The 1,111,264-nt window shown below is 42.0% G+C and overlaps 29 protein-coding genes, 4 long non-coding RNA genes and 2 other non-coding genes across 203 annotated transcripts in view; 17 read left to right on the plus strand and 18 right to left on the minus strand.

Annotated features, from left to right (window-relative positions):
* Positions 1-13,042: 13,042 nt before the first annotated feature.
* AMBRA1 (autophagy and beclin 1 regulator 1) lies at positions 13,043-146,808 on the minus strand. Of its 11 annotated transcripts, none has more exons than XM_065064697.1 (20): positions 146,297-146,778; positions 143,596-143,735; positions 135,188-135,443; positions 134,894-134,952; positions 133,968-134,151; positions 133,133-133,305; positions 132,284-132,350; positions 131,384-131,530; positions 130,071-131,155; positions 112,873-112,959; positions 106,074-106,256; positions 93,064-93,147; positions 92,421-92,521; positions 65,216-65,326; positions 57,313-57,501; positions 56,711-56,865; positions 41,261-41,400; positions 24,896-24,988; positions 23,177-23,370; positions 13,043-14,639 (listed from the first exon to the last, which is right to left on the minus strand). In XM_065064697.1, the coding sequence occupies exons 3-20, from the start codon at positions 135,320-135,322 to the stop codon at positions 14,149-14,151; spliced, it is 3,678 nt and encodes a 1,225-aa protein (XP_064920769.1). In that variant the 5' UTR covers positions 135,323-135,443; positions 143,596-143,735; positions 146,297-146,778; the 3' UTR covers positions 13,043-14,148. The 11 variants fall into 11 exon arrangements, 10 of the variants coding, with proteins under 10 accessions (XP_064920769.1, XP_064920772.1, XP_064920763.1 ...); XM_065064700.1 differs by having other exon boundaries at positions 130,071-130,225; positions 146,297-146,755; XM_065064691.1 differs by having other exon boundaries at positions 130,071-131,530; positions 146,297-146,780.
* Positions 146,809-149,236: 2,428 nt separating this feature from the next.
* HARBI1 (harbinger transposase derived 1) lies at positions 149,237-153,030 on the minus strand. Of its 3 annotated transcripts, none has more exons than XM_065064723.1 (3): positions 152,872-153,030; positions 150,618-151,324; positions 149,237-150,028 (listed from the first exon to the last, which is right to left on the minus strand). In XM_065064723.1, exons 1-3 carry the CDS (start codon positions 152,958-152,960, stop codon positions 149,652-149,654), a joined length of 1,173 nt encoding a protein of 390 aa, XP_064920795.1. In that variant the 5' UTR covers positions 152,961-153,030; the 3' UTR covers positions 149,237-149,651. The 3 variants fall into 3 exon arrangements, with proteins under 3 accessions (XP_064920795.1, XP_064920797.1, XP_064920796.1); XM_065064725.1 differs by lacking the exon at positions 152,872-153,030 and adding an exon at positions 151,900-152,053; XM_065064724.1 differs by lacking the exon at positions 152,872-153,030 and adding an exon at positions 151,789-151,906.
* Positions 152,296-175,642, plus strand: ATG13 (autophagy related 13). Of its 14 annotated transcripts, none has more exons than XM_065064703.1 (19): positions 152,299-152,533; positions 155,936-156,021; positions 157,699-157,780; positions 158,144-158,224; positions 158,895-159,014; positions 159,445-159,491; positions 160,041-160,181; positions 161,233-161,273; positions 161,803-161,899; positions 162,249-162,347; positions 163,057-163,147; positions 165,639-165,737; positions 166,823-166,933; positions 168,059-168,192; positions 169,353-169,470; positions 170,264-170,341; positions 170,648-170,764; positions 171,222-171,350; positions 172,581-175,642. In XM_065064703.1, coding segments are annotated over exons 2-19 (1,665 nt in total). In that variant the 5' UTR covers positions 152,299-152,533; positions 155,936-156,019; the 3' UTR covers positions 172,659-175,642. The 14 variants fall into 14 exon arrangements, with proteins under 14 accessions (XP_064920776.1, XP_064920781.1, XP_064920784.1 ...); XM_065064706.1 differs by having other exon boundaries at positions 166,850-166,933; XM_065064704.1 differs by lacking the exon at positions 155,936-156,021 and having other exon boundaries at positions 152,296-152,533.
* Positions 175,643-178,097: 2,455 nt separating this feature from the next.
* On the minus strand, positions 178,098-204,534 carry ARHGAP1 (Rho GTPase activating protein 1). 6 transcript variants are annotated; one of them, XM_065064717.1, is made up of 14 exons: positions 204,419-204,534; positions 199,157-199,340; positions 198,251-198,343; positions 192,984-193,013; positions 187,725-187,812; positions 187,350-187,481; positions 186,753-186,839; positions 186,033-186,131; positions 185,194-185,301; positions 183,898-183,974; positions 183,428-183,505; positions 182,769-182,897; positions 182,490-182,593; positions 178,098-181,809 (listed from the first exon to the last, which is right to left on the minus strand). In XM_065064717.1, exons 2-14 carry the CDS (start codon positions 199,293-199,295, stop codon positions 181,630-181,632), a joined length of 1,344 nt encoding a protein of 447 aa, XP_064920789.1. In that variant the 5' UTR covers positions 199,296-199,340; positions 204,419-204,534; the 3' UTR covers positions 178,098-181,629. The 6 variants fall into 6 exon arrangements, with proteins under 6 accessions (XP_064920789.1, XP_064920790.1, XP_064920792.1 ...); XM_065064718.1 differs by having other exon boundaries at positions 199,157-199,352; positions 204,419-204,487; XM_065064720.1 differs by lacking the exon at positions 204,419-204,534 and adding an exon at positions 204,105-204,245.
* ZNF408 (zinc finger protein 408) lies at positions 203,760-209,934 on the plus strand. The gene is made up of 3 exons (XM_065064702.1): positions 203,760-204,833; positions 204,908-205,200; positions 205,687-209,934. The coding sequence occupies exons 1-3, from the start codon at positions 204,616-204,618 to the stop codon at positions 207,594-207,596; spliced, it is 2,421 nt and encodes an 806-aa protein (XP_064920774.1). The 5' UTR covers positions 203,760-204,615; the 3' UTR covers positions 207,597-209,934.
* A 2,790-nt stretch (positions 209,935-212,724) lies between these two features.
* Positions 212,725-222,730, plus strand: F2 (coagulation factor II, thrombin). Its single transcript, XM_005502175.2, has 14 exons — positions 212,725-212,881; positions 213,853-214,016; positions 215,027-215,051; positions 215,259-215,309; positions 215,846-215,951; positions 216,035-216,165; positions 217,754-218,050; positions 218,418-218,531; positions 218,819-218,945; positions 219,428-219,595; positions 219,919-220,092; positions 220,259-220,437; positions 221,990-222,060; positions 222,445-222,730. The coding sequence occupies exons 1-14, from the start codon at positions 212,803-212,805 to the stop codon at positions 222,586-222,588; spliced, it is 1,830 nt and encodes a 609-aa protein (XP_005502232.1). The 5' UTR covers positions 212,725-212,802; the 3' UTR covers positions 222,589-222,730.
* Positions 222,731-225,632: 2,902 nt separating this feature from the next.
* Positions 225,633-280,284, minus strand: CKAP5 (cytoskeleton associated protein 5). Of its 8 annotated transcripts, none has more exons than XM_065064726.1 (46): positions 280,158-280,284; positions 269,836-269,927; positions 269,130-269,320; positions 267,846-268,052; positions 265,252-265,423; positions 264,153-264,285; positions 263,756-263,859; positions 263,271-263,384; positions 262,926-263,030; positions 260,254-260,343; positions 259,980-260,144; positions 259,028-259,156; positions 257,994-258,170; positions 257,557-257,670; positions 256,213-256,323; positions 254,807-254,899; positions 254,035-254,220; positions 253,453-253,547; positions 252,060-252,117; positions 251,857-251,982; positions 251,191-251,327; positions 250,856-251,030; positions 249,155-249,268; positions 247,038-247,166; positions 246,221-246,415; positions 245,433-245,568; positions 243,887-243,975; positions 242,958-243,068; positions 242,549-242,674; positions 241,709-241,858; positions 241,088-241,291; positions 239,762-239,897; positions 238,819-239,012; positions 236,782-236,954; positions 236,542-236,565; positions 235,439-235,612; positions 234,878-234,998; positions 234,002-234,181; positions 233,536-233,723; positions 233,047-233,122; positions 232,329-232,517; positions 232,074-232,211; positions 231,453-231,536; positions 231,200-231,359; positions 229,189-229,343; positions 225,633-228,036 (listed from the first exon to the last, which is right to left on the minus strand). In XM_065064726.1, exons 2-46 carry the CDS (start codon positions 269,890-269,892, stop codon positions 227,782-227,784), a joined length of 6,240 nt encoding a protein of 2,079 aa, XP_064920798.1. In that variant the 5' UTR covers positions 269,893-269,927; positions 280,158-280,284; the 3' UTR covers positions 225,633-227,781. The 8 variants fall into 8 exon arrangements, with proteins under 8 accessions (XP_064920798.1, XP_064920799.1, XP_064920801.1 ...); XM_065064727.1 differs by lacking the exon at positions 280,158-280,284 and adding an exon at positions 276,263-276,350; XM_065064729.1 differs by lacking the exon at positions 242,958-243,068.
* LOC135579712 (small nucleolar RNA SNORD67) lies at positions 234,718-234,828 on the minus strand. The gene has a single exon (XR_010473312.1). It is a non-coding gene; the product is annotated as a small nucleolar RNA SNORD67 (small nucleolar RNA).
* Positions 280,285-283,668: 3,384 nt separating the features above from the next.
* LRP4 (LDL receptor related protein 4) lies at positions 283,669-365,537 on the minus strand. Of its 4 annotated transcripts, XM_065064738.1 has the most exons (39): positions 365,318-365,537; positions 325,231-325,377; positions 314,797-314,913; positions 312,636-312,749; positions 312,076-312,192; positions 308,670-308,798; positions 308,214-308,333; positions 307,960-308,085; positions 305,524-305,649; positions 304,968-305,102; positions 304,699-304,824; positions 303,419-303,649; positions 302,971-303,127; positions 302,391-302,608; positions 301,883-302,059; positions 301,198-301,323; positions 300,275-300,483; positions 299,567-299,648; positions 298,831-298,936; positions 297,656-297,857; positions 297,139-297,328; positions 296,756-296,887; positions 295,960-296,100; positions 294,708-294,794; positions 294,331-294,502; positions 294,085-294,247; positions 293,621-293,846; positions 291,964-292,267; positions 291,418-291,636; positions 290,984-291,118; positions 290,671-290,779; positions 290,199-290,343; positions 289,572-289,685; positions 289,143-289,266; positions 288,022-288,089; positions 287,320-287,407; positions 286,657-286,798; positions 286,025-286,093; positions 284,732-284,935 (listed from the first exon to the last, which is right to left on the minus strand). In XM_065064738.1, the coding sequence occupies exons 1-38, from the start codon at positions 365,400-365,402 to the stop codon at positions 286,049-286,051; spliced, it is 5,454 nt and encodes a 1,817-aa protein (XP_064920810.1). In that variant the 5' UTR covers positions 365,403-365,537; the 3' UTR covers positions 284,732-284,935; positions 286,025-286,048. The 4 variants fall into 4 exon arrangements, with proteins under 4 accessions (XP_064920808.1, XP_064920807.1, XP_064920809.1 ...); XM_065064736.1 differs by lacking the exon at positions 286,025-286,093 and having other exon boundaries at positions 283,669-284,935; positions 301,198-301,320; XM_065064735.1 differs by lacking the exon at positions 286,025-286,093 and having other exon boundaries at positions 283,669-284,935.
* A 14,243-nt stretch (positions 365,538-379,780) lies between these two features.
* CSTPP1 (centriolar satellite-associated tubulin polyglutamylase complex regulator 1) lies at positions 379,781-460,990 on the plus strand. Of its 17 annotated transcripts, none has more exons than XM_065065981.1 (10): positions 379,781-379,938; positions 389,411-389,513; positions 405,893-406,023; positions 420,869-421,115; positions 444,165-444,249; positions 449,690-449,775; positions 452,278-452,473; positions 454,064-454,173; positions 458,370-458,433; positions 458,711-460,268. In XM_065065981.1, the coding sequence occupies exons 2-10, from the start codon at positions 389,486-389,488 to the stop codon at positions 458,889-458,891; spliced, it is 1,128 nt and encodes a 375-aa protein (XP_064922053.1). In that variant the 5' UTR covers positions 379,781-379,938; positions 389,411-389,485; the 3' UTR covers positions 458,892-460,268. The 17 variants fall into 17 exon arrangements, 14 of the variants coding, with proteins under 14 accessions (XP_064922053.1, XP_064922063.1, XP_064922060.1 ...); XM_065065989.1 differs by lacking the exon at positions 420,869-421,115 and adding an exon at positions 403,502-403,613 and having other exon boundaries at positions 379,874-379,938; XM_065065992.1 differs by lacking the exons at positions 420,869-421,115; positions 458,711-460,268 and adding exons at positions 403,502-403,613; positions 460,798-460,990 and having other exon boundaries at positions 379,878-379,938.
* On the minus strand, positions 460,991-471,971 carry ARFGAP2 (ADP ribosylation factor GTPase activating protein 2). 4 transcript variants are annotated; one of them, XM_065065957.1, is made up of 17 exons: positions 471,745-471,971; positions 471,375-471,493; positions 470,403-470,475; positions 469,740-469,871; positions 469,569-469,649; positions 468,657-468,759; positions 467,979-468,035; positions 467,361-467,405; positions 466,203-466,255; positions 465,655-465,791; positions 465,014-465,145; positions 464,392-464,520; positions 464,183-464,311; positions 463,675-463,801; positions 463,474-463,564; positions 463,237-463,355; positions 460,991-461,630 (listed from the first exon to the last, which is right to left on the minus strand). In XM_065065957.1, exons 1-17 carry the CDS (start codon positions 471,814-471,816, stop codon positions 461,610-461,612), a joined length of 1,620 nt encoding a protein of 539 aa, XP_064922029.1. In that variant the 5' UTR covers positions 471,817-471,971; the 3' UTR covers positions 460,991-461,609. The 4 variants fall into 4 exon arrangements, with proteins under 4 accessions (XP_064922029.1, XP_064922030.1, XP_064922031.1 ...); XM_065065958.1 differs by lacking the exon at positions 467,361-467,405 and having other exon boundaries at positions 471,745-471,967; XM_065065959.1 differs by lacking the exon at positions 471,375-471,493 and having other exon boundaries at positions 471,745-471,827.
* Positions 471,972-474,227: 2,256 nt separating this feature from the next.
* LOC110358574 (uncharacterized) lies at positions 474,228-479,431 on the plus strand. Its single transcript, XR_010473250.1, has 2 exons — positions 474,228-475,563; positions 479,189-479,431. It is a non-coding gene; the product is annotated as an uncharacterized LOC110358574 (long non-coding RNA).
* Positions 479,432-480,433: 1,002 nt separating this feature from the next.
* Positions 480,434-501,865, minus strand: PACSIN3 (protein kinase C and casein kinase substrate in neurons 3). 9 transcript variants are annotated; one of them, XM_065065966.1, is made up of 13 exons: positions 501,671-501,829; positions 492,367-492,460; positions 489,846-489,928; positions 488,240-488,340; positions 487,657-487,813; positions 486,655-486,890; positions 486,088-486,243; positions 485,354-485,529; positions 484,404-484,524; positions 483,794-483,930; positions 483,037-483,102; positions 482,354-482,514; positions 480,434-480,750 (listed from the first exon to the last, which is right to left on the minus strand). In XM_065065966.1, the coding sequence occupies exons 4-13, from the start codon at positions 488,291-488,293 to the stop codon at positions 480,635-480,637; spliced, it is 1,380 nt and encodes a 459-aa protein (XP_064922038.1). In that variant the 5' UTR covers positions 488,294-488,340; positions 489,846-489,928; positions 492,367-492,460; positions 501,671-501,829; the 3' UTR covers positions 480,434-480,634. The 9 variants fall into 9 exon arrangements, with proteins under 9 accessions (XP_064922038.1, XP_005502229.1, XP_064922044.1 ...); XM_005502172.4 differs by lacking the exon at positions 492,367-492,460 and having other exon boundaries at positions 501,671-501,856; XM_065065972.1 differs by lacking the exon at positions 483,037-483,102 and having other exon boundaries at positions 492,414-492,460; positions 501,671-501,826.
* Positions 501,866-503,321: 1,456 nt separating this feature from the next.
* DDB2 (damage specific DNA binding protein 2) lies at positions 503,322-522,266 on the plus strand. Of its 5 annotated transcripts, none has more exons than XM_065065963.1 (11): positions 503,322-506,014; positions 507,226-507,409; positions 510,837-510,967; positions 512,202-512,393; positions 515,133-515,299; positions 516,720-516,819; positions 518,123-518,300; positions 519,433-519,578; positions 519,858-520,022; positions 520,323-520,368; positions 521,050-522,266. In XM_065065963.1, exons 2-11 carry the CDS (start codon positions 507,238-507,240, stop codon positions 521,298-521,300), a joined length of 1,548 nt encoding a protein of 515 aa, XP_064922035.1. In that variant the 5' UTR covers positions 503,322-506,014; positions 507,226-507,237; the 3' UTR covers positions 521,301-522,266. The 5 variants fall into 5 exon arrangements, with proteins under 5 accessions (XP_064922035.1, XP_064922036.1, XP_064922033.1 ...); XM_065065964.1 differs by lacking the exon at positions 515,133-515,299 and adding an exon at positions 513,238-513,383 and having other exon boundaries at positions 503,328-506,014; XM_065065961.1 differs by lacking the exon at positions 503,322-506,014 and adding an exon at positions 506,030-506,280.
* A 361-nt stretch (positions 522,267-522,627) lies between these two features.
* Positions 522,628-531,918, minus strand: ACP2 (acid phosphatase 2, lysosomal). Of its 2 annotated transcripts, XM_065065974.1 has the most exons (11): positions 531,672-531,878; positions 531,500-531,595; positions 531,337-531,423; positions 529,028-529,180; positions 528,587-528,685; positions 528,335-528,424; positions 525,931-526,063; positions 525,767-525,855; positions 525,039-525,145; positions 524,624-524,799; positions 522,628-524,540 (listed from the first exon to the last, which is right to left on the minus strand). In XM_065065974.1, the coding sequence occupies exons 1-11, from the start codon at positions 531,780-531,782 to the stop codon at positions 524,404-524,406; spliced, it is 1,278 nt and encodes a 425-aa protein (XP_064922046.1). In that variant the 5' UTR covers positions 531,783-531,878; the 3' UTR covers positions 522,628-524,403. The 2 variants fall into 2 exon arrangements, with proteins under 2 accessions (XP_064922046.1, XP_064922047.1); XM_065065975.1 differs by lacking the exon at positions 531,337-531,423 and having other exon boundaries at positions 531,672-531,918.
* A 194-nt stretch (positions 531,919-532,112) lies between these two features.
* NR1H3 (nuclear receptor subfamily 1 group H member 3) lies at positions 532,113-562,228 on the plus strand. Of its 4 annotated transcripts, none has more exons than XM_065065976.1 (9): positions 532,113-532,328; positions 550,287-550,534; positions 553,474-553,740; positions 556,503-556,711; positions 556,959-557,138; positions 557,566-557,665; positions 558,879-558,992; positions 559,842-559,936; positions 560,326-562,228. In XM_065065976.1, the coding sequence occupies exons 2-9, from the start codon at positions 550,417-550,419 to the stop codon at positions 560,470-560,472; spliced, it is 1,230 nt and encodes a 409-aa protein (XP_064922048.1). In that variant the 5' UTR covers positions 532,113-532,328; positions 550,287-550,416; the 3' UTR covers positions 560,473-562,228. The 4 variants fall into 4 exon arrangements, with proteins under 4 accessions (XP_064922048.1, XP_064922049.1, XP_064922050.1 ...); XM_065065977.1 differs by lacking the exon at positions 532,113-532,328 and adding an exon at positions 533,542-533,696; XM_065065978.1 differs by lacking the exon at positions 532,113-532,328 and adding an exon at positions 534,491-534,511.
* A 1,830-nt stretch (positions 562,229-564,058) lies between these two features.
* Positions 564,059-568,265, minus strand: LOC135579661 (proline-rich protein 2-like). The gene is made up of 2 exons (XM_065065811.1): positions 568,238-568,265; positions 564,059-565,137 (listed from the first exon to the last, which is right to left on the minus strand). Exons 1-2 carry the CDS (start codon positions 568,263-568,265, stop codon positions 564,059-564,061), a joined length of 1,107 nt encoding a protein of 368 aa, XP_064921883.1.
* MADD (MAP kinase activating death domain) lies at positions 564,199-638,463 on the plus strand. Of its 37 annotated transcripts, none has more exons than XM_065065919.1 (38): positions 564,199-564,352; positions 577,731-577,923; positions 580,694-581,308; positions 584,015-584,318; positions 584,653-584,784; positions 586,042-586,155; positions 586,898-586,978; positions 588,752-588,808; positions 589,557-589,735; positions 590,333-590,568; positions 590,946-591,102; positions 592,092-592,189; positions 593,067-593,260; positions 593,867-594,195; positions 594,896-595,035; positions 596,293-596,394; positions 597,247-597,285; positions 598,311-598,370; positions 598,830-598,932; positions 599,957-600,143; positions 600,318-600,468; positions 602,605-602,811; positions 607,577-607,630; positions 610,647-610,744; positions 611,090-611,173; positions 614,115-614,273; positions 615,657-615,765; positions 616,315-616,377; positions 616,752-616,872; positions 617,964-618,069; positions 620,320-620,430; positions 621,444-621,551; positions 621,635-621,799; positions 623,039-623,111; positions 624,970-625,076; positions 630,424-630,493; positions 635,268-635,314; positions 636,941-638,463. In XM_065065919.1, exons 2-38 carry the CDS (start codon positions 577,862-577,864, stop codon positions 637,046-637,048), a joined length of 5,130 nt encoding a protein of 1,709 aa, XP_064921991.1. In that variant the 5' UTR covers positions 564,199-564,352; positions 577,731-577,861; the 3' UTR covers positions 637,049-638,463. The 37 variants fall into 37 exon arrangements, with proteins under 37 accessions (XP_064921991.1, XP_064921990.1, XP_064921993.1 ...); XM_065065918.1 differs by having other exon boundaries at positions 590,946-591,101; positions 592,088-592,189; XM_065065921.1 differs by having other exon boundaries at positions 590,946-591,101; positions 592,088-592,189; positions 593,918-594,195.
* A 5,921-nt stretch (positions 638,464-644,384) lies between these two features.
* On the plus strand, positions 644,385-652,774 carry LOC110358570 (uncharacterized). Its single transcript, XR_010473251.1, has 3 exons — positions 644,385-644,508; positions 644,818-644,880; positions 651,202-652,774. It is a non-coding gene; the product is annotated as an uncharacterized LOC110358570 (long non-coding RNA).
* On the minus strand, positions 647,245-711,648 carry MYBPC3 (myosin binding protein C3). The gene is made up of 35 exons (XM_005502166.3): positions 711,472-711,648; positions 702,484-702,750; positions 699,635-699,730; positions 699,289-699,375; positions 699,033-699,181; positions 697,904-698,021; positions 696,434-696,482; positions 695,174-695,218; positions 692,747-692,803; positions 692,047-692,049; positions 687,724-687,747; positions 686,817-686,983; positions 685,888-686,020; positions 685,653-685,655; positions 685,089-685,213; positions 684,475-684,580; positions 679,539-679,705; positions 678,989-679,154; positions 677,938-678,044; positions 677,579-677,608; positions 677,277-677,413; positions 676,013-676,090; positions 674,685-674,844; positions 673,631-673,735; positions 670,315-670,503; positions 668,108-668,242; positions 666,730-666,897; positions 665,288-665,376; positions 659,377-659,572; positions 654,340-654,479; positions 653,442-653,601; positions 652,768-652,904; positions 650,118-650,304; positions 648,989-649,031; positions 647,245-648,472 (listed from the first exon to the last, which is right to left on the minus strand). The coding sequence occupies exons 1-34, from the start codon at positions 711,494-711,496 to the stop codon at positions 649,021-649,023; spliced, it is 3,816 nt and encodes a 1,271-aa protein (XP_005502223.2). The 5' UTR covers positions 711,497-711,648; the 3' UTR covers positions 647,245-648,472; positions 648,989-649,020.
* A 10,282-nt stretch (positions 711,649-721,930) lies between these two features.
* On the minus strand, positions 721,931-742,088 carry SPI1 (Spi-1 proto-oncogene). The gene is made up of 5 exons (XM_005502164.3): positions 741,551-742,088; positions 734,789-734,882; positions 727,442-727,629; positions 723,463-723,619; positions 721,931-722,772 (listed from the first exon to the last, which is right to left on the minus strand). The coding sequence occupies exons 1-5, from the start codon at positions 741,593-741,595 to the stop codon at positions 722,456-722,458; spliced, it is 801 nt and encodes a 266-aa protein (XP_005502221.1). The 5' UTR covers positions 741,596-742,088; the 3' UTR covers positions 721,931-722,455.
* Positions 742,089-743,033: 945 nt separating this feature from the next.
* LOC110358569 (uncharacterized) lies at positions 743,034-758,049 on the minus strand. Of its 2 annotated transcripts, XR_010473253.1 has the most exons (4): positions 757,842-758,049; positions 749,389-749,497; positions 748,816-748,858; positions 743,034-744,179 (listed from the first exon to the last, which is right to left on the minus strand). It is a non-coding gene; the product is annotated as an uncharacterized LOC110358569 (long non-coding RNA). The 2 variants fall into 2 exon arrangements; XR_010473252.1 differs by lacking the exon at positions 743,034-744,179 and having other exon boundaries at positions 748,388-748,858.
* A 16,911-nt stretch (positions 758,050-774,960) lies between these two features.
* SLC39A13 (solute carrier family 39 member 13) lies at positions 774,961-798,083 on the plus strand. Of its 5 annotated transcripts, XM_065066046.1 has the most exons (12): positions 774,962-775,130; positions 776,178-776,270; positions 776,741-776,840; positions 781,897-782,196; positions 782,625-782,738; positions 785,477-785,598; positions 786,839-786,991; positions 792,244-792,333; positions 792,716-792,766; positions 792,995-793,127; positions 793,260-793,359; positions 795,271-798,083. In XM_065066046.1, exons 4-12 carry the CDS (start codon positions 781,929-781,931, stop codon positions 795,344-795,346), a joined length of 1,107 nt encoding a protein of 368 aa, XP_064922118.1. In that variant the 5' UTR covers positions 774,962-775,130; positions 776,178-776,270; positions 776,741-776,840; positions 781,897-781,928; the 3' UTR covers positions 795,347-798,083. The 5 variants fall into 5 exon arrangements, with proteins under 5 accessions (XP_064922119.1, XP_064922118.1, XP_064922120.1 ...); XM_065066047.1 differs by lacking the exon at positions 776,178-776,270 and having other exon boundaries at positions 774,961-775,130; XM_065066048.1 differs by lacking the exon at positions 776,741-776,840.
* Positions 798,084-800,270: 2,187 nt separating this feature from the next.
* Positions 800,271-812,695, plus strand: LOC102094107 (transmembrane protein 178B). Its single transcript, XM_065066050.1, has 4 exons — positions 800,271-800,918; positions 809,014-809,127; positions 810,343-810,480; positions 811,813-812,695. Exons 1-4 carry the CDS (start codon positions 800,540-800,542, stop codon positions 812,055-812,057), a joined length of 876 nt encoding a protein of 291 aa, XP_064922122.1. The 5' UTR covers positions 800,271-800,539; the 3' UTR covers positions 812,058-812,695.
* A 596-nt stretch (positions 812,696-813,291) lies between these two features.
* On the minus strand, positions 813,292-822,151 carry PSMC3 (proteasome 26S subunit, ATPase 3). The gene is made up of 12 exons (XM_065066041.1): positions 821,867-822,151; positions 821,693-821,773; positions 818,624-818,749; positions 817,809-817,913; positions 817,653-817,715; positions 816,042-816,179; positions 815,760-815,903; positions 815,387-815,535; positions 814,786-814,882; positions 814,492-814,637; positions 814,236-814,317; positions 813,292-814,113 (listed from the first exon to the last, which is right to left on the minus strand). Exons 1-12 carry the CDS (start codon positions 821,891-821,893, stop codon positions 814,003-814,005), a joined length of 1,269 nt encoding a protein of 422 aa, XP_064922113.1. The 5' UTR covers positions 821,894-822,151; the 3' UTR covers positions 813,292-814,002.
* Positions 822,152-822,263: 112 nt separating this feature from the next.
* RAPSN (receptor associated protein of the synapse) lies at positions 822,264-834,917 on the minus strand. Of its 4 annotated transcripts, XM_065066042.1 has the most exons (9): positions 831,506-834,917; positions 828,625-828,963; positions 827,411-827,569; positions 826,973-827,071; positions 826,753-826,875; positions 824,104-824,157; positions 823,270-823,469; positions 823,100-823,168; positions 822,264-822,528 (listed from the first exon to the last, which is right to left on the minus strand). In XM_065066042.1, the coding sequence occupies exons 1-8, from the start codon at positions 831,719-831,721 to the stop codon at positions 823,120-823,122; spliced, it is 1,239 nt and encodes a 412-aa protein (XP_064922114.1). In that variant the 5' UTR covers positions 831,722-834,917; the 3' UTR covers positions 822,264-822,528; positions 823,100-823,119. The 4 variants fall into 4 exon arrangements, with proteins under 4 accessions (XP_064922114.1, XP_064922115.1, XP_005502217.1 ...); XM_065066043.1 differs by lacking the exon at positions 823,100-823,168 and having other exon boundaries at positions 831,730-834,916; XM_005502160.4 differs by lacking the exon at positions 823,100-823,168 and having other exon boundaries at positions 831,506-834,915.
* On the minus strand, positions 828,945-898,513 carry CELF1 (CUGBP Elav-like family member 1). Of its 30 annotated transcripts, none has more exons than XM_065066022.1 (15): positions 898,374-898,513; positions 880,069-880,109; positions 865,202-865,389; positions 864,328-864,410; positions 863,867-863,915; positions 860,570-860,704; positions 860,308-860,387; positions 859,834-859,995; positions 858,584-858,653; positions 855,469-855,597; positions 848,952-849,065; positions 848,583-848,768; positions 847,564-847,707; positions 845,749-845,917; positions 836,542-839,734 (listed from the first exon to the last, which is right to left on the minus strand). In XM_065066022.1, the coding sequence occupies exons 3-14, from the start codon at positions 865,377-865,379 to the stop codon at positions 845,790-845,792; spliced, it is 1,458 nt and encodes a 485-aa protein (XP_064922094.1). In that variant the 5' UTR covers positions 865,380-865,389; positions 880,069-880,109; positions 898,374-898,513; the 3' UTR covers positions 836,542-839,734; positions 845,749-845,789. The 30 variants fall into 30 exon arrangements, with proteins under 30 accessions (XP_064922069.1, XP_064922068.1, XP_064922094.1 ...); XM_065066025.1 differs by lacking the exon at positions 898,374-898,513 and adding an exon at positions 898,028-898,168 and having other exon boundaries at positions 860,570-860,701; XM_065066019.1 differs by lacking the exon at positions 898,374-898,513 and adding an exon at positions 898,028-898,168 and having other exon boundaries at positions 848,952-849,062; positions 858,584-858,665; positions 860,570-860,701.
* On the plus strand, positions 898,362-900,907 carry PTPMT1 (protein tyrosine phosphatase mitochondrial 1). The gene is made up of 4 exons (XM_065066053.1): positions 898,362-898,593; positions 898,669-898,749; positions 899,215-899,406; positions 900,664-900,907. Exons 1-4 carry the CDS (start codon positions 898,423-898,425, stop codon positions 900,802-900,804), a joined length of 585 nt encoding a protein of 194 aa, XP_064922125.1. The 5' UTR covers positions 898,362-898,422; the 3' UTR covers positions 900,805-900,907.
* Positions 900,908-901,069: 162 nt separating this feature from the next.
* KBTBD4 (kelch repeat and BTB domain containing 4) lies at positions 901,070-908,538 on the minus strand. 5 transcript variants are annotated; one of them, XM_065066040.1, is made up of 4 exons: positions 908,417-908,538; positions 905,600-906,220; positions 903,323-903,429; positions 901,070-902,734 (listed from the first exon to the last, which is right to left on the minus strand). In XM_065066040.1, the coding sequence occupies exons 2-4, from the start codon at positions 906,189-906,191 to the stop codon at positions 901,874-901,876; spliced, it is 1,560 nt and encodes a 519-aa protein (XP_064922112.1). In that variant the 5' UTR covers positions 906,192-906,220; positions 908,417-908,538; the 3' UTR covers positions 901,070-901,873. The 5 variants fall into 5 exon arrangements, with proteins under 5 accessions (XP_064922112.1, XP_064922111.1, XP_064922110.1 ...); XM_065066039.1 differs by having other exon boundaries at positions 908,372-908,501; XM_065066038.1 differs by having other exon boundaries at positions 908,291-908,427.
* Positions 908,308-914,507, plus strand: NDUFS3 (NADH:ubiquinone oxidoreductase core subunit S3). Its single transcript, XM_065066052.1, has 6 exons — positions 908,308-908,716; positions 909,973-910,070; positions 910,338-910,487; positions 911,498-911,623; positions 911,905-912,024; positions 914,262-914,507. Exons 1-6 carry the CDS (start codon positions 908,308-908,310, stop codon positions 914,427-914,429), a joined length of 1,071 nt encoding a protein of 356 aa, XP_064922124.1. The 3' UTR covers positions 914,430-914,507.
* On the plus strand, positions 909,310-909,391 carry TRNAR-UCU (transfer RNA arginine (anticodon UCU)). Its single transcript has one exon. It is a non-coding gene; the product is annotated as a tRNA-Arg (tRNA).
* A 149-nt stretch (positions 914,508-914,656) lies between the features above and the next one.
* Positions 914,657-925,118, plus strand: FAM180B (family with sequence similarity 180 member B). Its single transcript, XM_005502154.3, has 5 exons — positions 914,657-916,100; positions 917,895-918,006; positions 919,064-921,296; positions 923,126-923,205; positions 923,745-925,118. The coding sequence occupies exons 3-5, from the start codon at positions 921,230-921,232 to the stop codon at positions 924,186-924,188; spliced, it is 591 nt and encodes a 196-aa protein (XP_005502211.2). The 5' UTR covers positions 914,657-916,100; positions 917,895-918,006; positions 919,064-921,229; the 3' UTR covers positions 924,189-925,118.
* Positions 925,119-926,870: 1,752 nt separating this feature from the next.
* On the minus strand, positions 926,871-948,972 carry C1QTNF4 (C1q and TNF related 4). 2 transcript variants are annotated; one of them, XM_065066044.1, is made up of 2 exons: positions 948,517-948,972; positions 926,871-928,398 (listed from the first exon to the last, which is right to left on the minus strand). In XM_065066044.1, the coding sequence occupies exon 2, from the start codon at positions 928,391-928,393 to the stop codon at positions 927,305-927,307; it is 1,089 nt and encodes a 362-aa protein (XP_064922116.1). In that variant the 5' UTR covers positions 928,394-928,398; positions 948,517-948,972; the 3' UTR covers positions 926,871-927,304. The 2 variants fall into 2 exon arrangements, with proteins under 2 accessions (XP_064922116.1, XP_005502210.3); XM_005502153.3 differs by lacking the exon at positions 948,517-948,972 and adding an exon at positions 947,999-948,074.
* Positions 948,973-974,950: 25,978 nt separating this feature from the next.
* On the plus strand, positions 974,951-1,030,870 carry LOC135579668 (uncharacterized). 6 transcript variants are annotated; one of them, XR_010473262.1, is made up of 4 exons: positions 974,951-975,656; positions 993,875-1,013,075; positions 1,017,896-1,027,103; positions 1,028,030-1,030,870. It is a non-coding gene; the product is annotated as an uncharacterized LOC135579668 (long non-coding RNA). The 6 variants fall into 6 exon arrangements; XR_010473260.1 differs by having other exon boundaries at positions 993,875-1,012,422; positions 1,012,951-1,013,075; positions 1,017,896-1,030,870; XR_010473261.1 differs by having other exon boundaries at positions 993,875-1,007,209; positions 1,009,160-1,013,075; positions 1,017,896-1,030,870.
* A 5,461-nt stretch (positions 1,030,871-1,036,331) lies between these two features.
* The window catches only part of FUT8 (fucosyltransferase 8), a 130,516-nt gene continuing 55,583 nt past the window's right edge, over positions 1,036,332-1,111,264 (plus strand). Inside the window, exons 1-8 of one of the 11 annotated variants that reach the window (XM_065066033.1) lie at positions 1,036,343-1,036,647; positions 1,063,879-1,063,958; positions 1,076,324-1,076,390; positions 1,087,031-1,087,124; positions 1,092,922-1,093,015; positions 1,099,314-1,099,736; positions 1,109,000-1,109,115; positions 1,109,287-1,109,452. In XM_065066033.1, the coding sequence (XP_064922105.1) occupies positions 1,099,534-1,099,736; positions 1,109,000-1,109,115; positions 1,109,287-1,109,452 (485 nt within the window). In that variant the 5' untranslated portion in view covers positions 1,036,343-1,036,647; positions 1,063,879-1,063,958; positions 1,076,324-1,076,390; ... (1 more) ...; positions 1,092,922-1,093,015; positions 1,099,314-1,099,533. Of the gene's footprint in view, positions 1,036,648-1,036,699; positions 1,036,809-1,063,878; positions 1,063,959-1,064,083; positions 1,064,117-1,076,323; positions 1,076,391-1,087,030; positions 1,087,125-1,092,921; positions 1,093,016-1,099,313; positions 1,099,737-1,108,999; positions 1,109,116-1,109,286; positions 1,109,453-1,110,214; positions 1,110,296-1,111,264 lie in introns of those variants that run through there. The other 10 variants (XM_065066037.1, XM_065066029.1, XM_065066032.1 and 7 more) reach the window with 10 other exon arrangements.

Below are 1,111,264 nucleotides of genomic sequence, written 5' to 3' on the forward strand. Positions count from 1 at the left end.
GTGTGCTGGTGGGTGAGACACAGCCCACAGGGGATGTGGATCATTCCCCCAGGCCACTGTCATCCCTGTGGGAGATGGGAGAGGGGAGAGCACCTTGCAGTCACCTGCCTTTCTCCTAATAGTTTGCCCCATCAAGCACCATCCCCAGGGAAAGAGCCTTTCCCCCTCATTCCAGCTGTCCCTGTGGCAGCAGCAAGCACATAGGGCAGTGAGTGCCCCAGACGTGAGCTCTGTGGGAGGGCAGTCACTCATGGATTTGGGATGAGCCAGACAAACATGTTTTGGCCAGAGAGGTGGTAGATGTCACATCCCTGGAAACATTCAAAGCCAGGCTGGACAGGGCTCTGATCAACCTGATCCTGTTGAAGATGTCCCTGCTCATTGCAGGGGGGTTGGACTAGGTGACCTTTGAGTGTCCTTTCCAACCCAAACTATTCTATGATTCTATGCTGGGACAAGCCCATGCTGCAGGAAGCAAGTGATGCTGCAGGGGAACTGGTCAGGAGGACTTGCAGGGCCTGAGGAGGAGCAAGGCAGCTGCAGCCTTCCCGAAGGCACTCGCTGTGCTCTGTTACCTCGGCCAGGCCTCCAGGAGTCATCCACAGCCATGTCTTCTCATGCTTCAGAGCATGCCTGGACCAGAGATGGAGGAATGAAAATACTGATGCTGAAGCTGCATTAGACACATCACTTAGTGCTCAGCTGTTTCCCAGCCTCCCGGGCTGCTTGCAGAGACAGGGTAATGAAAGCTTCTTTCATTATTTGGAAAATGTCATTTTTAGCACCAGTGAAAGACGCCAGAGTGCAGCCCCAGGCAGTGGGTGACTGTTCAGCCATGCAGCAGGTGCGGCCCCAGCAGCTGGGGTGACAGTGGCACCAGCAGCCCCCACTCTCCCCAACGGCATGGCCTGAAAAGTGGTGTTGGCTGCTTTAGCCCATGCAGGGAAGCCAGGTGAGTGTGAAGAAGATTTTTGTGACTAATACAGAAAGTCATTCTCTCACATCCGAGTAGTGCACACCCGTGCAATTCACACCAGTCCATGAGCATCCTTGACATGTCAGGGGACCACCAGACACCCGCGCTCTCAGCTTTATCATGAATATTGGTGCCTTGACTCGTATGAGGGGGTACAACAGGCAAAACATTTGACTTCATCTGGCCTGATGTTAGCCCTTGGAAAGTTGATTGTTGGGCACTACCAGTTGCTCAAGCTCATCAGAAGTAGGAGGGCAACCTGCGGCTTCCGGGGAGGCACAGGGAGCCAGCACCTCTGGCGAGAGTTAAACACAACAGCCTGACACCCAGCCTGGTGCGCTGCAACCTCTTTAGTCAATAATCATCTGCTTTTTGTGTTTGAAAAGACTGCTACTATTTTAAGGTTGCGCTCAATTTTGTCACATTTGCCGTATAAGCACGACTTTGAATATTTCAACATAATTGTTTTGTTGCAATCCCCATTCTTGCAACTCTTATTTGCTTTCTGCGTAATGGAAGGGGGAAAGTGCTTCTGAATCACTTCCTTTATACCTATTATCCAAAAAAGGCAAAAAAAGAAAGTGGAACTGTAGGCTTCAGCTGTTCCCCTGTCGTTTCCCACGCTGCCAGAGAAGATGGCACATCTCCCTCATGACCATTGTGCCCGTGGGCAAGGTCTGGTCTGTGGAGCTGGCTGGCGTGTGGTGAAACACCGTGCCAGCCCCCGGTTGCCTGCTGCTGGCTGTGCTCTCACAGCCCCTCTCCCAGGCACCGTCCCACACGGCTTCCTGCCTGGCCACCAGGGAAAAAGCAAACAAGGGATCAAGCCCCTTTAACAGATTAGTCTAATTCCTTAATTTTCTAATTCACTGCTTCATTAATTCACTAACCCATGAATTCACTAACTCACGTGTTCATGCTCACAGCAGTTCCGTTGCCGGCGGTGAGTGCTCAGGCTTCCTCCCCGCCATGGTGCAGGGTCCCCAGCATCCTCCTGGGCAGCACGAGAGTCCAGCTGCTGCTGGCTCCGCTCCAAGGGCTTTCAGAGTACCTGACACCTTGGCACCTTCCAGCTCAGGAAGTCAGTCTATACCATTCCCACAGGTTTTGCAGAAGGTGCCAGCAACTCTTGCAGAGCTTCAGAAGACTATGGCTGCAGGAGCAGGTCCGCTAGCCCCCAGGCTACAGAAATCACAGCCATAAACCTAGCAAATCTTCATGGAGCCAAACCAACCCTTGATGCATGGAGCTGCTTGCTGGAGGAGAAACTCATCCCAAGAGATGAGACAAGCCCCAGCCCCACACAGGCACTAAACCACCAGCACGGCTGGCTCCTGGCTTGCCAGGGACATGGAGGCAAATCCCAGCTCCACTGGGGGGCTTCCTGCAGGCCCCTGGGCTTCTCCTCCCTACAGGGCAGGGAGCCGGCATTCCTGCCTGCAGCTCAGTTGCTCTGCCATCAAATTTAATTCACCAAAAAGCTTGGTGGAGCCTGCCTTCTCATACACATGCAGTCTAATATTTGCTTTCATGTACCCACTCTTTTAAACACCTCTATTAAAAAGGTGCGTTTCCCTTGGTTTGAGGTAATTGCCAGCACTGCTGGGGGGCAAAGAACTCTGTATGTGCGCATCTCACCTCAGGCAGCCCAGCTCAGCCCCCTGTTTGGACAGGATTTGTACTCCTCACGCATATATTTACCTTACTAATGCTACCTACGTTCCCCTTCACAGGGAAGGAAACCAAGAGGAACACAGTGAGTGTGTAAAAAAACACAGCAGGCAAAAATACAGCCAGCAGTTGCTGTGCTAATAAGGGATTTAGAGCAGGCAGAATGAAGCAGATCCTTTCTTTCCCAAGAAAGATGCTGCCCCTGCCCTGTCACTTCTCTGCACCTGGTAGGGACCTGCCTCCACCACAGGGCTCCTGCAGGGAAGGGACCTGGCCATCAGTCACTTTCATCCTGCGGGCTGTGAGTGTGATGATGGGGCGTCCCCCGTCATTCACCCCTTCCCCATGTGTGGCTGCCCCCTCCTCACCCCCACTTCCCAGTCTCTTCCCAGGACCCCTGGATGAAGATCTCGTGTCACGTTCCAGCGTGGGCTCGCAATGGGTACTGAGCTGCCACATGATGCAGGGATGAAGGCAGCCCACTGCCATCGGGGTCTCCCCTTCACCTGCAGGTCTGTACCCCCCCACCCAGCCCCAGAACTCACTGAGGAGACTCAACCATCCCAAGCCAAGACAAAAACCTGGCTGAAGTCTTCTGTTATGGCAAGAGGCCATTTCTCAAGGCAGAGCCATGGACAGAGGAGACTCAAGGCTGCAGGATGCAAGAGCTCTGTTTTTTTGCCAGTCAGCCTAATAACACTGTATTAAATTATAGGCCTGGGTTCAGTTGTGGTTGTAGTTATTTTTTTCATAAGCTGTCTGTTTAGATTTATCAGCATGATTCCTGATACTGCCTTGTCGGGCATCATTACGATAATCTCACTGCTGTGTCTGGCAGGGAATTGGGAAGCGAGCAGGAGGCTGCTGCAGAGCAGGAGGGCAGCGGGTCTGGGGCTGCTTGCAAGGTGCAGTCCTGCAGTTCCAGCACAGCCCACCCAGAGCTGGGGACCCCGGAGAAGGAGGAGACACGAGGACACAAAGCCCAGCAAGGGGACTCAAAAGTCAAAAAGTCACTGAAAGACACAGCACGGTAAGGGGAGACATGAGGAAGAAAGGAACCAGCCTCTAGTCAGGCTGGTCTCCATCCTTCCAACAATTTCACTGGGAGGAATAGAAACCTCAAGAGAGGCGGAGAGGGTACACAGAAAAACCTGGAGGATCAGTGGAAGTTGGAAACAAGCAACCTCTGTTTTGGCATCGATCCCTCATCTCCCCTTAATTCCCAGTAATTGCATAATTTATTTGAATTAGGCTTCTCAGAGCAGAGAGCACAGGAGGAGGAGGGCAGGAGGCTATCAGCCCAGCTCCATCTGTCCACCCATACATCCGTCTATGCTGCAGCCCCTCTATCCTTGATGGGTGCTCCCTTGGACACGCACACATGCACAGGCAGCCCTCCTTCTCCTCTTCTTCCTCCTCCTCCTCCTCCTCCCTGCAGCCAGGTCAGCTCCTGCTCTGCCCTGGCACTTGCCCCAGCCCCATGCCAGCTCTCAGCTGGCAATTTGGCTGGCAAGCCACAAAATGCTTCACCCTGGGGAACCAGCACCAAGACCTTAACCCATGGCAGGGGGGATGCCACAGTGCAGTGCTGCAGCTTGCCTTTCTGACAGCCAGAGTGTGGTCTGGCTGAGGAGCTGCCCAGGGTGGGGATGATGGAGGTCTGAGAATTTTTGGGTATGGCATGGAGCAAAGGTGACCATGGGAGCCCATTAGCCCATGTGGAGCATTCCCCTGCCCACTTGGCAAGGGCTGGGGGAGCTGTGGGCAGGGGATGGCTAATCACATCAGAAAAATACATAAAAGTTCTAACCCAGTCTGGTGTTTTTATTAACAAAAATGAGCCTGCGGTAGGACTTAATTTCCAGCTCCTGGGTGATTAGGCTGGAGGACAGAGCTGCAGCGTGGGACAGATACAGCTGGGGCCAGCAAGGGACCATAAGCCCCTTCCAAGGGGGGAAACAGGCACATGGCTTTGCAACCTGGAGTGCGAGGAGAGGAGCTGTCAACACCTCCAGAGAGCAAATGCTTCCAGCTGCCTTGCTGGAGAAAGGGTGCTAACAGCCACTGTCACTCAGGTGGCATCTGGCTGAGGTCACTGCAGGAGGGGGAAGTTTCAGACCCCAGCTCACAGCACCCCTCTCCAAACGCTCTGGTTGTACCTTTGCCAGCTGCTGCTTTGTGCAGGTACTTGGCCGAGCCACCCCTATCCACTCCTCCAGCCTCCCTTTGTGCATCTGCCCAGGCAGTCGCTCGTGCCCGTGCTGCTCTCCTCCTGGCTCCCATGGTGTGCCAGCATCCCCCAGGTGCTGCTGTGGAGTGGGATGGCAGGCACTCCTGTAACACCGCAAAAAAGCAGCTAGGTTCCCTTCTCGGTACTTTAAGTTGGGAAAATCTATTTTAATAGATTTTCAGAGTTACCTGAATGAGAGCAGCACATTTTGAGGGCAGATTTTCTATGGAGGGACACTGTGCTCTGATGAGCTGAATTAATTCACACCCAGTTGAATACCTCACCCTAAATGGGCATTATCACTGAAATTAAAATATTCTTAGTGATAGTATTTCCAAAGAGGAAAGTAAGTCTGATCTTTTTGGAGATCACACCTGCTTTATTTATTTATTTATTCCACCTGTTCAGGGACTGACACCCCATCTGGAAGCCCCCCAGCATCCATGTCACAGGGGACAGGACCTCTCCTGCCTCGACAGTGGGGCAGGAGCACATCACCCTTGTGGGTGATGGTGTGGGAGGACCCTTGCAGCACACAGAGCCCGTCCAGAGACCACAGAGCAGAGCAAAGCAGCACTTAACAAAATCCCCCCAAAGAGCTAAAGACACAGGCAGGAAGGAGCAACCCCTTGGGTGCACAAATGGTCAGCACCAAACCAGTGAGGCTGTGAGCCGGGGACAGGGGGGTTGGCAAGACAGATCTTGTGCTCCTGTAGGGACTCAAAGGGCTTTTCCAGCTGTATCCTAAAGGACAGGACCTGTTGCATCCACATCCATCCCTACAGCAGTAGCTGCCAATCCCCTGGGGGGACCCAACCAGCACCAGCCCACAGCCTCCATGCAAATGTCTCCCAGGTTCCTCCTTACCCCCTGGGGGCTGGGTCACCCTCCCCATGCTGCCAGACTCCAGAGCAGGTCCCTCCATCCATCACATCCTCAATGAATTGAGGCAGACATGCCACCAGTCCAGCCAAAGCATTACCACCAGCCTTGAGCTGGGATGCTTCAAATAGCTGTGCACTGCGATACAAATTGTACTTTGATGAGTTCCATTAGGCCATCTGGATGGCCTTAAACAGCCTTGATGAAGATGGAGCAGGGGCTGCTCAAGGCGGGAAGAATCTCAGCAGTTTCAAGGCTGTTTGCTGCTCATTAAGCTAATATTTGTGCAGGCAGTGGGGCTGGGGCCGGCAGTGTTACGGCGGATCCATGCAGAGTGGGTTTGCATGAGGGTAATGCTTTGGATGGCTGACATGTCCCCTCCACATGGCATGGGCAGGACACACGTGCTGGCAGCCTGGCTTTGCTCTCTGCCAGCAGAGCCTGTGAATCTGCACCACCCTGGTGCCTCCCCGTGGATGGATCCAAGCCTCAGCCCCAGTGAGCATCATTTCCAGACCATCCCGCTCCCATCAGTCCCAATAGTTGCGTGGGAGGCAGCGCTTCTAGGAAGGAAAGCCCATGCATGCTGATGAGCATAAGATTCATAACACCCTGAGGGGGGGTGAAAAAAAGAGCAGGAGAAGGTTGCTAGAGAAAATCACCAGGAGCAGGAGAAGGGCCAAGGGGCAGGGAAGGCAGCAGGGGACAGAAGCCTCGAGAAGCCTGAGGGGAGGAGATGCCACATCCTGCTGAGCACACAGTGATGGCATCTGCAGAGCAAGCACAAGCTGACACAGCACTGGGGCAGGGACCAGCATGGAACCTGGATGGACATTTCACACGCTGGTAGTTTACTGACTGCTGGTGTCCCCAAGCTGGTTCTTTTGTGGGAGTCCCAGTAGGGCTTTAGCCAAGCTATTCTGCAAGCTTGATTTCCAAACTAACTTTTAGACAATGAGCTCAGCCCCTCCACAGGACGGGACTCACCAGTGCTGCTTGTCCCGCTGGGACCTTGGCCACTAGGACCTTCTCCTGGTCGCCTGCAGTGCACAGCCCCATCTCACTGCTGCGACCTACATTCTGCATCCCCGTTGCACTTAGCTGCATTAAACCCACAGAGAGCTGTATAGGGCTAATTTTCGATCAGCCTGTCAGGAAGTATTATGTCAAATACCTTACAGGAGCCTAAGCATATTATGCCGACACAGCTACCTTTATCAACTAAATCTGAGGTCTCATCAAAAAAACAATGCTGGGTTTAGCCATCCTCAGCGCTTCCAAAGAAAACCCATCTCTGAGGCTTCTCCTGGGTCACTGCACTCCCAGTGCTGCCGACCACTCAGCCCGGGGCTGCAGCTCTGCGGGGAGCAGCCCAAGCCCCTGTACCAAGAGCTTGTGCCACCACAGAGGAGTTAACGTGACTGAAATGAAGGGTCCCCGGAGTGAGATCCTTACTCCCACCCTGTGAGCGGCCATGGGTGGAGCTGGGTGGGAAAGGCTTGGTGTGGGGCAGCACCTTGCACTGGGTTACTGCTGCTTTGTGCTCAGCTCTCCTCCTCCTCCTCGCAGACTGCACCCCATGGCCCAGGCACTCCCTGTGCGTTACAAAAGCACCTTGTCCTTCCCAGCGCCACTTGTCATTGCAGGTCATACCAGGTCCCTGCAGCCTAAAAGCTTCTGTTTTGTGGCTGTTCTCAGCCCCCCTCAACAATGCAGCAGGACCAGCCTCAATCCCTCCCAAAGTAATTGTTTTAATTAGCTTTTGCTCTGATGTAGGTGATTAGCAGGGGGCTGCTGGCAGGGCTTCCTGGGGAACTTTTGCAGCAGGCAGACGGACAAGTGCAGCCCTCCATACCATTGTAGCAATAGACACTTTAAAATCAGCATCCCTGGTCACTGCCAGTCAGTCTTCATTAACACCTCTGAGCCTTTTCCAATTCTGCCTGTGGTCAAAGCAGGATTGAGCCTGAAGTACCTGCCCAGGTGCGGAGCACAGGCGGGAGACCCTGTGGGTAGATGCCCACCGTGGTGGGGGTATGGCCCTGCCCAGAAGCAGTGAGCAAATCCAGGGATAATGACCCACAGCCATGTTGCTCTGGGGAGGTTTGACAAGGACCCTGGGGAAGCAGAGGAGCTGGGTCTGGACACAAGCCAGCAAAGCGTGACAGAGTCCAGCAAAGGGCTCTGGCTTTCAGCAGTGCCCGATCAGCAGCCAGCAACCACCACCCTGATAACAGGAACTCACTCATCCCCCCCTCCAGAGTCTGCCGCGAAAACAAATAATCTGCAAATTAAAGTTTCCCCATGATGGGGTGGCAGTGCCCTGTGCTGCGCTGGAGGAGGGACTGAAGCCCATCTGCTGTCAGAGCCAGCCCTTGATCCTATCGGAATATTACTGTATTATTGAGCTGGGGATTGAGAGACGGGCTTTAATAGCTATGACGGTATCAGAGTTCCAGCATTACACTCCAGGAAGGGCCACAGATTCACATGCTTTCACTGCTCTAAGGCAGAAATCGCATGCCACAAAATTCTTGAGGATGAAACTATTTTCCTCTCTGCATCAAATTAACACAGGTTCATACAGGAAAGCTGTCAGTGCAGGGCAGAAGCCTGTGTTTGCTGAGCACCAGCCTTTCAAACAACTCAGAATAGCACCCTTGCCCTTGGGCACCTGCACCTTTGTTCAGAGGTGCAGGCTCATGGGAGAGTCCCAGCAGCACAGGGCTGCTCTTGGGGAGCCTGGGCACCCTCCTCTCTGCCTGGAAACCACCCCAGCTTAACACACAGCAGTGAGCCCTGGAGAGCACAAGCCCCATGGCCATGCTTGTGCCAGGCCCATTGCACATTAGGAACTGTCAGTAGAACCCTAATTTCTCCCTTTGCCCGCTTCTCCCTTCCCCTGATTTATCCACAACAGAGCAGCTACAAAGTCCTCCATAACCTTCCTGGTCTCCATTCAAGACTTCCCTCTCCAGCTGCAAAGAGCAGTGCAGACACGAGGACAGCAGTCACTGTGTGTGCCAAGTGATGCTCCATGTGACAGGCACCTAATCTGGAGCTCTGCTCGTCTGCCATTCGTGTGGCACAGAGAAAAGGTCTGGGGAAAGCTGTAGGAGTGGTGTACCCATGGCACCCATGTGGGTGGAATACTGGCCTGGACATGTAACTGAGCCTAAGAAAGGACCAAGCCTAAATTACCATGACATCTCATGTTTTTACACAGCTTGTATTGTTTGCTATTTACCCCAGCCTCTAGAGCTGGGAGTTAGAAGCTCAGAGTGTGAAGGTGGAGGGCCAGGGAGCCTTGAGTGTTTCCTGAGGCTGGAAAGAGCAGGGACTCCAGAGTCCAACTCCACCAGCCAAACTGGATGCAAGGACAGAAAGAGAAACCTCAGCAGCTGCCAAAATCCATGTACCAGCCCAGAGCTCACCCTCCTGCCAGACAGAGCTGACACGAAGGCTCAGCGGGGCAGCAGAGCCCAGCTGCAGCTCTCCACACACCTGCTGGCTCTGTTTCAGGAACAGGTCCTCCTGTAGATCTCTGTGCCTGGCTACCTCTTCCATCTCCCATTGCTCACACCTTGCCTGTCATACCGGGTCACTGGAGCTCTGCCCATGCCGCCCTTGGGCCCCCCAGTCCCTCCCCAGGGGCACCACCGAGCTGGAGGAGCCTGGCCCAAATTGGCAGGCAAGAACTCTGGCACAGAGGGTGGATGCTTGGAGGACTCCTGCCTGGGAGGGAACCGATGCCCAGTGCCAGTGTCCCAGGGAGGACAGCTTGGTCCCCACCAGCTCCTACCGGTGCTGCACACCAGCAACAACCAGGAGCTGAGGGAGGTGACCGAGAACAGACGAGAGGCATTTCTGTTCCAGACACCGCAGGGAAACAAATCCCCGTGTTCGCTGGAGTGCGCCGAGCGGGCTGTAACCAGCCTCCTGCCTATTAACCGCAGTGGGATCCAGGCGGCGGCAGCAGGGCAGGGAGGAGAGAGGCCTCTGCTCCTGGGGGCGAGGAGAAAGGGGTGCCAACGTTAATTGGCTTGCAGAGGGTGGCAGCTGGAAACAAAAGGCTGCCGTCTCCCCCGGCACCCTCGTGTGCCGAGGGCCCCCTCCACGCAGAGCAGGCAGCGGCGTGGTATTTACGTGCTGCATACCGAGATCCCAATTAGAGGTGGATGGCTCACATGCTGCACGCTTTAATTAATTTGCCTTTTGCTGCTGGAGAACAGCTTCTCTGACAGATTGGGACCAGGCAGAGAGGGCAGCCGCTCCCCCGCTAGCAGCCTGAGCAGCAGGTAGAGGGGCTGGCTATGGGGCTCAGCTTCAGCACCAGTAACATGGGGGAAACGCAACTCCCCCTGCACCCAGCTGTGACCTGGTCCCTGTCCCCTCCATGCCACCTCGCACAACTCCTGGCTGCCATGCAGAGCTGGGGTCCCAGCACCAACTAGCTATAGGGTCATGCCACAGATAGCCCATGCTGGCTACACGTCCCTATAAGGGATTTCTAGGGGAAATCAAACAGAGCTGCTTGAGATGGAACAACAGGCCAGCAACGGAGACGGGGTGGAAAAGGCAGGACACAGAGGGACAGCTGGGTTTCATGGCTTTGCTGTACCAGGGCTTTAGCAATCCCCCGTGGGATCCCAGGTCGCCCTTCCAGGCACTGCTCAGCTGGTTCGGTTCCAGGCCCAGGGCTGCTGGAGCATTCACTGGCTGCACTGGTGCCCATGCAGATTAGGGCTTTGAAAGATTCCTAAGAACACCCCCTTCCAGCACAGCAGCTCCAACCATTACCTTCACCCCTTGCCCCAGGCTTCTGGCACCTTCTGTCTTCCTAACTAACCTAAATAATCTTGTGTCTTTAGCTGTTCCCCTCCTCTTTCAGCTCATTAGGGCTTTTAAAGAACACTGGCTCCCGAACCTGACCAACCCACCATTAACCTCTTTCCACACCAAGAACTGGCTGTTACTTTTGACTCCAGTTCCCACCTCAAACAGCTTCCATTTCCAGAAGGACTCTACCCCTCAACCCTTAGGTTGACAAAGTTTCTTTAATAGCCTCTTGTGAGGGACTTTTATCAAAAGCCTTTTGAAAGCTAAATAAAAATCTCTGCACTGAATTTCTTCTTTTCCTAGGATTTTATTAGCACATTTAAAGGTTCCTGACAGGCTAAGGCTGAGAAAAGCTTTTGGTTTTTAATATTATTTCCTGTTCTTAAGCAGCATAGCTCTTATTTTGCCTCTTAAATGCACGGTGCTGCTTTGGTTTCCTCAGGTAGCTATGTTGAATTTGGACATTTTTCCTGGCAGGGTGTTTGCCTCAGCGCTGTGTTATCACATCACAGCGAGCAGGCAAGTGGTGAGGTTTGGGGAAGGAGCCCCGTGCTGCTGCTGCTGTGCTCGCCCCGGTGACGGGCGATCCCACCACCTCCTGCCCTCCCAACAGCGTGTGGATTCAGGGGTGTTGCTTGAGGGAACAGGTCAGCTCAGCCTGGCCCAGACCAACCAAGGAAGACTGCTGGGCCAGAACAACAGCGTCCAAGGCAGAGTGTTCTGTTCCATAAGAAGCATGGAAGGCATAAGAAATAAACCGTATTGGGTGGTGGGGAAAGTGAGCCCATGGCATAAGTGTGCTCACTTTTCCCTCCCATGTCCCCTTTTCCCATTCACCTCCCTCCCTCCGGCCTTAACCAGCGGCATAGACTGAGCTTAGCAGATTCTAAGTCTGAAAGTAAAGAAAAAGTGTAGTGCTCCCTATATACAAGCCCACCACTGAAAGCACCCACCCTGCCCACTGTTCCTGCTTAAACTCGGCATGAAGCGGCGCCAGGCTGCATTTGTGACCAACCTTTGGCCCAGAGCTACAGAGCAGGTTAGGAGAAACATCAAAGCTGCCTGCTCTACAGGCTCCAACCTTACCTTACCTGGAAGAGCTTCCCCTACAAGTCTCAAATGAAATGCTGTTTCAGAGCTGTCCTGAGTCGGTCAAAGACAGCAACTGTGGTTTACTCCTGCTCCCGCTGGAGCTCACTACCTGCTCTGCCACTGTCTCCCATGGACCACATCCTCAGCACTGCAGACTTCAGGCCCCTGCACAGCAGCCCAGCCAGAGTGCCCAGCAACGGTGCATGCCAGGTCTTGAGAATCTGCCAACACTAGAGTGAGGCATCCCAGAAGACCTTTCTCCAACTGCAATGGAAATGTTTCTGTAGGTATCTTGGCTCTGACTATAGAAATGGACATCTGTAAATGTTCTGCAACACAGCTACCAAGAATGGGCCTCAAGACTCTTCCAGGAATTGCACAGGGAGAGGGAAGAGGAGATACCAAGCTGAGCTGAAACAGAAGCAGTTTTTTTCCAGGCTCTGTTTTTGTTTTCAAGCAGTGCAGTAAACAGCTCTGCCCAGACCTGCACCGCCCTGTCTGCCCAAGTCTTCAGCTGAGACATAGCTCCTCCAGCTCCTGAGTGCCAGCACATCCTCAGGCCACCCCACACTGAGGCAATACAGGGATGCATGAAACCTTCCTCACCACACAAGGGAATCCCGTTTTTCAGGCCTCTCTTCTGTCAGATCAGGGATGTGGTTGGCTTAGGGCAGGTTTTAGAGCCTCATTAACACTCTGCAATGAGGCCTGGCAGCAGCTGATTTGATTTAAGGTTCATTTCCAGGCTGTGATTTAAGAGAAGATTTGCTTAATGTTCTCTAACAGACTCTTCCCGACTGGGAACTTGAGTGCTTCCTAATGACAGCCTTATTTATTGTAATGTCTCTGCAGCACAGATCTAGCAGAGCTGGGCAGGAGCGCAGCAGGTGCTCAGGCAGCAGGGGCAGCATCCCTCCCGCAGTGGTACCGCTGGGGCTGGCATTCCTTCACCCAAGCAGCCGGACACTGCACTCCTTCGCTGCTCTGAAGGGTCAGCAAGACAGACCACTCTCTGTTTGCCTTAGTGCTGCATCTCTACACGCCCTTTTAAGCAGGACAGGAGAAGCCCTCCCCCGTCTCCTTGCTGCAGTACCTGAATTATGGAAAACGGCAGAAGGGCCTGCTCATCTCCAGGCTGGCTAAAAGGCAACTGGCAATCAGGACTCCCAGACGTTCCTCCCTGCCTCCCAGTTTTGGGCTTCCAACTCAAAGGGTGAGCCTGCTTTCCTCCTGGGAAGGGGGTGGTCATCATTTGACATTTGTAAGCTATTTCGAGCTTCTGAGCCGGCTGTACCTATCCCAAGTCTGAACACAGAGACAACCATCACACAAATGAAGACAGTAGGTCAAGCAAGGGTTTGTCATATTTTAATGACATTGATCTTTGGTGTTTCCCTCGTTAGCACTCACGCTTTCCCTGTCCTTCCTCTACAAGCCTGCTAGGGATGGAGAGTTACAAACGAAAAGGAAAATCACATTTGAGACTAAAAACAAAGTATCAGAGCCTTGATTTCTCCACTAGAAACTACATGTACAAGGTCAAGATTTCACATGCAACACCTTACATCACAGACCCATACCTCACACCCTGGCCTGGAGCTGGAAGACATTCCCTGCCCACTGCCAAGGAGGTGCAGCTCAGTCCTGGCACTACAAAACCATTGGGATGGCTCATACACGTTAATATTGGCACAGCTTAGAACATTATTGTGTGACCTGCATTCTGATTAGAGAGCAGTAGCCCTTGTCCCTCTACCTGTCCACACAGCAGCTCTGCCTAGGTTCCTGCCAAGTACTAAACTAACTCTCTAAAAAGGAAAGGTCTCCACCTGTGAGCAGATCCTGAGCTGTGCAGGTTTTGGCAAAGCCCAGCTCTTCCCAGAAAAGACCACAGAGCAGGCAGGATGGGTCTCAGAACACCACGCTCTGGGGGCAGCAATGCTGTGACACAGAGTGGGACTGTGGCCTGCAAGACTCCTCCACTCCAGCAGTGGAGCCGGAGTATCACGCCTAGGTTTGCCTGGTAGGACTGCCTGTCTCCAGAAGGATGCTGCAGCCCCCTTCCCTTCCTCCACTCTACCGATCAGACCCTGGGCATAAAAGGGCAGGAAAGAAGAAAGAACAGAAGCTTTACAAAGGACGACACTGACGGAATTGCAGGGTTACGGCTGAGCTCAGGGGATCCCACAGGGCTTCAAAATCTGCATGATGTGCAGCCAGTATGGTTTGCATTCCTGATAACTCTTCAGCAGCGGTAACACTGGAAGTTAAGTATGCTTTCTTCCCCATGGCTTCCCTTGCAGTTCTTATCCCTTCCCACTCACCAAGGACAGAGAAGCCCACTGAACCACCAGACCCTGTCAGAGCCACACATCCCTACTCTTCCAGCTCCTGGCCAGGTGTGAGGTACAGGTCTCTGCTGAGCAGTACAAGGGTAGCACCAACACACAACTCATCTCTACCTGTTCCGTGACTCCCCACTGGTGCTGTCATTACTATAGAAGTTGGTACTGTCAGGAAGATGGTTATTATTAGTTAGGTCACTGTATTCAATTGGTCCCTCAGTGTCCATGGAGGACTGGGCCTGCTCTGGCAGCTCCAGATCACCAGCGCTTTGTCCTTCACTCCTGCCAGGGGCTGTCCGCGGGCTCAGGCTGTGCTCTGACAGCTGCAGAGACTCTGAAAGGATCCGTCCCTCCAGCTCAGCTGCCAGCTGCTGTGAGGTTGACTGCTGTGCTGACGTGCCCTCAGCTCCGGCGGACTCTGCACCAGTCTGAGAGCTGCGGTGGATCCGGTGTCTCACAATGATGTGGTTGCCAAAGCCGCCCATGGACGCCATGGTGGTGCTCTGCTCCCGCTGGACCACGGCAGTCATGCCGCCTTCTGCCATCAGCCTTTGGATCCTAGTCAGGGCATTCTCCCCACTGGCTCCATATTCTGGACCTTCACCTGCAAGACAAAGCAGAAGCAAGTTTGGTGCACAAGGCAGACTACAACAGAAAGAGAAAGCACGCTGGGTAGATGCATCACACAATGTGCATGTGCTGGGACCGAAGATAGATTTTGTTCCAGATGGAGCCAAACATTTTATTTCTGTAATTTCCAGTAAAGTGCCAGACAAAGGCACTGAACTCTATCAAGAAAATCTTGGCCATTCCCACAGGGATCCCTCACAGACTTGCATGCCCAAGCCTAGGAGAAGCAGCTCTTATCTAACAATACAGGTTGGGAAAAAAGAAGAGTCAAAGAGGCAGTGTGTTTTCTAACAGCTGCAGAGACAGCCCAGCCAGTCTCATAGAAGCAGGAAGAAAAACTTCACTTTGCACTGCAATAAACCAAGCATTTCACCGTGGTGTTAAAGAGTTCTGTGGCCTTTCCTGCTTGACCTGTTTGAGGACACCCCAGGCAGACGACATGATGGGAACCTCCTCAATGACAGGGAGGACATGGCCTGCTGACCAAGAGCAGACAGCAGCTTCGGAGCACGGTCTGTGCTTCCACATCACCTACGACTGAGGAAAGATCAAGTACACAGCCCCTGCTCCCCTTGAATGATATCTTTTGAGGAATGCAAAGAACATGTCTTAAGATCCAGAGTCTTCCCTTCATAGTCAGGCCACACTGAGCTCTGAGAGAACCATCATCAGATGCCTTGATTGCTGAAGATTACTTTTGAAGAACAAAACCTCGCATAGTCCACATAGGAGATTAAATCCCAAAGCAGGAAGGTCCAGCCCAGTTTTGTTTCCCAGCATTCTTCTTTTGCCACAAAACTTACCCAGACTGTTTGAGGAAAACAATCTGTAACCATAAACTGCTAGAACCATTCCACAGTGGGATCCTGATGATTCTTATTAAAGAGATAAATCTCACTCCCAGCTCCATGAAGCTATCACAGTGCTTATTAGAGGAGAGGAGAAAGCCATGAGCTCTCCTGGCACCAAGGAAATGAACACAAATGTCAGCAAGGCTAGATGTAGTCAGGAGTTAAAACACAATAAAAAACAAAATGCCATACTGACTAGGAAGACAAAAGCGCTTGGGGCTGTGGAGTGGAGTTCATGTGTCCAACACGGGAGCTGGGGTGTTCAGCACAGTCTACACCATGCTACTGTAGAGGTTATTTTTTAAAAAAAGATAGTTAAAGCTGTTAACATGTTATGCAGTCAGTCAGCAACAGCACATTCCCTTTCCTCATGGGCTCAGTGGTACTTGCATCATAACAACACCAGCTTCCTCCACCACAGGGTACAGCTAATTTCATCTTCAAGCAAGTCTGCTGACATACTGCCCTGCTGCAGAAACACTGTGGACATTTAGGGCAAATTTAATTCTCACAGGTAGGATAAGTCCCTTTCTGCTAGGAATGCAGTAAGCCTGCTATATCCACTTTGCATATAGCAATTACATAGGTCCTCAGTTAGACCATCAGTGAGACCAGAGAGACACCAGTGACCTCATGAGAATCTGGAGCAGAACCTAGAGGAGTGAGCAAGAACACCCACTCCTGGGCAGAGTCTGACCCACAATTAGCAGAGAAATCCTGTTCAGCATGTGGCTGATGCATGGACTAGGAACCTGTCTGGCCAGCATAAAGACCAAGAACAGATAGAAGCAGCCATCATACTGGAAACTTCGGTGTGAAAAAACATGCACACCAGAGGATATTGAAGCATTAATCATGAACAGAGGCAAGCAGAAGGTTTGAAAAGCATGGGTTTGGATTCAGTCATCACGTCCTTTTGAGGGCACCGTCATAAGCACTTTGTTACGAACCATCTGGCCAGGCCAGAGAGGAAGCTTGAGAAAGCCAAGATGTGCAACCCGGCTCAGAGATGCGCCAGCCAGCCCTCCCTGCACAAGTCCTGAAACAGCAGGTACTGCGCTCTTGACAGATCACTTACAGAAGCATTGGAACAGCAAATTAGCAAGGATCCCCAGCCGGTGCTCCTCAGCATTACAAACATGTGCTTCACCAGAGGAATCCCTGCAGGCAGTGCACACCACAGCACTCCCTGCTCTTCCCTGCCCCTTAATTACCATGTGCCATGGCTGAACTTCCAGCTGCTTCCTCCAAAAACAGGCAAGGGCTTGATGCCACGGCAGAAATCAGCAAGTCACGAGCCTTCAGATTCCAAGCACAGAGATACAGCAGTGTTGAAAATTCCAGAAAGACAGCCTGTCAAGGGCCAGAAGTGATCCCCATCATTCAAGCAGCCAACAAGCACTTCTGCTTTGGGATTGTCCTCCCCTTTTCCCCTGTCAGGTTCTGCCAAGGACCTGGGCTGACTGGTTCAGAGCAAAGCTTCCTGCACCATTTGCCTGGAGCTGAGGTACAGCACAGATTCACATACAGCCCGTTTCTACTGCCTGGTGACTCCCACACACGTTCTTTCACCAGGCAGCCAATGCAGTCTATGTTAGTGCAAGTGAAGTAAGTTAACCTCCATTTGGTGGAGGTTCAGAACTTGCACACAGGCACTCTAAACAAGAGCAATGCCATAAACCACACACCTTGTGTCACTCTAAGTTTGAACTTGCAGCTGTGCAAACTCCATTCCTTGCTGCATCAGACGAACAAAAGCAGGACAGAGAGAAACCCCATTCTGGTGACACTTTTCTCAGACTCCAAATGGTTTATGCATATCCAGAGCATGAACATGAGCTTGTGCAGGAGGAATATGCCAAGTGGCAGCACATCTAATTCTCCATACAGAGAAGACAATTCCTCTTCTCTCATTTTATGCTCAAAATTACATTCTGATCTCCTAGGCCATGTAAAATCTTTTATCCTAAGCTCACATTCTTCTAAGTCCACCTTCTAGGGTCAGGAAAATAATAAAAAAAACCCACCCTCACAGAGCACTACAGACAAAATCCAGAAAACTGAGCTAACCACCTCTAGCTACAGAGTGTGAAACACCAGTGAAGGCCTAACACCTGCCAAATTGTCCCACACCTGGGCTGTCCCTGTGTCAGAATCCATCACAGAGCAGGAAACGATCTTGAGACAGAGTGTTCATCCTTTTCTGGACAGGGACACACAAGTTCTGTACCTGACAGACAAAGAAGCATCACCCAAGGTTCCCTTGAACAATACAAGTATTAATGTTGTGTCCACAGTGCTGTCCCTATCAGACCTTTTCTACTCTAACTGAAGTGACCTTTTCAGACATCCAAAACCCCATCTATCCCAAACACAGACACAAAACATTACTCTTGAGAGTAATTATCCCAAAGACCAGGGGCTTTCTGTCATTCTAGCTGACAGGCTCCAACATTTAACAAAATACTCCCTAGCTGATGCATCTGTCTTTAGCAGTCCCCTGGGTGCTCCTCCAGCAAGACAAGAGTTTGACACAGAGACTACGAAGGCAAAATATCTGACAAACTTTCAGTGGAGGCGGGCATGACACAGGAGCATTTCCACTCCTAAATGAAGTGGTCTCTGAAGTACCTACCTATGGGGAGTTCAACTTGCATATCTCTGTGCATGGACGGCACCCACCTGATAAAGAGCAAAGCTCACAGAAGCAAGGATAAGATCAGGCTCCTGTGTGGCTGTGCATTATACTGACATCCCTCTTTATTTTCCCCCTATTTTCAGCTTATCTCTTTCTAAAACCAGCAGTCATTAGTAGCCATGCTTGCAACCAAAGCTTCAAAATTAGAACTAAGTGTAAGCACTGCAGAGATGCCCAAGTCTTCAGAGAACATAGAATAATAGCTCTGAGGTGTGAGCTGACCCACTAATTCAGATGCTCAAAGATAAAAATATCAGCATTTTAAAATGAATTCACTCCTTGCACAGGAATAGGAAAGGCAGGGTCACAGCACAGCATAACCAGCAATGAATAATCACATCTTCCTTGGTGCCAGAAGAAATACTACCAGTTACTTTTCTCCCCAACCAAGCTCAGAAGCATGTTCATGCTTCCTTTCTGAGATAGCTAATCCAAACAATTCCACAGAACGCTGAAAACACACAGCTGCTTTGACTTGTAACAAATTTCTTAGCAATCCTCTCACTTTGGTGATTTGTATGAGTGAAACTTCTTTTTGTAATGAGAGTTTCAAAGTAGCCCCCGTAATTTAATCCCAAGGGAGCCAGGTACTTGCAGCCGCTCACACTGTTAAGGTTTGCATAGTACATGCTTCTAGAACCTGATTCTATTTTTTAGGTAGAGCTTTTCAGAGGGTTTTAAAGAGAAATTGAAATTTTCAGTTCTATAGGACATATGATGCACATCTTACAGATGGATGGCTGATGAAAGGCTAAGGGATCTACCCATGTTTCTACTTGGAAAATGAGAGGCAGATCTGGAAGCTGATCCCTGGTGTCCTGGTTTCCATTTCCACAATAATCACACAAGTCACATCACATCTGACAACAGCATTGCAAGAACGTGTTCAGCTAATGTAAAACAACAGGTTTCTTTTTAGTATTCATGAGACTCGGCTGGGGACAGGGCATTCCTGCCCGTGCAGCCCCCAACACATGTTCCTAAGGTCTCAGATTAATTAAGTTACACTACATGCAGGCTCGCTGACTCTGCTCAGAAGTGCTCCTTAGGCGTCCTCAGGATACTTTGCTTATACCAGGGAAGTTTCACTTGCATGTGCTGTCTTTTCACTACTAACAGTTTGAGTGGACTGGATCCCACAAACCCAAACCTTCATCTTGGAACTCTCTTCCCTCTCAAAAGTATCCTTCGCAGCCTCTGAGAGCAGTTGGACATGATGGGAACTTGTACTGGCTGGTGACAAATGCTTCAAACAAATAGGTTAAAAACTGTATAAGGCACAACAGCAGTCAATCTGTTGCTCCCCCAGAGACAGGCAAAGTAGCAGTCTGCTGGCAGCAAGCCTTCTGATAGCTGGAGTTTCGATAGTTCTGCAGGCCTATATGCACAACGAGCATTGAGCTAGCTGTCTCAATGTTAAGCCCCAAAGACAATGCAGATGATAGGAACTGAAATAACAATTGCCTTTCAGTCATTTCCATCAAGGTGAGGTATCTTTGGTTGGTTGGTTTTGTTTGTTTTTGAGTCTGGAGATTTTTTTCTTCTTAAACCATTGTATTACCCAATAGATGTATTGATACACTGTCAATAGTCGGGACAGCATGGGTGCACAACCAAACAAGTGTCCTGCAGCTCCGCAAAGGTCCCTCAGCCTGCAGCACCTTCTGCACAGTTGCCATCCCTGACAGTTCCTGCCACTCGCACCCTACTCCACAGCTCCAGCAGCCTGAACAAGTGTCAGCCGCAGCCTGACCCACTCTGGACTGGGAATTACAATTTGTAAAGGCTAAAGCTTTGGGCCATTAAATCTCATTAGGAATGTTTGTTGTTTTTTAAGTGAGATTTAATTTGCCAGGTGAATACAGATCCTTCAACCATCATGCCTGCCCATTTGCAAGGGAAAGCGTAGTGTAACTCCCAACAGATTGTTTCTAATTCAGAGTGCCTCTATGTCACAACTCCATCACTATTTCCACTATGTCTGTCAGCTTAAAATAAAGTAGGAGACAGCTGAAAACACTGGTCTAGGCATTTATTGGCGTCTCCTAGTTTTCTCTCAATTCTAACTTCCTTCGGCTTATGTGTAGCTTGGGAGCAGAGTTCACAAGGCAGCTATCAGGCGCTGCAAAACAAAAAGATACAGACATCAGAGGGATTCACTTCTAATAAAGTCATCATATACTCAATTCCTCCAAAGGAGGTAGAAAGATAATCAGAACAGCAAAGTCCCCGCAGAGCTTTGCATGAGAAAAGGAAACTATTTATACCCACACAGAGCTTAATTAGATTTCTGATGCAATTCTGCATACTTTTTTCCTTTTTTTTTTTTTTTTTTTTCTGTACAGTAAGCACATATCTGCAAGAAATGCCCTGAGCCAGAATTCCCTTCAACAGCAGGGCTGACAGGACACTGGACAGAAACCCAATCTTGGGGGTAGCACTGGCCTTTCTTTTTTTTTTTTTTTTTCTTGAAGCATTCAGGTTTGGGGGTTTTTGTGTGGTGTTTTTTTTTCCCCCTTGTGATGAGGTGATAACTAAACCACTTGCCTTTATATTACTCAGAATCACATTTGATTTATCCATTCTACCGCTGATAATACTGCTAAGCTTTTACGTAGTGATTTACATCTTCAAAGCCACACAAAAAACACTAATTAATCTCCACAGCCCCTGGTGTACTGTACTATAGGAAGATTTATTCCAATTTGGTAGATGATTAATACTTTGCCCTAGGTCACACACCAAGTTAGTGGTAGCACATTTTTTCCTTCCTTTTCCGCCGTCATGTCCCTGACATCTAAATCCTGCTATTAGGAAATGCTGTTTCCCTTCCAACAGGCAAAGAGTTACGGTAGATACAGTGGGCAAATTATCCATCAGAGAAGCAGCACAGAATCTATTCTAGCCTGCCTGAACATGCTGGATGAGCATCACGAGAGTCCATGATGCTGGAAAAACAGCCACCTCAATGTCACAAGCAGAGCAGCAGGGCTCAAGCGTAATGTGAAGCATGAAGACTCTTGGATGAATAAGACCACTGATGCCACAAGTCCCTGGCTAACTGGCTGAGGTGTTAGTAACAGCAGCTGAAAATTTGTCTTTCTGCTTCATTATAGGTCCTTGTACTATTTCTCTGTCATGGACTGGCTTTTTTTTGATTCTACACGCTCCTCATAGTTAATGCTTTGACAGCTCCCTGTTTTGAGCAGCTCTTGCGCCTTTGCACAGGATTTTCCACTGAGAATGCAACTGGCACAAGAAATGATCAGCTACAGGGTAAGAGAGCTTGGCCCATCTCCAGTGCCTGCATCTGCACTCAAATAACTCCTCTATTCTAAAGATCCTTACATAGGAAACAAGACTGTGACAGCCCATTTTGCAGGTGAGGCCACTTGCAAGGGAACATGTGATAAGGCAGTGTCTGAGCCAGAAATCACACCAGATGTGGAATCTGCCAATCTTCTTCAAAGCAAGAAAGGGAGACAAGGAGAAGTCTCTGTCCTAGGCTTGTTATCTACACTCATTTTCTTCCAAATGCTACATGTTTTGCTCCTTTATAGAGATACCCCACCCAAGACACTGGTAAAGGACAACCCTTCCCCATCTCATTAATGGTCTAGTTAAAAACCATGATCTGGACCTGAAAAATTGAAAGGTTAATTAGAAAGAATGAGATAACAAAACCTTCATATGACTGCAGAACAGAAGCAGAGAGAAGCAGCACTGGAGAACTCCCCTGGCTGTTACAGAGCAAAGACGATCCCTAAGCCTGCAGCATCAGCCAATATGGCCTCGATGCAAGAAGGTCCCACACTGTACCCTGTGCTCAGTCTGCACACCACATCCAGTGGAAGAACCAGTTCCCACAAGTTCAGCTTCTGTCCAGACATCTCACGTTCCAGCCTTATTCACACGGCCTCAACTGTACTAACCTTCCAGAGAGGTTAATCCCAGCTCTGCTGAGATAAGCAGATGGGAAACCACACAGGTCAGGAATGTGCCACTTAACTTTGAACACAAGAGCAGAGATCAGAGAAACACAAAGCCTTATCACACATGCTGGATGCTGCACAGTAGAAACTGTGCAATAGTTGCATGCCAAAAAGCATCTTGCAGAACGACACAGCACAAACAAGCACACAGGCACAAACGGGCATGTCATGGAATGCTTTCCAAAGCCAAGTGGGTTCATTGTGACCCAACACCCTCAAAACTGCCTCCTTGAACTCCTCTAGCTTTCCTGCGTATATGTTGTCCAACTTATTCCTAGCAAGCCTTCAGAGTTGGATTCAAGCACAATGCTATGGCATAGAGACGGAAAACCTGGGCAAAAATCACCATGCTTTCAAAAGATCAGTGGTCTTTTATCAGACAGGAATCTTTTAGCAGACCTGTTTCCAGCTCTTTACATGCAGACTGGAAAATACTAGAGGAGTTTTTGAATACCTGAGCTGGATACTCATCACAGTCAATATCTATCAGCCTAAACAGAATACCAGAATATTGCTTTGTGATAAATGAGTTACAGTATTTTCATTTGTATCTAGATGCTGAGCTTCTGAAGCCTGCACAGGTTTTAGATGCAGAAGTTGAAGAACCAAGCTAAGCTCACAGAGAGGAAAAAAGAATAATTCTTAGCAGTCTGTAGCCATACTGCTGGTTAGAGTTCAGGGGATTTGTGAGGAGTGATGCCGGTACAACTGGTGCTAAAAAGACAAAATGACCAGGAGAGGAGTTCATTTGCCCTCTGAAAGCCTATGAAAAAGACAACTCCTCTACTCATCTGGACAGAGATTTGCTCTCGTGATCATCTTGGCCTGGCTACAGGCAAATTAGGCTGGAGAAGTCTATGCTGAAAAGATTCAGGGATGTTCAAAATCATTGACAGGATGTGGAACCTATGTGGAAACTCCTCACTCACCAGGTAGGCTCTGTCAAATAAATAATTGCTTGAGCTCCTACCTTCCCCAGTCCCTGCAGAGGCGGATTCCTGCTCCTGTACCTCCCTCTCTGTCTGAGTCTCGGCATTCTGCAGCTGAGGCGCCAAGGTCTGGGTACCCTGTGAAGTCACAGAGGTGGGGGGGTTTCGGGGTTGCAGGCCTATGGCATTCATCAGGCCCATGTCCCTGTCTGTCCTCCATGTGGCTCTGCTGGTTCTGAAAAGAGAGAAAAACAAATAAGACTAGGAGCATTGAAGGCAATTGTGACCTGTTCTTATTTACACACACACAGACACCCCTCTCCAGCCTCAGCTGGATGGTCTCTTGAGTTTTAAGCCAATAGAGTCTTATAGTCCACTCACCCTTCCGCAGAAGCAGCATGTCTGACAGGCATAGACAAATACCCCCGCAACATCACTAAGCCTGCAGAAAAACTCTTGACGTCACTGAGTTGAGTAGGCAACACGACACGCAGCACAGGACCACAAGCACACACACAACCTCCCTCTGCATGCTGGCAGGGTGCTTTTAATGCCCAAAGACGCAGCCTGCATCCCTTCCCTCCTCTGAACCTCCTGTTTTGTCGGCATCACGCATGAATGCGCTCCAGCAGGCATTTCTGCCTGTTCCGGTCGGACAACACACATTCTCTGTTCTCCAAAGCGAACAACAGGAACTGCCTCAAGGCTCATTAGCTTCTTCTCAGAATCAGCTGAAGTGTACGATGCCACAAGAGCTGAATCTTGACAATGCTTGGATGCTCTTTCCAAAACTGACCTCTGGCTCAAAGTGCTGGGAACGGTAAAGAGATTCTAGGAAGACTGCCTCTTTCACAACCTTCTTTCATAAGGTTTTGAAACCTGACACACTTTTGTTTCTCTCTCTTTGAGCTATTTCATTCTTGCGCAGTATTTCTGCCTTCAAGCTGCTCCTAAGCCCATCATGCAAGGCTGTGACATGTGCTGTCAAAAAACGTGAGTAGTGGCAATGTCTATTCACATGGCAAAACAAAGAATCTCTGTTGCTTATTTTTCACCCTCAATCAGACCAAGACTGCAGGACAGCAGCGACATTGCCCTGTACACCAGCTCATAACTTCCTCAGGATCATGGAGCTCCCAATTGAGAAACATGACTGCCAGCACCATCTTGCTGACAACAGCTGGCGTAAGAAGTACTCTGCACTGAGACAAGAAGCAAGGGACTGCAGTATCACCCTCACGTTTAGAGTAACTAATGTGTGCGTCACCAGACGGACTGGATGAAGCAGCCAACAGGGCTGACAAGGGATTTTGTTTTATTTTTAGAGTTTATTGCTGAGAAACAAATGTCCCATGACCAAAACCAAAAGGGATGAAAATCAGTCACCAGGACTGTCCACTGGATTTGCACCTATCTCTGTGAAAACCCCTGTTCTTCAATTACCCTCCAAAGGCCATTTACTTTGGATGGTGTTTCTGATGCGTCAAGCCCCACATGCTTCTCCTGCAGCTTGCTTTTGGATGATGTTACTGAGGCCACAGATGACACACGTACTTCACAATCACCGGCAGCACTTTTGTGCACTGAATGTCACCTGCTGGAAGGAGGCCAAGTGGCCCAACTAGGCAGTGTCAGAGGTAGAAAAAATAGCATAATTAAGGCTACCAGTGCTAAGGGAACAAAGAAGAAGTAGTGCTGTCAGATATTACAAAAGCAGTAGAAAGGGTCAGGTCTCTTTAACCTGCACCCAGGAGACTTACCCAGGCCGCTCAGTGCTCCTGCTGCTGGAATGCACAGTGAAGATGTTCTCATTCAGCTGGTCCCAGTGGTACTCAACTCCAGAGTTTAAGGCCCTTGAAACACCAAAGAAGGGAAAAATATGAGCATGACAGCACCATTCCAACCAGCACACATTATGTCCCCACAACACAAAGGACAGTGTTGATTTCTGCCCTACAGAAACGGCAGATCTAGCTCAGTTCACATTTCATTAAAAGGGCTCATCAACATAAACAGCCTTGCAAACCTGGAGCACTGTATTACCCAGATTGCTCTGGAATATTCCATTCATTTCAATTCAATATTAGTACTGAGGCACAACAACAGGAGCAGAGAGATTTTCAGGAAATGAAGACATACAACTGTGTGTATAAAATCAGGTTACCCTAACTCCAAGTGACTAAACAAAGAATTGGAATGAGAAGGCCAATTCTCTCTGTGGTGCCTGCCAGAATTTCCTGCACTAGGTAATGCTAAGTAAAACACGGCTTTTATTTGACATTTAGTTTCTTCACAAATGGTTCTCATTCTACCTATAAATAAATAAACCTCTATACAGCCCTCTCACTGACAGTTACTGTGGAGTAAGGGCAGATGTAGAGGATATTTTAATAAGTTTCCACAAAAGAGTTTGTACTGGGTCAACTACGTGTGTGCCCGAAAAGACCGAAACTTTAATTTTACAGCTAATACTACTAAGTTTGACAGAGCAGCCAATGCTCTGGCAACCTTTCACAGGGCATTTCCCAGAAAGATACACGGAGCCAGGGCTGGCTGATTACTTCACAGGAAGGTTAACAGTGTATGGTTAATCATCACATCATTGCTGAAGACTGCAGACAATCACAGAAACTAAACCACCACGCTGTAACGGCATCTCCCACTATTTCCAAGGCCCAACAGCTCTTAGACTGGAAAGGGATAAGAGCGAATCCAGTTCACCCTGTGCCATACAGAAATGTCAGAGGACAGGCACATGCTCTGCAGTCCAAGGCAGCATGGAGATCTCCCACCTCCAGAGGCACTCCAGGCTGCTTTACCATGGAAGAGACTTGCTGTACAATGTTTTGCCAGGCAATGCTGACATACCAGCTCCCTGTCAGCTGGCCTGGGGGTTTTTGAGGAGTTCTGTGTACCACCACATGGCTGCTGGACTGCAGATTTTCCCTGATGGTGTTGGGTGAAGAGTTAACAGTGCTGCACAGTGGTCAACACAAGGCAAGGGAAAACAACAACAACAGGTCCTGTGCAGGCAGAAAGGAATTGCATCTGAAGAGCTGGACTTGCACCACAGTGCACATGCTGTCTCAGAGCATGAACTAAGGGTAGTCCTACAATCTGAAGGAAGGATTCAGGGCAAGTAGTTGGCAGCTGGCTATGGCTCCGGTACAAACATGGTGGTTTTTGTATACGTAAAAGCTGCTGTCCCTGTAATGAGATGCCTCAGCAGAACTGGCAAGAACCTCAGCTTGTAGGAGACAGCAGGTCAGATGTGCTACAATGGGAGAGCTGTGTGTGCGGGGGGCCTGGGGCTGGGCTGCTGAGGGACAGACCCCAGGTCAGGACCAAGTGTCAAAACGGGAGAAAATTAGGTCAGCAAAACCATGCACAGAGTCTACAGGAAATAATCAATCATCACTTTTTTTTTTCTTTTTTTTTGTGCTGAGCTAGCCCTGCACTGCATTATATCCCACAAAAACAGCTGTCAGGGAGATGCTGAATTACAAAGGCTTCAGAGTTTATTGACAGATGGTAACCTGTCACTAAAACCATGCCAGTCCTTCTGGCTGCTCCATCCCCCTGCATAATATATTGACACTCAGCTGCCACACTCTGCTGTCTGTAGAGCAGCAGTCTCCATAGGCAAGCGAGACTTTCTGACCTGTCAGGCAAAATTTCCAGAAAAAGCCCAGTTTGCTTGGTACCTGCAATTATTATCAAACAGAACTAAAATGACCCACACTCTTTTCCTCCTCCTTCCACACTTCTTCACTACAGTGCAGCCAGGTTGTTGGACAGGAAAGTCCATTCTAACTCCACGCTGCCAATTTGCATCTTTCCCTGGATAGCAAAATGAACAGCTGTTCCATTTAATACATGACTTTGCACATCGGTTTTAAGGGCTACCATTCATCACCTGAGTTCCACTGCCAGGGTCCTATTAGCTACTCATTTACTGCCAGAGAGCTGAGGACTTTGCTTTCCTTTCCCAGGAGGACCTGTAGCATCTGGTGCCAATTCTGCTGTTGCTGACTCTGGGAACACTGATGAACAGGCTTGGCAATAGGACTTCAACATCCTCAGCATCGCTTTGACCTGGCTTTTTATTCTGGACTGAGTGTGTGTCCCTGCAGGGCCAAACAAGTGGCTCAGAATAAAGAGCTGGCACTTCCTTCTGCAGCAGCAAGCATCCTTGCTGCTACCTTTCAGCAGACTCTTCCCTTGGCCAGGTCATCAACTTACCCCCTCCCAACTCCACCTCTTCCAAAAGACTTGAAGCGATAAAGTCCCCAGCATGATCTTTATTCTCTTTTGCATGCACCTGCATTTCTCTGACCTGGAACCCACATCTGCCTCCTCACAGCCCTAAGAGCAATATCCAGCTTGCTCACCATTAGGCCTTCCAGCCTCAGGATGACTGAAGGTACAGAAGAGATGTTTCAGATTGCATCAAGATGCAATGAGGAAAGCAAATATCTGAACTTAACAGAGTGACCTGGTTGGGCACTATCTTTTATACGAAGATCAACACTTCCCTTCTTAATAAGCAAAGATTTCATCAAATAAATGTTGCTTTGTATGGGTTAAGACCATAGAAACCTGATCACATAATTGCACCTTAAACCAAGCTAAGTACACAACAAGATGTGTGCGACAATCACAATTGCCTTGGTTTAAATCAGACTTTCAATTAAGCTTAAAGATTTGCACTGGTTTAACCACACCTATTTAAAATGGTGCAATCTCCCTTTTCAGAAAGCCTAATGGTTTTTAAACTCCCATTGCAAAATATTGCTTGAATTTTGTACGTTTGAAAGCCTTCCACAGCATGTTTCCCAGGAGACTTGCAAATCAAGGCTTGACTATTCACAGAAGCAGAGCTTACACTGGAGAAATGAATACTTTTCAGGTAATGTAAGCATTTAACTTTTGCTCCATCAAACTCTAGACACGGAAATGCTGGAAGCACTTTACCTTTTCCAAGGCATAAGGTAGAAGCTCTGTGTAGCATGGAGCATGTTGCCACTCAGATGTGGACGCGTTAAGGAGGACATTTGTTGCCCAGGGCTTCAGGGTGAAAAATTGCAATTCTCCACACTGCGTCAGTCATGGACAGTGAAGTCCACTTAGTCAAGTTCTTATTTTCTTCCTTTTTATGGCTGTCACTAAGCTCTCTAAGCCCTCCCTGGAAATTTCCATTAGCTTTCTCAAATGCAGAGCTGCTCACAGCCTGGCTTTCCCAGCAGGGATCTGTTCCGAGATGGACTTCTCCTTCATGCCTGTGTCCAGCTCACATTATTAACAAGCTTGGAGAGGAGGAAGGGCACAAGACTTGCCTGCTTTGCTAAAAGTCAAACAAGGATTCAGAGTGGAGCCTGTGAGGTACCAAGAGCCAACAACTCTGGCAGCACAGCCTCTCCCTCTGCATGGAGGTATTACCTACACAGCTCAGGTATGTACCCCTGACAAGGCTAGGACCAAGCTCTAGGAATTAACGACAAAGTTATTCATATGTGACAAGAAAACTGAAATACACTTTACTGCACTGGCTTAGCTAGTATTTGTGAAGTAAACCAACAAAGGACAGGTCAGAACTGACTCAGACATCTGGGTAACCCCCCAGTTGGCATATCCAAAATTGAGAGCTGAGGCAGAATAGTGATTAGGACAAAAGTTCCTTAAACCTACCATAACAATACAGCTCAGCAGCAAAATTTAAAAAATAATTTGCAAACAGAATATGCATGTCCAGGAAGGCATAAATAACACTGACTGTCTTTTCACTTAAACAAACCTCAATACTGACAAAGGTAGCAGCAATGGGCAAATGCACTGCTCTCCTTAATCCTGCCACATGGAAAGGACCAACCCTAGCACACTTGTCTGCTCCAGCACTGAATTAAAGTTTGATTCAGACACTGCTGCCTGTAATCCCATCTAAAAATATCAGCACCACCCCATTACTTGCATGGAGACTGTGGCAAGCCCAACATGGAGAAGACTAGCTGCAGAGTGGTACCATGCAGCGCATAGCTTCGTGACCATCTGATTTTCATGCTGTCAAGGTTCGCTTTCTCCACAAAAGAAATTACCCTTTAAAGCCGATTTCTCAAATATACCATCCATTCAAGATCACTAAGAGCAAGGATACGAAACCATGTTAGTTTACAAAGGATTTGAATTCACCAAGATGTGCTTTCCTCCCTTTGTTTAAACTTATCATTCTTAAACCATCTAAACTGTACCAACAAAATACAGAGTGAGCTACAGAGAACAAGGTGACACTAAGCAGGTGACACTATGCTAAGGAAGAGGAATCCACTGTCCTGGTTTGGGAAGGAAGAAGCAGCACATGGTATCTCACGCAATGCAATGCTTGGCTGTATTCCAGACGCATCCTTGTCAGCAGCTCATTATCTCTTCTGCCGGTGTGTGATGATCAGCACAGCAAGCCCATCCCTGGCTCCCATGATTAGCTAGGCAACAGTATTGTCAGTACAAGGCAAAGTTTGGCACTCCCAGCAGCTGCCTGGAGAGGAAAACAATCATTTCTAACACCCTGCTTCACAAATATTTAGCTTACTGCGCAGGCAATGAACCACGTGCAGAGACAAATCCAAGTGAAAATTGGATGCAGTGCAAAGTGTATGGAACCAACAAACAGGATTCCTGGAGTAGCTCTGCTGGGCAGTGATTCCCTTGACCAAGGAAGAGGTGGCTGCTCCACTGGCACTGGCCTATTTCAGAGCACACCCCCGGAGAACAGCCCAGGTATGACAAGCCAGGGGAAGAGCATGAGACCGAGTACAGGAATTCCTAACAAGATAAGTCATACAGAACACAAGATCTGCAGTTTACAATTAACAACCACGCAGACATTTAAGTGACGTACTAAATTATCCTACTCATCACATTCAGAGGAACAATGGAAAGGTCACCCCTTTCCTGCAACTAGCAGCAGGTGCATTTTTACTGCCCATACCAATACAGCCCACTAATTTTCCAGAATCTTGCAAAAGCTTCTCCTGCCTGAAACCAGCATCCATGCAGAAACACATCCTGACACCTACTCAAATGGCGAAAGGTGCCACAGAAGCAGGACAGCGGGCAGCTTGGTGCGGCTGGTGTCCCTGTGTCTGCTCCAGGGAGGATGCCAACTCAACTCAGAGAACTACGCAAGATGACTGGCTCCATTTATTCGATTGTGCAGTCCTGCCAGCTAGGTTAAATAACACAATGTTTGAAGAGGTTCTATTCAAACTCACACCATTTAAATGAAGCCAACCTTATAAATTTGGAGGCACCAATAGCTACTAACACTTCTGTCTCAACAGCTTGAACATGCACAAGATTGTTCTGCACACCACTGGGCAACTAAAGCTGGATACAGTCCAGGCTGTTACAGCCAGTGGGTAAGATTGAGATGGAAGGCACAGCTCTCACAATCTTCTTCCCTGGGCAAAAATGTGACATGGCAGCTAATGAGGAGAGTCATCAGTCAGCTAAGCTGTTAGATACCTCAAAGACAGAGATAGAGAAGACAGATTAAACAGTAGGAAGAACCCAAACAGAATTGTTTCTTCTGATACAGAGGGTCACTACAGCTAAAACCCAAGTGACTTTCAGGAGTCAGCATTGGTGACCTGCCTGTCAAACAGTTTGCACGTAGCACATGAGCAGACTCATGACATGGAGGACACAACAACTGAAAGCTTAAGAGGAGTTTGTCTCATGTTCTAAGCATGAAAGTCTTAAATTAAGAATCAGTCTTCCAACACATTCAACAGGAGTGATAAATAGAAATTAAGCACCAAGACAATGACAGAGCAGAAGGAAAGAGTTCTGTATGAAAGTGTGGATGTTCAGTTATCTTGGGAACCAAGCACAACCATTGAGGTTGAGAACACTGCCCTTAGGGGACATGAAGCTACGCAGCAAAACCTGTGTTGAGAACAAGAACAAGAAAAGTCCCTTGCAGACAGCTTTTGTGCTGACATCAATTCTCCCACAGAAATGCCACAATATTTTTTAAAAGCAGCTTTTCCCAGAGCTTTTTTACACCACTCTTAGCATGACATAGGGAGTTGTAACTTGTGCCTGAGAGAACAAGGGCAAACTTCTTACTCCAGAAGACAACTCCTGATGATGTAACCAGACATCAGCTACTTTGACATTTAGAATAGATTTAACCCAATTTGGAAGGGGAATGCAAAACATTTGAAATAACGCACTACTGTAAGCAGATGGACAAAACACTCATGCAAGGAAGACCCAGAGTTAAGATTTGCTCCTACGACACTGGTAAATTTTTTGTGTATCATACGGTGCACTACACAGTAGTTTTAGCACTACTCAAAAAAACCCCACTTATTTATGTGCGTAATAACATACCACCCAGGCCAAATAGCCTGGAACAAGCAAGGCAGAAATAGACCAAACAAGAATTTATTGAATTTTCACTGATTTTCTTCTCACTCAAAATCTTGCTAGTATTCCATGGTATCCTTCACCTATCTGGCTCCAGCCACACCAAGTACCACTCAGGGGTCCTCTGGAAGGTAAATAACAGATTCCAGAATGCAGAGCTTTAAATTCCTTAAATAAGAACAATTTAGCCTGCTATTACCTTAAAGCAAGCTCTAAAGATGGATAACTCATGTGAAGTCCTCTAGAAACCTAAAGGCTTGTTAATTGCTTAAAGTGATTACAGACAGACTATACTCCAAATAAGCTTTGAACCCTCAGAATATCTTAAGCTGTTTATGATCTATCGGCTCTTACAGTGGCTTAAGACAATTGAGGATGTTAGGAGTTCTTTGGGGGAGCGCAAATTGCTTAAGCCTTCTAAGGCCTTAAGTATCTTAAACTGCTACAAGTCTCGAGAGCCAAAGTCACTCCAGTCGTCTTTGAACTTTCACTAGTGTTGTAGCAGAAACTAACATTTCTGTTGATTCAAAGGCAACTTTGAAGTGGTAGGCTTGTTTTGTAGGATCTTAAACTAACCAGGAAAATGCATTCAGAATGGGAGAAATCAACTTCAAAATAAACATTTGAAATTAGCAAGAGTAGCAAATGTGTTTGTTTGTTTGTTTTAATATAACATTGCAACGTGCACACACAAAGCTGCCAAGCTCCAAAACGGAGATCTTGGCTTGGTCTAATCTCAATGAGATCCACAGGGCAAGCCAAGTTCTGTATTTTTAGTCTTCAGCAGCTTTGAGATTAGCCAACTAAAAAGTGTTCTGTTTAGTACACCGGGAAAACCTGCTCGGGAGAAAAAAAAATAAATCAAAAACCCCAAATTCAAAATTATTACTCCGATTACAGTTTGTAGACATTGAATTGAGAGCATTTACACATTTACAGAACCAGATAGCTCAAGGATCTAAAAAAGGGAAAGAAAACGAAGAAAAAGTTGGCAGTTCTATTTGCTTGCTGGATTCACTACAGTCCTGCCGGGAAAACACAGACATAAGGGACAACAAATAAAACTCCACAAATAAACTGGATCAAAGACCAGAAAATTAAATATGATGTTACTGGAAAGCTAAGGGAATAAACAATCAAACCAGGAAGGTCTAGTATAGACCTGCAGAGAAAATAAAGGTTCTAAGAAAGGAGGATGGACTGGTGCTGCCAAAGAGGAAAAATTCAGTCTAAAAATAAACATGGGAAAAATGGTACCAGAATGAAAAAATGGTCTGTTAATCAGTGAGGCTAAGCACAACAATCGATAATGACTCAAAGTGGCTGAGATACTTTGTTTTTCTTTCTGAAGTCTCCACTTAAAAATATCCAATGGTACTTACACAATCAGGGAGTAAGAAAAGTAGCCAGACATAACAGCTACTGGCAATCATTAAGAAAATTAAAAGAAAAAAAAAGCTAACTTTTTTTAGCTATTCACACCTGATTTTTAACATGTTAAAAAAACTGAAGTGACAAAAGGCCAAAAAAGCCAACTTAGCAGCATTCTTCAAAAAGAAAGTAAAACTTAAATTGCCAATTACTCTATCCTAAATGTAACTTTTATCCTTAAAGACAGTAATATAACAAAGAGAAAAAAAGAAGATATATGAAAACAATGAAAGAGTGAGCCACATGCAGTAGGCAGTAAGTCAAATAATTGCTTGCACGAAATTTAATTGCTTTTGTAGATAGAACTAGAAAAAGTAAAGGAAGACAAAGCAGCAGGTGTGATCTGAATAGATATAAGTGAAGTATTTGTTAACTGTTCTTAGAGTTTGTGGTCATGCTTCTAGAAAGATTGCTACCCAATCTGAGAACCAGTAAGGACCTGCAGCCCTGTGACATGGTACACAAATGTAAGCAGCAGGTCAAGTTTAACACTGAGGTCTGTAACAAGTTCTCTTAGCCATGGTGGAAGATAAATGTCACTAACTAGTCAGTGCTTCAGCCCATCTTGAAGCACTGAGTGAGAGAAATGAACTTGCTAATTACTGAAGACTTAAAACAGGTCTCAAAATTTATCTCTAGGATTCATAGGTATAGTAAGTTGAATTTTGTGAGGGCATATTCCACCTTATGCCATAATTCATCCTGCATATCAAATTCACATACAGAAACAGAAATTAAACAAAAACCAGTATCAAAATGGAGATACTGTTCCAAAGTCTCCGTTTTACCACCCCTCTTGCATCTGCAACGAATGAGCCTCTCGGCACTCAGGAGACCTAAGGCTTCTCTGCACAATTTGGAAAGAATTCATTTCAGTTTTTTCCTAAATGCATGAATAACAGAATCCAAATATAAGCTTTCAGGGATGCACCTGTAGTGCAAAAGTGACCATCTTCCCCCCTTTTCAGTCCTTTTATCAATCAAAATAATATTTTCCCCTCATTTAGAAAATTCAATGTATCTTGTGGTCAACATGCAGCACAAGCCCAGGACACGCATTCGCTTACTTGGCCGTGGTCAAGGGCCGCTGCGCAGATGCCGCCTTTCAGAGGCCATCTGCAGGGAGGACTCAGACACAACCCCCAGTTAGCACTTGTGAGAACACTCACTGTGCAGGGTTCTGATCATCCCTTGGTTATGCATGAAGGAAAACAGCTCCTCCTTCTGTCTCTTTGTTTACTCCATCCTCCAGAAGCTATTCTTAAAAGGCAACCAATGCACCATGGCTGATGCTGCCTGGGGCACCACTGCTGGAGGCTTAAGAGCCTGAGGGATGGAGCCAGCAGAGACGTGAAGGGCCAGGCAGCTGGACAGACGACCATCTCTCTACCAACACTGATAACTAGCTGCAGACACATTGTTCCCATTACTATGAGAGGATACACAATTCTCAGAGGGGAAAAAAAAACCCAACAAAACCAAAAACCTGGGTTGGCATGAACAGACAATTGCCATGGTCCTCTGTAAAGCATAGGAATCTTTTGTGAAGAGAATTTTCCCAGAAAAATTTCACATCACAGGCAGATCTTGCCACAAAGAATTAAAATATGCACACTGCATAGCACTGAATCAATTTGAGACTCTCCACACCTACTTCCCAATGACAGAATTCCAAGGGATGCTGCCTCTGAACCAGATACATCTTCAGGCAGTATTTTAATTCCATTATCAGAAGCTCTGTCTGCTGAAGAAATCCTTCCTCTCTCATGGATGCCAGTATTACACAGCCAGCCCTAGACAAGATGCTTTGAATCCTTGGTTTTGAAACAGTCTTCTCAAAACACTGAGGTTTTTGGGTTAGCATTTTCAAAAGCACATGAGTACTGAGCCCTTCCAGAACCTGCTCCTGAGCATGGGGGAGTGGGAACTCAAAGAACTGATATTTGGACCCCCTGCCTTTCTCCCATGGTAGTCCTCCACAAAAGAAACCAGCAAAGGGCAATAACCAGCATGTGGTCTGCTTCTCCTCACCTTCGGTCTCACCTGTTCATGTTCTACAAGACAATTAACATTTGAGAAGCCCCACCAGGGGTGTTTCTGAATGAGAAAGCTCTTGCTAGGATGTGACAGCATAGGAAAGGCTGTGAGCACTAAAAAACAAATTCCTTTTGAATTCAGCAGACATATTTCTACTGTACAAGACACTGTGTTTCATTCCATGCTGCAAAGACCCAAGATTCGGGAACTGAATCAAACCTTGAACCATGCAGAGCCAAGAGAGACATACAATGCTTCAGTGAGCATTAGCCCTTGTTCCAGTTACAAAGGATGTCAGGCTGCATGTGGCTGGGGAGAAATGGCTGGAGGAGGCTAAAACACACCAGCAGCCATGCAGAAAAGTCAGTGTGCAGCAGGACAGCAGAGGGGTGGGGGGAATTCACAGTGCTCTGTGTCACCCCCTATGACAGACCTGAAGGCCTCAGGGACTAGTATACAACAGTCCACTTCATCTGCTGCTCTGCTAAGTGGAGTACAGCGCCTCAAGTGGTGTGCCTAAAGGGATTCCCGTTTCGGTGCAGCATGGCATTAAATAAATCTATTGCCTGAATTCAGCTCACCGGTGCCTCAGAGCCTTTCGATACTGCACTTCTGGAGTGAATACAAACTTATTTTGTACCCAAAACCCACAGACTACCTCATGGCAATGTGAAGTCATGTGCAAGCACAGAGTAGACTTGTGATCTAATATCTATGCAGGTCTATCAGTTGGCAACCATCTACACACAGAACCATGACAAGACTACAGGAGTCTCAGGCTGTCACAACCTCATACAGACCACAGTCTGTTTCTAAGCGATATGTGAAGGACTAAACTCTCTTATCAGCAGGGCTCACGTGAGAAGGACAGACCTGAGCACCCTCACTCCAGCCTATCACCACTGCAGTTGGTTAAAGAGGAACAGAAGATGCGTGAAGCATCCCCCAAAGACACACTGCCTATGATCTACATCTGTTACTCTATGCACCTTCAAGAGTTGCAGATGCCTTTCTTCATACCGGCTTCCCACGCTTGGTGCTCTCTCCCCAAGAATCACTTCCATGAACCTTCTCCCAGTGAGTCCTTCTCTTACATGGCAGCTGAGGATTTTCCCAACAAAAATGAAAGATCAGAGTAGTGAAAACTAAATTGCTTGTTCTTGTTGGTCACTTGCACAGGAAGCTGTTTCTAAAAGCTGAGTTCCTTTCCTACTGCTTTCACACAGACCAGTCCTCAAAATGAGAGTAATTCAGCAGAAACAGTAGAAAAAGTTTTAAACAGGTCATAGAGACCTGCTCTAAGATAGTTTATTTGCAAGGAAGTGAAACCAGCAGCTAAACAAACAGAAGAAAAGAACACGTGAAGGAAAGGCAGACATGCTTCACCACCTTTGTTATTCATCGTCCTTACTCAGAAGAGTGTTTATTCACTGACAACTGGGATCTCTGGGTTTTCAATACAAGTCTGTATCTAATACTGTACATTGAAACTAAAACATTAGTAAAAAACATAAGTTGGTTGGCCTTTGAGTGTTTGGGAAAGCAGGAACTTCCACGATGTTACATTCTATGATTCTACAAATAAAAGTTTCTTCCAATGTAATGACATGGGAAGCAGAGCAAACAAATTGATGTTTTTCAACAGCATAGTTCAGTGAGCTGGGTGTCACCCTGAAATCTAAGGAAATGGGTACACAATTTCCTTTCTTTCCTTACCTGAATGCAACCCTGTGAGTGGTTATATATTTGGCTAATGAAAACTTGTATTCTGTCCTCATAGCTAATGAACTGGTTCATGAATTCCAGTCTCTCACAGGCTTCTTTCAGGCCCATTAGATGTGTTTCCAAGTGTGGATGACCACTGCTGTCGCCACCTCACCTCCCTACAGCACAACAGCTCTGAGACCCAACTTGTCAACACCTGTTCAGATACACACCTTGGGTTTAAAATACTGAAAACTGCCTCATGGCTCAGCAGTCCAGTGCCACCCCTGGTCACATGTATTTAAGTCATACACTCATCTCTGCAAGCCAGCCAAGCTGCATCCCCAACAGCTGAGCCTTTTTCATCCACCCAACCAACGTACGGGCTACTGCAGAAATCTGCTGGTCAGCCACCTGTCTCTAGCTTGCAGCCACAACCTAGTATTAGTCACAGAATCACAGAATCGACTGCCTCTTTGTTCTCTGATAAAAACTATATAACTTTAAATAGTTCTCCTTTCCTTGAGATTTATGGAAGGCTACGTAACCCCCTCCTTAGTCCTCCTTTTTAGTCCTGCAGCAGATCCCAAGCTGCAGGTGTTCTTAGACAAAAGTGCTGCACTGACACCACCCAGCAGCTCTTCTCAACCACCGTACCCATTTAAAGGCAGTTTGGAATATGGATATGAGAATTTTAAACTGTTTCAGCTTGCGTATCTAGTTTCTTCTACAGTGATACTAACATTTCGCTATCTTTGCTGTTAAGCATCTTGTGTCTCATCCTAGAATTAAATTTGTTGTTTTTACAGCCTCATGTATTGACGGCTTAATCACCTACGATCAACTAAAGCCTCAGGTCTTTCTCCTCCTCTGCCATTTTAACTACGGAGGCTCAGCGTTATTAGTCACTAAGTGCACTTTGTACTATTAAGTTCCCATTTCTATAGCTCCAGTCACTTTTAAGGCAATCCAATTCTTCTGCAATACTATGATCTCTCTCTGCAATGACAAGGCTAATGTCACATCCTCTGCAAATTTATTCAGCACATCCTTACAAGGCATTAGTATAAATAGTATTAACAACCGGACCCAGGATAGGTTCTCAAGGAAGTCCATCCATGACCTCTTTTGTAACAGAGTCCAGCTCTCAATTACGTTGTATTCTTTCCTTTAACCAGGCCTTCACCTCCTCTTTACCAGATCTTGTTCTAATCCTTATTCTTTACAAATTAACTAGATTTATTGTAGTTTCAACATGGGAACTGCCTTACTAAAGCACAGAGGTATTGTATTAGACCTGGAGCAAGTCTTTAGTTGACCCTTTAATTAAAAATAAACATAAAATTCTCAAGGACAGGTATCCAACCTGCACCTTAGTCAAATTACAATGTATTTGATACTGCTTTCCATGGTTTTTCCTTTCCTTCAAAACATAACCCACAAATTTGTGTATAGAGTTCACATTATAGACCACAAACATAACCTGAGCTTCCCCATTTCCACCTGCAAGAAAAATTGCCATCAGTGCTACCCCAACCTAGCAACATAGCCCAAAACATTTTATTTTATTTAATTACTGTTTCTTTAGACTCTGGAAGGACTACTTGCATAGCCTCTCATTATGAGACCACGGAGATTCAAGTTATGCCTTTTTTTTTGGTTGGGTGGTACTTCCAGTCTGCTCATCTAATTTTCCCTAAGCATGTGCTTTCAAATCCTGTATTTGAAGTACAGCTGCTATTCCAACATATTTATGTGATCCCTGTAGTGCTTGGTTTCAAATGCCTTCACTGTACATGGGAATAAAGACCCAGGGAATTATAACCATCTCAGCCATTTGCTACTGACCACAGTTTGCTTTGCCAAATTAGAACAGTGGGGTGTTTTCGACAGTACGGCGTTTTCTTGACGCCCGCTGTTTGTTAGACTATTCCCCCATATAGTACTCTACCAATTGCTGAGACATTTCTTTAATATTTCTCTTCCTCTGTATTACTGTGTACGGGAACTACACAAATATTTTTCATTTTCCTCCCTCACTTCTCTAGTTAAAGTCAACAGACATGCCAACCTCAAACCAAGTCTATTAAGCCTAGGACTACGGAGATGGCACCTGAAACCTTGAGATGTCGGGGTTTTTCCTTTCTCTGAGGATCTTCCAAGTAGATCTGGGGCAGACATCACAGCCGCAAGCCACTTCTGCTCTGATAGAGCCTCACTCATTTGTGTGTTCTGATGTTTGAGCCTTAATGCAAATTATCCAGCTCGGTGAATATTTACACCTTCACGCAGAGGTTTTTAAGTCACTCTGGCTGTTGTTGGTCTATAAAGTGGTGTAACTGGGAACATAACATACCAGGTGTCCTGCTCCAAAAAGAACCTACCAGTCCATGTGAGGTCTGCAATAATAATCAGAAGCACCAGACACCCAATCCACCAGCGCAAAACCCATTAAAGTATTTCTGTCAAACCACCAATAAATCTCCCACCCCTACAGCCACCTTGTTTCACGTTCACATATGAAAAGTTTATTTTTGTTGGAATGGTGCATGACTGTTGCTGACACAGAACTAAGGATATAGAAGAGTGCCCTAGCAACACGGTGAACTAAAAAGGTTTCAGAGAGATGCTGCGGAAGGACTGGAATGCCATGAAAGTGTCCCTGTTGTGTCTTTAATTAGTAAGGTGTCAGGAAGAGACACACCGCTTAACTTGGGGCTACTGCAAGCACCAGAATGGATATCTAACATGAGGTGTGACAAGCCACGACAGCCAGACCAAGTTCAACTCTTCAGCATTCAATCAAAGGATCCATCCCCAGGGAAACTTCAATGCCTCGGGTGCTTGTCCAAGTTCATCTTCTAAGCCATAATCAGTAGACTAGATCTTATCACTTCTCTATGCTGAAAATCACTGAATCAACAGAATAGCTAGGGTTGGAAGGGACCTCTGGAGATCATCTAGTCCAATCCACCTGCTAGAGCAGGTTCACCCAGAGCAGATCACACAGGAATGTGTCCAGGCGGGTTCTGAATGTCTCCAGAGAAGGAGCCTCCACAGCCTCTCTGGGCAGCCTGTTCTAGTGCTCTGGCACCCTCAAAGTAAGCAAGTTTCTCCTCATATCTAGACAGAATTTCCACCTGAATCTGTAATAACTTAGTCCATAAATAACTTAGAATAACTCTCTAGAGTTTGAAAAGAAGAGAGCCATTATTCCTGAATAATTCTTCTGCTTAGAAAGTACAGCAACTATTCTTGAAGAAAGCCACTTATCCTGGAAAAGAGTGATTATAGCTTATTCCATAATAATATCTTGTAGAACTTCATGTATAAATAAGGTCTTGATGAAAGATTATGTTCAAGGGAACAAGAGGGCTGCTTGAAGAGCACTGGCATTCTGTACTACTGAAACTGGTCCAATCTGAATTCCAACCACAGATTTTACCAGAAGGCTGTACTGAATTAGTTACTATTACAATTGTATACATTTATTCTGATTTAAGACAGTGGTTCTACACTGACCATATGACTCTCCTCAAGCACCACATGCCTGATCTCATGCACAACAGATGGAGTCCACATGCACGTGGTAAGATCACCAGCAGTGCTGCAAGTTTTTAGCTGCCAGCTTTTAACTTATGAGGAATTTCAACACATGAAGCATAATTCAAAAGAACACCAAGGTAGTTTAATACCAGGAAATAACTGAAGCATACAAATCCCTGAAGTGTTCCTGCAGTATAAAAGAAACACTACTCCAAAAGAAGTGCTTCTACAACACAATGGAGAAAAGGGTCTCGAAGCATGATGCAAAGACTCTTCAAGAACAATGGAAGCAATACATGTTTCACTGCTCAGATGCCCAATCATCATAGGTATCACACCACATCTAAACCGGCTTGTGTTTAACTGCAAGTTTGCAAAGGGACAGTTACACCCTTCATGGCACTGTATAAATAAAAGAGAGCTAAAGTCTACACATCACACCATTGGGCTTTCAAGTGAGGACCAAAACAATTCACTGGCTTGCTCATAATCATGACAAAAATTTTGCAGTTCATAGAATCTCATGCTTCAATACTGTAACAAGTATTTGATAAGTCTAGGTCAGTAAGCTTTCAAGTTGGCTGGTGGATTCCAAGGAGTCCATAAAAGCTGAGGAAAGCAAGCATTTCACTAACAGCTCAAATTTGCTGTTCTCCTTGCAAACTTTTAGAGAGAGACTGAAAGACACTGCACTAGAAATACGTGAAACAAAGGATTCAGAAAGCCTAGAAAGACATGGGAAAGAAAACGAGCTAATGAGATGCACTTCAAACAGCCTCAGAAGTTTATAATCAGCAAAACAAACACTGACTGTAAGAGACTCAGGTAAACACTGTTGCAGTCCAAAAGGAGTGTTAAGAGATGGGTTTTTTGGGTCCTCCAAGCCCAGTGCCCCAGGCAGTGAAAAGACATTTTATCCCCACTGCCCTAAGAATAGAACAGCCAAAGCAGTTGTAACTCCATGTAAAGCAATCACTTACTCTGGTCGGCAAATCACCAGGTCCCCTTTGTTGGTGCCGTATGCCAATCCTAGGCCTGGCTCAGGCAGCCAGCGAGCAGAGTTGATGCTGACATGTCTTCTCTGGTCGGCAGGCATTGGGTAGAGAACGTTGAAAACTCTCTGAAACAATAACAGGAGATTACGTGACAGGATAATACAAGGCAGGAGAGCCATGCTCAGTCTCCCTGCAGGAGTGCAGCTGGCCAAGGAAACATGTCACTTTACAGGATGTTGCAGGGAACCAGCAATCCGGTAGCAAGAGTAAACAGCTGCTAGAAACACACACGTATGTGCCCCTAGGTGTTTAATAGACTGGCACACAGCTGTGGGGCAGAATAAACTCTGCCTCCAGGAGAATCTACATGCCACTCAGTCGGCTGCACAGTCCCTTCTGTTCAAACTAATTAAACAAAGTAATGGGGACAAATAGTACAGTCATTAGAAAGCAGGACAACTGGTACTCTTCTAGCCTTTACTACTCATCTTAACTCACTGGGGTGGAACAGGAAACTGTCAAGTACATGGGCTCTCAGCATCAAAAGCGTGTTGTTTCTAGTAAGCAAAACAAACTTCATGCAAAAATAATATACAATTATTTCCATTTAAAAACACTTAAACAGCCTCCTGAAAATGTTTCAGAGTTTGATCAACCCCCACACCAACAGTGCACAAAGGAAAACGGAAGTCCAGAGATTACAATAACACAAGCAACAAATCCCTTTGTTCAGGTCCCCTTCCAACACCATCCAGTCTACCTGCAGTAAGATAAGAAGCTAAGAACATGGGTAGTTAGCACAGCTGCAAGCCAGTTCTTCCCAAATGCTGCATTAACACAGGTGAATGAAAATGCTGTGCACACCAAGGACCAATAGCAAGCTCGGCTTTCTGGTCTGCACTAGCTTGGTTTCTGAAGCATATGAGCTTGAAAAGCAAGAAGAACGAAGCGGAACAGATTATACCTACGCATATACTCTCCTTCTACTCCAAGAAGCTAATGTCTTTTGTACGGCACAACGCTTTCCTGCACCCTGCAATCAGAAGTGGGCATACTGACAACACTCCATTTAGCTGGAAAATATGACACATGTAGGTCATAAAAACAAAGGCACGGAAAGTGGGAAAAGGGGTAATCAGCTGGTTTAGCTACCAGGAATAGACAGGGACGAGCTGCTTCAGTGGACTGGGTCTTCAGAGCACGTTCCATCACAGCTTCAAAAGGGTAGGACTGAAGACTGCATTTACAAATCCAAATAATTAAAAGAATCTCTGCAGAAATTTACCTAGGATTTAAACCTGTAATCAGTGCAGGTAACATAAGACTTTGAATTTCGATTTTCAATGGGATAAGTCTCAGGTGAAATATATGTTTTCATTAGATTTTCTGGCAGACAACCAACCATCCATCACAAAACCTTTCTTCCAGACTCCTCAGAAAAGGGGATGGTGCTGGACCAGGAAGAAAGGAACGGAATGAGGATGTGCTGGAACAACAGGATAAAGGTGGAAGGGAATGCAGATCAATCACTACTGCACTGCTGAGGTGGCCTAAAGTAACAGAACTCATAAGGGTGGGACTGGTCAGCTAGCATAACAAACTGAGGCTGTTTTTCTTTGTAGTTCTATTGTCCACCCCACATATCATCTGTTTGACAATTTGAGAAGTCTGAGGCAGAGACCACTTGACTGTATGCCCTCCAACAGCTAGTACCCAGAACCTTAATCCTGACCATCCTAGTGCAAACAAAGTACCTTAGAGCAAAACAATACAGCTACATTATTTCCTGTCATCAATAACACATTTAACCTCTCCTCTGAGAAGGCCACACTAGAGGAGAAAACATCCTTAAGGATTTCTCTGTGAGACAGAAGCTGGTCACACTTTGCCCTGGCTATCACTAAGCAGTTAGTATATTTGGAGAAGCTTGGGGTTTGGAGGAACAGTTAATACATTCAGAGAAGCTCGGTGTTTGGAGGAAAGGAACAGGCCCTCAGGGGTTTATTCAGCTCTTCCCCACCTCTGTCATGTCCACCCCATTCACTCCCCACCTTGTTTGCTGTGTGTGGGGACAGGGGCAAGGGAAGGAAAAAAAAAAAAGGAGGGGAGCAAAAAAAATACATAAATCAGATGTACGATGTTAACACCTGTTACCATGGAGATTATGGTGCACTCCAAGATGGGGAGACTGGATTTGAGAAGGAGAAGGACAAGAGAGGGAGGTTTGTGCCAGAGCTGGGAGCATAAATTCATAAAATAAGCATTACAAATCCCTCAAGAACTGCAAGGGCTTTCCATCATATCCTTCTTTGGCAAGACAGAAACAAATAGTTTCTCTTCACCTGAGAATGGCTTTGCCAGGTCTCAGAGCTGGAGAACCTGCCTCCCTGGGCTGGCTGCAAGCTCTGCTCCACAGGCAGGTCAGTTTGCATGGACCTTGTCCCACAATCTCTGCAACCAGCTGTGCCACAGGGGGACACTTGCCAGCGGTAGCTCAGCATCCAGGTGCTTTCCAGCAAACAGCACCCCATGGAACGTGCTGCCAAAGACACAGGACTACTCCTGACAACCTGCAAAAATGTTGGCTGAGGGCAGCATCTCAAAGACACGATGGCTTAAAAATTCTGCGTAAGAATAGTTGCTTCATTACTCCACTCCATTCACTTCTAAACAGCTTGTCACACCGAAGAGCTCCCCTCCCCTGCTGCTTCCCACTCCCACGCTAATGGGACAACTCCATGCAGTGTTAAGGGTGATGACATCCGTGCATGTGGTAATTAGTACATAAAAAGAGAAAGCAGCTGTACTGGCATAATCACCACTCGCAGCAGTAACCAGGGCCCAGCTAATCAATCTGATGCAGTCATACAGACGGGCTGTTGTAATCACATCCATTAGTAAGACCCCCTACTCCATCCACAGAGTGGAAAAAAAAAATTAAAGTTCCTTCAACATCAGCAGGTACCTCTCTTCAAAGAAGGTCAGAAGCCTGTCAGGAAGCATTATTCTCCATAGATCACACCTAATTACTTTCGGATTTTTTTGTCTTTTTGTTTCCATTGCTAAATCTTATAAAAAGTTACTGAGATACTTCAACCAAAGTAGCCAGCCTGAGAGCATACCACAGAGTGACCGCCTCTTTGTCAGTGGGATTGTCCATGCTCTGTAGTCCCATACTTCTAGGAATAATATTCAAGTTACTACAGGAATCCTACACTAATACAATTCTCCAGCTTCTAGGTCAAGACATTGTTGCCAAACCTCAAACACTCTTAAAACTAGCAATAAAATGCATATAGCTGATACTTCACCAGTTCTCTTTAATTAGGGCTGTTCCACAGACTAGTTGCAGGCCATGTGTAACTGCCACATTGATGGCGCAGTGTTCAGGAATCAGTTTAGAACCACTGTTGTAAAAGTCCACTAATCTTTAAGATGCTCACCGCACTCTACCACAGTCTCCAGAGAGTTTAAATTTAATAGGGTGGCATTTTTATTTAGGACAGATATTGTATTGCATCACATTTTATCAGACCATAATCACTGCCAGCAGTCACAGCAAGCTTCCAGGCTCTTTACCATAACCAATGTCAAACTTGCTCTTAGCATCACTACACTACTAATTTGATAATATTATACACAGCTACATCATTAGATGTGGTGATTCAGCATTTATGAAGCTGGCAGTTGCATTTGTTTCCAGATGCTGTTCTGAAACAGAATTTTGAATATAACTATAAACACTGAAGTCTGAGGAGTGGGAGCTTCAGAACATCCCTATGGAAGCTTAAGTCCAAACAGGCAACGTAAGTACAGCAAGCTGTTATCTTCTTGGCAACAACATAAACACATAACTGTAATTTCAACAGACAATAAAGGTCCTACCCCTTCTGTTTATGGCTACATGACCCAGCTTTGATTACACAGAATAGTTGCTTGACCTGTGTTTGTGTTTGTAGAAAACCCTGTCTCTGGTGATCTCCCCCCCAGTTCACAGGATATTCCAGAAGTCTTCTGTCATTTCAGGGACTCCATTTCTCCTTTTCAGGGACGTCAGCAAGATAAAAAGTCTTCCTCTAGAAATAGCAAAGCTGTCTACGTAGTTACGCTTTCACACAAAAGGCAACTCTCATGCAAAGGGAAAGCAACTCTCACTAAAGAAAACAGCTGGTTGCTTCCATTTTACATCCCTGTAACCATGAAGTATGGGGAAAGATTTGCCTGAGTAATTTATGTCTGCACTTCACTATTTTCAAAGACTGCACTAAAAGCAACTACTTATCTCTTTGGTGTGCCTTTTCTACCCTTCCTGAACAGGAGTGGGCACGTGTATCATCTACTGAACTCCCTAAAGCTCATTTCATCATTTCACAGACACTTTTTCAACAATGAATTCAGCAAGGGAGAAGATAGATTAGAGAAAGTAGAGCTGTAAGTCACGAGGAAAAGGAAAAACAGGCCCTCCAAGTGTTCAGCAAACACGCTGCATGTGGAGTGCAAAGGCCACCTCAAGCCCACTGCCGCCGCTCCCCCTCCAACTTGTCAGTGCTGGCACATCAGCACTGTAGCACCTGTCACAGCCACCGCCTAGGTATTAAACTAAATATTTACTTGTGGCAGAGAGCCAGGAGAGGCTGCATGACAATCAACAGCCTCAAGGAATCTTTCCCGATGACCTCTTCCTCGCTGTCAGGCTGCTGTACTTATGTGCGAAGAAGGGGGCCCAGGGCACACAACACATAAGCAGAGAGCTAGACAGTTAATTTGTACCTGCCCTGGAGGAGTAAGAAAACTTTTTACTAAAAGCATCTGCTCTGCAAAGCCCTAGTTATTGACCCAGTGCTTCCCTCTTCCCCTCCCACTCCGTCCCAGGGAACTTGCTGCTGTTAAATAACGCTCTTCAAGTTCTACTTTTCCCCTCCATTTCTGGGGTGTGCTAACATAGAACGCTGGACAGGGCAATCACCAGGATCCTGTCAGTCCTCAGAGTAGCAGCAGGCTGCCAGCTGGCAACAGGGCTGCACTGCTCACCTGGTCAGAGCAGCACCGTGCCGGCCAAAGCGGAGGAACCACGTCCTCTGCACAGCCGCCTCTTTGCTCAAGGCCTTCCCACCCCTAAGGAGAGCAGCAAAAAGCAGGGGAGTGCTGAATGCTGCTTGTTTGGCAGAGTGGGACCTTCCTTCTCCTCTCTGGCACTCAAGAAGAAAAACATGTTTTGAAGCTGGAGGAGAAGAGAAAGTTGGCACAAGTGGGTAGGGAAACTCAGCAGGAACTCATCTTTTATCTTTTAAAATTCAATAGAGACATTTCTGCTCTCGACTAGATTCATTGCCTTTCAGGGTGCCAATAAATTTCAAGCCATTACCTCTGCTTAGCACAAGCAGTAAGTTGGGCTGTTAGATCAGCCTTGATAAAGACTGTGTGGGAAGGGGGTGCAGATGTTCTGTTGTTTACATGGGGAAATCTTGTAATCTGTGAAGCTCCATCCTGACAGGTAAAAGGAGAGGAAAGGCTGGAGCAGATCAAGTGGGTTTATCAGGCACCAGCCTAAAATGTAATTATTAATTTTCAGCTGAATTGAGGTTGTCAGCAGAGGCTGACCATGAAATCAAACAAAAGAGAAACATCTATTGCACTAAACCCAACAAAAGCCTTTTACTGGGTGGACTGGTAAAATACAGAGTTTCACAGCTAGTCTGACCTGGGTTGCAGAGAAAAGAGCTTCAGAAAGGAGTGTTGATCTCTGCTGAGTGGGTACAGATGCACTGGCAGCCTACATTTGTACCTCATGCCTGCACAGATGCAAAGTTTATGCTGGTAAACGAAGTGCCCTTCATATGGATACAGATCACACCACCAAAGCAATCATACAGGCTGCACAGCTTTGGCAATGTCACTGCAGCTACCCCAGAGCCTCCGGCCAGCACAGGTACCTCATCTCGTAACACACTTTAGCAAACCAAGCTACATGGAGTATGTAATACAGATGCAGCCCTGAAAGCACAGCCAATTCACAACAATGTATTAACTTCACTGAAAGCACACCTCCAAGCAAAGCCTACACACCATTTGAAACTACTCAAAGTACAATAAAAGAAATGCAGAAAACTACAAACTGCACTTGTATTTGCCAGAGCAGCAGATGAGGTGCAGCGACAGAATGAAGGCACAAACAGCAGTACAACTAAGGCTGCACACACTTCGCATTTCCCCATCTGCCCTTCATCTTCTGCTCTACAATCTGACCTTGAACAACAACTTGGAATTTCAGAAGCCTCACTTACTCTTTTTCTGATTCCAAGCCCCTTACTGAGACCGAACAGCACCTAAATAAACTAATTATCTTTTTTGCCTTACTGATCCCAATAGTGTGTTGCCACCAAAAGATCTTACCTGATATATACTTAACATCCATGTGTTAACTAGCTCACCTCTGACAGCAGGGCATCAGATAAGTTGCTATAGAGGATCTACCACTCTACTGAGAGCACTATGTGTCCTTTGCTTAGCTGCCAGAAAGCCACCTGCATCACTGACTTCTATAATGCTGCCAATTAGTTTAAATAAGTCTGTGGCTTTTTAAGTTCCAGAAGCATAATAAAAAACAGACATCCTAACCTGATCTCCTTAATAAATAACACTATCCCTTTTTTTCTGGCATAGATTATGTTCTTTATTCTGCCTTCTATTAATGAATTTCACAAAAGCTGCTGCAATTCAGGCTTATGCCTTGCAATGCCACAACCCCAGAGCCCTCTGCAGCAGATTTCAAATCTAGTTTGTCTGAAGCAGAGGGCCTTGAATGCAAAGCAAAACAAACAGCCTTTAAGATAACTGACCCAATGGCTCAATACATTTATTCATAAGACAATGTATCAGTATTTTGAAACAAGGCAAGTCTCCCCTTTGTTTGGAAAGAGTCTTCTTTCTGTATCTATATGCAGATGCAAAGAAAAAGGCACGCATTTCCCATGATCATGCAGGGGAAAATATTTGCTTTTTTGCTCCCTATGTCCCCTTATTAGGCAGGTTGGTCTATGCTGCTCTCAACCCCTCCCCCACAGCTGATTCCTGCCAACAATATACATGTCTTTCCATTAGATCTTCTCTGTTAAAATGGAAGAAGCAAAAAATAATGCACTTATCTTTCTGGATTTGTCTGTCTTATCCTCAAATGGATCTTATCATCTAATGCTCAGCACAAATAAAATTTCTTTCAACTCCATTTATCTTCCCTAGATGCAAGAGGATCATATATTAAATTCTTCTTTGGTCTTTACCAATACAAACCTCTTTCTGCCTTTTTCTGCACCTGTTGTCAGTGCAAAAAATCCTAGTTTTGCTTTCTGAGCCTGAGCCAGTGAATTAAATGAGAAGTAACCCTTAATTTTCAGCAACAACTAAAACCTTAACGGAGGATACTTGAATTAAGCCCTAAAACAAGACAGAATCAGAAGTTTCTCTTGGATGGACTGAGAAACTTTATGCAAAGGTAAAACATGGCTGGTTCTTCCTGACTGTACTTGATCACACAATTTATTGATTATCTTTCAGCAGAAGTCTCATTACAGCACACCTAACCCTTCCTTTCTTGAGGCTGGCTCTTGGCATTATCAGCTGGTACTTCATCTCACAAGCGTGCTACGCAACTACTACACCAGAAAGAGCTTTAAAAATAACTACGGGGAAGCTTCAAAACATTAACAAGAACTAGGTCTTATGAAGAAATGGATCATCTCAGGTAACAAAGCTCTCACTCAGGAAAATAACACACTTACAGTTAAGTGGCTCATTAATTTGTTATCTGTCTCACAAGGGCTGCAAAACCAGGGTAATGCCTCCAAAAAGCCCTTTAAGGGACTAGTCCAAGCACAGATCTGAAACCTATGGCTGAGTAACCAAGAAATTGCTAAGCAAAACAATTGTCCTTTCAATTGCGTGTGTATGTGATTGGAACAGATGAAAGGAGAGAAACAGGAATGCCAAAGGGGGTGTTAGCATGACAGAATATAGATACATATGTATTCAGTGCAGATGCACAAGTGAACTGAACTGTGCAAACAGGACTGTGCCCCCAGCTATTGCTAAATCTTGCAAAAATCACTGACAGCTCTCAATGCTACAACAACCTAATAAAAATATGGTCACTTCACTGGCAAAAGGAATGACAAGCTGCTTCATTTTTGTCCTTAACTCAGACTGCAAACCAAAAGCAGTACCTGTGAATTCCTCATTAAATGTCATGCTGAGACTGCAACAGCAAAATCTACAATATGTTAAAGATCTAATGACAAGAGCAAAGGCTTCGCGCACAGCTGCCATTCCACCCCACTCTCCGTCTGCTGAGCCTCAATAGCACAGCATACAAGATCAAATGTCAACAATATGTTGATGACAGAGCTACATGCACCCTCATCTAGGTGAAAAGAGGCTGTCATCCAGCTGCCTACACGTCTGGAAGGAATAAATACCGCAGGAAAGAGTTGGTTTAAATTTAATTCAAGAAAGATGGTAGAAAGAAGCATTGCAAAATTAGAAAAAAAACAAAAACAAAAACAAAAAAACCCAGTCTTCATGAAATTGCACATCTGTTCTCAGCCCATGTCCAGTTTAGTGCAAGTCGGGTGATAATCCACCTTGTCTCGCCCCTACCTGACTTGGGCAAGATGACTGCACATGAATAATCTCAGATGCGGAACCATCTTTGCCAGAATTTCTTCTGTCTAGTTAAAACTACGTACCCAGCTGCACCAAAGCTAAGAGTGGTGACTGTGGGCAAATAGGCTCAGTGCCTTCCCTGAACTGCTAAAGCTCAGCTCTCCTAAAACAGAACCCCATATTAAACAAAAGCTCTTGGTTCTCAGCTTCACAACCCAAGAAAAATCAACTTCCTGAATAGATGTCACTTGACTTTTTTTTCACACCAGTTTGCTAAAACTGACACTGTTTCCATGTTTAACCACCTCATGAGGTTTTTAAAACACAATATTTTATGAAGGGATCCTAATGAGTTTTAAGTCTTTACAGTTTCTTTTAAGTTCTGTCTCAGCAGCCATCATGCAGACATGGGTGAATTGGTCAAGATAACAATTTAACTCCTAGAACATACCATTCCCACACCTATGCTCACATGTAGCACATCTATGCAAATCTTCATGCCATCTGCAACACCAAGGTGGTGTTTCATTTTCCAGTGCTGTTGAATACAGCTCTTTCTTACACCACCCTACATCAGCAGCGCTTACCAAGACAGGTTTTGGATATCACAGTATCACAGTATGTTTGGGATTGGAAGGGACCTCAAAAGATCCTCTAGTCCAACCCCCCTGCTGGAGCAGGAACACCTAGGTGAGGTCGCACAGGAACATGTCCAGGCGGGTTTTGAATGTCTACAGAGAAGGAGACTCCACAACCCCCCTGGGCAGCCTGTTCCAGTGTTCTGTCACCCTCACTGAGAAGAAGTTTCTTCTCAAATTTAAGTGGAACCTCCTGTGTTCCAGCTTGATCCCATTACCCCTTGTCCTATCATTGTTTGCCACCGAGAAGAGCCTGGCTCCATCCTCATGGCACTCACCCTTTATATATTTATAAACACTAATAAGGTCACTCCTCAGTCTCCTCTTCTCCACACTAAAGAGACCCAGCTCCCTCAGCCTTTCTTCATAAGGGAGATGCTCCACTCCCTTAATCATCTTGGTTGCCCTACGCTGGACCCTCTCCAGCAGTTCCCTGTCCTTCCTGAACTGAGGGGCCCAGAACTGTCTTTCTAAAGAGTATTGCCAGAATTTGCTGATCCACAGAGCATATAAAACTATTTGGACTATTATGTTCCACTTGGTATTAAAAGGAGGGATTTTCCATATTGTTCAGAAAAGGGTTCTGTCCCCATGTCCCTTCCTAGTATCAACAAGTACATGCAGTTTGTGGCTCTGCTTGGACTTTTGATAGTCTAAGAAACATCTACGTGGTTCAACCGCTGCCAAAAATGAAAAATTGTTTTGGGCAGTAATTGAATATATTATTTGCAGTTCTACTCATAGCTGTCAGAAGCTGCCCCTGTTGACCTGAAAATGTCAAAATCTCTCCGAAAGAGACGCAAAGGACCACACCAACAAGCATGCTTTCTCAATAACACAGCAAGAGGTTGGTACTCTCTTTCTTACAAACTACTCTTGTTTTCAGAAGTATGCTAGTGTGTTTGAAATTTTCCACTGCAGGTAACATGTTACAGTAATCCATCTCCATATATTCTCCCAATCAGTTTCTTTTTTCACATTACTAAGGTTTCTGACAGAACAGTAACTTGCACCCCAGCGAAGCGAATGTGCACGGCCATTCGCTCACAGGTTTAAAGCCCCTTCCCTTAGGGCTGCAGGAGCATTCAGAGCTCACCCAGTGGGACAAGGAGGTCTGGCAGTGACCTTTGCAGAGCACACTGGATACATTCTGGTGACACCTGCACGAAACTCAGAAGACAAGAGCACTCAGTAAGTGCACATATTCTGTGCATTGCCATCGTTACAAGTTAATACGCTGAAAGAAAGCTTGGCTCTGTGCTAGAACTCCATGTGCCTGTCTGCTTCAGGCCCTTCTTCCTGAAGGATTTGGAATTCTCCATCTGTTTACAATAGAAGTATACACATATTCTGTTCCAAGGCTACTGACCAACTGCTTCATCAGGATGTTTCCCAAATACCTGTGGTCCTGTCAAGAGTTAATTCTGGATCTCCACAGCCTGAATTTCCTTCCAGATTCAAAGCACAATGTAGGACCTGAGACGAGGCTCGGTTAAGCCACGTGATCCCAACAAATTGCATGATTTGCTCTTTAGCTTCATGTCAATCAAATTTTTCTATCACCTATTTCAATTTTATCTTCAGCTTAAAAGCCCCTTTCCAAGTTTTTATTTTAATTTGGATTACAGCAATCATGTTTTTCTGGTATTTCAGAGTTAACTTCCTGTAGGTAAATGAAAAACATTAAATATTGCAAAGGCATTAGAATTTGTGAATGCCAGAAATAAAACTACATGTTGGCCTTCTTTCTCACTAATATCCATTGCTAACGGATCCAGAGTAAAATGATCCTTACTGTTCTATGTTTCTAAGGAACTTCAGGTCTAACCAAGTTTCCAATTTCATGTTGTTCTAAGTTCTCAACTTCCATATACTCTTGGAAACATACAGAATTCAGAAATCACCCTAGACCCATGCAGCTTGAAAACAGATTCTCTTTTATTTGGAGATCAGCTCCATCTGTGACTTCAAAATAGGCTGCAAAACATCTCCTTTCTCCATATTTGGAGTCCTTTCTCCAAACTTCCCATCTCTGAAACTCAAATATTTCCAAACAATTTCCAGTGTCAGTGCTACTTGTACGGCCCCAAGCTAGAGATCTGCTAAAAGCAATTCCTTCCCTGTGCTCTCCACTCTCCAGCTACAGAAAGATTTCAGAGACACCAGATAGGTTTGGGGAAAAAAAAAAAAAAAAAAAAAAAAAAATAAAAAACAACACCAAAGTGCAAACACAACAAAAAATTAAGCTTATACATACCACTCGTGTCAAAAGTCAACACTACTAAAGAGCTTTTTAAGGCTCAGTCTGAAAAACAAACTTGTTCTTCAGCAAAATCAAGTTTCCATCTGAAATGCTAAGCAAATCAATCCCAAGGGAGCGAACAGAAAGAGCAGGAACCTCTAGCTCATGACTCCACCATATTTGATGATAATCCACTACTTTTACTCCATTTCTGAGCACAGTTTGTCGGTGTCAAATCATGTCAGCCCTGACCTGTAGAACTCAACCCAATCTCTGAAATATCAGGAGCAAGATGCATACAGACAATGCACACTTTATAACCAAGATGCTCCTTAGTACAATCCAGAAGTGCTGTAATCCTCAGAGAGAACATTTCTCTCAGACTCTGAAAATTACACCAGCAGCCAGTCGATTTCTAGATGCAATTAAATGTATTAGAGTTTCATATAACAAAACTAATAAATTGCATCTTCAAAACCTCTATTTAAACAGCAAGATAGAAGAAATTCTCTGAGGATTAGAAACCTGCATTCCACTGACTGGTAGTCAATGATGTGGAGGACGGGTCTTTCCTTTTTAATTGGAAGCCAAAATAATCACTGTATTTCACTCCTCAGCAGGTCACCACGCTTCTGCAGTGACTTACAGGCCACGTTGCCAAGCCCTGCTCTCCCAGTTCATTGACTGCAAATCAAAAGGTGTCAGGGAAGTAAGGAACAATCATGAAACAACTTACAAGAATTTTCAGAGAATGTGATGTAGCATTTCTCTTTAATTTCTCTCTTGGGGATTTTGCAAGTAATGTAAAATTAAAATATCTACAAAGCATTGCTTCAGAACATAGCTATGACTTATTTTTAATTAAGAAGTTGAGTAACATTTGCTTTGTATTACAAGCTGTTGGCACAGAGGCAACAAGGATGCTTTCTGATTCTCCCTAATGCGCACATTAAATTAGAGATTGAAGAATACAATTTCACCAGTGCCTTTTTTCCTAAACCTTTTTCTACTGCATGCTGGCCAAGCTGCAAACAGGTTTTTACTCAACTGAATATGAATACAGAAGCCACTGCGAAGACAGTGTGCTAAGAATATTATAAAGTTTCCTACTTTAAGGTCTATTCCTATTTTGCATGTCCTGAAAAGTATTACGAACTTATGGAGGAGTCTTGCTGCAAAACTCAAGACAGAAGAAATACCAATAGATGATCTACTAATTTTTAAAATTTCATGAAGGAATAATATTTACAAGATTAACAGTTTTACATTTTCCAAGCCCTACAGACTGCATAAAGATGACCAACAACACACCAGAATGTTGAAACAAGACTCAACATCATCCCACGCAAAGTCTCTTTAAGCAAATTAATTCAAACTGGTCTAGTTGCGACCCTGTCACATAGGCAGAAAGCTTAAAGTCCAAAGCAGTCAGAAAAGAAACACTTTTAACATCTTTAAATGTGATGTGGGGAAAGGGAAAATGAGCAAATTAGTTAGCAAACCCTGCTAGACTGGATAGATTTGAAATTGTGGGGGAAAGGTTTTTGGAAGCTAAAAATATATGTGCAAGAAAGATGAAAAAAGCAACCTTTAGAATACTTGCAATCCATCTGGAGAAAAATAATCCAGAACTACAGCAGATGAGAAAGACAGGAGTACAGTGATGTGGAGAAAGTCTGAAAAGCAAGAGTGGGAAAAAACTGTACAACATTTTCAATGCACCATAAAAGCAAAAGGAAAAAAAAACCCACGACAGTTTATGACTGCATAAGTAAAGCCCTGTAGTCCAAAAAAAGCAGAAAAAAAATACCCTCTGTGGGCTTCTGGTAAGACTATGCTTATCACATTATGCACATTTATACATATCCCAGAATGAGGGGGGGGGGAAAAAGAAGGGAAAAAAAAAAAAAAAGGGTATTCTGGAGAATTTATAAGGGGGAAAAAAAAAGGAAAGCTGAAAGATTGAATTACAAGAAAAGATTAAGGGAATACAAAGCATTACTTCACTAAATGGTGACTAAGAGCAAGGGTACAAGCATTTCAAGAGTGTAACACACCACAGGGAAAGAAGATAGGTTTGAAATGGAGATGAAGAAATATAAATGGAAGATTTAAACAGAAGCTTATTGATTTAGCTGGCTACAAAAAAAAAAAAAAAGTCTCTAAAAGGAAGAGCTTAGCAACTGGAGTTTAGAGCAAATGTAAAGAATGGATGAGAGGAAGAACCCTACCATAGCTCTTTATGGGAAGAGACACGATTTTAGCCTATAGGACTTATCTATCTTAGCTTATTACGATATGGCAAAATGACTGCGGGAAGGGAACACTCCCATATCTGGCAGTAAAAGTGATGTATTTCATGAGGTTCTTAAAATACCTGAATAAAGAAACAGTACTAGGGCAAACTAGCATCTAACTGGATACTGAATCCATGTAATTAGTGATCTTCTCATATTCATGCAGCTTTCACCTACCATACCTGCTAACCAAATTGTGCTTTTCTCATAAATACTCTTAAATTTCTGTCTCTTACCTTAAGAGGCTCATACCAGAATGATAGCTCAGAACCAGGGCTGAAAAAGTGCTGACTGGTGCACCAAAGAATATCCTCATCAGTGACCTTTCCTTGCATTATAACATGGAACAGACAACGACGATAAATGAACGTTTTGTAAAAGCTGATAAAAACAGCCCATGTAATGACAGGACTGAGATGACCCTCTCTGAATCACGAGCAGTCTGGAGAGCAACTAAAGAACCTGAAGTTGAATCAAGAAATTTATTTGAGAGACGAGTCTCTCCCCAGTGCCAGGCCACTAGAGAAATGGCTCAGTGCAACATTTGTATGCTGGGAAAACTCTGCCAAAAGTAATAATAATCAGAGAGGCCTTTTAAAAAAGAACAAAGAACTTAGAAGGCAAAAAGAAAAAGTAGATATAGGCAGAGAAAAAAAAGCTGCTCATGGAACAAATTCCACTATGATCAAGTTACCCCCCAAAGTGAAAAGGTTTGAATAGCTGTTTTTCATCTGCCACAAAAGTCACCTGAATACATGGCCTAATACTTGAATCTAGCCCAAATTCCAGCTTTAGAAATTACCTAGTTCTGCCTTCTCAACTCTTTGTGCATTATCAACTGGACATGGCTTCTCCCATCCCAAACTATCACTGAATATCTGCTGTGTTCTACTGATGAACAAAGCAAAATACACAGTTTCTCTTAACTCTGTTTGACAGTTTGCAAAAAGATAAAGGTTTGTGCTCAGGTACTAAACGAGTCAGAACGGGTCATAGTTCAGCTCTCCCACAAAGGAGAAGTACAGTAAGATAACTTTGTTGTCAAAATAGGCCTACATATACATAGAAAGCTCACTAATAAATAGCCAACAAAAGCCTGTTTTACAAAATTAGGGTAAGCCTCACTTTCAGTCTGAGAGTAAGTATGAGGTGAAGTTGGCTCCTACCCTTCCTGAAATGTTGGTGGCCACTCTCCTAGAGGAGAGTGTTAGGAAATGATCCTCAAACCTCAGCTGAAAAACTCCCTCAGCAAAGCCAACTGCAGTACCACAAGCAAGATGCATATTACCCTAAGAAGTGCAAAAGACCTACTAGGTACTATGAGTGACAGCTAGACTTAAGATACCACACACATCATGGAATATATTTGTTTGCCATCATATTTGAAACCAGAGTAAAGTTTCACAATTCTCTTCTATTTATGTTCTCCTGCCATGTTTCCATACCTCTGTGATAAATTCCTTCACATGCTTATTACTCAAGTAGGCCTGGAGCATGTTACCTCTTTGCTATCATAACCCAGCAACTACCTACTAGGCTAGAGCAAAAGCAACACAAAATCACTGACGAAAAGACACAGAAACAGAATATACATACTTACCCTCATAGAGGTTTCTCCACCATGGGGCTGTTGCAGCCTGAAGACTTGAGCAACCATGTGTTCTGTGGACGGGTGCAACAGGATACGTCGAGAAGCAAGTCCCACCATTACGTATCTGCCCATTGGAGACAGGCTCACAGAAATGGCATTAGGGCCTATAAAGAGAAAAGTGGTTATTTCTCTCAAAGGCTGACATCCCTCCCTGTGCCTCATCCCCACAGTTTCTTCATTCCCTTCCAGCATTCCCATAATGTATGGCATACTACGCTCATCCTTAGAAGGGGTAAAGAAGAATAAGGAGACCTGAACAATTACAAATTCTGCAAGATGCTTCTTACAGCAAGTGTATTTCCACTAAGACAATGAAATTCTTCAACAAAAAAAACCCCAAACAAACAAAAACTATCCTGTAGCAGCTACGTCCTACCAGCACCTTACATGTCCAGACCATACCACGAGCTTCTCCCCAGCAGCACTGTATTTCCAGCTGTTCCTTGTTATTACAGGCACTGCTGTTTAGACTGTTGCATTTCTCACTAAGGGCTGAGTTCTGAGGTAACTTCTCACCACTCCCCAACCCTGACTTCTTGCTGCATGCTTACCAAATCGCTTTGTGTAAAGCATCTCGCCCAAGTTGTGGGGTGCCAGAGAATACACAGCCAGTATTCCTTCATCAGGGAAGCCTCTCTGACTGCTGGGAATGAAGGCTGCCAGCAGCTGCCCATCGGCAGAGATATCACAGCTAGCATCATTGTAAATCTTGCAGTTTTGAACAAGCACGTTCACAGAGGCTGCACAGAAAAATGAAAGGAACAGTGATTAAAGCACTCAGGTTCAATAGAGAACAAAGTAAGATTTAAACCTAACGTTGGAGACTGGAGAGTACATGCAAGAGGCACTCGAGACATTTAGCTTCCTCCAAAAGTTTATGAAATGTTAATACCCTGATTAATGTAAAACTTGCTCCAAAACGGAGATAAGACACTGCAATGAGCCCAGGAAATGAAATGTACTCACCTCCTGGAGCCTTCAGCCAAGAAATAGTGGCAATTGCACTTTATCAAACCCTGCCTTTGAGCACAACACCATCCTTTGCAAAGGACAGCACAGTTTAAACAAGCCTCAAATTGTGACTTTCTGACGAACTCCAGCAGTGGTAGGTATCATTAGAAACAGTACACCTTAATTCACTTCCCCTTCTCTTGTGGAGCCCCTGGTTCCAGTTCCCCTTATCTCCAATAAACAGGAGATGAGAGAAAAATTCCTCCCTGCAGATACAGATGTTCACTTCTGACAGCTGATTTTTACACCAATCTTAGAGCAAGTGAGAAAGGGCAGAGACTTCTCCAGCCGGTCCTCCATTTAATTACTCCAATATTTGAGACATTTGTGCAATCAGTGAAGTAACTGTTCAACTGACAGGGTAGTGAGCAGCAGCTCACAAAAACCTAAGTTTTACTTCAGTATCTGCTGGCGAGTTGCTGGGTGACCTCATCCAAATCTTTTCCCCTCTATGCAGATTACAAGCTCTTTGGATTACTGAATCTTAGTACGCACTTGTGCCACTCCCAGTACAATGAGGTTCCAAGGCCTTATAGCATCGTCATCATCAACAGTTCAATCAACAGTGGCTTCATAAGACAAAGCTGAAGTTACGTTCACCCCCTCAGCCTAACCTAAACACACTCCAGTATTTCACTAAAACTGCTGCAATTACTCCAGGAGGTTTGGAGCTGAAACTGCATACACTATTTTAGGGATGTGGAAATTTCAGATTCTAGTATTTTCAAACTCAAAGGGATTTTATATGTGTGTATATATATATAAAGCCCACATTTGCAAGATAGAAACTTTGCATGCTAAAAGACTGAACACCCCATCTCACATGCTTGAAACTATAGCATCATGTGGAGCACTATGTTAACTTCTACAATCCAGAAATCTTCGAAACCATCAAACTATGCCCAGCCTAGAAGTGGTTTTGATTTGTTCAGCTAAAATTGTAGATGAGTTTATGAAGGCACTTCTTGTGCTACATTTCTTATTAGTTTAACAAAAGAACAGTGCCAAGAATGCTTTGTGCATACTTTGAAAGTCTGAACTTCAAAATCAAATTAAGGCTGTAACTCAACGATTTAACAAACTGGCGCTGCTGCCAGAAGAAACAATCCCTGATCTTTGTTTCCAACACTTCTGTGGAAAGAAAGCTACACCAGGGAACTGATATGGCTGAGAAATAACTGACTGTTCTCTAGGTCACTTTTTAAGCCAGAACAGTTTCCCAACCTGGTACGTCACACGGCCACACAGGCACTCACAGCAGCCGGACAAGTAGTCATGACAGGGGAGCAGACAGGATTGCTCCTTCTTCCAGCATTGCTGATTTAAAGTACTTGCTGAACCTCATCTTTAGTTCTTCTGGGCTCAAATACATTTTTCCTGGGAACTGCTTTCCTACACAGCTGAGTATCAACTTCTACTGTTCCATTTAAGAAACTCTGATGAAAAAGATGACAAGGATAAAAAGTGGCCTGTGTAATTACATTCTGTACCAAACCACCTACACCTGTAGTCTAAATTTATTCAACCATTTTTTCAGTCTCAAAGCTGCTAAAAACAGTAATTTTCAACCTAGTATAAACAGAAAGGTGCTGAACAGAATAAGATAAATAATGGTAGTCACTGTCAGTTCCGTAATAACAGAATCTAAAATACACACGGCCCTTCAAAGAACAGACGGTCCACGAGATGACAACATTCCCAAATGCTTAGTCTGCAGCTAGCTGAACAGAAAGACAACAGAATAAAGATTATCCTACCTAATTTTGAAAAAGGTAGAATTAAAACTTGTCCTTTTTTTTTTTTTTTTTTTTTTAATCTAGGCTTCACTCAAGTCCTCGTTACGTCATCACAAAGGAAGATGCATGTCAACAAGAGAACTGCAATATATGCTGTGAACCAGCTAAAAGACACATGACAACAGGTTGCACTGTTGTAATCCCTGTCAAAGTGGGAGGATTTCAGCAGAGTTCTTCAGCAACCCATTTCAAAACCAGTCCTATTTATTAGCTTTATCAATGGGCTGCGCACATATTGGAGCTGGCAGATGCAATCTGTTGATAAAGTGGGGTAACTTCATTAATATAGCATGATCAGACCACAAACAGGAAACTGAAGTACACAGAGACATAACAGAAGTGAAAGGAAAGCCTTATAGAGTGTGTTAAGATTTACAAATTTCCATTTCACCTAGAAACTTCCCATTTGGAAACAACAGAGAATTAACTTTGGTGATCACAGAAAAGACTGAGCTACCCAGACGGCATAACAGTGAAAGAGATGGCAATCCTAAACTGCACCAGGGAGCACACTTAAAATAGAAATATCAGTGCTAATATGCAACCTTGTGTACACTTGCTTCATCAGACCAAAGGTATGAGTGTCATTTAGCCCAAGGATCCTTCTGTACTGATGAACTACTAGTGATTTTCAAAGGGGTGAAAGTTTTAGAGAGGACAGATACTAATTTCTCTGGGCGCAGACAATGTTTCTTCCTTGTTCTTATAATTCTTGAAAATCATAGTCTATACAACTCATGCCTTTTCTTAGCCTTTAAAGTTTTGTTTGTTTTTTTTGTGTTTTTTTTGTTTGTTTGTTTTTTTTTTGTTTTGTTTTGTTTTGTTTAAATCTAAACATTCAGAAGAATCCCACAGCTTTATTTTTCTAAGGTAAAAGATGCTTGCATTTCTTTTGTAGCATTTACAGATTCAGGGATATTGCCATGTCTTATACATATCTTCACAGTTCCTTGATTGTTTTTTACCTCTTCAGGTATCTAATGCTCTTCCTCATCTAGCATTTACCACACGTCTTTTTAAAGCAATGCTGAGTTTGAATCACCAGTCACCAAGAGTCTATTTATCATATAACACATGTTCACTCATTTTCTATCTACACAGTTCTTCCTTTCCCCCCGCTCCTCCTCCTGCCCCCCCCCACCTTTCCTTCAGCACAGCACAGAGGTTTTTGGTGAGCAGTCCACAATGATGGCCAACATGACTGCGTCTTGTTCTTTTTAAAGTTTGTTGCATATGGTGAATGCCTCTTAGCAAAACAGATTGTGAGCTCCTCTGCCAACGTGAACTATCTTTCCCCCTTGATGTATGCCTGGAACGTAAAACATCACAGATGCAAGTTGCGCTGAACAAGAAAGAGTGCCCTTTATTTCAGTCTTTCAAGATCTGATTCACGCTGGCATGATGGTTCTTTGCTCTCCTCTCATTTACAAAGGATGAGGGACTTAGGTAGCACTTAGACCTAGAGCCAAGGGAGCCTGCTGTGCCAGCAGAAAAGGTCTAAATGTGAGAGGTGGAGATCTCAGCAAGCTTTCATTTTAAGGAACAGCATCTACAAGATTCCCCAAACACAGGGAGGATGAAGATACCTACGCATTTGACAAAGCCACAGGCTATTTGATTTCTTTGAGCCTGAGGCCTGATCTATGATAATGAAGCCAATACAGAAGATTTTAGGGAAAAAAAAAGCTATTTTTGGAAAACCATTTACAACAAGGCTGCCCTTTCATCTCTTGTTTTCTTTAGTTGTTAATGCAGCCACTGAGCTGACAGAACAGATCAAAAGAAACATCAGAGAACAAATTAATCAAGCCATTGTGCCAACTTGGAGTGCTTACACCTACAGCATAATTACGCTTGAAGCTGGGGAAGGCCTGGTACACCAGCAGCAACAGCACTGCCAAAGGAAAACTGGTGGGTGCACTGTCCACTCCTAGCCACCCTTAAGGATGACACTTTCTTTACAGTTGCTCCTGTTTATACACTGTTTAGCACGCCTTTTTTTACTTTTCTTCTTTTAAGCTCTTCTGTATCCCACTGTGGATCAGTAAGTATTGATCAAATCACCTTCCTCAGCTCCCAGCCAGTGTTATAACGAGACAAATTTCCAATCCGTGACTAAATGTGGAAGAATGAGACCAATTCAGCACAATGGTTAGAAAATTAAATAGTGAGCAGACATGAGAGAAACTATATTCAGAAGATAGAAACAAGAGACAAAATCTTCAAATATTTTATCTGTGAAAAGGCTATATTCTGCACTGCTCATGGAGTCAATATTTACTTGTTAGCTGTGAGAAATTTTAAGGATCTGCAACTCTTACTAGAACAATATTAAATAAATGCCAGAGGTGGCATTGCCTCTTCTGCCAAAGAAATTCCCCAGACCGATGGCCGTACGACTGACAGTTACAGTTTAAGAGCAGATCACATTCATTTCAGAGTTATTAAAAGCAAAACTGGCAATAAGGAGAGAAGAAATCTAAAGCCATCTTTTTTCATTTTGCAATTAATAGAGAAAGACAGAGCAGAGACTAAAATCCCGCAAGGCCACGGAAAGCCAATTCCCTAAGACTGCTGGGAGTCCTCTTGTGAGGCTGCTGGACTGAGCATTAGTGAGGTGGCTGCTGTGGACCTGAGTCCCAGGCGAGCATGGAGAGCAGCCCAGGGCTCCAGAGCGTGCTGGGGCCCAGCGCCGAGACCACAGGACAGCACCGATCATGCTGCTGTCACATGCTCAGGCGCGTCCGCCTCAGTGAGAAACATCCTACTTTCAAACTATCTTTTCTTTGTTTAATTGTAACAGGAAGAGGAGCTGCCCGGAGATGGAGGTTGGCCACAGAGCTGTTTCTCTGATGGAGAGCGGAGCTGGCAGGCAGCCCTGAACTTCAGCTGCACCATTTCATCTGCCCGAACTCCCCAAACCACTTGTGGCTCAAGACCCAGGAAGCGCAATAGCCTCTTCTGTGGAAGTGGACTCTCTCACTTGACCACCTCTGATTTACAGGAAACAATGGGGGTAAAAAATTGAGCTATTGCGGTCACATGCTTTACTGGGAAAATAGTTTATTTCTAAGATCACGAAGAGTCAGAAAAAATTTCTCCAACTCATCACTCCACTGTTACACATTCAGCTTCACAGTACCCTGGCAAACTTGCAGCTCGCCTTTGTTCTGTGCCTAGGCGAGCTTGGCAAATACCTGGTTCAGGATAAGCACAGCTGCTACATCTTCATACATCCCTACTAGACCCTGGCAGAGGGAGACAGGGCTAACAATCCAGAAATGCCAGAGTTGGGCTCAGCATGCAAAAAGGAAGAAGCAGAGTAAAACAGAACATTTCCATATGGTAATAAATCATGATGGACAAACCAAGTACTACGAAGCATAAAGTGGGGAGTCAGAAGGGCTGGGGATGGGATTGTAGCAAGAACTATGCCTGCAAGAAGGACACAATGACAACAGAAACTGTAGCCAAAATTCCAGCTAACTGGAAGCTATTTCAGAATGGAAGCGTCTTGGTAGCGGAGAGGGAAAAGATGGAAATATTGATGTCTTGAGGAGCAGATAGTTCGTATTTTCTATGGGATTCCACAAACAAACATCTTATGCCTTTTTTTTTTTTTTTTTTTTTTTAAATCAGCAGCCTTCTCAGCAGAGTCAGATGAGGCCGAAAAAGAAGAAAAAAAAGCGTTATTAGCAGCTGTAGCACTCTTCAAATAGTTTATAAGCTTGCAGAGAAGCCCCAAAGAACTTAAGTCAGCAGCGAGAAGGTTCCTCCTCTGACTTCATCTTTATTCTGTTCCAAAGTCTGGCCGGACCACAGGAAGTATTTCCACGGCACGGCAAAGCTTTGCCTTGAGCACTGATCCTCAGCCTACAACCTCACACTAGTGCTACGAAGTTCGGCACTTAACAGGACATATCAAAGCACACAAGTTCAACACAGTGTTCTACTTTCAAGGTGGCACTGCATGCTCCTTTTTTAGAGACAGAATGGTTCTCAAGGATAAAATATAAAGCATCTTCTTAATTTACAATGTCAAGGGCTACCATCTAGAAGCAGGACTTCTATTTTCCACCAGGTTATAAACATCACACCACAATATTCTATATACTAAGGAAGGAAGGAGATTAGACAGAAACACCAGATACTTTACCTCCAGGAATGACATAGTGAGAAAGCTTTTTGTAATGAGATGGGCTACTGGTGGCTTTCCCCCAGCTCCTCTGATTTCCCAGGAACTGGCGGGTAAATAGCCCCATATGGGTTGCCCAGAGAAGCTGTGGATGCCTCATCACTGGAAGTGTTCAAGGTCAGGCTGGATGAGGCTTTGAGCAACTTGATCTACTGAAAGATGTCCCTGCCCACAAGCCAGGGGTGGACTAGATGATCTTTAAAGGTCCCTTCCAACCCAAAGTATTCTGTGATTCTATGATTTCAGTTCCTCACATCTCTGCTGCTATGGTGTCACTACATGTGCTCCTTTAAGCAAAAGCACAGTACCCCCCAGAGACCTCTCTTTTCAGATATGTAATTTCTAGAATTGCAGGACATGACTGAGAAAACCTTTTTTCTTAATTCATTTCAGTAGCTACCTGTGAAAGCAGAAGTCTTTCTGAAAACAGAATCCCTGTTCTCCCTAAAACGAAGTCAATCCCTTAAAGCAGAACCCAATCTGTTTCTTTCCGAGAAGTCAAACGATGAATTTCACATGTGCACAAAGATGATCAAAGCTAAAAATCACTGTAAAAAGAAACGTTCATTAACATCTACCTCCTGTCTTCATCGCAGGCTGCCACAAACATTTCTGTAGCTGTACAGCAAGCTATATCAGGATACCATTCTGGGTTAAAAAACAGCCTGCCTAGTGAAGTTAGTTTTAGCCCCCAAAAATTCATTCCTTGATCAGCTGACCACAAGCATCAAATATACTTGTGCCTGAATAAGGGGCTCTCTTCCAGTGCTAGAGCTACCTTATGCCTTAAGAACATATGTAAAACTATGGTCTAATTCTCACAAAGGGCAGGAGAGGATAAATAAATAAATAAATAAATAAATAAAATTAGCAACATTGCTCTATTCTTGACCCAGAAGCAACTTTCACCTGAGATGTGGGACGAATCACTGCTTTTGTAAATGGCTAGAAGCCACATCTACTTCCTCTGGCTTGCAACACCGTGGTAAGCAACAGATCAGGGCTTTAATTCCCAAAATGTATTGCAGCCCTTTAACCCACAATACTGTCAATAACTTGGAAAATTCAGACCAAATTTATTAGCAGGTGCTAATGTAAAGGTATAAAGACAATATCCCTCTAGAAACTTGTTGGTAGAAGAACAAGGAGACTGGATACAGAGTTCTTCTAAGAAGTTTAGTATATTCCTATTAGAACGCTCACAAAAAAAGCCCCATTTATGCACAAATTTGCTGATAGCAAGAATACACAAGCTAGACAGAGCAGGAACAGCTCTGCATGCTTTTAGTCAACTTTCTCAAAAGACTAAGCATTTTACAGTTCCCAATGCAACAAGACAATCAAGTAAACCAAGGCCTGCAACATACAGCTACCTCTGGAAGACCCTAGAGCTTATGGTAGCTCTGGCTGGTATAGAGTTAAAAGGAAATAGTGGTGTCCTTTTCAGCTTACCATTGCTGATTTCAGGCAGATCAAATTTAGTGAAATCCCACCACTGGAGCCGGTAGGTGGTGTTGGCAATATTGCTGGCCACAGCTGACTGTCCATCCCCAATTACAGCACCTACAGAAAAAAGGGAAATAATTAGCAATTTAACCTCCAGATTATCCAGAAAAGAGCTGGCAAGACAAAACCACAGAAAACCTTTCAAAATCCAATACACAAAACTCTAGATTCTCAAATAAACCTTATTTACAGAAAAGGCAAAACCTCGTAAATAAGATCGCAAAGCACAGGAAATTAATAGGAAAGCATCTCCCTGCAACACATTCCCAAAAGAAAAAGAAAGCTGATGAGAGATACGACTTGCCTAGATTCACTAAGCAGAAATCCTAAGCAATTCATCCTGTGCAAATGCATTCTTATTGGTACTATGAAGCCGTATTTTCAGAGACCCCAAATTTTCTAGTACAGCTACGAAGGTAGACCAGAATACATACTAAGGAAAAGCGTCACCCTGGAAAATGACACACATTCATGTACACAATCCCTGCTACTACTGTAAACTCCACTTTAGAAGACACAGGCTGCCTACAATATTTGCCACACTGTAATGACTGTAAAAAAACATTAGCAAGGAGGACCTGCAAGCTGGCCCTTTGCTGATCTGGGCAGGCCAATCTGCAGCAAGCAGGGGCTGCCCTGACTCCAGGCAAACTACCCACCTAAGGATCTGGGCAACAGCCCAAAGCAGAAGGCAAAGCAGAATACTTCAGAAACTAGCACAAAGAACAGTTTTCCAGGTGGAAGGGAACTGTCACAGGTAACTCAAGTTGGCATATGTTTGAGCGAGCGCTGAGGTTTAAATGCAATCCCTAGAGACACAAGTGGAAAGAAGAAACAGTTGTCCTATAATAGTACTAGAGTCAAAAATCTCATGCTATTTGCAGTCTCTAAGGCCTTCATATACCTGCAGCCCTTGTACTACACACACAGGCTACCACCCAGAGAAATTCAAGGTAATGGAATTTGATAAGGGAGAACAAAACAGGATCATCCCCAAGCACAAATGAGGAAAAGCACAGCCTCCAGAGTCTATGCAGCCTGAGTTTCAGCATCTCCACACTGTCTCCAGTAGGATGGAGGCAGAAAAGTCAGTGGCTTCAATCTCCCAGCAGGGGCTGGCTCAGGACTCTGCTGCCACGGCAGCAACACTGGAAGAGACATGGCTTTAACAAATCACAGCCAGGGCACAGCAGGCCAGCTGCCTGTGCAGAGAGCTAAAAGCTTGCAAACTGCTTGTAAATTAAAGTGGTGTGGAAGAATATGAGAAGTCCAGGGTGGCTGTATTTATACTTTTCTTATCAAATCCCAACAAAACACTCAGGCTTGTAAATAAATAAATAAGCCTGAAAACACAAACACACTAAACAGGGTTTATGTTTTCTCTGCAAAGTAGAGGATGGGCAAAGTACAGAAAGCAAATTCTAGACTGGTGCTGATAAATAAAGGAACCAAGAAGGCTGTTGCTAGTCCACTTTTCATTGATAGGCTGTCTCAAGTCCTGATTTTGGTTCTGGAGAAAGCTCAGAAATATGCCAAGAGCAAGACTTCTGAGCAGCCAGCATCACACTGTGTACTCAGCTGTGCCAGGCCTCCAGCAATCGACAAACCTCCACTGTGCGTCTGCTCAGTCTCTGTATCTGCCTCTGTCAGAAATGCACAGATCACTTGGAGAGCAGAATTAAGAACATTTCCATTGCTCTTACATAAGCCCAAGACCTTGTTCTCCATATCCCCAAAACAAAGGGCTCCTCTGAACAAAAGATATGCACTGAAGAAAGCAGATTCAATGCATTAACGAAATTACATTTTGCAACCAGTAGTGGAGGAAGGACAATTAAATTTTATGTTGCTTCATCTTTCAAGGTATCCTCACTGCATGCCCCGGTTTGGTACACAAGGGCAGCTCTTCTGCTGCTTCACCTCCAGCCACCAGGTGGAGAACAGAAAACTCCTTTCTGTACAAATTTCGAGCAGTGGGACTTGCTGCAGGGAAACAGTAACTAACATCACCAACTAGGTAGCCACTGCCTTACAGGACTGAGTCAGACGAGGAAACACTCTACAAAGACAGGCAACAGAAGTACTAGTCAGGGCACATAATTTCAGAATATTGATCTTATTACAAATGAATGTTAAAGTCATCACCTGTTTTGCAACGAGAACCACCTTTGTAGGCATAGCAAGTAACATATCAACTAGAGAACATCATCTCCCAGGAGAGTAATTGCATGCTCACTCTGCATCATAGAAGCCCAGCAACATCTCTAACTGCTCCACCAACAGCAAGTTCCACTGGATCATACAACTGTTCTGCCTACTGCTACAGGTACCATTAAAAAGTTGTTGGCAAACATTTTTGATTTTTTTTCTGTTAAGATCCTGGTCTTCTCATCTCTATTCCTGGAACCTTCAGGTTTGTTATGATGCTCATTTACGTTATGGCCCCTTGACCTCCAATGACAGTCACATCCTACATGGAAAAACTAACATGGAAAAAAATGCAGTACTTCTGCATTTACAGGACAGTCCTGCACAAATTTCAGAGCCAGCAAAAGTTATGAACTAATGCTAGTGCTTCAGGTATCTTTATCAAAAAGATGAGGATGCAGGAAACAAGGTTCATAGAGTGAAAGGTGCATATTCAGAAGGATTTGGTCTGTTTCTCAAAGGCTCCAAACCAGTGTCCCTAACACTAATGGCAAATCCAGGATCTGCATGTTTTTATTAAGTAATTACCTCTACTTATACTAATTATGTAATCGAGAAGTGTAATTATTAAATTATATCTAGCTACATATAACAAAGTGGAATGAGATTAAAATCACAAGTCCTGCCAGAAGCCTCCCACATGCACGCGTGCACTGTCCCACAGTAAAGATGATTAAAAGCATGCAAACATTTCAGACATCCAATTTAGGGAGGAAAATAGCCCCCAGTACACAACTATGCTATCCAACCTTTGTTGTTTGCTCTTTGCATTGATTAATAGGGAAGACTTGAGATAATGGGTGGCAAACTTTAAAAAGTTAAAATCCTCACTACAGAGTTTTTGTTCACCATGCAGCGTGAGAACTCATTCTCAGCTGGCTTTGCCCAGTCAGGGTTTCAGCCTGGGTGAGAGAAGAAGGTGATGTTGCCATTTAAGTTCTAGTATAACCTGGAGGCAAACACCACACTTCAGCTTCTTAGATGCAGACAGCAGTAGATTGGCTCTTACAAGCAGCAGTTCTCACCAAGCACTTGACAGTCTGTCCTGATTCCTGGCTCTTCCACTCTTTGATGGGATCACAAGTGACTGCACTGGGTACCTGAGGGTCTTGGGCTCATCATCCTCATGAACAGAACAACCTTTTACTGCAGAGATGATGTAGATTTCAAAATGCAGAAACCCAAAGCAAAGGCCAATTGAAATGCAGGGAATGTAGGTTTGACTGGCAGCTTTCCTGCGTCTGTCTATCACTGTGTAATAAACACTGGGTGATGGCAGAAATGAAGACAAATGCTTTCAGCAACCCCTCCTTCTCCCCCCACCACCCCGATCTCCATCCACCCCCACTCAGCACATGACAAGAGAGTTTAAAGAGTGGGGGGAAAAAAGTCTTAACAAAGACTTAAAAAAAAAAAAAACTCAAATCTTTTCTTATAGGCCACCTACACGTGACAGATCTTACCCGTCAGTCTCAATCCCCTCACAGGGACCAACTCATTTTGACATGAACCTTTGCCAGTCAGCTATTGCTCATTTATGTATTATATCAAGCCATGCAAGTCAATGTCTGAGGTTAGACTGAAAGGGAAAGTAGTGGTGCAAAACCATCTTCCATGGCACTCCAGCACTACTTTAGTAAAAGCGGGATACTTCCAGACTAGTACTATAAGACTCTCAGAGGAAGAGCTAATATTCTAGAGCTACACAGGCTTTGCGGTACAAGTCTCAAGAACATGGAACATCTGCATATTATGGGAATTTATTCCCATGTATTTAACAGAAACCAGAGCTTTTTTTTTTTTTTTTCCTTTTCCTAGACTAGATCCTTTACTCTTAAAGTTTTTAATGTCTAGTAGGCCCCCTCATAGAAAGAGCAAAATTCATTAATATGCTTACAGATAAGCTTGAAGAAACTGGAGAAGTCCCTGAGCTCATTTGTGACTCAATTTGAGACAGTGATTAGGCCCTGGTATAAAATTCCCCTTAGATTAGTACTTGCATGTTTAAGCATGAGTACCTTTGAAAAGTAATTACCTCTTTACAAGCCACTCTGTAACTGTAGCTAATGATCTAGGTTAGCCTACACTTGCAGAAAGGATCTACCAGACCTGATGAGTTTTAAATTTACTAGTTCTGGATCTACTATAATCCAGGCTCCAGGAAGCCCAAAACACAGGACAAATCTATTTGACAAACCCAGGATAAAGCTCTCTGCTGCAAGAATACACCACATTCTCAAGCAGTTCTGAAGCAATCTGAATTCAGCTGAAATGGGATTACTGATCTCTGAAGCCTAGCAGAGATGTAACAGGTTCTTGCACATCTCTGACCCTAAAGTACTTCATGAGGTAGCCTGGTTTTGGGGACTACCTTTGATCTCAGTAAATATATTAGAAGCCAAATATGAATTTGACAAGTCTAAGCAAAAATCTGTTCCAGGCTACCGCGAAGACACTGCCTTTGAAGCAGCCAAGCCAGCTATCTAAAACCGGGCTAATGCTGCAGAAACAGTATGCATAGCAACCTGGTATCTTCAAGGATTTATTTTTCTTGTTTTTCAATATACCAGCAAGCTATAAATAAGAAGTGGGCAAAACGATTTTCATGAATGGATGCACAAAATGTTACTAAGGGTAGTTTGGCACATGCTAAGCACTAAACGGATCTTAGATTTTATGTTAACTGAGAAAGCCTTGAAGAGGTCTCTCTCTTTGAAATCTGAACCCTCCAAAAAGCTGTTTTTCCTTTACCTCAGATATACGATATAAGAAGAAATGCAATTTCCCATTCATGCTCATTCCTTTTGCAAAATTTCCTTTTAGAAGGGGCAATGCTTAGCATGCCGAGTTCGGCAGTCCTACCAGCTATAGGAATTCGAGCAGGCCTCAGCTGCAGGTAGTGAAGATGACCATCCTAATACGAGCTCAGTCAAGTGCCCAAGGGCTTCACTCACATTGTGAACAATGCAAGCATCACATAGGAAAGGGGAATTTCCAGCCACAGTTTCAGGCTTCAAAAGGAAATCAGTTTATTTGTAAGAAACAAAAACAATAAATGAACTGCTGCCCTGAACAAAGCCTCCATCTCGAGTTCAGTCATGATGGGTCCTTGACATCTTCCTTTCCTGATGTTAGAGATCTTCCTCAGTCTGCTCATATAACAATTAATACAGAAATGCATCTGGGAATCAATTGTCTGATGGCAGAGTCCAGTTTTCCCTCAGGGAAACTAGAAGAGGTTAATAAGGTCCCTTTTGAATGCATTCCCCTCTTATCTGAATTGTCTGCACTTCACCGAGCAAGCTGATAATTTTGTTCCTTAAGAAAGAGAATTCCCACTTCTCTGTTGCTGTTCAGCCCACAGAGATGCCCCTGCTCATGTCACCCTGCTACACATGGAAGTGGAAAAAATCAGATATGAACAATATGGGGCAAGTTTCCAGAACCAGCAAGAGCTGAGCCCGCAATATTCACACAGAACCTCTCAGATGAGAAAAACCCTGTACCTGCCTCAGTGACTAATAAGGTATCTTATCATAGCCTTTGCATATACACATTGGAGCAAGCAAAGGTCACTGTTTAGGAAGTCCTCATCCTACTCAGGGTGTCCAATAAGGAACAAGTAGTTTCATTTTCTTGCTGTAGCTACATCAACCCTCTCAGCTACTGTTGGTGACAGACAGTGGTTTGAGTCTCCAACTTGTTGAGAAGTTTCTGCAACCATCCAATATCAGACATGCACTGTTGAACAGAAAAAACCCAACCAAATAAGTTGGAAGGAATTTCTTCTTTTAACCTCCTAAATCACTACCAATCATCACCTCAAGTACAGCCTTGCCACAATGAAAGTCTGACTGGACTTAAAACAATTTTTGTACTTTTTTTTTAAAATCTGTAAGATTCATAATTTCTCATGCCATCAAAAAATTAAAAAAAAAATAAAAAAGGTAAAGAGAAATATCATCTGAGCTGTGGGCATACCAGAGCATCTTATTCATGCCCCACCTTTGTGACGAATGGTGAGCAACGTAACTGCTCAACAACTGCTGCAAAGGAGAAGGGATGAAAGAGACAAGTGAGAGCCTGACTTTGGCAACTGAACACAAAGTAATAGTTGCATCTTGTTACTGATACGTAATTATTCAGCTTATGCTTCAGTGGATACTTCGTTTGCATGGTTTAAAAGTTCATTCTTGCAAGGTAATAAGTACAATTCACCAGAGAACCAACGCCTCAAATCCTGCTGCCAAAAGAAGCAGAGCTGCAAGTCTTAGTGGGGCTCTCACATTTGTACAACTCAAATGAAGCCAGTAAGTGTGATTTTCTTGCATATAAGAAAATCTTTACAAACAAGGACTGCTTAGGCTCAGGTGTTTGTTTTCTCATTTCTCATTTATGATGCTCTTAGCTGCAGTGGATGGGAAGTTCCATGGGAAGGCTCCACTATATTGATTGTTTTATGCTATGTAACAGCACGCATGCATACACATTTTAAACAGTAAAACCCAATTTGTTTAGGGATCACTGTGAGACTCTTGGAATTCTTATACTGGGTACAGTACTGGAATGGTGTGTAAAGAGACAGGTGTTCCATGAAGCACGCAGGTGGAAATAAATGTTATCAGGCTAGGCAGTCAAGAGAAATCTTCCTGCAAATAGAAATGCTGTATCATTTGAAGAGCTTGACAAGAAAAGGTTACGGAAACAGAAAGAAACATCTGTCACCATTGGCTGAAAAAACTCACAAGTTGCTTGACAAGTGGGTGGGAAAAAAAGCTTTCTCTTTTCTTATATGGGCTGCTTGCTGGGAAGGGGAGTCAAGGCTGAAGTCTTCAGCAAGCTAACTGCTGGAGCTGTTAAAGGAAGTTTCTGCAGACATTGTTGCTTGTTTTGAGACCATTTCTTAATTTCCATGTGACAGCAGCATGTGTTAAAAGCATGCCTCATACCACCATATGATTCAAGCAGTAAAACATATTTCCTACAGTATAGCCTTTTAGAAAAAATATTCAAGCATTAAAAATACCTTCCAATCTGCATTTTATTTAACCAATATTTTGTTTTGACCTTTTCTGCATATTTCCAGCAAGTTAGATGATTTTATCCGTATGCATAAAGAAGCCCTAACAAAAAACAATGAGTAAAGCAGTTGGACAAAGGGGTTTGTACTTTCTTCCTGATTTCTGTTATTCCATATACCATAAAATCCTCTGATAGTTACAGAATAAGCTATAAGAGCTATCAGCTACTGCTCTGGCATAGGAGTCAGAAACCTATTTATTGGAAAATACTGGGGAGATAAAGACAACTTTACCTTGTCAGTGTAAGGAGAAACAATAATCTGGGTTACAGTCATTTCTCCATCTGGAGGTCTATATCAATCTACTAAAAAAAGAAATCAGTAAGATAATAGATGTGAAAGCAACAGACATTGCAAGAGAAAAGTTTTTCAGAATTAAACGAGAAGGTTGAAGGGAATGAGGCCAGGACACACTACAGATGAAAAGGCAGAAGAGAGCTGAACTTTGCAGTGTCTAAAGAAACACGTATTCTCCTATTTCACCTCTGTTTGAACCCGCACATGAGGGCATGTTCACAGCCCTCCTCCCTCTTAAGCATCCAGAAACAGTAGGTGATTCTCCAAATCAAAATGCCACATCTCTCTTGCCAGAGTTTTAAGTCTCATGAAATCCTTGTGAAGGTGAATGAGGAAGGTCTCTCAATAGCTCATCTATGCTGTGTGTCACTTGGGCTCCTCCCTCTGCCAACTCTGCCCCTTGCAATGCCTCTGCTTTCTCCCGTCATTAAGTCCCTTGCATCATTTCCAAGCCCTTCATTAAATGCTGTTGGAAGTCTGCTTTTTAACCTTCAGGTCTGTGTTTATTCTCTGCACAAAACCAGAACGAAATCTGTGCCTGGTAGGCATTTCCTTTTGTAAAACTCCTTCTTATTTCCCTTTCTGACTTTTCAGAGCATGAAATGTGCCTGCTAATCCTAATTGCCTCAGATGGAGAGTCTTGCCGGCACTAGACAAAGGGGGCAGCCTTCCACCACGGAGCTGCGAGCAGGCACCAGACTCTAAGCTCTCCAGTCTCCAGAGCTCCCATCTGACTTTGCCGCATTTCTGAAGAACACAAGGACAAACTTCCCCAAGCAGCTATACTGGGAACAGGAACTTGCCTTCCCAGACTTCCCCTCTTCTGGCTTTCCCAGCACAAGAGCCCATCTGAGCTCATTGTGCAACCTGACTCAGGCTGGTCAGAGTCCTCAAATATTGCTGCTCCATGTCAAAGCAAAAAACCTAAACATCTGATTTTTCAGGGTCATTTGCATGTCTGCATCCTGGCACCAGCTCTCTTAAAGAAAAGTTTGCAAGGTCTCACTGGCATGCCCACAGCCAGCCTCTCCATCAGCAGTGCCTTGGCCAATAACACAGACACTGAGAAACTGAATCACTGTGGTATTAACACACTTTTGCCTCCAACAGTCATTACAGAAGTTAACTTTCTGGTCTAGCAGAGTTTGTCTGGATTCAGAGGAATATTTCCACTGCAGCAACAAAACACTCCTTCATGGGGTTGCTGTCATTGCCTAACAAGAACGTCCTTACCACCCAAGGCTAAAGCCTGTGTCCTCCATAGCTGTCACACCACCCACACTGTCTACTAGGTCTACTGCAGTTCTGCTGTCTAATGTAGACACTAATGCAGTATCACACTAATCCAGCCTTACCAAAACTGCTGTATATAGTTTTAGATAATTCAGAGCTCCTGCAATTTCTTGAGATTTTCTTGCAGGGACTGTTTGCCAAGACACTTACCAACTTTAGCCCATATTCCACACAGGTTATACTTTAACATCAACTACATAGTTCATAAATTAGCATGGCCACAATTTCAGTTCACACTACATAATTCCTCTCCAGAACAGAGGCTCAAATAGTGTTGTAACAGCACTCCCATCTAACCAATAGAGCTACGCCAACAGAGGGATGCAGAATAGGTGCAAAACTAATGAGTGAAACTGCTTTTACACAGAAGAGCCTTTTTCATTGTGAGTGTGCATTTTAACTACATGAAATCCTATTATTCCAAACAAATCAGCAAGCCAAATGCCTGCAACCGCCTCTGCAGTTCTTACTGAAAGAATGTGTGCTTAGCACAACTTTAAATGTGTGTGTCTTATGCCAAAACACTCATCTGTGGTGGAAAAAAAACTCAGCAGGATCTTCACAGAGCAAATGCATGCTTTATCAAACACCACATTGCAAAAATACAAACTTTCACTAATCCAAGAAGCAGTATGTTCCCTAGAAGGGTTTGAATTCCTGAGATTTAACTGTGTATCAGTGCAACACCAAGCATCCACACTGGAGCCAGTTTTCATTGTAGAAACAGTAGTACGCAGTATTAATAAAAGCTCCAGGCACAGAAACACATTCAAAGCCTTGCACTTGCCAGTGAATGGAAGACTCGCAAAAATTCTTACTATCCTTAAACACATTTCAGCACTGCTATATTACAGCACAAGCCCTGTGCGTCCAAACTGGCAATGCAAATGCTGTTGTCAGCTTAGTCACATGCACTGAGCTACCACCACAATATAAAGCACTAAGGTAAACACGCTCAAAGGTTGATTACATTTCATAGTCATAATATCCTGTGAGCAACACAGGTCAGCTGAGGAAATACTTGTCTGTTCTGAATCTGTACTGGTACAGGGAGGTTAAGATGAAGTCATATGTTCTCACAGAACAATGCACCTCCATTAATAACAATGCAGGTCCTGACAACTTAAATAAACTCCATAATAAACTAATAAAGTGTCTTACGGCAAATGAAGAGCTGACAGGTGGCATTCATGAAATGTATTGTAAGGGTGTGCTGTACTCATTAAGAGCCTCTTTTCAGACCAGTGGGTCCTGCACAGTCACTGTGTCTGCAAAGAAAAGAGGCACTAACCTTGCCTAGGGAATACAAAGCTGGAGAGACATTGCTAAAGAGAACAGTTTATGAGGTATCCCAAATCTGATGAGCAAAAGAAGAGAAGGCTGAACAGGAATAGGGAAGTAAGCAGCCAGGCTCACTGTTTTCTGGGTATGGCAGTAAACAGGAAGACAATAAAAAAAATATAAAATAAAAAAAAAAGCATAAAACAAGCAAGCTGGAAAACCACAAAAATCTAACAATAGTTTAACTAATGGGAAAGCAATATGAATTTAAAGCATAGTGAGATGGAAAGGAGGGAGCTCAGGCAGGAAGAACACAATGGGGAGACCACATTGTTCCAACTGGAAAATAACAAAGAAACCTACAGCAAATAAAGTATTTGGCTTTCACAATGTTTTGAAAACTTTCTGACAGAGGTAGTTTTGAGTGCAGTTTGGGCTGATTCAGATGACAGTAATGGAAACAGGACTTGCTCCCTATCACGACTAGTTTTAAGGCACAAAGTAGGTTCTAGCACCTCAGTGAATCTGCAGGGATCACCGCATAAGGGCCAATGCAGAAATTTAGGCTCAAGGCGTGACCCAGACCATGTGGAGCAGGACTGACGAGGCCGCTGGTACACATGCTGATGGACCACTGTGGAACAACGTGCAGGTATATGGTGTGACATTCAGAACAAGGATGCAGTGTCAGAGCTTCCAGAGGGCAGCTGGACCCCACCAAGGAGTTCAGCCAAGCCTTATGCAGTGACTTCTGTAAACAGCAGAGTTCAACCCTGACAGGTCCAACCCACAGCCATTACAAAAGCGACTACGAGATGAAAAGACACTAACACTTTATCCCATTATTTTAAGGAATATTAAAAGTCAAACTCAAAGCCACACACAGAAAAAATAAGACCTAAGCTTAAGGCAGCAGAAGTACATTCTAGCTACTCAGCATGCAGGCCCTGGGCTGCACAACGGACAGACACTCCAGATGCGTTTTATTTCTTTTTTAGGGCAGACTTGACTTTAATCCAACTTGAATTAGCTCACAATACTTCCAGAGGTTATTAAGCAGGCCTGTCCAAGACACCGCTATCCACTATAACCACCACAGCTAGTCCACACAGCATCTATAAGCAAAAGTAGAGGGAAATTCAGAGAATGAAAACAGGGCAATCACGATTTAATGGTCTGTGGTAAGATTTTAGATTAGATACAATCAAGATTTGGAGCAGGCCATGCTTTACAGGAGGTCATGAACCAAAAAGAAACTGTGGTGAGATGCTTCAAGGTCTCATCCCCACAGCAGCAGTGCCAGAGGTCCAGCTCCTACTACACAGAGGTCTGACCGGGGTGGTCAGTCATGAACCAAAAGACCGATGCTCAAACAACTCGTATGTGCAGCACACCAGGAGACACACATCACATGGATGGGTGCATGAATGCCCACACCATGAATACTAATATGAACAATTGTTTGAAAAAAGACAAACTGTTTCTCCAGCTTAACTGAAACCCACGCCTGCACTCCCAGCTGCCTCATCACCACCTTTGACTCATTCCTCAAACTCTCCCCTCCTCCAACCTCCAGTTCTCTCTGCAGAATCTCAATTGCTTATATGAAAATTACAAAATGACATTACTTCCTCCATCCTCTCAACTTTCCCCTCCCCTCTTGCACATCTTCCCATCGCATACAGAAGCATCTACCCAGTCTTTCTCCACCTGCCTCTATGATTTTATCTCCATATCCCTGTTTCTTTTGTGCCAATTTCCATCCCTTGCCATTTGACAACACGTTTGTATGCTTTTCTCCTTCCCCTCACAATACAAATATGCATTAATTTCTTGCATCTCTAGATTCCTCAGAGACTCTGGATCACAGCTGGTACGTCTACAGTGAGAAGGGGAAATGCATTCACTCTCATGTTCTTCTTACCTCTAGCTCTCAAACTGCACCATGTGAACTCCTGGCAACCACTTTTGTTTTTTTGACAAGTCCCATTTGGATCATCTCCAGCCTACCTTTCATCTTTAAAATACTACTAAAGCTGCTCTGCTACTAGTGACTCCTTCCCGGTCAAAGCTCAGGGCTAATAGTCTAACCATCATCATTACCCCTTACTTACCAAAGGTGGTAACGTTTTTGCTTCTTGAACAGCTAGCCCCTTGCTTTCTGTGAGTGACTTCTACCACCAGCACTCTCACCACTCCCAAAGATAATGAAGGAGACAAACAAGCAATTATGAACATCACCACAACTTCTTCCGCATCGATCTCTGTGCTTGCTGCCAGCTCTGAAGTTACCCAATGGGTCATAAGCTGCACCTACGTACTCCTTCCCACCCATTGCAGCAAAAGCAGGTGGGTTGAAGCAGCTTGAGACAGCTGAAATTGTACATGGTTTCAGGCAGTGCTTGAAGGGAGGGAAAGAGATGTGAACCTGGTTCCCAGATCAGCAAGAGCTGGACTCAGAAGCCAAGCTACCAGGGAATTCAGCAGAAGTTGAGAGCCCAGAGCAATTACATTCATAGAGGCTGGCTCACAGCTCCCGCTGATTTTGAACTCTCAGGAACATGGTAACTCTGGTGTGCCAGTGCTGCTGGATTACAGCCCACACTGAGCTCAGCAGGAGAGGGTGTCAACCTACTGCTCAGCAAAGGAAAATATAGCTTCCTTTAGTAGCACTGACTTGCAGCTCCTGCTTAGTTCAAAAACAACTCTCTGAGCTTCTGCAGACACTGGAGACCATTCCCTTTTCTGCCTCACTCCAGAGGTGGTGGTATATTCATTTTAAAAAACAGGGGGTGGGGAGGAGACGGCATCTATGAAGTACATCTCCACCTTGGTTCCTGTTTGTATTTGTTAGTGTACAAAATCTCCTGCTGTCTACATTTACTTTTGACTGAGTTCTAAGGCAACAAGTTAAAAAGCTGATTAAGTTTACATAGTGCTCTCTGTGTTTGCTGTTGCACAAATACTGTTTAGGTTCTCTGCTTGCTTTTCTTTAAGAATTTCTCTCATGCAGGTCATTTACCACCTTCCACATGTTTAACACCCCAAAACCACCAACAAAAGCAGCTTTTATGTTTTGGAAAAGTCCACAGCCTAAATTTACTTCCCTAGGCTCTTCGCCATGGGCATGTTCCAAAACTCCTCCAGCCTCCACACAGAGGGGGCAACTTCTCAGTGTGCTCATGTTGAGATAAACCACATGGGTAAGGTAAACCCATTTGGGATGAACAAAACCACAACCCAAAAGTAACTCCGAAAAGGGAGGCAAGTTGTGACTAACCTTACAACACTAACCCATACTTCTTCCCCCATAATCAAGGAAAGCCAGCAGACCAAGAAGCATAAAATTGATGAGCTCAGGTAACATATACCATATGGAGGGAAAACCATCCCTGCAGAATCTAATAGCTAGAAACAATCTTTGATTTGTATAAACTGACTGATAAAAGACTCATACATTAAAGCTCAATTATTAAAAAAAAAAAAACAAAAACAACCAAAACCTCCAGGATAGCAAGCAGAAGGATCCAGTGGTATGATCCTATATGTCTGGGAAAGAGAACTAGGAACCAGTACACAGCAGCCTTATCAGATCCCTTATAAAATATACAACTATGTTGCCACAGCAAGAGCTTCCTCCATCTTTATGCCAGGATGGCTATAAAAATGTATATGAAGATATTCTATATTTGGTATAACAAATCTGGATTAGAGTTTGCTTTGTGGTGGTCATCCTCCCCTGCCCGGCCACTCCCCCCCCCCCCAAACCACATAAACAAAATCATGACTATTCTCTTCATAGATGACAGCCAAATGCAGCAGGTCACTGACAATTCCTACCCTCTCCACATGGCAGATTGCAAGGGCTCCTGCCTCCCCTCTGCACTCTGGAGTGTGGATAATTATTTTATTATTTCTCTTTCCCCTTTAAAAAGCAGGCAGCAAGCTGCAGGAAAATACTTTTATGGCTGAATGAGCTTTACCACCCACAAAGAGACAGGTCCCCAAGGGGCCCTCACCGCCTACAAAAAGATGAACACTACTGTAAAATCTCGCCCCTCCTGATATAATGGTATCTAGAAATTAATCGCTTTAACAATGCATACAAAAGGAATCAGCCTGCACCCTTCACTTTTAAGAACATTGACATCTCTCTCCAATGCCTTTCTGAATCCCAAAGTCAGCTTTAGCTTCCCAGCTACCAATACAAAGAAAGACTTATTGGAGGAGTCTGCATCAGCAAATACAATATACAGGCTTTCTCCGATTCAGTGTTCACTTCCACCACAGGGCACTGGGACAGACTGCAGCTTGTGACATGATGCAAGTGACTAGCAGGACCTCTTCTGCACTAGGACCACTGAAGGCGTCTCATCAAGACTCCTGTACATATACCAGGAACCATGGAATCAGTACTATGCTCATAAACTTCCACTTGAGCGCAGGCAACAATTTTGCTACTTTAAACACCCCATCTAGTGGAAAAAAACCACCACCTGTTTCAGCAATAAGCTAGCATAAGGTAAATGGTGAAATCTATGCAGCAGGACTTAAAGAAATAAAAAAAAAAACCCTAACACCACCACTCAAACATCTGGCATTTGTTTCCATGCTAAATTGGTCTGACATCAGCTTCTGCATCTTTCTATGCCATTTGTCTATTGAATTAAAGGGTGCTCTATCAAGAATCTTTCCCCTACATAGATATATCTAGACCAATCAAGTAACAAGTACCTACTGCTTCTTTGATTAGCTAAGTACATTAAGCTTATTCTATAGCTGGAGTTTTCCTCAGCTAATTCTTCCTTCAGGTACCTTGAGCCCTTCTGAAGCGCAGACATCAGAGTTGCACATGGATTTGCATACCACCTGGAATGGTGTTAATAAGAACATATAGGAAGATAACAGCGGTTTCATACTCCCTGCTATTGCCTGCCTATATAAGGTCTTGGAGCTATGTCATCATGACAGGATTTTGTGTTCTTTTGGTTCGCGTGCAATTCCTCAAAGACATTTTCAGTCACTACTTCACCCAAAACAAACCTTCATAAACTGCAACTGGGGTACATTACTTGTCCCAAGGTACCCATTCTCACTCTGGGCTGTAATAATATTCACTTACTCACAATGTACCATTGCTCAGATCATCACTAGGAATGAAGTGAATGCAGGAAAGATCTGCCCTCCAAATAAATAGATTGAGATTGCCACTGTCACACTCCATACTTTACAGGCAGAAGTGGACTGATTTCAAACCCCTAACGCCTGGTTCTTTGAAAGGTCAACAGTAATTGACTGGTAACACTGAACTGGAGACCCTTAAGAGTGCTTAACTGCGGGCTTGTTTGAAATACAACTTGCCTCTGGCCCAGAGTCATTCCACAAACCCCTTCCTTTAACTGTCCAGAATCTTCCCTATTGTTTCAGCATAATTCAAGGCTTTGAATACCACTCTGTTCCTATTTGAACAGTCTTCCACAAATGCATATGTACCGAGGGCTGGTAACAATACCCCTGCAATTGCACCATCACCTCTTCTGGGAAACAAAATAGTTAAAGTGTAAATAGCACTTCAAAGGCTCTGTATTTGGGATCTCTTAACCCTTTAACAGGGCTTTCTCATGTGGAAGACAAAGTCACACAAACAAGTTTGTCTCTAACAAACTTCTCTCATGGGGCAGCATAATAATCAAGGACAAAGTACTGCAAACATCTCCACAACTCCTGAAATACAGCCACTCACAGACAGTGTCTGGCACACTTGAGTAAACGCAGACCTTTCCAACTCCTGCTAATCTCCGTGAAGCCACATTTCCAGATACTAGCCAAAAATCCCCTGACACCTCAAACCTCATCAAGCATATCCTGTAAAACAAAGTGGTCTGCACTCACTCTGACCAGAAAAGTTGCACTCATGCTAATCTCACTCGCAAATAAAGTTGTAAATTATGCTCATAATGTACAACTGCCTATCCACACCAACTCTTTCTATGGGCATTAATGCTACACAAGCAGGCGATTCACGGGTTTTCAGCTTCCAGTTCAGCTTACCAAAAGGAACTGAAAATGAGAGACTCTTGGTAGAAAACACAATAAGAATCCTCATAGAAAGTTAAGAACAAAGCATTCTCCAGTAACATCTGCTCTCTCAGACAAACCTTGAAAGAGCCAGAAGTCCTCTACAGTAAGAGCCACCACAAGTGTGTTTAACAAAGCCTGAGCTTTGTTAAATAAACTCCATTCTCACCTACACCACATCCAAGCATCATGTCACTGTTCCTGCACACTCACACAATTCAGAAGAATCACTGAAGGCTGAGGATGGTAGAGACCTCTGGAGGTGCTCTAGTCCAGCCCCATGCTCAGAGCAGGGTGAATTAGACCAGGCTACTAGGGACTATCCCCAGTCAAACCGGGTATGTCCAAAGATGGAGACTCCACAACTTTTCTGGGCAACCTGATCCAGCATTTGACCACTCTCAAAATTAAAAAAAAAAAAAAAAAAAAAAAAAAAAAAAAAAAATCTCTTCGGTTCAAATGGAATTTCAGTTTGTGCCCATTGCCTTTTGTCCTTTCACTGAGCACTGCTGAGAAGCGCCAGCCTCTCTTCTCTTCATTCTCTCAGTTATTTATATGTATTGACAAGGTCCACACCCGAGCCCTCTCTTCTCCAGCCTGAACAGTCCCAGCTCTCTCAGCCTTTCCCCTCGAGGCAGAGCCTCCAATCCCTTACTCATCTTTGTGGCCCTTTGCCGCACTCACTCCAGTATGTCCATGCCTTTCTTACACTGTGTGGCCCAAACTGGATGCAGCACTTGGAATGTGGCCTTACCAAACCTGAAGAGAAGGATCACCTCCTTCAATCTGCTGGCAATGCTCCTCCTAACTTAATCCAGTACATTGTTAGCCTTCTTTTCTGCAAGGGCACATTTGCTAGCTTATGTTCAACTTGTTGCTCACCAGGATCCCCAGGTCTTTTTCTGCAAAGTTCCTTCTAGCCAGTAGATCCACAGCCTGTCCTGGTGTATGGGGCCATTCCTCCCCAGGTGCAAGACTTGGTATTTCTCTTCATTAAACTTCATGAGATTTGTTGGCCCATTTCCCAGCCTATGAAGGTCTTGCTGAATAGCAGCACAACTTTCTGGTTCATCACCTACTCCTTCCAGTTTTGCTGAGAGTGCACTCCGACCCACCAGCCAGCTGATGAACAAAGATGTTAAACAGCACGTATGGGCCCCAAGCAGACCCCTGAAGAGGCCAAAGTCTGCTTTCCTGAAGAGTTTTTCCCACAACACCATCCTGTAGATACTTCCTTATGTACCTGCATATGCTCGAGGTGGGCTCCTTTTACACATTTGGAGGCACGAAACTGAAAAAGCATGGCATGATGAAAGATCAAGAAAACATCCAGATACAAGACATAAGGCTAATTCACTTACTAATAAGAACTTGATTACAGTACTTGTGCATTTGCTTACCTAACATGTTAGCTTGTGAGGCACAATAAATGATATTTTAAATGCATCCAGGAGCTGCAAAATAGTTGCAAAAAGCTCTGCTGCATCAACAAGACTGCTGCATTCCCTTTCTACATAGAGGAAATCAAGATGTTAAGTCTTCTTTTTCATAATACCAAAACCCTACCTGCCAAGCCCTGTAACCATGTTTTGAATATGAAATGTAGAGAACACACAGCACCAGCTAACAAGCAGTTTACCTACAATGAGTCTCCTTGTATCACATCCAGCACGGCTCCTGATCAAAGTAAGCTCCTTGCTTACTCTGTTAAACGCAGGTTGTTGACATGTCTGCAGCCTGTTGCATCAATGCACAACACACAGCAAGAAGGGGCATGGAGTAGGAAGGGGAAGAAATTAATAAACAGGCCACAGTACTGTGCTACGTAGGAAGCATAAATGTTGAGGAACATAAGGCAGGAGGAAGTCACATGAGTCTTTACTGAGTATCTGAGACTGATGTGGTCTGAGAAAGGACACCTGCAGCAAGCACACCCATTCTCACTGTAAAACCAAGTTCCATATTCCTGCCTAGCAGAATTAAATTTGCAACAGTGCTGCACACCAAGATATGGTGGCAGTACCAGCTTCAAACTGCACAGGTGGAAACAAGAAAAAAAAATCCCTATCACACAAGGCTCATTTATCTTGAGCAGCGAGTTAAGCATACACTGGCTGACTGATCCCAACATATCCATTAGTACTTGCGTTCCAAAATGTTTCTGGAGCATGTTTTTTAATTAAAAAAAAAAAGAAAAATATAAAAGAAAAAACAAAATTTAAAAGCTACAGAAACTGAGAAAGGGTACAGTCCCTCCTAAGAAAACTTGATTACCTGCTGCAGAAAGTGGTAAGGTGTGTGTACTGGGAGGGCAGGAGGTGGAAGCATGTCCACCTTTCCAGTAGATAAACACAGAAAATAAAGAAAGCAGGTGAGCAGCACAGTTCAACAGTAAAGCTATGTGCTACCTTGGCCCTGCCATTCTGCCAATCAGTGTTTACTTCTGGAAGCAAAGCACAGATGAAAGAACATCCTCCACACAAACCAAAGAGCTGTTGCTTTTCTTCCTCTCAAGAGTTCTTGGTTTCTTATACCACCTTTGCTGCTTTAATTTCTTCCCTTCTGCTCAGGCTTCTCTTCTAGGTATCATCCTTTCTCCCTTCAGCCAACAGGGCAGGATGCACCCTGTGTAATTTTAGGAACCTAAGGTATCCACAGCAGAAAGGTACTCTTCCAAAGTTCCCTATGTAATCAGTGATAAGTAGATCAGCAGTTTCACAGAATATTCTGAGCACCTAAGTTCAGCTCACTTCAGCTGATGAATCAGAGCAGAAGCTTCTCTTTCTCTGCTAACTGCAGAGGAGGCTTAGCCTCCCAAGTTACATGCCCCCAAAATGACAGTGTAAATGCCCCCCATAGTGCACATAGCTGTGGATTCTTATTTTCAGTTGACTCACATCCCTTTCAATTAACACATTGGCAGATTTACCAGATTGAGATGAACTACAGCTTGAGCTGCAAAAGCAAAAAGGAAAGACAAAAACAAAAAGGACTGAGCAAGAGCAGGCTTGAAAGTGCTAATAGCACTATTTTGACTCTTCAGTCATCTCCAGGCTCTTAAGTGTGAAGAGACAGCTCTTTCCTTGTAAAGACATTGATATACAAAATATTGTTATAAATTTATTTTAGAAATTAAACTGGTTTTGGAGTCATTCAAGCCTTGAGAGTACCCTAGTCTCTGGAATCAAATAGGGGGCAGCATCTTGCAAGGGTTCCAACACAAATTCATTCCCTCTGCTCTTCAGTCTCTAGTGCTTTGCATCCTTAATGTCTCAAGCAAAGACTTGAAACTGGATCTGTTCACAGCTGACAACAAACAAGTGCATGTACCCACAGAGCACCTTTGCTGCTAAATGGAAGGAGCAAGCGAACAGAGACATGGAGCAAGCAGAGCATCATAAGCAGGCAGCCAGATTGACATTCTTCCGTTCCAGCACACAAAGTACCCTGACACTTTCTGGCTGCATATGCTTTTTGTATGCGACAGTGTACAGCAGGAGTGGACATCAAAACGAGTATGAATAACCGCAGGTTCTTGCTATAGAACTTGATACGTTGGATGGGAGGGAAAGGCTAACTGGGAACAACACACAACACCTTTTCCATCATATATATATGCATGTGTTAATGGCTTTCTCTCAAGGCTTCCTACCATCCACTTTCAGGAGACACCTAGCTAGACAGAAGTAATCCCCCTTTAGGTCTGAGCAGCATTTATCTTCATCAAAACCAACACCACTAGTTTGGGAACTCTTATGGGGTCTTTGCTATTTCAAAAATATGGCCTGTAGGTCATTCAAATGCTAGTAACACCAACTACCTGTCAGCCTTCATTGTGCCAAGGTACAATGCTACAGGATGACACAGATTACAGTATAAGTAATTACAAGTAAGATTACAGATTACAAGAGACAAGTGGCAGCTGGACTGCCAATTAAAGCACAGAGCTGGAAAACCAAACACAATGGTGTCTTGAAATACAGGGAAAAATGACTGATGTACTATAAAGATGGACCTGCTAGAGAGAATGAAGAATCTCTGGGTTAGCTATACAACTCCTGTGTGGCCACCAGAGGTTACCTATCACCAGTTGGTTTCTACACTTGCTTATTTTAAGCATAAACAAACTGATTTCTACCTTCTGGGAGACAGACTTCATTTGAAGAGCGTTCGCTAAGAAGTTTGCCTTTTGACCACAGATATGATGTGGTATAACTTCAAAGCCATGGCTATAGAATCTGTGAAGTAGAAGTCAACAACAGATCTAATACTAACATAAAGTTAACCCACAGTATATGACTTTATTCTGCCTTCATCCAATCCACCTATGACACCAAACTATCAAGAGATTTCGTTTGTAACAGACTCCACTATGACTGAGCAGCAATGATTAAAACCTTCATAGCCAAAAGCTATGCAGCAAAAGCAGCAGTTGGAGGGAGGTGAAGGCAGATGAGAGTTGAGGTCCAGCAGTTATGCTTCATGAAAGCTCATGGGCCACAAGTGTGTCATAAGAACACAGAGGTTTATAAATGAACACTTAAATAAGAGAATATCACACAATTGAAGTCTACTGCACACTTTCAAAATCCTTCTGTCTTCAGAAGCTTAAGTATCATAACGAGGAAATAAGCCCTGCTCTTACCAGGTCCATAAAGTTCCACTCCCTACTGTAATCAGATCCTGCAATTGTAGTTCAGCCCTACAGACTCTTTTCTCCCTTACATTTCTTCAGAAAAGGCTGCTCTTTCACAGAAATTATAAGCAGTTCCCCAGTTTGTGATGAAGGTGACAGATACCTAGGGCTCTCCAGTCACAGAAGAACCTGAGGTGTATTTTAAGCCTCTCATGTCATTTAGTGTCCACTGAGGTATATCACAGAGAGACCACAGAGAATGAGGCTACTCAAAGGTTTACGTCTTTACATATTAAGCAGTACCCAACAGACTTATAACAGAAACACACTGCACAGAAAGCACATGGCTATGTTCATTGATTGTACTACGCTACAGATCTGTCTGTTGTGAAAAGGATTAAATCAGGACACTAATCCCAATTCATGTAGTTGTCTTGGAGCAAAAGGCATAAGAAAACTAACAGTAAAAATCCAATAACTGGCAGCTGAAGGTATATACTCAAAACAAAACTCAGTCTCAGGCAACTGTAGAGAAAAGCCCTGCTAGGGGAAGGGAGACACATACCTGCTCACAATGGGGGAAAAAAAGGATACATCAGAGACAACTGGGATGAGTTTTTCCACCAACTCTTGCTGGCTTTCTGGAGCCCTCAAGTCATCTGTCTCAGCCCTACTCTGCAGAGTTGTACATTTGAAGTACATTTGAAGGATGAGGGCATCTCAAAACAGAATTCACAGCTCACTGACACCGTATGTGACTGAACAGGATCAGGTCAAGGAGGCTGGAGCCATGGGAGGCAATCACACCTGTGACAGCAGAGGAACTGGAGAATCTGCATACATCGTTGTTGCCAAGGCAACCACAGCAACCTCTTATCATCACTTTCATCATCAGAGTAGAAGTGAAAGGTTACTGGGCTAATTCTAGTTGCAGCAACAACCAATGCTCTATCCAACTGTCTGTATCACAGGCTCATCAACATCCATTTTAACTGGCCTTAGGTTAGAGTCATTCACTGGTATTTGAACATTAGCCCTCAACACATTTAGAGTGATCAACGGATTGGCAACATGCATCAGGAGGCACCTTAGCCCGGAGTCTAGTTCAAAAATTTGATTGGTGAGAGGTCATTGCCCTAATTCTTATTAGGACAACTATCATGTGCTCAAATAAATCTTATTGTCACAGGGGAAGGACAACATTTATCCACCATCATAGCTAATTTTTATCCTGATGAAACTTCAAGTGCTCTAACAGTTCTGTGTTAGCAGTTTCTGGCAGAAATACAGAAATTCAATTGAAGACACGTGACCTAGAATTCTCCCAGCGAGCCAAACTTTGAAGAACGGGATAGCTGATGTGATTTTGGGAAAACAGCAGCTGAACGTTATACTTGGAAGTTCTAGATCCCAGTTAAAGGCAAGCTATCAACTGAGTCTTAGCTTCACCTACAGCCTGAGCCCTATGCCAGTGTAACAAGTCCACAGACAGCTTTGTTTGGCAGCCCTAGCAAAGATATCCAAAGCTGCACCATTATTACTCGTGTAGCAGGTCATACTCCAAATAGGCACGGCTATGGAAAAATTTGTAATATCAAGCTCGTTCTCTGAATACATGTAAGTGTTTAGTCTCTGGTCTAAATCTGTTATCCTGAAATAGCAATTAAATCACTCAAAAACTGTAAATGTAGAGTGTTGTATCACTCAGTCCTTAAGCCATGATGAGTCTAGATCTCCCCTTGAGGTGAAGGACTCTGAGCAACTGTGTTAGATTGCATTTCAACAGATAAAGTCTGGTGGCAAAGCCAGAACAAACATGATCTGTGTTCACACAATTTTTTGGGTTTTTTTTTTGAGATGCACATACCTGAATAGATAGCCTATTAAAACAAGGTGAGGTGAGACAGAAGCATTACACAAAGCTAGGTAACTCTATCATAAACCAGTAAACGTCCATCTGCCGCTCTCCCACTGAGTGGCAGGAATGGCAACAAGCTGGCATCTGTGTCAGTTCCTCAAGCCTCTCGCATAGTTTCTTGGCAAACACCGATTTTCTTCTTCCTCTGAGCTTCCACTGACCTGAAACTAAAGCTGCCTTTGTTCCACTACACCATTAACATGCCTCTGCCCACCCCAAATAGTCAATTACTACAAAGCCTAAAGGAAAAGTTCACAAGAGGTCACAAGTACTTCAAGTGGCAATGAAGTGGATTTTTTTTTAAATGTATTTACTGATTTAAAAAAAAAAATATTAAAGAGTACATCTGTCTACTGCCAGATGTCAAAAAGATATCAATGACTTGGCCCTCAAATTACTTAGCTGTGTCCTGCTCATAAGGAAAACCTTAAAAAAAAACCAAACAAAAACAAAACAACACAAAACCATCACAACAAAAAAACCCCACCAACCAACAAAAAAACCCAGCACAATACAAGCAAAAAAACCCCACAAAAAACCCCAAACAAACAAAACAGTACACAGAAGTATTAGCTTAAAGAAAAACAAACAACAAAAAAAGCAGTAGGAGGTGGTAAGCATAATACTGAGCTATGTGTTCCTTGGATCCAGAGCCAGGTATATTAACACTGCTGAACTTTGCAGCACTACTAACTTCTGTTACAGAAGGTGTAACCTCATCCCACAGAACAGCTCTTTGGTATCTCTTGGGAAGCACACAAAAAAAAAAGAAAACAACCCACTCTGTGGGACTGCAAAAGGCAGAGAACCCAAGAGACCGAAAGACTGACATCACCCCAAGATGCAGTATACCACTTGTATTGCCACATGCAATTGGCCAGTCCTACCAAGTGAGAAACCAAAATGTATTTACCGCCTTCATCATCACTTTAGCAAACAACCCCTTCAACTGGCTTTGACCGTATGGACGTTTCCTTTGAGACCACAACCCCATCACTTAGGGCAGTTCACCAAGCAGAGGAGAGTCTAGGGGGCAGCTTACACCCCACACTACCAAGAGCTTGTGAAGGGCTGCCAAAAGAACTCTCACGTTTTTTGATGAGTCTTGAAATAAAAGGGGAATGTGGAAGACTGAAAAATATGCTAGTGTTATACCAGTATTTTAAAAGGTTGAAATAGGATGAGACATGCCAGTCTTGTCAGCCTGACATTGATTCCAGACAAAATAATGAAAAAGCTGATCTAAGACTCAGTTAATAAAGGATTAAAGGAGGACAGTGTAATTACTGCCAATCAACATCAACTTTACAGAAAAATATAACTTGTCAAACTAACAACACTTTTTGGTGGCGTGATTATAAGTTCGAATGCTAAAGGTAGCAATGTTGATGCAATATATTTTCACTTGGTGCCAGAAAGCTCAGTGACGCAGCAGATCCTATCAGCTGACTGATAGGTCTAAACTGCACCAGCAGACAGGGAATTGGGCAGGAAGGTGCTACTGGGACTCGTGGTTGTTCCAGTGCTACATGCAAATGAGGCTTCTGGCATGAAGATATCTCTGTCTGTCATATTGACTAGTATTGCTTCGTTCTCCCCCTGAACACCCACCTACTCTACCCATCTGTTGCCACCCTTCCTATGCTTTGCCTGGGAGTGCCTTGGTGCAGGGATGACCACAAAGGAATTGTTAATCCTGACCTAAGCCCTGCCTGGCATGTCAGAGTCATTCTGCCGAACCTACCATGTTGCTGTACTAGCCCATCTGCTTAGATAACCTGTAATTTTCAGTGGTTCATTAAACCAGGCTGCCCTGAGAATTTATTCACAAGGCAGCCTTCCCCAGCATGGAGCTATTGTCTGTAACAGTTGCATGAGAACGGCACTTAAACAACGGAAAGCTGTTCACATAAAACAGACTGCAGAAAGTAAACATGGACAGAACCTGACAGCACAAGCTTTGACATTAAGAAATTCAGTCCACACACCACAAAACAATTCACATGCCTATTAAGATCTCTGTCTGATGCTTTTATTTCCTCTCTGCATACAGCAATAAGCGGGGCAGGGGACAGGAGTAGAATTGTACCTGTGCGTATTTTCCCAAACAACAACTCTCTCTCACACCTGGCCACAAAAGTCTATTGTCAGTTTTTAGAAAGCTATCAGGTTAGGAATACGGGGGGGGTTCAGGCATCTTTTCTCACATGCTGTAGAGGTTACATAAGAAATACATTTTGCATTTATGCATTTAAACATAATTCAGAAATGACAGTCTGGATACATGGTAGGATGAAGCAATTTAAAGCACTCAATCTTAGATTAGCCTGTGTTAGCAGGAAGACAGATCACTGATTTTTCCATCAGCCAAGGCTGGCAACCTCAGCTGTAACTACCAGGCCAGGGTTAAAGTACTTCTGAGCTCAAGTAGAGGTTTTGCACTATGCTAGTGAAGAAAAAACTACCACAAACTTTCACACAAGCTAACTAAAAAGGAAGATCTACTATCAGCACTGAAACTTTCAATGGCTCTGAAATATAATATTGACAATGATGACACTGCTGATCAACATAATGAACAGAAGAAATTCTCCCGAGTATTCCACAACTGCAACCTCATTTTCTAGTTATCATCTTTCCTCCACCTAAGATTTATAACTTCAACTCTCCTGGTTTCTGTAACACATGAACATGTTTTTGAGCACAAATGTAAAAAGGCTGAAAGTGTAGGTACAGACTAAAATAAACACAATATTAAAACAAGGAATCACAAGCAGCTGCTGCATTACTATAATTAATTTCATATTTAAGTCAATAAAAGCCTTTACTGTGGAGTCCCAGCCATTCCAGTGTGTGGTTCCACTACACTGTAGGAGCCAACAAGCCTTGCCATAAGTGGGCTCAGCACAGTACCATACAGAAAAGGTTAATCTTGTTTGTTGAGAATCCCATGATTGCAACTTCTGCTTTATTTTGTTAATTTCAGCATCCACACAAAAAACAGCAAGCATGTGTGTTTGGGGGCTCAAATTCCCTAAAACAGGCAACAAGCTGTTTCCCAGACACTAAGGAACAGGCAAACTGCAAGGAGGGCTGGAGGAGGGTTGAAGGCAGGTGTCTCTAGCAAAGCCCATACAAGGGTACTGCAGTGTTGCCTGGCAGCAAGTAATGATCTGCCAGCATGTTGCTTCCACGTGCCAGCAGCCAAATCCCACACAGGCACCAAGCACAGGAAAGTACACGCGTCAGCTAAAGCTACAGGCCAACTCTGCTCTTTCCTACGGAAAAAAAGCAGAGGTGCTTTGGAGGCCAGCCTTCGCATGAGATCTTACTACCAGTGCAACAGCAAGGTCTATGAACTGCGCACTCAAACCGAAGTGTTCAGGGAGACAAAAGTCAGGAGATGCCAAAAATCTGTTATCAAAGACAAGACCACTGCCATACTAAATCAGCCATGCAAAAACAATAAGTTCTACCCCCAAATGGTTGGGAAAACTCCAATAAAGACCGTTAATAACATGTAAGATAAATCCTGTCCAAAATGGTTTAGGCATAGTTAATCATGCCTTAGGATAAGGAAAAGGGTCACGGAGCCTCTCGAGAAATCTTTCGGCATTCCTTTCAGTGGTGGTCCTGTCATTACCCACAGGAAGGAAGAGAACCACATCCCAGCCTACCTGTCTGTACATCATCCCTCATTCTTCCCCAAGCTCCAAGGTGACTCCTCTGCACTGGGGTTAATCAGTGAGCAACTCAGACCCAGTCAAAAAAGATCCACCCTTAAGATACATGTCATGTATAACCATCTCATTCATGAACTGCCAGAGTGCTGTACTCCTCCTCTTCCCCCCAAACTCCCTTTCCACCTCCGCCTGCCCTTTAAGACTCCCAAATGCCTGTGTGCTGTATGTGCTGGCAGCAGAGGTTTTTACTATGCACTTAAGATCCTAACTGAATCCCGCGTTGCCTTGTGTGTGTCTTGCCAGCCGGAAGACGAAGAAGGCACCCTATAATTCAATTAGAAGGTCCTGCAGCAGGCTGATCATTAGTCTGTCATGTTCTTAAGAAAAAGACATCTAGGAATAGGGGAGGAAGATAAAGGGAGAATTGTTAACAGCACCTCTTCCCAATTCATGCAGAAACTCCCATATACCTCCTTGAAGTGTGGGATCTGCAAAGCCCAAGCACTTGAATGACAGTTCATTGCATCAATCCAACAGTCCTTTCTCTTGTTTCAGGTGACTTAAACAGAACCTCGAAAGCTGAATTAGACTTTTTCTCATCAATCTTCCTCTCCTCAGATTCACAAGAAAAATACCACTAATATACATGACTACTGCAAACAAAGAAATCTTATTACCTGCCAAAACCCTGTTGACAGAGGAATGGGTGGCCAAGCCAGGCTGTCCCCTTTCATGGAAAATCCCAGCATAAGGCAAGTACTCTGGCAGCAAGAAGCGTCTGCAAAACAAAGAGAGTAAACTTACACAGAGAAAGACAGCCCAGTATACTACAGCCCTGGATAGCAACTGCAACTACTTTCAGGAAACATGACGATATTCCAGCAGGCTATAGCAGAGAGGCTGGACTCCTCTGCTTAGCCAACTGCTTCAAACTATGGGCAAGTTACAGATTAGATCCTCCTCTGATCTATGTGGCTGTGAAGATCAGCATTAAGTAAATCCTTTACCTCTCACAATAGCTTTCTAATCTCAAACAAGTACATCATGTTGATAATCTCTGATCAGATTATTGTCTCCTCCTGTTCTGCCTTCGCACCATAGCCCAAACCCGCAGGTAAGAAGCACCAAGACCACACTGTCCTTCAAGTGTCATACAACAAGTTAATCACACTAACATGCGATCTCAGGGGTCCCAGAAACTGCACACCAAGGAAGCATCAGCTCTTAGCAAATAAAGGAATCCATCTGAAAGGACTAGAGAGTTGTACTGTAACCAGTACCTCTAGGGTTTCCACAACCTTTTACACGTGCAAGCCTTACCTCGGGACAAAGCGTCCCAGCGATGGTGCAGACATGCGGGCATTCCGAGGGGCTCGGTGCCTGGATCGATCTCCATTGTCCCTTCAGCAAAAGAAAAGAAATATTGTACATTAAATACTATGCAATAAAGTACTCTCCAAGAAAATAAAAACCCAATATCAACACCTAGTTATCCTGAGTGTGCCACTGAGATTTAATGGTTCTCTTGCATAAGTAACATGCTCCATGCTCCTAATGTTCCAAGTTCATAGAACTTATTGTATCAAAGACTCTTAACAGTTGTACATCGGGGTAGCCTAACGTGCACTTCCCTCAACGTTTGACAGTGTCTCAAAGTATCAACAAAACCACAGAGTCAATGACTTAGTGTCAGCACCCAGGCAAATGAACAAGAAACCTTAAAATTTGGACTGACAGAGCAAAAGCAAGCACAGCACAGTCCTGATGAGAACTTTCTCTTCGTCAAAGAGATATCTTAAGTTTCACTTTTCATTCCCAGAAGCACAGGTAAAAGAGCATAATCTGCAGACCATTCTTCCATGCACCCTCCCTCCAGGTCCAGTTTAAGTGTCATCATGGCTTAAAATAATCTCACCTTTCACGAGCTTTTCGAGTGAAGTCAGGTGATATCAGACAAAACCCTACCTCTTCAAAACCCGCCCATTCTGTTTCACAACAAATGTCTGGGCCTTGGGGAATAAGGTGAAAGGGTCTTAGCATCTATTGTCCTACAGCAGATACAGGAAAGACATCTTCCCCAGTAGGACAGTGCAACATTGAGCAGGCTACCCAGAGATGCTGCAGAGCTGCCACCCTTGGAAGTCTCAAGACAGGAGCTAGACAAAGCCATGACTGACTCAGCCTGATTTTGGCTATAACAACCCTACAAGAAGCAGGAGGCCAAACTGGAGGACCTCCAGCATACGCAGCAAACAAAATTCCTCATATTGCATTCAAAGGTCACAACAGGACCTGTAATTATACAGCACTAAAACTGCAAGGAAAATAATAAGGCTCTATCAGTGACTCTGGAATTCTGAAACACACCTCCACCGTGCTTTATTCTCAATTCAGAAATTTACTCTCTGCATGACCTTGCATAAGTAGAAAGTCTGTTCTCTCCCCAGATACCAGACCCCCATCTGTAATTGCAACCCTACTTGTCTCCTTCCCAGGCAGTTATGGGGAGAATATACTTACAGAGCCTTGGGATCACTAGGAAACTAAATATTCCTTATGCAACACACTAGCAGTACATTCCTAACCCACTCCAGCAAGCTGTGCGCTTTATAATTTTTTTTGTTTTGCTTTTTTAAAGTCAGTGAGCAAGAAACGTGGGCTGAAAAGAAAGTCCATTACGTGGCTGTTTCCCACACACTTGACAAACCAGGAACACAAGAGCAGAGGTTGTTCTGCAAAGCTCATTAGCATTTCAAGCTATCTCACCAAAATCAAATCTCAATCCAAGCTCAAAGCTTCCATTTCTCCTCCCACTGAAGACGCAGCATTTGCAGTTTAGAGCCAAAGCTGCACCTCGCCTTGAGGTTTCTGTGTAACCAACAAAGTTCCTGAAATCAGCAACATAAAAGGTGTTGCTGTTCTTTTATTGAAGGCCTCCAGCCTATTAAGACGCGGATCAATAACAGAAGGAAGCCTGCGAACCAGAGTGCTGACAGATCAACTTTTCCTGCTAAAGAGAAAAGGCCAAAGGGAAAAAGAAGTGTCGTGTTCCAGAGCTCGCTACACACAGTAAGTGCTAGTGCAAGTCAGACAAGAAATATACCTTTTAGAAATCTATGTAGCAATTTTTGAATGATGCTGATATGCAGCCCTGGGAGAAAAGCAGCAAAACATTCCTCAGGGTTTGCATTTGCTTTGGACATATACTAGAATTAGACAATACTTTTGAAAGTGACATATCAGCAAGAGGAAGCAGCACTACACCCTATCGGAACTCACCAGTTGAAGACAATCTCTGCAGCAGGTTTCAAAAGGAATGAAGGATTAGCTCCAGCAAACAAAATAATGGTGCAACATCTCCTACAGTCCAAATCAAGAGACCTAAAGCAACTAACTGTACAATTATTTAAAAAAAATGCCACTAGCAAATGGTCTCAGCATCCACAAAAACATTTTAGGACACAAATTTTCTAATCAACAAGACTTTAGGGCAAGAACTCCATGCTGTACTGTCCCATTCACTGCATACAATCCTACCCCAAGACAAAAAGCCTCAAAGGGCAAAAATATATACTAGACTTTTTCTGGTTTTCACCATGACAGACACAGCCAATACTGATTCAGGAGACAGCAATCTATCTTTAACATCCCCTTAAACAACAACAACAAAAAATTTAAAACCACCACAGCCCAACTGGCACTGCCCTGTAACTCAAACAGCTGAATTGGGAATGAGAAACGGTGGCTATTCTTCGAGAATGCTAGAACTCCTATTTACTGTAATGGAAATGTAAGATCCACTCTTCTGTGCTGAAGAGGAATATTACTAAACATTGATCTGAATCACTAATTCACAGAGTCATTTATATGTAAGCTCCCATGCTAAATTCCATGCAAGAGCGTTTTCAAGCGTCTAGTGCTGAAAAGCTAGAACAGCTGATATTACCCTGGTGCCAGCTGAAGATTATTTCTGCACCTTCTAAAAAGGAAAATAAAAAAAAAAACCCTACAGATCAGTGAAGATGGGTGGCACTTTGTGTTATTTCTGTACCACATGCAGCCTGCTGACGGAGGAGAGCAGATGTTAGCACGACTGCAGTGCCAGAGTGAAGCATTACAAGAAATGAAAAGTTTCCAAAGTTCTCTGAAGTACTGATGAAAATCTAATGCTCTACTTTCTATTTAGTGTCAGCTATACACAGACTCATCAGCCAATGATTTGCAGTGGACAATTTAATTAACATAGCCTGCAAAAGCAGATCCCTCGGAGTGTGTGTCTACATAAGAAAAAGCTGCTTCTGTAAAGCAACTCAATAACCTTGCAAAAGTAAACGAAACAAGGAAGCGTCACAGCAAGTGCTGTAACAGAGCTAAAAAGGTGTCCTGCAATACCCTTTAAGTGCACCAGCAAACATGAACAACACAGGGAAACTTCTACAGTGAAAAAATAAGAATGAAGGAACTAAGCAATCCACTGAGCAAGATGCAGAGAAAGAATCAGAAGTAATCAGCATGTAAGGTGACAAGAGAGACTTAATACTATAATTATTAACAGACTAATTTGTCTCAAGAGGAAAACTGCAAGAAGCAACAAATGGTCAAAACAACTTTAAGGGTCTGGCTCTAAATTCAGGTTACTCATAATTTGTTCAGATACCATTGTGGGACAAATCAAAACAGTGATATGGAGAATACGAGCTGGTAGGGGAAAAATAGCATTAACACAGTGGAGCAGGAAAAGAATGCAATTCGCAAACATTCAGGAGATTTATGGACCTTTAAAAGGGCATAAGAAGGATGAAGGTTTATCCTAAACTGGCCAAGACAGTTAAATCTTCTTGGATTTTTCTGCTGTTGTCTTGTTTGCTTGTTGAGAGAAAAGCTGACCAAGGTAAATATAATGGAGCAGCAACACCAGCTCTGAAAACAGAGAAGGAGAAATAAAACTTTGCATCCTAAAGTTTGGAGAAAAAGGCATTCTTTTTCATCTGGTAACTTGGCTACTGCATTAATAACTGAATCGATAAAAAAGATAGTCAAGACTCTCAGAAAGGAAAAAAAGCCATGTTCTGCTTTCCTATCTTGGCAAGAATTCTCTTTAATATTTAGAGATTGTTGTATCAGGAAGTGAAATTAAACACACAGCATGGGATTTCTAATGCAATCTGTTAGTCTAACTGTTGCCATTGTAGTCAATATTAAAACTCCCACTGACTACACTGCCAATAGAATTAGGTCAACAATGACCATTTTGAAAAGCCATTTAATTATCAGAGCCAGCACCAGTAAGCCATGCAAGCTCATAAGAATCAAATTATACCAGACCAAGCCAATTGTTCCATATTTTCAGCATTTTATCATGTTTCATGCAGTCCAATTTAAAATGCTAAATCAATTTCTATTGCAGAGGTTAGACACTTACATAAAATAGAAATGCTAAATAATTGGTTAAGTGGCACCTAGTAATATCCTTAAGGGTTGGCACTGGATTAAGTTGCACCATCTTGATGTAACAGGAAAAAAAAAAAAACAACCTTTTCTCAGTACTTCAAACGTTTAGTATCTCCACTTACTTGCTATCAATTTTTCAAGACTGCAGGAGGTTACTTCAGAGGAGGTAGCACAGGGGGCAAGAGTAGCACAAATCAATGAAGGCAGGAGTAGCACAAAGATCATAACAGGAGCTCAGAGGAGGTTACCAGAAAATGCAAACTTATTTGGCTTTAGAGCTTAGTCAAGTCTGCCTCTGAAGAGGGTACCTGGAGGATGTCATATTCAACTGGCCATACAAAAGAAGAAACAGATCCTGAGCTCTTGCAATTCACAGGACTCTACTGATTTAGATGGAAACAGATGATAAATATCTTGGAAAGGCATACTAAAAAGACCTGCACAGGCCTACAAGATAAAGTGAGTACTATGTTTCACAAAGGAACAGTAGGAAAAAGGTGGTGAGGGGAACATGTTTGTTGGTGATTCTAAGAACCTGTCTATCATTTTCTAGCACCATCCTGATGAGTAAGGGACATACAGCACTGGGAAAACTATAATAGAAAGTTAACTACTAGCTTTACAACTGAGAGGAGCAGCAAATACTAGAAACATGTTAAAACTTTAGTTTTCGTCTGTCTGATCCTACAAGATCCTGAGCATCTCCTACAATGAAGTTAGGGAAAACTGGGAGCATTTCTAGGAAATAAGCCTCTCAGAGAGGTGAACATGTAATAAATGAAACCTTGACATTCTGAATGTTTTAGTGAGATACAGGTATCCTAGAAGACAAAAGGAAAAGCCACACTGCAGGTCGGTTGTAACTCTGCAGAGAGACATAGTAGCTGGAATAACAACTCCTGGATCAGTAGGACTAGTGTCAATCAAAAAAACCCAAAACAGGTTACATCCAGTATATGCTGCTTCACTCACAGCCCTTAAATCTTGGAGAAGTTGTAAACTCAACCCAGGAAAAGGCAACCACCCTATATATGGCTCTGAGGACAAGGGTATCTCACCGAAAAACAAGATTATGTATAAGAGAAAAGATTCAAGACAACTGACTTATCTCTGAGTAGAGACTGTAGATACAAATAACAAGGCAGGAGCACTGGTCCTGTCAAAAAGGGTACAAGTATTGACATCCACAGACATTAAAATAATGAAAATACTGATTCGAAATAATATACAAAATCCGGTAACTACGAAAAGTTACTAATCTGTCTACCCATCTTTGAAGGATATGACCATTACTGAAGGAGAAATACTTAAGGCAGAACAGAAGGAGACAACAAGAAACAAGAAAACTTAAGCAAAAAGAAGCATCTGCTACACAAAAAGCCTTTCCTGGCACTAAATGTATTAGGACTGCAGAGCAAACTCCCAAGTATAACACTGGAAGCCAAACAAAATTGAAGAATAAAAATATTAGAGAAACCACAAAAAATGATGCTGCCTATCTGGAGAGACAGAAATTAGAAGAACAGATTTTTAACACAGCCATAGAATACAGTAATTGATAAAGAAGTTAGGTAAGTCACCCAAGACATGGTGCCTTTCCATCTTCCTATGTTCATTTGAAGGCTAAAATGCAAGTCTATCACTAGCAGCTTTTTCACGGGAACACCAAGGAAAACTTTAATCTATTTACCAGCTAAAACTTCCTACAAAATAGGAAACCGCTAAGTTACTAATGGCTCTCCTGACCAGAGGGAAACAAACTCTCCATTCTTGTTTACCTCCCGGAGGGCTGTTTAGGGGAAAAATGTATTTACAAGATTAAAAATGGCATTTCAGAAGATCAAGTGTTTCAGAGAAGCATCACCTAAGAGATTATTTATCACCTGGTCAAGAGAAACAGCAGCACTTGCCCATTAAATGCCAAGGATTAATTGCTTCAGAGAAAGACTGATTTAGGACCAGAAAGAGACACTCTTATCTAGGTGTACTGTCCAGCTGACTCAATCTTAATCACCTCTCTGTGTGGTGGGTTTCCAAATTGATGACACATTTTAGAACGATATTGATACACTCCATAGCTACAGTGAGTCACTAAAAAACAGAAACATCAGAGGCCAGACAAAGGTAGAGAATCCCTAATCCCCAGTCTAGACCTGGTCTATGAGTATTATGGAAACCACAATATTCGGTGTTTTATAAAAGGCCAAGGCATCCAGTACTACAACGACACTTCCTCTGAGACTCCTTAATTAGCCATTTTCAAACATGCATCCAAACATGAGCATGACTAGGGAAAACATCACTATGCTACTTCTAATCACTTAGAAACTTCACAACTGGTGCTTATTGAACAAGGTTTGTAGCACAAATATACAAAAGGCTGCCCCATCAGGCTTCAATACTGGAATAAAGTTGTCAAAAGTAAGAGCCAATTTTTTTTTTTTTAATTATTATTATTTTTTTAAATGAAAACATAATTGCACAAACAACCCTAATCTGTTAGACCCCAGGTTAACCACTGCCTACTCCAGGTGGGCAGCAACACACTATTAAGAGCTTGCTTCCTAATCACTCTCATTAGCATCAGCCATCACCTACTAGGTGACCTAGTATGACTTAGCAGTTTCGCAGACACAAAATAAAAGCAAAAGGACAACTATGAGCTGGGCTCATAAGTAGCAGAAAAACTCAGCTGGATGAAGGGTACCATCTTGACATCAAAATTGTTCCTACAAGCACAGGCAACCAACACTATGGAATATGATGTGAGCTTTTCTGGCAACTGTCATCTTTCAAAAGGCACTCATTCTTTCACTGCTCTGCTATGAAGACACTTGCCTTGCTGGAATGTGACTTAATGGTAAAACAACATTGTGCTGGAGAGGTTAGCAATATCCTGCAGTACTGCTGCAAGGAAACAGTCCTTTGCCCGTCACTGCATCCAGGCAGTATTATTAGACATTAAGACCAAGATAAGGGGAATATAAAAGACTGTCACAAAAGATAAAGATAAAAATAATAGGGAAAATGAAGCTGTAGGCAACTATGAGTACATCAGAAGCCAAGCTAAGACTCTCACTAATCCTTGAAAAATGAAGTTCAAAGAGCAGATTCAATATCACCCCCATTCATCCCAGACTTGTTAGCATTCTTAGCCTGCAACTGTGTTTAAGATGATGAATATAATTAACATAAATTTCTATGTATCTGGAAGGAAGAACCCAGTGTTAACTGCTCCAGAAATCTATAACAGAGAGGAAAAAGCCAACACACAAAGTGACCACCAAGATCCACAAAACTCAGGTCTGCCTTGCGAGCAGGTCCATCTTCATAAAAAACAATGAGGCAGAGCCATACGAGCCAAGAAACAGGCAGAGGAAACAGCATCAAAACCACAGATAAAAGGGCTCTGGGAAGAAAACAACAAAGGCAGGTGCATACAACAAACAGCAATCCTGCTTTTAAGATCTTTATCTGAACTCAAATAACAAATTACTAACAAGAATATTATTTGTAGCTGCCCAAGTAAGAAAGACAGATAGGAAACTGTCCCATCTAAGACTTCCAGAAAAAAAAATTGCTGCTTTTTCTGCAATATACTGATGTGTCATGGATCCTAAAAATACATTTCCATTGGCATTTAAGTGATGTGAATAGCCCAAATAGATTCTCACATTTCCAACCATGTCTTTTGTTAACCTCAAATGTTAACATCAAGATGATAAGAAGAAAGTTGAAAACAACAACAAAATCCCCACACAAACAGCCTAATAATTAGTTTTAGAAACCTTGCAGTTCAGATATGCTACCCTTTTAATGCTACACCAACAGGCTACCATTGACCAAGTCATCTCTCTAACCCACCTTCATCACGCCCTATCAAAACTCAGCACTTGGCATCCCATCCATCCTGAGGTGTCAACTTATGCTATAGTCACCCTGCAGACTAAACCTCTTCCCTTACTTCTGGGATTCCCTGCATGTCTTTCTCTACAATGACAGAACTTGTCTCACTGTTCTGGAGCTGTAGATCAAACGCTCCATACTTAATTCAAGTCTCATAAAAACTTTAGCCGTTCCTATCTTTTTATTAGAGTTCAGAGGAGGGTGATGAAGCTGGTGAGGGGCCTGGAGCACAAGACTTACAAGGAGCAGCTAAGGGAACTGGTGCTGTTTATCCTGGAGAAAAGGGGAGACCTTATCACTGTCTACAACTACCTGAGAGGAGGTTGTAGCATGGAGGTTGTTGGTCTCTTCTCCCAAGTAGCAAGTGACAGGACAAGGGGAAATGGCCTCAAGTTGTGCCAGGGAAGGTTCAGATTGGATATTAGGAAAAAATTCTTCATGGAAGGTATTGTCAGGCATTGGAACAGGCTGCCCAGGGAAGTGGTGGAGTCACCATCCCTGGAGGTGTTTAAAAGGTGTATAGATGAGGTACTTAGGGACATGGTTTAGTGCTAGAGTTAGAGTTAGGTTATTGTTGGACTCTATGAACTTGACAGTCTCTTCCAATCAAAATTTTCTCTCTTTTTTTCTGCCAAGAAAAAACAGCTCCTATTTGAAGGGGATTGGACTAGATGATCTTTCAAGGTCCCTTCCAATCCCTAACATTCTGTGATTCTGTGAGTTTCTTTTGCAGAAGCTGAAGGTTGTCACAGGAAGGAAAAACCACTCTGAAATACACGAATGCACAGTGAAGAGCTGGGAAGGAGAGCCGTACAGAGCAAGACTGGCTGTACAGAGTGCGAGTTCTACCCATGTGCTCTTAGCAATAGGTCTGCTAAGAGAAAAGAGTAAGTGCATTGTGAACTGATTGCATTTCTGCAGATTAGTGCTCCCATTGCTCTGTGTATCTAGCAAACGATGCTGTAGAGTAAGATTGAAACGGTAAGAGACTGGATTTAAACACAAGCATGGAATTCCTTCACAAGGCTAGGGAGGAAGTTAATTCAGTAGTGGTAATGTGCAGCTTTCTCCCTTCTCACTCAAACTTTTCAAAACCTCTTTCTCAGCCATTAAGCAAACCACATGCCTATTCTCACCATGACACGCAACACCCTCCCTGAAACCCACTTCCACCATTCCACTTGAGAAGCAATAAGGAGAACAGAATCCCAGCCCAAACCTACAGCTCCTAGCCAAGTGCACACTACTAATCACAGCCATTGTCCCCCCTTCTCTCTCTCATTGCATAATGTTAGTTTAGACACAACTGCTTCCAAGCAGTTCCTAATTAATATTCCAGTACCAATGCACAAGTCAAGGTTCTTAAATAAGCTAACAAGAAAAGATGCTTCAAATGAAGGTGTCTCAAAAGAAATTAAAAGGATAAAGCACCAAAAACAAGATTTCAGGCCTGTGAGGTAAAGGCCTTCTTGTATTAGAGACACAGTAAAGACCTTCTTAGTCTGTGACAATGGCAAAACTGAATGGATCCACACCAACACAGATCCTCCTGGGAAGAAGGAAAAAAGGAGAAAACAGAAAGGGGAAAAGCTGTGGACATCAAGAGAGTGTATTCTCCAAGCTCCTTCACATCCTTATTCTACCAGGCAGCCCACTCTCAAAAGCAGACAGGGGTCAGCCACAGTCACACCTTTACCCTTGGCTTGAAAGCCTTTATAGAACTGTAGTGAAGGATTTTAGAAAGTCTTTCAGACAGAGAGCTGGTGCACTGTCCTATATATCTGCTTTTCAGTCTGACAGATAAAGTGAACCTGGTTTTGTGCATTTGCTCGCCCACACTTACTGCAGACAAAAAGGGACATAGATGGCCAACATGCACTTGCAGAAACATCACATGCGATCCAAATAGAAGACACTCAAAAAAGACCTTGAAATTAGAAAGTTCAACATCCATGACTTATCTATGAAGAACCTATTTTTACCAGTTATGCTGGAAGACTAGAGTGACATCATTCTCCATTCAAAGATGATTATCCCAGAATGTAAAAAGTCTTTTCATTTTAGTTTAAGATTCTGCTAAAGCTAACCTTAAAGCCCACTCATATCAATTTATCTGTTAATAACCTAATATTACAATCTGTATATACATTACAAACAGTATTACATGCTTTCATGAAGACATGACTAAGTTTACAGTTGTCAGTTGTATTCAGTAAGCAGTAAGACAACAACAGTGACAGGTTAAACACAGGCAGCGCATGTAGAGTGATAACATCTTATTAGACCAAATAACACAGGTATAGTTTGTGTCTCCCTCCTCCTCCCCTGTCTGTAAAACCTAGTGTTATGGAAGGATATTACTAACACCTATAAAAAAAACCCACTCTACCTCACAATCTTAGACCAACACTATTGCTATTGCTATCACTATCACAAACTAAATATTTTATGAATGAATTCAAATGAGATTCTGGAGAAACTGCATGGAGAAAATAATACCATTAGGCTGACACACAAGAGGGAAGGCTTTAGCTCAGATTTAGAGGCCATATGCACAAACAGTGCAGAGACCACGTCTTTCACACCCCTTACTATGTAACCAGGAAAGCAAAGTTGAAAAGATACGATAATGAATCTTAGAGGAGAAAAAAATGACAGAATCCCACAAAAGATGACATCTGAGGAAGGCTTGTCTACCAGGCACCCTGCACAAACACAGGGCTCACTCCTTGCCCAGAGCTCTATGTGTAGTAAGACCAACTGGTATTCAATGCTCCTTACATCTTTCTCCAAATTTCTAGGAAAATGAAATAAGAGAGAAAGTTTACCAATTACATTAATAGGTTTGGAAAGATAAAGCATCAAGGCAACTTGCTATGGCTTTTACATTAAAAATATTCACTGGATTCCAGGAGAAAAGCACAAGCTGCAGACAGCTAGACACAGCAGCAACACCCTGTCCTACACCAGATCTGGAGAAGCAGGGAAGCCAGAGCATCTAGATCAGGTCAAGAAAGAAATACACAAGTCTGCTCAAATGAGCAAGCAAAGAAGGAGGGATACAGGAGCCAAATGGAGAAACAAGAACTCTGCATAAGAGATTTAATCGTGAAGTGTCAGCAGAAGAAATCAAATGAGTCACAAGACAAGTTCCAGCTCTAAGGACCCCCGCCCAGCAGCTCACTTTAAGTGGCCAGGAGAAATAATGAAGTAGAGAAGGAAAAAGACAGCACATCTTGAATGCACAGACCAGAATTCAATATGAAATATTCAACCAACAAATTCAGCCACTGCACAGTAAGGAATAAACACTTCACTCAGAATGAAATGAAAGACAACCTTAGCACGGCTGATTGAATTGCTTCCCTGACTGGGTGCTCTTACTGTGTGAATATTATCTGCAGGGGAACACATTTCTCTGCAGGCATTTGCATGGCTCTATGAATGAAGACCTTACCATCTATTCTTTTCCCAGCCGAACCAGCCACCACAGCCAAATGAAACGGAATAATGGAAATATTAAGGGCTATGCTTGTGACACACTCGCCTCACAAAATGAGCCCGGCAGCCACGTATTTCTGCTTTTCCAGACCACGCAGCTGCTTGGGAGAAGCTACTAGGCAGTGACTTTTCTGTGTTATCTGCCCTCATTTACATCTTACACAAACAAGGCCACAATGACAGAGGAAGACATTCACTCGCCCTGTACTTCTGAATATTTAATTGCTGGAGCATGAAATGACAGCTCCACAGAACAACATTCTACAGGAAAAAAAAAAAGTTACCACCACTTAAGAAGGCAGAAAGGGATTAATATCTTGCTTTTCTGGGAATAGCGAGTGTTACCAGTGTCCTTCATAAAGGGACTTCACCCTGACACAGAGGCCATGGAGCTTTAACAACATGCCATCTCAAGTATGTGCCACTGCAGCAAGTGAACATGAAAGCTGCTATAGTAGCAAAGTTAACGGCATCCTCTGCTGGCAGCAGCAACATAAAAGCACAGATTTTTGAGGAGTTCACAGCTCCCAAACGCCCCTCCCTACTGCATTACCACCGTAGACAACTACTATGGCCATGCTCAGAATCATCCTATGTTTTAATTTCAATATACATAAAGGGGGAAAAAATTCAGTTAAATACTTAAAGTGCCCAGGGAAAATCCCATATTTTAAAGAAAATGACTGAAGACAGACTAGAAAGTTCATATTCTCTTTTCTGCTAAAATGGATTTTAATCTAAATTACTGAGCTTTTGGTCTCCATGCCATCTGAACAAACTGTTACTATACTTCCATTTATCGGGAAGGCTTTGCAATAAATTTGTTTGCTGAGATTACACTGGGTACCACTAGAAGTCCAAAAGCAGATGCTGGAAAGCAGACTTTAAAATTTTGTCAGTAGAACCACTCAGAAGGAAATACAGTGGCTTACAGGAGCACTCTTAATGTTTGAATGCAGTAATTCCTCACTTTGACACAAGATGCCATTTGCTCCCCTTACAAGAGAGTAAGTGTTAACACAGATTCACAATCACGAAGTCTTCTAAAAAACCAGTCACAGGAACTTCAGCTAATTTGACAGAGTTGCAGAGATGGAACAAGTAAAAGTAACTGAGCATGTCTGGCTGTCTCCTACAGCCTTAGGCCAAAGAACTAAGTCCTGCAAAGCTTCCTAGTGGTTCCTGTTCTATATCAAGATTTGAAGGCTCTAGTAAGCTCTTGGCTCCCCATCTGCTCCATGGGACAAAAAGATCCTCCTTTTCTTTATTTAACCAGTCTCTTAAATCTGGTCAAAATAGCCTGATGTGTTGACAGTAGCCTAAAGCATCCTTAATTTTCATAACAGAAATGACTTAACCTGTTCCTAAAGGAAGCTGGAGATGTTTTTGATTGGTAAACAGTAGGAAGCCACAAAGCAGTCTCACGCTGACAACAGACTCCAGCAAGAGGTCAAAGTAGCATGCACACTTACTCAAAATCTTCAAATTCCAGATCATTTCCCTCTACAGATGGGCTTGAGTTCTCTGATGTGGAAGAAGAGGAGGAGGAAGAGCGGAGACGGTTCTGTTGGTACCGCATAGACCGCTGACGAATACTGTCCCTCCGGGAAAGATACTGGATCATCCTCTGAGCATAATACGCAGCAGGAGACAACCTGAGCAAGAGTGATATACAGACATTGGTTACTCAAGTACAGAATGACAGTCAATTCTGTTTTTCTTTTTGAGCTCCAAGTTACAGGATGGTAACAATATATCATAAAATTGGATGTTTGCATTTTACCCATGAGTAAGACAGAGTAAATAAAGAAAGCAAGTACAAGTAATTTTCTCTTTATATGCTACACTCCCACGTGATTCCCATGTTGTGCAAACAGAAGTACTACACGTACCTATAGACAAAAAGCTTATCCACAGCACAGTTGCTTCTCAGGACTCTTTGGAGCCCACTGTTTATTTATTACTAGTTCACACAACTAACTCCAGCAAGCTTCCCGTGTAAGAATCAAGCCCACTCCCAATGTGAGCTCTGCTTGCAATGCTAAACAGCAGCAGTGCTCAAAGAAACACTGAGGGAAAGTGCTGTTGTTTGAAGGATACTTAACAGGAGCACCATAAACCTTTTTTTCTCCTGCTGGATGCTTTAACAGCTTTGTTTAACTACTTCGTGATCCAAATGGTAGGGATTTCATATAGCGGCTATTTCATCAGATCCACTAGATATATTTTAATACGAGTATTAAAAGCCTTGCATCCTACCTGAAAGGAAAACCTTCCTCCGCAATTAACTCTTAATTCTTTCTCATGCATAACTTGACCTTAATTTGCATAAGCTATCCTGCACCAGTACCACCTCCTTCCTTGATGCTAGACAGGTAACAACGCTTTCTTTTCCTACCCTGCATATATCCACAGCTCCTGGCACACACTTTCTGTGACATGATTACTCAATATTAGAGTCCAGATACCTCAAATGCTTGAATAATAACTTCTTAGCTTTATTTGGATTAGAATTGACCTCCAATTTGGGAGGAGGAAAGAAGATGACAACAATCCCCCTCCAAGTAATTAGACATTAAGACGTTTATTCCCTTAACTTCTAGCTTCCTCCTGCTCCGCCAGCCCATAGATGTGCTTCTGTTCTTTGTTCAATTCAAGTTACGAGACTGGTACTTCCCAGCATCATGGCAATACAATCTAATTTCCTGCAAAGGCATCACAGCAAGAGACTGATAATGGAAATACCAGTCCTAATTTTTATCTACAAATGAAAGTGTGAACAGCTTTGAACAACAAAAAGTAAAACAAAAACCCTCGATTGAACAGTGAATTCCAGGGCACAGTCTAGAGATGAAAACATACTCCTTTGCAATCACAAAGAGGGGTTGCCTGTCTGTCTTATAGGAATGCTACCCATCTTCAGAAAAGAGTTTCAAGTTAAATTTGATTTACAGTGGACCTCACCATCAGCCATGAAGACTCTTAAGGATATATTTAAATCTATAGTGACCAACACCACACATTTTCACTGTGTTATACAACCACCAGCAACAAAAATGCAGCTCTATAATTATCTCTGATAATATGATTGTTAGAAGACTTCTCATTTTTCCTTCCTTCTAGAGCTGTGCTGATTATATGAGAATGTACTGGGAATAAGATCTTCCTTAAATATGGATAAGTTTTGCATCCACAACAGCATGAGCAGCAATGGCACCAAGCCTGATAAAGTGTTCTGCTACCATCCCTAAAGTCATATTTCAAGGGAAAACTACATTTAACAGTATTTCTAGAGACTGCTCCCTTGAGCAGCATGAAAGAAATGCACTAATTCTTCAAGGGATAGATGGTATTAATGTTGTTCTGGCTGCAGAAACCCACCAAGGACATTCAGTCTCCCATCCCGCCCTACATTGAGGACATATAAGCAAAAAAGGTGACAAGAAAGAAGGGACTGTAAGTCACAGAGGCACAACAAGAGAGCATCTTCCCCAAGGTGAGCTCCCTGTACCCTACCGGGCTGCCATCTCAGCAAAGAGGCAAGTTTAGCAGACATACTACAGGCTCAGGGGGTCTAAAACCATAGTCAACAAGCAACAAAAGGGTAAGGGGAACCACACACTCCGTTTGTTTTGGATTCCTCCCGGATCTTTTATGCACTGTTTGATGACTTAAAGCTGTTCATGCTTATATAACATAAGAAGGTTTCGCTGTACAAACACAGCACTTCTCTCTACTCCCCTGAAGACTTAATAGGCCGAGTATAAAAAAGCAAGACATTACAGCAGTGCGCTCATAAATGAGGAGCTGTTCTCTTCTTTGGCCTTCTCCATAAGTCAAAGTCTCTGCATATGCCTAAAAATAAGTCTATAGTATAATGTGTGCGCACAGAGAAAGAAAGGAACATGGAAACAAGGCAACACTGGAAAACATGAACAGTGGTCTCATCAGTCTAGGAGTGTAATCATTGAAGCTTTTTTCTTTGCCAAGATCACACCAAGGCAGAGTTTTACAAAAGGATATGAAGAATGAGTTTTGCAGACATTTAGTCTTCTCAAATTATGCAGCACATCACAAGAAAAAACACAATGATGCTTGTTAGAAGAGCGAGTAGGCAATAAAGATTGGCCATAATGGATGATGAGATGCCAGATTGAGCTTCCTGACATCAAACGGTGTGCAGCCTGGATAGTCTGTGAAAAAGATTTCCAAAGAGAAGACAAGAAGCTTAAATCTGGTACACAGTTAGAAAGGTGTGAGGGATAAAGTACAAAAGGGCAGGAGAGAAAAATACTCAAAGCAATAGGCTATAGAATTAATCTTGGCAGACGAGAGCATGCAGCAGACAAAAATGGTATTTGTCAGGCTGTATCTGTGTTTGGAATACAGTTATGACACAAATCAGAACCAGAGCTGAGAGCCAGCATAAGAGATTTTACTGTCCTGGAGGGAGGAGAAGCCTGCAAAGCAGCATAAGAAACACAGTTTAACATGAAACATCTCTTCAGTCAGCTACACTGAATGTATATATAATACACAACTGTAAATCAGCCCCTGACCAAAGTTAGTCTACCAGCTGGCTAAACACACATCAGTCATAGAAGGCCGCCTACTCTATTTCTCACCTGTGCTTCTAATAAAGCAGCAGCAAAACACAGACCGAGGTTAGCCAGTCATTCTTAAACTGAGTCTGCATTCACAGGATGGTATGTTGTATTTGACTACACCACAGGAGCTAAATTAGCCCAGTCTCTGAGGTGACTGGACCTCAGCCTCTCCTCCTCTGAACCATCTGCTGCCATACACAATCACCACAGAACAAGGCACTGAGTGGGAGAAATGCTGCACTGCAAAAACCAGAACCAAACAGCTTCTGTCTCATCCAACAACTGTGTCAGTGAGAGTCTGTGCATCCTCCAGGCACACAGCGCTGATGGCTGGCCAGCGAGAAGGGGAACTCAGGAAAGAAGGTGTTTTGCTAGCATTAGTAAGGTTCAAGTATCTTGCTTTAAATGGCATCATGCATACTAAAGAGCGAGCTACTACATAGCACAGTGTCCTCAGCTACAGCCAGATATCCAAAACAGCTGGCTGTATTTATGGCAACATGAAAGTTTTTACACAAAGGCTGCTTGTCTTCATCCTCCCCCATTTTAGTATCTTCTAAGGAGAATCTCTACACCCAGTTCCCCAGAACAGCACCAAGAACTGGTGTATGTGTATCCAACAGCACGATACTGCTGTGCAGACCCTCTTCTTTCCTTAACATTCCAGAAGTACTGACACCACTCACCAACTCTGCCCTGATGCTGATGGCCAGGACATTTACTGACATTATTACAGCTCACACCTCTAAGTGTCTCTCAGCCAGCAGAGATGTTCTAAAGGGGTTACCTGAGTGGTGTCATTAATTTCCCTGGTGATGTCTATGGTGGCATACATACCAGCAGTTCTTCTGCTGAAGGTAATGCTGGTAGCAGACACCAACTTTTAGTTGCTTCCATTCCACTTCAACTCACAGGCAACATTCAGCCTGAAGGTCTCTCTCCTAGTAACATTCTAGCAGCTAAATTTTTTTCTAGAGTCTTATCTACCAAACATCCTTACAATGCTTTATATATACACAATATGTGAGCATTTACAATATGTGAGTATTTCTACTAAAAAAAAATAAAATAGGTGCTCTGCCATGACTGCTTTATTTGATTCCTCTGTAGATTGCTTTCTGAGCTCAGTACACACGGAAACTGTGGAGAATGACAAAACAGCCAAGCTGACTTTAGAGAAGTTCAGCAAGGCCACCGAGAAAGAATGCTGCAGTCTACATCAGAATATTCATTCTAAATCCAAGGGAACTTCAAAAAAATGTTCTCCCTGCCTCACTCCTGACCCAGGTTATTCAAATATAGCACCATTACAGACAGTAGATGCAAAACCAAAACATGCACACATGCTCTCAAAAATAAATTCTTCAGATGATGTAGTTTAAAACAAAAACAAGCTCAATTGGAAAAAGCTTGGTCTTAAGGAGGTTTATATATTTTTAATATATATTTAAACACATATACACACCCAGACACATACAGATTATTATTTCACCTTCATTTCACTTTTCCACCTTATTTAAGAATATCTGAAAGGCATAACTTTCCATTACAAGCTTCTGATGTTACAAAAAACTCAACATGCAATAACACTCCTTTTAATCATATGCTCAATTTCTAACAAGCGAAAAGGTCACTTAGAAAGATCTTACTAGCCTAGCACAAAAGTACGGTTTACCGAAAAAGACTCTAATCTTACCCCATTCAATCTTGCAGCTTGTGCTGATTATGCATCTATGAAACTCATCCTCTGAAAAGGACAGTGACACTTACTGGAACAGATTAACCGTCTTAGAAAAAGTTTCAACACTCTCTTCCAAAGCTCCTTATAAACTCAAGCTACTATGGCTTCTACCACAACCTAAAAACACTTGAAGAACATCGTATCAGTTAAAAAATGGCTTCGAGCAGAAAAATATTTTTGCCAATGCTCCTTATGCCAGGAACTGTCTCAGACATTGATCCCTTTTCATACATTTTACTGAGCTTCATCATAGCAGAGATCTGACAGAAGGAAAAAAAGAATTCAGTAACCTAGGCAAGCCCTCCTCCTTTTCTTTTTTAAAAGGCAGCTCCTGGAAAGCCAGAACCTCTGCTCAATATATCTGCCTGCTTTCGATTACACATTGCAGAAATAAGAAATGGTGCATTTTCAGCCATTTAGCAGCTCTTGTCATTCATAAATTGACCTGAATGTAGTAATACCATTTAATTAACATTTGTAAAATATAATTTTCATCTTTCCAGGTAAATCAATCCATTAACCTGTCATTTAATCAATTGCCATCCAGAAAGATTTTACATTTGTCAGCATCATTCTGACATGCAGTTGACAAGACCTTCTGCAGTTACCTGGTTTGGTTTCCCCATGACCTTACATATACCTAGCACACCCCACCTTAGTTTCACCTCACTACAATCACTTTTATTTACGCTATTCCTGAGCCTTTGAATGATCTTTACAAAGTGACTTTGTTCACAATAAATGGAAAAAAAAGCCTAATATAAGATTCACCTCTACAAGGCTTTACTTACAGAGATCGTTAGCCAGAAGTTATTACCAGCATAATTATACCATGTAGCCAGTTTGCAACATAGCCTTTCATTTCAGAACTTATACTTAGAGCATCATCTGTATAAAAATGCAGATTTTGTTAATGATGTAAAAAAGAAGAAAAACAAAACAAACCAAACAACAACAACAACAACCAACACCACCAAGTTCCTTCAGCAACTTATTTAATTTTCATACACTGGTATTCCTGCACTCTATGATAAATCCTAGTAGCCTTGAATTCATGCAGCTATGCCAGAGGTTCCTTAAGAGGCTAAATCAGTTATATTTTACACATACTGAATTTTCCTTATTCATAGCTTTGTTAAAACGATCTAAAGAAAGCTTATTTGTCACGATTTATTCTTTGAAAGCTCACAAAGCTGCTTGCTGTTCACAATTCTATCATTTCTTCTGACAGAGTCTGTGGGTCACATTATCCCATCTGTTTCCTTCTTAATACACTAAGTAGAAATCACAAAGATCAGTCCTTTCCATTTTTGTTAACTCTGCCATATTTGCTTTTTCTAGTCCTCTGAAACACACCCACCTCTTCTGGAGATTAAGCAGCACTACAGGTGTTTCTGTGTCTAATGTCAATGATTCATGACTCTTCAGAAATAATTGTCAGTATTTTTTTCTTAGTTAAGTATACGTAACATCCTGGTTATGCTGTCTCTCATAAGCATACATTTATGGAGACGTTCCATTCTTTCAAGCACGCTGTCTGCTCACATCAGCTCCTAATTGCCTTTACTGCATTGTCCCTTACTCCTGAATACACTATTTATTTTTTCTTCATTTTTCTTCTAAAAATATTTCAAATGTATTGATATAATCTCATTTACTGTTGGACCTGCTTGCCACCTAGTGTTCTCCGTCCCAAATGATTTCAGGAACCCTTATGTGCTTACTCAAACAGCAACTTTTCCTGACTCTCTCTCAGACTTCAGAGCATCTGCTCATTTGGTTTGCACCCTGCCTCTATGTCACATCATTGAGGAGGAGACAGGCTCAATATTAGGACTATTCCCAAAGGATTCAGTAAGCTATATCAAAGTTATGCTTTTGTCTATGAAACTTAAATGCCTTTATATTGTATTTAGCTCTTACCTGGCTGGATCTGGGTAGATTGGATGTTCCCTGGACCCTGCTCCATCGTAGCGAGATAATGAAATAAGGGAAGACTCCAACAACCTTCTAGAAAGGAAAAACAAATGACAAAGTCAAAGACTACTCAGGAACAACCCCCCTTATTTATGCCCTACTTTCTGAAACTTCTTAAGACTATTAAGAGTATTTCTAACATCAGTGCAGAGAATTCTGCAACATACTGAACCACTCACTGACAGCACAAGTGTTTTCATCACATAGCTATTCAACGTGCAATATTCTCATTGCACAGGAGAAAGAATACCTCGAGTAAAAAAGAAAAGTTGTTCCAAACACACGTCCAAGTTTCAAGAGAAAGATGCAGATGCTCCTTGTCCTTTGCAGACAAGCTGTCCCGTTTTATCAGGTCCACAAACACTAACACTGCATTGGCCATTTGTGAAATTCTTACCTACTCAAAGGTGGCTACACAGGGAATGAGCTGAGGAACATGGGACAAAGAACACACCTCGGCGTCTGGACTTCAAGGGTACAGCTGGTGTTTTTCACAGTAAAATAGTCAATCTTAATCTCAGGCTCAGAAAGAGAGGTTTTCAGCTACCAAAAAAACCGTTCATTTCCTCTGTATCTTAATCAGTCACAGGGAGAGATACCAAATATTCACTCAAGAAGTAAATGTATGCAAATGCAGCCAGACAGCTTGAATATGTGAGAAGCAAGTCTGAGTCATGAAGGCAGCAGAATCAAAAGTATACAGCAAGAACATGTCCTCTACCATAGCTTGTATATCCACCTCTATCTAGCTTCTTGTCAGAAAGCAGAGGATGCCATTGTTTCAAGACTGACTCATTCGAGCCTATTGCAGCCATTAGATTAATTTAAGAGAGATGATTTGGGGTGGGTGTGGAGAGTGGAAAAAATCAACTGCCGAAGTTCCTAAGGCTGCTTAAGCTCCCTTTCAAGCCTTTTTGCCTCAGAACTCCTGGTAAATTCTGCTTTCCAGTCTTTGTAACTTAATGAAAACTGTTGTGGTTTGACAGTCAAAGAGGTCCAACACCACACCTGTTCTATTCACCCACACACATAACTGGTGAGAAAGATTTGAACCTACACTCCTAATCCACAGTCAGCATTTGCAATGCAGGACAGCAAGAATTAACACAGGAAGCAGGAAGAAGGATCAGACATAATCCAAGCCCAAATCCCCATTTCTAGCCAGATAAAGACAGTAGAAATGCCAATGTGTTTTTTTCCAGCAGCCATCCCACCATCAGGATCTTGACAAACTTTTCACCACCTCCCAGCAACAACAAACCTTCAATTTTATATTATAAATGTAGAATTCAGAAAACAACAAGAGATTGTTACAGTTACTCGGAAAGGCACGTATGAGCTCAAGAGACTCAGCACTTGCTGCAAAGCACTGGGACTCTACAGAAGGCAAAAAAATCCTGTCCTCTCTGGCACGAAGTTGCTTGGCAACCTTTTGTCTTATTCAAGAACAGTTATTAAATCTGTTAAACTTTCAGATCAATTAATTCCCCAGGTTATTGAGTCAAAAGCTCTAACCTTCAACACTGCTAGATATTAGGAATCCCTTGGCTCCCCAGAAAGTTATCATGCTTCAATCCTGCCTTACCAAACTCTCTCTCCTGCTCCAAATATATGTCAATATATGCAAAAACAGCTAATTCAGAAGAAACGGTGCAACTGCTTTATGAGGTATACCTTAAGTCCCATACATATGAGGTAAACCTAGCACCTGCATCATATATAAACTGCTTTTATTCCTTCTGGGCGCAAAACTAGAGAGATTAAAATCAGTATAAGGGATATTCTACCTATTCAGTCAGCTGCCCCCTTTCGACACGACTGGCTCAGATTTCAGAGACCGCAATGCCAACACGCTTTTTAGAAGACTGCTCTTCAGAGCTGCTTATGCAGAGCACTCCAAAACGAGCACCTTGCAAGCAGCCTGGACATACCAAGGCTGCCACCCTACTGCACCATCCTGCCTCATCACTGGACTTAATCGGGGAGAAAGAGCCACCACAGCACACAGATCCCAGCAGTGCCACAGCCCTAGAAACAGAAGCTGCCTTCTTACAGGTGTGAGCAACCTGCACACAACACACGTGGATTCTTTGGTGCCATTTCCCTGCAGTGCTTACGGTGTCCTGACAATGCACATACACAATCACCGAACTCATCATCCCTGTCGAAAGTCTTGGTGCCTACACACTACACAGGCCACACTCTCTCCCAGCCTTTCAGCGTCTATCCACTAAATGACACAGAAAAAAAATAAGTGTCACAAGGGAAGATGACCAGTACACGCCGCATAACCCAGCAGGCTCTGTTAGAAAGCAGTCTCCAGGTATTCTTCAGCCATATCTCTCTTCTCAGATTTGGAAAGGCTGGCAATTGCCTGAGAAGAGCATTGACTTAGAGGGATCACCTTCAGAAAGTAGCCAGCAACTGCACAGAAAAAAACCAAAATGAATATCAAACAAAGGGCAGCAGAGCGGTGTGGAAGCAGGAGCAGGACACAGGTAGTAACTCATCATAGGTCTGCCAGGAGTCCCTCTGCTTAGCTTGGGAACAGCACTTTGGGTGATCTACAGTTCTCACCTCCACACCTCACCTGATCTTTGAAATAAATACCTGAAGAGCATAGCATTGCTCTACTGGGAACCTAGCACCTCAGATGAGAGCTGGTATGTGTTACTTTAGTGAAACACCAACCAACAGTTGCCCAAGTCACAGGATGGTCATGTATCTGGGTAAACAGACTTCACAGTGCTGTGTTTTAATCCAAACAGCCTGCACTTCTACCCCATGAAGCAGCCGGAGCTGCTGCTGCTTTAGGAGCACCTTCTTCCCAGAAGGGGTCCCTGGGAATACCAATAGTTAGGGTGTTGTGGGGAGTGGGATGACTAACCCACTCTTCTAAGCACACTGCCCAGCACTGCCCTGGCAGATTTGAACAGTCCCAGAGGAGATGGCCTTTCCATTCCATGCCTGCCAGCCCAAACCCAGCTCCTGCACTATCTCACACCAAGACACACAAGCCACACGCTAGGGCTACGTTCAGATCAGGCAGACAAAAATAATTCAGCTAACAGTAACTGCTAAAAGCTACAGCTGATTTTAAGCCTGACTAGTAGTTCTTAATAGTCCTACAACTGTGCCCTCTCAGATCACAGAGCAATGAACAGGTGGATATAAATACACATAGTAGACAAAAAAACCAAAACAAGGCAACAGGCAATCTCATGAGATCCAGATGGGTCATCTCTCTGCTTAATGCTCCAAAGAATAACAATATCTGTACTGAAACCAGAGTACTAAACACAAAATCTATTACTTAACTAACTCAATTCTAGACTGAGCCCTTGAGGCCAAGTTACAGATTCAAATGCATTTGGTACTGACAAATGGGTTCAATAATAGATACTATAAACATCATATATAATAGACTATAATCGATGCTATAAACATCAATAAAGTGTTGCATCTGTGACACTGATAGCATAACCTACTGCTGAAAAGTTAAGTGCTTTTGAAGTAAGTCATGTTGTACTCTATCAAGTCTTAGGTGCCACGTTCATATATGCTTTTGCCACCCAAAGTCCCAGAGAGAGACACAAACTATTTGTTTTCCATAAACGCAGAGTGTAAGGTAACCCAATAACCTACCAAGGTAAATGTTGAGGTAGAGAACATTTCTGTCAAGGAGATTAAACATAATCTATGCATGAACAGGAGTAGCTCTGTTACAGGGAAGAACTAGCCACTAAGCATCTAAATTTCCAACAGAGAAGCATGCAAAAAGAGAAATGCATATTGCTTGCATCTCCTTTCGAAACATTTCAGTAGATCACGCTTCACTCCTGAGTCCTTTCTGGAGCTTACAGCACACTCTTCCTCTCCCACACCCCCCATTTTTGCTACCCAGATGTATAACAGGCTAACACTAGGCTCTGTGGAAGCAATTGCTCCACTATCTCTGTCTAGACAATATGAAATTGTCACAAGTGACATCTAAAGTACAATTAGCAGAGAAACTGCAATTTCCACTCTCCTCCCCCGCTCACAAAAAAAAAATTAAAAAAAAAAATCACACATTATCATCCTCCAGGCTGTCAGTCAATGCCGCAATAATGAAGATTAAGTCTGCTCACCCTGAGAGATGCTTCTGGCCCAGCTCGCTAAAATAGGAGGACAGGGATTGTAGTTTTCTGTTGGCTTATTTTTTTTATTAGAACTACTACAAGATATAAATTGCCTCTTGAGTTCAGCAGCACTGAGATATCAGCAGACTCTCTTTCTGTCAGACTTTAGTAGCTATGGAACCACAGCTCTACATTCATTCTGTTATCCAGGGTTTGCAAACCGCAGCAATCACTAGAGACGGGAAGGGAAGCAAGGTGCAGGTTACAGGTCACCTTTAGACAAGGGAAAGAAAAAGAAAGTGCACACGCACAAGACACTACAAGCAGAAAATGGAAATTTCTCAGGAACGAAGCAGCTGAATGCCAGAAGCTGCAGCTCGAGAGGAAAAAAAGTCATGAAGCAACCTCCTCATAGCACATCAGCCATTGCACTGTACCCACACCCTCCCCACGGGGGCGAGGATCACCATCAAAGCCTCTTGGGACAGAGTGACTCATCTCAGCGGGCTTTGAGAAGAGTTAAATGCAGCAAATTTAACTTCTCAGTAACAGTTTCTAAGGATATGCAATTCCTACACCATATCTTACATTGATGTCACAGCACGCACATTACTGAGCAGTGCTACTCAAAACGACACTGAGGGAAAGGCTTTCCTCCCCACCCGCAAGGAAGGCAATAACAAACAGCACTGAGGCTTAGTTTCCTTAAAATTAAAAGGGCGTTCGGTCAGCTGACATCCTCCTAAGCTGCTGCTGCACACAAACAATCAGAGCAGAACAGTAAAATGAAGGAAGCGCGCCTGCCTCTCCCACAGTCACAGCCTTCAGTGATGAAGAGGGCCTAAGAGCAACTGATCTTCGTCCTTTGAAGCAGAAGTATATTGGCAACTCCAGCATCTTCTGTGAGTTTCCTCCTTGGGTTTCACATCTTCCCTGGAAAGGCTTTTGTATTCCCTACTGCCCATGTGGAGATGAAATTACCACACTACTTCATGTTACACGCATTTTTCAGCCCTCTGAATTACTGCCAGCAGTCAGCTCTCCTGAATGCTCATCCCTACAGATGTGCTCCTGTGGTTCCTCATGGGAACATACAGAACAGCAACATCAATAATCTCCTCCTTATGGTGGGGCAATGTTTAACCTAGAGATAACAAGAAAGCTAAAGCATAAAGACAGCTAAATGTTCTCCAGCTGCCCAATAACACTGCTACCCTCCCTTGAATCCTAAGCCCAATTATTAACTGTTAACAAGCCAAATTAATACTTGGAGATCAATTATAGCCTCAATAGAACACCAGAAAACTATTCTAAACAAAAAAATCAACCAACACAATCCACTGGTTTGGGCGTTTTTCCCCTCCCTTTTCTCAGCATAGGGAAAAAATTATTTCAGACATCTCTCTATTGTGTTGCCTACTTTCAAAGAGCAACTTGAAGTCACGTAACCAGAAACCATCAAGCGTTTTGTTCCATAGCTTCATTTTCCATAAAAGTTTTGTAGTTCTTGTCACACAGAAAAACATTACTGCTATCACTAGTTTCATATTCAAGCTTAAAATAAAAAAGCAATCAGTATGCAGTTCTAAAGATTGCTTGAAAAGATGATTTCTAAAATTAAGTCCTTAACATAATCTACTTCGATACCTCTAAGTTAACATTTCAGCTTTTGCATAGTTATGGTTAGACACATTCAGCCTGGCATCAAAACTGAATTAAGACAGGTCAGAAGCAGATGATTAGAAGAAACAGTCAAACAAAATAGTCAAACTTTTCCTGGAACAACTGTAACTGTCTACAAAAGACAGATACGCTGAGAATTTAGTACTGATAGAAACCTCAACACTCGCTTTTTGCAGTTCTCCAAGTTAGTTCTTCCATTCCTTCGTTCATATTTTTGCCACACATCTCACCCTCATTGAGGACCCAAAGTTTGCAGCTGCCTTTCTTATGAGTATCCAAGCCCTGTAATACATTCTTTTCGTCACCTTTTTTTTTTTCTTTTTTAAAGTTCTTCCACTAAATGAATGACCTTTGCAATAAAGTTTGCTTGCTTTCTTCAGGGAAAACAGTAAGTGCAGAGATGTAATACGTGATCACAGAAACAATCCAAACAATGCTTTTGTAGAACACTCTGGCCTGTTTGTGCTAACTCTGAAGGGCAGACAGGGACAGAGAGGACATCCTTCGCAGCTGGAGGTGTTGAGTTGTCAGAGAAGCAGGTTTGATATAGGACAGCAGTTTTCACAAAAAACATTTTTCCAACTTCACTGATTCTGGGTAAGAATTGTGAAGAAAACAAACTGTATGGATTTCTCAGTCAGAAAACAAAGAGCACATCAGGTTCTCAGCCAGGATGGAAAGGAGTACATTTGGGAAGGACTGTGGGGGAAAGGAGCACAATTACATGAAACAAAGAACTGTAGGCAAGAAGAAACAGCAGAAACAAGAATTGGGATTTGAGTTCTCCTAATCACAAGGCAGGGGGCATAATTTCAAGAAGAATATGGTTAACCCTTTAAAGTCTACCTGCTTTAGTTTAACTAGAAAGTAATATCACATGATGAACTGTGCTATTACTGCACTTCTGCTCTGGGGATAGGAACTTCAACCTCCATTTACCACCTGATGCTGCAGGCACTGTGTAGCACCTCTGGAGCTCATCATAGGGAAGGTCAACAGCTCTGAGGAAAATGACAGACTGGTTTTTTTAAGTGGACCCAAGGTCACACTGTTAATCTATCACTTCACCTGCTAACAAAGGCCATGTATCAGAACAAAAGATGAGTGAGCATTATGCAGAGGTCCTCATCGTAACAGCACCCAGGAAATGATTAATGCATTATTTAAATGGACAAGAGGAAGCACACATCTGTGATAGACATTAAAAAGGTCAAGAGCAGCTATGACAGCACTGATTAGTTTGGCAATAACTCCAACATGAAAAGAACAATGAAAGATCTTGCACTTCCATTTTGCAGGGGCAAAACTTGAGGGGCACAGAGAGGAGCAGAAATTTAAATGAGTTCAAGCTACTGCGTGTGCTGTCTTGCTCCAGAGTGGCAGTTTTATACCAGCGTTCGGAATGGAGCAGGCACCTCAGCCAAGCTGAAAACAGACCCTGCATTCCTCAGTTCCTCTAGGCCCTTAACAACATGTGATTATATCAGAAATTCAGCTGGAGGGAATCAGTTCCTAGTCATTATGGTGATGATAACAGGCTCGAAAGCACGGCCAGAACACAGCCACCATCAGCCTGCAGACAGCTCTACCCTTCTGAGGGCTCTTCTACCTACCTTCATATGTATAATGTCTGCTTAAAATTCTCCTTGTTCTGGGAGTTCCCAACACCACAGATTGCGTGGACAGCAGAAATCTCTGCTTAACCATGCACACAGATCTGCATCAGCTTCTGGAATAATTACATAGGGCTCCTGCTTCTCCATAGGGAATTGAAGAGGAGGTGTCTTTCCTGAGGGGGCAGAAGCTGTACTGTTATCTCCATAGGCTTCTAAGGCTTTGTAAACAGAGGCCCCACCACACATCAGTCACTTCCCTTAAAACGATTTTGTTCAGGCTGGAGTAATGAATACAGGTCAACAGATGACCAGCAGGGCAGTTCAGCCACTTACCCCACAGCCCTCCTGCTTCATGAAGACAGGGGAAGGATTTGATACCAATGCATTTCAAGCAGAAAAATGAGTTTCCTGGAAGATAATGAACCCTGTTTATTCACAGCCTTCAGTTCCAGCAGGTGCTTTCTCAAGAAGGGCAAGGGAGGGGGTCAGTTACATCAGCACACAAACAGCCATTTGGTGCAATCAGTTAAATATGTATGTGGAAAATGTTTAAAATGCATGTTAGCTGTTCAACAGACCAGAATGGCTCAACTGGAGAAATCTATAGTCATCACTATTTTGGTTACAGTTGTATTACTGAGTCAGATCACAGGTCCCTCTCTCTCCTCATGCTCCAGGCCCAGACAGTAGACGCACACTGTTCTACTGCACGTTCTCCAGCAGAGAGATTCTGTAATAAAGAGCAAATAATTGGACGAGGGCACTTTGTTGCGAGACACACCATGCTGTGTGCATTTATAAAGAGCGTGAAGAATGAGCGCACACACGCAATATATGTGATTGCACATCTAACGATTAAGGGCTTGTATGAACTTAAAAAAGAGGCACACTATACTGCCAACATCTACACAGAGCTACACACAAGCTACAGAGCTTTTAGTTGAGCAAGTAGGCCTGAAATAGAAGGTCTGAGAGCCTGCCCATAACTTGTTTCTTGGCAAAAGGAACACAAAACAAAAACCAGACTAAGAGATTGTTTTAACACTGCCTCTCTGAAGCCAGACAACAAGCTCTAGGAATCACAGCTAGATAGCTTAAGCATGTAAAAGACCACCATTAATCGTAAGTTGAGCATCATCCTCTAGACAGAATACTACAAGTACATTAACTATGCACTTAAGTAAAAAAATTGGAACAGGAACAACTGTTCCAGGTTGAACGAGCTTGTCTGGACCTGCTGCCCATCCTGTAGCAGCTGGATCAGGAGGCCACAGCAAAGCCATGTGCAGACAGCACAGGAGACAGACAACCTCATAAAGGATGGCTTTCAGGAGGGAGAAGCTATTCACACTTCTTCCCTGTCTGTAGGAAAACTGAGAACTGATATGTGTTTTATGGTATCCTCAAACAGTTACCTTTTGAAGTCAGCCATCTTTCAACTTCTAAGCAATCTGTGTTTATGTAATATCTTTGCTGCATGGTCATCTCACACAAGCTTTGCTCAAAAGGAAAAATTAACAAAGAAATAAAACCACCATCCCAAAAAACAAAACAAACCACTCAACCCCAGATCTCATTACTCCTCAGTAGAAGCAAAAAAGTAAGTCAGTTTGAAAGCATGTACCTCTTCCATTCTCATTAAGAAACATCACAGGAATCCAATTTCAGCACGTTGCCTCACTGCCACATCGGAGCAGGTGAACACAAAGCAAATGTTCTGAACAACCCCACAGACAGACACTTGTAGGAAACAGGTCTCCATTCCTGGAGACTGCAGAGAAAAAAAAGCGTGCCCATTTTTTTCTATAGGTGAACTCCTCATTGCTAGGCCTGGACTACCAAAAAAAACTGGGAGAAAGGAAGTGGTTTGACTGGGGAAATATTATTAAGGTTTTTGAGAAAGCAGAGTTCTTTCTACATCTGCTTAATTTGCAAGTCAAACTGCTGCAAGAGTAACATGGGAAAAAAAAATATATATATTTTTGTTGCTACAGTCATTGCTATATATATAAATTCAGGCCAATAAAAGTAAAGAAGGTTTAAGCCTTTCTGCAAGTTTGACGAAGACTGAATATGCTCAGCTTTCCAAAGTACTCAGGGAAGCTCAGCAGCAGGGAGTGACCTCTATTAGTCACTGCAAGAGGGAAAGTCCAAGGCATCATTTTTTCCCCCCACCAACTCTTGGTAATCAAGTAAAAGGGCTCTAGCAACCTTACAGTATTCTCAAATCAGGAAAAAAGCAAAGGCAGGGGGAACAACCTTTGTGCAAGAAAATAGGCACCGCTTTCACTTGCTCTTCTACATAACAACTGCCATCACATTCAAGAACTCAAACTTCGACCACGTCAGTAAAACAAAGTCTTTCCTGCCCACACAGAGACCACAGGCTCTGTCTGCAAAGAAAACTCACAAAGCTGGATGGGTGGCAGCAATAACCTCAGAGCTCATGTAGACATCAACTGGCCATTTAGATATCACAGCAGCTTCTCCTACAGTTCAGGATATGGTTACATTCTCATGATAAAACTGACTTGTATTTTTCATTTTTAGAAAAGGCCAAACAAACAATACTTGTCACATTTGTCCACCGCCTGCACATCTCACCCATCAACATGGCTAATTATCATGTCTAGATGTTTGTGTCACCTGCAGATTATCACTTCACTTTACACTTGGCACTGACAAATTAGGTTTTCATTCATTCATTCCTGAACAGGCTAACATTTCCAGAAACCATTCCCAGAAACCATTCCCCGACTCCACAGTTTTAGCCTTCTCCCCTAAAGCCTCTTTCCCAGCCACAAACCTGAACCTCTTGTCTCTGCCTGCAAACCCCTCCATAACTTCTATTTGCCCCACTGTTCCTCACTATTGAGATATTACTTACCTCTACCATCATCGTTTTCAAGAATTGTAAAAAAGCATCTTTGGAATTATTTCTTATCATGACTGAAAACAGCATAGCATAAACTTTTCTGGCCAGAAAAATCCTTCTTTCCACAGCACAGGTGTGGTCTACACGCCATAAGTTTAAACAAAATGCTGAGCCTAAAATACACCGCCAGGACACCAGGCTAGCAAGAGTTTCCACAAGGAATGAGCGTGAACATAAAGGTTGAGGAAAGATGATATTGGGTAGGTCCACTTAGATTTGGCACAGGCCACGTTCCCACTGACGTGCAGCCTGAGCAGCCAGCACCAGCCTGCTGCTGCGCTTCTCCACAGCTCAGAGGTGTGACCTCCTCCTCACGTCCCCCTTCTTCAGTGAAATCAACACATCACTGCTGCAACAGATATTAAATACTCAAATTAGGAAGCCACCACTGCTGTAAGCAGTTAGGGAAAAAATAGTGACATTATCTTAAATCAAAAACCAGAGCAGCACATCAGAAGTTCAAGCTCCAGCAGGAACTCAAGAACAAGCTGTAGAAGTGACTGTACACTTCTCCATTTTACATACAGCACTCACCATTGCCGGGCAGGAATGGGAGTGTTCCCACCCTGTCAACCTACTTTAAGCACAGACAGGTCCCAGTTAGACCACAAGTCAACACCATTATCTACAATTTAGATCTGGAAGAGGCATCCCCTCATGGCCATGAGTAAGCCATGCCTATTTGCATCAGAAACAAAACCCAAACATATTCATGGGCATGCTTACGGAAAAGCCTAAAAATTAAGGTAATAGTTCAAGGCATACTTGAACGAGAAAATAAACGCAATCCCGTGGAAAAAGTGGCCACCCAGACTGGGGTCAACATCGGCTAACCATTCCTCCAGAAAATAAGCCCCATGTTATGGAAGTCTTCTGAGGAAGGATGAGTAACCACTGAAATGCAAACAAAACCTCTGAGAAGGCAGACTGCAAAGAAAGGTCTGCTCCAAGGTTGGTAGGCAATGAGTCCAGTCGAATTCTGCAGAATTGGTCTTTTACAGCTCTAACTCAGGGGCATTTGCATGTCAGAGAGACAAAATACCTGCTTCACCTCAAGGTTCACATCTGTCCCTTTCAAGCCCTTACAAAGCCCTTGCTTGCACTCCGTATTAGAGCCATTTCCCCTCAGGATCCCCATTCATGCCTTTTCCCAAACACTGAAGAACTTGCAAATGTATGGTAACTAAGGAGATAAGCTGCAATTTAGGACTGGGAGGGGGGCGGTCCTCAAGCTACCTGTTTTCTTTACACAAGAACTCAAAAACTTTGTGGTTCTGCAGAAGACAGGAAAAGCAAGGAGCTGAAGCAACATTACCCTCTTGTGGCAGCAAAGCGATACGGAAATGAAATCTGAGAAATTCAAAAGGGAGTAGACTAGGCATTCCTTTCCACGTGTGCTATATGTACAGAGAGCTACAGGCTGCCAGAAAGGCCATCAAGGCTGAAGAGAGATGTGATACAAGCTGGAGTCACTGTACTGCCCAGGCAAATGAGAATAGTAGCATTGCTTCCACCCTACTGCACCTGGTGTGGCTTCAGGCCTTCACATGCCTGACAAGAGCTGGGCACAGAGGTCTGCATCTGGCTAACAGGCGAAGCCCCAGGGAGAGTGTTTATACCTTTCTAAGAGAGAGGCAAGACAACCAAGCTCACATTCATGATCCCATAGTTTTCTCATCTCACCTACAGAGAAATCCTAGACTGCAAAGCGTCATACAATATTAGCTCAGGAAAAAAGACTGGGTTCACATCGTGTAGCAAGAACGCAGGCAGGAGCAACCTCAATCCTCAGACAGAAGCTGGCAGAATGAAAAACAGAAATTTGACCCTGGACCCTGTAACATGGTTCCAGGGAAGCTGGTCTGCATGTGTTGCTTGTGCACACTGCATGCAACTGACTAAAACGCATCAAAACACAATGCCTTTGGTCAGCTGTGCGGCTTCAGCAGGTCAATTATTTGCACGGCACTGGGGACTGCACTGTTATACACTCACAAACAAAATAAAGGAGTTTATACAATAGTCTTCAGATAATACAAATTCCTCCACCTTATACACTCCTTCCTACCTATGTGCATGGCAAAACTATCACTCAGACAGTTCAAAAGACTTCTCAGATTTTCAGATAACTTCAAGTCTACCTTGTCTGCCAAACTAAATAAGTGAAGCAAGGCAAGTGTTGTGTGTTCATAAGACATACGCACAGAAGTTACTTATATCACAGCCTACAGAATTTGACCTCTGTGAAATGAGTGCACTTGAGTGGTTAGAGAAGTTTAACATAATTACCAGACAAAGCTTCTTAATGGAAGAATAAGGATAATAAGCATTTCCTCATGAAAGACTTGTTTCATGCAAACCTGCCTGGCAATAGGAGAGGGCTCATCTTTCATTTGCAGTAATTCATTCAAATCTCTAGTTGAAATATACAGGAAAACAATACCAGAATTGCCCCCTTAGTATGTTTCAAGCAGCTAAATCTTGAATGCATAGATGACAAGTTTACCTTTCTGTATTTTTCTTTTTCCCCTTTCTAGAGGTTCCACAGGTTAAGGCTTGAAATACATCAACAGAGACACACATGGCACTACTTGCTCCCTGCAGCCATTCTAGAAAGACTCTGGCCTGCAATGCCACGCCAGAACCCAGAAACAACACTAGATTTAAATACCGAGGATTTTCTTTTTTTTTGTGACATAATACATTCGTTCTGTAGATATCACTTAATCACATGAAAATAGCCAAAGAGGTAGCATTTGAAGACCTGGATCGGTTTTATTGAACAACATTGCACTGTACCTGTCATTAACTGATGACCTGAAATGTATTTCAGTGGAGACCACTGCTAGGACTCTATATTTTTCTTGTTCCTCTCAAACAAGCAGTTGACTGGAAGAATCCTCTTTCATTCCCTGTTCAACTCTTCATTATCAACCTGAATTGGCCCCCACGGCAACAAGGGCTTAAAGTACTTACAGGATTTTTTCCCTCACTACGATTACAGTATTAACACAATGCTCCCTCAAGTCATTTTTTAATTAACAGAAAGTTATAGAAAAATTAAACTAGCTATCATCTGTTGCTCAATTATCTTTCCCCCATCCAGATCTTTCCAACAGCTTCTATCACCAGTTTTATGCAGCACATCTCACATGACAACTTCAGGGATTTCTGAAGCTCTTTTCACTTTGATGTTAGAAGTGAGGCAATGACAGAACCACAGGGGAAAACCCTACATTTGAATTATTGAAATCAGTGTGGAAAACCTCAGAAAAGTTGAAGCTCTTTCTCACCAACTTCTGCTTAAGGTAGACCATAAACCTTCCCCAATTTCATACCTCACTGACGTAGCTTCAAGAAGCACACAGCTCAACACTCACGCTACTTTCAGGCTAAGCTGAATGTGACAGGACTGCTGTACTGCTGAGGCTCTCGGTGACACATTCCTCCTAACAGAGGTGCCAGAGCTGATAGTCAGGAATAGCTTCATTACATGCTTATTAACGCCTTCATGATTAGCCCAAGACAATTAGCCCAGCACCAGTAGAAAAAGCAGAATTCTCTCCCTACCCAGCTGACAGAGCTGCATCAACAGAATTCAAAGAACAGCTTTCATTAAACTACCTGTTAACTTAATTGACCCTCTATGGCAATGTCTTCCCAGCAAGCTACTTCTCAGTCAGGCAAGACAGGCCAAGGAATGGATCCTGCCCATAGACAAGGAATGAGAATATACACACAGAGTTTCCAGGTCCAATTTTTAATCATTTTTTTTTCAGCTGGCCTTGGTATATAGAGCTCAATTGCCCAATGAGGACACCTAATGGACGGACAAGGAAAAACCAAATATAAAACAAGTTAGAAGCAGATACACAGACACCCCCCAATGCTAAGAACTAACCTGAGGTCCATAGGTACATCAATTAAAAGTGTTTATGGAGTTACCACCTGTACCCCCAGGCTTGAAGGCTTACCTTCCCTCCTGTATTTCCCAAGCACTTTCAGCATTACACAGCGGACACCTCATGAAACCTTAGTCACCATCTTTGCACACTGCTGCAGCTGCAAAGGTCAACAGATGTTTTGGACTATGCTGTGTGGGAATGGTTCCAGCACTTCCCACTGAGGGAGCACACCCTAGGTCTGAGAGACAAGAATGCTGAATCTGAGAATGCTCATTCTACACAAAAATTAGGTAAGTGGGTGCTTGCTGACTTGTTATTGCTTTATAAGGGAAAAAATATAACAAGTAATTTGAGAAGGGAAAAATAATCACACCTGCAGGATATAGCTATCCCATATGCAGGGTTCCTTTTAGGGGGAAAGTTTTCATAAAGGTCCCCACAAGTCCACCCAACATGTTTAACAGGAAAGGAAATGAAGTTTTACTTCAAGCAAATTGCCATGAGCAAGTGAGACTGCTTACTACTTCCAGCTTCCTTGTCTCACAACTCTATACTTACCTTAACTTCAGAGTTAGAAGGGAAGCAGAAGCCACTGCCATGTATGTTCTTAAGAAAGGTCTGATAACAGAAGCAGGAGACAGAAAACAAAAGAAGCCCTACGAGCTTCTCGGCTATCTCTGCCAAAAGAGTTTCACTACAGGTTTCACCTTGTGGGAATTCATGGAATTCATCTGGGATTAGGCTCACGCATCGAACTGCACGCTCTAATGTTTCAACAAAAAGCACCTGTTTGCACAGGTGACCAGGTGGACAACTAGCCCTGCACAGATGCTACAGCCACTGAGCAGGCAGCACAACCACCATGGATGACAAGCCAAGTAACCCAGAAATTCAGTCACAGGACTCCAGCTGTTTGGTAGCAACCCATCCAGCTCCTGCATGCCAGGGTGGACTGAGTTAGACACCTTGGGTCATTTTTCCTTTCAGTACTTAAAGGGATCTGTAAGAAATATGGGGACAGACTTTTAGTAGAGCCTGTTACAATAGGACAAGGAGTAATGGTTTTAAACTAAAAAACAGTAGATTCAGACTAGATACAAGAAAGAAATTTTTTATTATGAAGATAGTGAGACTGGCACAGGTTGCCCAGAGAGGTGGTAGATGCCCCATCTCTGGAGATACTCCAGGCCAGGCTGGATGGAGCTCTGAGCAACCTCATCCAGTTGAAGATGTCCCTGCTTATTGCAGGGGGGTTGGACTAGATAATCTTTGAAGATCCCTTCCAACTCAAACTATTCTATGATTCTATTTTAAAATTATACAACTCCCCCAGAAAAGATCACATCTACAGATCCCACCACACCTCACTGTCCAAATACCTGCCAACAGCCTTGATAAATAAAAACATTTGCCCCCATTATTTCTGACATTACAGTGACTTAGTCCAGTGAACGAGCTACACAGTGGAGATTACATGAGCCTGTACAGGTATTTCAAAAGCAAGTTAATTCAAGACTTACTCAAGTGTCGTTTTAAAGCTAAATTTGTCAGCTCCTTCTCACCTCTCTACCCTTTAATAGGGGACTAGAGGATATCTGATTTAAATTAATGGCAGGTAAGTCCAGGCCCAAGAAAGAAGTAGTTACCATGTAATCAGCTTGAGATTCTCATTATGGCAGGCTATAAAAAAAAACTGGGGCAAGGATTTAGAAGCAGATGAATAATTTCATGATCACCAACCACTTACTTGCTATGCAACTACAGCAACAAGAAAGGCAGCCACTGTTCCAGCCTGAGTATAATCAGCTTATCTGCAGGAAGAAGGAAAGAATTCCCTTTCCTCAGGCACTCCTGCATGCAAAGCCTCCTCAGCCAGTTACATCTGCATCCAACCTGGAAATGCTGCTTTCCTAACGCACAGAGCATCCATTTTGAAGAAACAGCAGGACTAGACCTTTCCTCTGACAAGTACACAAACCACTTGACAGAGAGGACGCAAACTGAAGCCCAGTAGGGAAACCCTATCCCAGGTACCAATGTAGCTGAATCATGGAGTGGAGATACTTTAACACAAAGCACAGGTCCTTCCTGGTGCAAGTTTGATTTGGCTCATTCTGTTTCCTGTAACATATCTGAAGTTTAAAAAAAAATAAAATAAAAAAAAAATTCTTCCTAAAAAGAATCACCTTATTAAAAAAACAATACAGCAGCGCCTAAAATTTTCAGTGACTAATATGCCACCAACCAGCTCACCCTAGATTTGAGTCAATGGGAGCCACTTTCAAAACCTGCCTCTTTATCCGAAGCAATGGGTTTGGTCAAACGCTCGCAACTAAGGTATATGCCCAAACCACTGACAAAGAACTTGGACCTTTTTTGCCCTGTATGGCAACATCAAGGAAATGACTGTTAACCCTTCCAACTTACCCACAACCTCAACAAGACACAACACTCAGGAAAGCAATTCTCACTACTTGTGTTCAGTTTTCCACGCCTACTCCGGGCAGATTCTCCATGCGCAGCATGTACATGGCATGGGGCCACAAAGGACAGTGTAGCACATCCTGTGTTCTCACCCTTCTGCAGTGTCTGGGAAACACCAGGAGCACAGCTCACGCCAGAGATCTGCTGCCAGAGCCTGTCCTTTTGCCTACCATCCTCCTTTCCCATTGAGAGCTCTGGTGGTTGTCCTTACAACCTTCAGACACCCTCAAAACCTACCTGCAGCACAACAGTGGCAGCTAAAATAGACATCAGTGCAACATCTCTATTTTTATCTCCATAAAGAGCACACAAGAAAATACTCAAAAACTCAGACTAGATGGGAAAGGTTTAAAAAAAAAAAAAAATAGAGGAGGAATGTCAAGCTTATATTATATCTTACCTCCTGAGTGAATCCTCCTCTGAGCTTTCCTCAGGCATTTCCTGGTTTAAGGCCTCCTGTGATACATTCCCAGGTCTGCTTGAAGCCGACTGGCTGTAAACTCTTTCCCAATGCCCCGTCTCCTGGTTAAAGACCACTCCCACGGTCCTCTCCTCCTGCGGGGTGGAAGAGCTGCCCAGCTGCAGCCTGCTAGAGGCAGGAGCTCTGCCCTCGGTTCTCTCTGCAGGCTGCACCTGGCTGGTATTTGGAGGTACACCCTCAAACGTGCTTTGGACCTGCCCTGGTGTGTAGCTAGGCGTGCTTCTTTCCCAGCGCAGCGTGTCATTGTTAAAGGTCAGCAGGTTATGACAAGCGCGACAGCGGTTCAGGTGACCCCGGGACAAATTGGAATTGTTTTCACTGCTGTGTGGAGTCTGCTGATGGGAGGGACCCGGCCGATCAGGCTCAATGTTGTTGTTGAGCATTTCTTGAGCCTGTTGCGACTGGCTGGGCTCCCCACCAATCCCCTGATCTAACTCCTGAAGCCGGTCATATTCCAGGAAGAATCGCCTCAAATCACACTGGAGCTCATTACGGATGCTGGCCGGATTGCTCGGACCAGCGCTACCACCACTGTCCGCCTCAGCCCCGGGGGCCAGAAAGCCCCTCCCTTCTGTCGCAGAGGTATAAACTGATGCCTGGGAGCCTCCCTCCTGCTGCCTCAGCACGGACAGCAAGCTCACGGAGGAGGCACTGGTCCTAGGGGGAGGCATGGCTTCCAGCTCTGAGCGAGAGCTCATGTTCAGCACTGTCCTGGACCAGTCAGACCCGCCTAAGCCCGAAGCCATCTCTCTCGCAGACTGTTGGTACCGGGACTGGTGGCCTGCCAAGGGCCCGCTGAGGGACCGCCGCGTGGGGCCCAGGCTAAGGTTGCGCAGGGTGTTGCCAGCAGTGCTGCTCTGAACTGTGCTGAAAGCAGAGGGCCTGTTAAGTATCCCCTGCTCCTCCTGCGCTACGGATGCCTGCTCTGGGGGTTGATAAGGCTCTGTCTGCACAGAGGAGAAGGAAGTGCCAGTGGCCCCAGAAGACGTGGAGGGTGCGTTTTCCTGGTGAGGGAAGAGAGAAGAAGGAAGTCTTGCACTAGAGCATCGGCTGCAAAGGCACAACATCCCCAGGTGCTGGCAGCACTCTGCTGTGGGGTAGCTGACTCGCTCCCGGAGCCTGTTATAGACAGATGCCCTTGTGTTCTCACTGGCTGGAGGCGGAGGAGGTGGTGGTGGAGGCGGTGGAGGGGATGGGGTAGCAGAGTCTTGAACACTGTTTTGCTCTCCCACCTGTATGCCAGAGGAGCGGGAGGACAACATGTGCAGGAAGTTGTGGAGGAGGGGTGTGCGCCTCACAGGCTGAGACGGAAGGATAGCGCGCTGGCGATAATGCGGCATCTCTGTGCTGTCCACGGAGATCTCTACTTCCTCATCGCTCTGCAGAAGGAAGCAATCAAAGTTCAGCCATCTCACAGCAAAATCCTATACCTCCACATAAACAGCAGAAAGCCCGCTATCACCCCAGATAGATTAAAGGATAAGATAACTCCCTTCCTAGAGGCCTTGACTTGCAGGAAATCAGCTGACTCTTTATTTCGAAGTTCATTTTATGGATCCAGACAACTTTTTCCTACAGCCCAGTGAGCTCTGACAATAGAGTGTTCACACCAACAGAAGCCTCAGCATCTGAGGGTCAGCAGCTGTGGGGAGCATTGTTAGTACCCCGTGTAGGTTTAAATCCTGCAGAATGTCACAAAAGAATTGAAAGAGCAGGGCCTTTGGGACACCTGCCCCACCACTAATGAGACAGTGAGGGCAAAATAAACATACTGTGGCGAGCTCCTTAATAGCCCTGCACATAACACAAGAACATTCATGTGACCACTTAAAGTGAGAGAACTCGGCTTAGGACTCCAGGATTTTAGAAAAGCACAAGGCTGCTTAGGAACACACTAGGGTTAATGTATGTAGAGCATCTTGTAATTAGTCAGTCAATCACAGAATCACAGAATGTTAGGGATTGGAAGGGACCTCAAAAGATCATCTAGTCCAATCCCCCTGCCAGAGCAGGAATACCAAGATGAGGTTACACAGGAAGGCGTCCAGGTCTTGAATGCCTCCAGAGTAGGAGACTCCACAACCTCCCTGGGCAGCCTGTTCCAGTGTTTCAGGTCCTGACATTCCTCTTACCTGCTGGTTAGAAGGGTTAACAATTGCTGTGAGCAAGTAGTGTCCCAAGGGATCAAACCGTACCAGCCTAAAACAAAAGCAGAGCCAGAGTGTCAATCATGAGTTCACATTCCACACTGACACAAGAAGCTGGGCACAGCAGGGAAAAAATTCCTACGTGAAATGCTCGCAATGAGAACATTGACATCATCTTCTTCTGAAGGACATCAAAAAGTTTAAACATTAAGAAAAGATATACTCATCTAGCCAAAGACTGCAGCTATTTTATAGTCTACAGCAACACTACATAGAAGCTAAAAGCTGAAAGCAAGCACTGCTGTATCAGTTGAAATAGCCAGGAAATTTTAAGGGATATGGACATACATATAACAAATTGGAATTTGGTACAAAGGGAGATATGAACTTCCTTTGAATGTTACATCATTGTCTGTTTAAACTGTTCAAAAAAGGCATCCAGTTTCCAGCAACACAGTTTCCTTTGCGACTGCACCAAAGTAATAGCTCAGCACTCTCTTCCAACACCTTCTGGGTTCTCTCATCCTTACAGTTGACAAGTTTAACTACTAAGCATACAAAGCAACATGAAGTAGATCCTGGACATTTATTTGGCACATGTCAGATTACAAACATGAACAACCAAGCTAACTTATTATCTCCAATTGTTTATCTTTTTTCTTTTTCTGTGCATAGAAATGTTTTTCTACCAGCTGAGTCAAGAAGCTGCAACCAATGCTTCTCTCCACAGCCTCAGCGCAGAGGGTGCAGCATCCCAGAGGAATCCCCCACATTCCCCAAATCTGACCACTTTTCACATACAAGTATTCTCTTCCCCTAGAAGCAAGAACTCACCTGACCCGCTCCATTTCACTGGCTGTTTTCACCACTGCAAAAGGCTCCCGGCGACTCCAGTCCCAGAAATGTATCTCATTGGCAGTTGCAATCAGCAGGAGCTGAGCCGTAGGATGAAAAGCAAGAGACGCAATGGCATTGTTGCTATCTGTGAACCAGCTCTCACTTCCACCCTGGGTGAGGAATAAAGAATCACAAGCAGTTTATCACACAGTTGGAGATCATGAGATTTCCATGTATGCGTCACCTCTCCAGGGCTCAGCCTAGAGCATGGAAGCAACATGCTTTCTTGGCAAGAACTGCTAACTCATACGAGGTCATGTGTCATGTCTAGAACACAACACTACCTGCAACAATGACCACAAATGTATTTTTGTAGGTGTGTCTCAAGCAGCCTGTAAAATATTGCATTCCAAAGTGACCAGGTAAACGTATACACCTTGTCTCTGTGCCAATCATCAGACTAGGTAGAACTGGCAGAGCAGCAGCTCCCCTAATGAAGAGTTCAGATGTGCTCAGTGGAATGAAAAATGGCACATCTCTCACATAAGCTAAACAGGCACCATGCACAAAGTTCTTCAGCATTATCTGTATCGCTCTTATAAAATAAACAGGCAAGGCTAAGGAACATGACTTGCCTAGCAGGACTGAACAAAGAATCTGTCTCCTCCTCTCTGGACAGGAGATGATAGCTATTATCTGTTCTGTGCTTTTAGAGACAGATCCCAGCAAAGCTTCCAAACAACTTTCTTTTATCAGGCAACACTTGGAAAGAACTCGGACCAAAAAAAAGTCACCACCCACCAAACGCACATATGTTTCAGGAAGGACTTACATGTAAATCCCAAATTCTAACCTCCCCATCTAGGCATCCTGAAGCAATGAGGCCCGGAATGGTGGGATGGAAAGTGACACACCAGGGAGTGCGGCGATGTCCAACCAAGGAATGAACGCACTTGCCCGTTTTCACCTCTGTGATGTAGATGTTGTGATTCACATGTGTGGAAGCCATCAGGGTCCTAGGAAGGCAGAAGGCAGGACAAACATTAGCAAGATAAGAGTATGGCAAAACCAGACCGTGGTTAGTGTCATCTCAACAGGGTCTGTTCACACCTAACCCAGCAGCTCTCCCACACAGAGCCTCACACTCAAAGGGTAAGAGGCTCCTGTTTCACCAACAGCCACAAAGCTTCCTGTGGCCAGATTTCAGGGCCCATGCAAACATGAGCTCATCTGATCCACAAGCACAAATTTGACCTTGAAAGTCAGAGTAAACATGCAGCTCAGGAGGAGCTCCCGAGTGACAATTTGGGGCAAATAAATATTCCCAGTTCTCCACACCATCTCAAACACTGTCAAATCAAGTGACACTAAGAGAGATCCCACCTCCATTTCTGCTTCCAATACACACATCATTCTGCTCTGTTCTTTAGTCCTAGATATCCCAGTGGGTAAGCCACATCACTTGGCATGTCGGGCTAAACACCTTTTACTCTCTCGAGTTTCTTACAAAATCGCACGGTGGCCGCACAGATCCTTTTTCCTTAGAACTGTGCATCGCTTGGGTACCTCAGAAATCAAACACCAACTATGCTTGAAGCTGTGAGATTAGGAAGGTGTGTACTTTCCATCCACGCACGTCAGGAACCAGAAGTTTCACTCGGCTGTTCAGGACTGGACAACTCAATGGGCACAAGCCTCCATCACTTTTGTAAGTGTAAGGAGACTGCTGAAACAGGGAACGAACTAGGAGTTAATTACCTGTCTGGACTAAACGCCAGCAAGAAGGTGGAGCGTGGACTGTCTGGTAACTCAACTTTCTGAAAAAGCCAACAAAGCAGGAAGTGTTGCAAGTGTCATACGATAATACTTCAACTGTAAACCACACAGACAACAAGGGGAACCCACTGTAGAAACATACCTAGTATCACATCACTGCAGGAACTGAACAGAGCCAGAAAGCACATCAAATGTACAATCACGAACCAATTTATTTCAAATCTCTGCCTCCCCCCACTCCAGATCAAGCTATGCACCTCTACCCCACAACCTTACCTTGCCCTCCCACTTCATCCATCGAGTTTTATCCTCCACCAACTCCTGCAGGAGACGCTGAGCACCCAAGGCTTGGGTACCCCGTTCCCTACCCCACAGGATGCGGACAGCATTCTTCTCTGGTACAACCTTCATGGCTCTCAGCAGCCAACGTGACACCAACTACCGGGAGGAGGCAGCAGGAGGTTCCAGATGACAACCACCACCAAGCTATAAATAAGCTGCCCACATTTCAATTGTTTATCTTCATGGAAACCTACAAAGAGAAGAGAAGAGAAGAGAAAGAAGGCAGCTTTTACTTTGATCACCTGGATATAGTGAGAGCCTTAAATCCTGAAACACTAGATTTAAGAGGGAAAAAAAGAAAAAACAAAAAAAAACCCCAAACCTATCCTCTCCCACAGCCAAATTTTTACATTTCTGTAGCCAAAGATCACTTTGAAAGGCTTTTGAAAGCATCCAGCCCTTTCCTTGTACACATGCCCTAGGCATACCACACCTAAAGAGAATAAAAAATTGGCCTTGAAACTCTTTCCCTTCTCTTCACTCCATTTCTTGCTTTATATAATAGTGAAAAAGATTTATGAAAAGACAGTCTTTACACCTTCAAGATTTAGGTCCTATCTTGGAAGGCTGACTGATACCTAGAGGAACAGTGTTAAAAAACTGACAATACAACAAAGGAGTCTCCAAGGAACTATTAAAATGTTTGTAATAGTAATTATTATCACTGCAAAGGTCAGACAATTGATAGACCTTAAGATCAAATTACTTCCAACTCCATCATGATAGCTAACAATGTACAAAACCGTGTATTGGACTGAAACCTTATACACTGCAGCGGCACCTTGGCCAACTCCATCAAGATGATTCATTTTGTCTGTCTGCACATCGTCTTTCCATTTACAATGCTCTTAGAACAACAGTTCATTCAAGTAATGCACAATGGTAAAGATTAATGCTTTTAGTACACTTTGAGCCACTAAGGAAAGCATTAATACCTGTTTTCTAGAAAAAAAAATAAACACTCTTTGAAGGAACTAAATATGGCAACCCTAATAGCAACCAAGTTACACAGCTTTTGAATGGTCTCAAACATTGGAATTTGCCATCAAAGCTCTCCAGAAACAAGAATTTTCTAAGAACACATAAAACAAGAACTGCTGCTGCAACGCTATTACCTTTTGATCCCAGCAGAGCGCACATACTACACTGTCATCTCTTTAGAACAAAGATCTGAAAATAAATACTCCTCAGTTCATGTTACACTGAACAAAACCACCAATATTCAATAGAGAAGGAAGTCGCAACTTAAAGCAAAAATACACACAGGAAAAAAAGGCTCACGTACACAAGAAGAGATGAATTGTGAAACAGAAGAACTCAGAATAGTTATTAGCAAACCTTTCTTTCCTCCCACTCTCCCTAAAAAAAAAAAATGCCTGAGCAGATGATTTAAGACAGCTGCTGCTTGCAGGGAGGGGCTGTCTGGAGAGATAAGCCAGGAAAAGGCGTTCTAATAAAGCAGACCAGTTTTCATTTGTAAAAATATAATAAAGGGTACTGAAGTGATGAACAAGTAAAGGCATCCATCTTCCCAGGAAAGAAATTCACCACCAAGAAATTCAAGCTAGCTGGAAATTCCCTGATGCTTAATGTGAACAGCATGGGGATCATCTATTTTAGAGAAACTCTGTAGTGTAAAATAAGCCTTCTTTCGAGAATCTGTTGAAGACAGCCAAACATTAGGTAGGAATTATTTGACAAAATAAAAGCCTTACTGGAAAGCAATACAAAACCTAAAGATGTCATGCTGCAAGCAGATTCTTAAAAGCAACTGTATGGATTAAAAGCGCCCAGGCTCAAAAATACTAGAACAAGGATAACTGGAACAAACACAGCCAAAAGCAAAATCACTAAATCAAAAATCTTTTTTCACTAAACGTTAATAAATCCTCATCTGGATTCTGCAAACAGCACCAGTTACCCGTGTTCAGACATGACTGGGTTCAGATGGTGAGCAGTGTGGAGGGGAAGGACAGCTCAGAACAATACGGGCAATAAAAAGCCAGTTTTACAGGAGGAAGCTATAAGTCTAGTTTTGTCTAGTAAAATTAAGAAGACAGTAGCTGAATATTCTGTATGAGTGCATTCAAGGAGTAAAGACTACAGCAGCCTGAGAAGAAATATACAAACTGGACACAAATGGAAGACCAGACTTGTATCTGGAATAAGGTGCAAGTTTGAAGAGGTCTCAAACACTAAGCTTTGGAATAGCCTTTTGATAGCTGTAAAGGACGAACAACCTAAATAACTTAAGACATCCTGATAATTTACAAGGAGGATAACCCTATCACTCATGAGAAAAAACAATCTCTGACAACTTGGGCACATTTCAGTTTCATCAGAAGGACTAATGTTCCTTGAAGAACAATAGCAACAAGGAAATCAAGAGGTTTAACAAACATCTTTATGTTTATTTATGCCACCAGCAAGTTTACATATTGTAAAAATAAAGAAACAGATAACACCTACAACTGCAGTTAGTGAACATCTTGTATTCACCTTACTGAAAAAGCAAGCCATTTTCACTATATAAAATCAAGTACCTACCTTCAGATAAGTCATCTGAATCTTTGCACATGTGTACTCATCTCTTGAACTCATTGGGATGTAACAAACACTTCCTATGTGAGCCTCCTACGCATTTGATATTTTTCCCTCAGGGACTGTCCCTCTTTTTTTTCAGCTTCTTCTGACTCACCTCTTTATCCCATTTGAAAAGAAAACAAACTCAAGGCTTCAGTGCCTGCCTACACAGTACCTGCTCAACATTTTTAAAAGCCACAAGCTCTTCAGAAAACACTGAATGCATCCTTCTTGAGAGGGGCTGGCACTCCACTGTTACCCTGGATCTCTTTGAGGGCCAAGCTTTATTCATGCTTCGTCAGGAGAAAGTTTACTCTTTCATCTGAATTAGCCTGAATACAGTAGCCGCTCTCCACAAGCTGGTGACACATTCAGAAACACTTCAGGCTGGCAAAGAAAATTAGAGCCTTCAAATGGAGAAACAGATGCAGTGTAGATACAGCATTAACTTCGCTCACTTTAGCAGGAAGGCTTTAACCTTACTATCGGATCGTATATTCAGTTTTGGTTTGTTTTTTCGGATCTTTGGTGGTGGGTTGGTTTGGGGTTTGGTGTTTGTTTTGTGGTTGGTTGGTTTTTTGTTTTGTTTTGTTTTTTAAGGAGCCAGTTCCTTCTCTAAACTAGTAAATATACCCACCAATTCCAAACAATTTGCTCAAATACAAGAAGCCAAATAATGACAGCATGTTATTAAATACCATTAGCAGACAAACCATGGAAGTACCAACCATTTTTATAGCTACTCAGTAGCCACCTGACTAACAAAGTTTACATGAAATGTATTGCATTTGAAAATACTTCTCGGGCCTCAGCATAAAGAAAACTTGCAGCTCACTGAATCAAATCTGTCCAGGCAAGTGGTGGACTGATTCAGCAGCAGCTTCTATTGCAAATACCCATGCTATCACAACTGACAAAGAGCTGACCACAGAAACAAGGAACTGCTCTGGGATTGGTATTCTTCCTGTTTTCTTCTTGTTGTTGGGGTTTTTCGTTTTGTTTTTAAACAGTATAACCAAAAGTGGAGTCCAACAACGAGATCAGGTGATGCTCTGGATGTGGTCCAGGGCACCACAGAAATTCTGAAAGTAGAGAGTCAGAAATTTTTCTACAATTGGCAGCCTTGTTTCCCTAACAGTCTTCTCCCTTCAGGGCATTTCAGGACAGCATGCTGGGCTGTTTACAATTTTGGAAGAGCATTACATAGCCCAAACCCAAGCCTTCTTATTTGCTCTGCACCAGCTGTCCTCGAAGAAGCCTTAAGAATTCCCAGCATCGGAGAGGCACGAGCACACTGGTAGCTGCCACTTTTACAGATGCTGAACCTCTAGAAAACCAAAGTGAAGCAGTGAATTGTAATACTTCAGAGTGGTACAGGATCCCATGAAATCACTGACAAAAAGGTGGGGAGAGAAGAGGAATAAAAAGCAGCATATTCAAATTGCCATATAGAAAGGATGTCAAGATATTTTATGCATTACACAGTGGTTATCATTCCAATGAGACACTTCAGCACTTTACAAAGATCATGGTCCCATCTCTTAACACGTCCCCCTCCCGTGTTCTCTCCCTCCTTCCCCTCACTCCCATCTTTGCCATTATTACTTTTGTGAAGATTCCAGTACCACCATTCTGGAAGCACAGCTGGCTTTGATACAAAGAGTATAAGAGCACTACTTTATGTTACTTAATTCTGCATTAGGGAAAAAAGTTACTTCATGTGGCCTTCAGCTCCCAGGCTAAAAAAAAAAATCTATTACCACTCCTAAGGACTTCTTGGTTGTGTGCTGAGCCCAACATTAAAAGCCTTTCCTGATGTGTGCATACAGAAACAGTGTGAAAAACAGTGTTTAAAAAAGATCTTTTTTTAAAAAAATCTGCAATCAGTAATTGCTATTTATAACAGGAGTTCTATCAAAAAAATACAAATGTCCAAATAATTTCAGACAATTTTACAGTCCAAAGAGGTCTCAAGGGACTGATGAAGAAAGAGGCAACATTAAGTGAAACATTAAAGCTGTCTCTGCCTTTACAGTCTGGGATCCACAGAGAGAATGCACATACAAATTTCCCTAGAAAAGACCAGAGAGGAGAAGAGCATGTGCTGGTAGCTTCTGTCTCCAAGTAACTTTGTCTAGCTTTAAAACTTCCAGAATGCATTGACTGTAAAACAGATATGACCCACATGGTTATGGGTCAGTGCAAGCTATATACTTTGTATTAAAAGAACACAGATTGGGAAAACAAAACAAAAACAACAAAATGAAAAACAAAACTGTTGTGACCAATGAGGCATGCCACTGACATGCAAAAACACAAGAAAACTTATCTATAAAAAAAAAGAGAATCAGATTATTAGTACTGTTAAATATTACAAACTCTGGCCATGGCTCTACTTATCTTGTAAGCCAGTAACTTCTATTTTCAAAATGTCCATTCTCAGGCATAGTATCCAGCACTAACAACAAAGCATGCCATTTCATTTCTTCCAAATTAAATAGCAGCAGCATCTCAGGCTTTGACTATCAGATAGATTAAAGAGTTCAAGAGTATTTTTTATTGTATTTAATAAATATTAGTAATAACTTAGCAATCCCAGTATTGTACATGTGGGTGGGTCTCCAAGAACTATCAGAAGATGGTCAGACAGGCATGAAAAGAGTGTACACAGTGGTACGGCCAAAATGCTTTATCTTCACTGCCAGTGATCCTCATATAGGCTGTAGTCACAAGACAGAGGATTCCCTCAAATTACTTTCTACAACCAGTTTCCCTTCGTATTTTACACAGTTCAGTTTTGAGACAAATTGCTTTGTCAAGATCCCTGTGTTTAAGAGGCTTGAAAGAGCAAAGGAAAAAATACTGTGCATGCTGAAGACAGTCAAAGATCACCCTGCCCACCTGACTACAGAGTGCACAGCCCTTCCTTCCTCCACAGGAGCCTCGTTGACAAAGCACTAAAACCTCCTTCTGGGACCCACGGACAGGAGACCTCAAATAACCAACCCGATGCCTAAAACACCACTTGTAATACAGGTGAGCCATAACACAGCCTCAGTGACTTTCTAGCTCATTTCCTTGTTTACAGTCCAAGTTTTCCCCCTCTGCAATATGGGGATAACTTTGCCAACATCCTAAATCACACAAAACAACACCATGTAAGAAGCCCCAGAAAACACTATCCCAGATAGAACAGGACCTGAATTCTACTAGCAGCTTTTATTAAAAATACTGATTCGATTCTTACCAAGCGTCACATCATTCCCTTCAACCCTTTCAATATCTCCTCTTGAAAGACTAATCATAATAATTTAAAAAAAGCAAAACCAAAACAAAAAAGCTGGTTTTCCCTCTTTTGCACTGCATCAACTCAGCTAAACAAACAGGGCAAGTCAAAGAGTCCTAATTTGGTAAGTAATCGAACTATGTAGCACTGGAATTTGAACACAACAACAAAAAAATTGGTAAAAAATGGTGACATGACTCATATCCAGAATAGTTCCACAGATCAAAATTTCTGACAAGTTTTGGAGGAACAGGACTACATTCAGCATTGTGACAGGGCTACGTGAATTTCTGACCTGATCAGCTACATATTTAAATTTTCCTCTAACAATACAATTTGTCTTCCCTTAGCTCCATTTGTGGTACTTCCACATGAACTTTATGACCATTCTAAGAGGTTCTAGCTCTTCTTGGGTTGAAAACAAACAAATAAACAAACCCAGAAAACTTTTTGCAGAGACAACTTCAAGTTATCTTGCAGCACTATCTAGCTAAACAGAAAATTGGAAATAAAGTTAAATTGAAAATAAAGTTACGTTGCACTGGAATCCTTAAACAAGGGCAACCCACAAGCATGAATAGGCCACAGAGGCATAACAAACAATTATCTCAAGGATGATTAATCACAATCAAAACAAAGCTAAACTACTTTGGCTCTGTTTGTACTTTTGCATCCTTGATTAGGCTTTAAAAAACAACAACAAAACAAAATAAAAACCAACCAACCAAACAAAACAAGACAAAAAAACCCACCAAAGCAGCTTAATTTAAGACACTAGAATCATGTAGATTCCTGACATTAGAGCACAGAACCAGTCTTCACCTACGTGCCTACTAAAAACAAAACAAAACCCACCACACCAGTAAAGGTGTCTTAGGAAGAAAGTGTGTTTATGATGCAACTATGCAACAGAATCCAAAACTAATACCATGAAGGCACTTCCATGATATGGCCCTGTTTTCAGTCTTCAAAGTTTTTAAGATATTGTCCAAAGTAGTACACTATAAGCCCAAGTTTTCCCTTGATTAAGACCATAGAGAGATCTGGAAAGCAATTCCAAAGCACGCACTTTGAAGGTACACTAGATAACACTGCTCTAAATTGCATCCACAGCTCTAAGTGCTTCCACATAAATCGGAATGGCATTCCAAAAGAAAAATAATTTGTATTAGTGCTTCATGATTAAAAAAAAAAATAAAAAAAAAAATCAGTGCTATGTTTTAAATTGAAACTACAAACAGCTCAGGAAATTCAATTACATTACAAAGACGTTGATGGTATATTGTCATTTCAAGATCCCACATGATTGTAACATGGAGCTGATTGCCATTAGAATCCTAATTTGTCTTCCTGGTCTGGATTAAATGAGCTACAATACTCTTAAGATAAATTTTTAGTCAAAAGTAGTACATTAAATTGCTAGTTACTTACAGCAAAATTATGAGGAAGTGGAAGAGAAACTTGCAGATATCAACTGCTAAAGGTCAGAAAATGAATGGTAAATGTAAGAAGGGAAGCAAAAAAAATAAAAGTAAGTGATCAGCTGTGTCTGGGAGCCTGACAGTTTCATTTACCAACCAGAATATTACACACTTTCATTACTATTATTACCATTTCCACATAAACTTAAAGAATTCTTGAGAAGATAGGTATTAGTTCAAATTCAGAAGATACGAAGAGAAAAAATAATTTCATAAAGCTGCAAGATAAATCAAAGAGCAGAACCGAGATCGAGAAGATTAAGAGTTGGTTTCCCAATTCCATACTCAGCCCATAGCATCTTTTGCTACGTACTGTATGTATACAGTACGGAACGAGGTACAAAGAGAAAAGAAATCAAGAGAGAAAAACAGAGCAAAACAGACTTCAGATTAATCTCTTAAGAGAATTATTCTCAGATGAGAAAGTAAAGGAATTTTCAATTCAAATTTTTACATTAAAAAAAATCACACCAAGGTTCCTCAAGCTCAAGAGCCACAGCCAAGTGCCCCCTAGTGACATCACACACGCAAGAGAAATTGGGAGCATCAACATTACAGAGTGACAGTAGCAGCATCAGGTATCTACAAGATGAAGACAAAGTATTTCATGCATTCAAGGCTGAGATTAAGGCATGTGCACCTTTATCCAAGTAATAAAGAAAAAGCAACTGGAAGCGAGAACATAGCTTTACAAACTCTGCTCATATAATTTCCATGGAAATAATCAAATAAGATAACGAGTCAAAAAGTAACAATGATCCACACAGAAGCTTAAGCTTTCACACACAAATGTATCAGAAGTAAAGAAGTGATGGGAGACAAAGATTTAGACTTTGGACAAAGAAACACAGCCAATTCTTGACACCCTTCTCTGCCTTGGACTGAGACAATGACAAATATATAAAGGGGGGGAGGAAAGTGTCTAAAACATGGGTCAGAGACTCCTCTCAGCAATTCTATGCTGCTCAAGGTGGAGAGTTAGTGGTACATACCAAGAAGAAGGCAGCAGGAATCGCTCTGCCAGGACAGCCCAAGAGACCTCACTGAGAACATTCGAAGCGGAGCCGTGTGAGCACACAGGTTCAGGCGACTGTCTCCACACTCAGGCCTGGCACCCCAGCGTCCTGCGTGCCTTCAGACAACAGTTTACAAAAACCGGAGACAATAAACAGTTACGAGATGACAATCCTAGTCAGAGTTCTTAGCAACCAATATTAAATCCCAAGAGGCAGATAAGTAGGTCTCCTCTTGTTTTAAGCAACCCAGTCAGTGTATACTTCATCAAATGACTACCATACCATTTAAAAAACTTTCCAGTCTGATATTTCTAACATTAATCTTCTTCCACTGCACATCACCTCATTATTCGCTTTTGAAAACCACAATTATTTTGTCCTCATGTCATCAGTATCTTGATTCTACCACCCTCCTTGCTAGGTTAGTGCAGGACTACTAACAGAAGATCACACAAGGTAACTATTAACATGCATTACACCCTTATCAGGTCTGCAATAATACAAACTCAACAGGAAAAAAAAAATACCAAAAAAGTACCTTAACACTATCTGTATTAATAGTACTAATGAGTGCCAACATCAAAAATAACTTTATAAGAACCTTAAATTCAGTTAGCTTGCTAATCACACTGAAGTTATTTTCCAGAAGTTTCATACAAATTATGACACACACAAAAAAAGTCTTTGAATCCCTAATTTATGGCAAACGGGATACTAGCAGACAGTATCGTTGCGTGCTGTCTTTATAACTGGTTGTTACAGCTGCGTAAAAATTGAAAGCGCTGCACGGAAAATGGAAAAGTAGGAAACAACCAAACAAGAATCCAGAGGGTCAGTTATGACTCAGAAAAGGGCAAAAGAAAGAAAACTCAGAAGAGGCTGTCAGCAAAGTAAACATTCTCTGTAAACTCCCCAGCAACTAAATCTGAAAAGGCAAGTCCAGATACTTGGATCCAAACATATTCATTCCAAGTATTAGAAAAAATATACACGCTAACAGACTGCCATAGTTATTAACAACCATGCTGCCACAAATCAACAGATGAGTACAAGATACTTATTTGTTACTGTCAAAACACAAATGGACCAGTTTAAAAAAATATATTTATCTAGAGCAACACCAATTGTGGACTACAGAACTAGTAAGCAAGCTGCACCAAAAAGTTCTGAATGCTAGAAATTGTATTACAGTGGCCTTTCAGAATACAAACAAGGATTTTAAATTTAGCACAGAATTTCAGGTACAGTTCCCTGCATCACCCATAAGGCATTCAAATTTCCCTGGATTTAACCCCATCCCACAATCTGAAAAATGACCCACAACAAAATTAAACAGGTCGGTAATGGGTTGGCACTAAGTGTACATTACCAGCAGGTCATTCTTAGGTCCCATTAGCAATTTGAAAGAGGATGGGAGTGGCAAAGGCAGAGAAGCCAGATGACATTTGCAGAGGACACCAAACTGGGTGGAGCAGTAAACAAGGACAAATATAGAAAAACACACTGGGTTTTTATATAAAGATCTAAGAACATTTCATACAGAGGAGAAAATGGAGCAGCACTCAGTGCTCTTCCCGAGGATATTTTTATACAGATTCGACATTCACACAGTAGATCTGCCCCAGGACTAGCTCGCACCTAGACAATAGCTATTATTGAGTTTGTCTCTTACAACAGAATGACACTGTGAAAGTGCGTATTGGGAAAAATTACGTGTAACCATCTAAAACATCTCTTGAAGACAGAATGCTGTTTCAGTGCAGGAATTGTGTTGCAAGAATTGCTTTCCAAAGGCAGTGGAAAGCATAGTACTGACGGGACCAGAAATAATCTCAACAACATCAATGAACACTACAGAAATTTACGTGTTGTCTGGAGGAAAATGAAAACTGGTGAAAACAAAACCGTTCCTGTATCTAGTGAATTAACTGGGTATTCTCCCCCAAATGGAAAGAGGTAAGTAAGAGACACCGTGCTAGAGGCACACCTGAATGCACTTGATGCAAACTGCTGCTCACACAAGGAAGTGTTCTGCAACACACGGTGGAAAACAGCAGAGGCAGAGAAGACAGCACTTACTTCACATTTATTCGGTTAAGGCCGGAAAACAACAACAACAACAAAATATTTACTATTTTGAAGCAGCAGCCCCTGACCGTACCCTAGGGTGGGTGCGCGAAAGCCGCGGCCGGTTCCGCGGGAGCACCGCACGGCACCCAAGTGCGGAGTCAAACTCCGGCTTTCAGGACGCTCAGGCGGGGCCGGGTCAGCTTCCCGGGACTCGGGCGCCGCTCCCCTCGGAGGCCTGCCCTCCTGCCCGGCTCCTCCGGCCAGGCCAGCGCCAGCCAAGCGCCGTGGGTTTCGCCCTCCGCCGGCTGCGGCCGGCCCGGGGCAGCGCGGGGAACGGGGCCCGTTGCCGCCGCGGTGGCCTCCCCGTTCCCCTCGCCGCAGGCCGCGGTTGCGGAGCTCCCGAACAAAGGCCCCGGCAGCGAGGCCCAGCCCCCTCCCCGGCCCCGCTCCCCTCCGGCCGCCGCGGCCCGGCGGCCCCGCGCGGGCAGGTGCCCACCACCTTCCGGGGCGCCGCCGCGGGGACGGCCGCGCCCGCCCGCCTGGGGAGCGGCGGCGCCGGCGCGGCCCTGTCCTGGAGCCGGGCGGAGCGCGTAGGCCCGGAGCCTACCTGGTGCGGAAGGGCGGGAGCCGGGCGGGCTGAGCGGGGCCGGGGCCAGGGCCGGGCCCGGAAGAAGCGGCCCCCAGTGCTCGGTCGCCGCCGCTCCGAGCTCCGGCCAGGCGAGCCAGCCGAGCGCCGAGCCAGGCCCGAAGAGCGGCGCCGAGAGCGGTACCAAGGCCCGAGCAGCCGAAGCTAGAACGCCGCCAGGCCGCGCCAGCCGAGCGACGAGATCTTCAACCGCTGTGCGGCGCCGCGCGGGGGCGACAGAGGGCAGGCGAGACGAGTCGAGCCCGGAGTGGGGCGGGTGTAGCTGCCGGCCCGGCTGCTGCCCCGCGGGAGCCCGGGGGTTCCCCGCGGTACGGAACAGCTGTGGGGCCGGGGCCGGCCTGCCCCCGCGGAACCGCCCGGGGCTGCGCCGGGGCCTCGCACCGCGGGCGCTCTGCGGCTGCACCCGCTCCCTCTTTCGTGTAGACTTATTTTGCTTGACTCTCACCCTGCAGCACGTTCTCCACGTCTCGTGTATCTTTTTTTTTCTTCGCCTCATGATTGGCACACAGTGTAAAAATGTCATTAAAAACAAGCAAGAAAAGATAAACGGTATCAGAGTGAAAGACATTTAGACAGCAAAAAGATAAGGGGGTATCAGATGAGAAGTAACCAAAAAGATTATTTCCCTGAAATAGCAGAGTGTTAGTATCTATTGTTACATATTGATCCCCAACGCCATGGATGGTGAAGACATGAAATGCATATATAGCAGCTGTGGAAGAGGGGCAGCCTGCAGCGAGACACCCCGGGAGGCAGCAGCACTGGCGGCTGGATCCCACTGCCTCACCTGTGCCGGAGAAGCAGGAGTCTTGTGGGACCGGTTGCTGGAAGGGAAATCTAAGGAAGCCAGGGCACATTGCACCAGTAAGCCACCAAGGGGAAATCAAGTCAAAAGACCCGGACAGGTGAAATTTAGGGCTTCGGGTTTGCTGTAACACGCAGGATCGGCGGGAGCACAGGCAGCCTGCAGCATAGCTGGACAGTCTTCAAGGAGGTATTCTAAAGAAAAACTGAAAAGGACTGGAATGGGGTTTTACAATTAATTTAGTCAAGGAGTGAAAACTGCAATACCTTGGAGAGTCAGTTACTGTCATCCCCCAACACAGGACTGAGATTTATCAGACATTATATGGTCAGGGTAGACTCTACTTTTCAAAGCTCTGACAATGCACAAATTTGTAAGTAATCCAGAATGCAGCTGGTGAGATAAGGTGAACATACAGAAGAGCAGAAAAGCAAAAAAACCCATGGATCTCAAGCTGACACATTTAAATATTGTCTAAACTCGAGGGAAAAGAGACAAGTCCAGATGAATCTCTTTGAAAGAAGTTACTTAGGAGTATATGGGGCAAACTCATCTCTAGTTGAGGATGTTTCATTTACCAAGTGAACTGGAGGGTACAAACATCTGACTCAAGGAAGAACAGTAGTTTTGAGTAGATTAGTTTGTCTGCTGAGGCCTGATGCACTTTTTGCCTAAACTGATAAGCAGCAAGATCAGTTTTGAAAGTGAACTCTGCCAAAGGTGACAGTGGTTGAAGGAAGACAGAACCCTGTAGCAAGTGTGTTCCTGGAAGAGCCACCACTTTGAGTTCACTCTGGCCTCGGCACAGGCTGAGAAGATCTATTCATAGCATAAGTTGAGAAAGTCCAACTTGTTATTACGTGACAGTGTTTGTACCTCTATGTGTCCAAGTCTCACTCAACCTCAGTTTCACTCACACAGCTCATTCAGTGTCTGCTAGTGTTTAGGTCTAAAGATCAGTATTTTTAGCATATGATTATGAGCCATAAGGCACCACCTACAGCAGCAACTCAGACCTTAAAAATGTTTGTTTTTTAGAAAACGAGCTTGTCTGCTTCTTCCAAGGTATAAGAAACAGGGGATTTGCCCCAGTAAGCAACAGCAGTTCTTATGTGATACTTCATGGGAAGATGCGTAAAGAAAATAGAATTACATCTCAGATTGTTGTATGTAATATTTTACAGTTCTCATCAATGCTTCAGAAAACATGCTGCTTATATTATACATCATAAAGCATGCTTGGTTTTCTATAAGATAGTAAATTCTTACTGCCATTGCAAACCTGACAGAACTATACCTAGGTTCTGCATCTCCATCCTACACTAGGAATGTGTCCCGTATTTTCTTATTCTTCAAACCTGGGACATGATCCCAGCTCATTTTCTCTACAAGAACAGACAGACCTGCTGTGCCAGATGGCTATACTGCAACTTTAACCAGCTACCTTTGTGCTACATTCCCTGCCACTTTTGTTTCATTTACTGCCCAGTAAACAATGAAGTGTAAGAAACAACGTTTTCTCAGACTGCTGTCAAGAGATCCCTGGAAACACCTTCACCTTTTGGAAAGATAGCATTGCCAGGAAACTTCCCAGTCCTGTCCCAGCAACAGCTGTGTGCATTAGTAGCCTTTTTCCATTGAAGAGGTTGATTGCCAGTGGTGGTAGAGCAGCCTTCCTGTACCTCAGCCCTGACCTAAATGGAGAACTTTTGCAATCAGTCCAATTTTTGTCACCCAGCCAGTCTTTGGCATTTCTTTCACAGCAGCCAACAAGACAAGTAGTTAATGACAGTTTCTGTTGTGGCAGACATGCCTGCTGAGAACTCACTAGCCCATTTCCTGATACCTGTTCATTAACTGTCAGTCAACCACAGCTTAACATCTTCTCCAGTCTGTTTTGGGAAAGAAGAAATGTTCAACCCTTCCACTTGCAAGCACCAGTGTGTCTCATCCACCAAAAAGCCAGACCCCTCCCAGAACACAATCACTGGGTTTTGTGAGGTGTGGTAAACTGCAAAACGGTATTCAGCAAGAATTTATATCTGCAAATGAAAAGATAAATGTTTGATATGCTGCTCATGAAATCAAGGCAGACATGAGCCCACATGGAAGTTTAATTTATGTGAATACTGTTTAAAAATCAAACATAAGTGTTTTGGGTTATAAAGTGACATAGGATTGTTGCTTTCTAAAACAGTGAAAGGCTTACAGACTTTTCATAACTATCAAAGACAATTTCCCACATTTCTCCACTGATCTTGTATTAGCGATTGTTGTCTAAATCAGATGAAAGGGGAACCTATAAGCATCACAACAGTAAAAATTCAGCAACTAAATTGCATCTCTGGAGAGATAGAGAAAAGTTCAGAATACCGTCTGAAACGAAGAGAGTAAAATTTCTCCTTGTTTCACATCTGTATAGTCTTTAAAAACTTAAAGAAGAGGAAGGGGCATAACTCCTCTGTATATCTTCCCAGAGGAATAGTTAGAAGCCTTCTCTCTGTCACAACATTAGCTAAAATGAGTAAGTAAAAGCTCCTGACGAATACGACAGGCTTCTGAATCCATTGATTCCATTTGCTCGTACTCTTCTTCTGGTTGTTCCATGTGTCCTGTGGCTGGGGAAGACCACACATCCAGCCCGTGTTCCAGGGAGATGTTGTGGAGCACACAGCAGGCCAGAATGATGTGGCTGGATTTCTTCGGAGAGTACTGCAGGGTTCCTTTGGATCCATCCAGGCAGCGGAAACGCGACCGAATCGTTCTGAACGTCCGCTCAATGACGTTATGAGTGGCAGAATGCGCCATGTTGTAACGATATTCTGCAGGTGTCTCAGGGATGTGCAGAGGGGTCATTAGCCATGTTCGGAGAAAGAAGGAGCTGTCACCTGTTAGCAGCAAAAAGGAAGAGGACAAGTTACCTACCTACAGTCAACCACAGCTTTCAGCTCTTGAACCTTAGTTTTCTGTACTACAGACACAGAACAATCTATGGCCCTGGCTGAAGCAGAAGGTATGAGAAAATATGAAAGAACAACAGTAACACAGGTTTACAAATGTGACAAAAGAACAAAATAAAAACATTCTGGTTTACACAGGGAAATCCTGGAAAAACACAGAATAATTTTAAGATAATTCATTTACTATAAAATACAGTGAAAGACAGCTAGACTAGGGCCATACATAGAATTAAAAATTGCATAATTTGGCTTAGAAAGGTGCAGGATGCTGACAAAATCTTAACAGAATGAATGTAAACTAATATATACAACAATCAGACTGTATAAAACACAGATTGGATGTTACTCTTCTAGAATTCTAAAAGAAAGATTGTACAAACTGAATCACAAATCTCAAGGAATTTGCAGGAAAGCAATCAAAAGTAAATATAACTTGTGCCCAGAGGCTCTAGACTCAAAGAAGAGCCAACATATAACAGAATTTCCACTAGAAAACAAGGATGAAAAATTGACTTACCAAGTAGCCAGCCATCTTTATGTAGCTCAGTTTCAAACTGGCTTGTGAGGGCTGCCTGCTGTAACACCGTGCAGTCAGGCAGGCTGCCTGGCCAGTGCGTTTCTGCACTCAGGAGGACTCCTCTGGCATCACACACCATCAGGCAGTTAAGGGAATGGAGACCCTTTCGGTTCACATAGGACAGGTCCTCAGCATTTGGCGCCTTGATTGCCACGTGGGTGCAGTCAACCACCCCCAGCACGCCCGGCATGCCTGCCAGCCCATAAAAGTCATCCTTCAGGCTCTGTACAGTAGCTTCATCCTCAGGAAAGTGAATAAACTGCGAGGCTCTTTCCACCAATGCCTCAGTTACATTGGTAACGCAGCGGCTCATGGAGGCTTGACTAATGCCGATAGCATCCCCCATGCGAGTCTGGAAGGAGCCGGAGGTATAGAAACCCAATGCGGCAAGTATCTGTGTCTCTGGACTGATGGCCCTGGACCGCTGGGTAGGGTGAGAGAGACTGGCTCCCAGGAGATCCACCAGGTAGTAAATGAACTGTCGGGGAAAGCCGTACGTGGATACTAGATACTCATCCGTGACATCCTCCAGCTTGAAGCGATCCAGAGTCCTGTGTCCGCGGCCATAGAGCAGGAGGTCACAGTCAAGAACCGCAATGGGTACAGCCATGGCTGAGGGCCAGGGAGGCCCCTGGGGCTGCCTTCGCCTGCATAAACCAAACGGGAAGGAGACTCAGGACGGCTTGTGCTGGTCAGCCTTTCAGACTCTGTTACCATCCAGGTTATGACACAAATATTTTTCCTTCTTTCTATCTGCTTTTAAAACCACAAGGGGCCGAAGCCGGCCGGCTGACTGCGGAGCAGACAACTCTCCAGCCCTGCCAGGCGCTGACAGGAATTTACTTCCCGTGACGGGCAGGTGACTGGTGCACCACAGCAGCCGCTTCCCGGGCTGGGGAACCGTCCCAGTCACCGCCGACCCGGCTGCCTTCAGACCCGGGGTGGCACAGACACGAACCGCCGGTACCCGTGGGTGCGCCCCCCCCGCCCCGCTGCCCTCGGGCGTTGTGAAACGGCCCCGCCGGACCCGGCCCGGCTCTGCCCGGACGCCCCTGCGCGCTGCGGGACAAGTGAGCAAGCCCACCGGCAGCGCCGGGCTCCCTGCCCTTACCGGCCTGCGGTCCCTTCCAGGCCGGGCCCCGCCCCGAGAAGCCCGCACCCGCCGCGCCGCGCTGCCCGCCGGCCCGGCCCCGCCCCCGCCCCCGCGGCGCCGTTACCGCACCACACTGAGGCCCCCGGCTTGGCCGCGGCAGATTCGCCACGGCAAGGGCCTCTGGGCAGGAGTGGCGGCGGGCGCTGCTCCTCTTGTCTCGGCCCCGGCTCCCTCTACTGCCGGCCCCCCAGCCCAAGGCGGTGCGGGTCACCGGGGAGCGACGACGGCCGCGTGTGGAAAGTGCTGCCGTGGACACCCAGACGCCTCCCTCCCTCCTCCTCTCCCTCCCACCGCCCGCCCGCAGCGGATGAAAACAAACAGCGGCGGCGATGGCGGCGGGGCGGCGCAGGCCGCGGCTCTGAGGGCAGCAGCAGCTCGACCCCCACTACCGGCCCCGCGCCCCCGCAGGCGCTGACACCCGCGGCGAGCCGCCGCGGAGCCGCCCGGCAGCGAGATCCCAGCCGGCCCGGGACCAAGGAGAGGAGGTGGAGGAGGGGCGCTGGCCGGAGCCCCAGGGCGGCCGCGGGGCTCCTGGGGCTTGCAGGTCGCGGGCCCGAGGCCGCGGGAACCCCTCCGTGCCCGGGCGGGGCGCTGAGGAGACGCCGGGGCACGGCGGGGGAGCGGGGCGGCGGGTCCCCATCGGGCAGCCGGGCCTCCCCGCGGGATGAGCCGCCGCGCCGCCAGCACTGCCGCCCCCGCGCAGGTACCGGGGCCGGGCCGGGGTGGGAGCTCCGGGAGCCTGCGGGCGGCTCCTCGAGGGGAAGGGGATGGGGACGTGGGTTTGAAGGCTTTGTCTGCGGCTTCGTGTCTCCGTTTTACTTTCGCTTCGCTGCTCGCTCAGTGGGGGTTTGCTGCAGACCCGTGTGCGCGGCCGCTGGGCTTTGGGCTCCTAGGGACTCAGTGGGGATGGGGAGGGATGAGACCCCCTGAAACCTCGCTAAGTGGTGTCTCTTAAAATGCTTCAGGGCCTGTTAGAAATAGGTAGAACTTCAGACCCCATTGTCCATTGCATAGTTTTCCTGTAACATGCGAGTTTACTACCTGTTAGGGAAGATCAGGGATTTACAAATCATTGCATCTTTCTTTCCTGTTGGAGCTGGCGCGGTCAGGCTTCCACCAGTCATTCCCATCGATTCGGTGGGAGCAGAGCCTCCTGCCCGTCAGTGAACAGGTGGAAAAGGGACACTTTGGACCGAGCCTGCGGATTGCGTAACAAAGCTAAAAAGTGGCGTGACTAGGCACGCTGTAAAACCACAGTAAATTACTGCCTTAGCTGAAAATTGGTTGGCCGTGCAAATGAAGTCTAGGGCATCTCCAGATCGTTGCAGGAGTGGCCTGACCTGGTAGAACCCTCCTTCCTGTGGCAAGAAAAAAAGTAATTCTGATGAATTAGGTGGTGTTTAAATGTCCAGAAGGATCATACAGGATCACTTTATTTTGCTTAAATGGTATTGTATAATTTCAATTTTTCTGAACGTACATTCACATAGAAGTTGAGACCTAGTGGTTATATTGGTTGTTGTAGTACAGGGTACATAGAAGCAGGTTCTGGTTCAGGCTGTATCCTTTGGCCAGACAAACAAAATTAGAGGATGGACCTTTGAACTGACACCATTTTTAGACCTTGGGGAAGTACAGAATGTAACTGCCGGTCAACAGGAATTACTTAACTTTGCTTTTAAGCCAGTGGAGCTGGCAGTTTTGGCATTAATAAGATATTCCCTTAACTGGGAAGTTATTTATGGGTTATGAAGCAAATATGTTTCCTGATTAGCAGGAAAAATCGCCTTTTTATCAGTCAAAACTTAATCATATGATGAACTACAGAGACTTTGATTTGATCAGGGTGTTTACATTATGTGAAACAGTTTTTCTTCTAGATTCTACTCTAGTCTTTTCTTAAAAAAATCCATAAACTTTAAAGAATGAGAGTGGCACACCTTAAAATTTAGATCTGTTCCCTCCCTCTCCCTGGGTTTCTGACTAACCTACTAAGAAGGCAAAATGGAGACTAATTTTAAGTAATTGTAGGATGCTGGAGTTTGACTTGTAGGCCCAGCCTCGAAACAGAGCACTGTCTTTATGGACATCTTTTTATAGTTGCTTATTAATGTGCTCAAAATACCTGCTTGCAGTGAAGCTTCGTGGTCATTGAAGAGGATGTTCTAGGAAAGCTTTCTTGGCAGTCGAGCCTATTTGTCAAAGACACTATTAAAAGCTTCAGGAACTTGCATGTGCTTCTTGTTTACCTGCGTGATTCAAGAAGGCTTTTCTGGAGCTTCACATAGGACATCCTCAGAGATTGGATTTGGCTCCTATATTAACAAGGAAGTTCTGAAAGGGTGGTTGGAACAAGGAGCCTGGTTGGGAGGGCACAGACAGGTAACCGGGAATGGGATGAGGACTGTTCGTGGCCCTCTGCTTAGAGCAACAGCCCTTCTGGTTTCTTCCCTCTGCCTTTTCTAATTTCACCCTGGGATAAGAACGCTGAGTAACTGTTTTGCATTGGTAAATATCTATCTGAAAGGAAAGCAGGATGACTTGAAGTTGTAGCAGCCGTGTTCAGGGTGAAATTGCAGAGGAGGGAGGTGAGGGAAGCGGCCTGTGTGTACTTTCCCCAGCAGCGATAATAATGCGTGGTATGTGTCAGGTGCTTCTGCTCCTTTCCTGTTTATGTACGTGAGTGTGAGACAGACAAACAGCTAAATCCCCAGGTATGGAGCACATACGGTAACACAGGCGTGCACGGGTGGACTGTGCACCTGCTGTGTGCTTGGGTTACAGGTATCAGCAGGCGGCGGAGCTGCTCATGTGCCCGTAGCTGTGGTTTCCCTGGGCTGTACCACGGTGTGAAGGGAAAGGCTCTTGCAGTTCATTGCATCATGCAGATAGGGTGCCATCAGCTTACAGTGATGTGCCCTTGTTGTGATTTATCTCCTTGGAGAAGAAGAGTATAAATACCAGTTGAGTGTATAAAGCACAGTACTTAGATGTTAAACCATTGAATAAGCCTTGTTTTATTCTCTGCTTCATAACCTCATTAGAAAGAGTAAGGCTTTAGTAAAAAAATCCACATGTGGCAGGTCTCCTTTGAACATCTGTCTCTGACATTTCTGTTTAGAGCAAAGTGGAGACAAAGGCATATAAATAAAGCCAATAGTATGAAAGTGAAGGTTGCAGGAAGAGGGAGATAAAGCAAAAAGCTGTATGGCCAAGATGCTTGTTTTTGCTTGTGAATAGCCTGTGTGTAAGGCTACAGCAGTGGGGTATCAGTTTACTTAAGGGATTAGTTGGTTGAGGGAGAATCAGTCATCTGTGGGTTTCTAACCTAGACCAAAGGTTATTTCCTTCTAGTTATTATTCAGTGTAAAATAAGACAGCGTCTTCTGTGAGGTAAGCATATGCCCAGATACTGGCACTTAACAAGGAGCTGTGCTGGCATTGCAACTTACCAGACTTAGGAAGCTGAATGAGTTTGGTAGAACTAAGCTTAAAGAATTTCCTTCCTTTTCAGGTCAGCTGGTGGCAGCTAACCTGAGGCTACAGAGGCATTTTTGTAATTAAAATATTTGCTGTAATTCTTGGCCTGTCTTGACTCTTATCAAGAGTGACTCTAAAGGTGAACACTGTCCTGACTCTTAGCAGATATCAGGTAATCAATCACCAGAGACCCTCCTGCAAAAATGAGGAGATGGTGGTCATCAGATGAAAGCCTTTAGACATGTCAGGAGCTGAGTTCCAAGGTCCCAATTTCCCCCTGAAATTATGGATTCCTGACAGGAAACCTAGCCTGATACTTTCTGCTCTACTTTGGGCTCTGGCAAGACAACTGTTGCTGGAATTTGGAGCTTGAGAGGTAAGAGTATGAATATCCAAATGTTTTGTGAATGTTACAGGTAGTTTGAGATCTCGCAGGAAGAATCCCAATTTTGCTGCAGCGGAGCAGAACCATGAAGCTCTCATTCTTTGAACCCTGAATCTAAGACATGGCTCTGGTGGCTGTTTCTCTCCTCTCTAGGGATATTTGGGTATATAGTAATTAGAACTAATTCCTATACTGTACAGGGAACCATGCTGATTATCTGCTTTGTTTCCTTCCCAACAGACCAGTGAGCCTAACACCTTCCATTAGTTCCTGAGTGTCTTGCAACAGTCAATACCAGAATTCTTTTCCAGCCCCATAAGGCAAATGTAGGTGCTTTATTTGACAGCTTTCCTACAACATCAGGATATATACTTCTTTGCAACTGACTCTAGGGCTCACATAGAAATACCTTCTCACTTCTTTTCACATTAAAAGCTAATGTGATTTCTCTTGGTATTTAAATGTCAGCATTTTCTTTGCTGAGAAAAAGATGTATTTTTAATGCATTATTTTAGTGCCTGTATCAGCCAGGTTTTGTTCTAGATCTCTTGTCCCCACAACCTTTAAAGTGGGGTTTGACTTAATCTAGTTAAGTCAAAAAAATAGTAACATGTCATTCTTGCTTATTTTTTGTAGTGGGAACTGTCTATACTAAAAGCTTGTGGTTTTGTTGTTGGTTGGTTAGTTGAAGTTAGGGTGCTGCATCAGCTAAACATTTAGCTCTTTACATACTGACTTCCTTTTACAACCCCCCAGTAGAAGAGATCTGTACTCTGTTTACTGGAGGTAAAGGCAGGGAAAGAAAGCATAATACTTTTGATGAGGAGGTTGAAATATCCAAAGGATAGTTGGATAATGCATTTAATGTTGAATTGCTTATGACGTTAGTTCTCAAATTAAATTATAATTTGTAGTGAGAACAGTATGTGGTATGAATATAGCCTAGGAACTTTTAACCGTATTAGATGTCCAGCTTTCTTTTTATGGAGTCATTCACTTTTCTCTATAAAATGCTTTATAAATTGCAGTACTCTTATCTAGCAGGCCTTCTTACATGATGCTCCCAAAGCATTACTTAAAATAGGCATTTACTGTTATTGAGATATTTTAAATAAAAGTTCTGCATGTCCTCTCCTCAGTCTCTGTATGATTATTAAATATGAAGAAACTAAGGGACAGAAAAATTGTGATTTATCCCAGGCCATGTGATGTGTTGATGGCAGAAATCTGATTAGTGCCTTGGCCTGCCTCGCTTCAGGGGTTGTGCAAGTTCATTGTATTGCTAGAAACAATCGTACATTGAAAAATAAGGCAGTGTGAATGTGGGAGCTAAGTATCTGTTGTCAGATTTCAAGAGAAGCGAACAGAGAATTTTGGTCTATCCCTTGGCAAAAATGTGTCTTTTCAGTTGGTTGTAGGTAAATTTGTAGCCATATGGGTTTACTGCAGGTACTATTTGTTGGAAGTAAAGCAGCAGCGTAGACTGTTCCAGCAATGGTTTATTATCTAGATTTCAATGTCTGCTGAAATACCACTGGAATACTGTTTTTAGAATTTCAGTCTCAAGAAGACCATTTGCTTGATTTTGACCAGTGCTGATAACTGAAGAGATGTTATTTCTAAAGCAAGGACTGCCATGTCAGATGGATAGCTTGGTATAGAATCCAGCGATTGTGGTGTTGGGATGTTTTGGGTTGCGGTTTGTTTGGTTGGGGTTTTTTTAATTAAGATAGCAAAATTGGAGAACTTGTACCCAGTTTTAATAGTGAGCCACTTTGTTCTTCCTTTTCTAGTATCTTGCACCAACCAGATAAACTATTCATGCATGTTTATACCTCACACCCATGCCAAGTTCTTAGCATGTTAGGATTTTGACAGGCAGAGGCCTTTGGTGCCTGTCATTTCTTTTGAGGTAGCCTCTAGTGGCAAAATATTTTGAAATATTGAAATCCAAACAGAAAGATTAATAAATACTTAATTCCCTTGCCTGTGTTGTACTTCAGGTTGCCATATGCAATGGACACTGATCTCAGTTCCCAGGACAGGAAGGACCTGGACAAGTTCATCAAATTTTTTGCTTTAAAGGTAACTTTTTCTCCTGTGGGCAAATGCTGCTTCTTTCTTTTTTAAGAAAAGCCATGCTTACCGTGGCTAGAGTAGCAAGGTTGGGATTTGGGGTGGGTTTGTTTGGTTTTTTTTGCTAAAGACCAAAGCAAGAAAAGCTGATGTCAAATCTAGGAAATTCCTGAGAATAACTAGAATAACATAATTTCCCCTTTTTCTATCTTCATATCCTTTTCCTTCCCCCAGAAGTGTCCTTCTGTAGAATCAGTTATAGGCACTTCACACCTCATTTTTTTTAACTTTGAATTTGTCTAGCTCAGGTTCCAAACTGTGAGCTCTGCTGAGCTTAAAACATGAATATGTATCTTGTCCTTTCTGTTCCAGACGGTACAAGTAATTGTCCAGGCCCGACTTGGAGAGAAAATCTGTACCCGATCATCGTCCTCCCCAACAGGCTCTGACTGGGTCAAGTCACATTTTTTTTTAAAGCTTTTCTATAACTGTTGGCATTTGTGTGTGTGTGTGTGTGTGTGTGTGCAGATGTGCATGTGTTGAGAACACAATGTAATAGTTACGGTCTTGTGTAAACAATAATAACTATTCATAGAATAACTACTCTGTTCAATTATATTTACTGATGGTGTGTTGTTGTTGTTGTTGACATGCAACCTGTCACTCTGGGCTCTGAAGGTCTGATTAGAGGAGAGATAAATGATACTTCTCAGCAACTCTAGCCAGCTAAGGCGCACTTCCAAGATCTGCTGGGAGTGGGGGGATGAGTTCCTTTCTGTCGGAATTGCAACTCTGCAATTCAGGACTTCATAGTACCAGGCTTTATTAAAATTGAAGAGACTCAGGAACTCAGGATACTCTGTGCATGAAGATAGGACTTAAGCAAGGGACAAGGAATGTGTTTTATATGATAGGATCAAGAAAAATGTTTGAATTAGCAGCCAAGGAAATGTTTGCAAATACGAAAAGCCTGAGCCCATCTGGGAATTTTCTGTTTCATAAATATTTCAGTGAACACTGACCTAGTATGTTATATATGGGTCTCTGAGTCTGTCTGCAGTGTACAATCAGGCAGTTTTTCAAAGAAATACAAAAAATTAGAATCATCTCTTTCCTTCTCCAGTTCAACTTAGCAATCAAAGATATACCAGAGGTTACTCATGAAGCAAAGAAGGCCCTGGCAGGACAACTGCCCGCTGTTGGACGGTCTATGTGCGTGGAGATTTCTCTCAAAACCTCAGAGGTGAGAATTGAGTCAAAATAGATGCCATTTTTTTAACTTGAATCTTAAATCACCTACTAGAGCTCCTGCCCTTTAGTTCAAGACAATGTGAAAGTATCTTCATTTATGAAGTTAGGTAGTATGCTTATGAAAAGAAATGTATTGTTTAACAGAAGCAATTCACTGCAGATATCTGAGGCCAAACACACAAATGGCAGAGCAGCAAAATTTAGTTTCTTAGACCATGAAGAGCCATTCTGAGGGAGGTATTTCCTCAGGTGATCTAGTTGTGCAGCAAGACTTCCAGTGCACGGTTTTCTGTTGCATTAAAAGAAAGTGGGAGCCAGGAGAAATGTCTTCATTGAGGGGTGTGGCTGTTGCTGATCACTGAGATGTGAAAAGGTTTGTGGTCTGAAATGAGCCTTTGTTTGCCATCCTTTCTCTGATCCAGGGGGACTCCATGGAGCTTGAAATTTGGTGTCTAGAAATGAATGAAAAGTAAGTGCATTGTTCACATTTTCTTTGTGTATGTGTATTTATTGTGGCTGATGAAATGGGGAAGCTTGCTCAATCCATGGTGATGACTGAGAATGTATTGGCTGTGTGACCTGTGACACTTCAGAGGGAAGACCCTGCTTTATCTAGTGCAGCAGTCGAAGTGTTTGATATTGGTGTCAAGAAAATAAACTAGTAATTTTATTCCTTCTTCATTATTCTATTACAACTAGCATGCTTTCCTAAGATAACAAGAATTCATATACTTAGTAACGACAGATGTTCTTAATACTGAAAAGATGTTTCTGTCTAGTAGAAGGCAATTTTTAGCAATTACTTCTGCAACAGATGACTAGATTGAAGGAGGGCTCTTAGGTGGTTGGTCAATAGCAGGTAGCCATGCCAGGGCTTTATTTTATCATTTTGTCAATAAAACTGACACCAAACAATTACCCCAGTCTAATTTTTATTTTTAAAAAAATCCACAACCAAACAAAACCAAACAACTTAGTTGGGAACAAGAGACTAATCTTTTTCTTTTGTGTCCTATAGGTGCGACAAAGAAATCAAAGTTTCATACACTGTATACAACAGGCTGTCTCTGCTGCTGAAGTCTTTGCTTGCTATAACCAGGGTGACTCCAGCCTACAGACTCTCAAGGAAACAAGGCCATGAATATGTAATATTGTACAGGTGAGGCGGAATATTAAATTCCCTGTTAGAGATACAAACAGCAGAGGTTGTAGACTTTCACCGTGCATCTGCAAATGTGCTAAAAAGTGATAATAAATTCAAATTATTTAACTGCTACTGATCAGTGACAGAAGAGAACTTTGGGCTATATATCACCTTATAGCCTCCATCTGAGCCACTAAAAGAAAAACTAAGCACAGGCTGTGAAGTATTATTCTTTGTCTGACATCTTGAGAAGAGTGCAAAAATCCTACATGCAAGCCCTGGTTAAACTGCTCTTTAGCATCCAGTTGTCCAGCGTCTGGCCTGTATTTGCTAAATGCCTGTCTCCATTGCGCATAACTGCAATGCATGCTTTTGCGGTGTAGATTCAGACTGTCTCCTGCTATTCCATTTTAAAGATGAATTCTCAGCTCCACTTCCTGCAGTCCTTGCAGTTTACTCATCCAAATAGAGAGTTTAACTTTTTCGCCTGTGAGATCTGACTGACTTGTGGTTCGTCGTTATCACCTTCCAGTCTTTGTTTTTGGCTTTGAGAAAAGTCTTGGACATGTTTCATAGCTAATTTAAATGATTCTAAATCTCAGGTTTGTTACCATTTACACAGCTGAGAACTTAAAAAGAAATCCCAGCCATTTCTTCATTTTTGCCTTCGTTGCTGGCTTGGCATATACTTAAAAGCAGGTCTCTTCACAGCACAGTTAATCTTTCATGTTGTGTGATGAGTGTGATGAGCTTTTAGACTCAGACCTGTCCATTAAGTTTATACCACATCACAATTTTGCTCTGAACTGTAGACTTGCCACAGAAGCTTAAAAACTTTGAGAGATTTCTGATTAGACTACCACTTTCTATTCCTTTTTCTTTTTACTTGACATGTCTTCCTCTGAAGTAGCTGGAAGGATTCTTGAGATGGTCATTCTAGCCACATATTTTTTTTCTAAAGAGGAAAAGTAGTTCCAGCCTTTTAACTCATAAAATTAAATATGGAATAAAGATATGTATAGCATTATGTCCCCAATGGACCTACTACTTCTTCTTTTTCTTGCAGGATATATTTCGGCGAAGTACAACTGAGTGGCTTGGGCGAAGGTATGATCTGCAACACACACAAACTAGAGCAGAACTGTTTTTCCATACTGGCCAGCCATTTATTACTATTTGTAAGTGCCACAAGGAAAATTAGGTCTAAAGTTTACACATGCTTTTTGTCAGGATCTACCACTGAAGAGTCATGACAGGTATAATGGTGGTACTTTGACAAAATCTAAGCTGATTGCCATTTTGACTCTAGTGATCTGGAACTGAAATAAAAACATGGAAGTATGTTGATAAGGGATAGGACTGGTAAAGGAGATCACGAGCTACTCGGGAACAAGAAGCATTTCAGAGCAATATTTTAGACCAGGATAGGAAGCAACATCAGAAGTCTTGGAGGTTAAGCCTATCAGCCAAGCAACCTAGTGCTGCTGATTTGTTATGGGTTCTATACATGTCTTTGGAGTTCATATTGCAAGGGATGATGGAAAAGCTATCAAAAATCAGACAATGTAACCTCAGAATGTAAACATATGGAACATAAATAATCAGTGAAACTGATAATCATTCCTTAACCTTATAGGTTTCCAGACAGTCCGTGTTGGGACAGTGGGTACTCCAGTGGGCACCATCACTTTGTCTTGTGCCTACAGAATCAACCTTGCTTTCATGTCAACCAGGTGAGAAAATGTGATCAGGCCAGAAACCGTTTTACAACAACATACTATTAAACCCCTCATATTATGAGCTCCTAAGTTTTTAGCTTCTGATTGTCCTTTCCTGCTGAGATTCTCCTTCATGGAGAATACTCTCTCTCACGCTTACATCTTGCAGCAAGGGGAGTATTTGGGTAGCCCTGAGCCAGACTTTAGAACTCCAAATTGTTGATGCATGCTCAGAGTTGCAGGGCTGAATTGTAAAGGTGCCCTTGTCCCATTAACAGACACAAGGGTTTTCTATGACGGCACCATGTATTGGGATGAGAGTAGAGAGAAAAAGCCAATAACACCATTGCTTGTTGCCTTGCAGGCAGTTTGAGAGGACCCCTCCTATCATGGGGATTATCATTGATCACTTTGTGGACCGTCCCTATCCCAGCTCTTCACCCATGCATCCCTGCAATTACAGGTAACGAAACACTGAGCTGAAGTCATGGGCCATGGTGAAGGCATCAGTTATGCCCAAATACAGAGCCTTTTCCACTGTTTGCTGACTGCGTGGAAAGGGACACTGGAGGATTAGTGTCAATCATGTTGACATGGCTGAGCGCGTGAGGAAGGGTGACATTTTTCTCCTCACGTGGAAGACAGAGTGCAGCAAGCCCCAGTATTTTCCCAGATACCTTACAGAAGCATGTGGACATGAAGGATGTTTAACGTTGACTGCCTTTGGGAATTTGAAAGTGTAACAGTTAATCCTGCTGTAGAATTACGTGTTCAGAGGCATGCATCTCCAGATATTTCCATTGGGGAAAGATCAGAGTTTAATTTATCTTAATAGGTGGGAATTTTGTCTTCTCTAAAATGCACGTGAGGGCACTCAGATTGGGACCAGTGGTATTGTTTGACCGTGGTTCTGTAAACACCAAAGCCTTTAGGTAAACAAACGAAGGGAAGTGTTTATATTTGGGGGGTAGAAGAGGAGTACCTAGGGAAAATTCAATTTTTCATACCTTGTTTTCCTCAGTTCTACAAGTAGATAAGAGCCCTTCATCAATTCTCCTTTCAGCTCCACCCAGATACTGTCAGCGTCTTGGCAGTATTTGTCCCAGTGTGTTTTACCATTTGTTTTAAGGAATATTTCCAGTTAGAAAGCTTTTATTTTCTTGCTGCTTTAGAGCTGGTGAGGACAATGGTGCAGTATACCCCTCAGTGGAAGATTCCCAAGAAGTGTGCACCACGTCTTTTTCCACCTCTCCTCCATCTCAGGTAAGAGAAATCAGGGTCATTTTACTCCTAGATAGAACAGTTGCTGCTAAGGTAGTGTGCCTACTCCTGACATCAACTACTTTGCAAACAGGCAGCCTCCTGCTCCTAATTAAAATCTAATGTATGGGCTATTTGTATCATTACACTGAGTAAAACCTAGTTAGATACTAATTTCAACAAAAAGCTAGGGGACTAGAAAGATTGAAATACTGAGAAAGATTGAAAGAACCTACTCTTGTAGCTGGGCTGAGATGTGCTTGAAAAGCATAGCAGTGTACTTATGCATTCACATACTAATACTGCTGGAAGAGGAATTCAAGACATTGGTGTCAGGCACTGTCAGTAAAAGTAACAGACTGACACTGAGAAAAACACTGAAATATCAGGAAAATGCTTCTAGCACAGTCATATTTTCTGCATTGCAGAATGGAAAAACAGGAAAAAGACAAAAGCTGTATTTGGTGGACCATCTAAAACTAGTTGGGGCGCAGGAATAAGTATCAGTAAACAAACTCAGTCATAGTATTGAACTAGGGACTTAATACTCTGTAATTCCACTTACCCATGCAAATGTCATTTAATTTTCAATTTTAAAATAAACAGATAGTGGTTTCCCTCTGAACATCAAAACCAGAAACTCCACTTCCTCTTCCTGCTTCCTCTACTGTCCTTACGTATTTGATCCACAATTCTGTATTTTGAAGACTTGGCCAGATTTGCAGTTGTCTTATAGCTTTAAATATTCAGTTGTGTCCTGCCTTCTTGTCCAGCCAAGCAGGTGGCTCTATTGGTCTCTAAAGACTCTAAGTCTCTTTTGTTGCTGATGTGAAACATAGAATGAAGTATAATTGGAATGCTGTTCCAAAACGAAAGAATTTGCTATGGGTCTCTGCACTGCTTCAGAGGAATTAGTATGACTGGTTTAGCAGAATGTGTTCTACTGTGTACATGAGCTAGAAATGAGCTTTTCTTAGCAAGCATTTTTGTGCCAAGTGGATTTTGGGTGATGGGGCATCAGGCAATGTTGAACTAATCAGCTAGCACTCACGGTAAATCTGATGGAATAAAGCTTTTCTTACTCCGCAATACACAGCTCAGGAGATGGGTTTGTGGCAGAGTTGTGTCCTGCCTTTTCACAAAATGGGTTAAATGCAAAATGTTTCATAAGGAAATTTCCACTGGCTTGCTTAAGCCAGTGTTACTTAACAGTAATAGTGTATGTAAATGCATTGAAGTTGACATTTCCCCAGGGGACTTGAAGCTTTGCTGTCATTGAGAGGAAAAGCTTTATGAAACCAGATGAACCTTGAGGATTCACATTAAGCATGAACCTACATTCTTGCTTTTCCTGTTGCTCATAGTTGATATATGCTCTGCGCTTATTTATAAAGCACCTGACAAGTCTTTTTTACCACAGTTAGAATTGTAAGGCTGTCTTGCAGAGTGGTCTCTAAAGTAAATTAGAAGGGGGGGAAAAAAAAAAGTTAATTGCTTTCTCCAGCTTTCTATACACAACTTAATGTGTAGGAAAACACTGGGAACTGTGTGGTTGTGTAGGCAGATTGTCCAAATCGCTGCCTGCCTTCTCAGTAGAAATTAGGCCTGACCTGCACAATACAAGGGAATAGTTGGTACCTTATCCCTGTGAGCTTGCATAGGATGTCTGCGTGTGTTGTGGAGTAACCCAAAATGCAGAAGAAAGTCTGGCCATGGGTAATAACCTAGAAATTAAGCTTTCCTAAAACTGAAAACGGTTGGTAGAAAAATGACTGGAAGAAGGTACAGCACTTAACCAGGTTTGGATTGCCTTTTTGGCATTGGTACCCTCTGTGAGACAGTGTTTACTCCTGGAGTGTCATGCCTGTTGATGGAGTTCTCTCTTCACATCAGTGTGTTTGAATTGCACCTTAGTCTGGATCCTGTTTACTCTAAGGGTGTAGCACAGACCTGCCAAGATATGATCCCTCAGAATGCTGGAAGATTAGGAGTATGGATGGATGGAGACGATTGAAATATATGTAATTTGCACATTTTAAAAAACAACAACAAAAAAACCCGAAACAAAACAAAATCCCAAACCAAAATGAAAAAACCAACCACACCAAAACTCTTGGCTTTTTTCTGGCATCCGCTCAGCCTTGTCCCTCCTAGTTGGCTGGTACCAATTCTAATTAACTGTGGAACAGAGTCTCTGGCAGTTACTTTCTGTCAGTGTTCTCTGGAGTCTAAAATAATTACCTGAGTTGAGTGGTTCACTAAGATTGGAAAACAGTCAATTCTTTACAGAATGAAGGTGCTTCTGGCAGTACTGAGGCTTCTGCTCTGTGTGTAGGTGTGGCTGCTGCAGCCAAAACCTCTTCACTAGCATTCAGTTCATCCAACTCTTTATGGTTCTGCTCTGAAGTCCTTCTCTCTCTTTCTTTCTCCCTCCCCTCCCCCCCTTCACTCTCTCTTTTCCTTGTTTCCTCTGTGTATCTGTATTTGTGCACAGTGTGTTTTTACTGTCACAAAGACACATTTTCAGACCCCTCCTCCTGTGGTGACGGACACCTTGAAGGTCCCAGTGATGGGACTGGCCTTTTCACATCAAGTGAGTTGTCAATGGAATATGCTATACATGGCCAGATATAGTTCTGGCATGACAAAACAAAACCAGGACAGTACAAATTGTCAATGTGGAATGTTTGTTGTGTGTGGGAAAGGCTAGTGAACCCAAAACGGGCCAGGCACATTATCGAGACTAGCTGCTTAAATGCCTTTGCAGATGAAGGTCTCCCAAAGACAGGACAAGCACCTGTCAGTCAACAACAGATGTTTGCAAGGATTGTTAGTGAAATACACCCACAGTAAGTTTTCTCTTAACAACAAGTGTCCCTAGAACCTGCAGTCATTTGTGCTCCATTCAGCTGAACTAGCATCATGTGGATAAAAGTTCTGTGCGTGATTCAGACCCCTGTAAATGATGTCAGCATTGGTGCTGCTGGAGTATCACATACAGAGCTCTGAGAGAAGTGTTCCTCTTGAGGTCAGGCAGGCTAAAACAGAAAAGTTGTGTTTAATCCAACCAGCTAGATTTCTCCCTGGGAAGTGTAAGGGACCTCTCCTGGGTTTCACCATTTCCAGCACTTCATTCCTAAAGCAATGTCACAAGGGTTAGCTTCCCAGTTCTCTTTACCTAGCACATTTATGGAACTCTGTATTCTTTGGCTGAAGCTATTTGAACAGGCCTTGAAAATCGGCTGTTTTAATGTGCAATGGGAATGGGACCAAACAGGTGATGATGCAGTTGCATTGGGGAAAAAAGTGTGAAATGTTAGCTCTTAAGTAGCTGATGATGGTATCCATGCTTTTTCCAGTATGTGAAACAGGCCTGTAGAGCAGAGCTTCCCTGAGACTGGATGTCTGTCATACTTTGCACAGCCTCCTCCTGTGTGTGTAGGAAACCAGTTTTATTTCCTTGTCAAGACCCAGATTTAGTCCCCTGCAACAAGAAGTTTTACCTTAATTATTGATGCCAATTAAAATCTAGCATGGTTCTGCCAGCCTGAAATGTTGTGCTGTGCCTCTGACTTTTCCTGTTCCTTCTTCATTGACTGATAATTATTCAGACTGTGGGGTGTTCCCCTTCCTCTCTCTTCTCCCTTTGCCCTTCTTGTTTTTTCTCTTCTTTCTTAGCTTTCCAGCTCTCGTCTTTCCTATCAGCCTGCTGCCCTGGGAGTTGGATCAGCTGACATGGGGTATCCTGTACTCTTTGCTGGTGGCTTGAACGCTGCACACCCTCACCAGGTACTTGTAGAGGGTAGAACAAGCGTGGCCGGTATTGCAACCATTTGTGTCACTTGTACGTCTGAGAGAGGCCTTGAACCTCGTGAATGTATTGGCAATCAAGTCTGGCAGGAATGAAAAGAGTGTAAGGTAAATATAGAGAAAGCACAACTTGCAAAGGAGCTGGATATTGGCTCCTCAGCATCCCTTACTCTAGTGGGGTAGCGGTCATGTGGAAAAACTACACCAAGAGAATAGGCACCAGACTTGTTTGTCTGCACGAGCATGCCACTGATTCCAAACTTGGGCTGCCTTACAGAGCTGCTGCCCCTGTAGCTGTCCAAGCACAGCCCTGTAGCCCAGACAGAGGATACACTCACAGTCCATATTGGCGTATTTGCATCCATTCATCAGATAAATAGGCGGTTGACAGTAGTATTTTTCTGTCTGTGAAGTTGCTGCTACACCAGTTTTGCAGACGCAGTGATGGTAGAGTAGAAGAGAATAGACTGTTTCAGTTGGAAGGGACCTACAATTATACTCCAGCTGTCTGACCAGTTCAGGGCTGACCAAAAGCTAAAGCACGTTATTAAGGGCATTGTCCAAATGCCTCTAAACACTGACGGGCTTGGGGCATCAACCACCTCTCTAGGAAGCCTGTTCCAGTGTTTGACTGCCCTCTCAGTACATAAATACTTCCTGATGTCCAGACTAAACCTCTCTTGGTGCAGCTTTTAACCATTCCCACATCTGTCACTGGATACCAGGGGTCAGAGCTCAGCACATCCCTCCCCACTTCTCTTCCTCAGGAAGCTGTAGAGAGACATGACATCATAGCAAGAGGATATGAATTTGGGTTTTTTTCCCTCCTTTCCTTGAAGCAGAGGACCTATGGCCATAGAGCTCTGCACTGTAGAATGGGCCTGAAGTGGACAGGAGTGAAGTAGAAAGGGAATTAAAAAAAGAGTTTGTATTGTGGTGATCAGCTTCTACTTGACAGCTCTCTCAGCCTCATGGGGACTGGAGCCCAGTCATACCGCAGAAACCCCACAACTTAGTCCCAGTATGATGTAAACTGCTCTGTATTGCACTGTGGTGTTCGCCTGATTTTGAGATCTCTGACTTGACCATTCCTCTCCATCTCAGTTGCTCGGTCCAGGCAAAGAGGGGGGAGTTCCCCCAGTTCCTAGCCAGCCAGCACATGGCACTCAAGCTGACCAAGAGAGGATGTGCACCCCACTGGATGGAGTCCACTACTCAGCAGCTACTCCTTCTAGTAGGTAGGTTGGGTTTAGATGATGCACCACTTGTGCTAGCCAACTTACAATCCTGTTAAGATAAAACCTTTTGTTTTCCCCTTTTTATCTATTGTTTGTAGCATAACTACTGTCTTTCCATCCCCCAAAACAACAAGCAGCTTTCTCCGATTGGGGCTTCTTCAGCCTTTCTCCAAGCAATGATCTCTTCCACCTACTAACACCTGCTAGTCATTGTAAATTTTTTTTCTTTTTTTTTTTTACTCTCTCTACCAGTTTTGCTTATTGTAAAATAACCAGGTGAAGCAAGTTCACGAGTGAGTCTTAAGTGCTCCAGAGCCTGACAAAACCAGTTGAAGTTACCCCAAGTTCACTATTTTATTAAGAAACTTTAGGCACAAAGTTACTTAAAAAGAAACAATACAACCTCAAACTGTCCTAAATCACCTCTCTCTCAGCTAGTAAATGCCTTTTTTTTTTTTTTCTGTTCAACATATTTATTTCTTGTGAAGTCCCTGTTGGGGTCACATAGTTCTAAGTCATATATCTTAAGCAGAGATTTTGCTATGAGGAAACCAAAAATCAGAGTTGTACTAGAACTTTCCTGGGTATGCCATGTAAGTAGGCCTCTTCACAGAAGACTCAAGCATTTTGTCTGTTTGTTTTAAAGTTCTGAATAACTGTGGTAGGAAAGAAAAATGCACCACAGGTCACAGACATAACTAATAGCCATACAGTGAATTAATCATACTGGCAGTGGCAGTTGTGATGTATTACACTGCTGCCTTTGTTACCTAAGTGACAGATACAGTTCTGCTTCTTGCCCTCACCTGACAGATCTGCGACTACTGTATGACTGAAAAAATAATAGTGATGAACAGGAGTTGCTGTGAAAGTGCACATTCTGAAGTTAAATGTCCACCCCCAAAAGCAAAAGCCTATTTCAGTTGGCAGCAACTTTTCATTCAACTAGATAGTTTTTGTCCAGCCTTAAACAAAAGTCTGATCCCACAAGTGTCCCACTCCCTTGATGACCAAGGAGGAAGGTGTGGTACAAGGACAGAGATTTCTGTTGTCCTTCTTCCAATACTAGGAGTAAACCCAGAAAAATGAAAAAGTCTTGTGAGGCATTGTCTATATTGTTTGTGCCATGAGTCACTAATTAGGCCATTTTCTTCCCCCAGTGAGGACACAGAAACGGTATCAAACAGCAGTGAAGGGAAGAGTGGCTCCCCACATGACCTTTTGGAGACCATCTTTATCCGGAAGGTGGGAGCTTTTGTCAACAAACCCATTAACCAGGTAACTACCAGTAATCTTCTCAGAGGGCACCATAATACCCTGCTTCTCCCATCTGCTCCTACACCAAGGAGCAAAAAGCAGCCCAGTGCCAGGGCAACCCCAGAGACAGACAGCCTATTCCTGCCTGCTGCATTTGCCTACAAGGTCTTGTCAGAGGCTCATTTTTCCTAAAATCCTTTGGGGATGTGACAGCCATTGAATTTGCCTCACTTTGCCAACACCCTATCTGGGTGTGGAAGACTTGATACTCCACTTGGGTCTTACAGTGATCTGCCACAGGTTCATAAACTGGGGGAGCTGGTAGCAAGCCTCCCTTTCAAGGGACATGTAGTAGACCAGTTCATCACCAGTAAGCAAGCATTTAAGCTCAGCTAGAGCACCTTGGAGATTGGCCTAGTTCCTAGGGCTGCTCTTTTAGCCCCTTTGCATGGATGAAGGAGAATTTTTTGTATTTGCAGCAGTTCGTTAATGCTTACTTATATTATACAAGATGTACAGGGTGTTGCAAAAAGATGGGCCCGTTTTCAAAGATATAATGATTTCAAATTGGGTCCATCTTTTTGAAACACCCTGTGTATAAACAATCCCATCTCAGGGACTCACCTGCATTATTAGGTCAGCTCAGTACAATCTCCGTATTTTATGCCTTTAAAATGAGGTTGTCAGCCTCCTGCCCAACTGCCGACGTGATCTTGGGCAATTTTTAGCAGGCCCGACAAAGACTTTCAACATCCTTTTCTGTGCTGGGTAAGCAAAGCATCTTAGTGAAATTCTGTTTGCTGAATCTCCTCAGGTGACCATGGCCAACTTAGACATTCCTTTTGCCATGTTTGCTCCCAAGAATGTTGAGCTGGAAGATAACGACCCCATGGTAAGCCTCTTCCAGAGGTATAATATGTGTCTTCTCAGCATCCCTTATGCAACATCCATGCTGTTCCCTACCTTGAACAGACTTTGTTTTTCAAGCAAAGAACTAGTTACTCAAATTTGTTTGGTTTCAAGAAATCTCCCATGTTGAGTCTTGGGCTCTTTAGAGATGCAAATAACAACATGTGTTTGCTGTCCCTGCTGTAGCATGTGTTTATTGTCCAACCTCCTAACTGCCCCCCCACTGTCAAAATACACAGGCAGATGTTATGGGAAGATCAGTACTCACCATCTTTGATTTCTTGGGCAGGTCAATCCTCCTGACTCCCCAGAAACCGAATCTCCTCTACAAGGCAGCTTACACTCGGAGGGCTCCAGTGGCAGCAGCACAGGGAACACCCATGATGACTTTGTTATGATTGACTTTGTAAGTGCCCTCATCAGTGCTCTCACATCACACCTGTGGCTCACACAGGCTTCAGGTGCTAGTACAGTGGCAAACGATCTAAGAGTAGTTTTCAGTGGGGGTGAAAAAGACCTGTTATTCACATCTTGACAGTCCCAAAACTGCAAAACCACTGATGCTCAGAACCAACAGATACAAATCAGATGGTTTTTCATTCCCCTACCAACAACTGGGCTTGGTGTCCTCTCTCTAATGCCTAAAGGAAACAGATTCCAAGGAACTGCTCTCTTCCAAGTGCTCAGGAAAGCACAGATCTTGGCTGTTCTTTAGTTATTTAAGAACTGTTATTCAGTTATTGCAGCAACACTTGTAATGCCAAAATGTTTACTGATAGCAGGTAATGGCTTTACCTGAGATCGAGGCAAAAGGGAAGCCAATGTCTCTGAATGGGAATTAACAGCGGTATCTTTGATTCTAGAAACCAGCATTTTCAAAAGATGACATTCTTCCAATGGACCTGGGGACGTTTTACCGTGAGTTTCAGAACCCCCCTCAACTCAGCAGCCTCTCCATTGACATTGGAGCGCAGTCCATGGCAGAGGATTTGGTATGAAACCCTGAAATTTCTGTTTGTGGGAATCATATGGACTTAGTCTTAGTTTGAAAAAAAAAAAAAGAAAAAAAAAAAGTTACATCTTCAGAGAATCATGGAATAGTTTGGATTAGAAGAAACCTTTCAAAGTTCATGTAGTCCAACCCCCTTGCAATGAGCAGGGACATCTTCAATTAGATCAGGTTGCTCAGAGCCCCTTCCAGCCTGGCCTTGAATGCTTCCAGGTATGGGGCATCTGCCACCTCTCTGGGCAACCTGGGCCGGTGTTTCAACACCCTCATTGTAAAAAATGTCTTCCTTATATCTAGTCTGAATCTACTGGGTTTTAGTTTAAAACCATCACCCCTTGTCCTATCACAACAGGTCCTACTAAAAAGTCTGTCCCCTTGTTTCTTATAAGTTGCCTTTGAGTACTGACAGGCTGCAGTAAGGTCTCCCGGAGCCTTCTCTTCTCCAGGCTGAACAACCCCAACTCTCAGCCTGTCCTCACAGCAGAGCTGTTCCAGCCCTCTGGTCATTTTATTGGCCTCCTCGGGCCCCTGTTGAACAGGTCCATGTCTTTCCTATACTTCTCAAAAGAGAGACCCTGCCCAAAGGGGGTCCCTCACTAATACGTTCCAGACAAACACAGATTTGTTTGTGGCACACCTGAGCCTCTGAACCTGGTGTGTTTATCTCCAAGCCAAAAGCTGCTGCCGCATACTTGCTGTGGCTGTCATGGAAACCCCCAAAACTAGTCCTGCCTCTGGCGTGTCGAACTTAGTGGCAAACTAGGCCTGATCTTGCAGCCTGAGCAGAGGTAAAATCCTGGTGTGCCTGGTGAAGGTCATGTCTGGGCGAGTGCTCTGTTGGGCTCACAGGCATTGTAACATACTGTGGGGAGAAGTGAATACCAAAGGCTGGAGCTGCAAGTGACTTGATGAAGGCAGTGACGTGAGCAGGTTATTGTGCTGCACCTGCTGGCGGGAATTGCACCCGTTGAGGCCCCTGTGCACCTACTGTTCTACAGAACAAACACGCTTTGGGCACAGTGCCCTTCTCAGGGTCACTTGCTGGATGCTGCCAGAGGACTCTTAGTTTTGCACATGTGGGAAGGGGAGCCCAGAGCAGTGGAGAGGAGTTGCATGACGCAGAAACAGAATTTTTACCTTAGAGTGTGTATTGAAAGCTTCCTTTTATCTGCTGTGAATGAGCCCTGATCTGCACCCTTTTTAACCTTTCCAGGATTCGTTACCAGAGAAGCTGGCAGTCCATGAGAAAAACGTCAAAGAGTTTGATGCCTTTGTAGAAACCTTGCAGTGAAGCTGTTTTCCAGTTTTGCTGCAGCAGTTCTTCCTCCTCAAGGCATCCTGGAGAATGACATCAACAAATATCTCCATGGCCCCTGCTCTGCGTTTTGTCTCACTTTGACTAGTTCCTTCCATCAAGTGAGCTTTCTTTGATTGCTCTCTTCAACAGCAGATACAGCTCATCTGCTGATTTTCCTCAATGCCACCGCATAGTTCTGGTCTGCTTTTTCAGCTCACAGTCAGTTCTACATCTAAGACTTCAGTAGGGACACAGGAAGTCAAACTCCAGTGTATGAAACTTATTTTCTCCGCAGTCTCTGTTCTGTGTGGAGGGGCTTTGTGAAAAGTTGCCATATGCTTCCTCCAAGGGTCCTACGGTGTAAGTTCCCTAGGTATAGCCTCTTGCTAACAGACCTTTTCCTACAGTCTCTGATCCTGTTAGAGCATGGAAAGCTTTGGCTGATTTCCAGGGCCTGTGAGTTCAGCAGAGTCAACAGTTTTAAGTCCAGGACGTGCATTCCACAGAACAGGGCATTTCATCCCGACTTCAGCGTGAATGCCTGGAGCCCAGGAAGAGGCGTCAGCTTTGGGACCTGTGTAAAACACGTTATCTTTGTCTCTCTGCTTCTGAGGAACTGGGTCTCTACACGGTCGTTTTGTGTGAGGCCGCCTGTTACACTGGCTGAGAAGCAGGAATGAAAGTACAGAAGCGCTTTCCACATTTCCTTCCTGAGTGCACTGACACTGGGCCATGCTGAGTTAACCAGCGTTGACTGTTGGCACACCTGCACGTGGCAGCTGTGATGACGCTGAATTCGTAGTCTCTGCTTCCGAAATGTAACTGTAAATACTAGGAATCCTATTTCTTTAGGGTTGTGTAACTAGCAGTCTTAGTCCAAGATTCTTTCCTCTAACCCTTGCAAACCTTCCTGCTTTATGGTTAATAGATGATCTTAAGAATCAAGAAATATTTATTGCTTTCAAAGAAACCTATATTTAAAAGATGTTCTGTTTTCATGTAGTAGTGCGGGTCGTTCTGCCCTGGATCACTGCAGACAGCAAGTGTGCCATGGAACCCTGGCCAGTGAGACTGGTCGCTCTTTGCAGGAAAATATCCAAGATATTTATTTTCTAAGACAGACTTGATTATTCTAATATAATACTCTGTTTTGGGGTCTGTGTGTCCATTACATCTAGTCAGGCCCCACTGATAGAATGAAATGCACACATCAGTCTAACAGAGTGGCAGGGACTTGGTGAAAAGCTGTATTCTGATAGGCATGGATGAATTTGCAGTGTTCTTCAGCCATTCAGAAGGCAGCTTCTTTGAAGAAGCACATTTTTGGGGGAGCTTATGGTACTTTTAAATCAGCTGGCTTTTGATTAGCTGAAATTTTATTTTTGTAATGATCTGGCTATCAACAGTGTGACTGGCTGGCAGTGCTCTATGGTTGATTTGGCTGTTGCGTGTCTTTTACCTGGTATAAGGACAGTGACACTAAACACAAACTTAGATAAGGTAGGTCTTCTTGTGGCGCTCATTCTCCTCCTCCCATGTGTAACTAGAGTGAGCAACTGCAAGACCCCTTACTGTCCTAAAACACTTTTCTTTCTTTCTACAGAAGTGGGGTTGTGTTGCCTCAGTACTGAGGAACCATCTCACTTTCCTTAGAGTGGCTGAGGAACCAGCCTTCTAGTTAGTGCAGTGTGGCAGCCTCTTCAACTTGGCTGCATTCTTAATTGAAAGAGATTGTTAGCAGCAGACGGGGCAACCTCAACTCCTTTCTAGAACACTACTCTGTGCTGCTGCTAGAGCAAGGAACGAAGCTCGGAATAGAGCTTAGAGTAAGGTCAGAGCAACACAATGCTTTGAACTTTACCAGCTTTTTTGTTGAGTGACAGATATGTCCAGTGGGAGGCTGTGTGAGCTCCAAAACTCTAGGCAGGAGCTTTATTGAAGGAAAGCTGCCCACCAGAACCTTTTTATCACACTCAACCAATTCAACTTTTCAGCAACCTCACACAGAAGTTGCTTAGTCCTTGCAAAATAAGATGCACAAAAATCTAAGCAAGCTTCCAGGACAAACAGCTCACAAGAGGGCTTAATTACAGATACTTGATCCCTACAGTCAAAGCCACCTTGTTTTCCAGGTGGAAAGGGTCGCAGAAGGGTGCAGGAACACAAGGAATTAATGGATTGGCTGGCTCTTGCCTCTGCTCAGGAAGTCGGTCTCTGCCACCTTGTAGAAAGCAGCTCACAGACAGATGGTTGCTGTCACCTTTCTCTTAGTGTATGAGCTGTACTTGGGAAAGTGACATGATCTGGGCTGCAAAGCAGCAGAAATGGGGTAAAGTGCTGGTTCACACTGTATTAGTGGAGAAAAACAGACTTAGTCTGAGTATCTAGCCAGTGCTACTGCTGTCCTCACACTGACAGGCTGTGGAGTTGGCAGACCTCATGCCGTCCTTGCCGATCCCATCCAGCAGGTCCCCTGAGCCAAATACTCATGCTCATTTGTTGATGCAGTTCCTAACATGGCTACAGCTGCCATATCTCATGAGGCAGAATGCCAGCATAGCATGTTTTCTCTACTTCAAAAGGCTGGACATTGGCCTAAAGAAGCTGCTAGTGTTGAGCTGGATGGCCACAGCAATAATGAGATTCTCCAGTGCTGAGTTATGTGCCTCTTCTGGACATTCCTCAGTTTCAACACATAGTTGCTGCATCTAGGCTCTGAGTTCCCTGACCACTGCACAAATGCTCTGCTTCAGGAAAGATCCAGCTGCTGCTGTGGCCTACCACAGATTGTGTTACGAAGGCTGTTTATTTTAGCAGCTGTCTGCTCGATTCTCTATTAAGGACAGTACATATGTAGCTGCTGATTTATAGATACTTTGGGTGAAGGGGAAGGCTCCTAAATTGTATTGTTTTGGAAATACTCTCCCAATGTACGTAAAGTATTCAAATAATTTCCAGTAAAACTTTTACGTAAGCAATGCTCTGCTCTGTGCTTTTTTCCATGTGTACTGACAGGTCTGGGACAGCCCCAGCCGCTCGCTCTTTCTCCTCCAGGAACGGGGATGCCCGGAGAACAGCTGGTTGGCGAGTGCAGGATGGAGCAGGTGGCTGCCTCCAACACCCAGGGTAAAATGCATGGGTGCGTTACAGGGGGAGGCAGTCAGCAGGATGCTGGCGAGACCACCTTACTGGACAAAGGATAGCAAGGGAGAGACAGAACAGGTGCCTGGCTGGTCCCAAATGCAGGTGTGGGGAACAGTCACACAGTGTTTGGCCCTGGTGCCATCCCCAGTGAACTGGGAAACTGAGTTATCTGCGTGTCCTATTCTAGCTGAAATATTAACTTGCCTCCAAAAGAAAGGGGGGGAAAAGGGGGAAAAAAAACCCAAAAACCAAACCACAAAGACAAAAATACCCTGCCCCACACACTAGCAGAATTTGCATTGCATGTGGTTGCTACTACAGGTTTAAAAGGAGTGTGAGGATGATTTGATCTGGTAGAAGAGCCAGAAGATGTAAGATGTGGAAAGTAAGATGTGGAAAGAACTAGTGTGGGTATCCCAGCAGCAAGAAATGCTGGTGAAAGAGGACGCTGTTTGCAGCATGTCATTCATGCCAGCCTGATAACCAAACTCGACAGCTGTATCTAGTGGTGCTTAAAGGTTACCTTATATAACACACAGTGCCATGTAAACTGCTAACACCTTCCCTTTAAAGGAAAGACAAGATGGTAAAAATCTATGTGTAAATATAACAACTGCTGATTTAAGCTGCAGTGTAGAGGGTGTCTGGCTAGCATAAAGCAGAGACAGTGGATAAAATGGCATGAATGGAAAAAAAAAAGGAGAGAAAAATGACTGTGTATATTGGAAGCGTCTAGAAAGATAAATACTCCAGCTTGAAGAACAAGAGCAACTTTAAAAGCAATCTTAACCTTATCTTCAGGAGGTAACACAGCAAACTGAGTATCCCATTGCAACCTTACCGGTAGTGATCTGTCTACATTACACACGTGTATGTGTGTGAGTGTCATTTCATGCACTTAAAAAAGACACTGCACAAGGTAGGGAGGGATGAATTGCTGGCAAACTCATAAACGGTCCTGTGGGATCTGGGCCTTACTACAGGGCCTTCAGTATCTACTCACTTCACCTTGTCACCAGTAAGACAAGGGACTGGGAAAAACATCAGCAAGTAAGTGAAAAAGTAAACAGTTCATTGAATGATGAGTAATCACTAAGGTCATGAACAATCAGATACCATCTAATTGTGAGCGTATTGTATGTATTTGTAAAAATAAAAATGTTCTCAGAATAACGTCATTAAGGCCACAGGGCAGCTATACATGAAAACACACCCCATTGCAATGGTGTTTATGCCGTGTTAAGTGCTGTCCAAGTGGCTGCGCATAGCGCACGTCCTGCCCACCACAGCAGCTGTGAGGGACAGACCCTCCTTCCCCCAGCACAGCCTCAGCAGGTGATGGTGACCGAGCCCAGGGGTGGCACCAACTGCCACCCCCACAGAAGGTTTGAGATACTGATGTACAGTCAGTATATAACCACACTGGTCCCATTAGAGGGGGCCAACATAGTCCAAGGGGCATCACAGGGGAAATCATAGGGACATCCAATGGGGAAGTCATAGACCATATCCAAAAGCGCCATCCACATGAAAAAGCTGCAGAGAAATAACTCTAGAACTGTAGTAGCATACAGCAAATTACAGCAGATAAATACATTAATAAATCAGGCTACAAGGACCATATGCAAAGTATTACCTGTGAACAGATGCCAAATATACCTCTGCCTTCTGGCTGACAGCTTGTCACAAGTCACTCTCAATAATGTAAGCACATGTAAGGAGAATTGGCAACACTGGAAAGCCCTTAAGAGGATGGCTTGTTAGTAAAAAACTGAAAAACAGCACTCAGTTTTAGAAACGCAAGTGTAGCGAACTGTGTGTGGATCAAGGGCTGGAGTGTCGTGGTCCTCACCAGAAAACTATTGTCAGGTTGAGATGAGAAGGTGGAGGTCTCTGCTGCACATACCCCCTGGCTGCAGGATATACTCAGCCCCCTCATCCTATCTGGGGAGCCCACAGGTGGCTTCCACCTGGTGATCCCACAACCCGTGCAGCCTCTGGGAAAGGGGAATCCCAGGCCAGCTGTTCATCGTGACAGGGACACCACAACATGGGAGCCCAGCTCTGTTCAGGAAAGAGCCAAACTTGCAATACTGCATTTTTGTTTGAGTTCTGTTTCCAGCCTGAGGCTCCTGCAAACCAGTACTTCTTCGCAGAGTTACTCGCAGTGGAGGCATTTCATACTCATTTTCCTCCCTCTCTTTTGGTTGTGGCTGGCAGCACAGCCAGCCTTACTTCTGTTTCTTGTAGAAGTGCCACAGCTGCTGCCACTTGACACACACCTGGATCTGGGATTACATTTTGATTTTTATTGAAATACAAAAAGTGCAAACTGTGAAATATAAGATTGGTGCAGATAAGAAGGACATAAACAATATGAACCATAAAAACCCCAGCCCTGCATCTGATGAACATCAACAGAAAAGGCAGGGAACACCAGCAACAAAAGCAAAGCCAAACGTTTTGCACAGGAGCCCCTGTGCACAAAAGAGGAAACAGGGACCAAACTGGCCCTCAGCTCTCTCTCAAATTAGCAAATATGGCAACAAGGCATCCAGGTGGCCCCAGCACCCCCTGCACCACCGAAAAGCTCTGGTGTCAGTACACAGCTTGGGCCAGAGAGCAGGGAGTGGTCAGAGGCCATTAAGACAGCAGGAGGCTCAGCAGAGGGGAATGGTCCAGGTGCTAAAAAGCAGAGGGTCAAAGTGGCACAGGATCCCCCACAGGAAGAAGTGACTAATAGCCAACCTAAAAGACGAGCCAGGGAAGAGACCCTTGGGCAGCTCTACAGCAAGGAGAAAATCTACAAAGACCAGCACCCTAATCAGATCCTGCCCCAACCTGTACCTGGCAGAGAAACCCAGTCCAGCCAGTGTGCTGCCCATGTGAGGGGGCTGACCAGGTGACGAGGGGATTTAAGCCCCTGGGCACCCACCAAGCAGAGACTGCAGGCTGGCCCCAGCCCCTTCCTTGCTTACATCCCAGGAGGGATATTACAGTACAAGACATTCAGGAGAGCAGACTGCAGAAGCAAAAGCAACCCAGGGCCCCCCAGCAGCTCCAGCATGAGGAACAGCAGGGGAAAGGAGATAATTACACTGCGTCCTTTCCAGGATTTTCATGCACTTTTTCCCACCATGAGCAGTAGCAGCTTCCTGAACACCCTTCAAATCTGTTCCCTGCAGGCAATGAACAGGAGCAGGCTTTTATCCCTGCCTGCAGGGGATGCACCAGTCTCTATTTTGCTAAAAAAGGAAACACTATTTCAAGAATTCACTAAAAAAAGAAAAATATTTTTTTTTAAAAAAAGCACCCACCGAAGTCCAGCCAGAACTGGGACACTTGCAGCAACCCCTGCTCTCCCCCTGGAGAGAAGCTGAGCCTCCCCAGCACCGCTCCTATTGCCACCAGGCAGGGAACGGTCCTTGCTGCCCCTGCATACAGGCACTCCCCATTCCAAGCTGCCAACCTGCGGCTTGCTTGTCCCAGGAGAAATTACCTGGGTTTGCCGTCCCTCTAGCGGGATGTAAGCAAGGCTGGTGTCACCTGCAGGTATAGGCAGAGCACCAAGTCCCCCCCATTCTGAAGCCTGCACAGACCAGGGTGCCTGCAGGGAAAGAGGGGCTGCCCTGGGCTCCCTCAGCATCCACGCTCCTCCCAGGCTGTCCAGAGCACCTTGCCTCAAACACTGGGGCAAGTACACCTCTCACCACACTGTCCATCCCAGATTACTCCTCCACAGCACATCAGCCCTGCTCACTTACTGTAGCAGAGATCACAGGTGGATTAGGAGCTGAGTGTCTCTACCTCCAAAATATTTATTTGCTTACTGCTGTGAATCATTGAGGCTGAAACAATTCATATCCCACTCTTGGAAGAGGGAGACTAAGCAGCCTTGTAGACTACAGGGGGCAAAGTCGCCCAGTATCTAGAAGGGATCATACCCAGCCCCTTCCTAGAACATCTCTTGCTGCAGCTTTAGCATCGCTCGGTTTCTTGCTCACTGTTCCCACCCACACGCTGGTGTGCCTCCTCTGAGCCACCTGGCTGGACCTGCGCTGCACTGCAGCGCTGCCTGCGTTCACACCCATCCCCATTCCACAGCTCAGCAAAAAGAGCAGTTTCCATAATTCCTGCAACAGACGTCACGTACCTTGATTACAACTGGGGCACCGACCTTTGGTCAGCGCTTAAAGAGAGGCTAATACATTATGAAAAAGCAAATTCTATTTAGCATCCAGTAGCTTTTAAAAAACTAGTTCTGCTTGGTCCAAAAAATTTGTCCCTGTGGCCAGATACGGCAGCGAGGACCAGCCCAGGCACGCAGAGCACAAGATACAAAGATATATAATAACACAGCGGTGATGTAAGGCTAGCAGCTCCCTACTAACACCCTGCCAGGCCCAGGCCAGAAAGAGGGATCACTTTTAGCTCAGGTAACAGGAATGCTGCAACCCAAACCCAACAGTGTTGCCCTAACAGTACTGCAGCTGCTCTGGGAGGGTGCCAGGCCCACCCCACTCTGAGCCTGCCTGGCCAACAACCCCATCTCTCCAGCCATGCCCAGGCCATACAGGATGCATCTAACCTGGCTTCTACGGTAGGATAGAAGGTAGGCATGAACCGAGGAGGAGACGGGGCAAAGGCCCTTGGCATGGAATAGCTGTTCCTTCACAGCTTTGGCACGAGTGCTCAGCACCTGGGCAGAAATTTGTAATCCAGGCATGGTGTGTGCCAGGGTGGCGGTTAGCCCCAGTCTCTAGACCTTCCCTCAAGGCCATGCTGCGGAAAGTTCTGCTCAAAAAGACAACGAGCCAAGGCAGCCTGTGCCATTCAGCAAACATATGCGAGCCTGACGGAGAAGAGGCCTCGTGCTGCTGCCACAGGGAAAGACAGTGATCCTCGGTGTTCGGCAGGTCAGTGCTACCAGGGCACTCACTCCCCACCATTCTGCTGTCAAAGAGCCCCAGCCAGCCCCCCACCACATCCAGGTCTGGCATGAACCTCCCCAGCCAGGCTGGAAATGCTGCTGGACGGACAAATGTGCCTGAACTGGGTAACTACGGGAAGCACCTCACCTGCTGCACCCCAGCAAACACAATACAATTTGCAGTGGGCAACCCCAGAGGTGTTTGGGCTAAATTCACCTTCCTTGGAGTCTGACAGGTAACACAGCCCATGTGCTGTGAGCCTGTCCTTCACCTGCCTGCCCAATGCACGGGTTCTGCAGTGGTGTTTGCAAGTGCAGGACATGCTGCTACCTGAAGCACAGGGCTGCCTGGCTCCCTTCCCTGCTTCAGGTGCCTCTGGGGAAAGGCAGGATGCACATTCAGTGCTGAGAGGTGGCACTTGCAGCAAAAACATCTCTGCTGCAAAACCCAGCAAGCCTGCCCGAGCCCAGACAGCCCAGCTGAGGCAAGGGGGGTGAGCTGGGGCTATTGGGAGCTTAAACGAGAAAGATCTTTGCTGAGGAAGGGACCAGGAGGGCAGAAAAACTGCATGTGAGGGAAGGAAGAAAGGAAGGCAGGTCATCTGACAGGGGAGCAGGCTGGTGATGAGCCCTGGAGGAGCTGCACAGACTGGCAGGTGGGTTAGGACTCCACTTCAGCAGCTGGGAGACCAGCTCCCCTCCCCATCCGGAGCAGCAGGTCTCCTGCTCACTTACACACTTTCTCCACCATCTCCACAGCCCTCACTCTGCTCATCACCCAGAGGATCAATGGTCCCTTTGCACTGGAGACAGCTTGGTCACAGCTCCAAGACAAGGTGGGAAAGAAGGTGGGAAGGTGGGCACAGTGTGCTGGTGTGGGTTGGCCAGGGTTCAGGCCTCCACATCCTCAAAGAGCTCCTTCTGGTGGTCCAGGAGGAACTTCGTAAAAGTATTGATGGGGTTGATGGCTTTTAGGGTGATGGCTACATCTTTGGCCCACAGCAGATTTGGGCCAAACACAACTGCCAGGTTGGTGTTTGTCATCTTGTTTCTGTCACTGTGAGCAGAGACCTATGTGGGAAGGAAAGAGACCATTGTGAATCCTACAGAACAACAGCGCGGCTGCTCCCTACCCTCCCCAAAGCCAGAGTTGAGAGACTCCCAAGGGCAAATGGGAAGAAAGAGGCTGAAAGTCCAGTGCCAGAAGACATCTGAGAGAAACACAAATGACATTCAGCATTCAGGAGTTGAGAAGCAATATCTTGCCATTTGCCACTATGGCTTAACCACCAGGCCATATCGTAACAATAGGACTGAGAGCACCCTCAGCCAATATCTTTACAGTCCTGATCAGCACTCAAAGCAAAATGTTCCCCCCTTGTGCTAGAATAGCCTTGCAGTGGCTTATCTGGCAGGAGAAAGTTCTGTGGAACAGATCTGAGACCTGTCTTCTAGTCCGACCTACTTGAATATTTTGCAGCTCCCTGTGGAGCTTTCAGACACCCTGGTACAGATCACATAGGCTTAATGCCCATCTGTACCTCTCAGCGTTATGAGAAGCAACTGCTTAGGCTAGTTCACCATGATCATTCTTGATCTCTGTATAACGAGAACATAAGGTAAAGAAAGGCCATTTCCTGGCTTGAGACTCATTTTCTCTTAAAGAAGAAGGGGAGCAGGGAGTCAAAAAGCTGATGCAAGGCACTGGCAACTGAACTAGAATACGACTGCCCACGTTTGGAGCAGCTCACCTGCACCAGAAAGGCTGTCAGTAAACGGAGCACTTCGTAGTTTTCTTCTGGCAGAGTCTGGAGTGCTTTACGAACAACATTCACACGATTCACCTCCTCCACACCTAAAAATCAAGAGAGACAGGACAAGCAAGTCCAGGAGGAATCCTCAGCACCCACCCTGATGAAATCCGTGTTTGCAGTCACAGGGTATCCCATGCAGGACTGTCCCCTCAGAAGGTATTTTTGCCCTTGGCCAGTGCAACATTCAGGGAGAAGCACACTCTTGTTACAACTCACTCTGGAAGCTGACAACGTGGCTGTAGAGGCCAAAAGTGAGGAGGGGCTCAGGTAGCTCCCTCAAGAAGGTCTTGAGAATCACAGCAGGAAGGTGGACATCTTCATACTGCTGGAAATCCACAGGCACACCTAAGAAAGTACACAGAGCAAAGACTCAGTGCTCACTAGCCAAAGCAGGACCTCCTCCAGACAAAGAATGGGACATGGTGGTCAGAGCCCAGAAAAAGGGAAGCAGTATTTTAAAGCAGAACACAGAGAGGGTACTGAAGCACCTCATCTTCTAGCAGAGTGGAAAAATGTGTCCCAGAAGTATATGCCAAGCACTGCTGAATCCAGCACTACATCTTTAGAAGTCATCACATGAAACAGGTGACCCACTTTCTTCCTGGTCATCTCCAGTCCCTCCGGTATAACCAGGCTAAATGGTATCTCCTACCATGTGGAACAGGGAAGTTTTCAGAAAGAAAAAGTGCAGCAAGGGGAATGTAAGTGGGAATGAATATGCTTTTCCCTTGCAACTCACGTCATACCCTGATGAGGCCTCACCTACAGGCATATCAGAGAAGCACAGGAGGCATGATGGACTAGTTCCAACCCAGTTCCAGTGGGACAGTAATAGTTCAGGAATGAGAAGGGCTCTGCTGAGTTTGGGCACTTACCCATGTTGTATTTTTGCTGGACTTCCCTGACAACCTGTGTATTTGCTGATCTCCGGAAAATCCCCTCTGTAGAAAGAGCTGTGAAGTGAGAACAGGTGGGGAAAAAAAAAGAACAGCCATGTGAGAATCTCTAAAAATGCTGGTCTTAACACTCAGAAATCCATACTGTGGGGCATTCAGACAGATGTCAACAAGACCCTTTTTTAGAGTACATTCTTTCTGCTTCTGTCACCAGGCAAAGGATACAAGGAGTATTTTGCTACTTATACAAGTGGAAGTGTGGACGACTGGAAGAAAGAGGTCTCCTAAGCCACACACAATCTCTCCTGAAGTCTAACTCAGCTGGTTCAGGCCTTTACACATTCAAGACTGCTGTTCTTTATCTTACCACACTTTGGATGGGAACTTGGGTGTAGGATAGGCCACTGACATGGAACTAAGAGGGGCTGCAGCTTCTCCTGAACACTTACCATGCTCCTGCAAGTGAGCAATGGTGTCTCTGACCACCAGAGGAACAGGAGACTGATCAGGACTCTTCTCCCTGAGACTGTGGGAAGAGACAAAAGGTTACAAATGCCTGGTTCTCCCGGCCCTGCATGCAGCCCCTCAGACCGGAAGCTGCCCACACAACTTCCACCACACAGGATCTTGCCATGTGAGTCCCTGCTTCAGCAATTATTCCAGCCTTCTCTCCTCTTCACCCATCATGCTACATCATTCACTGGAGCAAGTATGAGCTCATTATTACACCACAGGAATATTTCTCTATCTTCTATAAAAATCGTAGCCTGTAGATGCCAGGGCAAAGGGGTTCCCAGAAGGCAAGGCTGCTAGTTATGAATCTGGTGAAAAGGGTTAAGCTTCCTTTTTCCTTCCGCATAGGAGCAAGGCCAGATAGAAGCTGATGCATGAGAGGAATACATATGGGCTAAGTTTACCCACCCCACTCCTGTAATGGAATATATTAATATTTCAACCCAGTGGCTGTCAGGGAAGACCCACTGATGACAAGGTGTTTGCTGCCGCTCTCACATTCAGTAGTGTCTACCACTTGATCGCATGGAGCTGCTCACTTCCCTCAGGACACTAACAAACTCAGGCACAGAGCACCATGGGGTTATGTTTGGAATGTTGTGTTGAAGCTGGGGAATGTGTTCCCAGATTGCTTCAGAGGATCTGCCTGGCCGCACAGTACTGGCTCCTCCTCATTCTCTGGAGAGGCAAAATCACACTTGAAGTTAAGAATACCTTCAACACTTAGCCAGTATCACCAGCCCTTGCTACTGTCTGCATTTCCCTGTGTCACCATGCAGGAATAGGGGGTGGGAATCAGTACAAGGGTGAACAGAAGTGCTTTTAAAATAGAACTTATGATATGGAAAAAAGTGAAGAAACAGATCTGCAGCACTGCTCAATCAAACTAGCATAGCCCTATACACACCTCCATCAGCCTCCTACAGACTTCTTCGCTTAAAGGAAGTTTCTAGTGGCGCTAAGCCATCCCCATGGCCCTTATTTTGCTCCTCCCTAAGTGAGTCTTAGCTGCCTAAACAATCTCATCCTAACTTAGATACAATCTAGCCAGGGAATCAGAGTGTGGAACTGAACTGAGTCGGGATCTGGACATGAGCACAGGGTTCCTTAGAAGAATGATTAAAGCTTTCTCAGAAGTCCGAACTGCAAGAAATTCTACAGCCACTTTTGTTATAAATACAATGACCTCATATCAAGTCAGGGCAAAGACAACACAATCCAGAGATACTCACTGCTGGAGTGAGACTCCAAACTGCTGGTTTGGCAGCGGTGGGCGTGGAGGTGTTGGCTTCTGGGGCACTTGTGAAGGTTTCTGCAGGGATCTCAGATATTCATCGTATCTGTGGCAAAACACAAACTAGTAAAAAGTGACTCCACCTCTCAGAAAGAGCATGAACCCAGCACTACATGTGACCCACGGCACATCCACTGGTAGCAGCTCCAGCCTAGCATGGTGGATTCCACTTAGGCAAAACCAGGCAGCTCTGGAGCAGAGGGGCAACAAGAACAAACATCTCGCTGCCAGAAAAAAAGCAGGGAAAAAGGAATATCTGTCTGGTATCAGGAGCTGGAGTAGCTGAGGCTGACAGGCAGCATGGGCAGGGGGCCAGGATAGCACTGCTTCTGATGAGACAGTTGCACGTGTGTGTGAGGAACAGGGAATCAATCTGGTAGGACTGAGATTGTGGCAATTTTGGGAAGCCCCAAAGACAAGCTGAGCTGTGCATAGTGAGCAAAGCAGGCGCCCAGATGCAGCAGATGTGCAGCACAAGCTCCAAGTCAGTGTTAATGCCAGCAGCTTGGAGAAAGCCCCTGAGGGGTCAGTGGGAGAGGCAGGATGACATGTGCTCCACCGGAGAAGGATTTTGAAGTCAAGGACAGAACTGGGAACTGGGTCCATGGACACGCAGGAAGGAGGATGGAGAGAAACAATAGTCCTTTAGGTAATTTGTCACCACTGCCTCCAAAAACACCACCTGAGTGGAACAAGCTCTTCCTCCCCTTGCCATTCCTCCAGAAAAGTCCCCTCTCACACAGCCCTAAGCAAATGGGAGATAGGCAGCATTCTCACTTCAGGACTTGGCTTGGAATCCCCAACTGTTCCAGCTTCACGTACTCCTCCAGCTCACTAAGGAAGTTCACATAAAAAATCTTTCTTCCAAACTTAAAGCTGAAAAACAAGAGCAAAGTAGGTATGTGAGGAATCAAGAAATCCAGTATCAGAACAGACTTCTTAAAGGCAAGGAGAGCAGGGCTCTGCAAGAGACATCAGTGGGGCAAAGGGGCAGGTATTTCTGAGCAGCAATGCTGCCCACACAGCTCTCTAAATCCATATATTTTTCCAGGAGATGTCAAGACTTTCCAAGTCACATTAGAAGCCCTAGCAGCTGTAAAACACTGAATTTCTCCTTCCTAAGTTCAGCGGTAGGCTGAAAAAAGTCTTGTTTTCAATTACTTTACAGAGTTAGGATTTCAGCATCAACACAGTGAATTAAATATGATTTGGACTGATGCTCTCATTTCCTTTTTCATTATTGGCAAAGCACGCAACACTCCACTTCTACTTGGCTGGATAAAAAGGGAGCAGCACATGGCTGCAAACTCTGTAGGTTCCCAGAGCAGTATTTCTTGTGTCTAAATATTTCTGAGCTCAGAAAGAGGAGGAGATAGCACGGGTGAGAGACTCCAGGGTAGGCTCAGCAGCCTGGGCTCATCTTGTGCCCCACGAATAATACCCCATTATCCCTGTGCAGTGTGAGGATGCAGGTGAGTCTCATACAGTGCTTCCTACCTGATCAGAGGCTTGAAGAGAATCAGCAGGGTCTTGATGAACATTGTTGGGTGCACAATATACAAGGCTTTTATGTTCTTTTTGTACCTGTCAAGAGAAGCTAAGTAAGGATGAGCTGCACTTTAAGCAGAGAAACCAACCTACCAACCTTTCCACAAGATTAGGGCACTCTAGGTGCTCCATTCCTTTTGCAGAGAGGCTCATCACTCCCCAGCACCCCTGGCCTCTGCTCTCCCATGCTTCATAGCTGTGTCAGGCCACTCAGCAGCCTGAAGGTATGTGCTGCTGTATTTCAGGATCCAGCGAGAAGCAGTGAACAGCCCCACCAGAAAGCAACAATTATACCACAAGGCTGACACACTTACACTGGGTCCTGGTTTTGCTGCTTGCCTGGTGGCCTAAAGGATGTAACTACAGAAGGAGCTGTTTATCCCATGGTTCAGCCTGCATTAAACAAACAACAACTCACCTCCATAAGCAGCAGAAATAAATGATAATAAATTATGACCACCAAACTACATAGGGGCCTTAGGAAGATCTTCTATGTTAGGCTACAGAACAGTATGTTATATCCCTGCTTGCTCTAGCCTTACTCACTTGCGATCAAACTCCCTGTATGCATCCCGAAGCCAGCTCAGTGATGGCTTGTTCTCGCTGGTCAGGCCGTGGTGCAGGTACACCAGTGTGTAATCACTCTCCACGTACTGGTCCAGTGTGAATTTCAGGTACCTGAGAAGAGACAACTGCTGAACTCACTACATTCTCTGCCACAGGGAGACTCTTCCTCCCTTTGAGACTCATTTTTGTGCGCTGTAACAGAGGATTTGCATTTCCAGCAATGGAGGTAAGCACTTTGGGAAGACATGTCCAGCTAAAGAAACTACTGCAGATAGATCTGACCCCAGGAATTCAGCACCTGGGAATTATGTCAAGCTTAAGAAGTTAACAGCAGCCTCTTAAGACACTACTCACCCCAGCAGTTTCGCATGATCCAGTTGATGACTTGGGGGCATCCGGCAGGCACTGAACAAAATTACCTTCCTTCCATATTTGTCATCACCTGCAGATGAAATGCCAGAGATTACAGGGAGTTTAAAGACAACACTGTGGTCTTGGCAGCAACGGGTAAACAGAGAATGGGAAACCACCATGACAAGGCAGAAGTCTGGATTGCCACAGCTGCCAGCAAAGCTTAACCTGATTTTCAGGAGAGTTACCACAGGCCTAGTATGGAAGCAGAAACCTGAACACCAAGGGCCTGGCAAGCCCACAATGCAAATGGAGGACAAAGTCCATGCTCCAGCCTTGAAAGAAGAGGAAGGGTTGGAAGCCAGGATGCCTTGGGACACACAGGGATGGAGGCCTCAGGTACCGAGCAGAGGGCTCAGAGCATTAATCCTGCAACACTGCCTTGGGCACTGCTCCCGCTGCACGTGTGGCCAGGGAGGCACAGGGAAAACTGCCCCTCACAGGCACAACAATCACATCCTGCACCCTGTCCCAGACTAACTGCTCATGGTCTGGTGCATTTATTTCTTGCTTCACCTGAAGCTTAGTCCTGCACACAGAATAAAGCCATTTCATACCCTGGAAACCAAGAAACCCCTAGAAACAGGGCAGTCCCAGCCGCACCCCAGAGATGAGAAGCAAGCACCATCATAAGCCTCTTGTACAGATGGACCAAGTAGGGCTGCTGAATTCTCCAGGGGAACTGCAAGACAAGGTGTTCACTGCTTCCTAGATTTTTCATCCACAGAGATATTTTTCCAACCTGAACTGGAAGGAGCTGCGAAGTGTGGCACAACAAAGCATTCTGTGTAAAAAAACAGCAGAAAACAGTCCCCATCACTTTGGAGCCAAATAACCCATAAAGCACCCTCATCTTGGGGAGGACACTCCCAGCTACCACTTGAGGCTTCAGCGACAACAAGCCAAGTTTTCCCAAAAGCAAGTCTTCATTCATCAGTGGACTTCTGCCAGCAGAGATCTCAGCCCCATCAAAAAGCCCAAGCAGATGGGCATGGACAAGCTTAGCAGACATGCTAGGGGAACTGAGAGATTTAGGTAATAACCAGGTCACAAATGTTTTGAACATACAGAGTTTGAGGTAGACTCTGGCTCTCTCCCAGACACAACACCCGTTTCATTTCCATAAGGACAACTTGCTTTTTAGCATGAGTGGAGATGAAATGGTTCCTTTAGTGTGGAGGGTTACAGTCTTCATATCTTGCTACTCACCCTGCTCCAAGAGCTATGTTTTCTTGTCAAACAGAACGAGCATGGAGCAGTGGAAGGGGCTTCTGAGGTTATACTCAGCAACACCCTCCTTCCTCCTTTACGGCACAACCATCTCACACAGACCACAGCACAGAAAAGCAGCAAGGATTGCCAGTTATGTAGGACAGACTTGCAATACATCATTTCTCTTGAAATAAATCCTTTTCCCCACACTGATTCACAATACTCTGAGCATGCAGCCATTTTCTCACCTTTGCACGGGCTCTGGCCCTTAACCACTGCTTAGTTACACTAGCAAAGCAGCAACTGAAATCTCAAACTGAACCCTGGAACAGCAAACCCCAGGTTTTCCTGTTAGTAACAGATGACCACTTGGTACTGCAAATGGCAGCCAGAGAACTCACATACAGCAGCCATCAACCCTCTTTTGCCCCCATCCTGGCCAGAAGAACAGGCTCTTGCTACTTTTTCATTTACACTTTTCCCTTACAAATCCCATTTTCAAGTCACTCACCAGACAACATGAGAGACAGAATTTACTGATGCACACAAGCCAGAACCTCTCCAAAAGCTAGGGACACTGAGGCAGCACCAGGTACAGACCAGGAAAGGGTGGCAGAGGCCATCACACCGACATACACATGCAGAGGTAAGGGGCAAGTAGGGAGGACGCATGACCCGGAATGCAGGACTAGGAGTAACTGATGCAAGGCTCATCTGGGCCAACCAGATACAGTCACAGCCAGGCCACAAGACCAACATCGCAGTGCATATCCCACGGTAGCCCACTCTCTGCCTAGCCCAGAGTTTTTCGGTAGCTTGCTATGAGCTTTAGGGCTGAGCCTAATGCACATAATATGTCTATAAAACAAAGGTGCAGGCTACAAAGTGCTGGGCAGGGAATATGGCATACAGCGATTCTTTCCAGTGGTCTTGAGCCACTCGTATGTCTCCACCTGGAAGACAAAGGGTCCTGCCTGCACAGAGCAGCAAGAAGACAATAGTATCTGAGAATCTGCTGAGTTTTGTAGTGATGAAAGAGAATGGTCAGAAAGACTACAGATCTTTGCAGATCGTAGCTCTGTGCTAAAGTCAGAATAGGTGCTATCTTCAGTTAACTGAGAGGCTGCATTTCACACCAGAGTGGATGGTCTGAGGGCCAGAAGCAGACTGCAAGCTTGATTCAAGGCAGGCCTTGGCTGTGAAGAACTGCAGCACAACACCATGTTCATGAGATGTTGTGGGTGGTCACACTCAGCTCAGACTCCTGGGTGTTGATTTCCAGACCTGACAAGTCACAAAACACATAGCTGAAAACACCTTCCTCTGGAATGACATGAAAGCCCATGGCAGGGCCTATGCAAAGTCTAAAATCTCGTTTCTTACATAGCCTTGGTGAAAAGGTCTGAGAAAAACCAGACAATCCATGACACTGCCAAAGGGGAGATGGCATGTTTCCCCTGGATAATTGCCAGGGCCAAGTACACCAAAGGATAATCTATAGTCCCCTGGATGACTGAAAAAAGAGTGGCCCATTTTGCCTTCCAAATCAGAACAAATGTATGCAGGAGACCTACACAGGAACCAGCATGCCCATTACTGAGTTCTGGGTTGCACTCTGGTTTCATCACGCTGAGTTCAGCCTGTCAACACAGACACTTTCAAAACAACCAACTGCCAATCTTGTTTCCATCTGACATACATCAGATCAGTCTGGTTCCTCCAATATGGCAAAATTCAAAATTCAGCATCAAATCTGAACAAACAGTTGTTTCAATTCATAAACAAGAACCTAAAGCCCATTCCATGCATTCCTGGCTGTCAGAGGAAACTGCCTGCAGGTGGCCTCTCTGCCTCCAACCAAACAGATTCTTATCATGTTTGATCTTTTCCAGATGCTCCATCCCTTGTACTGCTTGCAATATTAATCTTATGCATCTAGGTTTTCACCCCTTGTTTGCAATTGCAAATAGATAAAGTTTCCATTGGACACAACTATAGACCATGAAGCAATCAGCTTCTCAGGCTGTCTCCTACCTCTCCCAGATGAGGAATGCTCAAGAGTTAACAAACCAACAAAGCAGCAATTATGTACCATCAGTAGTCACAGAGCATCCCAAAGATGTGCATAACTTTGTAAGTTCATACATTAAAAAATATTTTCAATCTACACTGGATTTAAACTACCTCCCTATGGGATGCAATTCAGATATAGTTGTTCTTAACAAAGAGCAAGACAGTAGCCAATATGCAAAGCTGCTCCAGTGAAGACATCTAAAGAGATTTTAACTTGTATCACTGATGGACATGCTAATTCTCCTGAACATTGTTATGGTGCTTTTAAGGCCCAAGCTTGGTTTTTCCCCTCACCAAAGAGCAGCATTTCCTGTGCACTTCCAAGACAAGAGGGAATGAACATCATTGCTGCGGCTCCAAGCCAATCAGTGCAGGACCATACTTCTAAAAGGGCTGAAGTTTAAATACTGACACTAATGTTTCAGACTGAAACCTATAGCAATACAAACCTATCAGAACATAAATTTATACCAAGGTAGCAGCACTGTCCTGAGACAGGACTCTCTATTAAACAAATTTGTACAGCCAACATGGAAGATACATTCTTGACCTAGGTGTTTGTCCTGAAATGTATCTGTTACCCTTGATGCCATGACTGGAGGCTGACACACTACTACTGGCAGCATAACTACAGTTCAGGGACCCTGGTCATTCCTACCTTCATTGGGTACCCCTGGCTGAGGGCCCACCTCAATGAAAAATTCAAATGGGAATATCCTGGTACTTTGATCCTGAGAAAATGCAGATAGATAAAACCAGCAAAGTTAACTGAGTTCAGGGTCAAGGAGAGAACACCACTACATAATTCTGGAACATTAATATACAAGTTTCACAAAACTTAGGATGTTTATCAGAGCCAGTGTTAGTAAAACCTCCTCTAATGGAATTTCAGGTTCCTGCCAAGCTTATGACACAGCCGGGCAGTGTTTAAGTATAGTTAGATTTTAGTTGCCTGTTGAATTCCAAAGTGGATTTAGCCTCTCAGGAAAAGAAGGTAAGGAGCTCAAAGTATTTTAATATATTTTCCACCTAGACATTCCCAATATCCAAACACTGCCAGAATCATAAAGGCTTACCAAGTGAGTACAGCTCTAACTGATATAAAATATACCAGAGGGTCAGATTAAAGAATTCAAAATGGGAGGATGCCTGAAAACCTGGCAAATGGGGGAAGAAGAGCCCACGTAATGAAGCAGTGAGGATCAGCATTTCCACGGACTGTGAGGAGGTCTCGGCCTGCTGTTCAGAAGCAGCAGAAAGAATTTCACACCAAAACAAGTTTTCAACTACACTGAGAAGTATGAAAGCACTTGCACCCAAATTCTTAAGGCTTAGGACTGCAGTCCAGAGAGCATTAACAAATGCTCAGCAAGCACAGAGCGGTCTAGCACAGATCTGGGCTAGAATGAGGAACAAGTTACCAATACGCGTCATCTCTGCAGCCAAAGGGAGAAGAAATAGATAACGGCTGCCTTCAGCTGGAGAATACAGCTTAAACACCAGCTGCTTAGCACGTGAGCCCAGCAGCAGATCATATGGAGGAATAGGAAGCAACCCCAGGATGAACTTCCAAAGCACACATGACAACGAGGTAAATATGAGTTTAAACTGAAATGGTCCAAGCAGACCACCACCATCACAGAGGAGGAACAGAATTTACACTGACACCCAAGAGCCCCAAAGTAAAGCCCACACGCCAAAGTTGGCTCAGATGATTCTGCTGTGCCTGAGGCAGAGGTGCAGCCCTCAGACAACAATTGTGTGCAGCCTTTGGACTCCTGAAAAGTTGCCAGTGCAGCCTAAGGCTGAGCAAAGTTTGGGCTCCCCTGAGACAGTCCAGCTACAGGCCACAGACATGCTAAAGGAATACCACGATCTACAGTACCAAATGGTAGTGCCACAAAAAAATCTACCTACCTGGATGGGACCCATCAAGTGCACCCTGATCTGGAGGAACAGAAACAAAGTTATAGCAAGCCAAGCTTCACACCCTTCCCAGAAAATGATCTTGAGTATAAAGTCTCAGAGCCTAGCTAGGTTGCCGCTGGGAAGCATTCAGTTGCCGTCTTGCAGCAGTCAAGCTCCTTCTACTTCACCTTTCCCCCACACTCCTCTCCAAAGCAACCTGACCTAACAATTAGAGGCAGTAACAGCAACCCATGATTCCCAAATCTCTTTCTTGAATTTACAACTAATTCTGTATAATCAGTCAAATTTCTGGCCCTTACTGTTACACTTCCCCCTACTACCAAAATGGCAACTGCCATACTGCCACTTTTAAAAGGGTTAAACACAACTAATTCTGAATGTCAAGATCCTTTTAACAACTTTCAAGCACATAGAGAATGGCATCACACTGTTAGAATAACACACCTGACAGACTGCTTTGCAAGAAGCTAAATTTCACTAATAAACTGAAGATTAGGTCAATTTATATCCCCAACACACCCACAGCTTAAAAAAAATACTAGGCTCTGAATGAAAAAAAGAAACTTCCAGTTAGAAAAAATGAAAAAAGGTTTCTCTGGGCAGGGAGGGGTCTATGAAGGCATTTATTGCCACACCCAGCCCCTTTCCATCACTCCCACAGCTATATATTCAACAGACACACATGGGCCTATCGCAACAGGAGCCCAAACAGAACAGGGCTTTAGGAAGAAACTCTCGCTTCCCTTGGTTTCCCTTAGAAACTTAGAATCCCTTAGAAACTCTCCATTCCCTTGGTCTTGCATGTCAAAACATGGTGCACAAGCTGGGCTGGCTTCAGATGGACCCAATCCTACAGAAGCAACTCATTATTCCATATGATAAAAAAAATATATTTTTAGTAAAAGTATTTGTAAGTCAAAGCCAGAAGTTAAATCCAAAAGCAGCAGAAATGCAGGCACCCTGTATCAATGGAGCCAATAATAATGTACCATACTGGGAGGGAAAAGGACCCTTGTTATTAGAGGCCTTTTCTGAGCCCACTGGCCACCAAAGACACACTGTGACATACTTTCAACACAAGTTTGGTCTGCACCTTCTACATTTGCCTGCAGCTACAGGTGCTCCAAGACTGATTTACCTCCCCCATGCCAATCACTGACAGCAGCAGCAAATCATCAGCACTAACTACAACTTTGGCACCTGCAGCCATCCACAAAGCTTTTTGGGTAGGTTTGGTACCAGGTTCACAATTAAAAAAAGATCCACTGTTGGAACTGTAGTTTCAGCTTCATAACACGCAAGAAGGTGCGACCCCATCTCTCCACCTCACTTTCCCACTTCAGTCACAGGTGCTGGGCACACCAGCACCCGCCATCCCTGGGATGGGCAGCCCTGCAGGCCAGCACCTAACAGTGTGAGGCAGCAGATTTCCCACAAAAACTCGCAGAAACATGCTCTGAGCTTCAGCAAAGCTTTGGAGTCACTGGGCAGGGACTACATAGCTGAAGTAAATAGCGATGGCCACTCTCCTGATAACTGCTACACCACCCTCCAGCCTACACAGCAGCAGATAATTCATACGCCAATCATATGCCAAGCCCCAGTTTTCTTATCCCAAAAGGAAGAAAGCTGGTTATTGTGTAAAATGGGAATGCTGATGCACCTCATAGCTATAGGTTTGCTATGACCACAAAGGCAAGACCAATATTTCAGACTGGGCAGAAGAACAAGGAAAGAGCACATTGCCAGAAAGCTGACAAAAGCCCCACTCTTCCCACACAGCCCCAGGTTTCCAGCAGGCACTGCCACCTCCAGACACTTCCTTCAGGCTGTTGGCAACTATCTGCCATATTCCTGCAGTGCAGCCCCTGCTGAAATCCAAGGCTAAGATTATATCACCCTAGTCTGCCTCAACCCCAAAGGAGATGGAAGCAGCACCTTCACCAATAAGAATTAGCAGAACAATATAGAAACTCTTAAACATAACAGACATTTGGGATAGTTCCTCATCAGCCTTCAACCAGAAGCCGGCATTTCCTCTGAACACTATGTGATGTGATCAAGGAAAAAACACACATTTTGCAGAAGTGGTTTGTGCAGTGAAAACGAGCCACCTCTGCTCCAACTTCTAGCCACATGTAAAGACAAATTTATCTGCTATAATACTCAGAAAAAAGAGTAACTCAGAGCCAAGAAGAGCACAACTGCATAGAGACCTCTCCAGAACCTGCACTCCAGAAACACACACCTTAAGGCAGGTCTGAAAGAACAGTAAGAGTATCATCTCTTCAGAAAAGCAATGAGTTTCCCAAAACTAAAATATTTTGATTCGTAACAATGCCACAGTACTCCCTCATCCAGGTGGCCTGGATGACTTTTGCTGCCGTCTTCCTGCGGCATACCACTGCTTGGGACAGCAGTGACACGTCTGCTCTGCCCCCATAGACAGCCTCTGCCAGGAAGGTCCCAGTCCCCAGAAGAGACAGGAGCACAGGGCACAAAGGAGAGTCTCTAGGAAACTGCTGCACTATCTCAGGGTGAAAAACAAACCCAAAATTCTTACTGTTCTAGAAAATTCTGCAAAATGTTTTCCAATATTATTTTCCCTCTGGCCAGATAGCCAGGATATTCAAATTCAGCCTTGAACTGAATCAGAAATAAAGGCCAGCTAGAAAATGAGTGCACTTTTTGTCATCAAAACCAGGCTTGTAATAATGCATCCATCCCCAAAGAAGCAATTACTTTTCTGACCACACAGAATAACCCTGGGATCATGGAGTTCAGCCCAACGATGGGAACTAGCATTCTGCTTTTGTCTCAAAATAGCATCATTATCCCAGAATATATTTCAGGGAAGGCAGGAAAAGTTACCCATCTGCTTTCTGCTCTGAAGTTCAGAACAGGGAAGGACACAGAAGAGAAAGCTCATATATCAGCAGAATGGGTAAAACTACCCTTGATCTGCTGCCATTTGCTAATATTTGTACAGAACTAGGGTGGAGCTACATCGTTTCAGGTTCAGCATGGCCACTTCATTGCACCTGGAGGTGCTGACAAGCACAACTTCTCAGTACAGTCAGATCCGAACAGTTTCATACTAATCCTCCCATGAGATTTTGTTTCTCCAGACTACTTCTAATAGGATTTTTCCAGATTTTCCCAGATTGCTTGCCTCCAACAACAGCCCAGAGAACATTACTCTGTCTGATTCACCAAACAGTTAACGTTATTAATTATTGACCAAGAAAACAGAACAAACAGTTTCACCCCAGAGCCCAGATTACAACTCATGCCCTTTTCATCAACTTCATAAATCCTGCTTCCAGGATATGAAACACCAGCGATCCTCAAAACTATGGGGCAGCAAATACACTCTGGAGCTGTGCTACTTGCTCTTCTAATGCCAAGAAGAGCATTGCACCATGTTCCGTGTGTGCGATCACCACGGGCTTTCAGATAAACCAGCTACTGGTGAAAACTGGCCAGGAGCAGCCAACAAAAGCTTCTCTGAGCTGCTTCAGCACTATATGGAGACACGACAGGGACAGAGGGCTCACTGGAAACACAGATTTAAACCACGACAGGGAAGAATGCAGGCACAACTCTCAGTCAGCCACTACCACCCCAAAATCCTCTCAGGAAGTTAGATAATTCTTCATTTGCTATCCTAGACAACGTGTCAAATGCCTGCATTCCAACAGCCACTGAGACACACCTCCACTGGAGTGATATTGCATTCAGACAGCCTGGGAAAAAATAATATCATGTTACTTCGGAAAAGAAATCCCGCAGACAGACTGGTGCTTACGTCAGAAGCAGCACACCAATATATCCTTGGTTTGGGCTGACATTCCAGTCTTATCAATGTCTCTGATCTAATCTCTCTGCTAAGCACTTCGTCTGAAGTGAATAACAGTAGCATTTAACTCACCAGCTCTCAGAGCCCAGAAACACCAGTTACCCCTATGATTTGCATTCCAAATATTCTAGCTATTATCACTGAAATGGTAGAGTACACATATCTGTCCCTTCCCAGCTCCAGCAGTCAGGACACAGGGTGCAGACATCTACAAATCCCAGTCCTGAAACTCCAGCCCCATGGGAAAGAAGGTTAATAACACATTTGCAAATGAAAGTGCTTGTGGCAAATCTACAAGACATAATGGCCCAAATGCTAAACACCTGGCCTGTCAACCTGAGCAACCAGAGGCACACATGAGACAAAGGGCAACGTTTTGAGTTGGCCATTATAATTTTGTTCCTCAGAAGATGTAACATGAGAGGTTAGGAGAAAACAAGCTCATTCTAGAAGACAACCCAGAAAATAATGATGTCAGGACAACTCTTACCAAGGTAAGTGCCTGAGAATCTTCCCTCTGTGGTCAAACCCTGCTGCAGAACAAGCCTGAACCAGGAGGACTCCAGCTTGTGCCTCTGCTTCACTGCAAATTCACATGTTGGGCAGGGACCAAGGCACAGAGAAATGACAACAGGAGGAGTAGGAGGTGGCTACAGATAATCAAGGAGGAAGTGTGAATCAAGTCTCAACAGGTTGAAGAGGTGCCTTTTTTTTTTTTTTAAACAAAGAACACAAAACAAACTGGGATTACCCTTCCCTCAGACTTACCACAGCAACCTAAAAACAGCCCCTAAAACTCGTTCTGTTGGAGGTCCCACCAGCAAATCACCAAGAGTTAGTGTAATTAAAGCAATATGAATAAGACAACTACACAGAAAAAATCCAAATGCTTGTGATCCTGAATGATCAGGTCTTTCCCTGCAATGGGCCTATTCCCCATTTCAGATTTCTGTAAATGCTCTTTCTGGGCAGGATGGCAAGCTCTGGCCATTCAGACATAAGAGAGCTGCCAGACCTACTGTGGATTGCTCAGTCAGCCCAGGACTTTGCCGCTGTACTGCATAACTAGGTAATTTCTGTGGCATTATCATGCAAAAAACACATCTTGTGCTCAGGATATAGCCAAGGGCTATATCTAAAACAATTCAGCAAAAGCAACCAAGTGCTGCTAATAATATAATCAAGACAGTAAGAACCAAGAAGAAACGCAAGTTTAACAGAGTTCAACAGAAAATATTGTAACATTCAAGACGTTTGGTACTCCTTCTCTTTATGATGCCAGCTGTCATTGTCACTTGGGACTGGCATAAAGCAGATGCCCCTACAGCCCCATTAGAAAGACGCTTCTGCAGTCCAGCTGCAAAGACATCAGAAGAGAAAACAGAAAGTCCACTACCTGCTACTTCCACGATGTGGTGCCTGGCAATATCATAGTAGGGATCATCCCACTGCAGGTGAGTGACGGGCTCAGGGGAGCCTTTGGAGTCCTCTGCACAAAACACAAGGAACAAGCAATTAGAAGAAGGGATCTGCAACGCCTTGGTGAGGGGTACAATAGCAAGAAAGAATGAGAAAAAGAATGGCTCTTCAACATAGGAGGGACTAATGTATGCACCTGTCTACCTCAGAAACCCACCTTTGAAATTCTGAGTGGGCAAGAGCAGCAATGGCTTCAGAAGAGACCAGTCAATCCTATGAGGCCCATATGTGTCCCTCAGTCCCTCAGACTGTATGCAGTCTCAAAAACGACTGTTCAAACGTGTCACAAACATTCACAAGGACCAAAACCCAAGTGCCAAGGGCACCATCATGGCTTTTTAGAGCAGGAGGATCTTAACATTGTCCCCTGATGGACAGCCATCCTACATGCCCTTGAGCTAATTTCCCTGATATCTTCGGGCAGCAGGCCACAGCACAGGATTTCAGCATAACAACTCAGATCTTCAGCCCCACTTCCCACACGGGAGTTCAAGACCCTTCCACTCAGGAAGGCCAAACTATCCTGCTAGATAGAGACCGTAACAGAAGACACTCAAGGACTTACAGCATGTCTGTAGTGTCAGCACCAAAGTGCAGCCAGCCACAGGACTGAGAAGAATATATTCACATCAGCTGGCTCTGAGCTTTTTAGTGCTGTTCAATGGCAGGGTTAATTCTCTTGGGTGTGGTGCAAGATTAATGTGTCTGTAAAGCTTTCAAATGCAGCTGGGGGTCTCTGTATAAGCAGATATGACCACAACGCTGCAGGACAAACACTTCCTTTTTGGCCAAAACCCAGACCCCAAACAAGTAGGATACTTACCTGATCTGGGAAAAGCTGGGGCTTCATCTGCCGGCCAGTTCTTATCATCTATGGAGGCCAGTTTGAGCTGGCTGAGGGACTGGTTGGTATCATCCAAGTTCAGGTCATCCTGAAGCTCCGAGAGTGGGTCTGTAGCCATGGTCCCCAAATATCGCAGTGTATTTTGCAGCGTCTAGAATGAGGACTGCAGAGATCGCTACATGAGACACAGAGATCGCAAGTTTACCTTCCCATAGAGGCTCTTCCTCTTCTCACCAATTTTCTCCCAATCCTCCCTTATCTTTACTTATCCAGAGATCTGACTTCCCCTCCCCCTTAATATAGGCAGGAACTCTTCCTCCTCCTCCAAGCCAGCAGCACCAACATATGTCAGACATATGTCATATTCTTTCGTGCCAACGGCTATCAAAAGGCCATCAGGAGCCTGTACCAACCCTCTGAGCGAGTCTCTTGCTTGACCACTGCTCTGTTCAGAGCAGCTTTTCTCCTGAAACAGGGGCAGCCGCAAGACGTTGAGGAAGGCGACAGGCTACACCAGCCCCTGCCTGATGCACTCACAGTACCAGCTCTGAGCTTCCCCTCCCTCCAAAGGGCTGGCACAAAGCCCAGCTGTTTCCACAGTTGGCCCAGTGCTGGAAGCTTTCCCAGGAATCACCCCCCCTTCTCCCCATAAGGGAAGGCTAGAGCGCTCAGCAACACTGAAGTGGGTGCTTCAGCGTGCTGGGATCTGAACACAGAAGTGAACAGCTTCATAAACAGGATTCTGTAGTCTGAGCTAGTAAGACAGGGAGAACAACACACACACAACCCTCATCTTTCAGCATCACCCAACAAACACTTTCTCCTACATGACAGCAAGCAGCAAGGAATCATCTCTTTAACTTAAAGCCACATTGTTAGAATGAGTATTTTTCACCAAGCATGCAATAACACTCAGGAGATCAAGGAACTAAGAGGGTCCAAGAAACAGCCTGTTCAGTGTGTTTGCCATTGCTTGCAAATATTTCTTTCAGCTGGAGTAGAAGAAATGTCAAACCCAGGGCTGATCTAGCACAGCATCCAGCACCTCCTAAGGGTACCAGTTCTTGGGCATAACCCCTAGGAAACAGCTGTATCCTCTAATGCCAGTGTCCTGGAAATAAGCAAGGAAACACTGGAAAGGACAAGCACCTAGATCTAGATTGCTCACACAGACCACACGAATGACAGGCAGCAAGCCAAGAGGAACAGCAGCAAAGCAAAATGACACTTTGCATCAGCAAGACTCTCTGTAGGGCTGTTTCTCAGACAGGCTTGTGCTTATTTTGCACTACAAGGAGAGCAAAGAGTTCAAAGATGATCTGAGGAGGCACAAAGCCTTTGTGTAGAAAGATTACATTCACAGTAAAGTTACTTCCTTTAGCAGAATGGAGGAGGGCAAGGATGTTTTGCATCTTCCATTCCAAGAACATGAATACGTGTATTTATCCAAAGATGACGAAACAGTTACTTGGAAGTGAGCACAAAGGACAAAAACTGAGAGAGACTGAGCACTGAAAGTCATCACATCCATGCTCAAGGCAACACTCGTGACCAAGCTCAGGGACGGATTTTGAGAGTACAGGAAACTGGATATTCAGTGTTTGTCCCCTCCCTCTGGATCATTCCTTGCTTTTTACTTCCTGACTTCCCTTATCTGCTACTCACCAGTTTACAACCAGTTTTCACCTCTCTGGGGCTCCCAAAGGGCTAGGAGCTATTGCTAAACAAATGAAATAAGTTTTCCAAAATATGAAAGAGCAAGACACATGTGGGCAGCGATTCACCCAGACAGCACAGCAAACACACAGGGTCTGACTGCTGCAGCCAGGCAGAGACCCAACTGAAATTACTCCCTGGCCTCTGGTGATGGCCACAAGAGCTGTCTGACCTCCTCTGTCCTCCAAGGGACAAGAAGTGACAAATCATGTTCCCTTGCAACGCGAGCTCACACTGGAACCAGGCAGTAGCGGAGCCAAGGCACAAGGGCTCCCCACCCCTGGCGGCTGATCCAATTTCTATGGCAACGCCTGGCACCGAGTCAGCTTGCTTAAAGGCTTCCCTGCTGCAGCTCCACAGCCCCACAACCCAGCCCTCTGTGCTGAGGAAGCACCCACAGCCCCGCAGCACAGCCCCTCAGCTTGCCCAGGGACTCTCCCACCCCGGTGGGGACAGAGGACCTATGTCCAACTGCTGCCAGCCACCAAGTTGCCTTTCATGTGAGTTTCTTGCGGCTGCCCTGTAGCAACAGTGCCCCCAAAGCAAGGTCCTGAATCGCCTAGGGACCAGATCTTCCCACAGAGCAGTGACAGTATTGCCACAGGGCCAGCAAGACACCAAGTGTCCTCACTTGTCCCTACACAGATCATGACTTGGCTCCACAGTCAACCTGCAGTGCTTGATGAGGGGCAGAAGAGCTGGTTATTAGGGAGCACTGGGGAGGTTTCCCTTTGGGCATAAAATTAATCCTACGCTGGCACCATGTGGAAGAAGGAGGTCATTAGTAGGATCCTTACAGTTCCAGGCTGGAAAAAGCACCTGGTGGATAGTGCTCCTGCCAAAACTTTCCTAACCCCTTGGAAAGGCAGACCAGACTCCTCAGTTACCTCCACATGCTTTTCAGAGCCAGGCAGGAAGCTCCATTCCTTGGCTCCAGGTTAGTGTTCCACGGCAGAAATGTTAATGGACAGAAGATCCAGAGCAGAAGACCTTAGATTTCAGGTCCTTCTTGTGCGTCAGACTGTAGCTCCCACAGAGCTCTAGAAGACTTTTGCAGAATTTTCCCCAACCCTTTCCCAATAGTGCAGAAGACAAAAGCATGAGGTCTCACATCAGGTAGCCCTACAACAGTTTAAACAAACATAATCCTCTAAATGCCTAGGAACTAGCAGGCAATGAGAAGGAGAGACCTGGAATGAGGGTATAAGATACTACTTGGGGATCTTAGTGTAAGGGTATATACATTTTATTTCCTGACAGGGAAGCTGTGTGAGATCTTTCCCTATGTACTCAAAAATGACACATAAGCAGGACCTGTCACTGAACAGAAAGTCCATCCTGTACCAGTATAAGGGTGAAATGGTTGTCAAAAACCAGCACGGCACCAGAAACAACACAGTTTAAGAACCCTACTTGTTTTAAACAAATGTCATGACAAAACCAAAGTGATACACCCTGCATAGACAACCATAAGGTAAGAAAAATGACATATATAGATTTAAAAAGTAAAAAGCCTAGTCAAATATTTAAAAACTAAAGAATCACAATTGACATCAGAAGCATCTACTCACTACCAGGCTCCGAAGAGCCAACTGCTTCCATTTTTCTAAACATTCAGGTATGTTTTCTGCACTTACACTGACTGACCTGAACACTTACTGTCTTTATTTACTTCCTTAATAATAGATATATGTGCTGTAGAACAGCATGTTCTGCTGAAGGAGAGAAACCTCAGCCCTTTAAAATATAATTTTCACACAAATTCTGAGCTGGAGTCTCTTTATACAAGATCCCACCAGAATTTAGCCAGGGAAGAGAGTTCACTTGTATCTATGAAGTCTTGGTAGCTGCTGTTCACTCAGACTACTTTTTTCTGCATTTCCAGTTTCACTACTTTTTCATCATTTATTTCTAAGCTGCACCTACTCCACAGTTTCCTTTTCCCGTTTTTCTTCCAGATGTACTATTAATTCAGAAGTAAATTTAAATATCAAAACATGTCCATGATGTACTACTACACCCTGGACCTGCACTTACATACAATAAAGAATTACAAAAGCTAAGTGGTCTCTTCTTCCCTGTGCAATTAACAAGCAACACTCAGATCCAAAGGAATCCTAGTTCTGGGGTGACTATAATATTCTTCTGACTGCTGCCACCTCCTCCCAGCGTTGTTTGTTTGCACAAGTGTCTGCTTTTCTGTAAACATCAGTCAAGTCCCTACACTTTCCTACAGTCTTAATATCAAACTCATTGCCAAAAAACAAGTTACTCAGCAGCGGACCTTCAAAGCTCTCACTTGCATGAATGAGCTTCAGGACTGAGACTCACTGAGAGAGTCCAAGCCAAGTCTTCCCTCACATCAAGACTGATGGTGCCACTGAGAGCAACACCACCCTTGTACTACCCTGAAAGAACTGATGGGTCAAGTGTCAGATCAGCTTTGTCTGGAGCACTGTGACCAACCAACACAGGACAGACACACTATTGCTTGAGGAAACTCTTTGGCCCTTGATTATCTTAACAGTTTTTTTAATTCAGCAGCCTCCCTTCCTCGGTCATCTCAAACTCTTTGCTGAAGGCCACCTCCATGCCTGCTGGAAAACCATCCCAGACAGCAATTAACCTCCTCGTAGCGGTGCTCTGCAGGGTCTGAGCACGAAGGTGCGGAGCTCAGCAACGTCTGCAGGAGCTGCAGCACGAAGTTCAGAGGCTGCTCTCGACGCGGGGCAGGATCCGCCCATCACCTGCGGAGCACGTGAGGAAACCAGGGCACACGCAGCCCCGCTGGGGCTGCACCTCTTCTTCTCCTCCTCTCCATCAAAAGTCTGATAATCTCCAACTCCTTTTAGACTGAGCTTCTGCAATCACCCAGAGACAGCTTCAAGCAAAAGGCTCAAAGATTTGTTATTCACACTGTTATCAGAAAACCCCAAGTCCCCATAGTACATGCCAGCTGCATAACGGGGGGATATTCAGCAGCGTCCGCTGTGAGGCACCACAAGGGAGGTTCCCCCACCCCGCACCACCTCTGCAGCCGCCGGCCAGCGCCCGCCGCTGGGGACGGGACCCGCCAGCAGACAGAGCTGAGCCCGCTCAGGCCCGGCCCGGCCCCGACACCAGAAGAGCGACTAAAACTCCGCGGCCTCCCAGTCCCCGCTCTCCCCGCCCGGGTGCCGAGACCGCAACCGCAACACCCGCGGCGCTTTACCGGACGGGCTCTTCCCGCCGCGCCCGCAGCCTCCCGCGGGGCGGCCAGCGAGGACCGTGCTCGGCGCCTCCCACAGAAACAGCCGCCTCCTCGCACGGAGCAGGTGCAGTGTCCCCCGGGCTCCAGAACACCCGGGCAGGAGGGTCGCGGCTCCGGGCCCAGCGCTGGCCCGCCCGCTCGGCCTCAGCCCCGCCGCCGGGCCCCTGCCCCGCCCCAGCAGCGCCGGGACAGCCCACCGCGCCCCCGCGACTCGACCCGGGCACCGTTACCGCTGCCGCCGCCACTGCACGGAAGGCCCACCCGCCGACCCGTACCTGCCGCCGCCGCCGCTGCTGCTGCTGCCGCCGCCCGGCCCGCCCGCCTGTCAACCCCCCCGGCATCCGCCGCCCGCCGGAAGCGCGGCCCGTCGCCCGGGGAACGCTGCTCCGCCCCGCCCGCTGCCGGACACCGTCCGGGCGCGCCCGCCGCTCCCTCGCACCGTTCCGCCGGGACGGAGCGCCTCGGCTGCGGTATGTGCGCCGCGGACGGCGACAGGCCCGGTCCCGAGGGCCAGCTCGGTGCCGCCTGCCCGGCGCTGCGGAGCCTCCCGCCCGGGCTGGCGCTGGGGCCATCGCTGTCCCGGGCGCGGGGCACGGGCGTGTGGTGCGTGGGCCGGGCCCTGCCGGCCGGGACGCTCCTGGGGCCGCCCGGCGGGGCCCGGGAGGACGCGGCGGGGCCGGGGTGGAGGAGGTGAGTGCCGGGGGCTGCAGGGCGGGCGGGCAGCTGGTCGAGCCCGCGGCCGACGCTGTGGCGGTGCCTTGCAGCCTGGTGCAGCGGAGCCCGAAGGAGGCGGAGGCCAACGTGACGCTGGGCCGGGCGGGCGGCCGGCTGCAGCTGCGGGCGCGGCGGCACATCGCGGCGGGCGCGGAGCTGCTCTACTGGCCCGAGGAGCCCCGCGGGGCCAAGGCGGAGGAGCGGCGGCCGGACGGAGGCCAGGGGATAGCGGCTCCGCGGGAGGCCGGGCCCAGGGGGCGGCCGGCGGCCGAGGCGGAGGCGGCCGTGGCGGTGCAGGGGGACGGGGCCGCTCCCGGCGGGACGGCGGCGGGGCCGCTCGCAGGTAGGTGCTGCGCCGGGGACGCGCGTCCCAGCCTGGGCGAAGTGAGCGGCCGGGCCACCCGGGTCCCGGGTTGCTGGTAGCCGGCGCCTTCAGCTGTCCCCGGCATCTGTGCACTGGCGTTTGCCCCACAGCCCCGCCGAGATGAGTGTCCTGAGTGGTGTCACTTTTAAGAGCTACCAGGCGAGAAATGAGCATGCCACCCTCTTTTATACCAGTCATGATCATACCTCCTAGAAATACTGCCTGTGACATACTAGAAATTCTGCACGGGTGCTGTCTGCGGTGAAAGAATTAAGATTCCCCCCATCTTCCGCAGATTAACAGAAAAAGAAGTCATCAAGTTAATGCTTTTCATGCCAGAGTCCCAGGATTACTGGATGACAGAGTATCTGTCTCCAAGGTTCATGTTCCTTTGCTCCAACAGCCATTGTGTCACATTACAACAGCCAGTGTTAATTCACCCACCATGTTTTTGTGTTTGTGCAGGGGATCCCAATGTCTCCAGGGTGGTAGCGGATAAAACCACAGTCCTTGATGTCCCTGCTGAGGTTAGCAGGCCGGCCACAAAAGACTTCCACGAGCTGCAAGAACAGGAAGGCACAACTGCCAAACGTGAGCCATGGCAAGCTAAGGTGCTGAGGAGTGAGAATCAGCACCTCAAGACCATCTCAACCATTAAGGCCAACGGCAAGGAAGAATTGGATGAGAGTGTGGATCCTGGATCTGCAGCAGAACAAGTGGAGATGGGGCATAAAGAGGCATGTCCAGGAGACCTGGATCTGTTGTTGCCCTCAAGCACGGTTGGACTCGGTGCTCGCTTGGTTGGCAAGCCATGCAAGGTGCATGCTATGGCCAGCCAGCTCCAGAAGCACCTGCACGACTGTGGTGGCAGGACAACCGGGCAAGAATCCCAGCAGCTCAGTCCTTCAGAAAGAGAGAGTGTGGAGATTTGCGAGAAAGAGAGCAAAGCTTCCAAAGACTCAAAACCGGCATCCCCAGAACATGGGGGAAGGGGTCCATTGGAGGGGCCTGAGGGGCAGGAGGAGTATATGGAGCTGGTGGAGGGTCATTCTGGCAGCCCAGGCCCACCACCAAAAGCTCTCTCCCAGAAGGAGATGGTCAAGCGCAGGTACTGCTGCAGTGAGTGTGGCAAAGCCTTCCTGCAGCTCTGCCACCTCAAGAAGCACCGCTTTGTCCATGCTGGCCACAAGCCCTTCCTGTGCACAGAGTGTGGCAAGAGCTACAGTTCCGAGGAGAGCTTCAAGGCCCACATGTTAGCCCACAGAGGCGTGCGGCCTTTCCAGTGCACCCAGTGCGACAAGGCTTACTGCACCAAGCGAGACTTGCAGGAGCACCAGGTCCTGCACACTGGCCAGCGCCCCTTCTCCTGTGAGCAGTGTGGCAAGGCCTTTGCGCGCCGTCCCTCTCTCCGCATTCACAGGAAGAGCCACCTGGCCACCAGGATGGGCATGGCTGGTCCCAAGGGATGCCAGTGTGCCATATGTGGGCGCCACCTGGCCAACCCCGGCTCCTTGCGCAATCACATGCGCCTGCACACGGGGGAGCGCCCTTACGCCTGTCCCTACTGCGGCAAGGACTTCCGACAGCAGAGCAACCTGCGCGAGCACCTCCGGCTGCACACAGGCGAGAAGCCCTACAAGTGCCGCTTCTGCGACGACGCTTTCCCCAAGCTGCCAGAGCTTCGGCGCCACCTCATCTCCCACACGGGGGAAGCCCACCTGTGCACTGTGTGTGGCAAGGCGCTGCGGGACCCCCACACGCTGCGTGCCCACGAGCGCTTGCACACAGGTGAGCGCCCTTTCCGCTGCGAGCAGTGTGGCAAGTCCTACACCCTGGCCACAAAGCTGCGGCGCCACCAGAAATCCCACCTGGCTGACAAGCCCTACAAGTGTGAGCTGTGTGGCATGGGCTACACCCTTCCCCAGAGCCTTGCGCGCCATGTGCTCACCCACAAGGTGGAAAAGGACACTGAGGAACTCACCACTTCAGTGGCCTCACGTGCTATCAAGCAACCCCAGGCAGCAAGGAAAAAGCCTCAGAGGAAGGACCACCAGGAGGAGGTTGCAGCAGAGCCCACTTTGTTCATGGTGGAGGTGCCAGGGCCAGCAAATGAGACTGAGCTGTTGATCACAGCCAGTGGTCACTGTATTGCTACTTACCAGTCTCGAGACAGCCCCCCAGATTCTGGGGCACACAGGAGTCCCACAGGGCATTTGCAGTCAGCAGAGAACATCATTGAAATCACCATCTCCAAGCATGAGGACAAATGCATTATAGTGCAGGATGAGGGCTCACCGAGTGACATGGTAGTCATCCAGGATGGGGTGGGCTTTGGAGCAGTGGCAGAAGTCGTGGAGGTCAAGACTGGGACCTGACCATCCCAGCCTGCCCTGGCTGATCTTCTTCTGTACTTATTAAAATGGGGTCAAAAAACAACAAAAAGCCTAGCTCTCTTGTCTGTCTGTGGCAACAAGGCCCTGTGGCAGAATTAGCAGTCTTGGAGGTTACTGCTTTGTAGACCTGGGTCTTTTCGGTAGCTGCTCGGAGCTAGGAGACTGGTGCAGGGCAGGCATTGGCTGGTGTCAGGAATAACTTCTTAGAGAAGATACTGAGGGCGTTAATGAGCAGTGCTTCTCCTCTGCCTCTGTTAATGCTGTCAGCGGGTGACAGTGCACTGTGGGGCAGGCAGGAAAAATCTAAAAGAAGCAGCTTTGAACAATGTCTTTCTTTCAAGTTTTTCTTTCTCTAATTAATTGTTACTATTCAAGCACTTTCCTGGCCTTTTACTCTTGGAGCTCAGCAGCACTTCTGATCATTTGAAGGTGATGCCGATGCCAGACATTACTGAGAAGCAGCTTCCCAAGTGTTTACAAGGAGACTCTGCTGTGGGTTTTTTTGAAGAGCATTTTCCACAATTAGCAGAAGCAACGTCCTGCCTTTGAGCTAGGGCTGAGTGTTCTTTCTCCACTGTCACCTGTTTTGCTTGCTGTGGGCTTCCCAGCCTTATGGTGACTAAATGGTCTGTCTGAGGACATAAAGGGACAGTTTTGTGTCTCACTGTGCAAATAGTGCACAGTGTAGTACACTAATACACATAGTGCACAGTATAGTACGCAAATAGTACAGTACAATTTTTGCTGTCCCCAGCTGAGAGGCTCCTCACCTGTCAAGTAAGGGTTCAACACTTCATCTCAGTATGCTCAGGAGATTTTTCCTCTCCCCTCCACATTCAAGTTGGGTTCATTAATCTGTTTCCCTTTTTATCATGTTCTTCCTTTGTCTCTTCCACTTCTTTCCTGCTCTTGCATCAAAAAGCTAAAAGACAGCACCACCACAACTACACTCTAGCATTCCCACTGCTCCTTTGCCAACCGAGGCACACTGCCCAAACTTGGTCCTGTTGCAGGAAGGAAGTGTACAGTACCCAATGCCACATGAACTTGACCTCGTAGGAAGAGACAGACAGTACCAGGCCTAACAGGTCTTTCAGGCTTGCGTGCTCTGCACTCCCTTTTCATATGTTATACAAACACCACTTTCATTTGCTGCATCCTCAGTTTTAGCTATTCTTGCTCTCCATTTTGCCCCTCTAACGTCTGCATTTCCCCAAAAGAGTTTTTTTTAGAGGCCTAAATTCTCTCGGCTTCTATGCCCACTGCACAAGAGGACGGTATAGAGTCACCAGGGAGTCATCAGTAGCACAGTTCCTTTTTTGGGTACGTCAAATGCAGTATCATGACAATCTGAAAGGCCATTATTTGTGGTTTCTGCATTAAACTTTTTCCATAAGCTTTTATGACTGTTTTGCAAAGAAGGTGCTAGAGTCAGATGTGACGAGAGGATGGAAAGCGAATTCAGCTGATAAACTTTTGGGTATCTTTATTTTCAGCTATTTTCTTTGAAGTCAGGGGGCAGCTCAGCTCCATCTTTGCCCTGAATGCTTGGAGAGAGACTGGCGGGAGCAGAGGCATGAGGAGGGCTTGTAGTTGAACCCACCATGCTTTGTACTGGTTTCCCTTTGGTGCCTGGCCTAACTCTTGCAGTTTTCAAATATTGACACAGCTGCAAAGTGTTCTCGCTGGAGCCGGGCTCGTGCGCTGTGTTTGAAGTGTGTGCCCTCTGTCACAGCACGACTGGGGGAGATGTGGGAGCAATGGGAGGGAGAATCCAGGCCCCCATTGCTTTATCTGCTGACCTGTAATGACCTTCTTTATTTTGAAATCATAGGGAAGAAAAAGTAGGAGTGATTATTAATTCAAAGGTCCTCACAGAAACATTGTTTGCCTAAGAGCTGATCTGAGCAGGCAAGTCTGTGCTGCACATGTCACTTGGCTGCAGGATGAACTTAACTGGTGCATCCTGACTGAGGGACCCCACAGGTGATGGCTTCCATGGGGCACCTAGTGATGATGCCACCACCAGTTTTTTTTATCTTAGAAGCAGCATGTTCTTACATGCACAACCTACAACCTTTTGCTTGACAGCAAAATTATGAATGAAGTTGCTTACTCCTAAGAAAATCCTATAAAAGCCCTGAAGACCATGTTGCTGGTGGATCTCACCATGAGTGGGATCTGTGCAGCATGCCATGGCCTGACTAGATAGTTAGCTGCTGCTGTGCAACTTGGTGTTTGCAGCATCTGAAGGGGTGTAGGATTATCTAATGCTACACCCTTTCTTGTGTTATATCCAATAAATAATATTTTAATTCTACATCGTGGGCTCTGAGTGTCTTTTTTACTGAGATCCATAACAAACACCTGCACCAGTGCATTATGTGTGGTGTAGCTGGCAGGATCCTGGTGAGGAACACCTTACTGGAAGAAGGATAGTGAGGAAAAGGATGGGTGCCTGTCTGGTCCCATGCAGGGGCATAGGGAACAGTCTCACAGGATACTGCATTATAATGCTAATAATGGTTTTGCTTCAGGGCAGCAGACACATGGGTCACCTGGCTGGCTGGATATCTTGTGCACCTGTGAACCTTACACCTTCAGGCAGCAATCACACAGGTCCCCAGGCTGGTGGGGCTCCACAGCGCTGCTGCAACGCTCCAGGGTGACAAGTGCACAGGTGTGTTGGCTGGCTGGGGTCCTTCATGCTGGCAGGGCATCACCAGGTATTGGGCATGCACATAAACCTGAGAGTTACACTTAAACCTCACACCATGGCCAGGGTTCAACACTTTTAAACTGGCTTAAACCTGACCAAGGTGTTTGAATGAGAAGGCAGCAGCAGGCTGCGAGGGAAGGGAACGATTCTCTGGGTCTTGAAGTCCTCACTGCTCAGTGGCTCCCCCATCCTCAGGGCAAGGGAACCCTTATGAGAGGGGATGGGGGATTCATCATTTTGATTGCAGCCAAAATGTTCCAATTGGTGATCAAACTGTATAACTCACTTTGGGAACATGTTCAGAAATACCCCAGCAAACTGTATTCATCATAAAGCAGACAAAGGCCCAAGAAAACAGGCCAAGGCCAAACCCTCTATGCTCTGCTCCCTGGAAGCTGGAAAAATAGTTACATAGGAAATAAAACAATTGACAAAGGCATTTTTCACTTAAAAAGATCGGTTAACCCATAGAGTGAAAGAGATCAAAACTCACAGCTGTGTTGAAAGCCATGACTCTGGGAGGGTAAAGTCAGCATCTTTAGTTACTAACATTGTTTTAGGATACCAGAAAGGGCTGGAAAATGTTCCAGGTTGTAGTGAAAATTTTACAGAGTCTGGGTGCCTTTCTTATTGGGATCCATGTTGAACACTTGCAGAGGGGCATTACACCTCCATAAAACACAGAAGCACCTGCCACTCTTACCACTACAGTCTTTCTGCAGTGGTATTTCTTCCCTGAATTTGCATCCATATGGGCTTGCTCAGTTATACCAGCTGAAAGCAGCCTTGGGGTCACCTGTCCCACCTGCAGTGTGAGGCCAAAATCAAAGTATCATGTAGAGAGTAAAGAAACTGCCTTTGTTGCTCTCTGCTTGCCAGCTGGGCTTAAGCAAGTGTGGGGCTGTTTGCACCTCCTCGGGCTTCAAGGAGTGTTGCTGGTGGCTGCTACCTGGGACAGCTGCAGCTCTGATTTCACCCCTCTTCCAAAACCTGTTTGCGTCCTGACACCTCCTTCCTGTCCCTGCCTGCACCTTCCTCCTAAACGCTGCTTCCCCCTTCTAAGTAACACGGGGTGTTTCAAGGGTTGTGCCTAATCCTGGGCACAAACACTCCTCCATCCAGGTCACCTCCATCCAGGTCATTCCAGCCATTCCTAAAAGTGTCTCTCCAAAATCCAGCGGTGTGTGTGGGTGAGAACAGAAGAGCCTCTGCAACTGCTCTTTGTACCATTGACCACAGAGTCATTCCTCAGTCACCCTAATGCTAATATTTGCACTCTTTCTATGGAGATAAACATTACAGATGTATCTGCTGCACAGAGGCACAGCACAAAACATGCTCCCTGCTGGCAGAAACCACTTTTGTGCCATATGGCAGTTCCTGAGACTAGCCCCAGCCTGCCCTGCTTTCTTACTCTGCCAGTTTTCTGTAGGAATTACAAGAGCTTTCCCAGCTCTGGTAGCTCCATTCTTGACTTATTAGCCAATGTCATGACATCCAGACTATTCCTGCCTCCCTGTTACCGGAAGATCTTGTTTTCCTGGCTGTTTTTGGGCATGCTAGCTCTTTGCTCATCAGAGCTTCTGTTTCCTTTTGAGTGTACTTTTGTGTATTCCACTGGTGTGGGAACAAGAGGGGGAGCCCAATTTTCATGCCACTTCACCCTCCTCCACTCCGCTGGGAATCGTGACACAGTGGGAAGCACACACTGCCAATGGCATTGCTGACCTAACTGGGAGGAAAAAATTCAGATTCCACAGGCCCTGTTGCAGGCAGCCTTTCTGCTTGTTGTCAGGGGCAAGGGAGGAGGGGGAGACTTAAACTGTGTGTTCTGGTGCCAAAATAGCTGGGGCTGAGCTCACTGATAATTTCAAGGAGAAAAAAATGGACTGTAGGGGGAAAAAGCAAGGGGTGCCTGCAGCTAAAAAGAGAAAGACGGGGAACAGCTGAGGAGCTGTTGAAGTCTTGCTGCGTGTGAGGCTATCAGAGCACGGCATCCGAGAAAAGTCAGTGGCAGGGATCCAAACCAGCATGGTGGGGACGTGATGACACCAAGAGCTGGCGGGGAGAAGAGAGAAAAGGAGTGAGCTGCTTTGACTAGGGTGGCTGTGAAGCTGGCAGAGACCATTCTGTGCCAGCCCCAGTTCTCCCTGTGCCATGGGACAAGCTTGTCCCCTCACTCCTCATGCCATCTTCCTTGTCATGAAAGGGGATGCTAATTTTAGTACTATGGGGATCCAGAGACATTTGCTTGGTTTCTACCGGTTAAGTGAGAAAATGAAGATGCCCTGAAGGGAGGGAGAGATGCCAAGAGAGGAGGGATAAAGGGACGCTCAGTCCCACTGTCCCTGACACACCACGACCTCTGGAGTCCTGTTTCTTCATTCTAGTTCAATATTAACCCAGTAGGGCTGTGACTCTGCTTGTTCTGCTCCTTTCGCATTTCCCCTGCAGCCAAGGCTGTACAGCATGGCGCACAACAAAACCGGGGTACTGAGGGGCCTGCTCCTGTCCAGCCTTCTGCACCTGACACTGGGCCATGCTGGAGGTGAGACTCAATGGCACAGGGAGAAGGGCAGTACCAGGGGGTGACAGAAGGAAGAAAGATGGGGTTATTTCTTTCTAAGGGTAAAGCCAGTGGCAGGTCTGCTTAGTAAGGCAGGACAAGCTTCTGAAAGCTTGAAGCTGGGAGTGAAAGCATTCAAATTGTGGAGTGAGTGTGGTGCTTTCCTGCCTTTCCTGCAGCAGCATCCAGCAGCTAGCAGGGAAGGCTGGTGAGAACAGCTCAGTGGATTTTGTGAGTCACCTGGAAGATAGGGGGGAAGTGGAATGTGGCTCAGTCCAGGGCCTAGTGTAGCACAACTGGGCCTTTTATTTGGGCTAAAGTTTCTCAGTTGACCTGGGTGGCTGCAATTCTCCATTCCCCAGCTGTCCCTTATCCAAACCTTTGGCCACACACAGTGTGCAGCCTTCCTGCTTACTGCTCCTTTTCCATTATCAGAGCCTCTAATTCATCTATCTTTTCTTAATGCGAGGTTAGATCCTCTCTGAACCACTGCTGTGTGGGGGAAGACCTGTCTACATGTCTCAAATCAGGGTCTCTGAACATGAAGATGGAACCAATCTGTGCCTATCGCAGTGGTCTGAGGTTGGCAAGACAGAAACACAATGGCTGGCAGGGAGCAGTAGTGGGCTCCATGCAAAACAACCTTTATCTAACTGCAAATGAGCAAAGCAGCTTTGCTGAGGACAGGAGAGGGTTCCTGTCACTTCTGTTACCTGAGTGATGCCAACCCTGATGGATGAATTATAGAGAGCCTGCTCGGATCATCAGGTGTGGACCTGACAGGTCCTGACAGGGTCCTGACAGGGCTTCTCCTCTCTGTATAGTGCACTGAGGGAGGCTGGGCTGTGGGATCATCACGTCAGCTGTACGTGATTTTTGGAAACTGCAAGGGGAGGCAAAGGGTCCCTCCTGCTGTGAACACCCCTTTGACTGGCAGTGTTCTGACCCGGTAGTTTTCCTGGAAAAGGGGCAGGCACTGTCACTGCTCAAGCGCCCACGACGTGCCAACAAGGGATTTCTGGAAGAGATGCTCAAGGGAAACCTGGAGCGAGAGTGCCTGGAGGAGACGTGCAATTATGAGGAGGCTTTTGAAGCCCTTGAGTCCACCGTTCAGACGGTACGTACAGGGGACATAGGTGGTCCCAAGAAACATTTGCTCAGCCAACCTCTGTCGTGAGAGACCAGTAGGTTGCTCACACAGTCAGGGACTGGGGCTATAAAACTCAATTCTGCGATACAAAGATGAGGCTGGTGCCTGTGTGCCCCAGGGAGAGCTTGGGCATCCTTCAGGAGTTTCCCTCCTGGCACCACTCCAGGGAGCGTAGCTCAAAGCCCAGGTTCTTTTCCTTCCCTCTCTATTTTAAGCATGAAGTGAAAAGGAGGGAGTCTTTCCTCAACCATTAGTCCTGGGTTGCATCTTCCACTAGTTCAGCATGGTGCCACACACATTTGAACTACCAGAGCTCCAGACATGCACAGAAGGGCTGGCTTAGCAACCAAACACCGAATACAGGTGCCTCAAACTCATGTGAGCTGAACCTTTGGCAGTCTCTGTCCCTTTTTCTGGCTTCCAGACTCACCCACTCTGCTAAATTTGTTCTGCATCCCTATGGGATTTGCTCCTAGGCCCAAGGCCAGTATCCATCCTGAATTCCACACCCAAAAATACAGCAGTAAACAGATGAACAGGTAGGAGCCAGCAAGATACAACCTCTGTGTAGTACTTCTAAAGCCATCACTCAGACTGCACAGCAGAGATGTAGATCCAAATCACTCAGCAATACCTGCATGTGACCTGTGACTTCAGAAGTTCTAGGTCCAGCTCCTTGGACTTCTGCACTGTGGCCCAGGCTCTGCTTCCTCTGCAGGCTGATGAAGGCTGTATGCATCTTTTTAGAAACAACAGTTGATTCCTGAGTCTGATGACAGGGGATGTGGTTTTATATCAGATTTTTTACTTTGTTGGACTCCATAGTAATTGATACCAACAGAGCTAGGTTAGTTTGTTCCATTTATTCTGATGGGGCATTCTCCTACGGGTTTGCATTGGAGCAGCTAGGCAGGGTCTGATGTTCTGTGTCTCTGGTCTTAAATACATTATTTTTTTAATTATTTTTTTTTTTACAGGAGGCATTTTGGTCAAAATACCAAGGTAAGTTGCTTCAAGTCCTACAGGTGCTCTGCTATCCCTTAGGATGCACTGCCCCACCATGGAAAGATGGCTCCCTGCCCTCATACAAGAGCTCACTTTCCAGGACAAATTGCTGGTGCTTTGTCCTTGGATGACAAACCGGTTCAAACTATGATGCTTATTTGGATTCCTTTCCTATAATTTGTCTCTTTCTTCTTATTTTGCTAGTATGTCAGGATATAAGAAAGTCCAGGACAGCTCTGGATGCTTGTCTAGAAGGTAAGAAATTAATGTTGAGCCCGGTCTCCCAGATAGAGGAACTTGCTTCCTCCAGAGTTTGTAAGGACATAAATATATATGTATCTATATCTCATATATATATGTGTATATATATATATATATATATATATCTAAAGTTGGTGAAGCCATCTGATTAGAAAGAAAAAGCGCAGGAAGGGAGTTTGGAATTCCTTTCTTCCTCTTTATTTCCCCACTAACCACATCACAAACAGCCTAACTCCCGCACTGAGACAGCATGGGGTAGATTTTCTTCTCTGTGTGACAGTCAGGTGTTCCCAAGCCCAGCCTCTCCGAAGGGCTCTGACCTGTGCCCATGGCCAGAGCAAAGCGCAGAGCCTCAGGGCTCTGTTGAGGCAGAGCGAGCTCCAGCTGCGCGCTCTTCCCCGCAGTGCCGGGCTTGTGCAGGTGCACACGTGCAGCAAAAAGCAAAGAGATTTGTGGGATGGTACCTCTGACCTCGAGAAACACAACGTCCGTTATTTCCACTGGCTCACACTGTGTTGGGATTTTGACAGGGAACTGCTCTCTTGGTCTGGGTGAGAACTATCGGGGGACAATTAGCTACACCAAATCAGGGATCGAATGTCAAGTGTGGACAAGCAAATATCCACATATACCTAAGTAAGTTCATCTCCTACAGATCCCTAAACGGTTCTCCAGGATGTCCTTCCTTCCTTCCTAGCCTAACCAGCTTTTTCTCATAGATACAATGCCACCATTTATCCAAACCTCATTGAGAACTACTGCAGGAACCCAGACAACAACTCACAAGGCCCGTGGTGCTACACCCGAGACCCAACGGTGGAACGGGAGGAGTGTCCTATCCCCGTCTGTGGTAAGCTCAGCACTACAGGCCAGCAAGCCCTTCCCTGGCAGGGAACACTGCACTGAGACTGATACTGGATGTGTCAAGGAGGGGAGAGGGATCTTACCTGAGCAGAGCTCAGCTGAGTAGACGGCCTGCGTCTTACAGGGTAAAGAGGCTGAGGAGGAAAAGGCATAGAGTTACCCATACACCTAGGCTGGCTAAATTCCTCTAACAGGCTGTTTTCTCTAGACTACACTAATCTACATTTAAATTAAATCAAGTGTCAGCAGTCCCCTGGAGTCTACTACAGTTCTGCCAGTCAGGAGCACCCCAAAATCCTGGCTCAGCTGCCTCTAATTTGTGACAGCAATGATTCATACTGGATTTTTTTGTCTGAATTTCCACCTTTATGACAAAACCATTACAGTTTATGCTTGACTGCCTGCCTTAACATTCACTCATATGGAAGGGTGCAATTTAATACCCACAATTTCAAGACAAGAGAAGATGCTCTTCTCTCACTGTTGCACTTGGCAGGATGGAGAACCATCCCCCTACACTTATATCTTCCCACTTCTTCTCCACAATATACAGCTGTGTCCCCTGGCTTCCATCTCAAAAGAACTGGTGGAAAGCAGAAAACCTTCTCCCAGCAGAAACTTCGCTTCCAAAAGTGGAGATTAGAGGCAACAACTCTTAAAAGTAAAAGAGAGGTCAGCAACTGTTTTCACCAAGGGGTGTTCTGAAGTTCTAAAAATCACTACCATTGCCCTGGTCTGCAATATGGCAAAGTGGAAAGAGATGCTGCTCTGCTTTGGAGTGATCAGGCATCTGTACTATTTCCGTTCACTAGTTAGTTTCTGACCTACAGTAGCTTACTGTTACATGTATATGCATATGGCAGGACCAGAAAAGCCTTGGTTTTGTGTACAGTCGCTTTGCAATCCCATTGACATGAGTCAGTCTCACACAGAATGCTACTTGCTCCGTGGCTGTTGTGCCCCAGTGTGAGTAATCAAATAGAGGGTCTTCTCTTCAGATAGGCATTGCCCCAGTGCACAAGGAGAAGGCAGCCTGAGGCCAAGCAACTTCTGCAGACCAGACTAAAGCTTGCAAGAAAAAGCACAGAAAATCTGGCAGGCAAACCTTTCTCTTATCATTAGATACAGAAACATTGGCAAAAGTTAAATTTGATACTTTAGTAGCATATAACAGAAAAAGGCTCTCCCCAATATGGTCTAGTTATGCAGTTGAGAAAAAGACATTGAAGGCTCTTAACACAGCAGCACTGTGATGCCTGAGGCACTTACCCATCCCTTGAGCTGATTCTCAAAGATACCCCAGAAATGAACACAATACTGTCCCTCACATCCTAGCGCAAAGAGATGTGTGATGAGTAGTGCCAGCCTCACTTTACCTCCTGTTGAAAGAACCACCTCTGACACTGCAATATTGCAGAGGGCCGCCACGTGCATGGGAGCATGGTTGGAGCTCCCAAACATAATGGGATGCCCCATGGAACCCCGGGCTTCCATAAAAGGGCACCAGTACTACTTGCTAACAATACTTATGAGTGCAAAGCTATGGCTTAAATCACAGCTGTCTGTCTTTCCAGGTGAAGAGAGGACGACAGTTGAATTTACTCCACGGGTCACACCCTCAGCCCCAGTGGAGCCCTGTGAACAAGAGAAAGGCATGCTTTACACCGGGACCCTCTCGGTCACTGTGTCCGGAGCTAAGTGCTTGCCATGGAACTCTGAGAAAGCCAAAGAGGTGCTCCACGGAAAACACATTGATCCAGAGGTGAAACTGCTGGAGAATTACTGTCGGAATCCCGATGGAGACGATGAGGGTGTCTGGTGTGTCACAGATGAAGCACCTCACTTTGAATATTGTGACCTGCAGTACTGCGGTGAGAAGCCTGCATTGGTTTGGGTAGGCACACTTGTGAGGTGGTGGCAAACAAAACCAGTATGTGTGACTAGGGTAAAGTCCTGGGAGGCATAGACGAGCACATGCACCAGGTATGTGGAAGTCCTGCTTGTCCATATATCACATGTACTAACGTGCTGTACATGTATAGAGCTGTTATGTCTCTCAGGTGTTCTCTTCTGCCTCAAAACTACAATAGTGGATGAGAAACGTTAAAAAGAGCAGTGGTTTTAAAACATCATTCCTTCATCAGACTCACTATGCGCAGAAAGTAACATCTACATTGTTGATAATTATGGAAACTGCAGCTAGGCCTTCTACCATGTTTGTATTTCTATCTCTCTCAGACAGCTCGCTGGAGGATGGGAACGAACCATCAGAGGGAATATCAGGACGTACTACCCTTCCTCAAGAGTTCAAAACCTTCTTTGATGACCAAACTTTTGGTTCAGGAGAAGCAGGTGAGCAAAAACTCTAGATATAGCATCACAGTTTATAGAAAAGCTGCAGCTTCATCTCACAGGGCAGTCACTGTTCCTCAGAAACACTAGTTTGCTAAATGATATCAAAAGCAGGGGGAGATATCTAAATTCCTTGAAGGACCTCCAGAAGTCACCATCCAGTTATGATCATGGAGCTAGTAAGCACTTCCTTCCTAGGCTCTTCCAGTTTAGCATACTGACTGTAGACAACGTTTCTCCACTGTGAATCAGGTAGAGTAACAAAGCCAGATCGCCTGTTTTTTCAGACTGCGGGACTCGTCCTTTGTTTGAGAAGAAAAAGATAACAGACAAAAGTGAGAAGGAGCTGCTGGAGTCCTACATAGGAGGCAGGGTTGTGCACGGGGATGATGCAGAAGTTGGCAGTTCCCCCTGGTAAGTGTTGTCTTTGCATGGTCCTTCATGGGGAATTGTGTCTCCAGTTCAAGCAGGGGGCAGTGAAAGGGCTCTCCCCTTGCAGGCAGCGTGTGGGCACTATGGTTTCTAATCAAAGCTCCTCCAAGTGCTTGACAGAGCTGTACTAAGAAGGCTGGAAAGAAACTCTCTTCTTGAGCCAAGTACACAGCCACCTGGGAAAGCAAGAGTGGTCAGGTGTTTATCTTCTTGTTTCCAGCTTTGCTGGAGCAGAGAGGACGAGAACTCTCTCCAGATGAAGGAAATAGGGTAAATGGCTTGCTACATAGAATATACATGGCCAGGGAGGACTTTTGCTAGAGAGCCATCTATCCAGTTGTCTTTTTATAGAGCAACGCTCTTCCCTGCTCACTGCAAATGCTGCTCTTTCTGCACGGCATGAAGTCACACTCAGCCAGCTACACCTTTAGTCTTGCTAAGTCTTCTCCCTCCTTGTCTTTCAGGCAGGTGATGCTCTACAAAAAGAGTCCTCAAGAGCTGTTGTGTGGTGCCAGCCTCATCAGTGACAGCTGGGTCCTAACTGCTGCTCATTGTCTTTATTATCCACCCTGGGACAAGAACTTAACTACAAATGACATCTTGGTGCGGATTGGCAAGCACATGAGGGCAAAGTAAGAGCCTGGATGAAGTAAAATAGCCTTCCTCTTGGAGTAATGAGATGCAATGAGGTTGGGTGATCACTCGGTGTCCAAGGAAACAGACGTCACCACTGTCACATGCCTCTCACTAAAGAAACTGCCATTTGCTGCTCTTGCTGATCCTAAAGGTTAAAGTGAAAGGGAGGGTAGCACCATGGAGGGTCTAAAGGAGCACTCCATTGTAAAGGGAGGAGAGTATTGTCTCAGAGGGTACAAGGCATCTGAGAGCATCATGAACCCCAGAAGACTCTCAGTTGCTACTGTACAGTGAGTTCTTTCCTTCATGACTATTTCAGATATGAAAAAAATAAAGAGAGAATTGCTCTGTTGGATAAGATCATCATCCATCCCAAGTACAACTGGAAAGAGAACATGGACAGAGACATTGCACTCATGCACTTGAAGAGGCCGGTCATCTTCAGTGACTACATCCACCCTGTCTGCCTGCCTACCAAAGAGGTTGTGCAAAGGTGAGGAGACTGTCCCACAGTCCTAAAAATACAGGCTACAAAAGCCTCCTTTGGACCTCCAAAGAAGTCAGAAAAATATGCCTTATTTAGGCTATTTGCAGTAAGAGAGCCAGGCAGGAGAAAGTTGTTACAATACATTTGATTATTTGCATGCTTCCTTCCACAGACTGATGCTGGCAGGTTACAAAGGGCGGGTAACAGGTTGGGGAAACTTGAAAGAAACATGGGCCACTAGTCCAAGCAACCTTCCTACAGTTCTGCAACAGCTCAATGTGCCCATTGTAGACCAAGATACCTGCAAGGCATCCACTAAAGTTAAAGTCACTGACAACATGTTCTGTGCAGGTAAGTAGCACTGGAAACACAAGGGTGACTTGCCACAGAAGACAAGGGCTCTGAGCTCCTAATGGGGCTCCTGCAGCAAGGTTGCGTTCTGATAAATTTGAAAACACCATCCATCAAGATTAACTTTTCCATGACAAAAAACTTCTTCAGCACTCAGAAAACTGGAAGGCTGGAGAACATAAAGCTATGAGTAAGGTTTATAACACCTAATGGCACCACTCTGCTGGGTATCAGCAACAGCTGTGTGAGAACTGCACACAAGTAAAATTATCTTTCCACCAGCATACCAAACAGTTCAGCATATTCATAGGTTAAAGGCTGCAAACTAGTTATACTACTCAGTAGCCAAATAACCCCTTCTCTACTAGCTTGTCTCAAACTTTTGGTGCCTATTCATACTTAAGCACACAACTTCTATGACAACAGGATCCACAGATTATTTACACAGCATGTGTGAAAAATTTAATTCTTCCTGTTCTGTTACATTTTTTTGTCTAATAAATGTGAAGATGTACACATCTGTACTCATAACTTAAAAAAAATATTTCTTCACAATGTCACATATGCTTATTTTATGGACCCCTTACAGCTCATTTATCTTCCAAGCTGGAAGGCATTTAATCTTTCCTAATATAGAAGGCATTCTGATAATCCTTTTAGTACCTTCCTAAATCTCTTCTAGCACTATACCCTTTTTTTAGAGTGAACAGAAGTGAACACAGTAGTCAAGATACAAAATGCTGTTAATTTCATTGTACTGGTTTAATGCTTTCTGCTGCATTCTTCATTCCTGCAGCCTTTATCAGTTTCTACAAGCAAATCTCCAACAATTTTTGCCTGAGTTTGTGCTGTTTGCATCTAATAACATACACAATTGCTTGAGTTAGGATACAAGCCAATTTCATAAGAGTACACTGACAACAGTGTTCTTGTGGTTCCTTCTTCTAGACAATGTGCTTAAAAGAAGCTGGGATGCAAATATAGAGCAGAAAGGGAGACTCAGGTGATGGGAATGTGCAAAGATACTGCCTAGTTCATCAGGACTTAAAGTGAAATCTGTTTTCTCTTCGTAGTGAGACTGTAGGAAGATAGTCACAGTTGGGGCAGAGAAAGAACAGAGCCTGCAGACTGATAGGAAGGTAAAAGTGAGGAGGGCACATTGTCTCCATAGTAAACAGCATAAAAGAATAAGTTCCATGGAATAATACAGAGGTTTCCAAGACAGAGAAAGGCACAGTAGCTCAGGATACGTCTATGAACACAGTGGCAGCTGACACAACAGCAATTCTGATGAAAGAAAATGGCAAGAGAGCAAAGAGGGTAGCAGAGTGTGGTGGAATCAGTCATGTTACAAAGACAGAAGCAGAGTTAGTTAGTTGATACATAATATCAAATTTAGAAATCTGCTTTGTTTTTAAGTTCGGTCGTTGACAGAAGCGGTGAGCAACCTCATGCCTGTCAGAAAACACATGCAGTGAAACTTCAAGGAGAAGATGGCCAACATCAGCCACTCCCTCTACAGTCAAATGTCCAACTTTCTTCTTGCCTGTAGGTTACAGTCCTGAAGACTCAAAGAGAGGAGATGCCTGTGAAGGGGACAGTGGGGGACCTTTTGTAATGAAGGTATGTTCAATAAGTTCAACCTTCTAAAACACATAGAGACAGGCTTGTGCTATGCCGAACTTTTACAATCATCTGAAAAAACAGCAGCAGAAACAGAGACTGGGGAGGGGCTGAAGTAAACCCATCTTGTGCCTTAAGTGAGCAAGAGAGATGAATCCTCCAGCCATCCAACTCCATTTCTGTACTGAGTTCTCAGTATACACAGATATCAGATGCAGAATGCACAAGTCATGGCCAATTCTCACTTAGAGGTTTAAGAGCAGAGACAGAATTACTTCATCTAGTAGACGACAGTTTAAGTTCCAAAGCAGGCTGGGGCACATACCGGGTTTAGATGTGAAAGTCTCTTACTTTTTGTGCCAATCTTGTTTTTCTTTGCTTTAGAACCCAGACGACAACCGTTGGTATCAAGTGGGAATAGTTTCATGGGGAGAAGGCTGTGACAGAGATGGCAAATATGGATTTTATACCCACGTATTTCGCCTGAAAAAGTGGATGCGAAAAGTCATTGAAAAACACGGGCGATAGAGGAAGGCTCTACCTTGCTTCCTCTGTTTTGCTATAATGCTCCGCTTCTTAAAAATATAAGCATAGAAGATCCTAAGTAAAACAGTTATATCCTTACAACTCAAAGGAAAGTGTTATCTGAAAATTAAAGTTCTCAAACTCATCTTCTGCCTTTTGTTGATGTTGAGTTGCACTGGAATCTAAGCCATCACAGTAGCTAGGAGCACCAACAGAATGACACAAGTTGTACTGCTAACTACCTGCTCTGCTTCAAACAAACTCTTCTCCCTTCTATCAGCTATAACCACCAGATTTTAAACCTCAGATGATGGCTTCAAGTCAGTTACAATAAGCACAGTCGTGCCCTCAGGCACTGTCCATTGTATCTTTTCACAGAATCACAGAGTGTTAGGAATTAGAAGAGACCATGAAAGATCATCTAATCCAATCCCCCTGCTGGAGCAGGAACACATGGGAATGTGTCCAGACAGGTTTCGAATGTCTCCAGAGAAGACTGCACAACCTCCCTGGGCAGCCTGTTCCAGTGCTCTGTCACCCTCACCGTGAAGGAGTTTCCTCTCAAATTTAAATAGAGCCTCCTCTGTTCCAGTTTGCACCCATTGTCCCTTATCCTGTCATTGATTGTCACCAAGAAGAGCCTGGCTCCATCCTCATGACACTCTACCCTCTATATATCTGTAAACATTAATAAGGTCACACCTCAGTCTCTTCCAAGCTAAAGAGACCCAGCTCCCTCAGCCTTTCCTCATAAGGGAGATGCTCCACTCCCTTAATCATCTTTGTTGCCCTGCGCTGGACTCTCTCCAGCAGTTCTCTGTCCTTCTTGAACTGAGGGGCCCAGAACTGGACACAATATTCCAGGTGTGGTCTCACCAGGGCAGAGTAGAGGGGGAGGAGAACCTCTCTCCACCTACTAACCACCCCCCTTGTAATACACCCCAGGATGCCATTGGCCTTCTTGGCCACAAGGGCACAGTGCTGGCTCATGGTCATCCTGCTGTCCACCAGGACCCTTTCCCCTACACCGCTCTCTAACAGGTCATTCCCCATCTTATACTGGAACCTGGGGTTGTTCCTGCCCAGATGCAAGACTCTACACTTTCCCTTGTTTTATTTAGTTGAATTTTTCCCCACCCAACTCTCCAGCCTGTCCAGGTCTCACTGGATGGCAGCACAGCCTTCTGGTGTGTCAGCCACTCCTCCCAGCTTAGTGTCATCAGCAAACTTGCTGACAGTGCACTCTATTCCCTCATCCAAGTTGTTGGTGAATATATTGAATAGTACTGGTTCCAGTACTGACCCTTGAGGCGCTCCACTAGATACTGGCCTCCAACTGGACTCTGCCCCATTGACCACGACTCTCTGGCTTTCCTTCAGCCAGTTCTCAGTCCACCTCGCTACCCGATCATCCAGACCACACTCCCTCAGTTTAGCTGTGAGGATGCTGTGGGAGACTGTATCAAATGCTTTACTGAAATCAAGGTAGACCACATCCACTGCTCTGCCATCATCTGTCCACCTCGTTATGTCCTCATAAAAGTCTATGAGGTTGGTCAAGCATGACTTCCCCTTGGTGAAGCCATGTTGACTGCCCCTAATGACTCTCTTATCCTTGATATGCCTTGAGATGGTGCTAAGGATAAGTTGTCCATCACTTTCCCAGGGATGGAGGTGAGTCTGATTGGTCTATAGTTACCCGGGTCCTCCTTCTTGCCCTTTTGAAGACTGGAGTGACATTTGCTTTCCTCCAGTCCTCAGGCACCTCTCCCGTTTCCCAAGACTTGGCAAAGATGATGGAGAGTGGTCTAGCAATGACCTCAGCCAGCTCCCTCAGCACCCACGGGTGCATCCCATCCAGACCCATGGATTTATTTATGGATGTCCAGATCGCTTAACTGGTCCCTCAAGTCAACTAATTTTCTGTTCTAGAACCAGAGCCAAAATAATCTGTCTGGAGATAGTGATGCTACAGTAACTGTGGCATTATGCAAAACACCAATGTCAAAAGTAAAGCAACTACAACCTGTTTTGATAAGATGGGCATTGTTCTCGGTACAACAGCAGATAACAAATACTAGCACCAGTTTGCAACTTCAGCATCTTAAGAAGTTACAGACGCCAGCTGTATGCAGTTCATCCTACAGAGGAACACACGCTTGAATACGTTAAGTAGCAATTCCATTACTATATGCCAGTAACTTTCTATATGGCAGGTGGTTCTGGGTCCTCAAAGTGTATTTTCTACCCACATAGTAAGATTCAGAAGAAAACAATTCATACACAGTCATTGTCAAAGAGCCTTCAGTGGAAATATCCTGCACTGTACCTGTCTGGCTCTTATAAAGCCTGTTTAGGGATCACCTCCAAAAGCAGCTTCAGTTTTTTCATGAATTCCTCTTTAGTGGCACTTTGTGGACCACTGAGGAGCCAGCAGTACAGGAATAAACACACATTCTTGACTAGCCGATTTGTTCAGCCCAGTTTTCTTTGAAAGTCATCATTGTGAGATTTGGAAACTGTCCTTTCTCCCTATGACACCATATTCCTAAACTCCTCATTCACAGTGCCATCAAGAAAGATACAAGCAACAGTAACATTTTGTTGTGCGTTATACAGAGTATTAAGCAGCAGAATGACTGTGTTAAAGTGACAGGAAAGGTAACTATCTGAAATCAGTTGGATATAAACAAAGTTATTGAAGAATTACTGTTCAGCCACCGCCTTGAAGATGCTTCATTTGGGAACCTACTTAAAGACAGCTCAATTTGACTGCCCTACAAAACCCTATAAAAACAATGTCTCAAACACACCTGAAGAAAGAAACTTCAAGTGCTCAAGTTCCACAACTTCTTAAAGTAATAGATAAGCACAGGCATCAAACACTGAAAATGTTTAGCCCTTTTAATGTTTAATATTTTAGCCTCAGCCTTTCACCACTCTCTCATATCTGTGAGAAATTGCATATCTAAGAGGGGAACCAGGACCATGCAGTTTCTGGAGTAAGTCACTACTAATGATGACTTGTTACAAACAATACAGAGGAATCATTTTTAAAATTCAGTTTAATGTTATTTAAATATTGTCTGGGCTAAATATTAGGCTTTATTAATTTATGTGCACAAGTTTGAGTTCAGAACTCCCAGGATATTGAGTCCAACCAAACACTACAGAGACACAGGGCAAAAACTTGTTCATAGTAAGCAACTATATCTTCTGCCACTCAGTTATTCCTGTACTTTACTTCTAATTCAGCTTCAAATTTAAATAGTTGTACGCAGGTCTGCAGGCATTACTGTTTTAACATCCTGAGCTAATTAACAAAAAGCTCTTTGAAACATCTGCCGGACATGTAAAGGAACATATGGATTAATTAAAATGTCAATTAAGTTTCAGAAATCAGCTGGTAGTTGAGAGGTAGTGGCAGTAACTCTAGTGCCAGCCAACACAAGCTTATCCACAAGCAACCCCAGTTTAAGTGTGCAAAACCTCAGCACTTACCAATAAGGGCCAAACCTCCACTTGCCATTCAGCTGTTCCACAAGAAAGTACATGCCCACTTCCAGTTAGGTGAAGAGACTGTGACTACCAAATCGAGATGGTGGAGCAATGAATGGCATGACGTCAATTAACACAGGATGGAGAACTCTTGCAAGTCACCTGCTATCACAGTGTACAAACTCACCGGAAGCACCAAGCAGTACTACATCAACTGCAACCCCAGTCTGGGGGTCCCACAAAAAGAAGATTTCAGCGATTTGCAGAAGCTCTGGCATAGCTCTGTTGTACAGGTATTATTTTAAAGCCACATTTTTACTGTAGTCAGGCAAGATAGTTTCAGTAACGGCCCTAATGGAGAGACAGCTGGTCCACAGAGCAAACAACAAAAGCAGCAGGCAGGTGGAACAGGTTAGAATCTAGAGCAGAAGTGTGCTATTTTAAGCCTCCTGTCCAACTCTTCAATAACTCTGTTCTACCTATGGAACAGATGTGCAACTAATGTTCCCAACTAGCTCTCACACGGAAGTGCAGCAGTAAGGTGAAAACACACCGCTTCCCTAGAGATGAAAGGACTAGAAAGGCTACAGAGCCCATGTATTAATCTTCATACTTGTAGCTGCTAAAAAAGGCTCAGAAGACACTCAACAAAAAAAAGCAGCAGCTACAGCTTTTGGACACTAGCACTACCAGGCATCTTAGCTATACAAAATAGCAGTGTTTGCTAAGATCAGACGTTTAAGAGCAAAAAGCGTGTGGTGGTGAGTTCTACCTGCACCTGAAAGACTGCTTGACCAGTCCACTGACTGTACATCACTGCTAAGCTATTTCATGTCACAGCAGCAGGCTCCCTTCAAGAAAGCATTTGGACACAGATCGGACTATGCTTAATCTGGGCAGAGGTATCACAAGGACTAGACAATTTAAAATAAGCATTTCAACAAACTAAATATTCTCAACTTACTCTCAAGTTACAGAAACATATTCCAAAACAAAAAAGTGCAACTATATGAAAAATGCACTACTGCTCATAGAAAGTAAGAGTGCAAAGACTCAGGATTGCACCCACAAATAGTATATATTCACTCATCTTCCTTATCTTCCAAACCCCAAGGTTCATGTCAAGAATAGCTTAGTTCAGTTTCTAGCTGCCCAGTCACTAACGTTCTGAAATAGAGTGACTTCTCTAACCAGCAGTCACCGCTGTTCCTACAGAGGCTGGTATAGTTAATGCAAACTTTATTTACAAAAGACACTTAAATTAGTTACTTCATGCCATGTGTCCATACAGAATCCACAGTTCAAGGATTACATGGAGAAGAATTCACAAAATTAAAAGTGAAATCACTAAAGGTCTTCTAAGAGTTAAGAACTAAGAAAAGATCTTAAAGACAGTTTTACAAATAAAAACAAGTTATGAGAAACTAGTCTGAGCAAGAGGATGGTTGTTTACAGGTCTGTACACTAAAACTAATACACAGACAGCCTTCTATTGTCAAAGAAATGCTCACTGAGAAGCAGAGTATGTACAAATACTTGTGCCACAATGACTCAACCCCCCAAAATCCACTGTATTATACATAAACCAGTTTGTATACATTAGGCCTAAATGAGGCCATTTAACTATGAAGACTTCTAGTTTAGTAAACTAAAGCTGAAGACAGCCCAAGCAACAGCAAAGCTGTCTCTCTCGCATCTCTATTTGCGACTGCTTTTTATTCTCTCCAATCTTTTTTTCAAGTCATCAATGTTAGCTGCTGCAGAAGAGGGTGAAGCCAGGGTAGTTCCAATGCCAGAGGAATGAGTCTGATTGGAGTCCAGATCCAGATGTTGGTACTGCTCCCGTGACTCACGCAGCTGGGAGAGCTTACTGTGAAGCATATCTGTAGAGGATGCAACTGTAGGGACTGCTGGTTTAGAGAGCAGAGACGTCAGAGGTGGTCTGTCTTCCTGCTACAGGGGAGAAAAGTCAAGTGTTAGACAGTGGCAAAAGCCATATGAGAAGTACAAACCATAATCAATGGCTTTTCATCTTCACAAGCACTAAAACCAGACGAAAAGGAAGGAGCAGTACAACACAGGTGATCTGGGGCGATGAAATCAGTTGCCAAAGTCAGACCCACGCAAAGCTAACTACAACACTCAATTTCTATCACTTAAGTAGCTCACATTTAGCTTGATGTCAGTAGGGACACAAAGGAGCTACAGTCTTTAAAGACTAAAATTCACAGCAGACCAGTGTTTTACTGAGATAGCCTGCTGAAGTCTTGAACGGCCTGAATTCTACCACCATAAAAGGGAAGCCCGTGCCTACAAGCAGCATCAACAGCCAGTGAGTTTTCTGGAGGAATGAGATGAGGAAACTTGCACTGATTGGCAAAATCCACCTTGCCAAAGAGTTACAATGCAAATTCACTGTTCTTTTACCAATATGAGACTTCCAACTGCATTAGTTACCTTGTTGCTACCATCTAAGAAGCACTTTCACTTCTCAGAGTTGTAAGCTAATGTACAAGTTCGTGTTAAAGGTTAAAACAGTGAGGTGCCTAAATGTCTATTACTAGAGTGAACACCAGTTCTCATGTGGCTGAGCACAAATTTCAGTAATTGTCACTGGATTACTAACACACAAATCACCAGGCTTTTAGAAAACCTGGCCCACAGACTAGGTTTCCAATACTAAGCTCATTCAGCATTTCTTTACCTTAGTATCCATGCACCCAAAACACATAAAACTTATTTCAAAGTCTTCATCCAGCTCTTATGGTCATTTCAAAGCAGAAAGATCTAGTATTTTCCCCCTCATTCAATTCAGAGGTCAATATATGTTAACCTTTAGAGAACAGTAGTTATCTGAACCTACTCACTACATAGCAAAGAAGATACCAAATCACAGGGCTGTAGGAACAGCCTGCCTGTACACCAGTGCTGCAAACAAAGTGGACTGCAACATAAGCCTACTTGGACAAGAAATGAGTGTGAAGCCACTTATACTAGGTATGGTGACATGCAGTATAATGGAAAATAAACAATCACTTGAATCATTAAAAAAGTGCAAATGAGTTGCCTCTCCTGGGGATTTACAAATGTTGTCAAGTACAATACCTTTGCGTTGTCAAGGCCACAACGCTGCCTGAGGATTTTTAACCTTTCCAAGTAAACCGAAGGCCCCACTTCCTCCCCATTTGTGTTTCCTATAGATGAAGATACAGTGTGGGTAGAAGCAGGAACACAAGTTCCTTCCATCTGAGGAGAAATTCCTGGAAGATGAGGGGAAAGGAGAGGGGGAAAAAGAAAGGAAAAAAAAAAAGAGAAAATTAAAACCATCAAAAAAGTGTAAGCCTCTTGGTCAGTTCCTTGAAATAAGATGCAACGGATGAAGAATCAACCAACCTATAAACTACCAAGCTATTTGCATTTGCAAGTATAGGCATATCACTTCCTTGCAAGAATGACAATTGGAAACCAAGAAAAAAATCAAGACATTTAAGAGGCGGCAGCAGAGCAGCTCCACACGTAGTGCTGAGGCTGACAGCTGAAGACAACAGTGGCGGGGAGAAGATGCTGCCGCTGCTGCGGATCAGAAGTAGCCATGATGTCCAACACAGAGAACTCAGCAACTGCCAGAACACATTTAGGAGGTTCTGAAGAAACTAACATGAATTTCCTACAGTAATTTACTGTGCTGGTTTGACTGGAAATGGGTTAATTTTCTTCATGCAGTTAGGAATCTTTCTTTTTTATAGCTAGCATGCTCATTATGTGGACTTAATTTGACAACAAGAGATAACACCCCAGGCACAGAGTTAATGTTTTTAATTGCTCTGGTCTGAGAGCCAAAGACATTGAGTGCTCTGCCCACAGGCGTGAGGCACCAGGGAAGGGGGGCATGGATGGGGCAGAGCTTGACTGACATCCAGGCTGATCAATAAGAGTATTCCATTCCATTAGCATCATGCTTCATATTTAAGGAGTTGGGGCCTTCTGTTCTCTCTCTCTGGCTTGCTCTGGGGTGCAGCCAGGGCAGTTTTGGTTGGGTCATTTAGTTCGGCCTTTTGCTGTTTTGCAGAGGCCTCCGGGCTTTTCTGCCTTTTTCCTCTCTTTTTCCTCTTTGGGATCAGCTTTCGGACCAGCTGCTGTTTTCCTGGGACTGGCTGCTCAGCCTGTTTGTGAAGAATTGCCTTGAGTATCTTTTATTTCTGTTTTATATATATGTTTACTAGTAGTGTATTAGTATTTTGTTATTAAACTGTGTTTATCTCAATCCAAGTTTCTACCTTCCCTTTTGATTTTCTCCTCTACTGGGGGATGGGGAGAGGAGGTGAGTGAGCAGCCATCGTGGTTGCATTGCTAGCTTGGATTAAACCATGACTTCTACAATACAGAGACAGGAGAAGGAATAATAGCAGGAAAAAAGGCTAACGTCTCACAGAACACCACAATGTGAAAGAAATCAAAGATAAAGATAGTTTTGCCAGACTGTTTATTAGTTTTTACTGTCAGCTAATAATGTGTCACATTCCCTCCCTAATATTGCATTACTCACTTGTGCTTATCTACAATGAAGAGACTAACTAAAAAAGTGTTTTGCAGTATTTTATCCAATTAAAAAGTCGATTTACTGGAAAGTGGTCAAAGACTACTACAGAAACAGTTCAAGTTATTTAAAATAAACTTTGAATCCACAGTAAACAATACTCTTCTCAAAAAACCTCCTGTACCATTTTTAGTAACCAAAAGGTAAAAGGAGAATCTGACAGCTGCTGCTGTTATAAACAAGCTGTGTAGTCTGCAGAAATTCTTCTTGATAGCAGATACATGAAGCATAGGCTAATGTTCAACCCACACTACAGGACATAAATTAGAACCACTCATTTGCCAAGCCTTTCAGATGTTTTCTACATTCAGCACGACAATGGTTATAACATCTCTTTTTATAAACAAAGAATGCAGAGTCCCTGCAAATGGTGCCTCATGAAGGAATGTAAGTGCCAAGAATATATGTGACTTGCTTTGGAAACCCATGAACATCTGCAAATACTAGTTTCTACCAGGGGACATGTAACTTCTCCATCTCTGCTTCTCAAAAAACAATCAGTTTTGCTATAACATGTACCTGTAGAAGCAGCAATGCGTCCTTTCCCCTCTCGTTCTGTTTCTATCAGACGGAGGCCTCTTTCCACATAGCTCTGGAAGAACTGAGAGGAGTTTTTCAGGAAGGGCTCAATGTCTGCATCAGAGTATTTCTTCTTGTATTCATACAGCTCTGCGAGACCCTGGGAGGGAAGAGTTCATATGCGTTACTGCCACTGCTGTGCACACCATTCTGATGCATCACGCCTTCTTCCTTCCAGGAAGGGACCACTTACCTCCTTAGTGTTCTCCTTGGAGCCAATTTTCTTAAATATTTCTGCCAAAATATCATTAACTTTGGCCTTCGAAGCCTTCTCCTCCTAAATAAATAAATAAAAGCAGACTTCTAAAACAAAGTAAATAAAAATGAAGGGAAGTTAGACAAACCCACAGTGCCCTCAGAGCTGCAAGCTGGGTACAGAGCTTTCAAGATAAAGAAAACCTTGATGTAATTAGGGTTTTACATAGCCACTCTTTACACAGAAAGAGAGCATGCACACCACCAAGCTGTAGGACTCCTTTTGAGAAACTAGCATTTAAAACCTGATTTGGGTATGGTTCACTTTTAGTAGATCAAATGCTGTATCAGGCAGCACAAACCCTACGTTGTATCCCTGGATGTCCTGGAGAACACTTCATCCTGAGGTATGCATAGATTGGTCAGGTAATAACAAGAACACACCACAGGTTCCCAAAACAGCCACAAATAAAAGTGAAACTAGAAGTGCATTTCTGACACTAGTTGCATATTGGAAAGGCAATTACTAATTCATATTCCACAATCACAAAGTTAAGCTTGTCTCTTAAATAAATTGCCTCACATTTCCTCTCATGACCCTCACATGTGCATTACTTACTATGTGAGAAGCCCCTTTTTCCGTATCCTTATCAGCTTTGCTTCCAGTCTGGTTCATGGAGTGTTTCATTACTCTACACAGGTGAGCCTCCAGCTCAGACTCATTTTTGTTGTCTATCATTGTTAAATGATCCAAGATCTAAAAGAAGAAAAAGAGAATTATTTAAAAAAAGAAAAAAAAAAAAAAAAAAAGAAAAAGCTCTAGAAACTGCACAAACATCCAGTTTGAAAGTACGTAATTAGTGACTGCTCTGACCTTGGGTCCTTTCAGCTTGCACAGGGTGTGAAGCAGAGTCTTCAGTGTCCTTATAGGAAACTCACTCTTACATTGCTTCAGCTTCTCTTTGGGAAAGACCTTCATGAAAATGTGGATATCCAGTAGAATCCGATCCAGATTGATGCTATTAATGGTTTCTGGAAGAAGACGCACCATTCTCCACAGACACTGGAACAAGAGGTTGACTTGAAGCAAGACAACTCAAGGAAGAAGTATTTACACAGCACATACATAGTTCTTCAGGTTTATCCTCATTAAGAGCATCTATATTGTCTGTAAATCATTCCAGTTACAAAAAGGTACTATAAAAAAGAAAATATTACACCCATGCTTGAAATGCAGACATATGCATGTTCACTCTGCCTGTCCTTAGAGATGACAAAATACAAACGACCTCCAGGCTGGAATTGTTTGAATCCACAGTGCAGTGCCAAAGCAAATAAGCCCAGTAGGTGACCACATGTCTCTGGATTGAGTCTGTATCAGTACACACAAGCTTCTGTAAACTATTAGCAGGCATTAAGCTCTCTCCTGGCATACATGAAGTCACTACATGTAACATCTGACTGTAGTCTTAAAATTAGTTAAGAGTTATAAGAAACATTTCAAGTTTTAGCTACTTTTTTTTGGACATATCTGTTCTTCCAGCTCAGCTGATTCAGATAAACCAAGTCCAAAACCTCTACTACAGGCTCACCTTCATGACAAGTTCTGAAAACTTGGGAGAGCTGGCCGTTGCTAGCAGACTGTCTTGGAGTAAAACAAGCAGAGCACTAGAAGGAATAAATTTATAATAGTTACACAGGGAAAGCACTACACACAATAAGAGATGCCAGCTCCCCACAGAATGCCACACCAGAGACTGGGGTTAGTCCAGTAGTTTACATCATGATGTGAAACAGCTTCTTCTTTCTTTCTAGTGCATTACAAGAGTTTAAGAGCCAGTCAGCTGAACTACGAAGCATGTAGAATCACACTAAGCTGGCCTGTTCAGCCTGCCGCCAGCTGTGCAGATTGTGCAGCCAAATTCCAATCACCACGGACCATCAGTGATGATTCTTCAATAGCCAGCTGAACGATTCCACAGGCATTCTTCACTTGCAGAACAACTAACAAACTCAGCCATCCAAGGAACACACAAGAATGGGTGAAGAGAAGTATCAAACATTTAATTTTCATTGTATACCTCAAGATGTTGGTCTGGTCAGATTTTTCCAGAACTTTCACTACCAAGAGGTTGACTGATCGGATGACCTGCTCACCCTCCTCAAGGTCTTCAACCCGAGAATCCAGCATTAATGTAATAAGACCATGCATTAGGTCCTTCAGCACACCAGTAGAGGCCTCTCGAGCCAGACTCTCTATCTGAAACAGCTACAAATTCAAGACAACATTAGAAGATTTCCCTGCATGCAATGTTTTAGTATAGGAATTTCTCTAGACAACACTGTCAAGCCGTTGGACATCCTCCCCCCAACATTAAACAAAAGGTGCGTTGGTGAGCAGACAATTAGCAACAAACCTTCATAAATAAGACCCAATAGTAAGCTAACTGAGGTACAGGGCAGCTCTGGACAGACATTCTATTATCCTGCAACTTCTGCACAGGAATTATTTGCTCTTCACCTGAACTTTTTAGATCAAAGCCTTACCGAGATCATGCTCCCAATAATACAGCTGTAAAGTTTGACTATCTCATCTTTGTCTAGCTTCTCATCTGCCATGTGCGTATTGTAGATTAGCCGAAGCTGCATAAATGTAGCTATTAGGAATTGGTCAATGTGGCCAGACATCGCTTCTGCTTTGTCTTCCTGTCTGAGAACCTCATCAATCTGAGATTTAAAAACAAAACACCCAAGTCAAGTCAACATAATGCAAACAGTGCAAAATAACTGTAGTTTTAAAACTTGTTTATAAAAAAGGTCTCACCCTGACCAATGCATTTGCCAAGATACTTGTATCATAAGCTTTCACCTCAAATCAGTAGTGACAGACTTTCATTGCTAATCCAAATAAAATAAATTATTAATCTTTTAGAGAGCTGCAATCCTAACCTGCACACAGATGAAAATATGAAATGCTATATTATGCATTTGGGAATTAATAGCTTTACGAAATCTTCTGGATAAAATATGTCTACATAGTTAAAGCCACCCTAGAAACATATAAAAGCTACAAGGCAAGACAACTCTCTTGCTGAGGATCTGCAAAGCAGTTTACATTTCAAGTTGAGTCTCACTGCCTTAACTGGCTTTTTCAAACTTGTAGTACAGTTACTCAACAAGAACAGAGATATGCTTTTTTTTCCCTTAGTGCTTTTGTGTTAAGAGTCTATTCTACATCATCCAAGTGGCATTTCTATTGCTAAAGCGAGTCAGATGGCCCCTGTGCACTTAGTTTTGTCATCAGGGAGATTCTGAGCAGAGTCCATGTCACCTGACATGATTGCTCCACCACAGTGCAACTCATCACCCTCGCAGACTCATCATTTAGTACAGTGTGATTAGTCGCTACCTTAATTCTCTTACCTGTGCCAGAGCCTGGATACTTGTATTTATATCACCACTGGCTACTTGGGAAATGACAAAGTTGATAGTAGAAGCTGTGTTACTGTGCATGTCATCAAAGTGTGGGGACACAGCACGGATTCTAAACAATTGAAGAAAATGAGATTCATTACTCTTTGAAGAGATAGCTGTAATTCACACTGAGCTGTTATATTTCAATGACTTGTTTAGAGACAAGAAAAAAGGATGTCATTCTTCACAGGGCATACTCAAGGAAGGAATGATTCCTCGTAACATGTCTGTTGAACTACTTGTAAAGACACTGATGATGCATTTACAAACTCAAGATCCTTTTACTATGAAAACGCATGAGCAGAACTCAGGTCGTTCATTAGAAATAACTGCTCTCCAGATTCCAGAACAGTACAAACCATCACTTTGACATTTCTCTTCAAAACAGCTGACACTACCTTCTCGTGTAAACAAGTCTGAATGCAGAGACTAGCATGGTCAATTCAGCTTCTCAAAACAGTTTTAAAGTAGCCCTATTAGTTTCAACTGAGGAGTTAAAACTACACTCACTTGGGCTCAGGAATCAAGACAGGCTCAAAGATGTCATCTAGTTTGTGCTGTACAAGTGCTGGCATCTCACATCTGACAGTACCGTTGTCATTTTCAATTTCATCAAGATCCAGCTGAAATTCCCGTGGAACTGTGTGTGTTGTCTCAGAGTGACTGCCCATGTTGCGATTTTGGCTACAGAAACCAGGAGAGAGATGTTTATTACATATACACAAAAGGCAAGAGTATTAGCACTAGCATCCATTGGTATCCCTAAAGTTCTCATAACAGAATACCACAGATTTTGAAGTTCTGATTTTATTCAAGCCCCTCTAATAACCTCCTTTGCCTTCCCCTTAGCCATTAGTAAAACAAGCTTTTGTAGGCCAGAAAAACATCTGCTAGTTACTCGCCTTCCTAGCTTCTCTTATAATCCACCACAAGACCTGCTTCGGGCATCTGTGATAGACGTGTCTCTAAACAAACTAGTGCATACCTATCGCAGTTTAGAGTAGCATTAACAGAATACAGCATTAAAGTTAATGAGTGGCTTTTTTTTTTTTTTTTTTTTAAATGATGGCTAGAATGTATATGTACAAAGCAACCTTGTAAGCTCATCTGAATCCAGGATTCCCAGCATCCCACACAACTTATGCTGCATATTAGATTTTTCAAGGAAATGTTCTAATACAGCATTCTGAACTGGGACTTTTATTCCAAGGTAACAAGCAGGTGGCAAGGAATACTGCTTCTGAGCTTTCTATTTCTGCTACTGTTGCCTCAGGCTCTATTATTCACACATGCTCATCCAGTTCTGTGCTGTATGTCTGCCCTGACAAGTTAAGAACACGGTCCAATCAACACCAAGTTTGATGTAACACAGAGGAAGTTCTCTCAGTATTTCTAATAGCTGCCTAACATGGAAGTGCCATGTCTGCCTGCAGCTTGATATATAGTTAACCTTGACAGAAACCAGTAATTTTAGTTTCTTTCTTTAGAAAGAAACCTGTAAATAACCTAGCACTGGCCATAGTGTGCCTGTTACCATCGGGAAACGATGACTAGGATAGAAATTGAAAGATACAAGAGCCTTGCTACCAAGGAGTTTTGTGGGCAGTACTTACATCCTATAAGTGCGATACATAATTCTGTCCACGGAGAAGCAGTGAAAAAAGGCACAAGACCATTTAGAAAGATTTCAAGACAGACAAGACAAAAAAAAGATTCAGACATTTTGTTTTATATTATATGGCCAAATTTTACAACATGCAAAGATGATGATACAAGAACAAAAACAACATCGCCAGACACGGTATTGGTACATACACTGTGCAGGATATAAACCATAACATAACATTACGTACTTGAGTTTGGAAGACATGTCCTCAGCTGGTCCCTTCCGCAGCATGCTGGCATTAGCACTTATGTTTTGAGTACGCTGAGGTTTCTCCTCTGCCTGTCTCACTGGAGCAGCAGACGGTCTCTTGGCTGATCGTTTTATTCTTTCCTCCAGCATGCTCATGTCTTTCTCAGAAAGCTGTAACGCACAACACTTGCACTCAATTTGCATTGTAGAGATTTTAGAAATTTTGGTCACCTACACGAGGTACAGCACTTATCACTGCAGATTGAAGTTCTCTAATACCAAGGCTGAGAACTGTCAATACTACCATCCAGCAGCAATCTCAGAGATATTCTGGACTGACAGATGCTACTTCAGGATCTAATACATATTGACAAGCTGTAGAACTGAATACAGCTATTTCTAGACCACATAATTCCAAGTCACCTTGAATTCAAACTGCAGCAGTATCATGTATTGCTGCTCGCATTGCTGAAAAAAACCCAAACAAAACAAAAAACACACCAAACAACAAAAAACAATCAACAAACCCACACAAAACAAAAAACACACCAAAAAAAGGCACCCACCTACCTTTCTATATCCCCTATTAGGAGCCCAGGCAATGCTTTAACTCTGTGGACCCCTCACAGAAACCAGGGTCCTTCTAAAAGCTGAACTATTTCACATACCCATAATGCAACCTGACCACGAGGTAAGCCAACTGAACGCTCCAGCTCATGTGATGACAAGAATCATATTTACCTGCTCACCTAGAGGACTGAATGTTAGTAATAACTACATTTGAACAAAAGTAGCAGTGACAATTTTTTGGAAAGTACTTTCCAGCACCCCTATGACTTGGAAACCTTATTGAGAAGCCATGCATTTTGGAACAAGATGGACCACGCTTAAGCTCAGAAAGCCATGGTTAAAAAGGGCTGAATGGTTCAGGTGCTATAGTTCTTTTCTTAACCTTGAAAATCCAACAGCAAATTGACCACGCAACACTGAGGAGGAGGCAGACTGTACTCTGAACAACAGTTAAAGCAAGATGGGAATCTAAAATGTTAATGAAAACACAACATTGATTCTCATGAAGATGGTTACCAGAATCACGTTACATCTCAACATTTCAGGAAGCTGGGAATAAAAAAACCACAAAACCAAAACACCAGCCTTGCTTCCCTGCTCATCGTACTCCATAAAATATCCCTCCAATAGCTTGTATGCACTGTGGCATATAACACGATAGAAAAATAAGTATAGGCATCAACACATCTATCATATTCCCATGAGTTTAAGTGCTGCTAGGAACATTACCAAGACCACAAATTCAGAGAACAGAACAGTTAAGAATGGACTAACAGCTCTTGATTCAGCTAGAATTCAATATACTTAGTCTGTTAGGCACAGTAATTGTAGACAACATAGTGAACTAGCTTTCCACTGCTGGAGACTGGAAACTGAGTCTTGCCACCTTTAAATTTCACTGCATTTTAGATGACATGGCTGACTATGATTTCCAGAGAACAAAACAGCAGCAATACAAAGCAACAAATTACTGTCACAGACCTTAAGCACTGAAGTGCATTATTATCACAAACAAACCAAATTTGCCAGACTGCAACTGCAAAGCAGTTGGTAGAAATTGGCATAAAAAAGACAAGAGTACTTGATGAAGCCCAAATAACTTGCTTTTTTCTGCCCAATAGGTTACCCAAATATCATTTTATGTCACAAGTATTACCTATACCATTGACTATAAACAATGTAATTCCCATAAAAGTCAGTATTCTGCTTGTTTCTTCAAATTTAGTTTTTCATTCAACACCCAGGTTATATATCCCACAATCAGGAATTAAGCAACTAACTGTTAGAGGATTTATGGTGTAGCAAGTTATTTTCAGCATTACAAAATGCTCTTGACACAAACAGCAACATGTGTCATGACACACCACAAGCAAAACAGTGCTAATTCCCTACATAAGTGTAAGGATTTGAAAAAAGTAATTTTTTTTATTTTTTTTTTTTAAATCTTGTTTCCAGTTACACTCACATTTCCAATCAGCTTGAACACTTGGTCGCCATGAACATTATAGACAGTCACAATGGTGTTCAATGCAGCATTGCGCACAGTGTTGTCCCTGTCACCAATATGAGTTGCCATTTCTTTTAAGGCTTTCCCTGGAGTTGGCTGGCATACATTCATGCCATATGATTCCACAAGACATCCAAGTTCTTCCAGGCATTCTAAAGGAAGAAAATGACACATGCACATTCCAGTTTAAAGCTGCCGGGAAAAAAAAACTCTCCCAGTGATGACAGATATACTTTCAGGCGATTTCTGAGATGAATAGTAAACTAAAGGTTCAAACTACTTCACACAGCATCTAAAAGCTGTAAGTCACCCCTATAGCCTTCAAATATTTTGCGTGACCATATAGGAGCAATGTTTCAGGTAACTTCACAGGTAGTTTAGACAGGTGAGAGCTTGCAATGCTATATTATATAATTTACCTTTCTGATTATATCAAGACAAGATATTCTCAAGGTGACTATGAAGTTGTTTGAACTACAAACACACTGTAAATAACTTCTATAATAAAGTTAAGACAGATGTACAGTGTAGAGATATTTCTTTCCGAAGTCTTGATCAGATTAACTGATTCCCTTAGTCACCTGGGCAATAGTACTGTTACTGTTCTCTCCATTACTGTTTCACTAAGTTAACAAGCCTACTCAAGGGAGGCTCATAATGTTAATACTGACAGCAATTTAATAGATGGCTTGTCTTTGGAAGATAAAAAGACACCAAAAATAAAAAGCAAGATGATACTACTTTAAAATTTGATCCTTTAAACACAAACATTTCCATAACTTGTTCTACAAAACCAAATCTTACTATCTACCACGCACTATACACTGGGTTTTTCAAGTTAAAGAAACCAGACCAATTTCAAGTACTCTGCAATTGCCCAGTTCATGATGCCATTTCCCACCTGCACGCTGTTTTGAATTCTTGGATTTTGTCCCCTCCATGATGAAAGTGAACATCTTGCTGGCTGGATAGATGAGACACATCCTGTTGAGAATGGCACGTACATCCCTGCGGATGACATCTTTTGGTTCTCCTACCTAATGAAGAAGTAAAATAACATTAAGAAAGCCAGAATTATTCTCAACGCAAAACCCTTTCGGTAAACAGCTTTTGAAGGCAAATATGCATTACAGAATCATAGAATCATTTAGGTTGGAAATAAACATTAAGACCATCAAGTCTAACCATTAACCTAACACTGCCAAGTCCACCACTAAACCATGTCCTTAAGTGCCACATGTACACATCCTTTAAACATCTCCAGAGATGGTGACTCAACCACTTCCCTGTGCAGCCTGTTCCACTGCTTTCACCCTTTCGCCCATGTTCCCTTCCAATGAAGAAATTTTTTCCTAATGTACAATCTAAGCCTCCCCTAGCAGAACAGGAGGTCATTTCCTCTCTTCCTATCACTTGCTACTTGAGAAAAAAGAGAACACCCACCTCCCTACTACCTTATTTCAGGTATTTTATAGAGAGCTGCAAGGTCTCCCTCCCCATAGCCTCCTTATCTCCAGGCTAAACAGCCCCAGTTCCCTCAGCTGCTCCTCAGAGGACTTGTTCTCTAGACCCTTCACCAGTTTTGTTGCCCTTCTCTGAACTCTCTTCAGCACCTGATGCCTTTCCTGTAGTGAGGGGCCCTCTCAGACCTCACCAGCACTGAGTACAGGGGGATGATCACTTCCCTAGTCCTGCTGACCACAGTATTTCTGATACAAGCCTGGATATTATTTGGCTTTTTGGCCACCGGGGCACACTGCTGGCTCATGTTCAGCCAGCTGTTGACCAACATCCCCAGATCGTTTTCTGCCAGGCAGCTTTCCAGCCACTCTTCCCTGAGCCTGTAGTGCTGTCTGGGGTTGTTGTGACCCAAGTGCAGGACCCGGCACTTGGCCTTGTTGAACCTCATACAATTGGCCTCAGCCCATTGATCCAGCCAGTCCAGATCCCTCTGTCTGGCCTTCCTACCCTCCAACAGATCAACACTCCCACCCACTCCCACCATATACAAATACTGAGGATGCATTTGATCCTCTCGTCCAGATCACTGATAAATTAAACAGAACTGGCCTCAATACTGAGCCCTGGGGAACACCACTCGTCACTGGCTGTCAACTGGATTTAGCTCCATTCACAATACATCTGGAATGCACATATTACAGTGTTTGATGGTAGCCTCATATATTCCTCAAGAAAAATAATTAAGTTTCTGTACAGTGAACTGTACCTTTAGGATAAGGTAGGGGATGAAAGAGGATGCTTCATTTTCAGTAAGGTGATACTCTTCTTGACCCAGCAAGTTGAAAAGCAGTTTAAGGTATTCAAGTGTTTTCATCAAAACACTTGTGTTGGTATCAAAGAACCGCAGGGTAACCCATTTTAAGATCAGATCCAGACAGCTGATGACTCCATCTTTTTCACTCTCCAAGTGCTTAAGGAAAGAAAGAAAAAAAAGAAAAAAAAAGAAGTGCAAAATGAAACACACTTTTCAAGAAAAGAACAGAGAGTAATGAAAAGCTATACCTGATAAGATGATCTACATCTATTGGTTGATCCCTAGGAATCATAAGTACTCACTTTCAACTTACACAGCTTTCTGAAATTCTAAAAAGTCTCCAATGAGTAAATTTTCCCTTCTCCCAAGAAATAATATCCGTACCAATTTCATCATTCCTCTGAAAAATCATTTCTGTGTATGTTAAGGTTTCAGCTTCACAGAACAACCACCCCTGGCTTTTCAGAGAATTCCTATTTTGATTTTTTTGTTGTTGTTTAAATTCAAGTAAAAACTTTCATAGCAGAGAATAATTCTGTACGCCGTCAGCTAATACCACAGATCCAAACTCACCTCAATCATAACAGTCAGTGCTTTGTTGTGGTGCTGGAAGTCAGCATGAAACATCTCATCCTGTAGCCATTTGGCCACACAACTGGACATCTGAGTTTTTAGCTGCTCAATATATTCATCACGGGGAGTAGTGAAATTCCACTTTAACACCTGTAAAAGGCAACATTCGGGACTCAAAGCAAGCAACACCTTTTCTTCCTGAAAGAATCTGTAAACTGCCTCCCTTTTAATTCTGCTATAGAATCCATTTTCAATTAATGGGGAAAATTCAGTGGTGTTTGTTCACCTGGGCTTACATGAGAAATTTTTTTGGTGTAGTGGTTATCTTTAGGCCATTATCTTAATTATTATTACTTACAGTTGATGTTTTTAAGCTATAGATAGGCCTGTTTACTAGGCCTGTTTACTAGTAAGTTACAAATAACAAGCACAGAAGTAACAGAATTTCCCTAAGACAGACAAATTTGGTAAACAGGGTCATTTAACACAAGTACATTAAAGCATCTACAATGTATCCCAGAACTCTGAAATTAGTCAACCATTTTCAGGGAAAAACTTGCTGATAGTTCACAACTGAAGACCATCACTACAAAGCTGTAAAAAGTCTTTCTGTTTTTATTAGTGTATAAATGCACAAAATTTGAAATCAGAACAGAAACACCACAGTAAACCAAATATTGGTCTGTGAAAGTCAACTGAAGAACTAGGTAATCAAACCAAAGGAAGGATAAAGACTAAGACTTTCATGCCACAGCACATTGAATTTTAAAGTAAAAAATGAAAGAATGCGCTAAAATTACTCTCTTTGAAACTTGTGAATAACATTCAGGTTTTTCTCACCTTCAGACCTTTCTCATCTTTCATCCTCTGTTCTTTCCCATTTGGGACTATGATAAAAATAGGACCTGATTTATCATCATCTTCCTTCAAATTAGGCTTGCTTAGCACTTTCTTCCCCTGGACACCCTAAAAAAAAGCAAAGTATTAACAGGCAACACAAGACCTACAGACCTGCCTCAGTCCAAGCAGTTGCAAGCATTAGATACCAGCCAACCTCATGCTGCATATGTGTACAAGAGCCAGAGAGAAGCTCGAAGAATACTGTTGATTAGAATTTGAAAAGAACGTGCTCTGCTGCTGTGGAAGCAATACCCACGACAGTGTGCGCAGTAGCACCCTGTGAAATAGGACACATCACTCAACCAGTGTGCTAGTCACCCACACAAATCCCTAAAACCCAGTGTGGTACCTGTTTGATAGATTTGCTCTTTGTCAGACTGGTATTGCCTTTGCTGAGGCTTGTATTAGCTTTGGACAAGCTGGTATTGCCCTTGGACATACTGCTATTAACATCTGACTGCTGCAAATAAGCCACAGAAAAGGCTTTGTTGTTACACAGCTGTTTACTCTTAGGAGTTACCAATCCAAACCTTTTAAAGTGTTCACAGCAAAGACATTCTGAGTTTCAATGGAAGACCACATCAGCTCAGGCAAATCTACAACATCCTTCAAGGTTTGTTCCGCTCATTCCTGCCACAGATCTGAACCTTCATCAAATGTACTCATTACAGCACTACTATACGCAATGGAGGCAACAGGACTGTAGAACAGTTTGGTTGTTTGTTATTTTTTTTTTTAAGTTATGTACATAGAACAAACTTTAAAGTTAGCAGCAAAATAAAAAATACTGTTAACACAAAACAACAGGAAAAACCTAACCACAAATTCTAATGTAATCAGTTGAGATTATTACTATGCATTTAAGCATTTTCATTCTGGTTTTGCACTTGTAACAGAACATTTTATCCTTCACACTGTAAAGGAGAGATTAATTGGTTCAAAAATACTGTTCAAAGTATAACATTGGAACTGCAATCGTAAGAATGAATTCAACAGCATGAAAATCAAGTAGGCCAAACAGATTTAGAACATGTACTGAGCTGCTTGCAAGACTGCATTTTTGACAACACAAACTTTAAGAACTAAATAGGTAATGACAAAAGTAGTGGTTAAGGAAATTATACAGGAACATTTGTCATTTCAGAACCGAGACAGACACGAAGATTCTCAGTAAAAGCAGTCCTTAGCAAGGGCTATACTCTTCTACCTATAATACATTAAGGAACTACAGCTACCAACTTAATTGAACTAATTTTTTACAAAATAGAATCAACATACCTTAGCTTTAGAGGAAGCTCCTCCTGCTTTGGCTCTTTTGGGATCAGGCTTGGATTCCATGGTATTGGACCCTGAATCTTCAGCAAGTGCTGGAGAAACAACAGACCATTTCAAGTTATCAAAAAACTGATTTTATGTCAGCACAGTTCTCAACTCTCTGTGGACTGGAGAAAAACTGCTCATGGATACAATACGCTTACCACACAGAGGTCTGAAGATTTTAGACCCATAAAAGAAATTCCTTGAATTTCATGTTAGCATACAAAGTTTTCATAATTAAGATCATAATAGGTTAGCAAATTCGTAGTTAACAATTTCAGAATGCACACACACATATACTGTGGAGCCAAGGTCTACAGCTGTAGCTGCACCCAGTTTGAGCAGGTAAGTCAGCCCCAGAAAGATAAGGCAGGACTGCCTCTTCAAATCACTTGTACCCTAATCCCATTACCCTCTCTTCTGCATCAGCACAAGCATTCTGGTAGCCGTACAGTGAACTACACTAGGGAAACAGTACAGAAAAATTAATGAAACATTTTAAAAAATTATGCTAAAATCAGACTAATATCACCAAAAAAAATGCCTCTAGTCCATGGGTTTTAGCTTCAGTACCAAGTAGAGATTTTCAAAGAGAAGCTGACAGATGGTTGTGTGGAAAGGAAAACCTCCTACATCAGAAGTCGACTCAATCGCAAGTAAGACTAGAAGCGCAAACAAAACTCACTAGAATCACACAGCTATTTGTAACCTTAACTATGCTGAACTCCTCTCCTCCTGCTAAGTATCTATCTTCCTCTGCTGCATCAAAAAGCTTCCCCAAATCCCTGAAAACTTGACTTCCACACCACAGATATATAAGACTATTCACTTGTTTCCACACATACATGCACACAATGCATATGAGTAAACACAAACCTAATCAAATTATTCCCTGCAAAGATACATTTTCAGAATTGCAAAGCATTAAATCCATACATGTCCACTTAGTTTAGAAACAGAGAAGCACTAAAATCCTATTAACTAATTTTGTTTGTATGTTCATTTACTTTGAAGTGTATCCACATTAAAAAAACCAAACCAAACAAACAAACACAAAAAAACAAACACAAAAAGAAACCAGAACAATGGCTGTTAATAGAGCAAATACTGCACAAGCACCATAACTACCAGTCCAAATCACAGAGGTAGCCTAAAATATGTAGTTCTGAAAGTTATCTTTAAAATAGCTTGCTTCTCCATTTATGTACAATTTATTCTACAATAGCATACTGCAGTTAATATAATCCATATACAACTAAAAGCTCTTCCCGCAGATAATCAAGCTACCATCTTCATCAAATTTAACAGTAGAGATTTAATCTAGTCCTTTAATTCCCATGCTCAGATCCTGGAAATAAAAACCCTTCCTAGAGAATCAATTTTACAGAACCCATGGCTCTCAAAAACAAACAAGCAGTAAAGTGTTATTTTACACCAAAACAACTTCTTAAGGGAAAAGAAAACCACCCTTTCTCTTAGTCATTTCCCAGAGCTTAAGAGAGGTTACCTGAGGCAGGCTGGAATTTGGCTGGAGCTGCTCCCTCTGCCACTCTGGAAGATGCTTTAGCGGGCGGAGCTGGTTTGGCTGGCATGTTGGCTTTGGCTTTCTCAAGCATGGCCAGTACCTGGTCTTTGGAAGTTGGCTAGAGAAGAGAGAGTGGGGAGGGAAGAAGTGATACATTTGGAAAGATTAGTGATACTGACTACTAAAACATGTCACAAACATGGAAAATGACAGTAGTTTAAAACAACCTATTCTCTGGTTAGTGTCTTTCAGGACATTTATTTAAAAGATCGATGTTTTCAAGCATTGCTGTTCTGAGATAAAAACATCTTTCCATTAAGTTTCTTCTGCAAAACCTATGGGAAACAAGTGAACCAGCAATTTGTTCCAGGTGAGCAGTCCTATGACATTAACAGAATGCCCTAACAGTGATTTAGCACTCAAGGATCCACAAGATCGACCAAATTGCTAGAAGCCATCTTAAAGCATGTGTTCAAAAGCACAGAACTGAACAGTAACTGGTATGGAAACCATCTGCAGGTAGATTTTTTTCAGAAGAAAAGCAGACTGAATAAATATCAAGCTCCTGAAGTGATAAACCTGCAGTGGCAACATTCCTTCTAAGGCAGAGAAAGCTCTAACTCTCAGCCTCCTGATGCTATTTTCAGCCCCACTGGAAATATTCAATGCAGACTAGCTTACATGACTCAAAACAGTATGTCATGAGATTGTGAGCATGACTTGTTAACATCTACTAATTCAAGGCCACGTTATCTCTGTGACAGCAATACCTTCAGCTTGCTGGTGGCTTTTGTCATCTTCTCAAAGCCAAGATGCATCATAAAGACCGGCAGGGCATCCTGTGCCTTTTTACGCACATCCCCATTTCGATCTTCAAGGCAGGAGTACAGGTGAGGCACACACAAGAGCAGGTCAGAAGGAACTGAACGGAGGGTAGGCAGCTTCTCAGCCAACCAACCAAGAAGCTGAAAGAAAGACAAAAAAAGAAAAAATGTTTTGAAGAAGTGCTCACAGTGCTCTGTCAGGCCATGAGAGCCTGAACAGTGGTCCTTCACATGCCACTGTGCAAGCAGGAAAAACACCATTCCAAATAAAAACATTTGTTCAGACAAATATCCTTAACCAGCATCAACTTTAATGTCAGCAATAAAATAAAAAAGTTCAGTACAATATGTTAATACGCAGTTAAGTTAAAACTTGGAGCCTGGTCTGCTAGGACTGCATGGGCTGTTTAGTCCGTTTGAAACTAACAAACATATTAATGCCTCCAGTTCAGTTCCGGTCTTCATTACCATGTGGTTAATTTGAGGGAAAACACACTAGGCTCTTAAAATGCCAATCAAATAGACAAATGTTTAATTTCAGAGGCGCTGAAATCTGGATGACAGTTGTCATGCAGGAAGAAAGTTCCTTATTATCCTTCTGGCCTTTCACAATTTTATATCAGTATGAACACAAAGCTACTTGTTTACTCATGTAATGGTAGCATTGTGTCATTTCAGTCTGCACAGATAAACATAGTTCATAGCAAGTAAGGTTATTTTGATTAGACACACAAAGGGAAAAGTTTTTTTAAAAGAAACCTACCTCTTGTCTTAGGAAAGGATTTTCTTTTTTGAGCTCCTCAGACAGGTCTTCCCCTTCCAACCACTCTTTCATGCCAGTTTGTTCAGCCCAGGCATTCACAGTTGCTAGTGCAGCAGCACGAACGTTATTCTGTGGCAAGAACAAGATTTAAGAAGAATAATCCTAAAGAGGGGTCAGAAGATTACAACAGAAGAGGCAACAGATTCACCCTTCTACATCACAGGCTTTGCAATCTCTATTTTTATTCACTGCTAGAGAAGTCAAAGATTCAGAAGAGTTTAGTTTTAGTGACAGTATCAGCTACAGGAAGTCACTGAATTGGCCACTATACTTACCTACCATAATTTAAAAAAATACGTTGGATAAAGAAGGACAAAGGCTGTCACTAAAAGCACTTTGCATCATTCACTGATGAGAATTTTGGGAGTCTTCTAACTCTCAAACAAGCTACAGAATATGGTTAGTGATTTACATAATGCTTAAAATAGACTTAGCACATCCACAAATCAAGGCAAGTGGGTTACAGAGCCTGCTATTGGGGCACTCTTATTTAGGACACACACAGGCAAAAGTCAAGCTAGGAACAGGGGAGCCCTATCAAATTCACATCTTCAGTGCTTTTTCCAAGCAAAATGTAGAACAGCATTCTTTTTGGAGGGGCTATATGAAGTTAGGGGAAGTCAAATGGAATACTTAACAACCATGGTTCTTCAAAATGTTATCAGTATAGTCATGACTCCATACATGCGACTGTCTCCTGTAGGCTGAATTTCTGAGGCAAGCTGATAGTGTAAGAGACTCATTTAGATTTAGTATGTCACCTTTGCATTTAAAATTTATTTATCCAGGCATCTACCTAAATAAGATGTGAACATCTTTGCAAATAACTTGTCCCATCTTTAAGCTCATTGAGGGAAAGAAACAAATCGCGTGCTACAGCTAAATAGATGCTCATCAGCCTCTCTGAAGAGGCCTTAGATCCCATCATCAAAACCTAACTTGTCCTCATTCAAGTTACAGGTTGTTGGTTGTCTTCAACTATTCAGTGGGTCCACTGCCAACATTTCAAAATAGGGCCCAAATAGGGCCCTCCTCAACTTCAAAAACTCCAGCAATTGGAAAAACTGCATAAGTCTTGCAGTACATCAAAAAAGTTACTACTGTGACAATGTTTGAATGAGCATACAATCCTGTCAGTGTTGTAGTGCCTGCAAGTAACACTGGTATTCCACATTTTGGTACAGGTTAATTGCAGTTGGTCTTATCATTAAGCCAGGGAATTGCAACTGAAGGGAACTTGTTTTGTCAACATTAACTGGTGAATAAAAGAAGAATCGGACTTAATAATGTAAAACCTCAGTTCTTTAAGATTCTTCATGAGAAAACAATTTGAACCAAGAGTTTTTATCTAGCCCTAGGACCAGCCCTAGTCCTTGCATTGTTTGGGACAGATAGATCCCATGTCTGCTCTTTTTCCTACTCACATTCAGAGCAGAGACATCAGATAATTGCCTGCAACTTCTGGCACAAGACACTAGCATCTTCCCAAGCCTCCTTTCCCCATTGCTCCCAACAGCTCTTTCCCATGGTCCTAGCTTTGATTTTGACACAGCATCTTGACAAGCTCAACACTGACATTATACAAACTTGGTATCAGATGTGAGTGTCCTGTGTCTACCTAGAATTCAAAGGTCTCCTACACAGTGATACAAAGACAACAATGCATACTGGACTCCACACTGACACACTAAAAGAACAGAAGTTCTACAAGCAACTTTACCAAGCGAACCTGATTAGGATCTAAAGTAGTATATTTTCAGCATTAAAAGTATGCCAACAGTCACCACATTACATTTAAAAGCTGAATTCTGACAATGACTGAGTTTATGTACAAGCAGAAGAACACATCTCAGGCAGAATATATATTCAGGCACACATTCATATTTGGATAATAAGTTGTCATTTAGACAAGAAACTTTCAAAATAAATTGCTAAGCTTCCAAAAAAGTTTTAACTATCATCCACCTCTCAAAAGCAAGGCCAAATGACCATACTTCTTCTCAGGCATAGCTCAGATAGTGAGCAGCAGAAGGGAAAGACCTTGATGAGTATCCTACCTTACTGTCTCCTAGGACTGTAATGACAGGAATGCCCAAATTTTTCACATGCTGTTTGATATTGGGGCCCATTGCTGTTGCCAGCTGCTGAAGGATGCTCAGTGTTTGTTGCACCTACACATAAAGAAAAAGGCTTTGAATAAAATACTATTACAACCATGTGCGTGAGAGTCCAAGTCACAATAGAAAAAGTAATGCTACTGTACACCTAGGCTTGTCCTTCAGAATGCCTGTTGAACTTTTATCTATTCCAGACTCCAAATTCATCACAGATCAGTAAAATTTATTTCTATATTCAGAGTAAATAAAGTTCAACTAAACATTTTCAAACAAGGCACACTTAGTGAGGTGGGTTGCAAACTGGCTTAAGGAGAGAAGCCAGAGAGTGGTAGTCAATGGTGCGGAGTCTAGTTGGAGGCCAGTATCTAGTGGAGTGCCTCAGGGGTCAGTACTGGGGCCAATATTATTCAATATATTCATTAACGATTTAGACGAGGGAATAGAGTGTACTATCAGCAAGTTTGCTGATGACACTAAGCTGGGAGGAGTGACTGACACGCCAGAAGGCTGTGCTGCCATCCAGCAGGACCTGGACAGGCTGGAGAGTTGGGCGGGGAATAACCTAATGAAATTTAACAAGGGAAAGTGTAGAGTCCTGCATCTGGGCAGGAACAACCCCAGGTTCCAGTATAGGTTGGGAAATTACATATTAGAGAGCAGTGTAGGGGAAAGGGACCTGGGGGTCCTGGTGGACAACAGGATGACCGTGAGCCAGCACTGTGCCCTTGTGGCCAGGAAGGCCAATAGCATCCTGGGGTGTATTACAAGGGGGGTGGTTAGTAGACCGAGAGAGGTCCTCCTTTCCCTCTACTCCGCCCTGGTGAGACCACATCCGGAATATTGTGTCCAGTTCTGGGCCCCTCAGTTCAAGAAGGACAGGGAACTGCTGGAGAGGGTCCAGCATAGGGCAACGAAGATGATTAAGGGAGTGGAGCACCTCCCTTATGAAGAAAGGCTGAGGGAGCTGGGTCTCTTTAGTTTGGAGAAGAGGAGACTAAGGGGGGACCTTATTAATGTTTATAAATATATAAAGGGTGAGTGCCATGAGGATGGAGCCAGGCTCTTCTCCGTGGCAAACAATGATAGGACAAGGGGTAATGGGATCAAGCTGGAACACAAGAGGTTCCACTTAAATTTGAGAAAAAACTTCTTCTCAGTGAGGGTGACAGAGCACTGGAACAGGCTGCCCAGGGAGGTTGTGGAGTCTCCTTCTCTGGAGACACTCAAAACTCGCCTGGACATGTTCCTGTGCGACCTCACCTAGGTGTTCCTGCTCCAGCAGGGGGATTGGACTAGATGATCTTTTGAGGTCCCTTCCAATCCCAAACATACTGTGATACTTCACTTTTATCACAAGCAGAGCAATTACTCAAACTTATTTCTTCTTTACTTGCTTATCTTACATCCGGGGGGCAGATTTTCCCTTTTTGAAGACTATTTTTTAATATAAAGCAAAGAGAAATGCAAATATTTATAAAAACAGGCAAACATATGAGGTAGAAATACACAGTTCGCTGTTTTCCAACTGTTGATTTCATGACATTGTAACAGACTGAGTAATAAGCAAGGTTCAGAAATCATAAATAGTTTGTCTTGAGTTCTAAGCTGGAAATAGCTGAAACACTATTTTAAATAACATACCAAGATTTTATTGGAGTCATTGAGACGACTCTTCAAAGCAGCCAGAAGTTCGCCTATGTTTGGCTCTATGAACTTAGCTTCATTAATTATGCTTGTCACTTCATCTAGACCTTCCTTTCTGATCTTCCAGTTTTTGTCCCCAATTTTAGACACTAGTTCAGCTGTGATCTTATCACTAGAATAGGAAAAAAGATAAAAAGTTCATTTTCTTATTTGTGTGTTTTATCATATTTGAGTGGTATAGCACCACAGGTTTCTGCCTAGAAAGTGTTTATAAACACAAAGTTTTGAATTGCAGTGGAAGCAGGTCTTCAGGTTGCAGAATCCAAACCTACCCAATATCAGTTCTTGGCAAGAGATCCACAACATCATTCCCAACTTCCTCTTGTTCCTCTTCGTCACCATCATCTCCACCTGCCACACTCTGCCTGGAAATTCCACGAGTTGGGGCTGGTGCCGTCTGCCCTTGCATCTATGAGCAACAAAAAGCCAAACACATGAGAAAGAAATATATAAAAAAAATAACCTCCACCACCAAATCCACACACGAAAATGCCCCAAAAACCAACAAACACACACAACCAAAATACACAAACATCACACACAAAAATCAAACCAACCCCAAAAACCAAAAAAAACACACAAACAACCCTGTCTTCCCCCCCAAAAAAAAATTCAGAAACAGATATTTTAGAGTTTTTCATTTGACATTTAAAAAAAAATAAACACTTGCACAATATGAATGCACTGTCTCAGGGCAAGAGACTTCCAAAACATTATGCTATTTAAACAAAACCAGAAACTTTTGAAGTTTCTAATGAAAAAAGTGACTAATGACATAGTCAGATACAATGAGTTTTCAGCTGCTTTGGTGAGCTGTCTTCAAAAATCCAGTTCACCTATAGAAACACAGGTTAGACCACCATATTATTACAGATTCCAGCTACTGAAGTTTCCAAGTAACTAATGATGTTTGGTAGTAAGAGAGCTACACTTCATACCTTTTCAAATTCTGCATCTATCTGGGAGAGAAGGGCTGGCTTCTCATCCTCAAAAAACATTCGCAAAGAAGGCCCCACATACAGATACATGACTCCCAACAAGGTAATTGCAGAAGTCCTCACAGCCTGCCAGAAAGAAAAGCACTCAGTCTTCACATTAAGGATCAATAATAATTCAGGATTACAATTCTAAATTTACTCACTGGGTTAGTTGCAGCAAGAGCCGTCTTCACGTTACTGATAAACGCTTTGACATTCAGTCTGTGGGAAAAAGATAAGCCCTGTAAGTAAAAGAGAACACAGGAAGCACCAACAAAAAACCAAATTCATCACAATATGCTAAAGAAAAAAAATGCAGAGAACAGATTCATACAAACAGAAGACACTTGCACTTATAACATCACAGGTACAGCATAGATAGTAGCTGTTTAAATAACTATCAAAAGACATCAGTTTGGGGAATAGCCTACTATGAAAATCAATACAGTAAACAAGATAATTTGTATCAAAGATCACTATTATTACAGGCGGAAAGTATTTTAAATTACATCACCCACATAATAAAGGTGAGGATTGTTTTTGGTGGTTTTCGTTGGTTTTGTGTGGGTTTTTTTGGTGGGGTTTTGTTTTGTGTGTGTTTTGTTAGTCTGTCTCGAGATCTTCCAGAAAAAAAGCACATATTTCAAAATTAAGTTTACAAGAAAGGAAGGTTTAGATTGCTGGATCTTCTATACCATCACTGAATTCAATAGAAGAGAAAACAGGCAATTATGGAATGCTCCTTTGTGCAGCCTCAGTCACTGCTGTTCTAGTGTCACATCTACACACAGATTACCCTGCTGGAAATACATACTTTTTGAGGAATTTACTGAAGACAGTGTGTTTTCCAGACTTAACCAATGTTGTTATCCATTTAATAGCCACAAAACAACTTGGACAGGCATAGTAACCACCTAAGTCAAATAAACTAGTATTTGAAGTAAATTTATTATATATGCTTGATCACATTCAGTTAAGAGACTGGCGATTAATAATTAAGGAACACTATCCCTAGTTCTGATGAAAAATCCATTCTTACCTTCACAGTGCCAGATGCAATAACAGCTATTTTGTTGACCAAAACTTCATCTCTCTTAAGGAGAGCAATAAGCATACTGGTATGCACTCTTCTGTAGGCTGTCAGGTTTTTGTTTGTTGGTTTGTTTCAAAGTATAAAAATATAGTGATCCACCTGAGTGCAGGTGCATCCAAGTAGAACCGGAATAACAGACACGCAACACCACAGCTCCTTGCCTAGCCCACTCCTATAGCATATAAACTCTAAGTAGAATGCTCTTCAGAGAAAGCCAAGTGAATAAGGCATCTAGTAGTGTAACAGTGTCTTATACTATTAGCAAAGTCAGATACTTCCATTTACACCTTTAGAGCTAGAAGAGCACCTGACAGAGCTAGCATCAGAGTTTAAGAAACAGAAGTTCAAATGTGCTTGCAGTCACCCTCTTCAGAACAATTTGACAAGGAAGAATAGATTCTTAGTCCTAGATCAGAAATACTTTCAATTCAAGTTTCTCTTAACAATTTACTTAAAAGACATACCCAGAAAAGCCAAACTCTTTAATTGCGTTTGAAAGCCAGTTCAAAGTTTCTGACTGGTTTTTAGGATTCTTTTGAGAGAAAGCCATGGCCACAACCTGGAACCAAAGAAAGTGAAGTGTAAATTTTCACTGGCAAACCAAAACACAAAGCACTGTAATAAAGAATAATAATAACAATAATCAAGAGTGAAGACACCTGCAAAAAACAGAGCACTGCAAGTAAAGAGAAACAGCTGGGGTAAAATACAAGGAAAAAATTGTTGTTTCACTGTAGCAGAACAAGATTGCAAGTGAAGTGAATCAGAATCTCCTGACATACTTAAAGGCAGCCAGAGATACATTTATTGTGGATGTGTACCTGCTTCGGCAATATTTCAGTAAAGTATTGATTTACTACTCATTATTTCCTCTTTTGGAGGAACTTGAGTTTAACTTCTGCCTTAGGATGTATCTTCAGAACAAACAAAAAACTTTCAGGGAATAGAGAATAATCAAAGAATCAGGATTTACTCCTCAGACTGAAAGAACATTCCACATATTTCTCATTTTATTTACTGGAAGAATACCTTTGCTGGTCACTCACCTGCTCAGCAGTCCATGGCAACTGACAGGCCTCTGCTATTGCTGTCATTGCTTCTTTTGCATTACTCCCACATTTCACATCACCGGCCTTGTCTACAAGACCATCCAGCACAACTTGAGCTGAAGTTTTGGAGAAGTTTCCTTTCTGTGCAATCAACGCAACTATATGAAGTTTCATCTGCATTACCTGGAACATTCGTAACAGGAAGAAGTTACTCATGTCTTCATTATTTTAGACAAAACTTCTAAATCTATATTTTTTATAGATACATTGAAAACATAGGTAGTTGTGGGTGAACACAACTGTATACATAAAATATCTACTTGTGTGTATCTACAGACACAAATTTATATATACACCTCAATATATAAAAATGTACGTGTGTTCACACAGACATCTGTGCATACAAATACATACTTTATATACACACACTTGTATATATATATATATGTATGATTATACACACAAATTCTTTGTATACATGCAAATACATGTATTTTTATACCCATAGGTATATATATACAGTTAATAATACTGGGCAGCCATTATCTGCTTTTAAAACTTATATATGCACACACACACATATATGTAGATATCTCCAAATGTTGTCTCTAAGTCCCAACTGTCAGCAGAAACAAAATCAAATTTCAGAGTTCATATTCTCACTCACTACAGATAAATCTGCGGTCACAGTGCTATAGTCTTGCAATTGGAAACAGCTTACATTAAGTAATAAAAATGGACTGGTAGTTACTGCAGGATAATGTGTTACCTGAAAATTTGTTTCCTTCCAACCAGGTTTCTTGGCCAGCATTCTTACTAGAGCTTGGCAAGGCATTTCACTTCTCTCCATAAGCTCTACAGCCTAAAGGATAAACATGAAGTTAGCCAGTGGGTCACGAGCAATACAAAACCAAAAACACAAAGAAAAGTTACAAATGCCTTGTAAATATTTTATTAACACTGAGCTAAGTTGCAAAAATTCTCAGCATAAGAGTTTACCTGAAGAGCCTTACTATAAGACCCACTTTTACAGGGTAACTATTTTGCAGGTACTGACCCAACGTTTGAACTACAGTATTTACATCGCTATACTTTGTATGTTCTTTAATAAGCGTTCTTACAAGCACTAGTGGCCCTTGCAGCCCTACTAATTTAACACTTCACTAAAAAACAAACAAAAAAACAAAACAAAAAACCCCAACAAATACACAACCACCAAACACACGCCATCAACAAACAAACAGAAAATACCCACAAAAAACCACACAAAACCACACAGAAAAAACGCAAGCTTTTTTTCTTTTCTTTTACATGGGAATGCTGACTATACAGCAGAGATGAAGCCTGAACATAAATTAAAATTACTGGGTTTAGTTGTTGTTAAGCTTATTCATTCCACTGAAATGATAATATCTTCAAGTTTGAGTAAAGCTGGCTTCTGCAGCAGCATTTCAGTGCAGCCAGTCACTGCTTCACAATTTAAGTTGGTCACCTTTTCCACTAAAATACTGAAACTCAGCTGCAACTATAATGGTGTAGTGGTGTGAACTATTTGTACATCAACAGTTGATGCCTTTTAAAATGTGAACTCTCAGAGGTCTTACGATAGATACCACAGGAAGAAAGCCAGGCTTCACATCTGAGTGACATATGATGTTTTTTTGTTTGTGACTATATGAAGCACTCACCATGAGCTGTAAAGACTGTTGGTACTGTACAAGGCTTCAAACATCAACTATTTGCTAACTGAATTTAGCATTATAATTAATTGCTGCCTAACATGCAATCAGCAGGGACTGACTTGCAACTGATTTTGCTCAGTCATTGCAAAACTTTGTTTAAACCTAGTTGTCTTTGAGACTAAGCTTTAGAATTACTTAGTGTTTTAAAAAGACCACTATGCATCCTCAATCCACATACAAATATTTTTGACAAAAAGCATAACTATCTGTACTACACTAGAAGACTTACTCCACTATCATTATGGAATAAGATCCAATTTAAACCATGTAAGCCACTTGTCTTTTGCAAATATTGTTTAATCCACCTGAAGTGCTGACATACCACTACTACTGGTATCTTTTAAAAAAGAGTCACCAGGCCTAAAAAGCTGAACCAATTATTGCTTTCTTTTTCCCTACCTGTCTCTTTTCCTATCAACTGCTACAAACTCACCTTCTGAAACTCCTCCATGCAGGCAAGCCTCTCTTTCCAGTTTCCACTGTCTAACTGCTGGATACAAGAAGCTGGAAGGACAGCAGCAGCTTTCTCCTCACATACTTCTATCTGCAGACAGATCATAACAAGGTTAACTTCCCAGTGTATCCCTTTGGAGGGGGGCAGCAGCCTTGAGGACATTTAATATACTGGAATGACCCTGTGCACTCTGGTGCATTATACAAAGCTCTCTGTTCTAGGTTGAAAGATTTTGTATGGATTATAGTTTAGGGGCCGTATGAGTTTTGGAAGATGCTAAATTGTACTGCAACAGAAAAATAATCCCTGGAAAATATGGTAAATTGTGTCAAAAATAATTCTGAGTAGCCACTATGTATAGAATCAAGCAGAGGTAAGCTAAAGTTTGCAAGATAATTCTGTATGAAATTTGAAAAAAACATTCACAGCAATGAATCCATGGTTGATAAGCGTGGATGAAAGAAGACATATCTTCTGCATCCATTGCAGCAAAATGAAGAAGTTATTTACTATATCAACAATTGCAAATTTTTCCCTTGTTTCACTGGTGTTTGCATCACCTTCAGGAAGCATATACTCACTTTCCACTGTATAACTAGCAATATGAACTGGATTCATAATGGAAAAAATTCATTGTAAGTGACACTCTAAAGATAAATGAGAATCCAAAAAACTTGCAGATATATCTAGCAAAGATTTAATAGCTTTTTGTTACTGTTTAACCTATAGATAGGATAGTCTGCCTGGTTCCCTACCAGGAGGATGGATAGATGGATCAGAATTCAATCTTTTTCTTAAAATGTAACTGAATATGAACAGCACAGAATAAACTTGCAGTAGTTTATTTAATTATCACTGTATTCTACGTCAGATTTCAATGTAAACTCCAGAATACTATATTCCCAGGCTTTTATACCAGACACCTTGGCAACACATGCATCATAAATTACATATAAAGTAGTCATATTGTTGCTTTTTTCACTTGTTCCTAGTTCAGAGACAACATGATATGCCCTATTATATTAGTATGATTTTTTGTTACTGTCTTATATGGCCTGGTATCAACAACAGCCAGAACGACGGGTGTGTATTTACCAGAATATACATCCATTTTATCAGTTAATTAACATCCAAATAAATAACATCAGTTAAATATATCCATTTTACCCATTAAATATACATCCAGTTAAAAGTATTGCTTTCCCCTTGTCCTAACACGACAATCTCAACTTCAGTGAAAAATTCCATAGTAGCCAAAGAACTGATTAACCAAAGCTACTTATACAGAGAACTTAATGTTTCAGAGAATAGTAGAATACTCACTGAGAGCTCAGATTCAAATATTTCTTTGGTCTCAGGGCCCTTCTTGCCTTTTGCTCCAGCACCTCCCACACCTGCAGATGCAGCTGGTTTGCCTTTCTTGGGTGGGCCTCCAGGCTAGAAAGTAAGTGGGCAAGTATTAACCAGGATCAAACAGGTTTCTAGTTCATCAGATATCAAAAGAACTTATTTTTTCCACACTTCCAAATTCTCATGTAAAAAAAATACATATCTCTCCAGTACTATAAGAGCTGCAGGCAAAAAAAATAGTTTTCTGCTAGAGCTTATTTAATTCATGTGTTGCACCTGCTCTCACAGAAAGACAGTGATTCCTCAGTGGAAGATGTTCAATAGGCCACCTTTGGTCTTCAATAAGTAACTGTTAGATGCAACCACAGACAACTGTGATTGTCAGACAATCTCTTGGCAATCTCTCTTACCTTCGCAGCAGGTGCTTTTTTCAGTGGTTTGGCTGCCGCATCTTTTGTTTCCTTGTCTCCACCATTCCCTGAAAAAGCAGGGGTCTTTCCAGCACTAGGCTTGCCTTCTTTTTTCTCAGCAGCTCCTCTTGTCTTTTCACCATAAACCAGTTCCACCTTCTCAGCACACTCTTTAATCTGATAAACAATAAAGACAAAAAGAGGGGAGAAAAAAAAGTAAACAAAAGTGCTATTTAGCTACCACAATTGGATGTATAGCGTCCCTTCAACAGCAGTGGCTCAAACTTGACCACTCTGGAAAAAATGTGAAGAGTTAAAGTTGTTTACACAACAAAATTTTGTTATCCTGTGTCCCTTACAGTAGCAATGTTAACCAGTCAATGGCATCAGCCATTACTGTATTTCTAGAATCACTTTCTTAGCTCAAAAGGAATAGCATTTATATACATAGAAATCATTGATACTCCCCCAATAGTTGTAGATATTCTAAACACTAATTCTTAGCACCTTAAATTATACAATCATTCAATCTGACCTGTCAGCTTATGCAGAAGCATGAAATTTTGTGTTGGAAAGTCTTTAATACCAAATGCTGTCTAATAACATAGAATTAGACCATGTGGTTATGACCTAAAGCCCTAAACTTTGTTTTAGCCAACAGAGAACGTGTTCAAAAACAAAACCCCACATACAATCAACCAATAGAAAAAAAACCCAAACCAAACCCCAGAGCCCACTTCATACACAATACACCCTTGAAGCCAAATAGATACTTTACATAAGAATGAAAAGGTGCAATGTTAACGTACTAACGCATTTTAGATAGTGGAAGTCAAAGAAAAGACGCGTCATAACCTAACAAGAAAAACAGATTTTCGGGTTCCCTGCAGCACCAGTAACTTTTATGTAAAATATAAATTTTTAAAAATCTGTGTTGGAAGTCATTAGATAAAGCATCCTCTCTTTTCTCTAGCTTAAGACGCATCTTAAGTGGAGCATTTTTTTTCCTACAACATTTATGATAATAAACTCACCCGATCAAGTTTTAGCTTGTCCACATCCGCTAGAAAAGGATTCACAGCTTTCTCTCCAGCCACTTTCAAGGCAGTGCCTAATGCTTCAAATCCAGCATCTCTTACTTCAGGAGCAGAATCATTGATATGCTGCAGACAAAGACAACTTGTATCGTATGACTTGCAGCTCATATCTAAACAGATTTGTAAATCCATCTTCTGTAGAAGTCCCCTCCCCTCTTTTAAAATCTACACCTAGTACAGAATAATCCTTAATATTCCACTGAAGAAAGAAAAAAGTTGATTTTCACTTCCTTTTTCCTATGTACTGATCAAGTCTACTGTTTCTCATACATGGCCTGTTTCCCATCTTTAGATTTGTCACACAACAAGAAGAGGGTCCATATTCATGCTTTAATAGACACTGCAGCACCATGAAAGTTCACAAGGAGCTTCAAGTTTTGCAACCCTTTTCAAGCCTCCACTTTTGAAGCCAGAGATATTTCCCACAACAAGGAAAGGGCTATTTTGCAATGATAAAAAAAGTATATATCGTTATTGTTTTCACTGATAAATGCTCTAGTGTAATTGCAGTACTTGAATCAATGATGCTTCTTTTATTCATGGTAAATTATATGTAGCATTTCAACAAAAGCTTGCTAGAAATGTCTGCAAGAAGCAAGTAGCACAGTGCCCAGAAGTTCAGCAATTGCAAATCACTGGCTGAATCTGTTATAAACTTGGTGGGTCTTCAGTTTCAGAGAAGCTAAGAAAAGGAGACTAAATTGTTCCTATGACTGATGGTCATCTTCAAGTTAGACATCAATCAACACTGACTCTGATGGCTACACAGCACATGAGAACTCTTTATTCCTTGCATCACCACAAGGGTCTTTCTCCTAAAACAATTCCATGCTTCACAACAGCAGTACTTGAGTCAATACCAGAGAAGCACCAACTCCTCCTGCTTTACCTTGAGAAGTGCAGCACAGAAAGGTTTCAACAGGCTTTTTGGCAGAGTAGAAGGTGTGCAGTGACGGAAGCTTCTTGCAATGAAGAGGGATGTTTGCTGCTTAATGGTTGGGTTTTTGTTGTCCATCACTGCCAGCACATCTTCACTTATATTCTGCAATGTGGTCTACAGTGTTGGATAAAGCAGTCATTAGTTTTGAGTAAAGTAAGAGAAAAAGCAAACCAAAATTAGAGACTAGTTCTCAGACAATGGGAAAATTATCAGTCTTACTTACAGTAAGAAAGATTGCATCAATGGCCTCCTGCAGTGCCTGCACTACCTGAGGCTTCTTCTCCTTAAACTTCTCCAAGATTGTTGGAACAACCTATGGAAAAGGTAAAAAGAAAAAGAAAAAAGTCAATCCGGTCTTCACTAATACAACTGGAAAGCCTAATAGTCAGCTCCATGACATTTTGCAGAGAAGGAAATAACGTAAACATGGCTGCTGCCCTCTCCAGGGGTATACAACAACAGTATGCACTAGTTTATTCTAGCTGATCTCCAATATTAAATTAATTCCAGTCAATCTATTAACAGATTTTCAAGCAATTTCATAGCAGAGACAAACAAAAGGTAGATATACAAGTTCATATCACAGATTAATACTCCAGTTCTAATGGTGTGAAACACAGAGCAACAGAATAGAAATTAAACAATTTCACAGCACAGAGTGCTGTGCTCTTGTACTATAGGAATCCAAAACTGTATATAATCAGTGCCCTCTTTCCCAGCTTCCTGACAGCACTCAGCACAGCTCATTAAGAAGCTCTCATTTGACCCACAGTTAACAAGACCACGGTTCTAAAGCAACTTGAATCCTTCCTGGTGCTGAGATCATGCAACTCATAGCTGCCATCACAGCACTGAAAAAGCCACCTTCTCAACACCATTTGCTTGGCAACCATGGAACTATACCCCTAATTTCAGAGGCTCAACATTTTCAATACCAACTCTGTAGCTAAGAGGGTTAACCTTTAGAATCATAGAATCATTTTGGTTGGGAGAGACCCTCAGAATCATAGAGTCCAACCATAACCTAACTCTAGCACTAAACCATGTCCCTAAGAACCACATTCTAAATGCCTTTTAAACACCTCCAGGGGTGGTGACTCCACCATTTCCCTGTGCAGCCTGTTCCAATGCCTGAAAACCCTTTCCGCAAAGAATTTTTTCCTAGTATCCAATCGAAACCTCCCCTGGTGCAACATGAGGCCATTTCCTCTTGTCCTATCACTTGCTACTTCAGAAAAAGACACCAACACCCTCCATGCTACAACCTCCTTTCAGGTAGTTCTAGACAGCAATAACGTCTCCCCTCAGCCTCCTTTTCTCCAGGATAAACAGCCCCAGTTCCCTCAACCACTCCTCAGACTTGTGCTCCAGGCCCCTCACCAGCTTTGTTGCCCTTCTCTGCACTCTCTCTAGTACCTGAATGTCTTTCTTATGATGAGGGGCCCAAAACCTAACATAGGATTCAAGATGGGCCCTCATCAGTGCTGAGTACAGTGGCACAATCACTTCCCTAGTCCTGCTGGTCACACTGTTCCTGATACAAGCCAGGACGGTGTTGGCCTTTTTGGCTACCTGGGCACGCTGCTAGCTCATGTTCAGCTGGCTGTCCATCAACACCCCCAGATCCTTTTCTGCCAGGCAGTTTTCCAGCCACTCTTCCCTGAGCCTGTAGTGCTGCTTGGGGTTGTTGTGACCCAAGTGCAGGACCTGTCACTTGGCCTTGTTAAACCTCATACAACTGGCCTCAGTCCTGCAATCCAGATCCCTCTGTATGCCTTCCTACCCTCCAGCAGATCAACACTCCCACCCAATTTGGGGTCATCTGCAAACTAACTAAGGGTGCACTCAATCCCCTCATCCACATAATTTATAAAGAGATTAAAAAGAACTGGCCCCTCAAAAAAATCAACAGTAAGAAAGATTGCATCAGCCTCTTGCAGTACTGGCCCCAAACACAAATCAAGTGTAAACAGATATAAGAATGCTGCTTACACCTACAGATAGCTGTCAGAATGAAAGGGACTTTTCCCAAACTGTTGTTCAGAGTTCAGGAGACTCGAATGTTTCTGAAGCAGTGAGATTCAGTAACTTTCCAATTCATCACAAAATATAACACTACCGGCAGCCAGATACATCAGTTCTCTCTGCCTCTAAGCTCTACCCACACACCTATTGCTTATCACAAGAAAAAAAATTTGATTGAGCAGCTTAAAGAACACAGTATAGACTTGAGAAATAAGTGAGAACTGCAACTAATTAAAAGCCCCCTTTCTTTCCAGAGATCGGTTAAGTGTCCCTCTATTCCCTGATATTAGCTATTGGTATGAGAAGAGTAGCAAAGGAGAACAGAGAAGAGCATTAAACTAGACCACCAGAACGTTTTGGTACCAAAAATCTCAGTAGTTTGGTTATTTAAAACAGACAAACCCCACAAAACCCAGACAAACACACACACAGGAACTCCCAACACTCAAAAAAAATCCCAGCCAACCTAAAAACACACATCCTGGAGCTGCTAAGTAGAATTCAGGTTCAGAAGCTATTTTTTCCACTGTGGCCTACAAATGCATTTCTGTGAGTGCATCTCCAGGATGAGATTATATAAATAAAGTTCATTTCATGGCAGAGTAATTCAGAGTTGTCTTACTACAGAAGATTTCTTGGAATAGAAAGCTTCATGTTGCTGCATGTGAACAAACAAGGTCTTCTTAACCTTAAGATGCAAGAGATCTTAGCAGGTATTTCACTACTTGCTCCACTAAGTGATAGGTAAACATCCACAATTGTACAAATAATATCTTTGACAAATACCAAGGTTTACAGGAAAAAAATATTAAGGTACTTTCTGGTGTCCAGCATCAATAAAAACAGAAAAAAGTACATACTCTTACTTACATGCCCTGCATACTGTCCAAATTTCTTTCGGAGCCCAGAAGCTAGTCCCGTAAGGCATTTGGCAGCCAAAGCAACTAACATAACATTTGTATCCTTCCCAACAACCTGAAGAGAAGGGGAAAAAAAACCCACATCATAAAACTGAAGACTGAAAAATCCAAGTTTCAGAGACTTAGAAGAATTCTTTACACTAGTCAGTGGGTCACAGATTAGGTTATTTCCACCACTGTTCCAGCTAAAAATTTTCTACTCATTAGTATGATCTCAACTGCAACTTATAAAATATAATACAAATAAATTACAAAAAATACTAATTGTATGTGCACTCTGGGTTTTATTTATTACCTTTTTGAGAACTTTCACCAAGTCTGCATAGTCTCCTGATTCCAATTTGGGATTTTTCACCAGCAGTTCAACAGCTTCTAAAGCTTCTTTCCTTTCTTGCCACTTCTTTGCTTCCTGCACAGCAAAAAAATTATGTTCATTTATAAATGCAAACAGTTCTAGAGAAGCATGCTTGCCACAAGCAATAGATTTTGAAACTGAATTCTACCCTGAGAAAGCCAAAGGCTCCCTACAGTTTAACATCAATAACTGCAAAGAAATAAGATACACAGTCCCATTCCCAGGACATTTCAGCTCCTTAAAACTACAGCTTTCTTGTTGATAAATCAAATTTGAGACTTATTTATGATAGTCTATATTTTACTTACACTAGTCGGTTATTATCCATATAGCAGTAAAGCACACATTGCAGAATGCTAGTAAGTTTTAAGACTCATTAGGTCCACATCATAGAATTAACTGGTAGCATTTAAGTTTATGCTTACAACTTTCTCATAGAAGTCTTTGGGAAGCTTGGAAAGAATTTCTACAGCTTCAAGCAACTCATATGCATCTACTTGTGGTACCGCCTCTTCTTCGTCATCATCTCCTGCAAACAGAAAAGAGAAAAATATAAGCAGAGTGACAAATGAAATTTTGACTACAGCACCACCTAGAGCTCTTCTTTAAAAATCCACTACCAGTGGTTGTGATTTTGCTATTCCAAAGGACAGATACTCTTTCATATGAATTTTTTTCCCCAGCCACATAGTCTTGCTGTATACTGCACTGCACGTTTTGCACCAGTTTGAGAAAAAGCACCTTTACAATTTCATGTATTCCTTCACAAATAACACACCAGTTATACATTTTCCAATACAGTTCAGAGACTAAATAATTTACCTCCATCTGCATCTCCTCCAGCTGCCTGCTGCTGCTCAAATTTTGCTTTCAGCTCCTGTTGAGAACGCAGGAACCTGGTCTGCTTAGGAGCAGCTGATGACACTTTGACCCACTCTTCTTCCAGTTCTTTTAACTGCCAAAAGGGAAAAGAATCGTTGTATCAGAGACACTTCGTACAAACCCCAGGAACAAGTAACCCTTCATGGAAAGCAATGGAGTTTTCCCATTTCAAGGCCAAGATAGCACTACTTTTCAAGTTCTTTTTTTCTGCCACCAAAAAAGTGACTTCCCCTTCATGTTCACTGTTCAGAATTTTTTGATCAAGTATATCCACAGAACAGAATATCAAAAATATCAATGCAAAGCATTTACATAAGAACAAACTGTAGAACAGTCAGAATGGCGTGTCCCCTCTGAAGAAGCTTTAAAATAAAAATGGTTGAGCATGAAGGAAGATCTTCTGGTTACAGACATGCTATCACAAGCTAAAACTATGACAAAACAAACATGTTGAGCTACTTTTGATGAGACAGTTGAGTTTTTTTGTTTTGTTTGTTTTTGTGGGTTTTGTTTGTTTAATCTTTCTCCAGAAAGTTACTGCTTTCCACCTGAACATAATTAACTTGAGCAGGTAGGAGGCCAGGATGCATAAAATTTTAAAATAACAAAGCGTTCCATCTGCACTAGCACAGTTATCTGTCATAACGTAATGCCACTTCCTGAAGTGGAACAGTCACATCCTGAGCACCACCAGAACAAGTCTGAATGGCTGCAGGGGTCTTTTATAAGGGTAACCATTCCCCCTTGGGTTAGGCCTCCAAGAAATACTATTATACTTCTCAAAGCCCCTCCTCAGTTTCAATATAATGTTTGGCCCACAACTTCACACCTATTCAGAGCAACAGAAAATTGTCACAATTTCTTTACAAGTAACAAAGAGGGACTAACATTGTAGGTAAAGTTACAAGAAGCTAAAAATGTTGCTGTTACTGAAAAATTCCAGCTTTGACTTTAAGAATGCCCAACACTACAGGATCAGGGAAGGTGAGAATGGAACTGTTTTCTCAAATGTTTGGATACAGAACTGCTTTCTGCATACCTGCACAGAATTTATGTTCTGCAATGGAGGTCTCAGAGCATCCCTTATCCAACGGTAGATCTCCACAGCAAGGAGTTTGGCTTCATCTCGAACAGCCTTTTCCCGAGACTCAAAAAGTTTTGGCAATACTTTAATGATTGGCTTCAGGGAGATTATTTTTGAACCAAATTCACTGCAAGTTAAAAACATGGAATAGCATCAGCGTCCTGGTAGGAACAAGAGAGTGATCCACTTTTTAAATTTTTTTTTTAAAAACAATCCATGCAATGCTTTCAGTGCACATTTAGAGATTGTATCATTTACTTAAATCATGATTATAGCAATTATTTTGTGAAGCTACTAAGCTACTATAAAATATTTGCCCTACTATAATTACCTTCCACGCTCAGCTTGGAATTACAAAAGTCAAGCCTCTGAAAATACTTCAAAGCACTTAATCCAATCTGCTGCTTAAATATGTTCCCTTGCCAGGGGGGTGAAAAGAAAAAAGAAAAGTGTCCTTAGACCAGAATTTGTATGACCTACTTTTTTTTTTTTTTAAATAAATCAGAATAGAATCTCCTTTGTCTATCCTTGGAGACAAACTGCAGTAAAAGCATTAGTCACTTTTCTACTTGTTGGACCAGATAATTATAGTGAGCCTGGGTCATCATCACAGAAAATACACGTGTTGAAATATGTGCTGCTGAAAGGACACCTAAAGGAAGTTCCCCCAGACAAACACCCTACCCCGTCAGCAGATTCTTCTATAACTTGAAGTTAATACACTAAACTTCTTCAGTCACTGCTGAATGAGAACACACACACTCTCTTTCAATGCTCACAGTAAAGTTAACTGCTACAATTCTTAAAGCATCACATCTAAATCACCTCAGAAGCTACAAATTTTTTTTATTCAAAAGCATTTCTTTTCCTTGAGAAGTCCAAATTAACCTTTCCATTCAGACTTTTTCTTCTGCTTCCCTCCAATCAAGCACATGAAAAAGCCAGTAAAATGGCAGCTCAGGAACTAAAACTTACATGTCTCACTTTCTAAAAAACTCTAGTGCTAAACTTAGAAACAATCCAACTTAGATACAGATCACGAACAAATGACTCCCCTAAGATTTTTATTTTTTTTTACCATGACTCAAAAAAAAGTGTGTTTGAAAAAGTGCCTATGCAAATTCTCTTATTTTTATCTAATTAATATATTATTATCTAATTTGTTCCACACCACAAGAACAGAAACCTTAGCACAAGACAAAAACCACCAGAGGCTAAACTAGTTCTGCACTCAAGCTATCCACCTAGGTACAACACAGACAAATTTTGTTATCGATGCAGAAACCCTGTCAAAGCACAAGACCAAGTTAGGTAGCAACATTGCTCAGAAGCAGAAGACAAAGGTTAAGTCACAGAGCTCCATGGGGTAAACTGATCTTGCTATCCTAAAGGTAATAAAATACCACATTTAGAAAAGCAGATGTGGCACATTTTATAGACATAGTTGAAAGATATTGAGGAAGGTTATGCAGGTTTCTAATTACACTGTACTGTTGAAAGGACATTTGATTAGATACAGCAATTTAAAATAGCTAAAATATATTCTTAAATGTGGGACAGTCATTTCACTTAGTAGAAGCACTGATAATGGGCTAAACCAAATACTTTATTTTGACTTCTATTACAGAAGCCTGAAACAATTAGTTTAACAAGGACCATCTACACATGTGCTTCAGCAAGTTGTCTAAAAAATACTCAGCATAAGATACTCTTCATCTGTATTACAGAGCTGTCACATGAACTACTTTTTTCAGAAAAAAAGTATTCTGTCCATTAATACCAAACTTATCTTTCCTTAAAAAAATCTAATATATACATCAAATATAAGAATTTGATAAAACCGCAGTATTTTTCACTCAATTTGCAAAGGCAGCAAACATACTTGAAGTGGAACAAAAAAGATGCTCCTAATCTCATCTTGAAACAAACTACCCCATGTTCATTAAATTTGATTTGATTTTTAGGGAGCATTATCAGCTTTTCTTTTTAATAAATTATATGGACAATGGAAACTTACCATGCAATGAGTTGTTGTTTGTTTGTCTTTTTCCAAAAACCACACACAGTGTACCCAACTAAAGATGTTCACATCAGTGAGGAAAACAGTGTGTTTTAACAAAAGACTATGTTTTAGTTTTCCCATCAGTGAGTTTATTTTCAGCTATTCAGAAGAGAAGCTCCACAGTCTGGAACAAGATACACTACTCCTGCCATTCTTCCAGATGTACATTGTGAAAATGAAGTTGGGTAAACAGTTGCTATGGATGAAAGTGATCCAGATGAGGCTCACACAAAGGCACCCCTCACATCTAACAAATCCCATGATGCTCTCTCAACTGTTGGTGTCACAAAATACTAGTTCAGTAAAGATACACCCTATTCAATAAGAACAAGGACCTGGTAAAATGACCTAAAAAACAAATCAGACTCTACACACTGCTGGGGTAAGGGAGAATGAAATAAACAAATAAACAAAAACAACAACAAACCACCACCAAACACAACAAACACCACCTAAAAACAAAAACCACCACAAACTAAAAACTTACCTTAGTGCTTTCCTCAGAGTCTCTATACATGCTACTATGATTTTTGGGTTTTTGTTGTCCAGACCCTTTAGTAATTCTTCTTGTACTGCTTCCCCTTTCTCAATTTCTATATACATTAGACATATATCTAAACCCAGCTCTTTTGCTCTGGCTTTCGGCTGATTGAACACCTTATTTACAACTCCAGACGCTACTTCTCCTGTTGTCCTGAAAGATGAGAGAGTGTTACTTTTGGAACATTTAATGAATTAGGTGTTCTATACCATTATCCACAGACAAAAGCACACACAACACCCAAAACAGATGAAAACTCAGCGAAGTCTCACATAACAGGGACTAAATTCTAAGTTAACTTTGAAGGTAACAACCATTTTTAAGAGGTGACTTCAATCTCTAGTTTAATCAAAATGACCCCTGCAGACTGACTGCTAGTTAAATTGTTCCCAATACTGGACTACACCAGACAGTTTCTCAAAAGTGTATTCATTAATACACATTTGTTAAGGTCCACAAATGTTAGTTAACTAACACACAGTATTGGTGAACAATCTCAGTACATAATTTAATTTCTATTTCAAAGCTTCCAATCAACTAAATCATTTATAACTCTTTTAAATCAACAGGTTTTGAAGGTTATTAGTCTTTTTTTTTTTCCCTAAAAAAAAAGCACCTTGAGTTTGTTTGTTTTCTTCCCTTCCCTTAAATAAGACTTTAATTCATCAGGTCACAAAGTCAGTGGATCAAAGCACTGATCTGGCCCATTAGGTGTTTTTACTTTACCCTCAGGAGTACAGGGTATTTCACAGGCTAGAGAACAGCAAAATACTAACAAACATCCTGTGAAGAAGTTGGCAGGTATGAAGATTTGTATTGGTTAAGTTGGATGCAACACCTACATTTTATTTAATGAATTAATTACACTAATATCTCCCTTGAAGGAAAGGCTCCCTGCACGTTCAAGCTGTTTCAAACAAGAATCCCTATTCCAGTTGACAGTGCATATGCCATCAAATTACTGATTCACTTTCTTTACCATTTCAAAAATCTTTACTACTGCATTTAATAGTTTCTTTGAACACTGTTAGTAATTTCTGACAAGTTAGCATGCACATAGAAGCCACCTACAAGGAAAACCTACCATTTGGCAAATTCAGAAAGCAAGTTTCGCCTTTACTACTAAAGATCAGAATTGTTAGTGGCCACCATACAACTTATCTACAGCCTTTCACAGAGAGACACATTAAATTTTCATAGCAACCTACTAACAGTGAGAAAGACACTTACTTCCCAGCTACATGAGCATTTTCAACATAAGCGAGTGCTGCTTCCAGTCCTTTTAACTGAGCTACTGCATTGGAGTCTGTCACGAATTTTTTTATCAATCCAAGATACTTGGACCATTCAGGACTCTTATCATCTAACTTCTGGAAGAGCTTCAGGGCTTCTTCATAACCATTTAATCTGGCTTTCCACAGCTGGAAGCAGAAAACAGACATTTAAATGTTGTGCTAGTACAATCAACTCACCAATTTCACAAAATTCTTCATAGTTGAAAGTGTACAAGACTTCTCTTCAATGACTATACAAATAACATGCAACAGGACAAAATACTTACTCTTCTCCCACCATGAATGACCTGGATAGAGAGACACCAGTCCTCCCCACTGTTCTTCATAAGCTCTACCCGATGAGTAGGTGGGAGCCCAACAATAGCTTCAGCTACAGATGAGTAAGTTCTTCACATGAATGAGTGCACTGATCTTTCAGCACACAAGCTTGTGCCATACAGATTATCATGCTACTAAATTCTGCTTAATCAATGTTATTCAGCCTCTAGGTTAGATAGAACTGATGCAATTTCAGACCTTTTATATGCACACTGTGCAGCTGTCAGGGTTCTCTAACTATGGTGTGCTTTGACAGAGGAGTACCACAGAATCACCACAGTGGAGAGATACAGCAAGCCAAACCCAAAGACAAGACTTCCTACCTTGTGTTCGCATTTCTGGTCAATGGGCAGTTTCATCCATTCACTGTCGTCCCCCATTTTAATTCAGGTTCTCTCTATAATTACACTAAGTCCTGTGGAGACATAGACAAGTCAGAACATCAGAAAATACATGTGAGATGCTACCTGCAACATACTTCTACTTAAAAAACAAACAACAAAGACAGTTCTGTAGCAAATCTATCGCTAACACACAACCCACTCTCCCAAGTCTGTAACTATATTTAGATGTGCACTACTTAGACCACTATTCTGCTGGCCCATGAAGGCTACCAGAAGCCGTTAAATATTACTAATTGCACAGCTTTCTAATATTTCAGACCCTAGAAGTCTCAATCTTTGAAAGTTTTAGTAGGCCAAGAAGGCACACAAAATATAACCCCATCTAAGCTTGAGGAAGAATGTACTATGATTAAGGCACTAAAACAAAATGAGTACCCATCAACACTAGAAAACTGACTCCTACTGACACATGCATCCAGCAACTGGTGCCATGAATCAGTGTCAAAAAATAATCAGGTGCTAGTGTAAGGACAGCCATTTTAACAGCTATACAAACAGCACTGTGAGAGGAACAGAACCCATTTTTGCAAGCTGGCCACTTTATGCCCTAAATCTAATGTAGCCAGCATCAGCAACTGCCAACAAGAGATCAATTTCTTACCACACGCAGGGCTGAAATCCTTACTCATTTGAGTTCCTAAGTGTTTTCCTCCTTTCCCCATCCCCCTTTCCTTGTTATTAAGATAGGACCATTAGGGTATGAGAGATGAGACCTCAGGCTCAATGTTCATCTCAGACATACTGTACAACTAACCTGGCTGCTCAGACAATAATGAGATAATACGCCTGATGCAGGGAGATGAGCAAAATGAAAATAGCAGCAGCAGTAATGACAGGGCTCCCAACATTATTTGTACAAACAAACACAACTAAACCAGAGGAGTAACACCTTCCAGCATACAAGTCCAAATGCACAGATCAAGATGACCAAAACTCTAAAAACTGGCCGGCATATACAACAACTTATCACTACAGGCATATAAATGCACCATACTAGCAGAATATTCCTCAGGCAAATTCTGTCTATACCAGCAAAGTTGGATACCTTAACCTACAAAGTATTTCACCTAATGCACAGAGGTTCCCTGCAGAAAATTAACTCCCGGCAGTAGGAGTGTAATTTCACTGGTTTAAGTTAATATAAGCAAGTTCTTCAAAGCCTTCTGTCAGCCACACAACACTAACATACAGCTAACTTGACAGTAAAATTAAGCTAGCAACAGTCTACAATAAAAACAATATTTTTTTTTCCTTCCTGGATTAAGTTAGAAGATACTTATAAAAAAGAACAACACCAAAACACAAACAAAACAACAAACAACAAAAAAACAACCCTACCAAAAGAGAAAAACAAACCCCCCAAATCCTCACCAGCTACCAACACACACCCCCCACACCAAACTACATGAAACTTACCTTGAATATTTATAAATTCCTATGGATGTTAATACTGGTCTCCCTAAAATGGCATAAACCTACTCATTTGCCCAATGGCAATATAATGAAAATCAATGTCAGGACAGAATTTGACTACACGTATAAACAAACATATTCAAGCATTATTATGGTTTGCCCTGCTCATCTCACTAACAGTGATGTGCACCCCTTTTATTGACATCAGCACAGTTGCACAGTGGTACTAAGAAGTTTGCTTTTGCAGTAACAAAAAAAAAAAATTGTTAGGAGGGCCAAAGATGAGGACTGACAACCTCTAGAACTATAGACTATGGAGAATGAAGGGATCACTCTGCTCATTATGTAAGAAATGAAGTACACAAAAGTCAGGCTACCTATAGCCCATGATATTGAAAAGTTAATTCTGGTACACTATGTTTTAAAATGTATAATTTATTAAAAAAAACAACAAAACAAAACCCAAACCAAATACACAAAAAACAACACAGCTCTCTGTTAAGTACCAGTCACATCACTCCTCTATGTCAGGAACTGACAAGAAAAAAATACCCTGACTTAAAAGTTACAATGAAAATTCAAGCTTTGACATGCCTTACCAAAACAAAAAAAATCATAAGTCAGAGCAAGTGAGTTACTATTTTTTTATTTGCATTGAAACCCCATCAGCCTTTTGCAACAGATTCCACTTTCATGTGTTTAAACCCTTCTGAAACTCTACTGCTTTTTCTCTGCCCAAACCTCTCATTTGTTCTCTTATCCCTTCCTTCAGCCTACTGAAAGAGAGCTCAAAATTAAATACAAATCAACAATTTGCTCATTAAAATTCAAAGCATTTTACCAATTTTAAAAAGGCAAACACACCCTTAAAACTAAAGGAAAAAAAAAAGCCACCATCCCTCCCCTCCGCCAAGCAAGACACTCATGGTAAACATGGAGGTGGTCTTAAAACTCTACTTCTATGACTGATGATTTCTCTCCAAAAGCTAGAATGAGACTGCATTCACATAAAAAACTTCAAATAGCTCACCTAGTGAAGGATGCAGGAATGCCCTAATGAGAACACAGTCACAGCAGACTTCCCTCTGGCACTCAGTTCTGCTGCCAAGCACCTCCATCCTAACATGCACAACAGAAATAATGGGGTGTTTCCCCAGAATAGATGCAGATGACATAAATAGAGCAGTCTTCTCCCAGACTCACATATGCCTTTGCCAAGGATAAGCAGAGTGAACTTAAAAGGACATCAGGTAGTTCTGAATCTCACCCAGAAACTTGGAGGTAACCAAGCCATTGCCTGTCTATATTATTTTGTTGAAGAGAATTTAAGGAACCAATACAAGGACAATAGTTATTCACAAAGAAAACACAATACGAAATAAAGCACTAACACATCTGCCAGCAGCAGAAACAGCAGAATAAGAGTTTTAGCACCTGTACTAGGGCAAGCCCCCCCATCTACACCCCAGTCATTTAGAAAACCATCAGCAGCATGAACTTCCTACTTCAACAACACAAAGAAATATTTATTTTTCTACAGAAATCTGTCCCACCAATGAAAACTTTATTGTTGGACACTGACTACCATATTACAATACTAAAATCAGTTCGAACCCTAGAGCCAGGAGCAACTCTACTAAAAAGGCTTGGCCCCTTGCAAGGCTGAAACCAATTTACAAGTATTTTAACCCTTACGCTCATCCAGCAATTTATTGCTACAAAGTGTGACCTCTTGCTTGTACACCCTCAAGAAGCATTATAAAAACTAGAAGAAAATGATCTAGGACTTGCCTTCCCAACATCATAATGTACTCAACCGAGGGACTGACAAGACAGGGAGGGGAGACAGATGACCATGAAACAGTGAGCATTTTCTCACCCATTTTTTTTCAGTTTGGTCAAGTCACTTCCCCTACTATTTTTAGTTGTAACATCTACAACTGTTACTTCAATTATTAAATGGGTTAAGTTGCCTTCTGTGCTGAATCTGGCATCTAAAAATAGTAATAAAATTATACTTCTCCATCCCCCCAATAACTTACAAATCCCCTTAGAACAGACAATTTATCAGAAAGTATTCCACGGTCACAGAGGGAAAGCTCCTTCTTAAACATCCCTCCTTTCTAGCTTCATCATGGCTCATGCCTGTCCTAATGCCAAGATCTTGTACTATCTACATCTTGCACTTACTAGAATAAAAGACTCTTGTTTCTCCCTTCAATTAAGTCACTGGGTTCTGCATGATCATAGAATATCACACATTTGACAAAACCCTTTATTTTAAAGCTGCTTTGCAAAACCATGTAAACCTCCAGCCATTACCTCTCAACATCCAAGTAGCCTCATTATACAATAATGCAGCTAAATTATGTTATTCCTAGTGAATTTGCAGCAATGAAGTGTTTGACCTACATAGCTTTCTTGTTACCACAACTCAGAACAAACAGATTTGAGTCTTTCAGTAACGATATTTTTTTTTTTAAATCCAGAAAAAAGGCCTCTGAAGTCACTGAACCACCAAAATAAGTTTTGTGAGAGAGGTTTGGTATTAACACAGTCAATACAAAATTTCCAAAAGCAAGTCAGCTGAGAAATCTACAATGGAGATGAACAACAAATCCCCCCTGACAGTTCTTGGCAGGACAAGTTCTTATATTAGGGAGCAGTGAGCAAATGAAGACCATCAAGGAAAGAATAGGATGCCTTTCAAAGGGAGACCATGAGAAAGCAGCAAGAGCAGAAAATATTTACTAGGCAGAACAAATGCAAGAATCTCAAACGTAAAAGTTAGAATTCTCCACCAAATATAAGTAAGTTTATGAAGGTAATTTATTAAGGCATTAAAAGACTATGGGAAAGTGTCAATACATGAAAATTCAGATTAACCACCCACCGCTCTAAACAGCTCCAGCTCAGTTTCTAAATAAAAGGTCTCTGCTACAATTTTTGAGGGCTGATTAGCATCAACCTTACAGTGTCATAGTATGGGGAACTACTAAATAAAATCCTTTCATTGCAAACAGCTTTAAATGTGTTTTATTTTGAAACATCATTTATCACTTGATTTTGTTGTGAAATTTCAGCTTTCAGAGCATTTTCTACATAAAGTGTGCAATGGCAAACCACAAAGCCATTTTATATTAAACAGATGTTGACTGATTGTCCACTTCTTCCTACTCACTTCTACCTATTGAACATCACTGTGCACCAGAACAGCATCAAGCATTTTGATATTTTGAAAGCTTCTCAAAAACTTTACTCAAAAGATTAAGTTCTGAGAAAGCAAAACAGGCCTTTTTAAAGGAAAAAAACCTGTTCAAAATATTCCTATACAGCAGGGAATGTACTTGGAAAGAGTATATCTGTATGTTACATTTCAAGTGAAACTGAACTCCTCAGCAGACAGAACTCCTCAGTAGTGCAGCCCAGTAGCTCAGAAAAAAAGTTGAAAAATTCAAATAATCATAAGTTACATTTTTATTTTAAACAACACCTGGACGTATTAAGTATTTGAAGAGCACACAAATCCAAGGACTATAGCTTAATCGGTCAATGAAATAATGCAACTGCTTCGGTAAATTCTACATAGTCAAAAGGAAAATTGAAATCCAGCTAACAACCCTGAACTACAAATATCTGCAAAAGCAGCAAAGAGTCAGAAGAACTTTCAGTCAGACTGTAAGTGTGCTTTCCAGCTTCAGTCCACATACCTTTTGATGACAGACAAAAGAAGAGGTTAAAAAAAACTCAGAAGACCATTTGCTGCATAAGCAATAAAAATTTCCTATAGTTTTAGAAGTTGGGATTTTCAATTAAAATATGAATTAAAAGATGCAAGATACACAGACTCTTGATGAAAGGAAGGCAGGACCTCAGAATAAAGAAAAAATAAATAGGAGAAATGCATGCTAAAAAGGAATTGTTTTGCAGGTTGTTGAGTAGATGGCAGCTAAGAGAAGCTACTGTTTCAGCAGCAATTAAATGGCATTAAAGAGTAAACAGCATTAAATTCTCTCTTGCCAGCTTCAACTCATACGCCCTAACTCAGCTCAGGAACAACTTAATAGCACAAATGGCAACTTATTGGTAAGGGAGACAGATACTTAATTTCTCCAGAAAAATATATTTCAGCACATAGTCTCTGAAAATAACTTGTGCATGGAAAAGAACGTCCTGAAAGCTAAAGACAATGCAAAATAAACTGACCTTCCACTACTGCTAAGAGCACAAGCTATTTCTTACTGCATGGGTAAGCCTGGCGTGAAGCCAGTCTTACAGAGCAGAGAGGGGCAAGAGAGAAAAGGGCAACCCACCGGCAAGTTTGTGAGTGCTGGGACAATTCTGAGGGTGGCCAGCTAGAGTGAAAGATGCCAGTGGGGCTGTGCTTATGAGCTGCAAACTCTCCCATCCCTCAAGGTGTTTACAGAGCTCACCCACGGAAAGGCTCATGTGATGTTCTTTAAAAGAACGGCCTGAACTGCTAATGAAGGAAAGCTCCCGCAGAGATATCCCACCCCAGGAATGACCACCAGCTTCCTCCTCCAAGCGAAGCCCCCTCCAACACAGCAGCGACGGCCCTGGCTCCCTCCCCGCCCCCAGACCAGCAGCGGCCTCGCCATCCCCAGCCCCTTCCAGCAGAGCTCCCCTCCACTTCTGCCGCTCCGCACTGGCTCCCCGCCCGCAGCCCCAGCTGTCCCCCTTCTCCTCCTCCCCCGCACGCTGCAGCCCAGAGAGCTTTCCTGTTTCGCGGCGGCAGCGGGTATCTGGCACAGGCCGCGGCCGGGGCCCGGGGCAGCGGCGGACCGGAGCAGGCCGCCCGCCCGGCATTGTTTCTGCCCGCCGCCGCCCCAGGGCCGGGCCGGGCCGGGCCGGGCCCCGCCATTGCCGCCGCGCACCGCCCGCGCGGCTCCGCCGGGCCTCGCCAGCCACTCACCCTGACAGCTCCGGCCCGGCTCCGCGGCGAGAGCGGGCGGGGAGCCGCGGGGCGGGCTGCGCCGGGCCGGGCCCCTCCCCGCCGGCGGGCGGGGCTCGGGGCGCCGCGGCCGCACCTGGGCGGGGAGCCGGCCCGCGCCGGGGCCAGACAAAGGCGGGCAGGGCAGTGCCGGGGCTACCGGCCCCGCCGCGTTGCCCCCACGGCAGTCCCTGGCACGTCACACCCCCCTTTCCCTCCCCCGCACCGGCGGTGGCGGGCTCTCCCCGGCCCTCCCGGCGGCTGCAGTACCTGCCCTGCGGCTCGGCTCCCCAGCGCGGCGGCCGGTGACCAGCACGGCCCGCCAGGCCTGCTGTTCTCATGAGTCACAGCCCTGAACTCCCCTCCCGTCAGAACAATAATTCTGGTGACAGAGGGAGCTGTTCGAGCATGGAGCAGATATTATGCCAGGCCACCATCATCCAGCAACCCCTAACTGAAGAACGGAGCACTGCAAGGCCTGCTGCGAAGAACGAGAAACGCAGTACCTTCCACAAGAGGTACGAACAAATAGCCTGGCACTGCACTATCGTAGCATTCCATGTTCTGCTGTGAGATGTGTAATGACAGTGCTCCGGTGGAGCTGATTCATCAGCAATCTCTCCAGCACATCGCCTGACATTTTGAGATGCCTTTTCTACAGTGACAAGGGCAGTTGAAGAAGCTGGTATGGTGGAAACCAGGCATCAATAGCTTCCTCCTGAGAAAACCATTGAGCCATATGATGCAAGGCTGTGTTTCTTCAGACATCTTTTCAGCTAGCTGAAGAAAGAAGCCTCTTCTGGACACTGCAGCGCCAGCCATGCTCCTCACTGAATAATCATCCAAGTTACTTGTTCAACCATCTCAACCTCCCCCACTACAACAGGGAGGCACAAACATGCACAACAGCTTCTGCTTTTCAGTGTTTGACACTTGCAGCAACGGAGCTGTCATAGAGACAATCCCAAACAACACAGTTGCTCAGGTTGAGAGACTCTTTATTCAAACAAGCCACAGCAACACTGCTCGCTTCAAGGCAATGCTTAATTTAAACACAAGGGCATGAGGCTTTCCCATGCCACACTTTAGAACTCCACCCCTACAAGATGAACCACTGGAACAGTCTACAACAAAGCAGCAGCAACACTACCATATTAGTTTTAGATGATGATGTCTTGAAACCAAACATTCTGTTACAGATGCAAATGGCCTGGCAGAAACATCACAAACCATTTACATTAAATAGTTTACAAAAAAGCAATAGAAGTTTATACATTTCTTCTAAAAAACCAGAAAAGGGCATCTGCCTGATACCATGGAACAGAGGAGATATAGGAAGGGGAAGAAAAGGGAACCAGATGATCACTGACCATGATTTTTAAAACCCTAATTAGGAGGTTTACAAATATTTACATCTCTCAAGGGTCCTTCAAGTCATACATCCTACACAACAATATCTTCCAAATTAGACACTTGAGACTGAGAGACAGTTATGTCTACTTCACAAAATATTCAGAGCAGTTTCTAATTGTATGTACTGTTCAAGATGTTCAGAAGAGATTTATAAAAAGAGGCAAACGGAGGTGTCACAGTTTGCTGGTGACACAATCGGGGTAGCAAGAAAAAAAATTGACTGAAAAACCTTAGAACATGCCAAGTGAATTTGAGCTGTACATTTATCACCTAACACACACTGTGATGCACCAGAGAGAAACAACTTTTAACATTACACTGTAAGTCAGGTTTTGTGAGCTGACTATGAAATGGAAACAAGACTTGACTGTTCTAATTGACATGAGTGCGATATGATCAGCTCCACTGTGGCAGGCCAGGGCTGCAGAAGCACAGGCCCTGATTGCACAGCTGGCCCTTATCAAGGAGAGGACAAGAACCAGTGTGGAGGTTAAGTCCCACCAAATACCAGTCATATGCATACTAGAATTAGCAACCGTGTTCCATTACAACGCATTCATTTTTTATATTAGACTCTCAAATGAGAAGTCTCACGTCAGTACAGAAGTAAAGCACTCTGACTAATTTCCCATGCTTCTGAAATCCAAGTTTAATTTATTTCTCTGCAGGTGTCACATAAATATATTTTTCCACAGCAGGTCCCCTAGTCAATGTTCCCAACTCTGTATTCTTGATAATTACCTTCGAAACATCTACAACAATCTGTTTAGAACCAGTTCATTGTACTTGAAAGCCATTTTTTTTGTTGATTCCGCTTTGATATATCACCCTTTTGATGTAGCTTAAAAAGTTTAACCCTATTGCAAGTCTTGAAAACGGGGTGGGAAGAAAAAAAAAAAGTGTATCTATAAGTTTTACACAAGGGAAAGCTACCAAAACAGCAAAGCTTGAAGAAAGGCCAGGCCTGGCTGGGGCAAGAAAGTCAAACCAAATTCTAATTTTTCCACAATCAACTGATCTGCTATTGGATGCTGAAGAGTCAAAACTGTAAGGGCAACTTGCACCAAATCATTCTTCTTTCTGGCTTAGCCCTATTGCAAAGTCTTAATAACAGATTTTTATGAGTAGCCTTTTAGAATGCTTCATTATTTGAGACTTTTAGCATTTAGAAATATGCATCTTTGAAGTTTCAAACGAGTAGATGTGTTCATTGAAAGTGTATAGCAATACTTCCTCTGATACATAAGTAATAAATAGGGAAGGTCTCCCATAGCTGGTAGTCAAACATCCTGACAACTACTCAACCCTTTCTCATCTGCAGATGGCAACTCTAACAGTACTGCAGTTTAGCAGTAGCACTGGAAGATGCAACACTAAACATGAAAAAAATAAATCAGCAAAAAAAGGAAAACTGCAGCATAATTAGCTGATACATGCGGGACACAAATCAGAAAATTGTAATAGATGAGTTAGTGATTTGTTTTTTAAATTATTTTTGAACAAGGCTAAGGTCAGCTTAAGTGGCACAGAAGTTTCATTCTTCAGCCTCTGCTGTACCCCACTTTGGATCTCTCACTGACAGAGATCCAATTTCAGGAGAAACACCCTGTAAAAGCCAACCTGAAAGCTACCAGAATCACAAGACTCTGACTCAGAAACAGAATAAAATATAAAGGGGCAAAGGGGGGGTACATGAGACCCATATTTCTGTCCAGACTCCTGTAGTCCCATACACTAGAGAAGATTCAATAAGAAGCACCTCCTGGTTAGGGACCCTGGAGATCCAAGACTAACACTTGCGCCCAACAACAGACCTGTAGAAACGGAGATGAGCTCATGCTTTTCACTTAAAAATTGAAATGACCTCAGGGAACGTTTCCCCAGGTCATTTTAGAGAAGAAACCAACCCCGCACGCAGCCTCCCGAAGCGCCCACTCAAGGCACAGCAGATGCCAGGCCTGTATTTCCATCGAGGGGCATTGGGAAGGGGCCGATCCCGACTCCTTCACCAGCCCCTCCGGCCCACGCTGTCGGCCGCCGCCTAGGCAAGATGCCGGCAGCTCCCTACCGCGCCCAGGCCCACGGTGATGACACGCCGGGGACAACTGCAGCAAAGCAGCCTGAGCCGCGGCACCCTACGGCCCCGCGCCCGCGCCCCGCGGCAGCCCCAGCGAGCGGCCGCCGCACAGGCCGCAGCCTCCCGCTGGTAGCGGTCGCAGCGCGCGCCTCCCCCAGCCGCGAGAGCGGCTCCAGACGAAGCCCGGGCACCCCGGCTGTTCCCGTGGAGCCATGTCAACGCCGCTCGGGACCGCGCCGCCGCCCGCTCCCCAGGTAAGGCGTGGGAGGCTCAGGCCCAGCGGCGGAGGAAGGCCCACCCCGCCCTCCTGCGGGCCCGGGGAGCCGCGGTGGATGGAGAAAAGGGCCAAGTCCCCACTGGGGAAGGGAGAACGACGGCGACTCTCACCTGGGAGCCGGCGGGTCGGGCGCGGCGAGTGTCCGGCCGCTCCTCGGCAGGGTTTGAAATCGCTAACACCGCCCGCACCTCCCAGTGTCCTCAGTGCCCATTGGCCGGTGCCGGCCCCACCCACGCCCGCACCCGCTGATTTTATTGGCCCGTTTGAATCCGGCAGCAGTTATGCGTGCTCCGCGCCCCTCGGAGGCGGCTACTGGGCGCTGCCGGCGCCGCGGGGAGAGCGCCCCGGCACGGGGGTGGTGCCCGCCCGGTCCTGCGGCCTGGCACGCTCAGCTCGGGCACCACTGGAGCGCGACAGGGAAGGAGGCCGCTGCGCCCGCCCGCACCGCGGTGCTGAGGGGAGACTCGGACCCCTCGGCAGCCCCCGCGGGCCCGCTGAGGGCGGGGGGCGCCGGCCTAAGGCAGCCGTGCTGGGCCACAGAACCCGCCCCCTTTTCCCAAAGGGCTCAAGTAGCTCTGAGCTGAAGTTGATGGTAGTTTTGTTAGGACAAGGGGAGCAAAGGAACAAGAAGGAAAAGGGGCTCCTGGCTGCGTTCAGCTTCCAGGAGCAGGTTGGGCCTTCTCTTCTTTAATATCTTTACTCTGAGTTTGCAAAGCAGTAACTGTATGTTGTGGCAGCTGTGTGTTATCCCTCCAGTTTCTTCACTTCAGCTGAAGTAAAGGAAAAATTCTTGGGGGTAATCACAATAGATGACAAGTGTGCCATCAACACAGCTGCAATTCATCTTACAGTGCCACCTCTGCCCATAACACTGCAGCAGCATTGCCTTTTTTACTCAAGTTCAATGATTGTAGTTTTGTGTGACCTCAGGGAAGCCACTTTTGCACTATGCTTCAGTTTTGACAGAAGCAGGAATAAAGCTGGTTTAAAGGGTTTTGGCAATTGTTTCATCATAAGGAGACAATGAGGTAAGAGATTAGCACTAGTACTGCAGTGTCAGTTATTACTGAATATTTCATTCACTATTTGGTCTTTCACACCATTTAAACTCTTATAAAAATGCAACAGAATCTTGAACAAAACCCCTTACAGACAGAACAACAGCTCTTCTTCAGAGCTTTATTTACTACTGGGCAGAGGCTGGAGACCAGTACTGTCCTAATACTTACCAAAAAGACAAACATCCTTTTCTGCAGTTGTCATGTTAAAATGATAACAAAACAGAAAAGAAGCAAGGTGGGGGGCAGGGTGAGAGGTATTATGTGTGTGCAGGAATTTGCACAAGTGTGTGAGTGTGGATATCTGGGCCTTGATTCAAAGCTGTAGTGGTAGGAGTGTGTGTTGCAATCAAATTATCAAAAGAACCCAGACCCACTCCTACCTTCTTGCTCCTCTTAAATGAAGCAAAGTTGAGGTTCTGTGCAAATGAGTTTGGAACTCCTCTTTCAAAGGAGAGTCCAAATAACATGTATGATTCACAAACAAAAGCCAGGCAGAGTGGTTAAGAAAAGCTAAATTTATATTAAATTATCATAAACCCCTAAAATACTGAACACAGTGGTTAAATAACTCCAGAAAGTCCAATGTCTCCAGTGAGTAACATTAAAACCATTACACAGGAACACACAGAAATCACTGACGTTAGCTCAGGACAGACAGGAGAGAGGTTTGCTTTTTACATAGTAAATCAGTGCGCAAGAGATCATCCTCCAGTGGCCCTTCTACATTCTTAACATCCTAAGTGCAACAAGGGTCTGTTCTTCCCCAAAATGGGGAACCGAGATGCACTCCCCAGGCAGCATCTCACTGGAGCTGTCTCTAGGAAAAAGAAACTAATTTCTGCCCACCTCACTAGTAGAGGAGAGGCCATAGGAAATTTTACTGCTCCTCTTTGCCATAATCATTTGAGGAACGAAGCAGAGAGCAGCTATAGATGGTTGTTAGGCTGGAGTGTGCAGGGTCTCTCCTAAGAAGCTGCAGAGAATATTTCTTGATGTGGAGATCACAAGCACCATGAGTAGTTGTAAAGACTGACTGGGGTTTCTTTTCCATTTTGCACTTGCAACTCAGACAGCAATTACTTTGACAGGCTGACTGAACCTCAAGTGACATACCCAGGCAGATGTTTTCCTTCATCTCTATTGCACCTCAGGATGCTGGTGCACACTCATGTAGGCTATTGGGGAAGCCCCCTCCCCTCCAAACCCAAAGAAACCCTGCTCTCCTAGAAGTCAGAGCCTTCCTCCCCTTATCCACTTACTCACTCCCAGCTCTGACGCCCCAGCCCTTACACATGGTTTCTGTTCCAATCTGTTCTTCTGCCTACACTTCAGCCCTCTGGTGTTGCCCCTGCATGAGGCAGCTTAAACAGGCAAGGTCTGTCTCAGTGATGCACACTCCCTTCTCAGTTCTGTCGAGTCCACACCTCAATTCAGAAGTGCATCTGCCCAAAAAACCACAATGCTTCCCAGGCTGGAGTCAAATAAATAATTAAATAAAAATTTAATTTAAAAAAAAATCCTTTTGTGAGTAGGGAAGAGTCCCACATAAACACAGGGAAATGTCCAAGCCTTAGCTCCAAGTTCGTTTTCCACAGGAATATATACCAGTCAGCCCAATGGTGCAGTCAGAGTTTCAAGCCACGTAGCCAGGTCAGTGCTGCGACCTTCCCCTCTCTGCAAAGCTACCTCTGCTGTAAAACATACAGCCAACCCACTGGAAACTATTGTGTTTTCCAGGGGTAGCAGGACTGTTAGTATATGAACAAGGTTAGAGCAGAGCAGGATGGATTTTTTTTTTTTTTTCTTTTTAACCAGCTGGAAAAATATTACACAGGAGATGCATCCTCCCCACTCCCCCAGCATATGCTTTGCTCTCTTTACACCACAGGTGGGAATGTACTTGACCTCCTCCCAGGAGATAAAGAGCTTACAGAATTTGCCATGAGGGATTCTTCACTGGAAAGTTCTGCTTCCGAGTATGTGGCTTAGCACTTAATATTTTACTATGATAGTAACCATATGACTTGAGGTGTTAATGTAAATCTCATTTTTGAAGAAGCACCAAGAGATATTTTATCTTTTTTCCCTCTGAAACAAGAGATGACAAGAGAAGTCAAGAGAATATGAAAAGGTGGCAACAGCCTGTGGGAGCATGCAAGCCCCGGCTGCAGATGGTGCTGGGGTGTAAACGCAAGGGTAGGATTACATCCCCCCCAGAGGGCAAAGGCCTTGGAGACCAGAGAACAACTGAGGCTCTTGCAGCTGATGGGAAAAAATGACTTGGCAAGGAGAGCTATTTAGTGGTAAAAGAAGAGCTCCAAGTGCAATTCTATTTGATAAACAACTCTATTAAAATGGCCCTTACAGCTCCCTCATTATTGTCTCCTATCCTAGGTCAAATGGGCTCAGCCTGATAATGAAGAAGTTCCTAACTGTCAGCACTGAGCACTCTCCTGGGAAATACTTGACCTAGGAATTCTGAATTTTCCCTCATTACGGTAATCAAAGGTCCTAAAGGCCAAGAGAATTGGGGCCTTGCAGAATTCGGACTGATGGCAACTTAGAAAATTTTCTTTTTTATTTTGTTTTATGTCAGTTATGCAACGACAAGTGTAGAATTTGGGTCTTGATGAGATCCATTTCCTCCCATTATCTCTGTAGAGCTAAGAGCTATACCAATCTCCTCTTTCCTCATGTACAGCACTCGGACTCCAGTACCCACAGGGAGCAGCTCTGAAAGGGCCATTTGCTGACTCTTGTTTTTCCAGAGCAGAAACATGTTTTAACAGGAAAGGGGAGAACAGGAGCAGTGTCTACTGCCAGCAATAGACACAGCGCTCCAATCTGAGCATTCCTTACAGTTTTTACTAGCAGATGGGAAAGCAAGCAGTGATGCTCTCATGAAACGAGTCACGGCAACTGTGGTTACTCACTTTGTGCCTTTAAAAGGTGACCTGATGCTGTACCAGGGTCCCCTTGAGCCCCAAAGTATACCCCATCTATTCCAAGACCTCTCTCAAGCCAGATATCACTCAACACAAAGCCTCAAAGAGTGCTGCTAGTGCTGGCATGACTAGGGGAACTTCTGTGACCAGGAGATAGTGATGAGGCAGCTCTGCTCTCTTCATGGGCATCGATTATGACCTGGATGGCACAGGACTTGGCGGTTGCCAGAGAACACAGAATCTGAACCAGATTCAGGCCAGAGGAGTCACTGCAAAAGTTAATGTGGCAGCTTCCAGGAAAAAGGAACATATAAATAAACCACAGACAGTGAAAATGAGCCAAAAGGGTTCCAACCCACCCATCTTCCCTCTCCAACCACAACAGCACAGCTGCCCAGGCTCCTTGCTAAAAGGCAAACACAGTCTCTGAGCCCCTCGCAAGAGAGGCTGGTCTCTGTGCCCTTCCTTGCCTAGCAGGCAGAGTCTTGTCTTTCGTGCAGAGCAGAGGCGAGGGAGGGTACGAGCACTTCCAAAGTCACACGTACTTTAGACCTTGCTCTCCGTGGAGGGCTTGCGTTGGTGTTTCCAGCCTGTGTCTGGGAGTGAGCCACGCCGTTCAGGAGTGGCTGCTGCTGTGTTAACACTGCTGCATTCAGACTGTTCTTCCTGTAGCAGCTGCTCAGTTTCGGTGTCGTCCAGTGAACCAGAACTAGCCTGGATAGAAACCGTGTCTGTCTTCATGCAGACGTGGTCCCGGAGGATCCCTCCTCGGGAGCTCCGAATCTGCTTAAGGTCATCCCACTCGGAATCATCACTGGATAAAAGGCATATCCCCTCCACAATCTTGATCTTCTCCTTGGTGTAGCTGTGGTCAGGACCAGCCTAGGAAGCAGACAGATGAATGAAACACCTAATACATCTATGGAAAAATATGGCAAAGAGCAAAGCAGAGCTGAAATGTAGACAGTGAAGCAGACAAAAGGCTGGACCTCCATGGAAATGGCCACTGGCTTTGACTGTCACAATGGCAGAACCCATTCTAAGTTTCCCTTCAATTCTTTACTACCCAAGATAAATCTTCCCTGCAAGAACTATCATTACAAACTCTAAGAGCCTTCAAATCATGGAAAGGGAATGAGGCTCTTTTACTTCAACTATATGTATTCCCTGACAGTAGGGAATAAGAATGACACTGAGTCTAAGAAGGAAGGGGAAAAAAAAGGGAGGGGGGAAGCAGGAACAGCCAGCAGACTTCATGGTAAAAGGAGGCAGGGAATCAATTCTAGGTCTGCAGTATCTTTACATCTGAGTCATTCTAGATCGATCTCTCAGGAAATCACAGCTGGAATACCACTGTTGAGTCCAAGTCTCCCAGTGCCACAGGGGAAGGAGATTATAGGGAAACAGTGGGAATGATCAGAGGCTAAAGGGACCACACTGACATTAAAGCAGTGAATTCTGTCTAACTTGGATCACTGACAACATTAGAACATGTGATCTATCCCTGATGAGAAAGTGGAGTGGGTGGGGAAATACACATCTGGGTATACCTAAGAGCAGCAGAATTAAGGGAAAGTGGAAAGTATTTAGATTCTCAGATAAATAATCCTGGCTTATCCTTAGTAGATGAGGCTAAAATGGCAGGGAAGTTTGGGAAATCTATTAGACAGTACCTTTGGAAGACAAAGCCTGGGAAAGCTCTTCTCTGCGTAAGTCTTGCTGTGATCCCTGCTAGATGAACTAAGTGATCTAACAGATTATCTTTTTCAAATCTCACATACAGAGTATGAGTAGCCAAAGCATCTGCCATGGAGAACTACCTATACTTTCTTGACAGACAGCAGAGCTGGTTTAAGGACATAAAAGCAGCGGAAAAAAACCAGGAACAATTAGTATGGGACAGTGCTTGAGCCACGCAACAGAGCTTGAGTGAGGGAGGCAGGATCAAACACATACATAGAGTAGTGATACCTGACGTGAGGATGTGGACGGAAATCAGAAGAGGGAAGATGAGAAGCTATCTGAGTGATAAGAAAGCTTCTGAGGAGAAAACAGAGGAGAAACTAAGTGCTGCAAGATACCATATTAAACCCTCTCCATCCTGTGGCACACAGGGCAGACCTCTGCAGGGCCTTTAAAATGCTCCATTTAATAAGGGCTCTGGTTCTCTCCCTGTCCCACCCCTTCCAGGCAGTGCCCAGCCAGAAGCCACATCGCTGTTACGGCACCCCTTCCGGCTGCCTGGTTCCCCAGTGACTGTCCAATGCCGTCTTGGTGCAACAGTCACTAACTGGGACTGTGTCCAGGGAAGACAACTCCCTTTGACTCCTGTACTTCAAGGCCCAGCACCCAGTACAAATAAAATACAAGACACAGTGTGAGTGAGGGAGAAGCCAAGAGCTAAAGACAGATCTAATTCGCTACAGCTCACTGAGGAAGAAGTGCTGCTGGTTGATTTCCGTAAGAGTCTGAGCAATTCACTGAAGCTGTCCTCCCGTCCTAGAGGTAAATGCTGACAAGTTGCAACATTTTCACATACTAAGGCCTCTAACACTCAACAGCAGCTTGAGCTGGGCTCCCATGCCCTTAGTAGCAGCTCTTACCTCTTTCTTATAGCACAACTGGTTGTACATGGTTGGTTTGGGAATTGCTTCAATCTTCACCTCCTGGGTAGACGTTCGATATGAGGGATTACTGTAGGTCAGGTTCCCCAAGCCAGGGTCTGTGAACTTGGACTTATTATGCCTAGAGGGAAACAGCTGTCAGAAAAGACGTAGATCCCTGCTACCAGGATAGAAATTTCGTGAGCGCTCAGCAAGTGGAAATCTCCAACAATCTTCACTGTTCCTCAGAGAAGGAGAATGCTGACTTCACCTGGCTCTTCGGCTACCAGTGCATTCACCATCTACCAGTACAGCAAGGTACTGCCATGTCAGCACAGAAGCTATACTGGCAGTAACTGGTGAAGCTTTCTGGCAGAAAGCACGTGAGCTCACACATACACTGAGATATGAATTGTCTCACATCCCCATCCACAACTCATAAGCTCTCTGCAGGAAATTCAGCCAATAAGGCTTGAAATAATAGTTGCACTTCAAAGGCACAAGACTCAAACCTTGCAAATAAAATCATCAAACACTGCTTCTAATTGAGAACAAAGGAATTGTAAATGACAACAAAGAAAGATGAAGTGCTTTCAGAAACTTTCTTCTCTTACAACCCTAGATTTTACTATTGGCCAGGAGAGGGCGAAAAGGATCACTTACCTATATACAACTAAAGCAGCAATAAGCAGCAAAATAAACAAGATGCTGAGAAGACCTCCAATAATGTAGCTGACATGCAGTCCTTCTCCTGAAAGTGAAGAGCAAGGGTAATTTATGCACTCTCCTTAACTTCCACTGGGTAATACTGACCTCACTGTAACACCTAATACACCATACAGAAGCATGTAAAATAAAATGTCAGCACACCAAGGTTTAGCAGAGGGTTTTGTTTGACTTCATATGAAACCAAAAATATGACATATGTAACCCTTTGTCCCACCCAGGCCCCAGAAAACTGAGGAGCATTAGGATCTTAGCAATGGGGTTAGATGAATTAGACCCCCTTGCTGACAGGTTCTTCCCGCAATGGGTAGCAATTACCCTAGTCAACCATCCTAAAGACAAAGGGGATGGTGAAGAAGAGTATCATTAATGGAAAGAGCCCAATAAATGAGGTATGGAATGAAAGAAAACAGAACTATTCTTCAGACCAAAGTGTCATTTGGAGAAGTCCCCATATAGGCTAAATGAACATGTATGACTAATGTTCATCCTTAGACACTCTGCTCTGCTCAGACAGCATTTGAGTAATTCCAGTCTGAGATTCAGAAGTTTGAGTTTCATACACTATAGACTGGAAATGCCCTGGACATATCTGGAGCAACAACCCTGGAGGAGAAGAGTTAAAGAAAAGGAACTCACCCATGGTTGCTAACACTGCCTCATTGGCATGGGTACACAAGCCTCGCCTAGCATCTTTGTCCGAGCAGCTGAATGACAGGACAGTTAGTTACTCAAAGTAGTATCAACAGTGTCAAAGGTATCAAAAAGACAGGATGGGACAGGCTAGCACTGATATCCCTTCCATTTCCAGTTCAACAACAGAAGCCTTGCCTTATCTTCTTCAATATCCTCCTGTATCCAGAGAAGTGCAGATCATATACATATATATAGGGGAGTGTGAGTGTGTATAATATATATAAAGTATAGGTCTGCAACATCTTTATATCTGATGCATTCTAGATTCACCTCTCGGGTACAGAGGTGCATACATATATCTAGCTATCAGAACACAAATTTCAGCATCAGTGCTGAAGAAGGAAATCAGAATATCCTAGAATGAGCAAACATCTTCCCCTCCAACACATCATATTCAACAAAGTGAAAGTTTTGCCTTATAAATAACCCAGCCATATATTTAAGAACATATGGGGTTTTGTTGTTGTTTGGTTGGTTTGGTTTTGTTGTTGTTGTGTTTTGTTTGTTTTCATTGTTGTTTTTGCTGGGTAGCAGAAATAGCAGGCTGCAGGGAATTAGCACAAAAAAGTCTCTTAACTACTTGCACTGTAACTTAAATGTTTGAGCTGCAAAGGTTCTGTTCTACACCAAACAAGCTCTCTACTTGTAGCCAGGGCAGAGCCACTTCTGCAGATGTCTGGGTCATGTCTGAGATGTCTCAGTGAATTAAAGCAACACACTCTCCTCTCCTCCTCTCAGAAATAAGTTCTCAAAATTAGGACTTCAGAAATCAATCAAATTAATGATACGGTCTCAGGAGGGTTTTAACACTTCAGCACAGTCAGCCTATACACACTTTTCAATAGGACAGAAAGATGTCTGCTGAGCTGGTGAGAGATGCAGTGTTCTGCATTCTTTGTCAAAATGGTTTTCCCCATTATGTACATGAATTCTGGAGCTGGAATTGCCTCTTTTGGCTAGGAAGAGGCACACTTGGATGATGACAACCAGATGGAGCCTACATGTTGCACCTTGCACAAGCTGGGACTTTCACATCCCAATTCCAAGAGAACATGAGCACTTACTTTCCTTGCACTGCTTCCAGGGATGTGAGAGGTTTGGTTGTTGAGGTTCCTACTCTGCCAGGTGGTGTCTGACTTCTCTCACTTGCACTGGTGGGTTCAGGACGAGGGGGCACCACACCAGGAACTAGAGCAACAGAGAAAAACAAGTAGGACCCCAAATTTGTGGGACAGATAACAAGTCTGATAAGCTATAGAGAGTTTCCAAAATGGCCTATATGAGCAGCTTTCCCATCTCAAACCCAGTCTGTCAGCAAATAAGACAGAGGAAGGCTCTGTTGCTCACAACTGCCTTACTTCCAGTATATGACTTTGCATAAGTTTTTATACACTGAAGAGCTTCAGATGCTCTGGTTGTCCCAGCCATTGCATAACCAGTGGCAGTGGCTCACTTATGGAAGCTACTACCCTAGTGACACTCAGTAAACTCACTAGTAGAACAGGGCCGCCCATCTGGTTCATCCGGACATGCGCAGACAAAGTCAGAAGCCCTGGCAAAGCAGAGGTGAGTGCAGCCTCCATTGTTCACTCCACAAGCATTAGTACCTGGAAGGAACAAGCAAGTTGATAGAGATGTTGTAGATAACCAGGTCGGAGCTCAGAGCAACAACTTTTCTTCCAGCTCAGCCAGAGACACTTCCTAGAACTCCAGCACATGCCCTTCATCTAACTGCTAAGAAAGTGATGACAATAGCCAGACACTGGTAAGATTAGAGCAATCTTGAAAGGAAGGCACTGGAAATCATTAGACAGGAGGCTAGTCAACACAGCTCAACAGAATTAAAAAAAAAAAAAGCTCACATTCTTCTGATTTAACACAGTGTCAAATTAACACCACAGGGAGTGATGTTTGCTACTCGAAGCTGTAACAGAACACCATTAAGATCTACTTAACTGAATCATCACAGGCAGACAAGGAATGTGCCAAGGGAAGGTACATTAACAATCTGTGTACAAGAAAGGGTGCCAATCTTACTTGACACCTACAGTAGCACAGTGGTTCCAGAGTGCTTTTTGTCTCCAATTAGCATTTGCCTGAACTAAAGTCCTCCTGTTTACCTGTCTGTCTCTGAGGTGAAACCACAATGATATCCATCAGTCCCTCAACGTTGGCCAGGACTGTCTCTTTGTTCCGCCCAGAGTATTTGTCCACTCTCTGGATAGATTTGGTTTGCCAGTCAGTCCAGTATATCCATCTATCCTGCTGCTCAAGGACCCAGCAAAGAAAAAGCACAGCCATTAGCATGTTTAGCCATGTAGACGCAGGATACCCATAAAACACATCCCCAGTGGCAGAAGGCCCCAAACAAAGGTCTTTTCAACCCCCTCCCCTCTTGTCATAAAGCAGATTACTGTCTACACCCCACGGGAGTTCCGACAAACCTTCTTCACTAGCTCCACAGAAGAGTTAAGTACTATCCCCTCAGCCACCTTTGTTTCCCCAGACTATAAGATTTCCCTGTCCCCAGGCTGCACTGTCCAACTCATCAGCATGTCAGGGAGAATGATGGCAGCAGGAAAATCTTCTTACCTGCGTCAGAGCAAAGGGATGTGACACCTGGCTGACCAACACTTGCCGCAGCTTCCCATTGAGATCACAACTCTCTATGCGATCAAGATGTGCATCCACCCAGTAAATTCTGGAGGAACAGGGAAAGATGTGAGCTTCCATCTATACAATCCCTCTTTCCAATAATTTGCTAGCCAAGATGGATCAGAGAGAAAAAAAAAAAAAAAAAAAACAACAAATCCCACAACCCTACTCCAATAAACCAAGCTAAGAAGGCATAAAAAATAATTACATCCCTTAACCCTAGGCAAGTATAAGAAAATCTTTCACTGACCTCCTGGTGTCATAATCCAAAGTCAATCCATTTGGCCATCCTAGGTCAGTGTTAATCAGGATTTTACGTTCAGAGCCATCCAAGTTTGCCCGTTCAATTTTAGCAATGTGACCCCAATCTGTCCAGAAGAGGTATCTGAAGAGATAAAAGGCAAGTGTAAGAAGAAAAGGACGTTTTGTTTAGCTTTAGTTATGAATTTAACTGCCAGATTCTTCAAGTTCAAAAAAGATCATGTGGTCTGCAGCTTGCTTCTCCCAACTATCTGCCCAGCCTTCAAATTCACTGTCTGCCTGATTACGTTTGTCATTCAGAGTCAGCCCCTTGCTTGTATCTGCAGACTCACACGGCACATCTCTTCTTCCTCCCACAAACCTCCTCTTCCTATCTGCCTCTGCACAACCCTTCTCCCAGCCCCACCAATACCCCGTACTTACCCCTTCTTGGGAAAGACAGCAATAGCTCGGGGCTCATCCAGGCTGTTGTTGATCAGCACTTTCCTGCAGCTTCCATCCAGTCTAGCTACTTCTATGGTATTGCGTCCTGTGTCTGTCCAGTAGAGGTTCCTGGCAACCCAGTCTACTGCCAGGCCATCTGTGGTCTTCAGACCCTGACCAATGACAGTTTCCATGTTGCTGCCATTCAGATCAGACCGCCTGGATGGAAATCAATGACAAACAGCAGTGAGGGACACATAGCTTCCAGAAAGCCTTCACACCTCCATATGTGATCCCCGTCAACCACCATAATGCTACCTCCCTAACACCTTTTTCTCTACACTCTCCAGCAGGCTAAACACACCGTCAGCATTTAGTTCAGCAACACACATGACACTGTGTACCAAAGACAAGGTGTAAGTAGCAGTGTATTGTCAGCATCTCAGTCTCCCCAACTTAGTGGCACACTCCCCAGCTCACCATGGCACAACCAGCACAAGTAGCTGGATTACCTGGGCACTGGCCAAGCAGATGACTGCCACCCACCTGATGACATCAAGAAATACATCTGTGTAGTAGATCTTGCCATCCACACTATCATAGTCCAGAGAAATGACGTTGTTCAGCTCAGGGACAGGTATGTGCACATCTGTGTGGTCACTGGTGTCCAATGAGATACGACGGATGGAAGCACGGCTAGAGAAAAGTAGGTAGGTTTCTGGAGAAGAGTCACATGTCTGCTCGTCTCTCTTCAGCTGGATGCCAGTGGGGCAAGCACAGGAGAAGCCAGTGGGGTGAGGCAAGCAAAGGTGGGAGCAGCCACCATTACGAAATCCACATTTATTGAAGCCTTTAGAAATAGGGAAACCATCAATGAAGGATCAGTGTGGTCTCAACAGAACAAAGCTTTATTTTAAAGGCTACACACATGCACAACTTGCTAGCAGCTGAGTTCATCCTCACCATCCCAGCCCTGCTGGGAATCTACAGCCTTTCATACAGAGACTGCCTCCCTGCCATCCAAGATTTGTAGTGGGTGCATGGTTGGACATGGAGAACAGCAAGGCACAGAAGAAGAGGGATCGTTAAGAGCAAAATCTTGACCTGCATTCCTTGCTGATCGTAATTTTCCCATAGAAAAAGGAACAGCCAAATGCTGATAGATACACACAACTGCAGTTTAGCTTTATTATTGTTGAAAATGGTAATGCTGACAGAAAGATCCAACCCTGTGGGGAAGCAGCGTGACAATGCACCAGAGGCCAGGCTTACAAAGAAGCTTCTGTTTCAACTTAGCTGCACACAGTGGCAAGTAAACAAAAGCATCAGAGGAGCCTGCTGAAAGTGCCTGACATATTAGGGTCATAATTTTTTTTTTAATAATTGTAAAAAAAAAAAAACCACAACCAACCTACACAAAAACACAACAACAAAAAAAAAATCCCAAAAAACGCAACCCCAGACAGCTACAGTTTTGGTTAGCTTTAAGTTATATTGTGAAGTTGTACTGTCAACACTGATGTTATGCTGTTAGTAGCCACAGGAGAAGCAGCACAGAGTTTTCTGCAGAAGTACGTACTGGGGAAATTCCACCAAAATACAGCACAGCACAACAAACTCCCGCTGAAGAGCAAGGAGGCAAGATGGGGTAGTATAGCATCCACAAAGAATAATGTAAGGAATCTGACTCTGGCACAGAATTGTTGAAGAGCATGATATATTAAAAACAACTAAAGAAGCAGAGATTTTGTAGAGGAAGTGGCAGACAGGAAGACAAGGCCTGCAATGATTGGTGAAAAAAAGTAACTAGAACTTGAAATACGGTTCCAGCAACTAGCTTAAGAGGAATTGTGCCAATGCCAGTAGACTCTGGTGGAGCCTAATTGGGCATGACTCATTCAGTCCTCCTAAGAAAGTGGCTCTGTTGTGTATGAGAATGAGGTTGTCAGTGCAATCCACTAAAGGAAATGGAATGAAGGGGACCAAAATGCAGTAACAGACAAACACCAGACCTACGGAGCTGGGTAAATAGGGAGAAGTGCAAAAACAGCTAAACAAGAGGGAAGAAGAAAAGAAACCATGATTTTTGAGAAGTTCCTCTATCACTCATGCGCTACACCAAAGGACTCTTTTCAATGACAGGTCTGAAGGGCCCCTCATCACCACAGACATCCCCTGATTTGCGAGCAGCCTAGCAACTCACCCAGGGGCCGTGTCCTATCAACAGCCTGAATGTCCATGAGGCCAGGTAGGTTTGTCCTCACCAAGACGACATTGGCACCAGTGTCCTTGTCAGCCCTGTGAATGCTGCGAGTTTGCCAGTCAGTCCAGTAGATGTAGGAGTCCAGCAAAGTGAGGCCATAAGGATGTTGCACTGGAGATAGCAGGGTGTGGCGGTTAGCACCATTGAGATCTGCAGCCTCAATCCGCTAAAGAAAGAAGTAAACATCAGCCCCATACTCAAAACACTGATTCTCTCGCTAGCAATTACTATATCAAGTGGGAAACAGAGTCTAAGCAAGTGACATTATTCAAGTCCACTCTCCCCATAGCCCACATTCTAATAGAAGCTTATGTTCCCCTTGCTCTTTTGAGCTCAAGAGCTTCAAAACAGCCTCAGGCTACCAAAGACCCAATGACAAACAATGCTGAAGGACAGAATCAGACCTCAGTGTGTGCATCAGCCCAGAGCAGCTGGGACCCAGCCTTATCCACTGCCAGTCCATTAGGCCAGCCCAGGTTGTTGCTGATCAACACCACACGTCCAGAGCCATCCATCCCAGCGCGCTCCAGCTTCGCATTCTCACCCCAGTCTGTCCAGTACATATACCTGAGGAAATACCAGAAAATATTATGGAAACAGAGGTCAGAAGTCCTGTTCTAACTCCTAGATAGCCTCTTGACAACACTAACCCCATCTCGTGGTACAAAGCTATTGCCCGAGGGCTGTCCAGGTTCTGCCAGACCAAGACTTTCCTCATGGAGCCATCAAGGTTGCCCACTTCAATCCGGTTTGTTCCTGTATCTGTCCAATATAACTTTCTGCCAATAGCATCCACAGCCAGCCCATCTGTAGTCAACAGACCTGAGAAAACAGAAAGGTGTATTGGTCACTGCTCATCCTCCCAGCTTAGTCAGGAACTTCCCGTATTCCCCTTTACACCTCAACAGGCAGTTACTCTAGGCTTCGCTTGCCCTTCTGCCAAAAACTTATTCTCCCAGGGTATCAGAGAATCTCTCTTCTCATGCTGCATGAAGGTGAGAGGCTCACAAGCCAAGATCTCTCTTACCTGTAGTGATGATGTCCTCAAATTGTGAGCCATCAAGGGCAGCCCGGCTAATTTTCCGCAGTGTGCTGTCTGACCAGTAAACCTTTCCTGGGTGGTAGAAGAAAGAGAAACTTAAGAGCCCAAACCAAAGCCTGAAAGGGCCATGAAAATGATCGGAGAGATAGAACATCTCTCCTGTGAGGAAAGGCTGAGAGAGTTGGGGTTGTTCAGCCTGGAGAAGAGAAGGCTCCGGGGAGACCCTATTGCAGCTTTTCAGTACTTAAAAGGGGCCTGTAAGAAAGATGGGGACAGACTTTTTCAGTAGGGACTGTTGTGATATGACAAGGAGTAATGGTTTTAAAGTAAAAGAGGGGAGATTCAGGCTAGACATGAGGAAGAAATTTTTTACAGTGAGGGTGTTGAAACACTGGCACAGGTTGCCCAGAGAGGTGGTAGATGAAAACACTCAAGGCCAAGCTGGACAGGGCTCTGAGCAACCTGGTCTATTAGAAGATGTCCCTGCTCGTTACAGGGGGGTTGGACTAGATGACCTTTGAAAGTCCCTTTCAACCAGACTATTCTACAATTTTCTGAACCAAACAGTGAAATCCTTAAAAAACAGATCCAGGTCTCTGACTACCAGCTACTCCATTCAAAACAGATCTGACTGCACAGGACTAAGAGCAGCACATGACTATTAAGCTAGAGTTATAAATCAGTACAAATTATCTCGTTCCAGTCCTCCCCAAAATATGCAGGAGCACTGCCACTCTGACCTTTACTCAAGGACAAAGAACACATAACATATTACCAGCTAGTAGTTATAGAGTCCCATATTTGATTTCTCAAAACATGCCAGAGGACAGCAATCAGATAATCTACCTTACTGTACAACAGTGAGTTTACAGCCAACAGAGCACCAGATGTTTAGTATACACAAACAGCCAGAGTGTCAGTTCTACTGCTGTAAAAGGCTTCGGCACCAGGAGGAAAGCTTTCTTAAATCAGAAATGCATGGGAACCTCTATCAATATAGCAGGCAAGTTTCTCCTGACTGGAAAGGAATATTTGCAGCACATTCTAAAACCAACTAACCAATCAACAACAAAAAAAAATCACACACATACCAAAAAACCAAAAACCCACAAACACCAAACCACCACTACCCAAATTCACAACCTCTAGTAAGATCCGGATCTTTACTCAGACATTTTCATATGAAGTCACTTGTTGCTTTTCAAACAGACAGCTGGATACAGTAAAAAGTTCAGACCTTCACGAGGATCCACTCCAATTGCAATGGTGTTCTTCATGGTGACATTTACGGAGACAACAACATCTGCAAAGTAGGGAATATCCAGAGAGACCATTCGGATGTCAGTCCTTCTGGCAAAGATCAGAAAGCTCGTCATTCCTGCAGAGGGTTGAAAATGGAAAGATATTAGGGAGAAACAAGTTCAGTCAGAAGCAGGTATAATTTATTGAACATTCTGGAGGTTACATTCACTTCAGTGGGGAAGTCTCAGACAGATCTTACGGGGAGTCTGGGTATAAAAGCTTTACTGAATGTTATTGAAAGCTTTTTTACATCCAAGTTGAAAAGGAGTGCACTCATAGAAGAGTTACTTCTGCTAATATGTGTGGGAAATGGGAACTAGGAGTCAGTTTTTTCCTGCTAAGGAGAAAAAGTGGATGTATCACGTCCTGAAGCTGAGTGCCTTCCACAATCCACACAAAGGGTCCATGGGAGAAGTCTGTACAGGCCTATTAAACAATATAGCACCTTGTCGTTAAAAACTAATCCACCTCAAGATTAGGGCAAAAGTATGGGGAAAAATGTGACATCTCGTTTAGTTGACCAATATAATTTCAAGAAAAATTTCTTCTGCATCAGTCCAGTTATCAGTAAGCTTCTTCATAGTAATTTCTATTCAAACTGAAGGTAGAGGCGTGAAATTTTTTTTCAAGGGGTAAAGCAGATAAAAGTGAATTTTGTTCTCTAACAAGACAGGAACAAAATGTTGCTGTGATACAAAACTGCAATGCGAATCCTAACAGAGAGGACTCACCAGGGGAGCAGGTTTTGCCATCAGATTGCAGGTTGATCCCAGTAGGACAGGTACAGCTGTAACCTTTTGGAAGAGGTGCCAAAAGGCACAGGTGACTGCAGCCTCCATTGTTAACTTCACACACTGTATGTACTATAGGAAAGAGGATGAGAAATCCATTAGCCAGTAGCACAGGCACAAAAAAGGGATGCATCAGCTACAGAAACGCATTCTAGAATGCCCTTAAATACCAAGCTGAGAGTTATTCTCATGCTCTCATATTCCACCCAGAGACTTAACGCATGGAGGGCTGACAGATGGTCAGCTCCTTGCAGGAGAGCTGTGCCACATACCAAAACCTGAGCAAGCTCTCAGCTCAGCATGGCTTGGGGCGAGCTCTGTACCTGGTGGCCTGTGCCGGTGGAAAACATGAATATCCATAAGATTCTCCAGATTGTCCTGCAGCGTTTCCCGAGCCTGCCCAGTCCTTCTATCTGCGCTCTGGATGCTTTTGGCCTGCCAGTCTGTCCAGTAGATTCTCTCGCCATAAAGAGTAAGTCCAAAGGGGTGAGGCAGATTGCTCCCAATCAGCACCTGGTCAGATTACCCCCAGCCCCCCGAAAAAACATTACTAAGAAGTCACTAAGGGGAAGAGGCTTCCCTTGCCCCCTCTCAACACCATACTGTACAGTCACAGCAAAAGAAGAGTGATATGGCAACCTCAGCCCTCAAAAGGAGGTTCCCTCACACACAGTTTGCAATGGAAAGGGAGCTCTTCTCTCCCAGTGAATGCAGCTCAGCATATCTTGATTTGGACATTTCACTTTCAACTGGAAAGAGAGGCAGAGGCCATCAGCACTCTGTGCTCTAGGATTTACACCTCAGGCTCCCAGACTCCCCCCTCAAAGACGGCTTCCTTACCTTCCTGTTGCTTCCATCCAGGCTGGCATACTCGATGGTCTTCATGCCTGCATCTGCCCAGTACAAGCGCTGTGACTCATAGTCAATGGCCAAGCCGTTTGGCCATGTCAGGTTGGAGGAAATGATCACCAAGCGGTTTGAGGCATCCATACCAGCACGCTCAATTTTTGGGCTGGCTCCCCAGTCGGTCCAGTACATGAACCTGAACACAAGCCCAGACACAAGTGAATGCCTACTCTCCTTCACTGCCACTATGGCCAGGCTGTATTACGAACAAGAGAGCCTGGTGCCTTCAGGCCCTAGCATAAAACATCATTAGGCTAACATTGTACTTGTGTCCAGCCTTAGCTTCTTGTAATGTACCTAAGATCACACTCAAATTTATATAACTTCTACTGCTTAAGTGCTGGTCTAATTACAACATGGAGGAAAAAGTTCAAGCTAATAGTTCCAGGTCTAAAAATTAACCAATTATTTACCAGTCTCCACCACTGGCCCTTTATACTCTTGCTGCATTGGTCTTCCAGTAACTACCTCAAGGAAAGAACAGCACACTTTTATTCAAGACCTTCAACGCTTCTAAAGCAATGCCTGGCAAACTTCCTCCTATCCACCCTATCCCCAGCTCCACAAGGTCTTATGATTCAGAAGCAAAATCTGTGACTGAAAGCATTTCTTTCAGTTATTCTACTCAGGTTTGCTTTCTATGGCATAGTTGATCCATCAATAATGTGACACAGTTCTTTGAAGCCAAGAGGCTACTAAAGTTAGAGCTTGCTTGAGATTAGCAGTAATTCACCTGAGGAGATCGTTCTGATTGAACTCTGGTTGATAAGCAGAGAGCTTGAATACAGATTCAATAGGTGTGAAATAGAAAAGATCTAGATGGCCTCATTCTCAATATTTTTGTACCACATCTTTAGTTATGTCTCAAGGATAAACAAATGAAACCAACGGCCAGCTCCTGTACGCTATACAGCACAGCAGACAATCACCGCTGCTTATCTTGTCCCACTAGCATCCAAAATCTGGTCTCTAATTTCAGTCTTTGGTAGAATGTAGAACAACAGCACCGGAGAGAAAGTCAATTGCCAAAATCAAAGACCTTTAGACATACAAGAATTGCCATGTCATCCCAGGAAAAAAAAAAAAAAAAAAAAAAAAAAGACTCTCACCCTCCAACTGGGTCCACCACGATATCTCTAGGTCGGTCTAAGTTCTCCCAGATTAAAACAGTTCTCATGGTTCCATCTGCGTTGGAGACCTCTATCCGATCTGTTCCTACAAAAGTCAAGAGAGAGGTCAGCGACTACTGGAACCACAAGAACCAAGGCATAAAACATCCCTACAACAATGCAGTCTTTCCCTCCATCCATCTCTGTTCATAGCTGGAAGACAGGTAAGAAACATGGCTCAAAGTGTCACCTCTCTCAGGTCAGCTCTGTGGGAATCACTGGTGATGAGTCCTGTAGGAATGTAAATGAGTCCCTTCATAAGCCCCCAAAGTATCTACATGGGCATGAGAGAACAGCTAAAAAAGAATGACTTGACATCTCTCTGAACTACGACTCTCCAGCAGGGAACATCTTCCAAATATTATCTGCTGCACCCTGCCATGCACTGTAGGGGGATATGTAAACACACAAACACACACAATCACAAGCTCTGCAGCAAGACAACTGTCGGGCTTGACTTCTTCTATAAACCTTTCTACAGAATTAATACTAGGAATATTGAAAAGAGAACTACACTAAGGATTTCACCTCAGCTCCTACTTAGAAGCACACAAGATGAAATTTTGCTAGACAAAACCAGACAAATTTGTAATGAGACAGAATTAATAAGCTGTTTTTCAGCATTCATGACTAATTAGGAAGACAGAAACCTAGGTAAAGCAGAGGATCCCAGTACCTGCATCAGTCCAGTATAGTTTGTTCGTGACCCAGTCAATTGCCAGTCCAGCTGGACTTTCCAGGCTGGTATCCACCACAACCTACACAGAAAGAAAAGGAAAAAATCCTTAGTAAGATTAGACCTTAGAGAAAAAGCACTTGCCTAATGCACTACCCATTCACGACTGTTAACTTTCAAAAGGCAAAAGCCCAAGCAGAACAACGCCATGTGAGAGAGAGCATTAAGGATGTAGAAGTTGAAATAAATCTTACATTTTGAGAAATATCTATTTTTCATATCTGTTCAAACCGCAGCTCCAAACTTTGAACTCAGTTCCCTTCATTTATGGCAACATTAGCCTAAGGGCAGGTGCAAAAAGCATTCACATGGAGCATGGCTCTGTTATGTACCACATTTGGAACAAGAGGATTTAATACTTCTTCCTTTCAGATTTTAGGGCTACAACAAAGGAACTGACCACAACTCACAAGTCAACATGCTTTGTGTCTCAATTCAAGGTTTTCCATACAAGTGGGAATATACAACAAACGTGTATGAAGTGTTCAGTGATTTCAGGGCTCCTCAGAGCCAGAACTAGGCAAGCTAATGAACAATAAATCCAGCATGAACTGCAGGCCCTTAAAGCCAGTGTACCCCGGGGGCTTAAAATCTGATGCTCAAGGAGTTTCTTGACTAGATGACCTCCACATGTAGTTAACACCGTACCTCCTGGCTTGATCCATCCCATTTTGCTCGGCTGATTGAGTCAGTGCTAACATCTGTCCAGTAGACATAGTCATCCTTTGAGTCCCAGTCCAGAGCCACAGCACTGCGAACGTCAGCAAGGGGGATGACATCATCTGACAGGTCATCTGTGTCAAAGCTGATCCGACGGATGTCCATCCTTCGGGCAAAAAGCAGGAACTTGTCAAGACCTGATCAAAGGTCGAAAGGTCTTCTTTTAATTTCTCTAAGTTCAACAACACAGTGATAGATACAGACAATTCCCTGCTATATCCAACCTTAACCACTTACATCATCTCTCCCTGGCAGGTCATAGCCCAGGAATTTATTGCTAGCAAAATATCACTGGGGAGGTGGAAGCTGGGCTGGGCAGGGGAAAACAGAGTAGTAGAGACCTGTCTCCCAGAGGTAACCTATGCTGCGGGACCAAAGTCAACCACATTCTTCAAAGAATGGCACAGATCTCCCTCCAAATAAAATAGCTATGCTGTCTACTGAGAATCTAGGAGATGGCCTAATTCTCCCACATGGTTGCAAACCAAGAGAAACTGTGGCAATCAAGAGCACTGAATTTTTTGTTCATTACTGACGCAGCTCCTGTGGGAGCTTTGGGGAAACAATGAGCTGTGCAGGTAGCATGGCACAAACAGCAGCCCTGAAATAAGGACCCAAGGATGGAGCTTTGCTGCATCCCCACCCATCAAGCCTAGTGAGGGCAATGGGAATGCAGACCTGCAAAATGCATCAAACACGTGAAGCATCCTCTGGCAGGGCCCTTGATACTACCAACTCAGTCTATCCAGCTGTATCTCCTTGGAAGCAACTGCTGCTCCTTACTCCCACTGCCAACCCTCTGCCACCCGCTGAACATCTGAGCATGCAGGCTGTGGTCCCACCTCACTTACTCTGGGCGCAGGAATGGCTGCTGGTCTTGCGAAAGCCCGTGGGGCAGGCGCAGGTGTAATCCTTGCTGCTCGGCAGGCAGAGGTGAGTACAGCCCCCATTGTTGGTCCCACAACGGTTTCTCCCTGCTCAAGTAGCCAAAGATAAAAACAACCACGCATAAAGCAAAGAGCAGAGAAAAGAGAGAAAACACCAGTTGAGGTGTCAAGACCCACATGGATAAGAGAACTTGTTTACCCAGAGGTTAATAAGGAAACATAGAAACTAAAGCACTAACTCCATTTGCAGGGCTCAATTTTAAAATAAAATATTTAACTCAATCCACTTCTAGAGCAGATTACAGCAACTGAAGAGGAGTAAGGGACCTGTCAGTCATTACTAGTGGCCACTTCTGACTTTTTTTGCCTCCCAAAACAGGTCTTGCATAAACAGGCCACAAGTATTTCTTACTGACAAGCCTCCTCTCCCACGTGTCAGCAGGGGGAGCTGTGGTAACACCTAACACCGGGTTACCGGGGCTGAGGGACCTCAACTAAACTGCCGGATGGACCAATTTCCACAGCAACTCTGGAAGGAGGCAGTGGATGTGTCACTGGGCTGGGTTCAGGCTTGCCATCCCCCGGCTTTATAGGGTGGGTGGCAGCAGGTGGAGCAGCTGAAATGGGTCTCTACCCTCTCTGCAGTTACCTGCTGGCTGGCGCTGAGGATGCAGCGTGTGGATGTCCATAGGAAAGTGGAGCTTGTTGCGGATGATCTCCTGGTTCTTGCCTGTGAATTTGTTGGCGCTGTTGATGCTCTTGGTGTGCCAGTCTGTCCAGTATAAACTGTCCTCAAACACGGTGATAGCAAATGGGTGTGGGAGGCCTGTAATAGACATTTAATCCAGGGATATAATCGGGTCCAACAGGACTCAGGCTAGCAGGAGATAAGGGAAAGCTCTTTCACCACCCCTTGAACCTTGCCACAGGCAACCTACTCAAATCCAACTTACACCAACGTAACAGACAATCTTCCTTCTTGTCCACTGAAGACTGAGTAGCAAACCCCACCCCCCTCAGCAGTGGCAGAATTCATCCCACAGTGAAAGGAGACAAGCATAGAAGCAGGAGCCAGTATCTCTGAAACTCAGAGGAACACTGTGCAACTGTCTTCTCTACTGCAGAGAGCACTGCCCATACATAGTCCTATTACCTACCTTGGCTAATAACAGCCTTCCTGTTCCGCCCATCGAGGTCAGCCCTCTCAATGACATGATGTTTGGCATCCACCCAATACATTCGATGTCCTGCATAGTCAATGGTCAGTCCATTGGGCCAGAAGAGGTGTGTATCCGCAATGATGCGCCGATTAGAGCCATCCATGTTGGAATACTCAATGCGGGGAGTGTTACCCCAGTCGGTCCAGTAGATAGTGCTAGAGGAGGCAGGGAGAGACAGGCTAGAAAACTCACGTCCCACATAGTGCACCCAGCATCACTCCTTATCAGGGCAAAACAATATCAGTTCAGTGACCTTGAGCATGAGACTGGGTCACAGCCAAGGGAGAAGTATCAGCCAACAAGATAACACTCAGCACTTTCAGGCTGGTGAAACCTGAAGGGCCCAAAATAGGATTAAGGCTCTGAAGGCCCCCAACATTGCCAGGTTCCCCAAACTAGCAGTACAAAATGAAGGCTTGAACTCACAGGTAGACTTTGTGAGCAATGATGGGGTTTTCACCGTTCACCTGGAAGCACTTGCATGGAGGGCTCACTGGGGTCCTAAGTTTTCACTCACCCCTCCATAGGATGTAGGGCAATTGCTCGAGGCTTCTCCAGGTTCTGCCACAAAAGCACTTTCCTGTGAGTGCCATCCAAGTTTGCTACTTCAATTCGAGACGTCCCAGAGTCTGTCCAGTATAATTTGTCGTGGATCCAGTCAATAGCAAGCCCACCTATCTCCAGGGGAGAATTAAGCACAGGATGAAACCAGGAGCAGGATCTGCTCAGAAAAATAGTTTCCTTTCCCTCAGAAGAGGCTCAATTCAGTCCTCCTGTATCTTTCCCCATCAGCCAAGATAACTCCAGGCAGACATCAATCTCACACCCATTCTATCCAACCCATACCCTTGCTCAGGGAGATGCACTCTGTTTTGAATGCTGAGTACCCACTTTTCTACACCCACCCACCCCTATTCTCATACCAGCGTCAGTCCCCAGATTTTTGCCTTTTTTTGGTGACGCACCTGGGCTCTCCAGCCCTGTGGAAACCACCTCTTCCACATTGCTACCATTCAGATTGGCCCTCATGATACGATCGAGAGTGACATCGGACCAAAACACCAGCTCCTTGCTGTGGTGGAAGTCAAGGGCAATGGCATTTTCCAGGTTGTTCAGGAGCAGCGTATACTCTGAGCGATGAGGCAACACTTGTCGGATATCTATTCGGTTGGCAAAGAGCAGCACTGGCTCTGGCCCTAAGAATATATGGGAAGACAGCATTAGAGTATTTCAATAGGGTCCCACCTACCATTCCCTTCACACCAAGTCCCAGAACATAGTTTTACAGTACTGACAACAAGAAATAAACTCCCAAGTGCAAAACAGTTCAAAGAGCTGTTTTCACATCCTCAATACACAGTCCTAACTCAAAGATGAGCAGTTTTCAACCTTTTGGCAAGTGGTCACTCAGCAAGAAGTGATAATTCCAGGTCCCACATAAGCCTGCCTCACCTGAGCCTCTGAAACCATACTACTAGGCAGCCACTTGGCAGCTTAACTACAGTTTCCTTTTCTTATATCCATCTCCTAGCCAAACTAACACACATGCTCTACCACATCTTCTACCACAGACAAGACACAGTTGAAAGCTGCCTCAGCGAAATATAAACTCAGCAGGTACTCCCACCGCAGAAGTAAAAAAAAAAAGGTAAACACTGTCAACATCCTTTATGGATTTAATTAGGGGAATTCCTAATTAAATCTTAATTCTTTAAATGGAATTTCTAATTCCTCAACTCCTACATCAGAGGAACTGAGGAATAAAGTTAAACAAGTGTATAGGTGTCCTTAAAAATCAGCACCTGCCCATATAGCAGCCACTCACAGCATTCAGGACTGGTGATCAGCATCAAGGGTCAAATCACAAGGAGGTGTGATACAACCTCACTGACTGGAAAGGTTAAGACACTTCCTGAACAGAGGCTACGGCAGGAAGTTGTTATTGTCCCAAAGTCTAGGTCACCAGGAATGACCAGGGACTAGGAAAAGAAGGCAAAGGCTGTTCTGCTGGCAGGGAAAAGAAACAGTGAAGTATCTCTCCATGGTCAAAATCACACAAAATTTTCACAGGCACTCACCACCAATCTGGGTATATCTAATACAAATCCAGGTACTTCCTTTTCCCCACATGTTGGTTTGGTGAACATCATAGTTCTGCCAATGAAGCCTTAGCGACAAAATTATGAGAACTGGACCAATGCACACACATGCCCCCCTCCCAGAATAAGGTTGAACTTCTCTTTACCTAGAGCTTTGCAGCTACGCTTGTCAGGTCGCAGCTCGTAGCCTTGCTCACACCAGCACTGGAAGCCTCCCTCACTGTTGGTACAGCCTTGGCTGCAGTAACCTTCCTCAGCACATTCATTCACATCTGCATGTAACAAAGGGAGAAAGTTACCATGAGATCATCAACAGCCTGCTTCTGCTTCCATGCCCTGATTTGCACCCTATCATAGCCATCAACTTCAGGCACATCAAAGCAGTAGGGAGGAGGTTACAGCTCCAAAAACCCACCTTGGCACGATCGGCCATCTTCCAGGAGCCTGTAACCTGTGTGGCAGGTGCACTGCACCATCCCTCGTACCATCTGGCACTTCTGAGCACAGCCACCATTGTTAACATTGCAGTTCTCCTCCCCTGTTCGTGGACCTGTGAAAGGAACACATAAAGATAACTGAGCTGAAACCACAAGGCAGCTGCTTGTGTTCTCAGCTGTCAGGCAGCAGTTGCCCTTCAGAACAGGCTGAGCAAGAGGGGGAGGACACAGTTGGAACTCTCCCCTGCAGGCCACAACTAAAGGCGACAATGAAGCTCAGAATACTACGCTTTTAGGCTTCACTGTCTCTGCAGACAAACTTTGATACCTGAGATCATAATCTTCTCCCCATTATTCCTTGTCTGCAGTATGTAATTGGCAAAACCACCAAGGCCTTTTTCCTCAGTCTTCACTTCTCTCCCATTATCACAACCCAGGCTTTCTTCCTTATACACATCCTTTAGCAACAACAGATAGACTCCCACACATCACAGTGCCTCCATTTATATTTAGGACTGAACCTGGAGGACTTACGGCAGTTTTGATGCGGGCTCTCATCACTGCCATCTCCACAATCATTTGCTCCATTGCACAGCTTCCTCTGACCAATACAACGCCCGTTCCCACACAGGAACTGGTCTGGGGCACACTGAGGGGTTCCTGCAATAGAAGAAGGGAAAAATAAACACACCACAGCTTACTGATGGGGCAACAGTCATGTTAAAGAAAAGGATATAGAACATTTTCTAAGATTCGTTACACACTTTAAATATGAGCACAAATCCATGACTTCCTCTTTCCTTGAATTCAGCTCATCTTGCACATTTTACTGCTCCACATATCTTTATGCTGATTTGGAGGCTTGCAAACTCTCCTCCAGACTGAGTCCAATGTTGTTTTATTGGAAAGTTCAGCTATTTAGTTTATCTCAAAATGACTGGAAGGTCTTGGCTTAGTTCCCTTTGGTTCCAGATTCTACAACCCTACTCAGAATGTGCAAGAGCAGAGTCAGTTCCTCACTTTAATCATCTGATGTGTCACCACGGCTATGGATCTTAAACCTGCCTAGGAATGAGAGTCTTGTCCAGCCCTAACTGCACTGTGACAGACCTGGAATGAGATTTACATGCATCCTTGAAATCTGAGCTCAGGCAACAGGATTTCACACATGAGCTACATGCTTCAACTTCTGCTGTTGGCAGGGAGACTCTACAGAATTCTTGTAAGTAAAGTAATACTGTTTGTAAGGACTTTGCCAATCTGATTGCTTCTTCAGCAATAACTGCACTGTCCTGTTGTCTCTTATTTCTTATACTTCTTAAGCTGACTTGGTTAGTGATTTCCACCCTCTGATAATCCTAGGGAGACAACAGAACAATACAGTTATCAGCAAGGAAACAATGAGATTGGCAGACCGCCTGTAAGCAGCATGGAAAAGGGCAGTTGTGAGATTAACAGCAAGTACAAATAAGAACTAACAGACACACCAACAAGGAACATAAAACCAAATCACATGCAGATTCACTTTTCAGAGCATAGTAATGCTTTATATGAAGGATCCTGAAACTCACACTGCATTTCTCATACTTGAACATAAAGATCCTTACATCAGCTGATCTCCTAGTATTCTAGGAATCTTGTATCTTTGGCCAACAAAAATATAATTCTGCTCTAAATGCAAGAGGTGACAGGATTTTAGCTCTTGCTGCAGACTTTGAGACAGCACACTATTTTGCTTAGGTGAGCCAGCACACACACAGCTTGGAAGTCCCAAGTTAATTTTTTCTGCTATCACCAGAGACCTAATGCAGAGCTGCACAACTTAACCTTACAATAACAACTGCTGCACTCAACCACCTTGGCTTTGGTTCCAGGTGGAGAGGCTGAATTTCAGTGGCTCTGGAAGTTTGACTTGGCTTCTGGGTGTCAACTGTTCTTTCCACACCTCTAAATACCTTTGTTATCAGGAGGATGAAACAGGGTTACGGGCTTGTCCTTAAGTACAGCTGTTTTTTCTAGGATCACCACCATTTACTACACACTGGTGGTCATGACAGCTGACCAATCTAGAGCAGCTGCTCTCAAATGACTACACAGTGTCCCTCTCCAGGTCCTCTGAGCTCAGCTGTCCTTGTAGAACACCCACTCTCCCCTCCTCAACAGGCCAAAACACCAGGATAGTTTCACAAAATCCTTTTGTCACCCCTAAACCCACTGTTTAAAACACACTGATCAAAAAATACACTGATGCATAGCTGGGCTTCAGTCACTGGAGTGAATCCATGGACCAGCACACACTGTTCCTCAAGAAGGCCTACAGACATCCTGAAGGATTTAACAGAAGGTTCTAGACATTCCTTGAATCCTGCCATAACACTATAGGGTCTGTTGAAACTCTTCTCCATAAACACTATTATACAAAGAAATGGCTATATGCAAAATGATTACTAGAAAAAGAGAGACTCCTGAGCAAATATCAAAGGGGGAAGCTGACACTCTTATCCTCTAAAACAAAGGCTTTATCCTTCACTTCCACAAAATGCCCTTTTTGATTCCACTGCCTGCTAGAATTGTTTGGGAATTTCACAAAGCAATATGAAAGCTACCCAGAACTATCAGAAGGCATGAGTTCGACATAGTCCATCTGACAAAGGTAGCAACTTTGCACACTATTCAAGTTTCCAGGTCTGAATGGAATAGTCTCACAGCTCTGTGGTAATTCACAGTGTAGGGACAGGATCGGAAGATACAGGGATCTGATACTTCACCAGAAAACACCACCATTTAAGTTAGTTTAAGCACACAGACCTGCACCTGTTTGCAAGCACATAAGACAGCCCATAGATCCCACTCTTTGGGAAGGATGGAAACTCTTGGCTGAACTTGATGAAGCAATACAAAAGAGACTTTGCTACCTGTTACCTCCAGGATGGAAACATTAGCTATAAGCAGCAAGGGAGCAGGCCAAACCTGTGTTCTCACAGTTCTCCTCATCGCTGTTGTCAGAGCAGTCATCTTCCCCATCACAACGCCAGGACAGACGGACACAGCGTCCTGATTTACAGCGGAACTGGTCAGCTGTGCACATTGATGTAGCTGAGGGACAAAAAAAGAACAGTAGATGAGCAAGAACGATCAGAAGAGACCCAATGCCAAAGCTAAGTCACAAACACTCTTTTGCATTCACAGAATCTGAACACTTCCCACCAGCTCCCAGCACTCACTGCAGTTCCTCTCATCTGACTGGTCATCACAGTCAAAGTCTCCATCACACCTCCAGCCAGCGTTAATGCATAAGCCACTGTTGCACATGAACTCTCCAGAGCGACAAGGCTGGTGAGATGCTGCAGAGATGGTAAAGAATACAAAGAGCAAACTCAGACCAACGTAACAACCCCAAGGCCCCTCAACACCACCCTTACACTCCAGTGTTGGGGAACTTGGTCCTCAATAGATTCCTCCCAGAAACTGCTTTAATTCCAGTACACAGAAGTGGGCTAACTACACAGTTCCCATCACTATCTCAGTTTCCTGAGTTGAAAAAAAATAATGGAAGAGCCAGCTTATGTGTAAACAATTTGATTGCTGTCTACACTGCAATTCTCCCCCAGCCAATGCAAAATCCATTTAGGTTTGCAGCTCAGATGCCTGGACCAGTGTATCACCCCGCACTAACTTACAGCAGTCAGATTCATCAGACCAGTCCCCACAGTCATCGTCACCATCACAGTGGTAGATGTCCAAGATGCAGCGTCCATACGCACACTGGAACTCTTCCAAACTGCAAGTGGCAGCTGGAACATCTGATGCTAACAAGGGAATCAAAGAAAAAAAAAAAAAGTCTGATGGGACAAGGTACAACGTAGTTCAGATGCAACCTTCTCAGTCCAACAATGGACTAGCAAGTATTCAATGGAAAGGTGCTGGAAATTACTTGCCATTTCTGCATAGTTCTGCATGACTTGTATTATTGAAAATAATGTTTGTGCTTCACTGAGGGGCAGGGTAAACCTATATATAACACCACCTGTGCAGACAATTCACTAAAAATAATTTTAAAATATTAAAAAATACATAGGATGTTAGTCTATAAACAATAACTTTTCAATAGCCATTAAGCTCTAGAGAAGGAAACAGCTACGAAGAAAGGTTGACGGGAAAGCAATAAAAACGATCCAAGAGTGTCCCCTTCCACCTTATGCTTGAGATGCTATGTTATAGTGCCCTCCAGAAAGTGTTTAAATTGTTTACTGAACCTGAAAAAAGGTAGATACAAAAACAGATGGAAAAAATATTATAAAGGTGGCTCTATATTAAGGACTGAGGCATGTCATTGAAGCACATAATGGTTTGGGTTGGAAGAGACCTTAAAGATGATCTAGTTCCAACTCCCCTGCCACAGGCAGGGACAACTTCCATTAGACCAGGGTGCTCAAAGCCTCATCCAACCTGGTCTTGAACACTTCCAGGGATGGGGCATCCACAGTTTCTCTGGGCAGCCTGTTCCAGTGCCTCACCACCCTCATGGTGAACAATTTCTGCCTTAGATCTAATCTAAACCTACCCTCTTTCAGTTTAAAGCCATTACCCCTTGTCCTGTCACTACACGTCCCTGTAAAAAGTCCCTGTCCAGCTTTCTTGTACATCCCCTTCAGGTACCAGCAGACTGCTATAAGGTCTCCCAGGAGCCTTCTCTTCTCCAGGCTGAACAACCCAAACTGTCTCAGCCTGTCCTCACAGGAGAGGTGCTCCATCCCTCTGATCATCTTCGCGGCCTCCTCTGGACTTATCTCAATAAGTCCATGTCTTTCTTATGTTGGTGGCCCCAGAGCTGAAGACAGTACTACAGGTGGGGTCTCATGAGAGCTGAGTAGAGGAGGAGAATCACCTCCCTTGACCTACTGGTCACGTTTCTTTTGATGTCGCTCAGGATATGGTTGGCTTTCTGGGCTGCAAGTGCACTTTGCTGGGTCATGCTGAGCTTCTCATCAAGCAACTGCCCCAAGACTTCCTCCTCAGAATCACTCTCAATCCATTCTCCACCCAGCCTGTATTTGTGCTTGGGAATGTCCTGACTTGTGTGCAGGACCATACACTTGACCTTACTGAACCTTATGTCAGAACGTAAGGTTCAAGTATGGAATGACTACTTAAAAATTTTAACAGAAAGAAGCACTTGAAGACCTAAGAAAGCAAGCGAGCAGCAAGGTGCCCAGCTCTGCACCTGACCTTTTAGGATTTCCCTCCACCCTTTTCTCTCAAGTTGTCGCCAAAACAAACCATGCCTTATCAGAAAGGAGCACCGCCAGACAGATGACCCTCGGCAAAGCCCAACAAACAAAACCCAAAGTCAAGGATTTGTCCACTGTTCTCTGTTCAACAGTACACTACGTGGGAAAGGATGAAAACATATTTTGAGCCTACGCAACAGAATCTGACACCTCTTCTGACTGTCCAGAGAATTAACTGCATGTTTCAGGCATATGAGTCTTCCAACCAAGGACCTTTGAGAAGAAATGCATTAAACAAATGGGAAAAGAAACACTGACAGTCTGAGAAGTGAACTACACCTGCCTCTCCAACCTGAAGTAGTGGGCACAGCCTGCATGCATGCAGTAAGAGCTTTAGTTCAATGAGAATCCGGTGGCTGGATACTAAAATGTGTGTTAACATGTGCCTCACCAAAAGAGCCTGAAAGGAGTGTTTGTATCTCCTTGAGGAAAAAACGAAGTCAGTGATTTAAATTCTCATGTAGTGTGATTCAATTATAATACACACCCCCTAAAGAAACACAAAAAAACTACAAAAACAACACACACAGAAGAACAGTATAGTCCCACCTTGTCTTAGATGAACGACAAGAAGGACTGGTGATAAGGAAAAGATGACAACCACATAGAGGAAGATAAGAGAAAGGGAGGTAGCAGCTCCTCATTGAGTTACTTAAAATGTCTAACAGAGACAACTGCCAGACAGGACTGAAGAAGCATTCCAGCTCAGAGAAGTAGAAGTGCCAGTTCTGGGTGTCCCTCCACTCCCACTGGAAGCAAGGTTGAACCATCTCCCCTCCTTCCTCAGGGCCTATTCGTGGCCTGTGGGGCAGTGACAGGCAAGGGAGCAAAAAAGGGAGAGGAGGAATGGAGAGGCAGAGAGGTTGGCTTCCTCTTAGAGCCCTTTCCTGTCTTAGAAACGTTTGCAGCCCCTGGCTCCCTGCCAACTCTCATTATCTGGAGAGATAAAAGACAAACTCCCCCATGCATCCACTCCCCCTGCCCTTCAGGAGCTGGCGGCCCTGATCCCCCTCCCAGAGCCTTTTGAAGTTTCCTGCTATCTAGAACAAATTCTGCAAAATGCCTTTGAGAGCAGGGTGGGGGAAGGGACCACTACAACCTCCACAGACACTGACAGCACTCTCACAGACATGGGAGAGAGGCGGTGGCGGTTAGGAAGAAACATAATAGACCCCTGTCCCACTTGCCACAAGCCTGTAAACGTGGAGGAAAAAACAACTGTCATGGGCTCTCACAGCCCCCCTTTCCCATCAGTCACATCAGCTTCCAGTGCACTTGTCCTATCGGCCCTTTTTGGACAACATCCTGCACAAAGCATCCGAGTGAAGCAAGGCTGGTCAGGCAGGCAGCCCCTGCAGTGTGCCAGCTGGGGATGCGCAGTCCCTGAGAATGCTGTCAGTGGGCAGAACCCCACCAGAAATTTCAGGCAGGAACCAGACAAGACGAAAAAGAAGAGAATAGTTTCCTCCCCTTTCCCCCTGCCCTTCAACTCCCACAGTTTTATGTAGAACTGTATTCAGTAAAGCATAAGCCTCCTGCTCTCACTCAAGGTCACACAGCCATGGGAAAGAACAGAGAAGCAGCCAGGCACAAATGAAGTATGCCTGTGAGGTAACACAAGAGATACACCATTCTCTTGTGCCCTCTGGGGTAGGCAACAGAAGGCAGCATAGCTGCCAGTACAGGCAGGACTAACTCGTTTTTGATCTCTGCTACAGAAAACGTGCCAAACCCCAAGACAGAAGCAGGTCCAAAGGGCTATTTCCTGTGGTTACAAAGCAAGGAGAGCACTTACGGCAATTCTCTTCATCCGAGCCATCCTTGCAGTCTGTGTCACCATCACAGAACCAGTGTTCAGCTATGCAGCTACCATCACTGCAACGGAACTCCTTCTCGGAGCACTTTCTCATATCTGCAGAGACAGCAACACAAACAAAGTCTTGGCTTTTCTCAGAGATCCAGGAAACAACCACATCATGCTCCTGAAGCTCCCAGGGCACCCACAAACAAGATTGCTCATTAAACCACATATACCCATGTCATGCAGTGCCTGAGCAAAACCATCACTGTTCATTTAACTGACAGCGCACTGGATTCAAAAGGAATCCATAGGACTTGACAACGGTATGTCAAGGAATAACAAGTCTCAAGTGACTTTTGCCTGGCAGGTAAGATACACAGCCTGATATCCCAAGCAGCCAGCCCTGAGAACAGAATATCCCCCAAGCCCAGCCCAGCCAAGTCAGCTGCGAGCACCCACCATGCTCAGGGGATCCTAGAACTGCACAAGTTGGAGTCTGTGCAACCCCTTTTAATAGACTGGCGGGGCAGTATTTGTGGGGCCATATCACTCACCACACTGCTCATCGCTGTTGTCACCACAGTCGTTGTCACCATCACAGTGCCACAGGCTGCGGATGCAGTATCCATTCTGACATGAGAACTCATCTTCCTCACACTCCCGTGGAGCTGCAGGGACACAACAGAGAGAAGGTGAAGGCAAGGCAAGAAGATTTACCTTGGAGAACACAAAATCTGTGACATGTTACAAACAAAGTAACATCAGCCCCCAAGGACACAGCGACATTGGAGAGCTGATTCCCCATCCCCTAACAATACCCGGAGGGCTACTGTGAGATTTCTTGAGTGTCTCTCTTCCAACCCATCTGCAAGTCAATACTACAGCAGGTTCTAAAACTTGAGAATACGGGTTGGAGGAAATTCTGGAACAGGTACTGGTGGACACACCCACCCTGTGGTGGTATTCTAGCACAGCCCCAAGCCAGGTTCAAGAGATCCCTGCACAAAAAAAAAGGCAGTGCAGGCCTCTTTTAAAAGGATTTAACAGTCCCTATCATTATCTAACAAATAATTGCTGGCAGAATTATATCTCCACCTACTTTTCACAACAATGCCAAAGCTATCTTCAAAGGAAAGGAAATATTCATTGAAAAGAGAGAGAAAATTTAAACTTCCTCCTCTGAATGCCTCGGTATTTGCAGTCTCATTCCATCCTCTTTGCCAGTCTTCTAAGGCAGCTTGTCTGCAGACCAGTGAGGAAAGGAAAGAGACTGCAAAATTAGCACCTGAGGAGCTCAATCCAACAGAAACCCTTCTATCGTTATGTGTTAGTCTGAACAACCCCCTAGGAGCCTCTTATTCACAGAACCTTGCCTTCCTTCTTTCATTAGTCTCCAAATCTTTTGATCACACCCTTCTCCACTGCTGTCTTAGATATGAGGGCATTCCAACTTCTTCTGAAAAACAGAAGACCAAACAGATCTAGACCTACACACCTTTTCTTTCATGAAAGTCTTTGAATAGGCTGGAAAATTAAGCTTGGTCCTGCGATCCAGAGCATCACAGAGGATGTCAAACCACCGAACCTTGCTTCCCAACCCTGTGCCCAAAAGGGCAGGCAAACATCAGAGGCATACTGATCAAAAAGTAAATTCATTTCCAAGCAAGTATTGGATACAGAATACTTTACAGCCAAGAGGTTTATTTTTGTATTTCTTGAGATGTGGTTCCTCCCTCAGAGCTCCACTCTGGAGAACCATGCACACAACTTTTGTGGAATTCAAGGGCTGTAGAGTACTGCTTATTAAGCAGCTGCAAACATTTTAACTAAACAGCAGAACAGTTCTGCTCCTAACTGCAGCCTGATGTCGGTCCTAGCAACCAGTGCAGCTTCAGAGAAGCTGAAGCTTGAGTTCCGGTGACACACTCATTCTCTGGCACGTGCTGCCAAGTACAGACCTGACGATTTGTTGTGGAGAAGGAAAGCCATATCTTTGAACAGCTTTTGCTAATGGAAGCCAACCACAAGTATTCCCTTCCTGTTGAGGACAACAGCAAGGAGGGGGTTGAACTCCAGAGACTCAAGCAAAATTCCCTCTCTCCATTTAAATAACCTGTAGAAGCACAAAGGCATTGCCCACAGCCAGTGGCTTGCCATGGCAGCTCACTTGAAGATGGCTCCTCATACGGCAGCAGACCATCAGCTTTCAGGGTAACTGGTCTTTGTGGGCAGCATCCCTACAGCACCCTCCTCTCCCCAGAGAGCTCTGTTTGAAAGCAGAGGATGCTGGGGACAGCCCGGCACAGCAGAAAAGTCAGACAGTGGAACTTGAGGCCACAGGAAGTCAGCCAGACAGGCAGTTCAGGAGGATTTGGCAGGGGTTAGGTGTTTCCATGAACAGGAGAGGACATGAAGAGCTCAGCTCAGGGAAGTGCTTCATGGGACATTAACTAGCAAGGCTGCAGGGCATAAACGGTTCTCCAGCTGAATGGAGAAGCAACCCCTCCCCCAGGACACACAGCTGAACAGCAAGCCAGGTGCCAAGGTAGCAGGGCTTACACACCACTGTCAGAGGCAGGATATCGCTTATTAGAAAAGCCAAAGGTCTGATTCAGTGGATAAATTCTTACATTCCTGTAATAAAAAGGGTCAACCTTCTCCAGCCATGGCAGGCAGGCAGTGCACCCACCCTCTCCCCTCAGAGAGCTGACTTACGGCAGTCCTGTTCATCAGAATCGTCCTCACAGTCATTGTCTCCATCGCAGACCCACGACCGGCGGATGCACTTCCCATTGTCACAGTGGAAGTCCAAGGGGGAGCAAGTGGGCAGCACTGCAACAACAAAGAAGCATCTCATGGACCTGCAGCCAGCTTCCTTCCTGAAAGCAAAGCTCCTTCCCTCCTGAGAGAGGAGGGCTACACCTCTTAGAAACAAAAGACACACAATTTCAAATCATGAGGAAGAGCTGTACCTCAGATGGGTGGACAGGGTAGGTCTATAGCTTGGCAGTCTCTCCTCCCCAGAGAATCTCTAACCTTTCCAAAATAAAGTAGCCACCACAATTCCCCCACTGAGTTCCTTTCTTCTCTTTCATCCCTGAGCCTGCTGTCCTCCCACAACTGCACTTGTTTTATAACAAGCCAAATTACATTATCAACATCTTTCCTGAACGCTTCCCAGTGCAGTCCATCCTGTTTCTATTACACAGCAAACTCTTTAAAGTGAGAACTATCAGAAGCAATGTTCTTGGGGACAGGATTTTGCAAGGTACACGAAACAACGCGTGTTCCAGCACAGGGACTCTGCCTTCGGTTTTGTCTAACAAACCTGCAAGAAGCAGCTTAGAGGCAGGAATCCACTGCTGGGGATAATGAGCTATGCCTCAGGCATGGGCAACAGAGGTCCTCAGAAGAGGTGGCGGAAGGTGGCAGACATGGGATGATGCTTGCCTACACAGGAGTCTGCTGGCAATGGAGTGGAACCACAAATCCACAGTGTTCGAAGAGGCCTGGAGCCACAAAGCTGGAATTCAAGGGGGAGCATCAGCCCTGTCCTTCCCCCCACAGATGAGAGGAACACTCAGCTCTGGGAGGTTCATGCTTTTAAGTGCTGCCAGCTGTGGTAGGGAAGGGTCTGCACAAGACTGTTCCTGGCAGGTGTGCTCTCCAAAGAACAACGTTTGCTCAGCAATGCGAAGGGGCGAGGGCTGGAGAGGCCAGTGCCTGAAAGCCTTTCATCCCAGCCCAGCTTGCCGACAGCATCTCCCATCTGTCACCAGGCGGGCCAGCCCTCCTTTGCTATGCTGCTACTTCTTCCCTTGCCAACGCTATCCCAGAGGCAGGAGCGCAAGGGGGAGGGGGCAGTAAAAGAAGAAGGTGAAGACAGCAGCCACACACACAAGGAGGAGGATTTAATAACGCGAACAAATATTCACGTTTTCAGCTTTTGCAGCTTCCTCAACCCTCAGTCTCCCCTTGGCTCAGGACTGCTGTCAACATCCTGTGAAAGCAGCACGGATTATGCTATACAGAATCAATCACTGCTCTCTATAGCAAGTCCACCAATGTTTCTCACCAAGGGCCTGTCCCAAAAGCCTCACACCCTAAGAATACACTAGTGCAGTTAAATTCAGACTTGCTTGGATATCTCTTTTCATAACCACAAATTTGGATGAGCCATTCCTGCAGTATGGCAGGCATGGTCATCTCTCTGCAGACACCACTGCTCGCAATGCTGAACCCTCCACTAGGTGACAAAATACAGAATCTGGCACTGGCCCTTGGGAAAAGGTTCTTCCTGTCATGTCCAGGATGCCCCATGTGGATACATGGCCATGTCAGATCCAGCCACTTCTAGGTCCCACAGAGGGAAGCACACAAATCAGTATTTTCATCACAGATTCGACAGCACCCTGGTTTTCCAATGGCTGACAAGTTTCCTTACAGAGTGCTTTCTGTGAACACCCCTGTGCTGCTGCAACCCAGGGCAGGCAGAAGGGGAAAACACTCCAGTTCCCAAACTCTGCTTCCAAACAAAATCAAGACAGCCTTTGGATTCCGAGGGTCAGTCCCACAGAGCAGCCCTCTCTCCCCCTAGCACAACTTCCATATATTGCACACTGAGCAAACCTTCCTTGGCCTCAGCTGCAGTTTCGGGACTAAGACCATCCCCCCAGCATATGCTTTTCTGTCTGCTCTCCCTGGTCCCAGCGTGACTAATCACCAAAGGACTGCACAGGAGCCGCCTGGAAGGGAATTTGCATGCTGACTCTCCAGGGGAGAATTCTTCAGGCTCCCAGAGGGTTAGGCCATTAGCGCTGGTTCAGAGTTGATACCATTATCCCACTGAACTGCTGCATCCCTTCATGAGGTAACGACACAAAATGAAATTCCACCCCTACAGGGAGCAGTTCAGCCAATTTCATACTCCCCCTAAACATAAAAATTGAGCTTTGAGGACAGGGGAGGGGGAGCAGGGGAAAGAGGGCAAAACAGAAACTGCCACATACAAAGGAGGACCTAATTCCCACCCCAGCAGACAGCAAGTGTGTGCCAGCCCAGACAACACCAGGAGGGAGATAAATCCTTTTCTGCTGAACCTCTCTTTTAAAGAAGAAAGAAAGAACATGAATCCATTTAAGAAAAAAAAAAAAAAAACAAACCCCAAACTAATGAATGAAGGCTGATGTCTCATAGAACAGAGGAACTGCCAATGGGATCGAGGCAGGGATCACCGTAAACTCATAACCTGAATCTAATAATGGTCACAAACAGATGCCTCAAAGGAAAATGCAAGAGATTCTGGCAGCAGCTTTCACATGGGGGCAGTCTCTTCGTAACCCCCCCTTCCCATCTCTGCCTTTCCAATCCATGATCCCTTTTCCCCACTAAAAAGCAAACTGCCCACATAGAAACATTCCTGCATTTCCTTCTGTTTCTAAACAGAGCAGGCTTCACTGCCTTCCTACAGCCCTTTGCTCTAGGGTTGTTATTATTCAGTTCTTCTGCCTGACATTTATTACTTCATATTTTGATGAGTTTTATTCCTATGGAGTTAAATCTGAGGGCATAATACTAGTCCTGAGTTAATGTTTAGTACTGTTGTAAATACATCCAAAGTGTTTGGAAATTTGAAGTTAAGAGAAAATTCAAAAGTTAAGAGGTCACACTTGGGACATTTAAACAACCTCCACTATATTTTGTCCTGACATCATGGAACAGCTATACAATTTGCTAAGTGTATTTTACTGCTTTAACTGATTTTAAAAGCCACACTTCCATGTTGTTCTGACAATGGCCAGAATGAAATTCCACCCCTACAGGGAGCAGTTCAGCCAATTTCATACTCCCCCTAAACATAAAAATTGAGCTTTAAGCACAGGGGAGGGGGAGCAGAGGGAAGAGGGCAAAACAGAAACTGTCACATACAAAGGAGGACCTAATTCCCACCCCAGCAGACAGCAAGTGTCAATGGCCAGAAGAACAATACGTGGCATACAAATCATAGACTCACAGAATTGTTTGGGTTGGAAGAGACCTTAAAGACGATCTAGTTCCAACTCCCCTGCCACAGGCAGGGACAACTTCCATTAGACCAGGGTGCTCAAAGCCTCATCCAACCTGGTCTTGAACACTTCCAGGGATGGGGCATCCACAGCTTCTCTGGGCAGCCTGTTCCAGTGCCTCACCACCCTCATGGTAAACAATTTCTGCCTTAGATCTAATCTAAACCTACCCTCTTTCAGTTTAAAGCCATTACCCCTTGTCCTGTCACTATATGTTTCTGTAAAAAGTCCCCCTCCAGCTTTCTTGTACATCCCCTTCAGGTACCAGCAGACTGCTATAAGGTCTCCCAGGAGCCTTCTCTTCTCCAGGCTGAACAATCCAAACTGTCTCAGCCTGTCCTCACAGGAGAGGTGCTCCATCCCTGATCATCTTTCACGGCCCTCCTCTGGACTTATCCCAACAAGTCCATGTCTTTCTTATGTTGGGGGCCCCAGGCCTGAAGACAGTACTCCAGGTGGGGTCTCATGAGAGCTGAGTAGAGGGGAAGAATCACCTCCCTTGATATGAAGAGGCAGGAACTCCTTTAGCTGTCAGAGATGGAGGAAAACCTCTCTGGACAAGCTGGACTAGCACTAGAAGACTGGAAACAGAACACCTATATTCTCTTCACAGCTTGATAGTGATGTTTGCGTGACCATGGGACAGTTCTCTCTCTTTAGCCTCACTTCCCCAACCTGTAAAATGAAGGATCTTTATCACTGCCTAAGAGAGCTCCAAGTCCTTTGAAGGCACTGTCTCGACTGATGAGAAAGGAATCATAGATTGCACTAACGTGCTCTTACCACTTATAGCAGAATAAAGTAATGCAACAGTAAACACAGTTAAGCCTCACCCCTCTCTTTCCTGCTCAACTCCAGCTTGATCTCTCCATATCTGTGCAAACGAACAGCATTTTCCTAAAGATGACGAACAAAGGCAAGCCCTAGGATGGAGCTGAAGGCAGACAAATGCCCAGACAGACAGGGACTAGGCCACCTCCCTGCAGAGCGGAGATGCAGGATGGGGAACAAACCCAAGGACGGGGAGCCAGTGGAAGAGCTAAGCTGGGCAGCAACAGCCCAAGACAGCGCATCTGTCAACCAACAGTGAGCAACACAAAAAGGCCTTTGAACTTCCAGCCATTTCCCTGAGCTCATCCCTCTGCATGGTCACACTGGACATCTTCCAAGGTTTCAGCAAAGCTAGGTCTATCGTAAGCCTGCTATTCCTCCCCCTCTCCCAACTCCTATTACACACGGCGCTCTTTTATGGCTGAGCAGAAGGGGAAGGGGGGGTGGGGAGGGGTGGAAAAGGGAAGTTTATAAGGTGAAACGCGGACTGAATCACGTCCCACTGTCCTTTGAACACTTTATCCCTGTTGCCTGTCGTGAGCAGGTTGCTTTGTATCCACAGACAGCGAGCAACTGGTGTTCAGAGCTCTGGAGCGCAGCAGTTTGAACAATACTACTTGTGTTTAATTAGGCAAACTCTCGGTCATGTGAAGAAAGATAAGTTAATTTAAAAAATAAATACAAACTAAAAAAAAAAATTAAAAAAAAAAAATGCTATCTACATTAGAGACAACTGCAGCCTGATCCCCAGCTATGTCCACACTCATGCATGTGTATGAGCACATACACCCACAAACACAGATTTGTTTGCCAAGATCTGTAGCACAGTGGGCACTAACTCCAGAAGCAATAAGGACAAAGGACATTAGTCCACCCCCAGGAAGAAGTAGGAGACACTACATTTTTATAACTATATTTTGGAATATTTGGTTCCACAATAACATGAAATGTTTCCAATGGCACTGCTGAACTGTCTTTAAGTATGTTGCTGGTAAAAAGAAGAAAAAAAAATTAAAAAGAGTATTGGCACCCAATTTTTCACAGCCCTTTGATCACAAGTGCTCTGCCCGAGGGGCACTACATTAATTCTGATGCCTTTTAAAGCACACACTCATACTCGAAGCCAAATAAAATGACAAAGTATGGTTCCAGTTACAGAACTGGTGTCTTTTCAAGAGAAACTTGAACTCTTTTCAAGAGTTGCTAGTGAGTAAAACTTGAAGTTTAGAAGTGAAGCTTTACCTGAGCTCTTGCACCTGAGCTCAAGACTAGTGATTACGTGAAGGGCAGAGGGAAGATGATTCTTTTAAAGTTTCCATCAATTTTAGTAAAAAGACCTGTGAGATTTTTATCCTCACATCACCTCAAAAAAAATTGTTGTGAGCCTGATAAGGAGGCTGTACTGATAGCTCTGTTCCTGGCACAAAAGAGAACCTCTCCTGGGCTTGAATGAGTTGTGGCTCAACAGGAACTGTCTAAATTTCCCAATGAGCTGGGAACAACAGACCACTTTCTGTGATCTTTGAGGTAAAAGTTCTTCAGTCATTTTAAATGAAAAGGTATTGTACAATATGTTTCAAGGAGTTACACATTCATAAACTGATTAGGTAAGACAGAGGTCCAAAATTCAGAGCAAGAAGGCTCTACTGGGGACGGGATTTGGCATATCTTATGAAAACCAAAACTATTTATCGGTCCTCAGGCCAAGTTTACTCAGTCGTCCTTTCACCCTTGCCACGGGAAGTCAGACTCATTCACACCACGCTGGACTTCAAAGCACCATGCAGGAGGGCAGAATGAAAACCATTCCTCCGCTTGCACGCGGCTTTCGTTAGGGACGGTCCAAAGTTGCCTCTGTTGGCACAAGGAAGGCAGCTGAGCTACTCTGTGCGTGTTTAGCGAGGGCTCCCAAGCCAGACACTGTCAGCAAGCCAGAGAGCTGACACCAGAGCAAGTCTATGAAGCTGGCATGACAGCTGGGAGGTTACTTATTACTATTATTACTACAGCACTTTGGCTTGTAAACATGAGCCAGAGCAGGAAGCAAACATGTCACGGAATAATTGGCTCCCATCACAGCAGGGCTTCAGGTCTGCAAAAAAACAGTTCCTGTCACAGCCAGGTAAGCAGAGGCAAGGCTCTCCCAAAAACAACGGGAAAATACTCAGGAGAGACAGACATTGCGAAGACACCAATACAGGTGGAAAATGTCTGGGCTGCGCAAAAATGGTAACAGTTCAGGAAAAACTTAGTTCAACTGACGCAAAAAGTGAGAATTTGTTTTATAGTTTGTAACAGAACATTAAAAACAAACAAACCCCCCCACACAACAAAACACCACACATCGCATTTTAAAAATTTCTCTCAAAAGCTGTCTGTCATTCTTCAACTGAAATGCCAGATTACCAGTTCAAGGCTAGAAAATTGCCCTAATACAGAATTTAGTAAACTCCAAGCAACTACTCAAGCAGTGCTACATAGACATGGATGCAAGACTGAATCTTGACTTGCTAAAGTAATTTTCACCTTTCCCCCCTACTCTGGGTTTCACTCTCTTCCTTCATTAGAAGTCCAGCAGCCCAATGTGTACCCATTCTCCTCTCCCTTCCCACTGAGAAACTCACTCTTGCTGTTTTATCAGCACACGGCATACATGAGCTGATGCAAAAAGGAAAAGTAGACCTTAAAAAAATGCATGTTTGCAGTTTTATTTCTCTGGAAATTTAGGACATTCACAGGAGAAAAAAGAAAATCCTATAACTCTGTAAAACTAGCTTACAGCAGACCAGTGGAAATGAGGGATTCCTTGCAATCACTCCTGTTTGCTCTTCTGATCAAAGACATCCACTTGATACTATAATTCTTGTCTTTAAAAATCAGAGTTGTACTTTCAGACATTGCTGATAAAGAATCCTGACAGCTTTAGCATCTCAGAAGACCTCATGTAAGTGGTTGCACAGCCTTTGGTTCATGAGTCAGAACAAACCACTGGGATCACCCCAGCATGAAGACTAGCCCCATGGTTTTTAAGGAATCTCACTAAAATTTTAACTAGGCCTTTAATACATCTAGTGCTTGTAGGATGACTTCATCAGGCCAACCCAAACCTACAGCTCAATATTTGTATTAAAAAGAAATTCAACAATTTCAGACCTGGTATAAGTCAACAAATAAAAAATAAGTTCAAACCAGAGAATTTGTCCAAAATCACACTCCAGCCAGAACACTGTATGCATGTCACAGACAGATGGCCAGGGAAGGAAAGAAAATCTGTGAACTGATCATCTCATGTACAACATGTGAGAAGCTTAAACTGATTTAAGGTTCGAGTTGCTGTTCCAAGGGGCTCAACACCCCACCCCTGCTCTCGCACTCCTGCTGCCTTCTTTATGTTGGCTCAGACGAACAGATCAAATGGAAAGTTAACGTCACAAATAGGTACACCTTCACAAGGGATTTAGCAAGCATCTGCTCTAGCAAAAAGTTTCAGTGCCATAATGACTAAGCAAGATAGGAAATAGCACAGAAAATTACCATGAACCTACACAGTAGATCCAATCTAGTTCTTACAAGCTAACAATAATATCATATACCTGAACTCATAATGAACAATAATAAGCAGGCTTAATATAATAAGTGTTCCTAGGACCTTTCCACTGCAACCTCACATGTGTGCGCATTTAACATTTCTATAGGAGAGTCCTTATCCCCATCACTTAACTTTTATTTTTGCTTTCTTCTTTCCACTCAGTTGCACTCAAGAGTGTTTCTGGCTGTCAGCTGAGAAAGTTATCCTCTTTGTATTTATTCTACTACGACACAATATTTCAAAAGGCAGCTCATATTCTACTCCTTCACCTCGAGTCACTTTTTTACTCTTTATAAATTTGGTTCTTTATTTGCCCTCCCATCTTGTCAAATCTACAGTCCTTCTCTGCACATGCTAGCTTACTGCTCTCACTAAATTGCAGAGACCTACGGCACAAGCTGTATTCTGAATGAGATGTTCAGACAATCCCATCTTACATGTGCTGTTTTCTAGAGAGCGCCCTTTGCTTCAGTTTTATTCCTCCCTGTAAAGTAAAGAAGGCAGAAGTCAAACCCAGTTCCTACATTCTCTGCCTCACTTGGTTGTCTGCCTCTACGTTATGTATTTCCCAGCCTCCAGTACCTGAGACTATCAGCAGACTGATCACAGTTCACTACTACCCCCTAGTTTGCACAGCTTCCAATCAAATCCATACGGGCCAGATTTCCTTAATATATTAGAGATACATAGTAAAGCTGTGGTTACAGTGTAAGCCCAAAAGGTTCCTCTCACCCAGGCCATGAAGAGAGACATGATACAACAGCAGGTCCCAAAAGATGAGTATAAGAACATAGCATGCAACTAGAGGTTCTTCCTCAGAAGACAAAATCTGTCTCTATTTGTGATACAAAGACTTCCCCTAACAAGAGATGGCATATTCATCTTTAACAGCCTTCAGTGGATTCCACATCCATAAACATACCAAACTGCTTTCTGAGAATGTTTGACATTTCAGAATCAGTGTTTTGTCGCAAGGAGATCCACAGCTTAAGTACATGTTGCACGGACAAGCAACTCTTTTTAGCTTTGAACCATTTCCTGTGAGTTCCTACGAAAGGTCTTATCTCTCCTGCCTCAATCTTACCATGCCTGCTTAGTTTAAAAACCTTTGATGCTCGATTTTGTTCAAGTACAGACATTACCAACAACTATCTCTTGTCTAAGTTGTTACTGACTCTTTCACGGTGTTCCAAGAGCTACGTGAAGCACGACTTCCCCTTATAAACGCATCCTCCCAAAAACCCAAAACCCACAACACCCAACCCCCCAAAATAATAGAGTCTTCCTCTACGCTCAGTAAGAAGCCAGCCAAGCCAGTTTAGTTGTTGGATATGCCCTTATTGGATAGTCCCTTATTCCTGCTCAACTTCTCTTTTCTCAGCCTGTGCAGTTGACTCAAGCCTACTCTCTACTGCTCTTCTGAGATTTTAATACTACTTCTTCAGTTCCCAGATCCTTATCTCCTCTTTCTTGACCATGGTACGTTCTCAAATTCACACTTTTCTTCACTGGACATAAACATGCAGGTTTTCCTCCCACTTTCTTTGATTTCTCCAGTTAAGGTCACTTCCTTGCTCAATAACCCTTTCACTAAACATCTTTAAACCAAACACTGACCACCTCAGTTTGCAGGTAACTTATTCTTTAAAACCCCATTTTTCACCTAAGGTCTTCCATGTTGCTCACTATTTGCAAAATTAAAAGAAACAGAATTGAGAAGGAAACAAATTTTCACAAAGCTGGGTTGAGATTTCTCACACGTAAGAAAGAAGAGATTCTCCAAAACAATATTTCAAAGATGAGGAAAGCTCCTTTCCTTAAAGAAGTCAACAGTGGAAACTAGCGAAGGCTAGAGAAATATCCAACAGAGGAAGATAAATTCATCAATCATGTTCATTGACAGGAGCCTTAAATCTTCAGCTCTAGGGAAACTTTCAGAAAAGCACTTCCATGAAACTGGGCCTTTTTTTTCCACGCTTCAATCGTACCACGGTCTGTGGAATCCAAAGCGATGATGTAAGAAAGCAACTTGCTTGTGGCTCCAGGGAAAAAGGTTTTCTCTATTCATCTGTATTGTGCTAAACTCACTAAGAGTGACACTTATTAGTTCTCACCTAGCTGGGCTCTGATACACAGATGCTGACACTATGCAGAGACACAGTAGCTGCTAGGTAACTTCTCTCAGTAGATCCCAAGATCCACGGACGTTGATTACAGTGCTCACCTTTCCCGCCTTTCATGGGGCAGCCAGGACAGAAACTAGAATGTTACTTAACAGGGCAGACATACTCAATTCACTCCTTCACACTGCTTATTTATTTGGCATTAATATTTATAGCAAAACCATACAATTTAGTTCACAGATAGCGCTTTTGCAAGGGTGGGAAAAAAGCAGTGCTTCTCCCTGTCCCTCCTCTCCCTCCAAAACAGTCATGTCCAAAAGCCACCTAAAAACAGCTGCAACAGGCAGAGTTGGGCTTTCACTGTGTTTTGTGTAAGTGGACACGGGCTCTGTTTAGACTCTGAGTGCTGGGGTCAGTCAGAAGTATGTCATCTACAGTCTTAAACATTTGTCATACAAAAACTAGGATCTGCCCGTAAAACAGAGAAGCATCTGCTAAGGCATTCAGTTTTCACAAACACAGTCAAGAATGGTATTCTTACTGCAGCCATCTTCATCACTGTGGTCCCCACAGTCATTGTCTCCATCACATTGCCACTGAGCAGGGATGCACGTGCATTCACCAAAAGCACTGACGGCACATGTAAAATGATTACGTCCACAGGAGCATTCGGTGCTACTTGAAATACCTATAAAGGAAACAACAAAAAAAAAAAAGATATTTTGAAGAGATCTGTCTATTTTAGGCTAACTGCATTGAACACAAACTGACATCACAGTTTTTCTCCATGTACACGCTACATGTGTGAACAAATACTCCACTGCAAAGGAAAACATTCAGCCTCCTTGCATCACTGAAATAGGAAATGAAGTACTATGCACAGTTGCCTGGAATGGGGCTATTCAAAGGCAAGAGCAAATAGCCACCTGGCAAGAAGAGATTTGGGAATCAGTGGAAAAATAACTCGGCAGTCGTCACAGTTGAATTCAAGAAATCCCGGGTATCACAACACACTCTTTATTCCACAAACTCAGTCTCGTCTTAGAGCACAGTGCTGCTGCTGCTCCACTGAGTTCTGACACCAGACTGGAAGGAATAGCTAAGATCCTACTTCAGAAAGTTATCAGGGATCTTTTCCAGACCCTGAACTTTCTAGATGCAAACCTTATACATGTCTCTGCTTTAGACATTTCAGGCTCCAGTGAAAGAATAAAAAAATCCTTCATATTTATTTGTAGAGATTAAACTGTCACAGTATCCTGTGCGTAACTGACATCCATGAAAACAAAAAAAAGATTATTTTCAACTCTACAAACTGACCAAAAAAAAATGCAGTCTAAATGTCGATACATAATCTGATAAGAACATTTTTTTTTCAAGCCTTAAAGTTAGCTTAAGCAGCTCCCAACCTTTTCTCCCCTCTCCTAGCTACAAAACAAAACTCTGCACAACTCTGACTCTCACCCCTGTGCATATGCAACTATTTATGAGGATATCCCACACAGACTCTTAACACATCTCTGCCTTGAGAGACAACAGGCTACAGCCCACCTCTCACAAGGGAAAAGGTCATGCCTGAACTTCTGTCTGACATTATCTAGACAATCTATATAATCAATATCACTGTTAAACAAATGATTATTCTATCAAGCAACAACCCCTCAGGCTAGTCTGTGACTGGATTCTTTTCGCATGGCTCCTTCTTTCTGCAATTCAAACAAATCTAAAGCTCTCAGATTAAACAACAGATCATAAGAAAAGAACAGAGAGGTGCTTGCCCCAAGTGGTAGTTATAAATAACCTGAACTATTTGCAGACTTTTTGATCTCATCTGTTACACCCAGTATATCTGTGACGACACATGATCTGTAGGAACCTAACCACAAAATCCTAAAGAAAGAAAAAAAAAAAAAAACCAAATAAAAAAGCCTCATAATGTCATTATTCTCCATTCTAATTGAGAAAAGCAGTTTCTGCAAAATTTTATGCAATTGTTCTGCAAGCTCGCACTCCTCAGCAGAATTCCCACCAGTGAAAATACCCACTTGTCCAAGTTAAGCTGAGATTTAAGTTTAGAGGGGATGCACTTCTTCCTTGTGGAAGAACTCCATGATAAGTTTCTTGTGCAACAAAACTGGCTGACATGGTTTTTGCCAGTCTCAGCTGCAGGCTCCCGTTGCTACCCTGCAGGTTGCAAGGCCTTGCTACAAACTGTTTTCCAAGCACATCCACAAGCTGCTCAACTGGGACAACTGACACGGTTGTCATATTCCCTGCACAGACTGTCATGGCTGCAATGAGCTTTTTATTCTTTCCCTCATCTCCACTACAAGTTGTCTTTAAAAGGTCTAGTAGAAAAAGTTTATTTCAAGGCACTAAAGTAGATGTCAGAGAATGTGACCAATATCTGGCGTAACAAGGGATAGAGGCAGGAAGAATAAGGTGAATAAGGAACTGAAAGAAGGCAAATGAAAGGGAACAGAGTGGTCAGATCCTCAAAGGATTTACCAGGCGTGGCCAGGGCGAAGGCTGACTTAAAAAGACAGCAAGTGGATGATGTAGAGTCAGAAGGCAAAAAAAGCAAGCAACATCTCGAAGGAAAAGCCATGCTTTATCTCTGCAACATATCTATTAGAAATAAACATGAGGAAAACCAGAAGAACCACAAACCTCCCCCAAAAAATCAGACAGACACCTTCATACTGGCAGCACAGGAAATTCAGGACAAATCACCTTCTGTGGTTGCGAACCCTCATTCAGAAAGGCAGAACTAGCTGTATATTGTACTCAAAGTAGTTGCTGTTTAAAAGACTTTTTCCATAGCAATTTTTCTACCATTTTCCTCAACAGCACCCCAAAGCACTTATCCCAAATATTTTTATCTCCAATATCCCTTCCTGTTGGAGTACACCAAGATTGATCGTCACCCTCTTTACCCTAGAAAAGGACAAATATGAGAGTAATAGTGACTGGCTCTGCCTTGCTCAGGGTCCAACCATGTCTTAGGGTAGCTTCAGCAATAGGAAAGTATCAAACATCAAGGCAATCAATTCTTAAACTAAGGGAATATAATCAGTAATTTGTTTCCAGAAAAGTACAAATGAGAGAGTTGGGAAAAGAAGCAAGCTATTTTAACTCCTCAGTATTGGCATGGAGGTACAGCTCTGCAACAGCAGAGAAAGAATTAGTGCAGCTGTCCCAATCTGCAAACTGCAACTTAATCTGCTGCACTGTCAAACACACAGTTATCTTCAAAAGTTGCTACTAATATCAGGTTATATATATATGTATATATATATATATATACACACACACATATTAAATCTCTTCTTCTCACCTCATTAAACCTATGTTCAACCATCTCTGGCTTATGTTTTTACAATGCTATAGAAACTGTCAGAAGCTGAAGGACACGTTATGACCCAGATACCAAAACTCTCTCAATATGCGCTAGCCTGTATCTGTACTACTATTATGTAAGCATACTTTGCTTAACTAGCCCAAATTAAGACCTTTGTGATTCTAATGCCTTGAGATTTGTGACATTCAGGGGTTAATAACCTTTTAGTCGTTATAACAATGCATTTTATAAACCATGATTTGCCCCAGTCTTACACTTGTACAAGTAAAGCACACTGTTGTTCAGAGAGCACACTAATTCCACTCTATAAACAGTATCAGAAGAACCAATCCTGGATGAATAGTCTTTATCCAATTAAACAATTAAAAAAAAAAAAAGTTGAATGAAACCTGGGACCCCTTACAGACAGCAGGCATATTCTCCATTATTTCAATGCAGATAGTATTTCACCCTTGGTGTCCCATGACTACTTCCCAGTGCTCAGAGTTCCAGTGACATTACCCCGTAACTGTATCTGTAATAGTAGAGGGCCAGGAAGGATAAAGATGAGAAGCATGTGTTCTCCAGCTCCCTCACGGACAAGCGGAAGCCGTGCATTTGGTGTGAGAAGCTCAATGGAAGACTTACTCTTTAACGTCGAGCTCTCATTAGACATAGGGAGCGTGAGACGGAAGACTGACCAAGCGCGCATTAGGGTGGAACATAAACCTCCAGTGTCACGTTTCAATCCCAGCTAGTCAGGGGTCCAGGAACAGGACGGAAACCAGCATTTGCCATTCCGGCAACTGGACCAACAATCAAAGCAGATGTATCTACTTACACTCCTGCCTATTCTTTTAGAGCAGAAACAAGGAGGTCTACTTCTGGGCTTACACATAACAAACATTTTCCTAAAACTTTTAATCACACTGCAGGCTTGGACATTTTACCAACCCTCTATTTTCAAAACTCATTTCACTTGTGCAGGAGGCAAAAAACCAAAATATTTAAAGAAAGCAATATATACAAAACAATACACAAAAGCTAGTCAGAGGCATTGCCAGGTGCTGAGCTGACATCATTCAACTTCCCTGCCTTCTCTCAATAACTCATGTGAGCACCACACAAATTTTCTAGTCTCTCACTAGTCCCTGCAACCAAGAAATCATCTTCACTGTTTGTAGTTTGGCTCCTTCTGGATGTGATAGCAGCAGGATTCAGTAACCAAACAGTTTTCACAGCAAAGTATTATACAAACAGCCTCCAGATTTTAAAAACAGGAAGCCAGTCTAAACACAGGCCTCATACTGAACATCTGCCATCACCTTAAATTTAGCACAGTGTGCTCAGTTTCTTCAGATTCCTTCCGAATACCCTCCCCATTTTCATGTTTATCTGACAAATGAAACGTCTCCTCAGGGAGGGTGGGGCTTTTTCTCCCCTTCTCTCACCCTGAAAAAGATAGTTAGGATCTTTGTAATTTTGTCTAAAGTTGGCAAAACAGTTACGTCATTGCTGGCTGAAAAGCAAAAGACAATAATAATCCTGTTATATCTGCACATCCTTTTTTGGGGGGGTAGGCAGGCTTGCTTAAACAATAAGTTGCTACTCTGCTTCCCGCCCCCCCCCAGCTCCTCATTAGGCCAAATAATATAGCCCATAAAGAAAAACCTAATATACAAAAGCTTCGTTTGCTGATGAGGTCACTTGCAACCCTCAGAGCTGTTCCATAACAGCCCTGTATTTGCCATGGTGCCACAGATTCACAGAAATACAGACATTAAAAAGGAAGCTTAAGCAGACAGAATAATTACCAAAATGAACCCTGTAGCCTTTGTTTTCTTAGGGACAGCAGATTTCTAGGGGAGAGTGAAAACACTGTTTCTTTGAAGTCCTGATGGCATGCTTTTTTTCCAAAGGCAGAGATGCTAATTCTACTTTCAGTAAAATTAATGACAGATGGCAGCTCTTACCACTATTCTGTAGCAATTCAATCTTGCACAGGCTGTTGCTTCAACATGGAAATGTGTAACAGCCCAGGTTGGACGGGACCTCAAAAGACTGTCTGGCCCAACGTTTTGTGGGGAAGGGAGCCTAGATGAGATTAGCTAGCAACCTGTCCAGTCATGTCTTGAACACCTCCAGCGATGAGGACTCAATCATGTTCCTTGGGAGGTAGTTCCAGTGAATGATTGTTCTTACAGTAAAAAAAAAAATAAAAATGTCTTTCTTATGTTGAGATGGACATGTTCCTGCTCTTCAGGGTCCATCAGCTCTGTCAGGCCCTGGCAGCATTCTAGCCATAGCAGGATTTTCTCACAGTCCTGTAATATTGATGAAGTTTCCTCAAATGGATGTTTATCAAGAATACTGAATGAACAACTGCCAAAGATCCCAGCATCTATGGTCAACACCATGCTGTCTTTCCACGTTTTCTTTCTTTCCAGGTACCAAGAACCGACTACATAAGAGACTCTTCCACTTCACGCCACCCCATTAGTTGCATCTTTTCCCCTTCATCCTAACACATAAATTCTTACTGTTACTTTTTTTAAAATAGTAGTACTAAATTCACAGCAATCAGTTTGCTCGTGCCATCCTGCAGTTCTTCATGTACCATAACTAAGTAAGTATCCATTTAGTTCTTCTACACTGCAAGGAAAATAATACCATCAGGTTTAGAAAATCCAAAATAATTAAAATATTTGGCATGATTTACAGCTGCAGACTCTCCAGTCCAGAATCAGAAGCCTCTGGAAAGAAAAATCACTCCTTTGGTCCAGGACTCAGTAACATACGGATCTGAGCTCCTTCCCCTCCATGGACAGGCACCTCACTCTGCATTTCATGGCCTACAGAAGACCTTCAATGGAAGGCAGAGATCTTTCTGCAACCTCATTACTACAAGAGACACAACAAAAAGCATGAGAGTACTAGCTCTTCTAATTTTAATACTACCATATAAAAATCCCTAGCAGAGGACAGAAGGTCTAAGTCAATATTGAAGAGGTGTGAAAATACAGTACAACTATGTAACAGTTACAGTGAGAAAGAGGAAAAAATCCAAGACTTCATAAAAGAACTGGAATATGAATAATGGAATGAAAAGGAAAATTAGAGAATGAAAGTCCTACTAGTGATGGGCATAAGGCTGTGATTTCCCCCCCACCCCCAAGAAAAAGTGTGGAAGGGCATCACCAGAAGCATTTTTGAACAAATCTGGACTAAGCAGCAGAATATTTTGCACTGGCTTCAACAGGTGCACTTCACTTTGTACTCTGAATTCAAAGAACCTCTGAGCATCTGATTGTTTATTTGGGGTTAAAATTGGTGAATTCTGTAGCACAGCCTTTAACAGCCTCTTTAACACCTTGCACACCTGTTGTCAGAAGGCCTGGGTCAGGTGCCATTTTCTCTGTTCCTTCACTTCCAGGTCAGACTCACTTTTGCATTCCCACCTGTCCTGGTTTTGTTAAAAACAAGTTTCTTTTTCAGTGAATTTTGTCTGTCAGCTAAAGCCTTCATATTAACTGCATTTTCCTGGAGAACCAGACACATGTTTTGGTAAACCTAGCAATGGAATGCAAACTTATTGATAAGCACGGATGGACATCTCGGGAGAGGGGCGATGAGAAGCAAGTGAGCAAGAAACTGACCAACTGTGTATAACATTCCATTCACGTGAATACTTCATATAAAAGTGGGAGATCACGAGGATCTCGTTGGCTTTTCCCTTTTTCCTTTTTCCCTTCTGCTTATGGCCGATGTTAGAAGAGGACCTTGCTAGTCGTCCCTGCGAACTGAGGCCTAGTGAGAGACTGAATCCAGCTCCGATTGGCTGCAGAGTCTAATCCAGGACTTCAGGTGCCGGCTCTGCAGTTGTTGAGACTTTCAAGATTGGTTTTGTATATTTTGTATTATTTTATCTATTCTTATTAGTAGCATTAGTAAAACATCTTTAATTTTTTCCAACTCTCTTCACTCTGTGCTTCTTTTCCTCCCAATCGCCTCTCCTTAGTGAAAAGGGGGAAGAGGGAGGGGGAAGTGTGGGAGGGGGAGAGGGGGTTAACAATACATCTGCCAGGGTTTTATTGTCACCCCGCAATCTTAACCCTCGAAACCACCACACACACCTTGATGAGGGCAGACCTCGGACATTTCAAGTGGCCTTGAACGTAGTTCAGTTTATACATTTTCCTTCTTCATGCAGCACTTTCCTAAGTGTTTCCATAGCAATGCAGCTCAGTTTTCTTTGCTTGTCTATCTGGAGGGAAAATGAAAATTTTGGGTTCTTCTCTCTTACCTAAACAGGAGTTCCCACTGAAGGAAAGTACAGTTAATCCAGCTTTAGAAGAGGGATTTGCTGGCCATTGTTTAAACCCCGAGCTCTGCTGGCAGACACAGCAAAAGCAACATTGCAGCACAACAGTCTGATATCAGAAAGGGCACCACACACTGATAAAAGCCAACAGGGTTTTTCCATGTTTCACTCCCATTATGGAAGTACCTGAAGTAGTTCTGACTGGGTACCCACATGCTCTCTAAGTATTTGATGCCTGCCTATAGTAAAATCAACCTCACTAGGAAAAGCAACACAAAAGTTTTCAAAGCTTTAAACGGAACTGTTTCAGTTTTGTTTGAGGAAGAACGTGATAGCAACAAGTTTTAAAAAATACTAGTAATTAAAAAAAAGGGGGAAGAAACAAAAATATTAAACTGGGAAGAGAGACAGAAGACATTACAGCTTTTTTGGTAATTGTGTATTGTGTCTACTTTGGCAATTTACAAGTAAGGATTAAAGTTTTCCAGGGTTAGAGGTTCTCCTCTCAAATAGCAAAAGCAGGGATACCTCATTCCCAAACCAGCTGGTTCTCAATTAAGCATGTGGCTGAACAAAGTTTTGTGGAGAGGCACACTATCAAGCACAACACCCTTCAGTACTCATATTAAACTGCACAACTGTGCCGGTAAGACCTGAAAACGTCATACTTGATATGACCGCAGGGAATAGGAAGCATAAGGAAGAGAAATTCCACATGGCACCTGCTAATTGAGACCTAAAGAAAATAAGGGACACAAGGAAAGCACAAACGGAGGTAGTGTTTGGAGCAATGGGTGTATGCATGAGGTAGAATGAGACAGGAACAGAAGCCATATTTTCAAAAATTTCACATAGGTCAAGAGATACGAGGCCTTTAAAACATGTTTGAGTTTGTGAGACCCAATTCTGACGCACAGAAGGACAGACTGCCAACCCCACTGCACCCAGGGAATGGGAAAGCATTTATGGAAACAAGTATTGAAAAAGAAATACTGAAGAAGGATTTGACTTTAACATAAAAAGACTCAAGAATCAAGAAGCAGTTGTTACAGTTCCTTCTCCCAAATCCTTCAAGTCATAAACAAGCACCTTGCAACAAAAACACTACTATAACCAAGGTCTCTAGATACTTGTCCTAACTCCATCCGTACCTCCTACAGCATTTGACAAAATTACTTCTCCCCTTCTAGAAGTGGGGATACTGCTTCTATGCTGGCACAGTGTAGTACAGTTTAATATTTAATGAGTGTTTCTATGTATCCAGACTCTTTGAATAGAAGGTATAGCTGAAGTATTATTGCCACAAAATCATACTCAAAAACTAAGTCAAATTGGCTTGGCTACCAGCACACACAGATTAAAAAAAAAAAAAAAAAAAAATCAGCTGAAGGATCATAAACAAAAGATAATGAGAAATGGCAGCAAGTCAAGCTGCAGGGGGTAGAGGCAGCTAGCAGGTATCATAAGGATCAGCATTAGATCCAGTCTCATTAAATAACTTCATTAACGATCTGGAAGAGAGAATAAGGAACATGTTAAAGGTGCCTGCAAATGATAGCAAAATACAAAATATTCTACAAATACAACAGAAGAAAAAGAAATATAGAAGGGACCTCAGAAGATTAAAACTATGGGCAGGAAATTAAGATTCAACCTTTTAAAAAAATTCAAAAGCTAGTGCATCTGGTGGAAAATAATTTGAAACAGATACTCAAATGAAAAGAAAAATCTGGGATGCAGCAATGCCTGGAGAATAATAAGACAAGCTAGACATTGGTTTATGTTATGACACAATATGGCAGCCAAAAACTACGTTAGTTTAAATATGCCTAAGCGTCATATCACGAAGGAAGCAACTTTCTCCCTGTGCAGAACTTGGGTGTAAGACTGAGTTCCACACTGAGGCTGATATAGGGAAACTAAACAACATATTCTAACCACAGCAACAAAATATTTATCAAAGGCGTGTTATGGCACTCTGCTCCCTCAAGACTTCAAAGAGCTTCTGTTTGAAGACTGAACCAACATGGCATTTTTTTCCTCTGCTATTTAGACTATTTAGTTCTTGAAATCTGACAAAAGGCAATGACCATCAACTCTGTGCTTTTTTTTTTTTTTTTCTAAATAGGATTTTTATTATCCTGTTTCTTGAGCAACTCTGAGTTGCCTATGGAAATAGTTCATGCTGGACAACTCATTAAGTCCCAGTATAAAAACAGGAACCTTTCAACCACCACAGCACATTAAACACATCAACATTTCAGTCCAAAGTCCCTGCCCAAAGGCAGGCACGAAGTATCAGGTAGACACCAACTATTTCCAAACAACTGAGGAATTCTGTCAGGCAAAGCCAGACAGCAGAAAGTCGTATGTGAATGACTTCTGCCCTCGGCCCTCTCTTCATATTCCTATGCAGCTCTTTCCTGGTAACACCATAAGTACTCTGAAAAAACATGGTAAAACATCTTTAATCTAGTTTCCAAATCTTTTGGCTGAAATGTGACCATACTGTGACGCTTTTTGCATATTTGCTTGCCATTAAATGGCAAATGTGCCACTTTCCCTAACTAAAGGTTCCCTCAAACATTTACTGCTGTTGGATGAGTAAAAAATGCAGGTTTTGGTCTGTTGCTTCACATGCTGCCATCCACGAAACCAAGCACTGTATCAGCCTGCTTCAGGTGTCATGTACAATACCAATACAAATAGACACCTTTTAGAAAGGGCTGTGAGCCTTTCAAAAGATCACAGTTCAATATGATGGTTCTCCCATTCTCTCCACAGGTGTGCTCAAAACCATTAGATGGTGGGAACATCTGTTTTCACCTTCACAGATTTGTGTTAGAACAAGGACCACAGAAAGTCATGAGCTGCAGTATTCCATCTCTGACATTCTGCTTCTCACCTCCAAGGCCCCTTCTAATGGAAGAGATTCAGCTCCTAAATCCTTTCAACCCATGTATTACATTTTCTCTGTGGACTAATTCATTTTTCCTACATATAAACTTGGATTCCAAGAAGCAAGAGCATTGTGCTTCCCACCTTGTGATATTTCCTTCCTGTTACTGTTAAAAGTATCCCTTTGGCCTTGGCATTTCATTATCTGTAGATTTTCTCTACACAGGGAGCATTTTGTATTATGAAATACAGAGTGATACCTGAAGGATGCCATCGAGAAACACACATTGCTGATTTTAGCCTGGAGCGGCATCTCCTCACATAGCTGCAAGCTCCTGTGCAACTGCATGTCAATAGAGAACTACAATGAAGAATCTCCACAGGACAGATATAAAGTGCTCAACCACAGCACTAAATTACTTGTCATGCAGGACCATTCCGCTCAGGCACATTAAACAGAAATGAAATACCCTTCAGAAATGGACAGAATAATAAACGGTTACTGCCGCATAACATCATTCAGAAATACCATCATCTGCTCTAAAACAGTGCGGGAATGTTTAGCTGGACCACCAGGGCCTGGCAGGCAGAACTACGTGACTCAAACCCTTTCAGAATACACACACGCTAGACATTTTAAAATACTACCCTTAAGCCTACATCATGCTTTGCAAGAATTAGTCACCTCAGCAACATGAGACACATAACTTTCCATTTCTTTCACTGTATTTTTTCTTTAAACCACATACTAACCACCTCTACCCTTTCCTGTCCCGTAAGGGTTGTGAATAATTTGCTGCTCATTTATGATGAATCACACAGTACAGTAGACACTAAAATTTAGAAAATAATGGCACAACAGCAGAAACGTTACCAGGAGACTTTCACAATACTAGACAATTGCTAAGTGTCAGCTAGAGAAGCAGCCTGCTATTTTATAACGATAATCCATAGGAAAAAGGTACTTCTGATGTATTTCACCTACTTCAGTCACTGAAGAGTTTCACTATCATGACAGTTCTCAAGAACGAAGCTCACTTAGCAGTAAGAAACCCTTCCACTGTATCAAAGTTCATGGAGATAGGCTACAGACATTGATCAGGACTAGGGAAACACTGCAGTTTGTTTTCCCAGTTACAGGACAGAAAACACTGGTATTTTAACTTCCATAAGCTTTCCTTTATCTTTTCCACTACTTAATAGACAGAGGGTTTTCTCTCATCCTTCTCTTCTGCAAATAAATTAAACTGAGGAAACAAAATGAGAGAGGCACATAAGAACCCTATTGATACTTGTTGGAGAATAAGAGGAATGACGCAAAAGGAAAACCCGAAGCAGCTTTGATGCATATGCATCTTGGAGGATATTTCTGTGATAGTAGTTGATATATAAATTTGGGGCAATTATGAGATCGATACCCATGTTTTTTAAGTTTCGGACAACCAAAGTGCACCTACTCTCCTGAAGGCAAAGCAGTGCCTTAATCAAATGCTGCTACTTAGAGCCTTCAGAAGAAATAATTTGGGCAAAGCCAGCTCTCATCAAGTCCCTCAGAACAGATCCCTGCTCAGTTGCTACAGTGTTTCGTGAAAGGTTTGTCTGAATCGCTTCTGTCCCTAAAGTGCACCGTCAATGTACTCAAGTCAGCTTGAAACTAGCTAACTTGGGTTTTGGTGGCAGTAGATCACAAAAGCACAGAGCTGCAATCCACCTGCAAAAGTCATCAAAAGCAGCAGAGTAAATACTTGAACCAATCACCGCACAGTGAGCCTTACATTACCTCAGCTACAGGAACACCCAAGGTTTACTAGTCACAGCAAGGATAAGCTCCATCACTTCTGGGAAACGCCCTGGAAGAACCAGACCTTGGAGCTATTTCAGAAATTCTGAAGCTTTGCAATCCCCTCTTCACTGAACGAATATGAATGCAAGCAGACTACAACACCCAATGAAAAACAGCTTGGCATCTGTCACTCATAATAGCAATATGAGAAAACAAAGGTTTAATTTGCATCCATGCATTCATCCCTTTTCTACTTCACTTGCCTTAGTTTAAGTAACCCAAGTATTAACTTTCAATGCAAAAATATGTCAAGTAATTTTCCAACTTTCATTCTGTTTCTGTTCCCATCCTGTCACAGCCTCTTCCAGGCTGTGAGTGGTTTTGGCATTTCACTGAATCCCTTGCTTAGCAGCTGAGACAGACATAGTTGTCATCTCACTGTGCATGGACTAACTCAACCTGACTCAAGCAAACAAAGCCCTGCTCAGTTTCCAGGTTGACAGAGGATAGCTATACATCCTCCTGTCTGTGGACACTCTTGAACAGTAATGACCTCCAACTCTGGTAGATCCTACTGAAGAACCACTTACAGGCCACAGCATTAAGGAAAAAATAAATTTACATTAATTTCAGTTATCTGCTCTCTGTAAACCGTACCTGTTGAATTGCAGCTTCACAAGATGCTAAGTAGTCTCAGGGTGGGGGGAAAGAGGGCCAGGAAAATTGAGTGGTCAAAAGATGACACCTAAGAGGAGGATGCGCTACTGCCATCTTTGCTTGAGAAGTAGTGGTCAGAAGCTCTAGGGAACCAAGAAAAACTAAAAGTGGTATTTTTTAATCTGGGTTGCAAGGCTTAAAACCTGGAAAAAGTACTTACAAAAATACAGAACACAGTGGATCCAACTCAGCCACCTCCTTACCACAGATCTCAGAAATCGGTTCCTTTCTCTTTAGATTCAGAAGCTTCTTGACCTTTAGCGTCCTCTTGCACACCACTTACAATCTTTGTTAATTACTGCATCAGTGCATGTCCACTGCTCTCTGGATTTCCAAAGCACCCATAACCTTGCTCACAACACACTCAGAAGCCATTTTGGACTTGACCTTCAAGATTTCACCCTGCACTGGCTCTCTGAAATACGCTAAGTTTGGCCCACAGGAAATCATCAGCCAGGCTCTCATCTTTTGGATGCTCCAGGCACCGGAGTAGCTGTGAAGACATTCTGCCCTTCAGAACATATGACAAACTTTTCTTCAAAACTAGAACCTAGAACATTCTTTTGTTCATTTAACCTATTTAAGACAAAAGCCAAGTTCCTCTGCCTTCATCAGTCCTAGAACACATCAACATGGACAGTCACATACTTCTTTTCAGAAGATAAAAATGCAAACATCGTGAAGTCCTCCTTTTCACAGAACCTAATGTTCTAGCTGTACTGCAGGTGTCCAGACACATAGTGAAAGGAGACAAGTTCTGCCCAAAAAAAAAAGGCCCATTTTGGCTTTTGTGAGCTGCAGATTCTTCCCATCATTATGGCACAACATAGAAAAGGCCAGGTTCCTAGACAAGACAGACACGGTTCTTTTACAGGGTCATTTTAAGGAGTTTATTTTGGTCTTCTACAATGCGGCCATCATGTTAGCAGCGGAGCATCCGAGCTTTCTAGCTTTCCAGCTCTCTGCCACACAAGAGACTGGGAAGCCAACCACAACAGCTCTGCTTAGCAGAGTTCTCCGGGGAAGGGATGGGATGCACAGTGTGGTTTTGTGGCAACAAGGAGGCAGAAGCTCGTTTTTGAAATCCCACAGGCAAAAAGACTTCAAAAGCACAAACCACAAGATAAACGGAGCTATCTTGGGACAGGGAGAGCTGTTCTGTATGTCGTTTTCTAAAAAATAGCCACACACATGATATTATGTTGCCCTCATAGGAGAAGCAGCAAAGGGGCAATTATTAACTGGCCAGACTGAGCTGGCAGAACAGGGTTTGGCCTGGCAAGGAGAGAGGTACCACACGATGACAGAGACATCACAGCTACTGTGGTGCCTACCAGAGAACTGGATTAACTTAAAAAAGAAACCTTTGCTAGTAACATTTTAAAAATATATATATATACACACACACATATATATACACACACGTGCAACTCACAAACATAAGCTTAACGCAAACATGTTTTATGGGCTCAGATGGCATAAGTTCTTTCCAACAGAATTGCCCAGAGGATAAACAAGAACAGCAATGCTGGGTTCCTGCAGGGCTGCCCTATTCAGCCCGCTCTCATTTGTTTGCTTTCTAGGCAGTTCACGAAGCCCTGACCTACACCCTCCACGGGGCCTGGACTTTAGACTCCTTTGTAACACCTAGAAAGTAGGCACAAAACTCTTCCTCTGCTTCAGCTGGGAGTCTCAGGTGCTGCCTCTACAAACCCACAAACTCCGCAGTTCATTCACACTCCCACACCAGAAAAAATACACGCAAAATTGAAAAACACCAGAGGATTCCTTACAGCAAATTTCATATTCTTCACATCAGGTTTTACTTCTGCCTTCAAAGAAACTACAGGAAAAGCACTGAGGCAGGGGACTAAGATGCACAAAAAGCAAAATGGCTTAATTACGGAACCACATCTTTGTAGGTATGTGTGTGACCTTCATCACAACAGTGTCAGAGTGTCTTTTTCTACTAATAAATAATTTCAGCACCTGTTAAAAGCTGGGAAGTATTATCTTCAATCAGAAGCAGAAAATGGTAGCCCAACAGCACAGATCTGAGAGTATGTGGGTGCCTAAGTAATTTAAAAAATCAGTAGAAAATTAGACATTTAATTATCATTACACATCTGGCCAAATAGACTTAGACCTGACTCACGGTATTACAAAGTACTCATACCTCTCACCGCAGGCAGTCTTCATGCTTGGAAAGCTGAGCCCTAAGTGACTTCCCAAAGAATTTGTGGCCAAACTGAGAAATTAACACAGATCCTACCTGGTCCCAGTCCACTTCTTAGCCAGGACACAAGTTGTCCTGCACTACCTTGGTCCTTACCCCAGGGAGTTCATTCAAACAAACCTGCAGGAAATCAAAGTCACTATTGCTCAAACGTGGAAGGATTTACACACGCTGCTTGAGAAGTCAAAACACCTCCTGCTCCACTTCACCAGTCTGCTCCCTGACCCAAATTAAGTCAGATCCAAGCCCCAATTCTCAAAAAAAAAAAAAAAAAAAAGGTCAGAGCCAGGCTCCTGAGACCTTCCTGGGGGTCCCAAGTTCCTGTATTAGCTTTACAATTATTAAAAGGCCAACATTAAAGGAAGTCCAGCCCTGAGGCCACTGTTGATCTAATAAACACTGGAATTAGATTTCTTCTCAGTGAAGAGGCTGCCCGCCTGATGGCACAAAGCCAACATTTAAATGCTACTGTTGCTCAGAGCCCTATATTAGTTTTGGATCTGGGGAGTTTGCCTTGAGCTACAGCCAAAAGAAACATAGGAACTGGAGGGAAATTTGTTAAACGTTAACAGAGCTGCAGGAAAGGGCTACAGCAGGACTCCTAGGTGGCGGAGAGGAAGGAGGGGAAGCCACAAACAAACAAGAAGAAACAAAAACAAGAAGCAGGACATGGAAAGTGAGCAACAAGTGAGAAGATTTTTGTGCAGAAGTGACTCCTCCATCCAACCAGCCCACTCAGCTGCATGAACAACAGACTTTTCAGGTCTCACTTGCTCGTAGGGTTTTTTTGCAACTACAGTGGTTCTCATCTACCCTCCTCTCTACACGTTAAAAATACAGAATAAGAATCTGAGGAAGCTCTGTTATTCCCAGCTCCTTGGCTATGTCAATGCTGAGTTACCATGAAATTTGACTCTCATCCTTGGCCAGCTAAGAGCAGATGGGTATTTCCAGTCTCCCTGATTGGGACCTAGACAGATCCCACGTTCTCAGAGGCAGTGGGACACCGCTGTCTGCAGGAGCAGCTCTTGCAGCAGGATCTCTTTTCATTACAACAATGCTGTGAAAACAGTACAAGACTGTCTGTTCCTGCTATTCTCTGTTTTACTGATGAAATGTAGTGACCTAGCACAATGCCCTTCTTGCCTTGAATACCAAATACTCAATCTAATACAAATGTCCCTGCATAGAGAGTTTAAAGATACTCCAGTTCTTTTTTTTTCCCCTTTCCCAAGAGGAAGGAGCTGAGCATGAAGACTCCCCCATTTGACAGTTACTTCCTGCGAGGTCCAGCCAGCGAGGGCACAACCTGCATTGGGAGCTTCTGATGGTAGTGACCACAGGTGCAGGACAAGAAAAAGATCAGCAACTTCCATCCCAGAAAGCTCCTACTGCCTCCACAATTCCTTCTCACTTGGAGAGATGAATTGGAAGGAACGAGGAGATGTAGCTAGCAAAAAGCAACCCCTCTGTTATCTCCCCAGGGCTCATAAAAGTTCTCTGTTTGCTCCAACTACATCTCTGCTCTTTCCAGCCTCCTATGGAAAGATTTCCGAGGCAGTGGGCACACACATGCTATTGGTGCTATAGAACAGAATAAAATGACTGGAGAACATGCTCATTAACGATTTTACGTGCCATCCTTTACTGTGTCACACTTGAAGCTGAACATTGCTGGGGGGCAAGAGTGTTTGCTCCCCCCATCTCCTCACACTGCAACAGAGACACCCCTTTCAGAGCTTGGAAGAGTCTGTTTGAATAAATCATCTGTGCTTCTCAGCAGAAGCAGCAAGCTACACAAATGATACTAAAGAAGCAAGAGAATGAGCAAAGAGCATTCCACTATGGCCAGAACTAAATCAGCTGAGGAAAAAAACTGGTTAAAGGAAACCAGAAATATCACAACATGGACTTTTTTCCAGTATTTGAAATGAAACCAGTATATAATAAAACTGGGAGGTTTCACTAATAGAAATAGGTTTCTAAGCATCTTGAAATTCCACCCTATCACTGCTGAGATAATGTAGGTCTGAGTTGTCCATCCACTTTCAATCTCCACATCAGTCCCCAAGTTCAGCTTCTTTAAATGCTTACCTAGTTTTTTATGTTATATCCACCACAGGAGTATTCATGTTTTTACCAAGTCCATTTACAATAATTCCCAAGAGGTCTGTAGAACTTCATAGGTCTCTTCATAGATTTTTCTTCTTATTGTCATATCCAGCTCAGGAGAGCCAGATTTGGACAAGGGCTGCTAAATTCTGCAAAACTACCAAAATACAGCCAGCAATGTTTGAGCAAATCCTCATACAACTTCTGCAGGAACAAAATATCCCTAAACCTTATTTTCATTCTTCAGGCACTTGTCTTTCACAAAATACAGTCTGTTTACAGGTCACCTGCTGTGCACACAACTCCTTCTCCAAATGACAGAAGTCCCCTCTCACACAAACACATAAACACAGACCGGGCTATGCCGACTCCGATGAGCACCCCCTTCGCCCATAAGCCTTGTAAAGGGTTAAGGCCCAGTTATCACATGCTGGTAGGCTGACAGCTTTATGTCTGTAATGTCTATGTGGGTTGTGGACTCTCACTTTAATCGGGTTCCATTGCAATTAATCAGTGGGGTTTTTTATAAGAAAAAAATAATAATAATAGAAAACGGCAAGCACTCTATTCAACCCAATTCAATTTGCCCAGCCAAATCTCATGACCAGCTGGAATGCCCCTTTCCTAGCCTGCCCAGCAGGATGCCCAAGAATGGCGTGTGAACGTTTCTCTCTGCTCCTGCTCCAGCACTAAAATGAACAATAGTCCCTGCCAGTGTCATTCTTCAGCAATTCATCTCTTCCTGTCGCCAGACTCTTTCGTTCCTTCTTGTGCCTTCCACCTTTTTTGTATTAAAAACAACAGCAGATCGGCAGGAATATAATAAAATAAAATTGTATTTACTTGGGAGATTTGGGGGAAGGGGTAAGAAGGGGGCTGGGGAGAGGAAGAGCCCCCACCCCCTCCTGCAATGAAGACACAGAAGGGGAGATTTCTCAGGCCCCAGCTGACCTGCTCCGCTCCACGCCCGGTCTCCCTGCTGCAAGGAGCATCGAATCTGCCAGGGGGGCTGCAGGGGGGACAGGGCCCTTTTCTTCTGGAGGATGTTGGAACTGTAATTACAGAAAGGCAGTTTCCGGGGAGGAATTAACATGGATCTCAACTCATGTTCCCTGTGTTTTCCATGTGCAGACATGTGGCCTTTACTCAACTCTCTCATTCACCAGGGAATGGGTCAAAAGAGGCTGAAAGAGGCTGCAAGCGCAGTTAGGTGATACTTGGATATCCTCTTTCTGAAGGAACAGAAATAGGAGGGTGATGCTCTAGGACAACTCCAAGGAAAAAATAATGTTTTATTTTATACATATATATACACACACACATACATTCCCCAACAGAATGGAAAATGTGTCACTCTAAAAAATTATGCACCACTAAACGGTCCATGAGGAACAGGTTAACCACAGAGGCAACAGTAAAGAGTACACTAAGAGACACACCATGACTCCCCAACACCAGCTCGCTCTCCATCGAAGGGCAACAAGGGACCAGGCCTAGTGGTAGAGAACATGGAAGATTTTAGTAAATTTATTTTTACAGGTGTGAATTTAAAAGCGTTGCTTCCTGGTATGCAGAACTGACCAACAGTCTGAAAAAGACAGTATCTTATACAGCATGCTTGAGAAGAAATTAAACCCATCTGCTATTGATTACACAGGACATTTAAAATCTATTATAAGCAAGTTTAAAAAAGCTTTAATGAAAACCCAGAATTAAGTTCACCTGCACAGCTTTTAACAGGCTCCTTTTGCACTTTATGACACCACACAATCCCCATATTACTTGCAGCACAAAGTCCCTAACTGAATGTAAAATCATTATGCAGTATTCATCATCATCACAGTTAAGCAGTCCATAAACAGATTTGTCTTCACATCTTACTGCTGTGAATGGTTTCATCAGCTCCATTTTATAGATCTCAGACAGCCAGAGTCCCAAGCCAGAAACCTCAGTTCCTACGTGTCCAACCTGAAGAGCCAAGGAATGGTTTGCAGAAGTGTTGGATGCTCGTAAAACACAACAGAAGGGGAGAGGAAGGTGGTACAAAAGTAAAACACTGTGCCGAACAGCTCAGCCTCAGGCCTCTCAAACGTGCAAGTCCCTTTTTTCCTAAGAAAAGAACCTGAATGACAGAAGCTGCTCTGTGGGTGAGCCACTAAAGAGAAGTTCCACTTCTGAGAGGAAGAGGGACAGGCTAGATGTAGGAAAAGAGAACACAAGGCAGAGTCTCCCAGCAGGCAGCTGCTCAGAAAGCACCACCTGGACCACAGTTCCTCTGCAGCTCAGGGGAATGCTTGGAGCAGAGCTCGTGTTTAAGTCAAGCCTGCCACTGGACAGTCAATGTCCATTGCAGAGATTAACTCCCTATGCAGCACATAAAAGTACCAGTTTTCAAATACTTACAATTCCAGCATACAAGGGTAAATTTCAGAGAAGCTAAAGAATCTTTACACCCCTTCTGCTTTTTTGTATTTCTGGAGCATGAGAGGCTCAACAAACATTCTCAAGCTTTTCTGTACTATGGCAAGATTTTAAACATGGGGAACAAAAAAAGGGCATTTTCTCTCTATCCTTTTTCTCCAAACTCGCTGAATAGTTCTAACTGAAGTTTCACAGGCAGTTTTAAGCAGAAATTCTTCTCTCTCTCTCCCTCAAATTTCATCCTGGAAATTTAGAAACTGGTCAAACTTTCATCAACTGACAGGAAAGAGAAAATCAGGTAGGGACTGGGGTAGGCTTGCCCCTATGGCACCACCCCTTTCTCGCTCATCATCCCCTTCTGCTCCAGAGGTATCAGAAACCTTCTCTCCAATTTCTAATTCATTAACACAGTCAAGCTGAGCTCAAAGTAACTGTTCTCATCTTGCACTTAATTTAAGGACTTAAGCTTCTATTTTAGTTCTCAGGAGATACCGCTCCCAAAAGCTCATCTGTTTTTTCAGCCATATTAGATGGTCTAACTATAAAAAAGTTGTTCTCTCTCCCTACAAATCTTGCCTTGCTTGTAGGTGTGATGCTCTAAGGATAGAGTGCTTCTATGCACTTTGTATCATGAACAATATAGAAAGAAGGGGCAGTCACCAGATGCCAGTGAGGATAAGAATGCTTAAAAATGTCCATAGTTACATACATTCTTTTGACTCAGGTCCTTATTTGGCATATTAGAAGTTTTTTCTTACAAAGGACTCTTAGTCTACCCTCATCAAAAAATGAGAGGCAAGGATGTTCCTTATTTAAAAACATTAGCTATATCCCTGCTAAGAACTTTACTGTGAGCTTTACTATAGCCCAGCAGTCTTGCCTCCTCTGCACATTCTCCCACACACCAACACAGAGTAAGCCTTTACTTATTGAATTCTGCCAGTCACGTGGAGACTGGATTCGACTTGGAAATTTTGCTGGGATTTAACTGACTGGAAGTGGAAGATGAGCCAGTCTTGGACAAAAAGCTCAGAAGTCCAGCCTCTAGTTTCGCTCAGCTTAAAGTCTCAGGCCTTAGAGCAGGGGTGTCAAACTCATGTTCACCAGGGGCCACATCAGCCTCGCGGTTGCCTTCAAAGGACCGAATGTAATGTTGGGACTGTATAAATGCAACTACTCCTACATTTATACAGTCCCAACACTACATTCGGCCCTTTGAAGGCAACTGCGAGGCTGATGTGGCCCCCAGTGAAAATGAGTTCAACACACCTGCCTTAGAGCAAGAGTACTCCCTGCTCTGAGAAAATAATTAACACAGGCAAGCCTCTCATTTCTGACATGATGCATCTGGAACCAGGATGATGCTTCTGGCATCATTCCTACTATGACAAGAGCATCAGTTCTAATACAACATTTGAATCTTTAATACACAGCAAACAATGCATGCAACATAGCTTAGCCAATGTAAGAATTTAGCCCCAAAGTGTGGGCATCCCAAGCTTGCTGCCAGCCCTGAAGAGATGGAAAGTAATGTTTAAAGGAAGTGGCCTGATTAGTTTTTCCCCACAATGCCAGGGAGAAGTGGGCTCACATGGTCTCTTCTTGACACAATCAAGCAGTTTCATGGCTTTTAGATATCTCCAACATATCTGTCGAAATGGGGGACAGAACCAGCCCACAGATATGAGCTTACTAGACTATCCCAGAACTGTGGTAATGGACTCAAGGAACTCCCAAGGCCAAAGCCTATCAGACAGTCAAGTTGCAATAGTTTGCTCTAAAGAGACATCACTTCTCTGATTTCTTCCACATCTGGAGCTGGGACTCAGATCAAATAACCTAGAAAATGAGAGATAGTTCACACGTAGTAGAAGGAAAACGAAGTCAAGCATAAAAACACAGGGAACAGTTAAGCAGAAGCAAGTTCAACATACTTAGCACAAGAAAAGGCCACACTTTCAGCCTACACCAATGCTTCGGATGCAACCACCCAGAAGGGGCTTGTCAGCTAATATCTCCTACTAAAAGAAAAACAAAAAAAAGACAACTGGCTGAGCCCAAATGATTATCCGTTGTCTGCCTAAATCTCCCTCCTCCCTCAGATCCAACATTGATGCACCCCAAACCCTCTCTAGCTTCAGCATGGATGCTGAATGCTGACGAAGGCTCCCTTTAGAAGCCTGGACTGCAAAAACCAGGGATAAATCCCTCCACCTATCTCTGGTTTACTTACCCTCCCTCACATATACAAATTTTCCTTCCCCCTCTTACTCCCAAACCCATCTCACCCTCCTCCCCTCAAAAGTGATTAACAAAAAGCTGTAGAAATATTTGTCCAAAGCTGGAGCCTGCTGCTGGACCCAGCTGTATTGTTGGTAGGAATACACACAGCAAACTTGCACTGTGAGGAGCCCTGCGGGACTCTGGGCGCTTCGGGGAGGCTTTGTGAGCCCAGCTCTGCATGCACTAGACAGACTATTGTGAAAGGGAAACAGAAAAACCCTCACAAACCCCAATGATCCCCCACTCTGGTTTCCTCCGCCTCCCAAGCACCCCCCTTCCACCAGCCTCCACCTTCCCCAAGACAAATCGAGAGGGGAGGGGGCTGCTGCTGAAGAGAATGAAAAGGTTTCTTCAGTTAGATTTAAGGCAACAAGTCAGGGCTGCAAGAAGTCCTTTATCTGCCAGGGAAGCCTCCCACTGCTCCAGAGCTGGGCCGAGCGGGGATCCTGGGGGCCAGCTTTCTGAAGGCTGCCATTGATTTGTCACTGGTGATAAGTGAGGCCGGGGCCGTTCCCACCATCGCCTGCAGAGGGGATGACTCTCCCACAACGCCCGGCGGGGGAGATGGATGGCAAATGAGGAAATGCAGAACCCTACGGTCAAAAAATCCCCAATGGCTCTTTTTCTCTAATGAGCAGCAACAAAAAGGAGCGACTGTGCGGAGACCCAGGCAGGGGAGGAGAGGCAACGGTGCACAGGGCAGCACGGCCGCCCACCGGCACTCAACCAGAGCAGAGGGGAGTTCTTCAGCCCTCACCTCCAAACAGCCTCCTAGTGTCAACCCAGTCAAACAATATTCCTTCAAAAACTCCCAGGCCACTCCTTTGCCAATAGCAGGACGCTTTTAAACCTGCTCTATTTACATAGAGACACTCTTCTCTCAAGCAGATGCTGCTGGAAACTCGTTCTTCTGCTTTTTGGGAGGGGAAATCTTTTCTCACAGTACTAAATAAATGAGAGAGGCTAATGAAGCACCATGTCTAAAAGGTGAATTCCCAAAGCAACAGGAGATCTTAAAGGAGCACCAGAGCTTCCCCCGGGGAACATACAAATAGAACAGCAGCTGCCTGGGCAAGACCAGATGCAGATGGGTGAACTGAAAGCAAGACAAAAGGGGGAGGAGGGAAGAAGAAAGGAAGAAAAAAAAAAAAAAAAAAAAATCAGTGAAAGAAGTAAAGATCCTTGGCCTTTCTGATGTAACTAATTAGAAAAGACCATCAGAACCGGTTCAACATGCATTATAAAATGTCCCTCTCTTGTGCTCCAAGATGCTGAGGAGGTTTACATACGAAACCTTTCCTTCCTTTCCCAGCCCTCAGCAAAACCCCTCAGCTGGCGTTTGTTTACCCTGGCCAGGCAAAGGCCGAGGCACACAGGCCTTGTAACGTGGCCCAAAGACCAAGAGATTTGAGCTTTCAGAGAGAAAAGTGTCATGCCTGCAGCCTCCTTCCAGTTCAATCAGTCCAGACCCAGCAATCCAGAGGATCTCATCTGGCAAGATATTACCTCAGGACACTTGTGCACAGCTCCTAAAGCACCAGTTTATAATCCAGCATGCTAAAATAAATGGAAGTTGCCAGGCTGTAAACTTTGACATTCAGCAATATTTTACCTCATATTCAGCCATTCAGACACACCAGGCAGATCATTGGGAGCAGTAATTATTTCAGATATCCTACTTAAAATTTGTTGCTACATAAGAGAGCACAGACTCTGTGGACTCTTAAGCTGGGGATGAACACAATATCAGAATCTTAACAGATAAAATCCAATTGAAAAATTTCACGAGTTAAAACAAAATCAAAGTAAATAAATAAATAAATAAATGAAGCACCACACCACACCCTAAACGTCTCATTTATCTCTGGGAATCAGCCAGCACCTAGTTAGCCCAGAACACAAATTTAACATGCTCCTTGACTGAGATATTGGTGCAGCCAAGCAGCCACATCCTAAACCAGCCAAAGCTTTTGATCAGTCCTAAAGTGCAACCCAATTAAAGCCCATTGAAGACTTCTGCCTCCTAACGAGAGAGGACTAAATATCTTCTGAGTTGGGTGAACTAACTGCTTGGACCACTGCCACTACTTGAGAACCTGGAAATCAGTTTATGTCCAGCACAACTATAACTTGCACACCCGATTAATCTCACTAGCAATATGAGGAGCAGAACTAACAAAGCCAGTTTCAGATGGATTCATCTCTAATAGTCAATTTTGGTGCATCTGTTGCCAAATAGAGGGAGTGGGTTCTTTCATGTCTAACAAAATGCAAACTCACAAGGAATCTTCACCCACAGCCAAATCACCTCTGTTGTGCCTTCCCTTTATTGTGCTGCCCATTTTCATAAAACTTCTCTAGGACCAGTTTTTTGGGTGAGAAGATATGCACACGTATTGAAATAACCATTGCTTCCATACAAAGGCAGGCTAAAGATGCCTGCGGATTTTTCTCATGAGAAGAGCCTGTATTAACATTATTATTATGAACTGCTTCTGATACCATTTCTGGACCAAGTTCCAGGATCTGAAGTGTATATCTAGACAAAAGACAGAGATTCCTCACAAAGCCCACAAATCATTTCAGCTGACACGTCATTCAGCCCTGAAAGAAGAATTTTTGACACTTTTAAAAAGCCTTTTAAACTCAGGCCTACAGAGGACAAGTTCACCCTACATGCAGGCACACTGTCTTTTGCTGGAATCATGATCTCAGGGCCAAAAAACATGACAGGACAGTGTGGTGTCTTCTGTTCAGTCTTGCAGATGTATTTACTGTGACGAACCAAGAGCCATTTTCCTTCTGTTACTCCACTGTACTTTGGGGAGTGGGGTGCAACAGACAAATCAAGTTGAATCGAGCTTTTGAGATGATTTGTGGGCATTGCAAGAAGTGATGTTATTCAGTCAATTACAGAGTACTTCCTCTGACCAATGAACAACCCAAGCCCATCAGTGCTATAAATGCTACCTAAAATGACTGGATAACAGTAAAGATACAGCAGAACACAGGGCTACTCATCTAGTTACTTCTATTTGTAGCAGAATTTTTATCTCCAGTAATTACAATCTACCTTAAAAAGTTCCTGGGAATTATTTTCAATTGGACAGAGACTTTTTTCCCCTCTTTCCACTCTTAAGTAGAAGAGTTACATAGTAATCCATTTTAATGGTTGTGCACTAAAATAACTTTTTCCAGTCAAGAAAAAACAAAACAAAACAAAAACAAAAAACCACAAACAAACAAAAAAACAGATATTTTTGTGGTGGGGAAAAAGACCTTAGTGTGCAGTCTGTATCTTGACTAAATTTGCTGAATATTTCTGGTACCATACACTGCCATTCTCAGACACTGTAAGAACATAACCTTTATTCCTACAGATCATTCTCTAAGCAAGAATATCTGGTACATTCAGACCCTGACAGCCAAGAAGCCTTGATGAGTCAAGATCAGATCTACTGAAGACACAATACGCCACTAAGCCATACACATGATAGCACGTACATCTCACAGGCTGAGCTCAGTCAGCTTTCCCAACTCCTGGTCCTTTATTCCAAGATCGAACATGGTCTGTTAATTTCCGATTCTGATGAGTGTGCCAAAAGGTTCATTCCCCTCCCTCCATTTTTTTATTGTACACTATCAAATAATGTGGAAATACAAACAGCAACAGCATCCTGGAAATCGTTCCCATGTCCCTCCTTATAACTGCACAAACACTTGGCAAACTGGAATACATACAAGATGATTTAGGTACCAAGTCCTCAGAAGAAGAGGACTGTTTTCTGTGAGGAAGATATCATCTGCCTTTCATGCTATAACCTACTTTCTTGATTTCTTTGCCAGATATCCTCCCAAAACAAACCCTCTTCTGTGCATGATACGCAAAGGACAGGAAGCAGCCTTGATTTGACTATGCTCAAGTGATAACACAACTCTCAGGTCCTCCAGAAACACACTGATACTTGCTCAAAAGGAGAAAGAAACTTCAAGGCTGTGGTTTCATATCTATCAGTAGTGCTAGCATTAAGAGTTCCCAGCCCTCCTTCCCCTACTCCCAGTCCCATGACCCCCATGAGATGGCACAGCTTTGTGCAGCCTCATAAAAAACAGACGGGAAGAGGTCCAGAGGACAATGAGCAGCAAAAAGATGCACATTATCATCCAGCTCCTCCTCACTCAGCCCAGTTTAATTCCTCCCTTTGCTTCACTGCTTGCAGAATCACGGCCTCAGAGCCAAACTGACAGAAGAAGTTGGGGTCATTTCCTGTTTTAGGCTTTACAGAGATATTTACTACAGTAGCCCAAGAGTTATTTTTTCTTACAGTCTGTTTACCAAGTGTTTGTACATTTAGAAGTAGGATACCCATGCTACTGAGCTGAAAATTCTTATGAAAATGAATAAACATGGTGAATTAGATCATTTTGCTCTTGAGTACAGTAAATGTTTAAAAATGCAACATTCTAATCTGGGAAAAAGCCACTGACTTCAGCATGCAGACAAAAACAACTCTTAACAAACCAGTCACCATGGTTCAGTTCCTTACCCTTCCAAGAAAAAATTCTGTAGGGTCCAAAATTGAGTGGTCAACTATCCTTAGGGAAAAAAAAAAAAACAAACCAAACCAACTAGCCATTAGCACACCTGGCCCAACAACCATAGGGAACATTTATGTCACAGCTTGTAAAGGGGACACTCGCAAGTTAAGTTCTGTACAGATGATCTCCAAAGGTTATGGGGAAAAACACTTAAGCTATTGGGTAAATATGGCCACTGAAGACAATTACATACATATTCACAGAATTCTACCCAGCAATTTAGCTTGCTGCTACAAAGCAGCAAAAAGAAACATTCAATAATTACTATTTAAATTTGGCCACAGCTAAACTATCCCAAGTCAGGAATCCAGGGTTTAACACTTGGATTCCCAAACAAGTCCAAGTTATGCTTTTGTTCTCAAATTTCTTGATCTTTGCATTTACATGGTTAAACATCCATTTGTGATCCAGCCTAAAAGCTGCTACTGTCAGAATAGGGGAAAGGGTGGAAGAGTCACAGAGGCAGAGGAGATCTTTGCAAGCTGGGTTCAGACATGATACCCCTCATTAGACTAATGCTAACCATTTACTGAACATGCTGGCAGATAACAGGAACACGCACTATCTAGGACAAAAACAGCAAATAAATTGTCTTAGAAGAGCATTACATCTGAAAAGAATTTTCGCTCTCCCAGTATCAGACCCCAAACATAACAAATGCGTCTACTTAATTGTGATAATGTTGCATGCAGCCCGTCAGAGGAGAGAAAAAAAAATTAGAGAAAGGCAGCTCAAACACAAAGATATTTTTGGGGATGCAGAGAACAGGACAAGGAATATCAACATATGGACTCAAATGCATAGCATTTAAGTGGAGCCTCTATTTATTATGTTAATCAGTATTTCATAGTGTTTTTTTCTCTTGTTCAATACATCTGTCAATTTATTACATGTAGAAATTATGAACTCTTCAGAGGAGGCACTGTCCACACACGCTGCATGTAACACTGTGAAGCTCTGATTTCCATCAGAGTGAATCTTTACATGATCCAATTGACAATTCATGTGTGAGAGGCAGCCCATGTAGATCTTCCCCTTCAGCCTGCCACATACTCATTCAAGGAGAAAAGGAATGGCTGTTTGGGCAGCTCACGTTTCCGAACAGCTAGCTCTGTCTTCCTTTGACTAACCAAACATTTAGCATAAGTGCTGCCATTTCTGCATCAGCTCTGGAGGAGGGTGGGATTTGGCCTCCTTTTGTGTCCATGCCCAGGCCAGGCTTGTCAAACCACGACACGCCGCTGCATCAGTGGAGAACGGTGACGAGAGCAAGCAAAACTTGGATCCAGATTCTGCAAATATGGGTCAAAAAAAAAACCCCTCTTTGCCAGACATCAGTCATTTACAAGGCAAAATTAAGAAAGAATAGTCAAGGCACTAGCAAGGGGATAAAGCTTTTCATAATCAGATGGACCATGTCTCTGGCAACAACTCAGAACATAAGCCTGTGCGAGCCCAAGTAAAACAAGATAGTAGGTGTTTGCTTCCAGTCTTAATGACTAGAAGTTCCCAACACAAAGGCATCACCAATTAATGCACCGCACCAGCTGCAACATTTATAGGTTGATCTTTCACCACACTTTGACACTAATCCAGCACTAAGATTGTCATACTAGCACAATACAATAAAGAGGTTTATGCTTACATGAGCCATAAAAGCTGAATCTTGGGCTTGAAATTCTCACCTTCCCTTGTTTCCAGAGGAAGCCTTTCCAAATTAGTGTGAAGGCAAAGCAAAGCAGCAGCAAGCTAGTGCCGAAAAAACAGCTGGTCTTGCCTCACTCCATTCTTCCATCAGGTCTACACTGATCAGCTCACTGAAAAGCAATTCTCTTCAGCTTACCAGCACCACACGGCCTGTGGTGTCACTGGTTTCACCATTTTGCAGGTCACTTCCGTGAGAGATCAACAAGCTGAAGCCATTTATCCAGCAGACATGCAAACAGACCTACCAACGGGAGGAGGGGGCAAGACCTCTCTTGTGGGGTAACCCAGAGTTATACTAGATGAGGCATAACATGAAACCGCACCCTGTGGTCAAGGAAGCCGTGCAGCCAGAGGCTGAGCCACACACGTTGTGGGCAGAGAACAGTCCTCAGCAGTGACAACATCCAAGCACCTCCACCAAAAAAAATAATAATCTGAAAGCAAAAGGCAGCAGGAACAAAAATTCCTCTCATTCTGATATTCCAAAATATGGGCTTTATATTACTCTAAAAATGGTATTTTGAAGATAATGTTTCCCACTAAGCCCTACTGCAAATCAGTAAGGGGCCTTATAAGTCATTTGCAGTTAGTTTCCTAATGTCACCTAAAAAAAGCCACGGACCGTGTTCTAGGCAAGCCAATCATTCAAAGTGGTATGTTTAATTTAGAAAGTTTAAACAAGGGGAGAGGACTAAGTTGATAGAGATGAAGGAATAGGGGACAGGAAAAAATGCAATTTGTGATCCATAAGTCATTTCTTCTAGTGCTCTTGAAAGAGACATGGATCTGCAGGAAGGCAAGTAGGTGATAATTAGGGACAGTTGGAACACTGTTTATTTCCTACTAGCAAAGGCAGTAGTTCAAGCCTCCAAGGATAAATCAAATTTCTTAAGCAGATGGAAGAAATTTCATTTTCAAACACCAACCATACAACAATGGACCACAGAAAGGAAGGAGGCAATTCACAACAGCAACAAGAAAACAAAATTACTAGAGATTTTAGAGACGAGTTCTCATCAAGATCTGCACTTACAAAAAGCCTCACGTTGCATCAGAACTTGCACCACATCCCACCACAGTCAATTCAAAGACACTTTTGTTGGCAAAACAAGCTCTGCAAGTGTTACCCACATGTACGAGCCAGCACACTTCAGCTTCTCCCAAGAGTGGATTCAACATACGAAGCGCCTGCCTCCACAGAGGTTCCAACAGAGAAGGCCACTTGGCATGGAGTAAAACAATAGAAATGAAAATATTCGAAGGAATAATGTTGTATTTCTAGTGAGATAAGTGTTTTCTTGCTCTCTCTAATCTTCTTTTCTATTTTATTCACAGGATTAGAATATTTCCTTCTCAGTCTCTCCTTTTACTTCTCTTTCCCACAAACTTACTGTTTGATTTATGGTGTTCTCCCTGTATCCAATTCAAAGTTGCACATGCCAGTTCAGTATTTCGTAAGAATCTGACTTGACTTTGCACATTTCCTTTGGTACTATCTGCCAGCATAATAACTGCATACAATAACTTGTGGCAGTCTAGTTGGCTAGTAGGTTTGGATGACTTTTTTTTCGTTACAGAAACTTGTGTTCTTGTTTAGATTCAGACTAGTTTCTCAAACAGATGGATTTTGGATTAAGCTATTTGCTTCATTAGCCTCAAAAGGAGTGCCAAATCCCAGAAACAATGTTTTTGTAGGAATGGACAGCATTTTCATTTGGTTTCAATCTATGGTTCTCTAGCACTTTTAGGCTGAGACAGGTTTTGCTGCTTTGGCTGAGATAGCACCGAAACCAAGTCTTTTTATGCAAAGATCAGCAATGGAAATCCTTCCCGTTCTACTCTTTAGCCATTACTGTGTAGATTTCATAGATGCAGTTCTATCATGTCTTTGCACATCTGAAAATAAAAAAGTTAACTTCCCTTCTGTTACAATACAAGAACATCCAGAGCTCTGGAGTTCATTCTTGTGGGAGTCAAATGTTTAATTTGCCACAAACACTATAGTAGGAAAATCTCAGCATTGTGTTCAGTTCTCATGGTTTGAGTAGTTGAAATGTGTCTTAATTGTTAGGGCCATTACACAGCCAGCACAGCCACGCTGGCACAGAGTCTCAGGTGCGCAGCGGCTCCTGAGGCTGGTTACAGCAGGGCTGCACAGGGACCTTTCTGCATGCTCACCTCAGCCCAGCCCCATCCTGCAACAGAATAATCCTCTCCTTATGGAGTTACTGTCATTTCCCTCCTATGAGCCACTCCCCTTCTGCTTGTCTGTAAAAGGCACAGAGCCACACAGCACATACCTTAAAGACCTTGGTATGCAGCCTGCAGTGACGGAAGAGCTGGGTCCCCAGGCATATCTGGTCTTCTGTGGCATAACTCTGACGGCCCTCTTTCCTCGCAACGCTTTAATAGGCAGTTTTAGCTTTACCACAACATTTATTTTGAAATCTTGACATACAGGGTGCAGAGCATGTTGTTATGACATGCCTCAAGAAAAAGCCCCAAACAAACCCAGATATCACTCCATTCCTTTCCCAGATTAACCTGCAGGACCAATGCACTGCAGTATATTAGCTAGCAAATATAAGTGTTTTGGCAGCTGTCCCAGTCACTTAAGCAGAAGCCTGAGCTCAGAGGCTGTTTCACCTGAGCAGGTAAGTCAAGATGTACATACCAAAGATGTCATCTCTGCATCACTCCCTTTCTCACTTGAAGGCTTCTGTCTGAGTACTGTTTATTTTTATTTTTATCCTACAACTGACGGATTGTACATAGCTTTAATTTGCCCTGTATCTCCTATTGGTTTTAAACTGTAACTGTGTTAGATTTGGCCTTGTGTGCCTGATTAAGCTAAAGAGGGAGTTTTGACAAGTACTTAAAATAGGCAAGTGCCTGCCACCCACTCTTCCTTGCCAGTCTGTTCCAAAGTATCTGCAGCACAAAAATTGCTTATGGGTCATTTCTCAGAAAGTAATCATCTGAGCTTCTGTTCCTCCTCCAGCATAAGTATTACCATCATCAAGAGTTCGCTTCCTCAGCACAACTAACCTACAAAAGGTTACTAAAGAGTATCATAAGAAATATCACTTTTTGGTTTTTTAGACGTTCCTTTCCAGCTTCAATGTTTTCTCCCAGACTTCTGAAGATTTGTGGGGAAAGAACTAACCATAACAAGCAAGAAAGGAAGCATGAAAAAGACATTTTTAAGGACAGTTGACTGGAAAACTTAACGAATTAGCTTATATTGCTCTAGTCTTGAATTATCACTAAGAGCAGCAGAAGACTACAACTTCTCATCTTCCAGTTAATAGCTGGCAGGTCACAAACAAGAGAACCCTCAGCGAAACAATAGGCTTCTCTTGTGAGTGGATGAGCCACTTCAAGGCAAATAAGTTTACAGAGGAACGTTGCAGAAGGCAAGGATCAACAAGGTTGTTCTTCCCTGCTCGAGTACTGGTAGCATAGAAATTACTCTATGTAACTCATAAAGATGCAAAGATCACAGATCTGCCCTTGCAGGGGAGTTGAGGCACAGGCAGGAGATCCACCTGCTCCACAGATAAAAGAACCCTGGGTCTGGAAGAAAAAAAAACACAAAACAAACAAACCAACCACAAACAAACACCACCACCCGAAAGGCCTAAAGGCCTTCTGTTGTTTAAGGTAAGGCTGATTGCAGGTCTGAATTCTTCCTTACACTCAAAAATGCAGTGAACAAAGGCCTACGGCTGGTGTTGATTCATGAGCAGTGACAGCTCAAACTGGCACAACACATGAGGTTACCACCCTTGTGGTAGAGACATCTTAACTGCTCAGGAAATCAGTTCTTCATGAGTCAACACCCTCTTGCGGTGGCTGGTCGGTCACTGGCACAGGAAAGAAGTCAGACCTAAGGCTAACCTTCCCTAGGACCCAGCAAAGATAGAAAAGGGCCATAACGGCACCAACCAGCCCAATTCAGTCCTTCCCTGCTTCCAAGTCAATGCCCAAGAAAAATCCCTTCACCACATGAACTCTGCATGGATACAGCTCTCATTCAACCTGTTCTTCCCTTGTATTAAAGCTAGGTCTGTTTGCAGAGCAATGACTAGTGCCCTTGTCAGAAGACTTCACCTAGTCTCCCACCTACTCCCATACAATGCTTTCTAAGATTTAGACACTGAATACTTCTATTTGAGATCCATGACAAAAATGCAGATAGTCCACTAGCATTCCTGTTTGCCAATTACTATACTCTTCTGCTTCTTGGCTATTAAAACTTCCAGAATGGCAGCCTCAAATCCATCCTCCTTTCTCATGCCACAAACTTGCCATTTTTTTTCTGACAGCCAGATCCATTATATCTTTCCTCATGCTAACAGGTACTATGCTGATCAAGGCCCTTTTCAAAAGGCAGCATAAATCAGGGGCATGTCCTCCAGCCATAAGAAACTGTATTCAAGGTTTTCAAGAGTAACAGGCTTCAAAAATCATGGTGAGAGGAACACAACCTCAAAATCCTCATTTCCTAAATTTGTCAAGCCTGAAGAAGATGCAAACTCTGAATCTCAAAGAAAGGACAGCAGTAAAGCTGGTTTCCTTTTAAAAAACGCAATTTTAATTCAGAGAATTATCCCACCTCCTGGCTCATCCTCAGGAGCTTGGAACAGAAGCAGGAAATGACAGTCCCGAGACTTCTTTTTTTTCCTGCCCTCAGAGTTGCAAAGAAAGGATTTGACTATTCAGCAGCTATGGAAATTCAGAACTAAAATTGGGTGGGAGTACAAAGAAAAATAATGAAGGTGTGTCTTTACTTTATTCTAACCCTAGATCCCACAAGACATGGTTCTGCTGCAGTGAATGGCTAAAACTTAGGCAAGAACATCTCCCAGCCACAACCAGCTGTCACCAAGTCAAATGAACTGACAGAGCTGGAGATTCAGGCTAAAGGAGCAGAGTGCGTATTTCTCTCTAGCCCTCCTGCATAGTCACACAATGCTTCTGATGAGCCTTTCAGAGAAGGACGCTGGGAATATCACGTTTATGTTTTAACTGTTCTCACTAGCGAACTCACTCCTTCACACAGCAGTTCTTAATGGAGATGAGGACAAGAAGTCTCCTTTTCCAGGAAGGGTGTTATTTTCTGCCACCAGCCTTGTTGTTTCTGTACCCAGACTCCTTTCCAAACCCAGAGTAATTTCCTATTCTCACTTTATGCCTTTTTCCAGGCAATCGTCTCCAACCTCCTAGCTTCTCTCTTCAACTCTGCCCTCCCACTTCATATACTTTTCCAGACAGGACTGTCCTCCAAAATATCTTCCTGGACATCCCACTCAAAAATCCTTCTGGCTGTGTGTTCCCAAGCCTGACAGGTCCCACATTCCGCCGCTGCAGATAGCTCCATCACTACACTATCTCATGAGCTCACCATCTCAGCACTATGCCAATATCACTCTCTCTTCCCCATCTCTGCTAAGCTCTGATATTTCATAAAATCACCCCACTAGATCAGAAACTCTACTGTTGAGGATCCCTAACAAGTTCTCACATCCTCCTTTAAAGTATTACTAAAGTAAGTCTTTCCTTGCCTCAGCAGTTAAATTCTGCTCAATCCTCATCTTCACTTCCAAAACTTCCATCTTTTCTACTACCTAATGAACAACTCTTTCTGCCATCAGATCCCATATAATTACTCCACTTGGATCTCCTTAGACGGCTCTTCTGTTCCTTTGCCAGCTCGAGTCCTTGGCTCTCATTTCCAAAATGCCGATCTTTGCTACTGTTAACATCTGTACTCCAACATCCCCCTCCCACCTCCTCATGGTTTACACTATTCTCGCATCTGCTTCCTCATCCTTATTTCTGCAGTTACCAGCTTTCAGTAGCCTTTGATGCCAACTCCTACCCAAAAATCCCTCTCTATCTTTGTTCTAAGAAATGATTGGAGTGAAAAACTTTCAAAAGCTTTTCCCAGTGAACTAAGGCTAAAGGAAATTTAATTAGAAAGCTATGCTATTTTAATATTGGACTTCATCTATCTCATTAGAATTATCACATCCCTGATCCTTATCAGATGTCAGATATCTAATTTAGACCGTAAACCCTTTGGGGCAAACATAGCCTCTTCCTCCATGTTATACAGCGCCACAGCACTTAGACCGATCCTTAAGACAAGAAAACTACCTCAGAAATTCAAAGAACTTGATTTTGCGAAGAGCAGCACCACTCCATACACTGAGACTCGGGGATGACCAGAGAGTTAAAAGTACTTACTCTTTGAAACCTCAAAAGGCAAGAATAGGGTTCTCCTCCAACAGAAATAATGTCTGACCATGTCTAAGATGAGAGGAGCTGGGTACAAACTGCACTGAAAAAGTTTCTCCATGGTATCTCTAGCCTCTTCCTGCCTCAAGTCTCCAAAGCCATCACTTATCCCCTTCAAAACAGCAGGAGAGTCACTTCTTTTTTCCTTCCCTCTCCAGAAAGAACACAGCAGAAATAAACCTCGAATGATAAATTATGCACCACCTTTGTGTGGCTGCCTCTTGGCCAGACGGGAAATTTTTCTCCCAAAGCCTTTTGTTTCCAGCTTTGATCCCAGTGTTGGATCCGCTCTGTTCAGCACTGCCTCAGCATGGAGGTGAAGGGAGAGCTGACACAGGCCAAGTTCGGGCTTACTACAAGTCACAGTCAGATCTTCCATTAGCCTTCTCCCCTCCCCCTTCCCAACTGGAACTCTCCTTGAGTTTGAAAAGATCCTATTAAACATCTTCCAGAGGGCCTTACAGAGGATACATTATTTTGATGGATGCTGGGACTAAAGGAGGAGGATTTCTAAGTACAGGAAAATAATGGAGTTTGTTCTAATGGGTTTAAGAGATGCCCGGGGGCACCGAGTAAGTTCCTTCTGTGCAAATCAAAAACACAGAAGACCAGAAAATGGAGTCGAACAAGTAAACGCCAGGAAGCAGGGAAATCGGGCTCTATTTAACTGCTGCTCTTGGTTACAGCCAACTTCAGGCTGCTTGGAAAACCAGCACACACACACATCACTGGCACAAACTTAACAGGAGAAAACAAAGAGACAACAGGGGTCAAACTGGGGGTGGCAAGTAGGAGAAGGACGCAAGGCTGGGTCCCCACCCCCTACCAGAGAGTCGGATCAATTATCCTTGAATACTAACAAGATTTCTGATTAAAGAACTGCTGCGATGCAATAGAAACAGAAAGCTCCAGCAGCCGGGAGGGGCTGTCAGGCAGCAACAAAGAGACACAGAAGCCTCTGCCCTGCCGGGGCACAGGGAGGAAGTCACCACGCTGGTAGCCAGCAGAGGGGTCTCCCCTGCCCGGAGTCACCATGACCTCTCACTGCTGGTAAATTTGACTCCAGGAGTAAAACTTCACCTTGACACTACAGAATATGGGGTCTGCTTTCAGGTAGACATGTTCCCTGTTGGAAGCTTTGCTGGACAACATTTCTTCAAACAACCTCATCCCTACAGTACAGGGAGCTTATACTTTTTCTTACCCTAACCCACCCAGGGGAAATACCTGGTTCTTCTGAGTACTCCAGCATCAGAAAGTTGCTATTAGCATACAACAGCTTGAGAAACAAGAGCATACACCATCTTCTGTCATACACTTTTTGACAGAACTACAATTTGCAGTACAAATGTTTAATATACATCTGCAATACAGTCCGTTAATGGTTTATGACTTGATGATGGATGGCTCAATACAGAAAAAGCTACTGACCTAAGAACCTCATGAAAAACAGAAGCTTCTGTTATTACCTTTCACAACCCAAAGTTGTGCTAACATTAAGCATCCTGCTATATCCTGTATCTCATTCTATCAGAATCAGGAACCCAACTGTTCAATCCCGTTTTTTCTTTTTCTTCTGTTTTAAAAAGCAAACACAATTCCTTGATATGAGGAGTTTCAATTACCCACAATTTAGCAAGGCAAAAGTCCACGAACATCAGCTCCATTTGATGTAAATAAAGTCTTAAGCTCTTGCATAGCAAGACTCCTTTCATCTAGGCTCATAGCAGCCAAGGAGTCCTGCCCCTCACAGAAATACTGACTGCAGCTCAAGAGTCTCTCAGCCTAAATACATAGGCTGAAATACTTCAGCATTTAATAAGCAGTTCTGCATAACAGTGGCCTGGAAAGCTGAAAAACCTGAACATGAACTCACCCACAACAGGATGGCAGCCAAATACTCCCAAGGTAACAGTCCCAGAGCGACCAGATATACAGGATGAATAAACCACAAGCCTACGGAATCACAAGCTCTTGTATCCTTAGAGTTAGTATCTTTAGTACAAAGAAATGGAAATCTACAGTGAAGACAATATACACAGAAGAGATTAAAGAAGCATTATAATGCCCAGTCTTCACACAGTATAGACAACAAAATCCCATAAAAGAGGAATGTCTAACGTAACAGCCATGGCAAAGGACCACAGGCACTACAGACGCAAAAAGCAAGAGCCTAACCATCAAGCGCATTAGATTATGGATGACAATTACAATTAGTGTTCTCTGCCATGATTAGTGTGAAACACAGCCACTAAATACAGTATGCCAATTAATGGAGTGGGTTTGCTGCATGCCAGAGCTCCAGCTCTGGATGTTGTATCAGGTAAAACCAGGCATCTTAAAAGATGGTCAGTGCACATATGTCGCCTCACTATGTAAAACCCCTTTAGATAACATCACAAATAGCTAAGATGGAAATAACAGAGGACTAAAAAAATACAGTGTCCGCTTTTCTTATACATTTATTTTAAAAAAAACTTTACTTTCCAATGGAGAGTCAGTAAAATTTCTGCAGTTTTATAAAACTTTCGATCATCAAAAAGAGAAATAGAAGTATTATTAAAAAGAGAAATATCCACAACGGTCACAAGCAGCAGAGGAATTCAACGAAGGTGTAGGATGTGCACTTACTTTTTAAACCTATTTTAAAAACCTTGACTGGTTTTCAAGATAGCATCTCTTTATCAGCTTTTATGAGTGTTATGAAGTATATATTCTATTGTGTTCAATGGTAAGTTGCATTCTAGGGCAAATGGAGTTGGCCTTGGGCAAGACAATTTCTACTTCACTTCCCACATTTACAAAACAAGGATAATATTTGCCTATTTCACAAGAGCACAAGAAGATTCAAAAGGACTATCAGACTACAGATCATTCTCACAGAATGAACGTTTTAATTATTTTTTAATGTTAATTTCACCAGTCTGGAGAACTACAGGTTTTTAGGAGTAAAAACATGATACAGATCACTTTGATTTCTTTTTCTAGTTAACATACAGCAAGTACTGCCTTCTAGTTTGAAATACAAACAATTTGATAATGTTTATACCCAACCACATTTTCTTCTGTAACTTCAATGAACCGAATGTAGAGAAACAGCTCCAAGTTTGCTGAAATCCCATTTTCTGGCCCACATAAACAGAACATCCCTCTTCAGGGTTCTCAAAACACTCTGGAAATGCAAGCACTTTACATAACTAAGCACCTATTAATTCGATTGCTGCATCATACACCCACAGTCCCAGGATGCAAGAAGGGATTCTCTATTGCAGAAACCAGTGCTAAAGCACACAAATGAAAGCTTATCTACACTAAATAAAAAGAGTAATGTTAACTTCATACTGGAAGATTTATGCTTTTCGACTAATGCTACCACATTTTAGTAGACACAGAATTGGTTTTTTTTAAAAAAAAAATAAATCACGAACACTTGTCAGCTCCTACTGCAGCTCTCAATTTTAGAAAATCAGGGGTGTTACTCAGTGCTGTCACCACTTTGACAAAAAGAAACAGTCAAGATAATTCAAGGTGATCACGAGATCTGTGAATATCATCCATCATCCAACCTGATCAACAGTAAACCCTGGCACACTCAGCACACTCAGGAAGCAGAACGTTACCAGCTCCAAGCTGACAACAGGAAAACGGGCATCTTGCACTTGACTGAGAGCTGTAGAACAAATAGCAACGCCAAGCCCACTTGAGGAGAACCACTGCAGACTCTACATCTGTACGGGTATCACACTCAGGTTTGTGACTCTAAAATGTAGTTGAGATGTTTGAGGAGTGAAGCTCTGATATTAGCTATGTATTTTTCTGGCAGAGCTCCAGGAGTCAGAACAGCAAGCACATTACCCAGACGGGTTCTGTGACATTCTGTATTTGTACTGACACAGATCACCATAGTATCAGGCCCTTCTTCATCACCACGCAGCAGCAGTGCACACCATTAGCTTTAAATTCTATATACCTGTTTTTACCTCCAACACAAGACCTCAAGATACCTGCGGACCTCTTGTTTTAAGTGCCATTACCCACCAAAGGAGGGTTAAAAGTCAATCTTGTGGACTTGTTTGCTCTACCTGCTCCTGTACTGAGGTACAGTGGTAAATGACTAAGAGCTACTAACAGTCTACCTGTTTGGCATTGTGAGTTTTGTGGCTGTGGAGGTTTTATAACAGTTGAGCTGTACACCACCCGCAAAGGTACTTCTAAGGGACAACAATTAAAAATTTCTAGCTAAGAGGAAGAATACCAACTCATTACAAACTTTGGCATCACCTCTGCCACATCCATCCTGATACCTCCTCGTACTTTCCCTTGCTTCAAATAAGAAAAACATTGATCAGGAATTGTGTTCTTATGACAAAGTGTATCTCCCCATGAAGGAAAGAGAGGATGCTCACTTCTGGAAGCAGTTGGCACTTCCAATCATGAACTCACTTTTAATTTGACAAAAGGATACAGGAAAGCGCACTGATGGGAGAACTACTTGAAAGAGAAACAAACTGCCATAAAAAGTGTCCTGGAGACATCAAGGCACAACCGAGTAAACCTGCACTTTACAATCAGACATCCCCCACATGGCTGTTAACAGCCCAGACACATTAACTAGGAGCACCTGGGTAACAGCAAAAATAAAACACATCTAGATCTGCACCTACACTAAGATCTCTGCTTTAGATCCTTCCCACTCCTAGACTGCAGCTAAGTATCCATGTGGTACTTGGTAACTTAAGAGTACTTCTGGTTTCTAAAAAGCACATTTTCTGATACACAGAACTGCAGCCCTCTACTCAGCCTTTCCAGGCTGGTTTAGCACCTTCCTCGAAGCTGCCTGCAATTAGGTTTCTTGTTAGAAGAGAAATAATATTACTTGAAACCCAAACCCCATGTGATTGTGCCCCAGAGGCAATACTTGTAGAATGATGGAGGTCAGCAGCACTACTGCAAATGCTTCCTGTAATTTCAGAGTAGCATAGAAGAAAACGGATGGGTGAAATTATACAGCAGCTGCCAAAGGAGTGAAGGGAGAAAAACGAGGTACGTATCTCCTCTCCGCTCCCCTCCCCCAAAAGCCTTCAAACTCTTGATAAACAATTGCGCGAAACGTTTAGATGTTTTCTACTCCACCGGGCGCACTTGTAAAATAAAGCACTACCGCACAAGAAGAAGAAACAGCGATTCCTTTTTAGTTGATAGAGCAACCACAAAGCTAAGTTTTCACCGACGAGACTTCATGGCACTGTTTCCCTGCTCGTTAAGACCGCAGCCAGCCCGTCCCCTCGCCACTATTTCTGGTACCGCTCCTGCCCGGACCCCCCTCTGTCAGGGCACTGCGGGAGGACTCCCAGTCCCGCCGAGACAAGGAGCCCGGGGCGCCGCCGCGGAGCCGGGCTGTACCTTTAAGGGGCCCGTGGCGGCGGGTGCGCGGCTGCATTCCTGCTCCGGAGCGGCGGCTGTCCCGACACGCCGGGCACGGCAGCCTCCGAGGCAACCTGCGCGCCCGCCCCGGCCCTCGCACCGCGGGAACAAAGCCCGCGCCCGCCGCCGCCAAACTTCCGCGGGGGAAACGGCCGCGTGGGCGGTGGGGACCCTCTGCTACCGCCGGCCAAGGCAGCGCCGCCCGGAGACCCGCGCCCCGACCTGCCGGGGGACTCTGGCGGCTCCGGCCCGCCCAGGCACGGGGACGACGAGAACGCCGCGTCCGGGCGCGGGATGGGGCACGGACAAAGCGCGGCGGCGGGGCAGAGCAAGGCAGGGCTCCCCGCCCGGCGGGCGCGGGCAGGTAAGCGGCACGGCGCGGCAGGGCTGTCCGCCCGGGAAAGGCTCCCCGCCGCCGAGCCCCGGGACGGCAGCCGGGCCCCCCACGCCGCGCGGGGCAGAGAGCGCCGCGGCAGCCGCTTACCTCTGGCGCGGAGCAGCGCTCCCAGCAGCAGCAGCAGGAGCTGCGGAGGCGCGGGCAAGAGGCAGCCCCCGCCACGCCGCCTCATGGTAGCAGCGCCCCGGGCCGCCCGCAGCGACGTCTCGGGCTCCTCCTGAGCGCAGCACCCCAGCTTGGCGGCCGCTCACTCCGTCGGCAACCGCGGCAGCACCGGGGCTGGGGGCTCGCTCCCCGCTCCGCCCGGCCCGAGCCCAGGCCCGGCCCCGGAGGAGGAGCCCCGCCGGGGCAGCCCCCGCCCCACTCCCCCCCAGCGCCTAGGCACTTTGCAAACTTTCGCGCGGCAGAGGCGGTACTGGGGCAGCGGCTCCGCAGTGAGACCCCCCCCCCCGTTTCATCATCCCCTGGGGCCCCCGCCCGGCACCGCGGCGAGAACCCAGGGCTCACCCCGCGCCCCCGGCACCCCTCCGCCCTTACGGCGGGTGAGGCTTCCTCGCTGCGGGCGGGGAAACCCTTCCTAAAGCGGCCCCGGTGCTCGGGGCTCTCCCTGTCAATGCCGGCCCTCACTGTCCCCGCTCCCGCAGCGCCGCCGTGGAGCATCGCCCCGGGATCTTGGCTGCCCGCCCCAGCGCTGCCCGGTACCCTCCGCGGGCTGAGCGGTTCCCCCGTGCGTTGCCACCGCTTCCCGGCTTGTGGTGGCCGTCGGTACCCAAGACAAGTGGCAGAGCTTTTCTCCCTCTCCCAACACCGTTTGCCAAACGCCCTTCAGAAACTGAAAGCCTCTAAGCACCTCATTTCCGAGCCCTTTGCCCAGCGTACATGTTGGTATCTAAGGGAAACGTCTCGTTTTTCCCTCCGTTCATTAAAAGTTTTCTGCTATTTGAGGTTTTCCTTACAGACGCAGCGTCCGGAGACAGCCGATTATGTGTGAGTGAATCTCGGATATCCTAAAAGAAAAGCTAGGATCGTTGCCTCTAGGAGTAGAAATTAACACTTGGACAATTGTTTTATGTGCCTTCTGGTCTCTGTGCTGCATTTAAAAGCAGACAGGCTTTCGCTGGACACCCTCGTTAAAGCCAGTTTTATCATCCTCTGTGGCATTATTTGACATTTTAACACACAGGGTTGGCAACGCAAGAAACTTGTTAAATAATTAATCTCAGTTGATTTCAAAGTATTAACTTGAATGGAAAGCTGATTCAGATAGCCCATACCCTGGACCACAGGGGGAAGATGGGAATTCTGTCAAATTGACACTAAAGAGCTGGTGATAGGAATGGTCTTATTTAAAGCTTTCGCAGAGATTAATCCAGAGGAAGCTGCAATTAATCTCTCCTTTAAAGAATCACCAGAGCAAGTGAACAGAACAGCATGTGATTGAGACAACTCTGCCAGTCCTATTAAATAAGTGTAAAATAGTGAAGACAAGGGATATTACTAAAACCATCGACATAAAATTAAAGCAGGAAGTGAATATTGACAAATTGAGCTCAATGTAAAGAAAAAAATAATCCAACACAGAGCTGCACTGAGGAGGAGAACCCCCAAGAGCAAGAAGACCATAAGAAAGTGTAATCTGCAAATCATGCATAAATTCACAATATATGGCCCCCAAAATTTAAAAGATACAGACTTTTTGCTTTATATGCAGAATCACTGCTTCAAGGTAGGAATAGATCCACTTTACATAGCACGAGTCCAATAGCACGTAGACTACTGCATTGAATTCTTCACATTTGATGGGCAGAGTGTACAGAGTGGCAGAGGAGTAACAACAAATACAGGTAGCCAAGAGGGACTGATTGAGGTGGAGAGATTAAAACACCTCTCCATGCTAACACTGACTTCGAAGCAGTGACAGAATGAGGCATGGAAAGAATATGCAATTATTCTAAAGGAATAAACTCCAAGATACCAGAGTAGAAGATGACTGACGTGGAAGAGTTGGGAACAGTGGGTTGAAGAAGGGAGAGAAAATGTTAACAGCACTGACTGGGTGCTGGCTGATGGGCTAAGCATGCAAAACCCTCACTGCATCCCCCTAAAATACAGGGCAATACAACCAAAATTCATCTACGTTTATATTCTCTGCTGAGGCTAGATTCTCAGGCAGTATAAATCAGAGGAGCCCCGCTGACTTTAGGCTCACAGAAGCATGTGAAAATTTTAGATGCTGAAGTACTGAACATGACGAAGCACAGACACAGGGCCCAGAACTTTCTGGTAATTATACACTTAGGTCATGGAACAGTCTTCCAGCAGTTGAGATTAGTATTTTCCTGTGTTTGAAACAAAAGCCTCTTGAAAAATACTATCCTAAACACAAATAAATTCACTCGTTAGCTCTTCAGTTCTTCTCTCCCCAGGGAACAAATGTTTTTACCCACTTACATTTGTTAAAGTGTGTTTACTAGTTCTCTGCATCTTGCACTATATTCTGGCAAATCCCTTTCCTCTCCGAGCTCAACTTCTCTAAATTTTATCTCTGTCTTATAATTTTGAAATCTCCTGGTGAAATGTTAGAGGAGCACATAGTATTGTCTTTCACAACAATCTCCTAATTAGGTTGCAGTTGAGGAGATGGAAGTTTCAATTATAAACATCTCAGTTACCTACCTGTTGATACAATACTATTAATATAGTCCTGATTCCATGTAGGATCTTTGGGGAATAATTGTAAAGTAGGTTTATGCAGTGTAAAATAGATATTTTCGTTGAAAGAAAACTAGAAGGGTTGCTAAATAATGCTGGCAAAATTGAACCATATGCTCAGGACTTGCCTCTTTCAGACCAAATAACTTTTAAAAAGACTACATAAATATCAGAATGCGCTTCAACCCATGCAGAAGATAGGTACTTGCTTTTACACACAGGTATGAGGAAAGAACATTATTAAGTAACTTGTAGTAATTTATAGATCACTGATAAGTGATATATAACACAAGTATTGTAAGAAAGATGAGAAAGAAGTAATTAAAATACAATTAACAATTCATTTCTATGACAACATGCTTAATAAAAAACCACACCAGGCATTATAAAGGGAGCAGGGAGAAGATTATTATCATAATTACCATTTCAGGACATAATTCTCCCAGTTCCGCTCCAAACAGACACATTGAAGAAATAAACTAATTCCATGAGAGAAGATAACTACTATGGAATAATACTAAAAGTTAGCATCACTTTCAGAGTGATTTCAAATAGCAACCCTGTGTCAGGAAAAACAACCAAGGACATAATATCATTGGAAAAATAAGAAAGGAACCAGAAGGATTACTAGCAAAAATACTCTTAAACTATTTTAAAACCACTAGGACCTTAAGAAGAGGTTAAAAAAAAAGATGGGCAGATTTTGTCTTACTTGCCAAAGTATTTTTAATGTATTCAAATGGGAAGATACTTCTCCACACCTCAAATGTCCTAGAAGAGAATGACAGATCAGATAGCTTAATTGCTATGTTCAGAAAACCTTGGAGCAATTGTGCTTCAAATATTTGAGATGGAATGAATTAATTTAATAGAATGAAAAAAAAAAAGAGCACACAGAAAATGGCAAAATGCGTTTGTGCTAAAACAGGTTCCCTTTTTTTTATGTAACATTAAGCTCACTGGGTAAAAATAATGCAATAGACATGACACATCTTGTATGGCTTTTGGCACTGTCTCACAGGGCACTTTCATAGAATGACATTTTAAATACAACTAGTGGAAGGTGTGGAGGCATTTGATAGGAGAAAACCACAGTGTTCATTAGTAGTTATTCATCAAAATGCAAAAGCATCTCAGAAAGACACATTTCAAGGTCTGTCCTAAGCTTGCTTTTTTTTAGTGTGGTCACTGACAACTTAGACAATGCAATATTTATGCTTGTAAAATCTGTTCTAAAAACCACCTGATACCCTCAAAATAATGGCAGGGGGTGCAAACACTAGGAAGGATGAGATCAGACACCCCAAATGCTATAAATGCTATTGGCAAATTGGACAGGTTGTCCAAAAACCAACAAGTCAAAAAACAATAATGGAAAATGTAAAATATTATTTTTAGGAAACAGACATCAATAAACAATGTGAATGCACAGCTAGACAGAAATACAGCAAAAACACATCTTAGGGTTGTAGGGATAGCGGGCAATATAAATCGCCAGTGTAGTGCCACTGCCAAAAAACGCATTTCATTCTGGAATGTGAACAGGTGTGTCACATCGAAGACGACTGAATTGATTTATTAACTTTGTGTGGTACCAAAGCCCCGAGTGGTACACAGTGTTTGGTCCTGGCTGAACACCTTAGAAATACAAACATGGCTGAAGAGAAAAAAGAAAATAACAACAAGAACAAGAAGTTTAGAAAACAAACCCTTTGAGAAAAAGCTGAAGGAATTAGATTTGCCTAGTCAAGAAAATAAAAGCTTCAAGTGAGATGAAGCTTTCCAATACATACAAGCTCATTAGGGAGATGTTGATGAGCATTTCTCTATGGCTCCAGTAGAAGGGCATGAAAAACGCAACTTGATTTGTGACAAGAAATGCTTAAAAGATTTTGCTGATCATCATTCCAACTAAGGATTTTTGAACACTGAACAGACTGTCTCGGGGGCTGGGCAGTCTCCTCCACTGGAATTTTTTAAGAACAAAGTTTGATAAGCATGCTGGTACTAGCCTTGATATATTTAGTCTTGATGCAGTGTAGGCTGTACTGGGTGATCTTTTGGGACCCCTTCCAAAACTAAATTCCACAATGGATACAATTTAGAAAATTATAACTGGAAAGATCATTACAGTCTCTGTACCCTGGCTGATCAAATTTTCTGTATTACTAGTGAGCTTCACTAACTAAACAGAAAAGCCAGGAAAATAGCAAGTTGTTCCCAACAGAGCTCTAGGTTCAAGATAACATAATGGGTTTTGTGCTACCAGATTATGCGATTTTCCAATGCCCCTTTTAATTTCTATGATTATTCCACCGTTACATTATCCACACCAGTTCCCTCTTCAGTATCACCAGTGAACCAAAGAGGTGTCAGCTTGGAATGCCAAGTAAGTTAAAAGATTTTACCCATAAACAGGAAGATGCAGTTATACAGTTGGGCTTCGGAATTTGCCGTTGGACATGTAAAGAAACAGTTTAATTTTCTAAAGAGCTGAGGGACCTACAGCTGCCGCAGCTGGTGACCTAGTTTGTAAATTATGGTGTCTGTGTTAAATACATTAAATGAAATTTTAGAATTGATTTATATTTTACGCTATCGCTTTTTCATTGTTGCCGCCCCTGAAGTTTTCTAAATTTTGTCAGTATTGTTCTTTAGAATGTTTCTCAAGTTACTGCCCATTTACTGGTATGAAAACGTTAATCCATGTGCCATCTTCTGCAGTGTTATCACAATTGTTTTCTTTTTCAATAAAATAATATTCAGGTTAACAAGTCAGAGCCTATGTGTTACTTCATTTTCTTCACCTTTCATTTATCTGCTGCCTTCTAAGCATTCCAATTGCACATTTATTTTGGGAAACTCTGTGACCATCACCATTAATTCTACTTTGCATTGCAGAACCTCAAAACTAAAGATTACATTAAATGGCTACACTCAGAAGCTGAGATATGACAAATCTTGCAAAAGCACCTTTGTAATTTAATGACCAAAGTTGTTAAGGAAGTTTTCTATTCCCTAACAAAGGTGGAGATTCATCTGAACCCCCTCCTTTTTGTGTGTGTGTGTCTGAAAGGTGGGACTGAAGCCAACCTGCCAGGCTGTTCAACCTTCCGCTCTGGGAAAAAACAAACAAACAAACACAACAAAAAACCCCAATGCTAAGTAAACTGACCCTCAAACTGGAGGGGTGGGCGGGAGGAGAGAGAACAAACAAACAAACACACACACACACAAATCTTTCTTCATCTTTTCTTTGAGATGGTAGTTCTTCCTGTGTGTCTTGCAAGCTGGTTCTTCTCCTTCATTTGCACGTTCCCTTACATCCTCCATGTAAAAATAATGCAGATGCACCCTCTTCTATTCCTGACGAGACTCCACCCATCAGTGAAATGGCAACTACCCAGGCCTTGCACAATGTCTTTATTGCAAAGGTAGCCTGTGGCTTAGCCTTGGGAACAGCACAGTTTAATACCTTGACTCTGGCACAGAAAAAAAGAAGAGAAAAGAAGAAGAGCATAAAAGGAAAATGTTCTTTTAAAAGTCAGCAGTAGAAGAATTCAGTTTGAAGACTGAAGCCTAACCACCTTTATTCTCCAAATACATTCAGATGGATAAACAGCAAGTTGTGGCTCCTAAATTAATTTTGACTGCATAGACAAGCATTTTCCAAAGAACTGAAGACCTGTGTCTTTCTTTCACTTCAAGCTATTAATGTAGTTTGTCATCAATAGTCTCTGTATTCAGATAAAATGTTTGTAATAGAAACCAATCACACAATCAGGAAGAAAGGTGACCTTATGTCTCGGTATCCGGAATATCTCTGATGGGCTGTTTTCCTTTCTGAGAAAAATGGAATACATGAATTAGGCCTATAAGAGAAACAAGTAGCCATGGGAAGAGATGTGGAAGACAGAAACAACTCTTTCCCTAAGCTCACAAACCTACCTTGTTTGCAGAAGTCCCGCCACTATGGAGATGAGTGACATGTAAAAATGTAGACAGACAGATAAACAGCGCTTTCTTTCTTGAAGATGATTCAGTTCTAATGCTTTACTGGCATGATGGGTTAGGCAAGTACTGCCAGCACACACAAGATATAACCCTTGAGTCTTTCTGATAAGAGATATGGCATGTCAACCATTTGCTTTCCTATCAGGTGGCTGAATCAGAGACATCTCTTAACACCTCTCCCTCTCTCATCTTAGCTCTTGATAAATGTGAATGAGGGAACAAATTAATTGCTTCTTACCAGCACTGAGACCTGAATAAAGGCACAGGTAGGAGCAAGATCCAGCATTGCACACACCTTCCACATGAGTCTGAGATCAGCCACCCACACATATGCACACACATCCAACCTCCCTCCTAGCCACATACACTCGTGTCCATGTCATTGTAATTTTAGGATTTTAGGGTACTTAAGCATATTAACATAATATTAGCACTCTGAGAGTTCAAGGCAATGTGGGTTTGTGTACTGCATTTCCATTTATGCTTCATTCTAGATCAGCAGAGTGAGTGAAAACCTTATTGGTGAATTCAGCAAACAGAAACCCATGCTTTTAATGCATAGTGAAAACTTAGTCACAGAAACTGCGGGTTTCTTTTTTCAAGTAACTTACAGCCCACTGAGTATGCTCAGTAAATACCAGACATGGACTCCAGTGACAGAGTTTGAGAGGAACTCTGATCCGCATCTGAACTTTAAGTGTTCAAGGAACAACTCTTCTTTCACTAACACTGTGTAAAGTTTAACACACAAAGAGTTGGAACCTTAATGACATTTTCTTGCTATCTAACATATTATTATAAGTTTCAAATATGCAATGGTCAATCTATTTTGCTGTGTTTCAGAAACTAGCATGATAAAGTTAACAAAGGAGAAATTTAAATAAGATTCCTCAGATAAAACTTAATATCTTAATCTGCTAGTATATTCTGGAAAATGTTTCATGTTCCCTCCATTCTGTTTAGAATTATTTGCCATGATCTTCATTTGCTGTTTCAGTCTCCCTTGATTTACCTCCTCAGTGATTTGCATTCTACCCTTTCCATCTCCCAATCTCCCATGCATTACTCCTCAGCTTATCTTCCTAAGCACTTCAACCATTATATCATCTTCTGGTCTCTGTCTTCTCTTCTAGTGACTTCACAAAGATGTTACTCTTGAAAACATGTTGGGTATTATGTAGCAGAAAGGAAAGAACATTCATCACTTTGTCATCTTACAGCATGAATGACTTGGACACCAATTTGTGCCTTCACAAGAAAACAAAACAGAACACACTGACTTCAGCTCTTGCACGGCTGCAGGGTTCTGCAGTGCTCTCTCATAACAGCACTAATAAACACTCAGATTTTCGCCTATGTACCTAACAAGCAGAACTAAGAATGGTTTTGCAATAATTTCACAATTTTTATGAATCCGTGATCTCCTCTTCCTTCTTTTTTTTCCCCTTGCTTCCACCATTTCCTTTTCCCTATAGGTATTATAAGACAAAATACTTTCATAGTATTTTGCATGTGCTAAATCTCTGTACTGCACACAGAAAGTTATAAACCTTTCCTGTAAGAGCTGGCCAGTATAGCCATCAGAGTTACTGCTTCACGTCAGCCCAAGAAGCAATATCTCACTCCCACACAGATTTGCCTACTGTCTTGCACACACACAGAGCTATTTACTTATTATAATTTCCTCACACAGACACCTGGTCTAATAGATAACACACTCTGGCAGCTTAAGTTTGCAAGGAACATTCGATGAGCAGGCAGGAAGAATGAAAATTGCAGCCCTTCTTGGGTTACCCCCCAGGATGAGCTAAGCCTTGGCTGTCAGAAATGTTTCCCATGCCAGAATTTCATAGTGATATTTATTTTTACCAGGCATTTTAGACTTTTGTTGTTGTTTGGCATGAGAGATCCTGCAAACTCTGCCAGAAATGGCTGTTTTTCTTCTCTGCATCATTAATAGGGCGGCATTCCAACAGAGAAGGGTCACTCGCTTGGTACTTAAGTACTTTTAAAGATGTTGTTCTTTCCTTCCTGACGAGATAATGGGAACAAAAACTCAAGGAGAGTCCTTCAACAGCTTGCAGTTACAAAAAATAAAACAACTTTGCTTGCTAACACTTAGCTCAAAACTGACTAGAATTTGCACAGTGCATTTAATACATGCCAGGAATCTATCATACAACTTACAGCTACCCTTGATTTTAAAATGATGAGGCCACAGAACATATAATAATAATAATCCCTCTTCTCATAAGCAGATAACCCAGAGTTCAGAAGTACTCCTATGACTGAGGAGTACAAGAATGTTTCACGTTTTTTTCTAACAGCTTGTATTTAAAATACAAGGATCTGAACTTGATTAGACTGAAATCCTCAGGTGAACATCAAGTTCATTAATATAGAGGCATCAGAATTAGATCAGATCTCTACTTACTTTCTTTCTGTCCAAGGGGAAAAACAAAATTGCAGCAATTCAGATTAAAATGCAGCTGAACTAGTAATTAAATATGAATTGTGATGGCATAATGTTCACAGCACAGTTTCTTGTGTGCTTGTGACATCTTACCAGTTAAGTATATTCTTGACTTAAGACTCCTAGGAACAATTACAGGTGTCAAATTTAAGCCCTTTAATGGTACAAATGCTGGCTGCTTAAGAGAGCTGCTGCTGTCATCATGTCCTATCACTAGCTGGAAAACACATAGTTGTTTCCAGACTTCACCTTGTAGCAGATGTTAGGAGTGAGAAACTTTGTAAATCTTATTTTTCTAAAGTTCAGTGATCTTAAAGAACAATATGAGTCCAATCTGGTTGTCTAGGTTTTACCTGAAGAGGTAAACTAGTATTAATACTGCATTATTATACTTGTTGTGTGAAACCACTGTGCTGCATGTGAACAAGAGAAACAATTCATGCAGCTTGAGAAGGCTCAGATTATGATAAGCCCTAGAAGTACTGGATCTTTCTCTGTAAATGTCTCCTGAGGAATCAACAATAAGATAATACAGATTTCATCACATAATTTCATTGTGATTTTGGCTGACCTTTTCATTTAAGATAATCTCATTTTTAATGCACGTGTTTAGAGAGTTTGGTCATAATTCATAAAACTAATTATCAAATCAGAAGTTTAATAGGAGATTTTTATGGGTTTGCAACTGACTCATAAATTAATCACCCAGCTTCAACACCATTGATTTTTAAAATGTCTTGCATAATAGAATCCTAATTTCACTTACAAGATTTCAATTTATTTACATAAATAATAACATGTGCAGCTCTTATTTTCCAGTTCTTCAGCTCTCTCCTCAAAACTTATATCTTCTATGGTGCCCAAAATGCCAGATTATCAATAAAGATTGACAACTGTTTAACTCAGCATTTTTCTTCTCTCAGTATGATTCATTTTTCAGGTGTCTTAAGATAAAAACATTTTGTTGTCACACCTGCAATTTCATTAATTCTCTTGTACAGCTCAACTGGCAGATGTGTCGAAAGACTCCCCAAAAACAAAGCACCACTAAACTCCAAAAAGTTAAATCCTGCATGAGACAGGCTTTTAGTTAACTGTTTTAAAATAGGACAAGGTTTGGACACTCAAAGGATGAAGAAAACCACACACACAGAATCACAGAATGGTTGGGGTTGGAAAGGACCTCTCGCGTCCAACCTACCTGCTAAAGCAGGTTCAGCAGAGCAGATCACACAGGAATGTGTCCAGGTGGGTTTTGAATGTCTTCAGAGAAGGAGACTCCACAACCTCTCTGGGCAGCCTGTTCCTCAAAGTAAAGAAGTTTCTCCTCATGTGGAGATGGAATCTCTTCTGCTTCAGTCTGTGCCTGTTGCCTCTCATCCTATCGTTAAGCACTGCTGAAAAGAGTCTGGTCCCATCCTCTTGACACCCACTCTTGAGATATTTATAAACATTGATGAGATCCTCTCTCAGCTTTCTCTTCTCCAGGCTGAACAGGCCCAGCTCTCCCAGTCTCTCCTCAAAAGAAAGACACTCCAGACCCTTAATCATCTTCGTAGCTCTCTGTTGGACTCACCCCAGTAACTCCTTGTCCTTCTTAAACTGGGGAGCCCAGAACTGGACACAGACTCCAGATGTGGCTTCACCAGGGCAGAGTAGACAGGGGAGGAGTACCTCCCTTGACCTGCTGGTCACACTCTTGCTAATGCACCCCAGTTACCATTGGTCTTCTTGGCCGCAAGGACACATCATTGACTCATGGTCAACCTGTTGTCCCCCAGGACTGCCAGGTCCTTCTCTGCAAAACAGGAAAGGCTAGCGACAGTTTCCTGGTCTTTCTGTGAAACTGGCTTACATTAAGTCAGATGGAACAGGACTGAAGGCTGCCCACAGTCTAGTTCTTTGTGCATTACAGCTGTAATGCTTAAAGCAATAGCATTTCCAACTGTCACCTGAAGGAAAAAAAAAGTTAACTCTCCTCCAATACATCTAGGCTTTATTGTAACTACTTTAGCAATTCTAAGCAAATAAAATATTTCATTCCAAGAAAAAGTAATAGAAGCCAGACAAAATTACTCTGCCTGTTTAAAACAAGGCATTTCCTCTGGAATTCGTTGCTTGATATCTAGTCCTGTTTGTTATTCTATATAATACTCTCTGAAAGAGGAGCCGTTTCTCAGGAAAGCTTTGTCTAATAAAAGGAAAATATTTCAGCTCAGTATTGATAATGTCATTTAGGAAGGTGAACATAAAACCAGCAAAGAGTAAGCTAAGCATTTAACATAGTAGAGACAGAGTATGTGGGAACGGAGCAAAACAGAAATCTGATTTAAACAAACTTGCTGAGAAACACTTATAAAAATGATGCAGAAAGGCGTTTTTCAGTCCATGCATCATAACATAATAAACAACTTTTCTTTAATGAGATAATTTGAATTATAGCACTGACTATTTTCAAACTTGTGGTCACATAGACTCTTATATAAATAAGTTAGCACAATTTACCTAAAGGTATGGTTTTTGAAAATCTACTTAAACCACACTTTGAAGTGAATTAAGCTAAATCAAATCAAGGCCACTTTAACTCTGAAAGAGGGAGTGCACATAATATATCAATGTAGTCTAACCGATCCTTCTTGAAAGACTGATTTGGATTTCCAAATGTCCCTGATTGACAAAACCAGCAATTTTAGTCAAGAGAGGGAAGTACCACCATGAATTGGCACCACCAGGGCAATTTGCAACCCTAAAAGTGTACTCCACAGGTTTGCCCCAAAGTGAGACCTGTACTTCATAATCTACCCAAGGGTTGTGACAGAGAAAAATATCTTTTTTCACTGTCATTCTTCCAGCTGGATCCAAAAGAACATTAAGCTCTTGTTAGATTTGCCCCTCTTGGAGCAGCTATTAAGCTTGCAGGTGTTTTCCAGTGACAGAGAAAAGCCTTCTTAATTTACCAAAATGCACTAATCTATGGTTCTAAAATCAATATGGCAAAACAAACTTAATACCTATGGCCAAGCTGGCAGCATTTCTCCCTTTTCAGGTCATGAGTGTGAGAGAACAGGTGAGTCCTGCAGCTGATCTGTTATATCACCTAATCCTGGCTCTGGCAAGCCCAGAGAGAAATAATAGTAAACAGGGAAGTCTATAAATGGCTCCAGAAACGACATCTTGTTTTTATATAGTTTTCTTTGAGTTGTTAGCAGTCAGGCGCCACTACTACTGAAACTTATCATTATTACAACCACAAACAGGCTCAATGTCCAAAAGGATTCCCTTAGCTGGGTTAAAGGAAATAACAAAGTCCAACATGTAGAGACCAAACAGTAACAAGAAAAAAAAATCCCAGAGAGAATGAAAAATAGAAATATTAGAACATAGTATTTAAAACTGGACTTTAAAGGCCTCTTGTAAATGAGTGCTCCAGATACTGATCAAGGATAAACTGTGGTTTACAGAATGGTTTAAACAACAAAAAATAAACAGTGCACAACCTGTGGAAGGCTCCTACCGGCTCAGCTGACCAGCAATATGGGAGGGGAATGCATGTACATTTGGCTTTTGAACACCAGTGAATATACCTGGGTGATGGTAAAGGTCTGCTTGTGAAAACAGAGATCTTGACGCTAGTTTTAAAAGTAGAGGAACTATGCTCTTAAACCTAATGATCACAGGGGGTCTACCAAATTTCATTTCTCCTCTCCAACAGTGGCCTAGAACCAGATACCTCACTGAAGTGCCAGAAACCCTAAAGTGAGTAGTCATGAAATAGACATTGTGTTAGGGAAAATGTTTTCCAAAACCCCATTAGTCAGATAATTGGCTTCATTGTGAAGCAAGATAATTCATATTCCTACAGATGTTGTGCTCTTTTTTTCCTTGTGTTTTTATCTGTAACAATATAATCCTGTATTTTTTCATTCTGCATGAAAATATTTAGTTCCTTTCTAAATTCTGCTGAATTACTGGCCTAAAAAATATCTTGTGGCAATGTATTCTACAATCTACGTGTATCTATTACCAAAAATTTGCCATCTGTAAATTTATAGCCTATAACCAAATGCATGAACTGCAAAACTGAACAAATACAAGTTTTTAACGAGCTTCATTACAGCACAAATAATTTTAGAAAACACAATTTTATATGTTATGCTTATCCTCTTTAACGCAATCTTCCATTTTTTCCAATCATTCTTCACACTGGAATGTTTAATTGTCTGCTTCCTAAACTATTCTCTCTGCCCATTGTCAAAATATTACTATCTAAGCCTTATCCTTTGGAAGACAGAACAGGCCAAAGACAGTGGAGGGGTCCAGGAAATTTTGGGGAGCATGTAAGTAGGTGAGTTATAACATCCTCTTTGCCCTTTTTAACTGTGGCTGTTGTTTGAGTACAGATTCAAGTTGTGTTGCCAACAGTCACACTCAGCTCCTTCCTCCAGTGGAATAAGGGCAGGTTATATGCACACCCAAGTGTTTTATTCAATTTCTGTTCACTTGCATTTCAGCAAAAACATAGACAACACTTCCAGTCCTTTTGATTTATTTGGAACTCCCAGGATTACATCCTAGGCTGGGATTTTTCTAATAATGATGCAATAAACTGAAAAGTAATTTGGGCTCTGGGGGAGGCAGAGCCCAGCAGGGCTGTTTCAAGCCACGCAAAGAGCTCTGCCTGCCCCGTGTCCCTGGGACAAGTGGCATTCCCAGACAAGCTCCTTGACAAGAACAAAAAGAGGCCTGTGGCTCAGGACTTTTCTGGTAGTTGCTACTTCCATGTGAACGAAGACCAATTACCAATGCTTCCCACACCACTGTCTGCTGAGCACAAGGTTTGCAAAAACCAAGCACTGAGGAGTGGTACAGGCAGAAGGACACAGCAATGAAGACACCTTGGTCACCGTGCCCAGGCCCTGCTCCCTGGGACAAGGGTGCCACACAAATGCACTTCATTAACCTACTACCATTCACCTTCAAATTAGGCTCTTTCCCTCACAGCTGTAGTCTCAGCAGCCCCTGACATGAAGCACCTCCTTCTTTCCAACCCAAATCTGACCAGAATGCCTTTACTCGTGCCATTTTGGCCCTTCAGCTTCACCAGCTCCTCAGCCTCTCAGGCACCCTGCGACCTCGAAGCAAGTGCCCAGGGCCTCCTCCACCGCCCACTCCCCATGGCCAGGCTGCCATGTCTCCCCACTCCTCCACAGACCCTACTCCGCCCGGTCGCTCACGACCTCCCCGCCTTGCCCGCAGCCCCTGGCCTGCGCAGGCAGCGGGAGAGAACCGCCGTGGCCGCGCTCGGGGTGGCGGGGCGGGGGCTGAGGCCAGGAGACATGCCCGCCCGGGCGGTTTAGGGCGCGGAACGCTGGCGGCGCGGGGCGTGTTCCCAGCCGGGGGGAGCGGCCGAGCAGCGTCGGGCGCCTTGGAAACGGACGGAAGCCGGGAGGGAGCGGCGGAAGGATGCTGAGCCCTGAGCGGCTCTCGCTGCCGGGGCCCGAGTACCTGGGTGAGGAGCGGGGCGGCGCCACGCCCCGAGGGCCCGGGCCCTGGGTGTGCGGTGGCTCCGCGGGGCTGGGGGTGGCTGTGGCCCGGCCCGGCCTCCTCGGGGACAGCGGCGAGCGGCCCCAGGCCCGCGGTGTGGCCCCGGCCGGGCCGGGCCGGGCCGAGGCGAGTGGGGTGACTCCGTGTCCGCCCTCTCGGCTGGGAAGGGGCAGCTCCGGGGGTGACAGGCCGGGGTGACATGCTGGGGCTGCAGGGTGCTGCTACTCCGGGATCCCCCGGAGGCGGGAGGGCCGCGGCTCCTCTGGGGGGCCCTCGGGGTGATCCCGGCCTGGGGAGGGTGAGCTGCGGGCTCCTGCCCGTCTCATTCGCACTGTGTGAGCGGTGGGAAGCAACGTCCAAGCTGTGCCATAGCAGACTGTAACCTCGTTTAGGCCATTACCAACCTGTTTTGCTCTCAAATCTGTGTGAGCAACCTTATTTTATGCTCATTTCCCATCACTCGTATGTTGTGAGGTGGTTTGAGTGTCAACTTTTCTGAAATAAGGTAATGTTGCAATGTTTCCCACATAAAATGGAAATCTTTTAACTTATAAAGCAGCCGCTCCCTTGCAGACTACATCCTGTTATGCTGGCTCTAACAGTTTGTGTTACTGCTTGATGTTCCAGGAAAGAAATTCAGTGTTAACATGTCAAATAAAAATAATTAGGATGGAATAAAGTCAATATGACTTCATTTAATTGCTAAAGAGGAGATGAATTACAAGTAGTAAGCAGTTGGAATGTATTCAACATGGTACTCTTGAAGTGAAACTCTTCAACCATTACTTTCTAGGCCCAAGAGGCTGTTTGGTAATAACTGTTATAAAGGTATACATAATTTACTGTGGCTTTCTTGTACAAGGAAACGTTAAAAATGGCATGGATTGGTTTGTGCAACTTGTTCCATGATTTGGCCATCTCTGATAAGTTAAAATGGAACAAGACTAGAGAAACACTGCTGGCTTCCAGTAAACGAAACACCTGTCCTGCAGGGAGGAGGCTAAAAAAGCTGAGTTTGTTTAGCCTAGCAATAGTGTCAATGAGGAGGGATCTGACCGTTTTATCAAAGCACAGCACCAAAGAGAGATGAACTATTTAAGCAATGGAATGATCTAACTAGTCTCAGAGTAGAATCTGTGTTATTGCGGCCAGACTGTTGGTAGGATGCTTTGTGCATGCTTGCGCAACTGCAATGTTGTTCTGTGTTAGGGAAACTCAAGGTTGAAATGAGAGTTTAGTGCTCTGTTTGAGGTGATTCTTTGGAGACTGACTTTTCTGAGGTTCTTATTGCCGATTGCAGTTCTGGAGCTAGTTCAGGTATTTGAGAACAGTTTTGCAGTGTGCCGTGTAGATACACCCTTTGGTTTTGTGCTACACTATCACACTACATCAGCATTTTCAACCTACACGTTAATCGAGAGGCTCATAATTTTTCTACAGAGTTGCTCTAGGCTGAAACTTGCAATTTTTTTTTTTTTTCAATGAGCCAACATAGATTTAGGTTAATTTAATTGTTTCTAATGAAATAAGTACTTTTACTTGTGTGAAACTTGTGAGTAAGAATTGAATCACTCAAAACAATCTAGGAAGCAGACTAAAAATTCTTAAAGTGTAAAAGTAAACAGTTTTTCTGTCTCCCATCTGAAGTTGAGAAATGTGACTTCTAAGAGATGTGCCAAGTTGTTTGGTGCAAGCAGCTTTATTAACCTACTTAAAGTGAGCCTTCTTTTATCTCCATTCCACAGGCTGATATGCCATTCCCTTTTCATTTTGTAAAACCTTCTAAGTTATTCTGGGATAGGGGTCACAAAAAGACACATGTGTGAGCATGTCAGGTTGAGCAATAATTTGTATAAGAGCCTGTTCTGTTGATCACTTGGTATGTCCTTCTGTTTAGGTTGCAATATCTGTTGTCTGAGGGGAAAAGGTGTCTGCTACGTGATGGTATTGTTATTAGCTGTAAATGTTACCAATAACAATGTTTTTTGTCTTAATGAGATTTTGTAATTTACCAAACTGCTCACAGATCCTACTTAATGAATTATTTATAAGCAGTAGGAAATTGGTTAAAAACCAACCAAACAAAACCCCAAAAACCTCAGCTGTCCCTCCTGCAAATAAACGCACCTCCCCACACATTTTCATAAGATGCTTTTATGTTTTCTGCATTGGCCTGGCCTTCTTAAATCACCATTCTTTGGATTTGTTCTATTGTGTGCCTTTCTGTCTTGTTGATATAGTTGTCTGATGTGGGATTGTAAGCAACTGTGATTAGTTTCACTTTCTGTAATTTCATTCTGAAGTTGTGTTGCCCCAGGCTGCCACAGAAGGTATTCTTTGAGTCTCACAGATCAGATGGCACTGTCTTTTCTGATCTGGAATGGGCAAACTTCATCTAACCTCTTTTTCGCCTTTTCAATACCAAAACCAGGCCAAAAAATAAAATGAGTGTCCAAAATAACATTACGTGCTACTTGCTGCATTACTTTTCTTTTTCTTTTTTCCCATTTGAGATGATTCTTTCACATCCAATTTTGATGCTAAGAGGGAAATAAAAGCAGAAGCAAAGAGGAAGAGAGTTAAGCATGCACTTAAGATGAAAAATAATTGCAAATCTTTGGTACAGCAGAGTTCCTAGGAAATAAAACCCATGGCAACACATCTCAATGCCACAATGATTGCGAGACAGTAGGTAGAAGAACAGACATGACTGATACTCAGTGAATAGGAAAGCAGATGCGGTCTGCGGTGCTGGCAGAAAGGCTACAGTGAAAATGTTACAAAAAGCAGGACATTTTAAACAGCATTTTCACTGAATAAACAACATTTAGTGTTTGGGGACAGTGATGAAAATGTGTTTCTCGTTTGATGGATGAGACTGGAACTACAGTAGGCAAAATGAGGCCTATTTGGGACACTTTTCCATGCGTTCCTCATTATAGTTTAATAACTGGTGATTGCTCAGTTATTTATAGCAGGCAATGGAGCACTTAGTGTATTGTTCTACTTATGCAGCTGTCTTCTGAAGCTTCAAATTTAATCCCTCGGTGCCCTTCCTTTTCTGTTTTGGAGAAAATGCAGTAGATTATTACAAATTTCTCACCTTTTATTTTCCTCTGGATTCTGCCCTCCTCCATTCCCAAACTCCAGGATGTGCTTTCTTTTCTTCCATTGCCAATATAAGATACATAAGAACATAAATACTCTGTTAGGGAAGTGCCTTACCAGTAAAGCGTGGGACTATTAAGTGCCAGAAATATGATCGTGTTTCCTCACCTCTCCTGTAGGCGGACTTGGGCTTCATGATTAGAAAAAAAACGTTCACAGTATTGGTGCTTTTGCAAACTGAGTAGCTCCCAGCAGAGAACTTCAGTTGGGTAGAGGCTTTGCAGATACCTGGGGTTTACGCTTCTTCTGAACAGTCTTAAGAAGTATTGAGTTGGAAAGTCCAAGTGCAATTGTTCTTTTTTAACAACATAATCAGTGTATAGGTTATGTTGTTATCCAGACATCTGAGCTGACACTGAGTCACGTCTTTGTCTAGGTATTTGATGAGCTCCTGTGAGGCACTTTGGCTGGAAGAGCTTATGGTCTGAAAAGAGCCTCATAGAATCAAGAGAATGCTTTTTTTTTTGTTTAGTTTTTTCTTTCCAATTTCTTGCTCTGTTGTACAGATAGGAGAACTACAATGTGGAAGATGAATGACTTCCCCACTGACATGTAAGAATTTGCTTGTAGAAATGTTATTCAAGTTTGAATCTTCTTAGACTCAGTCTAGTACTTTCCCCAAAAGATGGAGGTTTCATTCCCAAACCTGCTGTTGCACTACAGGCCTTCCACCCTAACTTGAAAAGTAACAGGTGAAATCTGATTCTGATCTATGTAGATTTACAGAACTGGAGAGTACACAGTCCTTCTGTGTTTGAGTATGAATAGATAGGGAAACATTAGGCTACTTAATGCCTTATGACAAGCTGGAATGACAGTTATGTCCACGAGGTTAGTAACATGCTGCCTAAATTCAGATTATTTTTTTTCAAGATCAACGATTTTGCATTGGTGAGGTGGTGATTTCTAGCAGCTGTACAACATCTTGTAGGAGGTGGTCTGCTGGAGAGACTTGGACGATTAAATCAGTCTCTGCAGCTGCAGGAATGCAAACTGAAAGAGTACAGTGTCGTGGTTTGTGATTAATGTACTGATTAATTGTTTGACAAAATTTCCAGCTATGGTCAAGATTAAACTGTAAACTGAAACATTTCATAATATTTTGTTGAAAGTGGTTTTGAAACTGTGAGCATACAAAATACAATATAGTTGTGTTGTGTGGCCACTTAGCATGTTCCTGAGTAACAGTGCATGTCTTGCATTGCAGTGTTATCTCTGGTATGACAAGGTTTACTTGTACTTCGTTACATGTTCTGCCCTTCAAAAAAAAAAAAAAGTTTGAGGATTAATAGGAACTTACACTGTGAAGCTGTGCAAAGCTAGAAGGAACTACAGCTGTACAGTGATTTAGCTTTTAGGTTGATTATTTTGTTTCCATGCTTCTCTTGCTCAGGCCATCCCTTAGTGATGTCTGAAAAGTTGAAAAAGAGCATCATGAAAGACAATTAGTGCTGGAAAAACTTCCAGAGATGACATGATTTCATTCTTGCAGTTTGTATCCTTACTAATTCCCTCTTGCATAATTATTATTTTGGTAATATTTGCATGAAATTAATCTTGTGTTAGTATAGATGTGTCTTTCCACTGTGTGTAATACGGTAGTGTCCTTAGCTAAGCTTCAGTTCAGAACCAATTCTGGAAGTGTATTTAGTTGTTACTTTATATACTTGGAGAGACTTTAATATATTTGGAATACTTACAGCATTTTAAAGTTTGTTATGCTGTTGAACTTCTGATAACTGAAATGAATCATAATGTTAATTGCACCAAGTAGTGTGTATTTTTGGCACTTCAGTTGAGGAGGAGGCAAATAGTTAATAAAAGCTGGTCTTATTATCCAGGAATTCTCACTCCAGATTTTTCAACATATTCTGTTATGCCAGGAATGAATCAGACACCAAACAAAATGCGCTGTTATGTGCATATAGTACAAATTGTTTTGATAATCAGCTCATGTTCCAGAAGAAGTCCTCTCTCGTGAAGAGTTGAGCAATAATGTAGCTAGCTGATTTGATAATAATTTGATAAATACTTAGCTCTGCAGTAGGGCTCTGTTCTGCTGTTCCTTTTAAACAGGGTATGTGATATGTTTTGCTATCCAATAGCAATTTATTCTAATCATGCTTGTTTGGTGCACTTTATTTTTCTTTTGCGGCATCTGCTGCTATTTTTATGGCTATTCCTTTCAAGGATGATATGCGGCATTGCTTCTTGGTAAGTGTGCTGATATACTTCTCAGCTTTTGAGAGCAGGCAGACTTCTTGGAAAGAGAAGCTTCTTACTGATGTGGCATCAGGGAGATGTATCTCAGTTGTGAAACTGGGAAACTGAGGTGCAAAAGTAGTGTGGTTAATGGAATCGTGTTGCCAGTATGTGCTGAAGTAGGTATTGCATAACGGACACAAATAGAACTGTGGCACTTCCAAGGTCTTAATCCTCTCCATTCCTGAGCGCTGCTGATAATAGCAATATTACATATATGCAATATTGTTACTTAAAGATGAGGTTATTTCTTTACTTCCTCCTGAATTTCTGGCTTTGAGAATTTCAGTGCATATATTTTGTTGCATGCAGTGATATTATTTGCATTAAATTTTCCTTTTCTTTCAAGATTTTTCAAGTATCAGAGTTTGTTGTTACAATATTTGTAATCAAACCTATGAATTAGTGGATTGTTTGTTTTCGTAAGAAGATTGAAACAAGTCATTTGGTGGCTTATAAAAGGACTGTTTTTACTCTTTTAAATACACATGCAAAAATGATTTGGTGCAGTTATGACTAAATGGGTTAAATTGCGATTGTCTAATCTATTGTGGATTGGTTGTGGATATATGTTTTGCCTTTGACTTGCAAGCTGGAGGAGATTTATATGACCTGCTCTGGCCATGCTTGAATTGAACAACCCCTGTTCATCCCCAAATCTGGTTCTCAGCCAAAAGTGCATTGATTGCAAAATTCACATTGGGCATGTGAGTGATGGTGCAGTGTGAGCATGTCAGCATGGGGGCAACTCCAGCAGAGCCTATTCTCCTGGGTATTGCAGTAGGCAGCTCTGTAGGAGCTGTACTGTGCATTTTGCTACCGATAGGACAGAAGCTCTAAGTGTAACATCGTTATTAGTGGTTCAGTTGTAAGAATTAAGATATTCTGTGCAAGGGTATCTACTTACCATCAGGTCATGGGTTGCCGGACGGCTCCTCTGTGAACTTGCGCTGTCAGATCCGTGAAAGCTGCCTGGTAGTTTTTAAAACTGACAACAAAGCATAGCGCTTACCAAATGAGTGTGGCAGGCACGCTTGCTTACTCTTTGGGGTAATTGCATGGGATTTCAGGGAAGACTTAAGCATGAACCATTAACTTTGAAGGTTTTGTACAAGCGGGGGGGGGGGAACCTTTGTTGCAATAAGCCATAAATAAATGCTGAGGATAACCTATTGTGATCCCTCCTGTGTGGAAGCTGCAGTGTACTGGAATTCTATCAGGAAGAAAATGAGTAGAGACAGCAAGCTCTAATAGCACAGTTGTGTGAACATTTGAGCTTTACATTCTAATTTTGACTTGCTGCCTCATTGTTGCAAAGTGAGCCTCAAAATATAAGCAACATTTATACCAATACACCATTATCTCCATGAATTTTCAAAAAGTATTAAAATGTATGAATCATCTCATTTATTTTGCACAGGACCTCACAGACTTTTAACTCTGCTGGCATAAATAGTTAATGTTCTAGTATGATTCCAGTGTTTGTTATGGAAAGTACCATTTCTATAAATTATGGAACTACTATTCTGCTATAACCAGACTCCTGGCACTTTATTTCGCCTCTCTGGCCTGCTAGGACCTGCCTGCAAATTAAATTTTATTCTATGACTTTTCTGTATAAGGTAGAGTTGGTTGGGTTATAAAACATACTGCTTGTACCATTCCATGGAACTGGGCAGGCAGCGAGCAGGAAGCCAGAGCTGGAATTTGCCTTGGCACTGTGAGCTGTGCTACCTGGAAAACAGCACAGCAGCTGGAGAGCCAAAACGAGGAACTTCTCAAGGGGTTTGCAAATGCTGTTTTCTTGCAGCTTCTCCCTCACCAATTTCTTCCTCCCCCACGCCTCTTACCTACCTTCTGGGCAACAGGGAGAGAGGTTCTTTGCCAGGATCCTTAGGCCATGCAGCAAAAACTTAACAGAAATACCCTTTTACTATCAGCTGTATTCAACAGCGACCCGTATATATTTGTGTATGTTTTTAAGTGTGACAGGAATGTCTGAAATTCTGTGTTGAAAGTTAATTTATTCTCCAGGAGCAGACTCAAAGGTATTTGTTACAGAGGTCAGCCCCGTTGTGCTGCAGGACCGTGCCGGTCTATTCCCATAGGCTTTTAAGGGGAGAGGTTAATGACTCTAAAGAAGCAAAATAACAAATACATGTTTCATTGATAGGGGTTATTGTATGAAAGGAGGAGTGTATAGTTCCCCACGAAGTTTCGAGAATGGTTTTGCAATTGAGCAGAAGTTTGTTGCAGGCTGAGTGGACCGTTCCCTCGCCTGATGTGGTACCACTGACAGCTCAAGAGGGGCTTGGGCAGCCAGTTTCTGAGCACAAGATGGGCTGCAGAATGAAGACAGAGGAACGATGGGCTGGAATAAAGTTACCCAGTTGCTGTTATCTTGAGCCTGTGACTGAGCTGCACAACTCATTCTTCCCTCAGGGGACACAGGTGCGCAGAGCTATTTTTCTTTAATCGCTCACATAAATTAAGTTTATTCCTTTGCATTAAAATAATTAAATAAAGCTACGCCCTGTATCTTTTAGTGCCAGATAATATCTTTGAACCTTTGGCTCACCATTTTGCTATCAGCTGCAAAGTATTTTCCAGGGTGTGCTTAACCAATTTTACCATTGTCCTGAAAAATGTTCTAGGCAGAGAAATCCCCTGATAGCAATCAATGTTCACACTTACATACTTTTAATCACTGTATCCACTGGGAATAATCATTTCCGGGCCTCTCTTGAAGTCCACCTGCCCCACACTAAGATGAAAGGGACTTCCATGCTGTGTATCAAGTGACGCGGGCTTGGTGCTTACCAGGATATTAAGCACAAATTAAAATGGTTTGAAGAATATTGATGTGGGTCTGAGGTTGGCCAGTTGCTGGTGATGGGTGATGCTGCCAAGTCTGAAGCAGATTGGCAAGGAGCAAGAACAGCTTTTGCCTTTCCTATATCCCCTAAGGGTTTTCTGCTCTTTTTAGGACACGACACTACTTGCAAAGGTGCAGTAGCATATGTGTTTAGGATGGAGGTGTGTGCTTTGGGAACAGGGTTTGTGTGCTTTCCAGGTTAGGAATGATTTTCCTGGGTCCGTTGTGACTTGTCTTCTGATTGTTGAACTTGTGGATTTGGAAAGCGTACTGCGTGGTAGCTGGCGCATCACCTCAGACTCGGCTCTTTGTTGCTTCAGCTTGGTTTCTAGCCAAAAACATCAAAGGGGTTCAGTGGCAAATCTGTGTTGCTTCCTCCCTGGCAAATGCTTGATTCGCACGGAGTCTGCCCCCTGCAGAAGCAGCAAAATGGTTTGTGTTGTACCAAACTATCTCTGCTCAGAAGTCTTGTGAGTGGCATCCTGTACCTGGGTACTGGCAGATCCACCACTTCTGAAATTTCCTTTTGTTTGGTTTAGGCAGTTATTTGAGACTGACTGTTGAGCAATATAAATCTCTTGGCATTGAGACCTGTTCCCCACCTGCCACTCCAAGAACATTCACTAATGCTTGTATGGAAGCAGAAGTACTTTTATTTGCACCTTTAGGAAAAAAGCTTTACAGAACAACCTTAGAGCTATTTGGCTTTAGTAAAAAGGGAAGGGCAGGTAATGCCTACACCTCTGCAACAGCCCCATAGGTACGACATTGACAGTCTGTATAGGAAAGATGGCTGTGGCTCAGCACAGAGATCAAGAACTCCTCTTGAGTAAACTTCTTCCAGTGGGACAGTCCCACTCTTCCTTCTCTTTCTTTACTTCCAGAATCTTGGGGGATTTTAAAAAAGGGTCAGCACTTTTAATGACTAACCCTGTGTAGCGAGGAAAGGAAACAGGATTTGGCTCAGGAATTTTACTGTCCATATCTGGGAGACTGAAACCTCTACTCTTTAACTCAGGGAGCAAATGCTTGTTGGCTTCTTGTGTAAGGCACACAACTAGGTTGGTCTGGCTCTGGGCTTTGCAGGCCCCTTGTATTCTAATTTCTGTCTCTTACTGTCTTTTATTTGCAGCTCAAAGACATGTCCTCACGTACATGGAGGATGCAGTGAGCCAGCTGCTGGAGAACAGAGAAGATATTAGTCAGTATGGCATTGCCAGGTTCTTCACTGAATAGTAAGTACATCAGGATACTGCCAATAGGGCCAGCTTGAGGGGGGCTTTGGAAACAGGCAGGGTACATGGAGAATGAAACTGGACACATGCTGATTATGTTGTGAATGCTGGATTTCACTGGGTTAGCCAAGGCTGCCTGAGCGTGTTTCAGAAACGTGCACGGGTTTCATACAGTTCAGTACCTCTCCTATTACAGACATTCATGTGAAGCAGTCACTTTGTGGGGCAGAGCTTTTAAAAGCATATAGAAAACCAAATTCTGTTTGCCTTAATCAGGACTGCTAGTATCAAAAGCAGAGACTGCTTCTGGTTTCAGCAGCACTCATTCTTCCTTTTTCTGAGCATGAATATGATCTGTTTTGTCTCATGTGAATGTTCTCCTGTTAAATGCTTTAATGTGATTCCTCTTCCTCCCTTATAACCTGCGTAATGAACATAATAATTAGGACAGGTCATCTCTTCCTACTAATTTGGAAAGATTTTTTGGAGAGGAAAAACTGTGTGCTGGTCTTTAGTGTTGTTGATGTTGACTCAGCCGATTGCTGTATGTTTTGCCAACCTGATGATGTCTTGCACAATGCCTAAAACTCTTCCAGGCAGCTTCATTAAAGATCTGTTGGTAATGCATGTGCTTGCAGTGGATGTATGTTTCTGTCTTTTGATGCCCGCTTGAAAATCTTTCCTTGATTTGCCTCAGAAAAAGATAACAGGAAAGGAAGCAAGCAGTGTGCAGAATATTTCACAACAATCTCTGTACTACAGCAGTGGAAGAAGAACTCAAAGCATAGGAATAGCTTTATTTCTCAGTTGACAATAGTTTCAGGGGTTTTTGCATGTTTTTCTGTTTGGTTGTTTGTTTGTGTTTGGTTTTTTTTGTTTAAATTTTGTTACTAAATTTATTTTTTCCTGCACATTAGAGTCCATCTAATCTCCAAACAAGATCTAACTTGCTAGTTACTTGATTGGACAGCTTGCATTACATTTTCTTACCCCATGAACATTTTTAACTTTTAAACAACTGAGATTGTCACTGGTAAATGAGTAACTAAGATAAAGTCTGAAAAGCTTGCTGCATTGTTTTTCTTTTTGAGATAAGGTAACAAGCAGTTCAAGACTAGCATGGTTTTGACCATCTTGGCAGAGGAGGTAATATACAGGCCATCTTGCTGCATCTCTTTATATAATGGATCTTTTAAGTAGATGGCATTATAACAAGAAAGCATGGTTTCTTGGTAATACCTTATCTCTTTTGCTCTCAACAGAGTACTTCCTGCTTTCACTTGGCATGAATCGCCCATGTTGCAAAATCTATGAGACCCATGCAAAACAGCAAAAAGGCAATTTTGCTAAAAGAACCAGTTTATTAAAGCTGTTTAGTTTTATTGTTAACATTTGTCTGTGGCTTACTGTAATTAGAATGAATACTGACTTTAAAATAACTCAGAAATCTGTTTTAGAAGCAAATAACACTTGTTACTACATGGATTTTATAAGGAGAGTGGTATTTTTTGTTGTCATTTATATGAAGTAGTGTAAACTCTCAAAATGCATTCCCTCTTTGTAGACTACCAAAGCTAAAAAATGCATAATATCAGGAATGAAACTCTTACTATACAAACCAATGAACAGTATATTTCCATGTTCTGAGCAAGTTGCAGTGGTCACTGTTAAGTTGCAGAGAATCAATCACCGCAAGTAAGTTTTGGAGACAAATGAAGGTACAACCTATGCACTTGATGTGACTGGGAATCATGATACTCCATCTGATATAAGTGAGTTTCCACAGAAAGTAATACTGAGATTAGTCAGCTGAACAAATAGTCAGTAAACAAGAGCTTAAGGGAGATAAGGAGCATGACCACAATGACTTCCACCCACCAACGGGATTTCTTTACCAGGATTGAAGGCAAGGTGGCTCTGAAATATCTAGGTGAAATCGTCATTCAGGCATCTCTCCACATTGGATTTGTTTTGCACCTGCTTTCAAACTGTTACTTCAGAGCCTTTTCTAAATTTCTGATCATATACATTGAAAAAATTAAATGGTGAGTAAAGAGGTCTTCCACAACTTTTGAAACTCCTCACATTGCTTCTCTATAGTACAACTTCATCGTGACATAATAACCTTCTTTTTCACTTCCTATTCTTCTTCTACCTTTGAAAGAATAAATAGTAATTCAAGATCGTTATAACAAACAAAACTGTCAAGGTAGAGCACAATCCTCTGACTTAGGTGCTGGAGATCATGTTTTTCCCATTTATTTTCAAAGAAAGATGTGAATTTCTACAGTGGCTTTTTTTCCTTTTTTTTTTTTTTTTTTTTTTTTTTCTTTTATAGTGTGTCTGGAGTTTAGCAGATCAAACTGTGTCCCTGTACCAAAGTACAAACCGGTTTAGTAATTTTGAGAGCTGTGGAACTCTTAAGATTTGAAGTGTTGGATTCTTCATGTGGAGAATAAATTATTGGCAGTGTGGATGTAGGCAGACTCAAAATACAAAGTTTCCTATTATGTACGTGTCATATGTTCTGGCTCTCAGAACTTAGTGGTGAGCCCTCACTGCCCAATAGATTTATTTTCATCCAAACAACCGTCAACATTTGTTCAGGCTGTGCTTTGAAGACTACACTGGCTTTGTATTGCTCTGCCAAGCAAATAAACCGGATCTTGATTTTTATCTTTACTTTTGTTATCTTCAAACTCAAATATAACTTGTGAGATTCCAGGAGGTTTGTGTGCACTTGCCCAGTGTTTTCCTTGTTCTAGGTTATTCTAAGTGAGAGGATTGGCATGTGCATATTTTGAAGTGTGCTGCAATGATTTGAGATGAAGGGCCTTGGTATTAGGGTGTCCAGTTTTTCACATTGTGCTTTCCCTATTTATGCTCACTTAAAATAAGAGACCAAGCCCAGGGTTTAGAAAGCTAGCAGGTAGGCCCAAGCAAGTGAGGTGGGGTTTGGTTGGTTGGTTGGTTTTGGTTTTGCGGATTTTTTTTTTGAGTGTCCATGGGATTAAAATAATGACTTCTGTAACTTTTCAGAAATAATGAAGTTGGTGTATCAAGGATGGGTGTTAGGTATTCTCCAAACTCTTCCCAAAGGGCACGCTTTTCAATAGAGTGCTGTTCCATGGGCTTCTCTTGCTGTATACACCACTGAAGAGCAATCACAGCCTTTCCATCATGCATTGCACTTCAGATCTTTGTGCCCTTTATACCAACTATTTTTATGGGTAATTAAGAAAATGTTGTTGGGGTTTAACTTACCTTAGTGAAGTTTCAGAGGTGAAAATTACAGCTCTGTATGGATCAAGCAATAAGTGTTTTGCAGGCAATGAGTGTTTCTAGTTGTTTCTAGGAAATTAAGTTGAGCATGTATTTCATTGCTATCCACAGCCTAGCACCAGGACTGCTGATTGCAGAGGGCCGACCTTCATCTCTGCAGTTGTCCTTCTGGAATATTTTTAGTCTTCAAGGATACTTTTTCTCCTGTATTATTCCATTGTTCATTTGTCCCAATCAGCTGGACATCTGCTTTCAGTCTTGGGAGTTCCTTGAGGCTCCTCTCATCTAAGTCACCCCTGACTCTTACAGGAAAAGGAATCAATCACCATTCTGCCAATTAATCCACATCTTTTAGCTAAATGAGTAAATTATGTCTCTCTTAGGTCTAGTCTTGATTTTATAGATATGCTGAAATGCTACTGGTATTCGTTCATTACAAACCCAAGAAATCTCTGCTCTGCTTTTGAATCTCCATGAAATGCAGACTCTTGAAAGCCCTCTGTGTAATTATACACTAATGCTGCTTTACTTCTTCCAGCCTAACTTCTGTGCCAACATATCTTAAAGGGACATGTTCCTCCTATACATTATTTATCATCCTGTTTTCTTGATCTTCCTGTGCTGAAGAAAAACAGAGCCCTCATGCTAAAGCATTTGATCACACAGAGGCAACGTGCATAGCATCTCACTTTATATTTTCTGGGATCTTTAAGAGAGGCTGCGTGGCTTTTTTCACTTCAGCCGGAAGAAGTGGTAAAAAAAAATTTGACCAAGAGACTTCTTACTCATAATTTTTGCATTTCTTCTGGGCTAACCCTGTGCTTGAAACTTTTTCTTCCAGCTCACAGGTAGATGTGCTACTCTCTTTGAGACTCTTTGGAAAGCTCAGAAATGTTACTCAGTGATAACTTAGCTCAGACAGCAAACTCTTCTTCCAATCATTTTTTTAGTGTGTTTGATAAACCAAACACAAGTGAACTAGAGACACAGGAAAAGGCATTTTTTTTATCTGTGTTCTTCTCCCAAAACACTTGTTGTTTTCATTTGTTTCTGGTGAAATCTTTCCCTGACCACCTGCCAGCTGGAGCATGATTGAGAAAGACATCTTGCTTTTAGCTTGCAGGTACACTTCCAGCCCACTTCCAGTGGGCTCTGCAAACTGATGTCTGAGATCTCCTTTTTTGCTGTAAAGGATGTTTCTGCTGGCTCTAACTTGAAGTGCCTTTGCTGGATCTTGTGTGACAGTTCGATAATATTTGTCTGAGAAGGTGTCTGTGATTTGTGTGTCTGGGGGGGCTTGGAGATCAGATACTGCTTTTACATCTGTTGTGTGCCTCACAATTCAAAATATCAGGTCTGTGCCGTGTAGAGCCCTGTTTTGCACAAAGGAACGTTTGCTTTGTTCAGAGTAGCCGAACTGCCAGTGCTATATAGTTTGAAATCCTTGGATAGGAAGATGTTATCATGGTGAGAAGTATCAACTTCTCGCAATGAAAATACCTCATTTTCTCTTGTTGTCTGGATTGGCTGAAACAATTTGTTCAACTCATTCCTCAGGGACAAATATGATACTGCTCCCTGGCTTTCTCTGGCAATAGCAGTGACACAGGCTTTGGTATCAGAAAAACTTTTGGCTTGTTCAACCCTCTACTGCTATCCCACACTACCTAAATAAGTCTGCATAGTCAACAATGTCCTCCTCTTTAAAATGGTCTCAACGCCCTTGAGAGGGTTAGAGCGGGGGGAATGGCCAGGAATGGGACAGATGGGATGCCCATGAGAAATAAGCCACTACTGAACACAACCTTAATTGGCAACTGGAAATAAGCTGAATTATCTGCTTATAGAGGGGAGAGATTCTTAGACCTAGCTTAGATTCATCAAATTTTTTTTAATCGCTGTGTATGTAGACCTTATCATTGACATCATCTTGCTGTCATCTGCTCTGCATCTTTTCCCTTTTCACAGTAACTTGTTCTGTCTTGTTCTCAAGGATAGTGTAAGTTCTTCAAGACAGAAATGATATTGTACTGCATGTGCTTTACAGCATCTAGCATTGTAGAATGTTGTCTCTGTGCTTTGTACAATTGTAGTATAAACAGCAAAAGCAGTAGTGAGAAGGTCCTTAGGGCTTTGACAAGTCGTGCCAGATTCCCTGTCAGAGAGGTGGAGTAATTCTGTAGGATTTCTCAGCAAGACTGTTTGGGGGAGGGGTGTTTGGTTTGTGGTTTTTTTTTTAGTGTTAGTTCTGTTTGTATTGGTTTTGAGCAACTCAGTGGCCTCTGAGAGGTAACAATACTTTCAGGTTCTTACAGAAAATGCTGATATTGTCTCTGATATAATCTTATGAGCAATTGCAAAAGTAGTATTTTATGTGTTCCTCAAATACTCTCAGGATTCTGATCTGGAGCGAAAAAGACAAAATGATCACAGTCAGTGCAAGACTGCACTGAGCCACGCAGTTGGGATGAAGCTGCTGCTGTCAGTGACCTAGCTGTGAAGTAGCCCTTTGGGCTGAAAATCTCAGCTGGGATAATGTGCTTGATGGTTCCTGACAAGCTCTTACTTGGGATTCCTTGATCCCTAGGGCACGGCATAAGAGTGCTGTCTGCCTCTTCTTTGCTCTTCAGTTATCAGTGGAAAGAGAATTAATACATGCACTCAGGCTCTGCACTCATGCCAGAAGCTCCAAGGAGTAGATTTGGCAGGTAATGTGAATAAGTTGCTATGAGAAAGGCATTTTCAAAGTCTCTCTCCACAGAGTAGATGGATTTGCAGGACTGCATTTGTTGATAAATCTTTCAGTGGAAACTATAATAGTTGCATATTTCTCCACTTAGAGTGTTGCTAATGGACACAAAGCTTTTCTGTCTTACCTCTACAGAGAAGAGTTGTCAGAATGGCAGAGTCTCTTCCTTGTAATCTAAATTTCTCCAACCATATTAGAAATGACATTTCAATACTCCCAGTCCACTGTGCATGGGATACCCATTTTGTGTGAGACCTATGGAAGATTCTGGGGGGGTGTGGATGACTTAGTTTATGTGTGATTAAAATTACATTAATTTAGTTGAGAACCTGCAGATCTGCTACCTGAAGTGTGATGTTTTTGTTACAGAATTGCTTGACAGCAGAAATGGTTTTTGTATCTTCATCTAACAGGCAGGATCTACCAATTCCTGATTTTCCCAGAGTTGTTTCTTTGTAACAAACATTGCAACAAGTCCTAGCCTGACAAACATGCTGATTGGGATAACTGCTATTGAGTAAACAGCCGGAAAAAATGCATATATTAATGGGAATAACATGCTGATTCCCACTGTAGTTTGTACGTGTTACCAATATATTAGAAAATGTAGTGTATTCTTTGCATATATTTGAGAATCTTACAGGTGTGTGAGTACTCCGATGAATCCAAATCCTTGAAAAGAAATACGAGGTGGGGGAAGGTAAAAAAGCTTTTTGGTAGGCAAGACAATCTCAGGAGGCTTGTAGCTAAAGGAGCAACATAGAAGTGGACATGAAAGACAATGTTTACTGTTGATGCTGTGTGCAATAAGGTATTCCATTCAGGAAACCTACAGTACTGTTTCATTGACACAAAAATCTAGAGAACTTGCCATAGCATATGAATGTTAGCATTTTATATCAGCACCTTGTCAGCATGGGGTAGTTCTCTGTAGATAACCATTCACTTTACTTACACACTGACTTGAGCTGCACTCTGGGTAAATTTATTCTTTAAACAAGTCTGGATAATTTAAGGAGAGGGAAAAGGACAAAACCCTGTGGATTACTGAAAACTTATCTCTCTGATCTAGGTTAGAAGGTAACAGAGAAGTAATTTTTCCTCAATTTTGTGCTTTTGTGGTACAGTTTTCCTACTCCCCAGTCCATCCCACTGTCTGCATTTGGCAGTACAACAAAATAGATATGTGTGTCATTACTGTTCCTAATAACATCTTTAAGGAACCTTCTTTATGTGTGCTCTTCATGGCTATTTTGCCATAACTCATTCCATCAGTTGAGTATTTCGTAGTGCTCATCATATCCTTTTGGGGATGCCTCAAAGTCCTTGTTTATTTTCTCCAACAGTCCACTTGTTTTTAATATGTATGGTATTGGACCATTAGTTCCTCCTCCCTATTCTTGCATTTGTGATCACAAATCTCTGCTCTGTTTCCGTTTGTGTTCTTCAGAAGTCAAAGGGCCCTCACATCACAACTGGTGAACTGTGGCAATCTTATATCATCTGTCTTCCACTGAGGAAAGGTCTGCCATAGAGCTCACCTAAAGCAAAATAGATATTCAATGCTGAGATCACTGTTTGACAAGCATTTTTCTCCATCATTCTGGAAGACCACTCAGCTGTGTTTGCTGAGTCATTGTGATGGAATATATAGGAAAAAATGAGAAATATAAATAGTGACATATCCACAACAGATGTGGTGGGAGTATTTACAGTCTTTTGCATACAATTTGCAATGTGTATATAAAGCAGTAATCTCTTTTCATGCTTGGTCACATGTTGTAAGGATTGGATTTCCTGCAGCTTCTGTAAATGTTTTGAAGAAAACTGTTTCAGTAATGTGAAATTGGCACCTGGAATTCAGTAGAAATGCACTAGACAAAAAACGGCTTAGATGAAACATGATAGCATAGGAAGTTTGGCACCCATTGGTATTTTTCTCTTATAATGTGTGTGGTTTTTTATTATTTTTGCAATTCACAAAGTGCAGTTTTATCTTCTTCTGTTAGGATTTTTTTTTTTTTGAACATAGTGTTTCCTCCCATAAAGTTTTTGCTATCTCAGGCTGTAAGAGAACCACTGTTGAATACATGATAGCTTCATCAATGACTGTGCCTTTCTCTGTGTTACGAACTCATATGGTTTAGTTCTGGTTTTAATGCAGCATTTTGGCATGAGTCTAGACTACTTTTATATATGCACACAGGAGGTCAGTTTCAGAGGAGTTCTTGGCTTCCATCTATCTGAGCTTATAAGATTTTGTATTAAATTGGAATAAAGTAGTGTAAGCTTGAGGAACACTTTATTTTTCCCAGAAAGATCTTTAAGATGGATCAGGATTGAGGTTGGTGTGTAGGGTGTTTTTTTGGGGGGTTTTGTTGTTGTTATTTTTGTAGTTTTGTGGTGTTGGAACGAGTTTTATATTCATTCTTAGGCTATAAAATGTTGTGGTGTCACAGAAAATCTTGAGGAGCATTTCTAATTGCCTTGCTAGGAATACATGTGTTCCGATGTGGTCAAGGCCAACAAATGTAAAATTTCTCCTAAATTGGATATGCCAAGCTGTAAAAATCAGCAAATGCCTGCAGCAATGAGATGTGATGAGATCCCATAATAGGATTCCTTATCCTTTACAGGATAAAATCCCTTAACTGTCTCTGCATCCTCGTGAAGAGCAAATTGCCGAAAGTCTCATAGCTTGCCTGAAAAATGCATTTTTCAAATTTGGTTTATCTTCCTTTCCTTAACAAATCAAACAAACAAAACTAACAACAACAAAGAAGTCTAGTTTCTAGAAATCTGAATGTCTTCAGAGAACCTGAGGCTTCCTATGCTGTGTAGCATTGAAACCAGACAGATTCCAGAATACATTAGCATTAGAGACTTGCAGTAACCTCCTGTCCTGCAAAGTTAATCCTATTGTGTATGTTCAAATAAATGAGGCAAACTGTAGCTGGTCAACACTGTAGCCAGACAGTTGTAGTGAGCACAAAGTGGTTTAGTTAAGCAATCTCTGAATGCAGAGTTAGTGTTAATGTCAAATGATGAAGCTTCATCTACATTAAGGAATTCTGGCAAGGTTCATTTGTTGCTGTGATGGAAATACTGGAAGCTGCTCAGTCTTTGATGTGCTATAGTTCTTGCCAAGGCAACTGAATAGGTGCAAAAATGTTACTAGTAATTTTTTTCTTCTGAAATTTTCCAATCTAAGACTGAAAAGAGCAAATAGGGGAGCTGAATGCATGACACCAGTATTGAATCTCTTTGGAAGAGTCAGTAAGTTGTATTTTGGTAGTTCCTGGATCATCACAGTCGTAACATGATTGTGCTGCTACCTTTTAAAAGAATTAGAAGTCTAATTTATAAAACATGAAACTGTCTAAAGAGATACAGGAGACTACGTGCAGAATGGAGCAAGCAGGCCCTTACTTGTGCTTGTACTTTGGCCTCAGCCAAACTGAGAAGCCAGTTTGTGTTCATCGGCATTATGCTTTGATCTCAGCAGCACAAGATGAGTGCAGTTATTCAATAATTTTCAAATTCATATTCCTCCTTCAGTTGACATTGACATTTTGGTATCAAAATCTATCTCCAGCCAATGTGAGTCCATAGCTACTTCCAGAGTTGTTAGACTAGAGGAAATCTGAACACTACCATGTGTTGCTGGTATTTTTAATAGAGATTCTCTTCTTTGAGACATCCTCTTGCCCTTGCCACAGGTTCACTGCATGATTTCTGTGGTGTCTTGCAGCTAGTGAATGAATTTCACAGCATGACAGGGAGGGCAAAAGTACATCTGTTGGTTAATAAAGGAAATCAAAGAATGGAGATAATGGTTGTTTGATAATAAAGCTTACTGAGAACTTGAATCTACTATACCCTCAGCATATAGGTGGTTATAGAGCAGTTCAATAAGGAATTTTCTTCTTGCCTCCAAATGTTTGGTTGGACTGGTTTGAACAAATACTAACTACATTAGCTAGAGAATTAGCATCTTTCTTTGTGTAGTTATAATTCTGGAGATCTTTTTTTTTTTTTTTTTTTTTTTTAATATTTGGAGGGAAAAGGGCAAGGCTTTTTTTCTGGGAAGCTGGGTCGCAACTTGCAATGATCTCTGTAAAACTATTTGTAGTGTTACTCATGCAGCTGTCTCTGTGGTGTACAACTCACTGTGTTTTCTACTGTAAAAACTAAGTTTCTGTTTATACCAGCAAGACCTTTCCAGACTCACTGAAACACCATGTGGTCTGAAACAGCACTTGATCACACTGAAAGAGCTACTCCAGGGTGACTGATTCTTATCTCCGATGGCTTCTTTACTTTTCCCTTAACCACCTTGGAGGGCTTCTGCAGGGCTGTTTACCATCTTCCATTGTACACCCTTTCCCATCTTCCTGAATACTAGGTTTCCCAGCTCATAACTCTAAGAAGCAGCTTTATTTCAGAGTAGAAAGGGGCCCCAATATGTGGCCTATTATATCCATATCAGCTTGCTTACCCTTTTCAGACAGCTATTGTGTTTTAATAGGGCCCTGCCTAGCAGGGGGAGTCCTTAATTCTTACTATATAAGAATGGCCAGCTTGAGTTACAGCAAACTGCAGGATGCTGCTCTGATCAAAAGGCCTGTTTTTAGAGATTTCCCCCCCTCCACCCCCCACTTTTTTTAAAAATCCTGGGGTAATAATTCAACACAGTAAGGTCATTTTAACTTTTGATTTGAAGGCTTCAAGGTGTTAAATTACTGACCTAGCATAGGAAAAAGCAAGGGAGAGGGACTCTAAAAAAGATAAAGGGATTCCGGGTAATAAAGAGCAAGCACAGCAACTCCTTTAATCCTTTCCCTCTCCAGAATCTGCAGACTGGTCTCAGAGGGTTTGACTTGCTACAAAGCAACATAAGAAAGCTTGTTTGCTGCCTACTTTGAGCTGTGTCGCAGATGCTGTCATTCATTTCCTTTCAAACAGTACTTGGAATAATATCTGTACCACCTGTATTAACTCTTCCATGAATACAGAAATTCCCAAACCTGTACCAAGATGCCTAAAACCAAATCACTAAAATTTGTGTCACTGCTTTCCCTCTTTCCACACCCCTCAACTGAAATAGACTTGAGCGGGTGAGACAGAAAGTATCTAAAAAAAGCCAGTCTCTGTGTTTTCAGTGTTACATCACCTAGTCTTGTCAAAACGTTGAGTGTTAATTATTTCCTATCTGTCTGATTATTAAAAAAGAATTTTTCCTTAAAGCCAGTCATCAGGAATAGCTTTCAGCATCTGTTTCGTCTTAACACTGCTAACGTATTTCAGAGGAAGTGCCTAAAAGGCACTGCTAATTTCATTAGAGGAAGATGGTGATTTCCTTGAGGTTCATGTCATTGTCCCAAATGTTAGTATCTGTGGAATTTTGAAAAGCACTTGATACAGCAATTTTGAATTGAGGAACGCTAATGCTCCTGTGCTACCATCCAAGAGGGACAGCTAAAGAAACAATCCAATGTTTGGTCTCAAACATTGTAAGTAGTGTAGTACACTTAAACCAATAGGTGAAGAATAGAATCATCTTAAACTATACTTTGTCATAGTAGTGAAACTTGGATTGTTTTCCCAATGGTGCCTGCAGTTTTAAGTGTTCCCTCTCAGGGCTTGTTCTAGGCAAGGTAAACCTCACTTTGCTATTTCAGAGCATAGCCCTGGGGTAAGTGTGATTAGTCGCTTGGGGATGCTTTGTGTCTGTATGAGTTATTTAACAACAGAAATTGCCTGGGTTTAAAAGCCTTTTGAATTCCAGTATTTTCTATTCCTAGAACTAGTTCTTTGTTACCCATTGTACCGTAGTCTCTAATCCTAATACTCCTGATTATCCACTTACTGTGCTTTGGTTCACACCATGAAGAAGTCTTGGAGCTTGTGACCTGGGTTCCTTTCAGATGAAACTAAACTGGAAGATGTGTTCCAACTGCAAATGAGCGTTCAGCCCCTGGGACCGGACTAGAGCTAGTCCATAGTGTGTTTCAAGAAAAAACAAACCCTAGGACACCTATAATGTTGACATCAGGTCCTCTGCAGTGTTTCTCTCTACAGATGTTTCAGTCTATACGTAGCATCCAATGGCAACTAAGCATTTGACACTACCTTATTTTTGCTTAAGACAGTTCTCTTTTAGTGACTTAGACACCTGTGTAATTGGGAAGAGAAGTAGTGGGGGGGGCGGGAATTGTTCATGCTGGAGAAGCAGCGTAAGCCTTCAAAGTACATATTTTTTCATCATGGTGTCGATGCAAAATGCAAGCAGTAATGCTGGAAGTTAAGGAATAACAGTCCTTGTTCCTTGTTTTTCATTTAGTAGAGGAAGGGTCCTGTGAACTCATTCAGCTCTTTGCATGGTAACCAGAGGTGGCACCTGCTAGGGGGACAGCAGGGTCCTGGCAAGCTCTTCTGTCCTTCTCAGGGACTTGGGGCTCTCACTGCATTGTGCGTTTGGCTTTGCCTGAGTTCAGCAGGCCGAGGCTCGCTGCTGTAGTGGGTTTCAATTGGGATGTTACCATAGCATCCTGGGACTTTTACAATCTATTTAGAAGTCCAAAGGTTTGAAAAGAGTGCTTGAAAGTTTCTGAATTCTGGCAAGTTGCCGAAATGTAATTACACAAAAGACAAAGCCGTACTGAAAGCAGCTCTGTTCAGAGAAGCAGCACCTGAGTGCTAGAGTTCCCAGCATAGCCATTTCTGAGAGCCGGGGCTGTTTTATCACAGTCTCCTCCCAAAAACTTTTTTCTTCCTCTCACGTGTACACGCCATCCCACAAGCGTAGGCTGGGTGTGCTGCAAGATGCAGCTTTCTCAGCAGTGGCATTGGAAGAGATCCTGTTCTGTGGTTTGGCTGCTGTGGGGCATGTAAAGGAAAGGAGTGAAATTCAGGATCTTGAAGTCCCTACTGCAAAAGTTTCTTTAGATCTTCTCATCGAGTGAGAACCTTGCTTTATTTTTCTCTCATCTTTCTCCAGAATATTCTCACAAGTGAATGGGAAAAGCTTTCTTTTAATGTTGTATCCAGTTGCGTAACAATTTTGGTGTGAAATACGAGTGTTTGCAGGGAGCTCGTGTTAGCTAATGAACATTTAGTTAAATTTCTAGTCTCAATTTCAGCAAGACAAATGAAATCACATAATCAGTAACTTTTGTTAATGTTCTAATTTGACTGTTCCATTTACCAGTAATGTAGATGGCCAGGACAACCATTAGGTTTGCAATAGGAGGCTTGGAGACTTGTGGAGTTGTTGAAAGCTTTGTTCTTGAAGGAATCTCTTGCAGATGGCTACACAAAATGCATAAAAGGGAGAAAGAAGTAGTTAACCAGAGAAGTGAAAAATTTTTTTCCCTGGTTCTGCTTCTAGGTTCACAAACCCCTTTCTAAATGATCGAGGACAAACTAATACCTTGTTGAGATACCCAGGTTTGTTCATAACTCTTTCTCCTACAAATGTGCTGATAAGCTCTGGTTACCTAACTTTGCTAAGGATATGGCTGTTTGGTGAGAGAAGAGCAGATAGAGGGAAGACTGAACAATTCTAAGGGAAGAATCTGAGCAGCTGTTATTCTTGCTGAGAATGTTTGAGCCAAGTTTGTTGCTTTGCTTAAGCCATTCCTCTGAGTCTGTAGCTTGTTTTATCTCCATGCTCAAAAGAAACTGGGAAAGACATCTGTTCACATGTATACAAAAATCATAGCTAACATGCTGGTCATATTCCCTACCTGCTGTTGGAATACCTGCAACAACTTTGAGTTGTCGTAATTTCTTTTTCTTCCAGAAGGGTTTACCTGCAAGCCGGTACTACTTGACACATTAATGGTAACTTCACCTCTGGGCAGTTGTTATTTTTGTACTACCCATCTTACCCTTGATAAAGGAATTTCAAAATGTACAGCTTGTTCAAAATGTATAGTGTTTCTGTCTCTCGTAGTGATCTTGACCCTGTGTGAGAATAGATCTGTTGCTTTGTCATTGGGCTGCTGACTGGAGAGCTCCACCATGGGCTGGCTGCTTCGAGCTCAACTTTTACAACTTATAAAAAGGTATTTGTAAATTAGGGTCTCTGAAATGCAGCATCTTAACTGGGACAAAATTCTGACTCCCATGCTCGCAGACTTGAGCTTTGGAAAAATCCTTCCCTTGTACAGCTAAACAAAATCTTATTGCAAGAAATGAGGAATGAAAGAAATATTGTGCCTCTTTTACTCAACTAGCTGGCAGCACTTGTGTGTCAGCAGATCCAGGTGTGCTAATGTTCCAACATATCCACCCACTCTCTTAACTGAGTAAGCAACAACAAATGATGTCATAGCCTTCTGCCTCCTAGGTTTGGAGCCATCCCATGCTGAAAATGTGACTTGAGTTTTCACGTACTAGAACTAAGGAGTAATACAGTAGGGCTGTCTGCTGTGAATTAATTTTTTAGCTTCATGTCTGGACCTTTCCATTACACTTGTGCCAAGATCTGCTTCCAGACATTGTACATGCATTGTTCCGAGCAACATAATTTTGTACGTTTAGTTGCACCGTTGTGCCTTCATCTTCTTTTTCTTCCTAAATGTCTCCCTTAGGTGTGTCATCTTCCTGAAAGCTGCCTTCTCCTATTAGACCAAGTTCCTTATTTTTCATTTGTATCCCTCTTTTCTCCATCAGCCTGTCAAATCATCAGCAAAACAATGCAAATCAGAAATGAAAAAAGTCTTACAGGCTGTGGTTTGGGATGAGATCTGAAATCCCATTTCTAGCTTTGTCACAGGCATGTTGCGGGACTTTCTGCAAGTTACTTTCCCCTACCCTGAACTTATTCCCTCTAAGAGCTACAGCACTTTATAGGTAAAGAGCAATCATTACAATGATAGTCATGGGAGCCCTTTCCTGTAATTTTGCCGTATTTTGATCAGGCACATGATTCATTTATTTACCTTAATCTCTTGGGACAATGGCTGAGCTTTCCTCTAATTTGTACAGCACTGGTGCATTAATAAGGTTTAAAAAATATGAAATAATATATTTCTCCATGATATTTACAGAAAGAGTATTCCTAATTCAAGAGTCATGAGTGCTTCTTAATCATAAGGTGGTTGTACTTATTTTGAGTTGCCTTTCCTTCTGGGTAGGAGGGCCAGAAACAGTGTTCTGTACCTGTGTTTCAATATGTGACAAAAAATTCCATTTACTTCCATTTCCTGGCATGTCTTTGAGAACCAGGACAATAAGAAACAGAAATTTTGGTTCTTTTCTGAAAAATTGAATTGACTTGACACACGCACCAGTTGTTACATGACTTTTTAATTTTGCTTTACTCTGGTATAATTCTCTTTCAAATGTGAGACCATTTTCTATATACTCTGAAGGATAAAGTGATTTAAGCTATTTAAAGTTGCAAACTGAGAGGTCTCACACTGACCACTGGATTTTGTCTGTTGTGGAGATGCTGCCTATGGAGAGATTCTGCTGGGATGAAAGTAAATTTGTATCTTTTCATTAATTCTCTCCCATGTGGGAGAGTTAAGCTGCTGTCCCAAGTGAATGTTTTTAATGATCTCTCTGGAGTGCATGGAAGCTTTGTCCCGCTTGCACAATTCGGAGTGAAATGCACAAAATCTGTCTTTTGAGGCAATCCTGTCATTATACCTTTTGGTATATAATGTTTGTATTTGCATTTCTATTGTTCTTGCATGTTGAGCTTTACCGTGCCCAAAGGAGAGCTGCTTGCCCCTCAGAGAAACCTTTTAAAGACAAACGTTTATTATAGTAAGTTAGCCTAAAGTGCTTACAACTCAAATATGAGAAATCTGCACTAAAATACAAGAATGCGAACATCAAATTGACTATCCATCATCATGTCCAGTTACTGTTTTCAAAAGTGCAAGGTGTCATTTAGTGAAGTGTCAATCTGCTTTTCGTGAAAGTAGATTTTATACATCCAATATAGTCAAGTGTCAGTACTGTGATAAAAATAGCAGTGAAGTTCAAATGGTACTAAAAGAAAGGGCACCTTCTGGGCAGATAAACAACTCTTACTCTTGGCCAGCCATTTTCCAATGGATTGGTTTCAAATAAGTGGCTCTTGGACACCCCTTGCTGGGTTTCTTTAGAATGAATTTTACTTTCACAGACCTCTAATTCCTATAATTAAGTTCCAATGTGTGGTTTTTGCAAACAGTCTTCTCTCTAGGGAACAGATGGGTATAAGCTTTGGAGATTTGGTTTCATAAAATGTAACTGCCAGTGGTTTTCTTGCTACTGTTTGAGCTGGCCCCAGAACATTCTTATCGGTTCAGCTTTCTAACGTTCTCTTGTTTTGATTTTATCTCCACAGTTTTAACAGCGTGCGCCAAGGAACACACATCTTGTTCCGTGAATTCAGCTTTGTCCAAGCTACTCCCCATAACAGGGCATCTTTTCTTCGGACCTTCTGGAGGTGTTTCCGAACAGTGGGGAAAAATGGAGGCAAGTATTCCAGCATCTCCTGCTGTCCTGTTACCTTGACATTGAAATCCTTAGCCAGGCTATTAATGCAGTACAAATACTGACACCTCACACTGTGTCCTAATGTTCTAACATTTTTAATAGGAAGATCGCATCACAGTTGCCTGTGGAATATTTAAAAAAATGCTCACAGCGTAAAGTAGCATAGGAGTACCTTGTTGGCAGTTCTGCATCCTTACAGAACAGCACATCAAGCGACAAGAGATCAGAGGGAGGACATTTGTGGGCCTGTGCATAGGGATGGATAGAGGGAAAAAAGAGAGTGCTGGGGGTCACTGGATGGGAGCAGGGTAGCAGACTAATCATGCATTTATACAGTCCTAAAATTACATTTTGCCCTTTGAAAGCATCCGTGAGCCTGATGTGGCCCCTGGTGAAAAGGAGTTTGACACCCCTGTCCTAGATGATGTTGCAGGAGCTCGATGGCTGAGGAAGGAGGACCACTGACAACTGTGTGACCTCTTTCCCAACCTTACCCACAAGGAAAAAGCTCCAATGCCAAAATAACTCTTCAGCACTGTATCATCTTGTCTACCTATTCTTATACAGCACTAGGTCTATTGGGTATTACAGAACTGGCCAGAGTTAAAAATAAACTCATGTAACTATATGCAACTAAAATTATGTTTTGTTTTAATTTAATATTTTAAGTAAAGAGACTGAATGTTGCTGTAAAAATATAGATTTTTGCATGTGTTTTTTTGTTTTCATTTGTTTTTTTTTTTTCTTTTGATTGTTTTGTTTTTACCATGAGTCTCCCTTGTTTCAGGCTGTTCAGCATCACTTCAGTTGAGGGGAAGACTAGATATATAAATATAGATAAAACCTCACCTTCTGGCTAAGCTTTGCAATACTTCCACTCATGATGAACAGAGTTTGCAAGACTATGAATAATGTTGTGACTTTTTTTGAAATATGTCATTTAGATCCCTAGAAATGGGACAATCATAGCTAAACATGACCAAATCTCTAATCTGAGGTAACTGAGTACTCTGACTGTAGCACCTTCTTCCCAGTTATAGGTACTTTGTTACATTCTAAATTATACATATTACTTCAGCAAAAATATTTTTAAGATTTCAGGTAAATTGTATGGTACTAATCTAACCAGTATGCAGTGAGAACATACCTGGTTTGAGGTCAGGTCATAGTCAGGGAAGATAAAGTGTAGACTCCTAGAACATGTTTCTGCAGGAGAGGTAGAGATGATAGTGAAGAAGTCATCCACCAGAACTGCAGCTGTCAGTGGTGAACCTTGTTGACAAATTGAGAAGGAGCTACTTGATGGAAAGTACCCATCACTGTACTTTCAATGCAGGTTTTCATGAGGCTTCCTCTGTCTAGCATCAAACTTTGGCCAGATGATGGGCACCTAGATTTGGTGGAAAGAACCAAAGTTTTTAGGTACATAATATTTCCCTTCTCTTTTACTTTTAGCAGTTTTATGTGAATATGGAAAAGGTTGTGGAAGAAAATGTAATCACCAAGGTACTTTGAGGGGGAAGAGGGAGCATAGGAATGAAAGCTCAGGTGGATGTTGACTGTGCTCTGGTTGTGGCCTTAAGAGAGTTCAATTTAGATTTTTCTGGCGTATGGAGAGTTATTCATCAAATGCCTGTTTTATTTCAACATTTCTTTGTGCAGAAAAGGGTGAAAATATGCCCTTTGTCTTCTATAGCAAGATTCTACGCTGTCCCTGTTTTCTCTCCTGTTTTTGTTTCTGCGCAGGGATTGCTCTGTGCTTCAGCATTGTCATTGATTTCTGTCTGTGAAGAACTATGAAGGCATCTTTTGTCTTCCTTTGTCAGAAGTATTATATTCACTAACTTCCATGTCTCCCAGGACATTATTATTCTTATTTATTCCTCTACCATAAAAGTGTTTTCTGCCATTTTCTCCTCTCATTTACTTTGTTTCATTCCAGATGTGAATTTCTATTTTAGGAGTGAGTGGTGGCTTTTTCTTAGTTTTGTCCATCTGTGAAGGGTATCCCTGATAAACTGTTTAAAAGCCAGCTCTGTGAGGATGTAGGTCAATGTAATAAATGAGAACTTGCATCAAAGCTCACATCTGTCTGGAGGAAGCAAGGGAGAATAAAATTAAAGGTGTAAGATGATGCAATTTCCAAGCTTACATGAACTCAGAAAACCCCAAACAAAACCCCCCACCTTTCCACTTCTGAGTGTTTAGTTGGGGTTTTAGAAAAGAAGATAGTTTCTCACAAATGAGTGAACTGATTGTTTAAAATGTCTGCTCGTTGCTCCTCCTTGATGCAGGGAAATTTACTGCTTTGTCTGTCAGTCTTGATTTGGAATATGTGCCTGGCTCACCCAAGCAGATACATCTAGCCATGAGTTCTCAAAAAACCAATATGGGAGAAATCTGTCTGAAAAGAAGCAGTAGTTAAATATAATAACCTGTGTATGTACAGAACCATGTATACGTTAATTGAAGTGCACTAACATTACTGTTTCTCTTGGGAAATTACTGTGGATGTTACTTTTATACTTAATTCCTTATCCTTTTGAATTACTGGAAAGTGGTTTCTCATGGAGAAACGTGGCAGCTTTTATGTTACATTTTTCTGTGTTAGCTCTGCTACTTGATGGGTGCTAGTTACACTATCCTTCAGAGATTTATTTTTCTTTTTGTCTCCAAATAGGAAGGAAAAATGGCTAGCTTCACTAAATGTAATAGTAACATAACACACTTCAAAAAGTAAAGCAAAAGTGCTGGGTGTTTTTTTGTTTTGTGGTTTTGTTTGGTTTTGTGTTTTGGTTGGTTTGTTGTTTTTTAAGAGGATTTTGTTTGGTGATATGCTGGATCTGCTTTTTTACAGGATTTCCTACTGTTTTTAGAAGATTAGCAAGATGCAGTGTTCTATTTTCAAGTATGTGTAAGAATATCTGGGATTTTATGCATTGGGGAAAAAAAGATAGGTTTATTTTAGAATGTGATCTAGTGTCAAGAAACTGGGGTGGACTTCACAAAATTTCTTCCCTCCCTTAAACACTTTCCAATGATGCACAACATCCACAGAGTGGTCAGAGGACAGCTAGCTTGTGTGTTGAGAAGCACAGAACATAATGCTCAGTTAGCAACAGATTTCTCCCAGAGGAAGGCAAAATGACCAGAAGTCTTGTTTTCCCTCTGCTTATGCTTAAATTGACCTCTTGGAATCTAGCTGACCTGCTCTTTTGAATTGTCTGTTCCTCAGGACTCTTTAATTAAAACTGTGCTTTCTCAGTTTAAACAGCCCCTGCAGAGTTCTGCTGTGAAGCTTCATAAGGTCAACACATGCCTCTCCCAGCCCCCATGGCTTTCATGTCTTGTTGGTTCTCTGTTTTTAATTAAAAAGATTTTTCCTTAAATGCTTTCCAGCCAATTAGAGAAATTTTGCACTGAGAAACTTGTTCCAGGCCTGATGCATTGAGAAGTGAACAGAAAGCTCAGTCAGGACCATTGGCACTTTTTTTCTAGAGACCCAGCTTTCTTTGGTGCTTTTCAACAGCCTTTTTTTTCCACCCTTCGGTTTAAGATTGCTTCCAGCAAAGACAGCTGCTGTTTGATACCTTAGATATAGCCCTGGAATGGTTCGACACCAGATAGAGGATCTCTTCCTTCCACTGAGGGCTTATTGTTGTTTTATTTAGATACAGACACCACTGAAGCATAAAACTGCTGCAGAAAGCATGTTGGACTGTATTGGTTTAAGATCCTTTTTGCAGATTCTTACTGCCCCTTCAGACAAAAAGTACTGTTCCTGCTCGTATTGAAATAAAATCATCTTCTAAACCTACCTTGTTTTTTTCACATTCATCATGTTGCACAATGGCTGCCTCTTTGCACAGGCAAATTAGGAAACTGGAAGTCTTAACTACGTTTGGAGCTTGTGGAAGGAAGGCTTACCACAGAATGCACACAATCTCTGTCTCAAAATGAGAAGAGTGCTATGTATCCCTGACTAGTTCTTGTTGAGTTCACCAGGAAGGCTGGATTGCATACAGAAATTAAACAAATGCCCTATCCATATGATTCATGTAGCCTGCAGATTGAGAAGAGCTAGAAGGACCAGCATTCTCCCAGATCTTTTTTGAAAGATTCTATTTTAATGCATTTTCCTGACAAGATGACTTTCTTGAGGTTCCAAAACCCTTTCCTTTGCTAGTGTCATTCTAATGCTTCCACATGTAACTCTTTATATTAAATTCCTCCCTCTTTTTTCACTCCCTCCCTTGTAAGCTGTTGCACTATCTCCATTTGTAGCTTAGTTAGTCTCTATTCAGTGACATACATAGAAAAGTACAGAAATGATCACAGCAAATGTCAGAATCTTTTGCCCTTCCCTTTATGTTATTAAAACCAAATCAGATCTTTATACCATGTTATTGTAGGAAAGTTCTTGTGAATCAGTAAGGTTTTATAGCATGTCCTAAAGATAATTAAGCTATGGATTTTAAGACAGTATTCTGTGGAAGTTCATTCTGCAGTGAAATAGCCTTAGCTGAAGTGATTGATCTCCAGGCCTTATTCACTTTGCAGTTCCTTTTCCTACAGTTATAGCTGTTATTTATGATTTATCAATGTAGTTCTGCCTGGAACCATTGACTCTGGAACATCAGGACAAAAGATTTCTTAAGCTGAGGAGAAACAAGTAGAGGATTACATTTTAGAGATTGTGAGATATATCTATAAGCATTCTAAGTTAAACCAGCTGTATTACATAGATCTAAAATGCATTGCAGTAATAATTTGTTGAAGTAGTATCATGTGGGTCAGTGATGGAGTCTTCACCTAGTCTCTCCCTCAGTTCAGTTCATACCATTCTGTCAATGCAGTTTGTGAAATTCAATGTCTTAATAGTACACTGGAAGTCCTCCTTATCTAATCCAGTTCTTGGATTTTTTTCAGACCAATATTGCATTTCCTTTTCAGCTGTATATCTGAATGTGCACCCACCAATCTTAATTTCCAAATGTGTTTTCAACATCATATTCTAGATGTACATCTCTCTAAATGCACTTTTTTGGAAAAACCAATAAGCTTTTCTCTTTGTTTTCTAAAGTTTTCTGGCTATATTGTGTCTTTTGACAGTTCTTCACCAATTGTGTCATAGGCAGATTAAATTAGTATATTCTTTACTTTTTGTCCCAGTTGAGTGAAACATTTAGATGAACTTATGTACAGTGATTGTTGTTGCATTCTGCTAAGCAATTATCCAAAATTCAACTGGTAATTATTATTACCATTTGCTTTGCAGTCTTTTGGCAAGTTTCCCATCCCTATGGCAGCATTCTTATTCAAACCAAGTGAAATGGATTTTTTCAATTAAGACTTTTTTAGGTTCCAACATTGGCCTGAAGACTTAGTATTCCAGATTGTGAGGAAGTTCCCTGGAATAAAATTCCTTCTAAATTGTGTGATCTGGGCTGGGATTTTGGATGCTCTATGTTTCTTCTATTAAATAAACTTGCTCTATCCTCTCACTTGTGAAAAGTCTTGAGAGAAGATCTGCACACTACTTATGCATAAGCGTGATCATCCAGTAAAGGTTTATGAAGCATTAGCTTCATTAACTAGTTTGTTTTATGATGTTTCTGGACTACTCTTCAGCAGCAGAGATACTGAAAGGGAGAGAGAGAGATGTAGAGAAAGGAAATTAAAATCTTATTTTCTCTTGATACCTTATAGTATGGCTTTCTGCAAAGAGGCTGTAAGAAAGTAAGAGCCACTCTGAAGACCACGTCTGTCTGCAACCTGCTGTAGACTCTTAACCTACCCCGACATTTCAAAGTGCCTGAACTGCAGAAAGAATTGTCTTCATCCCTTCTCTGTGAACCATAAAACATACTTCTCCCCATACTGTTGGCTTCAAGCATAAGTCTGTGCTGTATCATGCAATGTTTATAAAGACAATCTAAACTCAGGGTTGGCTTTTTAATATGGTATAATTCTGCCCTGTCTCAAGATACTAGCTTGCGACCTGGAAGCTGCAGAGCTACACCTCTTCGACAGCAGCCTGACAGTGGTTGATCTATCTCAGCTGGCATACAGGGAGTGTTGTGGTGCATCCATGTAGCTCATTGCTACGTTAATTATTCAAAGTAGCCTAGGTGCTAAGAGATGTCATGATAAGTGAAGAGATATCTACCTTTTTAAAAATACTTCCTTTTTTAAGTACTGTTGTCCAGCTGCACAGAAAGTCTCTGAACCAGTTGTCTTTGTGTCTGTATCCTCCCAGCTGCTTCTTACAGCTTTTCTGTCTGGCAGTCTTGTTATTCATAGTTTCCATCACTGCACATTCACTCTCTAGCTTTCCTAAGTTAACGCGATTGATTTACATAATGTGCTCCTGACTCTAGAATCTTATGTCTCCTGTTGGGTCAAGCAGGCCCAACCTATATGTAGGAGTTTTTGCCTGTTTGTTAATTGTGAATATGGACAACTATAGTCTCTCACCCCTTTTCTTCCACTTCCCTTATCAGTTATAATCACAAAAACTTCAAATTCAGTTATTCTGGTAAAAAAAAAAAAAATAATAAAAATGAGAGCACCATTTATTTCTTTTGAGGAACTGTTTTTAACCTGTGGTGTTGAAAGGAGTGAAATGAGCTGCATTTTTGTTTCTGTAATTATGTTACCAAACTCTTCCAGCAAACCTTTTCTTGTTAGGCAAGATAATTGGTGCCTACAAATTTATAATCTCTCAGGAAGTCCCTACTCTGCACTTCATTTTGAGGCCTTGGTGCCATTCAGTATGTCCATGTTTGACTAAAGGTGTGATTGTGAATTAGTTTAGCTGAACAGTACAGCTGTGCTTCGGTGTAGAAGTTCTTTTAAGTCGCCTTACTTCAATAAAATGTCTGCAAGTCTGCTTTAAATCAGTATGATCATGAATAAAGGTGTTGCATACAATTAGAAGGATTGTTGGTTTATGCTCTGTTACGCATCTTTCAAGAATCCTAGATGAATATCAGTAGAAGTGATCTGCATGCATGATTAGTACTTTGATATGCAACTACTACTTTGTGAAATTGGGATAAGGTAGTACTATGGAAAACCTGTAATCTGCAAATGAGTTATGAAATGTAGTCAGTAATATTTATAAATTAAGCTTGATCCATTTTAAATTTGTCACAGGTACGTGATTCTGATAATGTACAGTCTGATACCTTCCTTCATTCTTAGTAAGAGCATAGAATGCAAATCCGTCTCAGATCAGCTTATGAATCTCATCACCTCTGTGGGCACAATGGACTTGAGCTCGGCGGAGGGGATGCTTGAGTATCAACGAGCTCTTCGAGACCCTCTTTTCTCCCTAGAGCCATATCCTATGGGATTCTTCCAAGCAAATCTCTGAAGAGATTGAAGTCCGCTTTTCTGAAATCCAGACCTGCGGTCCTGTTTTTTGCCAGGTAGATAAATTCCTGAAAGCTTCATGAAACGGTTTTTCAGGTCTAAAGACAAAGACCTTAGAAATGCTTCAGGCATAGGAAAAGCTTCCATAGAAGCTCACACCTTCCTAGACTTCAATGTCAGTTAGCCAAAACCCACAAATCTGTGGGATAAAAGCTTTGCTTGTTCTAGTGCTCACAGAGATACTTGTCAAATCTTGTCTTCTCTGAGGTTTTCCTGCATTAAAGTCTAGTTCCAGAAGCAGTCAAAATTTACATCAGATGTTCTAATAAACTGGTTTAGATTCCCCAGTAGGACTTGTGTATTACTTGTAATGGAGAAAATATGGTGTTGCTTAAGAGAAGCAGCACTAGTATCAAGGGGGGCTGAAGAGTACACAGAGTACATAATAAACCTAAAGGAAACTGAGCATTTGAGATATATATATATATATATATATATATTTTTTTTTTTTTTTTTTTGGAAAGTGCAAGTATGTCAGGTTCCAAAGTGTTACTAGTTTTCATTTTCATAGCGGGAGGAGAGATGTCAGGAAAGGCAATATTCTCCTGAATGGGATTTGAACCCTTCCCCTTTTGTTTCTTTGGGGTGTAGGACAAACTTTCATTCTGAACTTTATTCACTCCCTCCTCTAGTGAGCTCTTTACCTGCCCATTTTTTAATTATTTTGTATCATTATACTACCCTTATCCTGAGTTTATCTGTTTGATCATCCATTTCTCAAACATTTGTTTCCTTTTAGCCCTGGTGCCTGGTTATCTATTCCTACTTTTCTCCCTACTATTTCTGCTGGAGCCGTTGCATATTCAGAATTCGCATCTACCTTCCAGTCAAATTGCATTTATATAACACCCATAATAGCTTATACATGATCTTAAAGAAAGTCAAGCTCTCAATATATTTGGTGTGAACATATCTCTGCATCACTATCTTATGTCAGAAGCAAATATTTTTCTTTATTTCCCATCCCCACTCTCCATGCTGCTAATGGATATTTCTTCATTTCTGCCTGCAGTGGCAAAGGAGTTGCTGTGCTGTGCAAAGTTACAATGGAAAGCAGATACTAGTGAATGTGATTAGGATACTGAACAGTTAATATTGCAGCTTCTTCCTGAAACAATTTCAACTTTTCTGTCTACTCTGATTGGAAACTTACCAAACCCTTGAAATGACGGAGTGAGTGCAATTGTCTTAAAGGTGCTGAGAAGTGTTTAATGGTGTTCCTCTGTGATGGACAGAACCTCAGATGCGATGCCTTGATTTCAGAATGGTGATTAATGATGGCACTTCTCTTTACCTGTTGTCTGAGTATCTCCAGGTATTTTATAGCTATTAAAGAATGAAGATACCCCAAAATCTTGACAACATTATTTTCACTTTCCAGTTGCAGGAAGTGAGAAAGAGAAATTAAGTGACTAGCTGCAGTTCACATAGTCAGAGGTAAAATCAAGGTGTCTGGCTTTTTGGTATTATGAATTCAATGCTAAAATTGTATTTTTCTTACAGATATAGGCTTCTTTTACAGAACAAGTAGGAAAACACACGTTAGTATACAGCAATAACATATAGATAAATTGTTTGTAGGAACCTGTCTTGTTTTCTATTTAAAGGTTTCGAGAGTTCTTGTTGTGTTAGAATAGTAGATCACTGTGCATGATGTACATGGAGTGATGTAGGATGTATTTTTAGTTCTTTTCAAGTTTGATGTGTTAACCCCCTTCACTACTTGCTTTTCTAGACAAAGTCTTCAGAGCAAGATAGAAGTCAAGTTAGTCAACATATGTCATCATATCTATTGTAGGACCACATGCTCAGGACCACTTTCACAACAATCCTTCCCTTTCCAGGGAGGGATAGAGGGGAGGGTAATTTCATGTGTGTGCACTAGCAATGTGTACCCTCTCTCAAAGTACCTTTGCTCATAAGCATTCTGGTATTTAGCTGACAACTGTATCACTTAGAAAGCAAATCTCCATGTATAGAAGATGCTAGCTTCTAATGTAAAATTGGCAAGAGATTTTCTCTTTTGAAGGAGCTCAAAATAGAAACTACTTTATATGCTGGAGTATCTTCTGTATTCATCTTCCCTCATTGTAAATTCAGAATATTTCCCTTTTATATAGAGGTTGCAGTCTTTTTGCTGTTTTTCCGTAGCTTCAAAGTACTATCTGGTACAGTCTTGTTCAAGCATGTTGTTCTTCAAGGGACCACCTTATGGAATAGTATACTGTGTTTTTTTCCCTTAGGTCCAGTCTGCTAGGCGAGTTATACATGTCTTGTGAAAAGATTTCCTAAACATATCTGTTCTTTGAAGGGCCATCTTCTGAGTTCTTTTATTGAAGCAACAAAGTGCAGCAGCCTAGAACCTGATCTGGCCATGTTACACCTTGTTATTTATCTGGAAATACAGAGTTAAAAGCCGAGCTTTAGATCTCAAGCCCAGCAAAGTGAGATTTTGGCATTTGCTCTAAAGAGGCTGCTGCCTGGGAAAGTTGAGTATGTGCACTGGTGCAGCTAAAGCCAAAACTAAAGAATTCCTGCTGGAGCTTGTCCCTTGGTGCAGCTTGTGTACATCATGTTTTGTCCTATGAGTATACAAGTTCGATGCTCAAACTAGAAATCTCGTTTTCACAGGCTGCTGTGATAGTCAACAGAGATTGCCTGATCCATAGGGCAGTTTTGAACAGTTCAGCTGGGATCCTGGCCATGAATCACCCTCTGGGAATCTTTCTCTATATTAGTTATATTGGGAGTTTAGGTGGAACAGCCTTTTCATTGAAGACCTAAGTTTGGTGCCTGAAGTTAGGCAGCATCAAAATTACTTTTGCACTCTGCATTTCAAATGTGTGCTGTTTTCCAGATTAATGTATTAAACCCTTAGCAAAAGATGTCTTTCTAATGATGCTGTATAATTTTATTTTAGTTTGGCACTCACTTTTGTGTAACGCCTATGAATAAACCTTTTAGGAAAGTTTTGGTTCTGTGATACTTTTATGCCCTTATAAATCTTCCACAACTTTTATATTTAAAGTATCCCCTAAGCAAAGTGAATACCACACAAAATCTTACTAGACTAGTGGAGTTAAGAAACAAATCAATAGTCACTGGAATCAAATTTATTATCGCTTGAAGTATTTCCTTTGAATCCTAGCTAAGACATGTTGCAGAACTAATATTAAAGGAAAAAAAAAAATCTAGTGAAATGCTATTTATCTGTGTCTCAGAAAGTAAACACTGCCAGCTTTAAGCAGATACAGCAATTAAATATGGTTACTAAGGAAGCAGGTTTTCATTAAGTAATACACCTACTGAAAACTTAATTTTTTGTTTCTTTTGGCTTTCTCTGTTAGAAAAAGATATCTGCAACATCCCTCTACACACCCTCGCATGCACACACAGAGTCTGGAGCTTTTTTTTGTAAGGTCTTATGCTGATTTCAAATAAATTAGAGTAGTTCTTAGTTCAAAATATTATTTCTGGTAATGGGCTTGCTTTAGGTGTATGTAAAGGGAATCTGTAGGCAAATAGCAGATTCTGAATAGGGTGTTGGCAGGGATTTTTTTTGTTGATGCCAAGGGGAAGATGTAAGCATTTTCCTCCCTTCTCCACTCTCCTTGTTGCGCTTGGTCTGCTGGAGCAAATGTGGGACAAGCAAAGAAATTAAAACTGGCAACTCCTGAATCCTAATCCTGTTAATCTTTGTATTGGGCAAATCACTTAATCTCAATGTACCTTCATTTTTCTATTTATAACCTGGAGTTCCACCTGCTGGATTAAATTAAGTAGCCTTTGACATACAAGTTTTGGCTGGATAAGGAAAACTGAGACCACTTAGATGCCTGTATAGATCAAATTTGATGGTATTGAGGCCTTAATGAACCCTCACCTTTTTGTTAGGGGTAAGCAGTTAATTTTAGACAGATGCATGTAAACTTCCTTGCAGCTTCTTTCCATTAAAATAATTTAACTCTTCTTTAAACACACAAAAAAGAGTGACTAAAATAGTATAAGTGTTTGAAATTTAAAAACCTTTAAATCAGTCTTCCTTCTTTACTTCCCTCCCCCCAATCAGACTCAGTAGTTTTTTCCTATGGGAAATTTTCTGCCTTTTAACAGTTCTTTGGATTCTATTAAAATCAGTTCTGGAGGAAGGAAAGACTTGATGATAGTTAGAACTGGATTTCAAGAGCTATATCTATTCATGTGAAAACTAACCAAACCTGCAGAGAGGAAATATGCAAGTGGCAGCTCTGTTTGTTGTGGTTTGCTTGCAGAGAATTGTCACACGCAATGCACACAATCATCTTGAGCTCCTTCCGACTTAGCACAGTCTCAGCAGAGATGAGGGTGGGCCATTGATTTTAGCCAGATGGTTAAAATTTGTTGCCTAGACGCTTTTCTTCCTCTCTTTGAGCATTTGCTAAATGTTTAATGAAACATTAGGTCTTGGTCAAATACATCTGATACTTAAATTGTGGATGTATGTATGATTCTATTTCTTCTGATTGTTACAAATGGAACGTATCAAAATGGAACTTAAAATCTCAGATTATGAAAGTGACATTGTACAAGCAAATCAGTCTTCTTAATTGCCTTTTCTTTTTGAGCATTTTGTATGTAATGTGGATATAAGTAGAGAAGAATTTTACTTTTTACTCATTTATGACTACTCTGCAGGGCACAGACCTCAGTATTCAATCACTTCTAAGGAATGGCTCCAAGGTATTTTGAAAAGAGGATTAGCGAAGTGTTAACTTTATCTAGTATTTTTAACAGCCCCAAAACACTTGATATTTGCTTGCTACTAAGTTAGCTCTCCTCAGAAAAATGATTTCTTTGACTTTTAAGACCATTTGCAGGCAACATAGCAAAAGGAATTTACATAACTCCTGAAGTTACACAGCAATGGTCAATTTGACACCAGAGTGTAGTAGTAATTAATTGTAGAAGAGCCTGAATCATCAGGGGTTTGACTGTGTCATCCAACATATCCCTTACAACCTAGTCTGTGTGGAACAGCATTGTTCAAGTTCTAGCCAGAAGTTATTATAAAATCTTGTTTTCAAATGATAGTAACTTTTTGAGGAAATACAAGTGAAAAATAAATAAATCCAGGATTAAATCTCTTGTATGTCTGTGGAATACATGATTTAAATAAAATATTAAGAGCACTTTCTTTGAAATACTGAGTTTTTAAGTTGAGTGTCATGGTTTAACCGAGACAGCAGCTAAGCACGACGCAGCCGCTTGCTCAAGCCCCCCTGGTGGGCTGGGGCAGAGAACTGGAAGAGTGAAAATGAGAAAACTTGTAGTTGAGATAAAGGCAGTTTAACAGGTAAAGCAAAACAAGGGATTCATTCACCACTTCCCATGGGCAGGCAGGTGTTCAGCCATCTCAAGAGCAGCTGGGGCTCCATCACGCCTAACAGTGACTTTGGAAGACAAACACCATCACTCTGAATGTCCCTCCTTCCTCTTTCTTCCCCCAGCTTTATCCACTGAGCATGGTGCCATATGGCACAGGATATTTCTTTGGTCAGTTGGGGTCAGCTCTCCTGGCTGTGTCTTCTCCCAAGCTTTGGTGACCCCCCAGCCTCCCCGCTGGCAGGGCGGCGTGGGGAGCCAAAAGTCCTTGACTGCTTAGCAATGACTAAAACATTAGTGTGTTATCAACATTATTCTCATACTAAATCCAAAACACAGCACTACCAGCTATTAGGAAGAAAATTAACTGTGTCCCAGCCAAAACCAAGGACACAGAGGTGTCCAGGAGTGACTTTCCTACTTTTCAGGAACTTTGTTCTAAAAAGGTTTGAACTTGAAATTCTTTCAAGGTAAATTCAGATATGACATATTATTATCTTTGAGTCCTAAAGAAAAATTAGCATTTCAGTTGCCTTCTGTGATCATTCGGAAGACAAACAAGACCAAATGAGTAAAAACAACACTGAGAAATAATTGTAAGTGAAAACAACTCACAGAAAATACCTTAGATTTAGCATCTGAGATGAGATCTCATTTGCTGTAACCAGAAACACAATGATGAACTTCTTGGGGCTTTGAATGCAACTAGAGCAACACATAGGCTCTGGATTTTTCTGCACAAGTATTTATTTTCCCTTTGCTAACTAAGGGATTATCCAGATAAACGTCTATCCTTTCACTACTGTACTGAATTTTTTTGAGATTATTTTTAACTTGGATCAGCTTATAACAGAACCCCTCAAACAACTGATTTGGCAAACTGAAAGAGCAGTGAACTATGATGGGATCAGGTGGAGGTAAGGAATTGTCAAGTTTTCTACCAAATAAATAAATAAATACTGGTATTCCACCTTCAGTTTACAAATTGAAATCTACCTGATGAAATATGCACGTTTTTATTCTGCTGAATGCTATATGTGTTTCAGCTTATTCTTTTTAGAACTAGAAATATGACTGTTTCCAATTCTTGGCTATTTTTTTTAAACAAAAAAAAGTATTTGTATGAAATTTTATACCTGTCTCTAGTCCTGATACCTGTGTGCCTACATATAAAAGCAGGCAGCAAAATATAAATGTGATTCTAATTAATAATTTAAAAAATATCATTCAATTATTTTAACTGGCATACTCTCCTTGCCATGATAGTGATAAATTAAAATTAATTCTGGTTTATAACCCCCCTTTACCTACCAGACTAGGTTAAGTAGCTTATGATGGATGTATGAAATATAATTAGCTTGTTCATTATGAAGACGAGTGTAGCAGAAAGTGAGGAAGCTTGGGCATAAGTGTCAGAATGTGTTACTGACTAATTGACAATGCTGAAAGGATAATTAATAAATTGGGGAGGTAGGGGGAAAAACCTTGTGTGGTGTTTCACAAGCTGGATTTTGGGTGGGCTACCAATGTGAACCATCTCCCCACCCTCCATTCTTTCTCCTAAAACCACCAGAAGATGATCAGTGCTTACACATACTTCTCTTGAATCTTGCAGTGGATTAGACTCAACTGGATGAATGGGATGAATTGGAAATCAATTGGCTGACTTTTTGTGAAATTCAGATCGCGCTTTAACTGAACAACCTCGGATTCCACTACAGTTAATATCCTAAAATCTAAATGCTCAGCAGCATCAAAATTTGTTGCAGAGTTTTTTCTCCCATTTCTGCATGTGTAACTATATTGGGGGTTTTTTCAGTCACACTAGTGTATAGGAGAGATACTGTGTGCTACAGTTTCAGCCTGGTCTGGAAGTTACTTCTACAAGAAATTCTTTGGTTCTCTTCTTTTACAGTTTTAGCATGGAACTTCCATGTTTGAATCCCAAAAGAAGTCTAGGGACCGCTAAAACATCCAGGATAGTTCAACTGCTTTTTAACTTGATTGTGTATGCACTTTATTGCAGGCTTTGGATGCACTGAACAGATACCTTCTGATAAAACTACAGCATGCAATCCCCTTGCTTCCAAGTAGTGTCAAGGGATTTGGAAAGGGCCAAATGCACCGTTATGGATTGATCGGAACTTGGAAGACAGCAAAAGGGCTGCAAACGACTTCATCATTTTTGAAGAAATTTCCAAATTCTGAAGGATTTGAAGTTTTTCTTGTTGAGAAGCAAGTCCCAACCCCAGCATGTTTTCCCTGGGCCACTGGTCAGTTTGAATAAGCTACCTGATAACTACATTCTATGTGTAGACTTTGTCTAGCCTGGAGATGAAGGTGTTGTAGTAGAGTTGTTTTTCTTGTTTTAAGAGGTGGGAGGAAGCATGGTATATTGCATTATTTGTTGATGCAAGCATTTTCAGGTATCAATATGTAAGCAGGTTAGAGCACAGGGGAGCACCTGTTCCCTGGTATTTTCTGGCAGTTGAGTGTCTAAGTATGTACCTTTTGTTGATGGAACAGCTTAGTATCTGTGAGTTGAAATATCTGAATAACTGGCAGCTGGGTCTTCTCCCTGCAAAATTGCAGGCATTCTTCTCATATCATACTATCCTCCCTTGCATTCCCTCTGGTTGGCTTCAGTCCCTCCCCAAAATCTTCTATTTCAAGGGTAGAGTCTGCCAAGGGTGCATTGGCAAGAAGAACAAATTCTCCCTCTGAAGAGCTGGTGTCACTCATTAGCATGTAAGAAGAGTGGTTGTAAATAAACAGCAGATCATGTGGAGTTCTGTGTAGTATTAATTCTAGTAATGTATACAAGGACATGCAGCTGGCTGGATGAGGTAGAGATACCATTATTATTTAGAAAGAATTGATCCCTGCACCCAGTGAAATGATTGCGACTTGATTCCAGAATCCTTATTGTAACTACAACAACTGATACTGTCTTTATCTTAGCATTACCTCTGTTGTCCCTGGTTTTTTGAGTTGATCTTAACAGGTGAAAGAGAACCAAGAAAGCACATGTGTGTGTTCTGTAGAGTTGTCTAATATTCAGTTAAGCACTGTCACCTGTAAAGCATTTTTTGATTCCACATTGTATCTTTAATATGAATAAAGGGAATGTACTAGACTTTATGTTCCGCCATGCAGTATGAAGGGGTTGCTTAGGGCAAGATGGAATACTGCAAGTTGAAACCTGTTATTTTAGACATTGTGCTTTCATTACCTTGAAAGAAACATAATTCATCTTTCTTCACAATCAGTTTTTAAATGGCTTTTAAAGCAGATTACTGTGCTTCATACAGCTATGAAACATTAATAGTTGGTTTATTGTCCTTTGCAGTGGAAAAAGCTTCAGCTCAGTATTTAGGAGAAGGATATCCCTGTGATACAGTTTCTTGTGGTAAGAGGTTAAGAGAAAAAAGAGACCTATTTCTGGTCAAATGGCTAAGATAAATCAGAAACTGAAGCTGTTGTCTTCTCTGAATGCATCCAAGAGTATACTAATGCCTTAATTAAAGCTGCTGTTCCATGTCAGCATAACCTGATCTAATTGCTGGCTAGCGAGATACTGCCTTCTCACATGGTTCTTATGGCAGCTCCAGCACTTGTCCGATCTTGTGCTGATCTGTCTCGGCACGCTGAACTGGCAGGAAACTATTCAGTACTTCTGCTGGTTGAGTTAGTTTTCCACTAGCAGAGCCTGCCGAAACACGCCAGTGCGAGGTCACACACGGGGTGGGATGCAGAGGGTGGTTCTCTGCAGCCATGGCCGAACTCACATCGCCGAGCAGTTTATAAGTGCAAAATCCCAGCGCTGGCAAACCTGGCCCTAAAATACAGTCATATTGCTTTATGTTGACACTTGGCCCAGTCTAATTAGATAATGTAATGCAATATACTAATACTCCGTTTTAAAACCTCCTTTGGAGAGTAATGCACTTGTCGAGTTTATAGCCAGAAAGTACCACTAGGCCATGCAGTCTGACCTGTATAGCACATCATTAAACTTCACTTAGTAACACCAGTATTGAGCCAAAACACTTTTGTTCAACTGAAAAATAATTTGCATATCTTCCAGAAGGGCATTCAGGTTTGATTAAGTCATGTGAAGCCTGAAGGGGCCGCAGGGCCCCTGGGAAAAATAGCAGGAGGAAGCAGTCAGCTGTGGGGGCTGCCAGAGCAATTAGGCTGGCCAGCAGCCCGGTCCCCGTGTAGTGCTGAGCTCTCCTGGGAAGGAGCAGGAGAGCTGCTCAGGGTGGCCTGCGCTGGGCCACCTTCCCCATGTGCTCCCGCCGCACCTGGGCAGAGCCCGGCCCGTGTGCAGGGGTTCTGCAGGGGTTCCGCAGGGGTTCCGCAGGGCTGGCGGGCCCTCCTGCACGCTCCGCACTGCGGCTGCTGGGGAAAGAGTTGCTTGTGAAGGCTGCTGGTGATGATAGAAGGGGCAGGTGAGAAAGAAACTATCCTGGCAGGGGAGGAAGGTTGTTTATGTGTTAACTTGTTTTGTTGGAAGTCAGAATTTACTAAGACTTGATTTTGAACAGAAGAGTGTCATTAGGGGCTAGTATAATCACAATCCTGAATATGCTACTGCAATTGCAGTTTGTGGCAGTATTTAATAACGTGATTATCTTTGCCCTAAAAAATATATTTTTAAAGTGTATGAAAATTATGTTATTTTAATTATTTGAATGGCACGTTGAAGTAAATTTCTTATCCTTCTTTTTGATAAGCCAAGTAAATCATAACCTTGAGCCTCTCTCTGTGAGGCCTGTTTTGTAAGCACGTGATCATTTTTGTAGCCCTTCTGACTCCTTTTCAATTCTCGACATCATTCCTGAGTTGTGGGTGTTTCAAACTGGTCAAATGCTGGTAGCTCAGCCTCTCTACTTGACATTGTGGTGTTTACTCATCTGAGGACCATATTGTTCTCCTGATTACATTATTCTGAGCATTTGTGGTCACCTTCAACTCCACTTGTCTTCATAGAAACTGTTTACCCAGGTGGAGCCCTCTACATTTTTTGTTTCTAGATATAGTGTTGAATATATAAGGATGCTCTAGGCAAGGTGTGAGACAACTATGTCAATGAGGTTTTTCTGTGTTACTACTTATTCCTTTTACATTTTCAGTGTTTCATCGGTTTCTATATGGCTCACAAATGTTATTAATTCTTGTTCTTTTCTAGGCCATTTTATGAAAAATTGCTTCGGAATGTAGAACTAACGGGGTATTCTTGGGGATCCTGGGAGAAATGTTCCTTTCTAAGTAGTGATTCCTCATTCTTATTTTGAGATGTAGCAGTTATTCCATTAATGTGTTTAGGTTTTTTTCAATAATTCAAATTTATTACTCACAGCACTGTTCCGTATAAAGGATAGGATCTCTCAAAGCTTTTTTACCTTTAGATTTCTGTTTCCCTTTGAAAAGATTACTTAATTCACCAATAATTTTTTTTTTCATGGTTGATAGCTATTAGTAATTAACCAATGAAGTCCAGTATTTCCTGTTTGAACGTTTTGTTTGGGAGTACTATCAAACTGGCCATGGTACAGATGCCTGGCTTATCTCAGCTGGTGGTGACACTTTAGGCCTTATTTCAGTTCCATCCTTGCATTCACTGGTGCACTGCATGCTCTTGTTGGGTAGCCATTTCAGTCAGAGTAAGCCCCCATCTTATAATTTTGAAGTGCTAATGTGACTTCAGCTTTCTTCTTGTCCTATAAAATTTCCCAGGTGTTTCAGACTTTGAAAATCAATTCTAAGCAGTGCTGAGAGCTTGTCAGCCAAGTCTCTTCAAAATTGTGACAGAAATTATTAACATCTTCTTTTAATTTTTTAATATGTTAAGTACCACTCCACTACTGACATCTTCCCAAATTATCACTGAAATGGGAAATGTTTTTGATTATGCAGAAAAATAAGTATGATACATGTTATATTAAATACAGCACACGTTTTTTCTGAGCACTACTTCATTTTTCCCCCCATGGAGCAAAATGTCAAGAGGCTTATCAATTACTACAGTTTTCTCCTGACATGCATATCATTATCTTCATATTTTTGTCCCAATTTTTCTTTTTTCCTGTTTCATTTTGTTTTTCTTTCCAATTTTCTGTGAATTCCTGGCTTCTTGCTATTATTCACTGCTGTCAGCAGATTCTTTTTTACATAGTATTATTTATTTTTATCCTATGTAGGAGGCTATGAAAGACATCTTTGCCAATGCTAGGTGAGTTTTACTTGAATCTTCCAGTTGAAATATACCAGAAAGGTAGTTAAAGTATGTCAGTGTTTGGCAGAGAACTTAATCTCTCATATTATCTCAATTTCATCTTGGGTAAGTTGTGCGCCTTTTGGACAGGAAAAAATGTGACATTCCATCCAATAAAGTATAATGCAAAAATCTGTCAGTAAAAATGTTTGGCAACACTGTGGCAATGAAATTTGTATGAAGTATGCAAGAGCGATAGATGTTATTAAGAAACTAGGAAAAATGCTATAATGGTGTTATGCTTAAGAATAGTATTTGCATAATGGAGGAAATGATGATATAACTTTTACAGACTTGAGGCAGGTAGTTTTCCGCGCGTTCCTAATGTTAGCATTTTATGACATTTACAATGGTTAGCCATACAAATATAATGCTGTATTACTGTCATGTTTTAAAATGGCTTTTCTTTGAGAGAAACAAGATTTTACACTATTGAAATAATTAATTAATACTAACTGCCTTTCTATTCTGCATACTGAACGAATTACATAGCAGGTAGTTGTTCTTTGTTCATTTTATAACCTGTGCATGAAACTGGGTAACAGCCTGGACAAAGCTTTGTTATATTCTTTGCGTAACTTCGAAAACATGCAAAGGTGTAAATAGAGAAAATTTCAGTTGGAAACAGGAACTTGTAACAAGATTAAAATGTCAGCGCTTAGGCAATGCTGTAAAGTCTCTAAAAGGGTTATTGTCTATAACTGGATTGATCTCTGCTCATCCTTATTGTATTCTGTTGAGTGGAAAAACAGATTTTTAAACTGTGAAGATGCAAAACCAGGTCCTTCAGTTAACTGAAGTTAAAGTGGTTTCTTGTAGTACTGTTTGCTGTTCATAAACTTGAATAGTAAATCTTCTGAATAGTGATAGAAACTGTCAGCAAAGGCAAAATATGGCTTATGTTGGCACGTCCGTCCAAGTGTGGGTGGATTTTCAGAATTTTGAACTCCAGTTATTAATAACTTGCTCTCTGCAGTGAAGTCTAATCTGGTAATTTTAAAATTAATTATTACACTTTCAACCACCTGATAAGCATGAGTAACTCTAAAAAAAAGAAACAAAACCAACAACAAAAACCCCAAACAAACAACAAAACCAACAAACTTCAAATGGATAGGTACTGCTATTACTAGGAAAGAAAACTGACTTGTTTGGTAAACCTTGAGGCAGACATGGCACTTTTGAAGGAGACGCACCTTTCCAAGTCAAATACAAATGCATAAGAGAGGGTGGAACTATCTGGATCTAATGATTTTTTTGCCCAGAGCAAGGGATGTTCCTACCTTGTTAATAAAATCATTTAAAATGCAGCCTCTGAGTACCACAAAACAGAGGCCACCATTAGTACTCACCATTGCTGAGTACTAAAGGGACTGGTTAAAGATTCATTTGTCCTTAATTAAGATGACCCCAAATTTCTTCAGATGGTGGCTACTAGAAGATATAATTGGAGGCACCTGGCACTTGTTCACTAACTTTACTTCAAGATTTTAGTCTTGTAAGAGATTCTTCGGTAGATAAATCCAGAATGATTTATCCCTTTAATTCTCTAGCTTAAATAACCACAAGTTATTTCCTTAATGATTTAGAATTGCGTGATGTAGGAGATAGTTAAACTTACTTTCCAAGAGATTAATTTCCTGCTTTTTCACTAGCATCAACTTAAAAAAAAAAATAAAAGTAATATTATGGATTTCATTTGCCTTTTCTAATCACAGGTACTGTAATTTATAAAGTATTTAACATATTGCTTGCCCCTCTATCCTGTTTGTTGTGGAGGTAGGAGCATTTTGAGGGCATTCTGAGGAAGGTGATGAATTGCTTTCAGACATTGGAAAAAGAAGAAGAGAGGTTTACTGGAGTCCTGTGGCCAGCTGTTCTACAAGGTGGCTTGCAAGGAAACTGCTTCTTCCCTGGGAAGACAGCAGAGGCTGTGGTTAGATAAGCACTTTTAGGTTGGCACTGGTGAGGGAAGGAATAGTCCTTGGCCTCCTCTCTGCTCCTGGTTTTCTTTGTGGGCCGCAGGTGGCTGTGTAGAGAGGACAGCACAGAGCTGATCCCAGTAAAAATAACCTGGAAAAAAATAAGTTACTTTTCAGTTGAATCATTTTCATGTCCCAGTCACAGTGGGTTTGTACAGGCAGCTGTACTGGCATGATGGAAATGGGAATGAAAGGCAGGGAGGAGGGTAGGACTGCCCTTCTCAGTAGATGACCCAGTATAAAATCTATGTTTGTATTACAGCTTTAATTGTTGGTCATATAAAGGGCCTAGCAGGCCAAACTTGCTCTTAGCACCATAAAACTTCTCTTCCTCAGAAAACAGTTTATACATAACTTTAGATGTCTTGTTTACAACTGTAGCATAAGCTATCGACATCTTGCTAAATTTGTCTTGTCTGGCTTCAGCTGTGCTGAGCGGTGGGAACAAGAGCAGAAAGATGACTAGTATATTGGCTCAAATAACATTGTACTGAAAATACCCTGGTTGCAGGTATTTCAAGCCTATTCATGAACTTCCAATACAAAAAGTATTATGGATGCTTAACCCACAGATATTAATTCTGCTGTGGTATAGGTCCTACCTTCTCAGTTTATGGCTCTTATGCTTATCCCAAAGTTATCAGAATATTTTTTCCACTTTTTCAAAAGCCCACTTATGTTACAGCCAGTGAAGCAGGTTTTTTTTCTTCTTCCTAACTTTGATGTCCATTTTAACTTGCTATAAATAGAGAAGAGTTTGACTGACACTATGCATGTTTGACTTAAACCATGGATGTAGTGAAGCTGCTTTAACAAGCAACTTTAATATTTCTCTGCCCTTCTCAAGCTGTGAAAAAGGCTGCAGGGGAACCAAGAACGTTTGCCAAAACTGTTTAGCCAAATGCCTAAATGTGTCCTCCAACCATACTCATAGTGCTCAGGCACAGCAGACTCTGAGGCAGACTGACAGTGCTTCTAGAATAATTCTGTTTCAGATGTTAAAATTTGTGGATGGATAATGAAAGCACCTCTGCTGACTACAAATACATCAGAATAATAGAGCAAAGCACACCTCTCCAGACAGTCAGGAGACTAACATTAATCAAGGTGTTCACCTGTATTTTGTGTTGGAGCTTCCCAAAACAAACAAAACCACTGAAAACATTAATCAAGCTACTAGCAGTGGTTCCTTCATCTTGACAGTACCAGCTCAATTGAGAGCTGGTTAGCCTGAGGATTCTTGCTCTTTACGAAGTAATGCTATCTCTTGCACTCATCTTCTGAGCATATCCACTTGTATTAAAGTGCTTTCGTGTGGCAATACTTGAAAGCCTTCTTCAGAATTCATTGTGCCCTGTGTTTTGACTGAGCAATTTATATTAAAACAATTTCTGCTTCCCTTGCCTGTTCTCTGCCTTCCCTCTGCTCCCCCCTCCTTTTTCCTGAGTAACTGTAGGGTGAGAAAAGAAGCAGTTTTGCATTTCAGTACACTTAATGTAGCCAAGAGGTTTGTTCGTTGCCGCTTTGTACTTTCAGGCAAACGAGAAAATTTAGATTAATAGGTTGTTTATTCTTTTGCGTGTTCCTCAAATCAAAGGCATTGGATTGCATTATTAAAGAAGTTTTGTGTGGCAGGCTTGGAACTGTCCTCACTGAGCTGTACATGAAGAAAAACGATTGCTTTTCATCCCCCACTCATTATGCAGACTGGCACAGGAATGCTGTTAAATGCAGTATCATGTTCTTTCACTCAAAGACCTTCCTTCTGTACAGCTGATGTTGGGCTCCAATTTCACAGGATGATCTGTCTTGGAACAGACAAGGAAAACCCTAGAAATAGGAACACATATGTCCTTATACTTCGAAAATTTAAATATTAACTGGTTTAATAGAGAGAGGTTTTGTTTAGAGCACTAGTGACCCTGCTTCACAGTCTTCTCAGATCTCTTCATTGGGGATTCTCTTCATTTGTTTCTCTTCTGTTCAGTTGGCAATAACGCAGAAAAAGGCTTTCAGTGATAATCTGCCCAGACAAATTAATGAGGAAGATATTCAACATTATTTTGAGACTGGATCCAAAACTGAAGGGTCTACCTAGTGTTGGGTAGCTGACTAAATACATGAATCTGTCCCCTGGATGTTTTGCACTGAATGGGTAACAGCTTATCTCTGGGATTACATCAGCTACTGTAATTCCCTTGGTGTTCTGTGACAGAACAGTCTCACTTGACCCAAGGCCGCCTGCTTTGAAAGTGAAAGGTCTGGGGGATGTATTTTAAGAGAAGAGGACAAGATTGTGCCTGTCTTATGTAAATAAGAGCAAAGATGTTGCTTTGCCTTATAGGTGCTACTTCAGCTCTAGCTAATGTTCAGGGCAAGAAAGGCAATTGCACATGCAGCACCGCAATTCCTCACCTTAATAAAGTGGAAGACCTCTGTTGTGTGCCACACGCCAGCATCACCAGGTGCTCGGTGGGAAGGGAGCAGTGTCACAGTTACCAGACTGGCCGAACTGCTGAACATCCCTTGTGGAGCTGTGGGTATTATTATTCTTCAGGCTCAGACCTGAATGTTAGGACGGAATAATTATGATTTTTCTCATTGCATGCTGGCTTCCTGATTTTGTAGTCCCCTTCCCTGAATTAGAATCCTCTTGTTGGTCTGATGGAAACTCAGTTCCTGCATTTCCATTCCTTCTGAGGTACCAGTGCTGAGTTCTCCAAGTGTGCCTAGAGAAAAGTGTTTAAAGAAAACTTTCTATGTAGGCGTGTTTATAAGGTGTACTGTCATCATCCACCTGAGGATCAAGCAGAGTTCCTCCAGCCACTTCCATGTTTCACTTCTTTATGTTAGTTTGCCTCTGTATCACAGATCACCACTTTTTCCCTGACAAGTACCCATCCTCTTTCTCGAAGGGATCTTAACCCCTTTTGGGGAAATGAGAGTGCCAGTGCTTTGGGTTTGAGAGTCTTGTTTGTTTGTTTTCAGTCTCTGCATAGGAAAGTGGTGGTATCTTTTCCACCTGAAACATGCAAATGTACTCATGTCTTGTAACTGCTGTCCCAGATTTTTGGGGATAGTATCGTCTTTGTTTCGTCTTTTCATAACTATTCAATACTGTAGATTGTTCATTCATGCCATGTTTTCTATTCCCATTAATGCTTGCAGGCTGTGATAGCCAAGTTCATAAAAAGATTACAGATCTCTATTTATAATGTTACATATCAACTTTTAACCTGTTACAAAGTGCCTCAAACACAAATAACTAGACCACTGTATTCTTCTGCTCTGTTACCAAGGAGGAGGGGAGGAATTGTGACTGGATCCCAGACTTCTATGTGCAGCTAGTGCTGTTTGATCAGTGACTCAGCTGAACATTGTTACATTTCTGAGATAATCACAAGTATTATTTATCTTTCTCCTTAATAATTCTAGGTACTATTTCACCTGCTTTAACTTTAGCCCATCATTCACAGATTTTTTTTCATTATAGCTTTTGGACATTTTTGAGTCAGATATGGCCATTTGCTGATGTATCTAGTAGTTGTACAGTTTTCGTTTCCTAATAGGTACAATAGAAATTGTTTTGATTGCTTCCTTTTAACATCTAGAATAGTTAACATTTTTACTCAGACATTGAAATTAGAATCTAATCTAACACTGAAAAGCTTTCAAATCTACACTATTCATGGAAAGACTTTAGAGTTCACACAGACAACAGTTCAAAACTGAAAGGAAATTAGAAGAAAAGCTCATTAAATTCCCACATAATTCACTGATTTGTTATTTCAAACATTAACTGCAAAGCAAGTAATGATGATCTTACTTGTGCTGCGGCAGTGGGTGCAGAACTGCGTGTCCTTCCTTCAGCACAAGTCTGTTCTGGTCACAGCTGTGTATACAAAGCTGCAACTGAAAATTAGATGTACACATAAAGGCTCTCAGTCTATTTCCCTTTGCAGCACTCAGATCTATTTGTTCTTTACTAAACCCCAGAAAACAAAACATCCTTTTAAAATGAAAGAGCAGAAGTAAATAGGGAGGGTTTTTTTTTCCCTTGATAAACATTTCATGTAAAGTGACTTTCCAAACATATCCCATTTAGTGGAGGTAATATAGAAACCTTGAACTTCAGCATTGTTTGTTGCCCACCAGCATGATCCTCAAGGCCCCTGTTCTTTCTGTCAGAGTTTCCAATTCCAGGAGCTGGTAAGTAGAGTCTTGTTTTGGCATGTGGGCCCAGGTTCTCAAGTCCAGAGAGTCACTTCTGTATTTCTCTAATAACTGAGGAGCTGTTTCTTGTAATTTGTATCTGTCTGCCGAACATCTCAGAGCTTTTTTGCAGGTGGGATACTTTTACTTTCATTTGGGATCCCCTGTGTGTCAATGATTTTATTTAACCTTGAATCTCTTAAGAGCTAGCACTACTATTTTCAGAGCCCTTAGTACTGCATGTAGGTGTGGACTTGGAACAGCAAAACCTGAAACAGATCCAGACAGGAGATAACTCATGTGAAAGACAACTGGAAGGATGGATGTTACCTTTAAATGTGGGCAAAAGTGAGAGGAATATAAATTAATACATTTATGTAGCATCCCTTTTTCTTACATCACATAGAATACTACTAAAATGCAGCTACATCTGATGTAGTGAGTGTAGATACAGTTCTTCTGCCAGAAACACCAGGAAGCAATCTTTTTCCCAACAGGGCAGCATTAGGAAACATTTACAATTGCATGGAGCAAATAGGACTTCAGCTTTTAAGCTCTGCTTTGAAAGATCCAGCACATTTCCTTTGAGTCAAGAACATATGCTGAAATACATTACATTTAAGTACTTCTTATAGCTATATTGCTGTATGATTTGCACCATCTGATTTTCAGACTTGTTCCATAAGTCTCAACATCCAATGGGAAAAGAAGGGCAAATGTTGCAGCAAATAAAAGGAACATGTGTTTTGTAAGTCTTCAATGGCTGGAGATGCTTAAAGAGCAGCTTTCATCTTGACTCACACTCTGAGGGTTTATCATACTTGCATTTCCATGATGGCTTTTTTGCTGAACAGTCAGGATATTGTTGTTTAGGAGACAAAAAAAAAAAATATAAGTGAAACCACAAAGAGTACAGTTGTCTTAGAACAGTGTAGCTGAGGCCCCAGCTGCTAGTAGAGGGTAATACAGTGTTACTCACTATGGATGGCCCATCTCACTGTTCTCATGAAATGAGTTAGTCAGCAGTAGCTGACTATTTGGGGTTTTAGGACTCCTGCCATCTTTGATTCCAAGTAAGGAGAGTCCTACATCTTTTAGAGATTGTGTTTTGTTTCTTCTTTGCATTGTCTTCTCTGTAGCTCACATCACAGCAGCAATCCATCCAGCCATTCCCACAGAATACTGGTCATGCTTCCTTTAGGAGAAATCACTTGCATATCAGACCTGGTCAAAATCATGTGCTCACTATGCTAAGCTATCATCCCACCGCTAATCAGTTAGATGATATTCCTTTTTATTGCTCTTGCCACAAAGATCCTTACAAAGATCCTGAAGAACTTGACCTCATTATGAGGCTGGAAAAGATTAAACAACTGAACTCTATTTTCAGTTTCTACAAGCCAGGATTACAGTATGGATTCATGTCTACATTTGTCCTCCAGTAGATGGCCTTTTTTTTCCCTCTAGAAAGCCCTGTGCAGCAACCAGAAAGTGTCCTTTTGATTTCCGCAACAAGAGTTGCTCTTCTGTCTAGTTTCTTACGCTTCCCTGATTACCATAATATATGCATACCATCCATGTTAGGGCATAGTGCTGGAGGATTTAGGGCATTTGCCTGAACTTTCCTCTCCAGCAAAATATTCTTAAATTTTAGTCCATGGAGGATGGTCCTGTTAAACAGGTGGTATTGAAGTGAACTTTGACAAAGATGCATGATGTCCATGGGAAACTTTCAGGATTAATGAACAACTGAAGAGTTTAGAGCTTGCTGAGCTGAAGCTTAACGAATGTAAAAAAAAAAAAAAGGCTTTGTTTCACTTTTAAAAAATGAATATCTGTGTTAAATTATTATCAAATGTCTTTATCCATGTGAAATACAGAAGAAACTAGCTCGTTTCCTTCTCTCTCTCTTCCTCTCAATCTTTTTTAAAATTATTATTATTTTTTAAGACACACAGCTTACTAGAGTATTGTAAGAGTTAAAATCAAGAGAAGTTACAGAACCTTAGCCAAAAGCATACTCTTAAAAAGGGGTAGTTGGATGCCTTGTTGTTTCAAGTTTCTCTTAGTGCATTCATCCTGTTCTGCATTCAGACTGGTTTGTAGTGGTGGTCATTTATAATCATTAATCTAGCTCATTCATATTGTAATGGGCTCCAAACATTCTCTGTGGAGCTTACATGCTCCACTGCGTTTCCTTCTAAATAACTAATGATGACTTCTTCAGTCTTGTCATTAACCAGATTACCTTCCTCCAGCCAGTTCTCTTATTGATTTGTGTGGTTTTAGGCTCATTTTCTTCTTAAGTTTTTACACTCATAAAAGAGACTCCATATAGGTTTATCTGAGAGCATTTTACAAGACTGAACATCACTGCTCGAGCATAGGTCCAGATACTGCAATACTTATTTTTATGAACAGACACTTTAACTGTTGATTCATATGCTCCTAAAAACAATGTCATTTCCTTTCAGACTGCTTTTCTCAGCATGATAATTTGTGAAAGAAAACTAGCCAACGGTCTGGGTGCTTGTGATCATACTGCATAGCCTGTATACAAATCTATATATGAATATACTGTGTGGTGAAGTCAAAGAATGGCCAGGACTACGAATGGCTTTCAGTTCTTGGAAGATTCATGTTTAAGTTAGGTAGTCAAATTGTTCCAGGTGAACCCAAGTGCACAGAGAAAGATGTGCTAGACCATTCTGTGCTTTGCTCACAACCAGCTTCTTGAGTTTCAACCACAGTGAGCTGACTGCTTTCCATAATTGCATACTGGTGTCACCTTGGTGGCATGTGGGATTCTCCATTCTTCGCAAGCCTGAACTTGTCTTTCATGGCTGGGCTCATGATGGACACGTTTCACAGACACAGTGTCAGAGTGCCTGCTGTGATGACAGCTGCTGGTGGAGGTGCAGTTAACTGTTCAAAACTTTGCAATTGATTATTTAAGAGGGGGGAGGGAGGAAACACACAAAGCTATCTGTGATTGTTATCTAAATCATGCTGAAGTATTTTGTCTCTCTTCCATGGGATGTTTGTTGCAACTGCACTGTTCCTTGGAAGCCTTTTCTGAACCAGTCATTGAAAGACTAAAGTCCAAACATTTCTGTTCCGTTCATTGTTCTGAGAAAATTGCTGACTGTTGCACTTCATGCTTTTACATGCCACATTGAAGTATGAAACACTTGGGAAATTCAAGGTATTTGAAAATACCTGATTCTACTGAAACTGGTTCACCAGAACCTTTCGTTGGTGTTTCCTGGAAAGTTCAGACTAGAAAGAAACTGGAAGTCAAGGAGATCTTTGATGTGAGATTGCTACAGCAATCTGCAGTATTTCCAGAGTTCATGATGTGTCCTCCTTAACCTCTACCTCCTTTTCTTTTTAGGCCAATGTCGTAGCTTCTGCTCCCTGACCCTGTGTGCATGACACAGATGAGCTATCTGCCAGCTGACTGTATATCCCGGGGCTCCCAAAGCAAAAAGGAAATACCAAACAGCAGCTGGAAACTCTGGGCCTTTCCCTGGCCATAGTCCTGTTATTGTCACTAGACCTAGTACATATCTGAGGGAGGAGGGGTTGGATGTGGGGTCCTGTATTGCATGAGATGCAGCTGCATACCACCTGCACATTTAGTCTGCCCATCTCGTGATGCATAGCCATGAATTCTTTAGTTGTTTTGAAGATCTTAAGCTTAATGACAACTTGTTTTCTTGAATAGAGGCTGATCCACATCTTGTCTAAAGATTACTGCTGCTGTTTGAGAGCTTGGGGAAATGTTGATGTTCCCCTCCAGTGAAGTGTTGTGGCATTTCTGTACTTCACTATTAAGATTGCTGTGGGTCCCGTTTCAAGTGGTTGAGCAGTCTGCCCCCCAGATGGCCAGAACTCCAACGGGAACATTTACATCTTATTGCTTACAAGACCAGTTAGCTCTGGCATTGGATTGATTATTTTCTCTATGACTGACTGAAAACTCCTCAAAGTGTGGAAAAATCAACTTGAACAAGGTAGAAGCAGTCTAAATCTGTTAGTTTACTTATTGCTTGGAAGATCTGCTAGTTACATCTTTAATGATATTACAATGAAAGGAAAAAAATAATTTTGTAGTCAAAGAATATCAAATGTCACAGCATTTCAGTTATAAATTACTCTCAGTCTGAAATTGTACATTATTTCTAGTTTGTCTGTCTCAGGAGCCAGTCTTGTGTTGGTTTGGTTTGGTTTTGCTATGCCTGTATTTGGTAGATTAAAGTGCCTGTGATGTAATTTCACTTGTAGCTACCTACAGACTGAGGATTACCGGGGGCGATCTCTGCTGTTCCACAGGCTTAAAGTTACCCAAGAATATGCAGTGTATTTATGATCACACTTTACTTCAGATGTTAGGACATCCTTAACATTTCTTACTTGGCTTTTTAATGCCTCTGAAACATGAAGGGAAATCATACATTTTCATACTGTAGTCCACAAAACAAGCCTCTCTGTTTGCTTCAGGCCTCTGTCCTTTGGAGAAGGCTGAATGTCCTTTTGCATCATACTCAATGAGCTGAGCATTTCTTTAGGATGGTGCATGCTTCAGAATATGCACAGAGTTATCTTTGCAAACATTAAAGAAAGCTTCATGGAGAAAACTGGGTGTCCGTGTAGTAAATAAAGTTTAAGCCACTATTTGGTTTCTGTAGTCAATCATGTAAACGAAAATTTAAACCAGGCTCTTTTGTTTGTCATTTTCTATCTTTTTCTACTTCTGGAAATACTGACAAAAAATGTGGCTGCTTCTCCCTTCTTATTGTTTGCTGTTCTTCCACTTCACGAACTGTGAATTCTTTAAGCTTCAACTTCATTCAAAGTCCCATCCTGTAGTTAAAACAAGGAATTAAAGAGTTAATATTGTCTTTAGCATTGCATTGTATAGTGCTAAGGTTCCCAAAGAAGGTGGAAAGTTCAAACTTAAGTCGTGTTTGAGGCTGTCTATGGATTCAGGAATACTCCACTGCATCAGTTAAACTCCTCCACTAGTGGAGTGTTTTCTTTACAGCCATGAGAGCTGAGAACTTTTCTGTGTTTCTAATGAAAGTTTAAATTTTTCGGTTTGTGGCTGTGCCATGCTAGCCACAGAGGCACGCCAGATGATGGCCTTGGGCTAGACCTTTGGCACAGCTCATCCTGCCCTGAGTAACATGCACTCAAAGCTGAAGTAATGCTGCCACATGAAACGTTTGATACTGAAGGATAATTATGGGGAATTTGAAAGGGACTAGACGATGATTAAAGTTTGTATAAACAGCAAGATTCTGGATTTTGGAGATAGAATTGGAGCAGCTCTGTATAAATTCATTTTGTTTTTGTTAACCTGGCAAGTGGTTTATTGATAAAAGGGCGCAAGATCAAAGGGCAGTAAAACAATCATACCATCTAGAGCATTTTAGTCTTTAAAAACCTTTAGCTCACTCAAAATACCACGCTACTGGAGCTTTGCCCATAAGAAGACAACTTTTCAGTGAATTTACTGTTCATGTGAACTGTCCAGGTTCCCTCCAGAACAAATGAATTCATTCTTCTCATCAGCTGCAGCTGAATCTTTTCCTTTTTTACCTGAGTGCCTCAAAACCGGCTTTCTGCTCAAACACAACGCTAATCCCCTTTCACTGGTCTCTCTTGCAGCACTCCCCAACAAATCTTTTCAGGTCAGTGTGCTTAGCTCTTTGCTATATTTGTCATGATTCTGACACAGGTCGTTCCAGGCAAATCTCACTAAATCTCTGTCACTCTTTGCTTTTTTCACATCATAAGTTGGTTCTATCTGTTGTCAACAGGAGTCATCTATCCAAGTCTGCTGTTTGCAGCCGTGCTCCCTTTGTAGAGTGCAAAACGTCTTGTTTGTGAAGACTACTTGCCTGCAGCAGCACCCTTATGTCTGGCAGGACTTTGCTGGTATTCTAGTAGGTCAGGAGAGGAAATCTGGGGTGCAGCCAGTGCCGCAGGTGCCCTCCTGGAAGAACCCCCCTACAGACGCAAACTTCAGCAACTGCACGTTCTTCAGTTAGTCCGTCTGCTTTTGCTGTCATGTCAGACACAAAGTCTTCTGGGTTCTTTTCCTGAGGATACCCCTGGGATCCCTTCTGGAAGGACCTAAATGGTATCAGTGGAAAGAGGCTTGTGAATAACCTGAACTCATCTGCCTGCTCGGATAGTAAGGTTGCTAAAAGTTCTGTCTTAAGAGTGTGTCTGGTAACAGTGTTCACAAACTGTCTTAGCAGGGATGGTGCAAGCACAGCCAGTAAAGCTGAGACAAGTTTTAATTATGAGGATCATTACTCCTATGACAATGCCTTGCATACATCCTGAACTTTAAGAATTAAAACATCTTAAGCGGGGAGTTCCCTGAGCCTGTTCAACAGTTTATCTCTGCTCTTCCACAGCTTGCTTTGCATGAGCTTTCATCAGATATTTCTAAGAGTCAGTTCAAGTCACTAGCCCAGGAGAAAAGTTTGATTTTCTCAGCAAGGGGCCTGCTGAGTGCCAGAGGCAGTACGAGCAGCGCTTCAGAACTATGTGGCCATCAGCAAGTGAGAGGAAAGGACGGGAGAGAGAGGAGTGAGACCTGCCCCTTTCAGCAGGAGTAAGTTTTAGATGGCTTAGCTGCTTGTTGAACTTCACCATCAGGAAGGCAGAGGTGATGCATCCAGTTCTCAAAACTAAGAAAACAAATTTTTGTTAGTAGCCAGTGAAATTGAGCTGGATATTGGTACAAAGCCAGAGAGTCTTTTAAAGCTGCTTATGTCCAAGACTTCATGTAAAGCACAGGTCCTTATGTTGATCCCTGAAACAGGTTTGACTATTACCCTCTTTAAACTATTCACTAGAAAAACTTCCTTTAAAAAATTAAGTTGGTTTTGAGATAACCTGGCAGAAATCTTTGCCTTCCAGTGCATTCTCCAGTCTCTTAACAGTAACAAGTAAGTTTCAGTTTTCTTTTAATTCTCCTACACTTTTAGGACTATTTTCTAAAGATTGTGGGAGCTGTCTGTACAGTTCAAGAACAGAATGAATCCTGCTGTACATGTCTTACATGAACATGCTTATACAACTAAAGAGGAAAGTATGTGAGTGCTTATTCTTTTTTATTTAGGCTAGCTTTATTTAACCTTCCATCTCAAATTGTGGGGATAATTAATGTGACTTGTTGTTTTGCATTTTGTTTGTTTGAAAAATAAGGAAAATTAATTTTTAAAATTGGACAAATGCACATTCAGGGTCTGGTTTTTGTTTATTTTATATCTCTCCCTGTCGGTGGAAAAAGAAAATTAGTCAAAGAAGCAGGCCTTGAATATTCGTTTTTATTTTGTTTCAAATTCTTATTTAAACAACCATTGTCGCAAGTAAGAAGAACAGATCTTTTTCATGATAGGTCATAAAATCTCTCAATGTAAAATTTTATAAAAGTTAAATTGAAAAGAAATATTTTTTTTTTTTTTAGAGTAGGTGGTATTATGAGTTAAAAAATGGAGTTTTCATGCAGCTCTATATTGTTGTTTAGGTCCTACACATTAATTAAGTAGCACTATGTATATGGAGGAAATTAGGCTGAGTTTTTTGTAAAATCACGGCTCTTATAGGCAGCACAAGAACACCTAGACTTTTATTTTTAAGGGCTTTTGTTTATTTTTTGTTGTTTTCTACAAGATTGCACGCTTCCACAGATAGAGAGAATCCTGAGGATGTGATACTTAACTTATACCAAGAACACAGAAACTGAAAGGGCAGGAAAGACTTTAAAAAAACACTTACAAAAAAATTTTTAAAAAATATTATTTATTAGGCTGTTCTCTGTTATGTTTCCAGGAGTCTGATTTACAGCTCTATGACTTTTTGACTCTTGAATTAATTCATTACCATGGTAGAAAAGCAACCTGTGGAAATTGTGTGTCCTACCATGATCCAAAGGGGAAGGCTACATTGCCCAGGGCTCCAGCCTGTTTGGATGGTGGTTGTACATAGAAGATAGTGGGAACAGGGAACTTTAATGTACATTTGTCAGGGCAATCCTTTTGTTTCTGCAAAGTTACTAATGTGATTTTTTGAGGGCAGATTTCATGTACCAGATGCAGTAAATATTCTCCTACTGCTTTGGGTATATTTATAGCTGACACAGTGTTGTGACAGCATTGCAGATAGCTACTTCTTGTGACGAAATCAGCATAGATACAGCAGCAATAATTGCAATTCAGGCTAAGTCCTAGGTATTTATTGGCTTCCTGGGTAGATTTTACAGCCTTCACTGAGCTTCTGTGGCCAGGCTTCTGTCTGTATGAAAGAGAACTAGTTTAAAGATAGCTCAGTTGTGTCTGCACTTCACAAACTGACAGCAGCATAAATGCATCATCCAGCATTCCTGGGGTTCGCATCACATCAGGTGAAGTGCCATTGTCAGCCACATACAAACCAGAAATGAAGCAGGTAAAAACAATATGTGTTTTAAAAGCCAGGGAAATACAAAGCAACTGCTTTTGTATTTCTCAAAGGTAGGCCATTTTTATCCAGAAAGCAGTGTTTGTTTTCCAAGGCTGTACCTCATGGACAAACTTCCTTCTCCATTATGGTTCTGAAACATGAGGAAGAGTTTGCCTCAGGCACCAAAAGACAATAAACTACTCACAGTTCTGTAGGGAAGAGTCAGGATTTTGCTAGTGGCATGGTAGCAGCAGCAGTACAGGTTGGGCGGGAGTTTGAAGACCAGTACAGCAAAAATAAGACTGAACTGTTAAAGTACATCCTGTGCAGCTCTAACCATACCACTTCACTTTTCTGTATTTATTCTGTAAAGCCTTCCAGCTCCTTCTTATTCTACTGCTGTTTTAAAAACACTTTGGAATTTACTATTAGTTGCTTTGCAATAGAAGAGTGAAGTGCTATGTTCATCTATAAATGAATATGGTTCGCATGCAGATTGCAGTCTCTCTCCATCCTTAAACACGTGGTGTGACCAAGTTTGTTCCACTGCGAGGGCACAGGAGAGTGCGTATAGCCCTCTGCCCTGTGCTGTGGGGTCAGATTTGAACTCTCCGTGATTTGCTTCATTTGTTACTGGAACTTGAGATACAGCAATTTGTGGTAGCAACCAAAGTAGCAGTTGTGGATTCCAGTTTTCACTCATTCTGACTGGTACCTTCCTCCTTTTCTTTCTTTCTTCATCATGCAACATTGAGCACTATTTACTCAGCTGTGGCCTGGAGACAGGAAGGAGCAATGTGGTCGCACACCAAAACTGCCCTTGTTTATTCCAAGCAGCTCTTGGCAGACAACATGGTACATGGGCAAATGTAATTTTCTGCATGGTCTTCACTGACCTTGCTGTAGAGAACAGGAAAACAGTCATCACAGCAAACCATGGACACTTCCTAAGGTCTGTGGTGATCCCCCCTCCTGTGTAATAGGTACTCATCTCTAGGCTGAGAAATGGTTATGACTTATTGGTCGGACACCTGGGATGTCCACAGGCTGAGTTGTCTTATGGCCTGAAAGAGTCGGCCTGCAAGCTTCAGGGACTCATTTGGTGCCCTGTCTTCAGGCATAAGAAGCAAAGGGCTGCTTTCTTTAGAGAAGGAACGCCTCTGTGCCACTTAGGCTTTGTGTGCAGTTCTTATCTAAATAGACTGTTTGCTCCAAGTGCGAAACTGTTATTAATTCCACTTTTTTTGACAATGAACTTCACCGTCCGATGTGCTGGCTGGACAGGATCTCTGCTACCCTTTCCCAAAGCCTTTTTGAGCAGACTTCTGCTTTTGTTCTGTGTCATTTCGTTGTTTTGTGATGGAGGAGGAAGGATGATGCTCTGACTTGGTATGAAGAGGGAGGAGAAAAAGGCAACATAACATACTTTTAATATTTATAATAATTTATTTCTAGCAAGTGAGAGATCCCTATTTATGCCTCAGACCTAATGCTTGCTTAGGGCCCAGTTACCCTCTCCAGCTGCTTTTGTCTAGCAACTTGACAGGGACTGCAAACAAAGTGTGACTTTCTCAGGAAACCTCATCCTTCAAAAAAACCTTAAACTCCTTCACCTTCAAGGGGAGAAGAGAAGAGGCTAAGATTCAGGATTAAGGAAAAGGGGCTTCACTGATGAAAGTTGGCAGATTATCCTCCCAGAGCCTGTCTGTTCTGAATGCATGAGGGAAGCTTTGTGCACTGCTGGACACCACACTGTGAAAATCTGAAGGGGATCAAAGCAGAGTGAGAGATATGACTGGGCTGGGTAGGGAGGGATGTAGAGGGTAAGATAAACAGACTTAACTTTAAATGTAGTTATCAGTTAAACAGATTGAATAAGATACAGTATGAAGAAAGGATTATTATAATGATCTGTTGACAAATGAAAGGAAAAAATAATGTAGAGCAAGAGGTATAGAATGCATAAACAGGAATTTAAACTTAAACAAAGAAAAAATGCAAATTGAGTATTGCATAAAGCTTCCAGATGGTGTGACTCCTCAGACCAACATGTAGACTTTTTAGACAAAGATTGGAAGTTTAATACCCAATGTTATTCAAAGCTAGATTTAGAAAGTGTTTAGTAGTTGTAAGAGATCCATACTATCCTCTTCAATTACGAGAAAGTGTCTGTTTCAGAAGAGCCTCTTTGTGCCCAGCTTCTCTGTTTTTCTGTAACCCACTTCCTATGCTGAGCCTGTTGAAGATGATTTTTTGAAACTTGAATGTAGCTTACATGATCAGATAGTTTTCTAAGAACCTAGGACCAGAAAAATATCCATTGCTATAAATGCCTGTTGATCTAACAAAGTAACAGAGAAGAAAATTTTATTTCCTTTTTCTAGTGTCATGAAAGAGAAATAGTAAGCTGAAGATTTGGTTAAAAATATGCATCTTCCTGCTCATGATAACTGGACTTTTTCAATAATATCTTTTTGCAGTTATACATAAAACTTGGTGATACTTTCCTTGATGACATTCAGGGAACTGATTAGATAACATTGCAGAAGAAAACCCCACCATTCCACTAGATACCATCATTAACCCAAGCTCAGATATACACTCACTGAGGGACCAAAGTAGTATCTGCAATAGAGAGCAGCCTCTGGTTTGTGTTTTAGTAAGAAATAACAATACAAGACAGTTACAGTGCCCTCCATATTCTCCCAGAGATCTGTAATTTCAGTGCAGTCACAGAAATTTAATACAGCTCAGCATTCAGGGTTTGGAAGAAGAGACATTCTGATGTAGTTGTCCATACAGTAAAACAGGTTGCACAAATCCTGCAAATGTCTTGTAGTTCTGCACAGGCTGGGACTTCCTTGTGTTTTAGCAGATTTCTGACTGCAGAGTTATTTTTTTTCCAGAATAAAATCACCTTTTCATAGCATGACCCTAAACCTAAAGTGCTTCATTAGACAGAAAGCCCTCACAAGAGCAGTGCAAAGTATAGTACTCTACAGAGTGTCTCTAATGGGTGTCAAAGAAATTGACAGCAGTGTTTTTTCAGCTATAGGGTTTCCTGAAGTAAAGAGAAAAATAGGAGCTCTCTCCTCTCTTTCCTTTGCTTCCCTGGCTAATAATATAGATAAAGGAGAAGTCTATAACTTGATTTTGGTGGCAGTATTTCTTTGGTCAGCTTTTAAAATATTAATTTGGCTGGGTTGGATGTTGCAGTGAAATATCCCTTTGATACTGCATACCTGCTTCTTGCAATGTTTGTCAAAGGCATAGCGTTTTCCCTTTTTCTTGCTTTAGTCGATCTGCCAGGCTCTGAGGAGTTGTGGAGATATGGAGAAGTTGTGCCTGTCATCTGAGACAAGGCTGATTATTTGGATGGGAGCCTAAGGAAGGCTAAGATGTGCCTGTGGCAAAAGAACTCATGCTCTGTACCTCAGTCCTAATGCCCGTGCCCTTTGGATCCCCTCCCTGGCTACTGCTTGGCTCTTCTTCCAGCCCTGGCTCTTTCTTCCATACTTTGCATTCTTCTGTATATAGAAGTACTGCAAAATTGCTGGTGTTCTCCCTGACTTCAATCCACAGCCTTTTGGACTGTGAACATACAATCATGTAGGGCTTTTTGATATTCAGTACGTTTCCATCCCCTTGGGATCCCATAAGCTTCCCTAAGAGTCACCTCTTTTAGACTCCTGCTGAACCACAGGGGCCTTTCTTGACCAGCCTTTCACAAAGCTGCTCTCTAAAACATGAATCATTTGATTGGTTTTCTTGTGTTTTTTGGATCTTCGTTCTATGCTTCCTATAATACAGTGACCAGATATGTACACATTATTCCAGAAGAGACCATCCAGCTGCCTTACCGAATGCCAAAGTAATAACGTCTGTGGTTTATACTCTGAAGCCTTCCATATACAACCCAAAAACCTTGTTTGCCTTTGTTACTGCTGCCAGATGTTCTGTGGATGGTTTTCAGGCGTATTGTGGTGTTGTTACCATGCCAGTGAATTTCAGCAAATTTAAGCAACTTTGAAATTATTCCTTTTTCCACATGGTTATACTCAAGTCAAACCAAACTGTGTTCTCACTTGAAACTGGCCCGTTTTGGTTGCCTCTTTTTCACACTGAATCACTACCTGTTACCAGTTTATCTGCAGGAGCCTCTTCAGTGGGATTTCACCTTTATCAGGCCTTTTTCTCATTGTCTTTGCTGGCAGCTCCATCTGAAGAGCCCAGCTCCGAGGCTCTATGGAGCAGTTATATTGTCATTAGCACCCAGTCTACTTGAATTGAGAGAAGGGAATATGAGGGTTTTTTCCTAAAGAGGAAGCAAGGGGAGGGAACAGCCTGTGAAAGAATTACAATATTCTCGCCTCTCTTTCCTGCAGATTTGCTGACAGCACAGGAATACCACTGCCTGCTGCAGCTGCTGTGCCCTGACTTCCCAATGGAACTCACTCAGAAGGCAGCAAGGTGGGTTCTCATCCTCTCTTATGGGGCAAGATCAGTCCTACACACACAGACTTAGGAACTGGATCTGTAGGTAAAGGTATGAGGAAAAGATATACCATGTTTTGAGGTTAAAAACAGGGAGTTTTACTAGGAGTGAAAAGGAGTGTATATTTAAGGTATGCAGGGACTGAAATATCAATGCAGAATTCTGCTGCTGGCTGTATATTCAGAAGATGAGTTGCATATAGAAGAATGTTAGCCAATGTGTTTTTAACTGACGTTTCAAACACTGGTTACCATCTTTAAAATGGTTCCCCCTTATCCCAGCTTCCTCTGGTTATCACATTTAAAAGGTACTAACTTCTGAAAGATTGCTGGTGTTCTAAACTATGTTAGCAAAGAACACGGTAGCTAATCTATTTGAAACTTCATTTTAATCTAGACAAGGCCTAAAGCAGATAGATGGCTCAGGGCACTGATAATGTGATATGGAATTTTTTACTGATAGTGCTTGCTGTTTCCAGTCCAGCCACAGTTGATTATTAACTATCTGATAGTGAAAATGAAATGAGGTATATGGATCTGTTGGGATGGGGGGGTCAGTTTAGATCTCAGCAGAGGTGCACACACATACATGCATAATCACAACAAGCTTACTGAATAAATGCTCTCATTTCTAGCTGTCTCAGCAGAGAGGGCAAGGAACTTTAACTTTTTTCACGGACCTAGATAAGACATTTGGAAATAGGATCCAGACACGTGATCATGGTGTTAGCTGCTGCCTATGTTGTTCATGGCCTAAATAGTGAAAAGGTCTTAATATTCTATTTGTCATTCTGTTGTTTTTCTTTAGCATCAGAGTCCCATGAAAATTTTATTAAGAAAGGAAAGTAAAAAAGAGAAGTGTTATCCATCTGCTAGTGCTTCTGCTTGGCTGATTCTTTGGATTCTTCCCTGGCTCATATGTGCTGCTGTCCAATTTGAACTGCAGTTAAAGCTGTGTTGGTTCAATTAAAACTAAAAGTTGAGCACCGTTTTCCCTCTAGCTCATCAGTGGGCCTTTGGGGCTCCACAGAGTACAGCTTCTTGGCCTCCAATGCAGACTAAGAAAGAATTCTGACCCTTTAACAGGGACATATTTGCTGCTTCCTTTCACGGAGGTACACGAGCACCAGTCCCGTGCACTGGTGTGTATTTCATAGGGTTCCAGCTGACCTGAGCAGGATTTGTGATGCTGCATGAAAGGAGACTTCAGTACATCTACACATGTTATGATGTTTTTGTCAAGGAATTTAATCCACAAGGCTGTTGTAAACTAGAGGCCCTATTCAGGGCCCTGCTGCGCTCTTGTGCATGTGCTGTAGAGACGGACAGGCCGACGTTGGGAGCAGGTGTTGGAGAGAAATGAGACCTCTGTCCAAGGCACCCAGGTTCAGGTGGGGATGACCTCACTCCTACTTACAGCTGGCTAAAGATTTACTTACACAATGATATTATTGCATTACAAGCTAATCTAGTTGAATGATTTTAATAGAAGTTCTCATAATTCCAAACCATCCTTCTCTATCCTTCCAACTGTTGCTCACTCGCTTGTCCTTTTTCTGGTCTGCACTTCCCATTGTCCTCCTTGGTCTCTGCCAGTGAGAAAGGTGAACTCTGCAGGCTGCCTTCCCGCACCAGCTGATTGAGGCCTTGCAAACCATGAATGTCACAAGCAAACCCACTGACATTATTCCTCCTCCAGTCTGTATACCCCCAATGGTTTTGTTGCTAATTGGCTTGGGAAAGGAATTAAATAAAGTAGCAGCAGGAGTAGCCAGAGTATTCACTGGTAGAGCCAGGACCTGTGTAATTATCGGCACTCTTGGGAAGAGAGCAGTTGTGGTTGTAGTCTCGGTGCTGCATGACTGAGATGATCTCACAGCACGGTGCACTCCACTCATCCAGGAGCTGTTGCTACGCACTGATAACAAACACTGGGATGAAGATCAGGAAATGTCAGAGCAGAAGAACAGAGGCTACAACAGTATAGGTTTTATTAGCGTGACGCCAGAGAGCTCTATTATTTCTGTTCCTGGTGCTACACAAATGCAGAAGTCATACCCAAAAAAGAACCAGGCTATCTGTGTCTCTGGGATTTCTTGGATTTTTTTTTTTCTTCAAAGGGTTATAGCCATTAGCAGATTGAAGATTTCAATCTGCAGAGATATCTTTGATCTTCAGAGACACATTTTGGCTGAGTCTTGAAAATGCAGGAAGACAGAAAATGAAGGGGTTTTTCTGGTTTGATGCCATGTTTCCAAGATCTGTACCTGAGCACTGACTTTTCTCTTGTAATGGAAATACAAGAAACTCTGTGCCCACATTTGAGTAGCAAGAGCTGAGTAGTTCACAGCTTCTATGCTGTTTTATGTGGGGTGTGGGAGCTCATGTTGCACTGATCAGTGCTAATGGAGGTGGGGCTTGCAAGTCTCTACCCCTGTTGTTAAAAGATTGGCTGAGAGTGCAGATCTTGACCTTTTTGTATGTTCCAGTTGTTTTTGCCTCCATCTGTTAGTAAACAAACCAAGTCCCTGAAGACTCATTTGAGCCAGCTGGGCCTTAAGACAGATTGTGTCAGTTAGCCTTTAATGGTAGCAAAGGACAGTAAAAGTCCTTTCAACTTGCCTGGTCTAGAGTTTGTCCTGGGGACATCCTGTCTAGTCTGCATTTCTGAGATTTTAGCCGCAATCAGTACATCATAAAATTTCCCCATTGGCACAGTAGCCAGACTTTCCTGCCATCCAAACCCGCTTGAACCCTGAAAGACCACTGTACCCTTTATGGGGGCCCTCAAGTGTAGGCATCTTTCTTCAGTCCTTTCCAAAATTTCCCCTTGATTTTCATTATTCATTGAGTGCTGACTATGAACTTTGTAAATAAGTCTGTACCCTTGAGGGCTTAAAGTCTAACTTGAACAAGAAAGAATGACAAAAGAATCTCTTGAAATATCAGCTGCCTGATGATGAACTATTTGGAGCTGCAGTTCAGACTTGCAGATTTTGTCCTCAATTTTGGTCCTACTGTCTGGGTTACAGTGCATGGCTAGGATTCTCTCCTTGCCAAATGTTTCAAGGAAGAGGTGCAGATATGTTGCATATGATGCTCTCCCAGTTTCCCTGGTTGCTCAGTCAGCTGGCTATGTGGGGCGATAGCCAGCTGCAGTCTATCTCCTCATAAATGATTGTATTGGATTTAAAGACTTCTCAACATTTCCGGAGTGCAGACCCCTGCGCCAAGTGGAGTCAGTAATCCAGCACTAGAGTGCACCTGCTTCTGTTTAGACGCTCCTTCGTCACATATGTGCTGTACAGACTTCCTTAGAGGCTCCTTGCTGTCTTCAACAGCAAGAAATGCCCAGCAAATTCTCAGACCTCTGCCTGCTTCCTCATGGTCTCCTCTAAACAAGAGACTAGGACTTGGTGCTGCAGAGCGCAGCTATCAACCAGAGCTTTAAATTTAACAAATGAAATGAGTTGATTGTCATGAAGGTGATGTAATATTGTCTCTCTGCTTAACAAATATGCAAAACCTCTCCAGTGTTATTCTTTTGCATCTCCAGGATGGAGAAATGCACTGGCAAAAGCTTCAGAGCTTGTGCTTGGAGGGTATCTGGGAGACAGACCATAATTTCAAAGGAGGGAGTGCAGCTCATCAGCAATGTGGCCCATCGCATTTCCAGTGCTTAAATAGTGGCTGGAAGCTCCAGTGGCTGAGCAGCATTGCCTGAGAGATGAAGATGCTCTGCCTGCCAGCTTCAAAGCTATTTCCTTGATGTGGCCACTGACAATCTCAGTAACATGCTTATTAGTGAGAATTAAGAACTGAAGCTACTGCTGCTTTAGAGAGGGGGAGGAGACTTCTGGAACATAATAAATAAATCAGAAGCACTTTGACATCTTCAAAGGGTTTTGTTTTAAATACTGGCTTTTCTCCTGGGGACCCTCTTAGCCCCAGTCTTTCTTCTTTGAGATAATTAATTCAAGCTGTTCTACATGTTTCATTTTGCCACAGTGAACAGAACTGGTCTGAGTGGCAGGGAAGCCTTGTAAGATCCTGTAACTCTTCTAGGTCAGCCTCCCACACAGCTCCCTGGAGCCTTTTACATGAGATAGAACAGTGTTTCCCCAGCAATGTGCTTAGACCATTGACGCTGCAGGAGTTGGTCTGTGGGTTGCATTTGGCCCCATGCTCAAAAGGATCCTACTAGATGACCTGTACTTTGGCTATAACGAACTGGTAGTCCTTCTCGTATGACATGATGTGCCAGACACTGACTGTACAGGGTCAGTAGATGTGCACACAGTTGAAAAGAAGTACCAACTACCCTTCTCTAGCATCGTCCAAATATTCTGTTGTGGTGTTTTGTTGTGTTTTGATTTTTCTCTTCAAAGGGAGTGTTTCCTTCTGTTTTCCAGTCAGAGCTGTCATTCATGAGCCTAAGTTGGATTTTCCCCACTTAAGAGACTAACCTGTTCATCCTTATGTAGTGACAGTGACCAGAGCATTGTTTTTGTTTTAATTTTTATGAACATTTTTGCCCTAACTTACTTCTGGAATCCAGGCCTTTTTCCCGAGAGGAGTTGAACTTTGCGATCACTTATTCTTCATCGTTACAGCCTGTTGCTGATCCTTTCCATATTCATGAAGTATGTTTCAAAATAGCGATGCATGTAGCTCCCTACATGCACCTGGGGCTTAGCAGAGAGAAAGACAACATTGTCTCTGGCCCAAGAAGTCTTCAATTTCCATGAAATTTGACCTGATAGTTCAAATGATAGACCTGATAGATATGAAAAGAGACTGATTCATTCATCAGGGAGGTGAGGATATTCACAATACATCATTAGAAAGCTAATTGTTCATGCAACATTATTTCCTCTGTAGTCAAGTCAAGTTTGTTTGGGTATAGATTGGGAATGAATGATTGTTGTTATCCTTATCAATCTGAAAATATCCCCATTTGATGAACTCTGGTATATAGAGGTGTAGCATAAGTCTCATTCTGCTTACATCAGTTTAATACTTGTGTAACTGTCTTGTCTGTATCACAGTTACTCTTTGTGTAGCTGTGTGAACCAGCCTTGCAGGTTTTAGGCCAGTTTTCATTCCATCATGTCCACTAGGCTTTGAATGCTTGACATCCGTGTCACACTACAGCTGAAGTGTGTGATAGCATTGACATTCAGGATCTTCCACTCGATGCATGTTCTTAAGCCGCCTGTATTTGATATTAGGATGTCCATATCCACACAGCAGTGGGTGTCCCCATTCCTCTCCTAACCTCTCATACTGGGCCAAGCCACGAGCAATCCTCAGCTGCACAGAGCACCCTGGCTGCATTTTCTTTAGATCTGGGGTTCCTGGTTACAGCCTTCAGTTCTTTTGTAGATGCTGAAGTGTTTCTTTCATCTTATCCTAGGATTGTGCTGATGGACGATGCTATGGATTGCCTGATGTCTTTTTCTGATTTCCTCTTTGCTTTCCAGATCCAGTTCTACTACTCAGGTAAATGCCAGGAAGCTGCTGGCTTCACCCACTAGTATAGCATCACAGCTTTACAGCTTCCCAAGCTCTGTGCTTTTTTTAAAACTTGTAAGGATATGGATTTTCACAGAAAATAGATAAGGGAATCTACTGATGACAGGCATCACTGATGCCAAGAGATTAGGAGGCTTCATAAGGAGGTTCCAAATTTTTGTGAATAACAAGATACTTGTAACTGTTATGGCTTATGCATGTGTTAGTCTTAGCCTTGAGAAATAAATTTCCAGCTTTATCTAGAGTATGTTAGCACCTAACAATTAGCTTTTACTATGAACGGTGGTTTGTTTTTTTCTGTTCCTTAATACTGCATTTCTGTCTCTGAAGTATTGGTCCCTGCTAGAGACAGGATAAGAAAAACCCACCACCTGGTGCCTTGAAAGGAAAAGGACCTGGACAAATGGATACAATTCTTCCCTCTAACACTGGCCCAACTGTGAGCTGGTTTCAGCTCGAATTGTTTCTGAACTGGATATAGTTTCCATTAGTTTGGGAACCCCCAGTGGACTCCTCTCCCAAGAACTTTTCCAGCCTCCCTTTGAAACCACATCAAATTGCAACCACCAGAACACTTTTTGGCAAAGAGTTGCACAGGTCTGCCACCTGTCCCATGAAGAACCACCTCTTGCGTTTTATTTGAGAGCCCCTCGTTGGAAGGGAAAATGAACGGTCAATCCCCATCTACTTTCTTCATATCGCCAGTCATTTATCATATTCTACCCCTCTCCCCTAGTCTGAGTTTTAACTAGACGAGGTACTTATTTTAAAATTCTTGTCAGGAAAACTACAAATCAAATAATATTAGTTTGTGGGTGTGTATATTTCCATATGCTCACCCACACATACACATCTGTAAAAATACCCATTTTTTTTTTTAAACCGAAGGTCAGGAGACAAGCAGGAAAAACTTGGATGAGCATGCAGGTGCTTGTTCTGTATAGGAAGACTGCTTTAAAATACAGTGGCCTGTTTGTCCTAGCCCCCCAAAAATGTGCTTGAGGAAAGGGAATCTCATTCAGAGAACTGCTTAAGTGTGCAAAAAGAGGGAAGCATTTGCTTTATCGAAGTTAGATGTGCTCCCAAGCACCAGGGACTGCTGGGGTGCCACTTATCTTCCAGCACAGAGCACTTTCTAAAGGCAACATAAGCTCATGGATTTCTGTCCACTCACACTTAAATAGCTCCCTCTGATGGATGTAGCTCACAGTTGGCCTCGACCAGGCAAAAAGGGCCAGATTTGGGTACCAGGAGACACTGGCTAGAAGCTGTGGTCAGAGAGCAGACTTGGGTGGCCTGCTCATCTGATCCAACCTGTCACTTCCCAGCTTTTTGGCAGTTAAGAGTCAGCTGCTATCCCTAATACAAAAATTTCTCTTTCTCAGTAGTTCTTTGTAGAGACTTCCTCTCTAAGTCCCCTGTGCATATTGCAACATTATCTAGAACAATTAATCGAAGAAAAACAGTTCCAAATAGTGATTTTGGGTTGGGCAGAACCAGGCTTGTAATACCTTTAGCTGGGGACAAAAAATGTGTTTGGAAAGTTTTTCTCTGATGTAACAAATATTTCCACTGAGCTGCAGAACCTCAGCACAGCCCCAGGGCCCGCTGACATCCTGCCTTTCCTCTCTACCCGCTCACGCACTGCGTTACACTTCCAGTCACTCGGGGCCTGAATGCCACTGGAGTCCCCGCAAGCCCGCCCTGGTGTCCCCACACGCCAACAGCCCAGCCTGGGCTGTGCACCCAGGCACAAGGCACACACACAGCCTGTCATACGCTCTCCCACCAACCCACACACGTGGAAACCACTCCAAATGGAATCTAGATTTGTAAACTGCTGACCACATCCATAAACAAACTTGTTTAAAATTAGATTCTTGCAGTAAACAGTGGGTAGTGTGAGGAGCCTGGGGAGAGGCTTTCTGCCAACTCTAGCCCTGACCTGCCCCAGCCCTTCCTCCAGATCCCGTGTTATATTTATTTTGGAGGAGCACAAAGACAAGCTGGGATACAGCCTGGAGCCCTGACTAACTCGCTTCCTTTCCTCCTCTTGCAGTTCCATATAGTTTGTTCCCAACTTGGATGAGTTCTTAGTCAGTGGCAAGAAGGAAAACATTTTAGACTTTGCAAACTAGTTTAGTGTTCGATGTCAACTTTCAGGCTCTGCTGTTTTATCCGTGTGCTACCCAGCCTCTGTTCCCTTGAGAGCAATCTTGTTCAACAGAGTCAGTGTCCTCTCATCATCATCCTGACAGGAAGAAGCCAGCAACTTACATGGAAGTGGCTGTTTGTCCCTGCATAAAAGCTGATCTGAATATGCAGGATGCCACAGTGTTGTGCTATTTTCCTGTTGTTGCTACATACAACACAGAGCAGGGAATGACAGTTTAATCTCAGGTCTGGTTGGTCAGGAGGATGCTTTGCTGGTTATAACCCCGAGTTTTAAGTTGGTTTTGTTTTTTTCAGAGTTCCTGGAAAGTGTTGCAGTCATTTATCAAGATCTACTGTCTGGTAAGAATCCAAATACTGTGATTGTGCCAACATCATCCTCTGGGCAACATCGGCAGCGCCAACCCCCAAATGACTGCAGCCCGCTCGATGGGGTAGATGCATCTGTCTTCTACCAGTGCCTAGAGTCCTTGTGTGACAGATCAAAATACAGGTATGAACTGAGTCTAAACCACAGATTTGAAGTCTGTGTCTCTGGAGACCCTTTGCAAGTTTGGAGCTGTGAAGAAATACAGGACTTTGAACAAGCGGTAACTCCCAAATAGATCTCATTGGAGGAATATGAAGGGAGAGATCATAGCCAAACCACTTCAACCAAAGGAGGAGCGCAGTTTCATGTACCTAAGAAACATGAGGTTCGAGCTGATTCTTGAAGTAATGGATTGATTTGGGTCTCTGCTTTTCTCCTCTCTTCTGCATTGGCGCTTTCATCAGGGAGGAGTCCATCTACCATCATGAGTTAACTAGAGGAGATAAACACATTTGTGTTCTTGGGTGTTGAAGCACAGGGAAGGCTCACTGGGGTGGATGGAGTCTGAAGCCTCAGTACCTAGACAAGGTCACCCTGCTGGTCTGTACCCCAGCCTGTGATGGAGCTGGTCTCCAGTTATAGATCCCAGGTACAAGACCAGCCATGGTTCAGCAGGGAGTGGAGCAATACCAGACCTTACTGCATAGCTTTCACAGACACTTTCTTCATAGTTTCTTGCAAGTAGAGAGAACATGCCCTGCTAGAAGGTCATGGGCTAAATTCACAAAGAGACTCAGGACGCAAGTTTCCCACGGTTCCTGTTTTAGGTGCCTGAATCCAAGATGATCCACAAAGTTACTGCTGAACTGCTGTCCAGTACTATAGACATCTAAGTGTGGAGATGCCAGGTTGTTTGGTTCTTTTAAATTATACAAGTTCTGCATTCCCTGTGAGCCCTGAGAGCTTCAGCTGGGAAGGATATTGTGAGCCCATCTGGTAGGTCAGGCTCTGCACAGCACTGTGAGGGGATCCATTCCCAGCCTTTCATCCCGTTGCTCAGTAGTCAGACAGGCTTTGGTAACCACCCTTGCCTCAGAGATCACCAGCCCACACCCACGTCTCCCAGCAGTGCCACTACACCATGGACTGGTCAACACTTCCTCTTTATGAGGCAGTTTTATTTTGCATTAAACCCTTTAAGGAGCATTAGGCAAGAGCAAGAACCACTGTGAGGATATTGCTTAGAAACCAGGGGTTAAGGTGATTATAGAAAAAGAGGACATGGGAATTTAATCCCCACCTAAATTTTGTTTTCTGACATATTTAGGCTACCACTTTAGGGGCTTTTCCTGCTCCTTGGATGACTATCAATGATAAAATGGAGATAGGACCATAACAACCCTTGTGAAAGTTTATGGTTGTGTAAAAGAAAGGATTTCCCCACTTGATTTTTGAAATAATGTGCTAAGATTTGGGATGTGTATGCCTCTGAGTGAATCTAGGCTTTTGTCCCTGTCCTTGGAATGGAGGTAGGTAAGACTGCTGCTAAGGATGTACCCCAGCTCAAACATCTCACTTAGCAAATGAGGAGCATATGCAATGCAAACAAGCAAGCTGGTGGTTATTGTTTTTAACTGAGTCAGGAGAACTTGACAATGCTAGAACAGGTAAAAGGACTTATTCCTCCAGTTTGAGCTGGGTCTTGGGGGGGGGGGGGGGGCAGGGAAAAAGATAATTTAAAAGACAAGATGACCTCTTTATCTCTTTTCCAAGCTGTCCACCTTCTGCTCTTGTGAAAGAAATGTTGAGTAGTGCACAGAGACTGACCTTCTATGGATTCCTTATGGCACTTGCAAAGGATCAGGGGATCAACAGAGCCCTAGGTAAGAGTCCTGTGAGTGGTGCAGCTCTAGAGTTTGTCATTCTCCTTTACTGTGGAGTTTCCCCTGTAATTATGCCCCAAGTTTTACACCATCATGAAGTGAGAGAAAATTTTTCCGTCTTTTTGTTGATGGGTTAAACTTTAAAAACATAACACTGTCCTTTACTGTTTGCTTGAAGCTGTGGAGCTTCATCAATGCTAAAATTAGATATGAAGTGCTGCCTGTGTTGGGTTGACCCTGGCTGGACACCAGGTGCCCACTAAAGCTGCTCTATCATTCCTTCTCAGCTGGACAGTGGAGAGGAAAAAATAACAAAAGGCTTATGAGTTGAGGTAAGGACAGGGACATCACTCAGCAATTATACCGTCACAGGCAATTAATAAATATTAATTTATTACCAATCAAATCAGAGTAGAATAATGAGAAAAAAACTAAATCTTAAAATGCCTTCTCTCCACCCCTCCCTTCTTCCTGGGCTTAACTTTACTCTCAAATTCTCTGCCTCCCCCGCTTAAGCAGTGCAGGCGAATGGGGATTAGGGGTTACAGCCAGTTCATCACCCATTGTTGTTGCTGCTCCTTCCTCTTTAGGGGGAGGACTCTTCACACTCTTCCCCTGCTCCAGCAGCAGGTCCCTCCTATGGTATCTCAAGTCCTGCCAGCAAACCTGCTCCAGCCTGGGCTCCTCTCTTTATGGGTCCACAAGTCCTGCCTGGTGCCTGCTCCAGCATGGGCTCTACACGGGGTCACAGCTTCCATTGGGCATCCACCTGCTCTGGTGTGGGGTCCTCCATGGGCTGCAGGTGGATCTCTGCTCCATCATGGACCTCCATGGACTGCAGTGGTCAGCCAGCCTCACCATGGTCTGCACCACAGGCTGCAGGGGAATCTCCAGTGCCTGAAGCAGCTGCTCCCCTCCTTGTTCACTGATGTTGGAGTCTGCAGGGTTGTTTCTCTCACGTCTTCTCACTCCTCTCTCTGTTGCTGTTGCTGCACAGCAGTTTCTTTCCCCTTCTTAACTATGTTATCCCAGAGGTGCTACCGCCATCACTGATGGGTTCAGCCTTGGCCAGTGGCAGGTCCATCTTGGAACTGGCTGGTACTGGTTCTGTTGGACATATGGGGAAGTTTCTAGCAGCTTCTCACGGAAGTCACCTCTTTAGCACCCCTACTGCCAAAATCTTGCCATGCAAACCAAATACACTGCCCTAAGATAGCAATGTTTTACCTCTTCACTAGCTGATCATTTTAGCAGAACTATGGTTTTAACATGTTTGGCTATAAAGGTTGAACAGAGATGGCCAGGAGACAAGGCAGCTGACTGCAGGTAGGCGGTAATGAAGTCCTGTCTTGTGTTTAGCCTTTCATTCTCCCACAGATTTAAATTACTGCTCTCATCCACAAGATGAGGAGGCACACCTAATGGAAAAACCTTTGCTGCCTCCTTGCCTAAAGACTTGAAGCCCAGTCTCTCCCAGCTCTTCCCCATCTTCTCTCAAGGCAACGTGATCTCACTAGTATGTTAATCTATGGCCTACAGAAAAATCTGGTGTTCTCATAGAACACAAATTGCTACACAATTCTGTGGAAACCAAGGGGATTAAAAAGCAGTATCTCATTGCTCATTTCTATGTGGTGCTGGTCAATATTGTTGTAGAGCAGGAAAGCAAAATGTTGCACTGGCAAAGGACAGTAGGTAATCCATACATCTTTCAGATTACTCATACTTCCATGTTGCCCCCATATTGTGCTCTTGCTTGTGCTCTTCCTTCTCTTGCAAAGGGAAACAGAAATGGCTTTTTGTGTTTGACAAGGCTTTATCAACGAGGTCTGTCTAAATGTGTGGAGGCCCAAACGCTCATCTCCACTCAGCAAATCATTTGGTAAGTGTAGGCCTTTTCTGTCTTTGGGTAGATATTCTCTCCCTCTACTTTTAGGCTTGAGCATTTGCCAGTCCCTGTGTTACAAAGAGGAACCGCAGTGAAAAGGTGTACCTTGCCTGAGGGCTTGTTCTTTTGCACAGGTGTGTGTCATAGTAGAGTAAAAGTGTCCCCTCCCTGGTTTGAGCCCCTTACAGCAACCATTTAAGCTGCTAATGCTCCTCTGGGGCAGGGCTGCTTACCCAGCAACATAGAGATTATACATCAAAGGTGCATTAATACAGCCCTGCAATCCCCTCTGCAAACAGGCTTAGGAAGCCGTGTACTCACTAGGCAAGGTGATTCCTGGATTGCACCAAGCAAAATCTTTTTTTCTTTGCCCTATGAAATCCACTTTCAGTTGAATGCAAAGAAAACAGATGAGCAGGAAAAATAATTCCTGCCCACAGCTTCCATTGTGCCATCTACAAAGCATGTGGGTTTTCATTCCCATTCATGTGGGCCCGTCCCCTGGCCCTCTGCCAGCCTCCTGCTGAGGCCTCTCACTGAGGAGGGGCAGCAGCCACAAGTCTGACAGGTGCTAGCATCTTGGCAAGGAAAGGAGGATTCTTTTCCTGGTGTCTTTTCATCTCTCCTGAAGGGTGACTTCAATAGTCTTTGGTCTGCAGGGGATCACAAGTTCCCCAAAGCCCTTCAGCAAGAGCGGTTTCAGGCAAAGGAGCTTTCGGTGAGGATGCTGCCTTCTCTCTGGTCTCACAAAACCAGTACCCCTGTTGAGGAGCAGGGGTAGGGATTAGAGTGGTTGGTTCAGGCTGGGGCAGCACTGATGAGTTTGTAAGGCAGCCTAACTCCAGTGTCAGTGTTGATTTGCGAGTCCTGTTAAGTGTTATTTACTGACTCTCCTAAGTAATTCTTGTGCCCTGGAGACCTCATTGTGCATTCTACAAATGCAGAAACAAGTTAAGCTTTAGCTGCTTATTCTTTTGATTAAGCCCATGACAGGGAGCAGGTTGGGACACTTCACTAGACCTCCTGACATTCTGTGTTGCAATGCCAGGCTTTCCTGTTCATTTGCAGGAGGGGAAGATCAGAACTGGAAGAAGAAGGGGAGTCAGTTGTGGTCTAATCTGGTTCTAATTTTTGGGCACTTGTTGCTGTGTTTTTGATGACTGCTGCCAGCTTGCCTGTGTGAGGCAGGTGGTTCTCCAGCCCCTCCTTTAAGAGTAAGGTGCTAGGAGCAGAAACCAGATCTGTGTCCTCACAGGGAGTACAAAGCCCCTTCCCAAAGATACTGAGTGTAGCACCCACGTATGCTGAAAAACAAGAGCATTCCTCACTGTGCTACCAAGTGTATCTTTCCTGGTGTGCAGTGGCACTATCCAGGTTATGGTAAGCAAGTCCTGTCATTTCTGTGCTGGCTGATTCCGCCCCCCTGTGACTGCTTGTACAAGGTGTAGTTTGTTAAAGAATTAGGAAGGAGGGGTGTCCTAAATGCTTCTGTCTTGCTTTCTGGGCTCTTCCTGAGGTGTCAGTGTCCTTTCAGAGAATGGCAAGGATATCAGCCAGCTGTTCCAGTCCTGAACTATACCCAAGTCCTTCATCTGGAACAGGTTTTCAGATGTGAAAAGGAGCATCTGACCTTATGCTAAGAGAGGGTACCTGATTACTGGCCCAGCCTTTCATGCTCTTATCCAGACAGCAAGCAACGCTAGAGCACAGTCCATCCACACTTACTCCTGTAGACTTAATGTGCACCAGAGTCAGGCCTGACTTTCCTGAATTGCAGGAAAGCAACAGTCATACTTGTGGCGTGTTTTGATCCCTAAGTTCAACACACCACAAGAAAGGCAAGTGGCACAGAAGTAAATGTCTCCCTGGGTGGTATAATAGTGCATGCTTCAGGCTGTGGCACAGACAACAACATATGTATTGCTTTGATAGGATCTAGGACTGGTGACTATATAAGGCAATTAGCAGAGGCCTGAAGTTGACAGGCTGTCATCTCTCTAACAGTCAGTAGTTTTGTATAGTGAATGGAAGCTGCCAATCCTTAGGGATCTTCAAGTTCTCTGAGAGGTGAGACTACTGAGAGTGCACATCCCATTTAGTCTGAACTCAACTAGTCTGCATGAAGGACACAGAATATGGACCGTCATTCTTTATCTGTCCATCATCCTCAACATTCAGTGTCCATTTCTCTAACAGGTGCAAGGAAGAGTCTTCTCTGTCTCGCAGGACAGGATTTCAGATGCTGCTATGGCTTGAGCACTTTAAGAATGAATAGCCTAACTCTCCTTTCCATTGTTTATTTTTCCAGGGGCTTTGCCTGATAAAGGAGACTTATTTGTGGACCCTGAAATGGATCAGGAACTTGAGAAATTGTAAGTGGAGTTGCCTAAAGTAAGAGGTAAAGCAACAGATTAAAGATGGTAGCATGCTAAGGAAGACTTAAGTATGAAGTACTATCCCTGTTCCTTTGCTCTACTGTAAAATACAGGAACTAACAGAGCAGCCTGAGCAGAGGCCTCCTTCTTTGGGGTGCCTTGGTGCAGCTAAGAAAATCCTAGCATAGGCTTCAGAAACAGCACTCCAGAACTACTATGGTAAAGGCTGGACATAACAAGTTAGGCTGCCTAGCCTTTGTCTTGTCTCTTTCAGGGTAGCTCAGGTTTCAGGGCTTTCCATCTCCGGTCCCACCAGCTCCAGCGGGGACACAGCAAATTTGCCTGTCCGTAACTCACCCAGGATTAACTCTCCCTGGAAGCCTCTACACCACTGGCGAAAAATGGATGCTGAGAGTGAAGGTTCCAATGAAGAGACAGACTCTTCTGAAAACTGAAGGTTGTGAGGATGGGCACTATTCCCACCTTGGGTTTCTCCAGAACCCACTGGAGGAACAGCACCTCCTCCCAGAGCATCTGCTCTGACATGTGATTCTGCCCATATCACCAGTGTGTGTGCAGCTGTGCCAGTCCCCCTTGCCAGGTCCACCTGTCTCTTCCCAGGAAGAACACTGCCTTTTTCCTAGCTCCAAATTTGTGCAGGAAGAGCTCCTTTGCAGAAGCCATTTTCAGCTGCAGAGTTCTGCCACCCTCTGCTGGCAGGCAAGCCAGAACAGGAGGCCCCAGCTCAGCTTCCACCTGGAAACAGTGGGGTGTTGTCTTACCAAGGCTCTCCCTCATGGTTCAGCAGGTGCTGAGCGGTGGGAATGCTACTGCAGGCTGCTTGCCAGTGTTCTGTTGTGTAGCTGTGTTCAGACTTGGCCTAGACAATAGAGTGGTTAAATTGCCAGCGGCAGCTCTGCACTCAGGCTCCATTATGATTATTCCCAGTAAAGCTGCACCTGCATATGATCAAAGGTAGAGAAATTCCTGAAGTTCCTAGAAAAGAATGGTGTAGATATTGCCATGCCACCTGCCTCTGCTTCCTCCTCCATGTGTCCAAGACTTGCCAAAGCAAATAAGCTAGACTGCAGTCAATGCTGCATGGTGCTGTCTGTTCCTCTGCTGAACTGAGATCCCTTCTGGGAGGCCTCCTGCTGCCTCCAACAGCAAATTAAAGTCACTTGGAAAAGCAAGCTTCACAGGGGTTGAAGGAGAGAGAGAAACAGTCTTTAAAAGTCCTTGGCCATGGGTGGTGTGGCTTGGAAAGATACAGAGCATCTGCTAGGGTTGGGTGGGCAGAAGCACTAGGGGAGAAGGAAGCAGTTATCAAACAAGTCCCAGGTATTTTTTACTAAATACTGTCATTGTGGCATAATAGCATAGCCCTTACAACTACAAAAGGAAGTAACATCTCATTTTGTTAATGGTAACTGACTCAGCAGTTTGGCCTCCACAGTCCTGAAAAGAGGGTCTAGCCCAGCTCCTGTGCCTCAGGTTGCAGAGACTGCTTATTTCCTGGGGCTCTTCAGTTTCTCTTGCTTCTTTGGGAGCCTCCTTGCTCCTTCTCTGCATAAAATGCTGCAGCATGGGCTACTCAGAACAGCTAACCCAAAGCTTGCAAGCAGCCCTGAGTGGATTCAACCCATGCTGGACCTATTTTAACACTAGTTCCAAAACTACTGCTAAGTCCAGTCCCACCTATGGAGGTAGAAAAAAAGGTTATTTATTTATTGTAAATTATTTTATTTATTAACGTGCTTGCTAACTGCACTTTCCCTCCCAGCCATCAGTGACTGTGACACCTTGGCAATAAAGCACACTCTGTAAGACCACTGCTCCGTCTGGGGTTTTCTGGGCTGCACCAGCCCCTCCTCAGGGTGCTGCCAGGGGTAGTGGTGGTACTCACCAGCTTCAGCTGCCCTTTGAGGGGCCACAACAGACCCTCACCTCAGCTGAGGGAAGACCACAGCACCCCTGGGTGCATCCCACTCACCCTCCTGCCTGGGCAGCAGCTGCCAGTCCGCTCCCAGAGCCCCGATGCAGGCACGCTTATCCCCAGCAACACCATGGGTCTTGCGATGGAGCAACAGCACTGGGGCACCAAGGGCAATGCCATAGGAAAGCTGGACCTACAACCTCCCACCTGCCCCACCGCAGCAGCCCAGGATGGCAAAACATCTGCACAAAGGGGCAAAGTAACCCTTTCCCTCCCACCCCCAGCCCTGCAGCTACCTTAGCCCCTCTATCCTGTTAACAGCCCTAGAGAAAGGGTGCCCAACAGAAACTTCAAAATATCCCCATCCCCTCCTTTTGCTAATAGTGTGTAACAAGCTCTTTTCCCCACTTTTTCTTACTACTCAGTTCTCAACACCATAGTCCAAGGAAGAGAAAACATAGAGTCTTGTTAAAACCAGAGTCAGGAGCAGAGAGCCAAGTTGAACAGGAGTAAAATGACAGTCCTCGGTCCCTACTGCGCTTCAGAAGTTCACCTCATCGTGAAGGACTTGGATCTCAATCCAAAGACGGGCAATAAAACAACCAGGGACACAGTAAATATCTTTACAGCACTTCTTTACCCAGGCCTTTTTTGCTGATGATGTAATTAGAAGCTAAAAAAATAATCTTTGCTTTTTTTCTCCTGCATCAATATATGCTGGTTTACAAGACAGTAAAAAGGATTATCCCATGGTAAAAGTCAAACACCCTGCAGATACAGAGGATTCCACAGCACCATGGATTGGGAGCACTGAGCAGAACAAAAACAGTCGTGTCCATGGGAAACAGGTAACATGATGTTCAGGAAAACAGCATTCCCCTTTCTTCTGTCACTTGGTGAGCTAAGGTATGGGCCAAGAGGGACAGGAGCACTGATGAGGGCAGCCCCAGAGTTCCTGTCATTTTTTACAGCAGTGAGGTTGACCCTGTAAGAAGGCCTGTCTCCACTGGCTACTAGATAGCAGTGGGTATGAGGGCACACTGAATTTTAATAAGAGTGGAATCCAGAGATATTTGGAAAGCATCCTAGGCACAACCATGTCCTGAACCCCTCTGCTTACCTTCTCCCCTTCCCACCCACCCCAGACAAACTAAGACAATCCTGGAGAGTTTATTCCAGCCAAAGGTGACATCAGTGCCTCTTGCTGGCTTCCCTTTGAGTTGCAGTCCCTGGGTCATCAATATGAGCCATAACGATCCTGGGGAGGAAACACACCAAGACACCATGTTGCAACACTTCATGCAAACTCCAGAGATAGATAACAAGTTCTTGAGGTGTTTGTGACTGGAATGCAGCACAAGGTTACCTACAAAAGGCACTATGCAATGGCAGGACATAAAATGACCTTAATGTTTTAAGTTCTGCCTGGGACTTGGGGAAGGGCATATCAGACATAACAAGGCATCCTGTCCACCAGGAGAGTAAGGTTAGCCAAGGGGAGTTAAATGGCCACCAAGAATTGCTCAGCTATTATAGCACACTCAACAGCTACAAAAGACAGGTTTCTACCTGGGATTTTCCAGCGATTTGAGAAGACAATGATAATTCGACTAGAAGCCCAGATATAGTGAAAGCCCCTGAGCACAACAGCAGCTTAGAATCACACAATCATAAAATCATTTCAGTTGGAAGAGACCCTCAGGATCACCGAGTCCACCCATAACCTAACTAGCACTAAATCATCTAAACATCTTTAAACACCTCCAGGGATGGTGACTCCACCACTTTCCATTAAGAACTTTTTCCTAATATCCAACCTGAACCTTCCCTGGCACAACTTGAGGCCATTCCCCCTTGTCCAATCACTTGCTACTTGGGAAAAGAGACCAACACCCTCCATGCTACAACCTCCTTTCAGGTAGTTCTAGACAGCAATAATGTCTCCCCTCAGCCTCCTTTTCTCCAGGATAAACAGCCCCAGTTCCCTCAACCACTCCTCAGACTGGTGCTCCAGGCCCCTCACCAGCTTCGTCACCCTCCTCTGCACTCTCTCTAGTACCTCAATGTCCTTCTTATGATGAGGGGCCCAAAACTGAACACAGGATTCAACGTGTGGCCTGACCAGTGCCGAGTACAGTCGCACAATCACTTCCTTAGTCCTGCTGGCCACACTACTCCTGATACAAACCAGGATGCTGTTGGCCTTTTTGGCCACCCCAGCACACTGCTGGCTCATGTTCAGCCAGTTGTCGACCAGCACCTCCAGATCCTTTTCCACCAGGCAGCTTTCCAGCCACTCTTCCCTGAGCCTGTAGCACTGCCTGGGGTTGTTGTGACCCAAGTGCAGGACCCGGCACTTGGCCTTGTTGAACCTCATACAATTGGCCTCAGCCCACTGATCCAGCTGGTCCAGATCCCTCTGTATGGCCTTCCTACCCTCCAACAGATCAACACTCACATCTGCAAACTTAGTGAGGGTGCACTCAATCCCCTCATCCAGATCACTGATAAAGAGATTAAACAGAACTGGCCCCAGTACTGAGCCCTGGGGAACACCACTCAGGACTGGCTGCCAGCTGGATTTGGCTCCGTTCACTACAACTCTGGGCCCGGCCCTCCAGCCAGTTCTTTATCCATCACAGAGTACACCCATTCAGGCCATTAGCTGCCAGCTACTCCAGGAGAATGCTGTGGGATACAGTGTCAAAGGCTTTACTGAAGTCTAAGTACACAGCATCCACAGCCTTTCCCTCATCTACTAGGTGGGTCACCGTGTCATAGAAGGAGATCAGGTCGGTCAAACAGGACCTGTCTTTCATAAACCCATGCTGACTAAGCCTGAATGTGCCACAGTGTAACCTCACCTGGAGGGAGCTCATCACTCCATTGGCTAGGACAGCCATCTTGCCAGCAACTGATTTCACTCCTTGCTTGAACTGTGCAATGTCAGCTGTAGGCAGGACATTTCCAATTGACACACCACCTGTGAGAACCATCAGGAGTTAGGCTGGAGTCCCCCAGCTCCAAAGAGCACCCTGACCCCCTCCAGTCTAGGTCCTCCAAAGCCGTCCCCTTCTGCAAACTGCTGAGTGCTCACAAACCTGAGTGCACATTCTCAGCCTCTCCAAACAGGTCTGCAGAGCTGATGGCGCTGCTGCCCGAGAGCTGCTGCAGTCGGGATCTGGCTTCATACTGCAGCAAACAGAACAGTTATAAAAGAAGTGAACAAAGTAGAACCTGAGCAAACAGGAAAAAAATGAAGACAGAGCTGTACCAGCTTAAGCACTGCAGATTGCATCTACCTCAGCATCTGCCTCCCGGCCAAAGAACATATCTGAAGATATAGCTTTAGCCCCTGCAAACTTCTGACGAGCTTCATTAGATTCCACAACGGATGTCCTGTTCTCTGTCTCCCGCCTACTGGTGGGTCTACAGAAAAAAGAAAAAGAGAAGAGATACCTCTCCTTAAGCTCACCAACACATGAAGGAAACAGACTTCTCTCTCAGACCCCATCCGATCAAAGGAAAGCAACAAACCCACGAGTGCTAGCTACCATCAGAGTTCTCCTCTCCCCACCTCAGGACAGCCAACACTCAGGACTGTTAGACCATATCAAACTTAGGGACACGACAGGAAAAGAAGTGCCCAAGCCTCTTTCATTGAAGGACCTTTTGCTTGGGCTTGTTCACATGTGTTGTCTTCTGCAGCACAAAGCTCCTGCTATAACACAGCAGCATCTCTCTCCCCACAGCTCCTAGGCCCATCCCTTTGTTCCCCACACAGGGTAAGTACAGCAGCAGGCACTTTACCTCTCTGAAACTGGCCGAATACTGGAGATGGTCACCTCAGGTTCCTCCTCTTTGTCCATACCCCATGAAGAGTCAGTTTCCCACCGCGAGCCAAATGCATCTTCAAATGAGAAGGGACTGTATTTGTACCTACGTAGCCAAAACAGGTAATTCAGGCCAGGCATTAAATTCAGGAATAAGTCAAAGACTACACTGAAGCTGAGTCTTACTTGGGGGGTCCAGATGTGAAGCTTCCAGCATCTTCAAACAAGTCCAATTGTGAGCGGGAAGATTTTGCAGCCAGCGGTGTCTCCTGCTCAATCACTTGCATCTCAGACATCACCGAGTGTGAAACAGAACTGGCACAACACAGAAGCAGTCAGGGCTGATAGGTCTGACAGATCCAGCCCCTACCGCCAGTCTTTCTCAAAACTGAATTCGGCCTTCATAGGCAGGGCAGGTGCCACAAGTCTCAAGGGAGAATTTGGGATGCCAGCCCCCTTCACCACTTAGCCAGCTTATCCTGACTCCCTCACAAGTCTTGAGCTACCTTCTTAAGGACATATTCTGCAGGGGGATATCTTGCCAGACAGCAGGGTTCTAGGGCTAGACACTGACAGGCCACACACATCTTTAGAAAAGCTCAAATGAGAACCAGAACCCCTGAGCATTCTTTCTGGGACCTGAAGCATTTTTAGACAGTCCAGCATATGAGCACTTTAAATCAGCTCCTTATCTGTTACAAGAGCAGCAAGTTGCTGCCTTCAGGAAACCTTTCCAGAGTGGGGTGCCTCCAAGGCACCTGTCTGTCCTTTGCCACCAGCCTGTCCTTTGCAACCCACAGCCAAGTACCTTCTGGACACCAAGCCCATGCCCAGCCTCTCCGCTTGTTCACGCTTCTTCCCTTCAAGGTTCTGAAGTTTCTTCTCTTCCTTCTTCCGATCAAGCTGTAGTTCCTGATAAGCCAGTCGCATTGAGGTGACTCTGAAGAAGAGAGCTGTGGTGGGTACTAGCGCATTACTCTTCCCCCCACCCCATGCTGTGGAGGGCCAAGCGGGAGAGTAACTCTGACGACCCCTCAAAACACCCATTTTCACAACAGCTCTGCCAAAAATCCTTACAGAGAAGCTACTACTTGTCTTCCCGTCTCATTTCCACTGGGATTCAGCTCTTTTTTTTGCTAATCATGACTGCAAGCACTGTCCCTCCACCCCACGACAGAATGCATCACCCAGTTCTGTCTTTACCTTTTTCAGTCCTGTCCAAAGGTGAACAGAAGCACAAAATACTTCCATATCTGCTCCTTACACTCTTCCAGGGGCATGCTAATATGAATACTTTGTGCCCTGCTGTACGGACTACTGCTACTGGCTACTGCTTGTGATATCATGCAGCATGTTCTGTACTCACATTAGGTCTAGGGTGAACAGCATTGACCTCATATTACTCCTGCCTTACGAATGCAAGGTATTCAGCCCAAACAGGGCACTTACATGGACTCCTCAGCTTGTTTTCTGGACTCCACTGCCTGCTGCTCTCTCAGCTGCTCTGCCACCTGGGCTTGCCGCTCAATCTCACTGAAGCTCTGGCTGCTCACTTTCTGGGCTCCAAGACCTTTTTTTGCACCCAACTTGAAAAACAAAACAAACAAACAAAAAAAAAAGTGAGTTCTTCACCCTAGAATGTTCATCATGGAAGAAAACCAGAATCCTACTTCTGGCTGAACTGATCAGGCCTTCAGTCTCCCCATGTAGTCACAATGTACAGACTTAATGGAGCTTGCAACAGAGAGAATGGAAGAATGCTCAAGAGTCAACCCACCAGTGCCAAGAGATACATGCTTCAGACCATACCAAGTAATGATCCAAAGCCTAATGCCATCTTTCAAAATATGCAGAGATACAATCAAAGCTCTTCCTTCCCCAAATGGATCTCTCAGTACACAGCTTGGTTAAGGGCAGAAAGCAAGGGCCAGCAAAAGGACAGCAGTAACATGAGACAGGCTCTACCTTGCCTCCATAAAACAAGAGCTCAGACATACCCCTTTCTTAGCAGCTCCTGGCTTCTTCTTTCCAATGAGGGAGGATTTAAGTTCTGCAAGAGGAGGGAGGCAGCAAATAAGCAGAAATTAATTAATTTAAGAAGCTAAAATTAGTCAGCAACCCACATGAACATCTACCACAGTCCAGCTGCTACAGAGTCCAGGACACACCATGCAGCTTCACATCAGAAGCCTGGGTGGCTTCACCCAGTTAAGAAAGATGCACTTAGAAGCTCCATAATTGCAGGCTGGTGGCCTAGAGAAGCATGTCTATCACTGGAGAAACTTGTTAAGTGAATTAAGGCCTTTGAATAGCTCCTCCAGTGTCATGCAGTTGGTGACCCTGTCCACTAGGATCAGGGTAGCCTGAGAAAGGCTAGATTTATTCCATTCCAAGAAAATGTAGGTCCAGGGCCATATGAAAGTGCATGCCTCACCAACGTCTTAGGGACAAAGAAGCAAGAACCCTAAAGTCACGTTTACATGAACAGACCAACAACAAAATGGACCTAAAGTGCAGCGAGCTGTAAAAGCAACAGGTTCCCCAACACCTTGCACCAGGAACCTGTCAGTCAAAGGGCATGACATGTGCCACACTTGTAAAACAAGCCAAGGTACAGCCAAGCAGCAGATGCCTGGGGAAAAGTGTAAGAACAAAGCAAACAAAGAGGGACTGCCCAGGACATTTTCCCAATTTCCGGCACGTAGCTTCAAGATCTTTTATTGCCCTTTATGGGTTTTTCTTCCACAGAAGTGTCTCCTCACTTTCTACACCCACATGAAGTTTGTCAACCCATCCTTTTGAACATTCTTGATAGCATTTGTGTATCTTTTCTAGTCTTAACATAAGTTTTTGAAATGAGGGGCTTCCAAACATTTGCATTATCCAAGCCTATTTTCAGCTTCCTGTTTTTAACATTTGATTTGGGGTTGTTTGGTTTGTTTTTTACTGTCAGGAAACATTTAACAGAAATGCCCATAAGATCCCCTTCCAGATATGGAATAGCTGCTTTATATCCCAATATGATACATGAAAGCTTTGGCTCATTCTCTCTGTCCAAGCACAGGAAGCTAAAGTTAGATTTGAAGGCAGAATCACAGAAGGGGCAGGCAGAGCTGTCACAAGCAGCCAGTGCAGGCCAGCTGCTGGCCAGTTACCTCTGGCAGGAGCAGGCCCTTGTGTTGATAGGTACATGGACATGTCTGAGGAAGAGACATAAAACACGGGGAATGAAGAGACACTTGAGGACGCAGGCTTTCCACCCAGGATGAACCCACTGTGGGCTAGGAGCACACTCTCAATAAGAAGCTCCAGCTAGATGCTATGTGTGCATCCAGGACAGTAATGGTAGTGGAGAATCAGATACAAATCCTTATTACTCTAGAAGATAAAAATTAATTTGCCTCCAAAGCTTCTGGGGGGGGTGTGGTGAACCATACACACCAACAAACACCACAGTCATGTGGCCTTGATCAGCCAAGTTCTAGATAAGCAAATCTAGATACACAAACTTTGACCAAAGCTCAAAAACTTAAAACAAGCTTTTGGGAAGGTGACAGCTTTGAGCTTGACCAACCAATGGAGGAGGAAACCTCCAGGAAACTGTGGCTTGGTTTTGGGGTTTAGGGAGATCCTCAGTATCGGCTCCACAGCAAGATAAGCTCCTTTAGATATTCTGGAAATTGGCTCATCAGTTCCAGCTCCACTGGGCTTACTACTGAACAGCAGGTGTAAGAGCAAGATTGATCTGAGAGACAGCAGAGAGTCTTACTTACCCAGAGGAGCTTTAGGAGATGTGCTCAACAAGTCAATAGAGGGGCCCTGGCTGGAATCTGTGGGCACAAACACAGAAGAGAATATTCAGCAGAGATATGCTCAACCCCTTCCTTTTCAGCATGCCCACAGTCCTACAATTTTACCACCTCTACCCCCCCCCCAAACAAGCTAAGTTACAGTCTGAAAAGTACAAGTTCCCAAGCACAACAAATTTGCATCAACACAGAGCAAGTTATTCCCTTTGCAGTGTTCTTAACACATTAAAAGAAAGCAAACACTCCGCAGAAGAATACACAAAGCCCTTTCAAATTACAGCTGCGCCCACAGATCCTTGGTTTCCTTGTCATTCCCCCAGAACAGTTTTTTGCTTTATATTCATAAATCATTTCCAGACCTATCGAATTCAGAAAGGAGTCTTTAAACAAATAGTTACATCTGCAAGCAGGGAAACAGGACAGCTAACCCCCAACAGTTTTGTGTGCATTTCAGGAAAAGCAGAGAACTGATCCCAAACAGAGCAATGTCTAATTTAACTAAGCATCATAGAGTGCACAGAGCTTCCACTCCTTCAAGCCTGAACCAAAGCAAAAGCTCAGCCCTTCCAACTGCGGTAGGAAAGCGTATGCTTCTGGAAATGAAGTCAGGTTCTTGGGAAAGTTATTCAGCAGGGAACTCACCCGACACTTCGCTGCCTTCTGATGATTTCACTGCTTTTTCCACCTCTGGGGAAGACTGTGCAGGATTCTGGCTGGCATCTGCCACATCCCAGGTACTGGAAGACTGCAAGGAGACACTCATTCCAGTGATTTGCAGAAGATGAATAAACCAAACAATCCTGAACCTACTTCTGGTTTAGTGACCTGTATTCAGTTTTAGGGCAAAGGAAACGTGTTCCAAACTCCATACTATGCCTTCAGTGAAGATAACATATGGACAAGTCCACATTCCCTTAGCGGGGACAAAAATTAAAAAAAAAAAACAGAAGCTAAGCTGAATGGAAGGCCATGAGGAACAACAGTATCACTCAACAGTAGTATCAGAGTTGGCTACTGTGAGGACTTGCCTGGTTAAAGAGATGACCTTAAATCTGGAAGAAAGAGTGTGAATGAGTGGAAAAAAATAAACTCAGCTTCCTCTGTCTTTATTTCCATACAGCCAATTCTCACATTACTCTATTCACTTGAGAAAGTCCACCTGGCATTGTGAAAGCAGTTGTTCAAACCCACTTTACCAGGTTCTATGCACTGAAAAGCTGACTAAACCAGACATTCAAAGCCAGTCCTGGCTTTAACTGTCCAAAGAGACTGTGCATCAATGCAGCATACAAAGTGTTTTCCAGGAAGTAGCTGGTAGCTCTGAGTATTCCTTGAAGAAAAAGATGGTCTCAGAAACAAAATATTACAGGCCCCATGAGGGATTGCTTAGATCTGTGACTATGTCCCATGCTGCTGACTGAATCTTAGTTCTTCTATGTTAGCACTGAGCAAGGACACAACTTAAAAGTCCTTCCAAATTAAGCAGTACCCCTGCTGGCTGAAAAGCTGGCTACTGAAGAGCTGTTAAGGCTGTCTGGTTTACACAGTTCTCACCTGTGTGTGCTCCATGAAGAAATCCGCATCACTCTTGTCAGGGGAGTGCCCAGGGGCTCCACTCAGTCCATCTATAAGCAGCTGCAGAGATAAGAGGGAAAAAAGAAGACATCCTACAAGACTCAGCATCCAGCACTACACATCCAACAGCACAGAGCTGCTCAGACTTACATCAGTGCCGTACTTGGCCATGGCAGCACTTGCCAGCTGTCGGATCTTCTCCCTGTACATCTGGGCAGCTCGACTATTATACTTAGCGTTGGCATCTGTGGTGGTGCAGCCATGCTGGCGGAAGAAAGCAGTCTGAAAAGAAAAGAACATCCAGTCTCCTGACTGCGAGATTGTACTCAAGCAAGCATTAGACATAACTCAAACCCAACAGAAAAAGGAAGCTTCTCAGAGACAGGCGACTTAATACTGAGCACACAGCATGAACCACCTGTTCACAGATCAGCTTTCTCCAAAAAGTCTCACTCCAGAACCCAGAGGGCTAAAAAACCATCCCTGTCCTCCACAGCAGGATGGTTCTGAGTCACAATGGTGAGCATGAGCCTTCAAACTGATCGGTGTTACTAATTCCTTTCCTTTAAGAGGACTACATCTCTCATTTAAATGAGATGTACGGAAGTGACACATCTGCACATCAGAACGCAACTCATTTAAAGGTCACAGTCTAATTTCCAAGCACACCTGACAAACATCTCCCCTCATTACACATTTCCAAAAAGATGGGGAGGTTGGTACTCTGAAAGCCATGTAGCAGAAAGGGACAAGAAACAGAAGATGTGGGATGCAACAGGGAAAGCAAGCAAAATGCCTACAGAGGCTCCTCACCGCGTTGGCATTGCTGCCCACTTGCATACACCTCAGCTGGAACCAGTTCCAGTTCGAATCCAATTCTGTGGACCTATGTGAGAACAAGTTATTTTTGTTAGTAACATGCTGGCATGCCAAATACAAAAGTAAGCTCTGAGCTAAAATGGTCAGGTATCCTGCTACTAGCCCAGAGTATAGGAGGCAAAAGGAGAAAGAACATCTTGGTAACTTCTTTGCTCCCATAGCAAATTAATTTGAACTTTTTAAAGTGAGGAAAAAAAAATAAATAGTTTCAGTCTCAGGCCAAATAACAGCGTCCAGCCTTAGAGGACCTCTCGCTCGTGTTGCTTAAGAGGGTGGAGCCTGAGCTAGGAAAGCACGGCCAACAACTTTCATTCCACATGTGATCTCACCACAACATGAGAGACTCATGTTCAGCCCATCCCATGGATTAGGCCAGAACACATGACAAAGCAACTGAGAAAACAACTAAGTAAAGCCAGGTGACAGAACATGTTTCATATTGGTTACTCAACTTAGCTCTGAGCAAGTAAAGGTGACAGTTCTGTTACTTAAAATGCTGTATTTTACAAGTACTGAAAATAGGAATAACAGGCTGAAAATCCAACACCATCTTCCCCACTAGGTTAATACAGAACAGACTAGAAAACATTCCTCTTTTTGCCTTGCTCAGCGTTACAATAAAGACTTCCACGTTGCTGCTTTACTGACAAGATTCACCCACCACACTCAGCTCCTACAAACGGGAGCACAGACAACATTTCTGCAAGGTTAGCAGAAGGGACACGTTTACGTTCCACTGAAGCGCTTTGGGAACTCCATCTTGGGGGGGCTGAGTGACCCACAACCTGCGGCAAGCAACCCACGTAAAGCCCGCGGCGATCACGCCGTGACAACGCGTCTCCATAAGCGAATCCCCGCGGCCGCTCCAGGGGGAGCCCCGGAGCGGCCCCTCCGCCCCGCACGCACCTGATGAAACTGAGGTGTACGCCCAGGGACCTGTGCACGCCGGAGCAGTCGATGCAGAGGAAGACCCCATAGGTGATGCTGGCCCAGCTCGGGTTCTTGGCGCCGCAGTCGAAGCACGACTGAAAGGAGGCAGGGGGCCGGCCGGGCTGAGGCGGCGGCTCTGCCGCCCCTCCTCTCCCTGCGCAACCCGCACGCCCCGCTCCCGTGGCCCGGCCGCTCTCCGCGAGCCCTCCCCGCGACCAAGCAGCCCCCCGCCCGGCCGCCCCGCCGCCGCAGCGCGGCCTGGAGCCCCGCGGCGCCCGGCCCGAGCCCAGGCAGCGGCCGCGGGGAAGCGGCCCAGCCCGGAAGGCGCCCAGCCCCTCCCCTCTACCTTGTTCGCCGGCGCCGCCCGGAGCCGCTTAAAGAGAGTCAAGATCTCCGTCTTGCTCGGCTCCACCGCCATGATCTCTCCTTCCCACACACCACTGCGGCGATGGGTGCCGGCCGGGCCCACTCGGCGCAGGCGTGGGGCCGCAGTACGGGTGCCGCCTGGGCCCACACCAGGCCGCGGACAAGTCACCGCGCTCCGCCACTCCCTGCCCCACCGCCATGGCCGGGGGGGCGCTCCGCCTTTAATCGCTCCAACCGCCGCACCCGTTTGCTGCGAGTCCCCACCCTCCCGGGGCTCGGGGCGGCCCTGGTGGCCAAGGCTGGGCGTTTCGGGTCGGGGCCCCTCCTCGGCGCCTGGAGCCAGCCCCGCCGTCATCCCATCCGCCGCGGCGGCGTCCCTGTCAGCTCTGCCTGTTCCTGACGGCGGGAGCAGCGAGGCCGGGAGGCGGTGGGGGCCTTAGGCCAGCTGCCCTGAGAGGCATCACCTGCTGCGCACTAGCACAGGTGAACAGGCTTGGGAATTATTTAGTCAGCTGGAGACTTCTCAAGAGCAGCAAACAGCCCTGCTTACCTCATCCTGGGCAGTAATGAAGGTGGGGAAGTTGTTATTTCAGAACAAATATGGTGTCATGGCCTCAAAAGTGCTGTATTACATGCCTGGAAGCAGCAAGGGATGGACTAGAAAGTCACTCAGTTATGGAAGAAAAATATAGCTGTGCTTTGCACTAAAAGTCAATGGTCTATAGCCCATTTCATGTTTTAGCCTAGAAAAAAAGTGCAGAGTGATGGAGGTTCAGAAGGACACCAAAGCTGATCAGCAGCACGTGTGGCAGACGCGCTTGACTCCCCTCAACCAAACCAGCAGCAGTTTGGTCCAGGCTCCAGAGGAGGCAAAGGCCTGAGCTGTAGCTGAGCCAGTAACTCCTTTTAGGAAACCCACCAGGCAGCAGAAGAACACACTGAACACCAAGAAGCTGTGGGTACCAGCAGTCTCATGCATATTTTCCCACTGTATGCAATGTGACTATGAGCCAATCACTTTATTCCATAAATGTGACAGCCTGAGCTCTCTCTGCTAGACAAGCATGGCTGTATGGCAATGATCTTTTACTAATCACAGATCACTGGATGAGCCCAGTTTAAGTTTTATACTCATAATTTAGCTTAAGTAACTGTTTTAAAAAGAATGAATCACTTGGAAATGTGGTGTGATTTTTAATACACTGTTTGATTCATGTTACTTAGTAAGCTAAATTTGCTGAAATCTTCAAGCTGTATGTTGTAAAGTTGTGCTTATTTTTACCAAATTTATATCTACTTAATGAAAACAAAGCAGCTACATACCATCAACAACACCTGCAAGATAAGGCCTGTTTTGTACCTTATGCTTATTGAGAAAAACACAATCTACTCAGGCAAAATAACGCCTTCAAGGCCAGCACAAAGCTACAGACCATCAACAATACCTGTAAGATAAAGCCTGTTTTTATTGAGGAAAACAGGATCCATTCGGACAGAATAACACTTTCAAGACCAGCATGAAGCAGCTTTGGACTATCAACTGTGTCTGCAGCTGATCAAGAGCCTGTCTGAAGACAATGAAAGAATCCAATGAGAAGCAAGAACACCCCAGACTCAAATAATAGTATTGGACTGAATCATCACATGAGGGGTGGGTAAATAGTCTGTAAGGGTATAATTACTCAGGAACTTCTGTGCTTGGCACATCTGTGAAGGCACCCAGCTCAAACTGATCCTATTGCTCTACTACTCCATTAAATTATTTATTTCTGTTGAACTTCAGTGCCTGGGAGTTTGCTTTGAGAGACCTGGGATCCCGTCCTCGTTGCCAATGAACTTCGATGCCTGACAGCTTCCTTGAAGACACCTGGGATCCAGACTTTGGAGCGACGTGGTCCCAGGCCCCCAGAGGGGAGGTAAGCAGGTTGAGATGCAGAATGCTGCAACTTTGAAATCCTAGGCGAGCGATATAAAGAACCAGGTGTGCACATATAATCGTTTGGCCATAAAGACATGTAATCCCTTACCTGTTTTCCCTTATGCTTTGTGTCCCTTAGACATAAACCATTGACCAAGTCTGAGACTAAGTTTGGATCCAGCCACACCTGGGCTTCTCTCTGAGAAGGAGCATAGAAAGCCGGGGGGTCCATTCTGATCCTTATGACTCAATGGGAGAGCCTCTCTCTACCTTTTCACATCTCCTGTCCCCCATATGAATCGCTCTAAAACAACTCAACCAGTTCTGCTTGATGTATTTCCTCCATGCAGTAATTGATAGAGTGAACCTTGTCATCAAACTGTGTTAAAGTCATGCTTTTCTTTAAGTGATCTAAACACTGCTTTGTGGCAAGCAGGACCCTAAATTGCTCATCCACAACAAATTGGCAGAGTTGGGAGGATGGCAGGTGATATCACTGATTACTTAGAGTGGCACCAGGCTCGTGATAATTGGTATGACTGGAAGGCTGTGGAAGAACAGCTAAAAGTGGCCAGGTGCTGTATAAAGGATAGAAAGGCAAAAGGAGTTATAATGTTAGGCACCTGCGTAGAAGCTGCTTGTCAAGAGAGGAAAACTCTAAACAGAGAGGAAAAAGATCTGAGAGAGGAAATAGAAGGTAGGAAAGCTTTTGAATCCTTCTGAGCTTATTGTCCTTGAAAACTGAGCCCCTGCAGAAACAGTTACAGGAAGAAAAGGAGAAGAAACAGAAATTCAAGGAAAAAATTGAAATTATACCTATGTGGGCTCCTGATATCCTACAGATCAGGAAACTTAATTGTGTTCCCTGAAGAATGGGATGGAAATATATGGAGTGAGCCTGATGACAGTGAACAGCGGGAGGGTGATTCTTTGTCACATCCCCCTAATATGAAGTCTGACCTGTCATTAAAAGAGAACTGTCTCAAGGACCTGGGGGTGGTTGTCAGCAAGGCAAGCTAGCAGGGATGTCCTCATATCAGACATGACTTTCCAAACTTTCTGTCAGACATAAAGAATCATAGAATGATTTGGGTTGGAAGGGACCTTAAAGTTCATCTAGTTCCAACTGCCTGCCGTGGGCAGGGACACCTTCCACTAGACAAGGCTGCTCAAGTCCCCATCCAGCCTGGCCTTGAACACTTCCAGGGATGGGGCATCCACAGCTTCTCTGGGCAGCCTGTTCCAGTGCCTCACCACCCTTATGGTGAATAATTTCTGCCTTAGATCTAATCTAAACCTACCCTCTTTCAGTTTAAAGCCATTACCCCTTGTCCTGTCACTACATGCCCCTGTAAAAAGTCTCTCTCCATCTTTCTTGTACATCCCATTTAGGTACTGGCGGGCTGCTATAAGGTCTCCTCAGAGCCTTCTCTCTCCAGGCTGAACAACCCCAACTTGTCTCAGCCTGTCCTCACAGGAGAGGTGCTCCAGCTCTCTGATGAACTTTGTAGCCTCCTCTGGACTCGCTCCAACAGGTCCACATCCTTCTCATGTTGGGGGTCCCAAAGCTGGATGCAGTAGTCCAGGTGGGATCTCATGAGAACGGAGCAGAAGGGGAGAATCACCTCCTTCAACCTGCTGGTCATGCTTCCTTTGATGTAGCCCAGGATAGAGTTGGCTTTATGGGCTGCAAGTGCACATTGCCAGGTCACATTAATAACATAAATGTAAACTCTCTTCCCTGCAGATCATCCCACTTTCCAGAGTTTTCTAAACTGAACAGGGACTAGTAGCCTGCAGCACCTAAAAGCAGCATAGGGAGCATGCCTAAAGCATGAGACAGTGACCCTTGAAAGCACTGCAGGCAAAGCTAAGGAAAAGGTAAGCAAGGCAAGACGGGAAAGCTGTTGGTTTACTGTGAAGCTCATTTGAAAACATACAGTTATCACAGAGTGCAAGCACCACTGTCAAACGTTATTATGATGGATTTGAGTGGAGAGGGGGTAGGTGACAGTGCTTGAGCTCTGCAGGTGGCCACAATGTGTAGAGAGGATGCAGGGCCACCGGTGACACAAAGATCCGTAGGACTGTGGATGTAGCATTCCTTAGGAACTGTGTGGCACCTGTGGGGAAGCCCTGTGGAGAATTTGAGAGAAAGGGCTAATGTGGTCACAGCTGGGGGCAGTGACTGTTTTTGTGTCAGCCTCCTGCTGAAAGCAGGAACAATAGACTCAGGAAGGAAAGAGGTGAAGTCAAAGGGGCAGAGTACAGGACCTGGAAAAAGACTTCCAGCTGGTAGGATAGAAAGGAAACACAGGGCGGAAGGGACTACAGGATCTGTAAATAGCTGGACCCAGTCAAAGCACTGAGACTGGAGAGATTATGGGCCCCCACACTAAAGGGAAAGAAGTGCTGACCACCACTACACTGCTTGTGGAGAAGTCTCAAGCTGCAGCTGTAATTGCCTTAAGCCAAGACTGACAAAAAAGGAGCCTCTGCAAGCAGGGTTACTGGATGATGAAAAACAGGAGGACATGGCCAGTAAAATGGATGTGCTGAAGGCATCTGAGGTGATTTGGCCTGAACTTTGGTTTGGAAAAGTTGACTGGATCCATGCTATTTAGTCAAGATGTTCCAGCAGAAAACCAGCCGATTTCTTCCAGTTACAGGACCTACTGCATTGCCCTCTCCCTCCCACCCCCTCTTTTCAGCAAGGATCTGTTAGTCTTCTTCAGAACCATCTTCTTGTATTCACTCTCTTTGATCTTTCAAGAACCTAGGTAGCTTGGTACACAGTCTCAGTTCCTTGCAGCCCCTGAGTTTTCCAGCTCCGTAGTGGTGCAACACTCTTTGCAAATCTTTTTCTTTCTCCTTTTTCTTTTTTTCTTTTGGTGCAAGGTCCCTCTGAAGACACTCGGCCTCATATCATGCAGCCTTACTCTTCTTGCTTGTTTTGCACCATTTTTCCTGGCATCCTGTAGTGGGTGTTTTCCAACCACGTTTCCCTGGGTCAAGGATGGAGTTTATGGCTCTGGCTTTGCCTCCTGTTCAGCCCCATGACCACGCTGCAGCCAATCTCTGTGTAGTTACCCTAGAAGCAACCACCTACCAGTGTGAGTGGAGTGTTCAAGCCCATTTTAACTCCAGCACCAGCTTTTTTCACAAGCAGAGGGCAATTTTGCAGCCTGCTACCCAAAAGCATAATGCTAGCGGCTCTAGAAACGGAACTGAGGCAGCCCCAGTTCATGCACAGCTAGAGAGAACCCGCCTGAAATAGCAGAGCTGAGCTCTGCACTGCTCTGGCCTTGGGCTGGATCTGCCAACAGCGCAGCAGCAAAGGGAGCGCAGAACAGTTTGTAACAGGGCTGAGGGGGTCTCCCTGCAGAATTGCCACATACTTGCACCTGCCTCAGCGCTTCATGCCAATAAAACCAGTCAGAATGAGGACATAGGGGATGGGGAAGTGGGGGAGAAAGTGAACTGAAGCTCCAATGGCCCCAAGCTCCAAGCAAGGCTGTGGGAGTGCCACCGAGACTTATCCGCTAACCGCAGCTCCCAGCTGCCATCGTAGAGCACAGCTGTCCTGTGGGCTCTTTGACCCAGATTTTGCCTACAGGGCAGAAACATCATTAATGGGTTGAGCAAGTTCAGCTGCTGCTTTGGGGAAACAGGCGTGATCTGTCATAGAGAATCTTTAACTTCCTCTTCCTAGAAAATTCATGGTCAACAGGAAATCCAGGCTTTGCATGATACTTTAGAAATTCTTTTCCTGGAAGATGTCAGCACCAAATTAATTATCTGCCAACCACACCTGTAGAAGCTTTCCCCAAGGAGTGGCTCTATTAAAGAAATAAAATATGACTCGATATTGTTTTCACTGTGTTGTCCATCAGGTACAGAGATGTGTTGCACATTTTTAGAGAAGCCATAGCGGAAGAATAGGCTTTGCTGGCCTGGAATTCAGACACAGCAATTAGTTCATGTGTGCATCTCTGTTCGCACACAGAACCTTTGGCATTGCATGGATGACAAGTTTCAACTAGAGTCTTTGTGGTTAACAAAACCTCATTTGCCTCTGTGGAAAACTAAGTCTCCAGGCAGAGCTATTAGTTTCATATAAGATCATATGTGTGTGTTCTGTTTTGGTTTTTTTTTTTCCCCTCCAGCTGCTTCTTTACTACACAGGCTCTTTTTTTACTAATCCATTTGGTTTTGGGCAGCCAGACTAAGTGCCATGCCAAAATTAATGAGGTACAGTCCAGCCAAGCAATTCTTCATTTTTGATGTGTTGTCTCCTGTCCATTACTTTAGCTCTTGGCGGGAATTTCTGATTTGCAAACATTCCTTTAGGGGACTTGTTCACAAAAGCTGCAGTATGTCACTATTTCTGGAAACCTTCAAGCAGCCCATTATGATCAGGTGGTCGTGTTTTCCTAGGACAAACAAGTCTGTTCAGACTTTGTCCTGTGGAATTTCAGGTTGTTTGTACTGTAATCAGAGGTCCTGTCCACTGGACATTTCTGTCTTCATAGCAGGTTTTGGCCACACCTAACTCTGTCCCTAATTACAGCCTAACTAGAATTCAGAGAAGAAAGTGAAGTTAAGCCTCTATGTTATCCTTTGTAAACCTCCTCTAAAATTTTTTGACCTTATATGAAAGGCTAGTGTTGGTGTTGGAAAATATGCAGGCTAACAAGGTAAATTTCAGTATTCATTGTAGCACATCTCAGGTCATTTTGTCCCTGTTCCTGTGCATGTTATCTCACAAGCCTGGCACACACACTCTCTTCACATTCGTGAGGACAAAGCAGCAACAAATCATTCAGTTCAAGTGGAACATTTGCAGTTACTGTACAACACTGATGATACTTTACCTGGGACATGGTACTGAAAGCAGAGACTAAATCTTTAAATAAATCCAAGTGTTCATACACCACCTCTAATTACATGGCACAAGCTTAGAGGTTTCTTCAAATATTGGACCTAGAGTAATAAGTAAATTCATAGCTAAATCCAGGCATTTTTTCATGCCTGTTACTTAGATCTTTAATTGCCTTTTTGGAATACTTTCTCTTTTTTTGAGAAATGACATCACTGATTCTGAACAAAATACCTTAGCCTTGTTCTTTTGGTTTGCACCCCTCTCCCCCCATTCAAGAAGTGCAGTGCAAGGGATACTTTGAGCATTACCTTTCAACAGCTGATGCATTTCTGTGTTCTCACAAATGTGCTAAATAGCATTAGTTTCAAATCTCTGTCTGTGGCAGACTACACTTCAAGGCATCCACTGTGCTGTAGAAGGTTAACTTCTGCTCTGGCAGGCAGGCAACAAGATGTTTGCAATACCCCATAAGTTAACAGTGTTTGAATCTTCCATCCCCACCTCCTTTTCAGTCTACACTTGTTAAACATCCATTTTGGTTCACTAGCTGCTGTGGTCATTTAATCCCAAATGCTCACCTATGACTTCAGACTTCCTTATCTGTGTCACTCCTTTTCCAAACAGCTCTGAAGCAGCTCGCCCTGGCGTGGCTGGTGGAGGCTTGATGGAGTTTTGCAAGTCTAACGTGAGTAAGTTCCTCACTTGTGCTAATCCAGCATAAGAATTTCACTACAGAAGGCTACTACAAACACTGCATTTCAACAACAATTTCAAGCAGATGTGGTAAGTAAAGAGTTTTTAAAGTATTGTTTGGTTTAGTTTTTCCAAAAATGGTAGCGCTTTTTTTTTTATATTTTTTTTGTTCCCTCAAGCTCTAAAGCATACCCCACACAGAACACGTCCATCAGTCCTCACATTTGAATATGCAGAGCACTAGGATCTCAGGACCCCACTTTGTCTTAGCAGCCTCAGAGGCTTTCAAGAGCAGAAAGACAGGTCAGATAAAGAGGTTTGATAGCTCATCCCTGGTGAATGGCACTTAACAACTGGGCATGAGTACACCTGCAGCAATTCAGGACCAAAAGAAGTGTTATCCCTCTGTAGCTACTGTTGCGCCAGCCAGCACGTAGCTTCCACACACTGCTACCCTTCACCACAGTGTAGGGACCTTTGACAAAGCAGGAGAGGCACTTCTAGCATGTATAAGTCAAGAACATGTAGGAGAAGGAATGTTCATGAAGAAGAGAAGTATAGCCAAAACATTCTAGAAGCATTAGAAACCTCAACAGCACTGGAATGCAGCTGCCTCTTTGTTCATACCAGCCTTGTGTGTGTCAAGGCCAGGTCTAGCTCAGGGAACATTGAATCAACTCCAACCTGTTGCCAGACAGTTCTGTTCAGAGCCTGAACAGCCACATCATGAGAGACAGAAGCTTCTTTCTCTTGTCCCCAAACTATACTATAATTAAATCCTGATGTTATCTCAGTAAATCTGAGTACAGCTGGAAGAGACATCAAGGTTGTTGAAGCTGTATCACTTATATCAGCTGCCTTGCAAGGGGAGCCACCAATCCTGAAGTGAAGGATAACTGAAGACTTCTGAACAATATTGGAGAATAAATAGATTTCTGCTAGTCAGCTTGAGCCAGAAAGGGGAAGCAATACCAGAAGTTCCCATTGCCCTGCACATCCAAAGTTTCTTGAACAGGAAGCTTGGGGGCAGGGCACACCCCAGCAGGCATGCATGTGCATTGAAGCATCTCCTTTCTCTGTTTTGAAGAGTGGCACATGTCACTTATCTCCCTTCACTGAGTGGAAGTCAAGAAGATCTGTTCACTCCTGCCCTCCTATAGTGCTCACAGTCATAAGTCTTTATTCAGCCTTGTTTATTTATTAGAAAATCCCTACAAGTTTGGCATTTAAAATGAAGCATTAGTTACATGGAATACGTGCCCTCGAAGTCCAGAAGTTGCTGGATACACTGCAGAGGTGGACTGGGGCCAACAGTGACCCAGTGACCTCTGCAGGAGATGCTGGTATGGCTGTGAGACGCTAGCAGGGCAGTAACAATCATGATCCAACCTTCTCAACATAGTTAGCAGGATAGAGTCCAACTTGGCCGTTGAGAAGTCGGCCCTTGCACCAGCCCTGCTCATCTTCTTCACTAATCTTCATTAGTTCTTCACCTAAAACCAAAGAAATAGTCATTAGGAAGCAGATATGGGGAAGGTAGCACGGCATTTTTCCCCACCTCAGAAAAGCTGATAAAAAGTAAGACCTACTGGTCTGAATCACCACACTTTTCTCCCCTTATCACACTCTGTATCATACTGCACAGTTTAATCAAAGCCAGAGTTACTGACCTCTTCACTGTCTATGCTCAGTATCATCCCTAGGCCAAGGAACTTGGAGATAGACCTTCACTTCTGCTGTTCAAGATGAGAAATCTTTTTGTGTCCTGTATTTCTGCCTGCTTTCCTCCCCCAGAGGAACATGCTCACAAGCCAAAGAGATGAGAGGACGTCAGAGACTTTTTTTCTTAGTGGCCCTTCTGTAGCAGGTGGGAAGGAAATTAAGAGGCTGCTAAGCTCTGGCTGTTAGGACCCAAATGACTGTTCCATGATGGAGTGTCTGCTTCGGCCAGCACAGCATGGAATCAACTCATTTCTCAGACTATGACCAGGAAAGGCTTTTAACTTTCCCACATCTACTTTGGGAAAGGGCAGAAAGGTCCCCTTCTCCAGCAGTAGAAGGTCATACTTCTGCCAGAGAAGGAAGTCTGTCTGCATCAGTAAGCACATCCCACACTAGCAGAGGCTCAGAAAAGAAAGTCATCTGCTGTTAAGCTTAAGGCTTACTGGTACATGCTGCTCAGTGCAGATTCAGAAAGGGGGTGACTAAAGCTAACCAACCAGTCATGCCTCATTACATCTGCTGGTGGAAAGAGAAGAAAAAATTCCTGGAGTACCGATATTGTAAGACATTTTAAAGCAACAAGTTAGTGTTAGGAAGTTTACTAGTATGGTAACGCTGCAGCACAGGTATTGGCCCCAGACACAAGCTATTGCTACTGAAGGACTTCAGTGCCTTTTTAAAAAGGGTGTATTTTGGAGAGAGATACCATGTAAGACTCAAATCAAGCAAGATTAGAGACACTCTAAAGATCTGAATGTCCTCTTGGAGATGGAGAAGATGTCACATGCAAACTAAATTTAACTGAAGGAAAAAAAGGGGAAGGGCCTGTTTGCTCCAGCATTCTCACTCAATCCTCTGCTGGGAGCCAGGATCTCCACTCTCGAGATACTCATTTTGAGCAACAGTTTGCATAGCTGTTTTTTGCCAGTGGAACTCTGCCTGCAGTAATGCATGTCAGTCAGCTGAGCTTGCTCCCAAAGCATCTATCTTCTGGTTACTTCAAAGGACAATCCAGACCACCTTTATACTTGTGGTATCAATGGCACAAGGGAGAAACATTTAATAAACTCTCAAGATACAATGTAGAATAAATGCCTTAAGAGGAGGCGGGAAGGATTAATTTTAGCACTTGGGGTCTTGCTCTCCCTACACTGTGACCAAGGCCTAGGCAGCCTCTTTATGTGACCTCACTGTCTAGAATGGGCTGGACTGCCCAGTGTATCATCCACCTCAGAGGAGCTGGCAATGGGTCAGGGAAGGGGAAGAAAAATATCAGTTTTCAGGGGGACATTCAGTTCTTAAAGAATGTTTCAATCATTCAGTCAGCCCGAGTGAGGACGGCAAAAGGTTAGTAAGAGATTAGTGCTTCTGTACCTGCTTTAAAGCTCAGCTCATCAGCCTCCTGTCCTGTGTAATCATACAGTGCTCGTACCCGTACACCTGGTACCTTTATGTCCTCCTCATGCCCATTGGCATCCAGGCACTTCTTGGGAGTGTCCTCATCTGACCACTCTGAAATTTCTTCCTTCCCTCCACTTTATGTGTGGAAGGAAAGAGGGGACAAGATGACAAGATGGTTGTTAGTAGACTCATCTCTCACCCACCTCCTTCTGAATCATGCACCACCCTGACTCCCCCGAGACTGCTACGCTACAGAACAAGGTGCAAGAGGCCCAACAGCTGAGTGAGGGTGAACAGTGAGAAGAGATACCAGGAGATACTAGATTTGCTTGAAAGAATTTCAGCATTAGAGCCCTGAGGGGCAGGAGGGTAACTCATTTTCAAAGTATTTTCACACATGCATACTCTTCATGACCTCACCCTACTCTAGCAGATCCTCTCACACAAGTAAAGCCCATCTGAACTGGAGAACCCAGCTGTGTCCAGAGTTATTCCAGCCAAGAACAAGACAGACAGGAAAAGCCATGTCTCCCCTCCCGAAGAGACATGTCTGGCATGCTATTTTCCAAGTCAGGAACAAAAGCAGAGGGGAAGAGCAGCAGAGGACAGACACCTGGAACCCAAAAACCCCCGAAGAGGCTGTTTACTATACTAACTTCACATGGGTGGGTGCCCTCAGGCTCTCATAGAAGAGGCTGTTCTGCTCCTCTTGGTAGGAAAACCTGTAGATTGGCAAATAGTGCCCCTGAATCCAGTAGACAGTGAAATACAGTAATGGCCTTGAGACATCTCTATATGCCCATTCTTTTCTGCCCAGTTCACTTTTTAAAGCAGGATGGCTCCAGGAACTGTAGGACATGAGCCTCTTCAGCCTCTCTCTGTTCCCCAGCTTGCTTCCTGGCAGGTAACATGCAGCACCATGCCAGGGGAAAAAAAAAATCTGATGCCTGCATTCAGGAAACAGCATAGTAACTGGCAAAGCTGCCAGTCCCCACTCCCCTCACCCTGTCTGGGAGGAAGAAGAGTTGGCAGTATTCATGCCAGAATCTCACACAGTATTAATCCGACTAGGCCAGATCTCATCACCAGGAGGATCTTTATAAGGAAGACCCCTTGTGAGGCAGTATATACTAGACCAAAAAAAAACCAAAAACCCCAAAAAACCCACAAAACACCACCCACAACAAAACAAACAAAAAAACCAACACACAACAACAACAACAACACACACCCCACACACTACACTACTTAAACCCACTTTTCTACCCTGTCATTTCCAGAGTGGCCCAGGCAAGGCCATGGGCAAGAGCCAGAAGTTAAGGAAGAGATGACTCCTGTCAATCCAACTCATCGATGACGCTGGGCAGGACTGCATTTCTCCTAACCCGATGTATCCCACACTTCAGCCCTTACCTCCGCTTTGTCTGCAGAGGGCTCTGTGAGACAACACCATCCCGTGCAGGCAAAATGCTGGTCAGCGTGACATCGTCAGCCGTCTTGCCGCCCTTCTCCTTCTTGGTGATTGGCCGCTGAGTTTCAAGGGACCATTCCTGTTCAGGGAAAAGCAATAACACCATCAAGCCACTTGGATACAAAAGCTCTGTGCATCTTTTCTGACCAATACAGAAGGACAGAACACCAGGTCATGCTGCAGTTGTGGCTGGGCTGGTCAGCCAAAGGGCACTGCTGGTGTAGCAAGTTCACTCCTGTTAAATGCCAAGGTGCAACAAGAGGGGCTGTGGGAAAATTATAACAGAAACTTGTCCCAAGGCCCTGTGTACCCACTCCTGTTCTTTGACCTTGCAGCTGGATGGCTGGAGTATTTGCAGTTTGGCAGAGTTGCACATGTCCCTTTGGGCACCAAAGAACTTGCAACACAACAGAAGTTTCAGAAGAGCTTAATATCCTGAGCCTGCCCAGCAGAGACATGGTCTTTCCAACACTAGAGTAGCAACCTACCGATTTCAGTAAAGCAGCTAAATGTTTGCCAATAGTAACAATACACTCTAGAATACTATGTCACCTGAAACTGAGGCCAATTCATTGCCATGCCTGGTCCATGAGTGTTGCGCCACCACTTCAGGTCCTCCTGGTTGTCTGCAGCCATGATGACTTGGTAGAGGTCTTGATACAACGCATGAAAGCTATGACCAGGAACAGAACCATCAGTAACCAGATCCCCCAGCAGCTCTCCAAAAGCCAAGTAGGAAAGAAGAGTATAACCTCATGCACAATTACACAGCATCCAAAGTTCCACAGGATTAAAGATGCCAGAGCAGCACCTGGTTCAGCCCTAGGAAAACAGAGCCACCCTCACAGAGGAATCAGCCTGGCAAACGGGACAGGCTTGTTTGGTGTGACAGTGGCTAACATCTGCCAGCTCTCAGCACAGATCATCAAATAAGCAATCAAGGAGCCTGGCACATTCTTGCACACAGACAGGGAGGTGGCTCAGGTTTGTTGCCTCCACCTTAAGAGTACAGGAGCACTGAAGATATTTGGCTGCACTCATTTCTCTGGTGTAACCCCTACTTAATGATAAGCATAAGCCAACAAGTTACCCTTACCTAACAAAAGGTCTCTCTACTCAGGGCAGAATGGGTATCATAGCTATAGATACTATAAAGCAACAGAGCTGCCATCCTCAGACATGGATTACATATAGCAACATGGACCATTTCACAGAATAGAGAGACATCCACATGACAGGACTGGACAGTAGTGGAAGAGAAAGGGTTCAGAGGCACAAGGAATCCTCTCTGGGGAGCGTGACACTGTCCAAGGTCAGAGACACCAGCACTAGTCAGTCTGAAGGGACCAAAATGCCAGTTCTCAGGCACACTTAGAAGGGGAAGGAGCAAGATCTGCCTGATGCAAGCAGGCAGCTCCCTTTCAGACACCAGAACTGGCACCCCTCACCAGGGCCTAGGGCACCCCAGGCTGCCAGACTTCCCTCCTGTGTTGAGCTGGTACCTTTCATTGGTGGAGAGGTTGAGATGCTGGTGCAGATTCAGTAACATCTCCTTAAAGAAGCACAATCGCTTGCGCTCTGCTTCCTGACAGCCCTCAAACACTTGCTCCATGTCCTCCATATAGCGGGGATTGTAACGGTTCAGCTCTTCCAGCATCTTCTCATATTGATCCTTGCACTGTATCAACCCAAGATGACAGCAATAGTGAGATGTGTTGCCTTGACATCAAACCAGTGACTCCCTGCTCTGGCTTGGAATTGACAAGTTTTTTCCCTTGCACCACTGAACAAATACAGCACAGGAAAAAAAAATCCCACAGCTGGTATCCCAATCCATTGCTCTCCTAATATTCTTGCAAGTTCCTTGTTCTTCCTTGTCACCCTCTTCCACAGAGTGTCTTCTGCATTCTCACTTTTACAGGCAGGGAAACCAGCCACTTTTCACAGTCAAACCTTCAGCTCTGCAGCTCCAACCCCCTGCACCAAACCCCTTACTTTTAAATATATTTCTGAATTAAATTTTACCCAACACCAAAGATAAAGAGACTTTAGTCTTAGTTGCTGAAGTCTCAGTCTAACTCACTACACTTTAGACAATGGGATCTCATACCTCCTTACAGGCTTCAGCAGGAGCCATTTCAGTGAGTGACATTATAGCCAGTGCTTTTTTCTTGAGAGGAGTGTCCTTGTGACCCACATCCATACAACACACACACACACACACACACAGACACACCTTCTCAGCCTCCTGAGTGCACTTCTCTACACGCTCCTGCAACTTGCGCAGTTGTTCCTGTGAGACAGATGAGTCTGCCTTGGCATGCATCTCCCTTGTAAGGGCTGTTTTCTCCTCCTTCCGGGCTGCATGGTAGTTTTTCTTAGAAGTCTCCACCTGTAGGAGGAAGATGCAGAGAAAGCCATGATCAGACCACATTGATCCTCCATTACTCAGAGAAGGCACATTAATATTTGTTAAAATCAACAGCAATTGTTTCAGGACAATATAACAGAAATGCCAGTTTGTCATTTAGTAAGCTAGGCTCCAAAGGGAAGAGGTACCTCCAAATTATCTCTTCTTCAGTGCTCACCTGCCGTGCAGGAATACAGAGCCTGTTACCAAAGTCTTCCCACATGGGAAGGAAGCTACACAACCACCACAGACAAGAAACCATCAAGACATCCCTCCTTCTCAGGCACTCTCTGCTACTCTCGTTAAACCTACTTTGTTTGCCTTGTGGCTCTCACGATGAGAGAGCCAGCTCAACTGCCCTTATCCCTCCTTCCCCATTCACGCTTTGCTCACGTCTTTCATTTTCTTCACCCAGGGTTTCTGGGCCTTGCGGAACCCATCCTCTGCCTCCTTTGTCTCCTTGAAGCCTCCAATCATCTGCTTGTGGTAGGCCTCCTTCTGCCAGGCCTTGATCTTATCTGAGTCTTCACCAGCCAGGTGGTTCCGGACAGCTAAGTGAATTTCACTCAGTTTGTCGGCAGCTGTCAGGAAGGCATGCCAGGCCTTCTCCAGAGTACCGTACTGCGGACCTGCAGGAACAAACACCAGAGAGGCTCTAACACCTCCGGCCCACAGAAGGGAACATAGATTATTTTCCTCCTACACACACATATCGGTATGGAGTCACTTCCTTAACTCTTCCCCATCATACAAGTCAGCAGTGACTGTTCTCCACACAGTTCCAACAGGCAGCACACAGACTGGCTGTTACAGCTGGTCAAGGCACGAGTTTCTTTTGGGTAGTACCATCTGGGACAGCCAGTGCCTGCTAGGAGAACGTTTCTGTAGAAAATTATCTTCACGGAGCTGGCCCGAGTTTCAGGACAGATAGCAACAGTAGTTCATGACTGAGGCTAAGCTGATGCTTCACGGACCAGTAGATCCTTTGGGGCATCTGTCCCAGTGTTTCAGTTTGATCCCACTGCCACTAAATCACAGCATTAATAGTTATCCTCTGACTAGAAGAGAAGGAGGGAAAAGAGACAGCCAAGCCATCCTTAAAAGAGGAGATCTGCAGCTTGATTTAAGACTTGGACTGCCCAAGGAGTTGCCAAACTAAACAAATAGCTATTTCTTTCTTTTTTTTTTTTGTAACCAAACAATGACAATGCAGAGAACAACCCTCCAAGTGAATCAGAGGACTAGCTACAAAAACACAAGACATCCAGCAAAATCACCCCCTTTCTGAAGAAAGCAAGCCTGTTCCCCAAGGGAACAGCATCACCTCAGTAAGAGCACTCAAGGGAGAGAATGCAATGATTGCATCCTGTTCCTAGTCCAACCTGCCAAATTTACCTTTCTCCACATTGGTCCTCCACTTACGGGACCACTCTGTTAGCTGCTGAGCATAGTTCTTCTCTATCTTGGCTCGCTCCTGGAAGCAGGAGATTAAGTCATTGCAGAGCCGGTACCCATCATCCACACGCTTCACTGTCCGCCTGTAGTTTCCAGCCTGAAATTTCACACAGCATTGTCATTTATACTGTACTGACTTTCATGTTTCTTTGGAAGAGACAGCAGCAGGTCAATCATGGCATGGGGAGGGAGCACAGGCCCTTCTGAAGCCAGCAGCTGGGCTCAGACCCTCCTCTGGCACTCCCTCAGGCAGACATAGCAGTGGAGGGAAGCAGCTGAGATGCTCTGCTTGCCTCTCTCACAGCTCAGATCAGTGCCAGCTGAACAAGGAACCCTCATTACACAGCATCTATGGAGGAAAGGGTCACCTCCTCCCTGCAGTAACACACAGCATGTTACTGAACCTCTCTACGGTTCATCCCTTCCATTCCCCAAGACCAACATGTCACCAGGAACCTGAAACTCAACCCCCTAGGTAAGAAGACATTTGTACCTCCCTCAAATTCTGATTACCCTTCCTTACCTCCCAGAAACTGCCACCAGGAGCCTCCCCGCCAGCCTCATCTTCTGATGACATCACCCCTGTTTTCTTACAGCAGAGAATTTTTGCAGATTTCAGTTAAGCTGAGAAGAGAGAGAAGTGATTTTTAATATATCACTGGCTAAGCCTTTGCAGAGCACAGTTCTCCATAACTTTTGGAGGTGGAAGAGCCCAACTTCCTATCCTGCAGGCAAGTCCTGGCATCCCTGCACCTCCAGCAGCAGAAGGCTGGATCCAGCAGTGATGCCCAGGACTGAAACTGCCTCCTCCCTCCTTGCAGACCAATGGCCTCCTTGAAAGGCCTGGAGCACACTGGGAAAAGATGTTGTAGAAGACAGTCTTGCCAAACCTCAGCTGTACAGATATTGGAGACTCTACTGAATCCAATACCCTTCTGCAGCACCAGACATCTCTGCAGATATTCCTGTCTTAAGCAAGGTCCTCAAGAGGGTAGCAAAAGCTATGGAAATTGAGGTAGCTAAAGCTATTTGAAATCTGCCTTGAAAGTCTTTAAATAAGTCTTCTGTCAATGTAGATGACACCAGCTTCCCAGTATGACTCAGGATTATGGGATTACAACTGACTGGAGAGAAAACAAGGCTGAGCAGTCAGCAGACAGGCATGTCTTGAATGGGGAGGAGCCCTATAAGCTGCCCACCTGCTGAGCTGGGCTTGAGCAGAACTACAGAAACACACCAGGGCATACCCAGCCAAAGGGCACTGGAGCAGACATGTTGGCTACCCAGCAGCACTGCTTCCCCAGAAACATCGCTGCAGAGCTGGTCTTTTCATTACACTCAACTTTCTGACTGTATTAGGTTCAAAATCTAGGCTAGAAGGTAAATGGTTCATATCATCTGTTGTCTCAGAACTTTTGCCTTTTCCTCTGTGCTCATCTGCACTGCCAGTTTGCTCCTGCCATGGTGTGACACTACGAATTCCTTGGAGAGGTTCAGGGTCACTCTTGTGCAGGAACAAGAGGAGTAACAGAAGGTGGCCCAAGCCCAGTCACTCACACACAAACCTACTCCATTCTAGGCAAGCCTGGGTTAATGCAGCATGAATGTCCTTTGCTGCCTTTACTTCTCCTCTTGCACATTCCTAGTTATAAAAAGCTTCCCTCACACCCCAGAGAGGTATCTGCTCATTCTGCCAGCCCACAGAGCACACAGTAGAGATGAAGAAGATCAGGTCAAGAGTCCAGATCTTCTACCTCCTGTAAATCCTTCTCAGTGGCATGAGCCACACTGTGAAGCAGCCCAACGCAGACTGCAGGAATCTCCTCCATTTCTTCTGGCAACAGTTTGGCTCTGTTTGCCCCGTCTCATTGCATGGAGAGTGTCAGGAATACATTAATGCTGTTCCTCTGGGTATCTCCAGAAGGCTGAAAGTGCTGAATTCCAGTCACAGAAGCATGTTGTTAAATGAGATATGACACTCAGGTGCACAAACCTTGAAACCTGAAGAATACCTCCACCCATGGCACCAGCTGTCCCTGTCCTTCCTCCCCATTTGTCAGCAGGCTGCAAAGCTATCTCAAGTGCCTCCAGGGCACGCAACTCTACTCTTGTCCCCAGTAACCACATACCTGAAAGCTGAAAGTGAGATGCCACAGGGGAGCACTGCGCAGCTGGCAAGTATGTACAGAGCTCTTCAAACCCTGTGAAAAGACTGGAGAAGACAGAGATGTGCACAGTTACAAACTGCTGCTCCTTTGCAGGGATGCTGCTTGTTCTGATGCATTGCAACTCCATGGGTGTCCCCCTTCTGCCAGCTCATAGGAGGAGCACCCTCTGAAATAGCAGCTGCAACCACTGTGCCTCCTGAGCTGCCACGTTCCAGCACGTAGGAGAGATGCCAAATCCTTGTGTCACAAGATCTAACCCCAGAGAGTATTAAAATAGAAACATTGAGACAGTATGACAGCACTGTGCAGGAAAGGTACCACCTCAACAGCTGAGCAAAGGGAACAGCACGGGCCAGAAAGGCCCAACATAAGCACGCTCCCCAGGCACCGTACATGGGGCCTTGTCCCCCCTCACTGTACAGTGCCCAGTTTAGCAAATCCCACTGCATCCATGTGCTGCTGCCTCCCCTTTACACATAGCTGGCTTTGGGAGGCAAAGGGAGTGACACACACATCCACTCTTTCCAGTGCCTTTTTTACTATAGATGGAGAAGATTTATATATATGACAAAGTACTTGATAACTCTACATTAAAAACAAAACCAAAGCTCACAAGAACACATATACTGGTCTAGAAGCCTCAAGTCCTTTTAGTTGCGGAGCACCTAGCACTGCTCTGGTAGGATGGGGCTCTACCAGCAGAGCTTTTTTGTTGGTTCTGTAAGCTGTTCCCATCGTATTCTCAGAAATACTTTATTTTGCCATTATGGTACAGGTAACTGTCATCAACTTTCCACAGAGGAAAGGGGAGTAAAAGGCCTGCAGAAGCCAAGGGAAACAAAGGCAGAAAAGGCATTTTTATTTACCTCACATTCACTTCCCTGAAGATTTACTTCAATGTCAAAAGTCTATTTATTTAAAAAACAAACAAGAAAAATCCCATTCTGCTCAGTCACCAATATCCACTCAGCTGAAGCTGGAAGGTTACAGCAACTAAGAGTTAATACAGCTGAGAGCAGAAACTGCAAAACCCAGAAGTGGGATTTTTAGCCAGACATAAAGACAATTTTGAGAAAGAGTAAAAGAAGATAGGAAAGACGAGGAAGGGAAGAAAACCAGACTGGGTTATTTCAAACAGACTAGAGATGTTTGATGAGGAAGGGCCTGGCGGGAAGAGTTGGGACACTCTTGCATGATCCAGATCACTGGATGAAAGGTCATTGTTCATCAGAAACCTCCTAAGACTTCCCAGTGGTCCCAAGTAAAACCAGACTACACGTTCCTGAAATTAAGATTAAAAAACTTCATTAACAGTTATGCCAAAGTATACTTAAAACTGCCCCAGACCCTTTACTTCTTTCTCCTAATGAAGACACAGATCAATTAGATATGACACATGAAGGCTGTATCACTTTTTCCATGCCACACCCCCCTCCTCACTTTATCAGGAAGCAATGAATCACAAGCATGCCTTTCATCTCTGGTTTCCAATTCAGGCTGACTACACAGGGCTAGAACTTAGGGGGAAATGTGGATAGTGGTTGTGTGTCAGAATGTGCTTGTCCATTTGAGGGACAGTCACCAAAAAAAAATTTCTGCAGTTTCCACATTAGAATTTGAGCAATACCTACTTATTTTCTCAAAAGTTATGAACCCAAATAACTGGATTTACTATCACTAAGATCAGTTTGCTCTGAAACATAATAGTAGCTGTGCTGCATCAGACTAAGGGTTCTCATAGCCTCATAGCCTCTGTAGGCAGCAGCCAAAAGCAGACACCTTCCCTTGCTTTGAGAACAGAGCAAGCATACATGATGCCTCCCTGCACACTCTCCAAGCCTCTAACCATTTGTTGACAGGAACTTCCTGAGCTGGATGTGGCACCTATGAATTTAGTAACACTCAATGGATTTATCTTCCATTAAGTTCTCCAATCTGCTTTTGAACCCACACAAATTTTCAGCATCCACAATATCATGTGGCAAAGCATCCCACAGCTTAAGGCTATACTGTAGCCATCAGCACAGTAGCTAGAAGGAAGAATACAATAAAGTAGTATAATATTTCTACAGGCTAATCTCCATGACGTGAATAGCAGTGAGTCAAGTACATATTTTCATAGCAGTTGTACAGACTTTATAGAAGTCCAGAAAAATCTAGCCTGGTAGCAGCAAAAAGGTCAAAGAACAGGGAGGACCCTTTTCTGCCAGGCTTTTTCTGGACTTTACATACTCCATGAGCCCATGTCAGTCAGCAGATCAAATTGGATCTGCATGCAGACATAAGGAAAGTACTTAGTACTGCATACAGTGGCTGAAGAACAGCTGCTGCTGTCACCCTGCGCCCTAGAAGAGCAAACAGATCTCCACTCCACCCCCTCATGCCTAGTTATTCCCAAAACACCATGTGTGTTGAGCCACCAGGAGCTCAACACCAGGGAAACCCGAGTTTGCCAGGAAAAGTAAATATGAGTTATACATGCCTAAGCCTGGATGTTGTTTTACAGCAAAGTAGAGATGACACGGCTACCTTGTGGACAGCTTGAGTCACTCCATGATTCAGGATGGCACCAGAGCCTGTAGCATACGGGAAATAGAGCTGGAGTTATATCAGGTCCACTAGAATTGTATGTGGGTCAGCACCACATTTGAAACTCCTTCTGATGCCACTGCTACCTCTACTAAGAGGAGGCTGCCTAACAAATCGTATTTGCAGGACAACGGAATGTTTACCCTTACCTTCCCACCTTCCTCTTCCAGCTATCACAGTTAAAGAGCTGCTCAAGCCCTCACTCCAGCTCCTGTAAGACACGCTCTCTGAAGGAGGAGGGAGGGACTACACCTCGATTCACTTCACACCTCCACCGAATGACAGATGAGGGCATCGCAGACATCACAACAACTAGCAACATCAGATAGAAAAACTGAACCATGCAAATGAGATTTCTGCAGAGCTACAACCCTTTCTGCTACTAGTATTAAAAAGGTACTCCCCTTCCCCCAAATACCTGCTCTCACTTATGGCCAGCATAGTTCTTAGGCCACACCTGCTATCAACTCCCTGTTAAGTTATCAAAAAACGGCTCTTGTGCTCTAGCTGCAGAAAAGTAGAATGGCTTGTGACTGCCTCACTGGTACAGTGCTCCACTCAGGGAAATGCCAGAGGGCTTGTCAAGGCAGAGCTGTTTCCACCTTCAACCATGTTGTTAAGCTCACCCCTACTCCAGTCAGTCTGCATCTCAGACCACAGATCCCTGCCCTCAGACCAAGGCGTCAGGCTAAAACCTTCCATTTCAAAATATGTGTGAACCTGGCAACACACTATGAGGTATGTCTTTGTTTCATGTTTGCATAACATGAGTACAACAGGGTCCTGATCTGCAAGCAAAACTTCTAGACCCAACGGTAATTATCACTTCTCCACTACAGAAACCTTTCCCTAAGGCAGGCAAACCACAGAGATCCTCTTCCCTGTATACCATGCTCCAATACTTCCAGCCTCCAAATGCCCAAGGCATCACTTCTGTGTATTGCTCGACTGCCTCCCAAGACTCCTTGTGAGCAATTGTTTACCTAAGTTCACCAAGAACAAGCCTCTGAACTCTACAAATGCTGGTGCGTGCAGCCCTGCAGGAATTCATCCACAGAAACAGACTGCCCCAGTCAAGGCCTTCTGTCAATCTCCTCACCCCTTTCCCAATTGCAACAGCAAATACTGGATGCAGACACATGTAGGAACAAGTTGAGTTATAATTATCTAGTAACAGTAACTGGAGGCTCATTTTCATTATGGACCAATTTCTATATAGGTGTTAAAGCCAAGCTAACCAATAATTTTAATCAGGAATGGGCTGCTACTAATTGATTTCCACCTCAAGACAACAACTAACACCACGGAGCTACGTGAGATTCCTGCAACCAACTTGTTTGATTCTCAGAGTCACTTTTCTGTATAGCAGGCAGTGTTGAAGGTATTGTTTTCATCCCAGGGTACTTCTGGTGTAGGTGGCAGATAAATGTTTCCATCTGAACAATCCAAATACACAGAAGGATGTCAGCCCCACTCCCCTCACAGAACAGAGCTGAAAACCCTTACTTTTCTTCTGTTAACTTGTCAGAAATGAACTAGAGCTGGAGCCAGAAGGTTCCACATGGCTCCAGCAGTGTAGTGAACTGGATTGGTGCTGGTACAGCAGTGCTAGGAAGGTCCCTGATGGAGAGAATTAAATGGGCATGGGACAGAATGTCCTTTCCAGCCTCCCCATCCAATAGAATGAACCAGTAACGTGTTCTCCACTGCCATTTTATAGGAGGCGTGATATTTACAGGTGTACTTATGTTTCTGTAGAATATGCTAAGTAACATGAAGATCCTCCCAAACTTTCCGCAGAGATATTTATCTTCATGCTGTGGTCACACCCTCGGCAGAGTCACCTGACTGAGAAGGGACTAAGAACCAGTGTTTCCCAGCCGCTCCCTAAGGACTGAGCCTGCCAGGGATGCCTAATGTAGTTTCGAGCAAGATTTCAGCTGATCTCTCCAGTCAGGGAGAGGTCAAAAAGCCACCAGGCAGAACAGTAACTACACACAAAGGTCACTCCAGCTACATGCGAGCCTGTAACAGAAGCCCAGCTCCCAGACAATGATTCTCTAGAGATCTGTTCGCTAGCAAAATTCTCCATTATTACACCAAAGTACTAAAATGCAGACAAGATCCTGTTCCACTTGAACTGACCTTCTGAGTCTATATGCTGCTTCATTACTCTCTCTTATTTCAGACCACAGCTTCTTTAGTATTGGTCTCCTCCACATTCAGACCAAGCTAATGTATTGAAGACAGACATCCCCTCACGCATTACCCCAAATTGTTTTCGAAACATTCATTCAGTATTATTTCCATACTTATTAGCTATTCCCTGACAGGTTCTCAGAGGCCAAGGCTACAGGACAGGCTTCTACCAACACATTGCTACTGACATAAGGGTTAGGACCCCTGACTGACATAGCTTTATCAGGCAGAAATTGTTTCACCAAGGAAAGGAAAAATTCTGCTTTCTTCCAATATAATGTAGGACATCTTTAGTATTACATGAACACACATCTATCCTGGTTAATACAACAATATGAGACAATACTAATGAAAGAATGTACTGGGCCATCAATGTCTGCGTTAGTTTTTCCCCAGTTGTTCTTCCTATCAAAAATTTGGTTATAATCTCAAATATCCACAGAGGAGGGAGGAAATCTGTGCTGGACCATGGGGTACCATACTCTAACAGGTCAACAGGCCATGTTCATTTGGTATGTTCAAGATGGTTGCTTAAATAACCTTGACATGTATGCTGTCTCTATGTTTTTAACAGGCAGCTACATATAGGAGCAGCAGATAGCTTAATAAAAAGACACAAATCCAAGCTACTAGGAACAGCACGACACTAACCTACACTCTTAGCCTTGTGAATAGCACAGCTCCTGCTCCGCACATTAGTCAGTACACCCACTGCTCAGCTTTCACGCTCCCTGACTTACCCCTCTCTCAGGGCAAGGTTTTAACCCATGCAGATGTTGAGAACCCATAACCTTTACTGTCCCGCTCCCTGAGCCTCTTTGCTTGCTCACTTTCATGCTGCGTAATTCCCAGGGTACTTCCTACCCTGCTGCATCAATCTCTGCAAATACATATAAACAGCACTTCCCTTATAAGCAGAAGGGACCTCAAGCAACTGGAAGCTACTCCTTTCTATATCACTGATAAACAGGTGTTTAAAGCGCCAGCCAAAGCCATTATACCCCTCCTCAACAGTCTCAATCTGCACTGAATGCAGACAGTTTTTCCAGGATTTAATCTACATTTCACCTGGTCATGTTTTTTTTCTGCACTCAGTGCCTGGCAAGACAAGATCAAGAGTTCATCCTGTAATACAGTTGCCTATAACTTAAGAAAAGCAACTCATCATAGTGCCAGGCTGAGCCAGTCCACCCACTTCCAACCAGGCTTTGAGTAAAGAAGTTTACTTTGTTCAGATCTTTACGTGAACAGCAACAAAATGCTCCAGCCTCATCCAACCCCGAGCAAAGAAGAAATAACGGAAGGGGGTGATCAGTAATGCTGGGGGAGGGTGTCTTGGGATGGAAATCAAACTCCTGCAAGTCCCTGTCAATGGAATATTCTCCTTCTGTGATTGAATCACCTTGCAACCCCCATAGCAGGGATCAAGTTTACTTGAATGCATTGAGAAGGCCTAAGGAAGCAGACTGAAATCAATGCAATCAAACAATCTTTAGAGAAGCCACAAGCCAGTTAGCTCCATTCTAACACTAAGCTTCTGGTGGTTTCTGGCTTCACTGGACTATATACTTATCATATGTCTCCCATCAGCCTTCTCTGCCCCTTCCTCTAATTTGGAAGTCACTGTGTTTTTTAACCCAGCTGCAGTTCTGCAACTTCTGGCTTCACTTTGCCAATAGCTGTATTTTCCATTAGCTGTCTTTTGAAGCAGAGGGAATGGGAGAGTTGGCAAGTATTTTGTCATTGGAGACCAAGTGTCTGACAATCATATGGCAAATTAATTCAAAGTACTGCATTTATCTCTGGTTGCATCAAACAGGTTTCTGGTTTTACTTCGTAAAAGCTGATTTACTAGAACTGTTTATTATATGAATACTTTTCTTCCAAATATTCATATAATGCAGACAAGAACCTGAAAGAAGATCATCATCAAGGCGTTTCTGAAGTTCATCCAGTTCTCTGCACATTTCTGAGACCCAAACAAGGCTGTAGAAGGAAGTACACCAACTTTTTGAAGTGAAAGCTGAATAAGGTAAGATTGAGTGCTAGGACATGTCTTATGATAAAGGAGAAGAACAAGGTAAAGGATCACACCCATTGCTTTTTTTCACATTGTGGTCAGCTCCTCCACTTTGATAGCAAGGCTCTTTGTCCACCTTTGTCACCAGAGCTAGGTTTACTCAATTGCTTCCTTGCAGGAAAACCTAAACAACATTAAGAACAACTGCATCTGTAAGGCAAACGTCAGTGCCATATGAACTGGCAGGACTATAGACCAGCTTTTACACAGAGCCATTTTGCACAGTCTTTTATGAGGCCAGGCACGTAGAAAGAAAGCACTGTTTGCTAGGTGGACTGGAGAGAACACTCCGTAACTTGGACTCTCTTTGTAGCATCTCCTGGTTTAAGAAGAGTTTGGCAGATTTAATCAGTTTGTAGGTACTGCATTCCTAAAGATACTCACATGCCTTTCTGACATATTTCCCAGAGATACACAGATAACAAAGTTCAACCAGGGCAGCCATTAAGAACTGGCCTGCGCCGTGGATATTCATACTTCACGTGTTCTTCTTGAGGTTCATTATCCTGTATGTCATGCAGCAACTTTAATCTACCTTCATACTATCTGCAGAGAATCTGGTCTTGGTATCAATAGTGCCTCTTCAAAAACATTTTTTGATGTCAAGCTGAAGAACAGGGCTATTAATATAAATTACTTCATATCCCAGGTGATACCCACAAGACTCCAGCTGAACACAAGCTAATGGGACAGTCAGCCCAAAGGGCACACAGAGAATCAGCATCACTAGAATGTCATTTGCTTTCTCAGCCCATTGCCCTAAGCACCAATCTCAGTTTCTGATCACAGGACACAACCTGACACATGAGGAAAGAACACTGGGAGGCTTTTTAAAAACAGAAAGCACAAGCAGAGCAATCCAGTGGGCTTTATTTCCCCCCCAATGGCTTCCTGAACCAGCTTCCTTCCCACAGCTCAAACCTCTAGTTTTTCTGCTTGCACTGGGGTAGAAGCCTGCTGGAGCCAGCAGCGAGCTTTCACATAGGTTTCCACAGGCCAGCAGTCCTAGGAAAAGGAGGAGCTGAGCGAAAGCACCAAGAAGCAAGTATCTAGACTCATTCAAGAAGTGCAATATGCTGCATCTTCTCACAGATTCCATGAAAGCTTCTTGCCCCTGTCAGAGACAGGCAGCAAGCCTCCTTCAGAGCTCTACACAGCAGTGCTGCAATTGATGCAGCTCAGCACACACAGGAGCAGAAGCTTGGCTCAGCAGCAGGGATACTGAGGGAGAGGAGGATGTTACTGCCAACAGATAATCACCTATGGGTGACTGAAAAGACTGACCAAGTCCCAAACATTGGCCTGCAAAACAAAGAGACACAGCATGGACAAGTTCATAGCATGGCCAGGGAAGAGGGGGCTAAAGAGTTGCTACTACTATTAGCTGTGAATTGCCTGCAGCAATTCTAATTCTTCTATCCTGGAAAAACGGACAGGTCACAATAAACAGACTCCTACTATAGTCACCTAATAAGAGAGCGTAAAATTCCCCACAAGCCTAATACCGCTGGATCCAGGCCCCCGGTACCATGGAGATCTCACATGCCTCTTCAACAAACTACAATGCTCAGTGACAACCACTAGATTTAAAACACAAATTCTGATTATCACAAGTCTGAAAGGCTCTTTCCCATTGTGCCATTCACAGCAAAGTGAAACCACTGAAAGCTGAAATATGATTAGAATGCCAGTCTTGTAGGAACATATTGCCTTGTAGGAGTACCCAGCTTCAGCCGACATTTTAGCTTGAAGGAACATAAAACTATTGTACCAGCCCCAAGAACAAAGCTGCATGATTACAGCAGAGGATGCACCAAGCTCTTTGCACTGACATTACACTTTGTGCTGTTGGGAAAACTTATTCTCAGATAGAGTGCATTTGGATGTTAAATGACAGTGGTCACCGTGCCACAAGATAGCAGCAAAAAGCTACCTCTTGAACAGCTTCTTAACTGCTCCAAGGATGCAAAGTTCTTTTCTTATTCTTCGAAGAGAAAATTCCAAATTTTTCATTAAAACTTCCAGCCACAGTAGTCACTGTTTTCTGTCCCACCCACTAAGGCCTTAGACTAAGATATTAAGACTTCTTTTTTTTTAATCTATCTGACACAATTCCCTGTCATACAGTACCCTCTACACCCATCACGCTGAGCTACCAGTGATAAAATAGCTTGCCTGATCAGAAAGTCTGTTTTAAAAAGATAAGAGTCCATCGAAGGGCTTAAACAGCTCTCCTATTGTTTAGGCATTTCCCTGTGAACTTTCAAGAGCAGCCCAAATTCACACATCACTGATCAGCTGATGGCAAAAATAGAGGCAGTTTATTAATGTTCTCTGATCAAGAGCATAGCTTTTTCCACTCAGGCTACAGGCATATACTTTTAGTTTTTGAGGTACCCAGTTCAATCCCTGGATGCCAGCCATGACAGATCAAATAGTTCAAACAACTGAATAACCTCCAGATCTCAAGATGTCCAGAATAAAGAATATACAGTACTTGCCACAGTCAGCAACATCATATGAGTTCCTAACAGAAGCTGATGTTGCCACTGGCACAGTGACTAATGTGTTCTCACAGGTTTGCAATCATCTTCTAAGAAAAGCAGTCACATTACAAATATACCTGACTGTACTGTTGAATTATATATATATATATATATATATATACACACACACACAAGATATATTTATTTCAACACTCATGTTCATCCAGGGGAAACCCAGAAGATTCAGGCTAGTTCTTGTATAATCCACAATAACCTAAAATGACTAAAAGCACCAGTCATTGTCCTGTAAATAAATTAATTTGGGTCCACAAGATTTGTAGGCTTTTATGACTTGGTTACGCCCACAGTCTGCCAAGGACTTGCAGCATTTTGGCACAGTCCAGCCCCACACAATCCTTATTCACTCACTGATGTTTGAATATGATTGAGTTTCAGGTGGGCAGTTGTTCTCAGCCCTATACCTACCTGCCACAGGGAAGTTACTGCTTTTTACAGCCTGAGAAGATGACACTCTTCACTTGAACAAGTGCAGGCAAGCCAGAGAAGCTCAAACTCGTAGGTCAAAAGAAAAACAAAAAAAGCGCCAATAAAGCAATACAATACAGCAGGCACAGAACCGGGAAGGCAGCAAGCAGCTGATCCAGCTCATGCATTCATTCTGTTCCAAGCTGCAACTCAGACGACAATCTAGTAAATATTTTAGGGAACTTCTAGTGAAATACCACTAATAACACAAAACACTGACAAAGCAGAATAGACTCTGTCTCAGGCAGAGCACATTGTGCACTTCACAAAAAGGTGAATCCTTGCCTGAAAGAATGTGCCCAGTTATGCAATGCACAGGGAGAAGCTCCTCGTTGACTCCACCCAGAGATCAACTCACACCTGGAGCAAGGAGGATCCGGACCCTGTCATTTTAGCCCACACGCTACAGTTGTGCATTCTGCTCCCATTACACACCGAGAATGACTTGAGTTGTCGCAAGGCTTAGTGTCTTCTTGGTGACATTTGAGTTCCAGCATAGAGTGGGAGGCTCTGCTAGGGTTCCGTACTGCGATCAATTACCATTGTATCAGGAATGCCCTTGTGCAAATTAGACCAGCAGTTGATCTGAATGGGAGAAAGGCTCATCTCCCATTTCAGGAGGGAGGGAGCACCAGTTGGGTCAGGAAGGGTTAAAGACTGAACAAAAAGGCCAGATCCTTCCTAGGGCCAGGAGCAAGTGTTCAGAAGTGGTCAGCTAACCCCCTCCCTACCACCAAGCTGAGCCCTCTGCAAGCCTGAAGAACTGAAGCAAGCAAAACACACATAGCTGGCAGAGAAAGTGGTGAAACTGGTTAACACATTTGGGCCACATTAGCTTCACTTATCAATAGCTTTGTGGAGATCACAGATCCCTCCTCCCATGTGCAGTGACAAATCATAGACTATCTTCCCAAGCCCTGGATGTCCAGGCCCACTAACACCCTCCACGGTTATCAGCTTTTTCCTGCCCTCGGCAGAGAGGACGCAGTAACCCCAGCAGCATGCCAGGGGCCGGGCGACCCCTCAGCCTGCCCCACGCCTGGTTCTGCCTGCCCTGACTCCGAGCCCGCTGCCAGTGGCCGGGGGGAAGAAGCCGACCAGCAAGGGCACGACGGTCCCGTTTGCCGTACTCCTCGCTCCGACCGTCAGAAGCCCGGCTCACAGACCGACAGCATGGACCCCCATGAGACAAGGGGCGCAGCCCCCGAGCCCGGGCCCCCGCGAGGCCCTTTTCCCCCAGGGGGTCCCGGGAAGCCGCTTTACCCCCCTCCGCCACAGCGCTGCCAGCGCCTGCGGCTCCAGTTTCAGAGTGGGAAGCGGCTCAACACGGATCCGGCACAAAGGGGCCCCTGTCCCCGCCACGGAGCAGAGCGGAGGCGCTGGCTCCGGAGGGAGGGGGGGCCGCCAAAGCCCCCTGCGACGGCAGCAGGCCGGCCACGGGGAGGCCCGCGGCGGGACACCCAGTGAAGGTCAGGCTGTCAGCGGGACTGCAAGGGACCGGAGCTCTCCCAGGAGCTTCCCAAAGCTCCTGCGAAAAATCTGCCGGGGATCGCAGACCCGCGACCGCCCCTCCCGGGACGCAGCGCCACCGCTCCCCCGCGCCTACCGGAGTCTCCGCTGCGCGCCCAACCGGACCGCGCCGAATTGCCTCCCGATCCTTTCTGCCCACCCGCAGCGCCCGGCCGGGACCGCCTCCCCCACCCGCCCCTTCTCCGTGAGGAAACTTTTCCCTCGCAGCCGCCAGCGCTTCCTGAGCCGCGCTGTCCCCCGCGGGGACCGGGCCAGCCTCTGCCGCCAGGACCCCCGGCACCCCACGGGGAACAGGTCCGAAAGGCGCCCAGGGGAGCGGAGCCCGCAGTCCCGGCAGAGGTGACCCCGCCGCTTACCTCGCAGGCGGCGCAGCTCAGCACGGCGGGGAGCTCGGCGGGCAGCGGCCACCTGGACTGGGAGCGGGCCGGGCCCTCCCCCTATTTCAGCCGCGGGACACGGGGGCTCCCGCCCCGCCTCCAGCAGCTCCCGGCGGGGCGGGCCCAGCCCGAGCACTCGGGCACTCCGGTGGCGGCGGGGCAGCTCCAGCGAGGCTCCCGCCTCCCCGCCCCCTCCGCTGGGCTCCTGATCCAATTAACGGGCGGCCGGCGCTGCGCGGGCTCTGCCCAGGCAGGTGGGGGCTGTGGGGACAGTGCGGCTCCCGCCGCGGTTTCCCCTTCGCGGGGGGGACCTGAGGTCGCTCCTGAGGCGCGGGGCGCTGGTTCCAAGCAGCGGTGAGGGGTCTAGGGGCTCGCTCCCAGAGAAGCCGTGCCCGGCCGGGTCGCCCCCCGTCATGGCGGGCGCCGGGCGCGGGAGGAGGGTGGCTCTTGTGAGGAGCTGTCCGCCCGGGCGATGCTCGGCCCCGCCCTGAGGAATTGGGCTCTACTTTTGTGTTGACACTGGATTTGAGGCTCTTTGGTCGCTCTCCCTTTCTTCTGAAAACCTTTATCTGAATAATCTGGACCTTATCTTCAATCCCTTAGAGTCTCTTGGTTGAAGCCAGCTTTTTCTGAATGCCAGGGAGTTTGCCTGCCAGAGTTTCCATTTCTACCGCCAGGCCCTGGGTGCAGTTCCCCATGACGCTGGGGCAGGGCTTGTACAAGAGCGCTGGAAGGCCTTGCTGGCCCGGCTGCCCTTGACTGCTTCCAAATGGCTTAGGACACAACTGCCAGGACTAGCTATGGGTTTGTAGCGATGTTTGTTCAGTTGGTGGAGAAAGGAAAGACCAAGAGCCTTGCAAGAGGAAGAGAGGAATGAACATGCTGTAAATCTGTGCTCCTGCTTCTCTGGAGTAGTATCAGAATGTTTTTACTCTCTTTAAAACTGCTCCATGTTTCACAGGAGCTAAAAGAGTAACTGTACCGAGGCCCTTCAGATACAATTAATTGCTGTGTTTGAAAGCAGACAGTAGAAACTATTCCACTTAATCTGTTTTGAGGCAAATCCTGTGTTCGCTTTTACCTGCATGGAGTCTCTGGAAGGTGGGGACCCATGACAGGTCACTGAGTGTGGTGTGACCATGAGCATCCTTTCAAAAAAGGATGCAAGGTGCTGGTTTTATCCTCAAAATTAATAATAGTTGAGAATATAAGCATCAGCTTTGTATTTTACTAAAACAAAACCAAACCCAAGTCTTTGGCATAGATAGTCTCAAATTCAGTTAAATTCTGAGATTTTAATTCCACTATCAAATTAATGTATATTAATGAAATACAGAAAAAGCAAACATCTGTCATACGTTAATATGCTGTATCCAGCATTTACCCTGTATTTTGTTTTCATGCTGATTTTAATACTGATGTCCTATGTATTGAGCATCTAAGATGTTTTCCACTTGGGGCCTGGCTGCCCCCAATTCTGATTGTGCGGTGGGGGTGCTACGTATCGTGGCTGCTGCGATCCTGCCCTCCGGGGCTGGAATGGCTTACGGAAAACAGAGCGCTCAGGTAAACAAGGTAATTACAATAGTGATATTTTTGTTCATTTTCCTGGTGCAGGGCAGCTTAATAATGGTCATGGGATAGAAAGAAGTCAGATGGCATAATATTTACTCTTTCTCTTTAGGATTATATATTTTTTTCCTACTTTTTAGTGGAATATAGGCTTGCTTTCGTACTCATGCCAAACTGTAGTTGCTGTAATGGTCTTATTTACATCAGTAGTCAGACTAAAGTAGTCAAAAATATTCATGCTTTGGAAAAAGATCCTGGCAACAAGGAGGCAGAATACTAATGGTATTACAAATAACCATGAAGCTGATGGTCTTAGTCACAATACAGCTTTACCAGAGCCGGTGGCAAGACAGCTTTATTCTGGAGAACCACATCCCATAACGAAGGCAGAGACTCAGCGTAATTGTATGTCAGATAAAAGGCATCATAAAAATAAGCCTAATATTCTGCCCACACATAATTATACTCCTCTGACTTTGCTGCATACTGTAGTTTGAAGACTGTGAGACTGTAAATACACATAAGAATATTTTTTTTCAGATTACTCTTACTCTGGCTTGCTCAGTGCCCCAGGCCAGTGCCAGTTCTTCTGTGCGTGATTTGTGTACTGTCTGCTATTCTTGTCCTTAGTGAATAATAATCACAGAAATATCTGGTGATTCTCTAGAGAGAAAGCAAACTTGGCGTTAGTAATTGATAAAAGGACTGTATTTAGCAGTTTATTTTGTGTTGGTGCGGCCCCACCTCAAGAACTGTGTGCAGTTTTGGGCCCCACAATTTAAGAAGAATGTGAAGGTCCCTGAATGTGTTCAGGGGAGGACAACAAAGCTGGTGAAAGGACTGGAAGAAATGTCCTGTGAAGAGTCACTGAGGACTTTGGGTTTGTCTAGTTTGGACAAAAGGAGGCTGAGGGGAGACCTCATTGCTCTCTGCAGCTTCCTGAGGAGAGGACGTGGAGAGGGAGGTGCTGAACTCTTCTCTCTGGGATCCATCCAGTGATTTGACATGTAGGAATGGTTCAAAGCTGCACCAGGGAAGGTTTAGACTGGACATCAGGAAGCACTTTTTTACCGAGAGAGTGGTCAGACACTGGAACAGGCTTCCTAGAGAGGTGGTTGATGCCCCAAACCTGTCAGTGTTTAGAGGCATTTGGACAATGCCCTTAATAACGTGCTTTAGCTTTTGGTCAGCCCTGAACTGGTCGGGTAGTTGGAGCAGATGATCACTGTAAGTCCCTTCCAACTGAAATATTCTCCTCTCCTCAGTGCTAACCATGATAGCTCCAAGAGGGAACCACAGGGGTTACTGAGAGTGTGCTCTGCATGGGGACGCTACTGTTGGGAGACAAACGGAACGGGGACAGGAATTGTGCATCTTTGCTGGAGATAACTTGGATAACTGTGTCAGAGTTTTCTTTGGGATTAATACATAGAACGTTGAAATCAATACAAGTCTTTCAGTCTAATTAAGGAAGGTTGGCATCAGGGCCCCTTTTTTTCAGTTACCAATTTGGAAATGTACCCTTTCCCTTTTAAAGTACATGAAACCCAAAAGAGCTTAAGATTTGTGTGACTTAATCAGTATTTTGTTCATGATGCCGTATGAACTCCACAGATTATCTCCAATGATGATGGCTTCTGCCGACCTATAGGTGAAACTGGTGATCACTGTCAAGATAAGAAGGATCTTTCTCTGTAGTAGTTTCCCTTCCTGGAAATCAGGCTTTCAAGGCTTCAGGGGGAAGAAGGGAAGTGCATGTTCAGTTATTCCTCTTGCTATTTTTTGCTAATGGGTACATTTCTAAGGATATTGTGTATTACAGAAGTCCTCGACAAGACTTTAAGATTTGCTAATTGGGTTGATGTATATGTCCAAAACCAGTTTGTGTTCTTTGTCAGTGATTATGATTTTTTTGTGAACACCATTTTGATACTCAGGATGGCAGCAACTAAATACAATGTTGTTACTATTCAGGAGAAAAGCACAGAGCCTGGATCTTCATTGTTGTTCTTAGCAGTTTTTCTGTGCATTCCTTAATAGTGAGAAAATGCATAGGTGACTATAGTGCAAGAAGAAAAATCAACAAAGCACCACAACACCCAGACCAAAAAGCCCCACAATTCAAGGAGTGGTTATGTACGGGTATTTTAGGATGTGTGTTCATAGCCACCCGTGTGGATGACTGGATTTTAATTACTCAATATAGTTACTTGTGGGACTGAAGCATGGGGCCCTGCTGCTCCGGAGATAGGGTTCCCCACACAGCAGGGCGGGCAGCCAGCAGCCTCCTCCGCAGGTGGGGGGGGCGTGCTGGTACCCCAGCTGCGCTGTGGGGCTCTTCCTTCCCCATTCGACTGCTACGTAAGATCCAGTAGTCTCTGAGCTGGTCTTGCTGTGGCTTTTTTATGTGTCTTTAAAGCGCATTTTTTTCGGAGTTCCAACACCAGATGCATCTTGTGGAAGTTGTGTTTTGAAATAATACCTCTATTTTTTTTTGGTTGCTGGTTGGTTGATGTCTTTTGGGTCCTTACCATGCAGCTTTAATATCCCAATTTGGTGCTCTGGAAGTTAATGAAGTATGTAAGATTCTAAGTCCTCTGCCAAAACAACAACAAGCTGTCGGACACCTCAGAGGCTCTGCCCGTTCCAGGCCGGGCCGTGGGCGCAGTGGAGCGGGAGCCCCGCACCCCCCCGCGCCAGTGGAGCGGCGGGCGCTGCTCGGGCTGATCGCCGGCGGGGAGGCCGCAGAGGGTAAGGAGGGCGGGGGGGAAGCAGCGGCTGGAGCGGACACCCCTGGCCCTCCTCGGCCCCCCGCCGCAGAGGCCGCCGCTCCTTGGTGATGAAGGGCCGCGGGCTCTGCGCCGCTTCCCAGGGGCTGACGGACGAGCCTTCCCGCGGGGCCGCGCCGGGCGCCGCTGCCCCCCCTTCCCGCCCCGGTTATGAAACGGCGGGGGAGGGGCCGGCTGCCGCCCGCCGTCCTCAGCCGCGGTGGGGGAGCGGTGGCCGCGGGAGCGCAGGTGAGAGCGGGCGGCTCTTCCCGCCCAGGCCGCGGGGTAGCCGGGCCTGGGCCGGCACGGGGGCCCGGGGGCCGCGGCGCGGAGGGGCGGCCCCGCGGGGCGGGTGAGGCCCGGAGGCGCACGCTGGGCACTATTCGGGGAAGCTTGCGCGGTGCCTGCCGAGCTGTATTTAAAACGGGCAGATGCCCCTGACAGCCATTCACGAATTATAAATAAGTTCAGCGCCAGCGTGGATGAGCGTGTGCGCGGCTGCTGGCGGAGGATCCCCTGTGGGGAACGTGCCGCGCACGGGGCGGGTGACGCCGCCCGCCGGCGGGCACGAAGGCGGTGGGAGGCCCGCGCCTTGGCCAGGGGGTGGGGGGCGTTTTGGGGGTCACAACGCGAGACACGAGTCGCTGCCTCCCACCGCGGGTCAGAAGAGCAGTTCAGGTGTGGCTGCCAGCTAGGGCGGGAATCCAGTCCCAATATCGAGTGGTGGGTGTGAGGAGAAGTGGCTGTTAAATAGGAGGTGTCTTCTGAGCACGTTTGGTGCAAGATCGGTCAGCCCTGGCCATCGCCATAAAAGCTCTGACCTATTCCTTAGCTGAATCCAAAGTGCTCAGTGTGAGCTACTAGAGAAACAGTAGGGTATTATGTGGTTTCACAGATGTACTTTATGCAGATCTGTGGGGTTTAAGCTTAAAAGTTCAGTAAAAGCACATCTGTCAAAACATATTCTAATGCTTTAGGATACATTCATTTTAATACGTGAACAAAGAAGAATTATTGAACCTGTTCCTCTCTCCAGCAGAGCACAACAAAAAGCTAGTGTCATGCTGATGAAAGAGGGTACAGGTATAATCACTTCTTTCAGACCACTGGGATATGTTTTGTTCCAGTTTTCCTCTCTGTCTTCTAGTTAAAAGTGTGTGACAGTCTTACCTTCCATGCTTTGTTTGCTTTTAGTGGTTAGACAGGATGACTCCAGTGAACCAGCCAAAGGACAAGAAGCACGAGAGGGCACATGAGCATTGTCCGGAAGAGGCAAAATCAGCTGGGAAGAGGAAACTGGAATACGAGCAACTAGGGAATGAGCCACAAGCAAAGAGGTTGTTTGTGAGAAAAACATCCAAACCCCCAGAGAAAATCGGTAACATTTCCTCAGATCCTTACTGTTTCTCCCAACCAGATTTACCGTAAATGACAGGCATCAACTAGTTGAAGAGGGAGGATGCCAAGAAGTGTGTTCAGACATGAGTGTTTAGGTAGGGTTATATATTGAAGTGATACATGTATTGGGGTAGTGCATCCTCCAGTTACCTGTCTAGTGAGTGTGTGTGTGTGTGCATACGCATGTGTTTCATTTTTGAGATTCCATACCCCTTGGTAGAAGCCCTTTCACTGAAGATGCTGTCACAGCTCGTTTGAGGGTGGTTAATTTTTGTGGAGTTCCTGAATTACCAGACATCTGCTTTATTGTAGGACATACCAAACTTGGTAACGCATTGTTTCCTCTCCCATGCAATTCTTAACGCAGTTTCAGCATGTAGTTTGAACTGGCATTTTTACCCAATGCTTTGTATATTCTAACTTTTGCTACAATAAGTAGGAATACTTTCTACTTCAATGTTCAGATTAGACTGAACAGAGTTTTTTAGTTAACACTTCTCGTGTGCAGTTTTTTCCTTTAGTATGTTACTTAAAAAAAAAAAGTCTCTTAAAAGATTTTTGGTATAATGAGAGGTGGTGAAGTTTTGAGATACTGGAAAGGGTAATGCTGTGCATTATCAAGGAAGTTGTGTAGGCTTCAACTACAGTAAGGACTATTTTCATAGAATCACAGAATCATTTAGGTTGAAAAAGACCCTTAAGATCATCGAGTCAAAGTGTTAACCTGCCACTGCCAAGTCCACCTCTAAACCGTGTCCCTAAGCACCATGTCTACATGTCTTTTAAACGCATCCAGGAATGGTGACTGATCCACTTCCCTGAGCAGCCCATTTCAGTGCTTGACAACCCTTGTGGTGAAGAAATTTTTCCTAATATCCAAGCTAAACCTCCCCTGGCACAATTTGATGCTGTTGCCGCTCATTCTGTCACTTGTTGCTTGGGAGAAGAGACCAACACCCTCCATGCTACAACCTCCTTTCAGGTAGTTGCAGACAGAGAGAAGGTCTCCCCTCAGTTAACTTTTCTCAGATAAAACCTATAATTCCTTTGTTTGGAGATCACTGAAGTTACTTCCTTGTGTGGAAATACTGCACGCTTCTTGTACAATTTTGGCTTTAAGGATCCAGAAATGACTTAGGTGTTTTTCAACAGAGATAGAGGAGTTATACAATTTCCATTGTCTGGTATGTAACTCTAAACTTGAAGCAGTTGGCAGTATGAACAGCAGATGTGGAGACAAAATACTCTGAAAGGAGTTCTGTGTTTAACTGCGGATAGTTAAAGCGCCTTCTGTAGTTCATTTGATTTTCATTGTAACTTCATGGCCTGATTTTCAGATTGGGTGAGCATCTGCAATTCCTGTAAGATTCAGAGGGAATTGGCTGTAGCTAATACTTCGGAAAAATGAGGCAAATCATATTTTTCTCTTAAGCCCTTTTTCAAAAGATGGAGACCTTTGTATTTGAGCTTTTCCATTCTGTGTTCCAGTTTTGATTTATATATGGAATAGTGTGGCCAGCAGGACTAGAGAAGTGTTTGTTCCACTGTACTCGGCACTGGTGAGGCTCCACCTTGAATACTGTGTTCAGTTTTGAAGCCCTCATCATAAGAAGGACATTGAAAGACTAGAGAGAGTGCAGAGGAGGGTGATGAAGCTGCTGAGGGGTCTGGAGCACAAGTCTGATGAGGAGTAGCTGAGGGAACTGGGGCTGTTTATCCTGGAGAAAAGGAGGCTGAGGGGAGACCTTATTGCTGTCTACAACTACCTGAAAGGAGGTTGTAGCATGGAGGGGGTTGGTCTCTTCTCCCAAGCAGCACATGAAGGTGAGAGGAAAAGGCCTCATGTTGCGGTAGGGGAGGTTTAGATGGGGTATTAGGAAAAAATTATTCACAGAAAGTGTTGTCAGGCGTTGGAACAGGCTGCCCAGGGAAGTGGTGGAGTCACCATTCCTGGAGGTGTTTAGAAGGCATTTAGACGAGGTTCTTAGGGACATGGTTTAGTGCTAGAGTTGGGTTATGGTTGGACTGGATGATCCTGAGGGTCTCTTCCAATTGAAATCATTCTATGTTTTGGAAAAAGTGTTTTCTTCTCCTGAGCCGTATAGGACGGTTTCAGTTTCTTGCAACTGAAACACTTCTTTAAAGTGTTTCTTCCAGCAGATTCTAAAAAAGGCCTGAAGTTTGTTTCTTATTTAATTATCCTTTATAATAAAACAGAATTTGGAAAAAATACATCTATTTCCATCACACCTGAAGAAGGAACTGTGGATGCTAATTCTTCTGTGGGAAAAAAAAAAAAGAGGAATTAGAATATGAATACTTTTATACGTATTTTAACAGGTGTAACAAGTGTTTGCACTATGTTGGCGTGTGAACAAAGAAGTTTAGTCTCACACCCATGCATTTTGAGGCTCCAGTGTTGCATTAAAGGACGATTTCATTTAGGTTCTAATTGTATATGATGAACCCTATGTTTTGGGTTTGGTGTTTTTTTGTTTTGGTTTGGTTTGGTTTGGTTTGGTTTTGTTTGTTTGTTTTGTTTTGTTTTTTGATAAATACCTTTAAATTAAAATATCATTTTTGTTTCTTAAGAAATGCTTCTTTCCCATTTGACATCTGGATCCCCTGGGGTGTTACAAACCATTGCTGTGGGGATGATTAGATTACAGACACCAGACTGAATAGATCTGTTCTTTATGTAAAAGTCCCTGAAGATAAAAACTTGGAACACGAACAAAATATAGAAGCATGCTGTACTCTCAGCAAAAATCACTCCAAACAGAGAGGTTTTCGGGTGATGAGGCGTCAGCAAGTCTATTATCAAAACCAAAACTCTGAGTGCTGTAGGGAGACTGTACGGGCTACAGCACAAGCACGTGGAAAATTCTGATTCATGACGAGGCATTTCAGGAACTGTACGGGAAGCCACGTTGCTACGCATGTAGAATTTTCAGATGTTAATGTTTCTGCTGGTCACACGTCTGACCTTCCCTTTGCTGTACTCAGGGGCTTACCACCCTCCATGGACTATTTCCAGGTTGTTGGGGCTCTGGATACTTTCATTGTATTTTGGGTATGAACCATTCAAATTGTATACTGTCCAAGAGATGCACCACCTATGGCTTTGCTTTAGTCCTCTCCTGTTCTTTTTTTGATAAATCTTCAGCAAGGAGAGGGAAGGTGTATCAAGAAGCATATGTGAAGCTCTGGCAGCCTATGGGAAGCAGCGGGCTTCATAATTGCAGAGGCTGCTTCACCTTAGAGATACAAGAATCATTTAGAGATTTACCTTGTGGCTCAGGCTTTTCACGGATTTAGCAGCAAATGCACATATAGTCCTCTGTTTTTTATTGAATGAGCGTGACAGGTGTTTGCCCTCAGTACGTTTTACTCTTTTTCTCTGTCAGGTTGGAGTAGAGGTGGGTCTGTGGTGAGAAACAACAAAGTCCTTTTCCATCAGCTGGAGCGACAGCGCAGCATTGTTCATTATGTCTACCAGAACATGCTGGGAGGCTCCATTCGGGCACAGCTCAGGCAGGTAAGAAGTTTCCCCTTCATGACTTGCTGGACATCTCAGCTCTCTACCTAAAAACATCTCCTTCTCTGGAGACATTCAAAACCCGCCTGGACATGTTCCTGTGCGACCTCACCTAGGCGTTCCTGCTCCAGCAGGGGGATTGGACTAGAGGATCTTTTGAGGTCCCTTCCAATCCCTAACATACTGTGATACTGTGATCTTGAACACACCCAGGGAAACTTTAAAGGGGCTTAAAGTTCCTCACACGCAGAGTTTGTGGCTCCAAGTCTGTTGCACCTTTATGTTTCTTAATCCTGTAAAATGCAGGAGCTGAGGTGTCTTGCCCTTTTGGTTGACCTGGTCCCGTCACTCTACATTTTATCCCTCTCTTAATTCTGTTCTTCCTTGAATCATATTTAAACTTACCTGCTCTACTATTTGATTTATTGCACAGTGCTACTTTTGCACACTAATCTGACTGGTTTGTCATACTGTTTTGCATACACTCTTGCTTTGCTAATCATGTCAGGTTTCATTTTGATGTTTCCTCTTCACAGACATATTCCTTCAAGTCCGTAATGTTTTACTGTTTTCAGAGCCATACTCCTTTCATTTGAAAATCGGCTTTTTCTCTAACACCGAGAGATGGGAAGCACCTGGGGTAGCTTTATCTTCCCTATGATTGATCTCTTTCAAGTATCCAAATGATAAAGAAATCACCAAGCTCATCCAAGCAGTGCCTGTTCCTCAACTGAATAACAATACAATCGTGCCATGTTGTCTCATGCACTGTTTCAAGTGTTTAGTTCACTCTTAAGGTGTATAGTTGAGCTGCAGACTGTTTGGATGGAGTGGCATAATATTTTCTCTCTGGGTGATGTGTAGCATTTTGTGATGCTCAGTAAAGACATAGATAGTTGTAAGTGCCTTTTACTGATGTGGAGACACATTCTCCTTCCTTGTTAATGTTAATTATCTTGCCTTTTTAGCTCAGTCCATGAGGCTTAACTCCCTGTACATCATTTCAAGTATGGTATCTCCCAGTTCTCTGCTTTCTGAGTGCTGTGTCTGACATGGATTTGTGTGGCCACAGGCTATTTCCCCTGGGGACAGTATGTTCTTCATTCTACAGAGAGGCTTAGAATTTTGTGTGAATGTATTAACACCGATGGCAATTAGAAATTACTAGCGCTACTCATTCAGAGAACCTCAGCGATTCCTGCAAAAGTCATAATTCTCTTTATTTTCTTAACAGTGTCTGCAGCTGCCATTCCTGCGTTCTCTTGCCTCATACCGCCTCTTTCGAACAGCAAGTCCCTTTGACAGGAGAGTGACATGCCTGGAATGGCATCCAACACACCCCAGTACTGTAGCTGTTGGTTCCAAAGGTGGAGACATTATCCTTTGGGACTATGAAGTACTTACTAAAACCTGCTTCATCAAAGGGGTAAGCCTCTGGGTGCATGGAATGGGTGGGAGGGAAGACTGGAGCACCATAAAATACTGCAGATCAAAACTGGGGTCTGTTGTGAGAAGCACATCAGGGTCTTGGGTTGCAGAGTAGCCAGCTGTGGGGCAGGACTGAGGTGCAACAGCAAGTCTGTTCCTAAGTCCCAGACTGTTCTAGCACTGGGGAGAACTGAGGCGTGTTAAGTTCATAAAGAAGCAGCACTTGCTGTGTGCTCAGTGGAAAAATAATACAGCAGCTAGCAAAAGAGTTATCTTAAAGGGTTGCTAGAAAGGAAGTAGGCAGAGAGGGTCTGTCTGCTTTAGGTCTTTATCTTTCTCTGCTCACCTTTTATTCTGTGCCAAATGAGGAAACATCTTTGAGTGTGGGGAAACTAAGTCCCTTTATTTAAAGTGAGAAACTAAGGTGGAATCAATGATTTCTATAGCTGGCATGTCCCTTGTTGCTGTATTCAGCCATTCCCATTCTGACAGGGACCCAAAGACTGTGACTGCTTTCTGAATTCACATAGGTGTACAATGGGAGGAGGTCTATCCTCCAGAAGTTCCCGAGCCATCTTTCTCTTTTTGTAAATAATGTAGTGCCAGCCAGCCAGGGAGTACATTGTGGGGACTGAAGGAGCTGCAGTTTTGCCCTCCAGGAGGGTAACTGTGTAGACAGCCATCCTCTGGGAAGACACAGTTGTGTCTGCCCTCTTGAAGGGCTGTGGTGTGTTTCACTGTTTCTGTTAAGGACATAGCAGTGAATGCAGACTTACAGAACACACTTTTCTATTTCCCCGTCACTCAGTGGATTTTTCTTTTGTTCATCCCCTTCCTTGTAGATGGGAGCTGGAGGGGCCATCACAGGAATGAAGTTTAACCCTTTTAACCCTAGTCAGCTGTACACTTCGTCAGTTGCCGGCACTACCACCCTGCAGGATTTTAATGGCAATACTGTCCGGGTCTTCACCAGCACCGAGGACTGGGAGTAAGAAATACAGCAATGCTTTGGGCCTCTGTGTCCTGCTGGCAGGAGCGCTACAGAGAGAGAGAGAAAGAGAGAGAGAGAGAGAGATACGTTTGCCTCTAATATGTGAGAGCTGGGCTTCTTCTTCTCCACATACGTGTTGTTTATTCTCTGAATTTCAGGGGTGCTCTCTCTTCCAGAGAGGTTCACTCTCCCTTTTTATTTTTCCCTGAAAGGGGGTGGTGGGTAGAAGAGAGCTTTTTTTCCTGAAGGGGAGGGAGTCTTTGATGATGCTTACTTCCTGTTACACATGGGATCGCGGGGGTGCCAGTGGATTTCCTCAGCTGTCTGTTCTTAAACCTTCCACTCTGTGTCCTGAGCACCTTTTAGTCTTTTCACATGTTAGCAGTGCTGCTCCTTGTCAGATGATTTTTACAGGACAATTTATAGTCCCATTAGTGCTTCTGCACAAACACCACTGACTTCAAGTGGTGTGTGTCATAAGGATCACCCCAGTTCATTCTACCTAACTTTTGATGCTTATGTAAAATACCAAAATTAAGAGTCTGGGCTACTTCAGCAATGAATGGAAAGAGGAGATTAATCACTAGAGGCAACTCTGTCTGCCTGTGCTTACAATCACCCTCTCACACAGTTGCTTTTCTGTGGACTCATGAGGAGGCCTGAGCACTTCAATTAGTTACTTCAGTTCACTTAAACTTTACTTAAAGGTAAGTGAGGGAAGTTGGGTTAGTGTCCTCTTTACTTTTCCCCACCTGATTCTTTCTGGGTGGCAGCTTTCATGGTTGGTTTCTATATGGGCTGTTCCAGCTGCAACCTTGTAATAGGGCAGAAGGTGACCCCAAGTGGTGCTGGGGTGATTAGCCAGCTGAGCAAGGAGAGATCGGCTGGGTCCTGGGACATGAGATCTCGTATCCCAGTGGGATGCCTGTTACAGCAATGATGCCTGGATTGGACAGGGCATGCCATCCTCCCACTGCTGTGAGGACAGGCAGGCTCTGTGGGAGGGCCTTTTTAAATCTTCATTGTCTTCTTGAAATCTGGTATTTACAGTGAGACTTCATTAGCTGCTCTGTGAGCAGCAGATGGAGTGTGCTTGAGTATCAAAAGAGTATGGGGACTCCCAGCTAGCATCCTTCTTTTCTGTCTTTGTGTAGGGTTTCCACATTTTCTCAGTAGGCAGATTGGGTAAAAAAACGTAACAAAAAACCATAACAATGTAACACAACACAGAACATAAGATTCCTGTGCTATGAGGTTAGCAGTAGCATTTCTCCTTGCACCGCTCTCTTCCTGCCTGCTGGTACCTTGAGAAAGACCAGATACAGCATTGGAAACAGCCTGTGGAGAACTGGTGAATGAAGTCTCTTTAAGAAAAGCTTGGTGCAGGGCTGTCATGAGGTTTTATGTGGTTTCTGCATGGAATGGTGCTGATTTTGCTTGTGATCTCCTGAGGCTGGTCTGAGCCAGGTGATTCACTGCAGATTAGTCCTACCCTCTTAGCAGAAGCAGCAATGCTGCTAATTATGTGTGCAGCCCAAAGTGGTGGGGTTGAACTTACAGGCTCAGAATGTATGTGCTCAGATGGGAAAGAGACTTGGAAAAAAGAGCTCTTATGTATGTGCCCTGTCAGCAAGCACTGCACTGTACCTAGGGAAACCAGCAGTGTGTTCCAGGAGATTAATGTTTTATTAAGATTTTTGTCTTCCACTCTAACCTTGATGCATCTTGGCTTTGTGTGTATTCCAGAAAGGGCCAGGAGATTCTCTCGGAGACATGAAGTTCAGTCCTTATGAGGCAGTGAAGCTTTATGTGGCATCAGGGGATGGTACCCTAAGTCTGCAGGACCTTGAGGGCAGAGCTGTGCAGGTGATCTCCCATGCCCCGGACTGTGGCCATGAGCACCATAATGTTTGGTGAGAAGGGAGCACCGCAAGGTTGATTCTCTGTTCCTTGGGGTTAACACTGCGCTGCTGCTTGTGCTGTCTAACATCTTCATTTTTACCAGTGTTAGGAGATTCTTGGTATGAATTGGTCTGTGAGGGAGCTTGGAGACAGGCTCCCGTGCCCAACCCTAGCCCTGCAGGGTGGGTGACAAGCTGGGCAGTCACAGGGCACTTAGGCTTTTACAGCAGCTAAGCGTGCTGTCTGCATCCTCCAGTGTTGCTTTCTGGTGGCACCATCTCCTCTCTTACAGGTGCTGACAGCTTTTCACTTCATAAAGTGTGAGGTGAGAAGAGCAGAATAACTTCCTCCTCTTGATTGCCATCAGTGTTCTGCTTTGGCTGTAGCAGATCAGGTAGCATAGGAAAGCCACAAGACATTCCTGCACAATCTGAATTTCAGGTTATAATTTCAGGTTCAGTTTACCCTTTTGCCCCTCTGGAATCTTCAGGCTCACTGTGATAAATTCCATTACCTTGAATTCTCAAATAATTTATCTTTGTAAGTGAAGCTTTTCCAACAAGTTCCCAAAGGACTCCAACTTTATTCTTGCTTCCCTTACCCTCCCAGCAGAGCTGGAGTTAAGACCTATGCCTTTATCAGATAAGTCTCTATTCAGTTTTGTTTCCTGGAGCATGAAGTTGCACGTGCAACTTCCCAGTCCAAAGCTTTTGTCTTTGCTGCTGCTTCAGTGTTTCGTGGAAAACATCATAATAAAGCCATTTCTTTACATTTGTCAGCGTCACAAGGATATTCTGGTGTTTCCCAAGGTATGTCCATGTGCAGGCACCAAGTGGCTTTTCAGCCTCTTGTTATGTTCCACTGTCCCAGCATGTCACACTTCCATCTAATGAGCACTTCACAAATGACTAGGAAGCTATTGTTCCAGTATTTAAACGGTGACCACAAAGACGACTCCATTTTTACAAGGAGTCACATGGAAAAGATGAGGGCTAGTGGGTACAAGTTACTCCTGGGGAGATTTCAGTTGGACACAAGAGGGAAATTTTTCACAATGAGAACAATCAGCCATTGGAATAATCTCCCCATGAAACTGGTGGGTTCCCCAACACTGGAGACTTTTAAAGATTCAGCTGGACAGGATGGTTTGCCATCTTGTCCAGAGTGTGCTTTTGCCAGGAAAGGTTGGACCAGGTGATCCTTGTGGTCCCTTACAAGCTGGTATTCTATGATTCTGTTTCATACTCAGTCACCAACACATCACCAACACAAAGCTTTGCTGGTAAACTGTCCCCCTTCCTGATACTCAGGCCTACACCATCAGGCAGGAGGCTGCAGTTGCAATCTGTTGCAGTCCCCTTGTTGAACCAGAGCTCCACTTCCTTCACTTCCCTGTGAGAGGCAGCACTGATTTTGTGTCTTTCCCTCCAGTTGCTGGTACTGCAGCGTTGATGTTTCTGCAAGCTGCCGTGCAGTGGTGACAGGTGATAATTTGGGCAATGTGGTCCTGCTCAGCACTTCTGGTGAAAAGGTTTGTATGGCTCCATGCAGCGTCTCCTCAACGGGAATCTTCATGGCTCGTGTGCTTTCCTACCCTACAGGGACCCTGAAAAGAGGAACAAGTATCTTGCAGCTCAGGAGATGAGTCCACCCATTGTCTAGGTGGTGAGAAGTCCTCCACTTCTGGCATTCGTTAGACATTTTCACGTTGTTGGATGTCACGGTAACAATTCCCAAACAGAGGGACTGTGTCGCATGCTACCCCTTCATTAGAGTATTTGGTACTGGCCAGAGTAATTACAGGTAACCTGAAGGTGTGAGCACCCTCTGCCAACAGCTTTCACAATTTCAGAAACTTAGCGCACTGATGGGAATCATTTAGGAGATACTGCTTTGATGCCTACCCTTCCATGGCTTTGGAGCAGTGACACAGCAGGAATTCAGCAGATGCTGGGACAGAAATTGCACTGCTGCCATTAGACACGAGAGGGCAGGCAGAGGCAGCTTGTGACTTCCAGTCTGAACTAGTACAAACCCTTCAGTTAGAGAATAGTTGAAGTGGGCCCTGCTTTCAAGAGCCTGCTGTACTGTCACACTGGAATTACCATTTCTCTTGCCTGTGAGGGTAACATCTGTAAGGGTTTGCTGCCCAGTGAGCTCTAGCCAGAGGCAGCTGGGTACAGTATTGGGCAGAGTCAGGAGTGCTCCAAATGACTTGTGCTTATTCAAGATTAGTTGCTTGCTTTTTTTTTTCTTTTCCTGAAAGAATGTGGCAGCCTTTTCTGAACTTGGGAGATGCCCATTATTGTAGGGAGGATGGGCCAGTTTTGCCCTTTGGATTAGAAGTAATCTTTCAGTTTCAGATATAAATTTATTCATGGCCAGTTTATATCCATTTGTTCTTGTTAATTGAAATATTTCTCCTACCCTCATGTTTCTTTGCTGATAATGTTTCTAGAAGCCAGTTATATCTCCTCTCACCTTTTTTACTAAGATAAGCAAAGCAAGCTCTTTTGGTCTTCTCCCACAAAGAAGGCCCTTATTATTGTTTTGGCAGCGCATTTCTGTACCTGTTGCAGTTTGTTTTAATCTTTCTGCAGGTGGAGGGTAAATGCCGTTAGGGTAAATTAGGTGTATCAGAGTTCTCCTAGAATTAAACAGTTCCCAAGATCATTCTTCTCCTTTCTTGTTTCCAGTGGATAAACTCTTGGTGTATTTTAGAAGTTTTGTTACTCTGTAAATGTGTGACCTCTTTACTCTGCTTCATTAGATTATTTTTTCCATTTCTTTACTCCAGACTGATTCTGTGTAATTTTCTGTTTCCTCTGCTGCAGATTTGGAAGCTGAAATTGCACAGGAAGAAGGTGACTCATGTGGAGTTTAACTCCCGATGTGAGTGGTTGATGGCCACAGCATCTGTAGATCAGACAGTGAAAATCTGGGACCTCAGAAACATCAAAAACAAAATGAATTTTCTTCACGTACTTCCTCATGACAAACCTGTTAATGCAGGTGAGTTAAAGATTTTGTTGCATGGATGTCTGCAGAGAGTCCACTCAGCTCAGCTTTTGTTGTTGTGGCAATGTTAGCTTTCGCTCAGATTTGAGGTTGTTCAGTAGCTAATGTTAAAACAAGGATGGCAGTAGGAACGCGTGGGCAGAGGCAGCCCTCCCCAGGCCTCCAGAAGGGAGGTAAGCAGGCTGAGATGGAGAATGCTGCAGCTTTGAAATCCTAGCTTAGTGATATAAAGAATCGGGTGTGTACATATAATCCTTTGGCCATAAAGACATGTAATCCCTTACCTGTTTTCCCTTATGCTTTGTGTCCCTTAGACATAAACCATTGACCAAGTCTGAGACTAAGCTTGGATTCAGCCACACATGGGCTTCTCTCTGAGGAGGAGCATAGAAAGCCAGGGGGTCCATTCTGAACATCATGACTGGACGGGAGAGCTTCTCTCTACTCTTTCACATTTCCTGTCCCCATAGAAATCACTTTAAAACAGCTCTCGTCAGATTCCGCTTGGCATATTTCCTCCATGCATTAATAGAGTGAACCTTGCCATCGAACTCTGTTAAGTCACACTTTTCTTTAAGTGATCTAAACACTGCTTTGTGGCAAGCAGGACCCTAAATCACTCATGCATGACAAACTGGCATAGTCTTAGACTTGCCATACAAACTGGCACTGTGCCTTGAGAGGCGAATGTGGAAGCATCAGCAGTGGCTGAGATTAGAAAACAGAATTTATTGGGGCAGTTTGTTTGAGCATGAGACTCAAATCTCTGTTTCTTGGGGGCAGTTTTACCAGTTCATGGAGGCCCAAACTGCAGATGTTTGTCTCAGTTTTTCTGCTAACTTTCTATTTGAACGAGCAAGTTCCGTTATTTGCAATGTCTCTTTCTATGATTCTAAAATGAGAATGATTCTTCCTATGTAGCCCAGCACTGTGGGTTTCAGCTTACTGTTGTAAAAGTTTTGAGTTTATTAGAGACATTTAGTCTTGTCTTTTGGGACACATTGAAATATCACACCCCCATTAAAGAAATAGCTGTGGGTTTCCAATCAGAGAAATGTGGCTTTGATGTTTGCTGTCAGTCACAGCATTGTGACCTTTTGTTTGCCTGGTTGTCCCCTTCTCCCAGCTTACTTCAGCCCAACAGATGGTGCCAAGCTCCTAAGCACAGACCAGCGCAGTGAAATCAGGGTTTATTCATCTTCAGACTGGACCAAGCCACAGCATCTGATCCCACACCCACATCGTCAGTTTCAGCACCTCACGCCTATTAAGGTGGGTTAGGCCAGTGCACTTTGAGAGAGGAGTATCATGCCTGGTGCAATCAGCTGGCTGTAAATCAGAAATAGTCTGATTCTGGTCAGGATACTACATTGGTGGGTGGATGTTCATACTGCTGCAGCTCCTAGCAGAGCAGTGCTCTGAGGATACCCATGTTCCTCAGGCTGTGGGTGGGATGCACAAGCTGTTTCTCACAGTACTGGTTGTCTGCTGTGTGTCTGTGTGAGCTCTGTCCCTTTCTCTGAACTCCCTGTCACTCTGCTCTATGACCAGGCAACATGGCATCCTCGCTATGACCTCATTGTAGCAGGTCGCTACCCAGACCCTAAGTTCCCAGGGTACACAGTGAACGAGCTACGAACTGTTGATGTATTTGATGGAAACACTGGGGAGATGGTTTGTCAGCTCCATGATCCAAATGCTTCTGGTATCATTTCGGTGAGTTGAAGCTAGAAGGACCAGTGGCTCTGTACTGAACCGCTGCCAAGGGATGGGGCTGAGAGACTGGAACAGCAGGATTATCCTCTTTACCTGTGACAGACCCGTGCTTTTGTGGGGGTATGGCTGCCAGCTAAAGCTGCTGACTCGAGCAGGGCTGGCCCATGCTCATCTGTGGGTTTTCTGTGATACTCTTTAGGGAACGCTGGGTTTTCCAGATGGTTTGTTGCTGTTATATAAGCCCCAGTGCTCTTATGACTCTGTTATATAAACAGACTCTGACTGTGTTTCCATTTTCAGCTCAATAAATTTAACCCTATGGGAGACACGCTGGCTTCTGGCATGGGTAAGTAAAGAGAACCTGGGGTGCTAAGCATGGCTGGGTTCCAGGCCCAGAAAAGGGCCCGCTTGTTTCTCCAGACTGAAGCAAATTGTGAGTGAAGGTTTCCCAAATCCTACTTGCTATAGCAGTCCCCTGTAATTTCCTACATCTGTAAAAGAGATTGATTGAGACCTCCTTTCCAGTCTTCCACCTTTGCAGTTAGAAAACAGGTTGGTGGTCAGCTCCTGTGAAACATTTCCTGAGAGCGCTAATCCAGAGGAGCGAGCAGCCGCTCTGCAGCAGGGAGCTGCTGCCTTCTGCCGGCCATCTAACCGCAGCGGAAAACCATGTTGGGGGAAGCCTTTTCCTGCCAGGCTGTGCCCTCTCCCATTTCCTAGGTTGCAGAGCTGAGATTATTTGAGTTTTTCGTAGGCTGTTTGGGATTAAGAGAGCTGGTTATAGATTTAGGTCTTAGACCTGTGACAGGTAAGATTAGGAATTAGTTGATAATGTTTCTTAATTAGATCAAACTTCCATGGCTGTGTGGAGATAGCGTCTGCAATAAATACCTTTGTGTCCTCTGTACCTTGGAAATATCTTAGAACAGACAAAGCATTTTGAATTTCTGGCATTTAAGTGACATAGCCTAAGGTATTATATTTGATATAGAGTTTCTGATGCACAATGTTCAATTTTTCCTCTCAGGTTTTAATATTCTGATCTGGAGCCGGGAGGAGATGGTGGCCAAGAAGCAAGAACATCTTTTGAAAACCATGACAGAACAGGGGATTGGAAGCTGGAGTTTGTCCAGACGTGGAGGGCAGAGGCAGGCAAACCCTGGGACAAGCAAACTCAAAGCTAATTTACTGCCTTGGGAGCTGGAGGAGCCGAGAACAAAAAACAATGATTCCAAATCACAGGGAAGGAAGCGAAAAGGGAAGGATCTAGAGAAGTGATTTAGTATGTTGATCCTTTCTGGATCACAGGGTACAAATTCAGTGTTGGCAATGGGCAGTATAAGCCGTGCAGGGCATTAGACTTCTACTTTGTCCTTCCTCCCTGGATCTGATCGTGCTTCCCTGATTCCCTTTGCTTCCCCTTCTAGAAAGTTCTGTCAGTACTCAGTTCCTCCTCCAAGTGGAGTTACCACACATTTTCCGAGGCAGTAGGAAAACTTCTGAGATGTTTTCAGATCCTGCTGAAGTTGCTGCTTCCAGCCTGCCGCATCTGCTTGTCATCACTTGTCAGAGGTTCCCATCTCCTGTAGTCTGCTGTGGAGCAGCTCACAACAGGGTCCCCAGCTTGTTCTAGCCAAACTGAGCTAAGAAACCCTTTGCTAACAAGGTTAATGTCTTGAAAAGGTAGAATGTTCTCTGGGCTGAGGTGAGGGGTAGCTTGGGTAGCTTAAGAAACACCAGCCTCTCCCATATGCAAGCTTCTTTGGAAAATGCACATCTGTCAAGACCTCAGGCTTAGAGAATCTGTGCTTGCAGCTATTTAACTAGACCACGAAGAACATGACGATGCCAGAACTCTTCACCTTGCATGGGATGCAAGGGCAGCATGGAGCTGGCAATCTGGTGATTCTGTAGTTTCCATTTTCAGAGCTCTAGGCTTTTTCTTGCCACTGATTAGGTAATTTTTTTTCACTTGTGCCTATGTGCTTCAGAAGGTTGGATAAAAATGTTGCAAAACAGAAATGAGGAATTTCTTCTAAACACCGCTGCTCAGAGCCAAATCTCAAGACTGCTGTTAAACTGAAAAGTTTTGCTTCTTCTAGTTTGTTTACAAGGCTGCCTGGGACCTTGCTGGTGTCCCAGAGGTTGATGGATGGGATGGGCTCCAGGCCTGCTCAGATTCTCAATGTTCACTTTTATAGTTTTGCAGTATTGATATTAATAAAGTTTTATACTGAAGTGAAATTCTTCTTTGATACAGAGTGTGGCTGCTTTGACCATTCTGCTCAACTGCTTTTGTTTGAGGGAAGAAATTACTGACCTTTCTGTGGGAGAGCTAAGAGATCTAGAACAGCGGTGCAAACACCAGTCGCAGTACTGTGTCTACAGTGGACCCTTCCAAGTTGGGCAGGTTGCATTACGAGCTGTATCTGTGCATGGCTGCTGCAGGCAAAAATAGTTTATCTCAATTCTCACTCTGTTGTAAGTGGGACCGTAGATCAGGGATTTACTTTGGGAGGGGCTATATGGCAGTAAGTTCTGCCTGCTTTCCAACACTGAGCACACTGGTGCTAGCCCTGTGAACTCAAGAAGAAGAGGAGTAGAGTTCAGTGTGAATTTGATTTTAATAATGAAAAGGAAATTTATTGGAACAATTACAGAAAGTCATTCACAGTCAAAATGTCTAAATCATCATAGAAACCTTTCCTCTGTGTGTGCAAAATTTGTTGCCTTTAAAAATAACAGATCTGGTCCTCTGAAATGCACTTTCGATTACCTCCTTCTTGTGCCTGTTCTCACAGGCAGCAGCTTTTTCTTTATGACTGTCTGGCTGTGCAGGAGACCTAGATGATATCTTCAGACGACAAAAAAGGTGAGGAAGATGCTGAGAACAGCAAGCTGCTTCTGCTGATGTACAGTTCCCATGCTGGCAGATGCCAATTATGAGTAGGGAAAAGTCCCCACAGTACTCCATAGGGGAAGAAAAGGAAATGTCTGTACCCTAAGAACTGGCTTCTGCCGCCAAGAGGGGATGGGAACTGCACCAGAAAGGGAAGTAAAAGTGGGAAGTGAATGTGCAGCATCACCACGTGAAGAGTCTGTGCTGCTTGTGCTTGCTGCAGTCTCTCACTTTCTGCCAAAGGCTGCAAGGCAAGTGGTGAGAACTTGGCATGAAACTCCCTGCAGCAGCTGCAGTGCGCAGAGAGGCCAGCCTGGAGGAAGAGTCACACTTTGGACAAAATGCCAAAGCACGGCAAATAAAGAGATCCAGAGTCACCTGCAAATCCCAATCCTTAATGGTGGGAGGGGGTGTTGTTTGTTTGTTGTCCATCCAGTAGGGAAGATAGGAAGAAAAACTACACAACTTGCCATTTAATCTAGTCTTAGGTTAACAGCTTTGCTACATCTCTTTAATTACAGCATAAACCCAGGAGAAGGCGCTTGTAGCTGAAATCTGGATTGCCTGCAGTGCAGGATACTCCCTGTAATAGGTACTTGAAGTTCAGAGGTGGGGAAGTTGAATTCAAAGGCTGAATCTTGAGACAGGCCCAGGTTTCTTATCTACAGGGACTCTCTTTTCTAGAGCCAACGTTGCACTAGAAATTGGGTACGGGTTTGCTGTGGTTACAGGAATTCATCTCTCTGATGATGCTCTTAGAGGTTTTTTGGATCATATCATACACTCTGAGCTGAATCCTAAAAACTACTGCCAGTTTTTTGATCTTGTCCTGATTTCAGGCCAGTTCTCTCTTGAACCACAGTGTGAGGAGGGAAAAAAAGATAGTTGCCAGCAGCAGGTACTTAGCAGCCTCAAGAAACACTTTTCACTGTGCCATCCTCTGCAGCAGTTCCCTCTGCATGGACAGCAGATGAGTCTTGGTGCATTGTTGGTGACCTGTGCCCTCTGCTCCAAGCCCAGCCTTCCAACCATCATCAGCCCAACGGCTTGAGAGAAAAATCACTCAAAGCAGGTTGACCTTGAAGAGAGAAGCGACTCCTGACTGCACTGGATGTGGCAGCTGCTGGAGGCCCAAGGACCTCTGCCACAGTCATGGTGAGTGTTAACATTTACAATCACTGAAAGGAGGAAAACTTGACCAGCTCCAACTGGCCATGTTGGGAATATGACTACGGAAGGTGTATGAGAATTGCGGGCACCACACAGTATACTGGCTTCAGAATTAAGGTGTCATTTCCATTAGAGTAGCTCAGTCCTCTCTCTCTGAGACGTCACTTTTAGAAAGCAGCCAAAAATCAAATCCAGCTTCACTCTGGGAAGCAACAGCCAAAGCAGAAGAATGCTCAGTAACTGATGGTGCCCAATCATCCTTAGGGGCAACACTTCTCCCTCCTACTCCCTGGGAAGGAGTTCAAGCAGCTGTCAAGCCTGCTCTTCTCCGTCATTGGAAACGTGCCGGTAGCCGGGGGGCTGAGACTGTATGCGAAAGAGTACAGTCAAGAGGAGGATTATAAGGAGAAGGAGAATAGATCCACACACAGCCAGACCTACAAACAGTTCTGCAAAGGAGGAAACAAGTGGTCAACATGATTATCATCCAAGCTTTCCCCTTCCTCGATGCTCTGGTCCAGCCTGGACTCACCTGTGTCACGCATGGTGCTTGGTACCTCGCATTCTTGTTTCCAGTCCTGGGGAACAACGGCATCTGTGAGTTCCAAGAATCTTTGCAATGGGCATTTATGCTGACAGCCAGGGATTGTCAGTGGGAAAGGTTCCTTCCCGCTCTCATTCCGGAAGAACATCTCCACAGAGAAGTTACTGAAAACAAAACACAGCTAGATGTTGTTTGTGGTTTGTTTTGTTTTGTTTTTTTCTCTCCAGCTGAAGTCATCCCTTCCCAAAAACTCAATGTGCACACCCTCTCCTTTATTCTGGTGGTGGTTTTCCTAAGAATCTGCCACTAGGAGCAAGATTGCATCCCCCTGGGGTGGAGCCTCGCCTAGGCATCTAACCCTTGAGGTGAAATCAGAGCCCGACATCTTTACTGCAGCCCTCACCCATCATCCTCTTGGTACAGCTCAAATAAATGACATGAGGCGTATGGTGGTTGAATCTTGTTGTAGACATCTAGAGCCATCTGCAGTGCCACAAGTGTGGTGTCATGCTGAGAAAGAGGGAAAAAAACCAAATCAGTCACCCTTATGGATGTGGCAGGGCAGCTCAGACCGTAGCAGTAACAGACAGGGCAGTGCTGAGGGGATGTCACCTTTAACTTCCATCTGGAAGAAGGGAGGGGAACTGTACTGCTAGAATGGTGATCTGTGATGGTGCTAGAGAAGGGGAGGAAGTGAAACACAGCCGCCTATCTCCTGCATTGTTCTTTAAGAATTAATTCTTAGGGAGCAATCTGGGAGGGATGCTTGACGCTCCAGTCAGGAGGCTGCTGCAAAGCGGGGGGGTGACTGTATCTACACTGCTGAAACATCACACCTGGCTAGTATCAATACATCTACCAAATAAATACAGCAGTGGCCCCCCAAAGTTTGCCAGTCTAATCCACAAGCCTGAGCTAACAGAAACAAAGTGCAGGTTGGGAATTTTCCTCAGGGGCCCCAAAGGAGTGATGCCAGATCGAGCACATCGCACCCAGCCAGAGGCAAAGATGCGTGCCCTGATCACTGCATGGGCCATAGAGAAGACAGAAGGGGTTAAAACTATCACCAAGTCCCAGTCTCCTGTGAGGAGGAGGAGATCGATAAAAGCTAGCCCCCAAGTTCTCACTTACTGCTGAATAGGCAAGTAGTTTCAGGTTCTGGTGGGCAGAAACATTTGCTGCTTTGGTTAGGTTTTTCCTTATGTGATCCAGCAGGACCCCTGAGGAAAGGAAAGAGCTGGTAAGAGGCAAAAATTAGACGGAACAGCATGAAGCTTCCTCCCCAGTGCACTCACCGCCTTGCAGACGAGCTTTCTCTACCCGACTGCGGATCCCAAACAGAAATTCAAACCCAAAGTCTTTTAGTTGCTTCAACCGAGTCATGACATCTTGTGTCACCCATACAGGCAAATCCATCTTGTGTGCTCGCTAGGAAGAGAAACAGAATACTTGGCTGCAGGTAGCACGGTTCACAGATTCATCTGAGAATGGGAGTCAGGGTGTCTGGAGTCCTGCCCATACTGCTACTGATTTCGTGTTTTAAATACAGCCCTTTTCTGTTTATGCTTCTGTCCTCACCACTGTGCTGCATACAAAGAACATACATGGGTTTTAATGTTGTAATAAGAAGCATAAAGATTAAAATCTAGAGGCTTCGTTTCTGTGAAAGGGCAACTGGAGTGCAGGGTTATGTTGTAACACCGATACAATGATCTTAGGGCATTAACTTCAAGGGTAGTTGATTCTGCCCTGCAAATAACATGCAGTCAGAAAAAAAAAAATATAAGACAGATAAGTGAGAGAGCACAAACTCCAGGTTTCTGATGCAGCTGCAGCACAATTTCACCGGAGGCTCTGAGGGCCACCGAAGGATATTTGAGAAAGTTAGCAAGTGCTCTGCAGACGTAATAGCGGGATGCACCACTGACAAAGGCCAGTACTCAAACCTAGAATACAAAGAACTGGGAACCAAGAGAAGAATTTGCTTTGCAGCCAACCCATTACAAGAAAGGTTTATTTATACTGGCAGCCAAACAGCGGTTGTGGTTCCCTGGCGTTACGTGGAGCAATTTTCTACGCCACATCCCATTAAACTGCCAGAAGATGAGGCTGAATATTCTTAAGGGCCCACTCTGTCAGAGTGGTTTGGAGGAATTCACATCAGCAACTTGGACATTTAGTTAGTTTTTCATTAATTTACAAAGAAAATAGCTGATAAGTTCAGCTATTTCTTGGACTTTTTTATTTTCTCCATCCAGATGGTAGAATGAATCTATTGGATCAGGTGAGAAAAAAGATCCTTCTCTTTGAGGCACTGGTTTGTATGATTTAGAAAAAAAGGAGGAAACCCAAAGCAGCTAAAGAGACTGACCAGCCTGAGGGTATGGTTTTGAGAGTAAAACTCCCCTTCCTCAAAATGTTCTGGTTTCATTTTGGGACAGTGAGCTATTCTGCAAGTTCTTGGGGATCATAGTGGTTATGAGCTGGCTTTCCAGGCCCAATTTGCAAGCTCATTAAGTGAGTATTGAAAATGAAGATTTGAAATTCTTGACCTCTCTAACCAAGGGATTTTTTTTGTTACCAACAGAGTTGCTTCACTGTGATTGTTACAAGACAGGAGATCGGTTTTGTGATACAAAGGGCAAATTTACATAGTGCAGTGCAGCTCTGGACTGGAATATTCTCAGCTTGCAGGAACTCAAGCTGCTGCTTTAGATAGCAAAGTGCAATTCCATGCAGATTTATCTTTTACATCCCCAAAATACTACATACCACAGCATAGCACTGCCAGCAAGCTAAGCAGCCTTGCACCTCCAGAGAGTTAACATGACAGTGTCAAAATGTTTGGGTTTACTGTTTCTCCCACAATTAGCTATTAAGAGTTTGACATGAAAGATCTCTGTAACTTACTTCATCATGCTGTACAGTTACACACAAATAAACTTGCATGCAACAACTCTAAGTCTCCTGGATACGTGACCTTTACTTCAGCATTACTGCAGCATAGCTAACCTGATTTTTCATTTTGTTTAGGCCTTCTTGAGATATGCTCCCAACAAAACTCCAAATGAATACAGAGTTTGGTGCCCCACCCCAGACAGTAAAAAGGTGACATCTGTCTCTAGCATGGCAAAGGACCTTATAACAGGTAAAAAAAACAGATGTGGGTAAACCCCACTTAACCTAGAAGAGCATTATTTTCTTTTAGAGATGGCATTAACAGAAGCACGGAAAGAAAAATGATTGATCTAAAGTAACAGGGAGGTATAGGTAGAACCAGGAATAGTCCTAATTTAAGCTCCCAGTTTAAATCATAAAGTTAGCACTCCTTCAGTTTCCACAGATCTCACTTCTACCTTAGTTAACTCAGACTTGTTCACAGAGATCTAAAGACTTCAGATGGCAGTCATTTTCTAGTGACTTTCAAAAGATATTTATTATGCAGGTGGGACTTTTTCTGGCTCTAGCACAATCTAGGCTACAAAGTGGGAGGTCATAAGGTAAAAAAGCAGGTAATTCTTGGCACAGGCTGCTGGTGAGTAGGAACTGTTATTATTCTGAAATTAGAACATTACTACTTACTGTAGGGTGGGAATGGTGAGAAGTTGTTTTGTGGGATTTTGCAAAATTATTTTCTACCAAATTCAGTGGACCATAAAGACTGAATTCCTGTGACTGTAAGATGACGGCCAAACTTACTTCACAGAACAGTGTGTCATACACGCTCCAAATACCCTCGAGAGAGACATCCCGGATCCCAGTCTCATTTGCTACCATCTGCAGGAATTGCTGTAGGTATGAGAAGAGAGAAAGGCCTTCAATTTTCTAATCTCATACTGTATTACATGCACAGGTATTCCTACCATCTTCTCAGAGCTCTGAATATGTAGAGGTGATAATACTTTAACTACAAGCCTAAGACCACCTTATCTCATGCAAACAATCACTTACCCAATTCTCTTTGGTCTTATTTATGTACTCTGCTGAGTGCCGAGTTTCATTCTGTAGCTGTTCATACCGTGGACAGGGGGTCAAAGGAAACTTCAGTAGCTGGGCAGAGACAAGAAGAGCAGCCAGGTCACCAAGAACACTTCAGTACTGAATCTGCCCTCAATACGTGCAACTGTAACAAAACCCTGATGTGGGATGAATCTATCAAGAGCTTCAAGTGCTGCTCTCTAACAGAGTCTGGGTCGTGTGTGGTCTGCTGCGGTCTTGCAGCGAACACAGCCCCTGAATTCTCATCTTGTTCTGAGAATGGAAGAACCTTTGCTAAACAGGTCCCGGGAGAAGTTCAAAACAACCTGAATTGAGACTGAAGCAAAGACTTTTGGAGAAGTCAGCATAACACACTACTTGAGCAGTCAGTACACATCCTTGAGACTAACTTACCCTTTCCTCGGATTCTGGCACCGTGTGCACAGGGATAGGCTGCCAGGAGATGTTGGGGTTGAACATCTGGTGTCCCTCCGGGGGATACAGACCTGCCAGATTGGCCTCCGCGCTCATCAGCGTCCGGTCACAGTCTGTGCTGCGGATGAAGATCTGCCAGGACAGGGACAGGGCACCGTTAGTAATGTTAGACCAGGCGATGGTGCTCGGACGTGGGACGATGCACTTGCTGAGGAGCATTGCCAAGTGCCCTGCAGCTGCCCATAGGCAACAGGGTCACAGGAGCTGAAGTGACCGAGCCTGCTGATGTCAACCTGGACAAAACTGTGTGAATGGATATGAGGGTAATTTGCTGTGGTCTGTTCTGGATCAGTGCGACAGTGCGGAGATGAAAGACAGAAAGGAGCCTCAATATGAGGAAGACAGAGATACAGAAGGAAATGCACTATATTTACAGAGCAAGACTGGCGCCTTCAGTTCTCAGTTCTAGGAATGACCTGCTGTGCTCATGAAAAAAACCTGCTGTCTTCAAGCCTCAGTTTTTCCATCTGAGAAACAAAGACAAGAGTGATCTGACTTACAGGAGAGGAAGAAAAGAGGGAGCGAGGATTTTATTTAATCATTGTGGGCTCTTGGGATTAATGGCCAAGAGTTATCCTTCCATAGCTCAGAGAGAGAGATGAGCCAGAAAAAAAGAGAATGAGAAAAGTACAGAAAAGTTAAGCAGGTCAAAATGGCCAAACTTTGGTATTCTGGTATCTGTGTACTGAAAACACTTAGGGGGAGACTGAAGAGAAACCAGCGATAAAACAAGAGGAACACACAGGAAATCATGAAAGAATGTACTAGAAAACAGCATACTGAATCTGAAACAACAAGAATAAAAAGCCAAAAGAATGAAATACAATGCCAAGACTGGGATTTTTAAAAATATATTAAATAAGAAGAAACATAAGAAAAAATTACATATGCTCACTCTGTATAGCATCTCCTGCATTAAGTCTATCTCAAAAATTAACAGTCACGAGGAAAAAAATGTTTTTTTCTCTGACAATTTCTACCCACTTTTACTTCTTAACTGTGATTTGAAAACAACCGACCCTGTACTCATTGGACACGATTGCTTTTATCCTCTGTAGGCTTTGAAGAAATAGAAATATTTTAAAAGACAAGGATCTAATTCTAGACGTGTCATAAAAACCAATTACACCTTGAGTGTACATGGTTTCTACAGCACCTTTTGCCAGGGCTCCAGCTTGTCGCTGAGTCAGATGACAGATGGTCATATGGTGTCACCCAGAGGCAACACTTCTTATAAGGGAGGTTGCTCAACCCGAGCAGGGGTGCGGGCTTGGTTAGCAGAACAGCTTTTGTTTGCATATGCCTTAGTTTGTTTTTCCTTCTCAAGCAAGAGAAGGAAAACAGTTTCAGCTGGCGAAGGCTTTGTAAGAGTAAAGTATGTTTGGAAAGGAACTACTGAGAAAGGTTAAAGGATCTGTGTTTGAACTGATGCTGGAAGTTTTGTTGGTGAAGCAAATGTCAAAGAAGGGATGCAATCTGGACTATGGCAAGCTGGGTATTTACTGGGGAGCCCAAAAAGGGGGGAAACAAAGAACACAGGGATTCTCAGTTTGCCCCATCTGGTCAATCGCCAAAAGTGAGCTCAGGTGAAATGACTGAATGGATACAAAGCCAGCAGTAGGACAAAGGGGTCTTGACTGCCCACTGTCCATCCAAACCATGTGACAGCATGTCTCTCCTCATGACGCTTCCTCGTGTTCCTGTTGACTCGCACCACTTTGATCAAATGTAATGGGATATTGGGGGGGGGGGGATTTTCTATTTCCTTGCTTTTTTTTGATCTTTCAAATTTTCCCCTGTGCTCAGCACGTGGTTCCACAAATGGCTCCATAGCTTTTAAGCTTTTAATAAAATAAAAGCCCTACCAGTTTCTCAAGAGCTATTATAAAGTGTGGCAACGTCCTGGAGAGAGAAAAATTAATAGCTTCGGGGAACTGAAAACACGGATCCTTTACAGGTGGAAACAAATGAGAGGATCCTTCCGGTTGGTAACTGCTGCTTGGGCGTACAGACTCCTCCGCAACCACCCCTGCGGCACACTGGGGAGGACAGAGGGCACACGGGAGCTGCATAACTCCCCAGTCTCGAGTGGGGAACGAGTCCCAGCTCCATCTCCGTGTTCCGGTCTGTTGCCCGAGTTCCGAGCGGTGCAGCCGCAGCCGACCCGGGCTGGATAACCTCGGCACCGCCCGCCCGGCCCACGGCCCGCCCCGGCCCCCGCCACTGACCTCCCGCCGCCGGTACGTGTCGCTGAGGAAGCCCCGGTAGCGCCGTCGCAGGGCCTGGCCCAGCTCCCACTGCTGCCGCATCCCCACCTGCAACGGCACCGCCTGGTCACCGACAGCCCCGGCCCTCGGGCCGGTCCCCGGCCGCCGCCCGCCCCGCACTCACCTGCGTGAGCTGCCCGAAGCCCTGGGGCCAGGCGGCCTCCTGGAAGGGATCCCGCGGGTAGGCCTTGATGGGCGAGCGGTCTCCGTGCCGGTACACCTGCGGGCGGCATCGCGTCACCCCGGGCGGTGCCGCTGCCCAGCCCCCGCCCGCCGCCGCCCCCCTCCCCCCTCACCAGCGTTACGAAGCGGAGGCTGCGGGGGCGGGCGGGCGGCGGCTGCAGGCACAGCGCCAGGAGGAGCAGGACGGCACCTCCCCAGGCGCGCCCCGATGGACCGGCCGCCATGGCGCTTCCCCACACCGCCGCCGCGCGGAACCCAACCGCTGCCGCCCGCGGGCCCGCACGGACACCGTTCTCCTGCGCGCACCGGAAGCGCCGCGGCCGGGGCCCTGGCGGCCGCCACTGCTGGCCGGAGTTCGCGGAGGCCCCGCCCTCCCGGGGCCCACGTGCTCGCCGCCATGCGCGCGTGCGCGGCCTGACGGGGAAGGGGCGGGGCGGCCCCGGGGCCTTCACGGGATGCGCCCCCCCGCGGGGACGGGAGCGCCGGGCGGCGGGGGCGGCCTCGCTGCGCTCTGTGGCACTGGGCGAGGCTGAGCCGGCGTGCGGACGGGGCCGGGCCTCAGGCGGGCCGCTGCGGCTGCTCCCGCCTCCTGAGGGGCGGAGGCGGAGCCTGGCGGCGGGGCGGCCGCTCAGCCCGCCGGCCTGGGCCCGTCGAGGAGCCGCGTTCCGGCCAGGTCGGCCCGCCGGGGTGGCGGCGGCGTCCTCCGCTGGCCTGCCCCCGGCAGCCGTGCCCCGGCAGCCCTGCGAGGCGACCCCGTGGGCTGCGGCCAGGTGGGTGTTCGGCGGCGGGAGGGGCCGGGAGGGCTTAGCCGCGTTTCGGCGTGCGGCGCGTTGTTGCGGCTCCTCGCAAGTAAAGCGGTACTTGAGATCTCTGTCTCACACCCGGCGGCTTCTTACAACAGGAGAAGCTTCCCGGTGTTCAGGCGTCATGAGTGATCTCTGAGGTAAAGTCTTGATGGACAGACAGCGAAAGCGTGCTGGCCGCGGTGCGGCTGCCCTGGCTTCGTGGGTCGGAGATCGCCTCGCCCGTGAGTCCGCCCAAGGGTGCCGGCGTCAGAGCAGAAACCTGGGGCTGTGGCACAGAGCCCGGCCCCGGCAGGCTTCACCCGGATCCGCTCGTTCCTCGCGAACCTCGGTGGAATTACGTGCGTGTGTGAGGCAATGCAGCTCCTGCTGCCAGGTGTGCCCTTCAAATGAGGGAAGAATCATATAGGGGGTGGAACAGATGTTATGATATTTAGTGCTCGTCTCCACCTCCCAGTGCGCGGAGGCAGGGGCTTACACGGGGTTCTCAGCTTTGCTTTTTAAAGGAAAGAGGGAAACGTGGCTCTCGTGTTAGCAGAGGAGTCCTGGAGGCATGAAGCCCGGTGGCTCAAAACTCAGCTTGTTTGTATGTGTTCATTTGGTTAAAGCTTTGTGTGTTTTACAGCATTAGGAAGTTACATGTGTAACGTCTGAGAGTGCTCAATTATTTATGAAATAGAACGGTTATGTCAGCACAGGCTTAGTATAGCATTTAAAGTTCAGATGGACAGAATAATGTGTTTAATTTGCTGATGCTTGAACGCTTAATGAATTACCAGTACTGCAGTTTCCTATCTCTAGGAAAGCACGAACTTGTGGTATTTTTTGCTGAGACCGTATCACTGGGGTTCTTTGGAGTAGGGGGAAAAAAAGCGATTTGCAGGGAGAGGCTGCTCCTGTGGGCACCTGCTTTTTATTGTTCCACCGGCGTTGCCGCTCTCGTCCCGGTCAGGACGAGGCTCGGCGCCGGCAGCGGCTGGGCCGTGGGGCAAAGCTTTGCGCACCGGCGGGCGCGGAGGAGCGTGTGACAGGGGGCTGGGTCCGGGCCGGGGCCGCGGTTCTAGCGGTCTGCGATTGCCGGGCAGGTTTTGCTGGACGTCGCGCTGAGCGGAGCGGCGCTGCCCGGTGCTGCCTCTGACCCCCTCACGGGGGCGGGGCCGGCGGCGTAAGCACGTGACTCGGGGCCGCGCCGCGCGTGACATCACCGCAGCTCCGCCGCGGCGCCGGGAGCAGCGCCGGGCCGGGCCGCCCCTCCCGCCGGCCGGTCGGACACCTGCGCCACGGGGGGGGGGACGGTGGCGGCCGCACATCGCTGAGGAGCCGCGGGCCGCGCCGGTAACTTTTCTCCTCGGCTTTGCCTGCGAGGGCGGCTGGATGGGTGCCGCCTGCGGGGCCGACAGGGCCGTTCCGCGTGTCCGTGATTCACGGCGGGGGACGGGGATGTGCCCTCCCGCCCCGCGGCTTGCGCCGGCCTGAGCCGCGGCAGCGCTCCCGGGGATCCGGTGCCGGCGGCCCAGCGCCGCTGGCCCCCGTGATGCTGCCGGTTGGGCCGGGTCGGGCGGCGCTGGAAGGAAGGCGGGCGGCGGCGACCCGTCCTACCGAGCCGCCCGGGGCCTCGTGGGGGTGCGGACCGGGCGGCGCATTACTCGTGACGGCCCCGCGAGTCCCGCCGGGTGGGCTCCGCTGCGCCGGGGGCGGGAGGGGGCAGCGTCCTTGGCGTGACGGGGGGCCGTGTCTGGTTCGTGCTGCCGGCGGTGGGGCCTGGCCTCTCGGGCCGGCAGTGGCTGCGCAGTTGCGGCGTTGGAGGGGGTCCCGCTGCTACAGCGGACGGAGAATGGGCAGCAGCAGCAGGTGGATAGACCTGGCACATTCAAGCAGGCGTTTGGGTGGGGATAGCGTTGCTCGTGGCTGTTACCGTGCATCTAGAGATTCTGGATCTCTGCTGTCTCCGAAGATTCTGTGAGGTGCAGCATGGAGATGTTTACTTGCTTTGTGGTGAACTGTTAGTATTCATCTTCCCTTGTTTCCTCCCGGGGAAAGTCAGCTCTGCATTTCTCTCTCATCTTTTGCATCCTGTCAACCCAGGTCATGAGCTTTCTGGGACACAAACTTATCTGCACAACTGCCAGTGTGCGTGGTGCTGTTAAAAGGTAACTTTGCTTGCCTTGCCGATCACTCTTCATTGTGCCATTTCACTGCCACTCATTATGCTAAGGTCCACCAATCTGTCACAACGGATATTTCATTATGAGACAGAAGCAAACCTTGGATCACCAGTGAATGAGAAATTTTATATGTCCTGAAATTTCCTCCCCCCCCTTTTTCTTTTTCCTAAAGGCACAGCTGGGCCCTTCACTGCAAAGCTTTTATGAGGGAGTCTCCATCACTGAGTCACATTTCTGACTAATTGTTTGGATCACTGCCTGTTAGCCAGTTTCTGGCTATGACTGCAGGTTATGTTTGTAGGGAAGAGTCCTCAGCTCTGCTGCTTGTTCCGAGGTACATGGAGTATCTACTGTTTCCCAGGTGTCAGGGAGAAGGCTATACGTGAGGACAGACAGAAGAAAAAGAAAAAACTGGTTTTTACTTCTTTTAGCAACTGGTGGGCTCAGTTTGTGGAGTGAGTCTTAATCAAGACATAAGTACCCTGCTGAGTTAGAAACAGAAAAAGATGTCTTCCAGTTAGGGAAACAAATGTGGTTTGAAAATTTCAGCCAGCTGTTGTAGAGCTCAGCTCTTCTTTCCTTTGGGCTGTGGAAAGAGGACATTGGACGTGGAACACATCGTGCCAGGACTAGATGGAGTTTGGCCTTGCTCTGCTTATCTGCTATCATACCTGTGGCACATTTGCCAGGAGATTGCTGCTGCTGCTGCTGCAAGACTGGTGAGGGCAGACTGACTGTGTGGCTTCCTGGTGTAACCCCTTTTTTGAAATCCAGCACAGAGTTCAGTAAGTGACAGTTCTTCTTCATACCTGCATATGCTCGTGCATCCTTCTTCATATGGCAAGGCCAGCTTTTGCAGGAGAAAAGCAGGAGTGAAAATAAATAACAACCTCCTCCCCCTCACCCCCAAACAAAAGCGGGGGGAATGAACCCAAGCCAGCCTCAGGTAGCACGGAACATGGCTCGTTGTGGAGCTGCTCAGGAGTTCTGTAGCTGCCAGAGGAAACCTGCAGCTACTTGTATTGTGAAGATACACAAGGCCAAGGACTGTAGAAAGGCCTATATATGTATGAATTGCCTAATCTAAAAAAAATAAGAAACAGGAAACTTTTATCGCAGAACTAGTGTCCTGGCTGTGTGCTTTGGGTTACCATCGTCGGTTGTTTCTAGTTGCAGGTCTCTGTGCCTTGTCAGCATGTTTCTTGTACCAGCTGCTGTGCAGCGAGGAGGCCAGCAGAGGCTGTGCAGAACAGGCATGCAGCCACGCCAGTACAGAGCGGGAGTTTGCTGCCTTGTCCTGATCTCACACCTGCAGGAAGAGTCATGTTCCCAATGTGTTAAAGTGCATTTGATTGCTGTGACTTTTTTTTCCAAGAAAGATGCTTTCCAAGAGCACTTGTTTTGTGGTAAGCAGGACAAGTTTTTTGCTGCTATTCAGCATTTGATCCAGTGGTGATGGTCTAGGATCTCAAAAGTCATGTCTCATTTAACTGGATCTGATCTGATATGGTTGATTGACAGTTTTCAGGATTTTAAGTTTTGAATTCAAGATCTTACATCGTTGCTGTTTTTCAGAAGTCGTGTTCACATCTACCCAGGAAAGAATATAATGTGCTTTGTCTTGAATGTGTTGAAGGAGGATCCTGCTTTCTGCTGTGGAAGCAGCACAACAGAAAGTCTCATTGTCACAAATGTGTGGGTCTTTGGCATGGTGAGATAGGAAAGCTTACCAAATTGTCACTCTCCCTTCCCTTCCTTCCACCCCTCCAAAGCATAAGATTTACCGACCTGGCAGTCTTGGAGAAAAATGTTTCTGAGGTCAAACCTGTCATACAAAGATGTTTTTTTGTTTCCTTAGGGAAAATAGTTCTGCTGGTCTGCAGTAGGATATGTTACCTTGTTTTCCTCACATCTTAATAACTTAGGAAGGCAGAATCCCCTTCTCTCGGCTGTGGAAACTGTCTCAGTGGGAAGACACTTCATCTTAGGAGGGAATTCAGGGAAATGCTTCCTGCTGACAGGTACAGGCGTGGATTTAGACTGCAAACAGGTTGGACCTGGTCATTAGATCATACTTCTGCTAATATACAAGTACAAGGTTTGACTTAGCATTTTTGTTGTGGTTACTGTAGTTAGAAGCTGTATTGTAGTCAGTTTGGATTTGAGAGATGTGCATAATATTGTTAAATTAGATGAGGCTGTCTATGTTTTCACAGATACTAAAAATTTCTCTATTAGAAGTGGTATGATGGGTTATTTCAGCACTTCTGTGCGGTTTTTGTTCTGTGACTTCCTGCTCAGGACAAAGTACCTTTTTTCCATTTTTGGAGCATAGACAAATTCCTTTCTTGTGTCCTCACTGAGAAGGAGGCACCCCTGGAGCCAGCATAGCTTGCACTTTTATATCTGGAAATCTCAAAACCAGATTTCCTGTAAAGCGAAATTACTTTGAGTATCAAGAACAAAACGTTAAGGTGATATACTAATTTTCGGGTATAATTTAATAAATTGCTTTGAAGTATACACTGTCAAGCTTTTAAATATCTTACCTGGGGAATGCAAAGGCTATTTAGGGTAGTGCACAAAGGTGAGCAGAGCACTACAGACCTTCCAGTATGTTTAAGGGAGGGGAAAAGATAAATGTTTATTTAGTGGGAAGTCGATGAAGAAATAGAACAGTGTTAGAGAATAAGAAATCTAATTCTTGTTTTGAACAGACCAAGACTAGTGTCTGTGGGATTAAGTAGGAGAACTGGCTCGTGGGATGTGAGGATTGAAGCAATTTAAAGGCCATGCTGCAGAGTCAGGTTGTATTGTTTCTGTACAGAAACCTCACCAAAATGTAAATAGAAGGTGTTAGGTATCAGACTGGTTGCTAAAGCAGATGACTGACAAGAGAGTAGGAGTCTCCTGGCACGTAAGGCTCTCTGGTTTGTTTAAATCTTTTAAAAAAATATTGGCAAATATAGTTGTGACATGTCCTGAAATAGACGTTATATCCTCTCTCCCCCCAGGGAGAGGGGCGGTCTTGGCCTGCTGGTCCTAGCGCAACTCTGGAACAAACAAGGTTAATGGGTTTAAATCGAGGCTTCCCACTTGCTGATTTAAATAATGATTAAAATTGATAATTTAAATGTAGTTAATTCAAGCTTTATTTTGCATTTGGTACTTTCTTTAAAGGAAGGCTTATTCTAACTGTTCAGGCTGATCTGTTACTACTTTCTGCTAAACAGGACGATACAGTGTTTCTTAATACACCCATTTATATTGTTATAAGACAGTAAATGTTTACGTTAGAAAACAGTCATTTGTGTTGACTAGGTGAATAGTTTCTTTCCTCATGACCTGTTTAAAATTTCTTTTGAATAATAAAGTCAAATTAAATATGCATTTCTTTTTCTAATTAGACTATAATCGTGCACTGGATATACTGGAGTGTGTGCTATTAAAATGGACTTATTGTAACAGGATAGTGTTATCTGTACTTTGCAAAATGAACTGGTTGTTTTTGGTCATCATGTCCTTCCAGATCTTAGAATGAGCATAAGTCATCCTCCCTTGTCTTGTTTTTATTGAGAAACTGGAAAAGAGAAACAGCTCTCCCTCAGTTTATGCTGCCTCCCCCAACTTTGAGTGAACTGAACTAATTTCATAAGTAAATTGAAGAAACAAATCTTTCTTTAAAAGGGCAGAAGGATTAGTTTGGTACTTCAGTGGATTCTGGTTCTGTGGACTCAGTGACTTTCTCAAGTTTAGGAATTATACTCTTTTAACATTCTCTAGGAACCGTGTCCTACTTGGATAGATTGTGCATTTGTTTGTCTAAATGACTCTCTTAGGCTTTATCATAAATTGTCATTAATTTAGGAAATAAATTTAATTAGTATAATCCTGAAAAATGTGTATAAAATCCATCTAGAGGAAAATGTTTGGAATTTAAATAGTCTTATCTAGGGCCCTTATAAAATGAGGGCAAAGAGGTAGGCTCATGCAACAGCTCTGCAGTGTATCTTGGCTGCCAGGGTCATAAATGCAGAAATGTGCCAGCCCCCGCAGGATTCCACATGCCGTGCCAGTGAATTTTCCTGGAGGATTTTACACGTCAGGCTGCCAGGTATGCACGTGTAGTGGCTTCTTGCATGGCTACCAGCAGGAACGCATGTGCAAATGTTTGTGGGCACGTGAAGTTGCATGGGAACAGCCCTGGACACTCGCTGTGACGGCTCTTGCCTTTCAATCTATGCACATGTGTACACGGAGTCCTGGGGCCAGCCCTTTTCCCCAGCACCCTCTGGCTGGCAGAGTAGAAGGAGAAGCTGTCACCTTGCCTTCAGATGCTGCCTTTGTGATCCTGGTCTTCTGAGTGACTGCTTCCCACCCTCCGCTGTTGCCTGTGCAGAGGAATAATCTTTTGTTTTTTCTGAAAGGGCCAGGAAGAAGTTTGAAGGATGGCTTCTGTGTTTACAACTGGTGAGGGGGACCGATCCTCAGGCATCTGCAGGTCTGGGCAGGAAGCCTTGGGGATTTGATTTAAGGTCCATACGGCGTGCAGACAGGCAAAGTTGCACTGCTAGACCTTTAAGGAAGGTGTCAGACTCCCTTCCTTAGCAAAAGAAGGAGGCACTTCTGTTGTGAGGAGTGTTCTAAAATGTAAAGCACTGATAAACATAGATTGTAGCATCTGTTATCTAGGTGTGTTTGAGAAGAGGGGACTTAACTTTCTGGGCTATATGGGACTGAAGAAAGATTTTCCTTTGGTCTCCAGAAAGCTCCCAAGTTGCTGTTGTTTTCCTAGAAATAGAACTGGAGTGGAGAAAGCAGAAACCTTTGCCTGAAGAAAGCATGAATTTTCTCCCTGTCACCTGTACTTTGAGGACATTTTCTATCATGCTGCTTCTAAGCAGCAGCCTGGGGTGAAGGCTGAGGAAAAAACAATAAGAGACTGCAGACTTTGTCCTCCCTCATTTCAGCATCATCTCCAACTGCTACTCCCTGATACTTGCTCAGGGTGGTGCCTTTAGCAGTGTCCTAGAATCTGTGGCCATCCCCACCCTTCTCCCTTGATACAAGGATCAAAATAAGACATCCAGCCACCTGTTGGCTTAGCCCCATTGTCCGCTCCCACACACTTGTACACATGCTTGCGTTTTCCAGCACTCATCTTGGGTTTGCAATTATTTCTGAGAAGTCAGGTGATGTGAGCTGTCAGTCTAATGTTTGTTTGCTTGCTTCACGCAGACCCTGCCGCAGCGGCAGTCTTTGCAGAGCTGCTGGCTCTTTGTTTGTCCGTGGGTTGTGTGGTAGCTTCCTTCTCCTTGTGGAAGGTGGTGCTGGAGTTGGGAATGGAGTGGGCTCCTTGCAGCATGTGGCTTGTGACAAACTCTGACAGTTTGGTGGTTACGTTCTTTTGCCATTTCTATTAGAGCCTTTGTGCAGATTTTCAGCCTGTTCTGGGCTTCATTATTTGGGCAAAAGAAAAGCATTTGTCTGTTAGCACCTCCCATCTCTTTGTGCCTTATTAGGGCTCCTTTGGGATGGATGAGGGTGAGGCCTCCTGGGCGATTGGAGATAACCCTCAAGGAGAGGCAGTGGCTCTGGTTTCCCATGTGGTGGGTGTGCTGTGAGCGCAGCCATTTCACTGGCCGGTGTTTGAGCGGTGGACTCTGTCCGGCTCTGGACTGTTTTCCAGCTGAGTATTTGTGGTGATGTCAAGCAGTGTGAGAAGGGAACATATCTTGGCAGGACAAAGTCTGCAGAAAGTTCAGCTCCACGTTTGGCCAAGAGCCTTGGAGGGAATGAGATCTGCACACACATTCTGCTACACAGCCTGTCACACGCCCTCTCACATGCTCCCTTCCTGTCACACAGATCCTCTTTCTCTCATTTTCAGACCTTTAACACTTCCTTCTGAGCTTCCATCCTGTGCCTTTATTAAAAAACAAACAAACAAAACAAAACACCAAACAAAACCCTCCTCCTTATTTTGCTGTTACTGTACCTTGTGTTTAGTTGCAATGATCCCCAAAGCAGAAATAGACCACACAGGCCAGGATCCAGAATATTAATGTCAAAAGCAGGGCAAATTTACTTTGCAGCAGAGCTCTTAATAGTCCCTTATTCTGACCTGCTCCCCTGTGCTGGCCTTCACTGTGTTTCTTGGCAACTCTTGTGATCTCTCTTCTTGCTCTGCTCTGCTACAGTCTGCTGGCTGATCTAGGTTTGCCTAGGTGCATCTGCTGCAGGGTGGTAAACCCTGCCTCTCTTCTCTCATTCTTATAAGAGCGGTCTTAGCAAAACCTGCCCAAAATAAATCCCTGGTAATGGATGGGTGGGGAATAGACTAACAGTCAAACTTACTTTGAAGCAATTTAAAACTCCATTCCAGTATCCTTCCAATGTGTTCTTTATACGGGTATTCCTGTAGTACTGTTATTTCTTCCTGACCTCTGTGCTACATCTAGGGATGATATTTCTGTGAATGGGAATTGGTACTTTTCCCTTACTGCCCTTGAGGGAATCTTAATGAGCTTCCTGCCTGTTTTGCAATCCAGTACTGTATTTCTGTTTTGCTTGTGAGCGGTAGTATTTGTTTTGATTGATGCTTTTCAGTGGGATGGTGCTTGCATACTAAGTGCTCCATAGATACATTATAAAAAGGCTGCTTCTCAGACACAATCCTGTTTCAGTTATGGTGATCGCAGCATGTTGCTGAAGGTACTCTTGGCGTGGGAGGAAAGGAAGAAATCAGAAAAATGAACAAACAATTGCACCATAAACAACCCCCCTGTTCTTTTATTTCCTCTTTTGATTTGTAGTCATCATGTTCTTTTATTTCGTAGCTGCTAGAGGATGCAGAAGCCCAGTTTGAAAGAGAAGGTGGTCTGGACAAGGGTCTAGGAGTTGAGGGCTTTTAAGTTCTCTTCCTGGCTTTGCTAGCATACATCCTACAGCTTTACTTGACCTTGGTCGTCTTGTCTTCTTGGTAAAATACTGCAGCTCCTTCTTGCTGCTGTTACCTGTATTAGTAGTGGTTCAGTGCTGACAGTGGATTGGGCCGTGTTCTGCTCAGAGGGAACAACAGCAGTTTGGTATACTGATGTTGAAGAGATGGGGTTAGACAACCTGGCCAGCTGAGCAGGTTTCCCTTTTGTGATGCCAGCTGACTAAAGGCACTTGGCCAGAATAGGCATAGGTCATGAAATGTTACTCCCTGACTGCATAATTCAGTGGATATGAAATTATTTGTAAAGAAACGGTCAGGTAAACAGTATGTTACAGTATGTCGTGTGTTCTTGTGGGGTTTTTTTGTTTGGTGGGTTTTTTAAAAAATATTATAATTTTCTACATACAGAAAGAAGGCCTGCAGTGCTCTTTTCTAGGCATAATCTAGTTGGTTCTCTTATTGCTTACAGACCAAGTTTAACCCTTTTCCCTGGCACCTCCACTATCAAGATGTTATTTTGGGTATTCATTCATGTGGTGGTTTTTTTTTTGTTGTTTTTTTGTTTGTTTGTTTGTTTGTTTTTAAATGTTCTGATCTCTTCAGTTTGGAGATGGCATTAGGATGACATCTCAAATCCGTCATGCGTCAGACTTGTGTTCCCGGAAGCAGAGCTGTAGCATCTGTGGGACTGAGGGTCATAAAGCAGGAATCCAAGGTAGAGTTTTCTTTTGTTCTGTAATGTGATGCCACCATGGAAGTCCACAATGATTGAAGAGAGAGGCTTCTCTAAGACTTTTTTTATCTCCCACTTCCGTGCAAGCTCCATTAAAAAAACCCCACCTTTTTGAACCTGGCTGGTTATTGCCATTAGCTCTGATCTGGATGACACTGTGTGCTTACTGTCTCTTTTAAACCCTGTTCTCTGGGAAGACTAAGGAAGCTCTGGGTCTTAACTGTTGCTTTGAAGAATGGCTGGCTGTTATGTTTTGGATAGCTGTGTGTAATTGTGTAGAACAAGGTATTGGTGGCTGAGTAAAGCTAGAGAAGGAATCCAGAAAGAAACAGTCTGTGGGCATGTTTTCCATGCTGCCATGCCGTGGCATTTATAAGGAAACTATGGTGGTGGGGTCAGATCTTATTTTCAGCCTTCAAGTAGGATGTGATGAGCTGTCACTGCACCGAGGATGTGTTAGAGCTGGTCAGCAGCAGCAATAATGAGCTGCAGACATCTCAACTGCAATTTTTTAAAGTGGGGTCTTGCTAGTTAGCAGATTATTTTGTAATAGAAAGTTTTCTAGGTTGCTTGAACACTTTTTACATTTGATTTTATTCTTTGTGCGTGTGTCTGGTATGGTTAGATGTGCAAAAGAATTGCTTCGTTAGCCAATACAAGGGCCCTAAGAAGAAAAACAAACACGCAGACCAAAAACACCTTTGCATAAGTACATTTAGATGTGCAAGCGAAAAAGCAAATAAAGTAACTTACTGGTGGGATAGCTTAATTTGCTTGGGGAAATTGTGAGTGGTACTGGCAAAAGAATGCTGTTGCCATTTCAAAGTGAGTTTCCATAGGGAGAGTTTGCTGACAAACATATTTTGTAGACGAGGCTCCAGGCTGGATCCCCTCCCTTCCCCTTCTTCCCATGGAGTGGCAGAGAGCTGCCCTTTGCTCCCCTGCTGGCAGGAGAGGGCAGCTATTCTGCTTTGTGTGCTTCATCCTCCTGGGAGGAGCATAGATGGGATTTTTCCTGGTGGAAGCTCCTATCAAAGCTTCAGTTGTGCTTCCTGCCATCTGAAGGTCAGTGCTGATAGCAATGTGGAGCTGTCAATGAGCTGGATCTGCAGACGGACGTGGGGGATTATTGCAGTTCAGCTCCAAACAGCAAGTTCTGCTTGTGTCTGTCCCCATGGTGCTGCAGAAGCTGGTGTCACTCCAAAGTGGCTGTGCTCAGTCTGCTTCGCATGTCAGGACGCTGGCCTCACAGCTCATCTGGCCAGACAGACCTGAGAAAGCTGTCTGGCAAAACAACAAGTCATCCTTAGAGGGGAGGGGAAGGTGGGAGGAAGCTGCTACAGTAACATCTACCTTGCTGTAACCCAGCGCATACCCTAGTTTTTTGCTGTTCCTGAGGCGGTTATACACTAGGTTAGCCAGAAGCTTGAAGGCTTGAGGTGGCAATAGAAAGCCTAGAAGGGGCTGGAGCTTTGTTACCCAGACCTGACTTGTGCAGTTTTAAAGACGTTTCATGGCAGCAAGGTGGCCACATCACTCCTGATATCACTTGTTATTAATTTCCAGTTCATCAACCAGGGAAAAGTCTATTCTCTTTTACCATTGTCTCCTCTCTCTCTCTCTCTCTCTCTCTCTCTCTCTCTCTCTGCTTCTTTCCCTCTCCCTTTGTCAGAGGGACTGATACTTCCATGCAAACAGGAAGGGAGGCGAGAGCAGCCCTCTGTGCAGTGTGAATGAACTCCAGTAACCTTGTCTTCTCTCTCCTCCTTCCAGATGCAGGACCACGGGCATCTGGCAGGAGCCGGGGAGGAAACAGAAAGGCACAGCCTGTTTCAGGATCTTACCCACCCTGAAATCAGTCACACATTTACTCTCTTTTCCTCTTGTTCCTTGTGTTGACATGGCACTCTGGTAAGGCAGAAACTGAGGTGAAGACAAGGGCAAACTGAAACCCTCAGCCACTGACAGGCAAGGAATAATGAGAGGCAGGCAAGGAATAATGAGAGACAGGTGAGGGGCAAGGGAGCATCTCCCACTGGATGAGGCATGCAAACAGGAGGGCTGACTTGCAGAAAGATTGCTGTTGGGCTGAGGAGTTCCTCTGCAGAGCTTTCAGGTTCTTGGTTGGGATGGAGTCGGTGCATTCTGTCTTCATCTAATGTACAGTTTGGGAAGCCCTGTTCCCAAAATGAGATCCACAGGCTCTGTAGGAAAGAAATCCTATGCTCTGAAGATCATAAACAAGGGGTGAGTTTGGGCTTTTTTTATGTGGAGCGAAGCAAGAGTACTGTGGGCTGATTCTGCCCTGAATTATTGCATTCTAATTCACTTTGCTAACCAGTTTGTTCAATAGAGAAACTGCTTTGTTGTTCCAGTCCTGTATTCCTTCTCACTTGAAGTAAGGTGGAACTGGTTTGGAATTTCTGTTGCTGCCAATGTTTCTTTATACTAGCATATTCAGTGGGTCAAGAGCATCTAAGTTATATTAGTTACAGATTCAGAAATGTCTGCAGGCCTCTTTGCATTTCTGTTGTAATGTAAGGCCTAATTTTGGAAGGAAAATTATGGAGACTGCCCTCCAGTTTCCTGGAGCACACCTTTAGGGTGTTTTTCTGTAATTGCCTGACTTTCCCTTCCTCCGTTTCCCTCTATTCCTTTTAGGCATACCATCTTTTGGAATAATGCCTTTCATCCTACTGTATGCCATTGTTACACCTTCCTGCTTCTCCTTCCAGTACTCTTTCAACCAAGTGAGACACCCAGCAGATGTCACGCTATGTGTTGAGGCCAGACTAAAGCCAAAGGAAGTTCTTCACAATGACAGCTGGGTGCTGCAGTGAGAACCTGGTAAAGCTCAGGAGTGCACTGGTTCAAAGGGGGAGACGAATGCGGGTGCAAAGGCCATGCCAGCAGTCAATAAAGTCATGGGTAATAATGGAGTTGGTCATCAGCAGGAGTAAAAGCCAAAGTAAAAGGTGTGGGGGGTGCTCTTCTAAAACTCAGAGCTAGAGAGGCAAAGGTGAGAATAAGACCCTTCAGTTGGGGGCAGGAGACCAGGATGGAGCTGCCCATCCCTGAGGAACAGGCTGCACGGCCTGGCTTGACTGGTAGGGCTCTTCTGCATAGTTGGCAGAGGTGGTGACAATTGCAAGGCTCACAGGCCAGGGCTGCACACGTGGGCAGCTGCTGATGGTCAGCTGAGCCTTAGCTCAACAGCAAATGAAGAGAGTCAGGATGCTGTAGCATTTTTGGGACTGACAGTGGCTTGCAAATTCCTTCCAGCAGTTGTCTTTGTGCTTCTGAGAGATCAAAATGGATAATGTGATTTCAAACCGTGTCCCTGCAGTTCTCTGTAGAGAGAAATTTACAGTGGGTGCACAGACCTGGGCTTCGTTCCCTGGGAAATACAAAACAGTTTGTTCAATTCTTTGTACACATACTGTTCAAAATCATTCTTCATGCTTTCCTGTTGCATGGCTGAGCACAACTTGCATTTTGGTGGTGTGTCCCTCCCATTGACAATCTGAAGTTGATTATTTTTCCTCACAAGTTTTAACAGTTTCACATGCAATATTATTTCATTTTCAAAGTGCCGGATTTGCATAATGTTCTTTTTCTGCCCTGAAAGGTACAAGTGTCTCTTTCAGTATCTTCCCAATTGGAAGCTGTTATATGTGTACTTCTGCCCTGCTTACAGATGTACTAGCTGCTCTGCATTTCTTGGGAAAGGTGATGGTGCAGAGGGAAGGAAGAGGAATGAACCAGCATGAGCTGGGAATAACCTTTTGTTTCTCTTGAAACAGCTACAAAGTAGTACCAAGTTCCTTGGGGAGGTTTGAAAATACACTGGCTGCTACACCAGAGGTGGTGTAGGAGGAGCATTATGTCACAAAATACCGGTTACTCCTTATGAAAGGATTGGAACAGTGGTGTCTCCTGAGGGGCCTAGTTCTGTGCTGGTGTTGTAGGGTCCTGAGAAATCTCAGTCTAACAGTGTTTTTTTCTTGGCCACTTAGATCTGCAGCCAGCTTTTGATACCCAAGGTGGCATCACTACTGTGCAAGTTGTGCATTTAGATTTCAGCAGAGACTCTTATGCATGGTTGTGAACCTGGCTTTCAGAGGTAGATTCAGATTGTGTGCTGGCACTTGTATTGCATGGCAGAACACGTTTAGAAGCCAAAATGCCAGATTATATCCCTGATTTAGGTACCTCTGAAAGACAGCCCTTCCTATGTGATCCATTTGTTCACCAACAGCCTGTTAGGCCCATGCACAGAGGCACAGTCCTGTTGACACACAGCTGTGTGATGCATGAGCACAGTCATGCTAACACATGTATACAAATGTGAGGTCTCTTCTGCTTGATGCTGACGTGCTGCAGAGTGCATGCTTGTGATTCATTATGGAACTGAAACATAACCATGTATTGTACCCTGGCAGAAGGCTGTAGGATTTTTGTAATTTACATGACCAGGACTCTGACCAGTAAATCCTGTTTTGAAAGATCCCAGAGGCTTGCACAAGCTTCCTAAAAAGCTACTGAAGGGGATCTGAACATTCAGTATTTGGAGGTAAAGGACCTATTGTGCTGTTCCTCTGATTATTCCTGCACTCTACAGTACAGTTTTTTTTCAGAAATATACGTGGTCTGGTTCCTGATTCTTAAACTTCTCACAGAAAGCGCCAAACAAGAAATACCAGGGAGAGGACAGACGTGTTTAGCAGAAGTGTCACAGTACCTGCATCTGGCTCATTTGGTTTCTTTATGTGCTGTGCTGCCCAATGCCATCTCCTTTACTTGTCCTTGATGAATGTGGGACAGAAATCAGGCATATTCTGTAGCTTTGTGTCATCCTGATGATAGGTCAGAAGAGTGCATGAGTGCTTCACGTGGGCTTGGAAGAGGACTCAGCTGAGGTAACGGGGTGAGATGAGACCGTTGTTGCTGGAGGAAGTGATGAATGTTTCTGGCACTTGGTGTGAGAGCCAGGGCCGCCACCTCTAGTCTCTGTTACCAGTACTTTCTGTTGCAAGAGCACTTGGGACCGTTGGTATCTGAGTTGTTCCATTGTCTCAGAAACAAAAGGGAAAGGGAAGAAATGGAATAGAGTGAAACTGGTGGTGACACATTTTGGACATGTTTAGTGTCTCCTTTGAGACATAGGTGGCAAGGGCTGGCAGAAGATTGTTTCACTTAGCCTTTCATTCATATCTGCTTCCTCACCGGAGCATGTCTGCTGATCAGGTTCCTCTGTTCTAGATGCTGTGTTAGAGAGAAGTAATTGCTTCATCTTTTGTCACTTGGCCAGTCCTGGTTTCTAAAACTGACAGAGTTGAGACAGACGGTGGGAGGCAGCACAGCAGATTATGTCAAGAAGGCAGTGTTTCTTCTTGCAGTTGTAGCTTGCATCACCCTTCTACACTTTTAGTTAAAGTGGTGGTACAAATAGGAAAATGTGAGCCTCTAATAACATGATTATTAGTGTAAAAAGTCGAAGATTTTTAGTAATTTGAAAACAATCCTCATGTATTTCTGTGAAAGTGCACTCTCTGGCCTAGTATACAGCCTCTCACTTGCATGCTTGTGGAGAAAATGCTAGTTTAGATTTCTTAGCACCAGAGTGCTGCTGTTTGGACAGTCTTCCACAGCCTGCAGCTGTTACTGGATCTGCAAAAGTAAAAAATGCTCTGTCTTAGGAGCAGAGAAATCAAGCTTTGCCTCTCTGACCTGTTCTGTTTTGGGGAGGCTGGTGCACAAAGTAGGAACGTGTGGGTTGGTTTTACAGCGTGAAGAAGAGTGGCCAATAGGCCTTACCACTCACAGTGTCCCTGGTGTGCCCACAGATTTATACCCCCCTCCTTGTTGGTAGCTGCAGACTTCTCAGACACTGCCAGGAAGTCTGTAGTCTCTTAGAAACTCCCCTTTGGGCTCCAGATGTCCTGCTGACAGCAAGTTTTGCTCTTGCCATGTCAGTCATGGTTGTGTGAATGACATAGTTTTGAAATCCCATCAGGCTGTACCCTCCTCTTTTGCTTTTCTGAATACATTGCAGTCGTGGCTGGGTTGCAGCAAGACTGGATCACTGAATTGGAGACAGTGGGACCTGAGTCACTCAGTCCCTCAGCTAGGGGATCAAACTCTTCCTTTGAAAAATTACTGCAGTACTGCTGCTGGTGATTCATTCTGCACAATAATTAATGTTTGAGTGAGTCTTCTGAGTGGTTTAAAGGAATGTGCAGTTGCACTGAGGGAGCACACTTAGCTTTCTTGTTTCGTGCTCAAACATGTTCAGAGACGTCTGATACAAGCACTGGTGGGGAGCTTATGTGGGACTAGGAGTACAAGTCAGGTTTGGGTTTGTTTCAGTGATGTTCCTGTCTCTATCTGATGCTCTGTGCCTCTCCACAAGGTTTTCAGTTGCTGCAGGATTTACTGTGGAGACTCTTTAGAGAAGTTGCTTGTGGTAGCCATCTTCCTTTGAGGACTGTGAGTCTCTTTGAATTGGTTGCAAATCACTTCAGCTACATACAGCTAGGTTGTAGTCTCCCACAGTAGCTCTTCTTCCTTTCTCTGGCTTTGAGTTTCATATTTGCTGCCGCTGCTTCTATCCTAGATAGTCTGTTTCTCCGGTGGTTCGGTGGCTGTGTGTACCAGAGGGGAGTGAGCTCCAAATTGCTTATATGGTCTGAGGCTGTTTACAAAGATCACATGATGTGCCCTGTGGTTTTGAACACCTGCATCTATTGTCTGTCACAGTGTAATGGGAGATGGCAGGAGCTCAGCAGCCTTGACAATATGACTGCATTTATACTTGATGACTGTTTCGGAGTACTGGGAGGGGGGCTGGTTTCTGGAAGTACTGCTTTCATCTTTGCCTTTGGCATTCTGAGAAAAGTTGCATGATCTGGTCCAGATACCCAGGAGGGAAGAAGGGACTTGGGACTGTGCTCCTCTGCCTCTTCCCAGCCAGCACTGCAATGTGTGAGGCACCTGCGCACTTGAGGCTTTTGTATCTGGGCCGCTGCACAGCTTTCTGTCACCTCCTGGATTTGTCAGGCAGTGGCAGGCTTCCAGCCCTGAACTCAATCACTCGAGTTAAACTGGTACAGACCTTTAACGTAGTTGCTTTTTAAATCAGTTAATCCCTTTAGCTTGCATTGGTAAATCACTGAGTTAAGATCAACTGATCAAATGCACGTCCAATCAGATTAGAGGTGTTTTCATTAGCAGTTTGCATCAATTTCACTAAGTTTGTGCAATCAAACCAGTAAGGCCTTCTTTGTGCAGGTAGGGCTTTTTGGAAAAAGTGATTTGATTTGATTTCCAGCTTCAGATTCTGTAGTGGCGTTAGTTCTGTATAATAAAGATACTTTTCACTATGGTTTCGAGGTTCCAGAAAAGGGTATCCTCAGCAGGCTGGTGGTGAATCTATTTCCTGAGGGTGGTGTAATGGTCATTTCCCATAAGTATGATGTCAGCTTTCCATTTGTTGCTGTAGGTGAGGGTAGGATTTGTCATCCATGTCTTTGGTACATCACTGATCTTTGGCATAGCTTTTGGCTACTGATATTAACAGAGAAAGCTGATGTTTCGTAGTCTTTGCTAAATGGTACCACAGTTGTCTTATACAATTTTTTTGTGTTCTCTGCAGTACATGCCACAAAACGCAGAGCAGCTGACAGCAATGAGCTGTTTGTTACTGGAAGCTTTAACAAAGGCCACTGGTTGTAAAGTCTGGAATTTCCTTTTTACACACTTGGAGAGGTCAGGGCTGAAGTCCCCTGGTGGTGTTAGCAGTAATGGAGACTTGTCCTGCTTTGATAAATATTTTGACAATAAAAAGACAGTTTTGCACCTGCATGGGCTAATCTTGTACCTTTAGGCATGGTTTGTTAAAATATTGTGTTTCAAGATAATAAATATTGATAAAACAGTTAATTGGCCCTTTTAATAAGGAAACAATCTTGAAGGTTGCTTGCGATGCAGCTTGTTACAGGTTTTGGGAGTGAATAGCTTCAGTAGTTGAACTCTTGCCTCTTTTGCATCTGTTGGTTGTTGTGTTTTTTTTTTTTTTTTCACAGGTACTTCTTTTCTGACTTTCAGCAGCAGAGAGAAAATAAAGACCTTGAAGAAATACGCCCGCAGCCCCTTGCTGGGCAGTAACAATGCTGCAGCGATGACATTATAGCAAGCCTTTCCTGGGCGGCCTCCATGGGTCCCACTCAACTCAGCACACAGGATCATGGGAAGAGGGTGGCAAGTGTATTTGAGATGGAGGAGGAAGGGCTTTCGCTCTTCCCTGGCTCAGAGAACCCCCCTGAGCCTGCAGGTATGGAAGAATTCTTACTAAATCCATGCAAGCTAAAGGCTTTCCATTCTTTCAGCTGCAAGCAAAATTGATACCTGGCAAAATTTTAGGGTGAGTTCTGCTGTGCATGAGGCTCCCAGGGAGAATGCCTAAGAATAGAATCAGTTATTGATAGTTGAAGATGACTGGGTTTATCCAGGTGATAGATGTGTTGAATATTTTGCCTGTTTCACCTTCTGGAGGCTCAGTCTGTAGCAGTAAAGTTGATTTGTTTTTATTATCAAAAGCTGCTGAACAACAAAGCTTTGCTACTAGGCAACAATCCAGCAAGGGTTAGCGATGCAAAGAAATGATAGGTTCTTGCAGATTCATATAATGGAAAGACAGTAGAAATTTCTTCTACACATTTCTTTTTCTGGGATGTATATATCCACAATAATGAAGCTTATTGTGCCACGGTATTTTGAAGCTACATGACATGAAAGAGAGAGGTAGCAGAATCAAACTTAGAGCAACCTGCCATATATAACTGAGGTTAGAAGAGTATCAAGAAATAGAATTGAGATTTTGCAGTTACAGTTGTTGCTGACAGACACAGTTTTCCACTTCCAGACTGTAAGAAGGTAGAGTGTAACATCTCTGGACAGGTAACGGGGAAAAAAACGGAATCACAAGTGCGGTGTCTGGCATAGTGTTAGCAACTTAATGAAAATATGACAAATAAATGTATTTTTTTGAAGAGCGAGGCAATGAGCAATCCCTGATATAAAAAGGAGAGGTGATCTGAACATTGAACTAGGACTCATCAGTGGAATAGAGGCAAAGAGAGTAATTGAATGGTGGAGAGGTATTACTCAATAAAAGTCCTTAAAACAGATTCGAGGACAGGAAAATCAACCAGTTGATAAATGCCTTACAGAAATTGAAGAAAAAAAAAAATTAAATAGGGGATCTACCAAAGAAGGGAGACCCTAGTGAGAGCTAAAGGTGCACAGATGGCATTCACTCTTCATATGTCTCAAATTATTTATCTTATCTTTAACTACAGAAAAGGAGCTACATGACTGAAATGGTTAGTCTTCAAAGATGGAAATTAATTTGCATAGATCAAAGAATAAACCTATCTGTCTCAATAAAACAATCATAGGAATGGTAATCAGACCTCTATGTAATTATTTAAAGACAGCTAAGAAATCCACAAGCTGGGCAGATCCATCTTGTGGAAATAATTGTATTTACTCTGCTGCCCCTCAGAACCATAGGAACATCATTTGAGGCTTCTGCAAAGTTATTGTAACAGTTAATATATATACAATGGCAGACTAGGTAATTTGAAATAACTGTAGGCATTACATAATTTCCTCTTTGTAATAGATTATGTGAAGAGAAATATAGCAGAAAAAGAGAGGGGAATATCAGAGACTTAACCTTTCTGATGACATTTGCCTGCTGTCCCATCTGCAATGAGAAGTGCAGGCCAAAATGAGTGACCTCCAGACCTCTGTAAAGTCAATGGGATTGAAAATCAACACCAAGACACTTAAGACTGTGAAAACCAATATGTAGTGAAGAACACTAATAATAATTTCTGAGACTGACCTAAAACAGTTTGCCATTTCAGGAACTCGAGCAGAACAGTAAGCATAACTGAGAGTACAGATAGCAGTATTAAAACCCTGTGTACAAAAATGAGACATACTGTTGTAACCCTGTAGCTGATCAGGAAATGCCTTGTTCTGCAAACCAATCCCTATGAATTAACTCCGGTGTAAAGGCTTTCCAGGCATATTTAAACATAATCTGGAGATTTATGAAGACATGCTGTTAGTAATCTTTATGAACAGCTGCAGTACAAGAATCTATAATATCTGACATACAGAAAAATATTTGCACTGTGAGCTGTGCAGAAGGACATGTGAGATGTCAATGTGGCTACAATTAAATGGAATAAAAAGAGATATGGCTAATAGGGAAGGAATGCACAAATAACTTCGGCAAGCATTTGGCTGGAATGCTTGAGGTCAGTTGCACTGGAGTAGACCGAAGATGTTTCAGAATGCACATCCAGTGAAAAGATTAAGATCTGTCAGAATGATACAGGAAGAACTGGGAGCTTTTGCACAAGACCATCTGAAAAGTGAGGCAGTAGTGAAGGCTCTGTGTTTCAGATGGAATAACAAGGTTTAGCAAATGAACTATCAGTGTGAGAGTGCTTCAGTTTTAGGAGTGGGGCACACTCTTCTTGAAGAAGAAATGATGGTGTCAGAGTTCCAAAGGTCCACAGCGCTTGCTTGGGCAGTGTGCTGCTTGCACGCCTGTTGCCCCTACCTTCACAAAGTTGCTGTCTTATATTTTGACAGTTTCGCCAGGTGTTACAGGGATTGCCTACTCTCTGCTTTTTGTAGGATCACAGTTTCAGCGCTCGTTTTCTGTCACTATTTGACTGCTGAACCATTTTTCCTTATCCTTGCACATATGGCAGAGAAAATAGAAGAGAATCAGAGTTGAATTCTGAAGACAATTACTTTCTGCACAGTGTTGGATTTCAGCTCAACTTTTTTGCAGCTATTTTGCACATTGGTAACTTAATTGTCACTCCTGATGATGGAAAGTGCAGAAGAATATCTGGCCTGAGTGTGTTTTAGCTCTTTCACTCTGTTCTGGAGGGAAACAAGCATGAAGCTATATCTGCTTATATAGTTGTGCTGTAACTGTTTGGATTATGTCAGTAGTTGGTTTGCAAAAATAGGCTTGCCCAGAAGGGGAGCCTGTGAAATGGAATACTTGATCTTTTCATCCATATGTTTGGGAGACAGTGGGTTTGAGTGAAGATGTGTTGCTGTAAGGAATGGGGCAGTCAGCTGCAAACACCATGCTTCCCTCATATGTGTGGGTTTTCTTTTTTGTTTGTTTCTCCCCCCCCCCACCTTCCTTTTCCTTGGTACTGTTCATTTCGGTAGAAAATCCCCCCCTGAAGCGGAAGAAGGGCCCGGCCCCTAAGATGCTGGGAAACGAAGTGTGCAGCGTGTGTGGGGACAAGGCCTCGGGCTTCCACTACAACGTGCTGAGCTGTGAAGGCTGCAAGGGCTTCTTCCGACGCAGTGTCATCAAGGGTGCACAGTACGTCTGCAAGAACGGTGGCAAGTGTGAAATGGACATGTACATGCGTCGCAAGTGTCAGGAGTGCCGGCTGCGCAAGTGCCAGGAGGCGGGCATGCGGGAGCAGTGTGAGTGCAGAAATGGTGCTGGCAGGAGCACCGTGGCACTGGGACTGGAGATGTGTGGGTGGGTTGGGGGGACAATGGGCACAAGGAAGAGGGGGTCAGCACAAGTGCTTGGGGGTCACACGTGAGCCACGCAGGCTGCCTGCGGAATGTGTGTGGGAAGTCACTGAGAGCTTAGCAGGGGTCATGTGAGGAGAGGTGAGGCTGTTAATGTGCACCCGGTGTGCTGAGAGCCCCAGCCCTGCTGTATTCTTTGAACATGCTATTTTGTAAGGTCTTGTGGGATATGACATCAGAGGAAAGACTCGCAACTAAGATTTACACATTAATCAGTAAACTCAGGCTTCGCTCTGTCTTGTGATCGAGACTGCAAGGTTGGTCACCATGCTCCTTGAACAGGCACTTTCCTTTGCCTCATACAGTGAACTTGTGACAGAGGTAAAGGGCAGTACCACAGTCCTGCAGCTGTGTTTGTACAGACCCAATCTCATTGCTCCCTTTAGTGAACTCTGCTATTTTTCTTACACAAGCCTTAAGGCTGCTTTTTCTGAATATTCAACAATGTTCCTGCTCACATATGAAGAACGGCCCTAATCTGCCAGTGCATCGAGGTTTCTTCCCTTTGCTGGACAAAACTGACTGAATAGATGCTCGCTTAATGTTAAATCTGTGTGAAGTCTCCTTTCCTGACATCCAGCACCCAGGACAGTGAGGAACAGAAGGTATTTTGGAAACATCTCCACTGAGCTGCACCAAGGAAACATGCTGTTCAGTTTTTTCAACATGATACATGGCACACCTAATATATGTAATCAGTATCTTTGTCATGCTGGTTTGTATCAGCATTGTGTGTGCTGTCTTTGCCCCATTTCCCCCTGCTCCTGGGACTACAAAACAGATGTATTTGAAAAGCTGTGTAGCAAAGCTACCTGTCCACATTGCTACTCTTTTGTTGCAGGTAAATGCTGGAGAGCCTCATTGTGTTTCTGCATCTACTCATTGTCTTAAGTTGAATCCCCACTGCAAATTTGCCTTGTTAATCTTGACAGAAATTGAGACATTTTTCCTCCAGCTGTTTCACTTGGAAGGTCATTCCATAACTTTCCTCTACTAATTGTAGGAAACATTCTTCTAATTCCCAGACTGAAGTTATTCATAGCCAGTTTGTTGTTCTTAAGCCACTGTGAACCATGAGGTTAAATAAATAATTCCTTCATGGCAAACCAACTAACTTAGATTGCTTTGAATTTAGCATGGTATAGAAGATTGCCCATAGGCAGTTTTCAGGATTTGGCAGCGTCTGGTAACTTGTTACACTGCTATAAATTCTTTGTGCATCTGTGTTCCAAGAGTAGAGACTGAAATTGCTTGGATCAGTTACTCCTCTCCTTAATCTAACACTGTGACTAACATTCTCTAGTCTTACAGATACCCCTTAATTTAGTAATTATTGAATGTCTTTGCTGTTAGAATTGTAATTTTTGTGTGTGTGCACCTGAGCACGCATCTTCCCTGTTGGAAGTCAGGGATAAGTTTACCCGCAGCTTCAAAGTCCTGTGTTCTTTGTCGTTCCCTCAAGTCCTGTGGACTGTCCATTTCAGAATGCTTTCACAGTAGTTTTCCATTTCTTGTCTTCTTGTTTAATGTGATTCTTTTGAAAAGAGCAAGTATGTACTTGCTCAGCTGTGGAGCTGCCTTCCCATGCAGCAGCCATGTTTCCTTGTTATCCGTGCATAAAACATGGCCAAAGAAGCTTTCATCACTCTTTAAATCTTGTTTGTGAAGTCAAGGTTTACTTTCTTAAACTTTGTTCCTGAAGATATGGTTTCTTTCCAGTCCCTTTTCTGCTCTTTGTTTATTCATCACTAACTCATAGGGTGATTCTCTTGAAGATAATACTTGAATCCAGGTATGTTTGGTGGTTTCCTTTTTTTGAATGCAGCTTGCGGAGAGTTTTGGCAGCTTTGACTTCAAAAAAACAACAAACCTCTACATTGAAATCAGTGAATTCTTCAGTTAACATAGTTACAGGCTCTTAACAGGTTTTTGTCTGTAAATTAGCTGATAAGCAGTTGGTCCAATCATATTTTTCACAACACAGACCTTTGAGTTGTTTTATTCCGTACAACAGTACATCTAAATGACATATTCTGTGATTTCGTGACTGAAGAAGACTTCTAGCCCTACTCCTGAAGGTCTTGTAGTCCTCTGTACATTTTATACAAAGTTTTTCTTTTGTTACTCACCTTGTGGTGTGTTAGTACTCCACAGTCTGCTGCAGATGGGCTGTGTAGAGAATTGTCCTTTCACTCTGTACTGACCTCTCAAGAGGAACATGAAATGACAGAAGCTGTTAATTTAGCAACATCAGAAAAAGATACAACAAATATAAAACACAATGGACATGCCATGGCATGTGAAGAGAGCACCTGTTGGAATGTTATGACATTTTGGGAAATTGCTCAATGGGGAAAGTTGCTGTCGTCTTTCTGAGATCTGCAGTGCATCATGAAGGGAGCATCTGTCCTTTGTGAACAATTTGTATGTCAGTGTGATTAAAAGAAAGGCAATGGAACAACTTAAGTGGGGAAAAGAGGAAGAAACAAATGATAAGTATCACTGTGTGTGTTGGTGTACACGCTGATATACTACATACAGGCAGCTGTGATCTCTGCTTCTCCATCCACAGCATGTTGCCCTGTGTTTAGTTGTGGTTTCCAGTGTGCTCCTGTGCTATGATTGATCTCTGGCTATTCCTGCTTTAGATGTTTTGTCTGAAGAACAGATCCGACTGAAAAAACTGAAGAAGCAGGAAGATGATCAGGCTCGGACAGTTGTGGTGCGTCCAAACCCTCCAAATCCGCCAAGCCCTTCCCATGAACTGACGCCTGAACAGTTGAGCATGATAGAAAAGCTTGTGGCCGCTCAGCAGCAGTGCAACCAGCGCTCATTCACAGACAGGCTCAAAGTGACGGTAAAAACTCTACCACTGTACCCAAAATAAAAAAAAAGTGGAGTTTGGGGAGCCAAGGTTGTGGGTAAATTATTTGGGAGAGCGAGAGATACTTTAGGCGTTACATCTGTGGGTTGAAGTTATGTAAAGAATAGCAAAAGATGATGTTCCAATGTATCTCATTTTCTTTCTGTTCACTTAATCTTCTCATCTTTCTGCCCTGGCTCCATCTTCCACATATAAATGCTGTCTCATCCCATTCCTACAGCCGTGGCCCCAAGTTCCTGACCCTAATAACCGTGAAGCAAGGCAGCAGCGTTTTGCTCACTTTACAGAACTTGCAATTATTTCTGTGCAAGAGATTGTGGACTTTGCCAAGCAACTGCCTGGCTTCCTGGAGCTCACCAGGGAAGATCAGATTGCTTTATTGAAGACATCTACCATAGAGGTGAGAGTTTTGTTCCACCACAACATGTAGTAGCAGAGATGAAAGAATTTGGAGTACCTACCCAGAGAACAGGTTTTGGGATGGCAGGCTGAAGGACCTTAGCTATGGGACTATTACTGCAGCGCCAGGCTGTACTGGCAAAGGGCTGTGGAGGAGAATGAGGCAAGAGCCTTGGTAGTGGCAAGCAGGTATTTCTGCCTTCCCAGAAGCCAGCACTGCAATGGATGCAGCAGAATTTACCTTGAAATTTTTAAGCTCTCTGAGAGAAACTGCTTGGGTCGTTTTTGTTTGGGGTTTTTGGGGTGTGTGGTATGTATGCGTTTTGTTTGGTTTTGTGTTTTCAGAGATGCTCTAACACTCAGCAAATTATCAATGTTGTAATGTTCTTTCCTGTTTTCAAATCAAGTATATCTATTTCTGGTTTCAGGTGATGTTGTTGGAGACATCTCGGCGCTACAATCCAGAGATTGAGAGCATCACCTTTCTTAAGGATCTGAGCTATAATCGGGATGACTTCGCCAAAGCAGGTGGTGCCTTAGACAGGTGTTTCTTCCTTCCCTGTGTCCTTTCATCTTTTTCCTTTTCATTGTGGGCTGCTACACATCGTATGTGGGGCCTTAAAGGTAAAGTCAGCTGAGAAGTTTAGAACACGACCAGACTGGACCAGACCAATAGCCCTACAAACTTTTTCTTTTTTCTTTTAACATATGATACTAGCTCAGTTCATTTTTCTTTTTGGGGGGTGGAGGGGGAGGGGTGTGAACTTGCTTTGGAAAATTTGAACTCTTACAGCATGAAAATCTTGCTGTAAGTGCACTTAGGGCTAGTAGCTGGTGTCAACTTCCTTGCTGGTATCAGATCACAACAAATCAAAGCCCAGTCTTCTCTCCTTTGCAAGTGTATCACTTGCTGATCTAGATGCATGCTCTGAGTGATGGCATTAGTGTGATTACATTGCAGTTGATATGAAGTCTGTACTACGCACTGAAGATCACTGCAGAGTGCTTTAGACGTGTTATCAGCTCAGTATATGATGGTCTGTGGTGAAGTGATTTCTGAAGTCTCTTTTTCCAGGAGCAATGAGTAGCTGTAATCTCAGATGAAGTAACAGGAAGTATGTAGCTTCAGCAGTTCTGAAAATAAGACTTTGGCTGCCCTTCATGTGATTTTTTTTTTTTTTTTTTGATACTTTTTGTTTGTTTTTAAATTCCTTGGGTAGCTAGGTAGCTATTTAACCATTTATACTTGAGGTGGCTTTTATATAAAACTTTTCCCTTTGCTCTTCCTGATAGCCTTTTATTAGGAAGGCAAAAAGCAGGTAGCCAGAAGGATTCCCTCCATCTTGTTCATGTTTCTCTGATGCAGTTGTACTGTAGGAAATTAGAGACTTGGATGCTATTTTGGGGAAAAGGCCTAGAGTTTTCAACACGATTGTATGACACATAGCACAAAGAGACCTGATTGGACAGTGCTGTGGGGCATTTAAGGCTCTAAGAAAACCCAGAAATAGCATAATTTTACACTTAGAGACCAACTCCTCAGCCACTGTTGTTGGTGCTCACCAGCAGTGGTGGGATGTAAAAGGGAGGTTTCAGTCACACTTGAAACATAATGTAAAGGGTTTTCCCTGCCTGTCTTCCCTGCTCTCTGGTGTACTGCAGTGGATTTCTGGCAGCTTACTCTGTGAGAGAGAGGAGACCGTTGTCACTGGCTCACCTTGTTCTCTTCTGTTCATTGCAGGTCTGCAGTTTGAATTCATTAACCCCATCTTTGAATTCTCAAAGGGAATGAATGAGCTACAGCTCAATGATGCTGAATATGCACTTTTAATCGCCATCAACATTTTCTCTGCAGGTAAACATCCAGGGAGATCTGAAGAGCTGCAGCAGTCAGTCAGAGGGCAAAGAAAGTAGAATTAAAGAAGGTCACAAGCTGAAAAGGAGTAATAGAAAGTGTATAGGGTCTAGTGACAAAGTATTACTACTTCTGCTTGGGGTATTCACTATATTCTGAATTTCGTAGTGCTGCCTCCAGAGCAAATCAGATTTCCCACTACTGGAAAGGTATATAGAAAAAATAGCCAGTATTTACCTTCCTCATTTAGCAATCGCTATTTTCCCATCCCCTTCACGTACTTGGCACTTCCCTGGTGTGATGTGGGTCACGCAGCACGTGTGACATCTAGTGGTCAAGTGAAGATCCTCTGGAGGTGACACTGGTATGGCTCTGGGCCAGGACAGAGCTTTGCAAAGAAACCACCTCTACTCTCTACTTCTGTTTCTGTCTTGTGACCTGAAAGGTTTGTTGGTTTTTGTTTTGTTTTGTTTTCTTTGTTCCTGTTTTCTAACTGGCTCAACTGCTGGAGAGACTTTCCTGTTCCCTCCTGAATGGGCAGCTTCTTATCTTCACTGGGACAGGAAAGTGAGACCAAACACATTAGGTAGTGCTGTTTGGTCTCTCTAACCTTCCACGTCTATAGGAGTCTGATCAGACTCCCCGTGTGCAGTAGACATGACTGAGAAAGAGCAGTTACAGAAAACTGATGTAGTTGCTGCAGTCACGGGTGACTCCCAGCTGTGCTGGGTGAATGCTAGATGAGGTTTTGGGCAGAGACCATACTGAGGGACCGGGGTGAGGCAGGGATGCCAACTCCAGTGAAGCTGCCTGTGGCAATCTGCTCACTTCTAACCTGCTTTCTGGCAGACCGACCGAATGTGCAGGACCAGTCCCTGGTGGAAAGGCTGCAGCACACCTATGTGGAAGCTCTTCATTCTTATATTTGCATCAACAGACCAAATGTAAGTGCCTGACCAGAACATCCCCAGCGATGATGCAAACTAATTTTGTGTTTGTGCAGGCACAGTTCCTGCAATACTGTTTGTAACAGGTCTCTTGCTGCCTATACTGTCGTGTTCTTCCCTTCTGTGGCTGTTTGGCAACTGCTGTAAATGCAGGATTTGTGAGCTGTCACAGCCTGCTGTCCTGTTCCATAGTTTAGCCAGCACGGAAAGCCTGGAGTCTTGGACATAGTTTAGTATTTGTGTTCTTCCATGATTCCGGACAATGCTGGGTTTGAGAGAAATCAGGATTGTGGTTACAGCGCATCATCCGGTGCGGTAAGTTGTTTGGGTTTTTTGAAGTTTTAGCGCAAATTTAGTAACAGCTGTCTGTTTGTCTGACCCTGCAGGACCGCCTGATGTTTCCACGGATGTTAATGAAGCTGGTCAGTCTTCGGACGCTAAGTAGTGTCCATTCTGAACAGGTGTTTGCCCTTCGGCTGCAGGACAAGAAACTCCCTCCCCTGCTCTCAGAAATCTGGGATGTGCATGAGTGACCGCATGTTCCCAGGGCACTGACGTGCTGACATAATGCCATCTCCCAGCCTTCGCTAACGAGAAGCCAGCCTCCCCTCTCCAAAGCACTGAACTCTGGACTAGGCAGTGCAGGGAGTGATGAGCCTGGGGTTTCAATGTTGTCATGAGATGATGCAGAAGGCAGCTGGGTAGATCAGATGGGGGGTTGGTTTCGATGTAGTGCTCATACCCCAAAGGAATAACGTGAAACATCAGAAAACAGTAGAAATGAAGACCTTCCCCCCCACCCCTTCCTCTTTCTTCAGAGTCTTTCTTTTCTCTAAGCGTGTCCTGAGGGTTTGCCCATTGATCCTCTCCTCTCGTGTTGATTATGAAAATGAATTTGCAGGAACTTGCCAAACCCTCTCTATTGAGAGTAACCCAGCTCAAAAGGTTTCTGCAGGGTCCCCAGTGTACCTGGATCTGAGGAGCTCAGGGAAGTCAATGTGGATGTTCTGGGGATTTCACTGGGTTTCCTATAAATAAAATCTCTTCTATCTGCTGCCCTTTACAACGATTCCAAGAGAAGTAGCTGGTATTTCTTCATTATGAGACTTCATCTCTAGAGCTGCCCTTTCATTCTGGCCCTCCTTTGGAGAAAGGATTCCTCTAATGTGTAGTGACCTTTGTCTAACAGGGAGGTCCCCTGGGTAGGGAACATTTGTACATCAGAAAGAGGTCAGGCATAAATTAGTGGATTTTAAAATGTAATACATTGCAATTGTATCTCGTGGTTCTCAGCCAGTTCACTTTACCTTTGATGTGCTAGCAGCTGGAAAACTGTAGTTCAAAATGAATCAGGGCATAGATTTTTATCTTTAGGGGTGGAATAGAAAGATAGGTGGGAAGGACTGTTACCTAGGCTAGGTAGGTGTGGTGGAAGGATCTCAAAAACATCCAAGAATTTGGAGCATGTGGCATGTGTTCCAAGGTGGGTGTGAAGATGTATTGGCCAAGGAGAGGACACATTGCATTTAATGAAATAGGTGGGCATTGTGTAAGCTTTGGGCTGCACAACTCTCAGATCATGTGCTGTGGGAATATTGGGTGTAACCAGATCCCCTTGCATCTTCTTCCTTTTGCCAAAGTCTTTCCAAGGTACTTGCTCAAGGTTTTAGTGATGGTCATGGGAGGTCACGGAGGTCCCTCCTGTATGAGGAAAGCCTACTGCTTTAGAAGGACACTTGGGTCTTGTATCCTTTCTTCACTTTGGGCACTGTGAGATCCACACTGGATTTATGCCCCAAGTTCTTAAGTATCCACATTCGTAAGTATTCTAGGATTTACAGCAATATTTTGTCTGACAGAATATACTGTTGTAAAACATGTTCCTTATTTTCCAAGAAACAACATCTTATGGCTGATCTTGGAGATGTAACCTTAAGGATCCTGGTAGCTTGGTCTCATGAGTCTTCTCTGTCGTAGGGGTCTATGTTTGCTTGCCCGGTGAGCATCCCAAGAGTCTAGGTTCACATGGCTCTTTTTTTTTTTTTTGGCTGTGTATCTGAGCGCTCTGCCCGTGGTGAGGGTATCGTGTCCATTTTGCACTTGAGGTTGGTCCCCTGCCACTGGCCTTCACTCTGCACCTTTGTAAAGCACTTGTAACAATCTGTAAAATAATCTGTTGTTTTTTATAACTCATTGCAATTGCAAAAATTCTTGTTTAAATCTGTATTTTTAACTAATCTGTTTGAGAAATGTTAATGTTTATATAAAAGAATAAAGCCTAATACAGGATTTTTATGTTCTCTGTGCTGTCATTAGACTGGAGGAGGGTGTACTAAGTCCTTAATATAACAAGCTCAAAGCTGATACGAAAGTGACTGTATAGGCTGGGGAGAAGCAAGAAGTGGTGAAAAAGAAATAGCAGCGCAACCACAGGCAGTTTCTTTGGGTCTAGTATGAGGTTTTTAGCTTGGTATGCACCTTGCTCTGTGCCAGAGCTGGCAAAGAGGTGAAGTGGATTTAAGTGCATGTCATGAAGAGCATAAATTATCCATACATACCTCACTTTGACTTGTACAACTACACGCAGAATTTAACCCTTTTATTCCATGTGCTCTACTCCATTTTCTGCATATCATGGCTTGCCAAAATTAATATGGGAGTCCAGTGCTCCCCTGGCTGTTGAGTGGATTTCAGCAGGAATACAGCAGAAATGATCAGCATAGGAGAAGCAGAGAGCTGTGCAGAATCCTCTGCCGCAATGGGAAAGGAAAGCAGTTGTCAGCTCAGCAAGGCTCCGCGCCACATGCTGTTCTGCTGAAGCCTCTGCGTTAGAGTTATAAAATTTAAATTGGAAACTACTAAACCAGAGGAAAAGGGAACAGGAATAGGCTTATAGGAAGCTGCAGCAGGGTATGAGGTGGGAAATAATGAGCAGAGCTTAAGAGTTCAAGCCAGGCCCGGGTGGATTAGAGGGTGGATGGGCCCTACTCCAAGGATTTACTAAAGATGAGGCTGTCAACAGGCAGAGGCAATGGTAATGAAGCTGCAGCTCCATTTTTACATTAATTTTCTTCATTATGAGCTGCATCTCATTTTTATTAAGATAAAAACTGCATGTAATTTTGAGTAATTTTCAAGGTACAACCCATGCTGCTGCTGTTGATAGCAGTGGTGAAAATGGTGATTTTCCTTGCCTCTTGCTTCTCCATCCCTTTTCATTATCATGTAATAAAATATAAGTCCCTTGTTTACATATTCATATTCACTTTTTTTTAAAGTGCAAATCAGTACAGTTTTTAGTTTTATAGCAGCTTCCCAGTTCAGCCTAGGGAGCTCAAGTAAGCCAGGTGTGGGGGAAGAACTTTTCTTGACATCAGTGGTCCTTTGTACTTTTGTATTTGCAAAATGCTACCTAGGCCTGAGACTCAGTCCTGCTGTGGAGTCTCTGCACCCCCTCTGTCTGGAATTAATTCTCCTAATTTTGCCTCTGCAGAAATCATGGGGTGCTTGAACTACAGTCCTTGGCAGTGTTCCCTTGTGCAACAGTGAATGTTCGTTCACAATATTCAGATCAACAGGAGGAGGAAGAAAAGATGTTTGTATTTCTGAAATACCCATTCCTCCACAATGCACAAGAGTATGGATGTGGAATATCAAATAAAGTATTTCATCATTTTGCACCTTTTTTTTTTAAAGTGTTGGGATACTTGAAGTACTTCTGGTTCAACTTCTGAGTTTCAGTAATTTTGGTTTTGTTAATAAATGGATATGGTTGTGCAGTGCACTAGTTTATAGGAACTTGGAATTAATTAAAAAAGCTGTACCTCAAGCTTTTTATAACCAAATTCTCTTGTAATCTTATGAAGCCAGCAGCAAATCAGTAAGTAGCTCAGTACACACAGGGTGAGAGTGCACAGCACTGGATCTCCTCCTTGTAAGGCAGCGTTTCCTTACCCTCGCTGCCCTTGGTTGCCTTGAGCCAGGCTTTGCCTTGAGCCGAGGTTAGAGAGCAGTAATCCGACGCTTTGCGTGGCAGAAATGTTAGAATCGCAGAAGCCGGGGTCGCCTCACCCGCCCCGGCCCGGCCGCGGCCTCCTCCGCGGAGCTTCCCTCCCGCCCTCAGCCGGCCGGCTGCCCCCCGCCGTGCCCGGGAACACCTGAGGCGGGGCGGCGGGCCCCGTGACGGCGGCAGAGGCCGGGCAGGCCTGCGCTCCGCGCCCTCCCGCGTCTGCGTGCACTGCAGCGCCCCCCTGCGGGAGGCCGGTGGGGTGGTCCCCCCGCCGTCCGTGCGAGTGGTTCGCTCCGCTCCTCCCTCCCTGCGGGCGGCCGTGGCGCGTCCCGCTCCTGGCGCTCGATGCGGAACTGGCCGTGCGGCGCAGAGCGGCGCGGGGGGGCGGTGGCGGCGCGGGGCAGGTGAGCGGGGCGCGCGGCCGTGCGGGTGTCCGTGCGGGGGGCGCGGTGCGTGCGCCCGCGTGTCCGGAGCGGGGAGGCGGCCGCAGCGCCGCTACGCGTGGGTCGGGCAGGGGAGCGCGGAGCCCGGCCGGCCGGCGCTGCCGGAGGTGATCCGCACCCGGACAGCTGGCGGCGGGGCCCCCCCGCCCGCCTCTGGCTCTGCCGCAGCCGCCCGGCCGGGCGCTGAGGTGATGCTCGGTACGGCGAGCCCTTCCGCAAGGTCACTGCGGGAGCGGCAGAGGCGGCGGCCCGCCGCTCCGGGGAGCGGGGCCGGCCGGGCGCTGCTTTATCCTCCCGGGGCTCTGGCTCCGGGGTGCGCGGGGCCGCTCGGCCCCGTGGCCGGTTGTGCGGCGCGGCCGCTCCGGGCTGTCGCCGCGGGGCTCTGCCGGCAGCCGGCCCGTGGCGGAGCGGTCCCCGGGCGGGAGCGGGCAGCAGCCCCTGGGGGGTCGCTTGCGGGTTCCCAGCGGAGCGGGGGCCTGGGGCGCGCCGGGGCTGGCTGGGGGGGCGGCCCGGGCGGGGAGGGGGCTCGGCCGGCGGCGGGTGCGAGGGCGCGGGGCGGCCGGCGGGCAGGGCCGGGCCCGGCAGCGCAGCGGCTTCGCCCGGCTCCCTGCCCGGAGAGCGGACCGGACAGCGAGGGCGGGTGACAGGGACCCGCAGGACGGACCGATCCCCTTTGGCGAGGAGAGATGTGCAGCTTGCGAAGGGATTTTGCTGCTCTAATGTGACTGGAAAGGTGCTTTTTACTCCTGGGTTTGTGAACAGCAGATCCTGTTACTCCCCAAGACAATAGAATAGGAAATCCACTTTATGCTAGGCAATTTCTTAAGAAGTGACCTATAAATCAAGAGCACTTTTTCGTTAGAAATGGGTGTCACCACCTTGCCGTGTTGCTCATTTCTATTTTCTTGTGAAGGGGGGAAGAAAGCTTGGTCTGCCTTACTGTTTGTGTGGAGTCACGATAAAGCATTGCTTAGAGAAATGATAAGCCCTGGAGGAAACGGATTTGTTGTCTGGCTTTCTTCTCTCCCCTTTTTCCCCAGCTCGCCCATATACCACACTGTTTTCAGACATACACAAAATAACATACATTATAAATTTGCAGCCCCATGGCGATGGCGTGGAACTGTGAGTCTGGCAATATGTGGTGCTTTCCCTGGGCAAGCCAGCCATTTTCTCTACATTCAGTGCAACTCTGGGTCAGCATTTCTGTTATGTGCTCTCAAGTGTCCTTGCCGTGCTCTTTGCAGCATCACTTATCTGCAAAAAGGATGTTACTGGCAGCCAGAAGGAAGGGGAGGGAAGATGTATTGTGGTGTCCTGAGGGTCACATAACCGAACCAAAGTCATCTAAATATAGGTTATTTGGGAAGTGTCTTCATTTTTTGGACTTCACGCTGCTTGGACATTGACAGCTGTTTTGGGTGGGCACAGGAGGTACTTGCTGTTTTCAGCACTAATGAAAATCTGCAGTCCTGACACATCAAAGAGAGCACCTCAGACATCTAACACAGCCAAAAGGCAGTTTATGCGGGATCTAATCTGGCCATCCCCTCGTAGTGTGTTATGTAATACAGAACTGATCAGTCATTCCTGCTGTAAAATAGTTCTTTTGCTTTACTGTTGTATTGTTAGAAAATGCATAGCCCTCGGACCACATTTAATATACCCTGGAATTAATTATACACTCATTAAGCATCTTACTGTGTGTTTAATAAAATGGGAAATCATCGGCAGGTCTCTAGAACACTTTTGTTTGGAAGATAATAATAGCCTCTCTGCAATAAAGATCTTGCAATCTTGCACATGCCTATCCAGTGGTGCTGCAGCTGTATTGCAAGTCTAGAGTTTGGAGGTTTTTTCCCAGATTAACAAATTACTCCTACTGCATTAGTTTCCACATTATTACTACTTTTATAACAGTTCTAGTTTTACTGGATGGGCTAAAAGGAAAATAATGTCCACACTGAAAGAGTGTTCCATACAAAATGCATAATATGGGCAATATATATTTTGATGATGTTTGTGTTATTTGCCAAAGCCATGAATGGTTGTGAACCACAGGCTGTGTAGCAAGTGACAAAAAACAGGTTTTGTATTTCAAAGTTTTCATGGAAAAACATAAATATGCTGGAGGCCAAATAGCTTCTTCAACCTTGGTGTAATTCTGTAATTTTTTGAAAGCAAACAAGGCATCCAACTTCAGTCTGTTTCGGAAGGATTTTGCAGACGGAGAAATAAAAGTTTAAAGGATTTTTAGCAGTAAGCTGTGCCCACCTAGCCAAAGTAGCTTCTCAGGCTTTAGAGTATCAGGATCGATGGTTCAGTAGAAATGGTAGAGGCATCAGTGCATCTCAGCTTTTACCAAACCACTGGTCATGTCATCTTCCTAAATTAAATTAATGTTGGCTTAGTTGTGTTTGTTTATTTTTTTTTTCTCTTGCGTTGCGGGTCACAGAGCCTCATCATGTATAGCTTTTTCCTCTCTCACCTCAAACCATACCAGATATTCAAGTTATGTATAAACAGAATATACTAGACATATCTCTGGAAAGGTGTTGAACTTGGTCCGTTTAATATCTTTTGCAATGAGTCAGTTGAAAAACGAAATACTTCTGAACATTTCTGGTATTAGCAAGTCACAAGTACCGCTGATTTCTAAGGGAATAAATCTCTTCACAGTTTTTGATTTACAACACTTGAACGAATAGATTTTCTCTGATACTTCTTCCCCATATGCTTGTTAGAGAGATTATTTTTGGGGGAAAAATACTCTTAGAGATCTAGTGCATGAGAGTGGATAACAAATGATATAAAATTTAGTGACTTGCTTGTCACATCACACTCTGTTTTTTTAACTAGCTGAGTAGTGCTGTCATGCTTACAACGTGGAAATTGATTCTTTTTTTTTGTTAAAATCAAGTACAGGGTTGGACGTTTCACTTTCCATTAGGAAGGAATTGGAGACAGGCAATGCATATATTACAACCCAGATTAATTCCTGCAAATGTCCTTTGGCTCTGTTGTGCCTGCATTTAAGAAATACTGCATTAAATTTCCAGGCAGCCCCTCAGCAGAAAGGCTTTGACGTAGTTATTCAATGCACTAGTAGAAAATACAGAGTGCAACTACTAATAGGGGATTTGCAGCAATGAGGAAAGGATTTAGAAACAACAACAAGAGCTTGGTATGCAAGATTAATAGCACTTTGCCAGTTTAAACGATCTCCATCTATCTCAGGGTATGAATTTTCATGAAGGAAAAGCATCTTCGGTGACCTAATGAGACACAAAGTGAAAAAAGAATGAGCAGCACGAGGCATCAGTTAGAAGGGAATGTTTTTAGTGGGATAATCTGTTAATCTGTGGAATAATTGTGATGTTTCTTTTGATGATGGAAGGATTTGCTGCGTTTTCTTCTCCACCTCAGGAGCTATGAAGAACTGTTGCAGCGACCTCCTGTTCACTCTCTGTATCTGAGCCCATATAATTCAGCTGGTCTTTGCTCTGTTGTCTGAGCTAGAAAATAATTTTAGAGCGATTAGGTTATCTGTCACTGGAGGCCTTTAAACCTGTCACGACCACATGAAAATTACTGTTGATGATTGAGAAACATGCTCCCGATCATCTTCTTGGAACTAGAATAGCCAACAAAACCCCAAACCCAGCAAAACTCTGAAGAAATAACCCACAAACTGCCAGGAGAACTCCCAGACGGGGAGGCTGTGTCTTTTGGTGCCCAGAAACCACTGAATTGTGAGAGGCTGTGTTTGCTTTTAATCACCGCTACTAGCAGGACCATTGCAGTGATGAAAAAGAAAGAGGTGCTGCTTGCATATGCCTGAATTACCTCTGCTGAGGCGGCTCTCATGCTGCATTCCTAGGCACTGCTTGCTTTTCTTTGTAACTAGTTTATAAACAGTTGTTCCAAGTGATATTTGTGATAATCAGGCAACTAACCTTGGGTTTTTTACCCAGGGGACGAAGATACCCAGATTGACAGCAATGTATCTGATAACCTCCAGGAACTATGTGTTATCTTACAAGCAGAGCAGCATTTTTTTCCTTAATATGTTGCTTTTCCTTGTCTTGTCTGTGAGTTCAGCACCTGGGTTGTGTCCCACTTCCCTTGATGTTCTAACTGAATTTCTTACTGTGAGTATCAAATGTGTGTATTGTACCTGCTCTGGAAAGACCCTTGTGGTGGGAGATGGGAACTTCTGCCTCTGCATCAGACAGCAGGAGGAGAGGAGGAGACCTTTTTGTGAGAAAGACGATTAAGAATTGAAATGGGTATTCACCAAAATTGCTTCACCCGAGAGCAGTGAGCCACTCTGCTGCCGTGTCTGTGTCTGTTTCCGCTTGATAGCGGTTGAACTGTGCTCTGCTGGAGCCGCGAGTTGGACGTGCTTGCTTCTTTCCTCTAGAGCGCCTCATTTCTTCCATCTTTCTCTCATTAGACTTCAGACAAATCCAGCAGGTGTTGTGTTTTCCCTCCTTCCTTTGCCATGGTGACTGCTGTTGTCTAGAAGGTCCTCTCAGGACCCCTTGTTCTGTCACTCACTGGCCCTAACAGTCGCTTGAGGTGGTTCCTGTCCCTTCTTTGCTCCAGTATTTATGTGTGGGTGAGTCTGCCAAACATGTGCTTCCCACGTCCCAGAGCTCTAGCAGGGAAAAAAATGCTTTGCTTTCCTTTGAGTTTTGACCAGCTGGTACTATGATTTATCACCAAAATTAATAGTAGGATCAGTTTGAGAGTAGTAATTTCCACAGTTTCGATGATGAGAAGGGGAAGGTGCACAGAGAGAAGGAATAACAAGGCAGATGGGGAGACAGGCTGAGTGTTTCTAAGGTGAGGCAAAACAGATGTGAAGCTCCGAGTACCAGTTCTATGGTGCTAACAACAGCCAAATAACTGGATTATTTCAAATACTCCTCTTTATTTTCCAGCTCTCGTTATCCTGAGCAATGTTTCAGTGTTTCCACACTGGTTGTGAATGTCTCCCTTTTTTGCCTTATAAATGGCTGGAATTTATTGTGGGGACCCCAGTGAGCCTGTCATTTCTCTTCAGGAAGGAGAGTTGCGTGTGGCTGTATTTGGGGGAGGTTGTGCCATGAGTGATGTCACACGTCAAATGAGTAGGTGGACAGCTTGAAACCGATGTGAGAGGAGAAACCACTAGTCGTTGGTGCACTCCTGGCTGTTTGCCTGCAGTGTGACTTTGCTACCTGCTGTCCTTTTGTACCAGCCTCTTCTCTGAGCTCCTGGCTCGGAGCTGCTCACCATGGCGGGGGAGAGCCCTGAATAATTTAGCAGTTGAGCTGCATCCAGCAGTTATCTCAGTTTAAGTGTCACATGCTTTGTTGTTTTGTGTTAATTTTTTATAGCTGTATGTTTGCAGTGTTTGGCTTTTGGAAAAAAAAACCTGCTGGTGCCCATGTTATGGGAACTGTGACCTGCTTCTCAAACGGGAACTGGGCAGAGGGCTGGCAGTGGAAACATCTTGTTGGTGCTGGGGTCTCGGCTGCGCTCAAAAGCAGCGGGAAAATTTCTCAGCTCAGAACTTAGGCTGAAAGTGGTTCTGGTTTGGAAAATAATGTAGTGCCATAGTGGTTGCAGAAGGTGAGACTAATTCAGTTTGGGGGTGCTGTGTAGGTTTTGAGGTTTTGGGTTGACTTCCTGCCCCCCACACCCTTGCAAAATTTATGAGCGGCTGCTACTGGAGTTTTGAGGTGTGATGAAAAGCTGATGCAGTAGAAACAGATGAGAAGGCTCTTGTATTTTGCGATGGTGGTGTTGCACCAGGAGGGGAAAAAAAGGACAGACCTGAGTGACAGGCAGGGAGCCCAAGCTACTGTGTTACTGTAGTCTTGTGCAAATCCATGGAGATTATTTTTAAATAAAATGTGAATTTAAATTCAAACAGTGTAGAGCATGAGAACTGACCAGAATGACAGAGGGTTTTTATGCCGGAATTTATGTTCTGTGAGAAGAGGATGAGTAGTGCTCTGCAAGCCCTGCACTCTGAGGAGCTGCAGGGAGGATGATGAGAGAGGTGTTGCAGGCAGTAAAGGAAGGGAGGAGAATAAGGTCTTTACCCTAAATTGAAGCGTGCAAAATTAACTGAGGCTGAGGCTAAAAATCTGTCATCTCCTTCCTGTTAGCAAGTAGCATACTGTAGAGCTGGATGTTTCTCCTGCATTAATTTATTGTTGATGGTTTTCCCCAAGAGTGTAGTAGAATAAAATGAATAACAGTAATAACATATTGTTCTTTTTCTCATGCTTATCTCTCACAGCTTATTCAGGGCCTTGGTCTTGATTTATTCTTATTTATTTTTTTTTTTAAAACAATTAGTAGATGAATGTCCCAGCTGTGTGGTTTTCAAATATCTCCTGGTGGGTCCAGCTGTGCTCCTGTGGGGCAGGTCCTGCTGGGACCACTCCTGTGTGTTTTCTGCTGCCCACAAGTTCCAGTTAGGATTGCATGTTTGTGTTAGCACACTTTGCACATCCTTTTTGCGCAAGACTGGATGTCAGCGAGTGTCTGGGAGCATCCTGTGGGTACCCGGGTAAGAGGATTTTGTCAGCTGCCATTGATACTCAGCTCTCCATGAGCAATGGTGACTTTTGATATTTGTAGTATTCGTGGATATGGAAAACCTCTACCCACTGGGAGGCATTTAGCGTGTTGCAGATGCTACGCTGTCATCTAGCTCAGGGCCGCAGGTGCCAGGAGGTGCACGTTTTGGCATAGCCCCAGGCGGCCCTTGTGCCGGGGTGAAGGTTGTTTGTAGCAGGGCTGGGAGCTTTGGCGGGGGAGCAGAGCGGGGGGAGCGCTGCAGCTGCTCTATAAATAGCCCCGACGGGCTAAGATCTGGGGACTAAAGATTGGGTTGCTATGGAGATTGATCTGAATCAGATTACCTGTGGGGCTGTTTTCACAGCATGTGCATGTGTGGCGACTGCATGGCCTTGCAGGTACAGCGGGCTGCCTTAGCCGAGCATTTGGCTGAAGCAGGGGGGAACGAGGACGCACTGCTGAAGGGCCAGCATATGACAAGGACGGGGAAAACTGTTCCTATAGCAACCAAGAACCCAAATCACTCCAGCTTCACTCTGTGATGCTGTGGAAAGGCTTCTGTCTGTGTGGCATGGTACTTCTATTTGTGAACTCATTCTGGTCATGTTTGGTCTATTTGTCAGCATCCCTATCCGTGATATCTCCATTTTGCTCTGGAAAATGGACATGGAACTAAAGATGTTTGACTGTGTTAGTACTGTTTCGGAAGGAAAAGAGATAATATAATTTAATAGTGGGAAAGGAAGAAATCTTTAAATTATTATCACTCTTCAGAAGGGTTTCCAGTCATTTTGTATTGCCAAAAACTGTTTTCACAATTCATTCTCTAGTTTTCCTTAATCGGATGTAGTCTGTCCTTTCTCTTGAGCTTTATGGTTGGATGGATGGATAGAGAGATAGATAGATAGATGGAAAGTAGAAGCAGTTGGGATGCGTCTGCTGTTTTATCTGTAAGGAACTGTTACTGACTCAAGTGATGCGTGCGCTCCAGGGAGGATGCTTTTAGAAACTGCCTGCAGCCCTGTTCTCTACTGGGTGATTTGTTATGCTTGGAACTATCCCATGGCATTTAATAGAACCACACCTATATTATAGACAAATCATAGTAGATAAATACACCATTGTATGCTTTAGGCATGCTTGCAATGCTTTGAAAGTGCCTCTTTTTTTTCTTTTTTGGTGCCAAAGTGCTAGTATGTAAGAATCGCAGCGTTGGCATGCACTGCTGCCTTGCCAAGGTGGATGGTAACACACAAAGCAGCTGCACCAGTATAGCAAGTCCATCCAGGTCTGACTTCAGAAATTCTTCCGTGTTCTGTTAAGCTCTGGAGAAGGGGGGTATGTTCTCAACTCATCTGCATTTTTTGTTTCTTGCATTAGTAGAACCACTGTAGTTTCTGGATAATAAGGATAATGGGCTTCCTACAATATTGCATATTTTAAAGTATAAAACCACTAGCAGTGTTTAATGTTAATATAGCTACTAAGCAGAGAAAGTGTAAAATGGCTCATATGAAATGGGGACTGCTTGTCTGCGTCTTTAAAAGTTTAGTATAGACAAAGTAGTATGTGCTATACCAGAGATAATGGTTGGAATCACTTGAAACAGACTTGAGGAAGAAGTAACCCAAATTTCAGTGGTAAAGATTCCATAAAGATTATTAAAATATCTAAGTACAGGTCAAAGCTACAATTAGTAGTTCATATAGTGCTTCACACTGTGTTGATGCCAGTTGTACAGTGAGTTAAGTGGGGTTCATGGCCACACAGGTGAGATTGGTTGGTCCTGAGGTACTTGCACCTATTTCTCATAGCTTAGTGCATAGCTGTCTCAGCATACTCAAGGTGTGTAAAGTGAGAAACGGAAACATAAACTGACCAAAAATTGGGCATTGAAACTCCTGGCTCTATTTTTGTTTGTTTCAGCATTCAGTTTAGTCCCATTGGTATGGATCTTGAGTTCAAAGCAAACAGTGCAATAAGGTCAGGCATAGTGGGTATAGATCTGAACCGAGTACAGACTGTCTTGGCTGAGGAAAAATAGAAATTCAAGATGTTCCAAGGACATTTTAGAACTGAAAATTTAGTTCCTTTTGGACATGGCTGGAAATCTGGTGTTTTGCAAGGCGAGATTTCAATGAACCAGAATTCGTGTGGCTTCTGTCCTGTAATTCTTTCTGTCTCCTTCACAACTTCTTCTCTTTCTCTTAGAAATTAATGTCCCATTGCATGCTATTCATTCAGTCCATTAGTGAATTGAATTGTGTGACCCTGATTTATGTTATAAAGGTATCCATGCATCGGTGAATTGTGAAGGATGATCCTTGTACCAGATAAAAGTTGGAGATAATGAAAGGAGAAGCCTTATTCCTGTACCATCCTAAACTATGGAAGAGTTGCAGGGAAGGCAGAACTTAACATCTGCTTGTTGGAAAATAACCTTCTGCTGTCTTCATGTCATTTTTTCAAGCAGTGATTGAAATACCTGCTGACTGTTGTACAGTGGAGTGTAAGGCTGGACTTACAAAACTGGAAGCTTCTGTGTGAGGAAAATGGCTGTGAGCTAGTTTGGGTTAACAGTTTGTGTTCCAGTTATTCTTCAACTAAATGACTTTGTGCCTCTAGCTTTGTGTCTAGAAAGAAAAGATACCTTTAAAAAGACTGGGGACTCCAAGGGGTAGATGTGGCAAGGGTGCTGCGCAATTCATGTCTCTGGGGACTATAATGCTGGGTATCAGTCTGACACAGATGGCTCTGAACTGATAAGAAGTCGCTGCAGTTCCTTCACGCTGCCATGTCCGTTCTGTGGTGTGGTGCTTTTCATGAGTGTGTGTGTGTTTATGTAGACTTTTATTTCTGGGAGGACTTTAAATTGCAGAATATCATCCAGATTGTCCTCTAAGAAATTGTGATACAACCTAAAGTGTGGGTGCTTGGAGAATTTTGAAGTGTAGAGTAGTACCAGTAATAGAAGTGTTGTTTTGAGTTACTGGTAGGCCGTGGGTTAGTGCTGGCTCTGGCCTTTGTATTTGTGTCTGGGCTACTGTGCCAATTTCTGCTGGTTCGTGAGTATTGCTGGCAGCTGCTACAGTACGTGGGTAGTGCTAGTTCTCACCAACCTGTTCGCCATCCATATGAGTGCTTATTTAAATTATGGCATTCTTTCATATGTGACATGTTTGTGCAGTATCTTTCTGTGGTGGCCTTCACTACTTTGTTTTTCTCCTTTTTTGTGTTGAAGTTATATAAAGTTTCTTCTCAAGCATTGCTTGAGAATTCAGCCTTCAAAGCGGTGGTCCCGAGGTGTTTGCAAAGAGAAAGCCTAATGCAGAAGGCCTTTTCAGAAGAAGCCACCTGAAGTTAAAGCAGGTTGAGAGAGAGACCATAATTGTCAAACCTGTGCCATCTCAGAGTCAAGATACTGTCTCAGTTCATGTCCACATGCCAGCATGGAAGAGACGTGGAAGTATCTTGGTTTGATCTCTTTCTGTTCTAATGTACTGTAAAATCTAGGAGCTAGGTGAAGAATGATAGCAAATCTCTGAGAAAGAACCTGCTTTACCTCTTTATTGCCTGTAGAGCAGCCTGTAGTTCTGTGATCTTGTTGTCTTCAATCAAATTTTCCAGATTCCTTAGCTGCTTACTTCTACCTTTTCTTTGGGCCTGCACAAGCATTTGTGTGGCCATTTGATGAACAAAGTCGTAGAAATAACCTAGTAAAAACAAAAGTGGCAAGGGAGGAGAGAAGAGGGTGTTAGTTTTAGTCCATATCTATTCCACGATCTGGTTCACCACGTAACTGCACAAGCACTTCTGCCGGTACAGGGGAGGGAATTACTCTGGCCTGAAATCAAGCTTTTGGCAGTCAGGGAGAAGTGGGACTGCAGTGCCTGTTTGTGTTGGTTTATACACATCATCAGCTGTGGTGTCTGATTCCAACCAAGAGTAGGAAGGTCAGTTCCAGCAAATATTGATCTAATGCTCCTTAATTGCCATCGTCAGCCTTTATTACATCTCCAAAGAAGCAAGAGATTGAATAGGGGAAGACAAAAAACCTAATCTTGGTTCTAATTCTTCTACTTCTTCCTCCAATCCAACAAAACTTCATCTTCCAAAATAGAGCCTTTGTCGTCTTATGTCTCACTGTAACTATGGGCCTGCTAAGAGTAAGCAGCTAAGGAAAGGAGGCTCTAGAAGCCCTTGCAGAATATCTGCATCAGTCTAGTATCCCTGTGTTGCAGTAGAAATCAGAAATCTCAGGAAGTGCTCAGGTATTTTTTTTAAAACTGACAATCTTTTATGTATGGTATCACAGCTTCAGCCATTCCAAGGTCATTGGAAGCCTTGCATATGTTGCTTGTGCTGGTCTGCTGGGATACTCTTTTGAAAATTTAAGGTTTTGATGGAGGTCTTTATGTTGCATACCTCGCTACCTCCTTTGCAGAACTGTGAGAAAGGTGTGTAATGGATTGCAGTTGTAAGAAATATTCTCCAGGCTAGAGAATAGGAGGAAAACTACAGGGTATGGGCAAGTTACTGAAAGGTAAGCCAAGGTTGTGGACTTGTAGCCTCTCAGGTAGTCTGTAGTCATTGCATATGTTTTTATGCCATTGTAAATGCAATTTACTTTCCCCACCTTCACTGAAGGGTAGAATAGTCTCATAGAGGAAGAACATATGTTTGGTTACCACTGACTAGTGGAACTTCTTCAAAGTAATAATTCTAGGTTACCTTGTGGTAACTTAGCCCATCGTGCTGTACACATAAGTGAACAGTGAGTTCCTTAAAGAGTTCTGGGTAAAGCTATTTGGAAAACCAATCAAACCAAACCAAAACAAAACCAACAAAAAATCTGAACCAACCAACCAACCAAAAAAGAACCCCACAAAACAAACAAAATAGGTCTTCAAACTGAAGGCAAAAATATAAACTTGATCATCCCAACTTTGTTTAGTTCCTCTCAAGTTTATATACGCCAAGATATTTGCAGAATACGTTGGATCAAGAGCTCTTGCAGGACAGATTCTACGATGTTTTCAATAATATCATTAAAACAGGAGCTTTGCTGTTGTTCACAGAAGATAATTTATTAAAGTATTGCTGCTCAGAGAAGGTAATTCATAGTGCCGTCACTTAGGAACCTACAACTACTGTAGCTGAGGATCTTCTAAAACCGTGCCACAAAGTTTTTAGAAATACGGGATTTTGGGTGTGTGAGGGTTAGGGTTTCATTCAGTTAATTATTCCATAATTAATACTGACTAGTGTGATTTTCCTTTTCTGACAAATTGTATGCATAGTTGTTTTGTGTGTTTGTATTCTTTCTGGTATTTGGAGGGCTTATGAATAAAATTCCCCAACTCTGTACCTGGAATGTGAAGGGTTGGGAAAAAAGCAATTCAGTTGCTAGACTTCGAGCATGGTTGCGAGATGCTGACAGTTACAATACCTTTAAATAGCTTTTGTTTGTGAAGTGATGAGAGAAACATCAAGAAAATCACGTAGTTTTGCTGAGACTTTCAAATTGTCAGTAAATCTTTTACTTTTATACAAATAAAATCTAAACTTTGAGCTCCAGAACAGAAGGAGTTTAGTATAGTAATAATGATTCTCTGAATTATGTCATGGCCTTAGGATGTAAACGTGAACTGAAATAGAAACCTTACTATGAATATGCCCCAAAAGGCAATCAGTTCATTTTTTTAATATAAAATAACTTTATTAGTGCTTTCATTGGGATGCTCAGTAAACTTGTAGTACAGTTTGAGCGTCTCTGATTCTAGAGTTTCCGAGAACTTTCTGTTTCAGAAAAATTCTGTTTTCAGATTGTTTCCAAATGTAGGCAGGGAACACTGTAATACAGAACTGGGTTACTTTTAAAGATTTTTTGTTTTCCTCTCTTTCATTAATTCAATGAAATATGAATGGTAGGATTGGAAGGACTAATTTTACAGTGCTTACTGAATTCTGGATGTCTATTAAGCATAGTTACTGACAAATAGTAATTCTGCAGTAAAATAACAGTTGTGCCAAGAGGATTTTTCTGTTGTAAAATGGGCAGAGAAAGTAGCTGTACGAGGCATGGGTGTTGAGCAAATGGTGAAGATAAGCCAGATAAATGGAATTGATTAAAGTAAGTGAAAGACACAGTATGATTTACAAGAAGTACTTTTGTGATTGCAAACTGCAATTCTGTAGAACTGCGGTTCTGTGTCTTCACAGAAAAAGTGTTAGAGATCGCAGTTGTTGGGGATTGGGGAGATTGTTCTTGCCGTAGGTCACATCCAGGTTTGGGCAGGTGAGGTGCATTATATCAAATTGGAATTCTTTTGATGTTACCCCTTCTGTAGTTATTCTGTTTATCAGACAGCTAATGTTCAGGTTGCATTTTTTTCTTCAGTTGTGTTTAACTGTACAGAATGGCCAGTTAAAGCTCCTTTCCAAGCACTGTAGGAATCCCAGGGATTTGCCTAAACAATACTTTTGCCTCTGTTTCATGAACAGCTCTTTGCCAGTGATACGCTGCTCTGTCTGTGATCTTCCTTGAGAACCTCTTGTACTTTTTTGTGTGTTTTTCAGCTCTCTGCTTTTGTGGGCGTGTGGTCGTGGTTTTGTACTCATGAAGAGAAAGATCTGTGGATGGCCATGACTGCACAGAACACTGAGGCTTTTTGGGAATGTGATTAAAGTTATAAAGTTGTTTCTGTATATTTTGTATTCCTGATTGTGCTTTTGACACTCTTGTTTTTCTTGATGGTAGGTTGGACTTGCCAGACGGTTCCAAGCAGATTCTGTTCCCCAAGGCAGTCGACCCTGGCTGGCTGGATAATTGACTGCTGGATTGATGAACAGAAGTTCCCTGAGATGACATAGGAAGGGGCCTCAAGGACAATGGTGCAGAAAAAGAAAATCTGCCCTCGGTTACTTGACTATCTTGTGATCATTGGAGCCAGGTAATGTAAAAGAGCCTCAACTCTGCTTTTGCTCGGGGAGTAGAGTGGGAATAAATAGCCCAACATCCGCTGATGAAGCCTTGTGTGCTGCCAGGAACACGTGCAGAATGCTGTCGTCATGGGGGCATCTGCTTGGGCCAGAGCACGTTCTGAAAGATACTAGTGCAGCCAAAGGTTTTTAATTTATGGTCTTTACACTTCATTTCAAGGGTCTGCAAAGGGTGACTAAGAGTGGCCTGTTTATAGGTGACTCCCTGGTAGCCTGTGTATCTGAACTTCTTTTTTTCTACTGGCACTGGGATAGAGGGACTTACAAACTGAAAACGCTGAAAGCCACATGCAAGTAAAATACTAGGTTGGGGTTACTTTTCTAGCTTTTGAAGTATAGTCTGTAAACTCAGTTTTCAAAAAATAATCTAGAACTTGCCTTCCTTGGCTGTTTCGCCCTCTAATACTCATTTATCCTCATAGGAATGGCATGAATGCTTTTTTTTTTGAAGTCTTATTAATGATCAATAGATAAAATGTTATGCATATTTACTTAAAGCGTATATGAAATGTGGGGTTGATATTTCTTCTGTTTGTCAAATAGACATGTACTCAGTAAATGTTATTTTTCTTTATTCTGTTCAAAGTTTATGCAGTAACTTTCTGCCAGTGTATTTAGTGGGTGTATTCCAAAGTGTATTTTACTTCCATTTCTAAATATCAGTGGTTTATGTGCATCAGCCTGTTGCTTTACCTCCCATTTTCTTCTCAGAGTACTTTGAGTGCCGTATTTAAGTAGGCTAAGAGGAAGAAATTACATAAACCTAAGTAATAACTATTTTTATTGTTGTATTTTATGGACAGAATAATAGCTTAATTACTTCTTATTGTCTTTAGAAAAATATAACCAAGTTTTCCAAATGTTTGGCACTGACTAGGACAAGAAGAGGGAAGAAATGTTAACTACCTCCTCCAGTGATACTTATAGTGTCTGACGTTCTCACTTAATTTGCTAGCGGAACTTCTGGACTCCTACAGTTCTCTTGCTATTTACTGGGCAGCGGTAGCTGCATTGCTGATGCTCAGAGGTCTGTTGTCTCATTAGGGACTTCAGTGAATGCCCGTGATAAGAGATGGAGCTGACTGGAGCAGCTTCTACTGCCAAGTCCTTAGAAGCTCCATGTGGCCTTTAGCACTGCATGTATTATCCACCGAGCACAAACAGCAATGCCTTTTGGAAGTATTCCCTTTTATTAAATGCAAATTTTCTAAATGTCTCAGAAGACTCTGCCTTTCTATCTGTAGCTGATAGTACTGCAGAGGGTTGAACCGATGATATATTCACTGGTACTTTGATGACATTCTTTTAAACCATTTACTGCCAAATAGACTCTCTAAACAGTACCAGAATTATTTGACATTTCTTCTTCAGTAGATGATGCATTAGTCGTGTCCACTAATACATAAAAGCTTTTTAGGGTTTCTTTTTTATTTTTGTACAGTGTTTCAGTACTTAACTGTACAGGGTACTATAAATTTTGTTACTAATTCATGCTTTATTACGAAAGCATTTTTACTTTTTCTTTAATAACATATTAGTTTGGGAGAATTAGTCAGCAGAGCTATTTACACCAGTGATTTTCTTTTGTAAATGACAAGCATTCTATTAGTACTTGTTTGGGTTTTCTCACCTCTCACTAAGAGAAAAGCGAGTGTCATTTGTGTTTTGAAATGGGCAGATCTAAAGTATCAAGAAGAGAAAGTGTCTTGTATAACATCCCATAGGAGAGTGTTGGTGGAGCCAAGTCTCCTGCATCCCATTTAGTAAACATGATACTAAATACTAATTACTTTAGAAAATGATAGGAGATCAGACTTCATAGCAAAGGGGTCAAATCAAAGAGAGCTTGTTCTGGGATGTATTTTCTTCCTTCGCTGTGTGGATCTCATACTATTCCTCTGGTAGTTATTTGGTAACTTTCATGAAAAGGAGTGGTAGGAAAATAGTTAATACCTTGAAATAATCTCTTATTCTGGTGGAAAATTATGGATAAACAGTATTGCCTTTTTGTCTTTGTGTTTTGTTAGTGATTTGTGGTACAAAGGTTGGTGAGCTACAGTGTTAAATATGTCTGCATGTTACTACACAGCTTTTATAGTAACTTACACTTCAAATCCATCTTAATAATCAAACACACAAATATATATAACTATTGTTGCTATAATTTTTAAATGAAAATTTTACAGGATGAGTTCCATATCATTCCACCATTTATCTGAATTACTTTCTAGGAAATTCCTTGGGATTTTCTCATTTAATTTTTCATCTTGTTCATAAATGGCTGAAATGCGGGGGTTTTTCATCTGACTGTATATTTGGAAAGGGATGGTGTATTTCTTACCCAAGTGTTGCCCAGAGATCTGTGTGGTTAAATTCATTTTAGAAATCATAGACAGAGAAACATGACAATAGGCTGTTTTTCTAGGAAAAACATACTCCTGAAAGTCCTTTTCTCAGTCAGATTTGAACAGGCTCTTCTTGGGCCTTCATAATGATGGTATAGAATTTTTTGTTTAGCCTTTCTGCAATTGTGGCCTTGTGCTAGTGGTTGAGCATTGTGGCTAGTGACTGAGAAGATGCACTTTCCCTGGATAGTAGGAGAGAGAACAACCAAAGATGACGCTGAGCCCACAGGTTCCTGACACGTTACTGGGGAGATACCAAAGATTTTTGTTTTCATTAGTCAACTATATATGTTTTTTTCATTTGCTTTTTTTGTAGGCAGCCAAGTAGTGATAGTGTTGCTCAGACTCCTGAACTGCTGCGACGTTACCCTCTAGAAGACCATGTGGACTTCCCTCTGCCCCCTGATGTTGTGTTCTTCTGCCAGCCAGAAGGGTGCCTGAGTGTGCGGCAAAAACGTATGAGCTTCCGTGACGACACTTCCTTTGTCTTCACGCTCACGGACAAGGATACAGGTGTCATTCGCTATGGAATCTGTGTCAACTTCTACCGCTCCTTCCAGAAGCGAGTACCCAAGGAGAAGGGAGAAGGCACAGGGGGGCATCGAGCTCGGGAAGGACAGAAAACCTCCAAATCTGGGGATGCATCTGCACCCCAAGAGGAAGTGGGCACCGAGAGTTCGGAGAGCGGTTCTTCGCTGCAGGCTCCAAGTACAGAGTCAACCCCAGATGTGAACCGGTCACCGCGCACTAAACGTCTGGCCAAAGGCAGCCATCGCTCCCGGAACAGCACTCTGACTTCTCTGTGCATCCTTAGTCATTATCCCTTCTTTTCCACCTTTCGTGAATGTCTGTACACCCTCAAGAGACTTGTGGACTGCTGTAGTGAGAGATTGTTGGGCAAGAAGTTGGGGATTCCTCGTGGGGTGCAGAGGTATGTTGAAGGGAAAGAGAAAACTTTTTTCTCCCGTAGTTTGTGTCCAGGGCTGCAGTTGTCTGCATGGCAGATTGTGGCTGCAGGTGTGCTTGCAGAAACAGATAAACACCAATGGTAGATCTTTTTGCTGTTTAAACCCAGGATCACAGTAGGCAAAAAAAAATTGTGGTGATTTCTTTAAAACTTCTCTGTCTGATTCTGTAACCTGATTTTCATGTTTTATACACCTAAGGAGGCACTATCCTAGCACCACTGACTGAGCATGATCTTTTCTGAAGCTGAGCACAGATGCTGTTACCGTTCCTTTGGTGGATAAGCTCCATGGCAGCGTGCGTCAGGACTGATTCTCTGGCAAATTAGAAACAGCCAAGAAATAACAGAGTGTTTCCACTTGGGGCAAGAGGGAGATGATGAAAGTGTGCTTAACGAGCTTATGAAACAATCTGAACTTCAGCGTGGGAGAGAAAAGACTAGAGAAGCAGGAACGGCTGAAAGAGATCAAAGTACAATATTTGAAGGGGAGAGGGAGGAGAGGTAGAAAACAAAGGAGTTGTCTAGGAAGCATATGGGAATGGGGGTTGGTAACAGCAAATTAACAGGAACTTGGTGTATTTTTAATGTAATGTAGTAATCTTACATATCTACTGTTGTAATGTTGGGTATGTAGCAAAAGCTGTTGCACTGTAGGGTACAGAAAGAACAATACTTTTATGTATGTATATCGGTCATGGATGTGTATCTGTGCTATTGTGCCTGACACCTACATTCCAGGATGATATTTTCCTTTCCAATATGCTCACTGAAAAGTGAAAATATAAAATGAGTCTCTGGAGAAGGAGGGAATTATCTCAATAATAAGATGGACGGGGCTGTGAGGTAGCTCATAATATGAGTTAAGTAGCTTGGTACACTGCAAATTAAACTTGTCAAAAGCAAAAAATGACAGGACATCTCTAATTTTGATCTTTATAAGCTCGTTACATTTTGCATGAAAGGGGAAATCTCTCCTGTTCACAGAGCAGTGGCCTACTGGGCTACTGCCCTGGAATTGTTCTAGGAGAGTATCCTGGGCTTATGACCTGAACCCACTGACTGTTGGGGAAAATATGATTCTGCCAGAACGAAACTTCTCCCTTCCCACCCCATCCACTGAATGTATGTATCAAGGGAGCTTATTTTACCACTTGGTTTAGTCTGATAATTACTGAGGCAGAAGAAAGCTAAATTTCATGGGTTTTGTCAACTCTGTGAGCTCATCTGTTTTTTGAAAGTGGTGCTAAAATATTCCAGTGTTTGAATGGCATGTGGTATTCAAAGAATTTGCTCTTGTTGGACATAATTCTTAAAGAGAAGAACTGAGTGACAGGTGAGGAAGGCGAGAGAAGGAAAGCTGAGCGTACATCTCTGGGAGAAGTAAAGCAGCAGGTTTGAATTACCGTGTGATTTGCAAGCTGTGACCTGGAAAAGTAGAGTAGTTTTGAAGTGGTGGCAGAATAAAGGTGAAACTGAATCCTTACAGCTTGTAAAAGGTTGAGCCTGCCTGTTAACAATCTAATGCCCTGTGCATTACAAGAGGCTGAAGGAAGAGTGGAGGATAAGAAGCACCGTGGTTCCTGACATGTATATCACTCAGCATAATCTCAAATTGCCCCTCTTTTGACCCCTTAAATTTCCTTAATTTTTCTTCCTTTATAAAGCCTCCAGTGTCATCATCTTATTTTCTTTTTCCTTCGTCTTCCTTCGTCTTCCTTTTTTTTTTTTTTTTTTTCTAAATTGTGAACCGTGAGGTAAAACCTCTAATCTGAACACATACCATTCTAAGGGATCTATTACAATAACTGAAGATATTTATCAGGCTGAAGTTTTTTGCAGAATGGCTACAGCAGGTTTGCAGGCTTCACTGCTAAAGTGAAAAAGCCACTTTACTTCCCTTGTCAGACCCAGTTTCAAGTTTTGTAGCTCTGAAGGCCCCGGGCAATACTGTACATGCATTTTGGCCAGCCTGTCTGTGAGCTACAAGTTTGCATATCGCTAGCTTGGGGCATGGAAAAATTGCTGCTTATTTTGCTAAGGTACCTAAATGCTTTCTAGACAGCTTTCAGGAATTTATATTCTCAGCTGAAATGCATCCATTCTGGGTTATTCAGCTCATAAGAATGATACAGTGCAATTTAAAATAGGATGAAAAAGGTTATTTTATCGTGCCAAAACATCTGGGAGATCTTGATGTGACATATTTCTATTATCTCGGGTTTAGTTCCTGTTCTTGCAAAGATTTGTAGGACTGCTGGAAGCAGAATCCTACAGTGAATCTGTGTGCCACAGTTCTGGTTGAGATACAAGAGCATCCTATGTGCATGCTGAATTTCAAGCACCAGGGTGATGAGAGATCTTCAGAGATCTGGACTGAACTAGAACCCTTTTTAGATGAATGAATGAACTCCCGGATGGAAGTGATGTACTTGTGTTGATTCCTACTAGACACATACTTGTGGTGATTCCTGCCACAGAAAGGTTTATACTTCCCCACAGCGCTTGTTTCAGTAAGCTTAAATCCCTGCCTTCCATTCCTCTGTGTGACCAAATGCTTGTCAGCTGCATCCTTGAACTCTCAGTGGATCTGCCCTGTCCCTGCAAGAGCCTTGTGGAATGGCTGTGAACTGAAGCTCCTGGAGTATTAACCGTGTTGTTCTCTCTGTGCAGGGATACAATGTGGCGGATTTTCACAGGCTCCCTCCTGGTGGAAGAAAAGTCTAGTGTGTTGCTACACGACCTGCGGGAGATCGAGGCCTGGATCTACCGGCTGCTCCGCTCGCCGATGCCTGTCGCTGGTCAGAAGAGGGTGGATGTGGAAGTCTTGCCACACGAGTTGCAGCCGGCTTTGACCTTTGCCCTTCCCGATCCATCCCGCTTCACCTTGGTGGATTTTCCACTACATCTGCCTTTGGAGTTGTTGGGAGTGGATGCTTGCCTACAGGTGCTGACCTGCATCCTTCTGGAGCACAAGGTATGAAGGGAAGGGTTGATCTTTGACAGGCACATAGGAAGCTCTGCCCTCTTCAGAACCAGGGTAGGCTGGATGCTTAGAACAGCTGTCTCCTGCACTGCCTGGAGTCAGTTTGTCTATGGGGGAGGGAATATCTCCTTCTGAGGTTCCTGTTTGGAACAGTTTTGCTCTCACTCAAGCACCTGAAGCTTGTTTTCAGACAGATTAATGGAGGGTTATGAGTTCACAGCTCTCAAATCAGAGGCCTACAGGCTGTTATCTTTGTGTACCCCTGAGGGGTAGTATTAGAAGTGGATGGTTGCTGCAGTGCTAATGTGATTTTCTTTGGTTGCAGGTTGTATTGCAGTCCCGAGATTATAATGCGCTCTCAATGTCTGTGATGGCCTTTGTGGCTATGATCTACCCGCTAGAGTACATGTTCCCAGTGATCCCTCTGCTTCCCACCTGCATGGCCTCTGCAGAACAGGTACAGATTTTTCCTTTATTGGTCTTTTGCAAAGGACGTTCCTGTGATGTCTGAAGCTTATATAGGTGTAGTGCTTGTTTCATTCCCTGCTGTTTTCTCAGGGATTGTAGCAAAGTCTGCCTTGCAAAAAATGTTCTTTGAGCGCCACTAACGATTTAAAGTGTAGGTAACAGCGCTTATTTAGGATATCGTCAAAGCATGCTTAATGAACAGCATGATTCAAAGCAGTAGTTCACAGTAGGTCACAAGCAATGGACTGAAAGGCCATAGATCCACAATTTAACCCTCTTCCCCCCAATCGAGTATTAAGGTTTGTTGAGAAGGGTCCAGAGTAATACTTAAGGATGCTTGAGGGCTCTTGATTCAGATTTTAGAAAGTGTTTACTGCAATTTATTCTTCTCAGAAAAATAAAGTGTTATGTCAGCTGGGAACCTGGGTTTTACCAATAGTCAGCTCTCTGCAGAAGCTCATTATTTTGCCTGGAAAGATAGAATTTAGGTCATCTTACTATTTCAGTGCTATCCTACAACTGATGCTACAGGTTTGTTCTTGTACTGCCCCTTGGAGGTGACCAACTCTTCTAGATTTAAAGGATAAATTAGCTTCCAGAGCAACTGGTCTCAAGCTGCTACATGCCTCACTGATTTAAACCTTCTCACTTTGCTGATGCCCTTATCAGAAACAACCTGAATTTCCCCATAGGTTTTTCACATAAATTTGAAAAATTGTGTCCATTTCTTCCGCTTCCTGGAGATGTTATTATTTTGAAACCAAATTACCATTACAAGAGTAAAGGTAAAGCCTTTGCAAGGGTAAAGCCATATTTACAATGGCACAGACTCAGTCTGGGCTGAGTGTGACTTGCTGCTTCTCTTGTTAGGCTCTTACTCTGAACATTTTTTTTCTTGGTCCATGATAGATGTGGCAAGCTGTTAGATTAGCTACGTTTTTTTCCAAAGAGTCATCAGCCATGTAAATTACATCCCTGGGGACAGGGAGGGGGGCACAGGAGGTGGAAATTTATTTTCGTCTAAATGAAAATTGAAGCGCTATGAGCAGGAGCTTTTATTCTTCTTCTTCCTTTTTGTTTTTTTTTCTAATATTTCTACTGTATGGAATTAATTATATATTTATCAATGGCTTCCGTGTTGTCTCCGCTGCTACAAACATACTACATTCAGTAAATAAATGTTTGGGAAGAACATGGTGATATCAAATGCAGATCTTGTCCTTATTAAAGTCCCTCTTTCTCTCAGTTGCTTCTAGCCCCTACACCTTATATCATTGGTGTTCCAGCAAGTTTCTTCCTTTACAAACTGGATTTTAAAATGCCTGATGATGTATGGCTAATTGACCTGGATACCAATAGGGTAAGTGGTGCCCATAAGGACGTGGTGGCTTTGTTTCCAGGGAACTGTGCACTTCCATCAACATACCCACTGAGAATTTAAGAATGCCCAGCCTCAGTCTGCCTTTGCCACTCCTGCCTTCAACTTTAGGATTCTGCTCCTTGTCATGTCTCAAGGTCCCCATTTCTTTTGCTCATAAGGCTTTCTTTTCCAGTTAATCCATCTTGCTATATGGTTGGAAGATAAATCCACAAACAAATGATAAAGCTGTCTTCTTGAGTAATTGTGACCTGTCTCTTATAGCCTAACCTAAGAAACGCTTAGTCTGATAAGAGCCTTCTGGCAGCATTGCTTGTCATGATTCAAATGGGACTGTGTATCCCGCTTCCCACTGGGGCATGAGCAAGGCTGTTTCAAGGGAAATATGTATAACAGCTTCTACCTGATGGAAATTCCAAAGGATGAGTGTGGGTTCACTCATGCTTCTCTTTTTTGTGGTAGATAATAAAGTAACTCCTCTGTTGCTTGTGATATTGTAAACAATAACAACCATAAAGGAGTGAAAATCAAAGTATTGATGCAGATGTCTGTGCCTGGGGGTTGTGGGTTTTGTTGTGGTCGATTTTTTGTTTGTTTTTAATTAATTATTTTACTTTATGGCTTTTATGCTTTGGTCTCTGCAGTTGTGGAGATTCTGGAGTTTTTGTTTTAGAAATGATTACAGCTGGGGATTTTTTAGTCTGTTGCTGTGCTTTAATTCCAGGTGATTGTTCCCACAAATGCAGAATCTTTGCCAGCACTGCCAGAACCAGAAGCTTCAGAGCTGAAAAAGCATCTGAAACAGGTAAGAAGCACTTTGGGGAAAGGACTTGGATTCAGTAGAACTTAGCAGAAGCAATCTTGCGCAGCTCTTCTGCTGTACTGGACAAGAATGCAAGTCAGCAAATGTAAAGCAAAATGTGTTGTAAGCAGGTGTGTATCCTGACACATCAGATGGATGTGAAAACATATCAGAGTACTAGAATACTCCTGTGCAAGAAAGTGCCCCTTGGTCAGTCATGGAGAGGTCTACTCTGCATGTGGAGGTGGGCTAATCAATAGGATGGCTGATTAAACATTATAGGGGTGTCTTCTTTTGAGCTCCCTAAGCTGTATTACTTTCTAACATTGTTTTCTCCTGACTAAGCTAAATTCTGTTTCACATCTCTCCGTAGTTTTCTCCAGAGGACTTCACTGTAATTTTTGTTACCTGTTTAATCTTTTGCTGTCTCTGCTGCTTCCACCTTTGTCATTTGTAGGGGAAGCACAGGACTAGGAATTTTCTGACAGCCTGTTTAAGATGCCTCTTTCATACAGCTGGCCAGTTAGAACATCCCCCATGTTATAATGTAACAGCATATTGAGCTTCAAAAGCAGTGTCAGTTGGTACAGATGTTAAGTGGTAGGTATCCAGTTGCTGCTTTTCTGTCTTAATGGAGAGAGTTGATTTGGAAAAGTGAGTGGGCACTGAGGTTATAACTGCAGTTAATTTCTTAGCCAGGTGAGGGATAAGTTGAAATGCATTTGGACACAACAGATGGTTTGGTTTTTACTGTTTTTTGGGGCTAAACTTGTTTCCAGTTGGTGCAGAAAGTTCCAGATTCCTCCTTTACATTTGCCATGTGGGCTTTAAACTCTGACTTGATCCATCAAGCTATGATCATCTTTGTTCCCCCTCCATTCACAGATCTGTGTGTGAGGTCTCAGTCTCTCCTCTCAGGTCCTGCTAAGCCATTAATCAGCTTGGGTCATCCTGGCTGATCGTGTCAAGCAGGTTTTATCTCTTTATTTCTGTTTTCCTTATGCATGCTGCATGCAGTATCTAAAGGTAAAGTGTGTTACTAATGTGATGAGTTCTGCTCTTTCTCTCTCCTTGTAGACCAGGAGAGCAAAGTGTGTAACCTCTATGATACCCCGGTACCTGCTGCCAGCACAGATGGAAGCAATGTGTTGCTTGGAGTTTTGTTAGATCCACCTTCCCCCCACTTCTGCCTCACCCCCTTGCAATTTCAGGCACTATTCAGCAAATCTCTCTCACTAGGGCAAAATTGGATATCAGAAGAACAAACTGCAGTTTTCTTGAAGATGTATTTAAAATTCTCAGAGCCTTCACCCAAATTCAGGTTATAGCCCTATGTATTCCTGTAGGCATTATCATTAAGAACTGACTGTTGGCAAAGGAGAAGGAGCGCTATTGGTTGCCGTACAAAGTAGAGAAGACTAAATTGTGACTCACATCACTAAGGCTGTCACTTTTGTGTGCCTTTGGGTCTTAGTGTCAATGAATAAAATTCAATATGTCTGCTTTTAAGCTGCAGTAAAAAGTTTTTAGCTGCATCAATAAGAGCAGCAGCCTTTCCACTTTCCAAAGTGGCCAGATGTGAATGTTTGGGGGTGGGGCAGTTATACCTCTTTCCCAAGATGTGCCTATTTTCTGGTCCCTTTTATTTCCTCTCATTTGTGATATTTGGTAGTAATAGATATTTTTTTCCTTCCATCTGTTTCTCTGTGGTCATGTGTTCGTCTTGGCTCTGATGGGCTGCTGGTGTTATCATATGATCTTCCATCTTGCCTCCAGTGTCTGGTTAGCATGACTGCAATCACTCAGAAACAGCTGCTCACTCCTGACAACAAGGTTCTTTATTTTATTGTTTTCCCTTCAATTTTCCATTTTACCCTTTTCCTTTGGAATTTTGGTTTTTGTTTTGTTTTGTATATTTATTTATTTATTTTTTAAATAAAAAGATGAATATGCAGTGGGCAAATGGGAGAAATGAGGAAGATTTAGGTTAGGTCTGGGTGTCCAGGACTGATCTACCACTTGTGCCGCTCCAGTGCGTAGCCTTGAAAATGTTATGAGGGTTGAAGGGGATTTTTGCTTTATGGAGAGGTGAAGACCCCATTCAGATTGGAAGTGGAGCTTTGCAGGGTTACAGGCAGATGTCTGAGCAAACGTGTCTCCACATTGTCCTGGGATATCAAACTCAGTGGTTGAACAGCCAAGTTTCAAGGCCTCTAGATCCCAAGATGTATCCAAATTACATATGGGAATAACTCTACAATAAGTTGTACACAATGCCATACTACTTGTGGTCCAGTTTGGACTGTCTGTTTTCATGTCATGAATGATCTAGCAAAGTGGACTTTTGTGCTGCTTCTTGGCTGGCTCCAGGACTGTTTCAGCATTGAGGAGATCATTTTGACAACCCACGTAAAGGAGGGCCTGGAGGTATTTGTTTATTCAGCATAGGAGATGGTTTAAGACAAACTAATGGAGCATGCATAGTTGTTGCGATTGCCTAGAGGGCAGGGTAGCTCTGATCTCTCTTGTTCCTTGAATAACTTGTCTTGCTGAATGTGTGCATCATGTTGTCCTTTGTTAGGCACTGGCCAGCATGAGTCTGAATACTCAGCCCATTCTTAATCTAGAGAAGTTCCACGAGGGGCAGGAGGTGCCACTGCTGCTGGGAAGACCACAGAATGATTTGCAATCTACTCCCTCCACAGAATTCAACCCTCTGATCTATGGAAATGATGTGGACTCTGTGGATGTGGCTACAAGGTGAGGCTGAACTGGAAGGTAGTGTTGAGTCTTCATAAAGTCTGCACCTGAAGGCAGCACAGGTGCTTCTGTGTGTCCTGTGTTGGAAACAGCATCTTCCAGGTTCTACTGCAGAATCCACTTTACATCATGGCGAAAAAAGAGCAGAGATGACAGTGTTTATTTCAGATGTATTAACTGCATGAGCATGTATGCATCTTGAGGGAGTATTTTCTTGCTTGCGTTTTCCTGTAGGTCATCCGCTTTACCTGGACTTGTCAGTCTGCTATTGTAACCTCAGCTTAAATCACAAGCCTTGAACTACAAAATAGACTGGAGACTGGGTTGTCATCTTAACTAGCGGAAATGAGAATGATGTCTCTTATTGGGTTGGTCCTGGTGTTGAGATGGTGAATTAAAACAAAGTGATTTCTTGCGTTTTGATTTTATTTTTTTTAAAGACAGCTGTTTTCTAAGAAGACTTAGGTTTTTATACTGGGTTACCGTTCTTCAAAGGTTTGAAACATTGCATATGGCATACCTTTTAAAGACTGTTTGTTTTCTGTTCTGTTGTGTTCTGTGTTTTTATCTGATATATTGTCCTCTGTTTCTTTTTAGGGTTGCTATGGTGAGATTCTTCAACTCACCAAATGTTTTGCAAGGTTTCCAGATGCATACTCGCACTCTTCGTCTCTTCCCACGACCAGTGGTGGCCTTCCAGGCAAATTCTTTTCTTGCCTCTAGACCAAAGCAAACACCTTTTGCAGATAAGCTTTCCAGGACACAGGCAGTAGAATACTTTGGAGAATGGTCACTCAATCCTACTAACTATGCTTTCCAAAGAATTCATAACAGTAAGTTTTGGCCTTGCCTTTTCTGCAGTTGAGTGTAATGCAAGATCTTAAAAAGCAGAGGGATTCTAGGGAAGGACTTAGTTTTACACCATGTTATTCCTGCTGGGGAGGGAAATCCGGTTCAAGGAACATTTTTCTATTTTTATGTATGTCCTTATGTCTCTCTATCAAGCCAAACCTGCTGTTAGCCACTAGCTCCTCCAATTTATTTCAACTCCTGTCTTGTTTGCTTATGGAGAAGAAGTCTTGTAGGCTTCGTGGAGTTGAGACTATCCCTTCCCTTGTGCCAGACTTAGTAGGAGGTAGGCTGACTCTGAACAAAGCTTTTTACACCAATAAATGAGTTCAGTTAACTGTGTTCTTGTTTTGTTGTGCAGACATGTTTGACCCAGCCCTGATTGGTGACAAACCGAAGTGGTACGCTCACCAGCTGCAGCCCATCCACTATCGTGTTTATGATAGCAATTCTCAGCTGGCTGAAGCGCTGAATGTCCCAGTAGAGAAAGAAACAGACTCTGATCCCACTGATGACAGGTTAGTGGGGAGCATAACCCCAGGCACATGGTAGTTACTGCAGATTGCTGGGCTTTTCCTACTTCTCATTTGCAGCCTTTTCCTCTAGCTTGCCAGGCTACTGTTTCATTTCTTCTGTCTGGGCAGAATACTGACACCGAAGTAAACTGTCTCATTGCTCATCACAGCAACCTCTTAACGCTTTGCTAATGTCTTCTTAAGCCTTCATTTAATGTGATTCTCCATTTTAATTTTCCTGTTTTCTTTTGCTACCTATATGGCACTTGATATTTGCTATTTCTTACCACCCTAATGCTTTTTTTACTTCATACCGTTCTTTCTCTGGTTATTTCTGTTGCAGTACTACAAGTACTCCCACCCATCCTACCACTCTTCCAAATCTCTACTCAGTGCACATAGCTATGCGAAGCTTGTTGGTACTATCCACTGCCTGACACCTCCTTGTGTATTCAGTAAAATGGCAGTAAACTCTTTTTGTTATAGTAGTTTTGGCCGTATTTCCCAGAGTTTCGGATCTAGTTTTATTATCCTTCATTCTCTGCTAACCTGTGAGATCTTTCAGGCTTAGACTTGCGCATTTTTTACATTCTGTGCAGCACCAGTAGTCCTGACAGAGTGGGACTTATCATTAGTGGGAATGCTTTCACTTGTGATTTCCCGTTCCCTTGAAGTTGTCCTGCACATTCCCACTCACACTGAGAGTTAATACACTACTCCCTGCTCACTTATGCTTGACCTTATGAACTTTGCAGGGAGCCTTTAAATGTCTTCCCATATGTCTCTTGACATACCTCAGAGTTATTTTATTTGCTCTGACCTTTCATGAAGCTGATTTCTGACTTTTGCCAGAAATTTGTTTGTAGAGTCTGTAGTATTATGAGATTTTTAAGAGGCCCGTAAAAACAGTGCTGATTCGCAACACTCAAACAACAATCCGTGCTGTTGCTCCTATGCTGCCACTCATCTCTCTCTCTCACCTGTTGTGGCAGTGACAGTGTCGACTATGATGACTCAAGTTCCTCATACTCCTCCCTTGGTGACTTTGTCAGTGAGATGATGAAATGTGACATTAATGGCGATACCCCAAGTAAGTAACTCTGATCTGTACTTTCACAAGGTCCATATAGGTTCCTCTCCCCTACTCATCTGCACTGTGAAAACAATGTCTCCTCTAAGTCTCTGAATGAGAGTATTGTTCTATTGCACCCTTGCTTTGGGGTAAAAGTGTCCCCCATGTCCTTCTTCAATATCCAGGGGTAGGCTGAAAAAAGACATTTCTTCCGCTTATAGACAATGCCCTACAAAGGACACTGTGATGAGGAAGACCAGAAATAGGTGCTGCTGAACAAAACTGGCTCACTAGAGCGGAAACAACCTGCTGCTGCCAGTAAATACTGTACAATATGGGCAGCAAAGCACAAGCTTTCTCCTGCCTCTGCAGATTTGTTCTCAGTGCTGGCTTTAATGAGTCGCTCTGCCCTTGTGGGGACAGGAGAATGCCTTCTCTGTAGCTTATGTGGAGGCTGCAGCAATAACATCTCTTGTGAGAGTGGGAAACTCTCACTTTCTTCAGTAAACTAAATGTAGGAATGCCAACACATGTCCTATGTCCCAAGGGCAAGAGGTCATAATCATAAGTTTCAACAAAAAAAATTCTGTTTGGACATAAGGAAAAGATCTTCATGGTTAGTGTAGTTAAACAGGTTCTCATGATCACAGTAGAATGTCAAGCCTTGGAGACGTCCAAACTCAGTGGGACAAGGCCCTGGGCAAACTGCTTTAGTTTTGAAATTATCCTACTCGGAGCAGAGTGTTGGAATAAATGGCCTCCAAAAGCCCTTTACAACCTAAAATTTTATGCAAGTTTGTGCTAATGAGCGGTCCCGTCTGCTGGGCGCCTTTAGTTAGATGGGCAAAAGACTGGGCAAGGCAGTGTTCTTTAATGCAAAATGATGTATTTGCAGATGTTGACCCCCTGACTCACGCAGCCCTTGGTGATGCTAGTGAAGTGGAATTTGATGATTTTCAAGAATATTCAGGGGATCTGGATGAACAGGCCATGGACAGTGAAAACTCCCAAGAGAACAACCAGCCTCGTTCAAGTTCCAGTACTACAGCCAGTAGCAGCCCCAGCACTGTCATCCATGGCGTGAATCATGTGTGTACTGAGATGAGTTCAGCCCCAAGATCAGCGTGTTAGGATATAAAGAAGGGGACAATGCATGTAGTTCTTTCTGAGAAGGGCGAAAGCTAATAGGACTGTGAAACCATGCACAGATGAAATTGTATGTTCTTTCTGGACTTTCTGAGCAAGGTGGAGGTTACTGGTACCCTCTTATGCTGGGACAGAGCATTCTTCTACATAAAAGCTGCCATGCATTGAAAAATGCAGCATTAACAGAGACCAGTGGTCCAGGTTGTGACTGCAGGAATTCCTTTTACAGAGTCAGGAAAAACTTGATGTCTTAGAGGAACAGGGAGTGGGGTGGGGAAACTCATGAATCTGTGGTCGTTTAGGAAGAATGGGAGTTGCTTGCATAACCACCAAACGGGGTAATGGAGAGCCATTCTTCTGAGCTAACACTTTCCAGTAAGATCTGTTTTACAGGGGTGAGTCCCTAGAACAGTGCACAAATCCTGTAGCGTATATAAAATCCTAGATTAGAGCCACAGATAGTGGGGATGGGGTTGGGACCCAGTAACAAACAGCAAGGACCCTGCAGACTTCTCAGTTTGAAATAATTGTTCTTGTCCTGCCCTTCAGTTGTATGTAACGCAAGTTAGCGAACAGATCAATGATTTGACTGGTCCACAGGAGTCAGCAGATTCAACAGAAATGGAAGAGAAGCTGGTTGCTGGATTTTCAAATCTCCCTTCCTTGTCACTGCAACCAAGCTTTCCCAAGATAAGCTTGGATCGTCGTGAGAGTGACAGCGCAGCTGGCAGCATGAGCTCCTCAGAAGGGGCGGTGAGGAAGCGAGAGTATGACAACCCGTACTTTGAGCCACAGTATGGCTTTCCTACGGAGGATGAAGATGATGAGCAGGAAGAGAGCTACACCCCAAGGTTTAACCAGAATCTCAACGGAAGCAGGCAAGTCCTCCTTGTCTCCTGCCCTTCTGAACAGCACTATCGGGGTTTCCAGCTGCCTCCTGTACTTTAATGTTCCTTCATTCAAATGTCTTTTGCACCTGAAATGCATTATCGATCACTTTCATTTAATATTACAATTCTGTAAAGCCTTCTGGTTTGAGTAAAAGCATTTGCTCAGCTCCCTCAGTTCCTTGCTTTTATTTAAGCAGTAGGAGCTAACAGAATTATCAGTTCTTCCTAGAAATGTACTGGTGGGGTGTTGGTTGGTTGGGTTTTTTTGTTTGGTTTGTTTGTTTTCTCAAAGCTTTCAGTTTTGGGGGAAAGATAATACAGTGATTGATGACATTGGGTTTTCTTGTTATTGCTGTCAAAGCAGAACCCGTTCACCTCCAAATCCACCAATGCCCTTTTGCAGACAAATTTTTAATGTGCCCTGAAAGGTAGTAAAAGCCTCAATGCAAAGATAGTTCAATTATCTGGTTTTTCGGTTTTTGTTTCTTTGGTTTTTTGGTTTGTCTTTTTTCCTCTTCCTTTTCTTTTTCTTCTCTTCTTCTTTTTCAACTTTTCCACAAGGGTAGGGGTAGCATGGTGAAAACTGATGAGGAATGAGACCAGCATCGATCTTCCACAGTCATATAACGTGTCTGTTTGGGGCGGGAAGTGGGAAAGGTAATAACAGTTGTAATTAATTTCTTTGAAGGTCTCAGAAGTTACTCCGTCCAAACAGTTTAAAACTGGCCAATGATTCTGATGCAGATTCAGATTCCAGGGCCAGCTCCCCGAACTCTACTGTGTCCAACAACAGCAGTGAAGGTTTTGGGGGCATCATGTCTTTTGCAAGTATGTACTAATGAATTAATTAAACTGGTTTTACTTACTATGTTAGAGTTTTCAGAGCAATGAAGTAGAGGGATGGCTAGTCAAGAGAATGGCTTGGTTGGCAAATAGTTACCAGCCGTCCAGAACTCATGTTGGGAGCCACAGGACCTATTTAACTTTCAGTGCTGATAACTACTGCTTTGTGTGTTTTTCAGTAAGAAGGACTTCAGTTATGTGGCTAAGCCTTTGAGTTATAAGGCACTTTAGGGCACAGATCAGAAATTCTTTCTGTTTCATTTAAACAAAAAAAATGTGCAATTTCACGAGGTTGATACAAAAAAAATCTCACCGGTGGTATGCCTTCCGTGCTACCATGTTGTGTGTTTAGGTGCTAACTTCAATTTCTTGACTGTGCTCACTTACTTTCAGTTATATTTTAACAATAAAATCTATAGATGTGGGAAAGTAATCTCGAGTTTTTTAATGAGAGGAAGAAGATACAGCCGGTTGAGTCTTGCACTACACTGGTGAGCAGTGCATGAAGTTTGCAGCAGTAGGGAAAGTATATTGGATGTTTCTGGTAAAGTGATTTTTACTGAAATAAGGCTTCAAAGAAAGAACCAAAGCAAATTTAAATAGTACACTGACATTTTATATTGACATCTTCAAGTGTTAATCAGCTCATTGATTTACATGAGATGCTTTCAGGCTTTCTACAGGCTTAACCAGGTGACAATGTGTTCTTGTGTTCTTAAGATCTGTCTGTACTAGGAAGAGCTTTTGTTTTCTCCTAATGAAGGGAAAGCTTCTCTTTTAAGACCATACTTCTGTGACAGATTTACAGTGTTTCACAGGCCCAGTGCACAATCCTCACTTCAGAATTACATTTTGTAGAGATCTTCCATCATCCTGTTCTCTTTTGTGACCCCTACCATTCATTTGCTCCTAAAAAGAGGATCAAACTAGAAGACACAGCTGACGTGAGGTTACCTGTCTAAGTGAAGGAGGACAGGTGGATATTGCTGTTACATTTAAGACTCAAAGATACAACAGCAATGATTGTAACATGAAAGCTAAAAAATATGATTCTGTACAATTTAAAATAATCTGATTAGAGATATGGTTGCAATATAAATGGGATGACGTTATGCTTGTGAGACTTTTGGGTAATAAAGAAGAGCTTCATCATTAAGCATCTTGAGTAAGAAGGTGAATTACTGGAAGTTTAGAAAGTGTGTGTAGTGAACATTAGGCATTTGTTTTCTTCTTCTGTCATAGGCAGTTTGTACAGAAACCACAGCACAAGCTTCAGTCTGTCCAACTTAGCCCTACCAACCAAAGTTGGGAGAGACAAGAACACTCCCTTTCCCAGCCTGAAAGGTAACTGTTTTTCCTTTTGTCTTCTACAACCTTTACAATTCTTCTGACTGGAGAGTCTGAAGTCTTACCCCTAACAGGAATCCTGAGATTGACGGAGTTTGGTAGTTTGGGTAGTACCTTTCTTAAGTATCAAGACAGTAAATTCTTTTGATATTTCTTGGTCAGACTTCGTCCCAACAACTGGGCTGTCTTGGGGTGGGAGACTGTTGAGTCTAGCCTGTGTTAATGGATACACTATGAATGTTGGTTTTGTTTTGTACTTTGTTTTATTTTTGAGTACATAGAGTAAAGAATGGGAACCAAGAGGTAGGTCCTACTTTTGTACTGCCACTGTCTTCCTGATTAGCCTTTGGTAACTTGTTAGAGCAGTGATGCTGCATTTGTAAGTGGGGATAATACCAGCCTCCCATGGAGAATGCCGTTTACATGGGTTTCAAAAGTGCTTATAGTCTTTTCAGTTCACTCAATAGAAAATTTCTGATCAAAATCAAATTATAACCGTACTTCAGCTCAGTCGGAGTGAAGATTGGTCCCTAACTTCTGTGCACAATCTTTCCCTTGGAACATCTCCTGTTTGTCCGCAGTATCATTAAGTAACATGTCTGAATGGGCACTAGAGAAATGACCCTGTTACTGTGAGGAGTTAGACAGCCTGGTCATCCTTGTACCAGATGTAATAACAGAGGAGTGAGCATGTGCCGGTGTTTTAGCGTTGAGACCTTTTCAGTTGCTAAACTGGGCGAAGGTTTTATTTTACCTTTGGAGTTATTCTAGCTGATTAGAACTTACTGCTTTTAATATGTTGATTTTTTTTCATTTATTTTTTCCTCCTCATCATTTTCATCGGTAAAGATTACTTTAATCTGGAAGTGGGAAGGGATGTGGATGAAGGTTGGTATGATGTTTTGCTGACCTTTGACCTTGTAGAAACAAAGGCCAAAAGCTGGTTTTTGTGTTTCTGCTTTGGACTTTGTTTTTGAGACAAGTAATCATTCCCTGTGTGTAAAATGAGGAGGAACAGGACTGGTATGGTGAAAACACTAGCAGAGATTCTGCACAGCTGTTTTTGACAACCTTTTACCAGTTGATTACATTTTCGTGTCCAGTTGCACTGGATAAGAAACATGCTTCATGTCAGGGTTATTTCCATGAATAAACTTAATGACTGATTACATGCATTGGAAGAAAACAGTGATGGGGTTTGCCATTCCACGTTCATGCTTTGCACCTCATCTTCTGCACTTTGGTGTTCTTTTCTTGACTGTTGTAGGGTCTTTAATGTTACTATGCAGATATGAGGATGGGATTTCTGTGGAGTAGCTCAGTCCGTTTTATGCATGTGCAAGTGTGTGTGTGTATGTTTGTGTTCATTTATGTGTGCATGCTGGCTCACTGGGATTCCCACTGGGCACTTCACTGTTTTTTAAATGTTTTTGTCTCCGTTGTAGAGGTATAAAATTGCTGCATTAACTTGTTCTTACCAAGTGTGTGTGGTACCCTGTGTTTCTAACTGTAATGGGAAATGATGCTGGGACTCCATCTCATTGCTGCTGTTTGACCACTTTCCATCTACCTTTTTAATTTTTATTTCATGCACATCCATTGATATTTTTTCCTCAGTGATGCAGATATTTTTGATAGTGCCCTTGAAATATGACGTGTGCAGTAATGTCCTTGAAGATGCAATACATTGATTAGTTCCACGATGCCAAATTTCAAGTCAAGCACTATCTCTGAGATTAATTACCCTGGCCCTTGATGTCTTGGGCTTTCAAGCATCCTTCCTGCTCTAAGCGTCATTTGGGTTTTGTTTTGAGGGAGGGCTGGGAAGAAGCTGGTAGTTGGATTCTTTTGATGCTGATGGTGGGGAGTGTAGATATTGTAGTATACTACTAATTGTATATTTTGTGTCCCAGTATTTGGGTTTAATACTATAATGGAGATTATTACTGAAGCTGGCCCAGTAAGCAATGAAGGTGGGTTCCCTACAGCATGAGCTGTGCATGATATAACAATTTCCAGCATTCCCTGTGCCTGCCTTTGGGCTACCTTTCTCACTGGGTAACCAGTACCACATGATCTATACTAGTCACCCCCAATGCATTATGCTTTTACATATAGTGACTAATTTGAAGATGGTTCTTGCTGTGGAACTGCATGCAGAGCAGCCAAAATTTTCCTGCCTTTCACCTACTGCTCCCATTACCATCTTCTCTTTTTCTCTCTGCATTACTCCCATTACTGTTTTCTGCCGATGTGTGATGCTAGAATATGATATACGCTGCTGCTTTTTTGGAGTTTCCATTTTGTTTGAAGTCTGTTACCTGTAATCCGAGTAGGTGTGTTAGCCAACCTTAGCATTGCTTGTTAGTGTCCTGGGATTGGACTGTTTTCCTCCCACCCCTTCCTCTCATCCTGCTTCCTCTCCTCTTTAGGAAACAGACGAGCCCTGGTGGATCAAAAGTCTTCGGTCATTAAGCACAGCCCAACAGTGAAGAGAGAGTCTCCATCGCCTCAGGGACGAACTAGCAATTCCAGGTAATATTTTTCATTACTTTTTGAGTATAAAGTGTTGTTAGGGTGGCCTCATACTTGGCCAATGTTTCATCGAAAGTCTAGCTGTTGAAGACTAAATAGTACTTCTCTGTGGCCTTAAGCTTGCACATATTATTGTCCAAGAATATTCAGTATGGATGGTCTTACTGTTATTAGCACAGATGAATATTTTCCTGTGCTCCAAAATGTGTCCTCTTTCGTCTGAGATCCAAAAAATTCTAGGTCCTTACTTTTACTCAATATTTATTCTTTGTAATTGAGTGTGTTCTGAACAAGGTGGTCTAGCCAGTCAAGTTTTAATGCAGCATGCAGAGAATCAACTCAGTCACATGAAGCAGTTTGATTGCATGAATTCATGTGGAATGCTTTTGTCAGCCTTGGGAAGGGACTCAGAGTGGTGCAAGTAGACATTACCTGACCTGCGCTTTCTCCTCCCCTTCCTATGGAGCAGTCATGGGTAGTGTGAAATTTCCTTTGAGCTGCTGTGGCTGAGAGACAAGCAAGAACGATAACTGCAGTTCAGACTGGGGAAATGCAGCATGTTGTGCAGGATTTCCCTTCTTCTTACCATTCCCTCCCCTGTGGCAAAACAAACTGAAGCAGTGCACAGGGCAAGGCTGCTGCAGTAGTGCTGTTAGTAGCGCTGTGCTTCCTCTTTTGAGGAAAGCCTGCAGGTCGGACAAGGCTGCTGTCAGAGAAGGTTGTGGCATAGAGGATTCCTGTGGATTCTGAGGAGTGCTTTGAAGGTGAGAAGTAGAGCGGTAGCTAGAGGGACTAGAGGAAAATCTGATTACAGCTTATTATAGGAAAAGAAAATAAAATATTTGATACTGTATCGACAGAACAGAGCTTGGGCTGTGTGTGGTTATGTTAGCAGCAGGCTAGATTTGAGCTTTCCTGTGGTAGGAAATGCATTTCTGCATGTGTCTTGGCCATATCTCTTTTCCTATGCAAGCCAAGGTAAGCAGAGGGCTAACTTTTGCCTGCTTCCTCTTAAATCCATCAGTGAGAACCAGCAATTCCTGAAGGAGGTGGTACACAATGTTCTCGATGGGCAAGGTGTTGGCTGGTTGAACATGAAGAGAGTCCGACGTCTGCTGGAGAGTGAGCAGCTCCGTGTCTTTGTACTAAGCAAGCTGAATCGCACGATCCAGTCAGAAGAAGATGCTCGACAGGATGTCATACAGGATGTGGTCAGTGCTGAACTCAGCAGGGTCCTCACACCTGGTGTCTGCTGAGGGGCTGTTTGTAGAAAGTTTTTGTTAAATTGCCTCCTAGGAGCTGATGTTACAGTAGTTTTGGAGTTTATGTTCTTGAGTTACTATCTCACTTCTGGCACAGTGACACTGATGGGCTTTTTGTTGCAGGAGATCAGCCGCAAGGTTTATAAAGGTATGCTGGACTTGCTGAAGTGCACCGTGCTGAGCCTGGAGCAGTCATATGCAAATGCTGGCCTGGGAGGCATGGCCAGTGTTTTTGGCCTGCTAGAGATAGCACATACTCACTATTACAACAAAGGTAAAGAAGAGCCTTCATGAGCATACAGTGTTTGTGAATCAGACAAGATCCTTATTGTGAAGGTAGCTGTTTTGTGGCTTCTGATATTTCAGGGGTTTTACGACACTTTCAAAATAGGTGAGAACTGGACCATTGTTACTGAAATCACTAAGTACTCTTGGAAAGTCTGACAACACTTCTTTATTTTTCAGATTTTTCTTAAAATCTCATTCTTAATGCAAAATAAGAAAATGCATGCATAAGAAAAAAGAGCAAAAGATGACAAAAAAGCTGCCTCTCTGCTTCATATCTGACTCAGGTGTAATCTCAAATGATGAAAAGCTGTGTATTTCATAGTAGCGGAGGGGTAACATCTGCTAAACACCTTATAGTTGGTGTTCTGGGTGGCTTTTCTTCAGAGGTGTTAGGAGTTGGCTTAGATGCCCTGTGGGTTACAGGTGTTCATTTCCAGTTGTGTTAGAATGCTGTGGAAGGTGAGGAAGGCTGTTGTAGCATAGCAGTCGTGACTGGGGGCAATTAGACCAATCTTGGTAATTGTCAACTTTTTAGTCTGACACTGATTGTAAGCAAAGTTATAGAGTGGCTGATGTAAAACTCAGTGGTGTTAGAGTGAAGTCTTGCCAACATAATGCCAGATGCCATAATTTGATGGTAAATAGAGTTTACCCAGTAAGTTAATTGTGGTCACAGTAGACAAAATTTTACATAAGCTCTTAAAGCCTTGATACATCTTTGAAGGACTTCTCTCACTATTGCATAACATCTTGATTCATAGTCACATTTTAGCTACTTAGTATGTTTTCAAAGGGTTGGTGCAGATATTTCTAGAAATGTTTTATAGACAGTATTTCTTTTTCCAAAGCGTTCTGTTTTGTTCAGTTTGCAAATGTTGTATACTATTTGAACAGCACATGATGCATATAAGTTATTTGTCTAGAGGAAACTGAATCTTAATAAAGCATGATTGTGAATAACTTATTTTAATATGGCTAAACTCAGGACTTATGTTTAGGAACAAGGACAGTTTGCAATAATAGCAGCATTGGGAACTATGTCCTAGGAAGCAGTGTCTCTGAAAATGGCAGCTATGTGTGAACTTCCCACTGTTTACTGTGTCTCTAAAAGCTGGAGTGGCGGGCACTGTGTAAAGCTGGGAATATAGATTGGGGTGCGGCTATTGTATTGTCTCCAGACATGTCACTAACAAGAGCCAGAGCTGAGGTAGTGCTTCCAGTTCTGATCATCACATCTTGAAAAATTGAGGTTTCTGAAATGACCTACAAAGAACTGGGAAAACACCTTTGCTCTGAAACATGGAGGTGTTCAGTCTGTTGAATGTTTGGTGTTGATTGTTTTCAATTATTATCCAAATGGAAAGGTTTTGCTTATAGCAGAATCTTTAATCTACTGGACAGAGATACCACAAGGTCTGCTGGTATGACAAATTTAGATATTAGGATATGAAATTGTGACTATTAGCCTCATCAGCTATTGAAACAGTTTGTGCAGGTTTGCAGAAGGGTCTTTACAGAAAACCTAATTTTAATTATTATGTTCTGAAAGTTTTGCTGTAATTCGAACCGTGAGTTTTGGTACAGTGAAAAATCCATACTGCCTTTGGGGATATATGGTTATAGGAAGCCTCGGAGAATGATGGAAGAGCTATAGCTGATTTTTTTTTTTTCCTTAACTGAAGTTTAATTTAGTGTTACCCATCAAAGATGATTGTATTTGTCATCTCTGTATTGTGAGAGGGGCTTGCTTATATGCTAGAAATAATATTCTTGGTAGTTTAGGCAGAGTTGTTTAATTTTGCACAACTCAGCAGAGGAGATACTACAGTTACTGTGTCAAAGAAGATTCCTAGGTTTCAAACATACAGGAGGGAGATAATTTGAGTATCCTTAAAACAGCATTCTGGCTTTCTCCTCTACTATTTCCACCAGTGTGTCAGACTATCTGCAAGCCGTGGTGACCTATGGGAACAAATGTGGGACTGAGCTGTTTCAGTGTCAGGCTTAATTATTTAGGTGAGACCATCTGTCTCATCTTTCTCTTCCTGCTCTTATTTCCTTTTTCCTTATGTTTGCTTTTTTTTTTTTTTTTCTCTTTTCTTTTTTTTTTTTTTCTTTAAAGAACCAGAGAAAAGAAAACGAAGCCCAACGGATGGATCTATCACTCCAGTTGGCAAGGATCCTGCATCATCTCCAAGAGTGGACCCAAAACCTGCGATGCAGCTGCCTGTACCTCAGCTGATGCCAAAGGCACCGAGCCCTGCAGGCAAAGGACCAAGGGAGTTTGACACAAGGAGTCTAAAGGAAGAAAATTTTATTGCTTCCATTGGTGTGTATTGAGGTGCAGGTGAAGTGCAGGAGGGGTTTCTATTATAGCATTAGGTTCTATTTGCATTTTCTCCATTTTGACACACAACATTGCTGCTGTAACATGCTTCATTTACACTTTGGATCACAAGGAACAATCATATGTGTTTTCACTCTACTCTTGGATTACATATCCAGGGCAGTTTTCTCCCAGAAGCTTTCTAAACTTAATTGTTTCTGAACTTCACTATGCTTTAGACAACTTTAGTTTTTGTTCTGTGACTCATGTTCACAAGCAACAGGAAATGGCAAAAGGGAAACAGGGCCAGCAGGATTTTGTAAAAGGGCAACTTTGGAAGGGACTGTATGAAACAAAAGTTTTCTAATAATTGCTGATTACCTGTGGATTATCTAGATTGCATCCTGTCAGAAGTGGAACCCAGGATCTGCTGATTGTTAATAAAAACTGCCCAAAAGATTTTAGCAGTAGTGTTACAGTTTCAGTGAGCAGGACTGATGGATCTTCCTTCTATGCAATAGCAAATAGAATGCGTGTCCTAAACAGCATCTGCTAGGCTGGTCACTAGAAATTTTCCCAGTCTGATTTCTTAGCTGATACAGCTTTTCTTTATGTCTGTAAAAATGTTAGGGATAGGCTTTAAACTGTTTTACCTAAAAAGGGATTTACAGAGGGAGGAGGGGCTGGATCCAACCTGCTGTGGATTGTGAGCAAGAGAAGAGTATCATCAGCACATGAGAGAAATTCTTTGTCAACTCTAAAAATATATCATGTTAAATTTTAGCCGTTGCTTCTTTTAGCCTGTTAAAAATAATTTTTAATGGAATCATCAGTCTACTGTGAGGCTGTACCTGCAGTATGGGGCGTAAGACAAGGGAATGTGTGTATTGGGCAGTTTTGTGGCAGGAGCGCAGACCTTCTTCTTAAATCCACCTCATAGCTGCAGGCTGAGTGGTGTCAAGTCCTTCTGAACTGACACTGAACCCCTCTGACTCGATTTGCTTTCTTGTTTCCAGAGGTAATTTATGGAGGCGGTTGCTCGGAAACTAATCTTTGCACTCTATTTGAAAATCTATCATGGAGCTAAAAGAGATTCAGATTTCCAGCATTTCAGTTTAGTGGTTTGGTTTGCTCTGGGTACTTCATTTATTTTCTTTAGAAAAGAGAAAAAAAAAGTATACTTCAGATAACACTAAGAATCAAACAGATGCTAGGCTAGTGTTCTTCTTAAAAGTGAAGAGAGATCTTTGGATTACTGAGACTGCTTCTTTCACTCAGATGGAATTAAAGCCTCACAGAAATGGAAATTGTAGAAGTCAGTCCATGTTTGTGAAGCATCATAAGAAGTGCTTTTCCAAAGAAGTGCTACTTAATGTGTTATGTTAACCGCTGTTGCCAGAATATTGTCCTTAAACAATCCACAGTGTTCAAGGACAGGCAACAGGTAAATTCTTATTTGTGGTTCTGGTGCTCTAATGATTTCCACTTGTCTTCTCTGGAACTAAGTTACAAGAAGGATGTGGTTCCACCAAAACTGATCGAAGTTTGAAGAACTTCAGTGTTTTTTTCTAAAGCCTTTTTATTCTAACTGGTTTTGTTTGTCACGAAGAACCACCAACTAGTATGCAAGTCAGTCTTTAAGAAATTGCTGTAAAAACAGTGTAGTGTCCGTGTTCATCTGATGCTTGAGATGTAGAAGTAAAGGGAATTTCTGTTGTGTTGCAGGAGGATAATTTAAAGCTGCTTGGCTATTATACTTCCTTTATGTTCTGTTATGGAAGCTTCAGTATATGGCAATTCTTTGGATATACAGGACTAGAGTTAGTCATGGCTAGGCTGAAATTCCTTCTGTAGTGTAGTGAAATGCAGACTTTGTCATTCAAAGTAACTTCTTTAGGGAAGAAGCATTTGGTAAACATTTACATGTTGCGAAAATAACAGTATTTATAAGAAATTTCATTTAAACATGAGAGAAAATGTTCTTATGTGAAGATGATCTAACACTGGAACAGGTTGCCTGGAAAGGCTGTGGATTCTCCTTGTGTAGAGGTGGTGAACACATGACTGGACGTGGTCCTGCGGCAGCCTGCTCCAGCTGACCCTGCTTTGAGCGGGGAGGTTTGACTAGATGATCTCCAGAGCTCCTTTCGAACCTCAGCAGATCTTTGATTCTCTGAAGTTTGGAAGGTTCTTACAGCCTTGTGTATAACTGAAGCTCTCAATGAATCTCTTGGTATTGTACGGAAAAAATACAAATTGGGCTGCTAACCTTTTGACCTAATTACAAGAGAAAATACTAGAGTAAAAAGTACGTCGTCAGCATGATGGAGTAAAACGATGTGCGACACTGTTTGCAATAGCCATACATAAAGTGTATGTTAGTGTGGCAATTATCTGCGCCTCTGAGATCTGAAGGTATGGTAGCTGAGTGTGCACAGATTTCTTGATCTGCAGGAACAACAGCCAGGAGGTTCACAGAATTTTCCAAAGTTCAGGGTGGATGTGTTCCTCCTTGACCCCCCTTTTCTTGTTCATTTTTCAGAAAGTTTCTGGTCTCTTGTGTACTGATGAAGTATGTAGGATACTCCCTTGTAACAGGGAAAGCTGTTAGTATTCAAAATTCTTATTTCTGGGTTGAAGAGTGATGGGGTTTTATCAGTTGAGGATTTATCTTTTCTGTGCTTTAATACCTAATTGCTTAGCTAGGAAAATAATTGTGAAGATTATGCTTCTGCTACTTTGTTTCCTGAAAGATCACCAGTTATTTGCTTACTTCTGGGGTTCTTGTCTTCCAGGGTCCTTGGTCATTGCCTATAGTGTTGGCCTTTTGTTAGGACACTGGTGGCTTTAAACTTGATAGTTAATAGTTTCCCCATTTATGTTAGTGATTAATTCGGTTTTGTTGCATACTTGCTGGAACTGTTAATGAAAATGTCGGTACTTACTGAAGTTACTATTACTACTTTTAAAATACTTGCTTAATGCTGACAGATGACTTTGACAGTTTTTTGAAGCAAATACCTAGTTTGTCTACATTGGATCCTTTCTGGAGTTGCTGTCCTGTTTAGTTCAGACTCCTAACAAAGTCACAGGCATAGTATTTTCTGCCCCTTGAGTTTTTTGGAGGTTTCCCTTCTATTCTTTGACAAAGTAGTTGAGAGTAAAATCTAGGGTGTTTTTAATGTGCTAGGATATACTCTACCCTGAATTAGCGAGCAAGTCAGCTAAAAGTAATTTAATGACAGGTATTGTAGCTTTCAGCCTGGTGGTTTTTGATATGAAGCCAGATAGACTGAGCACTTAAGAGGCCAGATGTTTTGAAGGCCCTTTAACAAACAAATTCAGTACATCTTAAAGAGACTGTTATTTGTGTCAGTGTGTACTCAGCTAGATAAGCCTATAGGATGCTGTTTGGATCCATGAGCAATTTCATCCTGTCCATATGTGTACTTATGCAAGTTGAAGGAACATCCATCAATCGTGAAGCAGATATAGAAATCAATTGGCTAGAGTCGTCTTTCTAGCTTTTCCTCCCTTGCTACATTTGTCTTGCTCCTGATACATTTAATGATAGTACTTTGGAGCCTTCCTCCACACTTGTAACACTATCCTTTTTGATTTTTTTTTTCGGTAGGCGTTTTGCTAAATGGAGCTTTTTGAGAGCCTGCCTTGCCCTAATTTCTGCCATTTGCAGGGTGGGATGGGGTTCTGACATACTTCAAGTCACCTTTTAGTTGCTCAGCAAGTTTCCCTGAAAAGCAGGAGAAAAACATTGTACTTCTTTTTCCTTCCCTTTGCCTCTGCTGCTTTTCTAAGAGTATCTTCCTCCGAAGCATTCCCAGCTTTAACCGTGCTAGTGAGAGGGGACAGTGCCCAGCGTTCAGTGTCAGTTCAGCACGTTCGCTTGTCATGTTTCTTTTGGCCAGCAGGCCAGCCCCTGGAATGATCTGATGTTTCTGAGCAGAGAAGTTGACTGTGTTTCAAAGGGTTGAGGAGTGTGAGTGACAGAAAAGTGCAAGTGCCTTGTCACTGTTATGTCTCAAGGCTGAGCTTCAAATGGAGAAAGTGCACGCAGGCTTCAGACTTCTCCTTTTCTCTGCATTGTATCACCTTCTGGAATTCCTTGACTTGGGAGTGTTGTGACCTAATTTGAATTCTGGATGCAGAGAAGTTCAGCTTTTTGCATGTAGGACTGGCTGGTAGGCAGAGCCAAGTGGTCACTGAGAATGCTGTCAGGTCAAAAATAACTTGTTGTACTTATAAACTTTGATAATTTTTAAATAATTGGTTAAATAATGTGTTAAGCTGCTGTGGAATTGCTGCTGCTGTTTTTGTGCCTTTTCCTTTTGATGATATAAACTAGAGGCATTAAAATGTTTCTGTTACTTAGAGCTTCTGTGATGCCTACATTTTGGAGGAATAAATATGTGACAATCTTAAAGGCTTTTCTCAGGAAAGACGATTAATTGCTTTATATGTGGTCCTAATAGCTGTTTTTCCTTAGTTGGTTCACTGTGTGAAGTCATCTCTAACATCTGAATTCTGTAAATGAGAGATGATGCAGTGCTTTATTCCTGACATTGATTTCTCGTAAAATGGTGTTAATTAACGTTTCACCCAATAGTTGTTTTAAATTTCTGCCTTTTTTTTTCTTTTTTTGAGATGAAAGGGTGGGGTTTTTGTTTCAATTTTTTTCCCCCGTTTTCACCTGTCTGACCAGCCGCTGACTCTTTCTCTTTCTCTCCTGCTTTCAATGCATCTTGGGTAGAATTGTGGAACAAGCACCAGGAAGTGAAAAAGCAAAAATCTTTGGAAAAAACGAGTAAGGAAATTAAAAAATGTAGAAACTGCCTCCTCCAGCCTCCCCATAACTGCCAACTCCCCAGGGGCAGGGTGAGCTTGCATCTGTGGCACACAGTTTTTATGCCCACAAGAACAAAGGTCTATCAAGAAAACCTGTGTTACAGAGGAGACCGAACAGATCAGTTTACCCTGGGAAATTGTGTTCAAATGTATCTTCTTCTTTTTTTTTTTTTTAATTCTTTTTTTCCTCCCCTGAATATTCCTTCTTCAAAGAAGGGGAAGCAGATATTCTGCATCCTCACCATGTCAGATATATATATGGAAGGATTTTAAGATATTCCGTCTCCTTTCTTAAACGTTAAAGACCAGTTTTGTTCAACAAGTTTTTGACATGGATATATTGATTGATTGAATGTTACTGGAATGAAGAATTCTCTCTTCTCTCAAGCCGTGGGATGGCAAATTTTGTTACCTGCCTCAACCATGAACAGCTGATGACCACTGTCAGTCTGCAACAAGAAATACTTTTGAGGGGGAGAGAGAAGGTATATGTGAAGAATTGTATTTAGTGATGGCTGTTAAGAGAACAGCCTCATAGTAAGGAATCAGCCTGATTTTGGTTTTTATATCCCATGTTAAAGGAGAAATGAAATAGTCTGAGGCTGTTTGCAGAGTCTAAATAGTAGTCTAAATCTACACAAATCTTAACGTCTATTGAAATATGATATTGAATATATATTATCTGCAGGTGTAGTACATGGTTTTGCTTTTTTGCTTATCACTGTTATAAATAGGGACATATGACAGAAGGACAATAGCTAGTTTATAATAATCATGATGTGGCAGGTGTTTCCTAACCGTAAGTGTAGCGTCTACATTACAGAGTTGATGCACCTTTTACAGACTGAAGGTTGGAGAGGATTAATAGCTAAGATGAATGGGTGAAAATTCCTGATATTCTTGATTAGGCCTGCATTTGTTACATTAGTTTTAGGCTCCTCAGTCAAGAACTTCAGTTAAGTATAAGGAAGCATCTGGAGTTAGTTCAGAGAGAATGGAGCACCTCTGCAGTACAACTGACTACATTTAAGATCAGAATTGCGTTCTGCTGAGGTAGGGATGTGTATGAGACAGACACACAGCACATGCACACACCTGCTCTCCCAAACTGGGCCTTTCAGGTAGGTGCCTACATTAGGAGGGATAAATTGAGGTTTTAGTGGTTTATGTATATTAGACATACAAGTCTGTGAGGAAGGGAAGGGGAGGTTTGCAGATGCGTGTAAACTGATAGTGACAACAAAGTGATTGTATTTATTGTCCTTCCTGAAACCCACATACAGATTGGGTAGATTGCCCACAGCTTTCAAATACCTGAACTGCTTCAGTTACTTTCACTTGCTTTAAAAGTCAAATTGCCAGAATTATATCTGAATATGAGCTGGGACAGGGAACTGCTTAAACACACAGCTGAAGTTCAGTATTCTTGCTGTAGTAATGAGATACAAAACTTCTTGCTGCATCATTATTCAGAACTAGAAATGGTGGTCATTTGAATGAGTGGAAATAGAAAATAAGATTCCAAATTCTTAGGATGTTTTTAGTAATTTTTCTATTTTGTAAGTTTTGTTTATACTTTCTCTTTGTTAGAATATTTGATTATTTGATTTACAGTACCTAAGGCATATGGATTTAGAGCCAGAGTACTACAACAAATGAAGAACACTTTCTGTAAAACACTTCACATGGAGAATTGGTGGTTGTGTAGTAAGCTAGTATGGTCTGCACAGCCCACTTATGGCTTTGCTATTCATGAGTTTACATACCATCTCAAACTCACTCCCACAAATCTTTGTATATTATCCTTCTCTCTCTCTCCTCCCTTCCCTTTCCTTTTCTTTCTCTTACCCTCTCTAATATTACATAAAATACGAACATGTTCATAATTGCCAGGTTGTTGTGATCAGTGGTTATAAGAGATAAAGGCACTGTTTGCTAGAGGTACTGGATATAGTCATGGGTATATAATACAAATATTCCAGCTGCTGATCATGTCTTCCTGTTACTGAATAGTTGGCAGATATGGATATGGCAGAAGTGTTGCATTCAGTCGCTTCCCCTTTCTGAGAGCAGTGACATTCTGTGTACAGTCTATAACACATTCTTTTCTTGCCTCGTTATTTACCTCATTCAGTGCTTATCCACATTTCTTTTCAGGCTCTACCTCTCCATCATTCTCTTTTCCTTTTGCCATCCCATCAGAGCACAATAGATGATACGATTCTAGAACTGCATGGGAAATTGAACATAGAATTCTTTATCCCTTTTTTCTCTTTTTTTGTTTTTGGATCAGCGGGTTAATGAATGCATGACTCAGGGCTGGCTGATTCCCTCTCTCACTACTGACCTGTGTGATTGCCAACTCTGGAGAGCCATTTGTTGATGTAATTGGGGAATGTTGTGAAGTACAGCATCATAGAAGCTTCTTCCTTGAAATTCTTACTGATGTAACACTAATTGTTGCTCTTTATGTTCTTGTCATGTGTTGCCTGATTTTTGTGTAGATAGTTGCTGTGGGCAACCTAACAAACTCAGCCCAAGACTTTGAGCAAATTAACTGTTCAAAAAAGGATTTTCACTTTTAAGTAAATAGGTATCCTTTAGTTTACCAAGAATAAAGGAAGTGGCTTCCTGGAGTTGAATGGCAATGGCTCTGCATGTGTTATTGTAACTGAAAGCGACTTGACCTTTGTCTGTCCTCTTTTCTCTCTTGAATGGCTAACAAGGGTTCTGTTTAGTGATAGTCACTCCTGGACTATGACTTTGGAGTATTTGAAATTCAAACCAAAGTTTGAAGAATGGCAGATGCTTCCTGCTGGCATTATTGTTTACAGTACCAAGTAATTAAAAAAAATCAAAGGAATGAGAAATTTGTTTTCTTGGTACTGTTCCTGTTTTCAGTCTGTCATCTGCTTTCTGCCATACTGTTTTGGGTTTTTTTTGTACAGTAATGATTTGCTTTTTCCTTTGTTCAGGGCCAGAAGGTGTGAAACACTTTGATTTGGGAGAAACGGATGAGAAAAAATCCCAAATCAGTGCAGACAGTGGCCTTAGTTTGGCCTCAGGTTCTCAGGTCAGTGGCTTCTATGCTTGCTTTATTTATGTGATAGGAGAGAGGATTCTTCTATTCTGTACTGAATTGTGAGAAGACATCTAGGGTCTGGGCATTCTTGAAAGGCTCATTAAGTAAAATTTCTTCCCCCTTTCCTGTAGGGGACTGATCTTAGCAAATCCCTCAATTGTATGATCTCATGATCTTTTGGACATACAGGCAGTAGTTTCTATTTGCTGGCTACATAAACCAAGTATGCATAAGATGTGTGATTCAGGACCTCAAAGGAATGGGAAATGGTGTTCTCTCCTTCTGCTAAAAACTAATGTGACTTTTCATCTTGTCCTTTATGTGTTTTGATTGCAGAAGAGTGATTTTGACTCTGTTCCCAGTGGAGGACCGGCAGTTATGGTCCGAAGTACAAGCCAGGATTCTGAAGTTAGCACAGTGGTAGGATATGCCCAAAGTGAAATCTTGATGTGATTCACTGCTTGCTAAAGTGGGGGAGGGCGTTTCCTGTCTACATTTTGTGTGTTACGGCTGCATTCTGTCATGAATGCATAATGTATGTCTATGACTTTTCTCTCCAGAGCCTCTGAGTGAGTGGCAAGCATGTGTGTCTGATAGAACATACATAGTGCTTTAATAGCAGATTGCATCCTTCATGTATGATGCTTGTTCCTGTTCCTATATATTGGTGTATTTATGGAACTGGTGGATTGCAATAATTTTATAAATATGCCTTTGTTGTGTATAAACCATCTATAAAGAATAGAAGTTTAAAAATGTAATCTGAGAGCAAAAAAGGCAGGTCATTTGATGCATTAAAAACAAGAACAAATTTTCTCATGCATTACCTCAAAGCACTTGAATAATATCAAAATATGTCTCCTTGCTTTCTGATCAACTACAGGGCATAGGGGGAAATGGTAGCAGGAATGCATTCAGTTTAAAAAAATGAGCCTTCTCCCTACCACATGTTATCTGATATGGCATATTCCAGGGACAAAACCCAATGAACTTTCCTTTTTATTGGTGGTGGTTTTGATTCTCTCTAAACTGCTGCATACCTGTGAATATCTGGCTTTCCATGGTCTTTCCCCAGCCTGCAACAAGAATAATACTCTGATTGTCTTTTTCTAATGGAACCATTCTATGGAATGTTGCCCCAGAGGGAAGAGGGGTCTAGAAGAGCTGGTTGATATTCAAGTATGTCCCCCTCCAAACTCAAGAAAGGTCCATCCCAACAAATAGGAAACCAAGCAGAGGCAGCAGGAGACCTCCACGGATGAGCAAAGTGCTCCTAATTGAACTCAGACATTAAAAGGGCGTATACAAGCGGAGGAAGTAGGGACAGGTGACCCAGGAAGAGTATACATTTGCTGTCTCATCTTGCAGGGATAGGGTTAGGAAAGCCAATATAGACCCGGAAATGAATCTGGCAAAGAATGTGAGTGGAAACAGGAAAGGATTCTACAAGTAAAGAAGCAGCAGGAGAAAGGACTAGGGAAAATGTGGGCCTGCTGCTGAATGCGGCAGGGGAACTGGTGACAGATGTAAAAGACTGTGGTGCTTGGGGCATTCTTGCCTCAGTCTTTACCAGTAAAACTGACCTTCAGGAATCGCAAGCCCCTGAGGCTGAAGGAAAAGCCTGGAACAAGAAATACTTACCCTTGGTGGAGGATGACCAGGCTAGGGAACGCTTCAACTGGATGTAGTTAAATCCGTGGTTCCTGGGAGGGGGTTACAGCCACAAGTGCTGCGGAGCTCACTGATGCCATTGCAAGGCTGTTCTTGATTATCTCTGAACAGTCATGGTGATTAGGAGAGGTTTGTGAAGACTGGAAGATGGCAAATGCCACTCATCTTCAAGAAGGGCAAGAAAAGAAGATCTGGGGAGCTACAGGCTGCCAGCCTCACCTCAGTCCTTGGGAAAGCTGATGGAGAAAATCTTCCTGGAAAATGTTTCCAAACACATGAAGGGCAAGAGGGTGAATGGGACTGGTCACCATGGGTTTACAAAGGCGTAGGCATGCTTAACCAACCTGATAGCTTTCTACAATGAGATGACTGGCTTGGTGAATGAGGCGAGAGCAGCAGATGTTGTTTACCTCAGCCTCTGTAAAGCTTTTGACACTGTCTCCTCTAACATAGACAAGCTGAAAAAGTATGGGTTGGGTATGTGGACAGTGAGGTGGACTGGAAACTGGCAGAACGATTGAGCCCAGCGGGTTGTGATTAATGGCACAGAGTCTGCTGGAGACAGGTCACTAGTGGTGTACCCCTGGGGTCAGTACCGGGGCCAGTACTGTTCAACATCTTCACTGATGACCTGGATGATGGTACAGAGCAAGTTTGCAGATGCAAAACTGGGAGGAGTTACCAACACAACAGGTGGTTATTCCACCATTCAGGAGGACCTCAACAGGCTGGACAACTGGGCAGAGAGGAATCTATGAAGTTCAAAAAGGGGAAAATGCCAAGTGCTACATCTGAGGAGGAATAACCCCAGGCACCAGTACATGCTGAGGGCTTACTGGCTGGAAAGCAGCTTTGTTGGGAAGGACCTTCACATACTTGCCATACAAGATGACCGTGAGCCAGCAATGCACCCTTGTGGCAGAAAAGGCCAACAGTATTCTGTGTATTATTATTAGGAACAGCACTGTCAGCAGGTGGAGGGAGGTGATCCTTTCATTTTACTCAGCACTGGTGAGGCTGCATCTGGTGCATTATGTCCAGTTCTGAGCTCCCCAGTACAAGAAGGATAAGGACTTACTGGAGTGAGTCCGGCTCAGGGCCACAAAGACTATTAAGGGACTGGAGCATTTTTCATGAGAGGAGAGACTGAGAGAGCAGGGACTCTTCAACCTGGAGAAGAGAGGGCTCAGGGGAGCATCTTATCAACGGGTATAAATACATGATGGGAGGCAATGAGGCAAGGGAGTCAGATTCTTTTCAGTGGTTCCCACTGGCAGGACAAGAGGAAGTCAATACAAAAAATTAAAACACAGGAAATTCCATCTGAATACAAGAAAACACTTTTTTGGTTTGAGGATGGTCAAACACTGAAGCAGTTTGCCCAGGGAGGCTGAGGATTCTTCATCTGTGGAGGTTTTAAAAACCTGGCTGGACATGGTGCTCAGCAATGTACTCTAACTGACCCCGCTTGAGCAGGGGGGGCTTGTCTGTAGATGATCTAAACAGAGTCTCTTTTAATCTTTTTCTGCAGAGTAGGATTTAATGGAAAGATAATGTTACTGAAGGAGAAAAGGAAAATGTGGCCTTCAGTTGTACTGCTTATATTGTGCCTTAAGGAGAAACATTTTACAGCTTTTTACTCCACAGTGTCTTTGTCTATTGAGAGTAACTGCTTTATTTTTCTCCACAGGTTAGTAACAGTTCCGGAGAGACACTGGGAGCAGACAGTGACTTGAGTAGCAATGCCGGTGATGGACCGAGTGTGGAAAATGGTGGCAATTTGGCAGGATCCAGAGGCACTGTGTCAGACAGTGAAATTGAGACAAACTCTGCTACTAGCTCTATCTTTGTAAGGGCATTGCAGAATTGCCTTTATTTATCTATTTATTTAAATTAAATCTTGTACAGTAATCATTTCAATGTGTGCGCATGTGTGGAAGAAGATCGCCAATTCTGTTCTAAGGGTTAATCAGCAATGACTTAAAATATTAAAGATGTAATTTTGTATGGATCCATGTACCTTTCTGCATTTCCTGTACAATATTTAATTGCCCCTCATTCAATATTTCTCTCAACCAAATGGATATTAATTGCTCTTCAGAGACAAAACAACATTGGTGGGCATTGTTAGACCTTACCTAACTAAGAGGAAGAGATTCCCCTGTTTCTTAGAAGCAGCTGTTTGAAACAGGAGGGGGATAACCTATTGTAGGTTTAACAACTGCTCTATTTCTTTAAAACGTTAATTCTATTTGAAGTGTCATCATAACTTTAAAATATATTTTTCTTCGTTGTAAGACCTGTATGCAGTAAAATTCAAATGATCTGAGAGCACTTCTTTTTCACTTTTTTTTTTTAAAGCCCTTGATTATTTGGTATAACCTCTAAAATACATCTTACCAAGAAAATAATTTTATACTTGACTTGGCTAAACCAAGCTTTCAGCCAAATATAGCTTGCAATGCCTTAAGATTGGTCTCACTGTGTTCACTCTTTTATAATCCTGATAAGATAATAAAAACTTTCACAGGGCTTTTGCTTGTAGTTTTAAGCAACAAACTTTGCTAACATCGTACTTCATTGGAGATTTCTTCTAAAAGCAGGCAAATGATGTAACCACATCCACTTATTTAGCTGCAAAAGGATGTCTTCTCAATTACTAAAGAGTTAGACTTAAAAAAAAACCCAAACACAACAGTTTTCTCTGTTTTTTCTGCTTGATTAATGAAACTAAATGGAATTTTGTCAGCCCTTGTAACAGATTTAGAGCAAAGATGATGGGTGTACATGATACATGATGAATGTCAATATCGTACCATCATTTACCTGGTGGTAGAGAAATAGATGAGTCAGCTTTGTTATCACAGTTCCTGCTGGCTGATAGACCCAGCACACAGTTCTTCAGACCAGATGATATATGATCACTAGCTTAATGTCTTTATGAATGGTAAATGAAAGAAAAACCTGTAAAGCCTGAACGTGAGGTAGAGCTCAGGCAATCTTCGTTTTCTCTATCTGTCTCTCTTTGGTTTTGCTTTGTCTGAGTTTGGACTTTTAACTGTATTACCTTGCTCTTTGAACAGAGTAATTTATTTGTTTTCTGAACACTAGTGGGAGAAGTGTCTACGAAGTATAGCTTGCAAGCCACATCTGTTCAATACAACAGTGGCCTGCATGACAGCACTGCAGGGCACAGAGTTGAATTGTCTGACACCTCTTGTATTATTTTCAGGCAAAGTCCCACAACCTGAAGCAGAATGTGAAGGACAGCAAAGGCGTTACCCTTGGGAGAGGTCCAGAGGATGGGAACCAACGTGTCTATCTCTATGAAGGACTGCTGGGTAAACTGCTTATTTTTGAGTAGGGGATCTTTTAGGCTGACGTTCAGGTGGAATCATGTCTGGGCCAGACTGCAATTTTTACATTCCCAGAGACTGTTTTTAACCACTTAGTTGTCCATACTGGTAGAATAGGGGGGCACATCAGGCCATTCAGAGTAAAGCCAGATTTGCTGGGAAAGTTGAATAAGAGTAAGAGGAGATGGGTGTGAGTGGTGTTCTTTGTATAAAGTGTAGTTTGTCCAAGTCTCTTGCTGTTCTTGAATATAAATTCTTTGAACTGTTGGAAAAAGAAGAGAAGGACCTTACTTAGCTATGCATGGAAGGCTAAAACATATCACTGATCTTGAAAAAAGATCCTTCAGCTTGAGTCATGGAACAGAGGGCTAGTAAACTCAGAATACTAATGGCCTTTGAGTGTATCCTTGAATTAGGAGTATATTGGCTTTTTTGAAATGTATTTTATCTGGACTTGCTGTTAATCAAGAGCTCTTTCTTCCTGTGTTTTTCATTCTTTCCACTTATTGCTCCTACCTGCTTGGAATGATACAGGTAGGGATAAAGGATCTGTCTGGGACCAGTTAGAGGATGCTGCAATGGAAACCTTCTCTATGAGTAATAATCTTACCTTTCTACTTCTCTGTGTGTTTGTCATGATCTGTGCTTGTGTGAGATATTCCTGTCTCTTTCAGGCAGTGTTAACAGTATATGGAAGAAGATATACTCCTTAAAGAATAGAGAGGAGAGATGCTTTTATGTAAGGGTTTGAAAAGATTATGCCATGTATTACAAAGAGAGCTGTGCCTTGTCTTTTACACTTTTCCTCAGTTGTGATACTGCTTGTGGTTTAAAAGTAACCTTTTTTTTTTTTTAAATATATGGATTGTGTGTTGGCTTATGGTATTTTCAAGGAGTGGGAAGGAACAGGAATTGAAGTATTTGACTGGAGTAAATGGAATAAATGCTCAATTTTTGTATACATTGCATAGGCAAAGAGCGTTCAACTTTGTGGGACCAGATGCAGTTCTGGGAAGATGCTTTTTTGGATGCTGTGATGTTAGAGAGAGAAGGGATGGGGATGGACCAGGGACCTCAGGAGATGATTGACAGGTAAAGTTCTTTCCTCCTCATTGTTTCACTTGGGGCTGAAATAGTAAAAAAAAAATAATTTGGCTGAGCATGCTATTGTCACTTTGTAAACCTTGTTGCTATACCTGAGAGTTCCAAAGTGAGCCTTGTGAGTCTATGCTGGCCACTACCTCCTGATACTGAAATACTATCTCCAGTTGTGACATATATTTTCTTAACTCTTGTAGAGAGGTCTTATTTCCAGAGAAATGGGGAATGTAAGCATAATCACAGTATGAACACATGGAATACACTAGATCAGTAGTAAAGCAAGAGATTTCTGTGGCAAGATGACTATATTCTGGAAGAAAGTGAAAGAATTTAATGTCTTCAGAAACTGCATTTTTAACCTTCTCAAAATGCAAAGTCACTTACAGGTGTTTTTACTTTACAGCTCTAGTTAAAAGAAACAAACAAACAAACCACAAGGCAACCATTCTCTGGAAATATCTGTGTGGTTGCTTAAAGCTAGACTACTTCTAAGATGTCAGTCTTTGCTATCTGCTTGCCTTTTTTTTTTTTGTTAGTGTCTAATCATTCTCTGCTCTGTCTGCCACCTGTAGCTGTGCCACCTACACCCATGCTATCATGTAACAGGGGATCCAGTAGCCAAAATAAGAACCACTTTGTGGGGTGCTGCTTTGAAGACTGTTTCTTTTTCCACAGACTACCTACCTTAGTGGAAAAAAAGTGCCTGTGTGTTTCCTTCATCAGTTTACTTCTGCACACAGCTGCATTTAAGCTCTAAAAGCAGGTAGCTCTTGTACTGAGTTGTATGTTCCTCTGCTGGCAGTTGTAATTGCCATGGAGCTGTGACTGCAGAAAAGAGGAAATGGATAAGCCCAGTGAACCACTGAGAACTTTCCCACTGAGCAGGTGTTATTTACTTCAACTAAATAATAATTAATGTGAATGTTTAATGAGTGATCACAGTGTTTTACTGGAAGATGCCCATTTGGCTTGGAGGTTTTATTTGCTGTACACTTTACAAATAGTGTGCTGTCCTCTGCCGGTGCTTTAGTGATCTGGATGAAGAATGCCTGTGACTGCTTCAGGTCTGGCTCTTCTTGCAGGTATCTTTCCCTGGGAGAACATGATCGAAAGCGTTTGGAGGATGATGAGGACCGCTTGTTGGCTACACTGCTGCATAATATGATTGCTTATATGCTTATGATAAAGGTGACTTTTTTTTGCTTTTTAATAGATCACTGCTCAGATTTAAGCAGTATATTTTGTTGATGTTGTCTTGAAACCATACATCTCTGTTTACAGAGCTCAGAACAGTGAAGTAAAAAAGAATGTTATAAAACGTTTCCTGATCTTAGTAAAAAAAAAAAAAAAAAGCTTCAGTACCTGGAGATTCTTTGAGATAACTTGTCTGTGTTTACGCAGTTTTGTGCCATGGGTATGCAAATACATTGCCATATGAAATAGAATTTTTTAGTCCTACTAGTACCTTTAGAGGACATTCTCGTTATCAAGAGTATGGGTTCTAAATAGAGAGCATCTTGTGATCTCCTCACAGCAGCAAATTCCAAATCTTCTTAGAGAAGTTATAGATAAGTGAAGAACATGGGCAGATTGTGGATACATATATATCTAATTGAACTCAATATGAAATTGGATGTTACTAGGAAGCAACCCTTTTTATCTCATTCAGTGGGCTGTGTATATGCTTTGTAAAGCTGCAGGTGGCTACTAGCAATATCTTTCTTTTGGTCTTAGTAATTTCTTAGGTAATTCAAATCCTCCCTCGAAGTCACTGGGAAAATCAATCTTCTAAAATTTTTGTCATATTTAGAACTAGCTTAGGTGCATGGTTTTACTTGTAACAGATTTGATGCACTATGCTGTCTGGTGTAACAGCTTGATGGTAAGGGAATAGGGAGAGAGAAAGAAGGCAGTGATTTTCCCTAATATAAATGAAATGTGAAGGTAAGTTTTAAGATGGAATTTGTGTATATTTGAAATGAGTTTATTTCAGAAGACAACTGTGGGATTTGGCCATTAGGACCTGCATTACTGCAATACTTAAAAGTAATAATAACCAATGCAGCTACTTTCATCAAAGGATGCAAAAGAAGAGAACAAATAATAGTGTCAAAAAGCTTTCTCAGGAGAGATGTTGATAGAGTTAGTCCCAGAGGGGAAAAGTGCCTTTTGGTGTGGTGAAAATAATCAGATCCCCAATAAAAAACTTTTCTGGGGCAAAGAGATAAGGAGGCAAACGGGATATTGTACCTTTTAAAACAATATAATTCTGGACCTCTCTTGTTATACATCAAAAGGGAATGCAGGGGATCTGAGAGTTGTGATAAAAATATTGTTTTTTTCAGTGCATCTTCAGAGATGCTGAAGAATGAGGATGGGATGAAGAACTGGGCAAAAGAAGTGGGGTTTTTTTGTTTGCTTTGTTTTTGTTATTGTTGTCATTACTTGTTTTCCCTATCAGTTTGGGGATAAAAGGTCATGGATCCAGAATTTGGTATGTATTCTTCGTATATAAGATTTTTTTCAAGCAGTTAGACAGAAGGCTTTAAGAAGCTAAAGACTGAACCAAGGTATCTCAGGGCAGCTTCTAGTAGAAACTGCAAAGTTGGAGGGCCTTCTGTTACTACAGAGATGAATTCTTTTGAGTTGTCAAGGGAAATATAATCTTCTAAACCCAACACCTTCTTTTCTTGTTTGGGAATAGCAGAGCCTGTTAGTTTTTACCTAAAAAATTCTTGAAAAATACAGTGCTGTCTTTCAAGTGCAAAGATTAAAAAGAATGCCTGATCTAGCTTGAAGTCGTTGCTCAAGCATGAGTGTAGTTAGTATCCATGATTGACATTTATAATAATAATAGCCTTTTGAAATGGCACCGAGGCAGAAATGTTTTGCTTCTTAGCTTCTCTGCAGCTCATCTTCAGGAGGAACCTGCTGCTGTTCAAGGATTATTTAGAAATGTGTGTTAGAGCCCTGGCCCTAGTGACCAGGAAATACATCATGAAGTAGTGAGAATTCTGAAAGATATTGTGCCTTTGTGTTAATATTTCTTGTGTTAAGGGCTTCTCAGCTGACTAAATCAACTCTTTGCAGAGAAAGAGGTGAAGCTTGCTGGGCAGATGAGACTCATCACCTAAGTGGCAACATGGAGAACTGAGGCTTTTGCTGTCAGTAGTTGGGTGTGGAGGGTAGTGAAATTGCTGCTCTTGTGCAAGAGTCAGCAGGAAATCTGTTGTGCACAGTATCACTTGCCCAGTAGCTAGGAAAAGTGGTGTATGTGCAATTTCTGCTTGTACTAAAGAGGCCCTACCATGACTGAGTTGGAGAACAGTTGTTTTGCTGTCTTAGCAATGGAAACCAAGATATGTTGATTTTTGGAGACAGGAGTTGCTGCCCGTGAATAGAGAAGAGTATGTAACTGCCTTTATATCTGCCTTTTAGGTGAACAAGAATGATATTAGGAAGAAGGTGCGTCGTCTGATGGGAAAATCACATATTGGATTGGTGCACAGCCAGCAAATAAATGATATTCTAGACAAGCTTGCCAATCTGGTAAGTAAAACAGTGATGAGTGATGTACCTGCTGCAGCCACGTGGAGGAAAAATATTCAAAAGCTATTCTATACAAACTCCGCAAAACTATAAAATTAATTACATTTAATTGTTAAATACTGCCTTCACATGTATAGAACAAAGACCATGATTGTGTGACTGTGTTTATTATATTATGTTATACAGTTATCGGTTAGAACTTCAATACAACTGTGTATAAATATGACACTTCAGTACCATAGTTCAATACAACTCTGATGTTTTCTTAATAGCACTTGCGTGCGGTGTGAACCTTTACTCTCACTATATCCGTAACAAGTTTTCAGTTTTCCATCGGTTTCCAGGTCATCATAGGACCTGTAGGAATCAGTTTCTGTACAAAGCTGTTTCCACTATCAGCTGCTGTGCGGAATAAGCCTTATGTCCTGTAATGCTCATTAAGAATATAGGCTAACACTTAGGTTAATAAAACTAGCCAGCTTTTAGCACAGCGGTCACCAGGGTGGATACAAGTTAGGCCCTAATGCTATTTTTTCAAAGCATTTTTACATTTGGAACTTAGATGTATGCAGAGAAAGGGCACAGAATTATCTTACAATTAATAGGGAAAAAGCAGACCAGTTTACTGCAGTGTTACTGTAACCCAGACACCTCACTGCCCCACACTAAGTATGATACCAGCATGAATGTTGTGTGCTGTGATAACTCTCGTAGTCACACTTGCTGAAAGTAAACTTGTCACATTTGTTGAAGCTAAACTTACTAGGTTGTCTTGCTTAAGGCTTTATCCAAAATTGCCTCCAATTAGCTATGTTAAAAATACTACTTTTTTCTTTCATTTGATGGAAATGCTTCTACTGTCACCTAATAGAATGGAATCATTTTGGTTGGAAGAGACCCTCAAGATCATCATGTCCAACCATTAACCTAACTCTAATGGGCTATTTTTTTCAAGGGATTGGGAAAAATTGGTTTCAAAGTTCATTAATGATTGCTTTTTTTTTTTCCTCTAGAATGGACGGGACCTCCCTGTAAGACCCAGTGGCAGTCGCCACATCAAGAAGCAGACTTTTGTGGTACACGCTGGGACAGACACAACAGGAGACATATTTTTCATGGAGGTAGAGACAAGAATAATGTGAATGCAACTAGTAGCATTCAATAATTAAAATTAGAAATGTTATGCAATATTTTGTGTTCCCAGGTATGTGATGATTGCATTGTGCTGAGAAGCAACATTGGAACTGTGTATGAACGTTGGTGGTATGAGAAACTCATCAACATGACGTACTGTCCCAAAACAAAAGTGCTGTGCCTGTGGCGGAGGAATGGTCAGGAGACACAACTGAACAAATTCTACACAAAGAAGGTACAAATCTTGCTTAATACACACAATACTGAGGGAAAACGGCACAAAACAAACAAATCCTTGGTGTATCATATTTCATGTTCAATCCAAAAATAGGATTCTCTCTCCAACTGTGGTTACTGAACTGCAGTGGCTGTTTAACAGCACTGACATCTGAATCTCACATTATGCCTTGTAATTTACCTGAAGACAGTAGTATAGCAGGGTGTAATTTAAGAAATTACATGTGTAGCTTTTACTTGTTTTTTTTTTTTTTTGTTAGAAGGAGGAAAGCATGAGTATTACTAAATATTGCATTATCTTGCAGGCATATAAAGGTATTTAGAACATTGTGGTAGATTCCTGGCAAAAAAGCTGAATAAAACTATGTCTTAGCAATTCAGTTAATTCTGTCATTTTTAATGGCAAACCCAAACTGACAGATAATTTTTTTCTCCATGGGACCTAGTTTGATTTTTTTGTTTAGTATACGCCAACATTCTCCACTGATATGAAAGCCCTTTTCTTCTTCTTATGATTAATTGTAAATGTGAAAAAATAGCTTGAACCTACAAGGAAAACTCCAGTATCTCTTAGAACTCCAGTAGTTCCTACACAATGACCAGCAAACAAAATGTAGAGATTTGTAAATTCAGGTAATATATTGAAAGGTTATTATCTTTGATATATAGAGAGATTAGATTTCCGCTTCAAAAGATTCATTTTACACATAGGCCAGGTCATCATAATGTGGGCTTCAGATAAAAAATGTTCTTAAATTTTACTCTAAGGTTATGGCTTAACATTATTTGATATTAGAGAGGGAGGTTGAAGGAAGATGAATAGAAGAAATGGCATAAGGAAATTGTTATGAATAACAAAAAGATAGATTGTATGAGCATGACCACTAACATTGATTGCTGGAAGATGAAAGAAAAGGTGGGATTGTGGTATTGTCGAGGCTTTTTCTACGCTTGGAAACTGAGGAAACTTGGTTAGATTGCTCATGAGCATGTGCCAAGCTGTAAACTCGTCACTAGCTTGTGCCATGAAATTATATGAAATAGTTTCTCTGTCAACTTGAAAAATAAATACACACATTATCTAGTAATTAGCTGTGGTTGAACTTTTATAGGCTTTTTGTTGTTATATACCACATGGGGCTTGCTCTTTTTGTAAAATCTTAGTATCTTGCTGTACTATTCCTTTAGTAATTTGGAAAAATAACATTGTATTTATTACTCTTCTTTTGTATGTTAGTGTCGGGAATTATACTACTGTGTGAAAGACAGTATGGAGCGAGCAGCAGCAAGGCAGCAAAGCATTAAACCAGGTACAAGATTTTGCTTGTTGGAACATTTATTGCTTAATCTGCAATCAACAGTTTTTTAAAATTAATAATTTATTTGAACATAATCTCTTTTTGCATGGAAATTTGGAGGTAGATTTGCACATCCATGTGTACATAGCAGACTTAGTGTTATCATTAGCTTCCCTCCTTATAGCTCACTCTAAATACAAACTAAAACAAGACAGTGGTATAAAGAAGAGTTACACATCAGGAGGACTAGGTGTCAGTAAAATGATAACTCAGAAAAGACTATGAGACTTCAATTTCACTTTGTCTTCATGGTATTCCTGATTGAGACACAGAACTATGCTGACCACTTTGTGTTGAGAATGGAGGCTAATTAATGAGCATGTTTGTCTTAGTGAATCTGCACCGATGAATCAGCAGCTTTCTGCAGACTTTCAATGCACAAACCTTGGAAGTCTCGTGCTGGTGCAGTAACCCAAAGTCCTTATTTTAGTATAACTTCTCCAGTGTAGATGTTCTTCTTAGTTTAGCATAATTATCTGGGCCAGGACAGCATAATTATACTGGTGAAACTTTCCGTGGCAAACACCCCTTTCCTTTTCCCATTGATTCAAAAAACATAGAAAAGTAGACTCGCAGTTTTGGGAGACTGAGTCTTGGGAAGGCAATTTTACATTTTTCTTAGTCCTCAGAGAGCAGCAGGTGCTGTATATACCTGCGTAACAAACATGAAGGTGTCTTATTTTGTACCTTTATAAAATGGTTGTTTCTCCATTGCTGGAGTCTGTTTGCAGGTTCAGGGTAACATCACTGTGGTTTCATATTTTCAAGTGTGATTTTTGTTGCAACTTTTTTTTTTTCCCTCAAGTTGATGCTACGAGCCATGCTTTGAGGTATAAGACTCTTTTAGGTGTACTTTAATCCCAAATCTACATTCATAACTGGCATCATCATGACTGAGAAAATGATTGTGTTTAAATCTAGCATTGTAAGCATTCAACCCTCAGCTAGCTCTTGGAGCTTGGAAGAGCCAACATTTTCTTCCACCTACCATTAGTCCAATTTAATTTGAGGAGGAGGAGAAAGTACTGGACTTTCACTGAGGGTAGAGGAGTCAAAAGTGTCTTTGAAAGCTGTTTTAAGAATTAGGCAATAACGTAGTATTTCAAATGTGTTTGAAAGGCATTCTCCAGAGTTCAGTGGTTCTGCACAAATGATAATGTTTAAAAAAATCATTACAAGAGAGCATTTTCTAGCTGAACTGAATAGTGGAAAAGAAACTAAATGCAAATGCCTAGATTGTCATCTGTTAATGCCCTTTGTTAAATTGTCATTGTTATAACCATGTTGACTTCATCATTGTTGAAAGCATTAAACAATGCCATACAAAACCATCAAACTCACAAATGAAAGCCTAGTTTGTATCTGCTTATGTGTTTCCACTTAAGACTATGCAGTCTATGGTGTTAACTAATTGTATTGTCTTACCATACAGAAATGAAACATGGCATTTCAAACAAACCAAACCCAAATATGAACTACAAAAAATACAGACTGAACTGATACTGGGTGTCCTTTCATGTAACCAAGATGCAGTTTCTTATACGTAGAAGTCTAGTGGTTCTCAGAAGCTGTCATTAGTGAGTGGACTCTACTGAAATGCTACCTCTTGTTCTTAGTAGTGTCCTCTTACTATGCACATCAAATGGAAATTGCATCCAGTGAAAACTGTGTTTTTATTGTTTCGTATTTCCCTTCTACATATCATGACTTGGCTGACTGCTTTCCGTTCTTTCTCTCTCTCTGGATTTTTTTTTTTTTTTTTTTTTTTTTTTTTTTTTTTTTTTTTTTTTATTTAATTAACATATCACAGGCCCTGAGTTGGGTGGTGAGTTCCCTGTGCAGGATATGAAAACCGGTGAAGGAGGTCTTCTTCAGGTCACACTGGAAGGAATTAACCTGAAATTTATGCACAGTCAGGTATGAGGGAAATCTGTGAGAAGACTTGTGAGCATGAAGCTTTTTGCAGCACGCCTATATATGTGTTTCCTCTTCCCAGAGTATCAACAAGGACGAGGGATGGCATGATGAGGGTAAAAAAGCATATGTATATTTACACACAAACACATACTCACATTTATATGTATGTAAAAATACACTGAAATTAAATATCCTCAGGAAAACTATAATCAACTCAAGAAAAATGTTGATAGAGGTTTCAGCTTCTTGTTTCTGTCAATCTGAATTGCCTAAGCACAAAACAAATGGTAGCCAGTATATTAAGGGACAGAAAAAGTGATCAGTCATAATCTAAACAGCCATAGTGCATCGCACTGTGAACATATCCTGCTGTCATAAGCAGTCAACCTTAAATTTATAGTTTTTGAACATTATAGGTAGAGAGGGCGACCTTCTGCATCACATTTAATCTGTTGTGTTTTAGAATTCGAATTCTGTAGAATTTAGTATGAAAATAAAATGGGAAAGTGGCTCTTGCTGTAATTCACAAAAATAAAGAATTACTGATTCTTTTTTCCTTCCAAATAACATATTGTGGGCATAGAGGAAACACAACTAGAATTGTCATCTCTTCCTTTGTCTGGATGTTGTTTCTGTTGCTTCCTTTGATTCTTGTTTTTTATTTTGCTTTGTGTTTTTTTGTTTTGCATATAATATTAAATGCATGCTATGCTAGACATTAGAATTGATTTTTAGGGGGGAGAGTGCGTGTGTGTGTGTGAGAGAGAGAGAGAGAGAGAGAAAGAAAACCTTCTGTCAGTCCTTTGTGGAGTGTTCTTTCCTTTCTTCCTGACTAGACTTTTCTCCCCACACAAGCTTTGTTCTTTGACGATACATCAGTGTAGATCCCACTGGAAGCGCACGTGCATCTCAAACATACATGCTCAGAGTGTTTAATACTTCTTGCAAGGTCACAGCAGCACCATGTGCTTCTGTGAGTTATGTGCCAGTATAAGGAGTGGAGAGTTGTGAACTCCTTCAGTTTTCTTCCTGTCTGTTACCTGGGTAGAGCCTGGACCACAGCTGACTTGCTGTAGTATTTCAAACGTACTCTGTGATGGAACAGTCTACACCTGTATGACTTAGTTATAGGCTTTAACTTTTTATTGGATATGCCGAAATACGAAGAACTGCAAGAGGAACTCATCAACAGTACAGAATTAATTTTCATAGTTATTGGAAATGGCAGATCTAAAGCCTTTGAAAACTAAACCCTGCCCTCAAAGCAACAGTTCGATATCATTATAGAAATTGCTTTGTCCAAAAGTAGGATCCACCATAGGGAATGTTCTGTTTGCTTTTCCTTTTTCTTCTGCCAGAAGTCAAAAAATGCTGAGCTTAAACTGCTCATCTTTTGAATAGCCTATGGCAATGACTCTATCTTATCAATGAACACCCAGGCATATATGAATTTGCAGTGCAAAACTATATGTAAGATGGTAGCCATATCATCATGGTTTCTTAAGTGTAACAGGCATCTTCACAAGACAAAGACATTAAGTGTTAAGCACATAGTGAGCACACAAAGAAAAACTCCAAATCTTAAAACATACCCTTGTCCTTAAATTCAGCCCCCCCCCTTTTTTTTTTTCCCCAAAAGACTGGAACGACATTCTGAAAGAAAACCTTAGGGAAGCCTAGTACTGAATGTTGTTACATGACTGTTCAGACTATTAGCAGTTGAATTTCGTACCACAGATCCTGAGTCCTGTGCTACCACCACCACTCCTAGAGTTTTAGCTTTATCATATCCTTCCTTACAGAGAATGATGGTCTCATTTGCTGTTCGTGATGAAAATTACTACATCCTTTCTGGAAGATAATTTATGCAGGTCAGACCTAGAAAGTATCCCATCTGTCTCCACCACCTGAAAGATTATTCTTCCTCTTTATCCCCTTTCCAGTTACACTATAGACAGATCAGTTTCTATGATTTAAGGTGGATATTGAAACAAGTACAGTTCTGGGAAATATATTTCACTTATTCAGTATGTTTAATTCTTGGTCTGTTAGGTTTACATTGCCAGCTGGCAAGGGCATTCAGTACCATTTAGTGGACCTAAGGCCTATCCTTATTTTCCTTCTCAAAACAAAGTGTCTGGACAGATACCAAAGTTTGCCATTTGAGGTTCTGTAAAGAATGGACAACTGTAGCAGTTATGTAAAGGACTTCTACTAGTTGCACTATGCCAAAAAAAATCCCCTCCAATTTCATAATCTGTGGAGCTAAAGGATATTTGCGTTCTTAGCCTGACACTCATCAACTAGTCTGCTTTCTTAATAAAAGGTCTGCAGTTCTAGATTGTCTTTTTCAAATTTCATATAAATTATATTAATTGGTCTGTAAGGCAGTTGATTTCAGAATATGTGCACAAGCATGATTAAAACCAGGATCCTACACCCATTTCTCTGGGGATACTGGGTCGGGATGCTGACCAACAAATGCCTACAGGACCTCATCAGGCACAGCTTTCTCTTCATCTGCCTTTCCTTAATCCATATACAGGCCCTCTTCTTGGCCCTCCTTCCGAGTACTCTTTCCAGCAATGCAACTTACTAAAAGGAAGGATTTCTGTTGCCCTGTTTGGTTGCATATCATGGAATTAATTCATATAGAACATAGGAAGAAGGGTTTCCACTTGGAAAAAAAAAAAGGAAAAGAAGAAAAAGATAAATTGAGTCTGTTCAGTCTTGAGAAGACTGAACATACTGCTTCAGTGTTACAATGGTGCTTGCTTTCATGAAACTGTTTTTGAAGGTTCTTGACTTGCAGTGTGTATGCTTTCTTTACCTCCTTGTGAATTCCTCAGGAAATGTCTTAGATGCATGGTGGGCCAATCTATTATTGGCATACAGTAGTAGTCTTTAGTGTTCACAAATTGTCTCACCATGCAAGCAGTGCATGTAAGTTTAAGAAGAAAAAAAGTCAGAGGAAGCAGGTCAGAGGAAGTCCTTTGGAACAGGAAGGAATCAAGAGTACCCGTGGCATTGGCTGACTATTCTGAGTTTACATCCACGAATTATATTATAATATTGGGCCTCAGTAACTCTGTCCCCATTATGAATTAATCTCTGTCAAAAATAGATGGAAGTTTAATAAAATGCAGCAGGCACATGCCCATCTACAGTAGGATCCACACTGAATGCTCTGTCTTGGGGAACCACAATTTCCCTAGGGTAAGTAATGTATTTCCTTTACACTTGTTTTCGGATTGAGAGGAGAGCATCTCTGCCTTTAATCAATATAACAAGAAGTTGCCCATCAACTCATATGTCTTCTGAAAATTGGTAACTTACTGTAATTGTGACCAACTCGATATATTCTTTTATCACTTACAACTCATGTGGAAATGTAGCACTCCTTACATTATGCTCAGATCATAAGCATCTGAGGCAATCAAGTCTTTTAGGCTGTTTTACTGTTACCAGATAAAACAACTAATGTTTCACCTGAGCCTTTCTATTGATTTTCTGAATTTTGACTTCAGACTACTAGCAGAATCTTTTCACATAAAATAGTACAGAAAAAGGAAACTAAGGGCAATAAAGTGTTCTTTATTGACTTGTTTACTCTGTAAAACTGTTCCTGAAAAAATAAAATGTTTTTGACCAACTAAACTGGCATACAATATGGGCAAAGCCAGGCAAACAAAGTTGGGATTATGTCTCCGTTCCCAGAGTGCTTGAATGTAAGCAGAAAGCAAGCTTCAGATTTTCTGATTAATTTAGTGGAAGTTTAGTTTTTTTATATTGAGCAAAAAATATCCTGGGTCTGTTTTTTAGTTCTCTGCTAATAAAAATAATAATAAAACCCCCTTTGTCATGAAAATCAACCTGACCTCTCAGATCTACAGTGCATTTACTGATCTCTTTTGATACAGATAAGCCTGTTTCTTAAAAAAAAAAAACAAACCACCACAACAATTTCTGGTGTTGACTTCCTTTGCCTTTCTTGGGTAGCATACCATCTATGATTACATGGGTGTTGCTAGTATTGGATTCAAAAGGGTTGCAGAGATTTCCTTTCCTTTCTTTCCAAGACCATGAAGTTTATCTAGTAACATGTTTTTAAAAAGGTCCTATCATCATGGTGTCATAAGTGTATAGACAATGAAAGTATCCATCCCACACTTTTGTAATGCAGTCTTGCAAGGGTCTCTCTAAGGTACTGAATGTAGACTTATTCTGAATATTAGGGCAATGTTACTCTTTGTGTTTCTCTTGCCTTGAAAAAGCAGCTATATTAGAAACTGGAATATGGAATTGATTCCTTATATCACTTTCTACATCTTCTTATGTCTAGGTACTGACTCTGATGTGAGTGTGCCTATAAGAGATGTAGATAAGATTGGACTGTTTTGTATCTTGAAATAGATTGGATACTGAACAAACTCATTATGCTCAGAGAACTTGTTTACGCAATCTTGGCATCTTGGTTTTGGACTGAAAAACCTAGCCATGTAGTTAAACTATTTTGTCTTTTGGGGTTCATGTGCGTAAAACATGGGTTTAAAGCAGGTTTGTTTTCTAAGTGACTGCTCAGCTGGCAGCAGGCATATATGAAGTGAGCGAACAGTAGAGAAGGGTCCAAACTCTCCCATCCTTTTAAAGGAGAAAACCATTACTGTTAAGTGAGAGTTCTGAGAGTAAGTGTGCAGATTATATATCATGAACTGTAGTAAAATTTTAAATGGCAAGGCTGTCAGGGAGAGGGAAGATTAGTGGTTCCTCATTGGATTAAATTTGGCTGCTGGATACCAGGGAGGGTCAGTGTCAGGGTGGGAAGTACAGTGCCTCTTACCTGCCCTCTGTGCTGGAGGAGGATGCATGGAGGGGCAGAAACTAACTGGGATGGATCAGAGGCTAAAAATCATGCCAAATTTGGGAGCCAGCTTTTTTTCTCGTCCCCCTCTTCCGTTGTATTTCAGGTGTGTTGGTATTCTTTTTTCAATAACTCATTTGAGTGCCTGAAGGGGTAGCAATGTTGGATATGTCAGAGTTACTAACTCCTTCGTTTCTCTTCCATGCTTTCTCCTCCTGCAAGGAGCGGAAGGTACTTCATCTTCTGCTGTCTTTGCTTCTTAGCGCTTTTAAGTTATTTGTTGATTTCTAGCATTGTGGCAAGTTTGTCTTTTGAATATTTGTTTCACCCTTTGTTTATATATTAAACTATAAATGAACTGGTAGTGTATGCTACAACACTTTAGCCTGTATCTTCTGTGATATTTTTATTTTGTTTTTTAGTTAAAAGAAACCCCAAACAACAAGCCTGACTAATTTTATATTACTTTTCCTCCTGTTTTTGTAGGTTTTCATAGAGCTGAATCACATTAAAAAGTGCAATACTGTGAGAGGAGTCTTTGTCCTGGAGGAATTTGGTAATTACATTATTTTGATATTAGGTCTGTACTCACATGGCAGTAACTCAAATTTCCAGTCTCCAGATTGAGAGTTGCACGGTAGTTTCAGAGATGGGAGAGAAATGTAAAAATTTACACATTTTCATCATATTAAGATTTGTGGCCTAGGTGCTTTTTGTTAATCGACAAATAAGATGTATTTCTGAAGCAAACAAAACAACAGTTAAACTAGGATGTGTGTAGGAATTTTCTTTGGTATCTTCTTTTTTCATCTGAGAAACCGCATTTTTAAGCAGGACTTTAAGTTGATCTTTCTCAGCATACTATGCTTTCATTACGAAGAACTACTGTTAATTGCAAAGTTTCCTCTTTGCTCTCTGTGAAATTTCATTTTTGTTGCATTAAGCAGATGTTTTGTCAGATTGCACTTTATTTATTCTGTGTTTTTTGTTTCAGAGCATGACTGGTAAAGAGTGGAAATGTAAAGGTTAAGGAGAATAGAGAATTTGTGTAGTTTTGGTCAGTTATTGCTATTACATATAATCTGCCTACAGTCTAGATTGGGGAAAATTCTGGGTTACTCTTCAGTGTTAGTGTCAGTCACACTGTACTTAACTATTGTCTGAAAAAAGAGTGACTTCAGATGCAGCTCTCTGGAAGAGTGATCCACATGCTTCCCTTGAAATAGTCCCCAAATGCATATTGGTTTATTCCTCTACTCATCTGTGAGACATATGTCTAGGTCTTAAGCATTTGTATGAAACATTTAAAAAGAAGATAAAATTTACAACATTCTTTCCATAGTAGATCAGCATCCATACTTTAATCATTAATCAAAGTCTAAATCAGCAGCTCCCTTTACCAAGATACTCATTGTTCTTTGGTGCTGTGAATAGAATGTTCTGGCTGAGGGATCCTCTATTAGGAAATTGAGTTTGCTGAAATTAATGTCTTTGTCCGTAATAATGTTGTCTCCTTTCGGTGATACAAAGTTGTAAGGTATTCAATGTTAAGCCTTTCTGACTATTGCAGTTTGCTTGTTGTTTGCCATAAACTAATCTCCCAGAAGACTGGGATTTGAATTTGTGGACAATTTTTTCCCATTTTCAAAAAATGTTGTTCATGGTTCGTATGAACAGATGAGTGTATGTAAACCCTGAAAAACTTCTAATAGTTTAGATGTTCAGAAGGTGTCTGCATTTTATGGTTGTGTATTCCTTTGATACCATCATTTCACCCTGACAGGCATGGTTCATTTTACTGCTTACAGAAATTGCTTAAGATGTAAAAGATTATTGATTAGTTTTACAAAGGTGAGAGTTCAGAAGCCATAAAATTAGCTTGAAGAATGGCTTCAGCTTCTGAAGTCTTTAACTTAAAAGAAATTACTTGGATCAGAAATGAAATTTGGATCATTTTTTTTTGAGAGGTTTTATCTCAAAGTATTTAATAGTTTGTTTATATTGTTATATTGCACAAGAAAGACAGTGTTTGACTTAGTTGTTTCCAGTCAACTTCTATTGATGACACCATAATACAGCATTTATCCCCCAAATAATGACTTTAATTACTGTACGAAAGTAACAAGGCCTATTGCAAAAGCTAGAATTGTAATATGGAACTTCTGAAAGGGTAATTTAAAGAAGTAACTAGAAATAAACCAGGAGTTGGACACTACAAGCAAAAACTGAGAAGTTAAACCAATTAAATTAAAAATACCCTCCTCCGAAAATTGAGGTCACAGACAAGAACAAATTTAAATGTGCTAAATGAGATTTCCAGTTTGCTTATCTAGCAATAAAGAGAAAGAAGAAGGGAAGAAAGATGTTGCAAGGGAGTTAACCTTTCTTCTTGTGCAGAGATGAGAGGCTACCTCAGAGCTGCTTTTTAAATTGTTATAAATTTTTAAATTGTTATAAAAATGAGAAGATATGCCAGTCTGTCCTGTTCAAAAGAAACTAACATGTTAATTTGTTAAGAGCATTCATCAAAAACCTACAGGGACTTCTTAAGAATGAATTTATTTAGATGTGTTAAACATTGTGAACCTTGCAGTCAGATTCATTATAGTAGGAGTATACTGAAGTACGCTCCCCTCTTAGAAAGGTAGAGAGTGGTAAGCATGCATACTCCCGTCTGATGGGAAATACATCAGTACAAGGTTTGTTGATTTGATTTTGCCAAGCATGACTGCTCCAAGTTTAATGATATTGCAGCAGGAACTTAAAGGTCTGTTTGTGTTAACACTGGGTTTAGATGGCAGCATGGAAGTTGGAATTGTGATTTCAGAGCAGGATGCAAGCAGAAGTTCAGGAATTGTTGCCCACAAATGGAAGTGGAGATTTAAGTGAGGAAATGTAAGGCTCTTTCCCCTGGAATTTGAGTTACTGCTGTGTACTTGTGCTTTACTTTCTTGTGGCCCCTTCACTGCCGCTGCTATGAAAACCTTCATTCTCCAGCAGGTAAAGTGATGTCCCCTAAACTCATTCTGTGCTAGCACCATATTTTCATTCACAGGACCAAGGGCTGCAGGATGGTGCCTAATAATTTACTCCCTTCATATGCTTAGTTCAGCAGCATCAGGAATAACTTTTAGTGTTAGAAGAAAAGTACTTCTGCTAATCTCTTAATTTGAGGCATGGGTCTTTTATTTTTCTTGATTTATTTTTTTTTCCTGCTTTTTTCTTTCTATTCTGCAGTACTAGTGCTTTGACTTCTCTGACGCACTCTTTTTACTCTTCCTAACTCAGTCCTCTAGGAGCATTTTCCCTATTGGAAGGACTGTGAAGGAGTACTTTACTTAAAGACAAGGCATTTTACTGACTGTGAAGTGCAGAGACGGTAGTGCCTTGCCTTATGTGCTCTCGTGTTCCCTCTCTTCCTGTTCTCAGTTATGATACAGGATTTTACAGCTTCCCGTCTCTCCTCCCCTCATGGCACAAGGTCCTTACACCTTTCCCTTCCTGCTTTTTGAAGAGTTTATGAACAGTTGTATGTTATCCAGTGGTCAGTGAGACTTACACAGCTGTAAAAGTCCTACCCTATTTGGCTGTGCCTCACTCCCACCTTTATCCCCTGGTGACACGGAGTTAATTTGGAACATCTGGTGCCAACGGGTAAGGTAGCTTGGATGTGCACCTCCTTATCTCCCCAACTCCAGTCACTGAGGCAGTGCAGCCTGGGTGTGCACTTTCCCTGTCTCTCAGTCCTTAATGTAACTGCCAACTCCAAGAGAAGAGAGAATTGAAAAATGAAACAAAAATATTACATTACCTTTTACAATCATATTTTGTACTTTTCAGTAGCTTTTTTCCAAGAATGACAATACCATGACATACAAGAATTAGTAGGCACTGGTTTATATTTAGAGTGCTTTCTCAAACTCAGTCTGCACTGCCTACATTTTGCGCCTTAGAGTGTGACCTGTATCCCTCTCCAGCGTTTAGCCGTGTCATATCATAGTTGAAAAGATGATATCTGCATGGATAGGTTTTGTTGTGGATTTTTCCTAGCTATTCAAACTGAAACTCATCTGCCTCTGTTTCCTTTCTCGTCACTAGTACTATGTGTAATAAAACATTTACCCTTCCTCTGTGAACCTGGTATGGTTTGGTTATGCATAATTTCTGTATTGCTTCTTCTAAATTTTTTTGTTGTGACACAGAAATTCCATGGCAAATTTCAGCTGTTCTTGAAGGGAAGTACTCAAAGTTGGTGTTGGTATTCCACTGATCTTAACATTTTAAATTTGCCATTTGTATTTCTTAGTGTGGTCTTTGTTTTCTCCTGGTGATTTCCCATGGTATCTGTTCAGGTATTTGTAGACCCAAGTGCGGGTCAAAGGCACAGTTCATATGTAGTGCACAGTAATGGAATGGTTACAGCTTGCTTTTCTATGCACAAGAGGACAAAAGGCAAATTTTCTTGGGCTATATTCTGCCTATTTCCTTTCTGTTTGAGGCAGTGCAAGTGAACAAGATGAAGTTTTCTGGATAGTAGGTTTTTTTGTTTTGTTTTTGCTGAGCAACTTAATCTTCTTTATCTATAAAGTCTTCTAGAAATCAACAAGCCTGGCATTTTAAGAATATATGTAAGTGAAATCAGTAATTTATTTTAAGGCAATTTGTTCAAAAGCAATGAACGTTTTCAGTGAGTATGTCAAGTCAATACCATCAAACACATCCTACACAGGAGAAAGAATGTCTTGAGATCTTGAAACAGAACTGAGAAACAGTCTTCCACTTCAGAACATTTTTTCCCTTGGCTTCTTCTTTTGTCTGGATTTCACTTACTACAGTTTCCAACAGTTCTTTTCAGATCTGTTTTTCAGCAGAGAAGGATTCAGACATCCAAAGGATAAAATCTTTGGGAATTGCATACTGACAAATTCCTATGGAATTGTTGGTTTATGTTTTGTGGTAGTAGACATTCCATATATTTTGTCATTTAAGCCTACTTTGTCATTAATTTTACTGTCTAGCAGGAATAAGTAGTAAGAGAAAAGACAGAGTCTCTAAGAACCATCCAATATCTACAAAAAGAGACAGTGAAATATTTTTGTCAAACTGAGTAACTTGTTGTTACAATACCAGTATCTTCAAGGACTTATGTAATGTAAATGAAGAGAAGAAAGAGTATCGCTTAGAACTGAGGGATAGTAAGGTGCCCTGTACCTGCGCCTGCTGTCTGTGTGCATCCCTTCCCTTTCCTATGGGAACATTGTGCTATTTCTTTCCCCTTTTCCTCTTGTATTTTGAACTTTTTGTTTTGTCTCTTGCCCGTCCGGTTTTAGTTCCTGAAACTAAAGAAGTGGTGAGCCACAAGTACAAGACACCAATGGTAAGTCAATTGTGATGCCTTCTGGTAGTTCTTTAGACGGTATATCTTTACATCCTCATGTGGCAAAAATAATTACATTGAGAGTGCAGGATTTGCAATGCTAATACTTCAGTGAAACACCAGCTGCTCCTTTATGATGGTATTTCTTAAGGGGAGACAACAAAACTTGGTGATTGTTGTTTCTGTGAAATTACCGGAACTCACAGATAGTGCAGAAAGCTTAGTCGCTTTTGTTAAGATAAAGATGCAAGGTAGCTGGTTTGGAATGAACTTTAGCACAGCAAGAGCTAGTGCATTTCCTCATGCAAGTGAGCAGTGAGATGAAAGAGAACAGTATAAGTACTGATTCCTGCCATCTGAGTTATTGCTGTGGTTTAGTGTTCAATTTTTTGTAACAGTTTTTGAACACCAGCAATTGATAATGATACTTAGCACTTTTACAAGTAATAGTTCAATGATTGGGCTATGTGCACTATGAGGAAGAAAGAGAAGACAAAGATTATCTTAAGACCTGAAATTTCTTCTGTTATTTTATGTCTGAAGTGCAGTGTGTATACTTGGTGATTGCATGGAAACTCACAGTCCTTCAAGAAGAGAGAAAAATTGCTTGAAGAAACTAGAAATATTTTAGAAACAAAATGCTTATAATATGTGTAACTTAAGAAGCAGATAGCTGTATCTTTTAATGAGAAAATCCAGTTTAATGAAAATTAATTATATCCTACACAAGTGTTTAAGATTGTACTATAATACAACAAAACACGTTATTATGCTTATTACCCTTACAAAGACTATAAATGTCAGTTTACAGGACAAGAACTTTTAAGATCACCAAAATTGCCAGCATTAGAACTAGGATTTAGATATAGAAGTCTCACCTTCACTGAATTGTGCTGCTCGTTGCATGCTAGAGGGTTTTCTGTTCAACAATAGCACACTGAATCAGTTAAAAGCAATAATTGTAAATCTTGCAAATGCTATGTGAAACCCTCTGCTTTAAGGTAGTGACAAAATTGCTTGGTATTCTTCTTATGAAACATGCAATGTTGGGTTGTGGGTTTTTAAAAATTAAATAAAATCCGAAAGAATAAAAAAGTTTGTGTTATCCATGGATTCACTAGTGTTGATTAAAAATTACAAGGATTACCAGGCCTTGTACTTGTTAGCATAAAAATATAAGTTGTGAATAAGGAAAAATCCCACCTTGTCATAAGCTGAGACACAGTATTGGATGTTTAGTCTTTTTAGTTAGTTCTTTCAACCTCCCCCAGAAAATTTCTTGTTACTTCATACAACAGATCAAAAGCAAATATGTAGGGTGTTTTTTCTGAAGCCAGCTGGCCAACTTTCTAGCTTACCATACTGTTCTTAAAAATTGTTAGAATCATACTAACAAGCAACTAAAGTTTTTATCCCAAGGAAGTTTTTTTTAATTTGTTTTAAGGCTTTTCTTTTTTTATCCATTTCAGTTAGAAGGCAGTATGGGACATATTTTCCTGTTATTGTCTGTAGGCAGAGTAGTTGTCCCATGAAGAAAGGCATGCAGCAAAATACAAAATGCACAGTGGATTTTGTAAAACACTAAATCATATTAATTTAATTATCTCCTTTTCTGAATTCCTGTAGGCTCATGAGATCTGCTACTCCGTGCTGTGTCTCTTCTCCTATGTGGCTGCCATTCGTGGAAAAGAGGCAGAAAACAAAAGCAAACCACCTCGACCAGTTTCCAGTTGATCACAATACCAGGAAATACCTACCCTTTGGCATGTTGACGTGCAAAACTCTCATTTTTACTGAAGTTACTGGAGCTCACTTTACTGTCTTCTATGGGAACTTGATTATTTATGTATGACCCTGCAAATCTTTCCCCACAGAAAAACCTAAGACTTCACTGCTCAGTCTCCTTCTGAGTTCATCCTTAGTGGAGTTTTTATATGAGCTGTTAATCAGACAGTTTTGAGCATCAGCATCCAGCTGTGAGTGATCTACTCTGGCCATTTTTTTGGAATTCCTCTTTTCTTGAGATGACTAACAGCTTGTGTTTGGTTGTTTTTTTTTTGTTTCTAATGGTACTTGTTACAGATTAATCACTTAACAAATGCAGGTTTCTGCTTTCAGATTCTCTGGTATGTGCACAGTGGAAGCAGTCTGGTCCTGCATGTTGTTTAAATGTGGTGTTTTTATTGTTTTCCTTCTGTGTTGTTCATTTTTACCCACCAACATTGAGTTCTTGTCACATAGTTCTTCAAACCCTTTGGTAGAGATGAACGATTTATCTACCATAGTCTTAAAATATGATATGACAATTGAAGTTTGGCTATTAAATTGGTCCACCTGTGGAGATGACTCCTCCTCAAGCGAGAAAATAAGTGGAGAAACTTTGAATGCAGTATATTGTGAAAAACCCTGACACCTCATGGATGGTGTGGATTTACAAATGGGAGTTCAGGTAACATTTGTAGATAGCCCAGCAGTAGAGTTAACAGATGCGTATAATCAGTACCTAAAGAAGTTAATCACAGGGATTAGAAAATTAATAAGGACAATTAAAACTTGGAAATATTATTGGCAGAAGCACATGGCAGACCCACGTCTTTTTGGGTTTGTAACTATACACAAGATATTTCTATAGCGATCTGAAGAATGTGTTCAGAAGCCTAAAGGATTATGCTGCCCCCAATTTTTTTAAGCTATTGCTTTTTTCTAATCTGTACCTGTATATCAAGGAAACTTGCAAATACTGTGTTAATATATAATGGAACTCCCACAGTTAAAACTATCCATCACATTCCTTAATTTAAGTAGGCCGAATATTAATGTTTTTTGCATTGTGTTTTTGTTTATGAACTGTAGGACACTTGTCTGGAAAGCTCTTAGGATGCTGCAGGAGACTGGAGAAAATAATGTTACATGTCAAATACCTGGAAAGATGCTCTGATACAAACTGATGTATTGTATGTTTTGACATAGAGTTCTGAGTAAATGCACCCAGAAATAACCCTGTTTTGACTTGGTCAGGGTGTCTACCATTTTGAATGAAATACACTAGTAATGGCTGAGGAAATGATGTAAATATTATAGTACCACATCTATTTATAGAAACTGTACAGCTGTCTGAATGTGAAAATAAAATGTCATTCAACCAGCAACTGGTTTTCATCCTCCTGTGCTTTTGTCTTGATGCAACTTATTCTGAAGTTAATGTTAAGTTAATGAAGTTAATATACAAAATACATTATACATATATATGAAATAATGAAAAAGATACATTTCCTTCCACATAAACAGTTGAAACTTGTTTTTGTTCTATCATAACACCCATGTAATTTGTCTTTAAAAAAAAGTCAGAAAAACATGAATAGGGAAAACAGACACATCTGAAATATATATTTTTTTGCATACATGCAAATAGAAGCAAAAAGTAAAGGGTTTTTCATCCTTTCCTTAACACAAAGGTAAAACTGAAATTTGCAAGCCCTGAAATGAGCCTGTTTTGTATTTAATTGATTTTATTTTCTCGTCTGAGACTGTAATTTTTCTTATAGCAGTATCTGAATTTTTAGCAATTGTATTATTCTTGATACTACTACATTACAAGTACATTTAAGACTGAAATCAGTTTGGTCTACAACAGATATTCTGTTTACTGTGATACTGGATCCCACTTAAGTAAAAAATATTAATTTTTAAATTGTAAATATTATGTTAGCAGGCCTACTTACATATTCAAGCCAGTTAATTTAAAATATAAGGGGAAGATTAGACTTTAAAATAATTAAATACACAGCATCACTTACTATATACAGCTCCTTTTTTTCCCCTGTAGAAGCTGTATTTTTGCAAGTGTATTTTTCTGTGACTTAACATCATAAATACATAAAGTGCTGTATGCTCTAAACTGCTGAGAAACTTCAGTCCACAGTAAGACTTTTAAAGGGCCTGATAATAAAAATGGTCCTCTGTCCCTTTTGACAGATTTTTTTTTAAAGAACAGGTGTGGCTAAATAGTTACAGTGCTTGATGTTCAACAGCAAGGAAGAATCAGTAATAACTTCAGACACTGTGCTTCTGCTCTTTAGGTGAGAGCAACTGACTTGGCTTTAAAATTGAAGACATTTTTGAAATGTACAAAATCTTTCTTGTACTTGATGATGGTGACTTGGCAGGTGTTCTGCTAAATGTATGTATGTAGCATATTCATCTGAGACAAAGGCATGCTGTGCGGTGTTTCCACTACTAAATACACAGTGCTGTTCTCTGGATGCCAAATGCAGATCTGGAGGTTGGATTTAAAATTAGTCCAAAAGCATAAGCCTTCTCGAATGCAGTATTCCATCCTTTCCATCTTCACTTCATCACTCCTAAGCATTGAGAGGTACATAAACCTTACTTTTAATGAAAAAATAATAATGAATGATTTGCATGTGTTTTGTCACATCCCACTTATTTTGATCTTTAGGTAGGAATTTCTTAGCAGCAATAAGAACTTAGAGGCTTCTAAACTTAGGCTTCTAAACCTTCCAGAACCTAATAGAAGACTAAGTGAGTGTAAGTGGTAATAATAGTGATAGAAGATTCTTTAACAAAATTAATAATCCTTCAATTTTTACCACTAGGAGGAGCCTGTGTCTTAGCTTTTAAGTATTTCAGGATGACAAGCTTTTGATTTTAACACTTGTGATACTTCCAAGGCACTTACACAAATACGACAAAGATTCATGAACTTGCCTTAAAATTTAAGGTTTTGCTTATCCTGAACAAGTTTATTTTTCTGCTACAGTTCCTTGTTGAACTTAGTTTTCAAAATGACTGTTGTTTTCTGCAAACACTGGCGTTTGTGACTCGTCTGCCTGGCAGTGTAACCATCGTTACTAATTTATCTATGAAAGTCGGAAGATGTTGCCTCTGAGGTGAGATCTTCTTTCTGTGAGAAAAATGGTTTCTGATCAACTCTGACTTCAGTGGTATTAAGGAACTCTAAGTCACTGCTCTTAAACAAGCCAGGCTTTGGTGAAAAATATCTCCTAGCTCCTAAAGAAGCGGGAGTTATGACCAAGCACCAGAAGCTTTGTGTCGAGGACCTTGCCAGACAAAAGGCAGTGCCAAAGAGCCTTTTGCTCTTCCACAAGTCACAGTTCAGCCAGAGACCCCTGCTTCTCACAAGGGCAAGACATTTCCAAACAGTTGAATGGAATTACTTTGCTTCTGCTAGCAGGAGTGGCTTCATGCACAGCCCTACCCTGTAACACTCTTGTAAGATGTTCAGTGTGAGCAACAGCTTTGAGGTCCTACATCCATTCCCAGTATGGCTCTTTCACTAAAATAGCAGAAATGGGATCATGCTTTATATAACAGTGGGTATGTGACGCCCTCCGTCCAACACTGTATCTGAGGGTTTAAAAGCTTGATGTTGCTGACAGATAAGGTTTGAGTGCAGTTGAGTACAAGCCAGACTTAGAGAGGACCTCTTCAGGCAGATTTTGGGCTCAGATATTATAAAAGCTTGACACTTATACTGACGTTAGGAAATTTGTTACTTTTCTGTTTATATGTGCTTGGTATAATTGTAAGTTAAGTTAATTTTCTGTTTACTTGTGTACAATGTTTTGAAACTTATGCAGCATAGTAGTTCTAGCATTGACTAATTTTGTTTTAAAGCATCAGTCCAATGGAGAATCATATATACAACAGCCAAGGGAAAACAGTCCTGCTACTATTTGCAACAGTTACTATAGCAATAAACATGGGTCAGAAACCTGCATAGAAATAGAAATCCCCTTCTCCCAAAATAACTATGCACAAAAAGGAACAAATGGTGGCAGGAAAAACACCAGTAAAACTCTTAACAGTTGCTTCCTTCAAGTATATGAAAACTCTAGTTCGGTATTGCCATTCCTTCCACTCTTTTTTACCTTTTCAGTTTCTCTTATTAACTCCAGTGAGTGTCAGTCTATCCATAGTGCTCTGGGTCTCAAAGTGTTTTATTCTTCCCTTTTTACCGCTCTACTTGGATTCCTCACCATTTCCTCACAGTTTCTTGGCCTACACTTTCTGCAGCCAGTCAGGCTCAGTTCTGTACCTCAATTTCTGATCAAATGTCTCCATCTGTTTCCCTTAGTGTTTTTGCATACATTCTTCTCACCTCTCTGATGATTATCTTCCACCCTCTTTGCCCAGTTTGCATCTATGCTCTTTTCTGGTCTCCAGCTCAACCAGTCCCTGCCCCCTTCTAGTAATAGTCATCTTCCTCTCTCCTGTTCTTACCAAGCTCTCTGCTATCTTCTTTCAACCCTCCGCCTCATTTCACTCTTACTCCCTTTGCATTTAAATAAACTTATTTTTGGTGGAGTGGTGATGCATAAGAGAAAATATCATGCTTTTAAAATACATAGCACTGTTAGGCCCCCTTACACCAGTGAAAAAAGAACAACTCCTGTTTCCAGGTTGCAATTTTTGACTTTCCAATTATCAAAATCTAGTGGAGATATATATATATATATATATATATATATTTTTTTTTTTTTTTTTTTTTTTAAGGCACCATATACATGAACTGACCTACAAAGCAGAAGAAAAGCTTGGATTTTGAGCCATTCTTTTTGCTGGGTTTGGTATAGGAAAACTAGCAGTAAACAACAAAACTGTAATTGAGAGTTATATAGATCTGGATTACTGGATTATTAGCATTATGACAGATATCAAGCAAATGCGACCTTACAGAAGGTTAAATTACATTAATGCAAACCCTGGGTTCATATATTTGTGTCCCACAATATATACTTCCAAGCAAAACAACAAAAGCTATGTATGATATTCTTTACGTTTGTTAAATACACCATAATGAATATAAGATCAAATTCAGACATTTATCCATGGTGAAGATGAAAAATGGAGCATGCTTACCACTTATTTTTTTTCACCTTATATCAATTTCTATACGTTTTCATATCCACTGATATTTTATATATATATTGGATGAGTCCTTTTGTTGGATTATTTGTCTTCTGTAAAGCTATCCTAATACAGAATTATGACTGAAACATGTACATAGCTGTAACAGTTATCTGTGGTTCTATGGCTGCTTATTGTCAACCTTTCTGTCTGGCATGGAAAGCAGATGGTAGACTATTTTTTCCATATCAGGACCTAATAAATGCAACTGCTCTTATCTGCTTTTTTTAAACTTTCACCAGTTCAGCCTGTTATAAGATGTGCTGCTTATGCAGGCTGCTGTGTGGACACTGCCCAAAGACAAGTAAAGGGTATCTCACTGACAGCTTTTGTTTCCCTAAAATAGAGCTCTGTGCCTGGGAAGCACTTGAAAGGTATCAGTGGGGCTATTTTTAATCTCAGCACCCTGTTCTTAAAAATTCATTCGTAAGGAGACAGGAATGGCTTGTATTTCTAAACCTACTACAAGATGATATGTTACTGGCAAACCTCTCTCCTAAACATATATAAGGATTTTATTTCAAATAAATTCTGTGATAAAAGCAACAGAAATGACTTTTTCCGACTTCCAGAAACCTGTTTTCCCTTGCTGCTCTCATTTGAATGATTAAATTAAGGAAAAAATGCTATCAGTATTTTTCAGAGTTTTTATTCATTGCACTCAATTATAGATCTCCCCTGGAATAGCCAGCACAATAATTCTTTCTTAAAAGTAATTACACCTACAGGTAAGGTATGCTGAAGCTATTTTATACGTGTCTTGCCTGCATTGAAAAGCTTTGTTATAATATATGGGAACCTCTTGACCTCTCACTGTGATTTTCAATAAGTAGAATTTAATTTTTATATTTAATTTTATATAATAAACTTAGACAAATCTGAAAAAGTCAATGAAAATAACCGTTCCCTCCTATAGATGGACCAGGAAGATAAACTTGTGATAGGTAAGGCACTTTAGACCATTTTAAACATTCTGTTGAGACAAACTGAGCTCAATTTGTTCAATTAGCATTTCACCCCAGTGTATGATGTAATTATTGTAATTTAAGCAGCAGAGCAGAGGCACATATCATCAGCCCGTGCTAAAATCAGGTCATACATTGACTGAAGTGATCATCTAAACTGAAACAATCCATCAAGGACAATGTTTAGAGCTTACAAGCTGCTTAAGGAAAGTGAGATTTTTTGTGAGATTTTTCTAAACATGTTACTGAATCCAGTTAGTTTTCCTTGTGTTACTTTGACTTCTGCCTAACATTAGAATGATCTTCCAAGCAATTATTCATTAACAAACGTGTGAATGTGTGAAAATGGTAGACTTTTTCATTTTAGGAAATTTGTATCAGCATAATTATGCCAGTGCACCTTCAGTTACGAGTATTGATTGGTGTAATTAATCCTAACTTGAATATCTAAATGAAATACATCAGTACCTAACCTGCAACAACGTATGTTGATAGAAATATAACTTGTTATTATAAAGGTTACCTTTCCTTGGTCACAGAAGGTTCCACCTGCATTGGGGATATTATAAATATATATTTAGTAGTTGGCACCCTTTCTACAGGAATAGCTCCAGTACTAGAGCATATACCTGGATCTACCTTGGCTTGAGGATGAAATACTACATGCAATTTTATTAACCGGTCAGAAACCTAATGCTCAGGAAAGAAACAAGGAGCATGCTTATTTTGCAGCCATCACCACAGATATGACTGCTAGTTTTAAACTAGTAGTCATGTATTTATGATAGAATACAAAATAGGCTGCCACCCAAGAAGCTTCACCCAATGCAGTTACTGTCACGACTTCAGTGTGGACATGTAGTACTCCATTCTTTAGCTCCAGCTGATCACTTCTTATTTGTTAAGAGGAAGGATTCATTTCATTCGTGGGGGGCCACCAGTTAATTCACACATAGCTTTTGACAGGTCTTGTATAAGCTCACTGAGTTATAGCTGGAAGAGGAACCCAATGAAATTCAGCACGCTTTACCTCAATCCTCTCTGTTCACGCCACAATTTGAAGTGATTTCCTTCGGGCTTCACGGACCTGCGCAATAACGTCTCGGTCCGAGAGCTCCCGGCGCTGAGGGAGCAGCTGCCGCGGCACGAGCCGGGCGGTTGGAACGCTCTAACGGCCGCCGCGTGCCCCTCGGGCGGAAGGCGCCTTGACGAGGCTGCGCCCGCCAGGGTCCGGTCCCGGCGGTAACGGGCTGTGGGGCCGCCCTGTTACGCGTTCAGGTGCGGGTCCCTGCGCCCTGCCGGGGGCAATACCCGGCAGCCCCGGGAGCGGGAAAGCTGCCTCATGGCCTGGGGAGTTGTGCCCGCTGGCCGGTAGTGCTGAAGTATCCTAATCAGCCCCCAAGAAAAATACGGTTTTCGTAATGCATACTGTGCTTTGGCTCTTGAGTTGTTGTTGTTTTTTGTTTCTTTGTTTGTTTGTTTTTTCTCCTGGGTTTCATACATTGTGCCTTTTTTTTTCTTTTATTGTTATTTTTATGAAGTATTGGTTACCCCTTAACTCATTTTAGTATTATTTTTCACTCATAGAATCATGGTCAGGATTTGAGCTCTAAGGCAGACTCCAGTAACTGAAGGAGATGAGGAGTTCTGGTAAGGTTTGCTTGTATTTGACAGTTTTATTCCATCTTGTGGCTTTTATAAAGAGTATTAAGTGAAGCTTCCCATTGCCAGGAGCAAATAAACTTTGTTTACTTATTATTTATACAACAGTGCTGAAATACAAGGTGAAACACCAAAGAACTGATGCTGTGGTGTGAAACGTGTATTTTCCTGGGCTAAAACATGATCCCATGGCTTCTTTGACTGGCAGGCAGTGCGGTGCTGAGAGAACTGAGGTAGGAGCAGCACCAGGAGTGTTACTTGTTGCCTTAATATTTTTGGGTTACTTGATGTTTCTTGTGAGTGGGATCTTAGCTCAAGTGAAGCACTGGGCTAGCCTGATTATTTCTGTGCTGCATGATATCGTGTCTTTAGTAATGCTTCACAATATTCCTGTGCTTCAGCTGAGACTTATGCTTAATTCAGAGCGTCTGAATATCTCCATTCCTGGTATACAGTTAGTAGTAATTTATTTGAAGGAAAAGCATGTAGGCTGAACTGGCAGCAAGCAGACTGAATTGATAGGTTTTAAACTGAAGTTGTGGTAGCATTAAAAGTTAAAGTCAGTTTCACATCCAGCTAGATAGAAGTAATAGGCCTGAAGAGGTTATGTTTGTCAAAGTTACTTACACTTTTCACATGGAAGGACCTTTTACTTGAGCAGTAACAGTTTTTTATCTCAAGAAAACTACTGAAAGGACTCCAGTAGGACTGGTGTTTTTGACAGTAGTTTCTGTTAGCTGTGAAAAGCACTTAATATACTCAAAGAGATGAGTTTTTGAACTTTATGGCTTATGTTAATGGTGTAGGTTTGTTTGTTTGTTTGTTTGTTTTTTACTATTGATCTTACCTTGTGCACTTCTTTCTAACAGTACTTAACAACTGTAAGGTAAGAATTCTCACCATGATTTTTGCATGAAAGGAGATCCCACACAGGAGAAGATGGTTAAAATCAGCTTTTGTCAAGTAGTCTTTCAGGCATGATGGGGAGAAACTGTGAGATACTTTGTTGTTTTCAGCCAGCTAGGTTTGGGAGAAATTGCTCAGTTTATGTAGTTTCAATCAGATTAGGATGAAAGTTATTTATTTATTAACAACATGGAATTATTGGCAATTAGTGAACTATACATTCAGGATCGGTATCAGCCATGGAACAGAGTAATGACAATACTATATGCGTGGATATCAATAAAAACCTTCAACTTTCTAAAGACCCTTCTAGAACTAATCACAGAAGGTCACCTCTTGCAGGTGCATTTTCCCCCTTTTCATTTTTTCCGTGTGTGAGGAGTTGTTAGCATTTTTAATTTTCAGAATTCACATTTTTAGGAGTAACTTTTAGAAACCTAGCTGGAGTGTCCTTCTTTTTTGTAACTATTCAGATTTGGATTTGATTCACTCTGTGTCACTTAGAGTTTTGGAGGTCAAAACTGATTTGGTTTTTTTCATGTTGAAGCACGGTATTATCTTAGAAGTTACTGTAGAATTAGATTCTAACTATTTGGTGCTACCCTGCATGAAATACAGAAGCAGTATCTCAGCTAGTTTTTTTCTGAGGAGGCATTTATTTGTCATTAGTTTGAGTACTTCGAAAAAGTGGAAATTAAAGGTGCAAGCACTGGAAATTTATCATATATAAATGTATATATATATAAGGTAGAATTCCATACTTGAAGACCTTTTGAACAATTAAATTTAGTGAAATGATGATAGACTAGCATGTAGTGAAAGCATTAGTTTGCAGTACACTGCTTTTCACAGGTGAGAGGTGAAATGAATGTCCACTTGTGAAAGCACTGCTCTTCCCAACAACATTGTACTCATGTTGAATAGCTAAGAATTGAGCAGAAAATGCCATTTTCTTAGTGACTCTTGATTTATTTTTGTACTTTTTCAGTATTGTGGCTTTTACAGCATAAAAGTCTACTCTCTTCATGAAACACCTTTCTGATAATACAATGTATTTGGTACAGCACCTAACTCTCCTTAGGGTACACTGTCCTTTGTAATCCAAGCTCTTGCAGTTCAGTCTTTGGTTTTCAATAGACATTGTCCCATGGATACTGGGGTGGTCCTCTTAATCTACTGTGTTCTGGGTGTAAGTTCTTTATAACACAGAGCATCTCTGACTTTTATGTGTGGTGTGCGCCTTATATTTTAAATATTAACATTGCTCAGAAAATGAAAGTACAAAACAAAGTAAACTTGTTTGCATATTTTCCATCTTTTTTGTTTATTTGTTGAATAATAATGATGTGCGACAGCCAAAAGTTAACCTTGGATAAGTTGACTTTGGTTTTAGAGGAGTACTCTTCTTTGTTCTTATACCATAATAAAATAATAAAAATACACATCTCATTATCATCAGTGGTTTTATTATGAAGATATATTGTTTAATACAACTAATGTGCTGTGTCAGACATGCTTTGCCATCTCAACTGGCATGTTGGAGGCGGGAGAGTAGTGTTACTTCAGTTCCTTTGTGTTGATTCTTCCAAAAAGCAATACTCCCTGGACTAATTTAATCTTGCAGCCTTCTCTATTACTGTGATCATGAAAAAGTACTTTCCAGCTGGAAACTACTAACAACTACTGCAGGTCTAAAAATACCCCACCCCAAACACTATTCGAACTAGTAGGTGAGAAACCAGAAATGCTATTGTGTCATTTGATTAGACAAAATTATCTGCCACAATACAAACATGCCATTCACAAACTTTCAAAAGCCTTCAGTAATGTTTTATGGCAATAAGTTTATTGCATTCATCACAAGCTCTTTTTGTTTATGTGAAAATAATCTTCTTCACTACATCTTTCACTGTTTAATCTGATGTACCAAATTTTCTCTGTAGATTAGTGTGATGTCTATGATTGGTTACAGAAAAATCTAATAACTGGCATTCTATGCTGGTGTCTTTTTAAAAGCTAGAAACCCAGTAGTGACTAATTATCAAATAAACTATTTTCTGTATAAAGCAAAACAGTAACTTAAGCCAGAGATTCCCAAATGGTATGTTTTGGATGTGATTTTTGCAAAGATCTGCTCAAGAGCACAGAAGTGGAGATTTCATGCACTGACAGTAACAGCAGTAGGAATGAAAGTTACTTTCTATTGTGCAGAGATCAGCATAATGAAAGGTGATTAAGTGTTAACAATAATTTGTTAGTGTTTCATTATTCTGGGCTACTTGTTTCTTATTAAGAATGTCAGAATTCTGAGAAGAGAAAATAGAGACAACTGTATAAGTGGGGTATTTGTGCTCTTTTCAGACATTAGGAATGGAATGGGTTTGCATGTAATGGTAGGGTTTTTTCAGACTTATCTAAGGTACGTAATGAAGGGAAGTTCTTGATTTCCCTGAATTTCTTCACATGGAAATGGTGGCAATGTAACTAAAATAGATGTATGAAAAGAGGAAGTATTGTCTGAAAACATGCTGAGCAGTCAGGACACTAGAGACACCATGGCCTCCTAGTATACATATATTACAGGAATTTTAAGATGAGCATGACTCCTGAATGTAACTGAAATTATCCTTCATTAATTTCTTCAATATTCTTCTTTTCAAGTTCCATTCCTCTGCTGAGACAGAGAACAGGGAGAAGGATTTATTGTCAAATATATTACTGGATTGTTTACTATAGCTATTTCATTTTTTTAAAATCTAAAATATATGTTATGTTTCTAGATTCATTGTAATTTTAATTCTGCTTACTTCATTAAAGTAATGCATACGGCTTCTTGATAGCAGTTAGGTCTTTATTAATAAATGTCTCCTAGAGGGGAGTGCTTGTAGTCAGTTAAGAAAAGCAGTCAACTAAGTACTCTGTTATTCTTATAGATATTTACACTGGCACAGCATATTAAAGGTTGAGACCCATGAAATCCTGTCTTTAAAATAAACTAAATCAATTGACTTGCAGGAATGTGATCTTAGTATGATTATTGAAAAATCAAACAGAAATCAAAACAAGCACCTCCCTACCGACATTATAAAAATTGCATATTCTCTAACATGAATATCTAGTGACTGCTTAATCCTGTATCTAACCATATAGTCATCACTCCTTTATCCAGCTGAATTATTTTGATTCATACCTTGACTTGCAGATGAATTGAGGTTCAGTGTTTTACTGAGGTGCTGGAGAAAAAAAAAAAAAAAAAGATATTATCAGACATTAAAGGATGCTAATTTTAAATTGAGGCTTGGTGCTGAAGGTGAAATATGGAAGGTTTATAGTAGTTGTTTTTATCTGATGATTCCAAGGAGATGTGATGTTCACAAAGCAAGCTTCACAAGATTGTAATATTATGCTTTGAGCCATGGCTACACTGTACAGTGTAGCACTGACCAGAAATACTTGAGCTAGCCACTGAACTGAGAGTGGCCTAAGAGTCTTAATAAGCTGCTGCATAGATTAGTGAGACATTTCAGAGGTCTCAGTCTGAGCTCATCATCATACTAATGCAGATAAATTGCCTGCTGCCAAGACCCCAGTGAGGGGATCGGTGTGTAGCACTGCAAGGTGTACTGTGTACACATCCCTGATAGCACTCAGTAAAATATCTAACTCTGTGCTGTGTGGAAATCCGTTCAGGCTTGCCACGCTGCAGATGACTCTCCATCAATGACTGTCATGCAGGTCACTTTTACAGCTTTTCTGGTTCTGATGAGCATTTAAAGCGCTGCTATATAGGTTCATACTGACAAATAGATACAATAGTAGCAGCTTTACCAAAAATATTTTGTCAATATTTCTTGCTGTGTTATAAACATGTGACTTTTATTTTTCCTGGCCCTTTTGTCAAGCAGAATAAGTAATCTGTTAATCTGTTTGATAAATGTTTGTGATGTAGCATGCACTATCTTTTACATATGTCTAAAGGCTAATGACTTGATTGTAGGTACACAGGATAATAAAGTTTTCCACAATGTGGTATTTGTAGCTAGACTTCCATTCCAGTGCTAAGTATCTTCTCTAGGGTATATATTAAGTCAGAAGCATAATAATTGTCCACCTTCAGACATGTATTACATAGCAAGTAATCTAATTCTATGATAACAGTTTAGAATGAAAAACACAATCTTGCTGGTGCATGTGATTAACGAAGTTTTTATATGCCACCAAAAAAGTCAAGGTTACATAAAGGGGAACTATTTTTTTTTAGGTGTTACTCTTTCTTCATTGCAGTATTAGTGTTACATCCATAAGATTCCCCCGATTACCTCTGACATCCAGTCTGCACTCTATTTCAGCTTCACCACACTCATTAACAGCTTTACAGGTGTAACAGCCACCGTCAAATGGAGTGGGTTTCCGGATCTCCAGGGTCAACACACCCTGTTTACTGAACATGCGGTATTTGGCATCCCCAGAAAGATCCATTTTGTTTTTGTACCAGAATATCTTTGGCTAAAGAACACAAAAAAAGAATTTTAAAATAGAAGGTAGAAAAGTAAAGAATTATGGCTGATCTTACAGCTTTAATTTAGCCATCAAAGGTTTATGCATAATGAGGACTATATATATTATACAGGAGTATTAATTTTTGAAGGAACCTCCCCTTATTCAGTACTCGTGAAATTAATAATTCAAATGTTCAGTATTTTGTTTAACTCTCAAATAGCATGTAGATAATGCAGATCTGCACCCTATTCTATCACAATTTTAAAAAACCCTACAAAATTTATTTGTTCAGGAGTTATTTAATTGTACTTATTAAAATATATTTGAATGCTTCAAATGTTTTACAGAAGGGGAGTTAAACTGCACAGATTATTACAGCAGAAGTGTCATAAAGGTCTGCAGATGTTGGGTGGCCAACTTGGAATGCCAAGGTTTGGGCTGGGAAAGGATTTTCCAAGCCATTTAGAATATGTTTAGCAACTTCAGGAATTTCAAAATAGAGTTCAGGTTGGGTTCAACTGAGCAATAAAGTGGTTGGCTCTGTACGAGTTCCCGCCATTTTTATAAATGAAATTTTGAAAATTAAAAATCTTATATAAAGCAAACTGCTTTTGTTTATTTCAAACTTGTTATTACATATAGTGAATAAATAGGCTTTAAAGAGTAGAAGAAAAAGCTCTGCAGTCATCTGTTTTACTTCTGGAATTAACATTTTCTGTTTTGTCACCCATAAACCTGTAAAACTACTGCACTTTTATAGAGTGGACTCAAATTTACTGAATCACTCGTGTCTTTGACCTGTGATACACAATTCAGTCCATTCCAGTTGCCATGCCTATTTTTCTTTAAAGATAACAGCTGGACATTTTCATGTCTCAAAATTTTTTGCTTCTTTTTCTATAGCCTCTTCATCTTCCTGAGTATATGTCTCGTGTTTCAGCACTGCCACCAGGGCATGAATATTGGCTCTGCTTGAAGTGTTAACTTTTTGGTGCCATACAGATCGTATCTGAGGTATGCTTGATAATGTATAGGTATTCAAATTGGAAAGCTCTGTCAAAGTAAGTTACTGTCTGTTGCAGACTTATGCAGTAGCTACATAAACTGTTTGTTAAGGTTAATTTGGGCAATGCAAGTACCGAAATGTATCTGGAAAAGCTACTTTGGAGTATTAGGTGTACTGAAGGATGAGGACTATTTGTATCCTAATGTGGAAGGCAGAGCGAGCATGCTCACAGTCAGAAGCCTGCAACTACTGTACTTAACAGCTATAAAATATGATGTTTTTCTTAGAATCGTCTTAAAACCATGGAAACTGAATGAAGTGGATACAGATGAACAAAAAAGTCAGTTAACCAAGAGAGAATATCATTACTAACACTGTAATTTCGTGATGAATCTAAGCTGAGGCAGCTACTGGAGGATGGATTTTGCCTGCAGTTGGTGGTGTGTCTTCTGTGATGTTCTTTTGCAGTTATTTATGTGGATATGCTTCCTTTTTATATTTGAGTTTTGTCTGGAGCTCCTTCATCCAATGAACTGCAGCAAATGATTGCATTAAGACTGTCTCTAATTTTTTTCTTTTGAGTTAAATTGAACTTTGAGCTATAATCTTGCATATTTTGCTATGTAGATATTAGATTCTTGTGCAGGCATGAGGAAGGGAAAGGAGCAGGAAATAAGGAGCCAGGAAAAAGGTTTCTACATTTTTTGTAACTGCACTAACTTAAATTTTTGACAAGGTTATGTCATAATATGGTAAATTCCTTCACTGCAGACAAAAAGCCTATTTCCCTTTTTTGAGAAACCTAAATTTAGCTTCTAGCTGATACAGTTTTTACTGCTTGTTCCTAACTCTTAACAAAAAAAAAAGTACTCTTTGTACAGACTTCAACAAATATATTTAGACTGAGAAAATATTTCTGTGAGAAAACAAAAAGCCCCCAAACTTCACACATAACAGCAGTTTTTATTCTAGTTAATTTTGCAAAGTAACTCAGGCTCTCAAAAATTCATGTGGATGTATTGACATAAGAACAGAAAAACTGGTGTCTATGTATCCTTTAGGTTAATGAAACAATATATTATATTAACTGCTGTTTTCTTGAAAGACTGAAGAGAACAAAATATATATTCCGAGAAGATACGTGTTTTTTATTTGTTTACCTTTCTTCGTGGGTAGATTTTGTGTACATGTGATACATTTTCAATGATATGGTGTTATCATAAGCAATGCCTGTCCTTGCCACTGTCTCCTTTACTGTATCGCCCCATTGGTTCTGTGCACAACCACACAAACACTTGCACCATGCATTCTGGTTAAGCATCAGTTATGAGTGAGATGGGAGATAAATGGATGGGTTTTTCTTAATATACTCATGTTACACTCCAGTCATGCTGAACTGACATGAATTCTAAAGCATCATCTTGGCTTGTTGTGACAGTGACAACGCCTGTTGTAATTTGTACCTTGGGGATTCCTCTTACAGCACAGCTGAGCGTGGTGTTGTATCCTGCAATCACAGAACGGTTTACTAAAGGGTGAGTGAATTTAGGAGGTTCGGAGAAGTCATGTTCTTTGTAACTAGGTGGCTTATAAGTGGTGCCTGCAATTCAAAGAAATAAAATAGTAAGAACTGTGTTTTCAATTCTCTTGACTTGTGTACAATCGATTTGTCATTTAATTTGCCTATATGATTTAGAAAATCTTCAAAGCTATGACATTTATCATATAACAAATCTTTAAATTCATTTCACTCTAATACACATCACACGTTTAATACTTCAGTTAAAGGAAAAGGTCCTGGCAACCACAGGGTTTCAGTTTCTGTTAAAAATATGAAAGCCGTGTGCCTGCAGGGAAAGTCTTCACCACAGATATCTTAAACTTTTAACCTCGGAATGTAAAATAATATAGTTTAGGAAGACAGCGTAATTAAATATTTTAGAACAGATTTTTGTGTTAGTACAGGAGATCTGCCCAGGTAAGGGCTCTTGATGCTAAAATATTTTAAAAGTGCTAGTTACTAACTAATGACAATATCTCCAGTGGTGCACCTAATAGTATTGTATTTTCCATTTACCACTGTATTATTTGTGGCACTTAGTGACTTCTGTGATCTTTGTTTAGAAGAATATGTTACCTGTTTTTTGGATATAGGCAGGATTTTTGGTGGTTGCAGCGGTTTCACTCAATCCACACAAATTTTCACTGAAGACTCGAAAAAAATACTCATTTCCCATAATCAGGTCTGACACTACACAGTTTGTGCGACGATAGTGGTCAAAAACAGTATACCATTCCTGTAACAAGACTATACTATTTAAAAAGATACTATGAAAGGTCAGACATGGTGCTAATTTTGCTACAAGGAAAAGACAAGTAGACATGTATTTAACACTAGCCTGTGAAATAAATATTATGTTCCTTCCTGTGAAGATAAGCTGATACATTTTCCTATTTTTATTTTCTGGCTGGAGTGACAGTTGTATGAATTTTGAGGGGAAAAAAAAAAAAATCTCTTTACATTTTAGCCCTACTCATATCTGGCAAACCTGACACAAGATGTGACCTCAGAACATGGCTGCTTGATGGGAACTTCCATGAGAAGGATGTTTTCCAGCTGGACTGGCATTCATACCTCTCCCAGTATATACCCTAGTATACCCCACATCTGAGTTTAACTTCCTCCTTCCCCTTCAGTTTTTCCCTTGTAATTGTGAAAAATATAATTCCAAATGAAAAATACAATTGCACCTTTTGGGTAGAGCTGTTTGTCCAGTCACCACCAGAGACGGGACAGGCTGGGTCTCTCTTTTTACATTTTCTATTGGGTGCTTTACACAGCCCTGCATTTATTCATTTGGTTCCTTTTAGATTTTGTTCTTCAATGTTTAACTGCCTCTGATATGCCATAGGACAATTCAGACAAAAAAAAAAGAGGGTCAGAAATTTAGCTGTTTTCCTCAAATCTCTGTTTTCCCAGAACAGGTAGTAGTTTAAACTCCATACAAAGTCACCAACTCAGTGCTGTGTCTTACCATTGTCTTTTTGTCAGTTTTCTGGACTGTGTAGCCCAAGATCTGTGCATTGCCATCATCTTGTGGAGGTGTCCACTCCAGGGCTGCATTAAATCCCCAAACATCTACAAGCTTTATATTCTGAGGAGGACCAGGCTTGTCTGCAGAGGAGAGATGAAAAAAACCCTTCGCTTCTGTTTCAAGGTCTAAGAGCTTTGTCATTTCCTCCCATGCAGGGAAAAAAATAGAACCTGATAGCAATCTATACTTGTTCAATATCAATACACTGTATACAGGAAAGTGGGAAATTTTCAAATACTGTCTAAATACTCTTTTGGGAGGCCTAAAACCTACTGAGAAATAGACAACACATTAGAATTAGTAACAAGAGAACCAGAAAAACTCTTCCTTAAAATGGAAGAAGTAGGTTGTGTTGTTTGGGTGGGTGCGATTAACTCTTTTACTACAGTTTTATTATTTGCTTTCTTACTTCAATGCTATTTAGTGGCCACTTAGGTACACTGAGAGCCATATAAACAACAGAGGCAACTGGGTGTATGTTCCTTCGCCCAAGGAAGGCCAGCCATTGGGCACTATATCTGACTCTTTCCCGTTGCCTCAGTGCTTCTTAGCTTGCCCACTACTGATATTTCACAGTGATAACTAGAAAAAAAAAAGCAAACTCTCAGAGGTACAGTAGTCTATGTCCACTTTAAGATGCCTGGAAATATATAGAAAAATATATATCATAAAATGATAGTTTTATTTTTTCCTTCTTTTAAGGATCATTAATATTTCTGCTAACGTTGTTTAGTCAAATGCTGTAACATTTAAATTAGACTTATTAAGTAATATTCCTGTCTGGTTTAACTTGAAGACGCTGGTTCTTCTTTTTGATATGGTAGATTGTTGTTCCCTGTTACAGGGCTTATTGGGGATGATGATCATTACACCTGTTATTAAGGTAAATGTGACTTTCTGTGTCAAAGCACAATGTGCTAATTCTCTTTTCACTGACATGCTTTGGAATGAAAAACTGCTTTATAAGTAACTTTAACCCTTTTTGTCCTCCTTCATATTGCTGAACACTGGAGCCAACTAAAACACTACATGAAGTTCAATAAGGAATGCAGAAGGCATCACTCTCATTCCATTTAATGTCCTCTTCCTTCTTCTCTTAGACTAACATTTTAGAGAAAAAGCTGCCATCTTATGCATTGCTCAACAGCTACCAACTTCTTCCCTGTTTCTGAAGCTGGGAATGGTAATGTGTTGTCAAATGAACAATATTGCGTATGAAGATGTGGAAATGCATTTGCTGTTATCTGGAATCACAACTTAAGAAAAATCTAGATATATTTCTAGATTTGTATCTTCATTATACAAAAATCAATTAGTCTATTCTAACTTGAATATAGGAATTTTGCATACTACATATGAATATGTGTGCGGGTATGAAAACTGCAACAGCTTCAGTGGGCAAAGTCCTACAAGTGCTGAATAAGTGTATTACAATCAGTAGAAAACAGTAGAAAGATGTTGTGATGTTTAGCAGTTTGTTAATGATTTTCAAGCCTACCTATTGTTATAACCCCTCACAGTATCTGCCTAATTTTACAAGTATTTTTCCTGCAAACTTACCTACAGATATATCTACACAACAGAGCGGGGGGTTTGGTGTGTGTCGTGGTGGTGTTTTTTGTGGTTTTTTTGTTTTGTTTTGTGGTAGTTGGTTTAAATCTTATAGGAAGAGATTGATAAAGGGGAGGAAAATATAATCTTAGGTGCAATGAAAGGAAAAAGTACACTTTTTGGGGAAGCCTCACTAGACAGATAGATTTTGAAGTTTGGGCCTTATTGCTCCTAGTTACCTAAAAGCAAATATCAAGGAACCTCCCTTCAAAACTGAAAACAATAGGATGACAGGTCACTCATTAATTCGGTAATCTATTGGAAGAGTTATACTTCAAGAATGTGTGTGTGTGTGTACTTAAGACATTCTTATGTATATGTTTATGTAAATAGATGTAGATAATGGCTTTTGGGGAGAACAATTTCATAGTATGACTTTATTAAGAACAGAAGAACAGTTTAAGCCTTAACCTGCTATTGGATTAAAGTGATAACAATTCAATGTTGTATTAAATAATCCCTTTTTAATAAATTATTATACCTACCCATAATGGTGTAGATTGAATAAAGAAAAAGAGTGTACTGAAAGCCTCAGTACTTGTAAGTCTTTGTAAAGGACAATCTTACAAAAGGTAGAGATGAATAAATTTGTTGAATGGATTTTTATATGCTTGATCTTTGTGATTTGATGGGATAATGCAATCTGCAAGAATATCTACTCAAAATTTCTTTGTAGAATTGTAGAATATTCCTTTATCAGTACTAACCAGTACATCTCTGGCTGGTAGTTTGAACAGAGGGTGGGAAAAGTTAATCCTAGTGATGCATCTGTAGCAAATTTTTTTCCTCTGTAGGACACTGTGTTGGAGTGGGGATTTATATTCTGCTACCCTCATTACAAGCTTATCTGAGGATTTTTGTGTTTTACTGACTTTTATAGATTGGGAAGAAGAAAGAAAGTGGCCATGGTCTTTCAAAGAGAAATGATAATTTACATTTTCAAATAATAAATAATGGGAACAATAAATAATTCCAGTTAAAAAACCAAACCAAAACAAAACACAGAACTGAGGTTTGCTTTATCAGTAGAAGGTGTTATGGAAGGCATTTTTTATTGATTAATGCAGTGGGGTAAAAGCTGAGGGAACTGTATTTTTCAGAGATTGGAAATATTTTCATTATATAAGACCTTTCTGTAAGTATTTTAAATATACTGTATTGCCATAGTAAAACTCCACCCTTTGTAGATCTCTAGAGCAGACTGCAGCAATTGTTTTGGCAATAAAAGCAAGTGATGACAGTAACAGAAATGTTTCCTCCTGTTTGGAACTGCCTCATTATAGCAGCAAAGCTTTTGGTTACTGGCATTCTTGCCTTGCTCTCAAAAATATAAGGACTGAAGCTACAAATATTAATCCTTCATCAAGCAGACTCTTGCCAGAGAAACTTAGTTCATGAACAGAGATCTCAAAAGATCACTAGTTGATTTCTGTCTCTAAAAGATGAGTTGGCTTTTCAGCATGCTGTGCTTCAGCATCTAAAGCATTACCAGTAGTACAGAAAGAGTGTCTGAATCACCCATATTTCTCTCCTGCCAAAATAATTTAAAATCTTGAGAGCAAAACATGCTGTTTACGGAACTGAAAAGAAGTAGTTCCGGTGGAAGAGTGACAGAATCAAGAATCAGAGCAGATACCTTGGTTGCAGATGTACCTGTATATGTTACAAGCCCTTTCTTGGCCAAGAATTAAATGAAATTTATTTATTCCCTTTCATTCAAGCAAGCTGGCCAAGAATTAAAAAGTTCAATACCTGACCTCCAACTGTGACATGTATTAAGCTATGTGATATGATTTTTTATTTTTTTTTTAGCCTTTGATTTTCTGTATGAAATAACTCTTGGACAATAGTACATGTATCTGTTTGTGTACCTTTCTACATACCAAACAATGGGTGAAAGATACTTGGTACTATGCTGTAAGAGCAATGTGCTAGAACCTGAAGTCACTAATGAGTTTTAGAAAGGAATTTTGGTGTGTAGAGAGCACTACACCCCTTTACCTGTGTCCCTTGGAATTACATTGTTTTAGCTGCCATTTACTTATTTTGCTGTTGCAGAATTGCAGCCATCCTCTTGAGCAGAAGCAGCTGGTGGTATTAAGGCACATTTGCTCAATTTGTTATGCCTTTTTTGTTTGCTCTTGGCACCACTGCATACCCATTCTGCCAACATTCTAAAACTTTAAGCAGAATACAGTCAACATTATATATTTAATTTGAAAGCATAAGGAGTTATGTTTAAATACTCCTTTTTGTGCCAAAATAAATATTCTAAATGTCTTGATATGTTGAAGGAAATTTGGGATTACACTGTGAAAGAGTGAGGTGAAAAAAATAAAAACAATTTTAAAGAATGTTACATAGAACTGTAATGGGGAGAAACAGAAGAGCTCTGGTTGAATTTTAATGAAATCTGAGTAGAAAAGATCTCGGAATATACCTCTCAAAATCCCAAGGGAAGTGGCAGTGCATTCCTTTAAAATGACACTAGAAAAGAGACTAGAAATTGTATACTAGAGAATAAGCCTCCACTAAGCCTCAAGCTAACTAGATACTCTTAGCAGAGTAAGACATTAAACATGAATTTTCCAAATTCACAGGACTGTGTCTTCTTGTCGTTTCTAATTCTCAAAACAGTAGAGGGACATTAGTGCAATGATTTTTATCTTCACTGTCCTTATCTGCTGATGAAACCCAAGAAGAGTATATCTATTCCAGGATTCAGATTTCCTGCCTTGAGGACAATATGGCTATTCCCAAGAACACCAAAACTCTCAAATTACTTTTGTCACTCTCAAAGTGGTAGAAAGAAGGGTGAGAAACATGATTAAAGACATTTTGGAAATAAACAAGGCGTCTAAAACTTGAGACTGTTAACTGAGGGTAGTGTGACTGAAGGCTGTAAAACCATGAGTAGCATAGAAAATGTGAATAAATTATTCTGATACAAAACTGTATTGACATCAAATGAGATTATCTGGAGAAATACTCAAAACAAACTAAATGGGTAGCTTGTACATGCGTTTAAACTGAAATTCCTTACAAAGGTTATTTGGATTCTGAAACTAGACCTGAATTAATAAACTGCCTGGATAAAATCATGGAAGAAAAAAATCCCTCAGGAGCTTTGGGACACAGATAATCCCTCTACCTCAGAATGTCTCTAGGATACAGATCATTTCAAGCTGGGAAAATATACGAGGAAAATTAAGTGACATGCTAGCCCTCCTCTGAGCTTTGTCCTGGTCATCTGCTGTTAACCATTCTCAGAGAAGGGATTCTGAGGTAGCTGGACCTTTGGATTGCCTCAGTGTGGCAACTATTTTGTTGTGTATGTTATGCTTATTTTTGATGTCAGGTTCTTACCTATGATTTGCATTGTTATTACAACTTTATCAGTCATGTTTTCTATCTGAAGAGTGACTTCATATGCTCCGGAGTGATGAAGCTCTGCCTTTCTGATGAAAAGGATTGTGTCTGTGTTGCTGTTCCGAATTCCCACATCTTTGGAATCTAGAGTTTGACCATCTTTCATCCAAGTGATTTTGGGTCTTGGTTTACCCTGAAGAGAAAAAAAGAGATTTTTTTTTTTAATATGCAGAGTTAGTATAATAAACTCTACTTTGCAATTTGTTTTCTTGCAGGCAAACATTTGCTCCTATCTGTGTGGTTTAGTGGCACCATTCCCTGAGGATGACATTTAGTTATAGTTAGAGACTGAAATTATATTGAGAACAAACCCAGAAAAAATATACTTGTACTGGTATGGTACTCTCAGGCACCCAGGCACCTGTGAAGCCAACAGTTGATCTGTTTTACTCTATTATTAAGTAGCAGAAGTCTTTAATATTTAAGTAGTTTATTAACTTTTTTCCCACCTTCACCCTCCATTTCATAAAATATTTGATTCTCTATCCCCAAGTATTTTTAAGATATTTCAGAAAATTGTTATAATCTTGAAATCTTGGATGTGAAACTTACTGTGTAATTCATAACTGTATTTATAGTCAATCTAGCAGAAAATAACTCCGTGGGTTTTTTTGAGTTTCTGCCAGATGAACATGGTGGAACAGTGCAGCACAGGGCTGGGTGAACCCCAGGTGTAGCTCAAATGAGTGGGGGAGGGAAGGTGAGACTATCCAAGACGGCAGTCAGATCTTCTTAGGCTGCCTTGGAACTGCAGTCTAAGGCACTGAAATTAGGATACCTACTGCCCTCTGCCTCTAGTGAACAGCAGAGAAAGCACCTCTAGAAGGTTCCCCACTTCACTGGGTGTCTGAAACGTACTCTGTAAGACTGTATCTTTTTCCATAGGCTACAGAGGGAGATTAGGGTACCCAGACTCTTGGTTTAGGTGCCAAAAGGTAGGCAGAATAGAAAGAAATCTTTGTGCTCTGCTACACCGTTGTTTCAGGTTTGTCTGGTATTTGCTCAGAAAGTCTGTGTAGCATCATTTTATTTTTCTGTGATATTAGAAAAGTTAGGCCAAGATCTGTCCAAAATTACACTTAAAGGGGCTCTAAACCACCTAGAAATCGCTATTCTTTAAGATATGTTTTTTGTTCTGGCATCTAAAACCTCAGATACATTGTGATTGATTTTACATCAGGGCTGATGATAAACCTGAATGAGCAATGGTTTTGGATCTTCCATTTTCCATATCTGGTAACTGATTTTCTTACTGCTTTCAGGCAAGTCGTGTAGTCACCTCAGGCCTGTAGCTCTGAAATATTAGATAAAAGATCATTTTGTCCAGTTCTAGTGTATCTTCACCCTGGTATAATTTCATAGAACCCTTATGAAAACCTATTAGAGGAAGACATGGCTTCCCTCCTTTAGCTGGTAGGTATAGTAGAAAATTCTCGAACAAGTAAAAGGATATGGTGGGGTTTTTTTCTGTATCCTGGTTGTTGGTGAACTTGACAAGTAATTGACTGTATTTTACCTTCTACATATGTGTGTATTTTTAAATGACATGAGGATTCTAGTCACTAGTGGTGTTCCCCAGGGGTCAGTGTTGGGTCCCGTCCTGTTTAACATCTTTATTGATGATTTAGATGAGGGGATTGAGACCATCATCAGCAAATTTGCTGATGACACCAAGCTGGGAGGGAGTGTCGACCTGCTGGAAGGCAGGAGGGCTCTGCAGAGGGATCTGGATAGACTGGAAAAATGGGCTGATTCCAATGGGATGAAGTTCAATAAGGCCAAATGCCGGGTGCTGCACTTTGGTCACAACAACCCCCTGCAGCGCTACAGGCTGGGCGCAGAGTGGCTGGAGAGCAGTCAGACAGAAAGGGACCTGGGGGTGCTAATTGACAGGAAGCTCAACATGAGCCAGCAGTGTGCCCAGGTGGCCAAGAAGGCCAACGGTATCCTGTCCTGTATCAAAAACAGCGTGGTCAGCAGGACAAGGGAAGTGATCCCTCCCCTGTACTCTGCATTGGTGAGGCCACACCTGGAGTATTGTGTTCAGTTCTGGGCCCCTCAGTTCAGGAAAGACATTGAAGTGCTGGAGCGGGTCCAGAGAAGAGCAACACGACTGGTGAAGGGACTTGAACATAAGACCTATGAGGAGAGGCTGAGGGAGCTGGGGTTGTTTAGTCTAGAGAAGAGGAGGCTTAGAGGTGACCTCATCACTCTCTATAACTACCTGAAGGGAAGTTATAGCCAGGTGGGGATTGGTCTCTTCTCCCAGGCAGTTAGCAATAGGACAAGGGGGCATGGGCTTAAACTCTACCAGGGGAAATTTAGGCTGGATATTAGAAAGAAATTCTTTACAGAGAGAGTGATCAGGCATTGGAATGGCCTGCCCAGGGAGGTAGTGGACTCGCCGTCCCTAGAGGTTTTTAAACTGAGATTGGACATGGCACTTAGTGCCATGATCTAGTAAACGGACTAGAGTGGGACCAAGGGTTGGGCTCGATGATCTCTGAGGTCTCTTCCAACCCAGTCGATTCTGTGATTCTGTGATTCTGATTGAAAGTTTTGTCTAGAGGAATACTTTCAAAATAAAAGCAATCTACTTAAAATGGTATAGTTATATAGAAATTTTCTTTAAATTTCTAATTTGTCAAGACAAATGCTTGGCTAGGTTTTCAGATTTATTACAAAATGTAATAGTTCTTGATGGACTGAGTGATGAGGTGAATTGAGCATCTGGCCTTAAATATCTCAGCAAAAATGGGCATGAGAAACCATAGCATCTTTATAAGAAGAAATACTTTAATAAAGTATTAGAAATTAATTTATTAGAAATAAATTGTGTTTTGCTACTGCTGGTGTTTGAATGTGGTTGATCTGACATGTTCACTCACAGCACCTCCCTTTTTGAGGTGCTACGATTGTCAGTGAAAGATTGCAAGTGTTGAAAGTGTTGGTTTTCATATACTCTTATATTTATAGACTGTGAAAAGCATAAACAGATAGAAAGAATGTTCCTAATATATATCTCAGAGGATTAGATTTCTGCAATGTGTAATAAGTAATCCGAGAGAGAACAGTGAGTGACAGTGGGTAAATAGCACACGAGAGAAACTTCAGGCAGTTTACTGCAGGGGAAGAACGAATTTAAATGCTTTTTGGTTAATGCATATATGGACAAGAAGACTGCTTAGGAATACTGTGAATCTTATCCATGAATAGCTCGTAATATCCCTTCAATCATATGCCCACACAGTTAATTTTGAAACAAGAATGTGTTTAATCCTCTCCTTTAAGCAGAATGTCCCATCTGTGTAATGCACTCAACCGAAAAAGGGTTAGTAATAATGTTGTACTTGTTCTTTTCTGTAAATTTCAATCTAAAGATTTTGATAGATTTGAAAATAGCATTTAGCCCAGGATAGGTTGACAAGGTATTTAATAGAATTTCAGTGTTAAATGACATGGTAGTGACCATAGAGATCACTGGCAGGGTTGCACAGAAACTGTAAATTGTAGAAGACACTGACTTATAGTTTATTTACATAATATTCTGCTTGCTTTTATTCCCTGGCTCAGGGTTCACACTAATTCCAGTATTTATGTATTTACTTTGTTATCCCTTTTGTAATATGAAGTTGCAATCATATCTACTTAGAATCTTTTGCTTCGATAGAAATGGTCAGTGATTTAAACTTTTTCAAAATATGGAATACAATGTTCATTTTGCTCTAATTTTTTTGAAAGATCCTCAGTTTTGCATATTCTAAATAGCTTTTGCAGTATTAAGAATTGTAGCTATAGTTGCAATTCAGCACTATTACAAATTTAATTCACTCAAAAATTCTCTCTTGATTTAAAATCCTCTAGTTTTGTTCTCAAGCTAAATTTTGGTGTTGATGGATAGATTTTAGCATTGTTTGTCAGCCTTACTTTTTAGGAGGTGAGAGTTTATACCATCACATGATTTGTGTGCTACTGAAATTTTGAATTAATTCATTTCAGCTAAATTTGACAGGGCACTAGAATTCTCTTAGACTAGCTTAGTACAGTTTTGTGAAAACTGATGACAGGGTGAAATACTGAAACCTTCATTAGTGTCCCTGCTGAAGAAAAGTCAGGGAAGGCTTAGTCTTTATCTGTTTTGTTTGGCAAGAGCTGAATGATCAGGCAGGATAAGTGAAGCTCTGGATTAGTTGCAGCATGTACTTTCTCTGGCCTGGGGAAGTGAGGACATGTCATGTCCAGTGGGGGAATAGGGCAAAGAACTGGCAAATTGCTGGGAATATTGCAATGAGACCGCTCTAAGCAAAAGAGGTGGGTTATGCTGGGAAGATAGTGATATAGGGGACATACGACACAAACCTCTAAAACGCCAAACTTTATCATTTCCTCAGCTTATGGGACAACTTGTCAATTTTGTGCAAATTTTCTTCAACTCAGACATTAAAGCAGCAAGAATATCTTTAATGTAATTTTTTAAAGACTTAAATAAGTCAAAAATATCAGATGTAAAATCTTAAGTTTTGCAGAAATCTAGAGCTCAGTAAAGCAGCCATTTTAGCAATTGTGGAGATAAGAAACATGGAAGAAAAAAATAAGCACACAATCATATCAAAGTGGTGCAAGCATGCAATTCAAGGCAGTTACTCCATGTATTGGTTTGCAACTGTTTACTGATTAGATATATCTTTGTGAAAAAGCAACTTTTCATGTAACCCAGTAACCACAGGGCAAAAGACGTGTGTAATTTATTTTACATAGATTTCGCTCCTCTGTGGATTTTTTTTTTTTTTTTTCCTGCTGGTACTGCCCAAACAAAAGAATATAGGTAATGTGTGCATATATATCTCCCTGGCTGAAAAATGTTTTACATCTCCAGTGTCTTTACATGAGAATTTCAAAACTCTTCACTAACGACGATGATTACATTTTCATAAACGTCAAACCTGGACAGCAGAGAAATTTTAGGTTCTTCAAATTATAAGTGAGGACTAGATTAAATGATATATCCATTATTACTGAGGATATCTCTGTGAGAGTCCAAATCTGCAATTTACATTTTCTTTTCCTGTGTGTCACTCAGAAAACCTTTTCTTTCCCACACTAATTCTTGTGCTATATTGACGTTATAGTCTTGCATCTGAAAAAAGGCATGTGGTGTTTTATGAGTAGTCATTATTGCTTATACAGCTATAGAACATGCAAAGATAGGGGAACTGGTTAGGTCAATCTGTGTCTATGTATATGCAATTTGGTGCATGCTGTAGTGGCATGTGTAGTTCCATGCATGCACTCTTGATAATCCTTGGCATGCTGTGTTTTTTAACCTTGAGCTCATGTACACTAATAACCAAGCTATTATTTGTATACACATGGATTCTATATAGGCCCAATTGTGGTATTCTGTTTATGTACAAACTCTAATTTTTGTAGTCAGCCTTTCAGAAATGAACATACACGCTTTTGGCAAAGAAGTTGCCTAGTAACACCATGTACCTTGGCTCCAGAAGAGTAGTTGTTTGTATTCTTATGCTTTTGTGTACTTCTGTCTTTAAGATGCATCCTATGGACAATAAGCAAGAATGGGCTTGCACTTACTTACAGCACTTAGTTTTTGTTCTTCCCCAAAAGGAAGGATTATGGAAGAAACTGTGAGTGCAAGAAAATGTGACTGAAAGAAGAGTGATTTTATTGTTTTTTGCTTTAACATTTGAGAGGGTTTTTTAAATCATCAGCCATACTTTGTGTAACAGTGCTTAAGCAGTGAAGCGATGGGAACTTGGACAAGGGAAAGTACTTTAGGTAAGTAGTGATAAATAACCATGACAAAATAGGAACAGATGATACATACCTGAAAAGGGATCACAATGTTGATTGTCTCACCCACTTTCTTCACCAGAGTCTGTCTGAGATGGCGTGGCAACCAGATTTTGGGACGCTCTGCAGTTAAGCATTAGTACATTAAATACAAAGATTTGATACTTTGAAATATTGCTTATAGCATAAATAAGACAAAACACCAAAGAGGAGAGGCTTGGATATTTGTAAGCATAATTGTGCAGACACTGTTTATACAGTTAGGGAGCAGTTAATTCTCAAAGTACTTTCAAATGTATTTGGCTACTGGATACAAATTTAGTAGCAATCTCAGTTATATATTTACAACTGAGCAGGTTTCAATGACGGCAGGATTTGTGAAACTGTCACATTTGAAATGCCAGGTTTGGGTGACTTCCATTGGATGTGAGTCTTCTGTATGGACTTTGGAGAACTTCATCAGTTCAGTAGAGGGAATGAGACAAAGGGTGTATTGGAGTAAAAGAGTGATTATAGACTATGGTTGATCTATTGCTATATTGTTACCGCACCTCTGTGAAAATTGCCATTTGAAGATGTTTATGGACTTACTCAAAAAGCAGAGCAATCAATGGATTTCCTTTACCTTTCTACAGTCATTCAGTTATAGTTCTTTCTTTTAGGTGCAAGGAGTGGAGTCTCATTGCAGCTGCTTACTTTTCACTAACAAAAATAGGATTCTAGTGCATGTTTTTTCATCTAGTCTCTGCTCTCCTCCACCTCAGTGGAAAGTTTTCTATTTTCTCCGTGTCTTCCTAATTCTTTTCCAAGTCATTTATAGAAAGAATTTCTTAACATACAGTTGGAGTATCTATCTTCATGTACATTTGGTTTTGAGATACATTACAACTTCATTTCATTTACACAGAGTCATTTTACTGTCAGTGAGACTCTGGCAGACACTTCATGTGAATCAAGGTTGAAGAATCCACTATTAGCACCTCTTGATATCATTTGGACTCCAGTCAAATTAATTATAATCTACTGCTGTTGGGTGATACATGGGGTGTTAATTAATAACCTACGACAATCAAGTACAGATAACTGCTTTTATTTAAATAGATCTCTAGCCACAGCCAACGTGATCATTTTGCAGTAATATAGCAGCTTTTCCAGCAGAGAGCTAAATATTAAAAAATGTGTCTCTTAAATGCTGACAGTGCCATTAAAAGAAGTGAAATGTCCATAATTTGAAAGTAAGAAGTAGGATTTTGGTTTAAGACCTGTGCTTGAGGAATATAAGACCTGGAGAATACAATAATGTTCTCAGTCTCGGAAGATATTGGGTGGCTAGTCAAAGCAAAAGAGCTGTTTGGGTTTTTATTCACAGAAGAAGGCATAGGCTTGTCAGTCCTGGAATTTTTCTGCATGTGTACATGATTAGAACTTTGACCAGAGGAAACAGATTAGTAAGATATATTCAGTCTAAATACTCACGCAAAATCTCTTGAACAGTGACGGGCTCTTTGATTATTGCTGCTCCACTCTCACCAGCCAAGTTTACAGCCTTTATACGGAAATGAAGTTTGTCCCCAGTGACCAGGTCTTTAATCAGAGCAGATGTGCGCTCAGTTAGGCCAGGAAGAGCTGGAATCCATTCTGTAGCTGCAAGTACAGGATTTGCATATTGTAATAATATATTATTTTTCCAAGCTGGTACCTTGTCTACAATTGAAAGTAAATTTGTATTAAGGTAAAACAAATTTAACATGCAATACCACACTTAAAAGGGAATAAACTAAGGTGGAAAAAGAACTCTGGATCTAGAAGATGTGTTTACACATGGAGTTAAAGAATGTATACATTTTGTTTATTTAAAATAGCTAAGGGTAAGGGAATCATCTTTGAGTAGTTCCTTTGGCATTCTGTTTTATTGAGCTTAGAGTTGTGGATCTTCTCTACATTTATTTTCATTAGCAAGAGGTTAAGGTACAGAATTTTGGAAGTATTTTTTGCAAGAAAGGGAGATCTTAATTTTGTTTTTTCTTGGAATAAGTATATCTCCTCTGGGTGTCCAAACAGATTGGTGAGATCCACAGATGCTGAAAACAATAATAGAACACATAACTGTTGGAATTTATTATTAACTTCTCAATTGACACAGTAGAACAGAAGTCTTAGAGCTTCCTTAGCTATTGTAATGACAGAGAAGTAGAACTGATAAAATCGTTCTATGACATTGACATAGAGATTCTGGTAGTTCCATTATGATATCTCATTAAAGACTATAAATTATTTCTGGATCAATTACACCCTGTAAAAATCCTAGTTTAGGTTATATGGCAATTGAGCTTAGTGTCAGAGAAAATTTCATTATGGAAGTGATTATAAATTTGTTATTTGATTTTTATGACATAAATGTTGTGTTGTAGTATCACAGTAAATTGAGTGTGGTAGTTATGATGGAGTTATACAATTTATTATCAGACCACAAGTATTAAATAACGTAACAGTTACATGATAGTTTGTTGTTACAGTCATGTTATTACATTGGTTTTAAGGAATATGCAATTTGTGAATGCTACAAAAGCATAGTAGTGACTATAGAACAACACTGGTATTTTTCTAGTACTCTTCTGTATTAAAGTTTATTATGATTGTGAAGACGATGTTATGGTTCATGTCCGTATCATGGTTTTATAGTCTTGTCATGGTAAGTCTGGTGGTGGTTTGCAAGGGTGTTAGTTGTAGATTAGAGTTCAAATGTAATGATACTGGATATGGCTAATTTATTGGGATATTGCAGTGAAGCTATTGCAATTGTAGGATTTTAACAATGTTCAGTTCCTGCTGTCTGGTACTAGTGCTTACTTACATCCATCTTTGCAGTATTCCACAATATAACCATCTAATCCCCCAGCTCCAATGCGCTCAGGGGGTCTCCACTTCAAGGCAACAGTGCTGTCAGAAACATCTTCCACTGTAAAGTGTGTTGGTTCACTTGGAGGAGCTATAGGGAAATATGTAGAGGTAAATTCTGGGAAACAGCAATATGACTGTGAGAATTTAAAGGCTATAGAAGGAGTGATTAGCAACTGAATTACATACTGCTATCTGTTTAAAAAATTGTAAAAACAAGTTTATCTGAAACTCAGTTGTAAAATGTAACACCTAATGCTTCATTAATAGAAATGCACCGTAAATTTCCTGTAATAGGGAAGGGACCAAGCGGTTAGTATAGTAGTTCCTATTCACATATGCTCCCTGGGGAGTAAAAGCCAATGAAAAAAAAAGAAGGGTCACAGAAGCGAGTCAAATTGTCAGCAGAAATCTGCAGAAAATTTAGAAATTAAAATGCCTGCAATTTCTATGCTGTACTTATACTCTGATTGTAATTAGACAAAAGACACATAGTCAGAGGACCAAATTAATCAGTAGCTAAATTTGACTTCATTAATTTTCCTCTAACAGTGGAGAAAACGACCAAAAGTTCTGGCTACGTGTTTACAGAAACACTAGTTCGATTTGCGTGTTTGTAATAGACACGTGCCTGAGAAAAATATTTTGGGGCAGAAGAATTTTCACTTCAGTTAGATATAGCTGTTTCATATATTTTCAGAACAGGAGTGCCATGGCTCTTTTTAAATCCATAGTTCAGAAAGACCACTAGCTAAAGTCAGTCTTCTTAAGTATGCCTGTTGTCTACTAATTAAAACCAAACCAAAACAAAAAAAGTCCTTACTGGAGAATCTCAAATACACACAAATGCTGCTGTGAAATACTTGATTCCAAAAAATAAATAGAAAACTTTTTCAAAATAATATTTGGAGTGCTGGAACATAATATTTAGTATACTTGGCATAAAAGCAATCGTTAAAGAAATATATTTTGAGCATACGCTGTGTACATGCTGAGCATCTTCTGAATATGCATAACAGATTTTACATGCTAGAAATATTTCTTATATAAAATAAGTTAAATACAGGTTTATAAATTGTGCAACTGATTGAAATTGATCTCAGTTCCCAAAGTTATTGTAAAAAAAAAAAAAAACAAACACCAACCAACCAACCAACAAAATCATTCCGTTTCTTCTTGTATCTATGTCAAAATTTTTCACATTCAAATGGTGGCAAGGACCGTGAACAGCACACGGGGGGCAAAGGCAGTTGGGAGCATATACAACCACACAGTACCGAGCAAAACCCCAAACCTCTTCTCTGAAGCAGTAAGTGGGAACTTTATCCTTAATCAAGTAAAACTCTGCCTATCCCATGAAAACTTTGGACCTTTTTTTCCAGTAGCTCCGCTTGATGGTTTTCTTTTGTCCTCTTTTGTTGCAGACCAGCCGTTGTGTGTTTGAAATTCAGAATTAAGACACTCTTCTTGTAGTTCATCCTTTCCTTCTGACCCCTTTGCAGCATCATCTGCTTTTACATTATCTCCCTCAGCAGGCTGTCCCCCTTCACTGATATTTGTAGATTTAGCAACTCTAGTCATTTTTATCTCCAGCTATTTGTATTTTTGTGGGTCTTCTTTCTAAAGCTCTTAGCAGGCAGGCTTCCTGAGGACTCCTTTAGTTTGCTCCTTGCTCAGGGACTGCAGGAGACACTGCCCTGCTGTGTTGGGGAGGATTATTTATAGAAAATCATTCCTCAAATATTTTCTTAATCAGCTATCCTTTTAGCTGTGGAGAGGGCCAGGATTAAGGGAGTGCTGGGTGGGATACTGTGATATTTGCACTCATAAGGCAATGGGGGAAGCTGAGAGGGACAGGGAAATTTCTGTCAATTAGTTCTCCTCCTTTCCAGATCCAGCTTGACTCTCACACTTCTAATAATAACAACTAAAAATTCATCAGCAATTTCATGAAACTGGAACCTGTGTGCTTCTCAGGAAGGGAAATAAGAGACAGAGAAGACAAAGATAACAAAGAAAAGGTTGATTACAGAATACAGAGAAGGTTGACAGCCTCTTCCCCAACACATTCTTCTTAGGTATAAGGGCAACTGTAGAGTTGACGTGAAAATTGCCTTACCTTGGTTTTGTCCTAGAAATAATATGGAGTGTGGCAAAACTCACCAATTGGCATGAAGGGTTGTGAAGCAGGGCTTGGCCGGGACATGCCAATAGAATTCACAGCATAAACCCGCATCTCATAAATGACTCCTTCAATCATTCGTTTGGCTTCATAGGTTAGCTCTTTCAAAAGGTCAAAGTTCAGTCTCATCCATCGATAGCTTTTCTTTTTCTTTCTCTCTAAAATATAGCCTGTGAAGGATAGCTCTTATGATGTAAAAGAACTGCAAATTGTTATCTCACATGCAGGAATAAAGAAAGTAAAAACTTTTTTTTTTTTTCTTATGGCATAAAAGGGCCAAATGTGATCCAGGATTATTGCATATAACTGAATTGTGTGAAGCTGTGGTATTTTCCTCCAGTTCCCTTTTGTATTACTTTCCTTCTATCTCATATTCTTACCGGAACAAGTATACTGTTCAGAGTAGAAATAGAATTGTCTATGCTTGGTATTGGACTTTAAGCACACTTTGCATGCTATACACTACTATTAAGGTATTTAGATATATGCAAAATAGTGATACTAGCAGAGCTGGTTTAAATGTCAAATCCCTTCTGGTGAGAAAGTGGTCATTCACTCCTAATAGCAGAGAAATGTATGAGACACAGCAACTCAACAGAAAGCCCCTTCGGTGAAGGTGAAATTGTCTTGAAATGTGTAGGATAAAACATAGAGTTAAAAATAAATTTCTTTCATATATTCTGCTGCAATTCACTAATCTCAACTAACAGCATAAATCCCAATGCAAAATATTAGTTGGAAGAACAGTTTAACACTTCCCTTTGTGTTTTTGTTTTGGTTTTGTTTGTTCATTTGCTTTTTAAAATGATTTATCAAAGAACTTATGTTAGATCTCTGTGTCTAATACTAACTGGTGGAATTGCAGAGTGGTTCCCAGACAGTGCAGATCTCAGCTCTGCTTCAGTCCATTTTTCTTGCTCTGATTCCCTTGGGAAGGAAAGTACTGGTATGCAGATGGTATTTCTGGAAGTGATGCATGTAGACTTCTTTTAAATGGATTTTGTTTTGAAAGCTATTAATCTTTGAACTATAGAGTGGATAATCAGAAAATTCACTGAATAGTGATTTACACATACCATGTATTTGTGTGTATTGCATGTCTGTTTCTACCCATATTCTACAGAGGGTAACAGTCTGTAACAGTCCTTGTCTACAATAGTAGACGTTTATAGCAGATACATTGTAAAGACTCATGAATTGATTTAGTCCCTGCTGCTCACAAAAGTCAAGGCTATCAAACTTGCAGGTGTTTCTTTGAATCATACTTCCCAGGTGCACCACACTTACAGTGTCTAAAGGGTGATGGAGAACAATGGGCACGTTTGCTGACACATCATAGGCACAGACACCAGGAATCAGCAGCCACTCCTGTCTACATTGGATTCTAAGAAGAGCATGGGAGTCTACAGAACGTTTTGGGAAATGAGTGGTAAAAGTACCTTTGAGCTGACAAGTTGTATCATCACTTCTAATGTATAAAGTTACTCCTTGTAACATGCTTGTTTTCAGTAGCTTTTAAACAGAATTAAATGTTGAGAGCAAAGAACCCATGGTTCCTTTGACGTGTTCCTGCTTTTTTTCTCTGTTCACCAGAGTCTGTGACACTGCTGGTTTAGTTATGCATAGTTTCCTGTCAGAATCGAAACACTTCTTCACTGCAGCATACCAGAATTGCAATTCAAAAAATGGCAAAAAGGAAGTAAAATGACAGTACTAGTACTGTTGGTGACATTTGGTAAAACAGATTATTTCCCCAAATGCACAGAATGTATGATAGCTAAGGATACTACTTTAGTAACATAAAAAGTACAGCCCATGAAAGGTTTGTGTAACAGTGAAGATAGAGTGTGAATTTCTTTTCTATATCTGTCCTATATAGCTAATAAAGACTGCAGCAGACTGCCTACAATGCAATGCCATCTGTAACAATGTGAAGGCAAATAAGAATGCATATGTATTTTTCTCCTGCCTTTTTAACTTCTTTTAAAGCTTTATTTGAATAGATAGTGCTGCATCTTGGCTTTCACCACCCTCCCCCCTGCCCAGTGTTTTATTCGAGTTCTCTTAGTAGTACAGTCCTGTGCTAACTGAAGAAACCTGCTCCTGTAGTACAAAGGATTGTTAGTGGAACATTAACGAAGTCATTCCTTTGACAGTGAAAGCAGAACAAAGAACTTTCCAAAATAGGTGTCTTGAAAACTCTACAAAAACACATCAAGGGAGAGGTTTGGCTGTGGTAAAGCTATTGATAGACATCTTTGCACCTAATAGTTTGAATTGTTAACTTCTTGCTTGCTTCCTGTCACAACAGGTGAAACCAAAAAAGGACTCGTGCAGTTGTGTCTTCTTTATTGCTGCACAGATAACTTGTGATTAGTTAAATAAGGCTACTCTATTCTTGTGGAAGTGAATGAAGACTAAATATCCAAAAGCAAATACAAAATCCTCTCTTCCAGATACTATGCAGGGGGTTAAAAGAATTTTAGAACATTTCTAGCCCTGGCATCCCCATGGGAGTCCATATAGCTTGCAGTGTATTTTTTGAAAAAAAACTCAAACTGCAGTGATATTTATTAAAAAAATTGCTAGATTTGGAGCCCTGAGAAATTTTTCCATAAAACAGGTCAAGACCCCGCATTATTTTATTTTCCTTCTGAGGATCAGAATTTTATCTAAACAAAACCATGCTCTGCAAATGACTTAAAATGGTATTGTTGATATTCTTGATTGCTTCAGCTCATTTATTGTATCACATTATAACTTTGGCATCTGTTTTTTAGTACAGATTTTAAGGTCATTACAATGATTGGCAAGTGTTTTGTGACCCCGTCGTGTGGTTGTATATGAGGTAGAATTATGAAGTAGTTTCCTAAGAGAAATGTGTTGCTGGAGTGCTTGAGATTACAGATCACTGAGTTGATGACTGAGGTGGCCACAGGTCTCTTTTGGTATCTGCAGGTAAATCCAAAGGCCTGTACACTGACCTAAAATTTCAGTGAATATTGAATGAGAACGTTTAGCTTTAACTATTTTTGATATCACCTTCTTGTGCTTTGGTAACTTATTCGCTGAAATATTTCTCTGATCCAAACAGGACAGGTAGGGGGCACTCTCTCCCTAAAATTGAAGGGCAAGAATCTAGACCAGTTTGAAGGTTTAATAGTTAGAGGAATTAGTTTCTGAGGGTCAGCCTTCCTAGAGTAAATAAACATGGAGAACCCTTCTGTGCCATTTTAAAGGAGCAGCAAAAAAATATAAGCAAGGCTGCTGGGGACTTTATATTTCAGAACTTCTTACCAAGTACTGGTTGCCCACCATCATATTTAGGGGGTTGCCACTGCACAGTACAGTAATCTTCTCCAATGTTGCTGATCGTGGGAGCTTCTGGAGGGTCAGGAACATCTGAAGAAAGGGTGAGAATGAATGAGAGCTATTGCTGTTTTGGTTTCTGTATACAAGTCAATGAAATATTTTTCCTTAACATTTTTTTTCTGCATGGTATTGATACAGCTTTGTCAGATAGCAATAGTAGTTACAATCGAGAATGTATTATCTTAGCCTAAAGTGAATCCTGCTCTTTGATGCTTCTATGTTAGATCGGTTTTCCTTTAAATACCATTGATTATTCAGCTCCTGTGTTTCTCCCAGACATAATAAACTTTTTGCAAAAATTTAAGGTAACAAGGCAATTCTGTTCTGTAACAAGAGACAGAATTTCCTATTTTCTCTTGAACAAACTTTATACAATACAATGGCCACATGTCTCTCATATTTTGTTATTTTGCAGATACTTGTAGTAAATAAAGATTTAGAATTTATAAAATATGAAAAGAGACTTAGTATTCACCTAAGCAGTGAATTCTAAATTATAATACTGTAGGTGACAGTAATTTTCCTTTATAACTTCTAAGTTTACTTTTAACCTGACCTTTTGTCATATGTGTGGCAGGGTATAAACAAATTAAATACTATGAAAAGTTTTATAAAAATTACTGACTCAAAATCATATTCCCTCTCAGCTCTTCTGTGACTCATGGTGGCAATCTGTTTATCTTATATCAGATACATTATTATTATTTATAAAATGATAGGATCACCTGACACTGGAAATATATACAAAGGAGATACCTGGATTTCTACTAACAGTTGTTCTCTTACCTTTTCACACAGAAGGCAACTACCTGTGAGAAATACTTCTGCCAAGTTCTGTGATTGATAGTATTCCTACCTTTATGATCCTTTTCTGTTTTTTCTTAACTTAAAGTCAGAACTTCCCTCAGTTTTAGAGAAGGGTGAGTTTCAGTGAACTCACAATGCTTCCATACTCTGTTTTTTTCCTTGCTTCACTTACCAATAACTTTGACTGTGATATCAGCCTTATCTTCTCCCACTGGATTCTTAACTATAACTCTATATACTCCCTCATCCTCCTTTTCTGCTCCCTCAATGGTGAAGACACAGTGGTCTTCATGCATCTCCACACGAACTCTGCCTTCAGATTCAAACAGAAGCTGTGGGCAATGAAAATAACAGATTAAGTCAGTGTAAATTGTGCCAGGGACAGCCTGTATGTAAACTGGAGATAATCTTCAAATCACTGAATATTATAAAAATTATTGAAAAGCTATAAAGTTTTCCAACTTCTATTTATATCTAGAATTGAGAAAATATACACTAAGTGGCTCATATAACTAACATTTGGAAAAATTGATTCTGAAAGTCTGCAGGTTGAGATTCATTGCTGGTTACACATATGCAGTTAAGTTTCAAAGAAGTTACTAAGTACTTCCACAAAGTTCTACTTGGGATAGCTGCTTCTATCAATGTAGAGATTTTCATGGATAATAGTTGGGTACTGTGCAAATTCAAGGTTTGCAAATTCAAATTTCCCTCTAAGAAATTTACCATGTTTCTTGTAACTGTTAATGGCATCAGTGTGACTTCTGGCACTCAAGAATGTCATACGGGGTAACCTTCTGCTCTTCTCTGAGCTGAGATCTAAACATAATGACCACAACTCTGCTCTACATTTATAACACTCCTTTCTTCTTTATGTGCCTGTGTATCTTTAGACAGAAGAGAAACCAGTGGAAAGCATATGTGTCTGAATAGTGACTAGTACAGCAGACTCCTAAACCTGGCTAAGGTTTATTGTTGCATAATAAATGTAAATTATTTTGACTCTATCAAAATAAAAAAGTTATTTATGACAAAAAGGAAACTTGTTGGAAAATGAATCCTCTTTCACTGTTTTGTACATACATAGTCCGCTCGACCTATCGTCATGATTCCCTGTGTCTTGTACGATTTTGTCTTAGTTTTTTTTTTCTTCTAGTTATTATTGAAGTCTCCAGGTTAGTGGGGAAAAAAAAGGTAAATATTCACAAATATGTTAAAAAGAGTTTTCAAATAACTGCTTTGTAATTCAGCCACCATGTGATGGTGATTAGAAAGAGATTTCCTCAATGAGCATCTTACTCTAGAATTAGTCACCAGACCTCTTGTGCCCATTTGAAGTGTTTGGTAATTACCATTGTGAGGCAAGATGTTGGGCCTGAGCTATTCACTTCGCCAGTTTTAATACCTACTGACTTTAGTTTTATTTCTTTCTGAATATGACCTTTTATCTGGAAAACACTAAGCATATTTATGTGTCTGCATGGATAATAAGGAACTTACCTTACTATCAGTATTTAAATCACTGTTGTTTTCTGAGGGAGTCATGGAATCATCATTGCTTCGAACAAGGTCACTTTTCTAGATAAGCAAAAAAACCCACAGAAAGTCAGCTAAATCTTTCTGAGCAGAGCAATAAAGCTGTTTCTCTGAGACAGAGAAGAGTCGACAGGTTTGTTAGGGGGGTTGAATATGGAGGTGTGGGAAAAACGAAGAGCAAAGTGAGGCAACAAGCAGACCTGGGAAGGAAATCAACTGATACTAAAGTAAAAAGCAGAAATGGAAATAGATGTATCAGGCTGCAGTGAATTAAGAGAAGGATAAGTCAGCAAAGCTGCATCTACAGCTTAACAAACAAAGATGTGTGACATTCTGCAGTAGAATTGTAACTGGTTGTGAATCTGTGTCCTGTGGTACTAGTTACCCGTCAATGTCTGTTTCCATACTAATTCCACATTGCAGAAGAAAGTCCTAAGTGTTATTCAATATGCTAAACTGAACAAAGAATGCAGCAGAACCATGAAGAAAATGAAATTGGGAAAATTAATATAATTGGCAATATTATTTTGTCTACATCTCCACATGTGGTAAATGATGTAATGATGCAAAGTATTTCTGTGTTTTGTGCTAGTTACAGCTCAAGAGCCTGCCGATAGCAAGGGTGGGGATATTCTGAGATAGCCAGAAGGGAAGCTCACTTAACATTTTGTGTCTAGCTTCTAAATTCTTTCTGGATATTTTGTATTGCTTTGATAAGGTGAATGGCAAGTGTCCTCTGTTTTCGTTACACTAAATACAGTTCTACCCCAGTGGTCTGCTAAGACATTTTCTTCACAGACTACAGAATTCTTGAGAAAGATTTAAAAAGAAGCTGCCATCTCCAGAATGTGTCCATTCTATAAGGTGATGGTGATGATTCCTCATTTACTTTTCTCTGAGGTAGGAAGGAAATTAATGTGTATGGTATTGTACTGTCTGCATGTACACATGTCTACTCAAATATACTCAGCCCCTTCTTTTGGAAAAGAAAAACAGGTGACGGTTCAGAAGAAGAAGAGTTCAACATGATTCACAAAACCAGCTAAATACCAAACAGTTGCATTGCAGATATTTAATTTTTTTTCTTGAGGTTTAAAAGAGAGAAAATTAAAAGGAAGATGAAAATACTTGTAACTAAGAATTGCAAATCAAAGTAAAATTTGAGAAAGAAAATAAATTTTCTGTTGTGACATCCTTGCCTCAGACGTTGTGTCAGGTTATACATTACCTTGTTTACTTTCTGCCAGATGACAGTGGGTGTTGGATCTCCTGATATGGGAACATCCAATCTCAATTTGTTCCCAGCCACCACGATAATAGTGTCAGGGGACTGGCCCAGACAGTCCAGGTGGATTTTGGGAGGTTCTATAGCAAAGGTAGAGAAAATAAGTTTTAAATATAGTTTGAGTATTCTGTATGAAAAAAAAAAAAAAGGTGAATATTCAAACAAAACCAAAATTAAAACCTCACTGCATCCATTGCTATTGAAAATATGTTTACTTGCATATAAATAATGACTGCTGTTCTTACCTTCTCTTGGTACAAAATCGATCTTGACCTCTGGAGAAAAAAAAGGTGGGGGTAGGGGTGGCAGGAGAAATTGATCAGAAAACATAATTTACATGGCATCTGCACCCAAAAAGTAATTTTAAAACTATTAATCATTAAAACCCCATAAGGCATATGTATCAACAGATTCATGCAATAAATTGGAAAACAAACTCTGTAAACCAATGTAATAATGATAACACAAAATAACAGGGAAAAGCGATGTGCCTGTACTGATGTATCAGGAAAGAGGTTCTGCATACTCTTTCCTGGTGTAACCATGTTTAATGGCATCATTTTATCCCTCTGGAATTCCCATTACATATTCTACCATAACTTACCCAAAAACTGAAGCTTGGCAGAAAGGTTGTAAGCAAATCCCTGAGGGATGAAGGAATAATCAGCCTCATCATCTGGTGTTACATCCTCAATAGTTAGCTTATGGATTCTGGAAACATGAACAAATACATTCCATTCCCTTACCTTACCTCTCCAGGAGAAACAGGGCTATCTCCAGAAACAAGGTGCAGGCTATAGGATATTAACAGACATTACTATTTCTTCTTCCCTTGCTCTGACATTGAGTCAAAAACCAACAGGGCTGCAGACTGCTCTACTTTTGGTATTGAAGCAAATCTATATCAGCATCCATGTCAGTTGTCTATGATTGGATTTTTCTTGTCAAGGTGGATGCATAATCTAGTCTGAATAGAGGAAACAGTTTCTCTGCTTTGGTCCAGTCCTTTACCATTACAAGGGCAGTTGTAACACTGCTGACTGGTTTCCTTTGATCAGATTGTGACTACAATAATTTCTGGAAAAACAAAATAAAAACTGATGCTCCATCCCTGTGTTATTGTAAAATCAAAACAGAATACAGAAAGGGAGTACCAAGGTAGATTTTACTTAACATGTAATGCTTACGTATCTTCTGAATCTTCTTGGTCTCCATTTCCAGTAGTAGTTAGACTGCTAGGAAACTTAAGCACAGAATTGTACAACTGTGTATGTTAAAATGAACAGTAGTTTTTCTGAAGGCATTTATACCTATGTGCTATCTTAATCTATCTAACACTACTGCTAAGGTTAAAGTTATCAACAATGTCTTCTCTAGATTGAATACCAAGAAAACATGAAACTCTAGTGAAAACTGAGAATGAATTTGACTGATATACCACTGATGCCATACATGCAAAACATATCAACACAGAAGTACATATACCAAAGCAAGTCTGTGACTATGTGATTGCATATGAGAAGGTTTTAAACTTTTTTCCTTTTAGCTGGAGCCAGGACAACGTCTTGTTTTATATTCTATCCCTTGAGAAAACAGTTCCTGTGGATTGTAATGCAATACTCAAGACTCTACCTGCTTTCTAAAACAAGACTAACCTGCCAATATGAGAGATCTTTATCCTTTCATCTGGGACCACCTCCTTTCCATTTTTCAACCAGATTCCTTTCACATTTTCATCAGAAACTTCACACTTGAAGACTGCCTGGTCGCGTGCTTTCACTGTCAGGTCTGCAATGCTCTGATACACTTCCAGCTTTTTCTCTGATATTGTGAGAATAATTGATACACACATCAACAAATCAGAACAGCTCTGTAAGTAGACAGTGTGGATTTACTGCATAGAAGAGGCTAGGGTTGAGCAAGCAGTTTGTGGAAGAGTGAAATATGAAGGGAAATCCACAGCATGCAGGGCTTTAACAGAGCTGATAGCTGAGCGCCTGTTATTATTAGAGTATCTGTTACATCCGGCACACAGGTCTGGGCTTTCCTTGGGGCCTTTATTATCAAGCCTTATGCCCCTTATTAAGTCATCTTTTTCCCTGTCATGAGCATTATGCTACCGCTGTGTACTGTTCTGCAGAAGGTTACCTTCAGCTTGTTTTCATATTTCAACATCTCTCGTTCTGTAATATTACCTGTGCCTACCTTGTACAATTAGTTCAGCGACTGATACCCCACCATTGGTCTTCACAGTGTAGTGTCCACTGTCCTCCTTGGTTGACTCATTAATAATGAGATACTGCTTTTTTCCGTCTTTCTTGAATCGGTATTTGAATGTTTCTTCCCTTGTCAGCTCAATTCCATCCTTTTCCCTGCAATCCCAAATAGTGTTGAGTCATTTTGCTATGGTTAGGAGAGTCAAGAATCAGCTCAATGTTGCTAGAGATTGGATGGTACAAGATAATCCCATTTTTGTAACATTTCATGTTAGCAATAAAAGAGATCATTGCACAAATAGCAGTAGAACCAAAACCAGAGTGCTTCTAGCTTGACCATTAATTTTCACTACGTATTTGACTTCTTGTTCAAGAGAGTTCACTCACAAGGAAGTACTTGATTGTTACTGTTTATATGCTATAGATAAACATGAAAGTATACTAAGTACTGTAGAAGACATAGGGATGAAGGCACACTTCACTAGCAGGTAATTTACTATCTTATAAGCCACCATAAGGTAAATGGGACTTGCTTGGAAATGACTTAAAAATCTTAATTTTCCTAATTTGAATTATAATAGTTATACATTAATGATTTGTGGGCATCAGTAAAAGAATAAAGTGTTAGGATGGATTTAAATGAAGATGTATTTTGGATTTTGTAGCCCTTTCCATTCAAGGATGCCACAATGTATTTAAGACATTACTGAATTAAGCTTCACCAGCCTGGGAGGAAATTTAATTATTGTAATTTCCAATCATCATGAAGGGAAACAAGCAGAGAGGATTCATGCTGTTTAGTCAAGGTCACATAAAAATACATAAGGCATTTTAAAGATTTCCTGTTGCTAATCTTAAATAACATAAACAGGCTTCAAGATAAGAACTTGTAATTTCTTCAACTTACTCCTTTTGCGGCATTTCTTTCATTATTATTTGAATGTGTTTATATTATGTTACTTGAATGCTGCTGCAGTTTGTAAATGAAAAAGGTTTTCTCTTTGATACTTGCTCATATGGAAAAAGAAATAGAAAAGATGTTATTCTTTTAATAGAATAAGGATTTTCTTTATATCTTATTTCCCTTATTTTTTTCCAGTGACTGTTGAGCTTAACAAATGAGCTTATAGGATAGCAAATTGAAATGTTACTTAAGGGCTCATTAAAATACAATAGCTCTAATTTCAAAAAATCTTTTGCCTCTGTTAGAGTCTGCTGAAGTAAATCACAAGGTCAGAACTTCAAGCAGAGTCAGGAATCCTACAATTTGTGACTTAAAATGCACCTGCTGCAACTGCATTTAAAAATACCTACAGTTTACTCCCTCCTGTGTGTTCTTTACGGCAGAGCTTTTGGAACTTATAGTTGGTTTAGAAAAATACTGGCCTCTCTTCCAGATCCCAGGACCACAACACTAGTAAAGGAGGAAACAGAGGATGCCTGTAATAACCACATGAAACACAGCATTTCATGTTATGCCAGGATAATGTTTCCTCTTCTTACTGAGTGGCAAGAGCCTGAGGCCACATGCAAAATGCTCTCCTAAGGCTGGTACTCTCATTCATGCAGATTAGTTCTTGAACAAGTGCTCCAATGCAATTCGTAAAGGTTTGCTGAACTGCTGAGAATGAACTGTAATGCAGAAGTTCAACACAACGCTGTGGCAAAAACAGGCATATGCACTATGGCTAGTGATCCAAAACTGAACTTCTTTATTTTTTGGTGATGTATTCTGACATGTGGCTCATGAAAGTTATCTGAACATTCTATTCAGACATTGATAAGAAAGAGGTGTCTTGAAATCTTGTCTAAATAATGAAAATAGACTACTTGCAATTACTAGTGTCTTAATACCCTGGGAAATCTGGGTTGGAAGGGACCTTCAAAGGTCATCGAATCTGACCCCTCTGCAATGAGCAGGGACATCTTCAACTAGGTCAGGTTGCTCAGAGCCCCATTCAGCCTGACCTTGAATGTCTTCAGGGATGTGACATCATATGGATTGGATGGGTAGACTGTTTGGTCGATGAGGAACTGGCTGGATGGTTGCATCCAAAGGGTCGTGGTCAATGGCTCAATGTCTGGATGGACACCAGTGACAAGTGGTGTCCCTCAGGGGTCCGTATTGGGACCAGTACTGTTTAATATCTTCATCAATGACACAGACAGTGGGATCAAATGCACCCTTAGCAAATTTGTGGATGACACCAAGCTGAGTGGTGCAGTTGACACACCTGAGGGACAGGTTGCCATCCAGAGGGACCCGGACAAGCTCAAGAATTGAACCTCATGAGGTTCAACTAGGCCAAGTGCAAGGTCCTGCACGTGAGTCAGGGCAACCCCTGGAATCAATACAGCCTGGGGGATGAAGGGATTGAGAACAGCCCTGTGGTGAAGGACTTGGGAGTACTGGTGGATGAAAGATTGAACATGAGCCAGCAATGTGCACTTGCAGCCCAGAAGGCAAATAGTATCTTGGGCTGCATCAAAAGGAGCATGACCAACAGGGTTTGTTTTACTGACTTGCACATTGCTGATGCTGTGTATGAGTAGAATGTTTGCAGAGGGCTGTACTGACAAATAGTGGAGTGATAGAACTGTAAGCCTCAAAAAAGTACTCCTGTATATTAGTTGATTTAAAATAACACACTCCTACAGTGAAAAGTGCAAAACCTTATATAAGTAATATTACAGGCCTTCCTTTAGTAACTAGAGCAATGAAGTAGAAGGATCAGTTGATACTAAAGTGTTACTGGAATGTTTTATAGAACCATAGAAGTGTTGGTTTAAAGACAACCATGGGTCAACTGGTGCAGTCTCACACTTGAAGCAGAACTAGTGCAGTAGTAGGTAGGCCAGACATGGTTTAGTCTACCCAAGTCCTGAACATCTGCAAGATCAAATGTCTGTTCTCAACTTTGCCACTCAATGCCTCTTTTCTGTGTCTGGAAATGCTTTCCTATTTCCTGTTTAGATTCTAAGGGTAAATTGGGTAATGTCTTCTGAGATATTGCTGATATAGGTACTATGTGATAATGGAGACACACAGATTTAGTATTATTATTATTATTATTATTACATTACTATAGTTTGTTTTCCTTTGGAGACGACGAGACGATACATCCAACATTCAGAAATGGAAAAATGATGTCAAAACTGTGTATTTGTTTAGATCTTTTTCTTCAAGAATTGTATTATTTGCAAGGTCATCTGAAGTTTAGAAATAACTATACCATAGTACTGCTTAACAAGAATGTGAGACTTTTCTGGGTGATCAAGAGAACATTTTTTCCTGATTACTATGAAGAGACCCACATAATGAATTCTCCAAGCCCCAGTCTGATGGCCATGCCTAAGAGGCTGTAAGCCTTATTTCTGTCTTGTGCAAGTCACATAATTGCTTTTGTTCATGTGCTTGTGATTTCATATTCCAGGTTTAAAGGGTGCAAGGGCTATAACAGGTGCCCTGAGTTAGTGCCTGTTACTTGGCTTAAACTACTGAGCATTTCCCTAATGAGCCATAAACTGAATCTCTTTCTCCTTACTGTATTTCTTGTTTTCCCTGGACACTACTCTCCATTGTCCAAAATGCTCCCTTTCTTTCCAAAGAGCATTGACTGAGTCTCGCATAATAAAAACAGTAAAATACACTGTAAATGTCTAACTGCCCAGTTTTCTGTTGCTATGATTTGAAGGGTTTCTCTGACCACTTGCTGCCTTTCAGGCTGAGACAGCTGCTGGCTTGGCCTTGTCACACCAAATGCTCATCCCACAGATACCAGCTCTGTAAGATGTATGGGAGTTGTTCAAAGGCACAGGATCAAAGTGTGGCAGCTGCACTGTGCTCTGAGAGGGACAGATCTGGTTGTCCCCATCTCTTATGACCAGGCATCTGTAAGCAGTTCCTGAACAATAGCATGTGTGTGCCTGTGCATGTGGCTTTAATAGTGTAATGCACACGCTCTGCTAGCTCTTGGGCTCTATTCAAATTCTCGGTTCCTTCCTTTGGGACAGCAGATGAGTGGTTGGCACTTTCCAGGAATGTAATGGGCATTGCGGGAACAGTTGATAACCATGTGCCTGAAGCTGTTAACAAGCACAAGAGAATTTCATCTGGTAGAGAAATGAAGTGAGAACAGTGTACGTAAGACCTGTTATGTGAGCACTGCGTGCTGTGCTTGCCCAAGCAGCGTGAACCTTCCAGCTTCCGCTCAGCTGGAATGCCCAACAAAATAGACTCTGTGGTCCAAATATTTGTCATCTTAATCCTGCTTGCTGCATATGCGTAATGACTGGCTTTGCAGGATCACCACAGCAGATATGTTAAAATAAGTCCATAACCTTCCCTCTCTGTCTCAAGAGACACTAACTTCTTACCTAAGAAAAAAATGCTTTAAAAAGCCCCCACACCTCACTGCAGTTGAGAAGACCAATAGATTCCACAAAGTACTGTAAACTCATAACAGTACAGATCTGATTGGTCTGGACACTAGCTAGAAATTACTGTCAAGTATTTAGAAAACTTTAAAGCTAACAACACAGTACATTCAGTAGCATCCTGTAAACACTGTTCTAGAGACACTGTAAAATATCTATACTTAATTTGTTTTCTGCCTTATTCTGGCCTCGCAGTTACTCTTCAATGTTTAACATACAGGAGGAGGATTAATCTTTTCCTGAAAACAATTATGTAGGATGCCTTCTTCCTTTTTGTTCCACAACTCTTGTCCACAACCACTGGTCCTAGAATGTCCCATGGAGGAATATGGCTTCATGGTGGGATTTTTTTTTGGTTGATTGGTTGTGGTTGTGGTTTTTTGCCTTTTTTTATTTGTTTGCTTGTTGTTTTGTTTTGTTTATTTTTATTTTTTTCTTTTTTAAGTTTGTTTGGTTTTGATTTGTTTTTATCTTTTGTATTCCCTTACCATTTCACAGTGGCTCCTTCCTCAGACACTTCACATTCAAACTCCACTCTCTCTCCAACCATCACCATCTGGTCCTCCAGTGGGTGAGTGATCAGGATCGGAGGTTCTGAAATGAAGAGATCTTTATTAAAAGAGTATCCTGAAAGACAGAAGCCCAAAAATAGATTTCTCTGCTCTGCACTCAACAGGAATAACCTCTGGTGATGCTCTCTGTGTTGAAACTTAAAATTTACTATGCCAGATCACATTATCAGTTAGCAAATAGCAAAATGTCCTTTTGGGTTTTGCTTCATGGGACAGAATGCAAACGTAGGATTGATCAGTTTTAATATACTGCATTTCTAAACTGGAAGCATCAATTTTAAATCACTTTCTAAATGAGAATTAACGGTAATTATTACTGTACTGTTTTCCTATGCTTTCTTATTTGCAACTATAGGGAAAATTTTCCTTCATTTAACTGTAAGAAAAATATCTGCTTCAATAGATGTCAGAATTTGCTCATATGTTTGAGACTTTCCTATGAGACTAACTAATCTGAGAGTAGAGAAGGTGACAGTAATTCAATGCTGAATGTTAGGGGAGAGCTCTTTCCTTTTACTGCTGTTGCTCACCTTTTACAAATAATTCTGTGAAGCTCTTCTCCTCCCCTACCACACATTCATATGCTGCATCGTCAGCCAGAGAGCAGTGGTTTATGGTCAAGATTCTCTTATTCCCAACAGCCTCAAAAATATATCTGAAAAGAGAATCTAAATGTAATTATCAGAGAGTAACTCTTTTGGACCCAGTCACTGTCTTCCCTTGCGTGGCAGAGAAAAAGGTTCCTACTTTTTTCTGACATCAGTGACAAAGTTTGTTAAGACTCAAGCCCTGTATCCCTGTCCTGGTGCAGTGGACAGCAGTACTTTTTGAAAAACTAGCAAAGGAAATTATGGAGAGATCTTCATACAAGTGTGAGATACAAACTCCTGTGAATGGTGTTGGATGCTTTTCTAACATCCAGCCATGCAACAAACTTGACTGCCATTAAAAATGTTCTGTCACAGCTTCAGGATAAAATCACTTGGAATTGGTTTTACAAACAAGCTACACTGAAGTATATCCCATATCACAAGAAAGTAATTTTGAACACTGGATAATACACATAAAGATCAGAATGTAATCTGAGGACTTACTTGCTAAGTAGGTAGATGTAAACATCCAGTTCCACATGTAGATATATAGAACAGAGGGAAGAAAAAGAAAAAGTAATGAGAACAGCAAACTAGCCCTGAGCCAAAGCACTATGTAGATCTTTCTCAGGTCCTATTTATCTCTATTCTATTCCTTTCTTTCTAAAAAAGACTAGTTTTTCCACTTTGTCCAAGCTGTAGCTCATTCCTTTTTGGATTTCCCGTATTTCTAGTTTACCTGCCGCTCACTTGGATCTCCTGTCCATTCTTCAGCCATTTCACATCAGCATCTGGATTGGCAACTTCGACCATTAATTTAATCTTTTGCCCTTTGTCCACTTGGTAAGCTGGATCCAGCTTCTTGAGGAATGCTATGATGGAGAATTATTTTAAAAAACCCAAAACAAATTTAATAATTCTTATACTTAACTTTTTTTTTTTAAATATATATATTCTCTGTCAAGAAACTAAATCTTTATTCCCTTTCCTGTTGTTTACCATAATCTCAAACCTTCTGCACTTTCTGCATCCCTGTTTGCATTTTTTACCATTTTTGTCTGTTCTTCATCCTGTTCTGTTTTCTGTTTTTGCTTAACATAGGATGAAAAGCATGTGATAGTAATTAAAGTAAACAAAGTAGAGTATTTTAAATCAGATGTGAATATGTACTTAAACACGTCCTAAATAAAGTTACAGCTACGTCTGCCCGTGTTGGAATATGATACTGATCCTCTCAATACTATTGAAGGGTAATTTGCCATCTCTGTTTCAGATTTCTAAAACGGATTAGTTCAAAATAATTAATAATACTTCACAAGACTACAAAAGGCTCAAGAATTCCAAATGTATCATCCCAATGGAAATTAGATTCTTTACATGTATCACTGATGCCTGACATACTGACCAGTTTTGGGATAGTGAAGGGTGATGTTGTTTTATTACCTGGGGCACAGCAGAAGAAACTCGTCAAATGAGCAGGTTCAGAATATCCAGAGTAGCTCAGAACTTTGGGCACAGCTTTACTCTTTGGTAATCAGCATTTCATGTGTAAAGTCTGTGTAATGGTTGTGCTCTTGTGTCTGGCTGCTGTCCAGCTGATTTTAATATTTGAGAAACTCCCAAATAAGAGATGAACACACATATTTGAAATGAATACAGCTCACCAACCTGTACTTTTCTTCTCTTCCTTCTTTATGCGTTTGAGGCGTTTCAGCATCCCTCGCAAATCTGTGATACCATACTGAAAAGCAATTTTCTCGTATTCAGAAGGGGGAGCTTTCCTCAGGATTTCCCAGACATCAACGTCAGATTGTGATTCAGATTTTCCTTCACCTCTGCAGAAAGGGATTAGAGTATCTGAATGCCATAACTGAGGGGATTTAAAAGCAGCTGTAGGCTTGGCAAGCTGCATATTGGCTCAATTAAGCCATTTATTAATAAAAAAGTTAGCAGTCTAACTTTTTACTATATTGTTACCTAAAATAATGAAATAAGACTGGTGACTAGTTTAGGATAACGTTTATATATACAGTAATTAAAATCCAATCACTGTCCTGGAGCATTTACTTTCTAATAGTCAAAGCAGATAAATATGAACTTCCCTTTAAAGGTGGGTAAAGGAAACACAGGATACTTACTTTCCTGTCATGGTCATACAAAAAACCTGTGGCAAAGCAAGGAACCGATATCCTGAGGATGCCTTAGAAACAAGGCAGTTGGTTTATGTTATTAAGAAACAAGTCCTTTTCTACTGGGGACATTTTTTCTCTTTGCTAAAATGAATCACAGATTATAGAAATATTTATCCTCTATAGTAAAGACAATAGTTGGATATAGTAATCTATAAAACATAAAGACACAGACTAGTGAGCAGTGGCAAACAAGACAAGGTTTGCAATTAACTACTTGCTGTATAGTTTTACCGAAGAACTAGTGATAATGGAAGAATTAATGTTTGGTTTAGCAAAACCAAGTGAAATTTTGGTTGTCTGGGTTTGAGAAAGGCACTCTTTTTGTGTCTTTTTTTTTTTTTTTTAAAGATCATAAATAGAAAAAGAAATTGGTGTAACCTTACCGATTTACTGAGCGCAAGAAGCTGCTGTACTCCAGAATGACGCAGAGAACAGTTTGGGAAAACATGCGGCATCCCGATGGCCAAGAAAGAAAGCATTGTGTGTTCAATAGAAAAGAGCCATGAATGTCATCTTCACCTTTAGCAGACCATGCTTGTGCTTCAGTAGCAGGGAGATAAAGGACCTCATGCAACAGCTCTGCAATAGGCTTGAGAAAAATGCTGTTTCCTATTGAAACCAAACTCACTCCCACGCTTTGTACAGTTCCACTCTCCAATTTGTAATAAAAGTGTAAGCACTTCTGCTTATTCCTAATTATGGTTGATCACCTTAGAGGGAACCAAATAGCTCTGCTTTGCCCTGTCATCATGGAGTTGTTGCCTGTCATAGTTTGCATTTTAGTAAACAGAGAAAGGATGAAAGAGGTAACGTTATCCTAAAAATTTCTTTAAGAAAAGGAACTTCTGTGGCTGTTGTTCCTGATATCACCAGGACCAAGCAGATTTCAGTGCATCAGAACATACCCTTAATGAAGCCTTGTTCAGTGGTAAACCTCAACAAGCAGAAAAGTCACGCAACAGGTAATGCAGAGAAAAGTGAAGGATTATTGAGTGTATTTCCTTTTTTTTTTTTTTTTTAGGAAAAGAACAGTCCCATTAGTCTGTTAGAAATATTATGACTTAAAAAACATGACTGTAGTCTGTCTAGACAGCAAGTATAACCAAACATTTCTGGTACTCCTTTTATTTCCCAAAAAAAGGCTTGCTTGTAACACAAGGGTTCTGTTTATTAAAGTACTGCTGCCCAGCCTTGGGATTTCTGGTATCCTTCTAGCTCTTGAACAGAAAAGGTGGAAGAAGAGAGGATTTCAGATCAGTGAGTTTGAGCTGAAATATGGCATGCCGTATCTTATATCATTGGAGAGGTTTAGCATGCACTAAGCACTAAACCATCACTAGCACTCATTGCACTGATTTGGAGTCCTTGTGATAAGTGCCACCTACTGAGTATTTCCTATGTCATAACAGTGCGCCAACATAACCCACAAATTTAATCAAGATTCCTCTTCTTTATATACCTAACATCTAGCTTGGGGTAGCTACAAATGATTTGCAGTTTTGCCTAGCAGGAGGCAGGAGAATTGAACTGGTTTGCCAAATAAACCAAGATATTTTATTTTTAATATAAGCAGTTCTTGGGCTAGTTGCCCTGATCGTATCAACGAGCAACTTTAAAATATTTCTAAATACAGATAACTTGGAATAGGTATATAAGTACATAAACCAGGAATATATAATAGTTCTAATATGTGCTGACTTCTTTGTGCTAGTACAATTAATGTTCTGCGGAGCAAAGTGTATCTAAAAAGGGAATATAAAATCATAGGAAATAACAAAGACTTAACAGATGCCTTCAGGCATTGTATAAATATTGGTGGTCTCTCTGCCTATCTGCCTGTTTGCATGTTCATCTCTATAGACCCCTTTACCTGAAATTTTGCAGGTGGGATTATTCATGGAGTTTTCAAAAGTATTTTGTGTAAGCTGTTTTAAAATATGTCATGCGAAAAATCTTTGAATTTGGAACTAATTCTACAGTCTAGTGTATCTCAGTATTGAGAGGACTTCCTTAATTTTTGCTTTAGCTTTTCCATTACTCAGTGTCATCCGATTGTTATATCCAGCAATACTGTTTTGGTGCATGCAAGCTGAGATACAAGAAAATTGTTCACTAGCAAGAATATAGTATCTTCCCTGGAAATACTAATATTTTCTAATTACAGGGAAAGGCTTGTAAGCTGCATGTAAAATGGTACTAAAAACTAAATGTTGTAATTTGTATAGTGTTTAATTGAGTTGTGAAAAAGAAAAAAACCTCTTTCGCTGCCTCTGATCAAAGGTCTCCCCATCCCAGTACTCCCTTTCACTGTTTTGAATTTGTTAGAACATTCTCTTTGATCCCAGAAAGACAGTTTCCACAGTTCAGTTGTACTCTTCCATTACCCACAGGAGATAAGCAGCGTACGAGAACTAACAGAGTACTTGGACTCCTGAGATTTCTCCCACCCTTACATTGCCATCCCCGATGTTGGGGATCCTTATTCGGAGTGATCACCTCATAGGTTAACTATGCACTTGGGGGCATTAAGATGCAGCTTAGTGAACCTGCTGTAAATGGAGCATGCAGCTGATACATTTTAAACATATGTGGAGGGGTTAAAAATACTTTTGTACATCCCAGAGATGGTTCCCTCCTATCCCATTACTGTCAACTGATTGGACCTGTCAGCTGTCACCTCCTTCAAGGTCTCTGCTCACTATCCCATTTAATAGTTCTGTGACAGCTGTTCCCTTCCTCTTCCTAATGACCTCTCCTTGGCCCATGACATCTGTATGTCAACACCAGTTAATTAAATTACAGCCACAGGAGATATAGTATTAAATGAAGCTCTCTTTATTAGAGTGGGAATGTTCATTACCTCTGGATTGAGGGGCAATTGTCAATTAGGTGGGACAAAGCAGAAATGGTGAAAGAATAATTTTCAATTCCATTTGAATCTGCATAGCTCTTGAGAGTTCCCTAGCATGAGGTCCCTTTTTCTATTTTAATGAATAATGCTTTCATTCCATGGTGAGATTTTATGACTATACGTTCTCCTTAATATAGGAGTGGTCTTAAACCTGTAGTGTGCAAAGCCTGCAAGGATACACAGGTTACTTCTAAAGTGTCTGTGAAAAACAACCAGAAGCAGTGAATTTATCAACATGCTTAAATTCACTAAACAGAGATTTGTAAGTCAAGAAAGGTCAAAGCCACTGATAAAATGCAGTGACATTTATAAGCTTCTTTTAATTAGTTATATTTCTAGTCTAAAAAATAATGAACAGTTAAATCCACAAGTTGAAGATTCCTGGAAATACTGGAGATGTTTACTTTTTATAATTTTTAAAAGGTTTTTTAGAGCTCTGTCAGTGCTCAAAACTAATTATGAAAACCTAAGTGAAAGGCATTAGGAGAGGGCTCATAGTACTTAGCACTTCATTCCAGCTGGAGTTGCTGTATGAAATTATGCAAATATTTTCATGTTGGTCTCCATTTATTTGAAATTTTTAGATGTAGAATAAAAATTCTTTTTTTGCCTTACATTTCCTATAGAAATTAGATTGTGTGTACAACTACTCTGTTTGAGCTCTCAAACCTGTACAATTCTGATTACTGCCATTATTCACAAAGCATTTTCCCTACTTTAGAGTTACAAAACAATTCTAATGCACTTTTTGTTTTGGAGTTCTCTGGGGCTCGTGATCAAGCAAGAAACTTTGATATCTATGTCAGCTATAGAAAGTGTGTCCACCACTTTCTGTCTGTCTAGCTGGTGCTCTTGAGAGTTCTGGCTGTGGTGTTACTGCAAAGCCAGAATTCACTTCCAGTTGGAGGCACTGCATATTGTATCATACAGAGTTTGTGTACCTATTTGACCTTCCTTGCCCCACTGAAATTTGGGTGAGTTAACCTGAGTGAAACATGAGGCTATTGTGGCTTTATTGTCTTCCGTACCCAAGCTACTGCAAATGTCTACATGATGCTGTACTCTTTTTGAAAATAAAAACACTTTTTAGAAATAGTGATACCAACACCTGAGCAGAGACTGAACACAGATTCACAACATTTATCCAGTTATTTGATTGAGGAAACTTAAATGAGTTTAGATTTGCAAAACATGGCTGTGGTGTCAAGTGTTTATAGTAACTTCAGGAGATGGAAAGACAGAGTGAGTGGCCAGTCATGGAATGGTAATGAGCAATGGAAACTTTCCTTGGAATAAAAGGAAATGTTTTGTAACTGAGAAGCCGATAGGTTTGTGGAATAAATGACTTCAGTAATATGTTCACTTAAGACGTTTAAGGATGGATGGACCAACACTTTGTTGCATATTTGATAGGCACCAGCAGGCATATTATGCAAATGATTTTTCTGAGTTTAGTTTCTATGACAATAAGAATTTTAAACAGCAGGTTATCGAAAAAATCTGGAAATTCAAGGACAATTAAAAACTTCTTATAAAAGAAAATAATAGTGAAAACCAAACAACATCCAGAGAAATACATTGGTTAGTATTAAATGAGCCACCCTTAACTTCTACTAATAATTTAAAAGGACTTCTGTCTCAGAAATTGGTGGTTCATATTTTTCATTCATACTATCTCATTTTTATCATGCTCTACATGTAAGAAAGATAAAGATGCATGCATTATTTCAAAGCAAATGGTTCTTATATTCAGTCTGACCCATGTATTTATAATAAAATGAAATAGAAATCTTACTCTCTGTTGGCAACAGTGGCATCCAAAGCATCCAGATTAAGATTGTGGTAAAAGGAGAAAAACATAAGCAGACAGGTTATGAAAACAAATGTGGTAAGGATGGATGAGAGTGGGAGGAAATTCCACCCAAAAAGTGAAAGTATAATCAAGAAATAAGAACTAGAGTTAGAAGAGTAAAAGATATTTTATACAACATAGAATATCTTCTTATATATAAGATAACCAGCTATACAATATATAATTGTATAGTGTAATAGTAACATTTAGATATCTAATAAAAGAACTTGACTTCCCAGCTCTCGGATTTGAAGAACTGTGAAAACTTAGGACAGAAAAATATAAATAAGGCATCATTATAGACAAGTATTGTAAATTTGTTTTTTGTTTCTTTGTTCTAATTGAAAAGTGCTGGTGGAAGCACGTAACTAGCCTAGTCCCAGCATTTTCCATCTTGGGAAAGATCAAATTTCTTTTTTTTTTTTCCCTCCAGTATAAACCTAGCAAAAATGCAGCAAATGCTGTGTGTTTGGAGAAGTTGCCATAGTTACCTGTCATCCTTTTTTCCAGTTAGAGCTGCTTTAGGAAAACTACAGGGATTCTGAATTTATGAAACTTTCACTTATTCTAGTCTTAGTGTTTTCAGAGTTGTTCAACAGAGGCTGGTTACTTTATTTCTCTGAGTCTATGGATTTCTACTCACCTCTTTTTCAGTAGGGCACTAAAATTAAACTCTCCACCTTCTTCATGTCCCTCGGTACTGTATAGTAACAGAAAACCATAATTAGTTTCAGAAGGAAATCGGAATAGCTCTTGAGACTATAACATTATGTAGATTATATCTTTTTTTTTTGTAGAGAAGTAGTAGATGTAGTAGTTTAGGATGACTTAGAATGTGCAGTGACATGGATGGTGGCTTAATTAGGCTGTTTGTCCTTATAGGATTAGAAATATATTGAATCAACTTGTATTTCTTTCTGTACTGATTATGGATAAAGTTGTACATGGTATTAATTTGGTAGTCATATTGTTCTGGAATGTATCATGATGATGTTGCAGAAGCTTTCCTTTAGAATCACTAGTGCTTTTGGAAAGCTGTTGTTTCAGGAATGTGGATATTGTTTATCGTGTGGGGCAGTATTTAACCAACCTTTTTGTGGGACTTTTTACAATCTAAACCCACTTTTTCTAGCACTGTCCCAGCTGTAATTATTTCTTAGGGATATTCGTGTTTCCAGAATTCTTCATACTGAAAAAGTGTCGTACTGTTGATGCTTGGGAGAGTTAAAGTAGGAAATCTGTGATCTGACTTTGATTCTGAGATGAGTTTCAATATGCAGTTGTTCAAAAAGCATCATGGCAAGCAATGTTGTGATGAATTCATTTGTGAGAACAAGAAACCACAAGCAGGAGTTTTTTGAATGTGTAATTCTTGTCACATGTGATGAACTCAGACGGAATGCACAGTGTTATTCTGGGTGTCCTGAATCAAATGTGTTTTAGCTGTTAAAATAACTTCTTTTGGGTTTATTTCCTAAAATTCACTGCAGGGATTTGATATCAAAGTATTGGGAGTTACAATGTATTCCATGACCATTGATTATTCAACTTAGGGAAAAAAAAAAAAGTCTTTTTTTTTTTTTTTTCCATTCAGGTGGGTTTAGAAAGTCAAATGTATTTTCTTCATCTCAGCCTCCCATCATCAATGTTGATCTGCTGCTTGCCATCTCTGTTGTCTTGAGTATAAGAATCTGGTGATGCCATCTCACTGCATTCAGATTCTTCCAGCAGCAACACCTTCTATTTAATTATTGTTTATATGCTGAAATTATTCTTTTCACTTGTACTGGTGGCAGTGTTAGCTCATAAAGCTGTCTGTCAATACACAGTGCTAGTTGCTTCAGAGAAAATCAGTCTGCCTGCAAATGTGTAAACTAGAATATCAGGAAGACTTAATATTGCAGGAAAAAAATAATTAAAAAGTAAGAGAACAGCCTCAACAGATAAGCGATGGGTATTTTAACAGTACTTTTAATAAAACGGAAGAGAAACAAGTGCTAAACATCTTGTGCTGCTTGAAAATGCAAGGTTAGTGAGGATAAGTGACAATTTTGAATTAGTGTAGTTTTGAATTGTTGTGAGAAAATATCTTTTTGTTAAGAAAGTACTGGTTTTACTTCTGTGATTACTTTGAAGATAGTACAATACTGGAAAGGACAATTTTCTGGGTATAATGCTCAAACAGAAAAGTGTTTTTTGGCCAGTTTGTTCCCCACTTTCCAAAGATTTTCAGTGTTTGCAGGCATAGAATATAAATAAAAATAATTAGTATAATCCCAAATTTGAAAAGGGCTTCTTGTGATCAAATATTCAAGAAATCAGAATCTACAGCTGGGAGAATAACTAGTCACCTTACTGCTTCCTAGGTCACACTTAAATCAGAATTTCAGGAAAGCCCAGCAATCAGTGTTTAGCTTTTCTGAAGAATTAGACCCTAATAGTAGGGTCTTTAACATGCACAGAGTTAAGTCTGACCTCAGATTAGACTCTCTAATTAATTAATGCTCCTGTTTCCATTATGGTAGAAGGCATTGGGACCAAAAGAGACAGGGTGGGAAATTTAATGATGGTAGGATAAAGAGTGTGCTGGGAAACAACAGATTTTCGTATACATGTGTGTCTGTGAGCAGTGGCAATTTTAGTCAGGATGTGCTCAGTAGAGAGAAACACATGTAAAACAGAGAGAGAAGACATGCATATAATTTGAAGTTACTTTTTTTCTTCTAAGTTACGTTTTTTCTTCTAACTATGGTGAGAAGATGACACTTGCCAAACACATGCGTTTTCTGTAGATGAATCTGCCTCTCACTAAACTATCAAACTACTTTTTTCATTTCTTTATACTTGTCTTACATTACTACTTACTTGCATGTATTGAGCTCATAAATACTACATGCTATAGAAGATGGTTTATTTGGAATGTATGCTGCAGGTAGTTCCGGGGTTTGTGTGTTTTTTGTTTGTTTGTGGTTTTTTTTGTTTTTTTTCTTCTTCGTTTTTCTTTTCCTATGCAGAGAGAGGCAGTTCATTGTTAGACTTGAATTTGTCTGCTGACACAGACAGTGGCTACCTGAGAAAGGCTGAAGTCATCCGTCTGCCCGCTCCTGCCAGACTCCTGAGTGAGGGTATCAAAGACAAAGCTTCAGATTTAAACAGTTCGGTTCAAAATTTGGTTTCATTCTTATAAAAGAAACTGAAAAGCTGAACAGCCTGAAGCTGCTCACACTGCACTCACACTGAATTGATTCTACATTTTTCTACTTGTTTTAGCAAGAAGAGAAACTCTTGAAGCCAAATTTCACTGCAGTGCAATAACACAACGCAGCTATGCAGTGTGTCCTCTATTTAATAGGTACCACAGCGAGGCTAGTCAGCTACATATAGATGGATTTGAGCGTAGGTAAATTCTGCAAGCCTTATTTAGTTCTTTGTGATATAATGTTAGAAAAACCTTATAAAAATTGCCCTTATAGGGAAAAACTCAAGGAGTTGCCACAGATTATTTGTGTCCTGTGTTAGAATAATAGATGTCTGTTGGAATATTCTTGGCTTGGTAACTTCACAAAAATATCTAAAAACTAAACCAGAAACTGAATTACACAGAGGGAGATGAAATACTCAACAGTGAAAAAGCACATGTTGTTAATGTCTAAAAACTCAAAACAAAACAAGCAACACAACTGATTTTGCAAATTTTACTAACAGAAGGGAACATTGTTCCATTAAGACATAAATCAATTCAAACAGTTTTATAGATGTGGGGAGAACAGCCTTTAATATCTAAGACCTACATATATCTGAGTTTTTATACAGGCACTTTCAGTATCATTGTCTTCATTCAATTAATATATAATTATAGAACATGAAAACAAATACAATCAAAATGCTTGTATTAATGTTATCAGTGACATGCTGCTTACAGAGCTCACATCAAACTCTGCTTCTCTGTGTAGCAAATGTTTGTATTCAAGTACATGTAGTTCCTCAAGCCAGATCTAGTCAAGACTAGGCACTACACAGAATCTTTTTGTTGTCTATTGGTCTATGTCTGAAAAAAAGTGCTGAAGTTCTTGGTAGAATTATACAGATTATCAATTGCGTAATTGAAGACAAGCATGATTGTTATGCTAGTACAAAGTCTAATCTGTCTTAGATGATTTCTAGGAGTTATATAGAATTTTAATAGCAGAAATATTTTCTTAGTAGACATTCCCACTTTTGTGCTTGTTTGTACAACAGCCTTGTTTTTAATTAATTTTGTCTAGGAAAGTAATGAATTCCACATGGAAGTATAAACTTGTCTACATAAGTTTCTACTGTAGGTACTCACGTGCGTCGGAAAGCAGCACGAATATCCAAGTCTCCAGTTATTGGTGCTTCTGATATGACAAAAAGGGATGGAAAAGAATGGGAGAGCAAGTCAAAATAATGCAAAAATACAGTACTTTGTCTGAAGTTTTTACTTTGCAGGCATTTTCTTTCTAAAGTTCTTATATTGTAAATTGTGATCAATTACATATTAAAAGATTGAAGCATCATCTTTAAACATGTAGTCTTCACTAACTAGCTTTCAACATCCGGTGTTTCATGTATAACTGAATCCTGTCTCATGCTTCATAATCACCTGCAGCATGATGAACCGTCTTATCTCTTGTTTGTCAGTTCTCCTCCTGGTAAATTTTAGTTTTGATACTGGCTTCACTGGGTATTTAAACTCTAATGAGAAAACCACTGGATATCAACTGAATATTATTACTAATAATAAATTGTAATCCATCCTCTGAAAGCAAAGGTAAATTCCTGGAAATATGTAGGGATATATAGAAAGTTCATATAGGATATTGCACAAAGAGAACTTTTTTACTCTGTTCTAAGCTCCTGTTGTTATGAATAAATGTACTGCTACTACTGGGAGAAAAACTGTTCTCAATCACATCTCCCAAGTCTTAGGAGTCCTACAGCCAACTAGTGAAACTTCAAAAATTAGTACTGCTGATACTGAGTACCTTTGATAAACTTTTAGCTTTGCACATTAGGCTCATTGGTTGCTGGAGTCAAATTAATGTTGTGGTCCCTTCAACAGAACCACTGAAACAAGGAATGGTGCAAACGTTCAACACTTTCAGGTGGTCCATGCTTATACTGTTATATTTTACCTAAATTTTTACACAATAGGGGGAAATTGATGTTAAAATATACTTCCTTTTCAATTGCTGATAAGCTTTTCAGTATAGCAATTGTGAGGGTGGCACCACAGATTATGTAAAATGAGTCATCTTAAAGCAATTCTATAACACAAGGTGCTTCTGCATGACTCAAATTTATGGGTAAGAAAGGAATTGAAAATAATGTCACATGTCTAAATCTTTCCATTTCACACCCCCCTCTCCTTTTTTTTTTTTTTTTCTTTTCAAGTATCAAATTTATTACTGAGCTTTAGCCTAGGCAAGAATGGACCTCTCTTTTAGTCTAGTGGAATTAAATATCATGAAAGAATGGGACTGAAATCAGAATAAATACAGAGGAAAGCTGGGATGATTTTTGCCTTTCTGTGTGCTTTCTTTAAGAGCATCATAGTTCTGACTTGAATGACATCTAAGTGTGATTTTAGTGCTCTGTGTCTCTGCCAAGCCATTCCAGTCCTCATCTGTGAGCCTCTCTAAGTGTACCTGTAGCTCTTTGGGTCTATACTTCAGATCTATGCTTGCCTAGTAGCTACTGTGTACCAAAAAGAATTGTCAGTGGGCATAAAGGGGTGAAAAAAAAAATGAAGAAACAAGGTGGCAGGAATTCATCTTACCATTGACGATCAGATTGAAATTAGAACTATCAAATTTGTCCTTGGTAGACACCTCACATCTGTACCCTCCTGCAAAAGTCATGTTTGCTTCTATGATTTCCATTTCAAAGGTGTACACCTAGAACAGACAGCAGTGATACAATTCATAAGTTAGAAAATGTAACGATGAAAGAGAGAGATAGAATGCAGCATATTAAGGCATGGAGAGAAATAGATGAGGGATGAAACATGCCTCTATGTTGTTTTAGAATTAAGAACTTCCTGAACATGTAACTCATTACTGTTTAAAAATTACGTATATCCCCCAATTCTGTAGGAACAGCTAAAGAGTATTAGTAATGGTCTGACAGATGATACAATGTTATATTAGCAAACTATGCTGGTGTACTGGTGTGTGCAGTCATCATATACAGTAATTCCATGTACGCTGGAATCAGGAACAGAGCATTCATTAAACAAGTGCAGTGTTTATGCAGGATGTATACAGGACATTAAAAAATCAGCAAAAGGAGTGGCTAATGTGAGCAAGTCTGTTCTGTTCCATCCAGGAGAGGGTGGTAGCGTTTCACATACCACCCAGGATGAGAAATCGTGGTACAGACTCTCTTGTATTCCTGCTTGTGTATCTTTCAACCCATTTGTGGTAAAAATGGATCTTAGCTATTTAAAGTAGACAGATGCAAGAGAAGAATAAGTTCAAACACTAATAGCTGAATTCTTCGCGTATGAACACCAAGATAGACCATACTTAAATATCTGTCTGATTTGTTGTTGTTGCTGTTGTTTTGTTTGTTTGTTTGTTTGTTTTTCTTGAATATAGTGAAGTATTGGTTACTTGAGAGGAAGATGGTGGGAATGCAGCTGTAGATGCTGCAAAATTTCTGCCCTGGTGCTCCAGACATTTTCTCATTTCATCATAAAGTATGCAAGAGTCTGTATCTGGTGCTTATCTCTTGTCTGCATGGTCAGAACAGACTTCTATGCATAAGTATAGCATTGTGGGTAGCTTTGTGTACCTTAATATTAAAACAGTCCTATGTTATCTTATATTTTCCCCAGATAGGTATCTAGATTAGTATCTAGAAGATTAGTATCTAGAAGACTGAGAACGTTACTCTGTTGATTGTACCTTGTTATTTCGATCATAACTGTCATGTAGCTGGAGATGTTGCCCCACTTTGCTTCCCAGGTCCATCCACTTTCCTTTGAACCATTTCACTGATGGTTTCTTCAGCAGGCTCTCGCCTGCCACTTTGGCAGTGAACGTGATGTTTCCGCCTTGTGAGGGAAGTAGGGTAAAATAAAATTATGAATATTATTTAAGCTAAATAGTCAAGCAACAGGTACAGTTTACAAACACCACTTGACTCACATTTTTTACTCACCAACAGTAACTTCTCCATCCTGGGGTCGTGTCACAAAGAGCCCGATAGGGTCCAGAGGCTCTTCTGGTTGAGTCCCAGGAGATGCAACTGAAATAAACCTCAGAGTTACTAGCTGGAACTTTCTGCATCTGTTACAGGCTATATAATGAATTTGATGAGTCATTTCAAAATATCTCAATGTGTTGCTTCTGCCTCTCAGATTCCTTATTCTTTATTTTCTGTCATTCATCACCAGTGGTCAGCTTTCAGCTATTGTCTCTGCCTCACTGACTCCAAGGACTCCCTGTTCCTGTTCTTCACCTTGATTAATGAACCAGACAAGAGAAAGGTGTTAGTTCCCTGTTACCTTCTGTGTTTTGGCTGCTTTCCACTGGTGGAGCCGGCAACTCTGGGGCAGCTGGGGCTGGAGCAGCTTCAGCAGGAGTGACTGTCTCACTCTTTTCTGGAAATGAATGTAAGCCAAGATTAGAGAAAGGAATGTTTTTACTTCCTTTCTAAAGAAATTTTACAAAATAACAGCTTTTAATATATGTTAGGAAACACAGACAAATTAGCTGTGGTTTTCTAGAACTTAGAACTTAGAGGATGTGCTGGAAGGAAAAGGGGCCAGCTGAAGCTTGATGTGTAGAAACTTGTCAGCTGAATAACACTGTTGTTTGATGTTAACTTCAGTGGTCTACGTAGAAAAGATAATGAAAAATGATGCAATTATTATTCTTGTAAACAATTCATGAGATTTTGTTTAACACTGCTGTTGGAATATAATTTTCCAAATGCTGTTGTTGTGTGCAGCTTGGAAAAAGCTCTAGACACTGATAGTAATCAATATGGAGAAAGTGTTTTAAAACTCCATCTATGATTTCTTCCCCTGGCTCATGGAAGTTTATGGCCTCCCAATTAAACCATGACCCCACAGGCAAATTCAGGCAAATGCAATTTGGCACAGTGGAGAAGTCAGAAATGTATGAAAAGGGAGTAGGAGTGAGCAACTGGGGCAGATGGAGGGAGGTAGAATTTCTTGAAACATATCAGTTGCAGGAGGACATTTTTTTTTCCATAGGTAGTGGAGCCACATCCAGAGGGCCTTGCCTACCTCTCATGTGCAGTTTCCCAGCTATTTGCAACGCCTTTTCCACCAAAGATTTCTGGCTCTGTTGTGCCACCTGATGAATAACTTGAGTGGGTCCTTTGTCACAAAGGGAGGTGGCTGTGTCTAGGCAGGTTAGGAATCCCATTTTTTTATTATAAAGAGCTGAAATTATTATTGTTTGTGAAAATAATGATGGGAAATCCAGCTACTCTTTATCAATCTAATCTTAGTAAGATCTGAAAAACAAGACAGTATCTGTGAACATATGAACATGAGTCAGCCCCCCTCTCAGGAACTTTATACTTTTTACCCTAACTGTATTTGTGTCTTGAAAGAAAACAATGTGATTTTAGATCCATATTATTTAATACTTAATTATCAAATTCTACCACTTTTGTTGTTCGATGGTATCCCATTGGATCTTGTCTAAATAAATTTTAACTCATTTTTTACGGGAAAGAACCAAACCTTATTCTAATGTAGTGTAGGTGCTCCCATAACTTGGATGTGTAGGTTTAGAAAAGGCTCATTTTGAGGCATCAATATATAATGTATACAGGAAAATTATCTCTTCATTGGCATCCTGATATCTTCATCCCCGCGTCAAAGGTGTTTTTAGGTAATGATTACGCTTCCAAATTAGGTAAGTTATTATTAAGTGATTCGTATTATTAAGTTATTTGTAGGCTGTCTGCCTGCAGCAGGCTTTACCTGCAACTAACGTGAAACACCACGAAGAAGATCTAACTAGTATAGTATGTGCCTGTCATACTTGTATATGCTTTGACTGCTGTTAAATTGTCCTAATCCATACTAGGATTTCCCTGTGGAGGGGTTTTGATAGATAAAGATTTGTTGCTGAATTAGTCAGGCTCAAAGGAATCTCAAGACCTCTTAGAGAAGCTGAGAACAGAATCTGCTGTGAGAGAGAGGGGCATTCCTCAATCGCCGGGGTCCTGGCATGGCGTGAATCATCGGACGTATCATCAGTGAGACTCCAGCGCATGGACAGCACACGATACTCATTTAGCGAATCCATGCTTGGAGTGTGGACGCGTGATTAGAATATAGTTACGTATATAAGGAGACTTGTTTCTGTAATAAATGGCTTTAGCGTGATTCACATTGAATCGACTTGTTTTGCTGAGTCCTTATCTCGTTCCTACATTTCCCCTTCCTCGTAACCTGCCACGCACTGTCTTTCATCTGGAACAGGATGTCTTGACTCCTGTTAAATATTCACTGGTGTCTTTTCATCTGACCAGATCTCACTACCACCATGTCACTGGAAGAAACAATTATAGCAAAGGCGAGGAGGTGATAAAAGCAGCCTGAGTTTAAGATTTTTCAACAAAATAAAAAGGGAAAATTTAAATACCAGAAGTGGTAAATGGGGACCATTTTGGAGGGGAAAAAAGGATCGGGAAGGTCAAAATGTTTCAAAAAATGAATTATTTAATCTATCCTCAGCATCTTCAGACATTTTTTCATAAGAATATTCTAGAGAATTTGACTCTACAGTTTTTCCCAGGAAAAGCCTTTGGAAGTTTTTCAGTTTCTCATCTAACTGATCCTTTAATGCATACAGAGGCAGTAAAAACAGGTGATATACAAATATTACTAAGGTCTTTGTATTCAAGTCCCTCTTGAAATATATATTTTTATTAGCAGGTGATTTAGATACATTTTTTGGAATGTATGAATTCCTAGAAACATTACAGCACAACTTGTAATTTTTTTGTTGATTGTTTTGATTTTGTGTTTAAATAAAAGAATAATTAAAAGAAAAATCAGTCCTAAAATCATAGTTTAGGTCAGATTATATTACACCAGCTTTGCTTTGGTTTTCAGTAGTTAAGTTGAAAAGCTCGACAGAGGATTCTGAAGATGTATATCAAGATTTCCACTGTGTGGACTTCTGATGTCTGGAAATGGGTGTCTTAGCCACAGCAAAGGTAGCTTCCAATAACTGGGCAAAACAGATGTATTGCAGGTGGACAAATTTTACAGTGTTAAGTTAGGGTGACTTCCTTGGACCTCATTCATGAAGTTTGCGTGGGACTGGAAATACTGATGAAATCAGAATTGCTTAGGAAATGCTGTACCTGGTTCCTTGACCTTGAGTTCAAATTTGACCTTTGAACTTCCAGCTATTACAGCATAGGTCACATCATCTTCTTTTCCTACATTATTGATTGTCAGTGAGTGCTTGTTTCCTTCTGCCTTGATAATGTATTTCTCACTTTCAGAAATTTCCGTGCCAGCTCGCTGCCACTTCACCTTGATGCCGGCTTTTTCTGTCTCTGCTTCAAACACAGCTGTGCTTCCGGCTGTCACCTCTGTTGTCCTCGGCTTCTTGGTAAATGCAGAAACTAAAAAAAGAGAGAGGGCTCGCTAGAATCTGTTTTGCAATTGTGGCATATCTGGTGTAGTCAGCTGTTGTGGCTGCAACAGCTGTCTCCTTTCTCTCCCATCTGCCCATGCAAGATATAAATTACAACACTTTCCACAGAGAAGTTGTGGAATTGTCTTTGTGTTTATCAAGTTCTAAGATGTCATATCTTCTCCATATTGTCATGAAATAAAATGGAATGGATAACAAATGCATCTCACTGTCCATCTTCCTCTTTCCCCCATAATGAACTCTGATTTTTCATAAGTGAATGTTCTGATATGACAAGATAGTATGATATGTATTCTTACTTATCAAGCTACCTACATGAATTTGTCATGCAGTTTTATTTAGACATATTAATTCTGTCCTAACAGTTGCTTAATGCAGTTATTGAACAGGATCAGGATCTGTTTCTCCAACAAAACTGCAGTTTGTGCAGTAACCTGTATCCTAATATACCACAATAAATTAATGGTTCATTTTTATTCCTTCTGTTTTGACTGATGAAGGCTTTAGTGGAAAGGGATGCACATTCCTATGATGGCCCTTGTAATTTCATCCAGCTAAAAGGACATAAATTGCTATTTGCATTCAAATGTTTAGTTTAGCATTAAAAGTTAAAGTACTTGCCTATGTAGAACTCTACAACAACTAGTTTTCTAATTAATTATAACGTGGATCAAAATATTTCCTCTGTGTCAAGAAGCACTTATGATGCTCATAATGAAAATGAGTTAAATTATCAATATATGGTGTGATCAAGCATAAACCAAATTTTCTGGTTTGTTTCACATATAATCAAAGTAGCACAATAGACAAGAATTTGGAAAGCAAGCAGTTTATTGTGATTTTGGTACATGAGTATTCTAATGTTTTTTAATATTAGATTTTAATAGGGTAACTTATTTTACTAATTTATTTGCCCTGATTTATTTATTTAGATGTCTTCACCTTTATTTTGAATTAAGTTTTTCATTTTGTGTTCATGTTTTGGTCTTAACGAAATCTGTTATTTCTTTGCTCATTGCCATGAGCTATATTCATGGATAAAAATACCAGTAATTAACATTCTGATTCATGCACTGAGTGGTTTTTGTGCATAATTATGTCGATTTTTTAATTGACTTACCCTACATAATCATGCTTTTATAAACTATTTGTAATTCCATCACATTTAATTGTATCTGTCACCTCTGTGGCAAATTGTCTATGGCTCTTTTACATTGGTAGCAACAAGAACTATTCTAAACACCACAACAATGGTTATAATTAGCTTTAAACTTTTGATTCTGCTTCATAAAAGTGAAGGGAACATGTCATAGAAATATTTTAAAATAACTAGTTTATACTCATGTTCAAACAGGTGCTTTAGTTAGTATAAATGGTATATTACTAATAATACCATCTGTTCATTGCACAAAATCTCTGTTCCTACAGCATATATAAATTAATTTACCTCAGTGGAGTCACCTCTGCAAAGATTTCGTCTGATGACCTTTGGGCTTTAGTCATAATACAGGCCACATTTCTTTCATTGTTTTGCAAAGGATTCAAAGCTGCTTAAACATCAATTAAAATATCAATTACAAATACTTTAAGCATTTAGTATGTATCATATTTTGCCTCTCTGATATATATAGAAAAACAACACCACTACCACCAAAATTACATTTTTCTCTTTATTTTTTCCTTCCCTCACCCCTGCCCTTATATATTTGATGAAAAAACAATTTTGGTTTGCACTGAGCCTATAGGAGCCTTGACTGGCCTTCTCTTGTATTCTTCTTCATGCTTTTCTTCCACATTGAGATATAAGTGTGTGAAATTTCCTCTGGGAGTAAAATGTTCCTGTGTGCTTTTATTTAAGGTTTTTCTAACCTCAGGCCTGTAAGTGGTATAATTGTTCTTAAACAGAATGTAGTACTGTGTTGAATATACAGCTCTATATTACTGCATAATACTCAAATGCATATTACCAGTTACACATCTTCTCATACAGTATTGCACTTCAGTAAATAACACAGCAGAGTATACTTTGATGCAATGTACTGTGAATAATTGCAGAAGAGTTATTGTAGACTGCGAGTTAGATGTACATAATTCAAAAGACATGTAAAGGTGCCCAGGCTACCCCACAGGAGAGAGCCAGGTCAGTTCTGGAACCCACTCCTGAAATACCTGCTATCTGGCTCCCCTCCCTGTGACGCTAGAGATAAAGCAATTAAGAGGCGTGGTTTTTGTCTCTGAGTGCTATCACCATCACTCTTCTATTTAAGCACAAAAGAATCTATAAATATATTAATTACTTAACAGCAATGTGGCCTGTAAAGGTTCCATCCTACAAGTGGCAGGGTTTCAATACATGCATACTTGGAAATAACTTTCTGATCTGCTTCACACCCTGCAAAGTGATTAGGTTTCTTACATTTAGTTCAGATGACTCAACAAAAGCAGATCGTTGGCCAGAACTACATGCACAGTGAGAAATCTCCACCACCACATAATATTTCTGACTTTTGGGAAATGTATATAAATATGTAGAAGTTTACGAGTAAGTCTCCTTGTCTTTTTTTTTTTCTCTCTCTCCCTTTCCTGCCAAAAGACTCATTTCAGCCTCAACATAAAATGATTATGAATAATTCCACTAAAGCATAGAATTGGAAAAGCCCATAATCTCCCAAGAGAATAAAGGCCTGCAACAACAGTTGCTGAGAACCCACTTTTTCACAGGTAAAGGAGATTTTAAGAGTCATTTTACTTCATTTGAGATTCAGTGTCAGTGGGTGGTGGTGGCCAAAGTAGTGTCTCTCTGTATTAAACTGTATTCCCTTTCATCTTTCACTGTTCATATTTGCAAAGGAAAAGTAGCAATGTACAGCTGCAGATTTTACGGGAAATTACTTTGATGCAGAAGAGAGAGAGCTGAACAAGCATGTGAAGAGAATACCGTCATTTTCCCTTCTGGGGGAAAACAGGCTGCTTAACAGAAGGAAAAGAAGTGAGAGAGCAGCTATTCCTGGTCTCCTTCATTGTGGCTGCTACTATAAGTAACACATAAAGCCAAATTCACCAGCAGATTTTTTCTTATGCAGCTATACCAATCTAATCCAGCTATTTCCTCATTAGTAATGTTCCTAAACACCACCATCCAGAACTTGTCTCCCCTGAGAGCCTCACTTTTCCCTGCCTTTATCAGAAACACTTTCTCCATCTGGCAATCTCTCTCACTTTAGCATTTGGCTTCTGCCCAGATACGCCCCTCTAAGTTCCATATATCCACCCCATACTCAAAACGCTCTTGGATATGACCACCACCATCAGGCTGTGGAAAACCCAATGACTGTGACACCTCTCATGTGATGTTGTGGAATGTCTTACAGCTCTTGTGCCTGTCAGGCACTGACTGATCTCAGGCACCATCACATGCTTATCCAGACTCCTGTGGAACATGCACTTAGGAGCCACTGAGCTGGGGCACCTGACGACCAAGCAGCCCATGTCCTCTGCCACGCACTTTGTTAACTCTGTGCTAACCCACCCTGCCCAAGGGGAGAGAAGGGTGACATTAGTACTAACATACTATAGCAGTTCTGGGGAGAGGGCAGAGACGCACGTGTGTTACGAGTGCTGCTGGTGACAGGAATTATTGGAGGAAAGGAGAGCAATAGGTGCTCTGTGTGTGTGTGTGTCTGTCTGTCTGTCTGTCTGTCTGTTTTGTGGGGATGGAACTGGAATTGCTGTGGGGAGTTAACATGGGGTGAGAAGAGGGATGTGGAGCTAATGAAAGAAAATGAGGCCAGAGCCACTTTGTACTAACCTTTTTTTTCAGCACTTCTTATATCTCAGACCTTCTTAATAACTTCTAGCTTCCATAATGCAAAGAACTTCATATAACTTCTGAGTAATGTAAACCAGCAAATTTCTGCACCAGGCAGAAGAGGAAGCAGGCTGCGTGCGGTCTGCAATAGTCTTGCAGAAAACTTTTCGGTGGCTAATGCTGTTGCTACCAGATTGTGCATGCAGTACCCATCCTTTAAAAGTCTTGTAACACCTGAAGATGTACACATCAGCCATACAGTTATGTATGTTACACGAATTACAGCTTCATTAATCAGTAATAAAATGCTCTATTAGGAGATCCATGATCATACTGTGTTTTGAAAATAATTTATTAATTAGTCTTTCAATCAGGAGGCTGAAGAAATAGAAAACTATATGAGAATGAAATCATTTAAGTTCCCAAACCAGCTTCCTTTACTTTTCCCCTAAATAAATAAAACTAGTGTTCTGCCTTCCTACTGCTGCCATTTATTAAATCTTCATATTAGGACCTTCATGCTTTCTCCCTTACTTTCTGACTTGCTTTGAAACAATCTCCCTCTATCATCCACCATCAGCCTAGATTATTACTTTGTTTCAAAACTTGTTCATACTTTCCTATGCAAAAACCTAGAAAATTACTAAGCTAATACCCAGGTTACTATCTGTCGTACTGATCATTGTTTCCTTTGCTCTCTTGTTGAACTATCTATTTACTAGGTTTTTACCTTTTAAGTGTTTTGAGGCAGACTATTTCTCTGTTGTATTTGTACAGCATCATATTGTTAGCAAATAGCTACTAAGGACTGTTGTGTCCCTAATAAGAGAAAAGGTTAGTATTAGAAACTAGAAGAGACATTCCTATTTGATTATTGTCAGAAAAAATGGAGATGAGACGTATATTTAAAAAATGTTTAACTAACTGGAATAATTTAAATTCCTAGCCATATTCTCTAAATAGTTTGGCTTGTTAAGAATCACAAACATTAGGTGAAAACCTTTTCCTAAAATCACTGAATTTCAAAGTATGCGTGAAGCATTTGAAATTAAAGTGATGAAATATAGATTCCACAAGAGTGATTTTTAACTACATAGAGTGATAGAGGAGAACTTTTTTTGTTTTTCTTTTTCATACTTTTCAAAGTGATCCTCTGACTTCAGCTCTTCATCTTTCATTATTAGTGATATGTACATGGAGGAGAGGGAGATAAGCACTTAGGGAGAATGTGTATTAGATAAGGCTTTCAAGTGATATTTCTGCCTTTCTGAAATAAAAACTGTTAAAGGTATAAATGTTTTAGGAGAATCTAGTGTACCCAGTTGAACGCACATGCTACAGACTACAGCAGAAATCTATGATGAGTATAATCAGAAAAAACAGAGCCACAGGTTTTCTCTCACAAAGCTGAGTTATCTTACTGCACATTCTGTGTACTTGGTATTAAAATATGTATCTGCCCAATGTATTGAATCAATGTTATGAAAGCAGTATTAGCTTTTGAGATTCCTTAATTTGTTAAGGCTTCTTGTTGAATATTTATCTTTGCTTTAGTACTTCCACTTGGCATCCAGCTTTCCTTTTATACCATTTGCTCTTCCATTGAGTTAAAAGCCAAACTGGATAAGCAGACTTAGTAATGGAGCTTGTAAATTCCTTGCTGAGGAACTATATAAAGATGCTACGCATTCCTCGGTCAGGACCTAAGTGGCTTCTTGCAGTTACAAGCTTAATCATTCCATGATCCAAAAGCTATTGAACTGCTCAATCTTATCATTCCTTGCCTACTTCAGCAGCTGAGATTGTAAATTCTTGTAACATGAGCAATAGGCGAGGAATAGTTTCACTAAGCAGAATCACCTCTCTCTCTCTCTCTGCATCCATCATACTTTCTGTAAAATGAGAAAAGTAATGTTCAGATTGCTTTGAATCTTAACTCACAAAAGAGGAAAATATATCTATATTTATTATTATTATTCATTTTTGTATTACTGTAGGGCACAGAAGTTCACTATCATGGAGCAGTACCTTATTGTGCTAGGTGCTTGCAAATGTAAAATGATGAGTTTATATTCAGACTAAAATTGTACAGTCTACTCTTCATTATGCAACATTGATTATTATTATGCAAATAGCCTCTGTGTATTTACAAGCCAGGTTACTTATAAACCCTCGTTAAAATTTCCTAATCTGAACTGCAAAATCTAGACTCCTCAATCTATAAAACAGGTGAATAAAAATGGACTGGTTTTCAGAGAAGGTGAGTAATACCAGACTTCTCCTTTTCCAGATTTAGTAATGCACACATTTCCCATTAAGTCCCATTTATCTAGTAAATGTGGTGTTTAAAATGTCAGCTGTTTCCTCTTAATGTCACAAAATATTGTTAGGGAAATGGTTGGGGTTTTTTTAACTTCTGAATTCTCACAACAAAAAAAAAGTCAATCAAAATTTTCCAAAAAGCAAACCTTTGAACAGAGGTTAATTATGAAATGTTTAAATCAAAGGGAGGAGAACATAAAGTTTCTGCAACAGAACCATCCAAAAAGTGATGCTTTTCTGTGTTTGATCGTTTGCTCTGACACTAAATTGCTATGGGTCATCTAAATCCTCTTGCTGATCATGTAGGGAAAGCTATGACAGTTCTTTTGGTATTCTGTAAATAATTAGAGTAGTACCTTATCCTGAAGTATTTTAGCTATACATTTTAAAGTAAAAGAATGTCTGTTGGAATATCTACTTCACTGTTTCAGGTTTTGTGGGTTGTTTGTTTGTTTATTTGTTTTTACATGTTAGGAGGTTTGTTAAAACAGCAGATATAGGCAGAATATCTCCGATCATTCTCTGGCATGAAGCATTTTCCTTTATATGAATTGCTAGATGGTTATTCAGCCCTCCTGGGATTATGCTCAACATTATCCCATCTTGAAATGGCTTGAACTATATAAACAACATGAAAGAGAAAACCAAAGGGATTAATGTCTCCTGGGAGAATGAGAAGATCCCCTCTAGAAGTTATGGAGCATGTGACTGGTTCTGTCTCAGAGTGGGTAATAAGAGCTTTTCCTCCCCCTGCTGTGATAATTACAGTGTTTGGGCTGGTTTGTTCATAAGATTTGTGTAGGACTTCTGATGTTAGACACCTATTAGATTTCTCTAGATAAATAATCTGGAACAGAGTTTCACTGTTAGCTAGCAAAGGCCGGCATTTTCACAAACAGAGAAGTCGCCTCTCATCCGTGGATACTGGCAATGTTATAGGCAGTTAAACCGTTAGAAATCAAAAGCCACAGTGGCTTGGTTATCACACTGTCAAATTTGCCTAATTCCATCATATTTCTTTTTGTAAGCATTGTCAGTCACAAGCATTAGACATTTCAATAAATCTCAAAAATCACATTACTCCAAAAATAGAAGATGATTATGACTGTCTTATATTTTGGGTGATGGTTGAACTTTTACAGCTTGTCTTTTTCAAGCATTTATCTACAATTACAAGTTCTGGCACAAACTTTTTAATATATATAATATATAATTCTAATTTATAATTCTATATCTATCTGAATGTTCTTAATCTATCTGAATGTTCTATATCTATCTGAATGTTCTTAAAAAGTTATTCTTCTTTTGTTGTGGTGATCACAGGAGATTTTCCCACTGACCAGCCTGACAGGAGACTGATGCCTGTTCAGCCCTTTGCAAAGCACAAAGGCCTACATTAATAAGTGTCAACAGCTATTACTGAACAACTTTGGAAACAGTACATTAATAAAAAAGTGTGCATCTTGTACTGTGCATTCAGATAGCAGTGATTCTGGGCATACACTGGCATCAGTGAATGAAGAGATTTAAAAGAAGAATTCCAGATTTAGTACCATCTTCTCCAGCCTTGCAGATTGGATGTGTGCACACTTTTCAAATAATTGGAACTTCAGCTTTTGACAACTTTTTGTCCAAACTTGATTGTGGACACAAAGTGCTTCTGAGACGTCTTCCTCTACCCACACACAGGTGTCCTGAGGCTAAATTCTCCCCACCTCTGCTTCCCAGGCTCTCTTCCTCCTTTTCAGACAGATTCATTGCACCTTTCAGCCCATCCTAGGCCTCCCCTTCTTTCCTATGTGGGCAGCCTCTGAGTGATTGTTTCTCAATTTTAGATTAGAACTTTCCTAAATCTGAAATATTTTCCTGATATTTTTCTAGTGGGGCAGGACTTGCACAAGGCTCTGTGACCGTGGCTTTCTGAAAATGACTAGTTATCTTCTGGCTCAAGGGGAAAGAATGGATGAGGGTGACTAAAAAGAAATATGCATATATTCTTTACAGTACAATGTCTTCTTTTTTGCTAGAGCTCTACTGTCACTGACTGGAAGAACTAGAAAGAATAAGCTCTGAACCAGGTGCTATTCACTTTCATTTTCACAGAGATTTCACTAGCAACAAATACCATCAAAGTTTTCTGCTTACACTTCCTCAAAAGTATCAGCAAAAACCAAACTAAACCAAACCAAACCAAACCAGGAGAGGTTTATATTGCCTAACTGCTCAAGAGAGAGACTGCAAGCTTTTTTCAGAGTCCTAAAGACGATTGGGTAAGGAAGTGAGTAACAAAAAGAATCTGAGAATTAAATGCATTTCACCTTTATTCTTTCCTCATCCAAAGTGTCTTGAGAAAATTTTGTGGCTGAGGGTTGCCAAACTAGTTACTGATTTCTCTGCAAGATCACTCAACAGCTCTTACATTTATAACTTCATCAAATATTGTTTATTTTTCCTCTTTTTTTCTTTTTTTTTCCTTTCCTTTTCTCTAGCATGCAAAAGCCACTTACATTTTTCTCTGTCAAGTGGTTTTAGCTTTTGTCTCTCAGTTATGTTCCTTACCTGTTTTCTTTACAGGCTCTGGCATCTTCACTATGTTTTTGATGAAGCTCCCAGTTGTATCTGGAAAGCAGGGTCCGAGCTAAACAGGAATGAGACTGCAGGGCTTTTGAAACCCCCTAAAGAAACACTTGGTGGAAGCCTCCATCCTGCTCCTCCCCCTTGGTCCCTCACTGTTGTCAACTACGGCACCTTATCGACAGCAGGGCACACTTGACAGGCGACATCAGCTGGGATAAATATAGCCAAGTTCCAGGAGCCAGAGAGCTCAAACCACCCAAGACTGGCTACCACTGATCTGTTGGTACAAACCAGAGCACAATCTGATGTGGCACATGCATACAGTACATTTTCCAGCTTCACATACGTAATGGTTTAAGAATTCCTACACTGCCATGTTTATGGCACATTCAGCAAACTAGATATGATAGTTACATTTCCTGTATGCTGGTTCTGTACTTATTCTATGTATCTGCTTGCATTCTTGCTACCTATTTCAGTCTTTATTGTTGTTATAATTTGGTCAGAACTGAACAGGCCCTCATACAGTTTTTTTATTGTTTCTTTCTTTTTTTTTTTTTCTTTTCCTCTTCTATCAAAGACTGTGTTTGTAGAACTAGATGTGGACATTCAGGAAAGAACTTTCTTGTTCAGTAACACTTAGACATTTCTGACATTTGCAGTCACAACTAAAAAGCATTACACTACTTAAATACTATCAGACCTCCCTCCCCATCCACCCACTCAATCGGCAGTACATATTTCTTGAAAACTAGTAAGTCTTTTTTTTTTTCCTTGAAGTGCCATTTAAAAAATAGTTGCAATGTTCTGTTTGATACCTCTAGAAGTTTTATTTTTGCTTAATTATATAGAAAAGATCTGAGGGAAATCTCACTAGAAAATTACTCTGGTATTGCCATTTCATGCTTCAGTCATTGCTTCTTATTTATTCATACATTTAGCATATGTCAAAATAGTAACTGTGGACAATCACTCTTTTATTGAAATGGTGGTATATCCATGTCCTGTCACTTTTGTCTGTTGCATTTTGAGTTTTGAGCTTTATCAGAGAAACTCTGCAGGCCAAGCATTGAGCACATTTTAGCTACCACTAGTATTAAAAAAATAATTTTAAAAAAAATGTGGTCTTCAGTTTTTCCAGTTTTACAAGCCTGTAAAAACCTCAGTCTAAAGGATTTCTGCTCTTGGCAGGAAGCTCAGAATAGATGAGTGTGCATGCAGCCCATCAGTCATTGTGCTTTGTGTCTTTGACATCTGACTCTCTGGGTAGACTGATGGGACGAATGTCAACATGCAAGAACGACTGCTGCTACATCTCCTGATTTTGGGCCAAATACTTCTTCTCCTTTCCCTGAAGGAATTTTTTACATATGAGCGAGGAAGATGGGCAGGATGTGTGACCTATGTACATTTTCCACTGCCTCTGTTTCTGATGGAGCACAAGTTAGCATGATATGTATTTGACCTACTATCCTGTGCCTGAGACATTTCACTGAGAGTCAGGAAATCTCAGCTCTTTGCTTTAGCTTGAACTCTTTCAAAGGACTTGGGTCCCACGGTGTGAAAAATCTGTCACTTAACTACTGAAGATCACTATTCCTTTCTTAAATGTTTCTCCCTACTAGAGAGCTGCCATTAACTCCCACTTCAGAGCTGATCCTCAACACACTGTTGGAACTGCATCCAGATCCCTTCTGGGAACAGAGTTGTCTCCCTGCAGCCTTAGACAATAAAGGTCACAAGAGGCAGAGCTACCACAGACTGATATGGAGAAAGAAAATTAATCTGTGGACTATGATCAGAGCCATGCTTCTTCTCAACTTAGTTGCCTGTCTAGTACGTGTCCTTGAAATAATGCTTACAAAGAAAATTAGCTGACCAGAAGTCACTTCTGCATTATTTTAAAACATGATCCTCTTGTAATTGCCATCAGAATATACTAATCTTCCTCAGGGATCATTTTGCATAAAGAACTTAGTTTTACTACTTCATTCTTTCTCCCCCACCTATTAGCAAATAATTATTTTTACTGAAAGCCAATATGCTATGTTCTAAGGTTCTCGATTTGATAAAATACTTAGTGTTCTAACATGTTATGTTTGACTCGGATTCAAAAGATTGTTCAGTTTTGAAGCTGTTTTTACACTTAGCACGACAGGCCTTTACTACCACTAACTAAAACAGTGTAAGTAGAACTAGACCCATTTGTGTGGGTTTAAAGGAAATATATACTTTATAAAAAAATCTTGATAATGCAGACATGTAGTATTTTTCATATTCTCCAAGCCTGTATTTGTTCTCTGTGAGTGTCCAGTAGGAGGTGCTTCAAAACAAGAACTGAGAACTTTACAATAATTAAATGTTGGCTAATGCATATCTAACAGATAACTCGTTCTGAATGCCAACAGATATTGACTATTTCTTCTAAGTTACTGGAACTCTCAATATTATTGATTCACCTAAATACTTATTTATCTCTAAAATGACATTAACTCCTTGGACTCAATACTTTCCAATACACATTGGAAGTACACATTCCAATACACTTTCCAATACACATTTACACATTGTAAAAATAGAAATTGTATTACTGATTCAGAATTTTCCAACTTTTTGGAATATCCTCCTGTTCTGGGAGATCAGAAATTGCCGTTCAGTGTCTGAATGTTGGTGGTTTTTTATACTTGTCACAGCACCTCAAATTATCTAGGACAAAAAATACATTAATCTACATTATAACGGTTTTAAACCTGATGTTATATACAAAAGCATTTTCCTTTATTTGCCACTTTTTTATTGTCAGGTAGTTGTCTGTAGAACTGTCAGATATGTGTCTGATGACGACATGTCTGTAAGAGGTCACTTCCATCACTTTGATGGCCAGGGGGAGTTCATCCTGTCATCACATGTCTTGCAAAATAATTATGTTAATATGTTTATCTGGAAATTTCTGGGATGATCGAAACTGTGTTGCCATTCAAAGGAGATACAGTCATTCATTAGATTCAATTCTAAGGGTGTGTTGTTTGAGGATAGTATCCCAATAACTGTCTATGAGCCATAATTTCCTAGGGAATTTGAAAGAAGTTTATGCTAATCTAAAAAATCAAATATGCTAGGATAACAGATTGCTAAAAACATATAATAAGATGATGAAGGATTTGCGCTGTGTATTAGAAAGAAAAGGTAGACAATATACTCTGCATTTGTTTATTAATGGAGAGAGTACAGTGTGCAGGAGTTAATCTCAACAATGCTTGCTGGGATCATGATGTAAATAAGTTTTTTCTGTTTTGCACTCTCTCCTGCTTATTTATCACAGATATTTAGAAACTGTTTTAGACTTGAAGAGTTATCTACTCTCATCAGCACGTGGAAGCCTTTTCCCAATGTATTTCATGTTTCCCAACCTTTATATCTGTTTTTTTTTCTCTCTGTTTAAATAAATACTTATTTAATGTGGTTGCAGCATTTTCCTTTTCATGAATCAATTTTCTGCCTATGACATCTTATTTTGTTTGGATCTCTTCTCTCAGGATTTCATTTTATCTAGTCCATATCTTTCTCACTGTAGATTTGATTCTTTCTGTAAACATTTAGTGGTATAGTTTTAATTCAGTAAGCTACTGGAGATGTGAATAACTTTAAAAATAGACTTTATTGTGACTACTGTGTGCTCAAAATCAGGCACATTTAATTCAAGTACTGTGGTGAGTCAGTCCCTTAGCTGGTTATTCTCTGTAGATACTTTCCAGGATTTAGAATCAAGTTTAATCTGGGGAGGGTATGAGTTACTTCTTCCCCTCAATGAAACAGAGCCACAAGAATGATTTAATCTGATGCAGGGAAAGGATTCTATTCCAGTTGTAACTTTGCAGCTTTTGTGATTTTAAATGTTATTTAAAATAGTGTCTGCATGTTCAAGGCAGAGCAAAATGAATGTTTTCTCTGCTATTACATTTCTGGTTACCAGGTGGCAGCATTGCAGTAATAGTAAACTTTTTCTAGCATTTTCTTCATTCTATTAATTTATTTATTTATCTAACCACTTTTAATAATAAAACTGCTATGCAAATGAAATATATGATAGAGATGGCAACACTGGCCCAAAATAGATGTGTAGTGGATTGTGATAACCAGTGTATCACAACATTAGACTATTTTTTAGAAAGTGTATGAAGTTTCATCCTATATTGAAATGAAACTGATATACAAATATAGTGAAGCAACACATAATAAATGTCTCTGGGGCTTTGCTAAAAAAGTAAATGTGAAGGAAAAGGGTGTGCTTCCTTGTCAGAGGAATTAACTTGCAACTCTGAAATTCTTGTTCTGTGTCTCAGACAGTGGCTTTCATCATGTAGTTCAAAGTCAAGTTCAAAACTGACAGTAATAAGCGGCCTGCAGTGACAGGCTGTGTGATGTATCTTCCTGATTTACATTAGTTGTAGTGTAGCTTATGCAGAGAAACCTCAGGGTTTATTATTTCTAGGCAAAGTTAGCAGCTTCTACCTCTAATAAGAATATCCAACTTCCTATTAAAAGGGTATGGTTTTAGATGGCTATGACTTTGCCCAAATGTAGCTATCCAGGTGGAAAATCTGCATATTACTTTTCTATTCGGGACTTCTTTTGCTTTTAGTTTCTGTCATGCCATTTGATTTTGTGTCTCTGTTCGTTTGTCTCTCTGCCTCTCAGTTTTGTGAAAATATCGTCCCTTCCGTGATTCAGCAGTTTCTGAGGACAAGGTAGTATAATGAAGTCTCAGTTCCAGGAGCTGCAGGTTTACTGGTGTGAATGGTGGGAGAGCTGAGGAGGCTCAATGCAGAGCACAGGCCCAGCTGGAGTCATTCACTGAAGCGCTGGCCCCATGAAACAGGGCAGACTCTTTCCTTTGTGCTCTTGAAACTCAGAGCTCTGGGGTATGTGGCGCAAAGACACTTGGCCTCACTGACAGAGCTCGAGTTTACAAGGGCTTATGACATCTGGGTAATGCTGATCCTGCTTATTTGAGCTTTCTTCTGCACAACCATTTTGTATCCCTACACTTTACACGCAAAAATATGTGACTGAAGGCTGCGGGTAGGAAGAAAATCGAGGCTAGAGGTTGTGAGAGGGGTTTGAAATAGGCGCTCAAAGGACAAGAATATTGAATGGGGAGCTGGGGTACAAATGGGAGTAAGGGAAGAGAACTGGGAGTTAGTAGGTGATAGGACTGAAACTATAAGAGGGTGTGGGATGGGAAAACTATAAATGGCTAATAAATATATTGGAACTGAGAACCATTCACATGAAGAGAAGCTGACTGGAGGCACATGTGAGACAAGTTGGGCTGAGAGGAATAAAAAAGACTAGCTGGGCAAAAGTTGAAACCTGACCTTGAGAATAAAGCATCTCAGATCTACTAAATATGGAGGCATCTGGTGTCTGAGCCTGGAGATGGAGAAAACCTGAATGCAGACCTGGGAGTGCACAACTGGGACTGGCTGAGAAAGGAACAGTGGGTTGGTGGGTGGTAAAAAGTGGAAGAGGGAATGCCTAAAGAAGGATTCTAGAATTATGTTTCTAACAGCATACACTCAAAACTCAGAAGATTAGTTCGTTAAAATGAAAAGAAACCCAAACTCATTTGTATACGCAAATGGCCAGCTCAGCACCCAAACATTCTTCACTTTGCATAAGGCAGAGGCACCAGAGCATTCTGCATAAAGGCATCAGTGGTCAAAGGGCTTCTCATATGAGGAGCACTGCTGCTCTGCTGCTGGGGAGTTAAAAGCTCAGAGGGAGCCCTTAAAGCACAGAAACTGCATTCCTTCCTACCACAAAGCCGCTTCCCCAATCCTTTGCATAACCTAGGTCTCCCCAACACCTCCTCCCACCCTTCCTTCTCCTCCACCACCTCCTGCTAAAGCTTATCTGCTCTACCACATCCTCATTCTCCTCCTACCCATAGACTGCTCTGCTCATTCTCACGTACTGCTTTGGCTCCCCAATAGTGAAAAGTAACACTGTGGGTAACTGAAGGCATGAAGAAGGGGGATGTGGCTGTATGAGTGGAGAGAATGGAAAGAAACAGAGAATATAAAGAAAGTTGCCCTGAGAAACCTGATCTAATTGTCCTGCTTTGAGTAGGGCATTAGATGAGGCAGCCTCCAGAGGTCTCTTCCAAACCAAGTTACTCTGTGATCCTGGTGAGGTGTTGCAAAAGTAATAAATGGGGCTAAAGCAGACACGGGTGAGTTATGAGTGAGAAAACGAGAAAGAGTATCTGCAACCTGCTGCTGTTTGCGTGTTCATTGGAAGTTCACATTCCCCGGCTCTTGGAATAGGACTCTGATGACTTGGGCTCTGTACAGATCTCCCTAATACAACAGGCTAAATTGAATCAACTGAATTGCAATATGCAAATTTTTAAGAGAGGAAAGGTGAAACTTGGTGAAGTTTTAGCTATGTTACAGTTGCTTCCAAGAGCAAAGCTCTTTGCCTGCTTGAGTGTAGGATGAGATTCATGGGTTCATTACAGTAGCTATGTTTATTCCAACATTTACATTGTTAGTGTTTTAGGTATATGGGTATGTGAAATTATGTAAATCTGGTTCAAGTATTGCTTAGAACAAAAACAAAGGGGCTGAGATGGCAAGTTAACACACCAAAAAAATCAGAAGTAAATGCAAATTATTGGAATTGGTACCCACAGAATGCTGTAGTCTGTGTCATATAATGGTCTTTTATACCAGTAATCCATAAATTTTAAAAACACAAGAGTGGGATTCCCATGGAAGAGATACTATTCTGAGCTTTGTCAAAGAAAAAATACTTATTGTACTGCCATCAGTGATAAAGTCTCTGCTATGAATTTATAATGTGCAGTTGGAGTATAAGCAAAATTAGAGTAATACTGTAAGTAAACTGAATTGAACTGCCATGTAATATATGTACTTGTTATGAAGTTGGCACTATAGTTTGAATTAAGCTTGATGATTATGAAGTGAGGTTTGTTGTACAGAGATTTGAATGCGGGAGACAAGAGCTAGAAAGAAAGGGAAGAAAGACAGACATGTTAAGGGATACAAAAAGAAAAAAGTAAACTGAGACAGAAGGTTTACTGAGGAAAAAAATCTAGCAAAGTATAGAGCATCAGCCCTGTTGTAATTGAAAATGGAGACAAATACAGATTATAAGACTCTGGCAGTGTATGGATCTCAAAATGATGTTATAGAGATAAAATTTAATGGAGGAGACAAAAGAATAGTAAATATATTAGGATGTGTACATATGTATATTACAGGAAGTTTGAGGAATTCAATAAATGTGGACTGTCAGGCAAAACCAAATGATAATACCTTTAATTGCAGTTCTGTTTGATGTAGGTGAGTAGTAGCTCAGATCTAGATGTCTCTAAAACTCCCTTTGACTGGGGAGAATTAAAAAATATATGCTATACCTGTAAATTATTATAAGCCCATTATCCCTTAGTAGAGCCAGTGCAATTTTTCTACCTTCTACACCTCTGATGTATGGCTGGATGGAGTCTAAAATATAGTAGGAAGTTCAGTATTTTAGATTTAGCTCAGCAATAGTTTTCCAAATAATATCTTTACTCAATAATTTATTAGGAACTAGTCAGCAGCTAATAAAAGTGGTTGTGTTTTGTTTTGTTTTGTTTTAAAGCAGGCTGCAAAGGTGATCTGTAAGTTGAATATCCAGCTGTAGTATGAATGCCTCCTTTGAAAAAGCATTGATGATCTCTAACAGCAGTGGGACACAAAATGGTCCAATAAATTTGAGCTAATCATGGGTCATCTCTCTAGATAATGACCTGACCTACCTTTTTCCAGCACGTCTGCCTGTCCGGCACTTGGCCACTTTCACAGAAGATAGAATGCTTGCTTCTCTGTAATTTTTCTGAACCAGTGATGTTGTCACATTCATTTTGATATTTTTCTCTAAAACAGCCAAAGAGCTTCTGTTTGCATGTGCAACTGAGTGGTGATAATTTAGATTAATTAAACAGCCCGCTATCCAGACCAGTTTGATTGGATGAGATACAAATGGTACTGTGGCAGAGAAGCATCATCATTTGGTCTCCTTCACAGCTGCAACACATGATTATTCAGGCCCTTTATGCCGCAGATGAAAAACCTAACCAGAAACAGATGGGGAGTGAATATTTTTAGAAATAGAATTTCAAAGCATTATGAAGAGGAAGAGAAAAAGATTTCAACTTTGGAGATAAAGAAAATTTTAAACCTGCTTGCTGAATTATTTTAAATAGTATTTTTAAAATATTTTAATTATAAATAATACTGTCCCCAGAAATATTTTTCCTCATATTCTTCCATTTCCATGTTACTTGTGGCCAAAACCAGTGTAAAATGCAAATTATTCAATTCAAGTACATCTAGCTGCTCTAAAATAAGATTTTACAGTAACACACAGTGCTCAAATCACTCATTTAAAGGTTCATGTTGTTTCTGTTTGATTTTTTTTTTAATTTTGTTTTATTTCTCTAGCATCTAACTGTTTTCTGTGCAAGACTTGCTAGGAAAATTGAAAACTAGGTCTCTCAGATCTAAGAAGGCTTTTTGACAAGCTTGAAATGACTTTTGCGATCTCGTAAACATCTCTGCAATTAGCTCACCAGTCAGCTCTTTTCAGTCATCATAATTTTCCTGCAAGGGGAAATTATCTTCTCTGAATTATAATGTCAGAGAATGATCAATTCTGCTTTTCAAGCTGTGCTTGTGGTAAAGATGTTTTTATGAAGAGAGGTGTTAATCCTCTAGTTTTCTTGAATATCAATTCTGCAAGTCTGATAAGGGCAAATGTCTTTTTTTACCCCTTTCTAGTAGCAAGTCAGTGGTGGAGAGTCATCATCAGTACCATGCAGAACAGTCCTGAGTTTCTAGTTCAGCATTGAAGAAACCCTAATTACGTCAGTGCTGAGTGTTGTTCCAGCCTTCTGAGAGCTACCTCAGTGTCTTCAGCTTCCATCCTATGAGTGCAATGTAGATGCAGGTGGAGTTTATATGAGTCAAATTTAGTGAGTGTTATATTGTGCCCTATGGGAAGTAAATTCTTACAGCAGAATTTTAGAAACAAAATCTCTTCTTAAATTGTTTTACAGCTTTGACATATCCTAACGTTAGTTGAATAATATACACAGTCCTTAAAGAACAGTAACTAAATGTTGAGTTGCAAGATTTTTTATAAGACTGAAAGATAATTTATATTTATTATTTATTATTCTTGCCTTGGATAGAGAAAGTTCTGAAGCTCTCACCCACTTTTAACGCTCAGTTGAGTTCTGGCATTGACTGATGTATTTATCATGTTCATGAACTGGGAAGAAGAATTGGGAAGTACTGCACCGTGATTTTTTTTAAGCAGGAGCTTCTTTCTGTTTGGCTCCAAGGAGACACTGTACCCCAGTGATGTCACCAGACTTTTCACTTCCACAATGAGATTGTTAGTGTAGACTAATGTAGATACAATTTTGAGAACTCAGGTCTGTAAGAAGCTCATCACTTTCAACTATTTCTGGTTTCAGTGAGGAGCCAGCTCTGAAAACCTTCATGTTAGTTAGTTACATTACTTAGTTTTGACTTCCAAATTGTCATATTTGGCATGATCTACAACATTTTAATATTGTTAAACAAAACCCTTCTCTCCTCTCTAGACTTACCTCATTTCACCTCATCTATTTTGGAAGAGTCATGATGATATTTCCTGATTTCTGAGTATTTGAACACAGTTGAGACACGTTAAAAGTTAATATGCTAATTTACTTAGTGCTGGATGACTTCGGATTTCTTTTCTGTGTTTAGATATACTGGGTAAATTTACCACTGTGCCTCAGATGTTCATTTATTTTGCATTTTGAGTGTAATTTATACAATGCAGTTCTTATTAGTTACTATTGTTTTACAGTAGGGACTAAAAGCCATAGTTAAAAGCTTGAAACCCTTTTGTACTAGAACTCTGAAAAGACATGCATGATTAAATGCAACATATTTCCCAGAAAGGTTCACAAGCTAAAATCAAGATACATCGGGGTGGTAAGCAAGCAAGAGGAAAGAACAGGAGCAGGAAAATGAGTGAAACCACAGAAGAACATGGTTAATTGTTATGTTCTAAACCGGATAGAGCTATAAATGCTGTTCTTGCTATAAGTGAATAGAAATTATTGAACTGGCAGGGCTTCACTTGCATAGGAAAAAATAATGACATATATTTATATGTATCTTAAAATTGACTTCAGTACTGTAGTCTCTTTCACAATAATGTTTCTCACCTATTATGTTTGTTAGTTTGCCAGCATTTATGATGTTTCTAAGTAAACTAAAAAGTACTGATAGATGGATAAGGCCCTACAACTCTGTGTGCTTTTTGTTCAGGTGCCACACATGAGCTGTATCTGCGTAACTGAATGCACGTGAGATTTGTTTGTGAAGTAATCATTTATTATGCAAACAACAGAACTTCATTATATCAAATGTTATTAAATATGTACATGTTATTACTATTTAAAAGAACTCCAAGATCTGCAAACTTCTCTCTAGCTTTGAGAGCTGCGGCAGAGCCTGTATTAATGCTAGTTTGAAAGCTGTAAGCTAATGCAGCGTCACTGTGAATGACACAGCACCACCTTCGAAGGCAAAACTTCATCAGCTGAATTCTTTAGTTACAATACAATCAAAAAAAATATTTTATGACAATAATATATTTGTACATTGTTTAAATTTCCCAACTCTGTCCGGCTTGTAGTATGGAAGCAAAGAATTCTGTCATGTTTAAGATTCTCAGATGCTGAAGAAGGGAATTCGTACCAGAAACACCTGACGGTAAAGGCCCTTTTAAAGGCAGAGAAGGGGGCACAGGAAGCAAAGAGAAAGATGCGTCCGTCTGCTCTGCTGGTATCCAGCCAGGAGGTCTTAATATTTTTCTTGCTTAGGGTCCCATGTCCTCAGTGAGGATAATGCTTCCTATCAGTGACCCCCCTTCCCATCACCTCTCCACTAAACTGGTAGGTCAACTTCTTCTTGACTTTCTTGACCTCTCCTGTCTTGCCGTAGTTTCTCAAAGCCCGTGCCATCTTCTGGTAGGTCATTTTCTTGCGATTGCCTTTCTGGATGCCCCAGCGATGAGCCAGTGCTTCCTTGTGTTTGGAGGAGAACTGAAAAGTACCTTTTTCCTTGTCCACCCACCAGATGCTGTCCTTCATGTCTCCACTGCGAAGAAGATCCAGAAGGAACTGATACAGACGTATCTTTTTCTTGCTGCCTGTGTGAGAGTCAGAAAAGAAAGGCAATGGAGCAGTAGTATTAGCATGTAGTTGCTGGTGAAACAGCAGAACATATGTAATTCATATAACTGTTCCAACTAGCTTGTCAGTCACATAACTTTTTCTGTTTGCAACATTTATAAATATAGACAGTGCTATACTGTGAGGACGTAATGTGGATTGATGTATCGAAAACAAAAATAAGGAATTCCAAAGGCCAAACCCTTATTTTGGAATTAATTTGCTAATTTGAAGCTAAGTGAAAAACATCGCTAACCTGAAACTAATCTGAAGCTAATTTGGGCAGGTTACATAGAACGTGACTTTCAGGTACTAAGCAAACAGGGCTAAGTACTTTTAAAAATCTTTGACCTTCTTGCATTGGTTTTCCCATCTGTTAGGAGAAATTGGAGTAGAAAAGGCAAAAGACGTTTCCATGCAGGAAGCCTGAATAGACAAGACAGAAGGAGGAAGTGGGAGTACGTGAAGAAAAGAGATTTGAGATATAGACACAGTTATGGTTGTAAAAGATTTGGAGGACAGAAGAGTTCAAGGAGTCAGGGAAAGTAAAGCTTTGGCAATGGAATAAAATACTAGCATGGTACTTCTACAGTTTTATTCCTTATCATCATGGTAATGTAACAGCTGCTCAGCACGTAGCTTGACGAAGTCCCTCTGTCTTCACTGACCTGTTTCTCCATGCATAATTCCAGGCCCGGGGTCCACACCATCGGTCTCCCCATCTGATACCTCCAATGGGGGGCTCTGCCTCTCTATGTCCTCCTCATCAGAACTGGGCTGCGGTGGAGAGGAGTATTGTAGGCACATCCGAGGCAGATAGGACACCTGTGGAAGAAAAGAGCAGTAGAGGAAGGAAGGAGTAATGGAGAGTGGGGCATCGAGATAAAATAATTGAAGTGTCATGGAGACAGTTACAGAGAAAAATGGGGAGAAAATAAGAGGTATATGTGATTATTTAGGGTAAAACTGACTTAGTTGTTGACTATAATAAATACTATGCAATTAGGAAACACCTCCAGCTAACAATCAACACTTGTATGTGTACAAAGATGCATCTTTACAAGAGGGAAGGAGGAATAAGTTTGTAAAGTCAGAACTTTCCCATATGCTTTATCCTATGCAAGTGATGTTGTCCCTCTTCCCCCATAGCTCCCCAAAGCTAACATTCTTCATGACGAGTTTCCGATCCCTGTTGCCTATCCTGAGTGAAAAGCTGCTTTTGAGAACAACTTTTTTCTGGAACTACTCTTTTACATTTGAAAGAGCTGAAGAGTTCTACTATAGCATGGCTGCTTTGACTGGCTTTGGCTCTGTTGTCCTTTTTCTTTCTCAGGCATCATCCCTTCTGACAGCACTACATCTCTCAGGACTTCATCCCACTCTGGAGATGGGGCTACATGGCTCTGTCAGTTTCATGTCCTGAATTTCCCTCATGAGGAGGGGAACAGCTTTAGCATCAAGACGAAGATACATCGTATTGGCTTACATTGTTCTTTCCTAAGTGGCTATCTGAAAATTCCACATTAATGGAAATTTCTCATCTGCAAAGCTAGCAAGCCAGTTTTTGTGCTAAATTCTCTTGCTTTTATATAGAGGTCTTGTCAGGAGCAGTGTGGAATATACCTCAGGTCTGTAACTTCTCAGTTGCTGTCTGGTTTCTTAGGGATCATGACCAGTTGCCATGAATTATTGCAGGTTTTATTTGAGAAACAGATTGGTCAGAGGGGCAGGGGGTAAGAACCCAATTCCTACATTAAATAAAACCAACCAACATCCCCAAAATCCAGAAGTGTATAAAATGTGGTTTTCATGAAATGTGCCAGATTGATAGTCCTGGGAGGTGAGCTCCTTTTGAACTGCTCTTCATCACTGAAGCGGGGAGTGGGTGTTCACTTCATGAGTCACACCACCCACCCCATGTCATTTTTTTGCCGAGTGGTACTTTTGCGATGAGTTTTGCACCAGCTTAAAATGTCCCAATAAGGCATGTGCCAAGGGTTGGTTTGGGGGTGCAGCAGCAGGCGGTTAATGAGTTGGCAGATTGGCTGGCAGGAAGGCCAGGATTGGGCAAGAGTGTGTGTAAAGCTTCCTGCCAGATCCCCAAGAGTGACACTTCAGACCTCACCACAGAGTCACCTTTAGCTTTTTACAGTTAAGAAAGCTGCAGCCTCAGGGGTAAGAAGGGAGACACAGTGCCAGGGCGGAGGGGGAATGAGAATGTGGGACAATGTCTCACAGTGGGGAGACAGAGATGGATGTCCCTGCAGAGGAAAAGGTTGTGGAAACCTGGAGTGTGTTAGGGGGTGGTAGGGGAGTGAGGAAACCTCTGGGGCTGGAGGGGGATGTGGGAGAGAGCTGTGGAGGAGGGAGGGGGAATGGTGTCTCACAAGCAGAGGGAGTTGCAGAGGCCAACCTGGGGAGTTGAGCAAGCTTCCTCCACGCGGTCCCCACTTTTCCTATCTGCTACATTTTTGCTTACACTTTGCACATGAAACTCAGTGTAGGTCAATGCACACAGTGTCACACAGTTATATTACACAGAGTCACAGAAGATCTGCTAGTGTGTTTGAAAGAGACAGGTTACTAATACACTTCTGGAGAGAGAAAGCTTAAGAAACTGCTAGCTATTTTCCACATTCTGAAGTTGTCTCAGGGTCTTTCTAAAGCTCTTCACTGTTTTCCAACCTTTTATTTTGTTCTCCCTTCAGAATGACTATTATTTTATTAATTTATTATTTGTGAGGCCACCTGTTGGCAGGCTAATAAAACTTTTTAAAGAAATCCTGTCCAAGAACAGCTTGAGCCTCAAATTTGATTTGACAAAAAATGTGATATCAACAGAAAATTAGAGAAATATCTTTGCATGTTCTTCCTTTATTTACAAACTGTAACTGATACTGCATGATAAGCATGGGCAAATTCAAAATTCAAAAACTGGCAAATTCAGTGAAGGATTAAATCTTGCTTCCTGCTTCTGTTTCTTTGAAAATGCCCCAAATAATAGCATGTGTTGCCTAGAGCTGTGGCTGAGACACACCAGTCTGAACGTCAGAGCCTGCCAGGGACCACTTGCATGAGCTACTGTAGGTTAAAGTAAAAAGCCAAAGATCCCCAGCTGGTAAGGAAGAGGAGAGCAGTGGTGAACTCTACCTACTCCTGTCTTCTGCAGCTTGGTATGGGGTGGGGCAGAGAGAGCACAGTACTCTTTGTCAAAAGTTGCAACAAAATTAATAACCTGCCTTTTGTCCTGAAGATGAGAACTGAGTAGAATGAAGTGGGATAAGCAGAAGCACCCTCCCCTGTTTCTTGGTGGCGCTTCCAAAGACATTCATAAAGGGGCTAATTTTTATTCTTTGCCTTTGGTTGGAGGTAATGGTTGGTCATCATGTATTAACAGTTGCGCTGAGCAACTGAAATAACCCAAAGCTTCCCACAGACTGCTTGTTCCATGAAGCATTTTTTATATTTGTAACTTTCTGTTCCTAATTCTTTGTTTGTATCTACATCTTATACTCTATTCCTGATTTTTTTTCTGAGTAGTAGGTGAGAGGTTTGACAGCTTGCAGTCAGTCAGTTTCCTGTTCACAGTGTTAACTTATTAGCTCCATTTTTTTCCTTCTTTGTTTTTGATTAGTACGATATTTATATACAGTTTCAGTTTGCTTTGAACAGAGAAGCCCAAAATGACAAATCCATGCAGGCAGTTCCTCTCACAAAACTTCAGCAATGGCACCATTGTATGCAGCACTGTAATCAGCAGATGCTTTTTTCTCTGACCTCTGTCCTACCCTGTCTTGGATTAAGCACATTTTATGTAGCTTGCCTGCCTTGGCAAAATCTGTAGCACAAGATCACCCACCTTTCTTATCGCTCCCAGTAATGACTTTGGGCATATTCTTGTAGGATCAAGAGTTAAAAGTGATCTCCACACCCCGTTTTCTTAGTATCTTTGCAGTATGATGGAACCCCTTATAATTTCAGCTTTAGTGAGAATTCACTGGCACTTTGATGACTATCTTTACTGCAAAATGGAGTATCTTTTTTAAAGGGAAATGACTGGCTTCATGTGAAAGCTGAGCAGAGACAAGACTATGTTTTGGCTTGTGACTTATTTACTTCCAGGTAAAAACATGTAGCTTGTCCTCTGCCTGTTGCACTGTGGTGAAATTACCAGTAACTTGTCTTTATTGGCATTTCTTGTCCAGGTCATGTAAAATTGTCAGGGTTACTTGGAAATATTTAAAACTTTCCCGCTGCTTTGATGCTCAGAGTACTTCCCTGTCATCATGGCTGCCCTTGCTATGACAATGCATCAGTTCTCAGGTCCTCTGCAGAATTTCAAAACAATTGATTTCAAAACAAATTAATTTTCATTCCAAATTAAACAAAATTTTGAAATTTCAAAAACCTCCACAAAATGCAATTATCTTTTGAGGCACAGTTTGAGACTTCTGATTATCCAGATAAAAAGAATGCTTAAACCACATTTGTCCCGAGAATGAAGTTTTATATCAAGTGCTTGTGCAGTAAGAACTTGTGTAATTCATTTCATCAATCTCTTTCACATGAGAGTCTGCATTCCCCGATGCATTTTTTACTTCCTCTTAACTATCATTCTAAATTCTGAGTAAGGGTTGGTAACCGTACCTGGTGGTTGAGCCCAATGTGTGTGGTTGGGATTGCAGAATCCAAGACATGCATTTGTTCAATCTCCATGTGCCTGTACAGCTGCTGCAGCTGGGGAGGCTGAACACTCTGCAGTTCTGTGAAGTGATTGTCTCCAAAGGTCTCAAACTCATTGTGCACGTGGTGTGGATGATAATCCCAGTAATGATCTAAAGAAAATTAAAAAAGATTGTCTGTCATTACGAGATTAAGAAACATGGCATTTACCTGTCTTCATTGGTTCCTACTCCTGTCACTGTCCTTCTGCTCTCTCCACACCATCCCTGTTGACCTATCTCTGGTGATGATCCATGTAGCTCCCTGTAAAGTTTCTTTTCCTAATCTCATAAATGCCTGTGGCTGGGAAGTAATACTTAGGACACTTTAATTAGGAGAATACTCTTAAATGGAGAGATGGATTTCAATGATAATTTAGCGCAAGATGCAAAAGACATTAAAGCTGGCACCTTTCTCAAGAAGAGACTGTAACAATCTTATATTTTCATTCTGTAGGCAACAAATTCTACTGATTTACATGTTGTCATATTCATATTACACTCTTCCTCATGGCATGGAAATGGAGATGGAAAAAATTTAGAAATCATTCTACCATTATCTTCAATCTTTGTTTTAATCTGCTAGCAAAATGTCAGGAATGCTGCAGAAAAAGCACAGCATTTTCCTAGATATTTCTCGTAATTACGTTTTGGTATGTCACACATTTTTTCAGGACCGATACTGGAGAATACAAGGATAAACTGTTGCGACAGTCTTGTGTACACTGTTTACAGTGAGGCTAAATTCTGATGCAGTCTCTTTCTCTACCTTTCCTATCTCTTTAGTATGTTTGAAATTTCTGTGATAATTTAGATTTTTTTTTTCAAAAACATAAAAAGTACTCAGATAACCACAATACTATTTCCTGATTTATTTCATTTACTTTTGAAATAAAATTCTGTATAATTCTCAGTTTTAGATTTTATTATTTTTTTTTTTAGTAAATGCCTCCAAAGTTTTAGAATTTCATATTTGCTGTTGAAAATTTAAAATCTGCGAGAGGAAATATGAAGCATCGCAAATGCTATTTCTCTTTTACAGACAGTACCTGCATGCATAATTATGCACATATTTGTGTGCACTCTTGTTTTTTAAAATCAAAGTCAACATCAGATCCTCTGCTCTAAATGAGCTGGGGGTTAATCTTCCATAGTTTAACTTTTCATGCATCATTTTATGCATGGCCAAAATTTCCATGTAATATTCAGTGAACAGTTCTAATTTATATCTTACTGTTCCAAGTTTTCTTCTCTTGTATCATTATAAATCATTTCCGTCCTACCCTTCACATGTTTTCATGTTGCTATCACGTACCCTTACAATATACTCCTAATTACCACTTAACCCACCTGCAGGTTTTTAGCTCTCAGTCTTTCAATGTAAATCAGTATATTAACCCCCTCTCATCACACTTGCACATTTCTGCAAGCTCCCTCCCAGCTGTTGACATCCTTCCAATAATATGATGGACAGAACCGAACATGTTGTTTCAAGCACAGTGGTACTGAATTTATAGAGGAGCAATTGTCTCATTCTGAAATATTATGGTTTTGTCGACGACATTATCTGGATACTAATGTGCTGTGAATATTTTTTCCTAAATACCAGTTTCATTCTTTCTCTCAGCTTCTGTCTCCTCATCCTTCCCCACTTCGGTTTCAATCAGGTCATATCTCATTGAGGATTTGAGATCTGGGATAGTGACTTTGAACGTGGCTTCCTTGAGAGGGAACTCAGTGATCTGCTTCTACCAAACATAGCCATACCTGAGAAGTTACAAGTTCTTTTAACTGCTGTTATCACTCAGGCCTGTAGAAATTTATTTGGAGGCTCTATCAGACCATTTACCACACCAGCGCTTACTTTGTGTCCTTCCTGCTTTTCTGATTCATGGATACATCATGTCACCACATGTGAAAGGGATGGAAAGGTACTTATAAAAACACCCAGGGAGTTGCTGCATTACTTTGTAATTTCTTTGCTTTGTTTTATAGTGCTTTCTGTGGGCTATGTACAGATTTTATAGTTCAAAGTTGTAATTATAATACACAGTAGCACTTCTTCATATTGCAGTGCTACAGAAAAGTTTTTGTTTCTTTGTTAAAAAAGTGCTTTTTTATGGGTGCAAAGTACTCAAGTACCTTTACATTCACATCTGGTCCAGCCCAGGAAATTACAGAGTGTTTGCGTATGAATCCACAGCTTATCCAAAGCTGTGTCCTGGTAGGAGGCTTTGGGCAGTTTCAATCTGAAACTTTTTTGCTTAGTTGAAAAACTGAACAACACGGACTCATGCTTTTTCTGGGTTAAGTTACTGCAGATTCCTCTAAGTAGAGCCAACCATTGAGGCTCCATGTGCCATGGACAGCCTTGTATAACAAATTGTTGAGAATACATTGAAGGAGTAATGTATACTCTCGTTCCTTAGAATGGCTCTGCTCCTCGTGCAGAAAGCCCTTTGTCAGATCACAGAATCACAGAATGTTAGGAATAGCAATGGACCTCAAAAGATCATCTAGTCCAGTCTCCCTGCCAGAGCAGGAACACCTAGATGAGGCTGCACAGGAATGCGTCCAGGTGGGTTTTGAATGTCTCCAGAGGAGAAGGAGATGGCAATGTATATTCTTGTCTTTGATAATCTACCACACTGAATGACATTGGTGCATAATAGTGAGGATGACAAAGCCCAGGCAAAACTCCTGAGGCTGTCAATAGCAGGTCTGCAGCTGTGGAATGTCTTGCTAGTAGTAGCTATGGTAGTCACGAGAGAACACAGTACGTTTCCATCATGCATAGCCATGAGTATTTGTGCATGTTCCTAGTGGTCTACTTTTGATTCTTCTTACATATTCTTTTTTAACAGCAGTCATGTTTTTATACTTCAAGATACCTCTTAATTTTTGGAGCCTAGGACAAGGCTCCTGCTGCCTCTAGAACAGTAGTTTTAAACTCTTTCTTGGCAAATAAATCAACCTATGGAACACTATTGGTGCATACTCATGTTAATCACTATGTAATATTTAGCCTTGTTGTTACTGAATTACTTTTTTTATGGAATTAGATGCTGCTGTAAAGTACTATAATAGAATTGTACTAATAGCACAGCATTTAGGAACTTACAGTGACCATGTAATAATAATACATTATAAAATAAATCTGTATCAAAAATTACTTCAACGCAAACTTACATCCAAATATTCAAGTTGTGACAGGAGCAAAAGTCCTTATTTCTTTCTAAATTATCTATAATTTCACAATGATACTTAGGAAAAACAGTATTGTTCTAGTTATATTAAAAGAGAAATTCTGAATTCTTTCTCCACAAGCCCCTCTGCAGTTAACCATCCTGGCTAAGTTATTGCACATGAAAATATTAAAAAAAAAAATCTAAACAACTGCGTCTGCAGTTATTAGAGTTATCAGCAGCTATTTCTTTCTATATCCTTTGCTGTTGCTATGTCAGTAACGCATAGGAATTCTGTTCTTCCCTTAAAATCATAAGGGTGGGAGAAAGAAAAAATAAAGGAGAGACAAGTTCTAGAAATGGAAAGTGTCTGTTCTTTGGGTAAAGGAAAATATCATTAAAAGCCAAGCTATAGCTACACAATGCAGTCATTATGAGAAATTTCATGTGAAGTGAAAGAGGATGTGAAAAAAAATTCTCTCTTATAGCTACATGGAGATTGTGTTTGTTTTGATCTTGTATGTAGTGAAAGGTTAGAGGAAGGACAATCATGAATTCTGATCTCCCTCCCACAACACAGAGGATGTTAGCCTGTTGGGAAGCAGTAGCGGACCTAAAGACACTCTGTTAATGTTCACCATGAAGTTAGATTCTCACTCTACCACTGAGAAAACATAACTAGAACTTTCTCAGTTATCTTCTGACTGATGTAAATTGCTTTGCTCCCATTTCAATAGATGAATGATGTTAGAACCAGCAATTAGAATAGGAAATTGGCTTAAGGAAGGTATTTATCGTATAGTGGAGTAACAGGCTAAATCTGCAGAACCATGCAGAAATTCATGAGCCATCTCCTGCCCCAGAGACATGTCGGCTCTGCCAGCCCAGCTCCGTGTCACACATGGTGATGAGGCTGTGCTGTCCTGGTGGGGTCTGAGCGAGGGACTCTGTGTGGTTCTGATCTGTGCTGTACAGATTTTCCAACTCATTTTGAACTAGGTGAGGGTTTCTTACACAGTGCCACATTGCACACCTTAGATGTTCCCACAGTGTTTCGCTTGTCTGAAATAAACAAGCCAAGAAAAAACCCATAGAGGAAATGAGAAAAGTATCGAAGGACGCTGGAAAACGAATGTCTTGATTCCCTACAAAACCACTCCATGTTGAGTGAAATGCTGTGCTCCTAGGCAGTGCAGTAGTCTTAGCTATAACAACAGTAGCATCTCATTAGCTCCTACTTTACAAATGTCATGATTTTAATAATGCAAACTGTTCAAAAACCTATGAGTCAGGGCCCAGCAAATCATGAGAATGCCTTTGAAGTGAGGGGATTTTTTTAATAAAGTTTGGGGTTCTTTCTATTTTTTCCCTATAGCATTTAAGACTAAGTTTCACATGTTTGGACTTTCCTCCACTTCTGTGTGGGCTAAAATCCTAACAAAATCAAAGCTGAGATTCTTAAGTGGTCATATAACTCCAGGAGGTGGGATGAAAATAAAATCCCAAATCACACAATCTAGTGAGTTCCATGAGGTTAGCAAAAGTGTCAGCATTCAGCTGCATATAAAAAGTGATTTTTAGTAAATCAATAATGTTTAGTAATAACTTAGAGACAAAGCTGCAGTGTAATTTTGTAATTGCCAAGATTGCATTAGTGTTACAAAACAAGCTGTATTACATATACAGACTTACTAGCATACAAGCTCAGGGTAAGCTGATGGACTAATACTTCAGTCCTTGAAGTAGTTTCTGTCCTGCATGACTGTTTCTCTGTGTTTATTATGGTATTTACAAAATAGTTAAACTACAGCATGTAAAAAACAAAGTAACAAACAAATAATTCATTATGTGATGGACATATGGGGATTTTTAAGGTGTGTTTTTGCTTTGTTAAATTTATTGTTTGCTGATTGGCAACGATCTTCAACATATTAAATTAGTGACACACTATTGTGTGTACTTTACTGCCCACTCACATAAACATGGAGTAAGGGTTGCCTTCAGCATTATGTTCTAGAAAAGTGACAGTAATGCATGTAAAACATATCCCTGTAATAAAATTAATTTGTGAGCTGTAAGAGAGAGGCAGTGTGACACTTCGAATAGAAACATAGAATCATTTTGGTTGGAATAGACCCTCAGTATCATTGAGTCCGACCATAACCCAACTCTAGCACTAAACCATGTCCGTAAGAACCTTGTCTAGAACGCCTTTTAAACACCTCCAGGGGTGGTGACTCCACCACTTCCCTGGGCAGCCTGTTCCAATGCCTGACAACACTTTCTGTGAAGACATTTTTCCTAATATCCAATCGAAACCTCCCCTGGTGCAACTTGAGGCCATTTCCTCTTGTCATATCACTTGCTACTTGGGAGAAGAGACCAACCTCCTCCATGCTACAACCTCCTTTCAGGTAGTTGTAGACAGTGACAAGGTCTCCCCTCAGCCTCCTTTTCTCCAGGCTGAACAGCCCCCGTTCCCTCACCTGCTCCTCACAAGACCTGAGCAAGACCTTCTATTTCTTTAACAGTCCCTTATCAGCAAAGTCAGAAGTATTGTTCTGTCTTGTATCTATTTACTTTGTCTGGTAGCTTTTCTTTGGTGTCCATAGTGGTACTGAGTAGACCTGAACAATTATTTTATGTATTGCCAGTGATCTCACTCTACCCCAAGCTGAACTCCTCTCTCACAATTCTGTTCTATTTATTTCTTTTTTTTCCTATCTATTTGTGTTCTCAGCGCTTTCACTTCACTGCTATCACTACAGCACCTTATTTATTCTTTTATATTTATTGTTTAATTGTCACAATTAGCTTTTGAGATAATAAATGTTATCCTCATTTTATGGGTGTGCAAACAGGTGCAGGTTATAATGTAAAAACCCTGAATTTCCATGTGGAATTTGCTGAGTTTGATGAATGTGACTTGACAGATGCCATGCGATAACTTCTAAGAGCTGAATTAATTCTTTGCCTCGGAAATCAAGAATATCATAGATGTTTCTTGAATACAATGTAGAGCACAAATTTAGGTAGGGATCTTTTTCAGAAAAATACTCAGAACAATCCTAGTCTGTAACTTGCTGTCCCTTGAGGTAGTTTCTGTTGCCACAGACAGAACAGTGCTGTACTGTGAAGTTGTTAGACATTTTAAACTAAGCATTGATGGGTCTAGTTGCTATATCAGTGGGAGTCTTTTAGGGAAACTCCAGGATCTGAAGGGACTGCCACAAGTGATACAGTAGAATGGTGCTTTTCCTTCCTGAGTCAATATTTACTCTGATATTTCCAGGGTGGTGTTGCTGGATCATTGTATTGCACAGAAGACAAAATTCACAAAATAAGACTTGCCCCTCTGATTTACAGTGCCCAGACAACATGAAAATATAAAGACACCAAAGCTTTGAAATCACATACATAAATTGAAACAATAAATATTCATACAGTATTTTTACATTGAGCTAGGTTTACATACAAACAGCTACAAGGAAGTTTTACATAGATTTAGAGAGAGGAAGTACTTGGGTGGACTGGAAGAAGAGTGAAAGTTAAAGCTAGGTGTGGCAGCATGCAGAAGAGGTCAAAAGAAACAGAGAAATATATGGAGTTGAAAACGGCCAAATACTGAAGAAATATAATTAAAATGAAGGCACAAATATTGCATCTGGGACCCAAGTCAAACAGGAATTGGAGATGGGAATACAAGAAGAGAAATACAGTATTGCAAAGCCACGTCCTTAAAGAGCTCTGAAACAAGCAGAGTGCTTTTGATCTGCAGAGGAAAGTAAAAACCCAGTGAAGATACTGAAGGACAGAGATCAGGAGATCCCACCCTCCTGGCAATACACTGAATAATGTGGGAGCTCCTCACATCATTTAGTGCCTTCTAAAATTCTCTTTCAGAGAAACTGTGTTGCAGTTGCCAGGTTGGAACAGTACCATTAAGCAGAATAAAACATTGCTGGTTTTTTATTTGAAAGTATGTTCCCATACATTATAGATCACAGCAACATGTTTGTTCTTTTCCTAAATCTGTTTCCTGTGGTGTCCCATGAGACTATGCTTCAGGAAGACATTTTTTAACTTACCACCATGACTTTCTCCATCACCGTTGAGATATTGGTAATAGTCATGGGGCTGTCGGTAGAGGTCAGAATCATAGGACACCATATCTTCAGAGGGCTGTAAAGAGAAGAGGAATTTTCAGGACTATAAGTTTACACAAATCCCTTCAAATTTATTCATATAGATAGTGAAGGGGAGATGCCAACATATTTTATATTGCCTAGGGAATGAAAGGGGGAGCTTCAAGTTCATATTGAATCAGCAGGAATAAAATGCTTGACACCAAACACTGTTTTGCAAAGCAAAAGAAAAAAAAAAAAAATAACCCATCTCCTTAGACCCAGTCTGTTTAGCAGAACTTGTCCTGTGGCATTGCACAATTTCTTGATATTCCACCTTCCAGCCTTCAGAGAGCTGTCTTGGACACCAGGCCCAAGCCAAGATACCGTCACACCAGCCCGGCAGGGAAACTTTTCCTTTGGCAGTGACACATGTTTATGACTGTTATTCCTCCTCTGCACAAAAGAGAAAGCAGAAACTTTCAGCATGTTATTCTGAATGTTTCTAGGACATCTCACTAAGTGGTGGGAGCTTGTGGGAGGGTAATGACATTGGCAGAGGGCATAAAAACATTTTATTTCTCCGTTTTTGTCCAAGATGAACTGTAGATGTTTTTTGGTTCAAACCAGCTGCTCAGGGCTGTTAGGTCTGCACAGAGAAGACTTAAGAAGTCCAAATGCAGGGCAGATACTGAGTCATGACCTATTGGCTGCTTAGCTGTAGAATTAAAGTCCTCTCTGTCTTCTTAAAACAGGTGACATAGGGTAACTTTTACACTTGATTTCCTCCCCACGTCTACTACTCTGACTGTTTAACATCTTATGTTGTTTCAATAAAGGTAGTCTGTTTATTATTAGTTGTGCACAATTCTGTTTCTTTGTTTAACATTTGGTTTTGTCTTTTCCAAGAATAAGGAGTTGGAGCAGAGCAACGTCCTTCACAGGGCTTTGCTAAACTTCTGTCCAGTTAAGTTAGTTAGAATATTTTCTTTCAGTCTGAAAAAATTCAAAGTAGAACTCAAACACTTTGCTTTTTGTTCTGAAAGGGAATTATTTCTAGTAGGTACTAATAGAAGCAGTTTTTTTCTGTTAATGACCTCAGCATAACTAACTTTAAAGAAAAGGACAAATATTTAAAACAACATGGTAACTTACATGATGGGCATATTTTTTATGTTCGTATGTTTATATGTTCAAATGTTCATATGCCTACCTGTATGTCCCACATCCTCATCTCCCTCCATAAATCTGTCTCCTTTATGGAACACCAGCATTTTGTAAGATTAGATTATGGCAACAGCATGCCAGTAATGCAGGCAAGGCAAACTTCTCTTTTTCTTCCTCCTCTAGGCTACTCAAGAAAATGAAACCTAAGGCCGAAGCTGCCATTAAAATCCAGATGGAGGTGGTAGATAAGCAGCTGGCAAAAGGAAAAGATTTTTTCTGGTGAAAACTACATCAGAGTTACCATTGCTCATTAAGTCTACCCTTTAACTCTTCTAGTTAACTCTTTAAATTCTTTCTGTTGGAATTTGGGGATTTAAAGATTGTCCTTTTCTAGGGATGTGATTTCTATGATGACATTGATGAAATTAGATCAAGAAGAAGACTTATTCCCATAGGATCAAGATGTTAGAACACAAAAAAATAGAAAATACTTTTTAGAAAATACTTCGGACCCTGGTAGATCCTTAGTAGCAGCTGTGTGCTGTGTTAGCATATCATGTTAAAATGCACTGGTAGGACTGCCTAAAACATCTTGACTTCCAGAATACACACAAACTGAGCATCAGATCCATGGAATATTCAAAGCCTCAGAAGCAAATCCATTGCCTGTCTACCAGCTCCCAATATAATCTGTGGTGGTGCATAGCTGTTTTAGGGAAATATAAAGAAAATTCCTTACCATGAGGGTGGTGAGGCACTGGAACAGGCTGCCCAGAGAAGCTGTGGATGACGCTTCCCTGGCAGTGTTCAAGGCCAGGCTGGATGGGGCTTTGAGCAACCTCATCCAGTGGAAGGTGTTGCTGCCCATGGCAGGGGCTTAGAACTAGATATTTTTAAGGTCCCTTCCAACCCAAACCATTCTGTGATTCTAGGATTTTGTGATTCCATGAAAATAACCCACAATAAAGATAATCTAAGGGAAGGACTAAGTAAAATGAGCAAATAATAATTTAATTGTAAACACAGCAGGGATATCAGTAAAGTGACTCCTCTTATTTTTTGTCTCCAGATGATGTAGGTGCAGTTTTCCATTCCAAATGAATATAATTCCAATAGAATTGCCCTTCAACTACACAGAGGTTTAATGTGAAGTGTAACCTATTTTCTAGATTTCAGACGTGTGATCAAGGAAGACAGTACAACACTGGTTCTCTCTGATGCTTTTGGTTTTCCTCTACATGATTTCTTTGTGTCCTCTCTAACTGTGACTGATGATATGCATTCACTCAACTGCATTCCTTAGACCTGTGGTGTACTCTGATCTCTGACAAGAAAAAGACTGTATTTTGCTTTTCTCAGGATAAAGTTCTGAAAGGAATTTCTACTTTTCATTATTTTTGCAAATTAATTCACCCCACCACCCATTTCCTTTCTGTAAATATATGCTTCCTGTTAAATCGTGTCAACCTGAATAACATATTAAGTTTTTGCCTTCATATTCAGAACTGTTATTTGCCATAACTCAAAGGAAAACATTCATATTTTGTGAAAGGGGAGATCTCAACATCCAAATGGAAAATACACATCATACTAGTTGGGAGAAATGTAAGTTAAAAATGTATAGATGTATATAGTTTGAAAGAAAAATCTGTTTCCTTTCAAGTAAAATACTAGAAACTTACTGAAATTATAAAAATGTTCCATATCTAAATGCATCAAAATGTGTACCTCTGATAAATATTTAGCCAAAACTTCGCAATTTTCCAAAGAAATAAGTGTCCTGTCAAACAAGACTTAATTTGATATGTATATAATTTCCACTGCTACAAGAAAAACTTTGTCATTTGTATCTTTACAGAAGTATATCTTGGCAGGAAGGCCAAGCTTTAGTCCAAAAGTAGATGAACAATATGTATTTTAGGCATGGGAAAGAATGTAAAACCATATTGATTGACTTTTCCTAGTTGCTATCTCTTCTTCCCTAAGATTTTCTGTACTCCCCCATTTCAGTCTGATATACCATAAGAGGCAATAGTGTTTCACAGCATAAGAGCTGAGAATGAAGTATTTCTACTGTTCAAAAGCTAGTTTTATGAACTCAGGTGTGTAAAGGAAGGTGTGTTAAATAGTGATACCCTTAATATTTACAGATCTGGCTGGCTGCAGAGTGAGTTACAGATATTCGACAGCTAAAAACCAGTCTGCTTTTGCATAGAACATTGGTTTTTTACATACTCTGATTTGAAAGCCTAGGACTTAAAACCTCTTTATTATGCATTGTGGGAATTTCCTTCGTCGAGTTTTTCTGCTCAGCGATCCATTTGATAAAATATGTATGCGTATACCCTTGTTAACTCATGCAACCTGGACCAATTAATTCATCCCCACAAAAGATTTTAATGAGGACCACTTTCCATCTTGCTGTCTGATCTTCAAGGGTACAGTAACTAAGATGAGAAGATGTATATTAAATATTAAAAGTTTATGTATCATAACTTAATCAGATGGTGGTCAAAGGAGACAGTACAGCATGCATTCTATCTGATTATCTCTATCCTATGGGAAAGAGGGATATTTTCTTCTATTAATTAGAGAAACTATTTCCAAGAACCTGCTTTTAATTTTTTTTCCCTTTTTTTTTAAGTTTTATTAAAAGCTTTTGCTCTAGTTAGAGAGAATAGGTTTCACCATCTGCTGCTGTTGCCCCTTGTACCCATCTTTACCCACTTGCCCTGTCCTTTTCTGGAACCTCCCCACCCACACACTTACATCTTACTTACTAATAGCACTTCCATGACACTGAACTGTTTTGTTTCCCCTTAGAAAATGCAAAGAATGGCTTATGTTACAATTTAATATTTAACTGATGTCAATGGCCATTTGTTCTATCAATTGTTTTAATGTAAAAGAGTGACAAAAAGCTTTGTTAGCACCTCATAGCTGTGGTCTGAAGTTGATATCTCTTTTCCTACGTGTCATGAGGTGCAGTACTCTATCTAAAACCATATTCCAACCTCAACAAACAATACTTTATCTGTCACAGACTTTGATAAATGGACAGCTGTCTTCACCTTCCTTATTTGCCCTGAAAATCAAGGGGAAAACCACAGGACTACTTGGAGAAAGCTTGGGTGGTGTTGGTTGAGATACAGGGAACTCAGCTGAATAGCAGTCTGAAAGTTCTTATTATTTACCCAGACTTTGGCAGATGATGCCAAGTGATTGTAAATTCACTAAGTGCTGATCTTTTTTTGTTGTCCTGACATAGCTATTCACTGGCATGTGATTCAGAAATACTCCACACAGTTTCCAATGATGTGCTGCTCATACAAGTTTTAAGGGCAAGATTAACCATATTTCCTTGGAAAAAAAATACAGGATAACTATTTAGAAAAGATGAGTAAAAATATTAGCACAATCACTCATTGGGCCATGGGCTCTGTGGAACAGAGCATTTCTGTGGGCATTTTGCTATCATACAAATATACTTCCATTCTAAGCTGTGATTTCTACGAGTGGCTGCTTAGGGATTCACATATAACCAGGGCCCTCTTTAGGCAAAGCTGTTTGATGATAATTTTTTGCCCTGTAGCACAACTGGATTCTATCCTGCACTGGACTTTTCCATACAAAATTCCTAATCTTCAGAGAAAGATGCAGTACTCCTAAACCATTTGAGCAGTGTTTTCCAGATGAGGGATAAGAGTTTCCTAGCACAGGAGGGAGGAAGGCAGTTACTGACCCACCCTCAGCTGAGATGGGAGGGACGGAGGAGGGAAGCGTTGCTTCACAGAAACCCCTGTCTAGAAGCAGGCCCATGTCTCCCTTCTGAAAAAGTCCCAGGAGGCACAGACACTTGCGACAATGCCATGTGGGGCTCTAACTGGCAGTGCTCAAAGTGCTCTTAAAACAATTTTGAAAGTACAAACCACAAAATTATTAACTTTTGGACATTTTGTTCACAAAAATAAAAACCAATTTGCCCTGTCAAGTGCCCTGTAAGCCATAATTGTATTTTCGCTGCCTGTTGTATCGTTCATCTGAACAGAGCTCAGCCAGAATATTAACTGCAACACGAATGAGAATATGGGCCAAATTGGGTTAGATTTTCACTCCATTTGTTCAATGTATGCACTGAAATTCAGTACTGAAAGAGTCCAGGAAACTTGGCTATGAGTGAATGAGTGGACAGAAAATTTACAATTATGTATTTTTTTTAACGGAGGTGCTGGTTTCTGGGTTGGTCGAGGGCAAACTTTGGGTTTCTTTTTAAGTCCCACAAGTAACATATTGAGAAATCTCTGTGTACTTTTTTTATTTTCTCAGTTTCTCTTCAGATTTCTGTCCTGACATATTTGCAGGAGATCCACCGGGCAACTTGGTGTATTTAAGAAAAAGAAAAAAGATTTTTAGGGTTTTCTCACCCTTTGGGTAGATAGGGGATTTCAGAGACACTGATGATGAACTCCCAGCGTAAAGGGTCTCACCAAAAGAAGACATATTTTTTCAGTCAAGATGGATACCAAACATGAAAAGAATTCAAAGGGCTATCTTTCTGAGTGGAAGGTAAGGAAACATGTCTCTAGCCTTTATTAGATGGGACAAGAGAAAAAGAAAACTTGATACAAGTTTTGTTAAAAGGACTCCTGGATCTGCATTGTCTCTTTCTGTTTTCTGAACGCATACAGCAATAACTGTAAGTTATCTATCACATAAAAAGCCAAGTAAAACACCTTATCTGACATTTCTTCAGCTTCTACAAACTTAATGAAATCTAGTTAGGGCCGCTTTTACCCATTCTGTTGAGAGATTTCCCAGTAGGCCTTCTTTTGGAACAACAGGTTAGTGACATTATGTTCTTCATAAATAATAATTCCTGAACTCACCATATGATAAATTCCAGCAGTGTAACAATGCTTCAGAGTTAAAGAAAGGACAGAAACAGCCTCCTAAGTATACAGGAAAATTTGTGTCTTTGAGAAAACATTGAAAGACCCAATTAAGGGCTGTGGGGTTTTTCCTCTCATTCACCAATTGTTTTTTCACAGCAAGTACATTCAAGAGAGTTCAGTTCAAGAGAAGCTGAAGTTAGAAACTAAAATGCCATCATTACGAAGCATACAGAGTCCTAAAATCTGCAATATGTAAAATCAGCATTCAGCAACTCTTCTCTCACAGATTGGTAGATAGTTAAATATATAAACTATGTAAGAGACTGCAGATTATGAAGAATTACAACCTGAAGAAAGACTTGGCCTTATATCACAGAGCCATCACTGAAGAAAAAAATTTACTGGCTCGCTATACACGTACTGTACAAAAATGCTATACATTTAATCTGTGAAAACAAATGGAGATCAAAATCAGATACAAGTATAGGGAGGAAATGTTAATTTCCCATTCATTGCAATGTTATCAATAGCTTTATATATTGACCTAAGCCCAACTTCCTGGCATTACAAAGACAGACCAAAACAGAGATATTCTCAAATAACAAAACCTGGTTTACTTTGTCTTTTGCTACTGAACCCAGTTATCCAATAAACCCCATATACTCACAGGGGAAATGAGGGGAAATCCTTCCATTTTGCAAGCTTGCAACATTCAGCCAACTTCTGAGTGAATTTTTCTTAATTCAGTTTTCAAACATCCAGCATAACTGACATGAAAAAATCACATGCAAAAAAAAAAATAAAAAGAAAAAAAAAAGAAAAAGAACAAAAAGTGAGATCCTCGGACTCTGGTAAGTCCCTTCGCAGTGATGGATCTCAGGACAGGAGAAGGACCCTAACAAGTTTTCATAGTTTGCCCTAATAGGTTCTGAGGTGAACTTCTTCCCGAGCTGTATGTGAAGTTCCTGATTTTATCAAATGTCTGTAGAAGGGAGATAGCCCTTGGGTCTATCAGTGCGCTGTGACATCACAGCTTTAGCCAGTTTGCATAAATCTCATTTCAGGGAGCCGCGGCTGCAACAGGAAGTCTGCCCGGAGCCAGATCTGCCATGGGCAGGTGCTTGCTTTATAATCAGCAACCGGAGCCTGGGCCTGCTACCAATAAACAAACGTATGGGTGCAGTGCTCTGGGAAAGACTATGTGCTTCCCACTGTAGATGAACCCTAACGATGGTGCTGCTCTCTGTTTTAATGATGCAGCATAGAGACACCGTCCTGACCACTTCTGTGAGGGCACAGACTTGCTTTAACAGTAGTCCTGGGTTGGAATTAGGTGGCAGTACTTAGCAGAAAGGAAAAAAAAAGTATGCAGTTTCAAATATACAAAATACTGAAGTTAAGCCCATGAGACTTCCTTCATAAACCTTGCAATAGAGCAAAATAATTCAGTGAAAGATACTTAGTCCTCTTATTTGTTTCTTTTGATCTCTTTTCTAGCTTCTGCAAGGAGAAAGCAAGTGGGCAAAAGGAGAAAGTATTACATGTCCCATACAATGACTTGACTTCTCTCACAAAAGTGCCTTTAACAGTGAGTAGAGGACAAGATTTGTAGACTTTTATCTAAAAAGTCAGGTGCTGAAATTTCTTTAGAGATTTGGCTTTAGCTCTTCTCACACGGTGTTCTCCTGTATCTTCATCCCACTTTTTCACTTGCATTTGGCTGCACTGAACATGTGCCCTTCGCAGTGAGGTTCAGGCAGGGGCAGGGTGAGTGGGCCATGGGGTAGCATGTAGAAGGTGGAGCCTTGCTACAAGGGAAGAACACTCTTCAATCTTCAAAATGCCTTCTTGCTTTGCAGTTTGTTACTAATGTCTTGGAAAAGTGAAGTTTCTTTCTCTGGGTTGTTCCCCTTCAATCTATGCCCATGTGCCACAGGTTCTGCTTTTGAAAGTAGCCCGTTCACCACTTACCTGGCTCTATGTGTGAGGGGGAATTTCAGCCACGACAGACTTCCTCCCTCATACACTGGTAAAACAGAGGCCACTCACAAGTTCCTCTCATTCCCCACCCTTAGGAACTCAACAATCAAACCATATTAGCAATGGGATAAGATCAAGAACATGATGGGACATTAACTCTTGAAGCCCCAAACTGAATTTCAGCAGCATGGACTGATACATAAGCATTTCATTCTTATTTGATTTGTACCATGAAATCTTGACATTAACCTAGAAATAAGCAAGCTGCTAAACAGTCCACTACTCCTCTGAAATGGTTCTCAAGTCTCCCCTTGGATACTGGCCTGGAAGTGACCAGAACAACCTGGGGGAAAAGGAGAGGAGCAATGTACAGTCCCGATGATAAAATTCAGTGCAAACGAACAATCGCATACACAAATCTTCAAGTGGGCAATTGGATAATGGGTGATAAAGTAATTGTGGGAATTGTGTGTTTATTAAAAAGGCTATTCAGAACAAAGAAGATATGCTATCTGATTCATCATACACTGAGAGATAGCTTAAGCAGCTACTGGAAGGTTTAAAATTGTAGTGTTTTACACAGAGAGGCTTCTATTACAGCGGAATGCAAGTGTATTTCATACACTGGAGGATATTTCTGCACTGCCTCTTAGAACAGGAAATTACCTAATAAGGTCAGATATTTTGCACCAGCCTCACTGCACTCAGGGAATGCCAGATTACCAACACTATCAACCATTTTTAACATATGAGGAATCTCAAATGCACTGAGGTTATTAATATAAATAAAGAAATTGATTCTCTGTATGATGAATTAGAGCCAAATAATATGCTATAAAGCCTGAGGACCAGCAGAAAGTCCAGAAGTTGGATAAACTTGTTAGGAAGAAGAGTATTTCCATAAATGGAAATGCTACAAGCATAAAGCATACAAGAATAAAATGCTTGTTTACATTATCACATTTGTATAGGAACATCACTAGTAACAATCTTGCTAAAATTAAACACAGATTACTTTCTCACTGATGTATATAACTGTTGTTTTATCCTATGTTTGTAATCACAGAGTCTTCTCACTCCTAAAGGAAGGCCTGTGATGGACAATGCTTTTGGTCCAGATCCTTGCAGTACCTTATTAGATGATTTACATGCAGAAAACAGATGAAATTACCAAACAATTGCATAGCAGAGAACCACTTTCCAGAGGCATATGATGTGAACTGCTACTCACAGAGTATAACCTGACCTTCAAAAGGCTTTTGAAGTAATGTTGAGATCCTTCTCTACCACGGGAATTCGGTGAAGTAGAGAAAAACCTGCTGAGTTGAAAGATTAAATTTCTGAAAATTATTTCTAAAAACATTTAACATTCATATTAATCTGAGAGATTTTCCGTGTAAGCATCACCTCACTGTATGCAGTTTTTCTGAGACAGTTCTTCCCCTACCTCTACCCATTTATTCTTCAATCTATTTCTAACCACAAGTTACAAAAAGCAAAAGGGTTTCAACTCGCAGCCACATCACAGAGAGGTCCCGTTACCTCAAACCTTGTTTGGTGCTTGGAAGGTAATTTTTCTCCCTGCTAAAACCACATACAACATCACTTATCCTGAAATCTTTTAATCAGAAACAAGTGTTTACATAGATTCTGCTACTGAGTTTTCTTGTAACAGCAAGACAAGACCTCTAAGCAAGGGCTTCCCTTGTATGTTCCATATCCTTCACAGAGTTGTGTTTTTCATCAAACTTGTTTTATCTAGAAGTAAGTCGGGTTGTGGGTCTTGTACATCATCCTTTAACATTGAACATTTATTGAGATGACATGGGGGAGTCTGCCCTCTTCTCTGAAGAGAGCCTATGGGTCTCTCTGACTGGGGAATCTGTGGGGCCTGAAGCTCTAGAGCAAAATCCTGTGCATTTAACTCTGTTATAAATACCACTATTGAGCTGAAGATATGAGTTGAGATATCTTTATTGCATTTTTCCATAATGAGAGAGTAGGAGTCAGAAAGCGGCTGCTGCAAGTTACTTATGGAAAATCAGTTACCACCTTTTCCTCATGTGGAGCTTCACCTTAGGACCCATAACACTTTGAAAGCAGACTGTGCTGAAAGGTGCTTCCCTTTCCACTGTAATGGCTTAACACTGTTTTCTTCTGATGCCCACAGCTTTATTACCATGGTACATTTGAACAAAGGCTTTTCCCCACTATTCGAGCATCGCCTCCTAGAGCTGATGCAGTTCCTAGTGACCAAAAAGTGCTTTTGACAGTTCAGCTTTCATGAGTTTCTGAGTTTTATGTAACTGCATCTGTACAAGGACTTTTGCCAGTGGGAAATCTCATAAAAATGGCATTAAAATATCACAGTCTTAACTAGCTTCACTATACCGTAAAGACTTTCAGGTATAGACTAGACTAAATCCATATCAGAATGAAGATAACCTTTTTGATTGGGAGAAGGAGGAGTAATTTGAGTCAGTACTAACACAGAAAACCTCATGCATTTTTAGGAACCATTATGATATGCAATCACTTACACAAATGAGAAGCACTTCATTTCTCATTTTATTAGTAACTTTTAAAGTGTCCATAAAGCAGAATTCAACAAAGAAGAAATTTCCCCTATGGGTTCAAGATCTGTTTACATCTCAGCTACATATTATTATTTACTGTATTTGGAAAAAATTGGTCTTGCTTTAAGGCATGTTCAAAAATCCATAAGATTTGATACCAGTTTTTAATGATCTTCTGTATTCTGCAAGCAAAAGATTTTTAATTTACACATTCCTGCTCATTTATAGACATCCAGTCTCTCAAAACTGTTGTATCATTTCAAGCAATTAATGTAGAAGAGTCCTTTAATATTAAAGCATCTACTTTTGAAGTCTACATCCAGTCTACGTGCTATATACAGTCAGTAGCACCAGTAAAATGCAAGCAGTATTGTCAAACACTTCTTCATAGAGTTGTGCCTTGAACCTACACTCCAGATGAGGTTCTTCCTCCCACAACCAGACTCTTTAATAGTCATAATTAAACCATAAGGATGAAGTGCATCTGAGATCTGGCTCAATAAGAGCATATCTTTAGAGCAAAAATTGCTGTTGCTGAAGGCTCAACAACCACCCCTTGTGGGGTATCACTTCAGACCAGTCCTAGCCTGATATCATGGACTGAAATCCCATTTGCAGATGGAGTCTTGAGACACATCTTCAGTTTCAGGTGAAAAGAATCCAGTTTGTGCACTCTAATACTGCTGTGTGGTATAAATTAAAGCACAATAAGTGGGGAGGATCAGGAGATTCATTTTAGAAGTGCACTGATGATATGAACTACATTGCTGATCTACACCCGCCAGTAGAAAAGATTCATTCCCTGCATCCGTGGTGACTTCTGCCAAGCTGTGTCAGAAATAACTCTGCTGTATGGAGTTAGATTTAGATATTGGGGCAGCAGTTCTTGCTTGAGAGTGCAGCTGTATCTCGGAAGAAGTCTTGCTCTCCTAATGTAAATAATACTTGCCAGACTTGCATCTTATTAGGATTATATCTCTTAGTAATCTCTCAGAATTCTAAAGAGAAAAACCCTATTCACAAATAATAATTTCTTCAGGTAGCAGGCTGGTTTACAGCCGGTTGGTTCTCTGCCACCACTTTCACAAGGACGTTGTGTCTGGAATTTTGCATAAGCAGAGGAACTGCAGTACTAGAAGCCAGTGCTCTTTATACATCCTCACAGTAGACATTTGGCTGTGTAAGTGGTGAAGCGTGCATGCATGCCTCATGTCACAGCTTTATGTGTATGATTAGGACAGGTGTGTATGACTTGTGTATGATACAGTCTGTAGCAGATTAGATATAGAAATCTTTTTCTTACAGTAGTTACTGAGAAGAAAAATTCTGTTTGAGTTAGTTACACTTCATTCTTTAGTAACCTTAGGCCATCTTTACTGTATAAGTGACGTACAGTTAGATTCTTTGGTCTTCATTTTTGCTTTCGTTCCTTTTTTCAGGTGCCTTGAAATCTGCAGGGTTTGGTACAAAGCTAACATCTTTCACTAATTTACTGGTAGAAGAAATTAACAGTCTAGAGATAAGTAGATCCATCTTAAGCTGTTCAATTTTTTTAGCAGGACAATTTGCTTACTGCTTTCGCAAATGCTACATCAGCCATGTAAAAACTGCAGGCCCATTGAAGGAGTTGATAATTTTTTATTTGGTTGCAGTTGTTTTGCTCTGTATTTTGGTATTATTTTAAAGTTGTTCTGGTAACAATATATGGGTTGATACTTTATTTCCTCCCTCCTCTTGTTCTTATGACTGTGGTTATTGGTCTTTAATTTTGCAATCTTTTTTTTATTAATACAAACAATTTTCTATACCTCCAGTCCAGTATTTGACTGTACCGAACTGTATTTAACTCTTCTTGTTGTGCCAGAAGTATTACATCAAACATTAAACAATTACATTAGGGTATTGTATTATACATTAAACAAACAAAAATTAGGGAGTACCAGCTGTGTTAAGGGTGCTAAAAGGACTTCAAAATTTATTTGATGTAGTAACTGACAAGAATTTAGTGGAGAAATACAAAAGAGAGCACTTGAACAGTATTTTGATCCTCCCTTACACTGGAGAGAAAGGTAAGAGAGAGTCTGAAGCTAGGAAGGCCAGAGACAAGGAGGCTGCCATAGGTGGGGCTATTGGTGGGTGAGAGCTTAGGCTATGAAAGGAAAGTGAAAAAGTTTTATCTTACAGGTGTCCTGCAAGAGGAAGCTGCACATCCTTGATAAAGGCTGCTTGTGTAGTTTGGCTTAGTGTCAGAGACAACACCTGAGTGACAGCGGGAGCCAGAAGAATAGCTTTGCTAAAAGAAGGAGGTAGAAGGGAAGGAAAACAGAGGTTTTGTTTTGACCATGTTGTACTAGTGGAAGCAGTGAAACATTTTAAAGAATGTTACAGAAGAGATATATATGTATCTCAGAAAACGAGAAAAATGAAATTATCTTCCTGTTTTAGAAGACACCTCCTCAAATCTGACCCAGTTAACAGTGTGGAGAGCCTAATGTCTCAGGACTAAGTAGATGTCACTGCTGTGACAGAGGGGTGCAGAGGAGCAGAATGCTTTGGATGCTCAGTGCTTATATATGGTTGAAAGGGAAAAAGGGAAAGAGGAATGAAACTGGGGGTATCCTAGTGTGTAGGACTGGATCAATTCATTATAATTTCCAGAAGGAGTTAAATGTTTTCTGGGGTTAAAGTGAATCAGAATCTGCACACCATGTTCTGGAAATTCCCTAAATTATTTCAGTGGTCATTAAGAAAAGGGAAATGGTTCTTTTCTGGGTAGGAGATGGGACGAGACAAAGGAGTAGACACCAAAACAGCACCATGGCAGAGTATTTATAACTCAGCTGACTGTCCCCAAATTACAGGATCCCTGCCAGCTGAGAAGGGGACAAACTTTCCCAATGGCTTTGTCTGTTGAGGAGAGTCATGTTAGTTAACCATTGTGACCCGTTGTTACTGATAACCCAATGGGCTGAGACAGTTACAGTTCCGTTAGGAATACTACATTCAGTTATGTACAGAATGGGCAAACAGGTGCTGATAAAATGTGCTCTGCTGGTAAATGGAGCTGCAACTCTTTAACAGTCTCCTTATTCCCACTCCTATGCCCCAGGGCTTGCTCAAGTTTTTTGTCTCTTCAGTCATAGACCTCACTTACATATAAAGCCTTAACAGTGTGTTTAAAATTTCATTCAAGTACTGGATTATGTATTTTAAACAGTGACTAAATTTAACACAGTTTACAGTTGCAGCATGCTATTACCAGTGTTGTTGGTTTTGTTTAATTCGGTAATACAGAAATTAGATTTAGTTTAACTAGTCCAAGTACTATGTTTAGACATATATTTTCCAGTCAGGATTTAGTGACTTGTGAACTCACGGTTTGTAGGCCTCTGCAAGTCCATGGAGTATTTCTGAGGGATCTGAGAAAAATAACAAACAGTAACCCTGTTATCAAAGGGCTTAAACTGACCATGTAAATTGCATGTATGTTTGTACCTACATGGAAACATTTTAGAGCTATGCAAGTAAAAAGGTTTTTTTAACTCTGACCTAGAGGAGGAACCTACAATTTTATTTTCTTTGTACAGCTTTTCTTCTGAGTACTGTTTGCCTCAAGCCAAGATCTTGCCTTCATCCCCCAGTCCCTAACTGGCTGTGGCATTTCTGCTGTGGTGAGAAGAAATATTAAGTGTCTGTCACAAGTTAGTTTCTCCACCAAACCAACAGCAAAGTTTGCCTTTGGAGCAGCAGGCAGAGAACAAGGACTTCACGAGTGCTGGTGCTGTTTATCTCACTATCCCAACCCACAGTCCTGCTCCTGCACCTCCCCGTTGTTGCTTCTGCCTGCTTTCTGAGTAATCCTTGATGCTATGGCTAGACAAAGCTTTTTCACTCTTTTATTCCTGATCATTCATGTAATCGTAATTTTTCTGGACAGCACTCTACTCACCCATCCACCGTGTCTCTGGTGTTAAAGATGTCTGAGATACTGTAGAAGATTCCTCTACAAATGAAGATCTTCTCAATATTGCTTTTTACTTCACAGCTACCCTTTTTCCCTGAAAATATGACAGGGTCTTATATTAATTTTTGCTCCAAAATATGCTTACTTTTTTACATGTATAGCTGCCTGGACACTATTTAAATTTATTTTTTTTAATGAACTGTAACTAGGGTTTATTTTTGGAGTAAGGTTTATATTTTGAGCATCCTCAAAATTCCTGAAAAATCATGCTAGGGCTTATTTTTGGGGTAGTTCTTATTTTCAGGGAAACGGTATTGTTCTGGTTGTGATACCACTTTGCATGCTCAGTGCAGATTACTGTCAGCCTAGAATAACCCAGCATTACTAACTGCCTTGCCATGGTTTAACCTTCCAGAGGCCAAATGCATTGTGCAGAAATTCTCCACTCCTTATTTATGAGAACACATTTCCACTTTTAGTTTATGCTACATAACTGCATATGTTTTGTGCAAAATTCTGCTTTGTACGGTATATTTTTGAATATGCAGAGGTCTTTGAGTGTTTTGGTATGAAAATTATGGTGGTGGGTACAGAATTGAAAGCAAATCCGGTCTGCAGTTAAACACAAACCCACAGCAGTAGCTGCTGGACTGAGCTCACCATGTAGTTTCCAAACAAGCTGACAGTAGTAGGAATCGTGGTTTATAAAAAGCTGCCAGCAGTGCTGAGCTGGTGAAGAGAAAGAGGAAGCTACAACGGGAAAGAGAAAAAAAGCACAACCAAAGGCAACTTCACTTCTCTGCCTTTGCTGTTTTTAAATAGATCTGGCTCTAAGTTGCTGTTCAGGGAGCTGTGAAGAACAGCAATAACCTCACAAACTGAGAGCCCCACAATATTTATCCCTTTCTGAATGCCACCTTCAAATCACCTCCCGATTCTAAGGGTCTTCTTTATGTTTTTGTGCATACATGTGAGAATCTTTGTATGTATGCAAGTATGAGTATGTTACCAAAACTATTGCTCAATAGCATTCCAGTAGTTTACAAGAACAGTTTTTGCCATTTCACTCCTCCTTTGAATGATATGCTGACCTGTTCTCTTGAGCTTATTTCTTGATCTTCCCATCCACTTCAGGCAGTGGATTTATCTTGATTATTTGTCTTATACAAAAAGTGAAGGATTGCTTCTCATCCTCAAACCACCTGTAGCAGGAAATAATCTAAGGCACTATTGACTGCATCATCTTGTACTGGGTGTTAGGGCTACAGGAAGGTGTTCTTAAAGAGCTCACCTGGGGACTGGGGCATAGACTGACTCACTTTGGGAAGGAAGTTTGGCTGATCAGAGGTTCTCTAACCAGGAGGCAATCCTTCTGTGGGGTTATATCTTGGATCTTATTACAAGTGATGGAAGATGCGATGCATCAAAGAGAGAGTGTAACTGGAATTCTAAACCCAGAAAGCAGAGGAATAATGTGAGAAAGGATGATAATAAAAATTAGTTGGATTAGAGACTCCTTTATTTTATGTCATTCTGGGATCACAGCTTTGATTCTGTGTATTTTAGCTGAGATGGGATTAACTTTTTTGGAGCTAGTCAGAAGACTTCAGGCAGAAGAAAACAAAGACCTTAGGAGTTCTGCAGATTAACTGCATTTTGTGTTACACTGTACAGTTAGATTTCTGAAAGAAAAACCTGGCAGAATCCCTCTGCATGTTCATTGCTCTGAATCTGACCATGAAGAATCAAAATGAAAACCACAGAAGGATGCCATAATCAGTTTCAGTAGCTGTGTCAGTCCTAGGAAGAGGGCTGCTATTGGCATGCCCTAGAAGAAATGGGCATGATCCCTGAAGATAAACTAAGGACTTGTTTCACCAATCTATATTGTTGCAGTATGGGTCACACCACCAGCCAACTCTCCTCTGTATGTGAGAGGCAAAAAGCAGTAACAATCCATGAATCCCATGACTTCCCAGCAGCTAGAATGCTGAGCGTAGTTGCAAAGGTTGTTTAAGCACCCAAACTTATAATAATGATTTATTTCCCTTTATCATTGACTTTTTGGCACCAAACCTATTCACACATTTGCTTGTAGTGCCTGAGATATCAGTACATACCAAGGTGTTTCCAGGTCTGGTGCCAGAGCCCTTTATATTAGGAAACAGCTGTGAGCTGGTAGTGGGATTTGCAGTGCTCTTCCCCCCGCACCCCGCCCTTGCTGAAACAGTAACATCAAACCTTCAAGAGAGACAACGCTAAAATTCCTTCCATTCACGAGTTACCTCATGCTGATGAAAGGATGGCCTAATGGATATGTATTCTTCCTCAGAATCTCTTTCTGAGAATGTTCCCCATTTTTTTCCATTCCCATTTGGTATGAGGTCAGAAGAGACCAGGCTTTTCTTCATGGCCAGTATGTGTAGGGTTGGAGAGAAACACTGAGTAGCTCCCTTTCCATACAACAAATGCATTTAGTTATTTTGCAATGTCCACAAACCTGGGACCACTCCCAGCTGCATTTCTGCTATCACAGAAGGAAAGTTTCCTAAATCTTTTTCTGTCTATTCTTCTCATCCAGTCAGTTATTAGAAAGATCAAAACTGCATACAGCTGTTGTAGTTACTTATAAAACCATGATTCCTGAAACAAGAATAGTGAACAGATCCTCATCATCTTCATGGTCAGTCATCACCAAATGGTCTAGATATGCTTTCAAAGAAACAAGGACAAATTTTTCACCATGACTCTGAAGGATTACATCTGGCTTGCTGTTGGGAACATCACTGATGAAAGACACTTAACTGGAATATAAAAAATAACCCAAATGAGGAAGTCATCATCATGCTGTTTCAACAAAATTAAATGTAAACCATTTTTGGGGTTGTGTTTGTTTTTGTTTTCCCAAGTAAAGTCTTAACCCATCACAGCTTACTTTTAAAAAATCTTTATTTTCTACATTCCTGAAACAATCAAGATTTAATTTTTGAAACTGGCTATGTTAGCCTGCAGTCCTCAGAAGTTTAAAAGGCATTCTATTCTGAAGTCTGACTCATGCTCATTTTCCTATAGAGAACCACCTCCATTTTAGAAACCCAAAGATGTGATTAGTCAAATTTTGTTACATCTGTGATAGTCTGTTTGTCACCCTTTCATCAAAAAATATGTATTGTTACTATCACTTCAGAAGAGGCGAGCTGTCCAAAAATAAGCTCTCTTGACAGATCCTCCTCACAGGGTGATCTTGTGACAATAAAGCTTTGTACAAGAGTAACTAAAATAGCTGCTAGTTTAACTGTCAGAGAGTTTACAATCTCTCAGGGATTTTTCCCTAAGCTTATTCCTATGTATTATGATGCTCAACACACACCTCAGCCATTGAGGACTTTCTCTTCTCAGAATAACACTAAATAGTTATAGGGCCACAGCAGGACTATCCACACCCCAGAGTGCAGCAGCATCTTCAAGATTCTCCAGACAGACTGGTATACCTCCATAGTAAGGCACTAAGAAGAAACTGCTCAGCCATGAATCTGGCCATGCCACTGTATGTCAGATACCTCCCCCAGGCATCTGTTTGAAGATCTCTGCACAATAATGTATTTTTCAGGATAGACATACTTTGTGACAGTTTATAGCACACACAGAAAAATCTCCCCCAGAGAATCTGTCTCAATCCTAGGACAATTATCTCACAGATCCTGTCAGCCTGCAGACCTTCCTCTTATTATAGCATTTTCGCACACTCCACTAAGGCTAAAACTGTTTTCTCAGCCTGTCTTAGATGTATTGCATTTGCATTATATTACTCTGCGACCTGACTGACAGATTAGTTGTTAGGTTGGGAGAGACCTCTTCCAGAGTCTGTAGTGAGGACTATAGTGGTCATCTCCCTAGCAGTCAGAAATTGCTAACATGTCCTTAGGGAACCCACTTGGAATATATATGAACAAAACATCTGAAGTGGTTTTAAAGTGATTGTGTAATTCTGCTGTTTCTGGTTCTTCTGTTTTTGTATGGATGAATCCCCACATTCTTCATTTGCATCTGTTGTCTTCCCTTTACCAATGAGATACTTGATTTGTTGTGGAACATGTGGCTGTTGGGACAAGATACTACTTTTCTTTATTATTCTTGCAGCTGTGTAAGGATAAAGGGCACACATCCTGTTCAGTACCAATTATTAGACAAAAAATTGAAGGCCTCTCCTACATACACGTGCACCACAACTATGATCAGTGTTCACCAGCCTTGCATAGGAGAGGAATTTTCTTTCTTTCTTACAATAGAGTGTCTCCTTCTCTGGATACTGATAAATCCATAGATTACTTACCTCTAGACTTTGTGTATATATTTCAGGGGAGCGTGTTTATTGTATTTGACTGGACTGGAAATGCAAGGAATTTCCACGAAGTATTTATTTAGTAATTTTTCCCCTGGGTCCAGTTTCTTCAAATTAGATAAAAACTGTTCATAAAACAGAAAAAAATACCTTAGTACAGTTTGTTGCTGACCTTTGCTACTCCTTTCATATTTTGCAGTGGCTTTGGTTGTATCTGCCTCCAGCATATGCTTATGCTCATATATAGAAACTTATATATAGAAAGGAGTCAAAAGAGATTTAACCCAGGCTAGGAAGGTGTTTGTTTGGGTTTTTTTTTGCTAGTTTCTTCTTACAGTGTTGAGAGCGTATCACTTGTTCTCCCAGTTGAATTAGGGGAGGAACCTGAAGAGCAAGAGTGAAAACAAGAGGAAGAAAAGGACTTTTCTTTTTAAACGCAGCAGTACCTTTTTATGTGCCTCTTACGTAAGAACAGAAGCTCTTGTTCTTCTGTATTCTGTACTACTTTATCCAAATTAAAAAACTTATAGGTTTGATACACACACGTGGTTTTTGCTCCTGAGCAGAGCAAAGAGGTTACCTGGAAAATAAGTGGGCCCAGAATTCCTAGCTACTTCTTTTTGAATTGTCATCTAGCCCAGCCCTGCAAATTCTCACAAATATGCTATTTTATTCAGTGATATGAATTTGTTGAATTCTGGGAAATTCTGTTGCTGCAACTTTTCCTCTTTAACAGACTTAAGATTTATCTGACTGATAGCTACAAGCTCAGGCTTGTGCTCATGCCTGTACTACCTGACCATCTCAAGTGAAAACACCAATGTTATGGGCAAGGACAAGACTGCAGACTGACAGTGTCTGGAGTGGACTCTGCTGATGACTATCTCAATGGGAAAGAATAAGGTTCCAGATTGCCCAACATTGCATATGCATGATTTCCCTAGAACTCCCACATCCCACACTTTGCTCATGCTGTCCACATTGGTCTTGGTCAGTTTGTCTTTATCAAGCCTTGAAGAAGAGAGGAGTAGCATTGGTTTTGCTTATTCATGGGCTTCTGATGGAGCACAAATCATGTACACAGTGCATCATCTGTTACCATACTGCAATTTAGAGGCTCTTTCTGTAAACGCCTGCTGTTATTTCAAGTGTGTTCTTGCTGCTGATAATCAGTGGATAAACAACTTTCATAACAACGCTGCAACCCCCCACCCCACCCAGCAACCTGACAGTTGACTTGATGGTTAGCCACGGACTCGTAGCAGCCTTGGGTAGCCAGTTTCCAGATAGCAGCCTGCCTTTCTGGTCAGTATGGTATGTGGTTCCAAAGGACTGGGCAGCTTTATCACACAGGTCTGTGAAGGCCTGCTTCCTCATGCAGAAGTTTTGGAGCTGCTGTTGTACATCAGTAACTGCAAAACAATGTGATTTGATCCTCTGTCTTAGTTCAGTTACAGGAAACACTGTTGGACATTTTGGGAAAGTTCGTATCACTCTTCACGTCATCCAAAATTATGGATACTGATAAATCCGTAGGTGACATATCTCTAGATTTTATCTTTTTTTTTAACCACCATCCACATTCATTTTACTACCCTCCACATCTTTTAGCATTGCATTTCCTCTCAGGTTCTAGGACCTGTCTGCACCACTCTACACTGCTTCTCCAGTTTCTGAACACCTCAGTTGAGGTTATAAGGAACTGCCCTGCAAGAGCCATGCTAACTCCATATTGCTGCAAACTGAGCTGCATACCAGACGGGCAAAGATGCATGTGACTGGGGACTGCAGTCATTCTGCTTTTAAAGCCAGGAAGGAAAAATAAATAAGTTATCTTATGGGGCCACCACAGAATGATTCTCAGAAGAGCTTTGGTCTGTGGCATGGGAGGGAAACTGGGATGTGCCCTTTCTTATTCTAGTGTTTTATATGCAAACCTCAGTGTAGATACAGCTAAGCAGGCTTGATGAGATTTTCAGAAACGAATGCAAGTAAAGAAATGGGTGCTTGAAGGGAGAGCCATTGAGGCAGATCATGACAACATCTAATGGCGTGTCTTCATTTCTCACATCCTCCAGCAGTGCCAATGTCTTCATCTTATGAACTGGGAACTCAGGAACCCTACACTTGAGCTCAGAGAGCTTCAGATTAAATCAGTGAGTGAAAAGAGGAGAAAGTGAAACAAATGCAGTGTGGAGAGAGGAACTCAAGCTCTTTCATATTCACTTCTCTGTGAAAACTCAGGGCAGGCCCATGACAAGAATTCAGAAAGCAAAGGGGCATTCATCTATATTGGATACTTATGTAAGACACTGTCTAAGATTATGGGGGACCAGGCAAGAGCAGGAGGATGTGAAGGTTCAGGAAGTGGAAAATTACGTGCACATATTTGGGAGTATTTTAGACAATGTAGCATGTGGTTCAAATAGATGGTTAAAAGCAGAGGTGTTAGCATCCAGGTGGTGGAATATAAAAGCATTCTCTGGTACATATGTTAAATGCATCCAGCACAAGCTAAACATTTGTCAGTCAGTTGGGTTGAACACACAGTCACTCTGTTACTCCTTGATCTTTTTGTCTCATGCCTCAGAGTGATTTGGTTTAAATAGTAGTCTCTGTTCCTCTCTGGGCTGGCTCCAAATGTCGGGGGTGATCACACACATCTCCCCAGGAGGGTCCCACCAATCCTTTACCACAGTTCCTTTCAGCCTCAGTAGAGATTTTCTAGGCTCTTATTTTCTCACTGTCTCCTTTTCATTTTGCTTAGGTTTTATTTCCAAAATATAGAGCTAGGCTGCTTTTGGACATGGGACTGAAGATAACAGCAATTAATTGAGGCTTTAATAGTGAAACAAGCTGAAGCAGGCTGGGAGGCTTGGATCTGGACTGAAACAGGTTAAAAAAAGTCATGTTAGTTTGCCAAAAACATTGGTGGTTAACTTAAAAAATAGAGAACAGCCTAACATTTAATTCAGTGAGCTGGTAAAATGCACACTGCCTTGTCTGTGCAAGATTTCTCAAGCATATTTATTAGCATATGTTAGCTAACAGGTGTTAGCCTCAAATTTCTAGACAATCTAGGAGCCAATGTGAGTCTGGAGGTCAAAGTACAGTATAAATTTAACTACTTGCCTTTTTTTTAAAACCTTTTTCTTTTTTTTTCTTGCAAGCAGGTGCGTCAAATACTCATTTAATTCTTGAGAATCTCCTGCTCAGGGAAGCATCCTCTGTAATCCTGCTTATATTGTACTTATTTGTAAATAGGTCTGGAAAATGTCTCATATTGATACAGGAGTTTTAATGATAATAACTGGATAAAGCTGTAACAGGATAGACTAATTTTGCATCTTTTATCCTACATCAGGTGAACTTTTTTTCTCAATTTATTTTCCCTTCCTTTCCTGTCTTTTACCAAAAGTTCCCTTCTTTACCAACAAATTGAATTTAGTGTATCCTAGAACACTCCAATGGTTTGGATATTTATTGGTCAAAAGGCTGTGTAAAGGTAGTTCTGTGTTTCAGTGACCTTCCTGTCCATCTACTGTTGCTGACTTGTGGTTTTATGAAAAATCTCGTGAGACTTCATGTTTTTCATATTCAAAGAGAAAATATTTCTTGCTTTTATTGCAGAGAATGGGCTGTGCCTCAAAGAATGGAAACTAAGTGAACAGAGAAAATCTTTTCCAAAAGTTGTATGATTTCTGAACCAACTTCATGAGCTATTGTGGTCTGGCCCTTGATTTTTGACTGTTTGGTGTTCTAGGCATTCCCCACCTTCTTCTCAATGCGTAAGCAGGTAGCCCAACTCCACTGGAGTTAAAGCTCCAACTCTGGGAAGCTTCGGGATTTTTCTATAGGGATGGGATGGTGATTCATTCTGAGCTCTCACAAGACAATCATGCAGCTGCCCCTGTTTCAAAATCAGCAGCCCCGCCAGCTTGTCTCCATCGGCCTTGAGAAAACAGGAAGCACAACGGCCACCACAGGAAGCGGTGCGTTCTTACACCCACCCCAAAAACTGTGCCGCTGAACCTATTGCAAAATGTTAACAGAACACTGCAGGGTACACGGAGAGAGAGACGAGAAATCTGCTGACCTTTGGGTGCATGTGCAATTCCTGGCTTCAGTTTCTCAGGCCTGTAGCTTAACTCGGTCACCAACAGGTCCTGTGTTTCTCAGTCATGGCAGTTACATCCCCTACAGTAGCACGGTCTCACTCAGAATGTGAAGACTTTTTCTTAATTATTTTGTTGCATCCACAAAGTTTGGACAGAAATGCAGTGAGAAGCTCCTGGCCTGGAGGGCTGACAGACTGAAAGATAGAGAAGGTGGAGAGGGCTGTGTTTATTTCATCGTGATTAACTATGTACTCATTTCCTTGGCAACGTGGAAGAAATGTATGTTTTTAGGGTGGAGATTTATATGTATATCTTGTGATTTTGATGTTTTTCATATTAAAGACGAAAAAAAATCTTTCTCTCTCTCATGGTTGGGGAGAAAGGACTGTACCATAACATTTCAGAGACTAGAGGTGCCTTCTGCATGTAAAAGCAGGAGCAAAATGAACTGCTCTAAGTAGGAAACACCACTCCTTGGGGGTGCTGTGGGGCACAGAGTAGAGCTAGGAATGGCTGAAAGAGAAGAACATGATGTTCCACAACAAGCAAAAGAGACAAGAGAGATACAATATGCAAAATATTTGAGAAGGCTTTTTGTTATGCTTGTGTACTAAAAACGATCTTGAAAATTTCTTCTGCAAAGTCAAAGGGGAAAAAATACAAGTTTACATGGTGGATGATGGGCAAGGAAAAATTTAGTAGGGGCTTTTAAATTTAAAAAGCTGTATTTGTGAATTAGATAAGCTGCTGCAAGAGAAGTGCAATAATAAGGCAGGAGAGAATGAGAAATGGAAGACGAAGTTAGCAGTTGTGACTAGATCTAGGCATTCTTTTTCTGCTAGCTGTTTCATTTTCTGCTAGCTGTTTCATTTGAGATTCTGGTCCTGGAAACCAACCTATTGTAAATTTCTGTTGATTCTCTGAATTGTTTTGGTCTGCAACTGAAGCTTTTGAATGCTGGAATTCTTCTCTTGTTTCAAAATTTAACAAATTTTGAAATGAAAAAGTATGTAATTTCAGTTTTTTAAAAAAGTGTAGTTCAACTCATAGTTAAATCTTGGGGGATTTCTATTTTTGTAAGAAAATTGTAAAAATTATTTGGGATAAATGAATTCCGTAGCCACCTTTCCCCCCCCCCCCCCCCCCGCCCGCCCCCTTTTATCCTTCCCTCCTTTTATTTAAAATTCAGCCAGTAAAAGCCAATTATTCCCACAACTCCAACCAAACTGGGAAAATGATCAGTCTCCTGAAATCTGGTCTTCAGCATTACTGGAAAATGGAGAATATAAAGAGCAGTCCTGCGAGTGTGCCCAAAGTCCTACACAGAATGTAAATGTTGATTTGAAGACAATGTCATCAGAACATTAGACAAATATTCCTAGGAAGCTGGCTTGGTTTTACTGAAGCAGCAAAGTCGTGTGCAGAATCTTCAAGTGATCTTGCCTGGATGTAGATTACAGACAAATAGCTTATTGAGCAGAGTGGATGAACGTGTTATCTCTTTGTCTCTCAGCACTAGCTCCTAAGTGTCATCTTTTTTTGTCACAGTTAAATTAATTTTACTCTATGGTGAATGGAAGTGCAGTTCTACCAAAAAGAAATGGAGTATTTTACCTGCTTCTATTACTATGGTGCGTTTTCTATCCAGATTTCTTTTCTCCAGATTGTTTTAGAATGGAGCTTATAAAACTTTCAGCACAACTTACTTTTGAAAATACTTAATCTGGGATGAAAACTTCATAATACTTCCTTTTGAAGTAACTCATTCTATACGGATTGTTTCTGTTCTGCACAGTCATTCAGCAGGCAACTTCGGTTTATCTTGTAACTCCCCTCATTACGTTAACTCTCTTAACAGCACGCGCTTTGGAATTTTTCTAAAGCTCATAACTGTGGGGTTTTTTCCTGCCATGAAATATGTTTTCATTTCAAGTGTGCACAGGGATTAGCAACATGGCTAGTTCTAACATTAATACATGCATATTCTCTTCATTTTGATCTAACCTGTCCCTCCTCTTGCTGGTTATTCTGTTGGTTATTTTCAAAGTTCTAAAAATATTTATAGAATGCTGAAGTTTACTGGACAGAATACTGCTGTGCTGTTCATGTCTTTTCTCCTGAAAGCTATGATGCAGTCATCTTTTTCTTTTGGTGGCAAATGAGGCAAAACATGTGGCTGATCCTGTTTGTTTCTAGCAAAATGTCCCAGTTCACACACTTGTCACAGATTTTCCACAGAGGGCTTAACAATTTTTTTTTTTTGAGGACCATATCCATAAACTCCAAGATAGGTTTTACCACTCTGCATCCACACACAAAAAAAGTCTCTAGCTCATTTAAATTTGAGGTCTGTATCGAATTCTGGCCCTTTGGGAATATTGTGCATGTACTTAAGACTGGACTTCTATGACTCCACCTCCTGGCCATGTAAATGTGAAAATTAGCCTGTCCTGACCAAGGAAAAGATCCTTATCATGCTTATTACTGTGAAAATCTGTTCTGGAAACCAAACATTCAGAAACAAATTATTCCACCAATTCTTACTAATTTACTTTGTTCAACTTTGACCATAACTCACAGCTTGTTTCCAGATGTTTTCCAGAGGTCTGTTGATTTGTTTCAACCTGTTTCTAGCTTAACATTTATTGACTGATTTTTTTTTCCTTATGACCTATCCAAAGTGAGAATTATTAACTTCTGCTGACAAAAATTTAAGTTCTCAGACGACAAATCACACATTATCATTAATTTTCATTGTACTAAACCACAGAGCCAATGAAGATGATCAGAGCAGCTGGGGGTTTTCAGTCCTTTTAGGCTTTGTGTACTTATTAGACTAGATCATACTCTCTGAAACTTGTACTTTATTAGTGGTCTAATATGCAGTATGAAAATAATGTGTGAAGCAAGAAATAGAAGAAAAGGGGTGCATTTTATGCAAATGAACTCAGGAAGTGTTCGGGACTAGTGACTTTTAAGTGCTTAGGAAGCTGAGAGACTCTTGTAGTCAGAAAGACTTTTTCTGTGCCTCTCGGTGAACAAAGCATTGCTTGGTTGGATTTGACATAGCCCTTTGCAAGTCAAGTATGTACAAAATTGCCCTTAAAAAATGACCCTCTGTTAACAAAGGTATAACTTGCTTTAATCTGTATCCTGTGGGTGCAGATTTGAAAATGGAAAGGGCTCTTCAAAATGTGGACAAGATTGGGGTTTTTTTAAGAACCAAATCTGTCCTGCAGGAGGCTAAGTTAGTAGCATTTTATCACATTTCAACCAGTTATTTCTCGCTGTTTTTCAGAGAGAACTTTTTCAAAATGCCACGCTGGTGGCATCCCTCTTGCCAATGGCTCTGCCTGGGCAATCTCTGGGCTGGCTCCTCTCGTTTTCCTTTCAGCTGTTGTTACCAAGACTGTAGAAAGCCTCAGGTAAGCACCATAAATGTGGAGCTTTATAGCCCTTCACTGAGAGCAAGAGGAAGTATCATTTCTCCAGTAGCCTGTCTATAACATACATTTCTTACTTCAAAATAATGTTTTGATTTTTTTTTTTTTTTAATTTGAAAATTATTCTGCACACTTCACTCTGTCCCTTTGTTTGCTCTCTTAAATTCACTGGCAAGGTGATCACTCTGGTTGTTCTGTACCTACACTATATTTTCAGCAGTCAGCAGCTTCTTTTAGCCCCTCATAACCTAATTTTGCTAAGCTAGAGCTCTTTAAAAGTAATTTTGTGAAATATAGTTCAGGATTATTTGGTTATTTTGTTGTTTGGTTGTTTGTACTACTTGACAAAACTCACAGACCAAAAAGGAATTGGAGCAATGGAGAAAGTGAAAAATGAAAGGAAGGCTGAAGGCTCAAAACATAGTTTCTTCACGTTCAGGCTAACATATATTTTAGTCCATCAATTTCTCAATTCAACCTTAGGTCAAAACATATTTTTGTTACATTAATTGAAACATCATTATTTTTTATTTCAAACTCTGACTCTGTTTACAGTTTCTACAGTGTGAAAGGCAAAGTTTGTTCTTCTCTTATACTCTTAAGACTTTATTTTTTCATAGGCCCTGACCTCTCTTGATTTCAACTGCAGTTGTTGGAACATTTAAACTACTAGATATTTTACCAGTAAATAATCTAATCCTCTTCAGAACTGCACATAAAGAACTTTATAGGATCAGTAGTACTTTTGAATCTAAACTAGTGCAGAAAAATACTTTGTTTTTTCCTGATGTAATCAGAGCTTAAGGGAAAAAGCATCATTAGCTTTATTGCTTAGAGCAAATGTTTTAGTTTTGCTTTAATAAAATCAGTATCTAAAATTGCAAATTGTGTATATTGAAAGATAGGGGGTTTCTACATGCCAATTCCATTCTGGTTCCACCAAATTTTCTTAGAGGGAGTAACTTCCTTATGTCAGGATTATGTGACAGAACTAGAGCTAGGTTAAGGATAGAGCTGACCAGGATAGAGCTGACCTCAGAGAAAGAGCAGATTTTTGTTTCTCTTGTGAAAATTTTAGCAGCTTTAGCCTTATTTAACATTATGCTTGTCCCAAGTTTCAATTAGGCAGATGCTCACAGTACTTCTTCCCTTTGAACAGACAGCTGGAGTCTGAATCAGATGACAGAATGGTTGGACAAGGTTGTCTAAGGACAATGTTTGTTCTGCTCTGAACATTGCAAAGGGAGAGACTGCAGCTGCCATAGACCTGCCTGGTAAATTCACACCTGCCTCTTCTGAAGACCTCAGCAATATAAGAACTTCCCTTACTGCATAAAACTTCAGACGATCAGGCAGAAGATTTTCCACAAGATGGGTTAAGGACCACTTTGAGGAGATCAGCTCAGCTCTTCTCTGTTTTTTCAGTGCTTCTTAACTTATTTTTAATTATTGTTTTCCACTAAATAGTTAAAGATTGATTCTGTTGCAGCATCTTCCAGAACCATTAGTTTCAGTCTCTAGCCTTCAAAACCACCAGTCTCAATCTCTATGATTATGTGCAATGAAGCTGGGCTTCACTTAGGATTTGCACTTCCTAGAAAGAAAAGAAATTAAGGCTTGCATGAAGGCAGAGGGCAAGGGGGAACAAACAACAACAACAAGAGATAAAGCAACCAGAATATTTTTATCCTGCATTTTTTCCAGTTGGTGATAAGCTTGATTATATCTCTCCCCCACCCATGCAAACATTGAGCTTTGTTTCTATAGGTCACAAATGGCACAATTTTGCATTTCTGCCTGCTGGTGTAGGTGAAGTAAAGCAGTGGGGCTTTGCAGAGTGGGACAGCTGGGTGAAAACCTTCTTACTCTCTCGATTCTTTCTCTTTCAAAGTGAGTTGCTCTAGTCCTTGTGAGAAGGAAGGAGAAGATGGTGGTTTTGCACAAGCATTCTCAGTGACTGTTCTTTTCTTTGTCAATCCTGGAATTTCCCCAAAGGCTTTTGCTTCTTGCAGGTCCTCTGATATATTTTTTTCTTCAGTTTCTTTCCTACATCTCTGGACCCCCAACAGAACATGGTTACTCTCTTTCAGTAATATAATGAAAACTAACCTTTGACCCATCCAGACCCTTTGGAACACCAAGGCTGTAATAAACTACAAAAAGATGTGGAGGTATGGCTGCTGCTTGCCTCTGGTAGATGGATTTTATCAGAAAAGGTAGTGCTGATTTGTATCACTCAGCCACACCAAGGTTATACAAAGAGCAGCAAAGCCCCAGGAGCATAACAGTCGGTCTGCTCTTAACCTCAACCTTTATCTCTCAGAGCCAGCTTCCTTCCCACACCACAAGTACCACGTGTTATTTTATACTGAAGTAACACTCAGCAACTGGGGTCTGTCTGCTCAAAGAATGGAAAGGGAAAAGGAGGATGACATGAACACAAGATGGGTGAGCAGCATGAGAACTAACAATTATGGAGCAACGCTATTACAAACCAGCATCAATCTACTACCTGCCAGAGTGTGTGCACTTTGGAGTGGTCAGGATGGGCTTTTCATCAGTTATTTCTTTTAGTCTCAAGCTGTTATCTTCACCTTTAGATGATGAGAAGTGAATTTGACTAATCACTGCTGAATGAAAGCAAAGAAAGATGAAGGAATCAGAGGGTGATAGCACCTGCTTCAGCCTGCCGGAAGGCACCCATGACTAAAGCCAGTGCCCGCCCCAACCCCACCACGTCCCAGGGGGATATACTCATTGTATCTGGAGGCTGGTGGCCTCTCCCATTAGGTTCCTTCACTAAAAGGTCACATCACTCTACACCTGATTTGAAATTTGTTGAACCCCGTGAATAAGTAGGGAAACCCATTTATGCATTTCCTGTACATCACCTCTACAGGGAGAAGAGTGGTGCTTACTGGAGTTCACAATGAGTGAGGCCTTCTAAAGCCTTTGGCAGGGGATAAATCCATGAGCATATGTGCCTGGAAAACAAAAAGAAAACAAAGGAAAATTTAAAGCCCGAGGGTAAAATTCTGTCTGAGTAGGAATGTATTGCTATTTACTATTTAGTTACTAACAAATGGGACGGATATTTGGTTGTTGAAGGCTTCGTCATCAATAAGTTGCAGAAATCGGAATAGTATTTCTTACTCTTCATCTCCCTGATCTACAACATAAAATAATAAGCCGTTTATAAACATGAGATGGGGTAGGCAAAAAAACCCAACAAACCAGAGACAGCTGCACAGAACAGCAGCTGTGACACACACAGGAAATTTGGATGGAAAGAACCATTAGTGCATTGAGACCATCTCCTCGCTTGTTAGCAAGGCCAGCCCCCTTTTAGCAGACTTTGAAAAAGCAGCTCCTTCATGACAGATGTGGGTAACTTTAAGATTTTGTGCTTCTTAAATAACCTCTCAGGGAAAAAGCCTTTTGAGATATCAGTCTCTGCCTTACCTTTTCTAACTTGAACACGAGTCCATCCTGCAACAGAGAGAGGCCTATCTGCTGTATTTGAAAGACCTGTCAAACTAGCATTTTGCTCTGTGCTATCCAAATAATGACTGTTCCTTTGTTGTTCTACAGCAGGTTCGATTATGTCACAAAGCCCATCCTAGGACTGGCATATGATGAATAGGAACAGCTATTTTGCCATCAATTTGTTGAGTGATGAATGTGTCTTAAATGTTAGAGAGAATAAATAGCAGGCAAGACTGTACATGCCTCTTGGCCCAAAATGCTCATCTCCCATCAAGCCTCAAATATTATAGTTTTGCTTTGCAGACCATCTGCTTATCCTCTCAGTCCCTTAGGAACGGAGAGCATTAAACAGTTGATAAACACAAGTTCAAATTTTAGAGACTTTGCAAAAAGTCTGTGCTTGGGTCACACTGATTTCCTGCTTATAATCTGACCAATTCCAAATTAATTCTGAGGAAAAAATCCAAAGTAAATGTTCCATGTGCAACTGGATAAATTTCATGGCTATTCAATGTCCAATAATATTCTATACAAAAATAAAACCTTTATTTTATCCTATTATAGCCTACTAAAGATACACAATGGAAGTTTTTTGAAGAGCCACAGCTGGAAAACTACTAATTGCATTGGCAAAATAAGAGCTCTGAAGTCTTGTCTGGCTCTTAAGCCCAACCTATCATCTTCTCCATCTTGCCAAACATAGAAAAGCATGTGTTTTCTGTCAAAGTCCCACAGCAAACCATGTGGAAAACAAAGCGCTATAAATAACTCCTCCCCAACATAAAAGGTGACTAATCTCCTGCTTCTAATAATATTGCCCTTCAAACCCCCCAAATTTTCCTTTGTCTTTACCTGTCTATTAAAGCCACATTGCTGTGCTCTTTTCCTGACTACCTCTTTCTTGAGATCTCATCCTTTATTGTTCTCTTTCAATCCTCAAACACTTCCAAAAAATGTTGTTTTAATTACCTGTAATCTCCAAATTATTTTTGTGGAAAGGTAAATTTCATAAAAGAAAAATGGAATTGCAAATGCTAACATAGGAGAGTATGATCCACTCTTTGGGGTCTGGCTTGTAGTCTAGAATATTGAGTTAATTTTCTGACTCATTAGCCATCCACTTGCACTCACTATGCCTTTATTTTCCCTGTTGGCCATGGGGAGTACATATTCAGTGCCTTGTTTAAAGTAAAATACTGTGTCTAAAGAAGAGTAACTGTTTTAAGATCTGTTGATTAAACAAACAAACAAACAAACAAGCTCAAAAAAGCAATATAAGCACTAAATACTACTACCAAAAAGAAAAGTCAGCTGAAATTGTGCTGCAGAGCTTAAAATCCTTATAGGTCTGGCAAAGAACAAAAAAACCAAAACAGAGAAGGATTTCCTCCCACTGGCAGTGCTGTCACTCACCTGGTATCAGCTACTGGGCACAATCACCCGTTCAGTCCTGAATCTGCCCTACATCTAATGGAAATATGGTGCCAAAAGTGATGTTGTCTTTACTAAGCATGTGCTAACTGTTTCAAAAGGAGAATAGTTCTACATTCTAGCACAGTTCCATAAACCTTCATATAATAGTGGTACAATAGGATATTTTCTCAATAGAATTGGGATGGGTATGTTTGAAACTATGAGATACATAAAGCACATGATAGGGAAGTTTATGCAGAGTTTTAAGGTCTGTTTTTACCCACTGACTATGCAAGTATTTTTAATGTTGTGCTGTGTTTTAGTGTGCTATGTGCCAAACAATGATAGTTGAACTGAGCAAGGGAGATGACTTCATTTGTTGTTAAAAAAGAATTTTTTCACATGACCTAAGTCACACGGCTAATCTAAGTCACTAGCTGTATTTTCAAAATCTATCTTCTTTTCTCTACAATAATTTCTTCTATCGGTTCTGACATTAACTTGCTGCATTTGATTTCAAGTTTGGTTACAAGATTTTTCTTGCATGTGTATCATTTTGTCCAAATGTTGCTCTCACCTGCTGCTAAAAGAATAATAGCAACAATAACAATTTTGTAATCTGTTGAAAATCAATGATTCGTGCTGGCTAAAGTATTTCACAATTCCTGAGTAGTTTGTTATTTTTAATTTATTATGTATTTTGCTAATGTTAGGGTGAGTCATAGTTAGTGGGGAAGACTGTCAGTAAATGAAGAACTGAAATCTTTATTGCTTTTCCATATTTTCTTTTTGAGTACAGCTTTGTTTGTTAGCTGGTTGTAAAACAAGAATTTGGAAGAGAACAGTAGAGGCACAGTACTCCAGTGAAAGAAATTACAACTTTGTTTTAATTTGTGAATGAAAATAGTTCCTTTCATTTGTGAATTTTCCTAGATTTTTCTAACTGTTGTGACAGTTTTAAATAGAAATTTTGCAAGAGATCTATAGGTATCTTTTCCCAATAAATTTGTTTAGACAGTCGAAGACGGTAAGCTTCCTCTGCACACTTCAGCGAATCTATATGGATTCTATGTATTAAAGTAGGAAAGTTAAATCTCACTGGGCTATGAAAATATGGCTTCAAAAAGCATTTATCTGCGCATAAAAAATTCTAAATGCTTATGACATTATACGTAGAAAATTATGATCACTATGTATTTCCTGTATGACTTGATAGTAATGTCTTCCTTTCTTTGTGTTTTGCCAGGCCTCTCAGACTTCTCTTTGGACATAACTTACCCTCATTCCCTGTATGTTTTTAATATTTCATTTCTCTGTAACTTCTTGGTTTTGGGCATCGATGTCTCCCTGACTATAACTGTTGCTCCCTCTGCCCCTTTCTTCTCTTTTCTGTGTCCTTCTTATGTCTTTTTATGTTGTCTAATGCTTTCCAAGTCATTCTGTTCCATGCATCCTCTTCCAGGTACCGCGCCATTTTCTTTCCTCAACACTCTGGTTTATTTAGAAATTCACTTACAGTGCATCGCTCAGCTCCATCTACAGGCTTAGGAATAAAGCCTGTTGTAACTAAGCACCCTAACAAAATATTTTTGCAGTGCACATAAGTCCTCTGTGTGGGAGGCCAACTTTTCAAATGTGCAGTGCATCATTTGAAAAATTCCCTTGGGGCTCTAACCTTGTAGGCAAATCTCTTAGAATCTGGTTCCAAATGGCTTTTCATGGTGAGCTGTCCAGACAGTGTCTGCTCAGCAAGGCTGCCTTTTAGCAGGCCAGAATCAAATCTTGGTTGTATCTGTACATGTATTTTATCCCAGCCCGAAGGAGGAGAACTTGGCCTGCTTCACCTGAAGTGCCAGTGCAGGAGGAGCCAGGACAAAAATCAGTGACTCCATTTTGACACAGGCAGGAAACAATGAGAGGGAGGGGGCCTTGTTTCTACGGCATAAATAATATTTTTGTGACTCCCGTATCATGATTCAGCAGCTCTGATGTCAATTTACAGTAACAAAGGAGACAGGAGATGGTGTGTGTGGGAAGGGGTGTTGACAAAAGCATCTTGTACAACTTCCTCTGGGCTCCCCAGCTGTGTTATCAGGGGTGGGCAGCTGTGTAGGACAAGCCCAGCATTAGGGGAGCAAAGCCCCAGACTGCTGAGAAGAGATCTGTGGCAATAGCAAGAAATGAGGGTGGTAGATAAGCTTTCAAACTCAGGATCTGACATCTTTGTGGTGCCACTGGCTCTGCCAACCAGCAGATGCATTTGCTCAGTGTAAGTAAATGTCCGTGATGGAAAAAATGCACTGTGCACTGTTCAGAGCAAACCCCATATCTGATGTGCAAAATCGGTGATGCTTAAAAATACAGGATGAAACTAAATATGTCCTGGTTGTTTAAAACGTTTTTAGATCCTTGCAATATTAATTCAGGATTGTTGTGCGTCTGTGTGTGTGTGTGTGTCTGTGTGAAATTTTTCAAGCTGCCTGGCCATGACAATAAAAAACTTCGAAAGAAATAGAAACTGAGATTCCACAGGACCTCTCAGTATGCCAAGAGGTTTGGCTTATGAGAACACAAAACAAAACATAAAATACAAAACATAGTATGAAGTTGTGGGGGAAAAATGATTTGGTAGTACTGTGTCTCACAACTTTTCTCAACTATCTTTTCTCTACCACTATTATATCTGATGCCATCCATATCCAACTACATTAAGATCAGTTTTCTAGACCCCATCTTTGCAATGCCATGCCTGCATCCCAGTTTTCTCCTGCTAAGACTTAATTTGAGTTGGTCTCTACACAAACTTTCTTGCCCCAGGCTGCTTTGTTACTCCTAATAATTCTTCTGGATGTCTCTGTTAAATTTACTTCTGTTTGCAACTTATCATCACTGTTCATAGTACCAGGAAACCATTGCTTCGTACTGGATTGCTCATCTTGGACATTGTGTGTGAATTGTTCTTTTTAACCAACACTTCAAGTTTCTCAGATGACTGGTAACAGTGAACGTTAGTTGAGCTTCAGTGCCAATTCTGTTCACTATTCTTGTTCTGAATCCTCCTCCGTAATAATGTCTGCCACCAAGTTGCACCGTTGCCTGTGGCACTCCCACTATTGCTGCAGTTCTGGGCTTCTTTGCCAACTAGAAAAGAAGAAAAAAAAAGGGCTTCCCCCACCTACTTTGAAGAACCTCAGATGAACTTTGCTATGAATTGCACTTTTTTCAGTGCCAGCTTTATACAACTTCTGTCACCTTAGACAAACAGAAATGGAAAAACCCTAATCTCATAGTTTTCTTCCGTCTTTGAGAATGTATTTCATAATGCAGCATGTCACATTGAAACATAGCAGGAGATATTCTCCTTGGTCTACTACAAACCTGTTCGTACCAACCTACTGAGTAGTTTTGTGTTTACCCACATGGAGACTGCATAGATTCATCAAGAGTCTGGAAGGAGACACGAAACCACTGATCTCTACACCACTGTGGCATCCTTGTAAGATGAAAACCAGACTAGGCTCTAATATCTGGACATAGAATTTGAGTGGTGAATACTAATAATGGATCCTCCTGCATTTAAGAAGCTGGAGAATTTAATTCTGTCTCTATATTACTACTTTGGAGATCCTTTTGCACACCATTAATGGTTTCATTACAGGGGCCTGATATTTAACCCTTTCTGCACACCATGCCTTAGAGTGTGAACACTAATCTTACAACTCTGCTGAGTGGTGGCTACTCCACTTACAGGATATGCAGCCCTGCATAGTCTGGAGCTTGCAGCACTCGGGGTGACTGACAGCACAGGTCCCACTACTTGCAGTAGCTGAGACTGTGAACCTTGGCACTAGCATTCAGAATATGGACCTCACTAGGGAGGGATGTAGATCTCACTCTGTGCGGAGAATGAAAGTTTGAATGTCGGTTGTAAAGTATTTGTATGTCTGCAACACTGATATGGAAACATCCATACTGAACTGCAGCCTGTCCTCTGTCAGCTGAGGGGCAGGAGCCGTTGTTTGGGCTGTACCCTGGAGACACGAAGATTATGTGTTAGGTTGCAGAAATCAGGGTTTTCACTACTGAGCACTGAAGAACATAAGAAAACCCTCTTACATGATCAGAACCAAGCATTAACTACATTTAGATGTAAGATGAAGACTGTATCAAACACATAGCACATACCCTTGGCAGGGTAATAGTGTGGCCTCATTGTTTAAGTCTGAAAGCTCAGCAAAGAACAAACCCATGCTGGTCTTCTGCTAGAGGTCTAGATTCTGCTAGACCTTCCAGCACTATTCATTGTTCAAAGTCATATAGATTTCCCTTCTTTTTCTCACTTACATTAGTTAAAACTAGGTAGAGCACATTTTCGGGATGAATCTCAGTTCTAATTTCTATAAATCCTCTATGGAACATCTGCCACATTTAACTCAGCTGCCCTGGCCTGTTCTCTGGCCATAGCTTTCCCAGACCAGGCCCATCTTTTTCCTTCTTTCCCCACCATGACACCGAAATCTGCCCTGACTAAATAGCACTCACCAGGCAGTCCAGTTATTCCTTACAAACACTAGTAAGGTGCAATGGGTCAGACTGAGCTCCCAGCTGGAAGTTGTGTGTCTGTGCATGGCGGCAGGCATAAGGGAGTCACTGGGGCCAGCGAACAAACTTGTGGTGCACACAGAGTTAATATGCTGACAGAAACACTGAGGTTTACATCTGAAAAACCAAATATAAAAATAATATGATGAGTAAGACTAAAATTCCCTGTTCTGAGCTTCCATGGGGCCAGATCCCCTCCCCCTCATTCAGGGCTCAGCAGTCACTTCTCCTTTTTTCTGTGCCTTGCAGAAATGTGTCCTGGGATGAGTCAGAGCAGGACTTCCAGGCAGTAGCATTACTGCACTTGGCTCCCACCAAACAGCAGGCAAAAATGCCCGCTGCTGGGGCCTCACAGCTCCTTTCATACACTTAGAGGGCTCTCCCTCTGTTTCACTTGTTACCTCTTGATACTGTTTTTTTCTGGAGCATAGCAAAGATTAGGTCAGAAAGGACCTCTGAAGGTCACATAGGCCAGTCTCCTGCTCAAAGCTTCACAATTTGATGAGGTTGCTCAAGGTCAAGGCCAGCTGAACCTCTGAAAATCTCCAAGAGATACCACAGCACCCGTAGACATCTCTTCCAGCGCCTGACCACCTTTATTGGGAAGAACTTTTAAAATCTCCCTGCCCTATCTGCATTCATGGTCTGTCCGTGTTTCTCTCTTTTGCCTGGGCCCCATCTATCAGTCCTTAATATCTCATACATCTGGAACCTCCAGAGATGTTTTTATGTACCCTCTCCAGAGATTTTGCTGGGGCTCTTGTACCTTCTCTTGGCAGTTAGTGCACTTTCAGGGCACCATTTATGTCCCACCCTTTTTCAAAAGCGACCTTCTGACTGCACAAGAAGAAAACAAAGGATAAGAATGTCCTGAGGACAGAGTGCAGAGAGCACTATTAGGTGTGAGGAAACATGAATTTACTAAGCCACTCTAACCCCTTTATTAGTAAGGGTTTTTTTTTGGTGGAAATCAGCTGTCAAAATGTCTTCCTAGAAAAGAACGCTCCCACGGTGGCTAGAGACCCAGGCTCCTCTGGAGGGTCCCCTCCTTCAACCAAGGCAGATGCTTGCCAGGCTCGCATGAGACACTCAGGGGCTAACTCCCACTGAGGCTGTGCTTGGCTAAAGGAAAGTCTCTCACAGACTCGGAGTGACTGAGGGAAGGTTTAGTACCATCCTTGGGCTTGGGGCTTCCCCATCCTGACAGCACACCACCTCAACTTCTCGGGGAGAGGCAACCAGCAGTACAGCCGTACCAGCCTCATTCCCCAACCCAGACTGTGCACAAAGCCCAGGTGCCACGCTGAGCTGCCAGCTGCGATGGCACAAGTTGTCACTAAGCTCTCACTGTAAAGTGCCACGTAACTCCCCACAGCATTTGGAGCCTTTTACAAAGGCCACTTATGTAGTATTACCCTTGGGTTTAATTGATTGTGTCCAGCAGCTGTGGGAAAGACCAGATCTACTCTACCAGGTGATATGTTCCTCCCTGCCCAGACGCTGGGTGAATTTCCCGATTTCCCGTCAGAAAGCAGCTTTATCTCCAGCTCGGGCAGGGCAAGGGGACGTTGTTCCGGGCGCACCGGCCTTGTTTCGCGGGCCGGCAGCACCTCCGTGCGGCGCCTCTGCAGAAACACCGCTCGGAGCGGAGCGGAGCGGAGCGCGGCTCCCCCGGCACCGCGGCCACCGGCTCCCGCTGCTGGGGGCTGCCAGCTCCAGAAACCGCAAGAAACAATCAGGTGTGCGAGAATAACTGATTTTCGAGTTTTCCTTTTATATTTATCCCATCATTTACTTCAGTTCGAACCCTGTAAACGGATTTTCAGATTGGTGACCCAGCCAATAATGTAAGACTTTATCGAAGTAGTACTTTAAAAAAAAAAAAAAAAACCACATAAAAAGGTGACTTTTAAAATCAAACTGTTTGCAGCATTTGTCATTAACTAATACTTTTGAGTGACTGAATTTTTCAGTAAACAAATTATTTGTCCACAATCTGTACAAAGCTCCACCAATATCTCTAGGCTTTTGTGGATGCACAACACACCACCTTTATGGGGGTTCTGTACAAGCTGTACCCCACGCCTCTGTCTCCATGGGTGCCAGTGAGCTGTAATGGGTTAACATTTTTTTTCTGGAAAGCTGCTTCAGTTCCATCATTGCCCCATTCTGGCAAGAAAGACACAAGACCATAATGCCTGTAAACAAGAGTAAACTTTGGAGACACCCGCGTAAAGGTATTAGAAAGGCAAGAACATCAGTTCCACGTTAAAGAGCACTGGGAGTACAGTGCCAGGTTTTGTTAGTCTGCCTTTAAAAGTGACCTGTTTTTTTTTTTTCTCTTCAGCTGAGGAAATAATTCAATAAAGAAAACAGAAACTTAAATGTCATTTTCAGAGAAAACAAGCTGAAGCAGCTCTGTGACTCAGGAGAGGCAGGAGAAGGTCCCAGCTCCAGTCATCTAGTCACAATTGTGACAAAATACCTGCTTTTGGACCCAGCCTGCTGGACTCTGGTTTTGCCATAATGACCTCTAGACTGTCACTGAAAATTCACTGTACAGTCATCAACTGTGAAAAAAAGCTCCATTTGATGCACAGTGTAGTAGTCACTGCCACCTGAAGACACAAGCTACTGAGTGCACATTTTGTCCAGAATTCTTCCTGTGTTGGCTTACAATGAGATACAAATTAAAACTTAATGTCTTGGGGTGAAATCCTACATCAATGAAGCCAAAAGCAAGCTCCCACTTATTTCTCTGAGACCATGATACCACTACAGATTGCAACAATCCAAAATTCTCAGTGTGGCTTGGTTTACCCAAGGAGGTACCTGCCAGTCGTAACCCTGATAATCACAGGTGTGTCTGATGCAGCAGCACAGGAAACTGTGCCACTGGAGTAAGGCTCAGGGAGGCCAATGGCAAGCTGTTCAGGCAATAGGAAGTGGCTGTGGAACACAGACACCATAAATCTCACAGCTTCACAAAAAAACGCAAAATACTTTTCCTTTGAAAATTCACTTTCAGAATTCACCTTCCTGTATAAACATTCTGCTTGCAAGTGAGAAAAATGTAACTTTTCTTAAACTATATTTTCAGTGCCGTAGCATGATGGATTGTGTTCCCATTACACGAATGCGGAAAGAGCAGCTAAACCAGTGCAGACTGCTGTCTGTGGCTGACTTGATTCCTAACTCCTGCTCCAGGGCATGACATTGGTATGATGTAATGAGGCCAGGGCGAAACTGTAGAAAGAAGCCTGAGCATCAGCAGTGTCTCCTTGGGGGACAGGATTCATTCTGAAAACTAGAGTGAGAAACAGGTTCTCTCTCAGGGAAAATGGTAAGAGATGGAACTAAAGGGTACATAAGTACATTTTGGAAAGTGTATTGGTACCACAGGGTTCCAAAACAGCTCAGTTTGTTGTTTTTTCTTTAGCTCATACATATTCCACACATCTCTGTAAGAACTGAATATACTTCACCACCAACAGTCAGGACACTAGTGCTTATGGAACTCTGGGGTTACAAAAATGTCATCATGAAGGTTGTAATGAACCTGTAAGGAGGAGGTAAATATATTTAAAAGTAATTGTATCTTTCAGAAACGTTTGAAGACTAAGTCCTAGAGGAGGCTGCCATACTTTCTTCTGCTCCAACAACTTCCAGAAATTCTGCTCTAAACCAAGTTTCCACTGTGCTCGCCTTTACCTATCTGTAGCTCAAAGAATCTGTAATCCAATTAGACAGATTTAAAAAAAAAAAAAAAAATCAAAATCTCAGTAAGCATATTCTGGAAAGACAGGTCTTCCACAGCACGCGTGCTTCTGTCTCACTGCCCAGCAGCTCGTACGGAGGATACGTAAGAATACCTCACTGTCTGTACGAGATGCGAACTGCGAAGACTTTCTTTCCGCTGGGGCAGGACGCGCCGCTCCGGGGCTCCCCGAGGCACCGAGGGCCCCGGCGGCGGAGCTCGGGCCACTCCCCCTCGGCCAGGGCCGTCAGGACGGGGAAAAGCGCAAGGCCCGTCCCGGCCCGTCCCGCTTCCGCCCCGGCTCGGGGCCGCCCGGTGCCGCGGGGACTGTGCGTGGCGGGGGGGGCGGCAGGAAGCTCGCCCGGCGCCCGCCCCCCCGCGGCCGCGGCCGGAAGCGCGAGCGGCGGCGGGTCCCCGCCGGGGCGGCGACGCTGGTGCCGAGGAAGCCGGGACCGACGTGGCCGGCCGGGGGAGGCGGGGCTGAGGGGCCGCCGGGCGGGGCAGGCCCGTGCCGAGCTGCGGCTGGATGGCAGCGGCGGCCCGGGGCACGACGGCGGTGGCGCACGGTAACGACGGCTCGCGGCTCGGGACCGGCGCGGCGGGACGCGAGAGCTGGCCGGGCTACCCCCGCTCCGCTGTTGCGGTGGGCGAGGGGGGACTGTGGGAGCCGGGCGCAGCCGCGCAATTCAGCCCCGGGCGGCGGCGGGACGGGGTGAGCGAGGGCAGCGGCGGGCAGCCCTGCCCGCGGCGGAGCCGCGTTCTGGCACCGGCGGGGCCCGGCCCAGCCCAGCGCGGGGCAAGTTTGGGAAAGACACGGCGGGCAGAGCCCGGCCGGGCCGCTTCTGCCGGCAGCCGTGTCCCGGCCCGGCGAGACCGCAGGCTGCGCGCCGCCCGCTCCCGACTCCCCGCAGACTCCCCGGGCCGGCGTCCTCCCGGTGCAGCACGCCTTTGCGGCAGCTTGCCGGGGGAGCGGCGCTGTGCGGCTGCCGCTGCCGGCGAGTCCAGAGCTGGGAGCTCAGTCTCCGCGGGACGCAGCGGGGAAAGTTTTAGAAGTCTCTCCTTCGGCCGGCGATGCCGTGGGAAGCTCTGGGCACCGAGGGGGGCCCGCTCCCTGCCCCTCGCGGGACGCGCGTCGCGGGGACTTGTCCCCCCTGTCCCCCGCCGGAGCGGGCCGGGGTCTGCGTGGCCACAGTGGCACATGGATCCTGGAGGGCAACTAGCGTATTGGTCCAGTACGGTGTGTGATCAGGGTTAATTACTCTTCCCCCCCTCCCGCCCCGGGCCAATCCGTATCACTTTGCATTGGTCAGCGTTCCTGTGATGGAAAACCCTCGGCGTCTGTCCCATCAGACGCCATCCGGGGTGATGTTAGAAACGATGACAAGAGTGGGGCCGCCGTGTTAATCGTCTGTAGATAAGAGCTGTGCCGGAGCCTGCCCAGGGGCGAGGGCTGCGGCACCGGGTGACTGCTCTCGGGGACAGGAGGCGGCGGTGTCTGCCCGGCCTCTGCCTCGGGCTGCCGCGGTGAGTGGGGTGGGAGGAGAGAAGTCCCTCCTAGCCCCGAGGGGGTGAACGCCATGGCCCCGTCAGCAAACTTTCCTCTTTCATCCTAGGTAGGATGGAGAAGGAGTCGTGGTCTCCCAAACGGCGGTGGGGTTCCATCAGTGTTTAACTGTCTTGCTTGCCAGCTCTTCGGTTTGCCTGGGGTCTGTAATCTGTTCTGATCTGCGATACGCCATTGTTCTTAATCCTGGGCATCTCCAGCTTTTAGCTGCGCATGCTGTGATGTGCGTGATTTGCAGAAATGCGAGTCTCTGTGCAAAGTGTTTTTTTATAAGAGGTATAAGGGATAGGGGAAGGGTCCCACCAGAGCAATGCATTCCCTGGAGATAGGCAGTGATGGAGAGAGAGAAGAGAGTGCTCTGGGGAAACTGGAGACCTTTTGCGCCTCTGCCAGGGCCAGGGCTTTCAGGAGGAATTAAATGCTCTACACAGGGCTAATGGAGGGAGGCGGCTTGCGGAGAATTTTTTGGCTGAAAATTGTGCTTCCTCCCTGGAAAATAACTTTTTTCCATTCCATGCAGTACTCTTTTGCAACTGTAAGACCAGGCAACCGGCTTCCAGAGAAAACACTTGTAAAAAAGCCTTTTCTTTTTCATTTTTTTCCCCCCAACAGCATCTAAAACGTCGTTGTGTGGCAATGAGCAATTATGCTGAGACAGAGATGAAGCTGTGTGGTCTGAGAAGGCAAGAGCATCTGGGAGCAGAGGAGACAGGTTGCTGCAGGAATCATCCTTGTGTCAATATTTTATTTTCTCTTTTCCGATAGGTTATTGCCTTGGCATTTTAAGTTTTGTCCGTGTTTTCTCAGGCAGTGCTTGCTACAGAGTGCTTGCTCAGTGAGCGCTGTGGGGTGCCGGAGGCCCTGGGAGCCTCCTGGGAAGGGGGCAGGAGCTCTTCTCCTGGCTTGGTGTGCAGCCTTCTCCTGCCCCCCACTCAGGGTCTGTAAATGTCAAATTCTCATTTGTTTCTTCTTCCTGAGTTGGGAAGACCTCACAGTTATGCCAGTTCTGAGGCTGTTGCAGAAGGAGCTGAGCAGACCTGAGTGCTCAGCTCTGAGACCTGCGTGGGATACGTGGTGCTCTGGAGGATGCTGTCAGTGGTAATGGTGACCAGGTTGTGATCCTGCGTGGCTGGGAACTGTCATTCCAAACAGTGGTCTTGTCAAAACAGATGAGTAAATGAGGCACTGGCTATTTCTTTGCCATGCATTCTTAAATAGGTCATATACCCTTGAGAAAATAGGGTTCTCTATGGCAGTTTTCTCTATGAACCTGGTTCTGCCTTGCAGGGACCACAGACTTCTCTGAGCACCTTCAGGTGCTTTCTCTAAAAGTTTCTCAAAACCTCATCTAGCTGAGTTCCTAAAACAGATGCTGTTGTCCAAAATCACGAGTAGGTAAAGGCTTCTTCCGTCCTCTGAAATTGTACTGGCAGGGTATTATTTTCTCTCGTGAGCTTTTTTTATCCTAGTACTACATCTCGACTGTTCCTTTTTGTCCTCTTACATATTTGCCTTAGGAGCAGCCAGCTTGAATTTAGACTTTACAAACCTTAAGTAAACTTAATATCTCATGAGTAGCATGTGGTAATAAGATAGAGAAGCAAAGAGGCTACATGGATAAAAAGTGCATTTTTTTGAGCAAGTGGTTATGATATGTTAGGAAGAAGCAAATGCTGGGAATATACTCTAAATAATTAATTGGCCACAAAGATCAGTGCAGATGTGTCCTGGGTGATGCACCAAGTTCTTCGTAGATGTTTTATAAGCATTAGTAATTTATTGCATGAGATAGGGGATGTTCTTGAGCCACAAGGTAATGATGGTCAGGCATCACAGGTGTGAAGAAATGTACAGTTTTTACCTTGTGTGAGAAACAGGAGAAGAAAGACCTGCGAGCCACAGAAAGTTGACTGACACAAATGTGAGTTAGGGGAATCCATGTTCTACCCCTTTATGCCCAGTTATTGTCTACCACCACCTCTTTTTGGAGGAACCTGGTCCCTTTTGCTGTTGAAGAAGGATGTGAAGCCAGGTATGCAGCCTGTTTTCAGAGCCTTGAACATGCCCTTTTTCCTGTGTGCTACTGCCTTTCTCCAGGATTTTGGTTACTTTGTCTCAAAGACCTTTTCAGCTGTCCCTTGAGGCAGATGTGGGCTGTGAGTCTGGAAAACGAGATGGAAGAAATGGACCTGTTGCATCAGTTGCAGTGGTTTCTTTTCCAGACTGATTCTCAAAAGCTGTTAACTTTGTAATGACAGTATTGCAGAAGAGGCCAGTTTGTGCCAATTCCCATCATTTTTCAAGCTGAGGAGAGCAGTTGTTTTGCCGTTTGTGTTTCTTGCCTCTTCGTAGGCGCGTGGTGGTTGTATAAATCCTGATTTTTTTCTCCACTCACAGTAAGCTGTTCTCAGTCATTTTCTAGGTGTAATCCTGTCACAAAGGAAGAGGACATCTGTCAGGCCTGCTCTGGGGTTGGTAGGGGTGCCCATCTTTTTGAAAGCAGGAAGTTCTCACTGCAGGTTGTTATGCAGCCCCTAGTAAGCAGAGAGAAGGCTAGGGCTGGTGTAGTCTGCATGAATAGTCTGGTCACCTCCTCGTGCAGATACCTCTGTTGCCGACGGCTTCAGCCTGTATGGGTACTTGGGACAGAAGAAACTGTTCAGTTAGGGGACAATCTATAATACCTTCCTATCTTCCCCCCCTTTTCTGCCCTCAGGAGAAATTTAGGGGCATAGTTTTACCATGGTGTCTGTTTGCATAACTGTGGGGGGAGCCTGAACCCTAGTGAGGGGAGCCAGAGGGCCTGTGAGCATCCCAGGTACGTTCCGGTGGTGGAGCAGGGCAGAGGGCAGCACCTCTGCCCCATCAGGCTCTCCTCACAGTTGTTAACTGCGCTTTGAGCATCGGTCCAGTGCGTGTTCACTTCAGCGCCTGAGTTGAACTGGTGTGTGGTTGCTGTGGGAGATGAAAATGTCCCTTGCTGCAACCCCTGTGCCCCCACTCCTTCCCTGTTTTTTTGAGGTGGTTGTGCCAACAGTGATTTGCAGCTGATGACCTGCCTCCCTTTCCTAGTGTCCTGCCAGTAGAACAAGGCTTTCACCAGCTTACATTGAATTACAGGTGTAGGGCTGGAGGGACTTCAAGAAGGAAGGGACTGCAATCAAGTAGCATCTGCATCTGGTGTATTCTTTTTCTCAAAAGAAAAACAAACAAACAAACAAAAAACCAATGTGCTGGAGATTCTGCATCATAGATAACCTGTTTCAGTATATCACCACTTTGGCAGCATGTACATTTGTTTCTTCATCTCCAGGCTGAGTCTCGTTTACCATTTGAGCTGATGCTGCATGTAGAAGAAGAGTTGAGCACTTTCCCCCTTTCTTGTGACTTCTAATGTCTACAGACTGTTCTGTTCCCTTCAGTGTTATCTTTTTAAGACCAGACACACCCAAGTCCTTTAGTTGTTTTTTTCCAGGTTGTGCTTTCTACACTCTGATTTTTATTTCTTTCCACTGGAATGTCTCTGATTTTTTCATCTCTTTTATAAAGAAGAGTGTGTGAGGCTGGGTGTAGTTGGCTGGCTAAAGTCTTCACTTGCATGGAGCAGGAGAGAATCCTTGCTTCTGTGTCACAACTACAGTCTAGCTACTGACATGACCCTGGATGTCATTTGCCTACTTTGTAGCAGGCTTATGTTGCTGATTTGGAATTAATTTCTGAATCAATGTAATGCATGTTTGCATTCTTTTTCCGGCACATTGGAGTTACTGTCATATCCATTTGATTTTTTTTTTTCCCCTTAGTATACTGTTTTGTACTGATCTTTACAGAGGTTGTTTTGATAGAATGCCGTAAGTAGGTCTAGGGGTCCTGCAGCCAGATCAAAACACTATAATAAGATGCTACAAAATCCTGAGCTGGTTTGAACTTGCTATGTTGAGGGACTTTTTAATGTCAAAAAAAAAAAAAAGAAAAGTGATGGGGTTTGTGAGAGTCAGTAGAGTTGGCACTTGAGCAGACAGTATCTTGCCACAAAAAGTTGTAGTGGTTCTTCCACAGCTGCCTAAGCTGGTCTCTTCATTGGTTCCTTCCTGCATCTTCCCTGCTCTTGATGTCCGTGGTCACCGTGCTTGGAGCTTGGTGTCCCCTTCAGAGGAGCCATGGGACCCTGTCCTTTAATTGTCTTTTTGGTTGCTCACTGCAGCTGGGACTTCCTCCTGCAGTGATCCAGTTCAGCGACTGAAACTGGAAAAGGGTCAAGCCTCTAAAAAAATAGTTTTCCTGCTAGTTTGTTCTGACCTTGCTCACTCGTGGAGTCACGTGTGAGCATAGGGGGGCACAAGGGGCAACACTGCCCTTTTCAGTGGCAGTAAGCACTTGGATTGATTACAACACCCTGGATTTTGTCTTGATATTTCAGGCCCCTTTCTGTCTGGCTGTTACTTAATGCTTTGCTATCTTTATCACTTTCTTATCTTATAGGTAACTACAAAATGATCATTTAACTTGATCAAGAGTCTTTCAGAGGATTGAACTTACCGGTTTATTGACCTAAGTCTTCTCCCACCTTTATTTTTTTTTTTACCTTTTCATAAAGGTAGGTGAGGCATGATGGTTCTTCAGCCTTCTGTGGCCTTCCTATGTTCCTGTAAATTTTCAAAGATGGTTACTAGCGCTTCAGAGATTACTTTGGCTGGTTTCTTACATGCTTTCAGGTGAATGCTCTTATTCCCTCTCAGCCTACAGCTGTTTTGTGAACATTTGTTAAGCTTTTCTAACCCACTCTTTTCTCCCATTTCCAAATTGATTTTGCTTGTCACATTTCACTTTTTCTTCTAGACACTGAAGAAGCATTTGTACTTCAGCCTCTGCATCATTTGCTTTCTTGTTTGCCAATGAGAGTGTAATTATCTTTATTTTCCTCTTCTAATATGCCCACTTTGCTCCAGTTTTCTTGACTGAGGAGTTCTTAGTAACAGCTGTGCTGATTTTGACCAATATACTTCTAGGAAAGAATAAAAATAGGACAAGTATATATGATATTTTCCAACTACGATTCCAGCCCCCAGCTCCTTTCAGATAAGGGGATTTCCTGAGTCCAGTGTGAGCTGTCTAACCATGAACAATTAATGGATATGTCTTTCTAGTACTTCTGTGTCTTTTGTTGAATCCATGTAAAATTCTCCATCATTTTTGGAGAAGTACTACTACACAAGTTACGTGCTGGTGAAGAGTCACATTTGTTTGTTGTGTTTTGAAGCTGACACTCACTGGCTTCATATGATGGCTGTTAGCACTTATGTCTGAAGAGATGGTGAGTCATCTGCCTCTGCTCCCTGTCTTTACACCACTCATGATTTTACAGACCTCCGTTGTGTTGCCTGTCTTGCATCTTGATTTGTTACATGGATGCTGTTCCATGGCAAAGAGAAGACTTACCTGGGCAGCATCTCTGGTCAATACCTTTCTCTGAAGCCTTAGGACACTGAAGGGCAAGGACAAGGGTACGGGGAGTCCTTGTCCAGTCCACCTCAGGGGAGATGCTGAAGGCCAGATTTCACAAGGTGTCTCATGTGCAGTTTCGTGCACCCAACAATAAACAGCCTCTCTGTGCTTTCGTACTGTTTTGAAATCAGGAAGAGTTTCAGATGTTCTTTATGGGGATATGTACATACGCTAAGATGCTGAGGGAGGGGGTGGTATGAGGCCTTTCCTCCAGGATGGTGGGAGGGCATGCTCTCAGAACTGCTCTCCCTTGCTCTTTTCAGAAATTGGCCAGCCTGGCTGAAAGTCCTTAGCGATGACAAAACAAAAGCTTCTGCTTGATTGGATGCTGTCATTGTTTCTGATCGTGGCCTGTGAAGCTCAGCAGCTCCCACGGGGTCATGTTGCCGCTAGTTCTGGTCCTCTGTGCGAGAAGGAGGCAGAATCCTGGGGAAACCTTTTCAGCAGCGAGCGGCTGGACGCATGGATCTGTTCCCTCATTGGTTCGTTCATGGTGGGGCTGAGTGGGGTCTTCCCCTTGCTGGTGATCCCGTTTGAGACAGGAGCTGCTCTGCGGTCAGAAGGTAAGCCTGCTACCTGCATTAGCCTTTCTGAAGCCACAGTCCTGGGTTGTGACTGAATGGCACAGTGATGAACAGGACTTTGTCACAGAAATACTGTCCTTTACAATAGGCCATCCATTCCAGTGCCTTAGTCCATACCTGGCAATTTGATAGGGAATCCTCAGACAAATGCAAGCCCTGGACGGAGCTTGTGCAAAGAGTATTGTTTGTTTTGCACCCTGCTTAGTCCAGGACCCTCTCACACCCAGCCAAGTGATGCAGGGGCTTTTTCTTGCACTCTAGCTATTTGTTTTGTGCTCTCTCCTTTGAAACCTTGCTTTGCGGATGCTTCCAATTGAGATCTCCTTGTGCAAAATCTCAGCTGGAGATGTTTTGGCTCCTGGCTGAGTTGTGATTGGTTTTTGTTTCTTTTTTTTTTTTTTTTTTAGCTGGATCACACCGTTTGAAGCAGTTGTTGAGTTTTGCAATCGGTGGACTACTGGGGAATGTGTTTCTGCACCTTCTACCTGAAGCCTGGGCCTACACATGCAGTGCAACAACAGGTATGAAAGCCTTATGTGCCTAGAAGCAGCCTGTGCTATGTGTACTACTACATTTTTTGAGTCTGTTCTGTCGTGAAAACATGAGGCCAGCCAGGCTGGGCCAGCCCCAAAACTGGTCTACGCTGGTATTTTCTTTCAAAAAATGTCTACAAGCACATTTCTAGGGAAGGATATAAGAACAATAAAAACACATGTAATACTTCATGTTTGTACTCTGCAGTCCTCCAAAGATTTTGAAATTGGAGGCTTCCTTAGTTGGCCATGGTTTCTTTATGTTTAGTAACTTGCAATAGATTTCTTGTCTATCAACTTTTCCTGTCTTGCATTGAACTCCTGTAAATATCTGTTGATTTTTCTTTGTCCTTTCTGTAAGGAAAGGGAACGAATCTTTAACCTGGTGGGAAGTTGTGAATGTGTGTGTTGTCTGGTACATGGAACATGTGCACCATCGCAGGTGGGGATTCTGCCCCATCAGATGCATCTTGTCAATAAATCTGTCCCGTAGAATCATAGAATTGTTTTGGTTGGAAGACCTTTAAGATCATAGAATCCAACCGTTAATCTAGCACTTGCAAGTCCACCACTAAACCGTGTCCCTAAGTGCCACAGCTACATGTCTTTTAAATGCTTCCACCAGTGGTGACTCAACCACTTCCCAGGGCAGCCTGTTCCACTGCTTGACAGCCCTTTCCATGAAGAAATTTTTCCTAATATCTAATCTAAACCTGCCCTGGCACAACTTGAGGCTGTTTCCTCTCATCCTGTCACTTGTTACCTGTGAAAAGAGACTGGCACCCACCTCAGTTCCTTCAGCTGCTCCTCATAAGTCATGTGCTCTAGACCCTTCACAGGTTTTGTTGCCTTTTCTTGGACATGCTCCAGCACCTCAGTGTCTTGTAGTTAGGGGCCCAAAACTGAACACAGTATTTGAGGTGCTGAGTACAGGGGGATGATCAATTCCCTAGTCCTGCTGGCTACAGTATTTCTGATACAAGCCAGGATGCTGTTCGCCTTTTTGGCCACCTGGACACACTGCTGGCTTGTGTTCAGCCAGTTGTCGATCAATACCAGATCCCCCTCTGCCAGGCAGCTTTCCAGCCACTCTTCCCTGAGCCTGTAGCACTGCCTGCGGTTGTTGTGACCCAAATGCAGGACCTGGCACTTGGCCTTGTTAAACCTCATACAATTGGCCTCAGCCCAACAATCCAGCTGGTCCAGATCCCTCTGTATGGCCTTCCTACCCTACAGCAGATCAACACTCCCACCCAACTTGGTGTCGTCTGCAAATTTACTGAGGGTGCACTTGATCACCTCATCCAGATAATTGATAAAGAGATTAAAGAGAACTGGCTCCAATACTGAACCCTGGCCAACACCACTCGTGACTGGCCGCCAACTGGATTTAATTCCATTCACTGCAACCATTTGGGCCTGACCATCCAGCCAGTTTTTTACCCAGCAAAGAGTACACCCATCCAGGCTATGAGCAGCCAGTTTTTTCGGGAGAGTACCATGGGAGACAGTGTCAAAGGCTTTACTGAACCCTAGGGAGACAATATCCACAGCCTTTCCCTCATCCGCTAAGCAGGTCACCTTGTCACAGTGTTACTCCTAGAGCCTGTTTCTTGGGACTAACTAGGGACCCTCTGCTGGGTACTTTGACCTCCAGGAGCCCGAATGTGTTACCTTCTCAATCTTTGTTCAAGAAGTCATGGCAAATTGTCCGTAGAGCCATGACAAAGATGGGGCCGGGGGATAGGGGGACAAAAAGGAAATGCACATGACAGAAACTTGTGTTCACCGGTGAACTTAGCTCTGTTTGGGTTGGGATAGAGCTTGTGGTATCCAGTGTATCTCCTTCACCAGAGTTCTTGAAACCTGTAGTGATTGTATCTCTCTGCTTCAGCAAACGCATAGCTTAGAAGGCAAGTGCTGCTGCATCCCACCCCTTGAGAATTCAGGAAATCATTTCCCTGCTGTAAATGTGAGAGAGAGAAGAGGAAGCCTTGAGTATCACAGACTTCATTGCACCTGTGTCTGGGGATTTCAAATCTGCTTGGCCTTTGGTCCTCTTCTTCCTCACAGCTGTGGTGTTGCCAGCAGAACCTGCTGTCCTTTTTCTCTCCTTTCCACAGTGGTTCCCAGATGACTGTGTTCCTGCTCTAGCTCGTTTGCTTCTGCCAGACTGTCCTGAAGCATAAGTGTTTCTTTGACCCATGTAAACCCCGTTACAGAGTCATTCTGTTCTTCCACTGCAGTGCAATCTCCTTTTCTGCTGCCAGGCTGAATGGTTGATTTTCTCACAAGCGTGGCTGTAATTGAAAAGAACGTTTGTAGCTTTGGGCTTAATAACTTACCCAGGTGTGGCAGAAAGGGGAAGGTGAATCTGCATCTCCACTAATGGCAGATTTCATGTCAGGGCTTGCTGCTCAATAGATACAGCTTCAGAATTTGTGTTGATGTAATCTTCCCTTGCCTCTGGAGCTCAGGGAAATTCCCATTGTTGTCAGGAAATATTCTGGATTGCACTATTGAAGGAAAAGGAATGGGATCTCTCACTCTGAATTGTTAAATTAAACTAATTCGCTGTGAGATGTGTTTGCTCCTTATTCCTTGCAGGAGATGTTTCCATTGTATTTTCTTGTTTTTTGTCTTGGAACTGTTGTTAAACCAAGCTAAGGTGGGTTCACATGTGTGAAACACTGTAGTGACATGAAGATTTCTCTCTTGTCCCTCAGGAGAAGGGCAGAGCTTTCAGCAGCAGAAGCTTCTGGGTCTCTGGGTGATCACTGGTTTCCTGACTTTCCTGGTGCTAGAGAAGATCTTCCTAGAGAACGAAGAGAAGGAGTGCCCTGGTGTGGTAAGTTAGCAGCCAGAGGGGAGGGAGTGCTGCTCTGTTTGGAGAACTGTACTAAACACCTTATCTGACAGGCTCAGCAGGTGATCCTGAAGCTTATCTATGCCTTTGGGAGCTTTTTGCTACCGAACTCTAGGAGAAAGGTGTTTCATCTCCAGGCTTTGGTTTTGTGGTTTTAACTTAGATTTCTCATCTCTGGGCTGGTTTGGTTCTTGATGTGGTCTGTGTAAAACAGAGCTCCCCATTCATGGGGACTGGGAGCTGGAGTACTCTGCAGATGAGACTCTTGCTCGAGTCACCTTTGAGGAATGACAGCTTGCTGATGCACGTTCCACTGAGCTGTTGTGGCTCACTGCACTTCTGGGTCCTCAGTCAGGACAAAGACCAACCTTTTCTGGAAGGTGTTTCTCACTGCCTGCTCTTCTTGGGTAGGGCCTGCACCAGGCATTTGTTCAGTTAACTTTATGTGGTAGAGGGGGTCTATGATTGGCCAGGTAATACTAAGTAATGGTTCAGAGGACAGTCACCCAACTGCAAAGGAGCAATGTAGACAGAGGTACCAGAAGGTAATTCCAAGATAGAGGAGAGCAGCTAGTCATCAGACATCTGCACAGCTCCTAGCAGCAGCTCTGATAGACAATTCAATCCTTGCTGTGCCATGACTTTTGAGAGGTGAAACTGCAGGTCAGGCACTGCATAGGAGCAATTAGGTGTTATTTTGACTCAACTTTGAAGTGTGAAAGGAACTTAATCTTCACATTTATAGAGAAACTGAAGTCTGAGATAAACATTTTGTTGTTCGAGCTTTGACAATGCCAGCTATAGAATAATTCTCTAGACTTAGTTATTCTGATGCACTGGGGAGAGAAAGACTTTTTCTTTCCCCCATTCCCTTCCCAGATGGAGTTGTATTTCTCTGGGCCACAGCTGCCAGCAGGAGTGGCAGGCTCAGTCCATTGTCATTCCAGTGGAATGTGGCTCATGCCAAGGGTGTGTGACTACAATTCCTCCTTTCTCTTTCTACTTTCCTTCTCTTGGTGATTGAGGAGGTCTTTGTTCTTGTCTCATAATGGTCTCTGAAATCTTTCTCATTTCTGGCAGTTGTTATTAAACTCGGGTACCAAAGTGCTGATTTGCACTGTAAGGACAAAAAGATCAAGATGAAGATTGGATTTCTGACCTTGATTCATGCTCATTCATCACTGACAAAAAAGCAGTGACAAGTTGTTTTCCCCTACTTCAGGGCTGTGATTCCAAAGCACCAACTGGAAAGATTCCCAATGGAAGTGGCTACCCCCTGCTGAAGGTGGCAGGCCAATCCCAAAGAGCAGGAACAGGTTCAACTCGGTGTAATGGCTCCTCTCTCCAGTCTTGTCCAAAAGACAACAGAATCAAGGTAAGAGACCCACAAACTGACCTTTGTATCTTACGTTTTCAGGGCGCGTATTTTAAAATTCAGTTAGGAGGATGAGTTGTCTGTAGAAAGAGCCACGTCTGAGTGAAAAATTCAGTGTTTGAGTGAGTTGTGCTTGATTTTACTCTGTCAAAGTGTCTGTTAAAGTCACAACAGGGAGGAAATAGGAGATTTAGAGAAAATCTACTCTGCGGCTTATGCAAAAGAGGCAAAGCCACCATTGTGAAGGCATAAGCGTGATGATGTGCATTTTGACTGAATTCTGAGACCAAAGTATAGTACTTTCACGTTTTATTACTCTATATCTTGTAGCCATTATATCTTTATCTGCTTAAATTTTTGTACCTTGATTTCTCTGTTCTCTAGTGCCTGCAGTGTACCAATTGTGAGCTGTACATTTCCTTTTAAGGCACCTTTTGGGAATCTTTTCATAGTTGAAGCTACCTACTGTAAAACTTAGAAGTTCACTTTCTCAGGTTAGCAGTTTATTTGCTGCCAAAAAGGGCTTCTTGTCCACTTCTGCCTCCAAACCTGTATTTCCCGTCAGTTCCTTTGCACTGGACTTCATCTGAGCCCACAGTGAACCTTTTCAGGAAGCTAAACAGGCAAAGAATTAGATCTTTTTTTTTTTTTTTTTTTCCCCATAGGTTTAGTTCTCTCCTCCCTTCTTGAATCAGGTTGACATGTAGACAGGCAGCCTGTAGTGCTGGGATAAGAGAGATCAGGAAGCTCATAGGGACTGGCAGTGGAGAAGGAAAGGGAGTACTGTACCATAGGGCAGCAGCAAACCTTTAGATTGGCTTTGCTTTCAGTTTTACGTTACTATCTTTGCGCTGCAGAAACCCCTGTGTGGGTGAACATTACAAGCAAGAGAGTAAATGATCACTTTGTGAAGGAGAACCTATAATTTGAGTTTGAAGGCTCATAAAAATGTGCAAGACTGTAGGAGAGTAACTATGAACAGGAAGTGCGGTTGCAGGAAGCACCCCAAATCTGGATTATGTGGTCTGTCAGAGACTCTTCAGTCTTTTTATTTCAGATATGGTTTGCTGTAATTTTGTAGCTCTTACTACACAACGTGAAAGATACGCTAAGGTCCTGGTGTACTTTCTATATCTATCACGTTCATGTAACCTATACAGAACACTGCACAAACTGCAGGGTGCTGCATTGGCATTTCTAGAGGTGATAGTGATGAAGAAACCAATATTACTGGGTTATGAAACATTGTGGCGTTATTTTAGAAAGGTTTATATAAGGAACTAGGGACTTAGAGGATGGCTAGTCTACCACTGATTGCAAGTAGAAATGAAACACTGACAGACACAACTGCTCAGGGCCTGGTCCTAATGTAAAAAGTAATAATAATGCAATTAATGCTAATTGCTATGATCTTATGAAAGATAAATAATTGTCAATCAGACACTTTTCCCCTGCCTTTTACCAATGTCATTACCTTTATCAAACTAACTTATGACTGAATAAAAGTATATAAAGCAACTTTCTCCCACGTTTGAATAAAACTAGCACTGCAAGAAATCAACTTTGCTAATATTAACTGTATTAAAAATCTGTTATTATATATTACCAACAGTGACTGGATTAACGCAGCCCCTCTCAAATCTGTTCGCTGGTGGCTTATGATTTTTGTAAGTGATTATTTATAAAACCAATATATCTTCACCTTTGCAGATGCTACTGTATTACATAAGTGGCACATTGTGACTGCATGAGGTGAGTGATATCAGCTAAACTGAGTGACTTCATCAAAAGAGCTGAATTTTTAACATGTTTTGATACATGCAAATATTAAGGAATAGATTAAGAGAGAATGCAGATCACATTTACAAGTTAAGGACAGTTTCTAGGAAGTCAATGCCTTGGAAAAAGGTAGGAGAATCACAGTAGGAAATTGTTTGAACACATTCTTCCATTATGATTCTACAGCCGGGAGGATGAGTGAGTAGGAAATAGTATATAAGAGGCAAGTGTTCCTCTTTCTGTATAGCAGTCATGAAACAATTATCTGACTTTTTCCAGTTGTGTTATTCACAATAACCAAAATACTACTGATAATTTGCAAAGGTATTGAAAGAGAAGTGAAATTACTATTTTAGGTTTGCAGTATGTAATAAGAGGTGCTTTTCTTTAGCCTTTAGCTCTGCAGATGTGACAGATCAGGGGCGACTTAAAGTATACAAACACCCATGTAAGAGGCATGACTAAATTCAAATAGTTCAAGCTATACCAAACAGTAGCAGACTAGAAATCAAAGACAACTCTGTAACTGAAGGTAACTTGCCAATGGACCACCTTACCTTAGAGACATAGTAGATTCTTTATCACTTGTGGACTTTAAGCTGTGTTCTAAGCTGCTTTCTACAAAGTACACTATAGCTTAAGAAACAGTGGGCTTCGTGCAGAAATTGAATAAGATTCTTTCAGTTGTGTTATGTAGAAGGTCTAGACAAACGTGGAGGGCCCTTTTAGCTTTAAAATCCTAACACGTCTGTTCAGTCTTACAGACTGTTGTCACTATGCATGAAATAGAAACTAATGAGTTAATGTGTGTAGTTTTAAGTTTCTACCTTCTGAGCATATAATCTGAATGTTTTAACAGTCTTTCTGTTAGGGGGAAAATTAGCAAAACTACCAAGATATTCCTGTGGTTTTTAGCCTGTTTCCTTAGGCAACAACATAAGCATTCATTCCATCTGTCTGTCCATCTGTTCTGCCCTTCATTTTCAATAACTTTTGAACCCATAATTAATTTTACTTGAGTTCAAAAGAGGACAGAAGTCTTGAGGGTAATCAAATTTCTTCAAGTTCCATAAAAATCAGCATGGCGGTAGAGGAGGAATGCAAACCCTGGCAGAACTTAGATGTTGCCTGCTGCGTGGCAGGTTGGGCTGGCTGGCAGGTCAGCAGGTAAGTCCCACTGCGCCTTCCTGGCGTGAAGCGGCCGTCATGCAGTGCAGAGCGGGGAAGGAACATGCAGGGAAACAGCGTTGCTGGAAGTGAGCAAAGTAGGTGCTTGCAAAGAAAAGAGAGAAAGCTGTAACAAGCCAGACTTCTTTGGTTCTACTGTTCACTCAGTAACCTCCTTTTTTTTTCAGAAAACAAAGGGAAAGATGCTATTTAAACAAATGAGGTGACCTTTCCGGGCTTAATGATTAGTAAGCTGTAATCAGTCGTCCTTTGTCCATATATTTCAGAACTTCTGCTCTTGAGCTGCTGCTGTAATAATTTGTCCTAGCTTGAAAACTGCAGGTGGGAGGCTACCTTTGCGCCCAAGCATAGATCAGTTCTGTCCTGTATTGCAGTCTTAATTCCCTCAACAAGCAAAATCTTTGTAGAGTACTTCTACCTTGCTTATTCTCTCTTTTTCCCTGTGGCACATGGGGTCCTTGCTGATTTGTAGAAGTATGTTTTATTTTACAGTGACATTAATTCTAAGCGTGAACATAAACACTTCATCTGGCTGTGCTCTTTATGAGCAACGAGAACATCCTATTAGGAATTCACAGAATGTAAATGTCAGAGGCTCATAACTGTCAAATCAACCCAGTTTATTTCTGAGCACTCCAAGACTTTGCTTCTTTCAGTGACAGCTTTTGGCCAAGCCACTGACAAGAAAAAGTCATAGTGTTTTAATCATGAATTCTATTTTTTCCGTGTGCAGTGATATGGGAAAGCATTTTTGTGTAAAATTTATGTGAATAATTCTTATTAGCCTGTGGAGAAAACACAATCACATAAAATCCCAACATGAAAAGGAGAAATTTTGGACAGTCATATTTGACTGAAAATGAGGAATGAGAAGTAAAACTGCTATGTTCATGGGTCTGCCTACATGCGTCCGTTTGTGTTCGGCTTCTCACCAAAACATGCAGGGAACTTCTGCATCTACTGTGGAGATGTTGCTTAGATTGTTACTTAAACGTGACCTGTTGTTAGGCTTTGCTTAATTCTTAATTTTCATATTTAATCATCAATACACTTTTAAAAACTTAGAGCCTATAAAGAGGTCCGGAGATTTTGCCATAAAAGTGCCTTGCAGAAAGGTGGTACTTTGGAGAGAGACGCTTGACAGAAATCCCCGCCTGAACTGTGGCATCCAGATGGCAGGAAGAAAAGACGCCCCAAGCAGAGTTTGATAGAAACAGGGAAGAACAGAAGACTAAAAAGAGCCCATGAAACCAGACTAGTCTGGACAGTCTCTTGACTTGGCTGGATGCTGCCCTGTGTGTAATGTATGCCAGCTTTGTTCTTGCAGTCTAGAGACATCCTGATGTATTGGCTAACCCCTGGTTTGATAATAATTTAAACTGCAGTGCCATGTAGTGAACTGCAGTATCTCAGGACCCACACGCAGTAGTTTTTGTTAAATCTAATGGGGAAAACAAACAAACAAACAAAATCAAACTTGTGAGTAAGAGAGCTGGGGTGGTACCCTCATAAGTCTCTTCAGGTCAAATACTCAGAATTTGTCTGCAGATGACCATAATTAGCATGATGGGGAGGTCTAACATGGAGAAGGACTTGGGAGGAAGGAAGCTGCTTTATGTGTATAGTTTTAAGAAATGTGTTTATATGCAAATGTGTATACATGCTACCCATCCTTCTAGCAGGTGGCTTATGGGTGACTGTCATCACTATCTTCTCTTTTTATCCTTTGTTAAGGGAAAGCAAACCCACGAGCACAATCTTTTTTAGTACAATGCTTGAAGATTTGTTTAGTTATAAAAAGCACTTTCAGCAGCATTTGCTCTGTTGCATTGTTCTTGCCAGCTTTTGAAGAAGAGATACTTTACTGTTGGATATTAACGTACATGCTTGGAAAACAAGGTCAGGTCATACTTGAAGCCAGTCACCTGCGTAAATTAGTGTTACCTAAAATTGGTTTGATTTAGAGTCAGGTGTATTCTTGCATTTTGGCTTTCTTCTTTTTCCTTTCTCTTTTTCTGTTTCTAGAGCTCTTTGTCATTTGCATAAGATGATTATCATGATCTTGGACAATACTTGCCTACCTTAAAACTTCATTTATTCTGAAACTGAATGTAACATTTAATTTGTACTTGAGCATTGACACAGTTTATGATCTTCGCCAGAAGTGCTGCGTCCTGATCTTTCCCATCTGATCATGACTCTGTATAACCTGTATCTAAGCCATGTGCGTTCTTCTGTCTTTTTATGTCTCTCCCTTTATCAGGGGTTCTTCCTTCTCTTTGCAGATTAGTGGATACCTCAATCTGCTGGCCAACACCATTGATAACTTCACACACGGTCTGGCAGTAGCAGCCAGCTTCCTAGTTAGCAGAAAGGTAAGGTTTCTGCCACCAGCTGGGTACTGAACTGGAAAGGCCTCTTCTCAAGTGTGATGCAACATGCGCAAAAAAAAAAAACAACCCAACAAACAAAACAACACAATTATGAGAGGAGTTCCTTCCTGTTTTGTGGAAGATTCTGAGGAAACAGAGACTACAGTAAAAAGTAACCCTATCCTGATCTTCTGATGCAGAGCTTCTTGAAACCTGGGACATGTTAGACATTAGGAGGAGGGTTAGCTCACCTACCCTTATGTTGAATAGTTCTGAACTCTGAGTAACAAGTCTTAACTTGGAGAAAGGGGTCTTGGCATGCTGATGAAAGTGTCATCTTTCAGAGCTGCAGAACTGTTTCCTAATCACCTCTCCTCTGCTACAGGTTGGGTTCCTAACCACAATGGCCATTCTCCTGCATGAAATCCCCCATGAGGTGAGTGAGCTTTGTATCCTGCCATCATGAGGGATCACAAGAGTGCTCCATCTACTAAGAGGAGCGCTGGGTCTGGTAAACATTTTCTTGTCCCTTTGAAAGCTGCTCCCTCTGGGAGACTGTAACATGGAAAACTAGAAACAATCTTGAAACACCAGTCTTGTTATGGATGGCCTTTGTGACTGAGAATGTTCATATTCATTAACTATCATCTCGTGTTTTTCTTAGGTTGGAGACTTTGCAATCCTACTTCGGGCTGGCTTTGACCGCTGGAGTGCAGCCAAGATGCAGCTTTCCACAGCTCTGGGGGGAATTCTGGGAGCCTCCTTTGCAATATGTGCTCAGTCACCAAAAGGAGCAGGTAAGGCTCCCTGGGACCTCTGTAGGAATAGGAGAGGAGGCCTGTCATTCTCATGTGTGTATCTTCTTTCCCTTCTCTGTTCTTTCCCATGGCTTTGTTTCAGTAATAAGAAAGCTTTCTCTATTTCTGCAGGGGATACAGTAGCCTGGATCCTCCCTTTCACTGCTGGAGGATTTCTGTATATTGCCTTGGTAAATGTTGTGCCTGATCTCCTAGAGGAAAAGAATCCTTGGTAAGTGTTCCCTCCTGTTCTGCTGCAGCAATTGTTTCTGCCAGGGAGCAGGGATACAACCCTTCCCCATGCCTATTCTGGGAGCACACAAATGCCAGCTTTCCAAATCTCATGGGCAAGGCTGGAATCTAGATAGATTGCTGTGCTAACTATTGCATTTATGAGACCACAAAGACCATATAAAACATAAGAACCTTCAACTGGGTCAGTCCCAAAGATCATGCTAGTGCTGTATGTAGCATGAGCAGCTAGAGCAGGTTGCTCAGAAACAGGTCCAGTAAGGTGACTTGTTCTCAGTATTGTGGGTTAACCCCAGCCAGCAATCAGGACCCTGCAGCTGCTCATTCCATGCCCCCCTCCCCACTCATCCCCCAAGTGAGATCATAATACTAATGGTAGGAAATATCTCATTGGCCGGCCTGGATGTCAGTCTAGGTGCTGTCCTTTTGTGTTCCCTCCCAGCTTCTATTTGCACCTGCAACTGGAAAGTTGAAAAAGTCTTTGGTGTCTTTGGCAACATCCAAAACATCATTGATTCCTCACATTCTTTTCATACCAACTCTAAAACACAGCCTGCCTACTGGAAAGGAAACATTAACTCTGTCCTGGAAAAAGGCATGGGAAGTTCAGTGTGTTACCACATCATTCACATGCTAAATCCAGAACGAAAGACTCTGATAACTACTAAAAAGAAAATATTCCAGCTACTGTGAAGAAAATTAACTCGATCCAAGCAAAATCATCACACCCAGTCTATCTTTCTAACTTCTGGCATGATCTGGTTTAGGGACTGTCTGAACCAGGGGCCCATAGAGGTGTGTGTGTGTGTGATAACCACATGTGAACCTATCTTTCACATGTTTCTCGTCCCTTTTTGATGCTATCCATTACTTTGGGCTTCTACAATATCCCCTTGGCAGCCAGTTTGCGTAGTTTGACAGTACTGTGTTAAATGATGTTTATTTTTTGGTTTTTAGCCTCTTGATTATTGATTTTTATTAGATGTCACTGTTGTGTGAGTAGAAAATAATAGTTTCTTCTCTTTATCATTCAGCATTTCATAGTTTGTTATTGTATCCCACCTCAATTCTCTCTCTTCTGCACTGGTGTATATATATTCTGGTATATTTGGCCTCCTCTCATCTGTATTATTCTGGTTTCTTGCAGTCTGATTAAGGCTGTAGCAGGTTCAAACCCAGCTGTACCGCAGTAAAGGCCCTCCCAGATCCACTAGCAGAGCTGCCCCTGAATGTTCCCTCCTATTTCAGATGTAATGAGACAGCTAACTTCAGTAGTTGCAATAAGAGGCCCTGGCTCACCTGGTTCATTTTGACTGAGACAGTTAAGGAAGTGCTCAAAAAACAGCTCCACAGTTATATCTGAGGAGGCAGGAACTTCTGGTAGAGAACTGTTAATGACCAGTTGGGAGCTTGCTTTTGGGTTGGTAACCTCTTGTGCTGGCAGAGCTGTTGGCAGGGTATGCAGAGGTGGTAGGTACATCCAGCATAAACCTGAGATGATGCTGAAAGAATGGCAAAATTCATTAGCTTTTTTTTTTTCCTTACCTGTACTTGTTAGCTGGATGAGGTCCCTAACGCATCAGTGAGCATGCTGCAGAAACTGCTGGTTCTCTTGTGAAAGGACACGAATGTATACCTGGGTAGCTGCATGACTGAATCAGCTGAAATAGATTTTGAAACCTGAAGTTGGACCTTGCAGCTGAGTGGAACAAATACTTGTCAGTTTATAGACAACTTCTTTGCTTGGGGTGCTGAGAAAGAGTCTTACAGCTGTTATGTTCTCCTTGTACTAGATTTGGAAGGGCAAAGAACAAACCATTTGTGAACCTCTGCACTGCTGCCTATTGGGACTGGTCTGTGGCTCTTCCTAATTCTGTTGTTTCTTTCCCAGGAACTCCCTGCAGCAAATTCTGCTCCTGTGTACAGGCATTACAGTCATGGTGCTACTCTCGCTCACAACTGAGTGACCTCTGCGCAGACCTCATGATGCCTCCCAGAGTCACCACAGTGACTCTGAGCTATTACAAAGCAATAAGGAACACTAATGTTACTTTCTATGTGTGTGCGTGCAGATCTGGCTGCTAATATGAGAAGCAGGTGAGAAAGAGGTCTGGCTGTGCAGGACTTCATTCCCTGGCTCTCCTATTCCTGTTCTGCTAAAATCCACACATCAGGGCTTTTGTTTTTTGTTTTGTTTTAATGGAGCAAAAGATACAGTGAGCAGCAATGAACTGAACAACTGCTCCACAGCTAATGGACAACATTTCATTTGGTTCATTCTGATGGAACTACAACTCCCAAGCTCTTGCGTGAAAACAACAGAGGCAATTCCTGCAGCTGATGAAGAGGAGGGCCTTGTCCTACCACTCTAAGGGCTGGAGGCAGAGGAGAGATGGCAAAGCAACAGCAAACTAACAGCTTTAGCCAGAACTCTCTACCCACGAGGAGTTAAGGTGCTATGAGGTAGAGGGGAAGGGCAGCTTTCCAACTTGATCTCTGACTTTTCATTGACATCACCTGTTCCTAAAGGTAGCGTTAGCCTCAGCAGTCCACCTATTTGGTCTGTTTTGTGTCTGTTTATGTTGAAATCAAGCCCAGAGCTTGAGGCGCTTTACGATAGGTCACTACAATTAAATGGCTCAGCCTGGAGATTACTCACTTCAGCCCTAACCACTCCAATAGCCAGCACAGCCTGTTTATTTGAAAAATGGTCAGTAAATGTGTCTTCTGTTGCTGTGCTATCAGCTCATGTAAATCTGTAAGGAAAGCCATGCAGTTGCTGCTACTGACCTCCCTTGCTTTGTAACCATTAGCTGAACATGGCTCTGAGCCTGCTCTCAAGACCTGACTCACCCACCATCTGCCTTATACCATGTTTAGAGCTCTCTGGAGGTGTAGCAGTTAGTCCTGCCTAGTGTGCAACAGCAGCCCTAGGCTGTCAAGGCAGAGGTCTGCGCAGGTTGGGCAATGGTTGAATGCTACAGCCTGGTCAGCAGCCGATAACCCCTGGTAAGCTTTTCCTCTGTTCTTCTGTTCAGTGGAGACTGAACAGAGCATGCTACAACCAAAAATATAGATAGTAGCCTGTTTCTGGGCTTGTTACTTCACAATGGAGTTAGTCTGTTGGGGATGAATGGGTAAGAAATAATACTGACAGCTCTCAAAGGAAGGGGCACAGCAGCAAAGAACACTGGAGGGAGGGGGAAAGGGGAAGGGTGAAACTGCTGGTGAAAAGATTTTTTTTTAAGTGGGTCTGGAAAAGCGGTGTGCTAAGTAAGAAGAAAAAGGGATATGAAAAGGTGACAATAAGTATGGTTTAAGAGTTTTCCATTGTGTGATGCTTAGGATAAAATTTTTCACAATTTGAGACCAATAAAAATCAATGACATTTTCAGTGCTTTCCCACATCCCAATGGGGCTGACCAGGCCATCGTTCCAAAGAGATATTTTGTTGTCACAGACGTGTGCAGAGTTACTAGATCATCTGTTCTGTAGAGCTTTATCCTCACTTTGCTTGAATCAATTTAAAAAGAGGTCTAACTGAGCTAGTGGAGTAATTGAATACAAAACAGGTTCCACAATGAGAATTGCACCAACTCAGTTCTGTCTCTAAACAGCTTTTGTAAATCAGTATATCTCTGGTCTGCACAGGGCTTTATCAAGAGGGCTCATCCCTTGAGAAGGTCGATTTGGGTCAAAGCAGCAAGGCAGGTACACTGCCCACAGTGGAGGCATTTACTTCCCTAAGAGATTCCTGAACTGTTGACACAGTTCTTTATGACAGCTCCTGTCCTACTTTTCAGGGAGCACTGGAGAGCTCATGCTTGCAGTTTTCTCTGCCCAGGAACTGCTGTCTCAAATTTTTTCAGCTTTCCTTACCCCAGGCTAACATCAGTAACTAGTTTCACTGCAACGAGGGAGGCTTGGTGCAATTTTTTGACTCCTCTTTATACAGTTGCCTTCCCTTTCCAACTGCTTCCTCTATCATGCAATTTCTGCAGAGTCTGAAGGTAGCATGTGCTTCCTGCCTTCCTGGAAGGAGGATTAATCTGATAAGCCTGCAAGGACTGGTGGCATATGCAAACCCTCTAGTTGTAGCTTTGGGGTGTTTTTCCTCCTCATCCTTCACCCTTCCTCAGAAACTGAGGCTAAGCAGACCCTGTAGTAGGGCTCTGCAGGAAGCAGGTTTGCACAGAAAGATGTGCCTGCTGTTTCCCAAGATGTCTTTCTCAAAATGAGGCTGAGATTTAAGCTGAGGCATTGCCAGGGGAGTGCCCATGTGTTGGTGTTGTTGCATCAGCACTGAGCCTTGCCAAGACTGAAAACCACAGTCAGGATTTTGTGCTCAGCGTTCAGGAATGCAAAGTGGATGACACTGAAGAAAGGATTTCTGAGTTGCTTCTCTTGGCTGCTACCACAGGCCTGGACAGTCTGTGGTTCTTCTACCCTGGTAGAAGGTAGCACAGGCCTTGCGGGACAGAGGGGCTTGTTAGTTTTCCACTACATCAGCCCTGGGGCTGAGGATGCAGAGCCTTGGGAGGGATTGGAGTAACACTCCACCACATTTGTCACTTTTGGAAATGCAGAGAGAATTGTATTTTCTAGCTCTATTTTTTCAGCTGCTCTTATGCATTTTCCCCCTTCATCTGTATTGGTCTGCTCTGCATGGAGACAATAGAGATGAAATAAATGGTTTTCTCTGTGTGTGTGCTTTTTTGTTGAAGCTGCTACTTTTCATTGAATTAAAAATTCAATTCACATTTCATTTGAATTGCATAGCAATATCTCTGAGTTAGTCTAGAGAAGTCTAGGCTCTATCTTGCCCTCAGCCTTTGACAATTGAAAGAAAAGGTTCTAATTCTGTTTCCTGTTCCTGCTGCCATGGGACTGTGGGCCAGGACTGGTGCGGTCTGATCATAATTCTTGGCTGCTGCTCTGGGTTCCCTGAAAAGTATCACCAAGTGAGTTGCTCCTCTGTGAGGGGGAGCTTGCATGGTTAACTGACTACCCAGAGAGTTTTGCAACCATATTTTCTTGTGATCAGTGTGTTTTTTTTGGCATGCCTTTTTTTTTTTTTTTTAATTTTTTATCTAAAACCCTCAAGGCCTACACTGGTTACCTGCCACGTGGGACAAAGGCACAGTCATCAAACACTGTATGTAGGAATTGCACAGGAAGGACTAAGGGGCTTTTCTCTACCCTTCAAAAACATGGGTTTGGAGCATGTGTTATCCCCCTCCTCATTTTAAAGATTTTCAACCTGTAAATGCTGGATGGTAGTACATGGCCTTCAGTTCTTACCAGGAGTTTTCTTTAAGAAGGAGGAAAACTGTAACCCAGGAGCTGGAAGAAGATGAAGGTGGGTAGGTGATCAAGGGCATGACTTAAAGGTCTGGGGTCTTTGCCAACAATGTACATTTTGGAATCTCTGTCCCTGGATTTCTCTTTGGCTGTGCTGGTACCCCTGCCCCTGGAGTTGCGCTGTGAGGCTCTCTCCCCCATCCCTTTTTCTTTCTCAAAAGCAGTCAACAATAACAAGGATTAATCAGCTGCCTAGTTCACAGGTTCCACAGAGTGGCTCTGGCACAATTGCTGCAGCACAGAGGGGAAAACAATTGGAAGGATTCTCATACATGTCAACTTTCTAAGGTGGTGGTCTTGCCAAAGCCTCTGTGTTCTGCAACTATAGCCTGAGGAACTGATGTAGAGAGGAGGGTGACATAACAGGATTGCAGATTGAAGAAACATGAAGAATTGGCTCTTTCCAGGAGAGAGGTGTTAAAATTGAAGGATATTTCCATGTTATCTAGAGCAGTGACTGTATTTGAAATTTTATCATTCTTGATGTGGAAGACTTAATTTAGCTGGTATGTGTAGGAAAATTCTTTTGACAGCAGCCCTTTCAATTTGTCTGCCTTGAAGGCACCAATGTGCAGTTGCATGGATGATAATCCCATCTGTCCAGTATGAACTGCTGAAGAGGATCATGCTGACATGTGGTTAAAACAAGCTTTATCTGTGGTTGCTGCACGTTTCCACCAGGCATAGTGCTGTGGGGAGAGAAGCAGCACTCTGTTCTGGGCAGGGGCCCTGGGGGCAGTCCTGGGGAAGGCATTTGGTTGTGTTTGTAGCCAAGGGTGCATGAAGTGACAAGTAGGGGTGGGGGAAGGATCTGAATCTCCTGCAGTTGAACATCATGGGAGACAATTTAAAGTACTTTTAACAATCCAGACTAAGGATTTAAAAACTGGACATTAAATTTATAATTTAAGACTTACCACTAGATCATTTTATCTGGAGGCCAGAATTGAAAACACTCTGTCCTAACAACTGGCTTTCTGGACTGATAGAGCTGCAGCTGGAGGAACAAGTCCCACGGAACAAACAGGATCAAAAGGGATTTTGTGCCCTGGGAACTGCTGCATTTAACTAATGGCTTGGATTTAGCCAGCTTCTCATCGCATAAAATACATCGACGTTTTTCAGCTCTTCGGGCCTTATTTTCCATTAACTGATAATGAAGGGTCGAGGAGAAATCGTAATCAAAATGCCAAGTGCTGCTGCTAGTGGTGTTCATATTTCATCCACGTTTTAAAAAGCGCTTGATCCCCCGAGGTCTCGGTGTTGGCAGGACCGATCTCTGCCCTCCGGCCAGCCCAGCCCGGGCGGCGGCTCCGGCGTTGGGAGGGTGCGTAGGGCGAGAGGCCGCCGGGGACCCTCTCTCACCCTTTCCCCAGCTCATCCCGTGTAGCTGCCGCTCCCGCCAGCCGGGCCGCGGTTCCGCCCGCATGGCCGCGGGGCGAGCGAAGGACCCTCCCCAGGCCGCTCCGCCGCGCGGGGCCGTTAGCGTGGCCGTTGCTGCGCGCGGGCCATGAGGGTCCTCGTGCCGCGGAGCAGGAGCCCGGGCCGAGTCCCCGCGTCGTGCGGGGGGGCGAGCGGCCCCGAGACCGCCTTGAGGCCGGGCCTGGGGCGCCCTGCGGGCTGCACAGGTGCGGCACCGAGTCCGCACCGGGGGCCGGGCGGCGCCTGCCGCGAAGCCGGTGTCGGGGGGCGGGGGACGCTGGCCCCGTTTCCCTTCCGGGGGCGGCGCGGCGGCGAGCGGAGGCCCCCAGCCGGGCTGCAGGGGAAGCGCCCGCCCCTGCCGCCCCCGGCGCGGTAAGATGGCGGCCGCGGCTCAGGCGCTGAGCGGCTCTGGGCTGCTCCTGGCCGCCGCCGCCCTCGCCCTCCTGGCCGTGGCCATCGGCACCGACTCCTGGTACGAGACGGACGCGCGGCGGCACCGTGAGCGCTGCCGCGGCTTCGGTCACAAGCGCAGCGACCCGCCCGGCTCCATGTCGGCGCCCAGCTCGCACCTGCCGCTCCGCGCCCGTCCCCCGCGGGCTCTGCTGCCCGGACGGCCCCCGGCCCCCGCCCCGGCCGCCGCCGCCGCCGCTCTAGACTCGCACTGCGGCCGCCGCTTCAACTCCACCGTCTCGGGGCTCTGGAGGCGCTGCCACCGCGCGGGCTACGAGCCGGACAGCGAGGAGCTCATCCGGAAAGGTGCGGTGCCCGCGGAGGGGCGGGCGGCCCCGGTCCAGGCCCGGCTCGGCGGGGAGGCGCTGGAGCCCTGCCGCTGTCCGTGGTGCTGAGCGCGGCTGCCGGCGCGGCCCGGCCGGGCCCCGGGGCTGCGGGCGGGGCCCCGGCTCCCGCTGCTGCGGCGTGACCGGGGCGGCGGGCGGGCGCGGGTGCAGCCCCGCACGGGCTCCGTGGCTCCGGCTGTCCCTGGCGTGCGGGAAGCGGCGAGCGTGGCTCTGACCCGACAGCGGGGTCTCGTGTGCCTCCCTGCCTGCTTAAAATGCTGCAGTGCTGGGTGGGACCGCGTCCGCGGAGAGCCCCTTCTGTGGCCAGAGCAGGGCCTGGCGCTCAGAGAAGGGCTCGGTGGGCATTCCCCTGACCCTGACATTGCATTATTGAGCCCTGGGAAGTGTATGGTAGTGTTTATAGCCCTGTAATGTTTGCAGAAAGGGGAAGGGGACCTGTTGTTCGTGTTCTAGCGTGGGGGAGTTCTCATTGCTGCAGTGGATTGCTAGGCCTTCATGGTGGCAGATGTCACTCAGGGCTCCAGGGGTGACAGCAGAGAAAGCTGTGGATCTTCTGCTGTTGTGGTGCTGGTACAAAGCCAAGGAGTTCACAAAGTATGAATACAATTCCTGGACTGGATGGTAGAAATAATGTAGTGGGCTGACCCACTAAGTCAAAATAAATGGCATACAAAACAAGCTTAAGAAAAGAAATGCCATGTATGGTTAGTGATAAATAACAGGACTTACTGTTCCAGCAGGTACATATTAGCACAGGGAGAGTAGGAGTTGGGAGAAGTGCTTCCACTGAGGCACAAAATGGAAATGCTATCTTAAGAAAGTGGGAGCAGTTCTTCAGCGTGGCTTCCAACCGTGACGCCAGTCCTGCACAGCAGACGATGGATAGACTGCTTCTGTGAAGCTCAGCTCGTCTTTGTCTGTTCTTCCCAATGCTCAGCAGTGACTTTTAGAAACTCTAGTGCCATGTGATTAGCTTCTTTCTCTATTTAATCTCCTAGGATCCATTTTATGCATTTTCATTTTCACTTCCATGTCGATTTTATTTCACTAAAAGGCAGCCCATTAATTTATTTCTATTAATTGTGCCTGTCATGTAAAATATTTATCTATTTTTTTGCTTCACATCAAGACAAATACTTTCAGCTCCCATTGAGATTAGCAAAGTGTCGTGGAAGGAATGGCAAGAATACTAGTTTAGTCCTTAATAAGGACTTCTGTTTTGGGGGTATTTTCCCAGCACTACAACAGTCAAACAGAGAAGCCAGAGTCTGCATTCTGCATGCATGAGGGTGTTTCATGGTGGTGAATGATCTTCCTCAGGGTCTGACGTGTAAAACTGGAGGGACTCTGAATCCAAAAGGTTTTCCTTCTATTTTATTTTTTTTCATCAGATGTTCTAACAACAAACCTTGTCTTTACCTACAAGCCTTGCTTCGCTCGTATTCTTTGCCAGTTAGGTCTGCAGTTGCTAATGTAATGATTGACACGTTATAGAGGGAAATTATTAATAATAGTTCTTCTAGAGTCAGTTCTTTAAATGGATACAATTCTCTTCTTATCCCTTCCCCTGACCTGCTTTACTAGCAACCCTTCCTTGTTCCCACTGTGTCTCTCTTTTCTCTGCCAATGGTGATTAAGCAGCCTTTTCCAGCTGATGGGCAGGTGGGGCTGTTGCTGAGCTTTTCTCTCAAGCACAATACTAGATATGGGGCTTGCAAAGAGAAAAAACAATGTTTTCTTTCCTAGTGTGAGCTGGAGATCGTTACTGTGCACCTCCGAAAGTCCTGCTTTCTCCTCCATTTGCAGTAATTTTCAGCTAGCTCTTTGGTGAGGTGCGATGCCTTCTTATGTTCCTAATATTCCTGAAACTTGAGATTTTTATAGGCTTTTAGTGACAGAGGGGTAAATAGTGTGTTTTTCTCTTTGGGTGTGTGTGTTGTTTGGTGTGTGGTTCGTTGTTTTGGTTTTTTTTGTGAACGTCCAGTAGTAATTTTGATTAGGGTTTATACCTATTCATTTATTCATTTTCTGGTACCTCAGGAATAAGGTTTCTTTCCTTTCTGGGTCTCTTCTGAGTTCTGTATGAATTCCTAAGTCTATAAGTGCCTGTATCCATTTAGATAATTCCATGGATTTCTAATCCAGTATTTATCTACCTCCACTAATACAAAGCAAGTTCTGTGGAAACTTTCATACTTGAGCATTTTAGCCAATGATGTGTATACATGCACACATTTCTATATAATATGTATTTTTAAAAAATATGTAAAATATATTTGCTTTATGTATTTCAAAGGAAAAAATTGGAGTAAAAAAATGTAGAGCAAAACTGAGAGGTGGGAAATGTTTAAATGTAAGAGGGGAATGATGTGTGAGATTTTTCTTAAAATGCGAAATCACTATTTTGGAACTGTGAAAAAAATAGATAGTTTCATTTAAAAATACAATAAAGAAGGCAAAATAAAAAACAATGTGCGAACCAAATGCGGAAAATGGAGATTAGCAATTGGTAAAAGATAGCAGCTGAAGAACTGAAGGGCTTCTTGGGGAAACTAAAAGGACCTCCGTGTGTAGAGAGGGACTCGGTGAGTGTAAGAACTTGAGCACTATACATCATCTTATGGAGCTTGTGCTATGTGGGTTACACACTGGATAACTGATGCTGCAACAAAAAAAGACATTTTGTATGTAGAAGCAGTGAGGTCCTGCAGGGATTTATTATATGCTGTTTAGCGGTCTTCTCTATTAATATGAAAAAAGAGTTGCTAACAAAGTGGTGACAGTAGAAAATGATTAATTTGGAAAGATCCGTTATAATAGGCTGCTTTGGATAGCTTGGTGGGTTCATTTGAACAACAAGCATTTTAACACCAGTACATTGAAGGAATTTAAAAATTTTTTTGCTTTTCAAGCTTGCTCTGAGAAGGCTCTGGGGTGGAACTGGTAGGTCTCACATATACTGGGCAGAAGTGACTTCTTAGTATTACAGTGTAGCTGAGGAAGTGAGAAGAACCACTGGATGCTTTATCAGAGGAACACAACAGTTTGTGGCAGTAATGAGGCCCTTGAGGAAAAACTGCTTGGTCCTGGTGCCTGTACTTCCCATCCTTTCCAGCTGATGATAAACTGGAAGAGCTGCAGGAGTGACTATGAGGTCTGCAGAGCATCTGTTATAGTGGCACATGTAATAAACTCAATCTGTTTGGTCAGGCCATTGTAAGTATGATGTCTCAGTAAATATGATCTCTGAGAGTTATCATGGTGTTTTAAAGTTGATTTACCAGACCTAGTGGCTTTTCGGTGATGATGTGGACAGAGTGACCCCATAGCTGTGATGCTCTCCACAGTCCTGGGCAGAGATGGTAGCAACAGGCCATGGAGCTTCAGTGGCCACTTGGTCCTGGGGCAGGAGGGAGAGGAGAGCCAGACCTCCCATGGTAGCTCAGTGTTGACTGCCCATGGCTGCTGCCTGGCCTTGCTCATGGTGGGAAGGAGAGGACTTCTTCCATCAGTGTGAGAGCCAAGCTCCTGCAAGGCAGGACTGGGCCACGTAGCAGAACAGAAAACAAGAACCTCTCTGCTTCCTCCTCATAGCAGTGGCACAGAGGCAGTGTAGAGAAGAAAACCTGCATATTTCAAAGTCAGAGAGAGATGAAAACTAAACCGAGAAAATAATCTGGGTCTGCTGAGCCCAGGGTCACAAATGGAATGTGTTACACAGCGGGCCTGGATCTGGGTTTCCAGGTGTCTGGCAGCCTAGGGACAAGGGGCCTGTGCTCTGCCGGGGCATCTGGAGGCCCTGAAATTCTTTCTAGCCAGCATCCTCTGGTCTTTCCAGGCCTTTGTGTTGAGTCAGGAGAAAGGACTTGTCCAGAGACACTGACAAGGGTTGTGAGAGAATACAGGAGGGGAACCTGTCTGCAGTTACAATCCTGAGTGAAAAACAAATAAACCGACAAAACTAACAAACAAAACACATTCAGGACAAGGTGTGAGAAACAATGTTGGCTGTGGGATGGCACAGGCATGTGGCTTGGCTATGAAAGTGTCAGTGTGACACTGCTGGATGCAGTTCATTGCTTCTTATGTTTACTTTTTAATCAAGAAAACTGTACATGCAGTGCAACTCCCATAGTTTTCTCTTAATGCCCCTAAGAAATGTACGTGTGTTTTATGGTGAGCTAATGACATGAGCACTTGCTCCCTTCTGTACTGTGTTCTCAACTTATGTGCCAAAAAAGACTTGTTTTTCACCACATGACTCCAACCTATTCAAGCCCTTTCCTGAAGGCCAAGTTTTTAATTTTGGCAGACTTTTTTATGGTGCTCATCTGAGTGTGTTATAAGCAAAAACGAAATCACTTTGCTAGCAGGTTTCTGAAACGGAGGGCAGGATGCTGCCCCTGTTTTATAGGCTGGGGTTTAAGATGTGTAAAAGGCTTAGGCCAAAGGACTTACTTGAGGACCTTTGTGATACTTTTGACTTCATTATAACTTGGAGGCTGCAAACCTAATTTTTTTTTCTTTTTTCTGGAGTACTCGGTGAACAAGGTGTTACATCACTCTAAATGCAGCCTTGTAAAATACCTGGCTATATTTGAGTGTGTAATGTCTCCGCAAATTAGACTTAAGAGATTCAATCAGAAAATAGGAAGCATGAACTAGTGACTGCCAGATGCAAAATCTGACTACTGAGATTTGCGTGGGTGCATGTTAAAATTTTCTGTTAGAAAGTGGGTAGATATCCTGCTGAGAGATCACCCTCGCTGCTTCCCTGATCCTCTGACTGTCTTGCCTACCTGTTTCAGCTTTTCTAGCAGATGTACAGGGAGAGGCTGCCCTTGTTGTGCCTTTGGTGGCTCGCACCAGAGCAGGTCCAGCCTGTGCTCCCAGAGAAGTAGGAGTCTTACTGGAAACTGGCTTGTGATGGTCTAATCAAAGGCTGTCACCCAGCCCATGGATTAGATGTCAGAGCTGAGCATAAACCCTAAAATTCGCTGACTCCTGAGCTCTTAGTTTGGTAAACTTACTGTTTTTAATATAATTGTATGTGCTACCTACATAAAATTAGAACTTTGATTTCTGGGGAAAAAAGGATTAGGAGTAAAGTTTTTAAACCAGAAGCAGAATGAGTTGATGTTTGAAAACTTCTGAATAACCAGATTTGTATAAGAAGGTGGAGAGGTTTTAATTCTCGTCTATACACGTAAACTCTTGTAATAATACAGAGCAAAGATTTTCCCAGTGACGTTTTAGCTGAGGAGTCCATAGCTTTGATCATAAGGGATGTACGTTCCTAGTCTTTGATTTTTTCTTTAATGAGCTATAAAGGTACTAATCCTTGCTCTTATATAAAATGCTGCTTCAAATATAGTACCTTTATAATCAGACTATATAAGTGCATAGATCTTACTTTTAATTAATCCAATGCACTGTAATCTAAAATCCGATGTCATTAGTTTGTACCATAGACTTATTTCTCAACAACACATGTAAATCATGTCAATGAGATTGAATTTAGTCAACAGTTATAGGTGAAATTTAATTAGATATTGTGACGTGCTGTTTATGGCCTAAGTTCTCAATCCAGATGTTCACAGAGCTTTTGCAGATGAACTGGCATCCTCCATTACTGGGTTGTCTTGCTGATCCATTTGGTCAGGCAGCACTAGACTTGTTCTGAAATAACCACGAGGGGAGGGCACCGCTCCACAGGGGGAGGCGAACAGCTGAAGGTCAAGGGCAGCGACTCAGTGTGTGGGTGTCTGGGTGTCTCGCTGCATCGCTGCCAGTGCCCGCTGGTGTCCGGGGAGGTGGTGGGGGATCGCAGCAGGGTGAGGGGTGGTGGAAAGCACAGCTGAGGACAGGGATCTCCTTGAAATACTTTGCTGCTCAGAGGCTTTTGGAACTCTAGCTTTGAGTTTTCCCCTTTTAGGGCATGTTCTTTACATGTTGGCATGTTCCACTTTAGTAATAAATGTTGCTGTTTCATTAATGTGGGGGAATTCAGGTCACCTTTCCCTCCCTGGCCTGATGTCTGGAACTGGCTGGGCCTCTTGTGTGCAACTCCTGATCTTGTGGAGCAGTGGCTTCCTCTTTGCAGGTCCTTGCAGGAACCAGGTCAGTACAGCCCCAGTTCATGTTGTTAGAGAACAAAATCCTGCTTCCCATTACTGCAGGAGCAACACAAAGCCCATTTCTTCTCCTGGCTTTTCTAGTGTCTTTTGCAAAGCTGATGACTGAGTCTGCAGTCCCCTACTAGTGATTGTTCTTAATTAGCTCACTGGCCAATAGATTGTTTCTGAAGGGTTCTTCTGCCCCAGCATTCAAAAGCAGTAATGACCCCACAGCCATTGTTTAAGGGGAACTTTTTGTACTGTTTAGCTCTTTTACCTTTTCTGGCTGTTCTCTTCCACCCACCATTCACATTTATTCTCCACTCTGCCCTGGCTATATTTATAACAGGGAGGGTAAGGCAGCTTCCTCTCCCTCTTTATATCTTCCTGAATGACTTAGACATAGGTGTTGAGGGAATACTAAGCAAGTTTGCTGGTGACACTAAATTGGAAGTAGCTGTTGACACTCTTGAGGGCAGAGAGGCCCTGCAGAGCGATCTGGACAAATTGCAGAACTGGACAATCGCCAACTGCATGAAGTTCAACAAGAGCAAGTGCTGGGTTTTGCACCTGGGACATGGCAACCCTGGCTGTACATACGGACTAGGGGACGAGATGCTGGAGAGCAGCTCTGCAGAGAGGCGTCTGGGGGTCCTGGTCAGCAGCAAGTTGAACATGAGCCAACAGTGTGCCCTGGCAGCCAAGAGGACCAAACGTGTCCTGGGGTGCATCCAGCACAGCATTGTCAGCCAGGCAGGGAGGGGATTGTCCCACTCTGCTCTGCACTGGTGCGGCCTCACCTGGTGCTCTGTGTGCAGATCTGGGAGCCACAGGGTAAAAAGGATATAAAGCCACTGGAGAGTATCCATAAGAGGGCTACGAAGTTGGTGAAGGGTTTGGAGGGGAAGCTGTATGAGGAGCGGCTAAAGTCACTTGGTTTGTTCAGCCTGGAGGACACTGAGAGACCTCATCGTGGTCTACAGCTTCCTCACAAGGGGAGGAGGAGGGACAGGTGTTGAACTCTTCTCTTTAGTGACCAATGACAGAACCCGAGGGAATGTCAGGAAGATGTGCCAAGGGAGGTTGAGGTTGGACCTTAGGAAAAGGTTCTTCCCCCAGAGGGTGGTGCAGCACTGGAACAGGCTGCCCAGGGAGGTGTCACGGCCCCAAACCTGACAGTGTTCAAGAAGAGACTGGACAACACCCTCAGACACATGGTGTGAACTGTGGGGTTGTCACGTGCAGTGGCAGGAGCTGGACTCGATGATCCTTGTGGGTCCCTTCCAACTCAGGACATTCTACAATTCTATGATTCCTCTGCCCCTAGTATCTTTGTTGTTATTGGTTGTTTTCTAAATTAAAAATGCCGTTCAAGAAGAGCAAGCATGTAGGTTCACATTTGCATCTAGGGTACACTTTTCTTTAAGCTATAATGGAAACAAGCCTACCTGACTACTGTTGTTCATCAAAAGTAAAGAGCCAATGACTACTGGAATGAATTAAAACTTTTCTCCTATGCAGTTCACTTCCCAGCATTCATTCAAAATTTTCAAAGTGATTCGGTGTTCTTAGAGACAAGGCAGTGCTGTTGGTACTTGGCCATGTTCTTGTCTCAGCCATTCGCAAGAGATTGTACCAGTTTGTCTAGGAAGGTTCTGGAGCTGGTTTTGGTGACTGTCTTTACTGTCTGCTTTCAGCAGTGCCTTCCTTCATCCTGCCTGGGTCAGCACCTTGCTCCCTCTTTGCTAGTGTTTCTTTGTAGCAAGACTCTCCTCCTAATCCCCATAGGCTTTGAAGTAAATAGCTCTTGTTTTGGTTTCATTTGCTCTGTTACTGAACTAAAGTTTCCCCTGTGTGAGCTCTGCTGGGCCAGCCAATGCAGGAGCAAGTGCAAGGCACAGGGGTTTCATGCCATTTCACACTATGTCTCTTTCACAGGGGTTATTCAGCGCTGCACTGCTGTGAAGTACCACTACACCTCCAGCTCTCTGCCTCGCAACTTACCCGTCAACATCACCAACACCATCCGGCAGGATGAGTGGCATGCGCTCCGTAAGTAACCCAAAGCAGCGTACAAGACTGTTTGGATTCCTTAATGCCCGAGTGCAATGCTAAATGAGGGCTCTGAATCAACTGTCGCTGGGCTTTAAGCACAAATATGTATTAGATAGTGACGAAGGGCAAGCAGCTGTCAAGGGGACATGAAATTTGGAGGGACTTAAGCATCAAATTCAGGAATTCAGGCATGTGAGTAGTGTGTTATAAGGTGTAATCATATTCTGAATCTGGGGACAGACAATTCCTAGCTGGCTTACAGCAAAGGTGCTGCATCACTGTACAGTGAGGATAGAGCTTGTTGCATTTTTCTGTGTGCACGCCAGTGACCTGGTGCAGCTCCCTGGCAACCAGCTCTTATAGGGAACATCTCCATTTGTCTTTGCAACCTGCTGTTACCAGCTCCTGGCCCACAATCTGCCTCATGCCCAAGTCCTTCCCACACAAATTACTGACCTTTAGCCTGTCACTAAGAATGATTTAATTGTGTTTTTTCTGCTCCTGCATCTCTTGATGTTTGTTTTTTGGTTCTGTTACCTCCCATAGTTCTGCCTAGCCCCTGTCATGGGAGCCTCAGCGCTGAGGAAAAGCAGCTAGAGACTGAACTAGGAAGAGACAAGAATAGCACTTGTATTAAGGATGACAGAGTGCTGTTCATATCACTGGTGCCCAGGCATTTTTTTAGAGCTTGTTACTGGAGTTGCTCCCATCATACTGTATTGATCTGCTGTCTGTTTCTGTCCTCCCACTATTCCTCTTTTCAGTTCACTTTATCTGCCTTCCATGTGCTTTCTTCAGTATTCCCTCTCCCTTCTCTTATTTCTGTTTTCAGCAGACACTCACCCAACAAACTCCATCCCAAAGAAACACACCACACACACACACAAAAAACAAACCAAAACCAAACCAAAAAAAAAAGAAGAAAAAGAAAAAAAGCCTTTGTAGTACTAACATTCCTCTTGATCAGGACAGAAATGCTCTCTAGTTGTACAGTGCCCAGCAAAAGGGAATCATGTTAGCCGGATTCTTTTAGTTTCAGTGTGATGGGTGAAGTAGCTACCTCAAAGAAGCTACAGGAGGACTCCATAGGTCAAGTATAAGCTTTAGAACCAGCAAATCTAAGTCTGTCTGGACTCTCCCCTGGTTGTCCTGTCTGGGTGCCGTGCCATGTTCACGTCTTCTTTCTTGCCTTTCTCCTTTCTCGTTTCTCAGATCTGCGGAGGATGACCGCTGGCTTCATTGGCATGGCAGTCTCCATCATCCTGTTTGGGTGGATCATTGGTGTGCTGGGCTGCTGCAAACAGCAGGAGCTCATGCAGTATGTTGCTGGGCTGCTCTTCCTAATGGGAGGTGAGAGCCTTTTGCTTCTACCCCTGAAGTCAGCACAGTCAGCATCGCTGGCTGGGGAGGTGCTCTTAAAAGTAAAAATAACGCTTGCCTGGGGTGTTACACCTGTTCTTCTCGGCTGGGAGCAGACTTTCTGCATGACCAATGGTTTTTCTGAGCTTTGATTGTTCAGCTCAAAACCAGGGAGTGTCTTTATTTGAAAGAGGCATAGGAGCAACAGATGCAGCAAAAGGGTGAGCTCTTGAGATGCTGCGAGGATGGGGACTCTTAAATTGCAAGCAGTAAACAGGCAGCTTTCAAGTAGGAAAAAATGGGGCTCTACCTTAAAGCCAGGGCTGCTATCCTAGAGGCCCGTTGTCAGCATCTGTAGTGGCTGCAAGCAAGAAACTTGGTGATAAAACAGCATCTATATAAATTAAACAAGTAGGTGTGACACTGCTTTGGTGCCTTTTTTTTTCTTTTTCTTTTGGTGGGGAGGGGTGTTACAGATCTTCCCTTGCCATCAGCGAGTCTTCTTAAGGAGAAGTTTCTGGGGAGCTGCACAGAAAACCACTGTGCTGACACAGCATGATGCTAGAAGGCCTGGAAGTAGGCTTGTGCCATCCTTGGTCATCTTATGTGCTGCTTAACTGCAGTTTCCTTACAGAACATCTGCATTTCTTTAGTGCACAGCAGTGAGAGAATTAAGTATTTTAAGTGGAACAGGTAGACTGGGTCCCCTTCATTAGTATTTAGACACAGAGCCAGAGCTGGAAAGAATGAAATGTTCACCTCGCCCCTGAATCTAGTGTACTAGTGTATATTAGACACAGTAAAGTGCCTTCCACTACAAATTTCTTTGGCTTATTTGCTCCTCTATCTAGGTACTTAGTGAATATGTAGCAGATGACAAAAACCTGGGCACTTTCCATGGGCCTAGGCTACAGCTGGCAGAAGTCTGAATGTTCCTAGTAAAAACCAAGCAGTACTGCACTTGGCAGCCCTGGCCTTAATTTATTTACCTTGCACAGGAGATACTGCCAAAGTCCTGTCTGGAACCTGATGACTTTAGTCATTGGAAATAAATAAAGTCTCAGGAGAATTGTGACTGAGTTCAGAACAGCAACAGAGGCAAGGCAATATTGGTTCTTTGGGAAGTGAGGTAGCCTCTAGTCTTACATATCTTGCCTTTTTTTTTTCCCTGCCCTGTAAGAAGAGTGACTGGTAGGACTGCAGGATATAAAAAAAAAAAAAAAGAGGTAAAACTTTATTTTGAAAATACTTAGGGAAAAAACCAACACAGCATAACTAACCTGTCTGAGGGCAGCGTAGAACCCTCTTGCTTTTCTCCTGCAGGTACGTGCTGTATCATCTCACTCTGCACATGTGTAGCTGGGATCAATTTTGAGTTATCGCGCTATCCTCGCTACGTCTATGGGCTGCCAGAGGACATCAGTCATGGCTATGGCTGGTCCATGTTCTGTGCCTGGGGAGGCCTGGGCCTCACCCTGCTGGCTGGGTTCCTCTGCACATTGGCCCCGTCACTCAACACTTCGCGGGCATCCGTACAAAAACCCAGACAGGAAAATGGGGCCGTGTGACCTCGGAGGGAGCGCGGAGAGACTCTGGAAAGCGCAGCCTGGGCGGAGCTGTGGGTTAACACCAGAAGAGGTGGCATGTCAGTGTGTGGAGAGCAGTGCCATAGCTGTGGAAGCAGCAGCCCGGGGAACGCTGCTACAGCCTCCAGTCGCGGACACAGACATTGCAAGTAACTCCAGGTTTGAATTATTGCTGATTTGCTCATTGATGGTTTAAGGGGGACAGTTCTTTTGTTTTTCTTCTGTTTACAAGAGATTAAGTCAAAGGCTGTGTCTTTTTTTGTGCTGTTTTTTGAACTGTACCTCCATGGTCCTGTTATTGTCCAGTTGTAAGGGATGTTTACGCACCAACTCTATTGCTGCAGGTCTAATTCAGACCCAAATTAGGGCAAGGAACTATGTGAAGTTGGCTTGAACACTTTTGCAACAGGCGTGTCCAGTGTTGGCTCAGGCCATCCTTTCCCAAAATAACCTTGATCTAAGCCGAGGTTTAGGCCAAAGAATTAGTCCATTCTTAGTATTTATTTAAATCAGAAATCTGTGCTATGCCATGCTGTAGTATCAGCTATTTACTCACGACTAAAGCTGTTTCCAAAAGGAGCTGGCTGAGCAGCAAGACTCTTAAAAAAAAACAAACCAAACAACCAAACCAAGACAAAAAACACAGGTGAGGTTACTCATTTGGCTAACAACACACCCTTGTTTTAATGGGGAGATGTCTGCAACATGCAGCTTGGAACTATTCCACTAGAGGCCAGGGTCTGTTCCTGAAGTAGGTCAGTTTGAGCTGCTGGGATCAACTTCTACCTTCCAACTAACTTGTGGGTATAACTCTTGTTCTGTGGAAGGAGATGAGTAATTCTCTCAAAATTCAAATAGCAGCACTGCTAAAATAGCAGAAGATGTACAGCCCCCTCTAATACTAATTTCCAAAGGAATCACAATGTATTTTCCTCAGGAACGCGTGGCTTCTGCTCACTTCACCACTCACCTCTTTCTAATGTCCAGTGCCCCTGAGCATAGCATGTCAAGAACATGCATGCTCTGCTGGAACAAGCTCCCTCTCCAAAATGAGCAGTAAGGACCTTGGATCCAGTGCAGGTACTAGGGCTAACTCAGGAACATCAGCCAAAGTACTCTGGGGTACATTTTTCTTTCTTTCATCTTTTCTCCCTCACATCCCTGCCCCTCTCTCAAGCGTCCAAAAACTGCACAGGTAAAGATGAGATGGCCAGCATTTGGAGATGTTTACATTGTATTTAAAATACAATACAGTGGCATGTAAGATACTTAATGCTAAAGTCAGTGTATTTATGAAAAGTGTAATTTTTAAATGGAAATTGTAATTCTCAACTGGCATTAAAAGTACTGAAAGACTTGCTCAGTGGATTAAACCTTGAATTCTTTCTGACTGATTACCAGACTGATTCACCACAAAGCTCAAATACATAACAGCAATGGTACTAAAACTTCCAGAGTTAAGTTTAAATGACAAAGTTAAAAAATCATTCACGTGTGAATCATGTTCACTTCTCTCTTGCTAAATGAGTGTTAGTTCAAAAGTTTCAAATACTCTAACAAAGCTGTACAGTCTGTTCACTGGCTGCACAGGTAAAAACAGGGGATCCTGTCTGAGCTGCAGACCACCACTTTCAAAGTATGCTTTCTGCAGTATAATCTGCTGGTCCTCATCCAGATGTAGCAGAGCAAGATTTAATCCAGTTCCACCAGGAGTAAGCTCTCCAAAGGCAGCATGATGGGCACCGTGGACAGGAGGTTCTCACCTTCCCTTTTGCACATGTAGAACCCCTGAGGAAGGGCAACAGCCCCAACACATCATGGATTTGTTTTTAGAGGGAAAAAACGCTTTATTTTTTCCAGACAGAAAGTGGTACAGTCCAGTCTAGTCCTGTCCTCTGCCAAGGCCACAGCCTTGTCTGGGCAGAGATCAGGCGTAGTACTGCAGATTGGCTTTTTTCTTTGCTTGAACCTCCAGGATTCCTTCCATGTAGTCCTCATGGGTGAGCTCCGTAGCTCCACGGCGGAGGGCAATCATACCCTGCCCAATGAGACAGGATTTAGAAACGGCATGCGAGCACCACATCAGTTCAAAGTAATTACTCACTGCTAGCTTTCACACCTCTCTCCTATCAGTGCTGGCTGCTGTAGAGGGATACTTACCGCTTCAACGCACACAGCCTTGCATTGGGCTCCATTGAAATCATCTGTGCAGCGAGCCAGTTCCTCATAGTTCACATCAGGGCTGACATGAGCAGGAGGGGGGAAAAAATAGTCTGAGAACATGTATCAAATAGAAAAAGCAAGGTGTGGAGCTTCCCTAAAACCCAACAGTGAGCATTCAACAGAAGAGAGCGCCAGCCGCTCCACAGCCCATGAGTGACAACCACAGCCCCAGAAGGTCATGCCTCTTCCATACCTGACGTTCATTTTGCGTGAATGGATCTGCATAATTCTGGCTCTGGCCTCCTCATTAGGCATTGGGAACTCAATCTTACGATCTAATCGTCCAGAGCGGAGCAAAGCTGGGTCCAATATATCAACCCGGTTGGTTGCAGCAATCACCTAAGTAGAAGTAGGGTCATCAGTCTGAGGAACCTGGAGGACAGGCCTCTCCTCTCCAAGGCTCCACCAACCTTCTTCCCCGTACACTGTTTTCCATCCCCTACTAGAGAGCCCTGGACCTCAGAAGCACGCCCCGCTAGATCCCAACCTTGACTTGTGTGTTGGGCTGGAAACCATCAAGTTGATTAAGCAGCTCCAGCATGGTCCTCTGCACCTCCCGATCACCAGCCTTCTCACTATCAAACCTGAGGAGGAAACAAGGGGAAAACTATCAGCATGAACCTGACCACCCTGCCCCTATGTTTTTAATCACATAAAAAGACAGAACGACCACAGTTCACACTCCTTAGCTAAGGTCTTCCAAGTTCCTCCTTGAAGATACAGGAAGTCCTACCTTGATGAAGATGACGACTACAGTAACTGTCAGCAGCACCTAAGCCTTATTATGCCCTTAGAGCTGAACAAGACAAATGTTGTCCAGGCCCAAGTAGTAAATCAGGGTAAACGTCTCCTCGCACCCAAGGCAGTTACGAGAAAACAGTTCTGTACAGCAGGAGACCATCAGATAGATCCTGAGTCTCATGTACTTCACTCATAAGGCAAATGATTGTGGCAAGTGCTGTCTGTGATGGATTCTCCACTCTGTTTCTGAAAAAGCCATGCTTTAAAGCTAGGATTCCCTCACATACACAGGCAAAGAGGGCTGCTAGAGAGCTCTCAAGAGCTTTACAACATGGCCTACACCTCACCTTTTCGTACCAATGGCATCCAGTTCGTCAATAAAGATGATGGAAGGAGCTTTCTCCTTGGCTAGAGCGAAAGCATCACGTACCAGCTTTGCTCCATCACCAATGAACATCTGCACAAGCTGTGGACCCGCAAGCTTCAGGAATGTAGCCTGGGGAGAGAAAAAGAATCAATCCTATGCCTTGTTTCTCAATAGGGTCAGTTCTGAGAACTACAAGAAGCCCTTAATTAGAACAAGCAAGCAAGCAAGCAGACAAGAAAATCCCAGTCTCTGTAACACCAGTTTATATGTATGTCCCCTTTCCCCTTGGAGATGTTCTTATTCTTTTCCAGTACTATTCTACAGCAGCACACACTTTCAAAGGTTCCTTTTACCTTGGTCTGGGCAGCACATGCTCGAGCTAAAAGTGTCTTCCCTGTTCCTGGAGGCCCATACATAAGAACTCCTTTGGGCGGCTGTATACCCAAATTTTCAAATTTTTCCTTATGATTCATTGGCAGGACAATGGCTTCCACGAGCTACAGCAAAAGAAAAATACTAATACATAAACACATTCTCCTCCACAGACCAGTCTGCCTGCTTTGAGCTGAAGTTCTGAGCTGAGGTTCAATGACTGTTGTTCTCAGTCCCACCAGAACCTAAACATGAAGTATCACCTCTTGGATTTGCTTATCCAGCCCCCCGATGTCACTGTACTGCTCTGTGGGTCTCTCATCCACCTCCATGGCTTTCACTCGTGAATCATATTCAGTAGGTAGAGTCTCCAGGATCAAGTAAGAGTCTTTGTTCACTCCCTGTAAACACAAGTCCTTTGTTTTTAACAAGCCCTTCAGATAGCAATTATTAAACAAGCAAAGATGTTTCACTAGACCTCAAGGATGCAGAAATAACCAGCTTTGACAATGGCACTCCTCAAATCACCACAGCTTGGCACAGTGCACAATGCCACAGCTAACCTAGCATGTTTTAAAAAGAATGGGCCCAATTTACTTGCGATACAAGAGATTGTTTTCTAAAAACTTACTATGTGGTAAGCTTACTTTGGGGCCGAGTCTAGTTGGAGGCCAGTATCTAGTAGAGTGCCTCAGGGGTCAGTACTGGGGCCTATATTATTCAATATATTCATCAACAACTTGGATGAGGGAAGAGAGTGCACTGTCAGCAAGTTTGCTGATGACACCAAACTGGGAGGAGTGGCTGACACGCCAGAAGGCTGTGCTGCCATCCAGTGAGACCTGGACAGGATGGAGAGTTGGGTGGGGAAAAATTCAACTAAATAAAACAAGGGCAAGTGTAGAGTCTTGCATCTGGGCAGGAACAACCACAGGTTCCAGTATAAGTTGGGGAATGACCTGTTACAGAGCAGCGTAGGGGAAAGGGACCTGGGGGTCCTGGTGGACAGCAGGATGACCATGAGCCAGCACTGTGCCCTTGTGGCCAAGAAGGCCAATGGCATCCTGGGGTGTATTAGAAAGGGAGTGGTTAGTAGGTCAAGAAAGGTTCTCCTCCCCTTCTACTCTGCCCTGGTGAGACCACACCTGGACTATTGTGTCCAGTTCTGGGCCCCTCAGTTCAAGAAGGACAGAGAACTGCTGGAGAGAGTCCAGCGTAGGGCAACAAAGATGACTAAGGGAGTGGAGCATCTCCCTTATGAGGAAAGGCTGAGGGAACTGGGTCTCTTTAGCTTGGAGAAGAGGAGACTGAGGGGTGACCTCATTAATGTTTATAAATATATAAAGGCTGAGTGTCACGAGGATGGAGCCAGGCTCTTCTCGGTGACAACCAATGACAGGACAAGGGGTAATGGGTTGAAACTGGAACACAGGAGGTTCCACTTAAATATGAGAAGAAACTTCTTCACACTGAGGGTAACAGAACACTGGAACAGGCTGCCCAGGGAGGTTGTGGAGTCTCCTTCTCTGGAGACATTCAAAACCCGCCTGGACACCTTCCTGTGTAACCTCATCTAGGTGCTCCTGCTCTGGCAGGGGGATTGGACTAGAGGATCTTTCGAGGTCCCTTCCAATCCCCAACATTCTGTGATTCTGTATCTAAATTTTCAGCATCTACCTGTATGTATAAGGACCCCCATCCAACTACTTTTCTATACTACAAATATGACTGAATCCATAGTATCTTTTTATTAAAATTTTAGTATAGAAATGGTCTTGGAGAAATCTCGACAGATTTGTCTCCTTTCTAAAGGGCAAGCCATATGCAATTTTCTGGCCAACATCATATCTAACAGTCACAACAGCATCACTCACCACTAGGTCTCCAGGCTTCAACTTCTCAGCATCAACCAACCCAATAACAGGCAGGAAATATGTCTGTAGGAAAGGACTCAAAGTAAGCAAAACAGCTGTACTGAGACAAGGTCCTTTTCAGCACTTCTCACATGCGGCTGGGCACATGGGTCTTACCTGGCGTGTAGAGGTCTTGATCACAGCACACTTGCCCTTTCTCTGGGAATCCAGGTCAATGTTTGCTCCATCCTCCTCCTGGTCGTTGGGGTCAACATCCAGCAGCTGAAAAACAATGTGAGAGATTTCGCGATAATGTAACTAGGCTAGCAAGATGACCCCAGAATTAATGCTTCTAAATTATATGCAGTAGAAGAAATAAAACTTCCTGTCATCCATCAGCAGTAGAATCTGAAAGCATTAAAGCCCTCCTATAAAAACACATTTCTTCCTGTCCTCATAAAGCAGCACACAATAGCACATAGATGCTATAAAGTCCAGAACAAAGAAGTAGCTAATGGCACTGATTTCTCCTTCTAAAACCCTAGAACAAATGAACCCCTTTTTTAAAAATAGAAAACTGTCTGTATTTTTTAGCAGATTATCAAAATTACTGAATTACAAAAAGAACATGAGGTAGCCACAGAGCCACCACTTTTCATTCGCTGTCTCACAAGTGTCAGGAAGCGTGCACCAAGCTGCACATTTCCAAGTCTACACTACACGAGGCTGTGTCACCCCCTGATGGCTGTGTCACGTACAGACGAACAGCAGCCAACACCTAAGGAACAATCCAGACAAGAAGTGTGCAAGTGATGCGCACTTCTGGGTCACAAATAAAACCAGCTAAAAAACCTCAAAGTCGTGGCTGCAGGAACATCAGCGGTTTCAGAATACACCACATCTCAAATCACTGATGAGTTCCCCTACCTTCCTCCCTCCTGATATATAATGTGCGCGCTTCCCGTGTTGCTGCAGAAGAGCACACCGCTCACCTCAATAACGTTAGAGACAAGGTATGGCAGGGTTTTGTTCACTTTGATTTTCTCACTGTTCTCTTTGATCTTGTCTTTCATGGCCTGAAGCTCATGGGTCACTCTCAGTACTTCACTCTTCATGATCTGGAATCAGGATGCAGAAGAGATAGGAATAGTATTGGAAGACTAAGGCAAGATAAAATTCATACCTTAGTCTAAAAGTAAAACAGTTATAAAAAAAAATAAGCCTGGGGAAACATTAGGTATAAAGGGAAACATAATATAAAAGGAGGAAAAGCCAGCAAATTAGCTGAAATTGGTTAGTCCAGCCCATTCTGGCCTCCAACTAATCAATATCCCTAAGTAATTTCTTCCCAGTATCACTGGATAACCTTAGCCTGATCAACACATCAGCTTACAGGGTTGCAATATGACCTAGGTAAGGATATGATCTAGATAAGGCAACTTTGTGGTTTTCCTTTTTAATATATATGGGTATGCAGGTAACTAGATATACAAACACAGATGTATCTATACGCATCCATATACACAGACCCATTTTAAAGCTGTTTTTTGCTGCGTTTAAAGAAAAATCGCATGCTGGAACTCTGAAGTGATGACATGCAATAGCATAGGAACAAACACCCAGAAAGACCTTAAGCTGAAAATATCACAGTACAGAATCAAAGTAAACTGAAAGTATGAACAGGGAATGGCAGAACTGAGGCTCGTGTCCACTGAGAGCAGGGAGACTTGCAGCACCTCTGCAAAGAGATGTACCATCACTGCTTCTAGTAGCACAAAGACAAACAGAAAAGCCGTTTTTATAAAGCTGTTCTGTTCTGCAAGACCACACATATGAGAAACTAACAGATCAGCTGCCTCTGCAGGGCAAAAATACTTTTTATCCTCCTTAAAACATTCAACACCAGAGTAATATCCAGTACTTGCTCCTCACAAAGCCAGGTCCTTTACAAAACAGTGGAACGTTTTGGATATAGGACAAGCCAGGTTGAGAGGCACCTCTGGGGTTCTCCACTTCAATCTCCTGCTCAAAGCAGGGGCAGCCATGGGCTCTCACTAGGTTGCTCAGGGCTTGGCCCAACTGAATCCTGAAAACTTCCAAGGACAGAGACTAAACAACTTCTCTGGAACAACCTGTCCCACTGCCTGACTGCCCCCAGAGTGACGAGGTCTTCATACCCCTGTGGAACCTCCTATTTTTTCAATTTATGACCAGTAATTTATGTTTTGAATTAACCTTGGCCTATGCTTCAATAAGATACAAAATCTTCGTATAAGAAAAAAAGAAACAAAGCATATATTAGTAGCATAATAGAAAGCTCAAATTCCTACATCATCATTATAATTTTAACTTTTCTGACGCTTTTACTACTACTTTTTAAAACTCTTGATGCCTAAGCATAATACTGTGCTGTAACACACACTTATTTACAGGACAGAACTATTACAGGAGACAATATAGAATTTGTTGCATAAAAATGCAAAAAATTTAGAAATTTGATTTAATAAACACGGTCTGGGAAATAGTCATGGAAACAGCATGAAAGGAGGATGCCAATAAATATTTTTGCCACCTCAGTTATGACGTTTTTACTAAAAAAGAGAGAAAGCTGGTTTTATTCCTTACTGTATTCTGCAATTAAAAAATAAGACACACATTTATCTTTGCTGTTTTCAAAGAATAAGAAAGTAAGTAAACAAGTCAGAACTACTTGTGGAGCCTGAAGCATTAGGATGAAGTTACTCTGCAGAATTTAACAAAATAATTTGTCTCCATATTGCTAACACCAGCTGAGCTTTTATGTGAACCAGGTCTACCCAGGTCTGTCCTACTTAACATCTTCATGAACGACCTAGACAAGTGGATGGAGTGCACTCCCACTGTGTTTGCAGGCAACACCAAATTGGGGGTCACAGTCTCTGTGCTCAAGAGCAAGGCTGCCACTCTGAGGGACCTTAAGAGACTGGAAGAATAGGCACAGAGAACCCTTACAATAATAAAAGACAAAGGCAAAGCCCCACATCCGAGGCAGAAGAGCACCTCATCCTTACACAGGCTGGCAGCAGGCTGGATGGGGAGCAGCTCTGTGGAAAGGGACCTGTGGTTCTCTGTGGACAATGAGCTGCACACAGACCAGCAATGTGCCCTGACTGCAATGGTGGCAAACAGCATCCTGCACTGTGCTAACAGAAATGTAGCTGGTAGACGAAGAAATGCGATCATCCTTCCCTGCTCAACACTTATTAGATCCTATCTAGAGCAGTCTGTCTGGTTTGGGCCCCCCATACAGCAAAGACATTGATAAACCAGACTGAGGTCAGTATAGGGCCACCAAAATGGCCAGGGGACTGGAGCACAGGCCCTGTGAGAAGTAGCTGAGAGAACTGGGATTGTTCAGCTGAAGAAGAGAACTACTGGGCAAGGTGTCAAGAAGATAGAACCAGACACTTCACAACCCTGCACAGTGGGTGGATGAGACAACACACAAAGACTGAAACGAGAAAGGTTCATACTGTACACAAAGCAAATCTTTAACCCCACGAGGGCAGCCAAGCAGTGAGACAGAATACCCTGAGAAGTGGTGCAATCTCTGTCACCAGATGGCTTTCACCATCCAGCTGGACAAAGCCCTCAGCAGCCTGGGTTACGGCTGACCCTGCTTTGCGCAGGGGGTCGGAACAGAGATCTTCTTGAGTCCCTTCCAACCTGAATCACCTGATGATCCCAGCTTACCCAGGCCAAGGAACAGGCTCCCTCTCCCCTGTGCCTACAAGAGCTGGAAGGCCTGGGGTGCCTTTAGCGGAAGCATCGAGGCTTCAGAGGCTCCGTGGAACAGCCATCCCCTCAGCTTCCCGGGTCCCAGCTCTTTTACTTCGCATGTCTTCCCTGCCTTCCAGGCTTACTGTTCCTTAGCCTGCTCAGTCCCCATCTAGCCAACTGCATCGTGTTTTCCATTGCTCTCGGCTGTCCCCGAGCCCTCCCCGAGCACCAGCAGCCCCGGGCTCCCGAGGGCGGCCCCAGCGCTTCCTGGCCCGGCCTGGCCGGCGGCCCCCGGCCGCTACCTTGATCTCGCTGTCGAGGAGGCGGGTGCGCTGAACGATCTCCTCCGTGGACATCTTCAGCACCTCCTCGCCGACGCCATCCTGCGGGGGCACAACGGCAGCGTCAGCCCCGGCCCGGCCCGCGCCCCAGCCCCGCCGCCCCGAGCCCCGAGCCCCGCCGCCGCTGCCCCTCACCTCGGACTCGTCCCACACCGACGCCATCTTCCCCCCAGCAAGCGAGGGAGCACACAGCGCGGCGGATTCCGGGCGGCAGATTCCGCACTGCTCGCCCCGGCAGCAGCACGACAGACAGCGGGACAGGCGGCTCGGGGGCCCCGAACCCGCTCTTTTTCCACGGCGCCCCGCCGCGGGCACGTTCCCCCCGCCCCCGCCGGCCGGACAGCGGCCCAAAGAATGTGCCGAATCTGCTGGCGGGGGTGGGGAAGGGGAACCGTCGCACAGGTCACGTGCCACCGGCCAAATCTGCTGAGTGATGGCCCCGCCGCCATCTTGGTGCGGGGCAGGGGCGGGGCCGAGCGCTGCTGCCCCCAGAGCCCCGCCCGCGAGGCGCCGCGGGGGCGTGGCGCGGAAGTCGGCGCGCGCTCCAGCGGAACGGTTTATTACAGTGAATCCCGTACAGACGAGCCGGGCGGAACCGAGCCCGACCCCACCACGCGGGGGGAGGCCGAGGACGTCCCGCCGCCCACCGGGGGCTGCCAGGCCCAGCCTGAAGGGCCCGGGGAGGCGCGGAGGCCCCACGGCCCCAGCCGAGCCCCGCGGGCGGTCAGACGTAGCCGGGCTTCACCGACAAACGGCGGCAGTTGGGGCAGCCCCGGGTCCCGTTGGTCTGCAGGCACCTGCAACAGGAGAAGGTCGTTTCGGGGGGCGCTCCGTGTCCCGCGGCCGGAGGCTCCCCCAGGGCAGCTTACAGCGCTGCTCCGTGCAGCAACCGCATTGCTCCTCCCGACCCGGGCTAAGAGTTGATCCCTTTCCCACCGCTCCCCGAGAGGCACTTCAGCAAGCGCCTCTGCAAAAGGAGGTTCCTGTCCTGCTGGACACAAAGGCACAGAGCTTTGATCCTAATTTTGGTGTCATTGCGAGGTTGTGTTTTTAAGTGCTTAATTTGCAGAACTAAGTGTTTGGTCACGGTCATGTTTCTTCTAGAAATAAAATGATGGTACAGCTAACTTCGTTCACAGCAGTCGCCCAATAACTGACAACACCTTCTTCACCTCAGTGCAGCTCTAGACAAGAGAGAAAGTGGGGGGAGTCACGGGAAAAATCCAAACTGTCCCTGGGAGTGAAGAACTGATTCCCCAAGAGGCATTAAGTGAAAATCTGTAAAGTGCGCTAAGCATGAAGCGAGGGCAGCGGTGAACAACCACTTAAGAGGAGGGGAGTGGGATGGATATGATGGCTATGTCTCACCCTTCAAGGTCGTGAGATTCTCAGCACTGCAATGGGATCCTGCAGGGCACAGGTAAGTAGGACGAAGACCTGGGAAACAGCATGCATAGGACAGTCCTGCTCTGGCCATCAACAGCTCTTTCCTATGACTAATGTCATGACAAGCATCTTTAGTACTTCCAGCTCATTACTTTAAGTGGAAGAAGTGGGAGCAAGGCAGCGCCTGGAGCTGGTTGTTCTTCTCCCCGATGGACTCTCCACACATGCCACAGTACAGCTCCATCTCCTCCACGCATTCATGGAACTTCACAACATGGTCACGCAATTCTTGCTGCTGCCCCTTTGTGCGATAGATCCTTTCACACAGGCAGTGGAGCTTCAGCAGGCCAAGCTGCATGTGAGGGGAAGAAACATAAGAAAAAGTAACAACAAGGTGAAGAAAGACCCGTAACAGAAGGAGTGGAAACCACTACAGCCCCATCAGCCAGCTGGAGGAACATCAGCACAGAAATCTGCCCGAGGGACAGGATCAGTCAAAAGGACATCAGGTCTTTCAGCCCTTCCTGCCATTAACCTGCTTCTCTATCACAAAAGAGGACACATGCAGATTTGAGGCACTCTGCAGCTCTTTCATCATGATGGTTTTCCTGAGCTATCCATGACATATGCTGCATTTCACTGCCCTTTGCCTCCAAACAGCACACAGTTCAGCTGCTGCTCAGGGCAATAATATTTTTCAAGATGAGACCCCTAATCCTCCAGCTCTCCACTTGTTTAATATCCCATTTTTACTGCTTCCCATTCCCATTTGTTTGTCCCTCTGTGGCTCCTCCCTCACTTTTCAGACTTGCACACTGATGATCATCTGTGCAACTGCCCACAACTAAACTCTTCATCACAAAGCAAGTCCCAAGCATTTGACTGGTTAATAAGCAATAACAAGTCTGGACACTTTAATGCTTGGCTTCTTAAATTGCTTGACAGAAGACTACAGACAGTGCTGAAGAGGAGCTGTAGGATCCTACCTTGTTCCCTAGTCCCTCTGCCAGCTCCTGTGCCTTTTCAATGCTTTCCAGAGCCTGTGAACAGAGAGCATGCATCATCAGTTCTCAGCCTGATATATCAAAACCAGACTTGTATGAATGTTCTACGGGAATTATTAGACATAAAGAGGTACAGAGTAGAATCTGGATAAACAAGTATCCCTGTGATTCTGGAGATGCAAGACAGCTGTCTGGCAGACTTCCCTCCCAAAAGTTCATCCATAAGAAAAGCTTGGTTTCTGAAAGGCTACAAACAATCCCAAGAGCTACATTTCTGTTCCAGCCACACCGTGCAAAGCAGAGGTATGATGTTGGCAGAGGCTGGTGTTCCCAAGCATAGAGAATACGGGCTTATTTAAACTCAGTCACACATGGTCATCAGGTTGGTATGAAGCACACGCAAACCAAGCCTTTTCTCCATCCTACCCTACAGGCTCAACAATCATTGGACAACTCCAATTTCACTTGTGCAAGAGGGGAGGAAAGAGATTAGCACCACCAACACACCATGCTCTTCCATTTTTTCCCTACTGTTCATATATCCACTTTGTCCTACTTACACATGGTGTGATGTGGGAGTGTACTGCTATCCATCTTTTTCAATCTGAAGGAAAGTATTTCGCATAGCAGCTGTTATACCAAGTGAGTCCCTGCTTTACCCTAGATGCCACAGAGTTCCTCATGGTTCTGATCATCAGTTTCTGTTTTCCAGAACTATTGAGATCTGCTTCAGGTTTGTCCAAGGGGAAGAAGAGGTCTCCCTTGTGATGCAGTATTTTTCAGGAGGACCATTGTAAAATTTCTGCCCTATAATTTGGCATTATTGCTATTCTAGAAGAGGACCAGATGAGACAAAATAATGCACTTTGAATGCAGATGGTATTAGACCTGTGGTGGTAGCATCAGCCTAGGATAAGGAACTTGGAGAAGAGGGAAGCAGGAACTGAAGGCTAGCAGGTAGAACATAACTGAGCTGTGCCTAGGAAGAGTGACTGTGTCCTGAAAACCCCTGATTCTTAATCCTGGTCATTAATTTCAAAGTGAAGCATATGAGGTGGGAGAAGGGATGCTGAGAAGTCCAGAGGACAGTTTCTTTTGGAAAGGAATATGGGAGTCCACAAGAGTTTGGGCAAGCAGGCTGTGACAGCTGCCTGGGAGGGTCTCCAATAGCATTGACTACATGCAAATGAAAGGAATGGACTAACTGTCCAAGGAGACCAGAAAGACGGAGGAAGCTAGGACAAGAATAGGGAATCTGCAAGTGGAAAGTTAGCAAATTGCTTCATTACGTAATTGATATTGGGATTAGCAGCATGAGAAATGGCAACTGGGCCTGGCAAGTTGAGGAGAGGGCTTGGGTGAGTATCCAGGGCTGTGACATTTGAGGATGTCAGTTTTGGCACAATGGGCATAAGGTCCCTGACCACCATGGCAGACTTCCCTCTAATGCCTAGAACAGAATACAAGATACATCTATTAATTCTCTTATTTTGTGGGTTTTGGTGAGATTAGGACACTGTGCAAAGCCCTCTCACAGGTGAGAACTGCGTGTGATATCAGAGGGTGGCAATGGCTAGAGGGAGGGCCCGTGGACATAGAGGTTTGATGACCGCCCTGAATATTCTCTTCTGTAGAGGCCTACCTGCTGTGTTGTGTCTCATTCTTTTGAATATGAGATATGAGGCTGGGAAGGAATTGCCCTCGTCAAGGTTTTTAAGTCCACAGTTTCCTCTTCCATTGCAAAAGTAGCATTTACTTACTGAGATTGCAAGGTGCATCTCACTCAACCAATTCCCTGCTGTAGGCAACTCAGATGCTGACAGGAGCTTGAATTTGTCTTTTCTGACAGACAGGTACTTGATTTCCTAATATCTGGGATGCTACATTTGAGTTAAGAGTCTTTGTGTCTCATATGAGTGATTAAGAGTGAACCTTCGTTGTATCTACAGCATCCTGATGTGACAACATGCAGGCCTTCCAGGTTGTTCAGCACTAGTTCAAGGCTGACCTTTGAGCATCTCATTCTGCAGCCCAGTAATGTTCCTGCAGTGCAATCTGCTGTATCTAGTGCTATCTGGATTTTAAGACACATACACTGCCTAAACATTTTCAAAGTAAGTAACTTCACCTCCTTGTACTATATTGACCAGCTGGCTATTCCCAAATGATCTGCTCTCATTTCTCTGTTTCATGTCACAGTTTATACACCTTCAAAACTTCTCTAGGAAACTGATGCCATGTTTGTCTGCAAAGCACACGGTGGAGCTGTAGAGCTGTCTAAACATGATCACCATCACAACAAGCTTAGTCATATAGCTAAGTAGTAGGCAGTGGAATCTATTTCAGAGCATAAGCTGATTGCCTCCAATGGCAGAATTTAGGCTTCCTTCTCTCAGGGCTGGTTTCTCAGTGTAGTGTTTAAAGTCATCAGGAGTGACTAATGAGACAATTCTGTAAGTTAGCAGTCTGACAGTTAGTAACAAATTCCTGGGTGAGAAATTTAACAGATCCTGTTGGTAGGACCAAAGGGTACAAGTCTCTACTGCACTTTGATGTGCCTGTGGTTCAGAAAAAGACTGTATGGTCTAATCTTGTCTACGAAACTTCTGTAGAAACAAGTTTGTAACTGACCTTGTCCAGCTCCTTCCGCATCATCCAGCACTTAGTCATTCCTAGCAGCACCTGGATCAGGCCCAGGCGGTTTCCAATCTCTGTCATGATGCTCATGGAGGAATCATACCGAGGAAAGGCTGTCTGCAGGGGCAGGGAGGAAAACACATGTTTTGCTATGGCCTGCTTTTCACACCCTCTGGCTATCCCCTTTGTCCCTCCTGGCAGGAAAGAGCTGTACCTGCACGTCTTTGCGACTCCGATGGATATCTGCAAAGCACAGCAAACACAGCGCTTGCAGAGGCCGGTCACCGTGCTGCAGTGCAATCTTCATGGACTCCTGAAAGAAATCATCTTTGGTCAGTAAAAGAGCTTGTTCCTGGTTCAGAACAGCAGGGCTGGGACTGCGCATTCCAGCCACTGAAGGGTGAGCTCCAAAGAAATATCAGAGTCCTTTTAAGGCAAGTAAAGTCTTGTTCACATGTCCCCAAACAAGGGCCATTCATAGACCCAAACTTTTGAGGGCCCATGGGCTACTGAGACCACAGCCCTGAGTGGGAGGCAGCAGGAACATCTGGAGTCAAGGGTGAGTGCCCTGGTATCTCTCTTCCTCTCATTTCTGCAGGTAAGATCCCCTTGCAGAGATCTCTGAGAGCTCTGCATCTGCCTGCATCCATACCTCACAGCAGTCCATGGCATCTGCCAAGCGCCCCAGCTTCCGATAGGCCACTGCCATATGATACTGGCTCATTGCACGGTACTTCAAGCTCCAGCCCTTTCCATAATCATTCACCAGCTCAGCTGCTTTACATGGGAAGAATAAGGCTTTCTCGTAGTCCTGTAAGGCAGACAAGCAGACAGACAGCACTTACAGCAAAAATAAAGCAAAAAAAAGATAAAGCCCAACTATTTTTTATTTACTAACACTGCAGCAGCTAGCAGATTTCTGTACACCCTTCAACCCCTGCTGCTCATTTTCCACACGGCCTATTTCACTAGATATTTTCACTGGATATCAAACTGCGGAAGGTGGAATTGCCATACGCTGAATTCATATTGCTCTCTAGGCTCAGGACACTAGGGCAATGACATCGGCAGCTTTATGCTGCAGGAGCCATTTACCTTCCTCTAAATCAAAAGCTGAAAACTTTCTCTGCTCTTACATAATCTCTGCTTTCAACATCCACATGGAGCCCTCATGTTCTCCACATAGTGAGTCAGGATCTCTGAGAGCCTTGTTATCCATCATTGCAGGAAACAGAAACAAAAAAATCATGGCCTCACCAAATCCACAATAAGTAATCATACAATATATTTTCATTTTTAAGCATCTTTCTGCATTAAAAGCATTTTAGAAAGAAATCTTATTTTACAACAAGTACATAAAACTTTTATCTAAATATCTAAACCTATTCACAAGTAAGTTACGTGAGACTACAGAAAGGAAAAAGTATTTGTTGCTGTCTGCAATAGAAGTTTGAACTGGCAGATCACCCCCTCCTCAGTTCCTGCCTGGTTTTGCTTATCTAAATAGCTATTTGCCTGAGATAGTGGTAGTAACAGATAGAGAATCCATGAGTTCTGGCTGCCACCCCTGTGTGCTAACAGAACGTTCTCTGATGTGATCTTTGAAGCAAAGTTTGATCTTTTCAACACATAGGAATATTCACAGCTGTTTCTGCTGTGCTACACAAATGTTACACTAAATCCTCCCATCCTTACTGTGAAAAGAGTGCTCAATGATGATCTCACAGAGAAGAGATTTTAGTTTACAATGCTCTCTCAGTACTTTGCTTCCCATAGTAAAGAAATACGCTGAAATTCACACCACTTCCAATTTTTTCCTGAGTCCATGATGAAACAATCACCCATGTGTCCCTCAGGTTACTGCACCTTTATCTGGGCGTAGAAGTTCCCGAGGCTGCAGCAGACTCGACACTCCAGCATCTTGTCATCGTTGTTGTGTGCGTAGCGTAAGGCTTTCTCAAAGCACTCCAAAGCCTTCTGGAAAATGCTGAGGCCCAGGAAGGCATTGCCCATGCTGAGGCTCACCTGGCCGTTCAGCTGCAGGCTCACAGTCGTACCCTGCATGTTCAGGCACGTCTTACAGTACGAGATTGTTTTCTGGAATTCACAAAGTTTCTCATTGCTGCGAGCCAGGTTTAGGTAGCTCTCTGTAAGGTAATCTGGGTCTTCCAGCTCCCGTGCTGTGTCAATCTGTACTACTGCAAACTTTAAGCAAAAAAGACAGTGTTTATAAAGTATGTAGTTTGTTTAAATACAGCTCAAACACCCACAGTGTAGCACCCTGTACTGGAGAAGTGGCTCATCTCTGAGCCGGGCAGAGAAGACCAGCAGCGCAGGCTGAGAAGCATCATATACATTGAGCAGCTATCAGCGCAGACTGAGAAGCATTGTATACACTAAGCAGTTATCTGGTGGTTTAAAAGGCCTATGAGCAGTCTGAAGAAACCTCTCCCTTTCTCCACAGTCTCTGGGGCAAGGAAGACAAACTAGGCTGGCAGTTAGTGTGAAAAAGCTGTTAAATGGCCCTAAAGAGAAGCAGGTAAAGAAGGAGACATCTGACAATGCAGCTCAGTTTTCTTTCACTCAGTTTAATTTACTGCACTTTCTCTGGAACTCTTATGATATTAAAGTAGTTATTAATAAAAGAAAGTAAGCAAGGTGCTTTGTTCATCAATTTTATACTAACAAATTGCAGTCTTGATGGTTTTTGTTCTATAACCTTCAAGGTTCATTGCATACAGTTCTCTTAAATTATTTGAAGTCTTTTTCTTTTAGACTGCAAACTCTTAGGAGCAGGGACTCTCTTCTGTGTTTTGTGATGATAAATATATATTTAGCAATTTTCTCAGAATGTATTTTCATTAGCAATTAGCAGTTAGGTTTATGGATAACAGTTCCCAAGGGCACCAATTGCTTCTTTTGTATAATGGCAACACATAATAATTTAAGCTACTAGAACATTTTATGTTCTCCACAAAATAATAAAAAAACCCCCAAAAACAACAAACCCAGAACCATAAATTGTGTATGTTTGGGTATATATATTCTCAGTTTCCTTAGCACTTCAGGAAAGCTGCTGTGCGGGCCCAGTAATGTGCATTAGCTCATGCTTCCCCATATTCCCTTATCTTTGTACAAGTTCTTCATTATTTCCTGATTGCCACAGCCTCTTTCCTTGGTGTGAAGTTATTTTTCTCTTCGAAAGAGGATGAGCATCATAACCCTTCTTAAATCACAGTTAATTACATGCCCTTAATTCTGACCCCTTTTCTCCTGTTATTTCTTCTCTCAACGGTTTATTGCTGAAGTTCTCCTTCTGCTATCTTTGATCACTTGTGGTGTAAAATCTCCTTTGACTGAAGCAATTTTTCCTTCCTAATATTGGGAAGGACTAAAATCCTCCTACTCCTGCTTTCTATTGTCTTCTCAGGTAACAAATTAAGGTTAAGGTATATTAAGCCCACTCCTTTGCCTGTTTCTTGTTTTCTGTGAAGCCTTCAGCATTTCTTCAGGTAGCCACATCTTACCTTTTTTGCTTATTTCTTCCCTAATTAGTTGGCTGTTTCTGCCACCACCCAATTCCACACCACTTAGCAGAATTGTTTTTCTTCAAATGATTTCCAAGTGTATCAGTATCCCTCTTTTCTTCTTCATCCTAAGTACTTGGTTTTAAGACGGGGTTTTGACATACATGTGCATGGGTTTACTAGCGAGATGCAGCGCCCCCCCCCATTCTAAACAGAGCAACCAAGTTTTCCAGTGAGATGTGGATGGGTGCTCCCCCTTCACATTTTGTGCTAAATGCTGAATGATTACCAGTCTGATATAAGGCAACCAAAAACATCAGGACAAGAATATAAAGGCCCTTTAGCAAGACCCTATTTCAGGCTGAGATAGTTTCTTAAGACTATTACAACATCCTCTTGCCTTGTCTTCCAGATTCCTGAGTCACCCTCCCAAATGCTGCCTGCTGCTCTCTATATACATCCTGTTACTTCTCAGATCTACACATCAGCTTTTCTTTTTTTTTTTTTTTTTCATTAAATCAAACATGCTCTTGAAATGTAACTTCAGCTTCTTTTTACCACTCTTTCATCAAGCCCCATACCCTTCTTTCTTCTGTGCTGTCCTGACAACTGGGAGCCCCTCTTTGACTTCAACTGTCAGACCCTTTCTGGAACCTGTCTCAATCCCTTGGCCAAAAAAAGCATCCTTTTTCCCTTGTTCCCATCTTAATCAGCCCCCTTGCAAACACATTATTGTAATAAAAAACACTGTAAGATCTATATTAAATATCAAACAGCAGTTGAACAAGATAACAGACATCTCCACAAGAGTGCTGCTTATTCTACAGAATCCATTTGGAGATTTCTTTTTACAATGACATACATGCTGTACACAGCTTTAAGTGGAGCAAAGGTTCTGTTTTCATATCTTTTTCTGAGCCTGATAACATGGTGTGCCTGTATGTGGGCAATAAATCAGGAAAGGTTCCCATGATTAACTGGAAAATCTCAACAACCTGGGAATCCCAAGGGACCAGACCGAAGGAAAAGTAGTATTCTGTGTATCTTGTGGGATGGAGCTATTGGTCACCACAGTGATTATGGCAGTCCACAATATGCACTCAATAGCTGGTATGTTCTACTATATACAAAATATAACCCCCATTTCCCATTCTAATCTCCAGCCACTCTCCATAGTGGGTGCGAAACAATGGCATGCATTCATCTCCAGTTCACCTTACCTTCAGCATATCTTTGTATCTGCCCATCTCTGCATGAGCAGTGATGAGGCAACCCAAAACCCGAAACCTGCCAGCAGGATCCGCAGACTTCTCCAAAACCCTCATCCAGACTCGCAGCGCCTTTTCGGTCTGATTAGACTGGTAAAGATGGAGTCCTTTCTCTATCTGTTGCTTTGTCTGGTCCTGACCCATCTCCCATGCATTAAAAAGCCTCATACACTAACCTCTAAGGGCAGCAAAAAGGAAGCGCACTGAAGAGAACACAGCATAAAATGCCCATTAATAGAGGAAGGCGGGTTGTGTGCTCAGAAGGCTTGGAGCCATACAAGCCCAGCTGTGTCAGGGGGCTGGAGTTGTGGCAATGGCAAGAAGGGGTTGCTCAGCACTGAAGGTAGAATCCCAAAATCCGCTAGGCAAACGTCTTGCTCGCTAGGACTCCATCCATGCATTCGCTTGTCCAATCCCATAAACAAAGAGGAAAAGCACAACAGGGAGAGAAAGAGAAAAATCTCAAGCGACGGGAGTGAAACTCAATCTGAGCAGCCAGCGCTGGTCTCCCCATTGGCTGCAGCTGCGCCTGCCAGTCTGGCTCACGTGGCCCCCAGGAATGCTCGTCAGGCTCCCCAGCTCCCAAGGTCACGGCGAGCCAACTGGCACCCCGACCGCCAGCAGCTTAGAAATACCCCAGGGAGAGACAATGGCTGCAGCCACAGGGATGTCTCGGTTGTCTCTTTCCTCTTTCTGACCATCCCCTTACTACAAGTACTGGGGGTGGTGGGCTAGCCTGGGAGGTGGCAGCCTCAGCTACGATAGTAGCTTTAGGAACAATAGCATGCCTTAAAACATGTACACATGCGCAGTATGATACTTGCAACAATGTGCCTGATACTTCGGCAGGCACAAAATTCAGCATCCCTTTTCACAGGGTTTGCAGCACCTCCTGGATCACGCTGCTTCTGCAAAGAAAAGATTTTAAGACGACCGTACCCCCACTTCCATTTTCCAACTTGTGTCTTTCTCAACCCAGAACTACTTCAAAGTAGCTACTATAATATCAGTGACTTTGTATAATTTCTTAAACTACCTAATTAAATTTCAGTAGTGGTTGCACACACTCCACTTAGTAAAAAATGTAGGATTTGAGTGGAAAATCTTATGAAAAGACAGCAGAAGACAGGAAAATATAAAGGTGGCCGCTCTTTCCAGTGTTGTCTCTCTTTTGAGGACCTCAGCTGGCGATATGGACTGTTTCTGTGGACAAAAGGTCAGCTCTGTCACACATTTGCTGCAAATATGCACCAACTTCTTAATTTCAGGGACAAAAAGCTTACCATCCTGAAAAGCTTTGTTTACGACTGACTATTGCTCACTGCCATCAGATACCTGTGACAGTCCTCCAAGAGTTTTCAACAGAGATTGTCAAAGGCACTGCTGCATCCAGAACTTGATCTTTTACAACAAATTATAATAAAGACCCAAAGCAACAGATTTCTGCACCTTCTGGTTGCGTAAGAGGGTTCTTAGGCCAATTACAACATAGCTTGAACTCTCCTACACACCTTTGAAAAAGTTAGACTGGTTCCTTTAGGACACAAGCTTCATACCCCCATTGATGTGCTGCATTTTTAATTGTCCCAGTCTTGGTTATCTATACATTTACTCTGTCCTTCACAAAAAGAGACACCAAAGTTGGGAGCTGGGGAATGCCTCAGAGAAGTCTATTGCTTTTCAGATACAGAAGCCCCAGGCATCTGTTTTGGGATCCTTTTACAGGCCAAAGCGAATAAATGGTGATTCAGTTTTAACATCAGACCCACCCCCAGAAGCCGGCATGTCTCCAGCTGCCTCCCTACTTCTGTGTGAACTTGGTGGCAGCTCTTCTCCGAGGAAAGGAAAATACCAACAGAATCATCTCATAGGCCACCAGTGGGACCATCCTGGCCTGGGTCATGGCTGCCTAAGGTAACACAAACCCAAGGGAGCCTTCCTGACATAGTATCTCTGAGGAAAGCAGGATACAAAAGAATAATGACCCACAGTCTACCCAAAGGCTTTATATCATAACAGTGATGAATCTTAAAAGATATTCCAACCATAGCTTTATCTAAAATTTCCTCAGAACAGTATTTTTAAAAGAAAAGCATTTTAAATGGTAGAAAAGTCTTGCTACAACCAGACAGATTTTCTTTTGGGAGTGTATGTGGTCTATAATATTTAATTTAGCATTGTTTTCCAGAGTGATAATATGACAGGTGATGTATCAGCATAGACTCTGTGTCCTCTCAAACTCTGGAAGTAGAAGCTGTAGAAAAATCTACAGAAGGCTGAAAAAAAGTAAAGCTCATACACAGCTGGTAATGTGCAAAAATCACTTCAGCAGCACTGTTAAAATTATTATCTATAGATTTTAGGGTTTCCATGAAAGTCTGGTTCGGAATTTAAAAAGTCCCTCCCTGCAGTAATTCTTACGTGTCTCTCTGGAGGTGGGATGGATAAAAGGTACAGGACACTGATCCCCATGGAAAACACTGATAATGGTGAGGCCACTGGATTTCTGGACTTGGAGGAGAGGCCAGGGACAGCAGTCATTGGAGTCTGCTACATAAAAGAATCAAGCCAGGACCCAAGAAGGGGGAAAGCAAAAATCACCTAATTCTTTGCTGGAGGAGACTATTTTGCAAAATTAACTTTCTACAAGTAACCTGCCTGTAACTCATCCTCATGCTTTTGGACCACTGCTCCTCTCAATATTTACTCTCATACCCCAAAAGAATAGGCAAAGTGAGAAGAGGATGCTCTGCAGTCTGACAACACCCATACAACAGGAGGGAAATGATGTGGCCTGCATTTTGTTGATCACACTGTACTTCCTTGCTTTTGAGTTCTCCTATTAAACAATGCTCATTAGCCTCTTAAGAATCAACTCACAACTCACCTACTGAGATTAAAACTTATCCTAGTAAAATAAGGGCTAGACCAATCAAGCTCAAATTGGTAATTTTCAAAACACAGAAACATACTCTGATATGGAACATACCACTCTGAGCCCAACATGGCTGCCTAAATAAGGCAGGGTAAATGGGTAGAATCACCAAGATACTGACTACCTGCGCTGCTTCGAGAAAGTATTGACAGTCATTATCAGCCTGGGGCTCAGGATGGCTCTAGTTTATACAAGATTCAGGTATGGCTTCTACAGTCCAGCATCCAGTTTCTTCTCGGAACTGCAAATAAGTAAGCCTGCAAGGTGCATGGGAACTCCAAATCAGGGACTCCCACCTGTGATGCCGTGGAGCTATACACGTAGTGTAGCTAATCACGCAGTCACTTCTTCAGAGTGACCACTCTGAGCTGCTTGTCCTCCTCCCCATCGCTCTTCATAACGCATCCCCTGTGATTCCTGGCCATATGAAGACAGCAGAACATGGCTCGTGAAGTCACGAAGATGGGAGACTGCAGTCAAAACAAGTAGTGAAAGGCGGAGGCGGATGTGACAGGAAAAAATTTCTCCTAACATATTCAATGTCAGGACTTAATCTACAGGTTTGTGTATTTCGTGTTGATAAATGTAACAACTCATGTGAGATGCTGATTATTTTCAGAGATTAATAGACTGGCTCTTATTTGTAGTTTAATTGTCTACTAATTGGTGGTGGCCTTTTCAGTTAAAGAAAAAAACCTTCAAAAAATAAAAAAAGCGACCTATCCAGCAGGATCTAGTTCTGTAAGAAGCAAATGACATAAGCTTTAATTGCCTAAGAAAAGGCTAGTCAACTTTGTGCACAAGCAGGAACCTTCCACCCCACCTAAACAACCCCTTTTTTGGTGTTGATTGTTTCTCTCCATCCTTCACCTCAGACGTATCTGAACTGAAATATCTCCAGTTCCCTTCTCAACAGCTGCAAATTAACTGCAGGGATCCCACCACACTCTGCAACAGGTGGCTCAGCGCCTCCCTTGGCCATTGGTGCGCTGCAGGGCAAGGAATGCAGCCCTGAATCCTCACGCTAGTGAGTGCTCTCAGATTCAGTCATGTAGGAAGCAATGGGGTGAAACAGAGTATGCCAGATAACAGAGGGAAAGGACAAGGAGGAGAAACACAGCTGCCCTGAAAATCCTTGCAGCCTCTGAGATGCAAGACAGCAGAAGGAAGGAGTAACATTACTGAATTTTAGGAGCTTTCAGAAACGTAGCAAAGTCATGGCCATTGTGGTACTTTCCTTCTGAGAGAGGCAGTTAGACTTGTGGCAAGTTTCTAAATGAATTATACTTTGCCTTTACCCAATGTGTATATGTATATTTTTTTACAACTCATTTTATTTCAAATGATTAACATCTCTTAGTTCTAAAAGCAAAGCAGGTAACTTTCACTTGTCACAAAACCTGAGCTAGTAAGTAATCCCAACCCATTTGGGGTTTTCCTGTGCAGTATTTCCAGGACCAGGAGTACTGGGGACTGCAGATACCTTCAAGTTGCAGATCGAGGGCAGGCTCAGCAAGCTTGGCCGTGTTCCTGGATGGGGGAAGGAGGCAGTGGCGGGTATGGGGCTCGTAGGAGCAGTATGAGCTGGGGCTTAACTAATCCCACACACCACCAGGCAGACGTGCTGTTCCTGCGTACCTCAACTCTGGTGTTACGCCTTGAAACACCACGAAGTGCAGTGCACGGACAGGCAAGTGGCTACACAGCACCAGTTCTGTGAGGCTGGACGTGCCAACACCTCCCCCCCCGCAGTGTATCTCATACTTGCATAATCTAGAATTCTCAGTTTTTCTGTATCTAATGTCTAAAGAGGACCTGACTGCTCAGTGATGCAAACTGGAGGCTAAACAACCAAAAAACCTTTTCCATTTCTACTCGAAGTAGCTCATCTACAGAGAGGTAAAAATCCAGGGCTATAGTGTACATCCAGAAGAAGTGGTATTGGGCCACGGAAACTTTTGTGGCTCACAGCTAAGAAACTGTGCTCTCATCTCCCCACACTTGGACGCCAAACGAACCTGAAGTTTAAGACACAAATACAACACACAAGGACTCTTCTCAAACAGTTTAATAGCAAATAAACAAAGGAAGGTACCACACTTGGCATATACAAAATGACTTGTTGTTGGTGTGTCTGTGCAATTAAAACAGCTTTAAGTTGCCCTTTGGGACAAAAAAGAAAAAAACACACACACAAAAGGAAGAAAATTCCTTTAACACATACTCGCTTGTTCCAAACTTGTAACAAATCTTTTCATTTTTCAATCCACTACACAAACTCTGCGATCAGATCAGAAAAGCAACACGTGCTTCTCTGCTTTTTAAACCATTAAAGTAAAATCCGTAATTCTCTACAGAGTACAACACAATTTCACACAAAAAGACATTTTGTTTTGCAAATCAAAACAAGAGAAAAAGGAACAGCTCAAACAAGGTAAAGAAAAGCATTTCTACGACTGAACCACGACTTCGAGTTGATTAAATCCCATTACTGCAGAACAGACTCTACATTTGGTCATAGTGGCAATTTGTTTTCTCATCACATTGTGAATCACTTTACATTGTTTTCTAGTAGAAAAGGCAAAAAACTGTACAAAACCCCTAGTGTTAAATACAATGTTTGTACCAATAAAAAAGCCCACAGGTTTGTCTCCAAAATGTAAATTTTCTTTTTAAATTATTCACAAAAAGCAGCCAAAAATCAGAAAGGCAGCTGCTGCTCCACTGTCTCAAATCCATTAAAACCACCACAGAACAATTAAAACAACCAAAGGAAGAAAAGGAAAGAAGAAAGGAAAGAAACATCCAACGTTTGGCATTTTGGTTTTCTTCAGATATTTGTCCACAGGTTTCCCCAAAGTTCCATATGGAACCAAATGCACATGTACAGAAACGTATTGGCAGTTACTCAATACACTGCAGGGTATCGGTGCTCCCACTGACACGCAGCCCTGTGCATTCAGACTGTGGGACTAACAGCAGCCAGCCCACAACCCTATCTCCCAAAAAACCCGTCTCTGTCCTTCTTCCACCCAGCCTCACGCTTCACTCCCAGGTATATGTACCATTTCCAAACATGGTCTGTCTTATAAGCAGATTAAGGACTGTCTACACGAGTCTACCAATATTTATCAAGAATGTAGTATCCTCAGCCAACTCCAAAGTAGGATAGAAAAAAAATCCTTTTGCATCTTTGCATTACCCCAAACACTGGAGAAAAGTAAGATTTCTGGATCAAACACGATTTGCTTTCTCAGCAAAACGCCTTCTGGGATTTAATTCCACATTATTTGTTACTGTTAAGATACCTACACTAGCTTGCTTCTCCTTCTGACTGAAACTTCATCACAGCACACACTCTTCAGGTGCCTTCATCTAGAGCAGGGTTGTCAAACTCATTTTCACCAGGGCCCACATCAGCCTGGTGGTTGCCTTTAAAGGGCCGAATGTAATTTTAGGACTGTATAAATGTAGGAGGAGTTATATTTATACGGTCCTAAAATTACCTTCGGCCCTTTCCAGGCAACCGCCAGGCTGATGCAGCCTCCAGTGAAAATGAGTTTGACACCCCTGATCTAGAAGCTACATCCCAGTTTCTACCTGTGCAGATGGTACATAGGGTAGGGGGAAGCCTGCCACCCAGAAAGCAGTAACCTGTTCGAGTTCATTCTGCAAGCTAGAAAAACTGCTTAGCTCATTACCCAATTAAAAACTAAACAAAAACTAAAAAATCTCCGTAGAGATTCCCCAGCTAAGGCCCTTGAGAAGAGAGCTGGGGATGGTACCCTGTTCAGGTAACAGCTTCAGAGGCTGTTGTATTGTGCTTGTCACTTGGGAAAAGAGCCAGCAGTTGTAGGATCAGGGTTACAAATGCTTTCTCTGGGATATTTCAAACACTTTATTTCAAGAGCTAACCTCGATCCTCCAGGATCCTGCCACCAAGGTCTGACTGATGGTATTAAACTGGGGCTGGACTTCACAAACATTTACCCTGAATTACACAAAATGCTCATAAAGAGCGTTTCAAAGGAGCCCTAGCTTCACATAACTTTGGAAAGAGAAATAACTGTGAAGTTCCCCCACCTTCCTGCTCCCCAGCTATCCCCTTCCACCAAAACTTCCAGTACAGGAACAGTGCAACCGAGGCCCCTGGGAGCCTCTGACAGCACTGGAGATGGAGGCAAGGTCCAGGTGCTCTGTCAGGCAGACAGTCTAAGTGCACAGGTAGATGCCCTCAGGTGGCTTCTGATCAGATATTTGTCACACCAAAACCACCAATTTAAAAGATACCTTTGAAACTCATTAAATTGCTCAGTTTTTGCACAAACTATAGAAAACAGAGAGGTGAAGGTGATATATACGAGGGTGTGAAGAAAACAGCAGGGAACATGCAAAACATTTCTGGGCACTATCTTAGTCTGAAAGATTAAAACAAAAACATCACATTTTGCTGAGGAGATTGTAGTTACAAAAAAACCAAACATGCTAGGGCTTAACAAAATACAACATCAACTATGATCAAATTTTCACTGCAGACTGATAATCACACAGGGAAGCAGGGGAAAAAATAAAAATAATAATAATTAAAAAAAAAAAATCAATAAATGCCAGGGCAAAAAATGTAGCTACAATCAGAAGAAAATGTAGTTCAAGTGTTTTCTGCTGATGCCACTCAAGTCACAAGTTTGAACTCATAAAAACATATGCTGTCTCCTCAAGCATAGAAACCAGATCAGCAAAATGTGACTAGGAAGTCTCCTGAAAGATTGAGTCACACCACATAATTGACTTTTTCTTCAAAACTGTGTTTTTGAAACTAAGCACACAGAAAAAACTAAGCCTAGAAAGTGATTGGCTGTATGTTCACAGAAATACAAATACTCCACAAGGTATGCTAGCAAGGCTGCTCTGAAGACAATTACAAAGAACCAGATTCACAAAATCAAGTGGTTATCTTACGAAGGTCTAGAAAAATAGAAATTCTTTTATATTCAAATGCAAGTTTAAATATTCCCCTTCAGCAGTCTTTCTAGCAAAACCAATTTGGCAGCACAGAAAAAAAAAAAAAAGAAAAAAAAAAAGAAAGAAACAAACGTAATAAAAATACACATCAGCATCAAAGGTCAACACAAGGTCAAAGGTGAGAGTTCAAGCATCAGAGAAGCTGAAGAGACAAGGATTTGGACGATGTACTTGAACGCCACATCGACATGCTTTAGGCACAACGATGAACAAACGGCAGGAATCTAGAAAAAAAAACAAACCAGAAAGAGGGAGACCCACTGAGTTACACAGAGCAGTACATCCAAACACGGAGAGAGAGAACAAGAATGGGCACTGTACAATGAGATCTCCTGGGGAAGGGAGTTGACAGGGAAGGGCAGCACATGCCAACGATGGACAAGTAAAAGTCAAAGTACATGAAGGACACCAAGTAAACATCAGACTGCCAGAAACCAAATGGAAGCAGAGGCCTGGATTTCCCTCTCACCACCCAGTCCATGGAACACTTCACAGGCCAGTGACACATTGGTTAGCATGCATTCACCTCACCCTGTGCCCGTGTCTTCACTGGCTCTGTTGAGGAGAAGAACAGAGCAAGCTCCCTCCCCAGGAGACCAACTCCAAACAATAGGGCTCCCAGGCTGACACTCGCCCACAGAGACTGAGACCATGAGACAAGACAGAGGGCACAAGTGATTCACAGGTGGTTTGACAGCTGAGACTTTTCTTGCATTCTAACATGGGAAGTTCTTAGGCACTGGTAGCCCAGGAAATCCATGTTCTTTCCTTCAGCTACAGTCCCTTCTCATTCCCTAGGAGCCCATGGAACTGGGGGTGGGTGATTTGGAACAGGGGGAAAAAAAAAAAAGATTATATAAGACAAATAAGTGGAACCAAAAACTCCACACATTAGAGAAGAATTCCTTAAGACTTGACTGCAAGTTAAGACTTGTCCTAGCTGAGCACTTTTCATACCATTAGACCTGCACAGGGACTTTCCCAGCCTTCTATATAAACAACTCCCAGCTCCCTGACTTCGTGAGGAGGGGATTCTGGGCTCTGAGAAGCTCTACAGTCACTGTTGCCAGTTTGATGAGTAGAAAAAATACGTTTCCAGAAGCTTTCTTAGAAGAGTTTATAAATAAAATAATTCTTATATTAAGTGATACGAATACCTTTGTTTCCTCTCCTCAGCTTGTAAGCTGCAAGAGACAACATTTTGGGAGGAACATGGGAGGTAGGGGAGAGAGGAAACAAGTTTTTTCTTTCTCTTCCTCCCCCCCGTCTCCCCACCCCCAGCTCCCGTTTATCTCCTGTTTGTGGCCTTATTCTTCAGCACATCTCAAAGCTGCTGGTTAGAGAATAGAGCAAGGTGAAACTTGCATATTATCTTACAGCATTTATAGCACATCTGAGAATAGCAAGTGTTGCATTCTAGTTCCAAAGCAACAAGCAGCATGTTGTTCACTAAACCTGCAACACTCCACTTACTAAAACGGCTGAGATTAATCTGCTCTTCATACTTTCCAAATTCAGGGAAAGGACCCAGTAGGGAGTTTAAACCAACTCCAGCAAACAGAGTACAATGGAACTCTTGCAGTTACTTCTGTAGTTCTAGAAATACTCTAGATAGTTTGTGGATAGCTGTACGGTTTCAGTCCTAAACCAGAAAGGCAAATTCATCATGAACTAAGGCATGAGAAACAAGAGGCATGAAATGAAGTGACATCTAAGTATGCACCACAGAATTCTCTGCGTGATTTTTTTTCTTTAGAAATTTTTCAAATATTTCACTCAGAAATTTTGAGGGGAAAGACTCAGTTTCATTAAAGCCCTGAGGAATGACTGGCCTACAAAAGCAAAGCCATGAGATGCTGGACAAGAACTTAATGACTGGGGGAAAGTTATTCCAGTTTATCCTTGTTTTATTCTCACAACTGTGATAATGCTGTCTTTTGTGGTTTATATTTTGTGGGAGGTATGCTCAGGGACATATAACATCCCTATGTTTAAATGTCTGCAACCAGAAGCTCTCAAAGCATTTTACATGTTCATAGTTGCATGCTTCATTTGCAATTTGCTTTATCCAAGTTGCTTCTAGACATTTCCAAATGAAATAGGTACAATTTCATTCTGCTTGGCTGTTCTTCCCTAACTTACAACCATTAACAAGAAGAAACACTTCAGCTAATTCTATCATGCAAGCAGAATCTATCATGCTATGTTAACTTCAGTACTCAGATGAAAAGCTTTTTCCTATTTTCTAAGGTGCCTATTTTCCAGACAGTAGTGCCCACAGCAAGTAAACTGCCTCACCATTAAAGTATGAACAGATATTCACCATCATTGTCTCAGATAATTTTGAAAAATTCCAATTCTCATTCTGTTTAGGGTAATAATTTAATTGCTATATATCAAAGGCATTTTCTAATAATGCAAGCTTTGTAGTACTGCAAGAAAAAATATAAACTACGAGGAGATATCCTCTTTTGGACTGTTGATTGTCTAGGGGACTGAAGAATCCATTATTTCATTTACCACTGTACTTAATAATAAGCAGCATCATACTAAGCCTTCAGCTGTTCATAATACTTTCATATTTTGGCACATCTAGTAAAACCAAATATCTTCTGAGAAAAAAAAATTAAAAAAAAAAATAATCTATCAAGTAGACCACTTCCATCTCGGTTCTAAAAATAGGTAAGTAATTCCTGGTGGCACATGTAACATGGAATTCCATTTCATTGGAAATCGTACTAACTTTTGTTGTAGAAAATGTAGATTCTTTGGTTTATGAGGATACAGAATACTTTATCCATGTGGCTACTTAATCTAATCTTTCTGCTTTATTTGAACTCACACATCCAGGAAATAAAGCATTTGACACTGATTTAATTTGCTTGAATAGGAGCATGACAGGAATTAAAAATGAATTTTAAAAGCCCCAAGTCCCCAAAACCCCAGACTTTCCTACCAGTAAGGAAGAAAATTGGCTTCAGACTGGAAGGCAAGAAGAGCCTAAATCTTTAGAGTCCACAGCAGCCACCAGACACAGAAATGTTGACTTTATCTGATCAGTTCTGTCATCAGAAAAAAAATCTGCCCAAGTCACAAACCTGATACATTTATTAACTTTGGCAACATATACATTGATACACCAAGAAAGGGAAATGTGAAACAAATACACAAAAAGGGCAACATCTTCAGCTGGTGAAAATTGATGCAGCTCTACTGAGGAGAGCAGAACTGCATTGATTCAAACCACCTGAGGATCACATCTTTTAAAATTTAACCTGCATAGATTCTTAAATTTCTTTTTCTTTTTTTTTTTGGCAATACTTATAGTTATGCCAGTAAGGCACAAGAGCTAGCCCAAGTTAGGTGTGTTCAGGTGATTATGTCTGGCAGGAGTCACTGATCAAACTAAGCCACAGTATAAGCTGGTGAATCTCCCTCCTAAAGTCAGCAGAGGAGTGGCACCTATTTGCAACAATGGCAAGCTTGATCCATAAGTTACAGTACTGAGGACACACTACGGGACGCAGAAGCTAAAATATCTAATTTGGGGCAACTGAAATGACTAATAGAGAGGTCAGAGCATCAGGTTACAAAGAAACAGGACAAAGGTCTCAGATAGTACAGTGGGTAGGGTGCAAAGAAGGTAAGAGTGACTGTAGAGACCCCAGAGCACAGTGCTCTCCTCCACTGGTTCACAGCATTCGTCTTCCCCATTTAGCAGTTGTTGGGCTGCAAACAGGCCACTGAAAATCAGTAGTTTCAATCATGCACATCATTATGTGTGTAAAACAATCACATTCAGGATTCTACAAAACCCTGGCCTTTTTTTCCAGTGAAATAATTTAGGTGATAAATATTCTCCACCCTGGAGCGGTATAAAACTTCTATAAAAATAGAAACAACATTCTTGGTTACAGCAGGTTGCACTTGGAGCAGTTGCTCCTGTGTGATTTTCTTATTTTTTTTCTTTTTTCTTTTTTTAATTTTTTTTGAAAAGTATAATATTTATATATATATAAAAAAATCCCATTATAACCCTGGAGGCCTTCACACTCCAATACTCTTTTTCTCAGAAAACCAGGACACATCTTTCCCATCGTGCAGAATTCAAGTGTACATGGTTCACTTAAGTGTACGTTTAAGTTTCTAGAGAGATTGAAATAATTAACACAGAAGGGTACCACATGCCGGCATAACTGGGAAGTTTGGCAATCTGGCCTTTGAACCTTTGCCACCACAGAATTGTTTGAATAATACTGATAGATTTACCTGTCTGCCATTAATATAGACATACTGGCATAAACGGTTTGATTTTCAAATTAAGAATGGAAAGGGCTCTTGGATGCTACAGGTCAGGTCTTGCACTTCTGAGGTTTGAGATCCCAGGGGACCCAGTCCCTGGGAATGCCCAACATTCTCAACAGATCACTGCACCCATACTCTGAACCGATCTCAGTTCGATGGGTTCAGTGCTCCTCCTGCTGGAGCAGAACAGGAAGTCCCAACCCTATGTCTGACCCACACACCCATTATTTAGCAGCTGGGACCCAAATTGCCCTGTTAGCTGGTGCCTCGGAAAACAGCATCACGAACCAGGAATACAAAAGAAACACAAAAACAAACAAGGAGAAAATATGAGGTAAATGGAACTTCTGTTAAAGATGCACAGAAATTGTAAACTTCCTCTTGTGACAGAGGTGGATTTTGGTGGTTATTACAAATGGGACTCTGATTTCTTAAAACAACTCAGGCCAGAGTGTCAAAAATCCCTTGAGCCCCCTAAAACCAGTGTATAACAAAGGCCCTTAGCAACGCACTAGCAATTTCACAAGTGTGCAGAAAAAGTGTGTGTTCATTGAAGGGGTGTGTTCCATTTTCCTTCAATATAGAAGATAACAGCTAGTACCAAAAGGCAGAATAAGACTGAATGGCTCAATGTTCTGCTCTGGTTCCACAGCTCCTGTGTTACCCTGTTTTGCACTGGTACACACCTCCCTAAAGGAAAACTGCAGTATAAAGGAATACCTAATCAAATCACTACACAAATTGTTTTGTGTTTTGTTTTTTCTTTAAACCCCCCCAGGAAGTTATTGCAACAGAGTTAAGACTAAGAAATCAAATCCTATGAGAACATGTATGAAACAGGAGCCCCAAGAGCTGTGTTAGAGTAACTCTGGGCTTTGTATCTCAGTTTAACAGTCATTTTAATAGTGAAAAAAACAGTGTTTACATTATGCTTATCAGAATGAATTCAAATTAATACTCTGCAAAAAGGACATTATTCCACAGAAATGGGGAATGTGATGAACTGTTAAGAAAAATTGTCAAAATATTCTGCAGGCATGAAAAGTTTCGTGTTTCCAGCCGCAGATGCATTCATTAGACTAAGCTGTCTTGCTCTATACCCTTCTACAAAACCTAGAAAAAATACACGGGATAAGTCTTCTTAAATATGGAGAAACTCACTGCATCTCATTAATATTCAACTGTAAATGGACAGTGAAATTTTCTGGGCAGGGACATTATTTAATAATTTCATAAAGTGCTGTGTACATTCACAGTGCTATATAAACACCACTTTATATACAGCAAATAAAATCACTGCAGTTTTCCTTTGGCTTGTTAATGTGTTCACCCTTCTAGCCTGTCTCCTGCTTTAGAGATGATTTACTAAATCCCCACCATGGCATACAGCTAAATAAATTTCAAAGAGTGGATAGGGCATGACAAAGGCTACATGGAGTTGGTTCTTTGCTCGCCCAAACTTGGATGGACTCAGTTCTCATTCCCCATCTCTGTTTTCATCAGTTGTTCTGTGTTATTTCTGCTTTCCTTTCTCCTCTCCCCCATGGCGGTGTGGTGTCAGTTCTGCTTCCCCTTCTCCTCTCTACCCGAAGGCAGTGTGGTGTCAGTTCCTGCTGCTCCCTTTAACCTTCCCTCCCCACCCCCAAGGAGCTGGCATTGGTCCTTCTCAACACACACTGGTTACAAACACAGCAAACTTCAAATAAGGGAAAAGAAAAAGAGAACCTCAGCGATATGGCACCTAAATTCCAAAGTAAAACACTGGAAACAAAAGCACAAACTTGTCCTCCATCCAAAGCGGGATTCTCAGCAGAGGCTGCAGCCAAATCTTCAGGGGAAGATGTGCCAGATAGAAGGCATGGATCAGCTTCCAGGACTGTAAAAACACAGCCTTAGGGCTTCGAATCACTAAGTGCGCTCCTCTCCAACTTACCAGAAGATCCTTCTCACTCCAGTCCCGGAGGGGAGGGGCGCTCAGTATGGCTTGCTGTCATTCTTAGAGCGCTTGAGCTGTACTTTCAGACGCTTCATGCCAATCTGAAAGCCGTTCATTGACTGAATGGCAGCCTGTGCAGAGACAGGATTGTCGTAACTTACAAAACCTGAAGAAAAGGAAAATACATAATTACGCCATGCCACAGCCATCCAGAACAGCTACCCGCAATTGGAAATGCAGGTGCTCACAAGGTAAGAGAGCCTTGCATGAAATGCCATTTTCAGAAGCTCACAACTCTTTTAGATGCTTCACTAAAACTTCTTACTAATAGCCCTCAGACAAAAGCATTGCTTTCTGACACATGGAACTTTGGCCAACAGACACACAAAGCTCAGGAAATTAAAATAACATTTTCTATTATTCCAACAAAAATGACTACTGCTGTTTGTTTTATAAGAACTCATACCTGGGAGAAAACAAAACCTGGAAGGTGTTAATTGCTATATGAAAACTCATGAAACACACAAGACTGGAATCATCCTCTTGGCATTATGGGAGCAGACTTGTTTGGAGAGAAGTAGCTGTCAAGGCAGCGTGGCACTTGTACCACTTTAGGTTTCTCTCTGATTAAAAGTTGTATATCATTCCAGAGAAAGAGCATCCTCAAAACAAACTTCTCCAAGGTTTTGATGGAACCTATTTTAAATAACTCCAGTCAATGACTGCTATCACTACCTGGGGAGATCATTCCATGTGCAGATGTTACAGCCTGATGCTGAGCATATTTTTATGTTCACACAAAGCATCAGATTGTTCATATCTTTTGGCTAAAATACTAAAAAATACAGGGTATCATATAGGCACAAAGCTATCACAAGCACAGAGAAAGGCTCACCTCTCGTACTCCATCACCAGAAATCCTCATCTATCAAAACAGTCACACGAGAGCTTACAGCACTATAAAAACGCTACAACTGCTTGCATTGGGGTTTCAAAGTGAGGAAAATAAAACCACTAATCTTGCAGTCCACATGCGCAGTCTCCTACTACACAAGCTAAGGAAGAATACATTCTTTGCTATTTTTGCCTCACAGACTATAGCAGTTAACTGAAAATAATCTGATAGCATAGCAACAGTAGCATGACAGGTTGATTTACAGTTTTAGGATACACTTCCCAGCCTGATATGCCTCCCATCTAAACACACAATAAGCAGAACAAAATTAGCATAACAAATGCAACCAAAGTTAAGTAGTAAATAACAGATGAAATGGTTTTACTGTTACAGAGTTTTCAAGAATTACGATGAAGCTTTAAAACTGCCTTTACAGCATTTACAGAACATCAGAGTCAAATGCCCCTGTACTATACGGTAGCCATAATAATTATGAAAATATTCATAGAAATAATAATGACAATGTAGTAAGTAGTGTATACAGCAATGCAAACAATTAGTGAAAAGACAGAAAGGGGGAAGAGAAGGAACTATACCATGAGTACAGTCTACAAATACAAACCACAGTGAATTATCCAGGGCTGTAACAGTAAAATTAGGCATAATAGTACAAAATCAGGAAAGGCAAGAAGTCACAATGAAAATTAGGAAAACAGAGTTCATTGCTGGAAGAGTTCCCATTTATTTATTTATTTTTAGGGATATAAAGAAGGAGTCACTAGCATATACTCATTAATTTTTAGGGACACAGAGAAAGAGTCACTGCTTGACTTAAATGCTAGACCAGACAATATGCTGGAAAAGAGATTACCATAAAGAAGCCACCTCTCTACAGGTAATGATTAGACCCAACGTACCAAAACACTTGCTTAGATTGGTCTGCTTGTCAATGAAAACCTTAGCAGAGACAACATTTCCAAATGGCATGAACATCTGCAGCAGATCCTGATCCCCGAACTCCTGGGGGAGATGGTAGATAAACAGATTGGCTCCCTCTGGACCTTCAAACAACAAGTAGGAACATAAATTCAGAAAGAGCATGGATAACGTAGGCCCACACTTCACAAAAAAACATGAAAGAGCCATTCAAGCCTAATTTTCTAGATAAAACAATGAAACTGCTGTTTGCACTTCTGCAGAGTACTTGATTCCAGAAAAAAATCAGCATGACTGTTTGCTGGGACTGATCATTCAAACAATTCTAGCTCTTTCTCACCATTTTTTGCTTGCCATTTCCACATTGTGCAAAACCTGGTTCACAGATCTTTGCTGCAATGAAAGCTGAACAGTGAGTTTGAGCCCCAGATGCTCACCAAAACAAAAATGGCTATGTAAAGCTTGCAGCCCAAAGAAACTAAGTAAATCTCAAAACAAAATACAAGCAATTGCATAACTTGTAATCTGACAGATTCTTTGCTAAGTATCATCCTACATTCTGCTGAAAATTTACTCCTACATTCTTCATACTTTACACTGCACATTAAATTGATTCTGAATCTGAGTGAAGAGATTGGCATTAAGTAGCTGTGGGAAGAGGTGAAGGACCAAGAAAACAAAATTAACAAAACCACAACTGATTCTCCAGCTGTCGGATGTATTGGGCTGCAGACTCATACTCCCTGTCCTCTGAGAAAATAGAGGAGTGTGATTACTAAGCGTTTAAGACTAGACAAATCCTGAGAGAAACCTCCTGTATAAAAACTACTTTGGACAGCCCTTAAGAGGGACACCTCACAGGTTTCTCCTTATCTTCAGTAGATTTAGGATTCTAAAAAATGCTGCCAAATAAAAGTTCTGCAGATAAGGTAGCTGCAAAGGCTGAGGTTGCAATTTTGAAAACCCCTTTCTCAAGTTCTTTCTACAACTTTCTGCCTACCTTCTTTTTGACTTCCTGCTGCACCAATACTCTGCTGTGTTAAGAGACTCTGGTTATAGAGTGTGGGCAATGCAGCAGCAGCATATTGCTGGATTCCAGAATAAGCCTGTGTGAGGGCTTCCATTGTGCTACCTGTCCCATTTGAGAGACCACCACTGCCAAGTCCTCCATTTAAGGCTGCCATTCCTGTGTAAGAAAGAGGAAATAAACACGAGTGAGTACTTCCACTGAGCCACATCAATTATCTCTCAAATACTCTGCACTGTTACAAAAAGCAGGGAGCAGGCTGCCCCACCACTTGTCCCAAACTCGCACAGCCTGAGGAACGATGATCAGCTACTCCCCAACCCACCAGACCACATCACTTACCTGCTAAAGAGCTAACGTTGAGGCCTGCTGTAGCCCCTGCCAGTGTCTGCAGTGCTCCAAGAGAAGCCATTGGATTAACAGAGGAGCTGCTACTGGAGCTAGGTGAGGAACCTGCTATTAAAATAAAATAATTAACTTCAAGCAATATTTTTTTTTGGTCCTGATAATTCAACTTCTTCATTAAGTTATTTCTGTGGAAAAGGCTAGTAAGGAACAGATCAAGACAACACAGTCTACTTAATGTTAAAAATAAAAAATTCCAAACCCACACAACTTGATTGCTCATACTGCTTCTACCTTCTAATCCCCTCCTACATTTTTGAGAATCTTCTAGTTCATCATAACGTCTACTCTTTGTAGCAATAATATTTTCATTAAGTGTAAGATACCTAAGACTTGGGCAATATATGAATGTTTGCCAAAATTTGTAACTCAGCATGAGGTGACCGGCACTGATGCCTGTTTCCTGCTGACTAAAGTGAGTAAGAATTGCTTCATATTAATATCTACCCTTGAAACATCACACAAGGTGAGAGACCTGAAACACAGACACTAGCAACATCCAAGAAAGCTCCAGTCAAGCTGAACATCTGGTTTTCCTATACTGCCAGAAGAGGAACAGCAGATGCCCAGATTATTCTGACACATGAAATAATTTTCCATTAAAAATCCCACTGCAGCAGCTGGGGCGTGGGCCAAGAAAAGTGTTGGAATGTACATCCAGAATATGTAGTCTATCCTCTGTTGACTGTGCCACTAACATCTTCAACCATGTTTGCTCAGTAAGAGAAGTCTGCAGACACAGTTCGTAGCAGACTAACAGCTTATGTAGCTGCCAAAGTCTATAACAGGTGGACTTCTACAGAAACATACATCAAAATGACAGGAAAAAAGTTTACCAAGCTGGTATATCAAAAGAAACAGAAGTTCAAATTTAGGTCATCTACAAAGATTATGGACATGAAAAATTAAGAAAAAATTAGCATTTTTAATGATTATTCAGCAGTGGTTTTCCTAACAGGTTTGTGGACTACTCAAAAATCTGAAGAAGGTAAATAAGAAAAGCTATGCATATTGCTGTTAACCCAGAAGCCTAAATTTACTGCTCAAGATGCACTGGAAAATATTTATGGCTTCTACAAATCAGAAGATACTGAAGACTGGTGCTGTAGATGCATCTTCTTGTCTGCTTTTAAGAGGAATTTATCTGTCAGATCAAATGTGTAACATTAGAAATGGAGTTCGGGCATTTTCAGTTTCCCTGATGTTTTTGTGTTTCTCAGTTACGCTGTGTACGTCCAGTAAAACTTTCAAAAGAATTGTTAGCATCTTCCGAGCAGATTGACACGCACTACATATTCACCACTTCAAATATGTGGCACAAAGTCTCTCCTGGAGTGGAATATGGTAACTATTAAAATGGAATACAGCAAACTTGCCTAACAAGCCCGAGCAAAGGCTGTACCCAACAGAAGTAGCTGTACCTAACAAAAACTGCATGAGAACCCACGGAGCTGCACTTCATATGACTGATTAGTTTTTGTACTGACAGAGGAAATGACAAACCTCCTCTGGAAAGTGTTCTAGACAAACTCTCTTAAGTCAGAAGTTGAAAGACAATGTCTCAAACTATATTTTAAGGTGCTTACTCGGAAGAAAAGGAGACAACTCCCATCTTACTATTAGTAGCATACTACATGTTGAAAAACAGAGAGAACAAGTTGCAATATAACCCTCAGGCTGGTAGAAAAAAATAGCACACTTGGCTGAATAAAAGACAGTGTTCAGAAATTATACAGCTGCCTTAATTTAGAATACCGCTTGTTTCTGTGACACTTCATTGCTAATCTGCATAATTCAAAAAGACACTACATTTGACAGACAAGAATGCCATTGTAAAAAAAAAAGAGGTACAACTACAATCAAATAGTTAGTGGTATGGGGGGGGGGGAAAGAATGAAGGCAAGGCTAAAGAGCAAAAGAGAGAACAGATGTCTTCTCTACATTGAAAAGGTTGTGATTTTTAATAAATTCATTTAAACCAGTATAAAAAGCTGAACACACAGTTACTTTAGTTTACCTGACTTTATCAGAAATCTCTTTAAGCAAAACAAGAAATGCTTTAGTATTGAAAATGCCAAGAAAATTCAACAGTTTTATTTTCTTCATCATGTGTACATAGGAACGGGTGTACTGAGTCAGTACCCTATTTCTGATGATGACTAGAGGCAGACAAATAACAGTAGAGCAGAAATACAGGGCAATTACAAAGGAATACTACATAGGTATAGTCTAGATACCAATGCAGCAACCTGCTAATCTAGCACTTCTTTCCACCAAGTGCAATGTCTTTAATATAAAGTTATAATTTCAGTGTGTTTTGAACACCAAACCGTTTGACCCTCTAAGGTTCTAAGGCACGACTTCTGCAATTTAACCGTGCACTATGGAAAGAAATAGCTCTTTTAATTTCTGAACTGCCTGCTGACAACTTCACCTGATATGCTGTAATTCTTGTCTTGAAATATCTAACTGGTATTTCCCTATTTGTCTTCATCATACCACTAATATACTTGTAGGCTTCAATCATATTGTCCTCACATCAGTCTTCTGTTTTTCAGGCTCCCTCGTTGCTCCTAATAGGGAAGCGGTTTCACAGTTCTAGTCACCCTTTTAATTCTTCTGTTTTTTGTGTATTATTTTAGATCGGAAAACAGCACACAGTAATGGGGATGGAAAACCAATACAGCTTTATACATGTTCTTTACTCCATCCCTAACACTTAACATTGTTTCTGTGCAGCTTTTGGTGGGTCATTGGGTTTTCTTGCTTGCTACTCAGGTCATGTTTTCTTAGGTCTATCTACTGAGTCAAAAAGGCTAACTCTTACAGAACTAGCTGAAAATACTTGAAAACCTTTTCAGCAAATTTGAATACGTAGTAAAGAATACCTAGAAAAGATAATGCAACTTGGACAAGGGCATCGACTACCAACTTGTGGAGGTAGGTAAACTGAGGGAACAGTAAGTCTGTTCTAACTCATCTAGCAATGTGCTGAAGAGCATCAAAATTCAGGTAATGACTGAACTGTACCAGAATTAGTTCCAGTAAAAGCAGAAAGACTATGATGTCTCTGAAAACAATTTTGCTGGAGACACACTAAGGCCAGCAAAGTGATCTAGTATTTGCTGGACCTTTGATGGTTGCCTTTGAAAGGAAGCCAAATGGAAACACAGATCAGCTTTTGCTAACATTCTATTTTGCTCTGGAATAGACAATTCTTATTGACATTTGAGTCAAAAAGATGGCAGACAAGAAAGTCAAATCCTGAAATGCTTCTACAATACTTTCCTGAATGTCCCTTCCACAAGCTAGCAGTTTAAATGAATTTATCTAAGGCCACAGTCTCTGTGACATGGATTACTTAATAGGTGGATGCGGCAGTGGTCTGTTCAGTTTCAAAGAGTAGATGCTTTATTGCAAGGTTGTAGGTTTTGCTCCATCCTATTCTACATCAAAATACACAATACTGCTTGAAAATATCTAAACAAAATCACCTGAAATGAGTAGGAAGACAGCACAACAACAATACTTAAGGCCTCTGAGTTCAACCATTCTGACATGTAACCATGCATAGTCCACAGACTCTACACTGTGTAGACTTCCAAGTTCCCCAAACATAGAAGGTATCAGTGCACGTGAAAGACAATCAAAAAGGTAGCTACGCATAATGATTGTCTGGCTTTTTCCACCAGTTACACAATTTGAGGACATTCTGTGATAGATGTCCAAATAAGCATCAGGTGAACATTCGGACAACAGATGGACAGAAGTCAAGCCGGTAGTCATCATGTGCAGTTAGGTTTAAGGGGTTATAACAGTAGAAGTTGCCATATGTCCCACAGACAAGGAAGGTATTTACTAAAACATTGTACTGAACAGCTACACACAGTTTTTTCAAGGTCTAGATATGTTTGAGGAGGGATGTTCTGAATGTGCGGAGCCTAACAACCTTCTAGGTTAATACATACAGTGTGAATGCACATATAAACATTAATGAAAAGAAAATATTGAAATTGCTTTTATAAGAGATAATATCGAGGTCAGAGTAAAAAGCTGAAAAACTGTATAACTACAGGAAGTATTATGAGATTTATTGCTGTCTGTGTATATTGAGGTTTCCTCTTCCCCCAACTTAAGTACAGTTTTAAAAGGTGAAGTATATTCATAACTCTAATGAAAAGCACTGAAACTGTTTCAGAGTTTGATGTCTGTGACTACATACAAACCACATATCCTCCAGAACTTTTTATTTCTTTTGAACAAAGCTAAGCTCTACTCCTTAAAATTATACTTGAAATTAAGTCATAGTGACTGTTTCACGTTACAAGCCTGTGAAGAGAGAACTGACTGATACATCTGTATAGAATATTAATTCAAATAACCTATCATGATTATTATACTTGATTGTTGACATACAATAACTTATTGCTACGACTGGCGATCAGAAAGTTGTCTGGATTCAGCACAGGAGGTGCCTAAAAGCAGACTGCTCCCCAGCCCTAGGCCTTCCAGCAGCACGATGGAAAGTGGAATGGGCTCCTGAGATATGTCTCTCATCAAGGGATAAGAAACCTTCAGAATGCTGTAGAACAGCCAAAATCCACAGATGGGAAATCAATCCCAAAGAATCACAGAACACTGGCATAACTTCAGTTGAAAGAAACCTTTGTGGGTCATCTAGTCTAACAGTCTGCTCAGAGCTGGTCTAACCTCTGCGTTAGGTTAGCCTGGTCAGAGTCCTTTCCAATTGCATTCTGAATCTCTGAAATGATGAAGATTCCACAGCCCCTCTGCTAGCTGGTTCCTGGGCTTAATCACTCTCACCATTCATTTTTTTTCTTTTATTTCCAGAAAGAATTCTCTCTGTTGCAACTTGTGTCCATTGCCCTTGTCCTTTCAGTGTACACTTTTGAGTAGAGGCTGTCTCTGCCTTTTCTAGCACATCTGGCATTTGAACTTCACAACCTGCCAGTGCCATTCCCCACCCTCAACAAATCAAGAGAACAAACTTGCTCCAGTCAGTAGATGAGAGAGCTAATAAGGAAATCTTAGTTCTAAATGCCAATCACAGCAAATTGTAACCTGACAATGCCATCCCTGGTACGGCACGAGGAAACATGAGAGAAATTATCAGATATCTTCACCTTTAAGACTTCTCTATGATAAAGCAGCATTAGTGGGTTATAAATGCAGCTCTTCTATAGCCTCAACTCCTTTTTTAAAAATTATGGGGTATTATAGCTGGGAGTAAAGATGAATTTTGAAATTTCAATAAGGATTGCAGACTACAAAGTTTTTGTTTAAAAAAAACCCAACCCTGTCCAGCAACAGAACACACGTAGAACTGAATTCTTTCTCCGTGATTTCCTTAGGTAGAAAATTGTACAAAGCCCCCATGGTTTAACTCCTGATCATGTGACATAAGGTTTTCTGAACAGCTTTTTCTGGTAATCTCTTTATAATCTCTTGGTCTGGCTCCTTGGTCCCACGCAATAGAAAAAGCTCCCTGTGGAAATTTAAAACACCTCTCAACCTCCTTTTGTCTCTCACAATCACAGGCAAGGATGTCAGCTCTGTAGGCTGGATTTCAAAACTGGATGAACAATTTGGCTTTTTATGAAAAATAAACAAACAAACTAACCAAAACCAAACCCACATATCATGCCATAGATGCTGGGAAACTGTCACCCTGAAAATACAGGGTCTCCCTTTCCATCTCCAGATTTAGAAATAACTGAAAATAGTATAGAAATAGCTTGAGTAGGATACTGATCCTCATTTGTGGTGAAAACTGTGCATGTCTGATGTAAGCACAATTTATTTTTTGTTTTCTTGTTTGTCGCATTTAATGATCGCATTTAACAATAAGGCAGCAAAAGAACACTACTTGGATATTCTAACCTCTCTGAATAGTGTACATAACATGAAGCAGGGAAAATAAAAACAAACCAAAACAACCACCACAAACCAAAACCCCACAAAAATACTGAACCCCCAAAAAACCCCAAACTACAAAAAAACCCAGTAGAGCAAGATACTGAGTTTTATGTGCAACTTATACACTCAGTTATAGACAATGCTTTCCCATAAATGTGCTAGGGGTCTGTTTATTCTACTTCTATGAGGCAGTTATAGTATCCTTGTCTTAATTAATGCCAGAAAAATATAAACCGTACTGTTCCAGGGCACAAAGTTCATTATTTCATGCTTAAGGCATCTTCTATCTCCACGTCCAGAGGAACAGTGTACATCTGCCACAGTACCTGCTTAAAATCACAGATAAAATGAGTATGTGATGAGACTGTAATAATGTGACTGGAAAAAGGTCACTTACCTTTCTGCTTCATGATGACCTCAAAAACTCTTTTTACTTTAAACTGACAGGCCATCTATCCTGAAATGACTCTTAATGCAAGCCGTGTCATAACACACTGCAGCACGGGCAGTCTCTTACCTGAGCTGGTGAGCACACTCAGGGGACTGCTGGAGGAGGTAAGTGCAGCAGTACCGCTCGGTGTATTCTGAGCTGCAGTGGCCGCAGCTGCTAATGCAGCTAGGTTCTGTAGTTGCATCGCATTCAGTCCTGCAACACATTGAAGAATGCACAGTTTCTCCTACAACAGTCATCATCATCCAAGCTTAACAGATCCAGCAACCTCAGCACATCACAAGCGAGTAACAGGAAGGAGCTTAAAAACAACAGGCTTAATACTAGTTACTGATCTTTTCTACATTGCGATTCCTTCTTATAACTAAAAAAAGAAGAGTTTATGTAAAAGAACAAGTAGTCATGATCCCAGAGGTAGACTCCACAGTATAGAATGTTTCAAGCAGTATTCTCTCAAGTCACAAAAGCATAACAGCTTTAACTGAGAGTTAAGTCAGGTCTGACAGCTCCTCTGCAAACCGGAGATCTTGTCTAGACACCAGACTAATAACCTCATCTTGTGTCCCTCCACTGTCATTGTAAGTGAACAGCAATAACTGCAGAATTATTTCAAGAAAGCCTATACATCACAGTGTTCACAAAGTCATACCTTTAACCCACGATCAGTTGAGTATTAGCAGGTTTTGTAAGCGACAGCCAATTGTGAGACAATGTTAACTGGCAACTCCTGACCACAAGATCAGACAATGTATGTGTAGGCCAGTCAGCTGGTCAAACAAACATGGTAAGGAAAATGGGAAACAACAGGCACGATGTGGGTAAGCAGCCAGGAACACTGGAGAGTGAGGAAGGTATCCTTGTGCTGATGGACTTTTACTGGTCCATTTCCTCATCTGACTTGCCTTAATTTTGAGTCATAAGTGTCGAATGAAACCATTCAGTCAGTACTGACCCTGTAGTTTGGCCTCTTTTCCTGCCATGGGATTATCACTGATATTGATCTTCTGAATTCTGTATTTTAGCCATTCTTTGGGTTAGGCTAGCTCCATTCTTCCAATTCTGCCTCTCTTCCCCTTTCCCTTATTTCCCCTTCTTGTTTCCACTTTTGCTTACTCTAACCATTTCTCCCCTTTTCATCTGAATTCAGACAATCCCTAGTAATTTTTCCCTACAAAGTTAAAACCAAAATTAAATTAATCACCATTCATATAACACTATCAAAACATCCTAGGCAGATGTGGCACCTCACCTTTAGGATGCTTAGTAAATACTTGGTGACAAACACACATCTCAAATAATTAAAATCTTTGTTTTGTAGTTTATGTATGTAAACAGACAACATAACAAACTATTTATTTTCTAAAAAAACTCTACTACCTTTAGCATAGCTGGTGGGTTTTTTTGTTAATATTTTCAATTGTTTTCTCTTTGTGACTGTCTGTTTCCCTAACTACATTTAGTGTCTCAAACAAGAGGATTCTGCCTTTATTTAGATTCTGAAGGTGTCATTTTAACATAAAAGCATGAAGTTATACCAATTTTTTAAACTTTTTTTTTTTCAGTGTGCTACAGAGGGTTAAAGTGCAAGTGTTAGAGCTTGTGAAGAACAAAGCAGCTTGCCTCCTTTCTGAAGCAGTCTGGCATGGGCACACTGCACCTGTCCTCTCGTCATCACATAGTTTCCCCATCTGCTTTCAAACAGGGTCAAGATTAAATTTTGTCTACAAAGACTGATATAGTTTGGGATCTAATCACCTACTTACTTTTTCTTTCTATAAATGTCAAGAAAGGAGATCAGCTGAGATACTAACAGGATTTTGAAACAAAAACTTTCTGTGAAGAATTGCAGATGTGAAACAATTCTTTCAAAACACCATGCAATATGCTATTTATATGCTTGAGTTCTCAATTTTAAGGTGTTTATTTAAATAGCAAAGACATAATTACCCTGGAAACTTCATAGGCAGCATCAGCTAGTTAGCCTCTTCCCCCTGCCCCAATCCTTACTGTAGTAACAATTAACATGAGCTGTGGTGCTGTTTTTCTGCTTTATTACAACTTGCTTTTAAACAGACATAAGACGGGGGGGGAAACAATATTATGCATATAACAAAATCTATTATAGATTACCACCACACAGGCTACTAGCGAAACTGATTTTTTTTAAATTGGTTTTGCCAAGAGTCTTAGATCTAAGAGCTTGGAAGAGGTCTATCATGAAAAAGTAAACATAAGAAGCTAAGGTTAGAATCAACCTCAAGTATAAATCAAAGTTTTTACAATCGAAAATGCAATACTTCGCAAAAGCTTGTAATTGTTACTGATGGGTGTACCAACACAAGTCAGATATACAAAGACACTTTAATCTCTTAACACTTTTAGATCAACCTCTGCGCAGACAGGACATGTAATATTGTGGACTACCATACAACTCTAGGAGGCAATTTTAAAAGCTTAAAATGCTCAGTATTAAAACCAAACCTAGTTTTTCTGCTAGCAAAATAATTTAGAGAATGTGGTGAATAGAGTTACTAACATGTGCTTTGTTATTCTCCACGCTGTGAAGACAGAGGGAATAACCAGTTTGCAGCCCCAGTACTGCTCTACTTAGTGAATATTCTGAGTAGCATTCTGCAGCAAGAAATTGGCTCATACCTGTTAAGCCGATATTCCCTAACGCAATGCTGTAATCAATCGTAATTCAAATGAAGGAACTAAAGAACCTGAATGAAGAACTAGTTCACATTCCTATTAACATTGCATTTTCAACTTTGATGTATTTAAGAACAAAGAATTTTAAATGGGAAACTTAAGAAAGAATCCATTATTGCTGAAACACATGCATTAGCACTTATTTCAAAACACAATGCTTCAAATAGGCACCTGTTTGCATGAAAATAAACATAGAGAGCCATCTTTTTGTACCCATGAGATAATTTTAAATGCCAGAGGTATGGCAGATTACCAGCATACCACGACTTACCTGGGTGACAATGGTTAACTAAGATTAAGAAGGAACATCCACGCTTGTAGCAGAGCACTCCTGTCATTCCAAAGGAGTGGTTAACTCAGGACTACTTATTTCAAATGGCGTTAATGTGTCTATGGCCTTTTGGCTAGTTTGTCTACCCTTCTCCTCTTTTCTTTGGCACTGAACTTGTCTTCTGATGGAAAAACTCACCTCCCATCGGGTGGAGGCTGCTCAATGTGTTCAGGTTCCCAGACGACGCAGCTGCTGTCTGCTGAAGGAGCTGCAAATAAAGCTAGACATTACACCAAAAAACAAAACAAGAGTGAGAGTGAGGGCTGGCTCTGCTTCTGGGAGAAACTGCACCACACCACAGCCAGAGCGCCGTCACAAAGGGAATTCCCACTGCCCATGCACCACATCGTAGCAAAGCGTGAAGAGAGTTCCGCTCACACAATACAGCCAGAGCACCGTAGTGAAAATCCACATTGCTCATGCACCTCGTTGCAGCCAAAGCAAGAACACGATGCTTTCCCCACTCAACATAACCAATGCTGAATGAAATTTATAGCTAACACACCAAGACAAAACCAGTAGAATCAGCAGCAAGAGAGAATCCTATTCAAAGCACCTCAGGCAGCACTGCCACCCCATATGATATACTACCTCAAGCCAGACTTTACAGCTGACACCGCCAGCATAGGACAAATGGCAAATGCCATACCAAAACCAATGAGCCACTGCAGCCATGAGAGAAATTTCAAGCCTCAGCTCAGAAGTTATTTAAAGTGATCTCTTGTTCCTTTCTGCATCAACTAGGTGTTGTCATAAGAAACCCTAATCTACCAAACCTAGAGCAGTAATAAAAGACATAATGTCCCCACTTCAGCAGTGCAGCATACCAAGAATGAGATGAAATTTTCCTCTTCTGTTCCCAAGACATGATATTGCATGAATATACTTCTCATAGCTACTCTGGCAACCCTTGTGAGCCACAGCACATCAGTTCATGAAAAGTTCACCCTTTAGAAACCCAGCAAAATCAACTAAAAATCAGTGATGAACAGCAGACTACCCTCTGTTGTGTCATTTTTTGCTAGAGAGTAGCTTCTATATTCTGTAGCTTGTCTGTTTTGTGTGTTTTTTTGGGTTTTTTTTACTGTGCACTGTCAGCTGTTTGGTGCTTCTAACCTGATCATCTTTTCTACCTGGACAGCAGAAAGCCATTCTACAGAAGATGGAAAAAAAGTTTCAGTAGTTAGGGCTACAGTGACTGGGGTTGAAATCCTCACTTAAATGTATCCTAACTGCTAGCACAAAACTTAATTTCAGCCTCCTCACCCAAAAAATGGGATTAAGAACTCTGCTCCTATCTACCAAGAGCCTTCTAAAAATGAACACATTAAACACTACAAGATAGCCACTGTAATTCCTGAAGAGATGAACCCAAATCAGAAACTCACTGCTAAGTATTGGGGTCCAAGTGTGTTGAGACCAGCCAGGTTTCCCCATACTGAGGCAGCACTGATCTGTTGCATTTGTTGCTGGAGTTGCTGAGCAATTCGTTTCTGCTCTTTGTCCTTCTGCGTGTCTGCAAATTTTACCACAATGGGAGAAGAGCAACCCTGCAAAGAGCAATTCAAACAATTACATACTTGCTATCCCCAGCAGTCACAAATATACTACTCGGTCACTGGAAGCACACTTTTTTTTTTCCTCCAAACAGCACATTTCATTAAAGGTTCAAAATCTAATTTGTTTTTAATTCAAATGTGTATTTTGCTATTTTCTCTGCAGAGAGCAGGAGCAGAATAAACACAAAGGTCCAGGGATAGTATTTGCAAAGAAACACACACTGCACTTATCCTTCTCTCTGCTTTCCACAGTTACTGCCTGACAAATTAAAACTTCTCCTGACACCCACTAACTTGTTTTACCTCCATGGTTTGTGCTTGGTGCATTGCTTTGATTGCTGTTTGTGCCATGGCTCTTGTTGTAAAAGTCACAAATGCACAACCTGGGGAAAGAAAAAAAAGGAACCAAGTCATTAAGTACATCCACAATTACTGGGATGAATAAAGAAATGAAAATGCCTAGAGGGGCAGAGGGAATCACGTAAAGAGCTGAAATGCCACCTTAAGCTGCAAAAGGCCCCATCCAGCAAAGAACCTTGAACTGTCGGCAAAGCTTCCTGCTTACCTCGGCTCAGGCCATCTGGGCCCCGTAATATCCTGCATTCTTCAATCTGCCCAAAGGGGGAGAACATCACTCGGATATCATTTTCATTGCACTTCTTGGATATCATTCCAATAAACAACTTCCTATCTTCTACTGCTAAGAAATCAAAGGATAACAGTATTACCAGCAAATATGTGTTTACTAGGTATTATTTTGTTAAGTCTTCTCCAGTGACTGCAGTTACTTTCCTTTTATTTAGAGGAGAGGCTTGTTAAAATCAGATTCCCAATAATGGAATCTCTTTGATTTAAGAGGATGTATATGAGATACCTCAATGGACCTGAAGGATGCCTATTTTACAATGTTTTGTGTTTACACTTTGCTGTCTATTTCTCCCTTGCAAGCCTGTGAACTGTAAGAATGCAAGAAAAGGAAAAAATGTCAGATTCAGCACTTTTATCTCCTACATTCAGTTCCTGGTGAATGAGAGAAGACTTGTATGTATTTTATTGGACTATTTTAATCCTCTCTCCTCTGTCTCTTCTATCTTTAGATCTCCAACATACCTAACTGTATCTAAACAAGGAAGTGAGCTGCTGGAAACTTCTTTCTAGCTTCTTTATCATGCCAATCACTTAAATTTAGATCTGCCAATTTCCTCATGCTTCTGTCTCAACACTGGAAGCAAAAGCTGTTGCTAAAACAGAACAGTTTTAGTTCTGTTTCAGATTCATCCATTCTGATCTGTACCAAAAGCATGAAAATAACACTTCAAATCAGAACAATGGGCTGTGTGCTACTGTATCTTGCCTCTAAATGTTGATGTTACCAGATACATTAGAGTTGTAGAATACCTTTCAGTGTGCAGACTATTAAAAAAATAAATGGTCCAGACTTTTTTTAAGCTTTTCAGTTACTGATTACTAATGTCAGTTTAATGTCACGTGAGTGGGGTGAACCCGAATCCAGAGCAGAACTCTGTATCTCTCATTTTGTTTATTTAAGGATGCTAGTCATGTCTGAAATATTGTTTTAAAAGGGTGAACCAAATTATGCAGAATACCATTTCAAAATATATACCAGTTTGCAACTACAGCATTCAGCGCAATATAAGATGTATTATGATGAAGGCTGTAGCACAGTTTAAAGCTTCAACAGAGAAAGTAATTTCTTATTTAGTGCCATGATGAGGGGAAATCAATTTATTTGCTGAGTCTTCTATGGTGTTGAAGAGGAATATTCCAAACTATTCCATCTGACATGATTTTAACTGACTATTAAATCTTAATGTTGTAGCCAGTTCACTTCCAAGCTCTTTCAAATGCTTTCTGCAGTCCATTTTAGATCAAGAGATCCAGAATCCCTTTTATTGATAGCAAATTAAAGTTCTTTTTTAACTGATACTTTATTATTTTCATTTTCACCTGCATCTTTTACTAAAACTCATATAATTATGTAATAGCCTCTGAAGAGTCACCCTAAAATCCCATTAAATACTTTTTTCCTCTTTCCATTATTTTTCCAGGATATTCATGTGTGTATAATGCAAGATCAATTTTTGTTTAGAGAACATACTATGTTCTCTCAACAATACTTCAGAAGAATTACTTGTTTCTAGATATATTGACACAGAAAGATATCCTGTATACATATAGAGGAGTTTGCAGATGGAATTACTCCTACTATGTTACCCATATATCTCATCTTCTGTTTCCAATTAATTCAACATATGCTTTCTGAAACCAGGATTGCCATCTTCATGTAGCAACACTAATAGTAACTATGGAAAATGAAGAAAATAAAATTCAGCCAAGCCTAGAAAGCCTGAAACTACATGATGCTAAACACTGTCTTTGCTTACCTTGCAGTAATATATATATGGACATACCCACATTTAAGCATGTAGGTATGTATGCATATAACCTTGTTGTGGAAATACATGGATAAATAATCATTAACCCAATGGTAGATGCTAAATGTCTTAATCCATCCAAAATGGCCAATGTGCAGAAATAGCAACAGTTTTTTCTCTACTGAGCTGTTGTAAATTCTCAGTCTCCCTTGTATATTAGGAGAAGCTTTGACTCCTACCCTAGCTTCAACAGGCTTTATTTCAAATTGGTCCAGCACTTGAAAAAGCATTTCCAGATTTCAGGGAATCATAGAAGGTTTGGATTGGAAAGGACCTTAAAGATCATCCATCTAGTTCCAACCCCCCTGCCAAGGGCAAGGAGACCTTCCACCAAATCAGGTTGCTCAAAGCCTCATCCAGTCCGGTCTTGAACACTTCCAGGGAGGGGACATTCACAACCTCTCTGGGAAACCCCTGTGTCCTACCACCCTCACCATACTGTACAAAAACCATTTATTCTAAATAGCTAATCTAAATCTATCTTCTGCCGATTTGAAACCATTACCCCTCATCCTGTCATCCTGTAGGTCCCCTTTAGGTACTGGCAGGCTGCTACAAGGTTTCCCTGGAGCCTTCTTTTCTCTAGGCTAAAGAACCTCAACTCTCTCAGCCTGACCTCACAGAAGAGGTGCTCCAGCCCTCTCATCAGCTTCATGGCCCTGCTTTGGACTTGCTCGCACATGTCCATATCCCTCTTATGCTGGGGGCACCAGAGCTGAACACAGTACCCCAGAGGTGGGGTCTCACCAGAGTGGAGCAGAGGAGGCAAATCACCCCCCTTGACCTGCTAGCCTTTCCTATGATGCAGCCCAGGATATGACTGGCTTTCTGGGCTGCAAGTGCACGTTGACAGCTTATATTTGGCTTTTCATCCATTAATACCCCCATGTCCTTCTCCACAGGGCTGCTCTCAACCCACTCATTGCTCAGCCTGTATCCATGTTTAGGATTGTCACGACCCAGGTACCAGACCTTGCACTTGGCCTTGTTGAATTTCATGAGGTTCACATGGGCCCACCTCTCTAGCCAGTCCAGGTCCCTCTGGATGTCATCCCTTCCCTCTAGAGCATCAACCACAGCACTCAGCTTGGTGTCACCCACAAAACTGCTGAGGGAGCACTCAATCCCACTGTCCATGTCCTCAACAAAGACTTAAACCATCTTAGTACAAAGAAGAACTCAGTGGATGTTTTCCTAACTGTTAACATGGTTCTACCACAAGCAGCAGCAGTGGGGGATAGAGTCATGCATGGAACACCACTCACTATACTGAAAATACACTTTTTTTTTAAAAAAAAATCAGGTTTCCAATTCAAGATTACTTCATCAGAAGCTGTTCAACAAAAGGAAGCTCTTTAAGCTTCCCTATTAGTGTGATGCCAAACTCAGGCCTTTGTACGGCTTACCATTACTCTTTTCACTGTCAGCTGGTTTCATCTGGATAGGATGGTGCATCTGAAATGTAAAAAGATTATTTAATCCTAGACATATTCAATTTATACTATATTAAATATATCCCATAAGAATTGTGGAAAAAAAAAAAGGTAGCCTAAATTTTCTCTACAGAAATACATAGGTAACAATACCTAAATTTCTAGAAGAAAAAACAGCTTTCCTAATGATATGCCATCATTCTTCCTCAGAGTGCATTATAGAAACCATGTCCACCCACTTCACCACCATATTATTCCCCCAAATGCTCCAAAATTCCCTTAAGATCTGTTATAGAAATCTCACGGCACTGCTCTTTTGAATAGTTCTTTTACAACATGATTTGAGGGCAAGAAAACATACGTTTGTACACCAGTGGTAGCAGGGCTCAGAAAAACAAGATAGAGTTGTGAAGAAAGCATGGCTCTTCTCTTACCCCTGGGAGGATCTTCATGTTGTGAAGAGCATTCTGTGCTTCTAGTGCAGCTTTACGGGTATAAAATGTAACAAAACAGCACCCTGCAATTGAAATACAATTCTAGCCAAGAAAGAACAATACGAATCTTGATGTGCCCTACAGAAAATGCAAGTCCTGCTTCTAACCTTCCAAAGCAAAACATATGACAAGCAGAAGAGGTTAGACATGTAAATAGGTAGGTACTACTGATTGTGTCAGCTTAGGAAAGACTTCTATGAGTGTTAAAATAGGATATATTCAGAACTGACCCCACATCACCAAAACACGGTTAACAAACATTTAGTTACATCTGCCAAATAATTGTTGGCTACTTCCATTTTCAAACTCAACAATTATTTACTAGTACCAAAAGTTTACATAGTTTCACAGGAAGATATTGCACATAACTCAACTGCAAATCGAGGTAAGGCATTTAGCTAAGATCTGACATACACAAGTACTTGATATACACAAATGACTAAGACCTCAATTTTACATTTATATGAAACTGTGACACTTTCAGCAACATTTCAGTCACACTGTAGCATCACAATGATGCTCTGGAGCAACACAGTATCAGCTTGATGTTCTGCTTTACAATTATAATCCATACTCTTCAAGCATCTCCATTACTTCTGAGCTCTAAAAAACTTGCGATTTTCCTCAGCTCAGCTAATGACTGGATCACAGTCCAAGTATAATCTGACACACAAAGACTATACATCCTGGGTGTGCATGTACACTTGGCCACACAGAGCTCCAACACACACATAAGTCTGAATAAGCAAACAACTAAGACTGTAACTATGTGAAAGCACCTGAAGTCTCACATGAGAAGTACAAAAGTTCTCACCTTTGCTCTGAGGAGGGTTTTGGCTCCTGTCCCTCAAGACATTGATTTCATAGACAGCACCATACTGCTCAAAAAGTTCTCTTAGATCCTTCTCACACCAGCTCCGTGGGACCTGACCCACAAACATCTTGATGGCATCTAGATCAGGTTGGTCTGGGTGATCCAGTGTTCCATTCATTTTCTTTGAGCTACGAAAAACAAGAAGGAATTTCTGGTTTATATCTTTTCACAGATTCTAGGTGCTATTGCAGCTAGAAGCAGCATGCTTCCAGTGACATTAAAAAAATATATTTCTACACACATAAACGTATATGATTAAAATACACATCTAAAGAGAGACTCTTGCAAATTCCTAGTCCTGAGAATATTCAAAAACATCATCCACATTCATCGACAAGTTGTGTATTTGGAAAACACTCTACACAGCTGCTTAGAACTTCTCTTATAATAACATCTGTTCCTATAAATGTAGTCAACACTTGGGTTTCATGAGATAAATCTGTTGAGATAACTGAAAAATATCACTAGTTCAACCATGTACAATTTTACAGAAAAAGAAACCAGAATAGGAAGGAACCAAAACTCAGTCTACCCACAAACTACTGAAGTTACCAGTAACCAGTGAAAATGAAAGGATAACATTTTTTTTATTGTTTTTAAATGTGTCTATCTGTAACTGTTTCCCAGGGTGAAGATCCATCTTAAAACAGAGAAACAGGTAAAAGTGAAGAGATAAGAAGTTTCATTAAAATTTTGCAAGGCAAGAGCTCTTAGTAAAACCGGGGAGCTTCCAACAACATCTGGAAGAAATAAAACAAGCTTAGGTTGCACATGAAGAGGTTGGGATTGGACAATCTTATTAGTCACAGACTGAATCAAGTTAAATAATGATAGGGTGTTAATATAGGGAAAATAGTCACTTCCTAGACTACAACAACACAGAAGTTACGAGTATGGGAATCTTCACTAGGCTTCAAGGCATTACATCTAGCCAGACTAACAGTTTATAGCCTATTAATACAACCATGTTATACTCCACCCAGCTAATTGACAGTCATATACTACTTTCTGTATTCACTCCTCATAGTCTGCAAAGTGCAATTTGAGGTCACAACCTACTATATATATATATCACAGGACTGATCTCTGTGGAAGACTGTAACGACACCCTATTGTAGCTATAGTGATCAGTAGGTTAAAATTGCTGACCCACCCCTGCATAATCTAGAAAGGACATGAGGAGTGAAACAGCAACTATACAATGATTCCCCCTGCCCCCAAACTCTTTGTTGAAGAATACAGGTGGCCTTCTTCCAGAGGAGTCAGCTCTCTTCATCTCTGCGTTTTTCCTTTAAAGACAGTTTTTGAATGGCTTATTAACTGCACATTACAGTAACTCTGTCCATCTGCAATCATATTTCCCCAAGTAGAATATTAAAAAAAATTCCAAACCAGATAACATTTAGTTAATAGGGTGCTGTTCAGAGCCTAAGGAAAAACTGATTCTGGGAAAGCTTCTAATTTTACAACTGTATGAACAGACCTCAGAAACAAAGCTTCTTACTAGGAGAGAAGGAATCATCATAAATTCTTTCACTCCTCTCTACCTTTCCACGCAGAAAGCGTTTGCACCTCTCCAAATATCCAAGGCAAACAATGCATTTTACAAAGAGGTAAACCACCTCTCTTAATTCAACACCTTTTAATTCCAGTTGAGAAATCATATACTCCCTTCCAATAATAATTTTCAGTGTTGCCTTTTATGCCACAGGCATTGCTCCTGTTACTTGGGCAACTCTTAACATGACCTCAACAGTATTCAAGGAATTTTTCATTTCTAATTAAAATGTTTAGCCTCAAGTAATTAATAGGGAAGAACAGAAACTGCTCTCCCAACAACTGATTTAAATAACTGATTTTATAATAATCAGCACCTGTAGCACACTATAAACAACACTGCTAAACAGCTGTATTCCTCCTTAGTCCTCATCCCCAAATTATCAGATTATTTTTCTGCCCTAACCAGAATCCAACATCAATTGTCAATGTCCACTAGGATTTCTTCAGGAAACCAAACTGCAGTCTCTGCTCTCTCTCCTTTCCTCCGCCCCAAGGGGAGTTCATCAGACAGCAGACACTTCAGAGACAGCAACTCCAATGATCACTTTAGTCATAAACTTAGACATGAAGACAAAATACTTACACAGTGCTAGCATTCAAGGAGCAATGATCCACCATCATCTCTGGGAGGAAATCCAACTTGAACGCAGCCATCACCTCAGTCTGTGACAAACTACTAACACTAAATCAGTGTACTGCCTAACCCCCAAACAACGCCACTTCCAAAAGTCCTGCAGGTCTTAACACTCAGCCACACAAAAAAACCACTCAAACCACAGAAACAGAAGCTCAGGGAGACCAGCAACAGACACCACAGAAACAGGCTGGACTGGGAAAGGGACATGGAATCCCAGATTAAAAAGGGGATGTGACCATGTGAAGGGAGGCTCAGCTTAATACACAATGAAAATGCTGATGCACTGGGCTTGTTTTGTGCAATTTTCCCTGGCGAAGCAGTACTGAGTGCTCTGTCAGATAAACAGAGTGTCAGATCCATGAAGATAGCAATGGGTAACAGAGCAGAAAGAATACCAACTCCAGTCTTTCCATCCCCAACTCCTTGCTTTCCAAAATGGCAGTTCAAGGCCTTGAGGTTCAGACAGACACTTCCCATATCACCAATACTAAGGTGTGAAGTCAAGAGGTTCCTTCACCATAAATGTTTTCAGTGGCTGATCTCACTCTTTTTACCTTGTGCACTATTTTTGACATTTTCCTAATTTCTAGGGAGAAGAATGCCAAGTAAATTGTTTCTCTGAACCTGCCAACAAAACCAAAGCTAAGCAGATTTGATTACTCAAAAATTCCTTAACTACCACAGAACATCAAAACATACTTCTTTTATAGGAGAAAAACATACTTTGCTCACCATGCATCTATAAATCCAGAGATATGCAGAGCCTATAGATGATACAGATTTGTTGAAAACTGTTTATAATCTTTGAAAACACTGATCAGAACACCTCAGCTGCTTCATCATTAAAGCAGGAATAACATCTTGCTCAAGGGTTTTATACACACAGTATTTATATTTATACACACAATACAGACCTCTTGATAAATCTCCAAAACCCAAACTAATGGGGAGATAATCTGGGTAATACTGGATGCACTGACAGATGCAAAAATATGAGACTGCAGAGAGTAAGTGCTGCAGAGAGTAAGTGCTGCAGAGAGTAAGTGCTGCAGAGAGTAAGTGCTGCAGAGGTAGCCAGGTGTGTCCAAGCACTCCAGGAAGGATGACTTAATTAAAAGCCAAACATGAACCCAGATAAGCCTTACATATACAGTCAATATAACTGCAAAATAAACTCTCAGAGCATCAAGGAATACATGCTTGGGCAGCTGCGATTGCTTCTTTCTTGTCTATCAATGACTGAAACATGTACTTGCACTTATTTAGACTGGCCAGAATATACAGCTTTCTTCACACTTGCACAGTTACAGAATGCCAATTATTTTTTTCATAAATAACCATTCCAGCCTCTGAAAAAAAGAACATTTCCCATCTTGTGCCTACAGCAAGGTTAATTAAAAGGTTATTAAAAGGAGTTAGGCCTCGTAATACAAAGACATATATGTGTTACTGCAAAATAAGAGAGGATGTGAATTTAACAGTAACTACTTCATGCATGCTCTTACTATGTGGTAAATGCAAGAAAGCTTATTCTTTAATCAAAAAGGTGTAAGGTGTCTTCTAACACCACTGTTAAGAGCATAAAAATAGGCACTAGGGAGCACAGGTCAACTTATTAGCTTTCAGTAAATTATTCATATCTACCCTTCAGACTCATCAACACTGAAAAACACCATGTTGTGTAAAATACATCATATCGAAATGTCAAGTTGAGCCTGGAGCCCACTCTTACGTATTTTTCTAAAATGAGCCCACAGAAACACTTCAGATTTAGATGATTAGAACAGCACAAGAGACAGTGGGGTTCTTGCCACTGTTCACATAAACATACAGACAACACTGTAAGTTCTGCTCTTACCTATGAAGATCAGAATTCATTCCTTCTGATCTTCCAGTAGTCTTGAGATTTTTTTAAGCAGCCAGTAAAATACCCCAACAGCCACATTCACTGTAGGTTTGACCAAAGATGATACTAGCTACAGACACTCTAGAAAATGGGTCTTAAAGAAGGTTACTGAGATTTATTAGTTTACTGAAGAAAATCACTAAGTCATCATGATCGTATCCTACAGACACCCTTCCCCTCATCTCTCTGCTCCCCAAAATGGAAGTCATACCTGCTTGTTCCCTTAAGACAAAACTGCAACAAACTACAGGCATTTTCGCACTGCTACATTCCATGTCAAATTCAGCCTACTTGCTTCGATAGTTAAAACATTAGTTTTGTGCAACTATCCTGGTACATATTAATTTTTAGTTCTTGTTATATTTGCTCTAATTTCTCCTGTGATGTGCTCACTTCATTTAATGAAGTGTGCCAAAAATATTTCACATGCTGTTACGTACAATTTGGGAGAAAGAAAGAAAGAAAGAATCAATACTAGAATGGTGAATAAATATCTGAAGGCATGTTAGCCAAGACTCAGTGCCTCAGGGTAGCATACTTCGGCAGTAGTGATGGAAATTTCAGTGACAAAACACTAGGGTACACACAGATTTGTAGTACGTAGTGAAACGAAAAGATTTATGGACTGCACTTGTGAAAATATCAGAAAGAGTTGAAAAAAAAATGGTATTTCACTACTGCACAGAAATAAGAATTGAATGAGGAAGCAGTGTTTCTGTGGAATAATAAAAAGAAACCATAAAAGTCATCCTAGCCATTGCTCACAAAGAAAGAAAAACAGGAGAGCTAAACACACTTATTTTTTGCTCAGATGTCAAATCCCTGCTGGCTTCCAGATCCATTCTTTGACTGTTTCTGTTCAAAGGAGAATAGAAACAATGTCTCAAATTCCAAGCCCTATGGACTGTAGCTACACATTTAATTGCGGTGCTAATAGGACAATACGAACATTAAAAACTTCTACATAATACAGACAAAAGTTTTCTGTTTTTTTATTTTTTTTTTTACACTTCTGAAGCCCTAGATGATGCTGCAGAATCTTTCACTATATACGCTCCTCAGAGATTGCAGAGTATAAATGCTAAAAGTTTTCCTTTTATTTTTGAGTTTACAGAATTACATCACATCCTGGGGCACAAAACCTAAACCAACAACAACAAAACATAACAAAACTAAAAAACTGTGTGGTGTTTTCTTTCCTAAGAAAGCTTTGTTCATTTAAATGAGCAATTAACTCTGAAAGCTAAAGATAATACCATCTTTCATTTTATAGGCTGAATCTCAGACAACATATACAAACCTGAGACTGAGGGACTACTGGGATGATGAGAGCAAACTATGGGAAAGGATGCAGGCAACGGGGAAATCAGATTCTATGAAGCTTTGAAGGAGACAGATCCTAGAATAAACTTCCCCTTGTATTATCTGTGCATATCCAGATCCCTGCAGTGTTGCTGAATTGCAGTTTTGTTTTTAAACATATAACCCCTAGGTTATGTGCATCAAAATACAGTAACTACTTGTCAATATTTTGTTGTTTCATTGTTGATCACGTAAGCATGTGGTGAGAATGTTTTCTGCCTATGTTGAAATCCAAACTCTCTCCCCATGCCTCGCTGGGTACAAAAAGCCCCTTACCTAGTTGCCAGAACTGCAGTTTCTTCCTCTGCCAAGCTCTATGGCAGTCACGCACCGTGAGTGCAGGAATTGGACACAATCAGCAAGTTGAATTTACCATCAGAATACATGAAGTTTAGGGCTGCCTACAATTCAGGTTATCTGAAAAACATTTTTATTTAAATGAAATTTCTGTAGAAGTTTCCAGGTGGAGAAAAAGGACAGTAGGGGAGGAATGACAACTGGTTTTATCTCAGAAACAGCAAAGTTTCACAGTGCTCTCTCATGCATTTATCTGAGAGCACTTAATTCCTCCATACTCTCCAAATCCAGATGATTTTCACAAATTAGGCAAGTAAATTTAATTTTAAAAATAATTTAATGTTTTTTTTTTTCTCCCCTTCCTCAAAATATTTTGGGGAAAAAAACTGAGGTAAATCAATACATTCTTGACCTACTTCTCTGGCTTGTGAATGAAGCCCTGTTTACCTGTAGCTTCTGCTCCAATTAATTCTGTACAAGCTCAGAAGGAATTAATTCTGAACTTTTGTCTAACTGAAGAATCCCCAGGACTCCCAGCTTTCTTCCAGCAGACGAATTAGCAAGTCACCTATCCCTCTGGCTTACAGGATGTTTTCTCTGCCTAATGATCTTAGAAAGGGAAAAATAAAATGGTAGCTAAACTTACCCTTTTATTTGACAGTAAAGACAAATGATTCAAAATAAATTACACAAAACCTATTTTCTAATTTTTTTTTTCTAAAATTTTTTAACGGGTAACCCATGGGCTATGTGCAGCAAAATACTGCACGTAAGAACTACCATTAGGAATGAACAGCTAGGTAACCTCATTTTTAAATACAGACTGATCAATAATTAAGATTTTAGACCCCTTTGTCTAATGCACATAGTCCTAGTCATTATCAGAAGGAAAACACAAACTAGACTGTGTCCAGTGTGGCAGTTCTTAAGTTCCTTAGTCTAAATAAAGTGCAAAATCTTCATATGAAAATAGGTACAGAAGACACTGGATTAAATCCACAGAAGTCACTGCTTCTCTGCGGTAACTGAGATGACAATTATGAGGTGACAAAACAGTATATAAAGCCCTATACCTGTGTAAGTCTGTTGTACAAAGTGGTTTTGAACTAAATTGGTCAGAAAAAACCTATTGGTTGAACATGCTGTTTCAGAGAGGCACCAAGGGATTACAAGCTGCAGAAGAAAAGGCAGCTCTATTCCCAGCTCTGTACCAACTTGATCCAAAAATCCAAACAACTTCCCTTAGCTCCTCAATTTCCATGTCACACAGGCAAACCAGGATGCAGCGATGCTTTCTTGGGATACAACTGAGAATACTGTTTGCTATACAATAAACCAATATGTTGGAGAGGTAACCCTTTACACAAGTATGCCAATACATACCAAAAGCAGATCTAAAAAAGCTGTTCCTACAGAGGTGTCTTACCTCCTTATAATAAACCCATTGAGTCCTGAGATCTTCCAGTCACTTCTACCTGTTTAGTTGTGCAGACCATAGCCAAGAGCCAGCCTAGTTCAGAGCTACTTGCACACTGATGGGCAAAGGGCAAGAGCTGAACGTTCTGTTTTGATGTGCCTCTCACTTAATGCTATATCATTAGGAACTTAATGCCTTGAGACATTTACTGCTCTGACAAATTTATTTAAATATGAACAGTGGCTTCAAAAGTTTCCCAGAAGGAATCACAGTGTATGGCTTGTGCATTGTTTCCTTTAAAAACAAGCCAATAAAAATCCAACTGAGGTGTCTGTAGCAGGTATCTGTTAATCAAAGTACTTCTAGATTAGAGCACAGACTGCACAGACATTCAGTTCCTCCTGTTTGTTCCCCATCCTGCATGCATTAGCGCAAAAGCACTTTAAAGGACACCAGCAAAGTAGCCTAGAACACCAGGTCTTCAGACACTCCAGTAACATTAAGCCATCATTTTGCTAGAAGTACAATAAAGTCCAGGAATCAACTTACGATCCAATAGAAAAATCTTTGACCTTAATGTAACAGCAAAAACAAGTAAGCAAGACTTGTATCCACAGTATTATCCATATACCAATGTGATTCTAAACAGTTCTGCTTTGACTGCCACACATTTATTTGCCTGACCAGTCTAGATGTCCCTCTTTCTTTTATTTCAAACAAGCAGCAATGAAGTGAATGCACATATCAATTGTAATAGGTCATGTGTGGCTACTACCTTCTTAAGCAGCTGGTATCTGTAAACTAAATTTTCAAGTGACAGCTAAGAACACAAAATCTTAATAACTGATACAAAAAGGAGATGATACTTAATGCAATTTTTGGAACTCCTTGTTGAAAGGTAGTGCAGATGCAACAAACTTATGTGAGTGCAACAACAAACTGGACAAGTACTTGGAAGAGACATATCGGAAGCTACCAGACAAACCACAATAGGTTTTCCTGAGCTAGAAACAGAGAGGCCGAGAGACCACTAAGTCAGTTTTGTGGTGAAAACAAACACTACAGATTATTAGCCTTTGTGAATGGTTAAGATGGGTCTGGAACATGCCAAAGAGCAGGAGTATGCCTATGCATTTGTGTTGGGACAAGACAAAAAGCACTATAGAAAAAATAGTTGTTCTGTTAAAATTAAAAAAGAATGGGAGCCTTCAAACTTTGACAATTTTCCTCTCACCTCTCTCTGAAACATAGCCTCTTCATCTGCTTGTCTGAGAGGGGACACATGAGCATGCTGCATGCTGTGAATACACTGTCACGGCTGTGGGTATCAGAATTCTTAAATGTGAGCAACCCACAGCTCTGTAGACAATGATCTGCTTCTCTAGGGCAGAACAGCTGCATGATGCTTCCCTGAGTTTTACTTTCTCAGCATACAGCTGTCAGCTAACACAGCAGCATGAGGCCACCAAGTCAGTGCGTGACCTGCTGCAGCTGTGTCGGCTGCTTCAGTGATGACACTACAAAGGTCTACATAGGCAGTACCAAAAGAGAAAAAATATGGAATTGACCAGCCATGAAAATGCCTTCTGATGATGACCTCAAACACCCATCTTAGACCATAACATTTCTTACTCCCCTATGGCAACGAGGCCTCAGCAAACCAATAGCCTCTCCAAAGCTCCCTGGTTTGAGACTAGGCAAATAAGCTTGCACTATTTTGAGGTATATCACAGCTGTCATTTCCAAAATCTGTATCTATTTAATTTTTTTTTTTTTTTTTACACAAAAGCAGAAATTCCAAAAAACCTCAAATATCACAGTTTGCAATAGTGCCATTTACAGACTGACAGTCAACTTCAGTTAGTATTTACGTTCTTTCCGAAAGGTAGCCAGTACCTACCCACCCTGTTTTCAATGAGAGTACCCGTGCAGCATCAGGGTAAGAGTCTACTAACTTACCAGAGAAATAAAAAAGATGTCCATGTAAGTATAATGTTTAAATTAAAATATTATCCTAGAAACTGTATCTTCTCTTGAGCGTTTAATTATCTTCTTCTTATGCCTGTTCCCCAAGGATACATTAAACACTTCCATTAATCTTCATAAAAATCCACTTCATAAAAATCCACTTCATAAAAATTCCTATCCCCCTTTCTTTTTGTTTATTCAGATCATGAGACACACAGAAAGTATGGATGACAAATCATGCAGGAGATACCTGAATTGTTGTCTTTCCTTTACAGAGTAAGGCATTTTCTTTTACTAGCTTTAAGCTTCTATTTTGTAATTAAAGTTAGCAATTGTGACCTTCAGTTTAGTGATCTGAAGTTCAACTTGTGTCCTTCCCAGCTAAATTATGTTTCTTCATCTTGCATACTTCCTCATTTTTTTCAGACTAAGGGAACAGAAATGGAGACCAAAACCAGCATTATCAGCTAGTTCTTGATAGTAGTAGTGATATTTGAAAAACAAAACCCAGAAAACTATAATACAGTAAAACTTACTGTGATGCAAAGAAGACAGCAAAGGCCTGGCTGAGAAAACACTGTGTGGAAGATACTATATACAATCCAAATGAGCAGATGAACAATTTGCCAAAAGACCAAATAATGAATTTGGAGCAGTTAATGCATGACAACCTATTAGAGCATCTGTACTTGTAGAACAGATAACAACAAGCATTAATGCAGGCTCCCTAGGATAATGAATTCTGGCAAATCATAGACAAGAAGTAATCATCACACGTTTATACCTCTTTGCAAGACATTTTCCAATTAATAATTGATATGAAGAAGAAGCATTGATCTATGATTCTCAGGGCAATTGCTTTTAAAGCAGAAGTGTATAGTTTTCTTCCTCGCATTAAATGAAGGCATATACATGTTAAAAACAACATTTTTTTTAAATAGATGTGAAACGCGTATTTCAGCTTAGCTTAGCTCTATAAGAAGGTATGCAAAACAAAGTTTCAGTTAAACATTATTTTTTTAAACGTCTGCCAATATTTCATAGACGGTGTGGAAAGCATTTTGTGTTTTTTAGCATCACGGTGCTAGAACACAATATTAGTGCTGATATTTTGCAAGAGACAAACTATGGAAATCTTAAGAACTTAAGAGAGATCTGAAAGGCCTGTAGACACTTTGGCACTGTAGACAGAAAAAAATTCTTGAGAAAGTAGGAAAAGTGGCTTGGTCACAACAATAGTAAGAGGAAATAAAGGAAGCAGAATTACACAGACCAGGAGACAAGGCAGGAAATGAGAGTATAAGAAGCGAGGACACACATTTCTATCCTGTGAAAGGACAGAGAACTATTAAAAGAAGACAGGATGTAATATTTAAGGCAGCAGCAAGGTTTGAAGGGGTTCCTATCCCCCTTTCTTTTTGTTTATTCAGATCATGAGACACACAGAAAGTATGGATGACAAATCATGCTAGCACTTCAATGCGTAGATCTTCGGTAGAAGAGAAGAATACTAATGCTTGCAAGCTATCACGCCATGAAAGCAGAGGTACAGGTCCACTCACACTGACTTTCCCCTCTTTCTCTCCCTGAATGTTATCTCTGAGCTTACAAAAATGATTTTTTTTTAAAGACTGGCCAGAAGTTTAACTCCAGGTATTTCAGTTTTTGTGTAAGAATCAACACTGCAAGCAGTTCTATGGAACAGAATATTTAATATCTCTTTCAACTTTTCTTACTTTGCAAATACAAACACAAGTCCTAGAAATCTGTTTTCAAATAGGCCTGTATTTTGCTGTCTTCTCCTATGTTATACAATTCTGCATCTCTGTACTTAGTCAAAAAGATACACTGGAAACAAACATCATCTCTGCAATATTTGCTAGAGACATTTTTTCAACAACCAACTACACATTTTAGGTTAGTTTTCTGCCACTGAAACAAAGCCAGAAGTTGATATTCTGCAAAGAAACTCGAAATCTACTGGGTCCTGGAAAGCTCTGATCATGGTGCTTGTCTTCAAGCCAAACATGCCACAAAACACTACAATGGGCAAAGCAACTACATCTGCACCGACAATCGCTGTGTGGTTGCATATTGGACCCAGGGGAGACTACAGAACCAGCTATATAGTTTCAGGACAATACCACATATTGCCCTACATGAGAATCAAAAATGCCTTTAACCAGCATTTATTGCAAGCAACATACCTTGTGCATGTGTAAAGTAAAATATTAAAGTAATAACTAGTCAGTTACATTTTTACTTAAGAAACATAATGTGTAATCTTAATTCAAAGGAACCAATTTCATATTATTCAATTACTTTTAAATGTCTCCTTTCTGAAATGTCTTAGAATAGTAATCAGTACTGTTTAAAAATCTTTGAGAAGTATGACAGAGGCTTGCTTTTTATTTCCCTTTTTATTCCCAGTTTCAGGAGACCTTTTGGACTACACAAAGGAACAACTCTCAAGTCTCCTTGTTCTTTGCAGTCATCACATCAGCCATGCAAGCCATTTTGAGGAGTTCTTTAAAATCAAATTGTTTCTACTAATAGTAGCAGACAGAAATGTGAACCAGTTAACATTATACAATACCAAAAAAATCAATCACTATTTCTCATTTCATTTTATTCAAATGAAAGCTTTTTGTTGCATGTTACCTGAAGAGAGTTCAAATGCAGTCCAGGCAGCTCCAGGAGATCACACTAAGCAGTTAAAATAGTAATTGCTGTAATAATGTCTACATAGTGCATTAACTTAGAACACAATAAGGCATGATATGCCCTGGCTCTCGGCACAAGGCTGCAAAGGCAGCAGTGCAGCTCCAGTACCGTCTGTGAGCAGAGTGGAGATGGGGATGGGATGTGGTATTCCCGGAAAGGCAAACAATTCAAGCTCCCACATACATTGTGGGTAGAAAAGACTAACAGATGAAACAAGGGAAGCTCCAGCATCACTCCTGGCACAGAAGAAATGCAATCAATTTAGGAAGTTATTATTTTGTTATCTTGTCTCCTAATCAAAGTTGAGACTTATGCTGCATATTTTGGACAAGCAGCCACCTACAAAACTTCACCAGCTATTAAGACACATGCAGGACCATAACAAAAATGTCAGAGTGTTTTCCAAGCCTCTTGGAAAGGCCAAAGGAGAAACAGTATGATATATATCTGTGCCATAGTCTTCCTAATCAGCTAAGAAAATACAGCCATGACCATCTAGAATTTCCTTATTAGCAAGGTCTAAATAATCTTTAGATGCTATAGTAGGCTTCGACTTCAGGAAAAGCTAAGCCCAGAAAGAATGAAAAAGAATACTCTGATCCAGAACACTCCCTACCTCCAAACAAACAAATTTATAACCAAACAAAATTTACATGTACTTTCCTACACTATAAATGGCTTTAGAAGTATTGAGGAAGAATTAAATTCTGTTATGGTAAAAGAACCAAAGCTCCTTCTAAGTAGACAAATCTACAATCTCTTAATGCATATTTTCATCTCTATACCAAAGACTTCCATTTTGGAAGAGGCTCAGTTCTGCAGAAATTCTATTTGAATGCAGATATGTTTCAGGTAAAACCAGATAAACTGCTGTTCTTCATCACACACCATGCCTACAGATCTGTCCCAATGGAGCTTTCATGAGAGCTTATTTTCAGAACAACAGGATCACCCTAAAGGAGGGGCAGGGCAGTAAGAACAATACAAGCACTACAATTGCAAGCCTCAGAGTAAACTCTTTATTCAACAACCTGTCTGGTTATAGACAGCAGCTACCAGAAAAATGCCTAACAAAACCAAGTGCTATTTCAAAGGCTGGCTGATTCCTTAAGTCAAAGCAAAGCTGACTCCTGCTCAGAGGTACCAGGCTCGAAGCGCAATGCCATCAGTTTTATTCTGATATGTCTCTCTGGAGTCAATTTATGGAGTTAATCATCATAAGAGGCATTTCATACTGGAATGCATACAGACAATATTATATACCATCATCAGACATTCAAGAAAAGACTTGATTCTCTTTCATTTGGACACCTTTCTACATCCGTATTAGGACAGATGATCCAACTTTATGTTGCTCTTAAGATGAGAAACCACGGACCTCACACCAAATGGATGTGTTCAGTTTTGTGACCTACTTTCAACAACCATAAACTTGATGATTATTTCATTATTATTTAAATAATCTGATTATTTTGTTATTTAAATAATCCCAAACTACTGATTCTGGACCTGCGTTTTGTAATTGGTAAAATCCCATGAGTTTGAAAAACTAGGTCTAAGCACAGATTAGTCTGTCTCAAAAGACACAAACTCTTCAGACTAAACTACAAGTATTATATAACGACCAGTATTATCTCTTTCTTATCTTCTGTGTGGTCCCAATGGAGAAACAAATAGTTAGGAAGAGCAAAGTACAGAGCACCAGTAATTTAGGAAATAAGTTGTGTGTTTTACAACACCCACTATGCCTGGAGACCAATGCCCTCTAACTGATACTTCCATACACAGAAGTCAATCACCAATTCTCTAAAAATAACTTGAAAACGTTCCTGGATTTCTTAATCCAACTTTAGCTCTTTGTGTCCTGATGAGTAACATATGGAGAGACAGGATATCCTGCACTTCAAAGACAAATTTGATTTTCTTTCTGATACAGACATAACTAAATCCTTTCCAATATATCTATGAAAACTGTAGCAAATGTCTGACCACAGCAGAAAAAAAGCATTTTCTCTAGAAAATAGCAAAACTCATCTCTCCCTCGTTGCCTACAGCCTAAAGCACACCTTAATTATTTCTGCCATAGCAAAGGTGATTCATCAGAACAGCAACAATCACCACACTTTGAGCATGATAGTGTTGCTTAACACAGCAGTTACAGGTCAACTGTCCTCACAAGTGAACTGAAACTCTTAAGACACACAGTTCCAGAAAGTCCGATCTATTAGTTTTGTCCTCCTCTGACCACACACCAAATCACTCCAACTTGCTAAATCGGGGAAAGAACTAATTGATCACAAAAGAGCTTTTTGGTTGGGTTGTCAAGCTGACTTTGCATACCACGCAGTCAAACTATCACGAGAAGCAAGCATAACCAAAGGACACAGGACTACTCAATTGGAGTCTGAATAAGGGGGAATTGTCTCAGCTGCCTCATGAAACTACCCACTTGCTGGACTTCAGAGGCATTAAAAAAACTGCAATGTAAAATCATTGCATTTGGCTCCAAGCATTTTCATACTAGACTGTTCCCGTTCTGCTGCACATAAGCAAATTTATCTCAGCCCACAGAGAGTTGTTCCACTAATACGCACCTTTAGGGTTTCATGTACTACAGAGTACTTGAGATTTGTTCTGGTCAAGAAATTACTATGAAGACAGCATTTCTACTTTGTAGTTTGTCATGTTTCTAAAATCATTAAACCACAGATGGAGCTAAAGAAGCCTATTGACTTCATACTCACAGTCCTAAATTGTTAATGCTCCCAACCCCCTTTAGCAGTAAAAAGGCAGGAAGAATTTAAGGTTCAAGGAACAGTGCTCACTGCAGTGGAAAATGACTACCTTCATAATTGAAAGTAAAACCAGCTTCTCTAAACCTTTCAAAGGAATCTCCAATAGGCAACTGAGGGATACTAACTGTAGCTGGTTCATACCTGCAGCTATGCAACTTCCTCTAGTCGTTCCAGTCTTCACTCTAAAAGGAAAAAAAAAAAAAAAACAGACACTGAGTATCCCAGAGATAAAAATCAGATAATAACAATCATTACAACATGAACTCCATCTTGTAAAACACTGAGGACTGTGAAAGTGAAGCATATTTCTAATAACAGAGGTCATAATGAGGTGGTAACAATCCTCATCAGACTCAAAAATGAAGATGCACATTTCAAAAATACAGAGAATAAATGAAAGGTGCAAAAGAAAGGACTGCAAACACAACATGGCTGACAACAGAAGTCTTGTGGCTTCCTAATAACATTCAGTGGACTTATCCTACCTGTCTGGCTTTTTGGCTCTCATGACAGAAGCAGAGTTACCAAGAGCAGTACCCACAATCCTAGCTCCTATATTACTTTATTTTGACAGCTGCAGCACCAACAGATGACAATGAACCTGCAGATGGGAACTCTGACATACGATAGCACAGATGGAAATGTATGAAAAGGCTCTGAATTAGAGAATGCAAAGAACAACACAAGGAAAAATGTTATTTTGCATTTGCATTATGATACACAAATCAACCAGGAACCATCCAGACTTTCTGTACTATCAGTTCATAAGTAGGGGCCGCAACTCTGTGATTCAGGGTTCTCTTTCTGCAGATTCAGCAACCAACCCATGAGAGAAGCTAGCATATCTTTAAATACAAACAATGGATTTTTTTTTTTTTTAGTAATTTCTTCTCTGCTTCCTCCTAGGCTATTTTTCAGAACTACACTCACGGTTGTCCAGCAGCATTTTACAGAAAATCCAAATCCATTTACTTATCTGTAGCTAACAAACTAAAAACTGTATCCATCTGCAAGAAGAGTTACACAAAGCTATTGGAGTTCCCACATTTCCAGTGCTTTGAAGGCTCCTTCATAACCTTTGTTCTATATTCCTTGAGAAGTGTGCATAAGTGACACATACCCTCTTCTAACTTGTCTTGTAATATACTTGTATATTTATCACCTGTACTTATGTCTTCTTTTCCAGAGGAATATCTCTTGAGAATTTTTTATCCCTATTTTATAGCAATTTTCAATTGTTCTAATTTCTTCCTAATTTGTTCAATTAATAAATTATACCCTCTAAAGGAACACAAAATCCTAAACATAAAAAAAAACCCTTTCCTTATAATACTAGCTAAGAACAGCAAAAATCATAAATCCTGAGAAACATAACTCAGTTATCTGAAACGTATTTTTTAAATTGCGTTTTTCAAAATTACGAATTTATATTTTCTAGAATATTACTAAAACTTGACTATCAGTCAGGGAATGCTTTACATACTGATTTTGTTCCGTTTCACAATAACATTCTGGATTATGAAGCTCCTACTGGTGATTCAGGCAAATATATTACCTGAGGACACTTTCTTCTACCTCACCTACATTCCTTTCCCTTTCTGAAGTTTAATTAAAGAATATTTGTTTATGGCCAAAAAATGGTCTCAGATTCCTGCTAACACGTCTGGCTTCAAAATTTTTGTTTTCTTCCTTTTAAACCCAATCTTTGTCAGATATTTAAGCCCTATGAAAGTTGTCATAAATGCCAAGTTATATTTTTGTGATAATCAGCTTTCTGAAAAAACTGAAATACACAGCTCATTGATCTTGTAAATGCTTAAGAATATACTTGTAAACAACTTTTTAATGTTAAAAAGAAAGTCTTCCCTTCCCACATGTAACTATGCAACACTCTAAAGAATTAATTTAAAAACTTCAAAGGAACTGAAAGTACAGCTAACATAGCCAGAGGAACCCATAACTCTTAGATACCTTTGGGAAAAAAATACACCTCAAGGAATCAAAGGCAAAATCCAAAACCATAAACACTTTGAAAAGCAAGCAGCAAATCTGACAACCACCTGTAGAAAGCCTGGGAGAATGCTCTTAAATCACAAATGTTTCTCAAAACAAAATTGGTTTAGTATGGTTCATTTAATTGCATGCAGAACATAAATACACCAAATACTTTATCCAAGTTTATACATCAGACAAACCTAGCCCGAAGGCTAAGGAATCTGACAACTGTATTTCTTCTAAGAAGAAATCAGGACTTGGATACTTCAGACCAAGTTACATACAGCCAGCATTCTGCCAGCAATCTGTGTAGCACAGCAATTTCTGTAACTAACTGACATGGCAGAGAGATCCTGTGCAAACTGCAGATTCACCCCAGCCCAGCATTACACACTGACAGTGGACTGTTTTACACAGTTGCATGAGTGTAGGTTCTTAGTGGGGACAGCAAAATAATTCACCAGTGTAAACTGGGATATCTCATCACAGCTTTTGCAAAGAAGTTTCTTCCTGAAATTGCCCCCATGACTGAAGTGCCGCATCCAAGTGCAGATGTCACTTCCAACTCCTGTACAAAGCTGGGAAGAACTATGACACCACCTGACAATTCCATGTAGAAAAATGAAGGTTTAACACGTAGATTTAACACTTAACCCTGCCAGATCTAAGAGTGACAAAATACACTCTCACTGATGAACAAACAGTTGTAACTTCTGGTATGCAATATAATATAAATAGACCTGCAGCTGGTAATGAAAACAAGTGGCTCCAGCCACTAAGTACTAGGCAACGGATATGAGCCAAATAAATCTAATGATATTGCCTTGATACTTAATGGCAAAACTTCAGTCTCACCCGCACCCAGGACCATCTGTAAGAAATACTGGATCATTTAATGGATCCTGATCAATGCAATTACTGTCACAGTCAGCACTTGCCTAGACCAGTTAGTTCTGATTTCTCATTGCAGTTTCCAGGAATTAATGTTTGTGGGATGTCAAGATTACTATTGACAATTAAAGAGGCTAAGAGATAAAATATACCACGTAGCTCAACCTCAGATATATCCTGGCGTCAACAGTCTGTCACATAAATCAACGTTCAGTCTGGATTCACTGTTGATTTACATACTTTTATGTACCAATATGGCCAATAATAAAAACTTGGAGATACAAAAATAACTATTTCTCTGGAGGTAGTGCAGGAGGGAGATAATGATGCAGAGAGTGAAGGAGCAAGTGCACTAGATAAATCAGATTACAAATAGAGAGGCCTATACAAATCACATGAAGTTTCAATTACTGTACAGCTTAGGCCACAACCCACAGAAAGTGTGTCACTTCCTAGTAAATGTTACTTACAAGACAGCAAGACAGAGACAGCGACCAGAAACTCCTATAGTGCCAAAACCTTACCAAGGAAGCTGCCATAATTTCTTATCTGAGAAATGCCCATCGTCTACTGCAATCTTTACATCACCCAAACCTCTCAGCACCAGAAGCTACTCGCTCAATGCAAGGCAGCAGCCCCAAGTCACCGTGCCTGCTCACTTCATTTTTGCAGATGTCATCAAACACCGTTTTCCTCAGTGTTGTCACGTCAAGTACTAACACACTTACAGGTTAGCAGACAATCTGTACAGTAAGCAGACCAGTTGAATTACTGATGACAGTGTGTTTGACTATCAGAATGTTTGTTCAGTTGAAGATATAATAGGAAGAACAGAATGAAAAACAGAAGAGGTACACATTTTAGGACCACTGCAGATTAAGATAAGAAAAGAAAAAACACTTTAAATGCCATGCTTCAAGTTACTGTAACCAGAACATCATAAAATATTTAAGATTTGGGATGTAGACCTATCTACTATGTCTGTTCCATGCCCAGTCAGCAATTACAGCTTAAACATTCCCAAGATCAACTATTAGCCTTACAACCCACAATGAAAGTGTCAAGAGACACTTTGAGAATGCAAAACAATTCTATGGTCTATTGGGACTGGGGCCTAGAAGACATGAGCTCTTTTTACTAATTATGGGATTGAACAGCATTGGACAAGTCACTTTATGGTCCTCAGAGTTTCCATTTGTACAGTATCATCACCTTATTTGTTTTCTTTGTGAAAAGATATTTTAGGAACTGGTGACAGAATGTATTACATAGGAGTCAGACAGTACCATCACATTGTTACAACTGCACCTCAGCTGAAAACCTAGTAAACAACTTTATAAAAGAAGTTTCCACAAAACATTTGTCTGCTAATAAAAAAGAATCTCACCAACAAAAGATCTAAGCTTGCTATATCCTTCCAGATTATGGCATTAAGGAACTCTCAAAATATCTTCAGAGCTGCAAATACAGATGGAATGCAGCAATGTAAGCTTTTATTTACTTTCTGAATGAGGACACAAAATATTCAGAAAACACACATTCATGTTTTGCTTTATGGATACAGTACATGCCAGAGGAAGACTTACCAAATGTAGCACAGAGTTTTATATCTTTTGGGTAAAAGATTGTTTCTGTTTCCTACACCCTCAATATTCCCAGTTTAACCATTAAGACTACTTCTAGCAGGAACACCACCAGCTGAACTTTAATCACCTCACCCATCTCAGCCAAAAGATTCAAATACTACCACTGTCACCTATCATTAAAGGCAAGATAAAAAAATCTCAGTGGGAAAATCAACTCTGTGCAGTGTTTAGACAGACACCGCTTGCATAGCTCTGCATTAAAGTAAGTCTTTTAAAATGGTATCAAGGTACTTGCACACTTTTTTCTTCTCATTGCACAAAAGGAAATAGTTTAAATCCAAACAAGGAAGATGTATTGCAGGTCTTCCCACACAGATTCTCAAATGCAATCACTGTTCTGTACTATTACACCTAAATTACTAAAAGAAGACAGAGTGCATATGACCATTACTAGCATTTACTGCCAGCTTCAGAGGGAAAATAATTCTGAGGTGTCCCAATTTTGAAATGTTAGAATCAAACTGGACAGAAAATTCTGAAGACGTGTGAAATTCTGCATCTGCAAATGTTTAAGTATAAACATTTATATTTTATTTCAAAGAAGCACAACTAAGAAAGACTGATTTACCTTAAGCTTGTATGTGTCTCTTGCTTGGCTTATGTTAGACAAATAGTTGCCATGAACTCTACTGTACAGAATCTGCCATTGCCACACCTGCAAACCAAAGAGTAAAAATATGCACACTTTTTATTTCTTTTTGTTGTTTTTGTTTTGTTTTTCCTCTGGTAATAGGCAGATGGTCAAATCCTTTGCAGAAGTAAATGGATACAAGCCTCAAATTACACTAGTTTACATTTTCAAAGAACTGGAGTCAATACTCTTTTAAAGAAATGAATATTGATTCAAATAACTTTCAACAGCAAATAATCTTCATTAACACTTCAAGAGATTTAATATTGTGTGTATAGAGATGAAGCTTTAAAAAAATATTTTGTACTATTTCTTTTTATTCACCAGAGGCAAACACTGGCGTTGCTGTAGGAACATTAACTTAGGAATGTCCTGACTTTTGATCAAAAACACAACTGAAATCTAACAATTTCACTGCAAGCAGTTCTTCCTAAGATTCTGCTCGAGCTCTCCAAAGGTTTCTCATTTGTCATCATTTGCAGCATTTTTTTTTCAACATTTATCCCCCTCTTCAATATCTTTATATAGTATCTGAAGCATACAACCCCCTGTAAATTTACAACTTAATACCTACTGAAAACACACCAACGCATAAACACATGCAGCGCTTTGAAGCATTATTTTTGTCTGAATACCATTTAGAAATGTAATGCCACAGTTAAGATGAACTTTTCTCCATCTGAAGAAGCTTAATTTCCATTCTTAGTTACAAATATCTAAGGATGACTAACAGAATGTCTTCCCTACTGATATCAGCAGCCTTTTACTCCACAAACTACTCTCATGGCTCACTTTGTGACCCTGAAACACCCCCTCTAAGCTGCTTGCCTGTGGTGATTCATGCTCACTGCCTCTCGTGCCAGCACAGCTTCGCTTGCTTCTCTCTCTTTCCAAGGCCTCTGAAATAAGGCTGGATCTGTCACCTGATCTTAGACTTTAGCTGGGTGGGGGAAGAAAGGAGTGGGAAGGATCAAGAGTGTCAACGCACTTTGCCAAGAACTAGAGACTCAGTACTTGCTCGTAGTTTTATGCACGTATTTTCAGTCACTCTTCACTTACACACTTCTCCATCAATTCTTCACATTCACTTTTCCTGGAAGGCACAGTATGACATCAGCTGGTTTCCACCGCTAGCCGGAGGAGACTCCAGAAACTTCATGACAAAAACAAGTGCTCTAAATACAGTTTTGGCTGCATGAGGATTCAGACATAAAATCCTCCTATACATCTTGCTGCATTCTCGGGGTTTCTATACCTCAGACCTAGATTCTGGAGATACCTTATACTTCCTGAATCAAAACCTTGCATGTAACAGTCTACATGGCACATTCTCTTCTCTCTGTTCTCACATCAGGAAAGCTCACCAGTTTCTTCACAAAGAAACAGCAGGCTTCTCTGCACAGCAGCAAATGCTGCCTATATGGTTTGTTCAGCCTCAAGAAGAGGAGACTGAGGGGAGACCTCACCACAGTCTACAGTTTCCTCACAAAGGGAGCAGGAGGGGCAGGCGTTGAACTCTTCTCTTTAGTGACCAATGGCAGAACCCAAAGGGAATGGCAGGAAGACGTGCCAGGGGAGGTTCAAGTTGGATATTAGGAAAAGGTTCTTCCCCCAGAGGTTGGTGGAACACTGGAACAGGCTCTGCAGGGAGGCAGTCACGGCCCCAAACCTGACAGTGTTCAAGAAGAGACTGGACAACACCCTCAGACACACTGAGTGAACTGTGGGGTTGTCATATGCAGGGACAGGAGTTGGACTCAATGATCCTTGTGTGTCCCTTCCAACTCAGGACATTCTAGGACTCAATGATATAAAATATTCCATTCATGAAGAAATATGGTATGACAACATTTAGTATCTCTCAGTCTAGAAGCAAATGGTATGTGCCACAGCATCTAACACAAGCAAACAATTCTTACTTCACTTTCTTGGGTTACATTACTAGAGATGACTGGATATAAGCTCTCCATAAAGATTAGATAGAAACGGGGCAGAAATACATAGGCATAGATCAAGATATTCCTATTGTAGATCTAGTTTAAGCCAATGCTCTTGTCAAAAGAATAGAGCACAACTCTTTCCTCACCAGCTATCCATCCGTATCTCTGTATAACAAGCCTGAGGAAGGAAATGATCCAGGTGTGATCTAGCCTACCAACAACAGGAAAACAATAGTTTTAACTCAGAAATGTTCCCTGATTCAACTCATTGTATAACGACACAGATGCTCTTGGCAGCACAAATGAAAGGGGAAACGCATGAAAGATGGAAAAAGCCTCTTTCAGAGCAATACTGGCATATGCTCATTCAAATTAATTGTGAAACTACATCTTCAGATTTAGATGCTGAATTTCACATAATACGTTCTCTACTGATTACTTCTTTTTAGAGGTCCCTGGCGATACATCCACTACTTTTGTTATGAAAACACTGTACTTCTAAGAATTGTGTGCATTTTCTTCCATACATTCACTTTTATTGTACCGATTTTTTTGTCAATGGACTGACTCCAATATTTAAAGACATGTCACTCCCTATCCTTGATCAAATTATATGATTCAGCTTTTTAAAACAGTAAGTAAATCCTTTTCAACTTTCACTTTTCACTTACTCTTCCTGGAGTTTAATACCTGTAATTGTTTTTCAAAAGCAGTTTTAAGTTTAACTAACTTCAGATGAACAACTGGACTTGATTTCAAATTCCTGTAGTCTTCCCACATATCCATCCTTAACCTAACTGTATTATTCAACTGCATGACTCCGACTTTAAAAAAGAAGAGGAATTGTTTTCTTAAAGAATAAAAGCAATAAAGTAGGAAGAAAATTTTTTAAAAATACACTTTCCTGTGGAATTTCAGGACCTTCAAAGGATGTCAGACAAAACTTAATTTCTCACTTGTCTCCAACCTTGATGAAAGCTTTTCTGCTAACAGGATACTAATGCAGTTAATCCAGAATGGATTACTGGGTGTTCTCCCTTAAAGTATATATGGTAAATATGACTTCCTGTCCTTATGCATCTAAAACATTATATTTTGCTCCATGAATTACTTAAACTCCTGGAAAGAGGCAGAACACTAAGTTACTCTTTTTGCACTAGTGGGCAATAGAGCAAGACAAATCTACTAACTACATAGCTCAAAGCATCTGTCTTCCAAGAAACAAAACTGACAGCTTAGCTTAGGTCTGAACAATCTTACCTCTTACATATTGCTTTTAAGAAGATTCTTATAAAATAAAAGACTTAAAGCTCCTTGTGCCATTCTATAACTTGGCTTTATCTTTCATCTGCTCAATGCACTTAGTGAACAAATATTTCTTCAGTGTTCTACTGATTCATCATTACATCTTTCACAGAACAGACAAACAATATTTTTTAAACATGCAATAGCTCACTTTCAAGAGGCCTTTGAAACTGTCTAACCATATTCCTGCTATAAGACTACAAGCAAAATTTAAGTATGCGACCAGAAAACACCTTAAAGTAGCGGAATTGTACAACCCTGGTCACTGGCATTAAGCGATACCAAGCTTTGCTTTTAATTGGCATTGTAAACTCAGAAACAATTTAGATTATGTTTTTGCCAGTTTGCTCTGGCTAGTATAAATGAAAGGATTTCAACTGGGGAATCAGGAAGTGGAAAACTGGGAAGGAAGAAAGAAAGGCAGAGGGCTTTAAGAGGATGTGAGAACTGGGAAATGTATCAGGGCACTTCAGACAACAAGATTGATGTCCCAGAAGCCGCATATTTGCAATTAATTCCATAGGTTTTCCACATGAAGATGGAACAACTACTGCAGTGTGTGCTCATTAAACAAAGAATGATCAGAAAACAGTTAGACAACAAAGCTGAGTTCACGTAGTTCAAGAATGAAATGACCTTCTGTCACACATCAATCACAGTTCCCTGACTGCAGACACAGTGTGACTCAGAAATTGCCAGGCAGCTGAGATCCCCCAATTTGCCTCCACAATTCACTTCTTCCAAATTCAAGATACACATAGCCTTCTCTGGAGGAAATACATTGAAGACATTGCAGTGGTAGGAAAGAAAAATAATTAATACTGAGTTTATGGAACATGGTCCTCAAGAATGATTGTAGCAACATGCTGCCTTCTGTTTCACAAGTAAAAGTTTCCCTTGCTCAAATTCAAGAAACCAAAGATCTGGACCCTATTTGCATACATATTAAAAAGGCAGCAAAATTTGCAAGTGGACAGCATCCCCTAAAAGACAGAAAAAATACCCTACAACCTATTTCCTTCTCTCTCAAAAAAAATTATTGCCAATGTTAATGGTGGATCCAGTTGCTGTGACTATTTTAAGCATCTTTCTGCTATTCAAAGAAAATCATAACAGTTCGCTACAGCCTCAGAAGCCAGACTTCCTGCACTATTTGTTCGCCTGATCTACTACTAAAGAAAAGCAATTGTGAATAGTCATCCCAATGTGTGCAGGGCCTTAAAAAAAAGTCTGTGCAAACACACAGCCAGGGAAGTCCTCATTACAAGTTTCCAGTTCTTCCTAAGAAGGTATTTCCTACAACCCCATCCCTCATCACCAACCGCTTATTCCAAACAAGGCTGGCCAGGGTCTAGCTCCTCATTAATCCCTGTTGCCCATAACAAGTAAAGACAGCACTCAGTTCTCCCAGGACAGGATCTAGCTTTCATTAATCTTCACAGCAGACAGCAACAACTGACTTTTTAAGGAAAGGTATAGGCCCTGGCTAATCACTCCCCAAAGCAGGCAAGGACATTAAAATCCTCATCCCAGAAGACAGCAGTTCTTTCGCAGGTTAAAACTGCATCTTTCTGATGCCGCTGCTGCCCACTACATACTGTCCCTGCAAGATAACTGCCTTTCCTTCTCCACTCCTGCTCCCTTGATTCCCAACTTGGATGAACTGCATTTTACAGAAAAAGAAAACATCCACAAACAGATCACCTTTCACTTGGAATGCCAGTCCTCCCCAGAGACGCAGAGACAGACAGACAGACGGACGCAACAACAGAGACTGTAAGCCCTGGCTCTCAATTCTGTTCAGCAAATGCCGTATGCACACAGGGCCGGCCACACCGCCTAGTGAGCTTGCATGCTGCTGCTGTACAAATATAGAAAGCAGAAAGTGGAACAACCGTTTCAGCAGAAGAGATTCTGCTCAGCTACCCAAGAGGGAGGAGCAGGGAGCTGAACCAGCCGAACTTCTTTACCCATACATGGTCTCTTGAAAGAGACCATTGCTAAGACAAGTTCCTTTATACACACACACACATCCTCACTCACTGACACACCGTGCAGAGGAAGAAAAGAATTAAAGTGAACAAACTTAAAGGAGTTACTGTTTAGAAATTAGTTCCAAGTCCATTTTGATTGAGCCCACCTTAATAATGAAACATCCACCACAATTCATCCAACAGAATCTGGGAAGCAACTCAGACACAAGACAAAAAATCTACCTTTCAGGGAATGCCCACAACCACCAGCATTTCAAGAACTACTGAACTGGCCAGGTCATCCTTGTTGCTTCTGGACACACACATCCACACACTGAACTCTTGGTTTAACCTTCCCTCCACACCCCAAATTAAATTATAACAGTATTTTTAAACCTCTCTCCCTTTTTAAGTATTTCCCTAAATCAGCAAGTGTGACCTTTCCCATTGGTTGATACACACTACTATGGTGACCTGCCATACTATGTCTGCTTTCCCAGCAGTCCTTTAACACCAAACACAACTGAACTTTTTTCTATGCATTCTTCTTAAAAACAGAAGAAATACACATCCATGCAGCATCTTCTCCCTCCTTCCCCCTGCCCCTCTTCTCATGCACTGGCATAGAAAGAGAGTAAAATCAGTGTAACTGAAAACCTGAATCCCTAGGTATTCAAAGCAAAAAAAAAAGTGGTATGGTCCCTGAATTTTTAGCACACAAGTATGACAGTCTACAAACTTGAAAACAGTTTCATTTATATACAAATCTATCATAAGACAGATTTATTATCCTATGCTGCTGCCTATTTCTTATACTTAGTGTATCCAACATTTATGTGGTGATACGTACCTATCTTATAGAAGTTACCAGAAATATTCTATCACAAAAATAAGGGTAAGTTGCAACTTTCAGCTATACCAGGAAAGCAGTAACCAGTTCAGAATGAGAAGAGGTGCACTAGTCGCATAGTTCTGTTAATATGACTTGCAAGTACATATAAAAGTACTAGTGTTCAAACCAACAATCTCAATATTTTTCAAATTTCTTTTGACTGATATAATGGTTTAGGTTCCCTGAAAATTCTGGAAGACATTGGTTTACCCAGAATTAGTTCTATGCCTAAGAATATCCTGAATTATCTTCCTCACAAAAATGATCAAGAATATGTGTCCTAATACCGCTCCCCTGAAAGTGGTCATGAAATGTCTATTAAACTTAGTCTTGAACGAAGTGAAAAATACCTTAAAATCCAAAGAAATTCTAAAGCAAATTCTGCAGCAGAGAATTAGTGCCACACTGTGAAATACAGACAGTACCACCTACTGCTAGTCTTTGATAGTGATCAAATTCTGGCACTGAATGTACAATCCAAAATGTAATATGGGTGGCCTTACTCCATAAATATCAAAGTATTCTCATTTATCTTTTCCTAAGTCACCAAGAATATGATCATAGGTTTCTGAGCAGTCAAAACTATGCTTTAGAGAATATACAACACCTTTTTTCCCTCCAAAGATTTTGCATATCAGTAATTTTCAATGGTAAATTCCAATATCACTTACAACTGTGCAAGGACACTGCTTCACTCGTGAATTGTGTGACATGCTGTACTGTCATAACACAATGACAGGCAAGACAAAAAACCCAGAAGTTGACAAGTCATCAAGGTGTATGTTTTTTAATTTGGAAGTTTAAAAGGAAAACAGGAATTTTTTGAAGGGAAATCGCAAGGAGGCACAGGTGAATTGGCAAAAAGATTTTGAGACAGTGCTCTGCTTAGCAATCTCATCCTATAAATGAGAGAAGAACTACTTTTACACTGTGTTGCAGGAAATGCAATAACTAGGCATGATATTCAAAATACATTCTCTCTTCCTGGAAGAGCAATATTTCACTGCCTTCTGAAGAATCATTTGTCAAAACTCTATTTTGTAAAATTGTGCTGATATTAAGATGCATAGTATCCATCCTGCAAATCTCTACACATAGTAAATTAAAGAAAATGCTATCATTTTTGTATGTGGACTTGGACATTGCCTGCTAAATACTTCCTTTGATTTAAAGACTTCATAAGTAACCATCTCCTCTGACTTGGAAAAAAGATACAAATGTTCCCTTTCCAACAAATACTGAAGGATTTGTGGACAGCATACACATGTTGGAATATCTTTTGAACTGCATAGTTCAATGCAAAAATAGCACAGAATACTCATGGATTCAGTGAACACCTGAATTTCAAATGATAATACATTTGAAGAACGATAGTTGTACTTTGACAGGTGAAATACTGAAATCTAGCGGATAAGAACTACATTATTTTTTGTGAAAGGTGCAGTATAAAACAGCCTGCAGAGAGAAGTAAAAGGTAACGAGTTGAAAAAAAGACAAGGTCCTGAAAAGCTCAAAGTAATTTCAAGTAAAAACATTGTAAGACATCACAGAACTTCACCCAAGAACTCAAAGGGAATTTGGTTCTAAGAAAACACGTAACATACAAACATAAAAAAACCCCAAAACATCTGTCTGCAAAGGAAAGCCTGCTAGAATATCATACCAGCATGACACTGAATACTCAACAAAGACTCATCCTCTTATCCGCATGCTCATTTAAGAGGTGTGCAGCTGAAAAGGCCAAGGAACTCGATGTGCCTGTTCATTTGCATGAATTTCAGCAATATCTAAACCAGTTATTCCAAGTTCAATGTGAAAATCCCTGATATATATGATTTTAATCCCGGTTTATATAATCTTTGTCTACCTGGAAGTTGACCACTGCAAGCCAAGCCATTAAATCAGTTCTAAATCTACTCTTAAATCAGTTCAGACTCACTACCAGAACTTGCAGTTGGTGAGTTTGCCACTAGTGCTCTGCTTCTAATAGAGTAGCCAGTAAACCAACACATCTTTTCTAAAAACAAACAAAAAAAACCCCAGCCCATGATCTACTGAGAATACTGAAGACAGATAACGTGGATACATGGTACAGAAAAGACAGCTTATGGATGATGATTCCACTTCTGGCAAAAAGCTTTCACATACACACACCTGTGCCACAAAGTGTATCACAGAATTACAGATTATTAGGGACTGGAAGGGACCTCGAAAGATCATCTAGTCCAATCCCCCTGCCAGAGCAGGAACACTCACATGAGGTTACACAGAAAGGTGTCCAGGCAGGTTTTGAATGTCTCCAGAGAAGACGACTCCACAACCTCCCTGGGCAGCCTGTTCCAGTGTTCTGTCACCCTCACTGTGAAGAAGTTTCTTCTCAAATTTAAATGGAGCCTCCTGTGTTCCAGTTTAAACCCATTGCCCCTTGTCCTACCACTGGTTGTCACTGAGAATAGCCTGGCTCCATCCTCATGACACTCACCGTTTACATATTTACAAGCAATTAATGAGGTCTCCCCCTCAGTCTCCTCCAAGCTAAAGAGACCTGGCTCCCTCAGCCTTTCCTCATAAGGGAGATGCTCCACTCCCTTAATCATCTTCGTTGCCCTGTGCTGGACTCTCTCCAGCGGTTCCCTGTCCTTCTTGAACTGGGGGGCCCAGAACTGTACACAATATTCCAGATGTGGTCTCACCAGGGCAGAGTAGAGGGGAAGGAGAACTTCTCTTGACCTACTAACCACCCCCCTTCTAATACACCCCAGGATGCCACTGGCCTTCCTGGCCACAAGGGCACAGTGCTGGCTCATGGTCATCCTGCTGTCCACCAGGACCCCCAGGTCCCTTAAACTAAAACTCTTCACTAAGAGTTGAAAACTACTGAAGACTTCTGTTCAGCTATCTAGTTGCTCACTGTTCATCCTGAATTCAGTTAGCAACAATGCCTTTTATTTTAAAATGTACAGGGCTAAGATGGCTGAATATTTCCTTTACCTGGGAACACAACTGTGCTCTACTATACTGCTGTCAAACAAGCCTGCTCTGTCAAACGCAGTTCAGATTAATGAGCTATTAATCCCTACAGCAAAGCATCCGCAGACTAATTTGCATGTGAGCTTTAAAGCAGTTTATGTTTTCTCCCTTGCTCTATCCAAATTTCCTGTTTTAACCTAATGTATATTTTGGCTTTACACACTTGAATCTTGCATCAGGTGCAAACAAGATGATGTTCAGCTGATGTTTGGGAAATCTCCTCTTTAAAATGTGAATGCCAAAGCTTTCTCTTTTCACTGTTATGCCCCAAATATGGTGTCTTGGCAGGACAATCTAAAATAAGTAAATAAGTGTAGACAATAACAGCAGAAAAGTGGTATCTTGCCTTTTTTTTTTTTTTTTTTTTTTTTTTTTTTTTTTTTTTTTTTTGGTATAACACAAGCATCTCTAATGACAGAGGGAAGGGCAACAAAACTACTGGTTACTCTTTTCCGATCAAGCTAACCTCTCTTGCCTCAAGAAATCTTGCAACAGGATCACAACTCAAGATACTGTGTTGTAATACTTTAAAAGAAATACTTATTAGAGGGCCTAGATAACTTTTCTCAATTTACAACTCCCATTCTAATAAACCCTGAAGTATTTTACTCTGCTTTGATTTATACTGTTTTTCCACCCTGCCAAATAACTGATCAATGGATAAAAATGATGCTCTTCTTGCCTGAAGGCCGTTACCAAGGCAGTGAATAACTCTGCACATTGTCTTGGGGAATGGTAAACTAAAGGACAAGAAACAATAGTGAACATGCCTAGATTGAAATACAACATTTAAGACATCCATGGCAAGACTGACAAATAAGAATTCAGAAATATAAATCTGAGCCTGTTTGACTATGGCTGCTGTTTCAGTAGTAAAACTCACATTATGACTTGGAAAATTGGACTGTCTCCTGGACATACTGCTGAAAAACAATCTCTGTTTTAACATCCGGAAGAGTGGGCTCTTCTTGGATACCAGAGCTGGAGACTAATAAATCAGGAAATCTCAAAACAAGGAGAATTTGTATCACTTCCCACCTAGCCCAAAGAAAGCACTAAATAAAACATAAGAGCAGGCCCTCTGAATAGATTTGCAGCAGAAGACCCAGAAGGCAAAGACATGAAACGAAGAAACATAGTAACTGATAATCAATAACCACATTTCAGAAAAAGCTGCAAGAAATAGTTAAGGAACAACCTGCTCATAATAAAGTTTCTTACTGAGTTCAGTTAAGAAATGGATTAGGGACAGTATTTTACTTAACTCAATGAGAATCCAAATATTTAAGACCCACACAAACATCTTTTATGAAATTCAAATTGTTCAGCATAACATTGTTTGCAGTAATTTCAAAAGAAAGTTACGCAACATTATAAATATTTATCCTATGTCAGAGCACCATAATTTGTTTCATCTAATGATTGTTCAATTGATGTAAAAGTTACTTGCAAGGAACCTTGCAAATTATAGATTTATTATTGATGAGACATACAATTATTGCATATCTGTGATACAGTCACCTTTCTTGCTTTTCCCTTTAGAGGAGTAGCTCCATGCAGCATGTCTTCAGAATCCCTACTCATAACAGAAGAAACAGAAGTTAAAGACACCTTTCCCCAACCATGTAACAATAGTCTTACAAATGCATCTAGTTTTGAAGGACTAGCAGAAAGGTGGATACACTAATAAGCACACAGTACTACTGTGGGGTTCTTTACCATATCTCTCACTGTGAAAGACAGATAAACCATATACTTTCAAAACAAAACTAACTAACGCGAAAAACTTTGTGTTTCAGTGATCATCATTTTAGGGCAGTCACTTTTCAAACGTCTACTTTTCTACAGGTTCTGTGCTCCCGCTTTTTTTTTTGCGTGTAAACACAATTTTCTAAGCCTGCACGTATTACTTTGTTTCATATAAAAAAACCAAGCAGATACATAACAGCAAGCACATAACTAAGGAGGCAGGATCTGAGACTGATTTTTCTCTAATGTAACACTAGAAACTTTGACAGGGAAAGGAAAAACACAGCCATCCAAGAACGATCAATCAGAAAGGTTGAACCCACTCCACAAAACAGCATGGACTTTCTCAGAATAAATATCAGCAACAATTTGAAAGTGAGCACAGCCTGAAAGAGAACAGTAAGCACTTTTAAAAAACCCCACAAACCTTTTATACTATCGTATTTTAAAATCCCTGTTTAGGGATTTTACTGGTATATACATCTGCATCCGTGTCTCTGAGCAGACAAAAACTGTGCTCCTGCCCTGGGGACTCTTCCATCAGCAGGAATGCAACTGAACCTATTAAATTGCAGGATGCAAGCTGCACCCACCTTGGCATTTCCTATCTCAGTGTAAAGATGTAGGTAGTGTTTTTAAACATCTGCCACAGCAGTAGTATTTCCAACAAAACTGCCTCTTAAAGGCTTAGATCCAGACACAACTCTAGGAAGCTCAATATCTCACATTATGCAGAGCTCCCAAGAATATAGCTGAGGGGAAGAAAAACATGCGATGGGTTTATTACAGATGTGCAATGCCAAGTCAGTGCAGTGTATATATTTTCTATCTGATGAATTAATCTATAGAAAGAACGCAAATGGCAGCAGGAGATAATTTAGCAATTACTGTTATCAGTAGTACAGAGAATAAGACTGGAAGGACAGATGTACAAAAAAAAACCAAACCAAAACAAAACGTACAAGATGCTCAGAAAGTCCAAGCTCTTGTAAACCAGAAGCAAAGCGTGCTTCAAGATGTAAATCCTCACCAAATATTTCTCTAAATCAAGTGAGCTCCCAGAGAAACACACCCAATGATCACACTCACACACTGCATACAAAAACGCTGCAACATTTGAAAAACCCTCCTCAACAACTTCTGGCAGAAGAGAATGCCTGTGCCTTAAAGGTGAAAACATCTGGGCCACGATTCCTCAAGAATTTAAAGGAGTGAAGCTTCCACACTTTATTATAATGCTGCCTCTCAACTTCCTACTCGTAAACGATCTTATAAAAGTCTCACGCTGTTACCAACCTTTACTGCTTTTTCGTGTATTTATCATTCATTTTACATTCGGTCTGTCCTAGTTTTTGTATTTCTATTCCTGCTTCATTCCAGTAGTGTCCATCATGCCTTTTTACACTTGAGATTGCACATCCCCACGCTGTGTTGAACTCCAACTCCCCTGCCTGTGCTTCCTGTACACTCGACTTGCCTCTACCTCCTCCCATACCAGCACACGTTTCACTAGTCCGAACGACAGACCCCTACCGAGCCCCTGATGACATGCAGCCGCACCCCAGGTCCACAGGATAAGCCCCCGGGCCACTCCACGGCGATCCGGCAGACCAGCCCGCCCGGGAGGCCGGCTGCGGCCACAGCCTGGGGCCGCCGCTCCTCCGTCGCAAGGGCCGCCCCGGGCCCGCGCGCAGCCCCCCTGCTCCCGAATGGCGACGCCAGCACGGGCCGCGCTCGCACCTGCAGCGCCCCCCGCCGCCGCCCCACGGCCCAGCGCCGCTCGAGGCGCTGTCAGCACTCGATCAGATACGACAACCGGCGGCCTCCGGTTCCGGGCCCCGGAGGGGCGGCCGCCGCCCCCAACGTGGCGCACACAGGGCGGCGGCGGAGCGGCCGGCCCGCGGGCCCCTGCCCCTCCGCGCCGCGCGGGGGAGAAGCGGGCGGGAGCGAGCGAGGCTCCCGCCGCAGAGGCTGCCGCCGCGGCCCGGCACGAGTGGCCTTACGGCGGGAGCCCCGGGGAGCAAGAGGAGAAAGAGAAGGGCCGTTACCTGCGTGAGGCGGATCGCGCTCTCCGCGGGCTCGGATCCGCGACCGTCTCTGCCCGGCCCGAGCTCCTCCTGGCGGCCGCCGCCCTCACCTGCCCCCGGGGATCCACCCGCGCCCCGCTCGGCTCCCTGCGCCGCCTCAGGCCGGCTCCGCAAGATGGCGGCGCTTCCGGGAAAGACCAAGGCGGGCCCGAGGTGGAGGGGCCGGCCGGGGAGGGCGGGAGCGTGGCCCCGGCCCCTCCGCGCACCTCCCGACACTGCCCCGCTCCGGCCGCCCAGGCGGTGGTCGGCCTGTCCGGCGTCCCCGCTCCCGCCGCGAGCTCCCCCGCAGGTTCCCCCATCTGCTCACGCTCAGTGCGCTCGTCCAGGGCGCTCCCCCGCCTCTCGGCCGGCCCGCGATGGGGGTGGCGGCGGCGCTGGGCGCCGGGGCGGCGCGGCTGCTCTTCTACCCGACGCTGCTCTACACGGCGGTGCGGGCGCAGCTGCCCGGGTCCCGCCGGCCCTGGTTCCACCGCATTGACGGCGCCGTGCTGCTGGGGGCGCTGCCGCTGCGGGGCCGCAGCCGTAGGGTAAGGCAGGCGCGGCGGGCCGGGCCGGGCCGGGCCGGGCGGGCAGCCGGTGCCTGACGGTGCCTGTGCCCGCAGCTCGTGGTCGAGGAGAACGTGCGCGCCGTGGTGACCCTGAACGAGGAGTACGAGACCCGGTTTCTCTGCTGCTCCGCACAGGTGAGCCCGGCGGGCTGGCCGGTGCCCGCGGGACGGGCCGCTTGTCCCGGCTCCCGAGACGCTTCGGCCGCCTCCTGCTGGGATCTGACAGCGAAGACGCGGCTTCTTCGTGTCTCTTAAAACTACGCGACAAAGCAGTAAAACGTGAGGACACGAGTCAAGTGTTACAGCCCCGGTGGCAGATGGTGACGGGGAGTGCTAAATCCACGTACGCCAATAGAAGAATGCCTTTTGTTTCAGGACATCCCAGCTCCCCTCCTTTCCTTTAGCTGAACCACATCTTTCCACTTCTTTAACTAGTGCTAAAGTTTTCACACATTTGATCTAAAGGATTTACATTCAAAGTCTGATTACAGCCTCACCGAATTTCCCAACTGCCTCAACTGTTACGGGTTTTCTTTCTGGAAAAACAAACAAACCAAAACAGAAAAAGTTAAATGGTGGAATCTGTTATACCCATTTCAGGAATGGGAGGCCATGGGTGTGGAACAACTGCGTCTCAGCACTGTGGATCTTACCGGAGTCCCAACCCTGGCAAACCTCCATGAGGGTGTTGAATTCATACTGAAACACCGAGCACGTGGGAACAGTGTATATGTGCACTGCAAGGCAGGACGCTCCCGCAGTGCCACCATGGTGGCAGCGTATTTGATTCAAGTAAGAAGGGTTCTGTACTAAATGGGGTTTATTTTCATACAGTTTGGGCAAGTACAGCCAACCGTTACAATTTCCTTTTGCTCAAGAGGCCTGAGCATGTACAGGTGCATTAATATTCCATGATTTTACAGAGTTTGGATGGGAGACCCATTTCAAGAGAGGTAGATAGCTAGGCCCCAAATTTACATTGCTGTTTTGTAGAACTTGGCAAATGCAAGGTAATGAACAAGTGAAACTTAATGTTTGCTGAACTGTGGTCTAAGCTTTGATAATCTAGTTTATCTTTGCACACATTGTTGATCTGTGCTTGTGATACTGTCAAGATAATGCTTCCTGGCAATGCGAGTGATGAAGCTGCAACAAGCTGCCATCGTAAGTAGTGTTTTCATTCATCTGCAGTCTGCCTCTGCCAGCTCAGTTATTAGCACAGGCACTGGCAAAGATGTTCTCATCTTATGGGAAACTGTTGTTGCAACAAGCCTTTGAAACACATGGTCTGACAGTATCTGTTGCTGGTTCTGGCAGAGCAGTCAGACTTCAGGAAGCTGCTCAGTTTTCTGGGCCATTAATATTTTTAAGTTCTCAAAAGGTTTTGAATTACTCTGCCATTCTGAATTCTCTCCATGGAGGAACAGATTGAGATGGGAATAAAATGTCACTTGTGAGGGTAGGTCACCGAGCAGACAAACATCCATTTTTGTTGTTCAGATTTTCTCCTTGGTTAACTGAAACGGTGAGCCTTTCTAAGGTTTTCAATAAATACAATTTAGGATCAAGAGAAGTGACTTTGGTTTTCTGAGTTCCTCTACAGACCCAACAGGGTAAAACAGCACTAAGAGCAAAATCCCACCTGTGGCTTGTTATGTTGGTGCCATTAGGTGCTCCCTGGAAAGTTTTCCCTTAGTGCCGAAGTGCAATGGGAGTAGTCAAGTTAAAAGAAAAACAAAACAAAACAAGCAAGCTGCCCTTTTGCTCTGGTCTAGTGTGAGGTGTGACTAGGACAGGAAACTATTCACAACACGCTGGAAGCATGAGTGAGACACAAAATGGAGGTCGGCGGCAGCTGCCATCCCTTTTTAACTGAGGGACTCATTTAATGAACTTGCATTGACATTCAGGCCCCTCTGAGAGGAACATGAAGGGGCAAAGCTGCAAGTTTTCTAACAGCTCTAATGTTGTCTGTAGCCTCCAGGAAGTCTTCATTAACTGGTGCAGGGATGGAATGGGTTTTAACTCACAGGGTTTCTGCATTTTCAGCTGCATCACTGGAGCCCTCAAGAAGCAATAGAGGCTATTGCCAAGATCCGTCCCCACATCCTCATTCGGCACCAACAAGTCCAGGTCCTGGAGATATTTCACAGGAACATAATCAGTGGGACAACTGCAGAGTGTCAGTAAGAATTATAAAAATCTGTTTTGGCTGCTTTAAAAAAGCCTTATGTTTTAATGAAGGCATAACTGTTGTACTTTATGACCATAAATAAATAACTTTTTACATAAATTGCAGTAAAGGGCTGTTTCTTTAAAGCTTTCTTGCCTTATGGCTAATATCTTAGTTCTCTTGGAGCCCCATAGTTCTTCTCTCCCACACACAGTATCAGTGCTGAGCCAAACTGCAATCCACAGGAAGTTCTATAGTGTTTGCAGCAAAGGAAAAGAAAACTTTGTCTCAGCAGAGACTTTATTCAGATTCTTACCCAAAGGATTACAGTGCCAACAGAGAGGGGTAGGAGGAAGTGGTCTTAATTCCATTTTTCACCAACACTACGTTATGATTACAGGTGGGGATTCCCTGTACAGTAAAGGAAGCCAATGCCCATAAAAACAATCTCCCTTTATGGTAGGTGATGACAGAGCAGTATGCAAGTTCCCAGTCTGTTACCACTTCTCTGGGAGAAGTGCTGAATAATGCAACTTACTAAAAGTCCTGGGGTCAGCTCTGGAATCTGTTTGCTGTAAATATTTCTGCCAGTCCCTCCTTCTGCAATAGGAACACAGGAATGTTTAAATGGGGACATCCCTGAAGGACACAGTGCACATCTAACTCTGTGACTGACATGGCAGCAACTCACAGTGTTCTATGAAGTTAAAACTAGCAATGTAAGCCAAAAAGGACATTGTCCATACGTTATAGGATTTGTTATTGGTGGATTGGTTCCAGGCTAAAAAAAACATTTGCTGCAGTCTGGGCCTCCAATGCAAGCAGCTTATGATCAAGGGATCAAAGTAACAGCATTTAGTCCATCTGAAATCTAAGATGCAGCAGTTCAACTTTAATAGTGCTATATAAAATAGGCCCACAGCCAGCAAGTCTGTACTTCCTCTGGACAGGTATAGAGGATGGGGTCTTTACTGGATGTTGTGAGCTCGCAGTAATTGGGACTGGTGCTGAGGGTGGTGGGAGAGTCTGAGCTGCACAGCAGAACACTGCTGCTGCCTTTTCTATCACTAGGCCTTCTTTCCCCACTTAGGCCAGGACAAACTGCAGGTTAGTGAGCAGCACTTTGAGGCCACTTGTGACTGTTACAACAGAGGTGGCTGGGTTAAGTTTAAAAGTATTCGCATCACCCTTTTTATAGCGATCACGAAATACATAGATACTGCCGTTGCAGCTAGCAATTTTCCAGGGGGACGGTACTGAGCTCCAGGCATCTGGCAGGCACAGCCGGGTGAAGCTATCCAGAAGGGGGTTATAGCATAGCAGTGAATCCCCCTCAGCTACAATGAACACCACATCCTTGTGTACAGCAGCATGCATGCGCCCTGCGAAAGGCAGTACGTATGGCTTCACGTGGCATTTCTCCGTGTTGGTATCATAGCACTGAATCAGCCGAGAGGGCTTGGTGAAGAAGTCCAAGTCATTTTCCTCCCCACCCAGCAGGTAAATGACACCATTAAGATTTACACCTGCAGCTCCAGAGACTGCCACTTCCAACTGGCTGGTCTCTGTCCAGACATTGTCTCGTACTCTGTAATATATGACGGCATTAGAGAGAGTGTCCTGTAGAGTTTTGCCCCCCAGCGAATATATTGCATCCTTGCTTGGCACAGAGACAAGGGTGTGTTGGAGCCGGTCACGGGGCAGAGGGGCACACCATTCCCAGTCTATAGTCGCGTTGTTGCATTTCCACATGCGTCGTGGAATGGAGCCACCAACGACATATAGGTCGCTACCATGCTTGCAGGCTGCGGTGATCTGGTGACACAGGCTGTTCTGGCCACTCACACTTATGGAGTCATCATCAGCACAATGCAGAGAGACAGCGAGCGAATGTGTACGTGATGACTCCTTTCCAATCAGGTAGATGTGAACATTTTCTCCAATCACCTGAGAGAAAAGAGAGCATGTCAGCAGAATTAGGCCTGTTTACACAAACACCAGCGATGCCTAAGACCAAATTATTCAGCATTTTAGGACCCACCTGTGATCCAACAGTGTGTGACCTGCTTACCAAGTCCTGCCACCCTACAGCATTCAGGATTTGGAGCCTCAAAGCCTTTTCAAGATACCAGTCATATCTGACATAGCAGTATAGCAACAGACTTCACTGGAACACCAGTGACTGCGGTTTAGGTAACGGCTGGTGACATCACTGATGGAGTAGACTTTTAATAATGGGAATGCCAAACTCAGATTTCTGAATGGTCTCTCTGGTAACTGAACACCTGGTGAAAAAAAGTTATTTGTGGCATTGCTCAAATCACTACTGAAAGCAGCTTCAGGTTACATTAGAAAAGCTGTCAGTGGGGTTGCTATTTATGACAATAAAAGTATTCCTCATACAAGCACAGTGAATTTCAATGATATTTGTATTTTATGACTTTCAAGTCACACCTGTGAGCAAAATACCCTGCCTCGGGAAGTGCAAAACCAGCAAGTGCTACACCAACCCCAGAACAGAAGGTCTTTTTATACCTTCAGACTTGATCGCAGTGTCTCTGAAAAGCCTGCTCGCTCCTCCTTATTGAAGTTGATCCAGGTTTCTATAGCAACTGTTGGATTCTGAGAACATGGAACGCCATCTACGGTTTGGGGACAGAAAGGCATTTATGATACCCAGACAAAGATGTATGTACTCAAGAACATCCTTTTCCTGTGACTCCCTCTCCCCACTCCCACCACAAACCTTACTTTCTAGAGAGGAAAAAAAGACGTAGAGATTTATAAATTTTGTCAGGCATGATGAGCACTGCCAGCCAGGAATCTACATTAAATTAGTTTGGATGAACAGAAGACAGAGCTGCCACATCTTAAGCACTTTGGATGATTAGAAGTTTTGGTTCTGCCTCAAACTATTGATTGCACCACTGTCATCAGTACATTACCTAGAAAATTTTGGATATTTACTTCTAGTTAGAAAGCCAGCAATTATGCCTGTATTCATTGAGAGATTTCCTGGTGAAGGCCCTCTGATTTTGTAGTTTGCTCTCATGAAAAAACCTGAATTTAATTCCGCTGAAGGCATCACACAAATTCCAACACTGTTCTCAATGGAAGGAAGGAGGAAAAGTGTAGAACAAGTATTTCAACTCTGTTTATTAGTAAAAGAGATTTCCATAAGCTATCCACACATGTAGTGGTTAAATGGGAATACTTTGATTTTGAAATGGGCCCTGGAGTGCAACAAAAGGTAAGCTTAATAAATTACTATTTCATGAAACTAATTTTAATCCTTGACACTAATAGCTTCCTCTATTTAAATCTCCATGAACTAAACAAAGATGCAGGAATTGCAAAAGAAAAAGGTTTTCCCGGCCAGCAGCAGGAGTATATTTCAGATTCTAATCCATTTTATGAGCTAGGTTTTGGCATAAATAGTGAGTAATGTGATTCTATATATGGAAATACATGAAGCATGGAAAAAAAATTAAGCAAGTAATTTACTTTAAGAACACAAACACTAAAGATCATAGTCCTAAAACTATGGTCACTACATGGAATCCCTAGGAAGTGAAGGGTGATTGACCTCTATAGCTTTATTTCATTATTTAAGGATTTTTTAAAATGAAGTCACAACTAAATTAAAAACTTTAGCTAGATAATTATCAAAATTACTCTAATTTTATCACAGAGTTTTTTTGAGCTATCAGTACATACTCTCAATAGGTTTTTGACTGCAAATTTCTTTAGATGAAAAAGAGGTAATACAATGCAACATCTGTAAAGACTCTCGTATGCATAGCATCAACTTTAAAGGCTATTTTAAGTCTTAGAGACAGATTTGCCAGTATTCCTAAGAAGCCAGTCATGGTAATTTTATTTTAACAGCATTTAAAACGCACAACACATAAAGTATAGTTATTTACTCATTTACAAAGTTATTTAATTAAAGCAAGAAAGTGGTACTCTCTGGTCCCAAGTCCAGTACATCTGAATGTATGAGCTGCTTCTCCATCCTTGCTTCCTCTAGCAAGGGCCAAAAAATAATGTACATAAATGGACAAAAATGGAGTTGTGACTGCAGCATCATTGGGAGGTTTTCATGTACTGCCTGTACTAACTAGGGCAGAGGAGAATCTTTAAGGATCAGTGGCAGTTGGACTAAGATGTTGAAGTGTTGACATCCTTCAGAACCCTGAGTCATTGCATCCATTACGGCGGAAGGCTATTACCTTCACAAGAAGGGCAATTATTACCTAAGGTGTTACAATGCCTCTATTTCAGTCAGCTGAGTGCCTAGCCTAAATAATCCTAAAAATTATACGTAATTGTTGATAACACTGACATAGTATAAAATAAGGCTTGTGCTCAAGCATTCTTAAAAATGTTCAGCTGTTGCATTACTATATTAAATGATAAAGAACTAAAGAAAAAGTTTCATAAGGCATTCATTTATGGTAAGGCTTCTTTGTTTTACTTTTAATGCAAACAAAATACAACAAGTTGCTGAAAGTTAAAATTACGTTTATAAAAAAATCTGTAATACTTCTGACCTGTTGACTCAGGAACTGCTGGGAATTACCGACATACTCTGTCCCTTTTCTATAGCTTAGATGTTGCACGTCTGGTAAAAATTAATAGTTTTTTTTCTGATTAAGTTATCTAGAATGTTTTGCTTTGCTTAGCTAAGCCTCTGAATAAACAGTGATTATGAAAGCTTGCATCTTTCCACCTATTTTGTTCAACCCCTGATAAACTCTCTGAAAGTCTCTTTCTGCATCCACATCCTGGCTGGTCTCAGGAACTCCTTACCTGTCAGGATGTCTGTCAGCAGGCGGACAGGCAGGTGTAGGAACTCCTCTGTGTCTTGCAGTTGAGACAAATGCGACTTTGCACAGTGTTTGGCAGCTGTGTAGAGCTCCATGTCACTGTGTTGATCTGCCAACCACATGACCTGCAGACAGTTCCTAACCTGCACCGTACGGGCCAGAAAACGGGAGCACTCTTCAAAAAGGGCAGTCAGCTGGTACATGTCTGCCACTTCATACGTTTCCTGCAACTCCTCTGCCCTCAGCTTTACAGTCCCATGGTAAATATAGTCCACAAGGAGCTGAAAGACACTCTCGCTAACGTCCTGCAGCTCAATCACCCGGTTGTGGGCCTCCTTTAGGTTGGAAGTGAACATAGAACGAAAAAAGCAGCTCTGAGCTGAAAGGACCAAACGGTGCAGCTGGAATTCTTTGCCTTCCACTGATATTGTAACATCAGCAAAGAGCTCATCCTCCAAGCATAATTTCATAATGCCCTGGGCCACGCGGCCTGAGTGGGAGCGGTCAGTGAAGGTGTAGTTCACAAAGTAGTTTTCTTCTGCAGAGGAGCCCCCAGTCTCTTCTGATGCGTCCATGGTGCTGCACAGATCAGACCTCCAGCAATCTGTAAAAATCACAATAATTATATGGCTTTCTCTCTCCGCTACCAAGATTATGCAGTACTTCGGGGCACAGGGAAAAACATCAAACATCTTGGTAAGGGGCCAGCATATTTTAGACTGAATATAAAATAGCACAGCCAGAAACTTCTGCTTGAGCTTCGGAACCTCAAACAACAAATGAGAAGTTGGCATAATTAAAATTATAATATATACCAAACTTCCAGTACAGTGAGCATCACATCCCAGCAGAACTGGGAGACGTGCAAATCTTTTCACCGCTCATTTCACCGACACAAAGAAATGCAGGAACAGTTATTCAAGTGGAAAGTCCAGCAACCGCCCTAGGAAACTTGCAAAGCCAAAAGAATGTGGCAGCACCATAGCTGGGCTAGATGGAAAAAGGATTACAGTATCATACTAACAAAGAGCACAGACAGCAGTTCATATCATCAGAAGTTAATTACCATCCAAAACCAACATGATGAATCTGTGCAGGGGTATCAAGTAAGGTGAAGTTGATTTTTTCCAAAAAGATGCATGAGAAGTCTGCCAAATATAACCACCAGTCCTTCAAGTTAAACAAATGAGATAACTGATGGTTATGCTCAGTTTGTTAATACACCAGACACATTCAACATGCAAAATAACCTACTAGATGTTGTTAGCCGCTGTTTCCCAAGTGGCAAAGAGAATCCGGTTTAAAAGATAATACCTCTTAGTAGTTACCAGAGATTGCAGAGCTCCAAGCAGTTAGTGGGTCAGAAAGCTTCTGAACCAGAGGAGTGCTGCAGAAAAGATGCCTTTTTTAACATGGTCCTTGACAGCACTAGTAGTAAACAGATGCCCACCTGAATTCACTTTAAATTTATTTTTACACCTCATCTATCAGCCATGGTAACTGATATCACAAATTTCTTCAGTTAATACCAAACATTATTTTCAGTACAATGTTTTCCAACGACAGGATTTTTCTCCAGTAGATTCATAGTTACTCTTCCGTGCTTTATTTTGTCAAACATGCATTTTCTTACAATAGCTCTGCTTGATACAAGAGGGCTCCTAAGTTCTTTGCTCAAGTTCTGTCATGTGAAGTAGTGTCTACATCCCTAATCAGCTGGGCAAGTCCATCCCATTCCTGATGATGGCCTGCCTTAATTATACCTTTACTGTGATTTTACAATAGTTCTGGTCTGCCTGAAAACTACCTATACATTAGTCTGTAAGAGACCGAGGGACTGTAATCAGCACAGAACACATCAGTACTGTTTTTCCAGCTTTACCAAGCACAAGCCTATCCTGCAAACTGGCTCCCACTTCAAGTGAAAGCCCTTGATCCTTACAGTCAAGATGCCCAAAGCTGCAGCCCAGAACGCCAAAGTGAACACCAAGACATGGATGGATCAACTGCTCTGCCCTCCTGGCACAGCAGAACCAGCTGCCCCCACTGTCCTGCACAATTTCCAGAGGACTGGTGGCAAGTCATGAAAGAAGTTGTAACAGCAGCTAAAGATTGCTGTAAACCACACATCCTTCTTGTAAACACAAAGTTCTCCTTTCATCCACGGCATCGCCACTATAAAGAAAGAAAAGGGCAGGAAGACTGAAGTGTCCCACGAAGCAAAATTTTATATTTCACACATTGTTTTCATTACCGAAGCAGTGGCCCCATATGCTGGGCTTTAGATAGTGAGGCAGTAACCAGCACCAGGCACACCCCGCGCCTCACTTGCTCCTGACCCGGTCGCGGGTGCCGTGACAGTGCCTGGGATCCCAGCACACAGCTGGGTGGCTTTACACCCGGGGGGAAGCGAAGGAAAGCTACAGGCCGCCATCAGGCCCACACTAACGCGGCGAAAACCGCCAGTTCCCTCCGCACGGCGCTGCCTCCGCCCGCACCCGGCAGCGGCCGCGCCTCCGCAGAGCTCGCTGCCCCGCGCCCGGGCTGCTCCTGCCCGGTGCCGGCACGTCCCCGCGGCCTCTCGCCGCGCCCCGCGCTCCCAGCCCGCCCCGGGACAGCAGTGGCTCCTCCAGCCCCGTCCCCGGGCTCCGCCCCGCCGCAGCACGGCACCCACCTGCGGCACCTCCCTTCATGCCGCCGCCCCGGAGCCTCCCGCCGCCCCGGGGTGCCCCAGCAGCGGCTCCGCGCCCCTCACCCTGCGCCAGGCTCCGCCGGGCACCCGCCGCTTCCGGACACCCACCCGGAAGCGTCCTCGGGCAGCCGCGCGCGTTTCCGCCCCCCGGGGAAGCGCGACGGCGGCGCCGCTTTCCGCTTCCGGTCCGTGCCCTTGCCCGTCCGTGTCGCGGCGGGATGTTGGCGGCGCGGGGGCTGTGGCGGGCCGCGCTGCGAGGCGAGCGCCCCGGGCCGGGCGGCAGCGGCGCTGGGCCGGGCGGCTGGCGGTGGTTGGGACTTGTGACGCGTCCGTTTCTCTCCGCAGCTGGCGCAGGCCCGGCGGCGGCGCAGGCCCGGCTGGCGGGGAGCTCCGCGGGCGAGACTCGCCGTAAGTGAGCGGGGCCGGCAGCGGGTGGGGGCCCGGCGGGGCGTTGGTTTGGTTTGGGGGAGGGGGCAGGGTCAGAGACCGGGGCGAGCCCTTGTGGCCCTGTCCGGTCCCGGGCCGGCCTTGGGGCCCTTGGGAAGGTTCTGTGCCCTAGGACCGTTGTGGTGGGTGCATCAGAAAATGACGCCTGTCGCACATAAACCTGCATTTTGTCCAGAAAAGCGGTTCTTTTGATAACGGTACTTGCACTGTGGTCACATCTGCATCCTTCCCCAGGGACCTGCCTGATGTTCTGTGCAGTGTTGTGCCTGGGCAGCAGCTCCATAGCCCCTCATTGCCCTGGATCTTGAGGAGTGTTAGTAATCATAACAAACAAACAAAAAGGCAGCATAAGATGCTGGGATGTTTTGATTATGAGGGAGTTGCTTAGATGCTGGCACATGAAGCAAAGCCAGGATTATTTTGTCTAGAAAAAAGGATCCTTTTAGGTGCAGGGTAAATGTCAAGAGCAGCATCTACGTTCAGATTGTTCTGTCATCTCTGCCTCTCTCTTGTTATTTGCTTCTCCATCATCTTGTTGGGCTGTTCCTCCTTGTGACAAAGTAGCCAAGTGGTTAAGGCAATGGACTTCTAATCCATTGTGCTGTGCACGTGTGGGTTTGAATCCCATCCTTGTCAAAAAGTTACAGTTTTTATGCTTGGACTCAATGATCCTGCATTTTGTCCAGAAAAGCGGTTCTTTTGATAACGGTACTTGCACTGTGGTCACATCTGCATCCTTCCCCAGGGACCTGCCTGATGTTCTGTGCAGTTTGAATCCCATCCTTGTCAAAAAGTTACAGTTTTTATGCTTGGACTCAATGATCCTGAGGGTCTTTTCCAACTGAAATGATTCTATGATTTTATGCTGTCTTTACAATGCACGAAAAAAATGCTGTCAAATACTGTCACAAACTTCGTTCCTTATCAAAGTCTCTAGTTCTGCGTTGTGTACCACATGTATGTTGCTGTAGTCCAGTCTCTATTACAGCATCCTATGCGTTCTATTTTACGTATAAGTTACATTTAGCTTCGCATTTGCCATAAACTTTGTAGGTCACCTGAACCTGCTTGGCTTCTGCCAGAGCTACTGAGAGTCATCTAGACTGGTTAAAGGGATATTTAAGTCAGGGATGGGATTTACTACCCTTCTTTCTGTAGCTTTCTGTAGCTTTCTGTATTCCCTGCCATAATCTTAGGAACTTTATTTTTCTCTTTAGCTACTGTCAGACCAAAAAATGAAGTAGAACAGAAGCAGCTGTGTGCCTTTGGGGAATATGTGGCTGAGATTCTGCCCAAGTATATCCAGCAAGTACAGGTAGGTGGTATTCAAGAATTATTCTTGTGGGAGGGACAGGACGCAGTGACACACTGCTTGTTCATTAGATGTTTTCAGAAGTTGTGCTGGGTAAGAAATATTGTCAGAAATACATGAAAGTCACTGCTATTATTAAGCCCTTTCATCTCATGTCATTATGTGTCTGCTGGATGATATATGCTCTTTGTTCAGGTGTCCTGCTGGATTCAGTGTAATGTTCAGTCCTGTTGGTGTTTGTACTCATGCTCTTTCTGCTATTTCCATCAGGTGACCTGTTTCAATGAGCTGGAACTTTTGATCCACCCAGATGGGATCATTCCAGTTCTGACCTTCCTACGGGATCACACTAATGCCCAGTTCAAATCCTTGGCTGACTTGACTGCTGTTGATGTCCCATCTCGGCAGTACCGCTTTGAGGTAAGAACTGCTCGCAGGTGCAGGACTTGGGGAGTTTCACAAGTCCTGATGGCTGTGGATGCTGGTGCAGCTTTTTTTTTTTTTTTCTGTTTTGCTTTCTGACAGTGAAAAGAAAATCTGCTCTGAAATACTGAGGTTTTTAATCAGTTGATCATGGAAGCACTAGCAGAACTAATACTGCATGTGTTCCTAGCCTGGCTTTTCTTTTACGCGCTGCTGAAAGTCTTATTTTTTTTTTTGCGGGGGGTTGTTTGTTTTGTTTTGGGTTTTACAAAGGTGTCTCGAGACTGCTTTCTGGCCTGATGTGAACTGGTGCTTTTCCTTCTTAGACTGACACCCATCAGCTACTGTTGACACAACTGGTCATGTTTTTCTTTAAATCCCATCAACTTTCTTAATAATTTTCCTATTTTTAAAAACAAAACAAAAAAACTGATTAGTTGTTTTAAAAATATTCCCTGAAAGTCAGGACCAAATAGGAGATGACACAGATTTTCAGAAAGCTCTCAGAAGAGCTGGGGCACTGAACTTCCACTGACTTCCAGTGGCTATTTGAGATTTGGTCCCTGCAGATGCTTTTGAAAATCTCACTGTATAGCTTTTCAGCTGCAGAAAAATTCTTCTTAGCTTTCTCCCACTGGATTCTGAGAACAACTGGTAGCCATTTTCTTTGTGACAGACTGTTGAAATAATATTGTCAAGTGACTCCATCCCTTCAGTATTCTCATTTTTAAGACTTAGTATCCCTCTTTACTTCAGTTCTGCTTCATCAGTCATGGTTTCTGCATCTCACATTGTTTTTTTTTACACTTGTAAGGATCAAAGTGCTAAGCTATTGGAACCTCAGTTGTAATAGTGTCTTTTCGTGCCCAGCTCTTAAGTGCTGAATGTGATTCTGCTGATAAAGAATATTTGCAATAGTCTTCCTGTGCTTTTGCTTAGTCAGTACTGTACTGCAGAGAGATCCACAAATGTTATACAAGACCAATGCAGCTTTTATTCTGCTTCAGATTGTGTACAATCTCCTGTCTCTGCGGTTCAACAGTCGGATCCGTGTGAAGACGTACACTGATGAGCTGACGCCTGTTGACTCAGCAGTGTCTGTGCACAAGGCAGCAAACTGGTATGAAAGAGAGGTGAGTGCCAGTGTACTTGGGAGCAGAGTCTTTTTGGAGAGAGACTGAGTTTTCCTGATTGAACTGATTCCCAGGGCCCTGAGGAAGAAGAATGGCAGCCCTGGCTGCCATTTCAGAATAGGAGATAAAAGGTTGTTTGATTGCTTTTGAATGGGTTCCTGCATCAGTTTCACTGGCACTGCACACAGCCAGGCATGGAGCTGAAATTTTATGGACATAATATATCGAGAATTGGCTTTTTTTAAAATCAAATTCAACTTACTTGGCTCCTTTTCATTTAGGTTTGGGACATGTACGGTGTTTTCTTTGCCAACCACCCTGATCTAAGGCGAATCCTCACAGACTATGGGTTTGAGGGCCATCCCTTCCGGAAGGACTTTCCACTCTCTGGTTATGTGGAGGTAGGAGATACGCTTATGTCAAAAGTTATCAAATCTCTCCAATATCTTATGTCGTAATGACTCAGTGTCCAGATGGAGATCAGTGACAGGTGGTGTCCCTCTGGGGTGCATATGGGGACCAGTACTGTTTAACTTCTTTATCAGTGATATAGGTGGTGGGATCAAGTGCACCCTCAGCAAGTTTGTGGATGACACCAAGCTGAGTGGTGCAGTTGACACACCTGAGGGACAGGACACCATTCAGAGGGACTTGGACAAGCTCGAGAAGTGGGCCCATGTGAACCTCATGAGGTTCAACTAGGCCAGGTGCAAGGTCCTGCACCTGAGTTGGGGCAATCCCTGGAATCAATAAAGCCTGGGGGATGAAGGGATTGAGAGCAGCCCTGTGGAGAAGGACTTGGGGGTACTGGTGTATGAAAGATTGGACATGAGCCGACAATGTGAACTTGCAGCCCAGAAGGCAAATAGTGTCTTGGGCTGCATCAAAAGGAGCATCGCCAGCAGGTCGAGGGAGGTGATTTTGCCCCTCTGCTCTGGTGAGACCCCACCTGGAGTACTGCATCCAGCTCTGGAGCCCTCAGTACAGGAAAGACATGGACCTGTTGGAGAGGGGCCAGAGGAGTTGACAAAAACAATCAGAGGGCTGGAACAGCTCTGCTGTGAGGACAGGCTGAGAGAGTTGGGGTTGTTCAGCCTGGAGAACAGAAGGCATTGGGGAGACCTTATTGTGGCCTTTCAGTACTTAAGAGGAGTTTGTAAGAAAGATGGGGACAGACTTTTTAGTGGGGCTTGTTGCCATAGGACTAGGGGTAATGATTTTAAATTAAAAGGGGAGATTGAGACAAGAAATAAAAGTTTTTACAGTGAGGGTAGTAAAACTCTGGAATGGTTGCCCAGAGAGGTGGTAGATGCCCCATCCCTGGAAACATCCAAGGCCGGTCTGGGTGAGGCTCTGAGCAACCTGGTCTAGTTGAAGATGTCCCTGCTCATGGCAGAGGGTTGGACTAGGTGACCTTTCAAGGTCCCTTCCAACCAGAACTATTCTATGATTCTATGATCTGAGTTTTGGTACAGAAGTGTGACTGCTTTACAGTCCTTGGTCTGAAAGGCGCTAAGGATCTTTCACATGTCTGTATTCCAGAGGAATTGTATAGATCTCCTGCATGGAAATTTGAAGTCATCACAAAGTATTATCTGTAATAAGGCAGCCAAAGGCCAGAGACACTGAACAAATTCCATGTGCTGTGTATCAAAGAAATTTGTCAGGCAGAGGAAGTGCTTCTGCTTTTGGAATGTCTTCTGGAAGATTAAATTTTCCACTGCAATACTGGAGATTCCCGAAGGAATAAAGGACTGAACTGATCTTAATGCAGTTCGAACTCCACTTTGTTGAGTTTTTGTAGATGCAGATTATAAAACTGTAGTTGAACTGACTCTTGGCATTTATCAAATATTTACCTCTTTATGTCAAACCACAAGTGAAATGAGTGTGCTTGGTATCTGTCTTACTTTCAAATGACTGCCTTGCAGCAGCAGTCATATTTGCTACAGTTCTAAGACTGAGCTGAGTCTCAGGAGAAAACAGGGAGGTTCTGCAGGCAGTGAGGTTCTGTTTTAAGAAAAACAGAAGTAACAGCAAATCCTGTGAGTGAGGACCAGGCGGGTTCCCCTGAGCTGTTGTTTGGAGATCTGGATGGGCACAGTGAGGGGAAATCAAGCCAGTCAGAAGCCAGTCACCTGCATTTCACCCTGGTTGTCTTTTTGTGCCGTGATCTGAGTGTTAACGCTAAGAAGCACAATGAAAACCAAAGAAACTTCCATATTACAATGATTCATGAGACTAGTCCCCAGCTATGCCAGCTGGATGGGCCACCTTATTTCAGCGAGAAATTCCAGGAGAAATTCTATTGTCATATGACAAACTAAATGTGTTATTCCAAGTGGACTTCATATGGATTGTAGGCTGGTCACTCCGAATTCAGGGCAGTTAGTCAGGACACCTGAGGTAAGTGGCAGCAAAGAAGAGATTTTTCTTGGAGAGTCCAGAGTTCTTGGTGGCATTTGGAGGGCTCTTGGTTAGTAATGAGAAGAACTGAAGCTGTGGCCTATCCGTGGCATAAGAAGCAGGATTGCCTGCGCCAGGGGGTGGTCTGGGTCATTACCGTGTGCAGCCAATAGCAGAGATGCTATGGGGACTGTTTGAAAATGACTGGCCTGTGTCCTTTGCTCTGTTCTAGGTGCGGTATGATGATGAAGTGAAACGGGTAGTGGCAGAGCCTGTGGAGCTATCTCAGGAATTTCGCAAGTTTGATCTGAATAGTCCTTGGGAGGCATTTCCTGCATATCGTGCAGCTCCAGAACCCCTAAAAATAGAAGCAGGAGCCAAGAAAGAAGATGCAAAATAACAGCAGAATGGAGCAGATGCACAGCACTGTCATTTCTGTTCTGACATAGTATTTATAATATTAAAAATTGATACAATATTCTTGCCTGTTGTGGTCATGTGAATAATACTGTTTTCAAACTGGATGAAGAGCACACGGTGAGGGATGCTAATTTACAATCCTGATAATCCAACTGATAGGTGCTTATCTGCTGCTTTGAGTTGTAAGACACTGGATTTTGTCTTTTTGGTTTGCAAATTGAATGGAGTACTGGCATTCCCTGCAGCTAAGATGCTTTATATGCACCGCTTCTGCTCGCTGTCCCTGCAGGCATAAATCACACCCTCGGCACTCCCCAGGAGACTCTGCTGAAGCAGTTGCATAGCTTCAGCAATGGGACAACAGTGTCTCAGCTCCAAGACGGGTGTTGGGAAGACCATAAAAATACAGTGAACAGGCAAAGTGGTTGTAGATGGTTGTAATACGGTTATCAGGACAACACAAGATATACCTGGTTCCAGGCCCAAACAACTGTGGAAATGTGCATTGTTTCTTTGGGAATTAGGTCAGTGCCTCTTCTGGTAGAAGAAGTTGCAGGTAACCTCTCAGGAGCCAGTGCCTCATGCTGGCTTTTTCTTCACAATCAAGCAGTCTTTACTTTCTCCAGCATCTTCAGATTGTACTTTTTCCTGCAGTCAAAAATATCTCCCTTCCCTTGTCACAGAGTCTATGCCTTTTTGTCACTATTCCAATTATTTTGAGTTGTATGATATAATAGCATTACCACTATCTGCGTGCTCTTGTGGAAAATTTCATCTCTCTCCCAAAAGCTGGAAAAATACTGTAGTTTCAGTCCACCCACCACCTGTTTGAACGTGATGACATTACAGCAGTCATCAATTAATATCCCTTGTCCTTAGTCCAGAAAATGCGTAATGCAGTTCTGCAGCAGAAAGCTGACTGACCTCATTAAGATCTGAAAACTATTGTGTAAGAGATTTCATAAAATAGTTCATAAACTGTTTGTAGAGATCCCCTGAATCACTGCTTAAGCCTTTAAATTGTAAGAGCACTAATTAAAAAGGGGGTTTGGGCGAGGTTACAGTAGAGAATGGAGGATGGGATATGACAATAATAAATTCAATTCAGAAATAAAAGGAGCAAGCACTCATTGTGACTAGAATTTGATCTGCTTGCAAGAATCAAGAGCTTAACTCGATGGTAAGAATCAAGTTTCACGTTTGGTTTCACCCCAGCCTTGTAATCATGGGCTGCTTTATTTATTTATTTATTTATTTTAATCTGTTACAGGCTGCTGTGGCTGGCAGGGTTTGAGATGTGACTCAGAAGAGTGTTCTCTAGTTAACAGCATTTGCCACTCACCTTAAAAGTTACAGCTCTTTATGGGAAAGAGGAAAGAGAAGGGAACACAAAGCAGCGGAAGTTTAGGGATTTATACAATTCTTAGCTCCGCTTTGGGTCTGCCATCAATTGAGTGGATTAAATAGGAAATGTACTTTTAGTCCTTCTTACAACATGTTCCACAGCTGGTTCTGTTTTCTGTTGCAGTGGCTCTTTTTGCGTGCTGACGCCTATTGCACAAGACAGAAAAGTTCCTGGCACCACTTCTGTTACTGTGAAAAGTCTTTATAAAGTACATTTCCCTGCCACGTTCTCCCTCCTCCATCTCAGGTTGGTTGAAGCACCATGCCAAGACTCATGATCTTCGTATCATAAAAAATACGTATTTCCCAGTACGGTGAGTCGGAAGACTGGTGGTAGCAGGAACAGAAGGAAAACTGCTATTTAAACAATGTTTGTGCAGAGGGAGAATTTGATTGACATAATGTCAAGAAATGTTAGACACAATGCTCTGTCAAGTTAGACAAAATGTGAGGTTTGCTGGAGAATGTGTGTACTGGACTCAAAGTAGCCAGCCCTGTGGGGACAGGCACTGGCTCCAGCAGGTCTTTAATATGTGGGATAGTTGCTAATGGACCCAAATCTCATTAGAGAGTGCAATTTACTCACCCAGACGCGTTATCCCAGGGCACAAGAGGTTACACAGCCTCACAAAGTACTGCTGGCATTGGCACACTGCCTCCTGCACTGCTCCTGAGGCCATCCTTGCCCTCAGAACTGCTTGATCTGGGTTCCATGTGGCTGGTGGGCACTTGCTTTGTGCTGGGTGAGGCTGTGGTCAGCTTGGCCAAGAACACAGCTGCCCGCCAAATCCTCTGTCCCTGCCTGGTCCATACTGCCAGCCTCCATGAGGCTTGTTTCCTGGGCTGGTTTTCCCAGCCGTGGGAGGACGTTGGATGAGATGCAAGTCAGATGTAGCTGACTTACAGACACGCTACTCAGAGGAGAGATTTTCTGGTAGCACAGGGACAAATAGACTTTAGGTGGTGACTCACAGTCACCATGTTGAGCTTCCCCAGCTGAGTAAGTTTTGCTGGTGTTTTCCAGAACTCTGGCATTTCCTCCTACAGCCTGGCCACCACACTCCCTGAGGATGTGGCTATTGATGGTGTCAGGGTATCCACCTGCATCACAGCCACACCATCTGTACAGGCCCTTATGATTGATCTCCAGCCAAAATCCAGATAGGGATTTCTGCTGGGCTTGGCACTCCTGCAAAACAGAGATTATAGGGTGTCGAGGGTTAAGATTGCGGGGTGACAATAAAACCCTGGCAGATGTATTGTTAACCCCCTCTCCCCCCCCCCACTTCCCCTTCCCTCTTTCCCCTTTCCACTAAGGAGAGGCGATTGGGAGGAAAAGAAGGACAGAGTGAAGAGAGTTGGAAAAAATTAAAGATGTTTTACTAATGCTACTAATAAGAATAGAGAAAATAATACAAAATATACAAAACCAATCTTGAAAGTCTCAGCAACTGCAGAGCCGGCAACCAAAGTCCTGGATTAGACTCTGCAGCCAACCAGAGCTGGATTCAGTCTCTCACTAGGCCTCAGTTCGCAGGGACGACTAGCAAGGTCCTCTTCTAATGTCGGCCATAAGCATAAGGGAAAAGGCAAAAGGGAAAAAGGGACGAGATCCTCGTGATCTCCCACTTTTATATGAAGTATTCACGTGAATGGAATGTTATACACAGTTGGTCAGTTTCTTGGTCACTTGCTTCTCGTCGCCCCTCTCCCGAGATGTCCATCCATGCTTATCAATAAGTTTGCATTCCATTGCTAGGTTTACCAAAACATATGTCTGGTTCTCCAGGAAAATGCAGTTAATATGAAGGCTTTAGCTGACAGGCAAATTCACTAAAAGAGAAACTTGTTTTTAACAAAACCAGGACATGGGGTATTGAGGGATAGGCTGGATGACAGCATGCCCCATATCACACATCCAGTGTATCTCCTTAAATCTCCAAGTTGTGTGAGGCCTCATGGGGGTCCTTTTGTGCAGTAGGTTCAGTGGGATGAGTCTGTCCCTGTCACTTCTTACACAGTCCCTTACTTCTTCAAGCAGGGGATCGAGCTCACAAACGGGGACAAGACAAGGAAACATTTGCATGAGGATCAGCAGCACCGTACCTGGAAAATATCAGTATAACAGTAGAGGTCCCGTCTGGTAACATACAGTGCGTCACTTGCACTTCCTTCAAGGTTTTCTTCCTTCTTCTCCTGTGACTCAAACCTCACCTTCCCCGGGGTCCTTCTTCCCTTCCCTTCCCTTCCCTTCCCTTCCCTTCCCTTCCCTTCCCTTCCCTTCCCTTCCCTTCCCTTCCCTTCCCTTCCCTTCCCTTCCCTTCCCTTCCCTTCCCTTCCCTTCCCTTCCCTTCCCTTCCCTTCCCTTCCCTTCCCTTCCCTTCCCTTCCCTTCCCTTCCCTTCCCTTCTTTCCTCCCTCCTTCCTTCCTTCCCTCCTTCCCCTATTTCCTTAAGCTTCCTCTTCTCTTTATCCTCCTCCCCTGAGCACCTGCCAGACAGGCCCAGGCTGGGGACTGTGGTCTCCCCAAATTCTTGGTGAGATGTTTGAAGCAAGAGATTTTTCCAATTCTTTAAGCAGAATTTCCCTTTCATGAAGATGCTACCAAACTCCCTTCAGTCCCATCTTAAAGAAACCTCCCTCCCAAAGCTCTTTTGGTGTTGTGTTAACCACACCTTGTGCCTTCTACCACTGCCCTGGACCACAAGTGTCTCTGAGCACAGTCTGTGTGTGTCCCTGTGCCAAGATGCCTGTCGCAGTGTACAGATATAATCTGCAATGGGACAAAGAAGCAGCACAAATGTACTGTGTCAAGAGGACAGGTAGCTCCAGCTGTACAAACTCAGCTATGCGTATGTTTACAATTGAAAAATCTAAGACCCAAACAAGGCAGCAAAATAAAGGTCTGTACAAAATATGTAATGGTGGATGAAGGCACTAACTAAACCAATAGACACAAGGATTTAGGGCCTGCAGGAGTCTGTGATGTGAGAACCAGAGGAAGTCTTCCCAGCAGACGATGCCACTTGTGACTGTGGCAAACTGAGGTTACTCACTACTCTCTTCCCTTAATAATTTCTCACTCCATTGCCCAGCTTCTCTGTGACAGGCAAAGCATCAGCCACCTGGAACAAATTTTGCATCAGCATCCAAATAGTTCCTGCAGTTTTTGATCCCTCATGTCTTGTTCCCCTTTCCCGTCATCTTGCAGGTCACCTTCAGCAGGTCATGGTGGAAAGCATGAAACCAGTCAAGGTGACCCTGCAAAAAGCCTGGCTTGATGTGACGCTTTGAAACTGCTGCTACAACAGACGGTGTGACTGGGGGAGTGTGGAGGGGCAGGGCTGTGCATACCCAGCTGTGAATACCTGGCAAGGACAAAACCCCTTGGGAGAGGCAGGTGCGCTGCCTAACATTGCAACTGTGCTTGCGGGGACTATGTGGAGCTGTCAGAAAATCAGGCTTCTTTCTGTGCACCATACAACTGCTGCTGCTTTACAAACAACTGAGGCATATATTTATTATTCTGCAATTACCTTTCAGTGTGGAATTGTGAGACAATTCTACAAGATTCCCTCAGGTAAAGCAGCATCTACCCCTGATGCTCATCTGCCGCCTGCCACTGTATCCGTCACCTAAGCACAGCCTCTGGGCCTCCTCTCTTCTCCCTCCCACCAAAATGGTATCCTCCTGTAGGGACTTCAGCTGCAAGCTGTTCCTAGGAGATTCTCCTGTTGACAAAGTCATATATGGCCTTTGCTGGCCAAAATCCTGGACTCCTCCTTGTGTCACATGCTGCATGCTAGAGGGAGGTTGTTTCATGGCCCAGGAGATGCAGTGCTTTTTTGCATAGTGACTTCTAGACAAACTCATGCATACATTGTGGACGGTAAGGGACTCTGGCACAAAACAGAAGGCACATCAGTCTCACTGCACAGATGGGTCATCAGCGTCTGCCTCTTGGGTAGCATGTGATTCACAGTTTAATAAAAGATATCTCATGCCAGAAGAAGCAGAAGCAGCAGAAAATAATGAAAACTGAAATAAGAGTAGCCTGATCTGAAGTTAGCCAAGGCTATGATAGAAACACAGTTGTTATTTTGATCCCAGCTGAGGGTAAGAATGCCTCCAGATATTGAGAGCCCTTCCTCCTGGGACAAATCTGGGACTCCTCCATTATGTTCAGCTTTTCTTCACAGCTGGTGTGAGTCCAAATATTGCAAGGTACAGCTACAGATCCAGGAAGTTTCAGGAGACATGCTACTTTGCACATTGACAACTTGCCAACTGAAACGTCATCCCTACTCTCAGTAAACTATCTGGTGACTGTAGTCACTACAAAATGACATCCTGTAACTTGCTGAGAAAGGGATGTGTTTCAGCTCTACCTCTTTTCTGGTCAGACTTCTTTCCCCTTTAATCTGAGGGAGACAGTACTGTTACTTATTTATACACACTATTATATGTTTGCATAACCCTAGCATCTCAGAACCTGCCAGAGAACTGGGGACCGTACTCTGCCACAGAGAGTAGAAATACAGAACATCTTGACCGAGGATTGGGCACTAATAGAAGTGCAAAAATGTGTAGAGAACAGATATCTGCTGCAAACAAAATCAGATTAAGTTTTGTCTATGTAATTCACAACATCTAAAGCAGACCATGCTCATCACAATCCAAAAGTCTTGTCACAGGAGAGGACGATGAGATGCTAAAGCTGGCAGGCTCTGACCCTTGCTGTTTGTTAAGTCAGTATATTGAGTTCTCCCTCTGGGAGGTTTGATACAGATACAGAACTGAACAAGTGATATTTCTTCTTCCTGCTTGTATATTTTGGCTTCTATTGCCCTTCCATGAATCTGCAGACTGCTGGCCTTATCTCTTTGTAACATTTCAGGATTGTTGGCAGATTTTTAAACTCAGAAAAAAATGGAAAACTGAAAACTAAGCCAAGGAGCTGAGCAGAAGTGTCATGGAGATGTGACAGAGGCACTGTGCCGAGGCAGAAGGGACCAGAAGGTCCCCCTTTATTCAGAGGCAATCACATGTAGCAATATTTCTTTCAGCTATTAGCTTCCTATAATAAATTACAGTGGAAAATCAGTCCTTGGAAAATAATCTTAAAAAATTCTGCCAAAAGCTTCACAACAAAGTCTTGCAAGTTTCCAAAATATGATGGAAAATATCCTTTGGGGTCAGCAAGCTGAACTGCAAGCCCTTCCCAGGACTGCAAACAGAAACACAGAGAGATGGACCCATTCCAACAGAGGCTGCTGGGACCAGAAGCAGCAAGGGAAGAGGCCACAGCAAACTGCTCTCGCTTCAGGCACGGCACTGTCTGCGGGGAGGGCGGCAGCCGCTCCCGAGCAGGGCTGCTATGGCCCAGGTGCCGTTCAACGCCTGGCTGGTCCTGTGCGTCTTTGCTGGATCCCAGAGGCTGACAGGTAGGAAGGGCACCTGCTAGTGATGTGGTTTCTTGGCTTGGCAAACGTGTGTGCAACGCCAGTGACACTTTGCCTGCTGCTTCAGAGGTGGCCATATGCTTCAGCTACCTGTGCTGACATGGGAGAGAGGGTGGTAGCTCAAGTCCCAGCTGGGCTGTTCACTGTGGGAGACATTTGTACTTACTGGCAGGATGAAGACCTGTTGCTATTTTTGGTGGTAGGAGGAGAGTTTTCTTGGGTCTCTGCTGAAAAAGTTTGTTCCTGCAATAATGTTTGTGGATTTTCTAGATGCTTTTCAGAAGAAAAAACAACAGCTGTTGAATGATAAAATAAGCAAGGGATATTTTCCCATCTCCAAAGGATATTTATGTTATTATTTCAATACATTATTTGTTATGTTTTAATTTTTGTTTTACTCTACTCAAAAACCTAACATTGCATATATTTATAAGACAGGACAGACAGTTACTAATAGCAGCAATTTGGTGGCTATTCAACAGATTCACTGACTTTGCAGCCAATCAGACATCTCTCAGTAGAGAGATCTGCGGAATTAGCAGATCAGTTAGCAGAGAGAAGCAAAGAAATTTTCAGATGATGTAGTATCCTCACCTGAGCTAAAAGCTTTGCTGGCACATCCATGGAGGAGTAGGAAAGGGTAGCTACATCCCTGCTCACATTCCAAAGCCACAGCTGGCTTGGATCAGGAAGCCTGCAGCTGTGCAGAGAAACAAACCTCCGCAGCCTGGGAGGTGGCAGGGCACTTCTTCAGGCAACTCGTTCACCTCCCTGAAAAGCTTTCATCAAGAATGGAAAGTTGGAGGGGTGGTTTGGTAGTACTCATCACACACAGAGAGTATTAAATATTTATTATGCTTTTTACAAGCACCTGCTGACCTTAACTCTGGAGTATTCAACATAAATTCTCTTTTTTTATATAAAAAAGCCTTCATCCATACAAAAATGAAAAAAAAAAAAAGTGTCAGAGATCTTATTATTTTATACAAGCTTTTTCCATTTCACCTTTCCTGACCTGCAGGACAAGTATGTAAGAAGTAGAAGAGGGTCTTGATCAACACAGAGAAGGGAGGGAATGCAGCCTGCCTCTCACAGTCCTGGACTGAGGCTACTTTTTCTCCTTTTTTTCATGAAGAAAGAAGTAATAAAGGCAAAACAAATACAGAAAGTTGAAACATTAGAAAAATTAGTAAGTGAACATGGAAGATTTTTTTAGGATTAATGTGACCATTGGTATTAATAAACTTGCATCCCTCTGGCTTCATATCCACTTTTCCCAGTTTAAATAATGTCAGGTGTCCCAGCCGTAATGGATCCAGCCAGGTTATTTTGCCCTCACACTCTGCCCCTGCCAGCAGCAGATGCTCAGGGATGAAGTATGAAACCAGGAGAAGCATCAGGTCATGTTTCCACCAGCAGGCTGAGGAGCATCCCAGCACGCTCCTTCCGTTGGACAGCATCGCTTTCTCCAGCAAAAACTGCCGTGCAACCAAACCCCATCGGTTCAAAACCCACCCTTGGGCTTTCGTGCTGCCTGTCAAAGCAAGTGCCTTTGCTGCTGTACGCTTTAGCTCTGTTGGCAGGACTAAGGACCATCACATCCAGAACTTACACTTGCTTCCCTTAACCACTTCTGCTTTTCTTAAAAAGCTTGTTTTGCTCATCAAAATGCCATGGTCAGCATTTTTCATGCTTGGCAAGCCTGGCGTGCCAGCTCAGAAATGTTATAGATGTTATCGACAACCAAATGACAAAAATAAACAGGAAGGACCATGGTCTTTCTCTATCAAAATCTGCCTGATGTTTTCCAGATGAACATCTTCACAGCAGGGACGTTACTGGTGCCAACACACCCCATCGTAGCCCAGAGGACACCAACGTCATGTTAGAGGTCTCCTGGGCACTGGGGGCCCGTGGGCTGAGTCACTGTTAGTGCCCATGCTCCCACTGCCCTGCATGTAAAAACTCACATGTTCTGCTTGTTCGCATCCCCGCTGCTTTTTGGGAGTGCCTGGAAAATGCATTGGCAATGCCCTAATTGCATTTGTACTCCCTCCCATCATGGGGGGCTCTGGCCCTCTCCACAGCATCTCACAGCTCTGGGGTGGGACAAGGGACTCCCCCACCCAAGGTGGCTGCGCCAGGGAGCTGCTGTGGGCGGGACTGCAGTGGGACCTGCAGGGCGGGAGGCGAGAGCTGGATGGGTCCCACAGGGAAACCAAGGCGTGGGGCTGGTCAGAGAAGGGGTGTGGGGCTGACACAGAAGGACACGGAATGGGACTGGGCGGGCTGTGGGCAGTGAGTCAGGGAGGGGCTGCTTCTCGGTCCAGCCAGAGATTTGGCAGCATTGCAGGTGGCTTTACAGCTCAGTTATAACTGGAGAAGGGTTTGCGCTGGGCTTCCTGTGCGCATGTTGATCTTCTCTTTCAGATGCTCTGGGGAGGGCTGGATATTCAGGCCAATGGGACAATTCGGCTGCAGGATGAAGAGCTGGCATCCCTGCGTCCAGTACAGCGGTTCATGCAGATTTTAGAGGATGAAGTTCCCAAAACACCATCAGAGATTGAGCATTATCTGAGATATTACTCACTGACTGATAGCCCCTTGCCTCTAACAGAGTTTGACCGTCTCCTTTTCACCAGCCTTTACTGTGCCTATCAGGTTCGCTCCGTACAGGGTCTGGATAAAAATCTCTGGATTAGCTTTTTCTCTCAGCTGGTTGATGAAATATTTCGTGACCTGTGCAAGGGGCTCTGCCCTGCAAATACCACCCTCCTCCCGGCCTCCTGGCCCTGGAAGGAGAAGCCTTCGCATTTAGCATCCCTGAAACATTTCTATCGTTCTAACTTGGCAAGGGCCAAGAGAGACACTTAATAGGGAAACCGCCATAGGAAAGGACACACCTGACTTCAGTATTTTGAATGCTTTCCACATTGTTCAGGACCTTGTACAAATATGCCACACCTTTTTGTCCTGCTTTTGGTGTTGCACTGGCAAGCTTCTAAGTTTTTATACACAATATTTTATTTTTAAATCAAACAGGACAAAACTATAAAGTGCATGTCAGCCTTTCCTGTTTTGTTTTGTTTTGTTTTTTGTTTGTTTTTGTTTTTAGTGGGCTGTGCTGAAGGAGGCAGTGCTATTTAGATGTTTGATTAATATATATCTTGATCACTGATGTTTACTGAGGAGATGCCCTGGCAGTTTTTTTCCAAGATGTTACACTGGTGTCCCAGCTGACTTCAGTTCAAATAATTAAGCTCAGCATCCTCATATTCCCCGTGTGGTTTCAGCTGAATACAGTATCTTTTTTCCTCTCCAGTAACCAGCTAAGCATATGCTGTTGTGTTTCATGATATAGGCCGCATATTTAATTTCAGCTTTCTGCTCATGTGGCATCAAATTTTATGTGTCCACAGTAATTTTCCATCTGACGTATTCATTTTTCTTTAAAAAGCCACCTGAAAATGTATGTATTCCATGAAGCTTTCTAGTATTTGCATATCATATTTACACATGTACGTTGCTTTGTGTCGGGTATCAGTTTGGAATATACTTCCTTAAATCTCATTTAAATTCCTAAAGATTGTGACCTAGTTATTTCTTCAGCAGATTTTACCTCCTCTATGAAGTTTTCTGTACGGCTGTGACACTTTACAAGACAAATATAATAAATGTACAATCTCTATCCTCAAAATGAGAAATACAACTATTTTATGGAAAGAGATTATTAACTTTTCTCTGTCTTACATATTGCAGTGTGGAATTAAATAAATTACCTATTTGGGTAGGGTTTTGATTTTATTGTTGTTGTTTATTTCTACTAGCTTTCCTGCTGCCACTACAGGTACATTAATTCTGAACATTCATTTCATGTGTTTAGATGATGGGATCCATAATTCCCTTTCTATCTTGATTTTCCACGCTCAGCAAAGGAGGCATGTGTGACATTCAAAGTGGGAACTGCTAGCTTCTGACCTAGTTAATTTTTTTCCAAGCTGTTGTTCCCCAACAGATGGAAAGGAGAAACGGTGAGGCAGGAATAAGAATCCTGGAGGCAAGATGCTACAGAGAATGGTTTTAGAGGTCAGGTTAGGGCTGTGACAGGATAAGACAGATTTATACAGTTCCTAAAGCAGGTTGTTTGTTGCTTGGTGGTGTTCTTTTCTGGGGGGTGTGTGTGGTTTTTCGTTTGTTTGATTGGTTTTGTTTTGTTTTGTTTTTCCAAAGGATGTAGGAATTAAGACTAGCATTTTATTTGAAGTAATTTACTTCTAGTAAATTGGTGCCCCACCCAATGTTTTTCTATTCTTACACTCTTTTTTCACACACCTTCAACCTCTACCATTCATCCTTTTCCCAAGTATGCCCGCAGTCTTTAATGTTTTTGGATACGTACGGAGTGATGGAGGTGGGGAGTGGCTGCAGACAAGTCCAATTTGAGCAGAGGTCTTCATCAGAAGACTGAGCTGGGATGGCACTAGTGCATGAAGTTATCGTCTTGCTGGAGAATATATTGTCGAAGCTATATGAATGTCTGGCTAAAGGTTGAGGAGGTTGGCTTGGTGATGCAGATGCAAATACACTGTTTTGAATCCAGGATTTTGTTTAAAAGCATTGCTATCTGTTGAGCAGATTATAAATTAGACTTAAGTGATATCACAAAGTTTTGTGCATGTTCAGGATGATGCACATTTGCAGTTTATGCAGTTTGGGAGACAAACCAGAGTTTAGCTCAACTGAAACAGCACCAATCACACTACAATGAAGCCTCCAGCCTCCTGGTTTCTTACTACTCACCTCGGTGAATCCTGCTGTCCGTCGTGACTGCCCTGTAGGAACACACCAGTGCCCTTGACAGCCATACCAGTCTCTCTACAGCAGCACTACGGCTTGGTGGAACACAGTGTATGAGAAACCACTGGAATACAGTTGCTTAATGTATCACTTAATGGTACCTTTTTCCCCATTTTTCGCTATGTTACCGATATAGCATATGGCAGGTTAACCATATCCTTGTATTCAAGGAGCTAATTTCTGGAGAATGTAATGCCCCTGAAGTCAACAATGCCATTGCATGGCATGAACCTACTGACACTTACACATGATGAGCCTGCTCCTTACCCAAACATTAAGAGATTTAAAAATACATTTTTTATTCTTATGTACCTTACTTCTGAGCTTTAAGAGGATGGTCTGTTCATAGATTTGAGCCCTCATCCTTTATTACAAGACCTAGATGCCTGCTTTTTTGTTTGTTTCTAAATGTATTATTTTGCATTAAATGGAAGTTGAGATTCTCTAAACACAGGTTCTTGATTTCAGCAACTTCAGGTTAAGAAAAGCGCCAAATTTCATGAAACTTGCAATAAAATCGTAAGAGGTAAAAACACTTCACACACATGAATGATAAAAAAAGTGTACACCGATGCAGAGTGGCTCAATGACACATAATGCAGCTCATACGATCACCATGCTTCTTTCTCTCCTGAACTGGTACCTCGGGCAGTGACAAGTACATCAGTCTTAAAAGTAACAACAAATTCCAGTCTGAGAAAATGTTACATATTTTGTATTTTATTACACTCATTTTCATTACATTTATTCCCTCCCCAGATGTGCAAGGAAAGCCACCACATCCTTTGACTTCTGGATGCTGGGGTTCTGCAGTAACATTGCTGCAGTGGTTCTCTGATCCTCAGCATCTCACTACACTGCCCCAACCCTGCCCCAAAACTACCTCATGCTTTATGCTTAAATCAAACACCAACACAGGAAATGCACATACAAACTGTAGAGACCTTCCTACGGATGAATGGCAGACATAGCAGTGGCCCTGCAGACGGCACAAGCGTGCAGCATAAGGAAAGCACTGGACACATGATAGCATGCTCAAAGTAGAGGATGATTCTAAAGGAGAGCTACACACAAGTTCGTGACACCTTGGCTTTTCTTGTGCTCCTTTCACATTGCATTTCATTATTTGACCCTTAGGGTGAGCTGGCACCCGGAAGCCACTTTGGCTGAGCCTCTGAATAGATCAGGAAGCCCGTGAAAGTGATGTACTTGCCATGGTTGCTGTAGGCACCGTAGCCATCGTGCTGATGGCTGTAGAGCCAGACAGTGTCCCCATATTGCAGAGGCAGCATGATACTCTGGCTCTGCATCTCCCGCCTCTTGGAGTGGTTGTCATCATAGATCATGGCCTGCACCTCATTGTGATTCTTCATAAGTTTCACTGACATAGTCTTAAAGGGCATTTTGCCAATGGTGAAGGAGAAATAGTATGCACCTGGTATACGGCATGTGAAGATGCCAGTGGAGGAATTGAAATCTTTTCCAATGTTCACAAACTCTGTGTCAAATGTGATTGGCTCATGCTGAGTTTGCTTGTCATCTGTCCCCAGGACACTTTGTGAGCGGGCAACAGAAAATGCAGACCGAGGGTCTTGTTCCCTGCTTGGTTGATCAGATAACACATGTTGCTGTGAAGGTTCATTCTGCTCTCTGGGAAGTTGCTGAATAGTGTTATGGTGTGGCCTCAGCTCTTGAGAGCTAAGAGCATTCTGGAAGAAGGCAGAAGTGTCTGGATAGATTAGGTAGCCGTTGAAAGTTGTGTAGGGGCCCACGTTGCTGTATAGAGCATACTTGGGGTCTCCATGTAAACGCAGCCACACTGTGTCACCATAGTCAAGCTGCAGCATGGCACTTTGGCTGGCTACTTTCCGTTCCTTGCGGTGATGTTCATCATACACAATCACTTGCACCTCATTCTTGTTTCTCATCAGCATGACTGACAAATTTTTCTTTGGATATTTCCCAACAGTGAAGGAGAAGTAGTAGGCTCCAGGGATTCGACAGCGGAACAATCCAGTCTTGGGATCAAAGTCATTGCCAATGTTCACATACACTTTGTCAAAGGTAATGACCATCTCAGAGCTCCCTTCCATGCTGCTGGTTCTGGCCACAGAGAAAGCAGAGCGAAATTCAGTACTAGTGTCTGCTGGAAAGCCATTTGTAGGCAGAAAAATCATGCAGCAAAGGAAGCCAAACAGGATCTGAACCTTCAGTGTCATCATTGTATCTGAAAGGAAAAATAAGCATATTTTAGCAGGATTCCTATTAATTTCCAGCTCATGCTCCAGTTGAAACTCAGACCCAGATCTTGCTAAATAGACATGAAGGTCTATGTCCAAATATTGAGAAGTTTCTAGTGCATTCTCTGATCAGTGTTAGGCACCATACCCCAGCTCAGATGCCAGCATAATTTTTATATTTTCCTAGCATGAACTGGACCTCTTTTCCCTCTACTTGTAGGAAGAAAAAACATCTTCTCCCTTGAAAGCCTGGTTGTCCTACAGTTTGTCTGCAAAACATTGTGCTGCTCACACTGCAGAAGGATCTCAGAGCTTGCTGAGGCTTTGCCAGAGCTCCCTTTTGTAGTGCTTTTATTTATAAGACCAAGGACGAAACAAAGCCCTACACAGACCCTGTATTATACAACTGCGATACAGAAGGGCAGGGAGAAGAGGACATATGCTCTCGAGATTGCCATGCAGACGCCATTCCTCTGCACTGCACGAGCTGTTTCACAGGATGATACAGAAGCTGGAAGCCAAGTGAGTGGGTAGACCCCATTATTCAGACAAATTTCACCATCGATCTGTGAAGAGTGTAAAGAAACCAAAAGAGGAGGGATTGCTTAGAGAAGGAAGAAAGACAATCGAGAAAATGAAAGAAAAGAGAAAAAAAAAGGAAAACAAAAGATAAATAAAATGCGAGTCTCCCAAAGTCTAGAATCCCTGAGAGAGAACTGAAATGCAAAAAACACCAAAACAATTCCCTATCTGGATAGAAGACCAGAGAGAAAAAGCCTCTTGTACTAATAAAAAACGTGAGGTAAGTTAGGTGCTAATGAGATTTTCTGCTTCGAGTTTCTCTGAATTTTTTTTTGGACTAAGGCCAAAAATCATCTATTAGGGCTTTCAGGCTGAAAACAAAACTGCCAGTCATTCCAGTGAGAAGCTTCTCTCTCTGTCACCTCTCTGTGCTTATTAAAATATCATTCAGGCTGGGAGGCAACTGCCTGGTTTGCAGTCTCCCCCATCTGTCACCTCAGAACTGGTGTCTTGCCAGCCTGCAAACAATGAATTCACAGACCAGCAGAACAGGAGTAAAACATGCTACTCATTGGGGGGAGGGGTGAAGACAAATCCTGAATTAAAAAGCATAAAGAGGTAAATGTTTGAATCAACTGGGATGGCCTAGTAATACAAGTAAAGCAAAAAATACAAGTAAAGCAAATGGAAAGCATATAGACTGTGAAGCGGCAATGGGATCCTGTTTTGGCAAGATGTGATACCTGAATTACTCACCATCAGGAATTTAGCGTGACCTACAGTCCATGCTCTTTCACACTTGAGAATAAAACTGAAATCTGAAATGCAGCTCTAATATATATGAACCCAAGAATGAATTAGAGTCTTAATTACATGAAAGTGACACACTAGAAAAGACAAAAAGAAATCTCCATCCATGTCCTAATTTTGCATTAGATCACTTCTCTCACAAACATCTCAGTTATTTTCCTCCATGCCCCTGAATTCAGAATGTTTTTTTGACTCAGCCTGCTTTTCCTGAATATATAGATGAGACCCCATGGGCTGCACTGAAGGGTGTTGAGAGAGCTGACTGATGTAATATTGAGGCCACTCTCTATTATCTTTTAAAGGTCATGGAGATCAAAGGAGGACCCTGGTGACTGGAGAAAGGCAAATGTTGCACCTGTCTTCAGAAAGGACAACTGAGACAACCTGATGAACTACAGGCCAGTCAAACCATTAGTCCATCACTTTGGTCCCTGGGAAAATCATGGAGTGTCCTTCTTGGAACACTTTTCTAGCAAAAGGACATGATGTTCAGCATGTGTTGATCAACTAAGGGTAGATCACATTTAACCAAACTGATTGCCTTCTTGTGAGAAGACACCAGTGGATGTCAGCTATCTTTTAGCAAGAGCATTCCCGTACCCAAGTTGCGATGTTACAGTCTAGATAAGTGGACTACTATATAGGTGAAAAACTGTCTGGGTTGTTAGGCTCAAGGGCTAGTGTTCAATATTTAATTTCAAATGTCCTCTTTAATATTTTTTGTCAATGACATGGAGAAGGAGACAGAATGCCCATACATCAAGGTTGCAGATGACACCAAAACAGGGCTTTGTCAATACACTTGGAGCCACAGCTGCTATTCAGAGGCGCCTGGATGGGCTGCAGAAATGGGCTAGAAAGGAAATTCAGCAAGAATGAATGCAAATTCCGGTATGCAAGATGGACAAACCCTGTGTATTGGTGCAGGCTGGTGATGAACTGGCTGGGAAGCAATGCTACTGAAAATGATCTAGGAGTCCCAGAGAACAACAGCTTATACCTGAGTTAGTGCTGTGCCCTGCAAGTAATGAAGGCTAACAGCCTACTGGGGTGCATCAACAAAATGTAGCCAGTAACCAGAGGTAGTCATTATTCCCTGTTAGTTGGTACTTCAGTGACTCCAGAGGGCAGCCAAGACAATTGGGGTCTGGAGCTCTTGCCCTGTGAGGAGAGGCTGAGGGAACCGGGCTTGTTTAGCCTGGAGAAGAGAAAACTTTGGGGAGAATTAGGAGTAGCCTTCCAGTACCTATGAAGAGGTTACTGAGACAACAGTATACAAGTGAAAATTCACTTGCTGCTAACACAAGCCACGACACTTACATGGAACTAACCAGCTAATGGCATGGCTGACAGACAGTCTTTCATCCAGTAAATGAATTTAAGAAAGCATGTTCAACGGAACTGTTAGCCATAGCTAATTGCCATGCATCTGCTTCCATGCTGTCTTTATTTTTCCTCACTTTGCCATTTAGTTTGTGAGCTCCTCAGGGCAAAGACTCTTCCCATGTCTGTACAGCATTTGGCCATTGCTGCCATTTAAACAATACTAATAAGCCCTAACATCCCACCGAGAACTAAATCCCAAACAGCCCTACTGTAAGCTCATCCTCTGGTTCAGCAGTATTATTTTTGCAGAGTGCAGAGAGCTACATCTAGCGTGGCAGCCTCACTTCATCTTCCAGCTTAGAAAGCCATGCCCCGAAGGCAAACTTATAAGGGCTATTAGATATTTCTGATTCATACCTATCCATCGCTATCCCAATGATCACCATGGTGTGGTCACATGCAGAACCAGGATGACTGCGATACGGCTGCACACTCTTGAGAGAAGAAATTACAGGAAAGGATTTGGCATTTGCATTTTTAGCTACACTAACCAGTCTGGTTCTACAGCACTGCCTGTTCTCCAGAGCTTGCTGAGCATGTACAGGAGTTATGGAATATACTGCAACCACGTCACTGCTGACCAAAAAAAAAAACTAACAACAAACCAAAAAAACCCACAAAAAGACAAAACAGTTTAATAAACTCTGTAGCAAATCTGACCCTATGTTCCTTCAAATGACCACTATCCTTGTTTCTGTCCCCAAGCTAATTTCTCTGTAATAAGGTCACTTTGAAAAAGATTGGATCACTCAGTTGCAAACACTCTCTGCTGCTGCAGTCCCTTATCATCTCTACCCAATAGCTTACTGGCGTGTCATTTAAATAAGGCAGTTAATTATGATGCGTTTCCATTAGCAAGTTGTTTCCTTGACAGCTCCCACTCACCACTCTCAGGACTATTCAGGTTCTTCATCTATTTAAAATTATTTAGAAAGTATCTAATAACTGCCTCTCACATTAATCTAGTCTAAGAATAATTTGCCAGTCATTAAGAAGACTCAGCTAACTACAGAGCTGCCATAAACAGAGGCAACTCACAGCAACCCTTGGACTTGAATATTAGCATAATAACTCTGAAAGATAAAGCTTCCAAAATGCTCTGTTGCTCCCGCAGCAAATGTGTCTGGTCCCCAAGACTTTTACTAGGATATCTTTCTTCCAGCATGGAAAAGGCTATGAACACTGTGGTATTGGCCTTAAGTTCATGATATGGCATCAGTTTTAAAACTGCAGAGTGAGGTGAAAGACCCAGGCCAGAGGTGCAAAGTGGGTCTTCAGCATGGGTCATGCACGTGTCAAATATAGCAGCTGTTTTATTCTCATTACATTTACATATAAATCAGGGCCCTTTGTCCCCTACTCTACCATTCCTTATTATGGTAACACTACAGAAGTATGCAATGAACCTAAGCAGACTCAAAGGATAAGCAGGGTATAATACTGCTTTTACATTAGGTAGTACCAACAGGGACATCAGCCCACAGGGAGGTCGAGAAACTAATTTTGGAGTAGGAAGCACAAAATGTGATGGAGCTAAACAGTTCTCAAAGGCACTGACATTAAATTAATGACCTGAAAAGAAGAGGCTAAAATGGTAGTGACTCACATAGCAGAACAGGAGTTGCAAATCTTTTTTTGAAAAGAAAGAGACAGAATTCACCATTTGCATGACCCAGGAAATTTTAATAGCTTTGTTCTTGCTGGAGGTGATTTTTCTGTCCTGGAACAGAATCAATCCACCAGTGGAAAGACAATTAGCTTCACTCTTTGACTGAAATCCATGGATTTAGGAAAGGACTTTCAATAATAGAAAGGTCACCCATTTCTAGATTTGTAGGCCAGATATTCTTGTAAAACTCACAGGGCTTTTATTTTTATTCTGAAATATTGAGCGAGCTTCCCTAGTCATATCCTAGGCAAGAGTTCTTGAATTTCAGAGGGTGTTTTACCCATAAGACTACCGAAGAATGAGATGTAAACCAAAAGTGAAGCAGTGCAGTTGGATTAACTGTTAGTAAAATTTCTTAAAATCCTGTAAGCTGCAAGAGCAAAGCCCTGTTCTTCCTAGATCTCACTCTCATATTTAAGGACAGCTGCAAATGTTTCAATTATCTGAATCACTGAAAGCCTGTGTAATGAACAGCCTTCTTGGACTATGGTTAGCAAGACTTTTTTTTTTCCCCAGATACCACATACTGTCTGTTCCACTCATTGGATACAGATTAAGAGCATCAGATAATAATGCAAATGTATCACTTCTTCCAATGTCAGGGAGAAATTAATTGTAGCAGATCCTCAAAAGCAAAATCTGCATAAAGAGTACTGTACTACAGAACCAGGGAATCACTTATGGCTTTAGCCTTTCTCTGCTTTTGATTAATGTGTTTTTTTAACTTTTGGACAATCCTGAGAGGTGAAACATTGCCTGAAGCATTCAAGATGTTTTTTTGGAAACTATGAGCCACACTTTGAAAGACAGATCTGTATAGTATTACTATAGAAAGTACTTCATTTTAAATGTCTCTTTGAGTCAAGGGAGACCTTTAACATAATAAACCAGCTTCTGTGTACACAAAGCTGTGGAGAGACAAAAATTCTTTTGAAGTGCTTCCACTCTAGCCATACTCAGGAAAAGGAAATGAAGAGACTGTGTTTTGGCAGAAGCCTCTAATGTTATGCTGCACTTCCCAATATTAATTAAACCTGCTATATTTCAACCAAAGCCCTAACAACTCTATTTAAGCTATAATGATGATATGTAAGATGGTAGATATTCATGGATGAAAATGGAAATAAAATAGTTCTGATATTAAGATTTTTCTTCCTATAATGGCATTCAGATAAATTTGTTACACACATTTGAAGTGCCAGAGTGACACACTGTGTCTTCTGGTTTGGCTACTACGTATATTTTAAAATATATTCATTTAGATAAAGTGATGTTTTAGTAGAGAGGATAGCTGAATAAATCCTAGGTGGGAGCAAGGAGTTATTCTAACAGACTAATGCTTTAAAGTGTAATATAATTATTTTTTTACATCCTTTTCTAAATGAACAAATTACACAAATCCAACTCTATACCACATGCACACTCCTCAAACAAACAATAAAAACTGTAAAGCAAAGAAACATACACTAACACTGATCAGAAGTGGAAGAACAGAAAACATTGTTAGAACATTTGAGTTTAAACTGTAGTTCATAAAGTGTCTTGAATACCATAAAGTTGTTCTGCACATGCAGCTAAACAAACTGTTGATAAGCCATCATTGAAATTACACCAGCAGTAAGCAGTGAAAAAAGCTAGCCATTGAGGGAATGAGTTCAGTGATAAATGTTTTCTGTGAAAGCACAGGCTAGAGAAGATTGGAAACCACAGCTTAAGAAAGCCGAAAGTCCATTGCTATACAGTGTTTACTTAACACTGTGACACCTAGACAAAAACCACCAAGACCATTTCAACAGCAGGAATTTTTACATGGATCTGGTCACAGTTACAGTAATGCCAAAGTAAAACCATCTCTTTTCCCACCTCCAAACCTTTTTTTTTTTCCTGGTTTATGTGTACATTTCTTTCTCCTGGTGTGCCCAGGAGATGCTGAGCCTGTAGAACAAGGCTTTATTGACGCGTCCCATCTCTCCAGGAGGAACTGATTGCTGTGCCAGAAAGCAGATCATACTGGCATAAAGGATTAACAGAGGCAGTCTGGCCTGAAATACCAGGTATTATTTCAATAGACAAAATAAAGTAACTGACACTTTGGCATCATATTCCATAAAGATCTCAGTTAAGAGAGAAAGACAGGAAGGCTCCCAAAGACAGAGTGGCCAGTGCAAAAGCTACCTCTAAAGAGACAGAAAGGCACAGAGACCTCAGAGAATGGAGTAGAGGGCAATTTCATTGCTCCAGGTGGCTGGGCTGGAAGTTATGTAGCGAGAGAACCTTTTACCCGAGTCCTTTGTTTTTTTGCTTTGGCTGAGGAAGTAAAACCATATGAAGCACAAGGACACTGCCAGATAGACTGCCCTGGCAACAGACCTACTTTTTATTTAAAAATGAACAAGACTTAGTTACAGGAATAGTTTTATTTTAAACTTCTGACCTGGCTTAAGATAATCAGTTACGGTACTTTGCAAAGAAACTGCTAGCCTGCTGAACAGCCCATTGCTGGGTTCTGCACAAGAGCTTTTAAAAGATGCTGACAGTCTAGAAGTCATAGGATAGGGGACATGGCTAATAACAAGCAAATGTATCATAGGATTTCTTACTTTTGCTATCTTATGATAAACTCTGAGGAAACAACAGCACCCCTCCCCCCCACCCCCAAACCTAAAACCAAACTCTGCAGGATTAAAGGTGCTAAAAATGAAAGAATCAGAAAACAGGATGGTTCCATTTTATCATACAACCAGCTGGAATCAACAGGCAAGATCCAGTTAGTACCATAGCAGTGCTAAAGGAGAATGTGAAGAAGGTAAAAGCTACATAAACCATGAAAGGCGCTCATGAAGCAGTGAGAGAGAAAGTTTAGAAGCATTTGCAGAAGACATTTCTGGGTTGGTGACAAAAAATGGTAACATAAGGAAGGCACAGATGGGTTCAACATCACAGTCTACTCTTTTAATATTTCTTTTAGTAAGAGTTTGAGCAGGAAGAATACGAACAGTTCTTCCAAGAACTAAAGAAGCATGGGGACTTTAGAGGGTTGATAAAGAATGAAAAAGCTTTTCAGACAGCCGTGCTGAACACAAGCTGGTTCTTAAGTTTTCCTGAAGTGGTGGTGTAGCTAACATCCTTAGGGACACTTTTTTAAAAAAAAACCTCTCTACATTACCATCAATAGGGTAAACTGAACAGTGAGTGACAAAGTCATAGAGTCATTTAATCATAGAATAATTTGGGAAAAATCTTGAAGTGATCATATCATGTTTTCCTCTTGTACCCTCATTAAGAATGAAAACAACTGTTAATAGCAGGTTTATTTGTCCAGGAGCTAATAGGAACCTGTGGAACCTGCACCCATGAAGGTGAACTAAACAGAAAAGACATTTTGACTGTCTATACATTACAGGAATCACAACTGCTGTGTTACACCTTCCTGTTGAAGGTTGTTGTACACGTGATTGTGGAGGTCTTATAAGAGATACTGGAACCTATGGTGTATTCTCAAGGTGTTTTCATTGTCCTCGCTGTAATGGTTTTATGTCCTCAATTTCCTTTCTGTGATTCTGTGCTCCTGCACTTTCATCAGCCAATACATGATTTTCACTTAACTGCTATGTAAGGTCCTAATTAAGAAAAAGGAACATGTTCTAGATTTTTCTTGTGTGTTTCCTTCTCTAGCTGCATAGCCACACCTTCTCCTTCTTTATCTCCCTTGAGTGGGCATGTAATTTTAACTTTTCTTGGAACTCTGTGCTTGCAATAGTCGCTTCCAACTCATTCCCACACTCACTGGAATGCTGCCCTCCAGTCATTGCTCCAAGACCTGCCACATCACCCACCTGGGTGAAAGCTAGAGGGAACATGCTGATTCTTGCTGGTTGATCACCAAATTGCAAGTTAGGATGAGCCTGTGGAGCCCAGTAATCGGACCCTAAGGGAATTAGTGGATTGCTGAGTGCCAGTTGGGATTACATGCAACTAAAACAAAAAGCATTTTTGTTTCTTAGTCTTGTCTGAGCTCACTAACTGCAAAGAGCTGACTTAGTAATGCAACCAAAGATATTCACAAATTGGGTAGCTCTGGCCCCTGTCTCGATTACCTGCAGTTAACAGGAAACTTTCAGAAGGGATGAGATTCAGTTCCCTTTGCAGATATATCAACTTGTAACACTGTTTCATGAAGGGAAACATAATTGCTCTGATCTTTTTATCCATCAAATGCTGCACTATAACATTGAGAAAATGTAACATGCTATTGACTGGTATTTTCTGACAGTAGGCTTTGCAAATCTATCTGAAAAAACTCTGACTGTACTTGGTCATTTGCCTACAGGAATGCTGCTTTCCTCTGCACTTTTTTTCTTGTTTTGACAGGTAAGGCAGGAAAGCATGCGGTCTTTTAACATCTGCCATCGCACTCAGCTAAGGATTACCTCCATTTCTTTTCATGCCCTGCTGTTTCATTACTGTGAAGGTACTCAGAGAACACTGTTAATTGCACTGCAGTGCTGCTTTTCACTGCCAACATGCTGCAACATCTCAATTTGGAAATTCACTGAGCTCCAGTTTAGTGAAGAAGGTGATCAAAGGCATTAAGATCTGTGTATCTTCCATCTCTGCTCTGGCATCGTCCTTTCTGCTCCTGGTCTCCTTTCAGACCTGGAGCTGGAGACCTGAGAAGAAATAACCACCACATGCTTAGCACCAAAGCAGAGGCCAATATTATTCCAGAATGAAAACTCTGCTCTGTCAGACTCTGGGGAAAGGGAGGTGTCAGTCAAAGTTCACATACACTAAGGAGTTCTGTTTTCTGGTCCTGTTCTCTAATTGTCTGACATGACAATCCTGTTGCTTTGATTTCCAGTGAATTGCTAGACAGATCAAGAAGCAACCATTCGAAGACTAATCATTGCAGGTGACTACACCCATTTTTGTCACCAAGACTTGTCCCGAGTGGTACAGAAGTTCTTGACTAACAATGAAATTCTACAGAGTGCTCTTTAGTATCTATTTCTTTTAATGAATCAGGTTTATCAAGTTACAGGCCCAGTAGCATTCTTTCCTTTACGTCTACAGTTACACAGTTAAAAGTAGTAAAATAAGTTAGCAAAGTTAGTCATTATCACATTTGTTGGTACTGACCCTTCACAATCAGCAATGTGCAGTTCCCCATTTCCAGTGACGTTTCCTGTCTAATCTCTTGTCATGAGACCTCTCTGAGGAATGCCTATAGATAGCTGGAACTTGGGCCTTTTCAGTTTTTCAGCCATTTTACTAACAACAGTTTCTCAGAAGGCTATAGCTGGTGCAAATGACACATCCCAAAGCTGTGAATTCATAACTGAACTCTTCAGGAAAACCCCAGTTTCTGTTTCCACTTTTAAAACTCTGAGTATATTTTGGTCCATGGATTTAATCAGCTTGTCATCTTCTTCAACAGGGAGCTGTGAAGTTCCTCCCTTAAACCCTCTACATGTCAAGTTTTCACAGTTGTGCTTTGAAACTTGTATTTTTCTGCGACAATCTGACACAGGGGTGCTGCTGCCCACAAGGCAGAGTCTACTACCCTGGCTGGAGGGACAGAGAGAAGCATTTGTTGAACAATCTCCTCAGTACACATAAGGTTTTACAAAGTTTTCCCATATCTCCTTTCTGGCTTTATGTTGTGTCCATTATTTAAAAAATGCCAGTATCCTCATAATGGCAGTAGAAATCTTTGTGTGACTATTTCTGTAAATCTACCATCTGCACTGGGAAGCTGCTGGTAAAAGGCTTTGGCATTACCATCAAAAAGCGCTGCTGGACACTGCTGTTCACTCATCAGTTCCTCATTCACAGTGAGAAAGTGCTCAGAGCCTGTCAAGTGTTCACAGATTCCAGGCTCATCAGCGTGACCAGTCAGTTTCCTCCTAGGCAAAATCGCTTTTGACAGCTTGAAGCTGCTGCCTCTGATTTTTGCTTATAGGAAAAGAATTTTGCTAAAATATGGAAATAAAGACTGCAGCAACCCACTGGCAGGTTTTATGTAACTTTTAATCCTTAACTAGGCATAACATAAAAGAAAAAAAAATAACAAGAAGGATATAGCTGTTCTGAACGCTGTTATTGCAGATGCTTTATTTAAAGCAGGCTTGGATATTGTTACATTGCATTAAATATGCAGCTCATACTGACAGAAGTGCCATTTGCAATAGCCTACACACTTTCCTCACAACCACACTGAGAAATTTCAAGCATGCCCCCGAAACCCAAATATTCATATTCAGTTCATATTTCAAACCAGTGCTCCCTCTTCTCAAATTCTTTCAGTCCCCTACCTTCCTTCTAGGTACTTCTGTCTAACTCCTCCAACAGGAGATTACCATTTGAGGAACGCCCTCCAGCATGCTCAGTAGTTTTCTGCCCAGCGTGTTTCAGATTTCCTCACAAGTTTCACAGAGAGCAACCCCTCCACCTACTAGTAAAAAGGAGACTTTTTACTTTAGCTATGCTTTGCTTTATCTCTTTCCAGAGCCACCTTTTCCAAAGCTGAACTTCCTTTGGGTCACGGCAAGCCTGCTTTTGGACACCTTTTCTCTCTCCCAAATAAAGACTGTGTTTCACATACTCAATAGGAGTAAAGAAAGCAAAGGGAAGGATGGGAGAAGGAGTGATGAAATAAACTCAGGAAAAGCAATACAAGCTAATGTGAAGCAATGATCAGTCCTTGGGTGGAAGGAACGTGAATTTACTTTGAAATATCTGGGGCATCAAGTGACAAGCTTTCTAAGCACATCATTATTTTTCCCAAAAGTGTCCAAGCAGCAAGGGAAGATGAGGGCAGGGGGAAAAGCAATCAGAACTTATATAGTGTCACAGTTTGTTCGCACATGTCCAGAGTAAATAAAAATATGAGGATTTCCATCAATGTATGGATAATTCCAGTCTAATAGTGTTTGAATGACAGCAGATTATCATGCTAATATGCTCCAGTTCACTGAGCAACAGCTCCGTGAAAACAGCCTTGTAAAAAGCACAGCCTAATTCTTCATTTTCTGCTTGTCTTCTTCATTCAACACAGATTCTTTCCAGCAGTTGCTTTGCAGCCTTTCAGTCCCAGAGAGTACCTGTTTTCTTAGAAAAAAATCTCTATTGCCTGGCTGGTCTAAAAAAGACTTGCAGTCCTCCTAGTATGTATTTAACTTTATCTAAGAGCTTTTCTTTTTGTCTGAGTGGAGAGGTCTAAAGCCTGGGGAGAAAGAAAAATCCTTCTCCCTCTAGGGGATTAAAAAAACGTTTGGTTGGACTCAGTGTGTTCTATTTAGGATCTTATATGCAGCTCACCACTACAGCATCCAAAAGAAATGATCATTGCTCTCTTATTTCTCTCTACCTGCCTCCTCACAGAGGTCCATCAGTTTTTCATCATGCACAGGGGACCATCTGTTCTACTTATATTAAACAATATATGTTAAACTATGAATACTATAGGTCCTAGATTTTTTCTCCCTGGAGAAATTCCTAAACACATCACTTGTAGAACTATGCTTTATTTTATTTCTATTCTGAATTCCATTATTTTATTTCATTTTATCTCTAGAAAAGTTTTTTGTAGGATGGTCTTTAACTCAATGAGTGAAATACTAGAAGAGTTTGTCCTTTCAGTTCAGATAATTTTACTTACTGCTAATCCTTATTCATTTTTTCTTCTTCCATATAAATGTTTTCAGCATTCATAGACTCAGTTAAACATCTGTTCCAGAGAAATCAGAATGTCCCATTAGCTATGTCTTCCCCAAAAAGAAAGACCTCTTTTAACCATTTTCTAGTAAGCTCCTACTTTTCTTTTGGGGTCTTTTTAGAAAGAGCTGCGCTGTGTTCTTGATGCTGTGCTTACCCTTGGATATCAGACAAATATCAGGACAGGGCCAGCAGACAGCTTTTATTTCATTTACATGAAATAAGCACGTTGCCTTAATAAACTGATAGAACAATGGTCTAGAAGAAAACTTAAGGTATCAAATAGTCCAAGGTGCATTCCCATAACAGGATGAGTAGCCTAATTTCATTCTTCACAGACAATTGTCTATCTTGTTCTTAAAATAAGAGTCTTCACAACTTCCCCAGATCAAATATTCAGCAGTTTTTATTATGCTAGGTCTTAGAAAATTATTCTTGTAGTCTAAAAAAAAAAAATCTTCCTTTCTGCTCTTTCCATCATGAGCCCCCCAAAAAGACATTCCCTCTTCAATTTTGTCTGAAGACTGTAATATTACCCTGACTGCCTCCTTGTCTTTGGGCTAAATAATTTTAGTTCTTTCAAATTATCTCGTGGGTCACGTTTTTCAGACCTCTGATAAGTCCTTGTCCTAGTTTCAGCTGGGATAGTTTTCTTTCTAGTAGCTGGTATAGTGCTGTGTTTTGGATTTAGTATGAGAAAAATGCTGATAATACATTGATGTTTTGGTTGTTGCCAGGTAGTCAAGAATTTTTCAACTTCCCATGCTCTGCCAGGTTCACAAAAGGTTGGGACGTAGCAAAACCAGGACAACTGACCCAAACTGGCAAAAGGGGTGTTCCTTACCATATGATGTCATGCTCAGTATACAAAGTGGAGTTGGCTGTGGGGCAAATACTGCTGCTCAGGACCAAATGGGCCACTGGGTCATGAGTGGTGAGCAATTGCATCATGCACCCCTTGTTTTGTACATTCTATTATTATTATCATTATTATCTCTTCCTTTGCCACCCTATTAAACTGTACTTATCTCAACCCATGAGGTATTTTTACCTTTCCAATTATCTCCCCCATTTCACTTGCAGGGGGCAGAGTGAGTGGCTGCATGGTCTCAGTTGCTGGCTGGGGTAAAACCACAACAGTCCTGCCGCCCTTCTCTGAACACTCTCCAATTGAATTGCACCTGTCTGAAAGTGTAATAATCAAAATTCCACACAGCATCCAAACTGAGGCTTTAGCAACGCTGAACAGATCAGGAGGATTGCTTCACATGTCTTTCAGGCTATATGTCTTTTATATATCCTAGCAAGATGTTTGCCTTCATTTGCAACAGCATGACATTGACTCATGTTCAGCTTGTGATCTATCATAACAGTCAGATTCTTTTCTGCAGAGTTGCAACCTACTCATTTGCTTCTCCTGTGCTTATGCAGTTGATTATTCTTGCCTTATTGTGGTACCTTGCATTTATCCCTACCACATTTAATCCATTTTCTTTCCTGGCAGTTCTTCAAATTTGCTGGAATAATTTTTAATTCTAATATTTTCCTCCAGCATATTTCAAGTCTCACAGTTTTATGTCTCTGGCAAATACGATAAACTCAGTCTTTATATTACCACCCAGGTCATCTAAGAAAACACTGAACAAAAGCAGATCCAGGACACACCAACACAGCTATCATATCAGTTTTAAGCAGCTTGTGGCCTCTCTGAAGGACCGGCACAGACTAAAAGCATACAGATTATGAGCTCCGAATCTTCTGGTACTATTTAAAGAAGATCTTCCTGTTTAGAAAATCATGTTTACCCAGTTTATAGTCTCCTTCACCTGCTATGCCCTGTGCCTCACCGAAGCAAATATATACAATTAATGTACAACCATGATCAAGAATCTCAACTTTTACTTAAAAATCCCCTCAAATCTCTGACCCTTATGCCACAAAAAATCTTTCAATATGTAAAATCAACAAAAGCCAATTCTGTTAGAATCTACTGGAATACCAAAACAATGAATGAGAAAGACGTGACCAGCTCATTTCACAGATTTAGGGATATATTAGAAATGTGAACATTTATTACATTCACAGTAGTTACACCAGCAGCACACACTAGAAGGGATGCACTGAGGCAGCTAGTTGATTTCAATGGACTAAACATTTTTTTTGCATCTGCCCTTGACCAAAGGACTGCAGGTTCCTTTCCTCAGGGCTCATGTGCCAGCTGTGGTGGTCACAACCAGGCACTAACAGACACTAAGCCTTTGTGTACATATGAATAAAGATGATCTGGTATTCCTCCTGACAACAGCAACTTGTCTCTCTCGTTTGGCTCTGGCTCTCATTCTAGTAACTACTTCCATAGTTCCCCAGATTCCTTAGCCCAAAATAGACTGTTTTCCTGGCACTGTGACTGAGGCACTAGCACAGCAGAAAACATGCATGCGATGAATTAACCAGCTGGAGGGTGAAGAGGGAGAAATAGGACTTTATGAATTTGTGCTGTTTTCCAGTGAGACCCTAGTAAACAATTATCAGCCTCTGGAGTAGCCACTTACTGCTTGCTCTGTGATCATCTCCTGATTCTGTCGGTGTTACCTCTGCAGGAAACCTCAGACCTTTGATTAGAGGCAGCAGGAATTCTTCCTTTGCTCTCTAACCTATCTGGAGGAAGTACGTGACTAGAAAGAGGCTTTTCAGAGACAAGAAAGCACTCGAGAAGGCAACAGATTGACAAGAGAGCCAGCAGCACAGCAGTTGTGTATCATGGTCTTCCCTCTTTTGAGCATCAGCAAATTTTCTTATAGAATTAGAGAATCATAGAATCGTTTTAGTTGGAAGAGACCTCCAACACTATGGAGTCCAACCATTAACCTCACTCACGCACTAAAACATGTCCCTAAGAACCTCATTTACACGTTTTTTATACACGTCCAGGGATGTTGACTCAAACACTTCCCTGGGCAGCCTGTTCTACTGCTTGACAACCCTTTCTGTGAACAAATTTTTCCTAATATCCCATCTAAACCTCCCCTGGTGCAACTTGAGGCTGTTTTCTCTCAACATCCTCCATGCTACAACCTCCTTTCAGGTAGCTGTAGACAGCAATAAGGTCTCCCCTCAGCCTCCTTTTTTCCAGGCTAAACAGCCCCAGTTCCCTCAGTCGCTCCTCACAGGACTTGTTCTCCAGTTCCCTCACCAGCTTCGTTGCCCTTCTCTGAACTCTCTCCAGCACCTCAATGTCTTGTAGTGAGGGGCCCAAAACCGAACACAGTATTTAAGGTGGGGCCTTAGCAACACTGAGTACAGGGTGACGATCACTTCCCTAGACCTGCTGGCCACACTATTTCTGATACAAGCCAGGATATTATTGGCCACCTGGGCACACTGCTCGCTCATGTTCAGCCAGTTGTTGACCAGTTTCTCCAGATCCTTTTCTTCTAGGCAGCTTTCCAGCCACTCTTCCCTGAGCCTGCAGCGCTGCCTGGGGTTGTTGTGACCCAAGTGCAGGACCCGGCACTTGGCCTTGTTGAACCTCATACAACTGGCCTCAGCCCTTTGATCCAGCCATTTCAGATCCCTCTGAATGGCCTTCCTACCCTCCAGCAGTTCAACACTTCTACCCAACCTGGTGTCATCTGCAAACTTACCGAGGTTGCACTCAATCCACTTGTCCGTATAAATGACAAAGAGATTAAAGAGAACTGGGCCCAGCACTGAACCCTGGGGAACACCAGTCATGACCAGCCACCAACTACATTTAACTCCATTCACTACAACAATTTGGACCTGGCCATCCAGACAGTTCTTTACCCAGTGAAGCGTATGGTCACCCAGGCCATGAGCTGCCAGCTTCTCCAGGAGAATACTGTGGGAAACAGTGTCAAAAGCTTTACTGAAGTCTAAGTACACAACAGCCACAGCCTTTCCCTTATCCACTAAGCAGGTCACCTTGCCATAGAAGGAGATCAGGTTGGTCAAGCAGGACCCGCCTTTCATAAACCCATGTTGACTGGTCCTGATCGCTTGGTTGTCTTGTATGTGCCACGTGATGGCACTCAGGATGATCTGTTCTATGACCTTCTCTGGCACTGAGGTCAGACTGACACACCTGCAATTGCCTGGGCTCTCCTTCCAGCCCTTCTTGTAGATGAGTATCACAATTGCAAACTTCCAATCAACTGGGACCTCCCTAGTTAGCCAGGACTGCTGATAAATAATTAAAAGTGGCTTGGTGAGCACCTCTGCCAGCTCTCTCAGTTTCCTTGGGTGCATCCCATCTGGCCTCATAGACTTGTGCATTTCTAAGTGGTATAGCAGGTCACTAATCATTTCCTCTTGGATTATTTGGGCTTCATTTTTCTCTCCATCCCTGTCTTCCAGCTCAGAGGTCTGTGTAACTGGAGTGCAACTGATCTTACTGTTAAAGACTGAGGCAAAAAAGGCATTTAGTATCTCAGCCTTTTCCTTGTCCTTTGTCACTATGTTTCCTCCTGCATCCACTAGAGGCTGGAGATTCTCCTCAGCCCTCCTTTTATTGTTAATGTATTTATAGAGGCATTTTTGTTCCCTTTTACAGAAGTAGACAGGCTCAGCTCCAGCTGGGCTTGGCCCTTCTCATTTTCTCCCTGCATAACTTCACAACATCCTTGTAGTCCTCTTGAGTAGCCTGCCTCTTCTTCCAAAAGTTATAAATTCTCCTTTTATTCCTAAGTTCCAGCTGCAGCTCTCTGTTCAGTCAGGTCTTCTCTCTACTGGCTTGTCTTTGGCACATGGGGACAGCCTGCTCGTGCGCCTCTAAGATTTTCTTCCTGAAGAGCAATCAGCCTTCCTGGGCTCCTTTGCCCTTCAGGACTGCCTCCCAAGGGACTCTGTCAACCAGCCTCCTAAACAGATCAAAGTCTGCCCTTCAGAAGTCCAAGGCAGCAGTTCTGCAGACTGCCCTCCTTACTTCTCCAAGAACAGAAAAATGGATCATTTCATGATTGCTGTGCCCAAGGCGAGCTCCGACCATCACATCACCCATGAGTCCTTTTCTGTTCACAAACAACATCAACAACACTCATCCTGGTTGGGTGGTCTTCAACAGACTCCCATCAGGATATCTGGATTGTTGATCTTCCCCTTGATTCTTACCCATAAACACTCAACCCTATTGTCATCCTCATCAAGCTCTAGAGAATCAAAACTCTCCCTAACATACAGGGCTACCCCACCTTCTCTCCTTCCTTGCCTATCCCTTCTGAAGAGTTTATAGCCATCCAATGCAGCACTCCAGTTGTGGGAGTCATCCCACCATGTTTCTGTGATGGTAACTACATCACAGCTTTTCTGCTGCACAATGGCTTCCAGCTCCTCCTGTTTAATGCCCATGTTGTGTGCATTGGTGCAGATGGACTTCAGCTGGGCTATTGATCCTGCCACCTTTCTGGGGAAAGAAGCCTTAATTCCTTTGTGACCATTCTCAGGCACTTCTGTGGTTTCTAACACATCTATAAGCCTTGTGTCTTTGCTACTGCATGACTCTCCATCCCCTACCTCTGCTGAGATGGCAGACTGAAGAGCCTCACTAGCACCCAAACTGAAAGGAAAAATGAAGTCCTGGATTTACTTCAGCTTGGATCTGATGGGCAATGGGATCTATATTAAATTTTCAGGTGTCAATCAAGAAGTAAGAGCTGAAGCTTTTAACCTTTACTGGTTGAAAATCAGAGTCAGGTAGATTCTTTCAAATAATGTGTGACAAAGTATCAAGTTGCCCAGCCTTAATGTGTCTTGCAAGACAGTACAAAGATTCTCACCCTTACAGACCAGTCAGAAAGATGTAATTCTATGGCAGGTGGATCATTATTTTTCTTAACTGTGCACCTTGGATTAGTAGGTACACTTCATAGTTTGGACAGTTAACAGCACAGGTAAATGGAATAGTTCAGGAGCAAATCCCACCAAATCCTAACATCTGACCTCAGATGCTGGTAATAAAGCTTTAGACATCATCATTTTTAAGACTCTAGCATTTTAAGCTCTATTTTTTGCGCTATTCTCATGTCCTAGAGTCAATGTAGAGATGAGCACATCTTGGAGGATGACATTTCTCAGCTGAAACTATAATATTCTCAGAGGTACTCTTCACCTTGGAAATCTACTGTCGCTATCAGATTAGTTCATTTCAATGCTCTCTGCCTACAACTAACCATAAGAAAGTGGAAATTTTGGCAGAATGACAATGATCACTTGGAGGATTGTTGCATGTTCACTTTGCACTAGCACTGGTCTCTTTCTTCGGTCTTTATATTGGGTGCTGTGCACAAAAGGTCCAAACTATCTTGGATCTATACACCTTAGACACACAGTATTTTTCTGTGTGGCTGTGTTCAGCTTGATTACTATTTTAGACAAGAGTGAGTATTCCAAGAACTTGGGAGCCTTGCTGATGTTTGGAAGTATATCTATTATTTAAATGGAGAATTTAAAAGCTATCATACACCCACTTGACTACGTCACAGTATAGTTATCTTATATTTCCATAAGTACAGCTGCTGCCATTGTAGGTCCACTCATTCTTCTGTACCTGGAAAATATTAATGGTTCTCAGTTTATCAATGAACATTCTCTACAGAGCATAGCACAATGACAGATGATCACACTAGTAAAACAAAAACAACAACAAACGGGATTCCAAGTTTTGCCGACAAATCTCTGGTTCTACTGTATTTCATTTCTGCACCTGTTTCTTCGTCTACAAAACAGCAAATGTCTACCACACTGACAAATTATCAGATGTAAATCCATTCCATGTCAAAGCCATAGGTTCTCCATTACGGAGATTAAATGTACTTTAGAAGGCTTTCTTTCTTCCAGGTGGAAAATACAAAACTCATTGGTAGAGCCTAGTCCAGTAACCATTCAGTACTCTGGTCTCAGCTTTTAGAGGGGAACAGAGGAACTGAAGAGGGTAATGCTGCCCTATTGGGAATCCTTATTCTTCCTTGACTTACTTACCTTTTACTGCCATAAATTAACCCTTAAGAATGGCTAGACAAGCAAACAGCTGCCATATGCTTAGATAGGATTGCAGCCTCATTGGCAAAGTATTTCAAAGTCTTGTTACACATCATGTCCCTGGAGAAGAGAAACTGCAGAAGGTTGCAATAGCATCAGAATGAATAATTGAAGCGCACTTCATTCAGTATGTGCATAAGCTGAAGGGTCAAAATGCTGCCTCTTGTCAGCCAACAGTGCAGAAACTCACCGAGTGTCTGACAGAACCATCATCTGGAAATGCTGACCCACTTCCCTGGGAGCTTTTAGGGAGTGGGCTGAGGAGATGACAATGGGATTGCCAAGTACACAGGGAAGAATTAAGACAGATTATTTGACAGAAAATTGTACATGACAATCAGTCGTGTATGCCAGTCTCAGGAAAACCCTTGGGAGTCAGTTCCCCGAGGAAACTAAAGTACTGGTCCATGCTTAATGCTATTTCCCACCTGAGAAACTGCTCCTGTAGGAATTTTCCAGGATGCCCTTTTCCATGGTCGGCCCCTGGGCGGTTCTCCAACCTCGGCTCCATGCTAAGCGGGGCCAAAATTTCATATCCTTTCCCACATAAACTCTACCCATTTAATACTGGAAATAAAAGGGTGTGTGTGTCTGGATAACTCGGGCATTTCCCGCTATTGTCCAGACTCTCAGCGGGGTCGGCGAAGGTGCGCAGCCAGCCCAGGCTCCCGCCCGCGCCCTGCTCGCCGCCCCGAGGGCCACGGGCTCCAGCTCCGCAGCGTGTCCCGAGCGCCCGCCTTCGCATGAGCGGTGGGAGCCCCGACGGCCTCTCTGCAGCCGCCCGGGCATCGCTCCGTACCGACTGCCTCCTCACAGGCGCCGCCGCGGGGCAGGCCGGCCCTCGCCCCCCTCCTACAGCCGCTGTCCGGACAGGGATCCAAATCCCTATACCTTCCCCTCCAGGTGCAGCCCGGCCCCGCCAGCAGCGGCTCCCCCGGCACGGTACCTGCTGCCGCCCCGCGGTGGCGGCTCCGCGGCGGCGGTTGGCGGCGGTTGGCGGCCGGTGCGGCGGTTGGCGGCTCGGGCTGTGCGCGGGACTGTGCGCGGGGCCGCAGCGCTGCCTGCGCACTGACAGCTCGGGGGCCGCGGCGGCGGCGGGGGCCAGGGCTGGGGAGGGGGGCTCAGGCACCCGGGGCCCCGGCGCCGAATCAGTGACAGGAGGAGGGCCCGGGGGCGGGAGGGAGAGGGGAAGGGGAGGGGGCGGCGGGGCGATGGGGCTTGGAGACGCTGCCACAGCCAGCAGCGGGTCGGCCTCCGGGAGGCGGGGGAGGAGTGTGAGCACCGGCACGGGAAGGGGCCGTGGGGAGATGCGGCGGTGTGAGAAAGCCGGGCTGGGCGCTCCGCTGCCTTCCCGGGAGGAGAGGGTGCTGGCAACCGGCACCGTGGGATTATGCAGCAGCCATTCACCACGGCAGCGTCTGCGGCGGCAGAGGGAGGCGGGGGCAGCGCCCTGCGCCGCTCCTCTCCCGGCGCAGGCGGCCGGCGGGAGCACCGGCGGGGTTACCGGGCGGTGAGGGGGCGGCGGCAACGCTGTGGGACTGGCCGTGCCGCGGTGGGGTGGTGGGGAGAAAGGGTAGCGCCCTCCCGTCCGACCCGCGGGCAGTACTGCCGCGCCGGCGTTCCCGGGCGGGTTGGTGAAGGAGCGGTAATAGCGTCAGTCAGATAAACGATGTAACTGGGGAAAACGACTTGCTTTTGGCTACCTAAGACCATGTTCGTGTCTGACCTTCTCCTGCTCTGGAGATTTGCGAGTCCAAAAGCTGTTTTATTTGGTCCAACGAAATCTCGTATCTCTCTCTAGAAAGCTTGGCTTGCTTTAGATCATCACCTAAATAACAAAGCTACTACTTGTTCCTTTGAAGGTCGGCATTGATTTTTGCTGACAGCAAAATAGCAGGCTTTTCACATTACTGTTCAATGTTGAAGAGCAAATTCGGGGTATTGTATGTTTATTGTTAGCACTGTAAAATCCAATGTTGACTTCCAAAAAGAAGATGTAAAGATCTGAATGTTTAAAAAAAGTCCTAGCTCTCCAATACCATAGGTCTTTTATTCTCCCATGCCCATCTGCTATGGGAGAAATTTAGATGCTAGTGTACTCATCTCAGAGTACAGATGGGGCAGCTAGTAATACTTCTGCTAGAGGATGGTCCAGCCTTTGTTGCCCTGTGTTGGCACGCTATGCTCTCCAGCCTCTACAGAATCACAGAATCAACTGGGTTGGAAAAGACCTCAGAGATCATAAAGTCCAACCCTTGGTCCAACTTCAGTCCATTTACTAGATCATGGCACTAAGTGCCATGTCCAATCTCAGTTTAAAAACCTCCAGGGACGGTGAGTCCACCACCTCCCTGGGCAGGCCATTCCAATGCCTGATCACTCTCTCTGTAAAGAATTTCTTTCTAATATCCAGCCTAAATTTCCCCTGGCAGAGTTTAAGCCCATGCCCTCTTGTCCTGTTGCTAACTGCCTGGGAGAAGAGACCAATCCCCACCTGGCCATAACTTCCCTTCAGGTAGTTATAGAGAGTGATGAGGTCACCTCTAAGCCTCCTCTTCTCCAGACTAAACAACCCCAGCTCCCTCAGCCTCTCCCCATAGGTCTTGTGTTCAAGTCCCTTCACCAGTCGTGTTGCTCTTCTCTGGACCCGCTTCAGCACTTCAATATCTTTCCTGAACTTAGGGGCCCAGAACTGAACACAATACTCCAGGTGTGGCCCCACCAATGCAGAGTACAGGGGAGGGATCACTTCCCTTGTCCTGCTGACCACGCTATTTTTGATACAGGACAGTTCTTGGCCACCGGGCACGCTGCTGGTTCATGTTGAGCTTCCTGTCAATTAGCATCCTCAGGTCCCTTTCTGCCTGACTGCTCTCCAGCCACTCTGTGCCCAGCCTGGAGCGCTGCAGGGGGTTGTTGTGACCAAAGTGCAGGACCCAGCACTTGGCCTTGTTGAACTTCATCCCATTGGAATCAGCCCATTTTTCCAGCCTATCCAGATCCCTTTGCAGAGCCCTCCTGCCTTCCAGGAGGTCGACACTCCCTCCCAACTTGGTGTCATCAGCAAATTTGCTGATGATGGTCTCAATCCCCTCATCTAAATCATCATCTCTATCTTCTCTTACCCCTCTTGTGGCAGGCACCAGCACTTTCCCACCTGGACTTGTGCACCAATGCATTTGAATCAGTTCTCACATCACTCCTTTCCACTCTCCTCCCTTCCTCACAAGGTGTCAGAGCTCAGGTACACCCATGTACCAGTCATGAGGCCGATCCCCACAAAAGACAGCAAGGGAAAAAAAAAAAAGGAATAGCTTTCCTCAAAGAAGATTGACAGATGGAATAACCAGTAAGTAATTTCCTTTTTAGTGCAAGGACACAGTTTATGGCATAACAAGAACTCTCTTCCACTCTTTCCCTCAATATCATGTCTAGCATGGTGTGCATGTCATATTGAATAACTGCCACCATACAAATCATCCCTACCTTTCTATTCACCAACAGCTGCATCTGTCCCTGTGTTATATCTTCCTTCTCCTTTCCTACAGAGCAAAACAAAGAGCACAATGACAAGCAGAATGAGACACAGGAGAGAGACTAACCCTCATGTGGTTCTGGTAACAGCTGTCAACTGAACAGAGTATCCTGATGGGCTCATGTCCAGCTGGTACTGCTGGCTAAACATATTTTGTGCTCTCTTAACAGCATCTTTAGACATTGCAAAGGACAGATTAGTCAAGACCCAATTTATTGCTCCTGGGAGAATGAATGAACCACTGACTCCCAGGAGATGAGAATGTTCATCTTGAGCATAGCCCAGACAAATGCATTCCTTTTAATCATCTAGCAACGACACTAGAGATGAGTAATTTATCAAGAGTATGACAGAACTGCCCTTCTCAGTATGTATGTTGCCACTGGGGTCAAAGTGATTGACTACAAAGATACTACAGTGTTATAAACCGGGCATATATTTTGCATTGTCCTTTGTAATCCAGATGAGCTGTACCCTGCTCTGCCTCTGCTAATGGTGCCTATGCCTCCAGCAGTTTTTCTTTCTCACTGAGGCAATACTGCTACGTGCCTTCTCGGCCCCAGCTGAGGGGAGGCAGAGGGCTGAGAAATGGACTGTGCTTCTACCCAGTAGCAGCCAGCGGATTTATTATTTTTTCCTGGAAAAGTATCGGAACAGAGTAGAGCTGCTTTACCTGTGTGTCCCTAGGAAGTAGGTAGGAGAAGGCGGAGGGTTTTTGAAGAGAAAGGAACACAGTTCCCCAAAATGGAGAAGGAAAAGTGCTAGACCTCCTGGTGTCATCTCATACTGTCACCTTGACTGCAGGTGAGAGTCTTCCCCACAAGGATGTATCCCTTGGTGCCCCACGGGTGTATTGGAAAGCTGTTTTGGCGTTAGTATCATGAAAACTCTCATGGCATAACCTATTAATAAATGGCAGCCTTAGAAGTGTAAGAATCAGTGCCACAAAACTCAGTTCAAGACTCTGTGGAAGGTGATGCTCATATTTATTTTAAATAAGACTGATTTCAGTCACTTGTACACATTGACTCCTATTTCATTAACTCATGCACTCACACCAAGGGGTATGTCTAAGTGGTCTGCTCAGGACCATATGTGTGTGTGTGTGACACAAGGGACAGGGGACAATAACTATTGAGTCCTTGATATGTCTCTTAGGTTTGTCTTGAACAGTCACATCAAACTATAATTTGGACAAGTTCTTTATTTCTTCTGGGAGTCAAGCAGTCATTATGACATGATTATGGCTTTGGTTTTGCATTCTTCATCCTCCCTAATTCTTAGGCAAGGCTGCTACCCATCATCTTTGTTTTCTCATCCTGGGTATCTTTGCAGCTACCTTCCTGTTGAGAGAACAGGAATGGCCCATGTGACTTATTGAAACCTCGTTCCCATTCTCCTGTTATCAGACCCAAAGCTTTCTGCTGCTAAGTCATCTTTCATGTGACTTTATTGAAGTGCAGACCTCCTGGTCTTGATGTATGCACATTCCTTATTACCAGTTTTATTGTTGCTGATTGTACTCTTAGTAATCAATGTGTGTCATATTTTTAATCCTTGATCTGTATTGTATTACTATAAAAATGAGAAATGTCAAAATAAGAAGTAATTCCAACAAGCCTAAGGATTAAAAAGAATGCCTCAAGAATATATAGAGACTCACTAACAGGTGAATCAGCTTATAGTGGGACACTGTAAGGCTAAAAGAAATAAACCTATGCAGTCCATTTTTGATGTGGTAACAGTTAACAGCAAGGTACCTCAAAATTCTGTATAAGACTGATGCTGGTTTTTATATTTATTACTAACCTGGAAATGTAATGAACAGCTGTTAGCAGATGGCATCACTTGGCTTACAATGAAATCTCAACAGCAAGGATATCATCAATGACTGTAATGGGTGATTAATTAACTGGATTTTTTGAGAGCTCACCTATGAATCCTGTTCTTGGAAATGAAGGGATTTGGTGAGCTTCTGTTTGGTTTGTTTCTTTTCATGGTCTGTGGCTCTGTGATCCTAAAATAGTCTACTTAAGAGAGATATTCATATTTCCTTTAGAAGAATTCAAAGCTTGAGCCTCGGGGTCATCAATCATATCAAGAAACTTGAGTGTGTTGTAATGGCAGAAAGCCAAGAGGGGAGATACTCAGAATTTGTTGAAGTCTGGAGTAGGTCCATCTAGAAAGGTAGGTCAGAGGGCAATTATGATTCTTTCTGTAGAGGAGTAGCTCTATGCCATGTGCATGAATGAGGAGGGAACAACGGTTGTGACCAGTGTTGGATATATTTTGTTTTCCTTCTTTGCTAGTTGAAAGAGATTTTGGGTGCATGTGGTGCAAGCAGCAGAAATGCAGCATAAGCTATGTTCATGTGAGTGAAGTGTAGTCCTGGGCACAGCAGGACAAAATTAATATTCCTTGAATGACTAGATTGGGAATCATTGACAGAGGTCATAGAGAAGACGGTCATCAGCAGGAAACCACAGAAAAGCAGAAACTCATGTAGCTGACTGGCAACTTGTGACATGAGATGAAAAAGCACCTGGAAAACACTCAGCTTATCAAACAGGTGTTAGACTCTCAGCAAGTCACCTACTGAGGAATTTGTCTGGCAAAATGTAACAGAAAATTGCAGGAGATATCTGATGGGAGCTCTTGTTAGGAGGTGAGCAATAGCTACTGGTGACTCCATGACAGAAAAGGCAGATGAAGCCAACAGCACAGTGATAGCAGGGCAGCACGCTGCAATTTTGCTGTACTTGGTAGAAGCATTGGAGAAACAGCCAAGAAGACAAAATTGACAACAGAAGAAGAAGAAGAAGAAGAAGAAGAAGAAGGTAGAAAAAACATTGTTTGAAGTCAGCCACACATAAGGTGGCAAATAATTTAAAGAAAATAAATATTTCACCTGTTTCTCTCCTAAAGCTAGAGTCTGAGAAACAAGGACAAAAAAAAAATGGCAATTCCTGATGACAAAAGAAATTTGATAAAACTGACAACACTGAAATATCAGAACAATTCTCATGACTGGAGTGTTGACTGTGTAGGAAGGGAAGGTGTGGAATAATTCCACAAAAGTTCTGCCAAGCATTTCGCTATGACCAAACAGGAAAAGAAGGTCGAAAATCCTCCTGAAAGAAACTAAGTATTTTCCCTTATATTTGAAGAGGTTATCTTATGTTAGAAAGGTGTACAGCTCTGAATTTCACTGGGATACCCACAGACAAGTACACAGGCCTTGTATATAGTCAACAACAGATTAACTGACACCACAGACAAATCTCTCTAACACAGGAGAAAGAAGCGAGCAAGCAAAAAACCCAACAATTGCTTTAAAAGAGTTTGCCTAACACCTAATTCTTATGCATCTACCAAAGAAGAAAACAACACCTTTCCAGGTATTGGCTTTCCCCTTTCTCTTTCAGTCTTTGTCTCTTTTCCAGACAAATATTCTGGAAAATTTAATCCTTTCACATATCAATAGGATACAAGTAAATATCATAACTAAGTCTGGTTATATTTTGTAATATTTTCCCAGTATCAGCTTCTAAAGATGAAGATCAGTTTGCACATGCAGGCAGGAAAGATTAACAGTACCATTGTACTTGTACCCATTCAGAAGTCCAAACAACCCCTCCCAATTTGTAGATGGTAACTATATAAATGCAGAGGCAATTATTTCCTTAATACATAAATATCTTAACTAAAATGGTATCCACTGACAGCTAAGTTCAGAGTTTTTCTATGTTAATAAAATTTGCCTGAAGTTATTAAGATCTTATGGATCTTTTTACAAAACGATCTTTTATATCCAAGCGAAGATAATGTATTTCTAGTTTTTAGGCACATAATAAAACTATATTGAAGTCATCCTGTCTTCAGTGTGTACCTATATATATGTACCTTTGGTTTTCCTACAACTCTCTTGAATTAAATGATGAAGTATGTGGGTCTTTAACCACAACAATTGAAATTACTTTTCAACTCTGAACTGTTTTCTCAAAAGTCTGAATGTTAAACTCTTCATCCTCACTCCAAGAGACTAACCAGAACAGAAGAGTTGAAGAAGCTAAGAAAAGTCTTTACAGGATCAATCACCCTTTTCAGCAACTAAGTTCTTCAAAATTTCATTTTGACAATCTGCATATTAGCAGAACCCCACCATATTCTTCATGCCTATGTGGGTTTAAGATTTGATTCTTCACATTTATTAAATTCTGTAAATCAACAAGTTTTTATTACTATAAATTCTCCTTTAGACATCCCTGGGATTCAAGTTCTCTCCTTATTGTAAAACTAACACCCTGCCAAGCTGTTTTTACTGATAACAATGCACTCGGTAATTTCAGAACAAAGGTGAGCAGCACTGGTCTAAGCAGTAACCTCTAACTTTTTGCAATTTTTCTTGTCCCTCAAATGTGTTCTTAAATGTTTCAGGATGAGTATTTAAGCTGTCATGTGGTAACCTACGTTAGGAAACAGATTTGTCTGGAAAAATAGTCCAAGGAAAAAAAAATACAATTCATCACCTGGATGAGTTCCCTGGTCCTGTTCATTATGCATTTCCACAAACTGTTGTCCTGGCATCTGTCAGAAATCAGTCAGGGGCAAGGACAGCCTCAGGCACCATTGCCAATAGCAGAAATGTTTGTCAACTGGCATCCTCAAACACAAACACAGCTTCCTGCAGATACCATGTTACGTCTCTTTGTAAGGCTTCTGTAAACCTTCTGGATGTGCTTAGGTAGTTCCTTCAACTGTCTTAACATAGTTGTAAATCTTCCCTTTCTCTACATCTGATCCCAGGTCAATGATCAGATTGTGCATGTCTTCCAGCTCTTTAAGATAGCCATTTTCGCTTCCCCAGTTCTCAATTTAGCACTTAACTGTGTCTGTTGAAGAAAGCCACCAGTCTGCATGTGTTATAAGTCACATTATTTTGAGTGAATAATGACACAACAGAAGTGTCTGCAAGAAATCACCTCCCTATGCTACTCTGCCCACTCAACAGAAGACAGCCATAAAATCTCATTTCTTGAGTGATGATTTCTTCACTATTTTTTATTTCAAACAATGCTGTGAAATAGGAGACTCCTCTTTCCCATCCCTGTTAAAGCTAACTTTGCTTCAACCCCAGATCTTCATAACAAAGTCCAAAGCACTCACTACACGTATGCTTCTAAAAATAATTGGCAATCAGAGGGCAGCACCATTTTTTAAAATGAACAGTGTTTTTTTTGAAGACATCTCCTACATTTGGAAACCACCTTTTCTGTCATTCTTGAGACTTTGGTGCTACAGAAGATGGATACAAGTCAGTTTTATCATTCAAAAAATAGCTTTTCTTCCAAAAATTTCCCACATAACTGGTATCTGTGGTAAGTTATATGTATTTAACTCAAGAGGCAAAAGAAGTTACTTTTGTCTTTCCACCCGTGCAAGCTCCTTTGTCTGCAAACAAAGAGTTTCGCTATTTGAATAAAAATATTTTCCTGATATTCAGATATACACTTGAAATCGTAGGATGAACTTAACACACATTCCATTTATTATAATTATGAATAACTTTATTTTCTTGTTACTCATTGAAGCAAAAATATTGAAGTACAAGTTTTATTCCATTTTCTTCTAAATACTCTACATAACTGGACAAAAACTGTGTTCATGCTCTACTTACTTTGCAATTCTGCCCCTGCCCCTCCCAAAAGACTACAATGTTTTTGATTTGAAAAGGAAGCTTGATTAAATTTCTTCTATTTGATAGTTTCTAATGCTGTACATAATATTGCTTGCATTAAGCTTTTTAGAACCTTTACAGTTCTTATAAAAATCCCAAACCTTAACAATCAGATGTTTAATTCCTTACCCAGTATGCTCCAATCACCCTGAAATCTCACATGTGAATCATGCAGTCTCAGATTGCCAGCTCTACAATTTTCTAAGCAATTTAGACATGCAGAAATTGCATAAAAGAAGTTATAGAAATTACAGTGTGTGTACTTTTACTGTGCACTGCTTAAAAAGACAAATACCTGGTCTTCCTTCAGAATGATAAATGCTTAATATTGCATGAACTGGGTATTTATTGTAAACATTTTTCTCAGTAAAAATTCACTTTCTCCTAAAGAAATAACTAATACCTTGACAGAATGTCTTTGCCATTATGGCCATTGAAGACGACATCTCTTAGACATCTGCACTCCTGTTAACTGTTTGGAAATTAGTTTCATTTCCCACAATCTGCCTTCTTTGGATCGATCTTTCTTATACATAAAGTTTTCTCCAAGCCTGAGCTTTCAGCCCGCAATTTTATGTTATATACCCGAAGGCAAAATCATTTAAAGACACATCTGTTCTACTAAACTAAAAACTACCCACCTCACTGTATACAAGGAAGCTCACATGCTAATATGCATACCACTCAAACAAAAGCCTCACACAGGCTGACTTCAGTATTTATTTCTGATTATCAACATCCTCTAAACATAGCTTCCATTATAATACATCAAACTATTTTTCCAAATTACTTAAATACAATGGCCCATAAACTGAGCCTCCCATCCTAAATGTCTCCAACAAATTAAAAACAGCCTGCACAGTAGCAACCAAATATCTCCTGTGCCCACTCATCGCAGGAAGCAAGGTCATTCTTGATGAATTCTATCAAGTTAAGCTACAGCAACCAGCAGCTTCTTTCTCACCATCCAGCTGTATTTCTGTGTTAAAATTCCTGCCAATTACATTAAAAGTCTGCCCCTCTCCAGAGTGTATCAAAGTTCAAAATAAAACACATCCATTTCTTCAATATTTGTCTATCCAGCTCTTTTCTTGCCAGGGCTGAAAGCAACCTCTCTAAGGTCTGTGTTTTCTCAATTATTTCCCTTTCTTTTAGATTTCTGTGAAATGTTTTTCCCTTTCTTGCTTCACAGAGACAATCGCTGAAGGGAGGAATCCAGGTACTTCTGTGATGCCCTCCAGCTCTCTATATAACAGGACATTGTGGAGAAAAGCAGGTATTTCATGCAGTAGACCCTTAATTGGATTGTTAGCGGTAAGTGTTCAACACTTATTGATACAAACTATTCAGTACTTCAGTGTTTTATCTCTGCCATTAATATAGTGTCTTCTGATGCACTTGCATGAAGTTCATGTCCAAAGGGACTCACACATCACAGAACCAATTCAGAGGCAGACTTCTGGTCAGGCAAGTGGTTCCTGTTCAAGAGAAAGAACATGTGTTGTTGGTTGAAGTGTTATGTTTTCTCTTTCCCTGCCTTACTCTCTCTTCCTTGCACATGGTGACAAAGGTGTGTTTGTTGGTGACTGATGCCAAGGAAACAGAAAAGGATCAGGTGACTCCTCTGTGTTCTCTGTTAAAATAATTTGCCCACCCCCTGACTTCTTGTTTTTCTTTGCTTTAATGACTACACAACAACTAACCACACAGCTATGCCTGCATGACTTACATGACAAAATGTGCTTCTGCTGAAGTGTTTTGTGCTGATTCACTTGTAAAATCTGGAACTTTTTCCCCAGCTATTAGGTTCAAGCACAGAAACCCCAAGGCCTACAGCTTGAATCTTGCATGTCCTGTCTACTTCATGTCCCAGCTGCCAGTTGGGCAGCCTATTCTTAGATCTCCTTTACAGTGCCAACTCTTGCAATGCAATTACCAGTAATGGGGTTAGCCTGTCCTTGAGCCTGCTGCACAGTGACATGAGAAGCTTCAGATTTCTCATATAACTCAGCCCTCCTGGGGGAAAATAATGTATCAGAAAAGCCAAATGGTCTAATTAGCCTCAGCCTCACAGTCTGGAAAAGATAGACATCCGACCTGCTTGCTGCCAGTAACAAGAAGGTTCTTTCTACATCTCCTCAGAGGCCCACACATTTCCCAAGGGAGCAGAGTTTAAAAAAAAAAAGAAACAGAGAAAGAAATAAAGGACAAAGAAAGGCAGCTCAATTCCCTGTTCTGTACTTTTTCTTTCCTCAGAAGCTGGGATTTGTTCCTCTTGGCTTGTCTTCTTCTAGTGGTGCAGCAATTCAGCAAGCAGGTACCAGCTGCAACAGGATCCTATGGCTAGAAGGACTGCAAGTGCTAGACTGCTAGCACAGGAGAAATAGTCCCTAGCTGCCTAGTTTCTGGAGAGGTCTGGCTACGATCCCACCACATCAGAGAATGAGATCAAGACAGAGGCAATCAGAGAAAACTCAAAGTTTTTTTCTGCATCCATCTTGGAAAACCTGTTCTTCATACCCTATTTTCCTTTCACCAGCAAAATATAAATCACACCTATAAAAGCCATACAGGTACTGTCACTCATTTTGAAAAATCCTAGACTCTGATATATATGATTAGTAGCATGCTCATTCTGCGAGTAAATCCAAAGGCCCGTGTAGAGGCTTCTTGTGAAATTAGGAGCAAGTGTCCCTGAGTAAGAAAATCAGAAGCCATTGCAAAGTAGATGTGATTATAAAGTTTCCTTTCATAGTCTATAATTAAGGTATGTTTGCACTAGAGAAAGGATTAGGAATCTAAGGATTCTGGAAGATTCACGCAAACTCAGTTCTGCCTTTTTCTTTATGTACATGAATAGTGTGTTTTATTTCCCCTTCTAGCTTTTTTGTTTTTAGTGCAAGGATATCACTGCACGTATTTACTGCAGACTGGCAACAGCAACAAATGCTTGACACAGCATAAAACCTAATGCTGGATGTCCCAAAATACAAGTAAGTAGGTGGTAAATATAGCCAAGAAACTTCTGAAAATAGTCAAACTTATATGTCGAACTCACAGGAATTTCAGAGGGTTATGAAAGATTGGTAGGTAGGTTGATTAAAACTGAACAGAGAATAGTTTGTAATACATTAGCATCATCTGCTGGATAGTACAGGGAATACAGTTTGGAAACAGTAATACTAAATATGATATATTGCATTATTGTATTTGGCAAGTCATCCAGAATAGGCAGAACGTCTCAAACTCCTTTTTTGGTAACATCTCATATTTGCTTTTCTTTCTTGAACTTTTTCTCTGGTAAAACACGGGGATTAAATATGGTTTTTCTGCCTAAAAAGTCCTAGCTTCAAGTAGCAGAAAGTGCTGTGTGATAACTGTAGGAAGAGTGACATTCTGAAAGGATGATATTGGCATTTAATTACAAATGTAACCTTTACTAAAAGGGGCTTAATTACTTCAGCTGTAGAACAATTTGAGCATCTTTACAAAGAAACCCAGAAAAATAATTCACAGTCACACCTTAGAGAGGAAGCAGGAAATTGGATTGTGCCAGAAAAAACATGAAGAGCGGTAGGAAATGTTAGTCTTGACTGTCTTGGCTGTAAGGGATGTCAGACATTAATTTGGCCGATTGAAAGAGGGGTGCACTTCACATGAATGGAAAAGACTGTTTAAAACATCAGTAGAACTCTACAGGGACTGTTCTAAATCTCCCCCAAACTGAACAGGTGTTGAGAATCATGAACAGCTACAATAGACGCAGATCAGTTACCATTTTATTACTGGATGTGTTTTTTTTGCAAGGACACTGCTGCATTTTCAGCAGAAGGCCCCGCACCTCGCAGAAAGGCAGTGGAGCTGTGAACTGAAATGGCCAGCCCGCGGTGCCACCTGCCACACCAGCGCACCGCAGACCCTTCACAGCCTCAGCCTGCTGCAACAGGAGGGCCTTCTGGTGCTACAGGGAAGCCAGGGGAGGCCCAGTACTGCTGGTTCTTGTGAAAGGAACTCTCGTTCTTTGAGTTTTGCATTAATCATCTGTCTAAAATGGGGTAATTCTGAGGGATGGGGCATTTTCTTCATCCTCATGCACAAAGAATCACTCAGAACAGGGAAACTTTTCCTTTGACTTTCCCTTATGTCCCTGTTGCCAGAGCTCATGGGGGTTCAGAGAGAAGAAAAATGTAATTTCAGGGACATAGGGATGTTACCACAGAACAGATGAGGATGTCTTTATTCTACCATCCTCCGTGACAGAAGACAATGAGTATTGTTATGTTTTATACTGTGATTTAATCTAGTATGTCCTACATGGTGTAAAATAAATGTAAGCTGAGTATTAGTTTGAAATACTTTATTTTCCAAACACAGAAAAAACCAAACCCATAAATGCTGGAAAAGAAAATGACATCTTATAAAGTCATAAACTTGCATTATGTAACACTGCACCACAGCCCCAGCTACTGATCAGCCATGTCTAAGATGAAGCACTGTGGTCCTTTTAAATGCTCATGAATATACATAAACACATAGCCTTTTTGTGTACCTTGCAGCAGGACGTTTGACTATGTAAATGTATTATGCTTTAATAAAATGATTTTTCTGTATGTTTTAAACTTTTAATTTCTAGGAATATTTTCTTATTTCTTTTTTTTCTTATTCGTGTTTATTTCTTTTTTTCTTATTTGTGTTTATGTATGCTGGTATTAACAGCTAAGACTAAAATGTGTAGTAGTTGAGAATGGTGGGTATCCAAGTTCTGGTCCTTTATTAAGTCCTCCAGAGATCCATATAAGCCTTCCCAGCCTTGACTGGCATGAATAATTGGTCTTTTTCAGCATTTTTCCTACTCGTTCCATTTATGCCTTTTTTCCAAAGTTCATAGAAGCTTCACAGAGCCTCATTTCTTTCGAGCTGTTTATATACAGCAATATAGCAGGCAAACAGTCCCAGCCTTAAAACACTTAGAGCCCTATTGACAATACAGAAGTGAACTCAGCAAACAAATGGTTAGAAGTGAAGAGTAAGGAAGGTCCAGTAATAATAGCATGAGCATGTTCTGGTGACTGCCTGTAGTCCCACGTAGTTTTACAGTTGCCTAAACATACTTAGATGCTGCTGTTTCATATAAGGTGGCAGAGATGAACTGCAAAAAGGGAGCTAAAGGAGATATTCTTACTTTTTCCATGACCCATCCATCACATATCAAGCTCAATGTAACACAGCACTGAGATACCAGTACAAGCTGTGGAATAAAATGATAGAAGTTGCAGACAACAGTAAAGTGTAGGGGTTTCATCAGTGATGGTGTGTGATAAAAGCACCATTATAGAGAAGGGCACTTAGTTATGAGTTCATGCAGCTGAGGAACAGAGGAAGAAACTGGCACAGCAGAGGAAAAACAGCACAAAGGAGATTAGTGGTTGAAGAAGCAAACAGGGAAGATCATGAGGCCATCAACATTTTAAATGACTCTGAGCATGTGTGACCCAAGAGCAGGACGACTCGTATGACAAGTTTTGAGATTTGGCCAAAGAATAGGAGGCCAGGTCTTAGAGATACTATGAGGGTAAACAGAGCATGACAGCTTGCATATCAGAGCAATACAAAAATCATGGCTTAAATATAAAATCATTACTGTAAATCTAAATGGCTAGAAAAGTGACTGAATCAGTGTGACTGACAACGAAGGAACATTTGAGTGAACTGGCTGAAGGAAAGAAGCCAGAGAGTCATGGTCAATAGGGCAGAGTCCAGCTGGAGGCCTGTATCTAGTGGAGTGCCTCAAGTGTCAGTACTGGGACCAGTACTATTCAATATATTCATCAACGACTTGGATGAGGGAGTAAAGTGCACTGTGGGGTCCTGGTGGACAGCAGGATGACCATGAGCCAGCACTGTGCCCTTGTGGCCAAGAAGGCCAATGGCATCCTGGGGTGTATTAGAAGGGGGGTGGTTAGTAGGTCAAGAGAGGTTCTTCTTCCCCACTACTCTGCCCTGGTGAGACAGCACCTGGAATGTCGTGTCCAATTCTGGGCCCCTCAGTTCAAGAATGACAGGGAACTGCTGGAGAGAGTCCAGTGCAGAGCCACAAAGATGATGAAGGGAGTGGAGCACCTCCCTTATGAGGAAAGGCTGAGGGAACTGGGTCTCTTTAGCTTGGAGGAGACTGAGGGGTGACCTCATTAATGTTTATGAATATATAAAGGCTGAGTGTCATGAGGATGGAGCCAGGCTCTTCTCGGTGACAACTGGTGTTAAGACAAGGGGTAATGGGTTCAAACTGGAAGAAACTTCTTCTCAGTGAGGGTGTCAGAACATGGGAACAGGGAGGTTGTGGAGTCTCCTACTCTGGAGACATTTAAAACCTGCCGGGACACATTCCTGTGTAACCCATCTAGGTGTTCCTGCTCTGGCAGGAGGATTGGACTAGATGATCTTCTGAGGTCACTTCCAATCTCTAACATTCTGTGATTCTGTGATTCTGTGATCAGTTCAGGTTATGAGCAAGCTACAGAGATGCCAAAGAGAGGACTGCGCAGAGGGAGGGCGGCAAGGAGATGGGAGCTAGATTTTTGAGTCCCTGAGTCGAAACCATGTCACAAAGAAAAGAGATAGTGTCATGGAAAAGAATCACATTGGATAATAGCTGAAAAAGAAAGAAAGAAGAAAATTTATTCATACGGTTCAGACTCTGAACTAGCAGGGAGAAGCATAAGAGAAGGAAATTAAGGTGAACAAGGGATGGAAGGATTTCAAGAAGCAGGTAACAGTGGTCTTAAAGGCTCAAGACAAGATGAACAGGGTAGGAGTTGAGACCCTAAGATTTCCTTAGGATGGCTGATCATTTGAGGCTAGAACACAAAAGGTCCCTTTAAGCATCAACTGACACCTCTCTGTCTTTTCTAAGGGCATGACCTATCCATTCAGTCCTTCCTTTTCTTCAGAAAGGCAATTAGTATGAGAGAACAAAAAGAAAAATGGCTAAAAATATACAGTGAATCATGGAAAATTATATCTACTAAATTTCACAGTGTACTGCTATTGCCATAGTAACCCTAGTTGCTAGATTACTGCAAGCTGTTTCTTTGCTAAATTTTCCTGGAAGCTTTGCCAATTTTCAGTTTGGTTTCAACATGAAGTTTAATAAAGACTAACTCTGAGAATTCACATTGCCTCCTTCTATTTCTTTTTTTGCCACCTCCCCTTTTTATTCCCCTTTCTAAGAGATAAGTCCTTTAGGGAAGAGTTTTCAAAGGCATCTTCTGCCAAAGGCAAAAATGGACTTATAGTAGAATTTGCACAATCTGTTAAGTTTCTGACTCTTGATTTCCAATTCAGTGAAATGTAATCCTCTATTGGAAAACAAGGTATGACTTTCTTTCGTTGTTTTTCTTATTTCATCTATTAGAAAAGTCTAGCTCATCAGTGACACAGAACCCTATACCACAAAACAAGAAAGCAAAAAATAGCATGAAAGGGAACATGAAAAGAGACTTTACCTCTTTGTCCTTCACTATTTTTCAAAAACTAATAGCTTCCAACCCTGATAACAATCCCCAATCTGAGAAAGGTAGGAACTATAATTTAAAGAAGGGGACTCAACCAATGGACTTGGTGACAGCTTCTTTCTCAGACATTGTAGAGCAGCATTTCATGTGTGCTTTGAGTTATACATACCTCCAGGTATGTATAACCGGTCCCCCTTTTTTTCTCTTATCTTGTGGAAAAATCAGAAAACTAGCATAAGTAATGTATAGTGGCACAAGAGAAAATGATCTGACCAGAAAAGTTGGGAAAACTTTGTGAGTTAAGTTTGGTCTTGATGCCTGCTTTGTAATGCACAATGCAACAAAAAAAAATTCAGGGGACAACTTTTGTGACAATTGAAATACCAGATGGTTAGATATGAGGAAAAAAAAAACCTGGGTGTAAAACCAGGAAGTTACTATTTGGCTTCATTCTTGAGCATCTCAAGCCATAGGCTGACCAGTCAAAGAAGCAACTTTATGAGTCATCAGATGCATAAAGAAACTTTCATGCTTGCCATCAGCACATACAGAAATGCAAAAAGGATGTACAATGGATATGTAATCTCCGTTGCTTTGAGAGAAAAAAATAACAAGTTAAAAATAGAGCTGAAGGCAGTGCCTCTGGTACAAACAGCTTTCAGAGTCAAAGCTCTTAACCTCTTAAAATATGACTCAGTCATCTACATAAACTTATCTTGGGTAATACAAATATAATTCTTGCTTCTACATCATGCTTTTGAAGAGTCTGTGGTTAAATCTAAACTACTGTGTTTCATCTACAAAACAGGTCAGTAATTTCCTTTTGTTACCGCTCCTTCCTTCTATATGGTAAAGAGGAAGTCAGTAAGTTCTCTGAAAGTGAAGATGTGTTTTCTTCTTCGTAAACAAACACACAAACATGTACCAGAAATGAGTATCAGGGAGGACCTGGTAGGAAACAAAGAGCATGCAATAAAACAGGAAAAGAGCAGCGGTACAAAATATATGCATAGTGTCCTTCGAAAGATTGTCTATACAAGTGCTTCTTTTGGTGAGGGAATTTGGCATCACCATCATACCAGCTACAGACATCTATAGACTAAGAAAAACTATGGAGAGTAGGAGTGTGATCAGAGACTGACAAAGTTCTGGAATAGGTTACAAAAATTCATAAAACACTGAAAAGGTTTAAAAAAGATCTCAAAATTTGTAAGCAAGAAGCATATTCAAATGTGAGCTCTTTCAGAGGAAAATTATGGTATACACCCACAAGTAGGTCAGCTCTGAATCACTAAATTAATTTTTAGGATTGGGCTAGGAAAAATATTTCATATATTTTATATTTACAAATCTCTCTCTAATCATATTTACACAAGTCAGTTTGGGGTAAACTATCTCAAATTTCCTCTACATCTGCTCTCAAAGAAAGGTCAGTTATCTTTGAGCAGCTGATACACAACAGCTTACTGTTCCAGTGCCTACCCACATGCTGTTACCTAGGAATAAAGTCTGAGAAATGTCTCTTTAACACCAAAATCTAAAATAAGCATTGGATTCAAATTCCTAAAAGGTGAGGAAAAGGTCATCTTGCATTTAAATTAATCTTTCCAACTCCCCTGCACAGTAAGCATCCATTAATGCTGCAGGATGATGAGCTGTCAGGCAAAATAAAAAAATCCCCCAATCCCTCCCAGGCTTACAGAACATGATGCAAGATCTGTCCAGGACTCCCAGGAAGGGATCCTGGGGTTAAATGTCAAGTCATGGCCATGTTTTTATGATGAAACGTATAAGGAAATTGGAGAAACATGTCAGATGCTAATATTTTAAAATGTATTAGAAGTGAAAGGCTAAGGTTGTCAAAAATTTTGATAGCCTGGGCCTTCTTCTTGCTCTGTGCAGCCACATAAAATTGTTGCAATCCCTCCCACGTATTGTTTCCTTCAATTAATATTTCTTGTCAAACTATGTAGCCAGATGACACACAATGTGTTGTAAAAGAAAAGGAGGGTTTCCAAGAGAATTATTAAGCCAATAGATAGGCGCTCCTCCTTTGTCTTTTAGAATTGTGGTGACTTTGCAGGGGAAATCTTATTTATGCAAATCCTTGTCAGTGTAATAACATTTCTCAGGTCACACATTGTGAATTTTATGAAGGACAGAAAAGATGGTTTGCCTTACTGGAATTCTCCCCAATACACCTCAAATCTAAAACTGTGTGGTGACTTTCCCTGCAAGTTACTGGAAAGGGAGGAAATAGAGAACCAGTAAGGCTTCTCCATTTGACCCAACAGGGACAAATTCCAAGGAGGGGTAATCCAGAGAGAGGTGTCTGAATTAGGGACTACTCTTGTTTTTTTCAATCGAGTTTTCTTATACAACAAAGATCATGTGATCGTGAGGAGAGAGACACCCCCTTAAGAGGCATTAGCTGGCTAGGGAGACAGCCTGGAAATCCTGAACAGAGTATTGGCTCAAATATAATTGCAAACTACTAACCCAGTGAACTGCTCTGCCCTTTGTCCAGCTAAGCAAGTAGAAACTGGAGGGGCAATCTGTCTGGTGGTACTGAGGGAGTGGAAGAAAGGAGGAAAATGTGAGGACAAAGTTTGTAGGTCACTAGGCCTCATTCTTTCTGCTACTGATAAAACAACTTCTTTGTTAAAAAGATAGAAAGCCAAGGGCTTTTCTTGATGCTCCTCTCACATTTTAGAGTTCTTTGTTGCAGAGGAGTAAGTAGAAATGCAAAGCATGTTCTGTGCTTAATGGACGGCCCTTACTGACATCCAAAAACATGCAGAAATCCCAAAGCAACCAGATTACCTCTTGGACTGTAGGACAATTACTGTCAACTACCTTTGACATTGCAACGTGTGTTTTGTTCCTTTCAGTCTTCTAGTTCCTTGGGTAAATAGGTTGCAAATATATGAGACTTGACCTGATCCAAAATGCTCCTATGATTAGAGAACAGCACTACATCAATGCAGGCAGATCTGCACTCTTGCAGAACTAATACATACATATTGTTTTGGATTTGTTCTTGTTTGAATTTCATATACCAAATCAAAGCAGTAGTTAACTTCTGAGTTATATTACATTTTTTTATCATGGTGATGGGTTTTAAACTGATTTTCCTACTAGTGACCGGTTCCTCATGATATAAAGTTAGTCAACAGGTCTTAAGACAAGCTCCAACAATGCTTCTTGAATTGCTATTAATTTTAAGCAGTCACAGGATTTACAAGGTTTATAGTCTGACTAAATACGTGCACTGTCTATTAGTGCAGCAGGCATAATAGAGCATTGACCCTGACAGACCAAAACTAACATCGTCAACACAACAGACACCTGATTCATGTAGTGTATTTCCCTGGAAACAGATGTCCTTTTATCAGCACTTCACATACAGGCAACAGAGGTTCTATTGCATTCTTCTGAGTGTTTGCCTGGTGATTTTCAGTCTACTGACCCTGGAAACTATCTTCTGTCTTTCACAATGACTATCAGTTAAAGCTGGTTGAAGGTGAGTGGACGTTATGTAATGACAGTTATGGAAAGACTTCCCTCAAGAATATGAAAATCTGCTGAGGGATATGATATTAGGCTGGATCACCATTAACTAGATTACAAAAAAAATTATTACAGTGAATCCTGGATGCCTAAATCAAACACCTTTTGTTTTGATAGTGTGGGTGTAAACAGCACACAGATGTCGCCTTCTTCCCTAAAACCAGAATTCACTGGGGCAATGATTTCCTGAACAAAAAAACATTAACTGATCTTACAGGTGCTTCCTTTAATAGTTGCTGCATTTCTGAGACAGATAACATGCAGCATGAGAGCTTGCTTAGAGCAAGATTTCTGACTTCATCAGCTTGCTGAACAGCTGAACAGCTTGCTGAACAGAAGTGGACTCTTTCTTCCCTACGTGCTCTGTCTCCAGTGCCAAAAAGAAGAGATGTGGCTCTAAGTGGCCTCACTACACAGAAGGCTCTCTACATTCTGCCTTCAAGACAGCTTTGTCCAGGCTACACTGCTAATTCACAGTGGGAAGCAGATCAGGTATGGTCAGTCTGACAAGCTTTGAGCCACAGGCATAATCTGAGAATACTGCTGTTCTCCACAGGACTTGTGCAGCCTTAGAGACTGTGGATAATTTCTCACTCTTCCTCAGCCTTCACATAGTTTCACTGAGCTGCAGGTTGTATCACAGTTCCAGAGTGACTCTGATGCACTGAATGGATGAGACACTGGAAAACTATTTTCTGAATCCACAGAGGTGGGGGAAGCATGCCATGCAGGGTATTTAAGCTTTGAAAGTGCAAGAAAATAGGGACTATTTATGTTATGCAGAACTGTCAGCAAATACACTTTGCATGATTTTTCCCATTTCTGTGATGTATTTCCTACAACATGCAGTAGATGGCAGGAGCCAATCAAATAATTTCACTGCAATTTTTGTAGAAGGAAATAAGTTGATCAGATTTACCTGTGTTAGATTCTCATGTTTAATTTAAAATAATTTTACAGCAGCCTTTTTCTGGTTTTGGATATTCTTAATGTGGATAATATTTCTCCAGTTGTAAGGTTTATTTCTTTTTTAATGTCACTTGTATTATTAAAAGATTAGTCTTCCAAAATTGTGTTGATATTTCAGATTTTTTAATGAGCTCTGAGATTTACTAGACAAGTTTCATAAATTTCTTAACTTAAACTACACTTAAGGTTCTGGTTCTAAGACATGTGAAATATTTACTTCCATGTTATTTGTATTTGATTGCATTAGTCATTCTACAAACAACAGAAGAGAAACATGCTTAAGGCGTTAAAAACAAAGACAAAGAACATATCAGAATTATAAAGATCATAGGTCCAAATATCCAGTTGCAAAGGATAAAGCCCCTTAAATTAACCCCTCCAACTTTAATAAAAAAGGAAATATTTTGCTTTCTGACTATCAATCCAGATTGCTAAGGAAATACTTAATTTTTTTTTTAAAGTGATGAGCAAACTTGTAACTATGGGGAGTGTAACGGTCGATTCTCAGAATTATTACATCTTGCAATTCAAAGGGATCCAACAGAGAAACATAAACAATGATTACGAGAATTCCTTCTTTGAATTTGGCCTGGTCCAGCTGGCAGCCCAGGGACTGTGTGATACACTGAGCCCATCCCAGCTTCCTGGGAGGAGACAAGTGTGTGTTTGATAGAGTGTGCTCTTTGCCCAACCAGCCGAATGTATTGGCTTGTGCTTGCACAGGTTGGGGGCTTTAAGACTGAATTTTCATGGGAGAAGAGAGTGAGGCTGCAGCCCTGCCTGCCTCCTCTCACACAGGAGCACAGTGCTGCGCCTGCAACCCATGTGTGGCCTGTGAAGCCGCCATCTGTCCTGTGCTGCTGGAAGAACTGAACTGTGTTGCCTTAAGATATCAGAGAATGGGTCGTTCATTGTGCAAGTGTGGAACCAGGCAGCAATTAAAATTAGTGTTACTTTAACTGAACCTGGAAGTCCCGTAATGCCATTATTTCCAGCTATCACTGTCTGGATTATCAGTTATCTCAGGTGTGACTCACGTAAACATCTGGCTAAAAGGAAGAGCTACCACCAGCCCTTTTTCAGTGAATAAACAAATGTTCTCATTGATGTGGATTACCTGGGGATTGACTGTTACTGTATATTTGTCAATGTAAGCTTAACTGATAAATCTAGTTTAACATGAAGGAGGAGCTATAAAGAAACAACTTCCGCTTCTAAGTACAGCATTTTAAAACATACTTTCTGTTAAATGTACTTGTACCCTTGTAGATAAGCAAGACCACTCCATCAGCCTTCCTGGGCTCTGGCTGTCAGGGACTCAGACAGAGACTTTGCCTGTGCCCGTGGCCAGCTCTGACCCGTGCAGCTGCAGCCTGGGCTGAGGCTGCTATGCAGGAGCTCTGTGACGCAGAGCTGCGAGGACCCTCACTGGAGGCATCTGCTTAGGCTCAGGCCCTTCCTCAGTCCTGGCCTGAGCCACGTTGTTGCTGTGTAGCTTGAGCCAGATTCACTTGAGGGTCTTTCCTAGTGAGACAGTGAAATGCAAATATAATTCTAATTACTGAAAGGGTAGTTTCTTGTATCTAAAACTGACATAGTTTCAGCAGTTAAGCTGCTAGAAGTGCTTATCTTAGACTGGGTCTGCTAAATCTCCATGATAAACTGAGTAATCCTGGACTGCACTGTTTTCTCAACAGGATCCCAGTACTGGTTTTGTTATTTTGCTGGTCAACTGCTGAAGGCAGATATGTATTTCATTTACATCCTCTCTGGTCAAAGAAGACACCTGTTTGCATTCACGTGCTATAAAGAAGTTATAATATACCTCATCAGAAGATGAATGTTTACTCCTCCTCTAGCTTTATCTGGGGGAGGGAGGAAAGAGGCATTTTGTTTAAACCCCATATTATAAACTTAATAGAGCTGCAATGTATTATTAGCATTAATAGCTTTAGCAAGAGAATGTAGAAGTTTTTGAAAGAGGAGAGAATGATTTATGGAACAGTTTATAACAACATGATACAGTGGAGTAGAACTGAGGCAGACCTCAAAAACCTCAGATACATAGCGATGGTATTTCTTCTGGGATGTGTAATCAGTGACAGTCACATTTATTATACTACTGAATTTCTATTCATTTTTGAATGACGTATAAGCTCAGGAAGCCACTGGCCACTGCCTGGTACACTGAGTCATACAGGCAGGCATTACACTGCTTAACATATACTTCTCTCAGCTCTGCAGCTCCTCTGTCCTAATGAAGCTGTACAGGTCTCTGGCCATAGTACTCCAAAGCTTGTCCCTCAAAATCAAGCAAATGTATGCAGATTCCCTTGCAGTCTGTTCAAACGTGGGAGCCATCTCCCCCCAAACCTCACGATTCCTCACAACGGATCTGTTGCAACTGTAAACGTGGAATTGGGGCCATTATGATGGGACCACCTGTGAGACTGAGACACAATGAAGACTCAAAGCACCAACTAGGCTTTTTGTTAACAACTAAAGTTCAAGCACTTACCAAACCTATTGGATAGATCTTCAGAATACAATATGGTGAATCTGATGCCATTTTGGCTCGGAGGGCACTGTCTTGGTTCATATTTTCCAAGATTAAGATCACCTGGATTCAGAGATGTTGATGAAGAAGGCTGGAAATGAAGTGCACATCTTGTCCTGACCTCTAGCCCCTGGTGTATCACTGCTGTTTGGAGGCCTTTCAGCGCAGACCAGGATGAGTGTGGTCCAAAGAGTTACTTCTTCTTATAGGTGTAAGCCAGCTCATTTTGGCCTGACCAGATGGAAGTTACCTATTTGCAGACTTGGTGCCAGTTACTTGATTCCTTCTAATAATTGCAGACTTGGAACCGTTATCTCAGTTTTACAATTTTTATGCAACTATATCAAGCAACCAGATATTACAAAATCTTTTGTTTCCTGAGCTAAACGAAGCAGTCTTGTGGCATGACTGGGTGTGAGACAAAAATAACATGCCCCGCAAATAGACCTTCATACTACATATCCTCCCCAAAACACTTACACATATATTTAATTTCCTTCCTTTGGCACTCTGTGAAATACCCTCTACTCCACAGTTTCTTCTGCCACTGCTTTCTCAAAACTACAGCTTGTCTGGATACAAGATGTATTTTTAAAAAGCTTTTTCAAAGCACTTAGCTTCATAAAGCTCTAGTGGAAGTGGTGAGAATTTTTTAATGAGTCCTGAAGGCAGCCTAGAGGCTTCACTGACCCAAACATCACATTTTTAACTGAACTTACATCCTTAGTCGAACTGTGATCTCTCTCTGCACCCTGGACCTTCCTCACCTATACTCAGGCTCTCTCCATCTGTCCACTTTGATCTACCTACATAGTTACATCAATTTCAATTGCAAAACAATACTTACTAATTTAGCCAGATAGCTGCATTTTTTAACTGAACAACCTATAGTAACAGCATTCTGTCAGACTGATAGCATTTCTAACCTTACATTGTGAGATCTACAAGACAATCTTAACAATTTAGGAAGACATTATTTTGGGGGTTTATGAATCATTAGGTAGGGCTCAGATTGTGTGAACTTGGGGGAAGAAAACAGAAGAAAGAAGGGCCATGTGCAATGTATTTGTATCACTGGTTATAGACAGATCTTTGTAGAAGTGAAACTAAAACTCACTACATTATTTTCAGATAAAAATTATTGCTGATTTAAAACAGTTCCTTAAATCTATGTCTACAAAACTGAAAGGCTAGTGGACTGCTATTGACACAGAAAGAGGAGGAATAGAAGACTGACTATCTTCACTTTAGATATTTTTGTATTTCTAAACTATCATTAAAATGTCACAATCCCACTGCAGTCCTGTTCACTTCAGGATTTTCTCTCTTATCACAGCAGTCGGTAGGCTTGGGATCTTTGCTTTTCTTGCCATTGTGCGCAATTTAATACCACCATCAGAGGAGGATAATGATTGCACATTACAGAAGGTTTTTGTGTTTTCAGCTTCACATGCCTGAGTGTAACTGAATCTGTTAGTGATTTAAATTATTCCTTTAACTTTTCAAGGTTTCAAAGAGCTTTCTGCTCTTCCTCCAGTAATAATTACAGACTGTGGTAAATGAGCTCACTTTCTCTGAGGGGACCGGAAAGGCCATATTTACAGACAAATGCAAGAGAGAAAGGACTGATAAATTTATGTTAAATTTTCATACCTCAGTGCTCTGGCAGGTAACTGCCCGATTTCTAAATTGAAATCTATCATTGAATTGGTGCTAATTAGTCATATACAAGCCCCTAGCAGAGGCCAGAAGCTTAACAGGTTTGGAGAACAAACTTCTTTCATGCTCTTAAAGGTGATCTCTCCAGATCAGTGCAAAGGCTGAAGAAGACAGCATGTGGGGCCCTGCCATCCCAAGGGCCAACAGAATAACCTGGCGGAGAGCTGGGCAGACATATTTAGTGAAACTACATGCACCAATCTGAGATTCAAGCTAGCTTCCTTGGGAGCAGCTGGAAGAGGAGCCAGAATAGTTGTAAGGAACCAGTAGGTATTTGCTTAAATGTTCCTCATGCCATTATCTCAGAAGACATTAGACACCCTTCTCAAACCCGAGGTGGCAGGGGGGGTCCAGAAGACATCAGTACTCCTTCCTACAAGAATCATAGGTGCTGTCTTGATACATGAGACAGGAAACTCCCGGTTGCTTCTCTGCCCTTCAGAAGATAATAATAAGTCCGCCCTACATCACAGGAATATGGCACGGAAGCAGCAGCTCAAAAATCCTATTGTCTATTTCTGTGGCAGAGAAAGCCTGGGACTTTCCTGGAGGGGCATCCTGCAGATGCCAGTCCCTCTTCTGTCCTTTTCAAAGACTTGAAACACTTCCATCTTCGTCCGTGGCAGACGAACACAGGAGAGCAGCAGAATATGAACAGTTTGCAGGAGGGTACTGTTCTGCAACTTGCTGTCATAGCTGTATGAAGGCAGCAAAGTGCACCAGAGACCAGAGATACATGTATATTAGGGCAAAAGAATGCCACAGTGCATTTGAGAGCTTTCAGACCAGCAAAGGGATTTTTTGTGTCTGTGCACAAAAGGCTTTCTAGCTGCACCAACTTAATTCTAAACAAGATAGTCTTGAAATCATTGGGAATTATTTTAAAAAGTTTAACATGAATGAGAACATGACCTCTGGACCTGAGTTTGGACAGAGGCTCCTGATTCTGGACTCAGCTGTGGCCCAGTTTGGATATATGAGCTCATAATGTTTTCTAACTCTGTGTTTGCTAGTAATTTTATGGTTTTTTGTGAGTGTAAGAAAGTCTGCTTAGCTAGTGCTCAAAAGGCTTGTTCCCTGCATTGTTAGGTTATCTTCCCTCCAACTCTGAAACTGCCCCACCTACTCGCTTCCCAGGATTTCTTCTCATGTAAGCCTCTTTCTCTGTTCTCTTACTAGACAGGTCATTTCTGTAGCCAAACTCACCGTTGCCAAAAGACCTTTTCAGAGCTCATCTCCAGTTGTGGTATGATTAATTTATGGTGCACGTTTACTTTCTTTTATGTTTTATTTCCAATTCCAAGCCCTAACCAATCTCACACAAAACCTTTTAGCTGCCTAGTTATATGCAAACCACCTCTGTTTGATTGCTGATTCAAAGCCATCCATTATCACTTAGATTATTCTTGGGGTGCCGGTTAATGGATGGAACCCTCCACTCCTTTGCAGCATTCACTGTCCACAGCTTAGACTGGGACTCCTCCACAATAAGTGCCTGACATATGGAGGTGAAGTGACCTCTAGTAAGTTGACATTTGTTTCCTGTAAGTTTAAACCCTGATTACTCAAAAAGCCCTTGCATTCTTTCCACCCTCATCAAACATTCCTCTCACATCAGATGAGTTAATTTGTTTCCATTAAAGATGAAAGCCCCAGCTATATGAGGATCTGGTTCAACAAACCCTTTTACTAGCATTTTTATATTAAATGGTTTTGATATAAATGCACTACAATAGATGCTTTCCTCTTTCTGCTGCCTCCACCTTATAGCAACTTATCAAAATGGTACAGACCAACCTCTTGCTGTATATTTTTTTTCTCCCTACTTCCTACTCAGACAGAAATATGGGGCCATTTATTTTTTATGCATATATTTATGGAAACATATACTTTCTTAATTAGCTATTATTTTATTTTAAGAGGATGCCATCACCATAAAAATCATACTAAAATGTTAAAGTTGCCAGCTAGTATTGAAAGAATGAAAATTATTTATATCTCATCATTAGCAGTGTTTTGTTTTTCACTCATCTTGGGGTATGCATGCTGAAAATAGACCAGTAAGTTTCACTTCTGCTTAAGACTTTTTTATTTTGCACTAGAACAAGGCCACTTTGAACAGGCTGCAAACACAGAAAATTATATTTGCAGTATATTTACTATGGAATTATGGAGTAAGAGCTGGTTCTGAAAGACTGTTCTGTATATTTTGAGTTTTACAAAACCAAAGACTTGGTATTCTATCAGAACACAGAGTTTTAAACCATCATCCAAAAGGCGTGGCCGGCTGCCTGTAGCTATTTTATTTCATTGTACCAGAGGAAGGAAAACAAAGGTAAAGTGAAATGTATTTTAAAATTCTCTCTGACTTCTGGTATGTGTCTGTGTTGTGAGATTGAGTGACGACATGAGAAGTTCCACTGCCTTTGGATGCTACCGCGTACAAGCTTGTACCTTGTTCAGAATTATCTATGCTTCAGTCCAGGTTGGTATTCATTATATCTTCAATTTGGCTTGCAAATGCTAAACCTTAGTGTATTGTGTTTGCATGGTGAGGTTTTGGTAGCAGGGATGGTACAGGGGTGGCTTCTGTAGGAAGCTGCTAGAAGCTTACCCTGTGTCCAACAGAGACAACAGCAGCTGGCTCTAAGACGGACCCACTGCTGGCCAAGGTCATCAGCAATGGTGGTAATGCCTCTGTGATTGCATATTTAAGAAAAGGAATAAAAATACTGCTCAACATGGTAGTATTCAGAAGAGAGGAATGAGAAGATGTGAGCGAAACAACTCTGCAGGCAGCAATGTCAGTGCAGAAGGAAGGGCAGCAGCTGCTCCAGGTACCAGAGCAGAGATTCCTCTGTGATGCAGACCCTGGTGAGGCTGCTGTTTGCCTGCAGCCCAGGGGGTCCATGGTGGAGCAGAGATCCACCTGCAGCCCATGGAGGACCCCACACCGCAGCAGGTGGATGCCCAATGGAGGCTGTGACCCCATGTGACCCCATGCTAGAGCAGGCATCAGGCAGGACCTGTGGACTCATGGAGAGAGGAGCCCAGGGTGAAGCAGGTTTGCTGACAGGACTTGTGACCCATGCTGGAACAGTGTCTTCCTGAAGGACTTTTCTATTCTAGATATACCTTACCATCACAGACCAGATCTGTCCATTCAATTTGCACACTTAAAACCAAAAACGAATCTCACCTCCCCTTGTTCTGTGATCTAAAAGTCAACTCGTGTTCTTCTTGTCTTACAAAGAAAATGTTGCCATTTGGGACTTCTAATTAATCTTATTCCTTTTTCTGTGGGTCTTCTCAGTGAGCTGGACCTTTGGACATACTAACAATTCTGTTAATGGCAGATGGTTCTCCTGCAACTCCCTCCTGTAGACCCTTACATCTGATTTGAAGAAATCACTACTGAGGACCATAGTTGTGTGCAAAACTCAGCAAAAGCATGATGTCCTTTGACTCACACGTTGGTTCAGCAGCACCACCAGGGTACCAGTCGTCTTTCACTTTCCTGCTGGAAGGGAAGCCGGGGTATAAACCAGACTGAAAAGAGTCAAAAAGCAGCAGAAGCTGCCAGTGTGGTTCAGCAAGGTGGTGAGGACAAGCCAAGTTGGCTTTTTCCCATGTTTTCATATCATTCTCTCATGTTGGATATTGGAAGGCTGGATGACTGAACTGAGGTACATAGGCAGCAATAAGCAGATCTGAAGAGATAAGAAGCTGTTGCCAGGCTAATAGTTAAGAAACAGAGCTGTACTATGCTCTAAATATTCTGGGAACCATCTTAAATTCTAGCAGCCTGTTCAAATTGGAGCAAACTGTCTCCAGTACTGCTTTGTCATGAGAAACAGTTTTGTGGAATGGCTAGAACAGTTTTAGCAAAATCACATGAAAAAAAATGCATGTTGGAATTTCCATTTGGCTCCCTTGTGACCCATGCTAGAACAGTGTCTTCCTGAAGCACTTCGCCCTGTGGAAAGGACCCACACTGGAACAGTTCGTGAAGAACTGCACCCTGTGGGAAAGAGTCATGCTGGAGAAGTTCATGGAGAACTGCCTCCTGTGAGAGGGACTCAACCCTGGAGCAGGGGAGGAGTGTGAGGAGTACTCCCCTGAGGATGAAGGAGCAGCAGAGACAGTGTGTGATGAACTGACCACAACCTCCATTCCATGTCCCCCTGTGCTGCTGCAGGGGACGAGGTAGAGAATTCAGGAGTAAAGTTAAGCCTGGGAAGAAGGGAGGGATGGGGGAACATGTCTTAAGATTTAGTTTTTATTTTCTCATTACGCTACGCTGATTTGATTGGTAATAAATTAAATTAATTTTCCCCAAGTCAAGTCTGTTTTGCCTGTGACGGGAAGTGGTGAGTGATTTCTCTTTGTCCTTATCTTGACCCACGAGCCTTTAATTATATTTTTTCTCCCCTGTCCAGCTGCAGAGGAGGAGAAATAGAGTGGTTGTGGTGCGTACCTGGCGTCCAGCCAGGGTCAACCCACCACACTTGACTGTGGAATAGGGACTTATCCAGCCAAGTAAACCAAAATGGCAAAAATGGCTGCAAATTTTGGGCTATTGCAAATGGTTCATCAAATCTGTTTGTGTTGAAATGCATTTTTGACCTTAAGAAAAAGATGGGACATAGGCTGGTGTTGCAGATATAGATTTGATCTAAAGCTAACTATGTAAGGGCCTCCTGAAGCAGCCATCTCTTAGGTCTGCTAGCTGCTCTCTGTATGCTGTGAAGGGAAAATAATAGAGATCTGGAGGTAAGTGGGGGTGACTACTCTTGAAGTATTTTCCTGTGATTTGTTAATTTACTACATCATCTCACTTTTTCCTCTGCCTGTCCTGCAGCTGGCCTATTTTGAACCATCTCCATTCAATGATAGTCACCCTGCCCACGGAATCCAAGGAGCCAAACTAGCTTTAGAAGCTTCTTTGTAGTCGAAAAACTAAACCCTCTGGTGCTCTGAAACTTTAGCTTGGGCATATAAAAATAACGAAGAAGAGTAATACTGAAACAGATTTGTCTATGCACGAGCGGTCTTAATTCTTAGCAAGAGTGACAATCTTGCAGGGCCTGTAAACCAGGGGTGGAAGTGCCTGAACACTTTTTTTTAAAAAAAAAAAAAAAAAAAAAGTATATTTGCCTTTCCATATAAGGCTACCAGAATTACAAGTTTCATTTATGCATCTTATGAACTATATGTTCATAAGCATATTTAATAAATTAGTTCTTAATAACCTTGCATAGAATGGAGGCATCACATGTCATATTAGGAGCTTTGTTGACATCGTGAAAGCAGACCAAAGAGATACTTAACACACCAGCAAACAGCAATGCAAAGGATCTGCCCCTGTTTGGTGCACTTTCAGCAATGGCATCTTCCAGAAATACAGATCTGAGTGTTCTCAAGAACAGTCGGGTTAATATTCCCTGATATCTATTTTGCTGTGGAAGAAACTATTTCAAGTTTGAAAAGGAATTAGTAAGAACTGGTTCCAGTTGGTTGTTTGAAGCACACCTACCAAGACTGCAAGAATTCCAGATTTGCTCATGTTGAAGAAACTTTCCTGTTTACAACCAGCTAAAGTTGTACATATGATGCTGAAGCTACAGCGACATGATTTTTCTGTAGAATCTAAATAAGGGAGGAAATATGGATTTCTTTAGTAGGGTGATAAACAGATCAATACTACATGAAAGAGATATCGATGGGTATGAAATTTATGTAGTGAAGCATGCTCCTTTTATAATTTTGAAATTAACAGAATTTCACACTGTAACTTACATAGAGAGATTTTGTTTAGAACAAACTGAAATTTTACAAGGGTGGTCAGAAGAAAGCAGAGATTTAAAGCACAAACTGGTATGATACCAGCACTTCAAGGGAGAAATTATTAAGCTGGACATTTCACTAACAGAAGAGTGAGTGCTTATCCTAGTAGCACAGAGAAAATAAGTAACTGCTGACATACAAACTAGCCATCTGGGAAAATAAAAATGTAATCAAATGAGAAGTAGTACTTCATTCCACTTGGAAGGAGCATTCAGATAAGATACAGGGCAATGCAACATGATATCCATAATTGTTTCTGAAAATAATAAACAAAAAACTGATCTATAGTAATGCATACCTGCACAATCGTAGCAAAATCTGGATAGTGGGGCTTATTTTGAGTATGACAGAGAAATGTATATATGGCTAATTGAATTATATTCTAAAATCATGGAACTGACAGAACTATTGAATGCTGATTTCTGAGATAAAAGCAGAGTTTGCAAGGCAGGAAAAATATAAGGTTCTGAGGACTGACAGGGAGCACCAACTCTCACGCAGAGTTTCAGACATCCAGTAAGATCTGCCAGTTCCAGCACAGCCTTTCCTTGTCAAGGTGTCCTCAGAATAATGAGGAAGCTGAGAGAAACTTCACTGAAAAAACTCAGCATGGCAGTACAAAATTCAGATTTACTACTATGTAGATCTGCAGGATAAATATAGATTTAACTTAGCAGGAGACCTCCAAATACTACAGGGTGTTTCAAAAAGATGGATCCAACACATTACAGTTACACAAAAATTTGCAAACAGTTTAATGACTCACCAAGTTTTAGTAACCTTTTTAAAATTGCTCAGTGTTCCCTCCACCTGCTGCACGGTTTGTGAGACGTTCACTCATGGGCAGTTTGTGGTTGCAGAGATACAGTAATTTCAAATTGGGTCCATCTTTTTGAAACTCCCTGTAGATGTGGACAAGAAAATGTAGGAAAAAGAAGACACTGAAATCTTATCCTGGCAGATACACCAAACCTTTTAGTAAACACAGAACAAATACAAGTTTTTTTCCAGGAGCTGCAGAATAAATACAGCCTGACTTCTCATGGATCTATATAGTTTGAATGTCTAAGTACTACCTCTTCCTCCCAGCAACAACCCTAGCTGCCCCCAAGCTCCAGAGACTGTCCAGCTGACATTTGCTGACAAACAGAAAGTGTAACAGTTCAGTTCTTCCTGCATGTCCCTCGATTTTCTCCTGCCTAGCACAAGACATGTAGAAACCTAATTAACCTTGATACTTCCACCATTCTTTTGAATTTAGATATCAAACCTGGGTCCCAGCTTATATAATAATTGGTAGGAGATGGGTTAAAATGCAAAAAAACAGCTTAGGGAAGGAGCTGAAAAAAGCCTTGGATCATCCTAGATACTGTAACATCAGCTGTTGTTCCAGTTGTTAATTGAAAATGTCAAGGATTGCTGGGAACACAAGGAATAAGAATTGATTCCTCAGATTCTTGATGGTAGGAAAAGAAACAGCAGCCTGCTTTGCAAATCCCTGAGATTCTTGGAACAGATTTAGGAACAGCAGTGAAAATGCTTACTATATAGCTGCATAACTATATGAAAAGCTATAATAAGTGGCAACGGTTTTTGTTTGCCTTTTTGCATTCTTGCCAAAGATCATTTTTCACTCTAAGGACATTACTGAGAAAGCTGACTATGAATGTTAAGGCCCTACAGCTACTGCTCAGAGGAAGAGGCAGAGTGGGAAAGAAAGAGTTTAACATAGTCAGTCGATGCCTTGGCTGTTACTCCTACAGAAATGTAAAGAATTTTGTAGTGGGATGCATACATCATCATATCACCCTTTCATAACGTTGCTTGATTGACCGAGAACTTGTTCCAGTAAGTAGTTTTTATGTTGCTTACCTTCTAGTTATATTGAGGACTGTTACAACTCACATGAATTTTCCAAATGTTAAATACTATGTTAATAAATTATTATTCTACTGCCCATAGGCCAGATCTTGTGAATTTTTACAGCTGATTCAGTTTCTTACTTTTAACAACATTTAACTGAAGAAGTCTTTTATATTAGTCCTGAATTCCCAGAAAAGAAAAATATTCAGGATTTACCAGATGAGTCACCAGTGAACATGAAGGTAGTTCATGACTGATTGACATTATACAATAGAGAGTAACCTGTATTTAAAACTTCAGCTACTAGTAGTTTGTGTTAATGAAGGACCCTGATACCTGAGTTGGTAAAGGACTGGTACCAGGAAGATTTTGTAGAGGTGATATATGTACTTTCAGATGTCTTGGCATGTATCACAGAGCTAAGTTTTGTATTTCAAGAGCTGGAATTTGACATTGCAAATGTACAGGTGTTAGTAAATCATTGGTGTCATCTTCAGAGAGAAGTAAAGATGACAGCCACCATTGGATGAGAAACAGCTTACTTTACATTATATACAGTGAATGCAAACTGCATTGGAAACTGATTAAGTGGTGCAGGTGGTACTTCCCACTCTCGTCTTTTGCAAAGAATGGTAAATCTATAGGGGAAATGCCATGAGATATTCAACTCTATAATATCAGCAACTAGAGCAGGCTAATCATGTACCCTGTATAACAAAGCTAAAAAGCTGTTTGGAGCATCCCGAGTCTCACTTCCCGTCAGATTTGAAACCACCCTTTTCCTTCATAAATGTCGCAGAGAAAGACAAGGACAGACGTAATTAAAGCCACGGGTGAAGTTTCATTGCTGTTCCTCCCCACTTCGTAGCACTCCTGGAGCGGGTTTCTCTGAGGAAAGCCTGAAACAAGATATGCCTGGCTGGCCTCTTGCCTTTCCAAGTGGCTTGCGGATTGCTTCTGTGCACTAGGATTTTCATTTCACAAATTCTGAGGATGTGTCTTTTCATTGCTAACCCTGTGACAACGTGACTGAAGTAGTGCCACTGCTCCTGCTGCCCTGGTGGCAGGCTAGTGGCATCTGATTGAAACAGGTCACCCTCTCCTGGCTGCTACTGAGCGCACTGGGCCAGCATTGAAGAAGCTCTGTTGATTTCAAGTGGCAGGTACCTTTCCCCAGATATGAGGGAAACAGGAGTATATTTTGAGAGACACTACAGAAGCGTGCTATAATAATTTGTGCTAAAAAGGAAATGCTTTGAATGGCCAAGAGTGGGTAGATATTTTGAAATGGACTTGGTTAAGCTATTGCAAATCTGCAAATAAAACCAGGCCCAGAAAGAGAGTAGTTCCAAATAATGTCAGATTAGGAGAGGTAGCTGCTTTTTACTAAATGAGTTTCTATAAAAAAAGTAATTGTTGTCTGTTTTTTGTTGCTTTCCTACAGAGAAGAAAACATGGCAGTGTATGGCACAAAGCAAAAAACATTTCTAGACTGAGCTGAAGGTTTGATTGCAAGCTTTGTGCAGCTGATTGGCACAGACAAGCAAAAACATGCCTAGCGCTGTTTGGATAAAAAACATGCAATTGATGATTTACAATCCAGATTCAGTGTCTCAGCACAATTTACTTGGCTTGCAACCTCATCCCGAACATTTCCTCCCTGAACATCCTTTGGATGTGGGCATATGCCCCACTTTATGCTATAGAGGGGGGCACTCACTTGGCAAAACTACACAAGAACACGGATATGAAGGCTGGTCATATGAATATGGTATATCTGAACTATGTTTAGTCTGCTGGAGATGTCCATGCCATGGACAGACTGGCTTTTAGCCAGTGATGGGAAAGCTTTGCATTGATTTTCATTGGTAGAGGCTAGTAATTTCTCTGTTTCACTGTCTGGACGTATAGTGTGAGTTTACATTTGGTTTTGGGTTTCAGCTCTCCTGGCAGCCCAACTGCAGGCATGTATTTAGTTAGGAAGATTTCAGTTGCCTTTACGTCCATAGATATAAATAAGCACTGCTTTGGGGATGCTGTCACCCACTCTGAGTTTCCCACAGACCTGCAGGAACAGGGAATTGCTGTAATACTGTCTTGTCTCACTTTACTCACTTTGCTGGTGAAGATTTAGCAGGCCAGGCTTACACGGGTTGTGGAGACCTTTTACACAGAAAATATTGTTGTGCGTTCCTTTTCCATCCATTATTGTGGTTCCACCAAAGATGAGCTGCAGCTGTCAGCAGATCCCAAAGCTGTAGGAGTAACCCTTTCCACCCGTTCCAAGTCTCAGCATGGAAAAGTTTAGAGCAGCAGTGTGGTCTCCTAGACTTACAGTGATATCTGAGAGACATGGATTAATTTTCCAGCTTTATTTTCAATTGGGGCAAAATCTGTATGTGAGATTTTGAACCTACTCCATGTGTTAAATACTTTTTTTACAACACTTGAAAACCTGGCACTAGCATAATGGAATGTCTGCCTGATAAAGGTCTGTATTTCTGTCCTGCTTTTTGTATTTTTAGGCATATATGATATCTTATCTAATTTGTATGAAGGCCCCCGCATGCTCAGCTGAAGTAAGAGACGAGCACACATTTACCTGGTGATTCCCACTCAGCAGGAGGAAATTCATATTCCTCCACTGGGCACCACTGCGTCACCCACCTGCCCATGCTCAGGGTGTCACTCAGGGGTGCGTTGCTTCTGACACTGGTGACTGGTGGCCAGGGAACTAGCATGTACAGCAAAAAGATGGCTCTTGGCACCCTGCTGACACTGTGATTTAGTGTACTGGAGATATAGGGTGTAATTTTGCTATATTTGCTTTCTATTTGGTGAATATGGCAATAGGATTGTAATGATTGTTCTGTGCCTAACTAATTCTCATCTCCACATGTCAGCAGCCTATCTTTTGCCATTCTGACAAAACCCAGAATCATTATTTCCAGAACTTTGTCAAATGTGTTTCTTAAGGGTGAATAACTTGCTGGCATTCACCCTTCCAATTTGTGCCTGTTTGCACAATCAAAAAAAATGTATCCAGACATTTGTGCTAGAAAATAATACACTGAACAAATCGAAGATTGCCTGGACTGACATATATTGCTTGGGAAATCTCTGCTGACGGAGTTTTCTGTGTATGTATCAGGAATTTTGGCTCTCTGTTGTAGTGCTGTCTGCTTCATCCCAGTCCCTTGCCCCAACTTTTTCAAGTTAAAGGACTCAGAAATGCCAAAGCTGAGCAGTCTACAAGATATTAGAGGGCAGAACAGTCTAGAAATGCTAGCCAAGTAATTGTAAAAAAATCTTTGTGTATTTTATTGAAAATCCACATCAAATTCATATCCCTTGTCCTTGCCTTCAAGGCTGTAAACAACTCTGCCCACACGTTTCTGCCCACAAGTCCACTTGCTGTTTTTGCCAATCTTGTCTTTCAACTGCTCCTTTTTGTCTCTCTCACACAGGACTTTGTGCTGGGATTCCTCCCTGCCCCAGGGCTTCCAACATCTGTGATGTCTGTGTGTATATATACATATATTACATACTGTTATATTGTATATATTTATGTATTATCATATGCATATATAAAATGTGATCTCCCTTTCAACTGTTCCTTAAAACTGACATCTTACCCCAAAGGCAAAAGCTCCATTGCTCCCTTCACTTCCTTTGTGATACAAGAATTTATTCCTGAATGAGAACTTTCTGTGTGTGTTTTGTGACTCTGGAGAAAGGATTGCATCTATATTTTCTAAACTATCATATTTGCCTAAAGTGTCACATACACAATAAGGTGTAATAACAGATGCACAATACCTGAACTTGGAAGGGCAACTAGTAGTAGCCTGAAGCTAAAAACCAAACTGCTTAGGCTACCTGTAAGGGAAAGTCCTTAACTGATGTTTCAAAGCCATATGTAACATTTTGGTAGCACAGAGAACATGCTGGCAAGTACTCCAGGAGGAACTGATAGAATAAGAAACTTGAGTGCAAGACCCTGTGGAATGCTTTTCCAGTGACAGGCTGATGATGCCGATCCTGATGGTGCGTACTGGAAAGGAGACTACCAAGGGGTCACCTACATGGTATCAGCATTTCCCCACATACACTTCTGGTATGAGTCTGGAAGAACTGCTGAGTGGCAATTAGTTATTCCTCTGTTGTGTGGGGTTTCCCATTGCAAGAACATTTGGTTATAAAGTTCTTCCTGAATGCTTTTACCTGATGCTAAAAGTAACACACAAACTGACCAAGAGATCATTTCTTAAGAAGTACTTCCTCTCACTAATCTTTTCCTCTTCCAGTTTGGTAACATTTGAAATATGATTATCCTCACTTTTTGAACTATACAGTCCTTTGTCTTTAGGACTTGAAAAAGCCATTGCTTTTTCATTTGTATAAGCCTCTTAAAGGCACTGATAAAAATGACAGTAAAGACAGAAGTTAGACAGGAGACTGAAGAACCAGTGAAATAGCTGACATGTATCTGATCTTGCAACATGAAGTACAAGGGGGTCAGGATGACAGTCTCCCTTTAAGGGCCTTGATAAACCCTCCAAACACTGTGTTAGAGAGGATATTGTGGTTTGAGCTTTTCCAGAACTGTAATCAGTTTTATTTTTTTGTGAAATTAAAGCCATGTGGAAATTTGGAGCTGAGGTTCTTTGCATCAGTGCCCTGAAAATTTTTGGTAGGCTATCTTAAAATTACAGCTTGAGTTTGGTCCCTTTAATTTATGTTTCTCCCCTGCCATTGTGCTTTACTCCAGTTTCATGAGGAGATCTGTGCCTATGCAATCTTCATTTTAATGTCAATTTTCCATGCAAAATAATTTTAGAGTTGCAAAGCTAAGCATCTAGAATTTGAAAATGTAAGATTAAATCAACACATTCTTCTTCTAGAATATGTCTCCTTCTGCTGTCCCTGTTGACTCTGAAGATCTCTTGCTTTTAAATTATGTGTGAAGTATGCTCTGACCCCGTGGGGAAAGATGTGCATCCCTGTGGAGCTTCAGTGAGTCATTGTCAAGAAAAACTGTGCAGAGGTCTCCCGAAAACTTGACATCTATTTTTGTACAAGGTAGAGAAATTAGGATGAACTGAAAATGCTAGTGTGAGAAAACACATCATTAAAGTTGTGTCCTTCTTTTGGGGAAGTTAGAAGGAATTCTGGGATAGGTAAAATGATCTTCTGCAGTGTTTGCAGAGGACATTATGCAGCAGTGAATGCTGCATTTCTGGCACAGGGTGGTTTCTGCAGCGATGTAATGCTCTGCAGCTTGGCCCAGTCCAGCCACTCTCGTGCACATTGCAGTAGTTGTGTTATGTAGCAAGGAAAGGGCTCAGATTTGTACCTGTTGGTTCTCTGCCCCTTGCATTCAAATGGGATGTTTCCTCTTCCACTGTGGCTTAAGAACAGTTTAACTTAAATAAGCTGTCATGTGTACCAAAAGGCAGTAAAGTAGGAAGTGTAAAGAATTGTTATCTAACAACAAGCAAGCTGCTGAACTGGCACATTGGGAAGGTTGATTCCCTTGCATGTGCCAAGAAGGAGAATGAATAATCCTTCAAAGTACTAAACAATAGTATTAAATTATTTGAAAGGATTTAGTTTTCTGCAAAACCAGACAACCCACACCCCACTTGATCCGAGACATCAGGTGTATCAGTTTCTGCAAGGGTAGTCAGGAAAAATTGAAATTTGACAGGGGCAGTGTCTCTTTCCTGGAGATTTACACTATCTCTTAAAGTGTAAATTTGCCTCCAGTTGGTGGGTGGAAACAAACTAGTGAAGCTGAGCGTAAGTACTCTCAGCAAGAGGTGTTCGCAGTCTGAAAAGGTGATACCTAGGAGCAGATACTAATGTACGTATTTCACCATGGTCCAAAGCAGAAAGCAGCCTGCCAAAGGATGCATGGCTGGTTGTATTGTTCTGAAAACAGTAATGGAAAAATATACAGATTCTCATAGGAACATTAGATTTCTTTTTGTCTTGTTCCCTGAGCTAACCAGCAATTTCCTGGAAGGCTCCATGTTTCAGTGACATTTCTGTGCCTAACTGAATATCTCCTTAGGGCCCATCTTTGGGGAAAGGATAAACATTGGATTGTAAAGTTCCTTTATATACTTCATAGATGGTGTTTCCTTGCCAGTATTTGACAAGTTAGACAGAGGTGGCAGATGGAGTGAGCCATTTCAGAGTGGCACAGAGTCTGTCCACCCAAAAACTGCAAGACCCAGTGGTGGTAACTGCCACTGTGACCACTGCTGGTGCTCAATCTGGTGTTGAAGATTTTACATTTTGATATAGACAGATAGATAACCCACATGATTCTACTCTTTTACTATGTGGTTACAGACAGCAATGCACTGTACCTTTGTATTCCAACTGTGCAGTGGGCTCTTTTGTACTTTATCAGCTTGTTGTGAACTGTATTATAATTAATTCTTTGTGTGAAGAACTTTGAGAATCTCTTGGAACAACTGAAGAAATACCAAGTATTAGAGGTACTTATGTGAGTTACTCGACCACACCATTGTACTGCCAGTTTGGTCATTAGCTGTGGTCTATGCCTAATGTTTTTGAGAACAAGATATAATCATAGAATCATTTTTGTTGGAAGAGACCCTCAGGATTATCGAGTCCAACCATAACCTAATTGTGGCACTAATCCACATCCCTAAGAACCTCATCCATATGTCTTTTAAACATCTCCAGGGATGGTGACTCGACCACTTCCCTGGGCAGCTTGTTCCAATGCTGACAACCCTTTCTGTCACAGATTTTTTCCTAATATCCAATCTGAACCTTCCCTGGTGCAACTTGAGGCCATTTCCTCTCATCCTATCTCTTGGTACATGGGAGAAGAGATCAACACCAACCTCACTACAACATCCTTTGAAGTTGTTGTAGAGAGTGATAAGGTCTCCCCTCAGCCTCCTTTTCTCCAGGCTAAACAGCTCCAGTTCCCTCAACCGCTCCTCATCAGACTTGTGCTCCAGACCCCTCACCAGCTTTGTCACCCTTCTCTGAATTCTCTCCAGCACCTCAATGTTTTTCCTATAATGAGGGGCCCAAAACTGAACACAGGATTTGAGGTGAGGCCTCATCAGCACCGCGTACAAGGGGATGATAACTTCCCTAGTCCTGCTGGTCACACTATTCTTGATGTGCACCAGGATGCTGTTGGCCTCTTTGGCCACCTGAGTACATCACTGGCTCATGTTCAGCCAGCTGTCAACCAACACCTCCAGGTCCTTTTCTGCCAAGCATCTTTGCAGCCACTCTTCTCCAAGCCTGTAGCATTGCATGGGATCCCTGTTAAATGAGAATGGAGAATGATGTGAGAACTGCACAATTCTCTTGTTCAAAAGATGACTGGAAATTATTTAGTGAGTTGATGAATGGTATTGTCAGCTTGCCTTTATGCTGATGTGCCTTAAAGAATTCACTTTCAGTACTCCTTTCTCTCTTTCATCAGTTTTTTCTATAATCAACACTGTCTTAAATATATTTCCTGCTTCTTACTTCAAATGTCAGTCCATTTGCCTACTCGTTCCTGACTCTGAGGTGAACGGGAGGTGTTTCAATTATGAAGTCAAGATGCTCTGGTGTAGTGGGTTTGCTGACTTGGTCAGAAAGCCCGGATTTTTGTGACTTAAGGTGCCCTGGTAAGGCACTAGCATTTGTGTGGCCAGATAAACTAAATCAGGAAAGTCATCCAGTTAAATTATCTTCCCTCTTCACCCTCTTCCACCCTCCCCTCACTCTTCTGTTCCTTTTCCCTCTTCCCTTATTTTTCTTTGCCATGACTTTGTTTGTCCTTTCTTTTTCTGCCAGACCCGTTACCTGATCTAGCTCACTGTGTACCTGAATGGGCTCTTATACCTAGACAAGGTATGTAGTGGGAGTGTTTAGTGTTATGGAGGTGGGCAGAACCATCCCATTCACCATTGTCATGGATTTAGCTTACATTAATGTGACTGTGTAATCACAGACAGAATGGCTGTGGGACTAAATCTTTTCCATCCCTGATCTCTATAGAAGAAGCAGGAAGCTCTAGGAAGTGCTGTCACTGGGGACAGGAATCAAGAGGTTCTTGCTTTTGAAACCTGGGAGATCCAGGAGTTTCCAGGATGCTGTGGAATATACTTATTGATTTAGCTCTGATTTTTGTCAAACTGCAAAGGCAAGCCTGAAAGGAGCGTCCCTAGACACAGCTGGGATTATTGTGATGGTATGAGGGTGAGTAGTCATTTTGAAACGTGATAATTCAATGTATCCTGTGTGCATTGACAGGCTTCTTCAGATTTTCAGCTGGAAAGGTAAAGTTGCTACCTTCTAGGACAAAATAATGACAAAGGCACATGCTGCACAGAACATTAAATGGTGCCTATAAGACCGGGTTGGAGCCTAATCATAGCTTTGAAGGACGACACTGAGGATGTTAGCCTTCTCACTGCCTTTTTTTGCTTTAGGATTATTTATTAATTTTTTAGTGCAGTGTGGGTAGGTGTGCCTATGTTGTCAAAGGAGTAATCAAGGACTGAGGAAAAATGAGGGGACTACCACAACAGTCATTAAGGAAAACTGTGAATAATAACAGATCTTCTTGCCATCGAAATGCTGAAACCTTTCATGACTGTAAACTGTAGCACCCAGGGGAGAAACTGATGAAATAATTAAGAGCTAAGCATGTTGAAGGTTTTTACATACCAGAATGATATGTATATACTGCTCAAAAGACTAGAACAATTTCCAGACTAGGAAAGACATAGAGGAGAAGCTAGACTCAATTAAGAAGAGTAATACTTGGGCTGGCTGTCTTTCCTGATGAGCTCTGCTGTGTTGTAAGCAGCCTTCGAAAGGAAGCATTGTTCCTTATACATGGGACTTTGAAAGCTTCAGTGGTCTGAAGGGATCAATTTGCAATGTACAAGAGAGAACAATCCCACAGTAGCAGGAAGCTAGAACACATTGGGAAATGACAGTTTTCTCATTTTCTGAAATAACAAGCTGCCTACAAATTTTGGAACAGATTGTTAAATGATCCCTAATAAAGTAGCTGCTTCTATAGCTAGTCAGTTTACTCACCTATTCGTGACAGAGGCATGCAGAAATTAAATTCTCAGTTATACGTCTTAATTTTTCTCAGCTAGCACACAGAAACTTAGGTTTTCGCCTCAGAACTACTGTTGCTACAAGAACTGTAATGACAGGGAGAACTCTAACATTTGGGGTATTAATCTCCAAATATTTAAGTGGATTTTTTTTTTAAAGACATACATCTAACCTTCCCCACTTCCTCTTGTTCCCCAGCCATAGCATTTATATTCTGTAATTGGAAACAAATACTTGAAATTCTACATAATGCTTCAAGAACTAATTGACCTGACACTCTGGACTTCCCGTGTGCTTTGCTGAGCTATGCTTTTGAATAATTTACCAAAAGAATGGTAATAAACCATAAAATATTAATCAGGCTTTCTACAGAACATAAGTTGGAGAGTTTTATTTAAGTTGCAAGTGTGTTAATTTCTCAGACAATCAGCGTAACTCTGTCAACATGATCGAATTTGGTTTGTGAGTCTGCTGTCTTTCATCTCAAAGAGGCTTTTTGCTGATGGAGTATATTACAGCATTTCAGTATTAACTTTCCTCCTGCTCCACTGGGATGGATCCTGTCATGTCTGAATATAAATTGTTGAGTCTAATAATGTAAATATAAGAACATAAAACCAGTCATACCTGGTCAGACCAATAGTCCATGTAATTCAATATCCTGTCTTCAACAGTGGTCACAAATAAGTACTCTTTGGGCCCAAAGACAAGGCCAGTGAGCTTGGAGGTAGCAGGTGGCTGAGCAGCATAAATGTTTTACAGCAGTAGATTTAAAAAATTTTTTGCTCTATTTAGAGAACTATTTTTGGTAGGGGAGTTTGGCATATTTTAATGTGTTTTCTTATTCAGGAAAAAAATGTTTTAATTGTAATCCCAAATGAATGGATCATTGAAAACCTGTACAAATGGTAGTTTACTGGAATGTCCACCTTTAATTCTTCAATACACAAACTGCTCCCAATTTTTAGAGAGATAGTAGTCAACTTAAGTGGTTTCAAATAGAGACTGGGTGCTAAGAGCATTTTTGGACAAATCAGTGAATATCAGCTGTCAGAAAAAAGTGCCTTGCAATCCCAACCCCTGAGCAGTCTAGTTGTGTTCAAAAGTATTAAAGATAGATTGTCTTTCTGAATTCACTTTTTGTATGAATTCCCAAGTACAACTATGGTAAGCAGATTGCTTGTATATGTTCAGTTAAAAGATATTACAATCAAAAAAGTCTGACCAACCCTTTGTCTTCCACTTATCTTGTGAAATTTTGAGAATGGCACCTGTTTATTCTCTTTCACAGCAAGATAACTGATCCTATGGGTGGCAGGCATCACAACCTCAAAAATTACTACTTTGTTTAGGAGGCTGAATCAACAATCCTTAGTAGGCATCTCCTAGGACTCTTAAAATCAAATTATTCTGAAGAATGTTGAAAGTAATTCTGGTTCTATTTAGTTGGTTTATAATCCATGTCCTTTCTGTATGTTCGCTTTCACCTTTTGTTTTTGGACAGGCAGATACATTTCTTGTGTTCTGTTCCCTGCCCATTCTTTCTCAGATCCAATAGGAACAGAGCTACAGCAGCAACATTACACTGATTCTGAGCATAAAACTTATAATCAATCAAATTTTTATGCATTTTCATACAAGTAGTCTGAAAGCTCATCTTCTCTAACAGTATGTGTATGGGGACATCAGGAGAGGTGGTGAGAGTTTGAAGTCCCAGTGTTCTGTGTATGATGCCCTATTCTAGGCTGCTTAATATTAGCTGAAATCATCATGACCTCACAGCTTTCAGTTGCCCTGAAGAGATGAGCAGGTGACTCTAGCTGAAGTTAGATAAGACAGTAATGAAGCTACAGAGAAGAAGTGCTCAGATGAAAACACTCTTCTCCAATAACAATCACTCCCATTGAATGCAAGCCTTAGGGTCCTCTTAACCTGTGCTGCACAATCAATAGCTGCAGAGGTGAAAAATGTTAATTATCATCTGTGGCTGGCAAGGAGATTGTGCTGGATCCTAATAATGTAAAACTGGCCAGTGTGACTGATGTAGTTCTAAGGTACAGACTGGAACCATTCTAAGTGTTCATATATAGGAATAATTCATGATGGTATGAAATGGAAAGACTAAAAAGAGCACAAATCTGTGAATATGCAAAAATTTGCAAGAGAGAGAGACTGATTAACTGGACTGTATATCCATTACAATTGGGATAAAAAATAATTATGATGGAAGAACCAACTTAGAGGGATCTTAGTGATGTAGCTTCTGAAGGATCAGTTCTGAGACCAGTCTAATTTACAGTTTTCTTTATGATACTGACACAAAACCAAAATTATGGTAATGAAACTTACTGGTGGCCCAAAGTAGGCAGATACCATCAGATGAAAAACTGGGATATGCTACAGAAAGAACCAAAAGATCTTAAGGATCTGAGCCTGTGGAACACATTGGTTTTTAATATTTCAAAATATTAAGATCACGTATAAAATGAATAAACAGAGATTTTGTGACATGCTTGGAGTTCATGAGTTGGAAATTACAAAGGCAGAGAAAGACACAGGGTATCTGTGAGCTGTCAGTGTAACAGAATCATACAGAAAGTGCAGTCTTAGGACTTGTATCAAGCAAGTGAAGGAAGAAATAAAGTACTAGTAGTAAGGTACAAGGCATGACTATGTAGGCTTAAGAGCAAGCATGTTCAAGAGACAAGAATTAAAGTAGGACAGATGATGATGAGAATGGAGAGTTTACAATACAAAGGGGATTAACAGAGTCTGCCTGGTTTAGCCTTGGGAAGCCAAGGGTGAGAGGGCAGAAGTTCTGAAAACCCACAGTAGAGTCTGGGGAAGGCAGAAATGAAAGAAGGAGAGGTCTTCCAGCTAAAGGGCAATTTTGGCTTCAGAGCAGATCATACAAACTTGCCAAGAAAAACTGATGTTCCTTCTAATTTCCAGACTTCTGACAATCAGAGCACTGACATTCTGAGACAGCCTTTCAAATGGACTTGTAGGACAAGGAACACAAATGATTTGACAATGGACTGTAAGCTGTTTAGGAGAAGGCTGTATTCTATGATTCTTGCAATAACAGCAATCATTAACAGACTCTTTATCCTCCAGCTGACATTAAAAGATCAAATGAGTATTTTCAGCAGCAGTAGAACTGATGAAACCTGATTTCCCATAGGTTTTTGTCTTGGAGTAGGACTCTCCCTCCTGTAGACACTTTGATGTCTGAAAAGAGGCTACTTGCTGCCTCTCCCCAGTAGGGGCATTCCTGCATTTCTACACCTGACTGCCTAGTTTCACAACACCAGTAAGCACACTATATCCTCTGATGAATTGGGTTAAAACTGGCTAGCAGTGTTTTGGAAGAGATGTGTAATAGTATGAAGACATTGACTCATTTCCTTTGAAAAACAGGCCAAAAACCCAAAGCTGTTAGGGGAGTAGATTTCTTATGTTAAGGATGGTTCAGCTGGAAGGCTTAAGCATAACCAGATTCAGTTTGCTTTCCAGTAGAATAAACACCTCACTGCTCTGACAGACTCTCTGGTAATGGGAAATTGTGTAAGCAGCCTACTGCTCCTCACTGGAGTCCTTGGTCTGTCAACCTGGTTTGCTCTTCAGATTCACAGGACTTCATTTACAAGCAAAGGCTCATGAATGAAGCTGCCCAGAAGCTGGCTGCATTTTTATTCTGAATGAAAAAGAACTCTTTAAAAAACCTGATTTTGGGGTTTATCTTCTCTTAGTTCCCTTTAATTTACAAATGACTGGTTGCAATTTATGTTCACGTGGTCCTAGATTAAATCCCAGAAAAAGGCTGGTTGTGATTTTTTGTGCTTTTAAATGAAGCCTGTTATTTTTCAGATTTCCTGGACTTTACACCAAGCAAAGCAGATGGAGAAAACATTACCTGAAAAGCACTGACATCCAGCACAGACACTGAAATGTTGAATCCTGAAGACATTTGCATTTGTGCCTTTTCAGTTTGCTGCCCAACCTGTCTTCCTGCCTCCTTGTTCCTATGGTGAGCACTCTCAACTGGAGACTCCTGAATGTATGACTGTTATGGGAAAGAGAGAATGAGGAAGCAAGGAGAGGTCAAAGGAAGTGTTTGAAGGGACCTAAATTTATTCTTTTGTTGGTGTAACTGTGGAATGTAGGAGTGGTCAATGAAAGTCAAATTATAACCGAATGAACATAGCTGGAAAAAAAATGGGTTTGGTAAGAATAGTTGTGAACACACGCTATATGTTCCTGGTTTGGAGATTACCAAGCATGCTGAAGTCTTGTTTAGTCAGGTCTTTATGATATGTGAATGCAACTGATCACCTGTATCCTGAGTAAACAATGACACCATGCACACAGCATGTGGAAATGCTGTATGCATGGCAAGCGGTGTAACTTCTGATGCTGGTTGTGAGTTAAACCAGAGAAAGTATTTTTGCTCGAACAGCAAAGGTGCTATGTGGATGGAGACAAAATGTGTGGTTTGGACTGCAGTTTCAAAGCCTCTGTCACTAAGACCTATTCCTGCCCTCAGTATAATTGTGGTAAAAACTACAGTGACCTCATTGCTGTAACAGCTTAGTTCTGAGGACAATAAGAAATATTAGTTAATATGCACTCAAACCAATATAACCAGTTTTAATTCAACCAATATTAATGTTTATTATTGCATGTTCTGTTTACACAGTAGTCCAAACAATTTTTAGATGCTAAGCAGCAACAACAAGCCTTTTAATTATTATTTTCTGTCATTCACTGAGAATTATATTCACTGAGAATCATGCTGGAATGCAGAAGTCTAGTTGTAGAAAACCTTCTAGGAGATACTGAAAAATACTTTACAGACATGACAGACTACACTGGTTCCAGTTGTCGGAGTCTGATGCTCTTTGAATGTCTCTAGCTAAGGCCTCCTCAAGCTCCTTAATTCTAGTACCTTTAATAACAGCTCCAGCTCTTGAATCAGCTTGTATCCACATTCCATCCTTGCATATCAGCTCCCCCAGAAATGTGTTTTAATCAAAGCCTCTTCTCAAAAAGAAAAAAAAAAAAATTGGTCATTTTTCTTTCAAAGATAATTGCCTACATGTGGGCTGTAAAATGTCACATTACCATACAAAGACCCTTTAAAAAAACACTGAGCCCTGTTGGAAACACATTCTGTTAGGGTATTCAACTGTCTTCTGTATTTAATAACATTTAAACCTAATTCTGGGAGTCTGAAAATGCTTTAGCAGTGCCCAACTTATAAGCCCTGTCTTGAGGTGGAAACAGAACACCCTTGTCAGGAGTACTTTGTCCCTGCCTTGCAGCTGAGAAGCCTGAGATATGTCGGAACTAAATGGCTTGGTCAAAGTGCTGTGACAGCGCTGGGCAGACAGATTAGGGATATTGCCTGCAAATTCTGTGGTTTTATTGAAAAGACATTCCTTTCTGCTGATTTCTAAGCATTTCTCTGGCTTTCTAGAAGGACTGTGCATGGAAATAAACTATTCTTTTCAAGTTCATTCCTGCCACTGGGCATTACCCACTGCCAGAACCTTCCTGGTCACATAATTATTCCCACAACTGCCATCAGCGTGTTGCAGAGGATTATGCAGCAGGAGCAGATGAACTGCTAAACAGATCCTATTTTCCTATAAATTGTATTAGTAAGGAAGAAGGACAAGAAGTAAAACAGGGGAGTAACATGGAAAGAGGCACAGCTGCTCCTGAGCTCAAATGTCTTTTGCTGGTTTTGAGTTCATGGCTGCAATGCTGTAAATGGAGTTCAGAATTGGAATTAACTCTCCAGAGCCGTAAAAGAACATTAATTAGAGTTCCTTTGTAATAAAATGGGTTCTCCTCATCCATTTTAAAACCGGATGAGTGAAACCCCAGAAAAAGGAATGAAGAAAATAATCCCTTCTTTGGCAGACATATAGGCAGGATTCTAATTAATAGGGCTTGTAATTTTTATGATTCTTTGACAGTGCCCTTCAAACCTCTGTAGGATTAATCAGTAAAAGGACTGTAGTCCTATTACTTGGGAGCCTTACAGAATACTTTTACAAGGTATGCAGTAGCCAGGAGAAAATGTCCAGATGGGAATACTTCATCAGCAAGACGTGAATATTGCACTCTTGGTTTTGATTCTGCCTCTGAGTTTTCAATCTGAGGTCAATATTTTTCAACTCAGAAACTAACCTTAAGCAATCTACATTCATATTTTGAGAAGTCTGCTGCATGGAAATCTTGCTACTTTTATGTAGAAGCCCTTCACATAGATTTAAAGACCAACAATAGGCATCTCCGTTTTGTTATCATTTTTTCCCCACAGTCCACTCAGATTAATGATGACATTAACAATTAACATTTGGTCAGATTTAGGGTTGAAGAAATAACCTGCTATCCTGGCTCAGACAACTCAAGGGCATTAGGGCTTCCAAGCACTAGGGACTTCCCCTCTTGCAGATGACTCTTCTTGAAAGAATAAGCAATCCGCCAGGAACATTAGTACCCCATGTGCTGCGTGAGGTCTCCTTTAATAAGCTGTACATACTCCTCAACTGACTGTGATGCAGAGATCCTCAGTTCATAACAACAACTGTACTAACCCTGGAACAGCTCTGTGCCACGCCTAATAAATACTGCTATGGTAAAATAATGTGCAAGGCTCTCCAGTCCCAGAGAGAACTCTGCAAACTTACGAGGAAAACTTAATTTTCCAGACGTTCTTGTGCCAGAGCTCTGCTTTGTGGGGCAAGTGGTGTGGAGTGATCCAGGAGGAGCTGTGGAAGGAAGACGGAAATTTCTCAAATCACATGTGCATCTGTGTGTGATAGGGGGAAGAAGTGAAGCCTCTTTGTCCATTGGGTGTACCTCAGCCAGGGTATGGCTATATCACACTCAAACTAGTGACATGTTACAGGTGCATCCTAGCTAGGTTTAAACTGCCTCATTTTGTTATTGGTCCAGTGCAGCACAGAGCCCAAGATAAGCTCATTTTCTTCAGCTCCTTAGCTGTGTTTCATTCCCATTTTGACCTCCACTCTGTGAGATGAGTATGGCATGCTATACCCTGAGTAGCTAATTTTAAACCTGGACAAATCTCCGTGCTATATGGTAGTCAGTGGGATGGCTATATACTCAGCGTGGTGAGAATACTTTCCTCTTGCCACTCATCATGCTCAAATCTCTCCATGAGAACAGAATCTGCCACAATTGGGAGGCAACCCGAGCTCTGTTGTGGTTCATTAGGAACAACGAGCCTTGCCGTGCCCACATCCCGTCTGATGCGTTGCTGTTGTATTCTTGTTTCCTGTCTTATTTCCTCCCCACTGCTTCCCGCCCCTCTGCTCTACCTGGAGTGGTGTACAGCTGAAGCCTCTGGTGCACAGGCTCAGTACTGTGAGATACGCAGCACAGTTTGGGGCATGATCAGATACTGTGCCTGAGCTAAGCCCTTCTTAAGATAAGAAGCTTTTCTTCTGATCCGTGTTTGTTTGATCCCAGCAGTGTGAAGGTTGATCTAGGTAAGAAATCTGTCCACTGGGAAATACCGTATTTCAAAAATGAATTACATCTGAAAATGAAGGGCCAGATTTTCAGTCTCCAACAAGATCCCTTTGAACAAGAGTACTGACATGGAAGTGCTCTCCACACCAACCTCACAGCCAGCAGTGGTTCCTGTGCCATCATTGCTTGAATAAGCACAATAGCCTTAATTTCTGATTGCTGCCTTTGGCTTGAGGAATATATTGAAGATAGTGGTAGTGGGAACTGGGACACAATGCAGTCTAGCAACCAAGGTTAGAAGAATGGTTTGAAAGGAATCTGTGGACAGAGTGCCCCGAAACTTTTCAAACAGGAGCTGACCCCTGCTTTCTCCAGGGTTAAAAGCTAGAAAGGACATCATCTGCCTTTGATTCCCCTGCCTAACTGAAAGCTCATGCACTCGGCCACAGCTTTTAATTTCAGAACCAGATCCTATTTTGCACAGAACAGCACCTGCAGAGTCAATAGTTCAGCTAAAATGGCAAACACTCTCATTGCCTGTATTTGGCTATAAATACATCATCAGCTAGAAACAGGTTATTTCCCAAATGGTATTTTCCTATTACAGGAATTAAAGGGCCCAGTGGGTGGAAGTGATTGTTTAAAAAATTATTCTGATACAGGATAGCTTGTTGGTTTATATTCCTTAAAAACCTCAGGTTGAATGAAAACTGGCATCTGCTTTAAATGAAACAAACATACAAACTTCTTCTTCAGATCTCTTTCTCTCTAATAAAAGCCAGTGTATTCTTTTGTGTACAGCATTTCTGCAGTGAGATAATTCCTAGTTGTTTTCCTTTGTTTGGATCTGGACTGAAAGCTGAGATGAAGGTGTCTGACTAAATTATATTGAAAGAGAGGGAAAATCCCTCAAAGGTGATGGTAAAGATGAAGGAGATAGAATATGTCTTTCCTCATAAAGGACTGCATTTATTTTCAAAATGTTGTGCTAGTGTCTTCTACAAACCACATTCAACAATGAATGGGAAAAGCATCCTGAAGACAACAGTACTTTCATAAACAGTGTATCTGTTACATTGCTATCAGGGAGCTGCAAAAGAATTTGGATTTTTTGTTATAGTACATGCTGGAGTTGGTTTTGCCTTGACATACAGTTTAAATGACTATGGAAATCTTGGTCTCACTTTACAGGTGGAGATCATTCAGATGTACATGAAGATTAATACAGATATAATCACTCTTTGCATGATTGTACCAGCCATTTAACGACGTCAAAAATATGATGGTGTGGGAAGCTATTGTCTGAGAACTTTCCTCTTCTCTACCTTTTCACAGACTGGAGGACAGCATATACACCAGTATTTTAGTTTGCAAGAATTAGGGCTTTTAAAAAATAAAGCAGATGGGAACATCCACTGTGTTTATGAAGTGCAGTTTGCAAAGACTACAGTCTGTGGTATCACATACATGTTCAAGTGGAGGATCCTTAGAGTATAGCTGAGCAGAAGCAGCCACAGGCACCACACATTAAGTACAGAAGCACTTTTCCAACAACCCTGATGGAAGTTTACAAGTTAGTTTCCAAACTACTATGTGAGATCTAAATATTCAGTGTGCCAATATCTTGACATACTGATAAAGCAGAACTCCCCTCTGTACTGGCCTGCCCTGCCCTGTCCTGCCCCGTCCTGTCTCCCAGCTGTTCTGACAGCTTAGCAGTTAAGGCCCATATCTAAATAGAGTTTATATAATACAAGCTAGAAATAACAAACTTAATTTTGCTAGAAATAACAAAATAAATCAAGGACTCCAACATGAAGTCTTAAGGAAGGAGGTTTTCAGACAAACAAATTTGCTAAGAGTTTCTTTTTGCAGACAGGTTTCATTGAGGAGAAAAAAAAAGCAACTGAACATTTTTTAAACATTTTTTCAAGCAATAAAATGTATTAGAAGTTATTTTAAGTCCCTGGATTTGTCTGTCAAAATTGATGGTACCTGCACTACAGAAAAGAGCAAGAAGGGAGGTCACCATGCCTCACACAAGGTGTAGGCTGGTGTAGGGCTCAGTCTCCAGGGGAGGTGTGAGCATGAAGTATGTGCTGGTTTAGAGAGCTGCAGTTTGATATTGTGCTGAGACAAAGCAAAATACTCTGCTTTCAGCTTTGTGTTTTGAACCTAAGATTTCACTTTGGTTATCCAAAGAGGAAACAACATTCTGTCCAGCCTTTATTCCAATAGGAGGCTGCTATCTTAGCTAGTGTTCAAGTGAGTAAGAGATGAGTTAAAGGTCTTTCAACCTTCAGAAAGTGTTTCTGCAACTTGGACAAAAGCACTTTGGGGAACCTTTGGAACTAATAGGCGTGTCTTAGAAAAAAGTCTGGCAACTTTGCATCCCATCGGCTGTCCCTCCAAAAAAAAAAAAAATAAAATAAATAAAAGGAAAAGAAAATAAAAAAAAAACAAAAGTAAAAGGGAAAAGGAGGCCTGTATTCAGGTTTTGTCTGCATGGGATGAAAACTTGTAGGCACTGATGGAGTGCCAGCATAGTAACCCAAACCCAGTGGGGCTATATTTCTTGGAACAAAGCTTCTTTCAGAGAGCTGTTATTTCTGTTTGAGAATATTGTGCCCCGGCAATGAAATCTTCATGTGTTTTATGCGTTCTGCTGTTTGTCAGTGAAAGTGCTTTATCATTTGTTTGTCACCCGGCAGGACTCAAGCCCAGATCTCCTCTAAGTGGCTGATGCGATCACCTTTCAGTCTGTGACTGACAAACTCACAATCCCTTATTACTGTCAGCATTGTGGGTATGCTGAAGTATTAAAAGCTCTTTCTTGTTCCATCAAAGGAAGAATTAACCTTTTGATCTACTTTGCAGCATTCTGAACTCTGGGTTGTTTGTTTCATGTTAATGAAATTCAATCTTTGTGCAACAGCAGAGGCTTCTTAAATCTTACAATTCTTCAGCAGAGGCTGGGAATGGAAACCTGATCTCACAAGTGTGGTCTGGAGCTTTGTTGTCAAGGTCATTCAGCCTTTCTTGAACAGAAAGAAACGGTAGTAAAAATAATATAAACTGTTTTCTGTTTCATTTTTGACCATTTATTGGATAGCATGGATTTTTTCCCCCCTCATCTTTACTATTAGGTCCATAGCAGTCCTATAAACAGCATCTTGTCAAAATATTGTCTCGAAGCAGTCCTGTGAAAAGGTCTTCTATTCTTAACTCTGCATTGAAGAATAACTGGGAGGTCTGTGCCAAATTAATTATATTAGAGATTATTCTAGATATTTCTAAGCTGTGTATGAATTTGCTTCAACTTTGTGTATCAAGAATGTGTGTAGAACAGGATTACCAATCACTTTCTCGAAGACTACTGATGGTCTTTAGTCCAAGAGTTGAGGAGGGCATGGTAGGAGAGTGATAATGACACTAGATTCCTTCATTGATCATTAAAACAGTAGAGCTGGGCAGGAAAGATGCCGGTACATTCCAGCTGTTAGCACAGGGTTGTTTTACAAAGCACAGTTTGCAGTGCCATGCCATGTAATATGAGGAAAAGACACTGGATTGCTGTTCGCAGCTATTTTCCACAGCCATTTTACTTGTTGCAATCCCTTGCCCAGGAGGTATGCAATTTCCTTAACGTCAGAGCATGTGTCTCATGGGTTGAAGCAGATCAGTTCTGTGCTTAGGTGGGGAATGCACTACACTTGCAGGACGGTGATCTTACGAACCTTTTTGATTCCTTTTTTATTTTTGATAGGCTGTACAGTAGGCGACTTGCAGTTTATGCACTCATAAATCCTTGTGCTTGTAATAAAACTGTTGAAGCGAAGCTTTCACAAAGTATGGTTCAGATAATCCCAGAAGAATTTGGAAGCTTTTTTGGAACTTCTTTTGGCTGTCAGACTGGTGTGGACAGGTGGCTTAGGGTGCATGCATGTGAGAGGGAGAAAGAGAGGGACAGAGGTTTTAGTATGATTTTAGGTATCACCTAGTTCCAGACAGGCTGGCAATGCTGAGAGATTAGCTTTCATCCTGGTATATTGGCACTTGCGGTTCAGGCCCCAAGCGCAAATACAGCACAATAGACAACAAAATTCTTCGAATAGCAGCAAGACAAAAATAGGATTGTTTTTGTATCTACATGAAAAAGCAGCAAGACTCAGGCTCTGCCTTACAATTTAAAATGCAATAAATTGTACCAAGTTGGCTATGACTGTCATATTACCCCTTGTGTACAGACGGAAATTGAGGCCACAAAGAGGGAGAGTGACTTCCTCAGGATGACACAGCAGCTCTTCAGCAGAAGCTGGAAACAGAAACCCAATCTCACAAATATGGTTTGGAGTCTTAATGTCAAGGTCATTTGGCCTCATCAGAACAGAAAGAAATTGTAGAACAGAGAACACAAACTATTTCTCATTTAATTTTGAACTATTTATTGGACAGAAGTTAATCTTTTGCCTTACTATTAATGCTGCTCCTTCAGCGATGCTTTGAAACACAAAATACTTCAGGACATGGAAACTGTCTGAAATTGATAAATATTTTGCTGTCTAGTCCCACGTTACATCACTGTTCTTCTCCTCTCGGTTTCTTTCAGTGTGAAAAGACACATTTAAAAGCTGGTATCGATGCTTAATATGTAGACTGTAAAAGCACAAGATATTTGGAACGATACATCAATATTGTGTGGGATTGTTTTATTCCTAGTGCAGGAATTTTCTATTCTCATATAGAAAACTAAACTCCAAATGTGCAGAGGAGACCAACTCCACATTTCACTGATTACAAGATTTTGCAGTCATACTAACAGCACAGCATTCAGCCTGCATGGACCAGAGCTGCAGAGCAGAGGTGCTTCACCTGTTTTAATTCATCTTCATGCCTCTGGAAAGCAAATTCACAGGTAGAGAGGCTGGACGTGGTACAAAGGGCTTCCATTCTGCTCCCATTCCAACCCAAGACTCCACTTCTGCCTCTCTTGGCTCAAACAAGGCAAGATCACAGCTGGGAAAGGTTAGTTCTAACATGAGAATTTCAACAAAACTTAGCACAATGTGCTTTCTAATGAAAGAAATTAGAGTCTTCTTTCTCCTGGCAGGTGTCTAGCTTTTTGGCCAGATTCTGTTTGCTTCCTTATTTTCACCTTACATCTCCATTTCTTAAATAATTACAGAACTTTTATTGACTTGCCTTGTACTACTTTGAAAGCAAATATACAGCTGCAAATTTGCACCTGCAAACGTCAGAATAAATAAGGATGTTGTGCCTCTGAACAGTTTCACCCATATGAAAACATAGTCCTAAATTAATCTGAGTAGGTAAGGTGTTGAAGGAAGGAAATTGGTTATGATTTGCCAGGCTAAACTCATTTTTCTTTGCATCTTTTCACATATTAACTGTCTATGGGTTCTCAGGAAACTGAAGCACTTGAGTAGGAAAAAGAGAAACCAAGAAAAGAATGCTTTAGTTAAGAAATTAAAAGAAAATATTTTCAAAATAAAAAGTAAATATTTTTAGCTATTAACAATAAAACATTTCCATTGTAATTACTGTGGCAGGCCTTAAGACAACTTGCTACATGATTGAGGATACATGACCGTATATTGAGTGTAACTGTCCTCTGCTTTCATATTATTATATATTAATACTGCCATAACTTGATCTGAATATTTAACATTTCTATTAGCTTTCTGAGACATTTTTTGGAGCTGACTATTTGCTAGCATGGAGGAGACGAAAATGCTTTTGAAGAGAGGCAGTATAGAAGATTAGAGAAGTAGGAGTATCCAATTCAATTATTTTCCCCTTGAGATGTTCTTTGCTTCATTTCACAAGATCATACTCTCTGTATCAAAGCTTCTCCATAAGCTTAGTATTTCTGCTGTGCCATCTTTTCTTTGCAAGGTATGCCACCACTTTTGTCCATTTTGGAGAGTTTACTTGGCACTGTTCTCACAGAATATGTCGAGCCTTCCATATTAGATACTGTACTAATAGTTTTTTCCAGCAATATATAGTGGGAGCTGCTGCCTGGGTCTATGGTTTTAAGATTGCTCTTTTCTTCCTACAAAAAGCAATAACAACAGTAGCTTCCCCTTGCCCATCTTAAATCTTCTGAATGGACCGAATCCCAATACACACATCTATAAACCCCATTCAAGTTCTGTCTCTAGCAACTTTTTACTGCTTTCAACATGGATTTTCCAAATATTTTAACCACCTACTATTCCCATTTTGTATGTACAAAGGAAAAACAGACTGTTTTGCATTTCATATAGACATCTGGGGCAACATTATGTATTTTGTGAGACAGCAATGGAGAAATATGCATTCTGTAAACTAGATAGTACTGAATCCTGTGTGACGGTTAGTTTGGGAGCGAGTATTTATCATCTGCATGATCTCATCTCAGTCTTTCGCTGTTATTTCATATTTACAGTCTAGACTAAATAACTTAATAGTTTTTATGCAGTTTGTCTTTTAAAACCAGCTATGAATCATATATTCTAGACATAATCTTGATCATGGAAACTTCAGCCTTTGAATTATACTTTCTAATGAAGCTAGCCTACTTTGTTGCTTGTCTGGAAATAATATAAGTAATCTAAGCAAATAGTGTACATTTATATTGTACATCCCTCTTTCTCCTTCCATTGCCTTTTCCCTTCCTCCTGGTAAGAAATGTTCTATTTACTACAGTTTCTTTCAATGAAGATATGAAAGTATTTTATTTTCCTTCTGATTAAAATACATTTCTGGGATCTGATTTTTTTAAATTATTATTATTATTTTTACTCAATAACTTGTATCTTCTGTGACCAATTAGTAGATACAGTTTTAATTACCAAGTGATATTTCATGGGTGCCAGAATACTGGAGGAAAAGTCTTATAATTGCTATAATGAGAATTAGTTTGCCATTTTATGATCCAGTCATAATTGCCTCTTAATGCCTCATCCCTCAGTGGATCTGATACACATGACCCTAACATATTGTTAGAAATATGCTACCATGCTACCACTGCGTTTTCCGTCCTCTCCCCTCTCCTTTTACGTGTTCTTAATTACTGTGTTTTATTCTTGGCCTTTGGAACATTTCTGAAAAATTTCTTTTTACTTTTTGGTTTGATTTGTTTGTTTTGATGAGAGAGGGACAAGAAGTTAATTTTAGAGTTTCTGGTTTTTACCAGACAGTTCCACCTACTACTGCACAGGGTTCTAATGAATGGCTTAATATTAAATTTAGTTATTCTTCACTATAAACAGTGAACTGCTGCTTAAATATTTCATTTTATTATCAACTACATTCCACAAGTGTTCACTCTTTTTTTAGGTGTTTCATGGACCAAAGATTAAAGTACTATAATATACATCTGCTGAGGGTTTTTTTTTCAACTATTACTTAAAACTTTTAAAGAATTTTTTCTGTGCTCATTGTACTTATTTCATAATTTGGTATCTTTGAATTTTAATATAATGGTTTGGTAACCAAATGAAACCATGAAGATAATAAGAGTCATGTTTATCTTGTTCTCCCATAATATGATTTTTGTTTAGTTTGTCAGTTTTTTTCCCCTCCAGGAGAAGTCAGAAGATTTTGATAGATAATTTTGATGCTCACTTGAAAATGTCTCCCAATGTAGTTTCTCCAAAACATGAAGCAGTTAGCATTGATAGCTACACAGTTACAGTTTTCCTCTTCATACTCTAGGTGTGTGATTCCATATGGAGAAATCCTCTTTCACATTAACCAAAGAGCTTCTTTCTTTACAAAGCCTTTCCAGGGCTGTTTCACTTGTGGAAGTATTATTATGTACAATGCTCAATAGCAGCATTTTAGACTCTCTCATTTACATTAAAGGAGATCTATGGGACTCTGTATTTCTAAAAAATCCATATTTGGTTTAAGTTTTAAAATTGGATTTTTGTGACAAGTTGATGATCGGCAAACCGTCTGTCACCAGTGAAGTGTTTTTACAATCTGGGAGCTGATGGTGTCTCAAACATTTTATAGCATTTACCAGCACATCCATTTGTTCAAGAGTCTCTGTTTTTAACAATTTCATTGTCTTGCTGAGGCCACCTGGTACCTCTTTCATTATATTAGAATCAAGACATTTTGATATCTGTTTCATAACGGCTCTTGCAGCATAAAAAACTTATTGATTTGCTTCTTTGCAAGAGTTTATTTCCTAAAATGCTCTAGAGATGTGAATAGGCTTGCTTTCTTAATATGGCATTTTTGTCTTTAAAGTATAGCGTTGTTGGATGGAGACATTTGTTTGAAATCACTCAAACTCACAACCCCTGTGACTTCTTCCCCACTTGCAGAGTCTGTCTTTGCCAAATAGGTGAGCTGTCTGGGATTTTCCTGGTACCCATGTTCTTGATGCTATCTTCACATTCTTAATTTCTTGGAATAAGTTTGTCTCGTTCTGTAATCATTGTGCATTTTTATGCATCCCATAGTGAGGTACTGGAGGTCCTCAGACACTACTCTTCCCCCAACTAGAGAAACAAAATGGGACAAGATCAAGAACAGTAATACAAAATACTAGTATATCTGAGCTTAAAATTAAGCCTTACTGTTTACCTGAGAAATTACTGAGCTTTCTTGCCTACAGACAACAAAATAATTTCTGTGAATCATTATGTATGATACAGCAGTGAAGCTTTATTTAAGTAGAATTTGTGAGCACCCACAGGGAGAAAAGTGTTTATGCAAAGGAAGCAGTCAGGTTCATTGGTATCTAGTATTTTGGAACAAGTATCTGGTTAATAACAATTGACAAAGACCATCAAAAGTACCCAGAAGCCTGAAGTGAAAATATTTAGCATTAATCAGTAATCACTGTAGTGGTAATTAAACACGATTCTGTCTTCAGTTAAATGGATATGTGGCAAAATCTATCCATGATTGTCTTTGCATTAGCTTGTGTATGCCTCTTTAGGATAGCTCATATGAATGAAGAATTTGGTTTTCTTAACCAAATATGATTTCAAATAAAAAGGGCAAGCTGTTTTGTTATGCAGCTGTGGGCTTGTCAGTCAGTTAATGTCAAATTTCTTTGGAAAGTTCAAACATGAAGTACATTAAGCTTCTAGTAAAGACAAAATCTGGGTAATCGATTTGGGTAAATCAGCAGAGCTTACTTGATTTCAGTTAAAAATCTTGCTGTTTAGAGATGCCCTTGTATTTACATGTTTAAAAACTGGGAGTTGCAGAATCCTACCTTATCATGATAGTAGCATTTTTTCCCTGTTCAATGCAAAGGAGCAGGGAATTAGGTCCCAGCTTCCAGTCAAATTTGGAAAATGGGAACAGCAGTGAGAGACAGCTTTTAAATATATTACAAAGTCAAATAACCATAATGCAATCTCCATTTATTTTTCATCAGCTTCCTTATATGTGTGAATAGTGACACTGAAGTGCAACTATATTTAATCCTTGTTTAAATCAGCTTCCGTCAACATAAGCTGTACAGCAAGGCCAAGACAGTAAAACCTTACCCAGGAGTGGAAGTAATCATGGCATGAATTACATCAACTCTCCACCTTTCAGGGCACAAAACCAAGACCGGTGCTGCAGTGCCTGGGACCTGACCAGGGCCAGGACAACAATGGAGGGCATTCTTCAGTGGGCTTTTGGTTCAGAAGGCAATGTCCTCTCCCAGCAGAAAGTCAGGTAACAAAGCAGCCTCTCACTCCTGTGAGGGCAAAACTCTGTCGATGACCAAGGGTACTGTTGACAGAAGGAAGTATGACTCATATTTTGGCTTCAGTAAACTGGATTACTATCAGGGTGACTCTGGAGTTGTATTACTGCTGTTCCTACCACAGCAGTGACTCAAAATATCATGAGCTGTTGGTCCATGTGTGTCTTAGTAATGTTTTCACCTCTGTATGCTGGTAAATATAATAGAGATGTTATGAACTGAAAGTCGGTGAATTCTTGGCCCAAATAAGTAAATGATAAATTATGTTTCTATGGAAGCAGCGTAATAGATTCCCAATCTGATGTACAGTTATTATGAGATAAAGAATAATTGTCTTAAGTTTGTGAATTTGCTCTTCAAGTTCTCCTACATGAAAGAGCATGGAAAACAATTATCTTGTGAATGAGAAATTAGCTAAAGGAAAATTTCATTGCTCTGAGACAGATGTTTGAATTGCTGGTCTAATGCTGCTGCATTTATACAGAGCCTCTCACAAATCCTGACTGATGTCATGTCACGGAGGCACCCCAAGGTTAGTTTAAGGGACAACAGGGTCCAATACAACTTTTATTAAACCAATGAGAAACAGGGTTTTAGCACTCCAAAAGTGACTTAAATACAGGTTCGGATATCAGTTGAGGAAAATTATTAAGAGGCAGCAACTAATACAACAGGTGGTCCACAGAGTGCATGCACATGTCTTCACCCAAAACAATGCTGGAGCCGTCCCTGAGTCCTGGAGGAGTACACACTTGCCTGAACACGGTGTGGGATTATTTTAAAGAGATACACGTACTCATAGTGAGTACAGAAAGTGTACACTCACAATTGTGCGAGGGTAAATCCTGCCAGGGTTAATTTACTTACACGTGCAAATGTGCATGTGAATATTACATGTGCTTATGTGGAAGCACGGGAGGAAAATACACTCGTGATTGTGCGAGGAAATAATTTATACACGTGCTTGCATTGAGCACAGAAAGTTACGCGTGCAAATGTGCACGGAAAGTACATGTGCTTGTATTAAGCACGGAAAGTACGCATGCAAATGTGCACAGAAAGTTACACATGCAAATGTGCACGGAAGGAAAATACACCTGGGATTATGCGAGGATTAATTTTACACGTGCTCATATTGAGCACAGAAAGTTACACGTGCATATGTGCACGGAAAGTATAAATATACTCGCAATCCTGCGAGAAGTTTTACTCACACCCGTGGCAGCGAGGCAAGCGGAGTCTCCATCCAGGGGAGGGGGGCTCTCGGTGGCAGCATCTCGCTCGTGCTCCGAGAGACCCGCGACAATGGGCGGAGTCTCGACAAGAATCCCGTTTTTATACTGGCTGATCAGATCTGACTGTAGGCATTCTAGAAGCTTCTCTGCACCCCCACACTGGCTGTGGGTGCCCCTGAAGCCTCCAAACATCCCCCACACTGGCCGCAGGCCCTCGGCACTCCCTTCCCCTAATGGCCCTGGCCAGGGTGCTCTGGGGCCAAACAAAAGAAGCTGTTAGCCTCAAGTAGCACAGAGAGAGGGAGATGTGCCTACTCCTTCCATACTGAAGGAGGGAGAGGGAGAGAGGGGGGGTTGCATTCTGCCACATGTCAATAAGTGACACCATAATAGAACATTATAGAGTGGTATTTTAGATGTCGTAAAGCCCCAAACTAGTAGTGCGCTAGCAGAGAATGAAGCCTCAGGACATTCAGGACATCCAGTCATTTTTTTTTCCACAAGAAATCTGTGGAAAAGTTCCTTTCAGCTATGTTTGTGACTCTCTTTCTAGACTTGTCTTCCAATAATGTTTTCCCTGGCCTACCATGAGCGGGTGAAAACACTACTTAATGTATTAAAATAGTTCTGAGGACACCGAATGGGGAGTGTTGACTTTGCATTCTCTGACTCTTATTTTTTCAGATTGTTGAGTGTGTCTATTTCAAGATTCTCTCAAAATGGTTAAAGGCACAAATGCCTCTGTGACTTCAGGCTATTCCACCATTGTTTTCTGTAAAGGTCACTCCACTGAAGAGAAGCTGCAGTGATCTTTACGAAGGCAAGAGAACCTGCCTGAAAATGATAAAAGAGCAGCCACACACAGAGCCTTTGGTAACTCTGTCATCCAGAGAATGAGTTCCTTGATCTCCTGGGATTACTTCAGTATACTTTTGCCTTGGAGTGAGGCTTGGTTTAAGCCATAAACTATTTTTTGTCAGCATAGTTATTCAAAATGTAGAAAATTCGGAAAGACATATACCAGTTGAAGAAGCAGGAGTACTGAAAACCTTCATAGTGGTACATTTCTCCATAAGGACAAGGATGTCATTTCTACTCAGCTGCTGCTAAGGTTGCTGAGATTGTGGTTGTCTTACCTGAAAATATCCCAAGGCTTAATATGGTTTATATGGGTCTTCAGACAGACCAGGAATCTGCAGGACTGGGTATCTCTGGTCTGCCCTGTGAGACTGCTGTTGAAATCCAGGGCCCCAACCCACACCTTCAGGCTTTTCAGGTTATGCCAAGCTCTGGCACAGCTCGCTGCTCCCACACCTATGAATCTGGGAGCACTGAGGCCACTTGATGACCTCCAGGAGTTGAGACATTGATTTGTGCACATCTGTAGAGCCTAAAATGTTTACAAGCAAATATTTGTGGATCAATGAATGATAAATTTTCAATTTAAATGTTGTTTTTTAAATGTTGTAAATGAAATTCTGCCCTGCTCAAGGGACAATCAGTCAGACTGCCAGTGTTCGGAGCCTGAGCTGTCACATGCTGACAGTGCCTAGAGCTCAGATATGTCTGGAGCTCATTTGCTTCCCTGACCTCCTACATCAACCAGGTATTAAGGGGCCGGAAGATAGATACAGGTAGGCAGGAGTAGGTGTCCTGAATCCCATCTTGTCTGCCACATGTCCTGATACTTAGACCCTTAGTTACTGTTTGGTTAGCTTGTGTGCACCTTTTAGAGAAGATCTGAAGACTGCACCTCTGTTCCAGCTGTAAGGGATGCCAAATTTGGAAATATTCTTCCAAAGAGAGCACTAATACTGTTAGACTTCTGGGATTCCAGAATGTTGTTTATCCCCTCAGAAGGGTAACTACTCCATGCCTCAGTTTATCTCCAGTACAGGCCATCTACCTCTAACATGGGTGCTAATGGGAGTATGGAAGCATACTTCAAATGGTACAGAGAAGATCTTCTACAGAACCACGTGCTGGAACTTCACCATCTTTAGAGAAGTGTCTGTAGGAAGTAGATTCTCCACAGTATCTGGATCTTAACTTGGCCTGAGGCAAGAGCTCCTACTGACTATATGCCTTTAAGAGGCAAAACTGCTGTTGAGCTTCTGGTGACTTGCCTAACCTCTAAGTTTGAAACAGCTGATTTCAATACAACTAGAAAGCTGAATGGGGGTTTCTCCACTTCCATCCAGGATGTGACACTTCACATAAGGATCTGCGAAGTAAACTACCAGAGAAGTCTATAGAAGTATAGAATTGGCCAGAAAATGTAATTAAAACAGCTTGAAAGAAGAATGTTTCAAAAGAACATTCTTTGTGAACTTACAAATTTCAGCAAATACTCCTCAGGAAAATTGAATAAAATGAAAACTGGGTTTGAATAATTTCATTTCAGAATTTTGACATTTCACTTAGCATAGGATGTTTTTACTTTAATTCTTTTATTGTTTCCTAAAATTTAACTAGTAGTGAATTTTTTCTGTTACTACTGCCATGTGCCATAATATGATAAAAGAGCTGTATTTATTTCAAAAATAATGAATTGAGGTTGCTACTTTGTAATGGTTGAAATATTTTATCTGTTTTCCAGATCAGAGTATCTTCTCTTTGCATCATAATGAAAGTAGTAATAAAAACAGACAGCACTTTGATCTAGAAAAAGTACTTGTTCTAACGAGTAAGAACTTACTGTTCTTATAGATTTTGAAACTGAAGGCATGTCTGTGCTTCTTCAGGAAACTTTTCCTGACTTGCTTTAGCATTAAACTGTAAAATAAATACTGTATTCTTCTAGCACAGCATAATGTCAGCAAGACAAAGGTTAAGAAGCATTTTGCACCGGTACAAACGTTGCATTCGCAGCTCATCCAAACATTTCTGTGTCGAGCAGATAGCCGGGAGATGAAGCACCAGTGTCTTTGCCTGATCAGATGCATGGGACCAAAGCCCAGGCATTCAGTTCTTTGACAATCTACCTGCTGTTCTGAGAGACCAAGTGTGCTACACATCTGACTTGGTCTGTACTGCCCAGCTTTCCTCAGCTGGGTTGTGGAGGGGTGGGAGTTGCTTCCATTTATGAACACACGCAACCTGGCTGAGCACTGCGTTGGGTAAAAAGGGCATTCTTCTATGGCTGCTGCAGAGTGCAGCAGGCCAAGAGCTGCTTGATCCATACTGCTGAACTCTGAACGGAGCCTGCTGCAATAACTGGAAAGAGATCAAGAGGACTGAACAGGATATGAAGGAGAAAGGCAGTATGGATTTCTGAACTGCCCCAAATTGAGGTAAAATGTTACTGTTGTTTTGACAAAGAAGAAAGACATTCTTCAAGCTAGCTGAAATGCCAACTAAGCCTCTTGAATGATTCTGGGAAAGAGAATAATATTGCCAAGGACAAACTTAGCCTTAAAGAGGTTCATGGCTTTCAACAATGATGGCTATCAGATAATGATTAGGGCATCTTGTGTGGAGCTGAATATGAGACCCAACTAAGCAGAAGAATCACAGAAAGTGCTGATAGAGAAGATATGTGCAAGGTTAAAAATATTTCAGTATGTTCTCAAGTGCTTCGTTCTCTTCCAGCAGGTTAGATTACTTGAGGGCATATATTTGTCTTGCTATGTGATTATGCAATGCATTCTCTAGTGGCTAAAAACTAGAAAGAATCTCAAGATCACATTTAGAAGAAGATGGCAAGTTTTATACATATGTCTCTCACCTGTAGAATTATCTCATGCAGATCAACGTAGAAGAACAATAATGGCAAGTCAAAGAGAAGGTTGTACTGTTGCTGTCAGAGGTCTGTGGCTATGTGGAAGATTTCAGCCTCAGCAACCACCAACTGTCACCACCATCCTCTCCACCATTACACAATGCATCTTTTGTTCAGACCAGCATGAGCACAGTGCTTTTTGGAGAATTGAGTGTGCTCTTTGTAGGTAAAGGACTTCTACAGTTCAATCTAGTTATAGACAATATAGTTAATGTCATCTCAAAAACAAAGAGAAAAGCAATGTAGATAGTAGCAGGTGTCACACTAACATATTATATTTAGCAATCATGTTCGCTTCTAACACGCTGTTTATTAAATGTCATGGTTGCACATATTTACTCACTTTTTTCCTACTGGCTTGTGCAGTCATCCATTCCCTGTTTAATTTTGCAGACTTGTTAATACGTCCTTGTGACTTTCTTCAGGGAGCTCAGTTTATCCAAATGTCCATAGCCCTAGCTGTATTTAGTTAGGGTTTTTATATTGTTCCACCTCTGTTTCATGCACAGCTGTGTGTGCTTCTTGCAGATGAAAGATCTGTACAGTCCTAGTTATTTATTGATTACTAGATTCACACTGCTTGGGAACAGGAAGAAAAACAGCAGAGTCAGTGGCAGGTGGAACGATTTTGTCCAATTACAGTTGAAAAGTCTTTGTCAGGAGTCCAGTTACACTCCTCATGTCTCTCTCTTAGAGCATTCTGGACTGACCTGCCAGTATGGCTTCCTCAGAAAGTTATCCCATCCACGGCTGTGTACTGGACAAGATTGTCAAGACTGTATCCAGCGTTGTGTGTTTCTCTGAGCTATCTATCTGCTGGTAAATATTGGGGTTTTTTTCTATGTTAAACACCTGTGTCCTGTATCTGTGAAGTCCAGAGCTGCAGACTGATCTCTAGAATTGACTGTGAGACCCATGAGAGAAAGCACAAGTGGTTATTTCAGCAAACTCATATCTTTCAGATGGCCCTTTCTGATCAGGAGATGGTATGTTTGGTCATTGTTTCTGTTTCGTCATAGAGCAGAAACTTGATACAAAACCCTTGTCCCAAAGCTCATCTATATATAACATTACACAAATTATTAATATAGGGAAAAAAATTATATCTAGAAGGATGTTTATATCTTATAGATACCTGAAATGTGAGATAATCATGATAGGCATGAGATGATAGTAGTAAAGATAAGCTTCTGGCTACATAGTACTGACAGTTAAGGGTTGAATATTTTTTCCATATTTTCCATTTTGTGCTTACATCCTAAAAAGAGATAAAGAGGAGAAATTTTTCTTGTAATAGAAATATTTATTTCTCAACTGCAATGTATGACGTGATAAGATGACATTTTAGACTTGGTCTATGTCAGAAACATACTGAAAGAACAGTTAAGACAACAGCAAGGAAAGATTGTGTTAAAAGCAGCTGCCTTCTTTCTGGTAAGTAACAAGGAGAGGAGCTCCTGCCAGCTTGTCACTATAAGAAACAAGCTCTATGATCTTAAACAGTTTTCAACATCTGTGTTTCTGCAGTGGCTGACAGAGAAGCAAATCTGTTTTTTATCGTTGCAGTGCAGGCTGCTGTAACGTCACTGTGGCTAACCTCTGATTGTGTCAAGGACAGGACATTCCAGTAGCTTCAGGGCAGGGAAATATGACAGAAAAAGTCAAGCAACAGGATACTATAAATAGGGAGAGAGAAGGAAAACTGAGCTGAAGAAAGCTTTCAGAAGAAAAGTAACTCTACTTCATTTTGTGTTGTCTTTTGCATGTTCAGAAAGTTTCATTTTTAGTGAAGCTGTGTCTAAAGAAAAATTATTATGTGGCAAGCAAAGCTGGCCAAATATTAGAAATACAGATGCATTTTTTTCAGTCTGGGAAAGACAACATTTTCTGATGTTTTGTGTAAGCTGGAATTTCCATTGCAAATACCAACACATAGGATTTCTGAAATGCAGTATGATCCCTGGCAGCTGCTGGCTGGAATCAGTATGGTGCTCATCGGACTCAGTGCTGCCTGCCTCCTGAGCACCAGCTGTGACTTTCGCGATCATGCTAATTTTGCTCAGTGTCTGCTTCCTTCCCTGGTCTGGATCACTGGGATGGGTCTGTCCTCTGGGTTGTCTTGTGATTTCAGAGTTTCTAGGCCTCTGAGCCAGCTGGCTCCCTTGCTTGCAGAGTCTGAATTCCTGGCGATCCCCTGGAATCCCACCCCATTATTCATCAAAGATGCTGATCCTGGTGCTGACGCCAGCCTGCTCTGATGAATCCATGTCATCTTGGAGAGCTCACAATCAGCTTTGACTGGGACACTGATTAATTGATACTCCCAGAGACACTGATGCACAGGCACATAATTATCTTTAGTTCACTTGCTGTATAATTACCAGACATAATTCAATATTTCTCTCATGAACAAAGCATTTACCAGTTATGCTCCACCTGCCCCTTTGGCAGCGTCCACAACACAGAATAGCTGGGCAGGCCTGCCAGCCCCTTCCAGCCTCCCTCCTCAAGCCCTGGCACACAGTTGCAAGGCAGAAGTGATCTAATGCCCATTACTCAATTTTCTTCACACAGTTCATCCTTATGTCAGCTTATTCTTTCCCCATATCCGCATCTCTGTACTTGGCCACCTGTGCCCGTTGCCTTCTGTCCCTTCGGTCAGATGGTACTGCTGTATTTCCCACTGCTGCATATGCTCACTTTTCTTCTCGTCTCATTATCTCCTCCTTCAGTTTGCTGAGCTGTCTCCTGCCCTCCAACCTCTTTTTCCTTATTGCCTGTCACTGGGGAGTCACAGCTTTCTCTTCTCTTTCCTTCTGCAGAACCTGCTGGCCACACTATTTTCACTATCCTTTCCTCTCCTCCTTTTCAATAAATTGCTCTCTTCTGCCTTCTTCCCAGTTCTCTTTCTATTAAATGCTGTCTCAATATATCTTACCTCCTCTTTCAACAATTGTCCTGAAGCCATGACAAAGTCAGCTTCCTTTTTGTCTTGCCTCATTCATCTCCTTTCCACTCAATAACCACAGCTCTTCTTCCTATGGGATTTGTTCCACCCAGTTTGTCTTATTTCTTAAGGCTTATTTGATCCAGCTATGTGTATGTTTATATGAGCATCTATATCTAATGACCCATTTTTAAACCCACTGGTAAGCTGAAACCTCAGTGATAACAGAGTGAAGGTCTTAAAAATACCAACTTCCTGCAGTTTTCATGGAGATTGATGACTGAGTGAAGAAGGAGGATCTGCACTTGCCTCTACTGCTGGAAAGGTTGCAGCATGTACTTGCTCTAGTGAATGCACAATTATTAATTATTATTAATGCTCGACACCAGGAAAACCTTTGGTCAGAGTTCATATTTCCCAGAACAACAGAAAATGAAATCACAAGACATAAATTTGTAAGAAACCAGACATCACAAATTCTGTTGCTCACAGAACTGCTCATTTTTCAGTCTTTCATGTGACCTAATACTCAGTGTTTCATTATTTAAATTTGTGTTCTGTCTTTCTTTTTTTAATTTCAAATTTACTTTTATCTTGGTTGACTTCCTTAATCAAAATGCCTCATACAAATTTTTAGTCTCTCAGGTTTCTGGTTTGACCTCCATTTATGAACCCATTCTTTCTGCATCTTGACTTCATCTTCTTCAAGATACCACTCTTCATATCTCCAAATTCTCCTTTGTACAATATCTTCTCTCTTAATGTTTCTTCCTTTTCCCCTGTTTTTTTTCTTCTTCATTTTCTCTGATTTTCTTTCTTCTTTTTACCTTGTTTTGTATGTAAGCACTCTTCTCATGGATGTCAGTTCTTCAGTTTTGTAGCTGTTGGTGACTGCCATTGTCTCTGAGCACTCTCCTTATAATCTGGTACTCTGTAATTGAGAAAACAGCTTTTTAAATGCAGAACTAAAAACCAAAACAAAACACAAAAACCCACAACAAGAACACCAAACCCCACACGCACGCATGCACACACACACAAACAAAAAGAAAAAGACCTTAATTTTTCTACCAGGGAAGACTACAGTATCTTTCTGAAACTTCATAAAACTAATTCATAGCCACAGTAAAAATTCAGCTGCCCTTTTATCAGCCTTGATAACTTTTTGTATAAATGTTCTAATTTTGTCACATACACAAGGAATGTTTCCCTTCTTACAGGTTGAGACAAAAATTCGTTTCTGAGCCATGCAAAGTTATTCTGCACAAGAGTTCATGCAATGAAAAGGCTGTGTGGCTTACAAGTCATACAAATCTTATTTCACTTATTTTATTCTCAGTGACTTTTCATTAGTAGCTCATGCTTTAAACAATAGTGGACAATGATGTTGGGACCTTCTGAACAGAAAAATATCGACACTTGCCATGGAAATACTTCTAGTAAAAACCAACAACAGAAATGAAAAAAAGCAGGATAAATTGTTCTTTCACCCTAGACTTTCAGCTGAATTGTTTCAGAAATACCAACAATTAATTAAAATCAGCATTTCCAAAGATTCTAAATCACATACTTGCAGGGAGAATTTCTTACAGCCCTAAATAAATATACAACTGATGAAAGAAATCAAATATAGAAGTCTTCTATAATTGAGTGACAGATAATGAGAGGCAACAGAGAAGAAAAGTGCTCTCTAGCGGGCCTGATTATGAGGGATGCTTCTCATTTTCAATTTAAGAACATGTAGAGGCATCTCTGCAGCATAGTTTTCAATCACTGTATTTCATAATTTCCAGAGACCACACACAACTGCCTGGATAGGAGTGAAATTAAGATCTTGTACTAAGTGAGAATTTTATTTTGCCCTGGGCAATTTCTGCAGAAAATTTTGTTAGTATAATAATTTTCAGCCTGCGAAGTATTACAGGTATAGCAGTACAACAGACAGCTTCATCTCCACAACCAGTAACAGCTCTTAGTGACAGTAGGTACAGCTCCCACTTTCAGACCTATATTGAGCAAAAAGAAATTAAGCAAATAGGAGTAAGGAAATTGCAGCTTACTTGTGTACTATCACATCAGATCATGACTCTTAAACTAACATGAGATAAATGGGCACATCTCACATGACAGGCAATAACTTCAGTTCTGACCAATAGGTAGAGAGTTTTGAAATATCATTTTCATTATTTGGTCTTTATGTCATGCCTAAGCTAGAACAAGAAAGCTTCTAAAAAATATTATTTAACATATGCGTCAAAACCTACTGTGCAGATAGCAGTTATGCTTTAAATTTTTAATAGCTGGCTGCCTTGTAGTGTACTACTGCTCATGTAATTGCCACCAAACTTTAGTGTTTTGGTCAAATAGTTATTTGCTGTTAAGTACAATCTGCTTCTTACGTGTTGCCTGTAGAGACCTATGAAATTATCAGCCTATGATGAAATAGCTTATGGAAGTGGATTGAAGTTGAGGCTAATAGTAATGGTTATATATTTGCAGTGAAGTCTAGAGAGCTTCATTAGGTCACTATTTTTCTAGAGACTATACAGACAAATAGTTTAAAAGTGCCTACTTCGGTTACAAGAAACATTAACTGTGTGAAACATGCAGGAGAAAGTGAAAGCAATTACGTGTACATAGTTGGTTGTGTGGGGCTCTTTTTTTGTCTTTTTTTTTTTTTTTTTTTACATAGGATTTAAAAAACCGCCAAATCTGCCTATTTTATCAATGAGAATCTCCCCAAAACAAACATCTCAAGTGAAATCCACCAGCCACAGCAGACAGACTGAATCAACTACTGGTAGAAAAGTGTAAATTGCTTCATATCATCTCAATAGCATTGATTTTGTACTTCAGTTATCACAATGTTCATTCTTTCCTCCTGATCATTTTAGCGAAAACACTTTAGAAGCACGCTTGCCTTATTACCTTAATTTCTTAGGTCTCCTCAAAACCTTCCTTGCCCCTGGACTAACTGCTAAACCTTCCCTCACTTGGTTTATTTAGTTTTTCTTCAATTATCTGTTTGTTGTTGATTCCAATTTCAATTTGCTAAAATTTCTTGTTAAATATGTGGTATTTAAGCCAATGAAAGATCTCCAGGAAATCAAGTGAAATGTGATCACTTAGGTGGAATATTTTCCCCCAGATCTTCAGTAGCAGAAATAAAAGCAGTGTAAAAGTCGGCCATTATCTCATTAAAATCTGTTTCTGCTTTCAGCTCATAACTTCACTAAATTAGCATTAGAAGAACAGGCCTTTATGTTAAATTCATTGCAGAGTTGTGCCAACAAGACTAGTTGCTTTTTAGTGGTCCCTCATTGCCTGTTTGCACAAAATTATAGCAAAACCCTGAACAGTAAATTAAAATGGAACACAACCTTTTTATGTTGAGCTTAGAGTAGTTGAAAGCTTAAGCTTCTGTAGAACTCCATAATTATTGCATAAAGCTTGTTTTCCAGATTTAAAATTCGGAATGATTGATTAATTAAAAACACTTGCAATAATTAATGTGCATGCTAGAGGAAGCCAGAAATTATTTACATATAATTGCTTATGGTTCATTTTATTGTACATACAAAAAAACTTGATATACTGTCTCTCTCCCAGGACTTAGGACTCCACAGACTAACACTGTCTTGGTGCCTGATTTTAAGTTATTCCTTGCAGTAGGTTTTTCTCTTATTTTGTTCTATTTGTGACCATGCAGTTTCTGACCATGTTCTCCTCTTTCTTAGAACCTTTATGTTTTTGTGGCAATGAGCTCCTCATTGTCTTTATGCGTATTAATGTACTAATGTAATTTAATACTTTTAGACACTGTAGGAAACATTATCTCTGTTTAATAACTATTGCTATGAAGTACAGAGTAGGCCAGGTTGTTGGCAGATGTTTGCAAATGTGGTGAATTCAATGGCACTTAACAGTATTTTGTCCTTGTCTCTTTGCATGCCATGTACTCCTTTCACAACAAGCATTCTCTAAGCCATAATCCTACAAAGGGACATAACGTGAGAAAATGTCTGTATGTAATTTAGGACTACAAATTGCCAAAAGGATATAAAAAACCCAAACAAACATCTCTGTCAGCTCCTGTTCTACCTGATAGTCCGAGCAAGAAGGGTTACACAAGCCCATTTAAATAGTAAAGATATAATGCTGGTTTGCAGAGTCATTTATCAAAATCTGATCTGTGAAACTGCAAATGGACAGAGACTGGAAGGTAAAATGACTCAAAGGGCTTTAGTTTTTATAGTATATATATAATTATAAACGAGGTTATGGTCCATCTCAGCTTGTACTGGAAGAAAAGCAAAGATTTGAATTCAGTTTGTTTTGTTCTTCCTTGTGTCTAGGCTGTTCAGGAATATATTATGGAATGGGGACCAGGCAGGCTACTGAATCTGCTTCAGTATTATCATAACATCTTTTTTATGTAATCTCCATTTTGAGCTGATCAGTTGATTTTGATGACACCTGCAAGAGACACTGTCTGTGGGAGATCTGCTTCTTCAGAGGGCATGTGCTTGAGTACACATGCTGAATGGAAATTGTCCACCTCATAAAATGGGCAGAAGGCAGATCCTGAGTCTGCAGCTCCCCTGAAAACTCACCCAGAGCTGTAGAGGCAAGTTCACCCACAAAGACTTCACAGATCTTGTCATTCTACCTGTTCCTAGTGATGCAAATTCAGTGTGATGCAGTTGCTAGATGTTCTTGTCATTCTTCTCCTCCAGATTACTAACCAAGGAACCACTGTCTTTGTCCGTGGATGTGCTAATTGTGGAAGAATGGTCTATGGAAGCTCAATGACTTTTAAAGATGTGTATGTTCTTCCAGTTAACCCAAGCACAGCCCCCAAACTTTACAATTAATAGTTTCACATGTATTTCAAAGAAAAATGCTGCTTCTTTACGTCCAGAATTTCCTCTTAAAATCACCTCTGCCTCTTATAGGCAACCACAGTCTTTTCTGTGCATGAAGATGGAAAGACTTTATGTGACTGAAGGTGATTTTTAAGGTGATAGATATAAGGCCTTTAGCAGCTGGAAAAAAGAGATCACTACGTTTCTCGCAGTGTCTGTCATTTACTTTGGAAAAGTCTAAGTCGTCAGGTATAAGATACCATGACATTAGTTTTTTTCCTCCATGTGGAAATAGAGTATAATAGTTATTGCAAGCTCATTAGTATGCTTTGAATTTATCTCCTGCTTTATTGTGCACTGATTACTCCTTGTGGACAAGCCCATTATTCTCCACCAGCATGTTTATGGTTTCCCCAGCAGACTGTGCAGTGGGACACGCGACAGTGCAGTCACCTGACTTTACAAGTGAACCAATTTGAAAAATCAGTCCCAGTGCATTAAAAACAACAACAACAAAAAAAAAACAAACCAAAACAAATCAAAGAAAAAACTGTTAATCTTTCCTAAAATAATTATTTAGCCACCTCACTCTTTTCTCCTGGCAACACATGAAAATGATTTTATACCACACTACCAAGTAAGTTTTTGTCAATGTTTGCGTAATTACACAACTCACTCATGAATAACGTAACCAAGACAAACTCAAAGTGATGACACCTTTTAATACTGAACTGTTATGTATTCTTTGTATCACATAAAGTATTATTAAGTCTTTGGGGTTACACAGGAATCAGTTAGTCAGACTGTAAAGGTGTCAGACAATTAGGCTAGGCATTTGCTGTTATTTCAAAATTGGCAATTGAAGGTAATTTATTTGATTAAAGAATTAGCATTTCCAAGTTTTGCCGTGCTGTGATTTTGAGGCCTGATTTAGCAACAAGTGAAAACCAAGTTTATTTGGTAGTGTGTTGCTCTAGAATAGGCAGGGAGAGATGGTTAAGCTTAACCACTCCTCCACATGGAGTGGAGGAGTGAAGGCTTCACTTACTCTGAAATGGATCATTGATGTTTTTCTTTTACCTGAGAACCTGTATTGGGTGTACTGGGCCAGATAAAAGGCCCAGCTAGCCCAGTGCTTCATGTCCAGTGCTGGCCATACAAGAGATGCCTGGGGAAGAATAAGAACCAGGCAAGCAGGAATGATACTTCCCCCTAATACATTCCTAAGCTCCAACTGTTTTCAGGTTTGGTGTTCCTTGGGCTGGATGTGTTTTTGAGGTGTTTATTAACCCTTAGAGACCTCTCCTTGAGCTCAAGCAAGCTTTATTATCTACAGCATCTTTGTGGAAAGAAGTTGCACAGGTCCATCACCTGTCACATGAAGAACCACCTTTCTTGTTGGCTTTGAACCTGGCTGCCACCAGCTTCTTCTCTTTTCTTGACTAAAGAGTCCTAGCTAACTTAAATCATTCTCTGAACAGAAATCTTTCCTTTCACCTTTCAACATTAATGGTAAATTAGACATTTTGCCCTTTGATAATAGAAATTATTTAGTAGCATTTAAACAGTTAGCCCCACAACTTCTATTGCATGGAAACATTTAATGTCTGTATCTTCCTGCATACCCGTCCGTCAGATTCTAAATTGGTGCAGATCTGTTAAGTTTGCTGATTTCAAAGGAGCTCTACCTGTTTAGACTAAATTAAGCTGTGATTCAGGATTTCTTCTTCTATTTATTGCTGGTGATACAAATTTAATAGGTGTCTGAATATTTTCACAACCTTTGTAGCCGGCCTTAAAAAAATCAATTGCTTAAATGTTGAAAATCATCTCTCTACAGAGTTAAATTATAAAGAGAAGTTTGTAAAACAAAATAGAGCTGTGTTTTTTCTTTCCGAATTAAGATCTACTTCCTAGTTGAATTTGGTCTGATATTACTGCTTTGATAAAAACTGGGATTATGAAAACAGTGTATGCCCTAGAAGAGCCTTATATAGCTTATTCTGTGGATAGTATGAGAATACTGAATATTTCAATAGTGCATACTTCAATGCGAATATGATAGCGATGGCTGGGGTGGACAAGTCACCTCTATAAGTGAAAAGTCTTTTAAATTGTGCATGTTTAGGATGAACATTCAGCAGCATTCAAAGCAAATGTGAGCTTTTATGAACTGAAAAAAAGATTGTAAAATAAGCAAAGTGAAGCTAACTAAATGCTCTATACAAGGAATCTGTGGAAGCAACAGGAATAGGTGTAGGCACAGCCTGTCTTTTTAATCACCATGTTAAAAATCAACACGCAAATTGTTTATACAGGAGTCAAAACCAAACCAAGCAAACTACCTCAGAGCTGGGCAGCACTCCACCCAGGCAAGACTTGTTACATCATGCCTTAAAACTGCCAGTGAGAGCTTCAGGGAATATTAGCATTGCAGCCAACATTACAATAATTCAAGCACCAGCTAATGAACAACACATGGAGCATGTAGCTGGGCTTACTTTGCTTTGTAGAGCTAGTCACACTCTTATTGTGAAGAAAGGTTGGATCAGATAATCCTTAAGGTTCCTTCCAACCTGGTATTCTGTGATTCAATACTCAACACTATGGTTATTGCATTTCCATATGTAAATATTAACTCTGATCTACATGTGTGCACTTTTTCAACAGTTTGATGAGTCACCTGAGGCAATCATGCAATAAAGAGCTTGTTTACAAATTCTGAGCAAGATAGTATTTAACAGGAAGCAAGTCACACAGCTGACTTTTACATTCAAACCCGCCACATGACAAACTATATTTCACATTTCAGATATTAAACAACTCTGTCATTCCTGGTTGTCTCTTGAGTCAAATTTTATGCCTTTATGAGTGAATTTTATTTTCTTTCTGGCCTAGTAAGCTTTGGGCAGAAGGTGGCAGCCTGAAAAATCAGCCGGCATACTGTAGTTTTCTCTCCTTCAGAGATCCAGAGGTCCAGTTTCAACCTGCTGATTTTGTTAAAGCAATGAAATTAAAGGTTGACCAGGGATATAGGCTCTCATACTTCACTAATTAAGTGCCTTTAATTACCGAAAATTGAATGGAGACGCTTGCTGTCGGAGGCAATTTACTTGGTAACTGGTAGCTGTGGAACCTTCTTAGGCTTTTCTGTAAAGTATCAAGTGTACAATTCCTGTGCTCCTTAGAAATATGAAATATATTTCTGTGTTGCAGAAGCAGAACAAGTATGTTTCTTTACAATAGCTCTATGAGTCTCAGCTTACAGGGAACCGTAGGGCCTCCATCACTGTTTTCAGCAGCCGCAAGTAAGGCTGAGAGGCTGCGGCAAGTCACGGTACAGGCAGAGCACTGTACAATGGATGATGTGCTTCCAGAATATTTGTACTTCTTCTCTGCTGTTTCATAGTGCCAGCTTTGGACACTGGTGCCCACCCTGCTGTCTGCTAGCTACTCAGACTGATGCATCAAACAATATTATTTTCTACCAGTTTCCCTCAGTTCTGCATGGGCAGAGGGTGCAAAGCTTTTATGGACTATTTGCCACTCACACCCTTCAGTGTGGATTCTGGGCGGTATCTTCCTGTTGATGTCAAGGAATAGGAACAATTACTTAGGAAAGTACTGCCAACAGCATACCATTAGCTATAAGTAAGCTGGGTAGCCTCCTGCAACAAACCACCCTGACCCTTTAATTTATGAGGCGTTATTTTAGATCGCTTATGGTGTGCCAGGTGAAAAGAGCTGTGTGGAGCTCAGCACCATTCACACTTGATGAACACTTGGATTATACTTATGCTGTTCTGCATCCACATTTCTGCCATTTTCCTTAAGAAAGCTGGTAGCCAGGGAGTTTTTCCTTGGTGTGCATGCAGCAGCATTTTAGTAAGTGTAGCCTCGTATTGTCTTTCAACTTCCAAAGTGACTCAGGAGTACCTGAGGTCTATTACACAATGCCATCAGTGTAACAGCTAATATTTTCAACTGTTTGCCCTGCAGGATCCCAGAGCATTTTCCAAAATAGTATACAAGTGTCATTTACTGTGCACGGTAAGAGACTTATGAAATAAGTAACATCTGAACCTTACAGCTGAGTAAATATTCCACCCATTCAATAAAACCTAAAGTCACAGCCTACACAGGCTGTGTCTCAGTAAGAGTTGACGAAAGTTGGCATTACCAGAGAATATAAAATCTAATGAAATGAAATTCGATAGGTCTATTAACAGCCAGAAAGAGCCCCAGGAATAAGGTGTGTGATGAAATCTTATGATAAAAAAGCAGCTCACCTGTATTCACTGAAGGTTTGAACTTTAGAATAAAAACTTCAGTTGAATTACTGTTCCCCCTAAGATACCAATAAAATAAAATGTTTGTCATACCTAGAGAAAAATAAAACTTTGCAACCACTTCTGACAAAAATAATTTCCAATATTATTTGAAAAGAAAATATAACATCAGTACTTGTTATATCCCATTGCTGTCCTCTGAGAGCCAGCATCTAACGACCTTAGCTTTTTTGCAAATGTTGGCTTGCTCCCTTTGCAATGGTTGTTATCTCACAATTCTGCAGATCAGAACAGGAAAAGGCAATGATGAAGAGATTAATAAAGCTGATCAAAATTCACACAATTAATCAACAGCAGAGCTGATAGGAGAAACATCTTCATTCCAGTTCATCTACTGCAGCTGTATTCATCTACATTTGTAAGGTATATCTAACACCAAGTTTATCCTGCCAGGTTAACACATACCAAAAGCGTCAGGTTTCATGCAGCTGCCCTGCCAGAGGTGTGGGTTATCCAGCATGGTTACATACTTGTTCTTCAGAGTAATGAAGTTGAATTTTAACATTTACTTTGTAAAAAATTTCAGCAGTAGCCAATCAGTGAATTGAAAATCTGGACAGAATAAGTTGGAGAAGAGTGGATTGAAAAAAAGTATCAGGACAGGAAATGCAAATCAGTATTACAGTGCTGGCAGAGCTGATAGGCACTCTGGCCGAAGGCAGCAGCTGGTCTCTCTGAAAGGCAGATTGCATGATTATCCCACAAAACTAGCAAAAGCCACTTCATATATTTATCTTTCTTGTAAGAAGGAGACTACTGACACTTAAAGTAACAAAATGGCATGAAGATTTCTCTCCACTAGCCACCAATATTAATTTCTGGCAACGGTAGCTATTTGGTTCATGTCAATGGACATTTTTAAACATTTAAAGATATTGCAGTAGAGATTTGAAACGTCCTTTTACATATGCATGTTCTGATTAAGAGTATCTAGAACTGCATGAAAGTTGTCTGCTTGTGACAACAGCCCTACTGTTTCAAGAGGTGAAATGGTCAAAGGTTTTGTATGTACTTTTATGGCTATACTGATGTTGATATGGCTGGCTGCTATAGAGAACTCAGAAAAAGCAATTAATGACTATCCTTTATGGAGTGGCTATAGAAGAAACCTGGAATGATTAAAACCTGCTTTATAAATCCTGCTGCTCCAAGATCTGTGCTGTCATTAACATGCTTTTGGCTTCTCAGTGGTTAAGCCGTATCTATGTGTCAGTTTTCACCAGTTCCCTCCCATGGCATCCCTATTTCTGTTATCACATATGAACATGACTGTAGGATTAACAGGAAATAGAAACATCAAATGGAAATAACAATTTGTTTTAAAATATGTTTGTTAAAGATTATGTAAACTTTTCATCCTTGATGTCTCCAGTGACAAAGTAGCTAAGCTGCCTTCAACCCTTCCCAGGAGGCACCTCTTAGAGCTCAAACAAACAGTAAGTCTCATTTGAACATGATACAAATACGTGCCATGTAGACTGTGTAAGATTGTTTTGCTGCACTAACCATGATAGTGGGTGGGATAAAATATTTTGCCACCTACCAGATGTTTTGTGGCCATCCTGCAAGGGTAAATACAGTTGGGTGGAATTGGTAATTAAGTTTGATTTATTTTTGCTAATGTCAGACTAGATATATCTGTGTTTCTAGGTCAGTCTATCTGTAATATCAGCTGCAGAATGCATGGGAAGAGAAGAGCACAAAAAGAGGTTCACCCATTTTGAATCCTTATGTGATAGGAGTCTTCACTTAAGTACTGTAGGCTTTTGGGCATAACTCAAATTATGAAAGCACATCTCCCTAGATTCCATGTGCAAATGAAAATGTCGTACTACCATTTCAGAAAGGGTGAATTTTAATCTCATATGTGCAACAGCTTCACATCCAAATTTTGCTTCAGAATTGAAAAAAGTTTGCATACAGCAGATAGCCTATTGTTAGTACAAATAAAAACAGTCAAACACAGACTTGCTTAGAAAGTAAAAGTGCGTCTTCTAGTCCTCTTTCAGCTATGGCCAAATCAGTAATCGCTTTTGGTAGTTATAAGGTCTGAAACCGAACAATGCTTTTTGTGTTGCTAAAAGGCATTGCACCAAGTCAGCTTAATCTGGAAGAACTGGTAGAAGAGAAAGTTGCTTTAAACATTGGTTAAATACTTCATCTAAGAACTATTAGACTTTTCAAAACCAGTAACTATTCATTACCAATGTTGAAAAAAAAAATCGGGCTGATTGTTAGAAATGCTATGAAGTCATCACTTGCATATTAATTCAAGAAAGATGAAAGCTTATTGCTGAAAGTCAGTTTCAATCCTTCATATTATGTAACATAACATTTTTCAAAATTACTAGAGAAGTCTGAGTAACTTGGTTTTTCTAACTACATTGAATCTTATATTCCTTCTTGAAGGTTAGAAGTAATTGATTATCCAAAGAATCCCGAGTAAATTAATGAGATAGCCAGTGCTGAAACCTGGCAACAGTTCAGTGACAAAAGCTTTGTTTCTCCCCACTGGCTGACAGTTTCCTGGTTACAGTGGGACACCAACAGAGCTCCCACCAAGTAGGAATGCTGGATGTTAGAAGTAAAACCTTGAACAACCTTGGCGTTTGGCGGAAAACCAACACAGACAGGCATACTGGAGTAGCGTGCTCACAACAGCCCTTCGTTCCCAGCAAAAAGCCTGGTATGTTTTGAACCAGCTGGAGTTTTTTCCAGGGATAATGGAGTTTTGTAGGGAAGAGAGTCCTGAAAACATCTATCACTATAGCAAAGCCCATTTCCAGAGTTGCAAGTACAGAGTTGAAGGAGAAGGGCTTGTTTTATTTCCTGCTGGTGGAAGTGAAGGCTGTATTTATTTTCTGGGAGATACTTTATGACTGTGGGGAGGTTATTGTATTTTTATGAGATACAAAGTCATGTTTTAAACTTGTTTGTTAGCCACAGTCTTTGCTTTGTGCTAGGGTTGCTAGAAACAGGAATGAAATTCAGCCAAAGGCCCTGCATATAACTTTTAAATTTCTAGGTAGGATACAGTGTCTGGTTTATCTGGCACTCGCTAGTAGGCAGATCCTTTTTCTTAATGTACTTGCTAATGGAGGGAAAAACTGGTCGTTCAAGTTACATGTGGGACATGTGATTTGAGAATGGGCTGATAAGTAAATGGTACTGATCAACTGATTTTGTTTGCTTATTAGCTGTTTTTCCATTTGTGCCGAATACTGGTAGATGCAAAAACAATGAAATGCCCTCGGGAAATTTCAAATTGTAGCTATTGATGTAATAATAAGTTCACTGAAAATAGTAAAAAGCAAAATAAAATAATTAAGCTTAATGAAAACTTAATTGAATAAAATGTGTTTGTGTTGTCTGGTTTTGGTTTACGGAAGTATTTATGTCCAGAACTCAGCAGTTTCATGTGACATGCTGGGCCGGCGCTACAGGTTGTCTTTCTCTGGCAGATCTTTTATTAGCTGATCATCCTTTGAAAATGTGTGCATAAACCATTTGCAAAGACAATGCTGAGAAAGAGGACAGCTGGGTTCATTACTTGAAAAGGTGATAGCATTTTCCTTATAATCACAGATAAACTGTTCCATGTTTCTATTTCAGGCTGTAGACCAGACCAGGCTGTTCTTGAACGTAAGTTTACCTTCACAGGAAATCCATTGTTTGGAAAGCTAATAGAACCACCACACCCTGTGCGCACACAGATGGGGCTCTCCGATAAGTTCTTGTTCTTCAACAGACATGAATACCTTCAAATTATCTGATAACGCTATTGTTAAAGTGCCAATGCTGAAAATCCTACAAGCAGTGATACCTTTATTTAAATTAATTTATTGGGGGAGGGAACTTGATCTGAGCAAGGAAGAAAACTAGTAAGTAGGAACTGTGGTGTCCAGACCAATCAAAGACAAATCATCAATCTGGAATAAATCACTGTAAATTTGCAATAATCCCAAATTCAAGGGCCGTGTTCTTTTCAAAGGAAAAGAGTGACCTGGTATACAAAAATACTGACAATCCAGAAGCTTTATTTATCTGCCCGTGGGTGTATACAAGCAAAAATCTACTCAGAAGAAACATTGTGGCATAGTTAAGTGCTCAATAATAATCACCACTTTCCCCTTCCCTCTAGTGGTAGAAATAGGAGCTCAGTAAAGCTAGGAAATTTTTATGCAAAAATGTATTGATGATGAACAAGCATGTCTCCTTCATAGAGGGAAATAGTGTCTAGAAGAGAGAATTAATACAGCTTTACTGTACTCTGCCAAAAATGTAGACACCAGAACTCTTTTGAGTATCATGCATTCAGTTATTGTAAAATAATTCTGAGCAAGGAAACCCTCAAATACTGTAGCAATTAACATCTCAGTAATACCACATTAACATATTTAGATGTTTGTAATCACTACTCAGCTCTAGAAATGCTGCCTCTCCTAGTCTTTTACAGCAGAAAAATGATGAGTTTGCCTGTCTGTGTGGATGTATTAGCTTTTCCAGGAGTAAGAAATGTATGGAGACAATCTGAAACATGAGAGAGAAGACTTCCTTCTTGTAGTCTCCATATACACCTAGACCAGAAATTTCATTTCAGATTAAGTCCTACTGAAATAGTAGATCATATGCAATAGATTCAGCAACTTTGGGAGATTTATTTGGAAAACATAGTAGCAAAACTCGATTTGTTTATATGACAGTTCTGAGTGTGTGAAAAATCTGATTTTTAAAGTTATAGTCTCCCTTTGTTTCTTCTACAAAAAGCCTTGTTAAATACAAGTAGATTTTCAGATGAAAACCTAAAGGCACATTCCTACCACCAGCGTAATCCTGACAAAAATGAAACTCTGACTCCAAAACTTAAGGCACTCGAAAGAAAAGGGACAAACCTTTGAAAATGCTTGTCCAAATGGCCAACAGTTTATGAAGTCAAGTATTTCTGTTATAAGCACCTGAAATGGGATGTCAAAGTGGGAAGTGCTGGGCCGACTTCAGGTGGCAGAGCCCACACTGTGGTCAGCCCAGCTTGTAATGCAAGTTGCACTGTAGGATTTTAATCTTGAAGCAGATCTACTGTGTAGAGGTTTGGATGATCCAAAACACACTTTTTGGATAATCTGTATTTTACTCACTCACATGAAGGGACAAATGATTGTGTTTGCATAGCTGTACTACTTCTGGTTCAATTTTAAAAAATAGACATTGCCCCTTTTGTCTTTGCATTTACAGGACTGTCTTTCAAATATTATGAATGTTTCATCTCTGTCCTGCTGAGGTGCACAGGCTGCTGCTGTGATAGTGAAGCTGTCCCTGCTTCACTCACCCAGAAGTCATACCAATGTGCAGCAATATTTTCCACATAATCACAAGCATCTCTGACGTTTATTGAACATCCACAATGTGATTTTTTGATTACATGACCTGCCCAGCTCATTTTAATAGTGTTTGCACTTTGCTCCTTTTGACCTTTATGTCTTCAACGTGCTGTAAAACCAGTGTGTGAAGAGAAACAAAATGGTATGCCACATCAATCCCTGTCAGAACTCAAAGTGAAGTGTTGTAAAAGTGGAAGCGTCAAGAAAGAATAAGTTTACACTGATTTATATAAACACTTTATTCAAATGCTTTGGATACAGATAAACAGTCCTTATGCAATATTTGTTATGGTTTCACCTGCTTCAAGCTGGAAACTGAAAGTGTTTTGATTAATGGGACAGAAAAGTTTGTTGAGTTACTCTACAGCTGCAAGTACTTATGCTGAAGCGCTATCTTACATCTTGTAACAGCAATCCGTCCCAGTAATTCAATTTTTTTTTCTTGTTTTGTTTTGGTTCTTTTTTCCATAGAGGAGGAACCATTACTTTTACTGAACTTACAATGACCGGCTGGCACTTCCTGGAAAATGAAAAGTACAGATTTTGGTGTTATTCTTTAATGGACACCAATGTAAGTCTCAGTTAAAATATTTTTAAAACTTTTTTATAACATGAATAACTCATGTTATTTTCAATTATTTGAAATTCTGTTTTACCTGACACTGAGACTTAACAAGTGCAACATCGCATTTCAAAACACTGGAAGAAACAGGAAAAATTCTGAGGGCTAGAAAAGAAACATTTGATGGACCCTTAAAAACATTCTTTAGAATGTAAGAAATTTGGTTTTATATTACATATTTGATAACATTAGGCATTTTAAAAAAAGTTATATTCAACTGTGGCAGTTTCTGTAATTTCCCTGTTGATCGTGGCTTCATTTTCTTTTAACCTTAGCGACATGTTTTCTTCAGTTCTCACACTGCATTTCTGCAGATAAAAGCATACAGCTTTCCTGACTGGTACAGTGTCTGGGTACTCATAACAGGCTGACTTCTAAATGCAGGATAAATGAACTGATTTGGATGTCTATATATTTCCCAGCTCATCCTCCTCCCCAATATGTACAGTCTTTTAGAGGGACAAATGCATAACACCCTCCCACCCCAGTTCCATTTTTCAAAATGTAATTTTCACATTTGTTTCTTAAATATACTGAATCTAGGGTTGTTCCTACTTTATATGATAAAATAAAGCTGGCATAAATTATGCAAAAACTTTATTATTCTTTGTAGCCAACACAGAAAAAAATGCTTGTTACACTTGGTACTTGAGTTCTCCTGTTTTATAATGGTCTGCAATAGGTAATATAGAATAGCTGTCAGGAAGTAAACTAGCTTGCAACCCCAAGCTGCATATGGAGCAATTCAGATGAGTGTGGGGTTTAATTCTGCTGTCACCTGTAGAACTGTACATCTCTATGAGCAAAGTATTTGCAAAGTACAGATACAGTGCAATAAAAAAAAAATTGTTCAGAAAACCTAAAGTAAACAAACTCCAAGCCTGCCATTTAATAAAGATCACCAAACCAGTTCCAGAAATATTTTTAAATGCTTTCCAGCTCTGGTCATTCTTTCTTTCAAACTTATTTCTATGACTATGACAGCTACAAACTGAGTTTGCTTCTGATGTTTTTGAGGCAATCATAAAACTCGAAGGGACAAGGACTTAAGAAGTAGGGTATTTTTATAGGGGTTGATGGTATCCATTAACATTGCTTTATGACACTGGAGTTTGGAGCTGGTGGAGAGCAGGAGACACCTAACATTGTACAGAGAAATAAACAGTTCACAAAAGTAGAATTTTGCAACCTTTGAGGGTTAAATGTGGACTCCAGCATGTCTTCATGTGTTTGAGGGGCAAAGCTAAAACATCTTTACATTTCTTTTTAACTCAAGTTGCTACTCAGAGTAACTTCTGAGACAGCTGGCAGGATGTCTCATCAAAGTGAAACTACAGTTGCCCTGCTGAGATTCCACCTGCTATGTAAAAGTGCTAACACCTTCTTGCCAAATTGAAAGAATTACCTGACTCCAGCAGATTTTGAGTCTGTATCAGTTAAAGGCAATTTATTAGGGTTGTGAGATTAAGCACTAGAAAATGTACACTGGACAACTACAACTATTAATTGAAGTCTCTACCTTAAGACTGAAAAACTGTCTGACATAATTTGTTTTCTACTCATAGGAGTGAAAAAGGGCCCCATGTTTTAGTGTACATTTCCCTTCTCAAGAGTTTCAGGGCAGCCACAAACCAAGACTCCGACCCTGGGTCACCTGTTGAAGGAGTTGTTGCTGGAGTCACACATCAGGTTCTACACTTAATGAGTTTTTTGGTGGTAAAAAAAAATAGCTACTGGCCTCTTTGTCTTGTTTGGGAAATGTACTTCTAAATGTACGTACCTGCTGCATTTAGCATTTATAAAAAGTTAGCGCTCTGTAAAAGCACTTCCCTCAGTAGCTTTTCGTATCTCTCACTGGTGATTTAATTTTCTTTCTCCCATTATGCCATGGCTTAGCACTACTCAGGTCACCAGTTCCTCAAAATAAAAATGAGGCTGATAGCAGCAGATAGTTTGAACTTGAATACAAATAAAAATAACTCATAACTACACAAGTCATGTGTACATTGTTCACATCTCATCCACTGTTAGCTCCAGTGGATATTGGATCAGTCCCAGTACTATATAGTTTTCTTTGGGTTAAGATAATATGCCTATAGCACAGAATGTCATGGGCTTGAAAGTAAATAAACAAGCAGTAGTATCACTTGAAATGCACTTAATTTCACACTATAGTAAGTGCAACTGAAATCATACTCATGACATAGCCCATTTATTGCAGGCCTGATTTTCATCCAGTTTGTGGACAGTGTATCTCAGAACTGTTTGCATTGAAAATACCATACTATTTTGTGGGTTAATAAACAGATCTATGTCCATAAAACAGTATTTTCCCAGAGGCAGCTCTTCATTTTTCAGATGTCGACCTGGACAATTTTATTTTCTTTCAGAATCTTTCTTTAGGTGAGAACTTCTGATCAAAATAACGTGCTGTTAAATGTGTCATATGGAAAAATGTGCCTTAGTTTCTGGATCATCTTGATGCATCATAGAGTGGTTTGGGTTGGAAGGGACCTTCAAAGCTCATCTAGTCCAATCCCCCTGCAATGAGCAGGGCCAACTTCAACTAGATCATGTTGCTCAGAGCCCCGTCCAGCCCGGCCTTGAATGTTTCCAGGAATGTGGGCTTGCTTTCCTAACCTGCACTGCATGCTCTTTTGGTCTTTTTTCTTATCGCAGACTTTTCAAATGTTTTTGATTTGTGGCACTGTTTTTTGGTTTTGTTTTTCTTTTCCATGAAGGAATCGCAGGGTAGCAAGCTTAGGGTTATTAACGGCAGTTCAGTTTTTCTTACTTTCTTCTTATGCGTGCCTCAGCAATAAATCACTAGTGGATTCATATAACAAATGGAAAAAGTCTCTAAGCTCTTTTGAAACAACCTGTATAAACACTGTACCTAACCCAATGTTTTCTGGAATCCAAATCCTTGACCAAGTTTGTTAGTAATTATAACAACTATCACAGTAAGAGAGGCTAGCAGCAGCAACTCAGTACTTGACAGCCACTGGTGATCTCCTTAAGATTTCAACTTCTAAACTAATCTCTAGTCTTATCAGTTAGAAATTAAAACCTTATGGAAAACAGATATATTCATTATTTTTGCATTTTCAGATCCCTCTGGAAGGTTGCTATGAGCACAAAATATTATAAATCTCCTCTCTGTCCTCCAGACAAAGTTTGCAGTAGCTGTGCCCCAAGCTCTGTGTTAGCAAGCAGCTAACACATTACAGTCAGAAAGAGAAAAAAGAAGAGACACTTCCATAGACCTTATAAGCACATTTGTGAATGTTTACTAGTTCTGGGAAACAAAAATAAGAGGGCTCGTGGAACAAACTGGAGAAGACAAGTGTGAACAAATACACAACAGGGGCCAATATGCAGGAGAGCTCTTCTGAGACTGGGAATGGGTCTAAGAAAAATCACAGTATCACAGTATCACAGTATGTTTGGGATTGGAAGGGACCTCAAAAGATCACCTAGTCCAATCCCCCTGCTGGAGCAGGAACGCCTAGGTGAGGTCGCACAGGAACATGTCCAGGCGGGTTTTGAATGTCTCCAGAGGAGACTCCACAACCTCCCTGGGCAGCCTGTTCCAGTGCTCTGTCACCCTTACTGAGAAAAAGTTTTTTCTCAAATTTAAGTGGAACCTCTTGTGTTCCAGCTTGATCCCATTACCCCTTCTCCTATCATTGTTTGCCACCGAGAAGAGCCTGGCTCCATCCTCATGGCACTCACCCTTTATATATTTATAAGCATTAATAAGGTCACCCCTCAGTCTCCTCTTCTCCAAACTAAAATGACCCAGCTCCCTCAGCCTTTCTTCATAAGGGAGATGCTCCACTCCCTTAATCATCTTCGTTGCCCTACGCTGGACCCTCTCCAGCAGTTCCCTGTCCTTCCTGAACTGAGGGGCCCAGAACTGGACACAATATTCCAGATGTGGTCTCACCAGGGCGGAGTAGAGGGGAAGGAGAACTTCTCTTGACCTACTAACCACCCCCCTTGTAATACACCCCAGGATGCCATTGGCCTTCCTGGCCACAAGGGCACAGTGCTGGCTCATGGTCATCCTGTTGTCCACCAGGACCCCCAGGTCCCTTTCCCCTACACTGCTCTCTAATATGTAATTTCCCAACCTATACTGGAACCTGGGGTTGTTCCTGCCCAGATGCAGGACTCTACACTTTCCCTTGTTAAATTTCATTAGGTTATTCCCCACCCAACTCTCCAGCCTGTCCAGGTCCCGCTGGATGGCAGCACAGCCTTCTGGCGTGTCAGTCACTCCTCCCAGCTTAGTGTCATCAGCAAACTTGCTGATAGTACACTCTATTCCCTCGTCTAAATCGTTAATGAATATATTGAATAATATTGGCCCCAGTACTGACCCCTGAGGCACTCCACTAGATACTGGCCTCCAACTAGACTCTGCACCATTGACTACCACTCTCTGGCTTCTCTCCTTAAGCCTTCTCTCCTTAAGGCTTCTCACCTCACTACTCTATTGTCTACACCACACCTCCTCAACTTAGCTGTGAGGATGCTGTGGGAGACTGTGTCACATGCTTTACTGAAGTCAAGGTAGACCACATCCACTGCTCTGCCATCATCCATCCACCTTGTTACATTCTCATAAAAGGCTATGAGGTTGGTCAAGCACGACTTACCCTTGGTAAAGCCATGCTGACTGCCCCTAATAACCCTCTTATCCTTGATATGCCTTGAGATGGCACCAAGGATAAGCTGTTCCATTACTTTCCCAGGGACAGAGGTGAGGCTGACCGGTCTATAATTACCCGGGTCCTCCTTCTTGCCCTTTTTGAAGACTGGAGTGACATTACATCCTTCTCTACCAGCACTGATTTTCCACACAAATCCTGGGATACTGAAACATAATCCTAGTGCGATTCCCACTCCACAAGTTACCCTCCCATCTCTGCTATTTAATGTCCCAAGAACACTGAAACATTCCAAGTGCACGGTGCGATATAAACTTCGAAAATGTGTAGAGGTTTCCCACACAAATGCTTAGGAAATAATAGTTACATTAACTGCCCTGAAATTCCACATCTACCTGAGTTCACCTGTGCTTATGTGCATTTTCAGGAAGCATTTTGATAAGCCACAGAAGCCATATGTGCTAAAGCAGCAGTCAGACAAGTGAGGGGTGCTTACACCGAGCAGGCCTCTCCCATGTCCCACTCTCACCCAGCAGACACCGAGCACGTAACTCTCTCATCATTAAATCTTGTGAGATTTCTGTCCATTGCAGGCATCGCTGAATTAAAAAGTCAAACTACCCTGAGCTTCGTCGCTGGGCAGACAGAAGAGCGTTGCGGCGGGGAGCTGCCCGTTGCAGACAGCGGCGCGGGCAGGGGCTTCGGGCAGCGCCTGCGGCTCCCGGCGAGCACCGACCGGCCCTGCCCGCCAGCGCGGACCGGCTGCCCGGGAGCTAAAGCCGACACTGGCAGAGGGATGTCTCCCCAGCGGGCCTATGCCCTGCCACCCCTCCCAGTGCCTCATCTCCTCGGAGCTCCCTGGCAGCAAGGATCGCCGCCGCGGCGCTTCAGCCGGGCGCTGCTCCGCGCACTCGCCCGTCGCCAGGGCGAAACCCCCCACCCCGGCCTTTGCCGCCGCCCTGCAGGGAAAGCGCAGCGGGCTCCCTCCCGCCGCGCCCGCAGCCCCTGCCGTGCGGAGCGGGGGGGATACCGGCCCCGTCCCGCAGGCCCAAGGCAGCCGCTCCGGCCCGGCCGCTGGGACAAGGGGACGCAGCAGAGAGCGGGTGTGGGGGGAAACGACCCCGGCGCGCATGCGCGCCGCGCGCTCCAGCGCTGCATGACGAGAGCGCTCCAGCATCACCAGCAGCCCGGCTCGCGCTCCCATAGGCTGCCTGCTCCCGGCAGGCGCGCGCCCGCGGCGGAGCTCTTCCTAGTGCGCTCGCGGGGACGCGCGCGCCGTCGCTGGCACCGTCGGTTGCTCTCGGCGCGCGCTGCCCGGCGTACGCCGCTGCTCGCTGTCAGCTGCTCGCGCGGCGCTCCCCGCCCTTGGCGCGCGCGCGCTGCCCGTGCCTCTCGCTCCGTCTTCTCAGTCCGCCCGCGGCTCCGTTACGCGGCGGCGGGTTCCTGCTCCTGTCTCCTCACCGCCCTCCCCCGCTCTGCTCGCCCCGGCGTCTGCCCGCGCCCAGCACCCTCGGCGACGGCAGCGCGGGCCCCGCCACCGGCGCCGGCACTCGGGTAAGGGGATGCGGGGGCTGAGGGGGAGCCGCGGCGGCGGGGAAGCGGGTACCAAGCCGAGACCGGGCTCCTCAGCCAGCGCTCCCCATCTCTTCTCCGGGCCTGGCACCGCCGCTGTTGCGACTCCGGCGCTGCTCAGCAACCGCCGCCGCCGGGGAGGGGTGTGTGTGTGTATGGCGGGGAGGGGGCCGGTCCCCTGCCGTGTGCCAGGGTCCCCGTGGGCTCCCTCACCTGAGGGGCGCTGGCGGGGCCTGAGCCGCCGAAGAGCGCGGCGGGGGCGCTGCGCCCAGTGGGGGAAGGGGAAGCCGGGGCTTGGCGGGCGGCTGGGGCATCACCGTCGGCAGCGGGGCCGAGCCGGGCCCAAAGAGGGGGGTGCGTGGGAGCCCGGGCGGCGGCGGCGTTGCCCCGGGGAGCGCGGCTGCCGCCGTTCCGTGCGTCGCGGCCGCAGGCGGCCTCCAACTTTCCTTGTCCCAGGAACTGCGGCCGTACGACGGGACGCCTTGTTTTGAGAGAGAGAAGTACACGGGAAACGGGCTTTATGGACGGACCTTCCAGTCTGGGGCTGCCTGGTAGCTTGAGGAAGTGCTTGTCTTAGAAGGGTGCAGAGTTATCGGTTGCTCCTTGGGGCTCTTCCCACTGCGACCTTTACCGTATTTCAGCACATTTAACTGCTTTGGTTAAGGATTCTGTTACTGATAAGGCTCCAGCGATTTCGTTCAGTGGTCAAGTTTGTGCTTAATGTATCCTCAGGTCTTTCATATGTGTGTGGGAGAGGGTACCCACTGTGTTATAGATGCTTTCCAAAGACCAGGCTGTGACCCTCTGCTTTCAGAAGCTCATGATTGAGGGTACAAGAATAGGTAGAGACTATCATGGCATGGGCCAGGTTGTACCAAAAATCCTATGGGCATAGCTAGACATTTGCTGACAAATTGCTTGTTGAAAGACTCCAAGTTCTTTGGGGCAATACCTGTTCTATTGTCTTCAGTGCATGCATGGTATAGTGTGCAGTACTGTAACGTGGTCAACACACTGTGATCCATATGCTGTGTGAACATGGATGTGGAAGACAGCCATGTGTCTAGAACATTTTCACTTTGTGATCATACGTCAGCTGAAATATGTGTTTCAGTATACACATGTACATTTGTACATATATGTTTACTTCCTCCCTCTACCCTAGAATGCAGTGTTTAAGGTCTAGGCATTAACTGAAAGCTAATGGTGTAAATACTTAACAAAGATGGTTTAGGTATGAAAAAGTTTTTGATTTTTTTTTTTTAAATCATCCTCCACTGTAAATTGTTAAAAGACTTCAGAAAAGTCTGAACTGAGAAAGCAACATTGTATGTGCTGCTGCTGCTGCTACTGCTGCTGCTGCTGCTGCTTGGGGTGGTTTTACAGAAGGCTCTTCTGCAATTCTTTCCATTATTAAAGAAAGCTGCTATTAGGAGTTGGTGATTATGCTTTGATGTACTTTCAGTAACATCTGTTTCTCTGGTTATTACAGGTGTCCTTACTGCCAGATTTTCATTGATACTTACTAGGATCTTGTATGCATAAATACATGTACCTTAAACTGACAAACTAGAGTATTGCAAAGTTTGCATATTTTCCCAGCAACACATAATGAGAAAACCTTTTTTCAGTGTTGAAAGTGTATTTAATTATTCATATTTTCTGAGCAAGCAGTTCATTGAGGGAAGGGTAGGAATCAACCTAGTGTGTTGAATCATTCAAATTCACCCTTTTAGTGTTGTAGCTGCCAGGACATTTGACAACTGGGAAATACCGAGGATCAGGTTGGAAGATGAAGTTGTTCTCTTCCCCATTCTCTCTCTTCCCCTCTCTCTCTCTCTCTTCCCCTCTCTCTCTCTCTCTTCCCCTCTCTCTCTCTCTCTTCCCCTCTCTCTCTCTCTCTTCCCCTCTCTCTCTCTCTCTTCCCCTCTCTCTCTCTCTCTTCCCCTCTCTCTCTCTCTCTTCCCCTCTCTCTCTCTCTCTTCCCCTCTCTCTCTCTCTCTTCCCCTCTCTCTCTCTCTCTTCCCCTCTCTCTCTCTTCCCCTCTCTCTCTCTCTCTTCCCCTCTCTCTCTCTCTTCCCCTCTCTCTCTCTCTTCCCCTCTCTCTCTCCTTTACTCTTCTGTCTTCATTTGCTTTAAATTTTGGCAGTTTCATTAGCTAACTGAAAAGATATTAGTTCTAGCTAATATTAGAACAAGAAAAAAGGTTAGCTATGCTTGCTGGAGTAGAAGTAGAGCTAACTTACCTTAAGTGAATTAGTAAAGGTAGTACTAAAACACATAGGGGCCTCCTTTTGTTTTGACATCTGTGGTTCATAATCAGTTTATTTGGATGGTAAACAGAGGCTTGATTGTATAATGGAATGTTTATGTATTATAAATATTGCAGAACATTCATAGGATTAATCTGAAAAATTATATTTTGGGTCCATTCTTGTCTCTCTGTAGCTGTATATAATTACTGCTCTGTCTGTCAGATCTATTCTAAACCAATGATATTCCCAGTCTTAGAATTTACGTACAGTAAAAAATAATAAACAATAATTTTACATATACATTAGCTGATCACTGTCTTCATTGACATTTAAGGGTATAAAGATGAAGAAGATTTGGACTTGAGTATTTAAATCCCATTGCAGAGTCAGAATTTAAAATAAAATGTAATTACTATAATCTTAGGCTGGTCTGGAGGGGGAGCTAGTGTCAAAGCAAAAAGTGACAATTTTTTTCTAGACTCATTCAAAAGCTTGCCGTTTGGTCATAGAATATGCTTCTGATACAATAAGAAAAACAAATGCAGATGATGCATACTATGTATGATTACATTAATATGCATCTATTTTATATGATGAATGTAATCTGCAAGTGAAGTGATGTGTGTGTATTTTAGGGAAACAGTGCATGTGTTTTGCTATTATGCAACAAAAACTATAATCAAAGAACTTTGAAGTTGCAAGATCAAGCTCTCATAAATCATGAAATGCCAGAATTAGGGATTTTTGTAAGAACTGTAATTTGGCCTGTAAATATATGGTTAAATGTTACACTTTTCTCTACAATGTTTCTTTCAGTATATAGCATAGAATGGCATAGATCGTGTTCAGTGAGCAATACTGAATCTTATTTCTTGGTATCGAATAATGTGCGGCCTCACTATTTGTTATGTGCTGTTCGTACTGTACCGTCTTAATTTCCTCTTTTGCTGTTTCATTACCTTAAGCCTAGTGTCTACCTGCAATACCTATCTTATTAATAGCACACTTGCCAACATTTCTAGTGCATATGGCAAAGCCTTCATATAATACAGTGTCATTATTTAATTTTTTTAGCATCTTATTCAGTAATACAGCAAGAGTACCTTGCACACAAGGGCACAGAGAATAAGGTTAAATCATCTTCAATTTTTGTGATGTGACTAGATTTTTTTTTAACTGAGTGTTAGGTTTTGGGTACTCATCTGTTAAAAATAATTCTTTGCATTTAAACAAAGTGTTCAATGTGCTAGATTAAAAAAAGGCAGGAAGCCTGATGGGCAGGAGGAAGCTTTCTATCATGTGGGACTGTATTACAGCATGTAAGTCTTTAGGAAGGCTGTAATGTGTGTATGAGACTTCTGCAACTTGAGCTAACAGAGGATATTTCATTAGTAATTTGTAATGCATTTGTGGTCCAAATCCTATGGTCTGTGAATGGTTTTCTGAGATTTTTAAGTGTTTCAAAGTAGTGACAAAACTCTGGAATCTTGGGTTCTATTCCAAGCTCTGGGAATGAGCATGTTCTAGTGGATACTGATTTTTCTGCTTATTCCTTCTGTGGTATCTACTTAAATATATTTCTGTCCCAATCTGTTTTGCCCTATTCTGAAATTTTTATCACAGTCTTGTTTTCCCTACATAAACAGTTTGTTTCTTGCTCAAGGACTTCTTATCTGAGGTCCAGAACTGCTGTGCAGGCAGTTTCTAATTAATAAATTGTTTATCCCAGTGTTCTTTCACTATTTGAATCCTATCCAGCAATTTGAACTCCTGTCTGCTGATCTCAGGCTTCTGTCCACTATTGTCAGCTTCACATCCAGTTCTCTATCATGGCTAGGATCTGTCTTCTCTGTGTTCTGTGTTTCCACTGGCTACTGCTCTGTCTTGTAAAGTTTTCCAGCTTTAGTGTTGTACTTCATTCCATTCTACCTGCCTAGCTGGTCTGTGTGGCCAAATGGACTGTGTCTGACAATGCTGATGGAGCTGGCCAGAGTCACAGTGAGGTCCTTCCTTAGCATCCTTGAAACATCTTGGAGATCAGGAGAGCTTTTCGATGACTGGAAAAGGACATATATTGCACCCTTCAAAACAGCCCACAATTTGGTCCAAGGAGCTAGAAAGCTGGCTGCCTTCCTTTTTCTCCTTGGGAAAATAAGGGCATGGGTGTTCTTGGAACGTGTTTCTGGGCACAAGAAGGAAATGATTTGGAACAATTGGCATGGATTTATCAAAGGTAAATCATTCAAGACTAGCCTGATTGCTTTCTATGGTAGAATGGCTGAATTGTTGTATGAGGGAAGAACAGTGGATTTAATTTACCTTGACGTAAGTGAGGCTTTCAACTCTGTCTCCAACAATATTCTTGTACTCACATTTGGACATTACAGTCTGAATGGATGGAGAACTAGATGGGTAAACTCAGAAAGTAGTGGTTAATGTGTCATATGTGGAGGTTGGTAACAAGTGAGGTACTACAGGGGTTCATCCCACGAAGGTGATGGAGTGTCCAGTTGTGGCTGCAGATGATACCAAATTGAGAGGAATAATTGATATGCATGAGGACAGGGCCTGCCATTCAGAAGGACTTTGGCACTGTAGACACAAGACATATCTGGACCCTGATGAAATTCAACAAGGACAAATGCAAAGCCCTGAAGGAAAGAGCACCTTGCAGTGATACAGGCTCGGGACTGACTGGCTGGGAAGCAACTCTGCTGGAGAAACCTGGGGTCCTGGTGGACAGCACTGTGGCCGAGGGCTAGCAGCAGCATGCCCCTGCAGAAAAGAAGGGCAACAACATCCTGGGCTGTATTAACAGGAACTTCCAGCAGATGGAAGGAATTGATTATCCCTCTCTGCTTGGTGCTCATCAGGCCACATAGAGTACAGCACCCTATACACTTCAATACAAGAAAGACAACAGAAATGAATTTGGTGGAGGGCTACCAAGATGGTTAGGGAGCTGGAGTACTTGCACTTTGAGAAGAGTGTGAGAGAGCTGGATTTGTTCAGCTGGAGAAGAGGTAGCTTTAGGGGGATCTAACAACAACCTGCTGGTGTCTTTGAGGAGATCTTTGAGAAGATGTTGTCAGGTCCTTCACTGAGGCGTCTGGTGGGAGGACACAAGGCAGCGGTCATAAATTGAAACAAAGAAGGATCAGACTAGATATAAGGAGAAACTTTCTCTCCATGACCGTAGTTAAGATGTGGAAGAGGTTACCCAGAGAAGCCTCTGTCTTAGAGGTTTTCAAGACCCAACTGGATAAAGATGAGTAACCTGTTCTGATCTCATGGTTGACTTTACTTTGAGTAGGAGGTTGGACTAGGGACATCTGGAGATCCCTTCCAACCTGTATTATCCTGTAAGTCTACAACTGTGAATGCTTAGCTCTCGGAAGCCTTATACTGGAATGCAGTCAGTACAGACAGAATCTGTAGGTGACTCAGCTATAACATATCAAAAGAAAAGCAATAACAGTAACATTACAGTGAACTTGACAAAAACATCATTTGTGTGTCAGGATATGCATTTTGCTGTCCCTTAGGAGGATATATGTGGAGTTTAAAGCATGCAAGTGATTAAACTTTTTAAAGTAAAAATTGACTTTTGCAATGTGGTGGAAGTGTATTTTTCTATAGCTTTCCTTGGAAAGGGGAAAAATGTTCTACTTGCAAAGTGTTTTGCTTACACTCAAGTAGCTCATCTTTGAGATGGACACATGTCACAGAATGGGTCATACTGGAAAGCCTTTGGCAACTTAAAAGAAACTGAAAAATGAATCTTCTACAAGGAAATATCTGGCAGCCTTAAAAATAGCTGATGTTTCTGGGTCATTTGTCATGATATGTATGTAAATTCATGTTATATAGCTCATGATGCATCATTTCAAGGTGGTGATTTTCTATCTGTTAAATCAGTTGCAGTCAATTCTGAGGTGTGTCCCCCCTCCTCCCCATACATGATTCCCATACATGAGGTTCCCTCACATAATTATTGTTTCTTTCTGTTGTTTTACCCCCTCCCTTCCTCCTTTCCTTCTTCCTCCACATTTTCAAAGTGGGGACAGGGGACGAATAAAATAAGAGAAGCAGTCCTAAGATACAAGGAACTGTGACTAACTCTTTCCAAACCTTTTAAAAAGGTAAAAAAACCAGACCACATAAAAAGAAAGTGCAGAAGCTATCTAAGCATACTAAGCCTTGGTACAACACCACAAAGGTGTCTCACTGAAATAAAACCATAAATAGGGGAAACAAAATAATGAATATATTGTAACTGTATTGGAAGACTTTTGGCTACAGGTCTCCAAATCAAAAGAGTTAACTGTAGCAAAGAGCTATTGTTAAATGACAGGCTGGGGAGGCTGGGGATTTGTTAGTGTGTTTTTTTGTTGTTGTTGTTGTTGTTTTGTTTGTTTTGTTTTTTGTTTGTTTTAATTTTAATTTTTGTTATTGAAGCATGAGATGCTGTGTAAGGAAGTCTTAAATGACCTTTTTGTGAAGTTTTTGCTGCTTTATGTGTATTTACTAACCTGTAGTCTTTAGGGATCCTTCCTAAGACAAGTAGTGATTTCTGAAGCAAAGCATAGTTTCCAGCAAGTCAACCATTTTACTTATTTCCATCAAATATTAGATATTAATAAAACATAATTTACATATTTTATTTTGAGGTGTGATACATTAAAAATAAAATGAAACACTGCAGGTATTAGTAATTCTAGATTTTGGTGAAGTTTGTACTGCTACAATTGCTTTATAATAGCAATATTAATTCTGAACATAAATACTCTTTAGGAGCCTGCTTTCATTATATGTTTGCTTCATAACTTTATAGTGGTAAGGTGAATAATTTTCTCTAGTAATAGAGAGTTTCTTTTGTGAGACAGTTAATAGCAATATGTATCACCATGACATTATTAATTCTGTGAGCTAAACACTATTTTAGAAGGTTTTGGTACTTTGCTGTATCTTACAGAAGTTGATTCTGACTTGCTGTGTGTTAGAAGCTTTCTTCAAAGCATTGCTCTTCCAAAAGATTTTGTATAAGAACAGTAAGAATTCTTTTCCAACAACCTCCCAATGTTCATCTTTAGTTTATTAAATTACTTATGTTGAACTCCATCATAATTTGGTTAGAACTTGCACAATGTCATGGTAACTTTTTATGGTAAGTCTGATTTGTATGGGTATAAGTACATTTGTCAAGCTTTTTTCAGCTCAAAGTTCTTGAACATCTTTGCCTATCAGGAGATTTCTGTTGTTCTGTTTCCAAAATGTGAGCTTTCATATTGCCTGTAGCCTTTGTCTTTAGCTCCATGCCTCTATGATGATAAAACATGTGATATACCTGAAGCAAGTATAGAGGTTTCTGATAGGGTGTACTTAGCTGACATCTTGTCTCTTTCTGGATGTCGGCTAAACAGCTTCCTCTCTTTGACAATCAGCAGATGAGTGTATGCTTGAGACAGAACAATTTTTGCTGTTGCAGCATATGTAGCATGTTGATGGTCTCTTTTCTCTCTTCTCTTCTCTCACCCTGAGTTGTATAAGGCTGGGTTTTAGTCTTAATGTCTTCAGTCTTTAGTTTTTCTTAGCTGCAAGCGTTTGTTCCTTATTTAGGGAAAGGTTTAAATTCACAGAAGAAAAATATCCTTTTTTTAAAAAAATATATTCATTATTTTGTTTCCCCTATTTATGGTTTTATTTCAGTGAGACACCTTTGTGTTGTTGTACCAAGGCTTAGTATGCTTAGATAGCTTCTGCACTTTCTTTTTATGTGGTCTGTTTTTTTTACCTTTTTAAAAGGTTTGGAAAGAGTTAGTCACAGTTCACAATCTTCTGGATGCATGTCTTCACATTTCTGTTTATTAAGTCTGTTTCACAATTCTGCTGGGATTTTTTTTTTTGTTTTGTTTTTTTTTTTTTTTTTTTTTTGTTTGTTTTTGTTTTAGTGGAACAACATCTTACTTTTTGATCTGTCCATTGCTTGGGGTGTTTTCAAGTTATAGGAGTTATGGCAGTATGAATTACACCTTTCCTCTGATGTAGTCCACTGTTTAGGACACAGTGGCATTGGAAGATGCTTTCCTCAAGTTCTTCATTGCAGATGTCTAGTCAGTGCTCTGGATTTTGTGTTTAACTCTTAGATGTTCTCTCTGTAACTTTTATTGTCTTTTGGCTTCAGTGAAGTGGTGCTGGATTAAGTATCAATAATGTTAAGTTTGCCCTACCAGGCTGTAAAGATGGATGGCAATTTGGGTAATATGACAGCTTACATTACACCCTATAACAACATCTTCAAACTCTGCAGATGTGAATAGACTTTGTGTACTTCCTAGGGAGCAGGGGATGTTGACCCTTAGGAGGCTGTTAATGGTTTCTTCTGATGTCATTTTTTTTCTTCAGTGACAGCAGGACCTTGGAATGCATGTGATAAAGCCCTTTTATCCTTCTTCACCTGATTACAATGGATAGCGCTCTTAGAGGATGAGAGATTCAGTACAACCTAGAGCAAAGAGATGTTGGTCTCTCCAGGAGTTAGACATACATGTAAGATACAGAGATTTCAGCAGGATTTAAAATGCTTCTTGGATTTTCCTGTACAATGTATTGCAGTGTCATGCAAAGGTAAAGATAGATAATAATTCTGTAGATTCTGTGTCTACAGAAGTGCTGAGAGAACATTGTCTTTCTTCAGTTGATTGCCCTTCAGATCTTTGTATGTGTGCACAAAATCACTTGCTTGCAGTTTATCCTCAGGCATGCTGAACACACATCTCTAGTTGCTTCAGGCTATTGGGTCAAGAATAGGAAATATCCCAAGTACTGAAATCTGACAGCAGGGTCGTAAAACCATGTCTTGAGATGTAACAAGTTATTCTGGTATTCTCAACCAGAGATGTTGTGATCCTAGACCCTCCACAGAATGAGTTTGGGACACAGTTTTACAGAACTTTTTTTGCTTACTTCCAAGACCACTTTTTTTCTAAAGTCCTACAGGACATAAGATCAGGCTGTCCCTGCTTACAAAAACAGTTAAAATTTTATGACCAACTATATATTCAGTTGGGACTTCCAGGACTCTGCCTTTCGTGGCACATTTTCATATGCAGATTGTGAGTACATCTGCTATTCCAACTGTGTCAACCTCAGCTTCACTATCTGAATGCTATGGCTGTTTAGGGCAGGCTTGCTTGTTCTTCAGGAGCATAGAAGGGGAACCGTCTAATCTGTATGCCTGCCTAAGTGGATTAGTTAGCTGGATGAATGTCTCCAGTGTCAGTCTGTTCATTGTTCCAATTGATTCCTTGCTGAAACAAACTCTTTTTTTTTTTTTTCTTTGCTATGTGTAATTTTTTTCTCCATGGTCTCACGTTGAGGGTTTATCTATGCTTTCTTACTCTACAGTTCTGCTATTTAAGCAGGGAACACTCATGCCATCTTTCCTAGAAAACATTTCATATTATGGGGTTACCCAAGTCCACTGCCCTTTTGTAGTGGTATTTTTTTCTGTTTTGGCATCCTACTCTCTTTCTTTCCTGAGATAAGTTGTTTTTTTGGCTATATCTAGACAGTAGATGGAGGATCTACCATTGTGAAGCTACTCTCAATAATCTTTGAATGCTCATGGCAATTAGAAGAAGCACCGAAGAATTGGAGGAAAACAAATATCACTCCTTAGTTCAAGAAGGGCAAGAAGGAGAACACAGGGAACTACAGACTGGTCAACCTCACCTTGATCACAGAAAGGGTGATAGAACAACTAATCCGGGAAAGCATTTCCAGGCATGTGAAGGATGAGAAAGTAAGCAGGAGTGATCAGCATGGGTTCACCATGGGGAAGTCATGCTTCACCAACTTTGGTAACTTTCTGTGATGAAATGACTGGCTTGGTAGGCAAGGAGAGAGCAGTGGACATTGTCTACCTAGACCTTAGTAAGGCTTTTGACACTGTCTCCCATAAGATTGTCATAGAACAGCTGATGGAGAATGGGCTGGATGAGCAGACAGTGAGGTGGATTGAAAAGTGGCTTGATGGCTGTGTCCAGAATGCGATGATTACTGGCACGGAGGCCAGTAATTAACAGTCAATACTGGGGTCAATACTGGGTCCAGTCCTTTGTAACATATTTGTTAATGACTTGGATGATGGGGATAGAGTGTACCCTCACCAAGTTCACTATGGCACGAAACTGGGAGCAGTGGCTAATATTCCAGAGGGTTGTGCTGCTATTCAGAGGGACCTCAAAAGGCTGAAGAAATGGGCTGGCAGGAACCTCATGGAGGTCAACAGAGGGAAATGCCAGGTCGTGAACCTAGGGAGGAACAATCCCATTTGCTGGGGGCTGACTGGTTGGAAGGCAGTTTTGCAGAAAAGGACCTGGGGTTCCTGGTAGGTACCAAGTTGAACATGAACCATCAGTGTGCCCTTGAATAAAAAATGCTGACAGGATCCTGGGCTGCATTGGAAGGAGTGTTGCCAGCAGTTTCAGGGAGGTGATCCTTCCCTCTTCTACTCAGCATTGGTGTGTCTACACCTGCAGTACTGTGCCCAGTGCTGGGCTTCTCAGTACAAAAAAGACATGGACATACTGGAGGAGGTCCTGCAAAGAGCCATGAAGATGATGAAGGAACTGGAGAATCTGCCTTGTGAGAAAAGACTGAGAGAGTTAGGGACTGATTAGCTGAGAGAAGGCTAATGGGAATCTTGTCAATGTATATAAATACCTGAAGGGAAGTACTGGAGTCAAGGTAAGCTGAGAGATGGTACAGTGTACTTTCTGGGTCTCTGTAAGAAAGGCCTGACAACAAATGGCTTAATAAGATGGCTGTTTTAGTAAGACAGACTAAGGAGGAATATAGATAGCATGTTAATCTTACATCCTTTCAGAAACTGTCCTCTTCCTATTTGTGCAAATGCCATGTTGGTTAAGGCACCTGTATGATACTTCGTATTTTGCTACAGATTGTTTAGGAAAATAAATGATAAATCTTGATGGCTTTCTGTTTTTATAGATTATTTGACTAATTTTTAATGTTTCTAAAAATCTGAGATAGTACATGGAGGTATGATTTAGTGTCACATGAGAAGTGTCAACCAAAATATCAATTACATGGTTATTTTTGAAAATAATTGTGAAAAATAGGAAGCAGAACTGTATCTTGTTAATTTCAGAGTGCTGTTGCAAAAGTTGATATAGATTCTAAACAGTCTTCCTCTGACTTTCTTCGTGTTTATATAGCTAATGTAAATTTGGAAACACTTCACAACTTTTAAATGTTTAAATAAACATTTTCTCATGACACTGATGTGAAATATTGCAATATGCCCACACTGTGTTAGAAGGAAAAGGTGCATCCTGGGAGTTTATGAACATTACAGTTTCCTGCTGAGATGTTTGTAAATAGTGGGTGTAATTCAGTGACACCTGCAACTCAAACATATTTAGCCAGTACAGTTTTTGTTTGTTGAGGGGTTTTCAATTTATTTGACTTCTAGGGCACTGAAGAATAGCTTGTGTGCCTAATGCTATTGTATGCCTTTTCTGTAATTCAAGTGCTCTTCAAAATCATAAACGAACAGGGAATCTTTAGATTAATAATCTTTGTTAGTAGCTTTTCTCCTGAAGTCTCTTACAAATGGGTAGTATTGTTGTTGCTTAAACTTTTACCTTCCCTGGCAGAATCAACTGCAAGGAGATTGATTATTTCCTTATCTGGCTTAGATGTATCTCTTATCAAAAGAGATGGTAGCTTTAACTGTGCTATTTGAAATCATAAGTGGTTTGGAATGGAAGTGTATGGAGTGCTCCTTTGGACAATTATTTTCTTGGTTGATGCTTTAAAATGTTGCACCAATGTGGTGTTTATTAACTGCCATTGCCTGGTGTTGAAGGGCATCTAGAGCTCAGAGCCCTTTGATTGTGGCATTTTTTTAGTCACATGTTAGGTCAAATGTGATTGTAGAGGAAAAAAAAAAAAAAAGCTGTGAACTGTGGATTTCCATCTGAAAATTCTTCAGCTGTGTTTGGATGTGCTGTGTGAAGACTTACTGTTATTTTTAAGGTGGATAGTCCCAGGTATGCACAGCTGGTATGAAATAACATTAAAAACAAACCAAAATACACTGGAACAGTATTTAAGAATGATCAGTGTAAATACTTCTTGTGGTGTGTTAGTAACACATCAGTGTGAAAAGTTTCTGCTGGAACGTGGTAAACCAAAATGGAATATTGTCTTTTGAACTGTGATTTCTAATGTCATTTATACTATTGCAGGGCCTTGTCTTCCCTGACTGCACTTTTTATGTGTGTATAATTGGTGACAGTTACTCAGTCATCATATGTAGTGTGCGGAGAAAAGATACTTATAAATAAGAGTTATCAGTTCTTGAGGTTGCAGTTTGAGCCTCAACTAAACATTTTGGTTTTTTGGGGGTTTATCTTGCTCTTTTTCAGCTCTAGATTTTCTGTTTCCCAATGGAAATGCATGAAGTGTAGGGACAATTTTGTCCTTCTTTATCCAGTAGGCTCTCTAATTGAGTTCAGCGATGGACAGTACGAATCTCAAACTGTATCTCTGTAAAACTAAGCATATAGTGAAAGCTGCTACAAAATGTGCTTTTACATCAGACTTCAGATTACATCTCAATGTTTTTTAATGTTGTCTCAATGTTTTTTTCTTTCATGCTTCCCTGAATTCTTCCATATATTGCCTTTTCCTTTCCTCCTGTCCTCTTGCTGGGATCAGGATTTAGCAGAACACCCAATTTCACATTTCCATATCCCTTGGTGCTTGAGTACTGCCTTGTCTTTTTGCATGATGTCTGTCAGTACCTCTTGACTGCTGTGGGAAAGGGTGATCTATTGGCTAAGTGAAGCTGTTGTAATGAAGAAAAACAGAAGCAATGCTTGTTATGATTTATGAAGTCCTTTGCTGTATGGAAATTAGCTTATATGTAGGGTATAGATTATATGCATCCCTATTATACACATATAGATATACATATATGCAAAATTATTATAATTATAGTAGATTATATCAAATCCTGGTCACATAGGGTAGCTTGTGCCACAGTCATTGCATAGCGTAGGGAAACCTGAATTACTACCAATTTATACTTGTTTTGGGAATGAATGAAGATCTCTCAGTTGCGGAGCGTTTAATCCACAGTAAATTCATTGCAGTGAGTCCGTTTGCTTTCCTGCATACATTATAGAATGAAAGATAAAAAGATGAAATTCAACTTGATTAAACTCAACATGTAACTTTAAAAATGATATTTGCTTTTTATCCCTAAGTAGGGAAGACATATGTATAATTTTCTAAAAATTTCCTTAATAAATTAAGCATCAGAGGAATAAGAGAGGAATACAAGATTGCCTAATGGACAGTAAAAGTGGGAGACAGAAAAATAACAGAACCACTTCACAAGGAACCTTTGTGCATGCATTTAGCAATAGTCTCTTCTTAATATCAGACTATTTTAGTCTGTTTGTGGTGAAGCGCACTCAAGGAAAAGACATATCAAAGATTATTCAAATACAAGCAACTTAAAAGACTGAAAGCTCTCTGAAATATAATGTGTATTAGTACATGTTTTTTTCCCTAACATTTAGGCTCTATAAAGCTTGGTGTGTACTATTTAGGAATAGTTTCAAAGGCATTTTATGGTGTACTGAAATATATAAATTGCATATTTTTTGTGTAGTATTCATGCTAATGGAATGATATTCAACTCAAATTTTCAGCTTCATTCATTATCAGGCACCATCAGCCACCTAACAGACAAATTTCAAAAAGGTCTTTCAGATTTTTCTTGCTGAACAGCCCTGACCGCTTCTTTGATCTTAGTTGCTAGAATCTCAGCTTTGATAGTCTTCTTGACCTTTGTTTGAAGATCTACCTTTGATTAGCCTGTGTCTGCTAAGCATGAAGCTGCGGCATGGTCTCGCCTCAAGGAAGCAGTGTTGCGTCTTCCTTTTTTCTCAGCTTCCTGGATGCTGAACACTGCTTGCATCTGTTCATAGCCTTCCCACGGAGCAGCAATGGCAGCAGTATGCAACTGATACCATCTTGGACATCTGCACAGCTGCTGGTATGGTTCTGAATCACAGCAGTGAAGTTGACCACAGTCTTGTTATTGTCACCCTACTGCTATTTGACCAATCAGTTAGTAAAAGCAGAGTCACTCAAGCTATTTGACGGTAGACTTTGGAATAAAATGCTACGATTTTTATTTGATTCATGTTGAAAACACTCAAAATGAAAAAAGAAATTATGTATGAATTCCTAGTGTAATTTCCATAGCTATATCAGACTGTGTGCTCACTGTGGGCACATTTGAAGAAGTTACCTTTTTAAGAAAGAAGAAAAAAAAGAGGAAGGAAAAGGATAGACATATAAAGCACAATAGAAGATGCTGTTTCTTTCTTTTAATCTGCTACTACATGAATTGTTTCAGTACATACATAAAAGATTCTTAGTAATTCTGTTGGCATTGGTATTTCTCTTGTGTGTTCACTTCTCTTTCAATATAAATTTCTCTCTAAAAGACTGAATAATAGCATTTGTAGGGGTAACTAGTATTTGTAGTGGGTGGTAACGTGTATGTTTTTTAATTTTTTAAAAACTTTATCTCTTTTATTTGAAGTTTGATAAGCTGAATTAAATCTCACACTTTAAAATAATCCCTCATAATTAATAAAAAGACCCTCTAGATTTTTTTATATAAATAAGAAATAGAAAAAAAATAGATTTTGTTTTTGGCTTACAGCCACATTACTTTTTGTTGTGTTTTCAATAGCACAATAGTTTTTCAGTGACATGCATGGTACTGTCTTTTTTCTTTTGTGAAGCTTGTTGATTGAAATCTTCCTTTTTTTTTTTTTTTTTCTTTTTTTCTGTGATTGTCAAACATTGTATTCATAGCTTTCTCTTCTGATAGGATAGGCTCTCTTTTGAACTAATTACTGTACTCATAACAAATAATAATGAGGATGTACTGCAAAAAGTTTCCTTCCTCAAATTCAAACACAAGTTTGTTTCTTACTGAGAGAACAGGTTTTGCCTTAATGTCTTTATGTTGTCTGTATTTACACTTAAGAACTTTTTAAATTGGGCTTTCCTGACAGCTCTTTTCGGTCTTTTCTTTCAGTAACCTGTGTCTAGAGAGAGTGTTCTCTCTGTGTGATTTCCTTGCCTCCACATTTCCATATTATTCTGCTTGAATTTCTAAAGATGGTTACTACTTTGCTGTTTTCTTGGTTTTGTGTACTCCTCCAGACTTTATCTGCATTTAATTTTTGTTTCCTGAAGCTGGTTTGATTTCAAATCCCTTTTTGGCTGCATTGACACTAATAAAGTGGACTATTGTCTGCTATTGAGGACAGCTGACTGAGATTTGTCCTTTCTCTTTATCTCTCAGCCTTCAAACAGGTAGCTGTATGCACAGTGCCATTTGGAAGTTGTCATGGCTATTTGATAACCTTTCAGAGTGTTTCCAGAGGTTGGAAGAGTGTGGTTGGCCTTGATCAGTCAAAAGTATTTCAGGGCTTATTTTAATATGGTTATTTGCTTTTCAGTGTCTGTGAAAGTTTCAAGCTTTAGTATCTTGATGTAACCTTTTAGGTTAACTTCTGTAAAACCAATAGTCAAGCCAGTTACCAGCTAGAGGTTAACTCAGTTATATCTATGATCTGCTTCCTGAAAGGTCTGTCCTGTGAATCATTAATCTTGTGCTTTGAATGATTCTGCTAGCTGTCTAGAAAAAAAAAATACCCAAACAAAATAGAAGAACCAAAAAAAGCCACAAACAACCTTTCTTAACAGTCTCTCCAAACCCTCATCCACTTAAATTTTCTTCATTGGTAATTTATAGGAGATCTATACTTTCCTTCTTACTTTCTCATTCTAATGTTATGTGGAGTGTTTGGCTTCTGTTGCATTCTGGGTCTCAGAACAAGTATGCAAACCTTAGATATTCAAGGTAAGATTTCCTGCTCCACCATCTATCTCTCTCATTCCTGAGCCAAGTATGCCCTCCAACTTTATTTAGTATCTCACTAAATGTGTTTTGTCAGGTGAGTCATATTTTTGTTGACTTTCTGAGATATCCAGCTACTCCTGTTTTATTCCTGATAGTTTTTGTATTAACTTACAGAGATCAAGGAAGCTCTGAAGATAGATAATCTACTGTTTGCCACCTTTTCCTCACTATGCCCCCCATGCTCACTACTCATCACTTTGGAGTCGTGATCTAGATTGCCATATGTAACTCTTGTTATTTTATTAAAAGGGGCAGACTTTACCTTTAATTTGCTCAGTGGTGATATGAATAACAGCAGATTTTTAGCTTGTCAGGATGTGAAGCACAGATGGCACTTCACATGGCTGAGAAGAAGTGGGACTCTGGGGAAAAGAAATATAACGTATGTTCTCCTTAATTTAAGAGAGCTGATGTCCAGTGCTTGCAGCATTTTCCTTATATTTTTCCCCAAATTTGCACTACATATGCTAGTCTGTAATGTATTAGCAATATCACTGTAGCATACATGAAACTTCCTAAAGTGAAAAATGTAGGGCTGCGGACATCGAATAAGAGTGTCCTCTGGGAATATTTGGATATGTCAGCTAGGGTCATGTGTATTTTTTTTAATAAAAAGGAAAAATGAATCAAGTCATTGGGCCAGTGTGTCTTGAAGGCGGGGAGCAGGAAAGAAGTTGAGAACTGCACAGTGTCACATTGTGAAATGGGAGACCTGGTTACCCAGGATATGAAGAAGGCTGAAGTACTCAATGACTTCTTCGTCTCAGTCTTCACTGGCAAGAGCCACACCGCCCAAGTTGTAAAAGGCAAAGGCATGGTCTGGGAGGATGAAGAACCTCCCACTGTAGGAGAAGATCAGGTTTGAGACCATCTAAGGAACCTGGAGGTGCACAAGTCCATTGGACCTGATGAGGTGCATGTGTGTGTCCTGAGAAAACTGACAGATGAAGTTGCTAACCCACTGTCCATATTTGAGAAGTCACAGCAGTCCGGTGCAGTTCTCACTGTCTGGAAAAGGGGAAACATAACCCCTATTTTTAAAAGGGGAAAAAAGGAAGACCTGGAGAACTACAGGCCAGTCAGTGTCATCTCTGTGTCCAGCAAGATCATGGAGCAGATCCTTGTGGGAGCCATGCTAAGGCACATAGAAAATGAGATGATTGATGACAGCCAACATAGCTTCACTAACGGCAAATTGTGCCTGACAAATTTGGTGATCTTCTACGACTGGGTTACAGCAATGGTGGATAAGGAAAGAGCAAGTGACATCACTGATCTGGACTTGTACAAATCATATGACAGTGTCCTGCATGACATCCTTGTCTCTAAATTGGAGAGACATCCATTTGACAGATGGACCGCTCCATGGATAAGGGATTGGCTGGATGGTCACATTCAAAGAGTTGCAGTCGATGACTCATTGTCCAAGTGGAGACCAGTGACAAGTGGTTTTTCTCAAGGGTCGGTATTCAGACTGGTGCTGTTTAATGTCTTTTTCTTTGACATGGACAGTGGGACTGAGTGCACCCTCAGCAAGTTTGCAGATTACACCAAGATGTATGGTGTGGTTGACATGCTGGAGGAAAGGGATGTCATGCAGAGGAACAGGTGTGAGAGGTGGGCCTGTGTGAACCTCATGAAGTTCAGCAAGGCCAAGTGCAAGGTCCTGCACATTGGTTGGGGCAATTCCAAGCACAGTCATAGACTGGACATAGAATAGATTGAGAGCAGCCCTGGGGAGAAGGTCTTGGAGGTGTTGGTTGATGAAAAGCTCAACATGAGCTGGTAATGTGTGCTTGCAGCCCAGAAAGCCAACCATATCCTGGGCTGCATCAAAAGAAGCATGATCAACTGGTTGAAATAAATGATTCTCCCCCTCTACTCTGCTCTGGTGAGACCCCACCTGCAATACTGTGTTCAGCTTTGGGGCCCCCAGCCTAAGAGGGACATGAACCTGTTGGAGAGGGTCCAGAGGAGGCCACGAAGATGATCAGAGGGATGGAGCACCTCTCCTGTGAGGACAGGCTGAGAGAGTTGGGGTTGCTCAGCCTGGAGAAGACAAGGCTCCAGGGAGACCTTATAGCAGCCTGTCAGTACTTAAAGGGGGACTACCAGAAAACTGGAGAGGGACTTTTTGACAGGTGGTGACAGGACAAGGGGTAATGACTTTAAACTGAAAGAGGGTAGATTTAGATTAGATGTAAGGAAGAAATTCTTTACCACAAGGGTGATGAAGCACTGGAACGGGTAACCCAGAGAAGTTGTGGATGCTTCATCCCTGGAAGTGTTGAAGGCCAGATTTGATGGGGCTTTGAGCAACCTGGTCTGGTGGTGGAAGGTGTCCCTGCCCATGGCAGGGGGAGTTGGAACTAGATCATGCTTAAGGTCCTTTCCAACCCAAGCCATTCTGTGATTCTGTGATTGGTGGATTACATTCTGTGTGACCTACCCTAGCAAGCAAATGGATTAAAAATGTGTTTATATTTGGGATGTTATTTAATGACTTGGCCTTTTAATATTCCCATGAAATAAATCATTTTATTACGTACTGTCTGTGTACTGTATCACTTTTGTGGACCCTTCTTGATTTATGCCTTGAGAAGCTATGATATGTGAAAATTTAAAGGGAATTTGTACCTTACAGCAACTGTTCTATATTTTCTTCTGGTAAGGATAAGCACTTTATGATTCTGAATTTTGCTCCTAATTGTTATTTGTGCCATTAAAAATGCTGTACTCTTAGAACAAGGTCAAAGTGGCAAAATCCGATGTACCTATGTCATGTGTGCTCCAACGATGAGCAAAACTAGTAAACTGGTAACAACAGATGCAGAGAAGGCTGAGATACTGAACAACTTGTTTACCTCAGTCCTCACTGGCAAGCTGTCTTCCCACACTTCTTGAATGGATGAACTGCAAGGCAGGGACTGTTGGGGAGCAAAGTCCCTCACACTGTAAGAAAGGATCAGGTTCGTGACCACTTGAGGAACCTGAACATACATAAATCTATGGGATCTGATGAGAGACACTCCAGAGTCCTGAGGGAACTGGCTGATGTGGTTACCAAGCCACTCTCCTTGATATCTGAGAAGTCATGACAGTCAGGTGAAGCCCCCAGTGACTGGAAAAAGGGAAACATCACAACCATTTTTAAAAAGGGTAGAAAGGAGAACCCTGGGAACTACTGATCTGTCAGCCTTACCTCTGTGCCTGGGAAGATCATGGAACAGATCCTTCTGGAAGCTATCCTAAGGCACATGGAGAACAGGGAGTTGATTTGAGAGAGCCAGCATGGCTTCACGAAGGACAAGTCCTGCATGACCAACCTAGTGGCCTTCTGCGATGGAGTAACTACATCAGTGGACAACGGAAAGGCTATGGATGTTGTCCATCTGGACTTCTGTAAAGCCTTTGACATGGTCTCCCACAACTTCCTTCTCTCTAAATTGGAGAGGTATGGATTTGATTGGAGGACTGTTCAGTGGATGAGGAACTGGCTGGATGGTCACACCCAGAGAGTAGTGGTCAATGGCACAATGTCTGGATGGACACTGGTGACAAGTGACGTCCCTCAGAGGTTTGTACTGCGACCAGTGCTGTTTAATATCTTTATCAATGACATCAACAGTGGGATTGAGTGCACCCTCAGCAAGTTGGTGGATGACATCAAGCTGAGTATGTGCCTGAGGGACAGGACACCATCCAGAGGGACATGGACAAGCCTGAGAAGTGGCCCCATGCAAATATATTGAGGTTCAACAAGGCCAAATGCAAGGTCCTGCAACCCCTGGTGTCAGTACATGTTGGGGGATGAAGGGATTGAGAGCAGCCCTGTGGAGAAGGACTTGGGGGTACTAGTGGATGAAAGATTGGACATGAGCCAGGAACGTGTGCTTGTAGCCCAGAAGGCCAGTTGTATCTTGAGCTGCATCAAAAGGCCAGCAGGTTGAGGGAGGTGATTCTGCTCCTCTGCTCTGCTCTGATGAGATCCGACCTAGAGCACTGCATCCATCTCTGGAGCCCTCAGTACAGGAAAGACATAGGCCTGTTGGAGAGAGGCCAGAGGAGGCCACAAAAACAGAGGGCTGATACAACTCTGCTGTGAGGACAGGCTGAGAGAGTTGGGGTTGTCTCTGGGGAGGTGTTAATTATTCCAGCATTTCAGTACTTAAAAGGGGAAAGATGGGGACAGACTTTTTAGCAGGGTCTGTTACATTAAGACAAGGCATAGGGGTTTTAAACTAAAGGAGTGGGGCCTCAGGCTGGACACATGGAAGAAATTTTTTACAATGAGAGTGGTGAAACACTGGCAGTTTGCCCAGTGAGGTGGTAATGTGCCATCCCCAGAAACATTCCAGGCTTGGGGCTCTGAGCAACCTAATGTAGTTGTAGATGTCCCTGCTCATTGCAGGGTGGTTGGACTAGATGAACTTTGAAGGTCCCTTCCAACCCAAACTATTCTGTGATTCTATGATAAGGAAAACAAAGTGTGAGATCTGTCATTTGGCCTTGTTTTAACGAATTTTGAACAATAATGCTTCCAAATCTGTATCTTGTGTGATTAAAGTAGAATTTCATTGAACGTTTTTATGCCCTTCTCAGACCTATAGTAGTCAAAACTTGTTTGAAGGGGAACCATCTCTAGAAAACTGAACTGCAGAGAAATCCTGTGCACTTCATTGCAAAACAGCTAATTCCTAAGAGCCTTTCTTGGGTGTGCAGTAGAAATTAGATGATTTGGCTTTGATCCTTGCATATTATGAATTTAGTATATTTCATGTTTTCTTTTGCTCTTAGCAATAAAAAAATCTTAAAATAAAAAATATAATACATAATAAATATATAGATAATCTTATATCTATCCTTTTCAAGTATATTTATTAAAAATGTTAGTCTTTCCCTCTTTTCCCCTGGGATGTATTCTCTTTCCATATTTGCTTAAGGAAACTTGCTTAGCATCAGCAACTAATAATAATGCCAGGCCAATTGATGGGTATAAGAGAAATCAAGTTCGTTTTTTCAGCTAAATAACTGTGTGTCTCTTGTCTTAAAACTGAAAAGCACATTTTGAGCTTCACTTGGCTTACAGAAAGAAAGTTTATAATTTGTTTTTCTTTACCAAACATGAAAAAAAAAGTCAGTGTAACAACTTAGCTGATTTTTAAGCTGTTTTGTTGTTTAAACTTCTTCTTTTCTTATAATATTTTTCCTAACATAGGTTTAGTTGCTTTTCTGCCAGATACTTGTAACTGTAGAGCTGGCACTGAAGTAAGCAAGTGACTTCACTAACAAGCTGGTCTGTTTGCTTCTGAAATTGCTAATATTAGAGAAGGCAGGATTATTATACTTAGTAATAGAGATTATCTATGTGTTTGGAGTAATAGAAAGTGATTTAATTAAAATAAATAAATTGCAAATTCACATACTTGAGCGCTGACAAGAACTCCTGGTATAACTGGTCTGGCAATCAGAGGTAGGTCGTTGTCGTATGGCCTAGATCCTCATCTGTTTCATTCTCAGGTGATGTGCCTTTGTGAGAGTAAAACAATTCTAAGACACATCATCTGGTTTCTAGCTTTTAAAAAAAAATCATTAGGACCAGCCAATAAAGTGTTGGTTGATTTGCGCTTATGATGGTTTATAGCTCTGATCACGTTTGCACATAGAAAAGATCGAGTCATTTGGAACAGAAAGAACTGTTAATGTGATTATGCTGAAGTTGAACTTGCCTTCGTAAAGAAGAATGAAATAAAGGGTACTGAGGGAGCTGATGGAGGTGTTCATCAAGTCACTTTCAATCATTTATCTGCAGTGCTGGCTAACCAGGGAGGTCCTAGTTGACTGGAAGTTTGCAAATGTGACACCCATGTACAAGAAGGGCTGGAAGGAGGATCTGGGGAATTACAGGCCTGTCAGTCTGATGTTGGTGCTGGAGAAGGTCATAGAGCAGATCAACCTGAGTGCCATCCTGTGGCACATACAAGACAACCAAGCAATCAGGGTAGGTCAGCATGGGATTATAAAAGGCAGGTCCTACTTGACTAACCTGTTCTCCTTCTATGACAAGGTGACCTGCTTAGTGGATGAGGGAAAGGCTGTGGATGTTGTCTACCTAGACTTTAGTAAAGCCTTTGACACTGTTTCCCACAGTATTCTCCTGGAGAAAGTGGCTGCTTATGGCTTGGATGGGAGTACTCTTCACTGGGTAAAGAACCATCTGGATGGCTGGACCTGAAGAGTTGTGGTGAATGGAGTTAAATCCAGTTGGTGGCTGGTCATGAGTGGTGTTCCACAGGGCTCAGTACTGGGGCCAGTTCTGTTTAATCTCTTTATCAATGATCTGGATGAGGAGATTGAGTGTACCCTCAGTAAGTTTGCAGATGACAGCAAGTTGGGTGAGAGTGTTGATCTGCTGGAGGGTAGGAAGGCCATACAGAGGGATCTGGAATGGCTGGATTGATGGGCTGAGGCCAAGTGCTGGGTCCTGCACTTGGGTCACAGCAACCCCATGCAACACTACAGGCTTGGGGAAGAGTGGCTCAAGAGCTTCTTGGTGGAAAAGGATCTGGGAGTGTTGCTTGACAGCCAGCTGAACATGAGCTAGCAGTGTGCCCGGGTGGCCAAGAAGGCCAACAGCATTTCTGGCTTGTATCAGAAACAGTGTGGCCAGCAGGACTAGGGAAGTGGTCATCGCCCTGTACACAGCACCTCGAATATTGTCTTCAGTTTTGGTCCCCTCACTACAAGAAGGGTATGGAGGTATTGGAGTGTGTCCAAGGAAGTACAAAGAAGCTGGTGAGGGGCCTGGAGCACAAGTCTTATGAGGAGCAACTGAGAAAACGAGCTGTTTATCCTGGAGAAAAGGAGGTTGAGAGAAGACCTTATCGCTGTCTACAACTACCTGAAAGGAGGTTGTAGCATGGAGGGTGTTGGTCTCTTCTCCCAAGTAGCAAGTGATAGGACAAGAGGAAATGGCCTCAAGTTGCACCAGGGGAGGCTGAGATTGGAAAAATTTCTTCATGGAAAGGGTTGTTAAGCACTAGAACAGGCTGCTCAGGGGAGTAGTTGAGTCATCGTCTTTGGAGGTATTGAAAAGATGTGTATCTGTGGTGCTTTGTGTATGGTTTAGTGGTGGACTTGGTGGTGTTAGGTTACAGTTGGACTTGATCTTAAAGGTCTTTTCAATATTAAACATTTCTATGATTCTATGAATTTGGCAAATAAAGCCTGGGAGGAAATAAGAATAGTCTTTATTGGGTGTGAGGTCGTATATGAGAGAAACAACTCAAAATAAATACAACTGAAGGAAAAACTTAATGATAAATGTTGTTTGTGAAAATCAGGGGGTGAGGTCTACTCTTACAAAATCGGTAATAAGGAGAAAGAAACTCAGTGGTTCAATATGTTGCTTTATATATTTATGTAAAAAGGCTGTGTAAGGTGATAAGATTGATCCTAGAGTCAGAAATTAAAAATGAACATACGATATTTCTTGTTACTGGAGTAATGGAAATCTCTGAGAAAGAGACCAAGAAAGTATTTGATTGCTATTTGTCATAAAGTTTCCAGTTTTACAAATTTGATTCTTCAAGGCTACCACTGCTGTCCTGTAGATATCAGAATGGAATATTTATTTTTTATTTTTATCATTTTGCTGCATAATTTGTTTTTCTGAAGCAGAGGCAATTCGCCTTTGACTAAAGGTGAGATTTTGAGTGAGGTGTCTGATTCTTCCTGTGATATTGGGAAAGTACTCCTGGCCACATATATGGATCTAGTGTCTGTGTTCAATAAGTTCGCCACAGTCAGAGGGGGAAGGGAGGACAGAAGTGTTTCCTTTTTTCTTCCCCCCTGCTTCACTCTTTCGTATTGTTGAGGTGATGTAGGTATTTTCAGCTAATGTTTCTGTAGTAGTTGGAGGCACAGTGTGGCTGACATCCTTGAATTCTCTTCTCTTGCTGTTGCGTATTCAAGATTTGCATATTTTTAAAATTCAATTTAAATTACATGAAAAGTGCTGATGAAATGTTTTGGACTTTGTTTTGAGTGTGTTCTTGTAATGCAAGAAACTGGATTAAACACTTCAGGTGGTATTGAACCCTTTATAAGGATATATTTTTTGATGAATATATTATTTTTTCTAAAAATAAAAGGTAGCAACTAGTCTATGTTTACTGAGGAATTCAAAATCAGAATTGGGAGTATAACTAAGATTTACTATCTGCAAATTCATTTCATGACCTTTGTCTCCAAAAAGGTCTCTGAAAGTGCAGCAGACATATCTGGAAGGCACCACTGTCTAATTTATCTAGTGATATTTGTAAATACTGTTTAGGTGACTGAAAAGCAAATGCAAAGATTTTTAAAAATTATTGGAGTTTTTACATTATAAAGGGAATTCTGTTTTCATGGATGCATTAGGAATGTTAGGCTGGAAAGTTGTAAGCTTTCGGTAGTTCTAAAGCTTTGAATGACTTGGAGTAAGTTGGCTATTGTTTTCCACATTTCCATAGAAAGATCCTGAAACAGACAGTTACTTTACATTAATCATGATTGTCTTAAAATAAAAGACCTTTATTTTATTCCTCTTAGTAATAGATTTATGGATTATAAAAAAAAAATGTTGGTCTCCTGCATCTTTGTTTCAATATAGCACTTGTTACTACTTTGTGAGTTATTCTGAGCAGACAATGGGCTACAAGAAAATATTCTAAAACCAGTGCATAGCCAGTTGCAAAGCAATACTCAGAACTCTGATTAAAATTTTATTGTCATACAGGTAGCATCTGCTAATTGGAGCTACAAATGACTTGACCAGGCTAAGCGTGACTGTTTTCTGTTAAACCAGCTCAACATATTTCACTGATTTGTATTTTCTTTTTTTTTTTTTTTTAAATTATTTGTGTTCTGGACAAATTTTCCAGATCAGAGGTATAAACAACATTGGAACTTTTTTCCCCTCAACCCCTCTACTTTTTCAACATCTGTTAAATAGCTACTTCACTCTGATGGTATGTTAGTGTGGGAATAAAAAGACCCAAATATTCCTGCTTTTTTTATTGTCCTGTGTTTTTTTGCGTATTTTAGGACAACAGAGTTGAAAATTTTGGGGAGCTTTTTTGTAGGGCATGGTGAATTGCTGAGACTGGTAGGATTCTGGCCTGTTGATATTGCCCATAGTTCTGGTGCTTACAGATAAACCAACTTGTACATTTGTTGGTAGTTACTTGCCTTACATGAAATGTAAACATTTCTACTTCCTGTTTACTTTGAGCCAATCTGTCTAAATCTACTTTTCTACACATATAGCTCTCATAATATACTACCTTCTACCTGTTATTGGGGTAGCAAACACGGACTTATAAGAAAAATACAGCATAATGCTTCATATAAAATTAAAAGTAACCATCATTCTAGACTGTGCCCTAATGGGTTCACTGGAGGGCTTGGAGCAGGTGGGCTCCATATGTAGTTTTGCTTGGCTTCCTGGCTCACCTTCAGTTGATATTTTCACCTCTCAAATTTTATGAAACAGGTTGTGTAACTTGCTTGATGAGAAATACAATAAAATAACTAGTTTAGTTTTTGCAGAAAGCTAAAATCCTGATGTTACTTTTTATGCAGGGGTTAACAGTGTTGTATTCTTTTGTTTTGATTTCTGAGATGCTTTATCCCAGGAAATGCTCTGTCCTTTTTATTGAGGACATCCTTAGCTGAAGTATACCCAAAGTATCAACCTCAAATGGAAATGAAAATGGGTTCTCTCACTCTTTCTCCAGGCACTCCGTTTTTGAATGTTCATGGGGTCTGACCTTGTAGGTGCTGATTATTTCTGAATAATTTATTACATAAAAAAGAAAATACAGAATTCAGTCTTTCTTATCACTGTTGCTGCTTTTGAGATTTTTAGAGTTGCTAGTTCACAGTGTTCATTTAACAGTACAGCTGCTAAAGCTTCTCTTCAAGATATAAAATAAATTTTCATTCAAAAATAAGACTAATTTAGCAGAATTCTCATTGCAGTAAAAGGCAATTATCTGAAGCATTTATCATTTTCTCTTCACTTCTATTCCTGGTACTATTGTTATTTTAATTGGTTTCCTATTTATTTTTCTTCCCCAGTTTTATCCCTTTCCTTGAAGTCAGGTTCACAAATTAGCTTTTTCAACATCCAATATATTGCTGTTCCGGAGTCTGATATGTGCAGCTTTTGATTGCTTTTCTGTTAAGTGGCCAACAATCAACACTTGGTTCAGTCATTCCGAATTAGTGAGACCACTATTACAAAATGACGTAATAAGTTCATGCCTTGATAACCCAAAAGTAAGACTTTGTTCAAAGCAGTCTACTACATCATATATGGTCTACTATATATATTATGTACAAACATAAATAAACAAGTGGTACAGACCAGCTTAATTTACTTACACCTATTTTAAAGGTATAGCCTGTTCTTTTCCATGTGGCAACTATTTCAGTTTGAGGAGTTTACTATTTTAATTTTTGGCATCTGGTCTTAGGATACTGATCCTATAATTTTTCTTAGTGGTCTTTTCCTAAAGTCTGGCTATATATATCCCAAATGAATCCACTGCTTTTTCTCCCCTCACTTTCTTCATTTGTTTTCGTAGATGCCTTGAGGGTCTATACTTAACCTTTGTTGTTATTTTTGACAATGAAGCAAACAGTTTCTATTTTTTCATATCTCAGTGTAAATAGAGGTTGTTAAAGGGTATTAATTTCTGTTTTCATAAAAGTTTTGCTGCAAATCATCTAATCACAATCATATAAAATTCTAAGCAATATTTTTAATAAGAATGCATGCATCTACTGAATGCTGCATATAAAGAATGAAAGCATGGGTAAATAAGGATAAAAACTAATTGTCTTCTTTTTGTCTTCTACTTTCAGGAATTACCTGGGCTTCAAAATGAAAGTGAGGAAGAAGAATCCCCAGAAGTATTAATTTGAACAATAATTATTGCTAATAAGTAAGTAGTTCCCTTCCTCTGTGATGCTGCCTGTACTGAGACAAAAACTAGATGTAAAGAAACTAGAAAAAGACCTGCACTATCTAAACAACAACTGAAAACTTCCTTCCTGTTGATGAATCCTTGTCAGCTGGAAAAAGCAAACTTTCAAAAAAAAGGTCAGGTCCTTTGCTTTTTTGTCAGATCACCGACAACATTTTTTCAATTAGACACCCATTTCACCTTTCTTTTCTCTTTACATCCATTTCTCTCCCTTTTCTGCTTTGCCTCTCACCTCTAAAAAGACTAATTCTTTGATAGATACGTTATGTATCCTCTGTCTTATGTACAACTGTCTTATGTATCCTTTGGCTGTATTTTTAGGCCCTTTCATCGATATCTGAATTGCAGATATTACATGTATTTCTCACAGATCAGCAGTAGTTCCGTAGCAGCTGCCACAGGCCCTATTCCATGAGGTTTCTCTGAGAATTTTAAGTAACTAGGCTGCTGTGGCTGAAAACTGTTGTGTGCTCTGGGATATGGTAGATCCAGTGCTAGATTTTCTCGAAGGGTGGCAAGTATTAAAAACTTCATATTGCAGATCCTTATGTTTTTGAAGGTCTATGCAAGTACCATAATAATAATTTAAATAAATAAACTGATTATAGAAGATAACTCTCTTCTTTTTGAAAAGTTGATTAAAGAATGAACTTTGCTGAAAGGTGAATTCAGGTGTGAATTTGGAAACCAAGCATGTCATGAGGTTATTCTTTTTTGATGCAAATGTAGGAAAGACTGCTATGATTGTTAACTATGATAAGGGTAAGAAGGTTGTGAGATTTTCTTGAACTTTCAGAATTAAAAAAATTACACTAACAGGTCAAGGCAAATTTGTTGCAGATGAGATGCTTTTACTGTTCACTCAACTTCAGTAATGGTTGTCAAGCTGAAGACATTTATAGTACTCTCAGTTATTATGATTTATTTATGCAGTCATAACTGTTGAAGTACTTCGTTAGTCTAAGAATTTAATGAATCGTTACAAAAAAGAATAAAATGTGGGACTTAAAATGAAATAAAAATAGTTCTGAGGCCTCATGGCCAGGACAGAACAAAGAATACAATAGTAGCTTTCCAGGCATCCTGTTTCCAGTTAGGTTTCCTGAAACTGGGTTAGTTGTTGTAACTGCTTACTGTTGCTGGAAGGGGTTGTTCCCATTTCCTGAACCCTGCTCTCCTCCATATGTGAGTCCTGCTGAAACCAGTTAACTAATTTATCTTACAAACTCAACAAAATGGTGGCTAGTTGTGTTTCTTGTATTTTGTGTTGGATCAGCTCAGGTAAGAGTTCAGAAAGTGTTAAAGTGAGAGCATAAACTGTCCCTTAAGGCAGTGGGTCTGTGCAGCAGTTTGCGGTAAGGCTGTGTTAAAGTTTATAGACTGGAAATAGTCAGTCTGAAGAGACGTGGCTTCTGTGAGAGCTTTAGACTAGAACTGGGTGATCTCTCCAGATCTCTCCCAACCCTTTCTCTTAGTAGGAGTGATCTGTTGATGCTGAATAGAGACAATGATTCAGAGGGAAAGAATCTTAGTAGAAAACTAAAAAATCTGTGATAGTCTCACCCCCACACTCTGTGTGTTCCACAACCTGGAAATGAATGAAAAGTACACATGAAGAACTTGCATGACTTGTCCAAACCTTACTTCTTATCAGACTTGGCTGCTCCCTTGTACATGATATTATGTAATACAGCAATTTATCTGGATCTTAGTTTACAGTTTTGTAAATTATTTTTTTTTGTTTAAATGTGAACCTAGATGCATACTTATATGCTTGTTTATACTTAGTTTCTGTACTTCATTTTGTACTACGTTTCATACTATCTTGATTTGTCTGTAAACGGTGGTGATGGTTGCGTCTTGTGTAGAGATGCAGTCCTTCCTTTAGCAAGGACAAAGCACAATGATTGAGAACTGCATGAAACCTCTTTTTGCATTTTTCTGTTCAATTTGTGTGGGAAGATGATTAAGAGGATTTGTGCAGGTCTATAAACTGCAGTGTCTAGAGCATTAGTTAAGCCAGTAATTCTGTATGCATTGCTCAACTACTAAGGGAGATTGAGTAGTGGAGAAAAGCTGATTTGATCTTAATATCTAGGTGAGATCTAGGTAGTGCTGGTAGGTTGATGCAAGCTACTAATTAATACAGCAAAGACAATACCTTTCCTGTATTGCTTGTTTATGCAATCTATGGATTATGTTGGATTCCTGCTTCCTGTCAGATTGCATGGCAAACTGCATTCAGAAATATTTTCTGCTGTCAGAGTCTGAACAGGAGAAACCTGATTTAATCCATTGGCCTATTTAATATTTTTTTTTCTTGCTGCTTCTCGCATGTGAAAACATTCCTGTGGTAGTCTTTCCCTTTTTTTTTTTTCACATTGCGTTTCACACTTGGTCTAATCCATTCCATCTGTGAACTGCATTTTTGTAGTTTATTGAAAAAGAAAGACCAAATGAGCATTTTTATTGCATTCTAAACCACTTTCTTATCCTTGCTTGGACATACTTTAAGTTAGATTTATCTGTGACTTTTGAAGATAAACTAATCTCTGCAAAAGGCCTTTATATTTTGAGTTTTAGGGTTTATTGTAGGAGCACCTGAAATCTTGGATAGATATTCTTTATTTCTACATATCTAAATAGATCAACATATGGTACCTGATGGAAAAGGAAAAGAAGGGTATGTTGCTGATCTAGCTCTGTCCTTTTTATCAAGGTCAAAGCTGGTCCGTCCCTCTGTTTCTGAAGTGTCTACTACCTTTCTTGCTTACTACTTTAACTGTTGCCTGAGGATCAACAGTCTGCTGCTTCTTCTAACGTTCAGCCTTGGTTCACTGTTTTATTCTGGTAGTCATTTAGCTTGGATTCTTGTTTGAAAGATGACTTATTGCTTGCCTGGCTCTCTGAATATATTCTTCAATAAAACCGTGTTCTATATAAGTTCTGATGGAGCAGCACAAACAACAGTATTTCATGTTTTTTCTTTCTCAAGAAAGGAGGCTACTGACGTATCCATTGACTTGCATGTTTACTGCAGTGAAAAATGATGCCAGGCTGAGAGACTGCAGAGAAGTTGGAAGACTGGATTAGAATTTAACATGAACCAACAAACTAGAACTATCTGGGGAAAATGGGATACAAGCCATTAAAGGCAAGCTTAAAATACTGCTTTTAAATGAAAGAAAAATAAAATAGGCAAATACAAAATAAGGAATGGCTGTGACTTCTGAAAAAAAGATTCAGGATTAAGAGCTGACCTTAAGTCAACAGTATCAAAAAAAGAGCAGCACAAAAAAATAGTTCTGAAAATTTGACATCATACCAGGAGAAATAAATGGAAGCGCTGTCAGAAACACTGTGTAACTCCCTCTGCTCAGTTTAGAGTAGAAATGGAGTCAGCTAGCTCATTGTGTCCAGTTTTGAGCCATGCACTTAATACATGAAAACGAATCAAAATTTCCTTGCCAAATTGTCCAGAAGACAATAGGACTAATGATCAGAACACTGTATCCCTGACCTATGAGGAGAGGTTGAAAAAACAGAGTATGATTTAACACAGAGAGTAAGTGTTGCTGTTCTAAGTCTTTTGGAACACCACAAAACCTAATAAGCTTACATTTTGACCAGTGGAGAATAATGCAGTGCAGCTTCTGAAGCACTGTCATAGGCTGGAAAGACCGTATGTCTGTCTTTGGAAGTTCATAAAAAGTAGTAAGACACATGAGCATGTGTGATCTCTTAGAGGAGAGGGCTCATCTAATAATCTTGTAATAATCTTATTACATTTTATGATTTAATGTCTAGTTTCTAGACGTGGTGTGTTTGTGTGTTGTTTTTTTTTCCTTAATTAGCTTTCTCTTTTGTGAGTGGAGCATGAGGAACGCAGCTTTTTGTAAACAGTACCTAGAAGCAGCATAGGATCTGTATTTTAAATTATTTTTTTATTTTCAAATTTTGTTTAGCTTAAATATTTTCTTCCAATGGACCAAGTAGCTTTTGATCTTGAAGGCATCTAATTTTAAACTTAAATATTCCAAATCTAAAACATTGACTGTAAATTTGGCAGAATTACAGATGATAAGCTGGTAGATATTATTTAGCTATAAATTCATAGTATTTTTATAGTGCTTGAAAAATCAAATTTCAAATATAATTGATAATCTATACCATTTTAAATGTCTGGGATTAGACTGTTACACTAAACTAAAATTAAGTGTTGACAAATCGTTTAAGGAGACAAGATCAGAGGAAATAGCCAGACAAGAAGTCTGTTTTTTTCAGGAATATGTTTCCTGCTTCACAACTTCCTGAAGTTAAATAGGTGAGGAATTATGTCATTGATTTTTTGTCTTTTTTAATACAGAATGGAGAGTTGGTACAGCCAATTTTGATGAAAGTGTCTGTGAGTTAAGAATTTTTATCTAATATTATAATTATAGATAAAATTCTAGAGTAGGGGTATTAGTCTTGCCCACTTTTTGTTGTTTGTAAGAGGCAAGTGTAGTTGTCATGGAGAGAAACATGGAATGGCGATAAATGCTAAGGCTACATCACTGACAGAGAAAAATTCTGCAGTTGTTTTGGCATTTTTTTTCATTCCAAATAATGTAATCATACTACACTGATAATTCAGTACTTCTTCATTGTGTCTGTGTTTGTATTATGCTAAATGGTAGCTAATAAACACTTCAGAAATTGGCAGAACCTGTTAGTGCAGGAAAATCTTCCTTTAGCTGTTTTTGCACTTCAGTTTTGGGATTTTTTTGGTGAAGAGAATGAGAAAAATTAGATGCCCCAACAGGATGTAGAAAAAAAACCCCTATCAGGACATGGCTTTATTATAGGGTGATTCACTTGGCATTGATCCCAATTATACTGTTTTTTAATCAGATTGGTTTTTCCTAAGGATATTTGTTGTAGCTCATGTTGACTATATTAAAATTGGTTAAGCAATCAAAAAAGTGTCCGTAAACAGGGAACTTTCAAACCCTAAGGGAGGTTCTCTTAAGGCTGCATGACAGAGGGTTCTTGATCATTGTCTCTGCTGGCTCTATATTACTCGTAATAAATCTCTAAAAGTTGTGGTTTTAAAGATATAGCATTTTTAATGATAGAAAGAGATCACTAACTTAAATTGCTTGGCGGGTTGAACCTGAAGAACTTCTGTTTGGATAGAGGCCAATGAGTGATCCCAGGTATAGACACTAATATTGTATATTGCACTTCAAGAGTTAGAGACAGTATTGTTGTCTAAAATAACAGTAGGAGGAATGTAGGGGAGGTGGTATTACTACTTTATACAATATTAATGGACAATGGTGGGTACATTATGGCTAAGTTGGAAGTCTAGTCTTCAGAAATAATCTTAAGAAGTAGGAAAGGGGTTAGAAAAGATTCAGATTCTGGGAAAGTGTATGTCATTTTAGAGATTTAAGAAGCCTGTTCTGTTGAGGTGTTACCCAAGAAGTTTTGAAAATTTGTACTTTGATCTTGTGTGAAAGGACATTGCTTGGAGCTGAAAGCAGACATGTTTGGTAATTAGCTGAGCAACTTATTTGGGAATCTGTCATTCTCTTTCATATAATATGTTTAAACCTTATGGATGGCTTTAGTAAAAGATATGTATTACCTGGACAAAATGTGTGGTTCTGATGCAAAAAATAGGAAAAAGTTTCAATGATTACTGGGTTTCAGTGATCAGTTTGTGAGATGTCAGATCATGTTGGAAATGGTATTAATATGATCTGTATAAACAAATTCACCTTCCCCCCCTGCACCCAGCAGGCTTTTTGAATTAACTCTAGCAATACATAGTTCAACAAAAATTTCAGAAAACATTGTGACAGAAAACATTAGCCTTCATTCATACTATATCAAAATAGGCTTTTAAGTGGCTCAACTTATAAAAGCTTTTTATTAAAAACATCCTGTAATATGGCCGTGATTTTTAAACCAATTTATTGAAATTGGAAGAATGTAAATTTGTAGCAAAGGCCATCATTCAACATTTTGCTGTAGGAGTAACACTTACTTATGGTAGCTTTGCATGTCTTGGTTTCAAAATGCAGCTTTTGCTCATAAAGCCAAATCTAGTATTCAAACAAAATTGGTTTGCAAATGAAAAAAAATGTGCTGCTAACATTGTTACACTCTGTAGATGCCACATTCTCTGTCTTGTGAAATAATCTTTCATTGGTATTCCTTGCAGTGCGATTTGTCACCAACTGGCTACCATTTCAAGTGCCTAACGGTTATTGTGATTGGTATCAGGCTGTTGTGTTTAGAATTAACCTGTGTGTTTTGGGTAACTTTTTCCCTGCTGCAGTTTGTGTAACGTAAACTGTGCAGATCTTTTTCAGCACATAGAATCATGCTGTTTGGAAGGGATTTCCATTTAATCCAGCCCCTCAATAGCAGGTCCGGTTGGAGCATCTTGCTAAAGTCTGGTCTTGTATATCTTCAAGAATGGAGGTTCCACAACATCTGAGACTGTTGCCTCTTGTCCTTCCACTGGGCAGAGAGAAAAGCGCAACCCCTTCTGCTGAGTACTTGCAGAAATACCTCTGTGTTTATTATAGTTGTACAAGAGGAGAACGTAGAAAAGGATGAAAAGTTGAATGATAAGGTGGCTTTTACAAAAAGAGGAAAAAAGAATAACTACAATGCCTGTGCTACTGTCCATGCCTTTGTCTTTCTGATGCAGTTTCATGCTATCTCTGTTTGGAACACTTTAGGAACATTATTACCAAAAAGTGGATGTCTTTCAAGACACAGAAGAGGGTACCGTAGTAACATCTGTTAATATTAGTTCACCAAAAGGGGATGTACTGGAGGAAAAAGACTCTTAAAGAAAGAAAGGAGGCTTTGGATACCAGCATGAGGCTTGGTGAATGGGTGAAGCGAGTTCAGGGAGGTAGCTTGTATTTATATTTTTTATGTTCTTGTGGAAGCCCGACATTCTCCCTCCCCTCCCCGGTAACATCTTCTGGTTGTAACTCTGAGTACATGATAAGAAAAGGAAACAAAAGAACTCGCTCTCAAAGCACCTTGGAACCCATAAATAGCCCATAAAATTAAATAAGCTAGTGTTTTCTGGCAACAAGGTAGAGTTTCTGGTTATGTATTACCAAATTGATTAGTTTCAGACAATAATATGTTACAACCAAGGACATAAAAATAAAATACGTTGGAGATCTGAAATGCTCTTTGAAAACAAGATAGCAGTTAATTGGCCAAACTAACTGATTTTTAAGCCAGATTTGAGAGGAAAACTGGAAATACGAATGATACAGAAGCTATTACTTGAATGAGTTTTTTTTTTTTTTTCTCCTTTGTCACCAGGACACCCTTCTCGTACTGTTTCAGAAAAGTTTTGAGCAGATGTCTTTTCAATGCCATGGAAACAGAGAATCATATAGGTTGGAAAAGATCCTTAAGGTCATAGAGTCTGACTGTTAACCTGCCACTGCCAAGTCTACCACTAAACCACATCCCTAAGTGCCACGTCTTTTAAACACCTCTAGGGATGGTCACTCAGCCGCTTCCCTGGGCAGCCTGTTCTAGTGCTTGATAAACCTTTTGGTGAAGAACTTTTTCTTAATATCCTATCTAAACCTTCTCTGGTGCAACTTGAAGACTATTTTCTCCTGTCCTTTTGCTTGTTGCTTGAGAGAAGAGGTGGACAACCACCTCACTATAACCTCCTTTCAGGTAGTTGTAGAGAGCGATAAGGTCTCCCCTCAGCCTCCTTTTCTTCAGGCTAAACAGCCCCAGTTCCCTCAGCTGCTCCTCATAAAACTTGTGCTCCAGACCCCTCACCGGCTTTGTTGCGCTTCTTCGGACATGCTCCAGTACTTCTGTACTACTGTCTTGTGGCCCCAAACTGACCACCGTATTCGAGGTGCAGCCTCACAAGTGCTGATTACAATGCTTGCTATGATTTCCTTTAAATTCAAAGAGCTGCCGTAAGCACCAGTGTGTCTAAAATTTTGGCAATTCTTAGTTCACTATTTCTACATTTGGATCTTCAGCTACTCAGTTCACCCAGCAGGCTTTTGGTATCTGTAAGCTATGTTGTATGGTGTACAGTTCTCTTGAGGGTGGGGACAAACCACTCCTGAAATAAACTCTTCTAATTCAAAGAGATTCTCTTGGAAAACTAATGGTATTTGTGTTCTCCCTGCTCCCCCTTTTTTGATGTGAACAAAATAAACCTGTGCTTTCCATCAGTGGCTTTTGGTTGAGGTATCAGATACCTGAAAAACTGACTTTGACTAGGAGAAGGGAAGACATAGCTTAGGCAATGATGATCTCTGGTGATAAAAAGGCTACTTGGCAAGCAGAGACATGAGGCATAATGTATTATCTGCAGTGCAACAAGACAGTAGAATGTCCACATTAGATAGAAGAAGGGAAGGATTGCTATTGGCTTTGAAAGACAGAACTGAGACTTCATTTTATTGCTCAAGGAACATTACAGAATATTACAGAGCAATCCCAGTTCAGTTCTCAGTACCATACTCTCCTCTGCCAATGGGTTATCCAACCTACCTTTGCCAAAGTCATCATATTACTCATAACATTTTTGTCACAAATACTGTGTAAAATACAATGTGTAACAGTAACAGGAATATTAAAATCTGTGAAATCCATCCTTGTCTCAAGGAATTACCAGCTCCTTTTCAGCCAATCAAACGCATATTCAAGGGTCATTGCATCTTCTCATGCAGTGATTATATGACTCCTTTCTCCTCTTTAGACACCATGTAGAATTTCACCTATCATGCTAAAGAATGAATCATGCTTCAGAATGAATATTGGCATTGCAATTCTGCCACTGAATATGTGCCGTTGCAGGAAGATGTTAACGTTTTCACAAAGCCCTATTTTAAAAAGATTGCCCTTTTTGCCCCTTTCTGCCCAGCCATGTTAATATTGATGGTATTTTTTTAACCATAGAAATGTACTCCTTTCCTTTCTATGCTGAAGATTGGCTTAGGAAGGCAGAACTGCTATATGTCTCTTTCCTCTTGATTGATTACATTTTAGAAATTCTGTTGTCTTAAAGTGTTCTTTTTCTTGCAGGTTACAGTTGCAATGTTGAGCAGGAGGTCATGTTTTTAGTGGCTCTTTATATGTGATGATGGCTGTTTATATTTCCCTTCAAACGAATGATCTTGTGACTGATAGTAGTCTGAAACTGCAAACTTCCAGAGGGCAATCATTCCATTTTGCCCAGTTGTCACATGCCTTTGATGTTGTTGTCAGTGTTGTTACATGGCAGTTGTATTTGGCACAAACGTGATCTTCTCTGTCTGAAGAGTGCGAGGAGATTGCTGGTTGTCCTGTAACTGTAACAGTGAATAATCTTACAACTCATTGCTTTTTTTTCACAGGCTCAAAAGCAGCACTCAGCACTGTGCAGCTGGCCAACGAATACTTGCAGCAGTTGGTGATTTTTATGCACCATCTGTATCATACATCCTTTTGCCTTGATTATCTTGTCTTCATTTCAGCATGATTTGGTAGTTGTTGAAGTCAAACAAATATGGAAAAATTATGTATGCTATTGTTGTATGTGTGTAACACTTATCTGAGTAGAATTTTCTTCTAGAGGGTGGCAGAATGAAAACTGGTGTGGTAAGCCACAGGTATTTTAAAAAGGGCACACTAAAAATCAAGAAATAGAGTTGTGGCAAGTGGACTCCGAGTTTTTCATAATTCTCTGAATGCTCTGATTGGCATCCCACAGAGCATTGTAAAATAATCTATTAGTCCTGTCTTAGACAGTGATAAAGAAGGCTTGGAATGTCAGTTGTATTGTGCACCTTTTTTGAGAGCAGAGGTTAATTAATGCTGATACTTCTGAAAGTATTTTGCAAAAACTGAAAATTGAACATTCATACTACATCAGTGCTTCACAACATATTTGAAACAGGACACTATGAAAACTGCTTCTGTTCTGAAGCATATGCTTTAAGCCAGAAGTAATGGCATGTACATGTACTCTGAACATACTACCAATTCACTAAATCAAAACTCTGCAACTGATCACTAGATTTTTTTAGCTAGCAGCTAATGTTTAGTTTTGGTTGTTCAGTACAATAGCAGTATTCCAGGGGATGTTGCTAGGATGTGACCAATGTCAAGTAGTCTCTGAGTTTAGGAGCATTTACAACAACATATGTTTCAAAGTGGCTTATTTTGATGTCTCACTTGAGCAAGGAGCATAACAAAAAGCAAAGTCATGAAAAAGGAAAACTCAAGCTCTTTTCAGAGAATTAGTGGAATGCAGTTTATGCATTCAAATGGCTTCAGAGAAAATCTTAAAAACAGATGCTCTCCACCCCTCACTCTGCTTTCATTTCTTCCACGTCTTTTGGAGTAATGATCTTTCAGGCTTGAACTCTACAAATCCCTCAAGTTTGGCAGTACTTGAGGTTTTTCCCCATTTGTGTTCTATTGAAGGATTGCTTATTTCCTGGATTTTGTTTATTCCTTTTCATTGACTTTTTTGTAATTTAGTAACGGTTGTAAACATATCACCTGGAGATGGAGTTGATGGCAGAGAGCTTGAGATCTTTTTCTGATGCATGTCAAATATAATCAGTCGGTTCTATATGATTTCCTAAAATCTCTGGATTTTCTCTAGCTCTGTAGGTACTGAGACTCAAAACAGGCTGTAAAGAACCATCTGAATAATTAACTAACTGATAAGTTGACAGAGAGAAAGATCAGAACTTTATTGCAATTTAGTATTTACATACATGCATGCTCCTTTCCCTGTAGACACTCACTAAGTCCTTGCCAGCTGCTTTTGTTAATGTCTTTCAATAGGGTATTTATCTGTGCCATTTCTTTAGTGACCTTTAAAGTATATGTCTGTCCATATGAACACACATAAGTTTTTTTCCCCCATGTTTAATCTCTGTTCTCTTTAGCAGGCATAGTATAAACAAATGCTTTTTCCTGTTTCCTTTTCTGTAAACACAGTATTTTTTCTGAAAAACAATTTATTCTATTACTCTACTTAATGCTGTAACTTCTTTTGATTTCAGTCTAATTCATGGCCTGTTATGATGAGTAATCAAGTGTTTATTTAATCTAGAAAAGCTGTGGTTATGAATTGATTATCTTTCTTCAGCAGGTGAGTTGTTCAGTGTGACTATTTGTTCAGGAATCTTCAAGGCAAGAAGAAATTTGCTATTCCTTGCCCCATCCTTCTGGGACAGTTCATGCAATCAAATTCTAGAAAGGATTCTAGGTGTTTCTGTTGTGTGTGTGTGTTATTTTTAGTTGTATCTTTCCCCACCTGTTATGTAATTGTACAAGATAAAGGAATGAGCTATAAAACCACATTTTTCCTGAGCAATCAGGGAAGACAAGTAACAAGCTAAGAACCATGTTGTTGCTTTTTTTTTTAATATCAAATATGAGAATTCTTTTGAGATCGTTTTGGTAGAACTGGTTGCAGTGCAAAGTATTTGGGGGAACCTAATGTTTTGCTTTATTGTCAGAATAAATTGATTTATTTTTTGTTAATTATAATGATCTCCTGAACATTTTAAAATTACCTTCATTACTAGGATCTGAACTATGAATATGTAAAGAACATTTTGATGGTGTGTGATTGTAATGATTTATTTGGTTTCATGTGAGTGCTTCTTTCGTAGGATATAGCTTTATCTTAGTTGGCTGTAGTTCTATACTAGGACCAAATCCTATTCATATATGTATATATAGAACTGGCTTTGTTGTGTAACTATTGCTTATATTGGTCTCTGAATCAGAAAAATAGAAGGTAGCATATTTAATAGAACTTTATTCTGAAAGCATTCCAAAGCTGCTCTTTGGGGCAAAAGATCTGTAAGTTTAGCTTCTGTACCAAGCAAATCTGGAGCACCTGTGAAAAAAGAGTTATTGGGTGTGTGTTGGTAGATCGAAGAAGAGCCAATGTAGAGCTGACCTTGTTGGCAAGGCTCTTTAGCAATCACTTGTACAAAAATGAGAGTCTACTGGGAAAACAGAAATAGGCTGTGAATTGGTAACTTGATAAGGGAATAGAAAAACAGGAATATATGGTTATTTTTCATAATAGAAAGAGTGTAATGCAAGGATTCATCTTACCCTGCTCAAGGAACTGTTCTGGGTCTTGTGTAGTTCGTCATAAGAATAAATTATCTGGAAAGCGGTCTCTTGAGTTTTTCTGAACAGAATCTGTATAGGAAACTTTAGCATTATATTTCGTTCTAAGTAATCTTGATTTAATGTTTATATTTTAAGTGGTTTGTTTTTTTTTTTTGTGCACTTCTCTGACATAGATTAGGAGTGAAGAGAGTTAGAAATGACCACATATTGAGATTTTGGAGGAGGTCTTCCTGCAGTCAGGTAATGAATAAAAGAAATCTGAATAGTACTAAATGAACCTGTGAATGTAGCATTTAATGAAGATATGGCTATTTGTATTTTGCTTGGTACAGTATGTGAAAGTGTTTTTGAACACTACGTGAAAGACTCAAAAAAATAATTGCATTCTATGAACATAAAGCTGAAAAGCAGTAAAGTTTTTGTGACCCTTCCCCACCTTGTTCTTGTTTGACTGATATTGTTTTATGTGCATTAACAAATGTCAAGATACTGCTTTAAGTTCATTTCTGGTTCAAGGAAAACAGAGATTTTTTGGGTGAGCTACTAGATCAAGTTAAATTCAACTCACTACATTAAAGGTATAACTCAAAACAATGGCTTTGAATGTTCCCATTTTCTTGGTTATGATCTCAATATGCATTGCTTACAAAAAAAAGAACTGTGAAACATGATTTTGGCAGTTGTTGCTGTTTATTGTGCATGTAATTTCTTTTTGTGTATTGTAATACAAATATTCTAATAATATTTTTGAAAGCCTATTCCAGCTTTTGAGTACACATAAATGTTTTATACTTATGTATGACCAAGTTTTTTTAAAACCTATGATTATTTAGTAGTCAGAATCAAATGAAAATGTTATTTGTAGATCTGGTTGTCAGTACACCGTTGTTTTTGCTAGCATCAGGAATCCCTTTTGCAGTTTGGAAATATTAACAGAACCATTAAAAACAAATCAGAACAGTGAGGGTGTTTTTTTGTTTTGTTTTGTTTTGTTTTGTTTTGTGTTTTTTGTTTGTTTGTTTGTTTGTTTGTTTGTTTTTAATACCACAGTTGAATTTTTGACCACCCAACTCTATTTTAGGTTTCTGTCTACCATCATTGCTATAAAAAGCAAGGTATTCTGGTATATTTATTATAAAATCCATATTCCATTGCATGTGTGTTTTTAAAGTTTAACTTCTTGTGTATTACTGAAATAAATTAATAAAGATTGCTAAACTGAAGCTTTATTGGGTTAATGAGAACTGTATCTGAAATGTTTTATATCTCTCTGGAGCCACCTATGCGAATCACAGAGACATAAACTCAGTGTACGTGATTTCTCTTCAATCCCTTGTTGCATAGAGAGTTTTTCCTACAGAAATCTTATTAAATCTATTAATACATATTTAGACCATTTTTAAATGATTCTGTATAAAACTATAAAGTACTGTTTTTAATATTTGTGAATTAAGAACTCTTTTGTGATCTCATATGTATTTCTGTGAAATAACCATTGACAGTTTGTAATAACAAATTATATGGCCATCACTCCTTTTTTCCAAAGGAAAATAAAAATACCCTCCCAAATACCTAGTATTTGAAAATGAATTTATGAAAATCATTAACTAATAAAAATACCCTGAGCTACTATAGTAGTAGAAGGTTGTGATATTGCATGATTTTTTTTTTGTATGTGCCTGGTTACTTTTGTCTTCACTCTCCTTCAGTGTTGCTGTCTTTAGTATTGATTTGAAAAGTATTTATTAAATAGATCAAAAAAATTATCTCGCTGTCATATTCAGATAGCTTCTTTTTGGTTTTGTTTATTTAAGAAAGCTTATATCAGTTTTGACCTCCTCATATATGGAGACTGATGTCCATCACCACTTCTGCTTCTGAAGGCTGATGATCATAGTGTGAAGTAAAACATCTTGCTACCAGTCCTGTAAATATTTTAAATATGCTAAAGCATTACACTGACTATAGTAACTTAAAACATTCCCTTGAGATGAACAGATACTGTGGTAGTGAAAGCTAAGAGAAAAATGACAGAAGTGACTACCACTCCAGGTAAAAATAAAAAAGCATGAAATTCTCATTTAACCTAGTTGTTATAGTTTAATGAAGGAACTTCACATTTTTTAGTTTTTCTCTGGAAATTAAAGAGAAGAAATGTTATCACGAAATTGTGACACATTTTCAGAAAGAAATTTGGTTTGAGTCTTCCTTTTGCCATGCAGGATGTTTAACTACGTAAAGGGAGGGCTAAGATTCTATTCCAAATAAATGCAGTGGCATCTACTAAGAGTCTTGAAGTCATTTATGTGGCAATAATGAACACCTGAAAGGATGGACTGAGAAACCATAAAACTTTTTTTAGAGGAACTAGATATCGTAGTGTTTTCAACCTCAGATGAGTTTCTTACTGCTCAGTGTCTCAAAAACTGGATCCAATCTACAAATGTGTTTAAATTAGTATTATATTTCATGTCAAGTTAATGCCTCTGTGGAAAATTTGAAAACAGCAGATATATGTGGTCCAAGCTTATTCAAGTTTGAACAAACTATTAGCAGAAGAGGCAGTTAGGATCGCATCTGAGATACTGTAGTGATATGCTTAAATACTTTGATTCCGATGTCTTTAGAAGCTGATGTTTACAAGTTATGCAAGTTTAGAATAAGAAGATTGTAAAATACAATTCAGTCAAAATTTTTGTGTTTGTTTGATTCAGTCTTTATAAAAACATATGTATCTGCAGAAGGCAAAAGCTGTTGGAGAATTAGTACATCTGAAAAGTTCAATCGAGCATAAAGAATCCTTTCTAAAGAAACAATTCCAATGCTTGTTATGTTGGTCGTGTTGTGTTAAAAGTGTGGAGATGGATGGAGAGTGGGGAGAAAACCAGTTACCACTTAATCAATGTTATTTTTTTAAGTTTCTTTTTCTCCATGTACTGCACTTTTGGGAAATTTGAGTATTAGACATGTATTTTTAGAACCTAAAGCTTATAGTGTTCCCTGAACTTTGAAGACAAATTTTAGTATATCTTAATCTACTTTTTTCATTTTTTTACCCTGACAGATTTGAGATGTAATGTTTTGTGATTACTTAAATTTTAAATGAAGCCTCTGATTTTGATGTTTTGGCAATCTCAATCTTTTACTCTACATGATGTGATTAGAAAATTGACCACACACTATTGCACTGAGAATGCAGTGTTGGTATTCTGTGTTCACTACTGCCGTGCCACATCCCCATAAGTGAATTTAGTAAATAGTTTATTTTTTTGACATCACTTACACAAATGCATGTAAATATAAAAGGAAAAATGAATAGTTATTCTACAAATTGATGACTGAATATCATTCTGAAAAGATGAGAAATAACTCAGGCCAGTTTTGGAAAATAAAAGTGTTTAAAATCACATAGGTAGTCAGGGGTTCCGTTTTGTTTATTTCTGGGCATTCCTGTGTATTGATTGCAGTTGACACTTTGGGAATGTGTGGGTGCTTCTGTGAATGCCAGTGGCAGAAGCAGGATTTGAATTAGGGGTGCAAAGCAGGAACAATAAGTCCTTTGAATACAGACACCATGTAAGCATGTTTTATTTATCACACCATTCTGAAAAGTGCAGTCTGCCTATGCTTTAAATCCTATATATACACATGGAATGTTGTGATTTGCAAAATAAAACATGAACACAAAGTGTTCACGTGCACAGATTTCGTTAGGATATAAAAATCACAGAAAAATAAATTTACCTCTTGTAAGTCAGGAGGCCAACTAATACATCCTTCTGTCTCAAACATGGCATCAATTCTTATGTATGCTTATCTTAGATGAACAGAAGCATTAGATTCATCTGCAAGGGACTGCATGCCTACAGAAAGGACATTTTAAAGCTGAACATAGGAACTGTTTAGGAAGAAACAGTAATGTTTTAAGCATTCAGTATATTATAATGCCAGTATTTTTTCTGTAGTACTTAATGTTCTCAAATTGCTTCTGTGTTTCAAAGGATATAATTTTTTGGGAAACTATACTGGTTGGAAACAAACAATTACAAATTTTCTTTGATCTTGTTTTCTGAATAGCCTGTTTTTCAGAGCCCTTAACTGTGATTGTCCTAATAATGCCATGTTATTCATAGAAGATCATAGTAATTACAGCACTTACAAAACTAATTACTGGGATTTTTTTCACTCAGTTTGCTATGAGGGATGACTAGCTCTCTGATTAGTATGAAGTTATCAGACAAAATGTGTCCTGTAATAGTTTGTTTCCTGCAAGCCCTGATACTTATAAATAAACCATTTTATAAACTATAGATTAAAAGTTATGTTTTGTATTTTATTTTACCATCCAAATGACTTTCATAACATTTCTTCTGTAGAAAGGGTGTATGACAGGCATGTCAAACTCTTTTTCACCGGTGGCCACGTCAGCCTCACAGTTGCCTTCAAAGGGCCAAATCTAATTTCAGGACAGTAGGAATGTGGCTACTCATACATGTTTGGGACACTGTAGAGAAGCCCCTCTCCTGCACTTAGCTTCTGCTGCTTTTTTTTTTTTTTTAATTGTATGTTTGTAATTTTTAAATGAGGGTGGTGGATGGATGTTATTGGTTTGTTGATTTATTGTTGCTTTTTTTTTTTTTTTTTTTTCGTGAATAATTTAAGGAAAAGAGATGTAGGTTCTTTATCCTCCTCCTTATGAACTCTTATGCCTTCCACAATCCCCTTTACCTTTCCAGGTTGTTCTGTCTTAAGACTCACATTGCTGAAAGAAGAATCTGTCAGACTGGCATGGGATGTATTTATTATCTGTGGCTGGGCCTTAGCCAGACCCTTCAGCAAAGAGTTTCTGGAGCAGGCAAGTCCCGCAGGAGGTTGCTCAGCACCATGGAGAGCTCATTCACAGGCCAGTGTGGGGAATAATGGGCATCTTTTTCCTAGACTTGTTGCTAAAACTGGGTTAACTATTTAGAAACAAGGGAAGTTGAAAGGAAGGGCTAAAGAAAACGTACACTGAAAGTGGGAACAAGAAGATAATATCTGGTAAAAAATAGTAGATTAAAAAGCCTAACTTGCAAGTTCAGGGAATTGTCATTGGAGGATTGCTAAACATCGGATCAGCTGGTTGTGGCATAGTCAAATCCTTATTACAAAGGAAAATACCACTTTTCTCCCAAATAATGAGTTTATATGCAATGATTCTATGAATTTAATGGATTTCTTTGTGGATAGTATTGTAGAGCTTGCCTAGGAAACAGTAAGAAAAGCACATGGTTGTAAGTTTTTCCTAGTGCTTGACCTTATAAAAAAGAATATTTCAAACTCTGTATTATGTTGCTTGTTACCAGTCTGAAATACTTGAATAGCATTTCAGTAGAATTTCATGTGAGAAAATATACAAATGTAGCTTTTAAGACCTATTTTACAATACGGTATTAATATTGTTTTAATAATTAAAGACTTTATATGAAAAAATGGTTTTGTTTTATAAACAAAAATATTCTTTTTAAAAAAATCAACAACTTTATTTTGTTTCTATTGATAAAGTTTTATATATCTACACACATAGACACACAGAAAAACCCCATATTGCATATTAAAGAAAATAGGTCACTACTTAGGGCTGATAGTTTCTAACACTCACCACGGTTTGACAGCAAATTTATGAATTAGTAATAGTTATGAATAAAAATTGGAATGCTCATTATCAGTGTTATCTTAATACTTGACGTAAAAGGAGTTGAACAAAAAGCTTATACCTTCAAAGCTGTTTTAAGCTCAGTAAGTTTTAAACTAATTTGTCTTTTTCCCTTAATATGTGACACCAGTTTTGAGAGGAAAAGCTGTTGGAAGCTTTATGTGAGGTTTTGACTTACATTCACAGTGCTGTTTTATTCATAGCCTTACAATTATAGAAAGTACTTTGAGTTTTTCAGTTCCTTCACTTTTGAATAAAAGAATAGATCTTAGATCAGCAGTGCACTTGAGATATGGTGATGGTGAAGATCAGATACAGGAAGCAATCAAGTTTTGGTGGCGTGGAGCTCTATGAAAGCTGTAAACCAGTGTAAATTAGGCAGCACGAACCTATATGCTAATGGTTATAAATTGCTTCCCATACTTGAATTAGCTCATTAGATCTCTTTATTGTCTTTGTAGTGTATACAGTTGTGTCCTGAAGTAAAGGGTTTCTATCTATGAAAACAGAATAGAGTTTAAAAGAAAATTGGAGTGCCAGGGGGAATTTTTACAGGTTAAGATACACATATGGTGTACAGTGGAATTAAACTTAAGACAAATACTTCTTCATCATATGGCAATATTGTTTACAATCTTCAATAAAATTTTTCTTATTCTTATAAAAACACTGCAGAAAACAGTTCAATTTAAGTTATAAAATGGTGATACAAAGCAAGTGTGATTATTTAGATAATGATTACTTCAGACATTCTTTCCCTGATGTGGCCCACTCAAAATTGTATTCTGGCATTTCTTTTACTGGGTTGTCAAATCATCCAGTCTCCAAGCCTTCCATGTGCAAGAAGGAAGGCTTTTAGCTCATTCTGTGTTTTGTTTTGTTTTTCCCAGTTTCTGAATACCATATAGTCTTCACTATGTTTTGAGTTTGCAAAACCTCCTGGTTGCAAGTAACACTTCAGTTTATTTATGGCTGCCAAGTGTCATGCATTTTTGCGTAACTATTACAAACTCAGCATCTCTTTCATCTGGCTGTTTTTCATCTTGATTTATAAGCATCCACCTGAGTTGTGAACTGGTTCATGCTAAGTTTCTTGGTTATTAGGTTTTGCATGTTGCTTTGATGCCAGCCAAAAGAAGAAGGATCTTACTTCTAATCTTGCTTCTGATGTTTGGAGCCATTAAGAAATGAGATGAGGAAACTGGTGGAAAAGAAGATTTAATGTAATGCTTCAGCACCAACAAGAATGGAAGGACCAAATATTAGCTAGAAGTTGTCCATCTTTTTTGTCCTGCTCTGTTCTTTCCCCAAGGTATCTAGATTATGTTACCAGTAAGAAGCTGCACTTGCCCCAAGCAGAAGCAGCAGTTACACTTTGGTCCCAGAAAAACACTGAAACAGAAAGCAAAATGTTTTTATGTCTGATTCTGGTAAACTTGGTTTCTAATGCAAAACTATGGAACAAAGTACAATCTTGGGGGTGGTGAGGGGGGAACAGCTTATTACTTTGTGTATTATGTGGCTGTGGAACCACATGCAGTATGAAAGATGTTATCTTGCAGTTGTGTATTCTAAGTGATGTTAGAAAATTAGTTGGTTTCTTTAAGCTTCTAATGAGTTCAGCCTGATTTTAGGAGCTTCTATGCTTCTATAAATGATAAAATTTGGAGAGCATTAGCTTATTTTTAAAATAAGGCTTTTTGTGGCTTTTGGAGAAAAAAAACCGTTTGGATATTGTGGCTAAAAGTTTGTATGGAAGATTAGCAAGATAAGTAAGCATGTGTGAATACATTTTAACTAGTTCATGCTAGAGTGCCTCAGGGTCCATTTTTTTAGAGAAGTGATGGCAACTCTGTAGCTTACAGGCAGTTTAAATGCAACTCGCGTTTTAGAATTACATCATGTGACCAGCAGTGGGGTCATGCTGACACAGGGGCTGTTGGTTAATAGAAATCCCCAGCTACTGCAAGGAGTCATCCAGCAGCAGTGAAGTTCAGCAGGATGTTCCACCAAGTATTGTTCAGGGAGGCTTCTGAGCACTTTATCTTTTCAGTGTATGTGCCCTGCTAACCACGTTAAGATTTTGGTGTGCAGCCTGATGGGCTAAGAAGATTGGCTTTCTTTATTCTAGATGTTTACAGATCTCCAGAAGTATTTCACGGAATTAGGGGCGTTAAGTTATCTGCTCCATTAAGAACATAAGTTCTAAGTTCTATTAAGAAAGAAATGTGCCATTGTTCATCAGCTCTCATCTGACTAACACAGGGCAGAATACCCAGTTCTTTTCAACCCCTTGATTGAAATACTGTGTATTTTTGTAAGCATTTTTGCTGTTTCAATTTAAAGGGAATGAGTGACTGAGAATCCATTACCTCATTAAATCATCTGTTTCAATGGCAGATTCCTTTAGCTGTTTTTACTTACAGGTTTAGGAACTCCTTTCCCCTTCCTTGTGAGCTGAATTTATCTAGGTTAAACTCCTAATCCTCAGATTTTGTTATGCCTTCGTTTGCAAATGTAAGAAGCCATTCAATGTCAGAAACCATTTCTTTTTTAACATAAGTTATGTCCTGCTGACTTCCACAGTCTGTTCCTGCTGTACTGCTTCCAGAGATTCTCACTCTTATTTTCTTTTGGAATGAGGTTTCTGCAAGGGCTATCAGTATTATTAACTTATTACTCTGGAGGAGAATCGTGCTTGACGTTAGAGTTGATGTTTGAATTTTTATTATTCATTCTTGACTGTGATGATATTAGATTAGGGTTGAATAGAGTCAAAACAGAAAGTAAACAAGAATACATAAACCTTTGCTCTTATATTATTGTCCTGTTCATTTGCTAAGGTAATTTTTATCTTACAAAGACATTTGGTTAGTTCAAATGAGACAAGAGGCAACATCTTTGCTGTGGTTCTGGTTAATATATTATCTTAATAGTTAAAAGTGACTATAAAACTGAAGACTGCTTTATCCATTGCTTATTAAACTGAGTCCATATATATAATTTCCATGGAGGAGGGTATTGTTTCTGCAGTTGACTCTTTTATCTTATAAAAGAAAAATCACCAGTTACTTTTTGTTGAAGTGTTTGACAGAGAATCTCACATATATTTGACAAGTAACCTGCTCTTTTCCTTTTAAGGTGCAATTCCCTCTTTTGTTTAAAATTATATCAGTTGTCAAAAATTTAGAAAATGCTGTATCTTTGTGCAAGCTTTCAAATGTAATCGGTTACAAAAATTGCAAGCACTTATTTATTGCTGTATCTAAAACAAACACATGCTTAATATTTGCAAACAGTATTTTTTTTATTGTTGATTTAAGCCTTTATCTAGTTTTGAGAATGTTTGGTCCCGTGATAATAAAACTACCTTTTTTTTTTTTTTTTTCTGATCTCTCACCAGAAGCTATATAGTTGAAGTAAGATTAGTAGTAATACTTAACTTTCTTCTCTCTCTCTTTTTTTCTTCCCCCCCTCCCCCGCCCCCTGAAATGTATTTAGTAACTGCAGGGGGTGGGAGCCTGAATTAGCCAGAATTTTGATGTTTTTCTACCTATGCTTTCTCATTGTAATGGGCTCCTCAAAGGAGACCAAATGTTTTTTACTTTAAAAAATGCCAGTTTTTATTAGAACAACAGGATAATTAACATTTTAAGTATTGCAAACTCAGTGAATAGTGAAAACAGAAGAAAAGTAATTTTTTTTTAACAACTTTTCCCCTACCCACATTGTCACTGTGTTTATTTTGTTGGTTCCACTTGGCTACAGTTAATTCAGTGACTTTCAGCTGTGAACTGTACAGTGCCCTACGATCTGCTGGAAGCTTTTCCTATGGTGTGCAAGGTCAGGTGCCTGCTCCCTGCTCCTTACTGCACTTTCTTTGCTGGGGCTGCAAGGTCTTCTACTGGAATTTTCTTGACTGCCATACTGCACAGTTTCTTGAGCCTCCCAGACCTGAGTATAGTCAGGATATCTCCAAGAAAAGACGATTGTCTCTCTCTGTGGGAGGCCTTACCTGACCCAGTCATCTTAAAAAAAGAATTAAAGTAGTTGTGAACAAGTAAGCACAATGCTTCCTGCCCCCCTAATACTGTCTGTCAAAAAGATTGGAGGGCATTTTTAAAAGTTATGAAGCGATATACATCAAAAGTATTACTAGAATTCACAAAAGACAGGGCTCGTAACAGCATGTGTTTCTCATAACAAATTTCTTCTGAGTTCATTTTAGTATTTATGAGAGCTGAATTATTTTTTTAGGTTAAGAAGTTACAAAGAGAGCTTATGTATTTTGCAAGACAGCAGAAATTTTCTTGACAGTTTGGGAGTCGTATTCTTCTGCTATGGAATTATTTGAATGGGCTATTCAATTTATTTGTAATGTGCTTTCTTCATATCTCCAGTTTCGTAACAGTTGCATTAAGTGATTATTCTAGTGGCTTCTAATATTTTGATTGAAAGAAAATTAAATTTTTTTCAGGGTTTCCTTATTTATACTTTCTATAAACCATAATGTACATGAAATACATGAATACTCTTCTATCCATTTTATGAAAAATAGGGTTAAAAAAAATGGTGGTGGTGATTGTTGTTTTGTGTGGGTTGTGGTTGGTTTTTTTTTTTTTCAATTTCAAAGTTTTCACTGGTATTTTTAACAGAGAGTAATGTTTAGAGATGGGGAAACAATTATTCAACAAAACTGCTAAATGGATGAATTACTTTAATTGATTATGTAGTTTTATATCTTGCATTCAAAATTTATGACATCTTTCAGCTGCAAATTTGATACTATCTGTAAATATTAGTGAATTCAACTTCAAACATCGTTTTGGGCTTGGTAAATATTAACAAGGGAAACAGATCTGGTGAGACTGACTTGTACAAGTTATTCACTAAATCAATACGGACGCTAAAATATTCTTTAATTCTTTGATTGCTAGATCACATTGTATTTAGTCTTAGTATAACGAGAGATGGTATTTAAAATGTTATGATTAAATAAATAATTGATCTTTGTGGAAAATCAATAATTAGTTAAAAAGTGGAAAATGTGATATTTTAAGATGAATTAAGTTCTTTTTCAATGTTATGATAAAAGTGCAAGTCAAAAGGAAGATGTTCTTGTCAAATGTGAAATGTTTTTGTTTGAATGTGAAACTGAAGGGACCTTCTGTTTTCTTTTAAACAGTTACTCATTTCACTGGCTGCTGGACTAGTGGAATTACTTTTTAACCTGCAAGCCCATGATGCACTTGCGTTTATTTCCTGCTATCATGGAACGGGTAAGCTGTTCTTCAGATGTGTTATGCAGTTATGATATTTAAAAATTTACTGTTGTTTATGTGAAAGATAATATACATTGTATGTTTGCATGTTATGCATTTTAGATTTTTTTTCACACCAAAAGCTGTAAAAAATGCTGATTAAATTGAATTCCCGAGAAGTTCTGTTATTTCATGGAATCACAGAATAGCTGACTTTGTAAAGTGTTTCTGGACATCTTCTATTCCAACCCTACTGCTCAAAGTGTTGTCAACTTGAGCAGGTTGCTCAGGTCTATGTCCAGTCTTCAGGGATGGAGACTTTTTTAACCTGCCTAACCTGTTCCAGTGTTTGATCACCCTCACAGTAAAAAGTATATTCTTAGGCTCAAATAGAATTTTGTGGTTTATTTTGTGCCCATTGAATAGAATAGTCTAATTTCAGTTGGAATGAACCTACAATGATCGTCTACTCCAACTGCATGAGCAACTCAGGGCTGACCAAAAGCTAAAGCATGATATTAAGGGGATGACTAAATGCCTCTTAAACACTGACAGGCTTGGGGCATTGACCACCTCTCTAGGAAGCCTGTTCCAGTGTTTGACCACCCTCTCCTGCTTGTGACATGGGCAGCTGGAACCTCACAGGGAGTCTACAGAGGTGTTCAAGGAGCTGAGGTTATAAAGATATAATATGAAACCAGGAGTATGTATTTATTGGTTTCCGTCAGGTATAAATGAGGAATGCATGAGCAGCTATCATTAACTAAGAGAAAAATATATTACTCTGGATGGTTGACCTAGATAATGTTTGCTGTTTTGAACAGCAAGGAGATAATGGAAGGGAATATAGTAAAGTATAAAGTAGTATTAGAAATTCTGTTGGAGTGGAAGAATTAAGACCTTGATCAGTAATGGTATCAAGATTATTATTCTGGATAACAACTCAGGTATTTGTGGGAATTAGAGTTCACTGATGGAGGAGGAGGCTTTTAAGAAATAAAAGGTGTGCATACATTCCTTAGTTGATTTCCTACAGCATTCTGATTGAACTTATTGTAAGAAAGATGGGAAATTACACTTACTGTTCTGTCAGCTTCAGCTTGTCTGCTATACACCTTCTTAAGAACTTGAAAAAAAGCAGCTGCAATATTGGTTTGGCAACTTCTGGTATATCTTCACTGATTATCAGTCAGTTTAGGAAATGTATTGCTGCTTCTTGGCTTGCAAATACAGCAACTCTGGAGCTGTCAATCAGCTCTCAGTTTGTAATCTGAATGTGTTTATCTTTTCTTGTTGACTTAATTTTGATTGGATCAGTAATCACTACCTATGATTGAAGGATAAAATTAGTTATACAGATCAGCTACCTTGTTTGAAGTGCAAACAAACTGTAAGTACTGACTTCTCAAAAGGAGAAGAAATTTGGCACAACAAGATTGTTTACTGGACATTCTGAATATTTGTCCATTTCTTCCTCTGCCCTCCTTTCTGAAGGTGTTTTCATTTCAAAATACTGCAAAGTGGTTTTCAACCATAAAATGTTATGCAGTTAAATTGGAAAAAGTCTCTGTGTTGGTCAGCTCAGTATTTTAGAATACACACTAGAAACTCAAAAATAAAACCAGGATCCTTTAAGGTTCATATTTCCTCTGCTTTGAATTACTTGTCTGTAGTATAATATTTATTCTGCTAATGCTTATAAATGAATCTTACGATGACTTTTTTCAAGTTGATAATCTTGTTTTTAGGCCTAGCTTTAATTCTTCAGCTCCTGGTAATTTACCTTCTTCAAAAGCTCTGTAACTCAGAAAAGTCATCAAGCTTCCACACTCAGTGGTAGCCTCTCTAAGCAAATTTCAGGAAGGATAAATCACATTGCATCTTTCTCCTAAGTTTGTTCTTGTAGGTTATGAAATGAGTGGGCCTGTAGCTTTCACAGAGTTAAGGAAGCCTCTCAGCACCATCTCTCCCTGCCAGGGAGTTTTCTGTGGTGAAGATGCAAAATCATAGTATTCGAAAGTTTCAGTAGTGAATAAATCTCTACTTACAATGACATTAAAAAGGGTAGTGAATTCTATTGAGACAGTGTTTAATATGAGAATAATCTACTGATCGTATCAGATGAGCAGGTCATATTTATTTGTGTAAAATTATAAGGGAGTATATGAAGAGAAAATTGCTCAGAGCAGTCCATACAGATACAAAATTATGCTTTTACAGAAACAGTAGTAAAGATGAAGGCATGGACGTAGGAGCAAATAGTAAACAAGTCTCCTGGTTATGTATACTTATGACACATGTGAGCACAAGTTAAGAAGAAAAAGGAAGTAAATTTCCACAATAATTAAGTATATGTGTGGAATACTACAAAATATTTGTCCTTACTTCAGGAAAAAGCAGGGAATGGATAGTTTTTATGGACTGAAAAATAAAATTATATAACTGAAACAATGAACTTGGATAGAAAACTAAAGGAACTTCATTTTGTCTATTTTTAGAATGTAAACATTAATACGTGTTCTGTTCATGGTTTTCTGTTCTCTGGTTGAAGAAAATAATATAAAAAAATGTATATTAATAAAGGTAATTAAAAAGTTATGGATGAATGAAATAGTTTCTAAATTGTTTCCAGTTAATATTCTGAAAAGTTTGGAAGTAAATTGGATTAAGTGTCTTGGGATTAGTATATTTGAATGCTAGAATTAGAAATAATTACCAGCCCTGGCTTGATCCCAAGTAGTATGCAAAGCATGGGGACAAATTTTGAAAGAAATGATAATTAACAAAGTAGAGCTAGATGAAAATGAGATAAATGCAACACAGGTTTGCCAAAGACAGTTTGGTCTGGATTATTCTAGATTTACTTACTAACTGTTTCAATAAGGGAAAGTAAATTTCCTAATGAAGCTTAATTTGAGAGAAAATGTGTATCTGGACTTCCTTTCAGTAATTTCTTGGCACATAAAAAATTAGATGTTGAGTTAGAGAACATGTGGATGAAAAGTACAATCAGTCATTGGAAAAGAAAGTAGCTGAAAGGAGGAAGTGACAGTGACTTGTGCTGCAAGGAAGAGTATTAGACTGGAGAGAGACACTATTAATGCAGTGGATTACATCTGTTATCTTCAGTGAGAGAATGTCACAAAAAAGATAATAGATCATAATGAAATTTAGGTCACAAAGCAGAGGAGTGTTACAAAGGGGGTCAAAAATGGGCAAGAATAATTTTTTACTTGGGATACTAGAGTGGTAGAATGAGAGAAAGTGTAATAACACAAAATTAAAAGGATTAAAAATAAGAATTTCTGTATAGAAAATGGGTGCTTATCAATTTGAACAGATATAAATGCAAAAAAAAATTTGAGACATTATATCCTTGCAAAATGATTGTTTACTGACAGAGTAATGTGGCCATCGAATAGACACATCCAGTTGTGGGACGTATCACAGAAAGCAGGTCCAAGGGAGAAAAGCAAGTATTTGTTTCATACAAGATAGGGGCAACATCTTGTGTGTTATGTATACAATTCTGACTCCTGATGTTCTCAAAAGACTTAATTGGAATGGCAGCTGGTGCAGGATCTGGAGAATTTGTAAGACTCTGACAGAGGAGAGCTTGTAAGCCAGTGTATAAGACTCAGACTAGTGCAGAAGTCTGAGAAGGGATGTGGTTGCTTTCTGTGCATAGACCACTGTGTACAGAATAAGGCAGTAGCTGAGCTCTCTAAACTGAGTATACTAGGTCAAGAAAGCACAAGGATAAACTGGTGAAATATAAATTTAGTGTGGAAATTAAGGAAGGCTTTTAAGCATTGGAAGAATGAGGTTTTTTAACCACCTTCCAATAATTAGGAAAGGAAATCCATATTTTTTCTTTTAGGTGGAACTTAAAGAGGTTTCTATGACATGATTACTTAAGTACTGGGATGCAGGATTTGACTGAAGAAGTCTTGCCCATATGACCTAGTTCAGATTATGAAGATGGTGTTTCATTAATCATTCCTAAAGAATGCATTGCATATACCCTGGATAATATTTGCAACGTTTCTTATTTGTGTCAAACACTGTGAGAGTCATTTAATTGTTATTGTTGTCCTTTGATCCTTAGTTTTATTTTAATGTCCTAAAAGGGTTATTTCTTTAGGCTCTAATCCTTTGTCAGAGGCTGTGCCATCACAACATTGTTACATAGGAACTGGAATAAAAAAGTTTTTTTTCTGTTTGTTTGTTTTATTTAATTTGTACTAGAACACAACAGGTTAACATTACTTAGGGTCACATGCTTTCCTCAGAAGATAATTTTTGTTAGTGAAATCTTAAAAATCCTAATGTAATATATTGAAGTTTACTTTTAGAGTGGAACTAACAATGATGTGAAGGTTCAATCTAAGTTGCATGTACAGTGTAACATGCTTTTTGAGTGTTTCACACTTAGTGATAAGTCATTGTGATAGCCCTTAACAGTGGGGTGAATTTCATGTTTCATACTGTGAAAAAAGAATTGTAGGTAATGTACATGCCATTAAATATAATGCTGTGTACTTTAGCTACAGTGATGTTTGAGTTTTGCTTCATGAGTAATTTTTCTTCTTTTCCGCTTGCATAAGATACACTTTTGTTTGAGTGAATTTGGGTCAGTAGGTGGTTGAGCCAAAAGTAGACTTGCTTAGCTTGCTTTGAACTGAACCTAAAATATCTTGAAACTGTACATTGCCAAGAAAAAGCATAGTGCTATTCTGGGCCGTAATTCTGAACAGCAAGCAAAAATACACAAGGAGAAAATCACTCAATCACTGAATTTGTTAGTGAAAGCATGTTGGGAATACGAAGTTAAAAGGACCTTATTAAGTCATGGAAGATGTCCTTTCATGTGAAATGATGGTCTGGGGCTATTCAAGTTTCTGATTTGTAAGTAGCTTTTAAAGCTTTAAAATAACCAGAAGACATTATGAGAGCAAGATGAGTAAAGTTAGTATATATTTATTTTTTTATTGATTAATCATTTTTACTATAGCAAAAGAAGTTTGTCATGGAAGAACATTATTTTTGCTGTTGATGTTGGAGCTACACTTCAGCCTCTGTTTTTTTTTTGTTATTTTAATTGAGTTAGTGTTCTCTTTAGTGTTTCTTTTAGTCATTTTGTAGACACTGCATTACATTGAATTGAAGCAATGGTTTTTAACCAAACCTTCGCTGTTAATTTGACAACAAAACATTTTTATATGCTTATAATGAATTGTGCCTTACATGCGTAGTATGCACAATTTGATTTCCTGATTAAGGCATTGAAGCAGACCCTTATTTTTATGTAAATATTCTGCATTCTCTTTAATGGAGTCTAAATAAATTTGTGACACTAACCACATTTTCTGTGCTATGCATTTAACAGTAAATAAATTTTAATTTGTCTTCCTTTCTCACAATCTTGTTTTCCATTCAACTGGTGCATTAAAAGTTGTGTAGTCCTAGTGGTTTATAACAGGAAGTACTTATCCATACTTTTTTGCTTCATTAAATAATCCTGCATGTTTTGTATTTGACTGTTTATAATAGAGCTACAGGATTAAATTAAACCTGAACAATAGCTTACTGTAGGTGATACTTTGCTTTCAACTTAGTATTTGCTTTTAACATTGCTTTGTTCTTATTCTACAGAACTTTTTCCTAATATTGGATTGATTTCTTTAGTAGCTGAAACAGGAGTTTGAAATAACAAATCAATTTATGAGTGACAAAAAACGCCTACATTTAAATACAAAAAGCCTTGATGTTAATTACTACCAATATCTATTTGTTTCTCATTTTTCTTGAGAAGATTTCATAGCTGGCTGTAGTCTCTTCATCTTCGGTCTTCTATGGAACCAGGAGACTCTTTGCTTTCATACGTGAAAGATTTTTCCACCGTTTATGTAAGTCCAAACAGCTTTATTTCCCAACGGCAAGCCTACATTCAAGAATCCCTGAAGGTTACCAGTTTCACTGGGGCATCTCCAGCCCCACACTGATACTGGCATTAACACTTCTTTTGCTACTGTGCTGTTGTGTGCTGCTGCTTCTGCTGAGATTCATCTTTTAGTGCACACCCAGCACCTACACCGGTGCTGTGACTGTGATGTCTGTGGATGGTGGCTGGTTCTTATGAAGGGGAGATGATTTGCCTGAAAGATCAGATTGAAACCCTCTTAACTGGGTTTAGTGATGACATTTAATATGAAAATTAGTTTGAAAAATTGCTGTAGAGATAGTTCCAAGAGCTGTTGGGGAGAATAGAGCAAGACATTCTTTTTCATCCCAAACACCTAAGTTAAGTCCTTTGAAAGAGAAAAAAAGAGATATCTTATGATATTATTTTAGAAGATGATGTTATAAGAATGTAGTCAACTATTCTCAGAATTCTCTAGAAGGAAGACAAGAACTAATCTAAAATTGCAGGTAAGAAAATGCAAATTAGCTAATTGTCGATGTGTTTTGACATGCTTATGGACTGGAAAATGCAAGAGTATGGGCAGATCCAGTCTAACGTAAGATGAGAAATCATGAAAAATCTCAGGGAAGACTAGTAAATTAAAATGCATGGCTTCCTCTGGCAGAAGAAATGTAATTCTTGTATTCTTAGATAAAGGATCTTCACTATATAATAACATATTTTAATAATAAAACTTGTAATTATTATTTAGATATTTTCCTGTTTCCTGCTTCATAAAATATTCATACTGTTTTCCCACACCTTTTAAGTTTAGTGGGCTCTTATTTTGATATTCAGTATCAGACGATGTAAATGACTATGTATGTTATGATTCGTCTCAGGTTTGAATTATTTGGTTTGTGGGCTGCTGCTGACTTTTCTCTAACTTCAGGCTCATACTTTCAGTCTCGGCAGTCCTGAGCTTAGTTTACAGTATGAAAACTCATAAACAGCTAAATAAAATAAAAGTACGATAAATATTGACATTACATCTTGACTTTCTGTCAGGCAGGTAATTGTGGTATACGTCTGCATGTGGAGGTCTTTCAGAAACCTGATAATAAGCTGTAGAAATTGAACAGTTTCAAAAATGTTATAATTTTTCCTTTTTATTTCGCTATTTGTTCTTTTATTTCTGCTAGTCTTTTATTTATTATAATTTAATTTATTTAAAGGTCTTGTGTGGACTTTGAAATACTGAAATACTTTGACATTTTTTATTCCCAGAACAATACGAAATGGAAGAAAAAAGTAAAAGGCATATTACAGTACAAAGCCAATGGTTAAGAGTAGTTAGAACTCATGTATAATTAGAAGCACCACTTTTTGAGGTACTGGCTGACTGTTTAATGTTAGTTCAGTCTATATATTTTTTTAAACCAAACACTCAAGAAGTTACCTTTTTTTGTTAGTGAGTTCGAAATGGTTTTTTGTAGCGTAATGTAGGATAGTTAGCCCTTTAAAATGTAGTCTTTTTGTGTTTGATAACACAAAACCTTTAATAACATTTAAAATATTGTTGGTTTAACGTTTTAAACATTATTGTAAAAGTACTCACACCATTTCAGATCAAATGCTTATCTAGCCTGATGTATCTCCAAGACTGGCTTATAGTGGATGTCTAGGGAAAACTGCATGAACCAGGATACCATGGTGATATATATTGCCCTGGTATATTCTCCAGTTTCCAACAGTTTGTGACTTGGGATTCTGAGAATATTGGATGGTGTCTTTGCGAGTAGCCTTTGATGAATTTTAATCTTACTTAAAATGGTCTAATGGCCTTTGAAATGTAAACTTTTAACACTTGCAGTGTTTCATCAAAATTAGTTTCATGCTGGAATTTCAAACTTTGAGAAATACATTTTTTGTTTTGAATTTAGTCAAATCAGAAAGTTTTAGTCGTTATTACCTTGTACTAGAAGTAACAACAAACAATTATGCCCTGTTTACTTTCTTATACTGTTAATGATTTTTATTGATTTGCTTCATTAATTTCTGAGTTGTCCTCTCTACTAGTCTGTATAGCCACTCATACTTACTGAAGATTATTCTCTTTCTCTTGGCTAATTTTTGTAACCCTTTTCTGTATCATTTCTATTTCTACCGTATCTTTTTTTTGGTGTTGGTTCAATCAGAATGATATGAAGTTCTAATACTGTGTTTTTATGCAATGGTATAATGGTAATGATTTCTGTTGGGGTTTATTTTGGGGATTCTTGTGTTTGTGTTTTGTTGTTGTTGTTTGTTATTTATTTATTTATAGCCTGTGAAGACTTGGTTGCTTTTTGACCAATGCTGAGCTGATATTTTATAGAATTACCTGTCACAACTAAAGTCCTTTCCTGATGGATAGTGATCAAAGGTCATCTATACACAACTCTACACACTGATCTAGACTGATTTTTTTATCTGCAATTTTATTTCTTTGTTAGATAGTGTCTTGATGTCCTTGAGTTCGTTGCTGTCAGCTTTCATACTATATGTGCAGATATTCTTACCTCAGTTTTCATCTTGTTTTCCAAATCAGTTATGAATATATTAAACTGTATGAACTCTACCATGAGTCCCAATGAGGTTGGTCCCTGGTCATTTGTTTCTCTTAAACTGATGACCTAGTCTTACTGTAAGTTTCTTCTCTTTTAATGGGGTGGTGGCTCACATGATGAACTGTCTTTTTCCATGCAGCTTAGTTTCTTTGAAACACTTTGAGGACCTTGTTGAATGCCATGTGACATATTGAATAGATCAACTGTGTAACAATTAGAACTGCTTCTATCTTGCCTTTGTGTTTGTTCACATCTTCAAAAGAACTTTAATAAATTTATGAGGCACAATTTCTCCTTCCAAAAGCCATGTTAGTACTTTTTTACTTTGATGACATTCATCCCTGTGTCTGCAGTTTTATTTCATCTTATTAGTATTTCTGCCAGTTTGCCTGACATCAACATAATTTTTTTTTCTGGCCTGTAGTTGCAGAGATCCCTGCTGTAGCCCTTGCAAAGAATTCAGTTTACTTTCTTCATTTTCTATTCCTTTGCTACAGGTGATTATAAGTGAGAGATTACATACTACTGTTAATAATTAAACCATTGCGTTCTTTAATTGCTTTAGAAGTGTTGAAGAATACCATCTGTTCCTGTTGACTTGTTAAATTTGTTTTGTGGATTGTTTGATACCCTGTTCCACTGACACTGTTGTTTGAGACAGATCAGTGCTTCCTCTTATGAAGAAGCTACCTGATTTTTGAGTCTACTTAAGCTCCTGTGTTAACAAAAAACAGTTTGAAAAAAAAGAAAGTCGGTACTCTAAAAATTTCTTCTATGCTCTCGGAATTTGTTGACTTGGAGTCTGTAGTAAGCTATGTGCTTAGGATAAAAGGTTTAGTATTAATTTTTATGTCTTTAGTGTACCAGAATTTACAGTTTTATCTATCTAATAATTTGATCATGCTTGTAACTTTTCAAAAGGGTACTTGCTTTGCTAATTATAATAGTCACATTTACCTGCTGTTTTAATCAAGACCATGATATCTTTCCAGGTGGCATGGAGTCCACTTGTCTTCTAAAATAGTTAATCTTCTTGAAATTAATCACAGCTGTAGTTAATTTTTTTTACTTTGTTGCTCTTAGAATGAGATCATATCTGAGGATGTTATGGAGACTTATAAAGTTGTCTTCCAGCAGAAACTTCTTGATCTAAGTTTTGCAAACTGCTTATGATTAAGTCAAGAGTTTTGCATAGTTGCTTCTCTCTTAAGCGGTAATTTTATTATGTCTGTAGCATCTGTTTATTCTCATCACAATTCCCAGAATAATAGTCACCCAATCGGTAGAGGAATATTTGAAATCTCCTAGTATTTTTTCTTTTCTCTGCCTTCACAGACTTTGTGATTTCACCTAGTTAGCTGCAGCCATAGTCAACCATTTTCAGGGTGATTTGTAGTATGGATGTAAGAATACACTCTCCCACTTCAACTGTCAAAGTCAGTCCATTGGGGGTTTATGTTAATAATTCCTGCAAGTAAATAGGCTTGCTTCACTTATAGCAGCAATCCTCTATGGGTTGGGCATGGCCTGTTTCATATAATGTGGGATCTTTTTACTTGTGCTGTGATCTGTAAAAACTGTTGAAGAAATCACTATCTTCCTGAAGGCAGTCCCATGCTTTTGCCAAGCTAAAGCAAAAGCTATGTAAAGCTTTCTCAGAGACCTGTAGAAAATGAGACACTCCTACTGTGGGATTCTGACATTACATTCAAAGAAAACCGATCTGCTTATAAATCACCTTGCCACAGATACTTTAGAAGGAAAAGCCTGAGAAAGGTACTACAAGAGGAGGCTTAGAGGTGACCTCATCGCTCTCTATAACTACCTGAAGGGAAGTTATGGCCAGGTGGGGATTGGTCTCTTCTCCCAGGCAGTTAGCAATAGGACAAGGGGGCGTGGGCTTAAACTCTGCCAGGGGAAATTTAGGCTGGATATTAGAAAGAAATTCTTTACAGAGAGAGTGATCAGGCATTGGAATGGCCTGCCCAGGGAGGTGGTGGACTCGCCGTCCCTGGAGGTTTTTAAACTGAGATTGGACATGGCACTTAGTGCCATGATCTAGTAAACGGACTAGAGTTGGACCAAGGGTTGGACTCGATCATCTCTGAGGTCTTTTCCAACCCAGTTGATTCTGTGATTCTGTGAAATGTTTTCCATTTAATTGGCAGTATTCAGTTTTCAAATAGTTTTTCTTGTGTTCCATCTTACCAGTCTTCAGTGGGATTTTTTTCCCTCTTTCAAAAATACACAAACAAAAACTCTTCTGCAAGATAACTAGAGAATTTTTTCAGCTTTTTTAATACCGTGTTAGAATTTTTGTATCTGGAAGTGCGTGCTCCAGGCACATCTGCATGACTGGGTGAGTTTGGAAGTTACTGCAAATTGGGAAGTCTTTTCTCTGAACTTGAAAATATTCGGAATTGAATTAAAAAAATCCTAAATGAAAGGAAAAAAGAAGTTAAGGTGAAAGAAGTTGGGCATGGGTAGCATCTCAGAGGAAACGTGGTGGATTTACAGATTTGAGAAAAGGAAATATAGATTATTTTGGAAATTGAGTATAAACAGCATACATATGGCTTTTACAAAAGGTAGAAATATCACTTTGCAGAGAAAGAAGAAAAGGGGTGAGAAGAACTTAAGATTTTGACCATGCTGGTTGCTTAAATCTTAAAATTTGTTCTACATACAGTGAGGAGATCCTTACACTCATTTAGTGATGTTTGCCGAGTAGAGAATGAGTTGAGGTGATTTTGCATTTTTTGTTTAATGATGCAGTGTTTTTAGATGATGGAAAGTATTACCTTTAGAGCATTTTTAAACGTTTTTATAGTATTAATAGGACTTTCAAAATGCATTTGATAGTTTTAAAGCAGAAGAAAAATGTTTCTAAAAATTAGATTTCTAAAGTCATATCTGATTTTTAAATGTGTGATTATAGCAGTGCCACATAGATTCTACTTTCAATCCCCCCTTTTTCTACCCCTTAAATGTTCAGTGTTTGTATCTGTTTTAGCAAGTACAGTGGAAGGGTAAAGAGAGAAGTTGTGTTGTCTTCCAATTTTAAGCAAGAAATGAAATTTTAGGTTTCATTGTAGGTGGACATTTCAGGGGCCACTAGAAATTTAAGAGTAAGATATACAATTGATTGATTGTTTAGAAATTACTGCTTACAAGTTGCTTGATTGGTATTACAGCTGCTACTAGGCCAATCTACTTGCAAGTAGTAGAATATACTGTTAGAATGGCTATAACTCTTCTGTTACAGGGTGGGCATCATGATAAAAATGGAGAAGAGAGTTCATAAAAGTGAAAAAAGAAGATAAATTTGTAATTGAATATAAGCTCTTTGTTGATAGTATAAGAGACTATTGAGTTTACCACAGATGATTTTGAACTGTTTTAATTCATGAAATGACACACGAATGGGTAAATATTTCTCTTACAAAAAGTAGCATTTATTATGGCCATTTCAAAACTAAAATTAATTGCATATTCTTTAAGTGGTTCATTCTTGAACTCAGTATAGTTTTTGTGGAAAGCTAAAAGTTGTTTTTTTTTTCTTCTTGGTAGAACGGAGTAACATTGTTTATCATTGTTTCTGAATGCTAATGACAGTACATTGAGCTTAACTGCACTCCAATATAATTTTAGATGTCAGAATTATAATTTCATATTTTTTTATTCTTTTCACAGACTATAGATGAAGAATGATGTGTTATTAATGCTTTCTGTGTACAGCCCAATAATGATCTTTGAGGAGCTGCATTAAGATAAACACTGAAAATATTCTTCCTGTGGTACAATGTGGTGAAGCAGAGGAACTGAAATTGTCCACTTTTGTACAAGCTAAAGACTTAAAATGTTTGTTATTTTGTGAGCAAAAGCAGTTCTGGAGTGAATTGAACTTCTGAAAATGCGGCCATGGACTGGTTCCTGGCGTTGGATTATGCTCATCCTCTTTGCTTGGGGAACTTTACTTTTTTATATTGGTGGACACCTGGTACGAGACAGTGAGCACCCAGATCACTCTAGTCGGGAATTATCCAAGATACTTGCTAAACTTGAACGTTTAAAGCAGCAAAATGAAGACTTAAGGCGAATGGCAGAATCTCTCAGGTAGGATCTAAAACTAAAACTTTTCAGGAAATGGCTGAAATATGAAATACTAGAAATTAAATTGAAAGAGTTGTTTGTGTTTTTTTTTTCAATCATGTTTAACATTTAAAAATATAGATAAGTGTTTTAATCAGTGCTACAACTAACTGAAAATATATTGCAAAGCCTTTGAACAAGTAATGTACATTTAGTTTTGGTCTACTATATTCGTTATTTAACAGTCATTATTTAATGGTGACAAATGTTACTGTCACAATAACAGAATTCTGTGAGTGGTTAATTTCTCAATGCCCATTTCAAACACGTGCAATTATTATGATGTTCAAACCAATTAGAACAGCTAGTGACTTTTCTACACTTCTGCATGCAGTAACTGGAAGAACTCGTTTTAAAAGTGCTGAAAACATTTGGATTTGCTGAAGAGGAGCTTCATTAGACTGCTGCATTATATGAATTCTTTTTTTTTTTTCTTTGTCTTGCTGCTAATCTTGTAGCAATACTTGTAAAATAGTAGGATCATATCCCTTTTTAAAATTATTTGTTATGTTATGGATGGGTACAATTACAATTTAAAGTGTTTTCTTTCATCTTTTCAGACAGACAGCTTTTAACGTAGACATCTGGTATCACCTTTCCTGAGAACTTGCAAGGGTGAGATTCTTAGGCAGGATGTGTGCCAGAGTCAGATTGGACCTAAGTATGTGAACATAACCACACTCAACCTAGAAGTCCTTATGGATCGTGGGGAGACAGAGAGGAGCAAAGCTCAATACAAGATTTTACAGAATGGAAGGGGGATGTTTATTTTAAAAATCTCTTGAGTGACCTGAATTCACTTACTGTCTCACAACTGCATACTGACAAGCACCAGGGCATGTGCGTAGCAGTGATCTGGCCAGGATCACCTGTGTAGAACATGGAGAGCAAGGGGCACTTGCTGTTGAGTCTTCATCATGGCTCGTGGCTGGTTCTTGCTTGGCAATGAGAAACTGATTTAGGACTTGCCTTTTAATACACTTTAGGAGAAGATGCCATTTTGGATCTTCTACCTTGCTATTTTGCTTCATAAATCACAGGAAAAAATAACAATTGCAAAAATCTCTTCCTTTTCCTTACTAGAGTGTTTTATGGTTCTAGTCCTGTTTTCTAGTCTGTTTCTTCCCTTCATTTGAATGAAATCACACATATGGACATCATAGCAGTGAAATCAATATCTTTCCTCTTAACACTATTCCAGTGTTTCTTCTGGTGCATTCTCTCTCTTTCATGCATAGCTGTGGCTGTTTGATCTGATAGGCTGGGAAGACTCCCCTGCCTGGCTGAAATTTCTTTTCAGTGCACTAATATATGGTAAAAACTGCATTGTCAAAAAGTTTAACATACTTTTGTTGACAGAATGGTGTAATGTAGAGTATGCTGCTGTGAAGAAACTTAAGCAAGATCCTAGATTTGAGTAAATACAATATCTTTAAATTCCTTTAATATTAGACAATGATAGTCAACCTTTGGGTTTCTTGCCTCAGAGAGGGAAGTATTTGGTCCTGAATGTAAAGATTACCACCCTCTATGCTTTCAGCCCCCCACAATTAGTTACTTTTATTGAGCAAAATCCATGAAATGGTTTTGATAGAAACTTCACAAATAGGTTTGAGAGAGATCATGGCTGATCTCCATCATTAACATATTAAATCATAAGTGTGATATAGAATTTCAGTATCTCATGTCTTTGCCAAATAGAAAAAGTGGTTTTAAAAAGAACTGTTAGCTTTCAGATTGTCCCATTTACAGTTTTGTGGGAAAATGGCTATTGAAAGTGAGGCATTAGCCAACAGTCCAGGGATTCAGTATCTATGTCCTGGAAGAGATCACTGGTGCTATGAACATATCTAAAGTAACAGAACACCTCTTAACTTCAGAAATTGAATTAGACAGAAAAGATGACTTCTGTTCCAGTTAACATCTTAAAGTGAAGACGTAACTTGTTTTAGGTTTTACTGATCAAAGGTAGAAATACTAGAACTAGTATTTGAATATTATTTAGTTGCTAGTTGCTAGATTTATTTATTTTTTTTTTTTTACTGAAAACTCTAGTAGCTGATACTGGCTGTAAAATCTGAGTGGTTAAGATGACAGTCTTTACATCATTGTAGCTTCTAAAGGTAAAGCCTGTTGCCAAGTTGGATTTTGTTGCTCTGACATAAAAACTTGGTTTTGGTGCCTTTCTGCACTAAGATTTTATATCTAGAGAACTAGGTTTTGTTGTTGTTGTTGTTGGTTTGTTTGTTTGTTTTAATTCCAACAGAACATAAGTACTCTTTTTGCATTGAAGATCTAGAATATATTATGGCATGCAACAGGGTTAAGCTAACACAGGAATTTAAGTAAATTTCAATAAGTCTAACTTCAGGAAAATCATATCAATAAACAGGCATCTGATTATCTACACTAATTAAAGTACTTTGACATAATGAGATAAAACTTTTGGATCGTAAAAAGCTCCAGGTTAGCAAATTTATCTTATTGGACAAAGGAGTCAATGGTAGAAAATTAGCATTAATATGTAGCTGTGCCATTTATAATAGCTAGTTAGTGTGGGGGTGAAGTGACAGAAAGCAGGTATGGTTACAAGAATTCAGTGCTTTAATGAAAGTATAAGTTGTAACAATTTCCATTTTGAAGTTAGCAAAAACTGGTATTTCATCTTTAAGTACATTGGGACCTTAGTTATATGGTAAAATACATTTCAATAACGTACATTTGAATTGCTTAGCATTTCCCATTGTAATGGGCTCTTGTGATTTCAGTGGCTTCCATCTCACCTGATAAAAGTGTCAGTCCTCTGGTATGGTTGAAAACTGGAGCTGGGTTGTGCTTGGTTTCATCTAGGCATCCATGAATGACATATGACAAGAAGTGATCTTTCCACTCCGAGATTCGAATGCTCTTTTGCTGTCAATTTATCTAGCATCTCCTCATCCCCAAAGACAGCAACAACAAAACATGCCTTATGGAACACACCTTATATGCATGCAAAATCAACCATTCAAAAGTTGAGAAATATTGTATAAAATCCTGCTAAGCCCTTTTTTGCATATTTGATCTTGTAATATTTCCCCTGGTTGCTTCTTATCACACAGGATATGTGAAGAGTAGAATTAAGGTTTTAGGGCAGTAAGAGGACTGTTTGTTTGTTTTGTTTTGTTTTGTTTTCCCCAACACTTGTATGTTTGATTTCACAAACTACATAATTTTCTTCTTTTTTGTTTTGTTTTTTTTAATATTTGTAATTAATTCCCATTATTGATTAAGAATAGTTCATATTTTTGTAAGGATTTTTGGTGAAGTTATTTTGAGCCACTTCTTTTTTTTAATATGTACATTCAAAATAGTGCTGGTTGGAACAGTCACATCATTTTGAAAATTGACTGAAGTAAAAATATGAATAGGAAATGAATACACTTCTGTAGTGCACTTCTGATTACTTGAAATTACTTCAGGTGCTGCTTAGGCTTTACACATGCACTGTAAAAACTTAGGTGAGAAGTTACTGTAGTTCTTCTTTTGCCAATATGATACTTTGTAAAAACCTTACTTGTGGGCTATAAAGAGGCACAGATGTATATTAGTGATGCAGAAGATAAATGCAATTAAAGTTGTTTTGTGTTGCCTGAGTTTTCGAAATTACATGCATGAATATTGTGGTTTAATAAGATCTGGAGAGTTACCATAGTCCTTACATGTTTATAAAGAATAATTTGTGAGCAAATCTGGATTGATTTTAGAAGCAGCCTAGATCACAGTAGTGCAAAATAGTAGTAAAACTGAGTTTTTTCTACATCGTTATGTTACTATTCTATATCCATTAGAATTGGAAGAGCTCTTTCAAGAACACTTATTACAGATGTTGTAGGTTTCAAAGCAAAAATCAGTTATTTAAAGGAAACTTGATAGGGTGTAATAATCAAATCAAAGTATTACATACTGTTTCATTGTTTGTCTGTAATGTAGTTTTACCTGAAAATTTTATTTACTAGTACAATTATGATATGACTGCTAAAGTCCATCACTGTTGTATCACAATGATATAAGGCTTTTAGGAGGAGGAGAGCTTAAAATTGCTACTTCTGTAAGGCCTGATTTTCTTAAACAGAAACTGGAAACATTGTGTGTATACCTTAATCTGTGTCCTAGGCTTCCTTTTTTTTGCAATACATGAGTGATTCATAGTATTCATGTACTTCTTTGTGTCTGGCTGGGTGATAATATAATTTTTATCTTTTATGGTATATTAGTGGTTTCCTCTCCTGGAACATAAGCCTGGCAGTATGAGTACCAGTAATTTCAGAGTTTTTTTCAGGGAAACTGAGAATCTTTTTAAATGGATTCATACTGTGTTCATATTACTAATACATCACTTTTGGTATATATTTACATACTAGAGTCTATTCAATATTACATTTTGTATAACCTGCAATTCTTTTAATATGCACAATAACCTGTTTCTTCATCTGAATGAGATTGTGTTATAAAGTATAACAGGAATCAAAAAGGGCAAAATGTAATCAAACAAATAAAACCAAACACCAGTATTTCTAGAAATAGTTCTCATAGTTCTGAGTGCAGCTTTGGAAAGAAGAGGTAGGATTTTAATTTTAAAAGAGCATCATAGTTGCTTTACTGTAGTTGGCATTGAGGCTGGTATAGAATTCAGACTTGGGATCAATTAGTCATAAGCAAATCTCTTAAAGTACTTCCATCAATTACTGTGGGCAGTTGTTGGGCCCAGTAAGTCTGTAGTAAGCATTGAAAGGTACTTGGATGCAAGAATGGCTTTGGGTTGATAAAAATTTAAAGAGGATTTTTAAATACTGTTTTCTACTACATGTACTCAAAGTGTCTCATGTCTGAAGCTGATGGTATTGCAAAGGCCGGTATGCGAGGGAGGAAAATCATTGAACTATATGGTGTGCATCTCTGCACATCTTCAGTGGATATAAATAAGTACTGACCAGGGCTGTACTGATTTAAATTGCTAGGAGATGTTGCTCACTCTTTATTTGCAGGTAGCATTGAGTGATATCAGTTTTACCTACTGAGGAGGTTATATTTTAGGAGGGTGAAGTGACAACTTATATTATTTTTATTTGATTGTGTGTGTTAGTGGTCATTAATAATTAAACATTATTTTCTTCCTGGGGAAAAAGAAAAAGAGAAAGAAGAAAAGCCAATCATAATGTGGCTTTAGTTAGTTATAGAACTTCCAGCTCCATCTGAAGAACTCAAAAAGATATAAATAAAAGAATGAGAAAATATTTGAGTGTGAATTTGTGAAATCTTACATTTTTCCTTTTGTTGATAAATTAATGTAACCTTTTGAATAGCTTGGAAATAGGAAAAGGTGACAATGGTTTTTATAATTTATTTTTTGTTTTAAATTTTTTTAACAGTTATTTTACATATTATGGCAGTTCTTGCACCTAAACTGAATGTCACTACAATTATTTTTTGAGTGGGTCTTTCTGCCTTCAGAGATTCATGAGAGAGAGCGCTACTTTGCCGTTGGCTATGTTACCTGAAGTTGATGAGAAAGTGGCCTCAGTGATATGGATGAATTATTTTTTCTGTCTTTAAGTGTAGCTGGATTACTAAACAAAGGACAAAATGGACATGGATTATCTCTACAATACAGAGTATTTTTGATGTTTAAAGTTATACAGTAACATCTTTATTTAATATGAGTTCATTATGCAAAAGATAATTTCTATATTCTACAAAGTGGTAGGAAACAGCATGCAAAAATTGCACATTGTAACTACTGAGAAAAATAATTCAAACAAACCCACTGTTTCGTTTATTATCATGGCTTCTCATGTAAGTGGATTATAATTTTGTTTATTTTGTGTTCATAACTTAATTCACAATATTGTCATAGCAATAAGTGAAGTATAGTCTGTTCTAAATTCTTACTGACTTGTTCCTATATCGTTGATTAGAATCATCATAGTTTAGATAAACTTACTTTAAACTCCTCAAACTTTAAGGAGCAAGTGAGGACTTATACATAAGTTTTCATATCAAAATATGTTTTTCAACAGGAATTCTTAGTCATAAGTAGGTGTTATTCCTAGGATTTTCTGCACTAGAAGTTATCTACATCAATGATGCCGTGAATATAGATAAGGATTTTAATTCAAACAGTTTTCCCTCAAATGTTGCCTTATCTCCAACTCAGTTGATGTACTTGTAGAGGGCCGTAACAAGCAAGCTGTGCTGGTTGCAGAGAAGAACCTTTTCCTTAATTTTGAGGCTGGATTAAAGTGAGGAAGACAGCAATTCCAAGTCTGATGAGGTAACAGATGTAGAGACAAAACTGCAAAAAGAATAAGTTATTATAGTTTTATACTGAATTTTTGAAAGTCCAAACAACTAGCTGAGGAGAATTCCCCCACCCCCATGCTAGCTCCTTTTATCTAACGATGTAAGTGTCATAAATGTTTTTATTGCAGCATGCCAAAGCAAGTTGGATGTTAAAAGGCATGTACTTTTCTTTTTAAATATGTTAATTATATCAAATGGTCAGAATTATTTGGGTTCTTTTATATCATCCACAACCATCCTTCTGCAGGATTCTGTAATGGCTACACTAACAGACTTTCCTTATATTCAGAGGATGTGTGTGCTGTCTGAAATTTTTTTTGTAGTAATGATTTTGTATCATTTTACATTATTGTTCTTCACAAATTCTACCTTTGGAGAATGTGACTTCTACAAGATAAGCCATTTCACTTTCTGCTAATTTTGTGACTGGTTGTTATGTCAAAATACAAATTGTGATACCAACCTGGCAGATCAGAAATCTATTTCTTGTGGTTTTAAAATAGTGCAAGAGTTTAAATGTATGCTTTTAAAAGATCTATTTATATTGTCCAGTATGGTATCATATTGTACATTTGTTGCACAAACAAATTCACAAATATATTGTTCATACAGAGGGAGTATATTTATGGAGTGCACATATTAAAGATTAAAATATTTTCATCAGTTTTGTCATGCATGTTTCCTCAGTGCATAAAAGTGCCAATATATGAGCAGTTATTGATATTTCCTTTTTCTTTACTGTCATAGTTTAACCCCAGCCAGCAACTAAGCACCACACAGCCATTCACTCACTCTTCCCTGGTGGTATAGGGCAGAGAATCAGAAGAATAAAAATGAGAAAGCTCGTGGGTTGAGATAAAGGCAGTTTAATAAGTAAAGCAAAAACCACGCACACAAGCAAAACAAGGGATTCATTCACCACTTCCCATGGGCCGGCAGGTGTTCAGCCATCGCCAGGACAGTCGGGCTCCAGCATGTGTAACAGTGACTTGGGAAGACAAACACCATAACTCTGAATGTTGCCCCCTTCCTCCTTCTTTCCCCAGCTTTATATACTGAGCATGATTTCATATGGTATGGAATATCCCTTTGGTCAGTTGGGGTCAGCTCTCCCAGCTCCCTTCAAACTTCTTGTGTATCCCCAGCCACTTGCTGGTGGGGCGGTGTGGGAAGCAGAAAAGAACTTGACACTGTGCAAGCACAACTCAGCAACAGCTAAAACATCCTTGCATTATCAACACTGTTTCTAGCACAAGTCCAAAACATAGCCCCATAGTAGCTACTCTGAAGAAAATTAACTCTAGTGCAACCCAAACCAGCACATTTACCTTGGTAGCTTTAAAACACAAATAAGTATTTTGCAGCAGTTTAGGTATCCTTAATCTTCTTTCAACAGGGAACTTTAAGAGTACAGAATTTTTTACTAAAATTCTGTCAGGCTGTATAGCTTCCTCTTCCACCTCTCCCACCACCCTCTGAAAAAGGGGGCTTAAATGCTATGCTTTGTATGATATACCTTTCTGATGCTCACATTAGGTATTTATTCCCTTCAAGTGTTCCAGTGAAAATGGACTTTTCATCAGTTCATAAATTTTTATTGGTATTTAATTATCGAGATCTGAGAGACATCGAAATTAATGGCATCTCAGTAGGACCTTTAGAATGCTGTCATTTCTGGTTTAGGGTGAAGATACTCCCTCTAACCACTGTTTTCTCCATACTAGAGGAATCTTTCATCTGGTGGGGGGTGTCTCCCCTTACAGTGCCGTGGAACTCTGTATGTGTGTGTTGTGAGACTATCCCTTTCTTTTTATGTTCATATTCCATTACAAATGGAGAATCATCTTCATGTTCTGCAAGAATTCTGTATTTTTTACAGTTCTCGTGACTTTTCATTATACATCTTCCTCCTTTCCTTTTCAGGGTCAGCTCCTGCAAAAGTCTTATAAAGGTGGAATAATTTGTAACCCTCAGCTCCACCAGAAGTATAATTTCTCTAGCAATGAAAAGGATTTGTATTTTCCCTGCAGTAATTTCTAATTTGTGAGGCACACAGAAGATAGCATCTAATATCTATTCTTTAATAATTTCAGTTAACTGTTATGTAGATTCAAGTTGAGATGTAGAGAAAACCTCAGTAGTACCCCCAGGGGTGATTTATGGCTCAGATTTCAGGATACATATTCCTATGCTCCTGTGCTTACATACCAGAGATTTCACAAATGGATTTTACAGTTACTGGTGTTATTTTAGGTGACCAGCAGTTTAGAGTGCCAGAGTTGTCATAAAAAATTAGTGTGATGGTACATTTAAGAAGTTGGCATCTTGTTCTGAGTGCACAAAATACTTTGGAATCGTCTTGTGCCAATGTGTAGGAAGACTTAACTTAAAAGTGGAGTTCCTGTACCGGAGGTCTGCTCCTCTAGGAATATATGTCCAGCATTCAAGACCAGAATGTGTTTCATGTGTGAGTATAAAAAGCAGCGAGAACTTGAGTCTTGTGGAGGCACATCCCTCAATTAGGCTTTATTTGTGTGCCTGTCAGTCCAACAAATGATCTGAGTTAAGCTGCTGCAAATATTGTTTTCACAAGTAGAGCCTAGGGTGGTCTTGTCAGTGAGCGGGACTCTTGTAAACAGCACAGTTTAACACCACGTTGAATCTGTGTGCTGTAGCTGTGTTATACACTGTTTTTCTCCTATGGGATTGAGGTTTTAAAATCTTTATGTTAATACGTTTAATTTCTTCTGGTTTTGCCAAGAAGACTTATCAGCAAAACAATGTGGAGCAAAAATGAGAGGAGACCTGAACTGTTAATGCAAATAACTTATCAAATAACAATAATCGTTATAATTCATATAATTTCTTTATTTTCTATATCCTAGGATACCAGATGGTCCCATTGATCAGGGACCAGCTGCAGGAAAGGTACATGCTTTAGAGGAGCAACTTTTAAAGGCCAAAGAACAGATAGAAAACTTTAAGAAGCGGACAGGAGATGGTTGGTAGATAAGTTTTCTTTTACTTCTAAAACAAGTTTTGGTATTCATATCACAAATAAATTGGTTTCTTAACAAATAATTGAGCTACAACTGCTGATGCTTTTATGCTTTCTTTTTGTTTTGTGTATTTTTGTTTTGTTTTGTTTTTTTGTTTGTTTGTTTGTTTATAGGAGGCCTTGGAAAAGACCATGAAATATTGAGGAGGAGGATTGAAAATGGGGCTAAGGAACTTTGGTTTTTCCTCCAGAGTGAACTGAAGAAGCTGAAAAATCTAGAAGGAACTGAACTGCAAAGACGCATTGATGAATTTCTGTCTGATTTGGGTCATCAGGAAAGGTATTTGTATTAGTTGATTCTGCATATATCTTGTAAGGATTATGGATTGATTTAAATAAACTACTGATATACTACTTAAAAATCTCTTAGGATAAGTTACTGGTGTATGGGCTAGAATATCGTGTCTGAAGCATGAACATACAATTATTGCTTGTATTTAATGGGACATAAAGTGTACATCCAGCTTATGTTTCTGCAGTTTAGAGTATGACTTTTTGACTTGTGTAGTTTCATTTTTTTTAATCAGAAGACCCAGGTCCTGGATGCCAGTTGTTACTTTTCAGTTGTATATGTCTATATATGTGCATATATGCATATTTGTACATATAACAAAACCATTCAAAAACCTTAAAAGTCTTTATTTTAGGTATCTGATTGTGCCTTTCATAAATGCTAGAATATAAGTTACATTGATTATTGGCTTATTATATAATTGGAATTACTTTTAAATTGAGTATTGCCTTAATTTCAAGACTGTCATTCTGAAAAGTCACTTCTTTTTGTAATTAGAATTTAACAGAAAATTTCAGTTAGAAATAACCTTTAATTACACTGTCATTATTATGTTGTTCAAACATGTTGGAATTATGTTTTCAGTTGTTGTTGCTCTTCTGGCTTCCCCATTGTTGAAGTACCTTTGTATTATACTAAAACATTCTGTATGAGTTTTGTTCATGCTGAACAAAATTAATTGTGGAGGTGTTAAAAATTCAGTAAAATCAGTCTGTAAGTTTGTTATATTTATAACTCTATTTCCAACAGGATTGCAATGACAATTTTTGTATCATTAGTAAATGGTCATAAGAAAATTGTTGAATTAACTAAATATACCACCTTACAGAAGTATCTCCCAAAAAAGCTGAGATCCGCAGGTATGAACATCAGTAGTAAAGCATAAGCTTTGAAAATATTGCTTTAAAATGAAAAAATACAAAGAATTTTAAATTATTTGGAAATAATGTAAGCACTCTTTAAAACATAGTTTAAAAATAAGACAAATTTGACTATTAATGTGAGCAAATAATATAGTCCATTAAATTTTGTAATTTAATCTTCCACAATTCCAAAACCCAGTTTGTCACAGATTGATGGAGTTTAAAGTGAAAAGGGACTATTCAATTATTGGGAGTTATTATTTATATAAAAGAAGCCCTACATTTCATTCAATTACTTCTCCACTGGGTGCAATGATATATGTTTGACTGAAATAAAAGTGGTGCTTGACTGAAGCAGAATTATCCAAAAGACTTGAGATCTTCAGTTAAACAGTCTACTGAGAGAGAAACTGCCACTTCCCTGGACAGTTTGTTTCAATAGTTACCTCCACTCAGAAGTATTTGTCTCTAGAGAAGTTATTTCTGTTTGGGTTTCTTGGGCGTCAGGTCATTTATTCTTGATGTACCTTTTAAACTACCTGTGCCGAAACTGGAGCAAGAAGTCTAATACGAGACTTACTGATGTCTGTCATGGGAACAAAATCCCTTGTGTACGCATTACCGCTCTGGTTGTGATCGAGCCAGGATCACATCAGGCAGTTGCCTCAGTGGAACCTTGAATAATGTTGTGTGTTTGATGCTGGGAGGTTTTTATGTCCCTGCCTCCCAGGATGAATCCTTTTCTTATTCCTTTCCATCCTACACCAATGACTATTAATTCATGAAGCCAAACTTGCAAGTTCCTGTACTTCTGATAGCCTTATCTTCTCACCTCTCTGTACTTCAGGATGAGGTGAGACCCATACTAGAAATGCATACTTCTTTGCATTGGGTGATAGAAGTCTGCCTTGTAGACCTCTGGAAGTTATGAGATGAA

The sequence above is a fragment of the Columba livia genome, chromosome 5, assembly GCF_036013475.1.
Source record: "Columba livia isolate bColLiv1 breed racing homer chromosome 5, bColLiv1.pat.W.v2, whole genome shotgun sequence".
Lineage (NCBI taxonomy): Eukaryota > Metazoa > Chordata > Aves > Columbiformes > Columbidae > Columba > Columba livia.

Excerpts from the sequence above, each read along its gene's own strand:
- LOC102094107 (XM_065066050.1), top strand. The coding sequence starts at position 800,540 with ATGGCGGCCGCGGCTCAGGCGCTGAGCGGCTCTGGGCTGCTCCTGGCC. Across the intron at positions 800,919-809,013 it reads CGAGGAGCTCATCCGGAAAG|GGGTTATTCAGCGCTGCACT; the intron begins GTGCGGTGCCCG and ends TCTCTTTCACAG. Across the intron at positions 810,481-811,812 it reads GCTGCTCTTCCTAATGGGAG|GTACGTGCTGTATCATCTCA; the intron begins GTGAGAGCCTTT and ends TTTCTCCTGCAG.
- CKAP5 (XM_065064726.1), bottom strand. The coding sequence starts at position 269,892 with ATGGGGGACGACAGTGAATGGATGAAACTGCCCATTGACCAGAAATGC. Across the intron at positions 269,321-269,835 it reads ACCAGAAATGCGAACACAAG|CTGTGGAAAGCCAGATTAAA; the intron begins GTAGGAAGTCTT and ends TTCTGCTTCCAG. Across the intron at positions 265,424-267,845 it reads ACTCTGAGGAAAGCACTAAG|TGAATTTGGTTCAAAAATAA; the intron begins GTAAGTTTTTAG and ends TTTAACTTGCAG.
- PSMC3 (XM_065066041.1), bottom strand. The coding sequence starts at position 821,893 with ATGGCGTCGGTGTGGGACGAGTCCGAG. Across the intron at positions 817,716-817,808 it reads TCAAGACCTCTACACGCCAG|ACATATTTCCTGCCTGTTAT; the intron begins GTAAGACCCATG and ends CCTTTCCTACAG. Across the intron at positions 815,904-816,041 it reads TGGATAAGCAAATCCAAGAG|CTCGTGGAAGCCATTGTCCT; the intron begins GTGATACTTCAT and ends CTTTTGCTGTAG.
- ARFGAP2 (XM_065065957.1), bottom strand. The coding sequence starts at position 471,816 with ATGGCGGTGGAGCCGAGCAAGACGGAGATCTTGACTCTCTTTAAGCGG. Across the intron at positions 465,792-466,202 it reads CAGGAGCTGCTAAGAAAGGG|TTGGGTGCAAAAAAAGGTCT; the intron begins GTATGTCTGAGC and ends TTGTTTTTCAAG. Across the intron at positions 464,312-464,391 it reads TTCACATCTGGACCCCCCAA|GTACAAATACAGTCCCTTCT; the intron begins GTAAGACTCAGC and ends TTGGCTACGTAG.
- F2 (XM_005502175.2), top strand. The coding sequence starts at position 212,803 with ATGGCGCACAACAAAACCGGGGTACTGAGGGGCCTGCTCCTGTCCAGC. Across the intron at positions 212,882-213,852 it reads GACACTGGGCCATGCTGGAG|TTTTCCTGGAAAAGGGGCAG; the intron begins GTGAGACTCAAT and ends CTGACCCGGTAG. Across the intron at positions 222,061-222,444 it reads GGGGACCTTTTGTAATGAAG|AACCCAGACGACAACCGTTG; the intron begins GTATGTTCAATA and ends TCTTTGCTTTAG.
- LRP4 (XM_065064735.1), bottom strand. The coding sequence starts at position 365,402 with ATGAGGCGGCGTGGCGGGGGCTGCCTCTTGCCCGCGCCTCCGCAGCTC. Across the intron at positions 312,750-314,796 it reads TTCTGATGAACAGGACTGCC|CTCCACGGGAGTGTGAGGAA; the intron begins GTAAGTCAGCTC and ends GTGTCCCTGCAG. Across the intron at positions 294,503-294,707 it reads TGAGGACATCATCACTACAG|GTCTGTTGACTACAGATGGG; the intron begins GTAAGAGAGATC and ends CTGTTTTCTCAG.
- FAM180B (XM_005502154.3), top strand. The coding sequence starts at position 921,230 with ATGGCCCAGGTGCCGTTCAACGCCTGGCTGGTCCTGTGCGTCTTTGCT. Across the intron at positions 921,297-923,125 it reads TGGATCCCAGAGGCTGACAG|ATGAACATCTTCACAGCAGG; the intron begins GTAGGAAGGGCA and ends GATGTTTTCCAG. Across the intron at positions 923,206-923,744 it reads ACACCAACGTCATGTTAGAG|ATGCTCTGGGGAGGGCTGGA; the intron begins GTCTCCTGGGCA and ends CTTCTCTTTCAG.
- KBTBD4 (XM_065066038.1), bottom strand. Across the intron at positions 903,430-905,599 it reads GCTGACAGACATCCTGACAG|ATGGCGTTCCATGTTCTCAG; the intron begins GTAAGGAGTTCC and ends CCCAAACCGTAG. Across the intron at positions 902,735-903,322 it reads CACTGCGATCAAGTCTGAAG|GTGATTGGAGAAAATGTTCA; the intron begins GTATAAAAAGAC and ends CTTTTCTCTCAG.
- NDUFS3 (XM_065066052.1), top strand. The coding sequence starts at position 908,308 with ATGCCGCCGCCCCGGAGCCTCCCGCCGCCCCGGGGTGCCCCAGCAGCG. Across the intron at positions 910,071-910,337 it reads AGTATATCCAGCAAGTACAG|GTGACCTGTTTCAATGAGCT; the intron begins GTAGGTGGTATT and ends TATTTCCATCAG. Across the intron at positions 911,624-911,904 it reads CAAACTGGTATGAAAGAGAG|GTTTGGGACATGTACGGTGT; the intron begins GTGAGTGCCAGT and ends CTTTTCATTTAG.
- SLC39A13 (XM_065066047.1), top strand. The coding sequence starts at position 781,929 with ATGACAAAACAAAAGCTTCTGCTTGATTGGATGCTGTCATTGTTTCTG. Across the intron at positions 782,197-782,624 it reads AGCTGCTCTGCGGTCAGAAG|CTGGATCACACCGTTTGAAG; the intron begins GTAAGCCTGCTA and ends TTTTTTTTTTAG. Across the intron at positions 785,599-786,838 it reads AGAAGGAGTGCCCTGGTGTG|GGCTGTGATTCCAAAGCACC; the intron begins GTAAGTTAGCAG and ends CCCCTACTTCAG.
- DDB2 (XM_065065961.1), top strand. The coding sequence starts at position 506,203 with ATGAAACGGCGGGGGAGGGGCCGGCTGCCGCCCGCCGTCCTCAGCCGC. Across the intron at positions 515,300-516,719 it reads CATGAGCACCATAATGTTTG|TTGCTGGTACTGCAGCGTTG; the intron begins GTGAGAAGGGAG and ends CTTTCCCTCCAG. Across the intron at positions 518,301-519,432 it reads TGACAAACCTGTTAATGCAG|CTTACTTCAGCCCAACAGAT; the intron begins GTGAGTTAAAGA and ends CCCTTCTCCCAG.
- CELF1 (XM_065065997.1), bottom strand. The coding sequence starts at position 898,365 with ATGGGGGAACCTGCGGGGGAGCTCGCGGCGGGAGCGGGGACGCCGGAC. Across the intron at positions 863,916-864,327 it reads ACATGAAGATCCTCCCAGGG|ATGCACCATCCTATCCAGAT; the intron begins GTAAGAGAAGAG and ends TTTACATTTCAG. Across the intron at positions 858,666-859,833 it reads TTGGACCCCAATACTTAGCA|CTTTATTTGCAGCTCCTTCA; the intron begins GTGAGTTTCTGA and ends TGTAATGTCTAG.
- ACP2 (XM_065065974.1), bottom strand. The coding sequence starts at position 531,782 with ATGGCGGCCGGTCCATCGGGGCGCGCCTGGGGAGGTGCCGTCCTGCTC. Across the intron at positions 529,181-531,336 it reads ACACGTACCGGCGGCGGGAG|ATCTTCATCCGCAGCACAGA; the intron begins GTCAGTGGCGGG and ends CTGTCCTGGCAG. Across the intron at positions 528,425-528,586 it reads ATAAGACCAAAGAGAATTGG|CAATTCCTGCAGATGGTAGC; the intron begins GTAAGTGATTGT and ends TCATACCTACAG.
- CSTPP1 (XM_065065980.1), top strand. The coding sequence starts at position 379,893 with ATGCTGAGCCCTGAGCGGCTCTCGCTGCCGGGGCCCGAGTACCTGG. Across the intron at positions 444,250-449,689 it reads CTCACTCAGAAGGCAGCAAG|GATTGTGCTGATGGACGATG; the intron begins GTGGGTTCTCAT and ends ATCTTATCCTAG. Across the intron at positions 458,434-458,710 it reads GATCAGGAACTTGAGAAATT|GGTAGCTCAGGTTTCAGGGC; the intron begins GTAAGTGGAGTT and ends TGTCTCTTTCAG.
- SPI1 (XM_005502164.3), bottom strand. The coding sequence starts at position 741,595 with ATGTTGCAAGCTTGCAAAATGGAAGGATTTCCCCTCATTTCCCCT. Across the intron at positions 734,883-741,550 it reads GATTTCCCCTCATTTCCCCT|CCCTCTGAAGATATGGTGTC; the intron begins GTGAGTATATGG and ends TTCTCTTTACAG. Across the intron at positions 723,620-727,441 it reads ACATTGGGCTCAACCACCAG|GTGTCCTATCTGCCTCGGAT; the intron begins GTACGGTTACCA and ends TTTCTTCCACAG.
- PACSIN3 (XM_005502172.4), bottom strand. The coding sequence starts at position 488,293 with ATGTCATCAGAAGATGAGGCTGGCGGGGAGGCTCCTGGTGGCAGTTTC. Across the intron at positions 487,814-488,239 it reads CTGGTGGCAGTTTCTGGGAG|GCTGGAAACTACAGGCGGAC; the intron begins GTAAGGAAGGGT and ends GTGAAATTTCAG. Across the intron at positions 483,103-483,793 it reads CCTCTGCAGACAAAGCGGAG|GTTTTCCTACCAAGAGGAGC; the intron begins GTAAGGGCTGAA and ends GCCAATCTACAG.
- C1QTNF4 (XM_005502153.3), bottom strand. The coding sequence starts at position 948,044 with ATGGAAAAGGGCATCCTGGAAAATTCCTACAGGAGCAGTTTCTCAG. Across the intron at positions 928,399-947,998 it reads CTACAGGAGCAGTTTCTCAG|ATACAATGATGACACTGAAG; the intron begins GTGGGAAATAGC and ends TTTTCCTTTCAG.
- HARBI1 (XM_065064723.1), bottom strand. The coding sequence starts at position 152,960 with ATGGGAATGACTGGTGGAAGCCTGACCGCGCCAGCTCCAACAGGAAAG. Across the intron at positions 151,325-152,871 it reads TCCCTGATCTTCCCTAACAG|GCGAAGGCAGCCCCAGGGGC; the intron begins GTAGTAAACTCG and ends TGGTTTATGCAG. Across the intron at positions 150,029-150,617 it reads TAAAGATGGCTGGCTACTTG|GTGACAGCTCCTTCTTTCTC; the intron begins GTAAGTCAATTT and ends TGCTGCTAACAG.
- MADD (XM_065065918.1), top strand. The coding sequence starts at position 577,862 with ATGGTGCAGAAAAAGAAAATCTGCCCTCGGTTACTTGACTATCTTGTG. Across the intron at positions 598,371-598,829 it reads TGGCCCAGTAAGCAATGAAG|GAAACAGACGAGCCCTGGTG; the intron begins GTGGGTTCCCTA and ends TCTCCTCTTTAG. Across the intron at positions 625,077-630,423 it reads TGAAATTTATGCACAGTCAG|GTTTTCATAGAGCTGAATCA; the intron begins GTATGAGGGAAA and ends CTGTTTTTGTAG.
- ATG13 (XM_065064703.1), top strand. Across the intron at positions 159,015-159,444 it reads TTTCTCTCAAAACCTCAGAG|GGGGACTCCATGGAGCTTGA; the intron begins GTGAGAATTGAG and ends TCTCTGATCCAG. Across the intron at positions 170,342-170,647 it reads TGGAAGATAACGACCCCATG|GTCAATCCTCCTGACTCCCC; the intron begins GTAAGCCTCTTC and ends TTTCTTGGGCAG.
- RAPSN (XM_005502160.4), bottom strand. The coding sequence starts at position 831,721 with ATGAGGCTTTTTAATGCATGGGAGATGGGTCAGGACCAGACAAAGCAA. Across the intron at positions 826,876-826,972 it reads GGAGTCGCAAAGACGTGCAG|ACAGCCTTTCCTCGGTATGA; the intron begins GTACAGCTCTTT and ends CTGCCCCTGCAG. Across the intron at positions 824,158-826,752 it reads TGCGGAAGGAGCTGGACAAG|GCTCTGGAAAGCATTGAAAA; the intron begins GTCAGTTACAAA and ends CTCTGTTCACAG.
- MYBPC3 (XM_005502166.3), bottom strand. The coding sequence starts at position 711,496 with ATGCCAGAGCCTGTAAAGAAAACAG. Across the intron at positions 699,731-702,483 it reads ACTCAAGGTCAAGGAACCAG|AAAAGAGTGAGACAGTCACT; the intron begins GTACAGCATTTC and ends ATTCATTTCCAG. Across the intron at positions 670,504-673,630 it reads TGGTGGGCAACCAGTACTTG|GCTATATTTTAGAGAGAAAG; the intron begins GTAAGAAGTTCT and ends TATCCTTCACAG.
- ARHGAP1 (XM_065064717.1), bottom strand. The coding sequence starts at position 199,295 with ATGGCTACAGACCCACTCTCGGAGCTTCAGGATGACCTGAACTTGGAT. Across the intron at positions 183,975-185,193 it reads TTTGGAGTCTCACTCCAGCA|TCTCAGGGAGAAGAGTCCTG; the intron begins GTGAGTATCTCT and ends CTCTTCCCACAG. Across the intron at positions 182,594-182,768 it reads CCACGTTGTCAGCTTCCAGA|GTGTGGAGGAGGTGAATCGT; the intron begins GTGAGTTGTAAC and ends CTTGATTTTTAG.
- ZNF408 (XM_065064702.1), top strand. The coding sequence starts at position 204,616 with ATGTGCGCCGCGGACGGCGACAGGCCCGGTCCCGAGGGCCAGCTCGGT. Across the intron at positions 204,834-204,907 it reads GCGGGGCCGGGGTGGAGGAG|CCTGGTGCAGCGGAGCCCGA; the intron begins GTGAGTGCCGGG and ends GGTGCCTTGCAG. Across the intron at positions 205,201-205,686 it reads GGCGGCGGGGCCGCTCGCAG|GGGATCCCAATGTCTCCAGG; the intron begins GTAGGTGCTGCG and ends GTGTTTGTGCAG.
- NR1H3 (XM_065065976.1), top strand. The coding sequence starts at position 550,417 with ATGGGTCCCACTCAACTCAGCACACAGGATCATGGGAAGAGGGTGGCA. Across the intron at positions 556,712-556,958 it reads CAGACAGGCTCAAAGTGACG|CCGTGGCCCCAAGTTCCTGA; the intron begins GTAAAAACTCTA and ends CCATTCCTACAG. Across the intron at positions 559,937-560,325 it reads TTTGCATCAACAGACCAAAT|GACCGCCTGATGTTTCCACG; the intron begins GTAAGTGCCTGA and ends CTGACCCTGCAG.
- LOC135579661 (XM_065065811.1), bottom strand. The coding sequence starts at position 568,265 with ATGCAGCATGAGAGCCGCCTCAGCAGAG. Across the intron at positions 565,138-568,237 it reads TGAGAGCCGCCTCAGCAGAG|GAGTAAAAAGCACCTTTCCA; the intron begins GTAATTCAGGCA and ends TCACAAACCCAG.
- AMBRA1 (XM_065064693.1), bottom strand. The coding sequence starts at position 135,322 with ATGAAGGTTGTACCAGAGAAGAATGCTGTCCGCATCCTGTGGGGTAGG. Across the intron at positions 57,502-65,215 it reads TCTGCCTGAAATCAGCAATG|CCTCTGTGAACGTGCTTGTT; the intron begins GTAAGCTGAAAA and ends TTTTCTGTGCAG. Across the intron at positions 14,640-23,176 it reads CTCTGCAGGGACTGGGGAAG|GTGAAGGTCCAGAATATGGA; the intron begins GTAGGAGCTCAA and ends TTTGTCTTGCAG.
- PTPMT1 (XM_065066053.1), top strand. The coding sequence starts at position 898,423 with ATGGGGGTGGCGGCGGCGCTGGGCGCCGGGGCGGCGCGGCTGCTCTTC. Across the intron at positions 898,750-899,214 it reads TTCTCTGCTGCTCCGCACAG|GAATGGGAGGCCATGGGTGT; the intron begins GTGAGCCCGGCG and ends TACCCATTTCAG. Across the intron at positions 899,407-900,663 it reads TGGCAGCGTATTTGATTCAA|CTGCATCACTGGAGCCCTCA; the intron begins GTAAGAAGGGTT and ends CTGCATTTTCAG.